General features: G+C 47.4%; 1 protein-coding gene across 1 annotated transcript; it reads right to left on the bottom strand.

The window, feature by feature from the left end:
* Positions 1–179,722: 179,722 nt before the first annotated feature.
* On the bottom strand, positions 179,723–1,136,624 carry CIBAR1 (CBY1 interacting BAR domain containing 1). Its single transcript, XM_069621350.1, has 9 exons — positions 1,136,444–1,136,624; positions 977,515–977,749; positions 863,400–863,468; positions 632,725–632,826; positions 630,582–630,587; positions 541,434–541,538; positions 408,131–408,244; positions 359,531–359,653; positions 179,723–180,245 (listed from the first exon to the last, which is right to left on the bottom strand). The coding sequence occupies exons 1-9, from the start codon at positions 1,136,470–1,136,472 to the stop codon at positions 180,129–180,131; spliced, it is 900 nt and encodes a 299-aa protein (XP_069477451.1). The 5' UTR covers positions 1,136,473–1,136,624; the 3' UTR covers positions 179,723–180,128.
* Positions 1,136,625–1,153,433: the final 16,809 nt, after the last annotated feature.

Genomic DNA, 1,153,433 nt, shown 5'->3' with positions numbered 1-1,153,433 from the left:
TGCCACATACCGGAGATTCTTGTGAGCACAGATCCACACTTCAACCGGTGTATTATAGTGGTCAAGACCCAAGGCCTGTATAATCCAATGGTTAGTATAGACATATGTGTGACTTTTATAGAGACATAACCCACTGAAAGACTTTGAACAAGTGTTATTTAGTGCATGCATTATCGAGAATATGTTATGTTAGCTTAGATAGATAGTTACCACCCTGCTTCACAGCGACCAGACCTTCACCCATTCGGAGCACAGATGTCTGACGTCCATCCTTGAATGGAGACACACTTGATTCATTTAAAAAATCGAAACAACCGTTGTTAAAATATATATGGTGTTTTATTTTGTATCTTATTTTGATGACACAAAAATACAAGACTTTAAACATTGTACAGTTCAGGTTGCAGCACAGCGAGAGAAAATCCACTGTACTGACAGCTGTCACTCGGGAACGTTTCTCTAATGGCACGAACGGCACAGGCGGGTATCACTCTTCGAACGCGGTGCCCAAGCCTCCCGTGGAGCCACCATGTAAAGGAACGATAGGCCACCAGCCTGTACCACCTGTGAAAAGGAATGAAACAAACTGTTTTTAAATGGCCAAGATAAGTTTAATAAACGTTTGTTGTCAATGACAATTCTTGTAACTAATGGCATTCTGCACGGACAAATGCTATCTAGACAATGCACACTATTGAACGACTTACATGCGTTACAATGATATGTAGATGTAATTTTGGATATAGTAGAAGAACATGAAATAGGAGTGGCATGACAAGCAGAGTATACTTACTCGTCACTTGGATTACGAGGACTAACAATTGCGCGAAGTTCGTGCATAAGCACCATCATTATTCTCAACACGGCCCGTGTGAGGCAGGCTGCCCTGAAGTCTGGCAGCTCGGTGATGCATTGCGGTCGTGGCTCGCCTTCCGAAATGTAGGCCAGGCATCCTGAGTTTTCTCGGCAGCAGCAGTTCTCCTCCTCGGTCGGCATTAGCTTGCACCGATTGCATGTGCACCAGGTGGAGACGCCGTCCATTCGACTAGGCCCAGGCTCTTCATCTGTTGATTCGTCCTGCTAACTGCTGTCCGAATCCCCATCATTTTCGCGTGCTTCCCTTTCCAGTAGTTCCTCCTCGGTATACTCGGGATCGTATATGTAGGGCATTATTGTAGCCATTGTGTGTTAAACAAACTAAAATAATTTATAGCGGTGGTACTGGTATCTGTTCACACGGGCTACAAGCAGCGAAGGTAGCTGACCAGAGCACTGAAAAGAGTCACAGAATACTCAAAGTAACACAGAGAGAGGAATGGAATCGAAAATCTGCTGCTGTGTGTTGTGGAACGGTCTGTTTATACTTATTGAGGAAAGAGGCGTCCTGCCATTTCCATGGCGACACGTCATTAGCTGAAGCGCAGCGAATGTTGACACGAGACGTGCTTTGGTGTTGGGAAAGGGGCGGTACAAATCTGCTGATGACAGGCTCAGGGGCGGGGGAATTGATTTAGTGCCGCAAAAGCAGGTCAGCCAGGGCGATGGGGGAAAAGATAGGATTATCAGAAAATGGCGGCTCCCTGGTGCTTGTTTTTGCGTGCGTTTAATGGACGAAAACTCGGCTAAGGTCCATAGGAAAGTTTTCTAAAATCGAGCCACTTAGGCTTAAAAAAACATGGCCGACCCGTAGGGACATTGGGCCTCATTACGACCCAGGCGGTCCGTAAATAACGGTGGGGGTAAACCCACCGCCACCGTTGTTTCCGGACCGCCTGATCCCGACCCCTGCAGGCGGGAGGTGATGTTCCCGCCAGGTCTGACCTGGCGGGTTTAACACCTCCCGCATGCAGGCGGACGAGGAAACACCGGCAGCATTACGAGATGCTGCCGGTGTTTCCATGCTCCCGATTCCCATTGAGTCCCATAGGATTCAATGGGAATGGGGATTTACACCATTCCGCCTCCGTAATTCCCGGAAAACCAGGGTTGTAATGCCCAGGTAATTCCGGGAATCACGGAGGCGGAATGGTAATAGAAGTCCGTCGGTAACCAGACGGTTTTACCGCCGCGGTTACCGCCGGACTCGTAATGAGGCCCCATGCCTTTAAAGGCCCACAGGAGGATCCTGTGGTTCCATTTCACGCTGCATTACAAAGAAAAATATTGGCTAACTGGGAAACTCCTGAGGTTATCCCGGCGGTTAACAAAAAGTTCTCAGCCAAATATAGGGTATCTACTACTGACCCTGAATTTGTGTCTAAACATCCAACTCCAGAGAGTCTGGTTGTTCAAGCAGCAACTGCATCAGGCAGTAGATTGGCATAGACTACTGTTCCACAGGACAGGGATGATAAAAGATACAAATCTATGGCTAAGAAATATTTTTCTGCATGTAGCATGGCGTTGAAATCTATTAACGCTACTTGTACGCTCGCAAGGTTCAGCCATACACTTTGGGAGTGTGCTTCATCAGCGGCTGACTGCCTCCCAGAGGGAGAAGAAAGGGAAGCGTTTCTAAACATCATTAAGGATGGTAAAGACGCAATGTGCGAATCCCTTCAAACTGGCATAGATTCTGCTGACAGCATCAGTAGGGCCATGGCGGCAAGTACTACGACCCACAGATTTGCATGGTTGCGAAAGTCTGGGTTTGCTCCAGATGTACAAGCCAGACTTTTAAATATGCCCTTTGACGGCTCTTCTTTATTTGGTAAGAAGGCGGATGACAGCCTAGAACAGTTACAGACATCCAAAGCAGCAGCAAAATCCCTGGGAGCTGCAATCCGTCAAACGCCATATCGCCCCTCAGGAACCTCTTGGAGAGGTAAGTCCTTTCGCTTTTATTCCGCATTCGGAAAAGGCAGAGGACAGTCGGTTCAAAGAGGTAAAAAAAGATCCACCCGAGGTGGATAGGGTAAAAATACAAAAGCCACAGCAGCAGCAGGTGCCTCTTTACCCTCGGCACCTGCATCAGCCGCCTCTAAATCACTCTGAGGACTCTCCTTACAAGACACCAGTAGGGGGCAGGCTAACTCAACATCTGATGGAATGGCAGGCTATTACGTCAGATGCTTGGGCATTGGAGACAGTTGCCCAAGGCCACTGCCTGACTTTTCTACGCATTCTTCAGAGTCATCCACCAGGGAACAGCTCCCGGAAAGTTCCAGATCCGCTCCTCCTGCAGGAAATTGTAGACCTGCTGGAGAAAGGTGCCATAGAACCGGTACCTGTAGCGGAGAGGAACAAGGGCTGGTACTCCCCCTACTTCCTAATACCGAAGAAGGACAGCTCCAGGACTGGCTGGTATCTCTGGACCTTCACGATGCTTATTTCCATGTGCCAATCCATCTGAAACACAGGAAATACCTGAGGTTCTCAATTGGCGGCTCTCATTATCAATTTCGAGTTCTGCCTTTTGGGCTGACCTTCGCCCCGAGGGTCTTCACCAAGCTAATGTCGGTAGTGACTGCAAATCTAAGGAGGGAATGGATTCACATCTACCCCTACCTGGACGATTGGCTGATCAGAGCTGTATCTCCGGAACAAGCTCAGATCCAGCTAGATTATGTCTGCCACTTCCTTCACAAACTGGGCGGCTTCTCCCTCAATTTAAAGAAGTCACAGATGATACCATCACAGAGACTCCAGTTCATTGGAGCGGTCCTGGACACTTCCCTGGGAAAAGCCTCTCCACCAGAGGTGAGGGCTCAAGATATTCTGCAGATGGTCACCAAGTTTCAAAATGCCCAACGTCTCCCAGCCTCCGACTTTTTGAGGTTGCTAGGCCTCATGGCATCCTGCATCTTCCTTGTGCCAGAGGCTCGCCTGAGAATGAGATCTCTTCAGTGGGCACTAAGAACTCAGTGGTCGCAATTCTCAGGGAGAATGACAGATCTCCTTCAGGTTCCGGACAAGGTGGCTCGAGACCTTCAGTGGTGGGCCTGCCAGGAGAACATCTTGAAAGGAGAACTGTTTTGGCAACCATGGCCGGAGATAACAGTAGTCACAGATGCCTCACTCACGGGATGGGGAGCCCATGCCAACAAATTGACCATCAGCGGTCGTTGGTCTCCATCGGAGTCCAGACTACATATCAACCTGTTAGAGCTGAGAGCAATCAGACTAGCGCTGAAGGCTTTTCTGCCATCTGTACAAGGGAAAAATGAAAAATGTCCTGATAATGAGGGACAACACAGTGGCCATGCACTACCTCAACAAAAGAGGAGGTGTAGGATCACTGCTTCTGTGCAGAGAGGCGATGCAGCTCTGATTTTGGGCAATCCAAGAAGGAATCTCTCTATCGGCAGTTCACTTAGCCGGAGAGAAAAACTTGACAGCGGATGCTCTGAGCAGGCAGAGTACAGTCTCCCACGAGTGGGAACTAGCTCAGGAGGTCCTTCAACAGATCTTCACCCTTTGGGGAACCCCTCAAGTGGATCTGTTCGCCACCAGCATCAACAGGAAGTGCGATCAGTTTTATTCAAGGGAATTTCCCCCGAGAGGAGCTCTAGGGGACGCGTTCGTAGTGGACTGGGAGTTTCCACTTCTTTATGCGTTTCCTCCAGTCCCTGTCATTCCTCAAATGATCTGGAGGATGAGAAGGTTCCGGAAAGCCATGATCCTAATTGCCCCGGACTGGGCCAGGAGAACGTGGTACCCGGACCTTCTGGACATGTCCATCTGCCCTCCAATTCGTCTTCCACTCAAGGAGAATCTTCTCTCGCAGAAGGGAGGTCAGGTTCTCCATCCAGACATCGGAACACTCAACCTTCATGCTTGGTATCTGAAAGGTTGAGATACAAGGATTGGGACCTCCCAGATGACGTCATGGAGGTGTTGCTTTCGGCAAGAAGGCCAGCAACAAAGACTTTATACCGCTGCCGTTGGAACAAATTTTTCAGCTGGTGTAGAGAAACGTGGTACACCAACGGTGTTATCTATTCTACTCTATTTGGCAAATTCAGGCCTTCAGGTTGGCACTATCAAGGGCTATCTAGCAGCGCTATCGATCTTCAAGCGCACTGTAGAGGAACCATCGTATTTCAAGTTACCCTTAGTAATACAATTTCTGAAGGGATTAACCAATGTCTATCCTCCAAGACCATTCCAAGTTCCCTTATGGGACTTAAATTTAGTCTTAAATTTTCTGATGGGTACTCCTTTTGAACCACTCCACTCTTGTTCACTAAGGTTTCTCACCCTTAAAACGGTCTTATTAGTGGCATTGACATCTGCTAGGAGGGTGAGCGAATTACAAGCTCTATCTTGTAAACCCCCTCATACAATTTTTCATAAAGACAAAGTTGTCCTACAAGTGAAGCCTAATTTTCTCCCAAAGGTGGTTTCTGAATTCCACATCACTCAGAAGATTACCTTACCTTCATTTTATCCCCCTCCCTATCCAGGGAAGGAGGAAGAAAGGCTGCATAGGCTGGGACCCAAGGCGGGCTTTGAGCTTTTACATCAGCAGACTTGCTAGGATTAGGCAAGCAGACCAACTGTTCGTAGGTTACTCAGGGCACAAATTGGGTTTACCGATAACAAAACAGACCATTTCCAGATGGATTATTTTAGCCATTCTGGAATGTTACAAACTGGCAGGGAAAGAGACTCCTCAAAATCTTAGGGCTCATTCAACCAGGGGTATTGCAGCCTCTTCTGCCCTCCAAAGAGGGGTACCGATTCGAGACATATGTGCGGCTGCCACATGGTCGTCTGCACATACCTTCACAAGAATTTACAACCTGGATTCCTCCTCTAGCCAAGAGACTAGATTGGGCAAAGCTGTGTTGCACTCTGTTCATTTTTGAAGGGGAAACATGGCAATTTTACTCCCACCTCCAGTTACACACCACTGCTATGGGAGTCTATCAAGATAAGGAATACGTCGGAGGACACAATCCCTTCGAAGAACAAGTTACTTCTTACCTGGTAACGTTCTTTCGATGGGATGTTTCTCCGACGTATTCCTTATCGCCCCACCCATCCATCCCCTCAGTAAAACTTCCCTTGTGGTTACAGCTTACGCTCCTTCTGGGTCAATAACCAATTCATGTAAAACAACTGTTAACGACAAAACGGAACTGAGCAACGGACGCTGCGTGAGTCTATTTATACGCATGATGACGTCGGCGCCAATACAGAGGCTGTCGAGGGACATCGGCTCGAGGGACATCGACGCGAAGCGCCCTCTACTGAAAAAAATGTTCCGAGGCCAGCAAGCTGGAGATGAACTATCAAGATAAGGAATACGTCGGAGGAACATCCCATCGAAAGAACGTTACCAGGTAAGAAGTAACTTGTTCTTCTCTGCTGTATTGACCCCCCCTCCTCCCGAACCCCCTTTCTTGGGGCACAAGATCTGCATTTCCATGGTTAACCTCTTTGGGCAGCACCGACCGGGCAAATAAACAAACAAAAGTAGTGAACTTTCCTTGGAGAAGTACAATGAGTTCTACGCAAAAACTGGTTTCGGGCCGGGTGGAGTGACCATGTTACCCTTCTGCATCGCCTTCTGTGTTAGCGAACACCTCCATGAATTGCAACCAGTCGGCCTCCAGCTGTGCGCTGGAGCCGTGTATTGCTGCTGTTAGTCTATCCATAAAGTAAATGTCTTTGGCTTCTATCACCCATTCTCTCCTTGTGGGGAGAGCTGCTCTCTTCCATGTCCTGGCCCGTGCAGCTCTGGCTGCCAACAGTAAGGAGTGTGTCAGATCCGGGAGTTTCTCCCAGTGCTCGTCCCTTTGCTGTAGCCCGAATAATAGTGGGAGTGGCTCTAACGGCTAGATCCCCTCTTCCAATGTCTAATGTTTTGAAGATAATACGCTTCTGCCAATGAGTGTTCCTTCTTGCAGCTGAGATGTGCTCCTGCCTAGGAATGTTAAGCGCGGCCCTGAGTGCATTGTTCTGAATAACCTGGAGTTTGTTATTGTTTCAAGTGGAGGTGCCAGCAAATAAAGCATTACAATAATCCAGTCTGGATCTGTTAGGCAGAAACCTGTGCAGTTCCCTCTGGGACCACTGCAAAAGATTTAGGACTACAGGTGTTTGGCAGTAAACCCACTTGGTAGCACTCTGTACCACACAGATTCACTTGGTAGCTGTGGCTGAGCAGTCAGACTTCCCTCAAGAAGAGTTAGGCAGTATACAGAGTATTCAGATATAATTATTTATTTAAAACCACATCTAGAAAAACACACAGACACTAATAGTAAGCAATTCAAAAACACGGTCACTAAAAGATATACACTCCCTTAAAAGAATATTAGACAAGTCTTAAGTAAAGCTCCACTTATTTTCAGACAGCGGTGAGCGCTTAACGTAGATGGCACTCTAATAGTTCGTTTTAAAAAGGGAGAGAAGAGCAGAGAACAAGTTGAAACAGATCCCAACACTTTTACCAGAACATAACAAGAGAGGAAGGCAAAGTAAAACCGTGAAGTTAGAGTTCAAGGGGCCGGATCCACTTTCAGAGAATCCAAACGAAATGTGTCCAAGGTCACACGGTTGCAGTGCACAAAAGTCTTGTAAAGGTTCAAAAAGGAGTTGGACCAAAGAAAGGGACCAGTTAGATGGTCAAGGCGGCCATCCCAGTCCAGAAGGTTAAGGGGTTATTATTACCTTGTAGCAATCTTTAGAAAGGGAGGCCTGGCGGACATGGTACCTTAAAGTGGTGAGAACGCTCCAGCGGGGGCAGTTGTTCCCGGCAGCGGATGCAAGTCGGTGCTTCGTCCGGGGGAGGAGAGGATCTCATCGTGGAGGAAGACAGGAGTCCGTTGCACTGACAGCGAAGAAACCAGGCGCGGAGTTTCTCAGGGACAAGGAGCGGTCCGGTGATTCGCGGTTCAGTGGTGAGTGGCTATCCGGCTGCCGGGGTGCTTGGCACGGGCAGTTCGACCACAAACCGGGCTGGGGTGCGAATAAAGAAAGTTAAACTGGTTGTGCCCACCAGTCAGGGGAAGAAGCCTCTCCAGCCGGGAGATCTTCTCTGTCGTCGGGAAGTGGTGAGTCGGTTCTGCAGGGCTCCACCGGTGGTGTCGTCGTGGTAGGTCGGCTCAGCTTCTCCCTCGTCGGATTCTCAGGTCCTGTGGCGACTTCTGAAGTTCCAGTCCCCAAAGCCCTGCTTTTATGCAGAAAACCCCATTCACTCAGCCTAGCTGTCACTCAAACATGCTAAGTGGTGAGCTGGCCGGCTCACCACTTGGGCCAATCACACAAGAGTGCGACTTGAGTTACTAAGGTAACTCAGTCCAGGGTGCCTAAACCCCCTCCCACACCCCCTGTGGTACCCAGACAGAGTGGCACCACTTTTGGAGGCTTCTGTGGAGAAGCCCGCCAAAAAGTGGAACAAAGGGCTCGACTTGGGTTGGAGTCACAGAAGAGAACACAAACGCCATTTTAGAATCGAGTCTTGGCAAAAAATACCAACCGGAGAATTAATATTAATTAAATAAATCGGTGGTATGTTCGAGGCTATGAGAATTAAATAATTAAAGTTGGTAGCCTCAAACAATGGAAAAATCCCATAGGGAAATATTCGCGGTCGAATATAAAAAGTAGTTTCCACTGCCACCAGCCAAAACTCGATCAGGGGGGACGGAGACGTGCCCCCTCAACTAACAGACCCCGGGGCAATCGGATTGCCCCGACCAGTACGTCCACAATATGATGGTTTGTACTGGTTTCTGTTAATAATTTGGGACTAGTAAAGCCAATGGTGACTTTACAAGCCCTGGGAGACAGTAGTCAGTCCCAGGGTATGGGGTCTATGGTGGGGTGTCACTATGACACCCCTGTGTTACTGCACGGAGGGTGCTGTGTAACACACATAGGAAAAACACATGAGACCCTATGGAGTAAAGGACCCCATAGCCCATAAAACACATTACCAGTGAAAGGACTACCATACATCATGTCCAAGAGTGGGAGAAAAAGAGTCTCACTCTTGGCAGGAGGAACAAAACAAACTCCAGAAATCCAGCAAAGCTGCTGGGGGACTCACCAGGTTAGGAAATTCAGCCTAAAGAGAGAATTCTCCCTAACAGGATACAATAAGCGCACAGGGATTGGTGAGGCAGCTGTCAGACAGGGAAGGTGTACTAGCATTAACTAACTTAGTGGTGTGTGCAGCACAGGATGCAATAGTGTTGACCTAATGTGTTAGATATAGGGTGTCATCCAAGTGAACACCCAAAGTCTTAACAACACTAGATAGTGATACCATCAATGGTGAAGGTATTGTATGCTTGGCCTAGCTTGCTGAGTAGGGCTTGAGAGCTGACCAAGGGAATTTCGGTCTTGTCATCATTGAGGCAGAGGAGATGGGAGGCCATCCAGGCTTGGATAGTTTGGTATACCGAATGCAGAGTGTTGGAGTCAGTGGCGTAGTTTCTGGTTAGTGGGAGGAGGATCTGTGGTTCATCAGCGTAGCTGGTGTAGGAGATGCAGTCATCAAGGAGGTCAAATAGAGGTTTAACGAAAATGAAAGGGTGGGAAGACGCACACGCCTTGGGGCATGTCATAGGTGATGGGGGTGGGAGGGGCCATGGCATTGTCCGCAAAGACTATCCTGGATCCGTTGTCCAGAAAGGAGGAGTTCCAGGCAATAGCTTCAGTAGAGAAATTAGTTGCAGATGCAAGGTGCTGACACAAAATGTGGTGGTCCACAAGGTCAAAAGCTGCGGACAAGTCAAGCAAAAGGAGGGCTAAGTTGACAGCATCTTTGTCCAATAATGCAGATACCGTGCCATGGCCTGGTCTGAAGCCGGATTGTCGCAGCTCTACGATGTTATTAGGTTCGAGGATAACTGGATATGGAGATAGGCTGCCCAATCCAGGATTTTGAGTAGAAGGGGGACGTTGGTGATTAGGCGGTAGTTAGTAGGTATGGGCGGGTCTAGGGGAGGGAGAACCCAAGCATACTTTAGGCTAGTTGGCATGGAAAGGTGAGCTTCAGCACAGTTCTTGATAACAGAGACCGGGCAGCCATTCCCTTGGCAATGGGGAGATTTGAGGCCTTTCATGATCTGGATTATCTCTATTTCTGAGACTGGTTTGTAGGTAAATAGGGGTAGGTTTTGCAGGGTGGCTGGGGGACAGGTGTTAGCCGGTCAAGTGGCACAGCGAGTAGAGCGCTCGCTTTGACATCCATGCAGAGCCTGTTAACTCAGGTTCGAATCCCGGCAGGGCCAAACTCAGCCTTTCATCCTTCCGAGGTCGATAAATGAGCACCACACACCGTGGGTAATAATAAGCAGTGCTCAGATACCTGAGGGTAGCGCTATATAAATGCCTAATTATTATTATTATTATTAAGGGAACCTGAAATGTCACTGCTGAGGCATTTTTTTCTTTTTTTACTTGGATCTTCTTCTGAAGAGTGTCCATTTTATTTAAGAGGATGTTTTGTTTTGGATGCTGGAGCACCAGGTACAATCCTTGGTGCAGTTGGTTGGTGGAGGAGTGAGAGATTTCAACTCGTGCAGAATCGCAAAGAGCTAATGACTGCTTGAATTCGCTGTTGAAATCTTTATATTACAGGTGGCGCCTTTTGCTTGTAATATGGCCTGTTTATATTCACTCGCTACGGCTCTAAAGCAGGCTTTATTAGGTGCGGAAGGGGTGGTTCTCCATTTAGTGTCAGCCTCACGTTTTTTCAGGCAGAGGGATCTGTTGTAGGGCAGTGAACCAGGCATTGAGATGCGAGGCAGGTTTAGCTTTGCATTGGACAAGGGGAGCTAAGGTGTTGACTGCATATGTGAGAGTTTGGTTGTAAATGTCTACCCAAAAGGGCAGTGTCGCTAGCAGGATGCTGTAGGTGAAGCAGCTTGTCCATCATTGGTAGGATGCAGGCTTTAGTTAAGTTGCGAGAGCTCTGGGTTGGTGTGTGAAGTAGGGGCAAGGCTGTAGTTGGAAGGGGATTTTATGTGGGCATGGTGAATGAGATGATATTGTGGTCTATCTAAGAGCATGGCAGATTGGAGGTAACTGAAGCATTACAATTAAGGTCAACTAGCCAGTCCAAGATGCAACATTTGGAGTGCTTGGGGCTGAGGATTAGTTGTGTGAATCCTTTTGCCCTAAGGGAGCTGGCTAGGGATGAGGCATTAGAATCAGCCTGGTCATTGAAACCTATATTGAGGTCGCCAAGGAGTAGGATCCTGGAGGTGGGTTTAATAATCGCAGAGAGAAGGTGTAAAATATCCTCTTCAAAAGAGAGCGAATGGCCTGGAGCACGGTAGATCAAATGCGTAGTTTATTGTGGAGGTGTCGGAGAGGATTTGGTCATAGGTAACTCTCCAATTGTAAGGGTTGATTTGTACATTTCTCTGATGCGGGAGTGCTCTTACTTTAAGAGCAGAGCCCCTGCCTCTTGATTCTAGTTTGTCTTTGCGGAAGATGGTGTATTTGGGTGGTATGGCAACGGACAGTGACAGGCCAGAGGCGTGTGAAGCCAGGTTTCAGAAGTGGCATAATAGGTCAGGATTATTTGACGTAATAAGGTCTGCGATATCAAGGGGGTGGGCTGAGGCTGACCTAGCATTAACTAAGGCTCCCTTTAAAGATGTAACTGGGAAGGTCAGTTGGCATGCCTTTTGCTAGACATGCTATTCTTCAGGTCATTCAGTTGGGGGGTGAGGGGGAAAAGTCCACTGTAAGGTTATGGTTATTGCATGAATTAACTGCCTCATAGGAGGTGATAGACGTAGTAGTAATGGAGGTACAAAGCTTGGTTGTGTTAGTCACATTGCGCTGGTTGGACAGGGTAGAGGTGTTCAGAGTAGGGCCGTGCGTGTAGTCCCTAGAGCTGGAGAGAGGGCTGACACTATTAGTCGGCTGTACTAAGTTAGTTGGGGCTGGGTTGTAGTTTAGGGACAGAGTGTAGAGGTGCTGCCAGGATTCTGTGGTAGCGGCTCAGAGGTGGCTTGGGCGATGTCCAAGGTAGCATTAGACAGTGAGGTGAGTGCAAGGCTGGATGGGCAGTTGCTGCCGGTGCTAGTTGAGAGTCTGAGTAGAGTGTGACATGGGCCATGTCATGGTGCAGGATGGTTGTCCTAGTGTCCTAGTGTATGAATGCAGGCGCACACTCCGGACTGAGGGAGACCTAGGTCTGCAGTGGTGTGCAAGGCAGTGTGCCATCTGTGAGTTTAGTCGGGCCTGTCTTGTGTTACCTAGACAAGGTGCAGATATGATGGCTGGTTTGGTCAGATTTTCTTTGTGAGGGCTAGTTGGTGAAAGTAGGTTTGCAGGGGCGTGCAAAGCCAATGAGGAAATGAGCAGGGTGGGAGAAAGGGGAGGGCAGGATGGACTGGTGGAACAGAAGGATTTTGGGCGCAATGAGAGTAATTCCAACGCCAGTAGGGTGTTTATTCACATACCTAGATGGGATGATCCTGCATGCCGGCTCCCTGGGGCACAATGCATATGCTGTGTGGTGCTCCAGTCAGCAACAGGCAGAGGCGGGCAGACAGCAGGGCAATGGTGCGGTTGTGGTGTGGGACCATGCCTGATATGCATATGGTCTTCTTGGCAGGTAAAGAACAATGCCAGAAGTTAAGATTCATTCTAAACCTTCCTGCCATCAACCCTTTTGTTTTGCTATGGTCAACCCGAGTGGGATGGGTATGCCCAAACATGGGTCCCGTGCCTACTGGGTCTAGAGACCCAAGGTACCCATCACTGATGAGTCCCAACACGGCTGAACCTTGTTTGGGGATGCTTCTGGTCTCGTCCAGGAGGGATGTGACCAAGCAGTTCATTTTGGACTGCCCCTTTTGGGGTGGGACCAAGCCTGATTTGCAAACAGTGTAATGTAAAATGTAAAAGGAATTTGTACAGCGCACCTAAACCAGCTAGGGCATCATGGTGCTAAAAGGTACAAGGACTGAACTGAGGCATACAGTTAGACTGTTAAAAAGATAGGTTTTCAGAGCACGGCGAAATGAGAGATGGTCCTTTAAGGCCCGCAAAGACCGAGGCGGAGCGTTCCATAGTGTAGCAGCCGCAACAGAGAAAGAGCACCCCCTCCCCCATACGTGCCAGCTTGAAACAGGGAGCCATAATCCTGAGAGACAAGGTAGAACGCAAATACTGAGCAGGGACATAAGGTTGGAATGTAACTCACAAAAATTCAAGCCCTTTACCATAAAAAGTGTGATGGACCACACAGAGGGCCTTGAATTTTATACGCTCGGCTGCTAGAAGCCAATGCAGTTCTAACAGAATTGAGGTCATCGGACAGGACAGAGGAGCCCCCACTGCTAACCGAGCTGCCGAATCTTGCACCACTTGCAGCCATTGGAGAAGGTACGCCGGCTACGCCAGGAAGAGCGCATTACACTAACCTAGGGTGCCAGGAATAAGAGAAGATACAACCAAGGACCGGAGATGAATAGGAAGGTACGGAAGAACATAAGAGCAAAGGAAGAGGACCCAAAGTTCGAGTCCTCCCGTCCCCTGCACACTCTTGGACTACGCAACAAAGGCGTAGATTCTTAAGAATATAGTTAGCAATATTCGTTCTTAAGCACTCTTTAGAGAATAGATTCTACAAAATTTATAATATTGAACAGAAGAACAATGGTTTCTACATTTTAGGTGTACAGGGATGAAGTGAACACCTATTTATTTATACATAAACAAATGTAGTAAAGACAGGAGAAATCGCATAACAACATTATAATGTCAACATAATCGAAAGTTGATGGAAATTCCACTCTCAATGGCTTGACGCGTTTCGAGGTGATACCTCTTCTTCAGAAGCCTCTGTGGATCTACTGTCTAATCAAAATACATTCAGGGAAAGAAATCAACAGAAAGTATACTTGTAAGTTCATCAACCAAATAAACAACAAGTAGCATTACTTCATTTAAATTAAATATCTACATGTTATGTGTTAAACAGTGCAAACATTCAATTTAGTTTGACCATAAAACTATCTGGCCATGTTTTTTTAAAAATTCAAAACACTGTCTAGTATAATCCCGTGCACCTCTCATGGTGATCCAACCAATTAGAGTATCATTAGTAATCTAAAAATGGAAGCTATAATGATGGCTTCTAAATTTCAATTCAACAAATGAAACATATTCGATTTCAAGGGCATATTCAACCAGTGTAGATTTACTGTTAAGCATGGTAAATACAAACTACACATAAAAGAAGGGTTTTTTTTACAAAGAGGATACTATACATAAAGGAAGTACTGACCTATTAAGGTTTAATGTTGTAGCAGAAAAGCCATCTATGGCGAAAAATAAGTCGAAGTGGACATGCTTGCAGTGCCAAGACTTCGATTTAGGTGTTTTCTTGGTGCAGAAAAGTACTTCAATACTTCCGGTAATCTCTGTGGATAGCAATGTTAATGTATGGGTCACTGTGTGTGACTCAATATCTATTCACAAGTACAATAATGCGTTTGTTAGTAAAGAAATGACCATATACCTGCTATAATTAGTGCGACAGAGCACGCGGGTATGTTGCGACAGGGTTCAATGTCCAGCGGATGTGCAGGATTTCTCTGTGTTGCATCTAACGTAGCAGAAAGAACGGGTGCATATAGATCCGGGAACTCGTAAGTGCGAATGCTTTCTGTGGAGGACAGTGTGGTGCTAGTGAATATTCAAGATCATATGGATCATTGATCACACGGTCAAAAACGTGTATAGTATTTTATACATAGCGCGTACCTGAACTGCTTCTAAGTACTTCTAGTTGTACTTCTCTCTGCTCGTTGTTTGCACGGTGCCCATGGAAACGAGGGACTGTGTTCAAACAGCCTAGTATTTGGTGGGCTAAGTTCTGGGGGTAGAGATCAACAACGGACTAACCCGATGTTTGAGGAATGTGGCGGCCATCTTAAGCTATTTAAAAAGACCCTGTTAGTAAAGGTGGTTTACATGTGTAAAATTCTGCAAGTCATCTTCTGACAACATAATCAAAATTCTATTAAGAGTAGCATAAGTTTAAACAATATGATGATAACAGTAACGGTCGAAAGACAAAGTTATTTTACCCAGCATTTTCTACACGTGGTACTATTTATGCGTATGGTACTTCTGTATCGTTCGAGTGTATTCAAACATCACAATATGTCCATTTACATCCCTTTATCTAATTAGCTGGACAATCTGATACATGGTACCAGATGTCCTCACATTCTTGGTTATGCAAACTGTTTACTTGTTCAATATTACAAGTGGCAAATGTACATTGCTGTAAATTCCATCTTATACTACAAATAACAATGCTAAGTCCTAGCATGCAATAATGTATAAAAATATGTATACTATGTAGCGTAGCTTGAAGACTGTTCTTCAATGGCTATGACCCCTTGATTAGTGCTGCTGATCTATCAAATGTCTAGTTATTTCAATAGGGTGCCCTTGTGATCTTAATTATCCCATTCATTAGGCAGTCAGTTGTGGGGACGTTGCTATCTTCCCATATTCAAAAGCATAATGAATTATTGGTGCATGGTTTCTACAGGACAGAAATTTCTAAAAATTAAAAAGTATCTAAATGAAGCAGTTCAAGGATGTATTCTCGTTGAGACCCCTTGGGTATTTGGTGTCTAGAAGGTATATCCAATATTTTTCTCTTTGTGCCAATAGTCTTGTGTAGTTGCCACCTCGTTGTGGTTTGCTTACAACTTCAACGACCTGGAATCTTAATTGACTGATGTTATGTTTTGCTTCCATAAAATGTCTGGCTACTGGTGATTTCTGGTTTTGGCACCGAATGGTGGACTTGTGCTCTGATATTCATTCTTTCAAAGACCTTGTAGTCTGTCCAATGTATAATTTACCTCAAGGGCATTTTTAGAGCGTATATTTCGCCTGCTGTTATACAGGTGGCGAAGCTTCTGATCTTTATCTTTTTGCCTGTTGATGGGTGAGAGATGGTATTACCCTTAATTACATTGTTGCAATTGGTACAATTAAGACATGGAAAAGTGCCCAGTCTTGGCACTGCAAGCATGTCCACTTCGACTTATTTTTCGCCATAGATGGCTTTTCTGCTACAACATTAAACCTTAATAGGTCAGTACTTCCTTTATGTATAGTATCCTCTTTGTAAAAAAAACCCTTCTTTTATGTGTAGTTTGTATTTACCATGCTTAACAGTAAATCTACACTGGTTGAATATGCCCTTGAAATCGAATACGTTTCATTTGTTGAATTGAAATTTAGAAGCCATCATTATAGCTTCCATTTTTAGATTACTAATGATACTCTAATTGGTTGGATCACCATGAGAGGTGCACGGGATTATACTAGACAGTGTTTTGAATTTTTAAAAAAACATGGCCAGATAGTTTTATGGTCAAACTAAATTGAATGTTTGCACTGTTTAACACATAACATGTAGATATTTAATTTAAATGAAGTAATGCTACTTGTTGTTTATTTGGTTGACGAATTTACAAGTATACTTTCTGTTGATTTCTTTCCCTGAATGTATTTTGATTAGACAGTAGATCCACAGAGGCTTCTGAAGAAGAGGTATCACCTCGAAACGCGTCAAGCCATTGAGAGTGGAATTTCAATCAACTTTCGATTATGTTGACATTATAATGTTGTTATGCGATTTCTCCTGTCTTTACTACATTTGTTTATGTATAAATAAATAGGTGTTCACTTCATCCCTGTACACCTAAAATGTAGAAACCATTGTTCTTCTGTTCGATATTATAAATTTTGTAGAATCTATTCTCTAAAGAGTGCTTAAGAACGAATATTGCTAACTATATTCTTAAGAATCTACGCCTTTGTTGCGTAGTCCAAGAGTGTGCAGGGGACGGGAGGACTCGAACTTTGGGTCCTCTTCCTTTGCTCTTATTTGCTATAGGGTTTTTGTGCCAAAACCCTCTTTTCCTCCTCTGCACCTCATAAAAGTATCGACACCACTCCTTGTGGTTTTCAAAATAATATTTTCAAACATCTCCTCTATTTGGGTGTGCACTCACTTCTCCACTATACCAGGTACGGAAGAACATTACACAATTTGCTGAGTTTAAAATGGACCAACTGGCATCAGCATAGCGAGCGAGTTGGAAAGCTTTATCCCCAAGTTCTTAACCACCACAGAAGAAGTGGGCTGAGGGCCGAGGTCAGGTGGCCAAAAAGCTGAGGACCAACCAGAAGACACCGAAGAAGACACAACTACCAGTACCTCTGTTTTGCTGCCATTAGCGGCGAAGCCCATTTCTGCCCATCCACAGGTGGATAGCAAGAAAGCAAGAGCGACCGCGTTCAGCTGAAGCTGGGCGAGAGAGATCGAGCCTCACCAGAATCTGTGTGTCGTGATCATAGGAGAAACACCAGAACCCAAAAGAGTGAATCAATTTCACAAGAGGCTGGATATATAGATTAAAAAGAAGGGGAGAAAGAGCAGAACCTTGGGGGGACCCCGCAAGTGATGGGTTTCGCAGCAGATATAAACGGAGGTAAGGAAAGAGACTGGGTACGACCAGTAAGAAATGAAGCAAACCAACACGAAAAACTGGCAGCAGTCGCTCCAACAAATTTTTGGTGTTTCCCCTTTTGTAATGTAATGCGTTTGCAGGTGAAGAACAATGGCCTGGAGGGTTGCCCAGAGCCATGTCTTAGGTTAAGATTAATTCTAAACCTTCCAGCCATCAACTCTTGTTTTGCTTTCGACAGAACTGCCATAGGGCCTTTGACGGCTTGAAGGAAGCCTTGTTCTGAAGGCTAGTGATTATAGTCAGACCTTTGGTTGTACAAAGGCTTCTGAAGCTGGAAAAGGGGCGAAACTCTTCCTAGCTTGATGAAATGGGCAATAACCACCCCATCGTAATTAGTAGAAAGCTAATTTGTAGAGCGCTTAGGTTGCCTACAGTTGAGGGTGCTTTGCATTTGTATGGGCACTTAGGTTCAAATCCTACCTCACTCTGTGCTCTCAAGTTTACCAATTCCATGCATCACTCACTTGGTACTGTTTTTTTTAAACCTTGGAATTGTGGAATTTGTAGTTTTATATTGAAAATAGAAAACACAAATCTGATGTTCCCAGAATTACACAGACAAAAAGGGGACTGGGTGCCTTTCTTGACATGGAGCTGGGAAACCTGAAAACTCAGCTTCACTGGATCAACGTTCAGGATCCAAATAGACCATGCACCCCTCAAGTGGTTAATTCACATTTTTAGGGTAGATTAACATTTCTGGGGGGTACTGCTGTCCCTTCTATGGTATCCTTAGACTTTTTTTGTTTTTTTTGTTTATCACGGGCCTCCTTTTCTGGTTATTGGGACTTTGGTGGAAATGCTGCTGCAAGTTCAGCCCTTTTTTGGTGTGTGGATTTATTGTGGCCCGTTTGGCTCCTGGGATGGGCATGCTTTTTGTGTACTCCATTTTTTTGCTGGAATGATTGTCATTAGAGTAGGCAGCTGCGGTTTGGTTTTTTCTTCACCCAGGTTGCAGGCCAACTTGCAGAATTGGTGACCAATAGTGACTTTTTATGTGGCCATTGTGATGCAGATCTAGGTTTTCAGGTCCTGCTTTCAGTCATTTTGATTTTGGCCATGCCTTTGTTGTGGGAACCAGTAAAGTGTGCTTAGGGGCTGTTCTACATATGTGAGCTCACTTTGGTATTAGGTGGTTTTTGGGGCCAGCCTGATTTGACATTTGCTGATGTATTTGTGTGAGTGCCCCTCTGTGACTGGAGAACTGCCTTGAGCTTGCCCAGGAATATATAGGTTTTTCTGGTGAGACGCTAACTCCATTCTGGATTTTTGCTAGTGTTTTGTTGAACTCTGCAGGTTTGCTTTCCTGCTGGAAGATTCTTTTGCCAGGACACTGCTGCAGATTTGGGACCGGGGCTGGCCATGCTGGCTTGGCTTGTGTCCCATACCCTTGATCTGTTTTTGGCTTTTGGCTGCTGTATGTCCTTCCTGGGCTGTTTTTGTTGTATCCGCCAACTCACCCAGGGGTTGTCCTAATTGGCTGGGATGGAGTATTGGTGCTGGCACCGTCTCTGGGCCGATTTGTTTCTGTTTTCCTAAAGTGCTGTCTTGGTTGTGTTATTTGGGAAGGCTTTCCAGTGTTGGGGTGCTGACTCACTGCCTGTACTGTTTGTTTGGGCTGTCCTGGGTTGCCATCCCAGTTGTTTCATTTGTGGGGATATTTTCTGCTTGTTGGCTGCCCCTCTTTGTCCATTGAGGAACTGCAACCTGGTTGGTCAGGTTTGTCAGTGCTCATGGAGATATCTGTGCCATTGGTTTTGCTCCTGGCTGGTGGGTCCCTCTCAAAGGAAGGCTGATTTTTTTTTTACCCTTTGGGGCGACTATCAATGTTGTCTGAGGCTCTTAGGTGGACAGATCTTGATAGCTGGCCCGCAGGGGATATTGTGCTTGCTGGTTTGTGTTTAGTTTAGTTTATTATTTATAGGGCGCGCCATACCCTGGGGCATTAGGGCGCAAAGGACAAGGATATGCTCAATTTAGTTACAGGTACATAATAAGTAGGAACAGTACACGGGAATAATACAATATACAATACACAGTAGGCATATATATACACGGCCGGAACTAGGTCCAGCAACAACACAGTTTTACAGGTGTGGGTATACTATTGGGAGTATACAATAATATATACAGTAGTAATATACAGGTATCAGGAACATTCCAGTGCAAGAGGAAGTTGATTTAGATAGTCTGGTATAGGGGTGCCAGTGGAGCTCAGTTAGTTTGCCAATGGAAACAGTCAGGACAGGGTAGTTGGGCGTCGTTTGCTCTCAGCCAGTTGATCAAGTTCTGTCTGAATTTCGCAAAGGGCTGGGGTTCTCTGATGCCAAGGGGTAGTGAGTTCCACAACTGCGCTGCCTTGACTGGGAAGCTCTGTCCTCCTATAGTTGCGAGTTTAAATCGTAGGACTTGTAGGCAGTTAGCATTCGCTGTTCTTGTGGGTCTGGTCGAGGTTCTAGGATGTAGCCTATCCTTGAGGTATGGTGGTGCTTTGTTGTTGAGGCACTTGTGGGTGAGGGAGGCAATTTTGAGTTGAATTTTATCCTGCGTGGATAGCCATTTATGTTCCCTTCTTACCGAGGATATATGCTCCTTTCTGCTAGTCTTGAGAGCTGCTCTCAGGGCCTTGTTCTGGAGGACCTGGATTTTATGAATAGTCTGTTTATTAGCCCCAATGTATAGTCCATTGCAATAATCCAGTTTGGATAGTATGAGGGCTCTGGCAAGCGTGATGCAGCTGTCTGTAGAAAGGAATTGTTTGCTGCTCTGATGAGTTTGCATGTGTATGCGGTAGCTGAGGCTAGGGAGTTAACTTGTTTAGCAAAGTTCAAGGTGTCATCTAGGTAAAAGCCCAGGGTCTTCACTTCCTTCGCTACTTTTATGTTGTTCCCATCGATAATGAAATTGGCATAATCCGGGCTGAGTTTGGTTATGTATGTCGGGGTGCCTAGGATAATGAGTTCAGTTTTGTCATCGTTCAGGCATAGGCCGTGTGTGGCCATCCATGCCTGAACGATGCTGTAGATTTTATTCACTAAAGCCAGATCCCTGACGTAGTCTCCTGAAAGCGGGAGGAGGATCTGGGTATCGTCTGCGTAATTGGTGTAGGCAATACCCAGATGATCCATTTCGTCAAAGAGTGGCTTTGTGAATACATTGTAGAGGGTGGGTGACACACAGGATCCCTGAGGTACACCACATGTTATGGGGATCGGGTCTGCTGAGGCTGAAGGAGAGAAGACTCTCATAGTTCTGTTACTCAGGAAAGACTTGATCCATATTATGGCCTCTTTGGAGAAGTGGGCTGCAGAGTCTAGGTGGCTACATAAGACTGTATGGTCGACTAAATCAAAGGCCGCTGAGAGGTCTAGCAGTAGGAGTAGGGCTGCTTGGCCATTGTCTCTACATTGATCTATTTGGGCCTTGAGATCGATTAGGGCTGTCTCAGTCCCATGCTGTGGCCGGAATCCGGATTGTCGTGTTCCAAGTAAAAGGTTGGATTCAAGGAAGTTTTGTATTTGCATGTATGCCACTTTGTCTAAGATTTTTAGAAGAAAGGGCACGGTCGTGATAGGCCTGAAGTTGGTAGGAATGGCCGGGTCAAGGGTTTGCTTCTTTAGGAGTGGCAGTACCCAGGATTCTTTTAGGTTATTCGGTACAGTGCCTGTGGTAAAGGATGAGTTGATGAGTTTGGTTATGAATGGCGATAATTCTCTCACAGCATCCTTGATTAATTGGGCAGGGCATTGATCGCCTTTAAAGTTGGATGGGTTAAGTCCCAGGATAACTTTTTCTACCTCAATGGTCTATACCTTAGAGAAGCAGAAACGTGATTCTTGTTTGGGTTGTTTGGGTTGCCATTATCGTGCCTTGTTTTGGTTTGTTTCCACTGTGGAACTTGGGCTGGTGGGTGATTTGAGGTATTTAGCCACTGTGATCGAAGGTTTCTGTTGGCCATCTTCTCTTCTGCAGTGTTTTCTTGTTGGCTTGAGTACTGCTGTGCTCCTAGTATTCTGTTGTGCCTGATGCTGTAGCTCTTCAAGGGGTCTCCTCTGTTGTTGGTTGCATTGTTTACCACCTCAGTACACTACAATGAAGAACTATTTACCCCCAGTGAAGGAAACCGATTACTATAGGCCCCCAGAATGCTGTTGCTATTGCACGGTCCAGCACTCTTCCACTGGACAATGAACACAATTACCTTACACTCATTAAAGAACAGAATGACATTTTCCAAATTACAGCAGCCCTACCAAATAGGACCAGCATACCTAACTGGTGCAGCTCTCCAGAACTACCACCAGAGGATCAGGGAATCCTACATGGAATATGACGAACAAATCTATAAATGGCTGGGAAGGAAAAAAGTATTATAGCAGTTTTGTGCAAAGTACCTAGCCAACCTGCAACCTCATATTTCACCCAACTCATTCAACACATGCTCTCCAACTTGCAAACGAAAAACTGCTAAACAAAACCCTCAACCCAACCAATATAGTCTAAACTCGGTTCTCCAGAATTGGATCTTTCATAGATTCAGATGCTGTATGAATATTTCCCATCGTATCGTCAGGCCGGGAGTCCTCAGTAACAGAGTTTTTCTATTTGAATTGTTAAACTACAATCACTTTAGTGTTGTCTTAGATTTGTTTTGGGTCAATTTGCCCTGCAGCCATTGGGCAGCATGTACCACAGCTCCTCTCCTAGAGGCTCTCTTCAGGTGTTTACCGCATGTTCAAGAATTCCCAGTTCTCTGTTTTGTGATGTTTTTCCAATGACAACTTGACAAATTCTTCTGAAATATCAAGATATTTTGACATGTAATCTATGCTGATTCTTGGTGTCTTTTTGTTGTTAGATTCCTGAATCTTGTTTGGAGTATCCTGCGGCAGCCAACTGGCATCAGCTCCGTGGGCAACAGGCCTCTTCAGTCTCTTCTGCTACCATGGCATATCAAAAGGCTAAAAAGCGCCTTTTCAAGGCATAATCTACCTGCCATTTGGAAAGAAATTCGTGAAAGACCAGCATGAGCAGTGCATAAAGACTGCCTGTATCCAGAGCACAATGTGAACACCTGCTCCTTTGTCACTCCTCCAGCAAGACCCTTAAGGAACGTTAGTGACTTGGCTGGTTGAGGGTACCATGTCAGACATGGCTTCCATTTGGAGTCGGCCTCCCTTTGCCACAGACCCCACAAGTGTACTGACTCTTCCAAGAGATTGGGGGTCTCGTGAGCATTTTCCTTATTGAAAAGAGGGTGAGGAAGGACCATACCCAACATTCAGAAATGTACTCGAACACCAGTGACCACAGTCACAATGACTGCTTCGTCTACGGCCACAGCAACAATACTGTTGACACCATCTTAGTTGTTGACCCATACACCCAAGGCTCCGATCACCATGATGTTGACTACCATGTTGACAGCCTCTTCCTTGTTGAACCATAGATCCAAGCCTCTATCCACGGCGCCATTGATGACTGCCCAGTGAATGGTAACCTCTCCTCTGGTATTGTCGGTAATAGCTCAGTCAACGAAAGTTCTGTCACCTTCTATGGCGATTGCAGTTCCGTCAATAACAGCTGCCATTTCATCGTCCTCCACGACAACCACCTCCTCTGGTCGATGAAAGCAGCCTTTATTTACACTGGATCCTTATGTCTCAGCTATTCCAGGCCTATCCCAGGTGCTCACTGAAGACATTCTCGAGCATGTCATCGTCATGGATTATGAGGGTCCTAAAGGTCTTTTTACTACGGAAGATGAGGAAGAAACCTACTTATTATTCTTTTTTTGTATTTATAAAGAGCGCAAGGCAGCCGTGGGGCATCTTGGTGCTGTTACAGCAGGGCTTACTCGGTTACAAAGAGAAGACATGAGCACCTGTCTGTGGTTCTTAGATTGAACCAGATACCAGACATGTGAGAGTTAACATTAATAACGAAACAGCAGAGTGTCAATAAATACAGGCAAAATAGTTCAGGTAACAACAGAAAGCCAGAGAGACAGGGATCTTCTCCAGAGGAAGTGGAAGAGGAAGTGATTGGGCGGAGAACAAGCTATTTGACGAGCTCAGTTTTGAGAGATTTGCGGAATGCTAGGTGAGATGTCTCATTTCAAAGGGTTGTGGGCAGGGCGTTCCAGTGTTTGGGAGCAAGGAATGTGAAGCTGGCCCCTCCTGCTTTGGCCCTTTGAAGGTGGGAATTTTAAGCTGGTTGGCGTGGTGTGACCTCTTGGGTCTGGAAGATGTAGCTCTGGTGATTTTTTTCTGCATGATAGGGGGATGCTGCGAATGAGAGAGATTTGTGTGTAATTGATAATGTCTTAAAGAGCATCCGTTCTTTGACCGGAAGCCAATGTGCATTTTGTCTGGCACTGGCAATGTGTTCCCTTTTGGAAATGCTGAAGGCAGCCCTAAGTGCATTATTCTGGATGACTTGAAGTCTATTCAGATTTTTGGACGAGGTGCCAGCAAATAAGACATTACAATAATCAAATTTGGCTCCAAAGGTGGCTCTGGCTATGGAGAGACAGTTAGACATAGATAGGTATGGTTTGACTGCATTGATTAGTTTGGTCATGAAGGCAGCAGAAGACGCAATGGTGCTAACTTGGTGTGTCATTGAGAGCATGGAGTCAATGTACACACCAAGGGTTTTGACTGCTGTTGAGACTAAGGAGCCGATTCATGGAACAAATGTGTGCCGAAAATCCCAGCGCAAGCAGGCGCAAGGTGGCACAAGCGTGAGAAAGCAAGCGCACGCTCACGTGCACGTGCACGATTCAAGGAAGGCGCTGCGCTTGTTTCCCACTTGTTGTGCGCCAAATCCGTGCATGGCGCACGCGGGCACACAAGTCATCAAACGGCGTGCGCTACGCGCACAGCAAAAGCGCACATAGCGCGGCGCACACAACAAAAGTGGGCGGAACAGTGGGCGTAACACGCGGAATGGGGAATAACGCATGAAAAAGAAGGCGTAACTGGGGAAGTACTGCAGGGAACTACACGGAACGCCCACACGCACGCGAACAACCCGTATTCATGGATTCGAATACGGGAAACCCGCTCAAGGCAAAAGACGCGCACAGGCGTCAACGCGTCCGCCACACGAAGACAGGCGGAACCGTCCCCGCGCACAGTATAAAAGTGCACGCAAACAACAAACAAGTATATACAGCTACAATGAATGCCCCATTTGTCGCAGCACTGATCGTGGGACACCGCAGGAGGAGGAGAATAGCCAGGGCACACATTTTTTCACCACGGACAAGCCTTTTTGGGATGCCTGGCGACCAGTTCTATGGCAGGTATAGGTTTCCACCCCGTATCATCCTAGACCTGGTCAGGGAGTGGGAAGATGACCTTAGATCCCCCACCCTCTGCTCCCAAGCATTGTGCCCCTTAGAGAAGGTGCTCAAGTCCTGCATTTTTTGCCAATGGATCTTTTCAGCAGACTACTGCCATAGTGGGGGGGGGGTCTCACAGGCCACGCCGTCACGCTGCCTACACCAGGTCTTGCCAATCATGACAGCGCACCCCTCAGTCCGCAGGCACATATACATGCCCAGAACACCCGCAGAAAGGCAGGCCGTTGTCCAGGACTTTTACAGGGTGGCACACTTCCCCAAAGTGCTCGTTGCCATAGATTGCACCCATGTGGCCCTACGTCCACCTAGGGCCACTGAGCACATCTACTGAAACCGCAAGCACTGGCATTCCATCAACGTACAGGTGGTATGCGATGCAAAGGGAATCATCACCTCTGTCTATGCGAACTACCCTGGCTCCACCCATGAGAGTTTCATATACAGAATGTTTGCTCTGAGCCGGGCCCTGGAAGCTGGGCAGCATGGCTCCTAGGTGAGTACAAATGCCCGTGCATGCATCACACACACACACACACACACACACAACACACACACACACACACACACACACCACACACACACACACACACACACACACACACACACACACACACACACATGGCCCCCCCCCCCCCCCCCAGGGCGTACCGGTGGACATGGTGGTGCCCCCACATCCCCAACCACAGGCACAGGCACTGCCCATGGGAGGGGATAGGGCATGTGGCGAGGCAGCCAGGACCCAGCTTGTGGCCACATTTTTCACCTAAACTCCGAACCCTGCGGAGTGCACACAGACCTGGCACATACCAGGTGACAATCGATGATGACAAAGAGACAGTCAACTGTCACAACCTTACCACCCTGAGATTGTTGCCATGGAATTGCCACATTGTGTGCATCCCTAGCTACTTAAACACAAGCAATCCTGTGTGACCAAAAGGCACACATGCAAGGTGTGAATCACACAGACCTGCAAAACAGACCATGACTATCACTGGTATGTCACTCAAACCCTCCCAAACCACAACATGACATGGCAAGCAATAGCCATACACCAACACAGTACCAATAAGGTACACATTGCCATGTGAAAAATGTAAATTGGCATCAGACAATGATGCCTGTCATGGAATCAGATGAAATGACTGACCAACAACCTCCCACCCAAAATAAGTCATACCCAAATGCATTCCAAAAGTTGTAGTTGTACCATAACAATGAATGCCTGTCTACATGCACAATGTGCATTGCAAAATCAACACTGCAGCTTCTGTGTGCCGTGTCCACCTCCTGCAACACACTGCTCAGCGCACAGCACAGTGAACAGCCATTGTGTGTGATGCACACCCTGAGCATCACATCTAAGCGACAAACTACATCAAAAAGCAAATTAGGCATGTACAGGATCCACAATTGGTCATAGAACATGTGCTGCAGGGACACAGTGGGCACCAGAAGGCAAACAGAGTGTACACATGGACATGGAAGGGTGGTTGCACATGTAGTGGATTATAGTGCGAGTGTGTGGGTCAGTAGGGACATGCACTCAACATATGCATGTGCAATCAAGTGACCATCAGTGTCCTCTACACATCACATGTGAACATTCACCATGTGTATACCCCAGCATGTCAAACCACAACTATCCCCTCACACCTGAAAGGTAAACACAACACGTGAACAGGCATTGATCAGCAAAATACATCATGTACATAGGATACCACAATTACAATGTCAGGGTGCCCATCACACTGCAGGGCAAGGCAACTATCAACAACAAAACACCCCCCTCCCTCACAAATCACCACAACCCACTGAACAACTGCACCTGGGTTATTCAGCCTTCATCCTTTAATTTCACCTGGCCACAGGATCACCCTTCCCCTTTGTCACCATCTCCCACCTTGTGTGTAAAAAGTTGCCAGCACCCTCAGAGTCCACCTTGATTTGCAAAATCACCAAATCCAAGAGAAATCAAAGCAGGCCAACACAGAAGCCAAGCAAATAGCCTGCAGGCAATAAAAAAAACAGAACAGCCTCCAGTAGATGACTTGAAGTAGCAGTATGCCACAAAGGCCAAGTACTACCACAATGATGTTAACAACCAAGGTAGCACAGTAAAACAATGTCACAACAGGATGTGTACCATGTGTGGTACATAACATAGAATGATGCACCACGAACGGATGTGTACTGTCACAGCTCCCGTGTACAGGCGCAGGAGTGGCACAAACCAACCACCCCCACCGTGGTCTGGGTGCCTGCAAGGTCAAACTCACACAGGCCTTTGAGACCCTGGTGGGGAAGGAGGGTCAGGAATATGCAGTCGGGACAGGCATTGGCATACTGGATAACCGGAATGAGGGGCAGGAGAGGGGAGTAGGATTGACACGGGAAAGTAGGGAATGCACAAAAATGTAGTACTTGTTCATCATGCACATAGCAGCAAATTACTCAAATGGAAGTCAAAGAGAAACATATCTCTGGGGTGAGTGCTGGCCTCCTGCCTGCGCACTCTCAGGTCCGGTAACAGGAGCAGTTCAATGCTGCAAAGAGAGCCACAGTTAATAATCTGTGCGTGCCCAAAACACACAAACACACCACCAAATATGCCCCAAAGTACACTACTCTACAAACAGACAATCTTGTGTGGATGCTTCGTACCCATACGTAACATTACTCCTGTGATGGTTCATACACAGTCAATGCTGTAAGTCAGGCGATGCTGGGTGCGTGGCAAATGGAACATCAATGTGTCACGATTCACACAACATGCAATGTTCCCTGGGTAAGCAGACAGACGCATATAGCAAGGTATGACTTCAGGACAAGTCGTGTACCACCATGACCAAAATAAAGTAGGCAGTGCATGTTTCTAATTCTGCTTGGAAATGAAATGCATTGCACCCAAGTCTGTCCCTTGCTGTCTGTCCCAGTGAGCTGCTTCTTTCCATGTCTCGGAATGCTACATGGCTAATACAAGTGCCTCAATGGCCCATGGTGGACCGGAGGGGATGTGCCACTGCCCCTGCAGGTGCCCCAGACAACTTTCCCTATCAACTAGCCATCAGTCCACTAACACATCTGAGCTGTATTGTGCGCTTCAACACCAATATTTGTCAAAGCTCACCGTCAGTGCTGCTACTAAGCATGCATGTGCAAATGGCCTGGTGGAAGGTTTGCTGTGTTGTGACCCCCCTGTGCTGCTCACCTTGCCTGGAGTCCCTTGAAACACGTCAGCCGTTTTCAGATGTATGATCGCAATCCCTGTGCCTCTGCTTGCGCACTCATGTGCATGTCGGCACTACCAAACGTGTCCAGATTCCAGACGTCCAATGGCCCATGTCTGCTGGCAAAGGTGGTCTGAAGGCTCATCCCCCTGCAGAAAGGCCATGAAACACATGATTAATGCTTTAGATTCATCTGTGTGTGTCTCTTCAGGCATTTCATGACTGGACCACGTCAGAGGCGTACATCAGAAATCACACCATCAGTCCGTCTTTCACAGCCAAAGTCTGGAACACACCATCTACAGCATGAATTGCAACAAGCACATGTACATTAAAGATAAGAAACATACTACACAATGCATAGCAATGAATGTACACATGAATCATGAAACACCCCATCTAGCAAAAGAAGAACAGTGGTCAATTACACCCCAATCATCCCCACTAGGGGCGTCAACACAAGTTCCACAGCAGCAGACATGCCACATATATGACAGTCCAAAGCCCTTGTGTAATAGGCTGTTACACCGAACCATACTTGCGAGCCCATGGATAAGGGAAGCAGGAGTGGCATATGTGAGTCAAGGACCCCAAGCAGCAAACACATACAAAAGACAAGCTTGAAGGGCCCAGCTGGAACAGACAGTGGATGCTTTCAAAAGCCACAAAGCACCACACCATCACGTGAAAGCACAATAGACAAGCAATTTTAAACTATATTAACTAATTACACTAACTATGAAAAACCTACATTACCTATTTAAAACTAACTATCAAACAGAAACTTAACTAAACTAAAAGAAAAATCAAAAATGGCCACATACGACCCAGGAGGGGGGAGGTACAGGGTGCTGCTCAACACCCACATGCGATGATGCTGAGGAAAAAAAAAACTCCATGGGCTCAACGCCTGCACAGCCTGACCTATGTGGGAGATAGATTGTCGTCCGAGTCTGGCTCTTCCTGGAAAGGAGGACGTGGCACAGGAGCATGACCACGCCTAGCTGCAGCTTGCCCCTCGTCGGCAGCAAGTCTGCCGGACGGGTGAGCTTGGTTCTGTGTGGCGATGACACGTAGGTCTGCATGCAGAACCTCCCGTGATACACGTGCTTCCTCTTGCAAGGTAGCACGTGTAACACGGAGTTCCTCCTGCAAGGCCTGGCTGGACAACCGCTGCACCTCCCGGCAAGCATGTAGCTCAGCCGAGATGGTACGCTCAAGCTGTGCAAACCTCTCCTCTGCCCGCTCCCTCTGGGACATCAGAAGGACACCCAGAATGGATCTGAGGGAAACATACTCCTCCCTCAGGGCCTCCATGTGTGCCTCTGTGTGAGCAGCAATTTCTTGACACAGAGATGACATTTCAGCCTGGCGTGCCCTGTCTGAGGCCGCCATGCCCAGCCTGAGCGAGCGGGCCGTGGACCGTGCTGCCTGCTGCTGGAGAAGCACCTGCCTAGCAGGGGGGAACACGGATCGGGCCACACGCTCCATGCTCTCAGCGATGTTCTCCATTTCTGCCCCCTGGCATTCAGAATTGGCAGTCATGTCTTGCTCCCACTCAGTATACATAGGTTGCGTGCGGCGACCGCGTTGCTGGGCTTGACCCCTGCGGGACCCAAGGACCGGGTGTCCTCGTTGTGTTGGCACCGCCCGCGGCTGCACGACTACATGCCCCCGTTGACGTGATGTCCCAGGCACATCAGTGACTGGTGTGGAGGGTGACCCTGCATCCCGATCCACCACGGGCGGAGGTTCCAAGACTGTCTGATCCCTCAGTGCAGGTGTCGCGGACAGAGGATTGTCCACATCAGAATCACTCACCCCTGACATATGGACCTGGTGCTCATCCAACTCGATATGGTCGTCAGAGTGTTCATCAGGGCTGGACTCATAGGCAGCCAGAGACAAGATGGACTGTAGTACTTGGGGGTTTTCGTGGCCTACCACCCCATGACCCCCACTTGTGCTGGGTTGATGTAGTGATCACCTGAAAAATAGAGAGAAAAAAGGTCACTACACATGTTAGAAGCACACAACACACACACACCGACACCAAACACATCAGGCAGACATGTGACACACAAAATAGAACCTGGCATGCATGTTGGGTCAACTTGAAATTGCTTCTGTGATTAGACCTGTGGAAAGGTGGCAGTTTGCAATGAAGTGGGTCTATGCAGTGCAGCAAATATGTATGTTATTCACTATCTACATGTACAAGGACTTCATGGTGTGTGTCAGAAAATGTGAAGGCACTGCAAGGTCAACTTCAGGCATCACGTGCAATGTGCATTCAGTGGGTAGCATGTCTACAAGCAAACCACCCCTGCCCCCAAGTGCAAAAGCAGGGATGCCTAGCATGGTATCAAAAGGCTGACCATAGACCTGTGTATTGACAGACAGTGTTGAATAGCATCAAGAGCATCATGTGAGTCAAGTGACAACACAGCAAATGATGATGGGTCAGTAAGCAGGACACATGATGAAACCTCTGGAGTACACCCACGTGTGAAGAAGACACTACCCCAGTTGGAAAGAGTCATTGGCCATTAAACAGGCTGAGGCCTGTGACCCACACAGAGTGTCAGACCCTAAACATGTGTGCAACGCTGTACTGAGCCACAGTTGACATGGGAAGGCAGATGAAATGCCATGCAATGTAGGTCATCCAGGACTTGTATTACAGTGATCATCCAGTCATGGACACATAGGGGCATGCGTGGAATACACATGGAGCATGAATTGGCACTCATGTCCCTGCGGGGCATCTGACCTCTGCACAGTCCAAGTGAGACACCCTGCATCAAGTACTAAGGATATACCACACAGCATACGTCTGGCAGATTGGCTGCTGGATGTTAGCATGTACACAGGTGGCATGAACAGGGAAGTACCCAACGGCAATATTGTAGCAGACCAGTGCTAATGTGGAATTGGGGTGCAGAGCGGGGGGTTGAGGGGCAAGGGAGCATGCCTACATTGAGTACCCGCTTGCAGGCAGAGGACACATGCACGTCAGTCATGCTATGCATAGTCCCTGGGCTGAGAGGAAGGTCACCCCACGCTACATGCAGAAGTGCCAGTTAGCTGGAACATGGACCGGAGGGGCATACTGGTAACTAGCATGTGAGTAGGGTGCAACAGTAGTAATGCGGACAGTCCCCGTCTGCTCCACATGTCCACCATCCAGCAGAGTAGACATGCATCAGGGAAGGATTGCATTACTTGCACATCAGAACCATGTACACGTGACATGTAGTGGCAGTCATGCACAACACATCACACAAGTAAAACACACACGTCCTCGACAAACACGCATCAACACTCACTGGACTGGGCATCAAAGTCCGGCATCTCTCCCACTCCTTCGACCGATTCAGATGGTATGAACTCTGCGACGAGTGACTCATGCGGAGTGAGATCTTCCTCCTCTGGTGCAGGCCCACTGCCAGTCACCAGAGTCAAGTTGTAATTTGAGGCATGCTTAGCCTTAGCGCTGCATTTGAGGTCATTCCAAGGCTTTTTGCACTCTTGCGCCGTGCGCACCTCATGGCCGAATGCACTCACATGTTCCGCAACTTGCTTCCAGTGGGTATCACGGTGGGCAGCCGTAGTCTGACAATTAGCACCCACTAGCTTGTCACGGCTGTGGTCCCGCACGTAGTCCACAAGGAAGTCCAGTTCCTGTTTGCAGAAAGGCTTCTTCCTCGATGTGCAGGAGGTAGTGGCTGTGTGTGGGGTCCCAGCCTGTGCTGCAGGTGCAACCTTCCTCCTCTTGGATTGTGGCGCAGACCCTGGCTGGCTAATGCCGCCCTGATCAGTATGGCCAGTGAGTTCGGTGGATTGAGCCAAGGGAGTGGCAGGTGGAGGGATGACCAAAGGCCTGACTTGTGTCAGTGGCAGCTGGGTGCCCTGTAATGGACCCTGCGCAGCAACATCCTCTGTGGCAGGGTCATTGACCGCAACTGTCCTGGTTGGCAGACTCACAACCGGGGTGTTGTTGGGTGCATCTACCCCTGCACTTGCCAACACCCGGCTGTTCGGGGCAGCAGATGACATAACTGCCCCAGGGACATGTGTCTTGGTGAGGGCAGCCCTGCGTGCCCCTACGGTTTCCCTCCTGGCCTGTTGGAAATCTTCCAAGGGCTCTTCAAGTGCCAACGCAGCCTGTGCTGGCAGACCCTGAGCCTGGGTGGTGGTGTCCACAGCTCCACCTGCAGCTACCACTACCCTTGGGCCCGTGGCAGTCGATGAAACGGACTGCCGGGTCACACGGGCGCCAGTGCCAGATGCAGAAGCTGCATCTCCCGGAACCACAGGGGGTGGTGGCATGACTGCACTGACACATGGCACAACATCGTGCTCAAGTGGCGCACCCCTGCCTCTTCCCCCTCTGCGGCCACCCTGGACACCCTGGAGTCCCCCTACTCCCTGGTCACCCCGGCCACGTCCCCGATCACGCCCACCAGGAGGAGGACGCCGAGCTGAGGCGCCCCTCACCTTTGGTGGCCTCCCAACCATGGCACAGATGTAGTAGTGCTGGCACAGATGGAGTAGTGCCAATGGGAGGTGTACACCACAATTGACCTGGGCAATTGGGGTGAAGGGGGTGGGGTGCAAGATGTTAACAGCCCCCTACACCCGCAAGGCTGTATGTAACCCTGGTGATGTCACGCAACGCTCAGGCACCCCAAAACTGCAGTAAAACCGTGCACACAACCCTGCAGCCTACATGCGTGGAATCAACCTCCCGCAGTACGCAGTGGTACCCAGTAACACGAAAAACGCATACGCGTGGGACACGCAGGCTACTATGACCTCGTAAACGGGTGTGATACACAGGGGCAACCGCATTGGGAAAAATAGCGTGCGCGACTCACCGTCATAACGTCACAGACGCGCTTACATGTTAAGGGCCTTTCCTCCAATGACATGCTGACGTGCAATTTTTTCACGTGCCAAATCACTCCGTATCAAGCTGGCCACGCGAAAACACACGCAAGACCACGCTCCTGCCCAGAAGGCCGAATTACTGCCCCCCAGAGCCCCAAGCACGCTCCCATCTGCTACTGCCTGACTGCCTGCTGCCCACGTGCCCTGCTATTTGCTGCCTGCACGTCAGCCAGGGGTGCAGTTGCTGTGACCACCCCTGCTGGAACCGAAGACTCCAGACTGGGATATCATCGCTCCACAGCCCAGCCCCAGGACCCAGTTGCCCACCCAATCCTGCCTCTGGGGTTGCCATGTCGGGCACAACACCATCTGGCACCACTGGCAACCCGCAGCCAGAGAGGCAGAGGGCCACCAGCTTCAGTGCCAGGGAAGTTGGTGTCCTGGTGGCGCAAGTCCTGGGGCAGTATGATGCCCTCTTTGGAAGTTCGTGAGCCGACTATGAAGGACGGACCAGGATCTGGATGGACATTGTGACTGCCATCAACGCGGAGGGGGTGGCAGTCCGCGACTTACAACATGTCAAGAAGCACTGGGAGGACTTCAGGTCCAGGACCCTCAACAAGGCCCGGCGCCTCTCGAAGGAAGTGGGTGCCAAGGGGCCCCGGGGCCACCTGTCCGACCACCAAATGAGGGTCCTGGAACGCATAAGCCCAGCGCTCCACATCCAGGTCCTTGAGAGGCAGACCCGTCTGTAGTCGAGCGGTAAGTGTACATGCATACTGATTGGAGGCTGTGCGTGTCGTGGTGTGCCAGTAGTGTGCAGGTTGCACATGTGTTTTTGTAGGGCCATGTAGGGATGTGTATGAACATGGGCGTGAGGCTGCCACATGTGAGTCCTCTCAGGTGTGAGACACATCGATGGTGTATGTGTTGGTAAGCATGCTGGGCAAATGCAGGTGTGGGAGCACACATGTTTGAATTTCTGTGTATGTACGTTGGCATGGTTGTGGTGTCACACATGGATGGTGGTTCCTGCTGCATATATCTGCACTGTGTGCATGTGCATGTGTGTGTATTTGACAAGTGTACAACTGTGATGCAACTTGGATGCATGTGACACTGACATGTAGAAGGCTTCAATGCCAGATGTGACATGGATGGCAATATCATCACTGTGACAGTTGGTGGACATGTACGCATGCATGTAAGTGTGGTGGCGTGTGTGCATGTGTTGTGCACTCCCCGTGTTTCATGTGACGTAAGGCTCACCTTCGGATGCTCATGCTGTTGTATGTGTATGGATGGTGCTGGCTGGTGCAATATTGCTGTGGAATTGCTCATGTGTGTGAGTACAAATGACATGTGTGTTGGGGAGTGTGATGCCATATCTGAAGTATGACGCTGCCACTCATGTACAACTGTCATGTGTGTATCAGTCCATTGTACAGTGCTCTGATGCCTGTGTTTTATCTCTCCCTGTCTGCAGCGTCAACTGATGAAGAGGGCGGAGAGGCTGCTGTGGAGCACAGCGGCAGGGATCGCACCACCAGCCGGAGACGCAAGGCCCGGCTCCCCTCCCAGATTGTCATCTCGTCGGGGAGTGAGGAGTCTGATGCCGCGTCCCAGGCCGCAGCTGCCGAGGGTAGGTCCAAGAGGCAGCAGAAGGGGCAGCTGAGACCCCACAGGGTCCGACGGAGGAAGATGGCACGGAGTCATCCAGGTTGGTGGGGGGTTTGGTGGAGGAGGAGGCCGCGGAAGGGACACACACGGGGTCTGGAGGTGGGGATTCCACTGGTGCTAGTGGTGCACTGCAGGGGCAGGGACAGGAGGCAGCACAGGCAGCCGCGGAGGTGCCTGTGTGTAATCCTGTCCCTGATCCTGTCACTGCATCATCTGGCACCAGCAGGGATGCCTTCGCCAAGACCCGTTTTCAGGGAGGGGATGAGCGCACAGCAACTGGCCTTCCTCTCCCTGTGGACGTGGCTATCCGGGACCGTGTTGAGCCTGTCCTGAGTGGGATAGCGTTGCGTCAACGGGGCAAGCGAGGTAACCTGCAGTCTTTTCGTGGAGAGACTGCACGTCATCTCGCATGCCTCTTTGACCACGTTGACCTACTGGGACGGGTCACCGGTGCTGGATTCCTCCGTGTGCTGGACCTTCTTGCGACCCCCTCCTCACCTGAACCCCCTACACGCCAGTCGTCCTCCATGCCATCTTCCCACCCAGTATCACCTGGGTACCCTGTGGAGCTGCCTCTGACCCAGTGGCCAGGCTGGTGGAGGACACATCCCTGCCACAGTCGGGAGTTGAACGTCCAGCAGGGGTGGCCACCAAGACAACTGCACCCCAGCCGGAGGAGGGCATGCAGGCAGCAAAAGCCAGGGCGCAGGCACAGGCACAGCAGCAGCAACATGGTGGGAGCAATGATGGCTCGGGGCCTTCAACATCGGAGGGGCAGGCATCGGCCATAGGGCAGGAAGACCCAGGATCCCAGGATTTCAAGTGTCTTCTGTGTGGCAGCGGTTGGGCCACGCCATAGATGCGGAGTGGCAGCGGGCGGAAGAGGCACGGCTCACAATGGTCAGGGCGGAGAACTACATGCGGAGGGCCCTGAGGCGGGCCGAGTGCCTCGAGGCAATTCGCAGGGAGTTGGAGGTGAACATGTCGTCGTCCCTGCGAACACCCGGGGCCATGGAAGAGGACCGCCTCCAGGACATTGAGCGGGAGTTCGATGATGCCCTGGACCAGGACATCCAAAAGTGAGCTGTTTTTAGAGTTAGGTTTCCTTTTCCTTTGATTTGTGGTGAATGGACTATGCCACACATATTTGTATATAGTTTATTTATTAGGTAGTTTCTTAAGTAGGTTTAATTTCTTTCATTGGGCTCATGGACCCTTAACAATGGATTGTACATAGTTGGACAATGGTTTTATTTGAACTTTTTATTTGATTTTGAACATGGATTAATGGATTTTTCTTTTGGACAATGGATTGTACATAGTTGGACAATGGATTATTTTGAACTTTTTCTTTTGATTTAACCATGGATCAATGGATTTTTCTTTTTACGTTTCCTTTGGATTTGCATTGGTGGAGGGAGAGTTTTGACTATTTTTCTTTAGGATTACTTTGGATTGGTTATACTTTTCATTTACTCATCTTTTGCACATAGTTTTCATTTCATGTTTGCTATTTTGTTATGCTTTCATTTCATTGCTTTATTTTTGTACATAATACATGTTCATATTTTAGTTCCATGTGTGGGATTCACTCATTGGGTTGATGCATGTGAAAATGTGGGTTTACACAATCAATGACAACCAGTGTGTGTGTGTGTGTGTGTGTGTGTGTGTGTGTGTGTGTGTGACGGACATGTGTTGATGTACATAGTTGACTATTGGTTTGTGTCTTGGGAAATCATTGCGTCTCAAGAATGGGGTGGCGTGCTGTGGTATTTGGGTGTAGAAGTGGGCCATGATTGTGCATCTTTACTTCATGTAGGGGGGGACATGAGTGGGGGCCTGCTGGCAGGTGCCCCTCACTGCTGGGGGTGAGGGTGCTGGGGGACATGAGTGGGACATGAGTGGGGGGCCTGCTGGCAGGTGCCCCTCACTGCTGGGGGTGCTGGGGGACATGAGTGGGGGCCTGCTGGCAGGTGCCCCTCACTGCTGGGAGTGCTGGGGGATATGAGTGGGGGCCTGCTGGCAGGTGCCCCTCACTGCTGGGGGGTGGGGGTGCTGGGGGACATGAGTGGGACATGAGTGGGACATGAGTGGGGGCTTGCTGGCAGGTGCCCCTCACTGCTGGGGGGTGGGGGTGCTGGGGGACATGAGTGGGACATGAGTGGGGGCCTGCTGGCAGGTGCCCCTCACTGCTGGGGGGTGGGGGTGCTGGGGGACATGAGTTGGTGATCACTAGTGCAAGGTGACATGTGGCTTGGCTGGGGGGCATGCCCATGGTGGATGGGCTGCCTGCGGGACATGACCAGGGGTGCAGGGTAGTCCCCTGTGGTGTGGGCTTCCTGCAGGGGCCGTGGAGGGGGTAGAGGGCACACCTGGGAGGACCCACACTGCCAATTCACGTGTAGGTCTCGCCGCGCACCCCCGCACCCCTGAAATACACGTACCCCGCTCTGACAGCAGAATTGCGTGTGAAACGTCCCGCGAAACCCAGTAAGACAAGTACCCCACTCGCACAGGGCCTATCGCGTGTGAAACTTCCAGCGAACCACTGAAATACACGTACCCCACTCCAATCCCGTGTGAAACTTCCCGCGAACCCCAGTTATACACGTACCCCACTCGCACAGGACCAATCGCGTGTGAAAATTCCCGCAAACCCCAGTTATGCACGTACCCCACTGGCACAGGGCCTATCGCGTGTGAAACTTCCCACGAACCCCAGTAATACACGTACCCCACTCGCACAGGGCCTACCACGTGTGAAACGTACCACGAACCCCAGTAATACACGTACCACACTCGCATAGGGCCTACCGCGTGTGAAACTCCCCGCAAACCCCAGAATTACACATGCCCCGCTCGCACAGGGCCTACCACGTGTGAAAGTCCCCGCGAACCCCAGAATTACACGTGCCCCGCTCGCACAGGGCCTATCGCGTGTGAAACTTCCCGCGCACTCGCACAGGGCCTACCGCGTGTGAAACTCCCCGCGAACCCCAGAATTACACGTGCCCCGCTCGCACAGGGCCCACCGCATGTGAAACTCCCCGCGAACCCCAGAATTACACGTGCCCCGCTCGCACAGGGCCCACCGCGTGTGAAAGTCCCCGCGAACCCCAGAAATACACATACCCCGCTTGCACAGGGCCAATCGCATGTGAAAATTCCCACAAACCCCAGTTATGCACGTACCCCACTCGCACAGGCCCGATCGCGTGTGAAACTTCCCTCGAACCCAAGTAATACGCGTACCCCACTCGCACAGGGCCTATCGTGTGTGAAAATTCCCACGAATGAGCGAGGTACGTGTATTTCGAGGGGTGCGCGGGGAGTTTTACACGCGGTTGGCCTAGCGCGAGCGGGGTACGTGTATTCCGAGGGGTGCGCGGGGAGTTTCACACGCGGTAAAGAAAGCTATAAGGAGTGCCCCACTTCCTACTGCTGGCCCTCTGACTGCCCCGGAAACTCGCTCAGGAAAAGACTTGCGCGAGCGGCAGCCTGAGCGGCAGTGACAAGGGTCCTCTCTCCGGATGGCTAGTACCGGGAGAGAAGTCCTCTGTGGTGGATCTAGAAGAAACCTTGCCGGTGGACCCTGAGCAGGACCTTGATTTCAGTACCTATATATGTCCCGAAGAACTCGTGGAGACGGGAGCAGCAGGAGAACTACCAGAGCCTACACGGCACGGCCAAAAAAGCTTAGTGGAGGACTGCAATGAGAACCGCATTTGCTTTATCAAGTATTGGGAATCCTCTACCAGTTCTCTGTTTTGTGATGTTTTTCCAATGACAACGTGACAGATTCTTCTGAAATTTCAAGATATTTGGACATGTAATCTATGCTGATTCTTGGTGTCTTTTTTTTGTTAGGCTCCTGAATCTTGTTTGGAGGATCCTGCGTCAACAAACTGGCATCAGCTTCGTGGGCAACAGGCCTCTTCAGTCTCTTCTGCCACCATGGCATATCAAAAGGCTAAAAAGAGCCTTTTCAAGGCAGAATCCACCTGCCATTTGGAAAAATGTTTGTGGAAGACCAGCATGAGCAGTGCATAAAGACTGCCTGTATCCAGAGCACAATGTGAACACCTGCTCCTTTGTCACTCCTCCAGCAAGACCCTCAAGGAAGGTTAGTGACTTGGCTGATTGAGGGTACCATGTTGGACATGGCTTCCATTTGGAGTCTGGCCTCCCTTTGCCACAGACCCCACGAGCGTACTCCCTCTTCCAAGAGATTGGGGGTCTCGTGAGCATTTTCCTTAGTGGCAAGAGGGTGAGGAAGGACCATACCAACCACGCGCAGGTTGCCCCCATGGAACAGGGAAACATTTAAAAAAATGCACTCGAGCACCAGTGACCACAGTCACGATGACTGCCTCATCTACGGCCACATCAACGATACTGTTGATACCATCTTAGTTGTTGACCCATACACCCAAGGCTCCGATCACCACGACGTTGACTACATGTTGACAGCCTCTTCCTTTGAACCATAGATCCAGGCCTCTATCCACAGCGCCATTGATGACTGCCCAGGGAACGGTAACCTCACCTCTGGTATTGTCGGTAATATCTCAGTCAACAAAAGTTCTGTCACCTTCTATGGCGATTGCAGTTCCGTCAATAACAGCTGCCATTTCACCGTCCTGCATGACAACCACCTCCTCTGGTCGATGCAAGCACCCTTTATTTACACTGGCTCCTTATGTCTCAGCTATTCCAGGCCTATCCCAGGTGCCCACTGAAGACATTCGAGAGCATGTCATTGACATGGATTATGAGGGTCCTGAAGGTATTTTTACTACAGAAGATGAGGAAGAAACCTACTTATTATTTATTTTTTGCACTTATAAAGCACGCAAGGTGGCCGTGGGGCACCTTGGCGCTGTTACAGCAGTGCTTACTCGGTTACAAAGAGAAGACATGAGCACCTGTCTGTGGTTCTTAGTTTGAACCAGATACCAGACATGTGAGAGTTAACATTAACAACGAAACGGCAGAGTGTCAAAAAATACAGGCAAACTAGTTCAGGTAACAACAGAAAGGCAGAGAGGCAGCGGTCTTCTCCAGGAGGAGGAAGTGATTGGGTGGAGAGTGAGCTATTTGAACAGCTCAGTTTTGAGAGATTTGCTGAATGCTAGGGGAGATGTCTCATTTCGAAGGGTTGTGGGGAGGGCGTTCCAGTGTTTCGGAGCAAGGAAAGTGAAGCTGGTCCCTCCTGCTTTGGCCCTTTTGAAGGTGGGAATTTTAAGCTTGTTGGCGTGTTGTGACCTCTTGGGTCTGGAAATGTAGCTCTGGTGATTTTTTCTGCAAGATAGGGGGATGCTGTGAATGAGAGGCATTTGTGTGTTATAGCTAATGGGCCTCATTACGAGACGTGAGCTAAAAACGGGGTCATTATTGGCATGGAGGAACTAGCGGGTCCGTGTCCGTATGATGCCGCTAATAGCAGCTGATTACGAGTGTGCGAGCACGTGCAAACCCCCATGCCAGTAATGGCCATAGCGGCATGCCGCTAAAGGCCCTCAAACCCCCCGATAGCGCCTTCACGGGACCCGCCGATACCACCTCCGCCTAGGAGGAACCCCTTAATACCGACCCAGTAATAACACCATGCTAATACCGGGCTCACAATACCGGACCCGGAAGTAACATCATTGTATTGCAACGGGAAATGCGCCGGCATACATCTTTAAAAACACAATCCATTGCAATCCTCCCAAACCACCAGTGTTTTACAGGAGAGACCAGGGCCTTCCAAATCACCATGTCCAAGGCAAGCAGAAAATCAAACCCCTGCCTGCTCAAAAAGCGTTTTTCGGATGAAGAACTAAACATGTTGGTGGACACCCTCGCTGCCCATGCTGAGGAGATAAAGATGCACAACCTCAAAAGGGAGGTGTAGCTAAGGAAAAAGGAGATTTGGGAGGAGGTAGCCCGCAAGGTTTCTGTGGTCGGCACCACCCCACGGACAGTCAAAGACTAAGAAAAGGTGGGACGACCTCCGCCTTAGGGTACGGAACATCCTTGCCAGCAATAGGAGGGAGGCCATGGCCAGAGGCGGGGTTGCCCACTCACCCACAAAACTAATGCGCTGGGAGGAGAGGTGCAGTACCTTCATCCAGATGGAGTCCATCGAGGGCTTCGGGGAGATGGAGATGGGTGCCGCAACATCTGGAGATGGGTGTGAGTGACTCTGGGTGTATGTCCCAACACACACATCAACATATCCATGTCCAGATGGAGGCCCAAACCCTGCCACACTGAAATGCATGCTCAGTGCCAATCCCATTACCAACAGACAGCCAACACACACGAATCGTGCCCATGTAATACATCACACAAACCCCAATACAACAGCATGCCACCAGCCATGCAGCATTCCTGATTTGAGACGTCACATCAAATGCCAAAATTCCCCCTTCAAACTATCCTGTGTGACACACCTTTAAGATATGAATTCATAATAAATGAAATTCTCCACAGCACCATATAATGCATCTTGCATGTAACACCATTATTGATGCCCTGCATCTCTTCTACCCCCCAGGCACCGATGGAGAGGATGCCAGTGAAGAAATACCCACAAGTGCATTCACGTCCTGGCCCAAGACAACTCCCACAGGCAAAACCACCTCCGGGCAGCCTCGCAGGCCACACCAAAACCCAGGGCGAGTGCCCAGGCAATGCCCGCACATGAGGGCCCCACAGCTACGCCAGACACCGGAAGAACAGAGCTGGCAACACCAGCAAAAGGCGAGGCCAAAGGCACCCATTCGGCAGAAACCAGTTCCGTGGGCGAGACAGCTGCCACTGCCCCACAGAGCGACATTGAAGTTGGAGCAGAGGAGTATGTGGACAAGGAAGGGCTGATACATGTGTCATGTCCACACTCCCTAAGCCCCCAGTCCATCCCCCAACCCCACACTCAGGACACACCCACCAGCACCATTGCGGATTCAGCCCTCCACAGCTCAGACCTCTCCACCACCCCCGAGGTCAGTCCTGCCATTGCACGCCTGGTCGCAGCACCCTCAACCACTGCTGCTCCCACCAACCTTGAGGCACGGCTAGCAAGGGTGGAGGCAAAACAGGACTCCATGCTGGAACTAGTACGACAATACGTAGCGGAGGGTGAGGACACAAGGCAGCAGATAGCGCAGGCCATTGCGGGGAACACTGCCGCCATCAATGCCTCTGCAGTGATGATGCGAGACAGTCTGGGGGCCGCCACGCAGGTCCTGACCTCAATCCTGCTGCACATGCAGCAGCAACAACCCGTGCCAGCCTTGGCAATCACTGCGGCAACCACCTCATCCACCACACCCACATCCTCCACAGCCACTTCCTCTGTACCCTCCAGCCCTGTGCGTCAGACAAGGCGGAGTGCGAGGCAGTCAGAAATGCTGCCCCCAGAGAGCAAGAAAGGACGAAAATAGTTTTGGACAACAATGGGAGTGGGTTTCATGGTGTTGGTGGTGTTCATTGAGGTGGTATGGGGTGTTCATTGAGGGGTATGGGGTGTTCATTGGGGGTATGGGGTGTTTTGGTGTAGTGGGGAGCGGGAGGGGGTAGCACTTTTCTGTAGTTATTATTAATACACCCGTTGTGTACAAAATCATTCAATGCTTGGACATTGTTCATTTCGTGTGTATTCATTTCATTCATGTCAGTGCACAGTGTCCACCTCCCCACATTCCATGTGTGCCTGTCCACATGGACCCAGTATTCAGTGTAGTAGTGACACATATCCATCAACGTCCCTGTGGTTCAGAAGTATTCGTCAATCAGTGATTGCCATACAGCACGTCCATCTTGTGCATCACATACTGGCAGGGGTGCTGCTTCTCCTCCATCTTCATCCTCATCATCCTCACCCGGTGCATGCATGTCAATGTCAGGTGGCAGTGGTACATTTCTCCGGACGCACATGTTGTGCATCATGACACAGGCCATGGTGATCCTTGCCACCTTCTCAGGCCCATGAAGGAGTGATCCACCAGATCGGCTTAGGCAGTGGAATCGCACCTTGAACAGGCCAAAGGTCTGCTCAATCACAACACGGGTACGGATATGTACCCGATTGTACTCCTCTTCATGGCTGTTACATGGGTAAGTAGCCACGGCTTCAATGGATATCCTCCATCACCTGCATGGGAGTACAGAGAGGACTTGTGAGTCATTCTGAGCTGCCACCTTCAGGATTCACAGCTATGGCCACAGCTATTTGCTGTTGACATGCACATGTCCCTGTACGTATGCACTGAGATTATTTGGATGCATTGTGTACTGCAATATGGTCTGCTAGTCTGGATGGTGTTGTACAGCTGATGCAGGGTGTTAACTTGCATGCTGATATGGATGTACTGTGTATGTAGAACGATGTCTTGCCTCCCATGATTGCAGTGTATGATACACTGTGCCTAATCACACTGGCCACATTGGCACAGTTGTAATCATGTTCAGTCATGCATCGCTTGAGAGACCCATGGTGGCCTGGTTGGGCATCTTACATGTTGTCATTGATGTACGACATTGGTCCAATGTGTGGCAGTGATGTGTCATGGTTGGGTTGGGAGGTTCAGGTAGGAAGTGTTTAGCTCTGAGTGCACTGTCCACTCACCGCCCATTATATATAGATGCCATATCATATCATATCATTCCCACCCAGGTGGAGTATGCATCCCCCCATTCCCACCAAGGTGGAGTATGCACCCCCCCATTCCCACCCAGGTGGAGTATGCACCCCCCCATTCCCACCCAGGTGGAGTATGCATGCCACCACATCACAACCCCGATGCACTGCCATGGGCCAGTCAGGCAGCTCACCAAGCAGCCAGGCACGTCATCCAGCATGTCGCTCCATGTTACGGGGTAGCGTGGAGTTACGCAGCACCATGGAATCATGTGTCGATCCGGGATATCGGGCACAACAATGTGTGATGATCTTGCTGGAGTCGCATACCAATTGCACATTGATGGAGTGGTATTGCTTGCAATTGCGGTACACCGCCTCTATGGCATAAGGGACTACCAATTCAACATGGGTGCAGTCGAGGGCACCGACGCAATTGGGCACGCCTGCCAGTGCATGGAAGCCTACTTTGTTGTCTGCAATCTCCTGGGTAGTCCGTGGTAGGGATATGTGGGTGCTAGCGTGCTTCAGGAGGGCATCCAGGACTTGGGTCAGCATGTGTGAAAAGAGTGGTTGTGATATACCATGCAGCTGGCCCACTGTGTGCTGGTAGGTGCCTGTGGCCAGGAAGTGGAGCACAGACACCACCTTTAGTAGCGGGGGGATGGCAGTGCACATTTCTATGAGGCTGACGATGTTGGCATGCATCATGTCCACAATGGTGGTGATGGTGTCCCGGTCCAACCGGTACAGGGTGTGGATCTGCTCAGGGGTTATATTAAATGGACTGGGTCTGATGCGAGGGATTGGTGGCTGCCTACGAGGTACTACTGGCTGCACTGGTGGTAATTGCTGGGCCTGTCTCACCCTCCTTCTCCTCCTGCGTCTCCTCTGTGCTGCCTGTTGTTGCTGCTGTAGTTGTTGTTGTAGTTGCTGTAGTTGTAGCAGTACAGGCATGTCCTCAAGCCCCATGATTGCAACAGCTAGTGGTATCATTTGGGTGTAGGAAGGGGTGTTGTGTGTGGGTGTACTCCTTTTATGCTGGGACAGGCTCCATTGACTCCACCTGTGGTGATTGTGTGCACCTGTGGCAGTTGCCATGACTGCAGGTTGCTGTTTATGGGTGGTTCGCGATGCCTGTATGGCCGCCATCGTGCAGGCCTTGATTACCGCCTTCGGGATGCCGGTAATTGCATGCCCGCGTAAGTTGTGATGTCCTCCAATTCCCGGCATCCTGGTATTTACTCCACGAAGGCGCGCGTCCCGGTATGAAGGGGCACGGCACGGTACAGGTGGCGGCGGAAATGGCAGGTTGTCAGGTCATAATGGGCCGGACCTGTTAACGATGCTGGTAATACCATTCTGCCTTCCTATTTTAATTACATCCATTCTCGTAATGAGGCCCAATGTCTAAAAGAGAATCCGTTCTTTGACCGGAAGCCAATGTGCATTTTGTCTGGCGCTGGCAATGTGCTCCCTTTTGGGAATGCTGAGGGCGGCCCTAAGCGCATTATTCTGGACAAGTCTATTCAGATTTTTGGACGAGGTGTCAGCAAATAAGACATTACAATAATCATATTTGGCTCCAATGGTGGCTCTGGCTATGGAGAGACAGTTAGACGTAGATAGGTATGGTCTGACTGCATTGATTAGTTTGGTCATGAAGACAGCAGAAGACGCAATGGCGCTAACTTGGCGTGTCATTGAGAGCATGGAGTCAATGTACACACCAAGGGTTTTGACTGCTGTTGAGACTGTTTGTTGTGAGTTTCCTTGGGGCCTACAATGAGGAGCTCGGTTTTATCCCCGTTAAGGCGTAATCCGTTAGATGCCATCCATGCTTGAATAGTGGTGTAGGTTTTGCATAGTGTTTCTGCATCTCTTTCATACGAGCCAGTGAGAGGAATGAGAACTGGAGTATCGTCTGCATAGTTTGTGTATGCTATGCCAAGGTTGCCCAGATTGTTGAAGAGCAGTAGGGTGAAGAGATTATACAAAGTAGGGGATGTGCATGAGCCCTGTGGGACTCCACAGTGTATGGTGGTGGGGGCTGCGCAGGCCTGTTCTGAGAATACCTTCATGGCTCTCCCGTCGAGGAAGAAGGTAACCCATGCAGTGGCTTGTGGGGAGAATTGGGCTGAGTTGATGAGTTGTCTACAGAGTGTTGTGTGGTTCGCAAGATCAAAGGCTGCAGACCAGTTGAGAAGGAGGTGGAGCACAGTCTTGCCTTCATCCATTATTTCCCCTATTTGGTTGTTTAGGTCAAGTAAGGCAGTTTCGGTCCCATGACCGGGGGAAACCTGACTGCCTCTTACGAAGGATATTGTTAGTTTCTAGGAAGTGTTGGATTTGATTGTATGCCGCTTTGTCTAGGATTTTTAGCAAAAAAGCCACTGTGGTGATGGGTCTGTAGTTGTTCGGTGAGGCCGGGTCAATGGATGGTTTCTTCAGGAGAGGGCAAACCCATGCCTCCTTCAGGCAAGGTGGGACAGTGCTAGAGGCGAAGGAAGCATTAATGAATGCTGTCAGGAAGGGTGTTAGGGTGTCTGCACAATCTTTGATATGAATGGCTTGGCAGACATCACCCTTACAATTGGATGCTTTTATGCATTTTAATATGGCTAGTACTTCAGGTTCAGATATGTCTCTGAAGGCCAAAGGCGTCTTTTTTTCCCGAGGAGTGGGGGTTTACAATAGGTGGCATGAGCAGGGCAGGTCAGGTTTGGGCAGGGCACCGGGGTGGGATTTGATTTTGTTCTGTAAGAGTAACATTTTATTGAACATGGCCGACTGGATGCTTGCGCACCATGATTCATCTTTAACAAGATCTGGGGAGCTGGTGGCTGAGGTGGCTAATTCCTTGGATATTGCAAATAGCTCTTTTGATTCAGATTTTGGAGTTGAAATTTTAGCGTTGTAGGAAGCGGATTTAGCTGCCGTGATTTCTTGTAGGCAAGTAGAGTGATTTCCTATGGATTAGCTTGCCAGTTGGTGAGCGCTAAGCGCTTGAGTGAGCCTAATTGCTTGAGTTCTGTTGTAAGCCAGGAATTGGCGTGTAGTTTTCTTTTAGCTTTCTTTTTTTGTAGAGGGGCAATAGCATTGATTGCTTCTTTGATTGTCAAGTTGTACAGATCTGCCAGAGCCAAGGCGTCCTTGGAGAATGGGGGCTTGAAGGCAGGGATCTCTAAGAGAGGCAGGATATGGTTTTTTGTTAGTTTCTCCAGCATGGGGTCTGGCATGCACTCACATGCTCATGAATGTTCCCCGTCATCAGGCTCGGAATCCTCGGTAAAGAAAAAATCAGTATCATTTTTGTTTCTGATCTGTCTTTCTTAGTAGTAACCAATCACTGGTTTCTGGGTCATACTGCCCCCAGCCAATGACTGCCCTCTCCCTAAAGTCTCCCCTGGCAGCCATCCTCAGATTTTTACCGCACGTTCAAGTGTTGGGAGTCCTCCTGCTTTAGCTCTCGAGCTTTTACTGCGTTTTGCGATTTTTGAAAGAGTTTAATCTAATTTTTTCGGTCAATCGAGCCTCAATCTCCACCGTTTCTACTCCCGATCAACTGGGACCCTTTTTGAATTTTCTACGCCCCTCAAGGACGAAGTTTTTGTCGAGTTAGGCTTCTTGGAGGATTCCAGAAGATCTGAGGCCTACCCAGTGGACATGGCCCAGGACAAGGGAAGCTCGACGCCGGATCCAAGCTGTTCAGGAACTGCCCTGGATGGGCATTACAGAATGTTTTCAAGGTGGATGAGCATTCGAGATGTCTCTACTGCCTTCACAAAGACAAAACGCACGTGGAGAAGGACTGTGCGTTTTGCAAGAACATGTTGGAACGGACCATGAAGGATCGGCGTATCCGCCTCGCCAACTTGCTGGAAGGAAAGAGCCCAGCAGGTGAGAAGAAGACGAGGTCCGAGCAGTCTTCTAGGTCCTTTGAGGGCGCTCCGGCAACAGGGGCCCAACAGAAGGCAAAGCACCGCGAATCCGCGCGCACCGGGAGCGCCGAAGGGTCGGGCTCCTTGGCTGCCAGGCAAGGCACACTTTCACTGACGCCATCAACCACGAGCCAACGCTCTGGCTCAGGGAAGAGAAAGTCAGAGAACCCGGTAAGCTTCTGGAGAAGTCCCGGTCGATCTCAAAGGAGTCAGCCGAGGGGGAGTGAGGCGGCGACCCTCCCCAAGGTGAAGGCCACAAGCGCATCCAAGGTGGTGAAGGCCTTGATTCACCCGGCTAAGGCCCCTATCAAGGGAGTCGTGGCGCCCTGGCGAAGCCTGTGGAGGCTACACCAGTGGAGGCGACCTCGGGCCCAGAGTTTCCCTGCCACTGCGGAGGGAATCCTCTTTTCAGCCCATCGATAAGACCCCCGGGAAGACCCCGGTGGAAAAAGAGGGGGGGCGGTAGCCATTACGGACACGGATGGGACACGGATACAGCCTCTGAGGAGGAGCTGGTTGAAGTCGTGAAGGGCTTCAACAAGAGGTTTGAGGAGGTCCGGTCCCATAGGAGGAATCCCGTGGAGGCGGACGAGGAGAGCGACGGTGGCACCGGCGAGGCTCCCGTGGAGGAGGAGCAACCATCGCACCCGTCGCAACCAGTGCCCGAGCCTCAGGACAACTCTGCGGCCATTTTGATGGCAATCCAAACCTTATGCACAGAGATAAGGACGAGGTTGCCTCTAACCCCAATGGACGACCCAGGAGAACCGGGCCCGTCGGGAAGCCCTTCCAGCCCTTGTGGCCCGCTCAGCCTTCATCTCCTTCCCCTGATCCTAGGGAGGACACAGGAACAGATACGGCCATGACCGGGATGGATGACAACGGTGGTGACGACGGGATGGGCCTTCCATCACCACCCCCTCGGACCTCCCCGCCCGACGAAATTGGCTCCTTCCATGCCATGATAGCCGGGGCATCCAAGCTTTTCCAGTTCTGTCCCGAAGAACAGAAGAAAGAAGGCTTCCTCTATCAACGGCGCGAGGCCAAGAGGAAAACGGTCCTCGTGGTGCCGTTGCTTGACGACATCTGGGACGAGGGACTTACTCTTCTGAAGAACCCGTCCACGACGCCTGCCAAGAGGGATCGGTACGAGAAGAAGTACCGGGTCCCCGATTCCGCCCCTTTGTGCCTTAGGGCACAACTGACCCCCGATTCGGTCATCTCAGCGGTGGCCAAGAAGAAAGCGGCGGGGGCGACGGCTTCAACTTCAACCTCCCCACCTAACGGCGAGGGAAAGAAACTGGATGCCATGGGACAAAGGGTCATCACATCTGCGGCGATGACAATTAAGGCGGCCAACGCCCTAGCGATTGTGGCCCGCTACGACAGGGAGTTGTGGTACAAGATCGCTCCCCTGCTGGACTTCCTACCGGACGACAAGAGGGCGGAGGCCCTGGAGATCCTGCAGGAAGGTGAGGTGGCGTCAGACCACGCCATAACGGTGGCCATGGACATTGCTGACACCGGGTTCCGCCAGTTGGGCAACAGTGTTTGCCTGCGACGTCAGGGATGGCTCAAGGCAAAAAATTTCCGGCAGGATGTGCAAACCAGAGTTTTGGGGGCAAGGCCGCCTCCAAGCAGGACTGAACCGGCCGTAGCGTCGGGCTCCCACCTGAGCACCGGTGGGGGACAGGCTGGCGAATTTCGACAGCGTGTGGGAGTTCATCTCCACCGACCGTTGGGTGCTGGATGCCCTGGCCCACGGGCACACTCTCGAATTCCTAAAGAAGTGACCCTGCATTCCTACCGTGGCCAGGAAGGAAAATCACGTCCCTCAACTGCTGTTAAAAGTAAGGGCGATGCTCAAGAAAGGTGCCATTGAGCTCGTCCCGAAGAGGCTCCGGGGCTCCGGAGTATATGCAAGATACTTCCTCGTCAGAAAGAAGACAGGTGGTTGGTACCCCATCCTGGACCTGCGTCAGTTAAACAAATACATCAAGGACCAGAAGTTCCGGATGGTCACCCTCCAGCACGTGCTGGGACAGCTGGAGGAAGGCGACTTCCTATCGTCGCTGGACTTGATGCTTACTTCCACATCCCCATTTTAAAAGGACACCAAAAGTTTCTCAGATTCGTAGTCCTAGGACGGCACTACCAATTCAAGGCCCTGCCATTCGGATTGAAGTCGGCGCCCAGGGTATTTACCAAGTGCCTAGCACCAGTGGCGGCGCAGCTGCGCCTGCATGGGATCCACGTTTACCCCTATATGGACGATTGGCTCATCCGAGCAAGGACAAGGGAGCTCGCCGTAGAGCACACAGCGAAGACCTTCAAGCTGCTCATGGATCTGGGATTCTCCATCAACTTCCCCAAATCCCACCTGGTTCCGTCACAGGTCGCACTGTTTCTGGGAGCCCAGCTCGATACAGTGGCACGATTGGCTTCTCCGTTGGAGGAAAGGACGAAGGCCATCCTGGGCAAGGTGCAGCGCCTGCTGGCCACGGACGTGGCCAGGGTGAGGTCCATCAAGTCCCTTCTTGGCATGATGTCCTCTTGCATCTATCTGGTGCTCCTATGCAGGCTGCGGATGCGCCCTCTACAGGAGTTCCTCGACGCCCGTTGGATGCAAGTGGCGGGCAGCTTCAAAGACAAGATCCCGCTCAACAAGGTCTTCCGCCAAGCTATTCGGTGGTGGGGCACCCACGCGCAAATCGCGGGGGGCACGGACTTACAGACCACAGCACATCAGGAGACGGTGACGATGGATGCCTCCCTGGAAGGATGGGGAGCGCACACCGGAGATCTCCACGCGAGAGAACTTTGGCTCCCGGAGGAGAGGTCACTCCACATCAACATCCTGGAGCTCCAAGCAGTGTTCTGGGCTCTCAGGTCGTTTCTCCCGTCCCTCAAGGGCAAGGTGGTGAGGATCTTCACCGACAACACCACCTCAATGTTCTACATCCAGAAACAGGGAGGAACCAGGTCTCCGGCCCTATCTAAGGAGGCCCAGGATCTGTGGCATTGGGCCGTTGCCCAGGGGATGTTTCTGGTGCCCTTCCACCTAGCAGGGATAAAGAACACCATCGCTGACTCGCTCAGCAGGGAGCTGGGCTCGTGCCACGAGTGGGAACTGCGTCAGGACCAAGTGGATTGGCTTTTCCGACGATGGGGCAAACCCCAGATCGACCTGTTTGCGATGGTTGCGAACTCCAAGTGCCAGAGGTTCGCCAGCAGGTTTCCCCAGCCGAGGAGTATGGGCAATGCTTTCTCGTTCCACTGGGACGGCCTGTTCCTGTATGCGTTTCCTCCGTTTCCCTTGCTGCTGCGATTCTTGTCAACCAATGTCATGACCGCTGCCTCCAAAGAGTCAGATCCAGCCCAACATCCTTGGAAGCAGGGTCACAACTTCCATTCCAGGCACCAGTCGGTCCCCACAGGGGCCTTTTGAACCTTGTCCTGGCGCCAGTGGCGCCAGGCTCATAAGGGAACCCAGTCCCGGCACAGGAAGCGCCGGGCTCATATTGAGAGGAATGGTGCTTGGGTGGACCTACCTGCTGCAGACCATGCTGCTCACTTACCTGTAGGATGATATCCTCATCCATTCCTGGCTGGAACTACTTTACCTTCTGGGTGTGGCCAGCACCACTCCCTGGGACTGGATACTGGAACTGTTCTGGAAGCTGGAACTTCTTTCTTGCCTGGGCGAGGCTGTGGAAGGAGACACCTAAGCACTCCAGTGGCCTATTTAAACCACACCCGATCAGTGCAACGTGCTTCGCGTTATTCTGCACTAGCAGCAGGACGCTCACCGTGTCAGCTCCAGAGAATCTTCAGCTTCTGCATCTGTGAACAAGAAATCTTCAGTCTTACCTCCCGGAAAACCAGTCTTCAGTCTTCAGCAGCGTCTGAAAGAGAACAAGGACATCAGGTTAGGACAAGGCAAAACCAGCGCTGCACTTTCCTCGTCCATCGGTGCATTCCGAGGCCGCGTACCGCACTCTTCATACTCCGGCAACCCTGCGGAAACAAAGAACATTGGTTAGTGAACCTCTGTGATGATTTTGCTTACCTGTGCCACGTACGCCTCGATCTCCGCCAAGCGCTGTTTAACCGCACCTGCAAAAACAAGAAGGACATCATTAGGGGCACTGTACGCCATCACTACTCACGTGCCTTCTAGCTGTAATCTGCTTGCCCATACTCCGGCACGTACCTCGGCGTCCATCTCCAACGCCGGCTGCTACGGCTACCTGAAAAAGGGAAAAGAGACATTAAGAAGTGCATTTAACTTCGAATAACATTCTTTTGCTTACGTGCCTGCACAAGCTCCGGCATTCTTCTTGCTTACCTTATCTGCATACCGGACCTGCAAAGGCAAGAGACATTTAAGTGGACATATAAATAAAACTCCATATTCAAGCAATTACCGTTCGTGCGGCTAACGACGGCCTTGCTCCCCGACTTCATCCTCTGCAATCAAGAGGCTGGGCTATTAACCAGTGAAGCAACTGGCATTAGCGCCCCTGCACAGACGCAGGATGGAGAGCTCCGCTTTCACCTATCTAAGGTGAGCACATTCAGCCTACGGATAACGTGGGGAGTCCAGAAAGGGGAAAGTCAGATTGGCCAATCAGACATACATTAACCCCTTGTTCTCCTACTTGCAGACACCTCACCCTCCAGGTCAAAATTACGGTGAGGAGAGGGCCCATCCAGGGTGTTACCAGAGGCCTGCGCGTGACCCTATAAGACACTGAAATCTCCCAGCCCGGACCTGCGCCTCCGAGGGATTCAGGTGAGCGTTACAGAACGCGAAGCCTACCGCACATTTCCCACCCAGGCGCAATGGAAACCTCGGACACAGATCAATTGGCCCAATTGCTTGGGGCACTGAGAGCTGAAGTACAGGCATCCCGCCAAGAGACAAATGCTTTACGAAGGGAGTTGATCGTTTAAAAAGAGCGAACGGATGATCTGGCCAGACAGTTGTTACAAACACAAGCGGGACAGGCGCCTCTGCCTGCCTCGGGAGGGAGCTACACTCCTACAACCTCAAATAATCCGGTGCAAATTAATCTGCCAGGGAATGTCCCTTTGGCCCAGCCCAAACTTTTTCAGGTGATCCAAAACGGTTTGCAGTATTCATCAATCAATGCCGCTTGCACTTTCTGTGTAGACCTGCCGCATTCCCAACTGACCAAACCAAAGTAGCGTTCGTACTTTCCTATCTTAGCGGTAGTGCTGCAGATTGGTCCATTCCTCTTGTGACACAGGATGATCCGATCCTCCATAACTTTCAAGATTTCCAGACCAGTATGGAAAAGTTGTTCGCAAGACACTCACAGGGGCAGGCCTTGGACAATGAACTCCTATCACTAAGACAAGGGAATCAGGATCTCCTGGCATACATAGCATCTTTTAACAGACTGGTGGTTGAGACTAGGTGGCCTGAGGATAAGAGAATCAAGCTTTTCTACAGAGGGCTGTGTGGAGAACTTAAAGATGTCTTAGCACAGGTGGTGAATCCTCCGCAAGGTTTTTCCGATTATATCGACCTAGTAGTCCAATTAGATCACCGGCTACAGAACAGGAAGACCGATCGTTCCAGATTTGAAACCCAAATATTTTCAAGACCTCAGAGCTCCGCTAAAGGAAAAGATTCAGTGGAGCCCATGCAGATAGGGGTTGTTAAAGGACCATTAACCCAAAAGGAACGGGAAAGGAGAAGACAATTACAGCTGTGCCTCTACTGTGGGAATTCCGGACATTTCCTTCGTGATTGTTCAGTGAAACCGGTCAAGAAGGCTGTAGGAGCTTCCGATAAGAATGTTGGAAAACTAGAATCGGGAAACAACCTCGCCCGACAAGTGTAGAGGTCCGCTTGCCGAGCGTTAAAACCAGTTCCTTGACCTCGCATTTGGTAATGCCTATGGTCCTCATAAGTCCAGATCGACCAGATCGCATGCATGCTATTAAAGCATACATTGATAGCGGAGCGATCAGTAACTATGTAGATCAAGATATGGCAACCAGGATGAATCTTCCTCTATGTTCTAAGATGGTTAAAGACGTAATCACTACAGTGGATGGTACAGAAATAGCTTCCGGACCGGTTTCTCACACCACCATGGAAGTGACGTTGCTATGCCAAGATGGACATCGGGAGAAGATCGTGTCTGATGTAATCAAGGCCCCGCAGTTTCAAGTAATCCTGGGAATTCCTTGGTTGGAAAAGCACAATCCTCAGATAGACTGGCGAGCCAAGGTAATCCGGTTTCCAGAATGCGCCCCAACTTGCTATCCTCGACCCGATATCAGGCTAGCAGCCATCGCTTCCGAGAGCCCCCAATTGCCTCCAGAATACCAAGAGTTCTGCGACGTCTTCCAGAAAGATCAGGCCAACACCTTGCCCCCGCATCGGTCATACGATTGCCAGATCGACCTAATACCTGGATCATCATAGACGGCAACTCCATACAAGTCTCGAAAGACACCAAAACACTAGGCTTTTACCTAGATTCCACCTTATCCTTGTCAAGACAAACTAATGCAGTCAGGTCCACCTCCGCCTACACGTGCAAACTCATTTCAGCCTGTAGACCTTTCCTCACCACCCACAATAGCGTCACACTAGCGAGAACACTTATCATGGCAAAAATAGATTACTGCAGTGCTCTATATTTAGGCACTAGCCAAGAAAACCTATCCAAACTCCAAACCACCCAGAACAATGCAATTCGAGCAGCCCTGAACATCCCTCGTAACCACCACATCTCAGAAGCCAGAACTAGCCTTAAGTGGTTACCCGTGAAGCAGAGAATTTCCCTAAAAACGCTTGCCCTCACGCACAAATGCCTAGCCAACAAGGCTCCGATCTATCTCTGCAGTCGGCTTTCGCGCCACTCCACTGCCCGTCCACTAAGAACTGCCCAGACTAACTGCCTTACTATCCCCAGGTTTAAGCTCCAAAAAGCCAGAGGCACCAGCTTCCCTGTCCTTGCCTCCAAACTTTGGAATACCCTCCCCGCTGCCATCAGAGCTGAAGACTCCTTCAACACCTTCAAGAATAAAACCAAATCCTGGCTCTTTGACCAGCAATAGTTGTGTCAGACATTTGTCCTACTTACCCAGCCCGCCTGTTCCCTTACATGATTTCCGGGCTGCTACCCTCCCAACTACCTCAGGGATACTTCCTCTGCTGAGCCTAGGGATACTGTACCCTGTGTAATATTTGTAATTATTAAGTTTGTTTTTTGCTGTTTTGACACACTTTTTATTGTAATTTATATCCCTGTATGTTCTTTTCTTGCAACCTTGTACAAATTGCGCCCTGATGCCCCTGGGCCTGTGGGTTTGCGCGTTATAAATAAACAAATACAAATACAAATACAAATACTCCTCCGTGCAGTAGAATATATGCTCTCACTGAGCCAGAAAATCTCCATCTCAGGCAATACTTGGACCAGTATCTGGCTAACGGATTCATTCGTCCCTCGAAATCTCCAGTTTCTTCAGCTTTGTTCTTCGTTCCGAAAAAAGAAGGTGACCTGAGAACATGTATCGACTATCGCGCCCTGAACCAGATTACAGTCAAAAACAGATATCCTTTGCCTCTGATTCCCGAATTATTGGACCAAGTTAAAGGTGCCTGCATATACACCAAGCTAGATCTCAGAGGAGCTTACCACTTGGTACGCATTAAGGAGGGTGACGAATGGAAGACGGCCTTTCGCACTAAATACGGATTGTTTGAGTATCAAGTAATGCCCTTTGGACTATGTAACGCTCCAGCCGCCTTCCAGTTCTTTATGAATGACGTTTTCCGAGAACTTATTGATGTATGCGTAATTGTTTTTATCGATGAAATCCTGGTATACTCATCCTCAGAAGCTGATCACCGAAGACATGTCACAGCGGTTCTACAGAGACTTCGCCAACACCGTTTGTTTGCTAAATTGGAAAAGTGTACTTTTCATGTAAAGGAAGTCGAATTCTTGGGGTTCATCTTGTCACCCAATGGAGTTCACATGGACTCAAGAAAGGTGGACGCTATCACCAAATGGCCGTCCCCAACTTCTGTGAAAGGAGTACAGAGCATGTTGGGCTTCGCTAATTTTTACCGGAGATTCATTCCAGAATTCTCTCGAGTAGTTCAACCCATCACGGCCCTTCTGAAAAAGAATAAAAAATTCGAGTGGACTCCAGAGGCCGAACAAGCCTTCCAAGAATTGAAAGCCAAATTTATCTCTGCTCCAGTCTTAAAGCATCCTCGTCCAGAACTTCCTTATATCGTCGAGACAGACGCATCCAGCCTCGCAATGGGGGCTGTGCTATCACAAAGAGATCCCGAAACACACCAATTACACCCTGTGGCATTTTGGTCCCGCAAATTTTCGGCCCCCGAAATCAACTATACAATTACGGATAAAGAACTTCTGGCAATTAAGTCCGCCTTTAAGGCCTGGCGGCATTATCTCCTGGGAGCCCGGCACACTGTCACTGTAATCACTGATCATCGTAACCTCCAGTATCTGAAGTCAGCCAAGGCCCAATCTTCGAGACAACTCCGCTGGGCATTATTCTTCGCGGAATTTGATTTTGTGATCACGTATCGGCCAGGCAATAAGAACGGAAAAGCAGATGCCCTTTCCCGAATAGGGGTAGACGAACACACAGCTAATCCAGAGCCGGTACCAATAATCCCCGAACAAAAGATACTGGGAGTAATCAACACGCTATCCCTTGAAGATATCGAAGCGAAAGTCAGTCAACTAATAACTCCTGAAGATTCATTGAATTGGCAACTGAAAGGAAAAGATTTTACGATAGATCAGAATCTATTGTATTTCCAAGGAAGACTATATTTGCCATGTGTTGATTTACAGAAGCAGGCCATCACCTGCTACCATGATTCTCTAATAGAAGGACATCCGGGAGTTGCCAAAACCTTAGAGAAAATCAAAAGACATTATTGGTGGCCATCTTGGAGGAAAGATATTAAAGATTTTGTGGCTTCTTGCGGCATCTGCGCACAAAACAAGAGTCAGAAGGAAAGACCAGCAGGTCTGCTACATCCAATAGACATTCTACCATGCCAATGGCATACTCTCTCAATGGATTTTATCACGGATTTACCCCCCTGCTCCGGATACAACACAATTCTAGTAATCGTGGACCTTTTTTCAAAAATGGCTCATTTTATTCCACTGAAAGGTTTACCCACAGCTCCCGTTTTGGCCCGAGAATTCCTTGAAAACATCGTCCGGTTGCACGGTTTCCCTTCAGTGTTAATCTCCGATCGAGGGAGCCAATTTATTTCCCATTTTTGGCAAAGTTGTTGTCGTTTAGCGCAAATTGATGTATGACTTTCCACCAGCCATCACCCCCAAACTGACGGGCAGACTGAGAGGACTAACCAAACTCTGGAACAATATCTACGCTGCATGTTGCAACAATCGGAGGGCACTTGGAAGGATGTCCTTTGGATTGCTGAATACGCCTACAACAATTCAATCCATTCAGGAACTGGAAAAACCCCTTTTTTTCTGCTGTATGGGATTCATCCTCGAACCTCTAATTTGGATCCACCTCAAGCTCTCGGAACGCCCGCTGTAGACCATCTGCATGCGACAATAACTCAAGCATTTAAGGAAGCCACAGCCCACCTTCAACGAGCCAAGGAAATGTATAAGAAAGGAGAGGATCAACATCGAAAAGAGGCCCCTCAATACCAAGTAGGAGATCAAGTCTGGCTGTCCACTAAGCATTTATCCCTAAATGGACCACGCACCTTCAACCCAAGGTATTTAGGACCCTACACGATCATGGCTGTGATAAATCCGGTGGCTGTGAAATTGGAACTACCTACTCGGATGAAGATACATCCCGTTTTCCATGTTTCTCTCCTAAAACCTATGCAACCCGGAACCCGTTTGACTAAACCTCCAGAGCCAATCCAGGTTGATAGAGAACTCGAATTTGAAATTCAAAACATCTTGGATTCCAAAATTTCCAAATCGAAACTGTACTACCTGATTGATTGGAAGGGATTTGGCCCCCAGGAGAGATCTTGGGAGCCTTCAGAATATGTCCATGCACCTCGTCTAGTCAGGAAGTTTCATCGGACCTTTCCCAACAAGCCAAAGCCTCCGGAGAAGACAAGCTTGGGAGGGGCCTTGAGGCGGGGTGCTGTCATGACCGCTGCCTCCAAAGAGTCAGATCCAGCCCAACATCCTTGGAAGCAGGGTCACAACTTCCATTCCAGGCACCAGTCGGTCCCCACAGGGGCCTTTTGGACCTTGTCCTGGCGCCAGTGGCGCCAGGCTCATAAGGGAACCCAGTCCCGGCACAGGAAGCGCCGGGCTCATATTGAGAGGAATGGTGCTTGGGTGGACCTACCTGCTGCAGACCATGCTGCTCACTTACCTGTAGGATGATATCCTCATCCATTCCTGGCTGGAACTACTTTACCTTCTGGGTGTGGCCAGCACCACTCCCTGGGACTGGATACTGGAACTGTTCTGGAAGCTGGAACTTCTTTCTTGCCTGGGCGAGGCTGTGGAAGGAGACACCTAAGCACTCCAGTGGCCTATTTAAACCACACCCGATCAGTGCAACGTGCTTCGCGTTATTCTGCACTAGCAGCAGGACGCTCACCGTGTCAGCTCCAGAGAATCTTCAGCTTCTGCATCTGTGAACAAGAAATCTTCAGTCTTACCTCCCGGAAAACCAGTCTTCAGTCTTCAGCAGCGTCTGAAAGAGAACAAGGACACCAGGTTAGGACAAGGCAAAACCAGCGCTGCACTTGCCTCGTCCATCGGTGCATTCCGAGGCCGCGTACTGCACTCTTCATACTCCGGCAACCCTGCGGAAACAAAGAACATTGGTTAGTGAACCTCTGTGATAATTTTGCTTACCTGTGCCACGTACGCCTCGATCTCCGCCAAGCGCTGTTTAACCGCACCTGCAAAAACAAGAAGGACATCATTAGGGGTACTGTACGCCATCACTACTCACGTGCCTTCTAGCTGTAATCTGCTTGCCCATACTCCGGCACGTACCTCGGCGTCCATCTCCAATGCCGGCTGCTACGGCTACCTGAAAAAGGGAAAAGAGACATTAAGAAGTGCATTTAACTTTGAATAACATTCTTTTGCTTACGTGCCTTCACGAGCTCCGGCATTCTTCTCGCTTACCTTATCTGCATACCGGACCTGGAAAGGCAAGAGACATTTAAGTGGACATATAAATAAAACTTCATATTCAAGCAATTACTGTTCGTGCGGCTAACGACGGCCTTGCTCCCCGACTTCATCCTCTGCAATCAAGAGGCTGGGCTATTAACCAGTGAAGCAACTGGCATTAGCGCCCCTGCACAGACACAGGAGGAGAGCTCCGCTTTCACCTATCTAAGGTGAGCACATTCATCCTACGGATAACGTGGGGAGTCCAGAAAGGGGAAAGTCAGATTGGCCAATCAGACATACATTAACCCCTTGTTCTCCTACTTGCAGACACCTCACCCTCCAGGTCAAAATTACGGTGAGGAGAGGGCCCATCCAGGGTGTTACCAGAGGCCTGCGCGTGACCCTAGAAGACACTGAAATCTCCCAGCCCGGACCTGCGCCTCCGAGGGATTCAGGTGAGCGTTACAACCAACTCAAGAGGTCCCAGTGCAAGATGATCCTCGTCGCTCCGGCGTGGCCGAGACAGATCTGGTTCCCGGACCTCCTGGGCTTGTCAGCGTCCCCTCCAGTCAAACTACCGACGGACACAGATCTTCTCTCCAGAGTCGGAGGCGCCATCCTCCATCACGACCCCGGGTCGCTGAACTTGCAGGCCTGGCTCCTACTGCACTAGAGTTTGGAGGGAACTCTCAAGTGCTATGGACACAATGGAAGAGGTCCTCTGTATGGTGCCGTGCACAGAAGATTAACCCTCTGCGAATTATGGCCCCTCAAGTGCTGCCGTACCTGCTGTCGCTGGCCAAGGCGGGGCTGGCTCATGCCTCCATCAAAATACATCTAGCGCGATATCCCGCTACACCAGAACTACGGGAAGATCATCTCTGTGGTCTCATCACCTGGTGAAGGAGTTTATGAAGGGACTGTTCCGTTCATTTCTGGTGGTGAAGGCTCCGGCCCCGGCTTGGGAGCTCAACGTGGTGCTGACCGGGCTCATGGGGGCGCCCTTCGAGCCTCTGCATTCGGCACCGTTGAAGTTCCTGTCGTGGAAAACAGCATTTCTTGTGGCCATCACCTCCGCACGACGAGTGGGAGAGATCTAGGCCCTATCCTGCAAGCCTCCATTCTTGACTTTTCACGAGACGAGGGTGGTGCTGAGGACGCACCCCTCCTTCATGCCCAAGGTACCGTCGGACTTCCATCTCAACGTGTTCTTGGTGTTACCAGTCTTCTTCTCGTCGCCTTTGTCGCCGGCCGAGAGGACTTTGCACTCGCTGGATGCGTTGAAGTTCTACGTGGACCGCACAAAGAGTTTTCGGAAGACATCACAACTGTTTGTGAACTTTGGACCTGTGAATCAAGGGAAGGCCCTCTTGAAGGCTTCCATTTCCAGATGGCTCTCCGGCTGCATCATGCACTGTCACCGGTTGGCAAACCGACCGTTGCCCAGCCGTCTGAGAGCCCATTCGACCAGAGCGATTGCTGCTACCACAGCGTTCTTGTCTGGTGTACCACTGCTGGACATCTGCAGGGCTGCTACATGGAAGTCGATGCACACCTTCATGAGAGTCTACTGCGTTGGCCGGGATTCCAAGGAGGAGTCCAGAGTCGGCCAAGCAGTGCTGCGCAACCTGTTCGCCTGAAGGTGGGCCTGGTGAGGAGGTAAGAGATGCTTAATGTTGAGTTTATGTAATGCTTAATGTTGAGCCTTGCCACCTCCCGTGGTTGTGCATGTGTGTACTGCTATGTATTCTTATATTCATGAGCATGTGAATCCATGCCAGACCCCATGCTGGAGAAGGAACAAGTTACTTACCTGTAACTGTTTTTCTCCAGCATGGGTCTGGTATGGATTCACATGCGAACCCTCCCTCCTTCCCCTCTGCGACGCTTCACTTGGTCCTACTACCACTTTACGTGCTACCAAATCTGAGGATGGCTGCCAGGGGAGGGGCATAGGGAGAGGGCAGTCATTGGCTGGGGGCACAATGATCCAGAGACCAGTGATTGGTTACTACTAAGAAAGACAGCTGAGAAACGAAACTGATACTGATTTTTTATTTACTGAGGATTCCCAGCCTGACGACGGGGAATATTCATGAGCATGTGAATCCATGCCAGACCCATGCTGGAGAACAACAGTTACAGGTAAGTAACTTGTTCCTTACGCGCACATCTAGCTAGAGCAGGTGGAGATGGAGTCTTAAGTATCACGGTTTTAGTGGTGGAGGGGATGGAGAAATGAATGAGCTGGTGGTCCGACTAGGCGCAAGGGGTGTTAGAGCTGATGTCAACGTTGCAGTTATGGTCCGCTACCCAGTCTAGGGTGCGTCCTTTTATAATGCATGGGGTTAGAGATTCCTTGGACGAAACCCAAGTTCTGAAGTGCCTTGGCAAGTTTTTTAGCTTGTTTGTCTTTTGGGTCATTGTAGCCAATGTTTAGGTCCCCTACAAATAAGGATTTAGTGGTGTTTTTTAGGTTGTTCCCTAGTAGATGTAGAAGGTTTTCATTAAAGTCAAGTAGTGCGCCGGGCGGTGGGTAGATGAGGTGGATGGCAATTGTGCAATTTGGTGAGAGGGAGAGCTTCACCGTCAAGGCATCTGCATTGCCCCCAAATGGGGAGTTGATTTGTCTGACCGACAGGGAATCCTTAACTATGAGGGCTACTCCCCCTCCTTTAGAGAGCAGCCTGCCCTGTCTGAGCAGGGTGTAACTTGGTGGGAGGGCTATGGAAATGGCTGGCCCTGCTACTTCGTGTAGCCAAGTTTCTGTGATCGTGAGAGCATCAAGATCCAAATTGGATAATAGGTCACGGATCTCAGAGGCGTGTGCAGGGAGCAAGCATACATTTAACAGGTTGAAAGGGGTGGGAGATGTCTTTTGTTTGTGTTTGGGTAGTTTAGGTGGTATGACAAGCGGTTCTTTGTTGGTGGTGCGAGCGCCGCAGAGGGTGTGGTTAGTGTTGCTTTTAGAGGGTGAGAGGGCCTTGTGTTTATTAGCAGCTGCAAGATGAGCTGTGCACAGGCCTAATAGTTGGTTCCTGTTCACTGTGGGCCTAGGGCATGTATGAGGCACATTAGGCTCAGTGTGGCCATTCAGCAGGGAGAGTGTGTGTTACCTTGACCTTGATGCGGGCTGTGGGTAGTTTTAGGATGTGAGGGTTAGCTTGGTAGCTGCGAAGGGGGGTAGGAAGGTTGTGGGAGGAATGTCCTCGGAGTTAGGTGGTGAGCGAGCCGTGGGGACGCTGAGGTGGACCCTGGATTATGGTACTAGAGGTAAGTAGGAATGGTGTTAGGGCATAGATATGCTGGATAACCTTAGGAAGTGAGTATCCTAGGGTAAACTGCTCCATAAAGGCAGGGGCAGGGCATTGTGTAATGGATAAGTTGGGCTTTAGGTAGAGGCTGTAATTAGCAGCTTCTAGGCAAGGTGCAACAATTAGTATTCTAGCAGCAGGGCTAGGCATGGTGCAACAATCAGTGTTCTAGCAGCAGGGCTAGGCAAGGTGCAACAATTAATATTCAGGCAGCTAGGCTGGGCAAGGTGCAACAATTAATATTCAGGCAGCTAGGCTGGGCAAGGTGCAAAAATCAGTGTTCTAGCAACAGGGCTAGGCAAGGTGCAACAATTAATATTCAGGCAGTTAGGCAATGAGCAACATTAAGCATTGGTTCAAGCTGGTATGGGCGTGCCGCCATAGACACGGGCTTGTGGCCAGGTGTTGGTGCTGGAGGGCTGGGATGTGGGAGTGGCGACTCTGCGATCCCAGGGAGTGTAATAGAAGTGAGAGAGCGAGCAGGGAGTGATTACAGCTGGACGCAAGGAGCTGTACCCGTACTTTGGGGAAGCGCCTTATGTCCTTGGCTACCGGTGGATGTTGGTCAGCGGGAGTTCGACTTGCATTCAAGTTGGTGGGTTGTGAGTATTGGTTAACACGTGCTGGCATGGAGTCCCAGTATAAGTAGAATGTGTGGGTGATCAGATGTGGGCAGTGGTTTTAACGCAGCAGTCCGGTTAGCAAATGGTGGGCGTGCTTTCTGGGCATCAGATGTTAAGGAAGAGGCATGAGTTCACGAAATGGAGGGTGTGTGACTTATGTGGTCGGAAGGGAACGGGGTCACGGCACACGTCCCGCCATGGACAGCCACAGACAGTAAGGGGCCTTGAGTGTGGGCATTTGGTGGGGTGCCAGCATTCATCTGCCGGCTCCCGATTGGCTGCTTAAGATGTGTGGGCGGCCAATCACAGCAGCCACCTGCAGCCTTGAGGAAGTGAGGACAGCAACGATAAATCGGATGGCGCAACAGCCATTTTGGGTCAGGCCTCCACACCGGGGAATAAAGGTTGGAGCCGTGCAGGTTGCATTCAAAGCACAGCAACAAATTAAAAAAATCTGGCCATCTCAATGTGGCTAATCAATTAGTAGAACCATGGTAGTGAAGTGTGGTTGGATGCAGAGCTTTCAAAAGATGCCTGCACTTACACTTACACCCACTTCCAATTATGCAGCCACCTCACACACCTTGTGCATCATTCCCTGTTCAGTCTCCCTCTGCTCTCGCTCTACTTGGTCTCTCAATGGAAATATTGTCCATCTTAGAAACATTTGGGTCTGCACTACTACCAGGGTGCCTCTAATGCCTCCGGATTTGCCTGCACCTCCTAGGCACCATGATCATGTCCCAGTACCAGTCTCTTGCCCTCTTCTAGATGTTCAAGACACTGAATTAAAGGATGACACCTCGTTAGGGGATGCCTCCTCTCCTACTTCAACAGAGGAGTTTGATGACCTCATCCCGGTGGTTGGTGAGCCAGACGATATTTCAGTGAGGAATTCCCCCACCCCTCCTGATGTAATCCGTATTTTCCATGCCATAATTTCCAAACCCAACAGGATGTTCGATTTTCTTCCCACAGAGCAAAGAAAAAGTGTCTTATATCAGCAAAGGGAAAAACCGAGAAATACTGTGCTCTCAATCCCATTCATGGACGACATTTGGGAAGATGGTCTCCTGACCATGAAGAATCCATTCACAGCCTCTCCCAAAAATGACAGACTCAAAGAAATAGAGGGTTCCAGATAATGCCCCTAAATGCTTTTGTATGCAGCCTAGCCCAGGCTCTGTCGTATCGGCAGCTGCTTGCACGCACTCAGCTAACCCCTCTTCTCCATGTGTGATGCCACAGGATCTGGATGAAAGACAGCGTGATGCCTCTGGAAAACGGATTTTCTACACAGGTGCCACTACAACGAAGGCGGCTGGTTTTGACAATCTTGTCCTGTTATGGCAGGGAATTATGTGAACAAATGGGCCCCATTTATGAATTCTTGCCAGATGATCAGAAGGATGAGGCCCTCAAACCTTTGCATGAAGCCGAGGCTGCTTCAGACCGCGCCATGTCCGTGGCCGTGGCCATCTCTGACAACGGATTCGGAAGATGAGAAATGGTGTAGTCCTATGCCTGCAAGGTTGGTTGAAGGCAACAAACATTCTCCCAGATGTTTACGCCAAGGTTGTGGAAATTCCTTTCAACAGAGATGATCTCTTTGGAAGAAAGTAGAGGACACCTGACACAGACACTGCACAGTCTTTGGGGACCCTGCAGCCACGCTGTCTGTCCTTTCAGTCTGGGAAATCCCAGACGTCACTGGACTTTCTATCACTTGCATTCGTATCATTCAGCCACCTACATCTCTGGAGACTGCTACAGAGGAAAGTCTCAATCCTACAGAGGAAATTAGCACCAACTAAGGCCATCCCAACCAAAGGGACATGCTGGTTAAAAGAAAAAGGCCTTCCCAGTATCTGGAACTGCCCCTCCACTTCCACATTCCGGTGGACAGGCACCACTCCACTTCCGTCACACTTGTGAAAACATATCCATGAACAAGTGGGATCTCCTTGCTTCAGTAGTATCATACCATAGCATTTCATTTTCAAACACCGAACATACCACAATCTCCAAAGGGAGAAAAGTCATCTCCCTGCACTATGACGTGAAGTACGCACCCTCCTCTCCAAGGGTGTGATACAAAGTGTCCCTTGCGTACTACAGGGTCAAGGAGTGTATTCAAGATACTTCCTGGTTAAGAAAAAATCAGGCAGTTGGCATCCCATTCAGGACTTCCACCTCCTCAACACATTCATTGATCCCAAACATTTTGTATGGTCATGCTACAACATGTATTGAGTCAGTTGCAACAGGCGATTTGTGTGTTCTTTCTTTACTCCCTGTATCTGGAAGATGCTTACTTCCACATACCCATTCATCGCTGCCACAGGAAATTCTTGCGATTCACTGTAGCCAGCCTCTACTAACAGTTCAAGGCTCTGCCATTCTGCCTCAGATCAGCACTGTGTGTCTTTACCAAATGCCCGGCTCTGGCTGTGGCCCACCTGTGTCGCCTTGGGTTACATGTTTATCGCTGTCTAGACGATTGGCTGGTCAGGGTACTCTCCCTTCATCAAGCCCAACATTATACCCGGACGACAATAAGCCACTTGTCCTTGCTGAGATTCTCTATATATCATAAGAAGTCCTGCTCGCTTTCTTCCCGGCAGATGCTTTTTCTGGGAGCCCAGCTGAGCAGGGCTACCCTTTCTCCTGACAGTATTAAGGCCATTCTGGGAAAGACCCGCCTACTCTCCAGGAAACAAGTGACATTGGTCCACATCCTGAAATCCCTCCTAGGAATGATGTCTTCTGTATTCTGTCGGCTGCACGTGAGGCCCTTTCATGAATAGCTAGACGCACACTGGGAACGGGTCTCCAGACCCTGGGATGGCTTCTCTGGATCAGATTGCCAATCGGTGGGGAGCATGGGGTAGGTTGGTGCTCTTGGATCTCTCTGTGGCTTTTGACACCGTTGACCATTTGATCTTGGTCCAGCAACTAGCCGCATTGGGGTTCTCTGGCCAGGTTCTGAAATGGTTCTCTTCCTTCCTTGCTGATCATTCCCAGTCTCTCTTCCTTTCGCCATTTATCTCTAACCCTTGTCCTCTCCCTTGTGTAGTCCCTCAGGGATCTGCTCTTTCTCCCCTTCTCTCTAATATTTGTATTCTGCCTTTGATCTCCTTGATACACTCCTCTGTGTTTCGGCGTTAATCTTATGCTGATGACACCTAGATTCTGATGCGCCTTGATTTGGCGCAGCCACCGACAGTGGAGCGCTACCGATGTTGCCTTTTGGTGGGCACCAGCTGGCTCCTGTTCAATGGCAACAAGACCGAGGTCCTGGTCGTTGGGGCTCCACCTGAGACTCCTCTCTGGTTGGTTGAATTCTGGCCGCCCAAGCTGAGCCCTGTGCCACAGCCGGTCGCTATAGTAAAAAATCTGGGGGTGAAATTCTCGGCCTCCCTCTCCCCGCTCCCTCAAATAAGCTCTGTCTGTCAAGGAGTTTACTTTAAGCTTCACACTCTTCGTAAAGTTCTACCCTTTCTTCATGTGGGACTTCGCCCACTGGTGGTCTCGACTCTGGCTGCTGGCTCACTGGATGGTTGCAATTCTTTATACCTGAGCCAGCCGGCCAATCTGCTGCAGCGCCTGCAGATTCTCCAGAACTCTACTGCATGGCTTGCCAAGGGCGCCTCTTGGTCCATCTCTGTTTCAGGTGTACTCTAACGCTGCATTGGCTCCCGGAGGCTAGCCAGATAAAGTTCAGGGCCTTGTGCACTGTGCTTTTTATGGTATTGGCCCTGAGTTCCTGCAGGAGAAATTTTGCCAGTACGTGCAAGCTCGCTCCTTGAAGTTGACAAATACAGCTTGTATTTTGGTTCAACGTGAGACGCACCGTGTTGGGGGGTGCTCCTTGTCCTGTTGTGGCTGCACGGTTGTGGAACTCTCTGCCCACGCCTCTTCGTCTTACGGAGGATCATCTCAGCCTTAGGAAGGCTGGGAAAACTTGGCTTTTTGCAGCCTAATTTCTGATTTTGGTCTTCGGCTTTCTTCATCTGTCTCAGTATAGTGTTGCCTCAGCGCCATGATGCCCCTTGCGGGGAGAGTTTGCACTTTATAAATGGTTTAACATAACACATCCACGTTCCACGAGGCTTGTCCATTGTGGTCAATACAGTCCAATCTCAACCATGGTGCCACTTTTCAGCCCTCAGCTTACTAAGTCACTGTGACTACTGATGCTTGTCTGGAAGGTTGGGGAGCTCACTCCAGCAACTGCCACGCCAGAGGGCTCTGGTCCCAAGAAGGCAAACCGCTACAAATCAACATCTCTAATGAAGAGCGTGTTCTGGGCGCTGAAGTCGCTCCCATTAAACCTTCAAGGGAAGGCTGTTTGGGCACTTACGGACAACACCACCATTTTCTACATTCCAAGGCAGGGTGGCACACTATCTCTACTCTCTATGGCTCCACTTCCAAGGGAAAGCTGTTTGTTTATAGACAACAAAACCATGTTCCCTAGTCAAAAGCAGGGTAGCACCCAATCTCTTTTCTCCACTGAAGTTGAAATGCTATCGAGGTGGGCTTTGGTTCACAGAATGTTCCTGTTGCCATTGCATCTGCCAGGCATTTACAACTCAATAGCCGATTCCCTAAACAAGGAACTACGCTCGTTCCACAAGTGGGAATTCCACCATGAACAGGTGCTCTGCATCCTCAAAATGTAGGGTGTCTCAGACATCCACCAGAAAATAAATAAATAAGGTGACTCCATCCTATTAGCACTGGCGCTCTCAGTTGGCCCACGAAGGAGCTGAAAAGAGTTTAAACGTTCGTTATTCAAATTATTTCGGTAATGGGAATTCTTTTCTTTGCAATGTTAGCCCATCAAATTCCTTATGAGGCTTCTGAAAAAAGTCCTTATGAAAAAATATACACAGGGACTCTTATACATGTACCAGGAATTGTTTAATTCACATTCCTGTGAAAACCTTTAGTCGTATTTCAAGTAGTGAGGCGAAACAATAATAGCAGTAGGCCATTAAGTGTACATGTGCCAATGCATTTCGGTAAAAACCATCTTCGGGCTGTACACATGTGTTTAGTGCAATGCCAGGGTGTGTAGGTCTGGCCGCATAAACAAAAGCATGTGTTTTCAACAACTGATGATGTTCAAGGAAATACTATTTTCAACTTGTACCGGATCGAAACGTTCCAAAACCAGGCTCCTTTGAAAGACTGTAACCAAAGATCCACTTTGTAAATCCAAGTGAGGTTCTTCACGACTTCGCTCGGCTCCAGTTTGCATGGAATACTGACGAGAGGTGAGTGCCGTTCAGGCTAAAGCTTCCACAAGATACACACAGAGTGTTCATGGGTTGATAGATGTTGTATTTCTCTACAGATGCCGCTTTCAGTGCAAACACTGATCATGTTAGAAGATACTTATTAAGAATAGAAGGAGGTACGATTATAACTTCCATTTCAGATTATAAAAGCATCATGAAGGCAATTACACTAATGTAAATAGAGTTGACACGCTTTTTCCCTTACTTCCTATCTTGTAAATTGGGATGACACCTATTAATGAACCTGTTGGTATGGCACTCGTTGGTATGCCATTTTTGAATTTTACTATTCTAAAACGCCATGGTCATTGCGAAAGATGTTTTGATTTATTTTGATTATGTTATGTAAATTGCCACAGGTTTGAAATTAAGTATGATACTAAACACAAGTGTACAGCCCTGAAGATGGTTTTTACCGAAATGCATTGGCACATGTACACTTAATGGCCTACTGCTATTATTGTTTCGCCTCACTACTTGAAATACAACTAAAGCGTTTCACAGGAATGTGAATTAAACAATTCCTGGTACAGAGGGGGGCGTGGCTAACTAGCCATGGAGTAGGACGTGCCCTGGTGAAGCCGCTCCTGCCGATCCGCTGATGATCCGAAGAACCGCGTATAAAATAACCTAAATGCTCTATAAATGTCAGTATATGCGTCGGAAGATAAACCCCACAACAACTGAAGGAAACAAGCTTATCGGGTGCAGTATGCCGCAGATATAGGACTTTGCGTTCGTGGCTCAGTGGGCACGAACGCACACAAAATGGCAGACAACAAAGGGGTCGTAGCTCCGACCACCGAAATGACCGAGCTGGGCCGCGGAGACTAAGCAAAGGACTGGCTTCTAGCAGGGTGCCCGCTGGAGCGTGTGTTCGAGGCAGCGTTTCTTCACCAGGCGCATTGCCGTGTAACATTGCGGGTCACTGTAAGCCCGGGAGCGGAGGAGTGAGAGGCGAAGTGGATACAGTAGCCGGCTTTCTGAACGTTCCAACGGAAAGGATCTGCTGCACAGCGTTGACGAAGCCGGGTGCCGTGAGGCAGGAATTACACGAAGCGGCTGGCTGGACACATCTCTGCTTGGAATGCATGAGCGGAGGTGGAGGCATGATACGGGATGAGCCGGAGTCTAATTAATACAAATACAACCACCGGGCGAAACATTGTAGCAGAGTCAGCGACCGCGCCGCAGAAACCTGTGGCTACATATATAGCAGATCCTCATAACTGAACGGTGGGTTCAGAATGGCCTCAGGGCGGATGGGGGCCTGCGACGGTGTGGGAGTCGTGCTGAGAGTGGGGACTGCGGGAATCGCGCTGAGAGTGGGGACTGCTAGAACTCATGCACAAATGAAAGTTGGGGCTGGATTACAGCTGTTTGCCATGGAAACTGGCAGTAAATAACTGCGAGAGTGGGCACCGTGTAGCAATGCCCACAGGAAGATACCAGATTAAGTCACTGGGCTGGTGCTGACGATTCATTGAATATAGGGGCACACAGAGTTAGGAGCCACATGAACTCTGAGTCGCTAAGGATAAGCAAATGGCCCTGAAGAGTGAATGAGCTGGATGTTGGGCGTTACTACTGGAGAGCATGGTATACAGGGCTGACCCAAGTTATTGATGACACCGGAGTAACCTCAGCGAATGCAGGCAGTAGCGCGCAGAGTATAGTGAGCCCAAGAGACGGATGGTCCTGCTGGAGGTCAGAAGCAGTCTACAAGAAGCAGGAAGGACAATTGGAAACGTGGGAGGACATAATCTATCCGAAGACATAGCTTAACGCACAAGTACATATATAAGGACTCTTCAAGGACTACGGCCCCAGGCCTGGAGTGACTCACTGGCATCACAGCAAGAAAGAGAAGCAGAATAGCCACACCACGGACAAAATAACCTCAGACACATAACTGAGATCGCAAGATGGCGGCGAGAGGTGCCAAGAGCAAAAGCAAGCAACCCACAGTGGAAGCAACACAGCAATCTCCTGTGGTGCAGGCGCACAGTGGCGCGACCGCATCGCGGAGAGTACCTTGGCGACTGAAAACCACTCGATACTAACGGCCATAACGGAGCTGAGAGACTCATGGGGGATAGCAATGGCGGACCTGCAAACTTCTTTGGAGTCTAAAATAGACGCAGTGGGCATAGGAGTCACCCTACTGTGACAAGATCTCAGGGCACTGGCAGATAGAACGAGCAGTCTGGAGAGTGCGGTGAAAAACAACACAGATCCCGGCACCAATAATGCAAAGGAGGTTGACATACTAAAGCAGCAGGTGGCTAATCTGGAGAACCGTGCGGAGGAAGCCGAAGGGAGGGCGAGAAGGAATAACATCTGTGTGGTCGGCCTGCCAGAGGGGGAAGAAGGCCAGGACCCTACAGACTATGTGGAGAACATGATCCTGCAAGAAATAGGGGCCGACAAACTTTTGCAAGGATTTACAGTGGAGCAAGCACATAGAGCCCTCATGAGGAAACCAAATCCTGGGGCCCCTCCCCGCGCAATAATTGCAAAGAAACTGAACTATAAAGATCGCGAGAAGATTTCAGAGTACTTTCGTAAAGGGGGAACGATCAAAAGAGCTTCAACCACCATCACAGTGTATCCTGACTACACAATGTTAGTCCAGAGGCAACGGTACAGCTATGTGGCATTCAAGAAGAGGCTAGGCACGGCCGGAATCAAATATATGCTTCTGTACCCCGCAAAATTGAAGGTGTTGCACAAAAGCAGAATGTTCTTTTTTGACACTCCAGAGGAAGCAGCGACATGGCTGGACCTACAGGGCTGCCCGGTGCGAGATGCGGAGCAGGCCCATGAGGAGCACGATAAGTGATTGGGATATTATATGTACACTGAAATGACACAGAGCGGGGTATCCCAGTAGAGACTATGATAGAGATAATGATAGAGGGGTAGGGGCAGATGATGCTGAAACCAGGCTATGGTATCCTTGATTTTGTTGAACTTAATGGACTGGAATATAGAATATTGAGTACATAAGTAAATTGAGTAGCAATGCGTGGTTGAATTGAAGCGGATAGGAGCGGCAGGACGAAGGCACCCTGCCCCCGAGTAGTAGTAGTAGTAGTAGTAGTAGTAGTAGTAGTAGTAGTAGTAGTAGGATAGCCACTTGGGCGACCTCACCCTGCTGAGCTGCGAGTAAAGGCTATTGCCAGAAAGTGCTAGATGCGGGGGTGCCTGAGATCCAGGGATGGAGCTGGGCAACAGTTGGGGGAGGGGGTGAAGTTGGGGATGGGAAGGGAGGTGGGAGGGAGGGAGATTGGGGAGTTTGGTGTGTTTTTTGTTAAGGGGAGTTTAAATTGGAAAACAAGCCTATATAGACTTAGATGGAACCTAGATCTAGACTGCACCGGGGGCGGGGTGGAACTCTAACAGGCCATGGGGGACCTTAAAATAATTACTTGGAATGTCAGGGGGCTTAATAGCTTGAGGAACAAGGTCATGTTGTACCTGCGTAGGCAAAAGATAGATATTGCATTGTTGCAGGAGACCCACCTGACACGGGATAAGATGGAGCTGATTGCTAAGAAATGGAAGGGAGTTGTGGCGGGCTCATCATATTCTGCCTATGCTAGGGGAGTGCTTCTCTGGGTGGCGCCGCATGTTCAGTTTCAGCTGTTGCAGGAAATAGCTGAGATGGATGGGAGGAAGGGTGTATTGAGGGGATTGGTGGAAAACAGGGAGATAAGCATTGTAAATACATACGCCCCGAATCAGAATACGGCGGCATATTTCAGAACACTGTGTACTAATATAAGCATGTGTATGGGGAGCGCGGTGATCTGGGGAGGGGACTTTAACTGTGTACTAAACCCTAGGGTGGATAGATCGGATGGGAAGATGGACAGACCCGCCCCAGCTGCTAAAGCGCTGCAGACATTGCTGGATGACTTTGGTTTGGGAGATGTGTGGAGGATGAGACACCCCCAGGAAAGGCAATACTCGCATTATTCTGCCCCACAGCGGTTACATACGAGGCTGGACTATGTCTTTGCTACACTAGAGGTACTAACAGAGATTATACAAGCAGAATATAAAGCAAGGGTCCTTTCGGACCACTCGCCCCTGATCCTCGGATGGCAATACCGCCCCCCGAGAGCAAGGATTCCGACATGGTGCCTCCGAGTAGAGGCACTGAGAGACCCCTTTTTTAGGGAGGATATGAGGGAGGAGATTATAAACTATTTTGAGATGAATACCGGCAGTGTGGACTCGGCCGGCATACTGTGTGAAGCTTTTAAGGTTGTCATGAGAGGGGTAGCCATAGCTAAATCGAAAGGCCTGCAAGGGGGGGATCCTGGCTGACCTACGGGAGACAGAAGGGGAACTGGAAAAGGCCCAGAGGGGTGGAAGTAATACTAAGAAAGAAATGGAATTGATACTCGGGCTGCAGCAGAAATGCGCCGGTCACTGGGAAAGACTGTGTAACCTCAACTCTAAAAAAATATATAGAGAGACAGCATGCGGGAGGGGATAAACCAGGAAGGCTCTTGGCGTGGTGATATAAGAGCGAAAACCCCAGACCCACGATCAGGACAATAACGAGGGAAGAAGGTAGTGTAGCTGACACCCAAGAGGGAGTTAATCAGGAGTTTGCAGAATATTATAGGCTACTATACGGAGATGATGGGGAGAATAGTCACACGACGATAATAGAAACACTGGAGGATATAGGACTGCCCAAGATAAGTGCGGAGGAAAGAGAGGAGTTGGATGCACCGATTACTTTGGAGGAGCTAGAAGAGGTGGTGAGACAGTTTCCCACTAGTCAGACCCCGGGGGCTGATGGACTCCCAAGTGAATTTTATAAAGTATATAAAGAACAGGTGCTTCCCCCACTGTTAGAAATGTTAATGAAGCGTTTGAGTTGGGAAGATAGCCAGAGTCACTTAGAGAAGCGATTATAATACCGCTTCCCAAACCTAATAAGCCTGGGCACAGCTGCGGTTTCTATAGACCCTTGTCGATGTTGAATTAAGACAGCAAGATACGGCTGTTTTGGCAAATAGACAGAAGAGGTTATTGGTAAACTAATACACCCCGATCAGAAGGGGTATGTTCCGAATAGGAATATATCCAATAATCATAGACGACTCCAACGAGTTATTGAGTTTGGGAGCGAGAACGAGGGTGAAATGGCAATTGTGTCTTTGGATGCAACAAAGGCCTTCGACTCGGGATGGGGCCTGGATATATACAGTGGGCGAAAATGCTATATAGTGAACCGCTAGCCAGGGTTAAAACGGGAGCAGTGATATCAGAAAGATGGCAGCTTCACATGAGGTACCAGACAAGGATGCCCGTGGTCTCCAATGCTTTATATATTGGCCCTGGAACCCCTAGCAATATACTTGAGACATCATAGGCATTGCTGTCGGAGGGGAACGACATCTGATCTCCCTATATGCGGATGACATGCTGCTGTACTTGTGGCACCCGGAAGAAAATCTTCAATACATTTTAGAAGTGATGGAGAGATATGCAGAGTTGTCTGGTATAGCGGTTAACCCTCAGAAATCTAGCATGTTCCCGTTAGGTGGATATAAGGGGATTCTAATGGAACAGTTACCGGTGTTACAGATGCCATGGACGGTTAGTACATTTCGTTATTTAGGGATAGATGTATACCACACAGTGGAAGAGGATCATAGGCACAATACGGAGGTAGCCATTAAGAAAATCGAAAATTGCATGAGATTCTGGGTGAAGTTGCCCTTAGCAATGATGGGACGTGGGGCAATGCTAAAGATGGTGGTTCTACCTAGGCTCCTGCATTATTTTGGGAATATACCACACCTGATACCCAAGAAGTTCTTCATTAAACTGAACAGTATGTGCAGGGATTTCCTGTGGCATGGCACGCAAAACAGAGTGGCACTATGGAAGTTACAGAACTTTTATGAGAAAGGGGGGATAAAACTGCCTAATTATGAGGTCTATTATGTAGCGAGCCAACTGCAGTATGTTGCCAAATGGCTCTCAGATGAAGTGACCTCCGAATCCAGGTTGTTTGGACAAGATTGTGCCCCATTTTACTTGAAAGAGATGATGTGGTTGCCCAAGACAGAAATGGAAGGGCGTCCCAAGATGATGATACTTGGATGGAAGATGTGGCGCAGGGCATTACAGATGATGGAGAATCCATCCCCATGTTCCCCGCAGGTACCACTAGTTGCACTAACAGGGGGAGACAAGCAGCTAAGAATGATAATCAGAAACCACTGGGAACCGGTTAGGTTAGCAACAATGGGAGATATCTGGCGAGAGGGATCTATCATGGATTTTGAGGTGCTGGGTGAGGAAACTGGGTTACACACGGGCCAGTATATTACGTATCACAGAATGGTGCAGAGAATTAAGAGAACATGGTCCGAAGTTGTACTGGGGGAAGAACCAGATGCTACCATAGATATAATATACAATATAACGGAGGGGGGACATGAGATATCTAGAATATATGAGATGATGATGTCTAAGGTTGGGAAGGAGGTAACACAATTGAGACAAAACTGGGAAGCAGAAGTAGGAGCCCTGATGGAAGACGGGATGTGGGAACAAGTTCAGGGGTACCATAAGAAGGTGTCGAGGAATGCGAGATTAAAGCAGATACAACTGTATATAACGCATAGGGCGTATATGACACCCCAGAGGATATCTAGGTTTGAGAATGCAGGATGGCAGGCATGCCCTAAATGTGATGAGGAGAAGGCGGGTATGGTGCACATGTTTTGGTCATGCCCGGTTATTGAGCGCTTCTGGAGCGAAGTGGCACAAAAGCTAGCGGAGAAGGGGGTACTGATTATGGTGGATACAGTGTGGGCCTGTCTGTTGGGGGGTTCCCTAGATCGCAGAAACTCAAGCATGTGAGTAAACTGAAAGATCTGGCATATGTGCTTGCAAAGAGGAGAATTGCTATGGGGTGGAAGACATGCCACAGACCTCGAGTAGAAGTGTGGTGGAAAGACTTGCAGAAATGGGCGGATGCAGAAACTATGGTTTGGCAAGAACCGAACAGCGCTGTGGGGGAGGAGGAGACAGAGACCCTGATGGCCTGGAAATTATTAATAGCAGAGTTGTTTGGATCAATACAAGACCCGGCAGAACTCATGGAAGGGGAGACCCTACCACAAGATGCAGGACGGGGTGTGGGAAGTAATAGGCTCGGAATGGGGGGTGGGATAGGGGAAGCAGTGATCAGTATTAAACAATGTACAATTAGACTGTTGACATATGCACTGCATGTTTGGTTTGTATTGTTTGTTTGAAGAAATTAATAAAATAGTTTTTTTTAAAAAAACAATTCCTGGTACATGTATAAGAGTCCCTGTGTATATTTTTTCAGAAGGACTTTTTTCAGAAGCCTCTTAAGGAATTTGATGGGCTAATATTGCAAAGAAAAGAATTCACAGTTACTGAAATAATTTGAATAACAAACGTTTAAACTCTTTTCAGCTCCTTCGGGGGCCAACTGAGAGCGCCAGTACTAATAGGGTGGAGCACCTTATTTATTTATTTTCTTGTGCATTATTGTGGTCCCTGTGTCATAGGACCATTTTTGACTGGCAGCTCCAGGCTAAAGCAACCATAAAAAAAATAATTTGATGTTTTGAAACTCACTTAATTGGAAAGATTGTCAAATAACAGTGGTGCCCACCCCTACTCTTAATTTTTGGGTGTCTCAGACATCGCCATTTTTCGCCACCAAGCAGAATGTGAAGTGCAAGGCATCAGCCTGCAGATTCTCGCAACACACTTCTTTATGCATTCTTGTCATTTCCACTGATTCTGAAGGTCCTCCACTCCTTTGCTTAAAGTCATTGTAGACTGATCTTGGTCGTGCCAGCTTGGCCGAGAGAGTTTGGGTTCGTGGAACTCCTGAGCCTCTCATTGGTGACTACCACCAATTGTCAACCTTCTATCAAGGGACAACGGAGGGGTCCTACACCCCCACCTGGCCTCTCACCGTGAAGGCTGGCTCCTGCTTTCCTAGAATGTTTCCCAGGCCTCAAGACTGCAGGGACTTTCTCGCAAAAGATAGTTCACTGTCTACGGTTTCATGCTTTAATAGTAAGTGAAAAAGGCTTATGACATGGTATACAACGAACAATGTTCATCTTGTGCTTCCAGCCGCAGCATTTGTTGCTGTACCTGGCAACTCAGTGGCCTGGCACATTCTTAAATTAAAGTTCACTTGTGCATTTTATCAAGTTTCCACCTGCATCATTTCATACTGCCATTGCATCCCCAACAGGCAACTTCCGGGTAAGCCGAGGGTGCACTCCACCAGGGACGTGTCTCCCACCACAGCCTTCCTCTTGGGTACCAATGTCAGACATTTGCAGAGCAGCGGCATGGATATCGGTGCATACCTTCACAAGTTTGTACTGCATTGACAGACCCTGCAGAGGAGGCTAGGGTTGAGCAGGCTGTACTTCACCATCTATTTGCTTGAGAGGTGAGCTTTCCTGTAGGTGAGTCTTATCCTCCCCCCATTTTGTATTTTATGCATATATGGGTATTGCCTTCTAATCTATCCATGCAGCATGTGAATCTATGATAGATCCAATACTGGATAAGGAATAAGTTACTTACCTGTATTTCCTCGTTTCCACCTTGGTATCTTTCATAGATTCGCATGCGACCTTCCCACCTATTCTGCTTAATGCTCTGTTTGGTTCATCTTGTCACTTTCACGTGTGTTATGGTAATCTGAATTGATGGCAAGATGACCCAATACAATCTTTAAGAGAAGGAATAATAGCTCAGGGGCAACGTGTTTGTCTTGCAAGCAAGACAACGCAGCGCAACACAGGTTCGAATCTGCATCCCACACTTAGAAACCGTTGGTATTAAGTGTGTTCTAAAAGAACAATTATAATACCAAATTGATCGCAGTTTTACAATTCAAATAAAAACTGCTCTGTGGTACCAAAAATTCCCTGCCCAACAACAGGGTATATTCATGCAGCATGTGAATCTATGAAAGATAATAATGCTGCAGAGCAGGAGTTACAGGTAAGTTGCGTATTCCATTCTCACCAGCCCCACCAGCTTTCCCGTTTTTAAACCAACTTCTCTGTAGTAAATATCACACTCCACCTAGAGAACACATATATAGAGATGTCATTTGCTCCCGGTTCTACACACACCAACAGTTAGTACAAGGCCTTGTTTTTTCCCTTTACTGCCTAGCCGCCATCCGCTCCCCCTTTTTAATTTCAGATCCATGTGAGCACCTGAAGGCCATGAAAATAGTGTGCAGTCCAAATCCCAATACCATGGCAATGGCAGATGTTTCACAACATTCCATTGGTGCAATGTTTTTTCGTATTGCTTCTACACTGTCTCTTCCTTCCTGCTCTTAACTATTAGATCTAAGGCGTCCGAAGAGAAGGGCAGATGAAGAAAAGGGTAATTCCTGTTCGGACCAGGAGGACCCAGGGCCCGACCCCCCTGCTCAGACAGCAGGTAAGTATGCACCAACATGTGTTACTCCCTCTGTCCCCACAGGCCATCCCCACCCCCTCTGGTCCCCTGTGATGTTCCCTTGTGCCCCCACCATTCTCGCACACAGGTGTTGCCTGTTTTGTTTGTTTCTTCTACCCTGCTCCCCCCTCGCCCTCCTCAAGCCTACTTCTGAATTATGGACTTCATTCATTCACGGTGCGCCACCCTTTCTCAACTCTCATGCTGGACTTCCTTTGCATCTTGTACTCAGGGTGGCCCTGAATCACGCTGTTCCCATCTTCATCTTGTATCCTGGCTTGCAGCATTATGTGTTACTACTGACTTCTGCAATTGTATTCACTCTCCCCTCTTGCTTCTCCACTCTTTTGACTGCTAACTCTCTGTTCTCTCCCCCTTTCCCTTCTCCCTTTTCTCATCTCCTCCCCTTACTTTCTTCTAAGCACTTACTCTATCATAATTGTCCCTGGACCTAGTATGATAGCAACCTCATCTGTCTCCTCCGCCCTCCCCTTATTGCCCCCCCCAGCACTATCTGAAATGTCGTTAGGCCTAGTATGAAAGTTGCTTGTTTTGTTCCTCCCCTACCTTTCTGCACCCCTCTCCTTCACCTTTTGTTTTTCTCTGGCTCTACCAGAAATGTCGGCAGGCCTAGTACGTTAGTCGCCTGTCTGTTTCCATTTCCTTCCTACTCTCCCCCTCCCTTGCTTAACTATGTCTTAGCTCTTGCACTATCTGAAATGTCGTCAGGCTGAGTACGATAGTTAATTTCACATCCTTACTGTTCATGGCCGGTAAGAATGTCATTGTATTTTCTCTAGTTCCCACCCTTGCCATGAAGCGCTTTGAAACACATTGTGTAGAGGCGCTATATAAATAAACTATCAAATCATATCATGCTGACGAAATGCAATTTTTAGACCCTGTGTTTCTATTGCCAGCACTGTTAATGTGAGATTGTGCATGAACTCAAAATCAATTTTGTTTGCACCGGCCTTGTGAACCACTTCCTTATTTTCGTGAAGGCAATCTGTAACGTGATTATCCCACTTTGGGTTTCGATTGCGCCACCTGCAATTCTTGCCTGTTGCCTCCCCACGTTTTCATTATGGGCCAGCACTGCAAGTAGTATCCTCGCCTCCATGCCATTGATACTGAAATGCGCAACTCTTCAGGGCGGTATTTGAGGCACGTGTTGTAGAATAACTCCATATCCCTGGTGTGCGAAATTCAGTGAGGCTTTCATGAATCCTGTATGAGGAGGTAACCCAGACCGAGCCACTTCTTCCTCCTGCTGGTGCTTGCTTAGTTGTGAATGAGTGCAGATATAGTTGGCCTCCTATGAACATTTGTTGGCAGCATGGTGCAAATGTGATTGCCACTTTTCAATCTGTGCGTCTGCTTGAATGTTTGACATTGCATTAATTTCACCCAAGATTATTGCTTATGGACTATGATCATTTCGGTAGTTCCTCATAGCCCTCCGTTTTGCCTGCAGCATTGACATTCTTGGCAACAGGTTTTTACACATACCAACATCAATGTTGGATCTGTGAGAACCACTTTCACATGACTGTGGCAATGCTCACATGTGTATTAGTTTGCCTAGTATTCCTGCGGATTGAAGAAGCTCAAGAGATTTTACACATCCATGCTTCTTCATCGCAATAGAGAAAGTGTATTCTGTAACCTGGACCACCATGGAGCTTACGATTTCTTTGGATAAGTACAATACTTAGCACTACATCCAGGACTGTCAGACTGTCCATTTGCCAGCCAATTTTTCCTGTTAGAACATAGTCCAGTGCTAACTGCTTTTGTAGCCAGGCATCATGTATTTCATGGAATTGGTATTTTCTTTGCAGGAGTTCTTCGACATGAATTTGAGTTCTAAAGATTTACAAAAACTAGAGGTTTTAGTGAATGTCGACCCACTCAACAGTGCACATGAGCCATGCATATTTCTTGCTGCAACATTGGCAATCTAGTTGGACTTACCACTAAAGGCCTGCAGCGTTCATCCTCAAAGGTGCCTTCAATGGTCAATTTTGTTCGTATATTGAAATTGTTCAAATGTTTGCCTGTTACCCCTGAGTGAATGTTTGCATTTTAGCATCTACAAAATATCAAACACTATTTATATTGGTTCCCAGAGAAGCCATTTGTTTGTTTGGAAAGTCACTTTCTTCAGCCTCAGAAACTGTGTTAAGTACCTCCACACTTGACTTGGTGTAGTCTGGGTCGAAGTTTTTATCAATAATATCTTGAAGCTTGCTTGTTGACTCAAAGGGATAAAACTGCTGGATGTGATGCGATCATTGAGTTGGGAAAATGCTCACAGAATCATGAAAAACTCCCTTTCAAGATGATGATTATACCAATAGTTCTGATCTGATTTTTTGGGTCACTGTTTTGGTAATGACCGGTAAGGAGGACATATTCTCAAGTATGGAAAGTTGTTCATCACCTTCCATGGTCCTGCAGTGGTGATAAACTCTTCTTCAGGCCACTGCACACGGGCACCCATTGTGACCATATCTTCTGGCGGGTTTTCATTGCTGCAACAATAGTTCTTCCCAAATCACCATTGTTTGGCAGCCTCTCTGCCTTGTTTGTGGTCTCGATTTTCCTGTTCTTTTTTTTCTAGGCTTTTATTTAAAAGGAATTAAAAATAAAATCATACGGCCTGTTGAAAGCAGTGATATACACTGGCATGCATGCTTCTGCTAGTAGCAGCACACACCTATTCCCATCAAGGCCCTAACCAAATATATTGTATACATTTGTTCTCCTTGAGCTGTCACATGCTACTGATACCAGAGCTGCCATCATAGTATCCTCCTGCAGTACAATAGATGAACCTAGATATGAGTCACAATAACAATATTGAAAGAAGGGAATGATATATGGGGGTTGGTGGGGCTATACTTTCCACTCGGCCTAGAGACTGCACTGACATAGTAGTGAGTTTCAGGCTTCCTGTTGTAGCTGCACAGTCCTGTCCCCAGTAAAGCACACATTAAAACACCTGCTAACCATGTTCTACTTGGGTTGCTACGGTCCAGAGAAAATGGCGACCATCAAAAGTTCCTGCATGCAGAGTAATGAAAGGAGGCATAAGCCAAAGACACACAGTGTTCACACTTCAACATTGCATGGTGCTATACATTAGTCCAAGGATTTACACTAGTGACATGCATGCTTCCACTGTTACACCTATCCATAGTCAAGGGCTTGGCATAAATTACCAGGCATACCTGTTCTTGTGTTGTTATATGACCATAAAGAAAAGTCGCCATCACTGTCTTCAACTGCGGGTCAAGAGGTGAACGGAACATTGAGTCAAAGGAGCAATATGGACAATGTATTTGCATGGTCCTTAACATTCCACGTGGTCTAGAGCCAACAGAGATGAATACTAGTGACATGCATGCTTACTCTAGTAGCAGCATACGCATATGGCCAGAGAAACACAGTCAAAAATACTTGGCAAACCTATTGTCCTTGGGTTGTGTTAGATGGTCGGGAGAGAAGAGTTTCCATGATGGCAGTCTTCTGTGGGACGAGAGATGAACAGAGACTGGAGTAAAAGGAACAATATTGGCAGAAATAAATGGCTGGTGCTATGCATTGCACTAAGTCTAGAGCCAGAAGAGATGTATATTAGTGGCTTGCATGATCCCACATGTACCAGGGCACACCTATCCCTTCCAAAGCACTACGCAAAACACCTGGCATACCTATTCTCCTTTGACTGTGTCATTAGAAGAGTGAGCGCCATGGTATCCTGCAGGGGCCAGGGAAAAGAAAATATGACAGGAGTCAAACGCATTGCATTGACACTTTGACACAGCACGGACATACACAACTGACATGCATGCTTCTGATTATAGCCTCTAAGAGACAACCCTGAAAATCGTAATACTGACCAAACTGCCATATTTGCACATCCTGGGATATGTCGGGTATACCATATAACAAAGATGCCATAAGGGCATCATCCTTTGGACTTTTATGAATGGAATAAGATGAGGAGACACAATGAACTCTGTCTAGTATTTGTAAACACCAATAATGTGGACAATTGAGCTCTGAACTCCAAAACAATTGTGCATCCAACATGACACAAAGCAACACATGGTAACGTGTACATTGTCAGTTGATTCCAAAGATGCTGTGAAAACTTTACATTTCATTGTCCCCTGTGTCATAGAAAATAAATGTAAAACATGAAAAACACTTGGTGATAAGAGGACATGTAATTGGTCAAACTGTTTCTACTCGGGCAAGCGAATTTAAAGTCACTTTTTAATGAATTGCCGTCTCTCAGTTGCAAGCATTTTTATAAAAGTAACAGTAATCCCAATTGAAAGAACATCAATCATACGTGCTTGTCAGTGGACAAAGAAACGGTGGCCAAGGTCCTCCTTTGCAAAAGATGGCAAATATCAGGCATGTGGGAAAGCATGTGTTAACACAAAATAAAATAGAACAACCAATTGCAGAAGTGAAAGGGCAATACAATGATTCTGTGAAGTGGAACGGATTCTATACTTTGTCAGATAGCAGCCAGTTCAATCTAACAGTCCAATTAATGTTGCATGACGTATCTGACCACCTGTGAAGTGCTGGCTGTAAATGCACTGGACGTCCCTATTTCCTCCTGTGCGCAATATATGAAACTGGGCAACCGCCTGAGTCACTGTGAGGATACAAGCACATTTGATATTGGAGTACGTTTCTAACAACTGAGTCAAAATGGCTCCTGGTATGTCTAAAGTAAGAACGCTACCAATAGTTCTAAAAACAACTCATTTTATGTGATAACACGTTCAAATATGCATTGTTAGGAAAGAGCGATGTTGGTGACATGCCCTGTACAAATTACAGTGACAGCATGAATCATGGTGATTTATATGAGTACCGGGCAGAGTTAACTTAATCTGGGCGCAGCTGGAATATAGTAAGCAGTAGCTGGTTATGAAATTAGCAAAACTGGATGAGAAAAATCCATTTTGAAAAGATATAGGGTTTCAGATGTGTACAAAAGATTTCCAGAGAGTTCAAAGAACAAAGAAGCGAATTAAGACTATTGCACAGCAAAAGGCCCTGAGAATCGCTCATCTCAGCGCTACAGCAGGTGCTGGGGATATTCAACAAATGTAAGTGTGAAAAACAAAGAGGCTGTGCTGGGAGATGAATTTAATTTTTTTAGGAACATACTGCAGTGCCAGGTCGCGAATGCACTTAAAAAACCAAGCAATATATCTTGAATGTGACCCAATGGTTATAGGCAGCGAGTGCAAATTGTGACTGGAAACCCTGGGAAGTTTGAAAATAAGCAGGACCGTTTATTTTGTGTGGTATGAAGGCGGTGCACCAAGTGATTAGGCAGACGAGCATGCTGGGCATTAGTGACGCCCCGAAGTGTATCAATGTGGCAACCACTCATTGCATGGTCGAAATGCGAACGGTCAGTAAGGACGCGTCTCAGAAACTGAATTTAAAATAAGATCGTACAATTTCGTTGACCTGTTTAGTTATCGTCATTTCAGAGCCCCAAATAATGCCAAGGTTTGCGACCTTATTTGCAAAGCTTAATGGAAGGCTGAACAGTGACAGTCTTAGTTGGAGATTTCATTGAAGGTAAATAGGTGACATTTGTCATGTCCTGAAGCTCTCAGAGTGAGTCACATTTTTTGCATATTATAAACTTTCCTGAAACCTATGAATCTTAGCAATAAAAACATAAATTGAACTCATTGGGTAACATTTCTGAAGGTTCCAATTTCCGACGAATACACCGGGGATTAGAGAATGCTTTAACAATTGAAAGTGTTTAAAAGGACTGTTAATTGCCAAACTAATATCAATCAAGCAAGTATGTCGTTTTTGCTTTCATTATTGCTTTTTTCTATTTACAAATTGCCACTCGTACTACAAAAAAACAAGAGGCATTCCTCGGTTTCATGGCAAAATGCTTCTTTTTCCCTATAAATATGTTAACGGGAAGGCTGATGAGTAACATGCGTTAGAAGGTGTTTTTTCCAAGACGGGAAGGATCAGTCTGATCAATTACAGTTTTAAATTATGCTTGACATTGGGTATAAAACAGATTGGGTCAGGGTGTGGGAGATACATCTAAGCTACTGTAAAGATCACATTACATTAAAAATAACTAGTACTATTTCATGGATATCAAGCATTAAACAACAGTGACTGTAAATTATGCTTTTAGTTAAATCAGTTGTAAAGAAAATACACATTGACTGATGAATCTTATTTATTTTTGTTTCGGAAGGCACATGTTTAATTGAATCATTAAAAACAAACTTTGAAGGGAGCAATACTTCTCACTTTGTGACAGGGATCTACATCAGACTCAAAATAGTAGGTACAGCCGTTGCAAGAAAGCTACAAGTCAGTTTTGGGTAGCCCTTCTTTGTATGTATGGAAGATTGGTACTAAGCTGTGAAATTTACCCTGCAGTCGCATTATTGATTTCCTTGCACACATGCCACAACAACATTGGCACAGCTTTTGATTACAGTTTATAATCCATTACTGTATCTGCTTCAAATCTTTTGGAAAATGTCTAGCATTGTCACAGGAGGCTTCAGATGTATTTTTTAGGACATCTGAACACAATGCAAGAAGGCATTTTTATGCCTGGAGACAGTTCTGAAATACGTTTAAAAAAAGTCTTACTATACAATGCGGTTGCATGTATTACATATAAATAAATATTGAACTAATCCTTTTGTTTAATAAATAAAAAGGCAGTTATCCATCTGCAAGATTTTAAACCCTGTTAGAAAAAGGTCAACGAACTTTTAAGATAATATAAATAGTTGGTAGTAAAATGATGCAAGAGTAGGATAGTTTGTGTGACAGTGCACAGGATCTGTCTGCTTACTGTTGGTTCTTTGTGAGGATTCCAATTGCTGCAGTAGATAGCAGTGTTTTCAAAGTTGAAGGTTGATTGAGCGTGTCAAAGTCACTTTGTCAGGCAGTGTGTGTGTGAAAAGAGGTTGGGCCTTTCTTTCAGTTGAATTGAATGCTCAGAAATTTACATAATTGACACTGGCTATGATGAGATTAAGATGGCTGCCAACAGGGAACATCATGGAATGCTTTTGAAGCTGTTTCAAGAACACTAACATCAAAAGGTCACATGACTAGAGCAGGAGTAACTTCCCACCTCCAATAATTCTACCACGCACTATTAGTATTACAACATGGTGCAACATCCTTCTGAAATCAATCTGCAAATGGTATTATTTATGGTCTCTTGATGTAGTTAGGGGGCGATCTAAGGTGACAAGGGTACCCTATCCGCTATCTGTATACTGACTAACTTCATTTGGCCTGCAAGAAGCACCGACTGTGGGGGCAGATATTTGCATTCCATTGAATATTGTATCACTTAAAGTAGTAAAGGGCTGTTTGCCTCTTCTAGGACTTGTGGCACTACCCAGTTTAAGATCCTGACTAATTCAGTAACCTCATCCTATTGTTTGCTGTTTGTGATGGTAAGATGATGCTGCAAGGCAATCAATAGCTTGAGACTGTCCATTTACATATTGTTGGGAATTGAGAATGTCTGCTTTTGACCAGTACGAGACGCCACATCTGTGAGGACAAATCCTCATGCCATTGAAGATTGTATTCCTTGAGTAGCAGCTTGAGTAGCAGCTGATACTTGCATGCAATTGAATCTTTTATAGACCACGAATGGAGGCTCATGGAAGAACACAGGCATGTGAGCATTGATTGCGATACAAAGCAAATGTGGGAAAGGGGGAAGAACTGGAGCAGATTGAGTAAAGGGAACATGCATGACATGGGTAAGGATGAAGAAGAATGAGTGTAGGAAACTAAGCACTTTTCTTTTTTATGGCCATTAGTTTTTTATATATACATGATGAATAAAGTGGAAAAATAGAGGAAGAAACAGGAACCTAGCTCCGAGAGGGGATAAAGGGCGGCGCGGCAGTGCACTGTCCCGACCAGTGCAGGAAATAAGTGAAAAAGGAGAAAAGTAGGAGCCTCATATAAGCAGTGGGCTCGGAAAATAAGTAGTGGTTGTTAAATTATTATTTTAGTGATTTAAAAAATGTGGAAGTAGGCCCAGTAGGGGCGGAAAGTGATGTGAGTGTAGCGCGAGTGAGGAAAGGGGTGTTGCTCCAACCAAGGGGGAAGGAACGGGGGTAAAAATGGGACAGGATTAAGGTCTATGTTCTTGTTCAATGTTGTCAGTATCTCTGTTGGTTTGTCTGTAAAGTGTTTAATGGTTCATGTTTTATGTCCATGGTCTGAAAAATATATCAGTGACAGGTAAAGATATAAAAATAAGTATTGTCGACTGTACTAGTGATTAAGATTTGAAGATTGAGCTCGAAGGGGAGGGTGGAACGGGTCCTTTCAGGGAATGGGGATGGATACCGCACTGTCACATATTTGTAAGCACCTCCCCTTGTACAGTGAATGAATAAAAAAAGTACCATTGTCAGTGGGTAGCAGAAACGATGGGGGAAGTATCACCTCATGCATGGCCGGAAGGAGGGTCTTTTGATAAGGACATATTAGATCATATAGCAACTTATGTAATAGCAAAATACAAGGGGAAACAGCTCCAGTACAGATGAGAGGTGCTAGATTTGTGGAAGATGTTTGAGGAAACACCCACCACAAACAACAAGGAAGAAGAGGGTGGGTCACCTAAAGACATGCAAGACGGGGAGAAGAAAGCAGGGAAGGGGAGCAAAGAGCCCAAAAAGATATAGATGTTACTCACAAGATTCGCAGAGGGAGGGGGGCGATGTGACGTGCTGAGCAAGATGGCTGCCTGATCTGTGAGCTACGCGGCTGCCAAAATCCTGACTCCAAAATACTCCAGAAGACGAAGCTGCTGACAACACTAAGAGAATCGGATGCTGCATAAGTACCCCCAGCACAACCAGGGCTAATTTCAGAGTCATCCGTAGCTCTGAGAAGGAGAAACACCGTCCGTGAACCCAGGTGTCCTGCTCTGCTGCCGCGCGCCTTTGTGCCAAAAATCCTCTTGGAGCCCGAGCCCCTGCGTGGTGCCTGACAGCCGTGAGCGCGAGCCTTCGGCCCCTGCTGCGGCTGAAACGCACCTCATGTGCTACATGAGGGCTGCGGCAGCCCCTTCCTGACGGCAACAAGCCACAGACGGTTTCTGGCGCTGCCGCCCGCTTCAAAATACTGGTCCACCAGACAACTGAACCAGCGTGCGGCAAGGACCACCCCGCATAGAATCCCCATTACCAACACCGCCCTGGGTCGAAGCAGGCCTCTAGGGCCAGACCAAGCGTGCTACCCACGCTTGAGTCACTCCACTCCCCGGCGGCGGACAAGAACGGCACACAGCTGGGATCTTCTCCTCGCTCCGACGCAGCCATAAAGGTACGTGGGTGAGGGGAATCAGCAGCACAGGCACCCCACGCAACACAGACTGCGGTCCCTCCATCCCCCCAGCTCACGAACTTGACCATCACTCAAGGGGACCAACTTGCAGCAAATAACACTGTTTGACACCCAGTACTGTTTGCACCCCGTGAGCCATCAAAACAAGCCTGGGGGGCACCCATTAAACTGGACTCACACCCTGTAAGGCAAAGTGAAACTATACTGGAAAACACGTCGGGCAAATCCACTCAACACCACCACGAGCTACAGGAACACCACGCACACAACAACTCCAGCAAAGGTATAAAACTAAACCCCCATAAAGCCTCTAGCTACAACCACTAAAACACCAAGGGGCTAGCACAAACCCTAACTTCCTTGCACCAGATACGGAAATCGATCACTGAGGCCAGCGCACCCACCCGCTTTCGCACCCACCCACTGATTCACAACCTATACCTAACGCACGAACATGGCAGGGGTGCCAAAAATAAGGAAAATAAAAAAGGTCTCATGGACGCATTTGCAACCCCCCCCAACCAAGAACAGGACTCTGAACCTACGGAAACACCCGACAATCCGTCCCCTGGCCCCTCAGCACAAAGCATGACCCCATACGTGGCAGCCATGGAAAGAGGATTTGCTGCAATCAACGGCAAACTAGACGGCATCAGCGATAACATCGCCTCCATCTGCACAGATATTAAAAAACTAAACACAAGGGTCTCTGAGGCAGAGGACAGGGTCTCCACACTAAAAGACACAACAATTACCCAAAGTAAAACCATGGACAGAATCCAGAAAGATGTTAAGACCGTCCAGAGCAAAAGTGAAGATTTAGAATCTAGATCTAGATGGAATAACATAAGAGTTGTCGGGTTGGCGGAACGCAAGTCCAATGTGCCCATGGAACAATTCCTGGAAGACCTACTCCACTCACTATTCCCGGAAGCACAATTCTCAAAGAAATTCCTGGTAGAAAGAGCACACCGGGCACCAGTGCCACCACCCAGGCCAGGAGCATCACCAAGAACGATTATAGCCAGACTACTCAGCTATAGAGATCGCGATCCTATACTTCGACTGGTAAGAGAACATGGCCCACGAACATTAGAGTCCAATCGAGTCCACGTCTACCCAGATTTTTCAATGGGTGTGCAGACTGTCCGAAGGTCCTTTGACCCAGTGAAAAGAACATTTCGGGAACAAAAAGTCATACATGCAATGCTGTTCCCCGCCAAGCTATGCATCCAGCATGCAGGTAAAACACCATTTTTTGAGTCACCAGAAGACGCTATGGCATTTATCGAACACCGTATTCCAGAAGCACTTAACGAGACCTGACATAAGTACCAGTACCTAAAATCACAAGAAGAGTAAAAATGCTCATAAAGTTCAGAATACTATAAACAGCAGCACGCCAATCTACAAGTCAATTGAAGCCACAGCATCGTAACAGGAAGGGCCCACATGGCCCCCCCGCCACCATCACAGTCAAAAGGTCTTACTTGCAGGTTGCAAATGGTTTTGAGGGACACACCACCCGATTGGGGGGAAGGTGAGCATGGGGGTACGGGAAAGAAGCTGGCCAGTTGCCGGTACAGGACGAAGTTTTGTCGTCCAAAAGTTTATGAAGTTAAGAACAGTTGGCATAATATTGGGGAAACCTGGCATGGGTGCAACGGGAGGAAGACCACTATAAACCGTACGAAATAACAAGCACGATACAAATACCCCAAGAATGGCGTCCCAACGGATGATTAACAGTACCAGATTACTAACGTGGAATGTGAGGGGCCTTTTGAACCCAATCAAGGTCAGGAAAATAATCTCATATGCTAACAGACATAGAATCGACATACTCCTGTTACAAGAAACGCACATCACGAAACAGATGACCAACTCATTTGGCCGTGTTTGGGGCCCACAGGTCTTCACAACAAACTACTCATCATAATCAAGGGGAGTCCTAACATTGATCCACCGCAGACTGGGATTCCTAGTGCAAAAAACGAAAATAGACACGAATGGCAGATTCGTAATAATATGGGGCTCATTACACGGCCAAGAACTGATAATTGTGAACATGTACGGCCCTAATGTGGACACACCAGAATTCTACCAGCAGACAGTGCCCCTAATAACTCCAGCAGAAGAATCAAGAATATTGTGGGGAGGAGACTTCAATACTATACTGAACCCCATGTTTGACAAGACATCCACCACGCCGAGGCCAAGCTCGAAATCAGCACTTACCATAAAACAAGCCGTGTCCTCCTTCTCACTGGCTGACGCCTGGAGAGAAATGTACCCCAAATCCAGAGACTACACATTTTATTCATATATCCATGGGTCGAGCTCCAGAATCAACTACTGGCTCTGCTCCACGAGCCACATCTCCGGACTGAAGGAATGCACTATACTACCTAGAACGCTCTCGGATCACTCACCAGTGGTACATCAAATCCAGATTGGGCCTCCCACTCCAGAACGCCAACTATGGAGAATGCCTCCAGACCTCCTACGAGATGTCTCATTACACAAAGCACTCCGTATCGAGGTGCAAGACTACTTTGACTGGAACCAAAACTCTGTGAAGTCGCACCACACAGTCTGGGAATCCTTTAAGGCCTGGCTAAGAGGGCACCTGATATCCAAAGTTCATGGCATACTAAAAGACATACGCACCCAATTAACCCTAGCAGAAGAAGACATTACGGAGTCTAAGACAGAATATACAAGAGCACCAGAACCCGCAACACTGGCCAGACTGCACAAAGCCCACTCTAAATTCACAACACTAGCAGAACAAGAGGTGTGGTACACAGAGCAACCAATCAAAGCTAGGAAGTACGGAGAGGGCAATAAATCTGGCAAGCTACTGGCTAACCTCATCAAGACTGAACTGGGCCACAGACAAATCACCAGCATTACAGACGACCAGGGAGGGACCCACGTAGACCATCAAGAGGTGAATGAGGTGTTCAGAGAATTTTATAACAGGCTCTACACGAATGCGGACCGAGTAACGGCAGATGAGTTACAAGAATATCTGAACTCCTTTCCACTTCCCAGGCTCACTACAGAAGAAAGTGCCACAGTTGATCTGCTACTAACCCTGGAAGACCTGCAGCAAGCAATTAAAGATATTAAGGCGGGCAAAGCACCAGGGTCAGACGGCCTACCGGCAGACCTCTACAAAATCCTCAGAGACGAACTCGCCCCACGGCTCCTCGAAGTATGGGAGGAATCTCTCGAATCTGGAATGCTCCCCCCTACAAATAGAGAAGCCATTGTTACCATCCTGTTAAAACCAAACAAGCCAGCGCATTCACCTTCATCGTACCGACCATTATCCCTCATCAATTTCGACACAAAAATCTTCGCATGGCCCTAACCAACAAATTGACCCCATATATGACCAAACTAGTGCACCCGGACCAATCAGGGTTCATTCCTGGGCGCTCCACCACCCTGAACCTCAGACGCTTCTTCGCCATCACCTCACAACTAGACCACAAGGCACAGACAGTGTCAGTCACAATAGAAGCAGAAAAAGCGTTCAACTCCATCTCATGGAAGTTTATGTTTGAAATCCTGAGAAAGATGGGGTTCGGCGCAGGCTTTCTCCGCTTCCTCAACACACTGTACTACAACCCTACGGCCAGAGTACGAACCAACAAAACACTGTCGCCCGCCTTTACATTACAAAGAGGAACCAGACAAAGTTGCCGACTACGTTGATATTTGCACTGACAATAGAAGGAATGGCAGCATGTCTGTGGCATAACCATATCTGGAGAGGAATCCGCATAATGGGATCCCCACAGTTCATTTCCCTTTACGTGGACGATACAATGTTATACATTAGGAACCCTGACATCCACCTTGCTCCGGTACTACGAGACATAGCTGAATTCACCAAACACTCCAGATATAAAATCAACCAAGCCAAGTCCAAAATAATTCTGCTGACCAAGTCCACGATCCAGGTGGCAGCCATGGAGGGCCTACGATGGTCCCCCACCACTGCAAGATATTTGGGCATCATAATGGCGCTGGATAGACGAACCTTGTTGGCCAATAACCATACCCCTTACCTAACACAGCTGGAATGCAAACTCAATGCATGGATCAAGCTACCGCTGTCCCTCTACGGTCGCATAGCCCTACTGAAAATGTTGGTAGTACCAAAACTACTATATCTGTTCAACGGAATCCCGATCTGGCGGGGCAGGGCATTCTTCGACACGCTACAAAAACTCGCCACCCGCTTTGTCTGGCGAGGACAGAGTCCCAGAATAAGCTGGTCCAAACTATGCGAGAACTACGACACAGGCGGTCTGGCAGCGCCAGACTTTCAATTATATTACTACTCGGCACAGGCGCACTTCGCAAAATATTGGTCAAGCAATGTAGAACAATTTGCACACATACATGCAGAAACATTTGCTGCATCTCCCCTTGAACTCAAAAGCATGATGTGTGCTAGGGTACCTAGAGAAAAAGCACTTGCCGACCCGATGGAATCCACGGCGCGAGGGTGGATACAGATCCTTAGAAGAGTGGAATGCGAAACAGCATACTGGCCACACTCACCTCTATGGCACTACCCAGGGCTGGAACCCACAATGGACCGCACCATACAAACATCTTGGGACCCTGAAAAACAGGCCAAGGTTGGAGACCTGTTCCAGGAAGGCCGGTTCCTCAAGCTGACAGAAATCCAACATAGAGCAGGGAAAAGCCTATCCACAACCCTGCATTATCAATGACTAAAGGCTGCCTGCAGGAAGAAATGGCCGACATTCCCGAAAACACCTCCAACACACAAGTTCCTAACAGAAATCCTCACTGAAGAAGGCTTCATGGGCAGTGTTACCATGTTATACAGGATAACACAGGCCAACACACCATCCAAGATCGACATAAAAACTAAATGGGAAAAAGATTTGAACATCCAGATAGAAGAGCAGCAATGGACAAACTATTGCAGATACACAAAAAAAACATCTCCCTCTGCGCAAACTTCAGACTTATCCAATTCAAAATTCTGAATCAACTACACATTACCCCCAAGCAAATCTCCAAGTTTGACCCCTCCAAACCGCAGGCATGTCCCAAGTGTGGCATATTCGACGCTACACCCCTGCACATGTACTGGGAATGTCCGCCAATCAGACAATTCTGGAACGAAGTGGCAAAGACAATGAACGCGATCTTAAACACAAACATTATTGCCACCCCGTTAAAGTACCTACTGTGAGATATAGGGAAGGTGGCGGTCAAGACCCGCAGACTGTTTGCAGTAGGAGGTGCACTAGCCAAACAGATAATTCTCAGAAAATGGAAATCAAAAGATCCCCCAACACACCAGAGCTGGATGCGAGACTTGATTAGCACACAAGAATGTGAAGAAACTTACGTTCAAGGAGTACAGTCCACCTCGAGACCCAAAGACATATGGGCCCCCCTCAGATCATACTTAATGTCGGAGGAGGACACAACAAGATCCACGAGGACTGGCACCCCACCTACTTGACCCACTAAGCCCAACTAATTCTCCACCTCTCTCCTCTCCCTCCTCCCCTACTCGCATACCCATAATGATGCATAAGTTGTCGCTCTCTATACCTATAATATGCTTGATAATGTACTGATTTAAGTGAAATATGATTCTCCCATATTGTCAAACATGCCAGTAATAAATAAAGTTTTAAATAAAAAAAGATTTGCAGAGGGATATTCCAGCCAAGCCTATGTACCTGGGGGAAGCACGCTAGCGACTTGCAGCTCAGCACCTCCACTGAATGTTCCAACTTCAGCCGCACCTGCCGCCATTGGGCCATCTACACAAGATCTTGAAATAGGGCTATCAGCCACGCAAACAGAACTGACCCGGTTAAGAGCGATATGTGAGAGAACCCAACCATTGGGGGAAGGCCCAGTGCCACAACCCTTAAAAACCTCTCTCCTGCCAGAAGATGAGTGGAAATCTGGGGACTTCCTTTTCAGAATAGACAGTGCACCAATAAAGATAGTACGAGTAGAAAGGGTGGGAGAGATAGAGAGTGTAGGATATGATACAGTAGCTTCAGAAAGAGATGAGGAATGTTGGAGTGATTTTGACAAAGTGGAAGAGGGGGCCGTAGGAGGAATACAGCCAGTTCAGTGGGTCTCCCCAAGGGTGGCGAGGAAGTAGAAGGATTGGAAAACAGGCTGCAGAACAGAATCGGAAGAATAGCATTAGCGAAAGAGAAAGGAAAAAAGGTAAATCGCAGAAAGATAAGATCAAAATTACAAGTGCCCCTCATTCATAAAGGAGCGACGGCCCCATTACGTGCCTGGGCATTGATGAACAAAAACAAACTCCTCAAATCCCTCCCCCCGCTCACGGCAGATGTGGGAAAATGGACGTATGCATTTGAAAAGAACACAGCAGGGGTGCCCCTGGCCATAGGGGATATATAAAGCCTTTTGATATCGGCAGTTGGAGATTATTTAAAAAATATATATATTTATTTTTATTTTTTATGGTTTTTATAAACCTTTAAAATACAAATGAATACACATTCTCTTCCATCATTCGTTAACTTTGACATTTAAAAAAGAAAGAAAGCAATCTAATACACATTCACTTTTGTCATATCATCTCTTTTCCTTTTTGGTTGTGAACACCACAAGATATTGTGAAAGAAATGAGACTGGCAGTGTCTTGTTAACATCCCATATTATAGGCGAGTCCGTTCTTGATTTCTATGAAGTAGCGTCCAGTTCAAGTAAACGTTTGCTCAGATCTTCTGGAAAAGAAGTCAGTGCAATTATTAGTTTCCTATCAGATTCGTTAAATAACTCTTGCCACCAATCCTCAGCATTTAGGGATTTTCTCTTTGCAATTAAGTTTCCCAAGTGCTTTGTTCTATCCGAGGTAAGAGCCGTACAAAAGAGTGTAAGATGCTTTAATGTTTCGTCATGTTGATTACAAAACCTGCATACTAAATCCATCCCTGCGTTCTTTGCCCATGAGCTCATTCTTTCCTTCATCTTGAAAAGATTGAGGCGAAAGGACATATATAGAGATCTGTGCTGAGGATTAGAAAAAAGCAGCAAATATTTTTGCAACTCAACAAATGCTTTCCCTTCGCTTGGCACATTCCTCATTATCCTGTAATTTTGTCTTTCTTTCCCTGTGACAATCCAGTCACATCTCCATAGATTCTACTTTGCCAAATTTGGATTGGTCTGCAGAGTAGCTATGTCAATGTTGGATTCTCTCGAGCAGTGCGATGAGGAGGACGTAGCCTTTCGTCGCTCCCGCGATCGCCGCATGAATCCTGATAAATCGCCTGATATCGCTAATTATAAAACTTCAAAATTTCCTCTATCCTTAGCCAGGCCAAGGCGACCGAAGCAGGACCCCGCAACGTGTGCCTCGGACGCCCCCCTCGCCGCCCCATGGGACACAAACTGGTTTCCCCACCCATCATATCTGTGAAGAAGAGCCGGGCCTCGTCGAGAGCGGCTCCCGGGCCTCCCCCATCAACCGCTCAAGTGCGCAGCAGATCCAGTGAATCGGCCACTGGAGGACCGGGGGCGGCCTCGATGAGCGGGAAGGTCCGGAGTACAGATCCTGGAAGAACACACTGGGGCGAGACACCAACCCATATATTATTTGGGCCGAAGCATCCGGCACTGCAGAATCAATGCTCGCAGAGGGGGCCCCCTGAGAAGGAGAAGAACCGGCAACACTGGCCTAGATGTCAGACGCCTCCCGCACTGAGAACACAGCCCAGCCCCGAGACACGGAGCACACGAAGTGGGAGTGGTACACCATCGGGAAGAACCCAGCGGAGCAAGAACGTTTTACATTCTGAATCCCGGCAGGAGTACACCCGGGGGCCCAAGTCACACTACACACCCTGACACACGTTAAGGGCCACGAAGCTGCGGATGCCCACTGACGGGTGACATTACCTGAGCAGGTGGTGGGCTCTGTGCCCAACCACACCACCCCTCTCCCGGTAGGGGGCCGCAAAGACGGGAGGTTGACCTCACGCTGCAAATCCAACACGATCGCCTCTTGGCCTTGCTGCGGCCCGACTAAGACGGGACCGACCCAGCGGACGCTACCGGAGGCCCTTGGTAAGAACACTGTTATCGAGCTAAGCCCCAGGATCGGGGTGCGACCATGGGCAAAGAACGAACGAGGAAGCCCAACATGCAGAACAGAATTGAACAATATACTGTGCCCTCATCACAACAGATGGATTCCCAATCGCTACACCCCGACGGGATGGAAACTGAACACGCGCTCCCGCTTAAAGACGTTATGGCGGCCATTGTGAACTCCCGCTCATCTATGGAACAGAAGATAGATCGCATAAGCCTCAACGTCTCCCTCCTTAGACACGACCTCCAGAAGCTGTCTGCGCGAACTGGAGGGCAGAACATCGGATCGCGACGACAGAAAACGGCCTACACAATGTGCAGCATCAGATCCATGGAATCTTGGCCACACTCAAGACGCTGGGGGCCAGGGTGCAGGAGAGCGAGGGAAGGTCCAGACGCAATAACGTTCGCATCCTTGGTATCCCCGAGAAAGAGGAAGGGCCCTGCATGGAACTCTTTTTGGAACAATTGCTGACAGATCTGTTTGACTTGCAATCCTTTTCAAAGTTCTTTTCCATCGAGAGAGCGCACAGAATGCCCGCAGGCAGACCACTGCCCAGGGCTCCCCCATGCACCGTGATTGAGAGATTCTTAAATTATCGAGACTGGGATGCGCTCTTACAACTTGCAAGATCCAAAGGTGCAATTACATTCAATGGATCTAGACTGGCCTTCTTCCCCGACTACACCAGGGAGGTACAGAAAGCGAGACAGTCCTTTGGGAAGCTTAAGAAGCAGCTACAGACATTGGGAGTCAAGACCGGCCTCCTGTTTCCCGCACATTTGAAAATTTATCACAGAGGCACGACGGTCCATTTCGATGATCCTGGAGAAGCGTGGCGCTGGGCGGAGCAGCACATTGAAGGAGACTGGTCCGCAACTCGGGGTACCAACAACAGAAACAGCAACCCCAGACCATCAACGGAGCAACATCCCAGGCCGAACAGGCCACCACTACCAGATCCGCCAGAAGATGGGGGTGATGAATCACGGCCCTGAACCCACCGAGGGCCTTGCCCATGGGGTACCTACTTTGTGCTCACTGACAGTACGAAGCCATGGGACTACTAAAGGCGATTTCACATGTTTGTAATGTGGTAAGCGGGGGATCGCTGCCCTCCCACTTGGGTGTTTAAGAGGGGGTACAACACCATCACGGCCCCCCCCCCTGACTTTCCAGTTAAACTTTAATAAGGGCAGTTAAAGCTGACAATCTACTCTTTTTGATTGTCAGCAATGTTGGGTCGACAGGTACTTCAAGTTGGAGTGGACTATAGGGAGGGGGAAGGAGGAGTTAGTTGGGGAACTTTGTTTGTTATTTCAGGATCGACCCTCCCTGGTAGTTCTCCAGGGATGGTGGAGCTCCTGGCCGGTTGGGACCACGCCACACAGGATCAGCGCTTCAGACCTCAATCTTTATCTTTCTTGCACCGCATGTTCACACGCCGGGGTTGCCTTCCTATCCCTCTTATACCTCTACTAGAAGTCACTTGACCAATCTCACCCACCCATGTCCATGCGCCCCAGCTCACTCAAGGTTCTCAGCTGGAACGTGAACGGGATGGGTTCCACGATCAAAAGACGTCTGGTCAAGCAGCTACTTTCCAGATATTCCCCCGACGTGGCTTTGCTCACTGAAACACACCTTGCGGGGGCACACTGTACATTTTTTCTACGCACCAATTCTACACCATGGGATCCAGGGGCACCCTTATTCTTATACATAAACGGGTCCCGTTTGTTCTACATGCACTACAGCAGGACCCTCGCGGACGCTACGTGATGGTGCTTGGGACACTCCGGGAAGAAACACTGGGACTTGTTTCCATTTACTCTCCACCTGGGCTGGGGCAAGAACTTCTTGATGACCTGACCTCCCTGTTGGGTAGGCACCAATCAGACAAGTGGTTCCTGGGAGGGGATTTCAATGACGTCATGTGCAACACCTTAGATCGTTTGCACCTTAGACAACGCAACCCGAACCTCCCCACAAAGCTGTTTAAATTTGTGTCTGCCCTGGGTCTTGTTGATGTATGGCGGGAACTGCACCCGGGAACCAGAGGCTATTCGTTCCACTCCGGGGCCCATGGCTCCCTTTCCAGGCTTGACTACCTATTTATTCCACACACAGACCTGTCTAATATGCTCTCAGCAGACTTGCTCACCCGGGGGGTTTTGGACCACTCTGCAAGGAACGGCCCCCCCTAGAACGTGGCGTTTGAATACTTACTATTTAGGCAGCTCGGATTTGGTAGACCACCTTACAGAGGCCTCAACTGAATACTTCGAGATTAACGGCTCTGACGAAACCGACCCAATTGTGCTGTGGGAGGTCTATAAGGCCGTGCTGCAGGGAGAGATAATCTCTTGGACAGCGAACAAAATAAAGGAGAGGCTCGGAAGATAAATGAGGCAGAGGAGGAGGTAATCCACAGAGAAAATGAGCATACCCTAGACCCTACCCCACAGACCCACATGTCCCTTCAATGTGCCAGTGAATGCCTCCGAAACCTTACGCTAGACAATGCCAAGGAGGCCCACTGGGAATCCAGAGCCCGGATATACGAGCTTGGGGATAAAGCCGGTAAGCTGCTGGCTTGGCTTGAAAGGAGGGATGAGGGTCGGCGCTCGGTCCGTGAGATCATCACCCCGCAGGGTGAGATCTGTCGGTTAGACGCCGATATAGCAGAAGCCTTCGCCCAATTTTATGCTGAACTATACCAAGCCTCGTAGCTACCGCTGGACCGGACCCTCCTCGATGAGGTGGTGTTCCCCGCCCTATCGGCTCAGCAACTTGAAATGCTGGACTCTGATCTCTCTGAGGCCGAACTGGTAGAAGCCCTGGGACAGCTGCAACCGGGGAAGACCCCGGGCCCAAACGGATTCCCCATAGAGATATGGCAGAAACTGGGAGGCAATAACGTATGACCTCCCCTGCACCAGATGCTGCTGGCCGCGTTGCCGCTGGGCTCCCTCCCGGACGACCTATGTAAGGCCACCATAGTGGTCATCCCCAAGCCTGATAAACCCCAAGAGCAATGCGCGTCTTATAGACCGATCTCGCTAATCAACGGCGAAGCCAAGGTCCTGGCCAAGCTCTTGGCTAACCGATTACAGCGGGTAGCGGATACACTTATACATCCAGACCAATGTGGCTTTATGCCTCATAAATCAACCAGGATGAATCTGCGCCGACTCCACCTGGCGCTAGAACGGGCCCCCATCCTTGACACCCCATTGGCACTTCTAGCAATAGATTTTGAGAAGGCATTTGATTCTGTCCGTTGGGATTGCCTTTGGGAAATCATGGCCCGTATGGGATTTGGAAAAAGCTTCCTAGGTTGGGTAAAATTACTCTTTACAAAATCCGGGCAGAAGTCAAAGTGAACGGATGGACCTCCAGAGCCTTTCCCTTAGGTAGAGGCACGCGGCAGGGCTACCCCCTCTCCCCTCTCCTCTTCGCCCTCGCCATTGAACCACTGGCACTTTGGCTTCGTCAAAGCGGAGCATGGAAGGGATTCAAATGGCCTGAAGGGCATGAAGACTGCATTATCTCTTTATGCTGACAATCTTCTACTATACCTGGCTGACCCAGTCCGGAGCTGCCCCATAGTAACCCAAATGCTAGTCACTTACGGGGAATTCAGTGGGTTGAAAATTAATTGGAAGAAATCCGTAATGTCCCGGTGAAGGGGGGGGAGCAGGCCGAGTTACCAAGTTGTCCATACCGGCTCGAACGGCAGGGCTTTAAATATTTGGGGATTTGGGTAACACCTGACCTCACTAGATACACAAGACACAACCTCCAGCCGATCATGGATAGGTTGGCCAACGACGTCCACCATTGGAAACTCCTCCCTCTGACCCTCATGGGGAGAGCAGCGCTCTTTAAAATGATGTCACTACCAAGATTCCTCTACGTTTTGCAGAATGCCCCGCTTGCGATCCCTGCCCCCGAATTCAATCGTATAGAAACCCTTCTTAGGGAACTCATTTGGGGGGGGAGGCCGCTCACGCATTGCATTAAGTACCTTGCACAGGTCAGTCTGGGAGGGTGGAATAGGCGTACCCCGTCTCCAGACTTACTATTGGGCTTCACAACTCTCGGTGGTCAAATGACCTGCTTCACGGGGTTCGGGCGCTACCTCACATTAGGGCAGAAGTGGAACCCATAAAAGGTACGGACCTGTTGCAGGAACTGTACCAATCTCCGGGTAGGCCCCACCCCCGCTCACAATTAAGGCTCACATTAACTCGGTCTGGTGGCAGGCACACGTGTTTGTTGGGTGGGAAGACAAAATAACAGCAGCACAACCCCTATGGCACAACACCAATCTGAAGGAAATCGAGAAATTTGAACCATGGGCGCGCTGGGTAAGAGCGGGAATCCTTAGAATTAAAGATATCCTAAAAGATGGGAAACTAACCTCATTTGAAGACATCCAGGGTAGATTCCAACTTCCCAACACCGAGTGGTACCACTTTGCACAACTGACCCACGCCCTCCAAACCCATATGCCCCCAGGTGATTCAATCCCCGACTACACTCCGATCGAATGCAATATGCTACCCGAGTATATCCCCAGCAAATGTACATCCACTCTCTATAACGCTATCACCTCCTTCGCGACCCCCAAGCTATTGGGATTAAAGGCCAAATGGGAAAGGGAGGTGGGGGAAATAGACCCTGAGGACTGGATCCATGTCCTAATGCACCAACGGGAGGAAGCCATCTCCTCCAGACTTAGACTGGTGCAACTTAAAATCCTGCATAGGGTGTACTACCCTCAAACTCTTTTATATGGCTGGAGGATGGTAGTGAGTCCGAACTGTCTTCGCTGTGGAGAGGAGGAAGGCACCATCTATCATATCCTCTGGCTATGCCCTCGGATCTGTGACTATTGGACTGCATGCTGTACGGAATTGTCCAGAGCCCTTACTTGTCCTGTTGAACTAGATCCGGAGGTCTTAATATTGGGGGTGCCGGACATGTCTGAATCCAATAAATGGGAAAAACTGCTATTGAACACTGCCATGGCCCTAGTGAAACGCAACATTGCCCATAATTGGGGAGCGCCTGACCCTCCGACAATGGAACAATGGATACTCGATATGGACTCATTTGCCATGACAGAGCACCGGGTCTATCGTGCAAGAGGATGCCCGAATAAAGCATCCAAGATATGGGGGAAATGGGAAGAGACTGGGCCTTGACGTCCTGAAGCAGTGGTGGCCTCCACATGAACAGAAGGTGGGCGGGATGGGTGGCCCGCGGCCCACGGCGATGTGAGATACCATAATACCATGTAAACACATGACTGAAGAAGCTGTACTGGAGTGCTCTTAATGTGTTGTCCCCTCTTTTTTCGTTGTTTTGTTGTTCTTGGCCCCCGATTTGGTGGCCGTTTTGGTTATGTCAAAATTCAATAAAAATGTTTTATCAAAAAAAATGTTAGATTCTCTCAGAATTAGTTCACAGCGTTCTGTCCACAAGGTTAGTATGCAGTGTTCATCTCCATTACCTGGGTTATGTAAGATTTAAAATTGTGGAATAACATCTTTCATAGTCATTTTGCGATAGAGTGTTATCATGTTCCATTCTATGTGTGCATTTATAGATATTAAATTTAGTTCATAGTGAATGCACGCCGTCGGAGCCCCCTTGGGTAGTCGTAATACTTTCGTCCTGAAAATATTTTCTAGAGTGGGCCATAATTCATGCGAACACCCCAGGGCACACTCAGCTCCATAAATTAAGGCTGGTACATCTTTTTGTTTGTAGAAAACAACCAAAGGTTTTAAGGAAAACTTAACATATTTTTTGTTCAGAATGGCTACTTGAACAGCTAGCTGTCGACGCTTACCTTTTGCATTTTCAGCACACGGGCCATCATTTACTGATGAGCTGATCTTCATACCCAAGTATCTAGTGGATGTTTTAATCTTAAGGGTTTCTTATCCAAGTGACATTTTGTGGAGGAACGTGTTTTGGGTTTCCTTAGATCCTGCAGAGACAATATTTCAGACTTATTCGTATTGATGCATAACCCGTTGACATATGCCTCAAGGGCATGTAGCTTCTGTTGAAGACCTATTGGTGTATTATCAGACAGAATTAAGTCCTCTGCATAGAGAAGCCAACTTATGTGGGATACATGGATCTTTGGTGGAAAGGACGGAACTCTCATGATGGCAACACCAATATCAGACAAGAATAGGTTAAGGATGACAGAGGCCAAGGGGTATCCTTGTTTTACACCACAAAACATTTTTATGGCAGATGATAGGGTTCCTGCACGATTTAGCCTGATACTCACCTCTGTATTGGTGTGTAGTTCTTTAATTGCCATTAGCAAACTCAACGGACAATTCTACTTGTGCATTTTGGTCCACAAAGTCTCTTGATCAATAATATCAAAGGCATGTGAAAAGTCGATGAAGGCCAAAAAGACCTTTCCCCCAGTTCTTATGACTTCCATTTTCATAAGGTTGAGTATAAGCAAATTCAAGCCACACCCCACACCTTTGACAAAGCCAGATTGTCTAACATCCGTATGCTGGTTAGTTGAAACCCACTCAAGGAGTTGTTGCGCTGCGTATTTTCTCCCCAGCACGTCTAATAGAGCTATCGACCGATAATTTTTTGGGTTAGCTCTGTTGCCTTTTTTGAATATCTGCACAATCACCGCACTTTTCCAAGACTGAGGGGTTACGCAGCTCATGCTGATTATTTGTAAATAGTGTGGTGCAGAATTCAGCCATCTTTCAGGGTTCCTTTTTAGTGTGTTGGTAGTCAGTCCATCAGGACCAGGAGCCCTTGAGGAGCTCATCTTCCTGACGATATTCAAGGTATCATCCATTTTAAATTTGAGTTCCCATTGATCTATTTTAGGAAACACAGGCTCTTTAGTCGCCCCTTTCCTGCTGTATAATTGGCTAAAGTGGAGCACCCAATCAGTTTCTGACACCATGTTGGTCTGGATTGCTGTCTGTGACCCACTTTCTTTATTAATCAATCTCCAAAATTCACAAGAATTTTTATCTTTTAATTTGGCCATCATTGTTTCAGCATCATGTTGCAGGATGACGGCTTTGTGTGATTTTATCCAGTTCTAATATTTTTGTTTGACACATATTTGGCAGAACATGTTGTTATATCTGCCCTCGAGAGTTGTCTAATTTCAAATTGCATTTGTCGTTTTCTCCTTAGGACATTGATATCAAAATAGTGTTTTGTTATAAATGCACAATTTTGCAGTCCTTGATTTTTCTCGACAAATTGTGACAAAACATGTTGATATTCAAGTTGGTCATTTTCCTCGGAATATGCTTTGGAAATTAACTTCCCATCGTCATCATTCATACGAAGTCTGACTGTTAGATTCCAATATTACATTCTGGTTCCATGTTAAAGTTTGCTTCTTTCCAGGTGCGACTATAAGAATTTTAACGATATCGTGATCACTTTCTGTTTTAGAAATCACCTGCAAGGAAATTACAGATTCATGAATACTTTCAGACACAAAGAAGTAGTCTAAAATCGATGTTTGGCAGTTTCTGCTTCATGTTGGATTGGCAGGTGTATCGCTGATTGTGTTTCCATTTAACATTGACATGTTTCGAGATTCCATCTCCAAACACCATGACTCTGCTACTTGCACTATAGCTGACTTTTCATTGCTATTAGACTGTCCAGGATTGATGCAATTAATGTTTAAATCTCCACATAGGATTATTCTCTGTGTGTTGTACCCTTCATAAATGTCATTGATTAATGAGGTGACCTGATCTATAAAGGCAGTAGTCCTTACAGCTGAGTGTTGTCAGTATAGGTTCATAATGTATATATGCCCACATTATAACTTCAGTTTTCCTGCAAAATCAACAGTTGTTAATTGGATATATGGAGATATGTTTCTGGAATTCATAATTCTGTATCCAGAGCTTTTCCTTAGAAGGGTTAGAAGACCAGCAATTGGCCTCCCCTTTAGTCTTCGAATTGCCAGATTCACAGCTATCTGAAAATCTTCAGAGATAGGACATACATCAAGCCAAGTTTCTTGCAAACAGGCTATATCCAGATAGTCCACCCAATTATGATGAAACCAATGTAGAAGGCCTCTAGTGTTCCAGGACAAGATTGCATGTGTAGTATTCCCACCTTCCCTTTAGCATTAGCTTTGATTTTTCTTTGTTAAAGCTTCTGCCAACCAATGGCAACTATGTGTGTCAATCTCTTTGTTGTTGGATTCATCATCATGTTGCACCTCAGTGGTCCTTTTGTTTCCACATGCAAAAGTTATTTTAATCTGTTCGCCAATTAAGGCCTTGTGAGGTAGATCGTCCACTTAAATTGCCTATTGTAAGTTGCAGACTTGGTACAGGTTCTGACTTTCCACTCCTTATCTTGATCAGACTTTTGGTTTCCACAATAGACCTCTGACTCTCAACATTAATCACACGAGGCATGTTCGGACCGAGAGATTTTTCTTTAAGTTCTTGACTATGTTCATCCTGGACTTCGAAGATGTCAAAACCCAATGATATACGGACGGGAGTAGCCTCAAGCAAGATGTTACATATGATTCTGGAATCGATGTGCAGTTTAACCTTGTCATTCTGAGTTTCTTTTACAAATTCTGCCATCCTTATCATTTGACTCAATTGTTCTAAGAGTTGGAACATGGTGTAAGAGCCGTAGAACATTGTTCCTATTTAAGATAAAGCCATCACTGCTTGATAAAATGCGTTCCAGAATCAAGAGTACATGCAGATTGAGGTTTCCTGGCTGCTTCTAACTGAGTGTTTTCGGTATTTGCATTTGTCTGTTTTAGGGTGTCCTTTTTGAGGTGGTGATCGCGGCCTATCCAACCTGGCATCAGCGGCGAACCTGGTGGAATTGGACTTGCATATCTTGGCCTTATTTTGGACGCCCACGGATGGGGTGACCTCAAAGGACTTTGACCTCTTCCCAGAGAGAGACCGCTCTTCGGACTAGCCATTCCTGGGCGAGGCATGACCCTGCTCGGAGCACAGGTCAGAGGCCTTGCTCGGATAGAGCCATGCCGCCAGCCTGCTATGCCTGTCTTTGTGTCTTCTTCGAGAAGCCCAAGCATATCTCGCACCCATCCTCATTGTGGTCCGGGTGCAGGTAGTAAAGACATTGTAGATGTTTGTCCTCCACAAAGACGTTCCGTAGCCTGCATTGGGTGCAGGGCCTGAAAAGCATCCTTCCCTCCTTTTTCTCCTCTGTCATGGTCAGAGAGCGCAAAGTAGGCCCAACATGGCCTTCCAGAAACTTTGACGAACAACCACCCTTGAGGGGCGTGCAACATCACCAACAACAGATCCCGTTGTTGTCCGATGGAGATAGGAGCACACGGGCTCCGATGAAACAAAAATAGAACTTTTCTGCGAATAAATGTGGAAAAAAATTACAAAACAGCTCGGAAAGCAACTTGAGGACTCTCAACACTGAAGCGTGCAGTCAAAATCTGAAGATAGCTGCCAGAGGCAGGGCTTAGGGAGAGGAGTGTCATTGGATGAGGGCAGTATGACCTAGAGTGCAGTGATTGGTTTAGAGGAGAAATACAGTGTTAAAGTGAAAGTGAAACAGTTTTTTTCTTTTACTGAGGATACCCAGCCTGACGACGGGTAATATTCATGAGCATGTGATTGCATGCCAGACCCCAAGCTGAAGAAATTTACTTTTACTCTTTTCACTTTATACTTCAGCATATTTGCAAGAACTTGATTTGAATATTATTTGTGATTTAAATCCAGTTTTAGCTTTAATTTTGTCAACAGGTCTGTCCTTCCATGCGCCTTCTCCTACCCATCTCTACCATGGACTTTACGAATTTGCAATGACAGGGCTTTATGTGTTCAAGTACAAACCCGAATGCACCTACGAAGAAATGGAAGCAAGAGAAAGTCACAAGGAACCACACGAAGATAGCAACATTAGGACAGTTCTCCTGATGCTGAATCAAGTAGAATGGAAGATGTTTCTACTTGGTTTCTATGCCATCAATTTCAAATCATGCCCACATTGGTAGAAAATTCCTGTCTCACAGAGAATTCCACCACATGAATCCTGCTCAAATGTGCATAACTCATCAAATCCACTTCAGGGCTCAGTGATGTCCCTGATGTAGGAACTTCACAGTACTGTTCATCATGGTATCATACCTGTTTTCCGGACATTATCGTGTCAAACATTAGTTTGATCATAGCCCCAACCGGATGTATCCTTTTGTGAGTGGTGTAACTACTGTTTTTTTCTTTATCCCGTTACCCATCACTCCTCATCCTGTAATACAAACCTTTCTGTCTTTACAATTCATACTTTTAAAACCTGTTTTTTAAATTCTTATAAGAAACATCACCAAAACTTTATTTTCCATGGTTCCAAGTTGTTCCTAGTACATCCATCGTCCAGGCTCCAGTATTTTGTATTGCATGTATTCTATATTTGAGGTGTGTAGGCATGTTGGCATCATCATGTAGACTCTTATTGTCACATAGCGAATTATGAATAGCTGCAAGTGGTCTACCATGCACTTCTCTTCTGTCCATTGAACGATTTCCATTCTATGAACAGAAGGTAGTCACATTGCATATCGATTGTATACCTGGCAGATTCACTGGAGACTTGGAGTCACAGTACATCGAGTCACAACAGCGTATGTCGTATGCGCCATAAGGGACACATTTTCAAGAACAACCGGACAATATGCGGGCTTCAAGAGCATCCAAGATATTCCACGTGCTTTCAAAGGATACTTTATACTTTTTTAGAAACGTAATAAGTTAATACACAATGTTCATTTGACATCGCTGAGGACATTGCCATTAAAATATTTCTTATAAATCATGTGTATTCTTTCACCTGTCCCTTATTACTGTAAACATAACTCAAATATGAAGCATGTGCAAAGAAAATATTTGACATTCAAAAATATCAATGTACCCACCAAAGACCTCAAGCCAAAAAGGAAGTACTTTGTAGTCACACTAGAACATTATGTCTAGTATTGACTGTCAAAGGAAAGTGTATTTTTTTTTTATCCCAGCATGCCATGATGCATAGTAGTAGACATTAAAATCGGGCTGGCCCATGAAGGACTCTGGAAATGTCAAGGTGGCCATTTTTCCCAATGGCCATTTGTGCGCATGCACTCATTTTCTGCTCCTCCTATCCTCTCAACAAGTCACCAAATTCCCCTTCTTTCCATCACTCCTCGCCCGCCACACCCCCTTTGAAGCAAGGAATGTATTCAAATAAAGTTTGTTATTCCTCAGTCTAAACCAATGCTCTTTAAATGTTTTCTAAACGTTTCAGCTACTTCTTAAACTCTATGTAGGCACAAATAGGTTTTAAAATGCATTGTTTTGAGCCGTTTTTCAATATGTTCTTGTGCAGAAAAACCATCAGCTTTGTGGGGATCTGTCAGCTCAAATTGTGAGGCCACTTCGCAGAACATTTCCGTGGCCTCATTCAGTTCACTGTACACACTTGGCTGATATGACGTTTTTGCTGAGCTATTCCAAAGAGCATTTAGCGATTTGTAAAAATGCTGCACCCTCTGTAATTATTATTTGCTGAATCAAGACCAAAAGAGAATGAAACGTGAATGAAATTTCAAATTTTTGAATAAGTCTAATTTATCCATGCAATGTACAAAAGCATGATGTTAAACCCTTTCATTGATTACAACAATATCATAAATTTCATTTCATCCTATTTACACAAAGAACTATTTTATTTCAAGCTTGATAGGTCTTGAACAAAATACCAACTTATAATGTGGCAAATGTGTTTGTCTAATTCTAGAAATGGGTATTTTAGACCTTCATACCAGTCATAAATGTTAGTAGTATAATCCTTCGTTTTTAGCACCAGTTTAGTTAATACAGTATCTTCTCCTTATCTTGAGATATAAGCTAATACGTGCATCATTCATCACACTTTGCATATCCACACTACTATGCGGGTGGGCAAGTGGCACAGTGAGTAGAGCGCTCGCTTTGACATCCAGTGCAGAGCGTGCTAACGAAGGTTCGAATCCGGCAGGGCCAAACTCAGCCTTTCATCCTTCCGAGCTCGATAAATGAGCACCGGTACTAATAATAATAGTATTACTATTATGCAGCATTTCAAATGATGCTTCAATCATAGATTAGGTGTCATTTCTAAATATCTAAAATGTACGTACTCACTGCCAGCCATGTATCTGCACATACTGTTGAAAATGTATATACTATATACATTATAAAGCAGCACTTGCTAAACAAAATAAGTAGGATGACCCACCATGGTTGACTGTTGAATCATTAGGGGGATGTTCCAAATGTCCATATTTATAGGGTCCAAAATTCAATGGCATGCAAATAAATGCCACCATACAAGCATGGTGACTCTCGCTAGTCAAAACCATTTCCTTCTGTCACTGTGTAAATTCTGATACATCCGACAAATAACTGTCAGGCCTTCTGCTAGAAGTCACCACATATCAGCATAGCGATCCATTGAAATGATATACAATAGCAGTAACCACATCAATTCTATAGTCTGTGCCACGGGGTGAATTACATGTTCTAGAGGATATCATAACTTTCCTCTTTTAATAGGACATTGAATAATTAAAAAATATACAAGCTTTAGAGAAATAACAAAACATAGAAACATCGGAGGTGGAACTTGAACAATGAAGATGATACAGATCCATAGGGAAGAGACCAATTGTTTAAGTACAAGCTATCCTGGGACTCAGTGGTTAATGGGCATAAACTCAGGTCATATCTTGGAAATGGAACAATGTGCGACAGAAAGAAAATGGATACTCTAACACTTGAAGGTATACTCCTCACAACACGTAATACCAATAGACCAAATAATGGACAGACCCCGTGAGGGAATGAGACCAGGAGATTGACTGCAAGTAAAACACATTTATATAAGATAAGATAATGTATGCATGCAGAGAACTCTGCTGCCCAAGAGCACTCTGACAAACAATGCACGGGCAGCACATTAAAAGGGCACACAGCATCAGCGGTGAAGTTTCAAATAGGGTACAAATATTAGCATGGGATTGGGAGAGGCCTATGGCATAATGGACACTACATGGGAGGCATGATGCTAATTGGTTGTTGCTTCCAGTCGCTCCAGGCACGCCTGGGTCTGCTGGGCTCATCTACTCGGTGTGAAGGTCAGGCAATAGAGGCGCTACAATGCTTTCTATCTAAGCTAAAACAACAGGAACTAGTTGTGTGAGACAAATGGCAAACATAAAAGTCATTGCATTAATAGGAGTACTTTCTGAAACCATTGGCAGATAGAGTGGCATTCCAACCCTTGCACACAAGAGTTCATAAAACATAGTACCTCAGACCCAGGTGTCGTTCTTGTGCGTTTTTGATCTACCTGATGCCTCATGATACAGATAGACATGTGTTAGTCTTGGAGAGGATATATTGATGCATAGGATTAGGGATATGGTGGGTGTCCTGGAGTGGTTTCTGCAAGGGGGTCAGATATATATCTTCATCTAAGAGAGTATGGGGGCGGGGACCAGTAGACCGGCTTAGCTAAGAGGGGCCGAGGGAGCATGGGCAGGTTAGTGGAGATGGATGAGCACTTGTGCTGGGGCCTGCTCCAGTCTCACGCAGTGTAATGAGCTCATCTGGTGCAAAGAGATACCAAACATTGCAGCAATAAATGGCTGGACTTCCGTGAGAACAAGGCTGGTGTGGAGCTGGCAAGGGCCGGAGGTGGCTTGGGCTGTCTGTGCGAGGCGCTGTGGATGGGAGAGCCGTGCTTAGAGATCATTTGTTGGGCCTAGTAAAAGATGGTGTCTGGTGTGTCACAAAATGAGGTCCCTGAGCATTTTAGTAAAGACTTGGTTATTTGTTTGCTTACTAATATTATGTAGTGCAGAAAACAGAGAGGAGGGTGGGGGTGTCTCCACCTTTAGCATATACTGCATCTAATAATTGCAGGAATGGTTAGGGGGGTGGCAAAGACCACTTCTCCCCCAACATCCCCCTCTTTCGTTACTCCTAAAGTAACAATACCCTCCCCAAGTGCGTCTGCATTCTTCAGCCCTTTTTAGTACTTCATACCGAGCGGGGGTACCTTTTATGGGCATCCATGGTCTACACAAACTTCTCAAACTTTCCCCATGCTGTGCATACTCTTAGGGAGTGTATGTTATGTAGATACATCCCCCTCTAAGTCGACCCACACTTCCTTATCATTTTCAGGATTGTGGGGTTGCTTAATAGCAGTGTGATAGAGATTATCAACCATGTCCCCTGTGTTATATATTGCCACCATGCAATATTTGGGCTGCTCGCTTTCACCTGTTTGTACTTGGGCTTCTCTAGTATCATGAGGCACTTTATCACTTTTTTTATTGCCAATAGTCACCATCATCATCGCACTACTAGGAATGGCCTAACTGGCACACACAGAAGATCAACAGGAGGAAGACGATGCTGGGGACCAGCATTTTCATTGGAATCCCGAAGGTTTTTTTCCTGAAGGTACCCAGTCGAAAGCCGAGCTAAGCCAGTCACTTGGTTTAACACTGCCTTTTTGTCTCATTCTCACTCCCAGTTCATGTTCAGCTGCAATCACGTTTGAGATTGTCCTGTCTTCATCGTCCGAAGAAGGTATGAAAGTGCAACATGAACTCCCCATTTTACGGTATCACTGTCCTCCATAGCTGTGAGGAGGTTGAGCACATAACTGTTTTGCATTGTCATTAGTCTCAGTGTTATTAGTTCCACCTTGATGACGTTGAACCCTTCCTCAGTGTCATTTACCAGTTGGATCAGCTCCCAGAGAACAATTTGGAGCCATTTGGTGTTTGCTCGTGCTTGGATGCTTGGGATTAGTGATGCAAAAAATTTATATTCATCAGGAATTTGTGCCAGGAGGTTGGAAGAGTCTTTAGAGAGGTAGTTGGATGCTCTTTTTTTGCGTGACACTGGATCTTGCAGCTTGTCTTCAGAGAGTATGTCAAAGACGGGTGGATCTTCATTGGTAGGTCAGGGGGCCATTTACTGTCTGTTAGGCACCATTGCCCCCGGACATGCTCTTCTGGTATCACCAGCAGTGCGGACAGCAGCATTGCCAGAGCACAGTAGCCCCTCCATGATGACAGGAGGTGCAAGTATGCCGGTTTGCCACACACGCAGTAATGGTCCATCAGGGTGGCAGTTCCTTTTCGCATGTCGGGGATGACAAGGGTTCTGTTGCAACGGGTGTTTGAGCCCATGGGAATTTTTCCTTCCCCCGTGAAAGCATAGTTCATATTTTCCTTCATCTTGGATCTTTATCGGTTTCTCAAGCGCTGTGACCCATGTGATGGGTTGGGTCCAGGTCTGGGCACATGTGTCATCCATCCATTGCAGTCTCTCGTCCGATAAGCACTGCTTCAGCTTTACACATGACGGTTGCATCTTGCCATTTATTTTCTGCGAACATTGGCCCCTTTATTGCGGAAAACGGTTCCTTAAAACAAGTGGCACCTTCAGGTTTGTTCTTGCATATTTTATATTAGTTGCAGTTTCACTGTGTGTGCCAGGAATGTGCTCCTGATCCTACATAGTGCAAGGTGGATGAGACACTGGGCTTCTACTATAGGGGTTTCTTGAGGCACTAAAACCGTAGGTGTTCCTGACACATGAGGTATCAGTGAACATACATAGAAGTTACCATTCGTGGCCTGCCTCCCAGTGGTGCTCATGTCTGAGTACCATTTGTTGGACTGCTCCGGATGGCGGAGGTCTTCAACCTTATCCAACCCCAACCCATGATACGCATCGTATTTGTACTGTTGCACTTGCCTTTTCCTTCTACTGGACGTATTGGATTGGCCTCTAGCTAATGACCTTGTGGACTGCCTATATGTGGTACCTGAGGATTTGTATAGATTCATTGTTTTCAGGCGGTAAATCGGAAAAATGCCTGTATCCATATTAACATTAGTGTCCGTATTAAATTGCCAATATTGAGAACCTGGTTGGGTACTTCGCGTAACAGTGGGAAAAATAGTATGCATTTTATCAACACTTGAGGTAGGTTTCTTAGTTGGTTGTGAGGCAGTTTGTGGTATTGTAAACATGGTTGGGGTCAGTAGCCCGTCACTTCTCATGTCACTTGCGCTGTCATTCACATTATTTACCACTATCCCAGTCTGTGGGATTTCTCTCGTGTGATTCTTGTGTAGGGTAGTGAGATTTGGAGATGCATTATGATCCCATATTCGTTTTACCCCATCCCATATCAGTCTTCCCACTTCCTGTACTAGTGTTCTCCCCCCCCTTCTTTTATGTCTCCCCAAATAAAGGATGCAGCCCAGTGTATACCCAGTCCCAACACTATCACAGAAAAAATGATGGCTGTAAAGTGCAAGCCACAAGTATAGTTATACGTCCTAGTGGCACTTATTTCATTCCTACTGCAAGCTATTTCATTTTGCTCTGCTTCAAGTGGTGTTCTCTCCACCATCGTAGCTCCTATGGAAAGGGATATATATAAGGATGGGGTTTAATAAAGTTTGAGCTTTGAATAAGATGTGAGATCAGCGGAGAAACAGAAAAAGTATGGAAAAATGGAACGACAAGCGAGAAAAGTTTTCCCATAACAATATACACTTTGTACTATATACATATAATCTTATCCAGTATATTTACATTCAAGCTTTTACATTTTCTGCCTGTTTTACTTCTCTTGTGTTTTCCGATATCATTCCTAAGGCACTGTCTCCTCTCTTTCATTTTCTTGTGGTGTTTCTGGCGTCACACTATCGTGAGCTTTCCTTATGTCCGATAAGTGTGCCAAGTACCTCAGCCCTTTTACCTCTACTGCTAAAGGGGTGCAGTATATTACCTCATAAGGACCGTGGAACCTCGTGAGTTCCATTTCCTTACAAAGCTGCGAACATGCACCAGTTCTCCAGGCGTTAGTGTTTTTGCTGGGCTGTCGACAGCTGCACTTGTCGTGTCAGTATCGCTCTCTCGTGTGAAAGGTGGGGCAATTTGCTTGGCAATGTATCTTACTGCTCGGGTGAGTTGGGTGAAGTATTCTTTGAATTCTTCACCCAACACAGCCGCTGTTTTGTGGGCATCTGACAATCTCCTTACAGGCGACAGTGGCATGTGCATGCGCCTACCAGTTACTATTTCATGGGGTGGGGGCAAGAGGGTAATCCTTGCTGGGCTGTATGCGCATTTGCAACAGGGCCAAAGGGAGGCAATAGACCCAATTTTTCTTTAGAGAGTGGCATAATTTTGACAATCTGCTTTTAAGGAGGCCGTTGATTTTCTCGACCATTCCGTTTGCTTAAGGTGGTAAATCAAGCACATTTTATGTTTTATTCCCAATAAGGCTGTGGCTTCCTTGAAAAGGTCATTTACAAAATGTGTTCTGTTGTCGGATGACATTGCATATGCCCCAATGTGAGTACACCTCCCGCACTAGGAATTTTGCTGCACACTTTGCATCTGGGTGGGCTCAGGGCCCTGCCTCCACCGAGCGTGAGAAGGGACAGATCACCACAATAATCTCGCTCCATTGCATCTCTCTCATGTCTGCATAATCAATGCGCAGCTCACGGAAAGGTCCCACGGGGCGTGGCAATGTTCCCCGTAGTGTTCTAAGGGTCATTTGTGAGTTAAATGTTTGACAGGTGGTACACTCTATTGTGAGTTTATTGAGGTACTCCTGGAGGTTTGGGATACACCAATCTTCCTGGATATCTGCTGCTATGTGCTGTTCCGAGGTGTGGGCTGGGAAATGCAGCTGTTGAAATGCTACCTGTAACAATTCTATGGGCATTACTACTTTCCCTGTAACCACCTGTCTCCATAGGAGATCAGTGGGTGACTGGGTGCACGCTCACTTTCTCCATAATTCCTGTTTGACAGGTGGGGCTCTCTTTTGGAGTTCTATTATCTGAGCAATAGGTAGGGCATTGTATCCCGCCTCTTTGGGATCTTGTTTTCCTTTTAACATGCATTCTGTATTCATTGGTTTTAAAATGTAAGCCGCTTCCTTCGCAGCAGCATCCGCAGTGAAATGGGTGGCCTTCTTTGGAATGCTACACAAAATGTATGCCGGATTTGGGACAAGCGGAAACTCCTTTTGGACACTATCGCTTAATGGGCGGAGGTCCTGGATCATACGCCACAACCCCCCTTTCACTTTCTTGATGGGGTACACTGCAGTGTTACATGGTAAATTTGAGGGAACAATGATACCCTGTCGCAGCAGTGCGTGTAATATCTCCTTAATCCCTTCCTCTGCCTCCCTGGACAACGGATACTGTCTCACTCTGGGCAGGACCGCACCTGGTTTAAGCTTTATTCTTACTGGGGTCACTTCTCTTAGTAATCCCACATCATGGGGGCTTGTGGTCCACAAATATGGCTGTACTTGTTGCAAGTCCGCGTCACAGAAAGATGGCGGTGCACTGACAATGGCCGTGAGGGGGTTCTTTACCCTTCTGTACTGTACCATTATATCACAGGGCATGCACATTTACAGTATGATCTCCCCATCAGTGTCGTTGTCAGTGAACAGCTCCTTGTCCATTACTTGTCGTAAGGGTACATTCGGTTCAATACACAACACTGTACGCCACTCACAGCTGTGGGTGTCGAGGCCTCTTGCTACGATGCGTTTTGCTGACACTTGGACGCTCTGCAGATCGAGGGACAGAATAGTACCAGGTACTATCTCAGGGGTGGCCACCTGGCAAAACACAAAATCAGAGGGCACTCGCCATTCTTTTCGTGTTAATTCTGCCACTGCTCTTTCTAACACTTGTATTACATATATAAACATGTCTGCATTTGTGGGCACCCCCTATACTTTTACTTCGTTGGCTATTGTATGTATCAGCAGCATTGCTCGGAGTGTGCACATGCCCGGGGTAGAACAGACTATCCCCCTGTCTGTTAATGCTATGGTCATGTTGAGCTTGCTGAGTAAGTCTTGCCCCAGTAAGTTTACAGGAGAATCTTTGTGGTACAGCAGCGGTGCGCAAATGTTTTTTCCCCCCTATTTTAACATCCAAATCTTCTGTGTAAGGAACCGTGACCACAGCCCCAGAGAATCCTTGCGTCTCAAGATTTTTGCCAGATAACAGAAAATCACCTTCACATAGACAGGATTTCTCTGCCCCAGAGTCCACCATAAAGATGAACTGTTTGTTCCCTATCTCTGCCCCCACCAGTGGTTCCTCATCTGGACATAACGTAGTGGATAGGACTGGATACGCATGTGCTCTCTGTGGGCTGTCCTAATCGGGGTGGGTGTCTGTTCCGGGGCAGGAGAAAATGTTTTCACTTAGCAGACATGCTCCTCGATACGTGGCCGGTTGGCCATTAGCGGTGGTAGAAAATGGGTTGGCATGGCGATGTGTCCTTTGACTTTGGTGGGTGGGGTGTGACTGCATGTTATGTGGAGGGTGTCTGAGCATATGGTACCCCGGTATTGGTCTGCTGTCTGGTTGTTCATCCTCTTTGTAACTCCCTTGGGGAAGGCCATGTGGGCTACCTGGGTGGGGGTGGCCATACTGCTGTGGATTATATTGTGGTTGTGGCTCTTGGTACTGATAGTTCCCTCCTGGTCTAAAGCAGCATTCCTGTGAAAAATGGCCCCACCTCCCACAAGACCAACACTGCCCTTGGCCTCCTCCTCTCGACCCCTGACACCCATTTCCTCCTCCCCTCTGTCCCTGGAACCCACCTCGTCCTCTTGCGGGTCTTCCTTGCCATTGGGGACCCATGTATGGTTGATTTCCTCCCCTCTGCTCTTGCCCATTGTCTGCCCATGCTGCGGCCATCCTGGCCTGTATTGCTACTGACACTCCCCCTTCTTCCCCCTGCTGTTCTGGGGGTGGCACTGCGGTTACTGCTGTGACCCTCACTAACTTGCTCTGTACAAGTTTTGCTTCTTCAGCTAATCTCCTCTGCATTGTTTCTTTCTCTCTCTCTTTGATCCTCCTGCAATGGTGTACTATAATGCTCTGAATTTCTGGCCATTCTTTCACTTCTATCCCAGCTATTTTATCAAAGGCCTTCTGTACTTCCTTCGGGAGGCCTCGCTTAAAGATGAAATAAAATACGGAGGTGGACTGGTCCCAGACCGTGCCCGTCTCAGTGTGCCACATCTTCTGCACCCAAAGAATGAACTGCGCAGCATCTTCCTCATCCCCCATAGTGCATTGCATTATAAAGTGTAAATCAGGGGTATCAGGGAAGGGTCTCTGCAGGGTATCCCACACTAGTGCACAAACATTATTGAACAATGCTCTGTCATGTGTATTGTTTCCTGTGTTGACCCCCGGGAACCCTGCTTCCACCCACACTGAGTCTGCTTGATCTCCAAATGCGTGGAGTCTAGCAGAGTCTTTTGAGCCCGAGGAGCATGCGATACCTTTACCCTCGCTACTGCTGGAGGCGTGACCAGTGATTAGCGTGATCTGCTAAGACCCTAGACTTACTGCGGAGCGGTTGCGGAGTCTAGCAGAGTCTTTGAGCTCTTGGGGCTCGTGTGTATCTGTCATGGAAAAGATGTCTTCGGTGTGTTCACGAGAAAAGGGGAAGCCGCCCCAGCATCAACTGCAAACCAGATGACAACTTTGACGCGGGTGTTGGTAAGCTGTGCAGGCGGAACTGGTGGACCTGGCTCGACAATCGACAAGACATGTAAGTCAAACCTCCAGCTTGCTGTATCGGGTCCCCATCGTATCCTCGTGTGCTCTGCCTAGTACTTGCTCAGAGCCGAATGCAAGCTCGATCGCATTTGCGTCTGGAAACATGGAGTTAGAATCTAATGGTGCTGCTGGTGTTTATAACGAACTTGATGCCTGTCGGTGCACGCCAAAGAGGTGCAACGTAGATAATCATAATGGAGCCGCCTTACACTGCTGCGATAGTACCTACATGATGACTGGCCAATCGATAGCACACATTGCGCGTAATGTACTGCCTTGTAAACCTGCCATTACCCCACAATTCAGCGTGCTTGCTTGGCGTGTAAACCAGGCAGTGATCGCGATTTGTGGGAGGAAACTGTGATAAGTGCTCTATGTGCACCCTATGACTATGCACTTAATGCATCCAATGATTTATCAAGTCAAATAACTGTAGCAAGGCCAGCTACCGAAATTGCATTCAGGGAGCAATTAGAGCCTGTATTAACATCCCTCACAAATGTGGGGTTAGACATTGCTGCAGACTCACATACAGGTGAGCAAATGCTGCCCTTAGATTACAAGACTGAAAATTGGATGGATTGTGTGATGGTGTGCATGGATGTGAATGAAATGGCTGAGAAAGTAATTGAACATGTGGTTATTGTGATAAGAACTGAAAGCGAGGATGACATTTTTCCACCTCACGCTCAAAGGAATAACACATGTTGTTCACAACCACTTGAGAATCCGATAACTATGTCAAAACCTTTGATGCAACCCAACAATGCTAAGACTTATACAATCGCAGAGACAAATGAGAAAGGAGAAACTCAATTGAGGTAGTCAATAAACGTTTGCATGATTTTACACACATAAATAACGTGAGAAGTCTTAGAAATAAAGATGAGTCTTTGGACAATAAGAAGGTGGAATGGCAAAAAAAGGCCAACATGACTACAATGTCCGAAGGACTGTCTATGACTAGGTGGCAAAGTGGGCCTTAAAACAAAGAAGAATTGAGGAAAGCCCTTCACCTAGAATAAATTGTTCTCAACAGAAAAATAAGAAAAATAAGAGAAAACAAAAAGACTCCATAGAATCCGTGCAGCTATTGAGGCGGGAACTGGCCTTGGATGATATGAACTCTCCAGAGCCTCACCAGCATAATGTGCCAGTAAGAAGTAATACTTCTTCCTCTGATATCTCATCATCTGATTCGTCAATAATGGAGCGCGAATATCCAAAAATAAGACGTGTACACTCAAGAGTAAATGTAAGAAGGGACGTCATGGAAACTGATCGAGACAAAATTACAAAATAAGATGTACAAGTTCTGCAACCAATATTGATGTCGTCAATGTCAATTGTAATCTCCCCATTTATAAAACGTTATGAACAACTTAACAATAATGTTAAGGATCTCAGTACGTTGATTGCATTCATGAACTAGAAAGTGTTGCATATGGAATGTGATAATAATGCCTACAAACAATCGCATCTTGATATGAATAAAATCATTGATCACTCATTAAATGCAGAGCAAAAGCGTAATAACATAAAAGTGTAAAAGCGCAAAAAGCTGATTGCAAAAGTTGCGAAAGAAGCACTAGCCCTGTTGAAACCTAAAGTTTCTACATCATGGGATATGTGCAAATCTGGGAAAGAATTTTGCTCCTGCACTAACATTGAAACGTGCCAAATGAAGCAAGTTGAAAGAAGCAACGAAATCAACACAGAATGTCATACCAGAGGGATTAATGATATGACGGAACCTTATACACTAATTGATAAAGAGGATGGAGATTGCGGCGCAAGCAACTGTGAGCCTCAGGCCAATCACGTGCAACCTAAAATATCCCTAGTGCTCCAGCAGGAAACCAGTAAAGAAACCAATCTACTGATCCATTCTAGAAAAGCTCCTCAAACAACAGCAGCTCACAGTACTTCTACTGAAGCAGCAGAGGATCTCGATTCGAGTAAAACTAGGGACGTCACAAATCCACAGAAAGTGATTATGGTCACCTCATTCGCCAGTGCTGTCCAAAGCACCTTGCAAATAGATAATCTTGCCAACCTAAATCATCAAGAACCAACCACATCGGCCGACAGTAGAGGATTGGCCTCCCTACCAGAATTGGAACTGTGTGATCCAGCCAACGGTAACAATGTAGGCACATTTGCTATTTTTAATGCTAAAAGCAAGCAAAATGGTATCAAAGCAATGGTAGCGACAACTAAGCTACCCAAAGCCAAAAAATCCAAAAATCAAATCAAAAGAAAATCTCAAGTTTGCAACAACTCTAGGAAATTCTTACGCAATATCAAAATTGTTAACGTCACAGTGAACTCTGACAAAAGCAAGGTCACAGTTGAGAAATTGGAAAAGAACCAACCAAAAGATCAAATTGCTGAAACTTTAGAAAAAGTTGATCCAGCATCAACCATTGATGAAGTTTCAATTGATCTAACAAATCTGTCTACATATGAAAATGATGAGACGTTAGATGACAAACAAATTCAGATGGATGAACCGGACCGATCCCAAAAAATGCACCTACAAACGAAGCAAAATTGGGACAAGTACATCATGTAGAGGACGCAAGTTTAGGGAGAATTTGTATTCTGATACGTCCTACTGTACCATTAGAAACAGAAACATTGCAAATGCTAAGACAAAGAACATGATAAATAAAGCGCCTGCAGAACTACTGAGTGTAAACAACTGTCTCATGAGAAAAAGATCTTAAGATCTTACAAGACCAATATCAACGAGCAGCTCTTTACATGGTATTTCGCGGAGGGTACACTGGCAAGGAGGAAACTGGTTACACAAACCCTGCAACAACTGCTTGACAGTAGAGATTGTAAAGAATCAATGAGGAAACTGGTTACACAAACCCTGCAAGAACTGCTCGACAGTGGGGATTGTAAAGAATGAATCCTGTTTTTCGGAGACCTCATTATAACTGAAAAAGTAGCAAGGTAACGTTTACAGTGCCAATCTGTAGGCCCGGTAGGGCCAAGGACAGCTAAAAATCCAACACAGGAGATAAAGGATCCAGGTCCATCTCTTGGCACCAAGTTGAAAAAGTACACCACCTGCAGGCATAAATAGACTTTGTAGTGTGTATCTGGGCTGACAGGAGAACATTCTTCGGGCCCAATCTGGGGCGATCAGGATCAAAGTGGTCCTGAACAAGCTTAGTTTCCTGAGAACCAGCGGTAAGACAGGGATCGGCGGGAACGCATAAAGGAGATCACATGTCGGCTCAACCATCAGTTTGTCCCCCGAAGCTCCCTGTCGAGGGAAACAACACACACTTCTTGTTGACACTGGAAAAGAAGAGGTCCACTTGAGGAGTCCCCGAAAGGGAACTCCCTGACAGAACTGCCACTTGTGGGAGGCCGAATTCGGCCTGCCCAAGGCATCCGCTGTGGCATTACATCTCCTGGTAAGATGGGCAGCCGTCAGAGATGCCTTCTCCAGAACCCAGAAGCAGAGTCACATTGCGTTTCTGCATAGCAGCAAGGACCCACACCACCTTGTTTGTTGAGATGTTTGAATAGTCCATGGCCACTGTGTTGTCTGTCAGGAACAGCACAGTCCTGCACTGCAACGAGGGCAGGAAAGCGACTAGTGCCAGCCTAATCGCTCTTAAGTCCAGAAAACTGATGTGTTCCTAAGACTCTGAGGGAGACCACAGTCCTCTCAATGGCAGGTCTGACAGGTGAGCATCAGAGACGCTTCAATGACCAACATCAGCTGGGGTCAAGGTTGGCAAAACAACCCACATCTCAGCAAGTTGTCTCACATGGCCCACCACGCAATGTCCTGTGCCACCTGGTCTGCATCTTCCAAGTGGTCTGACATGTGGCCCTGAAACTGCGACCATTGGAACCGGAGAAGCTACTGAAGCGATTGCATGCGCAGCCTTGCCTCCAAAAACACAAAGAGGCAGGAGGTCAAGAGGCCCAGTGGGTTCAGAAAGGCTGAGGTGGGGACTTGAGACCGAAGGACATTGATCATCTGAAAGATGTTCGTAACTCATTCCTAGGACAGGAAAGCCCTGCCCAGTTGAGTGTCCATGACCACCCTGATCAATCGGAGGGACTGGGATGTTGAAACCTGAGACTTTTTGCAGTTCAGGGAAAAGCCCAAGTTGTGCAACAGAGTGCATGTGCAGAGAAGATGCTCTGACACTAGATCTGGGGAGCGAGCTCGGATGAGCCAGTTATCCGAGTAGGGAAAGACATTAATGCCCTCCCTCCTGAGGCAAGCTGCCACCACTGCTAGCAGCTTGGTGAAAACCCTGGGAGCCTAAGAAAGACAGAAAGGCAAGACTTTGAATTACTATTGGTGTTGGCCCACCACGAACCTCAAGTACTTCCTGTAGTTCCGATGGATCAGCACATGGAAAGAAGGCAACCTGTCGTGCAGATCGAAGGTTTGCAGTATCTGAGCAAGAGTAACCATCTTAAATTTGTCCTTGCAATCAAACAAATTCAGCAGCCGCAAATCCAGAATACGACGCAAGCCCCAGTCTTCTATCGGCATCATACAATGGGTGTGATAACATCCCTGCCTTGTTCTGACAGCAGTACCAGTTCTAGCAGTCTTGCTGATGGACCTCCTCCAGGTGGATGGGATCCACCTGAAAAGGGCCTCAATACAGGTGGCGGTAACCCTGCCGGTGCCAACTTCCATGACTGGTCTGCCTACCAAGGCCGCTGTGCCCAGCAGGGTCAGACCTGTCGGGCACAGCGGCTCCGGCAGGCAGACCTGTAATATGCCGGTCCAGAAACAACGGTGCCGGTGAGCTTACCGGCACCCTTGTTTCCGATCGGCAGGGTCCTAATGAGGCCCAAAGACTGGAATTTCTTGAGGGCATCATCAGCCTCCGCTACAAAAAGATTCAGCCAAAGGGCATGCCCAGAGGTTTAGCCTGGGCGTCGGACACAAATCCAAACATCCTCATCCATGAGTGATGTCTGACCACAGTGCCCTTGGCCATGGACCTGCGCACAAAATCTGCAGTGTCCAGTCCCAAATGCAACATCTGTCTGGCAGCCTCGTTGCCATCCGTGCCTAAAGCCAGGAAGCCTTCCCACCGACCCCCTTCATGGATGTGTTTGGCCGCATTGGCCACAGCCGACCGAAGACCGAAAGAGTACTTGACCATGGCGCATGAGACATTTATTGCATTTAGGGAGAGAGTGACTGATGAAAATAACTTATTCCCCCCCAGGCCTCAAGTCTCTTACTCTCCCTATCAGGTGTTAAGAGGGGAAGATGGAGGTCTTCAAATTGCTGGTCACTACCTGAACCACGAAGCTCTCAGGGGAAGCATGCATGGATAGAAACACTTGATCCTAGGGTGCGGGGCAGTGTTTTTTAGCCAGCTGTCTGTCAACTGTTGGAGCAGAAAGCTGGCTTTTTCCAGACCTTCAGCACAGGGGCCTCCACTGCCACATTGAAGGGCAGGAGTGTCTCCTTCTTTGGTGCATTTTCCTGAATATCACATAATTCGTACTGAATTTTAGATGGACGGGGCAGAAAGCCCCAAAGAATCAGCCACCTTAGCCATCATCTGCTGAAAAGGGTATGCGCTGGAAGAATGTCTAGCTGAGGGGAGGTATCAAGGCCCCTGGTGTCCTGCAGGTGCTCAGCCAACACTAGCACATCCCCACTCTCCTCGAAAAACTCCTCTGGGAAAGCACCTTCCTCTCTGGAAACCAATGGTTCAAACCCAAATGGCAGCTGGTCACCCTCCTCGTCACAGATATTGTATATCCTGGACTTTAATAGATTGCGGGGAAGAGGAGCATGCCCATGTGGAGCCTCCAGGCTGGAACTGACGGCACAACAGACTTCGGTGGGCAATGGGTCCAGGCCCGAGTCCTTGGGTGTATGCGAGTGGTCTCTTGTGGGTCACAGAAGGTGCAGCAAGGCCAGACGGAGCCATCAGCGCAGTCACCAAAGGAGCCAGGACCGCCAGATCCTTGGCAAAGATGGGAACCATCTTTTGGTGAAAAGCTCCCATTCTTCCTTGGAGTGGTGGGATACGCTTCTTGACCGCAGATGAAGAGTGATGGTGGGGGGGCTCACTCAGCAAGCTGACCTCTTACGACGAATCCTCCTCTTCTTTTCCTTGCATGGAGACAACCTCTTCTGGCCCTGATGCTCCGTGCTGTGCGACCTTGACCAAGAGGCATCACTCTTCACCTAATGGACGAAGGTGAAGTTTCACCACCCGTCCCCGGGGAGGGGGGCGGGGCTTTGGGTGCATGGACTGGCATGAACCGCAATGCTCTATATCGTGTTCCTCGCCCAAGCAAAATTAACACATTTGGTGTTTATCCGAGACCAACATCTGCTGGATGCAATCTGCACATGCTTTGAGGCCTTCGAGGGAGTGGGCATGGCGTGGGGGAAAAAATTCAAAGAGGTCACATAGCACGTCGCATCACTATATACCGGCCTGTTGTAATGATCTGCAGCAACTCCATGCAAGTCACAGTTAAGTCCTTTATTCCAGTTACTCTCAAGTTGTTGGAGAGGAACCCACAGGCTCCCACCACCCAGGCTACATCTTCCAACTGACTGGGTTGCAACACCAGCACACTAGCATTCTCTCACTTGTGCATCAACACTCCCACCGTCCAACATTCTCTCAGGCCTTATGCATTCCAGACTAGCATGCACCCATCCAGCAAAGCACTACACAACACACCTCCCTTGCTTACCAGACACACCCAACCAAACTCACACTAGACACCTCAAATTTGACCACATGTGCACACCACTCCTCATACATCTGGAATGAGAAATTAAGCTCTGTAAATACTAGACAGGCACAAATGCCTTTGGACCCATCTCTACGTGTAGTCCCATTTCCGACAACTTCCGAGAGCACTACTACAGCTTTCTAAATGGCATCTATGACATACGACCCACCTCCATGTGTAGTCATACATTTCCCTACACTGCCCTGCTCCATGGCAGTGCACTACACATCCAAATGTCCGCTACCACTCGGTACATTACTCAATGCACTCCATTCAATTTCCAGTACCACTCACATGACACAAATTCTCCAGTACCACTCACATGGCACTTATATATCCGGTACCACTCACATTTCCGGTAGCATTGACAATGCACGAACATCCCCTCTCGTCCACTGCTAACACTACAATGCCATACACAATAGAAACTAGAACAATATTTTACTAACCTTGCATCGATTTCCTAACACTCCAGTACTAACCTGCATATATTTTCCTAAAACTTCTATACTGAATATTTTCAAAATATCCAAAAGAACACCACACACATGGTTATTTTACAACATTTTGTTTAAGTTTCCTTAACAGCCTATACTGCACATTAGTACTAAACCTGCAAAAGAAACGTGTTATTGCAACAATATACTACGTTTCAATCCTGCACAATAATGGCAAAAACTTGGCAACCAATAACTTGACACACCTCCCAAAACTGCTACCCACATCAGACATCTTGTACTCCAATACTCCATGTGCATCTTCGGGCAATGCCAACCTTCAAAACCCTACAAAACTAATAAGTCAGTTGCCTAAACGTGCTTGCTGTCTTGACAGCTTTAAACCTGTACATCCAACGACGAACATACATTTCCATTTAAACACTGTGCACAAACACAACTGCATTTTCCAACAATACAATCTGAACCAAAGTTCAAACTCTTGCCTATAAACGGTTCTTTGGGAGCAAAAGAGTGCCGAGGTGAAAACAAATGACTGTCAAAACATTACACACAACACATGGGAAAAGACAATGGGCTATCTGGCCCTCAGGAAGAACGCCCTAGCCCTAGCGGGGGTGCCTTTCCCTAGATGGTGAATGATGCAACGCCTAACTAAAAGAGACAGAACAAGGAGAAATCCCTAATTATAATCAATTGGGTGGGAAATACTCATAACATTTAATTTGCAAGAGAACAGCAACGTCCAGTGTAAAAACACCATAGGAATTTCAACAACAAGTTGTGTGATTAGATCTAGTGGAAAATAGCTGCAATGTTAGCATGTTGTTACTGGTGGCTTGGGAATTATAATAATGCATTTATTCACCCTAAGGCAACAAACTGGCCACATGTGGATGGTTTACGTATGGAAAGATGCTTAATATTAAAAAATAATCATATATAATATACATGGGACACAACAGCTGAGGAAAATGCGCTAAAAAAAAGGGAGTATCCCCAATGAGTAAGGGGAATATCTCATATGGGTATGGCAACACCATAACCAAAAAGGTCGACCGGTTTCAATGGTGCGATCAGATTAGACCATCTTCTTCAGGACAGATGATTTAGTGGTGTAATCTATACGTCTTCCAGCATGTCTCGGAATGAGGCTGCATTGGCGGGCTGTTCTGTCCCCTGTGAGGGAACACAAACAACAGGGAGGGCTAGGCCTAAGTTAACCTAGCACTGGATCGAAAGATGGCTATCAACCAGCTAATTAATGCACATTGTCAAGGGTTAACACAAAGTGTGCTAGTTCAACCATTGCAACGTGAAACCACCCTGTGAATACAGGCTCCCACCACCCAGGCTACATCTTTCAACTACCATGGTTGGAACAATGGCACACTAGTATTCACTCACTCATAAATCAGCACACTCATCTTCCAACATTCTCTATGACCTCATGCATTCTAGACTACCATGCACCCATCCAGCAAAGCACTTCACAGCATGGCCCGAACGTCATGTCAGGCGCGCGTAGATGTGAGGTGTTAAGCCGAGCTGACTGAGGCACGCTGCGCCCCATGGTGGTGGAAAAGTTTCCAAAGAGCAGCTGTGCTGATATAGGATTATCATAGATGAGGAATCTGTGGTAGGAAGGAATCAATTAGAAAATAGTAATGTACAATATCATATCAACACTATTGCGCATTACCGCAATAGACAGTATTGAGAAGTCTGTTGTATTTATTGTATTTTTACCTTTAGTATGTCAATTCCTGCCGTAAAAAAAAAAAAAAACAATAATTGTAGAAGGAAGATTGGTTTAATATTCAATGTGACAGAAAAAGGCTTTGACTTCTAAAGTTACAAGACAATATTCTGGTTGCCAGACTATGTTCTCTAGTATTTGTAAAATATGCATGGAGTCCCTCACATATGATAATTTGAAGATTTCTGCCTGAATCGCTGTGTGTGTTATATTTTACAAGATGCTCGGTCACCCATCCTATGCCGCTCATGATAGGTCTGCCCTCGGGAAGGCCATCAAATTCCTTAGGGATCTCAGGCAGGAAATAAATGATTGGGATCATTGGATGATCTATGATTAGAAATGCTTTTTTATTATCTTTCAATAACCCTTTTTGTACAATTTGTAGAGTAACTTCTTTGCTTCATAGTTAAGCTCCTTAGTTGGGTATTGTTTCAATTACTATAACATCATGGTGTTCTTAAGTGTAATAAAGCCATGTTTATATAGTCAGACTTATCAAGTATCAGAATGTTCCCCCTTTATCTGCTTCTTTGATTAATATGGTGTCGTCAAATTTAAGTTTAGAGCTTGGTTTTCTTTTATGGTCGGTTTCTATCTTCTGCTCCCTTGTTCGTGGTGCGTTTCCTTATCTATACATTTTTCTATGTCTAGAATGACAGCCTTATGAAAGGTGCTAATTACACGGTCTTGTGTGGAAAACTGATACTTCCCGGTTAGAGGTCTGTCTGATAGATTAAGCACTAAATCGGGTGTCGTGTCTTTGGTATCCAGACTTGTTACTCTTCTTATTACATCCTGTCTTTCTTCTATGCTTGCCCTGCCTTCCTCTCTTGCCTCTTCTAGTTCTTTCCTGGTTGGCATATCTTGTTCTTATGGTTCTTGGAAATCTACATGTTTGGTTTTTAATCTTTGGTTCACTCGGTTGTACCTCTTGATCAGATTTAAAAAAAAGTCTTCTCTTGGATTATTCTGAATTACAGTCTCCTGTGCTAGTATTAGATGTGATCTGTGAATCTTCGGCTTTATCACTGTCAATGTCAGAGCTTGCTGGGGATGTGGCTGCTGTACTCTCCCTTCAATTCGTATTTTAATTGGAAAATAAACACCCCGTCTTCATGGTAATCCTTTTCTCTGAAAAACATATTAGGTTTCCTTATTTTCACTTCTTCCTGATGTATTTTTAAAATATCGTAAATGGTTCTAAAGTTTTTTTGCTTAGTTGCCACTGAAGCCTACATTTGTTCTATTTAATTTGTAAGAGTAACTATTTGCTTAACTATTCTAGTGTGTTCATGAACTGCATGTTCTAAGTGTAATTTAATCATGACTCCAGAGCCATGATTGATGTTTCCTTCCCATTTATGGGCTATGTCTGAGTAGTCCGGGTTATTAAAATCTGTGAATATAAGTATTCTTGGACCTCATAGTATTTTTCTTGTTCCAAGTAGTTTTGCATTGTGGTTCGTTCCTAAAACGTATTATGTAGCGCACAGGTGCGGAAGTAAGGCTCAGACACAATGGTGGCATGGTTTTGGGTATTTATTAATAAAAGGGTGGATAAATGCCTGTGCAGTAGCACCTGCAGCGCTCTAAGTACAGAATGGGATTACCACAATAATTGATCTCCGGTACAAATAATTGGACAGACTCAAAGAATATGGCAAAGTGCTACTTTATTCCAAGTCCAATAAAGTAGGGAAATCTGGCAAGCATAACAAGTCGCAGCTTAAATACTCTCAAATAAATTTCCATTACACAAAGGCTTTATTCCACGATGTACGTCAGCTATGATGTCATGCTACGTGGCAAACAGTAAAAACCTACTGCGGAGGGATTGGTTAGGGAAACCTATATATATATAGTTTTGCCTTTTGTGTTCCCATGTTCCTTCCCCGCTGCCCTATGGGCGCTTTGAAACACAATTTACTTAATGTATAAGCGCCTTACAAATGCACAATAAATAAATGAAATGTAGGTGTTGGTAACATCATTGCCTGCCCCTTATTGAGTAGGCACGTCTGGAACAACCTCTAGCTATGTATAATACAGATAATAGTAGAATAATAGTAGCGGATAGGTTTCTGTAACAATGTATGGTCTATCATCGCATAGGCTATTCTGGTTGGTTGGCACCCTCTACCAACCTTGGACATTTGGCTCGTTAGCAGCACGTAAGGAAAACGAAACCCAGGTGTGGAGACCAACGTCAGACAACTGCTCACTTGGCCAATTAGCCTACCATCTCTCATCAGCGAGGCCCTAAACGTCTCTTCTTTGTAGTTGACCTTCCTTACAGTTCTCTGTGCCGGAACTTTAAAGGGAGTTAAGGTACACTGCTATCTTCATCAGGAACTTCATTAATAGGACTTGTTCTCTCGTCTTGCACCACATGTTAAGAGACCATGATTTGTCCATTTTGCCCTTTTATTTAGTGCTATATGATTAAATTATGCTGGGTGTTATTACTCGCTTTGGCCTCTGGAGACTCGTTTTCTTTGTCTTGCACATGCTTTCTGCATATTTAATTGTCCATTGCTTGGCACTCGCAGATGTTTACTCCTTTGCTTAATCTAAGGGAAATATATCTTATGTACATGGCTTATCCTCTTTGACTCCTTTTGTACCTTGCAGTTAGTTGCTTCTCGCTGCGGCATCCTTGATCTTTAGCCAAACAAATATTGTTTGTTCTTGCACAAATCTGTATTACAGCGCCTGCCAGCTTTGCAGCCTCGGTCTCTCTCCTTGGGATTTTCAGTTTACTATTATATGAAACTGATGTCCATCTACTCATCATGGCTGCTTTACCCGTGCTATATTTTCTACTTTAGCAAACTTCTAGGCGTCTCATCTACCTTGCATTTCTGCGTATATACATTTACTACTTCTCTTATTTATCTTCTTTGTGTATATTGTTTCTTCTCATTTGCATATATGTTTACTTTGTTACTTCAATCACATCTCATTCATTAAGTATTCAGATATCGCTTCAGTACGTTCTTCTGTATTCTCTTTATAACGTCAATTTACCCCGTCAGATCTTACGTATAGCTCATCTATGCTCAGTGGTTTCTGCAGACCTTCTTCTACCACTTCAGTTTGAGGGTACATTCGATAGGGTTGCCTGAGCGCATAACGTCTTTTCAGATCTTCTATTCAGTATTGGAATAATACCCAGTGTCAGGAATATTATCTTCTTGTTCTTCCAGAATGATGGAGGTGGTGGGGCAAGCTCTGTAGATGATGTGCACAGCTGCTGCTCTAAATACCGCCCTCTGGTTGAGTCCTTGACCACCTCCTCAATCCTCTTCACCTTTTCTTCACACTGTTGTTTCTTCGGAATCCATTTCTTTGTCACCTGACACCTGCATTCTTTATATGTTCACCCACACTCCAAGTCATATGGCAACAGTCCCCAGTCGGTTGACAGAATACTGAAAATCCCACATAGTTCTTATGATCCTTGGGATAGTACAACCTCGTTCCTGGGGGTGCCAGGGGACTTCCTTTCAGGTGCTCGTGGGTGGTGCTTTCATTCTGTGTGTGCTCATCAGTCACAGCATTTACATCAATCATCTTCATCCCAAGTTTTTTTGCTGTCTTCTTGCACTGCCCTTTGATTATTTTTATAAGAGAAGAATCCCAGCAACGCTAACACTAGTATTGCTCCCAGTAGTTTGAAGGCATTTGCTATCCAGGTAGGAACCCATGAAAACAGGGACGAAAACCAGTCTTCATCTTCAGTCTCATCTACTTCTTCCTCCATTTTCGTATTCAGGGTTGATAGCATAGTTATTGCTTCTGTCAGGGCCTGATCCTGGCACACATGCCTCCTTCCATTGCTGTAATTGGGTCCAGTACATGCCTGTTCGGCAGGGTCATAAGCCTAATGGCCCTCAATTCCTCTCTAATTGCATTAAATACTTTTATTGTTGTGTTGATGGTCTGTAGCAGTTCCCACCTAGCGATTTGCAACCACTTGTCGTTCACTGCAGTTCGAATTCCTGGCATGAATATGGCTGTAAATATCACTGCTGTTCTACTGAACAAATTATGCTCATCTGGAATGTTGTGATAGGCTTCTATTGATTTTGCTGAAAAGTAGTTCTTGCTCTTCTGTCGGGTGAGGTTGAGTGACCTTTTCTTCCTCTGGTGTGTATCCATTTTTGGAAAGTCGATGTGAAGATCACTTTGGGAATCACTAATGCAGGAACATGTATGATCACTATAAAACATATGCCTCGCCAATTTTTAGGCAGCTGCATATAAGCTTTGGATTGACAGGCCCAATAATGGTCCATTAGCACAGCAGTGTCTCCTTTCATTCCTTGTACATCAATGATTTGCTTACATCCTTTATTTTCTCCAGCTGTGGTCAGTCCTCTGTTTCTGAAACACAGTGATGCATTCTTCTTTGGTAATATGGACACAGGACCTGCTTCGTTTTCGACCCATGTTAATAAATTCGAATACTTAGGCTATTCCTTTAGGCATTCATCACTTGCACTACTTGTACTGGTGCGGTCATCAATAAGTGTGCATTGCATGCTAACATTCTGTCTTCCCATCCTGTACTGGTAGCAACTCGTCCATATACTAATAGCTGAGGCCTCTCCCAGCATGCTGGCGTTTCCCATACATCTATGCAACCCAGCCTGTTTTTCGGCATCCATCGAAGGGTTGCCCATCTTCCTTCGAATTGTCCTCTTGTGCATGCTGCTAGATGACAGACACTTTGCATCATGAATAGGTATTTCTCTTGCAATTAATGTTCTGGCTCTGCTCCTGGCATAGGAGATGAGACGACGTAGCAGTTTTTCGTCTGATGTTCTCCTCCCCACGTCCTACATGTGACGATACCACATGCTATTCTTTAAATGAGCTGAATTATCAAGATATTAATTTATTTCTTCATTGTCTTCCCCAGCATCCCTCTGAAGTCAGATAATTTGTTTGGAAATGTCAGGTAAAATATAACTAGTGCTTTTGCTAGGAATAGAAGTCTCATTGCTAAACACTCCATCTGCATCATAAAACATCATTTTGCGAAACCTTACCAGCATAAGTAAGTAAAGTGTGCAAAATGTAAATACAAGTAATATTGCAAGAATATCCATGTGCCAAATTATATCCTGTACAGTAGACGGTCTTCCTGCTAGTCATGTGTATCTTATTTAATGGAAAATTCCCATTCTCTTTAATTTAATCATTCCGTTTTTGTCCCTTTTATGGACCACACTTGTTATAACAGAAACTGTAATATGATTGCAATAATAATCCCACAAATAATAGGACTGTTTTTAGGATTTCCAAAAAAAAGGACATCAACGTGTTGTCTCACCAGAGCTGGATAAGATACCAATATATATATATATACGAAAACAGCATGCAAGAATGTGTGTAATGTTACAGGCAGCATAGTGTCATGTACAATCTTTGTTTTCTGTGCTAATCAACGCATGGTCTCTTTTATCCTAACTGGAATGTCTGCAAACACTGCAAAAATTTATTTCTTTTTTAACTTGGAAAAAAGTGATTGTTCAAATTATTGCTTTTGGTCCTGCTGTTTCTTGTTTTGGCTCTTGGTAGCCGATCTGCTCTGCATTCGGGCATCTTCTTCACTTGCTTTACTGTCAGCGGTTGCAGAAGGCGTCAGGGTCTCTCCTTTATAGAGTTTTACATCATTCAAGTGCAGCCAAGCTGGTACAGTCCCTCAAAACAGGGCTTATTCCAAATGAGTACAAAACGTTTTACAAGCACTTGGTCCCCTGGATACAAACTAGGTGTCTTTAATAAGTCAATAGGATCAACTATTTGGCTGTCTTCCTCAATCTTCTTCGACCCCTCAATCCGATTTTGGATCTATTGGGAAATAAAAGAAATACTAGAGGTCATATTTGTTAAATAATCATACATCGCACCCCAATGTTTTTGCTACACTATGGGCATCCGTTTTTATTCGTGTGGACAAGGGGTACTCATGCGGCGTCCAGTCACCACCTCATGAGGAGTCCGGTGGCGATTGGAGCAAGGCTGGTTTTCTTAAGGCAAACAGAGCAAGGGGTATGCAATATAGCCATCCATTCTTTAAAGTCATTTTGATTTTGGCTAGTCTTTCTTTGAGAAGTCAGTTTAGCCTCTCATATACACCATTTGCCTGTGGGTGATAGACAGAGGAAAATGTGTGCTTTATGCCCAATAAAAGGGTCATCTGTTCAAATAAATAATTTACAAAATGCAGCCCATTATCAGACTGCAGGTCTTCGCACACACCCCATCTGGGAAACACCTTTCGTATGAGAAACCTGGCAGCACATGTGGCATTGGGGTGCGCGCATGTACCTGCCTCAATCTATATGCAAAAGGGACAAGGGACATACTACCACTAATGTATATGTGTAACCATTACATGTTTGCAACATATCCACATAATCTATATGTAGATGCTGAAATGAATCATTGGGTCTGGGGATTGCTCCTCTCACTGTTCGCAAGATATGCTCTGCTGTGAATTTCTGGCAAACTATGCAATTTACAATAAACTGTGCAACATGGTCTAACAAACCTGCTGAACCAGTCTTCTGCGATCATGGCAGCAAGGTTATGTGCGCAGGAGAGCGATTCAGCTCAACCTTCAATAATGCTAGAGGCATGACTGGCTTTTCAGTAGTATCCGGTCTCCAGTTAGCCTCAGTAGAGCATTACGTTTTTTCCGTAAACCCTGCTCTTCCTGTGGAGCTCAACCTTGTAGCTCAATTAACTGTACAATGGATAACATATTAAAAACCTTCTTCCACTAACATACATTGATCTGATCTTTGCTTAACATCTTCTACTTCAAAATCAGAAATCTTTGGAAAATATGCTGCTCCTTTCGCCTCTACATCCGCAGCTTTGTTACGGCGAGAAATCATGTCTGCCCTCTTAGTATGGGCTGCGCACTTCACCACGGCGATAGCCAAAGGAAGCTGTAGTACTTTATTGAGGTCGTCCAATAGCGGCACATGTTGCACTGGAGTACTGTCTGCACAGAGGAAGCCCCTCCTTTTCCAACATGACAATCCTGTGTCTACGGTTGACATCACATAGGCAGAATCAGAGTACACTGTCACTTCCTCATATCTCTGTGGATATAAGCGCCTCTAATTCTGCAGCCTGTGCAGAACAATGTGAAAGCAATCTTGCACTTGTTACTACTTCAAATTTACCATTCTTTTTAGATTCATACTGCCGATCCAGTATGCCTTTCTCTGTCGTTAGATCAATTTTCAAAGAACCATCAATAAAGAGAATCTCCCACCTCTGAGAGCATTTTCTCTAACACGGGTAATCTTGTCACACAACTCAGTATGCGTTGTGCAGTCACATACATAATCTCCTTTTTCTACTGGTTCTGCAATGAATGGCACTGGATTCACTACTCTGCATCTAATAATTTTCATCGCTGGGTTCGTAATAATCACTTTGTATCCTGACGTCCTGTAATCAATGTGCTTTTGGGGTTCTCTAAAATGTCAAATAAGAAATGCCTGACAAATAACGTCATTGAAAATCCCATTGTAATACTTGCAGCTTTTTCAATCGCAATAGCGGCAGCAGCTAACGCTTGCTTGTAAGGGTAATGCCCTTTCCTTAGTGGGTCTAAAATCCCATTACAGTAGGCTAATGGTTTATATCCATATCCTAATGTTGTTTTCTGTGTGAGCACTGCTGTCATCACTTACCCATTTGAATGTGAGAATAAGTTAAACTCCTCATTTATAGTCTGGAATTCCTAACACAGGGGCTGTGCAAATCACCATTTTTAATTCTTCTAATCCTGCCCATGTTATTTTACTTTTACCTATCTGCGCTTCCTTACGTCCTTTTGAAAGTGGTTAAATATATGTACCATATAATCAAAAACCTCAGCCCCACAATAATTACATAGGCCTAAAAAGTGTTGCATTTCACTCACTGTCTCAGGTGCTAGTCTTCATGATTGCTTCTGCTTCCTTAGGTGTCACTTTTCTCCCCTCTCGAGAGATTAGCTATCCTATGTACAGGACCCCTTCCTGACAATATTGTAATTTCTCTTTGTCTACCTTGTATCCCTCCCCTCTGCTAGTACTGTCATTAGTTGGACTGAATCTTCTCTGCAGCTTTCTTCAGTTTCACTGCACACCAATATATATTCTACATACTAAATTACTGTGCTCTCGAGTTGTACATTACCCAAGCCCATCTGAAGGACTCTACTCAAGATTGATGGGGACTCACTGTACCACTGAGGTAATCCTGTATGTTTCCAATGCCGGTTTATATATGAAAATTAGGTCAAATCTTGTGAGTCTTCATGAAGGGGAATTGAGAAGAAATTGTTTTTTTTTAAATCTATGATTGTAAAATATTTGGCTTTAGCTGGGATGTTGCATAATATCACAGGTAGGTTTGGAACCAGAGGAAACTCTGTCTCAACATTATTGTTTAGAGGGCTTAGATCCAGAGTAAATCTCCATGACCCCGCTGTTGCTTTCTTCACTGGGTACACAGCTGTGTTACATGGGGATTCTGATGGCAGCAATATTCCCTGCTGTATTCAAGTGGAAATGGTTTCAAATATGCCTTTATCTGCTTCTCTGGACATGGGATACTGTTTTACTTGTGGCAACATTGCTCCTGGTTTAGGCTTGATTTTAACTGTTCCTGCTCCACTCAATAGACCCATGTGATATGGACCGTTGGTCCAAGAGATGTTTGGCACCTTTTCTAAATATTCCTGGAAAAACTATGGTTTCTTTTTTACCAATGCCATTCTCTGTGGTATTTCCCCATTCTCAACTTTAATTCAATAAGTGAGACTTATGAAAAATACTAATTCATTGTCTGAATAATCATCTCTGAACAATTCTTCGTCTGTTAGTCTATACCCTAATTTAAGAGCCATTACTGTTTTCCATGCTCTTCCTTCGTCGTCTGTCCCATGAACAACCACCCTTTTATCTCTTACCACTGCTGCTGCTAGTTCTAGGGGATAATTTGTCCTTCCTCATTGTCCATAGGAATTTCTGGCCTAAACAAAAATTTGTCAGGTATTCGCAACTATTTTCCTATCAATCTAGGAAGCCACATCAACTAAAAATTCACTCCAGACAAAAATACTTCTGGGTCTAATGGGACCCTTTGTAGTGCCTTTTGGCCTATAAATGCTGATATGAATTCTCTTACATTTATGTAGTGTACGCCTGGAGTGGAACACACTATCCCTTGGTCAGCAAAAGATATTGGGCCTCATTATGACTCTGGCGGTAGCCGCATTGATAAAACCAGCACAGCTGCCGCCAGAGTCATTTTTATTCAGGCACACGGGAATGGGCAATTACCGGGGCATTACATCCCCGGCTGACCCGTAATTGCCCATTCCCGGGTGCTGGAAAATATTAGTCCCCATTCCCATTTGAGCCCCATAGTGCTCAAATGGGATGCACCGGCATCATTCAAGAATGGTGCCGGTGCATCCGACATGGTCTGCTCGTGGGTGCCGGTCCTACTGCCAGGTCAGACCTGGCGGGCAAAAAGGCACCCAAGAGCAGAACTCGTAGTTTGCCGTTCCAGTAACAATGGTGGCGGTATTTTACCGGCACCGTTGTTACCAGACCGGCAAACTTGTAATGAGGCCCATTGTTACGTTTAGTTTTGTCATCAAATCACGTCCTAATGTTAACTGGTGTCTGCCAAGAATACAATATTGGCATAGACATGTCATGTTCTCCTATAGAAAGTGGTAATTCGGCAGTAAAACATACCAAACTTGTGGCCCCAGAGAATCCCTGCACACTCATGGTAATACCAGACATTGGGTACTTTCCCTCTCGAACACAGGAACGAGTTGCTCCTGTGTCGACAAGGGACAAAAATGTCTTGCCTTCTATCGTTACCCTGATCCTGGGTTCCTCTTGTGGGTCTGGTGTCACAGATAGTACTGAACACATCAGGTCGCTCTGTGGGCTCTCCTATTGGTATAAATTCATCCCTGTACCTGTAAAAGGATTTCATCCCACTACGGTCCCACTCCCTATTCTGGGTGTGGGTACTTGTGGGGCTTCTTTATTTGCCTTGTGGCACTGTTGCTTGTTGCATCGAAGCATACTGTGGTTGTTGCATTTGTACTTGTGTTTGCATAGGCGTTTGCTGTGGTTGCCCTTGCTGATGCGCACGTGTCTGATACTGCATGTGATCTTGGGCATAACACTCAGTGGTTCTGTATTATACTGTGGAGGATAGCCCACCCCCCTCCTTCAGCTTGCCATTTCTGCTGCATGCCTCCTCTACTTCTACACATGCAAGCTATATGTTCGGTCCTCCCACAGATCAGCATTGCTGTGGCTGTCACCCATTAAATCCGCCACCCCCTTGAGGGTTTTCAAATCCACCTCTAGGTCCATTCCCTCTACCTCGTGGCCAAAACTTGTACCCACTCTGATCTATAGGGTACCCTGCATTGCTTGGCTAGCAACAAAATGGAGGTCAGGTCATTGTTATTTGCACACAGGGGCCAAGGAACACAATCCAAAAAAAGGGAGACTCTGTGTACATTTTAGATGATATAATATGATACATAGTCTGACATGAGCTTCGAAGGCACAAATACAAATGTATATGCTTGTAACACATGGTTAAATATAAAATATTCACGGGGTAATTTATGTGAAAGTTATCTGCATTAGTTCGTACAACATAAAACCAACAGTCCCCCATCCATACTCACATTCATGCACATGAACTAAAAAAGGAAAAAACAGTGATACTTGATGCAACCACACAGTATCAAAAAGATTATTTTGGTTTTAATAGGAAACTGTGAAAATAAAACCGGCTTCTATTAATCTGGTTCATAATTCTAGTAGGCGCTATTGGTCAAAGAACATTCTGCGCCATTCCTCCATAATACGTGACTGATAAGTGAATATCAAGCCTAAGTCTCAATTTCGTTAGAACAATGTTCATACACTACCCAAGTAGGGTAGAGGTGAAGCCATTTAATTGTAGCCAACTTGAGTTTTGGCCTTCACATTGGTGCCTGCGTGGGTCACAATTGGCCTTCAGGGCAAGGGGAAAGCGGGGATGGTGGAAAAGCAAAAGTACGGAGTTGTCTGCAAAAAACAATGGGGAGTGAATTTAACATAAAAAAGGAAGTTAAAAAGTCAAAGGAGCTGACAGGCAGTTCTGGTGAGTTAGACCGGATAGCCAAAAACCCAGGTGTCAGTAGAATGCACTCTGAAAACCCTATTACCTAGTGTCAACCACCACCAGGTGTCCTCTGGAGAGTAAAGCATGCACGTCGTGCATTTGGGCCAGTGACCTGAATTGCCAGTGGCACAAGGGAGTGTGTGCATGGGAATGCATTCAGGGTCTCCTACTCCCAGTCAAGACATGTGTAGGAAGGATAAAGAGGGGTGAGGTTGGTAGGGGGGGCAAGGGAGGGGTTTTTAACACGACCAGTGTGTGTAGCTGGAGATGGCTTATCATGCGCATGCTGACCTGCCAGTGATCAGCCCGTACAAGTGAGGGGCTCACCTGCAGATTTTCTATTGGAGCCACGAGCAAGATTAGTTTCGGAGTGTGCAGAACATCCTCACTTCAGCAATTGCAGCAGGCGTGGGAATGCCGGCGTCAGCTCAATATGCATACTGAGCTGCTGATTGTGGAGGTGGGTTAATGCCAAATATGTGCGCAGTCAACTGCATGAACTCAAAAATGTAGGAAGGAAGCAGTGCTTACCTATGCCATGAGCTGCATGCTGTGTGTGTCCATCGAGTGCTCATCTGTCCCTCAATTAGTCGGCTGTGCAGTCACACCACATCTGTAAAGCAAAACACAGGGCAGTGACGAGTGAGCTCCAGGGTGACTACTCTAGGGGCGTGGGTCACCGGATACATAGGGCCCCAACCAGGAAGGGGTACAGCGAAGCTGAACTGTTAAAAATAGCACAGTGCAAGGTGGTGTGCACAGCGGCCTGTGGGGGTGGTCCAATCCCGTCTCAGTTGATGGCACTGTAGAACAGAAATCTGCATGGGCTGGAAATCTGTGTTAGATGCTGCTACTACAAAAGTAGCACTTGCATTTTCTGAAGCATTACTAAGCAAGCCGAGGAAAGGTCAAGAGTTGTCATGGGGACCCAGCTCCACAGGCTGCATGTCAGGTGACATGCAGTGTGGAACACACATGATGCTACTCAAAGTGGTCCGGTGGGGCAGCCATCTTGGAGTGGTGCACAAATGGATGATGCTCCCACCTCTCGTGGAATGGATTCACAGGGCTCAATCCGGCATCAAAATGGGAAAGGAGGAAGGTGGGGGAGGAGGGAAAGTGGAGGGATGGAGGGGATTGCAACAGAGTGACATAACCAATACACTAACAATGGAGTGTGCAAGTAGGCAGGCACGGACACAGCCTAGGGAACACTAAAGTTGGTGGCCAGTTAACGGAAGTGGTGTGGCCTCAGGAGGCAGCAGCTACCGCAGTGGTTGGTGGATCATTAAGAGGGGCGGAGGGAAAGGAAAGGGAGATGGGACCATGTGTGGGTATGAAATGGATTCCCAGCCTGTCGTGTAGTGATCGCTCATTGGGGGATAATCGCTACACAGATAATACCATCATTCAAGCCACAGTTGTGACTCTTTAACCTGTAGATCCAGGTTTGTTCCAATTTCAACAGTTTGGCTGGGTTGGGGAAGCCAAAATGGTCTGGTTTCAGCTGGTCAATTACTAACCATCTGATGTCAATTGAAAATGTTGTACCAAAGGCACAATGGCAGTGTTGGTTTTATCCTACTTCTATGTTCCCCGATCCAAACCCCCACCTTTCTTGTGGTCATGCCCACATACAACAAATCACAGGGGCATAAGATCACATAGATGACATTTTTAGAATTGCAGTTTCAGAACCATTGTAATGTCCAATTGAACTGCTGAAGCACAAAGCTGGTGCTTTTCTGGGTGAATGCGCAAACTGCACAATTGCCACATGGGTGGTGGCCCACAACCTTGCTTGGCTGCGCTGGCTGCAGCTCTTGTGTGGCCATGCCTTCACCACTTGTCAATACAGCTCCTTTTATGGTATGCTTCAATAATAACCAGCTTTGCTTCCTCCTGCTTTGTATTGGTAGCTTTTTTTCTTATTCTTCTCTTGTAATAGTCAACAATGATGTACAATATTCAACTGTATTTCTGGCCATGGCTTCGCTTCCATCCCTACCGGTTACTTCATCTGCCTTTTCACTGGCTCGGGCAATCCCTGACATAGAATATAATAAAATAATGCTACTGTTTTATCCCACAGTTCCCTCATCTCAAGACATCAATGTTCCTGAATCTCTTGAATAAAAGCAACAGGATCTTCATACTCACCCATTTTCCTTGTCATAATCGCACCCATGTCCGATGTGTCAGGATTTTGTATTCAAAGCACCCTCCATAAGTCTGCTCTATAATTGTTAAATGGTGCTCCATCATGTGTCGGATTTTGTGCTGTCACACTCGCACACCCTGCTAATTTTCAAATGTTATCAGCCCTTTCCCCCATATATGGTAGCTGCTAATAGGCCTTTTACATCATCCACTAACGTCATTCCCGCTGTCATCCTTTTTAACTCATAGATCAATTTTTCCCACACCTGCAGTCAAACTATGTAATTTACACTTCAGTTGATCTTTAACAATTTGCGGCCACAGAATATATTGTGGTTGTCCTCCCCTTTCTCTAATAATGGAAATTGCGTAAATCCTGGTGCGCAACCATATCCACCTACGCTCCTTGTCTTCCAGGTCAGGTAGGGCTAGTTTCGCCTGCTCGTCTTCGTCATGGCAAAGACCTTAATCTGCTTACTTAAGGCGGGGTCATATCCCCTGCACTATGTGATCGTGCTTGTGGTTGTTCAGAATATGGTGTAGGTTCTGGTTTCTTTTCTTTTGGGTCCTCCACTCTGACCATTTTACCCCTTTTTCTATGTTCAGATCTATTGAAGAAATGTGTGTGTCTTCTCTTTGCGCTCTTTCGTTTTCTTCACTTTCTTCGTCTGACATCATAGACCCCAACTGGAAGGGCTATTATCCCTTTCCTCGTCATCAAGATTCAATCTGCTTAGGGACCGCGTTCAATGCTTGTCCATCATTACATCATCTAATCAGCCTTTTGCTTCTTTTGGTGGGGATCCTTTGTTACTCCCTCTGGTCTCGAAACCATCTTTCTCTTTCTCATCTGTCATCTGTCTATATAGATCCCCAATCATTTTCCCTATGCCTTCTGCCTCATGCTCATCAGTCAATGTCTGTACCCTCGGTATCTCATGCAGCTCCCTGCGGGGTTGTTGCAATCCTCTTTCTTCTTCCCATCGTTCTTGTGCTTCAATTGGCATTATAAATATAGTGACAATGTGATCTACCTAGTCAGCCCTTTATCCCCTACTCCTCATCTCTCTTTTCTCTTCTTCCTCTCGCCTTCTTTGCAAGCTACGTTCGTTCAATCTCTGTGCTTCTATTTCTTCATGTTTCTTCTCTTCTATTCTTTTTTCTGTTCTTCATACCTGCTTCGTTCTTCCTTTTGCTTCTTCTCTTTTTCTTCTCTTCTTTGTATACCCTTTCTCATTCCTTTTACTACTTTTCCAATCCCTGTGTTTCTTTAACATTGTCAATACCCTTTCCATCTAATTTGAGTATTATCTGTCCTCCCATCCATTCGTGCTGTACTATTGTCATTCCACTAGTCCTGTCTTTCTCTCCTTTTTTACTCTTAGCTTCTTCTTCTAGCTCTATGGTTCCATGTTCATTAACACCCAGTTTTTTTCTTTTTCACAGCCTTTTTTGCCAAAAATCTTTTGTCAAATAAAATTAATTGATTTTTTTATTTGGTGGTTCCCACCCACAATTTCCCCCTCCCCAATTATTTATTCCCTATACACCACCCCACCCTACCCCTTATATGCCCTCTTCCACCCCCATATTCTTCAATGATTTTTTCGGCAAAACATTTTTTGCAAAAAAAGCTGTTGAAAAAAACAGCTGATGAATGAACGGCGTACAATTTCTGTCCCTTCTTTCTTCACGCTCTTTGTGCTCATCGCGTGTGGACATATATTTACGCTCTTTAATCTTGCTTTCTTCTATATTTTCCTCACTACTATAAGTGGGGGGTTGGGTGCATTTGTTGGATTAACATACCCTGCTGCTGCTTTTAACTCCTTTAAAGGATACATTCTCGGTTTGTCTTCAATTGCACTATCAATTTTGGGAGGTGAAAAAGGAACCGAGGCTGCTACACCCTCCTCCATATGCTGGTTAAGCATCCACTCCTTCTCAGGCGGATCTTCTCTCTCGCTCCGATACATCTTCCACAGCTCTAAAATGACTAACGTTTTCTGTAGCTTTTTCCCTGAGCATGCAGCATGTTAAGTAGGTTGTCATATGTTGTAGTGCTGTTCTTCTTGGAGAACCCTCTTGAAGCCAAGGCATGAACATTTTGTCAGTCGTGCCTTTTACCCATTCAGCATGGCATTTCCTAATCTTGGATGTGCATCGTGGCATTGTTTTGCACAAGTGTACAAGGAAAGTGTCCCCCATATTGACAAGCCGTTTGTAACTGTCAAAACATACCGGATCTTTCATTCTCTTATCACGTTAATTATTTACACCACAACAATACATTAGGGTATGCACCATCAATCGCCGCCCATTTCCAAAAACAATCTTTCAAACCATTGTCAAACCATTGTCAAGCCTACACAATAGTGTTCTTTCGTTTCTTCGTTTAAAGTTCTATCGATTCTTCCGATCTTGCTTTTATTATCGACAATCTAAGAACCTTATTTTCTTTTAATTGATTGATGGCAGTCTTCTTAGGGTTTAATAACGATTTGAATGTATTATTATTGTTCTATAGTTTCATCTTACAGCCTATATTAACACAAATACCTAATACATCAACTTTTTACAATGATATTTTCACAATCCCAAACAAAATGTGCACCAAAATGTCTACGATCGTCTTCCTCACTTTCTCTAGCAAGAGTATCTCATCTCCATTTTACTCCATTTTGGAGTGTGTCGTGCACCCCTCTTTGGTTCTTAGCTGTAGGAATCCCTTGAATAATACTCTGTTCTGGAGTTTGAAGTGGTCCCTTCTCCCTCCTTGAGGAAAGGTATCAAAGTATCTCATTCTCCCTATATTAATTCTGTTACGTCCCCCAAATATATATATGTTGTTGTGAGCAAGCGGCGAGTCGGCCGCAGAACGCGTGAAAGTCTCAGCACTAGAATTTCTGCACTGTGGGAGGACCTACATTTCTTGGTCTTTTTTACTTTGAATGGATTTCCATGTTTTTTTTGTTGATGTTACAACTTCTCCCTGGATTAAAAAAATAAAGGAAGAAATTAATTGAATACAGTAGTGTGAACCCAGACTCTTTCATCCCAATTTGGATGGTTTGTCAACAGCTGTGGAGAGTGCAGCTCAAACTCTTTACCTGTAAGGTAGAACTATATATATATATATATATATAAAATACAATACATTACTCACCATGTGGGCCCCATGTGAATCTAAGCAGATACAAGCATCAGAAATACGATTGCAGTGAGTAATGTATTGCTGTAACGCTCACCTGACTCCCACGGGGGCGCTGGCCTGGTTCGCGCTGCTGTGACCTCGTCTAAGGTGATGCGCAGGGTTCGGAAGACGGACTGGACCGGGCCCCAGATCTGGCTTGTCTGACTCGCAGAAGTATCCTTCTGTAGGTGAGAATAGGGGGTTAACTGTCTGCGGGGTAATGCAATCGGCCTCCCACTTACCCCTCTCACCCTCCTCAAAACCCTTCTGTGCTTCCCCGTAGCGTCTCACCTTAGGGTCTGGAAGGACGAGCTCTCCATCCTGCTTCTGATACAGGGGCGCGTTGGTATCCAGTTACGTCACTGGATTTTCGGATGGGTGAGAACCAAACTTGCTTGGCTTCCAGGTAAGTTTTTCTATAAGTAGTTCCCCTTGTGTCCATGCATTAATGTTCTAATGCTAATGTCTTTTTCCCCATAGGGGCCGGGGTACGGAATGCCGGGGAACAGGCACCGACCCGAGGTGAGCGGTGAAATCCTTGTGGAAATCAGGTAAGTCTTTAATGAGTGTTTTGGTAATGTCTTTTCATTCATTCATTAACGCTGATGTCTTTTTCCCCTTAGGGGCCGGGGTCCGAAAATGCCTGGATGCGGCGCGGACCCGAAATGAAAAGGGAATGACCCAACAGGTAAGTCTTGACATGGAGTTTTAGCTTCCCTTTTCCCTTCTTTCTCTCACCTTTGTTCTTGTCTTTTTTCTCCCTAGGCGCGGGGGCGCGACTGCGAATCCGGATGGTCGCTGCTGAACATGGAGGTGCCCTGTAAAGGTGAGTAGAATGCGGCGCTGCAGCGATCGTTGTGATGTGCTTTTAAAAATAAATGTCTTCCTTTTCAGGATTGTCGGCGAAATGTCTCTGGGATGCAGATTTAGCAGGTGAGGCCTTTTCCTTCTTCTGTTCTCTTGTTCCCTTCCTTTGCAGGTGATTCAGGATGCTGGCAGGTGTGGCAGAAGTCAAGATGCAGGAGCAGACACGGTGAGCGTCCAGCTGCTAGATGCAGAACAACGCGAAGCACGTGTGGCTGATCGGGTGTGGTTTAAATAGCCTTGGAAGAAGTTCCTAGAATGTGTCCTTCCTCCAATCAGGTATGTATCCTTCCCCGACCACGCCCGGGTGGTAAATGAGTCCCACAGGTAAAGTAGTTCCTTTCAGGCCTCAAGGAGGCCGGGGTTCTGCAGCATGGTCTGCATCAGGTAAGTGCACCCAAACACTTTCATAATGAACCTGGCGCCTATGGCGCCAGGACTGACGTTTTCTATGAGCCTGGCGCCATAGGCGCCAGGACGCTGTCCAAAGGGCCCATATAAGGTGTTGCTGGGACCTTCCCCGGGGACTTGATGTCCGCTTTCGGGGACGCAGGGCCTGAGCCGGCTCCCCGGGAGCGGGCATCGTGACAATTGCTTCTGAGGTTTGTGGAATCTGCTTAAATCACAGGCTGTGTGTAGATTAGAGAGCACTGTTAGAAGAAGGAGGTGGGATGTGAGAAGGTTCATGAGCGAACAAATGTCTTAGAACCGCTTGTCCCACTTGTGTATCTGTCTTGGAATGAGTGTCAATGCAGTAGTGCTGAGTGAAAGTATGTATTGAGCTCCATGTAGCTGGTTTGCAAATACTTCTAAAGGGGCATTTGCAATTAAATCCAGGGTGGCTCCTGTGCCTCTTGTGGAGTCAGCCCTGGGCGTAAAAGGCAGTGCCTTATTTGATAGGGAATAGACAATTTGGTCACCTTCTCTGCCTGGCGCTATGGAGACAGTTGATCTGTCTTTTTAAGCGGTCTAGTCTTATCTACATAGTTGAGGACCGCCCTCCTCACATCCAGTGTGTGGAGTTTTACCTCAGCTGAGCTGTTGGGTTCTTGGAAGAAAGCCGGTAGCTCGATTGACTCAGTTACATGAAATTTAGCGATTAATTTAGGGGAGAACCTAGGGTGTGTACGTAAAAAAAACAGCTGGTCTTTGTGTACAACAAAGAACGGATCCTGCACTGACAATGCTTGTATTTCACGAACTCTTCTTATGGAAGTGATAGCCAATAAGAAGGCAGTTTTGTCAGTCAGGTGTTTGAGACTGGACTTGTGCATCGGCTCGAAAGGGGGCCCATGAGCTTAGCGAGTACAACATTGAGATCCCATCCTGGTGGTGAGTTTGAAATTGGAGGGTGGAGCCTTTTTACTCCCTCCATGAATGCTTTGATGACAGGTACCTTCCACCATGAGATCTTATTGTGGGAGGTGGTGTAAGCTGACAAGGTCGCCAGGTGGACCATCAAGGAGTTGAACATTAACCCTGCATCCAGCAAGTGGGGCATATATATCAGAATGTGGGAAGGAGTACATTCTATGGGCTTAATTTGTTTAGACTGGCAACAAATTACAAATCTTCTCCACTTGTCAAAGTAACAGTGTCTAGTGTTAGATTTTATTTATTCCTTCAAGATGCCCATACATCTTTGAGGCAGGTTAAGATGACCAAACTCTATGACTTCAGGAGCCATGCTGCCAAGTTCATTGAGTGAGGTTGAGGGTGCACTGTTAGGCCCCCGTGCTGGGAGAGCAGGTTGCACGGGCATGGGTGTTTGATGGGATTGCACATCGCCAGTTTGCGCAGATGTGGATACCAGGGTTTTATTGCCCACATAGGCGCAACTACGATGAGCGTCATCCATTCCTTGTGGATCTTGTTCACCACCTTCCTCATGAGAGGTGTTGGGGAAAAGCATACGCAAATTTCCCTGACCAGTTCATCCCTAGGGCGTTCCCCTTGGATCCTGGCTAGGGAAACCTGGACGCGAAGTCTGGGCATTGCTTGTTTTGGCTTGTAGCTAACAAGTCTATTGTGGGGATACCCCAAAGAGAGACAAGGTGTTCTACAACCTCTGCATGAAGTTGCCACTCGTGTTCTTCTGGTAGGGGATCTCTTCTCAATGAGTCTGCAAGAGAGTCGAGTTCCCCTAGAACATCTTGTTACAATAGAAATATCTTCCGTTTTATCGCCCATTTCCAGATTTGCTGTGCAAGTTTGGACAGATTTGGGGAACGTGTGCCCCCTTGTTTGTTTATGTAAAACATAGCTGTAGTGCTGTCTGTCAGGACCTGCACAGATTGGTTTATTAAGTAGGGTTTGAACACCTGAAGGGCCTTGAATACTGCCAGAAGTTCAAGCTGATTGATGTGGTTCTGAGCTTTTGTGCAAGACCACAGACCCTCAGCTGTGTGGTGAAGGTAGTGGACCCCCCACCCAGCAAGAGGCGTCCGTTGTGATAATCGCCTGTAACTCTGAATCATAGAAGGGTTTCCCCTTCAATAAATTTTCTCTCGTCCACCAGCGAAGACTTTGTGCCAGTGTTGGCGAAACGACCACTAGATAGTCCCACTGACCGCTTGCCTGAGACCATTGCTTCGGCAACCACTCCTGCATGGGTTGCATGTGCAGGCGCACGTGTGGAACCAGGTAAATGCAAGATGCCATCATGCCTAGCAAGCGCATCACTTTGCACACCATTATCTGGCGGCTGGCCTGATAAAGTGGTATGTGCAACAGCATATTTTGAACTCTTTCCTCTGATGGAAAGATCAACCCCTCTTGAGTGTTTAGGACAGCTCCTAGGAACTGTTTGGTTGTGCTTGGCACTAGGCTTGATTTTTTTCTTGTTTATTGAGAATGTTCTATTTGCAGATTAGAGGGGACTCCCCTGTAATGAGCCAGTCGTCCAGGTAAGGGTACACTGGGATTGCCTCCGTGCGCAGGTGTGCTGCCACCACGGCCAGTACCTTTGTGAATACCCTTGGAGCAGATGCTATTCTGAAGGGTAGCACTTTGAATTGGTAGCGCTTGTTGGCTATCTTTTTTTTTTAGTAAAACATTTTATTGTTTTTTGGTAACACAAAAACATACAGCCCCATACAGCAGGGTAAACAAAACTTCCCTTTCCCGCCCGCCAATGATTCCCCACCATAGTCTTATACTGATGAGCCTTTAAACATGTCCCGACATTTGTTCCTTTCATATCACACAACCTGGATCACTTTCTAGTCTTTGGGTGACACTTTGGTTTGTCATTATATATTACTTTTAGTGCGCATCTTCCCAGTTTTGCCATATTTTCTGAGCTTTCTCAAGCCTCCCTCTGGCAGTGTAAACCCTTTTTTCCATTGCGATGCAGATGTCTACATCCATGATCCATTGTTCATAGCTCGGCGGCCTTTCGGAGTCCCACAGTTGCGCTGTATTCCTTTTGAGTATGGCAGTGGTGGTGGATAAGAACGCTTTTTCGTACCTTGTTAGTTCAATATCTTCTTCTATCCCCAGCAATAGTTACTTTGGATTTACATGTATTCTCTTTCCCATTACCCTTGACAGTTCGTCACAGCACTGCTGCCAGTATTGTTGAATGATGGCACATTCCCACAGTATATGGTAGTAGGAACCTTCCTACCTCTTACATCTCAGACAGTTTGGGTTAGTGGTCTTCCCCCAATTGAACAATGCCACCCTCGGATAGTAAATTCTATGTAATATCTTCAGTTGAATTAATCTAAGCCTGGAGGAAATAGTCGATTCTCTGGGGTACATTAATGCTGATACCCATTCTTCTGGAAGTATGTCACTTACTTCCCTCTCCCATTTGGTTTTCAAACCCGACAGTTCTTTCGTGGCAAAGGAGTTTATGGCATTGTACATAGTGGACGTGACTATGTTTAAGCAATTCTGGGAACAGGTTCTGTTCCAGCAGGGAGTAGTCAGGCACGTCAATCAATTCAGGGAGGTGAGCCTGCAGCGCATGTTTGAGTTGCATATAATGATACTGCTCGTTGGGAGGGAATGCGAAGGTGGCAACTAGATCCGCAAATGAAATTATTTTGTTTTCTTTTATCACATCTCCAAGTTTCGTAATGCCCAGTTGGGCCCATGATTGCCACTTAGGGAGTTTGTTCACTTCCGGGAGGTGTCTATTGTTCCACAGTGGCTGTGCTAGGGTTAGTTTTTTGTCCCAACCTACGTATTTGTGTGTGTCTGTCCAGACTATGGTTATATGTGACATCATAGATGGGGTAGAAGATCGATCTTTTTTCCGGTAGAGGAGGTTCGTGATGGGCCTTTATTGCGTGTCGCGGTCCTGTATTTTGTTGTCGGTAGTGTGATGTCCCCATGCAATTTATCATTTACTATTGTCGTTTGACTGGCCCAGTAGTATGTTTGCAGCCGGGGTAGTCCAATTCCATCTTTGTAGGGTAGTAAGTGCAAGTAGTGGATGTCCCCCGTTCCATAGCAACTCCCTAAGTGTTTAGTCTATCCTATGGAACTCACTGGGTGCAATGGGTAGCGGTGCGTTTTGTAATATGTAGGTAAAGCAGGGGAGAGCCATCATTTTGAAAAGTGCAGCACGTCCCAGTAGCGTGAGTGGTAGGGACATCCAATGGCGGACATCCTCCTTGAACCTGGTCGTTATCGGGTGTAGGTTTTTCCCCACATAGTCTGTTAGCTTATGTGTAATTTGTATTCCTAGATCTCTGAATTGTTCCCTTTCAACACGGTAGGGGCATTTGTCTGGTATTGCATTATTTATCTGCTTCACTGGGAATAGTATGGATTTTGACCAGTTGACACGAAGTCCGCTGAACCAGCCGTATCCCTCTAGTAGACGTGACACTACAGGACAGGAAACCCGTGGGTTCGCCAGGTATATTAACAGGTCATCTGCGTATAGGGACACCTTGTCCTCCCAGCCGTCCGCCCACCTGAAACCACTCCATGTTTGTTTGGATGTTAACAGGATCGCTAAAGGTTTGATTGCTAACGCGAAGATCAAAGCAGATAAGGGGCAGCCTTGTCTCATTCCTTTACCTAGCTGGAAGGGCTTTGAAATGTACCCATTCACTTTTGTTACTGCTACTGGACGGTGGTATAGTAGCTTGACCCAGCTCATGAAGTATAGGCCTATACCCATTTGACGCATAATTTCCCAAATTGCTTCCCAATGCACAGAATTGAAAGCCTTTTCAAAATCTATGGACAGTAGGGCCAGGGAGTTCTGTAGCGTAGGTAGCTTTTCTAATGCTGTGTGCAGTCTATATATATTTTGCCTGGTGGATCTTTGTGGCATAAACCCACATAGGTCTGGGTGTACAAGTGTGTGTATCACTTGCTGCAGCCGTTTGGCCAATATCTTCGCAAGTATTTTGGCCTCACAGTTTATAAGAGAGATGGGTCTGTAGGAACTGCACTGGTCAGGTGGGTTATCTGCTTTTGGCAAGACTATTATTGTGGCTTTTTCTGAGGTCTGGGGGGAGGCAACCCTGTGAGTGTGAGTGTTGAAATAGGAGCAGTAGTTGCGGGGAGATTACTTTTGCGCCTATTCTTTTCCATATTTCAACGGGAAAGCCGTTCGGGCCTGGGGTTTTCCCTGATTGGAGTTCTGACATTGCCCGAGTTACTTCTTCCTCAGTCATTTCTTGTTATAATAGGTCTGCCTGCTTCTAGGGTAGGAAAGGTGATTTCTTCTAGGATATTGGTCGGTGGCGGTGAGGATGGTGCACTGTATAATTCAGCATAATACTTTGCGAATCCCTCCGCTATGTCCTGATCTGTTGTTGGTGGTTCTAGTTCTTCAGTTGTTAAGTTTCCTGACTTGGGTGAGGCCTAGGTCCCTGCGCTCCACCATGCCAGTATTTTCCCCGCCTTGTCCCCTGTTTCGTATACTTTCGCTCGCATTGCTGCGTGCGCTTGTTTTGCGTTGTCTAAGGCTATATGTTGCAATTGCTTCTGTGCTAGTTGTAGCGCGCGTCGTGTCTCGGATTGGTCATAGGATAGGTGATCAACCTCTGCGTTCCGTACCTTAGCCTCAGCTGTACGTATCGCTTCAAGCTGTTTTTTCTTGTGGGCTGGGGTCCAGGCTATGATTTCACCTCTTAATACTGTCTTTAGTGCCTCCCATAGCGTTGTTGGGCTGTCTACAGAGTCTGTGTTTATTTCAAGGTATGTGTCAGTGGCCTTTTGTATATGGTCCACCAGTTCTGGGAATCCTAGGTAGTAGCCATTTAATCTCCAGCTGGGAGGGGGGATTGTTCTGTTGGTTCTTATCATTATCGTAAGTGGGGAATGGTCCGATATACCTCTGGGGAGTAGTTGAGCTTCACATGCTTCTTGTATGTTACTTAGCGGTAGGAAGAAATAGTCTAGCCTGGACAGTGAGGCGTGTGCACCGGAGTGATATGAGTATTCTCTTTTGTTAGGATGTAGCGATCTCCATACGGCTTGCAGCCCCAGTGCATTAGTGAATGTGGCAAGTTTAGTACGTATGTCTGGATTCCTGGATCGTACATGCGTCCTATCAAGGTCTATGTTCATGACTTCATTGACGTCTCCTCCAATCAACGTGAGGTCTTCAGGGTTGTTGGCAATTAGAGGCGTGATATCATTAGTCGGGGGGGGGGGGGTTAGTAGATTAGGTGGCGCATATACAGCGATCATGGATATGGTGCGTTCCCAGAGGGTTCCTGTCGTGTGAACAAACCTGCCTCCTTGGTCCTGGGTGACTGTATTGGGGCTATAGGGAAGTATTTTGTGTACTAGGAATACCCCACGTGATCCCATGGTGAATCCAGCATGAAAGGCTTGCCAGTAGTTTGTAAGTCTAAACAATGTACACCTCGTGCCCGCCAGGTGTATCTCCGTTAGGAAGGCTACATCCGGGGAGTGACAGTTTAGTGCTTGTAGGACTAGACGCCTTTTAATGCTATTCCTGAGCCCGTTTACGTTCCATGTCATCACTCTGATGGTTCTGTTTTTATCTACGTTGGTTTGTGTCATGTGATCTGTGTATATGCGGTGTCAGTATGTTGCATGTCTAAGGATGTTTCATGATCCAACAATCTGGGTAGGGTTTGATCTTGATCATACCTAGGTTGCTTATTTGTCTAGACTCTCTTGCTCCTTTGTTTTCTTGGGCTCATTCGTAAGGGAAATATTACTATGCGCATGTTGGCATTGGTGCGGTTTTAACTTTTAAGCAACGGATAAAAACGTTATCCCCAACTCCCCCCTCCCTATACTCCACCCCCAACTGAAGCATCTGTCGACCCAACATGAACTTTCAAGCAATTAAACCTTAAACTTTATCCTACATGCGCCCGCTCAACTTTAGCCTGGATCTGCAGTTCGTGTGTAGCTAGAGCCGGGCGGTGTAGCACCCCTTTACGGTGCTTTGGGTTCGTTACCTCGTCTGGGGTGTGGCTGTTTGGTTGGCCGTCAGCCTTGATATGTCTTATATTTTAGTATACATTGTGGAGCATAGGCTCTGTTGCGTTACTTGTGCAATGTTTCGGGCATCTTCAGTGGCTGTTGCAGCTCTTTATGCGTTTCCTTGGTGCGGATTCTCTATTTGTTGTTGCTGCTGCAGGTCCATGTCTTGTGGGCGCTCAGGGTGTGGTCTATTGCGGTCTTCTCTCCTCCACCCTTCAGAGCTCCAGTCGCCATCTATAGGCCTCTCGGCCCAGTTACACGCCTCCTTGGGGTCTGTGAAATGCACCGATGTGCCCTTACGGTAAATCTTAAGCTGCGCAGGGAAGATTAGCCCATATTTAACACCCATTGAGTGCAGGCGTTTCTTGAGTGGATCGAATGACTGGCGTGCCTTTTGCACTTCTCTGGTAAAGTCAGTGAAGAACGCGATTTTTGATCCGTTATACGTGACTGTCCCTTTTGATCTCGCCAGCTGCAGCACCGTGTCCCTATCCCTATAATTTAGGAATCTTGCAATGACTGCGCGCGGCGGTGCCCCTAGGGTGATTTTGCCGGTTGGAATGCGATGGGCTTGTTCAATGGAGAAGAATTTAGAGAAGGACTGTGCATTGGATGTGTCCCCAAGCCATTCCTCGAGGAATAGTTCCATACAGCCCCCCCCTGACTTCTGAGGAAGGCCAAGTATGCGAATGTTGTTTCGCCTGGATCTGCCTTCACTATCATCCACTTTCGTTTCCAGGAGTTTAATGCATGCCATCATGCCAGACATATTGCGGTTTATCCCCCGTAGGTTGTCTTCGGTTTCCGAGATCCGTGCCTCTGCCTCCCCAGTGCACGAGGTCAGCTTTTGCAGGTCGTGCCTTAGTAGGGACACATCCGCACTGATGCTGTCCATCTTCTTCTCCATTGAAGTTCTGGAGCTGGCAATGGCACTCATATCTCTGAGGGAGATATCTTCCTCCATGCAGTCTGACTCAGATATTGGCAAATGCTCCGGGGAGCGAGTCGATGGTGTGGTAGCGTACTGCTCAATTCTGCTTTGCGTAGAGGTTTTCCTGGGTTTATCTTTCCCCATTTCCCGGTATCCGATGTGGTGTCGGTAGAGGTTCGTCCCCCGTAAGGAGGGAGAGGGCAGTGACGGGGTGAGAGGGCAGATGGTGCTGCTGAGCCGGGGGTGCTTTCGCTGGGACTTGGTGCTGTGTGGATGATGTTCACAAGGGCCTGCACCAGTTGTGGTGTTGATGTTCCAGTGGCACTTTATGACTGGGGTGACTACCGGTTACACAGACCTTTCGGGGATTGCACTGGATATGGACTTGTACGTGCGTGTGCTCATGCAGTAATGGTTGTTTCTCACTATTCAGCGATACTTTGCAGTTCACACTCGTTGGAGGTGCTTGCCTTGTCCAACTGGAGGAGGTAACAGCAATTCGGGGCAGCTGTTCTTCGCTCGGCGTAGGGGGGTCACTCACTCTTAGGTCCTCTCATCTTGTGTCTAGCAATCTTATGAATTCACCTTAGGTAGAGCGCCTGTATTTACACCCATACAGTTCAAGAGGTGATTGACGATCGGCAGATGCCTTCTGGGTTTGTGACAGTTCTGGGCGTGCAATTCTGTTTGTTCTATTGAAGACACCCAGCTCGTTCCGCACGGAGGTGGAGCGCAATTCCGCTTTGGCCACGTGCACATGTATTGGGATATCACTGCAAGTAAAGCTCTCGGTGGTTCGAGACTTTATTCAAGTTAGGCGCATGTATTGGGTACACACATATCCTCCACAACCGGGTGGGAGGTTCCTACGTCTATTCTGGGGTGTATTCACTGCAGCCTGCCTCGGACAGTGTTGGGGCGGATCTGATCAGTTGAATTCCGCTCTGTTGCCCACTGCACATTTACTTGGTGATGTGTGCTACATCCAGTCCGTTTATGTAAGGGACCAGGGTGCGCGCCCTGCGCTTGTGCCTGTTATATTGTGGCTCCTTTCTTTGGATGGGGTAGGGTCGGGGTGATGGTCACTCACGTGCACCTCCCGTTAGTCCTTGTTCTCGATTCGGAGCTTGTGGGTTTTCCAGCTATTGATCCCCCCACCGCCAGAGGCCCAGTTGCTTTATTTGCCCCTGTCTACCAAGCCTGCTGTGTAGTTCTGGGGGTATGTCAGGGAGCCAGCAGGGCCACCCCAGTGAAAGAACGGGTTCGGGGGGGCGGACAGTGTCTTCAATCACAAGCCCCAGCCCGCAGCCACCCCCCTCTCCTTACCGCCAAGTTGTCCTCCAAGGCGGAGCAGCAGGTGATAATGTCTTCAAGACAAGGGGGACTTCGCAGGTGCTCTACGCAGTGTGGAGCGCCCGCGCTGTTGCTGGCAATTTAACAGACTGTGTTGGCTCCGGTCCCGCGTCGCGGCAGTGTCCTGGGGAGCAGGCCTCGGCGCGTCCCAGTGTGTGTATGATGCCAATGGGGGTGAGTTGGCGGAGGCCGACCATGTCCCTGCAGTCCCAGAGGCTGGCTTAACGCCACACTACCACACGCTCCTCCGCGGGAAACACCTCGGCCCTCTTCAGCGTCCGGGAGCAGTCTGGGGAGAGCAGGCTACTCAACACCGCCTCAGGGGACAGGAACGCCAACACTGCGATACGCGCACAGGCCAGTATGGGGGATGGGGTCGGCAGGCGCTCTGTGCCCTCGCCGGCCTCTCGCATTCACAGGCACCGACAGGAATGGTGCCTCGCAGCTGCAGGTGATCCTCAAACACCGGGTGAAGTTTGTTTCCTCCCCCTCTCGGCTGGTCCTCCTTCACCGCGTCTCGTTTCCTCCGTCCTCCGCCTACAGCGATCCTGCGGCTGCCATCTTAAGTTAGTTGCGCGGCTCGGAGACCGCGGCTACGGGTCTCCGATTCTTCAGGATCGTGCTCCGATTCTGCTCCGCTCTCGCTGGAATCGATGCAGCATGTATTCATACAGCTGTAGGAAGAGTTTTGGACAGTCCACAGTGTTTAGGTACGCAGGATGAATGCAGGATCTGGCTGGCAGCACAGGAGCAATGGAGGTTTACGTCGCCATCGTTCGGCAGTTAGCCAAGCCCCCCCTGGTTTGCTATCTTGAAACGCAAGACTCTTCTGTGCGCTGGGAACATTGAAATATGAAAATAGGCATCTTTCATACCCAGTGTTGCCATGTAAGACCCATTTTTTTGGAGAGGGATTAACCTCTTGCAGCATAGTCATGCAGAACTTTTGTGGCTTTACATATTTGTTTGCAGGGCGCAAATCTAATACTGGGCGCATGGACAGATCTTTCTTTGGCCTAAGTAAGTAGGTTGAATAAATGCCCTTGTTTACCTGGTTGGCTGGGACGATTTCAATGGCGTCCTTTAGCAGAAGTGTGGCGACTTCCTTGAGGAGGATACGCTGGTGTTCTTTTGAATGGACTTTGTCATGGGTGTGGTTTTGGGGCAGTTGTAGGAGCTCTATACAATATCTGCCTGCTACTGTGGACAAGACCCATCCGTCTGAGGTGATTCCCTCCCATGCGTGGGTGAAGCTGGAAATGCGCCCTTCTACTGGAGAGGCATGGGAAGGCACCTCAATCGGATAGTCACTGTTTTTGTGGAGGAGTACCCCCACGAGAGGAGTTGCCCCTGCCACGAGGTCTGGCCCTACACGCTCCTCTAAGATACCCTTGGGAGGACTGACCTTGATATGACCTTGATTATTTCCCCAGGAAGTCCCTTGGCTCTGACAGTAATTGGATCCCAGTTGTGAATTTTGGTCGCAAAAATGGCAAAAATTACCATTACACCTCTGGCCGGGTGGCTTGTTGGTAAGTTGATCCAAAGATTTAAGTGTGTCATACTCTTTAGCTGTCTTAAGGGCGTCCTTGACGGCCTTGCCAAAGAGTATGTTGGGTTCTATTAGCATGTTAATTAAGGTGGCCTGTGTTTCTGGTCTAAAACCCGATTGCCTCAGCCACGCGGGACGTTTAATAACAGTACCCTGTGCAATAATTCATCCGGCTCGGTCTGCAGCGTCAAGGTTGGTCTTAAGTAGACAGCTCGACACTGCTCTTCCTTCTGCGGTCACCCGTGCTAGCTAGGATTTCAAAGGTTTCAGGGCAGACAACAGTAAAGCCGACACTGCCTCCCATTTGTGGCAGTTGTAACTGGCAAAAAGGGTTGCATTATTTGCAAATCTGGTCTGGTAAGCCACGGAGGAGGCAACCTTTCTTCCCATTGTATAAAGCTTCTTGCTTTCCTTGTCTGATGGGGCCTCAGAGGAAGCAAGGGGGGTGCCCGCTCTTTTCCTAGTTGTAGTTACGACTAACGAGTCGGGCTTCAGCTGCCCTCTAATATACAGTGGGTCTGAAGGTGCGAGTTTAAATAGCTTTTCTATACGGGGTTTACAGCCCGTGTGAGGTTAGGGGTCTCTAATGACAGTTGTATCTTGCGCTGTACTGACTTCAGCAGAGGAATGAACTGCGCAACCCTCTTCTTGTCCCCAATGATTTCTTCTACGAAATCCTTATCGTCCTGTGTCTCAATTTGAAAGTGCTCTGCCACCCTGGCTAGCACCTCATTAAGCAGGGGTTGGTTGTCAATAGGAGAGTCAGTTATAGGGGGGTCCTGATCAATAGGCGAGTGATAGGATACATATTGGCCTCTGGGTCAGCCTCTTGGTCTTCATTGTCCCCATAAAAAGGGTCTGCTGCGTCCTCATCGTACTGAGGGTCAGCTGCCTCTACAATTGAGAGGTCTTCATGTTCAGAGTCCGGGTGATAGAGCTCTATGATTGTGCTATGCACTGGAGTTTCTGTACGAGACCTTTTAGTAGGGGGTTGAGAAGGTTGAGCAGAGACTTGTGACTCAGAGGGTGCTGTATGGGGGGGGGGGTGGAGTGGAAACTCTCAAAGTAGGCAGTGTCTTTTTCATCGAAATTGGCCATAAAGGACATTCTCCTCATGACCCTGTCTATGTCTTGTGATGACCATTGTGCTGAACTTGGGAAGACCAAAGGTTGAGAAGGAAGTCCTAAGTCTTCATCTGTGGGATGGATTACCCCAGTTTTTTCCTTACGAGGTGTTTTATCCTTATGAGGGCTTTTATCACTATGAGGGGTCTTTGAGGACTTCTTTTTGTGAGATTTATCTCCCCCCCCCCTTGTGCCCAGAGAGTGTCTAACCGACTGTTTGGGGCCTACTACTAGATCCAATGCAGAGCGTCGACCTTTGGGTGCGGGAAGGGCTGAGGCCTCGTCAGCGGATGATCGGCCCCCGGGTGGCGTTTTAAGCGCGATACCCATGCCGCCTTTCGACAGTTGGACCCTGTCATGCGGCGATCTCGAGCAAGAGTGATCAAAGGACAGGGACTCAACTGACCTTTCCCTCGGTGTCGTGCGCTGTCGACTGCTCGTCCCATGTGTCGAGTCTCGACGTGGGGTTGTGTGTTTAGTGGTGGATGGAATTGTTGCGCTTCTGCCGCCGGCTGTAGTCCCCACACCAGGGCCACCGGCCTGTCCTCCGGAGTCAGGGGCCTGCGCTTGGGTAGCCGAAGCTACCCAGTCACCCTCGCCGTCCGAAACGGCAGCATTGCTGCCATCGCTGAAAGCACCGTTTTACCTCCATGGCCTTGAGCTGCCTGGCATAGTGTGCCCAGCGTTTTGTCGATCGGTCCTTTAAAGTTTTGGGCTTGAAAAGCCTACGTACTCGACAAGACCCCTCGACGTGGTCTCTTGGGAGACACAAGTTACAGACTAAATGCTTATGGACCCACAGAAATTTTTAATTGCACTTAGGCCAACATTTAAATGGGGTCTTGTCCATAACTACAAACTATGGCAGCTGGGCGAAAATAGTAAAGAAAGGGGAATATACATCCTAAAATGACCTCCCCCCTCTCTACCTACTGTCTGGGCCGAGGCCCGGGGCGGCCTTCCAAGGCCTAACAGTCCGGCGCGGTAGTATTTTGAAGGGTAGTCTCATTGTCTTCACCAGCGTGATGTTTCTATGATCGGTGAAGTAAAGGATAGAAGGATATCGGAAATTGAAATAAGTAAATGGCTTTACGGTGAAAGAGGAACTATATATATATATATATATATATATACACACACACACACACACACACACACACACGCATGCATACATATATGGGATACATTACTCACCGTAATCGTATTTCTGATGCTTGTATCTGCTTAGATTCACATGCTGTTCATAGGCCGTCATCTAGTGGAAGCTGCGGAGTATTACAGTTTGTTTTTCGAAACTCGAAAATGGGCGTCGACACAGGGCGTGCCAGTAATACTATCCCTAGTGTGACGTCCACTGTACCCAAGATCCCTCACGCGTCTAGGATCCTCAGATTGTATTTTTTCTGACATGAGGTAGCATGAGGAGTAGCGCAAGTACAGATAATCCAAGCAGATAGATAGAAAGGTAAGACTACAAGCAACCATGAGCCTTCTCTCAGAGGGGAGGAAGGGTGGGTCCCATGTGAATCTAAGCAGATACAAGCATCAGAAATACGATTACGGTGAGTAATGTATCCCTTCTGAGGCTTGTGGAATCTGCTTAGATCAAATGCTGTGCATAGATTAGCGAGCAGTACCTGAAGAAGGATGTGGGATGTGAGAAGGGTCATGAGCAAATAAGTGTCTTAGAACCACTTGTCCCACTTGTGTATCTGCCTTGGAATGGGTGTCAATGCAGTAATGCTGAGTAAAAGTGTGAATAGAGCTCCAAGTAGCTGCTTTGCAAATGGTGTCAAGGGATACATTTGCAATGAAAGCCAGAGTGGCCCCAATGCCTCTAGTAGAGTGGGCTCTTGGCGTGAAAGGCAGAGTTCTTTCAGAGAGTAACACAGCTGGATACAGTTAATAATCCACTTCGAGATGGCACCTTTAGTGACGCGATCCCCCTCTCTGCCTGTAGCTACGGGGACAAACAGTTGATCTGTTTTCCTTAGCGGTCTGGTTTTATTTACATAGTAGAGGACCGCCCTACGCACATCTAGGGTGTGTAGTTTCACCTCAGCCGAGCTTTGAGGGTCCTGGAAGAAAGCCGGAAGCTCGATGGACTGGTTTACGTGGAATTTAGATATAAACTTAGGTGAGAACCTAGGGTATGTGCGTAAAACCAGTTTGTCTTTATGGACCTTAAAGAAGGGATCCTGCACTGACAGAGCCTGAATTTCACTGACCCTTCTTATAGAAGTAATAGCTACTAATAAGGCCGTTTTATAAGTCAGGTGTTTCAGACTGCTTTTATGCATGGGCTCGAAAGGGGGGTCCCATGAGCTTAGATAGCACCACATTAAGGTCCCACCCTGGTGGTGGGTTTGAAATAGGAGGGTGAAGTCTCTTTACTCCTTCCATGAAGGCTTTAACTACTGGTACTTTCCACCACGAGACCTTGTTATAGGAAGTGGTGTATGCCGACAGGGCTGCCAGGTGTACTTTCAGTGAGTTAAAAACCAATCCTGCGTCTAGCAGGTGGAGCATGTATGTAACAATAGTGGAAGGAGTGCAATCAACTGGGTTGATTTGTCTACTCTGGCACCAGATAACGGATCTCTTCCACTTGTAAAAGTAACAGTGCCTTATGTTTGGTTTCCTAGATTCCTTTAGGATGTCCATACACCTCTGTGGTAAATTGAGATGTCCAAACTCTATGACCTCAGGAGTCATGCTGCCAGGTACATTGAGTTGGGTTGCTGATGCACTGTTTGACCTTGGTGCTGGAACAGTAGGTTGTACCAGGCTGGAAGTTTGATGGGCTCGCACACCGCCATCCTGCGTAGGTGTGGGAACCACGGTTGTCTTGCCCACATGGGAGCAACTAGGACGAGCGTCATCAACTCTCTGTTCATCTTGTTCACCACCTTCCTGATGAGAGGAGTTGGTGGAAAAGCGTACGCAAACATCCCTGACCAGTTCATCCACAGGGCGTTCCCCTGGGAGTCTGGTTGGGGGAACCTGGATGCAAATCTTGGGCATTGTCTGTTTTTGCTTGTGGCGAATAAGTCTATAGAGAAGATATTTTCTACGACCTCTCTGTGTAGAACCCATTCGTGTTCCTGTGGGAGGGAGTCTCTGCTCAGAGCATCCGCTAGGGAATTGAGCTCCCCTGGAACATGTTGTGATGACAGGAAGATGTTCCGTCTGAGTGCCCATATCCAGATTTTCTGGGCAAGCTTGGACAGATTTGGCAAACGAGTCCCTCCTTGCTTGTTCAGCTAGAACATGGCTGTTGTGCTGTCCGTCCGGATTTGCACTGACAGGTTTAGTAGGTGGGGCTCGAACGCTTGAAGCGCTCTGAACACTGCCAGAAGCTCTAGCAGGTTGATGTGGTTCTTGGCCACTGAGGGAGACCAGAGACCCTGAGCTGTGTGGTGGAGATGGTGAGCTCCCCACCCCATCAGACATGCATCGGTAGGGACTACTGCCTGTACTTCGGGATCGTAAAAGGATTTTCCCTGTGCAAGATTCTCTCTTGTCCACCAGTGAAGGCTTTGTACTAGTGTTGGCGAAACGACCACTAGATCGTCCCACTGACCACTTGCCTGAGACCACTGTTTCGCCAACCATTCCTGCATGGGACGCATGCGCAGGCGCGCGTGGGGGACCAGGTAAATACATGACGCCATCATGCCCAGTAAACGCATTGCTTTGCGTACCGTTATTTGGTGACCGGACTGATATTGCGGAATTTGCAGTAGTATATTCCGAATTCTTTCCTCTGAAGGAAAGGTCAACCCCTCTTGAGTATCTAGGATTGCTCCTAGGAACTGTTTGGAGGTGCTTGGCACCAGGCTTGACTTTTTCTTGTTGATTGAGAAGCCTAATTCGTGGAGGAGGTCGATAGTCCTTTGAATGTTTGTCCTGCAAATTACTGGGGTTTCCCCCGTTATGAGCCAGTCGTCCAGATAAGGGTACACAGGGATTGCCTCCCTGCGTAGGTGTGCAGCCGCCACCGCCAGTACCTTGGTGAATACCCTTGGTGCCGAAGCTATCCCGAAGGGCAGTACCTTGAATTGGTAGTGCCGACTGTCCACCTTGAAGCGCAAGTACCTTCTGTGCACTGGGAACATGGAAATATGAAAATAGGCATCTTTCATATCCAAGGTTGCCAGGTAATCCCCCTTTTTTAGGAGGGGGATTACCTCTTGTAGCGTAGTCATAAGAAACTTTTGGGGCTTGACATACTTGTTGGCAGGCCGTAAGTCCAATACTGGGCGCATTGTTAAATCTTTTTTTGGCACAAGGAAGTAAGTTGAATAAATACCCTTGTTTACCTGGTGTCCCGGGACAAGTTCTATCGCGTCCTTTTCTAGCAGAATGGCAATCTCCTCGAGGAGAATCTTCTGATGTTCTAAAGAGTGTACTCTTTGTCGTGGAGGATGGTTCCGGAGACGCTGCAGTAGTTCTATACAGTACCCTGTGGATACTGTTGACAGCACCCATCTGTCTGATGTGATCCCTTCCCAAGCCTGGGTGAAGTTGGAAATGCGTCCCCCTACTGGGGTTGCGTGAGATGGGACCCTGAACTGAGCGTCACTGCTTTGGTGGAGGCGTGCCGCCTCCTTTGCTTGGGCTGCCTCTGCCTTTACCACGTCCTCTCCTATTACCCCTGCCGTAACCCTGGGTAGACTGTTGGCTGTTGTTCCACTGTGTACCCTGCCCCTGGGAATAGTTAGATCCTCTATGGGAATTTTGGCCGCGTGGACGAAGAAAATTACTATTCCCTCTCTGGTTAGGGGGTTTATTGGTTAACTGGCCAAGGGACTTGAATGTCTCGTATTCGTCCTTGGCATTCTTCAGTGCGTCCTCGACCGCCTTACCAAACAACAGATTGGCTTCCACCGGTTTGTCCAACAATGATGCCTGGGTTTCTGCCTTAAAACCAGACTGCCGTAACCACGCATGTCTCTTGATAACAGTACCTTCTGCTATCAATCTGCCTGCATTGTCCGCGGCGTCAAAGTTTGCTTTTAAAATGCAACCAGACACGGCTCTACCCTCTGCGGAAATCCGAGCTAACTGGCCCTTTAAGGGTTCTGGAGCAGAGGCTATGAGTGCCAGAACTTCTTCCCACTGATGGCAGTTGTAGCTGGCCAACAGGGTGGTGGAGTTTGCAATCCTTGCCTGATAGGCGGACGTAGAGGCTACTTTCCTGCCGAAACCATATAGTTTTTTGCTCTCCTTGTCTGGAGGAGCTTCGGACGATGACAAGGGTGTTCCAGCCCTCTTACGAGTGTTAGTGACAACTAGGGAGTCTGGCTTCATATGTCCTCTTATATAGAGAGGGTCAGACTGGGCTGCCCTGAAAAGTTTTTCAACTCTGGGACTGACTGCTCTGGTGAGGTTTGGGTTCACCAGGGACGGGTCTATTCTCCGATGAATAGACTTGAGGATAGGGATGGTCTGGGCAACAGGCCTCCTTTCTCCCACTAACTCCTCTGCGAAGTCCCTCTCCTCCTGGACACCGTGGGTGTCAATATGTAAATGTTCTGCTGCATGTGCGAGAACCTCGTTCAGGAGGGGTTGGTTATCGACAGGGGAGTCGGTAACCGGGGCTTCCTTTTCTACCGGGCAATCTACTCTGTAGTAGACCTCATCGGTGTCTCAAACCGGGGCTTCTTACTCGGGGGGGTAGGATCATTAGAGCCTGAGGGTGTAGCCTCTTGGGGATCATATGAAAGGAAATGGTCTGCATTTTTATAGTAAAAGTCTGCCAAGGAAGACATCCTTGACATGACCCTATGTCATCACTGGACATTTTTTTGGAACTGGGAATGACTCTCAGAAAGTTTTGGAGATTTATCTTGAGTAGATTTGCTCTTTGAAATATCAGCAGACCTGGTCTTGTCTGCCTGTTTAGGAGGAGTGGAGTGTTTTACAGATGTGGAAGAGTGCAGAGGCTGCTTCTTCTGCTGTTTTCCCCCCTCCCCCTGAGTGGAAAAGTGTTTTCCCTGTCCCTTTGTGGCTCCGGAGGTTTTCGACGCCTGGCGTCGAGGATCGGGGGTAGAGTCCCTGTCCTTCGAACGTGGGGCCGTGCTGATCTTGTCTGCGGGCTCCGACTCCTGAAGTGCGGCCTGGGGGTGGAAGTCGTCTTCGTCTTCCGACGATCGAACTTCCGTTAGCCTAGGGAGCGAGGCACTCTTGGCAAGAGTGGATGATTGCCTGGAGTCATGCGGCAATCTCGATCTCGAACGCCCAGAGGACACCGATTCGGACCGTTCTGTTTGTGCCTCTTTCCGAGCACTCAACGTCGTTGAGTCTCGGTTGGACTTCGTGTGTTTAGTGTGGGTGGTGTGTGAAGCGCCTGTGTCGCCGGGGGTCTTCCCCATAGCCGCCCTGTCGGACGACCTTCCGAGGTCGGGGACCTGCACTTGGCTGTCTTTCGACGCCGTAATTCCCTCGCCATCCGAAAGCACGGCGTCGCTGCCATCGCTGAAGGCACCCTCTGCTGCCATGGCCGCCTGCCTGGCGTGGTGGGCCCAACGCTTCATCGAACGGTCCTTAAGTGTCTTAGGTTTAAACCTACTACACGCTCTGCAGTTCGCTTCGGGGTGGTCCCTCGGCAAGCAGACATTGCACGTGGCGTGCCTGTAGACCCAAGGGTATTTGCGATTGCACTTGGGGCAGAATTGAAAAGGGGTACCCTCCATACGCACCTTGAGGCAGCGGGCTGTTAAGTGTAGGAAATGTATAAGGTGTACCTATATACCAAGAGTGTAGAGTATGTCCAAACCCCACTCTCCCTACTTGCAGGGCCGAGGCCAGAGGCCTTCCAAGGCCCGGGCCGAGGCCAGAGGCCTTCCTAGGCCCAAATCCGTCGTGCAGCAGCCGACGGTCGATTTCTTCTCCAGCCGGCGTTGAGTGTCGAATTTCGACGTTGGGATGGGGAAGGATGTCAATAAATCAATATTTTAGTAAAAGTATGGCTAAGGCCAGGGGACTCCGCAAAATGCTTCTGACCAGTATGGCGGAAAAAAACAATCTGAGGATCCTAGACGCGTGAGGGATCTTGGGTACAGTGGACGTCACACTAGAGATAGTATTACTGGCATGCCCTGTGTCGACGCCCATTTTCGAGTTTCGAAAAACAAACTAATACTCCGCAGCTTCCACTAGATGTCGGCCTATGCACAGCATGTGATCTAAGCAGATTCCACAAGCCTCAGATATATATATACACACACACGTAATAATGTCCCTTCCCTTTTGTTTGCCACTTTTGATGCTTCTACTTAAGTCTGCTGTTCAATTCGAACCCTTTGGTATCGACTCTTCCCCCAATCGACCACTTCGCCTTCAGTCCACACGGCACCTGCAGGGACTGGACAGGAATATCTTCAAAGAGGCACCTGCCCACAATCTCGGGTCACACATGTGTTTGCAACCGCTTTCCACTGGAAACTCTGCGGTCTTCTGGCTGATGGTGGAAGACAAAAAATACGAGGGTCTGGATCTTGAACCATCCGCAATGCGACCAAAATGGTAAGTAGCACCTGCAGTGTTCCAAGTGCAGCATGGGATTACCACAATAATCGAACTCGGGTCCAAATAATCGGACAGACTTAAAGAATATGGCAAAGTACTACTTTATTATCAGTTCAATAAAGTAGGGAAATCTGGCAAGCATAACATGCCGCAGCATACACACACTCATATACATTTACATTGCACAAAGGCTTTATACCTTGATATATGTCAGCTATGACGTCATCCTATGTGGCAAACAGTATAAACCTACCAGGCAGAGGGATTGGTTAAAGGAACATATATATCTATAGCTTATTAAGGTGTTAGTAACATCATTGGCTGCCGCTTATTGAGTAGGCACGCCTGGTACAACCTCAAACTACATTTAATACAGATAATAGTAGAATAATAGTAGCAGATTTGCTTCTGCAACAATGTATGGTTCATCATTGCATAGGCCATCCCGACTGGGTGCACCCTCTACCAACCTTGGACATTCGGCTTGTTAGCAGCACGTAAGCCAAATGAAACCCAGGTGTGGAGATCAACGTCAGACAACTGCTCACTTGACCAATTAACCTACCATCTCTCATCAGCTAGACCCTACCATCTCATCAGCAAGCTAGATTTGCCCATTCTGCCCTTTTATTTAATACTATTTGATTCAATAACGCTGGGTGATATTACTCTTTTCAGCCTCTGGAGACTTGGTTGCTCTGTCTTGCAAATACTTTCTGCATATTTAATTGTCCATTGCTTGGCACTCGCAGATGTTTACTGCTTTGCTTAATATAAGGGAAATCTTTCTTACATACATGGCTTATCCTCTTTGACTCCTTGTGTACCTTGCAGTGGCTTCTCGCTGCAGCATCCTTGAGCTTTAGCCAAACAAATATTGTTTGTTCTTGCACAAATCTATATTCCAGCGCCTGTCAGCTTGGCAGCCTTGATCTCTCTCCTTGGGATTTTCAGCTTACTATTATACAAAACTGACGACCATCTTCTCATCATGACTGCTTTACCAGTGTTATATTTTCTACATTAGCAAGCTTCTATGTGTATCATCTACCTTGCGTTTCTGCGTACATTTACTAATTCTCTCCTTATTTATCTTCTTTGTGTACATTGTTTTTTCTCATTCAAATATATATTTACTTTGTTACTTCAATCACATCTTTATTCTTTCAGTATTCATATATCATTTCTGTACATCCTTGTGTCTTCTCTTTATTAAGTCACTTTACACCGGTCAGATCTTACTTATAGCTCTTCTATGTTCTGTGGTGTCTACAGTCTTCCTTCTACCACTTCAGTTTGAGGGTACATTTGATAGGGTTGCCCGAGCGCATAATGTCTTTCATATCTTCGATGCGGTATTGGATAATACCCGGTGTCAGGTATATTTTCTTCTTCTTGTTCTTCTAGTATGATAGAGGCGAGGGGGCGGGCTCTGTAGATGATATGTACAGCTGCTTCTCTACATACCTCTATAGCTCTAAAGCTAAGAGGGGTTTCCCGACCACAGAAGAAACTAATGAAATTGTCAAGAAGTCAGAAATAAAGAAGTCTGTCACAGTCATGTCCCAAAAACCTACTTCTGTCCCTAACACTAATAATCTAAGATAACTGTATGATCTCTTCTCAAAGGAAAAGGTGTTATTTGTGTGCTTCAAAGAGAAAAGTTCCCGGTTTCGCTGGTAGTAAAAAGTGATGAAAACAATGTTCCAAAGTGCAACATTTCAAAGGTAGGTTTGTGCCCCTTTCACCTAGACTTCTTCCTGTCCCAAGGTGCTGGATAACTCACAAGAAGAACAAGTTACTTTCTTACCTGGTAACGTTCTTTCGATGGGATGGTCCGACGACGTATTCCATATCTATGACAGGTAATGTCCACAGCTGTGCTGCTTCGGAATATCTTTGGCGTCTGCGTCGATGATGTCGATGCGCCGTTCCCGAGGAGCTCCTGCGAGGGCCGACGTCACCCGATGTGATAAGTAGGACGCACGACGCCCACAGCCTCAGTTATAGTTTTTCCCCAGAACGTGTGCCATCAGTTTTCTGCCAGTCAGACACACAAGGCCTTGCGGAACGCAAGCTGCAATCGCAAAAGAAATTCTGCAGCGGGGAAGGCAGGGAGGGAGCGATATGGAATACGTCGTCGGACCAGCCCATCGAAAGAACGTTACCAAGTAAGAAAGTAACTTGTTCTTCGAGGGGATTGGGTCCTCCGACGTATTCCATATCTATGACAGACTCCCAAAGCAGTACCAAGCATGGAGGTGGGAAAGAATTTAGAATACAAATTTAGCATGCCCAATCAAATTGCGGAATAGAGAACTGCCTTGCCAAAGGCCAGATCTTGCCCTCTGATGAAATCGAGGGAGTAGTGACGTACAAAAGTATGTACTGAAGCCCAGGTGGCTGCATCACAGATGTGACGAATACTCCCCTCTGCAGGGCAGTAGACGCAGCCACTCTTCTGGTAGAATGGGCCCGCAAGCCAGCCGGAGGGTCCTTTCCCGCCAAGCGGTAACACTCTGAGATAGCCAAAATAATCCAACGAGACAGTCTGTTTCGTCACAGCTTGTCCCAAACGCTTTCCAGCGTAACCAATGAAAAGTTGATCGTCCACTCTGACCGGGACATGCGTGAAATATAAAAGCTCAACGCTCTCTGAGGATCAAGCCTATGGAGCCTCTCCTCTTCCTTACCAGGATGTGGAGGAGGATAGAACGCCGGAAGAACAACCTTCTGGCTCAAATGAAAATCCGAAACCACCTTGGGAAGAAAAGAAGGACGAACTCTAAGGACAACCCTGTCCTTGTGAAACACAGTGAAGGGTGGCTTAACTGAAGGCTTGATGGCCATGTGAGGAGACGTGCTCTCGGAAGAGCTCCCGGAGATCCTTCATCTATCCTTGGAAAAAGTGCACTTGTGCTGACCTTCCTACGCCAGGAACGCAGGCATTTACTCATGAAGGCATGTGGACTAATTGCTAATAATACGGGATTCGAGCAACCCAGGGAACGGTAGATCTGAGCGTGCGAAGTCCCCGGAGCTGCGGACTGGCATCGACAAAATGGCGGCCGCGCCGAACAAAGGGCCATAAACTGAGGAAAGCGCTCTGTGTGCGGACGACCGCGGGGCGGGCCGTGTGGGACATCCGCGCACCTCTGGGGTGCGTTGCCGTGTCTCCGGTGGCCTCCGTCGCCCGGTGTGGGCCCGTGAAGGTGAGCGGCCGGCACTAGGGCCCAATCGTGCTGGCGGGCGAGGCGGACCTCGCAACGAAAACAACGAGGTGCCCTGCATTTCTCGGGGGCGGACGGCGTGCGCGGGGCCGGAGCGGGCACTGGAGACGGCGGACTGCAGCGCTGGAGCCGCTAAGTCGCATGTGAGTCCCTCAGCCCGCAGAGGCGGGTGTTCAAAAGCAGCTCAGGGGCGAGAGGGAAGCTCCCGGGCCACGACTTGATCCGAATGCATGATCAGGACTACACAAGTGGAAAGCTTCACAGTGGTTACATGGGCAACTACATTGTAACAATCCCCTCTGCACTGACATCGCTAGCATCTGAAACCCGGATGAGTGGTGGGAGAGATTGCTACAAAGGGACACTTGAGGCGTGAAGAAGAACACGCTCCATTGGGGGCGGAAAGTAGGCCTCTCTCCCCCTTGGTGGTGGTGAGGTGGGAGTGAACGGGCCCACGGCATACAGTGGCTGCGGGATGTCGAACAAGCCCATCAGACAGAGAGTGAAACAGCCCACTTTGGATGAGTTTACTAAGACACCGACGGGCCCAGAGAGTGCTCGGAGTAAGGGGAAGCCATCCGTATGTGGCATGGCCACCGCCAGTCCAAACCAGGATGTGCTAGTCGCGATCGCTGAACTGAAAGCTGACCTGAAAACCGCCTGGGAGGCCAAGCTTGAAATGGTGGTGGCGGACCTGAAAACAGTACTCGACCTCAAAGTGGGAGAGGTTCGGGAGGAGGTGAATCTACTTCGACAGGATGTGAAGACCCTATCGGAGCGCACGGAGAGCCTAGAAAAGGAGGGGAGCGCCAACACGGCGGATTGTGCCTCACACAAGGCCGACCTGCATGTCTTGGCGCAGAAAGTGCGCAACCTGGAGAACAGAGCCGAAGAAGCAGAAGGGCGCGCCCGGAGGAACAATATCCGTATTGTGGGCATTCCGGAAGGATTGGAGGGTCATAACCCCACGGAGTTTATTGAGAATATGCTGCTCCAAGAGATCACCGGGGGTGCGCTGTCGCAGGGTTTTGCGGTGGAGCGAGCGCATATGGCATTGGCCAGGAGGCCTCCACCGGGCGGTCCGCCCAGGCCTATGATAGCCAAAATCCTTAATTACCGAGACCGTGAGAGGATTTTGGAGCATTTCCGCAAAGGGGGAACCATCAAGAGAGGGGAGGCAACTATAACGGCCTACCCAGACTACACCATGATGGTGCAAAGGAGTCGGATGAACTTTGGGGCGGCCAAAAGAAGACTGAGGGAGGCGGGAAAGAAATATATGCTCCTCTACCCCGCCAAATTGAAGGTGATCCACAACAACAGATCCTTGTTTTTCGAGTCGCCCGAGGAAGCCATGGGGTGGCTGGACATGCAGGGCAGCCCCCAGGAGCCGGAGGTCCAGGCGGATAAAGGTGGAAATGAGAGATAAGTGATTGACGACGGGAGAGGGTGCAGCTGGAGACTATGGGACTTGACTATAGTTATTGCTATGGCCTGGGGAAGTCGGGCCTGGAACTGGGTGGTTAGTACACTGTTTGCACTGGAACTGTTGTCTTATAAGGGAGCCTTCCGGGGCTAGTCCATTCAAACCCGTTTAGTGTTGTTTAGTTAAGTGGCCGTTAGGGCGACTTTACCCTACTGGGCTCTGGGTGTAACAGCCGGAACTAGATGTGGGGGGGCCTGAGATCCAGGGATGGAGCTGGGCAACAGTTGGGGGGGGGAGTTGGGGTGGGGAGGGTGGGAGGGGGGAGTTGGGGGTGTGGGGACAGTTGGGGTGTATATAGTGTTGGGAAGTTTGAGTTTGATCGCGAGCACTAAGGTAGTATTGTGGATGAGATATCCGGACGGCATGGATGAGCGGGGATGGTCGGAGGGGAGAGGGCAGGATACCAGTGAATTATGGGGGAGCTAAAATTGTTGACATGGAACGTCAGAGGCCTAAATAGTTATCTGAAACGGAACAAAGTCATGCTATACTTGAGAAGACAGAAGATAGACATCGCATTATTACAAGAAACGCATCTGACCCGAGATAAGCTAGAGCTGGTAAAGAAAAAGTGGGGAGGAACGGTGGTGGGATCCACGTACTCAGCTTATGCTAGGGGTGTGCTGATCTGGGTGGCGCCGCATGTCCCGTTCCAACTGAGGCAGGAAATGTTGGATACTGAGGGGCGCCTGGTTATGGTAAGAGGGGTGGTTGAGAATAAAGAGATGTGTATAGTAAATACGTATGCCCCCAACCAGGGCACGGCAGAGTACTTCCGGACCATGAGTACCAACTTGAGCTGGTGTGTTGGGAGTGCGGTGTTGTGGGGAGGGGATTTTAACTGTGTGTTGGACCCGGGGTTGGACAGATCCGACGACAAGGTGATTAGGCCCGCCCCGGCAGCCCGGGCGCTGCTGCGGGACTTCGAGTTCGAAGATGTATGGAGGGCTAGGCACCCCAACGAGAGACAGTACTCCCACTACTCGGCCCCACAGCAGTTGCACACTAGGCTTGACTATTTTTTTGCCACGTCAGATGTATTGGTAGAGGTGTCTAGTGCGGAATATAAAGCGAGGGTCCTATCAGACCACTCGCCTATGGTGGTGGGATGGCAATATGGCCGCCCCAGGGCGCGGATACCGACGTGGCGTCTGCGCGCAGAGGCGCTTAAAGACCATGTATTTAGAGAGAACATGCGGGAAGAAATGGTTAGCTATTTCGATACAAACACTGGCAGCGTTGACTCGGCGGGAACTCTGTGGGAGGCTTTTAAGGTGGTGGTACGAGGGGTAGCGATTGCCAAATCGAAAGGCTTGCAGAATGGGGTCCTGGCTGATTTACAGAGAGCAGAAAGTGAGCTGTAACGGGCGTTGAAAAGCGAGCACACAGACAACGAGCTGGTGCTTAAACTACAACAGCAGTGTACGGAATATTGGGGGAGGCTCTGTAACCTAAATTACAAAAAGTATGTTGAGAGACAACACGCGGGAGGAGATAAAACGGGCCGTCTTCTGGCATGGTTGTATAAAAGGGAAACTCCGAGACCCCCGATTAGGACGATAACTAGAGAGGATGGAAAGCAGATAGACACCCAAGAGGGCGTAAATGAGGAATTTGTGAATTACTACAGGGAATTATACGCGGATCCAGGCGGTGGTGACCGGGAGGAAGTGTTAGAGACCCTGCAGGATATAGGGCTGCCCAAGATAAGCACGGCAGAGAGAGAGGAACTAGATGCCCCGATAACACTGGGAGAGTTGGAGGCGGTCGTCCGGCAGTTACCCACTTGTAAGACCCCGGGAACGGACGGCCTGCCCAGCGAATTTTATAAAACCTTTGGGGCGGAGGTTCTCCCCCCGATGCTTGACATGCTTAATGAGGCGTTTGAGACGGGGAGGCTGCCGGAATCGCTCAGGGAGGCGGTCATCGTACCGCTCCCTAAGCCCAATAAACCTGGGCATAACTGTGGGTCGTACAGGCCACTATCTATGCTGAATCAGGACAGCAAGATACTAACGGCTGTCCTGGCAAACAGACTGCGGAGGGTGATAAGCAATCTGGTTCACCCGGACCAAACGGGGTATGTCCCGGATAGAAACATCACCCAAAATCACAGGCGACTCCATCGAGTGATCGAAATGGGATGCAATACTGAAGGGGAAATGGCGATAGTGTCGTTGGACGCTGTAAAAGCCTTCGATTCGGTTAATTGGGGGTGGCTGCTGGCGGCCTTAGGAGAATATGGACTGGGACCGGGATACATCAGATGGGCGGAATTGCTATATAGTGCTCCTCTGGCCAGAGTCCGGACGGGCACAATCATATCCGAGAGATGGCAACTTAGCAGAGGCACGAGACAGGGGTGTCCCTGGTCCCCGATGTTGTACATCTTAGCCCTGGAACCTCTGGCACTGTACCTGCGTCAGCAGTATGACATTGTGGGTATTGAGGTTGGGGGGGAAAAGCATCTGATATCCCTGTATGCGGACGACTTGTTATTGTACTTGAGTCATCCGGAAGAGAATTTACAGCATATCCTGGATGTGATGGAGAGGTATGCGAGGTTGTCAGGCATAGCGGTTAACCCCAAGAAATCGTGCATCTTCCCGTTGGGTGACTATAGGGGCGTTCCCATAGAAAGGCTGCCGGTGTTACAGGTGCCCTGGTCAGTTGACACATTTCGTTACCTGGGGATAGATGTCTGCCACACGGTTGAGAAAGAACATAAGTGTAACACTGAGATGGCTGTTGAGAGAATACGAGCATGCATGAGTTTTTGGAAAAAGTTGCCCCTAGCGATGATGGGGCGTGGAGCAATGATTAAAATGGTGGTTCTGCCTAGGCTGCTACATTACTTTAGCAACATCCCATATATGATCCCTAAGAGTTTCTTTGCCAAAATAAATGGGGTTTGCAGAGAGTTTTTGTGGCATGGTACTCGAAACAGAATAGCGCTTTGGAAGTTACAGAACTTTCATGAAAAGGGGGGAGTCAGACTCCCAAACTTTGAGGCTTATTATATAGCGAGCCAATTACAGTTTGTGTCCAAATGGCTTTCCGACGAAGAGACCCCAGAACTTAGACTGTTTGGGCAAGATTGTGCCCCGTTTTATCTAAAGGAAGTTATCTGGTTGCCTGAGGCTGTCACGAGGAAGAATCCGGCGATGGTGAGGCTGGGGTGGAAGATGTGGAGACGTGCATGCAAAATGATGGGAGACCCACTCCCGCGTTCTCCGCAGGTGCCACTAATTGCCCTGGCGGGGGTAGATGGTCAGCTGAGGGGGACTGTCAGGACCCACTGGGAGCCGGTGGGGTTGGTGACATTGGGTGACGTGTGGCAGGAGGGCGCCATGAAGGGGTTTGAAGAACTTAGCGAGGAGGTTGGTTTACATGGAGGTCAATTTGTCACATATCATAGATTGGGGAAGAGAATTCGGGAACTATGGCCTGAGACTACCTTGGCAGATGAACTGAATGTTACTATGGAAGGGATATATGATACAACGGAAGGGGGACATGAAATCTCTAGGCTATATGAGATGGTGATGTCAAAGGTTGGGAAGGAACTGACATATCTACGATCAGAATGGGAGAGCGAGGTGGGGACCCAGATGGGAGACGAGATGTGGGAGCGGGCTCTAGGATATCATGGGAGGGTGTCTCGAAATGCTAGGTTACAGCAAATACAGTTGTATGTCACCCATAGGGCGTATATGACCCCGTTGAGGATATCCAAATTCCGGAATGCAGGCAGACAGGCATGCCCCAAATGTGACGAAGAGAATGCGGACATGACGCATATGTTCTGGGCGTGCCCAGTGATTGAGGGGTTCTGGAGGGAGGTGGCGCGCAAGCTGGAAGAGAGAGGGGTCACGCTTGCTGTAGACACTGCCTGGGCATGTCTGCTGGGTGGGTTCTCCAGACCCCGGAAGCAGAAACATGTTAGTAAATTAAAAGATTTGGCGTATGTGCTGGCCAAACGAAGAATAGCCATGGGTTGGAAGAAATGTCACAAGCCACGGGTTGGGGTGTGGTGGAATGACCTGCAGAAATGGGCGGAGGCTGAGACAGCGGTGTGGCAGGAGGCAAGTTGTATGTCTTGGGAGGAGGAACTGGGCTCTCTGATGGCATGGAAGACATTGATATCCTGCATATTTGGGACAGGGGTGGATTCGGAAGAATCGGATGATAACGATGCCCGCTCATGTGCGCCAGATACAGGAAACGACATGGAAACCGGCTCGCGAGGGGGGAGGGATCAGGGAAGCAGTGCGTACTGATGGTTGAATGTAAAATGTAATAATGCTAATTGCACTGCGGTTTGGTTTGTATTGTTGGTTGTGTTGAAAAATCAATAAAAAATTAAAAAAAAAAAAAAAAAAAAAAAAAAAAAAAGGGTGGCTTAACTGAAAGTGCCTGTAACTCACTCACTCTGAGAGCGGAAGTAACCGCAACCAAAAACACAGTTTTCAGAGTCAACAGCCTCAAAGGGCAAGAATGTAAAGGCTCAAACGGAGTACCCATAAGAAACTTAAGAACAAGGTTCAAATCCCAACCTGGCACCAAAAAAGGTGACGGAGGGAACACATTAGTGAGCCCTTTCAAAAACTGCGAAATTAAAGGAATCTTAAAATAGGAACACTCTTCAGACGAGCGCTTAAATATGGACAGCGCCGCCAGGTAACCTTTAATGGTCCCCACTTGCAAGCCCCTGTGGGCCAAAGAAAGCAAAAAAGACAAAACCATGGGAATGTCGCATTCAAAAGGATCCACATTCTGAACTCTGCACCAGTCGCAGAACTTTCTCCAACGGCAACGGTACAGAGACTTTGTTGCCGGCCGCCTGGCCGAGAGCAACACCTCTATCACGTCTTCAGGGAGGTCCCAATCCTTATACCTCAACCTTTCAGAAGCCAAGCGTGAAGATTGAGGGATCTGACCTCTGGATGGAGAACCTGACCCCCCTCCCGTGAGAGCAGATCGTCTCAGTAGGGAAGATGACGTGGAGGGCAGATGGACAAGTCTAGAAGGTCCGGGTACCACGTCCTCCGGGCCCACGCCGGAGCAATGAGGATCATCTGGGAACCGAGCCTCCGTAACCTCCGCAGCACTTGCAGGATGATGGGGACTGGAGGAAACGCGTACAGCAGTGGGAATGACCACTCCACCACGAACGTGTCTCCTAAGGCTTATTTTGGAGGAAATTCCCACGGGCAAAACCTTTCGCACTTCCAGTTGACACTGGAGGCGAAGAGATCCACTTGAGGGGTCCCCCAAAGGGCGAAGATCTCCATGAGAATCTCCTGAGCCAGCTCCCACTCGTGAGAGATCGTGCTCTGCCTGCTCAGAGTGTCCGCCGTCTCATCGTCATCTCCGGCCAGATGAACCGCCGAGATCGAAACTTCCTGCTGGATGACCCAGAACTCAAGCTGCATCGCCTCCCTGCACAGCGGAAGTGACCCTGCCCCCCCTTTTTGTTGAGGTAGTGCATGGCCACCGTGTTGTCCGTCAGAATCAGGACACTCTTCCCACGCACAGTCGGCAGAAAAGCCTTCAGGGCTAGCCTGACGGCCCTCAGCTCCAACAGATTGATATGGAGTCTCTCCGACGGAGACCAACGACCACTGACTGTCAACTCGTTGGCATGAGCTCCCCATCCCGTGAGGGATGTGTCCGTCACGATCGTCACCTCCGGCCAGGGCAGCCAAAATGGGTTCCCCTTCATCAGATTGCCCTCGATGGCCCACCACAGAAGGTCCCGGGCTACCGAGGGCGGCACCTGAACAGGGTCCGACAGCCTGCCAGAGGACTGAGACCACTGGAGCTTGAGTGCCCACTGCAAAGATCTCATCCGCAGGCGAGCCTCTGGCACCAGAAGAATGCAGGATGCCATGAGGCCGAGCAGTCTCAAGAACTCGGATGCTGGGAGATTCTGGGCAAATTGAAACTTGTGCACCATCTGTTGAATGTGAAGAGCCCTCACCTGAGGAGGAAAACACTGCCCCAGGGACGTGTCGAGCACTGCTCCGATGTACTGGAGCCGCTGCGTTGGTGTCAAATGGGACTTCTTTAAATTGAGGGAGAAGCCCAGCCTGTGAAGGGAGTGGCAGGTGACGGACAGATGATCCAGGACTTGCTCGGGAGAGCTCCCCCTGATCAACCAATCGTCCAGGTAGGGGTAGACGTGAATCCCCCCTTTCGTGAGATGCGCTGCCAACACCACCATGAGCTTGGTGAAACCCTCGGGGCGGAGGTCAATCCGAACGGCAGGACCCGAAACTGAAAGTGCGAGTCGCCAACCGCAAACCTCAGGTACTTCTTGTGCTTGGGATGGATCGGCACATGGAAGTAAGCATCCTTGAGGTCGAGAGACACCAACCAGTCCTGAAGTTGAAGGGCCTGGAGGACTTGAGAAAGAGTCACCATCTTGAACTTGTCATTCCTGAGGAGTTTGTTCAAACCGCGCAAGTCCATGATGGGTCTCAATCCCCCGTCTTTCTTTGAAATAAAAAAATAAGGGGAATACCATCCCTTGTTCCTCTCCGCTACAGGCACCAGTTCTATGGCGCCTTTCTCCAGCAGGGCTTGAATTTCCTGCGCAAGGAGCGGATCCGGACTCTTCGAAGAGAGGTTCCCTGGTGGATTGTTGTGAGGCCTCTGCCGAAAAGGAAGACAGTAGCCGTGGGTTATGATCTCCAGAACCCACACATCCGAAGTAATGGCTTGCCACTCTACAAGATGCTGCGCCAGCCTTCCCCCAACCGGCGAAACATGGGATCTGGCCTCATGACTGAGTGGTTGCAGCTGCGGCGTTGCCTGAGGGCAAAGAGGCAACTGCCCGAGCGGCCTTGGCACCTCGAGTACCTTTGTTTCCACCTCTGGCACTCTTACGATGGCCTCTTTGACTGCTAGCTCCTCTCGCTTTACTGAAAGACGAGTAATAGCGAAAGGAACCTCCCCTCCATTACTGTCCCCTAGGATGAAAAGGCAGAGGTTGGCTAACTGCAGCACCCAACGATTTCGCTGCAGCTTTGGAGGTCTGCAACCTCTCAAGGCTCTCGTCAGCCTTGCTGCCAAAAAGGTGTTCACCGTCAAAAGGCATGTTGAGGAGCCGGGACTGCACATCAGGAGTGAACCCAGACTTCCGCAACCACGCAAACCTGCGCATTACGGTGCTCGCCGCCATGGACCGGCTGACACAATCCGCCAAGTCCAAACCCGACTGAACGGCCTCACACATAGCATCCTTGCCATCCTGAACCATAGCAAGGAAACCATCCCGTTCGTCCCCTCCGGGAATATGATCAGCCGCTAATGCAACACAGTTCTACAGAGTGTGCGTGAAACGAGACAAGGCACATATGGAATTGGCCGTCTGAAACGCCATACCCCCCCGAAGAAAACACTTTCTTCGCCCAGCTGTCAAAACGTTTCTCGTCCCTATCCAGAGGGATGGTAGGATACGACGCCTGCTTTGCCGGGGCCGTAGCCGCCTGCACCACCAAACTCTCCAGGGTGGGGTACCTAGACAAGTAGCAGGGGTCGCTACTGGCTGGACGGTATTTTCGCGACAAAGCCTTGCACACTGCCGGGAGACTCTCCGGAGCAGTCCAAGCCGCCGCCACCCTTCTCTGCAGAGACATATGAAAAGGCAAAACCGGGTCAGTGGGTGGACCGAGATCAAGGATGTCCGTGAGATCATCCTGAACGAACTCCCCTGGGGGAGCTGACCAACCCAAGTACTCGGTAACCCGAGACATAAGGCGCCGATATGAAGAATCGGCATGAGTGCCAGGCTCCGGCCGACAAAACACCTCCGGAGAGGTGTCCAGTCCACTGGCATCATGCAGCGACTGCCTCAGGTCATCAAACTGGCTATGGCCCGAGATAAGGTCATCTGGAACCGGAACCGGAACCAGGCCGCCATCAGAACCTTTATCACCCTCTGAAATGTACTCCAGGCGGGGAGAGGAAGACCTCTGCGGACCAAAGCAGTGCCGGACCTTAGCCATAGCCTTTCTAGGGGCAAACCCCGTGCCACGGGGCCCCTCCGACACCACTGCCTCGAAAGGCGCCGGCGTCGACATAAAAGGCATCGACGTCAAGCGAATCGGCATCGGCGACAGCTGCAGCGCCGCCAGCATCGGCGGCGTCGACACAGTCCTCGAAGCCGGAGCTCCGAGCGTGTCTCTCGACAACCTGGGCGCCGACGGCATCGACGACCCCCTCGGAGACGGAACCTCGAGAGAAATCGTCGACGACCTCTGCGCCACAGGCGTCAACATCTTCTTCGAAGACGGCACAGGATCACGCGGTCTCGAGAGCGTCAAGGACCTGGAACGGGCATGGCGAGAACGGCTACCCTTGTCCGAGCGGGACCTCTCCCGCGAGCCGTGCCGACCACCCGAGCCCGAAGGCGTACGGGCAGTGTCTCTCGACCGGTGCCGACCGACCCCACTCAGAGGCACGGACGGACCGGTGCCCTGCGATTCCAGAATCGCCAACATCTGCTTCCCGAAGGAAGCCCATTCCTCCGGTGTCGCTTGCATGGAGGGGTAAGCGACCCGCCGACGGGCGGAGTCCTCGGAAGAGGATGGGGAAGGCGACCTATGCCGGCGCTTCCTGGAATGCCTAGAAGAGGCGGAGGAGTGGCGAGACCGACTCCTGGAAGGAGACCCACCGGACTTCGATGACGACGCGGAGAGTCACCCCTCGAGTCATCGGTCGAAAGCCCCGCAGACCTCGACTTCTGGGGCTTAGACACCCGGCCTACCGACAGCTTCTTCTTGCGTTCCCGCAAGGCCTTTGCAGTGAGCGACTGGCAGTCGACACAGTCGTCCATATTGTGGGCCTCCCCGAGGCACCAGAGGCAGGCGTTGTGCGAGTCCGTGACCGACATCTTGGACCCACAGTCCCCGCAGTTCTTGAAGCCCGGATGCGGAGTCGAAGATGAGAAAGACATCACCACGAGCAGGTCTTCACAACCAACCGAACAGGTTTGACGAACCGAGAATAGAAAACAGCAAACTCCAACGAGTCGAGGCGTACCGAGATTCACGAAGCGAACACGTTCGCGGAAAAAACGGAACTGAGGCTGTGGGCGTCGTGCGTCCTACTTATCACATCGGGTGACGTCGGCCGTCGGAGGAGGTCCTCGGGGACGGCGCATCGACGTCATCGACGCAGGACGCAGACGCCAAAGATTTTCCGAAACAGCACAGCTGTGGACATTACCTGTCATAGATATGGGATATGTCGGAGGACCCAATCCCCTCGAAACAGTTTCTTGGCTTCACAGTTCTTACATCCTATCAGCTTGGTCTTGTGCTCACTCCTTACAGGGCTCTTGAGGCCCTTCACTCTTAAATAAAATGTCACTGGGAAATTCACAAGGCAACAAGTCTTGTGTTTGTTTCTTCATCCTATCCACTTGGTACAGCTTGCTACCAAATGTGGGAATCCCCTTTTGTCATTACCCGGGTTCTTTACCCTTTTGCTTCCAAATATCTGGAGAGTCACAGACTCAGAACACTTTACACAGCTTGGTACATTCTCCTGCCAAGCCAATTGTTTCCAATGAACTGTCTTTTCCTTTCACAGGGTCCCAGACCCTCTTTCTCTCATATGGGTGCAGGTCCCAGATTCGCAATTGTTTGTTGTATCCGCTTGGTTCACTCTCCTCCCAAACATACAATTTTCTGGCTTTCCATCACTAACATTAAGGGTCCCAGACCCCTTTGATCTCAACCTCTTATTTGGGTGTGGGTCCCAGACTTGCACAGCTGCGCTGCCTCCCCTTGGTTCACTCACCTGCCAAGTATGCAACTCATTCAGGGTGCCAGACCCTTTGTTTCTCATTCTCTTATTTGGTTGCAGGTCCTGACTCGCACTGCTTCACTGTTTATGCTTGGTTCACTCTCCTGCCAAACATATAAGTCACTCAGGATCCCAAACCCTCTTACTTCCAGCTTTAGATCGCTTCCCTGGGGCTCCTGCACTGCCCGGAAGCTCTGTAGTTTCAACACTTCTTGGCTGCGTGTTCTCCTATCGTGCTTCGCCAGTGTTTGGGACGACTGGAGGATTCCATCCCTTTCCTTCCAGTACGCCTTCCCTGGCAGCTTGTGTCAGCTGCCTTCCTGCACAGCTCCTGCTGTTCGTCCTTGTTAGACCATTCTCTCCCATCGGCTCCCCAGGTGATCTTAGTCCCTTGCACACTGCTGGTGCTCCAGCCCCCCCCCCCACCCTCTCTCTGGGAGGCCGACTACTCTTCTTGGTTCCCCCAACGAGGGAGACTCCAGCTTCCCTCAGTTCCCCACAGACTGCTGGGGTTCAAGGGTTATCCCTCTCTCTGGGTAATACAGTGGTCCACAACCCTTTCTGTTGCAGCACAGGATTCCTGCTCCTGCAGGGAATTCTTGACAACCGTTTGCTCAGTCTTGCCTCCTCTGTTTGAGCCAATGAGCAGCTGGAAACCACTAAACCGCTCATTATAGTTCTCAACAGTAATTATCATTCTTCCGTTCCTCGTAGCCGTCTCAGTATCAATCTTAGAACACCCCCTTGGATCGAATAGGATCTTCCTCATCTCAGCACTTGTTAATGAGGCTCCATCGAGGTAGTTCCTGTTCTTTCTCGACCTAGTACTTTTAAAGGGGACTGGTACAGCAGTGATGTGACCAGGGGAGGATAGTGCGTGGAATGGTGGTGTATTATCAGGGTTCTTAGTCGAGACTAACCTACTAGGTTGGTTGACCTCACAACAGAAAGCATTGCACTAATGGGGAAGGAGAGGTGGGCTTGGGGAAGGAGGGAGGGCCTAATAAAGTGGAGGAGTACTGCGTTCTCTGGGAATGGTCGTCCCTAAACCTTATAAAGGGTTTCCTCCTCCATGAGATCCTACCCCGGTGCACCACTCCCAGGGGGACTATTGTACTCTGGATGCACCGCCCTGGCCTCATGGGAGGAAAGGTATTCCCCAAAGGGAAGACATCCTCAGATTTGTCACAGTAAGTATATATTCTGCCATTACGCTTACAGGTCTGTTAGTTTGGGGGGCTGCGGTGCTGGGCGTTACAAAGAGGTTTAAGAGAACATTGCTATGTTACGAATTTGTATACGCAAAATGTGACCCATTCGGTATCCTGCCGTTGAGCAGGCTTAAGAAAAAGATAATCTACCAGATTGCAGAAAACACCAAAAGAGCCATTATTTAAACCACTGGGAAAAGAAAGGTTTTAAGCAACTTTCTGAAAACCAAGTGACATTCTGTTGCTCGCAGGTGCATTGGTAGACTGTTCCAAAGCGTTGGCGCGGCGCCTGAAAAAGCCTGTCCAGCAGCGGTCTTCTTCCAAAATCTAGGTACAGTAAAAAAAGATGGTATACCGACCGCAGTGCACGAGACGGTTATATTGACAACGTTTTCCCTGCAAATAGGCAGTGCCTTGGCCATAAAAGGCGCGATGGACAAAAAAAAGGGTCTTCAACTTTATACTACATTCAAGAAGTTTTCTAAGACTAGGAGTAGCAGAAACAAATTTGGGAAGAAAAGCCACATGCCTTGCAGCAGAATTTTAGACCTGTAGTCGGTTAATATGGTATTTGAGTTGGGCTAGAAGAGTGGCATTACAATAGTCAACAGTTCCTGGAATATACTCTTATACTGGCTAATTCTGTAAGGCACGATTGTGTTGATATGATATATAAAAATGATATCAATGCTGGTTATATTTAGATCTCTCCCACCTATTCATTAATAATTTATCCGAAAGGATTAATGGGTTTTGTTTTCCTGACTACCAAATGGTGTAGGAGGTTTGCAATTTAATGAGAGCGGGGGCAAACATGGTGGATTGAGCATTTATTGTAAATAGTTACATTTACAAGTTTATTTTTGCTAATAAAACATTTAAATTATAAAAAAAACTGTCCCATCTCAAATACACCATGTGTTATGAAATATAGCACACTGTGCTCCATTCCAGTGTTCTTTTCAACACAGTGAAAGTGATATGTAACCAACACTGCACAGTGAATTAACAAAAGACTGCGATATTAGAAAACACATGGATTAGGATAGTCCATTCCAGACTCGGGGCACAATATCACAGCTTTTCCCATACATTAAATAATGGCTAGCTTGATGCTAACAAATTTCTTGCACTAACTTGTTCCTTGGGTGTTGAAGTATGTCTTGGCAGAAATGAGGAGTCTTAGAAACGGAGAAAGTTCCTGGTTCTTTCTTGAGGAAGTGCATCTGCATCACTGAAAGGATAGCTCAGGAGCAACGCATTTGTCTTGGACGCAAGACAACGCACAGTGTTGCAGGTTCGAATCCCAGTGCTGCACTTAGAAGCTGGTCTCCAGCATGAAGCATGATCTAAAAGCTCAATTTTATTTTATTTGTGAACGTGACAGATTCACTCAGCACCAGGTGCCGCACTTCGGATAGATGCAACCTTCTGATAATTACCTCCTGGTAAGGTATCCGCATTTTCGAAGTGCAAGGATTAACCTCACCTTGTAGTCATTGTTGATACTCCAAAAACTGACAAACAGCACCACCGTGATCCACTTATCAAACTTCCAGTGCTGGAATGCCTCCATGTCAGTTTCTTTCCAGACACAGTCATTCTAAATTTCACAACATAGACCCATTTTGAAAAAGCCCTCTGCGATTATTTTTCTTTTGTCATGCGATATAGTTCTGTAGCAAGGAATTGTGCGATAGAAAGATTTCACATGATGTTTCCGTTCAATGTAAACCAAAAACCCAACTGGTTTGATAGAAATCCCATTCTGCACAAAATAGTATCCCCATTTTATGTTGAAGAAAGGGCTCAGCCATTACTGGACAAGTCTAAAAACCATAGCACAAAAGAAAGGCAACTGTTCTGGAATGCTTAGCTTGTGCGAGGGGTACAATCAAGAAAAGCATTGTTCTTCATCTATAAAACATTGAATACAAGTATTGGCTTTATAGGATCTTTTCTACGGTTCTCTTCAAGTATGGAAGCAACAAAAGACGGGACTTTTCTCTGAGACCAAAAAGGGCTTTAGAGTAACCTAACATTCTGTAAACATTAAAATACTTGCATAAATTCCAAGATGGTAAGTGACATGAACTTGATATCAATTCTGAGGGAACAAAACTATTCAGTAGGGAGACAACCACAGTTTATTATTTTTTGCAAAGAACGAAGGCACATGCAATTAAAAATAAAAAAACATATTTTCAAAGTAACCCAGCAAAGTACATATGAATACTGCAGTGTATTGCTAAAATATATCACTTTTAAAAGACCAATACTGGACATTAACAAATTCAAATTTAATTAATTCTTCTCTTGCAGTGTAATTAAGAGATTTACATTCACTGTTGCCTCAAATATTTTGTGCACATTCAGATTGTGGCACAGGCACAGTATATCACTGAATGATGCGTTCAATACATTGATGTCAGTCCCAGCAGCAAGTTGATTGAATTCTTGCGGCTAGAGGAAAATTGTACACCAGCAGTACGTCTTCGTCTTTAGAAAATAAAGTCTTTCTGGTGGTTAGCCAAATTAATGAGTTTGGTCTTCATCATCCGTACAATCCTCTTCATCCCCATCATCTTCCTCGTCATTATCATCATCACAATCACCGTCGTCCTGTACTTTCTTTCTCTGACATTGGGACAGCTGTAAAAATAGGGGTGAATGTAAATTACTAACAAGGAATTTTTTTTCCTCGTTGACTCCAATATAAATGTAATAATGCTTTCAGAAAAAAAAGAAACCCTGCTCTCACATATTAAAACGTGTACCCATCTTATGATTCCAAAGCAATGCCTAGACCAGAGTTTGTTTCGCACAACCATAATACAGTCTACATGTTTTAAGAACATGCTCTGGCTCCAAGACCGTTTCTCTATAACTCTGGTCCTGCCTGGTTTACCAGACTTTCCCTGATACACCCTCACCCAAGGGATCTATGTCATAATCCTGACTGTTGAAGGCTGCACTGAAAAAAGGCTGATTTTGCGCAGCCTTTAACCCCCAAACCATGTGGAGCAGCTCCCCCATCATCCCCCAACTTTTTCAATCGGAAGGTTTGCTCCCCCAACCCTGCTTTTCTTCCCGCCACAAAAAGTGTTGTTTTGATCTATAAATGCACCCCCCAGCAGATCCCATCATACCACTGGAATCTCTGGACTAACCCTAACCAAAGCACAACAGCAGCTCAGGTCACAAACAGCCAAACATCACGGCTCATAAGGAAGCCATGCACTTGACAGTGTGCCTGGAAAAGCCCTGGCGAGGTTACAGTGGGGGACTGGCAGTTGACAGGGGCTAGGGCATGGGGAGGGTGGTACATGTTTTAGGGCACATTGGGAAGTAAACACCATCTTACAGAGTGACAGCCATATTGAAATCGAGGTCTAGCGTTGCGCTGCAGTCAGAGCTGTGGCCCAAGCCAGACATGTGGAAAGGTTTAAGTTACTTACCTGTAACCATTGTTCTTCAGCATGGATCTGGCATGGATTCACATGCTCATGAATATCCCCCGTCAGGCTGGGAATCCTCGGTAAAAGAAAACAGTTTCACTTAAAAATTGTATTTCTCCACTAAACCAATCACTCTTCTCTGGGTCATACTGCGCCCATCCAATGAGAGTCCTCCCCCTAAAACCCCTTCTGGCAGCTATCTTCGGATTTGGCAAGCACGTAAATTGGCAGTATGACCAAGAAGAGCCACAGAGGGGTCGGAGGGAGGGCTCGCATCCATGCTAGAATAATGCTGGAGAACAATAGTTACAGCTAAGTAACTTAAACCTTCTCCAGCATGGGGTCTGGGATGGATTCATATGCTCATGAATAACTAATACATAGCAATACAACATTAGACAACCACAGGAGGTGGCAAGGCTCAACAGAAGAAATTAACTCTAACCTCTGGAACAGACTCACCTCAAGCGAACAGGTTGAGTGGCACTGCGTGGCCGTCTCTGGACTCCTCCCTGGAATCCCTGTTGACGCAGTAGAACTTTGTGAAGGTGTGCGTGGACCTCCACGTAGTAGCCCTGCAGATGTCCAGCAGGGGCACATCAGTCAGAAACGCAGTCATCGCAGCGATCGCTCTGGTTGAGAGAGCTCTCGGACGGCCGGGCAGAGGTCGGTTCGCCAACGGATGACTGTGCATGATGCAGCCGGAGAGCCAACTTGAAATGGAAGCCTTGCACAAGGCCTTCCCTATGGTTCACAGGACCAAAGTTCATGAACAGTTGTGAAGTCTTCCGAAAACATTTTGTGCGTGTCACGTAGAACTTCAGGGCACGAGCAACGTCCAGCGAGTGCAAGGCCCTTTCAACCGCTGACAAAGGTTTCGGGAAAAAAACAGGTAAAACCAATGGCTCCTTGAGATGGAATTCCAACGGGACCTTCGGCATGAAAGAGGAGTGCGCGTGCAGCACCACCCTCAATTAGTGGAAAATCGGGCTTGGTGGCTTGCATCATAGGGCCTGGATCTCAACTACCCTTCTGGCAGAGGTGATGGCCAAAAGGAAAGCGGTTTTCCACAAGGTACTTAAGAGAAGCCTGATGGATAGGCTCAAAGGGGGCCCCCCATGAGACTCGTCAGAACCACATTGAGGTCCCACACCGGGGCAGGAGCCTTCACCGGTGGGAAAGATCAAAAAAGTCCTTTGAGAAATTCCTTGACAAGTCGCTGGGACCAAAGCAAAGATCTTGCTGGAGACCAGTGTAGCGGGAGATAGTCACCAGATGTATCATGATAGAGGTGTGCGCCAGTCCGGCCTTGGCCAAGGATAGCAAGGATGGAAGGATCTGTGGGGCTGTGCCCCTCGAGGTAATCTTCATGTAGCCAAACGCTTCCTCTTGTGAGTGTAGCACTTCAAAGTCGAGGACGCCCTGGTCTTGGCGAGGACCTCCCTGCAGTCCGCAGGCAACTCGTATCCTCCAAACTCTAGGGCTGCAGGAGCAAAGCCCTCAGGTTCAACGATCCTGGGTCGTGATAAAGGATGGCACCTCCTACCTCTGGTGAGAAGGTACAGAACCACTGGCAGCTAGACACAGGCTGAAAAGGTCTGGATACCAAATCTGCCTCGGCCACGCCGGGGTGATGAGTATCATCCTGCATGGACACTGAGTGTTAATGACTCGTAGGAGGAGAGGGAAAGCATACAGGCTGGCTGCATTACCACTTTATTACTTCCCTTTGCTTAGCACTTCCCACTTTTCCCCCCTCCCTCCTGCACCCCCCCACCTCCGCTCCCCTGCGCTTGCACGTTCTCAATGTGCCTAATAAGATTGCTGTTTTTGTTGTCCCTTGTTCCCCTCCCCTGCCTGTCGTGCTCTGAAACTCCTGTGTATGAGCGGAATACAAATAAAATATCAATAAAGAAGCAGTCTTTCCCACGGGAAGGAGAACACGTCCCCAAGGCTCCTCGGTTGGTTGAATCTGCTGACAAACTTCTGGCACTTGGAGTTTGCCGTGTCGCAAACAGATCGATCTGGGGTCTGCCCCATTTGACGAATAGACGGTCCACCTGATCTGACTAAGCTTGCACTCGTGGCAGGAGCGCAGTTCCCTGCTGAGGGAGTCTGCAATGGTGTTTTTGACTCCCGCCAGGTGGAGAGATGAGGAACATCCCCTGTCTGACAGCCCAGCGCCACAAGTCCTGCCCTCTTTGGAGGGTGCTGGGGATCGAGTCCTCCTCTGCTTCCTGATGTAGAACATGGTGTTGGTGTTGTACGTGAAGATCCTCAGCATCTTGCCTTTCAGAGACGGTAGGAATGACTTGAGGGTCCAGAACACGGACCGTAGCTCCAGGATGTTGATATGAAAATTCTTCTCCTCAGGCAGCCACAGGTCTCTGGCGTGTAGACATCAGGTGTGCGCTCCCCAACCTTCTAGGGCGGTGTCTGTGGTGACCGTCTCCTGGTATGGAGGGTTTGGAAACCCTGTGCCTTGGGTGATGTTGGAGCGGACGCCCCACCATCCCATCGCCCGACGGTACTTGTGGTTGAGAGAAATCTTGTCCGTGAAGCTTTGGGAAGCTTTGGGACACCGTTATCCAGCGGGCATCCAGAAATTCCTGCAGGGGTCACATTAACAACCTGCAGAGCTGGACGAGGTAGATGCAGGATGACATCATGCCCAGTAACGACTTGATGGCATGCACCGTGGCCGTCTTTGACAACAGCCGCTGCACCTTTCCTTGAATGGCTGCCATCCTCTCCTCTGAGGGCAATGCCATGCAAGATACTGTATTGAGTCTTGGGCCATGAACAGTGCGTTCTGTGATGGAGTTTTCAGACGTCGTAGGTCTAGGAGGGCCGCCAGCCGCCCGTCCTCTAGTATCTGGAATAGACTCCAGAACCCCAGAGCCGTTGGGCCGTACCTCTTCCAGGAGCTGAGGGATGTGCTGCTCCTGACAGGTAACCGGAGGGATCCGCGGACAACTGCGTTGAAACTCCAGGGTGTGTCCTTGGCTGAGAGCATCCAGCACCCATTTGTCGGGGGTAATCTTTCTCCATTCTCTGATGAACCTCGACATCCAGCCTCCTACCGGAGTGCACGTGTGGGGGCCCGACGTCCCCGTCGGTTCAGGCTTGCTTCCGCGCCGGTGTCCTTCCCTGCGGGTAACGGTGTTGCTGTCCTCCGCTATCGTAGACCTGGGAACGGCCTCTGTAGGCTTCCTGCGTTGTGGATCTGGAAGGTTGTCGGTACGATGCAGAGAAACCTTTTGAAGACTTGCTCGACTTTCCCCTGGAGGAGCGAAATGACGAGCAATGCTGCTGGAGAGTACCCAGGGAACGGGCCGCCTCCCTATCCACTTTGATGGCCTGGAGGGACTCGTTGACGACCTTCCCAAACAGATTCTCTCCATTGAAGGGCATGTCCAGCACCTTTCGCTTGGACCTCCTGATGGAAATTTGTGGCCTTCATCCAACCTTGGCGACAAAGGCAGACACAGTTCCCCATTTGCCAGAACCCCATGTCGGCGACGTCGTCCAATGCCACTGTGATGGCGTGATCAGACGCCACTTCACCTTCCTGGAAGGGAGCGATTGCCTCCATCTTATCAGAATTGGCCCCAGCTTGTACCACAACTCCCTGTCATACCTTGCCAGGATCGCCAGTGCGTTGGCCGACTTGATAGTGGGTGATGCTGTGTAAATCACCTTCTCCCCCATGGCATCCATACTTTTCCCCTCACTGCCCGGAGTGACCGAAGACGAAGACGGGTTGGCTGCCGGTTTCCTCGCGGCTGCCAATACCACTGAAATATAGGGTGCGGAGTCCGGCACCCTATATTTCTTCTCCAGCCTATCCTGTTTGGCTTGTGCCGTGCAACGGTTCTTCATGAGGGCCAGGACCTCTTCCCAAACATCGCCCAGAAGGGGAACTGCCATGGTAGTCTTCATCTTGGCATCGCCCTTCTGGTACGAGAAGCCCTCCTTGGTTTCCTCTGGCACCAGCTGGAATAGCTAGGAGGCTCTGGAGATCATGGAGTGGAACGATCCCACCTCATCTGGTGGGGATACTCGATGTGGAGCATCCAAATGTTGAGATTCACTGTCCAATGCGCCGATACCCTAGTCATCCGTCTTTGTGGCTGTATTTGTCCCGTACCCGTTTCTGCTGGGGGAGAAGAGACCTGACATGGTGGCAGAGGTTGTAATGGCGGCATCGGATGACGCTTCCTCTTCTTCGCTGGAGGCAGATCGGGGACCCGGGGGACCACAGGTAGCAGGGCTGGAGGCATCATCATCTGGATCTCTTTACAACAAGTTATGTAGAGTCAACAGAACATCCAAGGAAATGTCCCTCAGCTGGGAAGGCAGAACAGGAAAACTAGGCCCTGCGCCGCCGTCCTCTTCTTCAACGTCCTCATGGACCATATGTAAGGACTCCTGATCCTCGTAGTCCGTGGATGATACCTCCATGGTTCGGGTGATGGCCTGGGAGGGCTGCTGCGGGGTCTCCTCACCCCCCCTCCTTTTTCCCCCTGGGGGTGTTAAACCAGGGCCTGAGCCGGTTTCATCACTTCTGCCATGCCTGCAGACTTTGCCAAAGTCACTGCAGCTCTGTCGTGCCTTGTGGGTAGGGACAGGATCAGCACCCTTAGCTGTCATGGCCGCAGCAGTCGTCAACAGAGGGGCCCACAAGGCCTTTGCCTGTGCCTGTTGAGCCTGCTTGGGCTGTTCGGCCACCTTCTCCATCCGCAGCTTCTCAGATTTCTCACAGTTTAGCCGGGGTAGATGACTTTCTCTTCGAAGAGTAGCTTGACTGTCAGCTGGCAATGGAGGCGGAAGGTGATGCTGATCGCACCCTATCCACCTTGGGACTCGCTTATGCAGAGAACCCAGTGGACTCGTACTTGCGGTTCTTGGCCTTATCCTGGCCCGGTCCCGGGTGAGGCATGACTCTGCACAGAGCACGGGTTAGAGGCCTTATCGTTAAGCCATGCCGCCAGCCTACTATGCCTGTCCTTCGTCATTTTCTTGGAGAAACCGAGGTATATCTCGCACTCTACTTCCTCGTGGTCCAGGTGCAGGTGTGCTTGTCCTCCACAAACACGTTCCGTAACCCGCATTTGGTGCAGGGCCTGAAGAGGGACCTTCACTCCTTCTTCTCAGTCATGGTCAGAAAGCGTGAAGTAGCCCCAGAGGCCTTGAAGAATCTTAGACGATCTTCACCCTGGAGGGACGCGGAACTTCTCCGACAAAGGATCCCTGCTGTCAGCAGATGAAAAAAAGAGCACACATGCTTCTTTGAAACAAAAAAGAACCTTTTCCATTAAAAACACACAAAATTTACAAATAGCTCGGTGAGCAAACACGAGGACTCCCAACACTGCAGCGTGCCGTAAAAATCTGAAGATGGCTGCCAGAGGAGGGGATTAGGAGAAGGACTGTCATTGGATGGGGCAGTATGACCCAGAGGACAGCGATTGGTTTGGAGGAGAAATACTGTTTTAAAGTGAAGTGAAACTTTTTTCTTTTACTGAGGATTCCCAGCCTGACGACTGGGAATATTCATGAGCATGTGAAGCCATGCCAGACCCCATGCCGGAGAAAGAGTTTATGCATGCGAGAATATGGAATACATTGTAGCTTGGGCACCGGTCAAGAGCTAGAGCTGCAGAGATTCATAAGCCTTTCATTGTCTCATGTTGGAGGTGGTTCAGAGCTCTCTGCGAAAAGCAATCCCACAAGGAGCCCCCAACCTTCCCTGTCCCAGCTCACAGATGCCCCCATCCCAGGCCCACCAGCATTCCAAGGTGCCAGTCAGTCCTAGACCATCGACCATAAAAATGTTAAACCTTCAAATCGATCAGCAAAGAATAGAAAGCAGGGACCAGTTGCCTTCCCCATAGGTCACAGGATTTGTGCTGCAAGGTGACGGAAAGGGATAAAACAAAAAAGCCAAAACAAGGGTGGGGAGCTTTGGATGGGCACCGACATGTCTGGAATTGAGTTAGTGTGCGCGATGATATGACCTTGAAGTGTCCACTTAGCCCTTGTCTGCAGTACCAGGTGCACATTAGGTTAGAGATAGAGCGTGCATTGTTTCCCTTCACATAATTACCAATTATTTGTAGCTTAATGCCCGATGATGCGAAAGGAGGAACCCACGCGGAAGAAGATGGACAGAAGGGGCTGGGATCAATGGCCTGGCATCCCTTATGGAGCAGGTAGCCTATGTACAGGGTCGCACCAGCCAGTCAGTCGGATTTGTACCTTATGTTATTAATGTCACTGATGACGCTGTGTGCCTTCATAAAGTGTTGCTCGTACTAATTTTGCCAGAACGTTCCGTGGCAGCAGAGTGCTTTGCTGGCACATTCCTATTTTTGGGGAAATAAAACTTTGTTCTCCTTGCAAGAGATGTGCTGCCCCTTTTACCCTAGGGTGTTACATCTTTTCTGGTGTGAGCGTTGAGGGGTATCTCTACATTTTTGGTGCCCCCAACGTGATCCCAGTGACCCCTGCAAAGACGGAGGCTACCGGGCCGCATCTCTGGAGGGGCCGCGTCCACCATCAGTGACCACGCTCAAGCGTGCAACCCGCAGTGGTGTACAGGAGCTGTTTTCACAGAATTCCTGTATGTTCTTTGGAGTGGGGCGCGGCTCCTAGGAGAGTGCAGGCCGTGATTGGGACCCTGTGACTGAGGAGCTTGGGTGAACACGCAAATTTAAGTACACCTCTTGTGAGTGGGGTGGCGAAGTGTGTGTATGGGTGACGAGAGAGCGTAGAAGACCGTGTGGTGTTTTAAAAAAATATTATTAAGGAGATAACGAGGAGGAAAACAGGAGTGTACAATCCTTTCCGAGTAAGGGAAGATGATAGCGCCATTTTCTTTGTTATCAAGATTCCTCCTGTTCCCCTCCCTTTGCCTGGTTGCACTCTGAAACACTTGTGTGCGAGCGTGATATAAATAAAATATCATTTCATTTCATACAAAAGTATGAGCTCTGTAGAATTGGAGAGCTTGGATTCCTGGGACCAATATATTCTGGGTGGGGGAAGGAGTAGTGGTCGTTTTATCTGGATATTTTAGTTTGTTTCAGTGTATTTAGCTATTATTGTGAATTCGGTGGAGGCCGAGGGAGGGCCTGTGAAAATAGTGTGATGTAGGAGTGAGCGCGAAGGGAGGGGGTGTGAACAGGGGGTGGCCGGGAAGCAGGTACAGAGGTCTGGTAGTGACAGTTATAATAAACACTGTGCGTGACGTATAACTGAAACCTTCTCTTGAATATACCATGGTCAATATGGGGGTAATGACTCTACTGATGTATATGTATAGTGCATTGCCATTGTAAAAGGACAAGATGGAGAAGTACCACAACCAGCGGGTAGTAGATACCCAAGGGGGGATGTCCTGCTAATAGCCAGACTGCTAAGTATAAAGATAAACAACTGCACAAGATTTTAGACTTGTGGAAAATGGTAGAGCAAATAGACGACACTGTTGGGTGTACACCCTAGCACAAAGAAATTACCACCTTGAATATGTTTAATGCGACAGCGCCAGAGGAAATCCCGCAGCCTACGGAGGGGCTTTATCCACTTACCGCCTGTTCAGCTATGGGGTACACTAACCCAACATATGTGCCCACGGATGCCACCACCCCGCCCCCATATCGACCTACACAGAACACCATTATGCCAGGAGAGAGTAAATCACAGGAGGAATTATAGGAGTCCCTAGAGAACGCAAGCAGAGCTGGCCCGCCTGAGGGCAGTGAAGGAAGGGGAGAGCAACAAGGGCAGTGGTCTGGACGAGAGGAGGTCTGGAGATAATTTCTTTAGATTGGATAGCACCGCAATAAAGGATGTGCATGTTGAGAGGGGGAAGCGTGGCCATCGAGGGGCGGAAAGCGTAGGTTATGGGACAGTGAGGTTGGACAGGGATGTGAACAGAGAACTGTGTTAAGGAGAATGGGATACGGTGGATGAATTTAAGGATGAGGGGGATGCCCACAAGGTGCCAGAGATGATCACCCAGAGTATAGAGCTTGTGGGGACCATGATTAAGGAGCAGATTTGGGTGGATCACGTTGCCACGAAAAAAGGGAAGTGATGGAAAGATATCGAGGAGTGGGCACTGTTAGGGAGAATTCTCTCTTTAGGCTGAATTTCCTAACCTAGTGAGTCCCCCAGCAGCTTTGCTGGATTTCTGGAGTTTTATTTTCTCCTGCCAAGAGTGAGACTCTTTCTCCCACTCTTGGACATGATTTATGGTGTTCCTTTGACTGCTAATGTGTTTTAGGGGCTATGGGTTCCTTTACCCCATAGGGTCTCATGTGTTTTTACTATGTGTGTCACACAGCACCCTCGGTGCAGTGACACAGGGGTGTCATAGTGACACCCCACCATAGACTCCATAACCTGGGACTGACTACTGTCTCCCAGGGCATGTAAAGTCACCATTGGCTTTACTAGTGCCAAATTATTAACAGAAACTGGTACAAACCATCATATTGTAGACGTACTGGTCGGGGCAATTCGATTGCCCCCGGGGTCTGTTAGTCGAGGGGGCACGTCTCCGTCCCCCCTGTTCGAATTTTGGCTGGTGGCAGTGGAAACTACTTTTTATATTCGACCGTGAATATATCCGTATGGGATTTTCCCATTGGTGGAGGCTACCAACTTTAATTATTTGATTCTCATAGCTTCGAACATACCGCCGGTTTAATTAATATTAATTCGCCGGTTGGTATTTTTTGCCAGGACTCGATTCTAAAATGGCGTTTGTGTTCTCTTCTGTGACTCCAACCCAAGTCGAGCCCTTTGTTCCACTTTTAGGCGGGCTTCTCCACAGAAGCCTCCAAAAGTGGTGCCTCTCTGTCTGGGTACCACAGGGTGGTGTGGGAGGGGGTTTAGGCACCCTGGACTGAGTTACCTTGGTAACTCAAGTCGCACTCTTGTGTGATTGGCCCAAGTGGTGAGCCGGCCGGCTCACCACTTAGCATGTTTGGTTGACAGCTAGGCTGAGTGAATGGCGGTGTGCTGCATAAAAGCAGGGCTTTGGGGACTGAAACTTGAGAAGTCGCCACAGGGCCTGAGAATCCGACGAGGGAGAAGCTGAGCTGACCTACCACGACGACATCACCGGTGGAGCCCTGCGGAACCGACTCACCACTTCCCGACGACAGAGAAGATCTCCCGACTGGAGAGGCTTCTTCCCCTGACTGGTGGGCACAACCAGTTTACCTTCTTCTTTTCGCATCCCAGGCCGTCTTGTGGTCGAATTGCCCATGCCAAGCACCCTGGCAACCAGATAGCCACTTACCACTGGACCGCAAATAAAAGGATCGCTCCTTTTACCTGAGAACTCCGCGGCTGGTTTCTTCCCTTGCAGTGCAACGGACTCCTGTCTTCCTCCCCGACGAGATCCTCTCTTCCCCCGGACGAAGCACTGACTTGCATCCGCTGCCAGGAACAACTGCCCCCGCTGGAGTATTCTCACCACTTTAAAAGGTACCGTGTCTGCCAGGCCTCCCTTTCTAAATATTGCTACAAGGTAATATTAATCCCTTAACCTTCTGGACTGGGTTGGCCGCCTTGACCTAACGGGACCCTTTCTTTTGGTCCAACTCTTTTTTGAACATTTGCAAGACTCTTGTGCACTTCAACCGTGTGACCTTGGACACATTTTGTTCTGATCCTCTTAAAGTGGATCCGACCTTCTGAACTCTAGCTTCACGGTTTTACTTGCCTCCCTCTCTTGTTTTGTTCTTATGAAAAGGGTTGGGATCGGTTTCATATTATACTCTGCTTTTCTCTCCCTTTTAAAACAAATTATTAGAGTGCCATCTGCGTTAAGCGCTCACCGCCGTCTGAAAATAAGTGGGGCTTTACTTAAGACTTGTCCAAAATTCCTCTAAGGGAGTGTATATCTTTTAGTGACCATGTTTTTGAATTGCTTACTATTAGTGCCTGTGTGTTTTTCTAGATGTGGTTTTAAATAAATAATTAGATCTTTTACACCAAGCTCTGGTCAGTGTTTACTTGTTCTACTGTGCTCTTCTGACCTATTGTGAATACTCTGTATACTGCCTAACTCTTCTTGAGGGAAGTCTGACTGCTCAGCCACAGCTACCAAGTGAATCCGTGTGGTACAGACTGCTACCAAGTGGGTTTACTGCCAAACACATGTAGTCTTAAATCTTTTGCAGTGGTCCCAGAGGGAACTGCACAGGTTTCTGCCTAACAGCCACGCAACTGCCATTTCTGCATAAGGGGCTTAGGAGGGTGCATTATGTACCGTGGGCTCAGATGGATAAGAATAATTTGATTAAAACTCTCCCACCCATTAATGCCGGGGCCGGGAAGTGGATATATGTCTTTGAAAAGCAGACAGCAGGAATTCCCTTGGCGACATGAAAAGCCTACTTGTTGCAATTGTTGGAGATCAGGCAGGGAATGTGTGGGTTAAGGGAGTGAAGTTAGATGACGACACGCACGATGGGGCCCCTTTCAACAATATCAGAGCACTGCGGCCTGCGTACCCAGACTCACCGGACTTGCAGTTCATAATGCAGTACACTATGGGGGAGGATGAAAACCCCACACAGTATATTTTAAAGGTTCAGGAGATGCGGAGACGGGTGACCAGTGGGACCGATCAGTTCCTCTTTTCTATTTTGTTATTAAAAGGGGATTACCTAAGGAAGTTCAGAAAGCCCTCGAATGGGGATGGGCCTAAATTCAGACCATTCGACATTATTGTAAAAGGATTAAAGAATGAAACGGCACAGAGATGGCATGCAGAGGAAGACAAACTAATGAAGAAACAAAATTGCAAAAATATCACTTGAAGGTGCAGTAACAGCAAGTACAGAGATGGACTCAGCAGAGCAGGCAGCCGTGCGCGCAGATGAGAGGATAGCAGCATTTTGGCCAGGAGTAGGACAGGGGCATTGGGACGGCTGATCTCACTAGTATCCTGAATGGCACCAAGAAGGTCATCAGCGGGGAGGTAGAGGGGGGTTGGGATCGTCTCAGTGTGGGAAGTAGGGACATTTTGGGAGAGTGTAGAAGCAGGCAGGGGGCGGGGTACAACCCCTACAAACAACCCGACTCTGCATCACCACAGCCGTGTACCTTCCCACTCCGAGGTCCACCTATACTCCCTATGAAATACACCAGGCCTACACCCAATTGCCACCAAGACCCCCACACGGGCAGGCACAAGCACCACCTAACACACCCACAAGCTGCCCAGCAGAATGCTTTGTATGGATGGCAAATGCCCATATCCAATGCCATGCCAAATTGGACGGTTGCGCCTTACCGAGGGGTCAGAGTTCTGGGAGGACACCCTTTCACATTCCCAGGTATCAATAACTACCTCGATTAGGACAGCCCACAGAAAGCTCTTGTGTACCCAGTCCTGTCCAGGACTACCAACCCTGATGAGGAACCCTTGTTGGGCGCTGAGATAGGTAATAAGCAGTTCATCTTTATGGTTGACACTGGTGCCATTAAATCATGCATCAGTGAGGGAAACTTCCCAATATCAGGTGAAACTCTTGACACACAAGGATTATCTGGGGCTGTTGCAATAGTTACCTACACAAAAGAGGTAGCTATCAAAATAGGAGCAAAGGTGGTGCGTTAACCCAAACTGTCCTCAGAAGCGTCCCCAAGGCGGGATTGGTTGAGAGAACTCAACATGACCATTTCCTTTACGGACTACAGGGTGGTGTGTGCCACCCCAGGCATGTGTGCCTTAAGGGCAATGGTCACCAAACAGGCCCGAGGACGGGAGGTGGTGTTTGCGGTATCCCCGTGGACCCGGACATGTTCGTGTACGGAATAACAGTATTGCTTGATGCAGTGCACCATATTAGTAAGGCATGTTGACGGGTAACATCAGATTTTAGATTTCAACCAGTGGCGACCACCGAGCTAGTGACAGGAACAATCATTTCTTTGGATTACAGGGCCTGGTTGTGTCAGCTAAAAAGATTGTTGTGATGGGCACGGACTCGAATGGGTGTGAGTGGCATACTGACCTCGACCCAACCAGGCCCCTCCAAGACGTTACAGATGCAGAATTGTTTTAAGATCGGGTTGACGAAGGGGAGATTGTGTTAGCAATTTGTATCCCCTGTGAGATTATGGTATAATACCGCAAAGTGCAATGCTCCTTGACGGCCCTCGTGGCCCTGCCCCCCCTTTCACTGAAACAGACTTAGAGCAGGTCCCAGAAAGATTATGGACAACCAATGCCCACGATGTGGGGCTCCTGCTGGGGGTGGCACCGATCCGAATAACACTCAAACCAGGTGCTCTGTTGCCCAAGCAAAACAGTACCCGTTGTCCAAAGAGGCAGAGGTAGGCATAGGGGACACCATTGTGGCCCTCCTGAATCAGGGACTAATTGTACCCTCCACCTCCCCATGCAACATGGCTATCCACTCAAAATGGCGAAGGGGGGGGGGGAGTTGGTGTTACGCTCACCTGGTCTCTGTGGAGGCGTTGGGGCAAGGTTGCAGCCCTCCCAGGAATTAGATCTCTCCCTTCAGGTCTCTTCCTCTGTGGATAAGCTGTGGGGGCGGCGACAATTGGTGGCACTGCTCCTGCGTGGATACGAGAAAACGTGAGTGCACTGATTGGTGACTTATACCTCTCCAACCCTTCTACCCAAGGTGCGATTTCAGTGGGCACGTACCGGCCCATAAGGCTCACCTGGTAAGTATGGATGATGAGCTCTACGTCCTGCTACTTCTGGCAGGGGCGCTTATTGGTGGGATCTAGTTCCTTCACGGAGTGTACAGTATAGAATGGAGTTTGCCCAGTACTCGTGTGAACTGAGTTGTTGTATGCATACTCGGCTACCCAGAGTATGTCTTTCCAGGAGTCTTTGGAGTGCTGTAGCATACACCTTAAATATTGCTCTAACGTCAGATTAGTTTGTTCGGTTTGCCCATCGGTTTGTGGGTGATGGCTTGTGGACAACTGGAGGTCAATTTTGGCAATTGCACAACACCTTCTCCAAAAGGCGGAAACTAATTGAGTTCTACGGTCTGAGATTAATATTGATGGAAATCCATGCAATCGGACAATTTGTTCTAAGAACACAATAGCGAGAGTCGATGCAGTTGGAAGTCCCTTTAGAAGGATGAAATGGGCCATTTTGGAGAATAAGCCCACAATGACTAAGATGGTGTTGTAACCATTGTAGGGAGGAAGATCCGTGATGAAGTCCATTGATAGTGTGTACCAAGGTGCTGGTGGTACCATCAAGGGAAGTAGTAAACCAGCAGGATTTTGCTTCTGAGATTTATGTTGTGCGCAGACTCCACAGGTTGCAATAAACTGGGCAATATATTTTCTCCAAGTGGGCCACCAGTAGTTTTGTTTTATCTTGGCCTGCGTTTTGGCTATTCCAGGATGCCCTTCTACTAATGAATCATGATAGTTCGTGATGATTGGAGTTTGCAGTTTCTTGTCTTGGATATATAGGTGTCCTTGAAATATGGTAGATTGTTTTCAATGGTGTACCGGTCGCCCTTTAAAAGCCATTCCTGTTATGTTGGTTGATTCATCTGGGACTGCAAACAGGTTTTTAAGTCATCTATACATGTGGTAGCAGCAATGGTGTTTTGGATTTGTTCTTCGGGAGTAATAGTCACGGGATCAGATGTTGTAAAAGCCTCTTTTTCTTCACTAATGCGTGAAATTGTGTCTGCTTTCCCATTCCAGACTCCAGGTCTATAGGTGATAATAAAGTCGTATTCTGTGAAAAATAGCACCCAAGAGCGCCCAACGGAGTTGGCGCGAGGATTGCGCTTTGGCAGTTTTCAAATATTGTAAGTTACGGTGGTCTGTGATGATGGTGTGTCTTGCCCCAAGAAGATATTGTCTCCATGCCTTGAATGCTGCTTTAATCGCCAGTAGTTCTTTATCCGTGATTGCGTAATTCAATACTGGTGCAGAAAATGTGCGGGACCAGAATGCAATGGGATGCAATTGTCCTGTTTCCGGGTCCTGTTGGGACAACACAGCTCCCATGGCTACATTTGAAGTGTCTGTTTCAACCACGTATGGCAGGTCTGTTCGAGGGTGTCGAAGAACCGGTGCTGTGGTAAATGCTAATTTCAGCTTCCGAAAGGCTTCTTCAGCTTCTGTGGACCAATGGAATTTCTTGTTCTTTCTCAGCAAGAAAGTATTTGGGTGAACAATTTGTGTGAACCCAGGTATAAATTGACGATAGAAATTAGCGAATCCGAGCACACTTTGTACTCCCTTTGTGGATGTCGGTGAGGGCCATTTGAGGATTACATCCACCTTCCGTGTGTCCATGTGTACGCCCTGTGATGTGAGCATGAAACCGAGAAATTCGAGTTTGCTCACATGGAAAAAACATTTTTCCAGCTTGGCATACAACTGGTGTTGTCGAAGTTTCTCTAGGACTGCTTGGACATGACCGACATGTTCTTCCTTGGAATTCGAGTAGATGAGAATGCCATCTATGTAAACAAGAGCACCGACATACAATAGCCCACGGAGCACGTCTTTCATGAAGAATTGAAACGCAGCAGGGGCGTTACATAACCCGAAAGACATGACCTGGTATTTGAAGAGGCCATACTTCGTGCGAAATGCCATCTTCCACTCGTCTCCTTTTTTGACTCGCACAGGACGGTAGGCCCCTTGCAAATCCAACTGTGTACATCTGAGCGTGTTTCACCTGATCCAGGAGCTCTGGTATAAGTGGTAAGGGTATCATATTTTACTGTGATCGGATTGATTGCTCTGTAGTCAATACAGGTTCTTAAGTCCCTTTCCTTTTTAGGCACAAAGAAAAGGGACGATGAAGCAGGAGACTTGGATGGGTGGGTAAAACTGTTTGCCAAATACTGATCCAGGTAGGTTTTAAAGATGTTGATTTTCTTTCTCTGTTGGAGCGTAGATCCGGCTGCATGGAATTTGGGCTCCCACAACAAGGTCTATTTGGCAGTTGTAGGGTTTATGCGGGGGCAAAACATTGGCTTGTTCTTTTTGGAAGACATCTTGATAATTAAGATATTCAGGTGGTAGAGAGCGAGTGAGACCCAACACGATCGCTTTCTTGGGCTTCAGGTTAATGACGTCTTTGTTGTAACGGGTGTCGGCACAATCTTGAGGAAAGGTCAGAACTCATTTTTGCCAGTCGATCCTAGGATTATGGGTCTCCAGCCAAGGCATTCCCAATATCATCTGGAACTGAGGAGCGCCGATGAGATCGAAGGAAATGTCCACTTGATGCCCGTCCTATAACAGAAGCTTGACTTTTTCGGTGTATTGTGTCACAGGGCCGGATGATAGCGGAGTTCCATCCTACGCAGCAACGTTTTCCAATTTCTGCTTTCTGTTGAAGAGGAAGGCCTATCCGGATCGCCAGATCTTGGTCAATGTAGTTTCCTACTGCCCCACTGTCAATGTATGCCTCCAAGGCATGCATCTTTGATGGCTGCTTGTTATTCACCAAAAGTACCGGAAGGACTAGATGTGAGGTCTGTACGTATTCCATTTTCTCGCTCGACAAGTGGACCCCTACGCTTGCCGGGCATTGGAGTTTCCCCGAGTCCTGTACTACTACTACTTAGTTATTTTTGTCGGTTGCCCCAATCATTTTCTTGGGGGGTTTCATCGGGCATTCACAGAGGAAATGATCTGCCTTACCACAATATAGGCAGAGCTGCTGCAGTCTTTTCTCTTTCCGCCTTGGTTAGAGGACTCCGTAACCCACCGATTTGCATTGTTTACGACTGTTCGTGTTGTTTGGCCTAGGTCTTGCGGGGTCGTACATAAACTGTCCTTCCTTCTATTCTGGCTCAGTCCATTTTCCTTTTCTGTAGCCTATGATCGAGTTGCACTGTTAGGTCTATGTAGTCCGCACAACCCTCAGGTGGGTTCACAACCTGAGCCAACACATCTTTGAGTTACCCACATAACCCACAATAAAAAAGCATAGTTATTTTCTCCTCTGGCCAGTTGGTTTGGGCTATGAGACGATTGAAGGTTGCAATGTAGGTTGATAGGTCTTGATTCCCCTGTCTGAGTGACAATAACAATAACTCATTGTCCAGAGATTGTCCTTGAGTATGTCGGGTAAACAATTTCTCCATCTCATGTTGGAAATCCCAAAAGTTTCGAAGCAAAGGGTCACCTTGAGTTACAAATGGTATTGACCAATCAGCCGCGTTGCCTCCTAGGTATGAGAGTACGAATGCAACCTTGGCTTGATCATTAGGAAAGGCTCCTGGTCTGCATAAGAAATGTAGGCGACATTGGTTCATGAATATGGCAAACTTATTTGGATCGCTGTTGAAGCGTTCGGGCGGAGCTAGAGGCACTGCACCATGAAGAACCACCTAAACCGGTGTGGATTACCGTGGCGTAGAAGTGTGGGTTTTCCCAGGCAAGGGAGCCTGTCCTGCTTGTGCCTGTAGCATCTGTCTTGCCAAATCATCAGTTATTTCCAGAGTTACACTAAGATCCTTCCTTAATGCACTGGTCTCCTGCCTTGAAGCATGTAGTTCAGCCCGTAATTCCCCCAGTAGTTGAGCCAATAGATCTGTCTCTGAAGTGTCCATAACGCCCAGGCAGAGAGTTGTAGGGGCCTCACGTTCTGTTACGCTCACCTGGTCTCCGCGGAGGCGTTGGGGCACGGTTGCAGCCCTCCCGGGAATTAGATCTCCCCCTTCAGATCTCTTCCCCTGCGGATAAGCTATGGGCGGCGACAATTGGTGGCACTGCTCCTGCGTGGATATGAGAAAACGTGAGTGCGCTGATTGGTGACTGTTATACCTCTCCAACCCTTCTGCCCAAGGTGCAATTTCAGTGGGCACCTACTGGCCCATAAGACTAACCTGGTAAATATGGATGATGAGCTCTCCGTCCTGCTTCTTCTGGCAGGGGCGCTTGCTGGTGGGATCTAGTTCCTTAACTGATCCGGGTAAGTAATAGTGCAGTCCAGCTGCGACTATGCTCTCCTGGTTGGCAGTAAGTGTTTATTAATGTCTCTTGCCTTTTCCCTTTTCTGTTTTCTCTCAAAGTCTCTTGCCTTTTCCCCTTTCTGTTTCGCTGTCTTGATATTTTTGCTCTCAGTGTTGTTGTTAATTCCTGAATAACGTTTTCTCTTCGGTTTTCTTCCCAATAGCTGGAAATGCGGCCCAAAGCAACTGTGGAGGTGCAAAATGCAGCCGGGAGAAAGATGACAAACCGTAATGTCCGACAACAGGTGAGTGATGGTTTAAGGGAAAGCGTGAGGTTCGGTGGTAGCTCGACCTTAAACGTAATGTCTGTTTAGTGTCCAACCTGCCTTTCGTTTTTATTTGCAGGTGCTGCGGTCGCGGGTGAAGTGCGTCGTGCTGAAGTGTCCAGATGAAGATTTCAGCGGCCCGAATAATGGGGAAGTGTGCCGCGGTACCCAGATTAAGATGTGGGCTCTCTGGAAGATTTGAAGGTGAGCCACGGTGCCAGGATGAAGATGTCTGCTCTCCAGAGGATTTAGAGGTGAACCGTGGTGCCAAGATGAAGACGTGCACATGTGAGAGCAGGATGCCCCGCATGGTAAGTATGGAGGCAGGCAGAAGACAAGGTTTCCAAAGGTAAGTAGACTCCCAGGCGGCGGTGAGCGTTACACTACATGGAAGTGCAGAATCTGAGCAGCTTTCATAGCTGTGATCCTGGGCACGCCCACTAGGCTTGGCTTGCCTGCCAAACCCTGCCACTCCTAGCGAGTCAGCACGTGCCAGGCAATCCATTAACCGTAGCCCCACCCAAGAATACACATCGGGCTGCATTAAAATTAAAGTTCCATGTGAAATACACTATGCACCCAAAACGAAAATGCTATGTCCATAATAAAAGCATTTCCTCCTCAAATGAATGTCTTGTTTATTGTTCTTGTTATGTGTCCATCCGGGCCCCCTGTGTGTGTGTGAGACCCTGTAAGGTCTGCGTCCTTGGTCCTGTGACCATGACAGCACTCACCCTCAAGGCCCTCTCAAGGGTGGTCTTCCTCCTGGTCCTGGCTTAGTGGGATTGTTGCGATGGAATTGCTTGATTAAGCGTGGAGCATGGATGTGTTCACTGGGTTCCCATGTTCGGTCTTGAGGTCCGTAGCCCTTCCACTCTATAAGGTAATACAATTTGGACCGAACTACCTAGGAGTCCAAAATGGATTTAACTTCATACTCTGGTTCCCCATCAAGTAATTCGGGCTCTGGAGGAGGACTAATCTGTGTATCCAGTTTCATTGGTTTGAGGAGAGGGACATGAAATACTGGGTGAATCTTCATGTGAGATGGTAACTCCAATTTCATGGCAGCAGAGTTGATTATTGCTGTGATAATATAGGGGCCCAAATATCTGGGGCGGAAGGCCTGTGGTCCTTTCAATGGTATGTGTCTGGATGCTAAGCAGACTTTATCCCCAATCTGGTAATCGGGAGCTTCTTTTCGGTGCTGGTCAGCAAATAGTTTTTGTCTTTCTTTGGCCTTAGTCAAGTGTTCTGTCGCTTTCTCAAGAACCTGAGTCATGGTTTTATGCAAGGTGTTGATTGCTGACATTTCCAACGTATTGGGTGGATCAAACACTAATGTCCATGGATGTTTTCCGTCTACAGTATAGAATGGAGTTGGCCCAGTACTCGTGTGAATGGAGTTGTATGCATACTCGGCTACCCAGAGTATGTCTTTCCAGGAGTCTTCGGAGTGCTGTAGCATACACCTTAAATATTGCTCTAACGTCTGATTAGTTCATGTGAGTGTGTGGCCCTGTAAGGTCTCCGTCCTTGGTCCGATGACCATGACAGTTGGAGAATGATCCAGGACCTCTGCCCCCAAAATGACATTGTCTGGCAGAATTTCCTGTGGTCCCGAACTCTGCAATGATATTGTGCAGCATCCCATAAGAGGTGAGCCACTTCACTGTCAAGAATCTCAATAATGCCTTCTCCATACACCTTGACCCCGATTCACAGTACCTCACAGTGTTTACTCATGGGGTGATGGGTTTCGAACACACAAGATTACCTCAGGGGTACTGTGTGTCACCCAGCAACCTCAACAGGATCTTGCACACAGGAAACATTCAAGTACCCAGCACCATCATTCAATACGTTGATTTGTTAGTGTGCAATGACAAGTGAGCAGCAGTGCCGGAAGGACGCCATCACCCTCCTGCAGCTGCTAGTGTGCAAGGGGTATAAGGTAGACAAGGCGAAGCTGCAATACAGTCTCTCCAAGAAGTGCTCTAGTTAGGGCATCTGATATCTGTTCATGGGAAGAAAATTATACCAGACCACACTGCCTCAGTGTGCAGCACTGCCCAGCCCAAAACTGTCAGAGATTAAGAAATATCTAGAGTTATACAACTACTGCAGAACATTGATTCTAGATTATGCAGCGTACAACAGGCCACTGTTGCAGGGCCTCAAAGAGGCTCAAAAGAATGACTGCAAAATTGCATTGACGGAGGACATTCTCACCAGCTTTAATGCCCTGAAGGAAGTGATCTCCAAGGCCCCAGTGCTAGCTACCCCTGATTACACCCAATTGTTATCTATTTCCCCATTCAAATGGCCAGTTGATGACTGCAGTATTGACGCAAAAGAGCACTATGGGCCACAAGCCACTGGCCTACTACAGCGCACTGCCAGACTGATGCAGAGCCAGTTCCCATGCTAACAAGCGCTGGCTGCAGCTGCATTTTCAATAGAGAAAAGCTCCACATTTGTCATGGGGTATTCCATGAAACTGTACATGTAACATAGTGTTCGCCATCTTGGAGCATTAGAAATCAACTTTGACTACACAGTGGGCATCCACATATGAGATCATCCTGTCCAGCCCGAACATTCACATAGTGAGGTACAAAACTGTAAATCTTGCCATCTTTTTGAAGACCTCATAACACATGATTGTGTAACCTTTGAGGGGGAGGAGGATGACATCCAGAAGACAAGGGACTGCCCACTCAAGAGAGGGTAGGTGCTTTTCGTTGATGGGTCAGCAACTATCAACCAGGGCACGGGTTTGAGGCATACTGGGGGGGCAGTGGTCCGGGTCTATGAGATATTGATGCAAAAGAGGTTAGCCATGCACTGTTCGGCCCAAGCAGCAGAACTTCTAGCGCTCATTGAGGCACTTCTGGCGTCTCAAGGGTGCTGCGTTACTATCTATTCCGATTCAGCCTACGTTAGCACGACGGTGCATGCAGGACTATTACATTGGAAGAGGAGGGATTTAGGAGGGCTAATGGGTCTCTGGTACAACATGTGGCATTGTTAGATAAACTGATTAAAGCACTATCCCAACACTCCATGGAGGCAGTGGTAAAATGTGCCACCCATAATAACACAGATGAGGTCTCACTCTGAAAAACGCTGCTGCCGACCCTACGGCGAAAAAATACCAGCATATCTCCCTGTTCCAAATATTGCAGAGTACCCAGTAGTGGAACAGAGCAAAGAGAAGTTGCCCGACACTTACAATTCCTTACCCAATTGCACAAATAATTTAACTACAGGGTCAGGCACTGCAAGAAGAAAAATACCTATGGGTGAAAAGGGGCTGCAAACGGTCCCATACAGATTTATAATGGTTGCAGGAAACATCTGGCAAAGCAGTAATGCTGCACAAATCGCTGCTGGTCGCATTTGACCAGTTGCCTCATCCATCCCATGTGTCAAAACAGCATATCGCTGCAGATATTCAGGAGGACTGTTTTGTCCCCAATCTGCAAGATGCACTAACTAAAATTGGTTATCAACTGTACTACTGGTCAGCCTTACAGGGTGCTCTCACCCTGCAGATAATCCAAGGTGCACTGCCCTGCCCTACTGGGCCAGATCATGAGTTGCATATAGACTACGCGGACATGGGAGAAAGGTGTAATGGATCTCGTTATCTAATTGTGGTTGTATGTCCTTTCTCATGATGGGTGGAGGTTTGTCCTTGTGCACACCTGGATGCAAAATGTGTGGGCAAATTTTTGGTCAGAGAGGTCTTTCCTTGATGGGGCATGTGCGAAGTATTAAGATCTGACAATGGCACACACTTTTTCAATGACCTTTTCAAAGCGGTGACAGCTCTATTGGGTATTAAGCACCGGATGTGCACAATTTACCACCCCTAAGCCAACCGGATTGTGGAGAGGATAAATGGTCTTCTGAAGAGCAAATTGTCAAAGCTTTGCACCATGTTGAAGAATAACTGGGTGCACTGCTTGCTCTGTATGCGCACAGAACCCTATAAGGATCATCACTTAACGCCCCACGAGGTGGTAACGGGTCAGCGCATGCATACTCCCCTATCTCCAATCAGGAGAGCATCTGATGCTCACAGGGCTGCATCTATTTTGGGGGAGGAATTTGGAAGTTACTTGCATGCCTTAAGGAAAGCCATAAAATGTATCTCTCAACAGATCGCACCACCAAGGACTGGAGACGACCAGCGCTGCATCCGATTCTCCACCTATGGCTCCCCCTCTTCAGCATTTCCCTGGTGATCCGGTCTTCATAAAGAACGTTGTCTGCCGGTGCAGCAAGCCTAAGTATAATGACTGCTTTGAGGTCATCTATCCTACCCCTCTTGCGGTAAATGTTCGTGTACTGCGGTATTGGGTGCATCCAAGCATGGAAACTTCTCTCCTGAACACCTGTGAGGACCTGCTCAGTAATCCTGACTCAGTAATCCTGACTCTAGCCTTCCTTCTGTCCTCATCCTCCTTGATCTTCATGCCACCCTGATCAATCATCTCCGTGAGAACCTGTGCATCATGGACCAGGCCCTCGCATGGTTGACCACCTTCCTCCAGGACCCTCCCTCTCAGGTCCAACTGGGGTCCCTTCTCTCCACCACCTCTCTCCGCATGTGGTGTTCCCTATGGGTCCAACCTCTCACCCTGGTTTTTCAACATCTATGTGGCCCATTTGGCCCACCTCATCTCTACCTTTTCCTCCAACTATCAGTGTTATGCAGTTGATACTCTGCTCTCCTTCAGGCTCCCCTCTGCCGCCTCTCCTCTCATTCCTGACTGTCTATCCGCGATTCAGGAATGGTGCGCTTCCAACAATCTCTGCCTCAATGCCAGCAAGACCGAGATCCTCCTCCTTGGGACCCCTGCTCCCGCTTTCCCTCTTTCCCTCTGGCCGACCTCCTTGGGCCCTCTCCCTGCACCTTCCTGTGAGGAAAAAAAACCTTGGGGTCATCTTCGACTCCACTCTCGCCTTCTCTCCTCACATCAAAGACCTCTCAAAGAAGTCACACTACCAGCTGCACCTCCTCAGAGGTATTCTTCCTTTTCTCACTTTCCCCCAAAGGCTGAACGTCTCCAGAGCCCTGTTTCTCTCTAGGCTAGACTACTACAACAGCCTCTTTCTCAACCTGCCTTCCTCTACTTTCCGCCCTCTGCAACTAATCTAGAACAGGACTGCAAGACTTGTCTTTGGCCTCAAGCCCAGGGATCGTAATCTCTCCAGCCCTGAAATTTCTCCACTGGCTCCCGGTGACTGCAAGGATCAAGTTCAAGACCCTCTGCATTGTCCACAATGCTTTCTGGGGCCAGGGCCCGGACTACATCCAACTCTCTCTTCCTAAATATCTTCCTTCTCGAGCCCTTCGCTCAGCTACCTCCAACTCTGATGGTCACACACTTCTCCAGGCTGAGAGTGGGTGGTAGATCTCTCTCCTCTGTAGGGGCCTCCCTCTGGAATGGCCTCCCTGGCCCTCAAACTCTAGCAGGACCACTTCAGGTTCCAGAAGCAGCTCATGACCTTCCTTTTCGCTTCTGGTTTCTCTCTTTCTCTCCATTGCTGACCCACCTGTCTGCTGCACTGACTGGTCGTCTGGCTACCCTGAGAAGTCAATTGGACTGGCCCCCCACAACCTGCAAGCACCTGCACTGACTCTGCACACTTAGGGGCTTTATCTGTAACCCTACAGTCCCCTTCCTCCTTGTACTACCCTGAGCCCCACCCCCGGGTGCACTTACTCAGAGCAATGCTGCTCTGACCACACTTCACCTCCCTCTCCTTCCCTCTGCGTGGTACTTTCTTCTCCCTCTCCCCCTGCACTTAAATAATCTGAATGACCCAAGGCCTAGCAAAATGGTTTGTTCATCCTCCCTATGTCTCCCTACCTTGTCTTGTCACGCCTAGAAAGACTTGTGTACAGAGTTATAAATGAATCATATATCTATCTGATGTTCACAAAGCACCCCAGGCCACAGCCCCCCACCCAAGCTCAGTAGAATATTACTACTGCACGTTGTGTACTTCACTTACACGGTCTCCTCATGGTATTGTTCCTAAAGAAACACAGGTGACGGGAGATGCGGGGTTCGTTCACTTTTGTGTGTTCTTGATTTTCTTTTTTGAAATTTCTACAACCAAACTACATCAGTGACACCTTAAAACGCTGCTACGCATTGTTTGCACAATGAGTGATCTCTCTCTAAGTCTCCTTTTTGTAATGGAAGTACACAGGTCCAACAACTCCATCTATAAAAAGCAACATTATTGTTTTCAAGAATGTTCTCTGATAAGTGTTTTCTTCCACGTATATATAAGTTATGCACTGTGTAGGTGGTCTTTTTGATATCTCTATGTTAGGATTAGGCATTTATTTAGGATTTACTTTTATATGGGGTGGTCATATAAAAAGGGGGGGTGAATAAAACATGCAAATATCACAAAGGGCTTGTTAAATAATGGCCCCTTTGGGCATTCAACATACCACACTGCTGTAAATGTATCTGTATTAAACAAAACAAGTGAAGTGATTTATTTCTTTATTTTTATTTAAATGTATGTGTGTTAGTTCATACAAACCTTTACACAATTGTGTGAACATGCATACATTAAGTCACATCACATGTCCTAAAATACTGAAAATATCCATATTTCATCATAAAGATGGAAGCTTACAATATTAGGTAAACATTCACAAATCATAACACTTATCACATTAATAGTTTAAAATATATCTTTATACATTTTTCGTTTTAATAATAAAACAATTATGTATATTATCATAATACAACATCTATTTCTGTCCATTCTCCCTCAACTTCCCAACCCCCACCCCGTAACTGCCTCTGTATAGTATGCTTAATGTCTACCTTATGATTACATGTTCTGTTCTTTCCAGTGTGTCTTGCATACCGACTTCGCCCACCTCCTGTTTAAACAGTGTAACCGTGTTCCCAGTTCCTGTCTTTGTTCCCAGAGCGCCTTTTCCCATACTCTTGTTTCTGAAGTTGCCCACTTTTTCAGCTCTCTCCAACATTTTACAAGGCTTGGTTCTTTTGTGTCCTTCCACCTCATGGCTATACTGCGTTTGGCTAGTATGTATATTAAGCCTTTGATCTTATTCAATGGTTTATTCTTCGCACTTCTCTTAAAGAGGCCCAGCATACATGCTTCCGGGGATTGTATATCAAGCTCAAGGTCTCCTTGGGCCACTCTACTTGCCACTCCATCCCAGAAGACCCGCACAACAGGGCATCCCCAGAAGACCTGTATGTAGTCGGCCTTCTCTTCCTTGCATCTGGGGCATTCTTGTCTGCCTGCCCTCTTGAATTTTGCTATTGCAGCTGGTGTAAGGTATGCCCTCTGTGTAATGTAGAGTTGAATTGTAGTGTGGTATTTCTAGAGACCTTTTTGTGATAAAGCATTATATATCATGCCATTCTTTGTCTCCCAACATTCTACCCAATTCCGTTTCCCATCTTCCCTTGCACTTCAATTCCTCCCCGACTTGCGATCTATCAATACCTCGCAAATGCTAGAAATGGCATGTCCTCCCTCTGATACATTTAGTAATGTCTCTACTTTCTCCTTTTCTATAGCCCCTTCGATGATACTCTGACATCTATCCTTTATTACACTTATCACAGTCCCTCGTGAATATCCGTAACATCTTGCAGTTCTGCGAATTCCATCAGCCCTTTTTAGTTTCTCAGATCTCCTATTGTGGCTATGCCGCATGGTCCCCATTGTGTTCGCACAGTCACCCTACGTTCATGCTTATCTGCCAATATTGCCGCCATAGGGGTCTGCAGTGAAATAGGGTCTTCAAGTCTCATGATTTTGCAGGTCCTCTTCCATATTTGGAGACCCATTTTCACTAAATAAGGATACCTGTGCTGTTCCCCCATGGGAGTCCATATCAAGACCCTGAGGTATAATCTTTTTACAGCTGGTTGTAGGAGAGTAGTTTCTATTGTGGGTTCATCTGCCATCGATTTTACTACATATTGTAACTGACATGCAATAAAATATAACTCAAAATTTTGCATCTTCAAGCCCCCATGTTCGTAAGGGCTTTGCAACACGCTAAACGCAACTCTGTGTCTACCTTCTTGCCATAGAAAGCCCCCTGCATATTTTGTCTAGTTCCAGAAAGAATTGTTTGGGAATGTTAGACGGGACATTTCCGAAGCAATGCATAAACCTTGGTAGTGCCACCATTGTCAGCAATGCCATCCTTCCCGCCATTTACAGGGGTAGCTTGCCCCAAAGCGCCATTGATTTCACTAACCCCTCTTTAGCCCGTGTTGTGTTGAATTTGTGTTCCCGTTTGGGATCATGATATATGTCCAACCCTAGGTATCTGAAGGAGTTTGTGCTCCATGGTAGGCGAGATCTGGCAACTCCTCTTCAACCAGGGTCGCCGTCTGGGCTAGTAGGAATAGACATGACTTGCTCCTGTTTATTCTGATCCCCGTCAGTATACTAAAGTGTTCTAGTACCTCTAACATATATTGTAGATTTTTCGCCGTGTTGCTCAGGTATAGTAACACATTGTGTGCATACATTGACACAATATGCCTCTCCCCATCTATTTCTAGTCCAACATCCCTGTATTCCTGCCTCAAATAGGCTGCTATGGGCTCTGCAGCAATTATATACAACATAGGGGACAGATGCCACCCCTGTGTAGTACCTTTATGTAGTTGACATTTTTCCGAGTACGTGACCCATGTCCTAACTCTAGCCATCGGTTTTGTATATATCAGTTGTACCCACTTCATGTATTGCTGCCCTATTCCTATATTAACCATGGTGGCATATAACCAATTCCAGTGAACAGAGTTGAATGCCTTCGTCGTGTCTAGCAAAGCTACAGCGCACTGCTCCTCCCTGCCTTTCGTACTATACATGACATGTGTAGCCGTCGCAGGTTCTCAGCAATATTTCTCCCAGGGACGTACACCGTCTGGATCTTGGTTGTTCAGTATTGGTATTACTTTCCCGAGTCTGTTTGCCAGGATTGCCATGAAGATCTTACTATCCGGATTCAACAGGGACAGTAGTCTAAAGGAGCCGCAGTCTGTATCCAACTTATTTGGTTTAAGTAGCAGGATTATCATAACTTCCCTCATCCAATCTGGGAGGATTCCTACTTCATATGCTTCATTATGCACCTTGGCTAGGAGCGGTGCCAACATGTCCGCATATTCCCTATAAAATTCGCCTGTCAGCCCGTCTGTGCTTGGGGCCTTCCATGTGGGTAGTGTTCTTGTAGTGGCTAGGACTTCTTCTGCGGTTATGGACTCTTCCCGCATTGTTGATTGTTGTGCATCTAGATGGGGCAGGGCAATGAGATCTAGGGCATCCTTTAGTACGTTCTTGTCCTCTCTCTGGGGGTCCGCATATAGCGCCTTATAGTACTCTGAAAAAACATTGTTGATGCCTGCTTGTGTATTTACTTCCTCCTGTTCTGTGTTTCAGATGGAGCATATTGGCGCCCTTTTACCCTGGTGTTTATACAGCCAGCAGGAAACACACGCACATGGCGCGATCCTGCACAGACGCACAAGGTAGGGTGATTTTGTCCTGTGCCCGAAATTTCTCGGCATATCAGCACTCTCTAGACATGAGTTTATACTATACTATACTTGTACCCACAGTAACACCTGCATGCCTATTGGCAGCAACCATCTGACGTAGTTCCTCACTGCCCAAACAGGACTGCCATACGCCCGGCCAGTCCACATCGAGATTGACTCTTTCAACATAGTGAGGTGAGTCTTTCTTACCTCTTTCACATGTACGGGGCACCCTAGACCCCTACCCACCCACGCTCTGTGTAGCCCACGGGGACACGTTCCCTCTGGTTCCGTTTTTAGCGACATGAAAGGCATAATTCATATATGCTTTTTCTCCCTTTAGGGACTAGGAAGGATGCATCTTGCACCTACCGCCATCACTTAGGAATGGCCTTGCTTTTACATACACCAGCACAGGTAATAATCAACCTTATGTGGTGTATCACTCCATTTATGGGCTTGACTCTATTTCGAGGAACCCTAGCTCAAACCAGTCTTTTCTTTTGTTTTGTCTGATAGGGGAAGGAAACTAAGAAATCTTCCCTTCTAACTGTAGTATGTCGAAACGTCTGCACAAAAAAACTGTTCCACTCCTGAAGAATGTTCCGACTTTTGCCCTCGAGAACTGAAACATGTTGAGAGTATATACTGTGTAATGTCAATACAGTGAGAAAAAAATGGATGCAATGAATCAAAATTGTCTATGCAAAAAATCTATGTTTTCCTTAGACGTAGGGGAAGGGAACTAACAAAGTGTACAACCTTTGGTCGAAACGATACCCAGGCCACAAAAGTGGCATTGTTTGGCAATATGTTTATGTGATTTTAGAAAATGAATTGCACTATGATGAATGTGTTAATGTGCTATGATTAAAATGGTTTTAAACTATTGGAAGTAGCCCCCCTTTCAGTGCTTTCCTAACCTCTCAGACCTGCCTCTATCTTCTGTATTTCTTCGTTTATAAAGCCAGGCCAGCATACAACCTGGTTTATCTCCTTGTGCGTGACTCCTTTTTAGGAATCTCGCATGATTACATTTCCCCAGCCTGTCCCATTGTACGAGGCATGCCTGCAGCAGTCCGATTTCTTCCTTCACATGCTCCTCATCTACTCCTGCCTTCTTCTCCTGTTCTAATAGTTCCTCCCCTACCCTAATAAGGTAATTTGTGATATCATCTCACCTCTGATGACCACCTTGCATGTTTCAAAGACCGTTCCCACCTGTTGTACACTTCCCTCATTTACTTCTAAGAAATTAACAGTGCTTTTTCTAATATGCTCGTTAAAAGCCTTATCCAATAAGGATTCACTTCTTAATCTCTAGGTAGGTATGAGCAGTCTTGGGGAAGATATCCTCCATTTCATTGCGAGGGGGTAGTGGTCCGACAGAACCCTAGCTAGGTATTCCGCCTTAGTAAATTCCATCTCATGTTCCTCTCCTTTGAACAAATAATCAATTCTGGTGTGAACTTTATGTGGGGCTAAGTAATAGGAATATTCTCTGCTATCTCCATTTTGTGTCTTCCATATGTCTTTAAGCTAGAAATGTTTCAGGAACGTATTTAGGACTTGGCTGGGACTGCCTTTTGTGTTTTGAGTCAGACCCATCCATGGTGGGATTTACAGTGCAATTAAAATCTCCGCCCCATATCACTGTCCCATCCCTGTAGGGACCTAGCATTGAATACAACCACCTGAAGAAGATCGTGGCATCATGATTAGGTGCGTATGTGTCTACTATGCATATTTCACGGTTCTCTAGTATGCCATGCATCATGGCCATTCTGCCCTTGTTATCTGTTCTAGTGGCCAGTACTTTGAGTGGTATAGCTGGGTCTACCCAAATAAGGACTCCTCTTGCATATGTTGAATATGTGGAGCCCACCAACACTCCTCCCCAGACCCTCACCAGGTTCTGTTGCTTCCTTGCATCGAAGTTTGTTTCTTGCAGTAATGCAATCCACACTTTGTTTCTCTTTATATACATGCTCACCCTCCGGCGTTTGACATAGTTATTGAGCCCCCCGATGTTCCATGACATAATTTTTATAATTTCAGCCATCATATCTTTTTTTGTCAAAATCTTTTTTAATGAAACATCAATTCACATTGAAATCTTTAACAGTATAAACAATGGCAAGGATATTTGAATGCAGTTCAACCATACATCATTATTCTCCTGCCCAGAACTCAACGAATAGCGCTGAGACCAATTAATTTAACAGTGGGTTGACATTTCATTTTAACCATTATATTTCATTTGTGACATCATTGTTACTCTTGGGGGGTGTATTGCTGCAGTTGTATGTAAAAGAAGGAAAGAGGAGAGAGAGAGAAAAAGAAAAAAAGGGGGGGAATTCATTTTCCACCTGCTCACCCCATAGTCCGGGTGTTGTTCTTAGTGTCCGCTATTCTCATGTTCTGGCGCTAGATAGCCATGTCCCTTGTTTGTGCTAAGATTCTCAGGGCTGGAGAAGGCTTTTGATCAGTCTTGGCTGGAAGAGCATATGTTCCTTTTCTTCCACATGGTCTAGAAACGGGCCCCAGATTTGTCGGAATTTGTCTGTTCGGTTCAGTAATGTGGCTGTTAGTTTCTCCATTTCCAAGAGTTCCCAGACCTTGACCCACCATTGTGCAATACAGGGGCCCTCAGGCTCTTTCCAAAAGCGTGCGTGTGTAAGACGGGCTGCCATCAATAGTTGAGTGATGAGCTGCGCTCTAGGGCCGGATTGTGGGTATGTTCAGCCATCATATCTTGGTACCCAGTGCCCTAGTCGGGCCTTAATTCTGCACAAACTTTAGCAAGAAACATGTGTACTATGCTTTCAAATACACCAGGCTTAACTATACAGGATGTTATAGTACAGGATTTACAAAAAACAGAAGACTGATTGGAAGCCTTAGCGCAGACAGGAGGAGGGACCCTTGAGGTGGCACAGGAGGCGACTCGCCTATAACAAGAATGTCAGAAACACTGGGACAGGTTAAGCAACCTAAGCTATAAGAAATAGGTGGAGAGACAACATGCAGAAGGAGATAAGCTAGGGCGATTGTTAGTCTGGCTTTATAAAAGCGAAAGTAAAGAGGAAACAGTCAGAGCGATTGTTGGGATAGACAAGAGAGGTGAGGGAGATGAAGGAGGGGGTGAATAAGTGTTTTTATGACTATTATAAGCTATTGTATGAGGAGACCTCAGAGTGCGATAGGTTGGAAGTACAGGAAGCACTGTCTGAGATCAATTTACCCATGCTAAATGTTTAGAAGAGAGAGAAGCTTGAGATCCCTATAACGATAGAAGAACTAGAACAGGTGATCAAAGAACTGCCAACTGACAAAGTCCCGGGAGCGGATGGACTCCCCAGCGAGTTCTACAAAGAATAAAGGGGAGAGATCCTAATACCACTACTGGCAATGCTGAATGAAGCACTGGACACAGGCAGATTGCCGGCCACCTTGCGAGAGTCGATAATTATCCCCCTCCTTAATCCTAATAAGCCAGATACAGACTGTGGCTCGTATAGGTCCCTCTTATTATTGAACCAAGACGGGAAGATTCTTACAGCAGTAATGGCACAAAGACTTAAACCAGTTATAGCCAAACTTATACACTAGGACCAGACAGGATGCATCCCGCATATGAATATTACTAACAATCTGAGAAGACTGCACCACGTAATAGACTACACCCGGGGAGACACACAGCAGTGTGTAGTGGCATCCCTAGATGCAGTCAAGGCGTTTGACTCGGTCTGATGGCCCTGGTTGTTTGCGGTGCTAGAAAGGGTCGGCATTGGGCCCACATACATAAAGTGAGTGAGATTGCTGTATACTGAACCGATAGGCAGGGTCAAGACGGGCATGGTTATCTCAGAACAATGGCAGTAAGGCAAGGGCACGAGGCAGGGATGTCTGTGGTCTGCAATGCTCTTTATCCTAGCGCTGGAGTCACTAGCAGCCTACTTTCAAGAAGAATACAGGGAGGCAGGCATAGGCACGCCAGGGGGAGGCACTTGCTTTCAATGTACGCAGATGACATGCTCCTGTACTTGCAGCATCCTGAACCAAATCTGCAATATATCTCAGATGTGATGGAACGATATGCAGCCTTATCAGGCATAACTATCAACCCAAAGAAATCTAGTCTTTTCCCGCTGGGAGGGTACATTGGGAAGACCGTGTGCACATTACCAGCACTAGTATTCTGAAGGGTACCTGGTTACTGCCTTGCTCTGCCCAGGTTGGTACAATAATATCAAAAAACGAATGAGCATGGTCAGGTCAATCTCTGCTGAAGAGTAACCACTGCTACACCCTGAGTGGGTTACCCCTTGTGCGGGTGGTCACATAATTCTCATGAAACTGTTCTTCTGCACAAAAGGGTTTTATATTGAAGTGCAGTGGTGTAGTAATACACTGGTATTTTAAAAAAAAACATAGGACATTCATATTTGAGGACATACAAAGTGTAGTACCTAAGTACGAATGATCAAGTAGTCAATATTTGAGACATCTACTTGTACAGTTTGTTCATTCTCTATAGGTTCCTGGGGAAGGAAGCTTAGAGAATTCAGTGGAATCATAAACAGGTGGGGGGCCCATAGAGTGTGGGCACAATCAAGAGTTGAACAACAACATATAATACATGTCAACACGACAGTGTTTCAGCCATTTTGCGTGGGCTAGGTGAGCTCTAACGGTGTAGGCCTTCATCAGGATAGGAGTGTCTTTACGAGTGGAGGGTCCTATGTGGTCTGTAGGAGTGAAACAAACAAAGAACGTGTCAGGATGTACGTGGCCAGCAAAGATCTAGCAGAGAAGAGTTATGAATACTATGTAGGGCGGATGCCAGGGCTTACCGAATCCGAGGAGCTTAGTGGCTCAGATTAAGAGGTGGAAGGATCCACTTCTTTAGGATGCAGTCGTCATCTTGTCAACAAGCGCGGTCACGTCTGTAAGGGGATGAGGAAGTAGGATTACTAAATGGCGCCCCAGGGGTGCGGTTCCTCTCTAGCCCATAGTTAGTGTGTGACTAGGGAGGTGGTGGTGTAGGTTTTAGCAGATTTGGTGAGAGTAGACCTAGTGGTGGTCCCACTAAACATCAAGTGTGCTTAAATGGGATAAATATGGCTTCTGTAGAATAACAAAATGCCATTTATCAAGTGCACGGAAAACTTAGTGCAAATCTGTATTTAATACAATGTGATTAAAAAGAGTGCCCCTTCTCATCTGTGCAAGTTCTGGATTATGGTGCCACAATACGTGTCATACAGCCTATAGTGTAGGTGGCATGAAGGGCTATGGGTGTTTAAATGTGCAGAGTCATGCTGTTTAGAGATTCCTTACATTGAGGGTAGGCCTACCAGTTTCTGTGCAGGAAGCTGCGTGCAGTAAAGCTTACCTTTTGTCAGAGCATTCAGCTGCCAAGATCGTTGAAGCAGCAGTGTGACATCTCGGATGTCGAGAATGCAAGTGTGTTAAGTGCAGGCCAGGGCCATGTTAAAGAACAGGGGCCCTGTGGTGGGGTGACTAACTAAATGCCTGTTTGGAGTTGATGCAGGCAGTCAGTAGGGCCAAAATGCAAGTCATGCATGGTGACTACCTAAATGCCTGTTTAGAGTTGATGCAGGCAGTCAGTTGGGCCAAAATTCAAGTCATGCAAGGTGTGGCGCTACCAGCACTGCCAATCAAATGGACAGAAAAAACATTCCGTTATTTGGGTGTGGACATTTACCATGATCTGAAGATAGAGCACGCACAAAACAGGGAGAGGGCCGTGAACAAAATCGAAAACTCCATGGCCTTTTGGCCAGACTGCCGTTGTCCATGGTGGGACGCGAGGCATTGCTAAAGATGGTGGTGCTACCAAGGCTCCTGCATTACTTTGCAAATGTCCTGTTCGCAATACCGAAAAAGTTTAAAGGGATAGTCCAGTAAAACATTTTATTTAAAAAATAGATAGGCAACATTAAAAAAAAAAAATACTAGCACTTTTTTTTTTAAACTTCCTATGTAAAATTTTGAGCTATTCAAGCTCAAAATTCGCAAAAGCAAGCACATGGGCGCATCCATTTTGTGAAATGGATGCCCGCCTGTGCTGGCTTTTGCGGCACTAATGAAGGAAAAGCCAGCCAGCTGTAGTAAACAAAAGCTACCGCTGGGTGGCTTTTCCTTCATTAGTGCTGTACGCGGAGGACGGGGACCGGAAACCAGAGCAGGAATGCTGCAGCTGAATCTCGGTAAGTGCCATTTTTTTTTTTTTTAAATAAGCACTAGCTGCGTTTTTTTTTCTAAGTTTTCCGGGCTGGAGGAGCCCGGAAAACTTAGAAATAAAACCGCAGCTTTAAAAACATTGTATTTATGTTTGCGGTCGCTTTTGAAGCGACCGCAAACATAAATAAAACGTTGTGTTTGAAAACGCTGCGGTTTTTCTTTCCAAGTTTCTCAGGCTCCTCCGGCTCGGAGGAGCCTGAGAAACTCGGAAAGAAAAACCGCAGCATTTCAAACACAACCACGTTGTGTTTGTGCCTGCTGTGGCTATCACTTTGGGTCTCCGGTGCTCCCTAGGGGAGCACCGGAGACCCAAAGTGAAAGCCAAGGCAGGCAGAAACACAACGCGGTTGTGTTTCTGCCTAAATCTGCTTTCCCGTTTGGGGCTCTCGGGCTCCCCACGGGGGGCCCGACAGCCCCAAATGGGAAAGCAGATTTAGGCAGAAACACTGCAGCATTTAGCATTTCCCATTTGGGGCTCTCGGGCCCCCCGTGGGGAGCCCGAGAGCCCCAAATGGGAAATCAGATTTAGGCAAAAACACTCCAGCATTTAGCATTTCCCATTTGGGGCTCTCGGGGCTGCAATCACTTTCAGGACCTGCTGATTTCCCACATCCACTGTTTCTGCCATAGGTGAAACTGGCTCTCTTTGTCTCTACTGTCCGCATCTTGTCGGTGTGCCTGACCCTTTGTGAATGTTTATATAGTAGTCTGTTTATTCTTTGATTTATTTTGTTTGGTCGCCATCTTTCTGCTATCCACCGTACTCGAGCTTTTCGTCTTGGTTCCCCCAGAAGGTGCTAACTTCCCTTGTGGTCACCCGTCCCTGGCTTCTGCCTTGCTCCTCGAGATGTGCGTGTTCGCTACTATGTTGCCCAGGACCACCTTGGGTGTTGTCCGTATTTTGTTCTGTCAGTGATTAGTAGCTTTCTCCTTCTTGCGGCATACTAGGGGCCCCTGAGCACGGTGCTCGATGTTGTCCTCTGTGCGCTGAGATTCCGAGTATCGTCTCACGTCAACGCTATCCCCTTTGTGCTCTAGCCCAGCTTCTTGGTCCACTGTCCTCTGTTCTTTGTATCAACTGGTAGAGTGCTAATTATGTCCAGGAAGTGCTTCCGCTAGTATTGCAGCGGTATGTCAGTCCCTCACCACTATCTTACTCAGGTTCAGGGGAGGCTGTGGGTGAAACTTGTAAGACTGCACTGGCGCGCTCTTATAAACTTCATTTACTTGCCCGTGCCTTTTTGCAAAGTCCTCTTTATAATCATGCACTGGCCTTTCTCCAGGCCCTTGTATTGTTTCTAGCATTTGTATCTACTCCAATGCCAGATCATGCATGGTCATTATGCCATATCCACGTGCATTTTGAGCCTTGTTACATGTGATGCGCCTCTTCCGTTGTCTGTGCGCATTGGGACTATTTAGAGGTGAGTAAGCTATGTTAATTCCACTTCTCAGCTCCTTTCATCACCTTTGATTACCAGCTTGAGCCTTCTTCGTGCTGGGGCAGTGCTGAGCTGGGAGCGTTCTTGCCTTTCCTAGTTATTTGGTCTCTTTTGGTGTACATTGGAGCCCGTAGGCTCAGTGTCTCTGCTTGCACCCCCCACAGGACTCCTCTTGGGGGGCGGCACACGCCTTTCTGGTGGTGTTTCTGTTGAGACTACGCCATCGTGGCTCTCATCCGCTCGGTAGCTCTCACTTTCTGGGGAATGATGTGAGGCCAACCTCGTTCGGCCGCTTAAGTACTGTAGCGTGTTTCCAGGCACCCTCCACCTCCCACGCCCCTTACAGCTGTCATCGGAGACTGTCCTCTCCTACTGCCCTTAGTCCGATTTGGAATCCGGACCTGCGACTGCCGTGGCCGCCCTTCGTTTAGTGTCCACTACTGTTTTGCGTTCACAGGCTGCTTGGTCGCTGTGGCTACCATCCGTTCTTCTGACTTTCCCCTGTCTCAGGGTGCTGTCTGGATCCGTGAGCCTGGCTGTTGGGCGCTTTCTTTACTAATGCCTGTATCGCGACGGCTGCATCTGATTTTCTCCGCAGGTGCTCGGCAGTGCTCTAGCTTTACAGTCCTCCAGGTCTAAGGTGCTCTGGCACGCGTCTCTCCCTCTTCCCTCACGGCTCTCAAGGCACACAAGTCCCATGCCCGCTGCTACCGCTCCACACCTCAGTCGTTTGTTATGGTGGGTACCTCCCCTTCTGTGGGTGTCTTCTCTCTGCGCTCTGTGTTATCTTCCGGCTCACATCCCCGCGGCTCCCGCCTTTTACGCTGCCATTTTCCACTCGCCTGTCTCGACGCAGCATTAACATGACTGCTTATTCTTGTATCTCGAGGCTTCCGGCTGGCACACCAGCCTCCCAGGCATTCTCAGCTGCTGCAGTATAATTTTTTATTCAGAATTCTGTTAACTAAAACCTCTGCCTAACCTATATGTTCCGGGCCAGGTACCTGCTCACCTTGCCACTCACCCGCACTGCCTATGTGGCCACTCCTTGCACTGGGGTCTGTATCTGTACCTATACAGCCCCACCCTTCCTCTTGCACTTATCTGATACACCCTGTTTGCTGCCTAAACCCAGCACTTGCCACTTGCTGGCTGCACTACTATTGTCTGTTACCTCACTATTTATTATTATCTGTTTCTCCTTTGCTCTGCACTTACCAATTCTCCCCCTCCGGCACGTTTACCCTCTCCCTCTCCCATGAACTTGAGCTTTCTCAATGTCACTGGGCCTAGTAATATCGTTTTACTGTTCTCCCTTGTTTCCCCTCCCTTGCCTTGTCGTGCTCCGAAAAACATGTGTAAGAGCGCGATAGAAATAAAATATATATCATTTGAAGCGCATCATCAAGAGCCACTAGTGAGCACATCTGCCTCACATGGCTGCTGGACACACCCCCTGCACATTAATATTTAAAAATCACTTAATGGATTGGTTCATTTTTCAATAACAGATTGACATGCCGTCATACATTATAAAGTGCAATGTGTATGGTGACCAGGTCTGTTTTAATGCAGTAGTCCCAGAATTCTTCTGATTTAACTGAGCCACAGTGACTGACGAAGTGGCCCAGCAGACACATATGAACTGTTCCAATCCTACGACATTCCGTAAAAACTTATCTGGACATTTCCAGTTTTCTCTAATTTTTATACAAACAGCAAAAGTACTGGTTACAGGGTATTTTTAGGTAGGCCTCCTGCACCGCCCGCAAAGGTAGTTAGTTGATTCTTAGTCGCAAGACCAAGTTGCAGACGCCGGGCTTGACAAACATGTGTAACTTTGGCAACATACTTGTAGCTATTCAGGGAACTTAGATGATCGTAATTGCGCATCCAGTCCCATTGCTCAATTTTCTTTTTCAGAATGAATTTTAGCATCCGGAATCCCGTGCCCTTTTCGAAATCAGGCTGCTAATTTATTTATTTTAAAAACTTCATTTAACTTTCACAGGAATACTGCAATACAGCATACATTTACTCATTGGGTGAGAAAGAAATATATAAAGAAAAGGCACGGTATAGTGTAACAGAGCGCATTTTTGACATATACATTCATTTACAAGGAATTATTCATGGTACAGCTTCCTCTCCTTTCACCTCTGCACTTTGCCGTGCCAAATATTGCTGAAAGCCACCCCAAATATCTCTTGGGTGATTTGTCAGCGGCATGAGGCCTGAGAATACACTTCCTGATCATCTTTCGCCCATATCATGTCACCAAACCAATTGGCATAAGTGGGTGCCTCCCTACTCTTCCATCACATTAAAATAACTCTTCGCCAATATCAGACCGAGATTCACCCGTCTGTGCTTCAATGGATTTAGCCTATTCACCTACCCTAGTGTACATGTCGAGGGTTCCCACGTTGTGGGCTGTTCCACCATCTCCTCTAATGCTTGACACACCCTTTCCCAATACTCCAGTAATGCTCGGCATGACCACAACATGTGTTATATTTGCATCTGACATTCCGCATCTAGGACCCTTCGCTTCCGCTGTTGGGTACATTTTCTTGAGCGAGCCGGGGTGAGATGCATTCTACACAAAAATTGCAAATAGATCAGTCTGTGCCTGGAGTTCAATGATATTTGCCTAGTCAACTCTAGAAGGCATCTGTGAAAGTAACCTCCATATCCCTCTCCCAACCCCCCACGATATCAGAGGGTTGCGCTCCCCAGTTCACCTGTGCCAGTTTATATTTATAATAGCACTGAGGCTGACTTCTCCCCGCCACCCATCTATGGTCAGTACATAATTAAGACATGGTTGTGTCGCCGGTTCCCCCGGATATTCGGGCCATACTGTCTTCAGCATGGGGCAGAGCGGACTGATTTTAGATTTAATGTACAGATTCCCTCCTTGCATCATCACCTGACTACTAAGGGAGACCAGTCCCATCTCGAGGCGCAAGAATTCAATTGGGGTAGAAGGCAGGAGATTCAGCATCTTTCGCCAAAAGTACCCCTCAAGTATGTCAAGTCATTTCAGATCTTTCATCATTCGGGCTTATAATCCATACAGTATGGTTGGGCAAAAACTGTTTAAACAGCATAATGCCTTCGATCGAGTACCCTGCCGTTCTCGTTGCAAAGTTACTGATAGCCAGTCATACTGGACGCCTTTCTTTTTTTGGCCTCTTTGATGTTGTGATAGTCCCCCCGGTTGTCAAAATCTAAACCCGGATAGGGATAGTGTTCAGCGTACTCAATGGGTCCAAAGTTGTGTCATTGTCATATTCATTGACAGGTTGTTTTCCACTGCATATCTTACCAGTTCGTCAAACTTGGCTTTAACCCCAGTGATTGTTAAACCCATTATTACTATGCATTATTACAAGATCGACAGCATATAGCATGCCTACCAGTGAAGTATCTCCAAGTTTGACGGGACAGCCCACAGTATTCAGCAGGCGGAACAAGAGGTCATTCAGGTACAAGTTAAACAGCAGTGGTGCCTGCAGGCAGCCTTGTTACACCCCCCTACTGCTTCCATTGCTCCCGAAAGCAAGCCCATTCCATCCAGCCATGCCTGTATACTTGTGTTAGTATGCAGCAAAATAATAATTGACAAGAGCCAAGCTGGACAACCCAAGTCACGTAACTTCTGCCAAAGGGTTTCTCTAATAACGGAGTCAAATGCAACTGAGAAATCTACCAAAATCAGGTATAACCCAGGGTTCTCATTCCGTGCTAGCCTCCTGAATCAATTTATCCAACAACCTGATGTTATGGGTTTTGGCCGACTCTGGCCTAAAACCAGTCTGCACTGAATGCAATACATTTGAGGTGGAGACCCAATTTTATAATGCTGCCAGCACAAATGAGCCAAATAGTTTGCCGTTTAAATCAAGTAGTGACAGGAGTCTGTAATTTTCACAGGAGTTCTCCATCACCCTTTTTATACACTGGCAGCAATATTGTAAAGTGAATTATATTGCGGCCTTGGCCCAAGATATACAGCGCAATACATCCGTTAATGATACAGGTGCCATCCACCAGCGCATGTGTAAGCTTACAGATGTAACAATGTTATTTCTTTCCTGTGCTTTCTGACTTACTTGCGAATTATAGTTTGTCTCCTAATGTCTCACATTTTGGTCTTCCAAAACGTTTTAAAAGACAAATTAGAAGGGTTTAAGTATGATCAGTACCGAGGACTCGGGTTAGATACAATAGATAGAAGATATGCACCAGCCAAAGTTAAGTAATAGTTGCTATGCAGACATGAGTTCAGTGGAGAAAAAGAAGGTTAAAGGGAGCTGTTATGTTTGCTCCCTGATATCACACGCGTCGGGAGCCCCCAAGGTAGTAATGTCACAGGAAACTCAGATTTTTGAGGCTCAATGTTTACTCAATCTTACATTGTGCAGGCTTCAAACCACTTTCCAGGCACAAAGCGTGCGACTCGAAGTAGTGGATCCTGATCAACTGTAATGTGTCCAAAACCCCAAGAGTGTGCAGTGCTTGCAAAGACTGTACCTAAAGTTGGAAGGAGTGTGGTTTGTGGCGAGTAGATGGCAAGAAACCACAATGAGCTGCATGGCGGGAGAATTAGTAGAATTCTGCAAAGAAGTGATCCAAATGGTGAATAGCGTATCCAGCAAGTACTGGAATGAGCAAGTGGCGAAACCCACATGTACCGAGGCAATGGAGAAACCAGTGAAGGTGCAAAAACAGGAAGAATACGAACTGTTTCTACAACGAAGGGAGCGTCTTTGTTAGGGCCAATAATAGGTGCAACAAGACTTTATACATTCCAGATCTCAAGAAAGGGACGGCAGCAGTGATGGATAACTAATGGGTGTGCGGCCAGCAGGCATTTCTGCACCTCCCGCTATCATGAAGGGCACCTGCTTGCTTGCTTCTCTGCACTCCTTGTGGTCCGTGACCAATATTTGATAGTGGGATCAGGTGGCTTTTCGGTTCCAACACCTACACCAATGTCTGCTATCTCTAAAACAATGCTACCACAGCGGCCTATATTCCACATCTTGCCAGACAAGAAGAAAGATGAAAAAATTGCGGAGATGTCATGATGCCTACCTCTAAGGAGACAGGCCGGGCCCAGCAACCCCAGAGGCAGACATCATTTTCCCCAGGGAAGTCTCAGCGGGCCCAAGTCGGGGCCCTTTGGACTCAGTCCTGGCGCCTTAGGCGCCAGGCTCATAGCGGACCCCAGTCCTGGCGCCTTAGGTGCCAGGCTCATAGAAGAGGATATGTGTTGAAGTGCTTGGGTGCACACTTACCTGATGCAGACCTTGCTGCTTCATCCAGGCCCTCTTGAGGCCTGAATGGGACTACTTAACCTGTAGGACTACTTCACCACCCGGGTGTGGTCGGGGAAGGATATATACCTGATTGGTGGAAGGATACATACCAGGAACTTCTTCCAAGGCTATTTAAACCCCACCCGAACAGCCACACATGCTTCGCGTTGTTCTGCACCTAGCAGCCATGCTGGCCTGGAAGCCCTGGAAATCCCGGAGAATGGGATCATCCTGATTTACCAATGGAATAGACCAATCGGCAGCACAGCCACTGAGGTAAGATAGTACAAAGGCTACTTTGGTCTGGTCGTTGGGGAAGGCCCCCGGCCTGCATAAAAAGTGTAAACGGCATTGGTTCATAAAAACGGCATATTTCTTGGGATCCCCCGCAAAACGTTCCGGCGGGGCCAAAGGCATGTGTCCAGGTAGATTGATTTGTACCGGGTTATTCGAACCCATTGTTGTAGAAATATCTCCGGAAACAGGTAAAGGAGTGTGCTCTGCCTGGCCCTGCAATAACCTTTTGGCCAGATCATCAGTTCTTTCCTTGGATAGGATTAGTTCCCTTCTGAGAGCATTAGTCTCCTGGCGGGCTGAGTGCACTTCTGCCCGTAATTCCCCTAAAAGATGGGCCAGCTGATCTGTCTCGGAAGTCTCCATAGCGCCCAGGTGGGAAATTGTGGTAAGGCTTCGCGTTCTGTAACGCTCACCTGGTTCCCACGGAGGCGCGGCGTCGAAGGCGCAGAACTTTGAAGATGGACAGGAAGGGCCCCTCTGTTCTGGCTTCCCTGGCTAGTTGGATACCCTCCTGTGCGTGAAAAGGGAGTATTACCAACTGTGGAACAATGCTCAAGCCTCCCACTCCCTTCCAACCCTCCACGATACCTCCTCCACGATTCCCCGTGAAGCCTCACCTTAGGGTTTGGAAGGATGAAACCCAGTTACTTCACTGGATTGAGGATTGATGGGAGTTCAGGTAAGCTTGACTGTTCAGGTAAGGCGCTGTAAAAGTTCTGTTCAAAAGTTCAAGCTTAATAATAATTTTCGTTGTCTAATTGCAGCAAGTGCTAATGCTTATGTCTTTTTCCCCTTAGGGGCCGGGGTTCGGAGTGCCGGAGATATTGCGCCGACCCGAAGTGAAACAGTTCTGGATGAGCGCTCAGGTAATGTCTTTGCATTCGCTCATTCAATGTCTTTGTCTTTTTTCCCCATAGGGGCCGGGGTCCGGAGATGCCAGGAAGCGGCAGGACCCGAAATGAAGTGGGAATACTCCAACAGGTAAGACTTAAAAGGAAACTGAGCTTTCCTTATTCCTTTTCTCCCTCTCACCTTTGTTCTCGTCTTTTTTCCTCTAGGCGCCGGGGCGTAGCTGAATCCGGAAGATCGCTGCTGAAGATGGAAGCGCCTTGCAAAGGTGAGTAAAATGCAGCGCTGCAGCGATCGAAACGAAATGCCTTTAAAATGATGTCTTCCTTTTCAGGGCCGTTGGAGAAATGACTCTGGGATGCAGATTTAGCAGGTAAGGGCTTTTCTTCTCCTATTCTCTTCCTTTCTCCCCTTGCAGGTGTTGCAGGGTGCTGGCAGGCGTGGCTGAAGTCAGGATGCAGGAGCTGACACGGTGAGCGTCCAGCTGCTAGGTGCAGAACAACGCGAAGCATGTGTGGCTGTTCGGGTGGGGTTTAAATAGCCTTGAAGAAGTTCCTGGTATGTATCCTTCCACCAATCAGGTATATATCCTTCCCCGACCACACCCGGGTGGTGAAGTAGTCCTACAGGTTAAGTAGTCCCATTCAGGCCTCAAGAGGGCCTGGATGAAGCAGCAAGGTCTGCATCAGGTAAGTGTGCACCCAAGCACTTAAACACATATCCTCTTCTATGAGCCTGGCGCCTAAGGCGCCAGGACTGGGGTCCGCTATGAGCCTGGCGCCTAAGGCGCCAGGACTGAGTCCAAAGGGCCCCGACTTGGGCCCGCTGACACTTCCCTGGGGAAAATGATGTCTGCCTCTGGGGTTGCTGGGCCCGGCCTGGCTCCTTAGAGGTAGGCATCATGACAGTACCCCCCCCTCAAGGCCCCTCCCAAGGTCTTTTCCTCGGGGGGTTTTGGTTTGTGCGGGAATCTTCGATGGAATCTTTGAATTAATCGTGGTGCGTGAACATAGTTACTGGGTTCCCAAGATCTTTCCTGAGGTCCATATCCTTTCCAATCAACAAGATAGAAGAGTTTCGACTTAACTATCTTGGAATCTAAAATGTCTTTCACTTCGAATTCTAATTCTCCATCAATTTGGACAGGGCCTGGGGGCTCAGACAGTCTGGTTCCAGGTTGTACTGGTTTTAGAAGAGATGCGTGAAAAACAGGATGAATCCGCATGTTGGATGGTAAAACGAGTTTAAAGGCCACTGGGTTGATAATAGCTTTGATGGGGTAAGGCCCAATGAATCTGGGATTAAAAGTTCGCTGACCCTTGAGGGGTAGATGTTTAGTTGCTAGCCATACCTGATCTCCTACTTGGTAAGGAGGAGTTTTACTTCGGTGCAAATCAGCGTTTTCTTTATACTTTTTCTTGGCTTGCTGTAAGTGGGTTGTAGCTTCTTTGAAGGCTTGGGTTATTGTGGAATGTAGGTGATTTACTGCAGGCATCTCCAGGGTCAGAGGTGGATCTAGGTCAGAGGTCCGAGGATGGTGACCATACAGGGTATAAAAAGGAGTCTGTCCGGTTCCAGAATGCACTAAATTGTTGTATGCATATTCTGCAATCCAAAGGATGTCTTTCCAATTTAACTCGGATTGGTGTAACATGCACCGCAGATATTGCTCGAGAGTCTGATTGGTTCTCTCGGTTTGTCCGTCGGTCTGGGGGTGGAGGCTGGTGGATAACCGCACGTCTATTTGTGCTAGTTGGCAACATTTCTTCCAAAAGTGGGAGATAAATTGACTTCCACGGTCTGAGACTAATATGGAAGGGAAACCATGTAACCGCACTATATTTTCCATAAATTCCCTGGCCAAGGTGGAAGCTGACGGCAATCCTTTTAAAGGGATAAAATGGGCCATTTTGGAGAATAGATCCACTATTACGAGAATCGTGTTGTAACCACCACAAGGAGGCAGGTCAGTTATAAAGTCCATTGACAAGGTGTGCCAAGGTGCTGGTGGAATGTCCAAAGGTTGAAGTAGGCCGGCTGGCCTTTTCTTTTGACTCTTATTTTGGGCACAGATTCCGCAAGACAACACAAATGACTATGTCTTTTCTCCAAGAAGGCCACCAGAAGTGGCGTTTGATCTTTTCTTCTGTTTTCGCGATACCGGGGTGTCCTTCCATTAATGATTCATGATGACGGGTAATGACAAGTTCCTGCAATTCTTTACTTGGCAGAAATAACCGCTCTTGGAAGTAGGGTAAATCATCCTTAACGGTGTAGTGAGGACCCTTTTGACTCCATTCCAGTAAGGCAGAAGAGTCACAAAGCTGTTTTACTTGAGCTTGGATGTCCTCAATGGTTTGCAATGAAGTCAAGCCCAGAATTCTTTGTTCCGGTATGATTGGCACAGGTTCTAAACTCGGATTGGGTTCTTCCATGCCTATCCGGGATAAGGCATCTGCCTTACCATTCTTGCAGCCAGGGCGATAGGTAATTACAAAATCAAATTCCGCAAAGAATAAAGCCCATCGGAGTTGTCGCGAAGATTGAGCTTTGGCCGTCTTTAAAAACTGCAAATTTCTGTGGTCCGTAATTACGGTGATGGTGTGTCTTGCACCGAGAAGATAGTGACGCCAAGCCTTGAAAGCTGATTTAATAGCCAGTAGTTCTTTGTCGGTAATTGCGTAATTGAGTTCAGGTGGAGAGAATTTTCTGGACCAAAAGGCTACAGGGTGTAGTTGGTTAGTTTCTGGGTCTCTTTGCGACAGGACAGCTCCCATGGCCGAACTGGATGCATCGGTTTCCACGATGTAAGGGAGATCTGGGCGCGGGTGCTTCAATACAGGCGCAGAGGTGAATTTGGTTTTCAGGTCCTGAAAGGCTTGTTCAGCCTCAAGAGTCCATTCAAAGCGTTTATTTTTCTTTAGGAGAGCTGTGATGGGTTGAACAGTTCGAGAAAATTCCGGGATGAACCTTCGATAGAAATTGGCAAAGCCAAGCATGCTTTGCACTCCCTTCACAGAGCTAGGAGATGGCCATTTGAGAATGGCGTCCACTTTCCGCGAGTCCATTCGGATTCCTTGAGGTGTCAGGATGAATCCGAGAAACTCCACTTCTGTGGTATGAAAAACGCATTTTTCGAGCTTGGCAAATTTGTGCTGGCGCAATTTCTCAAGAACTGCCCTAACATGGTTTCTGTGATCAGATTCTGAGGAGGAATACACCAGGATGTTGTCAATGTAAACGATGACACAAACATTGATAAGTTCCCGAAGAACATCATTCATGAAGTACTGAAAGGCGGCAGGTGCGTTGCATAAACCGAAGGGCATTACTTGATATTCGAAGAGCCCAAATTTGGTGCGGAATGCAGTCTTCCACTCGTCGCCCTCATTTATACGTACCAGGTGGTAAGCTCCTCGGAGATCTAGCTTGGTGTACACACGAGCATCTTTTACTTGGTCGATAAGCTCAGGTATCAGGGGCAAAGGGTAACGATTCTTAATCGTTATCTGATTTAGGGCGCGGTAGTCAATACAGGCCCTAAGGTCTCCTTCCTTTTTAGGTACGAAGAACAAAGCGGAAGAGACTGGTGACTTTGATGGGCGAATGAAGCCATTGGCCAGGTATTGATCCAAATACTGGCGCAAACGTAGGTTCTCAGGTTCAGTAAGAGCATAAATCCTACTACAAGGTAGTTGTGCATTGGGTACCAAGTCGATTTGGCAATCGTAAGATCGATGGGGAGGTAAGGTGTTAGCCTGCTCTTTCTGAAAAACGTCTTGGAATTCTTGGTATTCAGATGGTAGCTGTACAGGGGTGGAAGTTACAGAGGCTAGACCCATAGCTGGATTCCTTGGGTAACAGGTTGGTTCACAATCAGGAAAAGTTATCTTCTTTGCTCGCCAGTCTATTCTCGGATTATGTGTTTCTAACCAAGGGATACCAAGAAGTACTTGAAATTGTGGGGCCCTGATCACATCAAACACGATTGCTTCCCGATGTCCGTCCTGACCCACCAGAGTGATTTCAACTGTGGAATGCGTTACAGGCCCTGAGGCTATTTCGGTTCCATCAACTGTAGTAATTACATCTTGGGTTACTTTCGGGCGGAGAGGAAGCTTAATCCTGGAAGCCAATTCACGGTCTATGTAATTTCCAATAGCTCCACTGTCTATGTATGCTTTTATAGCATGCAACTGCTGAGGCTGTTTTGGGTTCACAAGCACCATTGGCATGACAAAATGCGAGGTCAAAGAGTTTGTTTTCAAGCTCGGCAAGCGGATCCCTACGCTTGTCGGGCTAGGTCGTTTCCCGAACCAGGTGTCAATAACTCGTTATCAGTGGCTCCAACCACCTTCTTGGGTGGTTTAACTGGACAACTTTGAAGAAAGTGACCGGAAGTTGCGCAATACAGACCAAGTTGCATTTGTCACCTTCTCTCTCGTTCCTTCTGCGTTAATGGTCCTTTAACACTGCCAATTTGCATAGGTTCGGAAACGTCAGTACTCTTGGAGTTAACGTGGGTCTTGATAGGTACTCTGGTTTCATACTTGAGCCGATCTGCTTTTCTATTTTGAAGTCTGTGATCAAGTTGAACCACTAAGTCTATGTAGTCTGCGCAGGCCTGGGGTGGATCTACTATCTGAGCTATAACATCTTTAAGCTCTCTGTGCAGGCCTCGATGAAACAATGTGATCCTTTTATTTTCAGGCCATCCGGTTTCCACAACTAGTCTATTAAAGGTGGCGATATAGGACAAAAGATCCTGATTACCTTGTCGTAAGGATAGCAGTTCGTTGTCAAGGGCCTGTCCCTGCGAGTGTCGAGTGAACAATCTTTCCATGCTGGCCTGGAAGCCCTGGAAATCCCGGAGAATGGGATCATCCTGATTTACCAATGGAATAGACCAATCGGCAGCACAGCCACTGAGGTAAGATAGTACAAAGGCTACTTTGGTCTGGTCGTTGGGGAAGGCCCCGGGCCTGCATAAAAAGTGTAAACGGCATTGGTTCATAAAAACGGCATATTTCTTGGGATCCCCCGCAAAACGTTCCGGCGGGGCCAAAGGCATGTGTCCAGGTAGATTGATTTGTACCGGGTTATTCGAACCCATTGTTGTAGAAATATCTCCGGAAACAGGTAAAGGAGTGTGCTCTGCCTGGCCCTGCAATAACCTTTTGGCCAGATCATCAGTTCTTTCCTTGGATAGGATTAGTTCCCTTCTGAGAGCATTAGTCTCCTGGCGGGCTGAGTGCACTTCTGCCCGTAATTCCCCTAAAAGATGGGCCAGCTGATCTGTCTCGGAAGTCTCCATAGCGCCCAGGTGGGAAATTGTGGTAAGGCTTCGCGTTCTGTAACGCTCACCTGGTTCCCACGGAGGCGCGGCGTCGAAGGCGCAGAACTCTGAAGATGGACAGGAAGGGCCCCTCTATTCTGGCTTCCCTGGCTCGTTGGATACCCTCCTTAGGGTTTGGAAGGATGAGCTCTCCATCCTGCTTCTGATGCAGGGGCGCGTTGAAACCCAGTTACTTCACTGGATTGAGGATTGATGGGAGTTCAGGTAAGCTTGACTGTTCAGGTAAGGCGCTGTAAAAGTTCTGTTCAAAAGTTCAAGCTTAATAATAATGTTCGTTGTCTAATTGCAGCAAGCGCTAATGCTTATGTCTTTTTCCCCTTAGGGGCCGGGGTTCGGAGTGCCGGAGATATGGCGCCGACCCGAAGTGAAACAGTTCTGGATGAGCGCTCAGGTAATGTCTTTGCATTCGCTCATTCAATGTCTTTGTCTTTTTTCCCCATAGGGGCCGGGGTCCGGAGATGCCAGGAAGCGGCAGGACCCGAAATGCAGTGGGAATAATCCAACAGGTAAGACTGAAAAGGAAACTGAGCTTTCCTTATTCCTTTTCTCCCTCTCACCTTTGTTCTTGTCTTTTTTCCTCTAGGCGCCAGGGCGTAGCTGAATCCGGAAGATCGCTGCTGAAGATGGAAGCGCCTTGCAAAGGTGAGTAAAATGCAGCGCTGCAGCGATCGAAACAAAATGCCTTTAAAATGATGTCTTCCTTTTCAGGGCCGTTGGAGAAATGACTCCGGGATGCAGATTTAGCAGGTAAGGGCTTTTCTTCTCCTATTCTCTTCCTTTCTCCCCTTGCAGGTGTTCCAGGGTGCTGGCAGGCGTGGCTGAAGTCAGGATGCAGGAGCTGACACAGTGAGCGTCCAGCTGCTAGGTGCAGAACAACGCGAAGCACGTGTGGCTATTCGGGATTGGGTTTAAATAGCCTTGGAAGAAGTTCCTGGTATGTATCCTTCCACCAATCAGGTATGTATCCTTCCCCGACCACACCCGGGTGGTGAAGTAGTCCTACAGGTAAAGTAGTCCCATTCAGGCCTCAAGAGGGCCTGGATGAAGCAGCAAGGTCTGCATCAGGTAAGTGTGCACCCAAGCACTTAAACACATATCCTCTTCTATGAGCCTGGCGCCTAAGGCGCCAGGACTGGGGTCCGCTATGAGCCTGGCGCCTAAGGCGCCAGGACTGAGTCCAAAGGGCCCCGACTTGGGCCCGCTGAGACTTCCCTGGGGAAAATGATGTCTGCCCCTGGGGTTGCTAGGCCCGGCCTGGCTCCTTGGAGGTAGGCATCATGACACTGTGTGCCTTTGTGAAGTGTTGCTTGTACTCATTTTGCCCGAATGTTCCATGGCAGCAGAGTGCTTTACTGGCACATTTCTATTTTTGGGGAAATAAAACTTTGTTCTCCTTAGAAGAGGTGTGCTGGGTGTTTTTTTCCTAGTGGGCTGCATTTTCTCTGGTGTCAGCGTTGAGAGGTTTCTCTCTCTACAGTGGCTTTGATCACGTCTCAGTCCCTCCACAAGGTCTTTACCATTATTATTTTTTTTTAATTCTTTATATTCATGATTTTGTCCTATAACAAAATAAACCTAAAGCAGGGTACCCCATGGCACAAGCGATCACAAGTGATATATAATAAGCAGCAGTCAGATCTCTATGATCAACATAAATCACTCAAGAGATCAGTCTACAGTACACTATGAATGGGGGAGTTATCAATATGTGGTGGGGTGACAAAACCTTGTTTGGTGTGGGCGCTGGCAGGATTGAGTGTCCAATATTTGCAAGATTGGCAGATTGTTACAAACTAGTGATGGTCCAGTCTTGAATTTTTTTGCATGGTGTTTTATTAGTGTTCAGATATAGCATGTCCAATGTGGCATCTTGTGCCAGGAGTGGTGAAACAAAAAGCTGACGCGCATTTCGACCGTAGTCTTTATCAAGGCTATGATGGGTGAGAGGAGTGGTGTGATATATGTGAGGGAAAGGATACGGCGCAGTGGCATCGTAAAGGATTCACAAAATGCTGTTGAAAACATATACAATTCTATCCATCATAGTTTATCACAGATTTGTATGAGTGAAAGCAAATTATTCCCATAGCAGGTAAAACAGTAATACACGAGTGTCGGCAAACGTGGTGAGATGTAATTTTGTGGTGGTTTGCGAGGACATTCAGAATTGCATTTTACGTTAATGTCCCAAAGTACAGACATAGTTATCAAGAATTATGAATATGATGCAACAGACATAGTACCAAGGGAGGAAGAAGGGAGAGAAAAGTGAGGGAGAAGTTAGAGCCAGTTTGTCGGGCAGGGATGTTTGCTGCAGGAGTAGTTAATTTAGAAAAGGCCTAAGGTGGTAGCGCTTACCAAAGGTGAAGTGGCAGCAGGCTCGTGGTGGAGCTGGTGGGCAATTGACCCTGATTAGGGTGCAAGGTGGAGGCTTGATTGCTTCATCTGTAAGGAAAACGGAGGAGATGTGTTAGGCCAGGGTATCCAAGGCCCTAGTATGGGTGGGTGGTGCGTGGGATGTTACATCAGGTGGAGAAAGATAGTGGAAGGTTGGGGTTGCACGCAAGTGGTGGGTGCGAGCGGTGGTGTGGTGGAGAGGCCCCCGATTAGGAGGAGGGCATCTGTGGATGGAGTGGGCCCCTGGGGGTCCTGGCAGTGGGCTACTCACGTTTGAGTAAGAGGTTTAGTAGTCGCCAAGGAGTCCACTAAGGTAAGTGTTTAGGTGGGTCAAGGAGAAGCAGACGCGGTGTGCTGGCGGGTCAAGGCAGCTGTGGAGGTAGTGGGCCCCAGGGGGTCCCGGTGGTGGTCTGCCAAATTGCAGTTGGAGGCTAGGTGCTGTCAAAACCCACTAATTAAGTGGCTTCGATGCGGCAGGGAGAGGCTGGTGCGGCATGTTGGTGGGTCGGGGTGTGTGTAGGAAAGTGGCCCCAGCCCAGAGTGGAGGTTGGTGGGGGAATGGATGTCCCAGTGAGATGATAGTGCTGGGGCAGCCGGTGGACGTATTGCTGCTGCAGTAGTCGGGAAAGAGTGACAGGGCTGGGTGGACTGGCGGGGCGCTGGAGTGATGCCGGCCAGTGCGTTTGTGCCAATGGCCCACTACAGGGGTCCGTTGGTGCCGGGGCGGACCGTGTCCCAGTCTAAAGGGAAGGGGGGTGCGGGACCCTCGAGGCATGAGGCGCCAGGAGCTCCAGAGGGGGCAGCGCGGAAGGCCCGGGGCTCGTAGCAGCGGGAGCAGAGAGACGTACCTGATGCCGGGAGCGGCGTTCATTCGTGGTGGATTCAGTCAGGAAGTGAGGGTTGACGGCCGTATTAAGCCGAACACTTCCTGACTGGATGACTGTGCCTCAATCTTATTGGGTGATAGTGGAGGGCTCGGGTGGGGCGATAGGGGGCCCCGATTGGCCAACCTTGATGCAGAAGGAGGTGGGTGCGTCAGCCATGAGAGAATTGGGAATGAGAGTGCACAGCTTTTTTTTATCAAGAAGGTTGTGTAAATTTAAATATAAATAACAAAAAAGTAAATTGATACAAGCCTCATTCAAGAGGCATTCAGATTATTTCAGGTGCAAATGGGCTGGCGCCACAAGACCACTTGGGACACAATAAATGCACAAAAACCAGAACAGCTTATTACTAAGCAGTAAGCCCGGATGCACTCGTAAGGAACCGTAGTTCAATTCTTTGGGTCCTGCCAGATAGGCAGAAATAAGTTCAATGTAGTCTTATTCGTGCATTCATAGAGAATATACATACATCACAATTGAAATTAGAGGTCTATACTGAAGATTAACCTCCAAATAAGACAGCATTCACAATGGTTCCTAGAGATATGGTACATTTGAATTGTCCATTCTCTGTTAAACACAATTGAAGTTTCAAAACAAAATTTCAAAGAAAGAGTCATACATTCCATAATAACAAAGTGAAAGTAAATAACTGCACAGTATGTGTTCACAAAGTAAATCACTGCACAGTATGTATTCACAACAATATACACTTAATTCAGTGTTACATTGGTAATAGCAAATTTGAGTTTTCCTTAATTATAAAGGACAATCTACAATCCGAAGCCCTCTTTTTCTTGCAGGTATTAGCAATTAACTGACACATTTTGGATCAAGTGATCCATCTTCAGGGTAGGGGCTTCACTCTTAAGGTAAATCTTGGGAAGTATAACGTGAAAACTTATTTATCAAGGTGCTTGCCCTATAAAAAATTAGAGAGGGGCATTATTGTTGATGGTATGCAAGAGGAGCTGAGAAATAATGGCTGAAGAGCGGGGCGAGGTAAATGTTACTAACCTCAAGCAGAGGGAAGCAGTGTCACAACTCTGGCCTATTCAAAGACAAAAAGGTGTGGGAATGTCAATATCTCACATACATAAAAATATTCAGAGCAAGAATGACAAAATAACAGTGGATGCCAGAACCAATCACTCACCCAGTCCAGAACTGCTATGACAAAGGACTCAGATTTGTTGTATAAACGTGTGATTCACACTCTGTAAATATGAACCCTCCCAATTGGGTGTATGTAATATACGGATGTTGTCAATTGTAGACACACTGTGCTTGAAAGATGAGTTTTAAAATTGTGACAGACTTCACTTTTACCTCTATTCCATTGGATCGTGAACCTCGACTGAGGCATTTTACCCCTTTACCTCTTTGCCAGATTAATCACATTTTCCATCAGCGACGGAACAGCTCTCGTTGAGGCCCCCCCTTTAAACATCCTAATTACAATCTCCAAGTTGTATGCAAGATGGGGCGCCCAGCGTACCTCCCCTGTATGGGGAATTTCGCTTGGAGTCCTCACTTGCATTCTATGTACTTTAATTACCTCGGTTGAGGATATGAGCGAGTTATTGGTGACCTTCTCTTTAAATTGTTCCTCGATTTGGATGTGAGAAGGGGGCGCTCAGCGCTCCTCCCTTGGTGGGTGTTTTCGCTGTGGACTCCCACACGCATCATTTACACCTTTAATTCTTCTGCCACGACCCGGGGCATTGTGACAGGTTACATTTTTTTTCTGTAAATCACCCATAGATTCGCTGTGTATATGTTTACTTACGCTTTGATGCCCAGTAGCGTCTGTCGTTACCATAACGCTACGACGCAGACAATGCCCACACCAAGATGGCCGACCACTCCTCGGCCCACGCGCGCATGCTCGGGGCTCCCTTGACAACAGGGAACGCCACTCGCAGTCGAGTTTTGTTCGCTGCTGGTGGCGGTCGCTGTCCATGATTCCCCGTCCTTCGGGTAAGGATTCCTAACTGTGACTACAGGTCTGATAGATATCTCCATTTGAGGTTTCAGCATTAATATGAGTTACGCTTTTAAGTCGAATGTTTTTGACACTCGTATCCTTCCCTAGGGTCTCCCCAGCCGCTCTTTGCCGCGTCCCAGTCTAAAGTACTTTCCAGTTCTGGACTGGGTGAGTGATTGGTTCTGGCATCTGGTTATTTTGTCATTCTTGCTCTGAATATTTTTATGTATGTGAGATATTGACATTCCCACACCTTTTGTCTTTGAATAGGTCAGAGTTGTGACACTGCTTCCCTCTGCTTGAGGTTAGTAACATTTACCTCGCCCGGCTCTTCAGCCATTATTTCTCAGCTCCTCTTGCATACCATCAACACTAATGCCCCTCTCTAATTTTTTTATAGGACAAGCACCTTGATAAGTTTTCACGTTATACTTCCCAAGATTTACCATAAGAGTGAAGCCCCTAACCCTGAAGATGGATCACTTGATCCGAAACACGTCGGTTAATTGCTAATACCTGCAAGAAAAAGGGCTTCGGATTGTAGATTGTCCTTTATAATTAAGCAAAACTCAAATTTGCTATTACCAATGTAACACTGAAGTGTATATTGTTGTGAATACATACTGTGCAGTGATTTACTTTCACTTTATTATGTAATGTATGACTCTTTGAAATTTTGTTTTGAAACTTCAATTGTGTTTTAACAGAGAATGGACAATTAAAATGTACCATATCTCTAGGGACTATTGTGAATGCTGTCTTATTTGGAGGTTAATCTTCAGTATAGACCTCTAATTTCAATTGTGATGTATATATATTCTCTATGAATGCACGAATAAGACTACATTGAACTTATTTCTTCCTATCTGGCAGGACCCAAAGAATTGAACTACGGTTCCTTAGGAGTGCATCCGGGCTTACTGCTTAGTAATAAGCTGTTCTGGTTTTTGTGTCAGCCATGAGGACATGACAATGGATGTTCAGTAGAATTGAGGATGAAGGAAAGTTGAATCGTGATTGTGGTTAGACTAAGTGGGGGCAGCAAGGTGCTGGGGTGGCTGTGGGCTCGGGCAAAGTGTGTTGGAACCAGGTGAATTGAGACAGTGGAAGGGATGTGACCAGATCTGGGTTGGAGCATGGAGTGGGTGTGTGTTAGTAGAGCTGGTTGAATTGGTCTTGCAAATGCAAATGGCTGTGTGCTCTAGCGAAGCATGATAGAAACCAGATAAATTAGATAAGGTGGAGAGGATTAATCAGATCTGGGTTAGAAAGTAGGTTGGGTGTGTGTTGAGAGAGGTGATTCAAAGGCCTTGCAAATGCAAGGGAAGGTCCTAGGTGGTCTAAGAGGGGAGAAGGAGGAGTAGAGCTCCACCACAAGCCTGCTGCCACTTCACCTTTGGTAAGCACTACTGCCTTAGGCCTTTTCGAAATTAACTGCTCCTGCAGTAAGCAGCCCTGCCCGACAAACTGGCTCTAACTTCTCCCTCACTTTTCTCTCCCTTCTTCCTCCCTTGGTACTATGTCTGTTACATCATATTCTTAATTCTTGATGACTAGGTCTGTACCTTAGGACATTAATGTAAAATGCAATTCTGAATGTCCTCGCAAACCACCACAATTTCACATCTCACCACGTGTGCTGACACTCATGTATTACTGTTTTACCTGCTATGGGAATAATTTGCTTTCACCCATACAAATCTGTGATAAACTATGATCAACATTTTGTGAATCCTTTACGATGCCACTGCGCCATATCCTTCCCCTCGCATATATCACACCACTCCTCTCACCCATCACAGCCTTGATAAAGACTACAGTCGAAACGCGCGTCAGCTTTTTGTTTCACCACTCCTGGCACAAGATGCCACATTGGACATGCTATATCTGAACACTAATAAAACACCATGCAAACAAATTCAAGACTGGACTATCACTAGGTTGTAACAATCGGCAAAACTTGCAAATATTAGACCCTCAATCCTGCTAGCGCCCACACCAAACAAGGTTTTGTCACCCCACCAAGTATCAAATCACTCATGAACCCTGGAGTTGGTTCCCAGACAAACATTGCAAAGGGGGAAGCCTAGGACTAACTTAGTTCTGCCTCGCCATATTTTCCAGTAGCTCTGGTCTGGGTGCAAGCACTGTGTTTTTCTTAGTAATCAAGTTACACTTCTAGTCCACTTTTAACATAGACCAAACATCGTGCACATGTTTTTTCGTGTCAATGGCCCGCACTTTGAAAGTTCCAGTTTTTCCCCATCCAATTAAGGGCTCTCAATATGGTTCTAAGCGGCTATCACCAGATCACGGAATAGAGTCTCTACCAATAGTTGGTTGGTCCTTGCTTCCTTTTTTTGGATTGGCCTCCCCTTTCTTTTTTTAAACTTTGGTTTTTATTCGCATTTTTTAATAATACAAACAGGTTCAATGCAAAACTGAAGTGGATATTATAACCCCCAACCCCGTCCCCCCCACCCCCCTACCCCAACACCGACCCTCCCCCCTATCCCTGTGTCCAGACCAGAGCTTTCATCTAGGGAGACTTTGAATGTTCTTTCCGTAACTTGTACTTAGGAGATGATGCGATTGGTGACCATATCTCTGTCTGACTTGAGGACGCCAATCCCCGGGTCGTGGGTTTCCAGGTCGATTACCACACATCTCAGGACTAGTCCCGCCCCACACAGGCCGGGGCCTTGTCTCAGAGTCAGTGAACGTCCCATCCCCAGGACTGTTGCACTCCATACCAGTTCGCAAGGAATGAACCAGTATCATTGTTCACCATAGCAGTCAGTTTGTCCATCAAAAACATGTTCTTCACTTTTTTCAGCCAATCTTCCTTGGAAAGGGTTTCTGGCTCTTCCATTTCTGCGCCAGGGCTACTCTGCTCGCCCTCAACATTGTTTCCCACATCCTTGGGTATCAGTATAATTCCGTTTCCTCCGGAGGGAGCCCCAGCAGCATCGTTAGAGGATTGAGTGGGAGAAGTTTGCCTGATACTTCCGCAATCCAGTCCCTCACTTTCCCCCAAAAGACCTGGACTTTCAGGCAGCGCCACCACATGTGTCTCCTGGAGCCTGCCTGACCACATCCCCTCGGGCATCTTGGGGACACCCCTGGGAACATCGACAATTTTACTGGGTCCCTATGCCACCCCTGCAGTATCTTGAAGTTATGCTCCATGTCCGCAGTGAATAAGTTCCCATGGAATGCTATTTTGAATATTCTTGACCAGGCATCCTCTGAAATATCCTCTCCTGCCAGGTCGTTCCAAAATGCGTGGAAACTCCTCCTTCTCTGAAGGTCGTAGGCGTTTAAAATTTTGTACATTCTAGATACCGCTCCCTTCCTCGAAGTGGCCATGTCTAGGAACTTCTCGAAGGGGGTCAATTATCTCCGCAGGTTTTGACCCCATGACTGGTCGCAGAGGATGCCCTTAAGGCGGAGGTATTCGAAGATGGAAAGAGACCCTTGTCAGAGAACGTCCCTCAGTTCCTCGTACGTTAGGAATTCGCCCTCCCTGAACATCTGCCCTGCCCATTCCATTCCCATGTCTGACCAGTTCTGGGAGTGCCGGAACCCCTTAGTGCCCAGTTTGAGAGGGTGGCCCCAGAGAGAGGTCATCGGGGACAGCCAAGAAGTGAGGTATGCAGTCTGGGGGCCCTCTTTCCAGATTTCCCAGAGAACACACAAGGTCGGATGAGTTTTCAAGTGTCTCGGGATCGTCTTGCGCGGGGCCCATAAGAGGTCACAGACCTTTAGAGGGTGGGCGTCCATGTCTTCTAAATATGACCAATACGTCCCCATTCCTTCTTTCATGTGTTCCAGGAGGACGCGCAGCTGGGCAGCGCGGAAATAAAGGTGATAATCCGGTAATCCAAACCCTCCCTCCTCCCTTGGTAGAGTCAGGTTGTCCCTCCCGGTCCTCGGGGTTTTCCCTTGCCATACAAAGTCTCGTACTGCATTCTGTAGGTCTCTAAAAGTCTGTTCGGGGACGCTGGTTGGGAGCGCCGTGAAGAGGTACAGAAGCCGTGGTAATACGTTCATCTTTACTGCAGTCATCCGGCCATACCAGGAAAGAATCATCTTACCCCATTCTCCTGAAATCAGATGTGATTCCTGCCATTATGGGGTCAGTGTTAGTGGTAGCAAGTTTCGATAGGTCCCTGGTAAGAAGAACGCCCAGGTATCGTATAGCGTCCTTCCCCACTGCGATCCTATGAAACCTGTCTAGGGGGTCCAGTTCCGAGTCTCGTGTTCTCATTGGAGCAAGACTGATTTTGTCGTGTTAATTTTCAGGCCCGAGAAACACCCGAACGCAGTCACCAGGGCCAAGAAGGGGGGGGGAGCGAGGGGCCAGGATCCACCAGGTAGGCTAAAATGTCATCCGCAAACAGGGAAAGCTTGAATTCAACCTCAACTCTTCTAATCCCCCTGATGTCCGGGTACACTCTGATCGCTATGGCTAATGGTTCCATCGTAAGGACATAAATCAGGGTGGAAGAGTGGGCAACCCTGCCTCGTCCCTCGGGAGAGGGGGAATGGTTCGGACAGCTTCCCTTTCACTTGAACCCTTGCTGTGGGGGCTCTATAGAGCGCGGTTACATAGCTCATAATGTGGGCCCGAAGCCCATTTTTTGGAGGAGGAGTTCCATGTATCTCCATTCGACCCTGTCGAAGGCTTTCTCCGAGTCTAAGGAGAGGACACATGCGTCGAGTTCCGAGTTTTGGGCGAGATGAAACAGATCTATTGTTTTGCGGATGTTATCTGACCCCTGCCTTCCCCTAATGAAGCCCACCTGGTCCCAATGGACTAGCTTTGGCATTATCCCCTCCATCCGCCTCCCCACCACCTTAGCCAGGATCTTTACACCTATGTTTAACAGCGATATAGGGCAGTAGGAGGAACATTCTGTGGGGTCCTTCTCTTCCTTGGGCAGCACTGCTATTATAGCCCCCATCATGGAGTCGGGGTGAATGCCCCCCTCCAGCACAGAGTTGAAAACCCTCACTAGATGCGGTGCTAGGGAAGAGCAGAATCTTTTGTAAAAGTATACTGAAAAGCCGGCTTCCCCGGGGGAAGTTCCCACCTTCATCCCACTAATCACCTTATCTACCTCCTCTTCGGTCACTGGGCCCTCCAACCCCTCCGCCATCTCCCTCGACAGGGACGGGACTTGGATGGAGTTCAGGAAGTCTTCTATCTGAGCGTCGCCCCCGTCGTATTCTGACAAATATAGTTTCTCATAATATTGGCGAAAAGCCTCTCCAATATGGGGAGAGTCATAGCCAAGTGACCCCTGGGCATTCCTGACCTCCTTCACCATTCTACTTCTCTGGACCTCCCTCAACTTCCAGGCTAGGATCCTGTTCGCTTTGTCCCCTTTATCGTAGTATTTTTGCTTGACCATCTGGAGACTCCTCTCTGTTTTGTGAAGGAGTAGGTCCTTTGACTGGAGCCTGTAGTCCTCGAGGGCGGCCACCCGGTCGCGCTCGAGGCCCTGATCCGGGAGGCCCCTCGGCTGGAGACGGGCTATTATCTCTCGCAGGGTCTTCTCCTGGGCCTCCCTCACCCTCTTTTTCTGAGCTCCTGTTTTGATGAGGACTCCTCGTAAGGTTGCCTTGAAGGCATCCCCCAGTGTGTGTGTGCCCACCTCCCCGTTATCATTTAGCTCAAAGAATTCTGTTATGGCATCTAAGACTTCCTGGGCGTGGACCTCGTCCTTCAATAGGGCATCATTGCATTTCCAGCGTTTACGCCATCCCTCCGCTATGGTAACTCGGACCATGTCATGGTCCGACCAGGGGACAGGGTCTACCCTATGGCCCGTGACACATGGACGGAGGGTCTCGTCCACCAGAATATAATCTATCCTAGAGAACGAGGTGTGGATGACTGAACAGTAGGTAAACGAGGGGGCGTCTGTCCGTGGGGGTCCGTATAGTACCCACCAGGGCCAGTTCTGTGTTCACCCTCTGGAAGTTTTGCGCCATGGCTTCGTCCGTGGGCCTAGTGCTTTGGGGACCCACCCACTTTCTGTCTGTGGATGTCTCCAGAACCATGTTGAAATCCCCCCCCACCACCACCGTGCCTTGTACAAATAGCTTGAGTTTCTCCCTCACTTCCTCCCAGAATGGGGCCTGACCTTCATTCAGGCCGTATACTACCGCAAGGGTTAGGGGGGAGCCTTGTAGGGAGCCCATTACCAACAGGTAGCAGCCCTCAGGGTCCTTCAGAATGGCCTCTTTATCGAAGCCTACGTCCCTTGCTATCAAAATGGCCACCCACCCTTTTCTTTACCTTATGGGATGCGCAGAGAACCTCTCCAATTCCTCCCCCTTGCATTTTGGGTTCCTTCCCCTGCACCCATTGTGTCGCTTGCAAGTAAAGCAGGTCAAGTTTTGCCCTCCTGAATTCTCTACAAACCAGAGACCTCTTTTAGGGTACCCACACCCAGGGCCGCCAGGCTATCAGCCATAATCTAGGTTTCCCTCTCTTTTTGTCAACTGCATCACATCGTTGCTCCCTTCCTGCTCCCTTTGTCTCGCCTCTTGGACACTTTTGTTCCCATTACCACCTCCCCTGGTGGGTTTTAAACGTTTCCCTAACTGCCCCCCAAACCCCATCCCTAACGGAACAACCCCAACTAACTCGTGAACCCCCACCCCCCTACCCAGCGTCCAGCCACTTAGTTCTGCCATTGGGCCGGACCACCAGCCTACTACCCTCGGCCAGGCATTCAGTGAAAAGCCCCCCCCTCTGCTTCGTCCCCTCGGTAGCCCCTGCTTTACTTGCTGTTCAAGGGGATTCTGCTTTCGGCATAACCTCCAGTACTTCCATTCCCTATCTGCCGGTGGTCGGGTCACACCGATCGTCAGCCCTCCGAGTCTTTACGCTCTCCTTCCCTTGCGGACGGCGGGGTGTTCAATTTTCTATACTTCCTCTGACTGGTTTTCCTTCTCCTGGCAACCGACAGGCCAGAAACGCCCTCACCAATCGCCGCTGGGCCAACTGGGCCAATAATCCTGAATGGCCCCCCTTATATCTTCTTCCGTAATTAGCATTGTCCGTTGGCCCATATATTCGAATGCCAGGGAGAAGGGGTACCCCCCCACCTGTAGCGCACACGCCCTTATCCTTTAGTAGTTTCGCTAGAGGGCGGCACATTGTGCGTTTCGCCAACGTGTAGGCGGAGCGGTCTTGAAAGATTGAGATCTCGGCGTTGTTGTAGGTGATCACACCCGCCATCCCCGCTTCTTCCAGCACCTTTGCCTTTGCCTTTTCCGTATAGTAGTGGAACCGGGCCAGGACTGACGGCGGGCTCCCGGCCTTTCCACCAGCCCTGTGCACCCGGTCGAATGTTAGTTCTGTAGTCATCTCTTCATCAAACAGGAGGGTGATGGTGTCTCTAACCACTCGGGTTAAGTCTCTCCGTTTCTCCCTCCGCTTCAGGGATCCCAAAAAATCTAAGATTGTTCCTCCTTTTCCTGTTTTCATAGTCATCCATCTGCATGGCCCCCTCCTCGTTCCTCTTCTCCAGGGCCGCATACCCATTTGCACCTCCTGGGTTGCCGAGGTCGACTGGTTGGTTTCCCCTTGCAGAAGCCTGTCCTCGACCTTGTTCACCCTGTGGTCCATTTTCTCAAATTTCTGCGCAATGTCTGATCGCATGTCCCTGATTTCCTGTAGGATAGAGGCGAAGCCCCTTTCCATTGCTGTTGTGGACTGCATCGGGACTTCCGACTGGGCCATGTTCCCATTGTGGTTAGGGTCTTTGAAATCGTGACCGGTCTCCTTAAGCGAGAAGCCTGCAGGGCCTCCAGCCAGTTCATTCGGTCATCCGGTGTGCCCACTGCGGGGACCGCTGCAGTCCGGGGGCGTTGGGGGTCTCCTCCAGGACCCGCTCAGCAGGGTCCAGAATGGGGTGTCTCGAGTGAGCCCATAGGGGGTGCAACCCCTCTGTGGAGAGGTTTCCTCCAGGCGGGCACATGCCCCACTGGATCCGGGTGGGGGCCACACACCAGGGTCCCTCCCCGAGGTTGGCGGTGTGTTCCTTATTGTCTGCAGGGGAGGAGGAAGCGTTTTTCGGGGGCTCAAGTGGGCAAATCTCCGGGGCACCCACTCCGGGTGCGGGGGCTGCTGACACCGTTCCTCCTCTCAATTCTGTCGCTCCCTCTCCCCTTCTGGGTGGTAGTAGGTGGGTACACGCCCTGTGAGAGAGCCCAGGGGCCACCACCTACTGTAGTCTGGAGCCGTTGACCACCATCTCTCCCACTGTCTCCTCTGTAGCAGCGGGGCGGAAAAGCTCTTAGGTCCTTCGAAGGAGGGGAGGGCTGCGCTCCTTCCACGGGGGCTGACGTGCCGTGGGTCCAGCCGCGTTATGGAGGCCCGCGGCCGGCTTGCAAGTTTTTCGTTGGGCCCACTTGGGTGGGGGGGGCCACGACCTCGGGGTTGTGGTCTCCCCAGGTCTATTTCGGGGTGTGTCGTGGGTGGCCTCAAGCCCCGGGCCCGCCCCACCACAGCCCGATCGCTCCCGCAGGTGCCGGGGGGTGCTATGCCCCGGCCCCGCGCTTTCAAGTTATGGATGCCGGGTCCGGGATTACGTGATGTCTCCTGCCGCTGGCCCGACTCTGCCAGACGCGCTCTCCGATCCGGGGGGGTGGGCGGCGGCGAAAGCCCGCCTCCAACTCTGGTGCCTCAGTCCCGCGTCCGTGTGCTTCACCCGCGAGGGCAGGGTGCGGGATGGTGAAGGGAGCTGAGCTCTCTGGCGAGGTTCTCCCGCTACGCTGGGCGACACCTCCTCTGCTTGTGCCGCGGCCGCTGGATCTCCCTGCTGCTCTGCCTTCGTGGGCTGCGAGACCTGTACTCCGTCCCCGTGGGGTCTCCGAGGATCGCTCTTTCAAGCGGGTGAGGCACGGGGGGGGGGTCACAAAGTCGAGCCGGCCTCGCCAGTCCACCTGGGGAATCCAGGGGGGGGCTCAATCCCTTCAAACGGCCCAGCTTTGGCAGGAGCACGGCATTCAGGCAGCCATTACTTGTGCACCCTCTGGTGGCCTCCAGGCCTCCCCTTTCAATGAAAAACGCCTGCATCTACCGCCAAATGTTTATTGGTCTTGGTATCACCAATGTCCACCACACCTTGTGTTCCATGTGTACGATGTAGTTAAAGTTACTGAGGGATATTGTATCGCCTCATCATGGGGCCTTTACAATACTTTTAACAGCCTTTACCCTCCTTTGTGAGATGGCAGCCAGTTTTTCCCATATGACTAAGCAAACATCTGTTCAAGGCTTTCCATAAATCCAGGCTCCACAAACCGCTACAAATCCCTCTACAGCACCTACCCATCAATGTAAGGAAATCTCCACCTGCTTAGGGAGCTACCATCAGTTTTGCAACCCAGATATATACTTCCATAACTAAGGCCCACTGGAAAAAAGATGCCTGCAAGCGTCTTGATCCTTGGCTCAGGAACAAACCTCTATTGGGGCCTCCAAGCAGACGTGTCTCCCCTGGAAATGTCTTCAAAGGGGTTCACTGGTATGCAACTGTCAGATGGAAGATCTGCACTGTAAAGAACGCATGGTGGCAATAGTAACAGACACGTGACCACAGTTCAAGGGCGTTTATTAAGCTTTTGCAAGGGTGTGATAAATGCCCATCTAAACCTAAATCTACAGATGGGAGCAAGCTACGACCATCAAATAATAATGCAGTCCTAGCGCCTAGATGCCCTTGGGCCTTAGTTTTGCGCTCTATACATTTTCAAATAATAATAAGTGGAGTCCTGTCAAATAAAGGTCCTATGCTAAAAACCATATTGCCAATCCTTACCAAAAATGTATAAATAATCTGAGGGTGATGTTCATGAAAAAGAAAGACGTGTTCATAAAAGGATATGCCAGGATGCTCGGGCCGTTGGCCACCCTTTCCCGCGTTTTCAGCACAGGACAAGGTGGGTCCCTTGAGCAAAGGCGCACACTCACAGGATATAGTTCAATTTCCACAGTTCAGGACCTTCTGTGTCTAAGTCTCTTTACTTCTTGCAAGTCTCTTGACTCGGAGTCTGCTGTACAAAAACAATAAGTAAACGTTTTTTTTCCTTTCACCTGAATCCAAGTAGGGTGTTTACCCTGGATCCCCCTCACCCGGGCTCAGATCCCTTTCACACCAATGTCAGTGAATTCTTTCTCGGGTGACTCCGGTTCACCCCAGATCCCCTCAGCCCAGCTCAGATCCCGCTCAACTAGTCTCCCTCAGGGGGGCTCAGACCAATTGTCAAGTACATTAAACTATGAAAGACTTTCGAATGTGCACAGGGTTTAGCTTGACCCCTTGCATGACCACTTTGATCTCAATGTTCCTTTTTCGCAACACAAGCTGGTTTGGTATCCGTCTTTCCGACTCACCGGCTGTGCTGTCTTTTCTGGCGCCGCTTTGTTGTAAGAGCAAAGGCCAGTACCACTGCGGCAGTCGCTTCTCCCCGCCTGGGTTATCGATGCGGGTGAGCCCTGGGTACCTCCAACACACTGTGCAGGTCCTGGTCTTCGATTTCTTACTTTCCAAGCCTCACAAAAGTAACAGTCTTTAGAGGTCAACGGTACTTCCCTCCTTGCGACCCTCTCTGGTCTCACCATCTTTCCTCTTGTATTAAACTGCAATCTTGGAACCACTGTTTCCTTGCATGTTTTGCCTCGCTCAGAGTGTGCTTTTGTACTCTGTCTTTTATCCGTGTGAGGAAGTGTGATGAAGTCAGGTGTGTGTAATAATCCGTAATTGTCTGACCATGGTGATGGGACATGTCAGTTATATGGCTCTGGTGTTAGTCCGTTGTTGCTCACGGTGGGCTGTTCTTGAGAACGTGTTTGTGTCGGGAAAGTGGGGCCGGGGGGTTGAGTACCTAGGTATCCTACCTGGTAGGATGGGGAAAAGGTGTTACAGGTAATGGGATACTGCATCTCACACTCCGGTGTCCCACTTACACTTCCCGAAGACCCCTCATTCAGGTGATCCTCCCACACCGGCCTGGACTGGATCCAAAAGCGATGGCCGTATCCTGGCCACCTGGATGACAGGTCCCCAGGGACTAGCGGGTGACACACCTTCAGGTTTTTCACAACATCATGCAAGGATGTTTCTCCTTCACTCCCTTTTGTCGCCTGTCCGAGACTGTGGGGGTACGGGAGGTCTACACATCTAGAAGTGTGTGTAAACAGTCAGATCCACAACCCTTCAAATGCAGCATTGATAACATCCGAATTGTTGTGCCCACTCGAGCAAGGTGACAGGCCGTCAAAAATGTGAATCTCTATTGGTCTACCACCTTGATCTTGAGGCTACAGAGCTTAGATAAGAGGGGCCATCATGGTGGATGCTATACCAATATTTTCTATTTAATTCTTTTTTTTTAATTATGTTATGGTTTAAAATACAAAAAGAAAATGTAAACCTTTCACAATACTTAACAAGCATACGACAAACATTACAATCCAAAAACACAGACTCAAAAGCACAGCAAATTGTTAGAAATGCTGTGTAACACACAACACCAACTCTTTGAGAGAAGAAAGGGCTGATATGCAAAAGAGTGAGAGTAAGCAGCTCTGTTCCCCTGCTCTGATATCAAAAGGTGTTGATATCAGAGACCAGCAACAGCCACTCAACTGCCCAATAATGTCTGTGGCTAGTCAGCGGGTTAAATCGAAACAAGCAAGGAAGCGAATAAATAGAAAGAAGAAACGTAATCAGTAAAATATTGGCACACTTACAAGCTGGCTACTGCCCGATAGACAGCATAGTGATGATGACTCTTGCAAAATCAGCCTCAAGCTCCCTTAATGTGCCGAACGAAAAAGACAGTCACAATTGCCTGCAAATCGAAAAGAAAAACTGCAACCAGCAGGCACCCTGCATTAGTACGGTGCCACCCGAGCCAATAATGGTAGCACTGCCATCACAAACACTTGATGCAAGAATTGTGGCAATAGGAGAGAAGTGTGATATAAAATCTAAAAGACATCTGAACAGAATGACTTTGCTGAGCGTTTCCTCAAAAATTCCCACTTTGCGGATTCTGAAATCATGCGACTTTGAATTTATTTAACGTATGAAAACAAGTTTTGGAGCACCATCTTGTATTCATTGCGTCCTTCCCTCCACTGCCTCAATGATCAGGAGTGAATACGAATCAATTGATTATTTGGGATATGAACTACATAAGGTCACACCTGATACTAATCCATCCCCATGTTGTGAGCGTGGTCAGGCAGTGTTTACCAAAGATCCACTGAATCAAAAAAAGCCTTGGCGCTAAACCAGAGTGTCTTGACAACCAAATGGGATGGCAATGCTTAAAATGTTTTGTAAAACAAATCGAAGCCCCTGAAAAATTAGAGCTACCAGTGGCCTCGTGGAACACCAGATGCCACTTACACTTTATTAATGGAGGGCCCTCTCTCAGTACTATCACATTTCACCCTCGAATTGATATACCAGGGGGCAGTGACAATGTATTAGCAATTGAACTGAAACTGAAATCTCCCCCCTCACCCCCGATACCCCCAAAATGATATTGATAAATGTATACAACCCGTCCACTTGTAAGTTTACTACTGCTATAATGGACTCCATTGATGTAGTTACACAGTGGGCCATGCCTCCCAAATATAGCATGATTTTAAATCGGCCGTGACCTTAATGCTAAATGTGGTCCATCTAAACTTGTTTTTCATAAGTTCGCAAGTATTAGCGTGATAGCCCATACTAAGCCCAATGCTAAAGGAATGATAAGGAATGAGTTTTTGGAAGAGTGGGGTCTTAGGCTGCTGAATGGTAGAACCTTTAGTGATACACCTCGTAAACCTACGTGGGCTAATCTATTACAAACGGCAACCTTGGACTACATGTTTGGTAGTGTTTCACTATTACAACAGGTCCTCGACTTTCAAGTTATTCCCACACAGCCTAGCAATCACACCCTTATCTGCCTGCAGTTAGACATTCCACTAAATGTGGCAAATGAAAGGGGCCCAACTAACATGACCACTAATAATAAAGGTAACCGTATACAGTGGTCTCAAACAAACATTTCAAAAAATAGTAGTGCCATACAGCAGGTTGTTGTTGACCTTCCCAATGAATTCTGTCTTATGACCAGGGACCATATGGAGGAACTCAAAAATCTATAAGCAATGCTGCTTTAAAAGAAGTTTCTACATATGTCACAATGAAAAAGCACCTCGATACATTTGACATTGAACTACTTTACGCTAAGAGATTATTGGGGGAAAAATGTGAGTTGTTAAAACATATGAGAAAACACCTAGTATGCCTAAGCTTCTAAGCTTCTATGTCAAAAAATCAAGAATGCATACATAAATTGTGTAAAATAAAACAGACAGAAACTTAAACTTAACATTCAATGGGAAAAAAGGCACTTCATTGAGTGGAAGTGGCAGTGCCTCTAGTTTAACTGGATTAACAGGACAGCCACCACAACCTTTTTTTCCCAGGGGCGGACAAAGAGGACGACCGAAGAGACGCCCGGCCCAGTCAGGGCAGCGCATGAGAACGTGCCAATGGTATCAAAACCAAGGGCAGAATCAGGGATACCAGTCTTCATCTTATCCTCCCGGACCATGACCGCATCAGAATTGTGGCTCCTAGGTAATGGTCTATCCTTTGTCCCCGCCCAAAGGGCACAACCTTTTGAAATTGAATTACGGAAATTCTTTAGGAATATTCGTTTAAAACATTTCTTTGAAATTTATATACCATCCAATATGGAAGCTACAGTAGACCCACGCCGAAACACAGAACATTACGGGTCTGAAAGAACACTGTAAATTCTATCCCCCACCGGGCTCCACCCCAGGTGAGATAATTACGTTTGAAAAAATTGTAATCAAGACCGTAATGGGTGGTTTCAAAAAAGAAAATTTTTACCAGGACAATCTAGATAGAGAAGAACGGGTTGCCATGAAAAGCGGGAAACTGACAGATCAATAACTATTAAGCCCGCAGACAAGGGAGGCGGCATAGTCATCTGGGACACATCTGATTACAATACCGAATGCCTACGGTTACTAAGCGACCGTGACGCTTATTTACCTTTGGCCCACAATCCCACAAAGGACCTCCAAGATGAGATCACGAGCCTCACACAACATGCTCTCACGCAAGGCTGGATATGCGAAGACGAAACGAGGTTCCTCAACAAAACCAGTCCGCGTATCCTGGCTTTTTACATTCTTCCCAAGATGCATAAGAATTCCAAACAACCACCTGGAAGACCGATTGTTTCAGCTTGTGAATCCCTCTTGGAACCCTTGTCCTTATACACAGATTTTTTTCTGAAACCATTTGTAATGAAGATGCCGTCCTACCTTAAGGACACTACTAGCACAATCAATTTACTTGATGACATTGTCCTCACCACCGATACCCTTTTGGTCACAATGGACGTTGAGGCCCTTTACACATCCATACCCCAACAAGAAGGCCTTGAAACGATACATGATTTTTTTGAACACAAGAGCGGACCAAGAATCTACACCCACTAATTTCATTCTCGAGTGCATTAGACTTGCAATGTCAGAAAACTTCTTTATGTTTCAAGACCAGATCTACAAACAGGTGAGGGGCGTGAGTATGGGCGCTACTTTTGCCCCCGATATTGCCAATCTCTATATGGCCCGGTATGAAGCCAACTATGTCTTAACACCAGAAAATCCTTTCCAGGATCACATCGTACTATGGAAAAGGTACATTGACGATGTAATTATCATCTGGCAAGGGACACCTGCTGAACTACAAGATTTTCATACATGGATCAATTTGAGAAATACCCACATCAACTTCACGATGCAGTGGGACCACCATCACATAGATTTCCTTGATCTTCACATCTATAAAACGGGAGACCGACTAAAAACTGAGCTCTTTCGCAAGCCAACAGACCGCAATACTTTATTGCACTTTACCAGCTACCATCCAATGGGCCTCAAGTATAACTTACCCTATGGACAGTTCCTACGTATTCGTAGAAATTGTTCAGAGTTGGAACAGTTTCATCTACATGCAAAGAGACTATCCAAAAAAAGCCATCAACCAAGCGAAAAAAAGAGCAAGATACACTCCCAGAGAGATCTGTTTGAGCACAAAACCAAAAAAAGACCTTGGTAGACTGTGTGTCACCACTTTTGGACCCTTAAGTCCACTGATCCACAAAACGATTAAAAAGAATTGGCACTTGGTAACCCATCCCGGCACATTGCAGCATGTACCATGTTTCGCATTTAAGAAAAACAGGAGTTTAAAAGATGCTCTCGTCCATACTTTCATAGAGCCACCCTCCCAACCACAGCGCACACTCTGGGATCTACCACCTGTCTCTGGACACCATAAGTGCGGCCAGTGTGTCGCCTGCCCTCTGACCCTACAAAAGAAATCATTCGAACACGATAAGGTGCAATGGACTATGAATGATTTCACCAATTGTAACACCAAGGGTGTTATATACATCATAGAGTGTCCATGCAATCTTCTATACGTGGGGAAAACAGTACGTGCAATTAAAATGCGCATTTCCGAGCATTGTTCCTGCATCAGGAACAAAATACCAGACAAGCCCCTAGTAGAACACTTTACTAGTAAAAATCACAAACACAGATTTAAGGTGGTTTGTTCTTCAGAAAGTGAACCCAACAAGGAGGGGTGGGGATTTGAATAAAACATTGACTCAGTTAGAGCAACGGTGGGTGCACAGACTTAACACCGTAAATTCTGGCTTAAACATTTCAGTGGAATGGAAGTCTTTTCTTTAAACCATCTTTGACACACTTGAATGTCCATTGTAACACTGTTTTCAAAAATGTTGTGTTTTGGTTTCTTGAACAATCATTTGTTTAGATATTTTTACATGTAGACCAAATTATGTGCCCGGTATGCCTACTGGAATGCTTTTCCAAAAAATGCCATTGTTTTTTTGGTTTTCTATACATCGATTTCCATCCAGTCCAATTCTTATGTCTGTGTGCACATTTAGTGAGCATTTTGTTGCGGCTCTCTTTTGCCATCTATTTAGGATAGCGGTACAATTTATATGTTCTTTTGCCCACGGCTGGTATTTAATCAGTACACTCTGTGGCTCTCTAGGACTATGCAATTATGTACCTGCACCACGTGCCTTGTATTTATTATTGCTTTACTATTGCCTATGCATTCCAAGAGTTGTACCTATTAATGCATTTTGCGGCTTTCTATGACTATGCAATTATGTGCCATGTATTTATTATTGCTTTACTATTTGCCTATGTATTCCAAGAGCTGTACATATTGGGCCCATTTTCTAATCATGCGCCGACTTTTCAACGAATTTGTTAACATCCCCATGAGGTCATCTTACACTCTGTTGATGCATGATTTTTTTGTATGAGTCACATGACGGTTACCATGACAACCAGTTGGCTAATTTTAGCTCCTAAATTAATTTTAAGACAAATGTGTATCCCGTGTGCCCTTTAAATTGATTTATTATCACTATGCTCCACCAGTTCGAGCGCTATACATTTTTTCTCTGGCGGCTCGATTTCAGCCTGATCCTAACATGGCTGCCATATAAAACACTCATGCAGCCTTGGCAACAGCTTTTTCCCACGCTGTGCAGTGTGCTCCTTCAGTCACTCGAAGATGCCCCGCTCTCTGCACGCAGCCTTTTGACAGCCTATCTGGCCCACCACCAAAGGTAAATTCGCCAGCATGGGCACTTTTAGTTCCACATGAGCAGTCGTTACATTCAGACACTTAAATGTGACTCCGTTTACTTGCAGCCATACCTCTGATGGCTGACCGCTTTACAACACATTGGACCTTTTCACCTGTAGTTATTCGGTGAAAGGTAAGACACGTTTTATGCTTTGTGTACATTTATATTTATAAATGTACATAACGGTTGGGGTTTAGACTCACCCCCCCCCCTTTTTCTGTTTAATACAACAGGAGTACCTAGAGACCAGCCCAGTGTGGCGTATGGATCTCTAATACAGTGCCTATCAATTGCTACATAGGTAAGCTGTGTGTTCTCCATTTTGGGACTACACATTTTTGATTTAGTCAATTTAAATTAGTTCTGCGGCTCATACACCCACCTGATTGTGATCTCCCTTCCCCACAGCTTAGACGTCCCCTGTACAGAACCATGTCCTGATGATGGCCGTCCCAAAGATGAGGCTCATTTAGCCCAATTCTAAACGGCCGAAACACCTGGTGTAGACATACTACTCCCCGAATTCACAGCACATTGATTGCTGTTCACACATGAAAAATGTTATCTGTTACCTCTTAGTTGTATTACGTTGCCTTTAGAATTCCGCTTTGAATCGTTTCACAATTGAACTGTGTCTGTTTTGACAAACCTCCACAGAGGTTGGGTTTGTTGCACACACACCATTTTCAACTTTGTCCCGAGCATTGGTGGTAAATGGTGTTTTAAAGCATTTACGTTTATGTTCTGTTATGGTTCAACAAACCATTGATGATGTCTATTCTCTCTCTGTAAATTGTGTTGTTGTGTTTTTGAATCATGCAATTACAACATAAAAAGTCCTCTAGAGATCTTTCTCTATGATAACAATTTCGAAGAGTCATTTTTTCAAACCAATTGTGGGAGCCCTTCGTGTACGAGTACCCATGAACCTATTCATTGGTGTATTTTGTTTCCAGCTTGTGCACCCAGGCTTATAAATAACAGCCACATAAGGTATGTAACATGCAAATAGATTTCACCATCGAACCGCTTCCCCCAAGCATATGGCTGTCGAAAGTTTCCTGTGGCAACAAGGATTTATACACCCCCACACGAGTACTCCCACATGCCACATACAGGGGGACTTCTACACACTTGCTAGAGCACTGCCTTAGAGCATCTGGAGGTGCTGTGCTGGGATATCGTTCAGCACATTCTTCGATGAATGGGATGCACACTACGCAACAGCGTGCAATGGAGCACATAAAAAACCAAAACACTCGTCAGACACAAATGTAACTATTCACAGTCCAACTCTGATAATACCAATAAGCCATAAAAAAAGTGCACAATTGAAAAGGTTGTAAACTACCACTGATAATTCGGGACAAGCGTACTGTTCCATCCTTATTGTATTAGAGACTTCTGTTCGACTTAATCCACATTAAAATGTGTTGCCTGGGGACTGTCACCAGATATCCTACAACAATCACCAGAAACCGGACCACAAACATAAAATAAATTAAAACCAATTAAAAAAAAAAAACAAAAAAAAAAAAACAGGTGGGGAAATGCACTGGGAGTCGAAGTGGACTAATATGGAAAAAGAAGGCTACGTTACTTCTTGGGTTTAAGACACATCAGTCTCTGCGGCCGAGTTTCCTTTAAAGTTCAGATTGACCAGAAGCTTTTAAAGTGGTTTTATGGACAGAGAATTCCATGTTGCTCATTTCCATTCAAGGGCTTGACCTCTCCATGGAGAAGACACCAGGAAATGGTCATGTTAACTCTGATTTTCTCTGAAAGTTAACCAAATAGATAGTGACTACTAATGGAGATTAGCCCCCACAGTTCTAATCTGGCCAGGTTGTGCTGGAAGACCCAAAGTCCCAACCTGCCACTCTAAAACAGCATTACTTAAAAATGTGCTTTGGTCTCGCCTGGTTATCCCCGGATAAGTAATCATCATCAGATTACCTTTATTTGACTATGTCCTACAATCATAAAACATCAAAGATGAATCACGAGATAAATAATATATGAATACAATCATTTAAAAAGAATAACCAATGTACAACTATCAAATTATCTAGGATTTAAAAACATTAGAAAATTGCTTATTTTATCCCAGGTGTTTGCAAAGTACATTGAAACATTGTTTAGGGTTGAATTTCTGCATCATTCTTTTGCAATGATCAGTGATCTTATTCCGAAATTGATAAAACAGGCCTTTATATTGTGTTGGCGAATACCTGTATATGAAGGAGATCGGTATATGAAGGAGATCGGAATATAAAATGCTGGAAGGAATCAAGGAAGGCCTGACAAAAAGGGCAACGATCTGAACCAAGAGGAGACCAACATTTTTGTATAGTGCTAGAAGAAGAATTCCCAGTCTCATTCTCAGGTACAAAAACCTAGCAAGGGGCAATTTATTATCAATAAGATATTGTCCTAAGACAAAAATCGGCTTTGAGGGCTAGATATGCCTCATCAGAGGATGATGAAACACTTAGCTAAAATGGTATACTGTGTCCTCTCCAAATAGACTTCATGAATTTGATGCTTTGCTTATAGTTGTATTTGGTGGCCAAGGGACATGGCCAAAAGCCTTTGAGACCCAAAACTTTTATCAGATGGAGGAAATACTTGAACCGAGGGATTGAAAACCCACCTTGATTACACAATATCCGCACTATAGCTGTAAGAGAGGGGATAGCCCAAATTCGGCAAAATATATTATAGGCTTAACGACCACACAGATTGCAATTCCATATAGATTAAAGCATTGGTGCTACTCTATGGAATTGGCAATAGCTTCCAGAGAAAATTATTTTCAGTAATAGTTTCTCGACATTGCTATGCCCACAGCATTCAGCTCCATGGGCAGCAGTGACTGCCTGGGATCTATATATTTCTAGCTCTGTAAGCTCGGAAGCCAGAAGGTCTGTTCAATGGCTGCCCATCAGGGAAATGATCAAATTCAAAAGCCTCTCTCTCACGCAGAGCTGCCTCCTGAACAATGCTCCATCGTACCACAGAGACTCTCCAGACACACCAACGAGACCTTGCAAACCCAACACAGCCACTACCTTGTCACCCCCATAATCAACCGCAAAAAAGCAGGTGGCTCGAGCTTCCCTGTGGCTGCAGTGACACTCTGGAACAATGCCCCTCTATGCACTGAATCATCCTACCCCCTGTCCAGGAAAATAATTGGCCGCTCTATGCATATGCCTGCCTTCAGATGATTTCTATATCTTCTAACTGCTACCTGATGCCTAATGTTGGCAACTAGTGCCAAGATGCCCACAGGCTTTGTACGCTGCTACAAATGTAAAAATAAATAAACAGCGCTCTTCCCAAATCAATTAGAAAACCTTAATACAGCGCTACTTCGCCGGGGCGGGATAGCATTGTATTTATCCGATTGTTTTCTCCATTCCCCATCTGAGTTAATACGGAAGCTAGTCAATCAACACACCGTTAATTTCAACAACATTCAATCGAGAGCGAATGTGATCTTTCGGCCACAGAGCATTAGTAGCATTTTAATCTGATTTATATCCTTTAGAGGAACACACATGGATCAACTTTTTTTTTTATTTGCTTCATTAACACACTAGGCATTTTGGAAATCAGGACTGCATCATCTGCAAACAAAAGGATTCCAACTCATCCCACCCCCAAAGCTGGAGCATCAGTAGGTAAGGATAAATAAATCTATTTATAAAAATGAGGAGAAAAAGAAAATCGGTGTGAAAACGCAACTCTGGTGGGCTCCTTTATCTACTTGAAAAAAACTGTTTCCACCTCCTAAACCTACCTCGCAGAGGCTATACTATTGGAGTACACACATTATGGTTCTCAAAAATGGTATTGTTATATCCATCTCATACAATGTTTTACATATACAATTTTTGGAATCCCATAAAAGGCAGTTATTAAATCAAAACATTATGCATAAATTGATTACTTCCTCAGAAAAATTGATTTGTCTAATAATCAAATTAACACCTGACATGGTATCAGCCCCTCTACGAAAGCTGGTTTGCATATGCCTTATTCTGTTGGTAGAGTCTACCCAGGCTTGAATTCTGCGCAACAGAACTATACCTAAAATGTTTCCCAAACTATCCGCAAGAGAATTTGGGTGACAATTCCCCAGGACATTGCATTTACCTTTTTTCTTATAAATCAGAATTTTCTATTTCTGCCATAATTTACCTGAACTGCTGATCATATAAAACATATGGTACATATAGAGAACACAAATCTTTTTAAGTACCAAATGGTCACTGTTTAAATATATCTACCGGTATCCCCTCTGAGCCAGGTTCCCTGCCGGAGGGTTGGCTTTGTAGGGCCATTAAGACCTCATAGAAGGTAAATACTAAATGCCCACCTATGATGACGATCAGTGATGTAAATATGGTTTGTAGCCCAGGAGGGATCCTAGAGTGAGGGTGCACCATGTAACCCGCTTTCACTGTTTAAGTAATCTGAAACAGCTGGCAGCCAGTTAGGTCAATTTCAGTGAGTAGAACCTTGCTGCACTCTGGGGAGGAGCCTACTTACTATACCTTCGAAAAGCCAATTTCATGGTCTTCCAGACAGAGTAAATACAAAACATATATGGTCATATATGTTCAAGGCTCGTCTTGGTTTGGAGTTCCAGGATTGTAGTGGCGAAAGATAGATGTAACCAGTTTCACTGGCTGTCTGGATTAAAATCTGAGTCCACATGTGTGTTTCTTGGAGGAAGCTCCCATCCAATACGATGGCCCATACATGGTTTTGAATGTGTTCAACCCTGCATTTGAAGCTTGGCACCCCCATCCTAGAACCAATGGCACTTAAATGTGGAGGATCTGTCATAGCAACTTGTAGAAGAACTGGGATCAGAAGATGACACTGAAGACTGGACAGGAGGATGTTCGGATGGAGCCTACCACCTTCTGAGAACCTCCGGCCAGCAAAGCTATTCTCTAAATTAGGAGAACGTGACACTGAGCTAGCAGGCTGACACCAGGATTGTGGCTACTCCCCTTGACTCAGTGGGAACAAACATAGTTGCAAGCTTTTGCCACTGTCTCATGCGGAATACTTGCTGTTCCCAGTCACTGTGCTGACCCAAACCATAAAAAGGTGTACATTCCAACACAGGGTTACAGCAGGAGGTGACATACCCTGAATACCTGCAGCTAAGACCCAAACGATAACCTGAATGACACACCCAAGGGGCCTGTATCTCGTGGCGTGCCACCTTACCCGAGGTTGAGTTGTGGAGTCCATATGTACTCTTCTAGCACCAGAGCTACACTGTAAACGAAGCAGACCAGCCAGCACCTTCCTCTAGAAGGTGTACTTCGAAGATCTTCACCTCTTCCAAAAAGGGAGCTACCCCCTTTGGGACTAGGGAGATGTACCATGTGTAACACCCCATAGGAGACTGTAAGCGGGATCCCTCAGGAGAGGACTACCCCTTAAGGGACAGAGACCCTGATAGGGATACATGTTGCCATACCTTTTCCCCTATTACTAATACCTTTATAGACTAAGGACTAGGATTTACAATGAGCACATACACCCTTTTGTAATAGTGGACTAGGCTTCTGCCCTGTATCCAATAGCCTGTGAAGACTCTGTCACAATGCCTGCCCCCAGACATCAGGAGCAGACCCATCTGCCCAGAGTACAGGCACCCATGAGAACTCAGGGAGGCTCAAGGGATCACCTAGGGGCTTTATGGACTCAGTCCTGGCACCGTTGGCGCCAGGCTCATATAGCCTTTTTAAAACTAAGCAGGACATCCTGTAGAGAAATCATGTAGAGGCCACCGTGAGGCCTTGAAGGGATTACTTTCTTCCAGTGACTATTTTTCTTGGGTGTGGTACTGGACCTATTTTACCTGGGAACTACTTTATGGTGGCTATTTAAACCACGCCCTGAGAGCAGCACACGCTTCGCGTTATTCTGCATCTTTGCAGCGTAACGCTCACTGTGCCTGCAGCTCAGCATCCAGTCTACAGCTACATCCGTCTTGTTCTCCGTAAATCGAACCTGCAAAAGAGAAGAGGAAAAGCACATTAGAACAGGAGCCACACTATTAGTCGTCGCTTTCATCGGGGAGTCGCCGCACCTGTGAAGAAAAGAAAACATCTGTTACAGCGCTGCACTGTCAGTAGCAGTGCCGCGGCACACCCACCAATGCTCCTTTCATCCACTCGATCCCGCAAGGCACTCTGTTGAAATCGCTGCTTGGAGCATCTGCATCTGCGAAAGAAAGAAAAACAGGTGAGCTGCGCTCTGCAAAAGACATTCAAATTCATACCGCAAGATACTTACTTGGTACATTACCGCTCGAGTTGTCGCTAGTCATCATCCTACGTCCCTCATTCCGGAAAAGCGAAACACCTGCAAAATATAGAGAGGACAATTGGTTAATCTCTTAATGAACAATATCGCTTGCTAAGATTAGTGCTTGGTGCAAAACTGACTCCTACCTTGGCGCTACCTCAATCCTTTCGGAGACGGAACAGTCACCTTGGGCCATTCTGCAAGGGAAGAAATATATAAAGGAGCAAGAGTGAACTATAAGACAATCGAACTCTAAGACTTGCATTATACTTTGGATTGGCATAAGACTTACCTCTGAGTCATCATTGTCTGAAAACTCTGCCATAAGCTTACGGACCAGTGAAGTTAACTGGTTTCTACGCACCCCTGCACGCCGACGCAGGATGGAGAGCCCATCCTTCCTAACAATAAGGAAAACCCTCCTACGAGCCAGACAGACGAAACTGAGTGGGCAAGTGTAGTCGCTCATCACTACACTACGAGTCACATTGGTGGAGACCGCTGCAGTCCAGCTTCGTTCGGCGCCCCTGTGGAACCCCGGTGAGCGTAACAGACTCAGGAGAAACAAGCACACCGACCCCCTGGAGATGTTTCCTTAGAACGACCAATCACAGGAGGTCCTCAACAGATGCTGCAGTGTTTAACCACGCCAAAAGACACAGAGGGGGCATGACCATGAGGAAAGAGAGAAAACCAGTGTTGGTGGTAAGGCCCTGGATGCACAAAAGAGCAGTGCTGCAAGACAGTTGCAGGACGGCCAGAGCAGCCCGGAGAAGCTGCGAGACCGGAGAATCAGACCCCTGGCAGGCTGACGTGGAGCCCAGTTCAGAAGTCGCATAAGTACCTCCATGAAGGTCAAGATGCGTGACCAAGGAAGACACGCCTTGGCAGACCGATGCAGATCCCAGTTGAAGAGTCACGTAAGCGGCTTTGTAACGGGAGAAATATTAGACCGATCCTACATCCCTCCAGAGGTGCCGCGGCAGGTACACAGTGGATCAGCTGGAGAGGGAGGCGGACAAGAGAAAGAAGGAAAAGAACCAGGAGTCGGGACAGAGGAGGACTACCCCAGAGGAGGGGGTGGGGGGGCCATAACAGGAGGCCCCAGAGTGAGGAGTGGAAGAGATAAATGCCCCAGAAAGGGGGAGTGATAAAAACAAGCAACCCGGAGTGGAGAGAGAGTGGTGAGGGAAACAAAGGAAACATTGAGTGGGGAGAAACTGAAATGACCCCATAGAGGGGTCAGGGGGGAAGAAAGAACCACCCCAGAGTGGATAGAAAGTAGCAAGATCCCAAAGAAGAGAGTGAAAAGATCCCCAGATTGGGGAGTGATATGGAAAAGCAGTCCAGAATGGTAAGAAACAGAAAAGACTCCAGAGTGGAGAGGGGGAAAGGGAAACAATCCAGAGTGGAGAGGGGGAAAGAAGAATCCCAGAGTGGGCAGTGGAAAGGAGAGGAGCCCCAGAGTGGGGGAGAGACAGAGAATCCCTGGGTGTGGGAAAGAGAAAGACAGAATCCCAAAGATGGCAAGAGAGACAAAGCTGGAGGTCAGCTCTGGACAAGTCCACCCATCACAACTGAATTATTTTAAACTTTAACTAAAGGCACAAGGAGTTATTAAATCTGATGGGTTTGGGGGTCAGATGCCAACCACCATCCTTTCCAGTCCACAGTTCCCCTCAGTCTTGTTTTTGTTATTATTATCATGTTTTGTTGAAAGCTAGGGAAAGTGGCAGGTTAGAATAGGATTCCTGATGGAGGACTTCTATAGTTTAATACGAGATCCTGACAACCACCTTGTGATTTTATTAATAGAGCAGGCATCTGCTTGGGGAAAGATTATTTTTCTTTTTTGAACAACTAAATAAACAAACCCTTAAACAATGTCTGGTGGTCCGAGTCCTGTTTCTGATCTGCCACACTCACAATGATCCTTCAATAGAAGGAGACCTGTGGCTGTGCTCCAAAGCCAATGGAACATCTGGGGAGTACCATTTTTGCAACCTCTCACCCAAACAGGAGCAAAGCATCTGACTGGTCTGGTTTGAAATAGCCCGAGATCACCAGCCACGAGGTGCCAGAGCATTTGACAGTCCACCCAGAGGAGCTTGAGAGACAACTTACAAAGCAATGGATACCAGAATTGTTGACAGTTCTTCGGAATGTACTCAACATGTTCTGAATATAAGCCATATCTCTCCCCTTCTCTGTAATAGACTCACACCATCAGGACCATATCCCACTTGAACAATTGGGAACCCATCCAACTCCCCCACTATTTCCCCCAAAAATGTGAAACCCTGAATCAGTCAGTTTCAATTCAGACACTAGGGGAGCCGTCCAGCGGTCTCCCTGGTGCACTTTTGTCCCAAAGAGTAAAGTAAACCCTGCTGAGTACTTAGTAACTCACACTGCAATTAAATCTGATGTTCTGTTGCACATGGTTACTATTGCTGGGGTGGTGCACAGAAGCACCTGATGCAACTTCAGTGTTTTAAGTGGCACGGAAGAAATGTTGGTGGGCACATTCATGCCTCAGATACTTTGTTATGCAGCAGATGAATAATGCTTCTCTGGTAATGAGGGAAAGCTCCTGGAAATTCAAATGAAACTGTTCTTTATACCCTTTTCTTTTTCAATTGCATTTATTTTTACAGAATATATTGCCCCAATGCCCCAAGACCATTAGCAAATATCTTGCAATAAATTCAATACCATGATAGTATTACATTCAATCAACAAATAATAAAATTACTCAAAAGTGGCAATCCAAGGACAGTACCTGGCACAGCGCACACAGGCATTTCCAGGCATAGCCCAAGGCTTTCATTTGTGTACCATTATAGATGTTAATTGATAATCCTGTAGCTTTGGTCAAAGTGCCGGTGTTAGGGACCCTCACAAACTGTGCTAACAAACCATATCGATTGGGACCTTCACAAACTGTACACCCCTGCCTCCCCAAATGGGGTCTCTCAGAAAGTCCCTATAACCCTCCTTTGCGCGAGACACAGACACAGACACACACACACACACACACACACACACACACACACACACCCCCCCCTTACTAAGAAACCATATATATAGGCGATCAGCTCCCCTCGCTTTAATGGGGCATGCATTCCATATTACCGGATTATATAATATGGGGTGCCAAAGAACACCTCCTGCAGTACAAATCACACAATATGCCATTTGCACAGCTGAGCTATTAATAATGAGGACTTCTCATGTTCAGTGTTACATCATTTCAAATACTGCTTACACAGCATTTATGAAGGATCCCCTGTGCACAGTGGAAGACTTGTCCAAAATGGTCATGATGCCTACCCCCGGGCATCCGGATCAAGCCCATCAGCCCCCGGAGCAGGCATCCAGACATTTACAAAAACCCCAGGAGCCCCAGCTATGAGCCGTCTGGGTTCAGTCCTGGCGCCGTAGGCACCAGGCTCATAATAGAAATCAGTCCTGGCGCCATAGGCGCCAGGCTCATAGACATTACTTACCTCATGCAGACCGTGCTGCAAATAAATCCAAGCCAACGTGAGGCCTGGATGGGACTATTTTACTACAGGGACTATTTTTTACTCGGGTGTGGTCCTGGGGAACTTCTTTCCTGGGACTACTTTGGAGGCCATTTAAACCACACCTGAACAGCAGCACGTGCTTCGTGTTATTCTACATCCAGCAGTGTGACTCTCACCGTGCCTGCAGCCAGCATCTAGTCTTCTGCCACGCCCGCGTGCCTGCAGCCAGCATCTAGTCTTCTGCCACGCCCGCGTGCCTGCAGCCAGCATCTAGTCTTCTGCCACGCCCGCGTGCCTGCAGCCAGCATCCAGTCTTCTGCCACGCCCGCCTCGAATCCGGAGCTCCTAGAATAAAGAGGAAGAAAAGGACAAGGTTAGAAAATCAACTTATTTCAAATTCCTCACCCGATTCCGGATCAATTTCATCTCCCGACCTGGAAAGAACATCAGTCCTGCACGCGTCGCTTCGCCAGCTCCAGCACGGCGCCATACTCGCCAGTTCTCACAGCATCTTTCGATCCGGCACTGTCTCCATCCTTTCTTCGCCGTACTCCGGCACCTAGGGGCACAAGAACAACAAGGTGAGCCAAGGGAATCAACAAATACCTCTTACCACCATAGACTTACCTGATTTACCACCGGCGGTATTATTCTCCCTATCTTCATATGCCGCATCTGTAAAGAGGGAGAAAAACAAAACGTTAACGCAAGCAATTGTTACCGGACAGCATTGGGTAACACAGACTCTTACCTGAACGCCAGCAGCAGCTACGAGACATTCTTCTCACGAACTCAGTTGCAACTTAAGGAAGAAAGGGGACAAGAGTGAACATCGGGCACATTGAACTCTTTGAACTTGATACTTACCAATCCCGCCTGGGACTTCAGAGTCAATGCTTACCGGAACTCTCCCAACGCCTTCAAACCATTGAAGTAACTGGTATCTACACGCCCCTGCAAGACACGCAGGATGGAGAGCTCATCTTTTACAAACATAAGGTGAGGTTACTAAGGGGATATCGGAGGTGCTTAGTGGGGGAGAGCGACAACAGTTGGGAGGCCATCACTCAAACCCACAGGTGGCTAATCCCTGTCTCCACTTGCAGGAAAATACTTCTTCAGGTCCAGCAGACAAGACTAGGCGGGCCAGTCCAGACAGTCATCTCTGCACTACGCATCACGTTGACGGAGACCGCAGCTGTCCGGGTCCGATCGACACCCCTGTGGGGTCCAGGTGAGCGTAACAAAAATAGACCTGGTGTAACCCAGAGTTGGTAGTTTTTCACATGAGGAATCAAAATGTCTTTCATATATGAGCTTTAAAATACTCTGGATGGCCGCGAGGCTAGTCCTTGCTCGAAGGGGGCTGGTCTGCTGCTTTCTGGGAAAGGAAAGGTCGCTCTGAACACAGAGCTACCTGGTGTATGGCAGCCAATGAGAACTTGGGCCGGGCTGCTCCGCCACGTCCGAGCCAAGTAAATCACTGCGGTGCATACAGCTGAGAATGCCTGCAGGGTGTGACCGTGGGAGCAGTGGGGGTGTACCCTTGGTGCATGGTACCCTCCGAGTCAGGAAGGAAGTAGCGGCCCTGCCGCTGAGAACTTTCACTGCACCTAGCCTTCCATGTACTCGCAGTGAGGGTCGGAACACCTCGCTGTCATGCTTACTCATCGCTGCTCCCGGGATTGGCATAGCCCAGTAGGAATGCACGGAGGCTGGGCTCGGAGCAACACAGTGGCTGCCGCCGGGGGAATGGTGCATCTGGAGTGAGCGGTGACCAGCTCGCCTACACAAGGAGCGTAACGCCGGAGTGAGGTGAGGAGGAAATCGGATGTGGACACTTGCTTCGATCGCGGCAGAGGAGAGTGCATGTGGCACAGTGGAAGTGGTCTTGGCATGCCAAGGTTTTTGAGGACAGCTACGAGGCATTTTGGTGAACATTGGAACATTGTGGGTAGAGGCCCCCTTTGTCATCTGGAACACTTTGCAACCTACATGATTGGTGGCAAGCAGGTTGGCACTGCTCATTTAGCTGCCCATAATTGTGAAGCCGCAGTTGGGAAAAGGTAGTGCGGAAACATGTAGTCAGGCAAATCCAAGGAAAAAACCATTGTGGAAGATGCTGATTTCTTCAGATCCCGCACCGGGCAACGTGGTTTGGATAGATCTGCACCCCAGGACCCTGTTATGGCAGCACTGAGTCACATTGAGCAGTAGATTTCGAGAATGGAGGGCAAGTTTGATAAGTTGACAGAGAGGGTGACTCAGCTTGAGACAATGATCTCCATACTGAAACCGCAGACCAGTGAGCTGGCTCAGCAATGTGCACAAACTCTGCCCATGGTAGAGAAAACCACTCGAGAGCCACTCGAGAGATGGAGTCGGTGGTAAGAGGCTGCAATATAATGGAGACCAGGCTTGAGTTCCTTGAAAATGCACTCCGTGGCCCCCAAACGCGCATGATCTCCTTCCAGTAAGAGTAGAGTGGGAGGACCCGGTAGAATTGGTCTCCACTTGGCTTCCTGAACTGCTTGACCTCGAAGTGGTGGAAGATCCGATTTATATAGACAAGTGCTACAGGCTGAAAACATCTGTGCCCAAAGTGGAGCCGACCTCAGTGGTGGGCCCCACGCATCTGGTAAGGCTTAGTGACTCCCGTGACAGGGACAGAATCCTGAAGGCGGCAGCAGCTAAGAACAACTTGTTATTTTGAGACTATAGGATTCATCTCTTTCTGGACTTTTCTCCAGCCACTGAAAGGAAGAGAAGGGCGCTACACGTGGTAAAGGCTTTCTTGGACCGTGGCATTTAGGCAGGGTTGCTACTGCCTGCCAAACTTAGGGTATCTTGGAAAGAAAAGGAGTACATCTTCTGGGAAACGGAAGGGGCTGAAATCCATCCCCACTGAAAAGCCACTGGGCCTCATTATTACGACCCTGCCGGTCCGGAAAGAACCGTGGCGGTAAAAACGCTGCCACCATTCCGGACCAGCTGATTCAGAGTTCTGCAGGCGGGAGGTGTCACTCCCGCCAGGTCTGACCTGGCGGGAGTAACGCCACCCGCCTGCAGGCGCAAATGGAAACACTGGCTCCGTCATAGACGGAACCAGTGTTTCCATTGTCCCCATCCCATGGAGTCCTATAGGACTCCATGGGAATGGGGACTTGCAGAATTCCGCCTCTGGAATTCCGCCTCCAGAATTCCCAGGTCACCAGGGTCGTAATGCCCCAGTGATTCTGGGACTCACGGAGGCGGAATGGTAATACGGGTCCAGCGGTAGCCTGCCGGTTTTTCCGACACGGTTACTGGCGGACTCGTAATGAGGCCCACTGTCTACCGATACGGGTTGAAGGGCTCTGGAGGTGGGTGACTTATGCCCCTCCCTTCTGACTCTACATACTGTGGTAGTGGTTTCGTCTGAGTAACAGGTGTATTCGTTCTAGCGCTGTATCGCACCCTGGTTGTAATTTACCGCCTTGTTTTACATTTTTTGGGTTTCCTGTGCTCAGTGTGATCCCCCAGCATGACTGGCGCCGTCCAAATGTACCCCCAGGGGCGTAACTCAAGTACCACTGAGGGGCGGGCACATGTTTTGAAAGTGTAGCCATGTTGACACCCCCCCACTCGTTATTATGGACTACCAAGGTTGTTTCCAAATACGGACCAGAAATTGTGCTCGCTTGTGATACTAATGTCCTCTTGTATTCTTTTTACAAGTCTGAAACCAACAAAAGTTAAATAAAAATAAAAAAATACTCTGGATAACAGTTGCATAAGTACCATTAGATTTATCCCAAAGTTAAAGAATCATTTTCATAACAGAATAGTTGATGTACAATACGGGGCATTTAGCACACCATTTGGGGTGCATTATGTTATACATTCTGCAGCATTTTTCTTCAATTGAGCCTTGCACTCAGATAAACAAGGGATGAGGAAATAAAGTATGTATGAGGAAAACAGGAGCAGAGGTACTCTACAAAAACTGGTCAAACAAGAGGGGTTTTATCCACCTTCCGAACAGCAGCCGGTTCGAGGTTTCCCGATATCCAGGGGAAAACTGTTCAAAAGTCAAGATCCCATAACCGTGCACGATCTGTTTTTATGGAATTTGGGAACAGGGAGCGTAAAGCGAGATGAAGGTCTAACAAGTCTTATTGATCCATACCAGGCAAATGTTTTCTTATGTACACAGAGGAAATGTAATAAACGGCCATGTGCATCTTTGTCAGGATTATGAATTTAACTCAGCCGTGGTTGGGAATCCAGTGACGTTTCGTAAGGACTCTTAATGCGATCTGATGCATTTTGAAGAATCTTTAATCGTTGGGTGAATTTTCTCCTGCTTGGTACTGCAGTCAGGCTCGTGAGTGAGTATGGGGGTTGGATGCCTTCCAGAGCCCATGGTGAAATGTGTAAGATCCTTAGGGCCACTTGGAAGGAGGCCTTGGGGTTACCATACCCACTCCCCAATGTCTACCAAATGTTATTGGGCTCTTCTCCCATAACAGTCCTACAGAACACCACACCCCAGGCCCCAAACAATTTATCTAATCGGGCCATCATGATCCTAGAGCACCACAGGTAGACCTGTTGCATGTTTTGCAAGGTTCAGGGCCCAGTCTGCATTTGTAGACCCACCTACATGGTTCACAGACACACAAGGACAGTCTGCAAACCCACAAGAAAGCCCTTCCAAAATAGCCTTACCCGACCAAAACCTAGTTATAAACAGACCCCAAACACAGGCACCCTTCCCAAAACCATTTTATATACACAAGAGGCTCCCAAAACAGCCATCCAGGTCTAAACACTTAAGCCAGCCCTCGCAGCGTCACACTGATATAAAGGAAGTTGCGGGCCATAGCCTATCACAGCTCTCACCCCCTATCCATTGACAGCTCCAGGCACCTAGTGGCAGTCCTACCCAAAGGGAGGGGGGAAAGCCTTAGATAAGCCAGACAGCTCTGGGACTTTGACACCAATGCCGAGGGGTCTGGCAGTTGCAACGAAGGGGAAAGTAGGAAAGACAACTACCTGGAGAAGAATAGCCTACCTTTTATTGTTTCCGATTTCATGTTTTCTTGGTTGGGGAAATTCCCAGTTACAGTTTAGTTTGCCCTCCATATATACTCCTTAATAAACACTTGAACAAAAATGTGGTCTTGGCATCGTCCTCCTTTCCCGCTGCACTGTGTGTGACATAAGCCTTTCAGGATTCTATCATCAGCTACCCTTAAAAAGGGGATACAAGCCACTATTTGTATGTGGTTGTTGCAGAGTTGGGTGTTCAGTAAATACCAAGTGAAGATGAACAACGTAATAGCAGCGATCACAGTTCACTTGGTAAGTCCAGTGATATTTGTAGTAATTTGCCTCCTTTGTCACTGTTTTTATGTAGCAGACAAAAAGTGGCTATCTGCTGTTAAACACAAGAGATTACATTAACATTTGGTAAAATATCTGTAGTTTGACTAAAAAGTGCCCATACCCAGGCAATTCCGCATCCAGAAGCTCCACGCACGCTCCGGGGAAGGAGAGGCCTTTTTGAAAACAATTGTTTTACATAATTTAGGTACAGTAACCTGTAACCACATTGGGCAGCATCTCATTTGATAAAGTTCAAGTACTGCAAAGGAAAGATCAGCATCTGCAGAATTGTTCAAGAAGTCGAAGGCACACATTTCAAAGGATGCTTTGTAGTGGGATGAGGTGCACCACTGTAGATGTACGATAAAGGTGGCATGATCTATGGAATAAGCAGCAAGAACAAATGCTAAAGGCACCAAAGGTAGCGAACCTTTAGAAACCTCAGTGAGGCATACAGAAAACATGGCCCTTGACCGATTAATGCTAATAAGAAAGCGGTGATGCTTTTATGGGGCACAGCTATACTTAAAGAGCTACTTCCTCTGTCCATTTGGCAAGACCTTTTTTCCCCCCATGAAATCAGTATTCAAATCAAAGTACAGAATTTGAGTAATTCTGGATGCTGGCATTTATTTGCACCCACCCCAGGATTAAGGCTACGTGGAGGGCGTTTCCTTTCAGCTGCACAAACTTAACTCTGTGTTCCCCTTCATCTCTAAAAACCAACAATGTCCAAGTGGCGAGTGTGCTGGCTAACATATCTGGTCTACTGAAAATGCTCTTTGTGTGAGGTGGGGAGCAAGGTTTTCTGCAGAACCTCCAAGTACCTCACAATTCTCCTGTTACACCACTAGGTGGGTTTGTGGAAAAGGGGCAATGTGACCGATTTGAGGAGGAGTCTCCACTGGTCCTCTATTCAAGCTGCCATCAAATTCAAATTGGGCATTCTGAGTTATAGGGATGTCTTTGGGGGAGGTTCTGTTAACCTAAGCAATACAGTTCTTGCCTGTGCCCATAGACAGATTCTCACTTCAGTCCCAGAGACTGATTGGGGTACTTTGATGGCATGGGGCATGCTTCAAGAGGTTTTAGGACACTGCAACAGTTTACCTCTGGAGCTCAGCCAAAATGCCAATAATGCCTCGTTGAGGACTCATCTGAAGACTTACTCTATCGAGGAGACTGTAACGTCTATATTGGCTGCTCTAGTAGGCTTTATCAGATGATTGCTGCCTTGAGGAGGTTAGTTCTGCAAGAATGTGGCTAATAAATGCTTTATTACATGGTGGATCCATAAAGCCTAAGAGGCATGGAAGGTGCTGACACTGAAAAAGGCGCAGAAGACAAGATGGCCTAAGAGTTAATCTCATCCATCGGCTCTCCCACCTTTGCAGCTTGTTGGGTAAGCAAGCTGTTGCTGCAGCTCAGTCACGAAAACCACTCTTAAGAAGATGCATTAAACGGCAACATTATTTGGAATGTGGACCTGCAGTACAAGAACCCTTCATTACGAGCCCGGGGACCCACGAGTCTCAGACACCAGTTCCCGTCTGTCCTCCTAGTGGACAGGCCAGAACTACTCCTCGTGGTCACCTTTTTAAGGTGCAGTCTTCCCTTCATTTGGTGTGTGAGGCTAAGGCCTTGCACACTATTTTTGGAAAACAAAAAGGCCAGGGGTTGCATGGCACATGTTACTGTCCTCAAGCAGAGTAGCCACTGCATTCCCCCTCTCAGGCTTCTGACCTGTACTAAGCCAGTGTCATGTGCCTAGGCAACCTCTAGCCAATACAGTATTGTGCCTTTTGTACGGGAATCGGGCCTAGAACCACCCGGAGCCATCTTCAAGACATGCAGGAGAAAGAATGGGGTATAGTGCCAGAGTTCATGGTGAATTCGTCCTCAACCGCCGATACTCTGAAAGAAGGACGTTTCCATACCAGGCTGGTGGTTGGAGTGCATGTCTAAGAACAGTCTTTCCCTACCTCATATTATTATTTTTAGGGTATTTATTATTGAGCGTGACCCTAGCATCAGGAAGCAATGGTGTGCTTTACAATCATAAAGGGAAGAACAAGGTTAGGGAGCAGAGAAACAGGAAGTGGGGATCTAACAACGGGATGGAGATCAATTGTCAGCAATGGATCTACAAGTAACCAGGGGGGAAACACTGGGGATCAGATCACCCAGTCACCGGTGGGGAGTGGACAGTGTGTGGAACTCTGTGTTAGAGAAGAGCCATTCCTTGAAGAGGAAGGACTTTGACAGCAATCTGATATTTAACTTTTTAAGAAGCACTAAAAACATAAGTATTTCAAATACACTTTTCTTAGCTGTACAATACATCCTAAATAACTAAGTATTGGTTAACCACGTTTATCACTTTAATGCCCACGGGCCTCCAGCGCTCCATGAGTAAAAGTTAACATAACAGTACATTGGTATTGCACCTCCTCAGCGCTCCCTAACATGAAGGTTTACCCACCCATCCATCCCAGGCATGCACTCTTGTGAGGTTCAGAGTTCGCCCTACTCTAGACTAACAACTTGGTTTTCTCTCTGGTGGTAGTCCCCATTTCCTACATTCCACTTTGTGTGCCCTCTTCCCCTCTTTGCCCACCCTCCTTTTTTACTCTGCTGTTACTATGCCTCCTCTCTTCCTTTCGTCTAACCATACTCCTTTACTCTCACACTCCACTCCTTTCAGTCTCCTCTCTCCAAATGTTCTCTTGAACCACCCACTCTTTTCCAACTTCCTTTTACTAGCCCACTTATTCAAACACCTGCACCATCAGTTAAGTGACCCTCTTTTCTATAGCTCTTAAGGGCCTGTACTAATAGTGGGAGTCATTTCACCTGTAAGGTTATTGGTTTGGATATTTTATATTGGCTAAACACGCGTTGAACTACTTCCACAGACCTCCGCATTTCAGCTTTGACTGCCAAGGAAGTGACTAAGGGGCAGCTTTCTTGGACTCCCACTTTGACAGAGGTTCCGTGCAGAGCAGACCACTTGCGCTGGCTCTCCCTCTTTGCCTCATCTGTACAAGACACAAGGGATGCCTCTCATTCTACATGGCCTCCTTCCAGGTAACCACACGAGTGGGAGACTGCTGTCACTTGTGATTTCCTTTTTTAAACATTTATTAGCATTTTCGTAACATGGCCCGAGGCCGTCACTTAACAAAACCAACAGCACAATGAATAATCCACCAAACCTAGCTTCAGGGGACATAGCCTTCACATTGCAGAGAGGAAGAACATTTGTGTTTCTTTCCAGACAAGTAGTGTAATTACGTCTCAACAACCAGCTCTGTAGAACCAACTTCACATTCAGTCTGTGGTTCCAAGCAACGAGTGTACCTTTTACTTGGATCCATCATGTGATTCAGTTACGTCCATTTTAGGGTGACATGGATTGCGTGATCAGGTAAGCGATGTATGGGCCCATATATCTCTGGGTTTAGCCCGGGGGTGTACAAGTCTACTGTATGGAGTCTCCATGTCGTTGCAATAAAGAACATCTGCCATTGCTCCAGCCCTGGTAGTAGGGGTCCCCCACACCATGGCCACCCTTCTCACACTAGAAGCAGGAGCAGTCCTGTCTATTTTTTGAAATTTTTGGGGACAACCCAGCAGTGCAATTATCGGTGATTGCTCCACTCTTTCCCCCACAATATCACTCAATGCCTCAAAGATTCCTTCACTGTAGGTGAAATCCCGGGACAGCCCCATGCAAAGTCTGCAAACGCAGTAACACACCCCCCGGACCCGTCCGAGACCTCTGGAAAAATCTATGCAGGAAGACAGATGTGTGACAGAAGTGGTGCAGGAACTTAAAGTGGATCAGTTTGAAATTAGCGTGGAGTGCCACATGTTTTGTCTCCTCGCAGCAGTAACTCCACATTTCCTCAGATATCGTATCATTTAGCGAGACCTCCCATTTCTCTCGGGGGAGAATTTCCGTTTTTTTGCCCTGTCTTTAATGCAGCTGCCATACAAGGTCGAGACTATCTTAACCTGCCGCGGGCACTGAAGCATCTTGTGCAGTATTGGAGCAGTTTCTGACTCCTTAGGGAAGGTCGGGAAACCACCCATCATTGAGGTCCGCAGACTGAAATAAACTAATGTCCAGGAGTGTATGCTCACCCTTCTTCTGCATCTCCTCTAAGGTTATAAAAAGGGTATTCGGGGAAAGGTCACGAAAACAGGTCACCCCTAGTCGCTTCACATAGGTTACACGTACCCCCCTTTCGCAGGTGAGTGGGATACCCGGTATATAAATAATTGCCAATTCTGGGGAATAAATGACCTCACCGTTGGACTTGCTCTCAATCCGGGACCACCCCTTCGAGGTCAGCTCGACCATATCCTTCTCCCTGGCTGTCCTACTTGGCGGTGTCAAGATTTTGGACTGCAAAAGGAAACGGTCTCCACCTCGATGTGTCTTCTATCGGATTGTTCCCCGTACCAGTATAGGAGGAAGCCCGCCTGCGCCACCTCATAGTATGATTCAAAATCGTGTAGTGCCAGGCCCCCATCATTTAGTGACATGGTCAACTTTTCTCACGCAACCCTAGCTTGTTTCCCTGCCTAGATGAACCGGATGATTGCAGACCTTAACTCCTGGTAGAAATCCCCGGGTAGCGCCATAGGGACATTAAGAAATACATGTAAAAACTGCGACAGGAGCACGATCTTCACCAGGGAGATTCTACCATACAGATTAAGCGGCAGGTTCACCCATCTGTCCATTGATAGTTTGGTGTGCTCCAATACCCTTTGATAGTTATGCCTATATAGATGAACGTGGTCATGGACAATATGTATTCCCAGGTATTTAGTGAAGTCCCAATACCACTGAAACCCCATCTCGTCTGGAGGTTGTCTGGTGCTGTTCATTAGTGGGAAGAGAACCGACTTAGCTACATTGACTACGCCCAGAAAAGTCACCAAACCCCAACACGTTCCCCATAATCGTACCATATCATCTGCATAGACGGAAACAGCTAATTTATGACAGCACACCCTCACCCCTCTATGTATATGATGGGCCCTAATAATCTCAGCCAACGCCTCTTTCGCCAGGGTGAATAGTAACGGGGAGAAGGGACATCCCTATCTCGTGCCTCTTTACAGAGATATTGCAGGTGTTAGTTGTCTGTTTACCCTGACCCTAGCATTGGGTGATGCGTAGAGCAATGAAACCAAGGATGTAAACTGGGCCCCCATTCACATCCTATGGAAAATGGTAAACATAAATGTCCATTCTACAGAATCAAATGCCATGGTCGCGTCCAGCGGTGCAGCCACGACCTGGACTTCCTGACATAACGCTGACATCAATCAGAACATTCTATGCAGACCGCATGAGGGAGTGCCCCTGCATAAACCCTGCCTCATCCGCTTTCACTGTCTTATGCACTAAAGGGGCTAGCCGGTACGCCAGAATCTTGGCCAGGATTTTATTGCCCAGGTTGATGAGAAATATGGGGTGGTAGGAAGCAAAATCATCTGCTGCTTAGTCAGGTTTCAGAAGCACTACCACCATTGCTTCCCTCAGATTCTGACAGCTGCCCGTCCTCCAGAGAGCGCTGATATACACAAAGTAAGTGGGGGGACAGTTTCCCGGGAAAAAGTGTTTGTAGAATTCGGCTATATAGCCGTCTGGGGCAGGAGACTTCCAGATGGGAGGGATTTAATGGCCGTTAGCATCTCTTCCTCCGCCAGGGGGCGGCCCAACCGTTCCCTTTCCTCATCTGTACACCAGTACAATGCTACCTGATCCAGATAGTCATCCACCTCTGCTTGGGAAGTCTGCGTATGGGAGGAATATAGCTGCCTGTAGAACTGATAAAATTCTTGAACTATCTCTAAGTCTGCATACTTTTCTTCACTCTGACTGTTCCTTATGGATAGGATTTGATCCTTAGACCTCCCTGGTCTTGCGGCCCTCGCCAGTAGTCCGTTTGGTCGTTGTCCCTCCCCATATTTCCGTACAGCCGCTTTGCCCATGAGAAATTTCGCCTCTCTGTGCCAACTCCCTACATTTCTGTAGAGACTGTTATTTCTAACTGTTCCTGTGGCAACCGTATGGGTCCCCCCGCTTGGAGCCTCTGGAATGTGGATTCAGCATATGTTAGTTGTCTACGGATAACTTTAAGTATCCTAGCTTCCTTCGCAATACATTGTCCTCTGATAACACATTTGAAGCTTCCCATAACGTCACGTGCGACTCCACTAAGCCTTCATTTAGTTCAAAAAAAGTGTATGGCTTTGGTCAGCTCTTCCCTAAACACCCCATCACTCAACCCTTCACTGTTAAATGCCCAAGGCTTCCTCCCCCTCCTCTGGTCCCGTAGCTCAATGGACATCAGCACTGGGGCACAGACCGACAGCGTGCGCACCAGGATAGGCACATTGGTCACTGAGTTTGCACGTGTGTGGGAGACCAACAAAATCATCTAATCGGGACGCTGAGTTATCAACGGATGAATAGAAAGTGTATTCCCTCCTCCCTGTGTTTGAGCCTCCAGATATCCAGGACCTCCCAAGCCCAACACATTTCTTGTATTCTATGCAACCCTTCTTGGGCCGGGTGATGGACCCCAGGAGAGAAATCCCAGTCTGGTTCACTTACTGTGTTAAAATCCCCCACCCATATGATTTCCCCGGTTGGTCACCCTTCGAGTTGGAAGCTAATCCACTCGAAAGATTTCACAGAGTCCAGGTTTGGCCCATAGTAAATGACCAGAGTATACAGTCGGCTCTGTATGGTACCCCCGACCAACAGGCCCCTACCCTCCTGATCCTTCACTGTAGCAACATGGTGGAACCCCACCGAGTTGCATAATAGAATACACCTCCCCCCTGGAGCATGATGAATATGATGAGAAATAACGGTGGCAGTCCCCTCCCTTCCTGAACTTCCAACTCCGCCTCAGGGTTTGACTGCGTCTCCCGAATAAACACTACATCTACTCTGTGTCCATGCATGTATAAATGTACCTTGCAACATTTGGATGGACAGTTTAGCCCTCTCACGTTCAACGTCATACTGTTAAGTGACTCTGCCATCCCACCACCCAGCCATGCTTACCACAATAAAATGCTTTGTATAAAGGACACTTAGCACTGCCTCGTCCCTCCCTTCTATGAGGCTTAGCGATACCTGTTTCAACTGAGCAAACCTAACAACTCCAAGAACATTCCCTCCTCCACCCCACCAGCAATCCTAATCTGCCAGTTCTCCACCTCCCGTCCAATCAAAACCAAGCACCTTAGCTCCCACATGCAGTGCACCAGGGCCCTACTTCTGGCCGGTCCACTAAGGCAACCTGTGACCCGACTGCCAGCATTGCATACCGATCTCTGGTTGGCGGTGGCCCCCCAGTGCAGCACAGATGGGATATGCCCCCTGAGTCATTGTTATTCCTGGGGTGTGGAGCTCTGGGGAGGGTGTCAATAAATGCTTGTGCTTCTTCTGGAGTGTAAAAAAACAGCAATCTCCCCTCGTAAGCTTAGCCGGGAAGAGCATGGCGTACTTAATTTCCCTTTCCCAGAGCCGCCTTTTCACGTCAATATACATCTTCATGGAGGACTGCACTTTATCCGAAAAGTCAGTGAACTGCTGGATCTGTGCTCCTTGGTACATCAGGAGACATTTCTCTCTGGCCTTTCGCAAAGCCAGATCCTTGTCTCGATAACTGAGTAACCTGGCGATCAGTGGGCGTGCGGGAGCACCGTGTACTGGTTTCCACCCGCTCAGGATCCTGTGTGCCCTTTCGACTCTAAACACCGCTGAGAAATCATCACTTCCCATAGTGTCTTTCAGCAGGTTTTCCACCATGGTCTCCATGTTTCGCTGATCAGCCCCCTCAGCCACCCTGACGATGCGCAGATTATTCAGTCTAGAGCGAGACTCTAGGTCATCTTGCTTGTCCACCAGCTCCTTCACTGCTTGCTTGATCATGGCCAAATCTCTCCTGCTGCGTTGGACTCATCTTCCACAGTGGAATCCGGTCCCCATGTTTGTCAAGATGCACCTGCATGTGCTCGACCTTACAGGTCAGGGTGTCCATCTTGCCATCCAATGATTGAATACTGGCCTGCACCTGGCCCAACATTATCTTGATGCTTCGTTTGGGTCCGGCTGCGTGGGCTTTGGGGCCTCGTTCATGGGGCAAGTGTCAGGGGTTGGGGGCCTGGCCGGGGTGCCGAAGCATAGTTTAGCCTGCTGTTTACTCAGTTTCTGAGCCATCGTGGCAGGGTGTGTCGCCAGTCTCATCACAGGGGAGCCTGCTAGCACCCTCTCTGCACCGCCCTCCAATGGATCAATGAAGGGGTGATAGCAATGTCTTCCCTCTCCCCTTCACTCCCCTGGCTTGCCTCCTGCTTTCATGGAAGGCTAGGTTGCAAGATTTAGGCTCCAGTAATCAGGCCTCCACTGAGTGTTCACTGTATCTTCAATATGTTACTGCCCTTTCACTAGAGGGGCCACAGCCCACAGCTGGCCTAGAGGGCACCTGGTGTCCCTGGATGGGAAGATGTCCTCCTCTGTGTTTTTCTCCAGTATTCCTCCTGTGTATGCCTACCAGACCGTTCTCCTGTGTGCAGCCAGGTAATCCACCCTGCAGAGATCCTATCCCCGGCGGTCTACCGGTGGGGCCTTGCCTGCACGGGCCGTTGCAGCCCCTGCCAACACACTCATGCGGCCTGCCTCGGACCCACCACTGTTAAATGTGTCTGGGGTTCCGTTTCCCTGCCGCCATCTGTCCTCTTAGCAGGCGGCTGTGCGCGCTATCCATAGGCCATCCTGCGTGGTGCACTCCCACTCAGACTCCCGAACCAGTACGGCTCCAGCAGAGGTGCTAGTTCCGCTTACTGGTACGTGTATGGGCCCCCGCAGCTCCTTCTTTGACGAAGGGATAGGCGGTCTGTGTCACGTGGCACTGCAGCGTCTGCTCACCAGCTGTGCATTTCCACCTACTAGAGGATCCCTCTTGAAGGGCAGTGCCGCCTCTCACTCACTCTGCTTGTGGCTACCACTGCAGCGTGATGTAGCAGCAGAACCTCTGTGGGGTGGGCTCACTTGTACACCTCGATTTTGCCGGTTATACAGCCTCTGGACGCTCCATTGTCAAACCGGAATGCTTGTGCCGGGTTCCACCCTCACATGCAGCATAGCAAAGCGGAATTGCAGTAAAGGAATCAGGATTAATTGCCGCATTGACAAGGATTTACCCAGGAGCCCACAGCCATCTTGTTCGGGCTCTCTAGCGCCCCCCCCCCTGTAACTTGTGATTTCTAATACCATTCTCCCTATGGGGGTTTGTGGCACATTTAACCTGCCCTACTATATAATGTTTGTGGTATAGAAGCTTTCACCTCTTGAGAGAATTTCTTCTCTGAGAAAGTTTGCACATTCTCTTGGTAACTAATTCCTGGGTTCTTTAGAGGGATAGTAACATTTGATAGTTTACTGTGGTGGGCCCGCCTCCTGCTCTGTGAATGTGGGGTAGGCCAGGGGATCCTTCGCACTGTTCTGCCGAGCCGAGCATCACAATGTGAATGACACCTGGCCCACTTGGCCAACCCAATCATCATGCAAGGGACTTGGTCAACGCAGGCCTTTAGAGCGATCAAGCACAGCGTGAGGTAATTTTCCATCGGCTGAGCCACAAAGTCCAACATAGAGGATTAAGAAGCATAAAAGAAAAATATTCATTAGGCTAGATTTTGGATAGAGGTCCCTGGCCTGAAGGGTTTCCAGGAGATGACAAACCTAATGCCCTAAACACGTTCAGATTATACCCCCAAAACTGACTATTTGGTGGAATTAACAACTCCTACTCCTCTGCCCCTGAGAAGAGGTAGTGTCTATAATATCACCCCCTTATGAGGAGCCTCTGGTACTCTTGATGCCAAAGTCCCAGGACTAAGGTTGGACGGTGTATGCATGGAGTTCAGCACATGAGGCTGATCTGGTGTAGGTGCGACTATGTTGCTGAGTTTTAGACAAAAAGCCTGGGAACGTGTGAGAGAACAGAACATTTAAGAGGCTGCCCAATTTTGTCCAGGAGGTGATCAGACCACCCACCCCCAGTGAAAGGACCTTGTAGAGCATTGGGGTCCATGATCTTTACTCAACCTTAGGAAAGAAACATCCTTGAACCTGCTCTCCTGGAGCAGGGAGATCGGTGGCCAGCAGTATGATAACCAATGAGTTTTGAGGAGGTATGCATACTTGAAAGCTTCAACTTTGGAAACTGACATGCAGTAGGTGGTTCTGGACCGGCCTTTTGATGCTGCGGCTCTCATTGCCTTGAACACAGGCTAGGTTCTGCAGCAGTGCAAGCCTGATCTTCAGATGGTCAATGTCTTAATGCATCCCAAGAATTCAAAGTTTAGAAGTAAGACATCCTTTCAGGCAAAAACTAATGCTGCCAAAAGAAAAATGTGGTTCTGTTCCAAAATGAAACCTGCGACTGCACTTTTGGCAGACCTCCACAAAAACGTCTGGCAGATAACTCAGTTCCTAACATCAGATCCTCCCACCATTCTGAACAAGGTATTCCTCATCAGTAGGGGGCAGGATAAGTCACTTTTACCAGGAATGGTGCGATATGATTCAAGAGCAATGGGCCATGAACACCAGCATACAAGGTTAATAATTAAGACTTCTGCCAGTTCAACGCACTTAACTTCCTTTTAATCAGAGTGACCCATGAATTGATCAGAGAACAAAAAATGACGTCTATAGTTGCCAGACAGGACTTTCTGAAACATCAAAGAGGTCTTTGATTATATTGCTAGTACTTCTTGGCTCCCACAGAATCAGGGGTATAAGACATTATGAACTTGTCATTTCTAAATTCTTTCTCCTGTTGCAATCATTCCACATGGTGAAGATTCCAGACATCTTGAGTCTCTAGAGGAAAGGGGCTGGCTGGTGTTACCATATGCAGGGTGCCATACAGCCCCATCGGGAAAGAACATAGAAATTACCAGAGATTGACATATTGAGTACACATGTCTTTCATCTGACTTCAACGATGCATTGAGAGTGTTCAGTAATGTCCTAGATGTACTAGTGGCACACCACAGGCTTCAAGGGTTTAATTTGTACTCATTTCAGGGCGACTGGCTGATCAGAGTGCTTTTCTTGGAGAAAGTTCATAAGGTGTGCAACACTGTTCAGTCTTGCATTTTCAGTAAATCTAATGAAGTCCAGCGTTTCTCCAGTGCAAAGGTTGTTTTTCAGAATATTTTCATTGTTTGGAGAAGATCGTCACTTTTAAGAAGACCCTCAAAGTTTTCCAGGAAAGAATAACAATCCAAGCACTTCACTTGCTCACTGGTGTCCTTTTTCAGAGTCCTTTGCAGATTTGTTTGAGCAATGATGCATCAGAGATAGATTAGGGAGCCCACTGCAGATGCACAGTCTTTGGTTGCCACATAACAAAAGAGCACATACCTTGATTGCCTTCAGTTCCATATTTTGGAACTGAAGGCAATCATTTTTAACATGAAAGTTTTCAGTTTTTCTTGTCATCCGTAAAGCAAATCGGTTCAAGTTCACATGGGCACCACCACTGCAATTTTAAGGTGTACATACAGGGGGCACATGTTATTGCTCTCTGTGCCCAATGACAGTTCTGCTTTGTCAATTACAAACAATGTATTTTCAGTGGTAGCAGATGTTCAGAGGGTTATCAACGGGGAAGCAGTCACCCTCGTCACTCCCCTCTTGGGAAATACAGCAGAAAATAGTTCAGCACCTTTGTATGTGGTAGGCTTTTTCTCAGACAGATTTATTCGCTCTAACAGTCTCATACATCTTGCAGGGGTTAGGGGGGGGGGGGGGAGTTCAAAGTCTTTGGGGGACACCTTCCTTCTGGATTGGTCAGCCATGACCTACACTTGAACATATTTGAAAGTTTTCGCGTGCTTGCATATTTTGTAGACATTGATGGACAGTTTAATGGATTAGTGGACTCCATGCTTTCTATTTCTATCTCCCACTGTTCCTCCTTCCCTCCCCTGTCCTCTTAGCCCCACCATTTGAAGCAGTGAACGCCAATATGACACTTACAAAACAACAATAAATAATCCTAATAAGGTGTTCTCTGCGCCTTTACTCTGGCATCTTTATTTCGCAAGGTTCTTCAAAGGTTCACGCTCACTCCAAACTCCCCATGATCAAATAGGCCCCAACTGGCCTAAGTAGCTTTGGTACTCATGCCTACTACTTTTGTTGCAGTGTCCTTCTAGATCTTCCTTTGAGGCAAAACTTCCTGGCTTAAGAAATAAGTCTGATCCTCCATCTCCTCCATAACATTGCTCAGCTTGAGAGCCGGGCACCAGAGGAACTATCTTATGCACAAAGGGCGATTTATTGGCTCAACATTAAAATTTAAGTGGGTGGACTGGAATGATTTGACTAGAAAATACCATTAGAGCAAGTGGATGTGCTACTTGCATTGTGCTCGAGAGAACAGCAACACTTATTGAATCTGTAGGGATTGGCATGTCTCATTTGGCCAGCACTGGCATCAGCATGTAATACTGTAAACATTGCAATCTTGAAAACATTTTATTTCAGCTTTCACAGCCTACCTGAAAAAGGGGTGAGCATGCTTTCTCTTTGCAGAAAGAAGCAGACGACTTGCTGTGCATTCACCCACTTGTCAGATATCCTCCTGCTGAGCGGAATGTGTACCTGGTTCTGCATTCCCTTATGAGGAAAGCTTTAAAGTCTACTGCTTCGTTCAACCTTCAACAAAGCTTCTTGAAGGCTGCCTTCCTATTCTTTATTTTATTAGATTGTTTAAAGTGCAGACCTGGCTCTGCAGCAGCGGAGCCCTGTACAGAGTGTGGGTAGCTGGAATTTGGGCCAGCATCTTTTAACAGTAGCGCATTACTGTGAGGTTTGTGCATCGGAATGTGCATCCATTGGAATGAGTCCATGGTCAGGTGTTGTTGAAAAAGCCAAGTTTTGAGTGATTTGCGAAATTGGAGAATTGTGGAGGCATTTGGAGCAGACACTGGGATCGAGTTCCAGAGGGTGGGTGCATGACAAGAGAAGGATTGTTTGCGGGTCTTCTATTTGCGGACGAGTTGCGATTCAAGCCGTTTGGTCGATTTGCTGTGCGAGGAGCGTGTGCCACCAGATATGTGGAGTTTAGCAGCCAGGTTCGCTGGTGTGCTACTCGTGACTGCTTTATAGATGATACATGCAGTCTTGAACAGTATCCTTTCTTGGAGTGGAAGCCAATGTAGTTTGCGTAGGATGGGGTAATTCGGTCACATTTCTTTGCTCCTGTTATAAGACATGCTGCAGCATGGTGGACTGCTTTTAGGGGATACAAGTGAGCAATTGGGAGCCCTGTCAGGAGAGGATTTCCCCCCATTGATGTGCGAGACCACAGAGGACTGCACTATGGTCTGGAAGTCCTGCGGCGGGATGAAGGGTTTGATTTTTTTAAGGGTAGAGATTCTGAGCCAGGCTATTTGGGCCTTCTTCGCTATGCGTTTCACTATTGAGCCATTGTTGGACAAGTTGTTCTTTAGTGGGCGGACTGATGAGGATGAATTCAGTCTTGGAAGGGTTTAGTTTGAGGTAGGCAGTCAACATCCAGGACTGGAGGATGGCTAGGTAATCGCGGAGATGAATGATGTACTGCGCACCATTTACTCTGAGGTACAACTGAGTATTGTCTGCATATTAGTGGATGGCTATATAGGGATCTTTGAGGAGAGTGCCAAGAGGCTCCATTTAAAGGTTAAAAGGGATTGGTGAGAGAATAGAGCCTTGGGGGACACTGCAGGAGACCTGGAGCCGGTTAGAACGCAACAAGTTAATCTGGACAGCCTGGTGTCTGCCCGAGAGGTAGGAGGTAAACCAATTCAGGACAGAATTCCATCCTGTCAGCAAGGAGGGAGAGAAGGATGCGTTGGTCAACGATGTTGAATACAGCCGAGATGTCACATCCATGATTTAGAGAGCATCATCCACCACCTGGATGGTGGCTGTCTCGATGATACACTTTGGGTGGAACCCTGTCTGATAGTCATTTTGGAGGTGGAGTTGTTCGATTCTAGCGAGTAGTTGTGTATCAACTACTTTTTCCAAGATTTTGCCACTAAATGGGAAGTTCATAATGGGCACGTAGTTGGCCAGGTCATCTTGATCTAGGGTTGGTTTTCTCAAAAGAGGTCGTATGAGACCAGTCTTGAGGGTGTCCGTGATTGCTGCGTCTGTGAGGGAGGCATTGATGATTCTGAGGAGGGCATTGAGCGCCGGGCCCATCAATTGTTTAATGATGTAGGCCGGAATTATATTGTCAAAGTAAGAAGTAGGTTTGAAGAGGCAATCATTTTCAGAGATACGGGGGAAAGAGGAGAGAATTTGGTCCATAGGGGTAGTGTGCCTGCCAGGGTGCAGGGATAAGTATGGCGTGAGAGGTTGATTCGATGGTCTCTCAGATGTTGTCTATTTTTCAATAAAGAATGTGTTGATTCTGTTGCATTTATCCTGAGTTGCTGGTACCTCTGGGTCAGGTGAGGGCTTGGTACAATACTTTACTACTTCAAAGAGTGCTTTGCTTCTGTTAGAGTCTGCTGCAATGGTGGTGGAGTAGTAAGCAGCTTGGGACTCGGTAATCTGAATCCTAAACTTTGCGTGCAGGGATTAAAAGTTGGCGAGGTCTCCCAAGTCGTGTGTTTTGCGCGACCTTTTCTTTGGGGCTCTGATTGGATGTTTGTTGAATGCTAGCTCGGGGGTGTACCATGGGTGCATGTTTTGGGCTTAGCGTGGCTGGATTTTAGGGGTGCATGAGTGTCCACCAGTTTCCTAGCAGAGTTGTTGAATAATCCCAAGAAGCCTGAGGGATTCCCGTGGTGGGGAAGTTTGCTTCTGGCTCATTGACCGGGAAGGTTTTGAATGAGCGCGTTGAGTGAGGGGGTCTTTTAGATTGACCTTTGTGAGCCACAGTCGAGTGGGTGACTGATAATAGTATGGTGGCGTGGTCAGACCAGTCAAGTGTATAACCTTAACAGACTGTTTTTGTACTCCAGCATGTCCAATGCATGTCTCTGTTAACTGTTAAACTCCATGTAACCAGATATGCTCACTGTAATAGCGCCACGATGCCCCAGGGCTGCTGCGCGCTATATAAATGTTAATAAATAAGTGGGACAGGGTCTGCACAGATGATGATGTGAGGGGATGATGGGAAGACTAAGTCTAGGGTGTTGCATTTGTTGTGCATGTGAGAGCACAATTTACTTAAGGTCCATGGAAGCGGTCAGTGCGAAAAGCGTTTGAGTGCGTTTGTCAGCCTGTGACTCGGGGGATGTTAAAATCACAGAAAATATTTGAATGAGCTAAATTGACAGAGGAGAGTAAGTTGGCAATGTCTGCAATGAAAGTCACTTTTGTGAGGTGGTCCCTGGATGAGGTGGAAGGTGATGGATTCCTTGTGCGATAGAGGGAACCGGCAGGCGAGTGATTCAAATGAGCTTGTTCTGGGAGAATGGGGTGATGGAGCATGGCCAATCCCTTCTGTGGATGCTCGTCATTCCGCCTCCTACCCTTCCTGGCCGGTCGCCATGTTGGATGCAGTATCCTCGTGGTAGGAAGCCTTTAAAAACATGTGGGGAGGATGGGGGGAAACCATGTTTCAGTGATGAACAAGGCATCAAGGTTGTTGTACGAGATGAGGTCAGCGATCTTTGCTGCCCGAGCAACTGCTGAGCAAGCATTGATCTACATGAGAGGGTGTGTGCGCTTGTGGTCCATGGGTGCTGGATGGGGCAAGGGCAATATTGATGAGGTTCGGTAGGGTAGCTTCCCGAGGCTGCCCAGGGCACTTGGCCATTCGAACCCTACTGAGAGTAGGGATGGGCTGTGGAGGGGGAAGGCACATGGTGATGTCTTTTGGTGAGTAGCAGTAGTAGCAATTAGTTTGTAGGTGAAATGCAGGATAGTGGGTCAGGCCCTTGGACCCATCAGGCCCGAACACGCAAAAACAGGTGAGGTCCTTTTCTTTACGTGTCCTTTGCCGAGGATGTTGGCGATGAGGACGCCTAAGGAAAGCTGATTAAATAGGTGGTGAGCAGACCAACTGAATCGCAGGGCCTGGCCACGTGACCAGCAACCTACTCAATGCTGTCTGCCTCGAGCTGGATCGCAGTCTTTAAGTATAGGCTTGGACGTCACTTCTGCCAGAAGGGTTAGCTAGTTTGAGCCTCTCTTGTAAGGGGCCCGATAGATTGTATCATGCTGATAAGATAGTTCTAAGAACAGTTATGACATTCATTCTTAAAATCCTGCCTGATTTCCATTTGACTACCTGTTTTTCAGCCTACACAGCATATATTTCCCCAAACCACAACATTCTCTGCAAACTGGATGGGGCCAGGACTTTAAAGTTGTATTTGCACAAGATACCTACTGTGTTTCACTTGGACTCTGCATGGGCTTACTGTTCCTGAGACCTCATGTGCATTCTACTAGATAAAAGCGAGCATCAGTGGCTTTCTAAAAAATGTGCCCCTTTCTGAGATCTGTTTGGCGGACACGTGACCTAGTACCCAGTAAGCACTATTACCCAGAGGTTTCCCCTAGGCAAGACACCTCTTTTGTTTGCTTTTGTTTTCGCTTGAAGTCAACTGGTGTGCTGCTCCTCCGCCCCAGGAATTTTTCTCAATATGTTTGGGAGAATCATTGGCCCCAAAAGTAACCTGCATGGTGTTTCATGTACTCTTAGTCTGTGGCTCTCCCCTCGTTCACAACTCTCAATCAGTCATCATCATGTCCCTATGCAATTGCTATTGTACTACTTCTTGGGAGTCTACGGCTCTCTCTTCTTCCCAACTTCCACCTATCCCTTCCCCTTGTGCATTTTCCAGTGCTATTTTACCACTGCATGCTATAAAAGGGTGGGAAATAGTGGCTGTTATATAGGGGTGTAGTTACCCCGATGCTCAATGAGGGTTTCTGTCCCGGGGCTCCACATGAAAAATGTGTTTGCTTCTTAATGCGCTGTCTAAGTTTTATGGCCTAGTCAGCTGCAGAAGCAGGTTTGCCCAATAAGTTGTAAAGGAGGGAAAGCAACAGACGAAGAGTACTTGTATTATCTGGAAGGTAATTGTCTTTTTTTGGGGAGGAGGTTTTCAATCTGTACTATTGAGTCATAATTTGTTATGGCAGTAATACAGACAATTACGCACCACACAAGTAGCCTTTATGTACCATTGATGTCTGTATCCATGTGTGCCACCAATGTTTTTTTTATTTTTAAATTCAATGCATTGGGGGCTATAACATAGGGCAGAAGTAGTAATGATACTTCTTTTTTCAAGGGGGGGGGGGAAGAAAGATCCCCATGTAGAACTAAATTAGTCTACTCAGCAAGTCCAACAAAGACAAACAGATAACATGCTTGGGGTCCCGTACTGAAAATAGTTATATGCAGAATGTTACGTTATGATAGGATTCGAACAACATGTTGACTGTGGTTCTCGCCACAGATAAGTTTCATAGTTAGAGCTTTTTTTGTTTTTATTTAAAAAAAAAAAAAAAAAAAGGTTTGTTAGCACACTAGAGTAAGTATTTGGCAGGAAAGAATTGGTGCCTTAAATTTCCCTTCACAATGGGCTGAGTGCCTCCGTTCTTTTAGATACTTCTGCCTGTCTTTAATGACAAATTGTACATGTACAGTCAGCATGTTGAACAAACATTTGTGTGCTTTGTTCATTCCTGTGTCATTGCCAGATTCATGTCTTTATATGTGGGGATGAGAACTCTTAGACTAAGTGGTAAACTCTTTTCATCAACACACATCTGTTGATGTTTGTTTTCTCTTTAAGACATTACAAATGGACCATTTTCTTATTGTCCGATTGTCCATCAAAACCTTCTGTTTTTATTGGTATGATATATCAATTATTAAAAGCCTGTCCTCCTTCACAAATTCTTCCCAGTCACCATCTTCTCTCCATTGATGCAAAGTTGGAGGTTTCTTTAATCTTGAGATTTACATTTTGCACTGAGAATAGTTCACCACTGATGTCAGAGATAAAGTGATGTCTCGATGAATTACCTGGTTCAAAATCACAGAGTGAAGATGAATCACCATCCTAGTAAAAAAACAAGTATCTCTGACCCAAGTGGGATAGTGAGAATGGTGCAGCCATAACACCAATGACATTCTTTTGCTTTCTTTTGGAATCTATACCGATAATATGCAGCTTATTTCCCAAAAGACAGATACAGCATGGTCCCCAAAATTCAGCCATCACTACTCCCTCTGATACTGAGATAATAAAGTACCTATGTAGGAAGTGGTAGTGGAATGTACAGCTTTTCCAAAGTTGCTCCTCAGATCACACGCTGCCTTTGATTATTCCCTATTGCCTCACAAGCTGGGGTTCCAGAGTCCCATGTTCAGGTCCACCATGCACAAATACATTGACCAGAGCAGGAAAGTCCAGAGCCACCTGGTGGGCCACGGAAAATAGCCTATGGAAATGCTCAGTTGGCAGTTTGCACAAGACAGGACATTCAGCCAGAGGTCATTGCCCCCATCTCAAGTGGTCACTGGCCATGGCCACTGTTGATACTGGAATGGGCATAGGCTTTGTCAATGTCCTGGAATCCACAAAAGGGCCTGTGGTGGCCACTACCCATACCCCATATCCATGTCCCTATGACTGGTCCTTGGCCTTTGACCATCCACCGCCCAACTCCATAAAGATTCCAGAAGTTGCCACTGGTGGTGGTGGTTTGTGGCCAAGCCCAGTGGCTACATTATACTCAATTATACTCATTGTGGGAACAGAAGTAGTCATGGCCAGAGGCCAATATTACAGGGGCATAGTCTTCGGCCATGCAAAATTCCCACCAAGCCAAGTGGAGTCCATACCATACTTTGCCTCCATTGCACACATTGGCCACCTTGCCCATGGCATGGGACTTTGGGGTTTTGGCCCGGTTAGACCTCCAGCCCAGGTTAATAATGCTTTTAAGCTCACTAACCCTTGTATTATGTCCATACCTCAGCTCATGCCCCACTGGTCCCGCTCCTCTTTTCTCTCCTTCTAGACCTTAGCCCTCTTGGTTGGCCAATGCTGGTGTTCAACTCTGGAATTCTGTCCACCAGCACGACCTCAAAACATCCCCTGCCTTAGATCTCCTTCCTCTGTCCACTGCTTCCCACATGCTTACTACTATCATCCTATCTGGTCTTGCCCTCCTCCAACTCTATCTCTACCCAATGCTTCCTCCTTCCTATTCCCTTCTGGCAAGCTTCACAAAGCTACTTGCTGTAGATCTTTCTCGAAAATCACTCTCTGTTGGTTTGAGCCTGCCCCCTTTTATATGACGACTAACAGGGATTGAGACAATGAGGGCATGAGTAAAAACACGTGGGCCCTGTTGGTATAGATGCCCCAGGATTGGATGGTTGCCATTGGTCCCGCCCGATCCAAGTGTGCCTACTGGTGTCCTTACTGCTTGTTGTCCACCGGCGGCACAACTCCAACCCTTTATATGTGGGGCCCACAATCTTTGAATCAACCAACTCTGTCATGGCAGCCACCTGATCCTAACATAGTTTTCCTGGGACTGTGTTGGTCGCTCGACATGTCTCCTCCTGTGACTCATCCAGCAGTGAAGACCGGGCGTGTAGATCGCAATCACTGGTTGAACTTTCAAGTGAGAAGGTTATATATAGGACGCATGGCGCCGGTAGCCTCAGTTGTAGTTTTTTCCCAGAACATGTGGCACCAATCTCCTGCCAGTATGACTGCAGCTTACGTTTCAGCAAGGCTTTCTGCAATCGCATAGGAAATTCAGCAGAGGGGCAGGTTGGGAGGGCGATGTGGAATACGTCAGAGGAACATCCCATCAAAAGAAGGTTACCAGATATGGTAAGTAACTTGTTCTTCGAGGGGATTGTGTCCTTTGACTAATTCCACATCTATGACAGACTCCCAAAGCAGTACCAAATAATGGAGGTGGGAAAAGAATTTCAAAAAGGAAGGTAGCAACTTAGAATATTAGAATGCCCAATCAAACGACTGAATAAAGCCTTACCAAAAGCCAAATCCTGACCATGGATGGAGTCCATGGAATAATGTTTCACAAAAGTATGTACCGAGGGCCATGTGGCTGCTTCGCAAATATTGCGAATAGGAATGCCCCTCTGCAGAGCAGTGGAGGCAGCCATACCCCTGGTAGAGTGAGCCCATAAGCCTACTGGAGGGTCCTTTCCCGCCAAACGGTAACACCCAGATATCGTCAAAATGATCCATCTGGATAAGGTCTGTTTCGAAAGAGCCTGACCCAAGCGCCTTCTAGCATAACCAACAAAGAGCTGATCGTCCACTCTGACCTGGGACATCCGTGAGAGATAGAAACTCAAAGCTCCCCTAGGATCCAACCTATGGAGCCTCTCGTCTTCCTTACCAGGATGTGGAGGAGGATAAAATGCCAGAAGAATCACCTTCTGGCTCAAATGGAATTCCGACACAACCTTCAGAAGAAAATAAGGCTGCACCCGCAGGACAACCCTTTCCTTATGGAAGACGGTAAAGGGTGGCTTGGCAGAAAGTGCCTGCAACTCACTCACTCTGTGTGCAGAAGTGACCGTAACTAAAAACACAGTTTTAAAGGACAACAGTCTCAACAGACAAGAATGTAAGGGCTCAAACGGAACTCCCATAAGGAACTTTAAAACCAAATTCAAATCCCATCCCGGCACCTGAAAAGGTGATGGTGGAAACACATTAGTTAGCCCTTTTAGAAACTGGGAAATCAAAGGAATCTTAAAATGAGAAACTTCCTCAGACGAGCGCTTAAATATAGACAGCGCCGCCAGGTAACCAAAACCAAAAGGAATGGAACATTGCAAAAGGATCCACATTCTGTACCCTGCACCAGTCACAGAACTTCCTCCAACGGCAAAGGGTTTTTGTTGAGGGCCTTCTGGCCGAAAGCAACACCTACATCACGTCTTCAAGGAGGTCCCAATCCTTGTATCTCAACCTTTCAGATACGAAAGCATGAAGGTTTAGAGACTTGACCTCTGAATGGAGAACCTGACCCCCCTCCCGTGAGAGCAGATCCTCTCGGTAGGGAAGACTCTGTGGAGGACAGATGGACATCTCTAGAAGGTCCGGGAACCACGCTCTCCTGGCCCATGCTGGAGCAATGAGGATCATTCAGGAACCGAACCCCCGTAACCTCTGCAACACTTGCGGAATGACGGGAATTGGAGGAAACGCGTACAGCAGTGGGAAGGACCACTCCACTACGAACGCGTCCCCTAGCGCTCCTCTTGGGGGAAATTCCCGTGAGCAGAATTTCTCGCACTTCTGGTTGACACTGGTGGGGTTCCCCAAAGGGCGAGGATCTCCAAAAGAACTTCCTGAACCAGGTCCCACTCGTGAGAGACCGTGCTCTGCCTGCTCAGAGCGTCCGCCGCTGTGTTTTTGTCTCCGGCCAGATGAACTGCCGTGATTGAAATTTCCTGCTGGATGGCCTAGAACCAGAGCTGCATCGCCTCCCTGCCACTGTATTGTCCATCCTGATCAGGACATTCCTCCCCCGCACAGACGGCAGAAAAGCCTTCAGGGCTAGCCTGACGGCCCTCAGCTCTAACAGATTGATGTGGAGTCTGGACTCTGACGGAGACCAATGGCCGCTGGCTGTCAACTTGTTGGCATGAGTACCCCATCCTGTGAGGGATGTGTCAATCACGATCGTCACCTCTGGCCACGGTTGCCAAAACGGTGCACCCTTCATCAGATTGCCTTTGTCGGTGCACCACAGAAGATCCTGGGCGACTAAGGTCGGAATCTGAACGGGATCCGATAACCTGCCGGAGAACTGCGACCACTGCATCTTGAGGGCCCTCTGCAGGGATCTCATCCGCAGCCTGGCCTCTGTCACCAATAAAATGCAGGGTGCCATGAGGCCGATCAACCTCAAGAACTCGAATGCTGGGAGACTCTGGGCACGTTGAAACTTGTCCACCATCTGCAGAATGTGATAAGCCCTCACCTGGGGAGGCAAACACTGCCCCAGTGATGTGTCGAGCACTGCTCCAATGTATTGGAGCCGTTGAGAAGGTGTCAAATGTGACTTTTTTTAAATTGAGGCAGAAGCCCAGCTTGTGAAGGGAATGGTAGGTGACAGATGATCCAGGGCTAGCTCGGGAGAGAGCGCCCTGATAAACCAATCGTCCAGGTAGGTGTAGACATGAATCCCCTTTTCCTGCGATACGCTACCACCACCATCAGCTTGGTGAAGACCCTCGGGGTGGAGGTCAATCCGAACGGCAGGACCCGAAACTGAAAATGCAAGTCACCAACCGCAAACCTCCGGTATTTCCTGTGCTTGGGATGAATCGGCACATGAAAATAAGTATCCTTGAGGTCTACCGACACCAACCAATCCTGAAGTTGAAGGGCCCGGAGGACTTGAGAAAGAGTTACCATCTTGAACTTGTCCTTTCTGAGGAGATTGTTCAACTAACGCAAGTCCATGATGGGTCTCAATCCCCCGTCCTTTTTCGGAATCAAAAATAAGGGGAATACCATCCCTAGTTCCTCTCCGCTACAGGCACCAGTTCTATGGTGCCTTTCTCCAGCAGGGACAGGATTTCCTGCGCAACGAGCGGATCCAGACGCTTCAAAGAGAGGTTCCCCAGTGGACAGTAACCATGGGCTATGATCTTCAGAACCCACACATCTGAAGTAATGGCCCGCCATTCTCCAAAATGCTCCGCAAGTCTGCCCCCAACCGGCGAACCATGGGACATGGCCTCATGACTGAGTGGATGCGGCTGCGGCTGTGCCTGAGGGCAAGGAGGCAACTGCCTCAGCGGCTTTGGCACCCCGAGTACCTTGCTGTCCACCCCGGGTACTCCTACGGTGGCCCCTTTGACTGGCAGCTCCTCTCGATATACCAAAGGAAGAGTTGTACCGAAAGGAACCTCCCCTCCATTGCTGTCCCCTAGGACTAAAAGGCGGAGATTGACGTACTGCAGCGCTCAAAGACTTTGCTGTAGCTTTGGAGGTCTGCAACCTCTCAAAGCTCTCGTCAGCCTTGCTGCCAAACAGATGAACACCATCAAAGGGCATGTTCAGAAGACGGGATTGCACATCCGGAGCAAACCCTGACTTCCGCAACCACGCAAACCTGCGTATCACGGTGCTTGCAGCCATGGACCGGCTGACACTGTCTGCCGTGTCCAAACCCGACTGAAGGGATTTGCACATGGCATCCTTGCCATCTTGCACGAGGGCTAGAAAATCATCTCTTTCTTCCCCTTCGGGAATATGCTCAGCCGCCAAAGACGCACAGTTCCACAGAGTGTGTGTAAATCTCGCTAAGGCACAAGTGGAGTTGGCGGACTTCAACGCCATACCCCCCAGCCGAAAATACCTTCTTCGCCCAACCATCAAAGCGCTTATCGTCCCTATCAGGAGGGATGGAAGGGTAAGCAGCCTGCTTCGCGAGGACCGTAGCCGCCTGCACCAAACTCTCCGGAGTAGGGTGCATCGATAAGTAGCAGGGGTCACTACTGGATGGGCAGTATTTCTTCGGAAGCGACTTAACTGGCGGTAGACTCTCCGGAGCAGTCCAAGCAGATGCCACCCTCTTCTGCAAAGCCATGTGAAACGGTTATACCGGGTCAGTGGGCGGACCCTGATCCAGGATGTCCGTCAAATCATCCTGAGCAAACTCAACAGCTGGAGCAGACCACCACAAGTATTCTGTCACCCTTGACATGAGATGCTGATAGGAGGAATCCGCATGCGCCCCAGACTCAGGTCGGCCAAACTCCACCTCCGGAGAGGTATCAAGGCCACTAGCGTCATGCAATGACTGACGGAGTTCCTCCATCTGACTATGCCCAGACAAAAGGTCATTGGGGACTTCAGGAGGCACAGGCAAGGCAGTTCCTCAACCTCTGAAATATCCTGTAAGGGTTGGAAAAACTCCAGTCTAGCAGGAGGAACCGAATAGGGGTCAAAAACAAGGCCTCACAGACTTACTGCGAGCCTTCAGCGGACGATCCACAGCCCTCAGGGGCACCTCCAGCAACCCCCCCCCCCCCCAACTGGCGTCGAGGGCGCTGACGACATCTTCGAGGACTGAGCCTCGAGAGAGCCCCTCGACAGACACAGTGCCGATGGCGTTGATGCTTTCTTGGAAGGCCTCACAGGCTGCGACGGCCTCGATGGTGTTTAGGACCGGGACCTGGATCTGGCACAGATATGGCGATATCCCTTGTCCGACCAGGACCTAGACGGCTCCCTATGATAGCGCCGACCGCCCGAGCCCGAAGGCGTACGAGTGGTGGACTAGCCGGTTCCCCGCCGGATCCTCGCAGTCGTCGGTGGCGTGGCTTTCGCCGAGGCACCAGAGGCAGATGTTGTGCGGGTCCATGATGGACATCTTCGAACCGCAGTCCCGACATTTTTTAAAGCCCGATTTCGGTGTAGTAGAGGAAGACAAAGACATCATACGTGAAAGAAGAAATCGAGCACACCGAGATTCTGAGCAAACACGTTTGCAGAAAAACAGACCTGAGGCTATGGGCGCCGTGCGTCTTATATATAACATCCGGTGACATCGATCCTCGACGGAGGCCCTCGAGGGACAGCGGATCGACGCCATCGACGCAGGACGCCCTCTGCCGAAAATCTGCCGAAGCAGCACCACTGTGGACATTACCCGTCATAGATGTGGAATACGTTGGAGGACACAATCACCTTGAAATATTCTCATTGCCAGACATTGAAACGGGTTGGATAAACACCTCTCTATCCCTATCCTAAGAAGAGTTTACCTGCCTAGGAAACTAAATCTAAAGATCAGTCTGCGTCAAGTTGTTAGAAACGTATAAACTGTCCTTGTGTCCAAAAACATTCTAATCTGACCCTCAAACTAGAAATAAACAACTTCGGGTGCAAGGAAATGTCTCAGACTTTAACACTCACCTGGTATCCATGGGGACGTAACTCAGCCTGTTCTGACCTCTTACGACCTCAAACCCTTCCCTGGAGGCTATTCGACTGGAGACTGTGCCTAAAACACAGGATTGGTTTGGTTTAACTCCCTATTGTCTCTGTGTGCTTGAACCCCTTCTTCCCCGAGGTCCAACCCTTCCCTTCCCTTTGATCCACAGCTCACCTTGTTTTCTTGGATAGTGTGCTCTCCGTCCTGCCTTTAGCGCAGGGGCGCGTTGATTGATGCGGGCTCGTTGCTGCCTAGTTACTTCACTGGCAAGAGTCCGACAGGTAAGTATAATGAGTCTTTTGAACAGTTCTCCAACTTCGTTCTTTTCCTTCCTTAGATGATGGCCGGCGTCCGCTGCTGTGTGAGTAGCGCTAAAGGTGAGTGAGAGCGCGATGCACCCCTTTTCTATTTGCATTGAAATTAGTTCTTTTTCTGTCTCTTTTAGGTGCTGCGACGGTTTGAGCGTGGATGCCGGTCAAAATGTGGTGGGTAAGCGCGGTATGCGGCACCTCTAGATGTTTCCACGCTAACCTGGAGTGTCTTTTCCCTGTGGCACATGGATGAGACGTTCCAGAGACAGAGTTCCCCAAGAGCGGCTGGGATTGAGGTAAGCGTTTGAAGCTAGTGCAGTATTTAAAAATAAGCGAAGATTTGCAGAATGCTTAATAATGCCTTTTTTCTGTTCTTTTCCCTTTTCCTCAGGGTGTTGGTCTCCTGCTTGGCAGGGTGCCAGGATGGGGATGCCCGCAGAATGGAAGGAGCGATGACTGATGGGCAGAAGCGCTGCAAGGTAAGGCTGTTCCTAACGGTGTATTTGTTCTTGCAGGAGCTGAGCGCAGAAGAAAGATGCAGGCCTACTGGAGACCGATCCGAACACTGAGTGTCACGCTGCAGGTGCAGAAAATGCAAACCATGTTTCTCAGCCTGGGTGTGGCTTAAATAGTCTCTGGGTATCCCGGGTGCCTCTGGGCTGAACCACACCCAAAAGACTAGACCGCACATGCAGTTCTGGGAACCAAAATATGTGGGGGCATCCATCTTGTCCCCATCAATGCACTACAAGTCCAATCCCCAATGTTATCCGATCGGAGTGAGTGAGTCTGGTGCCACAAGCGCCAATGCTGACTCCAAGTGGGTCTTTGGAGGGATGGAGAGGCCCTTGAGGGCCATGTAGGTGATCGTGGCCTGGCTCCAGCCTGACATCGTGGAGGGCTGGGGACATGAGAGGCAGGAATCATGACATCACTCCCCCCACCACTCCCCATGGCCCCTCTCAAGGCGGCTCTTCTGTCTGGTCCTGGTTTGGTTGGATGGTTTTGATGAAATTGTCTAAGCAAGCGAGGTGCATGGATGTACTCACAAGGTTCCCATGTCCTGTCTTGTGGACCATACCCCTTCCAGTCTACTAAGTAGTATAATTTGGATCTGACGTACTTTGAATCTAGGATGTCCTTGAATTCGAATTCTGGCTCCTCGGCGACTACTACTGGCTGCGGTGGCGTTGCTACCAGGGTATCAGGTTTAACAGGTTTAAGGAGAGACACGTGGAACACAGGATGATTTTGCATGTTTGACGGCAAAGCTAGTCTGACCGCCACAGGATTTATCACAGAGGTGATGGTGAATGGACCCAGGTATCTTGGATGGAAAGTTCGGGCTCCTTTAATGGACACTTGTTTAGACGCCAGCCAGACGTTGTCTCCCACTTGGTAGTTGGGGGCCTTTGCTCGGTGTTGATCAGCAAACATCTTTCGGCGATTCTTAGCTTGAAGTAGGTGTTCAGCTGTGTTAGGGAGAATTCTCTGTTTAGGCTGAATTTCCTAACCTAGTGAGTCCCCCAGCAGCTTTGCTGGATTTTTGGGGTTTATTTTTTTCTCCTGCCAAGAGTGAGACTCTTTTCACCCTCACTCTTGGGCATGATTTGAGTGTGTCTCTTTGAATCTAGAAGTGTTTAATGGGCTATGGGGTCTTTTACTCCATAGGGCTTCATGTGTTTTTGTGATATGTGTTACACAGCACCCTCAGTGCAGTGACACAGGGGTGTCATAGTGACCCCCCAGTATAGACTCCATACCCTGGGACTGACTACTGTCTCCCAGGGCATGTAAAGACACCATTGACTTTACTAGTCTTAAATTCTGAACAGAACCAGTACAAACCATCATATTGTGGACGTACTGGCTGGGGCAATTCGATTGCCCCAGCGTCTGTTAGTCGAGGGGGCACGTCTCCGTCCCCCCTGATCGAGTTTTGGCTGGTGGCAGTGGATACTACTTTTTATATTCAACCGCGAATATTTTCCTATGGGATTTCCCATTGTTTTAGGCTACTATCTTTATTTAATTATTTACGGTAGCCTCGAACATACCGCTGGTTTATTTAATTAATATTAATTCTCCGGTTGGTATTTTTTGCCAAAACTTGATTCTAAAATGGAGTTTGTGTTCTCTTCTGTGACTCCAACCCAAGTCGAGCCCTTTGTTCCACTTTTTGGCGGGCTTCTCCACAGAAGCCCTCCAAAGTGGTGCCACTCTGTCTGGGGTACTTAGGAGGGGTGGAGGGGAATTTAGGCACCCTGGACTGAGTTGCCTAGGCAACTCAAGTCGCACTCCATCCTGATTGGCCCAAGTGGTGAGCCGGCCGGCTCACTACCGACTGTACGGGGTAGATTTAGCCCCCGGCTTTCGAACCTGGTCTAGCCTGGGACACCTTGGCTAAACTTTTCTAAGTCTCTCCCAACGCTTTCCTGAACCCTCTGCAAGACTTTCTAAGCCTAGTGTAACTTTGTGATCTTGGACGCATTTGTGCTCTGCTCTCTCTAAGAGTGGGCCCAGCCTTTGAACTTTGGCTCACCAGTGACTTTTTGCTCTCTGCCTTGCTAACAGTGTTCTGGAATCGTAGAGTGGTGTACCTCTTCATATTCTGTCTTTTTCCCTCCCTTTTTCACAAACTTAATAGAGTGCAATTTAGTTAAGCGCTCACCTCTGTATGAAAATAAGTGGTGTTTTACTGTGATTTTCTAATAGGGAAAAAGGGGTGTATATATCATAATAGTAACTGTGTTTAGAATATTTTACAATAAGAGTGCTGGAGTGTTTTAACTGTGTTTTTAAATACATAATTATATACTTTGATATCAAAGCTCTGGTCAGTGTTTGCTTGTATTATTGCATCTGAGTGCCTATTGAGTATACTTTGCATACTGCCTAACTCTCTTGAGGGAAGTCTGACTGCTCAGCCACAGCTACCAGGTAAATATGGGTGGTACAGACTGCTACCAAGTGGGTTTACTGCCAACACCTGTAGTCTTAAATCTTTTGCAGTGGTCCCTAAGGGAACTGCACAGGTTTCTGCCTAACAAGCTGCCCTTTTAAAGGTTTGAGAAATGGTTGTGTGCAAGGTTTTGACTGCTGGTATTTCCAGGGTTGTAGGAACATCCAACTCAGAAGTACGTGGGTGCCTGCTATACATGGTATAAAAGGGTATCTGCCCAGTGCTGGTGTGTAGGGAATTATTATAAGCATATTCAGCTATCCATAATAGGTGGAACCAGCTTCCTTCAGCTTGGTGTAACATGCAACGCAGATACTGCTCGAGCGTCTGATTTGTCCTCTCAATTTGACTATCCGTTTGGGGATGGTGACTGGTGGATAGCCGAATGTCGATCTGGGCCATAGAGTAGCATTTTCTCCAGAAGTTAGATACCTCGGTCTGAGACTAAAACTGAAGGAAACCCATGGAGCTGTACGATGCCTTCAAGAAATACCTTTGCCAGAGTGGAAGCATTTGGGAGCCTCTTAAGAGGAATGAAATGTGCCATTTTTGAAAATAGGTCCACGACCACAAGAATAGTGTTAAACCCTTGACTGGGTGGTAAGTCAGTAATAAAATCGAGGGACGTGTGCCAGGGTGCTGGTGGGATTTCCAATGGTTGTAATAGCCCAGCCGGTTTCTGCTTGGATGACTTGTTTTGAGCACACACTCCACAAGATAGGATGAATTGGAAAATTGTCTTTACGCCACGTGGGCCACCAATAATTTTGTTTTACCTTGGCCAGGGTTTTAGAGATTCCGGGGTGGCCCTCGATCAAGGAATCATGATAACCGGACATGACTTGTTCTCGTAGTTCTTGGTTTGGTAAGAATAAACGATTCCTGAAGTAGGGCAACTGATCTTTTATCATGTAATGTTCTCCTTGTGCACTCCACGGTTGTAATTGCTCCAGACTCATCAGGTTTTGGATTTCTTCATGTAATTCTTTGAGTTATGGTTGCTGTGATTCATAGGAACTTGTCACTCGGGATGATTGCTATTGGGTCAGGGGTCCGATACCCTTGCTCTTCCACCCCCATACGGGAAAGGGCATCAGCCTTCCCGTTTTTCACCCCTGGTCGAAATGTAATCACGTAGTCATATTCAGCAAAAAAAAGAGCCCAACGTAGTTGTCATGAGGATTGGGCCTTTGCTGTTTTTAGGTACTGGAGGTTCCGGTGGTCAGTTATTACAGTGATTGTGTGTCTGGCGCCCAAGAGGTAGTGCCGCCATGCCTTAAAGGCTGACTTAATGGCCAGGAGTTTTGTCTGTGATAGCGTAATTTAGTTCAGGGGGGGGTGAATTTACGCGACCAGAAGGCAACAGGGTGTAACTGGCCCGTTTTGGGGTCCTTTTGTGAGAGGACGGCTCCCATAGCCATGCTTGAGGCATCCGTTTCCACCAGGTATGGGAGATCAGGGCGAGGGTGGCGTAAGATTGGGGCAGATGTGAATCTTGCTTTGAGTTCCTGGAAAGCCTCCTCGGCTTCTGTTGTCCACTGGAACTTTTAGTTGCTTTTCCTTAGTAATGAAGTGATGGGATGTACGATTTGCGAAAATCCTGGGATGAACCGGCGGTAGAAGTTTGCAAAACCCAGCATACTTTGAACCCTCTTGAATGAATTTGGGGATGGCCAGTTCAGGATTGCATCTACCTTGTGTACATCCATTGAGATTCCATTCGGGCTGAGAATAAAGCCCAGGAATTCCACCTCGGAGACGTGGAATGAGCACTTTGAGCTTGGCGTAGAGCTGGTGTTGACGGAGTTTCCCCAATACGGATCGGACGTGTTTAACGTGGTCCTGCTTTGATGCAGAATATACTAGGATATCGTCGATGTACACTAGAGCACAGACATCAATCAATTCCCGTAGGACATCGTTCATGAAGTATTGAAATGCAGCAGGCGCGTTGCAAAGGCCAAAGGGCATTACTTGATATTCGTACAAGCTGTATTTGGTGCGAAAAGCGGTTTTCCGGCTATGTTGTTCGGAATGTGGACGGGGAAAACGTGGGAAAAATGTCAACATTTTTAAATGTAAGCGCAATTGTCGCCAAGAGATGCATATTACAATGTTGGAAACGCTGTGCCCCCCCTACCTTGGAGATGTGGTTGAAGGCCCTTACTTGGGTACAAATATGTGAGGAGATGTATATCGGATCTCTGCCCACTCCATCCCGTCCCAAAAACGTGTGGACAGAGTTCTGCACTTACCTGAACAAGAGAGACGGGGTTGAGTGGAGATCCACCCCTCCTCCTGAGCCATCCAACTCAACGAAAGCACTGACTGCCTAGCCCCCCTTTGTGCTATCAGTCCTCCCCCCTCTCAAATTTTAACTGCTTTATATAGTTATGATACAACGCTGGCATGCCATACTGTGATGCTTGTTTATCTCTGTATTCTCTGCTGTACCTGTCTTATCATTCTGCCAATAAACAAACATTTAAAAAAAAAAGAAAAGCGGTTTTCCATTCGTCCCCCTGTTTTATGCGAACAAGGTGATATGCCCCCTCCCCCTCAGGTCTAGTTTTGTGTAGATTTGGGCATCTTTAACTTGATCAAGCAATTCAGGGATCAGTGGCAGGGGGTAGCAATTTTTTTACAGTAATCTGGTTCAGTGCGCGATAGTTGATGCACGTTCTCAAGTCCCCCTCCTTTTTCGGTACGAAGAATAAAGGACTGGCTGCTGGATACTTTGAGGGACGGATTAACCTGTTGGCCAGGTATTGGTCAATACAGACCTTCAGGTGCTGGTTTTCTGGTTCCGTGAGTGTGTAAATTTGCCCACAAGGGATTTGTGCGCCGGGTATCAGGTCGATTTGGCAATTGTATGGTCTATGCGGTGGCAGGGTATTAGCCTGTTCTTTCTAAAAGACGTCTTGAAAGTCCTGGTATTCACTTGGTAGGGTGCCGATTGCCACAGTCGCAAGCGTGGAGGTTCTGGGGTCTATTGGTTGTTTCTCTTGGCGATAACATGTGTGGGCCCAAGTCTCGGGAAAGGCCAATTCTTTTGCTCGCCAATCAATTCGAGGATTGTGAGCTACCAACCATGGCATTCCCAAAATCAACCGGAACTGTGGTGCCTTAATGAGGTCGAAAACAATAGATTCTTGGTGTCCATCCTGGCACAGAAGGGTTAAAGCTGCAGTGCATTGGGATACTGGACCAGAAGCTATTTCTGTGCCGTCGACTGTGTTAACAGTGTCGGTGGTTGATTTAGGGTGTAACGGAAGCCCCATCTTTGCCGCAAGATCCTGGTCGATGTAATTCCCAATGGCTCACCTGTCTATGTACGCTTTTACTGTGTGCTTCCGAGATGGTTGTTGGTGATTAATCAAGACCACAGATAGTGCAAAATGGGAGGTCTGTAGTTCACTTTCTTCGCTCGACAAATGGACCCCTACACTTGCCGGGCTGGGGAATTTTCCGATTCCTTGATGGTATCTTCCTTGTCCGTGGCCCCTACCGTCCTCCTCTGTGGCTTCACAGGGCACTCTTTAAGGAAATGACCCGACCTTCCGCAGTACAGACATAACTGCTGCTGTCTTTTATCCCTTTCCGCTTTAGTCAAGGGGGATCTGACCCCCCCCCGATTTGCATTGGTTCTCCTAAACCTTCCGTTGTTCGGGCAGTATTGTCCTTTGAAAGCACATACATAGGGCGAGGGTCCGGTCTGGTTCGATCTGCACTTCGGTCCTGCAACCTATGATCCAGTTGAACAACAAGGTCAATTAATTCTTTCGGGGGGTTCACTACTTGTGCGAGAACATCCTTGAGCTCCCCCTGCAACCCCCGATGAAATAACGTGGTTCCCTTCTCCACTGGCCATTCTGCTTCAACTACGAGTCTATTGAACGTGGCTATGTATGTTAATAGGTCTTGATTCCCTTGGCGTAGGGACAAGGTTGTTGTCTAATGCCTGCCCATGAGTACGACGGGCAAACAGCTTTTCCATCTCCTGCTGAAAGCCCCTGAAGTCATGCAGCAAAGGATAGTCTTGGGCCACAAAGGGTACAGACCAGTCTGCGGCACTACCACTCAGGCAGGATAGCACATAAGTGACCCGTTATTGGTCATTCGGAAAGGCCCCTGGCCTACAAAGGAAGTGCAGGCGGCACTGGTTAATGAACGTTGCAAACCTCTTGGGATCCCCCGTAAATCGTTCAGGCGGGGCCAAGGGAACTGCCCCAGGATGGGTTATCTGAACGGGATTGGCTGATGGCGCTGGCATCGAGGGCACGCTTCCCGGCAATGGTGCATGCCCTGCTTGTGACTGGAGAAGTTGACTGCTTAAATCATCAGTGCGTTCTTTGGCTACTATCAGCTCTCTCCTCAGGGTGTTGGGCTCCTGCCTGGCTGCATGTACTTCAGAACGTAGCTGCCCCAACATGTGGGCTAACTGGTCGGTTTCTGACGTTTCCATGACGCCCAGGTGGATTTTGATGTGAGGCTTTGCGTTCTGTAACGCTCACCTGGTATCCACAGGGACGTCACTCAGCCTGTTCTGACCTCTTACGACCTCGAACCCTTCCCTGGAGGCTATTCGACTGGAGACTGGGCCGGAAACACAGGATTGGTAGAGTTTAACTCCTTATTGTCTGTGTGCTTGAACCCCTTCTTCCCCGGGGTCCAACCCTTCCCTTTGATCCACAGCTCACCTTGATTTCTTGGATAGTGTGCTCTCCGTCCTGCATTCAGCGCAGGGGCGCGTTGATTGATGCGGGCTTGTTGCTGCCTAGTTACTTCACTGGCAAGTCTGACAGGTAAGTATAATGAGTCTTTTGAACAGTTCTCTAACTTCGTTCCTTTCCTTCCTTAAATGATGGCCGGCGTCCAGGGATGGCGGCGTGCTGCTAAGATGAGTAGCGCTGAAGGGGAGTGAGAGCGAGATGCGCGATGCACCCCTTTCATATTTGCATTGAACTGAGTTCCTTTTCTGTGTCTTTTAGGTGCCGCGATGTTTTCAGCGTGGATGCCGGTTATGAAGAACAAATGCGGTGGGTAAGCGCGGTATGCAGCTTCTATTTGTTGCCACGCTAACCTGGAGTTTTCCCTCTTGCAGATGGATGAGAAGTTCCGGAGATAGAGTTCCCCCAGAGCGGCTGGGATTCAGGTAAGCGTTTGAAGCTCGTACAGTATTTAAAATTAAGCAAAGATTTGCAGAATGCTTACTAATGCCTTTTTTCCGTTCTTTTCCCTTTTCCTTAGGAAGCGGCGTGCCGGGATGGGAATGAAACCGCCGAAGATGCCCGCAGAACAGAAGGAGCGATGATTGATGGGCAGAAGCGCCGCAAGGTAAGGCTGTTCCTAATGGTGTTCTTGTAGGAGTTGAGCACAGAAGAAAGATGCAGGCCTACTGGAGACCGATCCGAACACGGTGAGTGGCACGCTGCAGGTGCAGAAAACGCAAAGCATGTTTCTCAGCCTGGGTGTGGCTTAAATAGGCCCTGGGTATCCCAGGTGCCTCTGGGCTGAACCACACCCAAAAGACTAGACCGCACATGCAGTTCTGGGAACCGAAATATGTGGGGGCATCCATATTGTCCCCATCAATGCACTACAAGTCCAATCCCCAATATTATCCTATGAGAGTGAGTCTGGTGCCACAAGCGCCAAGTCTGACTCCAAGTGGGTCTTTGGAGGGTTGGAGAGGCCCTTGAGGGCCATGTAGGTGATTGTGGCCTGGCTCCAGCCTGACATCTTGGAGGGCTGGGGACATGAGGGGCAGGAATCATGACAGACTTCCGTTTGGCAAAAAGTGTTCATAATCAAAGTAAATAGGTCAATCCAACAGAAAAGCCTTTTCCAAGGAGAAACCCCTGGATCCAGAGGGGGGGTCCCTTCCCCTGGATATTTAGGTAGGATGGCAAAAGTGTCTCTTTTGAACAACAGTTTCTTGATTAACAAAAGTGTTTTTTTCCAACAGTTCCTTTGGTTCTTTATACTAGGTTCAGAAGATTCTTCTGCAAACAATACATTCCATAACATTCAACTCTTCCTTGGTTTCTTTGTGCTGGATTTGCAAAAGGTCTTATTCATATGATACATTTCAAATTAAGTTTTCTTTAACTTCTTTACCAGGAATCCTCTTGTGAGCTTTTCAGATATCCTTGTAGACTCCCCTGCCAGGTATCTTGTCACAATGTTAAAAGTCTTTCTTCAACTTCAAATACCTAGTGTATCTGCTTACCAGGGCTACTTTTAATGCGCTTCTCAGATTCCCTGCTACACTTCAGCAGAGGAGCAGCTGCATGCCTCTGCAGGAAATCCCGCCACCCTGCCTCCTATATGTTGGAAGTCGGAGACTGCCATGTTTGTCACCGACAGTTGTGCCAATACTGCAGCGAGTATTTGAGAAAAGGTATCCACTAAGAAAACCATATCGCATGTATCCCAGGAGAGACCGACAATCTGAAGGAGCAACTCCCAAAAGGAATATGAAAAAGAGTGAAAGAAGTTAGTGACATCACAAAAGATGAGCGTGAAGCACTGAGAATACTGGCTGAAGAGAAGATATGGATTATATAAAAACTGGCCAAGATAAGAATTGAGTAAAAAAGAAGATTGCACATATGCAAAGTGCTACAAAAATGCAACCGTTCAATAATTGTACAGAAACACAAGTAGACTAAGTGATCCTAGAAGCTGGCTATGCGTAGTTAATAGACTGCAGGCGAAGCCGCCATTGTATGGGAACTGGGCATCGGTGTCATGAATTTAGTAAGCTTGGACCCATGAAGAGGAAAGGCCGAGAATTGTGTCGCAGCACGAATAAGCGGAGATCGTGGAAGAGCATGGTGAGGGTGTCTGGCCTGGCATCAAAATAGAAGCAGTCAATGTCAATTATCTATTCTTGACAGCAGTGAATGTGCAAAGGATGAATCATCCCTTAAGGGGCAAAGAAAGAACACCAAGAGTGCCAAGTTTTATTCATTTAAGACATTAAAATACTGCAGAATGGACCAGAGTCATTGTTTCCGTTCACGTGAGCCGAGGATGGACATAGAGTTGAACTTTGAGTCCTAGAACAATGATAGTGAGTGCTTGCACTCCCATATATTCCCACAGACCAGGACACTTTGCAAGGCCAAGTTCAAAGACAATCTGCATGGCAGAAGGCATGGGTGATGAGATGTTGGGCTAATTGGGTGGGGAGGTAAAGTCAAGTCCACCTCACGGAACCTGGGTATGAACTTGTGTGCTGCTAAGAGAACTGAATGTTGCAGACATGGCACGAGCGTGCAAACCAATGGTAGAGGGCTGTATAACGAAGGGCCCTATAGCTTGAGAGCCAATGATAAGCCGTGTACTTAACAGTGTTGAAGAGGAAATGTTTTAGAGGTATGCATAAATTGTCCACCGGACAATAGACAGCCAATCACAATCCCAGTCCTTATAGAAAGTATACTTCGATTTTCACCTTGAACCAATTATAATTGGTTGTAGGGTTTTCTTATTTTGCCACGTAGTATGACGTCACTTCTGACGTATTTTTAGTATAAAGTGTATGTTTTATGAGACATTTGTCGAGAACTGAGCGAACGTCCGTTGATGTCCGTTTTAACCTCCCTGTTTTAGATACTTGTTAATAAAACAGCAACCTTTGCCATCTTCCTAAATTGGTTAGATTATTTGAACTCAGAGTTTTTCTGTGAACCCTATCCATTGCATGCACGTTGCTAGAGAACCATAAGTTCACTACGTAGCGGTGCGGATGGTTGGAAAAGATCCAAACCAGTTTGTCTCCTGTGTTTTGGACGATTGAGTATCCTCCGCCATTAGCCGGAAGATCGCAGGGTTTACTGTGGAGAGCGGCCGATAGAAATAAACTTGCAAGAAGAACCAAGATGGTGGGCAGGTCACCCTTTGAGGAAATCCCTGCCCGGTTTCCATGCAGATGGAAGTTGAAATGGTTGGATTGAAGGAGGAGTCGATACCGAAGGCCTTGAGTCAATTAACGAACAAATGGGGAGTAGACTAAGGGGAAACGGCAAATGAGCGGATGGGATTTTGAAAAGTAACAGGAAATATTGTGTGATGAAAAGGTAGCGCCTAGGAGTCCTGACTCAAGGGAGTTTCAGAAGGAGACGTTTCAAATCCCAACGGGGGTAGAGCAGAAACATACGTCTCAAACCCTGTATAGGGTACAAAGTAAAGGCGAGAGAAAAAAAGGTGATCACAGTGTTTATTAATGTGTAATGTCGACTAGTTTGTATGTTTGTTGAGTAAAAATATCACAGCGATAGAAGCTGTGAAGAAATTGAAAAAGTTGAGGAGCAACAGTGATTGAGCCTAGCTAAATGATTGGTACCAATCAAAAGGTAGAGCTAGCGAATTAAGAAATTAGAGGCTTGAGCAGCACCATTGATGGAGCATGCACCATTAATGGTGCATGCTCATATTTGTTGTTTTAAAGACATTGAAAAGTGGTGATTTAAGCAAAAGTATAAAGGTTATTTCATAAGTCTGTTAAGTATTGACAGTCAATTGAGACTTGCCATTATGGGAGATAATCCTCTGATGCACGTATGTAAAACATTACCAAAGAACATGCCCAAGCTCAAACAGTATAGTGCAGAATGGGTGAAAGGCACAGCAGATAAAATGTTCATGCCATGGCCACAAGGGGGATCATTGTCAAAAGCGGTATTGCAACACAGACCACATACTTGCATGCTGCGTACACAGGGAAGAAATTAGAGAAAAGATTAGCAATGTTAGAGCTCTGGAAAAATGTACCAGGAAGAAGAATAAGTTACTTACCAAATGTAACATTCTTTCGATTGGCTGTTCCTCCCACGTATTCCTCATCTTAAATATTCATAACTTTGCTGCTTCAGAAAATGTTTTTCTCCACCAGATGGAGCTGTGCTTGAGGTTGCGTCGCCGATGTCCCTCTGAGGCTGCCGTCGAGCGTCAACGTCATCCGCAGTGTAAAGGGCTCGAACCACGCCAGTTGGCTTCAGTTGTTTTTTGTATATTTTCCATTGATAAGTTGATAAGGTGTACCACTTAGACCGTAAGCTCTCAAGGAACATTGAGTGTATAATACGTAAACTGTACGTCGGGGTAGGATGGGGGGGGTCGATGAGGACTACGTGGGAGGAACATCCAATCGAAAGAATGTTACAGTTGGTAAGTAACTTGTTCTTCGAATGGATTGTGTCCTCTCACGTATTCCTCATCTTAGGCGCCCAAAGCAGTATGAATTTGGAGGAGAGTACCAGAAAGTATAAATCATGGACTGTATGAAGGCCAGCTTTGGCAAAGAGACCCCCTTATGATGATGTTGAATCTAAGGAATAATGCTTCACAAAAGTGTGCATAGAGGAGCAGGTGGCCGCTGCACAAATGTCTTGCATTGGGACACCGCTCTGAAGACCTGTTGAGGTTGCCATGCCCCTGGTTGAATGAGCCCTCAGCCCATCTGGAGGATCTTTTCCAGCCAACCTATAGAATTCAGTGATTGCCAAAATTATCCATCTGGACAATGTTTGTTTGGTTACTGCTAGACCCAATTTGTGTCCAGTATAGCCCACAAAAAGCTGATCACCTTGCCTAAATTTAGCTAATCTGGAGATATAGAAACTGAAAGCCCTTTTAGGGTCCAATCTGTGTAACCTTTCTTCCTCCTTACTTGCATGAGGAGGATAAAAGGAAGGCAACATGATTTTTTGTGACAGGTGAAAGTCAGACTATTTTTGGCAAAAAAGAGGGTTTGACTCTAAGAGTAACCTTGTCATTATGAAAGATGGTGTGAGGAGGCTTACAAGAGAGAGCATGCAACTCACTCACCCTGCGGGCTGATGTAATTGCCACTAGAAGTATTGTCTTTAGAGTAAGGAGCCTTAACGAGCAAGAATACAAGGGGTCAAATGGAATTTTAAAATTGAATTTCAATCCCAGACGGGTACTTGAAAAGGGGTTGGAGGGTAAAAATGTGTGAGTCCATTTAGGAACTGAATAATCAAGGCATTTTTAATTAAGACACTTCTTCTGAGGAGCGCTTAAAAATAGATAGCGCTGCTAAGTATCCTTTTATTGTACCAACTTGGAGCCCCAAATTGCTAAAGTGTAAAAGGAAAGAGTACTGTAGGAGTATTACATAAGAATGGATCCACATTCTTATGCCTGCACCAGTTACTGAACTTGTTCCAACAACACTGATACAAGGATTTTGTTGCTGGCCTTCTGGCCGAAAACACAAACTCCTTTACGTCATCCGGGAGGACCCAATCCTTATATCTCAGCCTCTCAGAAACCATGCGTGAAACCCGAGTGTCTTGACCTCTGGATGGAGAACCCGACCTTCCTCTTGCGAGAGAAGATCCTCTCTTCGTAGAAGACGTATTGGAGGGCAGATAGACATGTACAGAAGGTCCAGTTACCACGTCTTCCTGGCCCAATCCGGGGCAATTAGGATCATGGATTTCCTGAACTTTCTCAACCTGCTGATTACCTGAGGAATCACGCAGACTGGAGGAAACTCATATAGGAGTGGAAATTCCCAGTCCACTATGAACGCATCCCCTAGAGCTTCTCTCCAAGGAAATTCCCTCGAGTAGTACAGTTCGCATTTCCTGTTGACACTGGTCGCGAACAGACCCACTTGAGGGGTTCCCCAAAGGGCAAAGATCTGTTGAAGGACTTCCTGAGCTAGTTCCCACTCGTGAGAAACTGCTCTGCCTGCTCAGAGCATCCACCGTCGTGCTCTGCTCTCCGGCTAGGTGAACTGCAGACAGAGAGATTCCTTCTTGCATTGCCCAGAACCAAAGCTGCATTGCCACTCTGCACAGTGGTAGTGACCCTAAGCCCCCTCTCTTGTTTAGGCAGTACATGGCCACTGTGTTGCCCGTCATTATCAGGACATTCTTTCCCCATACAGGGGGCAGAAAGGCCTTCAGTGCTAGTCTGATTGCCCTCAGCTTCAAATGGTTGATGTGTAGTCTGGACTCCAATGGAGACCAACGATCGTTGATGTGGGCTCCCCACCCCATGAGTGAGGCGTCCGTCACTACTTTTATCTCCGGCCATGGTTGCCAAAAAGATTCTCCCTTGAGGATATTTTCTTTGCATGCCTACCACAGAAGATCTTGAGCCACTCTGGCTGGAACTTACAGAAGATCTGACATATCCCCCAAAAATTGGGACCATTGAGTTCTAAGGGCCCATTGAAGGGATCTCATTTTCAATCTGGCCTCTGGCAGCATAATAATGCAGGATGCCATGAGACCAAGCAACCTCAGAAAATAGAAGGCCGGCAGATGCTGGCAATTCTGGAACTTTGCTACCATCTGCGGAATGTAATGAGCTTTCATCTCGGGAGGTGAGGCTTTGCCCGAGGAAGTATCCAGGACTGCTCTGATGAATTGGAGTCTTTGACTTCTTGTAATTGAGGGAGAAGCCCAGTCTGTGTAGGAACTGGCAGGTCATGTTCAGATGTTCCCGGGCTTGTTCGCGTGAACGTGCCCAATCGTCCAGGTAAGGGTAGACATGAATCTCACCTCTCCTCAGACTCGCTGCCACTACCGCCATCAGCTTGGTGAAGACCCTTGGGGCGGAGGTCAACCCGAATGGTAGAACTCAAAACTGTCAATCGCAAACCTTAGGTACCTCCTGTGCTTGAGATGGATAAGCACATGAAAGTAAGCATGCTGAAGGTCCAATGATACCAACCAGTCTTGGAGTTTAAGAGCCTGAAGGATCTGAGAAGGTGTGACCATCTTGAACTTGTCCTTCCAGAGGAACTTGTTCAAGTTTCTCAAGTCCAAGGTGGGTCTCAATCCTCCGTCCTTTTTCGGTATGAGAAAGTATGGGGAGTACCAACCCTTGTTCCTTTCCGCTACAGGTACATGTTCTATTACACCTTTCTCTAGCAGGGTTAAAATTTCCTGCAAAAGGAGCAGAGCTGGAATTTTGGCAGAGCTATATCCCGGTGGATGATCCCGAGGTCTTTTCTGAAAGGGAAGGCCTTAACCTTGGGCTACTGTTTTCAGTGCCCAAGCATCTGAAGTAATGCCCCGCCATTCTTTCAGATGCTGAGAGATCATGCCTCCCAACGGGGTCTTGTGCGTTAAGACCTCAGAGTGGCTTTGCAGTGGCTGCAGAAGTGGCTGCGGGGACAGTTTCCGCTGCTGGGGCTGATCTAGCACTTTTTCCTCTTCTACCACGAGGACATTTCCTTTGCTGTCCTCTTTGACTAGCCTGTCCCTTCCCTCTCCCAAATGTGGAGTAAAAGTGAAAAGGATGACCCCTTCAGGAAGATGAGCCCGAGTAGGGAGTGTTGTTGAGGTTGTCTTACAGAAGCGCTAAGAGACTTAGCTGCCACTTTTGAGGTCTGCAGCTTTTCAAACATTTTGGCCGCCTTGTAGCAGAACAACCTCAAGCCGTCAAATGGCATATTAGGTAGTCTGGCCTGCACGTCTGGTGTGAAGCCAGACATCCTCAGGCACGTAAATCTGCGTAGCACTGTGCTAGATGCCATGGACCTACTGATGCCGTCAGCAGTGTCCAGTCCTGATAGAAGGCATCCCCCCATAGCCTCCTTTCCATCTTTCACAATCACAAGAAAACCTTCTTGCTTCGCGCCATCAGCAATATATTCAGCCACCGCTGTCATACAATCACACAGGGTGTGTGAATCTTGCAAGCGTGAAGTCACATTCGTTGATTTTAAGGCCATGTTTCCCGAAGAGAACATCTTGCAAGACCATGCATCAATCTTTTTGTCATCCATATCTGGGGGAATTGTAGGGTATGCCAAATGCCTAGTGGATGTGGCTGCATGGACCACTAAACTTTCAGGTGATGGATGTTTTAAGTATTCAGGATCAGAAGAAGAGGGCCTGTATTTGCTTGTGAATTTTCTATTTATCGCAGGCCCTGATTCATGGGCTTCCCATGCAGCCATCATCTTCTTTTGCACAGTATGTGAAAGGGAAGGGCAGGAACCTTTTGAGGACCCTCAGAGAGACTGCCCTACTTACCTGCTGGTAAGTAGGGCAACTTCTGTTCCACCCCATGAATTCTGCCACCTTATTCATAAGTCTCCTATATCCTGAGTCTGCATGATCAGCAGGGTCAAGTCTTTAAAAATCCAACTCAGGAGACGTGTCCAGATCACTTGCTGTCTGTAGACACTCATACAGGTGAGCCATCTTAGAGAGAGCATCAACTAACACCTCAGGAACATCTTTTGTCCCAAATCTAACACCAGGAGGAGAGATGTCCTCTTCAGAGGATTGCTCTTCAAAAATGGAAGACATAGATCTGAAAAAATCCTGTCTAGACTCAGGATGAAATCTACTTGGTGATTCAATGGGCATAGAGCTTGGCTTCGGCAAAGTCATCGATTTGGGTGCCGGAATTAGAGTTGACTTCGACAAAGGCGTTGATGTTATCGACGCAGGCTTCGACACAGTCGAAGGAACCCACCATGAAAGCGTCGTCACATGAACTGTTGATGCCAGATACTGGCGTCGAGTAGGCCTTCAACAGAGGCATAGAGGAAACCTTCAATACCACCTTTAATGACGGTTGGGCACTTGGCACCATTTTGTCGGGTGTTGCCTGTGGTTTATGCACTGGTAGGGGTGATTTACATTTTGAATGAGATATCGGAGAGGTTTCCCTCGATGATACCGTCGATGATTTTAGGTCGGATTTGGACCGTTTGGTCTTTGACCTCCCTCTGTCACTTTTAGAATGAGCTGGGGCATGGTCCTCATGAAAATACTTTGTGGGGGTCTGGGCCGCGTTCTCAAAGATTCTCATCATTGAGGCTCTAACAGCCTCCCGCTTTCTAGGGGAATCATGCTTTGAAGGGCAGGTGATAACCCCTGTAACAGACTATGACGAAGAAGAGGACGAGGGAGATCGGCAACGCCTTTTCTTCAATTTTTTTTGAAGACGACGACTTCCTAGACCGACTCCTCAACCTCAATTTCTACGATTTGTGTCGTAATTTATCAGTTATTTATAACTTATCAGATAAGATATTAACGGCCAAAGAAACTTCAATTCTGAAAAAGGGGCTTTCCTTCATTCCTATGAAAGATCCAAGTAAGATGGATGTGGAAATTGAATTACGCAACTTTTTCCATAGAATCAGGTTAAAAGACTACTTTGGCACTGAACATAAAGGAGCCACTAGGGATACGCTTAATACACCTTTTAAACCTCCATCTAGGTTTACCCCTACTTCCAATATGATCTCGAAGGAGACAGTCACGTTCGAAAAAGCAGTCCTACGAGACTTTAATTCGATTAATGAAGGAAAGGATAGAGCCAAACCCGCTAAACATAGTTTCAACTTCTCCAAAGGAGAGTGGGATAGCTTAAAAAATCTTAAAGCAGAAAGATCTGTGGTGATAAAGAAGGCAGGCAAGGGCAGAGGAGTAGTAGTATGGGACACTGCCAGATACGATCAAGAAGTAATGAAACAACTCAATAACAAGGAAGTTTATACCCAATTACAAGGCGATCCCACCAATGTAATTTTGAAAGAAATTCAAAGTCTGGGGAGAGATGCCCTAGACAAAGGAATTATCAATCAAAAGGAATGTAACTTTTTGAGTCCCACTAAAACCAGAACTCTGCTGATTTACTTACTGCCCAAAATACACAAAAATATGACCAAACCTCTGGGTCGGCCGATTGTTTCCCTGAGTGGGTCTATTTTAGAACCAGTCAGCCAATACCTGGACTTTTTCTTTAAACCCGTGGCAAAAAATACACCTACCTATTTGGCTGACATCTCAGATGTCATCAAAGTAGTAGAGTCTTTTCCACTTGACACAGACAGTGATCTTATTGCACTAGAGGTAGAGTCTTTATATTCTAATATCCCGCAGGCAGACTCCCTTGGGATAATGAAAACATTCTTAGAAACAAAAAAGGATAAAAATCTAGTACCAAGCGTTTTCCTGATAGAACCTTCGGAAATCGTGTTAACAAAATATTTCTTTAGATTCAAGAACACGTACTTTATGCAAATCAAAGGTACGGCTATGGGGGCAGCATTTGCGCCCAACTACGCCACCGCATTTTGTGGGATTTTGAAGAATGTAACATACTGGCTGACACCAATCCATGCAAGCCAGCCCTAAAACTGTATAAAAGATACACTGATGACATACTAATCATATGGGACAGTTCTAAAGGAGATCACAATGCATTTTTCAATGGATTAATAACATCAATCCCAATTTAAAATTCACCGTACAAATAAGACATATCTTTTTCTACTTTGATTAATAGATCCTTTTTTAGATCTATTAATCAAAGTAGAAAAAGATGTCCTCTTGGTAGATCTATTTAGAAAGGAATCAGATAGGAACACTATACTACACCATCAAAGTTTCCATGCACAGTCCCTCAGGTCCAATATTCCATATGGACAATTCCTAAGGGTGCTCAGAAATTGTTCCAAGTTGGAAGATTTTACAAAACAAGCTGCAATCATTGAAGAAAGACTGAAAAATCTGGGTTATCCTAGGAAATTGTTGAAATAATCAAAGAAACGAGCAAGACACCAATATAGAGAGGATCTACTAAAAAAAGACAGTAAAAACAAAAACAAAATACTAAGAGATGATCAATTGGTCTGTGCATTAACATACAACACTCGGCACAATAACATTTAAAAAATTATAGCCAATCATTGCCATCTGCTTCAATTGAATATTCCGGCCTTACCGAAACCAATTTACGCTTTCAAAAAAGGAAGGAATATAAAAGATTGGGTCTCCAAAGGGGACAGAAATATAGCACAGGAAAAACAGACTACGATGACATCAAGCTGGGGCATGTCACCAGTTTTGGGGCACTACCCATGTGGTAGCTGTTGCAATTGTGCTTCTACTACAGCAACTACTAACATTAACATACATGAGAGAAATTGAACACTGAGGAATCATACAGCATGCCTCAGTACCAATGTTATATATGTGATAATATGCCCCTGCAGAAACGCGTATATCGATAAGACTTCCCGAGCATTGAAATTATGAATAAGTGAACACAAATCAAAAATTAGGACCAAACAACTGAACGCACCCTTGGTCACCCATTTTTTAGAATGCAACCACAGTCAGGATGACGCTAAGTGGTGGGTTTTGGAAAAAGTCACCAGAACAGATGCTGCTAACACAGCTAGCCGTCTGTCGCAAAAAGAACAATGGTGGCTCTACCATACCCATAGTTTTTTTGAAAGATCTTAATCAGCAAGAAGAATGGAATCAATATACTCGATAGAGATGTGCAAAATTTCGTACAGCATGGTGTGAGCAACCTAATATATACACCATACATTGGAGATGTGCAATAGGTCTGTGAGCAGTCATCTCCGTACAGGTATTATTATGTCCATTAATCAGTTAGAGACTGTACTTATCATTTTGAGTGTAGCTTCCATATGATTATATAGTACAGTAAAACTAGAATGCTATTATTTTGTCTTTTCAATCCCATTAAGGGTTTAGCCATCATGGTATGAGTTCATAACCCCATGTTACACAGAAATAGCTTGTGCAAGCAGCCATCTCCGTACATGTATTATTTTAATTGTCTACGTTTATTAATTAGTTAGCAACTGCACTTGCCACGATGGGTATAGTTCTCATATGATTACACAACACATCTAAAGTAGAACGTTATCGTTTCCTTAGTCCCACTAAGTGTCATTTGGAATAAGACTATATGACTAAGAGATTGTGGTCCTTTTTCAGTCTCTAGTTTCTCGTTCTGTCCTAGAGGGCACGGAAATAAAATACATACTTCTTTCACTTCCATGTTAATGTATATCCGTAGGCTCCTGAGCGGAAGTAAGACACCACAATGATGATCTCCAAGTAACTCAGGTAAGAGCCTGTACATATGCTCTTAGTTTTAGACCAGATGGAATTGAATAGATAGATTATAATGGAAATATCTGGTCTCGACCACAGATAAACATAGGCACGCTTGGATCGAACATGTTCAATAGGACGCGTCTTCTCCGGCATTCTCTTTAACCTGCATGCAACAGCCTGCAGGTCGGAGACGCCGTACAAACTGAAAAACAAGCCTTCTAGGTAAGAGCTTGTCTGAAATGTTCAGGGAATTTATTGAATAGGTAAATTGGTATAAACCTCGATGGAATTATGGTCTTGCTATAGATCAATCCAGAAAGGCCTCCATCAAATTGAAAATCTGAGGTACCTGTTTAAGATTTACGTCGAAGGCAACAAAGACGGCAGCCTTTTAAAGACAAAAGGCCTCATCACGAGTTGGGCGGTAACGCCGGCGTTAATAGCGCTGGCACCATCTGCCCTACCGCCAAACCCACCGGTGTCTTTAGCGCCAGATCACAGGTTTGGCGGATTTGCAAATCCCCATTCCCCATTGAGCCCATTCGGGAATGCCCCATTCCCCATTGGGCTCAATGGGGAAAGTTTGCGCTCATACCGCCGGCGGTATGAGCACAAATTTTCTGTGGATTTCCCTCCAGCTCAGAGCTGGGGAGAAATCCACCAAAGCCCTGATTTGGCGGACCCTTAAATCCGGCAGTAACAGCACTACCGCCTGATTTAAGGGGTACCGCCAAACTCGTGATGAGGCCCAAAGTCTAAGGTACATTTATAACGTACATTGTTGATATACTTTCGAAGATTACAGGTGCTTAGATGGCTTTTCTCTTTTTGCAGTGTATTACAGCTTCGCAGCACATGAAAATTGTTCCGCCTTACAGCACCTTTAATAAGATACCGACAAGACCGCTTTGAAAAACCCACCGAGCGTTGTAAGGTGATTAATAGACTTTTGCTTTATATAAGTACACAGTCGTGCTTATTAACAACAAGGCAAGATAGATGAAACATTTTTTATATTTGTCTTATTAGATCTAATGTCATGACTAGATTACATGAATTTCTCAAAAAGAAATATTTCGAGTTTATTGGACATTTGCCCAAGGGTACGATGCTAGACGGTCATTGATTTGAAAGCTCAGAGTCAGCCATGCTGCTTTACAGTAGGAACCAGTTCGGGGTGTACTTACGTGTTTTTAATAGCCTGCATGTCTAAAGATTTTTACAGAGTTCATGCAGGGTCTGTTGTGGAGTCCAAACAGGCACTGTTTCTGGTTTTTGCACAATTTTGATAAATCAGATCAGGACGATATTTCTTTAATTAAGGTTAGACAGATTTAATCCTATACTGTTCACCATACACACACACTGGGTTAGATGTGAACGATCCCTATTTTTAGAAATTAGAAAACTAGGGTATGAGCACGATTATGAAATTCGCTCCCCGATTGAAATGTTTATAAAACGGAAATACCTGGCAAGTAGAGACATGAGCTCTTCATTCTAGTTTTTAATAGTATGTTATTTGTTTGTTTTTAGAAACAATAAACGTTCACATATCCTTAAGAAGAGACACAATGGTCTGGAAGAAATCTGCCAGATACTGTTGAGTCGAAATTATTGATACACTGGAAGTCCTTTACAAATGGAAGAACTATATTTTGGGACGCTTATAGTTGATAATGTTTACAATGTGGACAATTACTAGTGAATTGAATTTGCAATCAAGTATATTGGAATTGAAATGTTTACATGATAAAATTTTGAGTTCTCAAAATAATGAACTGTTTTAGAATTTTGAAACTGAATGATATGTATGGAGTATGAATGAATGCTTTAGCCATGATGTTTTATTGAATCAGATTTGCATTTGTATTTTCATAACTAAACAACTTTTTTACATTCAACTAGAATTAAATAAAATAATGTTTAATCAGCCCCAGCTCTAGTCTCTACCGTCCCGTTTTTTTCCGTAGTTCCATCTGGCACCATTATTGTTCTATATATAACTGCTCTACCTCAGAGTGCAATTGTAGTAGAGGTACCAACCTACAGGTTTTTTTTGCAATTTATCACTCGACACAGCCGAGTCTTTCTTTTTTCCTCGAAGAAGACTTCGAGGATTCCTCCCCCATCGCCAATTTACCTCTTCGTTCCTTGAGAACTTTGTTGGTCATTGCTTGACAGGAACCGCACTCGTCAACCCGATGGTCCGGACCCAAGCACCAGAGGCAAACTCGACGGGGGTCGGTGATATCTTCTTCCCGCATTTCTGACATTTCTTAAAGCCAGTTTTGGAGGTGGAATGATTCGATGAAGACATAGTTCGAATAACTGAAGCACCGTTTTCGTAACACGAAGTGAAAGCTATTGGAAAAACGGAACTGAAGCCAATGGGCGCGGCTCAAGCCCTTTATACTGCGGATGACGTCGACAGCAGCCTCCGAGGCACATCAGCGGCGCAACTTCGAGTACAACACCCTCTGGTGGATCATTTTTTTTCCCGAAGCAGCAAAGCTGAAGATACAAATATCTAAGATGTGGAATACGTGGGAGGGCACAATCCATCGTAAGGGAAGATCCTCCAGCTGAGGAGTGGATGCTTAGTCAGCGAAAGGAAGAAGGTGTTGAGCCTTCAGCTCCCTCGCCCAAAGTAAAAGGCTCTAGCACGGAAGAAATAGAGTTGTACCCTTTAAAGGAGTTGAAAGCGGCGACGGGGTATAGTAATCCGATATACGAACCCCAGCTTACAATAGTGACAATAGAAGAGATCAATAAGATCATACAAGACTAAGAAGAAAGGAGTGAGCGGTCGTAATTGTCGACAGAAATAGACAGGGAAATTAAGAGATGGAAAGGAGAGAAGGATAAAGCCGACGAGATAGCGCTCGTGCAGAACGAATGGATGGGAGGACAGATCTTACTTAAAATAGATGGGAATCCATGTATCCAGGAAGTTAAGCAAAGAGGGCTAGGATGAACAAGAAAAAAAGGATAAAGAACGAGAGAAGAGATTGAGAGAAGATGAGCAGAAAAGGAAGAGCAGAGAGCGACAAGAACAGATATATCAGGAGGAGCAAGAGAGAAAAGAACAAAGAAAGTATGCCAATAGACAGAGTGATAGAAGAGAGACAGGAAAGAAGGAAAGAAGAGGAGGAAGCGCAAAGACTAAGGGACAAAAGATTACAGAGACAGAGGGAAGAAGAGGACAGAATGGAAGGAATAAGGAGAGGGGAAGAACGAAGGCAAGAGGAAGAAAGTATAAAGGATGTGAGAAAGTGAAGAGAAGTAGATATAGAAATGGAACAAAAAAGGAGGCAACGAGGTCTTGATACCAATCTCACTCGTAAGGAACCAGTAGGGCCAAGCCCAGAAATACGATCTGATAGAACAGTAGTGTTCCTTCCAATAAAGGGAGTAACGCCGGGGGTATCTAGAGTTGTGTTAGACGAAGAAAGATTTGATGCGGATCGCATCAGAAAAAGGATCGGTAAAGTTTATCAACAATTGAGGTGAAATAGCGAGTATGAAACTCGAGGGAACGATGATCAATCCCCAATGCCTTGATCACGAAGAGAGGAGGGAACCCTGTTCAGTTATGAACGTCGAGCATTGTCTTTAAGTAGATTGAATCTGAATAAGGATGAAGGGGATAATAGTTACACTAGATGAGGACAAGACATGTCAGACGAGGAAAGAGTCTGCTCTTGAGGTAAGACGAGGGAGCGCATGTGCCCCTGAAGGAAGCCTGCAAATGGACAAAGAAGTGAGATGGTCTTATCTGGAGCAACCTAAGGATAGGACACCAGATCCCATAGCATATCCTGAGCGTCCCTGAGGACGATCGTACAGTGAAAAGGGAGAGTCACCACCATATGTGAGCAGGTTAAGGTCGTTACCCACAAGGAGACAGACAGGGACGATTGTCCCTGCCAGGGATAGACTAATAGTAGGATTAGACTGTGGGGCAGGGCTTAAGCAGTTTCCCTTATGGGTAAAAAGGGTGGAGCAAGACCACATTATATTCCATGGCCACAGATGGACAAGGATCCTTTAAGGTGTAAGCTCCCGGGTATGACTTCAGGCACTGGGAAATGGATATACGAATTAGAAAAAATGACAGGAGGAAACATGTTGGCCATAGGGGACATAAATGTCTCCTGGCAGCTCTTCTTGGTGAAAGAGATGATGACATGTGGAGAAGAGCGGGCTATTCAAGTGTGACAACACAGAATACAGCGCATGATGCCGTGCTGTTTAATAATTGTAGAGCAGATGTTTGGAGAGCACTCGGGGTACAGTATCCTGATACATCAGATATGGGTGCAATTATGGCACGTAAGATGAAGGAAGGTAAAGACCCTATTGCTTACATTCAGGATATTCAGGAGAAATGGCAGTTTGAAACTCACTAGCCGTGGGAAAAGACAGTGGCATTATTTTATAACATTTTATGCCAGGGGTTGCCTGAGCCAGTACAGAGATAGATGAAGAAACAAGTGGGGATGGAAGCGAAGCCTTGGGCTGAGATACAGTTGACAATACTACACCATTGTCGGTTAACAAGAGAAAAATACGAAATATGAGACTAGGAAAATTGAGGAAGCCAAGTTAGTTCATAAATAATTGTCAAAATTTGCCACAGAATGGGCGGTATTGACAAGCGAAGAATGATTAGGAATGCAGGAAGCACTGGATACATCACAGGCGAGTAATCTGCACCCGATCGATCAAGGTGGATATGGGTTTGTGCCACGAGGCAGAGGTATAGGCTATAGAGGAACAGGAGGAGGATTTCTAAATAATCAAGGTGGGTTTCAAGGTACACAGAATGAGAACTAGAGTACTCAAGGAGGGCTTGTCAGACGGGCACCTCCAGTATGTCGGACTTGTGGGATGACAGGGCACATTGCGCACGTATTTGGGAGCCAAGGACATTTACAAAATGGCCAATTTTCAAGAGGGGGGGGACAGAATATCCACAATATAGCACACGTATTAGAGAAGGGTTCGCCCAAGATCATACATTGTATCAGACACAAGCACTGCAAGTGCAGCAGGTGTAACAGCAAGAACGAGTGCAAAGGAATCCACCACATGGGGCAGTCGCAACAAGCCCCCTATGCAGACACAGCAGTATGTAAATACAGGACAAGCACTGACACCCAGGATAGGCAGTGTCACTGTGGTAGGAGGAAATCCTTTCACAGGTACAGGGATGAGCCGGTACCCACAATATGACAACTCACAGGGTGACTTGATGCATTCAGTACTATCTGTGACACCAGAACACCAAGAGAAACAAAGGGCCGATGTGACGATAGAAGGCAAATCTTTTTATTTTTTATTAGACACTGGAGCTACTCGTTCATGTATACGAGAAGGAAAATATCTAATGTCGGGCATTGCCATGAATGCTCAAGGGTTCTCTGGAGCTACTAGTCAAGTTCCTTTTACTAATGAATTACCAGACTATAGGATAGTATATTCCTTTGTTATATTCAAGACAGACATCGGTTAACATTTTGGTAAGAGATTTAATGACAAAACTTAATATGACGATTTCATTCACTGCTCAAGGAATAGTGTGCTCCACTCCAGGAATACACTATTTAAACGTGGGAGAATTTATACTGGCATTCACAGGACAAGTGGCTCTGCAAGGCATTCCAGTAGATCCAGAGATTTTTCTAAAGGAGTGAGCATTATATTGACATGGCTACCTGGTTTAGAGGGAAACATTGTGAGGATACCTGACGAGTTTTTGTTTAGACCACAAATACCTATGGACAGAGAGGGGGGGACAGATTATCCCTATAGAATTGGAAGAAGCCATAGTACGAAAGGAAAAGGCAATGCTTGAGAGAGTAGATGATGAGAGTAGACCATGGAGAACAGTAATAGGTCTCGAGGAAGGGTATAGATTGACTGATGACATCACTGATGACGACATGTTCAGGGAAGACCAAACAGACGATGAAGTAGTGTTCTTCATGAGCATTACATACCGGATAAGAATAGAGAAAAGGGATGTTCCACAGCGAATTGCGATAATGCAGCAACATCCAGCATTTTTTCAGGAAGACTTGGAAAAGGTGCCAAGCGTCCTTTGGACAACAGGCCCTTATGACGTAGGTTTATTGAAGGGAACAGGGGAGGTTAAAATAAAGCTTAGGCCAGGAGCAATTTTACCTTGAGCAAAGCAGTACCACATGTCTCGGGCGAGAAGTTGATGAGGGTCTATTTCAGACTATCTCTGCACTGATGAAACAAGGAATTCTGATGCAATCAGAATCGTAGTTTAATACTGCAGTGTATCCGATTAAGAAATCTAAGGGAGGGTCGTGGAGATTTATACAAGATATGAGACTGATTAACTAGATTGTAGATGCAGAGTTTTCATTGGTTCCTAATCCGGCGATGATACTACGTAGTATCCCGGTGGAAGCTCGATATTTTATGGTTATCGATTTAAAGAATGCTTTTTTCTCGATCCCGTTGCTCAAGGACTCACAAGACTTTTTTTTAAAGTTTTTTTTAATTTTTATTTTTTAAAGTTTTTTATTAAATCTTACAAACAAACAAGAAAAACCAAACAAACAGTGCATGTTCCAACAGTTTCATTACACTTTTCTTAAATCCTAACCACTACTCCCTCTACCCCACCCCCCTTGCGAGTCTATTGCGTTAAACCTTCAGTTTCCACATCCTGTGGTTCGGTCTCCTCCTCCACAAGCTCAGCCGGGTCGTCTAATGACCCAAACAGTCCGGCTATCAGTGATTTCCAGGCCATCATGGACTCGTTCTCCTCCCCCCACCCCCATTGCTACACGCTTCTTGCCATGCCATGGTTTCGGCTTCTGCCCATTTTTGCAAGTCTTTCCACCACACCTCTATCTTCGGCAAATGGCATGACTTCCATCCCATAGCAATCCTTTTTGCAAGCACATAAGCCAGGTCCCTTAGTTTGCTTACATGCCTGAGCTTCTGTGGTCTGGGGAACCCCCCCCAGCAGGCAGGCCCACACCATATCCACCACTATCTTGACCCCTCTTTCTTCTAATTTCTCTTTTACTCCCCTCCAGAACCTCTCTATGATCGGGCATGACCAGAACATATGCACCATGCCCGCGTTCTCTTTGTCACACTTGGGGCATGCTTGCCGACCTGCATTTTTGAACCTCGATATCCTCCAAGGCGTCATATAAGCCCTGTGTGTTATGTACAGCTGTATCTGTTTCAGCCTCGCGTTTCTAGACACCTTCTTGTGATACCCTTGCACCTGTTCCCACATCCCATCTCGCATTTGGGCCCCAACCTCCGTTTACCAGTACAGTCTCAACTGCATGACCTCCTTCCCCACTTTAGACATTAACATCTCATACAGTATAGAAATCTCATGACCCCCCTCAGCTATATCATATATCACATCTATGGTGGCGTCCAATTCTTCCTCCCGCAGAGTTTCAGGCCATGTTCTCTTAATCCTCTGCACCATTCTGTCATACGTAATGTACTGGCCTTCGTGCAATCCAGCTTCTTCCCGCAGCCCCTCAAAGGTAACACTAGAGCCCCCGTGCCAAATATCCCCCATCGTTGCCACCCCCGCCGGTTCCCAGTGGGTCCGGAGTATCAGTCGCAGCTGAGCGTCTGCCCCTGACAATACAACCAGTGGCATCTGCGGTGAGCATGGGGACGGATCCCCCATCATTTGACATGCCCTGCGTCACCCCTTCCACCCTAGAAGCATCATTTTAGGGTGCCCCATCATTTCCACCCTGGGTGCCCACATAACTTCTTCCAAATAAAAAGGTGCACAATCACGCCCAAACAGCATAAGTTCAGAGGTCTCTTCATCAGAGAGCCATTTGGCAACATACTGCAACTGGCTCGCCACATAGTACGCCTCATAATTGGGCAGCTTTATTCCCCCTTTGTCATGGAAATTCTGAAGCTTCCATAGCGCCACTCTGTTTCGCGTGCCATGCCACAAAAAGTCCCTACACATGCTATTCAGTTTGGTGAAGAACCCTTTAGGAATCAGGTACGGTGTATTCCTGAAGTAATGTAGGAGCCTCGGCAGGACCACCATCTTTAGCATCGCTCCCCGCCCAACCATCGCCAAAAGGCAGCTTTGCCCAAAACCGCATGCATTTCAATTTTTTTGATTGATCCTTCTGTATTACACCTATGCTCCTCCTCCATGGTGTGATATATGTCTATCCCCAGGTACCGAAAAGTACTAACTGCCCACGGTACCTGTAAAACCGGTAACCTCTCCACTGGAACCCCTATATACCCTCCCAACGGGAACAGGCTAGACGTCTGGGGGTTAACCGCTATGCCGGATAGCACAGTGTATCTCCCGAGCACTTCCAAGATGTACTGGAGATTTTACTCTGGGAACCGCACCTACAGCAGCATGTCGTCTGCATATAGGGAGACCAAATGCCGCTCCCCGTTCACCTCGATGCCTATGGTGTCATATTGTTGCCTCAGATAGATCGCGAGAGACTCCAGGGCCAGTATGTATAGCATAGGAGACCACGGGCATCCTTGTCGTCTGGTACCCCTACTAAGCTGCCACCTCTCTGATATCACAGATCCTGTCTTAAATCTAGCCAGCGGTTCACTATACAAAATCTTCGCCCACCTTACATAGCCAGGCCCTATCCCGTAGTGTTTCAGGGCCGCCAGCAGCCACGGCCACTTGACGGAGTCAAAGGCCTTGATCACATCCAAGGACACGATTGCCATTTCCTCATCACTGCCTCTGCCAAACTCAATGATCCTCTGGAGTCGCCTATGATTACTGGTAATGTTTCTATGGGGGACATAGCCCGTTTGATCCAGATGTATTAACTTGCTAATGACCCTCTTCAGTCTATTCGCCAAGACAGCAGTTAATATCTTGGCGTCTTGGTTCAGCATTGACACAGGTCTAAAGGAACCACAGCTGCACCCAGGTTTATTAGGTTTAGGGAGAGGTACTATGACAGCTTCTCTCAGTGACTCCGGTAAGCGGCCGGTCTCGAACGCTTCGTTTATCATTTCTAGCAGCGGGGGGGAGGACCTCTTCTATGTATACACCTTATAAAATTCGCTTGGGAGCCCATCTGTCCCTGGGGTCTTACTAGTAGGCAGCTGCCTCACCACCTCTCCCAGTTCTTCCAGGGTAATCGGGGTGTCCAATTCCTCTCCTTCCTCGCTTATCTTGGGCAGCCCCATATCATCAAGTGTTTCTTCTATCATTACACGGCTACTTTCCCCACCTTCCCCATATAATACTTTATAAAAATCCACAAATGCTTGATTAACTCCCCCCTGGGTGTCCTCTACGCTACCATCTTCTCTCTCTATAGTTCTAATTGTGGTTCTGGGGGTCTCGCTCTTATATAACCACGCCAAAAGTCTCCCTGGTTTATCACCTCCCGCATGCTGTCTCTCTATGTACTTTTTATAATTAAGGTTACATAACCTCTCCCAGTATTCCGCACATTTTTGCTGTAGCTTAAGTATCAAATCTAGCTTCTCCGCTGTATTGTCACTGGCTTTTAAGGCCTCTTCCAATTTTGCTTCCGTCTCCCTCAGTTCAGCCGAAACCCCACCCTGTAGGCCCTTGGATTTCGCCATGGCCGCCCCCCTCATGACAACATTAAAGGCCTCCCATAGTGTCCCCGCCGAGTACACACTCCCAGTATTGGTTTCAGAAAAAGTTTACTATCTCCTCCCGCAAATCCTCTCTAAAGAAGGGGTCTTGCAACGCCTCCACTCGTAGGCGCCATGTCGGGATCCTTGCCCTCGGGGGGCAGTATTGCCACGCAAGAACCAGGGGCGAGCGGTCTGAGAGGACCCTGGCCCTATACTCTATGTGTGCAATCTCCGCTATCATTTCAGGTGATGCGAAGACATAGTCCAGCCTCGTTGATAACTGCTGTGGGGAAGAATAATGTGAGTATTGCCTGTCCCCAGGGTGCCACACTCTCCATGCATCTTCCAACCCAAAGTCATCAAGTAGTGTCTGTAGCGCCCTGGCTGCAAGGGCCGGTCTATCCAATTTCCCGTCCGATCTATCCACCCTCGGGTTCAAGTGCCCTCCCCAGATCACTGCGCTTCCCACACATGCTCAGGTTCGCACTCAGTGTCCTAATGTACGCTGCTGTGTTCTGGTTCGGGTCGTACGTGTTAACAATACTTATATCCCTGTTCTCTACCAATCCCCTCAGCATAACCATCCTCCCGTCTGTCTCAGCCACCACTTGCAACCGCTGAAACGGGACATGTTGCGCCACCCATATAAGTACTCCTCTTGCGTAGGCCGAGTACGATGAGCCCACCAACGCCCCCTTCCACTTTCCCGCAATCATGTCCTTCCTCTCACGTGTAAGGTGGGTTTCTTGCAGCAATGCAATATCTATTTTCTGCCTGCACAGATACAGCATAACCTTGTTCCTTTTTAAATAGCTATTAAGCCATTAAGCCCCCGCCCATTCCACCGAGTATTGTAAGGTCCCCATGGCCTGGTATGATCCCATTCCCTCCCCTCCAGGTGTAGTTTAACTTTGAGTTCCAATCCAATCTATATAGCCTCGCATCCCATACTAAATCCCCTTTAACCAAAAACACACCAAACTTCCCGCTCCCTCTCCCCCCTGCCTCCCATCCCTTCCCCAACACCCTCCCCCCCCCCCCCAACTGTTGCCCAGCTCCATCCCTGGATCTCAGGCACCCCCGCATCTAGCTCTTTCCGGCTTTCGCCTGTACTCGAAGCTCCGCAGGGTGAGGCCGCCCTAGTGGCCAACCTACTACAACTACAATTCGGGGGGGGGGTAGGGTGCTTCCGCCCTGCCGCTCCAATAGCACCTCGAATAACTACACATTGCCATACAGTTTAAATATATGTAACCGCCACTATATTCCAGTCCATCGAGTCCCTCACAATCAGCAATATGTTATCGAATATCAGCCTCCTACAGCCAGGCCCATCGTTCTTAGCCTTCGCCTAGGCGCCCTTGGGATGTTCGCTCGCCGCCATAACAGTATGCATACCGTATTTGAGTCACTTATCACGTCCACCTTGGGTCTCTTCCGTGTCTTGATCCGGGCAGCCCTGCATATCCAGCCATGTTGTTGCTTCTTCCGGAGTGTCAAAAAATGCATTTTGCTCTTATGCACGACCTTCAATTTCGCAGGGTACAGCAGCACATATTTTAACCCAGCCGCCCGCAGCCTCCTTTTGATGGTTACATAGCTGTACTGCTGCCTTTGGACCAGCATAGTATAATCCGGGTATGCTGTGATAGTGCTCGAAGCCCTCAATTGTTCCGCCTTTTCAAAAGTACTCCAGTATTTTCTCACGGTCTTTGTAGTTCAGTATTTTGGCGATTATCGCTCGTGGAGGGGCCCCTGGTCTCGGCTTCCTCATGAGGGCGCTATGTGCGCGCTCCACCACAAATCCCTGCGAGTGTGTACCGGCCCCAATTCCTTGTAGGAGTAAGTTCTCAATGTAATCAGTCGGGTCCTGGCCCTCCTCACCTTCCGGCAAACCCACCACGCGGATATTGTTTCTCCTCGCTCTCCCCTCTGCTTCTTCTGCTCGAGACTCCAAGTTGGCCACCTGTTGCTTAAGGACATGGATCTCCTTTGCATTGTTGGCGCTGGTGTCTGTGTTAGATTTCACCGCACCCTCCAGGCTGGTTGTGCGTTCCGCCAGCCCCCTGACATCTTGTCTCGGCAGGGAGACTTCGATGCCCACTGCTTCAATTTTAGCCTCCAGGGAAGTGTGTAGGTCCAACATCGCAACCCCCCAAGATTCCTTCAGCTTTGTAATGGCTTCTAAAATCTGATGATTATCAGCCGCTGTGGCGCCCTCAGCCTGTGCCATCGGTCCTTTGGTTGCGATGGCCGCAGGAGACTGTTGTGTTTTCGCAAAAATATCCATTGTGGGTTGTTTGTTCTTATTCTTACCCACGGCCCCTCGTGCCGCCATTTTCCGGCCTTCGTTGGGTAATTTCCACTCTTTACCGACTGTTGTGGTGATCTTCAGGCAGCCGCGACATCCACCTCCTCTCACCGCTGCTAGTTGCTCATCAATGTCGAGCGAGCGCTTCTCGTGCTCGTCATGGTGCGGCCTGCATTTTCACACCTCTGCTGCCCTCGGGCCAGCACCCAAGCCTTCGCGACACAAGGCCCACAGCCCCCAGGGGTTTCGCTCCGTCTTCACTTCGCCATTGTCGTTCTTTCCCCGTGGCCGCCGCCTCTAATCGTCCTCTTCGGGTGCCCTAGTTTCATTTCCTTTGTTGTCGGCCATCTTGTGTGACAATGGACCGAACAGCCGCCGTCGTTCGTCGAGCAATTCCTTCAGAATCCCGCTTACGATTCTCTCGATCTTTATACAATGAGCAGAGCATATATTCCCGTGCGTGTGTGATCAAGTCTGGAACCAATGGCGCACTTTCAAAGGTAGTTTTCATGGATCATCTGTCGGATCCTCCGGAGCTACACGGGAAGCACATCCTACTCCATGGCTGTTCAAGCCACGCCCCCCAAGGACTCACAAGACTTGACGTCATTTACGTTCTGCCAAACCTGACTGAAACATACTTGTTTGCCGCCAGGGTACTGTGAGTCCCCATCGATCTTTAATAGGGTCATACAGACGGATTTAGGCAATATTGATCTTAAGAGTGTGGTGATACAGTACATAGATGACATTTTATTTTATAGCCCCACTGAAGATGAGTGCAGAAAAGATTCTATTCAGTTGATGACTATTTTAGCAGACAAGGGATGTAAGGTAGACCAGGAGAAGTTGCAATATCATCAAGAAGAGGTGTTCTACATAGGTCAATTGATTTCACATGAAGGAAAGAAAGCGATACCGGAAAGAGCCAAGGGACTTATGACAACATCAAAACCAAACAGTGAAACAGATGCAACCTTTTTGGGATTATGTAACTATGTCAGAGCCTGGTGTACGATTACAGCACATACACAAGACCACTTCTGCAAGCTTTCAAAGAAAGCTCAGGTGGAAAAAGTAAAAATAGAATGAACTGAAGAAATGGAGGGGGTTTAAGGAACTGAAAAAAGCAATTTGCACAGCCCCTGTTTTGGGAATTCCCAATTATGCTGAGGAATTTTATTTGTTTTTGCACACAAATGGGACAGTCATGACAGCAGAACTTACGCAGAGAACTACATTGGGGGTACAAACCTTTAGTATATTAGAGTGGGATTTTAGATATAGTTATGAGAGGACACTTTCCTTGCGAGAAGTCATTGGCAGCTGCTGCATTCACAATCGAGAAGTCTACAAGTATAGTTATGGGCTGCTCAATGACTCTCTTTGTGGAGCATGCGCTCTTTGCCATTTTAGAGAAACCCAAAAGCACATTGACATCTCAAAGAGCTTTAGAATATGAGTTAAAGATTTTGTATCCAACGATTAAAATTGTAAGATGTAAAATAGTGAATCCTGCCATGTTTATAGCTGAGCCAAAATAAGAAGGCTATCATGTGCATGATTGTGCTAATTATGTTGAATTTTATGATGATATACCCCGCGTGAAGGAGAATGCTTTAGCAGGAGGGGAAATTCTCTTCATTGATGGCTCTTCGAAAATTGATCAGACTAGTGAGGAAAGGCATTCAGGTGCTGCAGTAGTGAGACCGATTAAGTGGAGAATTTGAAGTTGTAGCAAGTGTAAGGTTACCATCTCACTTTTCAGCGCAAGTGGCAGAATTAGTAGCGCTTATTGTCAAGCTCGAGAAACACGAAGGACAGGAAGTGACAGTGTACAGTGACTCTGCCTATGTGACGTCAACCGTACATGCAGGGTTAACACGTCGGAGGAAGAGGGGCTACCTCAGTGCAGATGGCACTCCAGTGCAGTATGCATCCTTATTGGATAGGCTTATTAAGGCACTACAACTCCAAGTAGCCATAAGCAGGCGATAAATGCGCAGCACACACTAAGCAAACAGATTTAGTCTCTAGCGGGAACAAAGCCGCAGACGAAGAAGCCAAAAAGGTTGCATATTTCCCAGACATTTCGAGTTTTGATACTGAGAGTATTAAAGAAAAAGTAGCCACAACCATGTTAGTGCAGGAGGGTTTAATACATTATCGATAACCCAACTAATGGAGATTCAAGGGAGTGCACTGCAGGAAGAGCAGGAATTATGGAAACAAAGGGGATGTTCTTTAACCCCCACCGAAGTGTTATGGCGACAAGGCCAAACTGGAAAGCCGGTTATGCCAGTATCGTTATTAAAGGTTGCGCTTGAACAACTACATTACCCCAAGCATGTAACGAGGGAGAGTCTTGTTGCTACGATTGCAAAAGACTGCTTCATTTAGAATTTGTTGGAACACATTGCATGATTTATGGTAAACTGCATCGTGTGTCAAAAGTTTACTGCTGGGCATACACCGAGGACAATTAGAGGGGTAATACCTCGACCGAATGTTCCATTTCAGCATTTACATATTAACTATGTCGATATGCTGCAGGTATGTAATGGATATAGGTTTCTATCAGTGGTGTGTGTGCCTTTTCTAGGTGGACAGAGGCAGGTCCGTGAACACACCTTGATGCCACTTGCACAGCAAAGCTTTTGGTGTGCAAAGTCTTCCCGAGATGGGGTGTGTGTGCTGAGATCCGATAATGGGGCACATTTTGTTAATGAGCTATTTGAACAGATAGGGCTTCTATTGAATATTAAGGGCTTCTATTGAACCCGCAAACAAATTGGATATGTGAGAGACTGAAAAGCCTCCCCAAGGAAAGGATTGGCAAGATTAAAATGACTTTGAAGAAGGGATGCTATATTGCCTACTCCTAGCTTTGTATGCCCTTCGGAATCAGCCAGGATCAGACCACCACCTCACCCCTCATGAACTAGTGACAGGGCGGCGTATGAGAATGCCTCTTACACCTCCATCTAGGAGTAGAAGTGATGCCCTGAGTGTAGCTAAAACCTTAGGTGATGAAATGCATGACCTCTAGAATCACTCATTTCAGATCAAGTCAAGCGCAAGGGGGGTTGGTCTCAGAACACAGAAGAAGACAATTCAACAACCAACCCAATTAAATTACTACCAGCACCTAAGTTATACGTTGGAGACCTAGTCTTAATCAAGGACTTTACTCGAAGGTGGCATGAGCCAACTTTTAATGGTCCCTTTAGCATTGAGAATATAACTCCTTCAGCTGTGAAAGTCCAAGGGAGACAAGATTGGCTTCACCTAGGTGATGTAAATGCCTACAAAGGTGAGACCCACCCTCCCACTGTTGCCAATCCAGAAGCAAGACAAGAAGAATTTCAGCATGTGCAGACTGGATTGATGACAAAGAGGAAGGACGATAAAGCAACCAGTGGTTAATACAGATTTAACTTTGACTGAAATTCAAGTGGACACTCCTTACAGATATTTTAGCAGTGAGTGAAAAGACTTGCAGCAAATTTCAGTGGCTTGAAAATGAACTTTAGAAATACAAATTGAAGCATTATGCCTAAATGTCAGTTCTTGATTAGGAATTGGAAACAAGCTCAGTATTCAGATTCATTTCATGGAGAATACCTGTTCTAAGCAGTTAATCATATGGTGTTTACCTACAGTTACTTTTATCGACTTTTGCTTCCTGCATTTGGGTTTATACTTCAAGTTTACCCTGCTCTTGTGAGAAGAAACGTTGAAGTTCGCACTCTTACAGGATCCTAAAAATGGGCCAGTGATCAGGATGCTTCTTATTGCCATCATCGAGCTGATTTTGCAGTTACAAGTATAAAGAATTTGATGATTGTATTAAAAATGATTAAAAAGGAAGGTGGCACGGTTGAAGGTGAAAAACAAGTGCAGCAAATAATAGGATGGCGCGTGAAATGGATACCTATGTCCTTGTGCAAAAAATATTGTTTGTACGATTGTTCTCCTTGTCTTTGTCTTCCTCATCTTTCACACTCTCCATCATGTTAGTACTTCTGCTGAAGGAGAGGTCCCTATGGCTATCCTTGCTGTGAGAACTACCTTTGATTTGCTTCATTAGAATTACAAAACCTTTGGGAGGCACAGGAGAAATGCAGAGGGAGATAGTGAAGGGATAAATACCTACCTAGATAATGCAGCACATTTGGGGAATAACATGTGGTACCCACACATGAGAAAGGTGGGAGAAAACATCTAAGAAGAGTTGCTACGTCTGCTCTCTCATACCCTATGCCATGAATACAGTGCCAACTTTCATTGCAAGTGAAGTTCCGGAACACAATGCTAGGTGCCTCAGCCATCTTGCAGCATGCATGAACAGAGGACAATTTAAAGGAAGTTGGGCCACTTTGCGATGGAGATCGAAATGGTTGTTTCCATACCAGGATGATTACATCAAGACTACACAGATGGAAAAGGAACCTGGATGCAAGATGCTTGTGTATCCTGAAACAGGACAGGATGAGGTGGGCATTTTAGAGATGAACAAAATGAACTGCCCTGATGTGACAAATCTAGCTGGATCGCCTCGATGTTGGTAGCGAATTCAAGTCTTAAGTCTATGGACGATTGAAATCCAAGAAGGGATGGGAAGAGGGGCTGATGTCCTGTGCAGCTCATCTACTGAAGCCAGAATATGTACAAGAGGTACAGAGAGTAAACGATGGGCGTTTGAAGTCATGGGCTAAGCATGCCAAACTGCTGACATGAGTACAAGATGAACCAGGCCCCATGGCTGTAATTCCGTTGGCCAATGCAACATTGTGCTTCGGAAGATATGGAAAGAATCAAGTGAGAGACAACAAAGACTGTAGAACTTCAGTTGACGTTTCCAGGATGGGAGCAGAGACAGCGGTCCGGATTGATTGATATTGGGCTTGTGGGCCTAGGGCCTACATGAAGGTGTACAAGGATTGGGGAGGAACGTGCTCCTTGGTGCTTATTCATGTTCCAGCATTAGTGATTCCTCAGAGTGACCTGAGCATTGGACAATTTCCAAAAGCAGATGCCCATTTGAGAAAAAGATCGCTTGAGTTTCAGCTAAATGAATAGAAGCATGTGATGCCATTCGTTATGAGCACAGGTTGTTCAGCAAGACGGCTTCAATCTTCACGACTATCTTTATGCCTGGAATCCAAACGATGGCCAATGCCAAGTGGTTGCAGATCACAAGATGGGATCTCCTGCAGATGATCAATACCACCATAAAGGGATTCAATGCTATCAAGGAAGAGCCGAGGGCCATATGACTAATGACCATGCAAAACAGATATGTCCTCGACATGATTACAGCGATGGAAGGAGGCGTTTGTGCCAAAATCGGGCCCTCATGTTGCACATTCGCACCTTCTTATGAGGACGAGAATTGGACCTTGACAGAGGCCATCACGTTGTTGACAAACCTGCATAACAAGATGGAAGACAAAACAGAGGACATTACGGATGACAGTTGGTTTGCCTTCATATTTTCATGGATTCCGCAGTGGTGGGCAAACATATTCAAGATCCTTGGAGCGATATTGGCTATGGCGATGTTTGGATTCTGTGTGATCAGGATAATAATTGCCCAATGTAACAAGACAGGAAAGAAAGCAGTAGGAATGAAGATCATGATCTATGTCGAATCAGGGTTTAGACCCAAGGAATTGACGGATAAGAATGTCAGAAAATACATAGAGGCCAGCATTGTAGCACCCGAGGGAACAAAGTTCTTGTATCCCAAGAATCACAAGAAGTACGTCGGACGATGGGTCTATTGTAATCCGAACCGACAGTGCAACTACATGACCTGGAGTGTAGATGTACATGTTAAATCAGCCGGCATCCTAAGGGGGGGTGATGAAGATCTGGACTCCAAAGAAGCACTTCAGTGGTTTTCACATCCTGATATTTTCTCTTGGAGAGGTAGCCAAGGACTCAACCAGAGGGGGGCATGTAAAGGAGCACCTGCATGCCCCTATAGGAAATCCCGCCCCCTGCCTCCTATATGTTGGAAGTTGGAGACTGTGCTATGTTTGACACTAGCAGTTGTGCCAATACCGCAGCGAGTATTTGAGAAAACGTATCCACTAAGAAACCCCTATTAAATGTATCCCAGAAGAGACCGACAATCTGAGGGAGCAACTCCCTGAAGGAATATGAACAAGAGTGAAAGAGAAGTTAGGGGCACAGGCATGCAGGGGTTGCATGCACAGGAGACCTGGGTGGACACTGTCCTGGCGCTTTTGGCACCAGGCTCATGAACAAAGGTAAACAAGAACATCCATTTAACACCAAAATATTTTTATTTATGAACATAGCACTTCAAATGCATTAACCTTGAACATTCCATCCATTAAGCAGCCCCAAGTGTATTCTTGGGTGTGGCTGCTAATGGATTGCTTTTGCAGGTGCTCACTCTCTACGAGAGGCAGGGTGTGGCTGGTAAGACAGCCCTAACAGGCATGCCCACAATCTCAGCTATATAAGCTGCCCCAATCCTCACGACAGATGCTTGGTGTTATTCTGCACTTGCAAGCAGCGCAACGCTCACCGCAGCCTGAGGTCAGACTTACCTTTGAAGATCCTGCTTCCTGGACATCCTGCTTCCTGCCAGCATACTTACCAACTGGGGGAAGCAGTTCTTACCTGTACATCTCTTCGGCGAACCAAGTATTCATCTTTACACTTTCCGGAACGCCGAAATCTTCATCTTGGCACCGCAGTACGACACGCTCCATCATCGACTGCAGCGCCTGCAAGGAAAAACAGAAGACAAGGTTAGACATCGAAAAAACAGTCTATTTAGGGTTGCGCTTCACCATACTTTGCGCTTTCCCTTAAACCATCACTTACCTGCTGTCTAGCATTGCGGTTGCATCCATCTTCCATCCGGCTGCGTCTCGCTTCTCACAGCTGCATTGAGGCCGCATTTCCATCTAAGGGAAGACAACAGAAGAGAGAAGAGAGAGGCATAAATAGGAGCAACATATACAGACATTAAAGAGAACAAACAACATTAAAGAGCTCAAGAAAGACTTACCAATCATAAGGAGAAGCATAGTCGCAGCTGGACTGGACTAATCCTCATCAGGGATCAGTGAAGGAACTAGATCCCATTCAACGCGCCCCTGCCAGAAGTAGCAGGACGGAGAGCTTATCTTCCTTAATTCACAGGTGAACTTTATGGGCCACCGTATGCTCACAGAAACCGTACTTTGGTTTGAAGGGGTGGAGAAGTACAACAATCACAGATTGGCGCACTCACACACTCTTATCTCCACGCAGGAGCAGTATCACCACGTACCACCGCTCACAGCTTTTCTACTGGGGGAGAGGCCTGAAGGGGTTGATTCAGGGAGGGCTTCAACCGTGCTCCAACGCCTCCGCATAGACCAGGGTGAAGTACATGCTTCAAGACAGGAAACCAATGCGTTACGGAGGAATCTTGTTATAACTCGAGAAAGAACTGACGAATTGGCAAGACAAATGCTACAAGCACAAGCGGACAGGTTCCACTGTCAACACTGGTTCAGGTGGTTCTTCCAGGAGCAGTGCCTCTAGCCCCTCCCGAACGCTTCATTGGTGACCCAAACAAGTTTGCTGTATTTATGAACCAATGTCGCCTTCATTTCTTGTGCAGACCAGGAGCCTTTCCTAATGAACAAGCCAAAGTGGCATTTGTACTCTCGTATTTAGGAGGTAGTGCGGTGGACTGGTCTATACCTTTGGTAAATCAAGATGACCCTTTACTCCGGAACTTTGGGAATTTCCAGCATGAGATGGAGAAATTGTTTGCCCGTCATACTCATGGACAAGCTCTGGACAACGAGTAGTTGTCACTCAGACAAGAAAGTCAAGATCTATTAACCTATATTGCAACCTTCAATAGTCTCATAGCCCAGACCAACTGGCCAGAAGAGAAGAGGACTACACTCTTTTACCAAGGGTTACGTGGAGAATTTAAGGATGTGTTGGCACAAGTGGTGAATCCCCTTGAGAGGTGTGCAGACCACATAGACCTGATGGTGCAACTCGATCAGAGGTTGCAGAATCGGAAAATGGATTGAGCTACATCAGAGGGACGGTCAGTTTACGTATGACCTCGTGAGAATCAGACGAAACCACATGAACAGTGAGCCAATGCAAATTGGTGGATCACAAAGTCCCCTTACCAAAGCAGAAAGGGAAAAAAGGAGACAACAGCTTTGCTTATATTGTGGACAAGCAGGTCACTTCCTCCGTGACTGCCCGGTAAAACCACCCAAGAAAACGGTTGGGACAACAGACAAAACTGAAGAAGAACAGAACTCGGGAAACGCCAATGCCCGGCAAGTGTAGGGGTCTGCTTGTCGAGCATGAAAAAGGAATCCGCACAGACCTCACATCTAGTCCTTCCAGTGCTTTTGGTGAATCACAAGCAACCATCAAAAATACATGCCTTGGAGGCATATATTGATTGTGGAGCTGTGGGTAACTACATTTACCAAGATTTGGCTCTTCGAATAGGCCTTCCTCTCCGACAGAAGCAGAAATCGGAAAACGTCACTGCTGTGGATGGTTCTCAGCTACCATCCAGCCCGGTGACACAATACACTGAGAAAGTCAAGCTTTTGTGTCAGGACGGGCATCAAGAGGACATTACTTTCGATCTCATCGGTGCTCCTCAGCTCCAGATGATATTGGGAAGGCCCTGGCTGGAGACCCACAATCCTAGGATCGACTGGCGAAAACCAGTTCTGACATTTCCTCATGATTGTGCCGTCACATGTTACAAAAAAGATAACGCCAATCTGAAAATGAAGAAGGGAAATTGGGTTGGGTCTCATCCGCTCCTTACCGCTTGACTACCAAGATTACCAGGATGTCTTCAAAAAAGAGTAAGCCAATGTTCTGCCCCTGTACAGACCCTACGATTGTCAAATAGATCTTGTACTCGGTGCCCAGATCCCTTGCAGCCGAATTTAAGCTCTGACAGAACAGGAAAATCAGCATCTTAGAACTTACCTGGATCAGTACCTGGCGAACAGTTTCATTCACCCGTCCAAGTCACCTGCCTCCTCGCCCTTATTCTTCGTGCCTAAAAAGGAGGGGGACTTAAGAACTTGCATCGACTATAGAGCCATCAATCAGATCACAGTAAAAAAAATCGATATCCTTTACCACTTATACCAGAGCTCCTGGGCCAAGTGAAACATGCTCAAATCTACACAAAACTGGATTTAAGAGGAGCATAACATCTTGTAAGAGTAAAAGAGGGAGACGAGTGGAAAACAGCCTTCCGCATGAAGTATGACCTCTTTGAATACCAGGTCATGCCCTTCAGGCTATGCAATGCCCCTGTGGCGTTCCAATTCTTTATGAATGATGTACTCCGTGAACTACTGGATGTTTGCGCTCTTGTTTACATTGACGACATTCTTATCTACTCAAATTCCATGCAAGAACATTCAGGCCATGTCCAGGCAGTCTTAGAGAAGCTTTGACAACACCAATTGTATGCCAAGTTAGAAAAATGTTTTTTCCATGTAACCGAGTTCACGTTTCTCGGTTTCATGCTCACACCACAAGGCGTACATATGGATACACGAAAGATGGATGCAATCCTCCAATGGCCCTCACCAACATCCACGAAAGGAGTGCAAAGCATGCTCTGATTCGCCAACTTTTATCATAGGTTTATCCCTGGGTTTTCACAAATTGTACATCCAATTACCTCCTTGTTAAAGATAAACTAAAAGTTCCATTTGTCAACAGAAGCTGAAAAAGCCTTCCAGAAGTTGAAACTAGCATTCACTACAGCACCAGTCCTCCGACACCCACGACCAGACCTACCTTACATAGTTGAGACAGATGCTTCAAAAATAGCCGTGGGAGCAGTATGGTCACAACGAGACCCTGAAACAGGGCAACTACACCCCATCGCATTCTGGTCCTGCAAATATTAAGCCTCTGAGTTGAACTACGCCATCACAGATAAGGAATTACTGGCGATTAAAGCAGCATTCAAGGCCTGGAGACATTTCCTTCTTGGGGAAAGACATACGGTCACTGTCATCACGGACCACCGTAACTTGCAATACTTGAAAACCGCCAAAGCACAATCCTCGCATCAAATTCGTTGGGCTCTCTTTTTCGAGGAATACGATTTTATCACTTATAGACCTGGAGTACGCAATGGGAAAGCAGACGCTCTGTCATGCATGAGTGAAGAAAAAGAGACTTTTACAGCATCTGACCCTGTGGCCATAATTCCGGAGGAAAGGATCCAAACCAGAATAGCTGCCACCACGTGTATGGATGACCAAAGAACCAGTTTGCAATCCCCGATGGATCAATCAACACAACAAAAATGGCTGTTAAAAGGTGACCAGTACACCATCAAAGACAATCTACTGTATTTCCAAGGACGATTATATGTCCAAGACCAAGAACTTCAAAAGCAAATCATCACAAATTACCACGATTCATTAGTGGAAGGACACCCAGGAATAGCCAAAACTCAGGCTAAGGTAAAACAAAACTACTAGTGGCCAACCTGGCGAAAAGACATTGCCCAATTTATTGAAACCTGCAGTGTCTGTGCACAACACAAGTCTCAGAAACAGAACCCTGCTGGCTTATTACATCCCCTAACAGTACCACCAGCACCTTGGCATACCCTGTCGTTGGACTTCATCACTGCAATGGATACACCACCATATTAGTCGTCGTGGATTTATTCTCCAAAATTGCCCATTTCATCCCTCTGATGGGACTCCCAACTGCGTCAACTCTCGCTTCTGTTTTCCTAGAGCAAATCGTTTGATTGCATGGATTTCCATCAATATTAGTATCTGATCGAGGAACTCAATTTATTTCTGCCATTTGGAGAAAGTGTTGTACAATTGCCAAAATCGATCTCCGGGGAGTCCACAAGCCATCACCCTCAAACTGATGGGCAAACTGAATGAACCAACCAAACTTTAGAGCAATATCTCAGGTGTATGTTGCAACAGTCTGAGGATTCTTGGAAAAATATACTTTGGATAGCTGAGTATGCATACAACAACTCAGTTCACACAAGCACAGGGCAAAGTCCATGCTACACTGTGCACGGAAGACATCTGAGGACATCAGTATTTAATCCACCCGATACCCTGGAAATGGCAGCCATAAAAAACTTGCATAAAACCATCACTCAAGGTTCTTAAGGAGGCGACAGAGCATCGGACCAAGGCTAAGGAAAGACCAAAACTATTTGCTGATCGACATCGGAAGGAAGCTCTCACCTACCAGATTGGAGAAAAGGTGTGGTTAGCATCAAAATATATTCCCCTGAAGGGCCCAAGAGCTTTCTGCCCAAGATACCATGGCCCCTATACTATAAAGTCCATAATAAATCCTGTCGCCATGAAATTGGAGTTACCATCTCACCTGAAAATTCACCCCGTATTACATGTCTCTCTCCTCAAACCAATGGAATCCAATACACAGCTTAGTTCTCCGCCAGAGCCTGAAATAATAGATAGAGAACCAGAATATGAAGTCAAATCCATCTTGGACTCCAAGGTGGTTCGATCAAAATTGTATTACCTAATTGACTGGAAAGGTTATGGACCTCATGACCGGACTTGTGAACCGCTCTTTTAATCAGAAGCTCCATCGCAATAATCCCACCAAACCAGGACCGGGAGGAGAATCACCCTTGAGAGGGGCCTTGAGAGGGAGTGCTGTCATAGTCATGAAGTCAGGGGCACAGGCATGCAGGGGTCGCATGCACAGGGACCTGGGTGTACACTGTCCTAGCGCCTTTGGCACCAGGCTCATGAACAAAAGTAAACAAGAACATCCATTTAACACCAAAAGACTTATTATGGACATAGCACTACAGATGCATTAACCTTGAACATTCCATCCATTAAGCAGCCCCAAGTGTATTCTTGAGTGTGGCTGCTAATGGATTGCCTTTGCACGTGCTCACTCTCTAGGAGTGGCAGGGTGTGGCTGGTAAGCCGGCCCTAATGGGTGTGCCCACGATCTCAGCTATATAAGCTGCCGCGATCCACAAGACAGATGCTTCGTGTTGTTCTGTACTTGCAAGCAGTGTAACTCTCACTGTCGCCTGAGGTCAGACTTCCCTTTGAAGATCCTGCTTCCTGGACATCCTGCTTCCTGCCAGCATACTTACCAACAGGGGGAAGCTGTTCTTACCTGTACATCTCTTCGGCGTATTCATCTTTACACTTTCTGGAACGCCGAAATCTTCATCTTGGCACCGCAGCACGACACGCTCCATCGTCGACAGCACCGCTTGCAAGGAAAAACAAGACAAGGTTAGACATCAAAAAAATAGTTATTTCAAGGTTGATCTTGGCCATACTTCAGGCTTTCCCTTAAACCATCACTTACCTGCTGTGGAGCATTACTGTTGAATCCATCTTCCATCCGGCCGCGTCTCGCGCCTCACAGCTGCATTGAGGCCGCATTTCCATCTAAGGGAAGAAAACAGAAGAGAGAAGAGAGGCATAAATAGGAGCAACATATACAGATATTAAACAGAACGAACAGCATCACAAGAGATCAAGAAAGACTTACCAATCATAAGGAGAAGCTAGTCGCAGCTGGACTGGGCTAATCCTTATCAGGGATCAGTGATGGAATTACATCCCATTCGATGCGCCCCTGCCAGAAGTAGCAGGACGGAGAGCTTATTTTCCATAATTCACAAGTGAGCTTTATGGGCCGGCGTATGCTCACAGAAATCGTACTTTGGTGTGAAGGGTTTGAGAGGTACAACAATCACAGATTGGCACACTCACACACTCAGCAGAAGCAGTATCACCATGTACCACCGCTCACAGATTTTCTACTGGGGTAAGATTCCTGAAGAGGCTGATTCAAGTTCAGGGAGGGCTGCAACCATGCCCCAACGCCTCCGCAGAGACCAGGTGAGCGTAACAGTTAGTGACGTCACAATAGACTAGCGTGACGCACTGAGAATACTGGCTGAAGAGAATGCATGGATTTTATGGAAACTGAGGGAGATAAGAATCGAGTAAACTTTCATATGCACAGACGCAGAAAGGCAAGTAGAGTAAGTGATCATAGAAGCTGGCTATACATAGTAAATGGACAGCAGGTGAAGCCGCCATTTTATAGGAAATGGACATCAGTGTCATGAATTTAGCAAGCTCAGCCCCATGAAGAGGAAAGGCCGAGAATTGTGTCGCAGCATGAATAAGCGCAGATCGTGTAAGAGCCTGGCGAGGTTGTCTGGCCTGGCATCCAAGCAGAAGCAGCCAAGGTCAGTTATCCATTCTTGAAAGCAATGAATGTGCAAAAGGATGAACCATTCCTTATTAAGGGTCACAGAAAGCACACCAAGAGTGCCACGTTTTATTCATTTAAGACATTTAAATACTGCAGAATGGACCAGAATCATTGTCTCCTGTTACGTGAGCTGAGAATAGAAATAGAGTTGAGCTTGGAGCCCTAGAACAATGATAGTGAGTTCCTGCACTCCCACATATTCACACACAGAAGGATACTTTGCAAGGCAAAGTTCAAAGACAGTCTGCATGGCACAAGCCATGGGTGATGAGATGTTGGGCTAATTGGGTGGGGAGGTAAAGTCAAGTCCACCTCATGGCACCTGGGTATGAGATTACGTGCTGCTAAGAGAACCGAATGTTCCAGACGTGGCACGAGCGTGCCAACCAATTGTAGAGCACCGTATAAAGAAGGGCCCTATAGTTTGAGAGCCAATGATAAACCGTGTAGTTAACAGTGTTGAAGAGGAAATGTTTTAGAGGTAGGCATAAGTTGTCCACTCGACAGACAGCCAATCACAATCCCAGTCCTTATAGAAAGTATACTTCGATTTTCACCTTGAACCAATTATAATTGGTTGTAGGTTTTTCTTATTTTGCCACGTAGTACGACGTCACTTTCGACTTATTTTTAGAATAAAGTGTATGTTTTATGAGAAGTTCGTCGGGAACTGAGCGAATGTCTGTTGTAACCTCCCAGTTTTAGATAATTGTTAATAAAGCAGCAGCCTTTGCCATCTTCCTGAGTTGGTCCGATTATTTGGACTCGGAGATATTCTGTGAACCCCATCTATTGCATGCACATGGTTAAACTTCCCTCTACAACCTTGGTGGACATCCTGGTATACGACAGGAATCCTCCTATGGGTTCTTCAGATGCCCTACTTGTGTGCCAAGTATCTTCCCACGTTTTGTTTTTAGACTTTTCTATACAACTTTGGTGGATCTCTTGGTATACTCCCCTGACAGGAATCCTCTTATGGGTTCTTTAGATTCATGGGTGTACTTCCCTTCCAGGTATCTTCCCACAATTCTAAAGTACTCATTCAGTTACAAAATGCCTGGTACATTTGATTGCCAGGACCTCTTTTATGAACTTCCTAGATCCCCCTGGTGTACCTCTCTGCCAGGTATCTGGCACAATGCATTACAACTTTATACACCTTTCATGGATTGCCTGGTATACTCCCCTGCCAGGAATCCTTCTCTGGGGTCCTATAGATCCGCTGGTATAATTCTCTGCCAGGTATCTACCCCCAAATGTCAACTGCCTGGTATACTCCTTTCAGCAGGACTTATCGGTTTCACAGTCATTTTTAATATGCCAGTCATTTCAACTTAGCTGTGTTTCTATTTGTTTGCTTAGGGTAACACTTGCTCCAACTTTCCCCACATTGACATCTCTTGTTTAAGTTTTCTTGCTGTACTTTATATTGTGGGTATTCAAATATTCTTTATTCATTCACTTGCTTGCATGCATGTCACTACGCCCTGGGGTCCACAATGGCTCTGGGCAGACTCACCAGTAGTCTGCAGCATCTCAGACTTGTGGCATGCTTCTGCAGTGAAGCTTTCTTTCTTGGAGGGCTTCTTTCACGAGGCAGACCTTTCTCCAGCGTTTTCTGCAGCTCTGCGCTCACCCGCCGGCTTCTCTCTGTGGCTTGGACCGCAGAATGCCGCTTCCTGGCATGGCCGTACCTCCAGGAGCTTTGCTGCAGCTCCCAGTGCTCAGTTTGTTTGTTTATTTATTTTGGTATTGCGCACCAAACCCTTGGGTATCCGGCCGCAGCAGAGGTCAAGACAACTTAAGCTTAGTTACAGAATGTGTACAAAGAATCATATAATATACAAAACAGTTGGAAAATAGGTGCTGCCAGGATAGTTACAATGGCATATGGAAGGAAGCACGGTAAGAGACATGCAGCAGAGACAACAGTGCAAGGTACCGAGAGGTAAGTTAAAGGTAATTCGTTCGTAGCCATTTAATTACATTGAGTCTAAATTTGGGATACGGTTGTTCCTTTCTGAGGTCTTGCGGTAATGCATTCCAAGTTTGTGCTGCAATAACTGGGAACACTTTTAAATCTAGGCATTTCCAAGGTATGGGCATTGGCTGCTCTTGCTGCTCTCCTCCCACGTGATATATCCACCCCCAGGGTCAGGATCAGATAGAGACTGCCGTCCCCTGGCCGCATGGAAGGAGTATTCAGAACAAATACCAGAAACCACAAGCTACCCCCTCCTCCGGTTTCGTTATTTTCTAGTCTATAGATGCCTCATTGAGCAGTCAAATAGCTTACTCAACTACAAGCTCCAACCATTTAGATACACCCATTTCCTAAAACACATTTTAATATTATTAGTGACAAAATTTCACCTTTTTATTCCCAAACTTTAAAATAATTTTACAGACAACATGGATCACATTTCACATTCTAAAGTGCAATCAGTGCAATTGTGCAAAATAGGGTTAAAGTGCCACAAAATGTAGTGCCAATGAGCAAAACACAGTGCACCAGGCCACCACTACAAACTATAACATCAACCACTAGTCACAGTTCATTATTAATGCTTCTATCTGTAAATTCAATCAATAAAAACCACTACCACTAGTATAAGACAAAATTGCTGACACCCAATTACAACAGCACCTCTGTTATTATATGCCCTTTTGGCCAATTTCTGGACAGGTTTTTTGGGGTACCCCCTCTGGAGCAATTTCTAGGTAAGAATGTTGGCCTCACATTCAAACGATTCCTTGGTGCTGTTTCTTTTCAGCCTGAGGAATTGGCCAAATGCCAAGTTATCACTGAGGAATTTAATTTCTTTGTAACATCGATTGAATTGCGGCGAGTTCAAAATGTCTGCCAGAGGAGATTGTATACTGTACACCTTTGTGTGTCTGACGAATCTTCGAATGTCATCCCTTCCCCCCCTAGGTGGGAGGGGGACCTTTCCCATGGGGCTAGGGCGTTTCGGCCACAGTCCAATAGCCCCACTGGGGGTTGTGCACAGGGGGGATGGATCACATGGGAAGGGAATTCCTTATGGGACTACGGATGACCATCCCAAGAGAAGGCAGTATATCTTCCCTATCTCACAACCTCCCTTTTTCCCCCCCGAATGCATATCCTATCTTCACCTTTAGCAGACAGTACTAGCATGTATGTGCCTTAAAAAGCACCAAGAACCAAAAGAACACAACTGGTGCATCAGACATCCTCAATATAAGTACTGTGACTAAGAAGACCAAGACCCTTCCATTAGAGAACCTTAAGACAAGCACTGCAAAGAAGATGTGCCGATGCATGAAGACCACGCCAGAGAGCCAAGGTGAACGGTCTAGTTTTTTGTTGGGCGTGTGGACGATGATCTGTTTATCCTTTCAGCAAGGTAGGGTGGGGCTAAGTTGTTTAAGCATTTGGAGGTGAGGGAGGCTGTTTTTAGGAGTATCCTGTCAGATAGTTTTAGCCAATGAACCTCTATTCTAGCATCTGAGATGTGTTCTCTCATAGGGATATTCAGAGCTGCTCTTAGGGCATTATTTTGCATTCTTTGTATTTTGTCGATGATATTTTTGTTGGCACCTGAGTAGAGAGCATTACAGTAGTCTGGTCTCGACATTATGAGGGCATTGGCCAGGGTGATGCAACTCGAGGTAGAGAGGAATGGTCTGCAAGCTCGGATAAGCTTACAGGTATAAGCGGTGGAGGATGCGGGTGTATTGACTTGTTTCTTGAGCGAAAGAGTGGCATCAAGATAGAAGCCTAGTGTCTTGACCACTGGCATCACCTTGATGAGATTGTTATCGATATTGAAGGCGGTATAGCTTGGGCTAAGTTTTTTTAGGTTAGTTTCAGAGCCTAGGATTAGTATCTCGGTTTTATCGTCATTCAGGCAGAGGCCATGAGATGCCATCCATGCCTGAATGAGGAGGTATACTCTGTTTACTAAGGCTGCGTCCTCCAAAAAGTTGCCCGAAAGGGGGATAAGGATCTGGGTATCATCTGCATAATTTGTGTAGGGGATACCCAGTCAGTCCAATTTGTCAAACAGAGGCTTAGTAAAGATGTTGTACATAGTAGGTGAGACACAGGATCCTTGGGGTACTCCGCAGGCGATTTGAATTGGGTCAGCAGCCGTTAATGGGGAAAAGACTCGCATTGTCCTGTTAGCCAGGAAGGATTGGACCCAGGCTATGGCTTCTCCTGAAAAGTGCGCCGCCGACCTAAGGTGGTTGCATAAGACTGCATGATCCACTAGGTCAAACGCTGCAGAGAGGTCCAGGAGAAGTAGCATAGCTGTTTGTCCCTTATCCTTCAACTCGTCAATTTGAGTCTTAAGGTCTAGCAGGGCAGTTTCCGTTCCATGTAGTGGGCGGAAGCCAGACTGTCTTGAACCTAGTAGATGATTAGCTTCTAGGTATTCCTGAATTTTAATATATGCTACTCTATCAATAATTTTAAGTAGAAAGGGGACAGTGGTGATGGGTCTGTAGTTGGTGGGGATGGTGGGTCTAGTGTTTGCTTTTTAAGCAGGGGGAGGACCCAAGATTCTTTGAGGTTATTGGGTACTGAATTGGTTTTAAAGGAAGTGTTAATAAGCTTGGAGATGAACGGGGCAAGGTCTCTAGCAGCATCCTTTATAATTTGTGTCAGTCAACAGTTTTAACGAGAGAATGATTTTTTCCGTGTCAAGGATGGAGATTTCTTCAAAGCTAAACAGAGTAGTTGTGTTTTGCCCTGTGTTGGGGGATAGTTGCCGCTCAGAGGGGGGCAGAGAGGCCTTTTAATTGCCATTTTCTGTTGGTGTGGTGATTTTATTTAGGAGGGCTTTTTGAATTGCGGTGCACCATGGCTTATCCTTGGGGACAGTGTCTGCCGGTGGAATTGGGGCTTTCATTTCTCTGAGGATGGAAAACAGTTCCTTAGTATTCGAGCTAGCTTTTGCAATTCTATCATTGAATATGTTTTTTTTGTGTTGGTTATTTCTTTTTTATAGTGTTTGGAGAGTTCTGTTAATTTAGCCTTATTGACAGTAGTCGGGGAGTGGTGCCAGATAGTTTGCAGTTTTCTTTTCTGTAATCTTAACTCTTTAAATTGAGGTGTGCACCATGCGTTGAGGTGGGATTTTTGTCTGGCTTTACGCATTTTAAGAGGGGCCGTGGTGTCCAAAGCTTGGGTCATGGCAATATTGAAAATGTCTACTAAAGATTTAGGGTCAGTATTATTATCGACGTTGTTCAGGGATGGGAGTAGTTTTTCTGCTGTGACTTTTTACTTCTTGTGGGGAGTGGGGGTGTCATCTCCGTGGTTTTAGGACTAAGGAGGTCGAGTGTGGCTGAGAAAGTAATAAGGTGATGGTTGGTCCATAATTGTGGTGCATTATCTGTGATAGTAATGTTACAGTTTGAGTCAGTCACCCAGTCCAGTGTTCTGCCTTTGATGTGGGTAGGAGATCGGACTTTTTTGTGAGAGTCCATGATCTTTGAGAAGTGCAGTTATGGCTTGGGTGTGTTTGTTTCCAGCCTCATTAAAGTCAAGGTTGAAATCCCCCAGCAGCAGGGTTTGCGAGTGGTTTTTAGTGTTGCTGGCTATGATATTTGTAAGGTCCTCCTCAAAGGTTCCTAGTGGACAGTTCTTCAAATGTGCCTGCTGCATCTCTCCTTCCTGTTCTCTCGACTTTCTCTGGCACAGTCCTCTCCCGTTCTACTAGTGTATTGAGTGCAGATGCCATTTTTAAATGCCCCGCACACTTGTGCTTCAACCAAACTAGTCTGCACATTAGGTTTTGGGTTTCTCTCAATCTGCGCCAACTCCTTCCTCCTCTTCTTCGTCATCTCAGTATTTAAGGCTTTATGGGAGCTGAAGTCCATAGATGTCATGAGATTTCTAAAATGATGTTGTTCAAAAGTTGTATTAGATAAACATCACTAACAGGAGAGGTTATATGTGTTTTGTGTATGTTTGAGGTATAAATGAGTGACAAAAAAGAAGGGGTTTCTGGCTCTTATAATGGGGAATGGGGGGGGGGTTTGTAGGATGGCAACAAACCATCAAGAACTGGGGTATTATAAGGTCTTCAGGAGGAAGTGGCGAATACTGTGTCTTGTCCGATTGAGTCACCACTGTCCCTTGATAGATGTCTCCTCCCACGTGATATATCCACCCCCAGGGTCAGGATCAGATAGAGACTGCCGTCCCCTGGCCGCATGGTAGGAGTATTCAGAACAAATACCAGAAACCACAAGCTACCCCCTCCTCCGGTTTCGTTATTTTCTAGTCTATAGATGTCTCATTGAGCAGTCAAAAAGCTTACTCAACTACAAGCTCCAACCATTTAGATACACCCATTTTCTAAAACACATTTTAATATTATTGGTGACAAAATTTCACCTTTTTATTCCCAAACTTTAAAATACTTTTACAGACAACATGGATCACATTTCACATTCTAAAGTGCAATCAGTGCAATTGTGCAAAATAGGGTTAAAGTGCCACAAAATGTAGTGCCAATGAGCAAACCACAGTGCACCTGGCCACCACTACATACTATAACATCAACCACTAGTTACAGTTCATTATTAATGCTTCTATCTGTAAATTCAATCAATAAAAACCACTACCACTAGTATAAGACAAAATTGCTGACACCCAATTACAACAGCACCTCCGTTATTATATGCCCTTTTGGCCAATTTCTGGACAAGTTTTTTGGGGTACCCCCTCTGGAGCAATTTCTAGGTAAGAATGTTGGCCTCACATTCAAACGATTCCTTGGTGCTGTTTCTTTTCAGCCTGAGGAATTGGCCAAATGCCAAGTTATCACTGAGGAATTTAATTTCTTTGTAACATCGATTGAATTGCGGCGAGTTCAAGATGTCTGCCAGAGGAGATTGTATACTGTACACCTTTGTGTGTCTGACGAATCTTCGGATGTCATCCCTTCCCCCCCTAGGTGGGAGGGGGACCTTTCCCATGGGGCTAGGGCGTTTCGGCCACAGTCCAATAGCCCCACTGGGGGTTGTGCGCAGGGGGGATGGATCACATGGGAAGGGAATTCCTTATGGGACTACGGATGACCATCCCAAGAGAAGGCAGTATATCTTCCCTATCTCACAACCTCCCTTTTTCCCCCCGAATGCATATCCTATCTTCACCTTTAGCAGACAGTACTAGCATGTATGTGCCTTAAAAAGCACCAAGACCCAAAAGAACACAACTGGTGCATCAGACATCCTCAATATAAGTACTGTGACTAAGAAGACCAAGACCCTTCCATTAGAGATCCTTAAGACAAGCACTGCAAAGAAGATGTGCAGATGCATGAAGACCACGCCAGAGAGCCAAGGTGAACGGTCTAGTTTTTCTCAGGATCTGATTGGACAGGTCCGGTACAAAATAGAAGAGGGAATCTGAACCAGAGAGAGCCATCCTCCCCGAAGGAATCGCGAGAGACGCCGGACCGGCAAAGGGAGCTAAGCAGAACGGGATGCTGTGCACAGAGGAGGAAGATAGCCCGAAGGCTAGTTCAAGGCCGGGCCCCACACGGACTACTGACAAAACCAAACATCTGGACCTTCCGAAGCCTCAGGCAGGGTTGAGAAGAGAAATTGCACTCCTGGGATGAAACAGCCATCTGCAGAGCCGCCACAGTTAAAGTGAAGTAACCGAATGTTACCAGAGCTCCGTGAAGGGACCCAGCTGCTCAGGAGATACTGGCATTGACGCGAACCACACAAACAGGTACGCGGGCAACCCGAGAGGTGCTGGAGGTCCGCGGAAGTCGGGGAACGAATATCAAGAATGGAATGAGAGTGTCTCAAAGAGAGAAAAGAAACAACGCATCCTTGGCAAGCGAGTGAACCGAGAAATCAGAGGACAGAACTGCAAGTCTGGGACCCGCACCCATATGGAAATCTGAGAGTTGGGACAAGCTTCATCAGTTACCGATCCTCATAGTCACAGTACCTGGGAGAGAAGGAAACCAGGTTGACTGTGCAATAAAGGGTATATAAGAGAACTTGGGTTCTGGAACCCAGGAGAACAAGAGGAGGGGATCCTCAAATACAGAAGTGTGTGCAAAGAGGACCAAGTTGCAGCACTGCAAATGTCCTGTACAAGCCTCCCTCTGTAGAGCCAAAGAAGCAGCCATTCATCGGGTGGAATCCGTTCTTAAACCATCAGGCAGATTTTTGCCAGCCAAGGTATAGCATTCAGAAATGCATAAAATTATCCAGCAAGAGATGGTTTGCTTGGTGACTGCTTGTCCCAAATTGTGACCCGAATAACCCACGAAGGGCTGGACATCTTGCCTGATCTTGGACATTCTAGTAATGTAGAAGATTAAGGACCTCCTTGGGTCTAAGCAATGCAATCTCTCCTCCTCTTTAGAGAGATGAGGAGCCGGGTAAAAAGCAGGTACCACAAATTTTGAGCTAAATGGAACTCAGATACCACTTTAGATAGGAAAGAGGGATGTACCCTCAACACCACCTTATCCTTAAAAAAGGTGGTGAAAGATGGCTTAGAAGAAAGAGCCTGAACCTCACTTACTCTGCAGGCCGATGTAATTACCATTAAAAAGATGGTCTTAAGAGTTAGCATTCTGAGTGACAAGAATGCAAGTGTTCAAAAGGAGCTCCCATCAAGCACTTTAACACCAAATTCAAATCCCATACCTTTACAACAAAAGGGACTGGAGGAAATAGATTCATCAGCCCTTTTAGAAATAATCACTAAGGATTTTAAAATCAGAAACCTCATCAGGCAACAGCTTAAAAATAGAACGCTCTGCAAGGTAACCCTTAAAAGTGAAACCTGAAGCCCGTGATGGGCCAGATGTAGTAAAAATGACAACATAGATAGAGTGTTGCAATTAAAAGGATCAATAATCTTAGCTCTGCACCAGCTGCAAAACTTGTTCCAACGGCAGCGGTATATAGACTTTGTTGCTGGCCTTCTGGCCGAAAGCAACACTTCCATTATATGTTCTAGAAGGTCCCAATCTTAGTATTTTACCCTTTCAGAAACCAGGCATTAAGGTTCAGAGTACTGATTTCTGGATAAGTAGGAGACCTCCCTCTTGCGAGAGCAAGTCCTCTCTTTGGGGGAAGACCAATTGGAGGGCACATGGGCATCTTTTGAAGGTCTGGGTACCATGTTCTTCTGGAACAATCTGGAGCAATCAGGATCATGGATTTACCGAACTTCCTCAACCTCCTGATGACATGAGCTATGACGGGGACTGTGGGTACGCATATAGGAGTGGGAATTCCCAGGCCACTACGAACGCATCTCTCAGAGCTTCTCTCTGAGGAAATTCCTGGAGCCGAATAGGTCACACTTCCTGTTGACACTGGACATGAAAAGATCCACCTGAGGGGTTCCCCGAATGGCAAAGATCTCCAGAAGGACTTCCTGAGCTAACTCCCACTCGTCAGACGGTGCTCTGCCTGCACAGCTAAGTGAACTGGCAGCATAGAGATTCCTTCTCGTAGTGCCCAAAACCAGAGCTGCATTGCCTCTCTGCACAGTGGCAGTGATCCTATACCCCCCTCTTGTTAAGGTAATACATGGACACTATTTTCCATCATTATCAGGACAGTCTTCCCCTGTACAGAATGCAGAAAAATCATCAGCGCTTGTCTGATCGCTCATGGCTCTAAAAGATTTATGTGAAGTTTGGACTCCGACAGAGACCAACAACCACTGATTGAGAGGTCATTCATCTGAGCTCCCTGCCCTGTGAGGGAGGCATCTGTCACAACCGCCATCTCCGACCCTAGTTGCCAAAAGGGTTCTCCTTTCATCACACTCGCCCGACAAGTCCACTACAAGAGATCCTGGGTGATCTTGTTTGGAACCTGAAGAAGGTCTGTCATTCTGCTGGATAATTGTGGCCACTGGGATCTTAAGGCCCGTTGAAGAGACCTCATTCTCAAATGGGCTCCTGGCACCAGGAAAATGCAGCATGCCATGAGGCCGTGCAACCTCAGAAAATCGAAGGCCGGAAGGCCGGAAGGTACTGGAAACTCTGATCTGCGAAAGATGTTGTGCCCTCAATTCAGGGGGTGGGGGTGAGGCATTCCCAGAGGACGAATACAGGGCCGCTCCAATAAACTGAAGCTTCTGAGATGGCGTCAAGTGGGACTCCTTGAAATTCAGGGAGACGCCCAACCTGTGGAGGAAGTGGCAAGTATGACAGATGATCCTGAGCCTGTTCAGGAGAACAAGCTCTGATCAGCCAGGATATCCAAGAATTGATCAAAAAGGAAATGTCCAAAGGAGAAAAAAACGAATGTTATTTGAACGAAAATAACTTTTGTATTTCTCTACTGTGGACATTTCTGACAACCCGCTCCCCCCATCCCCTTACTTGCCTTCGGGCGGCACACTTTGCGGTGTGCCACTGCCTCCTACCATCCCACTGCGACGCCAGTTCCCTTCACTTACATGCATGGGAACCGGCGCTGCAGGGTCATTTAAAAAGATAAATGTATTATGTGAATCGCGGGGGAACACGTCTGCAACCACTGATGTGATTACAGTCAACAAGGGTGTGGGCGACAACCCTGCATCCCCCGCTTCCCTTGTTCACTGTAATTGCACCAAATAGTACATTTTTTTGAAGTTTCGGCTATATGTACATTTTGTACAGCTGAAATTCGAACATATCTACTATTCGTTTTTTTATTTTCAGTATTTGATATGGATACCGTTCAGCCAATCGTCAAGGTAGGGGTAGATGTGAATCCATTCCCTCCTTAGACTTGCTGCCATCAACGCTATGAGCTTGGTGAAAAACCTCGGACAGAGGTGAGACTGAATGGCCGAACCCAAAACGGATAGTGAGAAACCCAACGACGAACCGCAGGTACTTTGTGTGTTTTTGATGAATTCACATGAAAGTAAGCATCCTCAAGGTCTAATGACGCCAACCAATCCTGAAGACAAAGGGCCTAAAGGATGCGCAAAAGAGTAACCATCTTGAACTTGTTCTTCCATCTCAAATCCAAGATGGGTCGCAGTCGTCCGTCCTTTTTGGGGATTAGAAAATAAGGAGAGTACCAACCTTGATCAATCTCTGCTACAGGTACCGACTCTATCGCACCTTTATCCAACAGGGTAATCTCCTGTAGTAGGAGCGGATCTGTATCTTTCAAGGATTGGCCTCCCAGAGGACAATCTGGTGGGGTCTTCTTAAGAAAGGGAGGTTATGCCCCAAACTCTCCAAATGCAGAGTCAGCCTGCCCCCCCCCCCCACCATAGTCCTGTGAACTATGGGGTTTTGGGGTTGTTGCTGATGCAGATGGCAAAGAAGCTGATGAGTGACAAGCTGTTCCCCCTCGTCCTCAAGAACTAAGGAGAGCCTTTCTTTGACCCATCTGTGCAAACTGGCATCTTTCTCTTACAATTGAGAAATAGAAATGAAAAGGCTGACCGCCCTCCAACTGTGGGAAGACCCATGTGATTCTTGAGGCTGGCGTATCGCTGCCCCCTTGGACTCCTGTAATTTCCCCAGGCACTCCTAGGCCTGGTAGACGAAAAGCTGGGAGCCATCAAAAGGCATGTCCAAGAGTCTTGATTGGAGAGTCAGGTGCAAAACCAGTGTTCCTTGGCCATGCTAATCTCCTGGTGACAGTACTCGCTGCTGTTGCTCTAGTTACAGAATATGCAGAGTCTACACCAGGCTGGAGAGACTGGCACATGGCATCCTTGCCATCTTCTACCAGGTTTAGAAAACCTTCTTTGTCCTCCCTTTCGTGGATATGCTCCACTGCCAAAACTGTTACATCTCACAAGGTGTGCGTGTACTTGGCCAGAGGACAAGTCGCATTAATGGCCTTGAGGGCCATGTTGCTTGTGCAACACCCTCTTCCCTAAGGCGTCTAACCTTTTATGGTCCCTATCCAGGGGGATAGCAGGATAGACTGCAGGCCTTAGAAATCAAAGTGGCTGTATGAACCACTAAGCTTTCAGGAGTGGGGTGTTTAGATAGAAAAATTGGATCTATTGTGGCAAGTCTGTACTTTCTGTCCATATCCTTGTTAACCGCTGTAGTATCTGGTTTTAACCAGTTCTCCAACACCCTGGTTCTCAATGCCGCGTGGAAGGGTAACACAGGCTCCCTTGGGGGCCCTCCATCTAGGATGTCTGTAAGATCATCCTTTTTGAGGATTGCCACTGGCTTTCCCCAACTTAGATATTCATGACTTTACCCATCACTGATCTATATTAAGGGTCTGCATGACTAGCAGTCTGGAGTGGCAAGATCTGTCTGTGTCAAGGTGTCCAACCTACTAGCATCCCTCAAAGTGTTCAGAAGATTCTGCATCCTTGACTCCTCTGAGATCAACTCAGCAGACACATTAGGGGTGCCAAACTCCAAGCCAAAAGGCACATCCCACTCTTCCTCTTGAAAAATCGACCCCATGGTTTTAAAGAAGCCAGCCTTAGGTAAAAGCTTGTAACTGTGATAAATCGGTCGAGGGCTTTGAAAACGTCAAGGGCATTGAAAGCTTCAATGGCTTTGAAGGCAACACTGGCTTAGATGGACCAGGTGCCCACTCCTTTAAAGGAGTTGAGGGGGAAGACCTTGGCTTCAACTTGTGTAGTGGCGAAGACTCCTTCCACTGATGTCGAGAAGACTTCCTGGCCGGCCTCTTCTGCGCACGAGTGGTGGTCTCAGAAGAAACCCTGCCGGCATTAGACACAGTGGCGTCTGAAGCCTTCTTGGGCTCCTTGAAAGGGGCGGTTGGATCCGCTTTCTGGAATACGTCCAGCATCTGGAGGTAACATTTCTCCCTGTCAGCAGAAGATGCCAACTTGCTGGGAAAGCTTACCAGTCAGTCTGGAGAGGAGTCTGTCGAAGACGACCGCGAACTATGGCGTTGTTTTTTCATGTTTTTGTGCGAGGAAGACGAATGACGAGACCTGGATCTCGGCACTTCGAATGTTGGAGCACTTTCACAGGGGAACCTCCCTGGACTCACCCAACTACCTCTGTTTGGAAGGTGTAGTTTAAGGAGATTTTGAAAGCAGCCTACCTGCAGCAAGCCTACCCTTCCTTTCCCTCAAGGCCTTCACAGTCATCGACTGACAGGAACCGCAGTCATCGACTTTATGGTCCACACCCAAGCACCAGTGGCAAACCCAGTGCGGGTCCGTAATTGACATTATAGCGCCAGAATCTGACCACCGTTTCAAACTGGTCTTAGCTGTAGCCCTTTTGAAAAGCTTCAAAACACTGAAATACACAGTGAGAAAATTGATGAGGCAATGAACCGTCGGAAGCATGCAGAAAAACGGAACTGAGGCAACATGCGCCGCGTGAGCTTATACCTGCATCAGCGTCACGGACGCGACGGAGGCCGTTTAGGGCCACGACTCGATGAGGCACGGGACCAGATACTATGAGAAAAGTTTCAAAAGCTGCAAGCAGACCTATGAATTTATCAAAGATGAAAAATACATGGGAGGTCACAATCCATTCGAAGCATGGTTTCGCAGATGTGTCCGTTTCATTTTTTGAAAAGTGTCATAATGCAGGTACACAAAATAGTGATGGTGAAATCCCAAAATCGCCAGGCAACACCCATTCAGATCTGCCATCATGCCTCTCGGATATGAACCAATGGATGACGACCAACCACCTCATCCTCAACCCCTGGAAAACAGAAATCCTAGTCTGTGGAAAAACCGCACTCCTTCCCCAACCTATCCCTTGGCCTCACTCACTAGGCCTCCCCCCCCTCCAACCCCGGCAATCTCCACTTTGTTGAAAAATCTTGGATGCACAGTGGACACAAATCTATCCTTCTCCCGACACATCAACTCTGTATCCAGAACCTGCTTCTTCCACATGCACATCCTCAGGCACATCTTCCCATACCTCACCGACTCTCTGCCATCCTCCTACCCAGCTTAGACTATGCAAACTGCCTATATCTAGGCGCACCAGCGTTCCAACTTAGGAAACTCCAAAGAATCTGTAATGTTGCACACCCCCCCCGCCCCCCGGCTCATTGGCCTCCGTCCCAGAGAACAGATCAGCCCCACTCAGAGTCCTTCACTGGCTCCCCATTAGTAGACAATCTACCTTCAAAGCCATGTGCATTACTCATCGTGTCATACACAACACCGGCCCCACATTCCTCCAAGATAAACTCACACGCTGTTAGGGAGAATTCTCTGTAAAGGCTGATTTCCCAAACCTAGTGAGTCCCCCAGCAGCTTTGCAGGATTTTAGGGGTTTCATTTTTTCTCCTGCTAAGAGTGAGACTCTTTCTCCCACTCTTAGGCATGATTTGAGAATGTCCTTTGACTTTGTATTGTGTTTTATGGGCTATGGGGTCTTTTACACCATAGGGCTTCATGTGTTTTTGGTAAGAGTGTTACACAGCACCCTCAGTGCAGTAACTCAGGGGTGTCATAGTGGCCCCCAAACATAGACTCCATACCCTGGGACTGACTACTGTCTCCCAGGGCATGTAAAGTCACCATTGACTTTACTAGTCTTAAATTGTGAACAGAACCAGTACAAACCATCATATTGTGGAAGTACTGGTAGGGGTAATTCGATTGCCCCTGGGTCTGTTTTTCCAAGTGGGCACTGTCCAGTCCTCCTTTGTCGAGTTTCTGGCTGGTGGCAGTGGTTACCACGCGAAATATTCCACCGGAATATTTCCTATGGGATTTTCCCATTCATTTTAAACGCACCACTTTTTTTGGTGCAATTTTAAAGATACCGCTGGGTTATTTATTTAATATTTATTCCCCGGTTGGGTCTTTTTGCCAGGACTCAGTTTTAAAATGGCGTTTGTGTTCGCCTCTGTAACTCCAACCCAAGTCTAGCCCTTTGTTCCACTTTTGGCGGGCTTCTGCACAGAAGCCTCCAAAAGTGGTGCCACTCTGTCTGGGTCTACAGGATGTGTGGGAGGGGGGGGGAATAGGCACCCTGGACTGAGTTGCCTCGGCAACTCAAGTCGCACTCTTGTGTGATTGGCCCAGTGGTGATGTTTGAGTGACAGCTAGGACTGTTGAATGGGGGTTTTGCTGCATAAAAGAAGGGCTTTGGGGACTGGAACTTCAGAAGTCACCACAGGACCTAAAGAATCCAAAGAGGGAGAAGCTGAGCCGACCTGCAACGACGACACCACCGGTGGAGCCCTGCTGAACCGGCTCATCACTTCCCAACGACAGAGAGAGTCTTCTTCCTTTGAGCTGGTGGGGTTAACCAGTTTGCCTTTTTTTCACCTTCCTGGATCGTCTCGTGGACGAATCGCCCGTGCCAAGCATCCTGGCGGCCGGGTAGCCACGCTTCACCACTACTGCAAATAAAAGGGTAGTACCTTTTAACCGGGAAACTCCGCGGCTGGTTTCTTCCCTGGCAGTGCAATGACTTCCAGCTTTCATCTGTGAAAGGCACAGTGAGTAGAAGCAGTGGCAGCGAACTCTCAAGTGGTTAATAACCACTGAACAGGTTATCAGGCCTTGTTCTGTCGAGAGAGGGGCGCCCGCTACCTTTGCAAACTAAATTTCAAGGAACCTGGGATTGGTAACCCTAGGTCTCCTGGGGGCAACCAGACGTGGTCTCCCTCTCACTGTGCTTAGAGAGGCATCAGCTTCACCTCACTGATGATCCCCAACAAGGGTGAAACACGTGTATGGGGTTGCTGGTGGTACTCTCGTTCAGGTTGGAATTGCCTTTGCATTTCGGTGCTGGACTGCCCCTGGGCAGGACAAAGACTGATATGCAAATGGATATTTCCCATCTGTGAAAGGCACAGTGAGTAAAAGCAGTGGCTGCGAACTCTCAAGTGGTTAATAACCACTGAACAGGTTATCAGGCCTTGTTCTGTCGAGAGAGGGGCGCCCGCTACCTTTGCAAACTAAATTTCAAGGAACCTGCGATTGGTAACCCTAGGTCTCCTGGGGGCAACCAGACGTGGTCTCCCTCTCACTGTGCTTAGAGAGGCATCAGCTTCACCTCACTGATGATCCCCAACAAGGGTGAAACACGTGTATGGGGTTGCTGGTGGTACTCTCGTTCAGGTTGGAATTGCCATTGCATTTCGGTGCTGGACTGCCCCTGGGCAGGACAAAGACTGATATGCAAATGGATATTTCCCATCTGTGAAAGGCACAGTGAGTAAAAGCAGTGGCTGCGAACTCTCAAGTGGTTAATAACCACTGAACAGGTTATCAGGCCTTGTTCTGTCGAGAGAGGGGCGCCCGCTACCTTTGCAAACTAAATTTCAAGGAACCTGGGATTGGTAACCCTAGGTCTCCTGGGGGCAACCAGACGTGGTCTCCCTCTCACTGTGCTTAGAGAGGCATTAGCTTCACCTCACTGATTATCCCCAACAAGGGTGAAACACGTGTATGGGGTTGCTGGTGGTACTCTCGTTCAGGTTGGAATTGCCATTGCATTTCGGTGCTGGACTGCCCCTGGGCAGGACAAAGACTGATATGCAAATGGATATTTCCCATCTGTGAAAGGCACAGTGAGTAAAAGCAGTGGCTGCGAACTCTCAAGTGGTTAATAACCACTGAACAGGTTATCAGGCCTTGTTCTGTCGAGAGAGGGGCGCCCGCTACCTTTGCAAACTAAATTTCAAGGAACCTGGGATTGGTAACCCTAGGTCTCCTGGGGGCAACCAGACGTGGTCTCCCTCTCACTGTGCTTAGAGAGGCATCAGCTTCACCTCACTGATGATCCCCAACAAGGGTGAAACACGTGTATGGGGTTGCTGGTGGTACTCTCGTTCAGGTTGGAATTGCCATTGCATTTCGGTGCTGGACTGCCCCTGGGCAGGACAAAGACTGATATGCAAATGGATATTTCCCATCTGTGAAAGGCACAGTGAGTAAAAGCAGTGGCTGCGAACTCTCAAGTGGTTAATAACCACTGAACAGGTTATCAGGCCTTGTTCTGTCGAGAGAGGGGCGCCCGCTACCTTTGCAAACTGGAACTCTATGCCTCTCCACATCCACAGCATTGACAATCAGCTTGCATTCAGAAAGGCCCACAAAACCTGGCTTTTTCCTGCATCCTCTTGAAATCCCTCTACCACTCTGTCCCAGGCCCAACAAAACACCTACTTTTTTGAATATAATGTTTTATTAGTTTACACAATTAAAACCTTTAACATTTACATCAAAACATCCAACCACTAGATCATAAAACTTTTTAACATAATAGTTAATACATCTTAACCTCTTTTAATATAATTTCTTTTTATTACATGACACTTCTTTGGTTGTAGCCTGCGAGCTGCCCCTCTCTATTGGTCTCTGGCTTCCAAAATAAATTCCATCACTGTTAATACCAGGCTCGTTCTTTCTCCAAATAGAACCCATTCCCACCAGTTTACATTCAACAGTTTTTGCTATTTGTTCCAAATGCCAGCCAGGTACCTAGATCTCATTTCGTCAGGGCTTTACATGATGTTACCGTGTGAAAGAGTGTTTCCACACTCTCCATCGCCCCACAATATCTACAGTATGCATTAGCCAACGTAATTTGTTTCCTCTCCAATTGCACTTCTCTGATGTGCAAGATATTCAGTTTGCATCTAAGCAGCATATATCTATAACGTGTTTATGGAAATTTCATAAGATAGGTTGGCAATTGATTCATGCCCTTTCATTCAGTGGTTAGAATTGGCCTCAATTTACTAGTAACCCTATCCTCTATTGTTTCAATCCAATCCAACCATTGGAGTGTTTTTCACTTTTATGGGGTTAGAGTTTATTTCTTCCAATTCGATATTAAGATTTGCCAGGCGGGTTTCCACCTTCTGCTTCCACCAAGTCAGGCCCTTCTCCTGCTCGCATCGTTGCGGCCGCAGGATTGAGAAAGGGGTCATGGTCTCCGTTCATATACATTTCCTGTATAGCGTTATTGTTTTCCACCACACTACAGATGCGAACGATTGTAGCCTCAGCTCATATCTTAAGGCGGCCATAGGTAGAAAGTTTAAGGATCCTCCACCAAAAATAGCCCTCAAGTGAGCCCCAGATTTTCCATGATAGGTGTAACATTGCCTCTGCACCACAGGTCAAAATCTGGGTCACTTTCTGGCAGTGGAATGTAATAATGGGAATCAGGGAGTAGCATCCATATTTTTTGTGCAGCATAACTCCTTGTATTGTTCACTTCTTTACCGTCTCCCTTAATGACATATATTGGCCTTTGTCATCAATGTTTTCATTAATCCCTACACCTAGTTATGTCATTGTGTCGACGACCTCCAGTTCCTGCTCCTCCACTCTCCATACACACTTAGCCTTTTGTTTGCTATATGCGGACATCATGACCATGACTTTAACAAAAAAAAAAAATGTAATGTCATGGTTTGTTTACAAACTTTTTCATTATTTAAAATTCCTCTTTACATCACTCGCAGACCATAATCTTCAGCTTAAATTGTCTCTTCCAATATCTAAGAAATATATCACTCACTAGCGTGTTTTTGTCCTTTTATAGTGTTCACCATGACTTTTGATTTCTTGACATTGATCCTCATATCATTTTCTTTTAGATATTTAATAAACAACTCAGTCCTTCTCTGAAGACCAATGGGAGCTTGGTCTAAAAAGATCAGGTCATTAGCATATAATATCCATGGGACCTCAGTGCCATTTATGATGGGCGGAAAAGCTTGGATGGCTTTTTGTGAAACGCCCAAGTCCGACATATATAGACTAAATAGCAGAGGCACCAGGAGTGCAACCCTGCTTTAGCCCACAAAATGTTTTGATTTTCCTCGACAAATGTCCCTTCTCAGATAGTCTTATTTGGATCAAGGTATTAGTGTATAGGGCCTTAATGGCCTGGCCTCCGTCAGGTCCCTCTGGCAGTTCCATTTAGCCAATTTTGACCAAAGGCGTTCTCTATTCACCCCATCGAAGGCCTGTTCAAGGTCCATGAATGCCATGTACACAGAGCAATGGGAGGCCAGTGCCCTCTGCTTTAAGATGTTAATGATAAGGAGGTTTAAGAGGTCCGTCCTCCCATGACAAACCCTGTTTGTCTGGGGTCAAGTATGCTCTCATTTATTGCCCAGGCATTTAGATCTCGCAGCAATACAGATGCGAACAGTTTCCCCAATGAATCAAAGAGGGCGATTGAACGATAGTTCTTCGTCTTCCTTCCGATCGCCCTTCTTGAAAATCGGGACCACAATGGCTTCACGCCTTGATGTTGGTATTTGTTTGGTCCACAATATTTGTCTACACAGAGATCACTATTCCCCCCCACATTTCAGTATTCTCCTTCAGAGTATGGTTGACGAAGCCATCAGGTCCTGCAGCCCTAGACGAGCTGAGCTCACTTATTAATCTAACCTCCTCCTCATCCAAATCAAAATGCCAGCTCTTTCCCTCCCTCTCGACACCTGAATAAATTGTGTCCTGGCTGCCAGCAAACAATGAGGTGAATTGCGAAATCCATTTCTCTTCAGTTACCTGGCCCATCATGTGGGCTGGTCTAATGTTCCTCCTGTTGTTCAGGAGTTCCCACATATTTCTTGTGTTTTGTCCACAGATTGTTTTTAAAGAAAATTCTGCACCTACAAAACACCTTAACATTCAAACCACTGCAATTGTCGGCAGCGTTCGCAGTGGCACACCTTGATAAACTCACTTCTTCCTCCCCCACAGATGATCATACATTACTCACCCCCATGGCCCCACTGTCCCCTCCCGAACCGTTAACTTTAGAACGGGCGGAAACTGGTTACCGAACAACATCTGGAGGTCTGATTGCACCTTGAATGTGGCCACTTACAAGTGTATGGACAGTATGCTCGATCAGACAGACCACTAGAAGTCCCAACGGTAGAGGGACCAGTTTGAATTGGGGACAGGCATGGCCACACACTCAAATGGATGGCCCTACCAAAGTCTCAAGGGTCTTACCCAAGCATTCAGAACACTCAACCCATAGGTTCACTGGAGGTAGAGAAGAAATGTGCCAGTTCAACTTGGCTATTGGGCACAGAACGCACTTTGATGGTTTTGGCAGTAGGTATACAGATACACTAAGACACACCTAGATGGTTATCTCCGATGGGGACAGGAAACAATACCATTAGCCTTGGGCCATAGGTGGCAAGGTCTATTTAATTGACTTGCCTATTGCACTCAAAGAATACCACAGCCATGTCCTTCCCAATGGTAGCATGCTAACCCCACCAAAAGATGCACTTGATCGATCAGGCTATCGCCTTGAGAGACCTAAGAAAACGACAAAGATAAAATCAGTCCTGGTCCAAGGTAAGCATATATTGCACCACACCTGTGGACACATGCCGCAGGCACAGCTTCCCATTCATGCACTCTTGGGTGCAGCTACGGCTATGTCAAATCTGGTCTATCAGCTCGCATAGACATCCACACTGAAACCCCTGACGTGCCTCAACACCTCTGCCATTAGTATACAGTGACAACCTACGTAAAAATCTGGTCTAGCTGGGCACATATCAACTCCCGCACTAGCACTCTATTTTAAACCTCTGACCGCACCCGCCCAAGTTCCTGACCTCTATGTTGCATCCTGGGGCCCAGCCAGCCCTCCTAAGTTCTAACCATGCAGAATATACACATGCATCTTAAAGTAAACTCTTTGAATTCTCCCATACATGGATTTAGGTCTTCAAGGGCGTTCCAAACACAAAACACATTGAGGCCATACAAATGGGGAAATGGCACTATATAATTGATGACAATACAATACAATATACCTTTGGATAGATTGCCCAGGGCATGTCCCCCGGACAATCTGGCCACTGGCCATGGCCACCAGGGACCAGCAATGGGGTTGAAGTGGGCATGGCTTTCAGGGACCAGCTATGTGGTAAAGTTTATTGAAAGCAGGATAGGTTTGAATGGAAAAATAAATTCTGCTTCCAGCTGCAGCCTGAAGTGCTGGATGGGGTTGCAGAAAACCTGCACGAGGAGCATCAGCAAGGGCCTCAAAAGCATGCTTTTGCAAATTTGTCCTGTGTTTTATTTTTTCCAAACCATCAAAATGTATGTACAAACATAGTGATATAACTTTGGTGCTTGGGCAGTGGGACTGGAACTCGGCAAGGACAATACTCTGATCTGCTTATTAGGGCATGCAGCATTGCTGAAGCCCATGCCCATGGATTGTGGAGACTGGCCATGGCTGCAAGCCATGAACACTGGCAATTGGTCACATTAAGGGAGTATAGTGGACACTGCTAGGGTGCACGTAAGGTGCAGTGTATAACGGGGGTGGTTTGGTGGGGCTGGGGTCGAGCCTCATGCTCTATGCAATTCAACCATGACTTGCATCCCCAGCATGCACTGGTGCAAATGACACGCCTCAGTATGTGCTGCAAATAATAGGTTTAAGGAGGGTTACAGTTCTTTCGTATATTTTAAAAGAGGAATTATTAATAACTTATATACAGTGCTGTAACGTCATGAAACATTTTCACAAATAAAAACCATTGAAATTCACTGAAAAAACATTGTTAAAAGGACATTATGGTTGCAAGATAAAAAAATTGAAAAACCAAACTAATTTTCCAGTTATCGTAAGCTATGCAACCATAACTCACACCACCACCATGCACTGCTAAGACTAACACACAGGACATCAAAGATGACATCCATATCGTCATCTGCAGCACCTCCTCGCCAGTGGCATAGAGCAGGATTAGAGGCCACATGTGCCCTCCTGACAGTTGCAGTGTCCGCGAAGTCACCTTAGTGCTGGGGCTCAAATGAAGACATGCACCCCCCCCCAGACCACATAGCTGATTGTTACCATCCTGGTGGCAGTGGTACATTTTAACCATAAGCTACACCCACGTTAGGGTACGGTGGGGCTTTTATCTGTCATACTCATTAAAGCTACATCGAATTGATTTCATACATATGTCGACACGACTAGCATCAAATCAGAGTGTTGCATACCAAAAGGGCCTTTGATGCTATGGGCAAGGCAAGGGGGCTGAGTTAGCGTAGACAGAGAGCTCAGCATAACTGAAGGAAGATTCCATCATCTTGTTTCTCTCTACATATCATCTTCCTGTCTCCTCCACTTCCTTTAGCACAAAGCACGGGGGTATGATGTCAGAAGGCAAAGACCATTTGTCCCAGGAACAGGTATTGGACCCTTAAAGCAGTGGTAACACGAGTAGACTGAAACAAGCGGTCATTGAGCTTTCCGCAACTGCGAGGCATTTTGAGAACTGTATTTGGCATTGTCCTACTCTAAATGTGGAGTTCTTATTGCTGCAACCTAAGCCTCTGATGAAAAGCTGTACACAGCTTGAAACACGTGTCTGCAACCTAAGCCTCTGATGAAAAGCTGTACACAGCTTGAAACACGTGTCAGGCTTATCTTCGCACAAACAATAAAGGCTTTTCTTGCACAAACAACTAATTATAATTTCTTGGCGCAGTGAGACTGGGAACATCTTTGTTTTTCTTCAACTATTCCTGTGGATGTGTATTGGCAGTACACCCACACCGCCCAGATACCCGCAGCCTTGATGTTTATTTTCTTAATCACTGTATAAGCGCTGTGAACTCGTGACTTTCTGCCATAACTTTGTTCTTGCCCTTAAAGCAGGGTTGCTTTTGTCCAATCATTTGTGGACGTTTTCCTATGAAAGAGGGGGTTTAAAACTCTTTCTTGGATTCACTTTTGGACAAACAAATATGGAAGAATTCATTTGGACCTCTTTTGGCGGATTTGACCTTCCTAAAGCCCTTGTCCATTGAGGTGAAGGAGCAGTCAAAGGCGGAAGAAAGCTCTGCTCTCTATCCAATAAGTGGGCACATTGGGGGAGGACCAGGACCTGCCACTCTCCACTAAACCTCCTTAGGCTGGGTAATCAGAGCCTGAACTGACTCATTCTGTCCTAGAGCCCATGGAGTGGGTCTCAACATCTGGGGGACCCATCAGCCAAAGCTCCCTATTCTGCAACATAAAACAGGTCAAACCACATTTCGCTAAAGTTTTCTGCCTAAATGCGAGTAAGAAGGAGATTCTTATCATTGGGACCCCTGCTCCATCCTTCCCTCCCTCCCTCCCTCCCTCTCTCCCACACTCTGGCCGCCGTCCATGGGCCCCTCACCCTGCTGTGAGGCAAAAAAACCTTGGTATCATCTTTGACTCCTTCCTCTCCTTCTCTCCTCACATCACAGACCTTGCTGAGAAGGCCCACTTTCAGCTGCACCTCCTCAGAGGCATTCTCCCTTTCCTCACCTTCCCCCAGAAATTCAATGTCTCCAGAGCGCTGGTCCTCTCCAGGCTGGACTACTGCAACAGCCTCTTCCTCAATCGGCCAAACTCCTCTATTCACCCCCTTCAACTAATCCAGAATGGGACAGCAAGACTTATCCTTGGCCTCAAACCCAGGGACCACATCTCTCCAGCCCCAAAATCTCTCTAGTGGCTCCCAGTTGATGCAATGATAAAGTTCAAGACACTCTGCATCATCCACAAAGCTTTCTGGGGACTGGGACTCAGCTACATCCAACTTTCTCTCCCTTAAGACCTTCCTGCTAGAGCCCTTTGGTCTTCTAGCTCCAACTCTCTGCAGATCAGGCACTTTTCCAAGCACAGAGTGGGGGGTAGAGCCCACTCCTTCACTGGCGCCTCCCTCTGCAATGGCTTCCCTGCCCCTCAGAATTGATCTGAATCTCTTTAAATTCCGAAGGTTCTCAAGAACTTCCTTTTCTCTTCTTTCTTCCCTCTCCCCGGCTAATGTCCCCATCTGCCTCTTGACTGGTTGCCTGGTTCCTTCAGATTCTTACAGGGCATCAGGCCCTCCTCGTCCAGTCTACCCCTGCACTTGATCTGTCCTGACCGTCCCTCCTCAACTTCTCAACCTGCATTTGCCCTTCGGGGCACCCTCCCCCTGGACAAGCTTGGCTGGGCCTGAGCTCTTCCAGCCTCGTACCTTGCACTTAGCATGTGGACCTTACTTCCCCTGCACACTCTGCTTTCCCCTGGCTCGATTAACTGGCCTTCTCTGGCACTCGGTTATCCCAATTGGCCTTCCGCCCTGACCGGTACTTTCCCCTTCCCCTCTCCCATGCAATTCTTGTTACTGCACTTGCACGATCCAAATGTCATAAGGCCTAAAAGGGCCATTTTTGTCATTCCAGTTCTCTCCCCACTCTTGCCTTGTTGCGCCTTGAAACATTTTTGTATAGGCGCATTATAAAAACTCAATAAATAAATAAATAAATAACTTAGGATGCAATTTGTATTTTTGAGGTTTCTCCCTCTTGGTTTAGTACAGACAATAATACATTTACACAGATTACCTGTGTCAAAAGTTCTGCACGCTTTGTTGATGCACAGGTACTGTCAAAAGATAATCTTGAATTGGCACGAACTACTTCTAAGCGAGATTGGTGATCCTGCGGATGGAGAGAGCTCCTGAAGACCTGTTGGAATAGTTAGGTAGAATTAGAGTAGCCAAAAGATACATTATAGATATTTAATTAACTGCTTTTTTGACATCTAGAACATGTCACTTCACCTATGGGTTCGAAAGGTTTAATATGATCTGTGAAGGCAGACTGAACAAGATACGTTTGGTTACTCTCTATACTAACTTTGGAGACATAGTTCATCTTGACAAAAACCAAGCATGGTTCTTTACCAATCTGCACTACTTGAGTTGTTAACATAAAGCATATTCATAATCCACTAACATATCATTAAAACCAGTCAAGTCGAAGAAAATGTACTTATTTAATTGCTTCATGGTGAGAGAAAACAACCAATTTTAGAATCAAACGTGCAAAAATTTAAAGTTACTGACTGCAGTGTATAGAGTACTCATAGGCCTTCGTACCTTTTCCTCCATCCCCGTCCCCCAACATGGCAACAGTACTGGAACCTTTGGCAGCGAAAAATAAGATACCCTTTAAATTTAGCATTGTTTCGCGGGCCCGCGGCCCCGGGTGTAGGAACACCCCTGAGACACCGCCCTCCGGCACCTCACCTCAGTCCACTTTTTACATATTGGATGCTTGAATACCTGGCTATGCTGATCATTTTAGCCCCTGGCATACTAGCGGGGGAAGGTGGGTGGGACGTATGGGGGAAAGGGGACTAAGGACTATGAGTCCTCTAGTTACTACAGTGAGTACATTTAATTAATTACTCATACGCCCCGTCCTCTTTCCTCCATCCTTGTGGGTGATTCCAAGACAACAGGGTGGAGATGGGACAACTTGCCTCATGCTTAAGAAGTAAAAAGGTTCTTCAGAACCGCCTGACCAAACTCTGCATACTGCCTGGAGCTGGTATTCAGGGAATAGTGCTTACAGAGTGCGTATGGAGTGGCCCACGTAGCCGCCTTGCTAATAACTCCCCAGGAAGTGTCCCTCTGAAAGGCAACCCGGACCACAGACGGGAGCGCTACCAACAGTAGTGCCCTGAGTGTCACCACTCTGATGTCTACCGAGGCCATCAGCTCGAATGGTTTACGCTGCAAAGCCGCAAGAACCACGTTGAGGTCCCGGACCGGGTGGGCCTATGCACCAGAGGAAAAAGCCTGGACAGCCCCTGGAGGTGGGCCTTAACGACTGGGTTGGCCACTGAAAAAACATGCTCCAGGGAATTCTTGTAAGCCCCAATAGCCACCAAATAGGTGCAACAGGTGTCGACCTGGATGCCGGAGCAAGCCAGATGCGCAGAAAAAGCCAGAACGTTGTCTAGGTAGCAGGTCAGGGGGTCCACCCCTTGTCATGAGCCCAGTGGCAGAACCTAGTCCACGTAATCTTATACTGAGAGTGCATGGAGGGCCACCTGGCCTCCTGGATAATTCCCAGTTGTTTGAAAACTGGGAGTGGAGCAGTCTCAGCTGATCAGGAGCCATTCCAAGAGGGCCAGTCTGGCCAGGTCCGGATGCTCCACCGCCTGCCCTGCTGCGTCAGGAAGCCCTGCTGGGAATCGGGAGATGGAACAGCCCTGGAAGCGCAACTTCAGTGAAAGGGGCCCATAGGGGACTCTGACATCTATGGAAACAAGGCGAGTCACCACACACGATAGATACGCCAGACACAAGTTTGTATTCCCAAAGCTAGGGTTTATTGCAAAGCTAAAGTCTCAGTTGGCCAGCTCGGTCTCACGCCCCGCGACGTGCATCTCTAGACCTCGAAGGACGCAAGAGAGTGAATTACGTACATCAGTTACATATATACAAAACGCATATCAAACAATCAGCTATGACATGTTTAACACTCCCCTTTATTGGGTTTCTTTGAACTTGGTGTGATGATGGACATCTCCGACTACTATGACACCTTCAAACATCTATTCTAGTAACAATTTGCAATTTGTGAGTGCAAAGGCATCTTTCAGTTGTTGAATAGAACACAGCGCTTCTGTTCTTGGAAGCGAGCTACATACGGGGGGGAAGAGTTGTATTCCGGACCTTGCTATCTATTAGGTGCTATTCGCGTCCTGGGAACCGACACGCTCTAGCGGACTCAGCAAAGGGGGGCTGTAAGAAAAGCATAATTCAAGCCTTTAGCTGTATTATTCTAACATATTCTACCATATAACGAGACTGGATGGCAGCTGTGAAATGATTAAATGCCCTGCAGCTCTGCTTCAAGGCTACTTTCGGGAGGGAGCCAGGCATTCTTCCTGGCGCTGCCTACGTTTGTGTTTCAGCGAACTCTTGTTATCCTATCGGCCCAGCGGCCTTGTCCTTTTTACATACAGACAACGTTTTATAGTCGAGCAGTGTAAGCGGAAAATATACTGCGAAGCAATGGGAACAGAAAGCAATGAGCAATAGTTAGAAAACAAAATGGCGATTCTTGTTACATCAAAATGGCAGTTCATTGGAAAACTTGAAAACCTATATTCTGTCATATTGTGCATGAGACGGTTGGCCCACGGCCACCAAAATGCGTTTGCGGTCACAATGTAGAGGCATCCATTTTTCTAGACTGACAGCAGTAGGTCAAAAAAGCAAGCTCTCGGCAGCCAGTGGAGGGAGGGGCAATCAGGATGAGGCTGCAGCCCAATCAGGCTCAGAAATTGAGGAGGATCCGCTGGAGCAATGGAGGAGGAGGAAACGCATAGCACATGCAGACGTGCTGACAGAGTTGGAATGCGTCCCCGAGAGACCCTGGGCCCCGTCCCACCCATGAAGTGAAGAGGGGCACTTGGAATTTAGAGGAGATGCAAATAACTCAGGATCTGGAAACACCAATTTCTGGAATAGGGGCAACAAACAGCGGATGTGCAACTCCCTTTTCGCAGGTGTTGAACCCCAGGTGGCTGAGCTGATTCCCCTCTGCATTGTTGTCCCCTGGGAGATGGACTGTGGAGCTCCATATTCCCTCCGACTGAGCCCATTCCCAAATTGACAGCGCATTCATGCAAAGGAGGGGAAGGCAGGTCCGCCCTGCATGTTCAAGCAGAACTTAGTCGTGGAGCTGTCAGTCCTGACGAGAACCACCTTGCCCCTTGCAACAGATTAATGTGCAGGAGGGCCTCTGTCCTGGACCATGCTCCAGGGATTGAATAGCCATCCAGGGTAGCTCCCCAGCCTGTGAGGGAAGAATCAGACTCTCTGAACTGCCGTGTCCCATCGAATGCAGAGGAACACCAGGTCCCAGTGTGAGGAATTTGACCATCCGCACAGGGAGAGTGCACTCGCCTGGGCTTTTAAAAGAATGAATGATGGGGGGCGTGGCTTGGAGCGCCATCGATGTGGTCGCTCCTCTGAGGCCGCCCGTGGGATGTCCGCCGCCGCCGTCGAAATCTGGCGGTTCTAGGCGGGGTTTCGTGTCGCTAATGCCATCTACAGCGACCGGAACCGACATGGCATAACCTGGCTAAACACAGTCTTCGACCATGGCGGCGTTCTACTAGAAATCTGAAGCTGAACTTCTCTCCCGTACCCGACGGACGAAACTAAGATGGCCGCCATACCGGGGCTCAGCAGCACGCTACGCACCTGTCGGTAGCGGGACCTTGGGAGGCAGAAGAACCGGAGAGGGGGAGCGGTACCTAATATAGAATCCCCCGATTTCGGTTGGGCAGCCTGGATTCCTCTCCTGGGTTGCTACCGAGAGCAGGTCCCCACTCCTCTCTCCACTTTGCAGATCAAGTCGGGACCACTGCGGCCATCTTGGATCAACCCTACCGAAGTCCTTCTCCCCGTTCCACCCTTCCTGGGGCGCCCCTGCCCACCCACCTACACCTGACCCGGAGCGGAGGCCAGGGTGACGGAGTTCTCCAGCTGCCATCTCCCACCGTCCTGGGCCTTGCCGCTAGTCTCCCGACTGGAACTGTTTGGCGTGAGCAACATGTCGAGACAAACAAAAGTGAGCAAAGGCACGGATATCTCCGCCATGTTTACGGCTACAGAGAAACCCAAGAAACAGGAACCTCCCAAACTGACCCCACAGAAGCAGCAAGAGGACAGGGGCGAGCTTGCCACTAAAGGAGACCTAATAGCCTTCATGGCGGACATCAAATCTGAGTTCCGCGCTTGCCTCTCGGAACTCGCCACCAAAGTTGACCAAACAGATCAGGGAGTCACAGAACTCGAGCAGAGGTTTGGAGAGATCGAAGATCATGCCCAGGAGCACACCACCGCTCTGGGGGAAATGCAAAAATCGATCGATTCCCTGCATCACAAATGCGAGATCATGGAATTTAAACAGGAAGATCTCGAAAATAGGGCCCGGCGCAATAATCTCCGCATCCGGGGCATCCCATCCTCCATCCCCGTTAACAAGCTAGCGGACTACATGGCAAATTTCTTTGAGGCTCTACTTCCGGATCTGGACAAATCTCGGCTCATATTGGACCGCACCCACAGGCTTCGCCAGCGCCGCGGGACAGATTCGGACCCCCTTCCAGACGTGATCACTAGGGTCCACTTCCTTACAACGAAAGAAGCGATATCAGCGATCAGCCGCCAAGATGAAGAGATCACTTTCCAGGGCACCCCTCTTCAAATTTACCAGGACCTTTCGGCACTCACGCTCCAGAAAAGAAGAGCACTTCGGCCTCTGACATTATTCCTCCAGGAGCAACAGATCCGTTACAGATGGCTGTTCCCGACAGCTCTTCAATTCACATATAATGGCACCCTACGCCGAATCAGCCACCTGGAAGACGCAGAGAAAATCTTGCATTCGGCCGCTCTTCCCGGGACCCTCCCACGCCACTCTTAGAAGGGACTGAGAACCCTGGTCCACCTCTCTCCCCAAAAGCTAAACGCACACCTTGGTCGTCGATACAACGAAACAACAAGAAGTGATGAACGTGGACGCCTCCACGGTCCCAGGCTCCGTCAACGAGCTAGCCGGGACACAGATATGCTCGTCTGAATTAGAACCCGCTACCTACTTGCCAACCTCTTTTAAGTACACGACGACGGCGGGGCATTCCCATGGCTCATACCCACCCCAAGGATACTTTCCATCTTCTGTTCCTTGGGAACCCACAGTATGGGACAATTGACCCTGTTGGCCTTAGGTACGACCGTACTGACAAAGTCGGTCTACCGCCCTGTTAAAGTTGCGATCCCCCGTTGGGATTTCGCGTTAAAACCTCAAGTGCAGAATGATTTTGTGAGTGCTTCCATCAGTCATTGCAGTTGAACCTCCACCCCAGGACCCTCCCCCCCTAACGCAGGGAACGGAGAGTGAGCCTTCAGAGGACTTTCAGTCGCTTCGGATCCTCTCCCTGAATGTTAATGGCTTGAATTCTCCCAACAAGCGAAAGGCAATTCTATTAAAACTCTGCAACGAGGAGGCCGCGATTGCCATGCTTCAAGAGACCCATCTGTTGCCCGCTGATGTATCCCGCCGTCGGTCTCGGCTATTTCCGCTTCAATTCTTTGCCTCCGGCACAAGCAAAAAAGGAGGCACGGCGATTCTCTTCAGGAAAGACTTGAACCCACAGATTCTGGAAACAAAGACATGCCCAGAAGGCCGATTTATAGCGATCAAATGTCTCCTGTTGGGAGACTTGTATACCCTCGTTTCAGTATACGCCCCCAACTCTGGACAATCACATTTTTATGACGCCTTGGGCACATCGCTCGCCAACTTCGTGGAGGGCCAAACGATCGTCGGTGGGGACTTCAATGGGGTCCCTGACCCCACTAAAGACCGATCACACCCCACGACCCCAGGTGACTTCGCCCAAGAACTCAGCCTCCTTCGTCTATTTAGGACCCTGGAGATAATAGACTCATGGCGGGTGTTTCACCCTGATGATAAGGACTTCTCCTTTTACTCGTATGTCCACCGCACCTTCTCAAGGATTGACCTATTCCTGATTTCACCTCACACGTTCCCTTTAGTTAAGAAGGTCACTATCGGCACAAGAGCGATCTCCGACCACGCCCCAGTGCTCCTGGAGCTTCGGGTTCAGAACCCTGACCCCACCACCCCGCGCAAATGGATGCTATACGACCCAATCCTCAACGACATGGCCACCAGAGACAAGATCGCAACGGAAATAAAGAACTTCTTTGTGGAAAACCCGGCCTCAGACACCTCATTAGCAAACAACTGGGACGCCATGAAGGCAGTAATCAGGGGCTCCCTGATAGCCCAGGGTGCGGCCTACCATCGAGATAGACGACGAACCCGGACGGCCCTGGAGCTTGAATTGAGAGAGGCCGAGGCACTCCACAAGGAGAAAGGCTGGTCCCCCAGAACACAACGGGCCATTCGCACGGCACGGAAAAGACTGGAAGCCCATTACGCGGAACAAACCGCCCAACTAATGGCGAAGGTCAAACAGTCGTATTATGCGAAGGGCAACAAAGCGAACAGGTTCCTGGTGGCCAAATTAGCCAAGCAGAGACACAGCACCGCGATCATGAGCCTGCGAGACACCAACGGGGTCATACTATACTTAGAACCCGAGAAGCAACGCCTCGCGATTGAGCACTTGGCCCAAACCGTGAAGGCAACCCCACGAAACCCAGCACAACAGAAGGAATACCTTCGGCAGGCAGAGGTGCCCCAGCTCTCCGACGCAATGAGAGATGAACTGGAGGAGCCCATCACGGGGGAGGAAATTGAGGACGCCATCAAATCTCTCAAAACACGGGCCCCTGGCCCGGATGGCTTCTCAACCAGGTTCTACAAGCTATTCAGGTCGCAACTGACCCCCCATCTCACCATCCTATTCAACTCCTTCAGGGAAACGGGGGCGGTGACCCCATCGATGCAGGAATCGACCACCATTCTTTTGCCCAAACCTGGAAAAGACCCAAGAAGCATAACTTCTTATAGACCCATCGCACTCTTGAACATAGATGCGAACATTTACTCGAAAATTTTGGCGACCCGCTTGAATCGCATCCTGCCGAACATCATTCATCCAGACCAGGCTGGGTTTATCCGGCACCGGATCGCAGGCGATAATATCCGGAGAACCCTGAACCTGGTGGACCTCGCCTCCCGGAACTCCCAAAAACTAATCCTGGTGGCTCTCGATGCAGCCAAGGCGTTTGATAGGGTGGATTGGACGTTTATGGGACACACTTTAGGGGCCTTCGGCTTCGGACCGGCGTTCCGAACGATGGTGCTGGCCAACTATGATCGACCTACAACAAGCCTGAGGATCAACGGCCACTTCTCGGCTCCAATCCCCTTGTCATGCGGGACTCGGCAGGGCTGTCCGCTGTCGCCCTTACTTTTTGCACTCACCATGGAGCCCTTCGCACAAAAAATTAGGCGGAATGACCAAATCAAGGGCATAACAAGCGGCCCTTCACATCATAAACTTGCCCTATATGCGGATGACATTTTACTTACGATCTCGGAGGCCCCCTCATCGCTTGAACAGGCGATTCGCGAAATCGCCAGCTATGGCGAAGTCTCGGGCCTCACCATAAACTTCGATAAATCTTCCGCCTTGGGCATTGGCCTCACCCCAGCAGAGCGAGAACCGCTGACTAGGATGTGCCCGATAGTATGGGAAAGGAGCGCCATCCCCTATCTGGGGGTTTACATTCCGGCTGATCCAAAGGAGATGTACAAATCCAATTTTCCCCGATTTCTCAAGGAACTGGAGGGCGACTTGAAGCGATGGGGGACCCAGGAGATTTCGCTGCTTGGACGCATCACGGCATGCAAGATGAACCTTCTCCCGAGATTTTTGTACATATGCGCCTCACTGCCAGTGGCAATCCCCACTCTGATTCTCAGAGGGATCCAAAGGAAAATGCTGAACTTCATCTGGAGAGGTAGGAAAGCGAGAATCCCTCTCAGAACTATGCTGGGGAGTCCCAAACTGGGGGGGACTGGGGGTTCCAGACCTTCAGGCCTACAGAGTGGCAGCCCAACTGGCCCGGGTCCAGGCCTGGCAAAATACGACAGACCGCCCGAGATGGGTGGAGCTGGAACAGTCGCGGACCCCCCTGCCTCTGAGATTTCTGCCACACATCCCGCCCCCCCTCAGGTCCCATGGGGGAGAGCTCCTGCTGTCGACCAAACACACCCTTAGCACTTGGGACTTGGCGCTGAGACGAAAGGGAGTGCCAAGAGGACTGAGCCCACACTCCCCGGTCTTTCTCAACCCAATGTTCGCACCGGGCATGCATCCCCGCAATTTCCAAAATTGGACCAAGGGTGGGCTGGAAACCATAGACCAGCTGTATACAGGGGAGAAGCCGCTCACTTTCGCCCAATGTAAGGAGAAGTTCCAACTTCGGGAATGTGACAGATTTACTTACATCCAACTACGCCACTGGTGCTCACCCCCAAACCTTGCAAGCAGCGACCCGTCCTCCCACTGCCCTGGAACTCACCCTAGGAGACCTTCCGACTCGCGGCAGCGTATCCACCCTCTACAGACGCTTCTTAAGCGACTTCCTAACCACAAGAACCCGATGTATGGCTCAATGGGAAGCGGACCTAGGCCACCCGATAGAGGATCAAACCTGGGTGGACATATGGACCCGAACACATACCGCATCCACCTGCATCACCAACAGAGAATGCGCATACAAAATCATGCTGCGATGGTACTATTCGCCCCTCAGACTCCACCATATGAACCCCCAGATAGACCACGCTTGCTGGAGAGGATGCGGCCTCCCTGGCTCTTTCTTCCATATGTGGTGGGACTGCCCGAAGATCCGACCATTCTGGAAAGCTTGTCTAGAGTCTATTTCGCTGATTACCGGAACAATGATTCCCTTGAAACCAGAACCGATCTTGTTAGGAGCTCCAATTCCCGGGATCTACCCGCGCTCCGGACCCAGAGCGAAACTATTGACTCACTGCCTACTGGCAGGGAAAACGGTGGTGGCCCGAACCTGGAAATCCCCGGAAGGCCCCCACATTGCCCAATGGTGGACCAAAGTATGGGACATTCTGATAGCGGAGAAGGTAACGGCAGCACGAGCGGGGATGCTACACCGCTTTCAGAACATCTGGGCCCCAGTCCTGGAATTCGACCAGCGCTTCCCCGCCCTGACCTATAGGCCCGCCAGAGCCCTCTGGATCTTGACGAACCAGGCGAGCCCGGAGGAAGACTCCTGACCGCTGAGGCTCCAGCCGGACCGCCCGGGCGGGAGGAGCCCGCTCGCAGAGCCTGTGGGACTGATAACCCAGGGAGGAGGATAGAGAGAGAAGACACAGAGGGGGTCTAAAGACTGGGGGGTCAACTTGCTGAGATAATCCTTGCATATAATGTCTGTATTTATCATTCTGCCTTGATTTAAAATAAACAAAGTTAAAAAAAAAAAAGAATGAATGATGGGAGATCAATGTTAGGGAGAATTCTCTATAAAGGCTAATTTCCCAAACCTAGTGAGTCCCCCAGCAACTTTGCTGAATTTTTGGGGTTTACTTTTTCTCCTGCTAAGAGTGAGACTCTTTTTCTCCCACTGTTAGGCATGATTTGAGAATGTCCTTTGACTTTGTAATGTGTGTTATGGGCTATGGGGTCTTTTACTCCATAGGGCTTCATGTGTTTTTGGTATGTGTTTTACACAGCACCCTCAGTGCAGTAACACAGAGGTGTCATAGTGACCCACAAACAGACTCCATACCCTGGGACTGACTACTGTCTCCCAGGGCATGTAAAGTCACCATTGACTTTACTAGTCTTAAATTGTGAACAGAACCAGTACAAACCATATTGTGGAAGTACTGGTAGGGGTAATAATTCGATTGCCCATGGGTCTGTTTTCCAAGGGGGCACTGTCCAGTCCCCCCTTGTCGAGTTTCTGGCTGGTGACAGTGGTTACCACGCGAAACATTCCACCGGAATATTTCCTATGGGATTTTCCCATTCATTTTAAACGCACCACTTTTTTGGTGCAATGTTAAAGACACCGCCGGGTTATTTATTTAATATTTATTCCCCGGTGTTGAGGACAATTCTCTGTAAAGGCTAATTTCCCAAACCTAGTGAGTCTCCCAGCAGCTTTGCTGGATTTTTGGGGTTTATTTTTTCTCCTGCTAAGAGTGAGACTCTTTTCCTCCCACTCTTAGACATGATTTGAGGTGTTCCTTTGACTTTGTATGTGTTTTATGGGTTATGGGGTCCTTTATCCCGTAGGGCTTCATGTGTTTTTGGTATGTGGGTTACACAGCACCCTCCGTGCCGTAACCCAGGGGTGTCGTAGCGACCCCCAAACAGACTCCATACCCTGGGACTGACTACTGTCTCCCAGGGCATGTAAACTCACCATTGGCTTTACTAGTCTTAAATTGTGAACAGAACCAGTGCAAACCATCATATTGTGGACATACTGGTCGGGGCAATTCAATTGCCCAGGGGTCTGTTGTTCGAGGGGGCACTGTCCAGTCCCCCCCCGACCGTGTTTTGGCTGGTGGCAGTGGATACTACTTTTTATATTCGACCGCAAATATATTCCTATGGGATTTTCCCATTGTTCGAGGCTACCACTTTTTATTATAGCCTCGAACATACTGCCGGTTTATTAAATTAATATAAATTCACCGGTTGGTATTTTTTGCCGAAATTTGGTTACAAAATGGCGTTTGAATTCGCTTCTGTGACTCCAACCCAAGTCGAGCCCTTTGTTCCACTTTTTGGCAGGCTTCTCCACAGAAGCCTCCAGAAGTGGTGCCACTATGTCTGGGTACCACAGGGGGTGTGGGAGGGGGTTTAGGCACCCTGGACTGAGTTGCCTCGGCAACTCAAGTTGCACTCTTGTGCGATTGGCCCAAGTGGTGAGCCGTCCGGCTCACCACTTAGCATGATTGAATGACAGCTAGGCTGAAAGAATGGGGGTTTTCTGCATAAAAGCAGGCCTTTGGGGACTGGAACTTCAGAAGTTGCCACAAGACCTAAAGAATCCGAGGAGGGAGAAGCCGAGCCGACCTGCAACGACGACCCCACCGGTGGAGCCCTGCTGAACCGTCTCACCACTTTTGCCAAAGACAGAGGAGAACTCCAGCCCGGAGAGTCTTCTTCCTTTGACTGGTGGGGATAACCAGTTTGCCCGTCTTTTCGCCTTCCTGGACCATCTTGTGGCTGGCTTGCCCGTGCCAAGCACCCCGGCAACCGGGATACCACGGTTTACCACTACAGCGAAGAAAAGGGTAGTACCTTGTAACCGGAAAACTCTGCGGCTGGTTTCTTTCCTGGCAGTGGAACGACCTTCATCTTTCCTCCACGTCGAGACCTCCTCTTCCTCTGGACGAAACACCAACTTGCACCCGCTGCCAGGAACAACTGCCCCCGCTGGATTCCCATTTTCAGGTACTGTGTCCCGCCTGGCTTCCCTTGCGACAGATCGTTCGGGGTGACAGTAAATCCTCGACTTTCTAACCTGGGTTAGCCTGGGGCCTGTTAACTAACTTTTCCTGACTTGATCTCAATCTTTTGTGAACTATTTACAAAGACTCTTTGGGCAGAACCCCACTGTGTGATCCTGGACATTTCTCTTGCTCTCTCTATGAGTGGGCCTGGCATTTGAACTTCCTTGCTCTCCAGTAGACTTTGCCTAACCTGCCTCACTGTGGTTCTTTGAAAAGCATTGAAATTTGTGTGTTTTCATAACTTTGCCTTTTCCCTCCCCTTTTCTATAATTTATTAGAGTGCCATCTTATGTTAAGCGCTCACCTCTGTCTGAAAATAAGTGGTGTTCCTCATTAAGACTTGTCTAATAAGTGATTAGGGTTGTATATATATATATAGTAGTGACTGTTTGTTGGATTTACTTACCTCTTTTTGTGCTAGTGTAAATTAGAAGTGTGTCTTTAAATAAATAATTATATACTTTTACATCAAAGCTCTGGTCAGTGTTTGCTTGTGCTACTGTATCTCTGTACCTATTGTGTATACTCTATATACTGCCTAACTCATCTTGAGAGAAGTCTGACTGCTCAGCCACAGCTACCAGGTAAATCTGGGTGGTACAGACTGCTACCAATTGGGTTTACTGCCAACCACGGTAGTCCTAAATCTTTTGCAGTGGTCCCTAAGGGAACTGCACATGTTTCTGCCTAACACCCGGTTGGGTCTTTTTTCCAGGACTCGGTTTTAAAATGGCGTTTGTGTTCGCCTCTGTAACTCCAACCCAAGTCGAGCCCTTTGTTCCTCCAAAAGTGGTGCCACTCTGTCTGGGTCTAAAGGATGTGTGGGAGGGGGGTGGGGGAAATAGGCACCCTGGACTGAGTTGCCTTGGCAACTCAAGTCGCACTCGTGTGATTGGCCCAGTGGTGAGCCGCCCGGCTCACCACTTAGCATGTTTGATTGACAGCCAGGCTGATGAATGGGGGTTTTGCTGCATAAAAGCAGTGCTTTGGGGACTGGAACTTCAGAAGTCGCCACAGGACCTAAAGAATCCGAACAGGGGAGAAGCTTAGCCATCTAAGACGACACCACCGGTGGAGCCCTGCTGCACGAAACTCACCACTTTCCCCGACGACAGAGAAGATCTTCTTCCAGGAGAGTCTTCTTCCCTTTGAGCTGGTGGGACCAACCAGTTCACCTTTTTGGCCTTTCTGGATCGTCTTGTGGTCGAATCGCCTGTGCAAAGCACCCCAGCGGCCGGATAGCCACGCTTCACCACTACCGTGAATAAAAGGGTAGTACCTTTTAACCGGGAAAATCCGAGGCTGGTTTCTTCCCTGGCAGTGCAACGACCTCCAGCTTTCCTCCACGTCGAGATCTTATCTTCCCCTGGACGAAGCCCCGACTTGCACCCGCTGCCAGGAACAACTGCCCCCGCTGGAGCTTTCTCACCATTTCAGGTACTGTGTCCCGCCTGGTCTCCCTTGCAACAGACTGTCCAAGGTGTCCCTTAAATCCTTAATTCTCTATCCTGGGGTGACCTTGGACCCGTTAACATTACCTTTCTAACTTGATCCAACCTTTTTTTGACTTTCCTGCAAAGACTTTGAGTGCATTTCCACTGTGTGATTGTGGGCACATTCCGCCTTGTTCTCTCCAAGAGTGGTCCTGGCCTATGAACTTTTTGCTCTACAGTAGACCCTGCCTTTCTTGACTTGCTGTGGTTCTTTAAAAGTGTTGGTACTGTGTGATTTTCCTATTCTGCCTTTTCTCTCCCTTTTTTTAACAAATTAGTGGAGTGCCATCTATGGTTACGCGCTTACCTCTGTTTTGCTAAATAAGTGGTGCCTTAACATAGACTTGTCCAATAATTAATTAGGGAGGTGTATATATTCCTAGTGACTGTGTTTGAACTTGCTTGACATATTAGTGCCAGTGTATTTTTACAAGTGTGTTTTTAAATAAATTATATACTTTTATACCAAAGCTCTGGTCAGTGTTTGCTTGTACTACTGTATTTCTAGCCCTATTGTCTATACTCTATATACTGCCTAACTCTTCTTGAGAGAAGTCTGACTGCTCAGCCACAGCTACCAGGTAAATCTGGGTGGTACAGACAGCTACCAATTAGGTTTACTGCTAACACCTGTAGTCTTAAACTTTTTGCAGTGGTCCCTAAGGGAACTGCACAGATTTCTGCCTAACAATCAAGCTCCGGAAACTATGTGGGGCCATTCCCGCACATATTTTCAACACTCACCGCACAGCAATAAAAATAGTCATGTACTCTGGGAGGGCACAGCTTACCAAGGTTGCCCTCCCCTGTCATGATATGATATCCAGAGGTTTCGAAGCGTGGAACCGGGGATCGAACCTTGTTGCTCCATGTTGTCTTGCTTCCAAGGTGAGCATGTTGCCGCTGAGCTAGCCTCCCAAGACAGCTGTGTAGCTGATACCCGACAGCTGTGGGTACATCAAAAGCCTCTGGCCGTGGGCAGCCCAATTAGCACTTCAAGGCCCCATGGACTAAGCATCTCCATTGGTAAACCTTGTTGGTGGCGGCAAATACTGAAGAAAGTTAATTATCATGCCTCAGGGAAGGCCTGGGTGCAGGAAGTAACAAAGGAAACCAGAGACCAACACCTCTTTGTAATGCAATGTGTCAACCTGGAACTAACACCCCTCCTTGGTATGAAAGGGCAGTGAATGTCCTGTCTGGAACCACTCCTTTCAGAGCAGGGATGTATGTGAATTGTAGGAGACAAATGTCTGCCTGCAACCCCTTACTTCAAAGGAAGCCCATGTTGTGAGCAAGCGCCGCATAGGGCTCAGTTAATTAGGGAGACACTGATGTACAGCAGACAGGAAGATGGGTGGGACTTCTATGTTGTCATCCTTGCCCCGTCTGTTGCCAAACGCTCTGATTCTGACCTGAAGCATCACTAAAGATTGTTGGTGGGGACCCAGGATTGGTTCATTAATGTGAGCTTAGCCTGCACCAATCACTGCGGCCTGTTTGGCTTTAAAAGAGGGCTGGAGGGGCGTGGCTTGGCGCCATGACGGTTGGTCTGGCTCTCTAACAGAACAGATCCAGACGCAACAACATCCGCCTGAGGGGAATCCCCCCCCCCAACAATCCCAGATGCAGAGCTGGGGGCCTACGTTAACAACCTTCTGCGCTTTATCCTAACCCTCCCAGACGGGGACCCCCTGGAACTCGACAGAGTGCACAGAACTAGGGCTAGGCAAAGCAACGCCTCCCCTCCAGACGTCCTAGTAAGGGTACACTTCTTCAAGATCAAAGAAGAGATCATGCGCGAGTCTAGAAGCTCCCCCCGTATACTCTTCCGGGACGCGGTAATCTCCCTATACCAAGATGTAGCCGCAGTCACCTTTGCAAAGAGGAAAGCCCTGAAGTCACTGGTGGAATGGCTCCGCGAGAGAAAGGTTGCATACCACTGGGGTTTTCCCACATCTCTATCCTTCGCATGGGAAGGCAAAACCGGACACATCCTCACTGCCAGAGAAGCGGCAAGCTTCATGAACCCAGAGGAGGAGCCGAACGAGGTCGACGGACCCACTCAGATCCCAGAGGGGAGACTGCGGGAGCCCCAGAAGTCCTGGACCCGTGTCGAGAGGCGGCGCAGACCACGTGGCCCTCCCCGCCAAAAGCAAGAAGAATACCAACGACTGAGGCGGAGGACAACCCCTCCAGACCTCGCATTTCGCTACCCCTTAACCTCCGGCAACCCCGGCTCCCATACCATGCAGAGGACACACAAAGGACCCAAAGTTGACTACAAACAGCGCGGCCCCGGCCCCCCTGGGGGGCTCACATGGTACGGGTTGTTCAACTCCTCTGAATCCCGGCATCTCATCTCAGGGTGCCCCTAAACCATCCGCTGATCCCTGGTAGCCTAGCAAGCCGGCACTACCTGGGTCAGTCCTGAGCTGTAACCCTCATCAGTGTCACCAGCTACACATGAGGCTCTGTTGCCTCTCTTTGACTTGGGGCGTTGGACCGGTCGTCTGCCCTGTTGGCTGAAGGCTGGTCCAGAAGCTCTTTCAGTTGGGTGGGAGGATCTGGGAGGGGGGGATTTTGCAGAAGGAGGACAAACGGGACAGAGGGGAAACAACGCAGGGGGAGGCGACAGTACGCCAATCCATATAAGCAATATATGGGGACAGCGGATCAGATCCTTAACGTGATGACATGGAACGTCTGGGGCCTGAACGCCCCCAGGAAGAGGAAACCTGTGGAACAAAACTAGCCTGGCTCGGCTCGGATGTCATCTTCCTCCAAGAAACGCATCCCATAGAGCCTGATGAGAAGCGCATAAACCTCCGAAGTTACCCGAGACGCATCTTTGCCTCGGCGAAGCAAAAGAAAAGGGGGGGGGGCACTATCCTTGTCAGCTGCAATTTGCCCCTGACCCAGGTCACTACTAAAGGATCCAGAGGGCAGATACCAGTTTCTCAGGGGTCTACTGATCGAGCTGCCGATTACTCGAATTGCTATCTACAGCCCCAACAAGGACCAAGGCCCTTTCCTCCGCAAGCTCCTGCCGATCATAGCCATCTTCGTCAGAGGTCAGTTGCTAATTAGCGGGGGACTTCAACCTGCCACCGGACCCTAACCTGGACAAAACTCTCCCGCTGTCTAGAGAGGATTTCATTAACACCCTAGCCATGGCCGAATTCCTGAGGGAAACAAAAACCATAGATATCTGGAGATTTCTTAACCAAGGAGCGAGACTACACATATCTTTCGTATGTACACAAAGGATACTCGAGAATTGACTTGATGCTAGCCTCTAGCCCTCTAGCACCCTGCGTGGAAGGAATCCACATCGGACACATCACCATTTCAGACCACGTGCCGGTGACTCTGAACCTACAAATTCAGGGCCTCCAGAAGCCTCACCAAAGGCCTTTGAAACTCCAAGATCAAATTCTCTCAGACATAGCCATAAACAGAGCTTGCGGAAGCACACATGAGCTACTTCAGGGAGAATGCTACCCCAGACGTTTCCTGGTCAACCATCTGGGACGCAATGAGGCCAGTGGTCTGGGGGGTAGCCATGAACGCCACAGCAAGGCTCCGCCGGCTAAACCAGCTGCACCAAACTAACCTGGAGAAGAAGGTGGTAGAGTTGGAAAGCAGCTTTAAAAAGCACCCAGCCAAAGCCACTGGCCAAGACCTCAAAAGAGCGAAGGCAGAGCTGGAGATGCATCAGGCAGACCAGGCGGCCAGAGCCCTGATGTACACCAAACAATTTTACTATCTCAACAGCAACATGGCAAACCACCTCCTAGCGCACAAGCTGAAGAAAGTACAAACGAGGAACTACGTCTAGTGCCTGGCTGACCACACCGTAACCCTGTGCCACATAGAGGTAGAGAAACTCTACCTTATGACGCAGCACCACAGAAACATGTCGGGGCCCCCAACAGCCGCCCCAGCCGGTAACGGATTCCTGGCCGCCACCCAGAGGCCCCCACCACACCTGGCGCTAGAAGCTCTGGAGCAGCCAATCACGACAGAGGAAGTATCCAACATGATCCGCGCCCTGAAAAAACACTACCCCAAGGCAAGACAGGTTCTCAGCACAATTCTATAAGAGGTGCGCTCACATTCTGGCGCCGCAGCTGGCCAACCTGTTCAACTAATTTCTAACGACGGGGGCCACCATACCATCCATGGGAGAGTCCTCCACAATCAAACCTCATCCTGAAGCCAGGCAAAGACCGTATGCAATGTGCGTCGTACAGACCCATCACGCTGCTGAACAATGAAGCCAAACTGGCCAACAGACTGGCCCTCATCCTCCCAGACATTATCCACCCGGATCAAACAGTGTTCATCCTGGGTCGTAACACGTAGGACAATATCAGAAGAACAATCAACGTCACTGAGACAGCAAATAGAATGGGCACCTCCCTGGTGGTTCTCTCGCTGGACGCACAAAGCGTTCGACATGCTGGACTGGGGCTACATAGAAGAAACATTATGCCACTATGGGTTTGGTCCGAATTTTAGAAAATGGGCTCTTGCCAATTACCAGCACCCGACCACCCACCTGAGACTGAACGGAGCCTGCTCAAGGAAAATCAGCATCGCTAGGGGGTACCAGGCAAGGGTGTCCCTTCTACCCGCTCATCTTCGCTCTCTCCATGGAACCACTGGCCATTAGAATCCGGCACAACCCGGCAATCCGGGGCTTGGAACTCAAGGGAGAATCCTACAAGCCAGCCTTCTATGCGGACGATATACTGCTCATGCTCACACAAGCAGAGGGGTCCATGCAGGCTATAGCAAGAGCTGGAGGAATTCAGAGACGCCTCTGGGTTCACGATAAACATTGCAAAGTCCACAGCCATGGGAGTCAACATGTCAGAGAGCCTCAGGGAGCGGCTGCAAGCCGCATTTCCGATCCCGTGGGCTAAAACACAGATAAGCTAACTGGGGGTGCAGATCCCAACCAAGTCCGAGTACATCTACAAAGCAAACTTCTCCCAACTGATCAGAGAACTCAGATAACTTGGGACGCTGGTGCAAGCAGGAAATATCCTGGTTTGGCTGCATCACAGTGCTGAAAATGAACCTGCTTGCGAGGCTGCCCTACTGCTACCTGGCGCTCCCCACAACTTTCCGCAAGAAAGCCCTGCAAAAACTGCTAAGAGACATTCTGAAATATGTCTGGGAGGGGAAGAAACCGCAAATCCCGAGACACATCATGCTCCGCGGGCCTGCCATGGGTTGTCTGGGGGTCCCAGACTTGGCCAGGTACAGCAATTACTATGATTCAGGCAAACACTGACTCAAGGTTTTCAAGTAAAAGAATATACATTTATTTCACTCTTCAGTTGTATAACATTACACTATTATAAGCAGTTTAAAAATCACACTCTTAATGCACCATACCACTTCCCTTAAATTCCATACAAGTTAAGCCCACAAAATGAAGTGGGAGCAAAATGGCACCCCAGCAATTTAAAAAGGGAGGGAAAGGCAAAGTCAATAGAAAGCGAGCCACACCAACAGGTAGGTACTCAGGGCAATTAAGCAAGAGGAACTACAGTGATAGAATCAGATAGAAAATGCTTAGGGCCAAAGTCAATAGGTCAAAAGGCTTTTGCTCAAGATCACACAGTTCAGAGTAATTTGCAGTAAAGTTCGTGCCACGGATTCCGGACGAGGTTGGTTGGCAGAAAAGTTAGTTCAAAGAAAAGAGAACAAGCCCTTGGATTGGAGAAAGATTTCAAGCACTTTCACTGCGGCTGAATGAAATGAACAACCGGATTTGCATAGTACCTTAAAACGGAGAGGGAGCTGTAGCTGAGGCGGACGTTCCTGGCGGTTCCTGCAGGCTCACGGTTCCTAAAGCGAATGTCGGACTGACACGAAGTAGGAAGCTAAGGGTCCTGCGCCACCCAGGGAAAAAACAAGCAGCAGAGCAAAACAACGAATAAACGGTGCGCTCCTTAAAACCCAAGCAGGGTCCGACCTTCCTGGCTATCCGGCCCACTCTAGCTCTGTACAGCGAGTTTGACTAGAGTTGGGGACCTGGCTTGTAGTTTGGGCGAACTGGTTGGTCCCACCAGCTCAAGGGAAGAAGTTTCCTGTAGGATCTTCTCTGTCGGATTCTGAAGATTCAGACCTGCAGCAGGGCTTCACCAAGCGTTACAGTCATTGTAGGGGTTCTCTTCTATCAGATCCTTATTGGTTCTTTCGTTCCAGTGACAACTCTGCCTTTCCAGTTCCAGAGACCTGCTTTTTATGCAGTTTTCCCCCATTCATACAGCCTGGCTGTCAAAAACATACAGCAGGGTGGCTGTCCTGGCAAGGACAGTCACCCAACCAATCAAACAGGAATGTGACTTGGGTTAGCAGGGGAACCCATGGCAGGGGTCCTCAGACCCCTTCCTCACATCCTGCCTACCCAGACTTTCAGGCGCCTTAAGGAGGGCTTCTGTGCAGAAGCCCGAGAAAAGATGGCGAACAAAGGAATCAACTCCTGTTTGGCACGCAGAGTAAAACACGAGAAAGACTTTAACAGAAAGAAATAGCGAATAAACCCAGCCGGAACCAAAATAAAATCTAATTGGTCAAGCGGGTTTATGTTTGAGGCTAATATAATAGCCTAAACCAATACCATGGTTATATAAGATAACTGCAGCAGAAAAATTAGGGTAGTTACCACTGCCACCAGCCAAGTCTTGATGTAAAGGGAGTGTGAAAGTGCTCCAAGAGAAACAGACAAAAAGGGATAAGAATTAACCCTTTCCAATACTCCATGTAAGATGGGGTGTACTGGGTCTGTGGTTTAAAGAGACAACATAAAGTCAATGGCAACTTTACATGTTTCTGGGAGACAGTAGTCAGACCCAGAAAAATGGAGTCTGTGGAAAGTCTTAAAGACAACCCTGTGTCACTGCACTGAAGGTGCTGTGTAACACACAAAAAGAATGGTGCTCATGGAGTAGGTGAGGCTCCAGAGCCCAAGATCACACAAATGGTAAAAACACACACAGCAAAACACATTTAAGAGTGGGAAAAAGGCTCACACTCTTACCAAGTGAAAAGAATAAATCCTAGAAATCCAGCAAAGCTGTTGAGGGACTCAGTAGGTAAGGGATACTAGCCATTTATGAGAATTCTCCCTAACAAAGCGCTACCACACCTGAAAGAACGCAACATGGCCCGGATCACAGACCCACTGCCGGCAACGTGGAACACTGTCATACTGGAAGAAAGCAGCGCGCCTCTGGAAATGCAAGAGCTCGACGGGGCCGCTCACCCCAATCTGGGGTAACCCAGACTTCTCCCCCGGGGCTGGCCCCGAACAACTTCGACATATGGCAGGAGGGCGGACGGAGGACCATGGCGGATTTCTTTGAGAGTGGGAACCTGCTAAACTTCGAGGCATGTAAGGCCAAATTCCTGAGCCCAGAGATGGAAAGATTCTGTTACGCCCAGCTCAGGCACTGGCTATCCAGCGTAGCGGCCATGAAACTAGGCGGCAGAGACCTAACCACCCTAGAGCGTTAACTCACATCGAACCCCCCCAAAAGGGCAAATATCGACCTTATACAAACTGTTCGACAGATCGGACCCATCCAGAAAAGAACCTTATATGCTGAAGTGGGAAAAAGACATTGGCAGAACCATCGAGCCTGAGGAATGGAATCAGATCTGGTCCCGTGTCCACAAGAGTTCTCGATGCACGACAATTAGAGAGGGTGCCTACAAGGTGCGTTACAGATGGTACCCTACCCCAGAGGCTATGAACAAATTCGACCCGGCCATACCCCACAATGCTAGAGGGGCTGCCCCGTCCTGGGTACGCTGTTCCACCTACTCTGGTCCTGCCCAAAGTTCACACTGTTCTGGAAGGCGGTCCTAGAACAAATCAAGGGGATAACGGGCCTCACAATTCCCTGGGACCCAGGCATCGTCCTCCTGGGAGTTACGGACGAGGGCCAATTCTCGCTTACAGGCCTCATAGCGGACTTATGCAACTAGCTCTTGACGGCCACAAAGATCTCCCTTGCCAGGCTCTGGAAGAATCCAGAGGGTCCAGCTATACAAATGTGGTGGTCAAAATGTTGGGAGACTGTGGCGGCTGAAAAAAATCACAGCCATAAGATTCGGCAATACCACCAAATTCAAACAGATCTGGTCCCCCTTCCTTGACTACACAGTGAAATATCCAGGCCTGACGAGATAGCCCCCCAACCTCCGCTGGATGGGGGAACAGGCCTAAAGCACACATGCCAAGGAGGGCAGAATAGGCCGCAGCCTCGCCACCAGCAAGCACCCGCGGGACCAGCCCGGCTTCCTCCTTCGCCCTGGAACCCTGGGAAGACTGCATCTCATTGGATCCCCGCACCTGTGCAAGTGGAACAATCCGCCCCTCAACCCGTCAATCTAAGACAATCAGCCCCCCCCCACCCTGCTATTGACGTTCCTCCCCGAACACCTCTGCCCCTAAAGACTTGCCCATTGTTGGGTTTTCATGGTTTGTTTCCTGTTTGGTCCGTCACCTTTTTTGGGGGGGGGGGGGTTACCTTATTTGCATGCCTGCTGTGAAAGGCTTCTTTGAAGATGCACTGTTAAGCTTGCATGTATAAAAACCAATAAAAACATATCTGAAAAAAAGAAGAAAAAAAGAAGGCTGAGCCCCTCACTGATCAGATCATCTGAAGACTTTGCAAGAAGTAACAAGGACTCATTTGGACCAGAACTGAAGGTACAGTCTACCTTCCATCTTCCGCCAGTGAAGGAAGGCCAAGAGTTCCAAGAGGGAAGCAGGATCCCTCCCCTAAACATCTCCCAGGGAACAGAGGGAGATACCGGACTCAGAGGACCCGCTGAGTAGCTCCAGAACCGGTACCCAGTCAGCACACAGCATGTCCTGGTAGTTTCTGACAGCAAGCTTCCTAGGTGGGAAGTGCCGGAAAGTCTCTGGACAAAGGACAAGACCGTTGCCTGCTAACACCCTGCTGAGCTTTGGGCCATCTGCTTTGAAAGGACACAAGCCCTGCGAAGAAGCAAGGAGGAGCGCAACACAAGGCCCATCCAGCGTCCATCTTTGTAATGCCAATTTCCAGACGGTCGAGTCTTCGAACCGCATCTGGCTGCACCGCTGACTGTTGTCACGGCGTGTCACCAGAGCCATCCGAGATGCCCCGACCAGCATTCCAGATCCTCCAACCAGCACAGAGACAACGATACTTGGCCTCGAGCCGCCGCGCCCGACAGCCTGCAGATGTCCGTCCAGCCTTGCTTGCCAAACTGCCTACTGATTGGTGCCGCAGCTGTCTCCCGCCACCAACTCTGTTGCACGGGCTACGAAGCGCCCTGCAACAGCCTGGACGCGGTCGAGCACCAGGAACTTCTTCAGCACCAGTAACTTTGTGTTTCTGCCCCCGTGGTCCTTCTGTAAAGGCCCCTAGAGACAGTTATGACCCTTTGCCCCTTTGGTGTTGAAACCAAGTAATCTTCAACTATAGGACTGATTACTTTACCAACTACCCTCCTTTCAGTATCCACAGTGCATCCCCTTCCTTCGTGAAACTGTGTCCTCTGTGTTCTTTCACAGTGTGGGTTGTAATTGTAGTGTGCTAGAGCTGTGTTGTAGTAATAATAAAGCAGATAATTTTATACAACCTTGACTGGACAGTCCCTTTTATCATTGGGTAATAAATTGTATTTTCGCTGTGTTGCAACTAACCAACGATCCACAGCCTTGCAGAGATAAGCCTGCCGCTCCGTCCAAGGAAGTCTTGTAATTTGCTTGCATTCCAATCTGTTCGGATCCCTTCTAGTGTACTAGAGATGTGGGGTTGATTGATGGTTTAGAAACAGATATTCATCCCTGGACCACTGGTGGCCCGGAAGTTGATTCGTCACATTGGTGGGAAGCAGTCGGATCAGTTGGAGCCGTGAGCACAGCTCAGTCACCCAATGATAAAAGTACTGATGCAGGCAACGTTAAGTCACTTCTAGGTAATAGTAATAGTCATGGAGCTTGACATGGAGTCTATAAAATGCATGGCAAAGGAGTCCTGTGCCTCTTATGTCAAGAGAGGGGACTTCCCCACAGCACTAAGGTTAATAAACCTGAGTTGCTGACCAGCCTCCAAGCTTGGGTAGAAGTGAGGGCGGTTAGGGAGAAGACCCCAGGGGACGGGCTAGGCCCTGTGTACCCGAACGGGCAAGACCTTCCGGAGGGGGGTAAATGACGTGGACGACCGCATGAGCAGTGTCTCTCACCAATCATCATGCGGGGGGGGGCAAGTGTGGTTTTTCTACACTAAAGAATGTCAGTGAGGACAGGGGCTAGTGTGGCATCCCGCAGGTCCCAGGCCTCAGCACAGTCTCTAAGTGGCCCTGTAATTGGTCTGGCTGTAAATGAGGTAGTGGCTAGGAAGCTCCTGCTCAAGGAGAGGAGACTAGTGCTAGAGGAACAGAAACAATGGGACAAGGTCACCATAGAGCTGCGCAAACTGGCGCTTGAAGAGCAGAAAGAGGCTAATGGGTCCTCCTCCAGTGAGAACAGTAGTAGTGGCTCAAACCAGAGTGCCAGGATAAGCTCCGATGGCACATCCCCAAAGATTCAGTACAGGCTTATGAAGTGGGGAAGGATATTTTTGACTGGTTTGAAGCACTCAAGCTGGCATTCCAGCTGCAGGAGGTGGATGTGGTTGCAGCCCTAATGAGTCGCTTACTGACACCAGGGACTGATGCAATTCTTCAGTTAACTCTTGAGGAAAGGCCCGTTTATGAGAGCATGAAGGCAGCCCTCCTCAGGAAGTTCTGTAAAACCCAGAACAGTATCTAAAGAGCTTCAGAGACCTCGGAAAGAAAAGTGGGCAGACCTTTGAAGCGTTCACACACTTGTTGAAATATCTGAGCGGGTGGGTGACTGATAACAAGTTTGGAACCTTTAAAGGGCAATTTGATTGCGTGTGAGCATGTGTTGAAAAATTGTGAGGTTGACCTACAACAGCATCTTTTGGACAAGATTATCACAGATCCTAGGGAGCTTGCAAAGGCTGCCGACAGGTTTGTGAGTACTCCAGTCCAGAAAAAGGCTCAGGCGAGCACACGTAAGCAGAAAGAGAAATCAGCGGACAAAGTAAACCAGGATGGTGCGAACAGCCGGTTTTGTACCGGTTTGGGTCTGGTGCGGGTCTGTGTGGCATGCAACCTTTGGTTTGTCTCGCTCATTCACGCCGTAAGTACTCTTCTACTTAATTGGCAGAGGCCGGCATGTCGCGCTCTGACTTAGTCATGCGCATACATAGCAATCGAAAAAGCTAGATTAGCAGTGCAAAGCAGTGATTATCCTCACACATGCCACTCACCTGCGCCGCCTGGTGATACACCCTACCATTCCGATAGTGGCCCCCAATGCTCCTCTAATCATACTCCTGACCTGATTAATGCCACCACATCATCTGTCATCTCCTCTTCTGATGTACATCCTATGATTACATCATCAACTGATGGTTCAGCCCATGCCTTGGCTCCAATTCCTAATGCCAGTACTGCTTTTAACTCTGAATATGCTATTTCCACAGAGACTCCTGCCACATTGACTCCAGCTTCTTCATTAAAGTCTTCTTAACACGCGCTTTCTTCTAGTGCACGGAGTGGAGGTTGAGGACTTAACTCACGGTATCCTCCCCAGACTTTCTGGCCTTTTCCGAATCCTGGCTAAATGATGCCATCTCTTGCGATGCCATTCTTGCCATCCCAGATAATTATCTTTTTCGTGCTGATCGGACGGATGTGGGGGTAGGGTGGCCCTTTTTGTTAGAAACATTACATTGTCACCAGGTTCCTCATGAGGCCCCAGATGACTGCGAAAGCTTGATCGTGAAACTAAACATCTCTGATATCACTTCCATCTCTATCGTCATCCATCGTCCCCCTAGGACGCTTCCCCTCTTTGAAGAACAGTTTATCTGTACCTTAAACAAAATCACCAGATGCAACACTCCTGTCCTGGTTCTAGGCACTTCAACTACTGGGCCGAGGCTCCTACTGACACACCCACTGCCTCATTACTGGGTGCTCTTGGGGATATTGCCTTCACGCAATGCTCCTCCGGCCCTACACTCATTGCTGGCCATACCCTTGACTGGGTTCTTTCCCACCTACTTACTGTTGTTAATCTCATGGTATCTCCATGCTTGTGGTCCGATCACCATAGGATTTCTTTTTATGTCAATATCCCTGGGCCCCCTGCTAGGCTTGACACTAATCCCAGACTAACTATTGAGTCAATGAATTGAAGAATGCCTCTCCAAAAAAACGATCCTCCTTACTTAGTGCGTCTCTGGGTTCATTGGATCACTTTGAGAGGGCTGACAAATTAGCCAACAAAAAGCAAAAGACCAAGTAGGATACAAGGTCACACAGCCGCTCTCCAGAACACCCAATCTACGTGCATCGCAGTTCCAAGCCAGCTAGCGAGAGGAACAGTTCCACTCCTCACTGGTCTCCCGCCTATACTGAAGGATGCGCCACAGCGCTGACATTTTTCTGGGCAGTTAACTGCCGTCCTCATGGTTTTCGTACACCAAGTCACCATCTATGCAAGCATTCTACCATTTGCTCAGACTTGCCCCGATGAAGGATGTGTAAATCCGAAATGCATTGGCAAATGTTCTAGTCTGATATAAGATGCTAGTGGCTTTTTCTTCCTCGCTAAGAAGATATTAGCAACGCCTCGCAGCACAAGACGTATTTTTCTTTTACAGAACTACTTGTTGATAAAAATCTTTTTTGAAGAATCAATGGATTTTCATGGTTATCATCATTATTATTTTTTCTGAATCTGCGAACATTTAATTTTGGAAAATATTAAGCTTTGGAAAGTTTGCATAACCAATATACCCAGATTGGGTGTTCTGGAGAGCGGCTGTGTGACCTTGTATCCTACTTGGTCTTTTGCTTTTTGTTGATTTCGAATTTGGGTGTCTCCTTATTCATCTCAGCCAGCCCCCTTTTACAATTTATGGACAAGGAATTTCAAAAGAAATTAATTTTCTAACAGAAATCATTATTTGTGTAACAATCACATCCTGTAGTGGTGCCCACTTCTTTTCGCTATCTGACAAATTAGCCAGCCATCTCATTGCCACACTGGAAGGTGCTATCAACACCCTAGCGCCCATCAGATCTCGACAGGTGAAGGGCGAAATTGAACAAAAACTGGTTTGATAAGAACATTCTTCTTCTCAGAAAGGAGAAACGGTCCGCCAAACGTCATTGGCGCTAACCCCTCTCCATCTACGTTGGCTTCTAATAAACTTCTAATCAAGCAATATAAAGTTGCCATTGTAGAGGCTAAATCAAGTCCAGTTCCAGGGAGCTTTTTGCCATTCTTAAAAAATGTAAGTGTAAACCTTGCTTAGCTCCTGGCCCAGTTAAAAATGATGACTTGTGTCAATCTATTCATAATGCTTTTACCAACAAGGTCACAGCCCACCAAAATGCTACTCATGTTTTAAGGAGCTCACTTAATCTTACCAAAGAGCTGCCTGTGGCCCCCGGTGTATCAGTTTATCCTGTCACCACTGAGTCGCCCATCTTTGTATTCTCCCCCTGCACCGCGACCTCCATTGCTCAGATGGTTTTGCACATGAAACCTACTACGTGCCGGGGAGACGTCTTTCCATCCAACCTTTTCATTAAGTGCATTGAAGTACTCTGTCCCGTGGTCACTAAACTTGTCAACCTTTCTTTTTCAGAAGGCTCTGTCCCCTCTCTTCTTAAGGAGGCATGGCTCTCCACCCTCCTGAAGAAGGATAATCTCGACCCTCTTGTGACAGATCGCTACCGCCCCATCACGAATGTTCCTTATATCCTAAAGATCTTGTATAAGACGGTCTATACACAATTCCAATACAATTCCTATACACAATTCTGGAGCAAAATAACATGTTGGGGACGCAGTCAGGTTTTAAAGCCCGTCATGGTACAGAGACAGCCCTACTTCATCTCAATGCCAATTTGCTTAACATTGTGGATCAAGGCCATCCTGCAATCCTAATGCTTTTAGATCTTTCTTCTGCCTTTCATTTTGTAGACCATGCTATGCTAGTGGAACGACTACAATCTTTAGTTCGCTGTTACAGCCTGGAATTCTCATGGATTTCCTCCTTTTTGGGGCCACAACATGCCAGAGCGTTAGTGGGGATGCTCACTCCGTGCCTACTCCCATCATTTGCAGGGTGCCTCAGTGTTCCTGTATCTCACGGTCTCTCTTCAATGTCTACATCATTCCCTTTTTGACATTGCTGGATGACCTGGGTGTCCAGTATACGGCTATGCTGATGACACTCATGTTTACATGAAACTCCGGACAATATGCCACCATCTCTACAGGATCTATACCGCCATCCATGATTGGACGGCCATCAACTTGTTGGCACTTAATACTACTAAAAATAAGCTCCTTATTGTGGCCACTGCACCTAAACTCAAAACTCTATCCCGGAGTTCTTGAGCTTTACCATTCTTAATGCAGTCATTCCTGTGGCAAAAAAAGTGAAAACTCTTGGTGTTACCTTTGATTCTGAGGTAACCATGAAGCAACATGTAGCACAGATTCGAAGGTCTTGTCAACAAGCTGCTCAGTAACATCCGAACTTTTGTGCCCCACGAGAACGCTGCCATTCTCGCCACTGCCCTCATAAACTTGCACTTAGACTATTGCAACAGTCTTTTGAGCAGCTGCTCTCAAACTGTTCTGTACTCCCCTCCAGGTAACCCAGAATAGAGCAGTTTGCGCTATTACCGGCCTGTCCAAGCGCACACATGTTACACAGGCAAGACAGGACTTGCACTGGCTCCTCGTTAAGCACAGAGTGACTCATAAGATTCTCACTGTGACACACAAGTGTATTCTCGACATAGCTCCTAAATACCTCTCAACCCGCCTTAAGCACTATACCCCATTGCGCACCTTAAGATCCAAGAACCAACTGAGACTTGTTCTGCCCCACTTCACACTGGCCTAAGGAGGTGGCCTTAGCTTTGATGTGCGCGGCCCGGCTGCCTGGAATTCCCTGCCTCTAACTCTTCAACAGTCACCATGACTGCAGATTTAAAAAAAGGAATGAACACAATGCTATTTAATCACCCCCCCATGACTAAATCTGCTGCCTCCTTTTTCTGACTTTAATGATCAATTTGACTCTGATTTCCCACCCGTTTCCCTCCTCTCCTGTTTTGTTCTGTATTGTTTTTTTGTGCGCCTTGAGGCCTGTGGGCGTGTGGCTTGACAGGAATAAAAATAAATTAATAAGGACAAAGGTCCCATCCTATGCAAAGTCAGGTCCCGAAAAGAGCAAAAGGGAAACCCCCAAACTCTAGTTCAGCCGTGCACACCGAAAAGAAGAGCGCTGGCACCCCTAACACTGGTACACATGCATTCTCACCACCCAAAGGTTGTTTCGTGTGTAAGGAGCTGGGCCATAGGAAAGGGGATCCTGCTTGCAAGGGCTTACCAAAGCAAGCCATAGTGAATGTTGGAATCATGGCGGAGGCCATCATTAGTGTGGGCCTCTCAGAGGAGGATTTCCCACTAGGCCAGGGAGTGGCCGAATGTGTATTGTCTAGAGCAGCATGTGTAAATCAATGGACACAAAACTCCTGCAGTCTATGACACCATGGCAAGTGTCACCTCTGTCACCCAGCAGTGGGTACAGCCAGGCCAGTATATTGATGGGCCTGAATTGGCCCGAGTTGTGTGTAAGTGGATTTGATGGGAAGAGTAAGTGCCCCTTGGCGATAGTAGAGCTCAGCTGGCGAGGTGTAACAACCCAGCGCCATGTAGCCGTCAAAGACTCTATCCCTGTCCCATGTCTGTTGGGTAATGATCTTCCTGATCCTGAAATAGTCGCAGCGGCTACATGTTCGAGGGCCAAAGAGAATGCCAGATTGAACGCTCTGAAAGCCTTAGGGCCTGGAGTGCATCCAGAGGGCTTGTTGGCAGGTCTGCGTGGCCGGTAGCCTCCAGTCCAGTTCCACAGACTGTTGAGTCACCTAGTCCTGCGGGAGAGGAGCTAGTAGCCCCGAAGACCCAACTTTGGTAGCAGGGGACCCCGTGACTTCAGAGTTGTCTGGCGCAGCGCAGGAACCGCAGGTGGGGGGCTAGGTGAGCGCAGATCTGAAGGGTCTGCCCAAGCTGAATGAGTTTGCAGCAGCTGGGGGCCCAGATCAGACAGACTTCTACACAGCGCAGAAAGAATGTCCCACTCTGGCGGGTCTGCAGAAGCAGGCGGAGAAGCAGGCTAAGGACGAGGCCCCTGGACTGTTCAAAGTGTACTTGGAGGATAGACTCCTGTACAGGGAGCCAAAGGATACTGGGGGCGAGGTCACCAGAAGGTTGGTAGTTTCCCAATGCCATAGAAAGTTTTTTTTGAATTTCCTTTAGCAGGTCACTTGGGAGTGACTTAGACATCGGACCAGTTGTCTGCAGATTTTTATTGGCCGCAGTTTGGCGTAAAAGTTGAGGAATTTGTCCGGTCCTGCCCAACTTGTCAAGCTTCTGGCAAGTCAGGTGTTGCCACAAAGGCCCCCTTAATTCCTGTGGTTGGGCGGCCTTTCGAGAGAATAGGCATTGATATTGTGGGTTCTTTGGATCCTCAAACTAGCTTAGGGAACCGATATGTCTTGGTGGTGGTGTACCATGCCACGAGATACCCTGAGGCTGTCCCACTGAGGAGCATCAAAACCCCTGTGGTTGTGAATGGCTCGATTGGGATATTCTCCCGTGTTGGATTCCCCAAGGCAATCGTTTCCAACAGGGAATCAAACTTCATATCAGCATATATGAAGGCTATGTGAGAAGAGTGTGGAGTCACCTATCGGTTCTCTACCTCCTTTCATCCACAAACCAATGAGCTTGTTGAGCGGTTCAACAAGACCCTGAAAGATGCGATAGGTGGCTTGGAAGAGCACTGGAGGAGAACATTGGATATTCTCCTGCCATGCCTTCTGTTCGCTTAAAGGAAGGAACCACAGAAAGGAGTGGGGTTTAGCGCCTTTTACCTTGTGTTTGGACAACCTCTACGAGGTCCCCTCAATCTAGTGAAGGAGGGATGGGAAAGCAAACCCTCATCCCCGTCACGAGATGTGGTGGCCTATGTACTCGGCCTTCGGTCTTGAATGGCAAAGTACATGGAACAGTCAACCAAGAATCTAAAGGCCAGTCAGGAGATGATTAAGCACTGGCATGACCCAAAGGCGACAGTGACGGTCTATTCTCCAGGCTACCGGCTGTGAATTATGGAACCTGTCAAACCCAGTGCCCCTCCGGACAGGTGGACTGGCCCGTAATGTGTGCTGGAAAAGGTCAGTTAGGTGAATGATCTCATTGATGTAAAAGTACCTAAACAGATGTGCAGGGTCTTTCAAGTCAACTGGCTAAAACCCCATTATAGCCGGGATTACTTGGTCATGGTGTTAAGAGAATGAGGAGGAGACCAATACCCTCCCAGACCTCCTGCACATTGAAGCCACAGAAGGGTCAGTTGAAGGTGTCAACCTTGCAATGGACCTGTCAGAACAGCAACTGACCGACTGTCGCCTTTTTACTGGGACAGTTTGCCGGTCTGTTTTTGCTGACTCCCGGTCACACAGATTGGTGCACTCATGATGTGGACACTGGAGACAGTAAGCAAGTGAAGAGTAGACTTCACTGGATGTCCGATAGGTTAGGGACACCAACAAGGAGGAAGTTTCCAAGATGGTGTCCCTAGGAGTGATAGAGTCATCTCACAGCCTCTGGGCTAGAGCAGTGGTACTGGTCCCTAAAAAGACCAGTAGTGTGAAGGCTAAAGTAGTTTTTATTGTGTGGACTACAGGGGGCTCAATTCTGTCACGAAGACAGAGGCTCACCCCATTCCTCAGGCAGATGAGCTCATTGACAAGCTTGCCGCTGCCAAGTACACGAGTACTTTTGACCTCACAGAAGGTTATTGGCAGGTCGGATTGACAGATGGAGCGGAAGAGAGATCGGTATTCTCAACCACAGAAGGACATTATCAGTTCACAGTGATGCCCTTCGGCTAGAAGAATGCCCCTGCCACTTTTCAGAAGATGGTTAACCAGGTTTTGCCCAGACTGGTAAACCTCAGCATCGACTATCTAGACGCCATTGCTGTGTTCAGACACACCTGAAAGAATCATGTATCCCACCTGAAACAAGTGCTTCAGGCGCTGCAGAATGCAGGCTGGACTATCAAGGACACAAAGTGCCAGATAGCGCAGGGTACCATGAATAACCTAGCCACCTGGTCGGTAGAGGTCAAAAATAACTTCTTGAAGTGAAGGTACAGGCTGTGAAGGATTGGGACATCCCCACCACACAGACACAGGTGACAGCCTTTCTAGGTCTTACCGGGTACTACCGGTTGTTCATCAGAGGGTATGGGACCATTGCCATGCCCCTGAATGATGTAACGTCCAAAAAGATGGCAAAAAAGGTAACTTGGACCCCACGCCTGTCAAACCTCCTTTCGGGATTTAAAGGATGGATTGTGCAGAGCCTCAGTTCTGAAAGTGCCAGACTATGGTCAAGAATTAATTATCCAGACAGACGCCTGTGATTTTGGGATTGGAGCAGTGTTAGCGCAGCTGAACTCTGAAGGGGTAGAGCAACCTGTCGCCTACATTACCAGGCGGTTGACAAAAAGGAAAGGAACTGGGCTGTCAAAGAAAAAGAGGAGTATGCATTTGTGTGGGCCGTAAAGAAGCTGAAAGCCTACATCTTTGGGTCTCACTTTACGATCCAGACAGACCACATGCCTCTGTGATGGTTAATGGCCATGCAAGGGGAGACCCCTAAGCTTTTGCGGTAGGGCCATATCTCTACAGATATGGACATCCAGCACAAGCCAGGCTCTCGGCATGGAAACGCAGATGGCCCCAGCCGGTACTTTCGCCTTGATGACGAACCAAACCCTCAGTAGGGTGGAGGTTCACATGTTGAGGCTGGGGGCATGTGAGGAATTCGACCATCCGACAGGGAGAGTGCGCTCACCTGGGCTTTTTTGATTTTTGATTTATTTAAAAGAATTAAATGATGGGAGATCAACCTCCCGAAAATATGTGGGGCCATTCCTGCACATATTTTCCACGCTCATGACTCTGGGAGGACACAGCTTACCAGCGCTGCCCTCCTCCGTAATGTGTAGCCGACACCTGAAAGCTGTGGGTACATCAAAAGCCTCTGGCTGTGGGCAGCCCGATTAGCATTCCAAGGCCCCATTGATTAGTATCTCCATTGGTACACCTTGCTGGTGGCGGCAAATACTGAAGAATGTTAATTATCAGGCCTCAGAGAAGGCCTGGGTCCAGGAAGTTACGATGGAGACCAGAGACCAACACCTCTTTGTAATGCAATGTGTCAACTTGGTACTAACACCCCTCCTTGGTATGAAAGGGCAGTGAATTCTCCTGTCTGGAACTACCCCTTTCAGAGCAGAGAAGTATGTGAATTGTAGGAGACGAAGGTCTGCCTGCAATCCCCTACTTCAAAGGAGGCCCATGTTGTGACCAAGCGCTGCATAGGGCTCAGTTAATTAGGGAGACACTTTGATGTACAGCAGACAGGAACATTGGTGGGACTTAGAAGTATATGTTGTCATCCTTCCCCTGTCTGCTGCCAAACGCTCCGATTCTGACCTGAAGCATCACTATAGGTTGTTGGTGGGGACCCAGGATTGGTTCATAAAGGTGGGCTTGCCTGCACCAATCACTGGGGCCCGTTTGACTTTAAAAGAGGGCTGAGCCCCTCACTGATCAGATCATCTGAAGATTTGTAATTCCAGAGTGCATCCCTTTCCTTCTTGAAACTGACTGTCCTCTGTGTTCCTTTACAGTGGGGGTTGTTATTGTAATGTGATAGAACTGTCTGTTGTAGTAATAATAAAGTAAATTTGTTTATACAACCTTGACTGGACAGTCCCTTTTATCATTGGATAACTGTATTTTTGCTGTGTTGCAACTAACCAACGAACCACAACCTTGCAGATATAAGCCTACCGTTCCGTCCAGGTTACCAAAATTGGACAAGGTCGTCTTATAATTTACTTGTATTCCTATCTGTTCAGATCCCTTCTGGTGTACTAGGGGTGTGGGGTTGATTGATGGTTTAGAAACCGTTAGTCCTCCCTGGACCACTGGTGCCCCAGAAGTTGATTCATCACACCGGGAAGGGGTCAACTGTGAGTTCCGTTGGTTGAGGGAAACCCCCAGCTGGTGAAGAACATCTGCTAGCCATTGGCAGGCGTGCACCGCCTTCTCGGGTGAGCTGGCCCTGATCAGCCAGTCGTCCAGATGGGGGTATGGATGGTGACCCTCCAGCCGGAGGAGGCTGGCCACTGCATTCATGATCTTCGGGAACACATGAGGGGCCGAAATGAGGCAGAACGAAAGCACGCTGTAATGGAAGTGGTCCAACATGACCGTGAACTGCAGGAATTTCCAGGCCAGCTGATAGATGGAGACATGACGGTACACATCTTTGACGTCTAGGGAACCCATCCAGTCCCTTGCGCATAGTGACTACGCTATGTGTTCTGGGATGATCATCTTGAAGCGTTCAAGAGGAAAAGAATAGGTTGAGGTATGACAGGTCCAGGACTACCCTCAGGCCAGCCTGGTTGTTTTTGGGTACCGCAAAGATCCTGGAGTAGAAGCCGGAGCCCCTGTCTGACTGAGGAACTGGCTTCACTGCCTGCATGTCCAAAAGAAGAAGGATCTCCTGCAACCGTGCCAGGGGACCCTAACTGAAGCAGAGGATGAGACGAGGGCAGAGGAAAAGGAAGAGGAAGACTGAAGCCTGTGGAGACTATCGAATGGATCCAAGGACTCCTAAAACAACGCTTCCAGCCATCCGTGAAGAGAGCCAGCCGCCACAGGGAAACTGTGTTCACTGACAGTTAAGTCATTGCTTTTTGGCATCTGAGGTGGGAGCGGAGGAGGAAAAAAAGCTTGGCAAGGTCCTTTGATGCTTCCTCCTGTGGTCGCTGAGGACCTGACTGGCCATCGCATGCCGCAGTCCCTGAACACCTTGAGGGTGCTGAAGGAGCAGGGTTTGAAGGCAGACCTATCCTGGGTCCGAGGGAAGGACTTTAGTCCTGGTTTGGTCAGGATGGCCAAGGTCTTAGCAGTCTGCATTGAGATCTTCTTGTTTGTCAACTCGTCATCAGTGGACGAATTAAAGAGGTCCGTCCCTTCGAACGGAAGGTCCATTATCCTTCCCCTGCACATCTGAGGAGATTTGTGACATGCATCCACGCCATCCGCCTCATCTCAACACCCAGACCAGAGACCTCTACTGGCCGTGTCGATGTGTGAGCCCGAGGACTCCATGAGGACTCCCGAAGGGACCATAAGGGGGACCCACAGGAGGACGCCTGGGCAGTACCACCTGCGGAACCACCTCCTTGATGAGGCCTTTGAGGAGCCCCAAACTGGGGGAGCGCGTAAGGAGGAGGAAGTGCCCAAAAAAGCAATCATTGCAGGCCGCTGGATCACGGGGCTGCGCTGGGCCTTCTTTCCTTACGAGGCGCCTGGAGTGGGTATTCAAAAGGCTGAGAGGACTAAATGTAACCCGGCGAAGACCATCAGCCCCCGACGTAGGGCCCGGCACCTCTCCTCGAGGGAAGAGGACTAGAACCCTATTGAGTAACCCACTCTGAAGGCGAAGGAACTGGTTGAGGTCCCGAGCCAGGATTGAAGATGGCTACCAGCCTTGAAGGCACTTCTGCATGCTTGTCCGCCATCTTTGGGCCTGGCACCATGCCCTGGGAGGGAGGGCACAGAGGACCCACGCCATGTGCTTGCTGCAACATTGATGACTCCTTGCCCCCCAACCCAGAAGCAGAATTTTCGCCCTAGATGGACTGCTCGAAAGAGCCCCTGGGCCCCTCGGACTGGGGTCCAGTAGCCTTGACGGCCTCAGGTCTGTTCGAGGATTGCCTGGAAGAGCCCCTGGGCCCCTTGGCTTGGGAACCGGTAGCCTTGACTGCCTCAGGTCTGTTAGAGTCCAAGGTCCCCCTTCCAGTAGGAAGCCCCAGAAAGGAGTCCCCTTGCTTAGGGGTCATGGTAAACAAAGGACCTACCTTTTCTTGACGCTGAGTCCTTGCGACGAAGTCCATTAGATGACCGGGAGACGAATGGAAGAGATTTCTCCAGAGTGAAAGACAATTCTTCGAGGATCAGTGACTAAGAGCTGCAAGCCACGCATGTGTCCCAGTGGTGGTCAGGCTCAAGGCAGACCGCATGGGGTTTGAGGCAAGGAAGGACCGATCGCAGGATGCGCATCACGTGAAGCCACCTGCAGTTCACATGCGCCATGGAGGCGAGGCACCGAAGGGCGGTGAAGAAATTCAAACAACAAAAAAAGGGGAGCATGTGGAAAGTTGAAAAGTTCCTGCGCTTAGCTGCCGGGTCCGACACCGTCTGTGCGGATAAAGGGACCAAGATGAGGTGCTGGAGGGCAGGGTGTTGAGGGCATCATACGCGTGGGGCGCCCCCACGCGCTATGCTAAACATAAAGGGGCAGCTAATTTTTTGCTGACAAAGGTTCCGGTACCGTTTCCATGTTGGGGGACGCCCACAAGGATGGAGGAAAGGGGCCGGGACGTATGAGTAAAACTAAGATGATAGGCGCAACAAGGCCAGAAAATACATATGCTTTGTTTAGCCAGCATGAAATTGTTGACCATACAAATCTCCTACATGTTGAATTTCCACATAATTGTTACTTCTTTAAATTTCACCATGCATTAAAGTGAAACTGAGTACTTCCCTCAATACGCAGCATCGAGCACAAACATTCTATGCTATTCTCCACATAAATCATACCTCCTATTTATTTAAGACAAGATCACACTCCTGTTACTTTATGTACACATACCCAGAGCTTCTAATAAAAATAGGTACAAGTGAATGCCAATATTTTCTTAAAGAGTGGAGAGAAATTATGACAAGTGTGGGAACGCTGGCGTGGGCATGCAACTGTAGATTTATGTATTTTACAGGACACTTGCATAGAACCTCACAAACACGTCAGGCCACCCAAGCGATCCATCTGCTATGAGACAATCCTGATTAACATGCCATGCAGCATGGAGTTTTACAGCTTGCCTAATCCAGGGCACGCACACTTAACCACTTGCACTCATCTTGCAATCTTTTAGTTTCCCAACGTGATGTGGTGAAAAATTGGGACAGCTCTCTTCCCTTCAATGTCATACACCACAATTTGCTGAACTATTGCGGGGAAAAGTGTATAATCCATGAATGCATGCATATGCTCCATAATAAGGTCCTACTTCAAATGGAAACCCTGCTATTATGAAAGCAACACATACACAAGCAATTTATATCAGTGTACCATAGTACAAAATCGTCTGTCAGACAAATGACTTCCCACTAAGCATGGATCGCCTGTATGAGAGTATGGGGATGAAATAAGCTCTTGATTTGCCAAATGTGGTGCTTCAATTGTAGTACCACAGGCTACTCTTGTCATTGGATTTTAGAGCACTTCTCCACAAGCTTGTGACAAAACGGTACTGTATGTGTACTGGTGTTTGCTCAGCCTCAAAGTCAAATCCTACACTCAAAGATGTGCAAAGTCTCCTCAAAAAGGTTTTTCTTGTATTTAGAATAAAAACATTTAAAACATACAAATGTTCTCTCTTCTCTTAAAAATGTTGCGGAAAACTATTCAAAATTAAACACAAAATAATGCATTCCTACAGCCCCACAATTATAACCTAATATAACAGTATTCACACACGTACATATTTTTACAGACAAAGGATTTTAAGGACTTATGATCTAATTCTCCTTTGAGTTTCTCTGTGGTTATACTGCCCAGGGTATTCTACCCAGTTTAATAACGCCTGGGAATCTACTTGTGTTCGTTGGGTTGGTGCTGCCAAAACATTCACCATAGAGTGTCCCCTCTCCTGGTTCAGGGACTTGGGAACATGCCCCATCACCGGGGAGCCTGACTGGTTGCAGACTTCCGAAAAAGTGACTCCTACTGCCATAGCCTATGAATAATTGACTGACGAGCAGGCGCATCAGAGTAAACGCAGTTGTCCAAAAGTGGTCTCATGTGAGGCAATCGGGGCAGGGAGGACATGGATGCACCTCCTAAACCCTAGAGTATTTAGCGCAAAAGGCAAGTAGGCTGCAAAATGCTTCTGCCTCACACAAATGGAGAAAATTACTGTGGGTTGGGCCCAGGAGCACGTGCAAGGGAGGTGCCGCTAGAGTGGGGGCATCACATACTGCTCCCTATCATGATCTGGTCCAATCTTTGATGACTATCATCCCATTAGTATGGAGGAAAGATGACGTGAGGTGGGAGTAACGTGGGGTTGTGAGCGTAACAATGCAGTGATATATGCAACCCCTAATCAACCACCATGTAAACCTTAGTCACTGCGCCTTCCTGACTCCTAATGCCCAATGTAATTTGCCCTTCTGCCAGTTCTATGTATGAGTTTTGAACCTATTACTTCTCTACACCCCCAACTCCCTTGCTAATTCCAGCAATGCTCCCCACATTGTCCGCAGCAGTTGGCCCCTTGCCTCGGCTGTCGAATTGTTCCCCTTTAGGACATGGCCAGCATGTGTGGGATCCAATGTTCCTTAAGCTTCCTCACTTTCAACTTCCCTTGGCCTGCCTTGGGTAGAAGATCGTGCCAGGCAACTTGAATTCGATCCTGATCCAGCATTTATAAGCGGAGAGGTCTGGCATTAAGTGCAATATAAGTAACCAATACATAAAATAATTCAAACACATCCCAATGGCACCCTTCTGCTGTTGAGACCAAAATTCGTGCTCCATTCATCTCTACTCGTACACCTCGCCACTCGTACAACTGCCACAAAGAAACAATCCCTCATATTTCTCGCCATTCTGAGAAGTAAAATTACATTTCATGCAAAAATGATTTGTATGTTTGGCCCATAAACATGTCTCTGCTCAACCCTTCCAGATTATGCTTGCATGTCACATTCATCCTGCTCTGCCCCACAAGTGTTCCTGTGCAAACTGCAAATGATCCTACAACCCCAACAACCCCAACCCATTTTGCCTTGCATAAGTGGCAGTCATTCCAACCTGCTCACATACTTACCGTCCCCACCTTTACTCCTGCATTTCTACTTCTTCTCACCCCTAAACTGTGTGAACTACTAAAACGATCACACACTAACCCTTTCCTCTCCCCCAGCCAAAATAATAGAATTCTCTTGTATCGAATATCCAAACAAACCACACAGGCTTTTTATCCCACCCACCTCTTCCCTCCAACTAGCCCCATCACTCCCCCTATTGGTAGAGTTATATAACTTGACTTCAAATGTAGCATTGTATGAAACCTTCCAGAATTGACCCACCCTTCACAGCCTCCCAATGCAATGGGGCAATAACTCTACTTTCCCATAGAACCCCTTGCGGCTTAGATGGAGAGTGCCCACCTCAGGTGATGTAGTAAGGTTGTGGTTGTATTCCAGTGTTTTTATTGCAAAGGTTTGTTTGAAACGAGATGCAATTAAATAGTAAATCATGTATTCTACGTGGCCACAAATGATTTGGAGCCTCTTCCGATGCACCTTAGTCAAGAATATCATCTTCAAAGCAGATGATGTTGGGAACGTCGCTGAAGGTCCTGAGTTATGAGGCACTGGGACACAAACGACAAAGGGAAGTCCACAATAGCATCCTCATGACACACTCCTTCAGGAGTGATGAATGTCAGGGGGTTTGATTCAGGATGAAATGTTAATTGATTTTGTGCACCTTTTACATTTATTTTGTATCATTAAGGAGTCCAATTCAGATTACTTGTGCAATAGCTCAGCACACAACCAAGAGCACAAACCGAGCACTTGCTCATTTACTCAAGAGTCAACATTCATGGTTGGGAGTTGTCATTCATCCCATCAAAAGTCATTATGCCCTCTTTTGTACATTTAGGTCTTCCCTGTCACTAACCAGTTCTTAAAACACAGGGTGCATCATTTAAAACACAGGAGGCACATCCTGTGATTATTTTATACTTCTGTGTCTTTGTCAGGAGGTAGATGTAATTGTACCGAGGGAAGATAGCTAAGTATGTTCAACTGTGAAACTCTACATCATGCAACAAATTAACCACATACCGTCCAGAAAGCACTTTCAAAATAAAATGAGAAACATCCAGCAAGCCAAACAAGCACGCAGCAAAAACTGATGCGCTTGAGCTAATACTCTCAATAACAGCCCAAGCACGATTCCACTGTTGAATCAATTCAACATAATCATCAAAGAGGACTTCAGAAAATTGTTAATGGAAAATAACAAAGCATGCTATCCAGGTGACCACAGCCCCAGGTCATCTATGAAGAAATGATTGCCAAAGAAATCTATGCACTCTATTATTGCAAACTGATGAATTCCTCGCTGTAAACAGGAATTATACCAAGATCTTTCAAGATGGCACATGGTAAACCACTACTCAAACACCACCAAAGACTGGAAAGATCGCACCAAATACTGACCCATCCGCCGCATACCCTAGCCAGACAAAATCTAATACAGCTATGTATGTATACAACAAAATCCATAAACGCAGAGTCCAACAACATACTAACGCACATGTAAGTTTCAGACCAACGTGAGGAACGGAATCAGCACTTTTATCTATCTGGACTAACTGTAAAATAAAAAAATATGCAAACGCTACTACCATTACCTCAACCCTTATACTCGCAGATATATCAAGGGCTTTTGTCACCATGAACTGTGGATCCTTAATCAGGGGATTGGAACAGGTTGGACTACATAACATTACAGGTTTCCTCAGTGATAGACCAGAAGTCACCTGGCTTTCTACTTTCAGCTCTACCTCACGAAAAATTATCCAGAATTACAGATTGTGATGTCCCTGCTACCCCAGTTGCAATGGTCTTTGGCCTCAACAGTGAGGAGTGGCACAGTGATTCCACAACACGTAAATTCATAGACGCAATTCTATTCTCTGCTAGGAAGGCTATCCTAATGGGGTGGAAATCGGTGGATGCACCGGATAAACAAAAATGGCTAAGCCTCTTAAGCAAGAACTTACATGCTAAGTGTGGTGGCTTGAGAACACTGCTATCTACTACACGTGCTGATAAATTCAGTAGCTTAATGGAGACCTTCCTTTGATATAACTGATTAGTGGTTAAAAGATACAGGGTAGTGGTCGGCTTGTCTATTATCGTGTTCGATTTTCCTGGATTGGTGCACAATGGGGGAGGGGAGATGAAATGTGGGAGGGGGCATTGTTGTTGGAGGTACCACTAAACATGACGCACACATGTGCACGATATCTTTGGAGCGAATGCTGTAACGTTATATTTTGTAACGTCTTTGTTATGTACATCTTTCAATAAAAAGAATACATATAAAAATTTAAAAATAAATACTAACTACAAGCACTCCTGTGGTAAGAGCCATCTTTCAACCAGTTAGCAATGTCACTTGCTTCACAACTTAAGTTAAAGTATTTCTTCTGAGGGAACAAGAAACACACTGGTGTTTGTTATACTTGTGTGATTGCCATATGCAAATACAGGTTATGCTCTACTCCTTTTGAATACCTTATATCAGAAGAACAGCCCTCCTGCCACTCTTGTTTCCCCACTTCCGCATTAACCAAGTGCTGACTATGGTTCTCGCTAACTTTTATACTCCTTTGGCTTGGGCAATGTGAGATTTAGCCAGTTCCTCTAATGACCTCTTTCACATATGGACAATATGTTTCACAAACAATGGGATTCTTAATTATCCCCTCTTGGCTTTGGCAAAATGGTTCTTTTGAACTCGCCTTGGTCTGTTTCTGTTTTGGCAATAGTTGTTTGTATTGGTCTCTTTTAATATTGCCCTCTCTTGTTGCCGGCACTTATTCTGACCCACATGAAAACAATCACGCCTTTCTGGTCTGTTTGTCAAGCTCTAATTCTGCCACTTTCTTCTCTTTGCATCAGCTTGCTTTCTAACCGGATGGTTATTCAACTTCACATAAGTTTGGTATTGAAAATACAGTGTGTTTTGCCCCTTTATTCTTGTTATATTATTTCCAAACTTAGGGCAACCCGGCTTGGCCAGCAGGCGATCACAGAGCGCTCCGGGTCACGGTACAACGGAGAACTCACCTGGTCTGGCGTACACGTCCTCTCACTCTGCTGCCTCCAGGTCTTCTATTTTTGCACAGCCCGGCAACCTTCTTCCTTTGGTCCTTTGAGGCCCGTGCCACTCAGAAAAGGAACGTTCTCTGCTCCAGATGCTTTCCGGTGCTCACCTGTCACCGGAGCCCTCCTCGCTTTGGGGAAAGCTTCCAAAGCTTATAATTCACGCTGCGCGACCTCTGCAATTCTGGACTCCAGGGGGAAAACCGTTAAATCCAACGCTTCCCGCTGTGCGACCTCTGCAATCAAGGTCTCCAGTGGAAGAGACCCTCTCAGGAACGGCAACTGCTCGACACACGACAGTGGTCCCGGCGGCTCTGCTCTGCTCCAGATTCTGCTTCTGCTGCAACGTGGAGAAAACACAACTACTCCACCTGCTACTGCTACTCTCTCTGGACTGCACCCGACGGGGCTTTTTATGCCTCCAGTCTCCCTCAGGTGTGGGCCATTAACACCATTAGGCTGCAACTTGCAGTCTCTTGCCTCTGTAGCCCTCTTCTTCATCCCAGTACTTGTGGAATTGTGGGACTTGGGAGTCCACAATGTTAAATTCCGTTTTTCTCATGAAAATATCAATGTCAGTTTAATTTCTCTCCTTATTTATTTTCCCAAAAGGTGTGTTATAAGGAAGAGTTTGGTTTCACAGGGGAATTATGATCTAAGTTGGTGATATTTAAGGAAGCATCATTAATGCCCCGTGAGGACCATAGGCACTTTCACCTCTATGAAGGTATGTAACTTTAAAAGGGCTTTTCTTCCTTCCAATGCACAACTGGTTATTATTGTTTTCACTTACATTGAGATGGGTGGCTTGGGAAATTAAAAGCTCTCTCTGACAACAGGCCATGGCATATTCCAGTATTCCCGATACTTCCTTTTTAGAGGAAGACAAATGCTGCGTCTCACTCAACAGAGCTCTCCTGGTCCCCTGGGGCCCTTCTCCTCCCAGGTGATTCTCTTGGCTAATACCACCCCCAGGGTCAGGAAGTGTTTGCCTGTCCCCAGCCACCTGGGAGGTGACTTTAGGTAGGGTCTTTGTGAGGACTCTGTACTATTAATCACACTCTGCTCAGGTCTGGAGCCCGTGCATCTGCGCAAGTTGTGGGGTTTTTGCTGTGTTCATCATGCATGTTTAGGTGTGCACAGCGCACCCAATAATTGCTGCTCGAGCGTTGGAAATGTAAGTGTCTCAGGTGCCAAGGGATATATAATAAAATTGCAAGCCCCCAATTCAGGGGTGGGTATTGTGAGGGGTCAGAAATGAGAGGCGGACAAAAAGTTGGAATGCTTTCAACATCAGACATTTTATGAACTCAGAAGGGTTGGATAAGGCCCTTCTGTCCCTATCCTAAACAGAGCCTCCCTAGCTAGGAAACTAAAGCTAAAGATCAGTCTGAGTCTTGTCATAAAAACTATGAAAACAGTCCCTGTGTTCAAACTATATCTGACCCTCATACTTAATCAAAAGGTGCAAGGTAAATGTTCTGAATTTTACTTAATAAAAGAGTGCATAGAAAACAAGCATGGAAATTCAACAAATAATCCTTGAATCCAGGAGGGGTTCCCTTCCCCTGGTTTATTTAGGTAGGATAAGCAAAGTGTTCCTTAAAGTCTTTTTCCCAAAACACTGTTTGGAAGTTAGCAAAATAACTCTTTTCAACTTTAAAGGATGGAAAAAAAATTCTATTTGTTCACAACTACTTCAAGTCTCCTTCAGAGTACTTTTCCATGGATGGTTTCCCGGTATAATCCTCTGCCAGGAATTTGTCCTTTGACTCGTTAGCTCTCCTGGTATACTCTCCTGCCAGGTATCTTTCGATATGTCTCTTTCTTTCATATGCTTTATGGATTACTTGGTATATATACCCCGGCCAGAAATCCCCTTTCTGGAATTTGCAGAGCCCCTGGTGTACTCTCCTGCCAGGTATCTTTCCCCAAAAAGAGTTCACTGCAGGATGTGCCTCGGTTTACCAGGTCTTTCTACAATGTTCACTTTCTTACACTCCTTCACTGATTATACCCGTTACTTTGCATTTTGTATTTATTGTTTTATATAGTGCCTTAATCCAATGCACTTTACAATGAACAGCAAAAAATACATTAAACATGGAACAGTAGAAGCAATAACGGTAAACATGAGTCAAACCAGAAAGGAAGGAGGAGGAGAGAGAGTAGTAAGTAAATTGAGTAGTAGGAAGAAGGGAGATTTAGCAGAGAAGGGGAAGATAAAGAGAACACAGAGAAGGGTACAAGAAAGAGGGAAAGAAGGGTGAGAGGGGGAAGGAGTACTTCAGGTACGGTACTACTGGCTCCAACTTCCCCCATATTGACATCTCATATGGAGGTTTGTTCAAGTGCTTTCTTTTAACCTCTTCATTAACATCTATTGGCTTGTGGCAATGCTTGTTACAAGTTTCCTCAAACTGACATTTCATATAAGGAGATTTTTACAACTTTTGCCTTTTAACTTCACTAACATTAATTTGCGTATAATCACATCTGCTGCAGCTTTCCCCATATTGGCATTTCAGGCATGAAGAATTGTGCGAATTCAGTCTTTTAAATGAACTTGGTCGGTATTCAAATGGCACTTAACTGTCTGTGTGCTTGTCATTACGCCCAGTGGTTCCCACTATCTTTGGGCCAACTCACTAGTGTTTTATTGCATCCCCGACGTCCAGCACAGTGCTGCCACGAAGAATCACTGCGAGAATGGCATCCCCCGGTTGGCAGACCTGTTTCCAGCTTTTTTCTCGGTCTTGCGTTCACTCGCGCATAATGCAGCTGCTTCCTGTCTTTCCGGCTTTGTCGCACCCGGTACAGATTCCCTGCTGCTGCCAGTTTCCTTGTGGCTTTTCCCTGGAGCCTGCCACGCTCCTCCAGGAACACTTGCCTGCTTCAGGGCAGTCTGCTACAGCAAGTCTACCTTGTCCAGCTGCACTGCCAATCGCTTCGCCTGGACTGTGCCTTCTTTCCTCCATACACAACTTCTGATTGCTGATGAGTCATCTTTAAATGTCCCCTGCGCAGCTGATTCATCCTACAACTAGTCTGCACGTTGTGCTTAGGGCATCTTTCAATCCACCTTAACTCTTTGTCACTCTTCTTCGGCTCAGTACCTGAGGCAAATTGGGAGTTGGAGTCCATAGGATTAACAGAGCTTTTAAGGAGATTTGGTTTGGGATTATTGCCCAATACAATATCATAATGAATAGGAGATGTGATTTGTGTTTTAGGTACTTGGGAGGTGTTCGGGAGAATTCTCTCTTTAGGCTGAATTTCCTAACCTAGTGAGTCCCGCAGCAGCTTTGCTGGATTTCTGGAGTTTGTTTTTTCTCCTGCCAAGAGTGAGACTCTTTTTCTCCCAATATTGGACATGATTTATGGTGTTCCCTTGACTGTTAATGTGTTTTAGGGGCTATGGAGTCCTTTAACCCATAGGGTCTCATGTGTTTTTACTATGTGTGTTACACAGCACCCTCCGTGCAGTGACACAGGGGTGTCATAGTGACACCCCACCATAGACTCCATACCCTGGGACTGACTACTGTCTCCCAGGGCATGTAAAGTCACCATTGGCTTTACTAGTCCCAAATTATTAACAGAAACCAGTACAAACCATCATATTGTGGACGTACTGGTCGGGGCAATTCGATTGCCCCGGGGTATGTTAGTCGAGGGGGTACGTCTCTGTCCCCCCTGACCGAGTTTTGGCTGGTGGCAGTGGATACTACTTTTTATATTCGACCACAAATATATCCCTATGGGATTTTGCCATTGTTCGAGGCTACCAACTTTATTTAATTCTCATAGCCTCGAACATACCGCCGGTTTAATTATTTAATATTAATTTGCCAGTTGGTATTTTTTGCTAGGACTCGATTCTAAAATGGCGTTTGTGTTCTCTTCTGTGACTCCAACCCAAGTCGAGCCCTTTGTTCCACTTTTTGGCGAGCTCCTCCACAGAAGCCTCCAAAAGTGGTGCCACTCTGTCTGGGTACCACAGGGGGTGTGGGAGGGGGTTTAGGCACCCTGGACTGAGTTACCTTGGTAACTCAAGTCACACTCTTGTGTGATTGGCCCAAGCTGTGAGCCGGCCGGCTCACCACTTAGCATGTGTGATTGACAGCTAGGCTGAGTGAAGGGGGTATGCTGCATAAAAGCAGGGCTTTGGGGACTGGAACTTCAGAAGTCACCACAGGACCTGAGAATCCAACGAGAGAGAAGCTGAGCCGACCTACCACGACGACACCACCGGTGGAGCCCTGCAGAACCGACTCACCACTTCCCGACGACAGAGAAGATCTCCCAGCTGGAGAGGCTTCTTACCCTGACTGGTGGGCACAACCAGTTTACTTTCTTTTCTTCGCACCCCAGACCGGCTTGTGGTCGAATTGCCCGTGCCAAGCACCCCGGCAACCGGATAGCCACTTACCACTGGACCGTGAATCAACGGACCGCTCCTTTTACCTGAGAAACTCCGCGGCTGGTTTCTTCCCTGGCAATGTAACAGACTCCTGTCTTCCTCCCCAACGAGATCCTCTCTTCCCCCGGAAGAAGCACCGACTTGCATCCGCTGCCAGAAACAACTGCCCCCGCTGGAGTATTCTCACCACTTTAAGGTACCCTGTCCGTCAGGAATCCCTTTCTAAAGATTGCTACAAGGTAATAATAACCCCTTAACCTTCTGGACTGGGCTGGCCGCCTTGACCCTCTAACCTTTCTTTGGTCCAACTCCTTTTTGAACCGTTACAAGACTTGTGCACTGCAACCGTGTGACCTTGGACACATTTCGTTTTGATCCTCTTAAAGCGGATCCGGCCTACTGACTCTAAACTCACGGTGTTACTTTGCCTTCCTCTCTTGTTGTATTCATGAAAAAGTGTTGGGATCTGTTTCAATTTATTCTCTGCTTTTCTCTCCCTTTTTAAAAACGAATTATTAGAGTGCCATCTACGTTAAGTGCTCACCGCTGTCTGAAAATAAGTGGGGCTTTACTTAAGACTTGTCTAATATTCTTCTAAGGGAGTGTATATCTTTTAGTGACCGTGTTCTTGAATTGCTTACTATAAGTGCATGTGTGTTTTTCTAGATGTGGTTTTAAATAAATAATTATATCTCTTTTACACCAAGCCCTGGTCAGTGTTTACTTGTTCTATTGTGTTCTTTTGACCTATTGTGAATACTCTCTATACTGCCTAACTCTTCTTGAGGGAAGTCTGACTGCTCAGCCACAGCTACCAAGTGAATCTGTGTGGTACAGACTGCTACCAAGTGGGTTTACTGCCAAACACCTGTAGTCTTAAATCTTTTGCAGTGGTCCCAGAGGGAACTGCACAGGTTTCTGCCTAACAGGAGGCATGCATAATATCCTGTCCAGAGTATTTAACAAGAAGGGGTTTAGGGGTTTTACAATTGGAGGGATGTGTAAATGACAATAGATCATCAGGAGATCTCAGGCTGGGGATCAGTGATGACTCCACATGATTCCTCACAGTATGTTTCCCGCATCCCAGTAGATACAGCGGGATGAAGGCAGCCCAGCCTGTCACGCGGCTATTCTCTAATCTGAATGCTCAGCAGACCCCCGTGAGTGCGCTCCAGCGTGGGATGTGGCAGAGCTGCGTGCCAGCTTGGCGAGTATATGGGGGCTGCAGGGAGTCACCAGCACCCGCGCCATCACAGCCGATTGCAGCAAGGGTCTCCTCTCAGCACCAGATCAACAAGGTCTGTGTGTGCCAAAGCCACAATCCGGCAGCGTTTACATGGCAGCTGCCATTTATTGGCTGCAGTGTCATGCCGGGGCTTCGGGTGCCCAGATCAAGCCGTGGAAGCAGCTACCACAAGGAATAAATAGTGTAGGGTGCTGCCCACACTTCTGGTCACGGAATCTTTGTGCGGCCACAAGTGGGATGGTGATCAGGAGGAAAGAACAGCTGCTGAGAGGCCCGGGTCGCAGGAGCTGCGGAGCGGCCATGCTGGTTTGCGCGCATCAGCACCCCCCTGTGCATTCTACATGGAAGCAGCTGCTAGATCTATACCACTGGGAAAGGGCGTCACTGTTATGGATCTCCCTTTTGTTTTTCTGGGACAATCTGAATTCACTCTGCAGTCATCTCTTAGTCGGTTGCAATCGTTGCATTGTTCCCCAATGACACAGAGCTTGTCTTTGGTAGCAGATTTTCAATTTTCCCTCATGCATCACATGGATGGTTGGGGAACCGCTTACAAGGGTCACTGCCTCAAAGAGAACGATCCCTGCCGAGCTACATGTAGTCTTGTATTTTTTAAGCAAGGGAGCCGAACATGCTTGCAAGTTCTCTCATTTCAGTGGCAGACTGCAGCTGCATGTAGTTTTTGCCTTTTGTGAAAAATGTTAACATTGGTGCTTAAAGGTATGTTTAATCATAGCTTGTGCTTCCTCAAATTCCGTCTCAAAATCTGAGCCCTTGGCTTGTTTCACAATGGGCATTAAGATACATAGTCTCGGAGCTGAGCCTTAGAACCCAACGCATTTGGAAACGGTGCAAGTAGATGCCGGCAAGTAATCTAGCCTCTACAATCCCAAAAAAGGTGAGTGACATGTATACATTGGATGCCGGAGACAGGAGTCACTCCTGGCATCGGTAGAATTAATGGAGGTGGTGTTAAATTCTGCATGGTAGACTTTGCTGAGCAGTTAAACTGGCCATTAGCAAACTGACCAGTAACCAATGGTGGCAACAGAGGGAGGAGGGAGTGGCGATTGCCTGGTAGGATCAGTCACATGGCAGAAGGTAATTTTGGCAGATAATCACCCTGGTCACAACTGCAGTGCTTATTAATGAAACTCAATTAATACATTGCTTGCTCAACTCCTTTTATTAATTGTTGAAAGCACAATCATACCATACAGTAGGACTCGCACATTGCATGGTTCCACTAAGACAGTCAGTGCACATGCAGTTGCTCATGCTCTACATGTGATTAGGGCACATTAGGTAAGCATACAAGTTCAGGGAGTGGTGCTGAAGCGGGCTATGTATTTGCACAAAGAGGTGAGGCTACAATATTAAAAACAAAGCAAAATGTTTTAAAGCTACTAAAACAAAAATAAAACACAAACCATGATTAGCATTACTAATAAACCAAGAAAAAAGGTTCATGAAGAATAGAGCTACAGGAAAAACTACTTTAATGTGTCATTTGGAATACAATCTCACTGTAAAATATGATAATACTGTTTGAACCAACTATAAATCCTTCTCAATAATGGTGTGAAAACAGTGAAAGACAGTGTTTTGCAACTCTAATGCTTTTGCATGCATTTATGTAAAACATTAGAAATTGAGAATGCCATCTGGCAATATCAGAAACAAAATGTCATTGGAATTACCTGCAAATCTTCCTCTTCGTCAATGTTGTGTATATCTTGATAGGCAGCTGTATACACCTCTAAGGCTTTTCCATGGAACAACATTTCGATAGTTACAAACTCATTAAATATTTTCTAAAAAACAAAAATATTTGCTTAGTTATTAGAAGCCAGACACACAATTAGTCAGACACACAATTATAAAGTAGTAAGAAAATAAACAGTTGACTTGCTATATATTTTGTATTTTGATGAAGGGCCTGCGTTGAGTGTCACAAACTCACAAAAATACCTGTTGCACACAGACCTTAGTGGAGGCAGAAACAGTGTCAGTCACCCTTTGTTATCTAAGAGAACAGTCCACCAACCTCTGACCAAACACCTCTGGAGAGAAAGAACAATGTGATCCAGGATGGCATCCTGAGGTTTTTAAACTTCCATACCATAGACCATGTGACTGGAGCTCAGGAACAGAATTCTGGCTTATGAGAAGGTGCTAAACAACCAGTATACCAATGGAATTCGTGAGAGCAGGTCATGTTATTCTGAACCAACTGGGTGGAAAGACTACAAAGTATGAGAAGGGAGAAATACTGGTGACCTGTAGGAGGTGACAGGTAGGTGCTAGCTTTTCAAGCATGGACGAGTGATATCCCAGAGTCCTGTGAGCAGGGTGCATGCTCACCTTGATTGGGATGAAGCCACGTAGAAAGGACTACCAAATAAACCATGGCAGCTGGATGGATTCTGAACACTGGAAAAGTGACATGAAACCAACAGGGGTTAGCTAAGGTAAACGCCCCAGCAACTTCTGGCAAGGCAGCCCTGAGAGCCCAGGACCAGGCACTGCCTACGGAGTAAGGGGTGCTGGAGACACAGCCAGGAAATCAGTGAGAAAGAAGCAGCTAGCTCTGAAATGAGAAACTGTGCTGTGAGAATATTCCCTGTCGTTAAGCTGGGAATCCTCTGTATTATTAAAGCAGTTTAGCTTTAAAGCCTAAAAAAACTGATTGTCATTTATATAGCCTACTGCTGTCACTTTGGGTCCGGAATGAACAATAAGAGGCTGCCCGGGGACGGGGAGGACTGGAAGGCCTACTGCCCCAGCCAATGGCATTAGTCCTCCTTAGCTCCACCCCTGGTGGCCATCTTCAGATTTGGAAGTGCATGTAATGTGGCATTAGGAATCGACGAAGAGCCATAGAGGGGTAGGTCGGGCGGGTCTCATGTGAATCCATGTAAGACACCAATGCGGTAGAACAGGAGTTACAGGTAAGTAACTTGTTCCTTCTACAGCATTGGATCCTTCATAAATTCACATGCTCATGAATATGATTATATAGCAGTATACTTACAACCCATAACCAATAATGGGAGGCGGTATAGGTCTCAACAGAAGGGATGGAAACTTACCTCTGGAGCACTCACCTCAAGCAAAAATGTTATAAAGCACCACCTGGTCGACACAGGAATCCTCCCGAGAATCCCTTTCAATGCAGAAGAACTTCATGAAGGTGTGGGTAGACTTCCAGGTAGCACTCTTGCAGATGTCAAGAAAGGGGAACACCATAGAATAAGCCATGGCTCTGGTGGCATACACCCTTGTGGTCTACCTGGCAGTGGTCTGTCTGCCAGTCAATGACAGGAGAGGCAGCCAGATAGCCACGTGGAAATGGAAGCCTTCAACAGGTCCAAACATTACAAAAAGTTGTGAAGTTTTACGAAAGTCCTTTGTGCGTGCGATATAAAACTTGAACGCACTCCTACACTTGAACCGTGTTGCCTCTGCATACCCTTATACACTTAATCTTCCTTTGTATGCCTTCTGCAAACTGATGCAGGATGGTTGATGAGAGGTAGGCCAATAATCTCTGGAGGTCCTGGAGAATCTCCCCTTTCTGGACCAAAAGGACTGTCTTCTCTGCTGCAGGGTACCCAGGTTCCGAGCAGTATCTGTGTCGGTCTTGATGGCTAACAGTGCCTTATCAACCTTTTTCTCCAAAGAGGTCCACCTTATCAAATGTCATGTCCATACCCTCCGAATTTACATCAGGGCAGAATTTTGTGGCTTTTAACTACCCCTGGTGTCTTATGACTGCTCAGTTGCCCATCTGGCGAAAGCCTGTGTCAGCAATCCTTAGGGCTGAGGTGATGGCATGATCAGAAGCAGCTTCCCCCTCGTCCAACAAAGCAAGAGTCTCATCCCGTTTGTGATCAGCCAGGAAGTCCAAGATGGGGCCCTTCTTGTACCATAACTTACTGTCGCACCTGGAGAGAATGGCCAGGGAATTGGTTGCCTTAATGGTGGTTGCGGCTGTGGCAATTACCCGATTTCCAAAAGCGACTAGCTGCTTGCCTTCTTTGTCTGGGGGGACCATGCAAAGGAAGGATGGGATGAACGACCGCTTTCTTGAAGCAGAGTCGAGGCCTGGCAGAGCGCAAAGACATCTTGGAGTGGAATACGTAACTGTATATTTTTCTCCATTCAGTCTTTGTTTGGCGGTGCTGAGGAAGAATTCTTCAGAATCAGCAGCCCATCCTCCCAGATGTCGTCATATATTGGGACAGCAACTACAGATTTTCTGGAGGCCTCCTGCCTCTGAAAAAGGAACCCCTCCTTTTGTTGTTCCTCTGGAACAAGGTAAAAAAAGATTCACAGCTGGCGGGTGCAGAGCATGGCAAGAGCCAATTTTGTCCAGAGGCAAATCTCTGGAGACATGTCTGGAGGCTCCCAATCAGCTGGTACCAGGTCGTCATACTAGTCAGTAGTAGTATGCGTGTCAGGAGATGTGTCCGTATCTGGGTCAGTATCTGCGACTGTGAGCATAGCTGCAGGGGCAGCAAACCACTGAGGAATTAGTCTTGAAGGAGTGGTGGTGGAGCCACTGCTTCACATGAAGGCCCAGCGGGAGGATTTCCACTTGGCCTACTCGGGCCACCTTGCGTGACTGGGAGAGGCAGGCGCTGCTGCAATTCAGTGATCAAAGTTTGTAGAGTAGACAGAATGCCCACAGATTGGTCTCTGGGTGCTTCTGGGGTTTCCTGTAGGGGCAGCCACTGGTGGAACAGGTACTGCTGGTGGAACGGCCACTGGTGGCTGGTGTGCCATCAGAATAATTAGATTTGTTTCTTCCTCCATTTCGGCATGCTTCATCTCCTGGGAACACACACTCTCATCAACTGGGCAGGAGGTTTTGCTGGCACCAGGGGGAAGAGTTTCTTTAAAAACTATTTTTATTGGTTTTTACATTTAACATTTACAGATTTAGTTGACCATAGTAGGGAAGAGAGGTGGGGGTATCTCCTTGTGCACACTCGTGTTTCTAGGAAAGGAAGCAAGCACAGGTGCTTGTATAGTCGATGGAGGTCCCATAGACGACAATGGTGCATATGCTGCCCTTGAAGGCAGAGCAATCCTGGGTACCACTATAGTCGAAGTAGTTGACGAAGCAATAGTCGAGAGGACTGTCATTGACGAGGTTGTGGACAAAGTAACTGGCGTCGATGACTATATTCGCCTGTGGTTCATCAACGGGTTAGTCAAGGTGATTAAAGGAAACCCTCGTCTCCGAAGAGCGGTACAAGTGTTTAGTAGTCACTGTAGTTGTGATCGTAGATGCGGTCGTACACTGTACCGTATATCGGGCAGCTGCTGATGTCGACAAGGAGGTAGTCGGAACCTGCGACTTATGTCCCTCCTTCTAGGTTTCTTCCCCCCAGGCTGTGTCCTCATGGGATCTAGACCTCTTTGTAGAGGGAGTCTGATCTACAGGTCTGCCAACCCTGGCAGAGGTACGACTCCGGACCGAGTCTGAGTCAGAGGCCCTGTCACACTCGAGCAGTCTTCCACATTGTGCAGGCAATAGATGCATTTCTCATGTCGATCGTCCACACAGTTTCTTGAGGTGACACTTGGAGCATGACCTGAAAGCGCTCTTCTTACTGGCGTCCACCATGCCTATGTGGAGAGGGCCTGAAAATCGAGAAGAGGGCCTCTCTGAATATTTTCAGAAGATCGGATGTTCATATCTTCACTGCCAATGGATCCCTGCTACCAGCAGTCACAGCCATGACTGATGAAGAAAAAGGTTTGAACATTTTCTCAAAATAGACAAAAAAGTCAAAACTTCAGGGAGCGAAACTACGAGGACTCCCAACACTTAAACATCCTTTAAAAATCTGAAGCTGTCCACCAGGGGTGGAGCCAAAGAGGACCAATTCCATTGGCTGGGGCAGTATGATCCAAAGTGACAGCAATGGCTATATATGTGATTAGCAGTTTTGTAGCCTTTAAAACTGCTTTAATAGTACAGAGGCCTGACGATGGGGAATATTCATGAGCTTGAGAATCCATGAAAGACCCAATGCTGGAGAAATTAAGCACCATGTACATAATTGATCACTGGCACTAAGCAAAAACCACAAAGCAGCGCAACATTGTCTGAAACCAAATGTCCAATGGTCAGGAATAAAAATATTTGGGCCTTGGCCGAATAAAGGTGAAAAATAAGGACTCTGTTCTTTGGACAACAGGGGCAGGTGGTCTGCCCAAGCACTCTGGCATTCCAAGTCGAAGTGGTGCGATTCAGGCCTACAGAGTTGAACTTCTATTTCATAACGATCATCAAATGTTTAGCGTGTGATGATCAGAGGGCACGAAAAGCAAGAAATTAATTTGTGGAATCTATTCATAGGTTTGATGTCACCATCTAGCTTTGAAATTATGTAAGACCATGACAAGCTGGTCATATAACATTTGATCGTTGATATGTTGAGAACAGGATTTGATTTAGAAAGTGGAAGATCAATGGGCAGATTAAGTTTGGAAAGATCTTTGTTTACATGTCTTATCCATGGAACAGAAAGAGCACAATCCCTTTGCATAAGTTAATTAATTATGGACTCTGTGGGACAGACTTTTGGGTTACACAACATTAAATAAATAGAAAGATCTGGGGCTTCTACTTGAAGCTGAACTTCACACAGCCTTTAACTTGTTAACTTAAATGTTCTCCTTTCTCTTCCATTAATGGTGGCACCCGGTGGGTGGCCCTCCTGGCCCCCTTGCACTCCTCCAGGGTCATCAATAATGTTCACCTGAATAGTACCGTCTTGGTCCAAGGCCCTCAGTCCAACCTTCTACTCTTTGATAGATGCTTCCTGCGCCGCATCAATTTCCTTTCTGCTCCTGCTGTCCCCTCTCTTCCCTCCACAGCCTCCTCCTTGGCTACCTTGCCCTCTCCTCCCTCCTCTTCTGCGCCCCCCCCCCTCTCAAGCCTCTTCTACACTTCCGCAGGGCATACCTCTGATTTGGACCCCTACCCGGAAGTGTTTCAAGGACGGCAACTCTCACGCAGCTGTAAAACACTCCTCTGACATCTGCCGCCTCCTGGAAGAACTTGACCTCAATATCCTCGGTCTCACCGAGACATGGTTCATGGCCAGCTCTGTCACAAACTTTGACACTCTCCTCCCCGATGGCTACAAGATCCTCTGTGCCCAGATTCAACCGTTCTGGAGGGGGTGTAGCCCTGATCTACCGGGAGAGGATTCCTGCCTCCGTCATTCCCATGCAGGCCTACTCCTCTTTCAAATACCTCTTCTGCAGGCTCTCTCTCCCCCTCCCTCTCTCCTAGACATTCCCTTACTGTGGCAACCATCTATCGACCACCTGGTCAGATTTCCTCTTTCCTCTCTGAGTGGGATGACCTTTCCTCCTCCCTCCTGGCCTTGACCACTGAACTGCAACTCTCTCTCTCACTCTCCATCCACCGCCCTGGCCCGACTCACTCTGCAGGCCACACGTTGGATGTTCTGATCTCTTCAGACGTTCCCCTTTCTATCCCTCTCACCACCCCTCTCCTGGAGTGATCACTTTCTCCTTTCTTCTCATCTTACCCTCTCTACCCCTCAGGCCAAGCCAACTCCACCCGTGTCACCTACCTTCTCGGTCATCCGACACATGAAACATGCGTCAGTTGAGGCTATCGCCGCCACTTTCTCACCCCTTGCGGCCCCTTAGGCTCACTCACACACAGACACAGCCCTTTCCATGATCCACTCTGCTATATCTGATACTCTTGATGTTCTTGCCCTGTCATGAGGATCCGCTTGAAGCCCAAAGCCAAGTGCAACTCCTGGTACGACTCAGACCTCGTCACCCTTAAACTCAAGTGCAGGGTGGCTGAGAGGAAATGGCGTGCTTCTGGTACATCCTCTGACAAACTGGCCTACTGCCTGCTCTAAAGGCAATACCGGCTCTCTGTCCGCACCAACAAGAAAGCCCACATTCAAGACTGCATCTCTGCGGCATTCAGTAACTCGGCCAAACTCTTTAAAATCTGCAAGGAGCTGGCCCATCCTGCTGCAGTCTCTACTTCTCCTGTCCCCTCCCAGGCCCTCTGCATGGCCCTCGCTTCTCATTTCATCTCTAAAACTCAGGACATGCTGTCCTCTCTTTTCCACCCCCGTCCCTGCTCTACTCCCCTCTCTTCCTTTGGTCCCTCTCGGGCCACCTCACCTCCCTCCTTCCTTCTCTGCCTTTCCCCTGTTCTCCCCTTTCTAGACAAGTCTGATCTATGAAAGTCTCATCAAAACAGGTTCACCCCTGTTCCTCCAAAACCATCAAGGACCACATTGACACCCTGGCTCCTGCTTTGGCTGACTTCTGTAACCATTCCTTCGCCACTGGTGTCTTCTCCTGCCCCCTAAAGCACTCCCTTGTGCACCCTCTTAAGAAACCCTCAGCCAACCCCTCTTGCCCAGCCAACTACCGCCCCATCTCCATCACTCTTTCCTGTGCAAACTCTTGGAAAAGCTAGCCATCTCCCAGCTAAATCTTCACACTGAATCTGTCGGTTGTCTCCATGACTATGATGTCTGGCTTCAGAGCTGCCAGAAGCACGGAAACTGCTCTCCTGAACATCTGTGAAGACCTGCTCTCAAATCTCGATTCTAATACCCCTTGTGTCCTCATCTTACTTGGTCCCTCGTCTGCCTTTGACATGGTCAACCATGCCTTCTTGCTCAACCGTCTGTGATAACACCGGTATCACCGATCAGGCCCTGGCTTGGCTGACCTCTTTCCTCTGCAATCGACCCTCCCAGGTCTAACTTGGGTCCTTCCTCTCCTCCATCTCTCTCTCGACCTGTGGTGTTCCCCAGGGGCCTAACCGCTCTCCCTGGCTGTTCAACCAATACCTGGTACTTCTCGCCCACCGCATTGCTACTCCCTGCCCAAACTTTCATTACTATGCGGATGACATTCCTCTCATTTCCAGGCTACCTTCGGCCACCTCTTCTCCGTCTCTCATCTCTGACTGTCTTTCTGCTATCCAGGAGTGGTGTGCCACTAATGATCTCTGCCTTAATGCCAGCAAGACTGAGATTCTCCTCATCGGCACACCTGCTCCCTCCTTTCCGGTCACTCTCTGGCCGGCCGCTCTTGGCCCTCTTCCTGCTCCCACCTGCGAGGCTAAAAATCTCAGGGTCACTTCGACTCCACACCATCCTTCTCTCCTCACATCTCTGATGTCTCTAAGAAGTCACACTACCAGCTGCACCTCCACAGAGGTATTCTTCCTTTCTTCTCCTTCCCCCAGAAGCTCACTGTCTCCAGAGCTCTGGTTCTCTCTCGGCTGAACTACTGCAACAGCCTCTTTCTAAATCTGCCTGCTTCTACTCTCCGCCCTCTATAGTTCATCCATAACAGGACTGCAAGACTTGTCCTTGGCCTCAAGCCCAGGGATTGCATCTCTCCAGGACTGAAATCTCTTCACTGGCTCCCAGTGGCTGCGAGGATTGAGTTCAAAACCCTCTGCGTTGTCCACAAGGCCTTCTGGGGCCTCAATACCTTCAACTCTCACTTCCTAAATATCTTCCTTCTCAAGCTCTTCGCACATCCGACTCCAACTCCTTTAGGGTCAGTCGATTCTCCAAGCAACGAGTTGGTGATAGATCTCTTTCCTCGGCTGGCGCCTCTCTCTGGAACAGCCTCCCTGCCTCCCTGAAACTTGAGAACCATCTCCGGTTCTGGAAGCACCTCAAAACCTTCCTCTTTGCTTCTGCTTTCTCTCCTGCTCTCCCCTGCTGAATTCCTGGCTGAACTGTACTGGTTACCTGGCCACCCTGTGATCTCGGGCCCAGATTCCCCCCCTGCCAGTTACACACCTGCACTGCCTCCCTGGCAAACCCCGCACTTGGGGACTGTTTTCTGTATCCCTACAGTACCCCATCAGCACTTGACACCCGATGTCTGCACTTACCCTTGCACCTGCCATCAGCTAGCCCTACTTCTCATATTGTTTTATTAATTAATTTTCCCATGTACTGCACTGTCCCCACCCTCTCCCACTCTGCACTTTTCCTCTTCCCCCTTCCCCTGCACTTGCGCGATCTGAATGACACTTGGCCTAGTAGGATCGTTGTCTGTGTCTTCCCTCTGCCCCCCCCCCTTGCCGTGTCGCACCTTGAAACACTTGTGTATAGGCGCGCTATAAATGCCTTACCCTATCATATTTCTCCGATTATATGTTTCGGCGCCACCTGGCAGAAGTGCTACAACAATGCTTGGATGTTAACATAGGCAGTGTGGATAATTGGAGCACGGTCTGGGAGGCTCTTAAGCTTGTGAAGAGTGGAGAAGCGATTGCGAAGGCTAGGTGCATTAGGAAAACCCTGACCTCTGACTTGAGCAGACTAGAGGATGGCATTCAGGGGATTGAGGGGAGGGACAATGAAAGGGCCCAAATGAAGAAATCCTATTGCCTGTACATTTAACATGTATAGAAGCCTGGGAACGAATGCAGACATTTTATTATGGCATATGCACTTCTAGAATGCATGGAGAGGGGGATAACACTGATCAAATGTTAGCATGGCTTTGCAAGAATGAGAAACCCAGACATGTAATTGCTGAAATTTGTGTTGAATGTGGTGAAACATGGAATCCCCGCTCTGCCATTAATCATGTCTATAGCTGATACTATCAGAGACTTTATGGTATGAGGCAGAGACCCAAAACACGCAGGCACGCATTAACCTCCCCAAGATCACGGCGGAGCAAGCCGCAGCACTGGAGGTGCCCATAACAGAGGAAGAGTTGGCAGTGTTATTGGGTCATTGCAATCTGGTAGGACGCCTGGCAGGTCTGGACTACCATCTGAGTTTTATAAAGCCTACGGCGAATTGTTGGTGCCAGTGCTCACTTGTGTATTTGAGGAGGCCTATGAGACGGCCTCCTGCCCGATGGCATGTGCGAATCCGTGATTGTCCCGGTTCTTAAGCCCGGGAACCCACACCGTCTGTGTGACTTTTATAGGCTTTTGTCAATGCTCAACCAAGACGAGAAGATCCGAACAGCGTTATTGGCTGGTCGTCTAAAGCGCGTCATTGGGTCCATTGTGACCAGACCGGTTTCGTCCCAAATAGAAGTACATCATTAATACTACATAGGCTCCAATATGTTATTGACAGATCCCAGATGCATGATGCTCCCTACGCAGTGGTGTCGTGGGATGCCCTTAAGGCTTTTGACTCAGTTTATTGGCAGTGGATGTATGCTGTTCTGGAAAGCTTTCGGATTGGCCTTGGGTTCTCGAGATGGGTTCGACTGATTTATTCTGCTCCAATGGCTAGGGTGTGTACTGGTAAACATATACCTACTGTCTGGAATATACGTAGAGGCACCAGACATGGCTGCCCAATGTCACCAATGTTATACATATTGGCACTGGAGTCGCTTGCAGTATTTATACGCTCCGAGGTTAAGGAAGCCAGAATATTGATTGATGAGACGTGCCACCTGATCTCGCTGTATGCTGATGACTGTCTCGTATACATGGATGATCCTGTACATAACCTCCCTATGGTGATGGAGGTATTCGATAATTCTGCAAAGCTCACTGGCATTTCTTTTAGCAAAGAGAAGTCTATTTTCCCGTTTCCTGGACTCCGTACTTGTGACCCATCTGACCATCCAGAACTGGGGATCCGATGGGAAACTCAGTTGTTTCATTATTTAGGGGTCACTATCTGGCACCAGGCTAGCCGTATGCATGAGGATAACACAGGGAGGGCTGTACGGGGGATCTTGGCATCTATGAACTTCTGGAAGCTAACGCCACTTTCAATGGTGGGGAGGGTTGCACTTGTTAAAATGGTGGTGCGGCCTCGTTTGTGGTCTTTCTTTCTGAATATTAAGTTTCTCGTCTCTCGCTCATTTTTAAAATCATTGAATTCCCTGGTAAGTGGATTTCTCTGGAATGGCAAGAGGCCTAAGATTGCATTATCTACGCTGAGGCTGTGATATATGGATGGTGGAGTCCAACTACCGTGGTTCCAATTGTACTTCTTGGCAGCCCAAGCACAATACTGGCAGACGTTGTAATGCTGCATACCTCACTGATGTGTGGTATTCTGAGGCCGGTTGTTCTTAAAGAGGCTATCTGGATAACAGATGATTGCTTGTCCCATAATTCATACATCTTAGGGTCTGGGGAGAATGATTTGGCATAGGATAACAAAGATCCTGGGTTTGAGATATGCATACTCGCCAAATATACCATTGTCTACGAGCATATGCCGGGAGAGTTGTAATTTACACTTGTTTTTCGGAGATGGGAGGGGCTGGGTCTTGCCAGCTTGGGGGGTTAGGAAGGACACCTACAAGTATGTAGTGTTCAGGGATTTTAAGGCAGTGGCAGATGAATACGGGATAAACAGGGTACACAAAAAAGTACATGAGACTTACTAATTGCACCAGTGTGGAAGGCATGGTATCAAACAGTAAGAGACACAAGTGACCACAGTTCAAGGGTGTTTATTGAACGTCAACAGGGTTTGAAAAAGCCTATCTTATCCTAGAACTAAAGATTGGAGCAAGCTACGACCATCAAATTATAATAACGTAGTCCTAGCCGAGTCTGTCAAAATAAAAGGGCCTATACTAATAAAACTATTGCCAATCATTACTTCTGAATACAAATATCGTCGGAAACAATGTTATACAAAAGAAATGCAATGCCAGGATGTTCAAGCCGTTTCAGCACGGGGCAAGGTGGCACACTCAAACTTATCACAGTCTCTGGTTTCTCTAGCACGAGGATGCAGTTCATATCTCAGTATCAGGGCCTTCTATGTCAAAGTCCCTTTGCCATTCAAAGTATCTTACCTCAGAGGGCCTGATGCGACAAACATTCAAAAGTTCTTCTCTCCTCAGGATTTTCATGTACAACTTCTTGGGTGATTCTCGACTCACCCCGGGACCCCCTACGCCAGGTTCAGAAACCCTTAACACAAAGCTTTTACTTGATCTCCCTCTGTCGGGCTCTGACCAAATCCATGTACTTTTCCAAACTTGAATCTACTTCATCCAAATCAAAGACTTTTGACTGTACGCAGGATTTGACGCATTGGAGCATTTAGTGATGTACTCCTATTTGGGATGAAACCAGTCTGGTCACAATGTACAATGAACCCAACGATGTGCTTTAGACGACCAGCCAATAACGCTGTTGACCCATCGCAGGACCACTTCGATTCCCATTTATTCATTTTCTCTCAATTGATCTCCCTCTGCCGGGATCGGACTAACTTTATCTACTTTTCTCACTTCTTAGCTGGCTATCTTACAGAGACCTTCAATTGAGCACCCGTGTGCTGCTGGACCACTGTCAAAGGTATTGTAGTTTGCTTTAAAGTTCAATCACTCCTCAGCAGTTTAACTTCATTCGTATCTCTTATCACACGTGTTGTAACAATGTTAAATCCAGCGCTCCCCGTACAATGTTGCTGCTTGAAATCATGGCTTTAACACAGACGATCTTGTATCAGTCTCCCCAACTCACCGGCTGGGTTGCTTTCACTGAAGCGGCTTTGTTCTTGGAGACAAGGAGAGTACCACGGTGGGTGGAGATTCTCTGCACCTTGAATACTGGCGTGGGAGGGCCTCGGGTACCTTCGACACATAATGCAAGATTCTGCAGCTTGGTTTCCTGGTTTTACGCTTTCTCTCGAGGTCTTGTGAAAGTAATGGTTCCTTCTCGAAAAGGTCAAGGGAACTTTCTTCCTTTGCGAGCCCCTTCGGTTTGCCATCTATCTCCTCTCGTTAAACTGCCATTTTGGAGCTGCTGTTTCCGCGTGTGCTTTGCCTCGCACAGAGCGTGCTTTCATGCCTCGCCTTTTATCCGTGTGGGGAAGTGTAATGGAAGTCAGGTGTGTGTGATCAGTAATTGCCTGACAATTGTATTGGGACACGTCAGGTACACGGCTCAGGTCTTAGTCTGTTTTTCCTTAGAGCGGGCTGTCAGTGAGATAGTGTTTGTGTTGTAAAAGGGGGGTAGTCGGGGGTGGAGTGCATAAATATCCTAACGGGTAGGATGGGGTTAAGGTGTTATAAGGAAGGGGATACTGCGCCTCACCATCCGGTGTCCCACTCCCACTCCCCTCACCTAGGTGATCCTCCTGCACTGGTCCACCCCCAGGAAGTGGATCCAAAAGCAATGGCTGTGTCCTGGCCACCTGGATGACAGATCTCTGGGGGCTAGTGGGTGAGACACCGTCTGGTTTCTCACAAGCCGGAGGAGCCTAAAAGCGAGGTGGTATTATCCACATTATATAGCTTAGATGATGAATGGAACCCATGACACGCATATACCAAAGCCTACTTGCTGACGCAAGTGTCCGAGCTGTGTGCATTAATGACGCGTGGGGAAAAAGACCTAGACTATGTGTTTGAGGATTGGCAGTGGGATGTACGTTTCCACCTGTGGCAGTTGAACATCTTGTATAGGACATATATGACTCCACAAAAGTTTGCACGTTCTAATAAGCAGGTGCCCCCAGGTTGTCTGTGGTGTGGTAATGAGCCTGCAGATTTCCTGCATGTTGTGCCCAAAAGTTTGCTCTCCCTGGCTCCAGGTTCAACACACACTGGAGATGGTGGGGGGTGGGGAGATTGTGGGGGTGGGCTGGGAGTTGGGGGCGGTGTACGTAGATACAGGTGGACCTCTATGGAATGCCTGCTGGGTGTGTACTCATGACCCAATAAGTCTAAACACATTGTTATAGTTATGAACATGGCATGTAGTCTTGCTAAAGGCAGAATTGCTATGTCCTGGGGGGGTGGCTGCAGGCCCCAGTTACGCTGTGTAGTGGAGAGATTGGTTGAGGTGGTCCAGGGCCTTGAGCAATGGCACAAATGAGCCCTCTGAACTTGGGAGGCGTGGAATGCCCTCCTGCAGGTGATCTTGCCCAGATCTGATAAGCCTCCTTGAGTGACCAATGACCTATGAGCGTCTGCCTTAGGTGTTTTTCAACTGATTTGTTGATTGTCTTAATATGTTCCTGCGCATGTGCTGTGCTGAAGCCCATACATGGTATGCCTGCGATAATCTTGTGCATTTTGCCGTTTTCTGTCCGTAATTAAGGAATGTGCCTTTTTGATGCCATGTTGACCTGTTTATTACCAAACTGTCTGGGGTTTATTATTATGTTTGTTAATGTCTATGGGGGTAATTCATAAAATTCAACGCAGAAGTAGCGCACGCGGCCAGCGCATAGAGGGAGCCTGCGCCAGCCGCATGCGCCAAACAGCCTTCAGGCGCACAGCGTATTCAAGTATTTCCCAAGCCATTTGCAGCCATGGCGCAGCAAACATCCAGCAGTGCCAGTTACGCCCCCAAGAACGCCCTTTGCGCCAGAAAAAGCCATAGAAATCCCCAATATGGCTGTTCCCTGTCCATGCCTCGCAGGCAGCCCATCACCCCTGACCATGACCCGCAGGCAGCCCATCACCCCTGACCATGACCCGCAGGCAACCCACACCAGAGGGGACCCCTCCACCCCCCCAACTCCCCTTAACATGCCCCGCAAGCAGCCCATCGCCCCTGCCCATGACCCACAGGCAGCCCACACCACAGGGATACACCACCACCCCCCTCCCCCAACACCCCTGACATGACCCATGTTCCTGCTTTCATCACCTGTGGCCTCAACAACTGGACAGGGAGTAGTTCTGGTCCCTCCATAGCTGGTGCTTGGGGACGGAGGTATACACAGTCATCGCGGAGTCTATCCTTGACAGCCTCATAATGCCCCAGGAATTGCTCCACCAGGATGCCAACTTCATTTGCACTGAAGTTGGCAGCCCTCTGCCTCTCTGCCTGGGGGTTACCACTGGTGCCAGATGGTGTTGTGTCGGACATGGCAACCCCCAAGGCAGGTGTGGGTGGGCACCTGGGTCCTGGGGCTGGGCTGTGGAGCAATGGAACACCAGTCTGGAGTCTTATGTTCCAGCAGGGGTAGTCACAGCAACTGGACCCCTGCCGGTGGCTGATGTGCAGGCACCAAATAGCAGGGCACGTTGGCAGCAGGCAGGCAGGAGGCAGATGGCTCGTAGGAGGCTCCCCGGGGCTCTGGGGGGCAGGTAAATGGGAGTGCAAAACCAGCACGTCAGTGTGAGATTGCGTGAAATCCGAGGAAAGGCCCTTAGCGCATAAGCGCGTGGGTATCGTTACGCGCACGGGCGTTTCCCTCGGCACAGGTTAAAAGTGAGCGCTGGCCAGCAGTTCGCTGTATGGGCTTTTCGTGGAGACCAACATGTATGTTTACTCCTCTTGTGGTTTCACACGCGATTACTTCACAGCAGATAGAGCTCGTACTTCTTTTGGTGGGGGTGTTGCCTACGCGCACAAGCGCGTGTGTTTTTCTTTGCACGCAGGGCAGACGGTGAGTCGCGCACGCTATTTTTCCCACTGTGGTTCCCCCTGTGCATCGCATACCCGTTTTCGAGATCATAGTAGCCTGCGTGTTGCACGCATATGCGTTTTTTGTGTCCTTGGGTGCCACAGCGTACTGCAGGAGGTTTATTCCACGCACGTGGGCTACCGGGTGTTGCGCACACGTTTATTATCATTTTCTGGGGTGCCTGAGCGTTGCATGACCCATCATTTATCACCAGGGGTCACGGACAGCCTTGCAGGAGCACAGGGGTGCGTCTAACATTATGCACCCTGCCCCCTTCACCCAATTGCCCAGGACAATTGTTGCGTGCACCTCCCATTGGCAATATACCATCTGTGCCATGGTTGGGAGGCCACCAAAGGTAAAGGGCGGCAAAGTTGGGCATCCTCCCAGTGTTGTGCGTGGTCAGGGACGTGGCTTGGGTGACCAGGGGGGTACAGGGAGTCCAGGGTGGCCACAGAGGGGGCGGGGGAAGAGACAGGGATGCACCACTGGGCAGGATGTCCAGCCACCACCCCCTGTGGCTCCGGGAGAAGCAGCTGTTGCATCCGACTGAGGCGCCCATATGACCCGATAGTCAGTTACATCTGCTGTCACAGGCCCACCAGTAGTGGTAGCTGCAGTTGCAGCTGCAGCTGTGGCGACCACCACCAAGCCTCGGGGTCGGCCAGCGCATGATGCGTTGGAAGCTGAGGACTCCCAGGCAGAATTCCAGGTGGTCAGGAAGCACAGGCCACGCATGTCCAGGGTTGCTGTGACCGAGGCACACGTATCTGGGGCAGTGGTGACATCTGCTGCCCCAGGCAGCCAGGTTGTGGTAACTGCATGGGCCGATGCAGCCAACACCACCCCGGCTGTGAGTCTGCCAGCCAGGACTGTCTGTCACAGACCTTGGCACTGCAGCAGATGTGGGTTCTGGCAACAGCACCCAGCAGCCACTGACTCAAGTCAGGCCTTCCGTCCAGGTTCCGCCAACCACTCCCTTGGTCCAGTCCACCAGCGCCACTGCCCCTACTGATCAGGGCGACATTAGCCACTCAGGGTCCATACCAGCGCCCAAGAGGAAGAAGCGTGCTCCTGCGCAAGAGGCTGGGACCCCAGACACGGCTCTGGCCTCCGGCACGTCGAGGAAGAAGCCTTTTAACAAGCAGGAACTGGACTTCCTTGTGGGCTACTTGTCGGCGATATACCGGTGGGCCCACAGTGCCATACTACGCCTGCCCAGCATTGGGTCCACTGGCAGCATATTACAGATGGTGTTAATGCCATGGAATTTGAAGTGCGCACAACTCAAGACTGCTACAAGCGTTGGAATGACCTCAGACGCTGTGAAAAAAACGTATCTCCAATTATGCAATGACTCAGGTTAATGGCAGTGGGCCAGCACCAGAGGAGAATGCACTCACTCATCATGAGGAGATCGCTGCAGAGTTCATCGAGGCAGAACTAATCCATGGAGTGGGAGAGATGATGGATTATGATGCATCGTCCGGTGAGTGTTGATGCCTGTTTGTTTAAGACGTGTGTTTGGCTTGTCCAATGTGTTCTGCTTGACTGCCACTATATGCTATGTATACATGGTTGTCATGTGTGAGTCATGCAATGCTTCACTGATGTGTGCCTGTTGTGATGCATGCAGGATATGTGATGCACACAGGGACTGTCCTAATCACCAGACATGCACCCTACTCTAATGCAAGTCACTCGGCTGCCCCTCCGGTACATGTTCTGCTCTCCAACCTTGACTCCATCACTCCCTCTGTCCTCATCCTACTAGTTCTCTCCTCTGCTTTTGACACAGTTAACCATTCCACTCTGCTAAATCGTCTCCGTGACAACCTGGGCATCACCGATCAGCCTCTGGCCTGCCTGACCTCTAGTCACTCTGATCAACCCTCCCAGGTACAACTTGGGCCCTCCCTATCCTCTATCTCCCTCTCTACCTGCGGTGTTCCCCAGGGGGTCTAACCTCTCACCCTGGCTTTTCAATCAATACCTGGCAACTCACGCCTACTACATTTCCATTTTCTGCTCAAATTTCCAGTGCTATACTGACAAAACCCTACTCATGTTCAGGCTTCCCTCAGCCACCTACTCTCCTTCCTTCATCTCTAACTGCCTAATCGCCATTCAAAATTGGTGTGCCGCAAATGATCTTGGTTTAAACGCCAACAAGACTGAGTTCCTCCTCATTGGTAAACCCCCTCCATCCTTTCCCCTCACTCTGGCCGGCCTCCCTTGGCTCTCCTCCTGCCCCTACTCGTGAAGCTAAGAACCTCTGGGTCATCTTTGACTCAACACTTTACTTCTCTGCACACATCTCTGATGTCTCCAAAAAGTAAAACTTCTTATTGCACCTCCTTAAAGGCACTCTTCCTTTCCTCTCCTTCCCACAGAAGCTCCTCGTCTCCCAAGCTCTGATTCTGTCGAGGTTGGACTACTGTAACAGCTTCTTTCTAAAACTACCTTCCTCCACTCTCCGCCCTTTACAACTAATCCAGAACAGGACTGCAAGACTTGTCCTGGGCCTCAAGCCCTGGGATCGTATCTCTCCGTCTCTGAAATCCCTTAATCGTCTCCATGTGGTCGTAAGGATTACATTTAAAACCCTTTGCATTGTCCACAAGGCTTGCTGGAGCCTGGGTCCTAATTACCTTCCACTATCCCTCCGTAAATACCTCCCCTCTAGAGCCCTTCGCTGCTCCTCCCAAAAACTCCCTCAGGGTCAGCTGTTTTTCAAAGAAACAAGCTGGTGGTAGATCCTTATCTTCTGCGGGGCCTCCCTCAGGAACTGCCTACCTGCCACCTTGAAACTTGAGGTGAACTATCTATGGTCCTGGAAGCTCCTTAACACCTTCCTCTTCGCCTCTGCCCTTGCCCCTCTTCTCCCCTGCTTATCTGCTTTCTCTCTCAGCAATGCTGCACCTCGCCCCCTTCTTCCCTTCAGGCCCAGGTACCTGCTCACCCTCCTGCACTGCCTCCTTGCCACCCCTTGCACTGTGGCCTGTATCTGTACCCATACAGGCCCCCCTGCTCTTCTTCTGCACTTATCAGATACTCCCTTTCTGACTATCCTTGCACTTGGCCACTCACAGGCTGCACTTCCACTGTTTTGGTTCACCATATTTATTTATTTATTCACTTATTATTTATTGTGTCCTCTTATGCTCTGCGCTCTCCAATGTGTCCCCCCTCACTTGCACTTTCCCCCCTTTCCCTCCCCATGCACTTGCACGATTCCAATGTCACTGGGCCTAGTAAGATTGTTGTTTTTGTTTTCTTCCCTGTTCCCCTCCCTTTGCGTGGTCGTGCTCTGAAACATCTGTATACGAGCGCGATATGAATAAATTATCATATCATATCCCTGCCCACTCACATGTCTGCATGTAGCCTGTGGTGTTGTTGCACTCAGCCTATCTGATCACATGACTGCCGTGTATGTGTGGACAGCCTGCAAGGTGGTCCTCCTCACGGGCACGCTTCCTTGACTCTCAAACCCCCTGCAGCTCAATGTCAACATGGCACTGGTTAGTCACATGTTGGACTACTGCAATTGCCTGTTCCCTGTTCCTGTGTACATGCACACTTCCCTCTGCAAACCTGCAAAACACGTACTTTGGTGTACATCCTTTGTCCTTGGTGCAGTGTGTCTCGCTCAGACTGTGCAGATGGCAGTGGCTCCCCGTGGACATGAGTGCCCATTCATGCTCCATGTGCATTCCATGTATGCCCCTATGGATCCTTGACAGGCTGATCATCGTGGTACGTCTCCAGGATTATTTAAGTGTCATGGTATTTGGTAATCCATTCGATGCTCACTCTGGGTCAGTCCCTCATCACGGATAAGTTCAGGGTCTCCTTGTCTGTTTCGTGCACAGGCCTCACCATGTTACAGGCCCCCTGCCTCCATTCAACTAATATTGTGGATTCTCCATGCATGGGTGTACTACTGATGGTTCCTCATGTGTCCTACTTAATGTCCACTTCTCATCTGCTGTAGTGTCATTTGACTGACGAGATGCAATTGACGCATGCCAACACTGTCTGCCAATGCACTGTTCTCTGGTCAACCTTTCATTGCCATGCACTGCCTACCTGCAATTCCCCAAAGGGTGGGGGGGTTCACTGCATCCATGCAACCTAGAGAATGCACTTTACACATGAAGGCTGCACTTGCCCTTACACGGCCGTCATGTTAAGAGATTGACATCACTACGTACATGTTAATGTTGGAAGTTGAGGCGGTACACATGCACTGCACCCAACCACTTCTGAACCATGTTACGGCCTTCAACATGCCTACGCAATGCTGCTATGTCAAACTGACCTGGCATGCATGTTCCCATGTTCATCCCTTCACTGTATTGAAATGCACCAGCGTAGGTGCATCCTGTGACACATGTACTCTGTATTGGTGATGGTTGTTGAGTGCTGCATGTTGCATGTGTCATGGTGTGTTTGGTTTCACTTGCAGCTGTGGCTATTTGGGTGTTCCGCCATGCTTATGCTACGTGCCATCTCTTTGTTGCCATCTCTCATTTCTGCCTTTGATCTGTGCCTGCCAGAGGTTGTGTGTGATGCAGGTGATATACAACATGCAGCACATTTTACACACATCCATTTCTGCTTTCGGGATACCCTTGCATTGCAATGCCACTGGATGCATGTCTGAGTTGGAGTTGTGTGTGACATGTGTGCTTCATGTGTTGGCTGTCGAAGTTCTGATGTCTATGTGTGTGGTATGTGCTGCTGACATGTGTGCTCATGTTTCTTTTGTTTACGTTACCGGTGATGAGGCACTGGAGGCAGAGGATGTGATTCCAGACACGGTGGTGGGTTTACATCACCAACCTAGCACCAGTGGTGGTCGTGGGGTGGTAGACCATGAAACCCCATTTTTGCTCCAGGCCATCGTGTCCAGGGCTGACTAGGAGTCAAGCTCTGATGAACACTCTGACCACAATATTGAATTGGATGTGCATCATGGCGTGTCGTCGCCGGAGAGTGATCCTGCAGTGGATGATCTTCTGTCCGCGACACCTGCAGTGAGGGTAGTGCCCTCAAGGGGCTAGAAAGCACTAATAATACCGACATAAAAAAGAAATTTCTTCAGTGTGGAGTTCCACACGGAGCTAATGTAAAAATCAACTGAATTAACCCGATTTTTGGGATCGTCATGTGTGTTGTGAAGTTTAGTCTTTTTTTATATGTTTTATATCTTGTGTGTTGGATTATGAATTTTATGTGATATGATCATTTTAAGAGTGTTATAATCAAATAAAGACATGTTTTACTAAGTAAAGTAGGCAATACAGGATTTTTCGTGTAGGTGCAATTCCTGTGGACATATTGTGTGTGATGCTTTACACCTTCTTTTATATATACTACCAGTCTTATCCATGTAGTAAGGAGCGTGTTTTATGATCCATTAATGCATGGTTTTTGCCGTTTGAGAAGAATAGTGTTGGAATGTCCGCCTGTGTTGGTTACGGGTGCACGGTCACACTCCACACCAGTTGCTCATGTTCATGGGGCATCAGGTCGATGGAGGGATACAGTCCTACAGCCGCGGGCAGAGCCAACCCAGCAAGGACCACGGCTCCTTGGGCCAGCAGGTGTAGTGTCCGGCAACGCGGTGGCCGTGCGCCACCGGGAACCACTGAGTGGGAGCATGCCATGTATGCCATAGCACACCAACAGGGGGGAGCAGTTGAGATGATGGCTCAAGGCATGGAAAGTGTGGCCCGTTCCATCCTCACCCCTGAGAGGCAGGTGGAGCTCCAACAGCATGCAACGCGGTCCACGTGCCGCTCACTCAGGCTGGGCATGGCGGCCTCCGACAGGGCATGCCGGGCTGAAATGGTGGCTCTGCGCGAAGCACTTGCTGCTCAGGCAGAGGCACACAAGGAGGCCCTAAGGGAAGAACACCAATCCCTCAGATCTACTCGGTGTGCTCTTGATGACTCAGACGACGCGGTCAGAAGAGAGGATGGCAACTATAAATGCGGAACATGCATTAGTTGCCAATTCTCTGACAATGGGAAAAAAAGTGTTTCTTTGCCAAATGCAACCAAATATAAAATCAAAAACTGTATCAACACTAAAACAGTAGTATATGTAATCACATGTACATGCAAAAAAACCCAAATATATATATATATATATATGGGATACATTACTCACCGTAATCGTATTTCTGATGCTTGTATCTGCTTAGATTCACATGCTGTGCATAGGCCGACATCTAGTGGAAGCTGCGGAGTATTACAGTTTGTTTTTCGAAGTTGAAAAATGGGCGTCGACACAGGGCGTGCCAGTAATACTATCCCTAGTGTGACGTCCCCTGTACCCATGATCCCTCACGCGTCTAGGATCCCCAGATTGTGTTTTTCCTGACATGAGGTAGCATGAGGAGTAGCGTGAGTACAGATAGTCCAAGCAGATAGACAGAAAGGTAAGACTACAAGCAACCATGCGCCTTCTCTCGGAGGGGAGGAAGGGTGGGTCGCATGTGAATCTAAGCAGATACAAGCATCAGAAATACGATTACGGTGAGTAATGTATCCCTTCTGAGGCTTGTGGAATCTGCTTAGATCACATGCTGTGCATAGATTAGCGAGCAGTACCAGAAGAAGGAGGTGGGATGTGAGAAGGGTCATGAGCAAACAGGTGTCTTAGAACCGCTTGTCCCACTTGTGTATCTGCCTTGGAATGAGTGTCAATGCAGTAATGCTGAGTAAAAGTGTGAATAGAGCTCCAAGTAGCTGCTTTGCAAATGGTGTCAAGGGGAACATTTGCAATGAAAGCCAGAGTGGCCCCAATGCCTCTGGTAGAGTGGGCCCTTGGCGTAAAAGGCAGAGTTTTTTTAGAAAGAGAGTAACACAGCTGTATACAGTTGATAATCCACTTTGAGATAGCGCCCTTAGAGACGCGATCCCCCTCTCTGCCTGTAGCTACGGAGACAAACAGTTGATCTGTTTTCCTTAGCGGTCTGGTTTTATTTACATAGTATAAGACCGCCCTACGCACATCTAGGGTGTGTAGTTTCACCTCAGCTGAGCTTTGTGGGTTTTGGAAGAAAGCCGGAAGCTCGATGGACTGGTTTACATGGAACTTGGATATGAATTTTGGTGAGAATCTAGGGTGTGTGCGTAAAACCAGTTTGTCCTTGTGGATAGTAAAGAAAGGATCTTGCACTGACAGAGCCTGAATTTCACTGACCCTTCTTATGGAGGTAATGGCTACTAAGAAGGCCGTTTTATAAGTCAGGTGTTTGAGACTACTTTTATGCATGGGTTCGAAGGGGGGCCCCATGAGCTTAGATAGCACCACATTGAGATCCCATCCTGGCGGTGGGTTCGAGATAGGAGGGTGAAGTCTCTTTACTCCTTCCATGAAGGCTTTAACCACTGGTACTTTCCACCACGAAACCTTGTTATGGGATGTGGTGTAGGCTGAGAGGGCTGCCAGGTGTACTTTCAGAGAGTTAAAAACCAACCCTGCATCCAGCAGGTGGAGCATGTATGTTACAACGTTGGAAGGAGTGCAATCAACCGGGTTGATTTGTTTACTCTGGCACCAGATAACGAATCTTTTCCACTTGTCAAAGTAACAGTGCCTTGTATTTGGTTTCCTGGACTCTTTTAGAATGTCCATACACCTCTGTGGTAATTTGAGATGTCCAAACTCTATGACTTCAGGAGCCATGCTGCTAGGTTCATAGAGTTGGGTTCCTGATGCACTGTTTGACCTTGTTGCTGGGACAGAAGGTTGTACCAGGCTGGGAGTCTGATGGGCTCGCATACCGCCATCCTGCGTAGGTGTGGAAACCATGGTTGTCTCGCCCACATGGGAGCAACTAGGATGAGCGTCATCGATTCCTTGTTCATCTTGTACACCACCTTCCTGATGAGAGGAGTTGGTGGGAAAGCGTACGCAAACATCCCTGACCAGTTCATCCACAGGGCATTCCCCTGGGAGTCCGGTTGTGGGAACCTGGATGCAAATCCTGGGCATTGTTTGTTTTCGCTTGTGGCGAATAGGTCTATAGTGGGGAAACCCCACTGAGAGAAGAGATCTTCTACTACGTCTTTGTGAAGGACCCATTCGTGTTCTTCTGGGAGGGAGTCTCTGCTTAGAGCATCCGCTAGGGAATTGAGCTCCCCTGGAACATGTTGCGATGACAGGAAGATGTTCCGTCTGAGTGCCCATATCCATATTTTCTGGGCAAGCTTGGACAGATTTGGCGAACGAGTCCCTCCTTGCTTGTTCAGATAGAACATGGCTGTCGTGCTGTCCGTCCTGATCTGCACCGACAAGTTTAGTAGATGGGGCTCGAACGCCTGCAGCGCTCGGAATACTGCCAGAAGCTCTAGCAGATTGATGTGGTTCTTGGCTACTGAGTGAGACCAGAGACCCTGAGCTGTGTGGTGGAGATGGTGAGCTCCCCACCCCGTCAGGCATGCATCTGTCGTCACCACTGCCTGTACTTCGGGATCGTAAAAGGGTTTCCCCTTTGCGAGATTCTCTCTTGTCCACCAGTGTAGGTTCTGTACGAGTGTTGGCGAAACGACCACTAGATCGTCCCACTGACCACTTGCCTGAGACCACTGTTTCGCCAACCATTCCTGCATGGGACGCATGCGCAGACGCGCGTGGGGGACCAGGTAAATGCATGACGCCATCATGCCGAGTAACCGCATAGCTTTGCGTACTGTTATCTGTTGACCTGACTGATAATGCGGAATTTGCAGAAGTATGTTCCGAATTCTTTCTTCCGAAGGGAAGGTCAATCCTTTCTGAGTATCTAGGATAGCTCCTAGAAACTGTTTTGAGGTGCTTGGCACCAGACTTGACTTTTTCTCGTTGATGGAGAAGCCTAATTCGTGGAGGAGGTCGATGGTCCTCTGAATGTTTGATCTGCAGATTCCTGGGGTTTCCCCCGTTATGAGCCAGTCGTCCAGATAAGGGTACACTGGGATTGCCTCCCTGCGTAGGTGTGCAGCTGCCACCGCCAGTACCTTGGTGAATACCCTTGGTGCAGAAGCTATCCCGAAGGGCAGTACCTTGAATTGGTAGTGGCGACTGTCTACCTTGAAGCGCAAGTATTTTCTGTGCGCCGGGAGCATGGAAATATGAAAATAGGCATCTTTCATATCCAAGGTTGCCATGTAATCCCCCTTTTTTAGGAGTGGGATTACCTCTTGTAGTGTGGTCATACGGAATTTTTGGGGCTTGACATACTTGTTGGCAGGCCGTAAGTCCAAAACTGGACGCATTGTTAAATCTTTCTTTGGCACAAGGAAGTAAGTTGAATAGATACCCTTGTTTACCTGGTGTCCCGGGACGAGTTCTATCGCGTCCTTTTCTAGCAGAATGGCGATCTCCTCGAGGAGGATCTTCTGATGTTGTAAAGAGTGGACTTTTTGTCTTGGAGGATGGTTTAGGGGACGTTGCAGTAGTTCTATGCAGTACCCATTGGATACTGTTGACAGCACCCATCTGTCGGATGTTATCCCTTCCCATGCCTGGGTGAAACTTGATATTCGTCCCCCTACTGGGGTTGCATGGGAAGGGACCCTGAACTGAGCGTCACTGCTTTGGTGGAGGCGTGCCTCCTCCTTTACTGGGGCTGCCTCTGCCTCTACCACGTCCTCTTTTACTACCCCTACCATACGCCTGGGTAGACTGTTGTGAGCTGGTGTTCCACTGTGTACCCTGGGTGTGGGAGTAGCTATTTCCTCTATTGGAATTTTGGCCGCGGGGGCGACGAAAATTGCCATTCCCTCTTTGGTTAGGTGGTTTGGTAGTTAACTGGCCAAGGGATTTGAGGGTGTTGAATTCTTCCTTAGCGTTTTTTAGAGCGTCCTCGACTGCCTTCCCAAACAGGAGATCACTTTCCACTGGTTTGTCTAAGAGCGCAGCTTGTGTTTCTGCTTTGAATCCCGACTGCCTCAACCAAGCATGCCTTTTGATGACAGTCCCCTCTGCTATAAGTCTACCCGCATTGTCAGCGGCGTCCAGAGTTGCTTTTACAGTGCAGCCTGACACGTTCCTTCCTTCCGCACAAATGCGAGCTAGCTGGCTTTTAAGGGGTTCGGGAGCAGAGTCTATTAGTGCTGCCACTTCTTCCCACTGGTGACAGTTGTAGCTAGCCAACAGTGTGGTGGAATTCGTGATTCTGGCTTGGTAGGCTGCCGTGGAAGCTACTTTCCTGCCAAAACCATAAAGTTTTTTACTTTCTTTGTCGGGGGGAGCCTCAGAGGAAGATAATGGTGTACCAGCTCTTTTGCGGGTGTTGGTTACTACTAGAGAGTCTGGCTTAAGTTGACCTCTAATATATAGGGGGTCCGACTGGGCTGCTTTAAACAGCTTCTCCACTCTCGGATTTACAGGTCTTGTCAGGTTTGGGTTGACAAGGGATGGTGCTATTCTGCGTTGAACAGATTTTAGGATGGGAATGGTCTGGGCTACTGGCTTCCTTTCCCCTATTAGTTCTTCCGCAAAGTCCCTTTCTTCCTGGACACCTTGTGTGTCTATGTGGAAGTGGTTAGCTGCCCGAAAGAGCAGTTCATTCAGGAGGGGCTGATTATCTATTGGGGAGTCAGACACTGGGGCTTCCCTTTCGACTGGTGAGTCCATTCTGAAAATATCTGGGCTATTTTCTGGCTCATCCTCGTCTTCGTCTTCGCCGTAATAATCTGATCCTGCAGGATCTTCTGGCGTGTCAATTTCCTGACCTTCTATCAGGGAAGAGTTTCCTTGGTCTGTAGGGAAGAGGTAAGAATAGGGTTGGACCTCGATGGGGTCTAAAGGCCTAAATGGTGTTTCGACCCGGGGTCTTTTATTTGAGGGGATAGGGTCCCCTGACCCTGAGGGAGAATCTTCCTGAGGGTTTAAAGCTAGGAGTTGTTCAGGGTGTCTTTCGAAAAAATTCGCCAAGGAAGACATCCTTGACATTACTCTGTCAATGTCCTCGCATGACCAGAGTTTTGAGCTTGGGGTGACCTTGCTGGGACTTTCTATGGATTGGCCCTGAGAAGACTTGGTCAGTTCTTTTGTAGTGGAGGACTGCAAGGGTTGTTTCCTTTGCTGTTTACCCCCTTCCCCGTGGGTGGAAGTGTGTTTCCCCTTTCCCTTATCTTTCGACGCCTGGCGTCGAGGATCGGAGGTGGAATCCCTGTCTTTCGAACTAGCCTTCGAAACTGGCCCCTCTTTACTCCCAAGTGATGTACCCTTTTCCTGGGGTGCAGGCTGGGGGTGGAAGTCGTGTTCGTCTCCGGACGATTGATCTTCCGGGATATTAATGGTCGAGGCACTCTGTGCAAGTGTGGAGGCTTGCCTGACGTCGTGCGGCGACCTCGACCGGGACCGCCCAGAGGACGTCCTTTGGGACCGCTCCTTCTGTGCCTCTTTCCGAGGTTTCGACAACGTCGAATCTCGGGTGGATTTTTTGTGTTTAGCGTGTGTATGTGTAACGCTTTTGTCGCCGGGGGACTTCCCCATAGTCGCCGGGACGGACGACCTTCCGAGGCCGGGGACGTGCGTTCGGCTGTCCTTCGACGCCTTGGTGCCCTCGCCGTCCGAAAGTTCGGCGTCGCTGCCGTCGCTGAAGGTACCCTCCGCCTCCATAGCTGCTAGCTTGGCGTGGTGGGCCCAACGCTTGGTGGAGCGGTCCTTAAGAGTTTTGGCCTTAAACCTATTACAGGCCCTGCAACCCGTCTCGGGGTGGTCTCTGGGTAGGCAAAGGTTGCACGTAGCGTGCTTATCTACCCAAGGGTATTTCTTATTACACTTGGGGCAAAACTGAAAGGGCGTACCCTCCATACGCGCCTGTGGGCAGCGGGCAAGTGTGTGTAGGTAATAAGGTGTCGAGTGTGGAAGTGTACCACCCCCACTCTCCCTACTTGTAGGGCCGAGGCCAGCGGCCCAGGCCCGAGCCGAGGCGGAAGCCTCAAGGCCCAATCCGTCGGGTATTCGACGTTGATCTCCTCCCCGGTTCGGCGTCGAGATGTTGATCGACGAAAGGTTGGCCAAACGGGGCAAATTAGAATTATTTAGAGTGAAAATATGGCAAAGCCAGGGAACTCCGATGAAGTGCTTCCGACCAGAATGGCGGAAAAAAACAATCTGGGGATCCTAGACGCGTGAGGGATCATGGGTACAGGGGACGTCACACTAGGGATAGTATTACTGGCACGCCCTGTGTCGACGCCCATTTTTCGACTTCGAAAAACAAACTGTAATACTCCGCAGCTTCCACTAGATGTCGGCCTATGCACAGCATGTGATCTAAGCAGATTCCACAAGCCTCAGAAATATATATATATATATATATATATATATATATATATATATATATATATATATATATATATATATATATATATATATATATATATGGGATACATTACTCACCGTAATCGTATTTCTGATGCTTGTATCTGCTTAGATTCACATGCTGTGCATAGGCCGACATCTAGTGGAAGCTGCGGAGTATTACAGTTTGTTTTTCGAAGTTGAAAAATGGGCGTCGACACAGGGCGTGCCAGTAATACTATCCCTAGTGTGACGTCCCCTGTACCCATGATCCCTCACGCGTCTAGGATCCCCAGATTGTATTTTTTCTGACATGAGGCAGCATGAGGAGTAGCGTGAGTACAGATAATCCAAGCAGATAGACAGAAAGGTAAGACTACAAGCAATCATGCGCCTTCTCTCGGAGGGGAGGAAGGGTGGGTCGCATGTGAATCTAAGCAGATACAAGCATCAGAAATACGATTACGGTGAGTAATGTATCCCTTCTGAGGCTTGTGGAATCTGCTTAGATCACATGCTGTGCATAGATTAGCGAGCAGTACCAGAAGAAGGAGGTGGGATGTGAGAAGGGTCATGAGCAAACAGGTGTCTTAGAACCGCTTGTCCCACTTGTGTATCTGTCTTGGAATGAGTGTCAATGCAGTAATGCTGAGTAAAAGTGTGAATAGAGCTCCAAGTAGCCGCTTTGCAAATGGTGTCGAGGGGAACATTTGCAATGAAAGCCAGAGTGGCACCAATGCCTCTAGTAGAGTGGGCCCTTGGCGTAAAAGGCAGAGTCTTTTCAGAAAGAGAGTAACACAGCTGTATACAGTTGATAATCCACTTCGAGATAGCGCCCTTAGAGACGCGATCCCCCTCTCTGCCTGTAGCTACGGAGACAAACAGTTGATCTGTTTTCCTTAGCGGTCTGGTTTTATTTACATAGTATAGGACCGCCCTACGCACATCTAGGGTGTGTAGTTTCACCTCAGCCGAGCTTTGCGGGTTTTGGAAGAAAGCCGGAAGCTCGATGGACTGGTTTACATGGAACTTGGATATGAATTTAGGTGAGAACCTAGGGTGTGTGCGTAAAACCAGTTTGTCCTTGTGGATAGTAAAGAAAGGATCTTGCACTGACAGAGCCTGAATTTCACTGACCCTTCTTATGGAGGTAATGGCTACTAAGAAGGCCGTTTTATAAGTCAGGTGTTTGAGACTACTTTTATGCATGGGTTCGAATGGGGGTCCCATGAGCTTAGCTAGCACCACGTTGAGGTCCCATCCTGGCGGTGGGTTCGAAATAGGAGGGTGAAGTCTCTTTACTCCTTCCATGAAGGCTTTAACCACTGGTACTTTCCACCACGAGACCTTGTTATGGGATGTGGTGTAAGCCGAGAGGGCTGCCAGGTGTACTTTCAGCGAGTTAAAAACCAACCCTGCATCCAGCAGGTGGAGCATGTATGTCACAACGTTGGAAGGAGTGCAATCAACCGGGTTGATTTGTTTATTCTGGCACCAGATAACGAATCTTTTCCACTTATCAAAGTAACAGTGCCTTGTATTTGGTTTCCTGGACTCCTTTAGAATGTCCATACACCTCTGTGGTAATTTGAGATGTCCAAACTCTATGACTTCAGGAGCCATGCTGCTAGGTTCATAGAGTTGGGTTCCTTATGCACTGTTTGACCCTGTTGCTGGGACAGTAGGTTGTACCAGGCTGGGAGTCTGATGGGCTCGCACACCGCCATCCTGCGTAGGTGTGGAAACCATGGTTGTCTCGCCCACATGGGAGCAACTAGGATGAGCGTCATCGATTCCTTGTTCATCTTGTACACACCTTCCTGATGAGAGGAGTTGGTGGAAAAGCGTACGCAAACATCCCTGACCAGTTCATCCACAGGGCATTCCCTTGGGAGTCCGGCTGGGGGAACCTGGATGCAAATCCTGGGCATTGTTTGTTTTCGCTTGTGGCGAATAGGTCTATAGTGGGGAAACCCCACTGAGAGAAGAGATCTTCTACCACGTCTCTGTGAAGGACCCATTCGTGTTCTTCTGGGAGGGAGTCTCTGCTTAGAGCATCCGCTAGGGAATTGAGCTCCCCTGGAACATGTTGCGATGACAGGAAGATGTTCCGTCTGAGTGCCCATATCCAGATTTTCTGGGCAAGCTTGGACAGATTTGGCGAACGAGTCCCCCCTTGCTTGTTCAGATAGAACATGGCTGTCGTGCTGTCCGTCCTGATCTGCACCGACAAGTTCAGTAGATGGGGCTCGAACGCCTTTAGCGCTCGGAATACTGCCAGAAGCTCTAGCAGATTGATGTGGTTCTTGGCTACTGAGTGAGACCAGAGACCCTGAGCTGTGTGGTGGAGAAGGTGAGCTCCCCACCCAGTCAGGCATGCATCTGTAGTCACCACGGCTTGTACTTCGGGATCGTAAAAGGGTTTCCCCTTTGCGAGATTCTCTCTTGTCCACCAGTGTAGGCTCTGTACGAGTGTTGGCGAAACGACCACTAGATCGTCCCAATGACCACTTGCCTGAGACCACTGTTTCGCCAACCATTCCTGCATGGGACGCATGCGCAGACGCGCGTGGGGGACCAGGTAAATGCATGACGCCATCATGCCCAGTAACCGCATAGCTTTGCGTACTGTTATCTGTTGACCTGACTGATAATGCGGAATTTGCAGAAGTATATTCCGAATTCTCTCTTCCGAAGGGAAGGTCAATCCTTTCTGAGTATCTAGGATAGCTCCTAGAAACTGTTTTGAGGTGCTTGGCAGCAGACTTGACTTTTTCTCGTTGATAGAGAAGCCTAATTCGTGGAGGAGGTCGATAGTCCTCTGAATGTTTGACCTGCAAATTCCTGGGGTTTCCCCCGTTATGAGCCAGTCGTCCAGATAAGGGTACACCGGGATTGCCTCCCTGCGTAGGTGTGCAGCCGCCACCGCCAGTACCTTGGTGAATACCCTTGGTGCTGAAGCTATCCCGAAGGGCAGTACCTTGAATTGGTAGTGGCGACTGTCCACCTTGAAGCGCAAGTACTTTCTGTGCGCTGGGAGCATGGAAATATGAAAATAAGCATCTTTCATATCCAAGGTTGCCATGTAATCCCCCTTTTTTAGGAGGGGGATTACCTCTTGTAGCGTGGTCATACGGAATTTTTGGGGCTTGACATACTTGTTGGCAGGCCGTAAGTCCAATACTGGGCGCATTGTCAAATCTTTCTTTGGCACAAGGAAGTAAGTTGAATAGATACCCTTGTTTACCTGGAGTCCTGGGACGAGTTCTATCGCGTCCTTTTCTAGCAGAATGGCGATCTCCTCGAGAAGGATCCTTTGATGCTCTAGGGAGTGCACTCTTTGTCGTGGGGGATGGTTCCGGGGACGCTGCAGTAGTTCTATACAATATCCTGCGGATACTGTTGACAGCACCCATCTGTCTGAGGTGATCCCTTCCCAAGCCTGGGTGAAGGTGGAAATGCGTCCCCCTACTGGGGTTGCGTGACAAGGGACCCTGAACTGAGCGTCACTGTTTTGGTGGAGGCGTGCCACCTCCCTTGTTGGGGCTGCCTCTGCCTCTTCCACGACCTCTCTTGTTACCCCTGCCGTAACTCTGGGTAGACTGCTGGTTGTTATTCCATTGTGTACCCTGTCCCTGGGCATAGTTGCCTCTTTGTGAATTTTGGCCGCGTGGGCGACGAAAATTACTGTTCCCCCTCTGGTTAGGGGGTTTGTTGGTAAGCTGGCCAAGGGATTTGAGAGTCTCATATTCATCTTTGGCATTTTTAAGTGCGTCTTCGACCGCTTTCCCAAACAATAGGTCGGGTTCCACTGGCTTGTCTATTAAAGAAGCCTGGGTTTCTGTCTTGAATCCCGACTGCCGTAACCACGCATGTCTCTTGATAACAGTACCTTCTGCTATCAATCTCCCTGCGTTGTCAGCGGCGTCGAAAGTTGCTTTTAAAATGCAACCAGACACGGCTCTCCCCTCTGCCGAGATCCGAGCCAGCTGGCCCTTTAACGGTTCTGGAGCAGAGGCAATGAGCGCCGCGACTTCTTCCCATTGATGGCAATTGTAACTAGCCAACAGGGTGGTGGAATTCGCAATCCTTGCTTGGTAGGCGGACGTTGAGGCTACCTTCCTGCCAAACCCGTAAAGTTTTTTGCTCTCCTTGTCGGGAGGAGCTTCTGATGAAGATAAGGGCATGCCAGCCCTTTTTCTAGTGTTGGTAACCACTAGGGAATCTGGTTTAAGATGTCCCCTTATATACAGAGGGTCAGACTGGGCTGCCCGGAAAATCTTTTCAATTCTGGGGTTGACAGCTCTGGTGAGGTTCGGATTCACCAGGGAAGGATCTATTCTTCGTTGGATGGATTTGAGGATAGGGATGGTCTGAGCGACCGGTCTTCTCTCTCCTACAAACTCCTCCGCGAAGTCCCTTTCCTCCTGTACACCGTGGGTGTCGATGTGGAAGTGTTCCGCTGCTCGAGCGAGAACCTCGTTAAGGAGGGGCTGGTTATCAACTGGAGAGTCAGTAACTGGGGCTTCGCTTAGAACTGGGGAATCTACTCTGTAAATTTCCTGCTCATCTTCTCCCTCCTCCAGGTCCTCATCCTCCGCATAGTAATCTGTCCCGGTTTGTTCTTCCATAATGTCAAACTCCTGGTCCTCTTCAGGGAAAACTTGTCCCTGGTAACTGGGGAGTGGAGTAGAATATGGAGTGGAGTAAGGCTGAACCTCGAAGGGTTCAGGTCTTTCGAACCGGGGCTTTTTACTTAGCGGGATAGGATCGGAGGAGCCTGAGGGTGTGGCCCCTTGAGGGTTATATGAAAGAAAGTGTTCTGGGTTCTTATCATAAAAATCAGCTAAGGAAGACATCCTAGACATAACCCTGTCTATGTCTTCACTGGACCATTCCCTGGAACAGGGTATTACTTTAGCAGGTGATTTATGGGACTTTTCAAGGGTAGACTTGTGTTTGCTTGTCTGCCTAGGGTGAGAGGATGGCTTTACAGGGGTGGAAGGCTGTGCTTTCCGCTGTTTCCCCCCCTCCCCGTGCGTGGAAAAATGTTTTCCCTGTCCCTTGGAGGCCCCAGAGACTTTCGACGCCTGGCGCCGAGGGTCTGGAGAGGTATCTGTGTGCTTCGGGCGTGGGGCCTCACTGGTGTTAACCGCGGTCTCGGTATCTTGGAGCGCGGCCTGGGGGTGGAAGTCGTCTTCGTCTCCCGACGATCGAACTTCCGTTAATGTGTGTAGCGAGGCACTCTTGGCAAGAGTGGATGATTGCCTTGCGTCGTGAGGTGATCTCGATCGAGAGCGCCCAGAGGACACCGAGTCGGACCGTTCTTTTTGTGCCTCTTTCCGGGAAGTCGACGTCGTCGAGGTCCGGTTGGTCTTAGTGTGTTTAGTGTGTGTTAGGTGTGTAGCGCTTGCGTCGCCGGGGGTCTTCCCCATAGCCGCCCTGCCGGACGACCTTCCGAGGTCGGGGACCTGCGCTCGTCGGCTGTCTTTCGACGCCGTAATGCCCTCGCCGTCCGAAAGTACGGCGTCGCTGCCATCGCTGAAGGCGCCCTCCGCTGCCATGGCCTCCTGCCTGGCGTGGTGGGCCCAACGCTTTGTCGAACGGTCCTTAAGTGTCTTAGGTTTAAACCTACTACACGCTCTGCAGTTCGCTTCGGGGTGATCCCTCGGCAAGCAGAGATTGCACGTGGCGTGCCTGTCGACCCAAGGGTATTTGCGATTGCACTTGGGGCAGAATTGAAAAGGGGTACCCTCCATACGCACCTTAAGGCAGCGGGCTGCTAAGTGTAGGAATATATAAATGTAACTATATATCAAGAGTGAAGAGTATGTACCACCCCCCACTCTCCCTACTTGTAAGGGCCGAGGCCAGCGGCCTACTAGGCCCGGGCCGAGGCCAGCGGCCTTCCGAGGCCCAGATCCGTCGTGCAGCAGTCGACGGTCGATGACTTCTCCAGCCGTCGTCGAGGTTGAGGGTCGACGTTGGGGTGGGGAAGGGAATGAATAAGAATTATAATTATAATAACAGCAAAAGTATGGCTAAGACCAGGGAACTCCGCAAGATGCTTCCGACCAGTATGGCGGAAAAAAACAATCTGAGGATCCTACACGCGTGAGGGATCTTGGGTACAGTGGACGTCACACTAGGGATAGTATTACTGGCACGCCTGTGTCGACGCCCATTTTCGACTTTCGAAAAACAAACTGTAATACTCCGCAGCTTCCACTAGATGTCGGCCTATGCACAGCATGTGATCTAAGCAGATTCCACAAGCCTCAGAAATATATATATGGGAAGCACAACGAGAAAACTAAAAACCAGAATTCAAGAGCATATGAGAGCCATCACAAACAAAGATATAAGATAACCATTGGGATATCACCATCTAACAGAACACACAAATGAACCCATCAACGATAAAGTTTTGGAATAGAAAAAAGTTACCAGACCACAGAGAGGAGGAAACTTGGAGAACATTCTCAGAACGAGAGAAGCCTATTGGATCTGCACTTTGGACAGCTGCCACACAGGCTTGAATTCGGACAATGAATTAATACACCTTTTATAAAAAGAGTACTGTTCAGCCTAGGAATTATATGTGAAATCTCAAAGTCAGAAATGTTCAATTTTGTTAGTCCAAAGCACATCTAACAATAATAAGCATGCTAAAATAGATTGCAAGCACTAAGCACAAGCTACTAAAGGTTGGTAAGTATTGAATAGAGAATTTATTTGGAAAATAGTCAAGCAAATATCACGTGACCATGCATCCGCAGATCAGCAGAATGAGATAAGAAAAAGAATAGCATTAGGTTACTCAGCAGCATTATTTGCATTTATCAAAATGAGCTTATGAAGTAGAAAAAGCCAAAATCAATGGCTCAGATAGTAAGCATATATGAGGAAAATAAATGTCTCGTTCTGAAACTGAAATGGAGAAATGCGACCATGTGACACATACCATCACGTGACCGCGCTTCTAACCATTTAGAGTCACTATACAAATAGAATTTTCTTTGAAGCTTTTGCACATCAGTAATCGTTAAAAGCACACAACACCACAATAGAGAAAAGGTAAGCTGAATGAGAAAAGGGAAACAAAACTGTATTTGCCCCAAACTAAAATGGCGGACGTGTGATCACGTGATGCACAACATCATGTGACAGCGACTCCCAGTCAACACAAAAGCGAAAGAAGCACGGCACAACGGTTATCAGGCCGCACGCTACGTAGATAGATTCCTGCAAAAAACTGACGCCAAAGCAACAAATGACAAAGAAGGTTGATCAACTTGAGTCAATAGACAGTAGTAGAAATACAATAAAATACAGATTAGCAGTAATAGATACTAGCAGATCACAATTACAAACTTACCACACATGGTTTTCCCTTCTCCCCGGCGTTACCATTAAATCTGGACAACCATAAAGGGAAAACGCTCCTTAAAGTGAATTCAAACTAACATAACTATTGGCCAGAGAGAAAAACCAGAAGTGAGTAAACTCAATTGTGCTACCAATATATTTACTAAATTGCTATTTTGCTATTTTGTTTTCAACAATGTGAAAATGGAATTGAAAGTTTATGAAAAGTCAAAAATGTATTTGCAAAAGAGAACAATTGAAGCAAGTGCTTGCATCATATCTAAAAACAAAAAAGTGAAACTTGTTTTTTACATTTTCAGATAAACATTCTAATTTTTGTTGACACTAAACATGCCAGTTAAGGCTTAGTTACATTATACAAGTCTGAAAAATAGACATGATATTCCCTCCTGAAGATCTGTCTCAAATTAAAGACAGTGAAACACGTGTAGAGGGCATGAATCTGAGGACATTGAATGATTTATCATTTTGAAAATAAACATAACATGGAAAAATCTCAATAACTGGATTACATCTGTGCATTTTTTCAATTATGGAGTTCGCTGAGAGCGCAAGACAATTGGTTTTCGTCTTTCTTTTACAGAAAAGACAATTAGTTAGAAGAGAGGATGGAGCAGCTTGAAAACACCATCTCAGCTGAACTCCATGCAAGCCGGGAGGTGCTCCGTATGTCATGTGAGGCCATGCAGGCAGAACTCTGTCATACACGCGAGACCTTGCAGGAGGAAGCATGTGTATCACATGATGTGCTGCATGCAGACTTACGTGTCCTAGCCATGCAGGACCAGGCTTTCCAGATCCGCATGCTTGCTGTCGTGGAGGGGCTTGCTGCGGATAGGCGTGCTCAGGCAACTGTGCCACGTCCACCTTCTGATTTACATCCAGAGGGTGACGACGATGAATCTCTCACACAGGCCGGCCGCACAGGCGTTGAGCCCAAGGAGGATTTTTTTTATCTCAACATCAACACATGTGGGTGTTGAGGTGCACCCTGTAACTCTCCCGCCACCGATACATTGCCCCCCCCCCCACCCTGGGGACCTATGCAGCCATTTCTTTTCTTCTATTATTGTTTGTCTAGTGTGCATTCATGTGACAGTGTGTTGCTTTGTGGCATTTGAAAGCATCCACTGTGTGTTCCAGCTGGGCCCATACAGGCTTGTCTCGTGTATGTGTTTGTGGCTTGGGGTCCGGACACACATGCCACTCCTGCTTCCCCTTTCCATGGGCTCGTAAGGATGGATCGGTGGGACAGCATCATAAAAACGGGGGCATTGGGCTTCCGTCATATCTGTGGCCAGTCTGCAGTCCTACTTCTGTATACACCCCTAGTGGGGATTCCGGGTTGGTTTCTCCAATGCATGTCTGCACTGCATTTTAATGAGTATTTTGTTGACTGTGCATTTCATCATGTTGCTTGTGATGTTTTTTATGACTTGCCTGTCTATGTTGTTGATGCACTTCCTGCTGTAGGCAGTGCCGTGCACCCTTTGGCTGTGCAACACACACACACACTGATGATGGGAGGGGTCCGTGTGGTGACAATGTCACATTGGGACACTTGGGCTACAGTGATGGGTCACTGACATTGTCGATGTGCCGTACTCTGTACATGATGTGTTCTGCTGGGCAATGGATGATCCTGTGTTGGGTTTGCTTTTGAGGTGTCGGGATTGGTGTGGTTTAACACACTGGGGGGTCCACGAGGGCAATGTTCACATGTGCTGTGTACAGAACACTGAGGGTCACTTAATTTCACATGCATGTATTCACTGCATGTCCCTATTGACGCAGACACTTCGACAACACACCACCACACCAACATGCACACACATGCACCCAGATTGCCGTCTCAGGCATGCTGTGTCCCTGCAGTGCATGATCACTTTCAATTCCTTGATCGTGTACATGCATCACAGAATACTTTTGGTTGATTCTACTTATTTTTCATGATGCTCAAGGGGTTTCACCAACGCAAAGCACACTTACTGTGCTGTCTGGTGAGCGGTGTGTTGCAGCACACAGTATTTCTGTTGGCAAATTTCTATTGCCCAATGTGCATGGCAACATGCATTTTGACTTTTGTTGCTTGTACCACTGGTGGCATGCATTTGTGCACACTTTTTATGGGTGGGAGGTTTTGGTCAGTCATTTCATCAGATTCCATGTCAGGTGTAATTGTCTTGTGCCTGTTTACATTTCTCACCTGGCACTTCATTACGATTGTGTCATGTGTTGTGCATTTGGCTTACTGTTTTGCCGTTGCATGCCATGGCATGATGTGGCGGACAGGGGTCATGGGGGTTTAGGTGACATACCAGTATTTTCATGCCCATTTTGCAGCGGGGTAGTGGGATATGCACCTTGCATGTGTTCCTTTTGGTCACACGGGATTGGTTATGTTTAAGTAGCCAGCAATGCACACAATGTAGCACTTCCGTGGACACATTCTCAGGGTGGTAAGCTTGTGACAGTTGACTGTCCGTTTGTCCTCAGATTGTCACCTGGTATGTGCCAGGTCTGTGTGCACTCCTCAGGGGTAGGAGTTTAGGAGAAGAATGTGGCCACAAACTGGGTACGGTCTGCCTCGCCACGTGCCCTTTCCCCTCACATGCGCAGCGCATGTGCATGTGGTTGGGGATGTGGGGGCACCACCATGTCCACCGGTACGCACCGCTGTGTTGCAAAGTTCTGCAGGACACATGCTGCCACTATGATCCTGCACACTACTGTGGGGTGCAAATAGTAGCTGCCCGCCAGAGCCGTCAGAGGGAGCGTGACTTGAGCACTTCCGAATGTGCGCTCCACTATGGCCCTGGTTGCAATATGGGCTGCGTTGTTTCTTACCTGGGGTGGTGTGGTGGGGTTCCGTATTGGCGTCATCATGTAGGTGCTCAGAGGGAAGGCACTGCCCCCTGGGGAGGTGATAATGGTTGTCATTAGTTGGCTTGGTGTATTTGTCGGTGTGTGACATGCATGCATGTGCACAGGCATTTGTCCTCACCAATAAGCAATGTGTTGCCATGCTTCCCAGCTTCCAGGTCCCGGTTCAGGGCGGACATTCTGTATATGACACTGTCATGGGTGGACCCTGGATAGTTTGCATAGACAGAGGTGATGATTCCCTTGGCATTGCATACAACGTGCACCTTGATGGAATGCCAGTGCTTGCGGTTGCGGTAGATGTTCTCAGTGGCCCTGGGTGGACGTAGGGCCACATTGGTGCAATCTATAGCACTGAGCACTTTGGGGAAGTGTGCCACTGTGTAGAAGTCCTGGACCACAGCCTGCCTTTCTGCGGGTGTTCTGGGCATGTATATGTGCCTGTGGACTGAGGGGCGCAGAGTCATGATTGCCAACACCTGGTGTAGGCAGTGTGACTGCGTGGGCCCCCGACTATGTCAGTTGTCCTCTGAAATGACTGAGTGGCCAAAAAATGCAGGACATTGAGCACATTTTCCAAGTGCTTGGGAGCACAAGGTGGGTGATGTGAGGTCATCCTCCCACTCAGTGACCAGGTCTAGGATGATATGAGGTGGAAACCTATACCTGCCAAAGACCTGGTCATCAGACATCCCAAAAAGGCTGGTCCTGGGCAAAAAAACTTGGCGCTTGGCTATTCTCCTCCTCCTGCGGTGTCCCATGATCACTGCTGCGAGAAATGGGTTGTTTGTGTGCACTTTTATACTGCGCAGGGCGCTTCTGCCTGCTTTCGTGTGGCGGACGTATTTACGCATGTGCGTGTCTTTTGGCGTGCGCAGGTTTTCCTTATTCGATTCAATGAATACGTGTTGTTCGCGAGCGTGTGGGCGTTGCGTGTATTTCCCAGCAGTACTTCTCCCATTACGCCCACATTTTCACACGTTTCCCATTCCGTGTGTTCCACCCCCCTTTTAGGTGTGTGCGCTAGAAGTTGTGCGCTTTCGTTGTGTGTGTGTGTGTCACGCACAGCGTTTGTAAAGTCGCAGTGATGTGTAAGGTAAGCGCGGATTTGGCGCAGCTCCCGGAAAAGCCACGCGCAGAGCCTTCCATGAATCTCTTGCGTGCGAATTGCACATGTGCGCTGGCTTTTTCCCGCCTGCGCCATACATTTCGTCGCACAATCATTCCATGAATTACCCTGTATATTGTTTACACAAAATCTCAAAAATATTTTAAAATAAAATAGTGATGCCGCTGGCATGCCCTTCGGAGGGAGAGATTGACACTTTGGAAGCAGTAGCCCCCATTTCATCTTCAGAGTCACTTTGTGTGCTGAATTGTTCCTGCTCTGACTCTTCCGCACCCGTTGGTACATCTATAGAAGCCTCCGCCTGCATGGCGTGAGCTGCCCAACGTTTGGTCCGCCGATCTTTAAGAGTTTTTGGTTGAAAAAGCTGACAGGCAGTGCAGCGTTTTTCACAGTGATCCCTAGAAAGGCACTGATTACACATATTATGAGTGTCCTTCTAGGGGTAATTTTCATGGCAGGCGGGACATAATTTAAAAGGAGTATGTTCCATGATAAAAGAACCAAGAAAAAGTTGTAGGAGGAAGGAGGGAAATAGAAAATGTAGGCATTCTCTAGAGAATACCGAATGTAACACCCCCCTCAATCCCTATTGTGTAGGCTCAAGGCAGGCCGAAGCAACCACGGTTGTCAATTATGAGACTGCGTCGATCTTTCTTAGTCGCAAAGTGCCATCGAGATAGGAAGCAGCCTTGTATGTTGAACATAATATTTAATGAACATTACTAACAAAATATATCAAAAAAGGCTTCAAGCCATGAGCTGTGCAACATGCGACTGTCCACTATGGTGGCCCCGTGACAGACCATGGGTACAATGGACTTCATACTAGGGATAGTCTTACAGACACGTCCAGTCGACGTCCCTTTTCGACTTTCGAAAACAAGTCATGCAATACTATGCACGGACCACTAGATGGCAAGCTATGCAAAGCATGTGAGTGATTCTAAAACGATCCACAAGCCTCAAATATATTTATAGTGTTATTTGATGTAACGGGTTGTTCTTATATTTTTAATGTAACTGAAAACCTCAAATTGTTTTAAAAAAAGAAACTTGGTTTGGGTGCCACATCCTTGCGTGGCTCATATCTGTGTCGTGTTCCTCAATAACTGGTCTCTGTGCCCAATAATTCGGAACCACATCGCTCAGTGCCTTCTCTTTGGGGTACCCCCTGTCTGATGGTGCAGATTCCATACGGGGAGTATCTTTCTGTGCCAAAGATGTGGGTGCCAAGGCGCTCAGTGCCTTTTTTGGAGCTGCGCCAATCACCAACATCTTGTTTTTCTCCAGAGCCACCTTTTCTGGTGTAGTACAGTTCGAGACAAATCATGTATTTATCAACCCTTTCAGGGGTTTCACAGGCAATGGAGTCAAATGCCAAGATACCGAGAGCTGATCCCTAACTGGAGCTACAGGAGCAGGTGACTCAGAAGTCTCATTTCTCAAGCACCTCCACCGTGGGACCCGCCCGAACAGTATGGGATTGGACAGGTTTAGCAGCCATTTATGCTCAACCAAACAGGCAGCACTCTTATCTTCATAGGGCACACACCTTCAAAGCCTCCTCTCCCTCAGAAAGTGAAGGTTTAGGTCTTTCTAATCGCAACCTCAATGTTAAATTACTTAGTGGTAACGTCTCTCCTGAAAGGCCGTAGTAGTGAAGGACCTGCAAAAGGCAGAGAGCTTTGTATCATGCGGCTTCAGGCAGTACAGACAAAGCTCTGCATCTGAATTGCCAATAATCTTTTTTCCACATTTCTAGCAATCATTAAAGAGAGGCATGTTCAAAAAAACACCAGGTAGGTCAGCTGAATACTGCATGAAGCAAGTGAACTGGGAGAGAAACACAACTACCATGAGATCTCTGGCCAAACTCCGGAAGCAAACTAAATGAAGAGTTACTCACAGTAGTGACTTAAGTACTCCTAGTCCATAGTCCCATTTCCTCTATACTGCATGGGTGTCCCTGTAAAGGAACAGTACCAGAACCATTTCCCCTTAAATAAATGCACTTTCCCCCTTTAATTTAGAGCATGTATTAGGTGGGGGTGCGGGCGCGTCCACACCCTACAGACCCCAGCCCACCGGCACCTCACCTCAGTCCCCTTTGTAGCATCGAACACCAGACGGTCGATATTAGCAACTTTTTTAATAGGGGGATGGAGGGTGGGTCATATGGAGGAAAGGGGACTATGGACTAGGAGTACTTCAGGCACTTCTATGAGTAACTCAGTTTTAACTCCTACTTCCCATCCCCCTTTCCTCCATACTGCACAGCGAATGCAACGCCGCACCACTTAAGCTGGGGGAGGCTAGGTGGGGGAACTGAAACCAATGCACTTATGAGCTGGAAGCAAAAAGAATTTTCAGCACTGCATAACCAAATGCTGCATCTTTGGTTAGGTCCAAATAAAATCTTATTGTCCTCCACAAATCTAGACAATGGAGAACCGTGTCTGCCTCTTATGTGGGATCTGGAAAGAAAGCAGGAAGCACAATTTCCTGATTAAGATGGAATGCAGAAATGACAAAAAGAAATGCTCGTGTGTTCCGAGAACCACCTTGTCCTTTTGGAACACTGTTTATGGTTCAGTGGCTGAGAGAGCTTGGAGTTTAATAACTCAGCAAGCTGAGGTTACCACCACTAGCAGGGCTGTTTTGCAAGTGACAAGCCTAAACTCTGATAATGCCACTGGCTCCAAAGGCTTGCGTGCGAGAGCTGCGAGAACCACATTAAGGTCCCACAACGGATGAGACTTGGTTATCGGAGGACGGATCCTCGCTAAACCTTGCAGATGTGTTTTGACCGCTGGATTAGCTGATCACTAATTTGTCTGAGTTTCTATTGGTGCCAATAACTTCTAGGTAAGTAAGGCATGCATCTACCTGCACACCCGTATGAGCATGGTAAGCAGAAAATGATAGTACATCACCCAGAGAGCATGAAAGGTTGAACATTATTGGCTTTAGCCAAATAACAGAAACAAGCCCACTTACTCTTGCATCGATTTCTAGTGCAGCCTTTGCGAGCCCTTTGAATGATTTGTACATTTTGTTGAGATAGACCAAGATGTCCTGACGTTAACTCTTCATGAACCAAGTTGATAGGGCTAGTTTGTCTATACCCGGATGGAACATCAAACCTTTATGCTGTGTTAATAAGTGAAGCCGCCCTGTTTGTAACTGAATTGGCTGGGACTGACAGATGAAACAAATACGAGAACCACACCCTTGATGGCCAATGAGGAGCAATCAGAATAATCCTGCAATTCCTGATCTTGCAAACAACCCTTTGGATGAGGGGAGATGGAGGGAAGGCATATCCCCATAGATGGTCCCATAGAATCTGAAACCCATGTCCTAAAGATGTCCTGCCGTGTCCTTTCCAGGAGGCAAAGGGGAGACATTTGGTGTTCTCCTCCATGGCAAAAAGGTTGACTTCTGAATGACCCCACTTGCAGAATATCTTGCTTGGTGCTTCTTTGCTGAGCTCCCCGCTCAGAAGTAGTAGTTGCCAACCTGCTTAGTCTGTCTGCCTCCGAGTTGTCCTCCCCTGATAGAGGAACTGCTCTGAGGAAAATGCTCTGCGTCACCGCCCAGTTCCAGGTTTGTACTGCTTACTTTCTTGGAGCAGGAGATCTCGTCCCTCCCCGCTTGTTGATGTAATACATTGCATTGGAGCCATCTGTTCCAATTAGGACTACTTTGCCATGAATCGCGGGTTGGAAAGCTCTGAGAGCTAAAGCAATGGCCTCCAGAAAGTTTATGTGATGTTGTTTCTCCACATCTGACCACTTCCCGTGAATTGCATCAGACTGTAGAGTGGCCCTGAACCTTCCATAGATGATTCTGTTGTGATCATCACTGAATTAGGGGTTGGCTGGTTTGAAGGAAGCCCCCATCATTACATTGGAATCCTGTGACCACCAGAGTAGGTCCTGATATAGGAAGCTGGGTGTGGCTGTAATGTCAGCTAGGTTTCCTGATTCCTGGTCCCAAGAGCTTCATAGCTGCATCTGAATAGCTCTCATATTGAGTCTGGCGAGGGGAACTGTGAGGATGCATGTATCCAGTAGCCCCAGAAGATGCTGATACCACCACGCTGAGGTGCAATGCTTGATGGCTGCAGAATGTCTACAAACCTTTCCTCTGTCATAAAAATCCTCTCGGCCAGTGTGTTCCATCTTCTCCCTAAGAAGAAGAGTTTCTGCGTGGAACAGAGCTCCGACTCCTTTTGATTAATTCAGAATCCTAGGTTAAATAGGCTATCCAGAAGCCTCTGGCTCGTCAATGTCATTCCCACCAGAGAACTAGACCTGATTAGGCAGTCTCCCAAGTAGGGATAAGTATGATATCCCTCCTGTCAAAGGACGGGTGCCAATGCATTCATAATTTTAGTGACAACTCAAGGAGCTGAGTTTAGACAAATGGTAGGACCTTGTACTGGAAAGGATAGCCCAAAACGCTGTAATGTCACCTCTGTGTGGATGCCAGATGGGAACATGTAAGTAAGCACATCCTTTCTCCCCGGCAGAGAGCCTCAGCAATGTGAGCTGGCATTACCATCTTGAACTTCTCTAAGGGCAGGGAATGGTTGAGGTAAGAAAGATCCAGGACTACTTGCAGGCGTACCCGAGTTTTTCTTGTGGATGGCGAAAATCCTCAAGCAAAAGCCCCATCTCCTGGTAGGACGAGGAACTGGTTTTACAGCGTGGCCTTGCACCAACCTCATGATTTCTTTGAGAAGAGCTGGAGAACCAATTTGAAGGTGGGGAGTGCGGGTCGGGGGGAAGAAAAAGGATTTGGAGGGAGAAGTCGAAAACCCCTTGAAACTACAGAGAGCAGCTATGGGTTTTGAAAAAGATGCCACGACTGAATCACACAAAGAGACAGTCCGCCCCCCACTGGGGTATCGTGGACCTGGACGCTTGCCTCATTTTTTTTTTAAATGAGAGGCTTGTGAGGAGGATAGGCAGCGAGAAGAACCTTTTTGGGCCTGGGCGCTGTGTTCTACTATGAGTGCTGGCGGAACGGTCAGGTTGCCTGGCGCTCCTGTCCTGGAACCCCAGAAGCCTCCAAGTGCTCGGGGCCTTTGGTCCGTTCTTGCTTGGTCCTGTGAGAAACCTTTATAAGCTGGCCTAGAAAGTATGGCCAACACCTTAGCTGTTTGGGTACTCTTCTTCGTGGTGACCTCTTCATCGGTATAAGAATGAAAGAGCTCAGAGCGCTCAAATGGCTAATCCAAAATCCTGTCTTGGACGTCTGACGTAAACCATGTGCCGTGCATCCAAGCTGAATGTCTCATGTCTGTTCCCACACATAGCCCTCTACTTGCGATTCATTAGACTGAAGCTTCAAGTATGTCTTGCGCTATAATCATTGGCTCTGCCAATCCTGCCTTAGATGCCGGCTGGTGGTCTACAGGTAAATCTGGGAGCAAGTCACTGATCTCTCTCTTGGAAAGGCACGCCACAGCAGATGTTGCTGTAGACTAGGGGATGTTGGAGATGGTTTTGAATAAAAAAGCACTGCTGCCACCACAGAGAAATGAGGCTGAGGATATGATATGGCATTTATATTGCGCCAGCACACAAGTGTTTCTAGTTGCCCCAAGGCAAGGGAGGGAAGACAGGGAGGCCAAGGCAAACTATCCTACTACACCTTGTGTCATTCGAATCGTGCAAGTGCGATAATGCGAAATGCAAGGGGAAGTGTAAAGGAAAGGGGAAGGGGAAGTGCGAACAGGACAGCTTGACTGAGTAAGTGCAGCCAGGGCAGCATGGCTCAAGGGAAGAGCTAGGACGCAGGGGGACTGAAGGGTTTACAGCTACAGCCCCTAAGTGCGTGGTAGGCCAGGAGGCAGTTGCGCGGAAGACTGGTCTAGGAGGAGCCTGGTACCCAGTGAGACTGAGGGTACTGAGGGTACTAGGCAACCAGTCGGCGCAGCAGACAGGTAAGTTAGCAGGGAGGTGAGAGAGAGAAGGTAGAGGTGAAAAGGAAGGTCTTAAGCTGCTTCTGGAACTTCAGGTGATCCGGCTCAAGTCTGAGAGGAGCAGGGAGGCCGCTTTGTATGTTCCAAAATGGTGCCATATAAATGTTTATATGGCACCATTTTGGAACATACACAGCATGGGAAATTATAGCTGTTAGGATTAGCCACAGCAAAGCCAGTCTGTTTTCGACAGCATCCGATTACTTAACATGGCGGCCACTATGGTAACTATTGTGCAAGATCAGTGCTCACTCCAGAGGCAGAGGAGGCCTGCTAAGATAGCGAGCATCACTCAGTCAGCAAGGTACTTTCTCACGCAGAACAAATAGTCTGCAAATAATATATTATCTTTAGAAATCAAGTATTGTCTCACTGTCCACTTTGTATAGTTTTATTACAGCGTACTGAGACGGAATAGCAAAGAACTACACCAACAGGTATAAAAGGTCTAACCAGTGCAACGGTAAGATGCCTTCTATATTTTAATCAATATTTCTTGACCTCAAATCTTATCCTCAAATTACCATTTACAAATCCCATTACAAGGCGGTATATCTTCAGGAGATTGGTGTAATGCATCTGAATCCAAATACATTTTAAAAAAACAATGGCTTCAATAAAGGATATAGTACACATTGAAAAATTGGTGGCATTAGCATTTGTGGTAATTCCGCCAACATACCCATGGAGCCCTACGGATTCCAAAAATGGGGATTAACATCACCCTTTCATCACTTGTAATTCTGTGGTAAACCCACAGGGCAGAGTGGCCTTAACAGCAGTTTTTCACAGAATGCCTGACACGTAATGAGGCCCTGTGTCTTAATCAAGAGTTAACCTGATGTAACTTCTGAACCTTTCATATGCATTTTATACTTGAAACCTGTTGTACGTAAAGTTAATATACAATCAAAGCCAACACAGCCTAGTTTAAGGAAAATCTAATCACAAATGTAACTTTTTTTCTTCAAACAGTCGTGCTGCATAGCCTACCCACCAACCTCAGTAGTCAGCACAGGAGACACATTCCTATCCTTGGTCAAAGACACTCACTCCGGCTGTGCATATTTTCTCCACCTGGTTCATAGTATGAACAACTGCAAGATCGGTCAGCCTTTCTTTGCACGGACAAGGAAGTAATGGGCCGTGAGGGCCTTATACATGTTATACGTGTTAAACCTAACAGGAGGGCTCTGAAACTCCTTAAAAGAAGCTGAAGCTCTCAGACAAGTTTGAGATTAGCAAAAAAGGCCAAAAGGTTAATTGAGATAACTGCCTCATCTAAAACCCCATCTGCGGCAGTAGGAGAACCTGGTAAAAGGATTCAGAAGTGCAGCCAGTGAGTGCCATGTGAAATACTGGGGAGGTTGGAGGTGTAGCATATGTATCCATAAAATATATCAATACTGGACAGCTATACCTACAAGTAACTTTGATTTCTGCAGCACTGGATCTTTTAGATAGTCACATACTTACTGAATTTACACAGACTAGTGAGCAATAAATACCTGAGACATGCGATCAGAGGTTACATCCCTTGGAGATATTCTTCAGAACAGTATCTGATTTGGCATTGCATCACTGTTCGGACAGTAATTCCTGCAGAAGAATTTCAAGTATAACACAAATCAAGAAGAAAGTGCCTCCTCCCATTAACACCAGGGACAAAATCAGATCAACCACTGATGGACTAGGCTATCAGGTGACAAGAGCACGTATCATCATTTCGAGACTCTAGTGGCGTCCAGCCAGGGGTGAGTGAAGGGTGGAACAGTGAAGGGTGAAGACAAGCCATTGACTAGCCTTTTGGCCACTTTGCCTATGAGACTTTGCTTTTGCCTTCCTCCCTGCTACACGGGAGTACTCCCAGCTGGCTACTTACTGTGCTGTCTCTCCACACAGTATACTCTCTTCTAATGCATTCACTCCTGCTGCTCTTCCTAACCACCTCTCCCTAGGCTTTCTCCAATCATGCTATAACTTCCTCCTTTCCTATCCCCATCATAAAAATCACATCTTGAAACTCCATGTTTCTTGCAGCTGATATTTCCAACAAAGCCTGTGAGTTAAGCATACCTCGCCAACACCTATCCACCTAGCCTCTCTTCCTCTGAGACTCAACTTCTCTACTCTTCCTTAATGCATCAAATGAACATTGCACTCTGGAATGCTTAGTATGTATGCAACAAAACCTTCTTTATCACCGACTACTTTCACACCAGCTCTCCCTCCCTAGCCCTCCTTGCCATCACGGAAACCTGGATTTCTCAATCCAACACTGCCACCCTGGCAGCCCTCCATGACTCCAAACTATCCTTCATTCAGTCTCGTCTAACTGGCAGAGGTGGAGGCATCGTACACCTACTTTCTTCCTGCCTCAATGCCTCAAATCGCCATTGCCACATCCTCTCCTACCTCTTTTGAATTCACCATCTCTACTATAGCTCTGCCTCACTCGGTTCACATCATCTCCATCTATCGCCCTCCTGATCCCACTGGACCATTCATTTTTTTTTTTTTTTTTTTTTTTACTTGGGCAACTCCTTCATTCTCTTGCCACTAAACATCACCTCATTCTCTTAGGTGACTTTAACCTTCCCACTCCAACCACTTCTCAGAAATCTGAACTTCAGTCTTTTCTTAATGACCACGCTCTCCACTCTATCAATAACCTACCTATACACACTGAAGGCAACTCTTTGGATTTCTTATTCATCTCCACAACTCTGTCACTAATACTATTGTCACACCATCCCCAACTGATAACTCCATTGTTTCCACCACCATCCTCTGTCAACCCTTTGACTTGTCCTCACCACTTGCCTTGCCTACCACTAAAAGGAAATGTAAACATTCTGCCATTCCTCCCTTTCTCTTGGACCTACATATCTCACTCTCCTGCCTCTTCCACTAGCACTGCCTTCTCCAGCTTCCAATCACTACTATATGACTAATTCTCCTCCAACGTTGCACTGCAAACTTTCACCCTGTCTCAGGATCCTCAACATGGGTCACCTCATTCATATGCTCTCTCCGCACAGAAAAGCATTGGTAACTGCACAAATGGAGGAGTACCCACTTGCATGAAGTCATGAAACTTTACCTCTGTGCCCTGAAGTCTGCTCTTGAAAGATCGAAAAAAAGATTTCTATTGCACCCTCATTGACTCTCACTCCAACCATCCTCGTCAGCTATAGGGCACCCTAAGCGTACTCTTCCTAAACTGGACTATTAACTCCACTTTCACAGCTAATGACCTAGCTGAATAATTCGCTGCAAAAAGTTCAAAAAATTGGAGAGACTCTCCTAACCTTCCTCACACTCCATCATCCTTCACTCTACATTCCACCTACTGTACCATCATCCCCTACCTCCATCTCCCACTTCAGTCACACTAATAATGAAGAACCACTGATGAAGGCTAACCCCCCCTAGTGCCGCATCAGAACCTCTTGCTCCTCAGCTAGTCAAGCCCATTGTCCCTTTAATGGCCTCTCACCTTGCTGAATTCTTCAACCTGTCCTCAGACTCTGCCAGCTTTTCCTCCATTTTCAAAACGGATACCGTCATTCCTCGCCTAAAAAAGCAAGGGGCTGACCTCAATCTACTGGCTAACTTTCGCCCTAAGTCTCTTCTTCTGCACTAAAGTGCTCAAAAAGGGTCTTCTTAAACCGTCTTAACAATTTCTTAGACATTCACAACTTTCAAGACCCCTTACAAGCAGGTTTCCACTCCTGTCACTCCATGGAAAATACTTACATAAATGTCTCCAACTTCCTCTCCTCTGCCAAGCACTCCGACCTATCCTATATCCCAATTCTTCTTGACCTGTCCACTATCTTTGACACTGTCGATCACTCCGATCTCCTTATTACGCTCTTCTTGGGATTAACAATCAAGCCCTGCCCTGCATTGGATCCTACCTGGAACCTTGCTAATTCTCTGTCTCCTGGAGCAACAACACCTCTCAACTCACTCCTCTGACTGTTAGTGTTCCACAGGGCTCGGCCTTGGCTCCTCTCGTCTTTACATTATAGACCTCTGCTCTTGGGTCAGTAATCTCCTCCTTTGGATTCTCGTACCAAATCTTCGCGGACGAGACACAAATCATCTTTCATTCTCATGAACGCTCCTCAGATCTCTCCATCAAAGTTTCAAACTGGCGCTCCACCATTAAATATTGGATGGCTTTGTACTCTCTAATGTTAAACTCTGCCAAAACAGAGGTTCTCTTATATCCTGCCAAATACTCTCATCTTTTCCCCTGCCTATCCAGTTCCCACCCGATACTCTCCCCTACTCTTATTCAGCTAAAAACATCAGTGTCATCTGTGACCCTTCTCACACCTTCTCGACTTTCAACCCTAAAGCTTCAATGGCATCTCGCCTCAAGCTCCCAAATATTAGGAAAATTGGGCACCTCTTTCTTTTCAACATTGCCAAGCATCTCTTAACTATTCTTGTATTCTCTAAACTGTACTACTATGCCAGCATTCTCTTTGGTTTCCCCAACTGTGCTTTCTGTCCTCTCTACAAGATCATTAACTTTGCTACCAAGACTCTTTGAACACCCGCACTTCAAGCCTACTTCCTTGTACCATCACCAGGCTGGATGGCTGACGTTGCAAAAATGTGGCCAGATTTGTATTTGTATTTATTTGTTTATATAGCCCTTTACACCAAAGCGCTGCACAATAGAACAACTTAATACATAAAACATAACGATATAACGATAGAAGCAAATTACAAAATGAATCAAACAAGAAGAGCAATTAACTGGATGGAATAGGGAGAGTAGTGGAGTAGGACTGTGTGGGAGGGGTAAGGAGGAGAAGGAGGAGGGGAGGGGAAAAGGTGAGAGTGGGGGGGTAGGGGAGGGAAGGAAGATATTCAAGGGGAAAGATACGGAGGGAGGGGAAGCAGGAAGGGGAAAGGGTTTCAAGGAGGAGAATGGAGAAGGAGAGATTTAAGGGAGGTACGGTATGAGGAGAAGGTAGGGGTAGAGCGTATTGCGAGGGGTAGGGAGTTCCAGTGCTGGGGAGCTAGAAGTTGGAAACAGGAGGGGGCACAAGGGGACGGGGGTACAGTCAGAAGGAAATGGTCAGCTGAACGAAGGGAACGGGAAGGAGTGTAGAAAGCGAGGAGGGAGGAGAGATAAGGGTGAGCAAGACCATGGAGAGATTTGAAGACGAGGCAGAGAAAGTGAAATTTAAGTTGGGAGTGAAATTGAAGCCAGCCGGGGGAAGAGAGGGAAGTAGAGATGGAGTCACGGGGGTTAAGGAGACAGAGGGTTCGGACAGCAGAATGGTAGATAGATTTGAGGGGGGCAAGATGAGAAATAGGTAGTCGAAAGAATAAGGAAGAGCAGTAGAAGAGGCAGGAGAAGATAAGGGAGGAAATTAAGAGTTTGGTAGCATGGAAGGTGAGAGAGGGACGGACTTTGCGAATATCAAAGAGGTGGTAGCGACAGACACGAGAAGTGAGAGAGATATGGTGGGAGAAGGAGAGAGAGGAGTCAAAGTGAATGCCTAAATTACGGGCATGGAGGGATTGATGGGAGGGAAGAGGATGAAAGGAGGAGGAGAGGGAGGGGGAAGAGTTGGAGGGAAAGAATAAGACTTCAGTCTTGTCAGAGTTAAGGGTGAGAAAGCGGGAAGACATCCAGTTCTTTATGGCAGTAAGGCAGGATGAAAGTTTTAGGTGGAGGTCAGTTGAAAAGGAAGTGAAAGAGGAAGAGTTAAGTGTCGTCAGCATAGAAATGGTAGGAGATGCCAAACGAGGAGATAACAGGGTCAAGAAGGGAGGTGTAAAGAGAAGAGGAAGGGTCCAAGCACTGAACCTTGGGGGACGCCATATTCTAGAGGTTGGGTTGGAGAGGATCGGCCACCCCAGGAGACAGAGAAAGAATGGGAAGAGAGGTAAGAGGATAGCCAGTTAAGGACAGAGCCTTTGAACCCAAAGGAAGAAAGAGTGGAGTAGAAGGGGATGATCGACAGTGTCGAAGGCAGCAGAGAGGTCAAGGAGAATAAGAATGGAGGATTGCTTAGAGTGTCGAGCAGAGAGGAGGGAATTAAGGATGTATGTGAGAGCAGTTTCAGGAGAGTGTTTAGGACGGAAGCCAGATTGGGAGGGTGGAAGGAGAGAGAGATTGGAGACAAAGGATGAGAGCTGAGAGTAGGCGAGGCGCTCGAGAAGCTTAGAGAGGAATGGAAGAAGGGAGATAGGGCGGAAGTTAGAGGTGAGAAGAGGATCAGCTGAAGGTTTCTTCAAAATGAAAAAAAAAAGATTTAAATTTCTTTTCCTGGTTCACAAATCTATTGACAGAAAGGCACCACTGTATTTATCCGGCTCCACAAGCCTGCTCGTAATCTCAGCTCTGCCGCCTTGACTACCCTTGTGGCACCTCACCCTTCCTGTGCTTCCTCTCGTTTCCAATCTTTCTCCCTTCTTGCTCTACTTGCATGGAATTCTGCTCCCCTGGATATCCGAGAAACAGTCCACAACGATTTCTTCAAAACAAACAAAAAGCCTTCCTCCTTGCCTCAGAGTTACTCTTAGCCTACCTCTCATCTGCCTGCTAGCTAATATTTTACGCTAGCCTCTATCCTGTCCCTCACTTTCTACTGCCTCCACTCTAGTTCTTCATCCATCATGGTCACATCCCTAACATAGCTGCCAGACCGCCTACCTGCACTCTAATGTTAGTTTTCTTTAATCTATGTATGTCCACCCATGTATTGTCCTGGTGACTGTTCCATTTACTCCCCCACAACCTGGTCAGAATGTCACTCAAAATCACCCCATTGTAAGAAGCTCACTGCTTCCCATCAACTCTGATTTCTTATCTATTGTAATCAGAAGAGCATTGTTTCTCCCTGTATAAATAAACTAGAAGGTCTGTAGATGTGTCTCCCACGCACTCTTAGCTAACAAGGCTAGCATAGTTGCTTTGGTTTGCCCCTTGCAGAATGTCCAGTCACTTTCTGGTAATCCGCTGCCAGGTAGAGTCTTAACACAAAGCTTGAGCCAGTCCAATATCTAGCAAAGTATACCTTTCCTTTTGTCTGGTACTTGGTTGCAGTGCCATAACCCTAAAACAATTACAATGTTTTCCTTAGTATTTTCTGTCTATTCAAAAGCTGAGGTGCCTCTTTAGATCCATTGCATGCAAAGCTTTTTCTACTTTAGGATTTGAAGAAGACCGGTAAGCACACCTCCTGCTTCAGATGATATTCCAAAATCACTTTGGGCAAACATTTGGGGCATGGGGCAAATTCTCATCATAAATTTGTCTCTGCAAAACTTCAACAAGTCTCTGATGTTGAGAAAGCCTGGATTTCAATTGCTCTGTGCGTTGATATAAACACGACTAGAAACAGTATTCCATGTAACACATTTTAAATCTGCACAGTGCCTTGGTTCAAAAGGTGCTGCTAACTACGTGAGATCTAGATTTAATGCAGAGGCTGGAGCATACATGGCTTCAAGGGTGGAAAGTCACAACAAGGCCCAGCAGAAAATCTTTAATCAAAGGACACGAAAAAAAAGGTGCGTTTTCTTTGTGCTTCTGATTGTATCTTGAACTATTTTTGTACTAGGCAGCTGAATGTTACAAGTATAGAGCTTTACTAGTATCGTTGATTGGTTTTCTCAGAATTGATTGTAGATTTCTTAATGTGATTTTGTGCAAATGTACTTTTTTTGCCCAATTGTGTGTGTAATGTGAAATTGTGAGAGTGATAATACTTAGGTGGTGGATGATTGTGCTGAACTTGGTGTTATCAGTTTATGATTAAGTTTATCACTTACTTTTCCTTTTTTCCCTCTTTCTGATTTATGTCAATATTTGTGTGTAGTTGATAATGTATGTGAGATAACATTTTTCTACAAAATAAAAAAAAAAAAAGGTTCACATTGCAACCCCATTCAGGTTGTTTATGGTTTTTAAAGAATAGAATGTAATATGGTAGAATTAAAATAAATGTGAATATATATTTTCAATTTTCTATGATCCAGAACTGTGTTTTGGTTTGAACTGTGAAGTTGCACACCCTCCAGGGGCTATTGTGAGTGTCTCTCTCACTTAGAAAAGAGGGAAGAAAGTGAGGCACAGGATCGCTTTTGTAAAAATATTCCAGTGTGCGTGGGTACGGTCCTGGCCTCACCCCAAATAAAACCTAGTCCTTTTTCAGTTATTAGGTTATTTGCACGGAACCCCCGCAGGACTTTACTTCCACAAACCCGCAGGGTTTTTGTGGTTTAGTTCATTTGTACTCCCAGAAGGGACAGGGTATAACAGTTGCACAGGTCAATGTTGGGTAAGGACACGGGTGTAGGTAAAACAACTCTCTAGAGTGTTCTTTCCATTAAATTTGCCAAAAAGTGGTTTTCCTTCTTACAACTAATAACAAAACCAACTAGCAATGAGTGCTGATAAGGTGATTAGTTTCGATGACAAATATGTCACTGAACTTCTAGCACAGGCGTCTATTTTTTCAGAAGAGGGCGAAGGTTCATTAATTTCTAACCTAAGTAACTGGGATGAGCTATTACAGCTAAAGAAACGTCTAATCAGAACAGAACTCCACGGCTCTATTATGATAGAATACTTAAGAGCAGGTACCCTCCCACAAGGACTCGTTGTCCGCAACGAGCCCAGGTTATTTTTAGAAAACAAAGATTTTGTTATCAAATGGAGCTAGATAGCCAATAAATGTGGGAGAGATTGGTTAATTTTGCTTATAGATACGGCCGAAGAAATGTCTATTAAGATTACAGCAGAGTTGTCCACTATGGAGGCAGAAATTAAGAAGCTAGTCCCTTTAGACACGTTCAAACGGAGACTAGATGAGATCTTGAAAGAGATGGCAGATTTTAAAGAATATACAACGAAAGAAAGGATAAAGAGGATGAAAAAAGATCTCTCAGAGTTCTCCCATGAAAAAGCCTTCAAATATACGCAGGAAGGATATGATCTGTTGAAAAATCATACAGGCCATTTCCAAAAACAACGAAAAGTCAACTTTGGCAATACCTCATATACATCTGGATCTTCAGGTGATGAGTACCTCATTCTCGTGGGGTAAAAGGAATAGTAATAGACCCACTAGACAACAAGGACGTGGTAGACAGAATAGTGGCGGACGCCCTATGTACACCAGACCGAATAGAGGGCAGTCAGGTCCCCCACCCCAAAGGCAGCGTTTTTTAGAGGAGGAAGCGCAAAACGAGGATTGGGATTATGCCCCACGCCAACTCAGGAGCCCCAGGGGTTACTAGTCAATCTTTCAAAATATACCCCGTCTAAAACAGAAGAAGTGTTACTGAATAAATGTTTAGGTTTTGTACCTATCACACCCTACGATGGGTCTAAATTAAGAACAGAAATTCACCAGCTATTCCGTAAGATCCATTTGAAACAGTTTTTCCATGAAAACACTTATGACAAAGAGCAAAATAACAGTGGCTTGAAGAACTCTTCGAGTTTTTGCCCTCCTACAACAAGCCAGTCACCAGAAGGGCAAGTCTTTGAGAAAATTAAAACTATTGGCCGAATTAAAACTATTGGAACAAAATAATACCACCACACATCATTTTCAAAATTTAACAAGTGCAGAATGTATAGCCCTAAAAAGCCTGAAGGATAACAACGAGATAGTAGTGCGAAAAGCAGATAAAGGCGGCACTATTGTACTTTTAGATCGCAGAGCCTATATTCTAGAATGCGAACGACAACTGGAAGATCAGACATTCTATAAGAAAATTCACGAGGATCCTACACCTCGATTGAAGTCTTTGATCGAACAAAAAATCAATAAGGCTCTTGATAGAGGGTGGATATGTAATCAAGAACATGAATTTCTACTGGCAAAGAAACCGACCATACCCCAGTTTTACTTTCTACCTAAAATTCATAAATCATTTTCCAACCCTCCCGGAGGACCAATTGTGTCCAGTTTAGGTTCACTTCTAGAACCTTTGTCTAAATTTGCAGACGCTTACCTCAAACCTTTTGTGCGAGAAATGTATTCCTATATCCAGGATACTACAGAGGTGATTACAATGATCGAGAATTACCCATTCGACAATCAAACACAATTGTTAGTAAGTCTCGACATTGTGTCACTATACACATGTATTCCTCAAGACTTGACCCTAGAGGTACTCGAAGAGGTACTTCTAACCAAAAGAACAGAAGGCAAGTGTCCTAACAGCTTTATCCTATGGTGTGCTTCGATGGCCTTGAAAGAAAACTTTTTTAGTTTTAACCAAGAACTGTTCCATCAAATTCACGGGACAGTGATGGCGTCTTCGGTGGCCCCGTCAGCGGCTAATCTGTTTGTTGAATACTTTGAGAAAAATGTCATTTATGACCTCTCCAACCCATTTTTTTCCCCAATCTACAGATCTGGCGTAGGTTTATAGATGACATTTTAGTAATTTGGGACGGGAGTGCTTCAGAACTAGAAGCCTTCTTAAACTGGCTCAATAAACAGAATACATTTTTGAAATTTACAGTGACAAGCAGTGCTAATGAGATCAACTTTCTTGATCTAACTATTTGGGCTAATACTGTTGATAACACCTTAAAGGTAAAACCATACCATAAAGCAACAGACCGTAACTCTCTGCTCCAGTTTGACAGTTGTCATCCAAGACACAGAAGAGAAAATCTCCCTGTAGGACAATTTTTTAGATTAAAGTGTAACAGCTCGGACATCAGTACATTTGAAAACGAAGCAGCAGTCCTAGGTGCCAAATTAACAGCAAGAGGTTACCCCAAATAAATTGTGAAAACTGCCTGGAAACGGGCTAGGAATAATAAGAGAGAAGCTCTCTTGGAATACAGGATAAAGGTGAAAACTGAAGCGCAAATAGTTTTCGTGAGTAATCCATTGTCCAACAAGATTAATGCCATTATTAAGCGTAACTGGCATGTTCTAAGCAAGGGCGAATGCCCTCTGCAACGCCCACTATGTGCGTTTAAAAGAGGTCCAAAAATCAAAGATCCTGTCACCAGGAATGACATCTCTGCTAAGCACTCCCAAAAAACGCTCACCGAAACCTGGGGCATGACCAAACCCACAGGCCATACTCCCTGTGGCACATGCAGTTGTTGTGCAAGTACTAAACAGACCAAAGAGGTAGATTTAGGTCTGAAGAGACCATGGCTACAACGCCAATTCACAAATTGTAGCTCAAAAATGGTCATTTACGTCATTTGGTGTCCGTGTCTGAAAATCTATATCGTGATGACCGAAAGAAAAGTAAAACAGAGGATCACAGATCATAAAAGTTGCATACGTAACCGCAACACAACAGCTCCAATGGTAGGACACTTTTTGGCTATGGATCACACACCTGAGTCTTTCACGTGGAGTGTACTCCTACAGTTGAATTCCACAGACCCAACATCAGCGAATAAGAAAAGACCTTTCAACCAAGAACAAAGACTAATCTATCTTTGCAATTCAGTCGACACTGGTCTTAACAAATTGGTTGACTGGAAGTCTTTATGAGGAAGGTTAAGTATAGGTCTTTAACACCGGCCGAATGTCAAGCCAATACATATATACAAAGTTTTTTTTGTCCATGCATTTCCAACTTACACCCATACCTGAACATATCATATTACATAATTAAGATGCAATATGAGACAAATCTATGTCACTAGTAGAATCGTTGGTCAAATATATAGTAATGAGTGTCCAGGCAGTCTTACCTACGAATAATAACAAAAAAGCTCCACACCACCTTATTCACCAGAACACAGTAAGTTCACAGACCTACAATGTATTTCATATATTTACTGTGCAAATCCCAGCGTTATGTAATTTAGACGCAAACTTTATTTTTGTTCGCCATTTTTTCGCCAAACGATTAGGATGTATTTCTTCAGTTCTTTGATGGAGACCGCGAATGCACAACAAGCGCACTAGTTTGCACGTATTCGTGTTCATGCCCCGGGTTCGTCACGTGAGCTCCACCTCCCACTTCCGGTAAAGATAGGCTTTGCTCCGCGGGACGACAGAGCGAATTAGTAGACCAGCTCTAACGGCAAACACGAAGCAATCCAGCACGTCGGACTCAGCAGTACGGACAACTAGCTGAAAGGTAAGGTTCCCGTTCGTTAAATATGTCCATGTATAGTCGTTCTTTTAAAAAAAAAACTGAAGGTTAAACTCACAGATGAGCACTTTCCACGTTCACTCGCTTTGGACGTTTTGTTTGTAGTATTAGTTCCCACCCGTCCCCATGTTAGCACAGCGGTTACCAAAGACAGCTGTAAGCAATTGCGCTGTCCGTGGTGGGTGTGAAACAAATGCACCCAGTCAGCGCGAGCACAGTGCCATAAGGACCACAGCTAACGATTGTTAGAGGTCACCCACGCAGACCACAATTGACATGTTCCAATGTGATTGCCGTGGTTACAATAACAAGTTGCACTCAAGTTGCCGTGGCAACTTGAGTGCATTAAATAATAACAAGTTACATCTGAAAGGGTTGATGTAGACACGCGTGCTGTAGTTAGAAATAGTTTTCATCTAGCACCATTCTATCTTTTCCAACAGATTCAATTATTATAAAAAAAGCTTGCTACCAGAACCACGTAGCTGTTACGCTCACCTGGCTCTCACAGTGGCGTTGATCGGAACTGGACAGCTGTGGTCTCCACCAATGTGACGCGTAGTGCTGAGATGACGGACTGGACTGGCCCATCTAGCTTTGTTTGCTTGGCCCGTAGGAATATTCTTCTGCAAATGGAGAAAGGGAATTAACCACCCGTGGAGTTGAACGTAAATCCCCTCCACCCCCGCTGTTCTCCCCACAGATCACCTTTGATGTCCCCTTTTATAGTCTCACCTGATGGTTTGAAAAGATGAGCTCTCCATCCTGCATTGAGCGCAGGGGTGCGTTGATAACCAGTTGCTTCACTGGCTCGTAGGAATTGGTGAGTTCCAGAACAATATTGACTCCGAGATTCCCGGCAAGACGCCATAAGTATAAAGTTCATAAGAGTTCAAATGCCTGACTTTCACTCTTATCCGATTCCTTACAGGTTGCAGCTTGACCCTAATGAAGAGTTCCTCGTGGCAACCGGTAGTATTCTGGTAAGGATTTGTATTTTCCAACACAGTTCAATAAAATAATGTCAATATGTAACCTGTTGCTTTCTCCCTTATTCAGGCGCTGAGAGAAAGTATGAAGTCTCGGGGAATAATACCTCCGGCGGTAAAATCAGGTAAGTCTGTTGTGGTGAGGAGGGTTCCCCTTGTTAGTCCCTTTGTTTCACCTTGCTGTCCTTTTGTTTCCCCCTAGGGGCCAGGGTTCGGCGAAGATGCAGTGGAAGCTGCGCCGACCCGTGAAGAGGAATAGTACCCCCGGTAGTAAAATCAGGTAAGTCTATGGGGGGTAACTAATATTCCTCTGTGTATTCCCTTGGCACATCTTGCTGTTCTGGTCTTCTCCTTAGGTGCCGGAGTGCTGTGGGAACATGCAGGAGGATGCGGTGGAATGTGAAGATGCTGCGAAGGCCGGTGAGTTCAGCGCGGCGCTGCAGCAGGCGAGGCGACGCGCATAAAATAACTTCTTTCTTCCAGCTCGAAGGCACGATGGATCGGGAATTCAGGTAAGGATCAAAGGTATTGCTCTTGTTCTAACCTTTTCTCCTTCTTTCTCCCTTTTTCTAGGAGCTCCAAACTCAAGGCGGGCGTGGCAGAAGGCTGGATGCAGACTTGCAGGCACGGTGAGCATTACGCTGCTGGATGCAGAATAACAAAGCGTGTGCTGCTCTTCGGGCGTGGTTTAAATAGCCACCAAAGTAGTCCCAGGTAAGTATTCCTCCCCAGCCCCGCCCGAGTAAAAAATAGTCCCTAAGTAAAGAGGTCCCTTCCAAGCCTCTTTTGGCTTGGATCTCTTGCAGCATGGTCTGCATCAGGTAAGTTTTAATCTATGAGCCTGGCGCCTATGGCGCCAGGACTGACTCTCCATATGAGCCTGGCGCCATAACTATGAGCCTGCTTGGGATAACTTGATGCCTGCTTCCGGGGTTGCTGGACTTGGTCTGGGTCCCCGCGGGTAGGCATCATGACACATAGCAGAGATTAACCAGAAGTGGAGACTCCATGGATCACGACTATAGAGATTGGTCGGAGAATTCGACCAAGACGGGATCCCTTCCCACGTGCAACTATGTATGCATTTAAGTTGCTATCATAATCAGCAAACATTTACTCGCATCGGGTTTACCCAAACCAGTGAGACCTGTGGATCTGTAGACAGAATAGTAATTATATATATTTTTTGATACTCACAATGTATACAATTCATCAATCAGATAGGTTTGAAGGCATTTCAACTGCTCATGTGTGAACTTTTATCCACTGGGGTCTGGGAGCAGAGGGGATTGTTCCATTCAGTAACTTTAGGTATTGATCCTATAGACTCAGTTCCACTAAAATCACCTTTATGAAAATTATAAAGCACTCTAGTTACACGCAAACTAGCACTCTTTGACCACATTGACAGCCAGATTTCGAGGTTAAGATGGACCCGGCTGTTTTGTGTACCTCAGTAACCCTATGGATAACTGTAGTTTAGGAGTCACAATGAGACTTGTTTCTTGTTCTAGAACCACAGTGCACCCAGTCCAGATATAACGCTGACCTGTTATTTCCTCTTTTTCTCTTTTAGGGAACCAGCGCCTTAATCAAAATCAGCGTGCCCTCCACCTCTTACTATTGTAAAAGTTTGTAAGCCTCACCGAGTTAATTATAAACTTAGGTTGAGCCTTTTGCTTTACTTTGTTCCGAGCCCAACACAACCCACTTTAAATGTGTTCTTTTCTCTTTTTTCTCCCCTCTAGTCCCCCTTCCATTTCCTTAAGGTTATAGTAATTTATAAAAAGACGGAAACCCTTGAGGGCTGCAACTTCTGGCCAAACCAGTTTCTCGATAAGGAATCGACATTACAAAAATGTGTTCAACGTGGTACTGTTCGTCTCTTTGAAGCAATACCCTTGAAGAATTTCCCTGTACAAGATTTACAGATTTAGGGAAAGAAACATGTTGGGTCAATGATACCGTGTGACAGAGACACGGGTTACAATAGAGCATTGATAGCTTGTACCTTTTATTAAAAATTTACTGAGTAATCCTAACTTAATAAGGATTAAGTAATAGGCAGCTTAATGTTACACGTATAGAGCTTTACTAGTATCGTTGATTGCTTTTCTCAGAATTGATTGTAGATTTCTTAATGTGATTTTATGCAAATTTACTTTTTTTCCTAATTGTGTGTAATGTGAAATTGTGAGAGTGATAATACTTAGGGGGTGGATGATTGTGTTGAACTTGGTGTTATCAGTTTATGATTAAGTTTATCACTTACTTTTCCTTTTATCCTCTTTCTGATTTATGCCAATATTTGGTGTGCAGTTGATAATGTATGTGAGAACATTTTTCTTTTAAAAAAGGTTCACATTGCAACCCCATTCAGGTTGTATATGGTTTTTAAAGAATAGAATGCAATATGGTATAATTAAAATAAATGTTCATATATATTTTCAATTTTCTATGGTCCAGAACTGTGTTTTGGTGTGAACTGTGAAGTTGCACACCCTCCAGGGGCTATTGCGAGTATTTCTCTCACTTAGAAAAGAGGGAAGAAAGTGAGGCACAGGATCTCTTTTGCAAAAATATTCGAGTGTGCGTGGGGTACGGTCCTGGCCTCACCCCAAAAAAACCCTAGTCCTTTTTCAGTTATTATGTATCTTGAACTAACCACAAGATGCACCCTAATGATGAATGTTGCAAGCCACACTCTACAAAGTGCAGCAAATGTGGCGTCATTTCTTCAGTTAGACAGATTTCCGGGCACACTGTTGTGCGCACACACACAAAGTGCAGAACCTCTTCCATTTCATGAAATAGGTTTTGTTGGCCTGTAATTGTGCAGAATTTGCCTGCAATTCTGCAAAGCAAGGCTGCTAAATTAAGAAAGGCCGGGTTGTCATGAATGACTTTCCTTATAGCCATGGTCAGGAGACTTGGGTTTGCCCTCAGTGGAACAGGATTCACCACTGACATGGCTACCCGGTCCGAATACCATAGCTGCTGAAACCACATTGAGGGCCATCAGAATCTCCAAATCTCTCTTGAGCTTCTGCCCTATTCACGCCACCATTGTAAGTGGAGGAAAGGTATAAAGACACCTGTGAGTCCAGTTGATTGAGGAGGCTTTGCCCACTTAACACTTATGGGGGGAGCTGAGGAAAATATGGGGCACTTTGTGTGGTCTTTAGTAGCAAACAAATCTCCTGCTGGCACTCGCCACTGCTGAAGCACAATCAACAGTCAGTTTCCAGATATTTGACTGCTCACGTCCAAAGTTGCTGGGACGTTCTTGTTAAGTTCAGCAATCTTGCAATGGTGCGTAGGTACCAGCACCTGCTTGTTGATGACTTGAGAAAAGAAAGCATTCAGTGCAAGCCTTACCACTCTCAGTTCCAAGATGTTGATATGCAAGACTTTTTCCATTGCCAACCAAAGATCTTGGATTTGTATCTCAACCATGTGCGCTCCACCATGCTTCCAGGGAAAGCATTTGTCATTATATATAGCTCCAGCTCTTGAGACCTCAGAGGAATGGCCTTGGTCATAGTTAGGGCATCCATCCACCAGATTAGGGCACTTTAAATGTTGTCTGCAACCTGTACGACGCCGTCCCACTACCCAGACAGCTGCCGCTGTTGCAACTGTAATTCCTCTAGATGTGCTCTCATCCTCAACCTGCACAGAAGGACTGAGCCCGGGCCCTGTCCCTGCCAGGAGGCAAACAGTTGGCATTTCCTGTTGTCCCAAGAGGGAAAGATGTCCACCTGGGGGTGACCCCATTTGCTGAAGATCTCCCACAGTCCTAGGCCATTCAACTGCCACTCGTAGTTGTCCGCTCCCTGTCTGCTGAGCCTGTCTGCCTCCAGGTTGGATTCCCCCGGCAGGTGGACGGCCGTGAGGTAGATGTTCTTCAGGGCCCATTCCCACATGCTGACTGCCAGTCTGCACGGTGGAGGGGATCTGGTACCTCCCTACTTGTTGACATAGAACATGCTGGTCGAGATGTCGGTCTGAATGAGGATGACCTTGACCTCGATTACCGGCAGGAAGGCTGAGCGCCAGCCAGATGGCCTTCAGATCAAGCCAATTGATGTGGCACTCCTGCTCTTGCCGGGTCCAGGTGCCATGGATGCAGTGGTTGTCCAGGATGGCTCCCCAACCCTCGAGAGAGGAGTCTGTGGTGATGGTGACCTGTGGAGTAGGTTGCCAGAAAGGCTTGCCCGTCCGAAGGTTGCCGTCCCTGGACCACCATGTGAGGTCCGGGTGAAGCGACAGAGGAATGTTGATCATCTCTGACTGGGAGCCTCACTCCTGTCTCTAAGATGCTGCAAAGTGCAGCTGTATCCTCCTCATCGTGATTCTTGTGTGGCTGATGGCCAAATGGACTGCTGCCATGAGACCCAGTACGTGTTGGTACCACCAGGCCGAGGTTACTTCTCTGCTGAGGAAGTTCACCGTGGCCCTCTTGATGGCTGTGATCCTATCCTCCGAGGGAAACACTTTCTCGGAGCACGTGTCTCAAATGAGGCCCAAGAAGGTCAGTCTCTGTGTAGGAAGCAGCTGCGACTTTTTGAGGTTGAGCGAAAAACCCAGCTCGTGTAGTGTGTCCATAACACTGTGGGAAGTGCGGTGCACCGTTTCCGGAGATGACGCCCTGACAAGCCAGTCATCAAGATACGAGTAGATGTGGTGGCCCTGAGACCTGAGGAGGGCCGCAACTTTGTTCATTAGCCTGGTAAAGATCCTGGGGGCCGAGTTGAGACCCGAAAGGAAGCACCTTCTATTGGAATTGGGAGCCCATGATCCTGAATCGTAGAAAGGAACGATGAGACATCCACAATGTCTCCGCTATCAAAGCGGGCATAACCATCTTGAATTTTTGTAGAGGTAGGGAGAGGTTGAGGGTGGAAAGGTCCAGCACAACTCTCAGACCCGCCTGGTTCTATTTCTGAATGGCAAAAATCCTTGAGTAAAAAGCCCAAGCCCTGCTGGGAGGCTGGGACTTCCTCCAATGCCTGGCTCTCGACAAGTGACCGGATCTCCACCAAAAGAGTTGCTGTCCCAACTGGTGGGAGCAGAGGGGGAAGAGGGAGGAGAGGCTGGGATAGGGAGGCGGTACCCTGTGGATTCTACGGAGAGGATCCAGGGGTATGCAAAATTCTGGTGCCAAAAATGTGCATGGAGAGCAAGCCTGCCCCCCACTGGAGACACGTGGACCCGAAGGGGCGTGTCATGCTTTCTTTCCCTCTGAAGCTGCTACGAAGGAGGGGGGCTGGAAGAAGCCCTTACCCCCCCCTTTTTGTTGCATGCACCGATGTTGGGTCAGCGAACCATCAGGCTGCCTGGACCTCCGCTCTTGGAAGCCACGGAACTCTCTGTATGTACGCCCCTTGTCAGAGCGCTGCTGTGACTGGGGGTACGTTTTGGGCATGGTCTTTTTAAGTATGTGAACTGTTTTTCTTTTTGTCCAGCTCCTTGTCCGTGGTGGAGTGGAAGAGGTCCCCCCTTTGAACGGAAGGTCTATGATGCATTCCTGGACATCCGGGTTGAATTTAGTAGCATGGAGCCATGGTGTTCTCATGTCCGTGGCAATGCAGATGGCCCGGCCAGAGGTGTCAATGTGGGCCACCGTGGACTCCATAATGTCTTGTGCCACCATCTGGGCCTCTGCCAGTCCCGCCTTGAATCGTGATTGGCTCTGCGCCGGAAGCTCTGGGAGGAAATCTGCAATTTCCCTTCTTCCCATACGCCTCCAAAATCTTCTCCTTGCCTAGCAGCACCGCGGAGGAAGAGGCCGAGGACTGCTGTTCGGAGTATAGTGATGCTGCAGCAATCATCGAAGAGTGTGGCTGAGGGTGGGCCGATAGCAAGAGTGTATCCCCCTTTATCTGTCTGTACTTGGCATCCAGGCGTCGATTGACTGGCTGGACAAAGTGGGGCTTGAGCCAGCCCATTTTTGGCCAAGGCCACCACGTCCTTCTGCATCAGGATCCTCGTTCTTGCTGTGGAATGTAACATGAGGACCTCGGCAAGGACCCCCTCTGCTGGTTGCTCAACCTCGGGTTGAGGAAGGCCCAAGTACTCTGCCAGACGTCAGTGAAAGGCCATGGCTGATGGCCGTGTGTCGGGGTCCTGCTCCTCATCCGTGTCCACCTGAGGGTCCGGTTGGTCCGGCACCGGTGGAAGGGTGCTGTGAGCCGAAGACTGGGTTGTGGAGACCGGAGTCAGAGGCTACAGCAGAGGCTGGTACGGAACCGCCTGCACAATCGGTTGGGGGGGGGGGGTCGGAGCGGGCAGCTGGGGCTGCACAGGGGTCAGGGGTTCCTGAACTGGGGCCTGTGGTGCCAGAGCCATTGGCGGGAGCACATCCCTGATGGCATCCCTGAGGATGACCCCCATCCGAGGGGATTTCATGAGCCCGAAGAACCTTTCAAAAAATTTGTCCTCACAGGCCCGAGTGGGAGGCTATATTGACGAGGTAGCGGGTAGCTGCTGGAGCCGTTGCATTCCCTGCCCATACGGATGCAGCAGAACCTGCCCTGCGCAAATGAAGGGTAGACTGTAGGCCACATACTTGGTTGACACCAGTCCCACCTAGACACACGTTCCTCCACCTGCTCCCTGCCTTGGTGCAGTATCGGAGTATCGGGCGGATGTCACTAATGTCTGGCATGGGGGCCATTTAGTCAAGCTGTCATGTTGCTCGGCTCACTGGGCCCCGCCCCGTCCAGGCCGAGGCCCGTTAGGCAATTCACCCTCGGCGGATCTGCCGGTAGAACTCTGTATAGGCGCCCCCTCAGACATGTTGCCGGTACTAGGACGTGGCCTCTCAGGTGAAGACCCAGTAAAAGAACCTTCCAGTCACTCAGCACCATCACCGGGAGGATCGACTGACCCCCATCGGCCTGTCGGCCCGTAGCTGATATAGCCCCAGTTCTCTTGCTGGCATGAGGACCTGAGCAGTCCCTCCCATGCGGGTGAGTCCTTGGGAAGGAGTCTCTCTTGCAGGGTGTGCTGGAAAAGAGCAGCCCTACCTTGAGCTTGGATTGATGATCGACGAAGTCCTTTAGGTCCTTTGGAGGGGATCTCTGGAAGAGCTCCCTCCACCTGTCTAGCCTGTTCTTCGGAGAGCGCATTGCACGCGGTACAAGCTTGCCAGCCGTGGTCTGGGCCAACGCAACATAGGCAGAGGGCATGGGGGTCTTTAGTTGGAAAGAGCCCGTCGCAAAATGGACACCTGCTGAACCCTGTAGAAGTCGGCATGCGCCGGGGCAGGAGCGTGACGCCTGAGGACTGAGTACCTGAATGATAAAAAGACAAAAAAGACAGAAGAGAAGTATCCATGTGTGGAATTACATTGCCGAAGCCAAACCCAGGAGCGCTGGTTTTCGTCCTTGCGGAAAAGGGGAATGGAGTGTGGCGCCGAGGGGCGGAGTCAGGGCAGTGCATGCTCCCAGGGCCGCACCCCTGGGCGCCTCTGAATTTAAAGGGAAAGAAGGTTTTTTCTGGTGAAAAAGGTTCTGTCTCCCATCCCTTGGAAGAGACGCCTAGGCAGTATGGAGGAAAGGGGACCGGTCGTGAGAGTATGCATGAAGATATGAAGACCTACAGAACTTTTAATTGCCTGGCTGTTGTCCTTGTTTTTAATTTTTGCATCTGGTTGTTGTTTTGCAGTATCCAAGTGTGACAGAGGGACATCACCCTGATAATAATATGGACCTGAAAAAAGAATTTCCCCGGTCCCTGAAGCAAGTGGAAACACTTTACCAAAGTCAAATCACCCAGGCCATTGTAAAAGGTAAAAGACACCAAACAGCAACCCCAACTCCCAGAATTTCCCAGAGTGGAAACCTGGACCGAATCCAGGAGACTCAACTATGCACCTGAAAGACCTACTAAGAAGCACTCTGAGGCCAGGAAGTATACAGTAGAACATGATACAAACTCAGTTGTTCAGACAAGAAAAACACTTGGAGGAGAAGTTCATCTTCCATAATGCCACTCTTCTATAGAATGTGGCGAGGTTGCATCCCTTTTGGCATGGGATCATCACATTCAGGGCTCTCAGGACCCCTTTTGGGGACCACAGACTCATGTGAGCCTGTGAAGTCAAAAATGCCTTTTTTATTTTTGCAAGATTTGCAAATCTGGGGACCCAAAGCACCTGAAAAGTCTGCAAACCAGTGCCAGAGGCAGACAAACCTGTACACAAAAGTGGAAGAATGCCTAAGGAAATCAGGAAGCAGCACAGAACAACACTAGACCCCCTTGATGTAACACTGGCAGCATACATACAAAGGCCCTGTGTCTCTGGTGTTAAAAAGTCAAAATGGTGACAGGTCTTCATATAACCATAGGCCCTTCCCTTTTATGGTATGGCACTTGGCCCAATCACATGCTGATGTAGCAGCTAACCCACAGATGAAACCTATAGCAAAAGGCACCACCAAGGGGGAGGGGAGACTGACCTTTAAAAAAGGCAGCATGTCCTTATCACAACTAGGGAGAGCTTGCAAGCAGCAAGCAGCAGACCTTGGGAAGCCAAGCAGGAGAATAGCAGCAGGCTCCCGGAGACACCTGCCATCGAGACACTAAGGGAGCAGAGCGCGATGGCCAAGACCCTTGAGGAGGAGAGACTGGTGTATGGTAAGGAGGCAGAAGCACTGGTAAAGAGAAGAGAGGGAGATTAACTTGGGGGTACAGCTGGTGGTGTTAAAGGAGAGAAGTAGTGGGAGTGTGGAGCAGGAAGGAGGACCTGGCTGGTTGGAGAAAGAAAGGAATTGTTTGGGGACAGAGGGCTATTGCCTAGGAGGGGCGAATGAGAGTACCATCTGGAAGAAAGAAGGGGAAACTGGTGTAGGAGACATAATATATCCAGAATGTAAGGGTATTGTGGGGTGGGAGGGGAAACCAGACAGGAGAGGATGGCAGGAGATACTGTTCGAGGAAGGAAGGGAGGGAGGAGATGCTATCTGGTTAAAGGATAAAGATATAGACCAGGAAGAGATTTGGAGTAGAAAGGAGACACTGGGCCTCGAGTTGGCCGGTACACAGTAAAAGTGCTGTGCTGGTAATAACATTTACTGGCACTTTTACCGGACCGGCCAACTACAACTTTGCTGGTAAGGGTTAAGGATTTACCAGCTAAGAGCTGGAGGTAAATCTGCCCCCTACTGACAGAAAACGGGCTTTACCACCAGCACGGCCAGTAATTGCATCAAAATCCATCCATGGAGTCCGATAGGGATTCACCATTGTTACTGGCACTTGCAATCTGCCAGTAATTTCAGCAGACCAAGTGCCGGTAAGGGCAATTACGTTTGCCGGTATTCCAGCAGATTTAACGCCGGATTGCCGGCAAACTTGTCATGAGGCCCACTATCAGTCATGTGCAGGAGAGGGCGAGTTGCTACAGGAAGGTTAGAGCCAGACCATCTAAGGCAGGAGGAAGGACGAGGGACCTGCCACCCCATCTAGCGAGCACAGGTTGGACCCGAAAAACAAAATTGGGGTTTGTAGAGGCCAGTGGTGGAATGAGATAGCACCACAAGCCAGACAGCAGGGAGGCCAACACAGGTTATGGCAAGAGGGCGAAAACACCCAGGATAAAAACAGAGAGAAGGTATGGGTGGATGTCAAGAGTAGGGCCACGCTTTTCAGCCAAAACCCACCAGAGCATCCAAAGCCAGCTTGCAATCAGCAACATTGTGCCTCATTGGCAGAAAGAGGGCTGCGCTTCACCACAGAGATCCAGCAGCACACCTCAAAAGCAGCAAATCTTGGCTGCATCTGGCAAAAGGTCACTGCCGATATGTCAGGAGAGAACCTTCAAGGAACAGGCCTAGGAGGCAGCCATCAGGAGGACCCTCAAAACATGAAGTTTCCCCATTAGCTGTGGTTCTGCAGTCTAGAAAACTCGTAGCCAAAAGGGGAGGTGCAAGGCTCAAACGACACATTCCCTGGAGGCCCTAAGGGGTGATGGCATGCCCCTTGAGGGTGAGACACTTTGTGGCCACTGAAAGACTTGTTCGGGCATTTTTTTCAGCCCTCTCGATTTGGTTGAAAATGACCATGGGAACATTGAGCAGATTGCCAAGGAACCCCTGTGAAGCAAGAGGGGAGGCCCTCACATTATAGCCTGACCCCTTGTTTTGTTGCAAAGTTTGCAAAGATCCTTGCTCCTTATGTTAACTTTGTGCCCTTCTTTAAACAAAATATTTAAATACTATTTGTGTCTGCTCTTAATCCTAGATGTGATGGACTAAGAAGTCTGTCAACAAGTGGGAACACCTGGACTGGATTAGGAAAATCGCACAAACCTATTTGGGCAGGAAGACTATGGGGATGACCCAAGCACCCCACAGAAATGCATTTCACCACTTCCGAAGAGGAAAGTCATTGGGAGCCTGCACCCCTAGACCATTTAGTATCCAGAGAGGCACCATGAAACACAGCCATCACCCATGCAGCAACCAGACATGAAGAGCTTCAGCTCTTTCCCACAATGAGGCAAAAACACAATACCAAACCACATGCCGGGGGGAATGTTTTCTGTACTCCTCACATCCCAAAAGGACTTCACAGAGAGATAGCAGCCTAAGCCCAGGCAGCAGGAAGTGAAAGAGTCAGAACTAAAGAACATCCCGGTGACAGAGTATGCTCAGGCATGTCATAGGACTCCTGCAACCAATCAGGAATAAGCTATAAAAACCCAAGCACCATGTAGGGGCCAGCACTCAACACAGAAGTGAGAGCATGTTGCAGAGTGCAGAGCTGGTGAGTTACAGAGTGGACATTTGCAGGTGAAGGAGCAGCTCTATGGAGTGTTTGAGGTGAAAGTAGTAGGAGCAGGAGAGAAGTGGCCAGAGAGCGGGAGAGTATGTTTGGTTGGTGAATAATAAGGCGTTGGTGGAGCTTAAGAAGGGAGCGAGGTGGAACAACAGAAGACATGAGGTAGTTGGATGTGAGCTGAAAGAGGAAGGAGTACAAAGGAGATGGGAATCTGCAGAGGGGAAAGAGTTAATTAAGAAGGTTGGAGGAGACATCAAGGGAGAGGAAAAGTGTGATCAGGAGGTGGTTGGATGCGACAGCAGTGTAGTAGTGGTGATGTGCAGAGGGAAGTGCAGTGGTGGGGAGAGTAGTAGTAGTGTGAAGAGAGTAGAGGACAGTGTCAGAGGGTGGAGGTAGGTAGTAGCAAGGAACAAAGTAACATCAGAGGGAATGTGAGCGAGAGAGGAGAGATGTTGGTTGGAGTAGCAGGGGGAGAGTAGTCAGAGGGATTGGAAATGTAGGGAGAGGTGTGTAAGAATGAAAGGGACGGGCCAAGTGGGGCATTAATGCCTCAAAGACGCCCATCTTTACGTTGCTTTACCCTGTGGGGTATTTATTTATATTTATATAGCGTGCAAGCAGCCCAGGGGCATTGATAGATTAGGGATCAACTAGATTGTTCCCAGAGGGAGATAGAACGGGTGTTTGTCCTCAAGTCATCATCATAACACATACATAATCTTGGACAGTAGGGGTTACCGATACCTAGAGAACATCCTGAGGTTGGAGGACACCTGGGTTAGGGAGGGTACTCCACACACTAGATGAAAAAGAGTGAGGGCTGACATTTAGCAAGCACCTTTAAGAAACGTTAAGTATAAACCCTTGAATGTTCTTCGAGAGTTGGTGTGTTCTTGAGGCCATCTGTCACAATCTTTTTCTCTACAACTGAGCAGCCATAGGTAGCAAGACATTTGTAAACTGCTTGGGAGCCGACTTGAGACAGAAAGGTAGCACAATGAACTGGCAATGATTGTTTCGAACTACGAACTTTAAAAACCTGTGCTACTTTTTGTACATAGGAATTTGGAAATATTAACCCGGCAAATCGAGGGAATACAAGAAGCTTTCCAGATGAAAATGCATATGATGTATGCCAAAGTTAGCGGTTGAAATTGGGGTAATTTTTTGTCTCAAATCCATGATCCATTTCATGTTTCAAGTTGTTTTTTTCCAGAAGAAAATAGTGGGAATAAAATGCCTAATTCAATTGTTGTAAGGGCCCTACATCCCGGTCTCGATTTTCGTAAACCAGACTTAATTCATTACCATGGTTAAGTGGAGTTGGCTGCTCAACACCGTATGTGCTGCTTACAGCCGGAATACCTACTGAAACTCCAATGTGTTATTCATTTTTTTTTAATTTTGTATTGTAAACTATAGTTTATTACAAAATGTGTTACATTAATTTCTATTCACTATCTTCCACACATCGCCAATTTAATTGTCTGATTGAAAACATTAATTAGAGCAGGAGCAATTACAGTCCCTACTCACAGCTCTGTCAGTACCTTATCAAAATAGTCAATCACTGCACAAATTAGCCTAAAATTCTTCCTGGCAAGCAGAGCATACCACCACTCCTCCATATTTCCATTTAGAGGTGCAAATTCTCTCAAAAAACATTTCTTTGAGCATTCAAGCTATGCATTCAATATCCAGATGTTTAGAAGACTCAAGTGAGTTTTCACAAAAATGACAGTGGTTGTTCAGGGTATTCTTGTTGTGTTTCAAGAACAGCATTTCTTTTGTTTGTTATAGATTTAATCGTAGTCTCAAAAACTGATCTCTATGAGATCTTGAAGGGAATTTTTCCAGATATTCCGGGATTTGGTTCACGGCACGTGCATCCCCTCCATTGTTTAATGTTGTGCAGAGTTTTGATCTTTTATCAACAGTTTCGATCCAATCGCAAAGCTTTAACTTTTTAATTGCCGTGCGGGGATTGTTCAGCACTGTCTCCATTTCAATGCCGGCATGGACCAATTGCTTATGGATCTTATTTGTCCATTCCTTCAACAGACCAATATAAGGTTTCCCAGGAATCGTATTCAGTATACGATAAGGTATTGGAGTAGATTCCATTTGCATTTTCCTCAACATTGCCACCGATTTCCAAAGAAATATTGAGAACAATGACTCTAGCCCGAGTTCATAGCGAATGGCAGCAATCAATACGTTTCGTGGCAGCCTAAGAACCTTTCGCCAGAATTGACCCTCAAGGAGGTTCCAGATTACACGATTTATATTAAGGCCTGCTTTGCTGCCGAACGTTATGGCTGCCACAACTTTCTGTTGATGGAACATAATCACAGGTTTCAAAGTAAATTTGCCACAGTCAGCATGTAGTTTTGCACCTTGTAACATTAGGTTTCTCATTCTCATTTTCAAATCTTGGGTCCACTCCCATTCTCTTATTGATTTGTTATAGAGAATGCCCAGGTATCGAATGCACACTGTATTTTCAAGAGGTTCACTGGCTGTGAACCGCTTAAAATGATTTCCTCTTTTCCCCAGCTTCATACAAAAGGAGAACATTTTCGATTTTTTAACATTTATCTGCAGGTCATTCATTTGCAAATATGCTTCAAGATTGCTTAATAATCTCTGCACGCATATTTGCGTGGTGTCTAAGCGCACCAAAATGTCTGCGTAGATTGCCCAACTGATTTGGTGTACATTAATTCTCGTGGAAATGAGTTAGTTTTCAGTAAGGCTGCAGACAAATCAGAAATATACAATTTAAAGATTAATGCTGCAAGGGGCAGCCCTGCTTTACAACTTTTCCTGTACATTTTTCTGTTAGTTCACCTTCAGCATTGATTCTTACCCGAATCGTTGTATTGGAGTGTAGAGCTTTAAGTGCTTGTAGGAGGTCTGGCGGACATTCCCACTGCTGTAGTTTTTGCCACATCATTCCCCTATTTACACCGTCGAAGGCTTGGCGTAGATAGACAAATGCTAGGAAGAATTTATTTTGTCCTTTTATTGTCTTGCGTTTCAACAGGTTTAGCTGAATTAAATTTTTCTCAGTCCCCACTCCTTTTGTGAAGCCTGTTTGACACGCATCGCCAATTTCAGAGTCATCTGCTCAACACCCTATGTGCTGTTTACAGCCGGAATACCTACTGAAACGCCAATGTGTGACTAATTGTTTCAATTTGTCCGAAGCTATACTTTCCGACCCAAAGGCAAAATGGCAAATCCAGTCGTGTCTCACCGCGCTGGCAGTACTGAGTCAGAATACCTGGATGAGAGTCAGGTCAGCTTTGACAGTTGATGTTTGCAGAGACCCGCCGCTAGAGAGTGTTCGGTAAGACCGCTGGGAACATCGCGACTCCCTGTTGAGGGTATTTATACTGGCTGCAGGCCCGATACAACTCCTGCTGCCCACCCATACTTTCACAATGAGATTCAAACTGCTCCTCCCCTTCCACGAAAAGAAGGTGGCCATCGATGTATAACCATGCCCTGGGCTCTAGCTGTCTTTGTGCCTGTTTTGTCACATGCCAGCACCAGGCCCCCTACTTTTTTCAATGAAGTGTTTTCCATTAAACGGCCAATATAAACCTTCGCCTGAACGTCAGGGTGGAAATAATTTCAAACATCACAAGACCTGCCCATTGCCCAAGTTGCACAGTCTGATGTCCGCCATATCCTGTACCACTTTCATGGAGTGTTTGGTAGTGAATCGCCCCTTTTCCAGTATACCTTTGCATCTTTTTGCCAGTTTCTTATCCACCATCACCACATCATAAGCTGCCATGACCGTCAATTAAGATGTGGGTGAAAACTTGTACCCCTAGCGGTCTAGTATCCTTGATTCTTCATCCAGTGGTGCAGATGTCCCCACCACTATATTGGTTGATCTAACACCTGCTGCAACTACAGATTATGGAGATGTTAGTTCCCATAAACAAATGGGAGCTTCCTCCCTTGATTTGTACATTTTTCTATAGGCTTGTTAGCCGAAAGCGCTGGTTTAAAAATATATTTAAGCTTTTTTTCCCCAAATGCTAGGGACGATCTGTGATGCAAATGCACATTTCTCTTGCTCCTGTTTCAAAGTAAAAAGTTTCTATGAATTATTTGTAAAGGTCTTTGTACTAAAAACAAATAGCGTTTTTATAAAAAAAAAAAAAAAGTAAAAGTAAACCGGCAACTGCATTTCTGGCAATACCACCTACCTGCACTTAAAAATGTCTAATGCCGATTGTCCTTAATCCATGCAAGTCCACCCATGTATTGTTGCTGGTGACTGCTCCATTTACTCCCTGCCACAACCTGGTCAGAATGTCGCTCAAACTCACCCCATTGTAAGTGGTCGACTGTTTCTCGTCCAATTTGGTATCTTATCTATTGTATGGTATGTTATGTTCTTTTGTGATCAAAAGATCATTTTTCTTCCCTGTATACAAATATAAATAAATATTGTAACATTTGCAAGCCAAATGCTACTAACTATTCAATAAAAAAATATAAGCAACTGAATCCTCAAAAAAGGAACCCTTTGTGGACCAAGAATGGGAACTTTTTGGGGGTTCCAAATCCTCACAAGGATCATTCCCATGCACTGGAACTGGTTCCTCACCACACCAATCATCTTTAAGTGGATTTGTTTTCATCACAAAACATGGATGCATATACACCACATCATTCTTCTGCTCAACATATTCCTCTAGATAGGACATTTCTCATTCCTCATTTCACGTGCCAAAATTCCATTTGCACAGGCTTTGAGTTTCTGTCACTAATGCCTTCATAGATGCAATGGTGTCCTGCTCACGATTCTCCTTTAAATTCTCATTTAGCCCTTGCTTCTCTTTGTCCAGCTCTCTGTCCTTTTCTCTCTTTTTAGCTTTGTCCTCCAACTCCTTCTCTGTGGCTTTAAGATATTCTCTTCTGATGCCACTGTCTTAATCACTGTGGTTCCCTTTGATGTTGTCTGTAGTGTGATGAATCCTGCAGAGTCATCACTGATCCCCAGCCTAAAGTCTTCTCAAATGTGGCCAGAGAAGGCAGCGCTACCTGATCCTGACCCTGGGGGTGGTATTCTAAGGGTGGAACACATGGGAGAAGATGGCGGTAAGGGGAGACTGGTGACTCCACAAGGAGAGAAGCAAAATACTTTGTTTTATTGTGAACATCATCCATCAATTCCAGGGTTTTTGATGGCTTGCTGCCATTATTCAAAACCATCTGATACTGAAAAAATTAGAAGAACAAGTTACTCTCTTACCTGGTAATGTTCTTTCGATGGGATGGTCCGACGACGTATTCCATATCTATGACATGTAATAACCACAGCTGTGCTGCTTCGGAAAATCTTAATCTTCTGCGTCCTGCATCCATGACGTCGATACGCCGCCCTCGAGGACCTCCTCCGACGGCCGACATCACTGGATGTTATAAGTAGGATGCACGACGCCTGTAGCCTCAGTTGTAGTTTCTTCCCAGAACGTGTGGCTCCAGTCTTCTGCCAGTCTGACACACAAAGCCTTGCGGAAACGTAAGCTGCAATCGCATAAGAAATACTGTAGCGGGGAAGGCAGGGAGGGAGCGATATGGAATACGTCGTCGGACCATCCCATCGAAAGAACGTTACCAGGTAAGAGAGTAGCTTGTTCTTCGAGGGGATTGGGTCCTCCGACGTATTCCATATCTATGACAGACTCCCAAAGCAGTACCAATGCAAGGAGGTGGGAAAAGAATTTAGAAAACAGAAATTTAGAATGCCCAATCAAATTGCGGGGTAAAGGATCGCCTTGCCAAAGGCCAGATCGTGCCCACGGATGGAATCGCGGGAGTAGTGACGTACAAAAGTATGTACCGAAGCCAATGTGGCTGCATCACAGATGTTACAAATAGGAACACCCCTCTGTAGGGCAGTAGAGGCAGCCATACCCCTGGTAGAATGGGCCCGCAAGCCGACCGGTGGGTCCTTACCCCGCCAAGCGGTAACACTCCGAGATAGCCAAAATAATCCAGCGAGACAGTCTGTTCTGTCACAGCTTGTCCCAAATGCTTTCCAGCGTAACCAATGAAGAGTTGATCGTCCACTCTGACCCGGGACATGCGTGAAATATAAAAGCTTAACGCTCTCTTAGGATCAAGCCTATGGAGCCTCTTCCTTACCAGGATGTGGAGGAGGATAAAACGCCGGAAGAACAACCTTCTGGCTAAAATGAAATTCCGACACCACCTTCGGAAGAAAGGAAGAATGAACTCTAAGGACAACCCTGTCCTTATGAAACACAGTGAAGTGTGGCTCAACTGAAATTGCCTGTCATTCACTCACTCTGTGAGCGGAAGTGACCGCAACCAAAAAAACAGTTTTAAGAGTTAACAGTCTCAAAGGGCATGAATGCAAAGGCTCAAACGGAGCACCCATCAGAAACTTGAGGACAAGGTTCAAATCCCAACCGGGCACCTGGAAAGGTGACGGAGGGAACACATTAGTGAGCCCTTTCAGAAACTGAGAAATTAAAGGAATTTTAAAATAGGAACACTCTTCAGACGAGCGCTTAAATACGGACAACGCCACCAGGTAACCTTTAACGGTACCCACTTGCAAGCCCCTGTGGGCCAAAGAAAGCAAAAAAGACAGAACCATGGGAATGTCACATGCAAAAGGATCCACATTCTTAACCCTGCACCAGTTGGAGAACTTACGCCAACGGCAACGGTACAGGGACTTTGTTGCGGGCCGTCTGGCCGAGAGCAACACCTCCATCACGTCTTCAGGGAGGTCCCAATCCTTATACCTCAACCTTTCAGAAACCAAGCGTGTAGGTTGAGGGATCTGACCTCTGGATGGAGAACCTGACCCCCACCCCTCCGGTGAAAGCAGATCCTCCCGGTAGGGAAGACGACGTGGAGGGCAGATGGACAAGTCGAGAAGGTCACGGTACCATGTCATCCGGGCCCACGTCGGAGCAATGAGGATCATCCGGGAATCGAACCTCCGTAACCTCTGCAGTACTTGCAGGATGACGGGGACTGGAGGAAACGCGCACAGCAGTGGGAATGATCACTCCACCACGAACGCGTCTCCTAAGGCTCCTTTTGGTGGAAATTCCCGCAAGCAGAACCTCTTGCACTTCCGGTTGACACTGGAGGCGAAGAGATCCACTTGAGGGCTCCCCCAAAGGGTGAGGATCTACAGGAGAATCTCCTGAGCCAACTCCCACTCGTGAGATATCGCGCTCTGCCTGCTCAGAGCGTTCGCCGTCTCGTTTTCGTCTCCGGCCAGATGAACTGCTGAGATTGAAAGCTGCATTGCCCAGAACCAGAGCTGCATCGCCTCCCTGCACAGAGGAAGTGACCCTGCCCCCCCCTTTTTGTTGAGGTAGTGCATGGCCACCGTGTTGTCCGTCAGGATCAGGACATTCTTCCCTCGCACAGTCGGCAGAAAAGCCTTCAGGGCTAGCCTGACGGCCCTCAGCTCCAACAGATTGATATGGAGCCTGGACTCCGACGGAGACCAACGACCGCCGACTGTCAACTCGTTGGCATGAGCTCCCCATCCCGTGAGGGATGCGTCCGTCACGATAGTCACCAGGGTAGCCAAAATGGAGCCCCCTTCATCAGACTGTCTTCGACGGCCCACCACAGAAGGTACTGGGCGACCAAGGATGGCACCGGAACAGGGTCCGACATCCTGCCGGAGGACTGAGACCACTGGAGCTTGAGTGCCCATTGCAAAGATCTCATCCGCAACCTGGCCTCTGGCACCAGAAGAATGCAGGATGCCATGAGGACGAGCAATCCCAATAACTCGAACGCTGGGAGACTCTGGGCAAGCTGAAACTTGTGCACCATCTGCTGAATGTGATGAGCCCTCACCTGGGGAGGAAAACACTGCCCCAGGGACGTGTCGAGCACTGCTCCGATGTACTGGAGCCTCTGAGTTGGTGTCAAATGGGACTTCTTTGAATTGAGGGAGAAGCCCAGCTTGTGGAGGGAGTGGCAGGTGATTGACAGATGATCCAGGACTTGCTCGGGAGAGCGCACCCTGATCAACCAATCGCCCAGGTAGGGGTAGACGTGGAATCCCCCTTTCCTGAGGTGCGCTGCCACCACTACCATGAGCTTGGTGAAGACCCTCGGGGCGGAGGTCAATCCGAACGGCAGGACCCGAAACTGAAAGTGTGAGTCGCCAACCGCGAACCTGAGGTACTTATTTGGATGTATCGGCACATGAAAATAAGCGTCCTTGAGGTCGAGAGACACCAACCAGTCCTCAAGTTGAAGGGCCTGGAGGACTTGAGAGAGAGTAACCATCTTGAACTTGTCCTTCCTAAGGAGTTTGTTCAAACCGTACAAGTCCATGATGGGTCTCAATCCCCAGTCTTTCTTGGAAATCAAAAAATAAGGGCAATACCATCCCTTGTTCCTCTCCGCTACAGGCACCAGTTCTATGGTGCCTTTCTCCAGCCGGGATTGAATTTCCTGCGCAAGAAGCGGAACCGGACTCTTCAAAGAGAGATTCCCCAGTGGATTGTCTTGAGGCCTCTGCCGGAAAGGAAGACAGTAGCTGTGGGTTATGATCTCCAGAACCCACACATCTGAATAACGGCACGCCACTCTGCAAGATGCTGCGCCAGCATTCCCCCAACCGGCGAACCATGGGACATGGCCTCATGACTGAGCTGAAGCGGCTGCGGCGTTGCCTGAGGGCAAAGAGGCAACAGCCCGAGCGGCCTTGGCACCTCGAGTACCTTGTTTTCCACCTCTGGCACTCCTACGGTAGCCCCTTTGACTGGCAGCTCCTCTCGCTTTACCAAAGGATGAGTAATAACGAAAGGAACCCCCCCCCTCCATCGCTGTCCCCTAGGACAAAAAGGCAGAGGTTGTCAAACTGCAGCGCCCAACGACTTCGCTGCAGCTTTGGAGGACTGCAACCTCTCAAGGCTCTCGTCAGCCTTGCTGTCAAAAAGATGTTCCCGTCAAAGGGCATGTTGAGGAGCCGGGCCTGCACATCAGGAGCAAACCCCGATTTCCGCAACCACGCAAACCTGCATATCACGGTGCTCGCCGTCATGGACCGGCTGACGCAATCTGCCATGTCCAAACCCGACTGAACGGCCTCACATGGCATCCTTGCCATCCTGAACCATGGCAAGGAAACCATCCAGTTCGTCCCCTTCAGGAATATGTTCAGCCGCTAAGGAAACAGTTCCACAGAGTGTGCGTGAAACGTGACAAGGCACATATGGAGTTGGCCGCCTGAAGCGCCATACCCCCTGAAGAAAACACTTTCTTCGCCCAGCCGTCAAAACGCTTGTCGTCCCCATCAGGAGGGATGGTAGGATACGACGCCTGCTTTGCCGGGGCCGTAGCTGCCTGCAACACCAAACTCTCTGGGTGCTTGGTCAAGTAGCAGGGGTCGCTACTGGCTGGGTGGTATTTTCGCGGCAAAGACTTGCCCACTGCCGGGAGACTCTCCGGAGCAGTCCAAGCCGCCGCCACCCTCCTCTGTAGAGCCACATGGAACGGCAGTACCGGGTCAGTTGGTGGACCTTGGTCGAGGATATCCGTAAGGTCTTCCTGAAGAAAATCCCCTGGGGGAGCAGACCCTCCCAAGTACTCTGTGACCCTAGACACAAGGCGCTGGTATGAGGAGTCAGCATGAGTGCCAGGCTCAGGCCTACAAAACTCTACCTCCGGAGAGGTGTCCAGCCCACTGGCATTGTGCAGGGACTGCCGCAGGTCCTCAATCTGGCTATGGCCCAAGAGAATCTCGTCTGGCACCATATCAGGAACCATGCCATCATCCGAGCCCTCATCCACCTCTGAAATAAACTCAAGATGGCGGTAAGAAGGCACAGAATGTGGAACAAAGCCATGCTTGACCTTGGCCAGAGCCTTTCTAGGGGGTCCCACCGAGCCCCGGGGCACCCCCGTCGAAACAGCCTTGAAAGGCGTCGAGTGAAAGCGGCGCCGACAGCATCAATGGCGTCGACACAGGCCTCGAGGCCGGAGCCCCGAGCGTGTCCCTCGACAGCCTGGGCGCCGATGGCGTTGACGACTTCTTCAGAGGCGGGGCCTCGAAAGAGTCCGTCGACGATCTCGGCACCACCGGTGTCTACGTCTTCCTCGAAGACACCACAGGTGCACACGGTCTCGAGCGCGTCGAGGACCGGTACCTGGACCACGCATGACGAGAACGATTCCCCTTGTCCGAGCGGGACCTCTCCCGTGAATCGTGCCAACCACCCGAGCCCGAAGGCGTGCGAGCGGTGTCTCTCGACCGATCACGACCGACCCCACTCGGAGGCGCGGACGGACCAGTGCCCTGCGATTCGAGAATCGCTAACATTTTCTTCCTGAAGGAAGCCCATTCCTCCGGCGTCGCATGCTTGGTGGGATAAGCGACCCGCCGACGGGCAGAGTCCTCGGATGAGGACGGGGAAGGCGACCGATGACCGCGCTTCCGGGAGTGACTCGAAGAGGCAGAGGAGTGGCGGGACCGACTCCGGGACCGAGACCCACTGGACTTCCGACAACGATACGGAGAGTCGCCCCTCAAATCGTCTGTCGAAAGCCCCGCAGACCTCGACTTCCGTGGCTTGGACACCTTACCTACCGACAACAACTTCTTGCGCTCCCGCAAGGCTTTTGGACGTGAGCGACTGGTTGTCGACACAGTCATCCGTGTCATGGGCCTCCCCGAGGCACCAGAGGCAGGCGTCGTGCGAGTCCGTCACCGACATCTTGGACCCACAGTCCCCGCACTTCTTAAAGCCCGAACGCGGGGTGGAAGACGAGGTAGACATCTTCACGAAGAAATTCTTCTCAATACGAACAGGTTCGAAGAACCGAGAAAGAACAGAAACTCCAAAGAGTCGAGGCGCGCCGAGATCTCCGAAGCAAAAACGTTCACGGAAAAAACGGAAATGAGGCTACGGGCGTCGTGCGTCCTACTTATAACATCCAGTGAGGTCAGCCCTCGGAGGAGGTCCTCGAGGGCGGCATATCGACGTCATTGACGCAGACGCCGAAGATTTTCCGAAGCAGCACAGCTGTGGTGATTACGTGTCATAGATATGGAATACGTCGGAGGACCCAATCCACTCGAAACACTCTGTCTAAACAAAAACCATTTAATTCTTCATGTAGATATAGGGAAAGTAAAACATGTGACACATCGGATGTTTATAGTAAATGTAATGTTGGTGCAACTGTTCAACATATGATGTAAAATCCATTCATACCTCTTTGGACTCAAAGCCCCAGAAATCCTCAAGTACTGTAACTAGGGAAAGGAGCAAGGAGTTCATGTGGAAGAAATGTGACATTGAAAACAATGTGCGCTCTAGTTGTCAACAAGCTAATGAGCTGCACTGGACTTTTAAATGTCCAAACCATTTGCAGCTGATGAGACGAGAAAGTGAACGTGAATGGAGAGAGAAGGCAGGTTTCAGAGTGTGCGGAGCGGGAAGCGTGGCTGGTGGCAGAAGAAACCCCACAGAGGACTGTGGGGATAGAAGCAAGCCAGAAGTCAGAAGCAGCATTCAGGGAGAAGCTGCAGTCGAGAAGGAGAGAGTGCACAGCGGAGCCGTGTGTAGGGACGCAGTCCTGAAGAGCAGCGCCAGTCTTGGCAGCGAAGGCCGGAAGAGCTGACGTGGAGCCCCAGCAGAACTCTTCCACTGAAGGGGAGCCAGTACCTCACCAGTATCTCTCAACCACAGTACAAAGAGCTGGTGAGTGAACCTTATGGTGAAGGGGGCCTCGGGACGTGCAAATGTGCACATGAATAGTACTTTTGAGTACCAACATATTAGAACTAGATGAAAAAGGCGAATGTGGTGCAATTTCCCTGACATGAGATGTCAGTTGGGGGAAACTTGGCACCAGCATTGCCTAAGCCAAGAGACATTGCCAAAAGAACAAAAGGGGCAATTATGGTGTGAATCTCCTGACTTAAAGAAGTCATTTGGCAGATACTTGAACAAGAATCGCCAAGAGTCAAGAGAGATTGTTAAAAAGGAAAAGTTTGAGCAAACCCACAGATATTGGATTATGGTTTTTGGGAAACTGATACAAGTAACAGTTAAGGAGAAAGTGAATGTGCAGAGAAGCCTGATAAGTATATCAGGTAGTGAAAACTTTTTGGAAAAGGATATCTGGCAGAAGAGTACACTACGGGATCTCCGTGGGCCAAATGGGGGATAGTCCCAGCATGAGAGTAAACCAGGATATAAGAGTTCACAAAGTACTGTTGTGTGATATTTTAGGAGAAAGTGAATGTGTAGAGAAGCCTGATCAGGATATCAGGTACTGAAACCTTTTCCGACAAGTATACCTGGCAGGAGAGTACACAAGGGGATCTCAGTGGGCCAAAAGGGGGATATTCCTGGCAAGAGAGTAAACCAGGATATCAAAAGTTACAGTTGATGAATTTCCTGGCAGGAGAGTGTACCGGGAAACTTACTTTGAATTGTTATGGTGAAAGGAGATTAATACATCTTAAGTTCTTGTTACCTTTGAACATTTTGTCAACGAGAAACCATAAAAGATGTGCCTTTCACCATGTTTGAACCTCTAATTTGAATACGACATCCTAAAGAATAGTAAAGACTTTCCTTTACCTTAATCAAACCAACACTGACACTTCCTCTTTTCCATATCGGTATCATAGAAAAAACATTTGTTTGATCATCTTGAAGAGAGTATTGTGAGAAAGACATTTGCAATGCCTTTAAGAGACTGGGCTTTATACAGAATAATGTGAATAGTTTGATTAAAATAATCCAGGGGAAGGGAGCCAAGCTTTGAATAAAAGAAGTGTTTTGTTGAAGATATAGGTTTGAATTATTGCACTTTTCTGCAGAGTTGAACTTTGAAAGATGTATCTGTCATGATGCCTACCTCCAAGGAGCCAGACCAGGCCCAGCTACCCCAGAGGCAGACATGTCCCCGAGGGAAGTCTCAGCAGCCCCAAGTAGGGGCCCTTTGGAACGCCAGGCTCATATTGGACAACAGTCCGGGCGCCATAGGCGCCAGGCTCATAAAAGATGACTGTGTTTAAAGGTGCTTGGTGTAAACTTACCTGATGCAGACCATGCTGCAACATCCAGGCCATCTAGAGGCCTGAATGGGACTACTTTCTCTTTGGGGACTACTTAACCACACGGGTGGGGCCGGAGGAAGAATACATACCTGAGAGGAAGGATACATACCTGGAACTACTTTGAAGGCTATTTAAGCCACACCCAAGCAGCAACTCACGCTTCGCATTGTTCTGCATCTAGCAGCTGGACGCTCACCGTGTCTGCTCCTGTATCCTGACTTCTGCCACGCCCGCCAGCATCCTGGAACACCTGCAAAGGGAGAAGAGAAGAGAATAGGAGAAAGAAGAGTCCTTACCTGCTAAATCCGCATTCCGGAGACATTTCGCCGACGATCCTGAAAAGGAAGACATTCATTTTAAAAGCACATTGCATGGATCGCTGCAGCGCCGCATTCCACTCACCTTTACTAGGCGCCTCCATGTTCATCAGCGACCATCTGGATCCGCAACCACATTTCAGCGCCTAGGGAGAAAAAGACAAGAACAAAGGTGAGCTAGGGAAGAGAATAAGAAAACCTTAATTTGCCATCATAAGACTTACCTGTTGGGTCACTCCCACTTCATTTCGGGTCGGTGCCGCATCCTGGCATTTCCAGACCCCGGCCCCTAAGGGGGAAAAGAGACATCAGCGTTAGTGAGCGAATGCTAAGACATTACCTGAACGCTCATTAAAGACTTACCTGATATCTACTGGAACTGCACCTTTCACTTCGGGTCGGTGCCATATCTCCGGCATTTCCGAACCCCGGCCCCTATGTGGAAAAAAGACACAAGCATTAGTGCATTAATGCAAGGACACTAAAGGAACCTCTCATCAAACAACTCACCTGAGTTTCCTTCGTCGGTTCCATTGCTCATCTCGGAATCTTTGTTCTGCACCTGAAATAGAGACAACGGACAATTATTATTTCGGGCTCATACTTATAAACAGAATTCTCACAGTACTTTACCGGGAAGGACAAGCAAACTTGAACTCTCTACAATCCATGATCCAGTGAAGTAACTGGATTACCACGCGCCCCTGCATCAGAAGCAGGATGGAGAGCTCATCCTTTCAGACCCTAAGAAGGATATTTCTGCGAGTCAGACAAGCCAGATTTGAAGGTCCGGTCCTGTCCATCTTCCGAGTCCTGCGCTTCACCATAGAAGAGGCAACAGCACTCCAAATCAGGCCTGCGCCTCAGTGGGAGTCAGGTGAGCGTAACATATCTTGCACATTTTGTTTTAATGTATTAGTGTAAGGGCCAGACCGAGTTTAGACACAAGGTCATTCTGCTTTAATTTTACAGGAAGGGACACTCTTGTTAGGATAGGGAAAGTTAGGCCTTCATCCCAAACCTTTTCTATTAATAAAATGGTTAATGTTGAGAATGATACATCTTCGTGTCTGCCTCTCATTTCTGGCCCCTCACAGTAGTCTCGAGATTGATGCCACTGAAGTACTGCCAGATTTCTGTGTTAATGACATCACAAATTTTGACATCACAGGTTGCTTCGATGCTGGAGCTACTGAAACAGCAAGCTTGCATGCCTGTTTCCCAAACAAAAATAACTTTGGCATGGATTGTGACAACGGGGTCGAGATGGGGAAGTTATGGGATAAAGGTCAGATTTACTGCAGACTGTCATAGTAATTGTTTGTGAACTTGGGCTTATTTTTTGGCATCTCAGATCTCTCCTCTGATTCAATATTTGGGACGATTATTACCCTTTTCTTTTTTGTCTTTGGGAAGAAAGTCTGACAGATCATGCTGTTGGGCACATCATGATCCAGGTAGAGAAAATATAAAGAGTCAGAGCGAGGGTCCTGCTTTGATACATTCCTCTGTCTGCATTTTGCACAAGTATTGAACAGGCATTTCTATATTTTTCATCAGTAATTCCTCAAAGAATTACTACACCTCAACACCAAATGAGAAAAAAAGTCTATACTTTAACGTTTTCTTCAAATAAACTTAAGACCAAAGTTCCAAGTTGGGATTCAGTCCAACATCATCTGCTGTTAGAGTCTGAGGTGACGAGGGGGTAGCGGGAGATAGTAGGTCAGCAGAACTCTTAGCTTTTGAGTTAATACATGGACTGGCATAATGTTATTGCAAACTGGGAGATTCCCACCACGGCATTGGTGAATATTCAATAAGCATATGAATCTATAAAATATCCAAGGCAAGCTGTATTTCCCTTACACCTACACCCCCACGCCTTTCCTCCATGCTCTAGGGAGAATGCAGAGAGTATCAAACCTAGAGACTGGGTAGCTGTATCCAAACCCAGAGAGTGTGTAGATGAATCCTAGTCTAGCAGAATATTTTACAACATGGCTTGATCAAACCAGGGATATGTATGACAGTTGTCATCCAAGCAGTATTGTTTGCAAAAAGCCGACCAGGGTAGAAGCATCTGAAAAGCTACAGAGGTTGCAAAGGTTTTTCGAGTAGTCACAAAGAGCCATAGGAGGGGAGAGGTACTGAACGGAATAGCTTTCAGAAATGCATGACACCATCCATCGACCCACAGTGGCTTTGGATGCTGCTTGCCCATGAACAGCCACCATATGCTATGAGGATGCTGAACAAGGATTTCGAATCCTTGGTCTGAGCCAGGTCAAATTTAAGAACAAGCCTTATGAGCAGACTCGGTTGCGCCCTTTCTGCTTCTAAAGATGAGTTTGAGAACAATGTAGGAAGGGCGATGTCCTGATTTAAGTTGACATCTGAGCAGTATGAAAAGAGGGGCAGCTATGCAGAACCACCTTCTGCTAGTGGAAGATTGCATACAACTCTGAAGCCGACAAGGTTTTGTAGCACACAACAACCACGCATCAATAAACGTTTATCACAAATGAGTTACCACATAACACTGCCTGACGCATGTAAAGACTGGATGGGGGTGTCTGTACTTCTGCTCTCTATATGGTAGAGGAGAGGCACAGAAGACCCCAGCCAAGATTCTCTATTACGGTAGAAATGGACGAGCAATCAAGGCCTAGCTTCTCAGGAGGTTATGCAGGCTGGGGTTCTTAAGTACAGCGTAGTCCCCAAGCACCCACAAAGGAAGGTCCACACACTGTATTAGTTAAAACACAGTCTTTATATATAGGTTCAAAGTTATATACATAATCACAATAACTCACTTTGTGCTCAGTAAATCTACAATGGCAAATATATACAGTTCTAAGTGGTACCACATTTATTATCAGATTTCATTAAAGTGCATCAACTGTACTCTGGTTAAATGTCACAAATCACTTAATAAAAGGTAACCAACAATAAATATAGGAGGGAAAGCAGTTGGTTAGAACAATTGGCAAAATACTGGTCCCTACCACCAGACACAGTTCTGTGTGAAGATCCCCCCCCACCCACTACCTGGGCAACCTGTAAGATAAAGATACACTAGAAGCCCAGTCCATATATTGTTCTATAAGTCTTATTTTCTTCTATAATGTTTCTACCACCCCAATGTACCTGGAATAGCAGAGCAGTTCAGAGCCCTTCCCTTCGGATTGAGGTCGACACCCAGGGTGTTCACCAAGTGCCTCGCACCGGGGGCGGCGCGGCTGCGCCTGGAGGGGATCCACGTCTACCCCTACCTGGACGACTGGCTCATCCGAGCAAAGACAAGGGAGCTCGCTGCGGAGCACACGGCGAGGACCGCCTGACTACTCACGGACCTGGGATTCTCCATAAACTACGCCAAGTCCCACCTGGTGCCCACGCAAGACGCACTGTTTCTGGGAGCGAAACTCGACACAGTGGCGCTTCTGGCCTCTCCGTCGGAGGAAAGGACGAGGGCCATCTTGGGCAAGGTGCCGCGGATGCTGGTTGCGAACGCGGACAGGGTGAGGTCCATCAAATCCCTCCTTGGAATGATGTCTTCTTACATTTACCTCATCCGCCTGTGCAGGCTTCAGATGCGCCCGTTGCAGGAGTTCCTGGACGCTCGCTGGATCCAGACGACGGGCATCTTCGAGGACAGGATCACACTCGACGAGAGCTTCCGACGAGCGATCCGGTGGTGGGGCACCCGCGCATAACTGACGGCGGGCATGGACTGGCAGACCCCGGGCCACCAGAAGACAGTGTCCACGGATGCCTCCCTGGAAGGGTGGGGAGCGCAAACCGAAAATCTGCACGCGAGAGGCCTTTGGCTTCCGACAGAGAAGTCCCTCCATATCAATGTCCTGGAGCTCTGTGCAGTGTTTTGGGCCTCCAGGTCCTTTCTTCCTTCCCTCAAGGGCAAGGTGGTGAGGATCTTCACCGACAACACCACCACCATGTTCTACATCAGGAAGCAGGGCGGTACCAGATCCCCAGCCCTGTCCAAGGAGGCGCAGGATCTGTGGCATTGGGCCGTCGCCCAAGGGATGTTTCTGGTGGCGTTTCATCTGGCAGGAATAAAGAACACCATCGCCGACTCGCTCAGCAGAAAGCTGCGCTCGTGCCACGAGTGGGAACTACGACAGGATCTAGTGGACCGCCTCTTCCGACGGTGGTGCACACCACAGATCGATCTGTTTGCGACGGCGACGAACTCCAAGTGCCGGAGGTTCGCCAGCAGGTTTCCCCAGCCAAGGAGCATGGGCGATGCTTTCTCGTTCCCCTGGGAGGGCCTGTTCCTATACGCATTCCCTCCATTGCTGTTGCTGATCCGGCTCATCAACCAGCTCAAGAGGTCACGGTGCAGGATGATCCTCGTCGCACCTGCGTGGCCGAGGCAGATATGGTTCCCGGACCTTCTGGACTTTTCAGCGTCCCCGTCAATCAAGCTGCCAGTGGACGCGGATCTTCTCTCCAGGGAAGGAGGCGCCATCCTCCATCACGACCCGAAGTCGCTGAACTTGCAGGCCTGGCTCCTTCAGTGTTAGAGTTCGGAGGTTACGACATACCGGCCGACTGCAGAGAGGTTCTTGCAAACGCCAGGGCGTCCTCAACTCTTAAATGCTACGGACACAAATGGAAGAGGTTCTCTGTCTGGTGCCATGCACAGAAGATTAACCCTCTACGGATTACGGCTCCTCAAGTACTGCTGTACCTACTGACGCTGGACAAGGCTGGACTGGCGCACGCTTCCATCAAGATTCATCTTGCTGCGATCTCCCAATACACCAGAACCACGGGACGGATGTCTTTGTGGTCTCATCGCCTGGTGAAAGAATTCATGAAGGGACTGTTCAGATCGTTCCCGCCGGTGAAGGCTCTGGCCCCGGCGTGGGAGCTCAAGGTGGTGCTGACCAAGCTCATGGGACCTCCGTTCGAGCCTCTGCACTCAGCTCCATTGACGTTCTTGTCGTGGAAAACAGCGTTTCTTGTGGCCATCACCTCCTCACGACGGGTGGGAGAGATCCAGGCACTTTCCTGCAAGCCCCCGTACTTGACTTTTCACGACACGAGGGTAGTGCTCAGGATGCACCCCTCCTTCATGCCCAAGTTGCCATCGGACTTCCACCTCAACGAACCCTTGGTGTTGCCTGTTTCCTTCCCGTCGCCTTCGTCGCCGGCTGAAAGGACTTTGCACTCGCTGGATGTGGCTAGAGCGCTGAAGTTCTACGTGGACCGCACAAAGAGTTTTCGGTAGACGTCACAACTTTTTGTGAACTTTGGACCTGTCAATCAGGAGAAGGCTCTCTCAAAGGCTTCCATTTCCAGATGGCTCTCCGGCTGTATCATGTACTGTCATCGGTTGGCAAACCGACCGCTGCCCGGCCGTCCGAGAGCCCATTCCACCAGAGCGATCGAAGCTACCACGGCGTTCCTATCTGGTGTGCCCCGAGTGGACATCTGCAGGGCTGCTACGTGGAGGTCGACGCACACCTTCACGAAATTCTACTGCATCGACCGGGATTCCAGGGAGGAGTCCAGGGTCGGCCAAGCAGTGCTGCGCAACCTGTTCGCCTAAGGTGAGCCTGGTGAGAAGGTAAGAGATGCTTAATGTTGAGTTGTTGTATTGCTTAATGTTGAGCCTGTTGCCACCTCCCGTGGTTGTGCATGTGTGTACTGCTATGTATTCTTTTATTCATGAGCATGTGAATCCATGCCAGACCCCATGCTGGAGAAGGAACAAGTTACTTACCTGTAACTGTTGTTCTCCAGCACGGGTCTGGCATGGATTCACATGCGAACCCTCCCGCCTAATTCGCCAGCCGGCCTCCCACCGGGATGCTTCGGTGGGGGCCCGACCCCACGGCCGGTCCAGTCCTGCTTCGACGAGGCTTTGCCACCTTGTCCTCCCTGGCGATGACGGCGGGGTCCGCCCGACTTGCCTCGTCCCCTGTAGGCTTCCTGTGACGACGAATGGGCCGCTTGACGGTAGGTGGAATATCCGCCGCCGGAACCTTTGGAGGCACCCTGCTTGCCTCCGGTGCTCCGAAAGGGCGGCCGTCATTGCTGGAGAACACCAATAGCCCGGGCCGTCTCTGTGTCCGTCTTGATGGCTTGTAGGGAATCGTCCACCGCTTTCCCAAACAGGTTGCTCCCGTCGAACGGCATGTCCAAAACTCTGGTCTGCACGTCCTGCCAGAAGTCTGTTGCCTTGAGCCATCCACGCCGTCTAAGGCACACGCCGTTGCCCAACTGGCAAAATCCAGTGTCAGCGAGGTCCGTCGCTATCGTAATGGCGTGGTCTGACGCCACTTCTTCCTGCAAGATCTCTAGGGCCTCCGCCCTCTTGTCGTCCGGTAGGAAGTCCAGCAGGGGGGGCGATCTTGTACCACAACTCCCTCTCGTAGCGGGCTACGATAGCCAAGGCGTTGGCAGCCTTAATCGTCGTCGCTGCCACTGAGATGACTCTGCGTCCCATCGTGTCCAATTTCTTTCCCTCGCCGTCCGGGGGGGGAGGTTGACGTAGAGGCCGAAGCCCCCCCCCCCGCTTTCTTCCTGGCCGCCGCAGAGACGACCGAGTCCGGGGTCGGCTGTGCCCGAAGGCACAAGGGGGCCGCGTCCGGGACCCGGTACTTCTTCTCGTACCGATCCCTTCTCGCAGGCGTTGTGGATGGGTTCTTGAGGAGGGTGAGACCCTCATCCCAGATATCGTCCAGTAGAGGTACAGCGAGGACAGTCTTCCTCTTGGTCTCACGCCATTGATAAAGGAAACCTTCCTTCTTCTCTTCCAGGCAGAGCTGGAAAAGCTTGGATGTCCTGGCGATCACGGCATGAAACGATCCAATCTCGTCGGGCGGGGAAGCCCGGGGAGGAGGTGACGATGGCAGATCCTCGTCGTAAACCTCGTCGTCTGTACCCGTCGCGGCCGTGTCTGTCCCCGTATCACCCCCACGGGTCGTGGACGGGGAGGATGGCTGAGCAGGGCGCGATGGTTGAAAAGGAGGTGGAGGATGAATCCTTCTCTTAGGAGGAGGGCTCCCAGAAGGGCCTGGCTCCGGGGCTCCCGTCGGGAGCGGTTCCTCCGTTGGTGGTAACGGCAATCTCGTCCTTATCTCCGAGCATAAGGACTGTATAGCCAACAAAATGGCCACCGAGTTGTCTTGCGGCACTGGTTGAGGGGATTCCGACGGGCGGTCAGGAGCCTCGTCGGCACCCTCGACGTTCTCGTCGTCTCCTACATCGGGGTCCCTCCCGATGGGCTGGTCTTCTTCCACGCGAATGCCGTGGCTTAAGACTTCGATCAGCTCCTCTTCAGAGGTTGAGGCCGAATCCACGACGACCTCCTGCCCCCCCTTTTTCTTCTCCGTTGGAGGTTTCACGGGGGTCCTGTCGATGGGCTTGAAAGAGGACGCCCTCTGCGGTGGCAGGGAGACTCTGGGCCCCGAAGTCGCCTCTACTGGTGTAGCCTCCACAGGCTGAGCCAAGGCCGCTGCGACTGTCTCGATAGAGGCCTTGGCAGGGTGGATCAAGGCTTTCACCACCTTAGGTGCGCTCACCGGCTTCTCCTTGGGGGAAGGGTCACCGCCTCGCTCCCCCTCCGATGGGGCCTTCGAGCTCGACCGGGGTCTCTCCAGGAGCTTTGCCGGGTGCTCGGCCTTCCTCTTACCCGAGCCAGAGCGTTGGCTCGTGGTTGATGGCGCCAGGGAGGATGCGCCCTGCCTGGCAACCGTAGAGCCCAACCGTTCGGCGCTCCCGGTGCCACCAGACTCGCGGTGCTTGGCCTTCTATTGGGCCCCCGTCGCCGGGGCGCCCTCAAAGGTCTTAGAAGACCGCTCGGACCTCTTCTTTTTCTCGCCCGACGGGCTCTTCCAGCCAGTTGGCGAGACGCAGATGGCGGTCCTTGATGGTCCGCTCCGACATATTGCCGCAAAACGCACAGTCCTTCTCCACGTGCGTCTTGTCCTCATGCAGGCAGTAGAGGCAAAGGGAGTGTTCGTCCTCCTTAAAGACATTCTGAAGCTGCCATCCAAGGCAGACCCTGAACAGCTTTTTTGGCGTCGAGGTCATAAAATGTGTGATCTTGGAGGTGGTACAAAGAAACAACAAATATGAAAACTTGCAAAAGCGACTTGACCAACGAGAAACGTACTGGATTGATCGACTGGGCACTCTGGCGCCGAAGGGTATCAATGAAGAGATAAACTATATGTGCTATTTGTAATTCTACAATTTTTTATTTTTTTACTTTTTTCCTCTGTTTCTAGGGTTGAACCTTGCTGTTTTGCCGTCTGGGGTACCGCTGTATTCTAAGCGTGTCGCCTTGGTTTAGAACACCAAGCTTCTTAATATGGACACCTTTATAGAACAGTTCACCATTTGTGGTCATAAAAATGCATTATGAATATGCCCCACCTTGGGCCAACTAACACATACCTTAAAACTGCAACTGTTGGTAATTCTCTGTGTTCCACTGCAGATTTTTGCAAATTCTACTTGTAACTACATTCTTTGTTCTCTTGACGTTCTTGGAGTTCTATGCTTGAAATGACATTTTGTTTGCCTGATTCCCATTTAACCTTTCTACGAGATATGTAAGATCTTGTGCCAGTGCCACAGTCGCTTTTTCTTATTGGAGAAAGCGCACGCATTGTCTATGCACTGGTTTGCAAAGCTTCCCTGCTCCCATGGTGATTGTCCCGCCTTCTGTGACGTCACAAAGGTGGGACCCAAGGCGTACGTGTATCTACACGAAGCCGTTGGGTCATCATGGAAACATTCAAATACAGAAACAGTCATTCGCGCGCGCTCGTAAGAATGCAGTTGTCACTGACACAGCGTCACTGACAGGTAAGGTTGACTCCATTTTCCCCGCTCTTACAGCTTCAATTAACGTTTCTTATTATTGATTAATTTCCCTGTGGGTTTTACAGGAGCCCGCACTTCTACTCGTTGCTTCTCACGCATATGGAGAAACATTTAGGAATTATTTGAAACATAAGGTATGGGAATTTTTTTTATAAACAAGGTTTTGTTAATTTGCAGTATATACAGATACTCAGTTATTGACAGAGCTTTTTCTGCTTTTTTCTTTTCATGTTCTTTCTGTTGTGGAACCCTTGGATTGGGTATGTGTTTAAATTTGTTCACCTGAAACGTTGTTATGCAATGGTTGACAATTACCGAAATGTTGGTTAATGTAAATAGATCATTGAATCAATGTACCGCCCTGATGAAGGTTATTTGTAACCGAAATGCATTGGCATCTGTACATATGATCCTAACCAGAGTTGGTGCAGCCTCATTGAATATGACAGAATAATATTCAAAAAGAGCTATGAAAAAGGGATGTGAATAAACATTTCTATAAATCATCATAATTGACGGCGATAATTTATTACTATATAAATTGTGGACATTTTAATTATGGCCCACAACTGCGTGCAGTTGAGCAAGGGTGGTGATTTGTGGCATGGCCACTTTCATATGTAACCCAGGGGCTGCAAGAGGCAGTACAGGCGATTTGGGAAGGACACGGAGTGCTGGAGGGCGTGGGAAATGGACGGAGGAGGTGGATAAGCAGGGCCAAGGCTGGGGAACGGTGGATGCAGGAGTGATATTGAGATCAAGGAGGGGGTTGTGGTGGTGTCAGGAATAGTTAAGTGTGACTGGGGAGGAGAGGCACACTGGTGAGGTGGTTGGAGGAGATGTGGTTGCAGGAAAAATCAGGAGAAGGTAACAGAAGGGGTTGGAAAAGATATTAGTAAGAAGGAGATTGAGAACACTAAGGAAGGCACCCGAGAGGGGGCAGAGTGTAAAACAGATGAAGAGAAGGGGAAGGAGGAGGAAAGGAAAAACAACAAAGAGGATGTTAGAGAAGTGGAAGAGAAGAAGGAAGCGCATTACATCTCTGAATGAAAGGATACAGTCAATGAACTGAAGAAGTACAAATACATGTTGAGGAACGGAGGGGTTCAGGAGGGGGTGAAGAAGAGAAGGCAGAAGAGATCCTCTTAGGTACAATACCGGTGCATCTCACTGAGGAGGAAGACGAGGACTTGGTATTGGAGACTAGTCAGAAAGAGAGGGGAACCGGACTCAAGATTCAGAGTAGTTTACCTGGCTTCCTGGATAGCCTGTGGGTGGGCTTCTGGGAGCTTGTTGCCATATAACCCCCCCCCCCCCAAACACCTATCCAGACAGTTGGAATGCTCAGATTGCCAATATCCTGGAGGAAACGGTGGGGTTCTGGTGATTTCCTAGCCTTGTGTGTGATGAGTGTAGGACCCAGAGACCCAGGTAAGGGGTCTTACCTGGAGGCGAGGTTGAGAATCAGATTTACTGAGCCTATAGAAACAAGAGCACAGAAGCAAATGCAAGGACACACCATGGCAGAGTGCTTGAAATATCAATCAGCAAGGGGCTTTCCTCTCTCACCTCCTTTTGCATTGAGAACTACAAGAAAATCAAATCCAGAAATATTCTTGAATCTAGAGGCTGTGTTGAAACTAGAGTTTGTTCTTTCCCTGTGACCTTTGTTTTTTTGTTGATGGCTAAGTTTCCCCTTTTGCTAAGTCCTACTTATTAACTTGGCCCACACTGTGTTATGTAAAATAAGAAACCCAGATAATCCCTACTTGGGTGCCAGGTGGAGAAGTCATCTGGAAAATATAGCATCAGGATTGTGCTTAGGAAAACAAAATTCTACTGTAGCCTGAGGTTAGTTCAGTTGCCTGAACTCTCCATCATTTTATGCTGAGGTAAGTGAGCCATCAGGGACTGGGCTAGTCCGTCCACTCCCCGATGCTCCTCCCAGAGAGTGGATGAGGAAGGATCCCATTGGCTCAATGTCACCACAAAGACAGTCCTCAGGAATCCCTCCATGGGATACTGGCCTACAGAACGACAGCTCCCAAAATACTGTGCAATACGTATCTGCAACCCAAGTACTAGAGTAATAATCAGAGCATTTGGGAAAACATGACTTCTGTGAACTCAGTGTTCATAAGTTGCAGGGAAACAGTAGTTAAGCTGTACCTGAATGAATGCAGGTTCTCAAAGGCTTCTATACTTTGGCTTCAGTTTCCAGCGTAGCCAAATCCTCAGGTGACTGGGAGAGAAGTGCAGGACATCACAGAATCACTCCACAAATAATGAGATTCCAAGATGGTGCTGCATGTCACAAACACCTTTAAAACCTTGCTGATCATCATCAGTGTCAGGAAGGACTCCAAGGCAATTACCCAATATGAAAGCTAAATCAATAATTGCATAATGAGGCCGACAGGAAATGTTACTCACCATAGGGACTACTGCACTCCTGGTGCATAGTCTCCTTTCCTCTATACTTTATGGGTGCCCATTCATTGGGATGGAACCAGCACATTTGTACAGCTAAACATTCCTCCTTATTAGAATTTGGGACAAAGCCCAAACCTGTGTGGCTATGGTGCATACAGACTGCCTACTGGCAACTCCTGCATTCCCCATTTCCCCCATGTTAGATGGGGTACTTTCTAGTGATCTTATCAGGGAATGCAGGAAGGGGTTCATGGAGGGGGACTGTGGACTAGTACACTAGTCACCACTGTGAGAAACTTTCTTACTTGCACATCCAATCCTCTTTCCTCCATACTTTATAGGAGAGTAATACACATGAACTCTGGGTGGCAGGAAGCATATTAAGCAAATCGGTTCTGTAGGACAGTCTGCCCAAATCTAGCATTAGCCCTTCTGCCCGTCCATGGAATAGTGTTTGCAGAAAGTGAGGGCCAAATTGATGCCTTAGCTACCACATCCCAGAGACCCAGTTTTTGAAACGCAACAACTGTGGCTTTGGCCATTACTGCATGTGCTGCAAGTGCGTGCAGCCCCCATGGAGTGAGCTTGTGCTGTAGGGAATAGGCATCTGTGAAGAAGCAGGAATGAGACACGAACACAGAGGACCCATAGTGGTTTCTATAAACCTTTATTTAAATAATAAAAGGGTTTGGAAAAGCCTCACTGTCCGTACTCTAGGAGTTATTTCCCTACCGCAACCAAAACAAAGGGTCTTTCCTGTGTCAAGATGTCCAAAGCAAAAATGTCCTGTCTCTGAAATCCTATCCTAACCCTCGCATTCTAAAACTAACTCCAAGATGCTAAGGGCATTGGTCTCTGGCTTGAAAAAGTGCACAAATGTTCAAGTTCAACAAATAGATATAATCCAACAAAAGTTCCAAATGGATAATCTTCACAGTTCCTGGGAATGGCTCCCTTTCCCAGGTTTCTCCCACCAAAACCAAAGGTTCCAACAAAGAATACACAAGTTCTTTAAGGCCCAAGAGGACACCTCTCTCCTCCTGGTGTTACAATCCACTCCAGGGGAAATAACTCCCTTCCCCAAGTCTCTTCTACAAACACTAATTCAAAACATTAAGGGTATGACTCTTCCTTGAGATTTGCTTTTCAAAGTAACACAATTTTGGGTGCTTGTTCCAGACTCGCAAGACACCTGGTATACTCTCCTGCCAGTCTGTCTCTTTATTCCTGTATTTCTTGCATTCACACAGGTCCAATATTTTTTTATTGTTTTCACCAAAACGCTGGGTCTCAAACCCACTTTGATTTTCTTCCTTTGTTAATTGTCCAAATACCTGGTATAGTCCCCTGACAGGTTGTCTTTATTCTTGTATTTCTCATACTCGCACAGTTCCAATATTCAGTATTAGTGTTGTCAAAGTTGGTCTTGCTTCTTTCCTTTTAGGTATGGAAAGGTATTTTGGTGTGGTCATGCAGTTTGAAGATGAGCATGGGCCGGTAGGCGAAAGCGCGGTGTGCGCAATGCTGTCCGGTGAGTAATGCGCGATGCATGGCGCTGTTTCGACTTTTATATTGCTAACCTGTGTCTTTTCTCTCCTTGCAGGTTGTGATGTTCCTCGCCAAGCGCAGTAACGTTCCAGCAATGATACCGAGCAGAAGATGACTACCCAGGTAAGAATTGTGTGGCTTTCTTCATTCGGGAGGAAACGCGAGTAAACGCTTACTAATGCTGTCCTTCCTCCTCTTTCCAGGTTATGGTATTCCAGGATGCATGCAGTGCCGGATGATGGAGTTCGTACCTTCAGGTGAGTGCACTGAAGTCAGCGGTGGAATGAAGACAGGATACTGTTCCAGGTAAGTTTCGTAGTGTTCTTTCTCTCTCTGCAGGTCCTTGGTTTCAGGTAAGCTGGCATCAAAGAACTGGACACAGTGAGCGTTACACTGCCCAAAGCAGAATAACGCAAAGCATGTTCTGCTGTTTGGGTGTGGCTTAAATAGTCTCAGGTAAAGTAGTCCAGGTAAAATAGTCCCAGGCCTGCCACACCCAAAAGACTAGACCGCATAGCTCAGTTCCTTGTAAATGAGCTATGTGTGTGCCTCCATGTTGGCTGAACCCCCACATGTTAAAAAGTCCCAAGTAAATCGTCCCATTCTAATGTTGGTCTTGTTTGTTTGTTTATTTATTTGGTATTGCGCGCCAAACTCATTAGGTAGCCGGGCGCAGTAGAGGTCAAGATAGCTTAAGCTTGGTTATATAATGTGTACAAAGAAGCATAAAATATACAAGACAGTTTGAAAATAGGTTGCCAGGATGGTTACAGTGGCATACAGAAGGAAGCAAGTTAAGAGACATGCAGCAGAGACAGGAGTGCAAGGTTCCGAGAAGGTAAGCTAACAGTCATGCGTTCCTAGCCATTTAATTACATTGAGTCTAAATTTAGGATATGGTTGTTCCTTTCTGAGGTCATATGGTAGTGCATTCAATAACTGGGAAGCTAGATCCTCCAGCAGTAACGCGTTTAAATCTAGGCGTTTCCAAGGTATGGGCATTGGCTGTTCTCGTTGGGTGTGTGGACGATCTTCTATTTATCCTTTCAGCAAGGTAGGGTGGGGCCAAGTGGTTTAGGCATTTGGAGGTAAGGGAGGCTGTTTTTAGAATTATCCTGTCAGATATTTTTAGCCAATGAACCTCTCTTCTGGCATCAGAGATGTGTTCTCTCCTAGGGATACTCAGGGCTGCTCTTAGGGCGTTGTTTTGCATTCTTTGTATTTTATCGATGATATTTTTGTTGGCACCTGAGTAGAGAGCATTACAGTAGTCTAATCTCGACATTACAAGGGCATTGGCCAAGGTGATGCAACTCGAGGTAGAGAGGAATGGTCTGCAAGCTCAGATAAGCTGTGGAGGATGCGAGTGAGTTGACTTGTTTCTTAAGCGAGAGTGGCATCAAGATAGAAGCCTAGTGTTTTGACCACTGGCATCACCTTGATGAGATTGTTGTCGATATTGAAGGCGGTATAGTTAGGGCTTTTTATGTTAGTTTCAGAGCCTAGGATTAGTATCTCAGTTTTATCGTCATTCAGGCAGAGGTCATGAGATGCCATCCATGCCTGAATGAGGACGTATACTCTGTTTACTAAGGCTATGTCCTCCAAAAAGTTGCCCGAAAGGGGGATGAGGATCTGGGTATCATCTGCATAATTAGTGTAGGTGATACTGGTCTGTCCAATCTGTCGAACGAAGGCTTAGTAAAGATGTTATACATAGTGGGTGAGACACAGGATCCTTGGGGTACTCCACAGGAGATTTGAGTTGGGTCAGCAGCCGTTTGTGGGGAAAAGACTTGCATTGTTCTGTTGGCCAGGAAGGATTGGACCCAGGCTATGGCTTCCCCTAAGAAGTGTGCCGCCGACCTGAGATGGTTAATTAAGACTGCGTGATCCACTAGGTCAAACGCTGCAGAGAGGTCCAGGAGAAGTAGCATAGCTGTTTGTCCCTTGTCCTTCAACTCGTCAATTTGAGTCTTAAGGTCTAGCAGGGCAGTTTCCATACCGTGGAGTGGGCGGAAGCCAGACTGTCGTGATCCTAGTAGGTGATTAGCTTCGAAGTTATCCTGAATTTGAATATAGGCTACTCTATCAATAATTTTAACTAGAAAGGGGACAGTGGTAATTGGTCTATAATTGGTAGGGATGGTAGGGTCTAGTGTTTTGTTTTTTAAGCAGGGGGAGGACCCAGGATTCTTTGAGGTTATTAGGTACTGTATTGGTTTTAAAGGAAGCGTTTATGAGCTTGGAGATAAATGGGGCAAGGTCTCTAGTCGCATCCTTTATTATTTGTGCCGGGCAGTTAGATGGTTTTAGACAGAGAATGATTTTTTCCGTGTCAAGAATAGAGATTTTTTTAAAAGGTAAATGGAGTAGTTGTGTTACACCCTGTGTCAGGGGATGGTTGTTGCTCGGAGGGGGAAAGAGACGCTCTTTTGATTGCTATTTTCTGTTGAAGAGTAGTGATTTTGTTTAGGAGGGCTTTTTGAATTGCAGTGCACCATGGCTTGTCCTTTGGGACAGTGTCTGCCGGTGGAGTTGGGACTTCCATCTCATGGAGGATGTAAAACAGTTCCTTAGTGTTGGAGCTAGCTTTTTCAATTCTATCATTGAATATATTTTTTTTTTGTGATGGTTATTTCTTTTTTGTAGTATTTGGAGAGTTCTGTTAATTTAGCCTTATTGACAGTCGGGGAGTGGTGCCAGATTGTTTGCAATTTTCTTTTCTGCAATCTCAACTCTTTACGTTGAGGTGTGAACCATGCGTTGAGGTGGGATATTTGTCTGGCTTTGCGCATTTATAGTGGGGCGGCGGAGTCCAAGGCTTGTGACACAGCAGTATTGAAGGTTTCCACTAGAGATTTAGGGTCAGCATTATTGTTAACGTTATTCAGAGAAGGGAGGAGGTGCGGGAGTAGTTTTTCTGCTGTGATGTCCTTTTTGCTTCTTGTGGGGGTGGGGTTGCCATCTCAATGGTTTTAGGACTAAGTAGGTCGAGTGTGGCTGAGAAAGTAATGAGGTGATGGTCGGACCATAATTGTGGTACATTATCTGTAATAATGTTACAGTTCAAGTCAGCCACCCAATCCAAGGTTCTATCTTTGATGTGGGTGGGGGATAGTACTTTTTGTGAGAGTCCATGATCTTTGAGAAGCGCAGCTATAGCTTGGGTGTGTTCGTTTCCAGCCTCATTGAAGTCGAGGTTGAAATCCCCCAGTAGCAGGGTTTGTGAGTGGATTTTAGTGTTGCTAGTTATGATATCTGTAAGGTCCTCCTCAAAGGTTCCTAGTGGGCCAAGAGGTCTGTATATCAGGTGTATCGTTAAAGTACGGTTGTTGGATAGGGGAAGTTTAGCCGTGAGAGAGAGGTTAGTTTTGGCGATGATGGCTAAGCCACCACCACGAGAGTTAGGCCTATCCACTCTGAGTATCTGGTAGCCCTCGGGTATTGCTATCATAAGGGCAGGAGCTGCCGCATTAGGAAGCAAGGTTTCAGTTACGGCTAGTAAGTCTAGATTCTCATTGTGTAGTGTGTCTGCAATTTCAGAAGCATGGGCTACTAGGGATCTGGCGTTGATAAGTGATCCAGATAGAGATAGTGTGCCTTTATTAGTAGGGTAGGGGGGAAGTTTGGTTTCTGGTTTATTAGGACTAGCAAGGTTTTTGTTTACTATATTGGACGGGATCCGGTTGTTAGGAATGGGTAACACTGTACGGTTGTTGGTATTTTTAGGTTAATAGAGCCGGGATAGTCTGGATCTAAGTCTCATATTTCTATCCAGAGGAGGGCGCGTTAGGAGGGTGGCTAGAGACATAGTGACTAGGAGGCTAAGTGTAAATACTACAGGTAGGGTTCTCAGGTTGTCAAGCATGTTCAGGGCTATGCCGTGGGATTTCAGATGGTGTTTTGGGTCAGGTGAGATTCACTTAGTAGGCTAGTAGGCTAGTAGCAGGTTAGTGTTGATTGTACAACAATTGCACTAGTGGGTTGGGGTAGGCAAAGAAATAAGTTGCACAAGTAGGCTAATATCAATTGCATAGGTAGGCTAATATCAGTTGCACAGGTAGGCTAATATCAGTTGCACAGGTAGGCTAATATCAGTTGCACATGTAGGCTAATATCAATTGCACAGGTATGCCAGTATCAGTTGCATAGGTAGGCTAATATCAATTGCACAGGTAGGCCAATATCAATTGCACAGGTAGGCCAATATCAATTGCACAGGTAGGCCAATATCAATTGCACAGGTAGGCTAATATCAAATTGCACAGGTAGGCTAATATCAAATTGCACAGGTAGGCTAATATCAAATTGCACAGGTAGGCTAATATCAAATTGCACAGGTAGGCTAATATCAAATTGCACAGGTAGGCTAATATCAATTGCATTGGGTGGGCTAGCGAGCAGATTGGATAGGTTAGTAGTAGTGCGTATAATCAAGCCTGGGCCGGTTACAAGTGTTGACGTTGCTAAGGCGCACTAGTAACACCTAGATTTGAGAAGAGGCAATATGGCTAGTGGCGATGAGTAGCACCTTGATTTGAAATTGGGCAATGTTGTAGAAATACACTGGCAACACTTAGATTTGAGAAGAGGCAGTGTGGCTAGGGGCAATGGGTAACACCTAGATTTGACAGGCAATAATGATAATGTGGCAGAAATGCACTAGTAACACCTAAATTAGATAAGGCAATATGGCTAGAGATTAGCGTGGGTCGGCGGTTGCAATAGTCAGATACTGTGATCGTGATGACGTTTGTGTCCCTTGCCGTCTGGTAACCGCAAGCGAATTTAGCATGGGGATAGCACGGAAAGTATGTAGAGCGGGCACTGGTGTGTTATGTTCTTTCTCCAATCGTTAGAAGTCAGTTTTCATAAAAATTAATTGTTGCTATCACAGTTGTGGTGAGGCATTATGGACGAGGCCAGGACTAATAGGGGTACGTAGTACTTAGGGAGGCTGTTAGATTCTTACCATCACTTCGTCACGCACTAATCACAAAGTTGGCCGGATGCACCCGCGCAACCACTGCGCGAACAGGCTCAGAACAGGGCCTTTTCCTCCATGGGCCTTCTCCAGCTGCGGGCTGGCTTCCGCCTGCCGGCGGATGTACGGCAGACAAATGCTACACCCGTTGCCTAGAAACGCGTTGGGCAGCCATTTTACGGCCAGGCAGCATAGTATTGCATCAGAGAGGGCGTCCTCAAACAAAGTAAGCAGATTCACTGCAAAATATTTGCAAATCAATACTCATCAGGTTGGGGCATCATCAGCACAGGAGTGCTCACCTCAGCAGTATGGTGGTGTCGAGCGAGGTACGAGCAACGCTGCTCAAGGGAGCCCCCGTGGCTGGGTCACTGGGCTTGATGATCGATCGACGGATGAGGGGGGGGGGGGGGAGAGGGCTCCTGCCCTCTCCACGGTCTCAATGGTCTTCATGATGGTTATGAGCCTGGCGCCAAAGGTGCCAGGACTGACTCCAAGAGAGTCTTGGATGAGGTTTTAAGGTCTTTGACCTGGCCCTAACTGGAAGGCTGACTTGCCAGTGAGGGCCAGGGGCAAGGGTCATGACACTGAAGATTACTATCGTCTATGGCAGTTTGATTGTACTGCACCCAGAGGTGTAACTGGATCCTCCTCTTTCTGAGGCACGTAAAGGGAACTGCAAGAATGCAGGCAGCCACAAGCCCCAGGAAGTGTTGAAGACACCATGCCGTTAGCTCCTCCCACTTAATAAAACAGGCAATTGTCTCCTTGATGTCTTTCACTCATTCAGAGGTAGGACAAACCTCTGATTATACAGGTTCCCAATGAAGGCTGAGGAAATGGACAGAATTGGGACATCTGATTCACCAGAACGCCAAGTGAGTCTCTGCATGCCAGTTTCGATGTACATGACCCACCTAGCTTTTGTGTCTATGTGATGTGATGGGCCGGTGCCTCCAACAGGTCTTGGCTAATTTTCTTGCCATCGGGTAACACAGCCCGAAATGCCACCTGCATCTCAACCAGCAGATCATTTTGAAAATCTGACAACACTTTCCAGAGCTGCCGTTTGGCCATTGCGGGAAGAGCATTAGACTGTTGCAGATGCAGTGCAGAGTTGGCAAATAACTTTTTCCGAGAGAGTCTAACAGTCCAATCTAATTAGCAGGTGGAATTGAAGATGATGTGGAGGTGGATGAAGAGACAGCACTTGAGGACCCCATATGGGAAACGGATGCAACCACAGATGAGGATGGTGGTCAGTCATAATGTAGAATGCACTAATGTAGAAAGTCAAAATGTCGAATTTTTTTTTAGAAAGAAACAATGTCGAAAAACAATGTCGAATTTTTTCTACATTTTTTAGAATTTTTTTTCGAAAAAAAAAAATATATATATAATTAAAATGTGTTGAGTATGAGGGGTGAGAGGGTGGTGGGGGGGTGTTGGATGAGGGAGGTTGGGGGGGACCCCCACTAGTAAATGATACTCTTCTTGTTTATTTATTTATTGATAGTGCTAATTGACTTTTTTTCCGACATTTTTTCAAAAAATTGACTCTTTTCATTATATGTATAGGTTTTCAACATTATTTTTTTGTACATTTTTTTTTCTACATTTTTGTAAGTCGACATTTTTTTTTCTACATTATGACTATAAACTGGTGGAGATGTACAGAAAAATTGATTGCGCCTGAAGACAACTGTCTGTAACTGGAGACCAGTTTTTTCTTTGACTGTGATAGCTGGGTTTGCTCCAAACCTTTGTTGCTTCAGCCAACATATCCTTTTAAATAGAGATGCCTGAATGAACACCCCAGACAGAACCCCAGGCTCAGACGGAGGTTAGTCTGAAGCCGGAAGACCTAGACATTCTGCCCCTTCTCCAAGCCCTTTGTAAAAAGACTTTGCAGAAGATGGAAGATCCTTTACTGTGTCATTCTGAAGGGCTTCATCGAGCCCTGCATCCGGAGATACTAAGTCTGGATCGGTCTTTCGAGGTCCTGGCGTGGGAGTAGGTGATTTTGCAGTCAGATCAACTCAGGATACTGAGGCTGTAGCCAGCAATGTAGGTTGTTAAGCAGAAACCTGTGCAGTTCCCTCTGGGACCACTGCAAAAGATTTAGGACTACAGGTGTTTGGCAGTAAACCCACTTGGTAGCAGTCTGTACCACACAGATTCACTTGGTAGCTGTGGCTGAGCAGTCAGACTTCCCTCAAGAAGAGTTAGGCAGTATACATAGTATTCACAATAGGTCAAGAGAACACAATAGAACAAGTAAACACTGACCAGGGCTTGGTGTAAAAGAGATATCACTATTTATTTAAAACCACATCTAGAAAAACACACAGGCACTAATAGTAAGCAATTCAAAAACACGGTCACTAAAAGATATACACTCCCTTAAAAGAATTTTAGACAAGTCTTAAGTAAAGCCCCACTTATTTTCAAACAGCGCTGAGCGCTTAACGTAGATGGCACTCTAATAATTTGTTTTAAAGAGGGAGAGAAAAGCAGAGAATAAATTGAAACAGATCCCAACACTTTTTCACGAACACAAGAGAGGAAGGCAAAGTAACACCGTGAATTCAGAGTCAGTAGGCCGGATCCGCTTTAAGAGGATCAAAACGAAATGTGTCCAAGGTCACACGGTTGCAGTGCACAATAGTCTTGTAACAGTTCAAAAAGGAGTTGGACCAAAGAAAGGGACCAGTTAGAGGGTCAAAGCGGCCAGCCCAGTCCAGAAGGCTAAGGGGTTATTATTACCTTGTAGCAATCTTTAGAAAGGGAGGCCTGGCGGACACGGTACCTTAAAGTGGTGAGAACACGCCATCAGGGGAAGTTGTTCCTGGCAGCGGATGCAAGTCGGTGCTTCGTCGGGGGGAAGAGAGGATCTCGCCGGGGAGGAAGACAGGAGTCCGTTTCACTGCCAGGGAAGAAACCAGCCGCGGAGTTTCTCAGGTACAAGGAGCGGTCCGTTGATTCGCGGTTCAGTGGTAAGTGGCTATCCGGCTGCCGGGGTGCTTGGCACGGGCAGTTCGACCACAAACCGGTCTGGGGTGCGAAGAAAGAAGGTAAACTGGTTGTGCCCACCAGTCAGGGGAAGAAGCCTCTCCAGCCGGGAGATCTTCTCTGTCGTCGGGAAGTGGTGAGTCGGTTCTGCAGGGCTCCACCGATGGCGTCATCGTGGTAGGTCGGCTGAGGTTCTCCCTCCTCAGATTCTCAGGTCCTGTGGCGACCTCTGAAGTTCCAGTCCCCAAAGCCCTGCTTTTAAGCAGCACACCCCCATTCACTCAGCCTAGCTGTCAATCAAACATGCTAAGTGGTGAGCCGGCCGGCTCACCACTTGGGCCAATCACACAAGAGTGCGACTTGAGTTACCAAGGTAACTCAGTCCAGGGTGCCTAAAACCCCTCCCACACCCCCTGTGGTACCCAGACAGAGTGGCACCACTTTTGGAGGCTTCTGTGGAACAAAGGGCTCGACTTGGGTTGGAGTCACAGAAGAGAACACAAACGCCATTTTAGAATCGAGTCCTGGCAAAAAATACCAACCGGAAAATTAATATTAATTAAATAAACCGGCGGTATGTTCGAGGCTATGAGAATTAAATAATTAAAGTTGGTAGCCTCGAACAATGGGAAAATCCCATAGGGATATATTCGCGGTCGAATATAAAAAGTAGTAACCACTGCCACCAGCCAAAACTCGATCAGGGGGGACGGAGACGTGCCCTCTCGACTAACAGACCACAGGGCAATCGAATTGCCCCCACCAGTACGTCCACAATATGATGGTTTGTACTGGTTTCTGTTAATAATTTGGGACTAGTAAAGCCAATGGTGACTTTACATGCCCTGGGAGACAGTAGTCAGTCCCAGGGTATGGAGTCTATGGTGGGGTATCACTATGACACCCCTGTGTCACTGCACGGAGGGTGCTGTGTAACACACATAGAAAAAACCCATGAGACCCTATGGAGTAAAGGACCCCATAGCCCATAAAACACATTAACAGTCAAAGGAACACCATAAATCATGTCCAAGAGTGGGAGAAAAAGAGTCTCACTCTTGGCAGGAGAAAAAAACAAACTCCAGAAATCCAGCAAAGCTGCTGGGGAACTCACTAGGTTAGGAAATGCAGCCTAAAGAGAGAATTCTCCCTAACATAGGTATTGGTGGTGGGGGTGCCCTTGGCAGTTGTGGTGTCGGCACCAGAGGCAATAGTGACATGGTAACAGAGGCCGGGTTCTCAGAGGCACAAAATAAGCAGCCTGTGGTGGAGGAACTGGAGCCTGTGGAGGAAGCAGCTGCTTTATGAGACCCTTGAAATAGGACATCATGCCTGTGAGCGCATCAATATTTGGAAGTGATAAAAAAAAAATCTTCACAGGTTGCTTGGGATGAGTAGAAGTAGAGGACGCAATGAGGCTGGCGGTCCAAGTAGAGGCATGACTCAGGTTACAAAATGGCTGACGCGGTCGGGAAACCGAGGGGTCAGAGAAACACAAAGCTGAAGAAGGGGTTGGATGCTGCGTGGACAAAGAAGGTGTCCTCATGGAGAATCACTAGACTCATGACATGAACGAACACCTGGTCACCGCGGGTGAGAGCCTGGTAGTGAGCCTGGTCAGACCTCAGAATCACATTACGAACAGAATCCTGGGGAGAGTCACCAGAGTCTTGAGGAGAGGACATCGGTGACACTGAATCTGTGGATGTTAAAAATCACACCAGGCCAACTCTCAGAACGCACCACCATCTTGTGAGAGCATTTATAGCGCAGTAGAGGACTTTGTATTTCATCTAGATTTTACTTTGTTGCCAGCATGAGGTTCAGCCGAACCCTGAGAGAAGCAAGGTTTTAGTGATGTGGACGTCAGAGGGATCTCTTGTATAAGGCTGTGGGTCCTTAAGGCACGATGCCACGGTATAGGTCAGAGATAGAGGCTCTGACGAAATCTCAGACAGTCGGCTGGTGACCGTCCCCGAGGGTGGTGGCAACACAGGTGTGAGATCCTTGGCAATTCTTGGCTCGATCACTGGTGGGAGTCTTAAGGATTGTCCCCTGGTAGAACTGCCTGAGGCTGTTAAGGAACGGATTGATCCCTACCAGACACTGCTTCCCCCTGGGAAGTAGTTGCAGCGCTAGCATGCTCTGGAAAGCTCTGGAAAAAGGAAGTCTACTCACTTTGTTCCGCATGAAGCAACAAACTGTCTGAGGTGTTCTGGAGGCTGCAAGCTCAAGATCTCCACCCAGCAACCTAAGTTGATTTTTAGCACCTGATGAGAAAGGGAGTTGCAGGCTGCATACTCGCCTGATCAGGGCCCAGGCATACCAAAGACAAAGACTGTGGGTCCTGTGCTGAATAATTATGCAGTCAATTTACAACTTGCAAATCTTGCTTTAATTCCTGACAAACAGGGGAAGACCCATGTGAGTCCTGGGGGAAAAAATTTAACAATGAGGAAAAGAAAAATTAGACATGCCCACGAGCGCCCGGCTTTGTGCGTGGCCCCATCGTGCAGAAAAAGGGACTGGCGCATGTTGCCGATGGGCGTTGGCTGCATGCGCCAATGCTATGCAGCACGGGTGCATGGGGCTCCATCCCCAAATCTTAATACGGAGGACGTCTTTGCTGCACAAATATGCTGGACACTCAAGAGTTTGGACGAAAAGGGTTGGATGTAGAATTATGAGGAAACCCACCAGATGAGGTTAGAAGTCAAGCCCCAGTCCAAGGAATATAAAACAGACTGTAAAATCTCCAAGAGAGAATCCCGCAGGACACAGTCATGCCTACTCGCGCTACCTCACAAGAGAAGATCCCTGGAGTAAGGAAGCAGGAAAGAGGTACTACCCATCAGAACACTGCGTTAATGTGGAAAAGACTGGGGGAATCCCGGCTGTTAACAGTCCTGGACTAGAGACCGTGGACGGAAACTGGGAAAAGAGTGTCAGTAGCCTATTCATCCTACAGTTCTATAAGGAGGTCCTTTACAAGAATCCATTCCAGTAGCCATGGCTGACTGTCATCCTAGTTGCACATGCACCCCTGATCAGGTGGGGAGCCCATCTGAAGAATTTTTTTAATGAGTGGTCTGTGGGAAGAGCTGGAGAAGTACTTCCGCATCAGGTTACTGGAACTTAGGGTAGTTTGCCTGGCATTTCTTACCATCAGAGAGGTGCAACTGTACAGGCCCTCACAAAAACACCATCACTATCCACTACATCATGATGGGTGGTGTGGGAGTCACTCAAGCTGTTTCGGGAGGTTGCGCAATCAAGAACAAGGTTAATATGGCAGCTTCTCACCTTATCAGCACTCTGAATATACAAGATGATGCACTGAGCCAACTCATGGCAACCAGCTCAAAAAAGAAATTAAAGATCTGCTGGTCGGGGACTCACTCAGCAATACACTGGTGATTACCTGGGGGTTCAGTTTTTGTACGTACATGCATTGCTTCTGTACCCGCGGATTCCTTTAGTGCTGAGGAAGTTGAAGCAGAGGGAAAAAACGGATCTTGATGCACCAGCTGGTACTCTGCTGGACTTTCTGCTTTGCCCTCCCATGAGGATCCCTTGGAGGATGGATCTGATAATGTATTATTGCATCAGAGTGCTTCAACCTAATGCTAGAATGCTGCAGCTTTATACCTGGCTATTGAGAGGTTGACAATGTCTCAAAGTACTCCCATGTGATGAGCTCTTAAGGCACTTGTCCATCTACGTAGATCGCTCATACAAGGAAATGGACAGAATTGGGACATCTGATTCACCAGAACGCCAAGTGAGTCTCTGCATGGCAGTTTCGATGGACATGACCCACCTAGCTGTTGTGTCTATGTGATGTGATGGGCCGGTGCCTCCAACAGGTCTTGGCTAATTTTCTTGCCATCTGATAACACAGCCCGACAACTCTTTCCAGAGTTGCCGTTTGGCCACTGCGGGAAGAGCATTAGACTGTTGCATTGTCCTTGGTCCTGTGGTAGAGAACTCAACTTTTTGTGATGCATCAGGCACAGTTTTTGAAGTTTTTATTGTCATTAGCCAAAGTAAGGCTTACTATTTGAACAGGTAAAGGCTACTTGGCTGCCCTCTCTATTGAGCAAGGTTCTTATTTCTGAGTTCCCATGATTTTCTAACTCCTGAGGGATTTGCCTTTGCACCCAACTCTTTACTCACTGTGACCTTAATTTGGTCCTGACGTTTCTTATGGTGGAACAGTTCGAGCCTTTGCATTCATGCCCTTAGGGCTCCTTTAAAGGGGCCTCCTTGGCAGTCCATTTAGTTACAAGGATAGTGTCAGAGGTGCAATCGCATGCCATCACACGCCCTTCCTGTAGTTTACAAAAGAAAAGGTCACTGAGGTCTAAGCCCTTTCTCTTGTCCAACGTGGTGTTGGAGGTTCACCTCAAAGAGAAAATTCCTCTTCCTGTGTTTGTTCCATCTGCAAAAGAAGAAACATTTCATAACCTGTTCCCCAAAAGGGTACTGAAATGTAACCTTTTCAGGACAAATACATTTTGCCATCTCTTTGTAAGGTTTACTGGCCCTATGATGGAGAGGGTCATAACTAAACGGATAACCTCTCAATGGATTATTCGGTTTATGAATACCTGCTGTAAACTAGCCCAAACAAAAAAAGAATTCCAGTATGGCTAAGAGCACACGCCACGAGGGGTCAGACGGCCATGTCCGAGCAACAAAGGTGTGTTACTTTGTGGCACATTTTTCCGACAGCTACATGGGCTTCACTGCACCCCTTTATGAAGCACTGTCATCCTGAATCCATGCCGGATAAGATGATACAGTGGGGAATTAGGTCCCCCACCTCGGGACTTATTTTGACAAATGTTTGAGTCTTTCTCAAAATGAGAAATCTGTCTGAGGAATGTATCCAATAAGCATTGGAAAAGTCAACAGGTTTGGCTTTTATGTAGACATGGGAAAAGCATTTTCCAGTCACTGCCATAATGGGACTATTTAGCCAGCAGGGGGAGCTGGCCGTCAGGCAGCTTGGAACGCAGGATTGTACCAGCGGTTCAAGCCTGCATTCCAAGCCATCTGACCGGTTGAGCCCCACCACCTCCCCCCCGCCAGACCAGGTGCTAATGCTGGTTATTAACAGGAATTCAGCAAAAGGAGCATATGCAAGGACACACATATATAGATTATAAATCAAGGGCCTGAAGGGACACTGGTTTACGACATTTTGATTACATCAGGAGCTAATTTATAGCTGCGAATATGCCATTAGATTAAAAAATATGGCTCACAAATGACATAGGCTTCCCCTTAAAAGCACATAGCTATCTTAAAGAGATCCCGGTCGGGGTGTTTTAGATGGGGAGGGTTAGTTAGGATGTGAGAATGGTCATAGGGACGAGCATGGCCCTTGGTGACCAATTGGTGGATACAAATACAAAAAAGACCCACAGCATGTGTGTGTCCCCCAAATCCCATCTATCTCCTGGTTTCACCATGCCAATAGCTGCAGCCTACAGGAAGTCAGGAAGTGCTTCATTTCATTATTGTGCTACTTTTTAAACTTGCGATTCCAGAGCTCAAAGGTTTTAAGGGGCCATGCATGAGAAAGCCACCCAGTCATCATGTTCTCTCTGAATTCTGAGACTTCTTTTTCTTTCTCATTTTAAATTTAGGAAAATTACAAGTCCCAGAATTCCAAGCAAAAACAGGATTGTATGGCGGTCTCAACCATGGCCACAGGAAACATGAGATATTTGTAATTCCTGCCTCCCTGCCCTATCAGAGATTTATTTGAGCTCAGACTGCAATTGCTATCAGTGAGCTCAAATGCATTTTCATTTGCCTCTATCTACAAACAATTTGTTAGGCAGGTATATTGTAATTTGCCCATAGTCACTTTTCCCCTCCAATCTCTAAAACTGGGCAAACTGAGAAATAAAAGGAGTTGCTATAAATATTTCAGGAAGGATCATGGTAAGGATATAGCATGTGGCCACTCAAAAAGCAGTCATAGATAAAGGTGCGAGTAGGCTTTGTCAAACTAGGAATGGAGAGCACAACATGCAGAAAACATATGTGTATTAAACTAGGAAACAATCAAAGGCGTGTAAATATTTACCTTTTAAAAGCGGTCACTGTGCTAATGTCCAACCTAGCACAATTACAACCCTGGTTACAAATGAATAATTATCTTTAAAAAATAAATATTGTGGCTTTTCTCAACCACTGGCCACAATACGTTTGGACAAATAATGAGATATTCATGTAAAAAAGGTCATGTGTGAATAAGACATTTATGAAATTTCGCTGGATATAGCTCATTTATTGAGAAACAATATGATGGCTACTTGATAAATGTTTGGATGTAAGGAATACATTCCCTCAATACAATGTAATTATGGTGTGCAATATGCAGAGAAGGTTCAAAGCTTAACATAATCACAAATCAGAACATGTTCTTTTACCGAGAAAAAAAGTCTGGATCAGCAGATTTTAAGGTGGGAAATCTGCCATATATAATAGCCAAATGAAATTGCATGACTTTACAGCTCTCATACTGCTCTATGTCAGAAGTGAGTAGTAAGAGAAAGTCAGATGAAACGGTTTATTTTAACACTTGTTTTTGACAGGACTTCAGTGCAAGGAACAGATATAAATAAAGGGACTGAAGGCAGACTTGGTGAAGACATTAAAACCAGTAGCACATTTTACAGCTGCAATTAAGCCATCAACTCTCAGCAAACAGCTTAGAAAATACAGGCAGGTTTTATGTATGACAACGGGCAAAGGGTCTTTAAATAACAAAAAAAAACACCTACAAGCTGTGTGTTCCTCCTCACATGCCATCTCCCTCCTAGCTGTACTAAAATGAAATTGTTTCGGTTTACAGGCAGTGCTGAAGCTCCACCTAATGGCCAAAACTAAAAAAGTTCCTTTAGTAATATTCTTTTGGATGGAAAAGATTATTCCGCTGCAGATGCCTCACCATCCACCCATCTACGCCTCTAAACTGATTACGTAAATGATCTTCAATTGGATTTTATTTCACTTTTGTTTTCAAACTGAGCGTTCATCAAGTAAAATGCTGCTGTTCCTTCCGTACACCCGTGTTGTTTGTGGTCCCCTCCCCTTTAAGGGATAGTGTCTGTTGCACGCCACTGCGTTGCCCTAAAAAAAGAGGCAGTCACGCAAGGTACTGCAGTGCACAAGCAGAGCCCATAAAGACAAGACGTGTCTTCTGTGTCGTCTTGATTGAGACCGCACCTTCCATGTCACCATGCCATTTTAGATGTCCTCATTACATCCCATTCACGCAGGCGTGCCACAGCGATCGAACCTCAGACCCTTCCTGTTCAACATCTTCCCCAACGACATCCCGACAGATCTCCACAAGACCGACCTGGCGCTGTATGCGGCCGATGTTGTGATCCTCTCCCAGTCAATCAGCGAAAAGGAAGTGGCCAAGAACCTGCAAGCTTCATTGGATACCATATCGATGTGGTACAGCGACTGGTGGATATAACTCAACACCAGCAAGACAACTGCAACGCTGTTCACCAGAAAGAAGATCAAGGAGCACACGCACATCATCCTCAATGGGGAGACCATCAAGTGGGAAAGCAGCAGCCGCTACCTCGGTGTGACCCTGGACAGCAAACTCAACTGGGGAAGCCATATTGAGAATACTCAGAAGAAGGCAACAGGAAAGATGGCAGTACTGTACCCACTCCCGAAAACCAAGACATTGTCCCTCCGTACAAAGATCAATGTCTACAAGGCAATCATCAGATGTACCCTGACGTATGCCTCCCCAGCATGGATGACCTGCCATGAGCGACACCGGAAGAGTCTGCAGATAGTCCAGAACAAGGCCCCGCGGATATAGTCTGGAGCTCCAATCTTCACAAGGATAGCAGACCTTCACAGAGACCTGGACATTGAAATGTTGGACAAATATCTAGCGAAGCTGAGTAAGAACTTCTGCCAAGGACAGGATCAGAACCCAAACCCTCTGATCAGAAGACTCACTGCCACCACTGCAAACCCCTTTGACCGCTACCCGCGGCCCATCACGGCCAAGACCCTTTCAAACTAGCCCTAGTGTCACAAGTCCACACAGACCAAGAAGAATCCTAACCCATGACTATACATTCAACCCGAGAAGATGGAGAAATGAGACACGAGTCTCGGTATCCAAAAATCACAGCTGATGGATAAAATGTATCAGCAAGAAGAAGAAGAAGCGCGTAGTGTGTCATCTTGGAGCTGGCCCCCAACCCCAATAACAATGGTGATGAGGTGGTGGATGCTGTGACCGTGTTTCACAGCTGCCCCAACCCTGCGTGTGTGCTCATTTGTCTGATCTGCACTCGCTCAGACCACTGACAGTGCACGTGCCGCTCATTTGATAGCAGGAGCACTGCAGCACTCGCTGCCTGTGCATTCGTGCCTGGGCTGCGGCGGTAAGTGTAGGAATTCAGGCACAGCTGGAAAGCAAGGAGAGGTTGCGGTTCACCCGAGCGCCTCGCAGATTATTTTTTCTCGTAACTTTTTCGTTCTGCTCCTGTTCTGTGGGTCATTGCACATTTTGACCTTGCAGCAGAGCTGGTCACTGTTTGTGGCTAGGATGTGCCCCACCCTGTACTGGACATATTGTTCTGTTCCAACGAAGACTCACTATGGGTGATCAGTGGAGTTTACACAACGTGACAGCTGCTGAATCGCACATGTGCGCAGTCACTGGACCCAAGACACAGTGACCTACCATGGCAAAGGGTGCTGATGAAGCGATGGAGGCTGGCAGACTGCCCAGACAATAGGGGTCACATGCACAGTTGGTGGAATTTGATGTTTTGGGGTCTCCTTCAAGCCTCGCTTCACACTGGAATCTGTGGATTGAGAGGCTTGATATTTATTTTGAAACCACAGGGGAGTTGAACTATCATGCCATGAAATCCACACTGCTTTACTCAGCTGGTCCAGCTGTAAACAAGGTGTATAGGACACTCTGCCCTGCTGATGAATTGTATACTGTTGCAAAGGATGCCCTGAACGAATATTTCACCCAGATTGTCAACATTGACTAGGAGATATTTATTATGAGGTCGGCCAAACAGAAGGAAGATGAAACGCTTGATGCCTTCCATGGTAGGCTCCGGCAGTTGGCATTTTCATTCGCCCTGTCTAATGAAGAAGAGGTCCGGCAGCAGTGGATTCACTGCTCTTTTTCAGTGAAGATGAGAAGACTAATCTTAAGGGAATCAGGAATTATGCTGGCAAGAATCCTCTAGCTGGGCCGGTTGCATGAACTGGCTGATGTCAGGGTGTCCAAAATGGATACCGCAATGAAGGCCATAAAGTTGGAAGAAATATGTGCAGTTGGCAGACAGCAGACGAATAGGCCTGCCCAAACACGCCCATGGGTCAAGAAGGACAAACGGGAAGGGCCCACCGCAATATGTCCCCAGTGTGAACAAGATCTGCCGCAATCCAGTGACTGCCCAGCCATGGGTCACACGTGTGGGAAATGTGGCATCATGAACCATTTTACAAGAGTGTGTTGGGTCCCGGACCTGCCCCGATATCAAGAGACAAGGCAAAACCCAAACCGGCTGTTCAGAAGCAGAAGATTGCACAGGTAGAGTCAGAAAATAAGGAAGAGGTGCAGTCGGTCAGAGAAGAGGATGAAGCACATGTGTTCTTCATTTCCAGTATGCTGGAGATAGGAAAGAAGAAGAAGCGTCAGCCAAAGTGTATGGGACACATCCATAACACAGACACCCGTGTCCTAAATGACACTGTAGCGTCAGTGAACGGAATGGACCATCGTCATTATCAAGCTCTGCATGAAACCCTGTCAATGAGTAGCACTAGGGTGCAGATCTTTACATTTGGTGGAAAAACACCTTTGCCTCTTGAGGGCATATTTGTGACATCTGTACAGCACGAGGACGAGAGAATCAGGGCCAAGTTCTTTTTAACCAAAGTGAGCAAAAACATGCTGCTGGGCTGTGGTGCTGCGGAAGCCCTCAAAATACTGAACTTTGCTTTTGGTGTGTACATTGAGGATGTGCAGTGACTCGGAGTGATTCAGAGACTTATTCTCAGGTAATGGAAGGATGATGGGTGAACCCATTCGGCTGCATATAGACAAAACTGTCCAGCCGGTACATCCCATTCCACCTGAGAGAGCAAGTTTAGCAGGAACTCCAGGAGCTGGTGCAGTTAGACATCAAACCAGTTGATCGTCCCACCCTGTGGGTATCTCAGATTGCTATGGCGCGCAAACCTAAGCAGCCCAACTCTCATCTGTGTGGACATGTGCCTTCCCAACAAGGACACAAAGAGGGAGAGATGCATCACTCCCATGATTGATGATGTGGTAGCAGACCTGCAGGGTCAAAACATCCTCTAAGGGCCGAGTGTAATCAGTTGGTCCTGCACCCTGCTTTACCTTACATCTCGACATTTACCACACAAGGGCCTCTACCATTACAAGCGGCTCAGTTTTGGAATATACTCGACCGCAAAGGTGTTACAGAACTTGGCGAGGGCTGCGCTGGCAGGCATACAAGGGGCCATCAACATAAGTGACAATATTTTGTTTGCCCGATCCGAGGTAGACCACCTGTAGCGATGGGAGAAGGTGCTGGGGAGGACCCGTTCTCTGGGCCCAACACTAAAAGAAAAGTGTGAATTTCTACAACAAAAACTGTTCTTTGGGTTTGTTTTGCAGGCAGGCAGCATTTCGGTGGATCCCGCCAAAGTACAGGATATTAAAAGTGGCCAACCTTCAGAGAATGTGTCAGAGGTGTGAAGTTTTCTGGGAAAGGTGACTTATTGTGGGAGGTTCATTAAAGATCTTGCCACCATTTCTGAGCCCCTTCGAAACTTGACGAAGAAGGAGAATGCCTGGCAATGGACTGTTGGAACAAGCAGCGTTTGAGGACGCCCATGGCGGATAGTAGAATGACGCTTTGTTGACCCGGGACAAACCGCAGACTTGATTGTGGACACCAGCCCGTTTGTCCTAGAAGCAATGTTAACACAGTGTAACAAAAGAGGAGAGATAAAGCCTGTGGCATATGCGAGCAGGGCTTTGTCAGCAACCGAATTAAGAAATAGATGCTAGCCTTCAAGAATACAATGGCAGCTTCTTCTATCACCTAGGAAGCGATAACACGGAGGACTATTTGTCAAGGCACCCTGCCTCTCGCAACTCCAGTTCGAGAATGACGAAGAGCGTAAGATGGAAGAGTGCATTCGGCTGATCTCTAAGAGTGCCGCTCTGAATTTCATGTCAACTGAAGAGTTGAAGGTTGCGTCTGAAGACGATGAGGGTTTTCAAATTATGCGAATTGCAATCAACAGAGGCAAATGGAAATTTATGCTGGCGAGTTTGGACATGCGCACAGAAAGGGCCTGGATGGCATTTGAGCCATTGTGGCACATCAGGAATTAACTAACTTTCACTGAGGAAGGTTCACAGATGGTGGTACCATCCAAACTCATTCCATTAGCACACTATGGCTATCAGGGGACCGCCAAAATGAAGGCTCGCCTGAGGATGAAGGTGTGGTTTTGAGGTTTGCAAGAGCGGGTACACCAGTTTGCTAAATCTTGTGCGTGGTGTCAGGTGGCAGCTACAGTGCTGAAAGAGCCCAGTATTCAGTCGATGATACAAGGTTTAAGGCCATGGGAAGTGGTACATGTCAATTTTGGTTCCACCAGCCAGGACACCCCTTTTCTGGTGATGATCGACCAGTGGTCCAGATATCCCAAAGTTGAGTTTGTGCCCTCCATGGCCCTTTCCGATGTAATTCCTGTGACGGAGAAGGTATTTGTGACTCGCGGCCTGCCGGAGGAAGTACATTCGGACAATGGACCCCCTTTTCGTGGAGAAGGTTTTGCACCCTTCATGCAGAGGTGTGGTGGTGTTCGTCACAGAAAGTTAACCCCTGTTTGGCAAAGAGCCAATGGAGAAGCAGAAAGATTTACGTGGACACTAAATAAAGTCTTTAGAATCACACCAACACGGTATGTGCCTCAAGATGGCCTTATACTAGTTTCTGCTACAATACCAGACCACGCCTCATGGTTCCCCTGGAGGGGCCCCAGCGGAGGCGCTGTTCACGAGATGCACTCAGGGTCTCATACCTGATTTTGAGAGCTAGACTCTTGGTGAGATAGACAACAGAGCTGTTGAGGAGGAGAGAAGACGTGCTAATGAGGAAGATACGGCCAGGAGGAAGTTACGGGAGTATTCAGTAGCCTTAGGGGACTTGTTGCTGGTGAGGTCCAGGCATACAGCCAGAAAGGTATCCCTGACTTCTGAACCACGTCCGTTTCAGGTTGTGGATGTAAAGGGGTCGGTGGTCACTGGGTCCAATGGATGTGACACAGTAACAAGAAAATCCTGTTTTTTTAGGAAGTTGGCAATGTCAACAGAGGAAACAATGGGTGATCACTACTCTGCTGAAAGGGCCAGCACTGCCAGTGTGGTCGGCACGGAGGGTGAAGATGAATTTTGGCATTCCATCAACAGATGTGGAAACAGGTCCCCGAGGTTCGAGGGGGAGAAGAGGCTCAGGATGGAAGGGTACCAGAACGATGATATCCGCTAAGGGAATCCAGAGGTCATCCGCCATACTTACAAGAATATGTGACTGATGGCTAACGGAGCCCTAGTGAAACGTAGTTTGTAAAATGTGGTATTCTGGCATGTTGTGTTTGTTTTGGTCACTGAGTTGCACCAGCCCGATAGCACTGTGGTTCAAAGGCAGGAAAATATCAGCAGAGGCTTACAGTACATGGATTACTTAATTTTCGGCAGGAGATGGATCTAAGGAGTAGTGATAAAATACTGCTTTGTGCCACATTCTGCCATCTGGGGGCTTGTTGAAAACTTCAAAACGCATATTTTGTCTGAACTGGTTTCTGTTTAAGAGTAGAACATAGCCCTCATGTTTGGAGGCCAAGATGCTGTCTAGTAGAGGTCCGCTGCTACCCGCTGCCCATCCAGCAAGAACGCCCACAAATCTCTCACGTAACAGGCTAGAATGGCTCTACCAAAGTCTTGAAGTCAGGGAGAATGACAGGATGAACTTACCCTCAATCGCATCCATCTTGCAGTGGCAGTGTGGCAAATCCCCAAGTGTTGCTGGCTTCCGCTTCACCTCCATTGCCACAATGGGATTGGACTGCGGTAGTTCCTAAAGCACACCAATGCTCAAAAGGAAGCCTTGCGCGTTTTGCGTAGCTGAATAGGAACTTGGGGTAGTTGGCACTGTAGCCTTGAAGACTTGCTGTTCCCAACTTCCAGATCTTTGCCCGTATCAGGATTAACAGTGCCGATCTGCAAGACCTGTTCAATTTCGCAATAAGCACAAAGCCCTTCTCTTCATGCGGTCCCTGAATGTCCAGATGGAGACTACTTGACATCCATCTCTGGTAGCCACATTATCAGGTGACAGCGATGAGGCTGGTGGTATGTAATTGGGCATTTCGTCAAAAGTGACTACTTTCTCCTTGGGCACACCTTCCTCCTCCTGAAGTTCAAACTCCCCTTCGGATTATGAAGGCGTTTTAACGTACGCAAATCAATAAAAGACTCAATACTGGAGATCCACAAACATCAACATACTCCATCGGTTGGCGCATGCTCTGGATTTGCTGAAATGCAAAGCAGCATTTTCTTAAACTCCAAAGCGTGTTCTACTGCCAATATTTCAAGCATCTATTGGTCCGAGGTGATCAAGTGCCAAGCTAGTAAGGCACTTATATTGCTAGAAAATAAAGATTTCACACAAAAATACAGTTATAATCATGTTCGACAGAATATTCAGCTTTACAAAAAATTGGATAGTCATTTGGTCTCATACCTAAATGGGACTCTCTGCTTCCTTACTTTTGCCCAACCCCTGACCCTCACCTCAATGCTTTTCCACATGCTCATACCTCCACCCAATCTCCTCAAACATCCCCTTGGTTCATGGTCAGATTCACACTTTTTGCATACTCTTAGTTCTTATCTGTAAACCTCCTATCTTCTCTCACTCTTGATTACTCCATGTTTACTTCCAGACTCTCGCCTCTCCAAGAATTGCCACCAACAACCGTTACCTTCACACTCTCTCCACCGGATGTTCCTCCTCGCCACATTCATCCTACTCCCCTCTTCCACTGGCCTTCTCCCTCTCCTGTGCACCACTCTGTTCACCCCCCTACTCACCTTTACTAGTCTCCTTTCTAAACACCTCCTTATTCCCCTTTTCCACCTCTCTTCGATACCATTCCTTATTCTAAGCAGCTACACCCTCATCCTCTGCTCTATGGCTGCCCCTCAAGCCTCCATTCTCCTTTTCCAACAGCTTCGTTAATGCTCCTTCTACGCCTCCCCAACTCCCATTCTGCAACTACAGAACACACTCTCTCTCTGCTGTGGTGGGAGCTGATAAACAGTTTGACATTAATGACTTTACCTCGATTGATTGAAGGGAGAGAAAGCGTGGGGAACAGGTGATCCATCTAAGCATGGTCATTCCTTTGGTGTCCCATAGTCTTGAACTTTGGGAGGAAATATTTAAGTAGGCCAGCCACCATTTTTAAACTCATTGCAGAAGGTTCTTTCTGCTTGCTGGGCTGAGGAACTGTTGTCTTTCTCTGCTAGGAAGGCCCCTCTGTGCCCAGTGTTTATTTTGGCCTGTATACCACGGTTCAGTGGGTGTGCTGAGCTTTCTGCTCCCCCCGCCAATCACAAAGGGGTGGGGAGGCTGCCAAACCACTTCTCCTGCCTTTGTCTTGCAGTTAATGTTTCTCCCCTTAGGTCCAATGAGAATAGGGGCTGAAGCGGTCTCTCTCCCATCTTGCCTACACCTTTAGAGCGTGATCATCTCTCCCCTTTCAAAGTCACTTCTTGGTGTGGGGAAAAAGGGACACTCTCTCAATGTCCTGTTGCTGCATGGAGGAGCCAACAGATGAGGAAGGGCAAATAGCATGCCTAGCAGGCTGGGAAGGGCCAATACTATCCCCAGAGCAAAAAGACCAACTAGAGGAACCCATAACACGTAAAGAGGTGCAAAGAGCAATAACATGACTAAAGGCAAGTAAGAGCCTGGGGGAAGATGAGCTAACGGCAGCATTCTACACAACATACAGCGAACTGCTCGCCAAAGCCCTTAGGGAGATATTTAATGACTTTAGAGAAAAGGGGGAAATCTACAAATCCATTAACATGGCACACATCACTCTCATCCCTAAGTCAGGGAAAAACCCACACCTATGCTCCTCGTACCGCCCTATAGTGCTCATTAATTTGGATGCCAAACTTTACACAGGAGTATTTGCGGCAAGGTTAGAAGGGATTCTCCCGGACTTGGTAGCACAGGACCAAACAGGGTTTATTAAGGGTCTGAACACGTTCGACAATATAATAAGGGTGCCACACATAATTGATAAGGCCGGAAGAGAGGTGGTGGGGAAGCGCTACACCTACCTGTTTATTAATGTTAGATGCCGAGAAGGCGCTTGACCGCGTCAACTGGGCCTTCATGGAGCGAACACTCAGAAAGGTGGGAATAGGATAACATTTTCTGAGAATGATACAAGCTAATTATCGGAATCCCCAAGCCAAGGTTAAAGTGAACGGGAGGTTAACCAACCCATTCTAGATAAGAGGAACAAAGCAAGAATGCCCACTCCCCCACTCCTTTTTGCTCTGGTGATGGAACCCTTTGTGCAGCGGTTAAGGGAGAATAGGAAGATCCAAGGGGTCAGGTGAGCGAAGGTGCACCACAAAATAGGCCTGTTCGCCGATGACGTGGTCCTGATGATCACTGAGCCAGAGATTTCACTGGCAGCAATGAGGGAGGAGAGAAGGGCTTTCTCTGAAGTGTCTGGCCTATAAGAGAACTTTGCAAAATCAGAGATCCTAAACCTATCAATCGGGGAGGGGGAAAGGAGGCAGCTAGAAAACATTAACCCGTTCCAGTGGGCAATGGGACTAGGCAGATATCTTGACTTGAACCCAAAGACCTCCATTAAACAAATAGTTGGGGCAAAAGACTATCAACCGCTGCTGAAACAAATTAAGGTGGAGCTGGCAAGGTGGAAACGGTTGTACATATCATGGTTTGGAAGGATAGCTGCCGTCAAAATGAACGTGCTCCATTGGCTGCTCTATCGCTTCCAGGTGATTCCCCTAGCTGTCCCGGGGAGGCAGATGAAGGACATTCAGGAGTGCATCATGGGGTTTATCTGGGAGGGGCAAAAAGCAGAGGATAGGGAGGAGAACATTATTCAAGAACAAGACCCACGGAGGAGTGGGCTGCCCTAATATAATGAAATACTACCAGGCGGCGCAACTGAGAGCTATGGCAGAGTGGGGGAGGGCAGATAATCAAAAACACTGGGTGTGCATGGGGCAAGCAGTGGCGGGAGAGCATCTTTGAAAAGTATTGGGGATGAGAAAGGAGGACAGGCCAGAGGGACTAATGGGAAACCCAATCACAAGGGCCACCCTGAAGATCTGGGATCACTTAAATAAGAGGTTTAAATTGGCTCTGTGGCAGTCCCCACAGACGCCCATTTTTGGAAACCCCCCCTTCCCACCAAGAAAGAACTACAACAGGTTTAAATGATGGGTGGAGGGAGGGATAAGGGAGATCCGAGATCTGTATGAACACAATTCCGTTCATTTGAAAGATGCAGTTGAGAGCTAGGCCTAAGGAAAGGGGACCTATTTGCTTATAAACAATTACGACACTGGGCGGAAGCCCCCGCAATGATGGAGGGGGCCACAAGGGAACAGACAGAGTGGTAAAAGTTAATGTCCTCTACAGAGAGCAGCAGGGCGCTGATCTCAGCAATCTATAGCATCTGGTTAAGCGCGGAGCAGAGGCGGGATGGGGCACTGAGGGGCAAATGGGAGAAGATGAGGGGAAAGGCGCTCACGGATAAGGAATGGAACAAAGCCATAAAGGGCTGGCATATCAGATACACCTCGGTACAGCACTGAACTACAATACAAGCTGCTACATCATTGGCACTACACCCCAGAGAGGGTCCATAAAAATGTACACCGAAGTGTGAATGATGGAACATATCTGGTGGGGATGCCCGCAGCTTAAACACTTCTGGCAGGTGGTGAAATCTAAGGGGTTTGGAATAATGGGAGTAGATAGGACCTTGATGGGAGTGACAGTGCTCCTGTGCACTTTGCCTGAGGGGGTACAAAGAATGGGTGGGAGTGCTCCAACGCTATGGGCAAACTTAATGATGGCCGCAAAGCGGTATATAGTGAAACAATGGAAACAGAAGGCGCCGCCATCTATTATACAATGGTACTATGCAATATGGGACACGGTGGATGTGGAGAAGATGATGGCGGCAGTACAGGGGTCATTGAGGAAATTTAGCATAGTTTGGTCACCCTTCATAAATTACGCATTCAAGGACATTGCACACTTATACATCCCGAAGAGACTGTGGGGGGCTGGGGATACTAGAGGAGGAAGAGGACTGAGCCGCAAATAACAGGACACAAGCGGCCACCTGCAGGAAACTGGTTGGGGAGGGTGCTTTGGGAGGGGAGGTGTTGGAGTTGCTACAGAATGCAATGTTGATTGAAAATGTGCTATGCAAAAGATTATATGGAAATAAACTGTCTATGTGAACAATGTTGAGCAAATAAAGGTTTGGTTAAAAAAAAAAGCTCAATATATGGCCAGAGAATATGGGATTATTACATAGATGCCAAACTGGCTTTCGTAGAAGCTATAGCACATCTCATAACAATTGTGCTTTACAGTATCTATTTGCCAATTCAATTTGGCGCAAGCGTAAGCTCGATTTAGGTTTTATTGACTTTAGTAGAGCTTTAACACTGTATCCCAGCCAAAGCTTTGTCGCAAGTTATCGCAATGGGGTATTCACCCTGTAGTCCTACATTTTATCAGGGCTTTATATACTGATACGGTGGTGTCAATACGGCTGTCACAAGATGGTAATTCATCCCGAAGGGAAAACCAATGATGGCTTAAAACAGGGGTGAGTATTTGCACCCCTGCTGTATAATCTATATAATTTTGACCTGGATAAGCATTTGGGGTATATAAGGAATTTTGCTCCTCGCATTGGTAGCCATTTAATACCTTGGCTGATGTATGCGGACGATACTATCCTTATGGATCTTACACAGGTCGGCTTGCAGCGTTCTTCAGTGCCCTGGCCTTATATGCAAAACATTATGATCGGTCTATTACTACGTTAAAAACCAAAGTTATGGTAGTAGGCAGCAGACTGAGATAGAATGGTCCATATGTGTGGAAACTGAATGCTATTGAACTGGAAATTGAAGGTTGTTATGCCTATTTGGGTTTCCCTATTAGTATATCACCGACTAGCTCGTATTATGGTGAACTTATCCTCAGCCCGTATATTGAAAAGATGCTATTCATCAAGCGGTTTGTGGCAAATTTAGTATTATCCCGGCATTAACCTTTGGCTTGGAATAGTTGCCAGAGCCATACATGGGTTAGTTAGATAGATTTGAGGGTAAGATACTCAGAACAATATTACAGGTACCCAAAGCTACTCCAGTTGAAGCCTTACGTGTTTAATTAGGTCTATACTCACTTCAGGATCAATGGTTATTGGAGAGGTGTACATTATATTGTGCCTTATTAATATGATTACCAAATGATAAAACGCTAATGGGCCTTGTGGCAGATAGATTACGTAAGGACCTTTCAAATACTTTCTTGCGAACTATGGAACATTCTGTGCTATCTTATTTTGCCAATATTAACTTCATAAAGGATACCATTCATGAAAGGCTGGATTATCAAAGTGTACTTAAGACAATGATCTGGGCATGGATAGAGCTGATTCTATGGAACAATTTCAAAACAAAAGGCATTATGAATATAAAAAACAAGGGTTTGCTATAAAGGCTTGTGTTCTTTCCTGTTAATGCCATGTAATCCTAAAATAAGAGAATTCATTATCTACCTACAATTAAATATTATGCCATCCTATCAGTATGTGGGAGAATGGTATGATGTATGGACCGTATTTGTAGACTGTCATGTATCTGTGGAAACAACGTCACCTCTTGTGTTCCGGACTGGAAATACAATTTTAGAAGGCTTATTCATCTATGGTTGCTAAGATTGAAAATATACAGCTAGATCAATTTTGGAGTACACTTTATGGAGCCACCTCACTGGTAATTATTGGGGCGGGTTATTATGTCTCGAATGAAGCTGTGAAATTATTGCTGGGACACTAACTGATGGTTGTAAAGAAATTGTGCTCATGCTTATATTATTGAATGATTAATTGTGCAGGATGGTTTATGTATTAAAAGGATGAAATGACGTTGAAGCTATGTTTTAATGAATTCATATATTTGATTTTAATTCTTGATTGATGTAATTAATTTGATAAATTAGAGGGATTATAATGTATTTTATGTATAGGGGTTTTTCTTAACCAACACACAATAGAGAAAAAAAAAAAAGGTCAGAATCTGTATGGAAGTCAATTTTCTCCAGCAGCCTGCTGGGTTCGCTCTGTATGGAAGTGCAGGATGGTCCAGGCAGAAATAAAGAAAAAAGAGAACTTAGGCCAGATTTGAGGGAGCATGGTGTTAGTGATTGAATGTGGTACCAGTCTTAGCAGTCGAGGCAAATTCAAAGTGTTCAGGGACTGGGGTCATCCAACTATCCTCACCCCACATCTAGGGTAGGACCGGCTCAGATTTACACCCTTGTAGGCCTCCTACACCTGTTTGGAGGACTCCCAGTTTCCCCTTGACAAAGTCAATCCCCCCTGATCCTATCACAGTGGTTATTGCTGTAAGGTAAATTAGCTGTGTACAGTGAAGACATGGTTGAAGCCTGCAGCAAGTAACAAAGGAACTGCCATGTGTAGGAAGAATGGATCCAGTGTGGATTGCCATTAACTTAGGAAGGATCTGTTTTTGTGTTGAGGCTTTTTATTGCAAAGCATGAGTGAAGGGGATTCACCAAATCCCACTGATACCTGAAAGACTGATGTCTTTAGAGGTTTGCCTGTGGAAAGAGAATGGTCACTTGTGGGGTTTGGGGTCTGGAGATTTGCTCATGGACAAGCTACCATTCACCTGTAGCGGTGGATGGATTGAAGGGATGGTCCCCGGGACAAAACACTACATTTCATCTCTAAGAAGTATAGATTCTGGTCATTGTCCCAAGGACAAAACACTGCATGTCGCCTGTTAAGATTCTGGTGATTTACTCATACAAATAAACAAGTTTACCTGTTGTAATAACTATTTTCAGGTCCCAGTAAGAAAGCATCACCTATTATACGACAAATGTGATGTTTATATGGATTGTGGGATAAAGAATCTGTCCTCCATTGGAAGGGTGGATTCTGGTATTTTTTTTTTCAGGGACAAACAACTTTTCCCTTGTAGGAAGTCTGGTTTCTGGACATTCCCCCATGGACAAAGAGCCTGTCAAATATAGGAATGATGTCTCTGTGGGATTTGCTAATGACCAAAGAACTTTTACTTGTAGACTTAATGGGCTCAGGGAATGAGCACCAGGACAGAGAACCTGTCATTAAAAGGTGAAACATGCCAGTAAGAACTATGCAAAGCACAAGTTACTGACGCGTTGGAAGATTTTGTTCTGGTGACTAGCAAAGAGGTGGCAAGCCAGTTACCTGTAGGACGGATTAGCTCTGAGGAGTGGACGCAGGATAAATCACGCAAAGATATAAAAGCTCAACTATAGAAAAGGTGGGTTTCATGAGTTCACATGGCTGGAGAAACTGTTGACGGTAGGAAGCATGGGTTATGATTGTCAGGACTGACTAGTTTCAGAACAGGAAGAGTAACAAGATTAACATTGTGCCTTTAGAGGTGGCTGGGTTAGTTGTGCTTTTAGAACTGGCTGGTTTAGTAACAGGAAGAGTTTGTTCATAGAATTAACATTGTGCTTGCCCAAGTCAATATGGAGTGAAAGAAACTTACTCTGATTGGTTAAAGAAACAATGATATGTTTGGTTGCCTGATTGGTGGAGAGAACAATGGGTTTGATTCTTGGGAGATGAGAAAGATTCTAAACTGCCTTTCATCCAGAGAAATTCAGTGGCTGGTTGTGTATTAGTTAAGCTCCTTAAGTAAGGCCTTTCCAGAGCTCAGAAAATCTACCAAAGTAAGAATATCGTTTGCTGATCCAATTTGAACAAGAAGTCATCAGGTGGGATCGTTCTTTTAAAGATTTTGAGATTGTCACAGTGAACTTTCATTTTCTTTTATAAGAAAACTTAAAGAGTAAACAAGTTTCAAGTTCATTTGAGAAAAGAGACATTACAGTTAAAGTTATTATAAGGAAAAACAAGCTTGAAGATTGTGCGTAGGATTTTAAAGTTGATTAACTGTGTGAAATGTTCTTCAAGGCTGTTTAAAGTGTGCGCGAGCTCGCAAGTTGCCGTTTGCGTGTTCTTTTTAAAGCGCGTGTACATTTTTCACGTGAAAGTCGTTTCCTGAGAAAGCGCGTGTGGTTTGCGATAGAGCGCGTGCCAAAAAGAATTGCGCGTGTGAATTTTAGCGCGTGTACATTTTTCACGTGAAAGTCGTTTCCTGAGAAAGCGCGTGCGGTTTGCGATAGAGCGCGTGCCAAAAAGAATTGCGCATGTGAATTTTAGCGCGTGTACATTTTTTCACGTGAAAGTCGTTTCAAGAGAAAGCGTGTGTCGGGCTGTGATAGAGCGCGAGTCCATTTTTATCAGCGCGTGTTATTTTTATCGCGTTTACGTATTTTTTCACGCGCACGGGTTTTTTAAGATAATCACGTGTGTATTTTACACGCGAGGACAATTCTTCACGTCTTCTGATTTCACGTGTTTATCGCACACGCTAGTAAAGGAAGAAACTATACGTTCTTTGTGTAAATGTGTAAATAAGGAAAACAATTCACACGCAGAAAGAAAGCAGTATTCCAGGAAGTTAAAGAATATAATTTAAAGTAATCTATGCAAATAGAACTCAATGTTTTCAGAGAAAGACTGCAATGTATGTAAGCATTGAAAACTACATAAGATCAGAAGAACTTTGAAGTAAGAAGAATATCTAATTCTGAAAAGATGTTGCAAAGGCCATCACTTTAGGATTCTAAAGAGACTAGGTTGGCTTGAACTATTTGCACAATACAAGATATATTTACAAGATATTCCACAAAGGTTACTAACCTCTAAGTCTTTTACTGAGGTTTAAGAGGTAAAGAGTTTAGAATTTATTTAGCATAATTTAGAAAAGAAGTTTTCTTATTATATTAGTAACCAGGTGTATTTGTTTATCACAGATATCAGAGCCTACCAGACGGTTGAAGGGCAGCTGTGTCTCCGTTGTTATTTTCTCCAAATTCCCCTTTCCCTTTCTTGGGGTTTTCAGCTCAGCTTATGTTTAAGGGTTGAGAGGTGAACTCCTGGTGAGGGTCTGTGGGGCCAGCATCAGCTCCTGTGGAATTCAGTCAAGCCGGACCCTGACAATGATATGATATGATTCATCATTTATAACGCGCTTTTACACAAGTGTATCTAGGCGCGACAGGGTAGGGAAGACAGAAGGAAGACAAAATAAATGATCTTACTAGGCCTTGTGTCATTCACATTGTGCAAGTGAAGGGGGGAGAGGAGAGTGCCAAGGGTGAAGGAAGAGGGGAGTGCAATCAGGGAAGCATTGCTCCAAGTAAGTGCAGCCAGGGCAGCGTGGCTCTGGGTAACTGCAAGGAGGCAGGGTACTGCAGGGTTACAGACACATCGCCAAGTGCGCGGTAAGACCGGAGGAAGTGCATGGGCTACTGGTACCCATTGAGATTCTGATGGTAGCCAGGCAACTAGTCAGCGCAGCAGACAGGTAGGTCAGCAGGGGGTGGGGGGAGAGAGAAAGAGAGAGAAAGAGAGAGAAAGAGAGAGAAAGAGAGAGAAAGAGAGAGAAAGAGAGAGAAAGAAAGAGAAAGAAAGAGAAAGAAAGAGAAAGAAAGAGAGAACGAGAAAGAGAGAAAGAAAGAAAGAGAAAGAGAAAAAGAGAAAGAAAGAGAAAGAGAAAAAGAGAGAAAAAGAGAACGAAAGAGGGAGAGAAAGAGGGAGAGAAAAAGAGAGAAAAAAAAAGAGAGAAAGAGAAAGAAAAAGAGAAAGAGAGAGAGAAATCTACCATCCACTCTCTGCATGGAGAAGTGTCTGACCCTCAGAGAGTTGGAAGTGGCTGAGCAAAGGGCTCTAGAAGGAAGGTGTTTAGGAAGAGAGAGTTGGATGTAGTGCGGGCCCAAGCCCCAGAAAGCCTTGTGGATGATGCAGAGGGTATTGAACTTGAACCTTGCAATCACCGGGAGCCAGTGGAGAGATACGATCCCTGGGCTTCAAGCCAAGGACAAGTCTCGCAGTACTGTTCTGGATTAGTTGGCGAGGGCGGAGCGTAGAGGAAGGCAGAATGAGAAAGAGGACTGTTGCAGTAGTCCAGCCTAGAGAGAACCAGGGCTCTGGAGACAGTGAGCTTCTGGGGGAAAGTGAGAAAAGGAAGAATACCTCTGAGGAGGTGCAGCTGCTAGTGAGACATCTTAGCAAGGTCCGGATGTGAGGAGAGAGTGGAGTCGAAGATGACACAAAGAGGGCACAAGGAGGGCAGCCAGAGTGAAAGAGGGAAAGCGGGAGCAGTGGTCCCAATGAGAAGGATCTCAGTCTTACTGGCATTAAGGCAGAACACGTTGGAGGTGCACCACTCCCGATTCGTGGATAGACGGTCAGGAATGAGCGAGAGAGGAGAGGAGAGGAGGCTGAGGGGAGCCTGAAGGAGAGCTGAGTGTCATCCGCATAACACTGAAAGTTGGAGGAAAAGGTAGAGATGAGGTGGGCCAAAGGGGCCAAGTAGACATTGAAAAAAATGGGTGAGAGATTAGAGCCCTGGGGAACACTGCATGGAGAGAGAGAGGTGGTGGAGAGGAAGGATCCAAGTTGGACCTGGGAGGGTCAGTCCAGGAGGTAGAAAGGTAAACCAAGCCAGGGCCTGATTTGTGATGCCCAGGTTTTTACAGAGACGATTGATCAGGATGGCATGATTGACCCTGTCGAACACAGAGGAAAGAGCAAGGAGGATGAGGACAGAAGGAAGGTTAGAGTAGAGATTAGTGAGCAGATTTTCACAGGTGTTCACGAGAGCAGTTTCTGTGCCTCTGGCTGCTCTGAAGCCAGACTGATGGTCATGGAGACTACCAACAGATTCAGTGTGCACAGTAAACTGGGAGATGGCCAGCTTTTCCAGGAGTTTGCCCAGGAAAGGGGTGGTAGGGATCGATCAGTAGATTGCCGGACAGGAAGGATCAGCGGAAGGCTTTTTCAGGAGGGGGTGCACAAGGGAGTGCTTTAGGGGCAGGGGAAAGTTCCAGTGGCAAAAGTGTGATTGCCAAAATCAGCAAAAGCTAGAGAGAGGGTGACGATGTGGTCCTGGATGTTTCTGGAGGAGCAGGGGAGCAGCTGCCTGGAAGACACTTTCATAGATCAGACTTGTCTAGAAACATCATCCGGTGTGATCAGAGAGAAAGAGGAGAAAGGAGGAGGGGGAGAGGAAGCCAGATGGGTGCCAAGAGAGGTGGAAGGAGAGGAAGAGTAGGGAGAGGACAGGATGTTCTGAGTTTCAGTAGTGAAGTGAGAAGCCAGAGCCGTGCAGAGGGTGTGGCGGGGAACAGGAGAGGTGGAGACTGCAGTAGGATTGGGCAGCTCCTTGCAGGTTTTGAAGAGTTTGGACGTGTTGTGGGAGGCCGCAGAGACACGGGCTTGGATGTCGGCTCTCTTCTTGGACAGGACAGAGTCTGTATTGCCTTTGCAGCAGGCCAGTTGGTCCGAGGATGCGCCTGATGCCCTCCACTTCCTCTCAGCCCCCCCTACACTTGTGTTTCATGGTGGCGAGGTCGGAGTCATACCAAGAGTTGCACTTGGAGGTAAGCTTCATGCGGATTCTCATGACGGGCAAGGACAGCCAGAGTGTTAGAGATAGAAAGATTTAAGATAGAGAGGGTTGTGTCAGAGTGTGAGTCAGCCTCATGCGTAGGAGGAGGTGAGAAAGTAGCAGCAAAGGCCTCCACTGACACGCTTCATAGGCTGGATGACCAAGAAGGTAGGTGGCAGTGCTTGGGTCAGCTTCACCTGGGGGACAGAGCTTCAGGTGGGAGGAGAGCAGAAACTGGTCAGTCCAAGAGCGGAGTGGTGAGAGGATTAGAGAGGGGGATGTATCCAAGGAGTGCCCGGCAGAGTGTCGGGCCAGAGGGTAGAATAGTAAGACAGAGCGTCACAGAGATTGCGGAAGAGTACCGAGGAGGGATTTGAAGCATCCGGTGGATGTTGAGGTCTCAGAGGAGAAGTTGTGAGGTAGAGGCAAGGAGAGAAGAGGAGAGGTCAGCCAACTCTGAGAGGAAGAGGGTGACCTGGCCAGGTGGCCTGTAGATGGTGGCCTGCAGTCAGAGAGGCCAGGAGAGATAGAAAGCCTACAGACAAAACATTCAAAGGAGGAGTAGGCCTGCGTATGAATGACAGAAGCAGGGATCCACTCTGGAAAGATCAGAGCTACTCCACCTCAGGTACGGTTGGTTCTGGGTTCGGAGAGGATCTTGTAGTCATCAGTGAGGAGTGTGTCAAAACTTGTGACAGAGCTGGCCGTGAACCATGTCTCAGTGAGAGCGAGGACAACTAGGGCAAATTCTTCAAGAAGGTGGCAGATGCCAGGAGTGTTGGACAGCAAAGCGAGAGTTGAGCATATGGACATGGAGCAGATTGCCACATTTGAGAGACTTCTGTGGAGGGTACAGGCTTGAGGTATGCCCTGCGGAAGTGGTAGAGGGGCCCAAGAGTGGGCAGAGAAGGATGAAGGAGGTGGCAGAGTAGCAAGAGAGGATGAGGATTGTGCCAGAGAGATGGCTGAAGATTAAGGTGGCAGAGGAACCGGAGAGGTGCTGATAGGAGTAGCAGGAGAAGGAAGGAAGTTGATAAGACGCGGGAGGCATCAATCTAAAAGGAGTTGATTAGGGCTGAGTGCCATGGACCAAGACGGTGCCATTCAGATTCACATTAATGATGGTCTTAGAGGAGTGGAAGGGGGCCAAAAGGAGACCAGGATGTCCCTCTTGAACTTCTTCCTTCCAGACATAGTGAGAGGGACAGGATAGGAGATAGAGTAGCAATGACATGCAGGAATGGAGAATCTGCCATCTGGAGAAGAAATTTACCTCAGCCTTCTCTCCAGAGACTGGGAACTCTGCATGTAGGAAGGATGGGCATCTGGGGATTCACTCTGGGAAGTTAAAATAAGTCACAAGCCTGAAAGGATTCAGCCTGTAAAATAGCGTGGCGATTTAAGAGCCTGACTCAGACATTTGTATTTAGACTAGAGAACACAGTTTAACTCAGCTTTTTGCCAGTTTGAGGTCCATAAATTACCATCGCTAGCAACAACAACTATTATCACAGGACTCAGGCGGCGGGAGGAAACCGGTAGGACATGCTACACAAAATCATTTAAATCTATAACAGTGAACCTCTCAAAACAGTAGAGCCATCTGGAATTAGCACATAGGTACATGTTTTCCCATCTCTCAGGGTGGAAGGTCCAGAGTACTTTCACACGGATACAAATGCTCCCCCTCCTAGACAGGATGGGTTGAAGTGGTTAGCCCACGGACGCAGCACATTTCACCTGCAGTGCAGGATGTGCTCAGTGGATCAGAGTAGGTACTCAAAGTCGGACTCCTCAAATATTGCACAGCTCCAAAAAGACTGGAAAGGGACACAGGATTTAATAAAGAAACAGAATATCCTCATTCAGAGCTGATGGGCTCAGGAGCTGTGCCCAGGAACATAAGGTCTGTCAATATAATCTCAACAACCAAATGGGTATAGGAAATTGCCACAGGGATCAAGATCCAATTTCAACGCCATCCATAGACTGAATGTGTTCATGGGAATTACACAGGAATGCCTAACAAAACCCCACAATTTAAAAGCCTTTAAATAGCAAATGGCCAGCAAATCACTTCTTGGTCTCTTTCTGGGGACCTCAGAGTGGGGTTATTGACTTTACCTGATCATCCATTATTTGTCGCCTCTCTAAAGGCAGCCACTCAGTGATTTTGGATGGTAGGCCAATGCAATACTTGGCCTATTACTGCAAACACTCCTCTATAGATAGTGTTTTGTAGTCTGCACATTCACCATTGTGCTCTCTGGAGAAATCTCACCCAAAGGCTAGGTGCACACTGAATTTTCACATATACCATATTTTATCAATCTGCACCCCATCCGTAGGACACCTCCCCCTCTGCATCCTCACCCTCTCTGAGGACCCCCCTCTCATGATCCATCAGAATCATATTCCATGCACTTCTCCAGTACAATCAATTGGCACGGTAAGGGTCTAATTACCGGAGCACTTTATTATCTAAACATCCTTGCTTTATTAGCTGACTGCTCATTTGGGCTGTGAGCATTTTATGGGCTATGGATTTAGGGAGAGCCTGGGGGAAACATGTGTAATGAAAATAATTAAAGCCATACTGAAGAGAAGACTATGGTCTTGTGAGAGGCCCCAAAGCATTTGTTTTTCCACCATCATTTCCCCAAGTTGGAGGGCTGCACAGCTCAGCCAGTGCTTTGTAGTATTAAGAATTTCAGACAATTTTCTTTCAACTCGAGAATGAGTTGATATGGGTGAGCTGTGGCCATGGATGGCTTGGGTCTTGCCTTGCTCAATCTAGTGTCTGACAGACTGGCTCTCCCTGCCCCCTCTGGCTTAGCGGCCTGGCACTGTATTAGGCCAGCAGCTGGCATTTGCACACCTTCAGGCAGTGATGACGATACTGCCCAGATCACAAACATTTGTATCAATTGTACCCGGGGTTGGCTGAATAATGGCAGGCCCATTCGCAGTATTCTGTGTGTTGGGTTTGTAAGGTCATGAACGCTGCAGTCAGCTGCAGCAGTCGAGGCTTAAGTAGCACAGTCGTCATATGTCAAATATAGGCAGCAGCATGTTGAAAGGAAGGGTAGTGGTTTTGGACGGTCTCATTATAATGACAGTGTTCTTGCCAGGCCAGCACAGGACTCCAATTAAAATGTAAGTCTGTGTGTCTGTGGCGTAGTACAAAATGGTGGGGATGGTCTGTAAGCCCTGCTCAGGGGTTCCACAAATCTCCTTGAAGAAGCACATGCTGATCCACTGACTCCTAAGCCGTCCGGGGCCATCATGCATGCGCAATGCGAATGATGAGATCATGCTGCGAGAGGGGCACTCCATGTCCTGCCATAGGTGATGCATACCAGCCAACAGTGTGCACCGCCAGTAACATTATTATGCGCATGTCCATGACAGAGGCAGCTTTTGTTTCTGGGAGATGGACGGTACCAGAGTAAACGATTCAAGTTTAGTGGCAGCAGGTGAATATTTTTTAGCGGAGCAGCATTAACATCGCCCACAAATTAGCGAAAGTGTACCAGCATATTGTGGGGAGCCCTAAGTGATGTAGGGCGGTTAGCCCCCGTGAACATTTAAAATAATACTGTTGAAATTGGTGACATTTTCAACACAATTGTTGACAAAAGGAGAGTAAAAAACCATGCAATTTTCAATTGGTTCTCCATCGTTACACATAGAAAGAATCCAGTAGATGTGACGTTGGGAAAGGGCTTACAGTGATGGCTGTTGCCTGAAAGTGGAGCCGCATGCCCCCAACCATAAATCATGAAACCCAGCAAATATGTACTTTGAGTCATGCAGCGTGGACTGCGGTTGTCTTTTTTGCATCCTGTCTGCATTTTATAAATAAATCTCTCTGCCCCAGTTTGTAAATTAAATCGCTGTCTTTAAATAAAACGCTCTCAGACCCAGTATATAAAGTCAGACACATTTTGTTAAAGCAGTAATGGCATCTACGAAACCACCAGCGTTAGCACTCAAGTGCTGGTGGGTACCCTGAATGCAATTTTCCATTTTTACAAAAAACAGAGTGCAAAAGAGTAAATGCAGGCAAAATCACCTTCACTCTATTTTGTAAAAATGTGAAAAAGCTGCCTGCAAATAACATTTACAATGGATTTGTGTGCGGTATCCCAAAGGTAATGTTCTGTATTTTGTTGAGGTCAGGATACCCTTGACCCCCCACCTCCCACCCCGGTATTTGTGCATATGGGCGAACATGAATTTTCACTGTCGACTATCCCACAATGCAAGCTCTCGCTTGCATATGTTCTCTGGTGGCGAGTACTATTTTTTACTAGAACTATGTAACACAAGACACTCATTAAACCGTTTATGCAAAGAACCCCACTTTGGAGATGAAGAAAATGGCATGGAATCTTCCATATTATTATTCGGGCATTTATTGGGAGCGGCCCTAGCTTCAGGAACCAACAGAGCACTTCACAAGTCAAAGGGGGATTTACTCAGCGAGGGAAGCAGGTTGCAAGGGACCAGTACGAGGGAGCAGGGGGCTAACAACCGAGGAAAGTGAAGCAGAGAGCAGGCAATTAGGCAGCAAGGGATCTACAAGGAACCAGGGGAGGAAACCGGGGGAAACAGATTGCCCGTTCTCAAGTTAGATGGGGGGTGGAGAGTGGGTGTACCTGGGTGTTAAGGAGGAGCCATTCCTTGAATGTAGAAGCAAGGGGACAATGAAATACACATTACAGAGGAAGTCCAGGAAATGCAAATAAGAAATATTGTAATTCCTACATCTATGCTTTACAAGAGGTGCAAATGAGGGAGCAGTGCAGCAGCTTGAAGTTTTAGAAAACAAGTCACTGAACTATCTAAAGTAAGAAGAGAAGAAACAGTATGGTACAACCGTCCAAACATTTAATTACATTTCTTAAATCGGAGGTGTTCTAGCCATACCAAAAAATGAATCTAAATCCCCCAAAACAGCCTGGGTGAAAACACCACAGTAAAAATAGTCAGAGCGACGAAAAAATGTGAATCCGTTTTAGATTTTTAAAATAGTTTTGGGGTGGAATAAGTTAAGGTCAGGATCTTGTTTCACATTTTCTATCCTGAAATATTTTTCTAGTGTATAACATACCTCTTTGAGCTACATTTCGGAAGGATAGTATTACGTTGTTCAAGCACAATCAGTAGAACATAGTGGTTCTTGTCAGAGGTTAATGACAAGTTAATCTTTTTCTACCCAAAAATATTTTTCTGAACTATAGATAACATTCCTATGGAGCTGGTTGTAACTGAAAAGTTTTGAACACATATTCAAATTTGGACTTGGCGATCTGTGCAGGAACAGGTTAACAATAGCATAATATTATGAATTACCAAGAGTGTGAAAAAGAATTCAGATCAATGGGAGCCAGGAAGATAAACTATGAGATGGAAGTAAGAAAGAGTAAGGAAAGGAGGTGAGAAGAAGAGTCGAACCAAGGATTGATAAAAAGATGAGCTAAGAGTGTGAAAGGAAAGATGAAAAAGGATGACAGGAGGTAAGAGTTGTTCGTTTAGGCAGTAGAGGAGGAGATGAAATGTGCAGTAAGGAGAGAGAAAATGGAGGCATATGGAGATAAATGAGGAGAGGTAGGGAGCAGAGGAGTAAGCAATGAAGATATCAAATTATATGAATATAGGTATTGAGCATAAATCACAAAAATATGAATATAAAAAAGTAGGAACCTACCTTAATGTCCTTAATTTTTTGTTTTTCAAAATTGTCAATAGTTTCCTCTAGCTGTCTACTTATTCGAGCTGCATCCATTGTAGCACGTTGCAGTTCAGTTTCAGCCTGCCAAAAATATCAACATAGGGCGTGTCATCTCTTCCAATTATTTAATCTGCTGATTCAATTTGAGAATAAGGAATATGACCTAGAATAGTAAACCCCTCTAAATGGTTTGGGTTTAAATTGTGCACTACTATTCACTCACGCCAATGAAGTTACAGCTGAAACACAGCAGGAAACTATCTACATTAATGTATTCCTTCTGAGAATGTCAAACGTAAGATTTCTGGATCTATGTGATTACTGCGCATGAAATCACTGAATGCCCAAAATACCGAATTAGTTTCTTCGATTTAGTACCCATTTTTTGCAAATACATGCAGGGGCAGATCCCCAGCAGCTTCCCGCTCACAACCCCCATTCCTAATTCTATGTCAAGACCGGAGGCTCCCATTGTGCTTCCCTTTCTTATTTATATATTTAAAGTGCTCAGCAGCAAGATATTTTCACATAAACCGAAAATATGAACATAAATTTAAAAGTGAAATGACAAAAAGGTGGTTTATAAACCTTGTAAATAAATATACCATTTCCCAGAGGCCTGAGGGAGAGTCCAGTCCAAGGTCAGCAAACATGTGACCAGCATCAACCAACGAGGTAACAAGTCCCCACATAAACAGTCTTGAATATGATGCACTTCCTCTTTCTTTGCTGCTCACAGCATCATCATATTCAATCTGTTTATTTGTTATCAATATGTATTGGCCGCATGTTTTTTACATCATCATTTAAGTTATATATCTTTATTAATGCTTCTCTGCAGTGCGCCGTATCTTTTTTCTTTAAAGGGTTAACTTGCCTTTCTGACGTGCTACGCGTCGTCACCTCAGGACTTCTCCATCCAATGCCAGCCACTTCCTGCTGGCGTCGGAGAACCGCGCGGCGAAAGAATATATGTTTTTTCAGCTTTCCCGACCTGCGTAAACACAGTGACGAGGACTCGCCTTTGCGAGCCCTCGTCCGCTCTCTCCGCCTGCTTCCCCGACCGCGTTGAGATCTGCAGGCCGGGGAAGCAGCGGATCTAATTTCGTGTGACTGCGGTACCTTCCGCGGTCACCAGAGGGCGTTCCCGCCCTTCTAGGTGCATTACTCTGTTGCCCGCGATCGTATATTTCGTTACGTGTCATAATGAATTTACGATCGTGAGCGCCAACAGCGGATTCACCTACCTGCTTCATTGAAGGACAGTTTACATTGAGACTTTAGGGAATATTTTAAAAAAAAAAAAATGATTCAATCAAAGCTAACAATCCCCAGACTGTGGGTTTGAAGAGAAGGCAGTCAGTGACCACACCAAAAAAAAAAAAAGAAAAGAAAATATATTTATTCTGAGAAGTATACATATTTCTTGAGAATAATTTAAAAAAAAAAAAGGGGAGGGAGTAGAGGTGCAGATTACAACATGGCAGCTCAATACTTCACTCAAGAGGACCAGGATTGGCCGAAATATGAGGAAGAAGCATATGAAATTGATGAAGTGGCGATGGCAAGCAGCTTAGAGAAAGTGCTAAGTTCCTCGATGGAGACTAGCATCAAGAAAGCTAGATCAGACATGCTCCCACCTATCCAGCAGCGCCTGGATGATGTAGAGGAGCAGCTGCATGAGAACTCCCTGCGAAAGAAAAGAACACAAAAAAGGGAGCACCTCTCAGAAGGGAGATGTATTCCGGCTAGCTTGAGTAAAGACTCTACAACCCCCCCCCAAACCAGCCAGAATCAGCCACTACTTCCATTTCAGACGCCTTCTCAAGGCTGAAAAAGGCCTTTTTGGAAAGGAAGGAAACCCCTTCCGCTGATGGACCCTCTTGCCCCGAGGAGGAAAACAGGGGCACCAGACCCTCGAGCCTGGAGGGATACCAACAGGGTTTTGAACAAGAACGTTATGACGACAACAGTTTGTCTCCCCTCTTTGTTAATGAGGATCCTCAATCAACAGGGTGGCGACCCTCTACCTCAGGGATTGTGGCAGCCCCCGTCCCTAAGAAGTCGCTTAAGGAGCAGTATTCCTCTAAAGGGATGTTTTCACCGGAAGATCTGGTACATCCTAGATCTTCCGACTGGGAGCCGTCCCCAAGGACATCGGACTACATCAAAGACAGGCTTCGCAAGCCATTAGACCAAGAAGTCCAAGCGAGTCTTAAAGCAGAGTGCCACGCCCGGTAATCCCGGACAAAATCGCCCTGACACCGGAGTTAGACTCCAAGATAACTTTCCTCGGAAAGAATGCCAAAGATCCAAGAAAAGGCATAGATCGCGCCTGGAAATCCTGCCAGGAACGAGTGTTGGACGCCTTAGGTCTATTAGCGAAAATGATGGATCTGGCTGAGGCAGCCATAGCCACAGGTGATACCATTGACCAAGTGATTCTGTCGGGATGGGCTCAATGAGCCATCTGTCTGCTGGGCAACGCTAGCTGTGCCATTTCAGCCGAGCGCCGCAAAGGTATCCTCCACAAGAAAGACGCAAAGCTAGCCAAGTTCGCAGACACAGTGTCTGGAGCCACCGCCCAGGGTATGCTCTTTGGCGACTCCTTCGTCAAGGAAATGGCAAAATTCGTGGATACATTTACTGCGCTAGACAAGGCACAATCCTCCATTAAAAGAGTCTTCTCTTCAAAAGTGTTTGCCAGGGCCGGTCGAGGCAGAGGTCGCTCGTCCGTCCGATACTTCTTTGACCGAAGACCTCAGCAATCCTGGGACCATCAAGCCTGGCAGGATCGCTCAGACACCTTCTTCCCATCGAGAGGGCGAGGAAGAGGTTGCGGTTGGAGGAGAGGCGCCCGGTACCCTGCACAGCAACAGACCGCAGGTTAGTCTAACTATCACAGCGCCCGCGTCATTAGTGCCTATAGGAGGGAGGCTAGCTCTTTTTGCGCATGCATGTGATTCCTTGTCAGGGGATGCTTGGGTCAGAGACACAGTTCGCGGCATGCGCCTAGAATTCTTCACACAACCCTTTCAGGTAGGCCGTCCCATTCCAATCTCAATGTCCAAGCAGGATGAGGTAGAACTAGACAAGGAAATTCACAGTTTGGCTCTAAAGCAAGCGATTCGTCCCTGCACAAGCTTAGGCGGTTTCTTCAGCCCCATATTTCTAGTGCTCAGAAAACAAAAAGTACGTCCAGTGATAAACCTCAGGGCCCTCAACGATTTTATCATTTACCGACACTTCAAGATGGAGGGCATTCACATGCTCAGGGACCTTCTGAGACCAAATGACTGGCTCACGTGGCTGGACCTGAAAGATGCGTACCTCGCGGTGCCTATAGATCAGGACCACGCAAGCTACCTAAGATTCTCCTGGGGACACCCGAGACTGGGAATTCACGAGTGTTCCATTCAGTCTTTCTTCAGCTCCGTGGGCTTTCTCTAAACTCCAGAGGCCAGTGGTGGCATGTTTGAGGGAACAAGGCGTCAGACTATTAATATATTTAGACAATATTATCTTCATGGCCCAATCCCAAGCTCTGGTAGAGCAGCAGACCAAGTTGGCCATAGATCTGCTACACAGTCACGGATTTCTTATAAATTGGGCAAAATCTTTCCTTCAGGCATCCAAAACCCTAGAGTTTTTAGGTTTCGTCATCGACACTGAAACATCTCAACTCCGCCTTCTGGCGTCCAAGATCCACTCTACCAAACGGGAGATCCGCAGACTCCTGCAGAGGGACAATATATCTCTTCGAGACTTAGCGAGAGTGATAGGCCTTCTATCCTCCTCTATTCAAGCTTTCTTTCCAGGACCCCTACATTATCAGGAGTTACAGAGACTAAAGTGGCAGCATCTAAGACGCAGCCTTTCTTACTCACAACAGCTGACTATCAACAGAGGCAAGAACAGAGCTCAACTGGTGGCTCGTACACATGGAGGCCTGGAATGGCTGGGCGATCTTCGGATCAGCTCCAGACATTGTGATAGAATCAGACGCCAGTCGTTCCGGCTGGAGAGCGAGATGCGGTCCAGTTGCCACAGGAGGGACATGGTCATCTCAGGAACTCTGTATGCATATAAACTGCCTAGAGCTCCTAGCGGGTTCCTTCACGGTACGCTCCTTTACGAAAGACAGAGTGAGTTGTTGTATCTTACTCAAAATGGACAACATTTCGGTGGTGAGATACATCAATCATCTGGGTGGCACCAAATCTCAGCTCCTGGCCGAACTAGCCAAAGACTTTTGGCATTACTGCCTAGAGCACCGAATTTCTGTCACAGCGGAATATCTACCAGGCCTGACGAATGTAGTGGCAGATTGGTACTCCCGGAACACAGTCGATTACAGCGACTGGAGGCTCGACAGGGAAGTCTTCCTTCAGCTTCAGCAGATTTGGGATCCCATGTCCAAAGATCTCTTTGCCTCACGTCTGAACACTGCCAGTATTTTCCAGCTAGAATCCAGATCCAGCAGCTGCCGCAACGGACGCATTTCTCCAACATTGGATCGAAGGGGTACATTACGTCTTTCCCCCCTTCGACATGATAACATGGACCCTGGCAAAGGTCCGTCAGGAACAGACAGAACTGGTTCTTATAGCCCCGGTCTAGACCTCTCAGATCTGGTATCCAGTTCTTCTGGAACTTTCTACGAATTTTCCAATTCTTCTACCCCAATTTCCAGATCTCCTGCTGAATCCTTCAGGACAGCGTCACCCCCTTCTTCTCCAAGGGTCTCTGGTTCTAGCAGCTTGGAGGATTTCAGGTCTAGGTGGAAGGTTCCAGGCATGTCCCACATGGCAGTTAGCCTCATCGAGGAGAGTTGGGCCCCGGCCACTCAAAAGATACTCTAACTCATGGAACGCCTGGATAAGCTGGTGTCAGGACAAGGGCTTACATCCAGTTCCGGCACCTGTAGAGGAAATTCTCAATTTCCTAGCGTCCTTAGTGGAAAAGGGTCTGGCCTACAGAACGGTTAACGCATATCGTTCTGCTATTTCAGCAGGGCACGACCCTATAAAAGGAATTCCAGCCAGTGAACACCATTTATTATGCAGGCTGCTTAAAGGTATCAGGCTTACTGCTCCACCTCCATCTCGCTACGGTAAACTTTGGGACGTCGACAAGGTGTTGAACCTCTTTCTATCCTGGCCAGATAATAAAGAGCTATCTCACACGGCCATATCTGGTAAGCTCACTACACTCCTCTGCCTAGTCTTGTGAGAGTTTCTGACGTCAGAGCCCTCGATCTGGCGGGCAGGACCTTCTCCCCCGACGGCATCGTATTTCACATACATAGAAGGACGAAGTGCAATTTCAGAGTGATTTCCTACCCTGCCTTTCGGATCAACCCAAGCTCTGCTTGGCCAGATGTCTCCTGATGGGCAGCTGTTAATAGCCTTACGTAAGCCTCAGAGCAATTTCTGCTCCGACTCTAGCACGCTGGGTGCGGTGGACCTTAACCCAGGCAGGTATAGATACTCGCACTTCTGAGCCCACTCCGTGAGAGGAGCAATGGCTTCTAAAGCTTTTCAACTCGGGATCCGACTAAAAGATATCATGAAAATGGCGGATTGGTCAAGCTAATCGATTTTTAAACAATTCTACCTGAAACCGGTAGAACAGCCAGCATCTATTGTGGCAAGTAAGCTTTAAACTAGCATAATGGGAGCCTCCAGTCTTGACGTAGAACAAAGATTTTCCATAATAACTTACTAGAAAGTCTTAATTCTATTAAAGACACGGAGGCGAGCATTATCCCACCCGGCGAGAAATCGGGTTACACCAAGTCTAATGAGCGTTTATCTGCGCTGATAATTGTCATATGTTTTCAGATGCATGACCGTTTTCTTTGGAATAACATTTCTCTCCCTCCCTCCTATGGGAACTAGGGTTGTAATATACATGATCTAACTCCAGTTATATCGCTCTCTTGACAGCTTCTGCCGATAAATCCACCTGATTTAGAGCTCCTTATTTACTTGCTACTACGAGTTGACTAGAGTTACGAATCTTCTTTCAATCAAGTTTGCAGCTTGGAAAGAGGAAGTGCTTCATATTCAAGACTGTTTATGTAGGGGCTTGTTACCTCGTTGGTTGATGCTGGTCACATGTTTGCTGACCTTGGACTGGACTCTCCCTCAGGCCTCTGGGAAATGTAGTCTATTTGTTTACAAGGTTTATAAACCACCTTTTTGTCATTTCACTGTTAAATTTATGTTCATATTTTCGGTTCAATTGAAAATATCTTGCTGCTGAGAACTTTCTTTAAATATATAAATAAAGAAAGGGAAGCATAATGCTTGCCTCCGTGTCTTTAATAGAATTAAGACTGTCATGTAAGTTATTATGGAAAATCTTTATTAATACCCATTCCCCACAACCCATCTATAGTTGCAAGAAAAAGTGTACAAATTCGATTAAATAAATCCCATGATTTCGGCCCTGCAGTGATGGGATTCGACATTTTGTTACGATACCTGATTTTCTACTACATAAAAGAGCTTCTTTATTGCGACTGCATCACAATCAAAGCCGTCAATTAAGGTTTTGGAGTAATCACTTGCTACAGCATGTAACCTTGTGAAAATCACGCCCCCCCCCCGCCCCACTGAGTTCCCCTCAGTTAATCAGCTGAAATGTGGTCTACTGCGGTTCTGTTTAAGATGTATGAAAAATTCATCATGCCATGCCGGATAATCAGAGTAAGAAAGTTTACCTTAATGGTGGCTGCAGTTCTTCCAATCTGAGGTTCTCTGCAATCTTCGGTTCTCCCCTATTATGATCATGTGACAGTTGGCCCAAACTTGTGGTACGAATTGAAACAAGTGCTCAAATCTGTAAAAGCCTGTGCAGTATACGGACGTCTCTCTGCATAGTTAGCTCCTGCACCTTTCAAGTGCGGGGAAGAAGCCTGCACATGTTCATTGCGCAGAGCTCCCAGCGACCGCTATATTTCCTTGGGTCACAGCGCTGTAGTCCCCAGCCTAAACAGCTCCAAAAGCAGAGCTGCAGCGGTTGTGCCTCGCAGCAAAGGTCTGACCCTCACCAGACATCCAGGAGACAGCTGCCTCAGCAGCACGACATTGCTGTACCAACACCACTCTCTCCCCGACCCCCCTAGCACGTGCACAGAGTGCACCCCTGCAGCTCCTACAGCCACCCCCATCAGTATTACCCAATGCTCCACATCACTGCTATTTTGATCAGTTCTTCTAGCTAATGAATGAACTTGATGTTTGCGGAGGGGAAATACACACTCTTTCTAGCCTTAGATGTTTTTCTTCTCTTATTTGACGTTCCTCATATTTTCAGAACTCCAAATCTTGATTGTTTAGTACTATTTGGAAGCCTATACATTGGCCAAAAACTACGTGTCTTTTGTTCTTTTATTATTATATACCGGTTTCATCTCCGGCCGTTTAATCTGGGTGCCCCTCATATGTAATGCTAGACACACAGAAAAGTGTCATATTAAATGATAAAATACTTTTTTGCGATTTCATCGCTGGGAAAAAACATCAAGGGATACTCAATATTTTTAACCCACTAAACAACCTTTCCAACATATTTTAGGATTGGTCCAACTATATAAAACTTCAGTCCTAGAATATTTGGGGAAATTATTGGATAGCGAGTAAAAAAAAAACAATATCGAGTCTTCCTCAATGTATTTTTCAGCAATGAAATCACTGGGTACTGATAAAAATACTGTACAGTACATTCAGTATCCACTGTAAACAAAACAATGGTGGAATGAAACATGGTGCCTAATTGAATGAGGGTTCCGTCTAGCTTTTAAGGCGTGTGCCAGGTTAGAACCCTAATCCTCAATCTGTTACAGGTAGGCCAGGAAGGCACTCAAACCTGCATCAACCATTTTTATAGGGAGAATTCAAACAAGCTCTTGGGAATTGACCGAGCCAACCTTTCACAAATGACACCTGTAATATTTTGTAAATGAAAGAAGTTCTCAGTTTCCAATTGCTATGTTGATACTTACTGTCACAAACACATTTTATGGTTTCAAATATTTATTCAACTGTCACAAACCGACCAAGTTTCAAGCTTTTATCAGGGCTTTGGTAGAATACATTATCCAAACTTTTAAAGTAAATACGCCTTCATAATGTTCCATATTCCAAAAGGAGACACATGCTATACTGAGCTCTTCACACCTGGCTTGGAAAGAACTGTAAAGGAAAGGGGAAACCCACACAAACCAAAACAGAAAAGATGAGCTAATGGAATAGTACAATATGTCTTGTAACAATGAAGGAAACAAACTTGGTTTCTGGTCTTGTTAACATTGCACCAACCAATATGAGGCACATCACAACTACATTGAGAAAAATGTGGGACAGCCTTGTGGAATATGGAACATTATTCAGACACGCTTGCTTTGAAAGTTTGGGTTATTTACATATTTTCATGAAATATTTGAAACATTAAAATAAATTTGAGACGGTAGATTAAATATCTTAAGTACCAACATAGCAAATTAACTGCATTAAAATAATTGTACTGTCTCTCAAATTCTATGCAAACTGAAAACCCCTACTACCGCAATCCGTCAGACATGTTGTAAGAGATTAAATGGTTTATTTAAAAAAGTATCTATAATCGATGTAGACTTTCCAAATTGTTGGCCAAACTCTACCACTCCTAACAATAAGGGGGCTTGAAAATGCCAGAGCTCAGGTTTTCACAGCTCAGCAATAATAGACCAAACATGATAATGGGAAAGCGTGGATGGTTCGAAGAAACTAGAATGACTTGATCTGGGGTTTAACTTCGTGAGATCAGCTGCTTCAAAAACTATTCCCTACAGTAAAGATGTGCACTGGGGAAAAGGCCTATCTATCCCAATTTTTTTTTTAGGGATTGAATGCATCGCATCACACTATCCCTACCCTATGTGTGCACATACACATGCTGCCCATGAGTGACTATGTCTTCATTGTTTGGTTTTCAGTATACATGAACCCTAGGAGGTGGATGCTTAAGAGGCTTACTAATGTATGTGTACCCACACTCTCCACCCATATAAACTGGCTATTGATTTTTTCCTTTGTACTGAACAGGGAGGCTGGGCGGGTGCATGGGATGCTAAACAGATACTAAGACCAGAAAGACTAATACTGAGTAACTAACGTTTGCCTTGTGTGGATTGTATGCTCATATTCAAATACTATGCAGTGAATAGCAATCAGTGTGCGTGTGACCTTGGAGATGAGTAAGTTGGCAGTACGGCATAAAAGGTATGCAGTACTGACGGACCCATTTGCAAAAATGTTCATGAGCATATCTACCCAATAGTACTTTATACAAGTGAGCAGTGCACTCCAGATTGCAGCTTTGCATATAGTGGTTGGGTTACATTTGTATAAATACAAGTGTTGCCTATGATCCCAATGTTAGATGTATGCATATCTATAATGCCATCCCAATGTTTTATGCTCCGTGTGGAGCATTGACGATAAAATACATGGGGTCCTGGACGCTGATTAACAAAGCAGCACTGAAAGAATATTCTGAGAAATGTGAAACTATGCTTGAGGGACTTAAAGTTGAGATGGATGCAGCAACCTTTTAAAAAGCGTTAATGGACCTAGTCAAAGAAGTACAATCTAGGCTTGACAGATTCTGATGTAAATTTGAAATGTTGTAAGGCATCAGAACATTTTAACACGTTATGGTCCTAAGTTTTGGAGTGAGGACACGCCTAATGAAATTAACATGATGCTTTGTTCCAGACTGAAAGCACAGTGAGAGTATCTAAGAAAACCTTACATTTCCGAGCATCGGAATAACGACAATTACCTGTTGGTTTTCAGCGTTTTAAAATATGCAAAGTGAGAAATCTTCGGGAAATGGAAAGGGACTGACTAAGTCAAATGGATATGGCTAGATCTACTAATCTAGGAAATCATGCCATTTAGGAAGTATAGCATAAAAAGGTTTATCCTCATTTGCTCAAAGGTTTTATCCATGTAATCAAATGGGTAATTCGGTTGAGGCATTGCTGAATATGGTATTTAAGCACACTTATCCAACTCAAACCTGGTGTTCTCATTACCTACCCGTCCTTTTTTAAACTCTCCGTTTTGTTTTTCTATCCCTCATATTAATGATTCCCTTGGCAGACTTTGTGCTGAGTGCCAACAATTAATTATTAGCTTCAAGGACATGTGGGTAGAAAGGTTAACTGACATGCCTATTTTTCTTCTTTTAAGTAAAAGCTTTTGTTGGTAAAAAATAAAAATGTTTCAAAAGAGCAGGCATACCAAATTATTCAAAAATTGGTTTACAAATCGGGCACTGGGTGCACACACAAAAGGGCGGGAAAATCCAACCCTAGATCTTCAATACAAACAAGTTCGTCTTCACCAGTTGGAGGAAATGACAGATGTTCAGTTGGGGTGTCACCTTAGGCTAGGTTAGCGATGTACAGGGTTGCACATCCATAAAGGATACCACTTTTGACAGCTTTGAGAAGAACCCGGTCATAAACTGGTGTCAGATTTACTTATGTTGTAAATGGGAAGTACTGTTGTCAGTTCTGGCAAAACAATTATGCAGTATTGAGGATCAGTCCGGTCCTACATTCAATAGGCCTGGTTTGCACAAGAAACGAGCTTTACCAAAGCTTTCGACGAGACAGGGACCTGAAGCAGTGCTCTTGTCTGGATGCGATTACATAGTGTTTGTTCCACTTCATATATATGTGTGTTACTGTAAAAACACACAACTGCAAATACCAGAACTTTATGGGCCCTCTTAATGCCGACAATATCAATCTACTCTTGCACAAGAGATAGTAAGGTTGGCATAGAATGAAACACAGATCCACCCCCCCCACCCACACATCAGCTTCAAAAGATGGGCCATGGATGAAAATTAGCTTGACAAAACCTCTCAATGTGGTATTCTGAAACTAAATGATGCCTATTTGCTATCTTACACATTACAAATGGTATAGGTGTTCTTGATTATTAGCACCTTGCATTGAATGTTAAAATCCAGAGAGTCACTCAGAATCCAAGCTTCTGGGTAATATTTGCCTGTGTAACCATGGATCCCCCATGCCTGTTAGGATTCCAACTTTCGCTCTACCATCCCTGCTCTCTCCACTCCATACCCTCACTGTCAGTGCTCTGCCGGTACCTACCTCTGCTCACAACACCGCCATCCTCGCTTGTCCCTCTGCAAATAGTGAGTGCACCGCGGCGCTGCCTCCATGCCTTAGTAAACAAGATCAGACTTCCCTACCTCGGCTGCCCAGCAATAGGCACTCCGTGGCTGAGGCAGTGAAGTCGGTTCTCCCTTTTCAGGTTATGGAGGCTGTACACCTGGCCACATCGCGCCTGAGTGGGTGCAAACAGAAAAACTGCCCATGCCAACATGCAATGCGACCTCTTATGTGACCCATAGCCCTCACTTGTGTGCCCTTCCATCGCTTGGGCCCATAAGGCAGCTTGCAGGCACATAAGGCTGTATTAACCGCTGGCATGGGCAATGGCCCTTAAATATGCACTTTGGTTACAAAACAGGAGTCTTCAAAACAACCAATATTTTAGTGCTCTTGATTAAATGCATGTGTGAAAAACAAAGCAGTGCAAACCAGTAAAGGAATATAATCCCGTCAAAATATTAATCTCACTAGCAAGCATTGCGAAATTAGTCATCACCACATACAGGGCTAAAGACCTGGAACATTTTCTACTTCTCGGTCGGTGTTATTTAGAACTTTGGAAACCTTTTTTAGATCCATATTTTAAAGCCAAAAAGATTAGATTTTACTGTGCTGCAATTTGGGTGATAATGCGTTGCAATGATGATGATTTTTTGTATTATCTATAGAACTATTTTAATAGAGCGCTCATTAGGCAGGCTTCTATTTTATATATAGTATAATTTAATTGTAATTGATACTAGGGTGTGTTACATTTATTGTTGTCTATTAATAATGGAGAAATCTGAATTTTAATATAGTACTTGCATAGAAAAACTGGAAGACTATTCTGATTCAGACGATAGTCATACGATTGGTGAAAGTTAACACTTTTAAAGGCTTTGTACTTCACATCTGTGAAATCTACTGTCCTGGAAAAGTAATCTTTAATTCCACATGATGCTTTTAAATGCATCCATAGCTATAAGGAACACAAATCATGTTTCACAGATAAAAAGTAAGATGTCCCATTGCTCTTGGAATACTAGTTTATATAACATCCGTGCGTTTCTAGGCTTCAGCATTCTTTCAAATAATACACATCTGGAAAACATGTTTGTTCTATGTTGCATGTCATGTTGTCTCCTACCTGTGTCTGAAAAAAAGCATAAAGGAAAATAGTTGTTTTAATGTTTTTTTTCAAACAAAACATTCCATGTACAAAATCAGACTTTTCACACATTTAACATCTGAGCCTCATAACTATACCATAGCAATAACTCAAGAAAACCTTTTCAAAGACAGTGAGGTGAAAGTTCCAACCACTTTCCTACCCTCCTCCAGGACTGGCATGATCAACTTGCCTGCATTCCTGTCTATAAGGTTTCTCCAAGTAAGTCGCTAGTGTATCATAAGCCAGACATAACATAAAATAAAGCACTACATAACAAATTGGCACATGTAGGTCATTAGCAAACTCTTCTTCGAATACAAATGCTCTGTATGCTGTCAATTACTGGTATTACAAACATTCTGACTGCAGACGAAGGGGAAACAAAGTTTTTCTGCATCCAAGAAAAAGCAATGAATTTACCATCAAGTTTTTTTAATAAGACACTGTTCTGACCACTTCAACATGATGGCAAAATCTAATTTAACGCAAAGTGAAAGCTAAAATATGGAACAATGCTTTTAATTTTGATGGAGAAACTGTTCACTTACTTTACACCGAATGGAAGTTAATGCTAAAATCATTGCAGTTCACCCGGGGTTTACAATTACAATGGTCCCACATAAAGACACGTTTTATTTAAATACTACATAATAAAACCACATTTAATTTACTAACATATTTTCTGTATTTATTTTACTACTAGCTGTTGCCCGGGGCTTCGCTCGCGTGGCTGTTCGGATTTGGTACAATTGTTTTCAAAAGACACATGGGTTTTTGTTCAAACTGTATGAAAAAAAAATGTACCGTTTGATGTCTTAACGAAATAAGCAATGTTCATTGCAGACATTATTCGGGGCCTTTTGGCAACAAATCAAAGATGGGTGTTTGATGTGCGTCCAGAAATCTTTTCAGGTTGTAATTACAAACAGACAATAAGAGAGACAAAAAAATAAAGAAAATACTTAATTGACATCTGCAACCTACAAAAAAAACCTATTTCAGTACTTATTTGTAAACTACATTAGTGGTTCTCCCTTCAGGTGCTAGGATAACAGGCCACGCAAAACTGCCCAATGCGAGAAGCAGTCTTCCCTTAGGTCAATCCCTGCTACCTTTAAAGTCTGCCCCTTAGATTTGTTGATGGGCATGGCGAAACAAACCTTTAAGGGAAACTGAAGTCCTTTGAATCCAAACTGATATTCTGAAGGTATAATAGATATTCGTGGCATGAACACGGACTCCCCCTGGTCAGAACTGGTTAGCGCTGTAGCCTCAATCACATTTCTGTGGAGAGCTTTTACTCGCAATCTGGTGCCATTACAGAGCTTAGGTGGGTTGAGGTTTTGCAATAATATCACAGCTGCTCCCACTTTGAGAAGACATTTGTGTATAGGAAGAGCAGGAGGATTTAAAGTGTGCGATAACTCAAAGGGGCTGTGGACTACGTCATCACTTTGAACCACTCAGTTTACAGATTTGTACTCAATTTGGATTCCTCCGAAATAATTAATAAGTAACTTATTGATTAATGCAGCCATGCTGTTTGGAGCTAGAATTGGCAAGCTAACATAACATGTAGATTTCTCCATTTGATTTTTCATGTCAGTATACATTTAGGAAGCAATGTCTGCTAGGTAATTGACGACTGTGCCTAGGTCAAAAGGCAGCACAATTTTACTTCTATGTCCGGGATACTCTCGGTTACCGATTTTAACCAGCAGTTCAGTAACTTACTTTACAATGAAGATTTAAAATGTGAATGTTTACTTTTCTAACATCTTCGGTTTGTGAGATATAGCTATCCTATTAAAAAAAAAAAACTCGCTAATACCAATTTTCACGTCTAACATCTTTAAAAAATGCATGCCCCTCTTTAGCTCCCTTAGGGACGGAGTTTCCAAAAATCATTCCTAAGTGGGTGCCTATGTCATGAAAACAATGTACCTTCCAAATTCCACGTTCCTAGGTTAAATGGTTTGAGCTGGGCATTGATGAGTTAGTCAAAGATTCACCCTCCCTTAGTTGGTGTAAAGACTGGAGGGGGGTATCTGTACTCCTGTGAACTATATGATAGAGTAGAAGCACAGAGCATCCCAGCCAAGATTCTCTTTGGGGTAGTATGGACGAGCAACCAAGGCTTAAGCTGTCAGGAGGTGATGCAGGCTGGTTCTTAAGTACAGTGTAGTCCCCAAACAACCCACAAAGGAATGTCCACACACTATGTTATGTGCTAACAGTTCTTTATATAAAAATACGTTTCAAGAAGTATACATCAATTAATAACAAGTATTGCATTCTTAGTGAGGGACTGTTTGTGATGACACCTGCTGCAGTACCTACGCGCCCCGTTAAATTAAAAGGGTTTGTCCATGAAAGTTGAGGTGATGTTAAAGATCTTGCGTCGCACCAGGTTTAGCTACTACGGAGACTTGGAGTCCCTCCACTCCGTTTGTGACAATATATAATGGTTGTGTTGAGCTATCCCTGGATAGTGTGCCGTATACGAAGGACTTCTTTGTACCAGGAGGGATTCATCCCTGTGAACTTCAGCACCTTTATGCATTATGCAGTGACTTCTGAGCTATCTATATAGCCTGGATTCGAAAAAGGCAGCTCTGCCGAAACACGTGTCGTCCACAAAGGCTCTAACATCACAAAAATAAAAGGAATTTATTAATCATCACTACTCGCCATTCCATTATTTCTCGGCGCACTATCAAGGGATAGCTCAACACAACCATTATCAATTAATAACACTTTGTACTCTGGCATTTTATCATGGAACATATATACAATGTCTATGTGGTACACACTTAGCTATTGACGCCTTTAAAATGCATCAACTGCTGAAAGTTATGATGGCATACAAATCATACAGCAAGGTGTATAAGCATAGATCATATGAAGGAAGGCAAGTTAGGTTAAACAATGGCAGAATGCGGTCTACAGCTACCTAGATGCCGTTCTGAGTGAGGATCCCCCCCCCCCGCCCCACCTGGACAACCTGTAATAAAAAAGTATGAGCAAGCCCAGTCCATATATGCTTAAATAGTCTTGTTTCCTGGTTAAAATGTTCAACTACCCCAATGTACCAGAGTTAGAAGAGTTTCTTCGACGGTTCGTCGATGGATCCCTGAAGAGTGGACTCCCTTTAAAGCAGGAGTGTTGAGATTCCTCAAAGAAATGTGAACACTTGCGTCGAGACTGTAGCTTCGACCTTTGCAGTGCTCTTCGAGGATTGTTTGTGGAAGTCCTGTCAAGATGAGGCGTGCAGTGCACCTCGATGCAGAGAGCTTGGTGCTGCAAAGAAGACTCAGTGATGAACGTAGGCCCAGTAGCGGGCATCGAGATAGCTTCGGCGCTCGGCACTCAACCACGAGATGGACTTCGGATCTTGACTTGTCAGCGTCTTTGTGGGCTTCGGGTGGCGGGAAACCCACCGGCCGACTTTCCTCAGTCATCAACGACCTCTACTTTCTTCGAAGGGACAAAGCGGTCAACAGTGATGGCAAGGGAGCCCTTCGTTCAATGTTCTTAAGCAAGGTGTAGCGTTGCGGCTCCGGTCATCGAGCAGCATGGCGTCAAGCTGTCCCCGCTTCTAGGCAACACGACTCGACTGGCTTCCATCGGTTACGGAAATCCTCAAAAACCCGGTCGACCGCAATGGACTTCAGTGGCCTCGATGTCCTGGTGCTTCACTTCAAGATTCTAGGAGGACCCCTTCTCTGGTCGACAGTATTTTTGGGACTTGCTTCCAGGAGGCCTCGATGAAGTTCTGCTTCTGCACGATGTTCCCTTGTAGCTCGGGGAGGTCTCCTAGCCAGGTCCTCAACAGACTTGACAGCTTTTAGATTTTGTTGAAGGAAAGCAGCAGCAATTCTTCTCCTTCCAGACGGGCTTCAAGAATAATCAGCTTCAAGTTTCAACTTCAGCTGCTGAACAAATTGGGAAATGAGAGGTCCCCAGATATATACATCTGTTCCTCATTCACTCTGCTGAGCGAAGCTCAGCCAGCGAATCAGAAAGAAGGACATTCATGCAAGCAGGCAGCCAATCAGGCTCACAGAAATTCAGGCTATTCACTTCCACTCGGACACCCATAACAAGGAATGTGTATTTGGGCAAGGACCCAGCCTTTCAGCACACCACATTGCATTCATGTCAGTTTCAGGCAGGGTTGTCTCATTCTTTGTGTCACACACGCAGAAACCAGACACCCATAACATAGAATGCATATTGGTCACTCACTCTATTTACACAGGGCCCACCCTAAGGGTGTACCCACAACATACATTCACTGGGAAGAATTCCAGCCAGTCTGTCCTGGACTTCCCCCACTATACCATATATGGTTCTTCCACCAAACAGCCAGTCAGGAGAAGGGACAGAGTCAGGGCTTCCCAGCACTTTGGGAAAACAAGGTAACAGGCAATAGAAACAAAGAGGCCACAGGGGACATCTTGCCTTCCATCAGGAATCCACTGATCCCTATGGCAAGGCATGGGTATCCCAAAACGGAGGATACTCAGAGCACCTGTCAAATTCAGCATGGAGCTGCCACCAGTCCATACCCTGCTCTGTGGGCCAAACACAGGTGCCCAGAAACAAACACTAGGGGTACAGGGTTTTACCCCACCCATGGGTGCCATAAGGGTATCCCAAGGGTCTCTGTTCACCACAACCAAAAAGAGGAAGAGCTGCACTGCCATGAGTCCGAACTGGACTCTTGTGCAAAAAACAACACAGAACACACAAAAGGGAGTACAGGACAAAGGGAGTGGAGGCCCTGAGCTTCCAACGCATTTCCAGCATCAGAGTGGGTGCCTACGTAATGAAATCAACGTACCTTTCAGATTTCATGTTCCTAGGTTTAACCGTTTGAGCTGAGCGTTGATGAGTCAGTCAGGACTTATATTACACGGCCCGCGGTAGCAGGCGTGTAGTTATGGTTAAGTTGCTAAACCCATAGGAAGAGCACTTTTCCGGTAGTTTATAACGTCGCTCCCCTTGGAGGAATCCTCACCAAACTTTGCAAAAAAAAGTATATGGCCGGCTCTGAATTTCTTTGCCAAGTTGGGTGAGGTTTCGTGCAGGGGGGGGGGCAAATTTATAGGGGGTCCCAACATTTTTTTTCCCCATAGACTGAATGGGGAAAAACTTTGCGCCCGAACGGTTGGATGGATTTTTACCAAAGATGTCGGCGAACGTACGACGCGGCCAGTGGTTGGCTGGAGGGAAGCGTGCTGTGCGCCAACGTTTTTGGGAAACGCTGCCATTGTGCATCGGATTACAGTGCGCCAGCGGAAGGGTCTGCAAAATATACCGTACGCCATGTGTTGGCTGCAAGAAGGGAGGGAAAAGGTGGGGGAGTGAGAAGTGGTTAATGTGACATATGTAAATAGGGGGAAGAAGACTGAGGAGTGGCTGCAGTATCAGTGCGTATTGCGTCAATTCGTGGTTACGTAGACAGCCGACTACTTTGTGTGGTGATTGTAGACAGCTGTTGTAACGGCCCGATAGCTTGTGCCGCGACCGGTTTGCGGCGACCACTTTCCGTGGTGAAAGGTGGCAGGTGAATTTTAGAAGGGGAGTGAATTGCACATGGCATAGGCTGGGTGGGAGCGCAGATGCCTGTGCTATGTGGATGGATAGCGGTAGTTGGCCACATGGTGGCATGCATGGGTGCATGATGTATTGGTGGGTCTGTTGAAGGATTAGATCATTGGGTGCATGGCCGAAGGCCGTAGGCCGGCGAAAATGCACAGAAGAGCCTAGGGCTTGAGCTCACCAACCGCAGCTGCATGTCAGACTCTGTATCCGGTAGAGGGGGGTGTGTGCATAGTGTAGTGTGTGCAGATTGTTTGGAGTAGGTTTACTGTTGCGAACAGTATGTGGGTAGGTTGGCAGTAACAATACTTAGTGAATGGAAGTCGGTATGTCCATAGTATGCGAATGACAGTGCGCAGGGGTGCAGGAGACTGTGTTATATTTTGACAATATGGTAAATGTGGCAATTTAGTACTGGATAGCTCAATGGTGGTGCAGCGGTTGGGTAGGAGTGTTGTGTAAGTGGATTGTGTTAGTTGGTGTGATGGTGACATGCATGTGCCATTACGTTGGGGTGGGTGTGTGCAAGGCCAAGACTATTTGGTGCATGGCCGAAGGCCTTAAGCCATGCACTCAACGGCACTAATGTATTGCTGACTCTGCATCCTGTCATTATGGTAGAGGGTATGGTTGAAGGGCAGCTTATATGTGCTTGGATAGAGTGCTATGTGCAGATTGCATCCTTGCAGGTTTGACAGCGCATTAGGCACAGGGTGGCGATGTTTAGAGAATGGGTGTGGAGCACATTGTGCACGTGCTACAACAGCACAAGTGAGTTCCAAAGGGTTATTGCGCGTTCCACGGTTGTGGTGAAAGTTGCAACATGGTACAGTATTTGGTGTACGGCAGGAGATGGTGCAGTGAGAAGTTGTGTAGTGTGGCCATAGGGTGCAGTGTTTATGTAATGTGAGTATGAAAGAGGGGATGGTTGAAGTGCCGCTTACATGTGCTTGGTTACTGTGCTGTGTGTAAATGTCTTTGCAGTGGGTGTGTTGAAGGATTGGACTATTGGGTGTATGTACGGTAGGAGATGGTGCAGTGCGAAGTTGTGTACTGTAGCCACAGGGTGCAGTGTTTATGTAATGTAAGTATAGAAGGGGGTATGGTTGAAGTGCATCTTACATGTGCTTGGTTACTGTGATGTGTGCACATTTATTAAAGTAGGCTCAATGTTGTGCATGTGCTGTGAATAGGTTGCCAGTGACAATACTTTGTGAATGGCAGTGGGTATAGGTGGTGCATGCTTTGGTATGTTTGTGGATTCTGCTAATTGGGATACTTTTCTGTGAATGGGTGTTATTTGGTGTGGGGGGCGTTGGGTAGAAATGGCATTACGTATGCTACGTTTGTGCATTATGTTAGGTGGCGAAATGGTGGTATGCATGGATCCATAGTGTTGTTGTGGGTGTGAAAAGGACTGCACTGTTGTGTGCATGGCCAAAGATGTGGTGGGTGCACCTCTGGATAATTGTGGATGCTGCAATTGTGCATTCTTATGCAGAGGTTTCTGGTGGAGGGGCTTTTGAATGAAACAGAACGTGTACTGAGAGTGTTTAACTGTAAATATGGAGTGGTGTTCAGAAATGATATGTGCTAAGCAGAGGTTTCGTATGTCAATGCTGCATGCGTGTTTGCTAATTTGCCAGCACCCAATGGGCGAAGGGGGCAAAAATGCTTGTGCAAAGGGAAGAAGTATTGTGTGTGCGCTACTGGGCTGTGGCCCTAACTGTAGATGGGAAAGCGCACGTGGCACATTATGCCATTATGAGCATAGTGAAAATGGAAATGGAATTGTGGCAAATAGGCAATTAGGCGTTTAGGGTGTGGTTGCCAGGAAGGTGCGGGACCAAATCTTCCCAATACGGTCTTGTGAGGTTGGTGGATATGGAGAGATGCATAGTGCTCATCGTCGGTTACACCTTTGTGCGCCATCTACACAGGTGTTGCATGCAAAGAGGCGTTGCTTGTAATTTCGGGTTGGAAGGAGTGGACGCTTTCTGGGGCTGTCAGAGTGACTGCAGTTTCGGCGGAATGGTTCAATTTTGCAGCTATGTGGCTTCCGCCATGAATGGTGACTTTGTCGTCATGCACTGTGGAAGTCTACATTTGGGTTATATGTCGTGTGGACGTTTAATCTGTCACCTGAAGAGGTTGCTGAATGCAGGGATGCAGATTTTTCCAGCTGCTAAGGTCGTTTTCTCATGCATAATACCAAGAGGGGTATGGGCCCAAACGGCGTAATTTGTCGCCAGCCAGAGGTCGGAAGGCGTGTTATAAACATAATTATGCGTGATTTTATGCAGATTGCTGGCATGTGCTCCACCCATTATGAGGTGATGAGGTTGCACAATATGCAGTGGGTCCGTAGAAATGGCATTTATTTGAGCACCATTGGCAATGCGGTTTCCTTTTACACTGTGCAAGAAACATTGAGCAGAATGTGGTAAAAAAGCAAGGAGAGCCAAACAAAAATGCATATAAAGATTAAAAAACAAAAAGTTTCTCGCACACCCGTTAAAAATAAAAATAAAAAACCTTTATACATCTACGACGGAAGATCCAATCCCATTGTGAGGTTCATATTACCTACTTTGCTACCCTCCCCCACACCCCCCCCACTATCACGAAAAAGGTTGCAGATTGTGCAGTACTTTTAGGATTACACGTGCCACATCCTGGGTGGCCATGTGGATATATGCGGATGAAGAAAGCGTACACAGTTTTACAGAACTTTGTAGTGGACGTGCTTTGGAATGGTACGACGCATACTGTAAATGTTTGACGGTACATTTGAAGTGTTATACAGGAGTGACGGTGTTGGATGATGGCGGCTTTGATGCGATTGGTGGATGCGTGTGTGCCTATTAACGCATATGCCAATGAGGTAGTGCTGCAGAGTAGATGGTACCAAGGGAAGACGGACTCCTCCTGCTTCACTGGGGCGCAGCCCTTGCGCCTGTTCGGAAAGCGCACGTGCCACATTGTGCCCTTGTAAGCATGCTGGGCAATGGGAATGTGCCTGTCGGGATTCTCCAATTTGCTTCTTAGGTTCGGCCTCACAGGAAGGGGCGGAAACAAATGGTTACTGTACTTCGTGCACTCAGACTGGTAGAAATGGAGAGACACAAAGTGCTGTTACTGGTTGGTGGCTTGTGGTAGATTTGCACAGGTCTGCCCAGGAAAAATACTTGGATGGCAATTTCGGGTTGAAAGGAGTGGAGGCATTGCGGTGCACTGTCGACGTCTGCAATTTCGGCATTGTCTTGACTTTTGCAAAGAAGTGGTCACTTTCAGGCGTTTTCACGTTGCCGTGCTACACTACAGAGCTCAGCATGTGGGTCGCGCCTCTTCTGCATATGTAGTGCATCTACTGAAGAGATTGTTGACAGCAGTGAGGAGTTTCTTTCCCACGCTGAACATTCTATTCTCATCTTTACCACCAAGATGAATGTGGGCCTGTTGGAATGGAGTTTCCTCCCACCTAGAGGACGAAAGGTGTACCATCAATGGAAAAATTGCTACTTTTTTTTTAGCAAAGCTGGAATGTCCTTCTGGAACAATGAGAGTTACTTCTTACCTTGTAACGTTCTTTCGACGGGATGTTCCTCCGACGTATTCCTCATCTTAGATATCTCCTTCCAGCTCTGCTGGCCTCGGAAAATTTTTTCTCTAGAGGGCGCTGCGCGTCGACGTCCTCCAAGTCGATGTCCCTCGACAGCCGCCGTATCAACGTCGACGTCATCCTGCCTATAAAGGCCGCGCGCAGCGTCCGTTGCTCAGTTCCGTTTTGTAGCCCACAATAATACTTTCTGGACTAGACTAATCACCCTGAAGGAGCGTAAGCTGCAACAACAAGGGAAGTAGAACTGCGGGGATGGATGGGAGGGTCGATGAGGAATATGTCGGAGGAACATCCCGTCGAAAGAACGTTACAAGGTAAGAAGTAACTTGTTCTTCGAAGGGATTGTGTCCTCCGACGTATTCCTCATCTTAGATAGGCTCCCATAGCAGTATTCTATTATTGGAGGAGGGAGTACTGACTTCACGCTGTCTTCTATTGATGAATACAATGCAGTACAGCCCTTCCAAACCTAGTCTCTTGACTGGAGGAGGAATCCAAATTGTAAAATCGTGTAAAGGAATGGACAGACGACCATGTAGCGGCCGCACAGATGTCTTTAACCGGCACGCCTCTTTTGAGGGCTGATTAAGCTGCAATACCTCTGGTCGAATGAGCCCTAAGGTTTTGAGGGGGCTCTTTCCCTGCCAGTTTATAACATTCCAGAATGGCTAGAATGATCCATCTGGAAATGGTCTGCTTAGTTATTGGTAACCCCAGCTTGTGACCTGTGTAACCTACAAACAGCTGGTCTGCCTGTCTTATCCTGGCTAGTCTACTGATGTAAAAACTTAAAGCCCTTCTAGGGCCTAGCCTGTGTAACCTCTCTTCCTCTTTCCCCGGATGAGGAGGAGGATAGAAAGATGGTAGGGTAATCTGAGTGATATGGAATTCCGAAACCACCTTTGGGAGGAAATTAGGCTTCACCTGCAGGACAACTTTGTCTTTGTGAAATATTGTGTGAGGGGGTTTACAAGAAAGAGCTTGTAATTCGCTCACCCTTCTAGCAGATGTAAGTGCTATTAATAAAACAGTTTTAAGGGTAAGGAATCTTAACGAACAAGAATGGAGTGGTTCGAAAGGTGTGCCCATCAGGAAAGTTAGTACTAAGTTTAAATCCCATAGGGGAACTTGGAATGGTCTTGGGGGATAAACATTGGTTAACCCCTTTAGAAACTGTATTACCAAGGGTAACTTGAAATAGGATGGTTCTTCCGCAGTGCGCTTAAAGATGGATAGCGCTGCGAGATAGCCCTTAATGGTGCCAACTTGAAGGCCTGAATTCGCCAAATATAGAAGGAAGGACAAAACCATTGGTGTACCACATGAAAAAGGGTCGATATTCTGTTCTCTACACCAGCTGCAAAATCTGTTCCAACGGCAGCGGTATAAAGACTTTGTTGCTGGCCTCCTTGCCGAAAGCAACACCTCCATATCATCATCAGGGAGGTCCCAATCCTTGTACCTCAACCTTTCAGAAGCCAAGCGTGAAGGTTGAGGGTTTTGATGTCTGGATGGAGAACCTGACCTCGCTTCTGTGAGAGCAGATTCTCTCTGAGTGGAAGTAGAATTGGAGGGCAGATGGACAAGTCTAGAAGGTCCGGGTACCACGTTCTCCTGGCCCAATCCGGGACAATTAGGATCATGGTTCTCCGGAATCTTCTCAACCTCCTGATCATTTGAGGAATGACAGGGACCGGTGGGAACGCGTACAGAAGCGGAAACTCCCAGTCCACTATGAACGCGTCTCCCAGAGCTCCTCTCGGGGAAATTCCCTTGAGCAGAACAGATCGCATTTCCTGTTGACGCTGGTGGCGAACAGATCCACCTGAGGGGTTCCCCAAAGGGCGAAGATCTCTTGAAGGACTTCCTGAGCTAGTTCCCACTCGTGGGAGACTGTGCTCTGCCTGCTCAGAGCGTCCGCTGTCAAGTTCTTCTCTACGGCTAGGTGAACTGCCGATAGAGAGATTCCTTCTTGGATTGCCCAAAACCAGAGCTGCATCGCCTCTCTGCACAGGGGTAGTGATCCTACGACTCCTCTTTTGTTGAGGTAATGCATGGCCACTGTGTTGTCCGTCATTATCAGGACGCTTTTCCCTTGTACAGCTGGTAGGAACGCCTTCAGCGCAAGTCTGATGGCTCTCAGCTCTAACAGGTTTATATGTAGTCTGGACTCCGATGGAGACCAACGACCACTGATGGTCAAGTCGTTGGCGTGGGCTCCCCACCCCGTGAGTGAGGCATCCGTGACTACTGTTATCTCCGGCCAGGGTTGCCAAAAATGTTCTCCTTTCAGAATGTTCTCCTGACAGGCCCACCACTGAAGGTCTCGAGCTACCCTGTCGGGAACCTGAAGAAGATCTGTCATTCTCCCTGAGAATTGTGACCACTGAGTCCTCAGTGCCCACTGGAGGGATCTCATTCTCAGGCGAGCCTCTGGCACTAGGAAAATGCAGGATGCCATGAGGCCTAGCAACCTCAAAAAGTCGAAGGCTGGGAGACGTTGGGCATCTTGGAACTTGGTAACCATCTGTAGAATATCTTGAGCCCTCATCTCTGGTGGCGAGGCTTTTCCCAGGGAAGTGTCCAGGATCGCTCCTATGAACTGGAGTCTCTGCGATGGTATAATTTGTGACTTCTTTAAATTGAGGGAGAAGCCCAGTCTGTGAAGGGAGTGGCACACGTGATTTAGCTGGATCTGAGCTTGTTCCGAAGAGACAGCCCTGATCAACCAATCGTCCAGGTAGGGGTAGATGTGAATCCCTTCCCTCCTTAGACTTTCCGCCACTACCGACATTAACTTGGTGAAGACCCTCGGGCGGAGGTCAGCCCAAATGGCAGTTCTCGAAATTGATAGTGAGAGTTGCCAATTGCGAACCTCAGGTATTTCCTGTGTTTGAGATGGATAGGCACATGGAAATAAGCATCCTGAAGGTCCAGAGATCCCAACCAGTCCTGGAACTGAAGGGCCTGGAGGATCTGAGAAAGAGTGACCATCTTGAATTTGTCTTTTCTGAGGAATTTGTTCAATTCTCGCAAGTCCACGATGGGTCTCAGTCCTCAGTCTTTCTTTGGAATGAGAAAATAAGGGGAGTACCAGCCCTTGTTCCTCTCCGCTACAGGTACCGGTTCCATGGCACCTTTCTCTAGCAGGTCCAAAATTTCCTGCAAGAGGAGCGGATCTGGAGCTTTCTGAGAGCTGATCCCCGGTGGATGACTCTGAGGTATGCGTAGGAGAGGCAGGCAGTAACCTTGGGCAACTGTTTCCAATTCCCAAGCATCTGACGTGATAGCCTGCCATTCCGCTTCAGATGTTGAGTCAACCTGCCTCCTACAGGTGTCCTGTGAGGAAGTCCTCAGAGTGGTTTTGGGGCGGCTGATGCGGATGCCGATGGTAAAGAGGCACATGCTGTTGCTGCGGCTTTTGAATATCTACCCCGTCCACCTCGGGTAGTTCTTCTTTGTCCCCTTTGAGCCGGTCGTCCTCTACCTCTTCCGAATGCGGAGTAGAAGCGAAAGGACTTGCCCCTCGCAGAGGTTCCTGTGGGACGAAAAGGTGTCTGACGGATTGCAGCGCCTAGGGATTTTGCTGCTGCTTTTGAAGTTAGCAGTTTCTCTAAACTGTCATCCGCCTTTTTCCCGAACAAAGAAGAGCCATCGAATGGCATGTTCAAGAGCCTGGCTTGCACATCAGGGGCAAAACCAGACTCTCAACCAAGCAAATCTCCTGGTTGTTGTACTTGCCGCCATTGCTCTGCTGATACTGTCAGCCGAATCAATGCCCGTCTGGAGGGATTCGCACATAGCGCCTTTACCGTCCTGTATGATATTCAGGAACGCCTCCCTTTCTTCTCCCTCCGGGATGCAGTCAGCCGCTGTAGAAGCACACTCCCAAAGTGTATGGCTGAATCTAGCAAGGGTGCAAGTAGCATTCACAGATTTTAACGCCATGCCGAAAAAACTTTCTTTGCTATAGCATCATATTTTTTATCGTCCCTGTCCTGAGGGACGGTAGGATAAGCCGTCTTGACATCGGTAGAAGATGCTGCCTGTACCACCAGACTTTCTGGGGATGGGTGTTTTGACAAAAACTCTGGGTCTGTAGAAGATACCCTGTATTTTGTAGACAGTTTTTTATTTACTGCCGGGACGACATCTGGGGTTTCCCAGTTCGTCATAATCTTCCTCTGAAGAGCTTTATGAAAAGGCACCACAGGATCCTCCTGTGGGCCTTTGTCAAGAATATCCGTGAGGTCATCTTGTTGGAAAGATTGTGAAGGTGCAGACCACCCAATAAACTGTGATCCTGGCCATTAAGGCTCTATAGGGGGTTCAGCATGCTCCCCCGGGTCTGGCCTAGCAAACTCCACCTCAGGGGAAGTGTCTAACCCACTTGAGTCATGTAAGGAATCATGAAGATCCTTTAACCTGCGTTCTTCAGAGGAAAATTCCTCTCTAATTGGGGTTACAGGTCCCTGCAACTCAAATGTGTCTTCCTGTTCAGACAATTCACCCTCTTCCAAAATTGAAAAATTGAGGACATAGTTCTCAATTGTTCTGAACTCAAAGGGTGTAAATCCCATTTCCAAGGCAGAGGGTGCCGAACTTGTCATAATCGGCCTCGAAAACGTCGATGTTGTCGACGCCGAAGGCTTCGAGCGTGGCGTCGAAAACAAAGGCGGAGGCCTCTATGACCTTGACAGAATTGGGATAGAAGTAGCTAGCATTGCCTTAATAAATACACAATTGCACTACTGCATAAAAAACAAAGATACCACAATGTGTACAAATATGAGCATATACATGGAAATTGAAGTAAGCAAAAAAGGAACAGTATTACCAGAAACTATTCATAACATAACTGATTATATTGATGCACAGAAATGATTGCTGTGTTGTACGCTTTCTTCTTCCCCTATATGTATATGCATCATACGATGTGAGTGAACCTTTATGAAAGTAGTGCAAGAACACATGAGAAGAGTGCCTTACACCAAGATAGAACCTTTTGAATTGCTAGTTCCTGACTAAGTGAAGCAAAGCACTTGGCATACTTATGTCTGTGACCAAAAAAGAGGGAGCCACACATGTGATGTCATCAGTGAGGTATGCGATGGAATCTTTGATGTCGTGGGTGTTAGTTCTTGCTGTGCGTACTGATTGCACACGTTATGGTTCCTTACCTTACCATAACTGGCGAATTGCTGGGGGTTTTCAGTTTTACCTGTAACCATAATGTCCCTGTAACAACGTTTTTCCATTGAATTCCATAGGTTTTTGGTAGTGCACCTTAACCAATATATATATATATATATACATATATATATATAAAAAACATAAATCCACATGGCTTAATTTACAACCAACCCTGTTTTGCTATAAACATAATGTGCTAATAGGCTTCGGGATTTTGTGAGGGCCCTTCGCCAAGTAATGGCCATCAGCGGCTTCTTGGTGGGTTATTTGTATTTATTAAATTTTTACAAAGCGCTTTAAGCCAAAGCGCTTTACATAAGCAACAATGAGTGCTTTACAAGCATTACATAATGAAACATGAATCAAATAACTGACAACAATATAGAGAACAATTTACATAAAGGAAATGAATGAACTTGAGCAGCAGGGAGGTTGTGAGAGAATAGAAGGGAGGTGCTAGTTTGATGTGAGAAGAAGGTAGGATGTTAAGGAGGAGAGGAAGGAGTAGTAAGAGGTGGTGGAGCAGTAGGGAGAACTGGTGTCAGGTTGTGGTTTGGAGAAGGTAGGATTTTAAAAAGAGGAGCAGAAAGAGGAATAAGAGGTGGAGGAGCGGATTGGGAGGGGGAGACGGTTCCAGTGAAAAGGGGCAAGAAGTTGGAAGGAGCGGAAGCGGGATGAGGCGCAGGAGGAATAGAGTAGGAAATTATCAGAGCGGAGTGGGCGAGAGGGAGAGTAGAAAGAGAGGAAAAAGGAAAGGTAGGGTGGAGCAAGGCCATCGAGAGATTTGAAGACTAGACAGAGGAAGTTGAATTTAAGTTGGGAGTGAAATGAGAGCCAGCCCCGTGAGAAGAATGCGGAGGAGATGGAATCATGAGGAGAGAAGGCAGAGAGCGGATGGCAGAGTGGTAGATGGATTTATGGGGGGTTAGATGTGAGGAGGGAAGACCGAAAAGGAGAGCAGAGCAATAGAATAGCATAGAAAAGATTAGAGAGGAAATTAAGAGTTTAGTGGCGTGAAAGGTGAGGAAGGATCAGATTTTGCGGGTGTTATAAAGATGGAAGCAACAGGCTCGGGAGGTGAGAGAGAGGTTAGAGTCGAAGTGCAAGCCGAGATTGCGGGCATGTGGGGAGATGGATAGCTGGGAAAGAGGGAAGAGGATGGAGGGGGGAGGGGGAGGAAAGAAGAAGACTTCTGTTTTGTTTGTGTTTAGGGTGAGAAAGTGAGAGGACATCCAAGATTTAATAGAGAGGCAGGAAGAAAGCTTGAGAGTGTCGTCAGCATCGAAGTGATGAGATACCAAAGGAAGAGACGATAGGTGCTAGAAGGGAAGTGTATAGTGAGAAGAGGAAAGGGCCGAGCACTGAACCTTGTGGGACACCATAGTTAAGTGGATAGATGGGGGGGGGGGTTATCTCATAATAATGACCCTCCTTTGGGCTAGAAGGCTAGAATATAGAGGCACCATTGGTGATTCTCTAACGTGAAACGAAACCCAGGCTTGGGGTTAATAGATGCTAATTCAGCTGTGAATCGGTTTCGGGCTGTTGGCAATCAAAGGCTTAATTTTTCAGCACACTGGATGACCGACGACACTGCACCAGAGAACCACCAACATCATGGTCAGGTGAGCTCTTCTAGCTTTACAGAGTGAGCGCTTGCTGTTATCCTACAGTTCAGCGCCACGCTACAGGCACGCGCGCTAACAATGTTAGTTGCCTTGGACTCCCTTCCCTGCACCCAACCAATCTTTACCTGCTCTCGTTTACCTGCTACTGATCAAGGAAACCACTCCTGGCATAAAAAGGTGCTGCTCTCTCCCTCCGATTCACTCACTAGAGCGGGTGACTGCTCCTGGCATACAGTCTTCCCTCACCTCGTAACCACTCTTTCTGATATTCCTAACCTCTGATCCTTCTCTCATGGGCATACCTGGCAACCTGTTAATGTTCTGCTCTACTTACTCTTCCTGCATGCAGAATGTTGGAATGGTATACTAAAATGAGTGTGGTTGCACAGCAGACCTTTTCAATGGCACTGTGCGTTAGCCCCATGATATCCATGCCTATCAGTTAGAATGGAATTTCAATGATCAGCAAGATTGGAGGGTGGACCTAGGTATGTCATCTAGCAAGGTTTTCTGGCATACAGGGCAGGCCATGCAGAATTGTTTGACTTGGGCATACACGCAGGTCAGGTGAATCTTCCAAGTATGTTTTTCTACATCCTCTCTAGGCCCACGTGTCCCCAGCTGTCATATTGGAGTGGGCCAACTCCATCTCCACCTCCACCTTCTGGTCTTGCATAGGGACCAAGTGCTGATAATAATTGGTACCTTCCACTTGGTAGAGGAACCCATTCCAGTAGATGAAATGGTGTGTATCTTCAGAGTTTGCCTCTCAGCTTCTGAAACTAAAGTCTTACAAGCTTGCTCCAGAAGAGGATCCATTCTCTGGGTTTCTGCGAACTGGAGGTGGGAGTCTTCTCTCTGGGGCTCTGTCATTTCCCCAAACCTAGCTGCAGCTCACTTCGTGTTGTCTAAATCTTCCACTTTGATATTTGAGACTACGTTATTTTTCTTAGCTAAAGGCTGGCTCGATTTTATGACAATATGATTTCTCAGATTGAAACCCTTTGCAGTCCCCATGAAAGGAGTCTAGTTCCCACACTGAGGGAAGGTTTATGGGCCAATCCTTATTTTGGGGAAATCCACCCATATGTCCTTCTGGTACTTCCACTTCCAGACCAGTTTTGACTAGGGCCTTCCCTCAGGATGGAACACACACCTTGTTATCTTCATACAGATCACATCATGTGGCTGTGGTTGTTTGTCATAAAGTCACAAAGGCCATGCCCCCAGCGACAGAACAAAGGCAAGGTGGTTGCAGGGTTTGTGGAGGAACTTCTCTGAGCCGGTGTCACCTTTGTCCCCTGTGTAGATGTACTTGGTGTGGTGGAAAGAGGAGTTCAGGTGGCAAGACCAAAGGAAGACTACACTTCCCAGCAGCTTCGGGTATAGGACTACAACCCTGCCAGCCCGGGTCTCGTATGAGACAGAATCGGGCACACGGAGCCTGCAACCAGCCCAGGGAACGCCCAGGTCGACGCCCAAAGCAACGCGCATGTGCAAGGAGGCCATTGCACATGCGCGATCCCGGAACGCTTGTCCGTGCTCAACGCTGCTGCCGAGAGGACGTACCTAGCAGAGCTCCAGCTAAGCCACTCGCAGGGCCGCCCTCGCTGCCGGATTCCATCGTCATGCCCCACGGCTCAAAAGATAAGTAGATTGTTTCAATCTAATGCTTGCCAGAAGGAACTAATGCTGATAAGAGGCTCCGCTTGCCAGCCTGACAATCCGGAGAGCCTACCAAACTCCGGGAAGCTACGCAAACTAATAACAATACTAGGTTTCAATTGGAAAAATGCGGGGCTTATTTTCAAAGTTGCTCAAGCAGGCGACTCCTTACAATCCCTGTTAATTGCCACGTATTGACAATAATGGGTCAGTAGAGGGCTACTCATTTCATATATGGCTACGACTTATACAGTTTATGCTATTAAACAAAAAAAAAAAATTCCATTGGCGCCGAGTCCTGGAGTCATCTGTGTTTTTTCTAATAACAATACTAAACTGCATGTTGATGTACACTCGCCAGTTGCAGGTGTTTGTGAAATGTTATTCGCTACTCGCGAGTGCTTGTGAATTGCCAAAAGGCGTGCAAGAACAAAGCTATCTCCTTTCTTGTCAGGAGTTCACCTCCATCTACAGCGATCAGATTCCACGGCCTACAGACTGCAGAGCCGGCGGGCGGAACGAAGTCCATTGGGAAAAAACCAGAGCTAAGTGTTATTATTGTGATCAAAGTGTTGTGCTTGAATTCATGTTGATATTTAAGGATCTGTAACCCTAATGTAGTAAGAGGGAAAAACTCAGTGTAAAAGCCTAACTGAGTGCTGAAAACCTCACCCAGGGTACTGTGGCATAACTCAGTGTATGACATAAACAGAGTGTTGGGTTCCTGTCTAAGGGTAACGCATGCATGAGATATGAATGCATGAGTGAATGGTTAAAAACGAAGCTGCAACTACAGGATGAAAACAGGACAGACTCTTAATGGTCAGAGTCAAGGAGCATGCCTATCCTAACAACCCCCATCCTGTCCATAACCTCTTCCTAACCCTCAACCCGGTTACCCTACCACCCCGAAACCCATCCAACCCGTGGACCCTAACCTCTTTCCCCGTGGGGGTCGCGGCAACCTGTGTTACAACTAATCCAGGCACCTAGACCGTCAAGGGGAAAGAGGAGTTCTTGCTACTTCTGCGTTTGGACGGACTTCGCCTTGACATTGTTGCCCTGGTGGGGATTAGTGCAGTCTTAGTCAATCACACTAGCCTCAACATTTCTTTTGGCTGTCAGTTTCTGAACAATCATGTCCACCTCAAGAACACACCAACTCTCGAAGACTGTCAAAGGGTTTCTATTGAAAGAATATAAAGGGGACTTACTAAGGGCTGTCCCCTCTCTCGTCTCCTGCAAGCTTTCCCCTTCCTGGCCCAGACGTCCATAAACTCAAAGATGGTCACTAGAGATTGGTAACCCCTACTATTTAGTAGCTGGCTGACTAGTTGCAATGGCCTAAAGGCAAATGCCCCATCTAGCTGACTCCCTCTGGGGTCTTCGAAGTGAATCCTATTCAGGAGTCCAACAATAGCAATGGTCCGAACCACTGCCCAACAAATGCGGAGGATTCACTTGGTCTTTCCTCTCATGCCCTTAAACTCCTCATGCTGATATTGTGAAGGTCCCCTTTCCTTTTCTCCTATTCTCATCGCTGCTTTTTCTCTCACTGCCTGACCCCCCTCCCACATCAATCAAATGTCTCTTTTACTCAATACCACTACTCTCTCCTAAAAGCATCCTGTTTAAAAGAAAACCTGGATCAAAATTCACATGATCAAGTAGCTGTGCTAAAAATATTTCCACTCACAATTTAGTGTGGTGTAGGCAAGGCAAATGTTTTATGGTGGAAAATGCATTTCCTTTTAGTTATGGTAGGTGCAATATTAACCAGAGATGTTTTGTCTTGATCCATTCGGGGTCACAGGCCATAAAAACTTGGCACGCTATGTCCCTTGTGATACATACTCCAGCTTTATAAACAAACATAACTGGTTGCTGGGATTCCTCCAGTGTGGATATTGGATTACAAACATTGGTTCTAGATTAGGTTTTTAATGAATGTTTTGCATATTATTTCTCTAATTTTGAGTTAACTTCATTTTTACATAATGAGAACTCAAATTTTACAAAAAGTGTTTCGATTCCGTAAGAAAAATATATTCATGTTTACCAAAATGAAAATGTCTGCATAGTCAACAATACAGATACATTGACAACTTTAAAGCGGTCTTCTCTAAATTCAGCAGGAAAATCTTCTCCTTTTATAAATGTGAGAAACTTCAAGGTCTCTCCCTAGTTAGTCCCCAGGGATCTGTCATCCAGGTGGCCATCGCTATTGGATCCAGTTCCTGGGTGTGGACCAGTGAGGGAGGATCCCCTGGATGGGGGGTGCTCGGGGAGTGGGAGACCGATGGGTGAGACGTGGTATCCCCCTTCCTTTTACACCTTTTCCCCATCCTCTCACGGAGGACATTCCAAACCACTGCCCCCCCTTTCTAATTATAACATATTCGCACAAAAGGACAACGGACTAACACCATAGCCGTTTACCTGACATGTCCCAATACAAGCGTCAGGCAAAGTCAGGCAATTGATCAGAATCGCACACACCCGACATCCCTTTTCCTTCCCCACAGAGATAAAAGGTGGAGCCAGAGAGCACAGGACAAGCTGGCGAGTACAGCAGACAGCATGACAAGACGGCTACCACGTGGCAGTTCAAAAGAAGGAGCAAGGCGGCAGGAATCGAGGGGGTGGCGGGGATAGAAGTGACCTTGCCCTTTTTATCCCTGGCCCGCAGAACCTTCATGGAAGAGAGAAGACTGCGAACAATAGCACAATTGTCCTGCAGCAGATGTCAACGGTACACAGGCAAGCCTATGCCGATAGTGCGTTCTGCAATGGCGTCAAGCAGGTTCGAGAATCCCAGATCCGTCAGCAGCTGGGCAGTCGTCTCCGTGTGTTCAATGGCCAACTCTCGCGAACTGGCCCGAATGAGTCGTCCAGGTACGGGTACACGTGCATCCCCCGTAGACGCAGATTGGCCGCCACTGATGCCAGGCACTACGTGAACACCCTGGGGGCCGACTTCAGGCCGAAGGGGAGGGTCTTGAACTGGTAGTGCCGACCTTGCACCACAAAGTGTAGGAATTTTCAGTGCTTTTTGTGAATGGGGACGTGGAAGTCGGCGTCCGCCAGGTCCAGCAACATCAAGAAGTCCCCTTCCTTCAGTTGGCCGAGCATGTGCTGCAACGTGGCCATCCTGAATTTTTGGGACTTCAGGTATTTGTTGAGACGTTGCAGGTCCAGAATGGGCCTCCAGCCCCTGGTATTCTTTTTGACTAAAAAGTATCTGGAGTAGACTCCGGACCCCCGCAGTCATCCAGGAACCACCTTTATCGCTCCTTTTTGCAGCATGGCCCACACCTCCTCCAAGAGGTGAGGGACGTGCTTCTCCTGACGGAACACGGGAGGGATCCACGGACACTTGTGCTGAAACTCCAGGGTATGTCCGTGGGCGAGAGCGTCCAGCACCCATCTGTCAGTGGAGATCTCCTGCCACTCGCTGATGAATCCAGTTCGCCGGCCTCCCACCGGGGTGCATGGGTCAGGGGGCCTGATATCCTGGCCGATTCAGTCCTGCTTCGGGGCTGGGGCCTTGCCTTGCGGGCGACAGTAGCACTGACCACCTCCACCGTAGGTCTTGGAACGGCCTCTGCAGGCCTCCTGATTTGTGGACCTGGAGGGCTGGTGGTACGAGGAGAAGCCCTTTGATGATCTGCTTGACTTTCCACCGGAGGAGCGAAAGGAAGAGCAGGGTTGTTAGAGCGTGCCCAGGGCATCTTGATGGTCTGCAAGGGTTTGTCGAGAACCTTCCCAAAAAGGTTATCCCCATCAAATGGCATGTCCAGTACCCTTGCTTGGACCTCCTGGCGTAAATTAGTGGCCTTCAGCCAGCCTTGATGAGGGAGGCAGACACCGTCCCCCATCTGCCTGAAACCTGTGTTGGCAATGTCCAGTGCCACTGTGATGGCAATGTCCAGTGCCACTGTGATGGCATGGTCTGAAGCTACCTCTCCCTCCTGGAAGAGGGCTATCACCTCCACCCTTTTGTAGTCCCGAAGGAACTCCAGAATCGGGCCCAGCTTGTACCACAGCTCCCTGTCATACTTCGCCACGATCGCCAGTGCGCTGGCCGCCTTGATGGTTGAAGATGCAGTGTAGATAACCTTCCTCCCTATGGCGTTCAACTTCTTCCCCTCGCTGGGCAGAGGCACTGAGGACGATGAAGGATTCAACAACCTTTTCCTCGCAGTCACTGACACCTCCGACTCCGGCGATGGTTGCGACCATAGGCACATGGGTGCAGACTCCGGCACCCAGTACTTTTTCTCCAGCCTATCCCGCTTAACTGGGGCCATGCAGGGGGGTTCTTCAAGAGAGCCAGACCCTCCTCCCACACATTGTCCAGCAGGGGTACCGCAATGATGGTCTTCCTTTTTGCCCCGTGCCTCTGGTAAAGGAAACCCTCCTTCTTGGTCTCCTTGGGTGTAAGCTGGAAAAGTTCGGAAGCTGTGGAGACCGCAGAATGGAAAGACCCCACCTCATCCGGTGGGGACACTCAGCTGCAGAGATCCGGCTGCTGTGACAATATCGGCACTGTCGGCCGTTGCTGTGTCCGTCCCTCTATCCTGGTCCACGAGAGGGGGGGGGGGCACCCGACGCGGATGTGGAGGCTGAAACGGGGCATCGGATGACGCTTCCTCTTCTTAGCCGGTGGCTGGTCGGGGATTTCAGCCACACTTTGATACATCGCTTGGCGGAACTGGCGCGGCTGTAGTGGTTACGCCCTGCACCTTTGGTCGCCATCATCATCCACATCTTCGTGGACCAGGTATACGGGCTACTGGTCCTCGTCGTCCATGGACAAAACTTCCATGGCCTGGGGCACTGCATGGGGCTGTCCTGGGACTTCCTAGTCATCCCCTTTTTGGACCGCGAGTGGTCAGGCCGGGCTCAGAGATGGCCTCCTCTTCTCCGGTGTGCCAGCAAGCCTTGCCACAGTCATAGTGGAGGCTTCCCGTCTTAGAGGCAGGGACACCTTAGGCACAATAGAGGTTACCTTCAGGGTCAGCGCCTTTTGCCTTCATGAGAGCCGCCGCTACCAGCTCAATCGTTGATGGTAACTTCTCCTGTGCTGTCTGGGCCTTCTTGGACAGGTTGTCCGCTTTTTCCTCAGCCCTTGGCTTCTCAGGCTTCTCCCGCAGCTTAGTTAGGCGATCGCTGGCCGGTAATGGAGGTGGATGGTGAGGTTGATCGCGCCCTGGCAATCGTGGGATCCGCTTGCGTGGCGACCCCTGTGGAGCTGGACTTGCGGTGCGTGGCCTTGTTTGGGCCCCCACGGATGGGGCGCCCTCAAAGGATTTAGAAGCCCGCTCTTTGGACCAGCCGGTCCTGGGTGAGGCATGACCCTGCTCGGGGCACAGGGCAGAGGCCTCGGCGCTCAGCCACGCCGCCAGTCTACTGTGTCAGTTCTTCATCGTTTTCTTGTAGAAGCCGAGGCAGATCTCGCACTCTCCTTCCTTGTGGTCTGGGTGAAGACAGTAGAGGCATTGGAGGGGTTTGTCCTCTACAAACACGCTCCGTAGCTCGCATTGTTGGGTGTCTTGGCCCACGTTCAAGTTATTATGCTGCAACACTTGGTGCTGTGGGCTTATGAAATCCAAAACGGCAGAAAAGCCCACATTTACGCCAGAATCCTGGAGAACCGTGCAGTTTTGCGCACAGCAAAATGGTCCCCTGACCTGCCACCCACCAGTGCGAGCGTGAGGGGCCAGGAGTGCCATGAGTGAAATGTGTGCCAAAGGAAAAACAGCAGTGCCAGTGGCTAAAAAAAAAAAAGCTCTTTGAAATCACCTTTGTTTCTCTGAAATGCAAGCTAAAAATGCCTATTTTAAACATTGCAAGATATTCAAAAATCTTAATGAACACCAGCAGACATTTGGCAGAAGGCAGACTTGTGTGCATACAAAATCTGGAAAGAGAAAGAGCCCAAAACAATGTTTATAACAAAACTGGCTGAGCTGTGGATGTCAGCAGCTGAAGTGAAATTGGACTGAAAGACACTAAAATCTAAATGTTTAAAATAAATGAGTGACCTACTGTTGAGTGTCACATAGTTTGCAACTGTTGAAATGTCATAGTTTGAACTTAGAATCAGCGTTCTAGCTGCATGTGTAAAAATTGTCAGTTTGATTTGAATGTAGAAAACTAGGTACCAAAGTGACATTTAGCTGAAGCCTGGCTTGAAGTGAGTGAATTCTTCCCGGCAACTAACCCCGACAGGAGTGAAACTTGCTCAGCCACTCTTCCCAGGCCTGGCTGCATTCTGCTGCCCCTGCCAAAAGGAGATGACACCTCTCTGATTGAATTAGGGGAGGAGCACCTGGGGACTACAGGAAACTAAACAAAGCACTGTCCTTGGCCCAGGCAAATGTTAAATTAGGGGGGTCGTAAATGGCTTCCTCTTGGAAGGAATCGGGAAGGGGCACTGCATCTGTGAGCCAGCTGAGCTTGGGGGAAGTGGATAAACCAGAAATTCCACCATGTGCTTTGGAAAACCACACCCCTTTGGGGCCAGAGCATAATTAAAAAAAATGGATAATTCATAGTGCGGACTTGTAAAAATTATATAAATAACATCATCATTCTTGTGATTTTTCTGTGCACATTTTAAGAGGTGTTAGGACCCTGTGGTATGTTCTTGGGGATAGTAGCGGAAAAAAGGTTGTTACTCCAAATGTATGCATGTTAAAAATCTGACACTTTATCATCTGAAACCCATATCCCTGGTGCACATTTGTGTAAAATCTGGAAAGGTTTAGTGGTCGTTATCTGGATGAAAAAGGCAGATTTCTGTCAGAAGTGGACAGGACATCTTACAAAGACAGGGATCGGATGGTTTGGTGCTACAGAAAATATGTTAACTGGACGTATATTATTAGAAAAATGGTACATAGATAAACATGTATTTGCATCAGAAATAGATTTGTGTGCAATTTGACAAGGGGAGGATCCTCGGACCATAAACCTACCTCATCACTCTGACTCACAACCCAGTTCCCCCAATCAAGGGAGAGAGGAGGAACTGGCCAATGATAAGTTGAGAGGGTTGGTCATAGAAGATGAGCCGACCCTCCCACTTTCTAAACACATAAAAGGAGACTGTGCAGGACAGGTAGGGACATTCACTTCCCACTTCAAGCTGATTTCTTGCGGAGAGTTTTACCAGAAGACACCAGATCCAGCACTTAGACTTCAAATCCAGACAGAGACCAGAACTTTGAATTCAGACTTCAGAATTTGTTAGCGGGCCTCAAAATCCTTTGCAAACTGATTCACCCCAGACTTCCAAGGAGCACATCAGAGTAAAACAGCCGGGCTGAGCTGTTTGATTCTGGCCTAAAGCCCCAGAAAGCAGAGCTGTACCCGGAACCAGAGACCAGACCGCCGTGTAGTGCCAAGAACTTTTGCCAGAACCAGAGATCCAGACCGATGTGCAGTGCCGCTAGCAGAGCTGACCCAGATGGCTGTGAGCAGAACCAGGCAGAGACTTCCGTGGCAAGGGAACCGCAGTCCAATCCTGACCCAATCCGTGGCGAAGTTGCATTCCCGTCCAAAATATAATGCGAGTACCGCCAGAACTGTGCAAAACCCAATCTCTTAGTTTAAAACAATCTAATTCAAACTATTTTAACCTATTGAGAACTGCATCCTAGAAATCTTGTGTTCCTTCTGTGATCTCAAACCTGAAAACTGTCATCTGTCATTCAGAGCTTGACTTTTCTTTTGAGAATCTACCTTCACGAAATCGTCCGCATCTCCCGAACCGCTTGTCCTAGGAACGAAATTGGGAGGACTTTCTATTCATTATACTTTTTCCGCAATCAAGCTCGAAAAACACTCGGAAAAATAGCCGCAAATTGCGATTTGGCTCAGTTTCTTCACTTGGCAAAATAGCAGTTCCTTGCTTTCCTTTGCTGAAATTCATTTGCCACCTGACAATCATTCATAGAGCATTGCTAAAGTGATTCTGAACTAATACAAAGTAGCTGTCACCCACCCTGAACCTCTAGAGGGAATTAAAATCATTTTAGAATATTTTTCACTTCTTTGCATACCACCTTTAAAGTACTTTGCCTGTGTTTAAATTCATCCCTGTTGATCTAAGCTTGCTAGGGGTGAACTGAATTGGGATTGTACTGTGATTGTGTTCCTGAAGAACTGTGTGTGTCACTTCCACCTCCTTACATTGCATAGAGGGGGGGTGAATTGCCAAAAGGGGAAAAGTGATTATATTATGTTTTGCTGAAATCATATCAAGTTTATTCCTGTTTTGCTTCTTTTCCACCTTGCATTTCCTTGTACCATATAAAGCATTCTCAGCTACCTTATCCTCTATACTACTCCTAAGTAATTACCCAGTGTGCTAGTATCACCTCATCCATTGTTGATCACTCACTGTCAAATGTCTAAGTGTGATATCAATTATTAATTATAAAAGTGCGATATATATATATTGTTTAATTCTCAAATAAACCTTTTAAATTTGCAAAACAAACTTACTTCTTGGCTCAGTGGGGTCAGGGGGATTCTAAGAGAGGGGTGTTATACAAGGGTTGTCATCCAGAGTACACGAACTGGACATAAAAATATATCTAAATAAGGGCTTCCCTTGAGCAATCCCAGACAAGGCACTGACTTAGTGGGACCGCTTGATTGGAGTCTTTAACAGCATCTGGTGCAGAGCCTGAAAAGGGACCTGTTAGGCAGAAACCTGTGCAGTTCCCTTGGGGAACACTGCAAAAGATTTAAGACTACAGGTATAGCAGTAAACCCACTTGGTAGCAGTCCGCACCACCCAGATTTACCTGGTAGCTGTGGCTGAGCAGTCAGACCTCCCTCAAGAAGAGTTAGGCAGTATGCAAAGTATACACAATATGTCTCCAGACACAATAGCACAAGCAAACACTGACCAGAGCTTGGTTTCAAAAGTATATAGTTATTTATTTATAAAACACACATAAGTTGAAAACACTCTAGCAAAGGATAGTAAAAACACTTCAAACACAGTTATGATGAGAGCAGTTCCAACCCTTACTCCTATCTATACAACTCTAAGTTAACACCACATAATTAAAACAGAGGTGAGCGCTTAACGTTAGATGACACTCTAGTAGGTTGAGAAAAGGGGTAAAAAGACACAGAAATGGGTTAAACACACCACTCTAAGATCCAGAACACTTGCAATAGGCTCAAAGAAGCACAAAGTCACAGGTGAGCAAACGTCACTAGGCAGGGCCCACTCTTAGAGCAGCCGGAGCGAAAGTGTGCCCAAGATCACACTGTTATTAGGGATTCAAAGTCTTGCAAAGAGTTAAAAAGAGTGTAGAGTGGCTTAGAAAGTTTAGCCAGGGTGTCCCAGGCACTCCCAGGTTCGAAAGCCGGGGGCTAAATCTACCCCGTACAGTCGGTAGCAAGGGAAGCCAGGCGGAACACGGTACCTTAAGCGGAAAGGATCCTCCAGCGGTGGCAGTTGTTCCAGGCAGTGGCAGCAGGGCTCGACGTCGGTCAGGGGAGAAGAAGTTCTCGCTGAAGAGCAGAAGAAGAGGGTCGTTGCACTGCCCGGGAAGAAACCAGCCGCGGAGTCCTCCGGTTGAAGGGTTGTACCGACTTTCGTGGTTGGGGTAAAAGGTGGTGGGGATTCCGGTTGCCGGGGTGCTTGGCACTGGCAAGGCGGCCACGAGATACCTCCAGGAGCGAAAAGAAGGCGAAAACTGGTTGTCCCCACCAGTCAAGGGAAGGAGCCCCTCTGTTAAGAGTTCTCCTCGGTCGTCGGGAAAAGTGGTGAGACGGTTCCGCAGGGCTCCACCGGGTGGTTTCGTCGAAGCAGGTCGGCTCAGCTCTTCCCTCGTCGGATTCTTGGTCCTGTGGCGACTTCTGAAGTTCCAGTCCCCAAAGCCCTGCTTTTATGCAGCAAGCCCCCATTCACCCAGCCTAGCTGTCACTCAAACATGCTAAGTGGTGAGCCGGGCGGCTCACCACTTGGGCCAATCAGGACGGAGTGCGACTTGAGTTACCAAGGTAACTCAGTCCAGGGTGCCTAAATCCCCCTCCACCCCTCCTAAGTACCCCAGACAGAGTGGCACCACTTTGGAGGGCTTCTGTGGAGAAGCCCGCCAAAAGTGGAACAAAGGGCTCCACTTTGGGTCAGAGTTACAGAGGCGAACACCAACGCCATTTTAGAATCAAGTTTTGGCAAAAAGTCCCAACCGGAGTTATAAAAATAAATATATAAACCGGCGGTATGTTTAAGGCTACCGTAAATAATTAATTAAATGTGTTAGCCTAAAACAGTGGGAAATCCCATAGGAAAATATTCGCGGTCGAATATAAAACGTAGTTTCCACTGCCACCAGCCAAAACTCGATCAGGGGGGACGGAGACGTGCCCCCTCGACTAACAGACCCTGGGGCAATCGAATTGCCCCAGCCAGTACGTCCACAATATGATGGTTTGTACTGGTTCTGTTCAGGATTCAAGACTAGCAAAGTCTTTGGTGACTTTACATGCCCTGGGAGACAGTAGTCAGTCCCAGGGTATGGAGTCTATGTTGGGGAGTCCCTAGGACACCCCTGGGTCACGGCACAGAGGGTGCTGTGTAACCCACATCACAAAAATACATGAGGCCCTATGGAGTAAAAGACCCCATAGCCCATTCAACACAAGGTTTGTCCAAGATAACACAGTTCAACATGTCCAAGAGTGAGGGTAAAAGAGTCTCACTCTTGGCAGGAGAAAAAAAAGAAACCCCAGAAATCCAGCAAAGCTGCTGGGGGACTCACTAGGTAGGGAAATTCAGCCTAAACAGAGAATTCTCCCTAACACTCGCCCCCCCCAGACTAAGGGACAGGAGGATTTAATCCACTCCTGGATGAACCTCATACCTCTAGTCGATGATATACATCCTAGAGAGTCCATCAGCATTTTGATGGTGACATCTTGACCTATGCTTAAGGGAGAACTCAAAGGTTTTCTTTTGCAAGCTAAAGGACCTACAAACCCTTTGAGGAACATCAGTCTTTTTGTTATAGGGGATCTGGTTGACCAGTCCCTCAGAAGTTGGTACAACTTCTGAACCTATGTTAGGCTTTTTGAAGGGGTCCTTATAAAGGATTCCCTTAGATCTAGAGGGGCCTCCAAGGTTCCTCACCACCTCTCTTGTGGGAGCAGGTTGGGTCTTAGGCCTCTTGGTTGGAGGGGTTGGGGTTAGGCAATGTACCTGCTTCCCCTTCCTCTTAGATCTACCCTTACCTATTTTAGGAGTTTCCCCCCTAATATTAGGATTTGAGTTGGGGTCTTCAGTAGAAGGTCCAACAGTCTGAAGGTTTTTGGCCTTAGACTTTTCTTTTCTGGTTTTCCACCAGCACTGAGAATTACCAGTTCTCTCAGGTCCAGATAGGGGCCTAGTTGGTCTATCCACCTCTTCCTCAGAAGCAGGGGGAGTCAGAGACTCTGAGACTAGGGGAACAATGATGGAGCTTGGTTGGGGCTTCCATGTTCCTAGCATACTATCCTGAAAGGTGCCTGGGTTAGAGGTCAACTTACTAACACCAGGGCTTGTAGTGGGGTTCTCAGTAGAGGGTCCCACAGGCTTAGAAGGGTCCTTCAAGGTAGCCTTTCTAGCCAATTTGGTTAAGTTCTGCTTCTCCATACTGGGAGGCCTGGGGGTATGTGACACTACTCCTAGAGTTCTTAGGTCATTCCCTAACAGGACCTTCCCAGGTACCTGAGCCTGAACACTGACAGGAATCCTTACTGTCATGTTGTTACATTGAATGAGGGCTGGTAGAATAGGAACCATTTGGACAGGGCCTCCAGACATCTTAGTGGGACCTTTGGGTGCTTTGGCCACATCCTCAGGTTGAAAGAAGCTTTCATCCACTACTGTTCTGCTGGCCCCAGTGTCTCTCCTGGCAGGAGTATCCTGGCCATTGACAAGAACACTGTCCACATAATACACCTTAGAGTTAACAGGTAGGGAGTTATACACAACCCTATTCTGGGGACTAACCAGACCCATAGGCTCTAAGTTTACCGTTGCTTGAAGACCCAAGGGTTCTTCAGCAAAGAGTTCAAAGTGGGCACTAGCCATCTGTACTTCATCCTCAGGAGTGAAGGCTAAGGAGACTGTGCTGATCCCTGCAGGTTTACCCTTGCACTTGGGATCTCCTTTGATATGGTCAGTACCCTGACAGACATAGCATTGTCCAAATGCTCTCTGGAAGGGTGGCTTGTTCTGACCTCCTTCTGGCTTGTGGCCAGAAGGTACAGTAGCCTGACTAGGTTTCCCCTGTGGCTTACCCTGGTTATTTTGTGGTTTGGGGCCCTCTTTGGGATAGGAATTATTAGAATTCTCTTTGGAGTCCTTTTTAGGCTGTTTCTCCCCATCCTTCTTCTGAGTTACCCCAGAATCCTTGTGGGTGGCCCTGTTGGCAACCCACAAGTCAGCAGCCTTAGCTAGCTTCCTAGGATCTAATTCCTGTGAATCAGCCAAGTGCTGTCTGAGCTCAGGAGAGCAGGCATCATAAATTGACTCCAACATAAAGAGATTTCTCATCCCCTCATAAGTGTTCACTTTGTAACCCTTAATCCATCCCTCTAAGTTTTTCAAACATTCACTCACCCAGGTAGCCCAAGGGGTACCATCATGCTTTTTGAGGTTCCTAAACCTCTTAAGATACTGGGAAGGGGTCTTCCCAAACCTAGCTATCAAAGCTAGTTTCACACATTCATAGTCCTTCCTATCCTCCTCCCCCATCTCCATTACCACATCAGTTGCAACAGGGGGGAGCCTAGAGAACAACCAGGTGAGTAAGTCATTTCCTGTGATGTTCTGGAGCCCATGATTATATTCAAACAGAGACAACCAATCCAACACATCCAACTTAGGCTCATACATACCAACCAATTCTTTAGGCATCCGGGGTCTTTTAGGACTGGAACTTCTAGAGGAGCCAGAGAGAGAAACATTCTCAACAGATAATTTCTTCATTTCTAAGTCATACTTGAGCTCCATTTCCCTTAGCCTTAGTTCTTTGTCAGTTTGAGCATTAAGTTTCTTATACTCCAATTCTAGCTTCATTTTCTCCAGTTCAAAGTACTGAGGACTAAATGTGGGACCTGGTAAAGGTCCAGTAGGTACAGCAGGTAGAGCAGGCAGAGGCCTAGGGGGAACAGTTACAACAGCCTCACCCTCCTCTTCTGACTCTTCCTCAGAATCATCAACATTTTGCTCCATGTTAACTTCAACACTGTCATCTACAGTTGCTGGAGTGGTAGGTTCCTCTGAACCATCACCCAGACTTTGGTTAGCTAACAATCTTTCAATCAGCTCCATTTTCTTGCCCTTAGTCAGGAGATCCTTATGTTTACAGAGCACTCTTAAACAATCAGCAGTTTTGGCTGCAAGGGACTCTTGACTATAGCTTTCTATAACTGACATGTTAGAGGTTTTACTTTTACAGTGCTAAGCTTTGTGGTTAGTTGCACTAAGGTATCTAAAGCACAATAAAATGTATACTCAATACAAATCCCACCGCTGTACACCAGTGTTAGGCAGAAACCTGTGCAGTTCCCTTGGGGAACACTGCAAAAGATTTAAGACTACAGGTATAGCAGTAAACCCACTTGGTAGCAGTCCGCACCACCCAGATTTACCTGGTAGCTGTGGCTGAGCAGTCAGACCTCCCTCAAGAAGAGTTAGGCAGTATGCAAAGTATACACAATATGTCTCCAGACACAATAGCACAAGCAAACACTGACCAGAGCTTGGTTTCAAAAGTATATAGTTATTTATTTATAAAACACACATAAGTTGAAAACACTCTAGCAAAGGATAGTAAAAACACTTCAAACACAGTTATGATGAGAGCAGTTCCAACCCTTACTCCTATCTAGACAACTCTAAGTTAACACCACATAATTAAAACAGAGGTGAGCGCTTAACGTTAGATGACACTCTAGTAGGTTGAGAAAAGGGGTAAAAAGACACAGAAATGGGTTAAACACACCACTCTAAGATCCAGAACACTTGCAATAGGCTCAAAGAAGCACAAAGTCACAGGTGAGCAAACGTCACTAGGCAGGGCCCACTCTTAGAGCAGCCGGAGCGAAAGTGTGCCCAAGATCACACTGTTATTAGGGATTCAAAGTCTTGCAAAGAGTTAAAAAGAGTGTAGAGTGGCTTAGAAAGTTTAGCCAGGGTGTCCCAGGCACTCCCAGGTTCGAAAGCCGGGGGCTAAATCTACCCCGTACAGTCGGTAGCAAGGGAAGCCAGGCGGAACACGGTACCTTAAGCGGAAAGGATCCTCCAGCGGTGGCAGTTGTTCCAGGCAGTGGCAGCAGGGCTCGACGTCGGTCAGGGGAGAAGAAGTTCTCGCTGAAGAGCAGAAGAAGAGGGTCGTTGCACTGCCCGGGAAGAAACCAGCCGCGGAGTCCTCCGGTTGAAGGGTTGTACCGACTTTCGTGGTTGGGGTAAAAGGTGGTGGGGATTCCGGTTGCCGGGGTGCTTGGCACTGGCAAGGCGGCCACGAGATACCTCCAGGAGCGAAAAGAAGGCGAAAACTGGTTGTCCCCACCAGTCAAGGGAAGGAGCCCCTCTGTTAAGAGTTCTCCTCGGTCGTCGGGAAAAGTGGTGAGACGGTTCCGCAGGGCTCCACCGGGTGGTGTCGTCGAAGCAGGTCGGCTCAGCTCTTCCCTCGTCGGATTCTTGGTCCTGTGGCGACTTCTGAAGTTCCAGTCCCCAAAGCCCTGCTTTTATGCAGCAAGCCCCCATTCACCCAGCCTAGCTGTCACTCAAACATGCTAAGTGGTGAGCCGGGCGGCTCACCACTTGGGCCAATCAGGACGGAGTGCGACTTGAGTTACCAAGGTAACTCAGTCCAGGGTGCCTAAATCCCCCTCCACCCCTCCTAAGTACCCCAGACAGAGTGGCACCACTTTGGAGGGCTTCTGTGGAGAAGCCCGCCAAAAGTGGAACAAAGGGCTCCACTTTGGGTCAGAGTTACAGAGGCGAACACCAACGCCATTTTAGAATCAAGTTTTGGCAAAAAGTCCCAACCGGAGTTATAAAAATAAATATATAAACCGGCGGTATGTTTAAGGCTACCGTAAATAATTAATTAAATGTGTTAGCCTAAAACAGTGGGAAATCCCATAGGAAAATATTCGCGGTCGAATATAAAACGTAGTTTCCACTGCCACCAGCCAAAACTCGATCAGGGGGGACGGAGACGTGCCCCCTCGACTAACAGACCCTGGGGCAATCGAATTGCCCCAGCCAGTACGTCCACAATATGATGGTTTGTACTGGTTCTGTTCAGGATTCAAGACTAGCAAAGTCTTTGGTGACTTTACATGCCCTGGGAGACAGTAGTCAGTCCCAGGGTATGGAGTCTATGTTGGGGAGTCCCTAGGACACCCCTGGGTCACGGCACAGAGGGTGCTGTGTAACCCACATCACAAAAATACATGAGGCCCTATGGAGTAAAAGACCCCATAGCCCATTCAACACAAGGTTTGTCCAAGATAACACAGTTCAACATGTCCAAGAGTGAGGGTAAAAGAGTCTCACTCTTGGCAGGAGAAAAAAAAGAAACCCCAGAAATCCAGCAAAGCTGCTGGGGGACTCACTAGGTAGGGAAATTCAGCCTAAACAGAGAATTCTCCCTAACAGGACCTTCCTTCTCCTCTGCAATGGCCAGAGGTGCAGAGTAGGCCCAATGGCCTTCTGAAAACTTCAAAGAAACTTCAACGATCCTCGCCCTTGAGGGGCACTTGAAATTCACTGACAAACAAATCCCTGCTGTCGGTAGATGGAGAGAAGAGCACACAGGCTAAAATAGAAAATAAAATCTGTCGAAAAAAGAAAAACGTACAAGTAGCTCACGCAGCAAAACTAGAGGCCTCCCAACTATGAAACGTGCAGTAAAAATCTGACGATGGCTGCCAGAGGAGGGGCTTAGGGAGAGGACCGTCATTGGCTGGGGGCAGTATGACCCAGAGTACAGTGATTGGTTTAGAGGTGAAAAACAGTTTGCAAGTGAAAGTGAAACTGTTTCTTTTACTGAGGATTCCCGGCCTGACGACAGGGAACATTCATGAGCATGTGAATCCATGCCAAACCCCATGCTGGAGAAGGGAGGGTCTGATCAAGCGAGGTCTGACGCACAAACTTGAAAGCATTACATAGTAGAATAGATAGTCTTTAGCAGTGTAAATCAATTTGGCAGTAAGATAGAAGTAGTTGAGAACAAAGTGGGGGCCTCTAAAGAGCCCAGTCAAAACGACTGCGACCCGTAAGCTCCCACCTAACCCAAACGTATCCGGAATGTATCATGCCTCATTTAAGCTGCCAGTAGCTGCAGAGTGCTCGGGAGCTCTGCCAGCCTCTACATCACACTTGGACCGAGTTTGGAAACCTGAGCTGCCTGGGAAGCGAAGCGGGGGGCGTTAGAAGGTATCTGTGGTGAGGGACAGCAGACTGGCATAGCGGCAGCAGTCTGAGCGGAACGATCCCGAGATGCAGTGGGGACTTGGGCGTGTGGGGTGAGTCCTGAACACAAAGTGCCTCATTATCCATAGTGCCCCAGATCGGGAGGCATTGGTCGCGTTTCCCGCCATGGTCGGAAAAGAACATCATACAAAGATGGGGCTCCCTTAGGCACACGAAGGAAAACAGCTGCTGTTTCCGCTGAGAAGGACACAGAGGGGGTCATTCCGAGGTTGGAGGTAAGTAACTGTCCTTACCGGCATGGTGCAAATAGCGTGTTTGCGTAGTCACAAGCCCGCTAATAGAGGGCAATTATGACTTCGCGGGCACACGCTTTGCGCCATGCCGGTAAGGGCATTACCGCCATGCCGTAAAAGGCCCGAAAAAGGGCCTTAGTGGCATCAAATATAGCGCAGATTGCACTACCGGCATGAACCAATGCGGCATTAGCGGTCACCGCTAATAACGGTCACCGTAAATAAGCGGAACCGGAAGTAGCGTCATCGCATAGGAACGGGAAGGAGCATGGCGGCCATCTTTAAAAACACAATCCATTGCCATCCTCAGCACAGGACCTGTTGGATACTGCTGTTCGTGTAAACTCATCCTCTAACACACCACAATGCCTAAGGCTGTTAAAAAGGGCGCATCCCGCCAGCGCAAGGAGCGCTTCAATGAGGATGAGCTGAGCATGCTAGCTGACACCCTGCAAGAACATGCAGATGTCGTGTTTGCACAGAGCATGAAGAGGGAGGCCATAATACGGAAAAAGGAGATCTGGGCACTTGTGGCACAGAAAGTAAGCGCGGTCGGCAACACCCCCCGCACTATCAAGGACTGCAGCAAGCGGTGGGACGAGTTGCGGCTGCGAGTACGCAACATACTCTCTGCAAACAGGCAATGGCAACTGGCAGAGGAGCTAGCTCCCCCATAAAGCTGGCCCGATGGGAGGACATCTGTGCTAGCCTGATTGGCATGGAGGGCATAGAAGGTGTCGTAGACATGGAGTGTGGCGCCACATCGGCAGATGGAGGTGGGTGTCCTAAGAAAACACTGTAATGCAGAGTCTGATGAAAGTCCACCAATATGTCTGTCCAAAGAGGCAAGCCATGGCCCAACACACACACATTCCCAGCAAAGTTGTCGGACGCAGCACAGACACAAGCAGTTGCCTGCAGCAAGGCAATGCCGTACATGACACATACCACACAAAGATGTAAATGGCATAAGTCACACTGCATGCAGGCCCCAACAAATATGCATGTCACATACCATACGTCTGCCCCAACATGAGTGACCGACATATGCCTGCATCACCTACCCATGTAGCAAGCAACGTGATCATCCAAACTCAAATGCCTATTACCCTCGATTGTGTAGATGATTAATTGTACAAATGTATGCATGATGCCTATCAAACCATCACTCATGCCGTCCCTCTCGTCAACCCCCACAGGCTCAGACCATGACAGTGAAGCGCAGGACTCACCCCCACAGCAAACCACACCCCGTGAGATGGCCCGGGATGAGGCCAACAGGCCTTCCACCTCAAAGGGCCAACCCAAGGCCCGCAGTGCACCACCAATTAAACCACCTCAAGTTGCCAGGGCACCGGTGCTGTCAAGGGCCGCTGAGACGGAAGCGCCAACACCTGTCGCAATGCCACACGAGACACCCGAGGCGCCACACTTGGCAGAGTCCAGTTTGGTTGGGGAGGTGGCAGCCACAGCACCCCTGGCTGAGGAGGAGGCACAGGACGAGGAGGCACAGGACGAGGTGTGGGTGCCTATGGAGGACGAATCCTCAGAACAGCCCTGCACACCAAGTCCTGCACCATCCCCCCAGATCACATCTTTGAAGTCAGACCACACCACCACCCCGGAGCAGTCTGCGGGGTGGGAGGGGGTTTTCCCAAGGGGCCATGAGCCCCATATTGGCGCCCATCCAAGTCCACCATGACACACAAGCACCCTCCACGGGTGTACCAGCAAGGCCGCAGCGCCATGAGGAGCTGACTGCCCTTGTGCGTCAGTTCGTGGATGACAATGCCCAGGCAAGGCAGGAGTGGCGGGAAAACATTGCCTCTCTGGGCAAGACAGTTACTGACAACACCGCCTCCCTGGGCAACATTATTGCAGACAATACTATCCGACTGTGCAAGGAGGTATCCACCCTCCGGCAGGTCTTCAGCCGCATTGCCGATGCCATGAAGGCAGAACGTCCGGCACCCCAGTTTGAGCAGGCGGCCACGCCATTGTCATCAAGCTCAACCCAGACCAGCCCACTCCGCAGGTCATCACGCACCCTGCGCCGGCCGGACATGCCGCCACTAGGTCCAGGGAGTGCAAAAATGTAGACTGGCCAGCCTGATGAAGACATTAGACACTTGTTGGGACATGTGTGGGGGCGTTGTGCGGGGAGGGGGTGAGGGTGTGTGGGGGAGTCGTGGGGGGAAGGGGACAGGGGTGAGGGTGGTGGAGGGTTAGTGCACTTTAGTTATTGTAAAATTCAATACACCCGCTGTGTTAAAAGAAATACTTGAGTGGACATTCATCATTGCACATGTGTCATTTATTCATTTACAGTGCATAGTGTACATGTACCCCCACACCCAGTGCCCTCTGTCCAACTATCATGCACCCTCTGCAGCCATGTGTGTCAGAAATATTGTGCAATCACTGACTGACACACAGCACGTCCCTCCTGTGCATCGGCACCACGATGAGGTCCAGCCACATCTTCTTCATCACCAGGTGGTAGCAGTTCAATGTTAGGGGGCAGGGGCACGTTCCGGCGGATAGACATATTGTGCAGCATGACACATGCCATGATGATCTTGGCCACCTTCTCATGCCTGTAGAGGAGTGCCCCACATGACCGGCTAAGGCAGCAAAATCGTGCCTTCAACAGACCAAAGGTCTGCTCAATGACCACACGGGTACGGGTGTGGGAACGATTGTAGTCCTCCTCATGCCTGTTCTGTGGGTTTCAGACAGGGGTGAGGAGCCACGGCTTCAAGGGATAGCCACTGTCACCTGTATGGGAGGCAACCAAATGTACATGTCAGTCGAATCATGATAGACAGGTCTACTAGTCACACATGCCTGCAGATTATCGTTGGTCACATGCACATATCCCTGGTTGTATGCATGCCATTTTCAGGCCCTCAATGCGTCCTGTGCCATGGACTAATGGTGTGGGTTGCATCTTCAAGATGATACATGGTGTGCACTGCCGTTTTGTTGCACATGCATCGTGTACGCATACAGCTCTGTTCGTGTCAAATTTGTGATGTGTTGTGTGAGATTTACTTACTGGGAGCGTTGGCAGTAGTCTCTGCAATGTTAGGCATTCAGCGCCGATTTTTCACATGGTGACATGCAGCATTCCTGTGGGTGTGGCGGCCCTGTGACAAACAGTGGATTCCCTTGTTGGTTCAGTTCAATGCACTCCCAGGGATGCTTGTCCTGTGTGGTGATTTGCTGGAGACAGCAACATAGTGCATATGCACTGCATGTTGCTGGATGGCGTTACGGAGGGTGAGGTCTGCTGATGAGTGGTGCATGTGTTGTGGGATGTGGGGTGGTTTAATGTTAGTGATAGGTTTCGAACGTACTTCATTCCTATGGGATTTGGGTGTCATGTACCGTTTGTGATGCTTTGGGGCACAGTGTTCAGTGATGTGCACATCGTGCAGTCACATCAACATTGACAGCATGGTGGTGTGTGCATCTCTCCCCCCATGTCAATGCCATGTGCCAGTCATGCAACTTACCAAGCAGCCAGGCACGTCGTCCAGCATGTCGCTCCATGAAGCGTAGAGTTCCACAGAACCATAGTTATGAGTTGATCCAGGATATCGGGCACAGAAATGTGTGATCTTGCTGGCGTCGCATACCATCTGCACATTGATGGAGTGGTATTGCTTACGGTTGCGGTAAACCAGTCGAGGGCCCCTACACAATTTGGCATGCCTGCCAGTGCATGGAAGCCAACTTTTGTATCAAAAATCTCCTGCGGAGTCCGTGGTAGGGATATGTAGTCCCTTGTGTGCTTGAGGAGGGCATCCAGCACTTGGTTCAGAATGCGATAAAATAAGGGTTGTGATATGCCTTGAATGTGCCCCACTGTGTGCTGGTAGGTGCCTGTGGCAAGGAAGTGGAGCACAGACACTACATTCAGTAGAGGGGGGATGGCGCTGCGTATTTCAATGAGGCTGACAATGTCGTTGTGTATCATGTCCACGATGGTGGTGATGGTGTCACGGTCCAGATGGTACAGGGTGTGGATCTGCTCAGGGGTTAGGTTGAAAGGACTGGCTCTGATGAGAGGGATTAGGGGCTGCTTGCGTGGTAACGCTGGCTGCACTGGTGGGGCATGCTGGGCCTGTCTCACCCTCCTTCTCCTCCTGCGTCTCCTCTGTGGTGCCAGCTGTTGTTGTTGGTGTGGCAATGCAAGCATGTCCTCCAGCTCCAGTATTGCTACTACGATTGGAATCGTCTTGGTGTGGGAGGGGGTGTGGTGTGTGGGTGTGCTCATTTTGTACTGGGCCAGACTCCATTGCCTCCACCTGTGCAGATTGTGTGCACCTGTGGCAGTTGGGAACACTGCAAATGGAATTTTATGGTTGGTTCACGATGCCGGTATTACCAGCATGCCGGTATCGCCTATTAGCGCCTTCATGATGCCGGTATTTGCTTGTCGGCCTACCTTGTGATTTCCTCGGATTTAGGACATGCCGGTATTGCCGGTATGATGGGCCGCGTGCCGTGCCCATGCCGCTATTAGAGGCACCGTTAATTACGGTTCTGCTAATAGCGGTGTGTCTCAGGTCCAAATAGGCCGGAGGCGTATGCGATGCCGGTAATCCTTTACCGGCATTATTTTTCCATTACCTCCAACCTCGGAATGACCCCCAGAGCCTGCAATCCCCTCCTACCCCCCGAACCCATGCGTTTTGTGACACACCAGACACCGGCTCTCAACACAGAGGAGGGCTACTAGGAGGGAAACTAAAACAACTGCAGGGGATCATTAGACGGACCACATTAGCGCTGTGGCTAGCGCAGTGACCATAATCCTGCATAATCACTGCTCTCTTTTAAGGGTGGAATCCCAGCTGCCAATCCACTCGTGGACAGAGAGGTTAGTGACATAAGTGGTTCGACACAATACAGCACGACACAGATACGTGGAAAGTGCAGATCAGAGGTGCCATACACAGGGTGAACCCTGTAGACGCGGGGAACAGGGTGCAGGAGCAAGCTGAGGAGCGAAAGGCGACAACCGCCGGGGACAGCAGCACCCCGCCCCACGACATCGCTGACAATCTGCGACGTGGTCGCACCTCCCTGAGTAAACTGCTGACAGGGGGCACCACAGGAAACAGATCACACCGCCCACTAGTGTCAAAGCGCGGCCAGTGGACCCGGATTAAAAATCATGAGCCCTCACAGTGGACTCAACTTCACTCCAGAGGGGTGTTGGTAAACCGGGGGCCCAAGATCATCTAGATGAGAGGGAAAGCAGTGACACAGATTAACTGGGAGCAGGAGAGGTGATCCCATATCCCAACACATCGGTATGCTCGGGGCTGGTGGTCTGCACCATATCTAATGCACAGAAATCGAGCAAGCAATAGTCTAAATTACATTTTGGAACGACTATGCCGCCCAAATGATACAGAATCGCGGAGGGCCCTCGGGTGGGAACCTGACAAGCCACAATGTCAAGACTTAAGCGAGGTGCTCTGTAACATTAAAGAGATGCTCGGACAGGTACAAACCAGTATTTAATCATAAGACAGCAAAATGGACACCTTGACATGCAAGGTGGACCACATGCAAGTCCGCCTGGATAAGTATGGCAACGGCTGGATGAGGCCGAAGGCAGAATATCTACTGTCGAAGACAGGACCAATACCGCAGTGAGAGATCTGGCAGAGCTCAGATGTACTGTGAGTTAACTGAGAAACAAGACAACCTCGAATCCCGATCCCAGCAAAATAATCTGAGGATGATAGGGGTGCCAGAAGCAGCGGACCAGCGCAATATGGAGGCAATGGTGGAGAACTTGCTGAAAGAGGTCCTAGGCGATGAGGAATTATCTGCGGTATTTATTGTGGAAAGAGCCCACTGCATCCCGAATGGGAGGAAACCAGTACTGGGGGCACCTGCCCACCCGCTGATAGCTCGACTACTGAACTATTATGAGAGATGTGGCACTAGAGGGCTAGGGAAAAGGGCACCATGAGATACCACAACGTGCAAATCTGTTTTTCCGGACTTCTCGAATAAAGTACAGTCGTCCAGGAGGACATTTATCGATGTGAAACGAAGACTCAGGGAGAGAGGCATTAAATATGCAATGCTGTTCCTGTTTAAATTTCGGATTGCACATGGTGGAAGGTGCAGTTTTTCCACACTCCAGAGGAGGTAGGGTCCTTGCGTGGGGTTGCTGGTGGGGGAGGGGTGGTCACAGTCGGGGTTTTAAGTTGGGTTACACAGTGGGGTCTTGAGCCATGTCACATCCTTGGATGTTAAACTGTTGAAATATCACAACCCAGATGGCTAGGCTCCAATCTAAGAGGGGTGGGGCATAAGTGGGTTAAGCAGACTGAAGCAGGTAGGGGCGGGTTTGTTGTAAAGGTTACTGGGTCAGTCGTACATGAAGATTGGAGTCCATGCGGGTTCGTTGGATTACAAAGAGTCACAGTGATGTACACACTGCTCAAATGTGCAATACTAGCTTGAAATGTGACATGGGCATGCAATGAATCGGTCACTTAGAAATATCACATGGAATGTGTGGGGCATGAACTGTCCATCTAAGGGGTGCATGGTACTACTATACATATAGAGACACCAAGTGGAAATGGCGTTCCTACAAGAGACGCATCCGACATCAGATACAGAATCGAAATTTGGGAGAAGTTGGGGATGCCACCAATATTTCTCTTCTTACTCCTCATAATCTAGAAGGGTGTGTATTATCATACATCAATCTGTTGGGTTCTGTCTGACTACAACGATCAAAGATCAAGAGGGGAGAGGTCTACTGGTGCAGGTAATAATACACGGCAGATTATACAGTCTAGTCAAATATTATGGGCACGACCAGGACACGCTAGAGGTTTTGGAGTGGAGCAAATCGGCAATTTGGGAAGATATCACCCGGTGAGATAATCTGGGCTGGGGATTTCAATGCGGTCATGGAGCAGGGCCTGGATCGCACAGAGGGAATCTGCCGCCAGCCATCCAGGGTGACTGGTAAATTGCAAGGCATATGTACAACATGGGAGGTCGCTGATGTCTGTAAAATCAGAAACCAGGGGACAAAACAATACACACATTACTCCTCCGTGCACAACTCAGGATCCCAGCTAGACTACTTAATCTCCCACACACTAATGGGTAAAGTGAACATCCAGGCGTGCCACTATCGCACCACGCACCAGTATTATTAGTGGTTGAATTAATGGGTCGAGAAGCAGGGAGAACACCTTGGATATTTAAAAGTGAGGGACTGACAGATGTGGTATTTCGGGAGGGCCTAACCGGGGTAATAGACGCATTTTTTTAAATAAATGTATCAGTGGAATCAGCTGTGACCCTGTGGGAGAGCTTTACATTCGTAATTAGGGGCGAGTGCATCTTGAGGGAATCCGGGGTATTAAAACAAATACGTAGTGAAATCGCGAAGGCTAAGACCCATATAAGAGGACTACAAATGGGGGTACCCACACGAACACCCTTGGAACAAGCAGAGATCAGGAAACACCTACAGTTGTTCAGTGAACTAGCGCACAGAGAAGTGAAGTTTCTTCTGGGGAAGGCTGCAATAAGACAATATGGGGAGGGACAGAGATTGGATAATCTGCTGGTTAGAGCTGCCAAAACAGAGAATTCCAGGGATCAGGAAGACAAAGGTCCCAAACTTGGAGATAGTTCAAGAATTCTGCCAGTTTTATGGTCAGTTATACTCCTCTCATGTCTGGGTTTCCCAACACGCGGTGACCAATTATCTGGAACAGGTGGCCCTATATTGGTGCACGGAGGAAGAACAGGACTGGTTGTGTCATCCCCTGTCTCTTGAGGAGGTGCTCTGGGCTATCAGTTCGCTCTGATCCAGGAAATCAACGGGGCCAGAAGGATTTACATCAGAGTTCTATAAACACTATACTGCAGCGCCAGCCCCCTTCTTGCTGCAGATGTTCAATCAAAGTCTGAGTGACGGCCGATTACCAGAGTCAGAGTTGCAGTGGTGATAGTGCTGCTCAAACCGCACCAGGCTCCGGAAGATTGCTCTTCCTACCGAGCCATATCCCTCATCAACTTGGATAATAAAATCCTGGCCAAAATGCTGGTATCTATTTTGGAACCCCTGATGAAAAGAACAGTGAAAGAAGATCAATCTGGGTTCATACCTGGCCGCTCCACCTCCCATGGCCTCTGTAGGATGTTTGGGCTACTATCCACGGTGCAACAGAACAAATGAATAATAGTGACACTCTTGGAAACCACAAAGGCATTTGAATCAGTGGAATGGCCCTTCCTGTTTGCGGTATTACGCAGTATGGGGGTCGGGGAGCAATTTATCTCAATAGTGTCATTGCTATACACACTCCCTAAGGCTAACATCAGGGTGAATGGTCAACTCACCCCGAATATAATGTTGGGAAGAGGCACCTGGCAGGAATGATCCCACCCCCGGTCACTGCGGTTGTTCGCACTGGCGATAGAGCCGCTAGCGGAGGCAATCAGGGAAGGACATTCACATAGAGGGGTTCAGTTATGCAAACATAGGGTAGTGATCTCTCTCTATGCGGACGATATGGTGCTTTTTGTATCTGACCCCGAGCACAATCTTGACCCGATTATGCGGGATGTACTGTTTGGGGATTTTTCAGGGCTCAAGATTAATCCCACGAAATCGGTCCTTTTCCCCGTTGACCGAGAGTGTGACAATACGTAGGCGGGTGGGGGTTTCAATGGCATGTTGATTATACTCTATACTTGGGGGTCAATAGAGCCCGCAACCCGTCGGTTTTATATAACAAAGTGTTGGAACAGGCCAAAAATGCAATGGACAGGTGGATGAACCTACCTCAATCATTATGGCAGGGTTTGCTTGTTCAAAATGGTGCTACTTCCTCGGTTTTTATACATGTTTCTCAATGTCCCGTTGGCACCACCCAGAAGATACTTCCAGGATCTACGATCCGTGACGCTACAGTTCATTTGGGATGGGCAAGAAGTCAGTCTCGTGGGACAAGAGTTACAGCCTGTCCCAGTCTATGACCCCGCGTATAATATAAACAGTTGGTGATCTAAACGAAACTTTGACATACTTGAAATGTAGAAACTCAGAGCCCCTTGTGGGTCGAGTCTGTGTAGCCTTTCCTCTTCCTTGCTAGGATGAGGTGCAGGATAAAAAGTAGGTAATACTATCTTTTGTCCCAAATGAAAATCCGATATAATCTTAGGTAGCAATGAAGGTTTGACCTTAAGGACAATCATGTCCTTATGAAAGACCGTAAAAGGTGGTTTAGAAGATAGTGCCTGCCACTCACTTACCCTATGGGCTTATGTTAACGCTGCTAACAGGATGGTTTTGAATGCTAGTAGTCTTAAGGGACATCAATAGAGTGGTTCAAATGGTGCGTACATAAGAAACTTTAAAACAAGATTAAGGTCCCAAACCAGAACCTGAAAAGGAGATGGAGGGAACACATTAGTGAGTCCCTTTAGAAATTGTATCACCAAAGGAATTTTAAAACATGACGTTTCATCAGACGAGTGCTTGAAGATGGAAAGCACCACCAAATAACCTTGAATGGTCCCAATCTGGAGCCCCAGATTGGCCAAATGCAGCAGAAAAGAGAGCACCTTCATTGTTTTGCATAGAAAAGGGTCCACATTCTTATCCCTGCACCAGTTACAGAATTTATTCCAATGGCAGCTGTACAAAGCCGTTGTTGCTAGCCTTCTGGCCGAAAGCAACATCTTCATTACATCATCCTGGAGGTCCCAATTCTTATACCTCAGCCTCTCAGAAACCATGCATGAAGACTGAGTGTCTTGACCTCTGGATGGAGAACCCGACCCTCCTCTTGCGAGAGAAAGTCCTCTTTGTGGAAGACGTATTGGAGGGCAGATGGACATGTCCAGAGTGTCCGGGTACCATGTCGTCCTGGCCCAATCCGGGGCAATTACGATCATGGATTTCCCAAACTTTCGCAACCTCCTGATCACGTGTGGAATGACGGGGACTGGAGGAAAAGCGTACAGAAGTTGAAACTCCAAGTCCAGTACGAACATGGCCCCTAGAGCTCTTGCGGGAAATTCCCTGGAGCAGAACAGTTTGAACTTCGCACTTCCGGTTGCCACTGGTCGCAAACCGATCCACATGAGGGGTTCCCTAAAGGGTGAAGATCTCTTCAAGGACTTCGTGAGTTAGTTCCCACTTGTGGGAGACTGTGTTCTGCCTGCTCAGAGCATCTGTTGCCGTAATCTCCTCTCCGGCTAGTTGAACAGCTGATGGGGAGATTCCTTCTTGAATCATTCAGAGCTAGAGCTGCATGGCCTCTCTGCACAGTGGTAGTGACTCTACAATTCCTCTCTTGCTGAAATAGTACGTGGCCACTGTGTTGTCAGTCATTATCGGGACATTCTTTCCCTGTACAGAGGACAGAAAACTCTTCAGCGCAAGTCTGATTGCTCTCAGCTCCAAAATATTGATGTGTAGTTTGGACTCTGATGGAGACCAACAACTGCCGATTGTCATATCGTTGGCGTGGGTTCCCCACCCCGTGAGTGAGGCATCCGTAACTACTGTTATCTCCGGCCATGGTTGCCAAAAATGTTCTCCCTTCAGAAGATTGTCCTTGCAGGCCCACCACAGGAGATCCTGTGCGACCCTGTTCAGAACCTGAAGTAGATCTGACATGTTGCCGGAGAATTGAGACCATTGTGTCCCGAGAGCCTGATGAAGGGATCTTATTCTCAGACAAGCCCTCTGGCACCAGAAAAACGCTGAGCAACCTCAAGTAGTCGAAGGCGGGGAGACACTAGGCACTGTGAAATTTGGTGACCATCTACAGAATGTATTCACTCACTTCGGGTGGCAAGGTCTTTCCCAAGGATGTATCCAGTACAGCCCCGATGAACTGTAGCTTTTGAGATGGTATTATATGGTACTTCTTGTAATTGAGGGAGAAGCACAGTCCTTGGAGAGAGTGGCTCAGATGATTCAGGACTTGTTTGGGAGAATGTGCCCTGATCAGCCAATCGTCCAGGTAGGGGGTAGACATGAATCCCCCCCCACGCCCGAGACTCGCTGCCACCACCGCCATCAGTTTGGTGAAAACCATTGGGGCAGAGGTCAGCCCGAACAGCAGAACTGGAAACTGATGAGAACCGCCAACAGCGAACCTCAGGTACTTTCTGTGCTCGAGACGGATTGGCACATGAAAATAAGCATCCTGAAGGTCCAATGACACCATCCAATCCTGGAGCAGGAGGGCCTGAAGGATCTGAGAAAGTGCGACTTTCTTGAACTTGTCCTTCCTGAGAAATTTTTTTCAAGTATCTCAAGACCAAGATGGGTCTCAGTCCTCCGTCCTTCTTGGGGGATCAGGAAATATGGAGAATACTATCCTTTGTTCCTCTCCGATACAGGTACTGGCTACATAGCACCTTTCTCTAGTAGGGTCAAATCTCCTGCACAAGGAACAGATCTGGAACCTTTAACGAATGGCTTCCCGGTGGATGATTCTGGGGTCTCTGAATGAAGGAGAGGGGGGCAGTAACCTTGGGCTATGATTTGTAATGCCCAAGCATCAGAAGTAATACCCCGACATTCTTTCAGATGCTGAGACAGTCTGCCTCCACCAGGGTGTCTTGAGTCAAGACCTCGGAGGTTTTGAGGTGAACGAAGCCGTGGCTGATGGTAAAGATTCTGTTGCTTGGGCGGGCTTTGCACCTCTCCCTAGTCCACCACGAGAATCTTCTTTGGCCTCTTTGACCAGCCATTCCTCTCACTCTTCCAACTGAGGAGTAGTAGTGAAAGGGTCTACCCCTTCAAGACGGTCTACTAGGCTAAAAGGGCTCAGGCTGCCCAATAGCGGTACCTAGAGACCTGGCTGCTGCCTTCAAGGTCTGCAGCTTCTCAAGGCTTTTGTCAGCCTTGCTGCCAAAAAGATGAGACCCATCAAAAGGAATATTACAGAGTCTAGACTGCACGTCCGGTGCAAATCCAGACTTCCTTAACTATGCAAACCTGCGTATCACGGTGCTTGCGGCCATGGCTCTGCTGCTGCTATCAGCAGAATCCAAACCTGACTGAAGAGACTCACACATCACCTCTTTTCCATCTTTTACAATGGCCAAGAAGCCGTCTCTTTCTTACCCTTCGGGAATATGTTGCCACCATGGATGCACAGCCCCATAGGGTGTAGGTGAATTTAGCAATGGCACATATAGAGTTGGCTGATTTGAGAGCCATGCTCCCAGCAGAAAATACTTTCTTTGACCAGGCATCTATACGTTTATCATCCCAATCTGGTGGGATGGTCGGATAGGCAGCCTCCTTGGAGGTAGCGGTTGCTGCTTGCACCACCAGACTTTCTGGGGTAGGATGTTTAGACAAGTAGCCAGGGTCACTACTTGATGGCCTATATTTTTCTGGTCAAGTTTCTGTTGACTGCCGGACTTGATTCCAGTGCTTCCCAATTTGCACTTACTCTCTTTTGTAGAGCGATTTGAAAAGGTAGGATAGGATCGCCTTGAGGACCTATGTCCAGGATATCCGTGAGGTCATCCTGTACGAAAAAAATAAATCAGTGATCAACTGTCTGTAAGATGCACCTGCGTGATCATCTGGTTCTGGCTTATCAAAATCCAACTCTGGTGAAGTTTCCACCCCACCGGCTGACTGTAAATTTTCACGCAGTTCCTGCAACCTAGATTCCTCGGATATAAAGCAATCAGGGACATTAGGAGTGCCATATTGCAATTTAAAAGGTGGATCGTTGTCATCTGAAGGCTCATTGTCTTCATAAATGGATGCGAGTGATTTAAAAACATTCTTTCTAGGCAAAGATGTGAAGGAATTACTGCTAAAGGTGTCGAAGTCGTTGATGCCTTCGATGAAGATGTCTTGGGCATCGATGGCACTGGTGGCGTCAACGGCGCCACTGGCATCGATAGACATCGACTTGTCCGTCAACTTTGTCCATGATGCACTTGGATGGCTCAAAGGATTCCTTGATGACCTTTCACTGTGTCGAGGCCTCAACGGCTCTCGATGATAATCTTGCCTTTGTCCTGGGCTCAAGGGCGCGGAGGATTCGGCTCGAGCCCTTTCGTTACTGGGTTCAGAAGGTGCGGCAGGAGCATGACCTACCTGCTTCGAGGGTTCCTGGCTCTTGAAAATGTTTAGCATTTCCTGCCTGAATTATTCCCATTCAGCCGGAGTAGAGGCCTTAGTGGGGCAAGATACAGTCCTCTCTGGCAAGGAGTCAGATGAGGAAGACTAAGTAGGTGATTTATGATGCCTTTTCTTCGATTTCTCAATGAGCAGTGGTGGGAGCCACTCCGTGACCGGGACCTTTTAGTCTTCTTCCGTCGAGGAGAGGAGCCTCTCGCTTTGTAGGAAGAATGTTTTTTTGACGAGGTAGATGACGGGGATTTTTTGGGGATTCTATCTACCTTGAGAGCTTTTCCGGTCATCGATTGACACTTCTGACAGGTCAAACTCTTGTGCTACACACCGAGACACCACAAGAACACCCAATGTGGGTCCGTCGGTGCCATTTCTGCGTCGCAGTCTTGGCATTTTTTAAACCCGGTCTTCAGGGTTGATGGAGACAAAGACATTGTTGACAATTTTCAAAGAAATATATGAAGCGCACTGTAGTTCACAAAGCAAAAGCTTACTCGGAAAAACAGAACTGAAGCCAACGGGCGCTGCGCATGCTATATAACCTTCTGTGACATCACCCACAAGGCGGAGGCCCTCGAGGGACATCGAGTCAACCGCATCGACGTACAGCGACATCCGCCAACATTTTGTGCCGAAGCAGCTGAAGCTGGATATTGGAGATATGAGGAAGGTGTGACTGAATCCATTCGAAAGATCTACGCCCCTCCAGTACAACAATTCACCAGCTGCCACTGGTCTTAGTCAAGGAAATATGTGTGCTGCAATTGTCCTAATCAGATCTAGCTGTTCTGGATCCTATATTAATGTAGCTTCTAAATATTCCACAAACTATTTTTTCATGTCTTTCCATCAAAACTCACGCTTACAAATCCATAGATCTAAACCCTACATTCATCTGGTTTGCAGCAACAATCAAACAAGGTAGTCAGTGATTGTGCCAATGGATTTGTAAGAGCTTCTTCCACATTGTACGATCATGCTTTGTATCCACTGTTAGTTTACCAGTTGCAGACTGATTATTTATTCTGTAAATCAGCTTATATTGACTGCCTTCTATACTTTAATTTAGGTACGATACTAATGGTTTTTGGCTATGGAAACTTGGAAAAATAGATTTGATTAATAATTCTGATTCCGAACCTGCCTTGCACGCCGCCCTCCCCTGCCGCCAATTTTCAAGGGTTCTATTTCATTTCATCGACTGATTGTTTTCCAAAACGTTTTTTTACAAATATTTTTAAAATGGAAAATACTCATCGAAATTGATTTTTTTTTTATTTATAGGGGGCTCTGCCCCAAACCCCCATACTCTATTGTTTGTTTTTTTCTCCATTCCCAACCCCCCACCACTTATATGTACTTTCCACCAGCCCACTATATTTTACATTAAGTTTTTTCATTGAACATTTTTTCGTAAAAGAAACATCTGAAAAAATGTCGATGAAAGGACATTGTACCCTTTCAAAGATTTCTTCTGAAAGCAGTTTGGTCCTTTTCACAAAGAGAACTTCAGTTAAGATATATTAAAAATCATAAAAACGTCACTAATTGCTGTGGAGGTAGGGGGGAGTGCAACAACTGAACCATTCTTTGCAGCTACACAGAACATGTCCTCGCTCTATGAAATATACAATCTTCTCCAAAGTTGAAAATGCCAATTCATGGAAGAGAAAAAGTTGAGAGGTGGGCTGGGTATATGCCACTGAGGCACCGTTGTTTCCATTATGGGGGCTGTGTAAATTTCTTGGGCAACACTGCGCTAATACCTATAACTAGTGTCATTCAACATTCCAAGGTACCAGCCCAGCTATGTGTCACTCAGAAGAGTGTTTGTTCACATTTGAACTGGCGTGAAAAGGGCACCGAAGAATGAGACATGCATGAAAAAGTGCCAAGGAACAGCTAACAGTCTTGTACAAATTGCTTTCTAATTGCTATTAACTATCTAGCTAACAACTTGGAATGGTTAACAATATACAATCGAGGTGCAAACTGTATAAATTCAGTACATTGAAAAAAAAGTAAAGTGGTATAGTACATGCAATGTCTGCAATGTTTGAAGCCTTGCGGCATTAGTGAAGCTACTGGGGGCAGTGGAAGAAGGTTAGTGGGAGGAGAAGAAGATGCAACTCCAAAAGTGTTGAGTGCCGATAGGAAGAACACATTTTCTGTGTGACAGTATGTTTAGTAGGTCATTTGTGCAGAGGAAACTGTATGTGTATATAGAAGGGAGTCCCAGTTGAAGATATCGCTCTTATTTTACTACTGGAGAGGTCTGCCCTGGTAGCGAAGAAGGGTTGAGGATTGCTGGAGGGCTGTGCGAGAAACTGCTCCGTTCTCATGGTGGTCGTTAGTGCAGTGGACGGAAATACTAGCAGTGTGAGAGTGGACAACTAAAGTGTTTAGTGGAAGGTAGAAAGTAGCGTAGTATGCAGGTCAGTAAGCAGTACACACAACACAAGCCGCCACATGCAAGAAGGGCCAATCAGTTCCTCTAATAGCCCTACATATAAAGCAGCTATTGCTCAAGAAACTATATATACACAAGGAAGAAATAAACAGAGAAACATGGCAAATGCAACCATCAAGGACCAATATGTAAAATGGAACCATCAGGGATCAATACACGAGATGCAGAAAGGAGGAACAACATTTAAAGACATAAAGGCCAAGGAAAAATATTCAAGTTGCAGCAGATACTCTGTTAGGGCAGAATAGGAGGTGCATCCATTAGGAGCAATATAAAAAAAGCAACAATCCCTCAGCATCAATACGTATAAAACAGTTACTATGGTGTAGTGTGAGGTGAAATGATCACTCAAGGAGTACACCAATTAGGAGCACTCGATGTGAGGCAACAATTAGGAAGAGTCATTGATGACAAGTTTGGATGTGAGGTGTAGTAATCAGGAGCAGGTGGGAACAAGCACTCAAATGAATGTAGTATCTCAGGTGCAACGATTACCAAGGGTACAGTAGTTGCTGGGAGCAATGTATGGGAGGCAATAATCAAGGATCAATGTGAATGATGCAGCAATCACTTTGGGAACAACAATCGGGAGCAATGTATCCGAAGCAGCAGTCCGTTCTAAAGCACCTTTTTTAATTCATGGATGTATATCCAATAACTATCTGCACAAACGATCCCAACATTTAATCTGTAGATTTTTGTAGTTCCTTTACACATGTGATAACTTTTATAGGTCACTTGTAATGAGCCTGTGCAAGTTCCAAACATTGTGGCTTGGTGTATTTCCATTCACTCCACAGCTCGCCTCTCATTTTATTTTGTTTTGGCCATTAGTTGGCACTGAAAGCGCTACCTTTAAACTGAAACTATCATCATTAAAATAAGAGCTTTATAATAAGAGTGTCAAATAGAAGCTGTGAATGAGGGTCTGAAATGCTTTTCAATTGAGATGACATGTGGATGGATACATAGACTTTTGGTGTTTGGTCATGTGTCCACCTGTTTAGCGCCCATTTCGAAGTCAAATCTATATGATTTTTCCCCCATTCCCACCCAAAACCATACCCCCTTTTGCACTCTTTCCCTGAATTTGTATGGTGTGCTGAATTTGGCATACATGTTTGCTTCCAAAATGGTGGCTGCTATATGTTAACATTAAAAAAAAAACGTAATGTTACTTGTTCTTTGATTAAAGAATATATATATATATATATATATATATATATATATATATATATATATATATATATATATATATATACTAGTGCTTTTAAGTTATCTAATATATATATGTATTTATTTTGTATTAAAAATGAACAACATACTTTTATAGATCTGTTTTGTTGCAAAATGTCTGTGAAAATGTCCATGTACTTAGTTCTGGGTGTTGCTGTAGTGTTTTGGGATGTAAGCAGTAACCGATTGGATGAGCAGCATGTTAGTGATGTTAGTATGATGTGATTGGGTCTAGAGTATGTACTTTTTTCCCCAAGGTAGCCATTTTCTTTCACAGAATCCTGGTTTGCACCCAAGCAGGGCTGTACAGGCTGCAGTGCGAGTGAACCCGATCTTTAAAAGGAGAGGCTAGCATCTGGTTACTAGGAGAGGCTCTTGCGTGAAGCCCAGGAGCAGGAGTGGAATGTGGGCGAAGGAGAGGCTCATAGCAAGCAGGAGGTTAGCTTGGGATCGCTGGGAGAGGTTTGTCTCCATTTTGGCTTTGTGTTCATGGGTGCGCTCTATAAGGAAGACATGGTATCAACAGTAAGACAGACACAAATGACCACAGTTCAAGGGTGTTTATTGAAATTAAAAAGGGGTTGGAAAATGGCTATCTAATCCTAAATCTACAGATGGGAGCAAAGTACGACCATCAAAAAATAATAACGCAGTCCTGTAGTGTCTTGTCAAAATAAAAGTGCCTATACTAATAAACCTATTGCCAATCCGTACCTCTAAATATAAATAGTGTGGAAATGTCATGCCTGCTGGACATACCTCTGGACCAGGAACGACCTCTCCATACAAAATGAGTTACGCCCATAGAACCATTAGACCCTTCTAGACAAAATGGAGGTTGTTCGATGCATTGCCCGGAAAACGACATCTGCATTGTTCACGTCGTTAAAATTCACGTGACTTAGGTCCGTCACGTGTATCACGGCAGTGCGTACATAAGCAGCGTGGAAACTCCGATCGCTGCTTCTGATTAAGTCAATTTTGGCATTTTTGTAGCTGAACTCCGGACCTGCGTTCTCGCATTCCCTTCAGCAACTTCTTTGGCCTATTTTGAGCGTGCTTTCATTCACACGCTAATTCCGGAGCTGCGTGTATCCTGTTCGCGTGCCAAGTCTCCACGCGGACGCTGTCTGCTAGCGCGGCTGTCCTGAGCTGCGTGAATCCTGTTCGCGTGCCAAATCTCCACGCGGACGCTGTCTGCAAGCGCGGCTGTCCTGAGCTGCGTGAATCCTGTTCGCGTGCCAAATCTCCACGTGGACGCTGTCTGCAAGCGCGGCTGTCCTGAGCTGCGTGAATCCTGTTCGCGTACCAAATCTCCACGCGGACGCTGTCTGCAAGCGCGGCTGTCCTGAGCTGCGTGAATCCTGTTTGCGAGCCAAATCTCCACGTGGACGCTGTCTGCAAGCGCGGCTGTCCTGAGCTGCGTGTATTCTATCGCGTGCTATCCTGCACGTGGTTTTCTGAACTATTTTTGAACATTTGGTACCTCTGACAGTTAACAGGTGAAATTCTAATTTCTGTTCATCGTAGGAAAGGAAGTATGTCATGAACTATTGGAAAGTTATTGTGCACAGTACTTTGGACGCTATCCTGTGGTGCACCAACCCGGTATCTAGCGAGAGCCTCGTGCTGTTCGGGATAAGTCTCCCTTACTAATATTCCCTTCCTTTGTTCAACTCCTGATTTTCTTCAAGGAACTTTCGTGGATTACTTCAGTTTTTGCCATAAGGTCAGTGTCTGAATTAATGCTAAAACTGTGTTATCTTAGTAATTTGATTGGGACAGTTTCTTATGATACTTTATCTATCCTAGGCATACTTCCTACACAATTCCCACGCCCTTTCCAGTGATCCATCTCTCGGCCTGTTTTATCCAGTCAGAGAGTTGTATCATTTGGAAGGTCTAATTTGACCTGCCCACAATCAAGTTGTGTGAAAATAGGATCCGGAAGAGCCCTACCAAATTGTATCCTTTATTGGTTACCGTATCCTTTTCAGTTGATACATTGGTGATTTATGACAGAATCAGAAGCCATGGAGGGTACGGATCGTTTAGCTGTTTTGACTCAGTTAATCACTGACTTGAGAAATGAAATGATTATGGCACAGGACGTGCTACGGCATCGAATGGATGTTATGCAAGATGCCATGCATGCCACTCCTCTGGAAGCATAGGTTCCAGTAGCCACTGCATCTGGATCTGGGACTACGACACCATCATTATGGCAGGAAACTCTTAAAGTTGTTATGCCCACACAGTTTCCCTTGGCTCCCCCGGAAAGGTTCACAGGTTATCCTAAAACCTACAGAACTTTTGTTAATCAGTGCCGACTTCATTTTCTTTGCCGGCCTAATTCATTTCCTGATCTAACTACTAAAGCAGCATTCGTTCTTTCCCATTTGGGGGGTACAGCTGCTGCTTGGGCAAATCCTTTATTGGAATCAAATAGCCCTTTGTTGTACGATTGCGATGATCTTCTGGCTGCTATGAACAAAGTCTTTGATATGCGCTACGCTAGTCAAGCCACAGATCTGGAGTTGCTGAAATTACAACAAGGCATTCAACTCCTGTTGGTTTACATTGCATGATTTAACCAATTAACAGCCGAAACTCAATGGCCGGAAGACAAGAAGACGGCTGTTTTCTACAAGGGTCTTTCAGAAGAACTCAAAGATGCCTTGTCCACGGTCCCAGTGGTTCCTACAGGTTTTTCAGAATTTCTTGATTTAATCTTACAAATTGATGCCCGAAGAAATGCCCGCAAAGGAGAGAGAAAACCTTTCCTTCATGCACCAGTTTGTTCTGATACACCGGCACCTTCTTCGAATGATCCTGAACCAATGCAAATTGGTGCGGTGAGAGGCCGGTTATCTAGAGCCGAAAGAGAGAACCGAAGGAAAAATAACTTATGTATGTATTGCGGTTCATCTGAGCATTTATTGGCGGCATGTCCTAAAAGACCAAATAAGCCTTCGGGAAACACCAAAACTCGACAGTAGCAGGAGTACCTGTGTCGAGTGTTACATCGGCCTCCATTACATTTCCAACGCATGCACCGATAGCTGTTGAGGTGACTTTACGTTTCAATGATCAAGACTTGGTTTCCAAGGCTATGGTTGACTCTGGAGCCACTAATAATTACATTGATGTCACATATGCCAAGAAATGTTGTATACCCCTTATAGACAAGAACAAACCTGAAACTGTTAATACTGTGGATGGATCGGTCTTGATTTCTGGTATGGTAACTCAGGAGACTGTACCTATTCAGATGACTTTATCAAATGGTCAATCGGAGGAAATAGTCTTCGATGTCATTGCGGCTCCTCAATACAAAATATTACTTGGACTTAATTGGTTGACTCTTCATAATCCCGCCATAGACTGGGTTACAGGATTGATCCAATATCCTTCCGTTTTTTGCAACAAACATTGTTTTATCAGCCAGGTGGTGTCAAATAAATCACATATGTTGGCCTCTATTGAGGAAACTTCCACTATTAGTGTGGTACATCAGAGTGGTACACATATACCAAGTGAATATGCAGATTTTGCTGATGTGTTTGACAAAGGTCAGGCAGAACAGCTGCCTCCACATAGGCAGTATGATTGTCCAATTGAATTAATTCCTGGAGCTAAAATTCCTACTGGTCGAGGTTATTCTTTAACTCTCAAAGAAGAGGTTGTCTTGAAAGAATACATCGATAAAGCTCTTGATATGGGATTTATACGGCCATCTCAATCGCCGGCTGCTTCTCCTTTATTCTTTGTTCCAAAGAAAGAAGGAGAACTAAGGCCTTGCATTGATTACAGGGCTATTAACGACATCACCATAAAGAATCAGTACCCTTTACCACTGATTAATGTTCTGTTAGATCAATTAGGAACGTCCAAGTATTTCTCTAAACTAGATTTGCGCGGTGCTTACAATCTGGTTCGCATTCGCGAAGGAGACGAATGTAAGACCGCTTTTAAGACGCAGTACAGCCTTTATGAATATTTAGTGATGCCTTTTGGTCTTTGTAACGCTCCCGCCACATTTCAGTTTTTCATGAACGATATCTTCAAAGATATGATGGACCAATTCGTGGTGATTTACTTGGATGACATTTTGATATATTCATCATCTTTTCCAGAACATGTTAAACACGTTTTAGCTGTCTTACAAAGACAGAGAGAACAAACTTTTTGTTAAAGCCGAGAAATGTGTCTTTCATACACAAGAAGTGGAATTTCTGGGTTACGACATTACCAATCGAGGTGTTTGAATGAGTCGTTCCAAAGTGAAGGCCATATTGAATAGGCCTGTTCCACACAATGTCAAGTCATTACAGTAATTTCTAGGTTTTGCAAATTTTTATCGCAGATTTAGTCGTTCTTTCTCCAAAACAGTGGCCCCATTGACAGCTTTAACTAGTTCTAAAATTCCATTCTGTTGGAACCAGAATGCCCAAGCTTCTTTTGAGAGGTTAAAAGAAGCATTTACCACTGCACCTGTACTTCAACATCCTGATCCGGATGGTCAGTTTATCGTTGAAGCAGACGCCTCCAGTGTCGCTACAGGAGCTGTACTCTCGCAGATTTGTGCTGAAACTAAGGAGGAGCATCCAATTGCTTTCTTCTCCCGCAAACTTACCCCATATGAACAAAACTATACTGTCACTGAGCGTGAATTACTTGCAATCAAGGATGCTTTCCAAGAATGGCGACATCATCTTCTTGGGGCCAAACATCAGGTGGTGGTGTATTCGGATCATAGAAATCTTCAGTCATTCAAAACTATGAAATGTCTTACAGCTAGACAGGCCAGATGGCATGTTTTTTTTGCTCAATCCGATTTTCAAATTACTTATCGCCCTGCCAGACAACATGTCAAGTCGGACGCTTTGTCTCGCATCGGTGAAGAGGTGAAAGAAGAATCATTGGTGCAAAATAAGTTGTTGGCAGATCACGTGATATGTAGTTCTGCACAATCTTCCCTAAAAAACGAGTTACAGGAGTGGGTGAAACTAAATCCACAATTGATTCAGGAATTGAATATTGATATATACAATGGTTTGCCTTTTAAACAAGGAGTACTCTACCAACTGGTACCACTCAGAACAAGGCCCTCAGTTGGGGTCATGATTCTTTGATTGCCGCCCATCCTGGACAGAAGAAGACTCTAGAGTTACTGAAAAGATGGTGTTGGTGGCCGTCTATAACACAAGATGTTATAAATTATGTTTCAACATGTTCGGTATGCAGTCAATGCAAGAACACTCCTGGCAAACCAGTGGGGTTTACTCCAGTCTCTACCTGTTCCCAAAAAAACATGGGACATGATATCAATGGATTTTGTGGTTGTACTTCCAAGAAATAAAGGCTACGATACCATATGGGTGGTGGTGGACTACTTTACAAAATTGGTGCTTTTTATCCCCTGTATTGGTGTACCAACAGCTGCTGGTCTGGCTGATCTATTCATCCGGCATATATTCCGGTTTTTTGGTCTACCTTCAGTGATAATCACTGACAGGGGCTCACAATTTGCGTCACGTTTTTGGAGAGCACTAAATTCGGCATTACTAATTGATGACAGATTGTCTAGTGCTTATCACCCTCAAACGGATGGACAGACAGAGTCAATAGCACTATGGAACAATATCTGCGATGTTTGTGCCTGCAGCTTCAGTCAGATTGGCTCAATGTTCTGCCAGCAGCGGAGTTCGCCTACAACAATTCCTATCATAGTGCCATAGGTACTTCACCTTTCTATGCTTTGTATGGGCAACACCCACGATCCATTCCTTTGGATTCCAGTTTGTCATTGGATACTCCTGCAGCAGGACGTAATTTTAGAGATCTTAAGAGTCTACAGAAGAAAGTTAAGCAGCAATTGGAGCAAGCTAAAAAACGAGAAGACCTATGCCGATGCTCATAGAATCCCTGCACCTGTCTACAAAGCAGGTATGAAGGTATGGCTGTCCACAAAAAACTTGAGGATACCCGGTAAAAAGAAATTGTTGCCTAAATACATCGGGCCATATGAAGTGCTCCACGTTATAAATCCGGCTGCTGTCCATCTGGCTTTGCCACAACAGTGGCAAGTGCATCCTGTATTCCACGTGTCACTCATCAAACCGTGCTCGGATGCCACTAGATTGCCTATACGGCCTGTTGCTATTTCTGTGAAAGGGTCAGACGAATATGAAGTACAAGACATTCTGGACATGAGGTTACGGTCTGGGAAACCATATTATCTGGTGGATTGGAAAGGCTATGGTCCCGAGGATAGATCCTGGGAACCTCTGTCTAACATTCATGCTCCAGATTTATTAAGGCGATTCCACTTGAAAAGGGGAGAGGCTGCTCCTTTGGGGGGTGGCACTGTCATGCCTGCTGGACATACCTCTGGACCAGGAACGACCTCTCCATACAAAATGAGTTACGCCCATAGAACCATTAGACCATTCTACTCAAAATGGAGGTTGTTCGATGCATTGCCGGGAAAACGATGCATACGTCGTTAAAATTCACGTGACTTAGGTCTGTCACGTGTATCACGGCAGTGCGTACATAAGCAGCGTGGAAACTCCGATCGCTGCTTCTGATTAAGTCAATTTTGGCGTTTTTGTAGCTGAACTTTGGACCTGCGTTCTCGCATTCCCTTCAGCAACTTCTTTGGCCTATTTTGAGCGTGTTTTCATTCACACGCTAATTCCGGAGCTGCGTGTATCCTGTTTGCGTGCCAAATCTCCACGCGGACGCTGTCTGCAAGCGCGGCTGTCCTGAGCTGCGTAAATCCTGTTCGCGTGCCAAATCTCCACGCGGACGCTGTCTGCAAGCGCGGCTGTCCTGAGCTGCGTGAATCCTGTTTGCGTGCTAAATCTCCACGCGGACGCTGTCTGCAAGCGTGGCTGTCCTGAGCTGCGTGTATTCTATCGCGTGCTATCCTGCACGTGGTTTTCTGAACTATTTTTGAACCTTTGGTACCTGTGACAGTTAACAGGTGAAATTCTAATTTCTGTTCATCGTGGGAAAGGAAGTATTTCATGAACTATTGAAAAGTTATTGTGCACAGTACTTTGGACGCTATCCTGTGGTGCACCAACCCGGTATCTAGCGAGAGCCTCGTGCCGTTTGGGATAAGTCTCCCTTACTAATATTCCCTTCCTTTGTCGTTTGTTCAACTCCTGGTTTTCTTCAAGGAACTTTCGTGGATTACTTCAGTTTTTGCCATAAGGTCAGTGTCTGAATTAATGCTAAAACTGTGTGATCTTAGTAATTTGATTGGGACAGTTTCTTATGATACTTTATCTATCCTAGGCATACTTCCTACACAATTCCCACGCCCTTTCCAGTGATCCATCTCTCTGCCTGTTTTATCCAGTCAGAGAGTTGTATCATTTGGAAGGTCTAATTTGACCTGCCTACAATCAAGTTGTGTGAAAATAGGATCGGGAAGAGCCCTACCAAATTGTATCCTTTATTGGTTACCGAATCCTTTTCAGTTGATACATTGGTGATTTATGACAGGAAAACAATGTTACAAAAAAGAAAGAAGCGTTCACAAAATGATATGTCAGGATGTTCAGGCCTTTGGTCTCCATTGCACACGTTTTCAGCACGGGACAAAACTGTACACTCGAGTTTAGCACAGTCTCTGGCTTCTCTAAAATGAGGATACAGTTCAATCATTAGCATCACGGCCTTCCCTGTCCAAGTTTCTTTGCCTTTTCAAAGCCTCTTCATTCAGAGGACCTGATGTGATGATCAAAATCTTCTTTCCTCTTTCATATTTTCACAAGTACTTTGATCTCATATTAACACAATGTGTAATTAGTCTCGCTCAGCCGGGCTCAGACCAACTTCATATGCTTTTCCATCAACTATCGGAGACTTTTGAATGTGCACAGGATTTTGGCTTGACCAGTTGCAGGACCACTTCGATTTCACAATTCTTTAGCACTCTTCACATTTGCCACCTTTCAACCGGATACCTAACAAAGACTTTCGAATGAGCATCCACTTGGTGCCGGACCACTGTCTACGGTATTGTTTCTTGGCTTCAAAGTTCAGTCACACATCTGATGTTTAATTGTGTTCATGGTGCTTGTCACATGCGCTTTATACAATGTTCTCTTTTAGTTTCCACTATACAATGTTACTGCTTGCAACCTTGGCTTCAACACAGACTGGTCTGTTATCAGTCTCCCCAACTCACTAACTGTGCTGTCGTCACTGGCGCTGCTTTGTTGTAGGAGCCAAGAACAATACCACGACAGCAAACGATTCTCCCCGCCTTGACTATCGACGTGGGAGAGCCCTGTACCTCCGACACACAATGCAGGATTCTTCAGCCTCGATTCCTGGTCTTATGTTTCCTATTAGCTAAGGTTCCTGAAAGTAACAGCCTTTCGTTGAAAAGGTCAACGGCTATTCCCTCCTTGCAATTCTCTTCAGTTTTGCAGTCTTTCGCCTGCCATTAAACTGCCATCTTCGAACTTGTGTTTTCTCGCGTGCTTTGCCCTTCTCAGCGTGTGCTTTCGTGCTCCGCCTGTTATCTGTGTGGGGAAGTTTAATGGAAGTCAGGTGTGTGTAATGGTCAACAGTAATTGCCTGACCATGCCTGACCATTGCATTGGGACATGGCAGGTATATGGCTTGGGTGTTTGTCTGTTTTCTCTTGTAGTGACCAGTCAGTGAGGAAAGTTTTGTGCTCCTACTTCCATTCCCCAAAGACCCCTCAGCCAGGTGATCCTCCCGCACTGGTTCACTCCCAGGAACTGGATCCATAAGCGATGGCCGTGTCCTGGCCACATGGATGACAGATTCCCCAGGGACTAGCGGATGAGACACCTTCAGGTTTCTCACAGCTCACGCCCGGCCGCACTGGCTACACTGGTTGGAGGTCTTTGACACTCCTGTGTGACTGTTGCCAGCTTCTTTTGTTGATGGGAGCCACTAGTTAAACGCAGGTAGTTGATTGCAGTGTCACTTTGCTTCCCTGAACCTTCGAGAATGGCAGAGGGAAGGCTGTACATGGAAAGTCCTGCATCCATTTCAATGAAACTCCTGCTCCGTTTATGTTGTGGAAGGATTTTGTAATATTAACAAAGCTTCTTTTTTTAATGTAAGTAATCGAATTGACATTGCACAACGTTTCCTTCCTTACGTTATGCGTGCTGATAAGCCGTGATTTCAGTCTCTCTAATTTTCCTATGGGAAAATAGATTTTTTTAAACACAAAACTGCTCATGGTGTACGAACCCTGATCAAAACGGAGGGGGTGCGAGAAGCAAAATCAGAACGCCTTGGTGAGCAGCTGGGCAGGGACGCCCATCTCCTTTCAAATAGACTCCCTCTGAACCAGAGAATAAGGGCATTGTGCTTTCCAATTTCAGCTACAGTGTTAGCTAAGTTTGAAAGGGAGGACAGATGGACCTGCTGTGCCTTTGGTCTGTTACTCTCTGCTTCAAACTACAGTACATATAACGGCTGCATTACGGAAGAATACGGCACTGTAGCCCATACTCCTGGAATAACGAACAACTAGAGTGACAGTTCTCACCATGAGCTGGAACCAACAAATGTGCTGTGGTGAGTACTCGCGTTCATTTACATACGATTCATAGCCACGGGCACATCATTTATATTGATGGGCATAACTTGTATATACACAGCAAGAAAACTGCTATTGTCGAGGCTATAAATCATGTTAGTGGTCGCCACGCTGAATATACATCCTTCATGGTAATGCGCATAGAAGTCATGTTTGCTTTGAGTCAGAGTGAGCTTAGTAAGAGTCAATTTCACATACCTGCGATATGTATTATCACACACAGTATTCATGATAATAGTCAAAGGTTCGGTTCGGTTCATTTTTCCTAAAACTAATTGATGTCCATAGCCTTTCTGGTAGGCTGTGTGCACATTGTATTTATTTGCATAAGATATAAATGTAAATAACTGTTAGAAATTCACAAAAGATACACATCACTTGGTGAATATGCACAATACAACTATGTGCATAACAATGATATACATCAGCATAGGATTCCTACAAACTTGCCTCAGATGCATATTTCCAGACTCCTATTATTGTGCCTTTGAGAATCACAATATCCCAGAGCACTTCATGATCACGTGTGTGTGCTTCCCACAAGCCTGCAATGTTTGGATCACCACGGTTGTTGAGTTTGTAACTAAATGCAAGGACCCAGCAGGTGGGCATCTGTGTTGCTTTTAGAGTGCTAATGAAATCTATAATTCCCTTTCAATTATTGAATGGCAATTAATTATGAAGCAACCGCCATCTAATCCTGCTTTATTTAGAGTCACCTAATTTATTGACCGCATAACAGATTCTTTTCTGGTGCCAGCCTGTTGGCAAGAGGATTCTGGGTACTGATAGTTTCCCTCTTTTAACGTCTCCATTAAAAGAGGGAAACATTTGCTGATATTACTATCCGGGCAACACTGGTGCATTAAGATTTAGAAGACCTTCCCTTACTAGGATGGGCCTCTTTCTTTTTTTATCTCCATGATGTGCATTCCCAGGCATAGTGGGGTCTGGCCAGTAGGCCACGATTATGCCATTTGCTTCTAAGCTCCATAAGAGAGTATGGAAATTGCTTTGGTACAAAGGAAATGGCTGGGACAGTTGAAACATTTTGAAAGGACTATTGATTTTATTTTGGCTTGGCCTCATTATATTACACGTCACATGAAACTTTGTTGCCCTTTTTTGTTTGAATTCTTCCAGTGTAAGAGCTGGCTGACAATTGCTAATATTTCTCTTTGGAAGTGTTGATCTGAAAAAAGTGTGCTCTTGTAAGAGACCTAGATGTGTCTTTGTCTATTTAAGGTTGTGTTGGAATACCACTTAATTGTGCCTTTTAAGTTTCATTAATTGAATAAACCACATTTTGTGCACAATAGTCATCAAATGTTATGGTTTTGATGGAACCCTTGATACATTCATAGTAATCAGTTTGTTGAAGACATTGCTGTGTGACTTGTAGTGGATCCTCAATACATTTGACTTATGTGCACACCATTTCTATTTAGATTAATAAAAATGGTCTTACAGTGCACATTAATTACATGCATGCAGACCAGATTATGTATTTACAGAGTGCAAAACCAGCCAGATAGACAGACAAGCGTTAGGGGGGAGGGGTTAGAAGAGGGATATGATGATTTAAGATTGTGAATATAATTAAGGTAGAGGGAAGCCAGTGAGCTGAGATCATGCAAAAAGTGGGTACTAGAAAGAGTGCCTGGTTGCAGGTCCATGAGGCCTTAGGAGCTAGGGAGTTTCTTCGTGGGAGGCAGTTATGTGCTCATTGAAAAGACAGGTTCATGCCTACACAAAAGCCCAAACTGATGGTATTGTCAATGCTTGTCAGTTTTGGATATTGGTTGGGTGTTTGAATGACACCTATAATCAAAGCTATTACATCGGAGTACAGCTAGAAGGGAGAGGACACATGAGGAGGAACACACACCTATAGACTGACCATGCCATTCTAATCCCTCTGACCATTCACACCCATGACCCCAGCCTGCACAAAACACATCCTCCTGGAATCTGAGCTACCTCTACCAAGCAGTGTCATCAGACCTTAGCCTGCCAGTGTTATTTTTAGGCAGTTGGCTGAGAATTAATTATTTTTATTTATTGATTGGGTATTTATAATGCAGCTATACAGCAAAAGGTGTTTCAAGGTGCAACAAGACAAAAGAGGGGGGAGCGATGCTCGGGACCGGGATGAAAAACAAAAAAAAACAGTACTACCACGCCTTGTGTCATTCGGAATCATGCAAATGAAAAGCCCTTGCAGGACAAGGCCGCGGTGTTGTACGCAGGAGACGCTGCCCGATTTGCACGCAACATGTTTGTTACGTCCATGCTACCGAGCCTATAAACTCCGACGTTTGCACCCTCTGTGGCAAAGCCCTCGCAGGACAAGGCCGTGGTGTTGAACGACGCAGGTTCACAGGAGGAGATGCCCGATTTACACAACACATTTGTTACATCCACGCTACTGATCCTATAAAATCTGAGGTTCGGACCCTCTGCGTCAAAGTCCTCACAAGACAAGGCTGCGGGGGCCAGGTACGATGTTAGGGCGTTTGCTTGCTCTGCGCTTCTTAGCCCTTCTGACTGCGTCCCTCCCTTCTCCTGCAACCTGCGCCCCTGTCCCTTGCGGAGTGCACCCCTTCCCTTAGGATTCCTACCTTTGTTGTCCCCTCTGACCACTCCTTGAGCTCCCCTCTTGCCTTTCCATCTTGTCCCCCCTTGCGCTCTCTCCCTGCTTAGCCCCTCGCTTTCCTTGATCGCGTGCCCTTCCGTGCCCCTTCTACCCCTGCCTGTTACACACGCACCCGCGCCACTCCCATCTTTGCAACACCCTCGTTGCGCCCCCCCTGACCTGTGTGGCCCCTCGCAATCTTGATTGCGTTGCATCTGTCCTCTTCTAACCTTGACAACATTCTCGCTGCACGTCCCCGATTTACGTGGTCCCTCGCAACCTTTGTTGCATGTTCCTCTGCGCCTCTTCCATTCCTGACTTCGCTCGCGCTGCACAGCCCTGACTTGCGTGGTCCCTTGCAATCCTTGAGCGCGTCTGCCTGCGCTTTGCGTCCCTCGCCTGCGTGGCACCTCGCAATCCCATGATCGCGTGTGTCTGGCAGCCTTTCAATCCTCGGCCACGCTCGCGCCTGCGTGCCCTTAACCTGTGAGGTCCCTTGTAATCCCCGATTGTGTGGGTTCCTCGCACTTTCCATCCTTGGCTTTATTCGCATCTGCGCGTCCCTGCCTGTGTGGTCCTTCGCAACACCTGATCGCGTGTGCCTCACACCCTCCCTTCTCCAGACATCTGCACCCACGCAACCCCCTCAATATCCTTGACCCCTCTGTGTGTCTTACCTTCACCTTCCCCTGCCCCATCCCTTATCCCCAGCTGCTTCCCTGTCCCTTGGTGCATTGCCTGTGTTCTGCTGTGCTCTTCCCTCCTATGTTTTTTTCCTCATTGACTGCTCTGTTGTGCGTTGTATTGCTCCGTGTTCTGCTGTATTCTTCCTTCCTCTAGGTTTTCATTCGTCGACTGTTCTGTTGTATTTTGTTCTATGTTCTGGCTGTGCTTCACCCTCTTCTAGGTTTTCTTTTAGCGACTGCTCCATTTCTTGATGCCCTTGTAACCTGATTGTTGTTTCCCGGACTGCCTTGTTTTCTGCTGTGCCCTTCCTTAGAGCTCTTCCTCTCACTTAATTTATTCACCATTTGTTCTTGTCCCCTTCCGTTGTGTCTGCTTGCACCCCTCCTTGTGTCAGCCGCCCATATGGTCTCCCTTCTTTACCTTCTTTCCTGCGCCTCACCTCCTCCCCTCTACCTCTCTACCTCTCTTCTTTCCCCCACCTCGTCTATATGTTTCTCCTATCTTTTCCAACTACTTGTCTATTGACTATCCTGCTCTTCTCACTGGTAGGAAGAAGTTCAAAAGGGATATCCTGGTCTCCAACCCAGGGCTCCCCATCTCGAACACCTATGCCAGCGCTTCCTCCAGACAGACCCTCACTGACATCCTCTTTGTCGTTCCTTCACCAGACCTATGGACTTCTCATATGGTCCGGTGGTCTGGTGGATTCCTGCCTCTGTCATTCCTATGCAGGGATACTCCTCTTTCGAATGCCTTGCCTGCAGGCTGTCTCTCACTGTGGCTACTATCTATTGGCCACCTGGTCCGACCACTTCCTTCCTCTCCCCCTCCCTCCTGGGCTCGACCACTTAACTCCTCCTCCTTAGAGACTTCAACATCCACCTGGATGCTTCCTGTCCTTCCTCTGGACTCTTTCGCGACCTATGCAACTCCCTCTCTTTATATTCTCTCCTCTGGCCCGACTCACTCTGCAGGGCACTCTGGATGTTCTCATCTCCTCAGACCTCACCCTCTCACCACTTCTCTCTCCTGGAGTGATCACTTTCTCCTTTCCTCCGACCTCCCCCTCTCTAACCCTCTCACCACTCCTCTCTCCTGGAGTGGGGACTTTCTCCTTTCCTCCCATCTCTCCCTCTCTACCCCCCCAGGCCAACCCAACTCAAGCACTGACATCTACCTTCTAGGTCATCCGACCCATGAAGCGTGTGTTAGTTGAGGCTTTCACCGCCACTTTCTCACCCCCTCCTTCACCTCTGTCTGACTCACATCCTGACACAGCCCTTTCCATGCTCCACTCTACTATATCTGATGTTCTTGCCCATGAGGATGCGCTTAAAGCCCAAAGCCAAGTGCAACTCCTGGTACGACTCTGAACTTGTCACTCTTAAACGCAAGTGTAGGGTGGCTGAGAAGAAATGGCTGGCATCTTGTGCATCCTCTGACAAAGTGGCCTGCTGCCTGCTCCAAAGGCAATACCAGCTCACTGTCCGCAGTGAAGAAGAGAGCTCACGTCCAAGCCCACGTCCCTGCGGCATCAAACAAATCGGCCAAACTCTTTAAAATCTGCAAGGAGCTGGGCAATCCAGCTGCAGTCTCTACTTCGCCTGTCCCCTCCCAGACCCTCTGCACGGCACTGGCTTCTCATTTCATCTCTAAAACCCGGGACATCCTGTCCACCCTCTCGTCCTCTCCTTCTCGCTCTACTCTCTCCTCTACCTCCAGCCCCCCTGCGGCCACCTCTCCTACCTCTTTCCCTTCCTTTCCTCTCTTCTCCCCTGACGAGGTTCCTAGACAAGTATGATCTATAAAAGTCTAGTCAAAACAGTTTCTTCCCTGTCCTTCCAAAACCATCAAGGACCACATTGACACCCTCGCTCCTGCCGTGGCCGACTTCTGCAATCACTCCTTTGCCACTGGAGCCTTCCCCTGCCCCCTGAAGCACTCTCGTGCACCCTCTTCTCAAGAAACCCTCAGCCGACGACTCCGGCCCTGCTATCGCCTGATCTCCATCACTCCTTTCCTGGGCAAACTCCTGGAAAAGCTGGCCATCTCCCAGCTTAATCTTCACACTGAATCTGTTGGTTGTCTCCATGACCATCAGTCTGGCTTCAGAGCAGCCAGAAGCACGAAAAAATGCTCTCCTGAACATCCATGAAGACCGGCTCTCTAACCTGGATTCTAATCTCCCCTCTGTCCTCATCTTACTCGATCTCTCTTCTTCCTTTGACATGGTCAACCATGCCATCCTGCTCAAGCGTCTGTGATAAACTGGGTATCACAGATCAGGCCCTGTCCTGGCTGACCTCTCCTCTCCGACCAACCATTAGAAGTCCAACATGGGTCCTTCCTCTCCTCTATCTCACTCTCTACCTGTTGTGTTCCCCAGGGGTCTAACCTCTCTCCCTGGCTTTTCAACCAATACTTGGCACCTCTCGCCCACCGCATTGCCACTCTCTGCTCCAACTTTCAGTGCTATACGGATGACACTCAGCTCATTTTCAGGCTACCCTCTGCCACCTCCGACTGTCTGCAATCCAGGAATGATGTGCCACCAATGATCTCTGCCTTAATGTCAGTAAGACGGAGATCCTCCTCATTGGCACACCACACTCCCTTGGCCCTCTTCCTACTCCCACCTTTGAGGCTAAGAACCTCAGGGTCATCTTCGACTCCACACTCTCCTTTTCTCCTCACATGCAGACCTATCTAAGAAGTCAAACTACCCACAGCACCTCCTCAGAGGTATTCTTCCTTTCCTCACCTTCCCCCAGAAGCTCCCTCTCTAGGCGGCTGGACTACTGCTACAGCCTCTTTCTAAATCTGCCTGCTTTTACTCTTCGCCCTCTGAAACTCATCCAGAACAGGACTGCAAGACTTTGCCTTGGCCTCAAGCCCAGGCATTGTATCTCTCCAGCCCTGAAATCTCTTCAATGGCCTCCGGTGGCTGCAAGGATCAAGTTCAAGACCCTTTGCATTGGCCACAAGGCCTTCTGGGGCCCAAATTCCTCCAACTCTCTCTTCGGAAAGTTCTTCCTACTCGAGCTCTTCACTTCTCCACTGTCAACTCCCTCAGGGTTAATAGCTTCTCCAAGCAATGAGTTGGTGGTAGATCTCTTTCTTCGGCTCGGGCCTCCCTCTGGAACAGCCTCCCTGGCTCTCTGAAACTTGAGCTGAACCATTTCTGGTTCCGGAAGCACCTCAAGACCTTCTTTGCTTCTGCTTTTTCTCTTCCTTTCCCCTGCTGATCTCCTGTCTGATACTGCACTGGTCACCTGGCCACCCTGTGAATTCCGGGCCAAGTCCCTGCCTGCCCAGTTGCACACCTGCACTGACTCCTGGCAACCCTGTGCACTTGGGTCTGTATCTGCAACCCTACAGTCCCCTTACCTGCACTTATTGGACATCCGCTGTTTGCACTTAACCCTGCACTTGCCACCTGCTGGCCACACTGCTTGTTTTGATCCCATGTACGGCACTTGCCCTTCCTCCCCCACCCCTGCCACTTTTCCCCTCTCACTTGACCATCCGCAATCTCAGTGTCACTTGGCCTAGTAAGATAGTTTCCCTGTCCTCCCTCTGTCCCCCTGCCTTGCCGCACCTTGAAACATTTGTGTATAGGCGCGTTATAAATGCCATATCATAAGTGCAGTAACAAAAAGGGTGGGGGATGCGAGAAGTGCAGGTCTCGGCAGAATGGCCCATGGGTTATGCGAGTGCCATGGGGAGGCCAGGTAGACCAGTGCCAGGGGAATGCACAGTGTGCAGGGGAAAGAAGGTCCACATGCTAAATGTGAGGGACAGGGCTGAAAGAGCTCAATGGGGAGCAGGTCCAGCCATGCTAGTGCAGGGGGAGGGAGCCCGGTAGGTCAAGTGCAGGTTGGGCGGTAAGAGGGGGTCAGGGGAGACCAAGTGCAAGGGTAGACTGGTCCAGGAGGGCCTGGTGCCCTGTAAGAATCGGAGAAAAATACAGCCAGTGAAAAGGAGGTAGAGGGGACATTAGCAGGGTAGGGGGAGAGGGAAGGAAGAAGAGAAAAGGAAGGTCTTGAGAAGCTTCCAGAACTTGGGGAGATCTGGCTCAAGTCTGAGAGGGGCAGAGAGGCCATTCCTGAGGGAGGCACCTGCGGAGGAGAGAGATCTACCCCACACTCTCTGCTTGGAAAAGCATCCAATCTGCAGAGTTGGAGCTAGAAGACCAAAAGGCTTTAGAAGGGAGGTATTTAGGGAAAGAGAGAGTTGGATGTAGTGGGGCCCCAAGCCCCAGAAAGCCTTGCGGATGATACAGAGGGTCTTGAACCTGATCCTCACAGCAACCGGGCGCCAGTGGAGAGATTTCAGGGCTGGAGGGATGCGGTCCCTGGGCTTGAGGCCAAGAATAAGTCTTGCAGTCCTATTCTGGATTAGTTGAAGGGGGCAAAGGGAGGAGTTCGGCAGATTAAGGAAGAGGTTGTTGCAGTAGTCCAGCCTAGAGAGGACCAGAGATCTGGAGACAATGAGTTTCTAGGGAAGTGGACCTTCTTGGCAAGGTCCATGATGTGAGGAGAGAAGGAGTGAGAGGAGTGAGAGGAGTCGAAGATGACACCAAGGTTTTTTGCCTCACAGGAGGGTAAAGGGAGACCCATGAGGGAGGGTGGCCAGAGTGTAGGAGAGAAGGACAGGAGGGAGCTGGGCTCCCAAAGAGAAAGATCTCAGTCTTACTGACTTTTGCAAGCAGATAGGCTATTAGCTCGGCAGCTGAAGGGATCAGAGGCAGCTAGGACGATCCAGCGGACATTGAGCGCAACCAAATCAGTGGCTATAATAAGAGGCCTTTGCATAATTTTATTTATCACTATATACGTCAGAACAACCCCATTCTCGGGAGATATATCGGTACTTCTCAGATATATCTGTACCAAAGATGACAGCCAGGGAACAGGAAGAGGTGGACAGAGATATTAGGAAGGAGGAGATGGAAGCTGCTATTAAGGCATTGCTATTGAATAAAGTGCCGTGACCTAATTGCTTCAAGGCAGCGTTTTACAAAAAATATGCAAGGCAATTGATGCCGAAATTGGTGGAATTATTCAATGCAATAGTGGCTAGTGGGGGGGTAACACAGACTATGACAGAAGCGAAAGTGGTGGTGTTTGGGAAACCAGGTAAATCCTTAACGAAATGTGGGTCATATAGACCCATCGCATTGATGAACATAGATGCAAAACAATATACAGGCATTCTGGCTGTGTGATTAGCGCCTCTCCTTCCGGATTTGATATATACTGATTAATCGGGGTTCATTATGGGTAGACAGACCTCTGATAACATCAGGAGAGTCATCCACTTAATAGAGAAAGTCAATTCTAAAACAGATTCCATCAGTGTTAGTGTCGTTCGATGCTGAAAAGGCGTTTGATCGGGTGGATTGGCCTTTTTTATTTGCAGCTATGGAGCAGATGGGAATGGGAACTAAATGTATCCAAATGTGGGGCAAATTATCCCGATACCTGTTCTTCGGTCATTCTTTGTGAGACTGATTAGAGTAGTTTTGGGATTTCGAAATAAAACCCAGAGAGTAGCATTGCATATGCTAATGGCACCTAGCGACGGTGGGGGGGGTTTCCTTCCGAATTTTGCAAAGTACAATGAGGCGCAACCGTTACGTGTACTCCGCAAATGGTTTATGAGAGATACTTCGAAACCCTGGGCAAGGATGGATAGGGCAGTGGCAGGGTGTCCCTTGGAAGGGGTCCTCAGGCTACATAGACAAGATAGGCCTCAGAACACACGGATCAGCCAAGTACTGGCAGTAGTTTGTGATCTATGGGACCGACTAATAGAAAAGGGGAATCTATCTACACGGCCATCTCTGTTTACCCTGCTATTTGGGAACCCGCAATTTCGCCCAGGGAGCGGTTTGGCAGTGGTGGAAACGGGGGTGCTCAAAGTTATGAGATATGATGCAGGTAGGGGAAATCTCTGCATTTTAGGAATGCAAACAATTTGTGGGTTTATCGGAGAAGGATAGGCTGGAGTAGGGGTGTGGCTTGGCGGCATGAGGTAGGAGACGTGTCCCGGGAGCTCCTCCCTGATCCTGCAGCAGATCCGACAGAACTGGCGTGATCTGTAATGAAATATAGCTGAAACACGCAGCGAAGGTGGTGTAACATCCAGAGAGAACACAATAAGGTAAGGTACAATCGACCAGGAATACATTTATCAATGTGAAAAGAAGACTCCGGGAGAGAGGCATTAAATATGCAATGTTGATACCGTCTAAACTTAGGCTTGAACATGGTGGAAGGGCACCGTTATTCCACACACTGGAGGAGGTGGGGTCCTCTCTAGAGACCCTCCGGAGGTCCCAACGAGACAGAGGCAAGAATGACTGAGTGGAGGTTCACCTGTGGAGCTTGTGCAGTGCATCCTCAGAGCATCCTCAGAGCAAGGAATACAGTGGACATTGTGAGCTCATGGCAGCTGAGATGTTACCCATGGACTGGGTTGTCGCGATGACTGGGTCCAAGTGAGCGCCCTCCCAAGCGTGTGCATATGGGTGATTTTATGGTGGTGAGGGAGGGGGGAACTGTCAGGTTGGTGTTGCGGGGGGGGGGGGTTACAGTGAGCTATCACTACCCAGACAGCCAGGCTCCAATTTAAGAAAGGGGGGCATAAGTGGGGTCAGGAGACTGGAGCATGTAGGGTGGGTTTGTTGTAAAGGTTACTGGTTCAAGCAGGTTCGTTGGATTACGAAGTACCACAGTGATGTATAGAATGGTCAAATATGCTATACCAGGTTGAAATGTGACATGGGCATGCAATTAATGGGTCACTTAGAAACATCACATGGAATGTTAGGGGCCTGAGCTGTCCATCTAAAGAGTGCAAGGTACTGCTATACATACAGAGACACTAATTGGAAATAGCGTTCCTGCAGGATATGCATCTGTCATCAGACACAGAATCGAAATTTCGGAAAAGCTGGGGATGTCACCGATATTTCTCTTCTTACTCTTCATATTCTAGAGGGGTGTGTATTTTCAACCATGAATCAGTTGGGTTCTTTCTGACAACAATGGTGAAAGATCAAGAGGGGAGAGGTCTGGTGGTGCAGGGAATAATACAGGGCCGACTATACACTCTATTCAACTATTATGGGCCCAACCAGGACATGCTGGAGGCTCTGGAGTGGATTGACCGACATCTGGGGAAGTTGTCACCCGGGGAGATAATCTGAGTGGGGGATTTCAATGTGGTCATGGAGCAGGGCCTGGATCGCACAAAGGGAGTCCATTGACCGTCATCCAGGGAGGCTGGTAAATTGCAAGGCATGTGTACAACGTGGGAGGTCACTGAGGTCTGGAGAATTGAAAACCAGGGGTCAGCAGAATACACATTCCTCCGTGCACAACTCAGGATCCCGGCTATACTACTTCCTTGTCTCCCATACACTAATGGGTAAAGTGACTGAGGTGTCCATCCTGGCATGTACTCTATCAGGCCACTCACCTGTGTTTTTAGCGGTTGAATTAATCAGTGGAGGGACAGAGAGAACGCCTTGGATATTTAAAAGTGAGGGGCTGACAGATGTGGTATTTCGGGAGGGCCTGACCGGGTCAATACACATTTTTGGAAATAAATGTCGGATCAGTGGAATCTTATCTGACCCTGTGGGAGAGCTTTAAGTGCGTAATTAGGGGCTAGTGCACATCGAGGGAATGCGGGGGTATTAAAACAAATATGTAGTAAAATCGCAAAGGCTGAGACCCATATAAAAGGACTTCAAAGGGGGGGCACCTACACCAACACCCCTGGACCAACCCGAGATCACAAAACACCTACAGTATAGTGAACTGCGGTCCAGAGAAGTAAAGTTTTTTTCCGGGGAAGGCGGCAATAAGACAATATGGGGGAGGGACAGACATCGGGTAGAATGCTGGCTAAAGCAGCCAAATCGGAGAAACCCGGGTATAGGGTGTTGTTGATAAAAGATACACAAGGAACACAAAAGTTAGCAGACTTGGAGATAGTTCAAGAATTCTATCGGTTTTATGGTCAGTTATACTTCTCTCAGGCCCAGGTTTCCCAACACGCGTTAAGTGATTACCTGGAAGAAGTGGCCCTATATTGGTGCACGGAGGAGAAACGGGAGTGGTTGGGTCGTCCTTTGTCTCTTGAGGAGGTGCTCAGGACTATTAGAGCCCTCACAAATTCCCGGTGCTGGACGGATTCACAGCAGAGTTCTGTAAACACTACGCTACGAAGCTTGTCCCCCTACTTGCTGCAGATGTTCCACCAAAGCTTGAGGGATGGCTGGTTACCAGAGTCTCAGAGAGGCGGTGGTAATAGTGCTACTCAAACCAGACAAAACTCTGGACTGCTTCTCCCATCGACCCATATCCCTCATGAACTTGGACAGTAGAATCCTGCCCAAAATACTGGCGTCTAGACTGGCACCCCTGATGAAAAGAATGGTGAAAGCAGATCAGTCTGGGTTCATACCTGGCCGCTCCACCTCTCATGGCCTTCGTAGGATGTTTGGTGTATTATCCGCGGTGCAGCAGAACAAACTAATAATAGCTGCACTCTTGGATACCACAGAGGAGTTTGACTCGGTGGAAAGGCCCTTCCTGTTTGCGGTATTAAGCAGGATGGGGGGTGGGGGAGCAATTTATCTCACTAGTATCATTGCTATACACACTCCCAAAAGCTAAGATTACGGTGAATGGTCAACTCACCCCGAAAATATTGTTGGGACGAGGCACCCGGCAGGGATGCCCCATCACCACTGTTGTTCGCACTGGCAATAGAGCAGCTAGCAGAGACAATCGGGGAAAGATACTTGCATAAAGGGGTTCAGTTATGCAAACAGAGGGTGGTCATCTCTGTCTACGCAGACAATATGGTGCTCTTTGTGTCTGATCCTGAGCACAATCTTGACCTGATTATGCATGACATATTGCTGTTTGGGGATTTTTCAGGGCTCAAGATACATCCCACGAAATCAGTCCTTTTCACGCCGACGGAGGGTGTGACAATACGTAGACAGGTGGGGGATTCAATGGCATGTTGATTATACTCTATGCTTTGGGGCCAATATAGCTCACAACCAGTCAGTTTTATACAAACACAATTATCAGAAAGTGCCGGAACAGGCCAAAAATGCAATGGACAGGTGGATGAACCTACTTCTTAACCTCTATGACAGGGTCTCCTTGGTCAAAACGGTGTTACTCCCTCGGTTTTATACATGTCTCTCCAAGTCAGTCTCATGGGACATGAAGGTAGCTCCGGTGCATGGGGGTGTGGGGGGAACTGGCATTACCTGACTTTCAGACCAATCACAATGTAGCTGAAGCGGGGTTCCTCTTATACTGGTTTGGGGAGCAGGGAGATGGGGAACAGGTAGAGGTGGAAAGGGCGATAGCATCACCATTTTTCCTACGGTCAGTTATCCTGACAGCACCAGATAGGACACCCAACACAGATAATATGGTGGAGCAGACCTCCAGGGCATGAACCTGAATTGAGCCCAAAGCCAGGGGGGAGATCATCTCATCACCATAAGTGCCGATTATTTACATCCCCAGGATTCCCCTCACTAGTGAAAAATGTTATGTCACCGTTACAAAGCGCCTGCGATTGACCTGCTTCCAGGAACTCTTTCCAAATGAGCAATTTATAACGCTAGAGGAAATACGAGGAAGAGAGGAGCCACCAGCCCTGGAGGTGTTTTTGTATTTCCGGCTACAAAACTCTATAAAGCAAGTGCTCCGACCTTCCCCAAGCAACCTGTAGCGGCTCCGATGCTCCATAAAATACTCCAGGGTGCTTGTAACAAGGGAGTGGTCTCCACTATGTGCGCTATATGTCTCGACTCTAGGAGCAGGATGAATTCCTCCCCTCGTGGGAAATGGGAGCTCTCACTGGGATGTGTAAAAGCAGATGACACATGGAGGTATTGCTGTGAAGGCACAAGGAAAGTGGCCTCAACGCTAGATATAAGCTGATCCACTTCAAGTACTTGCACCAGTTCTACCACACACCAGCATTGTTGCACCGGGTCTCCCCAAAATCCCCCCACCCCCCCATTCCTCGGATAGATGCGCACAATGCCATACCGCGCCAGCTAACTTCTTGCACCTGGCGTGGGATTGCCTGCGGATTGCTCATTTCTGCATACCGGTATTTGAGACACAGTGAGATAACAGGGGAGCAGTTGATCCCAAACCCAGTGATGGCATGATTAGGTTGCACTAAATCAATTTCAAGGGGTATGAGGAAACTGGTTCGGTTGCTTCGGCTCCTGGCCAAAAGACTGGTGGCAATGGTGTGGCGGGGGAATCACAGTATCCAAAGTTAAACCAATCGCAAGCCGACATCCTGTATTGCAATGATATGGAAACGGAATACAGTAAACTATCATATTATCAGGTTAACTCCAGAGATATATGGGGCTCATACGTGCATTACCTGATGGCAGGGGCACGGGAGTCGGAGGGGAACCCATCTCAATCTCCCAGCAACCCTGGAAATATGGTCATAGCAAGAGTTGATGCTGCATGACACTCCCATAGACGAACTGGAATTGCAGTAATGACATGCAATTGTGGCGTTGTACTAAATGTAGTAAGACTGGTGAGTTAGAAGATCCACAAATGTGATGCTTAAACAGATTGTACCTAGATCAATGTACTTCCATTTAATGTAACGTACCTGAACCAATGTATAAGGGTTGTATGTTGTAGTTGGCACATTGGTGCCGGTTGTGTTGAAAAATGCCAATAAAAATAATTTTGAAAAAAAGGAAAAAAAGAATAATAAATGATTTTCTGCCAAGTGGAAGAAATGACATCACAACTGCCTGGGGGCGAGTGGGAGGGTCTATCAGAGGGGGAAGGGGTGAAATGTTTCATTTAAAATTGTCAATAAAAATATACAAAAAAATAAATTAAAAAAAAACACATCTCTGTCCCGTCTAGCTCCCCCATGAGTGTGCTGGTCCCCCTCCTAGTCTTATATAACCTTAGTGGTCAGAAAGGGAACCCCACCCCCCTCGCTATCCAGATTAAAATCCTGTGAGAATAGGAGAAAGTTGTGCCATGGGTTTCGCACCCCAGCTCAACTTAAGCTTCTCAAGATCCGCCTCATCAAGGTGTGTTTCTTGGAGGAAGGCTATGTGCACCCCCCACCTCTTCAGAGATCCCAGTCTATCCAGGCGCTTAGCAGCTCTTCCCATCCCCTCGCGTTCCAAGTTAGAATCCATTGCTGCCCCATATTTTAATTTGTGGGATGCCACCCAGTCCCCCCACAGCTTGCCCTACTGTCCACACTCCAATACAGCGAGTCTGCTCGGGCTGGAACCAACCCTCCTTCGCCTCCTTCCCCCCTGCCCTACCTTTCACCCCTCCACTTCCTCAACTTCTTAACATCCCCAACAATTGAGTAAAAACCATACAACTTCCCAACATACATGGTTAAAGGTCTACAATCTAGGCACTCAGCCGTGACCTGGCTCACCTGTGTGAGTGGGAAGACCCTGCCACATGCTGGGGGGGGGTGAGTGGCACGGCAGTCCTGTACAAAGCCACAGGCACGCTGTACCTCGGCTGGCTGTGTGGTAAGCCTAGGACACTTGGGAAGTGTCCCCCAATCGTTTCCCGCCTCTGCCCACATCCATCGTTGCGAGCCTCGCGTAGTTAATTTGCTTAAATTCTGCTGGCGATGACCCAGGGTATCGTGGGTTGCATCCATGTTGGTGTCCAGATTTCTGCCTCTTGCGATTCTGAACGCTCTATCGTCTCAGCCGGCTCTTCTCTCCTTCCCTAGTTACCATTGTGCAATTGTTAGGTGCCATCTTCTGTCATTATGATCCTGCTCCATTCAGTATCCCTAATGGGCTCATGCGTTCCTTCCCAGCCTGGGTGGTCACTACGATATAGTCGTTTGGAAGGCCGCTCCTCACGATTGTGGCTCAGCGAGTTCACTGACCAGCTGCCTTCAGCCTCCCACCATTCCCAAGCTTCCTCTGGAGAATTATAGAACCAGCGTTTATCTCCACAGATGATTTTCAGTCTGGCTGGTTATAACAGCATGTACCAAATCCCATTATCAAAGCTCTGCCGCCGTTGCTGGACATGCTTAGTGTAGTCCGCGAACACCAGGACTGAGGAATTGAGGAGTCTGATCGGTCACTTTAATCTGGCTTTTAGTAGGAGTGCGTCCAGATCTCGGTAGATGAAGGGACTGGCTACTACCAGTCTGGGCCAGGACCCCGGAGCCGGTCACTGTGCTGGAACCCTGTGTACCTGTGCCACTGCAAATCATTGTCACAGGCGCTTTGGCTCCTGATTCTCCTGTAGCCACTTCTCCAGGAACAGCTCCATGGAGTCCACCTCTGTTTTCAGGTAAGTCAACACTATGCAGATTGTTTCTTCGCAGTCGTCCTGCATCCTCTGCGCATGCCTCCAGGATCTTGGTTGCCTGTAGGAGCTTGGAGACTTGATTCTTGAGAATCCATACCTCCGCCTTAGTCTACGAAACCCTTAAATCAGTTGCTTTCTGCATTTCAGTGGGTTTTTGTAGGTCTGTTCGTATGAGGCTCACCTCTTCACCAATTGCTCCTATTCTGGACTCCAAAGCTGTCCTGGAGCTCTGCACAGCTTGCAGGACGTCAGCTATTTCCCCTCCAGGCTGAACACTGGGGGGCCCGAGGGAGGGGGGGGGGTTAAGCTGCGGGAGTCTGAGGCTATGGCAACGGAGCCGTGTATTTGTCCATCTGAAGTTGCCTGCCCCTGCCTCCCATCACTTATTCCTATGAAAGTCAATATCTGCGTGGGAGAGCGGGGGACAACTGCTTTGCATCTATCTGTCGGGTGCAGAGCTTCTGGCATACATGATGCATGTGCTGCAAATGGCGGTTTCCTGAATGTGTACAGCTTTTTGTAATAGTCACAAGTATAGTTTACTAATAGCAAATGGCTGTGCGCCCTTATCTGCAGGAGTCTGAATATGCAGTGAGCAGTTGCTGCTCTATTCCTGCGGCTGCATCACTGAGAAGCCTCTGGAGGGAGTAGCTGCACACTGCCACCTTCCAGTGTTCCTCCTCCATTGCCGAAGTCCCACCAAGCCTTCCCAAAGTTGTCTGAGTGCAGACTCCCAGGCCCCCCCTGCTCACCTATTGATATTCCCTGCTGCGGTCCGCTAACCACTCTCCCGCCTGGAGACGCTTTGCAGCGGGCGCTTCCCCTCCATGCCCAGGACCGCTGCTCCACTGCAATTCTCTGGGAGTTTGGGGAGGAATCAGGAGGAGTCCTTTTTCCTGCCCTGGCTACCAGGTGCAGGCAGCCGGGGTCTCTACTTCTGCCACCTCGGCACACGGCCGCTCATGGTTACCCGATCTGCACTCCGTGACAGCGCGCTGCTGTGCTGGCGTGCAGCTCCGCATCCCAATCCCCCTCAATAGGGGGTGGGGTGGAAGGAGACCACCACGTCCTCCGCTCAGCAGTATGCCGTGCAGGTGCCCCTGGTCTCGGCAGCCTCACTCGCAGCAATCTCCAGTGGGCTCTCTGCCTCACTGCCTTTCATCCTCACAGAGTTTAGGTCATAGCATGCAGTCACGGACCCAGCAAAGTTTATCACCAGACTCCCGGCGTCGTCCTCCGCTGTAGTTGGGTAGCAGGAATTTAGGATGTGTTCAGGATTACTTACAGTGAACGCAGGAATTCAGCGGAGCTAGGACTTCATCAGTCACCTGCTGACCGTGCCCCGTTTTCACAGCATACTTGATCATTTAGGAAGAGTGTTTCATATTTAATCCTACCAAATTATAAAACAGTTGTGTAAGTGAATGAGGTCCTTCAATGAGAGTTTTTTTTTTGTCTCCCTCTGTAACCACAGATGATGCAGACCGTGGGTGAAATATTTATGAATTCGTACTGCACTTAGACTTGCTTCGTCTTGGTAGTCAATTAGTTTTGGCTAACCTCAAGAGAATACTATGGCCAAAAGAAAGGCAACCTGAGATGGACATCGTAAGCAACCTTGTATGCCAAGTGTCATCAAAGGATGTTGTGCATTTAGAGGCTGACTGCTACCAGTAATGTGCAAACACATTTATATGGTGTTGCAAGTGCCTCCTAATGTCTGGAAATATTCAACAGCATGCAAATGTAGAGTGGGAATGTAGTCATCTTAGGTCTCTTCTCACTGCACAGCAACTGAACCCATCGCGATTTTCATATTTTTTTTTTAATACTAGTCACACAATTATTTGCTGCCAAAACCCCCAATTCTTCTCAGAGTTGCTATAATCAGTCTGAGATCACATTCGTTATTGTATTTTTCAAATTGCTGACTCAGTATACAATTTTACATTTATTGATCAAGTACTCCCTTGAAGACAATTTCAGAATTTCTCAAATACTCTAATGAATAAACACATTTAAATATAAGTGTACCCTGCTTCATCAAACATTGCGTTTCGTAGTATGTGAAAAATACAAAATTAAATTGACCAGTTCTGTTGTGACCCCATTCATATAACTTTGTTTTGGTTTCCAAACACAAACCGTCCACTGCATCTCATAGTTGGACATATATTTTTAGTGATTGAATTATGCAAGAACATTCCTTGAAAGGATACTATAACTTGACGATTCAATGGGTTCCGCTGCCGTGTTCTCTCAAGCTGAGCCATTTGCTTTGCTTCCCGGTTTCTTGCTGTAAGGGTGACTTTGAGGTCCTCCTGCAAAGTGCAATAAACATGAATATAGACTATGTACATTGTACACAAAAATGCAACCCAAATGCAAGGTTAGTACAATAAATAGGACAATTCTTTTTTTGGCAAATTAAAAAAACACAAATCTTTTTTATTCCATTTTGTTCTTTTTTACATTACACCACAATACATTTTACACAATTACAGCTTTACTGTTCCCCATTCCTCCCACCCTACACCTCCGTTAAACCCACAACTACAGGTGCTAAAACATATGCTATTCAATTGGCAGCAGAATATTGAACACAGCAGAATATTGAACAAATAAAGCAAGGTTCAGTATGGTGGTGCTTATAGGGCGACGATTGCTACGAGTGACACTGGAAGGAAGTGTACCCCAGGTGTAGTTATACGATGATCCTAAATAGTGCCTGTGCTGGATCAAATGGTTAACCCATCATTTCAGTACAATCGGGGCATGTCATGATGCAGTGGGACCTTCGGTTCAAAGGATATATGATCAAAAAGGGTTACAGTGGTCGATTGGCCTCGTCATGGGTAGGGAGAGAGGCAAAATATACAGATTCCCGGGTTTCGCAGAGTTTCAGCATCTGGACACATTCTTTCACCGCAGAAGGTCTTGTTCTCTTCCATGTTTTAGCTATTAATACTCTGGCAACCAGAGAAGCCATAGCCATAAGTTTCCTTTCCACTTTAATGGGGATTTCAAAAAAAGCAAGTAACCAAGCCACCGGAGAATCACGTGGACAGTCTGGGATAATTTTGCCCACAGTTCTGTACACACCCTCCCAGAATGCCTGTATATATACACAGTTCCACACCATATGCATATAGTCAGCAGGGTCAAAATGACACTGGGGGATCCAGGATGGCCGACGGGGAGACTGCTAGGAGCGCTCCCAGAGCCCCCAGCAAGAAAAGTGGGATAATTAAAGCAATTCCCCTCCCCGGGTTCACCTACTGTTATGTCGTGCGTTTTGCCGGAGGCCCAGCACGAGGGGCTGGCTCCGGTCCAAGAGGCCGCATGGCCTGGAGCGCGGCCTGGGCAGGGGAGATCAAGAAAAGACACACACACACACGCTGGCTCAGCTTCGCCCGGAACTGCCTCCCACTCAGGGGGCGGGGCTTTTATTAACTTGCCCTACGTCACCGCGCTGCGGGACGTAGGGCGGATATAACATTCCTCCTTTATTTCAACATGACCTAAACAACATAAACATAAGCCGCATGCTCAACTATAAAACTTCTGCCACTGCTGGGGAAATTAGCATACATAGTCATTCAGCCTCGCAGGCGGTCTCGTGGTCTTTCTCAGGCTGTACCGCTTCGCTTGTGGGCTGTCCCCGCTCGGCTCGTCAGTCTGCTCACCTTCGTTACATGTGTCCTCACTGCTGGGTAGTCTCGGTGATTGCCAGCTGCAATCCCCCGCAGATTCTTCCTGGGGGTCTTGCGCCGGCACGTCGCTGCTTTGTTGCTCGTTGTCGTCGTGATGTCCTTCGCCATCCGTCCAGAGTTGCTGGGGCACGGGCTTGAACCAGGAAGCGTTCCTTGTTACTTCCCGACCTCCCCGTGTGACCGTTATCATGGTCCCACGCCGGTTTCTGATAGTCCATGGCAGTTCGTCATACCTGGTGTCCATCTTGGATTTTGTGGGATTTCGCAACATGATGACTTGGTCGCCCACTCTGTGGTTGGAGGGCCTTGCTCTTCTCTTGGAGCTCATGTGAGCATTGGCACGTGTTCTCCTCGTTTCCACACGTGCATGGTCGATGTCGTCAGGGGTTCTGCTTGGATGATGGGGAATCGACGAGTTGATGACAGTTCCGAACATAAGGTCAGCAGGTGGTATGCCCGTGGTGCTGTGGGGGGTGACCCGATAGTTCCTTAGGAACCGGAACAGGTCGATCCTCCACGGGCTGGCGTTTGCCTTTGATACTCGGAGTACCTTGTTGATAGTTCTCATGAAACGCTCGACGTCCCCATTAGCTTGCGGCCACCTTGGCATGATATGGTGGTATTTGATGCCCAGTTCCTGTAGGTATGACTTGAATTCCTCCCCTGTGAATGGGGGTCCATTGTCACTCTTAATGGTCGTGGGCAGCCCATGGGTGGCAAACATCTTTTCTATCACCGGGATGACCACCTCCGCGGCGGTGGACTCCAGTATCTCGACCTCTGGATATCGTGAGTGGTCATCGATTGCCACCAGTAGGTGTAGACCCTCTCTGATTTTGCAAAAGTCAATGCTGATCGCTTCCCATCGTGCCCGGCCACGCTCGGCCGATAGGATCGGTTCTGGGTCTCCACTCGTTATTTGGCAGGGTAGACATGTGTTCACTAAGTCCTCCACTCGATCGTCAATGTGAGGGAACCAAACCCTGTGTCGGATCCGTGCCTTTGTCCTCGCAAGCCCTTGGTGTCCTTCATGCGCTAGGGCAACTATCCTGTCTTGCAGCCTTGGGGGTATGATGATGCGGTCACCCCTTAGCAGGAGCCCTCCCTCAGTGATCGAGAGGTCTTGTCGAACCGTGAACATGCCTGCTAGGAACGCCTTGGCCCCCTCGGTTCTGTTGCGTGTATGCGACATGAAGTCTTTCCAGTTGCCTGACAGGATGGCATCTTTTACCAGATCGCAACATGGGTCATTCTGGGTTTCTGTTGTAATGTCCTCGATGTTTATCGCTTTGGGCCTCATGGTGTGGACCACTTGACAGATGTGCTCCTCCGTTTCTTCGGCGACTAACACTTCCTGCTGGGTGGCTGGTCGTGGGTGTCTCGACAGGAAGTCCGCGGGGTTGCCGCTGCCCGGTTGGTAGACAAGTTCGAAATCATATTGCTGGAGGTGTAGCAGCCACTTGGTGATTCTGGCTGGTGGGTGTGCCGATGACCCAATGAAGATTGGTAGCAGGGGCTTGTGGTCGGTGATCGCCGTGAACTTGCGCCCATATAGGTACATGTGGAAGTGTCGACATCCCCATAGAACGGCAATTGCCTCCTTTTCTATGTGGGAGTACCTTTGTTCCGTTGCTGTGAGCGCCCTGGATGCATAAGCAATCGACCTTTTTGTACCCGCTTTCGTGACCTGCATCAAGATTGCTCCGAGTCCGACTGGGCTGGCGTCCACAAATAGTTCTGTCGGGAGGTCCGTGTCGTAGTAGGCCATCTTGGTATCCGTTGACAGGGAGTCTTTTATGCTCTCAAATGCCTCCTGGCATTCGGTCCCCAGTCCCACTTGGTGCTGGCCTTTGTTAGCTCCCGCAGTGGTTCGGATAGTGTTGCTAAGTTCCGAATGAATCTGCCACAGTAAGTGGCCATACCCAGGAAACTGCGCACCTCGGTGGGAGTCGTGGGGGGGCTGGCAGCTTGTATGTCCGCCACTTTCTGGGGATCAGGCGATATGCCGGTGCGGTCGAACCGGTATCCAAAAAACGTTATTTCTGGTTTTAGGAATTCGCACTTCTCTCGATGGATTGTGAGTCCGGCGCTTTCCAACCTGCCCAGTAGTGCCTTCAGTCTCACGATGTGTTCCTTGATGTCTGGTGCATGTATCAGGATGTCATCGCTCACGTTCAGTACCCCTGGTATGCCTCGGATGACCTCCTGGATGGTTTGTTGAAAAACCTCTGCGGCCGACGATATGCCGAAACTCAGGCACTTGTACCTCCTCAGGCCCAAGTGGGTTGAGAACGTGGTGATGTAGCGCGATTCTCTGTGTAGCTTCAGCTGGTGGTACCCCGCCTTTAGGTCTACCTTCGAGAACACGCACGATCCCGTGAGGTCAGTGATGATTTCATCGATTGTCGGCATTATGTGTCGCTCTCTCTTTATGGCTGCATTGGGCAGGCGCATGTCAATGCAGATCCGAACTTTCCCTGGCTGTTTGGGCTTCCGGGTGACCACCATTGGGGAAACCCACGGTGTTGGTCCCGTGACTTCTTCAATAATACCAGCGGCTTCGAGTGACCTTAACTCCTTCTCGACTTGTTCCCTCATGTGGAAAGGTGTCCGTCGGTGTCTTACTGCGCGTGGTTGCACTGACTGATCAATATGTAGTTTGATGGTCTTCCCTTTGAGACAGCCTATCCCCCTCTGTAGCATGGGGTGTTGCCTGAGAAAGTTCTCGACCTCGGATGTGTCGTCAACGTGGCATATGAATTTTACCACGCCCAGGTCTTCAGCCGCATCTCCGCTCAACAGGCTTTCAATTCCCGCCTTGACGACATAGATCTTCGACCACAACTTCTGTTCGCCATGCTCAAGCGTGGTGCGGAACCTCCCGATGACTGGTAGAGGTTTCCGACTGCCGTAGGCAAATAGTCGAGTGTCTGTGGATGTTAGCTCGGGTCGTGGAGCGAGGGTTCGGAAAACGGTGGTTGGCATGACGTTTACCGAAGCCCCCGTGTCGATGGTCATTTGTATGTCCTGGCCTTGTAGGTTGACCATGCATTTTCGTCGCCTGGCGGTTCTTTTCGACTGTGCTGGCCCTTGGTTTAGTGTCGATACTAAGTACACCTTTCGGCCCTTTCCTTCATTCTCCGTGCCTGCTGTTTGTCGTAGGGCTGAGAGATCATCTCCTTCTTCCGTCGAGGAGTTGACTACCGCTACCCTCCTCACGCTGGCTTGTTTCTTTTTCTTCGATGACCCTTTCTCCTGGTATCCTTGCGGGGGCTGCAGTGGCGTGTTCACGGATCTGCACACTTTCGCGTAGTGATCCTTCCGGCCACATGCTCCGCACGTGGTGCCTTGCGCCGGGCAGTTTCGCCTTCCGTGCCTTTGGCCACCACACCATCCACATTCAGTTGGTCCTGGTGCTCGAGGCTGCCACCTGTTCTGGGTGTAACCGCTGCCATATTCGCTCCTCGTTGATTGTCTGTCCGAGATTTGAGCCACCATCGCTGTGGACAGTGACGGCTGGAGTTTTTGTAGGGTCACTTCCATGTTGGCGGCCCTGGAGTGGGCAAGCTCCCGCTGTCGGCCCAGTTCCAGGATGCGCTGTAGAGGGATGCCCTTTTCACTGAGCACGAGACGCCTCAGCTTCTCCGAGTGAATTCCATTTATGATTTGCCTCCTAATCTCCCTTTCAGTGTTCGTAAACTCACACGACATGGCCAGCTTCCTCAGCCTCGTGTGGTAGGCGTCGAGAGTCTCGTCGGTGGCCTGGATGGTCGTGCAGAAGATAAAGGTTTCATAGTCCGGATTTAGTTGCGGGAGAAAATGTGCAGTTAGAGCGTCCTTCGCACTCTGGTATGCATCTTGGCCGTCGTCCACATCCAGGGAGTTAAAGATGCGCAGCACCTCGTCGCCCACACTGAGGAGTAGATGAGCCTTCATTTTTCTGGATGACGTGACGTCCTTACATTCCATGGCCATCTCGAACTTCTGTAGCCATAGCTGCCATCTGGGCCCACTGGACGATGGGTCAGTGAATGGGTCGAATGGTTGGATCAACGTCGACGAACTTCCTTAAGTGCGAGGCGGTGGTGACGCCATGGATAGGTTTGCCGCCATTCTGGACGGTGTGGATGGTCCAGGGGTAGATAGCCCAGTCGCCATGGTGTTGCGTGCGCTCGGTCGCCGAGTGTCTGCCCTTCGGGTTCGTGCGTGCCCTGTGGTGATGCAGCGTCCTACCGGCACATGTGCTCCGATGGATTGGTGCAGGAGACGACGTGCTGGTGGTGCCCGGGACGACACGTGAAAAAAAAACTTTTTTTTCTTTTTTTTTTTTTACCCTCTGAGGATGAGGTGTGGAAAGAGGGAATGAAAAGAGAAAAAAATAATTTTTTTTTTTTTTTTTTTTGAGGGTGGGGGTCACGTGGTCGTGGGGCCCCCACCGGGTGTCCAAAAATTTACATGGAGCGACCGTGTTTGTGCGAACTCGCGTTGGAGCGCGTGGATGCTCGCTCACTTCCTCGTCGCCATTGTTATGTCGCCATTGTTATGTCGTGCGTTTTGCCGGAGGCCCAGCACGAGGGGCTGGCTCCGGTCCAAGAGGCCGCATGGCCTGGAGCGCAGCCTGGGCAGGGGAGATCAAGAAAAGACACACACACACACGCTGGCTCAGCTTCGCCCGGAACTGCCTCCCACTCAGGGGGCGGGGCTTTAATTAACTTGCCCTACGTCACCGCGCTGCGGGACGTAGGGCGGATATAACACCTACCTGCTGGGATTCGGTGCCGCGGTGCTTGGTGTCGGTGTGGAGCAGGGGTGGTGCTGCCTCTGTCCGAGGTGAAGAGCGCCACCGCCGAGGAGAAGGTGGCCAGACAACGCGGGGCGGCACAGCCTGCGGTGTGCGTCGGTGGAGCTAAGCCCGCACTGTTCTGGGCAGAGGGGCCACGGCTGCGGGGGAGAGAGGCGGCGCTGGCAGAGAATCGGAGGCCTGGGTGGGAACTCACGGTGTGGGTCCGCCTCTGCTCCGGGGATCCGGCCCGGCTCACGGCCGCTGTGGTGAGCTGAGGCAGAGGCGCCCTCCAGGGAGTGGAGAGAGGGTGGCTCCGGGCCCTCGCAGAGGAAGGGGGAGGTAACCCCTGCGGTGAAGGGCGAATCGGAGTAGCTCCAGTGGAAGACCCGGAGCTCCAACGTTGGAGAGGGACTGCCTCAAACCTCGCCAGCGGGGAGAAGCGGACGACCAGAGGAGCGGGCCTGTTGCAAGCTGCGGCGGGGTGAGCTGCGAGGAGGTGTCTGCCTGCACTGTTAGCAGGGAAGCGGCAAGGAGGCAATCAGAGTGACAGGTGAGCATGGGGAGCAGGAGAGGGGGCACGGCCTGACTATTCTTAAAAAAATAATAATAAATACGCTGTAAGGTCCTGTGCAAGTGCCGGTCCCTTGCCCCCCCACCTCTGAGCCCCCCACCTTAAATTGGGACAGTGAGCGGCTCGGAGAGAGAGGCAGGAACGGGCCAACCACCCCAAGGGCTGCGCAGAGTGAAAATCTCTGGGAACTTTCAGTATCAGGAGGCCCAATCCTGCCCAGGGTGCATTAGCAGAGGAACCTCTGGGCCAGTTATAAAGGGTCCCAGGACACTACAGGGGCGATCTTGGACAACAGGAGGGCACAAAGAGTCCAGAAGTGCTGGGAAATATGGCTAGGAGTGCACTCAACCCTGTGGTCTAGGGGGAAAGTTGTCCGGAGTTCTAGCAGAGCCCAGGGAGGAGTAAAGCCGTGGAACGAAGAAGAGCTGGACTCAGGCGAAGGAAACAGCAGAGCTAGGAGGGCCCAGCACTGTTTAATATGTCCAAGAACAGAGGAAAGGCTCCAGGGACCCTGGCGAAAGGGAATAAAAAATCCCCAGAGGGTATGCTTCAGAGACTGGAGAAAGGAAGAGGGAGCATCGCCCGAAGGAAAGAGGGAGACAGGAGCGAGGAGGGGACGGACCTGGGAGAAGACCAAGAGGATAAAAGGGTCACAAAGAAGCTACTTGAGGAGTGTTTCCAGACTTTTGGCGACAGAATGGCCAATGTAATGCAATCGCAACTTGATAAGATGAAGGAGGACCTCACGGGGGCGATCCGTGAGGTGAAGGTTGATCTGACCAGTCTGGGTACAAGAGTGGATACTAATGAAAGGGCTCTCCAAGATTTAGCAGAGGACTCTCACAAAGTGCAAGAATGGGTGGAGAGCCTTGCCAAAGCCACTAACAACCTGGAGCTTCAGACCGTTTGGATCACCAAAGGGTCAGGGCTGACCTGCCAATGGGGTCACTGGGGTTGGAAAATGGCACTGCCTCCGAGGAGGAGGTTCGGGAGGGGCTAGAGGCTGGCAGTGCATACCCGGTGTGGGGGGGGGAGGGGGTTATAGGTCTGGTGGGGGGGAAGCAGGGTATGGGTCTTGGTTCTATAGATAATGGGTAGAGCGATGAAAATATTATCCCTGAATATCAGGGGTTTGAACTCGCCGGTAAAGAGGAAAAAAAGTGGAGCTAATGCTGGCAAAAGAGAACCTTGACATCATATGATTTCAAGAAACTCACATACAAGAGAAAGATCGGCAGAGGCTGAGGCTGAAAGGGTTTAGCCGCCTTCATCAATCGAATGCCATGGGGAAGAAGGGTGGCCTCCTCATAGCCCTGAAAAATGGTTTAGACACAGCTGTCACAGCCTTTTCCTGGGTGTGATCAGTGGCAACCCTCTATGTTCCAAACACAGGGCAGGACTACTTCATACAAGCAATGTTGGGTAAATTGGAGAGGGCTGCTAAGGGTAACATAATACTCACAGGGGACTTCATTTTTGACTTGGGACCTGGCGAGAGATAGGAGCGTGAGAATTTTTCAAGCCCAGACTAAGCAGTCTAAAGAGCTGTAGAACAAAATGGAGAACTTATCATTGGTTGACGCATGGCGGGCAAAGAGGGGAGGAGATAGCGTGTATACTTTTTACTCTGCTGTGCATGGGTCGGCTTCCAGGATAGATTATGTCTGGTTGGAACGTTCCCTGGTAGGTAGGCTTAGGGAGATATAAGTAGGCACAATCTCGATATCAGACCACGCTCCGATTGTGATAGCGCTCGCATTCCCATCGCAGGCGGCGGGGCTGTGGAAATGGAAATACCCCTCTCACATATTTAAGGATGAGGTGTTACGAAAGGAGCTGCGCCAGGAAATTAGCCAATATTTTCAGAGGAACGATACAGAGGGCATGGACCCAGGGATAGTCTGGGATGCCTTTAAAGCCACCATTAGGGGGACGATTATTGGGATCAAGGCTTAGGAGGGACAGGGAGGTTCGGAAGCTAGAAGAAGATTTGGAGGCTATTTGAAGGCAGTAATGCCTTTAGACCTTTAGACCCTCCACAGAGACTAGGAGGAAATATAGGGTGATCAAGGGCCAATTGGAAACGATAATCTCGACCAAGGCGGAGAGGGCACTGTTGCATCTCGAGCAGAAGTAATATGTGAAGGCCAACAGGGTAGATAGGCTATTGGTAAGAAAGCTGAGGAGCGAGGAAAAGGATAGAACGATACTGAGAATTAAGACGGTAGCGGGAAGAGAGGTCAAAGCGGTCCAAGAGATCAAAAGGGAGTTTGTGTGTTACTATTGGGAGGTTTATAAATCGGACAGGCCAGCGGAAGGGAACCAGGGGACGTATTTGGAAGGGTACCACCTCACTGGGATCAAGCTAGCGGACAGGGAGGAGCTTGAGAAAAACTTAACTATAGAGGAGGATCGCAAGACCATTGCAGCTCTCCCTCTTAACAAAGCTCCAGGGCCTGACGGCTTTACAGCAGACTTTTATAAAACGTTTAGGGACGTTTTGGCCCAGCGTATGGTAGCTCTATATAATGAATTTGGGGGAGGGAAGGGGATAACCAAGTCTATGGAGGAGGTGAAAGTGGTACTACTCCCTAAGCAGGGGAAAGATCTTACAATATATGGGGCCTACAGATCGATTGCTTTGATCAATCTGGATGTGAAGATCTTTACTAAGATTCTGGCGTCCAGACTGGAACCCCCTCCTCCCATCCTTAGCGGAGTCTGACCAGTCCGGATTTGTATGGGGGAGGCAAACGCATGATAATACCAGGAGATTGCCCATATTATACAGAAAGTAAACACATCTAAGATGGAGGCTATTGTGGTGGCCCTAGATGCTGAGAAAGCGTTCGATAGGGTAGAATGGGGCTTTCTCTTCAGCACCATGCGTAAGATGGGATTTGGGGGAAAATGTATGGGTAAGATGGAGGTGAATTATCGTAACTCCACGCTGCGCCTGATGATCAATGGGTAGGCATCTGATCCGGTGGTGGTATCTAGAGGCACGAAGCAAGGCTGTCGCCATTACTCTTTGCGATATATCTGGAGCCGCGTTTGTGTAAAATCAGATTCCACCAGGCGATTAAGGGGGTGATGTTCGGGGGAAGAGCACATAAGGTGGCTGCCTTTGCAGACGACATGTTGTTGACCCTGACAAACCCCCGGGAGTCACTGGACGCGGTAGAGGGAGTTTGGCTGGGTTGCAGGGCTACGGATCAATAAAAGTAAGTCAGAGGTGCTGTGTCTACAGATGTCCCCCGGGGCGGAAAGGGAGTTAAGGAAGAGCTTTGATTTTGCCTGGGCGCCGAGTAGGAATAAGTATCTGGGGACTATCATTACGGGGACAATAGAGCATTTGTATGAGGCAAATTATCTCCCGCTACTGAGGAAAATCAAGGGGCTGCTCCTGGGCTCGGGACCGCTGGCCGTGTCTTGGATAGGCAGGATCAATGCCTTAAAGATGGTTATCCTTCCAAAACTATTGTATCCGTTTATGGCGCTACCAGTTAGGGTTCCGGCTCCCTTCTTTAGAAAGTTAAGCAAGCTCACTCAGGTTTACATATGGGGGAACAAAAAGCCTAGAGTACCCCGGAAGCTGATGCAACTGCCCAGACACAGAGGAGGCATGGGGAGCCAGACATGGTAAATTACTACCGGGCAGCTCAGATGAGGGTATTACGAGAATGGGCGAAGGACGACAGGGGGAAGGTGTGGAGGGAAATGGATAGGTCAGTGGTAGGTAATGGACTGGAGGGGGTTTTGTGGCTTCCCCTGGAGGACAGGCCTAGGAGGATGTACTGCAGTGCAATAGAGACGCTGGTAGGTAGGTCATGGGACGAAGCGGTGCGCAGATCAAGGATTACCACCTTTCTTTCACCTCTCACACCCATCTTTGCTAATCCTCAGTTTGCCCCTGGGCTGGGAGTTGACTCCAACTTCGATGCATGGCAAGTGGGGGGCTGTAGGTGCCCAAAGTACCTCTATCAGGGGGGGCAGGTAAGAGACTTCCTTACCTGTAAGAGCATCTTCGGGGTAGGGGAAGAGGAGCGCTTCCGATGTATGCAACTAAGACATTGGGCCCTACCTCCATCTATAAAGGGAGCGGCCACTAGGGAACTTACCCAATTTGAGAAATAGGTCACAACCAAAGCAGGGGACAGACACCTAGTGGGGGATCTGTATAGGCTGCTCGAGGAGGGGGAAGGGGCGGGTGCGTGGAGTTTTATTTCCAACTGGGAAAAAGAAACCAGGCAATCAATTACACTAGAGCAATGGCAATCCCTGTGGTCGAACATTCCCAAGTTGACGAACTCCCTACAAATTCAAGAAATTTGGGTGAAGATGATGTACCAATGGCACCTTACACCCTGTAGGATAGGTAAACTTTATCGGTCTAAGAAAGCCCTGTGTGGAGGGCAGGGCTCCTGGGAGCATGTCTGGTAGCAATGCCCAAAGGTCGCCTCGTAATGGGACAATGTTTGTGAAGCACTTCATGACATGATGGGCGCAGACATCGCAGGAGGCGCAGATACAGGGCTGTTTATCATGGGGCTGGGTGGTACTCTAAACAAGCTGCGGACGAGGGCCCAAAAGAAGGTATATCTGACCCTGGTGATGGCAGGGGCACTGGTAGTAGCACAAAAGTGGAAGGCGAAAGAAGCACCCGCGGAACATGACTGGGTAGGAAGGGTTTGGACCTTGGCAGCGCTGGAGAAAGTGACATACTCGATAAGGGGAGAACACCAGCTGTTTCTTTTGGATTGGGACTTGGTTCTGCAATTCCTTAAAAGAGACTCCAGGGCGGCCTGGTGCCTGCGTAGCATGAAGCTTCTGGGCTTGGTGTAATATGGAGCTGGGGATGGGCTCAGGGTGGGGAGGGAATAGTTTGAAGGATAGAAGGGGACCCGGGAAGCCCCAGATGGTGGAACATGGAGTGCCCGGCAGCGTGGAGAAGGGGCTGCGGGGGACTAGCGAGGAAATTACTTTATCAAAGGACAGAACCTAAGAGAGATGCACCATGATCTGGGGTTTGGGGGGATAGGGGTTGTTTGGGAGGGGGTGGGGGGGAGTTGGGGGGAGTATGGGTTGGTTTGTTAAGTAGATTACAAATGGCAATAACAAGTTATATGAAAAAAATGACACTGGGCAGGCAGATATTCTCGTGGGGTAGTATTTATGCAGTTGTACAGGGGAAAGGTACGACTGATGCATGAACTTAAACAGGAGTTCTTCCGGGTCATTCTGCAGACCACCAACCATTGGTATTCCGTCAGAGGCGTGCGCAACCGCCTATCCCACCTGGCTCTAAACAGCACTTGGGGAACCGGGGGGAGAGATTTAATGAGTTTATACAGTGCTCAGATTACGCCAGTGAGGAAGGGGGCAGGGGGTGTACGTCACAAACTGGGCTAAAAGAGAAGGAGCGGGTATCAACGGGAAGTCATCCCACAGCCCCCGAAGTGTTTACCGCAATCTATAATAAAGCAGCATGGAGGCAGCATTCCATGGACCTCGACTCTTCAGGGAGTCCCATTGTATAAACCTGCCATCCTGAACTATATCGCAGAGGGAGTGGACACTCAACTTCTCAAAGTGTGTTTTAAAGATCCCCTCAGACATGAGAGGGAGTCCATGAACCGAATATAATGCATAGTCAGGGTGGTACTTACCTCTCGTATCTGTTCGAGAGATCACAATCCCACACCCACTGCGTCACATCTATGGGCTGGATCTCCACCCTGAGGATTTGTCTGGGAGTTCCCCATAGCATGCCCTTCAGATCGTCCGGTTGAGCCACTACCCTTTCGAGTCTGATGTGCGACAATTCCGCAGAGGGATGCCACCACCATATGTCATACTGACTGAGCAGCGAGAAAATATATATAGATTCACTAACAAAAAACATTGTTAAAAGGGACGTTATGTTTAAGTTGCACTACTACGAACCTATCCCCTTTACTAAAAAAACTATGCTAAAGGAAGGGTCTGGTTACAGTGGCCTACTAAAAACCTATCAAATTCAGTGAAAAAACGTTGTTGAAGTGACGCTATACTTCAGTTGCCCTAAGAGCAACATCCACATGCTAGAATCCAAAATGAGCAGCCACTGCACAGTGTTTTTCATTAATTTTCAATCAATGTATTTAGAACTCTGCCAAAACCCGTAAGCTGTGGCTCGTGAAACACACAGCCAAAACTGCATCCTCTGTTTTTCTGTTAGACAAATACACTGTGTACCACACCCAGAAACCTTATTGACCAATCCCGTAGTCTCTACAGGCCCATTTGTATGGCCGTCTGTTAGGCAGAAACCTGTGCAGTTCCCTTAGGGACCACTGCAAAAGATTGGTGTTGGCAGTAAACCCACTTGGTAGCAGTCTGTACCACCCAGGTTTACCTGGTAGCTGTGGCTAAGCAGTCAGACTTCCCTCAAGAGAGTTAGGCAGTATGCAAAGTATACTCAATAGGCACTCAGATACAATAATACAAGCAAACACTGACCAGAGCTTTGGTATCAAAGTATATAATTATTTATTTAAAAACACACAGTTGAAACACTCCAGCACTCTTATTGTAAAATATTCTAAACAGTTACTATTATGATATATACACCCCTTTTTCCCCATTAGAAAATCACAGTAAAACGCCACTTATTTTCATACAGAGGTGAGTGCTTAACTAGATTGCACTCTAATAAGTTTGTGAAAAAGGGAGGGAAAAAGACAGAATAGGAAGAGGTACACCACTCTACGATTCCAGAACACTGTTAGCAAGGTAGAGAGCAAAAAGTCACTGGCGAGTCAAAGTCCAAAGGGTGGGCCCACTCTTAGAGAGAGCAGAGCACAAATGCGCCCAAGATCACACAGTTACACTAGGCTTAGAAAGTCTTGCAGAGGGTTCAGAAAAGCGTTGAGAGGCTTAGAAAAGTTTAGCCAAGGTGTCCCAGGCTAACCCAGGTTCGAAAGCCGGGGGCTAAATCTACCCCGTACAGTCGGTAGCAAGGGAAGCCAGGCGGGACACGGTACCTTAAGTGGGAAGGATCCTCCAGCGGTGGCAGTTGTTCCTGGTAGTGGGTGCAAGTTGCGTCATCGTCCAGGGGAAGAGAAGATCTCGACTTGGAGGAAAGATGAAGATCGTTGCACTACCAGGGCAGAAAGCAGCCGCAGAGTTTTCCGGTTAAAGGTGGTACCTTTGTCTCGCGGTCGTGGTAAAACGTGGTATCCCGGTTGCCGGGGTGCTTGGCACAGGCAAAGCGGCCACGAGATACGTCGGGAAAGTGAAAAGACGGTGAAACTGGTTATCCCCACCAGTCAAAGGAAGAAGACTCTCCGGCGGGAGATCTCGGTCGTTGGGAAAAGTGGTGAGGCAGGCCAGCAGGGCTCCACCGGTGATGGTGTCGTGGCAGGTCGGCTCAGCTTCTCCCTCGTCGGATTCTTAGGTCCTGTGGCGACTTCTGAAGTTCCAGTCCCCAAAGCCCTGCTTTTATGCAGCAAACCCCCATTCACTCAGCCTAGCTGTCACTCAAACATGCTAAGTGGTGAGCCGGCCGGCTCACCACTTGGGCCAATCAGGACAAAGTGCGACTTGAGTTGCCTAGGCAACTCAGTCCAGGGTGCCTAAATTCCCCTCCACCCCTCCTAAGTACCTCAGACACAGTGGCACCACTTTGGAGGGCTTCTGTGGAGAAGCCCGCCAAAAAGTGGAACAAAGGGCTCGACTTGGGTTGGAGTCACAGAAGAGAACACAAACGCCATTTTAGAATCAAGTTTTGGCAAAAAAATACCAACCAGAGAATTAATATTAATTAAATAAACCGGCGGTATGTTCGAGGCTACCGTAAATAATTAAATAAAGATAGTAGCTTAAAATAATGGGAAATCCCATAGGAAAATATTCGCGGTTGAATATAAAAAGTAGTATCCACTGCCACCAGCCAAAACTCGATCAGGGGGGATGGAGACATGCCCCCTCGACTAACAGACCCTGGGGCAATCGAATTGCCCCAGCCAGTACGTCCACAATATGATGGTTGGTACTGGTTCTGTTCAGAATTTAAGACTAGTAAAGTCAATGGTGACTTTACATGCCCGGGAGACAGCCAGTCCCAGGGTATGGAGTCTATACTGGGGGGTCACTATGACACCCCTGTGTTACTGCATTGAGGGTGCTGTGTAACACATCACAAAAACACATGAAACCCTATGGAGTAAAAGACCCCTTAGCCCATTAAACACTTCTAGATCCAAAGAAACACACTCAAATCATGCCCAACAGTGAGGGTAAAAGAGTCTCATTCTTGGCAGGAGAAAAAAATAAACCCCAAAAATCCAGCAAAGCTGCTGGGGGACTCACTAGGTTAGGAAATTCAGCCTAAACAGAGAATTATCCCTAACACCGTCATCTGCAAAAGGAGCGTATGCGACACATGCAACCCTGCAATTATTGCGATGTCCGCGGACTTTTCGTGCGGTGCGCGTGTGGGATTGGGGCAATAAATGTCAACCAGGGTAAGAGCCTTTTTTAAAAAAAAAATATTTTAAGTGTGCTTCCATAGAAACACCTGTTTCTGCTGTTTTTATAAGTATTTTTGTGTTTTGTACGTCAGCTCACATTCTTACAAAAGGGTCTTCAGTGCAGCCTGTAGATTGTGAAACAAAATATTATTGCCACTGGTCGACAAAGACATGCCATTTGCTTTGAAAAGGTGTATATATCAAGAACCAATGTTCTCATTCTCACAGGAGCCCAGCAGCACTCAAGAAGTTACACATGCTTCCTCTGGCTGGCGACAGGAATCATTCGAATAGTCCCATACTATTCTCAGTGGTATAAATGAGCAAAGCACCTTGGCAGTGGGAAAAATGCGCTTCACTGCTTTCATCAACTTCTTCTGTTTTTTTTCTTCCCACCCCCTACCATCAAGTGGCACTTCAGTGGTGCTTGCAACATTTTCATTTACCCATATCATACATTGTAATGTCGAAACTGGAGCTTTACTTTCCTTCCGGCAATGCTACGAAATGTTTTCCCCACTAACTGATCGCCTACATAAATCGTAAAGCTACGCCACCAAAACAGCACTGCATGTATCTTACCAACCTAAAGCAAGTTTACAAAAGGTCAATGTCTGCACAGCTGTGCTTCTGGCTGGGCTGCACTACTGCAACCAGCTCTTTTTAAATCTGCCCGCTTCTACTCTCCGCCCTCTGCAACACATACAGAAGAGGACTACGCGACTTGGGATGATATCTCCTCTGCACTGAAATGTCTGCAATAGCTCCCAGTGGCTGTGAAGAATAAGGTGAACACCCTCTGCATTATGCACAAAGTCTTCTGGGCCCTGGGACCTCAATACCTTCAACTCTCACTTACTATACATCTATGTGCTCGAGCTCTTCCCTCATCCGTCTCTAACTCGCTCAGGGTCAATCGCTTCTGCAAACAACAAGTTGGTTGTAGATGTTTTTTTTTGGCTGGGGCCTCCCTCTGCAACAGCCTCCCTGCCTCCCTGAAACTTGAGGAGAACCATTGCTGGTTCCGGAAGCACCTCAAAGCCTTTGTCTTTGAGTCTGCTTCTCCTCCACTCCCCGGCTGACTGCCTGGCGTAAACTGATTCTGCACTGGTTACCTGGCGACTCTGATGTCGAGCCAAGGCCACCTCCCCCGACCAGGCGCACCCCTGCACTGTCTTTCTAGCAAACCCTGCACTTGGGGACTGTTTTCTGTATCCCTAACAGTTCCTGCACCACCTGATGTGTACATTTATCCTTGCACTTGGCACAATCGGCCCGTATTTTTTTACTTATTGTCATTTCTTCTTCTAACCATGCACCTTCCCCTCGTCCCACCCATGCACTTGGGCAAAGTAAGTCAAACCTGCCCTAGTAGGTTCGTTGTCTCTGTCTCCCCTCCGTTCCCCAATCCCTTGTCTTGTTGCGCATTGCTAAATGTATGTATAGGCACATTACACATGCCATAGCATACATTTGCACATCATATGATATGATATACACAAAATGAATTCATAACAATAGGATGCCAGCCTCTTACCTTGTACACGGCACAGGTTTTTTTCCCCCCTGCATTACCCCACTTACTGCACACGTTGCAAAAAATATAGCTCACAAACAGCACTGCATTCATGTTACAAACCTCAAACAAGTACATACAGTTCATGCATACACCCAGGATGGCTGGCCATTACTTTGCCCACTTCCACCATAGCCTTCTGCACTTTTGTACAAAAAGACCTTCGACTACACTTTTTGCATACACACCACAACCACAAACTAGAATGGGGGAGTGTCTTTCGCTTCACAGTCCTATTTCCATGGCTACCATCCTGAAAACGGCAGGATGTGGCACATGTAATCCTGAAAGTACAGCGTAATCCGCTGAGTTTTTGTGCTAGGAAGGGGTTGGGGGGAATTGGGAAACAGGGTAGGCAAGTGGGTCTTTAGTGGTCCCTCTGAAAAGGTTTTATGTTTTCTTTGTTTTTGTGTTTTGTATGAGTGTGTTTTTTACATGCTTGCAAACCACCTTTTTTATTTTTCTCTTTATATGACTTTGTTCGCTTCTCTTTCATGTTTTACCGAATTAAGGGCAACGCTTTGTGCACAGTGTACAAGAAAATGGTAGTGCCAATGGCGGTCAAAGAAATGCCATTTGCATGAAAGCAGTGTATGTTTTGGAAATTCATGCTCTCATAGTGGGTGGACAACATGCCATCAGTGAACATAAATGCAGACATGCTTCTGTTCGTAAGACACCTTCCGAGCTGTGGCTGGGGACAAATTACACCAGCATGGTCCCATACTCCTGTGGGGGGAATGGGTGAGAAAACTACCTTGGCAGTGGGAAAAATCTGCATCACTGCAGTCATCAACTTCTTCAAGAGACGGGGACAACGTCCATATAACATGCAACCCAAATGTAGATCTCCATAATGCACCACAACAACTTCACCTGTAACGATGGAGGCCACATATCTTCAAAGGTGAACCATCCCACCAAAACTGCACGCATCAAGACTGCCCCACAAAGCGTCCACTCCTTCCAACCCAAAATTAACAGCAACGCCTCTTTGCGCGGCATACCTGTACACATCTTGTACACATGCATCACCCACGATCAGCACTGTGCATCTCTCCATGTCCACCAACCTCATTACACAGAGTATTGGGAGAAGTAGTACCTCCCCTTCCTGTGACCCACACCTTTGCCACATGATTCCATAATTCCCACAGTTCCATTCGGATGCCCACCATGCAGAGAATGGCAGGATGTGGCGCGTGTTCTTTCCCAGCTACAGCGAGGGCTGCACCACAGTAAAACAGGGGCAGTCCTTCTCCCCTCTCCACTGTTCTTCCAGCACTCCCTCATTGACGATTGTGAAATACTCACGCATGCATGCATGCACCATTCACAGCCAAGAAGTCTACATTCAACACTAATTTCTGTACAGCCCTCCATATTTACTGTTCAACACTCCGAGTACACGTCTCGTGTGCTTCCAAAGCACCTTCCGTACAAAGGTGTGGGAAAAAAGCCACAATATCAGCAACCAAAATCGGCCAGAGTGGCACCCATCATGCCTTTGACCATGCACAGAAGAGTATTGCTTGCCGACACCCACCACAACATAATAGAGCCATGCATGAGAACAAGGGGCCATAAACCACAATCCACAAATGTACCATAGCCAGCAGCACTTCTACCCAATCCCAGCACCATAACACAGCAATGCATGGAAACATGTCACAGTTAGCAGATCCACAAACATACCACTGCCTCCGCCACTGATACCCACTTCCATGCACAAAGTATTATGGCACTGGCAAGCAAACCGCACAATCCTCACACCAGTGGGCCTACCCCCAGGAAGCTACACAAACCAGAATGTTGAAGCACATCGAACATTTGCTTCAACCCTACCCTCTTGTATACTGACAGTGTTCCAACACTGCATCCAGTGGGCATACTGCAAGACTTTTCACTGCACAATCTCCAGCCATACACCGAAAACCGCAGGATGTTCCAACAATGACCACACCCATGGAACCAACAATGCATGCATGGCAGCACACTTCTGGTGCTCTATAAAGAGTAAAATGTGTTCCACCCCCATTTTGTGATGGTGACCACCCTCTGAGAGATGCAGTAAAAACTGCATGGCTGCAGTGGGTGTGGTGAAGGCCTTGGCTTTCGGGTGCATGGCCTACGGCCTTTGGCCATGAACCCAATAGTCTAGGTCTTGGCCACGCCCACCGCAACGTAATGCAGCCACGCATGACAACATGTCATCAAGTACCACAATCCACACACATACCACAGCCACCAGCACTCCTACCCAAGCTCTGCACGGTCATACGGCTATGCATAGAAACATTCACCTTCTACCAGAATCTACAAACTTACCCCAGCCTCCGGCACCCCTACCCATGTTCATTCACATACGATGGTGTTACTGCCAACCCAGCCAACAGTATTTGCAGGTTAGCTGACTTCTGAAGCTCTGTTAAGTGTACAATGTGCTCCACAACCCTTCTGTAAAGGTGAGGAGTCTGACAGATGCAGTGTAAACTGCATTGCTGCGGTGGGTGTGGGCAAGGCCTAGTCTATTGGGTGCATGACCTTCAGCCTTTGGCCATGCATCCAATAGTCTAGGCCTTGCCCACACCCACCGCAACGTAATGCAGGCATGCATACCATCATGTGCTCACGTACCACACTACACACATGTACCTACAGCCACCGCCACTACTACCAAACCTCCACACCGTAATACAGCTATTGATGGAAACATAACAGCTTCCGGCATCCATACCCACTTTCATTCACACAGTATGTCTCACAGCTCTCTATTCAGTACAGAAAAGCAATACATCATACTGCAGTAAATCCGCGCAAAGGACACTACGCAATCCGATGCGATATGCACTTTAGTCCATCTCCACTTCTATGCACAGTTATGAAGAATTGCGCCCACTTCACACACTGCAGTATCCATGACACTGAAGGTGCACTTCATCCCTACCCTCTTCAATACTGTCAGTATTGCAACACTGCACTCAGTGGACACACTGCACAACTGTTCACTCCAGTAGCTGCAGCCATGGATTAAACACTGTAGGCTGTGCTAAGAAGCACCACACCCATACAATCAACCATTTATGCAATGCCGATGTAACACACACAGAAGGGAACAATGTGAAACCTGATTCCAACCACGGCACATAGTTGTCACTGCAAGGCTTCCATCCATGCAACACACCGGAGTACACGCTATCGGAAAATGTGCATGTCATGTGAAATGCACTCCCCTTCTACAATGGAACTCCCACCAGTCACCCCGGAAATAGGTCTCCGCACCAGCTATCGTGCCGTAACGAAGGCAGCCTGCATGCAGCACACATGGGAGGCGGCTTTGCAGAGACCCGTGAATTGGCGCTGTACGCAAAGACACTGCAGCCACATCAACGCCTTTGTCCACCTACTGAAATCTCTCGCATGATTCACCTCTCATTGCCCCACCCTTTCCATCCCTTCCTTCCACCACCACAAGGCGTAATTATATATGTGTTGCAATGCACTCCCCGTCTACTATTCAGGTACCACCAGTTAGCATGGTAAGAGGTTGTGGCACGCGCTACCGTGCCATAACGAAGGCTGTCTGCATTCAACACACATGGTTGTGGCCTGTGCAGGGACCGGTGAATTGGCGCAGTACGCACGGATACTACAGGCACACAACCGTCTTCATCCACCTAATAATCACATATCTGTGATGAACCACTTCTCTCTCCCCCACCCTTACCATCCCCTCTTCCCACAACCACATGCCATACATTATGTTTGTCAGTCCCTTTCGGCGCTGCACTGTCCTCCGGCACACCATGGCATTGTTTGCCAAAAACTTTGATGCACAGCAAGCTTCCCTCCAGGCAACCACTGGCCGCATCCAATGTTCGACGACATCACAGCGTGCAGCAAGCCAATGACACTTCTGGCCACGGAACAAACCGGGAAATGGGTCCGGAGAACAGACCCAGAATCACATTTTCTGAGACATGCATTTCAGTTGTTTGCAACAAAAGTACTGGTCGGATTTCCATCAAACACATAAAAGCACGCTTTCTGACCCAAACTCCCGCCCCTGCCACAAATTTGGTGAAAATCCCTCCAGCCGTTTGGCCTGTAGCCGTGGCAATGTTTTTCCCCACGCCGTCTATGGAAAAGAAAATTTGGGCCCCCCCCCCACTATAACTTTGCCCTCCCTTCACGAAACTTCACCAAACTTGCCGGAAAAAATCAGAGCGGGCCATACACTTTTTTTTGCAAAGTTTGGTGAGAATTCCTCCAGGGGGAGAGAAGTTATAAGCCGCCAAAAAAGTGGTGTTCCTATGAGTTTAGCAACTGAACCATGTGATACTGCGGGCTGTGTGATAAATATGGGTAATCCAGGCCTCTAGCATCATACGGCAGCACCAGGGTGTCCAGTGCGATGTGTGCTTGTCTCTCTGCCCATACCAATCTAGACAATGACCGGGCACGTTTCCAGAACCATGACCGTGGGATCAATGGAACATTATTAAAGATGTAAAGCATTTTAGGAACCACCACCATCTTGGCCAGGGAAGGGCGTGCTGCCTGGGCTAATGGGAGCTGGGTCTACAAACCAACCTTACTTTGCAGCTGCTCAAGGGCCGCCAAATAGTTTTCTTCGAAAAGCCTGGATGGGGAGGTGGAAACCACTATACCAAGATACCTCATTCCCCCAGGACACCACTGGAATTCAGTACCAACATCCGTGGGAAGTACTGTTGGGGTCAGTGGGAGGATCTCAGACTTAGGATCTCTGTGCAATTAATGTGTAATCCCGAGGGACAGCGCACACAGAGCGACGGACAGCGCGCACAGTGAGAGAGTGTGACAGGGCACAGTGCACAGAGAGTGACAGGGCACAGTGCACAGAGAGGGAGAGAGGGACAGTGCACAGAGAGAGGGAAAGAGACAGTGCAGAGAGACGGCGCACAGAGAGTGAGAGTGAGAGAGAGCACACAGAGAGGGATCGAAAGGCACTGGTAAATCAAAGGGACTGGAATAGCGATACCGAAGACTTTCAGAAGTTCATGAAGAAGCCCAATGTGTGAAACAGGCTGCACATGTGGAACAGATGTGCCTGGTCTAGGGAGCGAGCTTGGATGAGCCAGTCATGAATGCCTTGAATATGTGGTGAGCCGGTACCACTGCCAGCAGCTTTGTAAAGACTGTGGGCCAGGCCAAATGGCAAAACCCAGCTTTATGAACATCCAAAATAAAGCAGGGACAGCATGCAAACAAAGGATTGTCGCTCTGAGCTCTTCAAAGAAAACAACATCTTTTATACAAAACCTAACAGGTAAGGAGATTGATTAAGGGAATTGACAACATTTTCTATATGGGTTAAACCTTTTTATTTTTCTTTATTATAAGTTTTGGTATAATACAGTAATCAACTTTGTGAGGCAGTTCGGTCAGCAGAAATCCACCTTCTTTCCACCCTGACCCCCTACCCCCTCCACAATAACACCCCCGCCAACTGTCTCCGACCCTCCCCTTATCCTACTCCCCTCCCACTTGGTACTGATTTCTCCCTTCTTAAACCACACCTTTAAAACTTCAAATGACTAAAACTTCGTAAACATTGACCTTTGGCACCTGGCCACCGCTCAGGTTTGCATTAAAGTGTGATTCCATTAACATTGCAGGCACTGCCCCTGTTCATCTCCACCAAGAACTCCAAAATCTCCATCTCTCATTCATTTGTATTACCCGCTGATAGGTTTGCTCTGGGCTTCATAGAATTATCAATAAGTTCTCCCCACCCATTTCAAGAGGGCCTGCCGGTCCATGGAGCCCTGCTGTTATTCTTTCCATGATGCATATGTTCATAGCAACATTGATCCATTCCCTTTTACCTGGGGGGTGTACACTTTTCCATTTCATGGCTGGACAAGCTCTTGCTGCTAAAAGTAGAGACAAGGCCATTTTCAACAGTCTGACATTCGCCATCCTCCCCCTCCAGACCAAACAAGACCATCATGGGCGATTTAACCCGTGCAATCCCGTTCAACTCCTTGATCCACCCAAGGACTTCACCCCAAAAGAATTACATCCTTGAGCACACCCAGCACATATACCAATAGTCGGCCCTTGCTCCACATCCCGCCAACAAGGGCTGGCATTTTGAAACATTTTGGGGAGTTTGACCGGATCATATTGCCACCTGTGAAGGAGCTTGATGACATGCAGCTTATATTGACTAGAGATCTATGTCTGAGAAGCTCCCCTGCAGAGTCTACCCCACAGAGCTGGATCTATACCCCTTTCCATGTCTCGTTACCAGTCTTCTAAGTTTCTCAGTGGAGCGACTCCCGGATTCCACAAGAGCCCCATATATCGCCCAGATCAGTCCCTTCATTTTAGTTCCTTTATTTAAGTTTTTCAAAGGGGGTAAGGTCTCTCTGTATCTGTTCCCGCCATCCCACTCCAGTTAACCCCTTTAATTGAAGGTACAAGCAGACAGTTTACCTATGCCAACCGCCTCCTCCAGCTCGATTATGTTGATGAAGCTACCCTCCCTCCAAAGTTGGCCAATCCTTTCCAGTCCTGACTCAAACCATTTCTGGAATCTTTCGGGGTTTGGAATAGCCTGCCTAACTCCAGGCACCCAGAGGTGTCCAAGGGGTGAGGGCCATGTTGTTCCTACTTTTGTTTCTACACATTGTCTCCAGCTGTCCCATATGATCCCCACAATAGGATGCTCCCGAATTCTGTGGCGGAGCTTACTGCTATGTACCCACAGCCATTCCCCAACTGTGGCATGGTGCAACTGTAAGTTATCCAACAAACTATTGGAGATCCCTTTAGGCCCTACCTCTAAGCTGAGCAGCTTTATAGTAGATTTTCATGTCTGGTAGGCCTACTCCTCCTTTTGCCTTGGGTACGACCAATATGCCACTGAATATCCTAGCCTTTTTCCCCTACCAAAGAAATCTCAAGAGAGCCCTTTGTCTCCCCAAAAAATGAGTCTGGGATTTGGATGGGGAGCATCTGGAACATATAAACTATCTTTGGGAGGAAAACCATTTTAAGTGCATTTAGGCGACCCAACCATGATATTGCTAGCTTGCTCCATTTCTCAAATTCCGCTTTAATTTTGGCCATGGGAGGCTGGGGGGTCACCTCAAATATTTACCCTTTTGTCCCTCGTGACATTGATTCCCAAGTATCTTAACGTTCCCAGGTTGACCTGCAGACCCATGGGTGCGAACCTCCCTATTTCCCCATCCCTATTCCTGTCCAAGGGGAAAAGGACTGATTTAAACGTATTAATCTTGAATCCCGGCAGGGAGCCATATTGCTCAATCAACTGGATCGCTACCGGTGTGGAAGTCAGGGGGATCCTTAATTGTAAAAGCATATTACCCTCGTAAAGCGTGACTTTATAATTCACCCCTCCTACCAGGAATCCCACTTCACGGGGGGGGGCGGGGTTTGTTGGGGGGTGGTCTTCTCTAATCTTCTGGGCAATGGGTTCTGAGAGTGCAAATAACGTCAGGGAGAGGGGGCAACCCTGCCTAGTTTCCCTTCCCAACCCAAACCAATGGGAATACCCACCATTTACAGCCACACATGCCTTTGGGTATGAGTTCACTGCCATAATACCGCATTCCCCTATACCACAATTGATGAAAACTGCTTTGAGAAACCCCCACTCCACCCTATTAAATGCCTTTTCGGCATCCACTGAAAGGAGGGAGGGGTCCCCAGTTATCCCTTGAGCTTCACGCATCAGGTGTAAGATATTCCTCATTGTGTCAGCCCCCTTTTGTCTCCTGCTGAAACCCACTTGGTCCGGGTGGATAAGTCTTGGCATGTACCCCGCAAGCCCTACAGCAAGCACCCAGGTGTAGATTTTGGCATCTATGTTAAGAAGGGAGATCGAGCGATACGCACCACATGTCTGGAGATCCCTGCCCTCCTTGTGTATTACCATGATAAGTGCCCAAGCGAAAGACTCGGGGGCTTTCCCAGCATTTAATAGGTCATTAAACAGTTCTGTCATAAATGGCAGTAGGGCAGTGAGGAAGGATTTGTAGAACCCTGCTGAGAACCCATCCGCACCCGGGCCTTTCCCAGCGGTAACCTTGCCACTGCCTTCTTAATTTCTTCCTGTTATGGGGCCTCCAATATATTAGTCTCCACATCAGACAGTTTGGGTAGGTGAACATCTGCTAAGTATGTGTCTATGTCACCCACCTCCAGTTTAGTCTCTGATTCGTACAGCATCTCAAAAGGAAGCAAAAGCCTCTTGAATCCCCTCCATCGAAAATTCATTTACTTTGTCCCTCCCTTCAATTTTTGTAACCCATCTTCCTGCTCGCTGGCCCCTTAGTCTAGCTGCCAGGAGTGTATCCGCCTTGTCCCCTTTCTCTTAAAATTTCTGTTTCAGAAATTGCAAGTTGCAAAATATTTTTCTTTCCTCATTTGAATCCGCAGCTCCTCTCTTTTCCCCCTAGCCTACATAACAGTCCCTTCCGCCCCCCCTCCAGGGACTCGTGTGCCCATTTATGAGTTGTTTTATCTCCTCCCTCAGCCTATTTTCATTAAGTGTCTGCTCCCTTTTTTTCTGGCTCCTTCCCTAATCAGAATCCCCCTACAGGTCGCCTTCCCCCACTTCCCAAACAATTATTTTCTCCACTTCGCCTTTGTGATTCGAATTGAAGTATTCCCCGATTTCCTTAGCCATCTCCAACTGGAATATTGGGTCCTCTCATAGGGATGAATTGCACCTCCATTGTGAGCCCCAGGGGCTCATACCCATCCAGCCCAAATCCACTCAACCAGCCCAAATCTAATGTCACCATATCATGGTCAGGCCAGGTGATCAGGCGAATCTCTGAACTCTACCGACAGGTCCCTTGAAATATACATATAATCAATCCTAGTAAAGGTTCCATGGGGGGATGAGTAAAAGATGTACCCCCTTTCCTGTGGGTGGAAAAGAAGGCACATGTCTCACAACCCATACACTTCCATTGTCTCATGGACCTCCCAATATCCCGACCTTTGCAATTGTTATTCCCTAGGAAGCAACACCTGTCTGTCTAACTTGATATCCACCCATATATTAAAGTCACCTCCTGCAATAAGGTGTCCTGAGCTTTCAACCAGTATTTGAGAGGTTACTCTTCCGAAATCTCAGCTTTCCCGGGTTTGGGGCATAAATTGCAGCGAGTGTAAAGTACACCTTGTTAATGGTACCCAAAGACCAAAAGGGCCCTCCCCTCCACATCTGAAAAGAACTTAGACACCTCCATCTTCAGCGCTCTACTTATTAGTATACCCACTCTTGCTTTCCTTAGAGGACCTGATTCCCAAAATTCTTGGCCAACTAATCCACATGGAATCCTTCGTTCTTCTCCCTTACTAAATTTAGTCTCCTGGAGGAACAGGACATTCAGATCTGCTCTCTGGAATTCCCTTCCAACCAGGGATCTTTTCATTGTTGAATTCAGCCCTTTGACATGAAGAGTGCCAATCCCATGCCCCTTCCTCCAATTCGAACGTTGCCATAAAAGGAAATCCAAAAGAAGAAAACATGTACCAAGGTCGCAATTTCCCCCCCAAACCCTCTCCCACAATCCCCTCTGCTCCCTCTCAATCCCCAAATGGCACCCGGCTCTACCCAGTTAGCATCACTAGGTTGAAATTGAACCACCAACAGCACCCGTTCGATCGGAACCCTTCCGTCCAAACCATTTACTCTAGAGACCCACTTCTCGCCCCTTGCTAACAATCCCTTATCAAACGTTAACTGCAACTCCCCACAACCCTCAGCCCAGGCACCACTTCTTTCCAAACACTTAAGAGGCGGTCAGATATTCAGTAAACCCCCAGCCAGATCCCCACATCCTGTGTCCCCTCTAATTGTGACACCCCCTTTTCGAGTGTCCACTGTGGAGTTATACAACAGTATTAGGTCAGGTCTGGGCTAGGGATCACCTGCTCACCAGGCTCTTGACGGCAAGCTTGTCCCTGCTGTTATTCTTGGCCATGTCGTATCCCTGAGCACTAGAGTCCTCTTGAGGGCAGCCAAAGAAAGTCTCCTCCCCTCAGCGGTTTCAGCCACAGCATGGAGGAAGAGGTTGGACACCCAGTATTCAGTGGGCTTTCTGGCCTTGGCAGAACCGGCTGCTCTCTTCTGCTTCGTGACCAGCTGTACCCCTCCACTCCAGGGGGGCCATGAACCGCACAGAGGACACCCAAAGGATGCCCAGAAGACGATGGGTACACACCCGGGGCTGAAGCGTGACTGGCCGGTGCCGCCGGCCTGTGTTGGTCCAGTGGATGGGTCTATGCCCTCCCTGCAAGTACAGGGATCAGAAGGTGTCAGGGGTGTGGGGGGCACTCACCTCCCTGTACTGCATCGCGTGTCTCTGGGCTCCTTCCCTTGCCAAATTAGGGCTGGCAGGCAGCGCACTGTTTCCTCTCCTTGTATCTCTGATGGTAAAAATGGCTTTGGTTTTCAGCTGCTACTGCCGCAGGGTCAAACTCCGCCAATACCGGTCTGATTTTGACGTTGTTGTGCCCTTCACCAGCCCTGTAGTCTGGGGTTGCTTACCGCAGGGGCACAAAAAGTGGGGGCTCTCACCACTTTTCAGGTCTGCAACGGGAGAGGAGCGCCCACAGACTCCCTTCATCAGTGTGCCCCCTGGTGGCCATCAATGGCAGGACCTTTAACTGGTAATGGCCCACTATGAACCTCAGGGGCACTTTCTGTACTTTAGGATGCTTATTTCCATGTGCTCATTCACCTAATGATCCAGCAATACCAGCCAGTCATGTAGGTCGAGGGCTTGAAGGATTTAGGCTAGAGTAACCATCTTGAGCTTGTCTTGCACAGAAACCGGTGCAAGAGGCGCAAATACTGTATGGTACACAAGCCCACACCCTTCTTCAGCAACAGAAAATAGTAAACTAGAGGCAAGACATCAATTCACCATCCTCATCATAAAACTCAGGGAATTCCCGGACATACATTGAGCATAATGGATTGAGCCCAAAAGGGATGGGATCGCCCTCCTCATTAAAGATGTCCTCCATCTTGGACATGAATGCTCCCAGAGGAAGCAGAGTATTCACAATACGGAGCAGTGCGGCATAGACATGGGTCTTCACCCATAGGGGCCATGGCCGAGCCCAAAAGATTGCGGTCATGGTCGTAATAGGTTCTCTGGTGGCTCATCGGAGTGTTCTGGACCCAAACAGCAATGCCAAAACTGCATCTGAAACTGCCTGCGCTGGGGCTTTGGCAAAGATGTCCATCATCTTGTGCCGAAAGGCCCCACAGTACTCCGCCATGGATAATTGGGTCATGAAAGGAACCCGTGATGCCTTTTCCTTAGGAGTCTCTGGAGCGGTGACCTTTCATCTTAAAGGAGGAAAAAGGATGCGCGCACGAGCTGGCAAGTGAGTTGTGAGCAATCGGCAGGGAGGTGAATCTGGTCCCTGTGCTCTGTGCTCAATTATTTTTGACTGCCCAATTGGCTGTGCTGGAATCTACTGCCTGGACTTAGCTGCTGCCTCTTGAAAAATTGGAAAATAGCACGTGAGCTGGCAAGTGAGCAGTCTGCAGTCTGCCGTTTGCGGCTTGGTGTTTTCTTAATTCTTCGTTGCGTGGAGAGACAGTAAGTGCGAACAATTAAATACCAATTCAACACCTATTGCGCTGATACAACTAACCGTCATTAACTAATACTTTTGTGAAGCTACTGTGTTCATCGCAGTACATTGCTGTTCCGTGCTGATCTGCGAAACAGTTACTCCTTGCAGATTCAATCGCTCATCAAACAATCTCTAGGAATCGGAAACACAGGAGTAAATTTGCGTGGCAAAACTGCCCGGCTTGTTGCACTCTCACATATTCCGTTTTGGGTACTTCCTTACCTCTTTATCTCTAAACCCTGTGTCCCCCACACAACTTCTGCACCATGTCTAAATTATGGAGCAGCTGGTTGATGGACATTGAGACGGGAACTGTTGTTGCACAATACTTGACCGGCACGATGACAGGGCTGGTAGTGTGTGACAGCGAGGAGACAACTCAGCCTGATAGAATGAATAGTGTTCCAACTTTGTTCACTGCATGTTTCTAGGGGCAGGGTGTGAGGGAGGAAGAACTGGAGTTAAAGCATGTGGGCCTTACGACTTCAACAAATTAATGTAATATTCAGTGCAAGGCCGGGGCAGGATCTTCAGTTGTTTTCAATATTGTTTTCAATATTGGTAACAAACCTGCATCATCGGCAGTTTTTACTGATGCTGCCACGCAAACTGGTGTACTCCAGGACTGTGTGGTCAATCACTTGCCCACTTATACTCCTCGTTCCTTGATTCTAGGACCTAAACCAAAAATGAGGAACATTACAGAAGACAACACCCAGGAAACACCTAGCAAGGCGACAGAGGTGGAGGTTGGGGGTGGGGGTGGGAGGAGGGTGGGCCAGATGGGGAGGTAGAAGACTATTTTGGACTAATCATTCATCCGACCTATGTCAGAACATTGAAGGAATAACAGACAGAGGGGCTAGTGCCTCACACTCGGGGGTGGGTCTACCCTCCGAACTCACAACAACTGATGGCAAGTTCACCATCCAGCAAGGCCCCCGATGTGAATGCTTTCTGGCCCAGGTCCATCCTAAAAATATCTACAAACGTAGACTACTTCACGCTCCGAAATACTGATCTGCGTCGTGACCAACATTCTGCCTGATGTGGATCCCCTGGGTCCAGCTTTAGTCTCTCCTTTACACCTAGTCTTGGAATCTATATTGAGTCTGTATGACAATATCAAATATATTGCACAAGAATATTGTTCTAAAATTGGTGACGTTGACCAGAACTTGAGGTATTTACTGGACAGGCCGATTAGTGGCAACGTCAACCCTAACTACAACATAGATAACAATGCAAACACTGCTACCAACACTTGTGTGGCCGCCTTAAAGAGCCTGTGTGGTTTGCATCTAGATCGAGTATCTGAAGCAGAGGTGGTTGCAAGTGATATCATTTCCTTAAACTACAGCGTGGCACTGTAGAGCTGCCCTCTGATGGACGGCTCGCCATTATTGCTCCATCCTTCAAGGGTGGAAGAGGACTTAATAGAATTGGCGGCAACTGTTGAAGAGACTGTTCATGGTAACAACGATCAATGATGTAGGTGCGACCTAGAAAGCAGCAAAAAAAGAAGGAAATTGCCTGAGAAGACAAAAACAAAGAATCTACCTGACCCAAATAAGAGGAAATCCTCAATAAAATTCCTGTGGTCATTACCGCAGAAGGGGCGACAATTAATTTGTCCTCGGATCTACAGGACCCAAGGGAGGGTACTTCAGGGAGTGTTCCTGTGGAAGGGGACACGCAGACCACCAGACCCAAGAAGGCCATGAAAACAAGGCAAAGTAAAATCACTACCTTCCTGGCAAAGTCTATAGAAAGCATGCAACCTACGAACGTGGGAAGTATCTCAACGCAAGAGGGGACCTGCCAGGTCAATGCAGCCACTGAAGACACTGTAATCCCCCAACCATCACTGGTTACAGTACCAATACTATTCAAGAGTCTGTCCCTCTGGCTCATATAGACTCAGTACCATCAGAGAAATTCCAGGGTAAAACCATGGGATGGGAAATTATTACCCATGCAAACTGTAATTTCCCTTGAAACGAGGACACAAAGTTCAAGCTTTCTAGGCAATTCCCAGGCTACGTCCTCTTCGCTCAGACAATATCAGGAATGTGGCATTGTCAGAAATAGGGATGGAGAGATCAGTAAGTAACTTTTCCTCTAATCTGGTGGTGCAGCTGGTATGGAAAGAACACAACCGGCTGAGATCCCTAGGATATGAATTGTTTGAGCTCACTACCCCAACAATCCAATTATTCATTCTTGGCGACAGTGGACCAGAACCCCAGTACAAAACCACAAGTCCAACAGCCTCAAGAACATCTATCGGGGGTTACGAGCAGAATTGTATTCAACTTGGGTGTGACGGCCAGTACATCCATCGAAAAAACTGGTCTTGTTTGGAAGCAACGATTAGGATGTTTACAAATCTAAACCCACCCTAAACTGCCCAAATCTCTAAATCTCGTCTCATGGAATACCTGTGGGTTAATGAATGTTGCCATGGACTCTAGGGGAACTCTAGGCAGCGTCCATGCTGCATTACTGCAAGAGACAATGGCCGTGAGTGCCTTTGAGTTGGAAGGATTTCACACTTAGTGTAAAAAAGCATTTAGAGGTATGTCAGGGCGACCTTCGGGTGGGCTAGCTATTGCCATGGATTTAATCCTGAGCTGCAAACACTACGAGATTGAGACCCAAAATTATGGTCTTTTAGCAATTGGTGTCCCTATGGCATGTTTAGACACAGAGTTGTTGTTCGTAAATATGTATTGGAAGTCTGCAAAGTGTAAACACTCAGACTTCCATGTGGCTATGGATACTTCACTTACCAACTGGTTGGACAAGAGTCATTCGCATAGGATATTTGCGGGGACTTCAACTCTAAGTGTGCTGACAAACCTAAACTCAGGTATTGGGACCCTAGCTTCCCTCCTATGCATAGTGACACCCCTGTAGGAATTTTGTGGGACCATCTATCGAGCTGGGATCTTGACATGCATGGGTTGAGAGGTCTACAGTTGGCATAGAGGGTCAAAACATTCCTGGATCGATTTCTTTTACGTTTCTAGAACGCTGCATCCCTTATGTTACCCTCTTACTTTTGGGTCAACATCTAATAGCGTTCATTTGCCTTTATTCCTAACTGCTCGTGCACCAACCACCTTAGTTACTTTCCAGCCGAGTGTTGCCTTGGTTACTCCAGCTAGGGGTGGTCTTGCTGTTAGATGGAAACCTGTGGCATGTAGTAAATTTACCGCCATTTTAAAGAACTTGATTCACAGGGTTGGTGTAACTGAAGGTAGTTTTTCGGTTGGAAACTTTAAGTCCACTTTAATTCAGTGCTTTAAGGCTCTGAATGATCAAGGTAATTTCATTGGTGCAAAGAAGCATGTTCATCTTTACGATAGTAGAGTGATGGAGGCAGAAAGGCCCTTCGAGAGCATGCCAGCCTTCAACACTCTGGGGAATCTTGCGATCATAAAAAGAAAGCTATTCTTGCAAAACAGTTTTATCAGATCTATAAGAATAAGGGTCCACATTAGGGAAAACCAAGTGGTATTGGAACCGCTGGCTAAAAGTAATTCCTCAGACATCTGGGGTATCATCAATGGGAAAATGAGCAAATCTCTGGACTTGATGGTATGCCCAATTCCTGAGCACGTTTGCTTATCCTATTATGGGACCAAGTACTGCCTGCTGTAAAACTCATGGTGGCAATCGTAAAGACAGACAAGTGATCACAGTTCAAGGGTGTTTATTAAACTGTATATGTGACTTGGAAAAACGCCTAATCTAAACCTAAATCTAAGATGGGTGGAAGCTACAACCATCAAATAATAACAAAGTCCTATTGGTGTCTTGACAGATAAAAGGGCCTATAGCAAGAAAAACCGATTGCCAATCCTTACGCTAAATACAAACAAAGAGTGTGGGATAAGGTTCACAAGAAAGAAAGAAGTGTTCACAAATAAGTCAGGATGCGGTAGTCGGCGTCTCCCTTCCCCACGTTTTGAGCACAGGACAAGGTAGGACTCCGGAGCACAGCACACGCTCGAGCTTTCTCAGCACGAGCGAACAGTTCCACTTTCAGGTATCGAGACCTTCAGTGGTTAAGTCTCCTTTCTACAAAAAGTCTCTCGCCTCCGAGGATCTGATGTGTTAAAAAATAATCAACTAGTGTTTCGATATCAGGACCTTCGGTTTTCAATCTCTTGCTTCCGAGGGCCTGATATTCAAAACAGCAGAAACAAATGTTATTTTCTTTATCTTTAGAGTGATGGTTCTTCACCCTTGGGTCCCCCTCTTCGGGGCTCAGATCCCTCTCGAATGTCAGCCTCCCTCCATCGGGTTCACTACAGCTTTCGACACAATCTTATCTGTGCCACTCACAAACCTTAATGTATTTTTAAACAGTTCACCGTGGACATTCCTGCCGGGTGCACTCTTATCAACACACTGTATATTGGGACTTCAGACTTTGCTCCCTGTTCATTGGCATCCTACCGTCGGGTTTACTCTTGCCAACTTTTGCAATTCACAAAATGAGGGATTCACTTCCCTTAACTTCACCTTCACTTGCCAGTCAAAGACTTTCAACTGTACAGAGGATTTCGCTAGATCCCCGTATGGCCACTTCAAGTCTCTTGCGCCATTCCCAAGGCCTTCTGGTAACTGTAGTTTCAACCATGGGGTATTTGCCCAGAGCTTCTCAAGCCAGCACCTGTGTGGTGCCTGACTGCCCTGTAGATGGCTCTCCCCTCTCGTTAATAATTCTTTGCACTTATTTCAATTAGCAGGTTTTGCTACTTTTATTCAAACACAGTTCGGTTTCTTATCGGTTCTCCCCTCGACTCACTGGCTGTGATGAACCGCTCGGCTTTGCTTTTCTCTGGAGTCAAGGCCGGTACCACGATGTCAAGTGTCTCCCCTCGGGTTCGTTATCAGTGGAGAAGGGCCTTGTGTACTGTTGACATCTGCTGCAACACACACTGGCTATTGTGCGCAGTCTTACAGTTCCTTCTGTGGAGGGTTCACGGGTCTGGCTTGGAAAGGGCAAGGTCGCTTCTCTCCTGGTCACCCTCTCGGTTCGTGCTGTCTTTCTCCTCCTCTTGAACTGCCATGCTGCGTTACATCTCTCGTCATGCAGTCTGCCTTGCTCGTATTGTGCTCTCGTGCTCTACCTTTTATTCCTGCTGGGGAAGGAAAGGGCCATCAGGTGTGTGTGATTCTGGTCAATTGCCTGACTTTGCCTGACCCTGGCGTTGGGACATGTCCGGTAAATGGCTTTGGTGTTTGTCCGTTGTCTTCTGCGATGGGTGAAAGTGTTTGTGTTGGAAAGTTGGCTTGTTTTAGGTAGGATGGGGAAAAGGTATAAGAAGGGGTATACCGTGTCTCACATGTCGGTGTTCCACTTCCACTCCCTGAGGGCTCCCCTTCTAGGTGATCCTCCCTCACTAGTCTACCCTCAGAAACTGGATCCAATAGTGATGGCCGTGTTCTGGCCACCTTGATGACAGATCCCCGGGGACTAATACACGAGACACTGTCAGGTTTCTCACACTGCCCACTGGTGAGCAAAGTTGTCTTTACTCTATCTTGGGCAAGAGGGACTTCGGTATCGGCCCTTGGGAAGATTACATCTTATGGGCCATAGGTAAGGCGAAAGCATCAAGGGCCCCGGGTCCAGGTGGCTTTGCTCCCATTGTCATCAAAACCGACCCACTAGTTTGGTTTGGTCTTTTAAGGACCCTATTCCATCAGATTTATGCGACTCGCAAGCTTCCGCCCACATGGCTGGAATCTACCCTCATTCCTGTTTACAAACAGAGGAAGAGTAACAACCCCATAAACATTAGGCTGATAGCCTTACTGGACGCAACAAGCAACGTTATTTCATCCTTCCTGGAGAGACCTAAATTAGGTGGTCTTGAGACGCATTATTTTGTCACAATACTGGGTGGTCTAGCATGGGGACTTCGTTAAATGCTACTGTGTTGTTGTACATGTTGGTGCCAGTGAGAAAGGGTGTGGTGTGCATGGCATGCACCGATATGTCAAGTGCTTTTGACACTGTCAGTTGGAACAAGTTATGGAAGAAACTTGTTTTTTGGAACATTCCACTGAAGATCGTCCAACTGCTGATAGTGCTCCACACTGGCACTTTTGAGGGTTAGGTTGACCAGGAAGCAGGGCTGTGTTTTGGCCCCCACACTGTTCAACCTATGTACCCCTGATATAGATGACCTTTGGGCCCAGGGTGTCTCCCATCCCGTTAAATTGGGGTCCTTGAATCTGAACACAGACAACCTTATTCTCTTCGACATAACCATGATTGGGTTACTAAGGAAACAAAACCTCTTCTTCAAATATGCTGTGGATAATAACGTAGTGGTTAACTTATTTTCACAACAAAAACGTTGCCTAAAACATTTGATTGGGAGGTGGGTAGTCACTCAATGGAGAGGGTTTTGTCGAGGAGATACTTGGGCTATGATCTGTCAAACACAAATTCAAACGTTGTCTGGAAAGCCAGCCGAGAGGCTGACTTGAAACTTTGCTTTCCAAAATGAAGAGAATGTACACCCAACTATGCACGTATTATCTTCTGCCTTTCATTAGGTTTTATTTGTCCAAGGACAAACCAATGATTCCTTGTGGATTGGACATTCTTAGCGACATAGGCCCTTATCTGAACACTTTACATGGCTTGTTTTGGAAGAAGATTCTGCATTTATCTACTTCGATTCCAAACGCGGTCAAACAGCATGAGTTTGGTTTAATTTCATTGTCTAGGAAGGCTACTTGGAGGAAACTAGCAGAGTATGCCAATTTTTGTAATCCTCCTCCGAACTTATTATACAAAGACCTAGGCACAGATATGTTGCGTGGCTCGGCTTTATCCATAAAGGATTTCAAAAAAAGTATGGCCACTATTCTAAACTTGATAGGGTCTTCTGAGGAAGAACTGTCCGGGAGACCACCAGTCAGAAAAAGAAGCTACTTATGTGAGATTGGGCCGAATTAATAGATTCTTTAGATGCGTATTCCACGTATAAAGAATATGCTAGGGGCCGAATAAAAAAAAAAAAAGAGGAGACTTGTCCAAAGACCTCTATTTATTCCCATGTGCAAAGGTTTGTTCGATGTACATTTCTTTCTGTTTGAACCAACTTTCCACTTGAAGCGTATGGGAAAATGTTACAAGTGTTTGCAAGCCACTCATTGTAGGTTCTGAAACGATGAAAGTACACCAGAAACTACAAAACACCTAGTTTTATACTGTACCGCGTTGGTAGACTTAAGAGTTCTCCATGTTGGTACACATGCTCTGTTTTATAAATCGCATTTGTGAAAGGTTTCTTTTATTAGGCCAAAATTACAATCAACATTTTCTTTTTAAATGATGTCTGGAGGAACTATTGGGTGAGCGGGAACTCTTGCAATGTTTGAACCCCTCATTATTGCCAGCCAGGGAATGTTTTTCGCTACAGTACTTCACTGAAGACTGCGAACAGGTCTGTCTGACATCTTTTTCCTTGTGGAAAAAGGTAGAGCTTTGAGGCTCACTCATGAAGCACCTTAGGGTGCATTCCGCAGTCCTAGATGTTTTGTGTCTTTTCCCCCCCAAGGCAGTATAAAGAGATCCTGCAGGGGTTGCAAATGGACATTAGTCGTCCGGAGTCGATGCAAGGTTTAAACCCAGAGGCCTTTGTGGGATTCGGCATGGGGCGTGTTCCTGAAGAAAGCAGAGTGTGCACAAAGGAAATGAGGCCACGGGTTGCGGTGCCTCAATATATACTAGCCCCAACATCATGTCGGGAGAAGGGTGCGTAGAAGCTTTGAGTGGAGCCATGACATTGAGACCCGTTGAATTCCCTGGTGGCAGAAACATTTTTTAACAGCATCTGCGCTGGGAGATTAATATCATAGGTGAGGAATCCGTTGGAGGAAAAAAAGTAATAGAAGGGGCCATTCGGAGGCAATGCAGATGCCGCCTTGGAAATATGCTTAGTTGATGGATGCAGTTTAGATAAGACTACATTGTCATCAGAAATGTGATGTCCGGTTAAAAAAATACAAGTATTTCCGAGGCAAAATACATTATCAGGCAGTTCGTCAGATATTGCAAGTAGATCTAGGTCACATCCTCTGCACCACCCATTTCCCAATCACTGCCAATCTATTGGTGCCTTTTTTGTGACTGGTTTTCTTATCCCACCCATTTCTTTCCCTGCCTAAACTACCTTACAGCCTCTTGTTTGCAGATGGGCAGCTGGTGCAAATGGATTTAGTCACGTGACCGCTGCCTCAAACACCTTTTTAGCCCTATTCCTTCATTTAATTTCTGAACTCTTCGATGACAGGGTGCCTCCCGCCCATGCGTCTGAAGCATAGTAGAACAGGGCACTTCCTCCATTCTCCAGTTAGGGCCAGAACCCCAGTTCCCTGCATCCCATGTAAGCCAGCAGCATGTGCATCACACCTCACTCACCATTCTCCACCCCACCCTCAGACGCAACACACATATGCTCAGTCAGTCCGCACCTCACTCCTGTGCACTTCCAACCTGCTTTAATCACCACTCTTAATCCACCTTAAAAACATGCATCCACATCAATGCTCATGGCACTCCTTGCTTGACACTTTCAAATCACCTGAACTCAGACAACTACCTTCCATCTGATCTACCAACAACGTAATGCCAACAAGGCCTTTCTCGATAAAATCACAAACTTCATCTGTGACAGATTGCCATCTGCAAGGGGGTGAAAGTCCTAGCCGTTTATGATTTTTTTATGAATATAAAAAGATGCAGGTAATTTGGTCTTGGAAAGGTAATTCGGTCTCTGAAAGGGAGGTATGCCAATCAGACTCTGGCAAAAATATAGTACGCATAGGGCTGCAACCAGTCTACTGATATAACAGCACCAGCTATTCTGTGGCAACAAGAAGGTTCAAAGGTCAACTGTTCTTCTCTGACAGCTGCTGGGGCACTAGGTCGCTGCAGGTAGAGGTAGTAATTTTACCTTCAGCATCTCACTATAAATCATAATTGTCTGGTGGAAAGTAAATCTCTAAATATAGGCTACGCCATGGTTGTGGCATGGTGTCTGACAAGAGCACAACATTATGTAACAGATCGCAGTCCATCACACCATTGTCTTCTCTGACAGGGCTGATGTATATTGGGGTCTACACTGAGCGTCTCCACAGCTTGTGGAACAATGGGTAGGATGTTACATCTTCCGATTTTCCAGGAGGAAGGGACACATCTTCCCCCAGGACATGGAAACCCCCCCCCCCCCCCCCCGGAGGTCTCCTGTGAACATTGATTTAGTGCAGCAGGTTTAGAGGAGCCAGAGAAAACAGTAGGTGCAGAGAAGGGTCCCACCATCTTGCTTCTCTGTTAGGGTTTTATTCCTTTTTCTGTCCCCTCTAATTCCTGCAAGCAAGGCACTTTGAGTGTGATGCAATAAGAAAAAGGGCACTTGCTACAAAAACAGGGATTGGACCCCTTACAGCAGGCTTGCTATGGACCAATCCCCTAAGGCATTTTGCCTTCAAAATGTGAGTGGGTGGGCACCTGTTCATGCCTACATTCATCTTTGGACACCAGGAGGAAAAATAATACACCGCTAAGAAGCCCTTTCCCTAAGCCCACTTTCTGGGACCATAGTGACTTTTTATGCCAGCTCTTTCATCTTGTTCTTCAAGACATATCCTTTTAAACAGTGACAGGATTAAAATTGTTTGCCTTCACACCCCAGCTCGTTTACCCAGAGTGCCCTACTACACCACTTTGCATTTTCTGTGTTCTCTTCACATGGGTGGGTTTTTGTTAGTGAGCTTAGTGAGTTGATTGCATTTGTATTGTTTGATTCATCTATCTATTTTTATAGAACCTTGACAGGACATTCTTTTTATATTTGAGACTTTGTACTTCTGTTTTTTAGGGTGCTACTGTTATCACCTCACAGCCCTCCTCAAAAGCATAACTTGCTCTCGGCCCACCTTACGGAAAAGGTGAACGAGGTATACCAGTTAGGCTAGGTCTACTTTACCATTCTGGTTTGGTAATAGTGCGAGGCTGAGTAGATGTTTAGTCACTACTCATCCCTGTACTACTGCAAAGCAGTAGTCATTTCTTTGCATCATGTCAACAACACAACTACCATCTTCTTTGTAGACCTCAACCTGCCTGGGGATCCAAGCCACCAAACTAGATTATTCAAGCTGCTCAACAATATGCACGTCAAGCAACTCGTCACAGAACCAATCCACAAGAAAGGAAAAATACTCGCGCTGGTATTCACTACCTCTCCAACTGTTGTACGTCTTCTGCCACCACCCTTCGGCTGGACAGACCATGCAGCCATACCAATCCAGCTCTGCCACATGTTTCCCCCCTCCTCTTTTCGGGGCCAACCGAGACCAACCAAACACCAAACTGCTCTTCCAAGAACATTCTCATGGAGGCGCTGAAAAGAAACTGCATTACCTTGGCTTTTATGTCAGAGTACAGCTCTGTGTATTCAATCACACCCAAACCTAGACCACCAACACCTAGGCACTGCTGAAACCTCGACTTAAACTTTAGTCCCCCTTCCACACCTTGGTACGCACAAACTCATCAAAAGCCAGCACACCATACACAATTCTGGAGAAAATACTGGCAACTAGAAACCTTCATCACCCTGAGAATCCTCCAATCAGCACGTAGGACACACATCACAGCCAAAGCAAACTACTACACAACCACCATCATCATCATCATCATCGAAGCATCAGACAAGGGCAGAGCACTCTTCCAAGCCGTGCAGCACTGCATTAACCCGCTGCCAGACACTAATAACAATACACTGATAAATGCAGTCATGAACAGCTTCTTCGCAGGCATGATAGATAATACAACACATCGACAGCTCGAAAAACACCACAGACTTCCCGCCCATATCAGATTGCAACATATCGAGATGGGCCGGAGTCAGTGCACTTACTTTAGGAGACTGGGCCACCACTCTAGGAGCCCTCAAACCCACCAACTATGAAGAAAACAGTCTACCCACCTGCACTGTGAAGGTCATAAATGGTGAAGCATTCACACCACTTCTCAACATCATCAATGCATCCCTAACACAAAGCACCTTCCAGATGCACTGAAAATGGGATGATCTCACTGCTGAAGAAACTTAAATTTGACGCAGATGGCCAGACCAACTATAACCCCACCATGCATCTGCGCTTCCTCAGCAAAATGATTGAGAAGACGGTCACGATCCTTTTACACGAAAGGATCAGCCAGCACAAATCTCCCACAGGATAGCTAATCCGGTTTTCGACCATGATGCAGTAGAGAGACCGCTAGCATCCAAGTAATCGATGACACTCCACATACTGGAAAAAAAGGACCCTTACTTACATTACCCGACCTTTCTGCTGCATGCTCTCTTCAACATCCTTGTCGCATGCATGGGTTTCAACCGAACCGTACTGCAGTAGTTGGCCACATACCTCGCCAACAGAGACAAACTCATCGAGATGAGCCCAAACAGATCCCAGAGCTGTCCAGTAACCTGCAGACTTTCACAAGGCTCCATCCTGTTCCGTCATCTTCAACCTCTACACGGAACCTATGCCAATATTCAGATAATGTACAGCTTTAGCTAAAGATTAATTATATCAAGAACATCCATCGGCTCAAGGTCTGCCTCTCCTTAACCCAAGCCTTGATGTCAAGCACCTACCCGAAGCTCAACCCAATCAAGACTATGAACCGTCAACCACAGCATCCCTATCCTGAAGGAGATGCACTGGCTCTCCCATCAAGCATACATGTTCAAGACTGCCTGGACCACCTAGTAACATCCAAAACACCACAAACTCAGCATCTCTGGGGGCCAGCGCACCACCAGAAGCCAGAACATCGCCAGGCTGGAAACAAAGAACTGCAGGAGGGGAAACAAAGGAAACAGCCTTTTTTCTGCTAAGCAACCTGTCCCGGGAACAAGTTAAAGAATGTTCTGGAGGCAGTGTAGATGCCAGCATGATAATTTTTTTTAATCGAGGCAACACTGACAGGCATGGCATTGTAGAAACTAGCAAGAAGTCTCTAACATTTGCTTAAATGGGGCAGCTTGAATCGGTCTTGCTAACAGGGAAGGAACAAGTTACTTACCTGTAACTCCTGTTCTACAGCATTGGTATTTTACATGAATTCACATGCTTATGAATATTCCCCGTCGTCAGACTTGGAATCCTCAGTAATATTAAAGCAGTTTTGCTATGAAGCCTAAAAAACTGCTTACTGCCTATATAGCCCATTGCTGTCACTTTGGGTCATACTGCCCAAACCAATGACGTTCATACTCTTTAGCTCCAACTCTGGTGGACATCTTCAGATTTAAAGAGCGCAAGTAGCCATGGCAGTAGGAACCACTGAAGAGCCATAGCCAGGTAGGAGGAAGGGTTGCATGCAAATCCATGTAAGACCAATTCTGGAGACCAGGAGTTATGGGTAAGTAACTTGTTGCTTCTCCAGCATTGAATCTTACATGGGTTCACATGCTTAAGAATAGGATTATACAGCAGTACAAACAAAACAGCTATGGGAGGCGTAGCACTGCCTGGCCGACACAAGACTCCTCTCTGGAATCCCTGTGGAGGCAGTATAATTTCGTGAAGGTGTGGACAAACCTCCAAGTAGCTGCACTGCAGATGTCAAGCAGGAGACAAGAACACCGTTGTTGTGGCCACTCCCTTGGAATGCGCCCTTGGCTTGCCTGGCAGAGGCCTGTTCGCTAGCCGGTGGCAATGCAAAATGCAGCTGGATAGCCCCAATGAGATGGAAGACTTCGATAAAGTCTTCCCCTTATTGGCAGGTCCAAAGGCCACAAACCACTGCAAAGTCCTTCATGCGAGCAACATAAAACCTTAATGCACGGGCAGCGTCCAGTGAATACAAAACCTTCTACAGGAGAGGTAGAAGAGCCAAAGAAAAGAACTAGTTACTCTTACCTTGTAACGTTCTTTCGATGGGATGTTCCTCCGACGTATTCCTTATCTTAGATATAAATCCTTCAGCTTTGCTGGCCTCGGAAAATTTTTTCGCCAGAGGGCGCTGCGCGTCGATGATCGCCGAGTCGATGACCCTCGACGGCCTCCGTGCCGACGTCGACGTCATCCTGCCTATAAAGGCCGCGCGCAGCGTCCGTTGCTCAGTTCCGTTTTGTAGTCCCCAGTAATGTTTTTGGATTAGACTAATCACCTTGAAGGAGCATAGGCTGCAAACCCACAGGAAGTCATACTGCGGGGATGGATGGGAGGGTCGATAAGGAATACGTCGGAGGAACATCCCATCGAAAGAACGTTACAAGGTAAGAGTAACTAGTTCTTCGAAGGGATTGTGTCCTCCGACGTATTCCTTATCTTAGATAGACTCCCATAGCAGTGGTATTGTGACTGGAGGCGGGAGTAATAAAAGTTATGTTACCCTTCCAGAATGGACAGAGTGTAACACAGCCTTGCCGAATCTAGTTTCTTGACTAGAGGAGGAATCCAGGCTATAGAATTTGGTAAATGTATGTGCGGACGACCATGTGGCAGCCGCACATATATCTCGAATTGGCACCCCTCTTTGAAGGGCTGAGGATGTTGCGATACCCCTGGTAGAATGAGCCCTTAGATTTTGAGGAGGCTCCTTTCCTGCCAATTTGTAGCACTCCAGAATGGCTAAAATAATCCATCTGGAGATGGTTTGTTTTGTTATTGGAAGGCCCAACTTATGTCCTGCATAACCTACAAAGAGTTGGTCTGCTTGTCTGATCTTAGCCAATCTGCTGATATAGAAGCTCAAGGCTCGCTTAGGGTCCAGCCTGTGCAGTCTCTCTTCCTCCTTCCCCGGATGAGGAGGAGGGTAGAAAGAAGGTAATATAATCTTCTGAGTGATGTGAAACTCCGAGACTACCTTCGGGAGGAAGTTAGGCTTCACCTGAAGAACAACTTTGTCCTTGTAAAAGATTGTATGTGGAGGTTTACACGATAAGGCTTGCAACTCGCTAACCCTTCTAGCAGATGTCAATGCTATTAGCAAAACAGTTTTGAGGGTGAGAAGCTTCAATGAACAAGAGTGTAGTGGTTCAAAAGGGGCACCCTTTAGGAAGTTTAAAATTAGGTTTAAATCCCATAAGGGAACTTGAAAAGGTTTCGGGGGATAAACATTAGTTAATCCTTTTAGGTATTGTATTACCAATGGAATTTTGAAGTATGAAGGCTCCTCTGCAGTGCGCTTAAAGATTGATAGCGCTGCGAGATAGCCCTTAATTGTGCCAACCTGTAGGCCTGAATTAGCCAGGTAAAGTAAGAATGACAACACCATAGGTGTACCACAAGAAAAGGGTTCAATATTCTTTTCTCTGCACCAGCTGCAAAATTTGTTCCAACGGCAGCGGTATAGAGTTTTAGTTGCCGGCCTTCTGGCCGAAAGCAACACCTCCATAACATCATCCGGAAGGTCCCAATCCTTGTACCTCAACCTTTCAGACACCAAGCGTGAAGGTTGAGGGTCTTGATGGCTGGATGGAGAACCTGACCTTCCTTCTGCGAGAGAAGATCCTCTCTGTATGGCAGTCGAATTGGAGGGCAGATGGACATGTCTAGAAGGTCCGGGTACCACGTTCTCCTGGCCCAATCCGGGGCAATTAGGATCATGGTCTTCCGAAACCTTCTCAACCTCCTGATCATTTGAGGAATGACAGGGACCGGAGGGAACGCGTACAGAAGTGGGAACTCCCAGTCCACTACGAACGCATCTCCTAGAGCTCCTCTCGGGGGAAATTCCCTTGAGCAAAATCTGTCGCACTTCCTGTTGATACTGGTGGCGAACAGATCCACTTGAGGGGTTCCCCAAAGGGCGAAGATCTCTTGAAGGACTTCCTGAGCTATCTCCCACTCGTGAGAGACTGTGCTCTGCCTGCTCAGAGCGTCCGCTGTCAAGTTCTTCTCTCCGGCTAGGTGAATTGCCGATAGAGAGATTCCTTCCTGAATTGCCCAAAACCAGAGCTGCATCGCCTCTCTGCACAGTGGTAGTGAGCCTACGCCTCCTCTTTTGTTGAGGTAGTGCATGGCCACTGTATTGTCCGTCATTATTAGGACGTTTCTTCCCCGTACAGACGGCAGAAAAGCCTTCAGCGCTAGTCTGATGGCTCTCAGCTCCAACAGGTTGATATGTAGTCTGGACTCCGATGGAGACCAACGACCGCTGATGGTCAAGTCGTTGGCGTGAGCTCCCCACCCCGTGAGTGAGGCATCCGTGACTACTGTTATCTCCGGCCATGGTTGCCAAAACATTTCTCCTTTCAGGATGTTCTCCCGACAGGCCCACCACTGAAGGTCTCGGGCTACTTTGACCGGGATCCGAAGGAGATCTGTCATCCTTCCTGAGAACTGTGACCACTGAGTTCTCAGTGCCCACTGGAGGGATCTCATTCTCAGGCGAGCCTCCGGCACGAGGAATATGCAGGATGCCATGAGGCCTAGCAACCTCAGAAAGTCGTAGGCTGGGAGATATTGGGCATTCTGAAATCTGATGACCATCTGCAGAATATCTCGAGCCCTCACCTCTGGTGGCAAGGCTTTTCCCAGGGAAGTGTCCAGGACTGCTCCAATGAATTGGAGTCTCTGTGATGGTATCATCTGTGACTTCTTTAAATTGAGGGAGAAGCCCAGCTTGTGAAGGAAGTGGCAAACATAATCTAGTTGTCTCTGAGCCTGTTCCGAAGATACAGCTCTGATCAACCAATCGTCTAGGTAAGGGTAGACATGAATCCCTTCCCTCCTTAGACTTGCAGCCACAACCGACATTAGCTTGGTAAAGACCCTCGGGGCGGAGGTTAGCCCAAATGGCAGAACTCGAAATTGATAATGAGAGCTGCCAATTGCGAACCTCAGGTATCTCCTGTGCCTGGGATGGATCGGCACATGGAAATAAGCGTCCTGGAGGTCTAGAGATACCAACCAGTCCTGAAGCTGGAGGGCCTGAAGGATCTGAGAGAGAGTCACCATCTTGAACTTGTCCTTTCGGAGGAATTTGTTCAATTCCCGTAAGTCTAAGATGGGTCTCAGTCCTCCGTCCTTCTTCGGTATTATGAAGTAGGGGGAGTACCAACCCTTGTTCCTTTCCGCTACAGGTACCAGTTCTATGGCACCTTTCTCTAGCAGGTCTAAAACCTCCTGCAAGAGGAGCGGATCTGGAAGCTTCAAAGGGTTGTTCCCCGGTGGATGACTCTGAGGGATATGTAGGAAGGGCAGGCAGTAACCTTGGGCCACTGTCTCCAGAGCCCAAGCATCTGACGTAATAGCCTGCCATTCCGTCAGATGGTGAGTTAACCTGCCCCCTACTGGTGTTCTGTGAGGGGAGACCTCAGAGTGGTTTTGAAGCGGCTGATGCAGTTGCCGAAGGTAAAGTGGCTCCTGCTCCTGCGGGTGCGGCTTTCTTTCCCCTACCCCGTCCACCACGGGTAAATCTTCCTTGGCCTCTTTGAGCCGGTCGTCCCCTGCCCCTTCCATATGAGGAATAGTAACGAAAGGACCGTCCTCTCCACGATGATCCCGAAGGACGAAAGGTATTCTGACGGATAGCAGCTCCCAATGACTTGGCTGCTGCCTTGGACGTTTGCAGTTTCTCCAAACTGTCATCCGCCTTCTTTCCAAAGAGGGTAGAACCGTCAAAGGGCATATTCAAAAGCCTGGTCTGCACGTCAGAGGCAAAACCAGACTTCCTCAACCACGCATGCCTGCGGATTGTGGTACTTGCCGCCATGGCCCTGCTGATACTGTCAGCAGAATCTAGGCCAGTTTGTAGGGTCTCGCACATCGCATCTTTACCATCCCTGATGATGTTTAAAAATGCGTCCCTTTCCTCTCCTTCTTGGAGGCAGTCAGCCGCTGATGAAGCGCACTCCCAAAGGGTGTGGCTGAACCTAGCGAGCGTACAGGTCGCGTTAATAGACTTTAACGCCATGCTACAGGCAGAAAAAACCTTCTTAGCCATGGCATCATACTTTTTGTCATCCCTATCCTGCGGAGCAGTGGGGTATGCAGATGTGCTGCCTGATGAGGTTGCAGCCTGTACAACCAAGCTCTCAGGAGTAGGGTGTTTTGACAAATATTCAGGGTCAGAACTAGCCACCCTGTATTTTGTTGACAGTTTTTTATTTACTGCCGGGATAATTTCTGGCGTTTCCCAGTTTGTCAAAATCCTTCTCTGTAGAGCAGAGTGAAATGGAACCACAGGATCCTCCTGTGGGCCCTTGTCCAGTATGTCAGTGAGGTCATCCTGCTGAAAGGCAGGAGAAGGTGCAGACCAACCCATAAATTCTATGATTCTAGACATCAGAGCTCTATATGGAGTCTCCGCATGTTCTCCTGGGTCTGGTTTGATAAATTCTGCTTCAGGAGAAGTGTCCAAGCCACTAGCTTCCTGAAGTGCATCCTGAAGATTTTTTAATCTTCCTTCCTCAGAGGCGAAAGTCTCTGGCTCTGGTGATGTGGTCCTCTGTAAATCAATATCTTGGTCTGAATCCTCCCTTTCCTCAAAAATCGAGGTTAAAGGGGGATACATTGGTTTTTGGAATGGTATAAACCCCATTTCCAATGCAGAAGGAGCCATCATCACAGGCCTTGAAAACGTCGATGTCGTCGACACCGACGTGAAAGTACTCGAAGGCGCCGTGAAAAGCGTCGAGAAATGTGTACTAGGCCTCGAAGAACTCGAAAGGATCGGAGTCCTGCTCGAGAACGACGTCGACGTTCTCGGCGTCGAGTCGGAGGTCTTTTGTCTAACCGTTGGCTGTGGAGTAGCCGTGGTTCTTTCCTTCACCGGCGTCGATATCGGCGTCGACGTCGGCGTCGACTCGATCGACTGATGCGCCGATGAATCCTTCGACAACGGCGTCGATGGCGCCGACCTCTGTTTCGAAGGAGTTTTCGACGATGGCGTCGATGATGCTTTATCTCCCGATGGCTCGAGGCGCTTTCGGGTTGACTTTTCCGCCGGGTACTGCGACTCGCGGCGTTTAGATTTTTTGGGTTTTTTACCCGGGGTATCACCCTCAGCTGTCTTCGAGGGGGACGAGGCCGCTTTCTCGAAGACGCTTAGCATCTTTTTCCTGAATTCCTCCCACTCAGCTTGCGAGCTGCGTTTTGTGGGGCAATGAACTCTCTCAGGAGAACTCGACGAAGATGACGAAGGGGATCTCCTACGTCTCTTCTTCGAGTGTCTCGATGTCGACGAGTGGTGGGAGCCACTTCGTGATCTAGATCGAGAGTGTTTTTTATGGTGAGGAGACGAACGTCTCGACTCTACCGAAGAAGCTTTCGAGGAAGTTAAAGTTGACCTACCTCTCTCGAGCTTCCCCCTACGCTCCTTCAAGGCTTTCGCCGTCATGGAAAGGCATTCCTCACACTCCGAACTCTGGTGCGTGATTCCCAGACACCACAAACAGACCCTGTGAGGGTCCGTCAACGACATTTTCTTCCCGCAGTCTCGGCACTTTTTGAAACCGGACCGAGGGGTCGTCGGGTCGGAGGAGGATGCCATCGATATCGAGGTAAATAGTAGTTATTATATACGTTATCTTGACGAGAACTGAGCAACGGTGTTCCGAGGCACAACGAAGCGCGGAAAAACGGAACTGAGCAACGGACGCTGCGCGCGGCCTTTATAGGCAGGATGACGTCGACGTCGGCACGGAGGCCGTCGAGGGTCATCGACTCGGCGATCATCGACGCGCAGCGCCCTCTGGCGAAAAAATTTTCCGAGGCCAGCAAAGCTGAAGGATTTATATCTAAGATAAGGAATACGTCGGAGGACACAATCCCTTCGAAATGGTAGGTTTATGAATTCGATAAAACTCTGATGGGACCTTTGGCATGAATGAAGGGCGAGAACACAACGCCACCCGTGGTGGTGAAAAGTCAAATATGGTGGCTTGCAAAAGAGAGCCTGCAATTCCCCAAAACGCCTGGCAGAAGTAATAGCGACCAAGAGCACAATCTTCCATGAGAGAAATTTTAAAGTAGCCCGGAAAAGAGGCTCAAAAGGAGGGCCCATTAACTTGGAGAGAACCACATTGAGTTCCCAAGCTGGAGCAGGTGCTTTAACTGGCGTAAAAGTCCTGAAAATGCCCTTGAGAAACTACTTAACATGCCTATACAATCAAAGAAGTCTTTCCAGCTGCCTTAGAGTAACAGGGGATAGCCGCCAAGTGTACCTTTATTGATGTGTGTGCTAGGCCTGCTTTTGCCAATGACAGGAGTTACGGCAGGATCTGGTTAGCCTTGATATGAGGGTTGAGTCATTGAGATTGACACCATATGGAAAAGCTTTTCCACTTATGTATGTAGCAGGAAAGAGTCGACGGAGTTCTTAGCCTTGGACAGAATCTCACGGCATTCCAAGGATAACTGGAAGGGTCCAAATACTAAGGCTGCAGGAGTCAGGCCCTCAATTTCAGAGACGCTGGGTCGTGATGCAGGACGGCTACCCCTTCCCTAGATAGGTCTGGAAGAGCAGGAAGCTTGATGGACGGTGCCATTGCCAGATGCAGCAGGCCGGGGTACCATATTTGATGTGGCCCTGCTGGGGTAACTAGAATCATCCTGCAGTGGCTCTGTTTGAGTGCATGCAGTACTTGTAGAAGAGGGATTGGAGGGAACGCATAAAGGAACAGACCCTCCCAAGGGATGGAGAAAGCGTCTAGACTCCTGGTTTGATGAAGCCCGCTGGCAAACTGGTTGCACTTGCAGTTGGCAGGCAGTGGCAAACAAATCGAACTGAGACTGGCCCCATCTCGAGAATAGTCGATGCACCTAATCCTGATAGAGCTCCCACTCATGGCAGGATTGCAGGCCGCTGCTGAGGGAATCTGTGATGTTGTGTATCCCGGACAGGTGAAGTGGAATGAGGAACATTACCCTGAGCTAAGGCCCAGTGCCACAGCGCTTGAGCTTTCTTGGAGTGAATGGGAGAGCGGGCACCCCCCTCCTGCTTCCTGATGCAAAACAAGGTGGTTGCGTTGTCTCTAAAGATGCAGACCACCTTCCCCTGTTGTTGGGGTTGAAAGAACTAGAGAGCCCGGAACACTGCTCAGAGTTCTAACACAGTGGCGTTGGGTTTTCCTGTGTGCGCCCCCCACCCTTCCAGGGAGCGTTGGCTGTGACTGTTGCTCGATATGCCAGAAGGCAAAAGGGGCACACCCTGTGTTAGGTGCTACCGATGCTTCCACCACTGCAGTGATCCCCGAAACTGTGGGTTGAGTGTGATCTTGTCGTTCCAAGAGCCCGACACCTGCTTCCATCTGGCATCTAGGAACTCAGAGTGGCCTCATGCGCAACCTGCCGTGAGACACCAGAGGGATGCAGGAGGACATCATCCCTAGCAGACTTGATCAAGCGAATTGTTGTTACCTTGAGAGCAGACAGTTGCTGCCTCTTGTGGATTTGATTCTGTCCTCTGATGGAGTAGCAAGGCACTTGAAGGTGTCCATCTGAGAAACCAGGAAGAGCGCATTCCGAGACAGCGATAGACAGGATTTGTGAACGTTTATGGAGAACCCCAGAATCGTGAGACCTTGAATGGTGTCGGTGGTATGCTGCAGAGCCATCTGGTGAGACTGTGACCGGATCAACCATCGGCGATAGAATGAGGTCTGGCGAGACAGCCACTAGATCGTCCCATTGTCCGCTGGCCAGACACCACTGGCTGTTGAGCCACTCCTTCAATGGACGCATGCGAACCAAATAGGTGCATGACGCCATCATTCCCAACAGTCGCAAAGCCCTGCATACTGTCACCTCTCGACTGGCTACATAGTGAGGGATTTGGAACAGGTTTTGGACCCTCTCGTTGGAGGGGAAGACAAGGCAGTCCCTTGTTCGAATTTGAGCCCCTAGGAACTGCTTGACTTGACTGGGGTCTTAGCTGGATTTCTTTTCATTGATGGAGAATCCTAGGCTGAATTAAAGGTCTATAGTCCTTTGGTTATTTCACAGGCATGTCTCGTAAGAGTCCCCTGTTATGAGCCAGTCATCGAGGTAAGGATAAACCGGGATGGATAGCCTGCGCAGGTGTGCTGCTGCCACTGCCAGTACCTTTGTAAATACCCTTGGTGCTGAGGCTATGCCGAAGGGTAGTACTTTGAACTGATAGTGCCTGTCTTGTATCATGAACCCGAGTTATTTTCTGTGCGCCGGCAACATTGAAATATCAAAGTATGCATCTTTCATGTCCAATGTTAACATGCAATTACCCTGTGTGAGCAGGGTGACCACACAAAACGTTTGAGGTTTCACAAATTTGTTCGCTGGGCGCAAATCTAGTACAGGGTACATGGTGAGATCCTTTATGGGTACAAGGAAGTACTCTGAATAAATACCCTTGTTTACCTGTGGAATAGGTATGACTTCTATGGCGCCCTTTTCCTGCTGGGTCTCGACTTCTTGTAGCAGGATGCACAGATGTTCTGGTGTCAGGCGTCTCAAATGTGGAAGTCTGAACTGAAGACTGGCAGAATTCTGTACCGTACCCGTGGGCAACGGTCTTGAGTAGCCACTGATCTGTAGTTATCCCCTCCCATGCTTGAAGAAATGATGTTAGCCGGCCCCGACTGGGGAGGCATGGGAGGGGACCTGGATCTGCGGGTCATTTTTGGCCTGAGGCCGGGGGGCCTCAAGGGGTAGAATGCCGGCCCCTTCCTTTTCCACGTCATTGACCTGTTGGGGGATACGGTGTGGTGTAATTGGTGGTTCCTTGGCAAAGGACCAATTATTTCCCAAGCCGTATTGGTTCTGAGGGAAACGTTGGCCACGAAAGGAACGTCTCAATCCGTTCCCCCTCCTTGGGGGACGCCTCTGGGTGATCTGATCCAGGGTCTTGAGGGTGTCATGCTCTTTCTTAGCAGTCTCGAGCGCTTCATCTACTGCTTTTCCAAATAGATTAGTGTCTTTCACCGGCTTATTTATTAGTGAAGCAGGAGTTTCTGGTTTGAAACCAGAGTTTCGTAACCATGCATGTCTCTTGAGGAGGGTACCTTGAGCCAAGGATCTGCCAGCCGTCTCTGCTGCATCCAAAGTATGGTTTAAAATACTCTGATTAACTTGTCTGCCTTTTGCTACCGTGGAGAGCAAGCAAGCCCGCAGCAGTTCAGGGACTTCTTGAAGGCCCTCCTGTAGCATGGTCCATTGTGCGTCAGCATAACTAGCCAACAAAGTGGTGTTATTTGCAATGCGAGTGGAAAAAGCTGCGGCAGCCATTACCCTCTTCCCAAGAGCATAAAGCCAGTTGATAGGGGAACCCCTGCTCTTTTACTGGTTGTAGTTACCACCAGTGAGTCTGGAGTAGCATGGCCCCTGATGTCAAGGGGTTAGAGGGGGAGGGACACTTTTTTTCTACTTTAGGATTTACGGCTCTAGTTAGGGCAGGTGCCAATAAAGAAGGGACCAACTGCTTTTTAATCGAATTAAGCAGTGGAATAGGTTGGCTGGCCGGTGGTTTCTCTTTTAAAATGTCCTCGACAAAATCAGCCTCTGGTACAGCTTCCTGGGTAGCAATGTGGAAATGTTCTGCTGCTTTCCTTAATATGGCGTTGTACGCCATTTGGTCGTCAACCGGGCAGCCCTGTCGAGTGGGTGTGGTCGGGGGGAATCCAAGCACAGGGCATCACGTTCCGGTGTTGGAGTAGGTGACTGCCAAGGCCGAGGATGACCCATGTCGGGGTTGTCCCCCCAACCCTCTGTGGGGTTGATACGAACATCCTCAGTGTCAGCAAAGGGATATTCATCCTGATTGTATTGGTCCACAGGAACCTCATCTTCAGTGAGGTCATAAGTATATATTTCTTCTTCTTCTTCCTGGGAAGGATCAAAGACTTTTTGAAGTTTAGCCACAGGGGGAAAGGGACTCTCTTTCTGAGGCCTCTTGGATGTGGACTTCTCAGAGTTGTACAAACCTCTCTAACCTATCCATACATCCTTCAAATTTCTCCCTGGTCCAAATAGATGCCCCAGAGCAATCTTGTGGTGGAAAAGGCTCTTGTAATGGATCTTCCATCACAGAACGTCAAGATTTCTCCTTTAACGTCGAAGAAATCCCTCCTGTGCCTTTCGAAAAGCCCTTTCGGGGGACCGACGATTGATGCAAGTCCTTTTGTCTGTCCTTAGGCTTCTCTGTGGGTTCCGATGAATCCTTCGGCCTATCCATGGATTTCAACGAATCCCTGGGTTTGTCCTTAGGTATCGACGAATCCCTGGACTGTTGCCTCCGATTATCCGCTGAAATAACCCTAGCAATGCTTTCGGCAACCTCTTCAGAGGCGGAAGGGTGTCTAGAATGGTCCTGCGGTTGCGCAGTTGTTTTTGGCACGTCCAGGGCCTTCTCAACCGTGGACGCCTTCTTCCGATGTGTCTCGACGGTCTCCCGAGTGTTGGGGGCAGGGGCCCTTCGATTTAGAATGCCCAGTTGCGAGGCGCACCTGCGGTTGCAGTAAGGGCAGCCGATCTCGACGACCGGTGGGCACGGCTGAAACATTTGGTGTGCCCGTTGGCGCTATCGGTCGGTTCAACTGTTTTTTCGAAGATGTCCCGGGGATTGTGTCTTTAGTGTGTATAGAGTGTGCGCCCTGGTCGCCGGGGTGCTCAGTCCCCATAGCAGGACATTGCCTGACAGGGCCGGGGACGGACGATGCAGAGCGAGAATGCTCCGCCGAGAGGTCAATGGCCTCCGAATCGGAGGCCTGTTCGTCACTTAGCCCCTCGTCACAATCGGCAGTTGTAGTAGTGGGAGAACTGGACTCGGCCTGCAACCTTCCGTAGGCTGCCCACTGCTTAACACGGTACTCCTCGAGTGTCTTTGGACACAGGTGCTTGCAAGCCGCACAAGCCGTCTCGTCGAGATTCAGGGGCAAACACCTATTAAACTTAGTGTTTATCCTTCCAAGGAAATTTGGCCTTGCAAGAAGGGCAAAACCTAAACAGAGTCCTCTCCATAGCTGAGGAAAATATAGTGGCGAAAAGACCCAGGGAACAAAGAGGAAAGGGAAAGGCATTCTCAGAAAAGGTAATGTCCACCCCGACCCCACTCTCCCTACTGTGTAGGCCAGCCAGAAGGCCCAGCCACGTGGACGGCAGCGCCGACCGGAACACTGTCCGTCGAAGGTCCGTGGAACCAGCTTCGACGTAGATCAGGAAACAGCCATTGATGGAATGGACGGTAGGATAATAATTAACAACATTAAAGTAGGGGGCGTGGCTTGGAGGCCATGTGAGGATAAGTGCTCTAGGGAGAGCTTCTGGTGATCCGGCATACATCCTGCAAAATAGTGCAGTTGCACTGGCCTGCCAATGCCAGAAATATGGGCTCTTGACTATGAACTCTGGCAGCGCAGTTACTGTTAATCCGGTGCCATAGTAATCCTGGGAACGGTGGATTGGGGCATGCGAAGTTCCCGGAATTGCAGACTCAAAGAAGGCAAAATGGCGTCCGCAATGACAAAGGGAGGAAAAGGAGGAAGAATGGTCAGGGCACCACTGAGATGAGCGGCCAAAGTGCGGGCCGTGTGGGGAGCTGTGCGCCTCTGGAGAGACCGCAGCTCGGAGTCGCTGGCCCCGTTTACATGTGTACGGGAGCGCAGGACAACACAAGGCGGTGAGCGGCCGGCGCTAGGACCTGCCCGTGCTGGCAGGCGTGGAAGGCCTTGCAAAGCTGCTGAAGCGCCCCTCGTACGCGGCGAGGGGCACTGATACAAAGTAACGAAAAGCCCGAAAATAAGGCTTTTCAATCAACATTGTAGCCACGGGCCGCGGTGTGGGAGCGGCTGTGTGATTCAAACGACAGGGCTGCAATGAATGCATGCGAGTGACTGGAAGCAGAAACGAAGTGCCAAGGTGGCGCCAGCATATAATAATAAAACATAAGGCAACGAGGGCAGAAGGTCCGGATTGAAGATTGCACAGCAATCCACAGCACATCATAGGTATCCTGACACAGGACACTGCACTGGCCAATTGCAGAAATAGTGCTGGCATTCTGACAACGCCCCAATAATCGGAAAGTGAAGGAAGAGACAAAGGGCGGGCTGGCTGGCTGACACGGATAGCCCTGAACAGGATGGGGGAGGCCGGGTGGGCCTGTGAGCTACTGGCGCCCCGTGCCTGAGAGGGGCTGGAGGCATCGGAATTAAATGGGCGCTACCCCAGCCGGGCGTGAGGAGACAAGCGCGCTGGGCAGCTGGCATCCACTGTGAGAGGCAGAGTCAGGGTGGGAGAGCACGCTGAGGGGACCACGGATAAGGCCTGACACCTGAGGCCAGGGACATTAAATAGCAGCAATCACCTGTTGGCGAGATGAGCAAATATCCCAGGGTGCTCCCTTGGATGCATAGCTGAACGCAGCAACGTGGGAGGGCACACCATCTCGTGACCAAAAGTTGGCCTGGAGACGCTCATGGGGCGGCCCCCCTGAAGCTTGGGTGGCAGTGGGAACCCGCCCTCGCTGGGACTGAAGACTAGAGGTGATAGGGCTGACCTGCGACTTGGGGTCATAGCACCATGTCTAACAAACCTCCAAGACTGAAGGGTAAGCAGCCCACACTAGACCAATATACTAATGCGTTGCCAGGTCCGGAGGGAGCCAGGAGCAAAGACAAGGCACTCGTTGGGAGTGTGGCCATCATGAGTACGAATCAGGAGGTCCTTGCTGCGATCGCTGATCTGAAGGTGGCCTGGGAGACCAAGCTCCAACTGGCAGTGACCGAACTCAAAACAACGCTGGAGCTTAAGGTTGGGGCGGTGCAAGAGGACATGAATCTACTCCGCCAAGATGTTAGGTCACTGGCGGAGCGCACCGAGACCCTTGAGAAGCAGATGGGCTCGAACACGGCAGACTGCGCTTCCCACGGTTCGGAACTTCACGCCTTGGTGCAGCGTGTGGGCAATCTAGAGAACAGGGCGGAGGAGGCAGAAGGGCGAGCCCGAAGGAATAATATCCACATCGTTGGCCTGCTGGACGGAGAAGAAGGCCACAACCCTACGGAGTTCATTGAGAGTATGTTGCTAAAGGAGATAACTGGAGGAGTGTTGTCTCAGGGGTTCGCGGTGGAAAGGGTGCACAGGGCCTTAACAAGGAAGCCACCGCCAGGCAATCCACCTAGACCGGTGATTGCCAAGATCCTTAACTACAGAGACCGAGAAAGAATCCTGGAACACTTCCGTAAAGGTGGGACAATACAGAGAGGGACAGCAAACATAACAGCTTATCGGGATTATACCCTGATGGTGCAGCGGAGCCAAATGAACTTTGGGGCCGTCAAGAGAAGACTACGAGAAGCGAGACACAAATACATGTTGCTATACCTGGCGAAGTTGAAAGTTTTCCACAAACACAGAACTTTGTTTTTTGAAACTCCGGAAGATGCTATGGGGTGGCTCGACGCGCAGGGTTGCCCCCAGGAGTCGGAAGTTCGGATGGGAGAAGGAGGTGGAGAGGATAAGTAATGAGCATGGGGGGGGCGCCGGAGGGTGTCGGGACATAAGACTATGGGACTTGATTATAGTGGCTGAAGCGGCTCGGCGACTGGTAGTGCCAGGCTGGGGAAAAACGATCTGTGAGCACTATGATTATGCTTTAGTTAGGGAGCCTCGCAGGGCCAATCTTCATACCCCCATTTAGAGTGTAGTTAGGTCGCCGTTAGTGCGGTGACACCTTGCTGGGGTCTTAGCCTGGGAATACGGGGTAGATCCAAAAGTGGGGGAGCCTGAGATCCAGGGATGGAGCTGGGCATTTGTTGGGGTAGGGGTAGGGGTAGGGTGGGGAGGGGGTTGACAAGGGGTTGTGTGCAGTGGTTTGTTGTAGTTGGGGAGGTGTTATGGGGTAAGCCTACACCCCGGGGAAAACTGAATGAACCATGTGAGACCTTAAGATAGTCACTTGGAACGCCAGGGGGCTCAACAGCTATTTGAAACGGAACAAGGTCATGATGTACCTGCGCAGACAGAAAGTGGACATAGCCTTATTACAAGAAACTCATTTAACGCAAGATAAACTGGAAGTGATACGGAAGAAGTGGAGGGGGACAGTAGTAAGAGCAGCATATTCTGCCTATGCAAGAGGGGTAATTACATGGGTGGCCCCACATGTCCCGTTCCAGCTGCTGAGCTCTGTGGCAGAGGCAGATGGTAGGATGGTGGTGATGAAGGGGTTGGTGGAAAACAGATCTGCATGGTGAACACTTATGCCCCGAACCAGGACACGGCTGTGTACTTTAGGACCCTGTATAGTAAACTTAGTGGTAGTGTAGGGGGGCGGTATTGTGGGGGGGGGGGGGAAGACTTCAATTGTGTACTAAACCCCAATCTGGATAGATTGGGCACTAAAGTGGATAGACCCACTCTGGCCGCAAAGGCACTGCATGCATTGTTGGCGGATTTTGGGCCGATAGATGCATGGAGGTCATGTCATCTGCAGAACAGACAATATTCACACTATGCAGCCCCACAGGGCCTTTATACTAGACTAGACTACGTGTTTGTCACGCAGGAACTAATGACTGACATACCGCAGGTGGAATATAAAGCCAGAGTCCTCTCAGACCACTCACCACTGATGCTGGTGTGGCAATACCGACCCCCGCGGGGAAGGATACCCACATGGCGATTGCGTGCAGAGGCGCTTAAAGATAGTGTATTCAGGGAGGATATGCGGGAGGAAATAATACGTTCTTTTGAGATAAACGCTGGTAGTGTCAAAACAGCAGGTACGCTCTGGGAGGCCTTTAAAGTAGTAGTGAGGGGAATCGCCATAGCCAAGTCGAAAGGGTTGCAGAATGGGATCCTGGCCGCATTACAGGACTCCGAATAGGAGCTAGAAAGGGTACTGGCACGGGGTAGTATTACCAAGGAAGATACAGAAATGGCACTGAGCCTGCAGCAGAAATGTGCAGGGTATTGGGAGAGGTTATGTAAGCTCAACTATAAAAAGTATATAGAGCGACAACATGCTGAAGGAGACAAACCAGGGAGGGTCCTGGCGTGGCTCTACAAAAACGAGACCCCCTAGGCCCCGAATCAGAATAGTGAAAGACAATGGCGACATAGCGGATACGCAAGAGGGGGGTAACCAGGAATTTGTCACATCCCCATACAGGCATCTGTAATATTCTACAGAGAGGAGATCGGGGACACACTGGAAGATATTGGGTTGCCCCAGATTAGTGCAGAGGAAAGGGAGGAGCTAGACGCCCCGATCACCCTAGAGGAACTAGAGGAAGTAATGAGGCAGCTGCGCATGTGTAAAACCCCGGGAACCGATAGTCTCCCAAGCAAATTTTATAAGGCATACAAAACAGAGGTACTCCCTCTGTTGCTGGAGATGCTTAATGAAGCATATGAAGCTGGGAAATTACCGGAATCCTTGCGCGAAGCGATCATCATACCACTTCCCAAGCCCAATAAGCCTGGTAGTGACTGTGGATCCTATAGGCCTCTGTCGATATTGAACCAAGATAGTAAGATCTTAACGGCGGTCCTGGCAAATAGACTAAAGAAGGTCATCAGCAAGTTAATACATTCTGACCAGACAGGATATGTCCCGAACAGAAACATCTCGAGTAATTTGAGACGACTCCATCGAGTTGTTACGCTCACCTGGCTCCCACAGAGGCGTCGATCTGGACTGGACTGCTGCGGTCTCCACCAATGTGACGCGTAGGGCCGAGATGTTTGTAATAGGACGGACTGGACTGGCCCACCTAGCTTCGTTTGCTTGGCCCGTAGGTATATTCTTCTGCAAGTGGAGAAAGGGAATTAATCACCCGTGGAGTTGAGTGTAAATCTCCCCCACCCCGCTGTTCTCCCCACTGATCACCTTGGATGTTCCCTCTTATAGTCTCACCTGATGATTTGAAAAGATGAGCTCTCCATCCTGCATGGAGCACAGGGGCGCGTAGATAACCAGTTGCTTCATTGGCTCGAAGGAATTGGTGAGTTCCAGGACAATATTGACTCCGATATTCCCGGCAAGACGCCGTAAGTATGTAGTTCGTAAGAGCTCAAATGCCTGACTTTCACTCTTGTCCGATTCCTTGCAGGTTGCAGCTTGACCCTACTGAAGAGTTCCTTGTGGCAGCCGGTAATGTTCTGGTAAGGATTTGTATTATCCAACACAGTTCGATAAAATAACGTCCATATGTAACCTGTTGCTTTCTCCCTTATTCAGGCGCTGAGATAAAGTATGAAGTCTCGGGAATAATGCCTCTGGCGGTAAAATCAGGTAAGTCTTTTGTGGTGAGGAGGGTTCCCCTTGTTAGTCCCTTGTTTCACCTTGCTGTCCTTCAGTTTCCCCTTAGGGGCCGGGTTCGGCTAGGATGCAGTGGAAGCTGCGCCGACCCGTGAAGACGAATAGTACCCCCGGTGGTAAAATCAGGTAAGACTATGGAGGGTATTCCTCTGTGTATTCCCTTGGCTTACCTTGCTGTTCTTGTCTTCTCCTTAGGTGCCGGAGTGCGGCGGTAACATGCAGGAGGATGCAGTGAAATGAGAAGATGCTGTGAAGGCCAGTGAGTTCAGCGCGGCGCTGCAGCAGGCGATGCGATGCGCATAAAATAACTTCTTTCTTCCAGCTCGAAGGCGCGATGGATCGGGAATTCAGGTAAGGATCAAAAGGTATTGCTCTTGTTCTAACCTTTTCTCCTTCTTTCTCCCTTTTTCTAGGAGCTCCAAACTCGAGGCGGGCGTGGCAGAAGACTGGATGCAGACTTGCAGGCACGGTGAGCGTTAAGCTGCTGGATGCAGAATAACGCGAAGCGTGTGTTGTTCTTCGGGCGTGGTTTAAATAGTCTCCAAAGTATTCCTCCCCAGCTCCACCCGAGTAAAACAATAGTCCCTAGGTAAAATAGTCCTTTCCAAGCCTCTTTTGGCTTGGAGCTCTTGCAGCATGGTCTGCATCAGGTAAGTTTTAATCTATGAGCCTGGCGCCTATGGCGCCAGGACTGACTCTCCATATAAGTCTGGCGCCATAGGCGCCAGGACTGCACCCAAATAGCCCCTAGCGGGGGTTGTTGGGCTTGCTTGGGGTAACTTGATGCCTGCTTCCAGGGTTGCTGGACTTGGTCTGGGTCCCCGGGGGTAGGCATCATGACACGAGTGGTTGAACACACGGACGGGGACACAGGCGAGATGGTGATAGTGTCACTGGATGCGGTCAAGGCATTTGACTCGGTCAAGTGGCCCTGGTTAAAAGCGGCCATAGCCAATTACGGTATGGGGCCAGGATATCTTCATTGGGTGGAGCTACTATATAGTGCGCCACTAGCGAGAGTGAAGACAGGAACGGTGATCTATGAAAGGTGGCAACTTGGTATATCTTGCTGTATATCTTAGCGTTGGAACCTCTGGCGATTTATTTAAGGCAGAAGAACAAGTTACTTCTTATCTTGTAACGTTCTTTCGACGGGATGTTGCTCCGACGTATTCCTCATCTTAGATATATCCTTCCAGCTCTGCTGGCCTCGGAAAATGTTTTCTCTAGAGGGCGCTGCGCGTCGACGTCCCTCGAGTCGATGTCCCTCGACAGCCGCCGTATCGACGCTCGACGTCATCCTGCCTATAAAGGCCGCGCGCAGCGTCCGTTGCTCAGTTCCGTTTTGTAGCCCACAGTATTACTGTCTGGACTAGACTAGACTAATCACCCTGAAGGAGCGTAAGCTGCAACAACAAGGGAAGTAGAACTGCGGGGATGGATGGGAGGGTCGATGAGGAATACGTCGGAGGAACATCCCGTCGAAAGAACATTACAAGGTAAGAAGTAACTTGTTCTTCGAAGGGATTGTGTCCTCCGACGTATTCCTCATCTTAGATAGGCTCCCATAGCAGTATTCTATATTCGGAGGAGGGAGTACTGACTTCACGCTGTCTTCTATTGATGAATAGAATGCAGTACAGCCCTTCCAAACCTAGTCTCTTGACTGGAGGAGGAATCCAGATTGTAAAAACGTGTAAAGGTATGGACAGACGACCATGTAGTGGCCGCACATATGTCTTTAACCGGCACGCCTCTTTTGAGGGCCGATGAAGCTGCAATACCTCTGGTCGAATGAGCCCTAAGGTTTTGAGGGGGCTCTTTCCCTGCCAGTTTATAACATTGCAGAATGGCTAGAATGATCCATCTGGAAATGGTCTGCTTAGTTATTGGTAACCCCAGCTTGTGACCTGCGTAACCTACAAACAGCTGGTCTGCCTGTCTTATCCTGGCTAGTCTACTAATGTAAAAACTTAAAACCCTCCTAGGGTCTAGTCTGTGTAACCTCTCTTCCTCTTTCCCCGGGTGAGGAGGAGGATAGAAAGATGGTAGGGTAATCTTCTGAGTGATATGGAATTCAGAAACCACCTTTGGGAGGAAATTAGGCTTCACTTGCAGGACAACATTGTCTTTGTGAAAGATTGTATGAGGGGGTTTACAAGAAAGAGCTTGTAATTCGCTCACCCTTCTAGCAGATGTAAGTGCTATTAATAAAACAGTTTTAAGGGTAAGGAATCTTAACGAACAAGAATGGAGAGGTTCGAAAGGTGTACCCATCAGGAAAGTTAGTACTAAGTTTAAATCCCATGGGGGAACTTGGAATGGTCTTGGGGGATAAACATTGGTTAACCCCTTTAGAAACTGTATTACCAAGGGTAATTTGAAATAGGATGGTTCTTCCGCAGTACGCTTAAAGATAGATAGCGCTGCGAGATAGCCCTTAATGGTGCCAACTTGAAGGCCTGAATTTGCCAAATATAGTAGGAAGGACAAAACCATTGGTGTACCACATGAAAATGGGTCGATATTCTGTTCTCTACACCAGCTGCAAAATCTGTTCCAACGGCAGCGGTATAAAGACTTTGTTGCTGGCCTCCTTGCCGAAAGCAACACCTCCATATCATCATCAGGGAGGTCCCAATCCTTGTACCTCAGCCGTTCAGAAGCCAAGCGTGAAGGTTGAGGGTTTTGATGTCTGGATGGAGAACCTGACCTCCCTTCTGTGAGAGTAGGTTATCTCTGAGAGGAAGTCGAATTGGAGGGCAGATGGACAAGTCTAGAAGGTCCGGGTACCACGTTCTCCTGGCCCAATCCGGGGCAATTAGGATCATGGTTCGCCGGAATCTTCTCAACCTCCTGATCATTTGAGGAATGACAGGGACCGGTGGGAACGCGTACAGAAGCGGAAACTCCCAGTCCACTATGAACGTGTCTCCCAGAGCTCCTCTCGGAGGAAATTCCCTTGAGCAGAAGAGGTCGCACTTCCCGTTTAGGCTGGTGGCGAACAGATCTACCTGAGGGGTTCCCCAAAGGGCGAAGATCTCTTGAAGGACTTCCTGAGCTAGCTCCCACTCGTGGCAGACTGTGTTCTGCCTGCTCAGAGCGTCCGCTGTCAAGTTCTTCTCTCCGGCTAGGTGAACTGCCGATAGAGAGATTCCTTCTTGGATTGCCCAAAACCAGAGCTGCATCGCCTCTCTGCACAGGGGTAGTGATCCTACACCTCCTCTTTTGTTGAGGTAATGCATGGCCAGCGTGTTGTCCGTCATTATCAGGACGTTCTTCCCTTGTACAGCTGGCAGGAAAGCCTTCAATGCAAGTCTGATGGCTCTCAGCTCTAACAGGTTGATGTGTAGTCTGGACTCCGATGGAGACCAACAACCGCTGATGGTCAAGTCGTTGGCGTGGGCTCCCCACCCCGTGAGTGAGGCATCCGTGACTACTGTTATCTCCGGCCAGGGTTGCCAAAACTGTTCTCCTTTCAGAATGTTCTCCTGACAGGCCCACCACTGAAGGTCTCGAGCCACCCTGCCGGGAACCTGAAGAAGATCTGTCATTCTCCCTGAGAATTGTGACCACTGAGTCCTCAGTGCCTACTGGAGGGATCTCATTCTCAGGCGAGCCTCTGGCACAAGGAAAATGCAGGATGCCATGAGGCCTAGCAACCTCAAAAAGTCGAAGGCTGGGAGACGTTGGGCATCTTGGAACTTGGTAACCATCTGTAGAATATCTTGAGCCCTCACCTCTGGTGGCGAGGCTTTTCCCAGGGAAGTATCCAGGATCGCTCCTATGAACTGGAGTCTCTGCGATGGTATCATTTGTGACTTCTTTAAATTGAGGGAGAAGCCCAGTCTGTGAAGGAAATGGCACACGTGATTTAGCTGGATCTGAGCTTGCTCCGGAGAAACAGCCCTGATCAGCCAATCGTCCAGGTAGGGGTAGACGTGAATCCCTTCCCTCCTTAGACTTGCAGCCACTACCGACATTAACTTGGTGAAGACCCTCGGGGCGGAGGTCAGCCCAAATGGCAGTACTCGAAATTGATAGTGAGAGTTGACAATTGCGAACCGCAGGTATTTCCTGTGTTTGAGATGGATAGGCACATGGAAATAAGCGTCCTGAAGGTCCAGAGATACCAACCAGTCCTGAAACTGAAGGGCCTGGAGGATCTGAGAAAGAGTGACCATCTTGAATTTGTCTTTTCTGAGGAATTTGTTCAATTCTCGCAAGTCCAAGATGGGTCTCAGTCCTCCGTCTTTCTTCGGAATGAGAAAGTAAGGGGAGTACCAGCCCTTGTCCCTCTCCGCTACAGGTACCGGTTCTATGGCACCTTTCTCTAGCAGGTCCAAAATTTCCTGCAAGAGGAGCGGATCTGGAGCTTTCTGAGAGCTGATCCCCGGTGGATGACTCTGAGGTATACGTAGGAAAGGCAGGCAGTAACCTTGGGCGACTGTTTCCAATGCCCAAGCATCTGACGTGATAGCCTGCCATACCGTCAGATGTTGAGTCAACCTGCCTCCTACAGGTGTCCTGTGAGGGGAGTCCTCAGAGTGGTTTTGGGGCGGCTGATGCAGATGCCGATGGTAAAGAGGCACCTGCTGCTGTTGCTGCGGCTTTAGAATATCTACCCCGTCCACCTCGGGTAGTTCTTCTTTGACCCCTTTGAGCCGGTCGTCCTCTACCTCTTCCGAATGCGGAGTAGAAGCGAAAGGACTTGCCCCTCGCAGAGGTTCCTGTGGGACGAAAAGGAGTCTGACGGATTGCAGCTCCTAGGGATTTTGCTGCAGCTTTTGAAGTTTGCAGTTTCTCTAAACTGTCATCCGCCTTTTTCCCGAACAAAGAGCTATCGAATGGCATGTTCAAGAGCCTGGCTTGCACATCTGGGGCAAAACCCGACTTTCTCAACCAAGCGAATCTCCTGGTTGATGTACTTGCCGCCATTGCTCTGCTGATACTGTCAGCCGAATCAATGCCCGTCTGGAGGGATTCGCACATAGCGTCTTTACCGTCCTGTATAATATTCAGGAACGCATCCCTTTTTTCTCCCTCCGGGATGCAGTCAGCCGCTGTAGAAGCACACTCCCAAAGTGTATGGCTGAACCTAGCAAGGGTGCAAGTAGCATTAACAGACTTTAACGCCATGCTAAATGCTGAAAAGACTTTCTTTGCCATAGCATCATATTTTTTATCGTCCCTGTCCTGTGGGACTGTAGGATAAGCCGTCTTGACATCGGTAGAGGATGCTGCTTGTACCACCAGACTTTCTGGGGATGGATGTTTAGACAAAAACTCTGGGTCTGTGGAAGATACCCTGTACTTTGCAGACAGTTTTTTATTTACTGCTGGTATTACATCTGGGGTTTCCCAGTTTGTCATGATCTTTCTCTGAAGAGCTTTATGAAAGGGCACCACAGGATCCTCTTGTGGGCCTTTGTCAAGAATATCCGTGAGGTCATCTTGCTGGAAAGATTGTGAAGGTGCAGACCACCCCATGAACTCTGTAATCCTGGCCATTAAGGCTCTGTAGGGGGTTTCAGCATGCTCCCCCGGGTCTGGCTTAGCAAAATCCACCTCAGGGGGAAGTGTCTAACCCACTTGCCTCATGTAAAGAATCATGAAGATCCTTTAATCTGCGCTCTTCAGAGGAAAATTCCTCTCTAACTGGGGTTACAGGTCCCTGTAACTCAAATGTGTCTTGTTCAGACAAATCACCCTCTTCTAAAATTGAGGATATAGTTCTCAATTGTTCTGAACTCATAAAGGGAGTAAATCCCATTTCCAAGGCAGATGGTGCCGAACTTGTCATTATTGGCCTCGAAAACGTCGATGTCGTCGACGCCGACGTCGAAGGCTTCGAGCGTGGCGTCGAAAACAGAGGTGGAGGCTTCGAGGACCTCGACAGAATTGGAATTCTACTTGACAATATCGACGCCATTGACGTCGAGGGCCTGGGGATATTCACTGGATGTGTGGTCACCGTGACTTTTCTTGGCGTCGACGTCGGCGTCGAGTCGACAGACCCGTGTGTCGAAGGTCCCCTCGACAACGGCGCCGAAGACATCGACCTCGACGGGACCTTCGTCGACGGAACCTTCGAGGAAGGTTTGGAGGTCATAGTCCTGCTCGAGGGTTCGAAACGCGCTCGAGAGGTTTCTTTCGCCGGGTACTGCGACTCGCGGCGTTTTTGACCTTCGGGTCTTTCGACCAGAGCATCGCTCTCGGCAGTCTTGGAGGGGGTCGAGGCCGCTTTCTCGAAGACGCTCATCATATTCTTTCGGAATTCCTCCCATTCAGCCCGGGAACTATGTTTCGTGGGGCAAGGGATTCTTTTTGGCGAAACAGAGGAAGAGGAAGACGGAGAAGGGGATCTTCGACGCCTCCTCTTCGAGTGCTTCGATCTCGAGGAGTGATGAGACCCACTCCGAGACCTGGAGCGCGAATGGTGACGAGGAGACGAGTGCCTCGACTTCGTCGACGAAGAAGAAGCTTTAAAAGTCTTACCTTTCTCCAGCTTCCCCCTACGCTCCTTCAGGGCCTTAGCTGTCATGGACATACAGTCCTCGCATTCCGAACAATGGTGTTCAGCTCCCAAGCACCACAGACAATTTCTGTGAGGATCGGTCAACGACCTCTTTTTCCCACAATCTCAACATTTTTTGAAGCCGGATCGAGGAGTTGTCGGTTCCGACGAGGAAGCCATCGAGTATGGATCGAATAACTCGAGGTAAATAGGATTAATCTGACTAAGAACTGAGCAACGGTATTTCGAGGCACCGAGTAAGCGCGGAAAAACGGAACTGAGCAACGGATGCTGCGCGCGGCCTTTATAGGCAGGATGACGTCGAGCGTCGATACGGCGGCTGTCGAGGGACATCGACTCGAGGGACGTCGACGCGCAGCGCCCTCTAGAGAAAAAAATTTCCGAGGCCAGCAGAGCTGGAAGGATATATCTAAGATGAGGAATACGTTCGAGGACACAATCCCTTCGAAATATGATTCCATAGGCATTGTCGTTGGGGAGACATCACATCTAATTTCATTATATGCAGACAACATGTTATTGTATGTGCGGTACCCAGAAGAGAACCTTCAATATATACTGGAAGTGATGGAGAGGTTTGCACAACTATCAGGTATAGCTGTAAACCCCAGTAAGTCCTGTGTGTTTCTGCTGGGGAGATAGAGGGCTCTCGGAGAATCTGCCGGTTTTACAGGTACAGTGGGAGGTCACAACCTTCAGATATCTTGGGGTGGACATATACCATACGGTAGAAGCCGAACATAAGCATAATACTGAAAGAGCGTTTAGGAAACTGGAGAATAGCATGAGGTTCTGGGCGGAACTCCCCTTGGCAATGATGGGGCGAGGGGCGATGCTCAAGATGGTGGCACTGCCCAGATTGCTGCATTGCTTCGCGAACATCCCATACTCCATAACTCGGAAATTCTTTATCAGGCTGGACAGCACATGTAGGGAATTTCTACGGCACGGGATGAGGAATAGGGTAGCCCTATGGAAATTACAAAATCTGTATGAGAAAGGAGGCATTAAATTACCAAACTGGGAAGTTTATTATATAGCAAGCCAATTACAACATGTAGCTAAATGGCTTTCTGAGGAGCCTACTTTGGAACATAGGCTGCATCAGGGGGACTGTGCCCCATATTTCCTGAAAGAGATGATATGGTTGCCCAAACGGGCATTGAGAGGACGCCCAAGGATGTTGGGTCTTGGGGGGGAATGTGGCAAAGAGCATGCCGGATGATGGACATGCCATCCCCGTGCTCCTCGCAGATCCCACTGGCCACAGTGGTAGGAACAGAAAGGCAACTAAGGTTAATGATTAAGAAGCACTGGGAACCGGTGGGAATAGCAACCATGGGAGATGTGTGGCAGGAGGGGGAAGATACTAGAATTTGAGGAGCTGGTGGAACAAACGGGGTTAAGTGCCGGGCAGTATATTACGTATCATGTGATGGTGCAGCAAATTAAAGACACCTGTTCCAAGGTCGAACTGGCAGAGGAACCGGAAGCCATACTGGATATGATGATATAGCGGAAGGGGGGCACGAAACGTCTAGAGTGTATGAGATGATAATGACTCGAGTGGACAAGGAGGTGGTGCAACTTAGACTGAACTGGGAAGAGGTAGGGGACCCAATGAGCGATGGGCTGTGGGAGAGGGCACAAGGATATCATAAAAAAGTATTGGAAGCCAAGTGTGCCCCAAATGTAATGAGGAAAATGCAGGAATGGTACATATGTTCTGGGCATGCCCACTGATAGCGAGATATTGGGGGGGAAAAAGGCACAGAAAATGGAAGATAAGGGGATCTGTATGAAGGTGGATACTGCGTGGGCTTGTTTGTTGGGAGGGTTCCCCAGAACGCGTAAGCTTAAACATGTAAGTAAATTAAAAGATCTAGCGTATGTTTTGGCAAAGAGAAGGATTGCAATGGGTTGGAAAGCATGTCACAGGCCCAAAGTGGAAACGTGGTGGAGGGACTTGCAGAAGTGGGTGGAGGCAGAAACAGTGGCATGGCAGGAAGCGTGCAAAGGGGATATAGAGGGAGAAGCGGAAGGCCTGTCGGGTTGGACGCAACTGATAGCAGAACTATTCCGGCCCTCGTATGATGGACCAAGTGATGGTGACTCAATGAGTGCGGCGGAAGAGGACTCCCCACCACTTGAGGCGGAAACTAACAATGTAGCAATGTAGGCTTGGGAGGGGGAGTAAATACAGTGAGCAAGAACATAATGTATGTGTATATGTGAGCAAACTATGCATTCACTGTAAGTTCGGTTTGGGTTGTTTTTTTTGTTGTTTGAATAAAACCAATAAAACATTAAAAAAAAAACTTTAAAGTATACGACAAAGGGTTGAGGATAACAATAGCAATGTCTCTGGACGAGCTCCGCATAAGGAGACCAGTATGCTGGGTGGAAAAAAACAATCTGAGGTTCCTCGACGCCTGAGAGATTTTGGGTACACTACACGTCACATAGGGATGGTGTTACAGGTACGGCCATGTCGATGTCTTTCGAGAATCAAAAGACAAGATGGAATACTCTGCGGTTACCACTGGATGTTGGACTATATGCACAGCACGCGATTCTAAGCAGATTAACAAGCAACAGAAATGTATACATGTGCTATGCAAATGGGCGGCAACTGGAGCGAGGCACTTGGTGAACACCCTTGGAGCCCACTTTGGTTTCGAAGGGCAGAGCCTTGAACTGGTTGTGCTTCCCCTGCACTATGAAGCGAAGGAAATGTCTGTGCATCCGATGGATGGGAATATGGAAGTATGCAGCTTCGAGATATAGAGATGCAATAAAATACCCTTGCTTCAGTTGCTCGAGGACCTGCTGCAACGTGACCATACAGAACTTTTGGGATCGAAGGAACTAGTTGAGCTTCCTTAGATCTAGAATAGGTCTCCACCCACCAGACATGTTTTTGACCAGGAAGTACCTGGCGTACACTCCAGAGGTCCAGAGGTGTGGTGGAACAGGTTCAACAGCTCCCTTTTTGAGCTGGGACCAAACCTCATGTAGAAGGAGGGGCAGATGTAGTTCCCTTTTGTGTATGTGCGGGATGGAAGGGTATTTGGCCAGAAATACAAGGGTGTGCCCACCTTCTACGATGCTGAGCACTCACTTGTTGATGGTGATGTTACTCCACTGGTCAGCAAAACGAGACACTTTGGTAACTTTGGATGATCATTATATGTAGCAGCGATAGATCCATCATCCGCCTTTGATAATGCCAATGTGCCATTATTATGGCACAAACTGACCAGCTGGGGATTCGATTTCGGCATGATGCAGCTAGAATACAAAGGTAACCAAGTGAAGGTGAGACTTAATACAATAGGAGATCTGTCAATGAGTATCCCTCTAGAGAAAGGAGTTTGTCAGGGATGCATTCTTGCCCCCACCCTATTTAATCTATATCTAGCAGATCCGTGGGAGGAGAGCATGACCTGAAGGAGCTACTCACCTAAATGGTGTGACCCAACTGTGAACTGCATCGCCTATGCTGACGATCTTATATTGATGGATTACATTTCAGCTGGTCTGCAACTCCTAAATGGCAAGGAGTCTTACTTTAGTAAAAATCATTAGGCATTAATCAGACGAAATCGTATGTTATGATTTGTAGCACCAGAAAAAATATCAAATCTTACGTTTGGAAGCTGAAAGATGATGTAACTACGAGAGTAGACTTGCTGTGCTATACGGGGTTTGTAGTTTCAGCAAAAATGCAGTTCAAGAGATGTAAACGCAGGGTACTAAAAATCTTTTAGTAAAGGAATCCAATTTGTATGGGAGGATAGGTCTGTAGGACCCCCTCCCCATCACCCCCCAGCTACGTGAGGTTCGTGGCTCGTCAGGGACCTCCGTGTTAACAGTGCCCATGTGGCGGGGTGGCCGCTGATCGACATACAGGGCCAATCGAGTTGTACTGTAACAGACCATCAAATCTTACGTTTGGAAGCTGAAAGATGATCTAACTACGAGAGTAGACTCGCTGTGCTATCCAGGGTTTGTAGTTTCAGAAAAAATGCAGTTCAAGACATGTAAATGTAGGGTAGAGGAAAAGTGTTGCTCGTGCATCTGTCGGATGAAATAGGTGAGAAGCAAACTACGTGCTTACTCTCTGGCCCCTTTCAGGGAATTTTATAAATTAACAGCAACTGCAATAGTTTTATATGGTTATAAGTTGATGAATTTTAACAGGACATTTTGGATACCTTTGGAGGGAAAATATGGAAGCCGACACTGGCTCCAACATCAGTCCCTATCAGCGTAATCAGATCAGAACTGAGACAGACATCCTGGTGGGCCCAATATATTAAGAGAAGCCTATCTCTAAGCTAAAACAATCTGACATATTAATTTTGGGTTTTTGTCTAAAAAATCTTTAAAGAAATCCAATTTGTATGGGAGGATAGGTCTGTAAAGAACCCCCTCCCCGTCATGCCCCACCTACGTGAGGTTCGTGGCTCGTCGGGGAACTCTGTGTCAACAGTGCCCAGGTGTCGGGGTGGCCGCTGATTGACACACGGGGCCAATCGAGTTGTACTGTAACAGACCATGGACTCCATTTTGGAAGCATCAGGACTCCATTTTAGATGATGACAACCTGAACCCCAACGAGGCAGCCTGCTTGCGAATGCTGCAGCTTGGCCCCCACTCATTGTGCAGAGGGAGCCATGCCCTCCCCGGCGCCTCCACACCATGGTAGATCCGCTGAAGGCTCGTTCTCACGATCAACCAGACACAAACAAGTATCAGAACAAACACTGTATCTTTTACCTTCCGCAGTACATCACTGTCCCCGAAGTGACCTGACTCGCGGTTCAAGTCTGGAAAATAACAAAAAACCATCCTAATAGAACAGGCCTCAACCCCGCATCTAACCCCTAACATGTAAAATATATGGTGTCAATACCCTCCTGGTATGAACCCCTGTCGATGTTCCCCAAAATGAAGTGTCAACCACACACCAAACCTAACGATTGATAGGGTTGCTATGTTAATTATAAACACCCGTGTTGGGGAAGGGATACAAGTTCATAAGTATTGGTAAAGTAAGAATGACCCCAGCCCGTGTAAGATACCATGTGCCTAGAAGACTCAATGAAAGCGCTTGATACAGCCCACCTAGTGCTAACTAACAACTGCTGCTAAGTACAAAGGAAGACGGAAAAAGCATTACCGAGAATATGTGGGTGTTGTACAGTGGGTCACGTTTATGCCTGAATAAGAATGTAAATGTACTATCACCTATGAACGTATTGCTTATATGCTCCTGAGTACACCACCAAACCTAATGCTACCTCATGTGTTATCCAACTGCTACCATGTGTGATTGCTGAAATGTAGTCACCCGATGTTCAGTAATGTATGAAATACTGCCAATATTTCTTAGTCATATATGAAAGAGTACATGAATATATATATAGACATTAGAAATGTGTAATCACTCTAATATTACTAACTTTATTAACCGGCTCCTCGTTCTGCATAGTGTGCAGCCCAGGCACAGAGAATTGCTCATACCCAAACACAAGGCCATCTCCCCCTCCTCCCGCCAAGGTCCGCCAGGGCTAGCTGGTGCGCGGGCCGCACAGCCTCACCTCCCCTCATTCCGTTGGACCCGCTTCAAGTATTCACATCCCCCATATCCGAGGCCGCCATGGTCGGCCAAATGAAGTATTTACAACCTGGTCCTAAACCCCACCGCCTCAAAAGGCCAAAGGTGCACCATCACTGATCCAGTAGTACTCCGGCTCACGCCAAGTTAATGGGCCTTGGAGAATAGACATCCAATCCTGGACAAACATCATAAAGTAATTCATCACTACATCTAACAAGACCAGAATGACAGGGCAGCTCACCTCATGCCCTCAGATCAGACACCCAAGTTTATGACACCTGGTCAACAGGTCAGAAGTAATAGTGCCCTGAGGTATTGGTAAAGCTTCACATTGCATCGTTTCTCCAGTATCCTATTATCCCTTAGAGGAACATATTGCAGGATTTACAGGACAACTGGAATCGTCTAAACAGATGAGTGTTTGTGTGTGTGGCCACAAGGGCAGAATGTTAGGGCAACCATCTATCAATGACACTGACCAGGCCTGGCCTGGCCGCCCCACCCCGACGAGCCCAGCTGACCCATCCGCCCCACGTTGGCACCATGCTAAAGTCCACCAATCCTGGAGCTGCTCATCACTGCTGCGCCTATAGTTAGTCGACGCCACCCAATCCCCAAGACTATGTGCCCCCTATAGTGTGTAGGACTCGTGACAAAGTTTTGTAATAAATAAGACTGTCCTTGCTATTGTCAGACAGAGTGCTCTCGGAGCTTGCAGAGTCCTTTGCATGCCCTATTTGACTAGATAAAAAACCTTTTACATTTACCCTCACTTGGTCTTGGTTTCATTCCCTCCTGCGGTGTGTCCTTTACTGCCTCATTGTGGGGAGGGTAATGCCTTTTGGGGACGCTTGCTTTCAAATTCTAATCCTTTTCTAAGAACATTTTGGAGATGTCAATCGTCCTACACAATAGTAGATATTGGATGCCCTCGAATCTGATTATGTAATGAAAATTATATGTTGGGATAAGATGATGGATATTCAGGATTTGGAGAGATTACATTTTAATAAAGGACAAAGAAATGTGTTCTCCCGTCTGCTAAACCAAGAATGTATCTAATGAAAGTTCCATCTCAAAACTATCAGGACTGGTATCTAAAATTCCAGCTCAACTGTTAACCAACATTAGAGGTCATTGGACTGAAGTTAAACCTACCTATGGAAACTTCGTGGTGGCCGGTTGTTTGGTATGGAGCCCATGGAGACCCTATACCACTTGGCAATGGAATGTCCCACTCTGATTAATTATTGGATTGCAAAACTAGGCACCTTTACATATTCTACTCCTCAGATACTGACTAACAGCCTATGGCGCAGACTTATGTCAATTTCTCAGCTTGCCCTTATTTTAGCCTTGGCTACATTTCTGAGAAAAAACGTTTTGGATTTGAGTAAGGTGACGCAACAGCGTGAACACGACCTGAGCTTGGTATGAGATGTATAAGTAGTACAATGATGGCCTATGTCTGGTAATTGTAATGAAGTGTATTTTAGACTGCATTTTTTATTTTTCTCTCTTGTCTCATTGACAGAGTTGAGTGATTGTAGGTTGAGGGATTTTTATGAACTTTTTATTTGTAGATTGAGGGATTTTATGAACTTTTTGTATCTACATGGAACTGTCTGTGTTTACATTGAAAGATCTATTTTTAATATATCTTTTGTATCAGTTTGATAAGTTTCAATGTAAACAAAAACTAAAAATAATAAAATTAAAAAAAAGACAACTGACCTCCCACTGGGGTGCTGAAGTGGGGACCCTGGGACCAAAGTCTGTTCAGACTTGCTTTGAAGCTTGTGGGCGGGTGGTGGATCGATGCAACGTTTTAGCGCCCCTGTACGCTGGTGCCCTTCCTCTGTAGACCTCCTGCAAGGAGGAATCAGAGGGTTGATGATTGGATGTCTGCTGATAAGCCCTGGAAGACCTGGAGAGTCTCCCCTTCCCAGAACAAAACGACTGCCGCTGTAGCTGGAGAGTTCCTAGGAAGCGGGCAGTGTCCAGGTCCGTTTTTATTGCCTAAAGGGTCTTGTCGACCTTCTTGCCAAAGAAGTCAACGCCATCCAAAAGCATGTTGATGACCTTAGATTGTACATCTGGACAGAAATTGGTGGCCTTCGACCACCCCCAACGCTGTAGGACAGCCCTGTTTCCCATCTGGCAGAAACCTGTGTCCGGCACATCCAGAGCTACTGTGATTGCGTGATCCGATACTATGTCACCCTCGTGCAGCAAAGCTAAAGCTTCCTCTCTCTTGTTGTCCGGTAAGTCTAAGAGGGGTCCCATCTTGTTAGGGAGAATTCACTGTTAAGGCTAATTTCCCAAACCTAGTGAGTCCCCCAGCAGCTTTGCTGGATTTTTGGGGTTTATTGTTTTCTCCTACTAAGAGTGAGACTCTTTCTCGCACTCTTAGGCATGATCTGAGAAGGTTCTTTGACTTTGTAATGTGTTTTATGGGCTATGGGGTCTTTTACTCCATAGGGCTTCATGTGTTTTTGGTATGCGTGTTACACAGCACCCTCAGTGCAGTAACACAGGGGTGTCATAGTGACCCCCAAACATAGACTCCATACCCTGGGACTGACTACTGTCTCCCAGGGCATGTAAAGCCACATTGACTTTACTAGTCTTAAATTGTGATCAGAACCAGTACAAACCATCATATTGTGGAAGTACTGGTAGGGGTAATTAGATTGCCCCGGGGTCTGTTTTTCGAGGGGGCACTGTGCAGTCCACCCTCGTCGAGTTTCTGGCTGGTGGCAGTGGTTACAACGCAAAATATTCCACCGGAATATTTCCTATGGGATTTTCCCATTCATTTTAAACGCACCACTTTTTTTGGTGCAATGTTAAAGATACTGCCGGGTTATTTAATATTTATTCCCCGGTTGGGTCTTTTTGCCAGGACTCAGTTTTAAAATGACATTTGTGTTCGCCTCTGTAACTCCAACCCAAGTCGAGCCCTTTGTTCCACTTTTTGGCAGGCTTCTGCATAGAAGCCTGCAAAAGTGATGCCACTGTGTCTGGGTCTACGGGATGTGTGGGAGGGGGGTAATAGGCACCCTGGACTGAGTTGCCTTGGCAACTCAAGTCGCACTCTTGTGTGATTGGCCCAGTGGTGAGCCGCCAGGCTCACCACTTAGCATGTTTGAGTGACAGCTAGGACTGATGAATGGGGGTTTTCTGCATAAAAGCAGGGCTTTGGGGACTGGAACTTGAGAAGTCACCACAGGACCTAAAGAATCCGAAGAGGGAGAAGCTGAGCCGACCTGCAACGATGCACCACTGGTGTAGCCCTGCTGAACCGACTCACCACTTCCCAACGACAGAGAAGATCTTCATCCTGGAGCGTCTTCCTTTGAGCTGGTGGGGTTAACCAATTCGCCCTCTTTTCTCCTTCCTGGATCGTCTTGTGGTCGAATCGCCCGTGCCAAGCACCCCGGCGGCCGGATAGCCAAGCTTCACTACCACGAATAAAAGGGTAGAACCTTTTAACCAGGAAACTCTGTGGCTGGTTTCTTCCCTGGCAGTGCAACAACCTCCAACTTTCCTCCACGTCGAGATCTTCTCTTCCCCTGGACGAAGCACCGACTTGCACCCGCTGTCAGGAACAACTGCCCCCGCTGGAGCTTTCTCACCATTTCAGGAACTGTGTCCCGCCTGGTCTCCCTTGCAACAGACCGTTCAAGGTGTCACGTAAATCCTGGACTCTCTATCCTGGGGTGACCTGTTAACTAACTTTTCTGAACTCATCCAACTCCTTTTGAATTATCTGCAAAGACTTTTAAAGTGTACTTCAACTGTGCGATCTTGGGCACATTCCGCCTTAGTCTCTCCAGAAGTGGGCCTGGCCTATGAACTTTTTGCTCTACAGTAGACTCTGCCTTTCTTGACTTGCTGTGGTTCTTTTAAAAGTGTTGGTATTGTGTGCTTTACTATTTCTGCCTTTTCCCTCCCTTTTTAATTATTGGAGTGCCATCTTGGTTAAGCGCTCACCTCTGTGTGATAATAAGTGGTGTTCTTTTCCTAAGACTTGTCGAATAATTAATCAGGGAGGTGTATATATTTCTAGTGACTGTGTTTGAACTTGCTTGACATATTAGTGCCAGCAGTGTATTTTTACAAGTGTGTTTTTAAATAAATAATGATATACTTTTATACCAAAGCTCTGGTCAGTGTTTGCTTGTGCTACTGTATTTTTGTACCGAATGTGTATATTCTATATACTGCCTAACTCTTCTTGAGAGAGGTCTGACTGCTCAGCCACAGCTACCAGGTAAATCTGGGTGGTACAGACTGCTACCAATTGGGTTTACTGCCAACAACTGTAGTCTTAAACTTTTTGCAGTGGTCCCTAAGGGAACTGCACAGGTTTCTGCCTAACACATCTTAAACCATAGTTCCCTATCATACCAGGAAAAAAATGGCTAACGAATTTGCAGCCTTGATAGTGCTACCAGCAGTGTTAATGATACTCTTTCCAAAAGCATCCATCCTTATCCGGTGGAACCAAGGATTGAGATGAAGAGTTAGCTGACCTCTTCCTGGCTGTAGCCGACACTACTGAGTAAGAGGATGGTTGGGAGCGAAGACACTAGGGAGCGCTCTCAGGAACTCTATATTTTATCTACAGTCAGTCCTTTTTTGGTGGAGCTGAAAACAGGTTCCACATGACCAGGAGACCATCCTCCCAGATGCCATTGAGCAGATGTATAGCTACCACAGATTGCCTGGAGGTCTCCCTCCTTCTGTTCTTCAGGGATGAGGTTGAAGAGCTTCACAGCGTGCATTAGTAGAGCATGGATTGATCCGATTGCATCCGGTGGTGAACTCGTGGAGGGTAGATTGGCATCAGGGTTCTCTCCATCTGCCAGAACCAGGTCATCGCACTAGTCAGCGGTATGGGTAACCCTGGGGATGTGTCCGTATCCGGACCCACCTCAGTGTTTGTAGGGGCAGCCACTGGTTGTAGGAAATCCTGTGCTTGTTATGGAGGCCGAGACAACCACTCCTTAAGAGGCCATGTGGGACTCACCCCAGGAGCAAAAAGAGAAATGGACTGTCGTGGCACACCCTAGTAGAAGGAATATAGATAGGTCTCTAAGGTATTTGTTAATAATAATATCTTTAATGTGATATAGTTTAAAAATTCAAACTTTACACATGTACATCTTAATTACTTTCAATACAAAATTCAAAGCGCCATAAGCATAAAATTAAAATTAAATAAAAATTCTTCGTAAAATAGCACCATAGTTATACATGGGCATGGTTTTGATTATTTCTTATCATGTCAGCAGTTAAAATGCATATACTGGTCTGCATTATCCCATGATTCTTTCCAGTGCGATGGCTAGCTCACCTCATATCGATATCCCCAGCTCATCTTCCACTCTTAGCCAAATGGAATAGAGTGCGGTTAGCAGACGCATACTGTTGGTGTTTACACAATGATTCCAAAACAACCTGTCTCCAATAGTCTCCCAATTATGTACAAACATACTTAAGTGTAGTTTTATGTCAACCATCATACCCTGGCATTCGGTTAGTACATGTTTAGCTGTCTCCAGAGCTTCCTGGTTCTTACACAGGCGACAATAGCGTTGTTCTCTGGGTATCTTTTCCATAATACCAGTGGTCATCTTAATGGGGAGATATTCCATTCTTAATAGAAGTATAAACCTCCTTAATCTTGGGGACGGGCATATCATCAGGTATTTCTGTGGTTTCTTGAATGTATATAATCTAGTTTCCATGAACCTATACCTTTTTAATTTGCGCAGATGTTCGTAGTTCTCTAGCCAATCCCATAACTCAACTCGTCTCCCCATACAGGATTGCATAGCCTCCGTAAAAGTCCCTGCACGATGATTCCAGCAAATTTCTTTGAGCAATTGTTCCATTTGTTTTTTGAAATCACTGAGGGTGTTTTCATTATTATTATTCAGGGCAAATGTCGTTAGCAGGGCATTACCCACGCCATTCACCATTTTTAAGTAAAATCCGGCTCTCTTCTTTAATATCTGTGCTTTCAATGATATCAGACCCAACTCGAGTCTGAGAAGAGCCATAGGGATACATACCGGAAGTCCTAGTATCTTCCTCCAATATTTTCCCTCAATAATTTGCAACCAATTTAGATCCATCTTAATTAGTGATTCCAATCCATACACCATCATGGGTGCTAGTACCTGTATATAAAGGTGTCTAGATCCCCATAATGTGTAACCACCCTGTTTAATTGTAAAGCTTTTAAATAAGGCAGTAATTTGGGCAGCTCTTATTTTCCGATTGCGTTTACAATTCGTGTAGTCACCTCTGGGTTCAAATTCAATCCCGAGGTATTTATATTCAGGGACATATGAAATTACAGCTCTATCAATGCATAGAGAGACACACGCGGACCTTTTACATGTATATCTCATTACATGTGTTTTTCAACATTAATTGTAAGGCCATTTTGTTCAGAATATCCCCAGAGCGCTATGGCTGAGCGACGTATACCACTGATTGTGTGGTCAAAGATCACTAAATCATCAGCGTATGCAAGTACCAAGCATGGAGTTTTACCAATATTAGGAGGACAGTTTTTTACCAAGGCTAAAGATGCCGGTATGTCATGCACATACAGATTGTATACTAGGGGAGCCGTCACACAACCTTGTTTGACTCCTCTATTTTGTGCGACTTCCTCCGTCATATGACCTGCTTGGTCTAATTTCAATTTAACCTTGGTGTTCTGATGTAGCAATCTTAGATAGTATAGTAGATCATCTGGACAGCCAAGATTTTGTAATTTCAGCCATAGTTTTTCTCGGGGGATAGAATCAAAGGCCGCTTTAAAATCTATGTAAAGTGCATAGAGGGGTGGTTGTCCGCTTTGTAAGGCTCTAGTTCGTAAGTAGTCCATGACAAAAATGTTATGGCTAGTTGAGTAGTCTTGCCTAAAGCCACATTGAAATTCACTTAAGATTTTAGCTCGGTCAACCCATATCTGTAGTTTTTCCAGCAGGAGTGATGCAAATATTTTACTTGTGCTGTCTAGCATGGAAAGTAATCTATAATTATTAGGGTCCAATCGATTGCCTTTTTTAAATATTGGTATTAGTATGGCTGATTGCCACGAACTCGGCAGTACCCCTGTCCTCAAAATCTTGGAGAACCATACATTCATTAGGGTGGCCCAAAAAATTGGACTACTTTTTATTACAATATTGGGGAGCCCATCGGGACCAGGTGCCCTGGATGACTTCATCCGTTTAATAATAGAGAGGATGGAGTCATGGGAAATGTCAATGTCAGGGTCTGTTGGTATGTTACCCAAAGGGATTATCTCCTCGGCTCTGATCGCTGTGTTGCGTTTTTCCAGAAATGCAGTCCATTCCACACTGGAAATGGGATTAACTAGTTGCCGTGTCCTATTCCCTCTTGCTTCGTTAAGAAGACCCCATATACTGCTAGTTTTACGGGAGCAGATAGTCTGTATTAGCTTTTGCCAGGCTCTATTTCTGTCGGAGCTTCTTTTTGCTTTGATCACCCTCCTATATCTCATCTTTATTTCCTTGGACACAATGTTATATATGTCCCAGGTCATACTTGTTTTCTTTGCTCTTCTTAGTTCCGCCCTCAAAGTTCTTTTAGTATCTCGAATAAATTTGTCATAGGTAGGACATTTCTCCTGCTCACCGAGCATTATCCCAACCGGAGTTGCGGCATATTGATCGGAGAACAGGTATATCCAGTCCTCTACTCCATCTATGGTCATTTTCTTAATGTCTTCGACACCGAGATAGCCATACTTATGTAGGGCTTCCTCGGCGCGAGAGACATTCTTGTCCGTCCAGCGGATACTGGTCCCTGCATGGTTGATTTTCAGATCTCCCATAGTGCACACTCGATCATTATTCTCCAGGATGTCAAATGAGCACGCCAGAATAGCATGATCACTCCATATGTTTGGTATTACCATCATATCATCAATCAGTAACAACAGACTTGGTGACACAAAAATATAATCTAGAGTGCTGATCGCAGTTCCATTGCTCCAAGTATGTTTACCTGGATGATCACTTTTGGTGCGTCCATTTAACATCTCAAATTCCCACCTACAAAAGAAGTATACCCAATCCAGCCCTTCATCCTCCAATTTATCATGCTCCATAACACATCTGGGACGGAGCTTAGGATTTGCAAAGCTCCTCTCTCCCCCAAGCATGTGGGTGTTAAAATCTCCAGCCACACAAACATTACTATTTCCTTCAATGGATAACCAACTGGCCAGTAGCTCATGTAACCCATCTTGTATTGATTCTCTACACATAGCGCCCGGAGGATTATATAGGCACACCACCAAGGCTTTCTCGGTGGTCTTCTTAATATTGTATATTATTTCAACAGCCAATAGTTGGTCATTTTGGCTCCCAAGAATCCTCCTTGAACTTAGGCTATTAGATACCCCAATCCATAGCCCCCCAAAGGGTCTACCTCTTTCGCCTCGTTTGGCAAATACCTGGTGGCCCTTATATCCATCTAAAAATAGGGGATTCATTGCAAGAGTTTCTTGTAAGCATATACAGTTGTAATTGGACAATTGAGCTATAGGGCCTGTCTTGTTTAGAAGATGGGCAAAACCCCTACAATTCCACGAAGCCAACGATAATTTTCAATGATTCTCTACCACTTTAGACAATGCCTCCGTCAACCATTTCAAGATGGATTGTACATTGTTTTTGTCCAACTTGGTTCCTGATGGCATAATGGGGCAAGCGACCACAGGCCCATCTGTAACATTTTCTATTTCAGAGCTGCTGGGCTCATTATAGTTTACTTCAGCGTCTAGCTCAATGTCAACAGTTTTCAGCTCTGTTTTGTAAGTCCTTAGTAGTTGGGCAGTCGATGTAAATTTGCAATGCAGGGCTGATACCTTGGGATGGGATCCTGACAAGGGCTCAAGAAATTGAAAATCTTCCGATTGCAGGACTCTCAGTTGGGGTACCGAGAATAGTCTCTTTAAAAATTCGGAGCGAGATAGCCAAGCGCTTGTGCCAGATTGATATAAATTTCTAATAATACAGGTGCGATTCCCCCACTTCGGATCACACTCTTTTGCCAAATCTAAAGAATTTGTATTATGCAGACAATCAAGCTCATGCGCTGTTTTCGGGGGCTTTTCTAGAGTGCCATCGTCTTCAAGTTTAGATTCAATTATTGTATTTTCGAGTTGCTCGGCCCCATCTGGGGCTGCAGTGGTCTCCGTAATCAACCAACTAGTTAGACAACCATCTCCTGCAGCCCTTCGCTTCTTTGCTCGAGCTGCTCTTTTTTTCCCTTTTTTAGAACGAGGGATAGGCTTCTCTAGCTCAATAGGTAAGAGCTCTTGAGTATTCACTCTGGCCCTGTCTAGCGCTAACTTGGCCAACCTCCGCTGCTTACGGGTCATTGGAATGTCTAGTTGAGCTGTTATGTCGGTATGGGGGTCAGGGAGTTGTTGTTCGTGTATCTCGTTTGCTATTATAATAGCTTCAGATAGGTTGACTTCCGCATCCTCGGCCTCCTTCCGTCTTTGCTCAGTGTCACTCATCAATGTGTTTGTGTTTGCCAATATGCGGCCCGACATCTTCAGCAATATTTTTAATGCGAACTGTAGGGAGGCCACGGAAGCTTGTAATTCGGCAATTTCCTGGGCTACCGAATGAATATTACTGTCTGTCTCTCTTCCAATGTCAGATGAAGTATCAATAATTAGGTTAGGTGATGTAGATAACCTCTCCATTGTTACAGCTTGAGAAAGTCGTTTGCCCTGGTTTTCACTCTGGTTCTCCGGTGTGAGAGACTCCAGATCCTCCGAGTGCACCACAATCTGGGGTGTCATGCCTTTCTGTATGGATAGGCATAAGTCCAGCAAGGAGTTGTTGTCAATATCCTCAAAATTTAATGATCTGTCCAAATTGGAGGTATTGGTCACTTGATTCATGGGCGTCTCGAGGGTTGTGGAATTATTTTCAGCCGGTATGTTTATGGGGAAAAAACCCGTTATTTTACCTTGATCTACGGGGGTTCCCTTCTTGGCTTTATTTCTCCTGCCTTTAAACTCTTCCATTATGGGACCCAAGTCTGGTTCGTGTGTCTTTTTCCTTAGATTGTATTTGGAAGGAGCAGGTTTTTTATGGGGAGCCATCCACTCTGGGATAAGTAGGCTACCAGGCACCAGTCGGTAGGATTGACCGATTACAGGATCAAAGGGAAATCCCCGCAGTCTCCTGTTACGTTGGAATTCTACCAGGCTCAACTTCTGATGCCACTAATCTTTGTCAGTAGAGGAACGCAGATACTATGTTAATTGCGCCAGGGAAAGTATCCGCATAGAGGAACTGTCTCCTCACTCACAAAATCTAACAAAGGGGAGGTAGCCTCACTGCGCAGTTTGTGGGGGTACCTTATTCAGCCAGTGACCTGGTCCGGTCTGTGTGAGTGCGCCCAGTGCCCAGCGCAACACCCGCGGGCGCCAACACCCCTCCCCGTACCTCTTGCCGTAAGGCCAGTAACCTCCGGGGGGGGGGAGATCTCGCCCGCTTCGTCGCCGGATCACAGTGCACCCAGTGCGCCCTCTGTTCCGTATGGGGCTGCACTATCGGGCAGCGGGCGACGAATCGGATGTGCGCCCCCGTCACCACTGGCGGCTCTCCTTTCGGCGTGTGCACGAAAAGTCTCCGTCCTCCTCCGTGCTCCCGACTCCCGGCTCTGCTCAGGTATAAAGCAGGCTGCAGGAGCTCTGCTGTGCCCCCAGTCAACAGTCCTTAATGGACTTTGCGGCACTGAAAACGAAGTAGCTGCTCCAGTAGATCGCAGCAGAGACCGCCGAAAGGACCATGCAGCTGCTGCTGAGAAAGTCTCCTCTCAGATTCACTACGAGCTCCTCCAGGAATGATGGAGTGACAGACATCAAGGTCCGCCGAAAGGCTTATTACTGTGCGCTTCAGCCAGCAGTGCGCTCAATGCCACTTCACTCTGTCTGTACTACTAATTTGTTAAGGAAAGTGATAAGAAAAGTAGTAAATAGTTTTGAGGTGCAGAGGCGAGAGAAACAACCTTGACACCTAGGTTGTATAGAACAATGAGAGAAACAGCTACGTTCCCAACTAGGGAACTCACGTCCCCTGCACACTATTTTATATCTGGAATACCAGACCAGTAATTAGTTTTGATTTAAACAGTATTATAAATATTATTTCCAAAGGGAATTCAAGTTATTTAGGTTTACAAAAACAGAATTGTTAAAAAAAATAGGCTTTCAATCAGATAAGTTCACAAGAACCAATCTTCATTTTATTTGTGATGTTGAAGCTGTGGAGGGACCAACCCGTTTCGAGTGAATCAACACTTCATCAGGGGCAGATCAAATTTCTAAAAAAGATATGTATAATAATATTTACATGGATATTTTAACATCATATTCAAATCCAATATTTTTATGACAACAAGGCATTTTAGTCATCATGGAATGCAAAATAGTAGAAAAAGACATTTCTTCGTATAACTGGTACTGTATAGTCTGACCACATAAATAGGAACCCAATGTCCACTGAAAAATAGTGTAATCTCCATTCGATCTACTTAAATTAGGTGCCAGTCAAAACCCACTGAGATATTTTGTAGTCCCCATTAGTCATGGTAAAAAGAAAGAGTTTCATCTAATGCGTTGCTAGTTATAACACAGCATAGTCAATTTCAGAAACTAACCTTGTGATTATTTATAATAAGAGTGTCTGCAACACAAGAACAAATCTCCAGTTTACTCGGGGAATCGAGATGCAGGGTAACTCGGAAAATCGAAATGTAGGCTTTAAGAGCTTTTGGTCCTATCTGTAAAGAAAAAGGGGGGGGGCATAAGAATCGTGTATATCCAACTATGAATCTCTATAACACACAGGGTGGTGACTAGAAACTTACGGACGTCAACAAAATGGATTTAAAACCAAGCGGTTTCATCAGGTGCTTGATGTGACAAGGATCATCTTGGCCGGGAAAACTATCTATACAGAAACCCAGGTTTGTATGGTTTAAGGGATGTAGTCAGGCTCTATGGAAAAATAAATGAATAACAAAGTAAGGAAGGGCGCGGTCAATTGCTAAGGATGGCTATGGATTGAAAGGTATGTAGGCTAGACAATTGCTGCCTATCGGAGTAATCTCAAGTGCTTACCTATAACTGGCGGCGCTGCAGCACGGAAACAGGAAGACCGAAGATCGTCCTATTCCATCCTCAGTCCCGTCGGTGAATTTATGACGAACCAGTCAGTGACGTCATCACGTGCGTGCGACGTCACTAACGTGATCCCCAAAGGATTTAGTTTATATACAGTACCTATTAAAATAGGCTTTGTCCGTATTGGGTGGTGATGATACCCATTAGTGTTGATGCGGTGTATATAATAGTTGGAGGAAGGTTATGTATATGTTTACATGTGTGACATCACGCTGGCGCGTGAATGACGTCACATGTCAACAATAAAGTGATCCATGTCAAGGTGCGTTGCTCTAGTATATTAAATAACGCCCATCTAGAAACACTAAGGGGGTAATTCATAGAATTTCGCACAAAAGTGGCGCACACGGCTGGACCACAGTGTGCGCGTGCGAATGTCTGTGCTAGCCGCGTGCGCTAAAATCGATTTCCGCGCACAGCGTATTCATGGATTTTAGCCTCCAAAACCAGCCGTGGCGCAGAGTGGCACAGCGACCCTGCAGCAGCGCCAGTTACGCCCCCAAGAACGCCCTCCCGCAAGGAAAAGCCATCAAAATTCCCAGTTCAGCGCAAAGGGCTGCGCTAATCCTGGACCAGTTTACAGGGCTGCCAAATGTTAGGCAGAAACCTGTGCAGTTCCCTCTGGGACCACTGCAAAACGTTTAAGACTACAGGAGTTAGCAGTAAACCCAATTGGTAGAAGTCTGCACCACCCAGATTTACCTGGTAGCTGTGGCTGAGCAGTCAGACTTCTCTCAAGACGAGTTAGGCAGTATTTAGAGTATACAAAATAGGGCAATTTACACAGTAGAACAAGCAGACACTGATCAGAGCTTGGGTGTAAAGATATATAATTATTTATTTAAAAACACATCTATGAAAAACACACTGGCACTAATATGGCAAACAACTTCAATCACAGTTACTATAAGTATATATGAATCCCATAACAATATTTCGACAAGTCTAGGTTCAAAGACACCACTTATTTGCAGACAGAGGCGAGTGCTTTAACCTAGATGGCACTCTAGTATTTGTTAGAAAGGGAGAGAAAAAGGTAGGGTATGAAACCAACTCAGTACCAACACTTCTACAAAGCAAATGCAAGGCAAGCAAGGCAGGGTCTACTGTAGATCACAAAGTTCAGAGGGCAGGCCCACTCGGAGAGAGGCAAGGCGGAATGTCCCAAAAATACCACAGTGGAAATGCACTTCAAGTCTTTGTAGCAAAATGTCACAGAAAGGTTAGACCAGTTTTAGAACAAAAGTTAAGGTCTGGAGGCGACCCAGTGGAAAGGTAAGGATTTAAGACACCTCATGCTAACCGTTTCAAGGGAAGCCAGGCGGACACAGTACCTTGAAAGTGGAGAGACAGCTCCGGCGGGGGCAGTTGTTCCTGGTGGTGGATGCAAGTCGGGGCTTTGCCAGAAGAAGAGATGATCTTGTCGTAGAGGAAAGTTGAAGATTGTTGCACCACCAGGGAAGAGACCAGACGCAGAGTGCTCAGTCACAAGGCACCACCTTTTGGTCGCGGTACAGTGGTTAGTGGCTATCCGGTTGCCGGGGTGCTCAGCACGGGCAATTCAACCACTAGACGTCCTGGGAGGGAAGAAAAAGCAAGGGACTGGTTGTTCCCATCAGTCAAAGGGAAGAAGACTCTCCAGCAGGGAGATCTCCTCTGTTGTTGGGAAGTGGCGAGTCGGTTCAGCAGGGCTCCACCGGAGGTGTCGTCATTGCAGGTCGGCTCAGCTTTTCCCCTCGTCGGATTCTTACGTCCTGTGGCGACTTCTGAAGTTCCAGTCCCCAAAGCCCTGCTTTTATGCAGAAAACCCCCATTCATTCACCCTAGCTGTCAATCAAACATGCGTGGTGAGCGGGGCGGCTCGCCACTTGGGCCAATCACACCAGAGTGCGACTTGAGTTGGCAAAGCAACTCAGTCCAGGGTGCCTAAACCCCCTCCCACACCCCCTGTGGTACCCAGACAGAATGGCACCACTCTGGAGGGCTTCTGTGCAGAAGCCCGCCAAAAGTGGAACAAAGGGCTCAACCTTTGGTTTGAAGTTACAGAGGCGAACACATACACCATACACCATTTTAAAAACCGAGTTCTGGCAGAAAATACCAACCGGTGAATTTATATTAATTTAATAAACCGGCGGTATGACCGAGGCTATATAGAAAAAGTATTAGCCTCGAACAATGGGAAAATCCCATACGGGTATATTCGCGGCCGAATATAAAAAGTATTATCCACTGCCACCAGCCAAAACTCGACGAGGGGGGACGGGACAGTGCCCTCTCGAACAACAGAGCCCGGGGTAATCAAATTACCCCTACCAGTATGTCCACAATAGAATGGTTTATACTGGTTCTGTTAGTAAATTTAGGTCTAGTAAAGCCAATGGTGACTTTACATGCCCTGGGAGACAGTAGTCAGTCCCAGGGTATGGAGTCTATGGTGGGGGTCACCTAGGACACCCCAGTGTTACGGCACGGAGGGTACGGTGTAACACACATAGCAAAACCGATGAGACCCTATGGAGTAAAAGACCCCATAGCCCATAGAACACATTAACATTCAAAGAAATACCACAAATCATGTCCAAGAGTGTGAGGAAAAGAGTCTCACTCTTGGCAGGATGAAAAAACACTCCAGGAATCCAGCAAAGCTGCTGGGGGACTCACTAGGTTAGGAAATTCAGCCTAAACATAGAATTCTCCCTAACACCAAACAGCAAACGCCAAGCCGGGAACATGTATTACTGGGGTGCACGTGAAGTTTCACACGCAAAAGGGCCTGTGCGAGTGGGGTACGTGTAGTACGGGAGTGCACAGGAAGTTTCAAATGCGATTGGTCTGGGTACGTGTATTTCAGGGGTGCGCGGGAAGTTTCACACGCGATTGGCCTGGGTACGTGTATTTCAGGGATGCGCGGGAAGTTTTACACGCGATTGGCCTGGGTATGTGTATTTCAGGGAAGCGCGGGAAGTTTTACACGCAATTGGCCTGGGTATGTGTATTTCAGGGGTGCGCGGGAAGTTTCACACGCGATTGGGCTTGGTACGTGTATTTCAGGGGTGCGCGGGAAGTTTCACACGCGATTAGGCTGGGTACGTGTATTTCAGGGGTGCGCGGGAAGTCTCACACGCGATTGGAGTAGGGTACGTGTATTACTGGGCTGCGCATGAAGTTTCACACGCGATTTTGCTGTCAGAGCGGGGAACGGGTATTTCGGGGGTGCGCGGGGTGTCCTACACATGAATTGGCAGTGTGGGTCCTCCCAGGTGTCCGCTCTACCCCCTCCACGGCCCCTGCAGGCAGCCAACACCACAGGGGACTACCCTGCACCCCTGGTCATGTCCCGCAGGCAGCCCAACCACCATCATGCCCCCAGCCAAGCCACATGTCACGTTGCAATATGATCACCAACTCATGTCTCCCAGCAACCCCAGCAGTGAGGGGCACCTGCCAGCAGGCCCCCACTCATGTCCCCCAGCACCCCCACCCCCAGCAGTGCAGGGGCACCTGCCAGCAGGCCCCCACACATGTCCCCAGCACCTCCCCCCGTCAGGGGCACCTGCCAGCAGGCCCCCACACATGTCCCCCTGCACCCCCACCCCCCAGCAGTGCAGGGCACCTGCCAGCAGGCCCTCACTCATGTCCCCTTGCACCCCCACCCCTCGCAGTGCAGGGCACCGGCCAGCAGGCCCCCACTCATGCCCCACACAGGTCCCCCTGCACCCCCAACCCTCAGCAGTCAAGGGCACCTGCCAGCAGGCCCCCACACATGTCCCCCTGCACCTCCACCCCCCTAGCAGTCAGGGGCACCTGCCAGCAGGCCCCCACTCATGTCCCACACATGTCCCCCTGCACCCCCACCCCCCCAGCAGTCGGGGGCACCTGCCAGCAGGCCCCCACTCATGTCCCCCTGCACCCCCACCCCCCAGCAGTCAGGGGCACCTGCCAGTAGGCCCCCACACATGTCCCCCTGCACCCCCACTCCCCAGCAGTCAGGGGCACCTGCCAGCAGGCCCCCACACGTCCCCCTGCACCCCCACCCCACAGCAGTCAGGGGCACCTGCCAGCAGGCCCCCACTTATGTCCCACACATGTCCCCCTGCACCCCCAGCATTCAGGGGCACCTGCCAGCAGGCCCCCACACATGTCCCCCTGCACCCCCACTCCCCAGAGGTCAGGGGCACCTGCCAGCAGGCCCCCACACATGTCCCCCTGCATCCCCGAACCCTAGCAGTCAGGGGCACCTGCCAGCAGGCCCCCACTCATGTCAAACACATGTCCCCCTGCATCCCACCCCCCAGCAGTCAGGGGCACCTGCCAGCAGGCCCCCACACATGTCCCCCTGCACCCCCACTCCCCTGAAGTCAGGGGCACCTACCAGCAGGCCCCCACTCATGTCCCACACATGTCCCCCTGCACCCCCAACAGTCAGGGGCACCTGTCAGCAGGCCCCCACACGTTCCCCTGCACCCCCACCCCCAGCAGTCAGGGGCACCTGCCAGCAGGCCCACACACATGTCCCCCTGTACCCCAAGCATTCAGGGGCACCTGCCAGCAGGCCCCCACACATGTCCCCCTGTACCCCCACGCCCCAGCAGTCAGGGGCACCTGCCAGCAGGCCCCCACACGTCCCCCTGCACCCCCACCCCCCAGCAGTGCAGGGCACCTGCCAGCAGGCCCCCATTCATGTCCCACACATGTCCCCCTGCACCCCCAGCAGTGCAGGGCACCTGCCAGCAGGCCCCCACTCATGTCCCCCTGCACCCCCACCCCCCAGCAGTGCAGGGCACCTGCCAGCAGGCCCCCACTCATGTCCCACTCATGAGCCCCTGCACCCTCCCCCCATCATTGACAGGCACCTGCCAGCAGGCCCCGACACATGTCCCCCAGCCAACACGTCATCACAATCCAGATCCCTGGCTCTTCTGGCCACACAAATCACACCCCACAGCACCCCAGTCCAAACACCCAACCAAGCTTTACATCCACTCCAAATTGAAATCATCATTACATGATAGATCAGAAATAAGCAGTATGCGCATGAGTACAAGTTTGTCAGACCCACACAATGGCAACACATGACTGAGAAAACCCACACTGTGACATGCATGAAACCAATGAGAGAAGACCACACATTGAAGTAAGAAACAAAAATGTATTCAAGTCAAAATGAAGGGAATGAAATAAAAACACACAATAATGCCAATAATAATCAAAATGCAGCATGTCCCAAAAAATGATAACTAAACAAAATGAGAATCCAAATTAATCCAAATGAAAAGGTGTCCAAAGTCACCATCCAACAAAGCAAATCCAAAAGGGAAAAAAGCGTAATATCCATTGCTCCATGGTGAAGAAAAATAAAGATGAAGGAGAAAAATCCACTGTAAAACTATGTACAAATAGCAAATCCAGGGTCCATGAGCCCAACGACAAATGAAACCTACAATGAAACCTACCTAATTACTAACTATATACAAAAATGTAGGGCATAGTCCATGCGCCCCAAATGAAAGAAAAAAGAAATGAAACTTAACACTAATGAACTATATACAATGGTGGTGGGCAAGTCCAACGGCTCACTTGTTGATGTCATGGGCCAGGGCATCATCGAACTCCTGCTCAATGTCTTGGAGACGGGCCTGTTCTCTGGCCCCCGAGGTCTAGCAGGGATAACGCCATGTCCATCTCCAACTTCCTGCGAATTCCCTCGAGGCACTCAGCCCGCCTCAGCGCCCTGCGCATGGAGTTCTCCGCCCTGACAATTGTGAGCCGTGCCTCCTCCGCCTGCCGCCGCTCCGCACCTATCTGCTGGCCCAACCGCTGCCACATGAAAGACACTCCCATTCCAGGGTCCTCCTGCCCTCCGGCCGATGCCTGCCTCTCTGGTGTAGATGGCCCGAGCCATGATGCCTCCCACGTTGAGCCTGCCGCTGCCTCCGACGCAACTGCCTCTGCCAGCACAACGGCATCCAGGCTGATGGAATCCACCGACGCTGTTGTGCACGTGCCCTGCTCGATGATGCCGGCACATCCTCCATCTGCTGGGGTCCAGTTGCTGTGGTGTCCACCCCTGCTGAACCTCCGACTCCCGACTGTGGCAGGGATGGGATCCCCACCGAGCTGGCTGCGTTGGCTGGCTGCGTTGGTCAGGGCAGGTCAACAGGGGGCCCTGGTGGCATCTGGGCCGGAAGACGGCATGGAGAATGACTGGCGCATAGTCTCCACAGAGGAGGAGAGGGCCGCAGAGTGGCCGACACATGTACAAAACCCCCGACCATGGACACTCCCAACTGGGCCACGTTGGCACGCTGCTCTTCGTGATGACGTGCGTGCTCCCCCCGGGACGCACGCATGTCATCACGAATGTCACACGTGCGCAACGTGACACCAATCAGGACCGTCTTCATACGGCCAGGGGTCCCCTCGTCCGCAGGTAGAGGAGTGTCAGATGACATGGACATCCCCACCCTACCTGCGGACGGGCCTGGGATGGGGCATCCCTGCTGGTGCATGGGGTGCAGTCACAGGGTCAGGGACAGCGACATGCACAGGCCCCTCCGCGGTGATCTGTGCTGCCTCCTGCCCCTGGACTGCACCACTTGCACCAGTGGTACCACCCCCACCAGGCCCCATGTGCGGCTCAGTAGCGGCCTCCTCCTCCTCTGTGGAAACCACCAACCTGGATGGCTTCACACCGTCTTCCGCCATTGCAAGCCCCAGTGGGGGCTCACCCACCCCTTCCACTGCAGCCGTAGTGGCAGACGCAGCACCAGTCCCCTCACGGACGATGATAAATTCTGGGAGAGTGACTGGTACTTGCGTCGCCGGCCGGTGGGGGCATCCCCACCGCTTTGCTCCACAGTGCCGTCTCCGCCCTCCACATCAATTGCCACTGTGTAGAGGGAGACATAGAACACACGCATCAGGGTACTGTACAATGGTCCACTAGGCAGGAAGCAATAGCAGATGAGTGGCACTGTCAAACATCACTTCCATCATGTCCCTCCACAACACATGGGTCAGTGCAGGCAAAACATATGCAGTAACAGGCATGGCGCATGCTATGAACATTAGCATACATGTTCAAGGGACTCTTGATACATACAATGCTGGATTGAAACTCGCATGCATCATGGGTCATGCCTATCATATGCACACACTTCACCGTAGTTTCATCCATCTGGCCTCGTACAACCCAGACACAGTGGATACAAGGATGAGTAGGCTGCATCAGTAAATCTGAACATTGTCACAGACCTGTGTCATGCATCCATGGCATTTCCAAGTCACAGACACGCAAGTCAGACACACAGACATGGACACCAGACATGTCCATGACAGCAGCACCCATCTCTCACACCCCATCCATGTCCAATAACAGAGACAGGCATGCATTAATGTGTGCATTTCACATGCTGCTCCGCATGTTGCATTGTAACACATGCACCAACTATGTGGTTCACACATTACTGGTCTCACATGCATGCCCATGATGTCCCTGCACTTGCACACACACATACGTACATGGCCTATGTCACACATACAGGTAAGTATCAGACAACCAGCACCCTGCAACATGCCCCGTCTCACACAGCAATGCTTGGCCACTTACCGCTCAACTCCGGACGGGTCTGCCTCCGAAGGATCTGGCGTGGAGCGCTGATCCTACGCGTTCCAGGACCCTCATCTGGATGGTACTCATGCTGCCCCGGCCCCCCTCCACGAGGTGCCGGGCCTTGTTGAGGGTCCTGGACCTCAAGTCCTCCCAGCGCTTCTTGACTTGCTTGATGTTGCGGGTTGCCACCCCCTCCGTGTTGATGGCAACCACAAAGTCGTCCCAGATCCTATCCCGTCCTTCCTTGTTGGCGCGTGATGTTCCGAAGAGGGCATCATACTGCCCCAGGACATGCTCCACCAGGACACCAACTTCCTTCTGACTGAAGCTGGTGGCCCTCTGCCCCTCTGGCTGGGGGTCGCCAGTGGTCTCAGATGGTGTTTGCCCCGACATGACTACCCCTGAGGCAGGCGTGGGTGGGCAACTGGGTCCTGGGGCTGGGCTGTGGAGCGATGGTATCCCAGTCGGGAGTCTTCAGTTCCAGCAGGGGTGGACACAGCAACTGGACCCCTGCAGATGGCTGATGTGCAGGCACCAAATAGCAGGGCACGTGGGCAGCAGGCAGTCAGGCAGCAGCAGATGGCAGGTGGGAGCGTGCTCGGGGCTCTTGAGGGCAGGAAAATGGCCTTCAGGGCAGGAGCGTGGTCTTCCGTGTGTTTTTGCGTGGCCAGCTTGATACGGAGTGATTCGGCACGTGAAAATCTTGCACGTCAGCATGTAATTCGAGGAAAGGGCCTTAGCGCGTAAGCGCGTCAGCGCACGCACGCGATTTCATTGGACCAAAGGCCCTTAGCGCGTAGGTGCGTAAGTTACATTACGCGTGCAGGCGTTTCCCTCATAGCACGTGATGACAGAGCACACGTGGAAAAACTGCACGTCCGAGTGTCATCACGTGTAATTGGATGAAAGCGCCTGCGTACACGCGTCTAACGTGTATGTGTGGGTCCGTTTAAAAGCTGCATGTAGGACGCCATTTCCTTGTACGTGCTTTTCGTGGAGAGCGAGTGGGTGAAATCTGTACTTCTTGTCGGTTCACACACGATTACTTCACAGCGTTTCTAGTTCGTACTCCCTGTTACCTCTGACAGCTCTTTTCTGATTTTTTTGTTGGGCCTGTTTCCTCAAACAGAGTTCACTTTTCCTTTTGTCCTGTCTCCTCAGACAGCATACAATTCTTCTTTTGGCGGGGGTGTTGCCAACGCACACACTTTTCATGTTCTTTTTCCAGGCAGACGGTGAGTTCCGCATGTACTTAGCAACTGTGCTTGCCCAGTGTTTCGCGTTCCCCTTCAGAGGTCATTGTAGGTTGCGTGTATTACGCGTATGCTTATTTTTGTGTTTCTGGGTGCCACAGCGTAGTGCAAGTTCATTTTTTCACGCACGTGGTCTACGAGGGGTTGCGTGCACGTTTATTTTTAATTTTGGGTTGCCGGTGCGTTGCGTGACCCGTCATCTTCCCCCAGGGGTCACAGACAGCCTTGTTAGAGCACTAGGGTACGAATTCCATCTGGTATCCTACCCCTTTGACCCCCAATTGCCCAGGACAATAGTTTACTGCAATTTCCATACGCACAACAACATCAGTGCCATGGCTGGGAAGCGACCAAGCGGTAAGGGAGGCAAAGGTGGCGACCCTCAAAAGGTGGGCGTGGTGGGCACGGTAGGGGACGTAGCTGGGATTTGCAGGGTGCCCCTATGCCCCCATGTGTGGAGGAACAATCAGGGACACCCATGCCCCCCCATGGTTGAGGGGAACATGGCTGACACCATCCAAGCTCAGCCCCTGTTGGACCAGCCCATTGTGGCACCTAACCTGGCACAGGATGACTCCCTGGCTGACTTCCAGGTCAGCAAGTCTAGGCCACGTGTGGCGGTGCAAGTTGTTGTCACCAATCCACGTGGATCTGGGGCAGTTATGTAATCTGCTGCCCCAAGTATGCAGGGTGGGGAGGCTGCAGGGGCAGCTGCAGCTCCATCCGCCCCAGCTCGGACTCTCCCAGCCAGGACAGTGTCAGTCCTGGTCCATCATACTAACATTCCCCCTGACAACATCACACTCCAGCCAATGCCTGCACCAAGTCCCATTGTCCTTTGCATTCGCACACTCCTACTACCCAGTCCACCGGTGCTCCTGCCCCTAGTGACCAGAGCGGCGTAAGCCACTCACGATCCCCACCACCTTCGAAAAGAAAGAAGAAGAGTGCTTGTCCACTACAGGCTGATACCCCAGACACGGCTACACAGTCCGGCACGTCAAGGAAGCCTAGCTTCAATGAGGCCTAACGTGATGCACTTGTGGAGTATGTGTCCACACATGACCGCGAAATGTTGATTACCGCAGAGTGCAAGACCACACCTGGTCAACGTCAGGCACACTGGCAGACTGTCGCGGACATCATAAGTGCCCTTGGATTTGTGAGGCGCACAGCTGGTGATTGCTACAAGCAGTGGAATGACCTGAAACGCAGGGCAAAGAAAAAGCTGGCCTCAAATCATGCCGCTACTCTGGTGACTGGCGACGAGTCTCCACCAGAAGACAACAAACTCACTATACATGAGTATGTTGCTGGGACCTACGTCACAGTGGAACAGATCCAAGGTGTGGGAGAACTGCCAGATTACAAGGCATTGTCCGGTGCGTGCACATGCATGTGTGTGTGATCCATGTGTGTGTTGTGTGTGTGACGGGTTCTGATTGAGTGCCAGGTGAGGGTGTGTGTGCCTGAGTGGTTTGGGTCACCCATGTGCTTCATCCGAAACATTCTGCGGCCTTGGATTTGGGTATTACAGTATCCCTTCTGCCCACAGTAGACATTTTGCGCAACATTCCGGCAGTTGCCCTTGAAGTGGCAACAACATTGTTCGTATTTTTCAGTGTTCATCAGGCTGATTGTTTCAATTCTCCCACTTTCACTACGCATTTCTCAGCCCTATTATCACATATGTGACATGCCTCTGTCATTCATTACACACCACATTGGCCCACATGTGTTACCGTGTTAGGTGAATGAGTACAGCATTCAGGCTGATTGAGAATTGGCCTGCTGACATTGATTTTTGGGGCCAGTTTGTATGTGGTACATGATGGTTGTTTCATGGGAGGTTTAAGTAAAGAACCATTGATGTGTACCTCTGCCTGCGATCAGTGTATTCTTGTACGCTGCATGTGTTGCAGTGAGTGGCACATGTGTAATATTGTCACACTATGTAGCATTTTTCATCTCATCATGTCCATCTAACATGGATGGGTGACAGTACTCATTCACTGACATATGGCAGTACTTGTCATATGTACCATGCGTATGGTACATGCCATCTGTGTGATGGCACGTGTCATGTATGTGGATTGGACATGCCACTCATAAGCCAATGTGTGATGGCAGTGCTACCCAGCATGCAGCTAATGTGTTGCTCTTCCATCTTGGTGTCATCAGTGTCTGCCATTTGCCTCCCCTTCCAACTCAGTGACAGTGCATGCATGGGAGGGTTATAGTCATGTGGCACATGTGTCAATCATGTACTGGTTCTGTAGCTTGTCAGGCCTATTTGTGTGCCATGGTGCTAATGCCTGTTTCCATTTTTTGTCTTTCATGTTTTTGCAGCGGATGACGCACTTGATGCTGTTGAGGTTGAGGAGATGGTACAGACCCAGGAGGAATCTCAGGCACGACCGGGCACCACTGGGGGACGTGGTTTGGTGGGTGAGAACCCAATCTTGCTGTAGACCATTCTCTCCAGGGGTGTCTCTGGGTGCACCTCCCCAGACCTCTATTCAGGTGCTGATTCGGATGAGGAGACCTATGTGGCGTTGCAGGTAAGTCGTTCTGGCAGGGATTCTGTTCTGTCCAACCCACCTGCACCAGGGGTAGAACCCTCTATGGGGAGGTCAGTGTTGATAGGTCCGCCTTTGGTGGTTACGGATGCAGGGTCACACTCTGCAACATCTGATCCTGTTCCTGGGCAAGCAGATCAGAGGGGGAATGCAGTCCTGCAGCCTCAGGAAGTGCCGGCACAGCAAGGCACAGTTCGCCTTGCACCAAACAGGTGTGGTGCCCGACGACACGGTGTCCGTACGCCACCAGGCAATACCGCATGGGAGCAATCCATATACGGTAGGGCAAACCAACAGGCAGCATCAGCTGAGATGATGGCTCAAGCAATGGAGAGGGTGGCCACTTCCATTGTCCCCTGTGAAAGGCAGATGGAGCAACTACAGCAGGCAACAGACTCCATTTGCCAATCACACAGGGAGGACATGTTGGCGTCCAACAGGGACAGACGGGCGGCACTGGAGACTCTACGCCAATCGATATCAATAGAATCCAAGGGCCACAGGGAAGCCCTGAGGGTAGAACCCCATCACCTCAGGGAGACTCTTGTTGACCTTGAGGCTTCCACCAACTTGAGGACAGAACAGCAGCTGGAGCGGCTCACACGTTCGCCCTCAGCTGAGATGCAGGCAACTCGGGAGGAGATCTGGGCATCACGTCAGGTGGTGCATGGGGATCTCTGCACTATAATCCTCCAGAACAAGACCTTCCACACCTGCATGCTTGCTGCCATGGAGGGCCAGACCAGGGCTTTGCGTGGGCTGCCTCCCATAGTGCCTCCACCTCCTGATGCAGCAGCAGAGGGTGGGGAGAGCGACAGCAGCGATTCTCACAATAGCGTAGCCGTGCAGGCCATGAGCCCATGGAGGTGTTTTTTTTCCCCCCAACATCCACACAGGTGGCTGTTGGTGTGCACCCTGTCCTCGGACCTCCTGGGTGGCCTCCCCCACCCCCTCTAACCCCCACATGGCCATTTTTGATTTTTGATTTTTTTACAGTGTGTTGCCTTGTGTGGCTCCCGTGGGCATCCACTGTATTCTGGCTGGGCACATGCAGGCTTGTCCTGAGTTTGGGTTAGATGCTTGGGTTCGCGAGACACACACCTCTCCTGCTTACCGTTTCCATGGGCTTGCAAAGGGTGTGCCCAGGTGACAGTGACTTACACAGTGACGTTGGACTCCCATGAGCTGTGTGGGCAGTCTGTAGTCAATACTGTGTATACATTCCTACTGGATATTGTTGTATTGTACACTGCATGGTGTATTGATATGTGCTTGTGCATCCATATCTTCCTCCTAATTTGCAGGTTCCTTTCTCATGTCTTCACAAGGCAGTCTACTTTGCAGATGGAGTTCATGTTGTATGCAGTACACTGGCACATTTGCGTGGCAGCAACACTCTACATTTGTAAGGGGTCGATGTGCTGGCTTATTCAGGTTGTAAGACTACCACTACTTTCACTTAGTACTGTCATGTTTTAGCAATTTGTGGGGTGTGGGGTTCGGGTCTGTATCGGTGTATGCTTGAGAGTGTGTGTGCTGAGTTAGGGGGTGGCGGTTTGAGTTCATGCCTGACTGGAGATGTTGGCCCGAAGTGTGGTGGGAGCCATGGGGCTTAGTGTTTGGTTGGGGTGAGGGTGCCATGGGGCATGGTGTTTGGTTGGGGGTGGGAGGCATGGGGCATTGTGTTTAGATGGGGTTGAGGGGGCCATGGGGCTTAGTGTTTGGTTGGGGGTGGGAGGCATGGGGCATTGTGTTTAGTTGGGGGTGAGGGGGGCATGGGGCATTGTGTTTAGTTGGGGTTGAGGGGGCCATGGGGCTTAGTGTTTGGTTGGGGGTGAGGGGGCCATGGGGCTTAGTGTTTGGTTGGGGGTGAGGGGGCCATGGGGCATAGTGTTTGGTTGGGGGTGAGGGGGCCATGGGGCATAGTGTTTTGTTGGGGGTGGGAGCCATGGGGCATTGTGTTGCACTCCAAGAGTGAACCCAATAATAAAGCTGAAACAGGCACAGTTCGGAGATGTACATCATTTGCTTTATGAGGAAACCTGACCCAACGAAGGCCATACTCCTCTTAGCCAACGCGAACAGCAAACTATAGCAGTGAAAAAGAACTGAATGTCCAATCAGGGGTCAATAAAATATATATGATTTGATTGAACAGACGATATACAATTACTAAATTGAAATGATTCATGACAATGGATAATGTGTAGTACTAAATGTACGTTTGAAATGCAAATGAAATTTGTTACCCCTCAACAACATATTCTTTTTCCATGTGTTTAATACAAATTGTGGGTTGAAGGAGCCTCCTGCCACGCCCCACCTAACACCCTGCCCACATTTACTTTTCGGGCCACTATAGCCCTCATGTAAGATACTTTTAGCCCTCTCCCAAAATCAGTTGTGCAGCCCTGGCATAGATGTATGTCTTTTAATGACACAGAATTGGTGGTGTTTCGGTAGGGATGCACACAATGTAACACTTCCAGGTGAACAATCTCAGGCTGGTATGGTAGTGACAGTTGACTGTCGCTTGAGTCATCATCATTGATTGTCAGATGGTATGTGCCAGGGCTGTGTGCACTCCACAGGGGTGTGATTTTAGGTGAAGTAATTAGCCACCAGCTGCATACGGGCTGCCTCACCCCGTGCCCTTTCCCCTCCCATGCGCTGTGGGCATGCATGTGGTTGGGGATGTGGGGGCACCACCATGTCTACGGGCAGGCCTCAGAGTGTTGCAACGTTGTGCAGGACACATGCTGCCACTATGATCCTGCACACTACTGGAGGAGCGTATAACAGCTGCCCGCCAGAACGGTCAAGGGAGCGAAAGCGTGACTTGAGCACTCCGAATATGCGCTCCACTATGCCCCGGGTTGCAATGTGGGCTGTGTTGTATCTTACCTCGGGTGGTGTGGTGGGGTTCCGAATTGGTGTCATCATGTGGGTGCTCAGAGGGTAGGCACTGTCCCCTGGGGAGGTGGTGATGGGTATCATTAATGGGGTTGTGACATTACTCATTATCTGACATGCATGCATGTGCAGTGGCATTTATACTCACCAAACAGCCATGTATCGCCATGCCGCCCAGTTTCTAGGTCCCGGTTTAGGGTTGACATTCTGTAGATGAAACTGTTGTGGGTGGACCCTGGATAGTTGGCATATACTGAGGTGATGATTCCCTTGGCATCACATACTACCTGGACGTTGATGGAATGCCAGTGCTTGCGGTTTCTATAGATGTGCTCAGATGCCCTGGGGGGACGTAGAGCCACATGGGTGCAATCAATGGCACCTAGCACTTTGGGAAATTCCGCCACCCCGTAGAAATCCTGGACGGCAGCCTGCCTTTCTGCAGGTGTTCTCGGCAGGTATATGTGCCTGCGGACTGAGGGGCGTGCAGTGATGATGGCAAAGACCTGGTGTAGGCAGCGTGACTGCGTGGCCTGTGACACCCCCCCCACCCACTATAGCACTTGTCCGCTGAAATGATCCAGTGGCCAAGAAGTGCAGTACATTAAGGACCTTCTCCAGGGGGCTGAGTGCTTGGGAGCACAGAGTGGGTGATATGAGGTCATCCTCCCACTCACTGACCAGGTCGAGTATTATGTGAGGTGGAAACCTGTACCTCCCATACACCTAGTCATCAGGCATCCCAAAAAGGCTGGTTCTGGGTGTAAACATTCTGGCCCTGACTATCCTCCTCCTCCTGCGGTATCCCATGGCCACTGCTGCTAGGAACGGTATATTCATCCTGGCGTCTGAGCTGGTTTGTTGTTTGCGTGCACTTTTATGCTGCGCGGGTCGACGTACGCCTGCTTCCTGCTGGCGTACGTCTTTTCGGATTGGCGCATCTTTTTTGGTGCATGCCTTAGCCCCGTTCGATTCCATTAATACGTGTTGTGGGCGAGCGTGTGGCGGTTCCGCGCACTTGCCTCCTGTACTTCCCCGCCCACCCCTAATACACGTACCCCGCTCGCCCAGGCCCAATCGCGTGCAACATTTCCCGCACGCCCCTGAAATACACGTACCCTGCTCGCCCAGGCCCAATCGCGTGTGGAACTTCCTACGCACCCCCGAAATACACACACATGCTATTTTTGACACAGCGGGTGTCCGTGTTTGTCGCATAGCCCTTTGTACGTCATTTGTCCTAGAGGGGCACAGTATGGGACATTCATCAGAGCTGTATATACATGCTTTTTGTTAGCGCACATTTTTTTAATGCACAGGGACGCTACCGCCTACCTTCGTGTGGCGGACGTGTGTTGATGTACATAGTTGACTTTTGGTTTGTGTGATGAGATCGCCATTTCACTGCTGGGGGGTGGGGGTGCTGGGGGACATGAGTGGGACATGAGTGGGGGCCTGCTGGCAGGGGGCCCGGCAGGTGGCCTGCACTGCTGGGGGGTGGGGGTGCTGGGGGACATGAGTGGGGGCCTGCTGGCAGGTGCCCCTCAGTGCTGGGAGGTGGGGGTGCAAGGGGACATGAGTGGGGGCCTGCTGGCAGGTGCCCTGCACTGCTGGGGTGGGGGGTTCAAGGGGACATGAGAGGGACATGAGTGGGGCCTGCTGGCAGGTGCCCTGCACTACTGGGGGGTGGGGGTGCTGGGGGACATGAGTGGGGGCCTGCTGGCAGGTGCCCTGCACTGCTGGGGGTGCAAGGGGACATGAGTGGGACATGAGTGGGGGCCTCCTGGCAGGTGCCCCTCACTGCTGGGGGCTGGGGGTGCTAGGGGACATGAATGGGGGCCTGCTGGCAGGTGCCCTGCACTGCTGGGGGTGGGGGTGCTGGGGGACATGAGTGGGACATGAGTGGGACATGAGTGGGGGCTTGCTGGCAGGTGCCCCTCACTGCTGGGGGACATGAGTGGGACATGAGTGGGGGCCTGCTGGCAGGTGCCCCTCAGTGCTGGGGGGTGGGGGTGTTGGGGGACGAGTGGGGACCTGCTGGCAGGTGCCCCTCAGTGCTGGGGGTGCAAGGGGACATGAGTGGGACAGGAGTGGGGGCCTGCTGGCAGGTGCCCTGAACTGCTGGGGGGTGGGGGGTGCTGGGAGACATGAGTGGGGCCTGCTGGCAGGTGCCCCTCACTGCTGGGGTGTGGGAGTACTGGGGGACATGAGTGGGGGCCTGCTGGCAGGTGCCCCTCACTGCTGGGGGATGGGGTGCTGGGGGACATGAGTGGGGGCCTGCTGGCAGGGGGTGGGGTGCTGGGGGACATGAGTGGGGGCCTGCTGGCAGGTGCCCCTCAGTGCTGGGGGGTGGGGGTGCAAGGGGACATGAGTGGGGGCCTGCTGGCAGGTGCCCCTCAGTGCTGGGGGGTGGGGGTGGAGTGGGTCATGCGTTGGTGATCCATAGTGCAAGCTGGCATGTGGCTTCCCTGGGGGGCATGCCCAAGGTGGATGGGCTGCCTGCGGGACATGACCAGGAGTGCAGGGTAGTCCCCTGTGATGTGGGCTGCCTGCAGGGGGAGTGGAGGGTGTAGAGCGAACACCTGGGAGGAGCCACACTGCCAATTGACATGTAGGACTCCACGGCACCCCCAAAATACACGTACCCTGCTGAAATCACGTGTGAGACTTCCCACGAACCCAAGATTTACACGTACCCAGGCCAATCGCGTGTGAAACTTCACGCGAACCCCAGGAATACACGCACCCCACTCGCACAGGGCCAATCGCGTGTGAAACTTCCCGCGAACCCCAGATTTACACTTACCCCGCTCGCCCAAGGCCAATCGCGTGTGAAACTTCACGCGAACCCCAGAAACACACGCACCCCACTCGCACAGGGCCTATCGCGTGTGAAACTTCCCGCGAACCCCAGATTTACACGTACCCCGCTCGCCCAAGGCCTATCGCATGTGAAACTTCCTGCGCACCCCCGAAATACATGCACACGCATGCTATTTTTGACACAGCAGGTGTCTGTTTGTCGTGTACCCCTTTGCACGTCATTTGTCCTAGAGGGCCACAGTATGGGACATTCATCAGAGCTGTATATACGTGCTTTTTGTTAGCGCACATTTTGGCGCACATTTTTTTAATGCGCAGGGACGCTACCGCCTGCCTTCGTGTGGCGGACGTGTTTGGGCCTGTGCGCGTCTTTGCCTGTGCGCTGGTTTGCCCTATTCGATTCCATGAATACGTGTTGTAGGCGAGCGTATGGGCGTTCCGCGCACTTGCCTCCTGTACTTCCCCCCCGTGACGCCCACATTTTCACACATTGTTCCCCATTCCACGTGTCACGCCCTGTGTTATGCCTACTTTTGTTATGTGCGCCTTCGCTGTGGCCGTAGCTCACGCCGTTAGATGACCTGTGCGCCGGCGTGCGCCACGCAGATTTTCAGCGCACATCCCAGATTTTACTCGTTTTCCCTACATAATATTTTCCACATGGGCGCCTGATGGTGTAGATTACATTTTTGGAGTCACAGGTGGCATAGTTTTTAAGGGGGATCTTCTTTCCATTGTTTGGATGCCTGATGTGGTTCCCTCTTATAATATTTGAACAATGTTGACAGTTAAGGCAAGGGAAAGTACCGTTCTTTTGCTTCGTGAATTTCCTTTGGGTCGATTTTCTGGGTCTCTCTTCTTTAATCAGAATGTCTCTAAAATTCTTCCCTCTTTTGTACGCCAACATCGGGGGAGATGGAAACAGGCGACTGATGTTCGGATCTGATTTGATCAGGTCCCAGTTCTTGGTAATGATATTTTTTACCTGGAAGATCTGTGCTGAGTACCTCAGTGTGTAGATGAGGTTGGATTTTGTCTGTGTCGGTTGTTTAGTTAATAATGTTTTCGCGAGGGTTACTTTCTGTCCTTGTGATGGCTTTCCTCACTACTTCCTCTAGAAATCCTCTTTCCAAAAATCTTGATCTCATTGTGTCAAACTCTGTTTGCAGTCTTTCTGTGTTGGAAGTGATCCGTTTAGCTTGTAAGATTTGGCTATAGGGAAGGTTTTCCTTAAGATGTCTTGGATGAGAGCTATTGAAGTGTAAGGAGTTATTTACATCCGTTGGTTTCCTAAACATAGATGTCACTAGTTCCATATTTTTCCATTCCAATGTAACAACTAAAAAGTTCACCTGTGGTCTTCCAATTTCTATAGCAAATTCTATTTGTGGATTGCATTGATTGATGTATTGCCAAAAGTCAGTGAGTTCTTGTTCTGTGCCATTCCAGATGCCAGAAATGTCATCAATATATCTTCTCCAACGGAAAATCATGTTTCCAGTGAAGGTGGTCCAGAACATGGGTTTTCTCGAAATGAAACAAAGATGGTTGCGTAAGAAGAGGCCACAGCAGAGTCCATAGGGGTCCCGAGATCTGTAAATAATATTGCTCATTAAATCTGAAGTAGTTGTAGAATATTAGATTAATGAGTTCAATTGCTAAAGTTTTCTGAATACGTATGTCATCATGATTTAGAAGGAACCATTCACGGGCAGCTATACCTTCATCATGTGGAATTGAAGTGTATAGACTACTTACGTCCATAGAAAATATTAGGGGGTCCGTGAAGTTGATTCTCAAGGTGTTAATTGTCTAGAGAAAGTGTGTAGTATCTTTAAGATACGTTGGTATTTTTTGTACCAATGATTGGAGTGCGGTGTCGAGATATACAGCCAAAGGTTGAAAGATGCTGTCGGTACCAGCGACAATCGGTCTGAATGGAGGATCTTTAGAATCTTTGTGGATCTTTGGTAATCCGTAGAAGACTGGAGTCACTGGATTGGTTTTGATCAGAAATTCTTCAGTTTTGACAGATATCCAGTCCATTGAGCTGGCTTTCTCGACCGCCCGTTTAATCACAGTACTTATGTTGTTAGTTGGGTCATTGTCAAGTAGAAGGTAAGTTTGTCTGTCATTCAGTAGCTTAAGACAACCTATGTTATATAGATTCATGTCCATGAGTACTACAGCTCCCCCTTTGTCAGCCTGTTTGATTGTAAGGGAATTGTCATCTGCTAGATCCTTGATTATTTTGAGCTGATGTCTCCGAATATTTTGGTTTGTGGAACATTCGTATTTGATCCTCCTTAGGTCGCGTGTAGTTTTTGCTTTAAATAAATTGACCAATGGATTGTTGATTTGTGGATGAAAAGTGCTCTGACTCTTCATCTCTAGGTAGTCGTGTTCTTTTGCTGGAGTAAAATTACCCAGGTTGTCAAAGAAAATCTTGAGCTCCATTTTCCGTATTAGCTTAAATAGATTGATTTCTTCTTTGAACAAATTGGTCGAATTAGTGGGTATGAATGAGATACCAAGGCCTAGTGTATCTATTTGGGCTTTGGAAAGTTGTCTGGAGGAGATGTTAATGATCAATGGTGAATCTATTTGTTCTTTTGGCGTGGTTTTCTTTTGCCCTCGTCTGGTCGGACGTCTCCTACTGTCAGTGTTATCAGAAGACGGTTTTTAGGCACTCTCGATGGTGTAGCTCTCGGTTTAGAATTACTGTAGTATTCCTGCCAGGTGTAGACTCTCTCTGGCATAGTCTAGCGTATCTCTACGGAATTTTCAAATTTTTCGTTGTTCTATGTCACGTTTATAGCTGTCCAGCTCACTATTCGTGTCCTCTAAAATGGTATGGAGTTCAGCTGCAGATTTAAGTTTCGTAAGTTGAGTGGAAACTTCCTCAATTTCTTGATTGATTGTATGTAATGATTTAGCTAGTACCTCTATAGTGAGCAATATGAGATCCAAGGAACATTTGTTCAAGATGTCAATCCTGTACATAATATACATTCAGAGATGTATGTATGTTCCGTACCATTAATAATCTTTCCCAACTATTTCCTATAGTGTAGAGCATTTACATCTGGTTTCTCTGAGACTTCTGGTCTTTTTTCTGAATCTAAAGGCATTAGTTTTTGGTAATTTTTTACTCCCGTCTATTCGTGACCATAGGACTCTTATTTAGTCCAAGGCCCCACACACGTTATTTTGAGCAATCAATACTGGGCCTTATCTATTGGGCCACAAAATACGGACACGGACACGGACACGGACACACACACACACACACACACACACACACACTTGAGTAATTAACACTGTCCACCCGCATCCATTGGGCTAATAAGTACGAACATTATTGGACAGCTCATTGTTGTTCCTGACACTATTTAGTGTTTCTAGATGGGCTTTATTTAATATACTAGAGCATCGCACCTTGACGCGATCACTTTATTGTTGACATGTGACGTCATTCACGCGCCAGCGTGATGACATCACACATGTAAACAGATACATAACCTTCCTCCAACTTTTATATACACCACATCAACACTAATGGGTATCATCACCACCCAGTTCGGACAAAGCCTATTTTGATAGGTACTGTATATAAACTAAATCCTTTGGGAATCACGTTAGTAACGTCGCACGCGCATGTGCGTGATGAAGTCACTGATTGGTCCGTCATAAATTCACTGACGGGACTGAGGATGGAATAGGACGATCTTCGGTCTGTTTCCGTGCTGCAGCGCCACCAGTTATAGGTAAGCACTTGAGATTACTCCGGTAGGCAGCAATTTTCTAGCCTACATACCTTTCAATCCATAGCCATCCTTAGCAATTGACCGCCCCCTTCCTTACTTTGTTATTCGTTTATTTTTCCATAGAGCCTGACTACATCCCTTAAACCACACAAACCTGGGTTTCTGTATAGATGGTTTTCCCGGCCAAGATGATCCTTGTCACATCAAGCACCTGATGAAACCGCTTTGTGTTAAATCCATTTCATTGACATCCATAAGTTTCTAGTCACCACCCTGTGTGTTATAGAGATTCATAGTTGGATATACACAATTCTTATGCCTCCCCCTTCCCTTTTTTTTACAGATAGGACCAAAAGCTCTTAAAGCCTGCATTCCGATTTTCCGAGTTACCCTGCATCTCGATTCCCCGAGTAAACCGGAGATTTGTTCTTGTGTTGCAGACACTCTTATTATAAATAATCACAAGGTTAGTTTCTGAAATTGACTATGCTGTGTTATAACTAGCAACGCATTAGATTAAACTCTCTTTCTTTTTACCATGACTAGTGGGGACTACAAAATATATCTCACAGTGGGTTTTGACTGTCACCTAATTTAAGTAGATCGAATGGAGATTACACTATTTTTCAGTGGACATTGGGTTCCTATTTATGTGGTCAGACTATACAGTACCAGTTATACGAAGAAATGTCTTTCTACTATTTTGCATTCCAGGATGACTAAAATGCCTTGTTGTCATAAAAAATATTGGATTTGAATATGATGTTAAAATATCCATGTAAATATTATTATACATATCTTTTTTAGAAATTTGATCTGCCCCTGATGAAGAGTGTTGATTCACTCGAAACGCGTTGGGCCCTCCACAGCTTCAACATCACGAATAAAATGAAGATTGGTTCTTGTGACCTCATCTGATTGAAAGCCTATTTTTTTGAACAATTGTGTTTTTGTAAACCTAGATAACTTGAATTCCCTTTGGAAATAATATTTATAATACTGTTTAAATCAAAACTAATTACTGGTCTGGTATTCCAGATATAAAATAGTGTGCAGGGGACGTGGGTTTCCAAGTTGGGAACTTAGCTGCTTCACTCACCCTAGGAGCACCATGAGGGGCTGGGGGGATAGTCGTTGCTGCAACTGAGACAGTAAAGTCGATAAAATGTCCTGCAACAAGTCCCTGGGTGCAGGATGGACTGGGGATGGAGCAGATGGTCCAGGGGCTGGTGGCAATCCCCTGGGTGCAGGATACACTGGGGCTAGAGCAGATTGTCCAGGGGCTGGTGGCAAGTCCCTAGGTGCAGTGTGCACTGGGGCTGGAGCAGATGGTCCAGGGGTTGAAGGCTACAGTGGTCGATGAGGTGCAGGTAGAATAGGATCAACATCCTTTTCCATCCCCTCCTGGTTTGAAAATAGAGCCTCCACAGGTTCATCTTCCGACATGCTATTCTCTTGTAGCACTTGGACAGGTAGTTTTGTTGTGGCCACAGGCACCAAGGTGAACAAAGGTTTATCCTTCATGGGTTTCTGAAAAAAAGCCACTCCTTGAACCGGAGAGATCGTCGAAAATGTTGCTGATGCTGGCCTAGGGGGCAGCCCCACTCCAGAGACTATGGTCGTGACCGTGGATGAGGTCCTCGATGATTGGATTGTGGAAAGTGCCCTCATCGATGAGGAAGTCTCAGACTTACAGGTCATCGATGGGAATAGCTGCTGTTGAATAACTGGTCTTGTGACCCATGGACGAGAGACCCATCGATGGTGTGGCTGCCGACAAATAGTGTTTTGTTGTCTAAGACAACCATTTAGTAGGGACGGTTGTGGTCATAGCCTGCGCGATTGCAGTGGACGAGCTCTTCGTCACGGACGACATAGCCAACGAGACCGCTGGTCCAGACCAAGCATTGGCTGCCATCATAGTCGTCAAACTGTGACACATATGTCCATGACCCCTCTTAGGTTTCTTTCCCCGGCCAGGAAGTATCCTCTTGATATCTTGACCTCTTTACAGAGAGCTTTTTGCACAGGTGTGCAGACCCTCGCTGAGGCGGGACTGCGGACCGATGCGGAGTTAGAGGCCCTCTCATCGTCCTCAGCCATGCGACCAACCGTCGGTGGTGGTCCTTCCTGGCATTAGAGGAGAACGCTTGGCAGATGGAGCAGCGGTCCACCATGGTGGTCCGGATGTAGGCAATGAATGCATTTTGTTTCATGATCGTCCACAAAAACGTACTTTAGCCCGTACTTGACACAGGGCCTAAAGAAACTCTTCTTACTGGCATCAGCCATCGCCACGTGGAGAAGGCCTCCCCAAGAAGTTCTCCACAAGTAAAAGATCCCTGGATGGGCCAGATCTTCACCGGCATGGATCCCCACTACAGTCACTTAGGGGACGTAGCTGAAGAATCAATCAAAAATAGATAGTCAAATTAGTTGAAAATAATGAGGACTCGTAAATGTGCGGTAAAAATCTGAAGATGGCCATCAGGGGTGGTGCTAGGGAGGACGAACATCATTGGTTGGGGGAAGTATGACCCAAAGTGACAGCAATGGGCTATTTAAGTGGTAATCAAAGCAAAACTGCTTTAAAATTACTGAGGATTCCCAGCCTGATGACAGGGAATATTCAAAAGCATGTGAATTCATGTAAGATCCAATGCTGGAGAAATTGTTAAAACTATACTGCTGGCAAATGTAACTAAATGCTGGCATATTTATTAACATTGCATTTGATGTAAAACATTTGCAGCGAATCTGTATTGCATGTCATGATCTTGCAGTTCTGACTGCATTTAATTAGTTCGCACGTGAACAATGAGGTGCATAAAAATGATGAATTACCAGGCACAATATTTAAAAACTGGTGTAATTTATACCATCATGATTTCCATTTGTCCGTTTTTGATGTTGGCAGTGGCTCACTGTCAGTCACTGTGGCAGCCACTGTTTCAGCCACGCAGCACAAAGATTTGTCTAGTCTGCATTCAGTACTTCTTATTGGACAAACTGTTATTTTTGGCTGGATAATTATTTGCTTGGACAAAAAGCTTCTGTACACTGTTGGTGACCTGCCGTCTTAAGTATTGTAATATTTCATGTATTCCCCTGTAGAACACCTATAAATCCAATGGCTTTTCTCTCCTTTCACTGAAAAGATGGAGTTGTAAAAATGAGGCATATCCAGCCATTTTTGGAAACCATGACTTGGGGTCTACCCAGTCACACCCACATCTATAAATGTTCAGTGATTTTCGTTTCCTGTGAATTTTCAACAGTGCCCTTTGCCAGGTCTGTTAAAAATGAAGTTATAAGAAACTTGCAAAGGCAGCTCAGATAGACGAAGTCGCCAGCTGCCACAAATGTTAGTCAGATAGAACTCCTCTTCTTGAGGCTTAACTTACTGGGATAATCCGATTCAGCACTGAGAAGACACAATAAATCAATGATGAAAATGTGAATATATCCTCTGTTGTTGATTTAGGCGGTAGGATACCGCTTTTTAAGCAGTCCTACCGCCTACCGATTTTTTGACACCAAATACCGATTTTTTTTTGTTAAAAAAAAAAAAAAAAAAAAAAATATTTTACATTTTTTTTTTTTTTTGCCCACGCCAGCTCGGGGGAGTCTTTCAAGCGCTCCCCCGAGCTGGCGTACCGGGAGAATGCCCGGCATGCAGGCTTTTAATGTCAAAGGCACCCACGGCGGTGGGCTAAAGCGCCCCTCCGCCGCGGGTGCCTTTGGCAAAAGCGCCATTAGTCCCCCACAACGCCAGCTTGGGGGAGACTTTCAAGGACTTCCCCGAGCTGGCGTAGCGGGAGAAGGCGTGGCATGCAGGCTGTTAATGTCAAAGGCACCCACGGCGGTGGGCTAAAAGCGCCCCTCCGCCGCAGGTGCCTTTGGCAAAAGGCACCATTAGCCCCCCACCACGCCAACTCGGGGGAGTCTTTCAAGGACTTCCCCGAGCTGGCGTAGCGGGAGAAGACGCGGCATGCAGGCTGTTAATGTCAAAGGCACCCACGGCAGTGGGCTAAAGCACCCCTCCGCCGCGGGTGCCTTTGGCAAAGGCGCCATTAGTTCCCCACCACGCCAGCTTGGGGGAGACTTTCAAGGACTTCCCCGAGCTGACGTAGCGGGAGAAGGCATGGCATGCAGGCTGTTAATGTCAAAGGCACCCACGGCGGTGGGCTAAAAGCGCCCCTCCGCCGCAGGTGCCTTTGGCAAAAGGCGCCATTAGCCCCCCAGCACGCCAACTCGGGGGAGTCTTTCAAGGACTTCCCCGAGCTGGCGTACCGGGAGAATGCCCGGCATGCAGGCTTTTAATGTCAAAGGCACCCACGGCGGTGGGCTAAAAGCGCCCCTCCGCCGCAGGTGCCTTTGGCAAAAGGCGCCATTAGCCCCCCACCACGCCAACTCGGGGAGTCTTTCAAGGACTTCCCCGAGCTGGCGTAGCGGGAGAAGGCGCGGGATGCAGGCTGTTAATGTCAAAGGCACCCACGGCGGTGGGCTAAAAGCGCCACTCCGCCGCGGGTGCCTTTGGCAAAAGGTGCCATTAGCCCCCCACCACGCCAACTCGGGGGAGTCTTTCAAGGACTTCCCCGAGCTGGCGTAGCGGGAGAAGGCGCAGCATGCAGGCTTTTAATGTCAAAGGCACCCACGGTGGTGGCCTAAAAGCGCCCCTCCACCGCGGGTGCCTTTTGGCCAAAGGCTCCATTAGCCCCCCACCACGCCAGCTCGGGGAGTCTTTCAAGGACTTCCCCGAGCTGGCGTAGCGGGAGAAGGTGCAGCATGCAGGCCTTTGATGTAAAAGGCGCCCAAGGCGGTGGGCTAAAGGCGCCCCTCCGCCGCGAGTGCCTTTCAGAAAAGGCGCCATTAGCCCCCCACCACGTCAACTCCGGTGAGTCTTTCAGGGGCTCCCCCGAGCTGGTGTAGCGGGAGAAGGCGTGGCATGCAGGCTGTTAATGTCAAAGGCACCCACGGCGGTGGGCTAAAAGCGCCCCTCCGCCACAGGTGCCTTTGGCAAAACGCGCCATTAGCCCCCCACCACGCCAACTCGGGGGAGTCTTTCAAGGACTTCCCCGAGCTGGCGTAGCGGGAGAAGGCGCGGCATGCAGGCTGTTAATGTCAAAGGCACCCATGGCGGTGGGCTAAAAGCGCCCCTCCGCCGCTGGTGCCTTTGGCAAAAGGCGCCATTAGCCCCCCACCACGCCAACTCGGGGGAGTCTTTCAAGGACTTCCCCGAGCTGGCGTAGCGGGAGAAGGCGCAGCATGCAGGCTTTTAATGTCAAAGGCACCCACGGTGGTGGCCTAAAAGCGCCCCTCCACCGCGGGTGCCTTTTGGCCAAAGGCTCCATTAGCCCCCCACCACGCCAGCTCGGGGAGTCTTTCAAGGACTTCCCCGAGCTGGCGTAGCGGGAGAAGGCGCAGCATGCAGGCCTTTGATGTAAAAGGCGCCCACGGCGGTGGGCTAAAGGCGCCCCTCCGCCGCGAGTGCCTTTCACAAAAGGCGCCATTAGCCCCCCACCACGTCAACTCCGGTGAGTCTTTCAAGGGCTCCCCCGAGCTGGCGTGATGGCAGAAGGCGTGGCAGGCGCCTCATTGTCATTGAATGCACCCGCGGCGGCGGGCTCATTCAATGACAATGGGCTGCTGACGCGCCCTATTCCTATCATTACCTCCTCGCCTGACTGTTTTTGAAACTTTAAGATTCCTACAGATTTTTGGTCACAGAATGTTGGCATGTATGACTTGAACATTTAAGAATAAAGGATGTTTCGACAAAACCGGCAGGGAACTGGAAACAGAAGTGGGCACGCACTTCGCTTTGTAAAAGGACGGCCACATACATGTTACATAACGCGTTTGTGCTGTGCACAGCTTTCATTTCGGTAACTGCTTCTTCTGAGTGGGAAAAAGAAGAAAGAAAAAAGCTGGACACAGAAGTAAATATTTAGGCAATGTGCCCCGAGACAGCAGGCCATTACTGCATAAGGTAATGCCCCAGTGGCCCATCTTAACAAAGGCCCCTGAGGCATTACCTTATGCGATAATGGCCCGTAGTTGAAAGGGCACATTGCCATCAGCACCCCAGACCGTTAGACCGGGGCTCTAATGTTTTTTTTTCGCGGCTGCAAGGCACGTTGCGTTTCGCAGCCACAAAAAAAAAGTGAACAACTTTTACAAAAATGGCTGATGCAGACAGAACACGTAGTCCATTTTCTCTTTCCGTGGCTGCCATAGTAAACAAAGAAAATGGCTGCCATGGAAGGGGAGAAGGGACTACGTTTACACTGAAAATAGTAGTTTAGTCCTAATTATAGTTCTTTCTCCCTTTCCATGGCGGCCAGTCGCAGGAAGAACTCCGGGCCGTGCAGAACTCCGAGCCTTCTGGGGCAGGTAAGGCACAGGCGAGGGCCAATGAGCTTGCGTTTTACAAGCTCATTGACCCTCACCGGGTACTAATTCAAATGAAAAACTCTTAGTGAAACAATACACTAGGATTTGGTAAACGGTTTGTTGTCTGAAGAGTCTATTGGGAAATCATCATTACATAGTGTCTGTGTGGGGAGGTTGAGCGAGTGGAGCGCAGGGCAGAGATTGAAGCTCTTTTGCATTATGTCAATGACACCTCGTTTAGTAGTGACCCCTTAATGTAAAAGATATTTTATTGGGGTAGTGGTTACATCTCACAATATGCCACTTTACCTCTGACTATCGGGGACAATCTAGCACTGTGCATCTTTCCATCAATTTAACACTGAAGAATCCATGAAATTAGTCAAGTAGGTTAATGTAATTCAACATCTATATATGTTTCAAAAGCAAAACCAAATAATGCCAGATTTTGGCTGAACAAGAGAACACATGAAATGCTTCTAAATTGGGCATTTGTAGCATAACATACACTAGGGTCCCACACTATTTACCAGTCTTGTACTACATTTTCCAGTATGCAAACGGTGTTGGTTATATTTTTCATTATAGATTTATTTTTGTCAAATCATCTTGAGTGTGCTTAATTATGCACATCAGAAACAACTCTAATAATCAAAGTATTAGGAGTCCCTTCTGAACCATTAGACTACACTGCATCCACCCCAACCTAGCCACGTGCAAAACAGGAGGAGGATGATTCAACAAGAGACCCAGAGAAAATGCATGATTGTCCCAAGTGCTTACCTTCAATCTTGATCACAGTGAACAGCAACAGAAAAAAGTGGAGAAGCCCATTTGGTGCTACAAAGTTTAGAGAGCTATGGACCAAAGGAAATGGTGGACCAGCACCAAGCAATCACAAAAAGAAAACTTCCCCCTCTGAAGTTAAAATAGCTGCCAGCCATTTTATGAGCGCAGGGAAACATGGGCTTGAATGAGTCTCCCGCTTATCAAAAATCAAGACACCTTACAAAGGGCTACCATAATTAACAAATCTTAAAAGAAAAAAGCAGACAATAAGGCCTGATATCAGAACTGTGAGGCAGGTGCAAAAGCAGGAGAACCCTAGTGCAGAGTGAGAAAGCCAGAAATCTGAACCAGAAAAGAGGCAAAGAGGCTGGTGAGACAAGGAGAGGAACCAGGACTGGACTGCAGAGCAACCAACTTCCAGGAGGACAGACAAAACTCAGAAGGGGCAAGTGTGGATAACCCTGTGGTCCCTGGGACACTTGCAGAGGCATATAGATCTGAGCCAAGACCTCACAAACTGGTCCCCTTTACCTCCAAAGAGCAAGTTACTTCTTACCTTGTAACGTTCTTTTGATGGGATGTTCCTCCGTCGTATTCCTTATCATTGATAGATCATCTCCCAGCTTGCTGGCCTCGGAATTTATTTTTTCAGTAGAGGGCGCTGCGCGTCGACGTCCCTCGAGCCGATGTCCCTCGACGGCCTCCGTATTGGCGCCAATGTCACCACGCGTATACATAGACTCGCGCAGCGTCCGTTGCTCAGTTCCGTTTTGACGTTAACAGTTGTTTTACATGAATTGGTTATTGACCTTGAAGGAGCGTAAGCTGCAACCACAAGGGAAGTATTACTGCGGGGATGGATAGGAGGGGCGATAAGTAATACGTCGGAGGAACATCCCATCGAAAGAACATTACAAGGTAAGAAGTAACTTGTTCTTCGAAGGGATTGTGTCCTCTGACGTATTCCTCATCTTTGATAGAACCCCATAGCAGTGGTGTGCAATTGGAGGTGGGAGTAAAACGCCATGTTTCCTTTTAGGAATGAACCAAATGTAATACGGCTTTGCCAAACCTAGTCTCTGGACTAGAGGAGGAATCCAGGTTGTAAAATCTTGTGAAGGTATGTGCGGACGACCATGCGGCAACCGCACATATGTCTCGAACCGGCACCCCTCTTTGGAGGGCCGAGGAGGCTGCGATACCCCTGGTTGAATGAGCCCTAAGATTCTGAGGAGGCTCTTTACCTGCCAGTTTGTAACATTCCAGGATGGCCAAAATAATCCATCTGGAAATGGTTTGTTTTGTTATCGGTAGTCCCAACTTGTGCCCTGGTAACCCACGAACAGTTGGTCTGCTTGCCTAATCCTAGCAAGTCTGCTGATGTAAAAGCTTAAAGCCCGCCTTGGGTCCAGCCTATGTAGCCTTTCTTCTTCTTTCTTCTCTCCGGCTAGGTGGACTGCCGATAGAGAGATTCCTTCTTGAATTGCCCAAAACCAGAGCTGCATTGCCTCTCTGCACAGTGGTAGTGATCCTACGCCTCCTCTTTTGTTGAGGTAGTGCATGGCCACTGTGTTGTCCGTCAGCGCTAGTCTGATTGCTCTCAGATCTAACAGGTTGATATGTAGTCTGGACTCCCGATAGAGACCAACGACCGCTGATGGTCAAGTCGTTGGTATGGGCTCCCCACGCCGTGAGTGAGGCATCTGCGACTACTGTTATCTCCGGCCATGGTTGCCAAAACAGTTCCCTCTTCAAGGCAGGCCCACCACTGAAGGTCTCGAGCCACCTTGTCCGTAACCTGAAGGAGGTCTGTCATTCTCCCTGAGAATTGCGACCACTGAATTCTCAGTGCCCACTGAAGAGATCTCATTCTCAGGCGAGCCTCTGGCACAAAGAAGATGCAGGATGCCATGAGGCCTAGCAACCTCAAAAAGTTGAAGGCTGGGAGACGTTGGGCATTTTGAAACTTGGTGACCATCTGCAGAATATCTTGAGCCCTCACCTCTGGTGGAGAGGCTTTTCCCAGGGAAGTGTCCAGGGCCGCTCCAATGAACTGGAGTCTCTGTGATGGTATCATCTGTGACTTCTTTAAATTGAGGGAGGAGCCCAGTTTGTGAAGGAAGTGGCAGACATAATCTAGCTGGAACTGAGCTTTTTCCAAAGATACAGCTCTGATCAGCCAATCGTCCAGGTAGGGGTAGACGTGGATCCCTTCCCTCCTTAGACTTGCAGCCACTACTGACATTAGCTTGGTGAAGACCCTTGGAGCGGAGGTCAGCCCAAATGGCAGAACTCGAAATTGATAATGAGAGCTGCCACTTGCAAACCTCAGGTATTTCCTGTGTTTGAGATGGATTGGCACATGGAAATAAGCATCCTCTAGGTCCAGAGATACCTGCCAGCCCTGGAGCTGGAGGGCCTGAAGGATCTGAGAGAGAGTTACCATTTTGAATTTTTTCACACCTGAGGAACTTGTTCAATTCTCGTAAGTCCAAGATAGGTCTCAGTCCTCCGTCTTTCTTCGGTATGAGAAAGTAGGGGGGAGTACCAGCCCTTGTTCCTCTCTGCTACAGGTACCGGTTCTATGGCACCTTTCTCTAGCAGGTCTACAATTTCTGCAGGAGGAGCGGATCTGGAACTTTCCGAGACCTGTTCCCCGGTGGATGACTCTGAGGGATTCGTAGAAAAGGCAGGCAGTAACCTTGGGCAACTGTCTCCAATGCCCAAGCATCTGACGTAATAGCCTGCCATTCCGTCAGATGTTGAGTTAACCTGCCCCCTTACTGGTGTTTTGTGAAGAAAGTCCTCAGAGCGGTTTGAAGGCGGCTGATGCAGATGCCAAGGGTAAAGAGGCACCTTCTGCAGCTTTTGTGTTTTATTTGTGGGTGAATTTCTTCTGACCCCTTTGAACCGGCTGTTCTCTGCCCTTTCCGAATGCGGAATAGAAGCGACAGGACTTACCTCTCCAAGAGGTTCCTGAGAGGCGATATGGTGTGTGACGGATTGCAGCTCTTAAGGATTTTGCTGCTGCCTTTGATGTTTGTAGTTTTTCCTAAACTGTCATCCACCTTCTTACCAAACAAAGAAGAGCCGTCAAAGGGCATATTCAAGAGTCTGCTTTGCACATCTGGAGCAAAACCAGACTTTCGCAACCAAGCAAATCTCCTGGTTGTTGTACTTGCCACCATGGTCCTGCTGATACTGTCAGCAGAATCAATGCCAGTCTGAAGGGATTCACACATTGCGTCCTTACCATCCTTAATGATGTTGAGAAACGCTTCCCTTTCTTCTCCCTCCGGGAGGCAGTCAGCCGCTGATGAAGCACACTCCCAATGTGTGTGGCTGAACCTTGCGAGCGTACAAGTAGCATTGATGGATTTCAACGCCATGCTACATGCGGAAAATACTTTTTTGGCCATAGAGTCGTATCTCTTATCATCCCTATCCTGTGGAACAGTAGGGTAAGCCGATTTACTACCTGCTGAAGTAGCTGCCTGAACAACCAGACTCTCCGGAGTTGGGTGTTTAGATAAATATTCAGGGTCAGCAGAAGACACCCGATATTTAGCTGATCATTTTTTAACTGCCGGAATTACCTCAGGTGTTTCCCAGTTTGCCAATATTCTCCTTTGTAATGCCGCATGAAATGGCACCAAAGGATCCTCCTGTGGACCTTTGGCCAAGATGTCTGAGGTCGTCTTGCTGAAAAGCAGGTGAGGGTGTGGACCATCCCATAAACTCTATTATCCTTGCCATCAAGGTTCTATAAGGGGTTTCAGCATGTTCCCCTGGGTCTGGTGTGGCAAATTCCACTTCTGGGGAAGTGTCCAACCCACTTTCTTCCTGTAGGGTTTCATGGAGGTCTTTCAACCTACCTTCCTCAGAGGTAAATTCCTCTTGTGCAGGAGTTGCAGATCCCTGCAACTCAAAAGGTCTTTCCTGATCCGAATCCTCCCCTTCTTCATAAATAGAAGATAAGACCCTGGAGTGGTCAGGTCTTGAAAATGGTATAAATCCCATTTCCAGAGCAGAAGGATCCAAATTTGTCATGATTGGCTGAGAAAACGTGGATATCGTCGACGCAGACGTTAAAGGTTTCGAAGCCATCAAAGCCATCGGAAAAGGCGTCGAGAAAGGTGGTAGAGGCCTCGAACTCGAGAGTATCGGGATTCTACTCGAGGTTGTCGACGACATTCTTGTGCACGAGGCTCTTGGTATGGCCACTGGCTGTGAGGTGGCCGTGGGTTTATCCTTTCTCGGCGTTGACTCGACTGACCTGTGCGTCGAAGAACCCTTCGATGACAGCGTCGATCTATGTGTCGAAGGGATCTTCGACGACGGCGAAGAGGCAACTTTGCTTTTACTCAAGGGTTTGTGACGTTAGAGTGGCTTCTTTCGCCGGGTACTGCGACTCGTGGCTTTTTGATTTTTTGGGTCTTTCACCCAGGGTATCACCCTCAGCATTCTTCGAGGGGGTTGAGGCTGCTTTCTCGAAGACGCTTAACATCTTTTTCCTGAATTCCTCCCACTCAGCCTGAGAGCTATGTTTTGCGGGGCAGGAGACCCTTTTTGGGGAAATGGAAGAAGACGAAGACGGGGATCTTCAACGTCTCTTTTTTGAATGCTTAGATCTCGAAGAGTGATGGGAACTGCTTCGAGACCTAGAACGAGAACGTCTTTTGTGATGGCGAGGAGGCGAATGTCTCGACTGCGCCGAGGAAACTTTCGAAGAAGTTTTAACTGCCTTACCTCTCTCGAGCTTCCCCTTACGCTCCTTCAAGGCTTTCGCCGTCATGGACATGCAGTCCTCGCACTCCGAACAATAGTGTTCGATTCCCAAGCACCACAAACAGATCCTGTGAGGATCCGTCAACGACATTTTCTTTCCACAGTCAACATTTTTTGAAGCCGGACCATGGAGTTGTCGGTTCGGGTGAGGAAGCCATCGGATCAGAGTCGGTATTCACGAGGAATATATTGATATATTTGACTAAAGAACTGAGCAACGATATTCCAAGGCTCCACGAAGCGCGGAAAAACGGAACGGAGCAACGGACGCTGCGCGAGTCCATTTATACGCGTGGTGACGTCGGCACCGATACGGAGGCCGTCGAGGGACATCGGCTCGAGGGACGTCGACGCGCAGCGCCCTCTACTGAACAAAAAATTCAGAGGCCAGCAAGCTGGGAGATGATCTATCAAAGATAAGGAATATGTCGGAGGACACAATCCCTTCGAAACCCTAGGCCTACTTCAGGTGTTAAGGGGACCAGATCTTTCTGCCCTCTCCCCCATCCCCCGATGTTTGAAGTGTAATAAAACACTTAAGAGTGAGTAGCGGAGAGCCACTTGATAGGAGGGGCACGATATATGTCCCAAGTGATAAGGGCTCTATTAATCCTGGGGCAAAGTGTGTTAAAGCAATCCTGGTACAGAGAATATCACTATATCCCATATACAGGGAAAGAGGGCGGGAGGGCAAATGAGATCCCTATAGTAAGAAAGCCAAGGGCACCCCACAACCGCCCCTAGTGAACCGGGGCACTAGATCCCCAGATCAGGAAGCAGTGTACTAGACATTTTCATTCTGGTGTGGATTACAAACAATAAGCAGAATGTTCTAGTCATCTGAAGAGAACTGGGCAAAAATGTGGTTGGGTGCTATATCCTAGAGACTCTGATGCACTTTAGATAACCAGCGAAACAGTTATGCCCATGATAGAGAACCACTACCACCTTATTATTGATCCTACCCTGCCATGGTTTAAGGCCAAACCAGAAAGGGTATTCTTATTCAGTCAGATAAGCTCCAACAGAGTCTTACCCCATCCTGATCATGTGTGAACAAAGAAAAAAAAAAGGTACACTCTTTTTGAACCCCAACAGGGGTCTCTTCGAGAGCTTGACAACGTCCACTCTACTGAAATAATTGTGAGGCACATGTCTCATAGTAATATATATCCAGTCTTAAGGTCCAAAATGATGTACTGCAGCGCCTGAATGTTTTTGAGGGAGTCTTGACCTTTGGTTTCCCCACTTCAGAACCAAAGTAGCATCCCAGAGATAGGAATGACAGGTGTTTAAGCTCCTGGCACTAATGGCAGTGATTTTCTAATTGACTGTTCATTGGTATTCCTGTAACAAAGCTAACAGTCCTTTTGTGCCATCATGAGAAATTGCATGCATGTGTCACTGAATTTGACTGCACAAAGAAAGTTTCTTTTTAAAGCCTGCCAGACTCTGCCATTTTCAATGATTTGCTGGTGAATACAATCTTGTAAAGATGGAGGTCAAGAAGAAACAGGAAAACAAACTCTGACTAATCTTTTCCGAGGGCAACAAAGTGTACACATTTTTGTAACCATAATAGCAAAGATAAAAGGAAAAAAGAAAAATTGTACAACTCCCGCCTCCTAACGTTTATGAATCTTTAGGAGAAGTTCCTAGGAGACCAGACAACTAAGCATTAGAAGGAACAGGAAGCAGAGCCCCTGATGCAATTCAGGATAAATGGGTCCTTGCAGTATTCCTCCGAGCACACAAATGGTTTTCAACTTTCCTCACCACTATGCTAAGATAGTGGCCGACTAGGTGCCTTGGGAAAACATATGGGAGTTTTACCGTCATGTGCAGGTGTGGTCTATATGGCTCAGTGGGTACATGGTATCATTTGCAAGGGGCTTGGATATCAAGCAACCTTATACAAAAACATAAAAGCAAAAAAGCTAATCTGGCTCTCATCATGGGTAACTTTAATCTCAGAGGGACTGGATCAAATGAATGCACTTTTCATAAAACAAGAGATAATTCCCTGCCCCCGTGATGCTGGAAATGCATTGGATAGACACTCCTTAAACTGTGTTCTGCTTATTTCCTGCCCAGTGCAGCTCTTCAATATGTACTTGGTGGACAAAGACCCATCGGATACCCTCAGAGCGCACCCATGGGTAGGAGTACAACCCTGTACTCCTAGAGTCTGGACTGGGGCAGCTACGTGCTGACTTGACAGTGGCTCTGGGTATCCTTCATTTTGGGATACCCAGGTCCTGCCATAATATTATAATTGTTTTTTTTTATAACACGCTTAATACCGAAGAGCTTTCTAAGCGCGGGCCCGGGATTCAAACCTGTGTTGCTCTGCGGCATCTTGATTCCAAGATGAGCAAGTTGCCACAGCTATACTACCCGTGCATACACATAGGCAAGATGGCCATTTGTGGCCTCCTGGTTTCCTATGCCTTACCCCCTTGTTTCTCAAAGTCCTGAGAAGCCCTGCCTCTGTTCCCTGCCCCTGAATAGCTGTAGGGTGCAAGGACCATATGGCTCTGGGGCGGTCTCCTGCCAGACTGGCTGGAGCCTTCCCAGGGGCTACTTATTGTGGGGAAAACCCTTGGGGTGGAGCCTGCATGAATGGAGTGAGTAGGCAATATGCATTCTGTGTTGTGGGTGTCTGGTTTTGGATGTGCGACAATGCCTGAGCAAGCCCTGACAAACTGGAATTAATGCAGTGTAGTGCCCTGAAAGGCTGGGGAGTAGCCCCCAATCCTCATTCTGCGTTGTGGGTATCTGGTTTCTGGTGAATGGCCTGAAGGCCTGTGAGCCCGATTGGCTGCTACCTGCATGATTGCACTTGTGTGTGAATGGCTGAGCTGGGCTCAGCCTGAGTGAATGGGGAGTGTTTTGTAGAACAGGGGGCCTCACACTCACCTTGTCAGAAACTGAAACAAGAAACCTGAAACAGAAGCTGAAGTCATCTTAAGCTTGCATCCTGGAATCCAGCTGGAGGAAGAAGTCTGTGGCTCCATTTCTTCATACAATCCGAAAGCTGCTGTGTTGATTCAAGGACTGAACCACAGAGGACCTGAATAGGAGGCCCCTTCCTGTAGCTACGAAGGAACATTGTGGATCTGCTGCTCTTCACCCGAAGTGTCCTGGAAGCCAGTCCTGTGTGACTGCCGTCCGGAGAAGAGATTTTCCTAGGTTCAAAAGAGGAGTGCCTGAACATCTTGAAGTCAAGTAGTTCATCTGTGTTGCCCAAGGTCCGGAGGAATGTTCGAAGCCAACCTGCTGAGTATAGACAACCTGCTGAGTATCGCCAGGAAGAAGGGGTACCCTGGCATTGTTTGCCTGATACCCAGAGCTGCGAAAGTTCCAACCACCTAAATAATTCTTAAAGGGGCACCTCTGCCATAACATCCATCTACTTTTCCACACGGGAGAACATCCAGGCTCGCTGTCTGCAGAGGAATCTGAAGAAGAGGTCCAGAGGGTCCAGACTTGGTGAGGGTCTGCAGTCCAGTCCAGTGGTCGTGTCCAGGATGGCTTCTGGCGACCTGAGGTCCATACTGCAGCTCCCAGACACCTACTCTGCCACTGCACCAGTCGCAACCAGCGGCCATACAAGGCAACCAAGCGCATTAGCTTCTTCAGTCAGGCCTTGTTTAGGTCGACAGCAAATTTCACCTTTGTGGGACCATCCATAGCCAGTCTAGCAACCCGAAATTAGAGACCACCACGAAAGTCCTGCATTGCTGCCTTTCCGACATTGCTTGGTTCCCAACTCCGACAGACATTGCATCGACTCCTTCCAAGGGGGGGCCCTCCTCAAGGGGTCTTGTTGAGTAAAGCCAAAAACTCCACCTGACCTGCCAAGGCACCTGTTCTGCTGTGGCTTCCCAGGAACCTTGGGGTAGTGGGATCTGTAGAAATAGAAGACTACTAATGAACATATCTGGGCTGGGCTGTAATATACAACATAAAGTGCACCTCAACTTTTCCTTAAAGGTTGCCCAGGTGGGGTTGGGGGTATCCTCACACAGTATTGCCTTTTTAACTTAAGGAAATCAGCCTGCCTCTGGTTCCAATGGTTACCTGCCTTTCTACAGTGATGTTTTATGAGTTAACCCTTGCCTAAGAATGTAAATGCTTGTTAATAACTATCAGCAGTTGGTGCATTATAATTGAATTTAAAGGTAACAGTTCTACCACATAGAACTGTACATATATATTAAGTTAAGTTACATGTTTAGATTTCTAATACAAAGAGAGTTGTATTTATTTGTATATACCTACCTGACTTTTTATCCTTTATAGTAGTAATAAAAGGACTGGGTTATCACCGAACATAGTGTGTGGACATTGCATGGTGGGGAACTTGGGGATTCACTGTACCCAAGAACCAGCCTGAATCACCTCCCTTGAGTCTTAACCTGGTTGCTCGCCCTACGTTACCAACTGAGAGCCTTGGCTGCGATGCTCTGTGCCTCTACCCCAACTATATAGTGGGCAGAAGTACAGATATCCCCTCCAGTCTTTACACTGGTTGCAGACAGGTGGGATCACTGATTTTAGGACTCATTGCTTAACCTTGCTACTCACAATATATCTACACTTAAAAGTTTAATGGTATATACTAAAGATTTCACTACAAACAATGGAACCTATTGCAAATGGTAAATTGACTAGAATGAGCTTAGCGGCTCTACAGATTGCTTGTGAAGAGAGAATTAGACTTTCAGGATAGATCTAGCCAGAGCGTATAGCTGCCCTTGTGGATTAGCAGACCGATTGTGATACTCTTAATGAAGAGGGGAAGATTCCTATGGGGACCTTGCCCCTGGGGTTATTACTGATTCTACTGCTGGAACAGCCACACCTCCTGCCACTTCGTGGTAACAATTGGCCTGGTGGGCAAGTTTACCTTTCTGGCTCATAGTGCATAAACCCAAGCCCACAGTACAGTGGCCCCAGCTTCATGACCAAGTAATCTCAATACCAACCTCTCCACACATTCTCAAGTATATACAGCAGACATTACTTTCCTTTTATGCAGCATATTTTACAGTTAGGTTTGTGGTTTCTTAGAGACCCCTGGAAATTATCCCACTTACCAAACAAATTATAAGTATTATGTTATTTCACCAGAATAGTATAATTGCTGCAATGGGAAAACTGGTATTTGAGCCCAGTTTTCAATGTGTTACAATTTGTAACTTGACAGCAGGCTACATCTCCCCCATCCCATCTTTAGTTTTAGAATAATTAGCTAAATAATTCAGTGGTAGTAGTAGCTGAGCAATTGCTGAACCAGAGGGTCTGGGTTTGATATCAGAGTCAAACATGAGCTGTCATGGCAAAAGACCCATACCTGGCTTCCTGCCTCCCCATCCCACAAACTAAAACCCATACCTGCACACCCTGTATACCCACCCCCAAAATATACGACCCTCACTTGTCATCCTGCCTCTACACCAGCATGCTTAACATACATTGTTAAAATGATTTATAGAGTAACACTATAGAGTATAGTATAATATGAGTAAGGTTTTCATATAGAAAGAAAATTATGAAAGGGATTTGCTCAGGATCGCTAAATGTATGAAGTGTGGAAGTTGGTGATTTGAGCCCCGTCTTCCTGTTTCACAGTTTCCATTTCAGAAAACATGGGAGACTACATCTTCATGTTAGAAACAAATAAATGCTTTCTGCAAAGTTGTTATTCAAGAGGTAAACTAGTATACTGTTCAATAAATCTTGTTTTCAAAGCACCAATGTATCTACAAGGGGAAGCCTATTAATGGTCTATATCCTAAGGCAAATACACCTGAGAAACAGACTAAGATTATAATTCAAATGTACTATAGTTATAATTTTAGTCTGTACAAGTGTGTACTTTCAAAGCACCATGACACGTGATAAAGCAACCTGAAAAATTATAACAGAAATTGTCATTGAACCATGTTCATAAAGCATTATGAATCTTTTTTTTAATTTATTTTTAAGCATATACTTAGTTACACACTCTGCCAAACATAACTTATCCCATTTTTTCTACGCTCCCCATATCTTATATTTCAGACAGTTTTTTAAAAACTGTTTACAAGTAAAGTACCAATGTGTGTCGCCATCTAACATTCTCTCCCAGATATAGAGCCTCCCACCATGCCTCTGCATCCAATCCGAATTTAGGGAATACATGGCTATACAGATACACAGATCTCAGACTTGGTAGTTCTGGACAGAATAGAATTAGATGCTTTAGAGATTCATCTTCGTCATTGCATAGTCTACAGATTGCATTCGTGGAGGATTTTCTGTATCTACATAATGTAGTTCTTTTATATAGGATATTAAGACCAAATCTTAAGAACCAATCCCAATGTTTGGCATTTGGGAATTTAGATAAGTAAGGTGGCGTCATGTTGAAGCAGGTCGTCAGGTTTTAGAAAGGGCGCAGACTTTGGAAGTCGATCTTATTGATTCTGTGATTCTCCAGTCGTCCGCCCATAGAATGTTCTTTACATAGGTGGGATTCTGGCAAAGGGTTTCAACTGACACCTACTTCTGAAAGCAGGGATTGACAAAATGTAGTCCACAGGACCAGCGTCCAATCTGGGGTAGTGTATTTTTTCGGCACCAACACATTAAATTGCATTGGACAGGTAATCGATCGTGTTTTACCGAAAAGTAGGAGCGATTTCCATTTTACTCTTACATAAAGTGACAGTAGACCAATCTTGTGACGGATGATAGCAATAGTGATTGCATTTGGTAGTGGGAGTATGGTATGCCAGAATTTACCTTCTAGCCAGTCCAACGTCTTCCACTGTAGTCCAAAACATGCCTCAGCTGCATATGTGATAACTGGGACTACTTTGATTGTAGAATTGAACAATTGGTACCAATGACAATTTCCCATATTTTTGCCCAATTATCTTTGCTTGGGCCATCAGATGGATTAATTTGGTTTTCAGATGGTCTTTCCAATGGGATTCAGTCGCGTTTGCACTGATCATTGCTCTCAAGTATTTAATCGTTGGAGTTGCTTGCAGGCGATGTTCACTTATATAACATCCCAAATACTCAATTTGTCTAGAGGTTTTCCCATTCAGAACCAGAATTTCAGATTTTTTTTAGTTAATTTTTAGCTCATTTTTAGTTATGTAGAGTTGGAGTGCATTTAATTTCTTCTGTAGCTCTCTAGGGGTTCCGACCACCACCACCATATCATTGGCACAAAGTAGCCATCCTATCATTTGGCCATTTACTTTCGGTGAGCCAGACAGGGCCGGATCAATGATGTGTCTCACATCAGAGATGAAGAAATTAAATAGGAATGCTGCTATAGGACAGCCTTGCTTTAGCCCATTATAAGTTGGAATGATTTTAGTCGGACCTGTAATGAGGTTCCTCAATAGAGGTCTTTGATGACATAGCAAATCTGGAGGGCATTCCGCTTCATGCCTTTTCTTCCATAAGCATTCTCCGCCTATACTGTCAAAAGCACTTTCAAGATCGATGCAAGCAGAATCGATTTTACAATCTCCTCTGATGGTCTGCATCTTCATCAGGCTCATCTGTAGCAAGTTGAGACTACACCCAACGCCTTTGAAAAAGCCTGTTTGTCGACAGTCCAGCATGCCAGTCATGGTTGCCCATTCATTTAGTCGTTTTAGCATCACCGAGGCAAAGATTTTTCCTAGCACATCAAGCAGGGCGATTGGACGGTAGTTTTCTGGTTTTATCCGGTTGCCCTTCTTAAACATCATCACCATTATGTTCTTTTTCCATGAGGGTGGAATTTCGCCCTTCAAAGTGATCCCCTTTAACAAGATGTAACAAAATTTCAGCCTTACTTCAGGGGCAGCTTTCAGTATTTTATTGGAAAGGCCATCAGGGCCTGGGACGTTTGGATTACTTGTTTTCTTTATGATCGAATAAAGATGTCGTCTTGATCAAATTTGATGTTTCAGACAGCCCTCTTTATTGGCGTGGATTCTGAACTTTTATTGAAGTACTCTTTGTACAAGGATGAGAAATAGCACACCCAGACGTTCTCAGGTACTGGGTTCAAAAGGAAGGGGCATGTTGGAATATTGCCTCTATTTACTAATTGCAATACATTCCTTATATTTTTCAACCCCATTGTTTTAATCATTAGTTCTGAATCTCCTTGGAACAATACTGATTTATGCCCCGCTATACAATTGTGATATTTTTGCTTTCTCTTTGTGATTAGTCGAGGTTGCACAAGTAAGGGAGCATTCTGCAATTCTCTCACTTCTTTACTTAATAAGTGCTTTTGTTTTGAGACTGCATTATCAAAACAATGCTTTGGTTTAAAGTGAGGCTTCACATTTTTTGGTTGTTGTTCTTTGAAGACATTCATATTCTACATTTCCATTATCAAGGGACTGCCATTGCAACACATTTTCAATGAGTTTCCCAGAGTCTCGTGTTTTTAGCTTCAACCGGTTTCTGCCTGGTTCCAATTCTATCTAATGGAGCCAGGTCTGAATCACAGCTTTGTTGGGCATAACGCAGGTTAGGATGAGAAGTTTGTGATCACTAGTTGTCATTTGTATCCCTTGTAAGTATTCAAAGATACATAGAAATAATCAAAAGTTGAGTTCAATGCACATTTTTTTCAAGTTTTTGCCTCTTGCAGATCTCCTTCTATGTTACCATTTAACATACGGAATTATCTCGGTACAATCCCCTTGATTCCATTTTTGGTATCTCGATTTTTTGGATTTCTTTTTCATGAGCTTTCAAATCCAAACAATCCACGTTCAAATCTCTGTATAGGATCAGGAAGGGTTCTTGGAATGTAGCGTAGATGTCATCTATATGGGTTATCACAGTATCCACAAAGGTCGCGGACTCTGAACACTTTGCACTCCAGTATAAGTTGAAAACCGCTAGATGCTTGTTTTTCGAACTCGCAGTTTGTTCATTTAATTTGATTATCAAAATCTGTAGATGTTCCGCTCACCTGGTCTCTGCGGAGGCATTGGGGCATGGTTGCAGCCCTCCAGGGGGTGAGGTTGCTCGGGTCCGTCTTCAACTTCTGCGCTTATGTGATGACTGGTGGTAATAGGTGATGCTACTCGGGACTGCTCCTGCATGGAGAATAGGGGGCGCGAGTATGCCAGCTTGTGAGCCTGATCCCCTTTCAAACCCCTTCTCCCAAACTGTGGTACCCGTGGGATGCGCTGCCGCTGGAAAGCTCACCTGTTAATTAGCTTTGGCAAGCACTCCGTCCTGCTGCTTCTGGCAGGGGCGCTTGTATGATCTGGACCGAGTTCCTTCACTGGTCCCTTGCACGTTGTAGTCCAGTCCAGCTGTGACTATGCCACTATACTTTAAGTAAGTGTTCCTGTTTGCCTTGGTCTTTCCTCGTCTGTTTTGGCTGAATTGTAAAGTTTGTTGTCTTGTATTGCTGTCCGTTCCACTTTTGATGTTTGCCATTTTGCTTTCTTCCCTTGCAGGTGATGTTGCCGGCCCGGCAGAAGCTGCAGAGATCGAGGCGGCCGTCGGAGAGAACGAGGAATGAAGCTGTAGCGGTACAGTAGCTGGTAAATTACTAACTAGGGGGCGCGCAGGTTCCAATGCGGCGCAGCCCTAGGACGGATGTTCTAACCTTGTCTTTCTTCATCACAGGGTCCGAGTTCGTGGATGCGGAGCGCAGTGCTGCGACGTCGGGATAAAGATCACTGGATGTCAGGAGATGAGTCTGCAGATGAACCGATGAAGCACCGGTTTCCTGGAGGCGAGTATGCAGGAGAACGCCTGGTTTCAAGGTAAGTAAACTGGTCCAAGCGGCAGCGAGCGTCACGTTGCACGCGAGTGCACAGCAACGCGAAGCACCGGCCTTCAGGATGGAGCAGCTTATATATAGCGGAGCTTCTGAAGCCACGCTCACCAGGTTCAGCCTGCCTGCCACACCCGATGAGGCAGCACCTAAAGACCAGACCTAGGGAGCCACACCCGATGAGTCAGCACATGGGGGATGTTCCTCTGGAATAAAGGCTTTCAGCACCTGGAATGTTCTTGTAAAATAAAAGCACTCCTGCACTGAAATAAAGTGTTTCTGCTCACATCTCTATATGAGCCTGGGGCCAAAGGCGCCAGGAGTGAGTCCAGACAGGGCCCCTGTATTTATGAGTCCCAAAGGGACATAAGTGAGTCAAGTGACCCATTGCACCCCATCACTAGATGGTGTGGATTTTGTGTTCTAGGGCCTGTGGCCATGACAGTAGAAATGGATTTGGTTGAATTTCCCTTACAGTTTATAGTTTCACAGTGTTGTTGATGAAAATGGTTCGTCCCGAGGTAGGTCTTCCGGCATTTGACTGCTTTGTTATGAAAGGTAGTAAAGCCATCTAGGAGAGGAACTTCAGTCAACCAAGTTTCTTGGAGGCATACTTTACCCAAATTCAATTGAACAGGTAATCCTTGCAAGAGATTGGTAAAACCTTGGTTATTCCAGATTCCAATTCTCTGAGACCAAGCCTCCACTTACTTCTGGCTATATGGTTTTGAGTTTACAGACAAGGCTCTTGGTAGCCAATTCCATGAGTGATTGTTACCATTGTTCAAAAGCGTTACAATCTGTTTTTGCATTGGGTGGCTTCCGTTGGCCTTCGTATCAATTCCTTTGATGGTAATTTTGAGAATTTAAATCATCCAATCATCCACTTGAGGCTTTTTTCTGCCATTGTCATAGGCGGGATCAAACAAGACCTCCAAAGTTGCTGGTAGATTTTTCTTATGAATTGTGTCACACTTGATCTAGGGCACTGGGCCTCATAAGGTTGCAGGGTCCGGGTACTACGGTTTATTTTAGTTTGTTTATTTGTATGGCGCAGCCAAATCCTGGGGTAACTGGGCGCTTTAGACTTATAAAGCAACATAGGTTACAGAAGGTGTCACATGCAATAGACAGCAGAAGACGATAAATACAATAAATAGCATGAGGAACCAGGTTACAGGATGGTCCGCGACAATGGAAAGCATCAGTAGTTACAAAATGGACCGGATTACAGAGTGGTCCACGAATATAGATAGCACAGAATTACAGGGCAAGGGAGTTTGCAGAAGGCAGATGACAGGCTATTTCTGAGTCGTGAACAGAGCCTTCACCTTAGGTCTGAACGACCAAAATGAGGAGTCGGCTCTTATTTCCATGGGAAGTGCGTTCCAACATTTCGCTGGTAACACAGGGAAGCTTGCTCCCCCTGCTGTTTTCAGGTTAAACTTCGGAATGTTTAGTTGGTGCAGATAAGGGGATGGGGTCGGTCTGGATGACCTTTGTCTGGTGAATTTGTCTGATAAATAACGTGCGGCTGTCAGGGAGAGGCATTTGTGTGTAATGATGAGTGAACGCAGTTCGATTCTGTCACGGATAGGAAGCCAGTGAACTTCCTTTCTGATGGTGGTGATGTGGGCCTTTCGGAGAAGATAAAGGGCACATCTGAGGGCATTGTTCTGCAGGACCTGTAATCTGTTCAGATTGTGATTAGTGGAAACAAGGAAGAGAGTGTTGCTGTAATCCAATGTGGACAGTATCAGAGCTCTGGCCAGTGTGAAGCAATTGGTGGATAAGAATGGTTTACATGCATTGATAAGTTTGTTAGTATAGGCAGTGGATGAGATAGTGGCGTTTATTTGTTTTTTAAGTGAGTGTGTGGAGTCGAGATACACACCCAGCGTTTTGACCTAAGCTTGCAGTACTGTAGTTCCCAGACTGAGTTTTGCTTGCGGGTGCTTTTCTGCCCGCCAGGTCTGACCTGACGGGCAGAGCGGCACCCGCGAGCACAGCATGTCGGATGCACCGGCACCGTTTAGAACGGTATTCCCCATTCCCATTTGAGCCCTATGGGACTCAAATGGGAATGGGGAAGAATTATTTCTGGCGCCCAGGAATGGGCAAATATCGGGTACGGCAAGGCCGTAATGATCCAGTAATTGCCCATTCCTAATACTGTATTACAGGCACGGCTACCACCAGCCTCCTAATGAGGCCCACTATGTCGCTGGTAATAAGGTTCCAAGATCGTTTCCACAATATCTCTCAGGATACGGCCGTGGAAGTTATGGCATTACTGGAAATGTAATGCTGGCTAGAATTCCTGTGGCACGGTCTAGCCCTCACATAACATGACCGCTGTGTGTTTATAATCAAGCCCCGCCCATAGTTGGGTGCGTTGTATCTGTTCCTTTGATACTCTACGCTCCGTTGCTTACCTCGCTGAGCAGCTTCTTTCTTCGAATCTGAGAAGTTTTTCTCCGCTTCCTCTCTCCCTCCCGGTCGGCATCTCTCTGCCACTTCTCCTTCCGAGTTCCAGTTCTTCCTCGTTCCTTTCGGCGTACTGCCGCTACTCTTTCTTTCGTTTTCGCTTACCCTGTCGGCGTCCTCTGCCGTTCTGACTTTCTGGTTCCGCTCTTCCGGACCAGTTCCACTTCACGGTCTCCCGTGCTCCTCCTTGTTTCCTTTGTGGCATCAACCTTTTCTGGTAAGTGGTAGCTATACTATGTTGCTTCCTAGTCTTTCTTTCCTTCCTTCAGTTCCTTATCTCGGTCTTCTGTGCTGGCGAACAGCAGACCTTACTATTCAGACCAAACAGCTGCAGCAATCTTCTTCGTCCTATCTGCCGACCTGATTCTTCCTCTTCTGCATCTTGCAAAACCTTCACCTCCGTGTCACTCACCTAATCCACGTCGGAAACCCGCTCAAGGCTATCCAGTCTACACAGTACTCTTCTTTGGATATATTTCCGCTGTTGGGTGCACCCCCTTCACGATCCCAGTACAACAGCAGAAGGACTGAGTACCAGGGTTTTTTGGTGCCAATCGGCTTTTCCCCTGGGTATTGGGGTTTGGCTCCTCGGGTTCCCCCAAGACAGGTCCCAATCCCTCTCAAGGTGGCCTCTGAGGGAGCCAGGCCCTAATTGCACGATAGAAGATTCAAAGAAAAGCCAATAAGAGAAACCCAAAGACCCCAGAAGAAATCGTCATCCAACACTAAGGACAGTGATCCTGAAGGACAAGGTGAGGAGCTGGTTGGGGTGGGCAGGTCTCGTCCTGACAGAATACAACGCCAGACCAAACAGATGGCTTCCCTAGGACAATATCAAGAGCTTGTGGCAGCCCTGCATAACCTCACTGTAGAGGTACAAACTCTTAAAACGGAAAACGTTGCATTACGACAACAGGTAGTGCTACACAGAGATGATCGGGGTGACTTACCACCCATGCCTTTATCATTTGGAAAATGCGACCATCCAGGAGGGCTCAAGGATTTTTTGGATGCTTGCCAGGTGTACTTTGCCTTTAGACCTCATGCATATGAAACAGCCAAATCCAAGGTGGGTTTTCTTATCACAAACCTAACAGGAAATGCATTAGCATGGGCTACCCCTCTGGTCTCCAATAACAATCCAGCACTTACTGATTACGACCGATTTGTGGAACAATTCAAGGTGAGATTCGACTGTCCAGAGGTCCTGTACACTTCTTTCGAAGCAATTCCTGACGTCAGTCAACGAACCACAGACGTACAAACATATATCTCTTGTTGTTTTTAGACTGGCAGCAAAGGCGGACTGGCCAGATTCAGCAAAGCAGACCAGTTTTCGAAGAGGATTACACAAGGATATAAAGGATGAATTAGCCTGAGTAGCGCAACCTCCATCCTTTCAAGAGCTGATGACTCTTTCCTTACAGATTGAACTCAGTCTATACGAACGCTGACAACAGAGACAAAGACCTTGCTGATTCCTTCCGTCTCCCAACCCAGCTCCTTCACCATCTGGAGAAGCCCCTAAAACGGAGGAACCAATGCAAATGGGAACCGCACATGGACCCTTAACACCAGCTGAACGAAAGAGGCACAGAGACTCAGGTCTTTGTATGTATTGCGGCTCCTCCAAACACCTGCTCAGGAATTGTCCAGAGGTTCCTCCATGACGGAAGGAAAATTACAGCCCACGGTCCTATGCAAGGGAGGTGTCGGCGGAGCAGCCTACAACCCTTGCTATTCCACAAGACCAATCGAAGTAAAGGAGGACAACAGTTTGAGGGTGTTTCATGTCAGATTATGGATTTCTGGTCCTAAACCCATTGAAGTATTAGCAATGTTAGACTGTGGAGCCGCGGGCAACTTCATGGATATCAATTGGGCCAGAGAAAACCAAGTACCCACACAGCATAAAGAGAAGCCCATACCTGAAGGAGTGGACAAAACTCTTATCTTCTGGACCCATAAGCAAGGAGTCCTTACCTTTAAGGATGGCATTAAGTGAACACCAGGAACTGGTGGCGTTTGACTTAATTCGAGCAGCACAGTTTCCTCTGGTAATCGGGATACCGTGGTTGAGGAAGCATAACCCCCATATTGATTGGGCATCCAACCGAGTAATCTTTGAATCTTCCTTTTGCAAGGCCCACTGCACGACTACTCCACAATGTGAGGAGGAGATTGTAGAAAGCAAGCCATCCAGCACCAGGATTACATCCTCCATTCCTCTTCAATACCAAGAGTATGCTGAGGTGTTTAAGGACACCATACCCAGACTTTTACCACCCCCACAGAACTGAAGATTGTGCTATTGAACTCCTTCCTGAATCTGACATCCCATTTGGAAGAATGTACCCCTTGTCATTAGCGGAGAGACAGGCTCTAAGGGACTATTTGGATGCCAATTTACAAAACGGACTCATCCAGGAATCAAGGTCTTCCTGTGGGGCATCATTATTTTTCATCTCCAAGAAGGATTCATCTGAATTGCGGACCTGTATAGATTATCGGGACTTTATCAAATTACCATCCGTGACCGCTACCCTATGCCATTGATAAGAGACATTTTGCAAGCGGTACAAGGGGCGGTTTATTTGACCAAACTTGACCTCAGGGGAGCGTATCATCTCCTGAGGATAAGGAATGGGGATGAGTGGAAGACCGCGTTTTTAACACCGTTTGGGTTATTTGAGTACAAGGTGATGCCGTTTGGTCTAGTAAATGCCCCAGCCATTTTTCAAAGATTTATCAACAAGGTATTTTCAGATATGTTGTTCTGATCGGTAGTAGTCTACTTGGATGATATTCTGATATTTTCTTGAGATCGCCAGGATCATCACCATCAGGTCAAGAAGGTTCTACATCGCCTCCAAACCAACCAACTCCTTGTGAAACCAGATAAATGCCTATTCAAGGTGACATCAGTGTCTTACTTGGGGTTTATCCTCTCTAAGGAAGGCATAGAGATGGACCCCAGTAAGATTAAGACTATACTAGAATGGAAGGAACCACAGTGCGTCAAGGACGTACAGAGTTTTTTTGGGACTGGCAAATTTTTATTGCCAATTCATTCCCAACTTTTTGAGTTTAATGTTACCCATCACAAAGTTGCTTAAGAAAGGGGTAAAGTTCAATTTTGGCAAAGAACCCAAAAAAGCATTTTCTCGTCTCAAAGAGCTGTTTACATCTGCTCTGATTTTGGTACAACCTAATCAAGACAAACCATTCATACTTGAAACTGACGCTTTTGGCGGTGCAGTCGGAGCAGTTCTATTACAGGAAGCAGAGGACAGACTAGCTCACCCTGAAGCTTACTATTCCAAGACTTTGACAAGAAGTGAACGCAACTATTCCGCTCTGGAAAGAGAACTATTAGCTATAAAGCTAACTTGTCAGGAATGGCGAGATCTTCTCCAGGGAGCTGCACACAGGTTTCTTATTCAAACCGATCATAGAAATCTACATGTGTTGCAGCAGATGGAATGCACTAATGCCCGACATGCCAGATGGGCTTACTTCTCCCAATTTGATTTCCAGATAACCTATATACCAGGATCGGAAAACAAGGCAGCGGATGCCCTCTCACGCAGCCAAGGAGATGTGTCAGGTTTCTATCAAGGCCCTGACCAATTGGTTCCAGGGCTAAAGGTTATGGCTAATGTGTCTCCATTTCTTCAAGAACTCATAACACAGTATGCTCAGCAAACCAGCTTTCTGTTTACAGTCACCCAAGGTAGCGACAACCTCCATTATCACAGTACTGCTCTGTAATTTCCTTCGGAGAAGCTTCAAGAACAAGTCCTCTCTTGGTGCCATGATTCTACCCTCTCTGGGCACCCGGGCATCAAGAAGACCCATGATATGATTAGTCGTCGATTTTGGTGGCCCGCGTTACACAAGTATGTAGACAAGTATGTGTCTTCCTGCCCGGTTTGTGCCGCTAATAAATATAGGACTGGCAAACCCCTCGGAATGCTGCAACAGCCTCAGTTACCCGGTCGTCCATGGGAACATATATCCATGGACTTTATTGTGGATCTGCCCCGCTCTAATGGTATAACAACCATTATGGTCAAGATTGACTCCTACAGTAAATTGGCAAATTTTTCTGCTTTACCTCATCTTCCTTCGGGTCCTGAGACCGCCTCCATCTTTCTCCGAGATGTTGTACATCTGCACAGACTACTCAGAACAATAGTCTCTGACAGAGGCACCCAATTCACCTAAAAATTCTGGTCCACGTTATGGCAACAATTGGGTATTCACAGGGCTCTTTCATCTGGGTACCATCCACAAAGTAATGGCCAGACAGAGATTTAATGCCAGTCTCGAGCAATACTTGAGATGCTTTTGCAGCACCAAGCAGGAAAGATGGGCTTCTTTCCTCCCTCAAGCAGAATTCTCATATAACAACGCTTATCACTCTTCCATCCAAATGAGCCCGTTCTATTGCACCTATGGTTACCATCCTCAGCAAATACCGTGGACAGGTGTACAATCTACAAGGACTCCAGCCATTGATAACATGCTCACCAAACTCAAAGAAGTCCACACTACGGCAAGAAAGGCACTAGAGGCCAGTCAACATACTCACAAGAGGTGGGCTGATCGGAGTAGGCTAACTAATCCAGACTGGAATCCAGGTCAATTGGTCTGGCTGTCCAACAAATTCCTACCCCGATCGGTCCACACTGGTACGTTCTGCCCCCGTTTTTTGGGACCTTTTCCAATCCTAGCTCGAGTCAACCCAGGGGCTTTCAGGCTATGTCTACCTAAGAACCTTCAACGGGTACACCCAGTGTTTCATACCTCTTTACTGAAGAAACACAAGGAAGATCCTTATCGGCGTGTGACTCAGAGGATGAGAACACCTGGAACACAGGAGCCACAGGAATATGAGGTAGCGTATTTGGTGGATTCCCGCTATCATCGAGGCAGTGTTCAGTACTTGGTCCACTGGAAAGGATACTCTGCGGAAGAACGAATATGGGAACCAAGACACCACATATACGCTCCTAGACTGTTGAGAAGTTTCCATCAGACACACCCTGGAAAACCAGGGGGTCCCCGGAGGTGAAGGGGATATACTGTCAGGATACGGCCGTGGAAGTTCCGGCATTACTGGAAACGTAATGCTGGCTAGAATTCCAGTGGCACGGTCTAGTCCTCACATAACATGGCCACCGTGTGTTTATAATCAAGCCCCGCCCATTGTTGGGCACGTTGTATCTGTTCCTTTGATACTCTACGCTCTGTTGCTTACCTTGCTGAGCAGCTTCTTTCTTTGAATCTGAGAAGTTTTTCTCCACTTCCTCTCTCCCTCCGGGTCGGCATCTCTGCCGCTTCTCCATCCGAGTTCCAGTTCTTCCTCGTTCCTTTCGGCGTACTGCCGCTACTCTTTCTTTCATTTTCGCTTACCCTGTCGGCGTCCTCTGCCGTTCTGACTTTCTGGTTCCGCTCTTCCGGACCAGTTCCACTTCACGGTCTCCCATGCTCCTCCTGGTTTCCTTCGTGGTATCAACCTTTTCTGGTAAGTGGTAGCTATACTATTTTGCTTCCTAGACTTTCTTTCCTTCAGTTCCTTATCTCGGTCTTCTGTGCTGGCGGACGGCAGTCCTTCTGCCCCAAAGACCTTACTATTCAGACCACACTGCTGCAGCAATCTTCTTCGTCCAATCTGCCGACCCGATTCTTTCTCTTCTGCATCTTGCAAAACCTTCACCTCCGTGTCACTCACCTAATCCACGTCAGAAACCCGCTCAAGGCTATCCAGTCTACACAGTACTCTTCTTTGGACATATTTGCTCTGTTGGGTTCATCCCCTTCACAATCCCAGTACAACAGCAGAAGGACTGAGTACCAGAGTTTTTTGGTGCCAATCGGCTTTCTGCTGGGTATTGGGGTTTGGCTCCTCGGGGTCCCCCCAAGACAGGTCCCAATCCCTGTCAAGGTGGCCTCCGAGGGAGCCAGACCTTATTTGCACGATAGAAGATCCAAAGAAAAGCCAATAAGAGAAACCCAAAGACCCCGGAAGAAATCTGCATCCAACACCAAGGACAGTGATCCTGAAGGCCAAGGTGAGGAGCTGGTTGGGGAGGGCAGGTCTCGTCCTGACAAGATCTTACATCAGGATCTTTTACATCAAGACCAAGAGGGTGCAACTGATCACGTGAATCCAAGATGAGGGACGATGGTAGTTGCCATGTGTAGGAGCAGTCTGTCATTTTCATCTTCATTAACAAAAGCTACCATTTTTATGTCACTAGGATGGATTCTTGGCCTGGGGACGTGGAAGGAAAGTTGCATAATGTTGCGGTTTAGGATAAAACCATCATCAGCTTTCAGGACCCTTTCGAGGAGAACTTGAGGTGCTCGTGGATTGGACGATGCAGCTCTTCCTACCGTATGTTTTTGGGCTGTTTTGCTCCTTTATCTCGCATGTGACTGTTCCCCTGCTCCAGGTTCATTGATAGATGTCGAATTTTTAATCAATTGAGTGAACAAAGATTCAGGATTTAAGGCTTCCAATGGGCGATCCAAAGTTTTCTTCCGTCTCTCTTCTAGGGTTCGATATGAGGAGTTTGATAAAGAGGTGTCAGTATAACCTTCATTTGATATGTCCCGCTTGTTGTCATTAGGTTCATTGATGCAGGCTTTCATCAGGTTTGTTTTCATAAACGGACATCTGAAGTAACAAGTCATCCAGAGGTTCCCTGTCGAAGGAGGGCAGTGGATTAGGTAGTGGGATTTTGAGCAGGTCTTCTGAAGAACCTTGTCGGGCCTCTACCAAAGTAGAGTTTTGAGGAGGCAGCAGTTCCACAATCTGTGCCTCACCTGCCGGCGGCTTTAAGCACTTTATAAAACTTTGCAAGATTGTTTTGTTGGCATTGGCATGTTTTTTGATTGCTTTGCTAAATTTGGTTTGACACCTTTCTTTGATTTAGCGAATGATCCTTGCGATTTCCCTGCAAATATTATATTGTATTTGGTTATTTATATAGCACTCTTTTCCCTTTTTCCTCGGTTGGAACGCCCTTGGTGACCGTAGTCGATGTGATTAGAAATTCTTGGGAGATTAGCATAGGAGATGCATGGGTGCATGTTGCTGTTCTAAGACTTGGGTGGCTGGCAAGGCTTGACTAAGCAGCCCGAGAGAGGTCAGACACATGGGTGGGTGCTGCTGAGGGTTAGAGATATATTGCTATTGTTGAGAGAGTATGTGAGGCCAGCTATACCGGTTTCCTTTCGGATAGTGGTCACTGTATGGATAGCTATGTGGAAAACTAGACCGGATGTGCTTGGCCATAGCCGTATTCTATCGTGCATGAATGCATGGCCGTGCTTGCTGCCTGTGTCCACACTAGGTGAGATATACGTACCGTAGGCTGCGAGATTGCTCAGCTGGGGCAATATATGTCCAGGTCTAGAATTGAGAATCCTATGTCAAATGGGCCTAGCTTTCATCCTGTAGCAGGTATCTACATATATTAAACAAAGATGGAGGCTACACCTAGATTTGACAATCCTGTATAGTGGGAGAAAGGCCCATGTTCCACAGTGCAATAGGTTTAGGCATATGGTAAGCAAAGACAGAGGCTAGGCCTAGATCTGAGAATCCTGTACAGTAGGTATCACAATGCAATAGGTTTAATCATACAGTAAACAAAGAGGCAGGCTATACCTATATTTGAGCATCCTGTATGGTGTGCAAGAGGCCTAGGTCTCAAAATGCAGTGGATCTCATCATACAATAAGCAATGGAGGATGCAGCACCTAGATTCGAGAATGCTGCATGGTGGGTGGAGGAGGGTCCTAGGCTTGACAGTGCTGCACATTTCGGCCTATAGTACGGTAGGTTCCGTAGCATAGCAGACATTGATGGTTTGCTGCACCTAGTTTTGGGAATACCTTTGTAGTAGGAGATTGCTAGTGTTGAGGGTTTCCCTGAATGAGTGCTGCAGGTTAAGAGTGGCAGTGAATTACTTAGTGATGGGGGTGTGCTCCCATGGGCTACTTATTTCATTGTTAGTCGTCTCTCATGTGGGCCGGCGGGTCGGGGCACGGTAAGAATGTTGAAAGTGTGCCAAAGTGAAAGCAGCTGGCTTAGCTGGCGTGCTTGTCCGGTAGGAGTGTTGTTGTGGGTTTACCTGGAGTACCAGTCGGCTGGGAGTGTTGCGGAGTAATATGTGGTGGTGTGTCAGGTGAAACCGCTGCGAGAGCTGCCACCCCCCGAGTTGTGATTGATGCAGGGGAGTTTATTTGTGGTGTATTCACATGGAGCAGTGGAATAGGAGAGTATTGGGATGAGCCAGGTTTGAAGGACCTTCCTGAATTTCAGGTGGTTTTCTGTGTTGCAAATGTGTAATGGAAGGGAATTCTAGATGATTGGCGCTTGGACGGAGAGGGAGGAACCGCCAAGTCTTGTGTAGCTGTGGGGTGGGATCACTAGGTGAAATGCAGTGCGAGATCAGAGGTTCCTGGAAGATTGGTAGGGGACAATTTTGTTTCGGAGGAATTCAGGACCGGTGTTGTGGACTGTGCGATGGGTGATACACATGGCTTTGAAGGTGATGCGTCAAGCAATAGGGAGCCAGTGGAGGAGTAGGGCTGATGTGTTCTCTGGCAGGCAGGTTAGTGCTGCCGCATTTTGGATTCTTTGGAGTTTCCTTAGTTGGGATGCTGGGGCTCCTACGTAGAGGCAGTTTGCGTAATCTAGGTGGGAAAGGATGATGGAGTTGATGGCTGAGAAAGAATGGGGATAGGTGAGGTAGGGCAAAATCTGCCTGAGGATACGTAGGTGGAAAAAACAGGTTTTGGATACGCTGTTGGTGTGTTGGGTGAGGGATAAATCTGAGTCAAATTTGCATCCAAGCTTTTTAACCTTAGAGGGTGCCAGTGCTTATCCTAGTGATTTGGGCTACGGGATTGGTTGGGGGACGAGTGATGTTTTTCCGCAGACTAGGATTTCAGTTTTCCCAAGGTTGAGGATGAGGTGGTTGGTCGTCATCCAGTGATCAATGTCAGAGAGGCACAATGACAGGTCCGGGCTGCCAGAGCCTTCAGAGTTTGGGCTTTTGAGGATGATCTGGGTATCGTCTACATAGTTGTAGCAGATAAGGTTGTACGAGCGGATGATTGTGGGAATGGGTTGCTTGTAGAAGTTGAAAATTAGTGGCGGCGTGGAGGCTCGTGGGGGGGGGTGGGGACACCTTTACAAACTGGGCATGATACGCATGTGAACTGGTCGAGGTGCATGATTTGAGACCGGTTAGAGATAAAGGAAGAGATCCACGAAAGGGCTGTGCTTTTGATTCCTAGTGTTTGCAGTCTGACTAATAGAATCGAGTGATCAATGGTATCGAAGACTGCGGAAAGATCTAGCAGGATGAGAACCACCCAGCTGTCTGCGTTGGCTGTTCTTTTTAGGTTATCCCAGATGGAGTCTAGGGAGGATTCTGTACCCCATAGTGGTGTGAAACTGATTGCGCTGGGTCTAGGCGGTTGTTGGCTTCTGCAAATTGGCCAGGTTGTTTGTAAGCTGCGCGGTCTATCACTTTTGTGATAAAATGCGTATTGGAGATAGGTTGGTCGTTTTGGGGGAGGAGTGGGTCAAGAGTAGTTTTTTTGAGAATGGGTTTGGTGTAGGATGTCATTAGGGCTTTCGGGAAGGATTCTGATGTGAGAGAGTGATTAAGGAATGTGCGTGCGACGTTGCCTGCACAGGTGGAGGTTAGTACTTTTATTAGCATTGAGGGTGGGCACGGATCTTCCGGAGAGCTTGACGGGCGGCTGACTGCTACCAGCGAGAGGACTCTTGGTGTGTTATGGGAGAGAAGGAGATCAAAAGAAGATTGTGAATGTGGGGGGATTTGGGTGGGGGGCTGCGGGCGGGTGGGCGGTGGTGGTAGGATTTTTAGTTTGGCGATGATGGTGTTGTGTCTTTCGTTGGCGGCATTGTAGAAGTGGAGCGAGAGGGTATCACATATGGCTTGGGAGGTTGGAATGGACAGGCGAGAGCATGAGGGGGATGTGAATTCTGCTATGATTTCATGTAGTTCCTTACTTGCGTTGCAAGCATTTTGGATTTGGTTCCCATAGAATGATTTATTGCTTTTTCTGATTTCCGATCTGTAAATTCTGGTTGTCCTTGCTTGGGCGGTTTTGTTTTGGGCTGTAGGGTCGACCCTCCAGGCCCGTTCCAGACGGTGCTCGAGGGGTTTGAAAGGTTTGAGATTGGGGGTTGTTGGTCCAGATCTCTGCGAGGTCCGTTTTGACAGGGTGAGGGGTTGAGGGCATTGGTAAACCAGGGGTCTGTTAAGGATTCCAATTGGGCGTCACACACTGGACCAGGACACTTGGTCTTAGCCTGGAATGTGGTGCTCAATAGGAATGCTTTTTCTTTAATTTCAACTTAAAATTCAAATTGAGCCGATACCCGACCCGTCTCACACCCCTTTTACAAATACCCCAGGTCACAATGGACCATGAACCAGGCCGGTTGGTGAAAATACAATATTTATTTATTTTAAAGATCACAAAAATCACACAAGTTTTAATATTGGGCAGCAATCACCAATAGGGTGATGACAATGGAAATGGAAGCAATGCACTTGGTTAACCTTCTAGTAGAACATATCCAAAGCACAATTGTATAGGAGTACTTTTTGAGTTAGGATAGATAGCACTCAAGGTTTCCCCCTGCAATGTTCCCTCAACCCACAAATAATCAAACTCTGAGTGGATAAGAAAGAAGCAGCAGGTAGTCAGGGATAAGAGGCAGCAAACAGAATCAAAATCCGACCTTTTGCAATGGCATAAAATGACACTCAGAAATTGACAAATAATGAATGTGCGGTTAAATCTTTGAGGCGAATATTATTTCTCACAAAGGCAGTAATGCAGAAACACAGGCAATCACAAGGCAATGGGTCAACAAAAAGCATACAATTCTAAAGCAAGTGGAAAGTTAGAACATGCTGCAACCAAATTCACACATTAGAAAATTGCGATTGTTTTCAATTCCCGTTTAAAATGACAAACACATCTTTATCAAAAACTGGTGAAATACTTGGATTTTCCATGCGGTTTTTGGTCTGGGAGACAGATGTATATCACAGGGATAATGCAGAGGTTAAAGGAGGGCTAAAGGTGACGAATTGACGGAGATTTGGATAAAATGAACAGTTAAAAATTGGAAAATTGGTTTTGAAAGAAAGGCACATTTTACTTAAACTAAATTATTTTGACTCTATTGGTAAAGAGGCAAACAGTAAGATCCAAGGTTGATTTGCAACGTCAACCTTGTCACCCCAGCATACAACTTTATGTGGAAATTACTTTGATTACTCAAAATATTACTAAAGAGTTACTCGAGAAGATGAATGAAAGAATTGTGCTAACACGAGAAAACAAGAACAGGGTGCACAGAGAATTAAAAATCAACCTGAACATAATTTACACAATTGTACAGTTGTGGCATTTTAACCAATTACATAGGCAGATTACATATTTTGTGAAGATCATGCCAGTCCAACTCTCCAGTTTGTGAGACTCTGTTTCGTCCGTTTAACAGTTTTACATCGTACATGGGTGTGGATAATCATTAGGCATGTAAGTATTCAAATTCGCCACGGCATCATGTATACTTTCCTTATAATACCCAATTCTCTGCCATTTCTATTCCCCATGTGGCAGTGAAGTCTATGACGTCTTAAATTAAAGCCCATAAAATCACATTTAAACTGTTAAATGTTCACGTTTTTGCGAGGACCTGTTGCAAAGATAAAAGTCTTACACGTTTTATTAATCACATAGTCTTTGGAAGCAAATAGGCTGTCCTTTGTCCTTCACTGGAACATTTTTTTCTCTTCAGCTATCACCAACTGCCATCTCCCCCAGAGGGAGGATGGGGGTTACCCAGTTTGATTGAAGGTTTATGACTTCACAGGTTGGTGTCCCAGAAGTTCCATTGTCCCAGCCTGGAGCACAGACGAATGACTGACGAGCGTGTGAACTTGCTTTGTCTTGGTCCATTCAAAGTTTTTCAAGCTAGCAATTATCATTTTCGTGTCCTGGAAGTGTATGGTGGTTCCTTTTGGGGGAAGCCTTAGCTTAGCCAGCAGGGAAAAACCTGTTCTGGAGCTTGCAAAATTCAGCCATTGCAGTTTAATTCTTTTTATTTTATTTTGTCCTGGATCCAAACCAACTTGTTGGATAAAACATCCCCTATAGTCTTCCCAGCAACAAACCCCTTTACATTGCTAGGTACAGACAATTTTTGTTCAACATAGTACCTTGAAAACTAGCATTTTTTCTGGTTTTCAAAAGCTAATTTTTCCATGTGTAAAGCCAGCTGGCATTTTCCTTGCAAATTCTGTTTGTGCCTTCCCTCTGCATTTCCACATTGTTTTGTAGCCACAGTTAGCTTCATGTACACCAGTCTGTACCAGGCAAAGGTCTCCTGAAATTGACATTTGCACAGAAAGCTAGAATTTCTTTTTTCAAACTGATTTTTGGCATTTTGTAGCAAAAGTTTAAGTGTTTTTCCGTGAAGCTGAAGTAAAGCTTTTGTTGATTTTGCTAAGATTTGGCTGGCACACCCTGCCATTCAAGAATAATGCTCTTTTCTGATAGAGCACAATGTGAATGCGGATGGGCATGGCAGGGTCTTTTTTGATAAAGGTAGTGTGATGAACAGGAAAAAACAGCATCAGGGGGGCGGCTTTTTAAGGGTGAAATATTCCCTTTTTCAATGGGAACTTTGGGCTTGCAGCAAAGCAGAGCTGCTTTTTCACTCCATTCCTATAAGACAAACAAGAACACACCCTAGTAGCCTTTTCTCGGGGTGATCCCTGTTCCATCTTGCCCAATGGCGCTTGGCAAAACAGTGCAGCCATCCTTTTGTCGCTGCAAAAACACAGTTTGGATGCAATGGTGCTCACAGGAGCCAGCACAGCCATTTTGTTGGTTCTGCTGAAGTGCAGCTTGGTGATGTAGGGAAGTACTGCCGAGTGGGTAAATATATCCCACAGGTCGAAGGAGTCTATTACTGGGGGTCCTTCCACGAGGAAGAGTGAGTTGAGGGAATTGCGCAGTGAGAATTCAAGATCTGGGGGTTATTACCACTTTATTCCATAGTGGGAAAGTAGAGGGGGCGGTTGGTGGTGGACATGTGGGGTGTTGGCCACTGACCACAGTGTTGAGTGGTTTAGTGAAACAGAGTGCCGAGTGATCCGTCCATGAGACGGGGCGCGGGGGCTGGGTACATATGTTTGCTGTGCTGAATATTGCGTCAAGGGTGTGACCTCTCGTGGGAGTGGCTCTAGACTGCGAGTGCCAGGTTCATAGGGTTTGATGGGGAGTCAAACCTTATGTTGAAGTCTCCTAGGATGGTGAGGGTTGGGTGTAGGATGAGCATGGCGACCAGTGCTTCACCAAATGTATATGGGAAGTTTTTGTTATCTACAGACCCCCGTCTATGAGTAGGAAGCTGTGTGAGGCGGATGGTGCGAGTTGGAATTTTACCAGGAGTGATTCGTAGTCTGTGGTGCTGGCGGACATGTCCTTGGTTATTTGCTTGAATTGGTCTTTTTGTAATATTGCAAGCCCTCCCTCCCCTTTGTGATCTGTTCCGGACGGTGAGAATGTAACCAGCTAGGAAGGTCTCGTGTGTGAGGGGTTTTTAGTCATTTGAGAACCAGGTCTCAGTAATGTATAGGATGTCTGGGTTTTCTTCTTTGATGAGGTCATAGATGTGGAGTTTGTCATATTGAGTAAGTCACTGTAGAGCTGGAGGGGTCCAACTCTTCAGTCTCCAATACTAGGATGGTTTCAGCAGGTTTGCTTCTTGGGAGTGCAACATCAGGTGGTAAATCTTGATCAGTTGATACGGAGGTGTTATCGGTTTGGGTGGCAGGTCCTGTTTGAATGCTTAAAAGAACGCCAGAGGGGCCAGCTATTTCATTATCTGCTTGCAGAGATCCCAGATAAATGGATGGGTTGTCAGTTGATTGATTAACTGGCAGGCCTTTTGACTTTGGTAAAGGTTTCATTTTCATCTGCATGTTTGCCAACTCGGATGTCTAATCGACCAAATCTTTATTGGCAGCAAAGCCAGTCGCATCTTCACGGCCCGCCCTTTGGTTGCCATACTTAACCAATTCGACCAGTGTCTTCAGTACTGCGTTATCAAGCTCTTTGTCTTTCAGTTTCCTTTCGCTAGACATTTCGATAAAGGTCTATGTGAATCAGTTTCAAGTTAATTAAGGTAATCAATGTTGATGGATCTTTATAGTTTTCTGAAAGGTTTTCATATAGCTTCAGATATGGTGCTAGTAAAATTGACATTGCCGAAATTAGATTTGTTTGAAGATGCTCAAGTTGCTTACGTAGTAAATAATCTTCGGATTTCTTTACCACGTCAATACTCTCATGCGGTAGGTGCGTTTTCTGGACTATTTGTGGATCTCTATCTGGGAGGTCTGTCGCTGAGGGATTCTACTTACTTATGTTCAGCATCTGAGCCGGACGAGGTTGGGTCAGAAGAGTAAACATCAGCATTGTGGTTGCGAAGCTAAACCTTTTTTTGGCAAGAGGTTTTTGCAAGGGGGCGGTAGGTTTGGGTGACCTCATTTACACGCTATATTGTATTTGAAGATTCCATAGTCATTTTGTGAATATTCGATCTTCGGTTCCCCTTGCAATTACCATGTGTTGCGTTCCCAAAAAAGCTATTAGGATGGGGAGCTTTGCAAAGCTTTTCTTTGGCGGTTTTATGAGGAGACACGTCTGCAATTTCAGACCTCTAGCGGATGATCAACAGAGCCTCGATCACAGAGGCGTTTTGCCAACTTTGTGTATGCTCATCAATACTGTGATCTGGTAAAACTATTGCCACCAGGTATCTCTTGAGAACTTTTACCTAGGTGGTTACTCATTTGCTGGTTTTTGTCCAACTCTAGCACCAGCTCAGTGACCCCTTCCATAGCGAACTCAAGTGTAGGTAAAGACTCACGAATATTGAGCATTTCTGTGGGCGTGCTGCTTGTTTCAAGATTGTAGGCTTGCAGGTTGAAAACTGATTTGTGCGAGTCTTGGTTAAATTTCATGGTTTTAAAATGTTACAATGAATAGCTTCATTTGCGTCCGCAGATGCCATCACGACAGTGGTCGGCAGAGCTTTGTTATCCTCAACCTGATTAGAGTCATCAAGATCCAATAAATCCCCATCAGTCGGGGCATTCCACATTTTATTCAAGGTAAAGTTGTTGCTCCCGTGAGAAGATGGTGAAATGTTGGACCCTCTCGTCTTTGTGCTTAGATTAGAAATGTGCTTTATTTTTTTTCAAAATTGAGATTTATCATTTTCTCATTGTACATTTAGACAAATATCGCATTTACAACCATGCCTTCAGTGAAATGTACTTGTAATGGACTCCGACCTAGCTACACTTAAACATAAGTGTAGGGCAGCTGAGAGGAAATGGAGGGCTTCTTGTTCATCCTCTGACAAACTGGCCTGTTGCCTGCTCCAAAGGCAATACCGACTCTCTGTCTGTACTAAGAAGAGAGCCCGCATTCAAGCCGTGTCTTTGCGGCATCTAACAACTCAGCCGAACTCTTTAAAATCTGCAAGGAGCTTGGCAACCCTGAAGCAGTGTCTACCCCTCCTCTTGCCTCCCAGGCTCTCTGCAATGCCCTTGCCTCTCACCATCACAAAAACCCAGGACATCATGTCCACCATCTCGTCCCCTCCCCCTCCTATTCCATCTCAGTCTGCTTGCTGACCCCCTTCAACCACCCCCCAGACCCATTCTCTTCCTTTCCTCTCTTCTCCCCTGATGAGGTTGCTAGACAAGTCCAATCTATGAAAGCCTCGTCAAAACAGGTTCATCCCTGTTCCTCTAAAAGCATCAAGGACCACATTGACACCCTCGCTCCAGCCCTTGCCAATTTTTGCAACCACTCCTTTGCCTCAGGATCCTTCACTCCCCCTCTGAAGCACTCCTTTGTGCATCCTCTTCTCAAGAAACCCACTCGTCCCATTTCCATTACTCCCTTTCTGGGCAAACTCCTGGAAAAGCTGGCCATCTCTCAGCTTACAAGAGCGGAAAGACGCAGGAAAACTCTATCCCCTGGACCAGAGTATTATCATAAAGCGAGAAACTGAAGAGATGTCCAGAGAGCAAAACAGTGTTGCTTACAAAAGTATCAAAATGTTTTTATTTACCATGATGCACACAAAAAAAAAAAAAAAAAAAAAAAAAAAACAATCGAAAAAGTCAATTAATTACATATTACTTTGTTAAACATCAATTAATCACATAACACGACAGCATAGGTGAACAAAATACTTTGCTAAAATACATCCATCTCAACAAACATTCATAGTGCAGCATCCAAACCATACATCATACATAGTGACATTCAACCAACCAACATTGGCTAAAAATGACTGAATTAATTAACATTGCTTGCCAGTTGGGAGTGGGACAAACATTCATCACATCCCATTTGATTATTTTAATGTTTAAAATGTATTTAACAAACAGCAATAGAACTCATTAAAAACAATCTATCACAAGGGTGGATCTGAGAAGAAGAATGTTATGTAGATCACATCCCTAAAGAGTAAGCTCAACCGGTTTCGCTGTAGTGTGTGTAATGGACAACGTCTTCATCAGGAGATACAAGGCGAGAAGCTTGTATAAGTAGCCATTAATATGCAGAATGGAAAAGAAGGGTCTATGCTGGAGTCATACCGCCAATAGAACTGTGGCTGTAATTAACATAGCGCTGCTCTCGGTGGCCCCCTCCAAAAAATATGATGCAGTGGCCTTCTAGGTGGTAATGCAGCGAAGAAAGTTGTGTCAGCGGAAGTGCGCCTGATGTATTGGGACTAGCATCAGGAGTGGCATGGGCGGCTGGAGTTAATGAAAACAGCCCAGCCATAAATAACAGTGAGCATGCTGCCATCTCTCAGCTTATCTCTCAGCTTAACCTTCATTCCGATTCTGTTGGCTGTCTCCATGACCACCAGTTTGGCTGCAGAGCACCCAGAAGCACAAACTGCTCTCTTGAGCATCCGTGAAGATCTGCTCTCCATCCTTGACTAACATTCCCTCTGTCCTCATCCTAGTCGATCTCTCTTCTGCCTTCGACACGGTCAACCATACCATCCTGCTAAACCATCTCCGTGATAACCTGGGTATCACTGATCAGGCTCTGGCCTGGCTGGCCTCTTTCCCCTCTGATCGACCCTCCCAGGTCCAACTGGGATCCTTCCCATCTTCTATATTCTTCTCTACCTGGGGCTTTCCCCAGGGGTCTAACCTCTCGCCCTGGCTATTCAACCAATACCTGGCAACTCTTGCCCACTACATTGCCATTTTCTGCTCAAATGTCCAGTGCCACGCTGATGAAAACTCATTTTCAGGCTTCCCTCGGCCACCTCCGCTCCCCCTCTCATCTCTGATTGCCCAACTGCCATTCAAGACTGGTGTGTCACCAATGATTTTCGTCTGAATGCCAGCAAGACAGAGATCCTCCTCATCGGCACACCTTCACCATCATTTCCCCTCACTCTCTGGCCAGCCTCCCTTGGCCCTCCTCCTACCCCCACCTGCGAGGCTAAGAACCCCTGGGTCATCTTTGACTCCACACTTTCCTTCTCTACCCACATCTCTGAGGTCTCTAAAAAGGCAAACTTCCTACTGCACCTCCTCAGAGGTACTCTGCCTTTCCTCCCCTTCCCCCAGAAGCTCACTGTCTCCCAATCTCTGGTTCTCTCTAGGTTGGACTATTGTAACAGCCTCTTTCTTAATCTACCTGCCTCAACTCTCCGCCCTCTGCAACTAATCCAGAATAGGACTGCGAGACTTGTCCTTGGCATCTAGCCCTGGGATCACATCTCTCCAGCTCTGAAATCTCTCCATTGGCTCCCAGTGAATGCAAGGATTAAATTGAAAACCCTCTGCATTGTCCACAAGGCTTTCTGGGGCCTGAGTCCAAAAAACCTTCAGTTATCCCTCTACAAATACCTCCCTTGTCGAGCCCTTCGCTCCTTTAACTCCCTCAGGGTCAGACATTTTTCAAAGAAAAGGGCTGGGAGTAGATCTAGGTCTTCGGCTGGGGCCACCCTTTGGAACAGGCTCCCTGCCACTTAAAAACTTTAGGAGAACCATCTCCGGTTCTGGAAGCACCTCAATACCTTCCTCTTTGCTTCTGCCTTCACCCCCCCCATACCCCTGCCGATCTGCTTTCTCATGGCATTGTGCCCCTGGCAACCCTCTGTCCCCCTGCTGCACTGTCCCCTGGCCACCCATTGCACTGGTGACTGTATCTGTAACCCATACAGTCCCCCCCCACACCATTTTCTGCACTTATTTATTCAGACTTACCCAGTCTGCTGCCGTAAACACTGCACTCGCCACTTGCTGGCTACACTTCCACTGTTTATTGCCTCCATTATCTATGTATTTGTATTTATTATTATTTATCTGTTCTCCTCTGCTCTGCACTTTCCACACTCCCCCTTCCATGCACTCTTTTTCCTTTTCCCTTTCCTATGCACTTGCGCATGCTTAATGTCACTGGGCCTAGTAAGATTGTTGTTGTGTTCACCCCCGTTCCCCCTCCCTTGCTTTGTCACGCTCTGAAACACTTGTGTATGAGCGCGATACAAATAAAATATAATCTCATATAAATCATATCAACCGTCCCCCCCACGCGTTCCTGTGTAGGTCCAATGTGGGCTCACGCCCGATTTCAACCCCTTTTATACATTGGTTAAGTCTCTCAAGGTTATTCAGTGACCATATTTCTAAAAGAAAAAGCCAGACCCCTTCAATACTTGTACTCATCTCATCCATCAGGTGTGTTAAGTACTCCATGTCACATATAGCCCTGGCTTTTAGACCCCATTCCTTTTCCATGGGAGCTACGTCTCTTCCTTCCCTGAGCTACGCAGCTTCTAGTCACAACCAACAGGGTGTGTATCATGTGTCCCTCTCCCTTTCCGGCTCCATCTTCAACCCTGAACAGTAACAAAAAGGGGGGATAACTTCCTCTGTATTCCATCAAACCCCTCAAGCCATGTCAGTACGGACTGCCAATACTGGTGTATGCAGGGACATTCCTACCACATATGGCAATAGGTACTCTGTGGCTGTTTCCATTTCCAACAGCTTGAGTCTGCCTCCGGATACATTTTTGCTAGCACGTTCGGGGCATAGTGCCAGTGGTGAATACATTTGATAGCCTGCATCCTATACTGTGGTGACATCCTGGACAACTTGACACCTTTACAGATCGTGGTCCAAAATTGAAATGCCTCTGTCCAGGTCCATGGCCCACCTGGCTCTCATCCACAAGACTCTACCCACATCTGTGTGCCCGAGTTCCCCATAGAGCCTGGCGATACAGCCCTTGGGTCGGTACCATGCAGCAAAGTCCTTTCAAATGTTGTGAGTTCACGCCTCAGATTGTTTCCCCATCTCTGTTGCGTCAGCACCCCTTTAAAATGAAGGTAGCAAAATACTGATCGTTTGCCTATGTGAAGGTATTCCTCAAGACGTTTCAAGGGCAGGTAGTCTCCCTCCGTCCACATCCGTCCAGCCCAAGTCAGGCCTGCCACATAAGAGTTGAAACTGAACTGGGTCGATGATCTGGTCTCTCAGAAGTGGGGCCCATATGCAGCTCAATGGCGAGGGCCATGACGTGAGCCATCGCGTGGCACTGCCCTCCTTCCACACCCACCAGAATACTTTCAGGATAGAATGCAGCAATACTCATTTGGGTATCTCCCTCTGGGGGACCCACAACCATTCGCCCAATTTTAACGGTGCCAGGACCCAGTTGTCCATATGGACCCACTGCTTTCGCGTCCCAGAGTCCAAGTGGTCCACCATTATCCATAGCTGTTCTGCCTTATAGTATGCATCAATGTCAGGGAAGCTCACCCCGCCCCTGCTCTTGTGGTAAAAGAAGTGTTGTAGGACGACCGCCCACACAAAACGCAAAAGGGCCCTCTGCACTAGGAAGCCTGGATAATCGTCGGTAGCATCTGATAAAGGACTAGAAATTTGGGATCGTCATTTTGACGCAGTTAAGGCGTGCCGTCCAAGAGAGATTCAACCTTCCCCATCGTTGCAGATCCAACCACACCCTGTCCCAGAGGGGGGAGATAGTTATTTTCGAAGAGATCCCTGTCCTCTCTCGTAATACAAGTCCCCAGATATATGAACCCTTCTTGCTGTATTCAAAAGCCAAGGCCCGGACATAGTCCTCTGCAGCTTGGCTCCATTTCCCCAGCATAAAAGCCACTGACTTGTCCCGGTTCATGCCAGCCGGGGACGCATGTTTCGAATCTCCCCCCGTATCCGTTGCTGCGCTGATGCCCTCTCTCTTTTCTTCCGCACACCTTCCGCTATCAAGAGGCCCCTGAAAGTAGCTTTTGCTGCTTCCCACACATACTTCATCTATGTATCCCCGCTGACGTTTGTCTGAAAGAAGCACCAGATATCCTCCCTCAAAGTCCTTGAACGTTGGGTCCTGCATGAGGCCATCGTTACAAGGCCCTGTCATTTCCAACGCACCTCACCACCGTCACCATCTGGGGGGCGGTGAAGAGGTCCCTTTGTTCCTGAAGTATCAGCAAGAGGTCAATTCTGGTATATGTTTGGTGTGGAGGGGGAGAAGAAAGTGTAACCTCCAATGTTCCCTCTAATTATTTTTCCCTAAATGCGGAAATGATTAGCCTTCGTGCGCACATTATTTTCCATGTGCGCAACTGAATAACAATGTAGGCCAGTTTGTGAGCATGAGCAGTTAGTAAGATACCATCGCCGAAGGGTTTGGAAGCAAATGCCCCCTTCCCAACCACGGCAATTCTTTACAAATCAGTATAAAAAGGAGCATCTTGCAACTCCTTTTCTAAACAAATAGGTTAAAACCTACCAAAAGTATTCCTGCGCAGAGATAAAAACGTGTATGCTCAAAAAAGCTTTGCATGCTACGGGTTAACGATAGTTTTAGTTGTGGGTATTAATTTGTCAACACTGCTCAGAGACGATGCAGAAAGTGTTTAATGCCATTGGGGAAAAACGTTTTATTACAAAAAACAAGTATCATTAATCACTGGTGTGTTTGTCAAAAAATTCAGACATGCAATTTTTGCAAATGGAATAATTGCAACTGAAAGAAATGTGTCAGAAAACATGCCACTAGGAGTTCATGTGCCATTTTAATGGAGTAATTCAAGGGCCACGAGAAAATGCCTCTCATAATTTATATAAGGATGATAATTGCATCAGAATAACTGCACCACAGAATATGATGATCTGAATTCCTTGGCCTCTGCTTACTATCCACATTACGTTGTTCTGTGAGTTGTGACAATATTTACTCAAAACCAGCCTTACAGCTAGGGGGCATATACTACTGTACTCCTTAAAAAGAGGGCAATGTGACCAACAAAAACGGGAAACCATGAACATATAGGAATCTACCCCCCTGCTTCTACCCACAAAGTTCCACTGATCTCATTTCGAATCAGTGACCAGCAGAGCAGTGTCATTAGCAGGAACTCAAATATTACTGCCTGATCTCAAGCAGAATTTTAAGGGGAAATAACATTTTAATAAACATGAAATATCCCTACTGGCAAAGCCAATTACTTTCTTGCTCCATGAAAAATCCTTTGATTCCAAGTATGGAGAAAATCATATCAGAGCCCCAATTGTAACACTGACATAGAAAGTGAAATTACAGGGCACATAATACAGCCTATAGTTTTGCCCACCTTTGATCACCACAGCCTACTAGCCAAAAATTAACAAGAGTCTTACTGAGGTTCCTTCTGGTGCCCTGTTGAAGAAAACCATATATATATATATGCTCTTTAAGTCAATAGCACCAATGCTCAGTTGCAAAATATAGAGCACCTTCTTTAAATAGGGACCCCTCTTTTGAAATGCACTGTTATCAGTTGAACAAGATGCATGGGGATGCTAGAAGCAATAAATGCAAACCCATTAATATATTGTCCTCAGCAGCTGAGCATAGAAAGAAATAGAAGGTGCTGTTTCCTAGGCTATTACTATAATATCCTATCCTTTAGCAAACACACATTTCCTTCACTGCACTGCCAAAACATAGGATTTGTTTTTTGAAAGTTGCTGATTCGTTGTTCACCCCAAAGGGGTATTCTCCTCTTCTCTGCCGCCCGTTCCCCTCCGAAGCTCTTGTGCTAGCTTCCAATAATAGCTGACAGGGCTCTGTAAAAAGTGAGGGATTGTAGAAGTAAAACTAACTTAGATATTTGCACACCCACAATACTTTGCAAGCAAATCCAATTCAAAGCCTCATGATGATATTATGTGCAGTTCAATAACATTTCATAAATCTGCATTTGCACAATTACTATGAAGTGCATACAAGATTGTTTGCAACGTACCCCACCGTTCAATTGTTGAGTAGGTCTTGGCAAGTGTTCAGTAAAATCATTTTTGTATATCAGTGAGTTAACATATACTTTAAGGTCTATCCCCATGGAACTCTGAACATTTTGAAAGGTTGAAGATTGTGTGAAAAGCATTCTAGTTATCTGAATATGGTTTCCCTAATTAATGCCAGGTAGAATCCATGCCAATTATCCCATACAGGCCAAGTAAATGATATTGCAAAGTTGCTCTCCACTCATACGGTAATGTTAGCAAGGCTAAAATTGGAGACACTGAGCATGACATATGCCTACTCAAAATCCTTAGATAGAAAATTCATATTTGCGATTTATAATGCATTAACTTGCAAGGGGGGGGCTCTTGAAAGTGGTTGTGTGACACATACAAAGAATAGGAAGCACGGGATGAGGTTAAATATCCTAGTAGTCTGCTTACTTACAGTTAGTACCCGATATTTGAGCGGACACTCTGCTTACATAATGTGGGTAATGCTTTTGCTAAGGCACCAGGGGTAATAGAAATTCTTGTGCTTGAACGTCATTCATATCATAACAAACCAAGACTTGTATCTAAGTCTGGAAACCTTTTGCTGAGGTAAGGTAGGCAGAGTCAAGGTTGTCTGGTAACATCTGAATGTGGCCTGGGGTGGAGTCGAAGTCATACGGTATAAGTGTGGTAGAGTCAAGAATAGGATCCTGGATGGGGAGGGAAGATAATTTTGTTAATTTGTGCAGGCATATCTCAGTTATATCTTCTGTTCATGGAGCCACTTATTCATATTCATTTTTAACCTCGTGTGCGTGTATTCTATTTTTAGAGTTTTTAGGTTTTTAAGGTCAAGCTTGCACAATAGGGCAATGTAAATAGTTTTGATCAGAATATCAAAAATAGTTAATATAATTTATCTTTATTTTGAGAGAAAGGAAATGTTAGGTACCTGCTGTGGCGTGGGCCTTATTAAATCTTATTTGATTATTTGAAAGGTGGGAATTGTCTGTGTGCACTGCTACAATTCTTCTGAGCGACAACCAAAAGGAAGCTGGGCAAGCGCACATGCGCACAGGTTAGAGGGAACATTGGTAACCTCCCTGTTGCGGGTGATGAGCTCTCCCGGTGTCTATCCAGAAGTAGTCCTGAAGACGTTGTACAAAATGCCTATGGACCCTGTCCTTTGTCTTTTTCCTGTCAGTTTGCACCGACCACCAGTCGAACTTTGGGTCCAGTATTATGTTGAAATCCCCTCCTACCTTCTTAGCCCCTTTGCTCCAATCTTCCAGTACGACACACACCTTTCTAAGAAACAATACCTGGTTCTCGTTAGGAGCGTAGACTGAGGTTAGGGTAATCATTCTCCAATCAAACCGGCCCTTCACCGATACGAATCTAGCCCCAAATCCCCTTTATTTGTACCTCCTTCAGGTTCATGGATTTTGTCATCACTATCCCCACCCCTTCCTTCTTTGACGTTGCATGTGAGGCCCAGTTAATTTGTCCAATCTACGCTCCCTTGAGGGCCCTTTCCTCTCCCTTATGGTAGTGGGTTTCCTGGAGAAACAGCACAGCCAACATGGATTTGCGGAGCATATTGACAGAGGGACCTCTTGTTTGTGGAGTTTAACCCTTTTACTTTGAGGGTTGCCATTTTAAACCTATTCATCGTCTACCCTGGGTAGTTCTTTATCTGCCATCCAATCCCTACCGAGAGAACTTTGATCAGAGCCCATGAAACTACAGTGTGTGAATTCCCCCCATGCCCTCCTATGTAACTTTAACTACCCCCACGAACAGCTTGTGAGGGACAAATCGTTGACCCACCCTACCTGAAACAACCAGACTCGTCCAGGCTACTAGGACAGCATGCAACCCTGTGTCCCCCACCCAGGCCGAACAACTACCAACCATAACTTTGTCAAAATGTCCCCGTTCCTTTCCTCCTCTTTTTTCTTCCCCATCAGAAATACGATGTTCAGTGTCACCTGAGGTCCTTAGATTGCGAGGGCTATGGCTTCTTGGACTTCCGCGTATTCCCTTAATTTTAAAACACTCCCTCAGTTTGCGTTGACCCTCCTGATCCTACGGCTGTCCCTCCTTTTGTAGATCCTGGAGCAGCGGGCTGCTTCCTCGCCCTGGAGCAGCTCGTAGTGCTCTATGTCTAATTCAAAGGACATCGCAAAGGGGAAGCGTGAATGGTATCTAACGCCTTTCTCTCTGAGTCACTGTGTTAGGGGTCTGCATTTTCTCCTTTGTTCCAGAGTGTGGGATGACAAGTCCTGAACAATTGTCACTGTGGCCCCCTCCCATTCTAAGTCGCCCTTTTCACAGGCTTTCTTCAGGATCTCCTCCTTGTCGCTGTAGTAGTGGCACCTGGCTACCACTGAGCATGGGACCACTGAGCATGGCCCCCCCAGCCGCTCCAGCACCTCTGTGGACCCTATCAAAGCGGATTTCCACATCTGCCTCCATCCCCAGCAGAAGTCTCAGCAGGCGGGTCAGTTGGAGCTCCAGTTCCTTTGGGGTTTCGGTCTCTGTGCTGGGGAGCCCCCATATCCTTAGGTTATTGCGTGTCTCCCTATTTTCCACATGTTTCAGTTTGGTCATTGCCTCTCCGTGTTTCAATTCTTTGACCCTCACCTCCATGTGCACATCGGTAATGTCAGCAGACCTTTGGTTGTGCTCCAGGGTTTCGACCCGATCTTCCACTTTTGAGACACTGTGCACATGGCCTCCAGGGATGTCTGGACCTCCATCCTGAATGCTGTAAACTCCTGGAGAATTGTCTGCACGTCCTGCTGCAGGGTATCCATACCTCCCACTGCATTGTTGCTTCCGGTTGTGATTGCGTTTCGGCTGGCCTCTGTGTATTGTGCCTTTCTACTTGGTATGTGGTGGCACGTTGCATGCGCCCTTTCTGTGTGCAGCTCCCCACCAGGTGTCGGCCCCTTAGCTCCTCCAGCCACGTTGCCTCAGGTTTCACCAGGCAGCCACGGGCCAGTGCCTCAGCAAGGGCCCCTCTTGTGCCTCAAAGCCCTTGCCTAGCCCACCTTTCTGCCGGCCACTGCTCCTCCATGAGGTCACACGCTTGGTTCCTGCACATTCCCTCCTTTACTGTGTCCCATAAATGTCTTTACGCCTTCCCTTGGTGGCTGCTTCCTTGTATCTGTACCCAGGCTGCGGGACATCCTGCTTCTCCCCCCCTGCCGTGCAGTCTTTTCCCCTTGGTTTCTGGCTTCCTGTAGCTATGCTGGCATCACAGGGGACGTGCCTGCTCCTCGCTGTGCCTGAGGGTTACTCCTGCCGGGTCTACTTCTCATCCAGCAGGGGGAGCAGGCCCACGGTTTGCCTCTGCTCGGTGCTGTTCTGCGTCCCCCCTCCCCCCAGTGCCTGGGACCTCCGATTTGTATCCTCTCGGGATCTCGCGTGTGGCCTAGGCACCAAAGTCTCCTTTATCTGTCGCCAGCCGCTCCGCTGTTATCCGGGGGTCAGGGATTGGCTGCTCCTCTCCCAGCCGCTTTATTCCCCGGCGGGCACGGTCCTTCGCCGGGGTGGCCTGCGGCCACCCTGTATCCTCTCTCAGTCCTTGGCCCTGCAGGCTGCAGCGCCTCTGGGCCAACGTAGAGGCCTCACTACTCGGTCCCTCCGGATAATTTTTCAACCAAACGTCTCACCTCCGGGACAGTGTTGCAGCCCTGTGATGGGCTATCGCAAATACAGGGGATTTGCAATGTGATTTTGTTGTTTGTTGGCAGGTTGCGAAGCTCCCACCTCACGTGGCCCTCATGGACTGCATCCTCTAGCGGTATCCAAAATTTGCTCAGTTGGTTAATGTGCCATCTTAAGTTGGAAGGGTCTGCCACAGATTTACCTCTCTTTTTCTGCACGGGGACTTTGAGGGGTATACTCTGCAGGATTAATGACAACACTGAGTTAATTAGCTCAATCACTTTATTTGTGTTTGGAAGGACTCTTGTAGAGTCCGTTTTGCAGTGGGTGGGTACAAGGGCTCAATAAGAGGAGTGTCCCTAATAGGTCACTCCCATCGACTTGGGGCATCAGGAAGTCTGTTCCACAGTATACTTGATTGGCCGGGGCCTTGATGGAGTCTGGCCAGGGTGTGTCATCCACAAAACGCTCATCAGCTCACAGGGCTTCGTGTGTTGTCACCACTCCTCGTGGTTCGACCACCAGGTAGGAAGGACCCGGTGAAAGGAACAGACTCACCTGTTTTCTTCCCATCTGATTGCAAAGAAGTTGGAATAAACAGGCCTTTCTCTGTGTGATTAGGGAGCGGTTACCATGCAAGTGGGCTTCCATGTGTCGGTCCGCCTTCTATTTCTTTTGCGGCACACTCGTGTGACAACAAAAACAAAAATAGCAGCCTCTAGTGGGAACAGATGGTCTTAAGAATAGCACTATTATGTGGATTGGGGTTTTCCGTGGGCACAGCCAGAACAGAGGACTGTAGGCGGCAATGTTGGAAGCCAATCTTGGGAGCCCGTAGAGGGGATGGCTTCTGGACCTGAACCTGCTGCCTGCGGACTGCAACTACACTTTGAAGCTGACTTCGCCTGATTTGTATGCATCAGTTAGTCAGAAAGAAGAAAGTGTGTCAAGTCAGTTGCACAATCAAGTGCAGTGGCATGCAGGTCAGACAGACCTCAGAAACATTCAACCTGCTGACCCACCATTCCAGATGTGTACCCTCGTCTCGTGTACTCTATTTTCCTTACCCATCATCCTGTGGTATTCTAGACACTGGAATGAACGAAACATAATATCAGCCAGATCCGGGGATCCAAGGACCAGAGGTGCAAAGATCACGCAATGCACATGAGGACCTTGGCAGACATTTAGATCAACAAGAGACGTATTGGATAGATCGATTGGATTCCTGGAAACTGGGGGGGGGGGAATCAATGATGAAATCAATTACATGTGTTAACTATGACCCATGACTAATCCACACTTCAACTTGAAAATGATGACAGTATGGTTCTTGACCTTACAGGGAATACCTCGACAACGTGAATGCTACACATTGAAGCCAACCCCTCACTCGTGATTTACACTAATAAATATTGCAATTAGTAGATCTGGACAAGTCCAGATACATGCATTAACTACCATCAGAATCCGCAGTTACACTAATGACACTAGCATGACATGCGATCTGTACTAGATGCTATGATTAATATGATTGGTAGTATAACGTGCTATTACCATTCAATTACCATAGAGCTATCGACCACGACAATTTTGGGAGTTAGCATCATGTATAAGCTAGTGAATATCACCATGTGAAGGATAAGGATTATGAATGCACTTGGTCATTGACCATGACATTGACTAGAATGGTACATAACAATTGTGGCAATGCAGAGCATTGAAGTGACCATGGTAGCTCCTGCATCAGTTCACATAGTAAGATACATTGATCATGAACACTTACAGCAGGCCACAACAATAATGTCAACTGTAACGTTGTAGTTTACTGACATCGAGGGATCATTAACCTTGCATCCACATTTTATTCAGATAGTGCTTTTTTTTACTAACACAGGGATGCTAATCTACAGACGAGCAGCTCTATGAATAGGCTCCCACCAGCTAGCATCATACTGAAACAGGACGCGTTACTCTCATAAGCCATCCCGCAGACCTTGGTTCCCAGGGAGACACGGGACGTGAGGCTAGATCAGCACTTCCCGTTACTATCTCGCCTCACTTTGCCGGTACCCGCCACTGAATACATTTGACACAGAACATAGATGTTATATTGAACACACATGTTGGACTATGTTATATATAAATCTGGAGACATTGCGGTTACTACGCACGCCGTCTGCTAGTCCCGGACATGCCATCACGCTCAGAGTGTGGGCTGCGTCACCTAGCAACTGTGCACAACATAATCCGGCCCCAATAACAATCGGTACAAGTTCATATTTGTTAATATTTCTTCTCCACATGGCATAGTGTGATTTCCATTCAATATGACCATGGATTCACATACAGCAATTATGTAAATTGAATTACATACTTGTAGATAATGCCGCGTACCCACACCTCGTGATGCATGCGCAGCATCACCTAGCAACGATTAGACACATTGATATTAGGAAGTACTGTGTTAAACACCAGCTTCTCGGAGCGGCATACAATGCGGTTCGCCAAGTGAGTTTAAGGTAAGCGTAGACGACCACGCAAGCACTTGCACACAAGATATATTGAACGTACCAGCAGGGACTGAATATATGACATATCTCTATCTCTTTTCATACAGCGTTACAGCTTCGCAAACAGATGTCGAGTAATGAGGTAGGCAGCACCTGCATTACTACACACAAGTTAAAATAAGTTTAAATAAATGCAAGATAGATACATACTGACTGACAACACTGTCTTAATGATTATAGATGTGTGATGCTCCGAGATCCATATGCCAACGTACCAATTAGAGGCAACATGCTCAGGTACTGATTTAATTTATTGGAATCAATATCAAGTCTACTGCCACACAAGGCTTATAACTATCACTTAGTAATTATGTGCTTGATCTAGTTCCCCTCTCTCCTGGTCAAAAATCTACATGATTTATGAACAATTTTTTTTTCACTTACAATTGTTTTTTGACTTATGATTGACTTTGTGTTTGAGTATTCACTGTTGATTATCTGAATGTTTTTTGGTATGGAACTTGCATTTATATGTTCACATGCATTTTGTGTTGTACTATTCTTATGGACTTTATACAGTGCCCCAGCGCCCTGATGACGGACCTAGTTAGAAATGCATTGGCACAGTAACATTTTGTCACTGAACAGTTGGGCACCCTTCATGCCTCCGAATAAACATTTTGAATATTGGCTACATCAACATACCTTCTGTCTATCATGATTTAGACTGATTCTTGAACATTTGATTTAGACTCCACAGCAACTCCATAGGAGAGCGTAAAGTGAGCACGCTTAGGACTAAATTCATTTGTAGTTCTCTCTCTACTCAGTAACAGTACCCTTGTGCCAAGGCCTTAAGGATGGAGTCTTGCTGATAATTGTGGCTATGGGATCTGCACTTGGATAATACAGAGCAAAAGACGGTGTGCTCTCAAGTTGCACTTTCTTGGAAATTCAGCTGCATATTTCAACTCACGAAAGCAGAGAGAACTTCAAGGGGGATACACCTTGGACCTGGTGATGGCGAGGGAGCAAGGGTGGTGGCGGTGGGGGGGGGGGGAGGGGTACATGGAAGGACATATCTGTGTTCATGTGTCTTTGTATCTATATATCTTAATATGGTGTTGATTTGCATGCGTTTCCTTTGTTGGTCACATAAAAGAAGTGTGTTCTGGACAAGATAATTAAAAATAATAACTTAGGGGGTCATTCAGAGTTGGGTGGTAACAGTAAAATCATCAGTATTTGGCAAATACAGTTGATTTTACCATCCACCCAATTCAGGGTTTGATCAAATACCATCATTAACATTCCTTGGGAATCCTGGTGAGGGTATTTTAACGGACAGAAAATCCATCTATTTTTACTTCCGCCTTGAAGGTGGAGGTAAAAAATCCAAACTGGCCCCAATTTTTAAAACCTTTCTTTTTACTGACAGAAAAACAGTTTTAGAAATGGCCATGTTGAGGGGGTAAAAACGTGGGCATCTCCGATTGCCTCCTCTCAACACCCTACCCGTATAATGCATAAAAGCACCATAATTGACCCATTTGTGCATCAAGAAAACTAACAGACGTGATATGAGCCACTACTGTACATAATTGATTTCTCCCTTCACATTGATGCTGAAATAGGCTGACATTTTTTGAAATAATCTTTTTACATTAACACCATCGGAGGTGGTATTTCTGAAATAGCACTGGAGGAATTCCCGAAATACTACCTCTGCTGGTGGTAAACTGAGTTGGGTGCAGATTTCCAGAAATACCACAGTCAGAGTTGATAGTTTTCTTCAGCTGTATTAAAAATTCCGCCCAACTCTGAATTACCTCCTTTGTTTGTAGTCTTCTAATAATTATACACACATTTTACATATTTCTATGTGTTTTTCAACAATGTCCAGAAGTAAGTACCACAAACAGTCCAACAGTAATTTCTATAACCACTATATAAGTAACAGATGGATGCTATTCAGGGTGCTATTAAACTCTTTTTATATGAACACACTGACGATCAAGCAATTCACCAGAACATAGGGGGTAGAATTCATATCGAATCAAACCGAGGACAAACTAACAAGATATGGACCCTTACTTCCTTGGCAAGCAGGTGTCATGATAAACTGCTGAGGATTGTAACAAACCCATGGTGTATGGGGAGCAGTGGTGCGAACATTACCATCCATGGTCACAGAATCTGTTATTTAAATGCCTACATTACCACTGTACGGTTTGAACATGGCCCTGGAGCCTAGACTCCTCTCCCTCCCACTCACTCACTGTGGAGACCCATGTGTGGGGGCCATCCAGGGCCATCTACAACATTGCTGAAATTAATACAAATGCCTCATTCCATTTACAAAAATCTGAGCAGGCTTTGCGGCACTGGGTTCCTTTTTGGCAGGCTACATTTAGAAGGATTACGTCTTTCTCGATTATTTGGATTACATTTTGGAACTCTGGCCCATTGATCAGCAGCCCAGCCAGCCTTGGGGGCATTTTCCCCTTTGTCCGCCTTGCCAGTCCACCCTTGATTGCTCTTCAGGATGATGCCTTGAAACCTGAACTTTTAAAATTGGAGCTACAAAGAGAAAGGTTAGCCTTTCAGTACAAATGATTGGAAACAGAGGCGGAGTAGAAAAAGGAGCAATTGGCACAAGTAGTACTCAAAGACAGAAACAAAGAACATCAAATAATCTAGCTGGAGAAGGCAAAGGTGGAGACTTCAGCTAGACCAGTTGAGAGTATCATGCCTCCAGCTTCCAAGTATAAAAGATTTGGTTGGTGTGTATGTGGAGGGTTCTGATATTCTCCAATCGATGGAGGCATTTGAAATTACTTGTGAAATCCATTATGCTGACCATAGAGATTGGACGAAGTGTTTATTGAGCAGAGTACCTCAGACTTGTTATGACTGTATTCTGACGCGGAGTGTGGAAGAAACAGGTCAGTGGGAGTGTATGGAAGCTGCTTTGATTGCCAAGTTTGGCAAGATACCTACCCAGTACCTTAAAAAGTTTCAGGGAACATAAGAGAGAGTGTGAGACTTGGGTTGACTGGGTGTGTGTTGCCCGTATGAACATAATGGGGCGGATTGATGGATACAAAGTGAAAACTTTTGTTGAATTCCCTCACCTCTTGTTTCTTTTAGCATTTTTCTGAAGCTTGTTCACCAGAGCTGCGTCTGTACATTGCCGACCATAACATGCTGTCGATCCCGCCGGAGGAGCCGGAGCTCCTTTTCCACTGCAGGAGCAGTGTCCGACACAGATGCGCCATCGAAGTGCACTGGGCTGATGCCTAGACCCGTACAAGTAATTTGGTACCAGGCTCCAGTCAGAATAAAATGGGTAATTCGATAACTTAAATTACCTCGTTTTACTTGGTCCATGATTCTATTGCTCTGGATGGCCCCTCCATCCCCCTGAATCTGCCCATACAGCTACCTTTTCGACTACACTACAATAATTGCCATGAGGCAAAACCCTCTCCAAAATGGCTGCCGCCATTTCTGCCTAGCCACCTTTGTTTGGATTTCCACATGCTGCAGCAGCAAAGATCCGCATTGGTCTGCAGCCCCTTATCCATGACCAATTACGAGCCGGCAGGCTCGGGACGGCACACCCACTAAGGCAAACACACTAAGGCTACTAACTGTCGGGAGCTGGATGGGCTCTTGGTCACCATATACCTGCCATCATTTGGTAAGGATTGCCTCTGACCCCTCTACTCTAACTATACAATTTTATACATCAGAGACACCACTGCCTGATGTTGCATATTGTTACTATCTCAACCTGTATTATGGCTTACACAGCAGCTTCCATGCCTATGCCCAAACGCCTCCTATAACTGATCTGCACCCTGCTAGTGAATGAAGCATTTAGCCATTTTGTGGCTTGTTATGGTTTGTTGCACCTAGCCCTTTATGCCTGCTATTGAATAACTGCTAGTGAATGATGCATTGAATTTAGGTGAACCCCCTACTGTTACAATTGTACCTACCTGCTGCTCATGACATCTCTAGCCTATTGTTTTCCTATTGCAACCGTATTGCTACAATTAGCCTGCAGTGCTAGTGTGTCTGTGCGCTCCCTACCTACCTCTGAATTATTGCATAGGAACTTCCTCACCTGCTATAGGTCGGGCACTCCAGCACGCGCTCTCTGAAATTCCAGTCGCTTTAACACCATCATCATGCTCTTTAGGACCATCTACGCCATTTAGCGATCATCGCCCAGCTACTCATTGTGATAACGCCTACACATCTCCAGCGAGCGCTCCTTCTTAACTTAAACCCCTTAACCCCCTACCGCTCCTTCAGCCTTCTGATAGTGCTTTTGCACTCAATCCTCACCACCAGCTACTGTCCAGATTCGACCTTGCAATGGGTTGCCCCGGGAATACCCCCAGTGAACACTACCACTGCAACAACTATACTAACCAGTACCTTAATGACCCTGCTCTATGACTGGAACGCTTTGCTAGGAAACTCACACTGAATCAACCTTGCTCCCTCTCGCTTAGAAACAAGAGACTAGGCTCAAGATTCCGTCAATTACACACACATAGCAACAGCTCTAAATACACTATACCCAAACCACCTTGCCCACCTTCTCCTAGCATTAATCCTAAAACCACTACACCCCAGCAGCTAAATCTCAACATATCAAGGGCGCCATTATCAACGCCAGATCTCTTCCAGCCCACGCACTGGACATCGCAGACCTCATCACGTCCCAAGAACTTGACTTTATTGCAATATCCGAAACATGGCTACATGCCGCATCGGGACCTTCTCTGTCCCTGGCCTTACCGCCAGACTACGGCATCACTCGATGTGATCGCAATACTCCCCAAATCAGAGGGGGCGGAGTTGCCTTCATTCATAAAAGAGTGGCTACCAATTGCAAACTTGAGTCGGCTGAACTACTCAGTCAAATTACCACTAACGCCCAACCAAACTGCCAGCCTCCACCTTATCTACAGACCTCCTGGTCCTGCACCTTCCTTTGTTGGCGAAATGTCCACCTTACTTCTCGACAAAACTAAAACCAATGAGAAAATGATCATCCTAGGTGACCTTAATCTGGGACTCGGTGACCCTAAAGACTCTACTGCCTCTGACTTGGAAAATGTACTAACTGACTTCGGCTTCACAATGCTCATTCAAGAGCCTACCCATACCAAAGGGAGGACCCTCGACTGGTTAGCCAGCTCCAACTGCAATATTAATGTTTTCTCCAATACCCCCTGCTTATGGTCTGACCATCACATCATTACCTTTAATATTGAAGCAGCACCACGCTCTCCTCCTTTGATAGCTCTAGCCCTCCCCACTAGAAATAAAAAGGGACATAACCAAAGAGAAACTTCTCCCACTGCTACTCCCATCTCTCAATGCAGTCACTTACTCCTGCACCGACCCTACAACCTTAGCAGACACCTACAATCGCACCATGCTCACAGCCATAAACTCAATCGCCCCTATCAAACTTAGGAAGTGTAAACCACGTGCACATCTCAACTCTTGGTTTACACCTCAGTTAAGAGTGCTCCGTAAAGCTAAACGCTGTGCTGAAAATCGCTGGAAAAGTCACCCTTCTGATGAGCATAAAGACGGCTTCATCCTTGCCTCCATTTACAAAGATGCTATTATCACTGCAAAAAAAAAAAAAAAAAAGTCTCAATAACCGTATCATGCAAGCAGACTCGAACACGAAAGAACTTTTTAAGATCTTAAAAGGAACTTGGATCTCCAGCCACCCCCCCACCACCCCCACGACACCTGTACCAAAGATAGTAAAGGGTGTGCCAACATTCAGTCCGCTCTACTGAATACAATCTCCACTCTACAATCCAAAATCAAAGACAAACAAGCCAGTCTGAAACAGGACAATCGTCCACCAACCCCGTTAAGGGTCGCTCCTCTAGCTTCTCTTAACATTAAACCTTTTGCCTTCTCTTCACTCACCATTGCTGAGGTGGAAGACATTATTAAGAGAATCAAACCGTCTAACTGCCAAGGCGATCCTTGTCCTGCTCCTATAATTAAGGACTCTGCCCATGACCTGGCCCCATTCATCACGGCCTTCATTAACTCATCCTTTAAAACAGGTACTGTCCCAGACAACCTCAAGGAGACATGGGTTATCCCTCCGCTTAAAAAAACATCCTTAGACCAAAGCATACCTACCAATTTCAGACCCATAACCACTGTCCCATTCTTGCTTAAGATTTTAGACCGTGCGGCATACCTGCAGATCCAAGACTACTTGGAATCCAATAACCTCCTGGGTCTGCGGCAATCAGGATTCCTTCCCAGACACGGGACCGAAACAGCCTTGATAGACTTGAAAACTCAAATTGAGGTCTTGAAAGACAATGGGAAACTTGCCCTGCTACTACTCTTAGACCTTTCTGCGGCCTTTGATCTGGTCAATCACCAAATCCTATGCAGACACCTTCATTCTGCTGCCCACTTCTCGGACTCCGCCACGAAATGGATCAAATCCTTTCCGAGTAACAATCCCATGAGGGTCTTCTCTCTGCAGCCGCTGACCCCGCTCCGATTCACTGTGGCATCCCTCAAGGATCCTGCGTGTCACCCACACTCTAACTTTTTCACAAAACCTCTCTTTGATGTGCTTGACTATCTGGGTTTCTCCTACACTAACTATGCTGATGACACCCAGATACTCATTCCCATCACTGGCGAACATACGGCTGATACCAAGGCCTTGAACAACGTCTATCTGGTCATCCAGGCTTGGACGGCCCAACACGAATTATGTCTTAACGACAAGACGGAGCTCCTCATTTTGGGCTCCTCGCAATGTCTCAACAAACTAGATCCATCCTACCAGTCATTCATCATAGATGGAATATAAAGACACAAAAACATTAGGTTTCTATCTTGACGCCACTCTGTCACTGTCATGACAAAACAGTTAGATCAGCCCCTGCTTAATAAACTCATTGCAGCTTGTAGACCTTTTCTGACTACTCCGAACAGCAACACCCTAGCCAGAACACTCATGTCAAAAATTACTATTGTAGTGCCCTCTACCTGGGGACTAATCAAGGGAACTTGAATAAACTACAAATCACCCAGAACAACGGCATCAGGGCAGCGCAAAATATTCCCAGAAACCACCACATTTCTGAAGCAGAACTAATCTACATTGGTTACCTGTCAAGCAGAGAATCTCACTGAAAACACTTGCCCTTACACACAAATGCCTGGCTGAACAAGCCCCCCCTACCTCTGCAACCGACTCTCCCTCCACACCTCCACCCAACCTCAAAGAACCGCCCAGAGCCACTGCCCATCGATCCCAAGGTTCAAACTTCAAAAAGCTGGGGGTGTGAGCTTCCCTGTCCTAGCATCTAAGCTTTGGAACACTCTCCCTGCTACCGTCAGATCCGAGGACTCATTTAACACCTTCAAGTTGAAAACGAAATCATGGCTTCTTGTTCAGAACTGAGCCAGTCCGCTATTGCTCCATGCACCACAGTTTGCAGTCGCCTGCTTTTGACTCCATGTTAATTTTATGGCATATTCTACTAGCCGAACTTTGTTAAGTCCATGACCTTGTCTATTCTCCCCGTTATGTTCTGATCCCAATGCAATGATCCCTGTTCGTTTTACATGTCTGCCATTATATCTCTTCACTTCAACTACTGCTGTAAATACTTGTATGTAACTATGCATGTAAATAATTTCAAGTTTGGTGCCCCGATGCCCCCGGGCCTGATGGTGCGCGTTACAAATAAATAAATACAAACATTTTAGACCCCTTTAAGTTGGCCAGTCTGGCTGACAAGTGGGTCTACCACAGGGTGTCCCATAAGGATCACAGTGGGAAAGACAAGGACAAAGAAACAGGGACATCTCAGAAAGCAGAGAAGTCCCACAAGCATTCAGTCACATGAAACAAAAACTCCCTCTCCTAAGTTCCAAAACTCTAGTGGAGATGCGTCTAATGGGGGTGGTAGTAAGGGTAGTGGTCCCCTTGCTATGAAGCAAAGTGCCAGTGATCCTAATTCAGTTCCTCATACACATGGCACTTTTGGGGATGTGGTGCCAAGGATCACAGGAAGGGTGACCCCCAAGTGTAAAAGGTAAGGCACTTGGAGTCAAGGCTGTCAGCTTGACCTGCCCTTACCCTATGCCTGGATGGAGGCCACTGTCCTCACCTCCTCTACAGGAATCAGCTTTGGTGCTCCTGCAGAGATTTCCTTAGTTTCCCATGGGGCCTGGGATCAGTACTCAGAAGCGCAGAATACTATCCCACTAAATACTATCCTAAAGAATGTTTGATAAGTATCCTCATTAATGGCCAGCCTTGCACTGGTTTGAGGGACACTGAGGCTAGCATAACAGTGGTGGACATGACCCTGCTCAGGCCAGAGGACTATGTAGGTGCTCCTCAGAGCCACTAGGTTAGCTGGTGGGTCTCACAAACATGCTCCTGTAGCCTTAGTCACCATCCAGATTGATAACAAGACAGCCAGAATGCCTGTAATTGTACAAGGCAATGTGCCTGCCCAGGTGATGTTGGGAAATGACCTAGCTGAGTTGAAGTTGGTCTCTGATGAGCCACCCCTGGCTGCTGGTGCAGTCACTAGGTCACAGGCCAAACACGATCCGACTGACGAACAAGTTACTTACTCCCGGTAACGTTCTTTTGACTTGATGTTCCTCCCACGCATTCCTCATCTTATGATAGATTTGTTTACAGCTTCAACTGCTTCGTAAAAAATGTTCTTCTCAACAGAGGGTGCTGTGCGTCGATACAGCCGACCCCATGTCTGTCCCTCGAGGGCCTCCATCTCGGTTGACGTCATTGTCGAGTACATAACCCACGCGCAGCGCCCGTTGGCTTCAGGTTTGTTTTATTCGCCACGTCTGTGCAGAATTACCGCCATTGACAAGTGCCTTTAATTTATCAGATCTTAAAAGAGCGTAAAGTCTAAAGCTTTGAAATTCTACAGTGGGCTAGGTTGCGAGGGTGATTATGAATACGGAAAAGGAACATCCAGTCAAAAGAACGTTACCAGAGGTAACTAACTTGTTCTTTGACTGGACTGTGTCCTCCCGCATATTCCTCATCTTATGATAGACTTCCAAAGCAGTATTAAGTTCTTTTGAAGGAGGGATTAAGTATTTGACAGTTAATGTTTGTCAAGAATGGAGCATAGATACAAATTGTCTGCGATGCAAAACAGAGGAAGGCACGTTCTTCCACATCCTGTGGGATTGCACATCCATACAACTACTCTGGGAGGCATGTTGTGTGAAACTCTCCAGAGTGATGGGTAAAACAATTCCTAGAGACCCTAAGCTATTACTGTTGGGAATGGATGATGAAATTGATTTATCTAGATATGAAAAACTGCTTTTGTTCACCACTACTACACTTCTGAAAAGGAACATTGCCCAAAAATGGGGATCGGATCAAACACTGAGTTATGAACAGTGGAAGACAGATGTGGACATTTGTGTTGCGATGGAACACAGGGTATAATCAGCGAGAGGATGCCCGGCTAAAGCGCTAAAAGTATGGCAGAAATGGGAAGACGCCCAATGAGGGCTAACATAGGATAAATGGTCATTGTGACATGTCAAAGTACCCCCCTGATACCCACGGTGTTCGCAAAATAGAGGAATTAAATGTTGTTCCCGTGTTGGGATAAGTCGACCCAATTTGCAATATATGCGTAAATCGATCAGAGACAGCCATTGACCCTTACCAGCAGTGTGCATGTATTGTTTATCTGTTCATTTGTTTTAGATACCAATAAAATATCTTATAAAAAAAAAGAATGGAGCATAGAACTGCCTTTCCAAATCTTCCATCATTGTTAGAGGTGTCTAAAGAATGTTTTGTAAACGTCTGAATGGTGAACCAGGTAGATGCCTCGCAAATATCCTTTAGATGCCTCGCAAATATCCTTTATCAGAAGGGCAGAGGAAGTTACCATGCCCGTAGTGAAATGTGCCCTTAAGCTTTCTGGGGATCTTTCCCAGCTAGTATTTAGCACTCCAAAATAGCTAGTATGATCCATCTGGATAGTGTTTGTTTGGTAACTGACAGACCTAGTTAGCGTCCTGTATAACCAATGAAAGGTTGATTGTGCTGTCACAACTTTGCCACTCTTAAAACATAAGAGCGCTCTTTGGATCGAGTGTATGAAATCTTTCCTCTTCCTTGCCAGGATGAGGTGGAGGATAGAAGCACAATTTTCTGTGCTAAATGGTAATCCGATACAATCTTCGGTAGAAAAGAGGGTTTGACCTTAAGAACAACCCTATCCTTGGAAAAAGTGGTAAACGGAGGTTTACAAGATAAGACCTGCAACTCACTTATCCTGCGGGCTGATGTCATCACTACTAACAAAATAGTTTTGTAGGTTAGCAACCTTAAAGGGCAGGAATGGTGTGGTCGAAAGTAACACACGTCAAAAACTTTAAAACCAAATTAAGGTCCCAAGTTGGGATTTGGAAAGGTGAAGGAGGAAACACATTTGTGAGTCCTTGAGTTAAGGGTATTTTGAATTAGGATGCCTCCTCCGAAGGTGCGCTTGAATATGGAAAGCGCTGCCAGATAACCCTGGATTGTTTCATTCTGGAACCCCAGATTTGCTAAATGCAGCAGCAATGATATCACCGTAGTTGCATCGCATTGAAAAGGGTCCACATCTTTCTCCCTAAACCAGCTCCAGAACTTGTTCCAACAGCAGCGGTATAAGGACTCTGTTGTTGGCCTTCTGGCCAAAGAAAAATCTCCATAAGTCATCCGGGAGAGTTGTTGGCCTTCTGGCCGAAAGCCAAATCTCCATAGGTCATCCGTGAGATCCCAATCCTTGTATCTCAGCCTCTCAGAAACTATGCGTGAAGGTGGAGGGTCTTGGCCTCTGGATGGAGAACTCGACCCTCTCGCGAGAGAAGGTCCTCTCTGTGGAAGACTTATTGGAGAGCAGATGGATATGTCCAGAAGGTCCAGGTACCACGTCCTCCTGGCCCAATCCAGGGCAATTAGGATCATGGATTTCCCAAACTTTCTCAGCCTCCTGATCACGTGAGGAATGACAGGGACTGGAGGAAACCCGTACAAAAGTGGAAACTCCCAGTCCACGACAAACGCGTCTCTTAAAGCTCCTCTTGGGGGAAATTCGCAGGAACAGAACAGTTCGCACTTCGGGTTGACACTGGTCACAAAAAGATCCCTTTAAAGGGTTCCCCAAAGTGTGAAAATCTCTTGAAGGACTTCCTCAGCTAGTTCCCACTCGTGGGAAACCATGCTTTGCCTGCTCAGAGCATCCGCCGCATGTTCTCCTCCATGGCTAGGTGAACTGCAGATGGGGAGATTCCTTCTTGAATTTCCCAGAACCAGAGGTGCATTGCCTCTCTGCACAGTAGTATTCACCCTACACCACCTCTCTTGTTGAGGTAGTACATGGCCACTGTATTGTCCGTCATTATCAAGACATTCTTTCCCCATACAGAGTACAGAAAGGCCTACAGCGCCAGTCTGATTTCCCTGAGCTCCAAAAGGTTGATGAGTAGTTTGGACTCCAATGGAGAGCAACAACCACCGATTGTCAAATCATTGGCATGCTCTCCCCACCCCGTGAGTGAGGTGTCAGTTACTACGGTTATCTCTGGCCATGGTTGCCAAAAAGGTTCTCCCTTCCGAATGTTGTCCTTGCAGGCCCACCACAGGAGAACCTGTGCGACCCCGCTCAGAACCCGACGTAGGTCCGACATCCTGACTGAGAATTGAGACCATTCTGTCCTGAGAGCCCATTGAAGGGATCTTACTCTCAGGCAAGTCTCTGGCACCATGAAAATGCAGGATGCCATGAGGCCGAGCAACCTCAAAAGTCGAAGGCTGGAAGACGCTAGGCATTCTGGAATTTGGTTACGATTTGTAGAGTGTGTTGAGCCCTCACCTCTGGTGGAGAGGCTTTTTCAAGGGATGCATCCAGGACTGCTCCAATGAACTGGAGTCTTTGAGATGGTATCATGTGGGACTTCTTGTAAATTGAGGGAGAAGCCCAGTCTGTGGGGAGTGGCAGGTTATGCTGAGCTGTTCCAGGGCTTGTTCGGGTGAACATGCCCTGATCAACCAATCGTCCAGGTAGGGGTAGACATGAACGCACCCCCTCTCCTGAGACTCGCTGTCACCACTGCCATTCATTTGGTGAAAGTGTGACCATCTTGAACTTGCCCTTCCTGATGAACTTATTCAAGTATCTCAAGTCCAAGATAGGTCTCAGTCCTCAGTCCTTCTTGGGGGATTAGGAAATAGGGAGAATACCCTCCTTTGTTCCTCTCCATCACAGGTACTGGTTCTATAGCACCTTTCTCTATCAGGGTCAACGTTTCCTGCAACAGGAATGGGTCTGGAACATTTAGCGAACGGCTTCTCAGTGGATGATCTGGAGAACTCTGTATGAAGAGGCGGCAGTAACCTTGAGCTACTGTTTCCAGTGTTCATGTATGCAAAGTAATACCTCACCATTCTTTCAGATGCTGTGACATTCTGCTTCCCACAGGGGTGTCGCAAGTCAAAACCTCAGAGGTTTTGAGGCAGCTGAAGCAGCGGCTGATGGTAAAGACGCCACTGCTTGGGTGGGCTTTGCACCTCTCCCTTTTCCACCATGCGGGAATCTTCTTTGTCCTCTTTGACCAGCCTGTCCTTTCGCTCTTCAAACTGAGGAGTAGTAATGAAAGGACCTACCCCTCTAAGATGATCCGCTGGGGTGAAAAGGCTGTGGCAGCACCTAGGGATTCGCTGCCGCTTTGGAGCTCTGCAGCTTCTCCAGCCTTTCATCAGCCTTCTTACCATATAAATTGACAATGCCATTGATAGGTCCTTACAGATTAATGAAGATGAAATTATGAACCTGATCAAGACTGTTTCAAAAGCATGTGCTTCTGGACCAAACAGATTAACTAATTAAATGCTCAAATCAGATCGCCATACTTGATTAGTTATCCTCAAAGAACTCTTTAAGAAAACCGTAAACTTCAAAGTAATTCCCAACTCTTGGAAACAGGCGATAATTCCTATCCACAAAGAGGGCGACCCACAGTATCCAACAAAATTATAGACGCTCTTATGGACTGTGACCAATGTTCCCTCTAAGCTGTGCGCATGTGCGCTTGCCCAGCTTCCTTTTGGGCGTCGCCCAGAAGAATTGTAGCAGTGCACACAGACAATTCCCACCTATTCAAATAATCAAATAAGATTTAATAAGGCCCAAGCCACAGCAGGTACCTAACATTTCCTTTTTCTCAAAATAAAGATAAATTATATTAACTATTTTTGATATTCTGATCAAAACTATTTACATTGCCCTATTGTGCAAGCTTGACCTTAAAAACCTAAAAACTCTAAAAATAGAATACACGCAAACAAGGTTAAAAATGAATAAGAAAAAGTGGCTCCATGAACAGAAGATATAACTGAGATATGCCTGCACAAATTAACAAAATTATCTTCCCTCCCCATCCAGGATCCTATTCTTGACTCTACCACACGTATACCGTATGACTTCGACTCCACCCCAGGCCACATTCAGATGTTACCAGACAACCTTGACTCTGCCTACCTCACCTCAGCAAAAGGTTTCCAGACTTAGATACAAGTCTTGGTTTATGTTATGATATGAATGACGTTCAAGCACAAGAATTTCTATTACTCATGGTGCCTTAGCAAAAGCATTACCCACATTATGTAAGCAGAGTGTCAGCTCAAATATTGGGTACTAACTGTAAGTAAGCAGACTACTAGGATATTTAACCTCATCCCGTGCTTCCTATTCTTTGTATGTGTCACACAACCACTTCCAAGAGCCCCCCCCCCCCCTTGCAAGTTAATGCATTATAAAACGCAAATATGAATTTTCTATCTAAGGATTCTGAGTAGGCATATGTCATGCTCAGTGTCTCCAATTTTAGCATTGCTAACATTACCGTATGAGTGGAGAGCAACTTTGCAATATCATTTACTTGGCCTGTAAGGGATAATTGGTATGGATTCTACCTGGCATTAATTAGGGAAACCATATTCAGATAACTAGAATGCTTTTCACACAATCTTCAACCTTTCAAAATGTTCAGAGTTCCATGGGGGATAGACCTTAAAGTATATGTTAACTCACTGATATACAAAAATGATTTCACTGAACACTTGCCAAAACCTACTCAACAATTGAACGGTGGGGTACGTTGCAAACAATCTTGTATGAACTTCATAGTAATTGTGCAAATGCAGATTTATGAAATGTTATTGAACTGCACATAATATCATGAGGCTTTGAATTGGATTTGCTTGCAAAGTATTGTGGGTGTGCAAATATCTAAGTTAGTTTTACTTCTACAATCCCTGTCAACTATTATTGGAGGCTAGCACAACAGCTTCGGACGGGAACGGGTGGAAGAGAAGAGGAGAATACCCCTTTGGGGTGAACAACGAATCAGCAACTTTCAAAAAACAAATCATATGTTTTGGCAGTGCAGTGCAGGAAATGTGTGTTTGCTAAAGGATAGGATATTATAGTAATAGCCTAGGAAACAGCACCTTCTATTTCTTTCTATGCTCAGCTGCTGAGGACTTTTCAATATATTAATGGGTTTGCATTTATTGCTTCTAGCATCCCCATGCATCTTGTTCAACTGATAACAGTGCATTTCAAAAGAGGGGTCCCTATTTAAAGAAGAAGGTGCTCTATATGTTGCAACTGAGCATTGGTGCTATTGACTTAAAGAGCATATATATATATATATATATATATATATATATATATATATATGTGGTTTTCTTCAACAGGGCGCCAGAAGAAACCTCAGTAAGACTCTTGTTGATTTTTGGCTAGGCTGTGGTGATCAAAGGTGGGCAAAACTATAGGCTGTATTATGTGCCCTGTAATTTCACTTTCTATGTCAGTGTTACAATTGGGGCTCTGATACGATTTTACTCCATACTTGGAATCAATGGATTTTTCATGGAGCAAGAAAGTAATTGGCTTTGCCAGTAGGGATATTTCGTGTTTATTAAAATGTTATTTCCCCTTAAAATTCTGCTTGAGATCAGGCAGTAATATTTGAGTTCCTGCTAATGACACTGCTGTGCTTGTCACTGATTCGAAAAGAGATCAGTGGAACTTTGTGGGTAGAAGCAGGGGGGTAGATTCCTATATGTTCATGGTTTCCCGTTTTTGTTGGTCACATTGCCCTGTTTTTAAGGAGTACAGTAGTATATGCCTCCTAGCTGTAAGGCTGGTTTTGAGTAAATGTTGTCACAACTCACAGAACAACATAATGTGGATAGTAAGCAGAGGCCAAGGAATTCAGATCATCATATTCTGTGGTGCAGTTATTCCGATGCAATTATCATCCTTATATAAATTATGAGAGGCATTTCCTCATGGCCCTTGAATTACTCCATTAAAATGGCACATGAACTCCTAGTGACATGTTTTCTGACACATTTCTTTCAGTTGCAATTATTCCATTTGCAAAAATTGCATGTCTGAATTTTTTGACAAACACACCAGTGATTAATGATACTTGTTTTTTGTAATAAAACGTTTTTCCCCAATGGCATTAAACACTATCTGCATCGTCTCTGAGCAGTGTTGACAAATTAATACCCACAACTAAAACTATCGTTTACCCGTAAGCATGCAAAGCTTTTTTGAGCATACACGTTTTCTCTCTGCGCAGGAATACTTTTGGTAGGTTTTAACCTATTTCTTTAGAAAAGGAGTTGCAAGATGCTCCTTTTACATTGATTTGTAAAGAATTGCCGTGGTTGGGAAGGGGACATTTGCTTCCAAACCCTTCGGCGATGGTATCTTACTAACTGCCCATGCTCACAAACTGGCCTACATTGTTATTCAGTTCAGTGGAAAATAATGTGCACACGAAGGCTAATCATTTCCGCATTTAGGGAAAAATAAATAGAGGGAACATTGACTGTGACAGTAAAATCTTTTCCCGTATTGTTCTCCAACAGTTGCACAAATTGGCTACAGATCATCACATTCTATCAAAATGCCAGATAGTGTTCAGAAAAGGTCTCTCAACCATCTTAAACGGCCCCTCTATCAACACCCTACGTCCCCAAAGTCAGATAAAACAATCTCTCCCAACCTACATTGCTTTCATAGATTCATCAAAAGCATTTGACCTGATAAATAGATCAAAACTATGGAAAAAATTGAAAGCGTGGAAGATACCCGATGGGCTATTGCAAATAATCATTGGTTTACATAACCAGAACACATATAAAGTTCAACTAACCTTACAGGGTGATCTGTCTACTAGTATTGCGATTGATAATGGTGCGAGACAAGGGTGCCTCCTTGTGGCACTATTATTCAATTTATATCTAGCAGATCTTTTGTAGGAAAGGGACTAGACCACCTTTGTTACCCCTTCTATTGGAAAATATAAAATCCATCTTCTTGCTTATGCGGATGACATAGCCCTAATAGATACTACCCCGTTGTGTTTAAAAAATCTATTCTCAGCATTAGAAACATACGCCCTAGACAATGACTTAGAAATAAAGCCAATAAAATCATATATTACTATTTTTGGAAAACCCAATAATAAGTCTAACGAATTACAATGACATTTGGTGCAAAAATCGAATCCTATAGTTCAGGCAGTCAAGTATTTAGGATTTAATCTCAGAGTACGGCCATCAATTCAAGACCTTACCATAGAGTTGGAACAAAAAGCCCATAACTACATGTGCTAGTTAAAATAAATTCCATGCTATATTTTGTCAATTCTCACGGGTACCCTTAATAAAATTGTACAATGGGAAAATAGTTCCAGCTCTCCTATATGGAATGGAATGCACTCCTTACTCACGCATATCAATTGGTATCGAGGAGAAGGCCGCATATGGAAAAAAACATTATCTCTCCCTCAATCATTACCAATTGCTAAATTAAGATATGAGCTTGGTTTACACTCTATTCAATCTTAATACTACTAGAAGGTAGTAACCTTGTTTAGACTTCTCCTGGTCCCCACCCCACCCCGAGCATACATTATATGAAGATACAAGTCAATATACTAACTCTCGTAAAAACAACTTTCTAAATAATATCCAAAATGATGCTCTAAAGATCTTGATGCAATGTGAGTTTTCTAGTCAAACACTCATTGAAAAAAATCCAAAAAGTGCTTACGCGCACGGATTGGATAAAAACCAGAGCTGCAATCTAATCTAAAAAATACAAAAAATTTCCCCTTCAGTGAAAAACCGAGCTCCTATCTGCTGCATTATATTAGAAGGTTTCCCAATCCCTTCTTGTGAAAAGAATGAATGTGTTTCCGATTGGGTCTGACAAAGACCAATGAAACTGACAGAATTTGGAACAATTTGGAACAAACTAGACGCTTCGAGGGGAGAATGTAATCTTTGTGGAGAAGGTCTTACTCAAGACATGCGACATGTACCGATTGTTTGCACAGCCACCTTGTAACTCAGGAATAAATACTTTGCAAACTTTATCCATCACTCTTCTTGGATTTCAACCCAGGATTTTTGGCTAATGGCCGGGAAATGCATTTCATCATCAATTGCCTTGTTGAAACTATTGAATGAACTGAACTTTATAACATCACCACCAGAACCCTTGAACAAACCACATAAGACTTCCTCTGATACATCATGATGTACTATTTCATACACCAATTGATTGAAACAGCATAACATTGTCATTTTAATGATTTGATCTATTTTACTAGCGCACTTTTAATTTTTATACTTTGTTTCATTTTTGTACAATGTGTAAAAAGTCCTTGTGTGACTAAATGCACAATAACTTTTTTTTTTTTTTTAAAGCCGTCAAGGGCATATTAAGGAGTCTAGATTGTACATCAGGTGCAAACCCTGACTTCCTCAACCACGCAAATCTGTGTATGACCATGCTTGCCGTCATGGCCCTGCTGAGGCTGTCAGCAGTGGCCAGACCCAATTGCAGGGACTCACACATGGCCTCCTTGCCATCCTTTATCAGGTTCAAGAAGCTGTCTCTTTCCTCACCATCAGGGATATGATCAGCCGCCATAGCTGTGCAGTCCCACAGTCTGAATGTGAATTTTGCCAGAGGACATATAGAGTTAACAGACTTTAAAGCCATGCTGCTAGCAAAAACGACTGTCTTTGCCCTTGAGTCAACGTGTTTATCATCCCTATCTGTGGGGTATGGTTGGATACGCAGCTTGCTTAGAGGCTGCTGTAGCTGCTTGCACTACCAGACTCTCCGGAGTTGGATGTTTTGACAGTTAGCCAGGGTCGCTACTAGATGGCCTGCATTTCTTTGTGAGATTTTTATTTACTGCAGGGCTGGACTCCGGAGCATCCCAGTTTGCCACAATCCTTTTTTGGAGTGTCACATGAAATGGTAGTATAGGGTCATATTGAGGACCTTTGTCTAATATGTCTGTAAGGTAGTCTTGCTCAAATGAAGGAGCTGGTCTACTCCATCCTAGGAACTCTACAACTCTGGACATTAGGCTTCTGTATGATGCATCCGCATGATCAGCTGGGTCCGGTTTCCCAAAATCTAGCTCTGAAGATGCGTCTACCCCGCTAGCTATCTGTAGGGTGTCATGTAGCTCCCTAGCCGTGGTCTTTTCTGAAATGAAGCATTCAGGGACATACTAGGAGTATCCAATTGAAGACCATATGGAGGCATTTCATAGCTCCCATATTTTGAGGATAAGGGCCTGAAAACATCCTTGTTAGGTAGAGGTTTAAAAACCTTTTCTTTGAAAACTTTATTTATGTTTTTCAATAAAATATACAACAAAATCAGCAATGTGTAACATTTCTTAAAAACCCAATATTAATAATGTACAAAGTCATTAACAAATCAAATGAACACTTCCTAAAAGATTTTAATTATCTAACAAACACATCAGAAAACATATCCACATCCTATTGCTGTCAACCCTCTGTACCTAACCAGCAAGTTTGTATAATAACTAAGATCTAGGAACCAAAGAGTGAAATAAGAGGGAAAAAAAAGAAAAAACCACACACAAGGCAGACCAACCATTCACACAAAACACACACAAACAGCATAGCTCATATTTATCCCAACCTGCATGAACATGCAAACATTAATTTTAATCCAGATTAATTCACAGAACTCACAGATCTAAATAAACATCCTGCTGATTTCTCCTGTAATACATATTCTTTTCAAAATCTAACGGCAGCTACATATCATTAATCCAATCCTCCACCTGTGGCTTTTTCATAGTTTTACACAATCTTAAAATGTGTTTCACTGCCACTATCAAAGCTTTATTAATCCAACATCTATATTTTCTAGCAGTCACACATCTTCCTCTATCAGACAAAAGAATTGAAGACAAGGGTGTTCTCGGAAAGCTCAAAGATAATACAATGTCCAACCTATGTAACATCTCCCCAAAAACCCACCAATCTCGAACAATTCCACAACATATGGACTATAGTCTCCCTCTCCTTCCCAAACCCCCAAAATACTTCATTGTCTAGGAGATCAAATCTATGCATACGTACAGGTGTCCAATATAAGTAGCCCAAAATATTCTGATCTGTGAGCCGTAGGTTTAAATCTAATTTGCTTCTATAACCTGCCTATAGTATTTTTCTCCATTCATCCTTCAAAATTGTGCATTGTAACTCATTTTCCAATGTATCCTTCAATCTTTCCCACAACCTAATAGTAATCTAAAGGCATTAAATTGATATAAGTAGATAATGTTCACGGGAATGATTTGAGCATTTTACATTTTGCTGGGTCAGTTTCCAATGAGCCTGACAACATTCTCAGCCTTTGATGAAGAAGTGACTTGATCTCTTTATACTTATTCAACTCCCTTTTTTCCAAACCAAACTTCCTCTGTAGCTCCAAAAAGGAAACTACCTGCCCATCTCGTACAATGTCCTCTATCCTTAGGATACCTTTTAGAATCCAGCTACGCCAATGTAGAGTTTTATTTGTCAATTGAAGACCTGAATTTCACGAAATTGCAGCCTTGTAATTTAAAAAAATATTCTGGTCATTACCAGTCATCCAAGAAATTGGATGTTGTGCGTGTCACCTCTATAGTTAGAAATCTATTTGGTTTCAAGGGGATTCTCTCCAGCGAATAAATATGATCTAATTCTAATGGATGAAATACATCCCTTTCAATTGTAAGCCAAATTGGCTTATACTTATCTGTGGATACAATATAATAAGCAACCTTTTTTTAAGATAAACCCCCCTATGATATTTAATAAGATGCTCATAACTGAATCCACCCTCTTGTATTTTACTTAACCTAATATATTTAGGGATTTTCGCTTTCCCTTTCTCGCCCGACAGGAACATCTGAAATGTATTATCAATCTTTTTTAATAGTTTCTTAGTAAAAGGCAGGGGAAGCGACTGAATTAAATATAACACTTTTGGTAATAAAGTCATTTTAATGGAATTAACCTTGACCCAAATTCCCAGGTTTAAGCTCTCCCATTTGCTGATGTATTTAATTAGATCTCCAATCAAAATGTCTACATTTAACTCAGCAATTCTCTTCAGGTCCCTGGTAAGGTACACTCCTAAATACATAACCTTTGAATCCGACCATTTACAGTTCCATTCTTCAAAATCAACTCTCCTACATCTCTCTAAGAGCGGGAAAACTTCAGACGTTTCCCAATTCACCTTATGTCCCGAGAGTTTACCCACTCTTTCAAATGCTCTCTTCAAGGCACCAATCGCTTCCCCTGAATTCGATAATACAAACACCATGTCATCGGCATATGACAATACTTTGATTTCTGTGTCCCCAGACCACTAATACCATTTTCCCTATGTATATATACAATAAAAGATTCTAATGCCAAATTAAATAGAAACGGTGATAGTGGGCAGCCCTGTCTTGTACCCTTTTCCAGATTAAATGGGGCAGAAGCCTCATTGTTCACCCAAATCCTAGCCTTCGCGTCATTATGTAAACATCTTATTACCTGCAAAAAACGTAATCCAAATCCTAACCTCTGCATCGTGAATTCCAAAAATGCCCAATTCACTCTGTCAAAAGCCTTCTCAGCGTCAATAAACACAAGTACCGTTTCCTAAGTCACATCCTTGGGTAGTCCCAATATAGCAATATTAGTCCTGATATTGTCATAAGCAAATCTATTCTTCATAAATCCTACTTGCGATTTGTGTATTAGGCCCCCAATACATTTATCTACTCTATTAGCCAACACTTTAGATGATATTTTAACATCAACATTGAGTAATGAAATAGGTCTATAATTACCACACGTCTTGTGATCTTTACCCGGTTTCGGAATTAGCGCTATAAGGGCCTCCCGCATTGATTGACAACTAGTCCCTTTACAGATAAAATCATTAAACAAAATCACACATAAATGGAGCTAATATATACTCAAATGATCTAGAACACTCTGAAGGTAAACCATCTAATTCCAGCGACTTGCCAGCATAAAGTTGTTCAATAGCCCTTAAGATCTCCCCTAATTCAAACTTTGCATTCAATGCATCTTTATCCTCAATTTTTAATTTGGGAACGTCTAAATCGTTAAAAAAAAAAATTATCAACTGGACACTGATGGAAATGTATTCTTTGTATATATAGTTTTGTAGTAAAAACGGAAACATTGGCAAATTTCTGCATTTTTAAAAACAGTGTCGCCTTGCTCATTCTCAATACTTTGTATAAATGATGATTCCATCATCCATTTCAGCCTATTAGCCAGCAATCTACCACTTTCATCCCCATTCTCCCAGTACTTTTGTCTCCTAAAGAAGAGACCTTTTTCAGCCACGATATCAGTTTTATGTTTCCGTTCTTCCTGCGTATGAGACACCTTCAGGCGGTCTTCTAAACTTTTCATTTGTGCATATATCCTCTGTAGAGCAGCTAGCACCCCTTCTAACTTGCGTATCTCCTGCAATCCAGTTTTCCTAGAATACGAGGTCCTGTTAATTAATTCACCCCTCACAGCAGCCTTAAAACTATCCCAAACTATTTGAATATCTGCAGAAACTTTGTTTTCCTTGAAAAACATCAATATATGCCTCATGGTGAGTTCTCATGATCGTCCCTTAATATTCCCATTTTCATACGGCATCTTAGAAAGTTAATTTCCCTCCACCTATAGTTAGCCTTAAATCCACCAAAGCATGATCAGATATTTCACGTTCCCAGATGTTTGTACTTAATAAATGATCAATCAACCTATCCAAGATCAATATATAATCAATTTGGGAAAAGGAATCATGCATTGGCAAATAAAAAGAGTATTCTCCCTTAGAGGGATGAACGATCATCCATGCGTCTGCCAAGTTGAATATATCAAGAACCAAATTAAATTCTTTACTTATCCTGTGATTCATAAATCTGCATGTTGCTGATCGATCAATAGCATGATCAAGAACAAAAATGAAGTCTCCACCAATTACGATTGTGCCGCCCTGCATATCACGCAATAGTTGCATAACAGTCCCAAAGAATTTGGAGGGCATGGGCCATATATACATCCAATTGTTATAACCTTACCACTATAGAGTATGTCCACAAGAATTATTCTACCCTCCCCATCCATGACCACTTTTTCCATTTAGAAAATCATCCCTTTCTTAAATAGGACACCAACTCCTCTTGATTTTGAAACATGGCAATTCGATAATTCACAGGGATACTTATTATTAGTTAGGTATTTCCTGGTCTCGTCAAATAAGTGAGTTTCTTGTAAGAATACCACATCTGTCTTCGTTCTGCATAATCTGGCCATCACTTTCTTCCTTTTCTTAGGACAATTTGGACCCTTAACATTCCAGGACACAAACGTTAAGTCACTCATTACATCACAATCATCCTATATATTCCCAAATTGATACCAGCAAAGTGAATAGCTCTGTCTACACATTCTGTTCATTTAAAAATCTCTTATTAATCTTTTTCTTGACTTTGACGCAAAGGCGTCGATGAATGCACAGCCGGCATCAATGTTTTTTGCATCGGCGTCGACATCTGTGGCGTCGATGGTATCGACAAAATGTCATTGGACTTGTGCTTCGAGGGACTGGTCCCTCGACTAGGCGGTTTCTCGTTGAGTACTTGAAGACTCTCGAGAAGTCTTAGACTTATGACCAGGGCTCGAGGGCGCTCTGGGTTTTGCCTTGGCCTTATGCTCGTCATCGACCGTAGCATGGCCACTTCTCTCATCTTTTGAGGAGGATGGGGGGCCCGTTCCTCTAAGATTTTAAAAAATGTTCTTTCTAAAGCGGTCCCACTCATCTTTGTAGGAGGATTCAGTCAGGCAGGCTATGCTCCTTTCCTGAGAGTTATCTGAGGAAAAAGGAGAAGAAGAAGGGGGTGATCTATGCCTTCTCTTTTGATTTTTATGATGACGAAGAGGAGTGTCTGCTCCTCGAGTGGAATCGTTTTTTGACCTTTTTTGTGAGGAGATGAATCTCTTGACTCATGGGATGACCCAAATTTCGAATGAGTGGACAGGGATTTGGGGACAAGCCAACCCACAGACAGTTTAATTTTTTTTCTTTTAAGGCCTTAACCGTCATCGACTGACAGGATCGTCAGTCAGCGGTTTCATGTTGCATATTTTATGCAGGTCCATGATGGACATTTTGGCACCACATTTCAGGCACTTTTTGAAGCCCATCTTCGGAGTAGTAGGAATCAAAGACGAGGCCATCTCGAAACGTTTTCGGTTAAAACTGAAGCACGCTGTAATTCTTGAAGCAATCGCATTTGCAGAAAAACGGAACTGAAGCCAACAGGCGATGAGTGTGGTATATGTGCTCGATTATGTCAACCGAAATGGATGCCCTTAACGGACATCGGGTAGGCTGTCTCGACAAACAGCGCCCTCTACCGAGAAGAAACTTTTTTCCGAAGCAGCTGAAGCTGGAAACTAAGATCTCATAAGATGAGGAATACGGGGGAGGACACAATCCATTCGAAGGTAAGTTACTAAAGCCAAAGGGGAAAACCAAGGCAAAAACAAAGTGCAAGGAGGCCCCCTCTATGAAGGGGGCCCTTCTCTACCTGCTGCCTCAGCAGTACCCACTGTGGACCAAGCTCCTGAGGGACCCAGTGGTGACCTGGACAACTCCTGAGGTAGAAGGGCCCGAGGACCCTCCTCGGGGAGAGGTACTCAACCCAGACGATCACCCTGACCTTTAATGCCTGCAGGCTGAAGGTGGGCCCTTTAGGGGGGATATTTGTAAGGTTCTAAGAAAGTGCCACTCTTCTTTCCGCAGTTGGCACATGAGGTGCCCCTGTCTGGTCATCTTGGCACTAAGAGCACCAAGCAAAGGATCTCAGCCCACTGTTACTGGAGCAGGATGGGAGTACAATTGGAAGCCCACTGCAAGACTTGCCCCACGTGTCAGTTGTCTGGCAAGACTAGAGGTAGTGTCATTGCCCCACAGTAGCATTTTCCAGTGGTTGGCATACCATTTGAGAGGGTAGGCATCAACAGTGTTGGTCTCTTAGGCCCTCCTACATCAGGTGGACACAGGTTTGTACTGGTTGAGTACACTGAGGCTATACCCCTCCAGACCATAACTGCCAAGGTGGTTGCTCTCCTGGGCATTTTTACCAGAGAGGGTTTACCTAATGAGGTAGTCTGACAGAGGATCCAACTTCATGTCTAGTTAAATGCAAGCAATGTGGGAGGTGTGTGGTGTAACTTACAAGTTCTCTACATCCCACCCCCCCCCCCCAAACCAATGGTCTGGTTCAGACATTTAACACAATTCTCAAAGGCCTGTTGGGTGCATTGGAAGAGCCCCAGAGAAGTAACTGTAACCTTCAATTACCATGCCAGTTTGCCTACAGAGAGGTGCCTCAGGAGGGTGTTGGTTTCATCCCCTTTGAAATCCTCTTTGGACATCCAGTAAGGGGGTCCCTTGCCTTAGTTAGACGGTTTGGTAGCCTCCACCTCCAGGTCCTGCCAAGCAAGTGGGGGACTATGTGTTAGGCCTCAGAAGTAGGCTGGCACAGATGATGGGCAAGGCACCAGCAAATCTCAATGCCAGCCAACAATTTAACAATTATTGGAATTACCCTAAAGCCTCACAAGTGGACTGGACTCCTGGCCAGAAGATCCTTGTGATAGAGCCCAAGAAACCTCAAGTTTTGGCATACAAGTGGACTTGACCCTTCAGGATAGTCTCCGAGATGGGCAAAGTCAACTATCTGGTTGACATGGGTACCACTGGGGTCTTCCATGTAAACAGGCTTAGGCCATACCAAGAAGAGTGGAAGTTTCATGCCTTCTGTTGGCTCATGGCAAGAGGAGGATGACTTGCTGCATTGCAACCCTCAGGGTGGCAAGATGGCTCTGTAGAGGGAGTGCATCTCTCTCCAGATCCGACATATGGCAGTAGAAGGCCTGCAGGGCTTTGTTCCATCAGTTTACCCCTCTGTTTCCACTGATACCAGGCCTCACACCATGGTGCAGGCATGAAATTGACACAGGTAACAGTGTAGCTGTCAAAAGCAGATGCAACAGGATGTCAGACACCAACAAAAACAGATCCAGGCAGAGGTTGCCAAGATGTTGGACCTGGGTGTAACTGAACCCTAAACCAGTCCATGGTCCAGCCTTGAGGTCAGTTCCCAGACAGGTACCAAAGACTGGAGGTTCTGTGTGGACTACAGAGGAGTTAATGCAGTCACTAAGACTGAGGCTCACCCATTGCCCAGGGCTGAGGAGCTTGTGCACACCATAGGTGCTGCCAAGTTTGTAAGCACCCTTGACCTTGCATCAGGCTATTGGTAGATAGCTCTTACTGACCAGGCCAAGGAGAAAACCGCATTCTCAACCCCCCAAGGGGCTATACCAGTTTAGAGTCATGCCTTTTGCGTTGAAGAATGCCCCTACCACCTTCCAAAGGCTAGTTAATCATGCCTTCAGTGGACTAGAGGCCTCCTGTTTGGCATATCTAGACGACATTGCTGTCTACAACTCCACTTGGGTAGTGCATTTGACTCATCTGGATAATGTGTTGCAGGCCATGAAAAAGGCAAATCTCACTATCAAGGCCACCAAGTGCCTGATAGACCGGGGGAAGGTTACTTACCTTGGTCATGAGGTAGGAAGGGGTTAAATCCAACCTCTTATGTAAGGTACAAGATGTACAGGACTGGGAGACCCCCACTACTGATATGATATGGCATTTATAATGCGCCTATACACAATTGTTTCAAGGCGTGACGAGGCAAGGGAGAGGAAGAAAGGGAGGCCGGACAACGATCCTACTAGGCCAGGTGTCATTCAGATCGCACAAGTGCGTGGGAAGGCGGCAGGGACAGTGCAGTACATGGGAAAGATGATAACAAGTAAATGGCCAGCATGTGGCAAGTGCAAGGGTAAGTGTGGGCATCAGGTGTCAAGGGCTGATAGGGGGACTGTAGGGATACAGAAACAGTCCCCAAGTGCGGGGATTGCCAGGTGGGCAGTGCAGGTGTGTGACACTGGCGGGGGAAGGACCTGGGCCCGAGATCAGAGAGTGTCCAGGTAGCCAGTGCAGTTCTGGTTACAGCCAGGAGGTCAGCAGAGGAGAGGAGGAGAAACGGCAGAAGCAAAGAGAAAGGTTTTGAGGTGCTTCCGGAACCGGAGATGGTTCTCCTCAAGTTTAATGGAGGCAGGGAGGCTGTTCCAGAGGAAGGCACCAGCCGAAGAAAGATCTGCCACCAACTCGTTGCTTGGAGAAACGACTGACCCTGAGGGAGTTGTACTCAAACCCAGGTGAGAGCTTTTTTGGGTCTCACTAGGTATTACAGAAACTTCATGGCAGACTGTGGCACCATAGCTGCCCCTCTGACAGCTGTGACATCACCCAAGCAGCCAAGGAAGGGTGATTTGAGTGAAGACTGTCAGAGGGCCTTTGATGGCTTGAAGGAAAATCTGTGCAGGGATCCTGCGTTGTGTGCTTCGGACTACAACAACTCCTTTATTGTACAAACTGATGTGAGGGGCACAGGAATTGGAGCGGTCTTGTCCCAGTTGGATGACAAAGGAAGAGAACATCCAAATATCGGCATCAGTAAGCAACTGAAAGGGATAGAATTTAGGTGGGCCACTGACCACAAACCCCTTAAAGTGGCTCATACAGATGAAGAGTGAAAACCCTAAACTGCTCATGTGGTCCATTAGCCTGCAAGGGCTAGACTTCACTATTGAACATAGACCAGGGAAGTCTCATGAAAAAGCCATGTGCTTTGTGGAAAGGCACATGCCCTTTCCACAAGGTATGTTGACCGTCTGGATGAGGGTGACCACCTTGTGGGAGCTTAGTTCCCCCTAACCACAGTCTTGGGGCAGGGTGGGAAAGGGGCGGCGGACTGTGATGCTGGAAATACATTGGCGGGACATGGCCCCTTTGTTCTGGTCATATACCTCCCTAAAAATTGTATGTTCTGCATATGTTCTGCCCTGCAGAGTCCAGGCTGGACCCCTTGCAGTGCAGAGCTTCATTTTATTCTTGGTGGTCAAAGACCCATGGGATACCCATATGGCACCCATGGGTAGGGGTACAACCCTGTACCGCTTGTGCATGTTTTTGGGCACATGTGTGTTGCCCACATAGCACAGTATGGGCTGGTGGCAGCTACATGCTGACTTGACAGTGGCTCTGGGTATCCTTCATTTGGGATACCCATGACCTGCCACAGGAATAAATGGATTCCTACAGAAAATCAACATGGCCCCTTGTTTTCATTTGACATATCCCCTTGTTTCTCAAAGTACTGAGAAGCCCTGGCTCGGTTGCCTTCCCCTGAATGGCTGTTGGGTGGAAGCCAATATATGGCTCTGAGGCTGTCTCCTGCCAGAATGGCTGGAGCCTTCCCAAGGTCTGCTTGTTGTGGGTATACCCTTAGGGTGGAGACTGCCTCGATGGTGTGAGCAGTCAATATGCATTGGATGTCTGGTTTTGGTTGTGTGACACAATGTCTGAGTCACCCCTGACAAATTTGAATGTATGCAGTGTAATGCACTGAAAGGCTGTGGGGGTAACCTCCAATCCACATCCTGTGGGTTTCTGGTGAATGGCCTGAATGCCTGATTGGGTGCTGCCTGCATGAATGTACTTGTGTGTGATTGGCTGACTGAGCCTGGCTCAGCTTGAGTGAATGGGGAGTGTGCTGTATAACAGGGGGCCTAACACTCACCTCCTTGTTAGAAGCTGAAACAAGAAAACTGAAGCAGAAGCTGAAGTCACCTTTAGCTTGCATCCTGGAATCCAGCTGGAGGAAGAATTCTGCGGCTGCATATCTTTATCCAATCTGAAAGCTGCTGTGCTGATTCGAGGACTGAATCAGAGAGGACCTGGATAGGCAACCTCTTCCCATAGCTACAAGGGAACATCATACATCTGCTGCTGTTCACCCCAAGTGTCCGGAAAGCAAGTCCTGTGTGCCTGCCGTCCAAATAAGGGGCCTTCATATTTCCATAAGAGGAGCACCGGGACATCTTGAAGCCAAGAAGCTCATCTTTTTCGCCCAGGGTACGGAGGAGTGTTTGTGACAGCTAGAAGCCAAGCTGCAGAGTATCGCCCGAATAAGAGGGTACCATGGCATTGCGCTACCTGACACCTGGAGCAGGGGGGTACAGTTCCTAAGTATCCTACCTGGTAGGATGGGATAAAGGTGTTACAGGGAAATGTAAGGAAGGCATTGTATCAACAGTAAGACAGACACAAGTGACCACAGTTCAAGGGTATTTATTGAACTTCAAAAAGGGGTTGAAAAATGCCCATCTAATCCTAAATCTAAAGATGGGAGCAAGCTACGACCATCAAATAATAATGCATGCAGTCCTAGTTGTGTCCTGTCAAAACAAAAGGGCCTATACTAAAACACCTATTGCCAATCCTTATCTCTAAATACTAATAGTGTGGGAAACAATGTAATGTAAAAGAAAGATGTGTTCAAGAAATATGTTAGGATATTCAGGTCATTGGCCTCCCACCCCCACGTTTTCAGCACGGGACAAGGCGGCACACTCGAATTTAGCACAGTCTCCCAGGACCACCCTTGTTTGTGCACATTATAAAGCAACCAGAAAAAAATGGAAAAGTAGTAATTGAAACCGACATCCCTGTGGAACCAGGAATGTTATGTTAACGTTACTTCTAAAGCGCACAGTCGCATGGGGGCATCATGGCGCTAAGTAAGGAAGAAAGGGATCAAATCTTCACCTTCCACACTTCAAACATTTTACGATCCTGAGCAAATCACTTTTCATCACTGTGCATTATTTTCTTTAACCATTTGTAAGGAAGCCTTAATCATATTGGTTTATACTCTATAGAAGACCAAAGGGGTCAATCCTCGACGGGTCTCGACGAGTAAAGCCAAGAAACGTCACCATTTCGCCTGCCAAGGCACCAATGGTACTGTGACAAGGAAGAGCATCTTCCATCCTCAGGATACATCGAGGGGCCCCAGATTTGTCATGGATCCTGTTCTCCTGGGACTTCCCAGGTACTTTGGGGTAGTGGGATCTGTAGAAACAGAAGCAGACCATTAATGAACATATCTGGGCTGGCTTGTAATGTACACCTTACATTGCCCTTTCTGGTTGCTGCCCAGGTTGGTGGGGATCCTCACACAGTATTGTCCTTTTAACCTAAAGAAAGCATCCTGCCTATGTTCTAATGATTACCTGTCTTTCTACAGTAATGTCTTATGAATTAACCCTTGCCTAAGATTTTAAATGCTTTTTAATAACTGTCTGCAGTTGCTGCATTACAAGTGAATTTAAAGGCAACAGTGCTACCACTTAGAACTGTACATATATATTAAGTTAAGTCACCCGTTAAGATTTCTAGTACAAAGTGAGTCTTATTTATTTGTACATACCTACCTGACTTTGTATCCTTTATGGTAGTAATAAAAGGACTGTTATCACCTAACAGTGTGTGGACATTGCATTGTGGGGAGCTTGGAGGATTCACTGAACCCAAGAACCAGCCTGAATCACCTCCCTCGAGTCTCAGCTTCCTGCTTGCCCAATGTTACCAATTGAGAGCCTTGGCTGAGATGCTCTGTGCCTCTTCACCTTTATAGTGGGCAGAAACACAGAAAAAAAAAACGTTGTGCACTCATGAAGGGCCACCTCTTTGCCTTGAAATTTGGCTAGATATCCTTGAACAGCCCAAAACTCTACTGTACTAGTCTGATCAGCCACCCTCTCTACAAGCCCCTTTCTAGAGCAAGTGCTGCTTACATTACTGGAAAATGTCAGTTGCAAGCCTTTTTCGGTATAGATCCTTAATAATGGCACAGTGGGACTTTTAATAATGTACCAAAATGTTCCTTTTGAGTCAAGGGTCCCATGTTCTTCCAAGAGGATGCGCTCTAAATCTCTCAAATGTTGAACAACTGTTTGTGCAGCCAATTTAGAAAGATAACAGGGAGCATAGAAAATTAGGAGAAAGGTGGAGAAATGTCATGTCAGGAGCAATGAGATGTTCAATGGCAAGTTAAATTTGCCAACTGGATCTGTACAAAACTGCATTTAGGAGAAGAAAGCATATTTTTTCAGTCATTGTGGGTGCCGATAATATCAGCGCTTTTTACATTTTCCAAAGACCTTACAAAGCCACACTGTATGGAGTGGAAATGTCAAAACATGGTCTTTATTCTTTAAAAACAAAATCGAAATTGATATTAAAAACAAGATCAAAGAATAATTCAACTTTCTCAATTTGTGCTCTGCAGATACAATGGTGCAGAAACAAACAAATTAACTCAACCCATGAACTTGATGGCATAATTTTGTTTTGCACTGAAAAACCAAATGGATGCATGAATCTGCCTTTTTAATATTCTCATCCTCCTGGACACACTGGAACACAATTTTCTACAGAATGCAGCGAGTACAAGACCCAACCCTGTCTCCCCAATGTGAAGTACCATTAGGTAAAGCTAATATGAGAGTTATAACAAATTGGCGAGACATGTTTAGAGTTTGTAACAGCTTGTTGGTTCAAGTAAGGGTTATAAAAACTCTTAACAGTTAGGATGTGAGCTAGAGTTAAGCTAAATTATCCCATACACAATGGGCCATCAGCTGAGGCCCAGGATAGGATAAAGTAGGAACCTTATTGTACCACACCAGTCATAGGACACATGGCATACTTTTCTTGTGCTACCTACTTACAGGTCTCAGTGATCGCTGCTCTGTGATCTCTTCTTAGAAGAAACAAACTGGCTGTTCCCCAGAAAGGCAAACCCCTTGGTTTTCAGGACATATCCAAGTCATAGCAGCTCCAGAGCCCCCTCCCCAGACTGCCTTCACCAAATGGCTTGAACAGCAGACTGCAACAGATTTGCTTCAAGGTAATTGGGATTATAGTGGTGTACTGCTACCATCTAGAAGGCAACTGTGGACAGTGCAATTAGTGCACATAAACATTTCAGAAAGGACCCTCGACCAAAAGGGTCAAGTACTATGAAAATAATACTAAAACGCTTAAAAAGTATTTGAATATGCTAGTGGTCGAGTGGATTTTGCCAGGCCTGGTCTTGTCAGCCTGTCCATGCATGTCTCAAATATTTATGCCAGGATGCGGGAGGGTATGATACCATTAAATAATAATACACATCACATCTCTAAGCCTTCACAACCTCCTTTGGTGGACCATGGGAAAGGGAGCTGGAGCCCTACTTGTCTCCCAAAGTCAGTAAACCCAACGCCTGGGTTGGCCATAGATTGATCTATCAAATTTCAGATCTCCGAAGTGGCCAGGGCTTGTAATTACCAGCTTGACTTGGTCAGAGGCATTCGCCTTCTTGAAAAATGTTACCACGGTGTAAGTGATTTCAACCCAGCATTCCACCTAAGTCAATGCCTAGCGTGTGATGCACAGCTGGAACCCTTAATTATATATTTGTGTCTATAAGTTCTTATATTTCTGAATGATGTACCCTTATATCACACCCCTCTCTTTGAATCCCCCCTGGTCTCACTGAACCAAGAAGCAGGTTGTTTTGCAAAGTTAAAAGATTTACAGGGTAATTCATAGAATTTCGCAGAAAAGTGTCGCAAGCGGCTGGCGCAGAGTGTCCACGTGCGATTGTCTGCGCCAGGCACGTGCGCTAAAACAGATTTCCGCGCACAGCGTATTCATGGATTTTAGGCTCCCAAACCAGCCGTGACGCAGAGAATCGCAGCGACCCTGCAGCAGCGTCAGTAACGCCCCCAAGAACGCCCTCACGCAAGGAAAAGCCATCAAAATCGCTAAATCATCGCAAAGGGCTGCGCTAACCCTGGACCAGTTCACCGGGCTGGCAAACAGCAAACGCCAAGCAGGGAACGTGTATTTCAGGGGTGCGCGGGAAGTTCCACACACGATTGGCCCCGTGCAAGCAGGGTATGTGTATTCCAGGGGTGCGCGGGAAGTTCCACACGCGATTTCAGCAGGGTACGTGTATTCCAGGGGTGCGCGGGAAGTTCCACACGCGATTTCAGCAGGGTATGTGTATTCCAGGGGTGCGCGGGAAGTTCCACATGCGATTCCAGCAGGGTACGTGTATTTCAGGGGTGCGCGGGAAGTTCCACACGCGATTCCAGCAGGGTACGTGTATTTCAGGGGTGCGCGGGAAGTTCCACACGTGATTTCAGCAGGGTACGTGTATTTCAGGGGTGCGCGGGAAGTTCACACGCGATTTCAGCAGGGTACGTGTATTCCAGGGGTGCGCGGGAAGTTCCACACGCGATTCCAGCAGGGTACGTGTATTTCAGGGGTGCGCGGGAAGTTCCACACGCGATTCCAGCAGGGTACGTGTATTTCAGGGGTGCGTGGGAAGTTCCACAAGCTATTTCAGCAGGGTACGTGTATTTCAGGGGTGCGCGGGAAGTTCCACACGCGATTGGCCCAGTGCGAGCAGGGTACGTGTATTCCATGGGTGCGCGGGAAGTTCCACACGCGATTGGCCCCGTGCAAGCAGGGTACGTGTATTTCAGGGGTGCGCGGGAAGTTCCACACTCGATTGGCCCAGTGCGAGCAGGGTACGTGTATTCCATGGGTGCGCGGGAAGTTCCACACGCGATTTCAGCAGGGTACGTGTATTCCCCGGGTGCGCGGGAAGTTCCACATGCGATTTCAGCAGGGTACGTGTATTTCAGGGGTGCGCGGGAAGTTCCACACGCAATTCCAGCAGGGTACGTGTATTTCAGGGGTTCTGGGGAGTACTACACGTGAATTGGCCGTGTGGGTCCTCCCAGGTGTACGCTCCACAACCTCCACGGCCCCTGCAGGCAGCCCACACCACGGGGGACTACCCTGCACCCCTGCTCATGTCCCACAGGCAGCCCATCCACCATGGGCATGCCCCCCAGCCAACCCACATGTCACCTTGCACTACTGATCAACAATGCATGTCTCCCACCACCCCCACCCCCCAGCAATGCAGGGGCAGCCTCCACCAGGCCCCCACTCATGTCTCCCATCACCCCACCCCCAAGCAGTGCAGGGGCACCCTCCACCAGGCCCCCACTCATGTCTCCCACCACCCCCACCCCCCCAGTCACCAGGGGCAGCCTCCACCAGGCCCCCACCCATGTCCAACTCATGTCTCCCACCACCCCCACCCCCCAGCACTGTGGGGCACCTGCCAGCAGGCCCCCACCCATGTCCAACTCATGTTCCCCACCACCCCCACCCCCCAGCACTGTGGGGCACCTGCCAGCAGGCCCCCACCCATGTCCAACTCATGTTCCCCACCACCCCCACCCCCAAGCACTGTGGGGCACCTGCCAGCAGGCCCCCACCCATGTCCAACTCATGTTCCCCACCACCCCCACCCCCAAGCACTGTGGGGCACCTGCCAGCAGGCCCCCACCCATGTCCAACTCATGTTCCCCACCACCCCCACCCCCCAGCACTGTGGGGCACCTGCCAGCAGGCCCCCAACCATGTACCCCTGCCCCCAGGTCCTGACGATACACAATCATGGCAGTAATGGGCAGCATACCCAGCACAATCACCCAGCCAAGGATTGCATCCACCCACATAGCAAATGCAATTACATGATACAACCCCAATGGCAAGTATGTAAATGTACACATGTCCGTCACACACACATACACAATGGGTGCAAGTGAATGTCAAAACCCATATCATGACATGCATGAAACCAATGAGAAAATACCACAAAAGAAAGTTATAAAAACATGTATTCTCGAAGAAAATGAAGTAAACTAATGAAACATACAACAATGGGGATAACAAAATAAATTGTCCTTGTCCGATAAGTAATGTAAAAATCCAAAAAACAAAGGAATCCAAAAACTAATGTTGTCCAAAGCAAAATCATGGTGAAAAAAAATAAGGAAAAACCATTGCCTCATGGTGAACACAAATATAAATCAAAAAAATGTATTTTAAAAAATCCAACTATACACAAGAATATTCCAGGGTCCATGAGCCCAACACTATAAATGAAACCTACTACTACCTAATAAAAAAACTATATACAGAAAAGTGGCCATTGTCCGAGCGGTCCAAAAAAATCTCATAAAATAAAGGAAACCTAACACTAACTAACTAAAGAACTATATACAATGGCAGCGGGCAAGTCCTGCGGCTCACTCTGATGTTGCCGGCCAGGGCATCATCGAACTCCATGTCGATGTCCTGGAGGCGGGACTCTGTCCTGGCCCCGAGGTCTCGCAGGGATAACCCCATGTTCACCTCAAACTCCCTGTGAGCTTCCTCGAGGCACTCAGCCCGCCTCAACGCCCGACGCATGGAGAACTCCGCCCTGACCATGGTGAGCCGCTCCTCTTCCGCCCGCTGCCGCTCCGCACCTATCCGCTGGACCAACTGCTCCCACACGGAAGACACTACCATCCCAGGGTTCTCCTGCCCTCCGGCCGATGCTTGCCCCTCTGATCTTGATGACCCCGAGCCATGATGCCTCCCACATCGAGCCTGCTGCTGCCTCCGACGCCACTGCCTCTGCCAGCACGACGGCATCCAGGATGATGGAAACCACCGACGCCGTCGTGCACGTGCCCTGCCCGATGATGCCGTCACATCCTCCATCTGCTGGGGTCCAGTTGCTGTGTTGTCCACCCCTGCTGGACCTCTGACTCCAGACTGTGGCAGGGATGGGATCCCCACCGAGCTGGCTGCATTGGTCAGGGCAGGTCCACAGGGGGCCCTGGTGGCATCTGGGCCGGAAGACGGCAAGGAGAACGACTGGCGTATAGTCTCCACAGAGGAGGAGAGGGCCGCCAGATTGGCCGACACATGCAGGAAACCCCCGAACATGGCCGATCCCAATTGGGCCACGTCGGCACGGTGCTCTTCGTGATGACGTGCGGGCTCCTCCTGGGAAGCACGCACGGCATCACGAATCACAGCCGTGCGCATCGCGACCCCAATCAGGACCTTCTCCACACGGCCAGGGGTCCCCTCGTCCGCAGATGGAGGGGAGTCAGATGACATGGACATCCCCTCTACCTGCGGACGGGCCTGGGACGGGGCATCCCTGCTGGTGCAAGGTGGTGCACCCACAGGTTCAGGGACAGCGACATGCACAGGCCCCTCCACGGTGACCTGTGCTGCCTCCTGCCCCTGGACTGCACCACTTGCACCAGCAGGGATGCCCCCACCAGGCCCCATGTGCGCCTCAGTGGCGGCCTCCTCCTCCTCTGTGGAAACCACCAACCTGGATGGCTCCTCGCCATCTACCGCCATAGCAGGCCCCTGTGGGGGCTCACCCACCCCTTCCGCTGCAGCCGTGGGGGCATCCCCGCCGCCTTGCTCCACAGCGCCGTCTCCGCCCTCTCCTTCACTAGCCGCTGCTTAGAGGGAGACATAGAACACAAGCATCAGGGTACTGTACAATGGTCCCCTAGACAGGAAGCAATAGCAGATGAGTGCCACTGTCAAAGTACACTTCCATCATGTCACACCACAACACATGTGTCAGTCCAGGCAAAACACACACAGTGACAGTCATGGTGCGTGCCATGGACATTTCAATGCATGTCCAATGGACTCTCGAATCATACAATGTAATGGGACTCACATGCATCATGGGTCATGCCTATCACATGCACACACTTCACCTCAGTCACATCCATCTGGCCCCGTACACCCCAATCACAGTGCATACAAGGATGACTAGGCTGCATCAGTGAATCTGTACATTGTCACAGACATGTGTCATGCATCCATGGCACTCACAAGTCAGACACGCAGGTCAGGCACACAGACATGGATACCACATATGTATCTGGCATCAGCACCCATCCCTCGCCCCCACCCATGTCCAGGAACAGAGACTGCCATGCTCTCATGTGTGCAATCTGCACAGGGCTCCCCATGTCGCATTCAAACACATGCAACAACCGTGCGGTTCACACATTACAGGTCGCACATGCATTCCCATGATGTCCCTGCACACATACATGCGTACATGGCCTATGTCACACATGCAGGCAAGTATCAGACAACCAGCACACTGCAACATGCCCTGTCTCACACAGCAATGCTTTTCCACTTACCGCTCAACTCCAGACGGGTCTCCCTCTCAAGGACCTGGGCGTGGAGCGCTGGGTGTGCGCGTTCCAGGACCCTCAACTGGATGGAACTCATGCGGCCCCGGCCCCCCTCCACGAGGCGCCGGGCCTTCATGAGGGTCCTGGACCTCAAGTCTTCCCAGCGCTTCTTGACCTTCTGGATGGTGCGGGTTGCCACCCCCTCCGCGTTGATGGCAACCACACAGTCGGCCCAGATCCTCCCCGTCCTTCCTTGTTGGCGCGGGACGATCCGAAGAGGGCATCATACTGCCCCAGGACTTGCTCCACCAGGACACCAACTTCGGTGGCAGTGAAGCTGGTGCCTCTCTGCCCCTCTGGCTGGGGGTTGCCACTGGTGCCAGATGTTGATGTGCCCGACATGGCAACCCCAGGGGCAGGAGTGGGTGGGCAACTGGGTCCTGGGGCTGGGCTGTGGAGCGATGTTATCTGAGTCGGGAGTCTTCTGTTCCAGCAGGGGTGGACACAGCAACTGGACACCTGCAGATGGCTGATGTGCAGGCACCAAATGGCAGGGCACGGTGGCAGCAGGCAGGCAGCAGCAGATGGCACGTGGGAGGCTGCTCGGGGCACTGGGGGGCAGTAATTCGGCCTTCTGGGCAGGAGCGTGGTCTTCCGTGTGTTTTCGCGTGGCAAGCTTGATACGGAGTGATTTGGCACATGAAAATCCTGCACGTCAGCGTAAAAATCGAGGAAAGGCCCTTAGCGCGTAAGCGCGTCAGCACGCGTACGCGATTTCATTGGACCAAAGGCCCTTACAGCGTAAGCGTGTCTGATGTTTTGCGCACAGGCGTTGCCCTGGCAGGGCTTGGTGATCCCGCGTGCCTTTATGTTCTGTACGTGCGGTGCGTGTGTTTTCCATCCGTTGGGGTTCACACGCTATTACTTCACAGTGGGTGTTGGCTACGCGTTCTTCTACACGCAAGGCAGACGGTGAGTGGTACCCCGCTCCCCCAGGCCCGATCGGGTGAAAAACTTCACGCGAACCCCTGTAATACACGTAGCCCGCTCCCCCAGGCCCGATCGCGTGAGAAAGTTCACGCGAACCCCTGAAATACACGTACCCTGATGAAATCGCATGTGGAACTTCCCGCGCACCCCTGAAATACACGTACCCTGCTGAAATCGCGTGTGGAAATTCCCGCGCACCCCTGAAATACACGTACCCTGATGAAATCGCGTGTGGAACTTCCCGCGCACCCCTGAAATACACGTACCCTGCTGAAATCGCGTTTGAGACTTCCCACGCACCCCGGTATACACGCACACGTATTTTTTGTCAGCGGGTGTCCGTGTTTGTGGGTACCCCTTTGCACGTCATTTGTCCTGGAGGGCCACAGTATAGGACATTCATCATGGCAGTATATAGGTGCTATTTGTTGGCGCACATTTCTTACAGCCGCAGAGACGCTACCGCCTGCTTTCTTGTGGCGGTCGTGTTTGTGCCTGTGCGCTGGTTTGAGCGTGCGCTTTTTCCCCCTATTCTATTCCATGAATACGTGTTGTAGGCGAGCGTGTGGGCGTTCCGCGCACTTGTGCCCTGCACTTCCCCCGTGACGCCCACGTTTTGGCAAGTTGTTCCCCATTCCGAGTGTTACGCCCGTGTTCCGCCTACTTTTGTTGCGTGCCCCGCGCTATGTGCGAATTTCGCTGTGGCCTGTGCAATTTTCGCTGTGACCTGGCGCACGCTGTTAGATGGCCTGTGCGCCAACGTGCGCCGTGCACTTTATCGCACATCCGCTGGTTTTCTCGCGCACGGACTTCCATGAATCGATGTGCGCTGCTTTTCGTGCGATATTCGCACTTGGACTGCGATTTTCGCTATTCCACTGCGATTCGCACGTTTTTGCCCACTTGCGCCGCGCTAATTATTCCATGAATCGGCCTGTCATTTTATGTATTTGAACAATATATATATCACACTATTTAATATTTCTACAATAATCACCAATGGGTGATGTTACAATCAACAATCTCTTTAATCAGAAGGAGTGTAGATAAGAAAGATCATGCAGCACAGAATAAAACTTTGTGTGGGTTCAGTCAAATACAATGTCACTCTTTCCCCCTGCACACTACTCAATTCCCCCCCCCCCCAATATGCAATATAGAGATGGAAGGAAAGAACACAGGTTTCAGGAAATACACACTAAACAAATAGTTTCAATCCCGATTCCCCCCAGCAAGCATAGAGAGAAACAGGAATTATTTCAAACAGGTCAAATGCTTTTCAATGTGGTTTTGAATAAATGGGAAAAACACTGAAAAATGTATTTAATTCTCGAAATTGGATTCAAAACTAGTGGAAAGACGCTTTGGATAGTTTCAGGTAAACACTAGTAATGATAATTAAATAACTAGCAGATTGAAAACTGAATTCTCAGGTCAGATGCAAAGAATAGCTATTTTACACGTGATGAAATTGAGCAAACTTTTCAGCGAGTGAGAAACGCGATTGCGGCAAAACTGTAAGGAGTTGGAATGTTTTAGATTCTTTGAAAGCTGAGGATGTTAGCTTCAATGTGACACTTAACTTCCATTTCTAGCATGCACGGTTCAGAAGTTATGAAGGTTTTAGTAGAGGTCGTTTTTTTTCAGAAAAAGTCAAGATTTTCAAATGAAAGATGCGCTTTTGAATTACAAACAGGATTTCCTTACACTAGGGAGGCTATGAAGATACAAGATACCCAACCGGACAGCCACTAGATCAGCGGCGCCTCTGTTCTGACTTTTTCCCGCCGAGACACTTTTCTTTCTTCAGCAAATATATTAGCACAAAGATGATATTATCACTACAATTATCAAAGGACTATATGGATGAGGGAAAGATTCAGGAAAACAAAAGAGATTTTACAATGCAATTCTAGATGTGAAAGAATGGGTTGGATAGGATAATTTAAGGATGAGTTACTGGCTATGGACAATTCTATGCTATAGATACTCACAACTATGATTTGGAATAGGCCCGTCAGGATCTGGTCAAAGGGTTCTGGACTGGTATTCTGCTAGCCCACTGGACAGGATTCAGGCACCCGGTTCTGCCCTCAACATGGCACTCGGGACACTGCAAGGCCTCTGGACTTGATCGGACGGGTTGGTTCTGGGTTGCAGCAATCTGGTTACAGCTCTGCTCTGCTGGTTTGGATCTCTGGGTTCTAGCAAGAGTTCTTGGCAAGAAAGCAGAAACAGCACGGCCAGGCTGTTTTCTGTTGTGCCCCTGGGAAGGCTGGGGTAAAATCAGGTTGCAAGATTTTAAAGGCCAAGCTGAGAAGGGTTCTGCTTTGGAATTGGGCCTCTCTGCTTTCAAAGATCTAGAGTCTTGGATCTGGGTTCTCCTGCAGAGTGCTTCGCCAGTAAATCCGTTGATGGGTGAATCTGTGTGTGTCTCTAGGTCCTAAACTGTCCCTATTTATGTATTTCCCAAAGGGGTGGGTAGGTTGAATTATACTAAGCACACCCTCTAGGAATCCTATTGGTGAAGGTCTGTGCTCTCTTCTGATTTGAGAAGGAACACATGGTTTCATGATGATGCAGTATTTTACAATCCACAGATTACCTCCCTTTGTTTCTGTACAGTATCTATTTTTCACATAAATCATATTTACAATATCACCAACTTGCTAGAAATACATGTTTACATCACAGATTTAGTGGAGCAAGTATCCGTCCGAGTCCCATCTTAGTGAGAGCTTCGGTTCAAATTCAACAGTTTTTCGCGCTTTTGGTTGGTTACCCAGTGTCAGATCTGTACATATTTTTCTACATATATGCGCATTACATCTGGGCATAATCCTGTGAAGTTTCATATTTCTAGCCCTATCAGCAATTGCTACAACATCAACATTTCTGTAGTCCTGTCTCTGAACATCGCACAGAGTTCAGAGTAGTTTCAAACTGTGAGCAGAATGTTCATGTTAATAACCCATAGAGAAGCCCGCGGCGGAGACAAGGGCGCGGCTGTTTACTGCTGTGCGGCTGGTTGGCCATCTGTTTGGATTTGCCTGAACTGTACTTACTGGGAAGCGCCGCTCCAATTCACATCAGTCTACCTGCAGAAGCCGATAGCAGTTGAAGCGAGCGGTTCACTTCTTCATCACGTGACAAGCGTCACCTGACTTTCTGAGATACGCCCACTGGAAGTGCCTTCATTAGCAGTACTCCGTGACCCTTGCGGCGAGAAGCCCGCGGCAGAGACAAGGGCGTGGCTGTTTACGGCTGGGTTCGGCGGTATGTGCGGTCTACTCTATCTCAGCAGTACATCCAAACAATACATTCTTCTATCCCTGTACCTGTCTTTGTTTGAATAATTACTAAATGGAACTCACAAAACCGCGTACCCGACTTCAAGGGAAACTAGAAGAAACGGTTGCTATGGCAAACAAAAGCCTGATGCAAACAGAGATAAAAGGAAAGCAAACGCCCAAACTAAACTCTAATCCTCAGGTATTTATGATGGCAGAAATATACCAGTCTGAATTTCAGTCACTGCAGCCATTAGAAATTTTACAAGCACCTGTACACAATACCATGGGTGTTACCATCAGTGCCTACCTCGCAAATCACTGAGCCCGAGTCTCATTCCCCACCACCTCAAACAAATCATGCCCTTCCTCCCTACGCCTTCCCTACCCCCATTTCGAATTTGTCTACATTAACAACTCCTACAGAACTTTCTCAGACAGAAACGAAACCGATTACCCAAGACAAGATGAATAGACCAACATCTGATATCCTTCATGAACCTACACCAACGGCTTCCAGGCTTCCATAAAATGATCCTGTCTCTCCACATTGCTTCCTCGTCAACCTACTGAAATAGCGTGTAAATCCAAATCAGAGGACGCTGGTTACACACCAACCCTTCGGGAACGAGCAAAAGCAGCCAAACAATGGCAATCGACATATCAACCGATAGAGGTTTGGAATTTTCACTATTAGTCGAATCTATCAGTTCGCATCGCGCGTCTTTCACTCGATATAACCGAGATTGACGAGATTATGGATTCTCAGGAGAAAAGGGAGGAAGTATTTGAGCAATCCTCAATTATACTCCAATCCAAAAAATTAATACATCGACACCTATTGCACCGAAAGGATCTCAGGCGTCCCTAAAAAATTCCTCAAAATCCACCCAAGAACTAGTGGAGGGCGAATAGTTTTCTTCACATAAGATCTCTGAAGTATTAAATGTCGCCTCAGAGCTACCGGAAAGATTACCAACTACGATGTTGTATCTCCAAAACTCGTTAGTAGCTGTACTATCTGTAGCTATGATCCCTTTTCTCAAAATACAAGAAGCGATGGTGGACTCGACTAAGGATCAAGCTACTTTGTTAGCCATGATCATGACAAAGCAAACCCATTTAGAAAATTTCATTGGAACCATTCAGGAACGCTTGAAATATGAAGCGGAGGCATCAAGAACATTGCAAAGTCGACTGGCGGAATTTGCGAGAGTCGACCGTGCCGATAAACAAAACTTGATGGAGACTATCTTTAATTACTAAAAAAATTATGGATGAAAAAAATTAAAAAACAGTGTCAGGTGCTGCCACAATCTTCGTGGACAACAAAACAAACCCAAACTGCACCTAGTACAGTGCAACCAGATGTCCTCAAAATAGATCAGTGGACTCAATATGAAATGCAACCATATAACAGTGGAACAATGGAACCTGTTCAAACAATGACTACCCCTAATGGTGAACCGGCAATATGCATCCCGTTCGATATTTTTGATCTGACCAAACGAGGCCTTGTGGGAAAAGAACCTCAGCCCAAAACAAATATAAGAAAAAACTCAAAAAAACCTCAAACAGGCTCACGGGCATGTCTAAGAAAAATGCAATTTGTGCAAAAATCATTGCCAGAGAACAACTAAAAATGCATCAAAACCAACGGTAAAGACCCCAAGACCGGTAGCTGTTGTCGCAATTACTCCAACTGTTAATATAGTGAGCACGACAACTAAACATGATGAGCACACTCGGCATGAACCACTGGATGCTTTGCTGGCGGTAATCAATCAAGATAGCCCTCTTAAAGCGGCTAAAGCATCGTCAGTGATTGAGAGACGACTCAATTGATGATGACTCCATCCTTACTGATCCTCAAGACGATGTACTGATTGTCCTTGATGAATGCAAAAAATCATCCTTCGAATCTTCACATAGGAGTTCTTCCACTCAGGATTCAAGAAACAACATTTCTTTGGGATATTCAGAGGCGTCAAATGACGAATTATGTCACCTTCAGAAACGAAAAAGAAACCAAATATCAATGTGACCCCCCCCCCCCAACTAGATCCACCTCTTGTCACACCAACGTTTCTCAATCCAACGAAAACATCCTATGCTTTTAGAATCTCTCCAACTCCAATTGCGACAAATAGCGATGAGCCCGTAACATTGAATAGAGCCAATGTACTACGCCTACTAAACGCAATCCCACAATTGGCTCAGATTGGTTCCTGAGACATTGATGTGATCCTTTTCCCCCAACAAAGAACAAATGGAAACAGTACAGATTGACTTCTATTGTGAAGAAATAATGCACCGCATACTTTCTACTAAACAGCAATTCGAGATGCTGGGTTTTGAAGCTGAAGAAATTTTTGTTTTCGAGTTTAATGGCTCGGGAAAAATGCAGTAATAAACTTGCGATGTTTGATTCGTATCATAATAATAAAACGAACAAACAGAAAATGACAAAATATACAGAAGAATACTAACGACTTGGCTTCCATGTTGCGACACACTGGAAAACTATTCGCCATACACAAATGATGCTGCGAGAGACGACGGATATGGCGCGACCAAGAAGGGAATCCTGAAAACAAATTAAGATCCGATACGAGAGACGAAGAAATGGAGTCAGAACAGGAAAACCTATCTATAACAACCAACAGGAACAACTACCCAATTGAGCCTTGTGTCTCTATGCTCTTTGCTTACAGGAAACTTGGTTAAAGGAAGAGGAAGTCTGAAGGTTTCATAACCCTGATGAGCCCTGCAATTACTTCATAACAAGGCAGACCGGCATCGGGAATGTTGATCCTCGTAAAAATCACTCCTTTCTGGACAATTATATCACGGAAGAACATTCACTCTTGGGCGCAATATATGACCATACTCATACCAACCCCCAACAAAGATCCAGATCAATGCACAAAATACAGTTTAGTAACCATCTTCAATATCTATTGGAACTCGACTGCCATGAATGACAATAAGTTCCTAGATTCCATATATCATGAAATTGATAATATTGCCTCCTCCAACAACGGAGCTGAATTTATCATCGCAGGAGACTTTAACATCCATTTATTTAGCAGAGAAGGGCAAAAATTTGACTCGAATGCATTGTCAGCCAGAGCCAAAAAATGGGTTAAAGAATTATCTATCCGTAACATATCATTAATAGAGCCTGCAGTAAATAATAAAGGTGTGCCTCTTCCGACAGAAAAAACGGCATCAATCATCGATTATATCTTTACATCGGAAAGTATAAGAAACCTAATTACTTCCACTGCTAATGTTCCAAAGTCTACCAGTGATCACCACCAAATATCAATTACATTGGACAAAGTAAAAACAAAGTATCCATGACTAACCTTGCCAGTCTTGGAAATCAATAATGGCCTTAATAAACTTTGCATAAAAAGTCATCAAATACCTGGTTTATTATCAACTTTTAAGGAGTCCTTGCTTCAGGATCAGTTAAAACTGAACTACGGATGGTTACTGGAGAAATACCATCAACCATGGCACAAGAGCAACAAATCAAAAAACGCACATAGACATCAGTTGAACCCAGAAATTGCGTTGAAGAAAAAACTTCTCCAAAAGCGAATAAGGCAGTTAAAAAAAAAAAAAAAAAAAGAACCTGATTTTGAAACTAAAATAAAAAGAGAAAAACAAAAACACCCAAAAGCAATCAAAGCAATTAAGGCCCTAATGCAACAGAATGATGCAGAAGAAATCTTAGCTGCACTCAAACAGAAAAACACGAGGCAACTATGGTCATTGCTAAATGATTCACCAAAAGCAACTTTCATGATCCAAGAGGTAGAAGCTCAGGAATGGATTAATCATTTCACAACCCTCTATAACCCAAGTCTCAATGTCCCTGTAACCGATTTAGTTCAAGAAGAGGGTGCCTGGAATCTCACTGGGACTTAGAAGATGTAAGAAATACCATCATGGCCTTGAACCCCTCTCAAGCCCCTGGACCTGATGGATTATCAAATGCGGACCTCAAAGCAAGTCCAAATGAATGGGCAGCCTTCTTCACACTTCAGCTTATTGAAAATACAAAAGAAATTCCTCATAGTTGGACGCTGGCTGTTTTGATCCCAATCTTTAAAGCCGGTGATCGTAAAAGCCCAGTAAATTACAGACCTATAGCGTTGCTGGATCCCTTAGGGAAACTATTTGCGGGTTATCTGGTAAAAACTTGGGCAGAGGAGAATGGAAGAAAAGAAAAAAGGCAAACTGGTTTTGTCAAGAAAATAGGAATAAAATGTCAACCTCCTATTATTGAACTTGATAAAATATGAGGCAATAAGCAAGAAACACCAAGTATATGCCATCTTTATAGATTTAAAGATGGCATTTGACTCGGTTAACAGGCAAAAGCTTTGGTCCAAACTCGCAGCCTGGGGATGTCCATCTTCTATTATGAACCCGATCAAACAACTTTATTCAAACACCTCTATCAGAGTCCGGTTAACTAATGATGGGATGGTGACAAACCCCATTCCTACTTGTAACGGCTTAAAGCAAGGATGCCCCTTGGCAGCCTGCCTTTATAATCTGTATACTTACGACTTAGGCGAGAAAATCCAAAATTCAGCGGCTAACCCTCCAAAGATCAACAACGAGCCTATACAGACGCTAATATACACCGATGACATTATTTTGCATAAAACTATCGGGTCTACAAAAATCTCTTGACAAAGCTCAAAATTACATGCTCGAAAATTACCTATTGATAAACAGCAACCAAACTAAGGTAATGAAACTCGCATCCCGAAAAAATAATAAAAACCAACATACCCTAAAGATATACCTAGAAAGATGAGAGATCGTAACAACCAAGGCAATGAAATACCTGGGTGTAATGAATAATGCTTCTTTAAAAGAACAAGAGTGGAAGAACCATATTGAGGGAAAAGCCAGATCCCTGGCTAGACAAGGCTGCTTCTGCCATAGAAAATATGGAACGTATTCAATAAAAGCCACAATAGCCTTGTATAAACAAAAAGTAATCCCGACCTTGACATATGCAACCGAAACTCTGATCAATCAACAAACAATGAACTGGCCCAGGTATGAAGCATTATTTTTAAGGAAAACTCTCTTCCAAGGTCTTTTCCGATGTCGAGCATTCGCTATGAATTAGCCATCCAATCCATTAAATCAATAGTTCTTTGGAGGCAAATGGATCTTCTCAGCAAAGTGATTTCCAAAGACAAAATCGCATCGTTGGAAATCCTGAGAGAAAAGACTTCAGCAGTTCATATCACAGCACTGACCAAATGGTCTTCTGAAATCAAACTGAAAATGCAAGCTGAAGATATCTGAGGAAATGTTGATTAACAGACCACAGTACGCAAAGCGTAAAATACAGACTAATGACTGGATCAAAACCATCGCTGATCAAAACAAATACAAACAATATCTAAAATGTGAAATTGAAACAAGAGGTCTCCATGAATTGCCTGCCTATCTAAACTACTTCCCGGATCGCAACATACGTGATCTGTTTCTACGCTTTCGGTTTAACATCCTACCGACTCGGGACTATCAATCTATGATGGACAAATCAAACAAAATAACTCCTGATTGTCGCTTTTGTAAAGATACAAACATCAAGGAAACTATTTCTTTTGATTATGATCTGCCCAGCATTGAAGGAGCAAAGATCCTTGTATAGAGACTATTTTGGGATATCACAAACAATTGACAACTCAAGAAAGATGGGACAATTTATTAAGAGGACAAGACAAATGCCTAATTTTGACAATTAAATTTTGGTTGGAAATCACCAAAGAAAAACAAAATGAATGAGTGAAATACAAGCAAATAATGATCTGTGATTGATGTTCTTTTTTCTTTTTTTCTTAATAATGTAATACTTTTGTAACAAAAATGAAAAGTTTGTAAAATCAAACAAAACATTTTAAATTAAAAAAAAAAAAATTTTAAAAAAACAACCCAGAATTTATAGATTTTTACAGATTTTGCACAGTTTTCTGTGAGTCTTTTTCAAAAAGATATTTCCTTGTGGTTTAAGATACACATCTGTCTGGTACCGCCCCCAAGGTTTGGCTGGGTCCAGAGCACTCCTGGCCTCTTCCTGCTGGCAGTTAGTTTCTGTTGATACCCAAATGTGCATTCCCTTTCAGTCCAGGAAGCCTATTGTCTCTCTCCCAGAGAAGCAGAGCAAAATCCCCTCCTTCTTTCATTAGCATCTAAATGATAGTTCCTGGGCAGAGAGCAAAAAGGAAGGCACCTTTGTTTGGGGCAAACTGTGGAATGTGCTTGAAGTCCTCTGGCTGGTAACAGTTCACTTTAAAACACTTTGTTTAAAATTGTCTTTTCTAAATAAACTTTACATTTTCAACAAATATACACACAGATCTCTTAATTCCAGTCTTTTTAAAACACAGAGATTGAATAGTAGCAACCTATATTGCTTTTGAGGGCAAGTCTCTTTTCCACAATTTGATTTTAGACACAAGTTTTAAACTGCCAGTATAAGTAAATGACAGCTTTGACACAGGCGAGCGGCGGTACTGCGCCCATATCTGACAGATTTTTCCAGGCAAGCACCTTTTTGAATGTGGATTTTCTTGTGATGAAATGTGCTTCTCCCGACATTGTGCTTATGGGGATTCCTTAAATAAGGTGAAGGTTAACACCCAACAAGGATGTTGGATCTTTTCTGGTGTTTGGAAACCATTATTTTGCAATTTTAACAGCCAAGGAAAAACGGATTTCAGAGCACGTCTGGGTTTTCCTGGCAATGCTGCACTGCCTTTTCAGGTAGTTACATTTCACTCTGTGGGCAGCCCAATGACAGGTTTTGGCAGTGTGGTCTCCTGCTCTACCACTGATACAGGAAAAATAGATTTGGCAGCCCATTTATCCGGTTTCCCTGCGCACTTCAGAGATTTTTAGCATAGGGCTTTTCAGCGGCCATTCTGTTTCTGATGAAAGCAGCACACAGTGATGTTGCAGGGCAGAGCCTAGTGGGTCAGAACATCCCACAACGCTAACATGTACTTCCTCATATATCCCTTTCTCTTGCCTATATAGCTATGGTAGATTTGCAAACATCCTTTGTGAAATGAATGTGGCAGCCTAACTTGGGGTTTTCTTAGCTCAAAATGTTCAAGCACAGGCTGGCCAAACAGAACAGCAACCCTGGAATGTAGCTAGTGTACTGCTTGAAGGGATGTAGGTAGACCAAGGGTCCGCCTTCCAGATAATGTATGGAAGAACATGTCTCTGGAAAGCCACGGAAGCAGCCATACATAAATATCGCAAAAACTTCCAAAAAAACAGGGTACTGATGAAGCTTGCTAAACAGTGGATAGTCAATGTGTGGCTGGGGCTCATGAAGGATTGAGAGCTTCCAAAGTAACTACTCTGACACTAGGAACTGCAGCCTTAGCAATGTAGTTAGTTCACATTAGTGAAATTCACCTTTTATAGGACCATGGCACATAGTGGGAAGGTGTAGATTCTTTCCACTCACGTTGGATAAAAATGTTGTGTAGATTTAATGCCTTCACTCAGTCTATCTACTAACACCTAGTTCTGAATTCTCAGTATTTGCAATGCAAGCCACTTCTTCTTGCATAGTCCGATTGAGCAAATTCCTCTGTTGCTGCACAATACCAGAGGTTCTGAATTGCTGGGAACTATTTAGCTCCTGCTTCTGGCCTAGCAGAGCCTGGTTAGCTTCAAACCGGCATCTACCAGGAGCTATCTTTTGCTCCCCAGACCAACTGGTACCTAAGAAACATACATATGTCACATTAGCTATGAATATTTGAGAATTAGGACACATCAAGTATACATTTAAATATAACGGATCATACCTAATGAGCAGAGTTAAAATGTGCCTCTTCTATGCTGTGCACTTGCTCCTGATTCCCACGTAGTAAATCCGGTCTGCTGGGTGATGCCTGACAGGAGATGGTTTTAGCTCCTGCTCATCAAATCTTAATTTCGAACCAAAGTACCCCATGATGAACTAAATATGAAGAAGCCATTTTTTTGGTATCATCATCTGCCACTCACCTTTAGCATTACCCTAAACAAATCTGTGCGTGGAATTTGGCTCTTCATTCTTGCATAAAGGCTTGTATAGCAAATAAAATAATGGCTGTTGCCAAAGGTTTTCTACCACTTCGCCTTGTATCTAAAGCGGACAATGAAATACATCTCCTAAGGCAAATCGTTGAATGCGATATATCAGCTGTGCCCGTTCTTTGTGTAGAAACAGCAGAGATCTTTATAGCGCTGTACAAGTGTCTGGTATGGGGGGGCCTTGAGATTTCAGATCATGCATGTGCATTACTAGAACTGGATCAGTTTTTGGGAAATGATGCGGGCAAGACCATGGAGACTAAATACCGCTTATTAATGGACGAGGAGTTTGTAAAACAAATTAGTGAGGAGATTTCCCTCTTCCTCGAGGATAACGTTGGGTCGGTTAGTAGTACTTCTGTCATCTGGGGATGCTCTGGAGACTTACTTGCGTGGTAACATAATTAGTTATGCCTTGTACAAAAAAAGATGGCTGAAGCAGATTATGTTCATCTAGAAACTAATCACAAACTCTTGATGGATACCCATGCTGCTTCCCTGTCTGAGGCGACCGTTTCTGCAATGTTGAAGGCTAGATGCTTGTTGGATAGCTTAATTCATTCTAAAGAGGAGAGAGATATATTTAACACCAGGAAGGTGTTCTGGGATCATGGGGAGAAGTCGGGTGCCTTTCTTGCAAACAGGATAGAAAGCGAGTTAGGCAGGTATTGTCCCTGTGCGATGGTAATGGGCTTTTTCCTAAAAAGAATAAAGATATATGTGGTACATTCCAGAATTTGTATGCATCATACCATGAGGATGGGATTATTGACAATGATGAAGTGTCGAAATACCTAGACCAAATACCTACCCCTAAATTAAATGAAGGGGATAAACATTGCCTAGAAAGTGAAGTCACGGAGCAGAAAATTATAAATGCTATGAGGCTAGTAACGCCTGGTAAGTGCCCAGGACTGGATGAGTTTCCAATTGAATTTTATGTTACATTTAGTTCTTGCTTGCTCCATCTCTAGTTGGTCTTTTTGGGGAAATCAATCAATCTGAACATGTGGCTGTTGCCATGAAGACTGCAATAATATCGGTAATTCCGAAACCTGGTAAGAACCACTCGCTCTGCAGTAATTATAGGCCCATTTCTCTTCTAAATACAGATGTTCAGTTATAAGCAAAAATGTTTGCGGTAAGGATTAACCCTCTACTTCCCAGATTGGTCCACTGAAATCAGACAGGCTTCATCGTTGGTAGGAATAGTTATGACAACCTGAAGGAATTACTGGATGTTATACACTTACGGAGTAACTCTGTGGACTCATTGGCCGCGGTCAGCATTAATGCAGAAAAACCATTTGATGGGGTTAGCTGGGTTTTTCTTCGTCAAGTATTAGAGTGAACTGTGGCCCTCGCTTCTTGAAACTATTTTCTGCCCTCTATAACAACGCTGAGGCAAGAGTTCTAGTAAATGGTTGTCTGTCGGACTATTTCTCAATCCATCGAGGCACAAGACAGGGCTGTCCTGTGTTCCCTCTATTGTTTGCCCTTTTTATAGAGCCATCAGCTATCTCGATTAGGGAAAATAAAGGCATATAGGGTATTTTGACGGGTACCTGCACCTCTAAAGTCCTGCAACATGCAGATTACCTTTTAGTTCTACTTTTTGATCCTGAAGCCTCATTCAAGGTACTTATTTTGGCACCAACTAGATTGGGTCAAGTGTCAGATTATAAAATGAATGTATCAAAAACATTAATTTTCCCAATTTCAGCCTCGTGTCATAAGGTCTTTTTGATATTGAGCAGGATAAGTGGGCTGGGAATTACTTCGTATATCTGGAAATACAAATTTCTAGGCGTGTTAACTGTTGGCCTCCAATATCCAAATCAAGTTTACAGAGATTGGGCTGCTATGTTTAAAGTGCAAAATGTTGAATCTAACGTTGTGGGGTAAGATTAATGTAATAAAGATGTCTGTCTCCAAAACTACTTTATGTCTTTAGCATGCTTCCTCTCCCATTAACAGGAGATTTGCTTCGCAACATTAATAGAGTTTTATGTAACTTCCGATGAGGACAGGGGGGGCCAATCCAGGATTCCAATGGATCTACTTAAGACGCCAGTACATTTGGATGGTTTCGGTTTCCCTGATATAGTGTCATATCAGTGACTTTTCCCTGTGTACTATGCATTTCTGATTAAGAGAAGATGCAGCTAGCTGTCTGAACTGGGTTAATAACCGGAGGGAAGTGGTGCGTCCAGTCCGTTTGGATTGCCTCCTTAGTATGGAAAAAGAGATGCCTGCAGATAAATCCACACCATTTGTTAGCCACATTCTAAAAGACTGGAGGAAATGTTGTGAAAGTTCTGGAGTAAAATACCTTCTGTGTCCGGAATCTTCCATCTGGAGTAACTCGGCAATACGTTTAAATAACATTACCTTCTCGTGGCCCTCTTGGCAATCTGCAGGTATCTGGCGTTTGGGACAGGTAAATAATGGGGTCTCGATGCTCTCATTTGAATTCCTCAACTTTAAGTATAAGTTGCGTATGTCAGAGAATTAACGATACTGTGCCCTCTGATGTTTTTGCAAATCTACTTGCACCATTAATTGCCTCGTTCCATAACACCCCTCCTATTTTGAAGCTGTCCAAGAGTATGCCTCTATTGGCTTCCTCTTTATACAGGCTTCTTGTGCAGGTGGGTAGTGATGTTCCTTCAGAGCAGGGTAAAGCAAGTTGATCCCAGGATATGGGACTTCAGTTATCTGAGGAGGTTTGAAAAGGAATATGTACAGGGCCTTGTAAGTATCAAGTTGATCTAGATTTGAGGTTTACTCAGCAGCGAGTTGTGCATTGCATCTACTGGACACCTTCAAAAATGAAGCGTTGTAAACCGGTGCAGGATGACACGTGTTGGAATTATAGGTCTGAGGATGGTACTGGTTTGCACGTTTTGGTCCTGTGTGAAAATGAGTAGCTTCTGGGGGGATGATCTGCAACGCTTGGATTTCACGTTCCCCATTGCTATGTGTATTGGGGTTTTTGCAGGTCGACATTCAACTCTGTTGGTCAGCTCTTTTGGTCTCATAGAACGCTATTGGTTGCTAAAAAGCAAATCCTGAAATATTGGAAAAGTGATGCAAAGCCTTCAGTCGATGGCTGGTAGCAGGATTTAGACATTTTTTCAAATAGAGAGGAGGTCATTTTCAAAGAGAATGAATGAATGAAAAAAACGGATACATATTTGTCTAAATGGAATGCCTCCAATGAATTGTATATCTGAATAATGTGCCTTTCATTGTATTGTTTAATGTTTGATTTTTTTTTCTCTCTTCTCTCTAACTGTTCGCTCTTTAGTCTCTCTTCTTGTTTGTTATCTCTTTCTCTTCCATTTCTCTGATTTTTTCTTTCCTTTCTTGCTCTTTATGGCATCTGGGAAAGAAATCTGTTTAAATATGTTATATTGCTTAAAAGATGTCTACTTGTTATAATATGTTATTTTTGTTTAACTTCTGTATGTTTTACAAATTTCCATAAAAGAAAATTGATTAAATTAAAACAAAAAAATAAAAGAAACAGGCACTGTTCATGAAGTTTACACAGTACCCAAAGGCATCCTTAGCTGTAAAGTGTTGTGCCATATATATATGACCAGTTCTACAAAGACGAAACAAATGTCCATCATCACAATATCAAACTATATGAATATTTATGACATCCTCCTTTTCACGAGGAACCCCCACCAAGCTTGTTCTTCGAAATGTTTTTCCACAGCCAAATTATTTGTTTCTCACCCCTGGTTTCTGTTGGTACTTCCACATCTTCCGCTTCAAGGGTAATAGAATTGCAATACACATGCCAGGTTATGTCAACCCTTTCTTTTTTTTTTGTTTTGCCAAAAGCAAATACCCTTGGATCTGCAGTCTCTGTATGATCGGGTCTTCCTAGTACAAGAGCGTTGCAGGTTCGGATATTTCCACTGGCAGGTGCTATGATGCCTTGCTATTGAAACTTCAATAATATCTCCAGCTGTAATCACAGAAATGTCGAGGCCCAGCATCATAAGGGATTCAGTTGGAGAGATTGATAAAATAAAAGATACGGTTTCTACTCCAGTAGTTCAATGTTATCACGCCACCTGAAAGAAAATAAAGTGAGGTACTCATAGCTTTTTGGCCAAAAAAGTTATAAGTACAATAGTTCTTAATAATAGATATTCTTTGTTATATAATGGAAATGGCAGTTTACAAATTAATGTGTTCTGTTCAGGTTTGCCACCACAAATTGTCAATGCTGAAGTGAGTCCTTTGTGTCAAGAAAGACTGGCTAGTCTTATATTTCACCCCATTTTCAAATGTCCACTAAATCTATTCATTCTGAGTAAAGAATGGAGAGAAACTTTGGTAAATTGGATTTTGTTTTTTTTTTTTGTTTAAGGAGCCTACTAGGTTATCTAATTGCAAAGGCTGCTATCTCAAATATATTAACATATAGAAAAGACTATTTGCTCTAAATCCAGAAGGGTAAATTTTATTGGGTATATTTTAACATCTATTTCTGCCAGTGTGATGGTGTTGCCATCAACTAGGAGGTCAACCAAGGTGTGTAGCGGGTGTAACATTTTCATCTTTTGAGACAGGTCTGCAAAGAGTATTGGGAGATCACAGTTGTTGCAAAGTGGAATTGATGAGAAAAGAGTTTCTTTTTGAAAGAAAAAAAAAACGAGTAATGTCTACCCAACAACGCATAAGAAATGTGATGTTCGTTATGTAAACCAGTTTTGCATATTTTGGGTTAGCAAACATCAAAACCTTTGAACCCTGTGTAAAAAAACACTGCCTCACACAGGGGACTCAAGATGTCAATCAACTCAAAAAGTCATTTTATGATTGCAGATGACAGATGTAGCCACAAATCGGATAGCACTGATGCCCTCTTCAATTAACTGCACCGTGTTTGCTTCAAGAAACAGGACGTTTGTATGCCCATATAAATGACTTAGCGGCTGTCTGAAGGTTTGTTGTGGCAATGTTAGATGTATTCCGTTAGATCAGCCTCCATTTGGGTAAGTGCACAATTTAATCAATACAGGTCTACACAGTTTTTGCAAATGGTAATTCCCAAAAAAGAAAACCGTGTGACATTCTATATATTTGGTGGAGTGTTTAAAGAAACAAAGGCCTACATCCTGAGAATTATTTTATATCCTGATAAGGGTGAAAACTCAAAGGACATTTCAGATTAGTGGCCATTACCAGTCAGTCAATCCTTGGTGAGGAGAAGGAGACTGCCCACATAGAACACCAATTTTGTAAGCGCATTTATTTAGGAAGCACTAAGATTCTCTTTTACTACAAAAGTATCGATTCTGAAATGGAACATTCCAGTAGATTATCATCATTGTGGCGTTCTGTACCCGTTCCACGGGCATCACCGGGGGTATCGGCCTAGGGTCCAAGTTAACGGTCCAAGCGAAGCGAGGGCAGTTAACGTGGGCCCCCAAGCCACCCCCCCGGCGATGCCCATGGTATGGGTACATAAGGCCATTAGCACCTGCTCCATGGGCTGGTATGAGTCTAATTTACAATATTATCGCTCTGTGAACGGGGCACCTCACGACATCCCGTTCACGGAACGAAAATATTGTTCCAAGATGGCAGCCATGGAAAGGAAATGCAGGGCTCCGTATGGAGTCCCGCTTCCGTTTCCATAACAGCAGTCTGGAGCAGAACGGAAGGTACTGCTGTGGCGGTGAGTGCTGCCGCAGCCGAAATAAGATAAGTGGGGTGTGTAAATAAAAACAATAGATAAGGGGATGGAGGGTGGCGGGGAGGGGGAGATCGCGGCGGTGGGAGCCGGCCATCAGGCGGCATGGAACACAGGCTTTTATCGCCAGTTCAAGCGTGCGTTCCTAGCTGGCTGATTAGCTGGCTCACCCCCCCTGCCAGGGTGCTAATTGCTGTTATAGCCCTGGTTTTGAAAAACGTCCCTGTGCTGGTCAAGGGTGACATGGAACCGGAGATGTGTAGCCTTTTGGCTCTGGTAATCATCTATTGATATTCTAGTGCATGTGACTGTTTCCTTTCCAGTCCAAAGCACACACCTTTCAGGTGCTCCTTAAATCCTCTTTTTAAATTGCTAGCATTGCAGGTTTCTAAATCTTGAGTGTCAGGATGTCAGGGTGTAAGAAGTATGATAAAAAGGTGCCTACATCAGGTAATAGTTTGGGATTTTTGGATTACCAGTTTAACACATGATTCGGGAGGGACAATCGGTCCCTCCAGAGGGAGATATGATGAATCCAGAGATGAGTCTCCCAGAAAGCCTGGCCTGGGACCCTTTTCATGTGGCCAGGGAAAGGTAAACACTTCCTGACCCTAGGAGTGGTGTTCTGCAGAAGGCTCACATGGGTCACGGGGAGACATCAGGACAGGGGGAATGGGAGAACCCCTTCACTAACTTGCCTAGAGACCCTACAAACTCAATGGCTTACTGTAGAATTGAAACCTAAACCCCTTAAGTGCCAAGGACGAGTATGCTTGTCCTTTTTGCATAGATTTACATAATAGCCTGGCACTTAAGGGGCTTTAGGAAAAGGTAATTTGAACATTGGGGACTTCGTCTCACAATGCCCAAAGTACTGGGACGAGAAAGAGGTACAGTCTAGTGGCTCTAATGATCCACACCTGAGCGGGACTTTTGAATATATAAGACCCCCCTCAGGTGCAGGCCATTGCAAGAAGGAGGTGGAGTGGTTGCAGAGACTCCACATTGTAGTGGAAGCAGAGAAAGAAGGGGAATGGAGCCACCACTGTTTGCAGAGCAGATGACAGTCCAGAGAGGGTCTCTGCCCTTAATGACCTTGTACGCAGAGGTTGCGTGGTGGGAAGCGTTATTGTGCTACCCCTGGAGAGAGAGGCTCTCCTTATTTTGAGTGGTGCTCCGGTGGCAGGTGACCGGCGCAGACCTCAGGAAGCAAAACTAAGCAGTTTGCTGGGCAGGAGGCAGCGGGGGAAGCAAAAGGTACTGTGGCAGCGGAGCGAGCAGACGCATATGCAGCAACCGGTGAGTTCAGCACTGTTGGGTAACCCCAGTATGCTCCATAACAGCTCGCTGGCCACTAATGATTATTTTGAATCCCGAAATGACATAAGGAAGTTGAAGTGGCATGATAGAACTTTGCAAACAAACACGAAAGGAAAGGTTATAATTATTACTAAAATGACCAACGCTATTGCCAAAGCCGAGAGAGGGCAATACTAAAACCAGTTAACAGTAACCATCATTGTCAAGGCCAAGAATGGGGTCATACAGAAGCAAGTTAATTATAACCCTTATTGCCAGAGCGAGAAAGAGGCAATAGTTGGAAAAGACCTCACCACGCATTCTCTAAGCCAAAGAAAAACAAGTGTGCTAGAGAGACATTGTCAGCATTTGGTTGATGTAAAAGTGGGAAAATAAGAGGGGCAGGAGAGGAGCCCTTCTGATATAAAGTATTCAGGAGGAGAGGAGCATTACCTGCATTGCATGTGGCAATCACATGAGTGGAACAAAGGGCACCAATGTGTATCATGTTTTCCCAGAAGAAATATTAAAGTTAGATGTTTTTGAAAGTCAAAATGATTTCATGTGAACCTCACCACAGAAGTACTTGTAGTAGTTTTAGGAGCTTTTTGTCCTGGCAGTCGAGTATACTAGGATAGGGACTTTTTAGTCGTAGACCTGGCAGGTTAGTGGACCAGGAAGAAGTCATAGAAATACTGCGTTGTGGTTAAAAGTTCAGAAGAAGGGGCAAGATCACAAACATATTTGTGAACTGTTGTGGAATCATCCTGACAAAACATTTTGACAGATGAACGTGGAAGTGTTTTGTGTCCTAAGACTTTTTAAAGTTGTGTTGAACTCTTTGCTACAAGTGGAGAGATAAAAACTGGTTGTCTAGTTGAACTGTTGGCCAAAGTCCAAGATAAAGACTTTTGGAGCAAGAAGAACTTCGTAAACGAAACTTGGCTGCAAAACGGAACGTTTTTATTTTAAAGTGTTGATTGCGAATCCTGCTTTGAATCTGGTGAAGGGGATCCAACACAGGTTTTAAGGCTACACAGTTATTTTTATGCTGAATATAACTGTTATTTATGTTACATTTGAATTGCCATATATTCCCTTCATGAGTTTGATGTATGCAAAAGTGCAGATTCCTTTTGTTAGAGTTTTTCCTTTAGTTTGATAGGCAGGGAAATCTTCTTTAGGGAAATGATAGTGAGGCGTTCATTGAACCCTTTTTTTTTTCTTTCTATAAAAACTTTATTTTTGGTATTTAAACCACAATACAACTCCACACCCACATTAGGGTGGACTTTAAACTTTGTGCCATAGCCCAGGACCCACCCAGTGCGCCCCCCCCATCCCCCACACCCCCTCTCAAGTTCTGTGTCCTCTTTGGTTGGAAATGTGCCTCTTCCGACACTCGCTTTGAGGAAGTGGAGATGCCATGGACCTGCCTTCACCGAGGTGTACCCTCCGAATCTGAGGTGTCTGATGCGGGTTCCTCCGCTTCGCCCATCAGGAACAGTGTCAGAGGGCCCCAAATGTCCGGAGGACAGGCGTGTAAAGGTAGGAGTTTAATGAAGTCCGTTTCTACATCTTGGTAGTAAAGCATGTCTCTGCGCCAGGCGGCGAATGATGGGGGGGGACCTCGGCCCCAGGCCATGGCAACCCTCCTACGAGCCAGCGTCAGCAGAACCCCGGCCAACTTCCTTATTGGAGCTGAGAGCAGCCTGGTCATACCCAATAAGGCTGCTGTTTGGCTTGGTTGTATTGTTTCTCCCACAATTGCAGTTGTTGTCTCCAGGACTTGTTTCCAGAAAGGAGTTAACTCGGGGCACTCCCAAGCTAGGTGAACGAAATTTGCTGAGAAAGTCCTGCATCTGTTGCATTTCGCCTCTGCGTCGGGGTGGTGTTTGTTGGCTTTCGCTGGTGTGTAATAGGTTTGATGGAGGAAGTTGAAATTGATAAGTTTTAGGTGTGAGTTAAGTGCCACATTTTGAGTCTGTTTCAGGATATAGGTCCAATCCTCATCTGATATGGTAACATGCAATGACTTATCCCATCTAGCTTTTGCACAAGTGATGGCGGGGGTTGTGCTGGGAATAATGGATTTGTAGATTTGCGACACCAGCCTACCTTCACCCTGTGCCTGAATGACGTTATGCAGCAATTGCCAGGTTGGTGGTTGACACGGGAAGTCTGGCAGAAGGGCCTGTAGGGTGCTGAAGTAAAGGAATACGTCCAGAGCAGTGTTGCCCCCTTTCATTTTTACTTGATCTGGGGTTAGAAAGCCCTCCTCTGTGTGGGACTAGTCGCCTCGCCGGGCCATTTGCATAGAACAAGGCCTCGAGGCCTCACAGGTCTTGTGAGGGCATAGAAGGGCCGATTTTATCCAGGAATACAATGGCTGGCAGCTGGGTACATCAGGAGTCCAGGAGTCGGGGAATTGGATCACGACTGTACAGGAAACAGCAGGATTGTGCAAGATTGATGCAGGGCTATACGGGAGCTCAGACCAAGGCGGCCATCTTTGTTGGCCCTCTAGCACCCTCTTATTAAACCCTTTTAAGTAAATAAAATGGCATCTAGTAGCAAACCTTTACCAAGTTGTCTGGCTCACATTTCTGACAACCCACAGAGGTTTACGTATACTGATCCTCCCTACTCCTGCCGCCCAGCCTGTCCTCCTCCCAGTGATTGGCCCTGGTACCCTTTTTTCAACCCTGTATGGCAGCCCACTGCCCGTGCAGCCCCTGCAGCTAAGGGCCAGAGGCAAAGGGCAGCTCCTGCAGCAGCAGCTCCAGATTGTGTTTGCCAGTGTTCGCTGGTAGAGCCATCAACCAGCAGCGACTGACGAGGTAAGAAATGTGCAGGCAGGCGGAACAGCCCTTACGGCTCCCTATTCAACTGTCCCTCCTCTGTTTTTACTTCTATTAGCAAAGCTTGCAGTCTGCTGCACTTCACCCGCAGTTGTACGTTATCCATATCTGTCATTCCAGGATACTCAAATCTGGGTATTTTGCATTTGTTGTTGTATTTGAAGTTTAGTTGTTCCTCCCTCTATCCAGAATTCTAGACTCCCTTCCCTCCTTCCATCACCGTGCTCCCAGCGCTAGGTGTTCCAGCACCTCGATTGGGGGTCCAGCCCGAGCTGACGCTAGTTTCTCTGCTGGGCTCCGAGTGAAACTATTGCAGAACTAGGTCTCCGCATAGTGGGTCTTCTGTGGCTGGCAAGGGAAGTCTGGCATAGGACCAAGTCCCTTGGCCTCTTCGCTGAGCTCACCCTCAACCTTCCGCAGGACTCTTCACTGGTCTGCACAACTGTTCTCATGTACCCGATTCATCTGCACCTGGCTTGCTGCTAGGCCACCTGGTGAGTTTGTTGTGCATTGTACAGTTTCTCCCTCCCTCTCATTCTCCCCTGCCATCTCTCTGCTCTCTCCCTCCATGGTGGTTTCCATCTCCCTTATCTTCTCTAACTGCTAGTCTATCACCTATCTGTTAGGGAGAATTATCTGAAAAGGCTAATTTCCCAAACCCATTGAGTCACCCAGCAGCTTTGCTGGATTTTTGGGGTTTATTTTTTTCTCCTGCTAAGAGTGAGACTCTTTTACTCCCACTCTTAGACATGATTTGAGGTGTTCCTTTATCTTTCCATGTGTTGAATGGGCTATGGGGTCTTTTACTCCATAGGGTCTCATGTGTTTTTGATGTGGGTTACACAGAACCCTCCGAGCCATAACCCAGGGGTGTCGTAGCGACCCCCGCAACATAGACTCCATACCCTGGGACTGACTACTGTCTCCCAGGGCATGTAAAGTCACCATTGGCTTTACTAGTCCCAAATTATGAACAGAAACCAGTACAAACCATCATATTCTGGACATACTGGTCGGGGAAATTCGATTGGCCCGGGGTCTGTTATAGAGGGGGCATGTCTCCGTCCCCCCTGATCGAGTTTTGGCTGGTGGCAGTGGATACTACTTTTTATATTCGACCGTGAATATATCTCTATGGGATTTTCCCATTGTTCGAGGCTACCAACTTTAATTATTTAATTCTTATAGCCTCGAACATACCGCCGGTTTATTTATTTAATATTAATTCACAGGTTGGTATTTTTTGCCAGAACTCGATTCTAAAATGGCGTTTGTGTTATCTTCTGTGACTCCAACCCAAGTTGAGCCCTTTGTTCCACTTTTTGGCGGGCTTCTCCACAGAAGCCTCCAAAAGTGGTGCCACTCTGTCTGGGTACCACAGGGGTGTGGGAGGGGGTTTAGGCACCCTGGACCGAGTTACCTTGGTAACTCAAGTCGCACACTTGTGTGATTGGCCCAAGTGGTGAGCCGGCCGGCTCACCACTTAGCATGTTTGATTGACAGCTAGGCTGAATGAATGGGGGTTTGCTGCATAAAAGCAGGGCTTTGGGGACTGGAACTTCAGAAGTCGCCACAGGACCCAAGAATCCGAGGAGGGAGAAGCTGAGCCGACCAGCAACAATGACACCACCGGTGGAGCCCTGCTGAACCATCTCACCACTTTTCCCGACGACGGAAGAGATCTCTAGTCTGGAGAGAATTCTTCCTTTGACTGGTGGGGATAACCAGTTTTGCCTTCTTTTCACCTTCCTGGAGCATCTCGTGGCCGCCTTGCCCGTGCCAAGCACCCCGGCAACCGGAATACCATGGCTTACCACTACCGCAAAGAGAAGGGTAGTACCTTTTAACCGAAAAAACTCTGTGGCTGGTTTCTTCCCTGGCAGTGCAACAACCTTCATCTTTCCTCCACGGCGAGACCTCCTCTTCCTCTGGACGAAACACCGACTTGCACCCGCTGCCAGGAACAACTGCCCCCGCTGGAGCTTCCTTCACACTTAAGGTACTGTGTCCCACCTGGCTTCCCTTGCGACAGATCGTTCGGGGTGACAGTAAAGCCTCGACATTCTAACCTGGGCTGGCCTGGGACAACCTAGCTAACTTTTCCTGACTTTAATTTCATCCTTTTTGTGCAAACTATCTACAAGAATCTTTGGGCATAACCCCACTGTGTGAACCTGGACCCCTTCTGCTTGCTCTCTCCAAGAGTGGGCCTTGCAATTGACTTCCTTGCTCCCCAGGAGAACTTTGCCTATCCTGCCTTACTGTGGTTCTTGTAAAAGTATTGAAACTTGTGTGCTTCCATAACTTTGCCTTTTTCCCTCCCTTTTTTTTATAACTTATTAGAGTGCCATCTTATGTTAAGCGCTCATCTCTGTCTGAAAAAAAGTGGTGTTTCTCACTAAGACATGTCTAATAAGTAATTAGGGAGATATATATATATATATATATATTAGTGACTGTGTGCTGAATTTACTTAACTCTTTTTTTTGCTAGTGTAATTTACAAGTGTGTCTTTAAATAAATAATTATATACTTTTGCACCAAAGCTCTGGTCAGTGTTTGCTTGTGCTACTGTGTCTCTGTACCTATTGTGTATACTCTATATACTGCCTAACTTTTCTTGAGGGAAGTCTGACTGCTCAGCCACAGCTACCAAGTGAATCTGTGTGGTACAGACTGCTACCAAGTGGGTTTACTGCCAAACACCTGTAGTCCTAAATCTTTTGCAGTGGTCCCTAAGGGAACTACACAGGTTTCTGCCTAACACTATCCCATCCCTCTTTCGAAGACTGGAAGAAAAAAGTTCAAGAAAGATCTGGTCTCCAATCCATGTCTGCCCATCGCTGACACCTATGTCAACGCTTCTTCCAGACAGACTGTCACAGACATCCTCTGTCGTTTCCCTCTCTGGACCTGTGGATTCCTCACATGGTCTTGGTGCTCTTCCCATTCTCTTCTTCACCCATTAATGGTGGAACCCGATGGGAACTCCTCTTGTACATTCACATCCTGTAGGGGCATCATTAATGTCTACCTGATTGGCACTATCATGGTGCAGGGCTCTCAGCCCAACCTCCACCTTCTTGATAGGCATCTTCCGTCTCCCATCAACTTCCTCCCTTCTTCTGCCACTCCTCCCTCGGTCACCCCTCTCACCCCCACCAACGGGCATACCAGATTCCTGTACCCCCCCACAATGACCTTCAAAGGTGGCAGCCAGCTCCACTTAGCTACCCTCAACTCTTGCTCTGCCGTTAAACACTTCTTTGACATCTGCCACCTCCTTGAAGACATCAACCTGGACGTCCTCGCTCTCACCGAGACATGGTTCACGGCCATCTCTGTCACTAGTTTTGACACCGTCCTCCAAGAGGGTTATAAGATCGTCTCTAAGAACAGGCCTAACTGGTTTGGGGGCCGAGGGGCCCTGATCTTCCCTGAATAGGTCCCTGCAACCATCATACCCACTCCGTCCTACTCTTCCTTCAAATGCCTTGTCTGCAGGCTTGGAATCTTTCCAATCCTCTCGCTGACTCTTGACACCATATACAGGACCTGGTCTGGTCTCCCTTTTCCACTCAGTGGTCTGACCTCACCTCTTCTCTCCTGTCCTTCTCTTCCTCAGAAACCTCAACATTCACCTTTAGTCCCCCGATGCTGCCTCTTGACTCTTCTGCATCCTCTGTGACTTTCTTTCCCTCACCAATCTGCACTCTGGTCCGATGCACTCAGCAGGACCACACCTTGGATGCTCTCACGTCAGCAGACGTCTCCATCCCCAAACCTCTCACTACACCTCCCTCCTCGTCCGATCATGCTCTCCTGTCCTCTCACCTGGATCTCTTGGGTCTCCTGGCTAAGCCTCTGCACGCACTGCCAGCCACCTTCACTGTCATTCAACCGATGAAGCAAGTGTCAGTTGCTGCTTTTGCCACCACTTTCATTCCCCCTCCCACTCTGGCCACTGACTCTCACACTGACACAGCCCTTGCTAACCTTCACCTCTCCATCTCCAACACTCTGGACCAATGTTCCCTCTAATTATTTTTTACCTAAATGCGGAAATTTTTAGCCTTCGTGCGCACATTATTTTCCATGTGCGCAACTGAATAACAATGTAAGCCAGTTTGTGAGCATGCGCAGTTTTACCAGGTTACTCACCGTAGTGACCACCTTACTCCTAGTCCATAGTGCCATTTCCTCCATACTTATGGGACATCTCTCTGTCCTGTGGGACAGGACCGGAGCACTTTTGTAAAAAGCATCCACATTTTTTTCAAAAATGTGTCCCTCCTCTCTTTCCTGCGTGGGGCCTGGCACGCGGTCGTAACTCCGCCCACCTTGGCTCCGCCCCGCGCATCGGCCATCAGTCCTTTTCTATCGCAGGGTCCAAGACCCATTAGCAATAACAGAGGAACCTTATTAGAGGGGACGGCGGGCGGGCGTATGGAGGAAAGGGGACTATGGACTAGGAGTAAGGTGGTCACTACGGTGAGTAACCTGGTAATGCTCCTACATCCCGTCCCCTTTCCTCCATACTTATGGGAGATTCCCAAGCACTCCTTACAGGAACTATGGGTGGATGGAAATACCCCTTACTGAAACAGGTTCTTCAGCACAGCCTGGCCGAACTGAGCGTCAGCCCTAGAGCTCATATCGAGGCAGTAATGCTTACAGAAAGCAGATGGGGAGGCCCAAATAGCCGCTCTAGCGATGGACTCCCAGGGAACATACTTCTGAAAAGCAACCGCAGCTGCCTTGCCTCGCACCTGATGTGCATGGATACCCTTAGGAGGTTTCAGCTTTTGGACGGTGAAAGATTCCGTGATACAGGCAGCAATCCATCTGGAAATGGATGCCTTAGACGCCGGCCTGCCCTGGGGTTTACCGAAGGTCACAAACAGTTGGGAAGAGCTCCGAAGCTCAGCAGTCCTGTCCAGGTAGAACTTGAGAGCTCTTCGGACATCCAGGCAGTGTAGAACGCTTTCCACCTCCAAGGCAGGCTTCGGAAAAAAGACTGGAATGGAAATCCACTGGTTCAGATGGAATTCGGTCACTACCTTTGGAAGGAAAGCTGGGTTTGTTCGAAGGACTACCTTGTCCTTGTTAAAGACCAAGAGAGGATTCTTCACCGACAATGCCTGGAGCTTTCTCACTCTCCTCGCTGACGTAACGGCTACCAGAAAGGACACTTTCCAGGACACGTACTTGAGGTCAACCGTAGCCATTGGCTCAAAAGGTTTATGGCACAGCGCCGTCAGGGCTATATTTAGGTCCCAGGGCGGGTGCAGACTACGAACCGGAGGGTAGATGCGTGTCAAACCAGCAAAATGTCTCTTCACCACCAGGTTAGTTAACGAATAAGAACACTGGTCTGTAGAGAGGTAGGTGGAAATCGCCGAGAGATAAGTCCTGCAGGACAAGACATGAACCCCTGACTCTGCTAGGGAGGAGACGAAGGACAGCACCGTGTCAATCGTCGCCACCCTCGGGTCCAATTCTTTCTTCAAACACCAATGACAGAACCTGAGCCATTTAATCTTGTATTGAGATCTGGTCGAGGGTTTCCTGGCTGCCTTGATAATGCGCATGTTATCCGTAGACAAACCCAAATGCTCTAGAGCCGTGAATTCAGGCACCATGCCGCCAAGCTGAGCGATTGTGGGGAGGGGTGCCACATCTGCTGTTCCCCTTGGTGAACAAGATCGGGAGTTACTGGTAAAATGATTGGCGGACACACCGACAGGTGTTGAAGTTCTGAGAACCAAACCCTGGCCGGCCACCACGGAGCTATCAGTAGAAGAGAACAGTTGACAGAGCTCTTCAACTTCCAAATTGCTCGATGAACCAGAGGAAGAGGCGGGAAGGCGTAAGCTCTCATGTTGTGCCATGGGATCTCGAGTGCGTCCCCCAGAGAGGAGGCTCCCAGCCCCCCTCTGGAGGCGTACTGAGGAAGCTTCTCGTTTACCGCCGTGGCCAAGAGGTCCACCTCTGGTGTGCCCCAACGCGAGAAAATCCATGAGAGGATCTCCGCCTTCAACTCCCACTCGTAGCTGACCACTGTCCGCCGGCTGAGGGCATCCGCGGTGACATTCAGTCGGCCTGGGATGTGCACTGCAAGCAGCCAGACCCCATGAAGCACGGCCCACTGCCAAATCTGGATGGACAGATCCACGAGAGGGGGAGACTTCGTTCCCCCTTGCTTAGTTTATGTATTACATTGACACCACATGGTCAACAAGGTGGTCCACATAGGAACGGACAATGAGGGGTCTGAACGCCTTGAGCGCCAGAAAAATCGCCAGAAGCTCCAATTGATTTATGAGCAGGAGCTTGTTCTGAGGTGACCAGAGGTCCGAGACCTGAAGAAGATATAACGTCGCGCCCCACCCGAAAAGGGAGGAGTATGTCGTGATCGTCACCATGGGGGCTGGGTCCTGGAACCCCACGCCCACCGACAGGTTGCTGAGAGATGACCACCAGTCCAGGTCCACTCTCATGGAGTCCAGAATCATTATCCGTTTGGAATCCGGGTCCACAGCCTGACGCCAGGAACTCCGAAGAGTCATCTGGGTCCGTCTAATTTTGAGACGAGCAAGAGGAAGAGCCAGTACACCCGAGGCCATGAGGCCCAGAAGCCTCTGGAACCACCAGGCCGACATGCTCTCCGACTGCGTAAACATCTGACACGTGGCCAACAGATCCGCCATTCTGTCCCCGGTCAGATACACTCGGCAGTCTATCGTGTTCCAACGAAAACCCAGGAAAGTCAGGTCCTGTGAGGATGTCATGGAGGATTTCTGCCAGTTCACCGACAGCCCAAGATGGAACAGGAGCTGAAGGAGAGACTGGAGGTTGCCCGCATCTGCCAACGAACAAGGGCTGCGTAGGAGCCAGTCGTCCAAAAAGGGAGACACATGGATACCCTAGAGACGAAGATAGGCCGCAATCACAGACATCCGCAATCACAGACATCATCTTCGTGAAGACACGCAGCGCCGAACTGAGGCCAAAAGGAAGCACCCGAAGTGCTCCTCTCCCAAAGAGAAACGGAGGCATCTCCTGTGTGGGTCCCAAATCAGGATATGCATGTACGCATCCTGCAGATCCACCACGCTGAGCCAATCGCCCGCCTGCAATGAGGAGCGAATCTGGCCGGGCGTGATCATCTTGAATTTCTCTTGGGGTAGGGAAACCGTAAACAGCCAGGAGTAGAAGCCCTCCCCTCGCTCCCCAAGGGGAACGGGTTCCACAGCTCTGAGGAGCAGAAGTTTCTGAACCTCGGCCTTAAGGGAGGGTGAGCCCGACAGCTGAAAAGGAGGGTTGCGGGGTGGGGTAGGGGGTAAAGGTAAGCAGAAGCCAGCTCGAGCGACTGACAAGACCCATCTGTCTTCTGTGATGGCTTGCCACAACTCCAAATGAGACGCAATGCGTCGTCCCACCGGGGTCTCGTGCGAGCACGGAAAACCCTCATTTGGCAGGTTTATCAGTGGTGGCGCCATCTGAACCTGATAAGGAGGCCGAGGAGCGGAGAAATACCGCATACGCTGTTATCTACGGCGGTTATTCCCTGCAGGAGTATCCACTCTGCGATTTTTGCAGTCGAGGAAGCCCCTAAAACCAGAGGAAGGTCGACCTTGCGACAACGGCCTTTGAGCCTTGAAGGGAGCATTGACCAGAACAGACAATGATTTGGCCGTCCGAGTGCTGTCTTTGGTTTTGGTGAGTTCTACATCAGTAGAAGAGTGAAAAAGCTCCTTACCATCAAATGGAAGGTCCAGAACCTTGTCTTGCACCTCCTTCGAGAACTTAGTGGCATGTAGCCATGCTTGCTGCGAGGCATCAACCCCAAGCATCAGACCCCGAGCCGAGGTGCCTACGTGATGAGCCACAGCCTCCAGGAGATCCTGGGCCAAGACCCTGGCATCGGAAAGGCCTCCTCTGAAATCCTCCATCTTCTCGACCGGAATGTGCTCCTCAAACTCTGACAGACCTCTCCACATCCCCATGTTAGCTCCTGCCAAAATCAATTCTGCATTGGCCTGCCTGAGCTGCAAGGCCGAATTGGCAAAGAGTTTCCTCGCTAGGGAGTCCAGGAGCTTGTCCCCCTTTCCCAAGACCTGAGTAGCCGTCGCGGAGGAGGATGCTGCAGGTCTGGATTGCAACGTGGCCGCAGCCACCACTGTGGAGGAGGGAGGCGGACAAGACGACAAGGCCACTTCTTCCGAGGAATGTAGCATGTACCTCGCGTCAATCTTTTTATTGACAAAAAGATTTAGTGTGGCTTTTCCCAAACTCTTCGAACCTCGGCCAGAACGTCCTTCTGCAAAACGGGCCGGTACGCTCCAAAGGAGACAAGGTGAACTCCCCAGAAAGCACGCCCTCCTGCGGAGCAGGTGCCTCGGGCACCGGAACATCTAAGAAGCTCATCATGTCAAGTAGCCGGTCATGGAAAGCTCTGCTAGAGCGGGGCAGGTCCTCGTTGTCCTGATTGCCTTGAGGGTCATCTGAGAGGTCAGGATCCTGCTGAACCGTGTCAGGCACTGCCTTGTCCACTGGGGACAATGGTGGCACAAGCGGAAGCGCAGGGGGAGGCACCACGGGCAAGGGAGTCGCCGGCGGAACCACCGTCGGAATGGGCGGAGTCGGAGGCGCGGGTGGACATATCTCCTTGAAAAGCCCTTTGAAATATTCCCTCATGGGGTCGGTGCGCATAAGCGCTTGAAATTTACCGAAAAAAGCATCCTCAGGAGATTGTTTCGGAACCTGAGGAGGCCTCTCATGAGGGACGTAACGGGGAAGGGTGCCACACCGGCCCCTCTGCCGACGTAACCACATAAATCAAGGGAGCCGCCCCCGCGGGAAATGAAACATTGTGCGGAAGAGGCATCCGGGCGTTCCAATCATAAACCGGCCAGTAAGGATGCGCACAAGGGACCTTAGGTTCACCTGAAGGACCGAACCCTACACCAGGGGCCGATGGCGTAGTTGTAGGGGTAGTACCTAAAATGGCCACTGTGGTCGTGGCGGGAACGGCCGCCATTTTGTCCTCATCTGAGGGGAACTGCGGCACGTGAGTAAATGAGGCAGGGGTCCCCGTCGATGGCTCAGGGGTCTTCATTTTAGCCTTAACGCAAGGAACCTCGGCAGAGCCGGTACTATGAGGCCTGGAATGGTTCTGCGACATACCAACCGCCAACTGAGCCTTCGAAGGAAGAGCCTCAGCACTGCCGGTAAAAGAAGAAACTTTCTTTTGCCCCCGCAACAGATCTGGTGTCACCACAAGAGCGGTAACGGTGCGCTGTGACCGACAGGGCCTTGCCCGGTCCCTCAGAACCGTTGGTTTCCTTAGCCTCTGTAGGGAGGGACCTCGGCCCGGTAGAAGCCTTATCGGCACGGGCCTCGAACATCCGTTCGGTAACCTCAAGCCCAGCCAAGACCGCGGGGCGTACCCCGGTTTTGTTTTTACGGGAAGCCGAAAGAGCAACCTCAGAGCAAGCTCCGGTACCCCACGACTCAGTAGAACTGGGTCTAAAAACAGCCCCCACAGGAGGGGCCTCGGAGCGTACTCCGGTGTTCACAGGCCCCTTACGGAGACCCTCGGAGAAAACTCCGGTAGAATTATTAGGCCCGACAGGCACCTCAGGGCGAACCCAGGTAACAGAGCGATCAACGCCCCTCCCAGCTCGAGAGGAACCCGGGAAGGTATCCCCCGGCTGGGGTGCTCTGAAAATTAAAGAACTTATCAAGTGTTTTTTCTTCTTGTCGATGAACGCCTGAAAATGCGAAGGAGGAGTCCGTCCGAACACCTCCTCCCACCGCTCCAACCGACGTTGAAGTGCCCGGACCGAAAGGGAGTCACAGTAAAAAACAGGAGTCCCAGCGGTGTTCCGGACCCAAACACTCTAAACAAAGAGGATGGGGATCCCCCCTCGCGAAGCGACGGGGACACGATGAACAGTCTGGAAAAACTAGTTTAAAAGACAGACTAGTAAACGAACGCTAGAGAGAGCCAGAGAGGGGAAAATGGGAAGAAAATCTTCTGAGGATGCAAGTGCGTCCGGCCCGATCGTGCAGAGAAAAGGACTGATGGGCGATGCGGAGCCAAGGTGGGCGGGGTTACGGCCGCGTGCCAGGCCCCACGCACGAAAGAGAGGAGGGACACATTTTTGAAAAAAATGTGGATGCTTTTTACAAAAGTGCTCTGGTCCCGTCCCACAGGACGGAGAGATGTCCCATAAGTATGGAGGAAAGGGGACGGGACGTAGGAGTAAGTAAGATACCATCTCTGAAGGGTTTGGAAGCAAATGTCCCCTTCCCAACCACGGCAATTCTTTACAAATCAGTGTGAAAGGAGCATCTTGCAACTCCTTTTCTAAACATATAGGTTAAAACCTACCAAAAGTATTCCTGCGCAGAGAGAAAAATGTGTATGCTCAAAAAAGCTTTACATGCTACGGGTAAACAATAGTTTTAGTTGTGGGTATTAATTTGTGAACACTGCTCGGAGACGATGCAGAAAGTGTTTAATGCCATTGGGGAAAAAACGTTTTATTACAAAAAACAAGTATCACTAATCACTGGTGTGGTTGTCAAAAAATTCAGACATGCAATTTTTGCAAATGGAATAATTGCAACTGAAAGAAATGTGTCAGAAAACATGCCACTAGGAGTTCATGTGCCATTTTAATAGAGTAATTCAAGGGCCACAAGAAAATGCCTCTCATAATTTATATAAGGATGATAATTGCATCAGAATAACTGCACCACAGAATATGATGATCTGAATTCCTTGGCCTCTGCTTACTATCCACATTATGTTGTTCTGTGAGTTGTGACAACATTTACTCAAAACCAACCTTACAGCTAGGAGGCATATACTACTGTACTCCTTAAAAACAGGGCAATGTGACAACAAAAACGGGAAACCATGAACATATAGGAATCTACCCCCCTGCTTTGACCCACAAAGTTCCACTGATCTCTTTTCGAATCAGTGACCAGCAGAGCAGTGTCATTAGCAGGAACTCAAATATTACTGCCTGATCTTAAGTGGAATTTTAAGGGGAAATAACATTTTAATAAACACAAAATATCCCTACTGGCAAAGCCAATTACTTTCTTGCTCCATGAAAAATCTTTTGATTCCAAGTATGTAGTAAAATCGTATCAGAGACCCAATTGCAACACTGACATAGAAAGTGAAATTACAGGGCACATAATACAGACTATAGTTTTGTTCACCTTTGATCACCACAGCCTAGCCAAAAATCAACAAGAGTCTTACTGAGGTTTCATCTGGTGCCCTGCTGATGAAAATCACATATATATGCTCTTTAAGTCAATAACACCAATGCTCAGTTGCAACATATAGAGCACCTTCTTCTTTAAATAGGGACCCCTCTTTTGAAATGCACTGTTATCAGTTGAACAAGATGCATGGGGATGCTAGAAGCAATAAATGTAAACCCATTAATATATTGAAAAGTCCTCAGCAGCTGAGGATAGAAAGAAATAGAAGGTGCTGTTTCCTAGGCTATTACTATAATATCCTATCCTTTAGCAAACACACATTTCCTTCACTGCACTGCCAAAACATATGATTTGTTTTTTGAAAGTTGCTGATTCGTTGTTCACCCCAAAGGGGTATTCTCCTCTTCTCTTCCATCTGTTCCCCTCCGAAGCTCTTGTGCTAGCCTCCAATAATAGTTGACAGGGCTCTGTAAAAAGTGAGGGATTGTAGAAGTAAAACTAACTTAGATATTTGCACACCCACAATACTTTGCAAGCAAATCCAATTCAAAGCCTCATGATGATGATATGTGCAGTGCAATAACATTTCATAAATCTGCATTTGCACAATTACTATGAAGTGCATACAAGATTGTTTGCAACGTACCCCACCGTTCAATTGTTGAGTAGGTCTTGGCAAGTGTTCAGTGAAATCATTTTTGTATATCAGTGAGTTAACATATACTTTAAGGTCTATCCCCCATGGAACTCTGAACATTTTGAAAGGTTGAAGATTGTGTGAAAAGCATTCTAGTTATCTCAATATGGTTTCCCTAATTAATGCCAGGTAGAATCCATACCAATTGTCCCTTACAGGCCAAGTAAATGATATTGCAAAGTTGCTCTCCACTCATAGGGTAATGTTAGCAATGCTAAAATATTAGACACTGAGCATGACATATGCCTACTCATAATCCTTAGATAGAAAATTCATATTTGTGATTTATAATGCGTTAACTTGCAAGGGGGGGCTCTTGAAAGTGGTTGTGTGACATATGTACAAAGAATAGGAAGCACGGGATGAGGTTAAATATCCTAGTAGTCTGCTTACTTACAGTCCGTACCCGATATTTGAGCTGACACTCTGCTTACATAATGTGGGTAATGCTTTTGCTAAGGCACCATGAGTAATAGAAATTCTTGTGCTTGAACGTCATTCATATCATAACAAACCAAGACTTGTATCTAAGTCTGGAAACCTTTTGCTGAGGTAAGGTAGGCAGAGTCAAGGTTGTCTGGTAACATCTGAATGTGGCCTGGGGCGGAGTCGAAGTCATACGGTATAAGTGTGGTAGAGTCAAGAATAGGATCCTGGATGGGGAGGGAAGATAATTTTGTTAATTTGTGGAGGCATATCTCAGTTATATCTTCTGTTCATGGAGCCACTTTTTCATATTCATTTTAACCTCGTGTGCGTGTATTCTATTTTTAGAGTTTTTAGGTTTTTAAGGTCAAGCTTTCACAATAGGGCAATGTAAATAGTTTTGATCAGAATATCAAAAATAGTTAATATAATTTATCTTTATTTTGAGAGAAAGGAAATGTTAGGTACCTGCTGTGGCTTGGGCCTTCTTAAATCTTATTTGATTATTTGAATAGGTGGGAATTGTCTGTGTGCGCTGCTACAATTCTTCTGAGCGACACCCAAAAGGAAGCTGGGCAAGCGCACATGCGCACAGCTTAGAGGGAACATTGCTCTGGACACCTTTGCCCTCGTCATGAGGATCCAGATGAAGCCTTCCTCCAAGCGCATCACCTGGTATGATTCTGACCTAGTCTCTCTGAAACACAAGGGCAGAGCTGCTGAGCGGAAGTGGCAGGCTTCGATCACATCCACTAAAAGACTAGCCTGCCCCTGGCTGCAAAGACAATACAGACTCTCCATCTGCTCGAAGGCAGCAGCCTATATCCAAGCCAGCACCTCTGGGGCCACAAACATGGCTGAACTGATCAGAATCTGCAAGGTAAATGCCAATCCTACTGCAGTCTCTACTTCTCTGCCATCCCTGACCCTCTGCACTGCTCTTGCCTCTCGCTTCATAACCAAACCTAGGGACATCCTGTCCTGACTCTCCTCTACACCCCTCCCTTTGCCCTCATCTGCTCTCAGGCCTCCCCCCCCCCTTTCCCCTTCCCTCCTATTCTCCTCTTTCTCGCCAATATCACCTGATGAGGTCTCTAGACAAGTCCTCCCTATGAAAGTGTCCTCCAAACAGGTGCTCCCCTGCTCCAGACTTGGCGGATTTCTACAAATAACTTATTTGCCTCTGGCTCCTTCCCGCTACTCCTCAGGCACTCTCCTCAAAATGCCTTCTGTCAACCCCTCCTGCCCGGCTAACTACCGCCCTATCTCCATTAGCCCCTTCCTGATCTTGCAGAAGCTGGTCATCTCCCAGCTGATCTACCACACTAAATCTGTTGGTTGTCTCTTCAACCACCAGTCTGGCTTCACAGCAGCCAGAGGCATCGAAACTGCACACCTGAACACCCGTGAAGACTTGCTCTCAAATCTCGATTCCAACTATCTTTCCATTCTCATCCTTCTTGACCTTTCCTCTGCCTTTGATACAGTCAATCATGTCACCCTCATAAATCGGCTCTGTGACACCTTTGGCATCACGACCTGGCACTGGACTAGTCAACCTCCTTTCTCTCTGACCAACCATCCCAGGTTCAACTGGGCCCTTTTCTCACCTCCATCTCACTCTGCACCTGCGGTGTCCCCCAGGGCTCTATACTCTTGCTGTGGATCTTCAACATCTACCTTGCCCCTCTAGCCCATTTGATCTCCGCCTTCTCTCCACACGTAGTGTTATACAGACGACATGCAGCTCTCCTTCAAGCTTCCTTCCACTGCCTCCTCTTCATCTGCTCTCATTCCTCACTGACTGCCATTCAAGTATGGTGTGCTGCAAACGATCCCTGCCTTAATGCCAGTAACACGGAGATCCTTCTCATTGGGACCCTAGCTCCCTCCTACTCTCTGTCTGCAGTCCAAGGACTCCCTCCCGCCACCCTCTTGTGAGTCAAAAAGCCTTGGTGTCATCTTCGACTACTCTCTCCTTCTCTCCTCACATCACGAACCTTGCCAAGAAGGCCAGCTTTCAGCTGCACCTCCTCAGAGGCATTCTCCCTTTCCTCATCTTCCCCCAGTAACTCAATGTCTCCAGAGCTATGGTCCCCTCTAGGCTGGACTACTGCAACAGCCCCTTCCTCAATCTGCCTAAATCCTAGCTTCACCCCCTTCAACTAATTCAGAATAGGACCGAGACTCATCCTTGGCCTCAAGTCCAGGCACTGCATCCCTTCAGCCCAAAAATCTCTCCACTGGCTTTAGGTTGCTGCAAGGATCAAGTTCAATACCATCTGCATCATGTCCAAGACTTTCTGGGGCCTGGGACCCTGCTACATCCAACCCTCTCTCCCTAAATACCTCCCAGCTGGAGCCCTTCGGTCTGCTAGCTCCAACTCTCTCCATATTACATGCTTTTCAAAGCAGAGATGGGTGTGGTAGATCTCTCTTCCACGGGAGCCTCCCTCTGGAATGGCCTCCCTGCCCCTCACAGAATGAAGCCAGAACTCCTTAAGTTCTGGGACCCTCCTTTTCAATTCTTCCTTCTCTCTCTCCCTTCCTTGCTAATGACCCCCTCTGCCGCATTTGACTGGCTGCCTGGTTCCTTCTGATTCTTACATGGTCCAGGTCCCCGTCGCCTAGTCTTCCCCAGCACTTCGGTCTCCCCTGAACCTGCCCTTCCCCTGCACTTGAGTCCATCCAGCCCTGTCCTCACACTTCGCATGTTGACCCCTCATTCCCCTGCACTTGCTGCATTTCCCTGGTTCTTGTCCACCTGGCCTCCCGTTAGCACTTGCCTAGCCCAGGGGCTGCCCCCCAGCTCTTGCACGCTCTCCACTCTGACCTGCACTTCCTTTCCCTCCTTAGCATCAGCGCATTACGCTTTGACAGTCACACTCTTCCCCCCCACCCTCCACACTCCCCTGTACTTCTTCTTACTGCACTTGCATGATCGGAATGACACAAGACCTAGTAGGACCGTTTGTTATTTCATCCCTGTTCCGACCCCCCACCCGTCCATCTTGTCTTGTCGCGCCTTAAAACACTTTTTGCTGTATAGGCGCTTTATAAATAAAATAGATACATTAGACCTTTAGCATTAATAAAGATGTACATTCCCAAATGGAACCCAAACCTTACACTACTGAAAATATTTCCTACATCTTTCTTGTATAAAACCATCCAAATGTGTGTAAGCTCCAATACCTACCCTTTTCATTCTTACTATGGCACCATAACTTTTCAGTGGTTCCACTATTTTGGCTTCAAGTCTTTCAACCTACAAAAAATAAAAAATAAAATAAAATTAGGTTTCAGAAAACCAATCAATCACAATATAGTTGTTTTAAAATGGCATTCAAATAAATAGACGCGCAGAGCGCACTTGGCTCAAAGATCAAAACTTAAATAATAAGGCCACCTGGAAACTAGATGAAGAAATAAAGAAACAATCATGGAATCCAAGCGGACCGATTATAACGACCAAATTTAGTTAGCAGACAATGAAACAAAGGAGCTTTTTCGTTTCTTTAGGTCCTGGGAAAAACCATAAGTCTTAAATCACACTATTACACCCACTGAAGAGGACTGTCAGAACACAGAAGGCCTTTGCTAATAAACTGTTATGTGCCCAAGATAAAATTAGGAGAGAACTACAGAACCAAACTCCAGGTATAAACTCCTTCATCTCGGGGAATGTAGAAATAAATCATTAATCATACATCACCCAAAAACAAAGAGTTGAAATCAACCCATACAGGATTTAAATTGCCAGAGATTTCAGTCACTGAGATTGAAGGTATTATGAGAGCCATGAACCCGACCAGTTGTCCGGGGGATCTCATCCCTTCAAAGATAATCCTGGACCACTTGGGCATCTTTGCTCCATTTTTATGCAGATTTGTTAATGCCTCTTTTAGGCACAGCACTGTCCCACAGGCCATTAAAACAGTGGCTCTGACGCCCCTTTTAAAAAAAGGCAGGCTTAGATCCCAAAGACGCTTCCAATTTCCGGCCTATTACGAACACTATTTTTCTTAAAGATGGTAGATAGGGTAGCCACAACCCACCTTCAACACCACATTGAAAATACAGGTTGGTTACATAAAAGGCAATCAGGCTTCCGTCACTTTCATGGTACAGAGAGCGCTCTGGTGGACCTCCAAACCCACATGCTGACTTTAGTGGAAAGAAGTAGACCGGGCCAGTTAATATTGTTAGATCTTAGCACAGCTTTCGATCTTTTAGATCATAAGACATTACTGAAGAGACTGCTAGATACGGGTGGACTGGCTAGAGAGACAATAAATTGGGTCAGATCCTTTCTGGAGGGCAGAAGATCTAGGGTACATTGGGGAGACGCGTTCTCTGAAGTGTAAACCATTATGTGTGGCGTCCCTCAGGGAGCATGCTTGTCACCTCTGCTCTTCAACATTTACATAGTTCCTCTTTGTAGAGAATTGGAAAAGTTGGGCTTCTTCTTTACAAATTATGACGGCGATTTCCAGCTGTCTATGGAGCTATCAAGATCAGGAAGATCAGGACAAATTAAATGAGGTCTAGAGAGTTATAATGAACTGGATGACTACAAATTGGCTATGCCTAAACGCCGGGAAAACGGAACTTATGATTTACGGGTCCAAGAAATCCAGAGAGACCTTAGTTCCTACTTTTTCCAGCTTCTTGGTTGAGGATAGCCTCATTGAAGTGGTCGATAAGGTGACACGACTCTGGGTGCATACCTGGAGGCCTCGTTGGACGCGGGGGCTCAAGTAGATGCTATTGAAAAGAATACCCAATACCACTTGCGAGTACTGAGATAGGTCGCCACACTAATTTCTAAAAATAAATCGAGCCAAACTAGTCAGAACCGTTATTTTGCCACGCCTGGATTACTGCAATGCCCTATTGGGGGGGGGGGGGGGGGGGGGCTAGTAGAGAAGATATTCTCAGACTGCAGAAAATCCAGAACGCATCTGTGCGTATAATTTACGGCATGAAAAGATATGAATTCACTTCTTTTGCCAGAAAGGAGTTACACTGGCTACCTATATCAGCCAGGATCTCCTTTAAAATGCTGACCCTGTGTCACAAATGAGTCTATGGGACAGCTCTGAGCTACCTAAAGTAGAAGATCACTATATACCAGCCTACAAAAAATCTTCGCTCTACCTCCACCCAGCTCTTACAGGTGGCAAGAACTAAGAGAGCTTATGGAAATGGATGTTCCTTCTCAGTACTTGTGTCAAAGGCATGGAACAATCTACTTCTGGCGCGCAGAGAAGAAAGAAACCACTTGGCTTTTCGAAAGCTTTTGAAAACGGTACTCTTCATCTAATCTTCGGTCATCCTCACTGATCCTTTTCTGCTTGTGAAGCAGCGCTTACATGCCTTAGGGCTTTGGCGCTATAGAAATGTTATAACATAACATAACCAGAGAACTGGAATTAACGGTCTAGTCTTTCACCATGTTGGATTGGTCCTAAGAAATATAAAAAGAGAGCGAAAACAGGATGGGGAGAGCAGTCCTTGAGCAACGAAGCTGGGCCGACGCCGACCCGGGATCCCGAAGGAGGAGGCGCTATGTACGGAGCTCAGCGAGATCGTGATACCAGGCAAAGGAGGAGGTACTCCTTTGAACGCTGCCCGAACAAACCTCCAAGCATCCCAAAGCCTGGGAGCCTGCCAGGAGTCAAAGCCCTTTCCCGCGAACTGCTTCATGCACAAATTTGAAATGGATCACATGCTCAACAATCAAGAATGGAACAAAAATATACACCTGTGTTCACGCTATGTCGATAACATTTTTGGAATTTGGATAGGTACTGAAGCTACATTCAATGACTTTTTTGAATATCTCAACATCGAACAGCGCATTCAGTTTACCAGCGAAATATCCAAAGACAAAATTACATTCCTTGATGTACAAATAGAGAAGCAGGATACTAACTACAGTACCACTCTGTTCCGTAAAAACCACTGATCGCAATAATTTACTACATCGGTTGAGTTTTCATCAACCCAGTTTACTCAGGAACCTACCATATAGTCAATTGTGTGTCAAAAAAAATGTTAGGGATCCTGAGGAATGTTTAGCTCAACAATCGGTAATGAGACACATTTTTAGCACAAGGCTACAAAAAGGAAGAACTAGACTCAGCGTCCCAGAGAGTGAATGCTCTTGACCGAGACACCTTGTTGTCCAGCACCACCAAACCCAAAAGAGAACTCAAATCACCAGTATATGTCTCGAGATTTTCTGTTCAGAGTAATGAGATTAAAAATTCCATCAGTAAAGATTGGAGTATCTTTAAGAACGATGTAAGGGTACAGAATCTATTTGACCAACTCCCGGTATTCGCCTACCAGAGAAGTAGGAAACTACGAGATAAATTGGTTCGCACAAGACCCCCCCATGAAAGAACCCATCACCCAACGGACTTGGACATACCCCGGTCTACCTTGCGCCAACTGTAATCTGGCAATCAAAAGGTATCATTGTATACATCCAAGCACAGGCAACAAGATCTTTCTTAAAACATTTGGCACCTGTGACAGTGTAAACATTGTATATGGAATTAAGTGTCCCTGTGGGAAATATTATGTAGGTCAATCCACGAGGGCAGCAAAAGTACGTTGGAACGAGCATCGTTCCTGTATTCGTAACTCAAACCCTAATTCAGCAGTGGCTCGTCACTGGAGTGAGAAACGCCATAATTTAACACAAATCAGGTTCTTGATCCTAGAAGTGTTGAACAACATTTTGGATTGACAGACTTGCGAGTCTTTCTCGCAGTGGTCTCAATGAAGAGATCAACTATCATTGTTATATTTAAATCTGATGTATTTCCATGCATTGTTGTACACACTGTTTATGACACCTCAGAGGTTTCGCTTTCTTGCATCACATGTACACATTATCATGTCTTACTATTTATAAGTGCTTCTGACCTCTTGCGCAATGATGAGACCATCCATCATTGTTCTATCCAGAATCCGATGTACCTATACATGTGTAGTATTCCTACGCTGTTTAATGCCACCCTTAGTCGTTTTCGTATCTTGCACCAAATGTACATGCTAGCTTGCTTTAGCTGTCAATTAGTACTCTGTGACTTCCTGCGCCTTCACACCTGTGTCGCTTTTCCCGGACGGCCTGTCTGGGACCCAAGGTGGCACCCATGGGTGCCACCACCCGCGACAAGGATGCATGTTCCTGAGCATCTACATACTTACATTCGTTTGACTGGGCTCAGTCACTTTTTTCCTTGCATATATGCACATCACTTGTGTTTTCACTTGATTAGTATTTCTTCTATGTCCATGTTTTGACCTTACTTTTGCTTTCATTTCTGTACTTTCCATTATTCCACATTGACTTGTATTAGTCCATATTAATGCTTTTTTTGAGCATTGTTTGCCTTACAATCACATATGCTGCGGCTCTTTATGAACCATCCGCATTGCGCCATTACAAGGACGCGATGCGGTCACGTGGTTATATTTGTAACCGTTACCCTAGCAACGCCTTCACTCAGCGATGCAGAGCGGCGTCCCCTCGGCTGGCGCTGCTCCTGTACCGAGATCACAGGTATGCCCGCAAGTAGCTCCTTCCATTTCCAGGATTATAGTACCTGGCATTCACACTCTTTACCGACTATGGCCTTACGCCCACAGATCGCCATCTTTATTCTGTCCAGTTTGGGATTGTGTATTTCTTTTGACCGTCATTGAAGATCACACGCCTGATACTAACAGTACCATTTAACCTTTTTGGCTTTACACAACTCGAGAGGTAACTTTCTCATTTATTAACCATATGCAGATACATGACCACCCGTTCCTACCCCATACTGTTGCATTCATTTCTCCTTCTCTTTTTCCTATTCTGCACCCCGACATTATTTGAATTCACCTACGTTCTGGTATGTGACTATTTTTTGTTTTATGACTACATTTTGCTGTAATGTGTTTGTTATTGCATTATAATACTCACGTTCTGGTATGTGACTTCTTCACATTTTATGACTGTTATGTTGCAATTTGTTTTTGTCATAATTACATTATAATTTACAGACTTGCCCTGAAGGAGATAAATTCTCCGAAATGCATTGGCACATTAAGTCTACTCTCTTATGCTCTTATGAGATGCGATAGCCGCGTCCTCACTAAGATTGAATTAGTGATTGTTTTTTAAACTGTTTTTCTGATAAACCAATATCTATCTGATTGAGACTCTGATTTTCTTTGGGAATTTTTGTGAAATTTGATACTTGTTGCTCAAGAATAGAGCATTCATATTTTTGAAGACCTCTTTTCTAAAATTTCATTACCCATGTTGGGTTTAACGGAGAGCGGCTGTGTGACTAGGTTTCTCATCTAGTCTCCTGCTACACAAGCATAGGTTTTGACATAGAAAGTTTTGATTTAAGCTTTGTGAGAAACCTAGGGGTGTTCTCCCAGTTAGACCCGGAAGGTCCTCTATTCATGTGGCCAGGGGAGGGCTACCTGAATCCCAACCCTGGGGGTGGATGAGCGAGGGAGGATCCCCTGGGAAGGGGAACCCGGGGCCGTCTGAATCGCGATACCCCAGGCGAGACGCAGTATCCTAACAGGGCAATAAGGGGGAAAGGAAATCCCGGACACCTTCATGGGCTATGTTGATTCCTACTACTTTTATTCAGGAGTTGTGACCTGTGATTCCTATCCTGTCATTTATGACCCAAAAGGGAAGACAGAAATTAGTCAGTTACCTGACGGGGGGGCAGGAAGAAGACCCAAGTGACACAAGGGCAGAGTTCCTGTATTGAGATCCCTTCATTCTCTACTTGTCCAAGTCATAAACCTCCTCAAGACTCCTGTTCCTATAATCACTCCACAGACGAGATTACAAGATTGTCCGATGAACCAAGACCACTCCCTAGAAAAGTAACTGGAACGTAATCTCCCCTACAATCCCATTCTACCTCAAAACCCTTTACCTCACCTTTCCTGGGATATTTCCAGACCAATTCCATCGCCCACTCCCCATTTCCCACAAATACTGGAACGAGGAAGAGAAAACCGGTAGAAGTGAAGATTTCCCAAGGAATAAGATGGTGAGTGCAAGGGAAACAGACTATAGAAAGAACTTAAGTTGTCCCGGATGTTAGGCAGAATTATATGCAGTACCCTTTGGGAACAACACACACAATTAAGACTACAAGTGACAGTACAATTTCACCCTGGTACAAGCCTGTACTACACAGTTAAAGTGGTAGCAGTAGCAGAGCAGTCAGACTTATCTCAAGAGTAAGTGAGCAGTATCAAATTGTTACACAAAGGACAGCAATTACTATGATTCAGGCAAACACGGACTCAAGGTTTCTAAGTAAAAATATATATTTATTTACTCAGTTGTATAACATTTCACTATTATAAGCAAGTTAAAGAATCACAATCATAAATACACCACACCACTTCCCTTAAATTCCAGACAAGTTAAGCTCACAAAATGAAGTGGGAGCAAAATGGCACTCCAGCAATTTAAAAGGGAGGGAAAGACAGTTATTAGAAATTAGGCAAACCAACAAGTACTCAGGGAAATTGAGCAAGAGGAACTTCAGTGTGGAGATCAGCTAGAAAAGACTTCGGGCCAAAGTCAATGGGTCAAAAGTCTTTTGCTCAAGATCACACAGTTAAGGGTAGTTTGCAGTAAAGTTTGTGGCACAGATTCCGCATTAGGTTGGTTGGTAGAAAAGTTAGTTCAAAGAGAAGGGAAGGACAAGCCCTCGGATTGGAAAAAGATTTCAAACACTTTCACCGCGGCTGAACGAAACGGACAACTGGATTTGCACAGTACCTTAAAACGGAGAGGGAGCTGTAGCGGAGGCGGACGTTCCTGCAGGCTCACGGTTCCTGAAGCGACTGTCAGACTGACATGAAGTAGGAAGACTGGAGGGTCCTGGGCCACCCATGGAAGAAACCAGCAGCAGAGCAAAACAACGAATAAAAGGTGCGCTCCTTAAAACCCAAGCAGGGTCCGACCTTCCTGGCTATCCGGCCCACTGTAGCTCTGTACAGCAAATTCGACCAGAGGAGGGGGTCCTGGCTTGCAGTTTGGGCGAACTGGTTGGTCCCACCAGGTCAAGGGAAGAAGTTTCCTGGAGGATCTTCTCTGTCGTCGGATTCTGAAGATTCGGACCTGCAGCAGGGCTTCACAGGGCGGTTAAGTCGTTTTAGGGTTCCTCTTCTTCCAGTTCCTCGTTGGTTCTTTCAATCCAGTGGCGACTCTGCCTTTCCAGTCCCAGAGACTGGCTTTTTATGCAGTTTTCCCCTATTCATACAGCCTGGCTGTCAATCACACAGCAGGGTGGCTGTCCTGGCAAGGACAGTCCCCTTAGCCAATCAAATAGGAGTGTGACTTGGCTTACCAAGGGAACCCATGGGAGGGGTCCGAAGATCCCTCCCTCACATCCTGCCTACATAGACTTTCCGGCACCTTAAGGAGGGCTTCTGTGCAGAAGCCCGCAAAAAGACAGAGAACATAGGAATCATCCAAGGTTTGGCGTGCAGAGAAAAACACGAGAGACTTCAACAAAAAGAAATAGCGACTAAACCCAGCCTGTGGCAAAATAAAATATATTTGGTCAAGCAGGTTTATGTTCGAGGCTAATATAACAGCCTAAAACATTACCACGTTTATGTAAGATAATCGCGGTAGAAAGGTAAGGGTAGATACCACTGCCACCAGCCAAGCCTTGATGCAAAGGGAGCGAAACAAGGCTCCAAGAGACACAGACAAAAAGGTATAAGAATGAACCCTTTCCAGTACTCCATGTAAGATGGGGTGTACTGGGTCTGTAGTTTAAAGTGACTAAAGTAAAGTTAATGGCAACTTTGCCTTTTCTGGGGTACAGTAGTCAGCCCCAGAAAAATTGAGTCAGTGGGAAGTCTAAAAGGCATCCCTGTGTCACTGCACTGAAGGTACTGTGTAACACACATGAAAATATGAGGCCATGGAGTAGGTGAGGCTCCAGTGCTCAAGATCACACAAAAAGTGAACACACACACAGCAAAACATATGTAAGAGTGGAAAAAAGGCTCACACTCTTACCAGGTGAAAAAAATTAATACTAGAAATCCAGCAAAGCTGTTGAGGGACTCATTAGGTAAGGGAAATCAGCCATTTATGAGAATTCTCCCCAACAACGGAGTCAGGCATTTACTAATTATCACTCACACCAGAGTCCACTTAATTTTTCCAAATATAAAAAGGTGTGATTCTGCACAGGTGAATGCACGACCTGGGGACTTTGTTTGGACCAGAGAAGCCAAGGAGCAGGGAGCAGCACGATCTGTGGCCCAGAGAAGAAGGTTGTGCCGAGGCGCTGGCCCAGTGTGTGTGAGGGACTGCAGCGAGGCTAGGGAGCCGCGTATTCAAAGACCTGGAGCTAAGCATCCCGCCGGCTGCTGTTGGCAATCGGAGCATTGTTCGTTCCCTTGGGACATGTTCCAGCCCCAAGGGTATTTGAGGGGCAGGTAGTGAGACCCTGACCTCAGGCCTGCACAACCAAAAGGGACTGCTGGTCACTGTGCTGCTGCCCGGGTGAGTCTTGTTAAAGTAAGAGAGAGAGCGACTCGGGAACATGCAGCTGATTGAAGCAGAGCAGGCAAAAGTAATGCAGAAAGCAGCACAAAGCGGAAAAGAGGAAAGAAATTTAAAAGGAAACTAGTAAAGCAGTGTAGATTAAAAGAAGAGTGAAAAGAGCAAGAGAAAATAAGAGAAAGCAAGCAAAGCAGAGCGTGCAGAGGGCTCGTAAGGAAAGAAATATAATAGAGGGTGCGAGAGAGAAGGGTGCAAGCAACCCGGCAGTGTGTAAAGTGTGCACTGGAAAGTTGGAAAAGATGCCAGTGGGCACGGAAAGGTAAAGATAGAGCTGGAGTAAGTGCCAGGGGGCACAAGAAGGACAAAGAAGGTTCACACAGGAAGTTAATGAAGGTGCCAGTGGGGACAAGGAGAGGAAGGTGCAACTGTGCAGGAGAAGGAAAGAAAGGTGTCAGTGCGCACGTGAAAGAAGCCAAGAAAACAGGGGCACAAGAACAGGTGCAGAAAGTCCCTGAAGGCAAAAGGCTAAAAGAAGGAAGAGCAGGAAAAAAAGAGGGGTTAAAGCACAGAGTGGTCGCGCTTAGGAGGAGCAAAGAACCTGGGGTTGTATAAAGTTTCTCATGCTACCCCTTGAAAGAACTGTATATGAAAGAAAGGTATATCCTGACAAACTGACAAACTGAACTCGTGTTTTGAAACACAAAAGGGGCCGAAGGTTTGGGGAAAGAAACCCTGAGAGGCCCAAAAGATAAACTTGTGTTTGAACTTGAAAGAGGCCTAAGCTTGTGCAAGGGAACCCTAAATAAATTCAAGACATTGACATTGACATTATTTGAAAAGTCCCTTTTGATTTAAATCCTTTTCTTTTTTTTTATAACCAAGTTTATTTTAAACCAAAGCAGAGTGACAACAGAATAACATTTAACAATGCACATTATTCAACATTCAGGAGACCCCTCCATCTCCCATCCCACACCCCAGATTGCCCCACTGAGTCAGTTTTAGCAGGTCGCCTCCTCTGCCCCCCCGGGGGGCCCTTCGGTGCCCAAGACCCTTCTAGTTCCCTGGGGTTTATAAGTCAGGGTTGGGAACTCTCTGTGGAAGTCCAGGAATGGAGCCCAGACGTTTTGGAAACGGTGTAACAGTCTTGCTCTGGCTGCCGTTACCTTCTCTGCCACCAGGATGTCCCACATCTTCCCCCCACCATAAGATCATGATGGGGCCCTCGACCGACTTCCAGGAGCGGGCAATCACGATTCTTGATGCCAGAAGACACTGGTCAGTAGTTTGGTCCTTTTCCCAGATCTCGGGTAGCTCCCTGGAACCGGGGTCCCCAGTAGAACAGGCTCAGGTTCCAGTGGGATAGTGACCTGGGTAATGCTTTCAATGGTGGTTTAGCATTGTTTGCAGAATAGTTGTACTTTCGGGCATGCCCACCACATGTGGAAGAAGGACCCCGGTTGACCGCAGAGTCTCCAGCAGGCGGGATCTAGCATCTGGTTCATATGATGTGTAGTACCAGCGCAGTAGCAGCTTGTAAGCGCACTCCCGCTTGGTGATGCAAGAGGATGAGTGAGTCCGGGTCCAAATGTCCACCCAGGATTGGTCCTCTACGGGGTGCCCTAAATCAGCATCCCACTGCGCCATACCTAGAGTTTTGGAGGTAAGAAAGTCCCTTAGGAAGCGTCTGTACAAGATGGAAATCCTACCCCTGTGGATCTTTTAGGGTCAGTTCCAGGGGGAGAGGGGGTGCGAGTTGCTGCCTGAAGGGTTTGTGGATGCAAGCACCAGTGGCAGAGTTGGGCATAGGAGAACCAGCCGAGGGTTACCTAACATCGTTTTTAGGGGAATCATGGCCCTTCTGACCCTCCAGATGAGTCAGAGCATATTCCTCTGAAGGCCCCGGAGTGCGGGTGAAGGGATCTTGACGGGTAGGGAGGTGCAGGCATAAAGAAATCTGGGGAGAAGGTTCATTGTGCATGCAGTGATGCACCCCATTAGCAAGATTTCCAGTGGTGCCCCTCCCTTCAGGTCAGATTCCAGCTCTCTGAAAAGCGGGGGGGGGGGGGGGAGTTAACACGATAAACTTCCCTCTGGTGTGCGGGGACCTGGACTCCTAGATAGGAAATCGCCTTCTCCTCCCATTGGACAGGACATACCGGGGCCAGGGACTCCCGTTTACCCGAGGCTGGCCGATTCCCTTGGCTACGGATTTATCAAAATTGATGGAGAACCCTGTGACCCTCCCATAATTATCTATTTCTGTAAGGGCCTTAATGAGGAATCGGCTTCAGAGATGGTGAGCAGGACGTCATCCGCATAGAGGGCTATTTTGTTTTGGGAGGAGCCCACCCGGAATCCTTTGATGTTATCATTCAATCTGATTTCTTGAGCAAAGCGTTCCATGACGAGTGCAAACAGTAACAGGGATAATGGGCATCCCTGCCTGGTTCCGCAGGTTAGGGGGATTGGGGTGGAGAGCGAGCCATTAATTCTAAGGAGAGTTTTCGGGGACTGGTAGTTGGCCAGGATCATCCTTTGAAACGCTGGTCCAAAGCAAAATGCCTCAAATGTGTGGCGCATAAAGGTCCAATCCACTATCAAACGCCTTGGTGGCGTCTAGGGCCACCAATGCCAGTTTCCGAGAGTCTTGAGAGGCAAGATCAACCAAATATAAAGCTTTACGAATATTATCCTGTGGATCTGCTTTTAATGAAGCCATTTTGGTCGGGGTGAATTATGTCGGGCAGAATAGGAGATAGGTGGTTAGCAAGGATCTTGGAATAGATGTTGGCGCCTTTAAGTGGCTGGGTCCTTTGGGTCTCTCCCTGGTTTAGGTAGCAGAATGGTGATTGACTGCTGCATGGAGGGCGTCACGGTACCCGACTCTGAAAGAGTTAAAGAGAGCCACCAAAGGGGTGGTTAGTTGAGGCCGAAAAATCTTATAAAATCTGGTGGAGAATCCAACGGGGCCGGTAGCTCAGGGTTTAAGAGATTTTATGGCGTCTTCAACCTCCTCACCTCTAATTTAGGCATACAGGTTGTCACGGACCGGGGTCTTCAGTTGGGGACTCCTTGCTTCCTGTAAGTATTCTATTTTCTCCCTTTGGTCTCGTGCCAGGTGGGCTGCCGCTAGCTGCTGCTTTTCTTGCTCGGCATATTGAATTACGCATATTGAATTGAATTACTCGGCATATTGAATTACGCACGTTGGTCCCGGAGACCTAGAATTGTGTTGCTCCTCCCGGCCTCAGCTAATTTAGCCACTAGCAGTTTATTTGCTTTGTTGTTCTTAGCGTAGTAAGACTGCCTGGGTTTAGGCATGAGATGTGCTGTGTGTTCGGTTTAATGAGCTTGTAGTTTCAGTCGGGCAGTGTGGACGGCTCATTGGGACTTTAGCGTCCAGCCTTTTAATTTATGTATTCTTTCGGCTTCCTGGAGGTCTGCCTCAAGGGCCAGGAGGGTCTGTCGTTGACTTCTATGTTATGCCGCTCCTTATGCCATTAGTTCCCCATGAACCACGGCCTTCATAGCGTCCCAGGTATTTGCTGGGGAGGTGTGGCTGCGCTTGGGTTTTCCCTAACAAAGTTCCGAATTGTTGTAGCAACTGAGTCTCTGCAGAATTTCGTTGAGTATGGGGTCATATAATGCACATTTTCGCAGTGGGTTGGGGGCGAAGACATGCTCGGAGCTCCAGGGTTATCAGTGCGTGATCGGATAGGGTCCTTGTTCCGATGGATACTCCGTTGATGTAGGTTAATAGTTGAGGAGATGTCAGGAAGAGATCAATCCTTGAGAAGGTCCTATGTACAAAGGAATAGAAGGAAAAATCCTTCTCAGTGGGGCGGAGTACCCACCACATGTCTACCACATCTAGGGTTCTAAAGAGATGTAAAAGAGCCAGTGCTGTGTTGAAGTCCTTGGGGGAGGGGGGTGCGACCTGTCTCTTGTGGGGTCTGGAACCCCATTGAAATCACCCCCGCTCACAGTGTGACCCTCAACGAAGGGGGAAAGAATAGGACCCAATGAGTCGTAGAAGGCAGATTGTCCATCGTTGGGAGCATACACAGAGATGAACGTATATAGCTGACCCAGCAGGAGACACTTAACTGACACACATCGTCCTTTGGGGCATAGTTTCGTTCCCAGAATCTGAGGGTCCAGTCCCCTTGCAAAGAAAACCGCCGCCCCCCCCCTTTCTTGGTACCGCCAGGGGCTGGAAATTGCAATGGGAAAGATCTGGATCGTAACCGCCCAAAGTCTGATGGCAATAAGTGAGTCTCCTGATGTAGAATAGATTTATATTTGTTTGGGGGTGGGGGTTTAGGCCATTAACGTTGAGGGAGACAAATCTCAAGGTCTGGTAATCCAGGGTGGAATTTCCAGCTGCCGCGGTTTCTGGATGGGTGGCGGGAGTGACAGGGGGTGGGGGGGGGAGTCGGGACGGAAGTGGATCAGCCAATCCCCTCGGGGGGTCCACAGCTGTATGACACCCTGTATTTGGGAATTTAATCTGGGCCACCAACGGGAGGCCAGAACTTTAAACGAAGGGGGGGGGGGGGCGTAGTTTTGGGTATGGCAACCCCGTTGGCCAACTGGGCCAAAACAGAGTCCTCAGCCAACATGGCCAGGGCGAGCAACCAAAATTGTGTTCTAGTCCAAGGACTCAGATGGTGTGTACCTTGGAAAAAGGCATGGGCCACGGGGAGCCAGTTGTCAATGTTGATAACTGTTAGCTTTGAGACTAGCAAAGTCCCATCAGAGAGGCGGGTCGATCGAGAGGAGGAGGGGAAAGGTGCTGGACTTTGCCCAATGAGGTCGGAGGCGGCCCAGAGGCACGCCGACTCATCGGCCCGCTCCGCAGCATCCGAAAGTCCGGCGTTCCCTTAATCCCACCGCAACCGCTATGGTTCATCTTTTCCTCCCAGTCCTCGGCGCTCTTGACCAAGAGGTTCATCTGGGTTTTAGCGATTAGGTGGTGGACTCGCCCCTGCGCCTTCAGTGGCCAACTTAGCAGCATCCCCAGGCGAGTGCAGGATCCTCTCTGCATCTTCAAGATTGACGATTTTCCAAAGGGAGCCATTGTAGGAGAATTGAAGCGCAGTCGGGAACAGCCATCTGTATCGGATCTGGTGATCCTGAAGGAAGAGAGTCAGCAGGTGGATGGATTTTGTCTTTTGTAACGCGAGGAGAGATCCTGATAAATCTGGAGGGGAGAACCCTGGAGGGAAAACTCAGCCTTAGAGCGGCTTATTGCCGAGATGGCCTCCTTTGTGGTGTAAACATGTACTCTTGTTATGACATCGGGGGGAGATTCTGATTCCAGTCACCCACGACTATTGGTGCGGTCCAGTAACAGTTGGGGGTTTGTCCAGTTGCGGAAGGAGAGCTTAGAAGAAGTCCCCCACATATTCCTCTAGATCTTTGTCTGAATATTATTGCACCGAGCCCTGTTCTTGAGGTCCTCCTGTTTAAATTCGAGGATCTCGCATTTATCCTGTAGGGTCCGGATCGAGCGATGAACCTCCCCCAGGGCGGCAGCGTGGTCCTGAGATCGGTCCTCCACCTCCCCCAGTTCTGCCACTGTGACCCTTTGATCGGTCCGTTCCAGCTTCGTGGCGAGCTCGGTCATGCATGATCTAAATTTGATTTGATATCCGCCATAAAAGCTTGAATGTCTTCCTTGGTTACTAGGGACCCCTTGTCATCCGGGGTCTTTTGAGGTGCGAGTTTAAGAGGCTCGAGCTTCTTACCGCTGTCGGCAGTGAGTAACATCGTGGCAATGACCGGGTTTTTAGTGGTTTTAGATTGCTTGGCCATGGTGGAGCCAGAATAGTGGGAGTGAGAGTTCAGGGACCTTCAGGGAGAACGAAGGAGAAGACAGCGTGGGCCAGAGCTCTGCTTTGGTGGTGCTGAGGAGCCTCAATGTATGCTGATGATGTAAGGTGGGATCCAAAGGCCATGGACAGTGGAGGCGCGGGTGGTTGGGGTGTTAGGGCCACCTCCACCCAATTCAGCTGCTGCGGACGAGGCTCACTGGGCCACCGAAGCACAAGGAGAGGGGGCTGCTGCGTGGGCCGGGGTGTCCCAGGAAACAGGTGAGCCTTGGGAGGAGAGTGGCTGTTGGATGCAGGAAGGGGAAGATTTCCTTTATATGACTGCTCCCGCTGCTTGCGTAGCAGCACAGTTCTCCATTAAGCCAATGGGTGGGAGGGAGAGTTCAGTGGGTTCCGGGATGAAGAAAAGCAGAGGTGGCATGGGCCACGACCTTGTGTTCTGTTTTGCAGGAGTTAAGGATCCCAAGGCCACAAGGGGGGAGGGGGGGAAGATGATCCCGCTCCCCTCTCGCTCCAGCTGCTTGCATAGTACTGCGGCTCTTCATGCAGCCGCGAGAGTCCGTGGACCCTGGAGGGCCCTCTTTTGCTTAATCTCCATGTTGGAACCCCCGGGCCGAGAAAGAGCCGCGGAGGCAGGTGAGGCTGGTGTCACGTGGATGGCTGGATGGCTGGCGGCGACCTCCGAACGAGGCCTGGGCTGTCCCAGCCCCCTCTCCAACCCCCCCCCCCCCCAAGGGCAGCGTGCCCATCCAAGGCCGTCCCGGAAGAGCCAAAGAGGCCGGGTAGGTCTTGCACCACCTGGGAACCCTGGAGGCGCACAGTCTAGCCAACGGCATGGTCCGCCTCGGTGGAGCTCCAGGCCCGGGAACTGCAACGCCTCGGCGTATGCGGACGGGGGGGGGGGCAGCAGCGGTGGCAGGCTCCGGCGAGATACTCCCTCAGGCCGGTGTTGGTTTCGGGAGCAGGGCGACTCTGCAGCCCAGACGAGGCACACCAGGCAAAGCTACACTGTCAAATTTTGCTTTCGGGGATCCATGTGTGGGTGCTGGAGTCTCGGCGGTCTCGGCGGTCCCACCCGCCATCTTGGGGTGATGTGGTGACGAGCCCACAGGGTTCAACTCACTCATTCTAGGTCTTCCCGGGTCTCCAGATAAAACCTGAATCTGAAGGTCATGGAAAAAGGCGGGCCTTTCTTTTTCCTAAAACAGAGATTGCTGTGTAGGAGGGGACACTACAGCTGAATGCTTAACAAAAACTCAGTTTGTGGTTCCTAGGTTCTCGAAACAGGCCACTCTCACCCAACAGGAGGACATCTAGGACAGACCAAGACCCAAGCCCACATAAGCAATACTTTCTATTGGCCAGGGATTCATGCGGACAACAAGACCTTTGCCCAGGCCTGTGAGATCTGCCAGCGAACTAGTTTTCACATACTACCTCCATTAAACCCCTTACCCGTTATTGAAATTCCCTTTTCCAAGGATCAGGATGGATATAATTGATCCCCTCAAACCTTCTAAAATGGTTAACAAATATGTACTAGTGATAGTGTACTACGCCACTGGGTACCCTGATGCCTTCCCCCTGAAAACGAATACAACAAATTTGAAAACACCTGCTCCCTTTCTTCTACCGGGTTGGTTTTCCAAGAGAAATTTTTTAACAGACCAAGGTTCTAATTTCATGAGTAAACTTATGGGAGAAGTTAAGGAATTATTCAATATAACAACATTGCGCACATCAGTGTACCACCCCCCAAACTGATGGTCTTCTGGAAGGGTTTAATAAAACTCTCAAAACCATTCTACGGAAACTGGTATATCAGGATGGGAAGAATTGGGACCAGAGGGTTCCTTGGGCCTTATTTGCAATCAGGAAATCTCAGGCCTCCACTGGGTTTTCTCCATTTGAACTGCTTTATGGGAGAGAACCTTGGGATGTCTTAGACATGCTAAGCGAAACCTGGGAGGAAAGGGAAGCGACTCCAATACCACTCTCACAAACTGCGACCCGACATAAGGAGCACATGGCAGCCGTTAGATCCTTGGTGCAAACTTGTATGATTAAAGCCCAGGAACAACAGAAAACCTCCTACGACCAAAAGGTGGCATTAAGATCATTTTCTATCAGACAAAACGTCTTAGAACGTCTACCCACATCCGATAATAAGTTGGTTTCTAAATGTCATGGGCCATAAGAGGTAGTAGAACAGATGGGTCCCTGTATTTACAAGATATGCCAGCCCGATCCCCGCCTAAAAACAGAAGTTTATCATATAAACCTACTCAAATAGTGGAAAGAGGACCCCTCAGAGGCCAACGCTACGATATCGTCCTGTTTGGTGCCGGAAGCATTAGAGAATACCACCCCAATTCCTTCTGATCTCACGAATGATCAGAAACAAGACCTTGTTGACCTAGTGAGACAATTTCCGGAGGTATTTTGTGAAGAGCCGGGGTGAGTGAAAGGAATATACCACCACATTTGTACTCGCCCAGGCAAGCTAGTACATGTAAAACCCCATCAGCTACTAGAGTCTTGAAAAGATATTAGGGAGGTACACCAAATGCTCAGAGCCAATTTAATAGAACCCTCAAAAAAGTCCCTAGTCTGCCCACCTCGTGTTGGTGGAATAACCGGGTGGTAGCTGGAGATTCTGCATAGATTTTAGGAGAGTGAATACGATCTCAGATTTTGACACTTACTCAATGCCACGTATTGACAACCATATAGATAGATTGAGTAACGCAGTCTACTTGTCAACCTTAGATCTCACCAAAGGGTATTGTCATTTTCCACTATGCAGCACTGACAAAGAAGACTTAATTTGCCATGCCCATAGGACTATTCTATTTTAAAGTCCTGCCCTTTGGATTACATGGTTCTCCTGCAACATTCCAAAGACTGATATACCGCATTTTACAACCTTACTCCAAGTTTTGCACAGCATGAATAAACAACATCTTACATCTTAATCCATAGTAAAACATGGGAAGTCCACCTATACCATCATCTATGTACTGTCATGAGAGCTCCAAGGAAAGCTGGGTTAACTGCCAACCCTAAGAAGTGTAAACATCCAGGTCTGCTGTTAAACACCTGGATTCTTTGTGGGAAATGGTAGTGTACAACCCAAACAAAAGGTAAGAGCACTCCTTGAAACCCCTACACCTAAAAAATGAAACTGGATACAAGAGCTTTCCTGCGTTACTCACCACGCTGACAGGCTGTATGGCCAATCCAAGAGTCATAGTGATGGATGAGAAGCAGTAGTGGTTCCAGAACCCCGGATCCCCTGATCTCTAGGTATCAGGCTTCCTCTATTGAGGGGCTCTTCTTTACGATGTACTGTTCTGTTATTTGATTAATAATAGTCAGAACTGTCTATCTTACAAAAGTGCAGGGAGTGCACACACCGCTAACCCAATGCTGCAAAGAAATGAACAGTTGATTAGGCACTTAACCACCTATGTAGAAGCCTAAAGTAAGTGGAGATAAGCAGGGGTTGTCAGTTGTTAATACTCATGGATGGACTCAATAAGAAGCTATTCACATCAAAGCTTTCAGTATTAGACTAACCTGATAAACCAGCGTAGAGGAACCAGTCCAGAAAGGCAGAACAACAACAGAGGTACAAAATAATAAACAGGAACGTTGAGGGAGACAAATCTCAAGGTCTGGTAATCCAGGGTGGAATTTCCAGCTGCCGCGGTTTCTGGATGGGTGGCGGGAGTGACAGGGGGTGGGGGGGGAGTCGGGACGGAAGTGGATCAGCCAATCCCCTCGGGGGGTCCACAGCTGTATGACACCCTGTATTTGGGAATTTAATCTGGGCCACCAACGGGAGGCCAGAACTTTAAACGAAGGGGGGGGGGCGTAGTTTTGGGTATGGCAACCCCGTTGGCCAACTGGGCCAAAACAGAGTCCTCAGCCAACATGGCCAGGGCGAGCAACCAAAATTGTGTTCTAGTCCAAGGACTCAGATGGTGTGTACCTTGGAAAAAGGCATGGGCCACGGGGAGCCAGTTGTCAATGTTGATAACTGTTAGCTTTGAGACTAGCAAAGTCCCATCAGAGAGGCGGGTCGATCGAGAGGAGGAGGGGAAAGGTGCTGGACTTTGCCCAATGAGGTCGGAGGCGGCCCAGAGGCACGCCGACTCATCGGCCCGCTCCGCAGCATCCGAAAGTCCGGCGTTCCCTTAATCCCACCGCAACCGCTATGGTTCATCTTTTCCTCCCAGTCCTCGGCGCTCTTGACCAAGAGGTTCATCTGGGTTTTAGCGATTAGGTGGTGGACTCGCCCCTGCGCCTTCAGTGGCCAACTTAGCAGCATCCCCAGGCGAGTGCAGGATCCTCTCTGCATCTTCAAGATTGACGATTTTCCAAAGGGAGCCATTGTAGGAGAATTGAAGCGCAGTCGGGAACAGCCATCTGTATCGGATCTGGTGATCCTGAAGGAAGAGAGTCAGCAGGTGGATGGATTTTGTCTTTTGTAACGCGAGGAGAGATCCTGATAAATCTGGAGGGGAGAACCCTGGAGGGAAAACTCAGCCTTAGAGCGGCTTATTGCCGAGATGGCCTCCTTTGTGGTGTAAACATGTACTCTTGTTATGACATCGGGGGGAGATTCTGATTCCAGTCACCCACGACTATTGGTGCGGTCCAGTAACAGTTGGGGGTTTGTCCAGTTGCGGAAGGAGAGCTTAGAAGAAGTCCCCCACATATTCCTCTAGATCTTTGTCTGAATATTATTGCACCGAGCCCTGTTCTTGAGGTCCTCCTGTTTAAATTCGAGGATCTCGCATTTATCCTGTAGGGTCCGGATCGAGCGATGAACCTCCCCCAGGGCGGCAGCGTGGTCCTGAGATCGGTCCTCCACCTCCCCCAGTTCTGCCACTGTGACCCTTTGATCGGTCCGTTCCAGCTTCGTGGCGAGCTCGGTCATGCATGATCTAAATTTGATTTGATATCCGCCATAAAAGCTTGAATGTCTTCCTTGGTTACTAGGGACCCCTTGTCATCCGGGGTCTTTTGAGGTGCGAGTTTAAGAGGCTCGAGCTTCTTACCGCTGTCGGCAGTGAGTAACATCGTGGCAATGACCGGGTTTTTAGTGGTTTTAGATTGCTTGGCCATGGTGGAGCCAGAATAGTGGGAGTGAGAGTTCAGGGACCTTCAGGGAGAACGAAGGAGAAGACAGCGTGGGCCAGAGCTCTGCTTTGGTGGTGCTGAGGAGCCTCAATGTATGCTGATGATGTAAGGTGGGCTTCAGAGGCAGGATCCAAAGGCCATGGACAGTGGAGGCGCGGGTGGTTGGGGTGTTAGGGCCACCTCCACCCAATTCAGCTGCTGCGGACGAGGCTCACTGGGCCACCGAAGCACAAGGAGAGGGGGCTGCTGCGTGGGCCGGGGTGTCCCAGGAAACAGGTGAGCCTTGGGAGGAGAGTGGCTGTTGGATGCAGGAAGGGGAAGATTTCCTTTATATGACTGCTCCCGCTGCTTGCGTAGCAGCACAGTTCTCCATTAAGCCAATGGGTGGGAGGGAGAGTTCAGTGGGTTCCGGGATGAAGAAAAGCAGAGGTGGCATGGGCCACGACCTTGTGTTCTGTTTTGCAGGAGTTAAGGATCCCAAGGCCACAAGGGGGGAGGGGGGGAAGATGATCCCGCTCCCCTCTCGCTCCAGCTGCTTGCATAGTACTGCGGCTCTTCATGCAGCCGCGAGAGTCCGTGGACCCTGGAGGGCCCTCTTTTGCTTAATCTCCATGTTGGAACCCCCGGGCCGAGAAAGAGCCGCGGAGGCAGGTGAGGCTGGTGTCACGTGGATGGCTGGATGGCTGGCGGCGACCTCCGAACGAGGCCTGGGCTGTCCCAGCCCCCTCTCCAACCCCCCCCCCCCCCAAGGGCAGCGTGCCCATCCAAGGCCGTCCCGGAAGAGCCAAAGAGGCCGGGTAGGTCTTGCACCACCTGGGAACCCTGGAGGCGCACAGTCTAGCCAACGGCATGGTCCGCCTCGGTGGAGCTCCAGGCCCGGGAACTGCAACGCCTCGGCGTATGCGGACGGGGGGGGGGCAGCAGCGGTGGCAGGCTCCGGCGAGATACTCCCTCAGGCCGGTGTTGGTTTCGGGAGCAGGGCGACTCTGCAGCCCAGACGAGGCACACCAGGCAAAGCTACACTGTCAAATTTTGCTTTCGGGGATCCATGTGTGGGTGCTGGAGTCTCGGCGGTCTCGGCGGTCCCACCCGCCATCTTGGGGTGATGTGGTGACGAGCCCACAGGGTTCAACTCACTCATTCTAGGTCTTCCCGGGTCTCCAGATAAAACCTGAATCTGAAGGTCATGGAAAAAGGCGGGCCTTTCTTTTTCCTAAAACAGAGATTGCTGTGTAGGAGGGGACACTACAGCTGAATGCTTAACAAAAACTCAGTTTGTGGTTCCTAGGTTCTCGAAACAGGCCACTCTCACCCAACAGGAGGACATCTAGGACAGACCAAGACCCAAGCCCACATAAGCAATACTTTCTATTGGCCAGGGATTCATGCGGACAACAAGACCTTTGCCCAGGCCTGTGAGATCTGCCAGCGAACTAGTTTTCACATACTACCTCCATTAAACCCCTTACCCGTTATTGAAATTCCCTTTTCCAAGGATCAGGATGGATATAATTGATCCCCTCAAACCTTCTAAAATGGTTAACAAATATGTACTAGTGATAGTGTACTACGCCACTGGGTACCCTGATGCCTTCCCCCTGAAAACGAATACAACAAATTTGAAAACACCTGCTCCCTTTCTTCTACCGGGTTGGTTTTCCAAGAGAAATTTTTTAACAGACCAAGGTTCTAATTTCATGAGTAAACTTATGGGAGAAGTTAAGGAATTATTCAATATAACAACATTGCGCACATCAGTGTACCACCCCCCAAACTGATGGTCTTCTGGAAGGGTTTAATAAAACTCTCAAAACCATTCTACGGAAACTGGTATATCAGGATGGGAAGAATTGGGACCAGAGGGTTCCTTGGGCCTTATTTGCAATCAGGAAATCTCAGGCCTCCACTGGGTTTTCTCCATTTGAACTGCTTTATGGGAGAGAACCTTGGGATGTCTTAGACATGCTAAGCGAAACCTGGGAGGAAAGGGAAGCGACTCCAATACCACTCTCACAAACTGCGACCCGACATAAGGAGCACATGGCAGCCGTTAGATCCTTGGTGCAAACTTGTATGATTAAAGCCCAGGAACAACAGAAAACCTCCTACGACCAAAAGGTGGCATTAAGATCATTTTCTATCAGACAAAACGTCTTAGAACGTCTACCCACATCCGATAATAAGTTGGTTTCTAAATGTCATGGGCCATAAGAGGTAGTAGAACAGATGGGTCCCTGTATTTACAAGATATGCCAGCCCGATCCCCGCCTAAAAACAGAAGTTTATCATATAAACCTACTCAAATAGTGGAAAGAGGACCCCTCAGAGGCCAACGCTACGATATCGTCCTGTTTGGTGCCGGAAGCATTAGAGAATACCACCCCAATTCCTTCTGATCTCACGAATGATCAGAAACAAGACCTTGTTGACCTAGTGAGACAATTTCCGGAGGTATTTTGTGAAGAGCCGGGGTGAGTGAAAGGAATATACCACCACATTTGTACTCGCCCAGGCAAGCTAGTACATGTAAAACCCCATCAGCTACTAGAGTCTTGAAAAGATATTAGGGAGGTACACCAAATGCTCAGAGCCAATTTAATAGAACCCTCAAAAAAGTCCCTAGTCTGCCCACCTCGTGTTGGTGGAATAACCGGGTGGTAGCTGGAGATTCTGCATAGATTTTAGGAGAGTGAATACGATCTCAGATTTTGACACTTACTCAATGCCACGTATTGACAACCATATAGATAGATTGAGTAACGCAGTCTACTTGTCAACCTTAGATCTCACCAAAGGGTATTGTCATTTTCCACTATGCAGCACTGACAAAGAAGACTTAATTTGCCATGCCCATAGGACTATTCTATTTTAAAGTCCTGCCCTTTGGATTACATGGTTCTCCTGCAACATTCCAAAGACTGATATACCGCATTTTACAACCTTACTCCAAGTTTTGCACAGCATGAATAAACAACATCTTACATCTTAATCCATAGTAAAACATGGGAAGTCCACCTATACCATCATCTATGTACTGTCATGAGAGCTCCAAGGAAAGCTGGGTTAACTGCCAACCCTAAGAAGTGTAAACATCCAGGTCTGCTGTTAAACACCTGGATTCTTTGTGGGAAATGGTAGTGTACAACCCAAACAAAAGGTAAGAGCACTCCTTGAAACCCCTACACCTAAAAAATGAAACTGGATACAAGAGCTTTCCTGCGTTACTCACCACGCTGACAGGCTGTATGGCCAATCCAAGAGTCATAGTGATGGATGAGAAGCAGTAGTGGTTCCAGAACCCCGGATCCCCTGATCTCTAGGTATCAGGCTTCCTCTATTGAGGGGCTCTTCTTTACGATGTACTGTTCTGTTATTTGATTAATAATAGTCAGAACTGTCTATCTTACAAAAGTGCAGGGAGTGCACACACCGCTAACCCAATGCTGCAAAGAAATGAACAGTTGATTAGGCACTTAACCACCTATGTAGAAGCCTAAGGTAAGTGGAGATAAGCAGGGGTTGTCAGTTGTTAATACTCATGGATGGACTCAATAAGAAGCTATTCACATCAAAGCTTTCAGTATTAGACTAACCTGATAAACCAGCGTAGAGGAACCAGTCCAGAAAGGCAGAACAACAACAGAGGTACAAAATAATAAACAGGAATGTTAGTATAGGAGGAGACTGAACCCGATCGGCAAGAGGGCCGCACTAGATCCAGGTTGGTGCATAGACTGGAAAGCGTTCACACGCAGTTAGAGGAGCCAATCCGAATAATGTTCTGTCCTGGATTGAAGGATAGTAGCCAAGTTCTTATGCATGCAGGATCCGAGGATGGTATAGGTAAGTGATCATACAGCGTGCAAGTAAAGTCGTTGGCAGTATGTAGCAGTGGTAACGAAATACCTGATGTTGAAAAATGCAAGGGAGTAGCTGAGACTAAATGAACAACGTGACGTGCGAAAGCACGGAGACTCAATGCGGGACAGGAGTGTGTTAACAAACTAGCGTCTGCTGCTCCAATGCGATCTAGCAGTTCGACCTTCACCCGCTTACAGGTAGACCCGAGCAGTCCCCAGCTCTGCCAGGCAGATGGGAGAGCCGGTGCGGAACAGGTTTCTGAACTCTGCCCGTTTGGAGGGGGAAAAAGGAAGGTAGGCGCTGAGTAGAGGGCTCGCGCAACAACAATGAAAGGGAAACGTACAAACCCTCCAGAAACTTGACGAGTCGTGCTTCGGAGGAGTCCGTGGCAATCTGTGTAAGGAAAAAGGTTGTCTGGAAGCCGGGTAGTCAAACAGGTATAGAGAGTAATCCGAAGAAGGAAGTGGCTGAGATTAGAGCCGGGAGCTGTAACAATGCAATTAGCAGCAACCAGAACGTGCAGAGCCCCAAAGAATCAAATGGGATGAGGAAGATTAAATCTGCTATAATACATTAAAACAAACCCTATGTCAGAGGCCCATTTTAAATATGGCTGTTTCCAAAGTTCATTTTACAAACGGACGCTTGCCTGACAGGACTAGGTGCAGTCTTATCCCAAAATAATGATGGCGTGGAACATCAGATTCTGTACTTCACTCGGAAATGGTTTTTGGCCATAAAATGGGAGGTACTGCATCTTAACTACTACTTAGTGGGGAGGAAATTCAGACGTATTACAGATTAGTCTGGATTAGCCAGGGAAAGGAGTCAAACCTTAGGGTTATGCTGTGGTTTCTGGAGATACAACCATACTGCTTCTCAGTGGAACATCGGAAAAGACAAGAGTAGGGGAACGCAAACTTTCTTCTCCAGGATCCCCTGCGAAGCATCACGGTCCAACCCGCATAGGGGAAGGATATGTGAGCAACCTGAAAGTACTCTCACAACCACTCCCTAGAGATGATCTGCTGAGGTGGCCTGAGAAGGGCCATTTATTTTGGATCCCGACCCTGGTGGCTGACAAGCAAGGGCGGATTATCTGGATGGAGGGTCCTTGGGAAAGGGACGGAGATACACGGTATCCCCCTTTCCTTTTGCAACATATATTTTTATTAAGACGTGGATGGTTATATTACAAAACATGGCATAAAATAAGATCAAAGAGACACTTAACAATGACATTTAATTTTGTAAGAATGTCGAGACAATTAATCCCCAACAATACCCTAAACAGTAAAAGAAGGAAGCGGGAATTTCTTTTTTTAAATAAAATCAAATCACGCCACTAGATGATATAACATTACTGCGTTAACCCGGTTACTTCTCCCAACAAACATATTGTTTGTTTTTATTTACTGTTTATCCTATGTACTGCACTTCCCCCTCCCCCTTAGCACTTCTCCCCTTCACCTCTTCCCTGCACTTGCGCGATCTCAAGGTCACCTGGCCTAGTAAGATCATTGTCTCCGTCTTCCCTCTGTTCCCCCTTCCTTGCCTTGTCACGCCTTGAAACACTTGCGTATAGGCGTGTTATAAATTCCACATCGTATCATATGTCTGGTCATTGATATTGATATTTTATTTCTATCGCGCTCATACACAAGTGTTTCAGAGCAGGGGAGGGGAAGAGGGGAGAACGAAAACAGCAATCTTACTAGGCCCAATGACCTTGAGAATGTGCTAGTGCATGGGAGAGGGGGAGGGGAAAAGTGCATGGAAGGCGGGAGAAGTGGAAAGCGCGAAGCAGAGGAGAAACAGATGAATAATAATAAATAAATAATGAAGGCAACATACAGTGGTAGTGCCTTTGCAATTTGCAAGTGCTAGGTTTAAGGTAGCAGAAAGGGTAGGTCTGATAAGTGCAGGAAGAAAAAAGGGGGGGCTGTATGGGTACAGATACAGACCCCAGTGCAAAGGCTGGCCCGGAGGCAGTGCAGGAGTGTGGCAGGGTGAGCAGGTACCGGGACCCGGAGTACAGAGGGTGGCCAGGTGCCGGGAAGGGGCAGAGGGGCGACTTCCGACAGCAGCTCTCTGCTCTCCCTGGCCCCTGCTGATACCATCTGGCCAGCAGGCTGGAGCCACTCTACTTTAACGATAGCCCCCCACCCCCTGCTATTAATGCCGCTCGTATGGAGTCCCTAACAGATGCCCCTACCTCATGCTTACTAAATACCAGATCTCTTCCGGCTCACACAGGCGAGATATGGGACCTGCTAACTAGCAGGCAACCTGATTTTCTATGCTTAACAGAAACCTGGCTCACGCCAAGCTCGGCACCTGCTGTAGTCCAAGCCATCCCCCTACCTACCTTATTATTCACCGCGATCGCCCACTCCCTAAACGGGGTGGAGGGGTTGCGGTCATTTTTAGTGAGAAGTATACCGTTACTGAGCTACCATGCCCTCATACACTTAGTACAATGAATAAAAAGGGCCTCCATACTATCACGCCTTCTCGGATTATTCATCTTCTGCTCCTTTACCGCCCTCCGGGCCCTGTTGGATCTTTTGGGAAAGGTCTAGCTGACCTCATAGCAAGCCTGAACTTGCACTTTATGAATCTTGTGATCTTAGGCGACTTTAACTTGCATTCAAATATATCAAGCTCTGCCGAGATCATTTCTTTCTTTCTTTGATAGCCCACACCTTTACCCACCAGTAGGAAGTGCATGAGCCCTCCGCTGTCTTCGAGAATCGTGCACGGGTGATCCGCGCAGCCATCAGTAACAGATATCAAATCAGCTTTGGGGCCGGAGTGCCACGAAACTGCAGGACTCGCACCATGTTGGTGAGCACTTTCATAATTTACAGGTGGCCCCCTATGACAGCCAAGTGTTCGAGTATCCCTTAAAGGTACTTAAACTTGACTGGGTTGGCCTGCACTCCCTAGCTATTCTCACAACTTGAATACTGTTTTGCCGCCAAGGGCAGGGCCTACTCGAATAGTGGGAACTTATTCTTCATTGCCTCAAGCCCCTTCCTGACCTGCTACAGCCCTACCAAGACCACCCGCTTTTTGTTTCATCTGCGCGATAGTGCGTTTTTACGCACAACTGTACTGTTGAGCACAAGGCTCCCCTCTTCTTGGGGTTGAACAAGTTAGGGAACAAACTCTGAAGGATTACCTATTGCCATTTGTATATTAAACTTAACCCCACTTTATTTGCAGGTTGTGGTTGTAGCTTATAAGTAAAATTGCACTTGGAAATGTAATGTATATATGCTGTATAGTTTAAGGATCTGTGTGATATTTGTTTTTCTCATTACTAAAGTTACATGGTCTATTTGATGTGGCCGACAAATGTTTAGATAATTTTCATATACACTTGTCTATGGGTAATTTGTGGTTCATTGCTATGTGTGCTCATTGTGGGGTTCTGATCACCCTCATCCCTCCTGAGACTTAGTCTTGACCGCCTGCCAAGCTACCTTGATTTGTCTGGCTTGTCCAGAAGGTTCCCCCGTTTCACTAAACAGAGGGTGGCCTCCTAAACTTCTGCCACCAGGTAAGAGTTTAGAAATCCATATCAACAGGCCGGTCATAGGAAGAGTACCATCTTCAGGAACATACCCAAATTGGAGAGTCAGTGGACACATGGGGAGCAGGCTGCCTGTGATCTCTAAGTTTGGATCGGATGTCTTGCCAATAGGTCTGTATGATTGGGCAGTGCCACCACATGTGAGCTAAATCTCTCAATTGTCTGCAGCTATGCCAGCAGCGGGCCGGGTAGTCAGGGTGGATGGTGTGTAAGCGCTGTGGGGACAGGTACCAACAGAAGCATAGTTTAATGGCCCCTTCTATAATAAGAGTGCATCAAAAACTTGTATGGGCTCGAGCCCATATTTTCAGCTAGGATTCTTCAGAGATTCCACCCCACAACCCCCACCTCCCCAAACACCCCCCTCCCCGAGTATTCTGAAGCAACTGTTAACATGCCGAGACTATGTGAGCTCTGACCCTCAAGCACCTTCAATTCTATACCTGTGGGGGGAACCACCCGTCTGCTTGATAGCGTTATTGGACACCGAGTAACGTACCTGCGCATAGTGAAAACGCTCTCTCTCTCCAGCAATTTACACTTTTCCTTACATTCAATGTAAGCGAGCAGAACACTGTCTTTATGAAGGTCCCTTAGGCGTAATATCCCTCCTGCGCTCCACTGTCTAAATGCATTAGTGTTCATGCCTGGTGAGAAAGCAGGGTTTTGAAGAATCGGAGTGAGGGGACCCAAACCGATTTAAATCCCTGCTTTGCGCATGCCTTGTCCCAGTTTTGCAGGGCGATTAGGGTAGTGATTGCAAGAGTGCCATGTGAGCATCTGGCTTCCCTAGAGAGGAAGTATAGGTGACCCAATGGAAAGGGGGAAGCGGCCTGTTCTAGGTCTTTCCATTTGGAGGAGTTCTCTGCCAGGGCCCACTCTAGCATCAGAGCAATCTGAGAAGCTCGGACGTATCTCTGGATCGACGGGACTCCAAGCCCACCGATGGCTTTAGGTCTCAAAGGAGCTTGCGAGGGATTCAGGGCCATTTACACTGCCAGATGAATCCCCCCCTCCTGCCCCCAACCACTTTCTCTAGCTCAAGCAAGCCCCGTTCTGGGAGCAGGATAGGTAAGGCCTGGAAAATGTAAAGTAGTTTCGGGAGCAGAGTCATCTTGACAGTGCAGATCGGGCCCAGGCACGAAATCTCCTGAGAGTCCTACTGTTGCAGTAGGTCCTTGGCTTCTTTCCAAAGCTGAGGAGTGTTGGCTTTCCTCAAGTTAGAAAAGGATGAAGTGATGCGTACCCTCAAGCAAGGGTATTTGCGGTCCGCCCAACGAAGAGGATAGGTCTGTCTCAAGGTAGCCACCACCTCAGGGGTTTCAGTCAGAGCAAGCTCCACCGATTTCTCATAGTGGATACAGAACCCTGAAACTGTGGCAAACTGATCAAGACGTTCCAACAAGACCAGGACAGAGGATAGCGGATCGCAAAGGAAACATAAGACATTGTCCGCATACAGAGCCACTTTGAGGGTCTGGCTGGCCCCCCCCCCCCATGTGTAAAGCCAGGTATATGGGGATGAATACACTGAACAAGCGGCTCCATGGCCAGGGCGAATACCAGAGGAAATAAAGGGCTGTCTTGTCTTGTTCCTCTGCCCAAGGGAAGTAAGGGAGACCAGAAAGAGTTTACCTTGACCCGGGTGGCAGAAATCTGGAAATTCCCAGCACCAACTTGGAGAAACGGGGACCAAAACCATACGCTGGGAGCAGGAGCTTTAGATGTTCCCATGACATGCTATCGAACGCTCGACGAGCATCCAAAGATAGCAGGGTTAGTTTCCCTGGGATGTGGAGGGTTAGCGCCACAAGGTTTATCACTCGACCAGTGTTATCATAGGCAAACCTGTTTTTTAATGAATCCTCTTTAGTAGCTGTTAATTATGTCCGGAGAACATTCCCCAAATGGGTAGCGATTATCTTGCTAAATAATTTGGCATCTGTATTTAGGAGGTTTATTGGGCAGTAAGAGGAAAAGTCTTCCTTATCCTTCCCCGGCTTCAAAATTAAATTGGTGACCGACTGTCATGGACTCGGTTACAGACCCCGAATTTTAAAAGTAAGTGAACAATGTGGTTAGATGTGGCACCAAAGCACTATCACAGGTTTTGTAATATTTGTTACAAAAGCCATCAAGCCCTGGCGCTTTAACCGGCGGGAGGGAGCGGATCGCTTGAACGATTTCCTGGCCTGTTATGGGCCCTTCTAGAGGATCCTGCATTTCTTGAGAGAGTTGAGGGAGCTGGGACAGCAGAATAAAATCTTGTATTAACAAATGATACCCCTGGTGTGCTGCAGAGATGGTGATATAGAAGTCCTTCATTATATGTAGTTTACCCGTCTCTGAGACCTCCCTATACCCCCCTTCATCCCTCAAAGCTTCTATGTAGTTACGTGTGGCCATCTTCCGCAATTTAGCACCTAACAATTTATTGACCTTGTTTCCGTTAATATACAAGTGCTGCTTTGTGAGCAGAATGGAGTGTGCCCGCCGCACCTCATGTGAGGTGCGTTTCCAGGGCCCGCTTGGCCACCCGCAGGTCACACAGAGAAAGTAGAGATCCTTTTTGCATCTGTTCCCTCTCCCTGGCCTCCTTCTCAAGATGGGATTGGAGTAATTTTCTAGCTCTCCCCCAAACTGCTGACTCTCCTGCCACAACAGAGAAAACTACTACCTCGTGTCCTCTCAGTGTACTATTCTGCCAGGGCAGAATGAACAAATAACTGCAGGTACTTCTGTGGTAAAGATAAACCTCCAACAAATCAGCAATGTCTCTTGCTTCACAACATCAAGTTTCAAAGAAATGTCTTTGCGGAAAGAAAACGGTACTGATAAGCTTACCGGTACCGTTCTTATGGTACCGGCAAACTTGTAATGAGGCCCAATGAGTTTCTGTATGCCTGCTGCTCCAATGTACTGCTTGGATCCTTCAAATATTGTGAGTTCATTACAAACAGGGCTCGAAATTAGGAATGGATAAGCAGGAGTTACAAGCAGTGCCTGGGTACCTAGCACTAACCCGTCACCAGGAGCTACTACTAGGGAACAAGGAGCTAGTTTTAAAAAAGTTACTCACTGTAGGGACTAAATTATTAAGAGTTACCATCTACACAGGCTGCGCTTGGTAACCGTTTAGAGACCACGAGGTGTGGTAAGTTGAACACAGTAGATGGGGAAGTAGTCACAAAAGATATGTTCAACACATTTTTTAATTCAAATGAAAGATTGTACATTCACAGGAGAAGTAACTCACGTTTCATGTGTTTGTTGAATCAAAACTTGAACAAAGTAAAATAAAATAAACACCTGTGTATGCACATGTTGCAATTTCCAAAAAGGCATAACACCGTTGAGTTTTAGACCATTATGAAAAATTATCTATTGTTAAAGAGATGATAAATTGCCATGTATTACCAAAACACATTAGTAGTGCAATATTTTGGTGCCAAACAGTGATAATCAACCTGCATTTCCCTCCTCACAGCCCAAGGGTTGGATTTCATTCAGTTTCACGTCAGCGTGCGTAATCCGCGCCGACACGTAACTGAATGTAAATTTCACTGGCGCAGCCATTTTCAGCTGTGGCGGTGTAGGAGAAAGTAGGTTTCCTCCTCGCTCTCGGGCATCATTAGGCCGTTTCGATCGGGGGAGGTGTCCTTGGAAGGAGGAGACTCTCCCCTTTCCAACAACACCTACCTTGAAGCATTGCTGGGCGCGGATCGCTCGATCCACGCCCAGCAATGCCACTACAGCACCAGGGATTTTTTTTTTAAAATATTTTTTTATTGATGGTCTCAGCAGTTACATTGGCACCCAATTAAAAGAGTTTACAGTTGCATATACAACAATATTACCATTGAGTCTTTAGCAATCTGTCGTTTACATGGTTGTTTCATTGTCTGAAAACATATCACAGAGGTATGCCCTGAAGGGGCCCCAGATGTCCTTTGGCCTGCTCATACTTGGTTGAGTCAGTACATACTGCTACTCGCATTCATTAATGTAGGTTAACTCACGCAGGAAAGTGTCCATGGTGGGAGTGTTCGGGCTCTTCCACGCTTTCAGTATACATCGCTTGGCTATGACGCATGACACATTGAACAGCCTCCTGATTTTTCTCGGAACATTTCCAATATCACCAAACAGATATTTTTGTGGGGTCAAGTGTGGGGGGAATCTGTGTGATTTCAGTTAACATATCTGCAACCCTCTCCCAGAACCGTGCCAACAGCTGGACACTCCCAATACATATGGTAGGATCCCGCTGCCGGGGACCCACACTTAGGGCAGTTGCCTGGGTCGTCAGGCATAAATGTAGCGATCCTGGCAGGGGTATAGTGCAGTCTGTTTAGGATTTTGAACTGTATTTGGCGCAGTCCCGCATTAAGGGACACTCTCTTCGTGAGTGCGAAGTATCTTGCCCACTTATCTTCGGGTATTGGCATTTTCATATCTGCTTCCCATTTCTCCTTCACCTGATTGGTCGTAGAGGAGTAAGTCTGTATTATCTTGTAAAGTTTGGAAATTCCCAGTCCACCCTGTGTTGTGACCAGCTGTATGCACGGGTGGGAAGGGGGTTCATCAGGGAAGGATGGCCAGCGTGCTTGATATGCGGACCTCATTCGGTAGTACTGTAGTGTCCAGAGTTGCCCACCTCCCATGCCCCTCGTGAACACAGCCAGGGTCGCAAATTTTCCTTCTATGTACATGTCTCCCACTTTCATCTCTGTGTTCGGGTCCCAAGCTTCCTGTATACTGGTGTCAAATGTGGGGGGGAGGTTGGTGTATCTCCACAGGGGGATGTCAGGGTTATATGGGATCTCTATTTTCAGTTTTTTATATATATATAGCTCCCCAGGCCTTTACCGTGCAGCTCACAGGGTCAAATTCACAAGAGTCCTTATGTCGAGCATTGAAGATGACCGACCTAATGTCGGTGGGCATCGTGGTGTATTCTTCTATTCCCGTGTGAGGCGAGTTGTCCGATTCAGCGTACCAGTACGTTGCAAACTGTGCCTGTGCCACCGTGTAATAAAGCTCAAAGTATGGTTTAGCTATACCCCCCGTTTCATATGGTTCTGTCATTCTCTCCCAGCTGATCCTAGCCGTCTTCCCATTCCAAAGAAACACCACCACCATGGATCGAAGTCTGGAAAAGAACTCCCTCCCCGGCCATATAGGGATATTTACAAATAGATATAGCAGTTTTGGAAGTACAATCATTTTAAGAATGTCAATCCTGCCGTGCAATGAAGTTGGGAGATGCCTCCAAACCTGCAGTTTAGTGTTAAGTGTTTGTAGTGCCTGATCATGATTATCAGCGTATAAGGTTTGTTTATTGCTAGAAACCAGTATCCCAAGGTATATGATGTGGTGTTCAGACCATTTGAGGCCGCACATTTGAGCTGGGCATTTTGTGGAGGGGGCGAGCGGGAATACTTCTGATTTGGCACTGTTAACTGTATATCCCGACTACTCTGCAAATTCGTTGATGTCTGTCATGATAGGGACAATGTTTTTGTCGAGTTCACGGACATACAGCAGCGTATCATCCGCGTATAATGATATTATTTGGGTGGCTCCCTTCAGCGGTATGCCTCTGTTATGTCTTAACCGTATTGCCGCCGCCATGGGTTCAATTGTCAGGGCAAAAAGGAAAGGGGAGAAGGGACATCCCTGACTGGTACCCCTGCCTAGCTTGAACAATTCAGACATAGTCCTGTTCGTGCACACTTTCGCACATGGAGCTCTAGAAAAGCAGTTTGACATATTGGATGAAGTACGGGCCCACCCCGAACGCCTCCAATACCAGAAAAAGGTACTCCCAGGAGACCGAGTCAAACGCTTTCTCTGCATCAAGGGATATCGCTACTGCTTGCTTATGTGGATTAATCTGTTACATTATGCCGAATAGCCTACGTAGGTTTAAGGCAGTGGATCTTTGGGGAATAAACCCGCTTTGATCCGTATGTACTAGTATTGGCATTACGGGTAGCATGCGATTCGCCAGTACTTTCGCAAAAATCTTGGCATCCACGTTTATCAGGGACAGGGGTCTACAGGATGACATATCCTGTGGCGGGCGTTGGGTTTGGGCAGCACTGTAATTATGGCCTTGCGCATCGATTGTGGCAAAATGTGTTTACCCAGGGCCTCTCCCCACACTTCCAGCAAAACGGGGACCAGTTCTTCCCGGAATTCCTTTTAAATTCCACCCCGAGGCCCTCCGAGCCCGGCGCTTTGCCAGACGCAAGCCCCTTGATTGCCTCGGTGAACTCCTCTGCCGTGACAGGTTGCTCCAATATTAGTTTATTTTCTTTTGTAAGTTTAGGGAGGTCCAATGTAGCAAGGTCGTTTTTAATCTCATCTGGGGATTTCCTATCTTTATTCGCGTATAGTATTTTGTAAAAATCAACAAATTCATCATTTATTCCCTGCTCGCTTGTTATTATCACGTTTTGTGTCGTGTAAATAGATGGGATCGGGCCCTTTGTTTTTCATGTTTAACCAGATTGGCCAGCATTTTCCCTGCTTTATTCCCTTCCCCATATCTGCGAGCCCTTGCAGTGGCTGCTATATATTGTACCTCCCTTACTGCCAGTCGGTCAAATTCCCTAAGAGATTTGTGTATTTCAGCCAGGGTGTCTCCACTGTGCGTCCGGCTGTAAACTTCCTCTAGTACATTCAGTTCCTTCTCCACCCTCTCAAGGCCCCGTCTTACCTCCTTTAGAAGGCCCGTTGTTTTAGATATCATGGTCCCTCTCGCCCAGACTTTAAATGCTTCCCAAACCGACGAGATGTGGTCGACAGACCCGATGTTGTCTGCAAAGAAATTGGCAATTTCTGTGTGTAGGGTTTCAGCAACGTTTGGGTCTTTTAATATATCTCTAGGCATTCTCCATCTCCTAGTCGACCTAGGGGTATTTCCCAGACTAATTTCCAGTGTCACCGGGGAGTGAACAGATAGTGTGCGGGGAAGGATTTCGCAATTATATAGGGCGTGTGTTGTATTTGAGGGGACAAACCAATAGTCTATGTGCGACTCGCTGTCATGTACGGAAGAGTAGAATGTGTAACGCTTGCTTGTTGGGTGGAGCACTCTCCAGGCATCTAGCATGGATAGTTGCTGGATGATCTGTTTCAAAGCTAGCGCCGTCTTGGAAGGCGGCCTGATTGCCTTGGCGGATCTGTCCAGGGTCTGGTCGAGCAACACATTAAAGTCCCCTCCCCATAGTATAGTTGCCGTTTCGTGCTTAACAAGGATCTCCAGTATGTGTAAGTAGAAGTCCGGGTCATCGAGATTGGGGCCATAGGTGTTCACCAGGGTCATGTGTTCCCCCGCAATTTCCCCCCAGACCAACACATCTGCCCATCGGGTCCACAAGGTGGCCCTTGTCGATGAAACCTAGTGATTTGTGAATAAGAGTGCATACCCCTCTGGACTGCGAGGAGTAATTCGTGTAGTAGCGCTGTTTGCCCCATTTTGCCAGTATTTTCTCATTAGCCGAGCCCTCTGCATGAGTTTCTTGCAACATTAAAATGTGGGGCCCATGTCTGGTGACATAATTACCAACCTTCCTGGCCTTCATTGGGTTATTTAGGCCTCGAACATTCCATGACATTAGTTTAATCGTCAACCATTTCCTATGTATACACATTGCAATGTATTATAACAACCATAAATGCACGAGTGACCAGACCTAGAGTAGCACCAGTATCTGCAAGACCTCATTTCAACAAACCAACAACCTTCAACAGTGCAAACTCTCCTCCCAGACTTGAACTCGTCCGGTTGGTTATCACAACAAAAAAACGCCCTCCTTCGCCCTATCCCAACCTCCACCCACATCATCTGCCCCAACTTGACGATGGACCCAAATAACCAATTGGAACCTTCCTGAGGGTGCTTCGTTGCCGTCCAATGACCAGCCGTCTGGTCGCCCACATGGGAGACTCTACGGCCCGATAACATCGGATCTTAGTCCAGTACAGCTGTGTTGACTTTGCGGAAAGAAAAGCATGTTACTGCTGCAAAGGAGGCGCAATTAATCCGTCTATTGGATCTCCTCTGCCTTCACCCGGGCCGGGTCTTGCATTTGGGTCCCTTATGCGATCTCCCCCTTTTATTTTGGTGGAATGTCAATGTATTCAATATGTCAGTGCTGCCTATTTCCTTGCAAAGCGTCACCACATTTTGCAGCTTAATTCCACTTGCTGGCCCTTGCAGTCGTTCGACCTTGTGACCTTCCCCCTTCACACTGACCACATGTAAATGAGCAGGAAATTTTGTGGAAAGTGTGCCAGCAATTGTCTTGAAGGACCTGCCATGTACTTTCCTCATCTTCACTGTCTGCGTCCAGAGCACCTCTGCCTTTTTACCTCACTCAATTACAAATACATTACAATGTTGCTTCTCACCTACATTTCCCATCCACCTGCACTAGATGGGGGAGTGGAAGGGTCAACGCACAGTGGCTGTCTTTGAATTGTCAGTGTGGGTCCCATCCTCTTCACCACACTTGTATTTGTGTAATGTATGGGTGAAGATTACATCTTGCTTAGATTTTTTGTTCTCTTTGTTGTAGGTGCAGGTGGGTTGTAGCAGTCTAACCACTCGTAAGTATGAAGTGAGCTGTTCCTTTGCATTTCACGCGAGTTAGCAAATTAGTACTCCTTTTTATTTAGCGTGCTGAGAGTACATTACATTGTAGAGGGCTGCTACAGTTTCTGAGCAGATTCTGGACATTTTGGCACAATAGTTTGGCCTTAGTCTGTCATTCAATACCACTTACTCTACCAGTTTCCATACTTTGAGAAGCAAAGATACTTATTGTTTCAGTCTTTATCTGTTCTTTGGGCAGTAAAGGTTTACATAGCGACAGTAGTCATGGCTTCAAGTCAGATGTCTAGTGAGGAGGCTTTTGCCTAACTGATGCAGTCTGACTCGGGCAAGGCACAGAACCGGATGTAGAATCTGAAACAGAATCTGCTTCGGAGGGTGAGCCAGCAGTTGATTTGGGAAGTGAGTTTTCGGTTGATGCTAGTTTCACCGCCTCATCTGATGAGGAAGAGAATGAAGGGGTACATGCACCTCGTCTGACACTTCTCACACACAGGTTCCCTGCAAGGTTGAGGGAATATGCAGGATGTGTGAGGAATGTGCCAGGTCATGACATGGCTGATGAGTCGGACTGGGTGCCTCCAGCAATGGCTCAGCCTGTTGTGCCACCTTTCACTGGATTATCAGGGTGCACAGAGAATGCAGATGGTTTTCAGCCCATTGACTGTTTCAACCTTTTTGTGGATGAGGAGTTCATTTCAGATGTGGTTGAGCAAACCAATTTGTATGCTGAACAGTTCGAGGTCACAGGGTCCTACTCTGAAACCCCATTCCCGAGCACAATCTTGGGTTCCAACTACAAATGTTGAGATGAGAACATTTTGGGGTCTCACTCTGCTCATGGGAATAGTGCCACGAAGCCGTCTATCTCACTGTTCTGGTCTACTGAAGCAGTATTTACAAACCCTTTTTCCATTAATGAGTAGAAATAGTTTCCAAGAACTAAAACGTTTGTTGCATTTCATTGACAACTCAGCAGCTTTACCCAGAACTGACCCAAATTGAGATAGTCTATTCAAAATTGAGCCATTGATGAAGCCCTCTACTCAGCCATTTTCGGAGGTAAATGTTCCTAGCCAGAACATATCCAATGATGAGTCATTGGTATTGTTCAAAGGTTGGCTACTGTTCAAGCAGTATATTCGTAGCAATTGAGCATGATATGGTATCAAGGTGTACATGTTGTGCGAAAGCACCCCTGTGTATGCCTACATCATGAGAGTCTACACTGGAAAAGACTTGAGCATAAATCCTCCGGGCTACCCAGCCCATTTAGGGATAAGGGAGAGGATTGTTTGGGATATTGCCACACCACTGTTCCACAAGGGTCACCATTTTTATGTGCACAATTTCTACACAGGAATGATATATGATATGGCATTTACAACGCTCCTATACACAAGTGTTTCAAAGCACGGAAATACCACTCTTCAAGGAATTGTACAACGTGGCATGCAGTACAATCCTCAGTAACCGCAAAGCCTTCCCCACACAATTTGTTTGTAAGAAGATGGACAAGGGAGCATGTATGGCATTGCGGCGGTATGAACTGTTGGCAGTAAAACTCTACGACATAAGGAATGTGCACATGCTAAGTACTATTCGTGATGAAAGTACTTCACTTGTCACTGTGCAGGGGCAGGCTCAGCAAGTGCAGAAGCCCAAGCGCATTTGTGGAGTAGATAAAGCAGACCAATTGCTTGAGCCATACCGCGCAGCCTTAGAAAGAAACGTCAGTCTAGCTCCCTCTGTTCGAGACGTGACTTGCAAAGGAACGCGATTCAGGTTCCCTCCACTCGAGGCATGCCTTAGAAAGAAATGTCAGTCCAGCTCCCGCGTGCCTTGAACAAGAAGGAAACACCATTCTGGTTCACTCGCCTTTGGCGTGCCTTGGCACGGCATACTAGTGCAGCTCCCTCCACTTGAGGTTTGCCTTATAAAGAAATATCATTCAAGCGCCCTCTGCTTCAGGCGTGCCTTGCAATGGACCGCAATTCCATCTCCTTCCACTTGAGGTGTGCCTTAGAAAATAACGTCAGTCCAGCTCCCTCCATTGGAGGCGTGCCTTGGACAAGAAGGGAACACCATTCTGGTTCACTCTTCTTTGACGTGCGTTGGCAAGCAATGCTACTCCACCTCCCTGCACTCTAGGTATGCATTGGAAAGGAACACAAATCTGGCTCCTTCCACTGGAGGCATGCCTTAGAAGGGAACACCATTCAGGTTCCTTCAACTTGCGGGGTGCCTTGGCAAGCAATGGTAGTCCAGCACCCTCCACTTGAGGCGTGCTTTAGACAGAAATGCCAGTCCCGCTCCCTCCACTCGAGGGATGTATTGGACAAGACCGGAACACCATTCCGGTTCTCTCCACTCAAGGAGTGTCTTTCAAAATGTGTAAACGCCACTTTGGCTCCCTCCCTTGAGGGCTAAGTAATGAAAATGGTAACTGGACACCATGGCGGTGGTGTTTTGTATAACTCATACCACCGAGCCATGATTTTTTTTCACTACAGTAAAGGTCATGCTTTGTGTGAAATGTCTTCTTTTTGAATTACTTAGATGAACAAGTTACTCTCTTACCTGGTAACTTTCTTTTGATGGGATGGTCCGAGGACGTATTCCATGTCTTTGACAGTAATCACCACAGCTGTGCTGCTTCGGAAAATTTTCTGAGTCCTGCGTCGATGCACCGTCCCCGAGGACCTCCTCCGACGGCCGACGTCACCCGGTGTGATAAGTAGGACGCACGACACCCGTAGCCTCAGTTATAGTTTTTTTTCCCCCAGAACGTGTTACACCAGTCTTCTGCCAGTCAGACACACAAGGCCTTGCGGAAACGTAAACTGCAATCTCATAAGAAATTCTGCAGCGGGGAAGGTAGGGAGGGAGCGATATGGAATATGTCATCGGACCATCCCATCGAAAGAACGTTACCAGGTAAGAGAGCAACTTGTTCTTCGAGGAGATTGGGTCCTCCGACGTATTCCATATCTTTGACAGACTCCCAAAGCAGTACCAAAGCAAGGAGGTGGGAAAAGAATTTAGAACACAAATTTTGCATGCCCAATCAAATTGCGGAATAAAGGACTGCCTTGCCAAAGGCCAGATCCTGTTCTCGGATGGAATTGAGGGAGTAGTGACGTACAAAGGTATGTACTAAAGCCCAGGTGGCTGCATCACCGATGTTACGAAGAGGAACACCCCTCTGTAGGACAGTAGATGCAGCCATACCCCTGGTAGAATGGGCCCGCAAGCCAGCCGGAGGGTCCTTACCCGCCAAACGGTAACACTCGGAGATAGCCAAAATAATCCAACGAGACAAAGTCTGTTTCGTCACAGCTTGTCCCAAACGCTTTCCAGTGAAAGCAATGAAGAGTTGATCGTCCACTCTGACCCGGGCCATGCATGAAATATAAAAGCTCAACGCTCTCCTAGGATCAAGCCTATGGAGCCTCTCCTCTTCCTTACCAGGATGCGAAGGAGGATAGAATGCCGGAAGAACAACCTTCTGGCCCAAATGAAATTCCGAAACCACCTTCGTAAGAAAGGAAGGACGAACTCGAAGGACAACCCTGTCCTTATGAAGCACAGTGAAGGGTGGCTTAACTGAAAGTGCCTGTAACTCACTCACTCTGCGAGCGGAAGTAACCGCAACCAAAAACACAGTTTGAAGAGTTAACAGTCTCAAAGGGCAAGAATGCAAAGGCTCAAACGGAGCACCCATAAGAAACTTAAGAACAAGGTTCAAATCCCAACCGGGCACCAGAAAAGGTGAAGGAGGGAACACATTAGTGAGCCCTTTCAAAAACTGAGAAATTAAAGGAATCTTAAAATAGGAACATTCTTCAGACGAGCGCTTAAATATCGACAGCGCCGCCAGGTACCCTTTAATGGTACCCACTTGCAAGCCCCTGTGGGCCAAGGAAAGCAAAAAAGACAGAAGGAACAAGTTACTTACCTGTAACTGTTCTCCAGCATGGGTCTGGCATGGATTCACATGCTCATGAATATTCCCCGTCGTCAGGCTGGGAATCCTCGGTAAAGAAAAATCAGTATCAGTTTCGTTTCTGATCTGTCTTTCGTAGTAGTAACCAATCACTGATCTCTGCGTCATACTGACCACAGCCAATGACTGCCCTCTACCTAAGCCCCGCCTCTGGCAGCCATCTTCAGATTTGGTAGCACGTGAAGTGGCAGTATGACCAAGTGAAGAGCCGCAGAGGGGTAGGCGGGAGGGTTCGCATGTGAATCCATGCCAGACCCATGCTGGAGAACAACAGTTACAGGTAAGTAACTTGTTCCTTCTCCAGCATGGGGTCTGGCATGGATTCACATGCTCATGAATATACGAGTAAATAGCAGTACCCACATGCACAACCACGGGGGGGTGGCAAAAGGCTCAACATTAAGCAATACAAAAAACTCAACATTAAGCATCTCTTACCTCCTCACCAGGCTCACCTTAAGCGAACAGGTTGCGCAGCACTGCTTGGCCGACCCTGGACTCCTCCCTGGAATCCCGATCGACGCAGTAGAATCTCGTGAAGGTGTGCGTCGACCTCCACGTAGCAGCCCTGCAGGTGTCTAGCAGGGGCACACCAGATAAGAACGCCGTAGTAGCAGCGATCGCTCTGGTCGAATGGGCTCTCGGACGGCCTGGCAGCGGTCGGTTAGCCAACCGGTGGCAGTGCATGATGCAGCCGGAGATCCATCTGGAAATAGAAGACTTTGAGAGAGCCTTCCCTTGATTCACAGGTCCAAAGTTCACGAATAGCTGTGATGTCCTCCGAAAACTCTTCGTGCGGTCCACGTAGAACTTCAGCGCTCTAGCCACATCCAGCGAGTGCAAAGTCCTCTCGGCAGGCGACGAAGGAGACGGGAAGAAAACAGGTAACACCAAGGGTTCGTTAAGATGGAAGTCTGACGGCACCTTGGGCATAAAGGAGGAGTGCATCCTAAGCACCACCCTCGAGGCATGGAAAGTCAAGTACGGTGCTTTGCAGGACAGGGCCTGGATCTCTCCCACTCGTCGTGCGGAGGTAATGGCCACCAGGAATGCAGTCTTCCACGACACAAATTTAATCGGTGCGGAGTGCATCAGCTCGAATGGGGGCCCCATGAGCCTGGTCAGCACCATGTTAAGTTCCCACGCCGGGGCTGGGGCCTTCACCGGCGGGAACGACCGGAACAGTCCTTTCATAAACTTTTACCAGTCGATGGGACCACAGGGACGTCCGTCCTGTGGTTCGGGTATATCTGGAGATTGCCGCCAGATGAATCTTAATGGAGGCATGGGCTAGCCCAGCCTTTGCCAGCGATAGCAGGTACGGCAGCACTTGAGGGGCCTTAATCCGTAGGGGGTTGATCTTCTGTGCTCGGCACCAGATAGAGAACCTCTTCCACTTATGACCGTAGCATTTAATATAGTTGAGGACGCCCTGGCCTTTTCAAGAACCTCTCTGCAATCGGCCAGTATTTCGTAGCCTCCAAACTCTAGCGCTGCAGGAGCCAAGCCTGCAGGTTCAGCGACGCCGGGTCGTGGTGGAAGATGGCGCCTCCTTCTCTGGAGAGAAGGTCCGCGTCTGCCGACAGCTTGATGGGAGGGGACGTTGACATGTCCAGAAGGTCCAGGAACCAGATCTGCCTCAGCCACGCCGGTGCGACGAGGATCATCCTGCACCAGGACCTCTTGAGCTGGTTGATGAGTCGAAGCAGTAACGGCAATGGAGGGAACGCATACAGGTATAGGCCGTCCCAGGGGAACGAGAACGCATCGCCCATGCTTCTTGGCTGGGGAAACCTGCTGGCCAACCTCTTGCACTTCGAGTTCGTCGCTGTTGCGAACAGGTCGATTTGGGGTTTGCCCCATCGTCGGAAGAGTTCATCCACCTGATCCTGGCGCAGTTCCCACTTGTGACACGCGCGCAGCTCCCTGCTGAGTGAGTCGGCAATGGTGTTTCTTTCTCCTGCCAGGTGGAAGGGAACCAGGAACATCCGCTGGGCGACCCCTGTAGGCCTCCTGAGACGAGGAGCGTGCCGCCTGGCGGTAGGACGACGAGTCACCGCTGGATCCCTTGGAGGCACCGTGTCTGCCTCCGGAGCTCCGAAAGGGCCGTTGTTGCTGAAGGGCTCCTAGGGCACGGGCTGTCTCCGTGTCCGTCTTTATGGCTTGGAGGGATTCGTCCACCGCCTTCCCGAACAAGTTGCTGCCGTCGAACGGCATGTCCAACACCCTGTTCTGGATGTCCTGACGAAAGTCGGTCGCCCGGAGCCAACCCCATCGTCGTAGGCAAACACCGTTGCCCAGCTGGCGGAACCCGGTATCGGCAATATCGGTTGCCACCGTTATGGCGTGGTCCGACGCCACCTCGCCTTCCTGAAGTATTTCCAGGGCCTCGGACCTCTTGTCGTCTGGTAGGAAGTCCAATATGGGGGCCAGCTTAAACCAGAGCTCCCTGTTGTAACAGGCCACGATCGCCAGGTCGTTGGCCGCTTTGATAGTCGTCGCCACCGACGAAATGACCCTGCGCCCCATGGCTTCCAACTTCTTTCCCTCGCCGTCCGGCGGGGAATTCGACGTCGAGGCTCCTGACCCCGCCGCTTTCTTCTTTGCCGCCGCCGCGACGACCGAGTCTGGCGTTGGCTGGGCCCTGAGGCACAGGGGAACGGTTTGGGGACCCGGTACTTCTTCTCGTACCGGTCCCGTTTGGCTGGTGCCATGGATGGGTTCTTGAGAACCGACAGGCTCTCCTCCCAGATGACATCGATTAGAGGCACCGCGATGACAGTCTTCCTCTTGGCCTCCCGGCGCTGATAGAGGAAACCTTCCTTTTTCTGCTCCTCAGAGCAGAGCTGGAACAATTTGGACGCCCTGGTGATCATGGCGTGGAATGAGCCAATCTCGTCGGGCGGTGAGGCCCGTGCGACGGGAGACAGGAAACCCGTTCCGTCGTCGCCGTCGCCCTCAGAACCCGTCGTCGAGCCCATCGCACCGTCATCTCCCGACTCGTGGGAGGATGAGGAGGGAACTGTAGGCCTTACGGGGGCGAGTGGAGGAGAGGGTTGGGTCCTCCGTTGTTTGTTCTGAGGACTTCCCGACGGGCCAGGGCCGTGGTAATCTCCTCCTTATCTCAGAGCATAAGGACTGGATCGCAGACAAAATGGCCGCCGAGCTATCCTGAGGCCTAGGTTCCGGCTGCGCCGGAAGGGAAGGCTGCTCTTCCTAGCCATCGTCGTCTTCCTCGGTTATCTCCCAAGGATCTTCCTTACGGGATCGAACCTTCTCGAATTGGACTTCGAGATTCCTCACGGCCTTGGTCAGTTCCTCGTCCGAGGCTGACTCCGAGCTCGAGGAGGCTACCGTGCCCCCCCTCGCTTCTTCCATCATGGTGGCCATGGCGATGGGCTGAAAAGAGGATTCCCTCCTTGGCGGCAGGGAAACTCTAGCCCCGGAGGCAGTCTCCGCTGGCGGTGTCTCTGCCGGCTTGGCCAGAGTCGCCACGATCGCCTCGATAGAGGCCTTTGCCTGCTGGGTAGGGGCCTTCACCACCTTAGGTGCGTCCCGGGCCTTCTCCTTAGGGGGAGGGGCGACGCCTCGCTCCCCCTCTTCCGAGATCGGACGTGGCTTCTCCCGAAGCTTACCCGGGGTCTCGGACTTCCTCTTCCCCGAACCGGAGCGCTGGCTCGTGGTTGACGGTGCCGGAGAAGGCACGCCCTGCCTGGCAACCGAAGAGCCCGACCTTTCGGCGCTCCCGGAGCCAGCAGACTCACGGCGCTTGGCCTGGTGTTGGGCCCCCGTCGCCGGGGCACCCGCACAGGACTTAGAAGCCCCCTCGGAACCTTTCTTCTTCTTCTCACCCGTTGAGCCCTTCTCCAACCAGCTGGCGAGACGGGATTGACGGTCCCTCATGGTCCGCTCCGACAAGTTCTTGCAGAACTGGCAGTCCTTCTCTACATGAGTCTTGTCCCCATGAAGACAGTAGAGGCATCGCGAATGTTAGTCTTCCTTAAACACATTCTGCAGCCCGCATCCAGGGCAGCTGCGAAACAGCTTGGGTCCGGGTGACAAACTCACGTCCTGGGCCATCTCCAAGAAGTTGATTTGACGAAATCTTCACCCTTGAGGGGCGTAGGAAAATCCTATAACGGGTAGCCGTTAACGGGAGTAGAAACGGTGGAGCTTGAGGCTCGATTAACCGAAAAAATGTGAAAATTCACCTGTAAAAGCGCGAAACACGCAGTAAAAGCTTGAGAGCTAAGCACGAGGACTCCCAACACTTGAACGTGCGGTAAAAATCTGAAGATGGCTGCCAGAGGCGGGGCTTAGGTAGAGGGCAGTCATTGGCTGTGGTCAGTATGACGCAGAGATCAGTGATTGGTTACTACTACGAAAGACAGATCAGAAACAAAACTGATACTGATACTGATACTGATTTTTCTTTACCGAGTATTCCCAGCCTGACGACGGGGAATATTCATGAGCATGTGAATCCATGCCAGACCCCATGCTGGAGAACCATGGGAATGTCACACTCAAAAGGATGCACATTCTTAACTCTGCACCAGTCACAGAACTCACGCCAACTGCAACGGCTGCTTTGTACATGGAGATGTGATTTCTGTGAATGGCTTTTGCGATCACTGGAGAAATGATTAGCATGTTAGTGGATGTGTATTTAGTGTGGGTATGTTTGTAGATATGGATGGTTCAACATGACTGTTAAATGCTGGCATACTTGATATGCGCATACTTGAAGTTTGTGCAAAAGACACTGCCTGGAGACCAGGTAGTCAAGTGAGCAGATGTCCACTTGCTATGAGTGTGCATATACAGTTGGTGCCACATGACAGTTGAATACAGGCAGAGTTGATATGCAAGTATGTGGAAATGGTGTGCCAGACATGTCCTGGAGGCGAGGGTGCCATGTGAGCGGATGTCCACTTGCCATGCGTGTGCAGATACGGTTGGTGCCACATGACATTTGAATTACAGGCACAGTTGATATTTAAGTACATGAAGTTGGTGTGAAAGACATCGCCTGGAGACGAGGTTGCAATGTGAGCGGATGTCCACTTGCTATAAGTGTGCAGATACGATTGCTGTGGAGTTAGTGATTTGGTAGTGATGCGACTGCTGAAAAGGATGGCTACTGACTGCAGACACAAAAGGTGTATGAATGGCCAGTAAAACGGTTGGTGCCTTGATGCAGCTTTACTGCCCACATGAACTTTGTTTCCTGTGCCAAACCCAACCACAAATGTCCTAAGTGAAATATATGTATGAAGAGAATGAGCAAAGGTGCCTGTGAAAGGGCTTGAAGAGGAAAAACAGGGTGGCAGTGGGTACTACACAGTGATTCTTGCATTCCCAGAGCACTTGGCATACAGATGATTTACCAATTTTCGCCCAGTTGAGGACACCCACGCATACGATGTCTGGCTTTCATTAGGACATAAATGGAAACCTGAGAAGGTAGGGCAAGTGTTGTTGGCGGTGTATTTTGGTGGTTTCCCAGTGGCAAATGACTGAAAATTGTGTTTTTTCCCTAAATTGTGGACTTTGCCAGGGCTTGTGTGTAATAATTTGCGCAAGTTAGACCCCAGTGGTTTAGCCTTTTCCCTTTGTGCCCGGTAAATGCATCCACACACGTGAGGTGCTGTTTTCTTCGGACACCTGTGGGAATGTGGAAAGGTAGGACATTTGTTGCTTTCTCTTGGTTTGATAACATTTTCATACATTTGCTACTGCACTTTGTTATACAACGCTTTCATTTCCCAAATATAACCTACATTTAGTCGCTATTTAAAGCATTGTACACTTTTGTAACCTGCACAAGTCATCTGCCCATCAAAAGGTCTGCCTGTGCTCATTCAAAAAATGTATGCTTGCCATTCTCACCACATTTGTTTTCCTTATTTACACATGCCAAGTACGCTTGTTTAGGCCGTCAGCATAAAAATCCTGTGTACCATGGCTCCGTTTTTGGCTTGTGGTATTGCTCGTTTTGTGAAACATTATGGAAAATGTGTGATTTCCTTACTAGAAGAGGCGGGGGAATGTAGCGGTGCATGGATTTTCTTAATATTCACAGTAGCCATTACCTTACAGGTCTAACCATAGCCAAAACATACCTTTTTTCTGTAATTTTTTCCAATTTTTCCCCAAATTATGAGAATTTTACCTACATAGTTGTTGCCCGACCTGCGCAAATGATCCCTTCCTAAACTTGGAATTGTGTCTACTTTTTAAAAATGTATGCCTTTCTGCCTTCCCATTCAGCTTCTTACCCTCCTCTTCCATTCCGTCCATGAATATCCTACTGGAAAAAAAGGGAAACAAAATCTCCTACCTCTCACAAAACTGATGGTAACCTTATAAAAATATGTTTTCTTTGTTTCCATTCAACATGTTTGTGAAAGCCTGGAAAATGTTCCTAGCTCTTTGTACATCATTTTATTGTCATTTTCTGAAAAAACACACGATTTGCTCTCTTTTTTGTTATTTTCTCTCACCCCCATACAGCAAACTAAGATTACTTGGTGGCGTTATGACCGCCAACATGTGGGGCGAAAAGGGGCCAGATTTGGCTCAGATATCACACATAACAAAAATGTTACAAGGGATTGAATGGAGACATACTGAAATCACCAAAAAAGGGCTCGGCACTGGGAGGGAAAGCCATTGGCAGTAAAAGGGCTCCTCTTCAAGCCTGTGAAAGGGCTTGAAGAGGAAAAACAGGGTGGCAGTGGGTACTACACAGTGATTCTTGCAAGGGGTTAAAGAGAAAGATCTTTCAACTTTTCTGATTGTGTGATGGCACTACCAAGAGACACTGGGGCAAATATCATAAGGGAGAGCTGAAGTGAAAGTCAAAGTGGCCCTGCAGACGTCTATGGAAAAAGCCTTGCACATTTGAAAGTCTTTGACCTCAGTGAAAGGTCCGAGACCGACTGAGGGAGAACTGGAATATAAAATAAGTTAGGGGAAGGGGAACCCCTAACGAATGTGAATAACGCTTAGGGAAGAGAGCCCCTGCAAGTGCTGTGATTGAGAGGTCAAATCCCAGCTGAGGGAGATCTATGTTGAATCAGGTACTTTTGTTGAGAGATCCGAGCACGACTGAGGGAGTCCTACATAAACTGTTTGTTGAACCATGAAAGAACCTTTAGTGAACTTAGTGACTTTAACGTGGAAGGCCAATCGGACCATGACCCACTTTTTGAACTGCCTTTTTTGATAACCTGACCCAGAGTAGGTCATCTCGTCTACGAGGCCGCCTTATTTCGTACTCTCCAACGTGAGGAGGAGAGCCGACTCAGCCATCTTGATCCTTTGTTATAACACTGACTTTCCTTTGCATACACATTTCCCTTTACAAACATTTTATATAAGAGATATTTTTCTTTTAGTATAGGTAATTTTGTTTTGACAGACTGGCTAGGACTGCGTTGTCTTTATTACTTGAAAGTAGAGACTTCTTCCATCATAGCTATAGGGCAAAGTAGAAGTATTTGAAAACCCCAAGACATTAATAAAGGTTTTGAAATGTGTAGCTCTTGTGTCAGTGTCATACTTGTGATACCATGCTTCCCTTACACAACAGATCCATCACAGGTTTTTGAGCTCTGTAAGGAAGGCATGGTATCCATAACACACAAGTGACCACAGTTCAAGGGTGTTTACTGAACTTTAACAAGGGTGTGATAAAGGCCTATCTAATCCTAAATCTACAAATGGGAGCAAGCTACGACCATGAAATAATAATGCAGTCCTATTGGAGTCTCGTAAAAATAAAAGGGCCTATACTAAAAAAAACGATTGCCAATCCTTAACTCTAAATACAAATAATGTGGGGGTAATGTTCAAGAAAACGAAAGAAGTGTTCATGAAAATATGCCGGGATGTTCATATCGTTGGCCTCCCTTCCCCACGTTTTCAGCACGAGACAAGGCGGTTCACTCGAGCATAGCACACTCTTGGGCTTCTTTGGCACGAGGACACAGTTCCATTACCAGCATCAGGGCTTTCTGTGCCCAAGTCTCTCAAGTTATCCAAGTCTGTTGATTCAGAGGGCCTGATGTACCAAAACAAATTAAGTTCCTTTCCTCTTACAAGTACTGAAGTCAGGTGATTCACTCTTCACCCTGGATCCCCCTCTTCCGGGCTCAGATCCCCTTTACAATGTCCAGAGAATATTCTCTCGGGTGACTCACGATTCACCCCGGATCCCCCACAGCAGAGCCCAGATCCTTCCTCTTACAAAATTAGTCTCCCTCAGCCGGGCTTGGACCAATTGCAGTTCGTATTAGCTATCAAAGACTTTTGAATGTGCACAGTGTTTAGCTTGACCTGTTGCAGGACCACAGATTCCACAATTCACATTCGCCACCTCTCAGCTGGATACCGAACAGAGATCTTCGAATGAGAAACCATGTGGTGCCGGACCACTCTGTATAAGAGATCTATCTTGGCTTCAAAAGTTCAGTCACTTCTTGGATGTTCCATTATATTTGCGTCGCTCATCACATACATTTCACACACTGTTCTCTTCAGATTTCTCCATACAATGTTGCCGCCTGCAACCTTGGTTCTAACAGACCGTTCTGCTATCGGTGTCCCTGACACACCGGCTGTGTCGACTTTACTGGAGCTGCAATCGCTCCTCCCCGCCTTGACCGTCGACACAGGAGAGCCCCAGGTACCTTCGACGCACAATGCACCTTTTTACAGCTTTAAGTCCTGGTCTTAAGTTTCTTATTCTCGAGGGCTTGTGAAAGTAGTATTTTTTCTCTGAAACGGTCAAGGGCACTTCCCTCCTTGCAACCCCTCTGGTCTTGCCGTCTGTCTCCTAGCATTAAACTGCCATCTTATAACTGCTGCATCCTCGTGTGTTTTTCCTTGCTCAGAGTGTGATTTCGTGCTCCACCTTTTATCCGTGTGGGGAAGTGTGATGGAAGTCAGGTGTGTGTAATGATCAGTAATTGCCTGACCATTGTAGGGAGACATGTCAGGTATGCGGCTTGGGTGTTAGCCCATTTTCCCTCACAGTGAGTTGTCCGTGCGAAAGTGCTTGTGTCTTAAGGGGGAGCGGGGTTGAGTCCCTATGTATCCTACCTGGTAGGAAGGGGTAAAGGTGTTACAGGAAAGGGGATACTGCATCTCGCCGTCCGGTGTCCCACTTCCACTCCTCGAAGACCCCCCCCGGTGATCCTCCCAGAACTGGATCCAAAAGCAATGGCCATGTCCTGGCCACCCGGATGACAGATCCCCGGAACTAGTAGGCTAAACACCTTCAGGTTACTCACAGCTCCACCAGAGATGCTTGCTGAGAGAGGGCGCTAGAGAGCCATCCAAGATGGCTGCCTCCTAGAGAGCTCCGTGTGGCTCTCCATTAATCCTGCGACATCCTTCCCTCTGCGGTGTTCATTTCTCCCGCAAATACAGTCTGGAGCCTTCAGGAGACACCGAACAACATTTTAAGCCCGAAATTGTCTTTGGCGGGGAAGCGGCGGCCGAGTCCCGGCCGGGCAGCAGGCCTGCGGTTCGCGCCGGCGGTGAACCTGGGACGGAGGAAGGAGCGAGAGAGAAGCGCAAAGGCTCCCCTTCGAAGCTCGAGCGGCGGCGCTGATGTGTCACCCGACACCCAGAACCTGCAGAGATCCGTGGAGTTGAAGAGCTGGGCCGCGTCAAGCAGCGGGTAGACGTGCGCGCCGGTGGCGCCAAGAGACACACAGTCTCCGTCCCTGCAACGGCCCAGCCGACGCCCAAGAAGCAGTACGACAAGCGGTGGTGCTCTCACCGAGCACCCAGGTAGGAGCTCCCCCCAGCGTGCGCAAGCTACCTCCCCGATCCCCGTCAAAACCCTCGGTGAATGAAGGAGGCTTAGCAGGGTACACCTCGCCAGCAACCGTCCCCAACGCCCAACCGGCTGCGTCCCTCCAATACGAAGAACGCGCTTGACCTGCTCCGCACAACCGGGGGATATCACCACCATCACCCGCGGCCACAGCGAAAGCCACAGCGAACAGCCCATTTGGTCAGAGCCAATTCAGTCAAATCCCAAGGCCGCCGAATTGCAGAGCCCAGTTCAGAGACCCTCTGCGCCCCATAGTATACAGCAAAATTCGGCAAGCAGAGGAGACCCAGATCGACAAGATCACCATTAGGAGGGTGGCTACGATACAGGGCCTAACGTGCCACGACTCCTTACACTGCAGCTCGGCAAACACTCGATAGCTCATACCCAGAATATCTGCAGCCAGAGGAACACAGCGATCCCGTCTGAAAACCTCAAAAGTCGCCTCCACCCACGAGAACAGCACTAACCAAAATAACTCTGGTGGTCCCAACCTCCGAGCCAACCACAGACCCAAGGATCACTGCAGTAAAGAGAAAGGACGGCTTGTGCCTGTCCTACAGAATCAGGGGGGAAAAACCGCCTCACGAGGAATTCACTCCAAACCACCCCCAAATAGCAGCCCGGCGCAGACCCGGCAGCTGCCCCAGCGCAACCACCACAACGAAACCGATAGACGCCGCTCAAATACCAGTGTTTGACCCACAGTTACCAGTCTGCCCCATTGTTGAGTGCCCAGAAGCAGAAGAAAGTTTAAAATGGGGAAATTAGACAAATCCCAAAAGAAACTGAACTTTGAGTCTGGCTCCACCAGCAAACCGCACCCCGAGGCGAGCGGAGTAGTGTCACCAACACCCACTACGTCCCCGCCAGAAGAACAACTACCGTGTTTCGATATCAGAGAAATCCTGATGGACCTCAAAGCGGGAATTGGCGACTTGGGCAGTAAACTCGACAACCTATCATCGAAAGTAGACCTGCTCCAACATCGCCTCGACAAGCACGCCGACAGGCTAGACACGGTGGAGCAACGAGTATCCGACCTGGATGACGGCGCAACAGGCCTTGCCACACGAGTCACCGCCCTCGAGTCCCAAATGAAGTCCGTCAGTGCCAAGAATGAAGACTTAGAAGGACGCTCACGAAGGAACAATATCAGAATCATCGGAATCAGAGAACAACAACTCCAAACGAAAATGGAGGACCATGTCGAACAGATTTGCATAGACCTTTTCGGGAAAGAGCTTCTCTCCAAATTGTTCGTAGTCGAACGAGCCCACAGAATTCCGAGCGCCAAACCAATCCCAGGCGCAAGCCCTCGGCCGATTATTGCAAAACTATTAAATTATAAAGATAGAGATGCGATACTCAAAGCAGCCAGAGAAAAAGAGAAAATTCAATATGACGGAGACTCAATTCAATTTTTCCCAGATTTCTCCCCTTCCGTTCAAACACTGAGGCGCTCCTTCATGACAGTTAAGAGAAGGCTGCAAGACAATCAGATACAATACTCAATGCTCTACCCAGCAAAGCTTCGCATTCAACATGATGGGAAAGCACTCTTCTTCCACTCGCCTGAGGAAGCCAGCGACTACCTGGATCACGCCGGCTGCAGATCCGCCGCTAATAACTCCAGACCGCAGCGTGAACACCAAAGACGCAGAGAACCGCCATAACGTTCAACCCAGACACCCAAAGAAACAGAATCCATATCCTAGGTAACAAGACATAAACCTAATACCGCAGAGACTAACTCCTAGTGCAAAGGAGAGCCACCCTTCCCTCTCGGGAGGCACAAGTGCCCCAAGCACAGCAACCTGTTCAGTTTAGTTATGAAAAGGGAACCTTGCGGGTCAGTTGGGGGTTACCCGCGTGTGGGAGGGAAGTCACAGTTACCATACCACCTCCAGTTGAGGTGTACATCCTCACCCCTGTTTAGCCGTAGGAAACGGCCAAGTTTTGCGCCACCAGTTCCACGCCGTCCTCCGACCCTGAGCCCCCTCCGCTCACCACCACCTCTATCTCACCGTCCATCCATTGAACCTCCAGGCAGGACCAAAAGGAACAAAAAACGAATCAAAATGGTCCCCGATCAGTTCTATTCAAAATCATAACCTGGAATATAAGAGGAGGCAACATCCCATCCAAAACCAGGAAAATCCTCCAGTACCTTAGAAGACATGAAGTCGACGTTGCCATGCTTCAAGAAACTCACTTACTCCCAGAGAAGGATCACCAGTGGGCCAAGAGCTGGGGGTGCCATAGATACTTCTCATCGTACTCATCTTACTCCAGAGGAGTAGCGATCTTAATACACAAAAGGATCAGCTTTCGGCTAGTCCACACCACAAAAGACACCGAAGGGAGAACTCTTCTAGTGAGCGGCATTATAGCAGGTCAGAGAATCACCTTTGTTAACCCCTATGCACCGAACATAGACGGCCCCGACAACTTCGGCTGGGTATTTTCCCGTCTACCATCTCATGAACCAGCGACTATAATCTGGGGCGGAGATATGAATACAGTGATGGATCCGGTGAGAGACAGATCTAGAGCAACCCCACAATCTCCATCCAAAGCCAGCCTCCAAATAAAAGAAATCTGCAAAGCATTCAATCTGAAAGACGCATGGAGAACGTCTAAAGGGGAGCTGCGTGAATATACTTTCCACTCCGCCGTACACAACTCGAGTTCCAGGATCGACTATCTGTTCACCTCTGTGAACGGCCCATGGACGGGCGACCCATGTGATATCCATCCAAGAACTCTCTCAGACCACTCCCCGGTGACTCTCGTGCTAAACCCAGCATGCCCCCAACCCCCCTCTACAGCGGTGGCGCTTCAAAACCGGCTCGATGCGAGACGAGGTGTTCGCTGCCGAACTAAGAGAAGAGATTGCGGTGTTCCTCGAAGTCAACACAGGTTCCGTAGCCTCACCCAGCACACTGTGGGAAACTCTAAAGTGTTTCGTCAGAGGGGTCTGCCACGCTAAAGAAAACGGCATATTGAAACTTATACGACGAGAGCTGACAATTTGTGAAGGGAAACTAAAACAACTCGAACTTCAGCGCGTGAGCGCAACCAACCCGAACATACCAGTCGCTCTGAGAGAAGAGCTACAAAAATTCAATAGCGCAGCAGATCGAGAAGTGAAATTTTTAAACCGCAACAGCCTAATCAGACAATACGGCGAGGGTCAAAGACCGGGCGCCCTCCTGGCAAACCTGGTCAAGGCACACAATAAACTAGCGCCAATAGAAAGGATTCGGACCAGGCAGGGACACTTCGTCCACACTGACGAAGACATAGCAGAGGAATTCAGGCTCTTCTATCAAGACCTATACAGCAACAGCCACAACAACGACCCACAAGTCTCGTTGGAATACCTCGAAGACGCAGAGTTATACTGGGTCGAGCACTCCCTGCGGGAACCACTGAACGACCTAATCACACAAGAGGAGATCACAGAAGCCATCAAATCCCTCCCTAGCTCAAAAGCTCCTGGCCCAGATGGCCTAACAGGAGAGTTTTACAAAGCCTTCGCCACCACCCTCGCCCCATCCTGGCGACAGTATATGCCGAAGCACTAGAAAAGGAGACTCTCCCCCATTCCTCCCGTGAGGCCAACGTCATCCTCCTGCATAAACCAGGCAAGCCACCAGAGGATTGTGCGTCGTACAGGCCCATCTCCCTCCTCAACCTCGACAACAAAATACTCGCAAAGGTGCTTGCCAACAGGCTACTACCATTGATGCCCACCCTCGTCCTAGCAGACCAAGCAGGCTTCATTCCTGGCCGCAACACGACCTTCGGCATCAGGAGGCTGTTCAGCGTCATTGAAGCACTAGACCCCTCAACTCAAGCAATAGCGGTCCTCCTCGACGCTGAAAAGGCATTCGACTCGGTGGAATGGCCATTTATGTTCGCTGTACTCACCAGAATGGGTCTGGGAGCCCGCTTTGTCAAACTAGTTTCGTTATTATACAACGAGCCACGCTCCAACATGATTATAGGCACGGCAACATCGGCTCCAGTGATACTCCAGCGGGGCACCAGACAAGGCTGTCCACTTTCAGCATTGATCTTCGCCCTGGTGATGGAACCGCTGGCCTCCATCCTAAGAGAACATCGACAACAAAGAGGACTTGTTATTGGACCACACAAGCTCATAATATCCCTCTACGCGGACGACGTGGTCCTGTTCGTCCGCAATCCCGAAGAGAACCTGAACCCGGTCATGAGGGAAGTAATCAAATTTGGAACAGCCTCTGGCCTGAAAATCAATCAGTCAAAGTCCATCATCTTCCCGCTGACTCCAGCCACCAAACCCTTTGTAGATGACTTCCAATTCACATGGAAAACGTCCAATGTCCGCTACCTGGGAATCCAAATGTCCTTGAACTATCACGAGGTGTTCCGTGACAATTACGAAGAGGTGACCAAGTCCCTCCAGGAAAGAGTGACAAGATGGAAGACCCTGCCACTAACGCTCTGGGGAAGGGTCTCCCTAGTCAAGATGTGATCCTACCAAAATTACTCTACCTGTTTTCCAATATTCCTTCCTCAAACTTATCTGAAGAGACTGAAGAGCATGGTCCTTGAACTTCTATGGGCAAATAAACCGGCCAGAGTGGCATATGCAACGCTAACACTTCCGGTGACGAGTGGTGGCCTTGCCCTCCCGGACCTGGAAAAGTACTTCTGGGCAGCGCAAGCGCAATTTCTCAGTCACTGGTACGCCTCCCACACAATCAGACCCCACGTTCAGGTGGAACGGGCGCTGGCAACACCGAACCTGTTAACCGCAGTTATTTTCAGTCAAATTCCCGTTCCCAACTCCACCATGAACGTAATGCTCTCAACTTACAGAGTGTGGCTGCGATTGGCCCAAAGGCAAGGGGTAAAAACGAGATACTCCCCACTGTTACCAGTTAAATTCATTCCAGGAGTTCCACTCACGTCTGAAAAAGTGTTTCATCAGTGGGCCGAAAAGTTGAAAATTGAGACTCTGGGGGATCTCTTCACAGAAGACGGCTTTATAACTCCGCAACAAGCTAAAGCGAAAGGAGGCACCACAGCACTCGATGTATTCCTCTACTTCAGGACCCGTTACACATTTCAAGCGATCCTACCAGATTTCCCAAGACAGCCACGGACCTGGCAATTACTTCACAACGCCATTCAAGCGCAAGGTGAAGGCAAGCTACTGTCACAAATCTACAAAGCCATTATTACCGATACATCATCTAAACTCGGCCAAGCAAAGACCAGATGGGAAAGAGCCCTGCACAGTACAATACCAGAGGAAGACTGGACTTTCATCTTGAAGCAGACTCAAAAAGTCGCCCTCAACACACGCTTTAAACTAATCCACTTCAACTTTCTACACCAGACCTACTATACACCTGCGAAAGCGAACAAACATCACCCTGAAACAGCTGCGAAATGTGAGAGATGTGGGGAACATTCTGCAGACTTCGTCCATTTGGCATGGGACTGCCCCGAAATAACACCATTCTGGAATCAAGTCTTGGAGACAACAGCAGCAATAGTGGGTGAGGCGATACAGCCGAGCCAGACTGCGGCATTGCTGGGTATGACGAGGCTGCTCGCTGCCCCGACAAGGAAACTGACAGGTCTTCTGTTGATACTGGCCCGGAGGAGAGTGGCCATGTCCTGGGGCCGAGGCCCCCCTCCATCGTTCAGCGCCTGGCGCAAAGATATCCTTTACTGCCAGGATGTGGAAACAGACTTTGTCAAGCTACTTCCCCCTACATGCCCGGCCTCCAGACATCTGGGGACCGTTGATAACATTCTTGCTAAGAGAATCGGAGGAGGTCTTTACCAGCCAACCAGTTGCCTCAGACACAAGAGAAGGATCTCAGTGAAGGCACAGGACTAGCAGCACTATCTCCATGCTACATCGACCTGGAAACAAGACAGCACTAACAGTAGAATCATGGGCCGAGCGAGGGGGTGGGGAGGGGAGCGGTGGGAGGAGGACAGGTGTGTGGGACACGGCGCAGAGTTAAGTCCACCCTAATGTGGGTGTGTATTTGTTATTATGTCTTTATAGGATAATACAAAAACCAAAAATAAAGGTTTTAAAAAAAAAAGAGATGCTTGCTGATAGATTGCCTAATTTAAAATGTTTTCCGTCACCTTTTTTTCGTCAGCTGTAATTTGTTTCGAAATTGATTTTGGATCATATTGATGCTTTATGTCTGGAAACTGCACCAACATTGCCTTGGCTATTGAAACATGCCTGTCAGTGGCTATCAGGTCTATTTACATTCCTCTAGATTGCAGAAGTTGAATGGATTTAATGAAACCATATTTTTCCATGGCAACATTCAGATACTTGCACGACGACTGAACGCAGTATTTATTTGGTTGCCATGTTTTAGAAGTGGGTCCATGCTGGAGAACAATAGTTACAGGTAACTTAAACCTGGGTCTGGAATGGATTCACATGCTCATGAATATTCCCTGTCGTCAGGCTGGGAATACTCAGTAAACAAAAAAAGGGTTTTACTTTCACTTTAAAACTATTTCTCCTCTAAACCAATCACTGTCCTCTGGGCCATACTGCCCCCATCCAATGACAGTCCTCCCCTTAAGACTTACCTCTGGCAGCCATCTTCTGATTTGGTAAACACGTAAAGTGGCAGTATGCTCAATAAGAGCCGCAGACGGGCCGGAGGCAGGGTTTGCAGGTCAATCCATGCCAAACCCATTCTGGAGAACAATAGTTACAGGTAAATAACAAACCTTCTCCAGCATGGGGTCTGGCGTGGATTCACGTGTTCATGAATAATGAATAAACAGCAGTACACATTAAACAACCATGGGAGTTAGCCAGGTAATCAACACTTACCACTGGAACAGACTCACCTCAGGCGAACAGGTTGCATAGCACTGGCTGGCTGACTCTGGACTCCTCCCTGGAATCCCTGTCAACACAGGGATTCCAGGGAGGATTCCATGGACCTCCACATTGCAGCCCTGTAGAGGTCTAGCAGGAGTACACCAGAAAGAAACGCTGTTGTTGCAGCAATCGCTCTGGTGGAGTGGGCTGTGGGGCGGCCCGGCAGAAGCTCGTTAGCCAGCCGATAACGGGGCATGATCCAGTTGGAGATCCGTCTTGAGATGGATGCCTTGGTCAAGGCTTTCCCGCTATTTACTGGTCCAAAGTTCACAAAAAATTGAGAAGTCTTTCCAAAAACTTGACTGCCACGTACAAATTCAAGGCACGAGAAATATCCAGCGAATGCAAGGTCCTCTCCGCCAGCGAGGAAGGTTTCTGGAAGAAAACCGGTAACACCAAAAGCTCATTGAGGTGGAATTCCGACAGAACCTTTGGTATGAAAGAGGGGTGCGTACACAGCACAACCTTCTATTTGTGGAAAGTCATACGGCTGCTTGCAGCACAGTGCCTGGATCTCACCCACTCGTCTGGCTGAGGTGATGGCCACGAGGAACGCTGTCTTCCACTTGAGTGGGGCTTGATGCATAGGTTTGAAGGGTGCCCCCATAAGTCTTGTCAGTCCCATATCGGGGCAGACGCCTTCACCAGTGGTAAAGATTGAAAAAGCCCATTGAGAAACTCCTTAACAAGTGTGTGGTACCACAACGAGGGTCTTCCCGGGGATCTAGTGTAGCGAGAGATGGCTGTCAGGTGTACCTAGATGGACGGGTGAGGCAGACAAGCTTTTGACAAGGAAAGCAAGTATGGGAGAATCTGTGGGGCTGTGACCCTGCCGGGGGATTGGGGGGGGGTAATCTTCTGTGACCAGCACCACATAGAAAATAAATAAACACTTCCAGGGGGAGTGTTAGGGAGAATTCTCTGTTTAGGCTGAATTTCCTAACCTAGTGAGTCCCCAGCAGCTTTGCTGGATTTTTGGGGTTTATTTTTTTCTCCTGCCACCCTCACTCTTGGACATGATTTGAGTGTGTTTCTTTGAATTTAGATGTGTTTAATGGGCTATGGGGCCTTTTACTCCATAGGGCTTCATGTGTTTTTGTGGTGTGTTACACAGCACCCTCAGTGCAGTAACACAGGGGTGTCAGTGACCCCCCAGTATAGACTCCATACCCTGGGACTGACTACTGTCTCCCAGGGCATGTAAAGTCACCATTGACTTTACTAGTCTTAAATTCTGAACAGAACCAGTACAAACCATCATTCTGTGGACGTACTGGCTGGGGCAATTCAATTGCCCCGGGGTCTGTTAGTCGAGGGGGCACATCTCCGTCCCCCCTGATCGAGTTTTGGCAGTGGCAGTGGATACTACTTTTTATATTCAACCGCAAATATTTTCCTATGGGATTTCCCATTATTTTAGGCTACTATCTTTATTTAATTATTTACGGTAGCCTCGAACATACCACCGGTTTATTTAATTAATATTAATTCTCCAGTTGGTACTTTTTGCCAAAACTTGATTCTAAAATGGCGTTTGTGTTCTCTTCTGTGACTCCAACCCAAGTTGAGCCCTTTGTTCCACTTTTTAGCGGGCTTCTCCACAGAAGCCCTCCAAAGTGGTGCCACTGTGTCTGAGGTACTTAGGAGGGGTGGAGGGGAATTTAGGCACCCTGGACTGAGTTGCCTAGGCAACTCAAGTCGCACTCCGTCCTGATTGGCCCAAGTGGTGAGCCGGCCGGCTCACCACTTAGCATGTTTGAGTGACAGCTAGGCTGAGTGAATGGGGGTTTTCTGCATAAAAGCAGGGCTTTGGGGACAGGAACTTCAGAAGTCGCCACAGGACCTAAGAATCCGACGAGGGAGAAGCTGAGCCGACCTGCCACGACACCACCACCGGTGGAGCCCTGCTGGACCGTCGCACCACTTTTCCCAACGACAGAGGAGATCTCCCGGAGAGTCTTCTTCCTTTGACTGGTGGGGATAACCAGTTTCAACGTCTTTTCGCCTTCCCAACGTACCTCATGGCCGCCTTGTCTGTGCCAAGCACCCGGCAACCGGGACACCACGTTTTACCACGACCGCGAAACAGAAGGTACCACCTTTAACCAGAAAACTCTGCGGCTGGTTTCTTCCCTGGTAGTGCAACGACCTTCATCTTTCCTCCAAGTCGAGATCTTCTCTTCCCCTGGACGACGACGCGACTTGCACCCACTGCCAGGAACAACTGCCAACGCTGGAGGATCCTTCCCACTTAAGGTACCGTGTCCCGCCTTGCTTCCCTTGCTACCGACTGTACGGGGTAGATTTAGCCCCCGGCCTTCGAACCTGGGTTAGCCTGGGACACCCTGGCTAAACTTTCCTAAGCCTCTCTAAACTCTTTTTGGAACTCTCTGCAAGACTTTCTAAGCCTAGTGTAACTGTGTGATCTTGGGCGCATTTGTGCTCTGCTCTGCTCTCTCTAAGAGTGGGCCCAGCCTTTGGACTTTGGCTCACCAGTGACTTTTGCTCTTCTGCCCTGCTAACAGTGTTCCTGAACCTTAGAGTGGTATATCTTTCCATATTCTGTCTTTTTCCCTCCCTTTCTCACAAACTTATTGGAGTGCCATCTAGTTAAGCGCTCACCTCTGTATGAAAATAAGTGGTGTTTTACTGTGACTTATCTGATAAGGAAAAAGGGGTGTACATATTACAATAGTAACTGTGTTTAGAATATTTTACAATAAGAGTGCTGGAGTGTTTCAAACAGTGTGTTTTTAAATAAATAATTACATACTTTGATACCAAAGCTCTGGTCAGTGTTTGTTTGTATTATTGTGTCCGAGTGCCTATTGTGTATACTTTGCATACTGCCTAACTCTTCTTGAGGGAAGTCTGACTGCTCAGCCACAGCTACCAGGTAAATCTGGGTGGTACAGACTGCTACCAAGTGGGTTTACTGCCAACACCTGTAGTCTTAAATCTTTTGCAGTGTTCCCTAAGGGAACTGCACAGGTTTCTGCCTAACAGGGCGTGGCTGGGAGCCAGTGCGGACGGCATGGCTTCCTGAGAGCTCCGACTTGGCCCAATGCTCCGTAATGATAGACGCCGGGCTGCAGCCCCGTTAAGCGCTGAATTTAAGGTGTAGGGGGGACCGGAGGGGGTCCTGCAGCTATCACGCTAGGTGTTTCCTGAATTGTTGCTGTTGTAGCAGAGTTTTCACGGGTTCGAACAGGAGGAACCCCACCGGCTCCCAAAATGGCCGCCATACGATGCGGCCGCAGAGGAGCGCCGACACAATGAAGAGTGTCGGGTGCCGTTGCAAGCGCGCCGGAGCCGTGTTACACCACCTCGGCTCACCTGCAATGACCATCGCCGATGGGAAGACCCACGGGTGTAGCGACCACTCCTGGTGCATGGGCACCGAAGACGCGGGCTATGTGGAGGCACGCAGTGGGAAGCCGTCTGGACCTTGCCCGGCACCCAGCAGAGCGAGCTCACTGCGGAGGCGCGGCGGAGGGGAAGCGAGGCAGGAGGCCGCTCCAAGAAGCTAACAGCCATCCAGCGTGGACGGGGAGCTCAACAGCAGCGGGGCGCGGGATCCAGCCGGGCGACTGAGGTAGCGAGGCACTCAGGCGCGCCCCCGCATGGCGGATGAAGAGCAGCCACCATGGCGGCTCGTCCCGGCCCAGGGTCCTGATCCATGCCCCTGCCTCCCCTCCCCCGAACAACAGCCAGCAGCCAACGCCGGCTTCTCTCCCCACAGTGAGGGGGCCTGCGCAGCACAGAGGTCGCAGCCTAGACGCACGAAGCCGGGACCCGGTGAAGGTATCCCCGCTGGGGAGGGGTTCCGGAGCCGGGAGGAATTGCCGGTGAGCATCAGACATCGCAGCTGCCCAGAAACAAGCAGGTGAGGAGCAGCGTGGGGAAGACGACCAGCCCGGCTCCGGAAAGACAGCTGGGGGGCTTCAAGTACTATCCAAGCACCCTTAACTTGAGCCCCAGTCAGCCCCGACATCCTCCCTGAGGGGGCCCATCGCGGGACCGGGCGGCGCGGCGGGGACAGGAGCCCTCCAGTCAGGGTGAAGCCGGCAATAAGCTATTCGGGGCTAAAGTAAGCCAATCCAACCATCGGAGGACCCAGCACCCTAGAGAGAAGCAGGGGCTTATAGTCTGGACCCAGGCCATAGCTACACAGGAATCACCATGTTTAAAAGTGGGAAGGCCACTAAGCAAGGGGATATCTCTGCCCTCTTGGCTAACGCAACCATGGATAAGGCCAGAAAGATTGTCCATCCTACGGAGCCACCTGACAATGGCGAGCCCGCACGAGTTGAGCCAGGGTCCAACCCATCGCAAGCAGCCACCAAGGCAGACCTCCAGGACCGGTTGTCGGCTCTAACCAGGGAAATTCAAAAGGGGACCGAGGAGGTCACTAAGAAAATCAATGCCCTGGACAAGAGGATGGGTGAAGTGGAGCACCAAACTGCCGGGCTGGAATCGGAAGTCTGCAAGCAAAAATTTGAAAGCGAGCGGGACAGAGATAGAATCTCCGCCCTGGAAACCAGATGCAATGCTATTGAAGCCAAGCAAGAGGAATCCGAGCTCGAAGAAACCGCTGATACCCACTCAGTGGTCAACAGGGGAGGGGATTGGACGAAAACTAACAGAAGGCGGAGACCTAGAGGTCCCCCGAAGAAAGGCAGCGACTGGGGCTAAGGGTTCTCCGCAAAAGGATAGAGTAGTTCAAGCAGCAGGCTCGCTGCACTCGGCAGAGCAAGAGGGGTGGGGCAAAAACAGAAAATTTACGCTCACTCAGGTGAAGGATGGAAGAGCTCGACCGGAACCCCAGCACTTCACAATTCAATGGCCCAGTTGGCCAATAACGGGACCATTGGTGCCACTAGTTCCCCAGTGGCGGTAGGATGGTGTTTCTCATGCCAGTTCATATTTGGGAGGAGTGGGTAAAGGGGGACATTACTGGGACAAATTCAACACAGAGGACATCACTCGTAGCAAGCGTCGAGCTTCGAATCAACACAACCAGGTGCAGCACTCAGCAGAGAACGGGGTCTGGCTTGGGGCACTCACAGTTTCAGGGGTGCAACCCCGCAGATCAGAACAGAGCTCAATATAGAGCACAAAAGCTACGGGGAACAGTGGACTATGGCTGAGTTAAGTGAAATACGAATCCTATCCTGGAATGTGCAAGGCATGAACTCGCCAAGGAAACGCCGCTCGGTGGAACACCGGCTGGAACAACTAGAGGGAGACATTGTACTATTACAGGAAACTCGTTTATTACAGGGGGACGAACGTCGCATTAGATTCAAGCGATTCAAAACGGCCTACTTCGCTACCGCACAGGTGAAAAAAAGAGGGGTAGCAATATTGCTAAGCGACAAAGTCCCACTCTCGCAAATCACGGTACAGAGAGATCCAGATGGTCGCTTCCTCTTGCTCAAGGGCTGGTTTGAAGAACTTCCCATCACCATCGTGACAGTTTATAGCCCCAATACAGCTCAAAACAAGTTCATCAAAGACCTCATTCCAATTAGCTCAGCATTCCGTGAAGGCTACCTGTTTATCGGGGGGGGATTTTAAAGCGACGCCAAACCCACAAGCGGATAAACCTCTGCCCCCCACGGCGGCGGACACTGCGCATGCACTCGTACTAGCTGAACTGTTCAGAGAGACTGAGACGGTGGATGCATGGAGGCTGTTTAATGGGGATGCCAGAGACTACACGCATTTATCCAATGTCCACAAAGGCTACTCGAGAATAGACCTTATGTTGCTGTCTGGAACGTTATTCCCATGCCTAAACAAGGTAGAAATACACAGGTATGATTTCAGACCACGCTCCAGTCTCCATGAACTTAGCGATATCAGGCCAAAGAAATCCTGCCCGGCAGTACTGGAAACTGAATGAGTCCCTGCTGTTGGATGAAGCTATTAGGTCTGAACTAGAAGACACGATAACTAACTATTTTAAAGAAAACCCACAGAAACAGCCCCCAACAATATCATTTGGGATGCAATGAAGGCTGTGGTCAGGGGAGCCTTGCTAAGCGCAGGTGCGGAACGAAGAAGAGTATCGAGTATAGCCATGGCCAAGCTGGAAAGAGAGGTGTCTCAATGGGAAGCGGAACTGAAAGCACGTTACACTAGGAAGGGGCGAAAGTGCCCTGCGAAAGGCTAAACTAGCGCTAGACATGCATTGCGCGGATCGCACGGCTAAATCTCTGGCATATACAAAACAGTTCTATTATAGCAAGGGGAATAAAGCAAACAAAGTCCTGGTGCAGAAGCTGCAGAAAATGCATAAGCGAAACAACATTGCACAGATACGGGGTGAGGATGGGAAGTTACACCATTCCGACACAGGGAAAATCAAGGAACTGACAAAGTACCATCAGCTCATTATGTCCGGGGAACCCACGGCCCTAGACAAGTTGCCGGAATTCCTGAAGGCCATTCCTCCAAAAAACACACCCCTGTTGGAAGGTCTGGAAGAGCCCATTGAAATCAAGGAAATCATAGAAGCGATCAAATCCCTTAAATCTACAGCCCCTGGGCCTGATGGCCTCACGGCAATCTTTTACAAAAAATACGCCAGAATACTAGCGCCCCAAATGGTTAGCCTGTTTAACTCCTTTCTGTCCACAGGCTGTCACAGATTCAATGGCTGAGTCGACCACGATTTTACTACACAAAAGCGGGAAGGATCCTGAATCTCCCGACTCTTACCGCCCAATATCTCTCTTGAATAACGACCGCAAAATATTCACTAAAGTTTTGGCCAAACGACTGGGGGCAGTCCTGCCGGCTCTAATTGACCGAGATCAGACGGGATTCATTCCGGGGAGAAGCACACAGGACAACATTAGAAGAACAATAAATGTAATTGAAAGCACCCGGAAAGGGAGGGTTGGGATGGCCATTATCTCACTGGACGCCCATAAGGCTTTTGATCGGGTGAATTGGGGCTACATCAGGGCGGTCTTAGCACACTTCGGTTTTAGCACCAATTTCGTCACATGGGTGATGGCCGGCTATCAAAGACCCACGACACAACTGCGTATTAATGTTATCAAGTCCGGACACATACAGATAACTAGAGGTACCAGGCAGGGGTGCCCTCTTTCTCCCCTGATTTTTGCCCTGTCGATGGAACCCTTAGCGGCCAGAATCAGACAGAATGAGAGTATTAAAGGGATATCAGTAGGAGACCATGAGTATAAGATTGCCTTAAATGCAGATGATGTGTTAATTACCGCTTCATCATTAGAAAAATCCCTAGGAGCGCTATGGGAGGAAATTGAAGTGTTTGGGGCCCTATCGGGATTCCAGGTAAACCGGGCTAAATCTGCTGCCTTCGACATTAACCTTACCACACAGGAAAAAGCATTAGCCCCCTTATTATCGATCCCATGGGCCAAAGGGACGATTGAATACCTTGGGGTCCAAATAACAAATGACCCGTCACGCCTATACTCTAGCAATATCCCCCAACTCATTCATAGCTTACAAGAGGACCTTAGAAGGTGGAAGCAACAGGAGATCTCGTGGTTTGGGTGAATCACAGCCATCAAGATGAATTTAATTCCCAGATGGCTTTACCACGTTACAGCATTGCTCATTCAGATCCCGGGCCCCGCCTTAAAAGCCTTGCAAAAGAAAATATTAGACTTCGTCTGGGGACGGGAAAAAACCTAGAATTAACAAACGAATTATGCTAAGGGGGAAAACACATGGGGGTTGGGGTCCCAGATCTAGCTAGCTACTCCTTAGCTGCCCAACTATCGCACGCATTCTCCTGGGTGCAAGACTTAGACCCACCGAAATGGAGGCAAATAGAAGAATACTGGTGTCCTGTCCCATTATTACATCTCCCGCACTTACCAAACATAAGGCTTCATACAAATCGCGGCCCCTTAGCAGCCACGGTTGTCACGGCAGAGAGCTGGAAATGCGCATTCCGTCGTTGGGGGGTACGGGGCACCATGGGACTGCTGACCCCCATATGGAATAATCCTAACTTCTCGCCGGGTAGGTGCCCAAGGGAGTTCCAGGCCTGGATAGAGGGCGGTTTAAGTAAAATTAGCGATTTCCTCGAAGTGGGTGCCCCCATTACATTTGAGAGATGTAAAGTGAAGTTCGGGGTGGGGGAACAGGAGAGATTCCACTATGCTCAGATCATGCACTGGGTGTCGCACAGACGAATCCGAGAGAAATGTGCCAGGGAGCCGACGGCTCTGGAACTCTCTTTAAATACACCAACTACCAGGGGAAGAGTCTCCACTATCTATAAACTTCTAGATAGGTCGGACCCGGGGAGAAAAGAAAGATATATGCTGGAGTGGGAGAAGGATCTAGGCCGCGAAATAGGGATTGAAGGGTGGGGGGAAAGTCTGGGCGAGATTGCACAAAACTTCGCAATGCGCCACTAATAGAGAAGGGGGATATAAATTATGTTACAGATATTACCTGACCCCAGCTCAAATTCAAAAGGCCAATCCGAGTGCTCCTGGTTCCTGCTGGCGGAGCTGTCCTGTCCCCGGAACTTTATTCCACTTGGTCTGGACCTGTCCTGAGGCAGAAAGCTTCTGGAGAGCAATAGTAACGCACATCAAGGATATAACTGGGCTAACTATCCCCTGGGATCCAGGCATTATCCTTCTGGGGGAGACAGGAAACGGCGCATACCCTCTGTCAGGGGAAATATCCAACCTTTGCACCCACCTGCTCCTGGCAGCGAAAATCACGATGGCCAAATTATGGAAAGATGAAGGGGGTCCCTCAATAGCGTTATGGTGGTTCAAATGCTGGGAGATCGCCGTGGCGGAGAAAATTGGGGGGATCCGAGCAGGCGCCCTGAGCAAAACACTGACCACTTGGGACCCGTTTCTGGATTATGCAGCAAAATTCCCAACTCTCACCAGGAGGCCCCCCCTGACCAGATGGCTCCAGTGCAGCCCGCTACACTGAACAAGGCTCCACGTCCAAGGAAAGCAGATAGCGGAGAAACTGGTAATAGAATGGCAGGGGTTGGGCTCAAAGCTGTTCCCCGGGGCGGTAGAAAGACATTAACAGTCCCCACAACCGGCAAATTCTATGGGAAGCATGTCATGTCGAGATAGCCAATATTTAATGCATTAATGGGATGTCTGTGTTGATTTGAGAAAATTCAATACATTTTTTTTTAAAACAACACTTCCACTTATGGCCGTAGCACTTTAGTGTCGACCATGCCCTGGCGAGGACCTCCCTGCAGTCCGCTGGCAGCTCATAACCTCCAAACACTAAGGCTGCAGGAGCCATCCCTTCAGGTTCAGGGATCCTGGGTCGTGATGAAGGATTACACCTCCCTCTCTGGTGAGCAAATCCGGAAATACCGGCAACTTGACCGAAGGCGACGCTGACAGGATGATTAAGTCCGGATATCAAATTTGCCTTGGCCACGCCGGGGCGATGAGTATCATCTTGCACTGACACGGTCTGAGTGTGTTGATCACATGTATCAGGAGAAGAAACGGGGGAAAGGCGTACAAAAACAGGCCTTCCCACGGGAAGGGGAACGCGTCCCCCAAGCTCATTGGTTGGTGAAATCTTCTGGCAAATTTCTGGCATTTGGTCTTCACACCTGTGGCAAAAAGATCGATCGGGGGTCTACCCCATTTGACAAACTGCCCACCTGATCCTGATGAAGTTCCCATTCATAGCAGGGCTGCAGTTCCCTGCTGAGGGAGTCTGCAATGGTGTTCTTGACGCCTGCCAGGTGGAGAGGGATGAGGAATATCCCCTGTCCGATGGCCCAGTGTCACAAGCCCTGAGCTTCCTTGGAGAGCGCTGGGGATCGAGCGTCCCCTTGCAGCCCGATGTAGAACATGGTGGTGGTGTTGTCCGTGAAGATCCCTACCACCTTGCCCTTCAGAAACGGTAGGAAAGACTTTAGGGCCCAGAACACTGCCCGTAGCTCCAGGATGTTGGTGTGCAGATCCTTCTCCTCCGGAAGCCACAGACCTCTGGCGTGTAGACGACCGGTGTGAGCCCCCCAACCTTCTAGAGAGGCGTCTGTGGTGGCCGTCTCCTGGTATGGTGGGTTTTGAAAAGCCTGTCCCTTGGGCGATGTGGGGGCGCACCCTCCACCAATATCGCCTGCCGGAACTCCTCATTGAGGGGGATCTTGTCTGCAAAACTCCCAGACACTTGTATCCAACGTGCATCCAAGAATTCCTGTAGGGGTTGCATCTGCAACCTGCAGAGACGGACGAGGTAGATGCAGGACATAATGGCCCTAGGTCACAGGTCGCCTCACCCCGTGCAAACAGTACTGTCTACATGAATAGGGTAAGATTCCCTTCCTTGCTTATACTACATGTGCAGTGTGTTATACTATATCCACACTTCAGGTTGTAAATTGGGAATTTTCCCCTGTTTTCTCTTCCCCCTTCCCCTCCTGTCATCCTTACAGGTAGAGGAATCGTATTAATGCAGACATCGCTGCAATAGTAACAAAGTGGGCACTCACCTACATGCCCACAATTCAAGCCCTGATGAATGTGGTCTAACTACCCCTTAACACAGAAACCGGTCGGCTATGAAATGACCTGACCTAGAGGACAATAAGATCACCCAGAGTCAGTGCATTTGGACTATGGATCCCCAAACCAACAAACCCCGAGGGTCCCACCTTTACGAAAGAATCGAGAGAGAAAGATTCACCGAAGAATATCCTTTGTTCATGATTTATGTTATATCATTTGTTAGGGAGAATTCTCTGTTGAGGCTAATTTCCCAAACCTAGTGAGTCCCCCAGCAGCTTTGCTGGATTTTTGGGGTTTATTTTTTTTCTCCTGCTAAGAGTGAGACTCTTTCTCCCACTCTTAGGCATGATTTGAGATATCCTTTGACTTTGTTATGTGTTTAATGGGCTATGGGGTCTTTTACTCCATAGGGTTTCATGTGGTTTTGGTAAGTGTGTTACACAGCACCCTCAGTGCAGTAACACAGGGGTGTCATAGTGACCCCCAAACAAACTCCATACCCTGGGACTGACTACTGTCTGCCAGGGCATGTAAAGTCACCATTGACTTTACTAGTCTTAAATTGGGAACAGAAGCAGTACAAACCATCCTATTGTGGAAGTACTGGTAGGGGTAATTAGATTGCCCCTGGGTCTGTTTTTCGAGGGAGCACTGTGCAGTTCCCGGCTGGTGGCAGTGGTTACCATGCGAAATATTCCAGAGGAATATTTCCTATGGGATTTTCCCATTCATTTTAAACGCACCACTTTTTGGTGCAATGTTAAAGATACCGCTGGGTTATTTATTTAATATTTATTCCCCGGTTGGGTCTTTTTGCCAGGACTCTGTTTTAAAATGGCGTTTTTTTTCGCCTCTGTAACTCCAACCCTAGTCGAGCCCTTTGTTCCACTTTTTGGTGGGCTTCTCCACAGAAGCCTCCAAAAGTGGTGCCACTCTGTCTGGGTCTACAGGATGTGTGGGAGGTGGGGGGTTTAGGCACCCTGGACTGAGTTGCCTCGGCAACTCAAGTCGCACTCTTGTGTGATTGGCCCAGTGGTGAGCCGCCCGGCTCACCACTTAGCATGTTTGATTGACAGCCAGGCTGATGAATGGGGGTTTTCTGCATAAAAGCAGGGCTTTGGGGACTGGAAGTTCAGAAGTCGCCACAGGACCAAAGGATCCGAAGAGGGAGAAGCTGAGCCGACCTGCAACGACGACACCACCGGTGGAGCCCTGCTGAACCGTCTCACCACTTCCCAACGACAGAGAAGATCTTTATCCTGGAGAGTCTTCTTCCTCTGAGCTGGTGGGGATAACCAGTTTGCCCTCTTTTTCACCTTACTGGATCGTCTCGTGGTCGAATCGCCCATGCCAAGCACCGCGGCGGCCGGATAGCCACGCTTCACCACTACCGCGAATAAAAGGGTAGTACCTTTTAACCGGGAACCACAGCGGCTGGTTTCTTCCCTGGCAGTGCAACGACCTCCAGCTTTCCTCCACGTCGAGGTCTCGTCATCCCCTGGACGAAGCACCAACTTGCACCCGGTGCCAGGAACAACTGCCCCCGCTGGAGCTTTCTCACCATTTCAGGTACTGAGTCCCGCCTCGTCTCCCTTGCAACAGACTGTTCAAGGTGTCCCGTAAATCCTCGACTTTCTATCCTGGGGTGACTTGGGACCTACTAACTTTTCCTGACTTGAGCCAACCCTTTTTGAACTCTTTGCAACAACACTTTAAAAGTACTATTCAACTGTGTGATCTTGGACACATTCCGCCTTGCTCTCTTCAAGAGTGGGCCTGGATTATGACTTTCTTGCTCCTCAGTAGATTCTGCCTTTTCTGACTTGCTCTGGTTCTCCTAAAGTGTTGGTATTGTGGATGTTCCTAATTCTGCCTTTTTCCCTCCCTTTTTAATTAACTTATTGGAGTGCCATCTTAGGTTTAGCGCTAACATCTGTCTGAAAATAAGTGGTGTTTTAACTAAGACTTGTTCACTAAGTGATCAGGGATGTATATATATTAATAGTGACTGTTTGAACTTGCTTGCCGTGTTAGTGTATTTTACAAAGTGTGTTTTTAAATAATCATATACTTTTATACTGAAGCTCTGGTCAGTGTTTGCTTGTGCTACTGTATTTTGGTACCTATCTTGTATACTCTATATACGGTCTAACTCTTCTTGAGAGAAGTCTGGCTGCTCAGCCACAGCTACCAGGTAAATCTAAGGGGTACAGACTGCTACCAATTGGGTTTACTGACAACACCTGTAGTCTTAAGCCTTTTGCAGTGGTCCCTAAGGGAACTGCACAGGTTCTGCCCAACATCATTCTTGTCTTGACTTTTCTTATCATCATGCAAGTTCGTATTTCACAACGTGGATTGTGTAGAGTTGTTATTTTTACCTTCTCGTAATGTTTTTACCAGCTTGTCTCTCACATTGGGTCTGCGTTTGAACGCAAAGGCTGGTTCTTGTAATGGCTGTTCACCTGTATTGAGGATAGGCCAGAGTGCCTTCATTTCTCTTCTGATCTGATTTACTAATGGAGAGTAGCTCAGAACTGCTGTGATATTATCACGCTGTGATGGCATGGAGCTATTTTTACCTTTTAGAAGGTAAAAATAACAACTCTACACAATCCACATTGTGGGATACAAACTCACCAATAGGACATGCCGCATGTGGGAGCTATAACATGTGCTCACACACAACGCAGCACGCAAATAGACATAGGGTTTAAGACTCAATGGACATATTCAGATCCATCTTGCAACATCTGATGTGCTACAAGATCCGGCAGTGGTTTACAATTCCATACAGATTTTGGGTATGATTACATGCATGCACAAGCCTACAATGTAAGGGATGCATGCAGAGTACTGTGCACATTATAAGATTCCATTGGGCAATACCAGCTCAGGGCTTTGAATCATGTCACAGAGACAAATATAAACCTTCAAGGGTGTATATTGATAATCCCTCCTCCCCCACCCCTTTCCTCTGCCCGCATGAACCAGGTGCTATGATAAGGACACCCAGAGTACCTTTTAGTTACCGCACCACTATCACTAAAAAGAGAATATAAGCAATATGCACATTAGTAACCCGCAGTCATTTTGATTGCGTGCTACCATAGGGGGTATACTTACCCCTCGTCTCTCTACCTTATGTTTCCTCACAGGAAGCAGAGATGTCACCCGGATCACCATGTTGATCCTCAAAGGAGTTACACCCGATGAATAAGCACGAATGGTCCTGAAGAAGATGATCGTAGCCACCTTGATCATCGAAACTGGTCGACCCAACCTGGCATGAGTGACCTCATGCACAAGACGATGTTCATCTAAAGATACATATGGACACGTCCAAAATTGTGGTTTTTAGTACTAGACAACTACAGTAGCCTCTAGTTCTTATCACTCTCCTAGGAGAGCACATTTTTGTATGTATCAGAACAAGGTCCCAGTGGCTTTTGACTACCTCCAGATACTGGTGGTTAAAGCACAGATTGAAATTCCAGATGTGAGGATAGGTCCTGGTCACTCAGATTAAGAAACAATCATATGGTATTCTGCCTTCTAAAATGGGACTTGCTAGTGGCCGGAATCTGATATATTTCTAAGCTTCAAGTGTATGCATGTATGTTGGATAGGGCGAGTTTTCTCTACTATCCCTTCCTAGGGAGAGATTCATTCAGATAGGGACAGGGTGTTCCTCCCAGTATGGACAGTCTGTATGTGTGTTGTACAGCTCTTCCAAGAAGTTTGATTTGCACATTAATTTAATTGTGTTTCTCCAATACCGTTCTTATGTGTTACATTACAATATGCTGAACCTTGCTCATTGCAATATATAAATGAGTTATCCTCTGCTTTTTACCCTTCTTTTGCCATTATCTACTTTATCTTTACTAATGTCTGTGAAATTCATCACTTGGAATATTAAAGGATTGGTCATCCTATTAAACATAGCAAAGTTATCTCTCAGCTTGCCAAGCAAATACCCGACATTGTATGTCTTCAAGAGACTCAGAGTTCAGATACTGAAAACCTTAAGATTAGAGCCCCATGAATTAGTCATACACTTTTTTCAAATGCATTAGATAAGAAAGGTGGAATTTCTATATTAATTAATTAACACTTACATTTTTCATTAGTAGCTGAAGAAAAAGACCCGGAAGGCTGATGGATAATCATTGATGCAATCATCCACAACTGACCTATTACTATTGTTAATGTGTATGGCCCCAATGCTCCCAACCCACTTTTTGGTCCAATTTTATTCCTAAGCTCTCACTAAAGCACCCTGATAAACTCATCTTTCGTGGAGATATGAATCAGATCCTTGACTTTGCCCTTGATCGTAAATCCTCCTTGAATTTTGTCAACTCCAAATCTCGGATTAGTTTGTTAAATCTTTTGCAAAATCTAAACCTAATTGACTCCTGTTGATTCTGCCATCCTGACACCAAAGATTTTACATTCTACTCCCCTCCCCATCAATCCTTTTCCAGATAAGACTATGTTTTTGTTAATTCCTCATTAACCTCTGCTTTTTTGAACTCCGATATTGGTCCCATTACTATCTCGGATCATGCTATCATTTCCACCACCCTTGAATGGATACCCATTACCAAACTTTCTCCAAGATGGAGATTTTATTTGTTTCCACTTCATTAAAGAATTCTTTTTTTAATAACCACATGGAACATGCCTCCATTCTGAACAACTGGGATGCCTTTAAAGCTACCTTTCGTGGATTCATAATACAATTTGTTGCCATTAAAAAATGACAATCTGAACTCTTATAACAGCCTCCTCACATAAATTAAACAACTTGAACGATCCTACTACGCAAATCCGTATCCCATTACCTTGAAAGCTCTTATCACTAAATGCATTGAATTTAACACAATTTGTACTGATAGAGCGGCCAATTCCAAACTTGGATCCAAAACTGAACTTCTCTGTGGATCCAACAAAGCAGGTAAAATGCTAGCTTCTTATCTCAAAAAGAAAAATCCCTAACTACCCAAATCCTCTCTTTGGATGGCAACAGATTGACCAAACCAAAAGATATTAACAATGCCTTTCTTGATTTGTACTCTAATATTTATGCCTCCGATCCCTCTATTAACAATTCTGACATCCACTCTTTCTTTGAAACAAATAAAAAGGTAAATTCCTCCAACCCGATCAACCCATCTCCCCTTGAGGCACTTCTCCCTTACGGAGATTAAACAAGCCATACTCTTCCTCAAATCTAACAAAGCCCCTGGCCCTGCTGGGTGCACCACTGATTTTTATAAAACTTTCATTGATTCAATTGCAACTAAACTTTTAGAATTCTACACTTATTATGCTGAAATTGGTCAAAGCCCTGGCTCCTTTGGCGAGGCTCTTCTAGTTCTGTTCCCCAAAACCAACAAAGATCCATCATTAATTAAAAACTACCGACCCATATCTCTTATTAATTCTGATTAAAAAATGTTTGCCACAATTCTCGCAAAACGTCTACAGCTATACCTCCCTAAGCGTATACACCCTGATCAATCTGGTTTTGTCAAAAATCATTACGCTTCTTCTAATTCCAGAATCTTCCCATTCTCAAAATGCTCATGACCCCTTAGCCCTTCTTGACTTGAACGCTGAAAAAGCATTTGACAGTGTCTCTTGGTCCTTCACGCTCCACTCCTTATCTTGGCATGGCCTTCCTCCTTACTTTATTAATCTAGTAAAAATTCTTTACTCTTCTCATCAATAATTCTCTTCTCCTCCTTTCAAACTGAAAGAGAAACTCATCAAGGTTATTCCCTTTCTCCCTTATTATTCAATCTTGCTCTAGAACCCCTTCAAAATATTAGATTAAACACCAACATTAAAGGTATTTTTATAAACAATATTGAAATCAAATTATCCGCTTATACTAATGACATTCTGCTCTACCGCTGTAACCCTGCCTCCTCTATCCAACATCTGCTATCTACTATTAATAACTTTTCCATCGTTTCTGGATACAAACTTAATTTTGATAAATCCAAAGTTATGCATCTCACTAATTCTTGTAATCCCTCCAATACTCCCTTTTCCGGATAATCATGGCAACCCTCTCAAATTAAATATTCAAGGCTTCTAATTACTAGGGATGTTCACGCTACTGTCAGTCGAAACACCAACCTTCTAATTGAAAAAGTTACTGATATGATTTCTAATTGGTCACCTCTTTTCTTATCCTGGTGGGGACGTCTCGACACTATCAAAATGATGATTAGTCCCATTATCCACTATTCCCTTTCATTCATCCCAACAGCAATCCATGCCTCTTTCTACAAAAAAAACCTTTATTCCCTTCTCAAATTCTAATGGAATCATAAAGTACCGCGCATTGCCATTAAAAAATGGGTACGTCCCAAGTCCTCAGGAGAAGTCAAATACCCTAATTTTCACCTTTATCATGAAACTTTTGTTCTAGAACACCTAATATCTTTCAGACATTACGAATCTCCTCCCAATAGTGCTTCCCCTTGGATTAATGTCGAAGCTAGCTTTATTTCTCCACTCTCCCTTTCCCATTTCCTATTGACCTCTGCATGACCAAACATCACTTCTTTCCCATCATTAACCCAGTTATAAATCATATTGACTCCCCTGCTCAGTTTAATCTGTTCTTAAGTATTGCTTTTCAGAATATTACGTATAATTGGAAAAATGCAACTAACCTATCTAGTAATACTTGGTGAACTCTATTTGCTCCACCCATCGAATAGAAAAATGCCATGCTTCTTTTGGTGATCTGCAGAAAAACAAAGCATATTCTTGATCAATTGGATTTGTTCTGATAGAGCAGATTATTTAATTGTTTAATAATTGGTTTACCTGTTCTCATACCATTTGCTGTATGCTATTCTAATTTAAAAAAATGTAAAAAAAAAAAATAAAAAAATAAATCGAATTTAGTAGTGGTCCCATACTGAATTTGTTTTGTTCTGCTAGTTAAAATCCTACTTCTCCCATGCTCTGTTTTGTTTCTGTTCCTTGCTCCCTTGTACTCCCCACCTTTAGCTCCCACTGTTTTTTCCCATTCGTATTGTGTTTCCTTGCTCACTTGCGCCCTCCTGTCAACTCCTTCCTGTGTGCCTCAGCAGCTCAGCCTGGTCAAGTGTAGCACGCTCTCTGCCCACTCAATGTTGCTCTCCATCTCTTTCTTCTCCACCTGTTTCTCCATCTCCTACCCTTCACCGCTCACCAAGTGTGGCAGGACGAAACTTAAGGACACACTTGGATCCAGTCCATGCCTTCCTATCGCTGACATCCAGGTCAGTGCATCCGCCAGTGAGACTCTCACCGACCTCCACTTCTTTGTTCCTTCCCCAGACCTATGGACTCTTCATATGGTTGCTCTGCTCTCTCCCCACTCTTCCTCACACATCAATGGTGGCACCCGTAGTGAGGTCCTTCTTGCCTCCTCCTTGACCTCCACAGTCATCATTAATGTCCATCGAAATGGTACCGTCTTGGTGCAAGGGCCATAACCCAACCTCCCTTTTGATAGGTTCCTCTCTTGCCTTATCAACTTTCCACCTTCCTCCTCACTGGCTCCCTTGCCAACTGTACCTACAGCCTACCTGGCTCCCATGTGTGCTAGGCACACCTTGACTTCCGTGCCTCCACCTGGTCACACCACCTCTCTTACTATGGCTCCTTTGATGTCTTCTACTATCCTGGCTCCCTTGCCCACACACTCAGCACTGACATCCTTGTCAGTCTCTGCCACGCTGGTGCCCTTGCCATTCACCAACGACGCATGTGTGTTCCCTTGCCCTCTGCGGCCCGTCCTTCACTGGCTCCCTTGCCTTCACTCCCTTCGGCCCCTCTGCCTTCTCTTGCCACCATCTCTTGGGCACACGTACCGCTTACAGGTGGGACCTCTGTCCCCTGCAGCCACCTTGTGTCATGATGCCTACCTCCAAGGAGCCAGGTCCGACCCAGCAACCCCAGAGGCAGGCATCATTCTTTTCCCCCAGGGAAGTGCCAGCGGGCCCAAGCTGGGGCCCTTTGGACACAGTCCTGGCGCCTTAGACGCCAGGCTCATTTTGGACCCCTGTCCTGGCGCCTTAGGCGCCAGGCTCATAAAGCTAGACATGTGTTCAAGTTTTTTAATGTGCACTTACCTGATGCAGACCATGCTGCTACATCCAGGCCCTCTTGAGGCCTAAATGGAACTACTTTACCTGTGGGACTACTTTCCACCTGGGTGTGGTCGGGGAAGGATACATACCTGATCGGTGGAAGGATACATACCTGGAACTTCTTCCAAAGCTATTTAAACCACGCCCGATCAGCAACTCACGCTTCGCGTTGTTCTGCTCCTCGCAGCTGGACGCTCACCGTGTCAGCTCCTGCATCTGGACTTCAGCCACGCCCGTCAGCATCCTGGGTCACCTGCAAAGGGAGACAAGAGAGAATTGGGGAGAAAGAAGACCTTACCTGCTAAAGCTGCATCACAGAGACATCACACCGACAATCCTGAAAGGGAAGACATCATTTTTAAAAGCATTTCGCTTCGATCGCTGCAGCGCTGCATTTCACTCACCTTTCCTGGGCACCTCCATCTTCAGCAGCGATCATCCGGATCCGCAGCCACTTCCCAGAGCCTAGAGAGAAAAAGACAAGAACACAAGGTGAGAGAAGGAAGGGAATAGGAAAAGCTCAGTTTCCTTCTAGGACTTACCTGTTGGGTCATTCCCATTTCATTTCGGGTCCTGCCGCTTCCTGGCATTCCGGACCCCGGCCCCTATGGGGAAAAAAGACAGACATTGAATGAGCGAATGCAAAGACATTACCCGAACGCTCATCCAGAACTGACCTGTCATTTACTGGAACTGCACGTTTCACTTCGGGTCGGCGCCATATCTCCGGCATTCCGAACACCGGCCCATAAGGGGGGAAAAAGACATAAGCGTTAGCGCTTGCTGCAATAAGACAATGAACATTATTATTAAGCTTGAACTTTTGAATTTGCAACAGAACTCTTACAGCGCCTCACCTGAATAGTCAAGCTTATTTTGAACTCCCATCAAACCTCAATCCAGTGAAGTAACTGGGTTTCAAGGCGCCCCTGCATCAGAAGCAGGATGGAGAACTCATCCTTCCAGACCCTAAGGTGAGACTTCACGGGGAATCATGGAAGGGTATCATGGAGGGTTGGAAGGGAGTGGGAGGCTTGAGCATTATTCCGTCAGTAGGTAATACTCCCTTTTCACGCACAGGGGAATATTCCTGCGAGCCAGAAAAGCCAGAGTAGAGGGGCCCTTCCTGTCCATCTTCAGAGTCCTGCGCTTCACCATTGAAGAAGCATCAGCACTCGAAGCCAGACCTGCGCCTCCGTGGGAATCAGGTGAGCGTGACACCTTGCCCCCCAGTAAATCCTTCAAAAATGATAATCTGCCCCACGTTGCCACACTTCTTTATTTGGATTTGTAAAGTGCACTAGCAACCCACGATCATCGAGGCACTGTTGCAAGAAAGTGTCTTAGTTAGAGTAAGGGTACATTGCTCATGGTTACAGTGAGCGTGCAGCCTTGCAATGTGAACTTAATAGGACACAAATGGTTACAGGTTTGTTTTATCATACAGTAACAATAGAGGTTACATCACAGAGAGTAGTAACCTCTGAACCGACTGACTGCTGGCCGCACCTTGGACGCTCTCATCTCCACAGGCATCCCTCTCACTACTTCATTCTCATGGACTGATCACTCTTCTGTCCTCTCACTTGAAGCTCTCTTCTCCTTTAGCACTGGCGCACCCTGCACTGCGCCTCCTACCTACAAGGTCTTCCGACCCATGAAAAAAGTGTCAGTGGCTGCCTTTGCCTCCACCTACTCCCCTCCTCCTGCGGCTGACTCCCACCCTGACACAGCCCTCTCCAACTTTCACCTTTCCATCTCCAATACTCTCGACATCCTTGCCCCTGTCATGAGGGTCCGACTGAAGCCTCCCAAAAAGTGCAACTCTTGGTACGACCCTGATCTGGCTGACTTTAAACGCATGTGCAGGACAGCGGAAAGGAAATGATCTTCAGGTGCACCCTCCGATAAGCTGGCCTGCTGCCTTCGGCAAAGGCAATATAGACTCTGCATACTGCTCAAGAAAAGTGTCTATAATCAAGCCTGCATCTGCGCAGAATCCATGAACACAGCCAAACTTTTCAAAGTCTGCAAGAAGCTGGCCAACCTTACAGCAGCCTCATCCTCTATTGCATCCACCCAGACCCTTTGCGGGGCCCTGGCTTCACACTTCACCGCCAAAACACAGGACATCCTGTCCCCTCTCTCCTCCACACCCACTTATGCACCATCATCTCGTGGGCCCCCTTCGGCAAGCCCCACCACACCCCCTCTTCTCACTTCCTTGTCAAACCTGAGGAGGTTTGTAAACAAGTCTGTGAAAGCCTCTTCCAAACGGGTGGTTTCTTGCCCCTCCAGAACCATCAAGGATAACATTGACTATCTCCAGCCTTGGCAGATGTGAGAAACATGAAGGCGTCTCATCCGCTAGTCCACGGAGATCTGTCATCTAGGTGGCCAGTACATGGCCATCGCCATTGGATCCAGTTCCTCGGGGTGGACCAGTGAGGGAGGATCACATGGATGAGGGGTCTTCAGGAAGTGGAAGTGGGACACGAAAGGTTGAGATGCGGTACCCCCTTCCTTGCAACTCCTTTTCCCCCATCCTACCCTGTAGGATATTTAGAAGCTCTGCCACCCCTTCCCCCTATTCCAACATGAACACTCTTACACCATGACAACAAACACCAGAGCCATTTACCTGACATGTCTCAACATAAGAGTCAGGCAACTGACAATAACCACACACACCTGACGGCCCTTTACTTTCCCCCAGGGATAAAAGGTGGAGCACAAGAGTACACTACAAGCAAGGCCAACCGCACGAGGAAGCAGCTATTCCAAGAAAGGCAGCAAAAGCTGAAAGGACGACAAGGAGGTAAGTGCCCTTGACCTTTTCAAACCAGACCCGCGAAGTCTCTGGAAAAGGAAACCTAAGACCAGGATTTACAGCTGATGTGTGGAGTAATCGATGTTAACCATGCACAGGCGTATTCCACATTGATAGCACAGACAGGGAGGCACGCTGGCTACCGTGATACCGTCCTTGACTCCAGAAGCAAGACAAGGCAACGGGTGAGTCGGAAAAAGCGGATAGCAAGCCAAACTGTTGAGCCCAAGTTTGCAATAAGCAACATTATATGAACGCAAGGAACTTGTGAACAAAGAACTTGTGTGTGTTTGAACTTTTGGGAAAGCCCAGAGAAGGACCAGCTGCTGAGGCTGCTGAGTGGTCAGACGCCACAGAAGTGCTCATTCGTAGGACTCTGGCTGGCACCTTTTGTGTATTGAAACTACAAGTACCAGAGGGCCCTAGGAAAGGGCGGCGTGAGGTGTCAAGAGTGGTCCTACAAGGGTCATGTCCAATCCCTTGTACAATCGAAAGTCTCTGACCCATTGCCAAGAGAAAGCTAGTGGATGGAAAAAACACTTTCTGATGAGATGAAGCAAAGCATGAACGCTGTTAGAAATTAATGAAGTGTGTTAAAGATGGCTATGTAAACATGACAGAGGGATGCCAAGGCAAAAGCTAAGAGAAGTAAATCCTGCATCGTGATAAAGCAAAGTGATTTGTGAAATTGGCACAGGTGAACCTGATTGAGGGATGCCTGCGAATTGGGGTGAAGCATAATACACTGGAGAACATTGTGTTGATATACAGAGTGAAAGGCTGTAGTGAACCAGACATAGGGAGGCCCATGTTGCAAGAAGGATCAGAGCCCGGCGGAGGGAGATCCAAGGGGCGAAGAGCAATCGCCCAATGTGCAAGATCACAGAAGGAACTTTTGAGGTTGGTTTGGTCCAACAGGCCTTCTAAGGCAAGAGACTGTGTAGAAAATAGACTTGGCCCCTGAAGGTTTTGGTATCATTGAATGGAATTGTGAACCCCGTGTTGGAGAGGCTCAAGAATGCTCTGCCCAGGAGTCCCGCCTTGTCCCGTGCTTAAAACAGGGGGGAGGAGGGGGAGACCCCAGCCATACCATCCTGACTTATTTTGTGAACACTTCTTTCTTTTCTGGTGAATATTGCCCCCACACTACTTTGTAACTTAGCGGTAAGGAGTGGCAATAGTTTTTCTTTTAGTATAGGCCCTTTTTATTTGACAAGAAGCCACTAGGGCTGCCTTATTATGATTTGATGGTCATAACTTGCTCCCATCTTTAGATTTCTCACCCATTAAACAGTTCATTAAACACCCTTGAACTGTGATCACTTGTGTCCGTCTTTACTGTTCCCACCATGAGTTCCTAACAGACGTCTGCAACCTCTCCTTCGCCACTGGAGTTTTCCCCGACTTCTCTCAAGCATTCCCTTGTACGCCCTCTGCTCAAAAAAAAACCTCAGCCAACCCTTTTTTTCTGGCAAACTATCAGGCAACCTCCATCACTGCTTTCCTGGGCAAACTCCTGGAGAAGTTGACTATCTCTCAGTTTACCCTCCACACTGAATCTGTTGGTCATCTCTGTGATGCTGGAAATGCATTGGAGGGACAGGGCCTCCATGTCCGTCGTCGTACTCCCTTATCACGTGTGTTCTGTGATGTTTTCTGCACATGAGTCTAGTGGTGAATAGAGACCCATGGGATACCCTTATGGCACCCATGAGTGGGGAGGGAGGGGGTACAACCCTGTACCCCTAGTGTATGTTTTTGGGCACCAGTGTGTGGCCCACAGAGCAGGGTTTGGGCTGGTAGCAGCTCCATGCTGAATTTGAACGATTTTTACTGCACTCCAATTTCTCCTTTACAGAAGTTGCGGTGCCCCTCGAGTGCCGAGACACGCTGTTCCAGTTTATCAAAATGGATTGCATGGTCGCAAAAGGCATTTTCAAGATGCCCCAATCTGTTCTGCCTGTTGTAAGTTGTGGGCTAATTCAGCGAAGGAATCCTTCAGTTCTTGCAGGGTGGGTGCCATCTCCTTCTGAATAACCTGAAGTAGGTGTGCAATATCAGCCTTTGTGGCTGGCTGCGAATCCATATCAGGCTGGATTGACGTTGAAGAGTCAGGTTGGCTAGCTGAGACAGAGTTAGGTGGTTGGAGTAAGATCTTGATGGATGTACCGGCCTTATCCTTCTGTTTAGTAGCTTTCATGTCGCCCACTGACCTCAGTTTACTGGATCGCACGCCCCCAAGGTAAAGCTAAAATAGGCTCCGGGATGGCCCACACAGCAGGGTATTATGGTGTTCCGACCAGCCAGATGGTGGGGGGCACCCCAAAACTCCAAATATTCCTGGCGGCAGCGTGTACAGCAGTAAGCACGCAGGATGGGATCAGAGGGGGCGGGGGGTGAGCACTCCTGTACCCCCCCAGGGCCGTGTAGCGGTACCAAGGAGGGAAAGGGAGACACATTTCCCACTGCAGGCCGGTTGCGAAAGAAGCCTGCAACCAACGCCGGGGAGGAGGCACTTCACTAACCCTGAAGCCGAGCGGTGCATCCAGCACCGGCTGACAAGCCCTGCAATGTCTGGTTGTGCTGCGGTTCACAGAAGAGAAGGGAAGCCGACCAGGCTATAGATTCAGCTGTGAAACCGAACGGGTTGAGCCACTCTTTGGAGCTTACAGATGGGGTCCACCCCACCACCGAGCTGTCAATCCGCAGCAAGACTCTGACACTCCAATATTCCATTAGCAGATGTCGGGGGAATATGCATGCAGCACTTTTCTAGCTGGCGCAGTGCCAGCCATAGGATCAGGGGATCTGTTTGGCGGAGGCTCAGGGAGCCCACTGCCATTAAAAGCCATCAGAGCGGTGTCTCTGGAGGCCTGCTGATCCACACTCATGTTCTTCCCTAGAGAACCTAAAATGCACAGGAATCCACAGCAAGTTAAAGAGGGTCGGTCTCGGCCGTCATGGGAGCGGCATCGATCGCAGGGCTCCAGCAAAGTCACGTGTTAGCTGCCAGGGCTGCGGAGCACTTGGATCTCACGACACCATTAGCATCCTGCCAGGCCACACCCTCTGTGCAATTTAGAGCCAAATAAAGTGTTTTTATAACCATTGTTAGATTGGGATGTACACCAAAATTAGTTTGCTCAACTTTAATTTTCTCTTGAGCATCTTTCAGAGCTCTGGTCTTCGATTCGGACTGGTGTTGTGGCTTCAGAGTACTAAACGTCCACTGTTGGTTCACTTTCAAACCCAGGGTTTCGAGGATACTTCTTGGTTAAATAATTTGATCCAGATGAAATGTAACTTCTTTAGGCAACTGTTTGGCGAGATCACTATGCGTAAAATAAGATGGCGACAGAGCAAATCAAAATCCCATTACTGGTGCTCGCCATCAGGGAGGAGTAAAATTAAATTGGTATGCAACCCATCTAAAGAAATCCCTGACAATGCTAATTGTTGAGTGGATTGCGCTAGGCCTGCCTGGATCAGTTTGCTTTCCTTGTGTACAGCCACCCTGAGTACCTCTAATATGTCGCCAACAAGGCCTCTTAACAGCCCCTTCACTCCTGTTGGACTCCACCAAAATGGTTTTAGAATTATGGGCCCAAGGCTGCTGGCATCAGTTTCTCTTCAACCATCTTTGAGCTACCTTTATGTGTCTTAGACCCTCCTTTTGCAGAAAAGTTAGGGTTAAACATTAGCACCAGGACCCACAACCAGGTTTCAAAAGAGTTGTGGCCCTGACCTCCAGCAATACGGATGGTTATGCTCCCTTCGTCCTCCTTATGCTTAGTCCTCTTCATCTCATTCCGATACCTTAGCCTTCTGGACTGCAAGTATTGCCCCTGTGGACGGACTATAATGCTTAAGTAACTAGTAAACATAATACATCAAGTCTGGCCGAGAAACAAGACAGTGTTCCCACCATTGGCCACAGGGATTGAATCATATACCCAGAAAAATAAGACAATGGACAATAACCAGGTTACTCACCGTAGTGACCACCTTACTGGCACTTTGAGTTTTTCGCCGTCACGAACAGGTCGATCTGCGGTTTTCCCCATTGTCAGAAGAGTCGATCCACTTGATCCTGACGTAGCTCCCACTCGTGGCACGAGTGCAGCTCCCTGCTGAGTAAGTCAGCGATGGTGTTCTTTATCCCTGCCAGATGAAAGGGCACCAGAAACATCCCTTGGGCAACGGCCCAATGCCACAGATCCTGGGCTTCCTTGGAGAGGGCTGGGGATCTGGTTCCTCCCTGCTTCCGGATGTAGAACATAGTGGTGGTGTTGTCAGTGAAGATTCTCACCATCTTGCCCTTGCGGGACAGGAGAAAGGACCTGAGGGCCCAGAACACTGCACGGAGCTCCAGGATGTTGATGTGGAGCGTCTTCTCCTCCGGGAGCCAAAGGCCTCTAGCGTGAAGTTCTCCGGTGTGTGCTCCCCACTGTGATGCTGGAAATGCATCAGAGGGACAGGGCCTCCGTATCCTTGTCCTTTACTGCTTTTATCGTGTGTTCTGTCGTGTTGTCCGCGCAGGAATTCATGGGGGACTCCTGGCAGTGCAGCTGTCTCTTCTGGTTTGGTGAACGGACCCGTGGGATACCCTTATGGCACCCATGGGTGGGGGTACAACCTTGTGCCCCTAGTGTATGTTTTTGGGCACCTATGGGCGGCCCGCAGAGCAGGGTATGGGCAGGTGGCAGCTCCATGCTGAATTTGACAAGTGCGCGGAGTATCCTCCATTTTGGGATACCCCAGCCCTGCCATTGGAATCAGTTGATTCCTGATGGAAAACAAGATGGCCCCGGTGGCCTCTTGCTTTCTATTACCCATTACCTTGTTTTCCCAAATTCCTGGGATGCCCGACTCTGTCCCTTCCCCCTGACTGGCTGTTGGGTGGAAATGCCATATATGGTGTTATTGTGAAGGCCGGCCAGACTAGCTGGAGCCTTCCCAGTGATGTATGTTGTGGGTACCTCCTGTGGGTGGGACCTGGGTGAATAGAGTGTGTGACGAATATGCATTCTGTGTGTCTAGTATCTGGTGGTTGACACAATGACTGAGACAACCCTGCAGCTTGGAGTGTTAAATGGCTCGGTACTTGTCCCAATACACATAACTTGTTGCGAGTGTCTGGAGAGAAGTGAATGGCTTGAATACCTTGTGTGTCTGATTGGTTGCCTGACTGCATGAATGCCTGTAGTCGTGATTGGATGCTTGAGTGTGACCCAGCGGAATGAATGGGAGATCAACAGTATATCTGGGGACCTCTCACTGCTAGGAATCGTGTTCAGAAGCTGAAGTCCACTACGACGAGTAACTGACGCTTGGCTTGAAACCCACCCGCTGGACGAGAAGGAGTGCTGCGGCTCTCCCTCGCAATCTGAAGGTTGCTGTGTTCCCAAGGACTGACCCAGAGAGGACCTGTTAAGGCACCCTCTTCCCGAGCTACGAGGGATCATCGTGCACAGCTGATCTTTGCCAACGCTCCCTGGTAGACAGACCTTCGACAGGCTGCCGACCCGATACGGGGACTGCTGCGGAACTCCAAGGAGAAGCGCCCGGACTGTTGTCTGCCAATGTCGACGACTGCCGTCGCCGACCGGAGCCGCCGTGCTCCCGTTTGCCTAAGAACTTCCATTGATCATCGGACGCTCTCGTCTGCATCGTCACCCGCTTATCTCACGCTGGAGAAGGCCCGACCGTCGATGCGCCGAGGAGCATCCACTGGTGGGTTTCCCGCCACCTAAGGACCACAGAGATGCCGACGACTTGACGCGCTTCCTGGGCCACAGTTCATCTCTTTGCGGTCCAGAACCATCGTCACCGAGGTGCCCCGCACACCTCTTCCTTGCAGGACACCAACCCTCTGTCGTCGACAAGCACCGCTAGGAACAAAGCTGTCACTTCCCTGCAATAGTTCACCCTGTTCACCGGCGGACGTTCGACAACCCGTGACTCCCGCCTTAAAGGGAGGGCACTCAAGAAGGGCCGTCAAAACCCCGACACCGAACGCCAAGTTCCCCGACATCTCTCGACGATCCGTGGCTCCCGCCTGAAAGGGAGGCACTCAAGAAGGATCGGTCGGCGCATCGTCAGAGAACTCTACTCCACCAGGTACATTGGGGGGGTAAAACCTGAATAGGAAGAAGTGAGACTATTGAACATATGGACTGGGCTTGTGCGATATATCTTTATTTTACAGGTTGCCCAGGTGGGGGGGGGGGGGGGGAGTTTCCTCGTTATTAATCTGTGACATTTTAACCGTACAGTTGATGCACTTTAATGAGATTCGATACCACTTTAGAATTGTATATATTTATCATTATTGACTTCCGAGTACAAAGTGTGTTATTGTGATCGTGTACATACCTTTGAATATTAATTATATCAAGACTGTTTTCAGTAATACAGTGTGTGGACATTCCATTGTGGGGGCTCGGGGACTACACTGTACTTAAGAACCAGCCTACATCACCTCCTGAGAAGCTAGGCCTTGATTGCTCGTCCATTGCTACCTTATAGAGAATCTTGCCTGGGGTTCGCTGTGCCTCTCTACCATATAGAGAGCGGAAGTACAGACACCCCCTACCAGTCTTTACACCCACCCTTCCTGGGAGGCATCTGTCGTCACCGTTATCTGGTGGGATGGGGTCTGAAAGTCTGTGCCCACCGTCAGATGAGCGCGGGTGCCCCACCACCGGGTTGCTCGTCGGAAGGTCTCATCGAGCGGGATCCTGTCCTCGAAGCTGCCCGTCACTTGGATCCAGCGGGAGTCGAGGAACTCTTGCAGAGGGTGCATCCGAAGCCTGCACAGGCGCACAAGATATATGCAGGAGGACATCATCCCGAGGAGGGACTTGATGGACCTCACCCTGGCCACGTCCGTAGCCAGTAGACGCTGCACCTTGCCCAGGATGGCCTTCGTCCTTTCCTCCGACGGTGAGGCCAGACCCGCCACTGTGTCGAGCTTGGCTCCCGAAACAGTGCGACTTGCGACGGGACCAGGTGGGATTTGGGAAAGTTGATGGAGAATCCCAGGTCCGTAAGCAGCTGGACGGTCTTTGCTGTGTGATCCACGGTGAGCTCCTTTGTCCGTGCTCGGATGAGCCAGTCGTCCAGGTAGGGGTAGACGTGGATCCCCTGCAGGCGCAGCCGCGCCGCCACCGGTGCGAGGCACTTGGTGAACACCCTGGGTGCCGACTTCAATCCGAATGGGAGGGCCTTGAACTGGTAGTGCCGTCCTTGGACCACGAACCTAAGGAACTTTAGGTGTCCTTTCAGAATGGGGATGTGGAAGTACGCATCCTCCAAATCCAACGACGACAGGAAATTGCCCTCCTCCAGCTGTCCCACACGTGCTGGAGGTTGACCATCCGGAACTTCTGTGCCTTGATGTACTTGTTCAGTCGTCGCAGGTCCAGGATGGGGCGCCATCCTCCTGTCTTTTTCACTAGGAAGTACCTTGAGTATACTCCGGAGCCCCGGAGCCTCTTTGGGACGAGCTCGATGGCACCTTTTTTGAGCAACGCCCTTACCTCCAATAGCAGTTGAGGGACGTGATTTTCCTTCCTGACCACGGGTGGAATGCTGGGGCACTTTTTTAGAAATTCGAGGGCGTGCCCCTGGGCCCGGGCGTCCAGCACCCAACGGTCGGTGGAGATGGACTCCCACACGCTGACGAACTTCGCCAGCCGGTCTCCCACCGGGGTGCTTCGGTGGGGGCCCAACACCGCTGTCGGTTCAGTCTTGCTTGGAGTATGCCATGCCGCCTTGGCCTCCCTGGCGACGACGGGGCCCACCCGACTTGCCTCGTCCTCTATAGGCTTCCTGTGACGAGGAGAGGGCCGCTTGGCGGTATGTAGAAAAGCCACCGCCGAATCCCTTGGAGGCACCCTGCTCTCCTCCGGTGCTCCGAAAGGACAGCCTTCGTTGCCGGAGAACGCCTAGGGCCCTAGCTGTCTCCGTGTCCACCTTGATGGCTTGGAGGGACTCATCCACCGTTTTCCCAAACAGGTTGTTCCCGTCGAACGGCATGTCCAACACCTTGGCTTGTACATCCTGGCGGAAATCCGTCGCCTTGAGCCAACCTCGTCGTCCAAGGCAAATGCCGTTGCCTAGCTGGCGGAAACTGGTGTCGGCAATGTCTGTTGCCACCGTAATGGCGTGGTCCGACGCCACTTTGTCTTCTTGCAAGATCTCCAGGGCCTCGGCCCTCTTGTCATCCGGTAGGAAGTCCAACAGGGGGGCGATCTTGTAACATAACTCCCTGTTGTAGCGGGCCACAATCGCGAGGGCTTTGGCAGCCTTAATCGTTGTTGCCGCCAACGAGATAACTCATCGTCCCATTGCGTCCAGCTTCTTCCCTTTGCCGTCAGGTGGGGAAGTTAACGTTGAGGCCGATGCCCCCCCCCGCTTTCTTCCTGGCCGTGGCTGAGACGACCGATTCAGGGGTCGGTTGTGCCCTAAGGCACAAAGGGGCCGTGTCGGGGACCCCGGTACTTCTTCTCGTACCGATCCCTCTTGGCAGGCGTTGTAGACGGGTTCTTGAGAAGGGTGAGACCCTCGTCCCAGATGTCATCCAGCAGAGGCATGGCGAGGACTGCCTTCCTCTTGGCCTTGCGCCGTTGGTAAAGGAAACCTTCCTTCTTCTCTTCGGGGCAGAGCTGAAAAAGCTTGGATGCCCTGGCAATCACTGCATGGGAAGATCCGATCTCGTCAGACGGGGAGGCCTGGGCTGGCGATGGGAGCTCCGTCCCGTCATCACCGCCGTCGTCGTCGGTACCTGTCGTGGCCGTGTCCGTTCCCGTGTCATCCCCAGGGACGGGGGACGTGGGTAAAGGCCGAGCAGGACATGAGGGCTGAGAAGGCGGGGCTGGATGGATCAGTCTTCTCTTGTTCGGGGGGCTTCCCGCCAGCCCGGCTCTGGTTCCTCTGTCAAGCCTGGTTCCGGATCCTCCGTCGGTGGTAAGGGCAATCTCGTATTGCCAACAAAATGGCCGCCGAGTTATCCTGCAGCTCTGGAAGCGACGGGTGACCAGGACCCTCGCCGGTACCACCGTCACCCTCGTAGTCACCCTCGTCGGGATCCCTCCCGTGGGGACGGGCCTCTTCAACACCATCGTCGAGGCCCTCTAAGACTTCTACCAGCTCCTCCTCAGATGCTGTGTCTGTGTCCACAATGGCCACCGCCCCCCCTCTTTTTCCGCTAGGGTCTTCACGGGGGTCTTTTCGATGGGTCTGAAAGAGGCTTCCCTCCGTGGAGGCAGGGAGACTCTGGGCCCCGAGGTCGCCTCCACTGGTGTAGCCTCCACAGGCTGCGCCAGGGCCGCCGCGACTCCCTCGATAGAGGCCTCGGCCGGGTGAATCAAGGCCTTCACCACCTTAGGCGTGCTTGCTTGAGGCCTTCACCTTGGGGGGAGGGTCACCACCTCGCTCCCCCTCAGCCGAATCCTTCGAGATCGACCGGGGCCTCTCCAGAAGCATACCCGGGTTCTCAGATTTCCTCTTCCCCGAACCAGAGCGTTGGCTCGTGGTTGATGGTGCCGGGGAAGGCGCACCCTGCCTGGCAGTCAAAGAGCCCGACCGTTCGGCGCTCCCAGTGCCCACGGACTCGCGATGCTTTGCCTTCTGTTGGGCCCCCGTCGCCGGGGCGCCCTCACAGGACTTAGAAGACCGCTCAGACTTCTTCTTCTCACCTGACGGACTCCTTCCTTCCAGCCAGTTAGAGAGACGAAGGCGTCGGTCCCCGATGGTCCGTTCCGACATGTTCCTGCAAAACACAGTCCTTCTCCACGTGCGGTTTGTCCTCATGAAGGCAGAAGAGACATTTCGAATGCTCGTCCTCCTTGAACACATTCTGCAGCTGGCATTCAGGGCAAACCCTGAACAGCTTTCCGGGCGTCAAGCTTCCTTTCTCCTGGGCCATGTTCGGGTAGGCCGCAGAAACTTCTGGAATCTCCCCAAGAAGTGTAACTCAACGAAATCTTCACCCTTGAGGGGCGTAGAAATAAATCTGACACGGATACCCGTTAATCAGATGTAGAAACGGTGGAGCTTGTGGCTCTATTTGACCGAAAAATGAGAAATTCTCTTTGAAAAAGCGTGAAAACGCAGCAAAAGCTCAAGAGCTAAACACGAGGGCTCCCAACACTTGAGCGTGCGGTAAAAATCTGAAGATGGCTGCCAGAGGCGGGGTTTAGGGAGAGGGCAGTCATTGGCTGGGGGCAGTATGACCCAGAAACCAGTTATTGGTTACTACTGAGAAAGACAGATCAGAAACGAAACTGATACTGATTTTTTCTTTACCGAGGATTCCCGGCCTGATGATGGGGAATATTCATGAGCATGTGAAACCATGCCAGACCCCATGCTGGAGAATCAATTTGCATCAATTCCAAAGCGATTTTCAGACTTATTGAGGCAAACTTTGACTCAGTTCTTGATATTGCTTAGTATCAAAACAGATCTACACTTAGTGGACATATATTTCAGTTAATGTAAATGTTGCACATCGCAATGTATTTTATTGACAAGTATGGTCCACTATAACCAAATTACTAAAGCTTGTGGAAACCAAACTATATTTCCCAGAGTTAATTTAAGGCTTCTTTCTCTACCCAGTAACTTGGCAAAGATCAATACAGGAGGAAGACAATTCTGCAAGGCTTTAATTCTGAGTGACAGTATGGTGAACTGGGAAATTATACCAAGTGACCAGCTCAAGCAATATCGCGATCCAATCAAGTCATTTTATTTTACATAAAATAAAGCAATCCAAGGGAATCTCCAATGTGTATTTTTTTGTATTTTGATCAGTAAATATTTACCACATAAAGTAGTTGTTTTCAGTTCTAAAGTTCTAAAGACTGGCTTTATGATGTTAGCATTGAAACTTCAACCAACCATACTCCTTTGCGACCATCAGCCACAAAATGGCACCTTCAGTTTATTCCCTCTCCACCCCCCTATCCCGGACCTTCATCAGTGGCTTTTAGGGGTATGAAAATGGAGTGTTGCCGGTATGAGGCTTTGTGCCATTTGGTACCTTGGTCTTACTAGTTTTTCAATTAATGAAGAAAACAGCAGGAGTCTACACACTTGTGGGACTCTACCGTCCCCTGCACACCCAATTTATGTTGTATATACAACCAACCATTCAGATATTCGCATATTCAATTTTGCAACACTTTTCACACTAGAAATATTTCACTAAAAAAATGGTTTATAGAATAGATTGTTTTGCTTTAAAGTATAAGCTTCAATTTTATGACATTGATAGACAATTTTTACATCGAAGATTTCCAGTAATCATCCTGAGTGCCTAATTTAACAAAAGAGTCGATGTATGGGTAATATGTTCAATCCTTGTGTGTTTTCTCTACGCGTTTCGAGGTTTGTACTCCCCTTCTTCAGGAGTGGTCTATCCAATGTTCTGATATCTACAAAGGATTATCAATAATCAGACTTTAGTAATACTTAAATACACAATTCCATTAATACACTGTCATGATTCTGTATTTTTTAATCACCTGTGTGTATCTCATCCACATGTCAATTCCGAAGTTATTTTTTTTTTTACTCCAAGCTGTATCCTATAGGTAGGTATGAGATTCTTCCTAAAAAGATTCAAAATAGAAGTTTAAATACCTCAACCTCCACAACGAGGTAATAGATATTTTTCAAGAATTAGGTCCCTCCATAGCATTTTGTTATATTGTGGCGAAAATATTTTATTACCCGAGTAGTCTCTCAGAGAACTCTTCACTTTCGAACCATGCAGATTGGTTTATGGCGCCAACTCCAACTATTTTCAGCCCTGTGTTGGGGCACCCTCACTAGTAGACCAGCACCTGCAGACATAAGCATTCCATTATGAGCTACTGTTGTCCCCCATCTGTGGGCATATTCTGTCATATTAGTTGATACTAGTTTGAATATTGAAGATCTTACCCTTATGTTGCATTGGTGATTTGACGCCAAGCTGTATAATAGTTCCCTAGGATATCCTCTCTTTTTCAATAGGACTTCGCCTATGGGTTTTGCAAAGAAAGTTTATCAGAGTATGCATGTATTTTGCCTTTTTGGCAGTTATTTACATGCATATTCTAACTAGCATATTTGAGAAATATTAGGAAATCCCTGTTCTTAATGGGTACCATCATAAGGTATCACCTGCCGGTTTAGCGCAGGAGTATGGTAGAGTCTGAATTAAGTTAGCATCTTAAACAGATGTACCTTTTCATGCATATTTTAGCTAGGATATTAAGGAATCCTATGCCTCCATTCCCCATTTTACCTGCCAAATCCAAGTGCACGTCTATTTCAATGTTGCCGGGCCGCAAAAACACAGGAGCACAAAATGGTGGTTATTTGTTTACTAACGTCATAACGTCACTTTGTAGTTCCAAGAATTAATGATATTCTATTAGTCAGTCATTCTATTTTGTTGTGCAGAACAATCAACAATGTTACAGAGTTGTCATTTTGTAAACACTCCAAGTAAGCGTTGTTCAACTTATTATGGTCATTCCGTTTTATAGTGTGAATGCTCCAGCGAGCACTATTCCACTTATAGCCATTTTGTTTTATAATATGCATGCTTCAGTAGACCGAAGTGGTTATCAAATCCAATGTTGATTGTAAACACATATTGGTCACATCCCCAGCATCCTTGCTGTAGGTAGTAATTCTAGGGTATATTTAAGTGTGACAGTACTAATCTGGCTATTTCATACAGCAATGACTGTGTTCACAAATTGTATTGGTTAACATCCCTAGATTATAAATTAGAGTTCCACAGGGCAACACAAAGGATGTGTCCTGGTCTATATTCTTCTTCTATTGATCCTATTGATGTCTTGTTGATCCTTAACAATTAAGTAAGTTACACACTGACCATTCTCACTGACTCCTTGTTATGTGAAGTAAATTATAACCTCCTCACTGTTTCTGACCCCATTATGTTCTTAATAATAGTTATGGACCTTGTAGGGTGTGTTGTCCCATATTAAAAATAGTCATTCATGATCTGGCCTGGGATAAAGGCACATGTTACGACATTATGATGTTCATAAAATACAGATCATGCTCATACTCTGGAGAACAGATAGTATTGCCATGAATATTCATGGGGTCTACAGTTGTAGATCTTTCAAGATATTCCAATTCACAGTAAAGCCCCAAAGTTGTACTCCTCATTGATCCAGTTTGGTGCCAAGCATTTCAACGTATCCACCCAAAAGATCTCCCTCTGTAACGCTTAACCTTATCTCTGCGGGAGCATTGGGCTTCTCTGGTCTATGGATGCGGCAAAAACCTTGCTGGAGTGGTAGGACCCCTGCAGATTTGGAGAAATAGGCCAAGGAATGAATATCTGAGTATGAACATATTCACCCCTTCCCGCTCTTTAGTCCGCCTTTCCTGAGTTCCAGTTACCCTTCTCATCTATGTGTTTGAGTTAGGAAGTTCTTAGTCCTGCTATCGGACAGGGGCGCAAGTCTTTAGTGAGGTGGCTGCAGATCTTGACACTGGCGAATTGGTCTGCCTTGCTGAGAAGTGGCCTCGTCTTGGTAAGTGTTTTACGGTTCGTTATTTTATACTTTGTCTTGTCTGCTGTAGTCAAAAGATGAGCCTTTGTTGGTAACTTGACTCTGCCGGTTAATTCTCTGCTTTCTATCTCCTTTTCTCGCAGGTTAAGCACAAAGGAAGCACAGGGGAATATGGGTGCCAAGGAACACTCATGAAGTCTTAGAAACAGCGGTAAGTCTGAGCGCGTTACTTGGAACTGTGCGTTTTGGTGAACAAGCTCACATGGGAATCTTGTGTCTTCTATCCTAGGTGGCTACGCACTCGAAGACTTCTGGAGAGTGGAGAAGTTTGTGGTATGCTGTGCTAAGTATGCGCATGCACCTCTTAGTAAATGCACAACCACCAATTGCGTACGTTTTTAATGATTGTACCTCGCTTTCAAATTGTGCTGCAATCGGAATTTGCAACTCCGCAACTGGAAATAGTGCAGAGGGAGTCTTGCGGAACTCGTGTGCGGGACTCGAGAGGGAGCTTCGCTGAACAGGAAAACTGCTGCAGATAGATGTGGTAAGTATAATTCTTCCATCTGTAGTTTTCTTGAAATTCAGAAAAGTCAGTGATGTGTCTTCTCTCTTCTTTTTCAGGTCTGTGGACAGGAACGCCGCTAGGCATTGTGCCACTGTCAGTGGTAACAATGTGAAGCACATGCAAAAGCATGGGCTGGGCTTAAATATGCCACCAAGTCCAACAATAAGTCTTTCCAGCAGACCAGCCTGGAGCCCATTATGCCACCATCTTGGGAGAACACGGAACACTTATTTTCCCCTATGAGTATTGCTAATGTGTGTGTGAATATAAGCACGAGGAATGCCTGGCACGCCAGGTGAGGACCCATCTAACTCACACATGATTCTTCCCAGAGGTGTTGCTACCCTGCGGGGGGTGACCCAACAAATGAGAGTTTTTGGTGATCACGACACCCTCTGATCAATATGTTTGGCATGATTTCCTCCCCTTTGGGATTTTTTGACCACTTCTAAAATTACTACTTATACGGGCCGATTCAAGGAATAAATGTGTGCCGAAAAGGGAAGCGCAAGCGTGAAAATCGCAGCGCACGCGTGCCAAAGCAGCGCACATCGACTGATGGAATTCAGTGCGCGTGTAAATCCTGGGATGTGAGCCAAAATCGTGGGTGGCGCACACGTCATTAAACGGCATCCGCTACGCGCACAAGGAAAGCGCACATAGGGCAGCGCACACAACAAAAGTGGGTGGAACACAGGGAGTAACACGAGGAATGGGGAACAACGCGCAAAAATGTGGGCGTTACGGGGGAAGTACAGGAGGTAAATTCTTGCAATGGCCACACGCACGCCAACAACACGTATTCATGGAATCGAACAGGGGAAAGGCGCGCGCCAAAAAAGACACGCTAATCCGGAAACACGTACGCCAGCAGGAAGCAGGCGTAAGCAGCCCAGCGCAGCATAAAAGTGCACGCAAGCAACAAACAAGCTCAGATGTTACGATGAATATACCGTTCTTCGCAGAAGTGGTCGTGGCACACCGCAGGAGGAGGATAGCCAGGCCCCGCATTTTTTTACGCAGGACCAGCCTTTTTGGGATGCCTGATGACCAGGTATATGGGAGGTACAGGTTTCCACCACACAATCTTAGAACTGGTCAGGGAGTGGGAGGATGACCTCACATCACCCACCCTGTGCTCCCAAGCACTGAGCCCCTTGGAAAAGGTGCTCAATGTACTGCACTTCTTGGCTACTGGGTCATTTTAGCGGACAAGTGCCATAGTGGGGGGTGTCTCACAGGCCACGCAGTCACGCTGCCTACACCAGGTGACGGCCATCATGACTGCATGCCCCTCAGTCTGCAGGTACATATACATGCCCAGAACACCTGCAGAAAGGCAGGCCGTGGTGCAGGACTTTTACGGGGTGGCACACTTCCCCAAAGTGCTAGGTGCCATTGATTGCACCCATGTGGCTCCAAGTCCTCCCAGAGCCACTGAGCACATATATCGAAACCGCAAGCACTGGCATTCAATCAACATGCAGGTTGTATGTGATGCCAAGGGAATAATCACTTCAGTATTTCCGAACTATCCAGGTATAAAGCCATGATAATTTTATTTTCCGAATGTTACCACTAAACCTGGACCTGGAAGCTGGGCAGCATGGAGACACATGGCTAATTGGCGAGTATAAATCCCTCTGCACATGCATGCATATCAGAAACTGAGAAATGGGAAAACCCCACTAATGACAACCATTATCACCTCTGCAGGGGACAGTGCCTACCCTCTGAGCACCTACATGAGGACGCCAATTCGGAACCCGACCACACCACCCGAGGTAAGATTACAACACAGCCCATATTGCAACCCGGGGCATAGTGGAGCGCACATTCGGAGTACTCGAGTCACGCTTTCGCTCCCCTTGACCGCTCTGGTGGGCAGCTGCTATACGCGCTCCCAGTAGTCTGCAGGATCATAGTGGGCATGGCAGCATTTGCCCTGCACAATGTTGCAACCCGCCGGGGCGTGCCTGTGGTGGACATGGTGGTGCCCCCACATCCCCAACCAAATGCACGCCCGCTGCGCATGGAGGTGAAAGGGCACGTGGTGAGGCAGCCCGTACCCAGCTTGTGGCAAATGACTTCACCTAAAATCCCACCCCTGCGGAGTGCACACAGGCCTGGCACATACAAGCTGACAATCAATGATGATGGCAAAAGGGACAGTCAACTGTCATAACCATACCTGGAAGTGTTAAATTGTGTGCATCCCTACCTACTTCAAGACACCCAATGATGTGTCACAAAAAGACACACATTCATGCAGCAGGAATGACTAGACCCCTTGCGAAATACCACATCAAAATAGTGCCATGTCACCCAACCCCTCCCCATCTCAGCTACCCAACACACCATGGCATGGCATGCAATGTGAAAGCAACCAAATGAATGCACAACACATGACACAAGTATCCCAATGTGCACTGTCCCTAATGTAAACAGGCCACAGACAACATGCTCTCAGTAATTAAGAAACATCACACATGAACAAATACTTACCAGCAACACAACATCAGTACAGGATGAAACCGTGGCAATATATGACAGTAAAAAATGTAAGTAGTGCAAGTCTCAAAACCTGACCAAGGCAGCACATTGCCCCCTTCCAACTGCAGTGTTGCTGTCAGGCAAATGTCTCAGTGTACTGCATCTGCAAAGGAAACAGCCTTGTGAAGACATGAAGAACCTACAAGTATGCAAGGAGAAAATCATGGATGCACAAGCACATAATACACCATGCGGTGTAGAATCCAACAATCCCCACTTGGGATGTACACACAGTTTTGACTACAGACTGCCCATGGAAGCCCAATGTCAGTGTATAAGTTAATGTCACTTGGTCACACCCTTTGCAAGCCCATGGAAAGGGGAAGCAGGAGTGGTGTGTATCTCAGGAAACCAAGCATCGAACCCAAAGACAGGACCAGCCTGCATGTGCCCAGCTGGAATACAAAGTGGATGCCCACGGGAGCCACACAAAGCAACACACTGTAAAAAATAAAAAATTGCCACGCGTGGACCAGGGGGCGGGGTGGAGGCCACTTAGGAGGGACAAGGTACAGGGTGCACCCAAACACCCACATGTGTGGTTGTTGAGGAAACAAAAAAAACCTCCAGGGGCTCATGGCCTGCACGGCTACGCTACAGTGGGATAACTGCCGTCGCTCTCATCACCCTCTGCTGCTACATCAGGAGGTGGCTGTGATATGGGAGGCAGGCCACGCAAAGCCCTGGTATGGTCCTCCAAGGCAGCAAGCATGCGGGTTTGGAAGGTGTGGTTCTGCAGGATGATGGTACGAGATCCCCATGCAGCACCTCACGAGTAGCAATCATTTCTGCCTGCATGGCCTCGCGTGATGCCTGGAGCTCAGCTGAGAGTGAATGTGTGAGCTGCTCCAGATGCTGTTCTGACCTAAAATTCCAGGAAACCTCAAGTTCACCCGGAGTATCTCTGAGGGACCTGTGTTCTAACCTCAGGGCTTCCCTGTGGGCCTGGGACTCTACAGATATGGCTGCACGCAGAGTCTCCAGTGCAGCCCGTCGGTCCCTGTTGGACGGCAACATGTCATGTCCTCCCTGTGTGAGTGGCAAATGGAGTCTGTTGCCTGCTGCTGGAGCTCCATCTGCCTTTCAGGGGGGAGAATGGAAGTGGCCATCCGATCCATTGCCTGAGCCATCATTTCACAAAATGCCCCCTGTTGTGCTGCAATACTGTAAATGGAGTTCTCCCACACAGTATTGCCTGGTGGCACACGGCCACCCCGTTGGCGGGCACCACACCTGTTTGGGGCAAGGCGATCTGCACCTTGCTGTGCTGGCAGTGCCTGAGGCTGCAGGACTGCATTCCTCCTTTGATCTGCTGGCCCAGGAGCAAATATTGTGGAGTGTGACCCTGCATCCGTAACCGCCACAGGCAGACTTTCGAACACTGAAATCCCCATAGAGGGGTCTACCCCCGGTGCAGGTGGGTTGGACAGAACAGCATCCCTGCCAGAAACACTCACCTGCGATGGCACATATGTCTCACTGTCTGATTCAGCACCTGATTCATAGAGGTCTGCGGAGGTGTACCCAGAGACACCCGTGGACAGTATGGTCTGCAGGAGGATTGGGTTTTCACCCACCACCACCCCACGTCCTCCACTGGTGCCCGGTTGTGGCTGAGATTCCTCCTGGGTCTGCACCACCTTCTCCTCCTCCTCCTCCACAGCATCAAGTGCCTCATCACCTGCAAAAACATGAGACAACAAATGGAAACGGGCATGAGCACCATAGCACACACATAGGCCTGATGAGGCAGAGATCCAGTACAGAAATTGCACATGTCCCACATGAATATAACTCTGGCATGCATGCACTGTCAATGAGTTGGAAGGGGAGGCAAAAAGCACACACTGAGGACTCCAAGATGGAAAAGCAACACATGCGCAGCATGCTGGATAGCACTGGCAGCACACATTAGCCTGTGAGTGGCATGTCCAATACACATACATGACATATGCCATCACACAGATGGCACGTAGCATAGCCATGGTACATTTGACAGCTACAGCCATATGGTAGGAAATCAGTACTGTCACCCATCCATGTGAGATGGACATGATGAGATGAAACATGCAAAATAGTGTGACAAAATATGCATGTGCCACACGCTGCAACAGATCCAGTGTTCACGGATACAGTGATGGCAGGCAGATGAATACATCAATCGTTGGTCACTTCAACATGACAGAACACAACAGTCATGTTCAACATTTAAACAGGGCCCAAAAATGATTGTGTGCAGCCCATTACTCAATCAGCCTGAATGATTAAATCATTCCCATAACATGGTAATAAATGTGGGCCATTGTGGGGTGTAATGTATGACAGAAGTATGTCACATTTGTGGCAGTACGTCAAAAAAAATGTGTCCTAAAAGTTGTTGCAAGATGACAGTTGAAGGGCAACTGCAGTAATCTGGTGCAAATTGGCAACTGTGGTCAGAAGGGATACTGTTATACCCAAACCCAAGGCCAGGGAATGGTTTGGAGGGACCACATGGGTGGCCCATACCAGTCATGACTACACAGCCTCACCAGGCACTCAATCAGAACACATCACCCAAGCAACATACACATGGATTGCACACACATGCATGGGCATTCACCAGACAATGCTTCAAAATCTGGTAGGTCTCCCATGCTTCGGATCTGTTCCTCTGTGACGAAGGCTCCAGCGACAGACTCATGTTCAGTGAGTTGGTCATCCTCTGGTGGAGACCCACAGTCAGTCACCAGAGTAGAGGCACGATTGGATGCCAGCTTGTTCTTTGCTCTGCGTTTCAGGTCATTCCACCGCTTATAGCAATCATCTGCTGTGCGCCTCACAAATCCAAGGACACTAATGTGGCCCGCGATGGTCTGCCAGTGGGCCCTATGTTGAGCAGGCGTAGTCTTGCACCCTGCAGTCACCACCATTTCGCGGCTATATGCCAACACATAGGCCACAAGTGCATCTAGTTTGGCGTCATTGAAGCCGTGTCTGGGGTCCCAGCCTGTAGTGCAAGAGCACCCTTCTTCTTGGAAGGTGGTGTGGATACGGAGTGGCTTACGCCGCTCTGGTTGGTAGGGGCAGAAGCGCAGGTGGACTGGGTACTTTAAGTTTCCAAAAGGCACAATGACCAAAGGTCTCACTGCAGGCATTGGCTGCAGGGTGATGTTGGCAGGACCAACCTCGGTGTGAAGGACTTGGACCGACACTGTCCCAGCTGGGAGACTCGAAGCTGGGGTGGATTGAGCTGCAGCAGACCCTGCAGCCTCCTCACCCTGGCTGCTTGGGGTAGCAGATGACATTGCTGCCCCAGATTCACGTGGCCTGGTGACAGCAACTTTCACTGCCACATGTGGCTTAGACTTGGTGACACGGAAGTCAGCCTGGGAGTCATTCTGTGCCGGTTCAGTTGACAATATGGGCCGGTTTAACAAGGGCTGAGCTGGGAAGGTGTCAGCTACATTTCCCACAACCATTGGGGAGTGTGGGGGCATAGGTGGCCCCGATTGGTCCTCCACACACTGGCCTCTTGGGACACCCTGCACATCCTGGCCAAGTCCCCTACCGCGCCCACCTTTTGGAGGTCGGCCACATTTGCCTCCCTTACTGCTTGGTCGCCTCCCAACCATGGCACTGATGTTGTTGTGCATATAGGAGTTGCAATAAACAATTGTCCTGGGCAATTGGGGTGAAGGGGGTAGGGTACTAGATGGAATTCATACCCTAGTGCTCTAGCAAGTCTGTCTGTGACCCCTGTGGGAAGATGACAGGTCACGGAACGCACAGGCACCCCGATAACAAAATTAAACATGCACACAACCCCTGGTAGACCACGTGCGTGGAATAAAGAACCCGCACTATGCTGTGGCACCCAGAAACACAAAAATAAGCATACGCGTGTGATATGATCTCTTCCGGGTGGGATAAAACACCAGTAAGAAAGTTTTCAGAGTTGAACAGATTTCTATTTGAAACTCTATGAAAGTTCAAATTGATTAAATAGTCTCCTTTAGTCAGATGGCGAGGAAAAAGGACATTTGGAGGTTTGGAGTCTCTTCAAGTATTGGTTTGGCTTAATACTTGACTTAGTCGAAAACCCCTCTTCTTTTCTCAAGAACTACCTCTCCCCCACCCCCAACAGGATCACTCTGTTTATTCTAGAGGCTATGTTTTCATAGTCCGGCCTCTTTTCCTTATTTCATATGACTTTAAGGCTTGACTTATCTGTGTGATAAGAAAGTTCAAAAACAAAGGATGCTCCTCTTTTTTTTCACCGCCTTTCAAACTCATTCTCTCTGGCGTGATGTGTTAAGTGCCGGTTCCCTCTCATCTAGAAACATAGTTAGAGTCTCTCCCCAATGACAGGCTAGCGTGGTTCCACCCCTTCGCTAAATTACTCACTCACTAGCACTCCAATGCTACAGGTCCGCTAGAAGTCCGGTGTCAGCTGGGCGACTCTTTCGGTTCGATCCTCCTCTCCTAACGCAGCGTCCTTGGGTGGGCTGTTTCTCCAGCCCCGCCTGCTCTGCCAATCACTTTCCGGTTAGCCTCTCACAGCTGTCCCATGACGCGTATCGACGCGTATGACAGCCTTCTCTCTTCGGGCCTCTTCTTTGGACTCCCGATGGAGAACTCCACCCACAGGTCGGCGGGGGCTAGAAGGAGGAGCGGCTGCTCACTTTCTTCTCCCGACACTGTACAAGCTGCTTTCTCGCCTGCTCGTACCTCATCGGATGCGTAACGGATTTTTCTTCAATCTAACGGCTTCCCGCTCACAGCTGGGCTGTTTCTCATTCCATCCAGCACAACAGGTGAAAAAACGTACGGGCACAACAGGTGCCAAGAAGCCTTCAGGCACAACAGGTGCAACGACTTCGTAGCAAGTCTCTTATCATAGTTTTCTTTCAATAGGCCCACTCGTATGTTGGTCCATCTTCCGCCGTCAGCTCCTGAAACAAAACGACCACATATACATTCCAACCGTCAGTCTTAGAGAAACTGACCCTTCTTTTCCACCTCTCATTCCATTGGCTTAACCTTGCTGTCACTCAAGTGCCCACCCCCTTTATGACATCAGCTTAATGCTTTAGGATTGCTGTGATGCTGGGTCAGCCCGGAGTTCCCTAGTGTCAGATCTCTCTCCTGTCCTCTCACTTCATCACAGCAGCCTACAATGACCTCTGAAGGGGTATGCGACATACTGGGCAACCACAGTTGGAAAATACGTGCACCGTCTGCCTGGAAAAAAACGTGAAAAAGAGGCACGTGTGCGCGTTGGCAACACCCCCGCCAATGAAGAAATGAACGCTGTCTGAGGAAACAGGGAGTACGAACTGGAACCGTTGTGAAGTAATCACGTGTGAACCGACAAGAAGTACAATAATCACCCACTCGCTCTCCACAAAAAGCACGTACAAAAAATGGCATCCTACGTGTACCTTTTAAGCCAGCCCACACGTGCCACGTCACTAACATGCATACGCGCTAAGGGCCTTTCCTCCAATTACATGCAGTGCCACCCGGACGTGCAGTTTTTTCACGTGTACAATGAACATGCACCCGTGTTGTGGGAAACACCTGTGCGCGTTATGTCACAGATGCTCTTACCTGCTAAGGGCCTTTCCTCGAATTACACGGTGATGTGTCCTTTTTTCACGTTCCAAATCACTCCGTATCAAGCTGGCCCCGCGACAACACACGGAAGACTACGCTCCTGCCCAAAAGGCCATTTTCCTGCCCCCCAGAGCCCAGAGCACGCTCCCACCTGCCATCTGCTGCTGCCTGCCTGCTGTCCACATGCCCTGCTATTTGGTGCCTGCACGTCAGCCATCTGCAGGGGTGCAGTTCCTGTGACCACCCCTGTTGGAACTGAAGACTCCTTACTGGGATACCATCGCTCCACAGCCCAGCCCAGCCCCAGGACCAGGACCCAGTTGCCCACCCACACCTGCCTCTGGGGTTGCCATGTCTGACACAACACCATCGGGCACCACTGGCAAACCCCAGGCAGAGAGGCAGCGGGCTACCAGCTTCGGTGCCAATGAAGTTGGTATCCTGGTGGAACAAGTCCTGGGGCACTATGATGCCCTCTTTGGAAGTTCGCGCGCCGACAATGAAGGACAGAAGAGGATCTGGATGGTGGCAGTCCGCGACATTCAACATGTCCGGAAGCGCTGGGAGGACTTCAGGTCCAGGACCCTCAACAAGGCCCGACGCCTCTTGAAGGCAGTGGATTACAAGGGGTGCCGGGTCCGCCTAAACAACAACCAAATGAGGGTCTTGGAACATATACGCCCAGCGCTCCACGTCCAGGTCCTTGAGAGGCAGACCCATCTGGAGTCGAGCGGTAAGTGTACATGCATACTGATTGGATGCTGTGCGTGTTGAGGTGTGCCAGGAATGTGCAGGTTGCACATAAGTCTTTGTAGGGCCATATATTGATGCGTATGTAAAGGGGCGTGAACCTGCCACATGTGAGCCCTCATGTGTGAGAGCCATCGATGGTGTATGTGTTGGTAAGCATGCTGGCCAAATGCATGTGTGGGTGCACACATGTTAACATTTTTGTGTATGTACTGTGGCATGGTTGTGGTGTCACACATGGATGCTGGTTCCAGCTGCATGTATCTGCACTATGTACATGTGCATGTATTTGACAAGTGTGCAACTGTGATACAACATGGATGCCGATTGCCAGATGTGACATGGATGGCGATGTTATCACTGCGACAGGTGGTGGAGATGTACAGATGCATTTAAGTCTGATGGCGTGTGTGCATGTGTTATGCACTCCCCATGTTGCATGTGAGGTCAGGCTCACCTTCGACTGCTCATGCGGTTTGTGTGTGGATGGTGCTGCCTGGTGCAACATTCCTGTTGATTTGCTCATGTGTGTTGGGGAGTGTGATGCCATGTCTGAAGTTTGACACTGCCACTCATGTATAACTGTCATATGTGTAAGACCATTGTACAGTGCCCTGATGCCTGTGTTCCATCTCTCTCGGTCTGCAGCGTCAACTGATGAAGAGGGCGGAGAGGGTGCTGTGGAGCAAAGCGGCAGGGATTGCACCGCCAGCCGGAGATGCAAGGCCCAGCTCCCCTCCCATGTTGTCATGTGGTCGGGGAGTGAGGAGTCTAATGCCGCGTACCAGGCCGCAGCTGCTGACGGTAGGTCCAAGAGGCCGAGGTCGGAGGTGGACTCCTCGGCAGCAGAAGGGGCAGCTGAGACCCCACAGGGTCCGACGGAGGAAGATGGCACAGTCTCATCCAGGTTGGTGGGGGGTTTGGTGGAGGAGGAGGCCGTGGAAGGGACACACGGGGTCTGGAGGGGGAGAGGGAGTTCCACTCATGCTAGTGGTGCAGTCCAGGCGCAGGGACAGGAGGCCGCACAGGCTGCCACGGAGGTGCCTGTGTGAAATCCTGTCCCCAATCCTGTGACTGCATCATCCCGCACCAGCAGGAATGCTGATGTCCAGACCAGTTTTCAGGGAGGGGATAAGCGCACAACAACTGGCCTTTCTCTCCCTGCGGACGTGGCAATTCAGGACCGGGTTGAGCCTGTCCTGGCTGGGATAGCGTTGCATCAACGGGGCATGCAAGCTGACCTGTAGTGTTTTCGTGAAGACACTGCAGGTCATCTCGGATGCCTCTTTGACCACGTTGACCTACTAGGATGGGTCACCAGTGCTGGATTCCTCTGTGTGCTGGACCTTCTTCCGACCCCCTCCTCACCTGAACCCCCTATGCGCCAGTCGTCCTCCATGCCATCTTCCCACCCATGTATCACCTGGGTACCCTGTGGAGCTGCCTCTGACCCAGCGGCCAGGCTGGTGGAGGACACATCCCTGCCACAGTCGGGAGTCAGATGTCCAGCAGGGGTGGCCACCACAACAACTGCACCCCAGCCGGAGGAGGACGTGCAGGCAGCAAGAGCCAGGGCACAGCAGCAGCAGGCACAAGGTGGGAGCGATGATGGCTTGGGGCCATCAACATCAGAGGGGCAGGCATCGGCCAGAGGGCAGGAGGACCCTGGATTGGGAGCGTCTGTGTGGCAGCGGTTGGGTCAGGCCATAGATGCGGAGCGGCGGTGGGCAGAAGAGGCACGGCTCACAATGATCAGGGCGGAGAACTCCATGCGCAGGGCGCTGAGGCGGGCCAAGTCCCTCGAGGCAATTCGCAGGGAGTTGGAGTTGAACATGGCATCGTCCCTGCGAAACCTCATGGCCATGCAAGAGGCCCGCTTCCAGGACATAGACGAGGAGTTTGATGATGCCCTGGCCCGGGTTATCAAAAAGTGAGCCGTCAGACTAGCCCACCGCCATTGTATATAGTTTGTAGGCGTTAGGTTTCCTTTTGCTTTATTTTGGGGTGCTTGGACAATGCCCCACCCTTTTGTATATAGTTATTTATTAGGATTTTTTTTTTAATAGGTTTCATTTCATTCATTGGGCTCATGGACCTTGTATTGAATCGTTGTACATAGTTGAAGTGTGGATTTATGAAAACATTTTTTTTTTATCACCATGAATCAATGGATTTTGCAATTTACGTTTCCTTTGGTGGAGGGAGAGTTTGGACAAACTTTATTTTGGATTACTTTGGATTGAGACTTAATTTATTTTTTGGACATGCATTTCTTTTCTTGTTTAAAATATTTTTCATTCCATTACCTTCATTTAGTGCAAAATACATTTTGATTTATTACTTCCATGTGTGTGGTGCCCGTCAATGCTGGATGGGTGGGGCTGCAGGGGGGACATGTCACCATGCACAATTGAGCACCGACACATGTGGGCTGGCTGGGGGACATGGCCAGGGTGGATGGGCTGCCTGCGGCGCATGGCCAGGGCTGCAGGGTAGTCCCCTGTGGCGTGGGCTGCCTGCAGGCCCTGGGGAGGGGAGTGAGGGCTCACCTGGGAGGAGACACTGCCAATTCGCGTTGGGGCACCCCTCAAAATACACGTATACCGCTCTGCAAGCGAATTCGCACGTAAAACTGGCTGCACACGCCCATAAATACACGTATCCCGCTTGCCCAAGGCCTATCACGTGTGAAACTGCCCACGCACCCCACAGAATACACGTACCCCGCTCGCCCAAGACCTATCGCGTGTGACACTTCCCGCGCACCCCAAAAATACACGTAACCTGCTCAGACAGTGAAATTGCGTGTGAAATTCACTGCACACCCTCGGAATACACTTACCCCACTCTGCAAGCGATATCGCTTGTGAAACTGCCCGCACACCCCCAGAAATGCACGTACTCCACTTGCCCAAGGCCTATCACGTGTGACGCTTCCCACGCACCCCAGAAATACACGTTCCCTGCTCACACAAGCCCTATCGCATGTGATTATTCGAGCGCACCCCAGAAATACACGTTCCCCGCTCACGCGATTGCAGTGTAGCGGCCCAGTAAGCTGGTCCAGGGTTAGCGCGGCCCTTTGCGCTGCATTGGGGATTTCAATGGCTTTTCCTTGCGCAAGGGGCGTTCTTGGGGGCGTAACTGGCGCTGTGGAATGTTCTCTGCGCCAGCGCTCATTACGGCTTGGGAATTCCATGAATACGCAGTGCGCCAAAATGCTGTTTAGCGCACAAGGCTGGCGCACGCTCCCCCTCTACACTGCTCCTGTGCGCTGCCTGTTTGCTGAAATCTATGAATTACCCCATTAGTTGGGCCACGTTATGTTTGTTTTCAGCAAAGTGCTGAGCTACCGGCAACCTTACGGTGGTTGTTCTGATGCTGCTCTTGTGTTCGTTCCAACGTTCTTTCGCTTGCCTGATTGTCTGGCCTATATAAATGATCCTGCACGGGCAACTTAATCCATAGATTACCAATTTAGAATCGCATGTAGCATAGTCATTCAGTTTAATCTTATTTCCATTGTTTGGGTGTCTCACATATCCACCCTTCATAATGTTACAATTGCAGCAATTAAGACAGGCAAATTAGTGTTTGCTGTTTGTCCCTCAGGGGTCTTTCTGCTTTAACTAATTGGTCCTTAAAGTTCTGTCTACTCTTATAAGCGATAATAGGTGGTTTGGGAAATAACCTATTTAATTGTGGGTCCAGTTTAATAATTTGCCAATGCTTTGTGATGATTCTTGTAATGTGATGACTTCGGCCCGAGTATTTAAGTGCGTACAGAAAAGAGATTTCTTTAGATTTTGTTTTGGGGCTTAAAAGGTCATTTCTGTCACATTTGTCAGTCTTCTCTTTGGCTTTCTCGATGATATCTTTTGGGTTTCCTCGGTTTCTGTATTTTTCTGTCATTGACATTTTTTCCTCAACAAGTATTTCAGGTGTTCTGTTTGAGCCATCAAAATTGGCTGTATGGGAAGTTGTTTTTTTAAATGTTCTGGGTGGTGGCTCAAGTAGTGTAATGAGTTGTTAACATCAGTTTTCTTATGGTAAACGTTGGTCATAATACCTTCTGTTCCAATTTCCAATTCAACATCTAGAAAACGTAGTTTGGGAATGCCAACTTCCATTGTGATTTTAAGTTGTCTGTGTATGGAATTTAACAATTCCAAGAATGTCTCCAAATCTGCTCGTGTCCCTCTCCATATCACAAAAACATCTATGAACCTTTTCCAAATCATCAAGTTGTTTCTCCATCTTAGTTCCACTAATATTTGTGTAGTCTCCAAATAGAACATGAACAGGTTTGTGTAGGCAGGGGCCTGGGAGGAGCCCATGTAAGTCCCAAGAGGTTTGTAAATAGAACGGATTCCCATGTTTAAAGTAGTTATTTATCGATATGATTTTGATCAGTTGTAATATGAATATTGGTTAGCTTCACAGTTGTCCCTCAACAATGTCCACTCCAATGCCTCTAATCCATCCTGATGGGGAATAGAAGTGTACAGGCACTGTACGTCAAATGACACTAAAGATTGTTTAAGGATATTTGGTAGTGTTTTGAGATTATTCAGAAAGTCCGTAGTGTCTTTTAGGTATGTGGCTGTACCTTGTACCAATGGTTGAAGGGCTGTATCCACATAGATGGCATGTGGGTTAAACATACTGTCAATCCCTGTGACTATGGGCCTTAGTGATGGTGATTTTAAAGTCTTATGGATTTTTGGTAAACCATAGAAAATGGGTGTTCTAATATATCGTTCATTCTTGGAACTACTAAGTGACGTCATCACGTGATCACGTAATGATGTTAGTAAACAAATAACTGCCATTTTGTGTTCCCGTGTTTTTGCGACCCAGGAACATCGAAGTAGACGTGCACTTGGATTTGGCAGGTAAAATGGGGAATGGAGGAATAGGATTCCTTAATATCCTAGCTAAAAAGGCATAAAAAAGGTACATCTGTTTAAGATGCTAACTTAATTCAGACTCTGCCATACTCCTCCGCTTAACCAGCAGGTGATACCTTACCCATTGAGAACAGGGATTGCCTAATATTTCTCAAATATTCATGTATATAATATCTTCCAAAAAGTCAAACAACATACAGACTCTGATAAAACTCTCTTTGCAAAACCCACAGGCGAAATCCTATTGAAAAAGAGACCCACCCAGGATAGCTTGGCGTCAGATCACCAATGCAACATAAGGGTAAGATCTTCAATATTGGAAATAGGATCAACTTATATGACAGAATATGCCCACAGATGGGGCACGCCAATAGCTCATAATGTTATACTTATGCCTGCAGGCGCTGGTCTACTAGTGAGGGTGCCCCAACACAGGGCCGAAAATAGTTGAAGGTGTTGTTGTCATAAAAAACTCTGCATTGTTGTAAAGTGAAGAGTTCTCCGAGAGACTGTTCAACTTTAATTTTGGATCTTTTTAGGAAGAATCACATACCTACCTATAGGATATAGATAGGAGTACAAAAACGTGGGAATTGATATGTGGATGAGACACACAGGTAATTATAAAATACAGAATCATGACCGTGTATTATTGGAATTGTGTATTTAAGTATTACTAAAGTCTGATTATTGATTATCCTTTGTAGATATCAGAAAATTGGGCAGAAGGGGAGTACAAACCCCGAAACGCGTAGAGAAACCACACACGGATTGAACATATTACCCATAAATCGAGTCTTGTTAAATTAGGCACTCTGGGTGATTACTGGAAATCTTTGATGTCAAAATTATGAACCAATGTCATACAATTGGAGCTTTTTTCTTTGAAAAGTTACATGTATTGGTTTATGCTACAAACTCAATGTTGATCTGAATTGAGAAAATTGCCACATGATCAAATTGTAAGGCGCTTATACTTTAAAGCAAAACAATGGATTCTATAAAATAATTTTTTTAATGAAAAATGTCTAGTGTGAAAAGTGTTGCAAAATTGAATATGCAAATATCTGAATGGTTGGTTGTATATACAACATAAAATGGGTGTGCAGGGGACGGAAGAGTCCCACAAGAGTGTGGACTCCTGCCGTTTTCTTCATTAGTTAGTACAACCCAGTGTCGGGGTTGGTTTTCTCCCCGGCACCCCACTACGCACTTGAAAAATCAAATCATTATAAAAAGTCGGTGTGCTCCAGGCTAAACAGAACATAGTTTTTTAATTAATGCCATTGAATAAATTGAACTCCCCAATATTTACATTAGTTTCAACTGACAACAGTTCATTCCCTTCGTCTTAACTGATCTGTATTGTTGTGCAGCCCAGGCCAATACTTCATATATTGAAACTTGGACATAAGCCGCCTTGTTATTAGATTCTCATTTTCATAATTAATGGTTTGAAGAGTCCACAAGCTAGTCAATGAGCATTGTAGTTATTCTGTAGAAGAAAAAGTTCACAAATCCTAGGTCATCCAAACCATTGACACGGTGTTGCACTCTGGACAGAACTAAAAGGTACTATTCTCTATTGCCAAAATGCCTAAATAGAAGGGGAAATCTGAAAAACAAGTGATCAAAGTCATTAACAACCAACCAGAGCCTTTGAGTTGGTCTTTGTTCGACTTTGTGCAGCTTTGAGCTTCTGTTAGTAGCTGCTTTATAAAAATAAAAAAATAAAAAGAATTATTCTTTAGTTCCGGGTTACCTTGGATGTTGAATCTTCTCAACATTTCCATGAACTATCTCTGCATTTGCCTCCACCAGAGATATGTGCGACGAATCCAGATGGTAGAAGACGACATTGGGGCTCATAAGTTCCCAGAAATGCCCGAAATAATGCTGGTAATTCTGGCACCGGCATTTTTTTCCAGACCGGGGAAACCCAAATTTGCCAGTGGGAGCAGTGAACTACCAGCAGGCCTGACCTGCCCAGAGTTCTGGCCTTTATTTGCCGGTAGGGGCCTGAATCACTGGCACTGGTGCCAGTAACTCCGGCAATCCCATCCATGGAGTCCTACGGGACTCATGAATGGGAACTTGTTGGCGGAAACGGTGAGGCAGTTTTGCTTGTGTCCTGCCGGACTTACTGATGGGATACCAGCAAAACTAATGAGGCACATTGTGTCAAAGGTATGGTGCAAAGTAGTTTAGTTGACATCACAATTATTAGTTAACCCGTAGGTTAGTCTCCTCCAAAAGACAACAACAATATTAAGAAGCTCACTGGTGCTACGAATTTAAAATTAAATGAGTAACTGTGGCATTGACATGAACAATGCAGTGTGGTACGGTCAGTGCACAGAGCGGTAGTCAAGGGTTATTTAGACAAGCTAAGTGAAGCACTCTGCAATTTGTACAAAAAAGGTAGCAGGCTGCCCTCTCTAGAAAGAACATGGCATGATAACCTCTTCAGTAGTTTTTTTTCCCCACTTTGACAGTCCGCAACCATCACTTTCTGCTCACTGTACTTTTCACAAAGGAGGAATATCCATTTGCAATTTGTAGTGAACTAGGGAAGTGAATGTAGTTCAAAAAGTAAACTAGGAAAACCAAGCATGGAGACAAGTGGACAATCTGAAAGGGTAGCTAACTTCAGTGTTTACTATGAGATACGCTAAGGGAAACAGAAAAAAAATGACAAAAGTATTATGATACACCATGAAACAAAGAAAAGTAATTAAAGAAAAGAAACAAAGATGTAGTTTCCAGACTACAATAGCTAGATGGTGATTACAGCAAAATAAAGAGACAATTCACGAGATCCACTTGCATAAAACATACATCCTTTGCCCCACATCAGCAGAGGAAAGTGAGCTGCTTCCAGGACGTGAATGGATCTTTTTGCAAGCCATTGAGGCCAACTTTAAATGTGAGCGTTGTGCTATGTTTGCAGAGTCCGACAGTTATGCCCCTTTCTGGGGGTTAGCATACCCAGAACAAGCTATAAAATCACATAGGTTAGACCTATCAAAATCTAGGCAGCTGTCAACTACAGAACACAGATCAGCATATGTACACTTTCGGAATATAAAAACAAAATCTCTAGAAGAGGATGCAGATATATACACAATGGTGGTCAGTCAAAAGGCCGAATAGTTTAGGTATTGATAATCATTCCCTGGGAGTCCAAGCAACGGCACATCTAGATGCATACGATGTATACACTTGCCTATAGTGAAGGACATTTTTAAAGGTGGACAGTGGAGTAACTTTGCCGAAAATTTTGGGGCGGGGGGGGGGTCGGGGGGGGTGTCACAGGGGTGGGATGGAAGGAGGGCGGGTGGTGGCTCTTGGGGATTGTTTCGGCTAAATTGTTAAATACAATTTGGTTGAATGGTAGATTTGACTGAATTCGTTCACCACCATTAGTTCAAAGCCGAAGATACCAAACACAAAGAGCTGGGGTTGTGGGGGTGGCCCCCACTCCCCATGTTCGCTATTTTTGACTTTGGCAGTTGCGGGTTGTCCCCCAGTTCCTCAACATTGGTGGCAGGGGACTCAAAAAAAAATAAATAAATAAAAATAAAAAAAAGAATAAAAAGGGACCCTTCAGTTTTGGGCTAAGTTGTCTTGACCTAGCTGAACTATAAAGCCATGGCCGAAAGGAACAGATTCACTGGAATGTCAGCAATTCCCTTGATGTTTCCATTCATTCAAAGGCAGAAGCCATCGATTAATGCAGTGCAGTGGGTGACCAAGTATACTTGGTATCAATTTTTAAATGCCATATATCTCCAAACTTGGGTTCTGCACAGCACCTTATATGTGTACGTGCTGATAGATTTTTTTCAACAAGATTCGGACTGATTAAAATTAAGGTATGTTTTCCTGCGTTCAAATGGCTCCAAGCAGTGAAGTACCAAGCAGGAGAGGCAGAGGGGGCAAGCTGCCAGACCGAGACCGAGACGTTTTTCATTGGGACAACTCGGCACATCAAAGAGGGTACCCAACGGCAAAGGTGTCCCGCTGCCAGGACAATGTCCCAAGGAGCTACGGGCAGCAGAGGGTCCTCACGCTGTATCAACAGAGCATTACAATGTGAGCGATTGGGCACTGATGGGAGGGAGGGGGGGTACTATTAGCAGGGACTTTTGTTCATTTAGAAATGTGAATGGGGAGGGCGCTGTTGCGCTTGGTCGGTAATGGCTGCCTGAAGAACAAGCTTGGTATGGATGGCCGCATCTTTGAGCACATCTCCTGCTGTATGGTGCCTACATCGCCACAATTTTAGGGTATCATCAACCATTCACTCATCCACACTTCATGCAATTTCAGAGCCGCAACTCTACTCATGACCGGAGATACAGCAGTGCGTGGTCGACTGTGAGCAGGCTAGCCTCTAGACCCGCTGCTTGTTTCCAGCGAAGCGAGCAGTTTTTCTAACGGACAACGCGGCTGCCGGGCCTGCAGTGGGGGAGGGGCTACCTACTCATCTGCACCCGGCTCCTTCGGTCGCCAGCAGTGAATCCCAGCAGGCGTCTGCCCTGAGTAGCTACCCGACCCCTTCCCCCACTGCCCCTCGTACACTGGCCCCATCTTCCATCCTGGCCTTGGCAGACGCCGGCCCCCTGGCATCCTGTGGAGATGTTGGAACACTCGACACGCCTGCTCCGGACCCTCCTGCGGCGGCAGCCCCGAGCTTGGGCCGTTCTGCACCGCCTACGTTTCTCCCCGGATCCTGCTCGGCTGAGCTGGCGCAGCAGGACACGCGGCGACCATTCGGCTGCGTGGCGCTCTGCAGCGGCGACACCGACACAGTGAGTCCCTGTGTTACTCCGGTCATCCGGAGAAGGCCCAATATGGGGTTTGAGGTGATTGGGCTGCGTGCCCCCACACACACACACTACACGCGCAGTCCACTGTCCTCGTGCCTGCTCCAGGCGTCCTGGTCACCAGCTCCTCTCACCACCTGGCCCTTGCCCCAGCGCACTCCTTGTGCCCGGCCTCCTCTCGGGACCAGCCCCCTTGAGTCGGTCTCACCGGAGACCTCAACCATCTCTGCCCTCATCACACATCACCCTACACGAGTGGGCACCACTCATGCTGCTGGTCTGCTCAGAGCATACAGTATTGACATCACATACCTTTCTACCAGCATGATTCATCCTCTGAGGATGCTTTCCTAGTAGCAGCTCCGAATATACCCTGCAGAAGGCCGGAGTACAGATTGTCCCAGCCCCACATTTGTTGCCTGTTGCAATGGAGCTACGCCCCGCAATCCTTACCTGTGAAACGCCGGACTAGTTCACCTGCTCACTCTCTCATTGGGCCCGCTGATCAAGATTCCTCTCTGTTCTGTTTGGCCCACCCCTAATGTTGATTTCACCTACTCACCCGGTGCCCTGCTACTGGAGACAAGGCATCCCACCCTGCTTGCCCCAGCGTCCTTGGGACCACACACTCTCTGGATAGCCCCACTCCATTTGTTCATTGGAGCTGCCCCGGCCCGGACCCCAGTCTCAAACTCACCTTCGTACTTGGTGAATCACCGTTCTTGTTCCTTCCGGTGAGCCTCGTCACCGGGGTCTTGTTACACTTGCATAATTTACCACCTATATCAGTACCTCTGGCAGCTGATCGTGTCGGTTGCTTACTGCTCCGAGACACCACATTCAATCAACGCGTCAAGTTCCCATATTACATTCAAGATCTGCTGGGCACCTCCAGGCACCCCGACCCGAACATTGCCTGCGAACGGTATCGTTCTACTTACCTGCTGGCATGCTTTATTCCTTCCTCTGTTTATCCAAAGATTGCAGGACCAGCCCCACCTCATACCATGACTAAAGGCACTGGAAAAAAACAGAGCTCCATCAACACGTTTACTAAAACACTGTCTAAGCCAGCTGACTAGGTACCAGAGCCTCAACCCACCACTTCAACTCCCCCTGACTCTGTGGATTCGCAGAAAATGTTCGAATATATCTGCAAAGGGTTCACCACTCTCAATATGAATGGCACTATATGCTCAATTATAGCACATATAGAGAAAACCAACAACCGTGTTGCTGAAATTGAGACAAGGGTTGGTGCTACAGAAGACGTCTTTGGTTCTCTCCGGGCAGAAGTCTCCTCACTCTCTAGACAAGTTCTTGAGGTCGCCCAAAGAAATGAGGACCTTGAATCGTGCTCTAAACGCAACAATCTCCGTATAATTGGGGTCCCTGAGGACGGTATCAAGGAACCCACGGAAGACTATATGGAGCACACTCTGCTAAGACTCGAACTCCCCCAAGTTCTCACCGCAGTTCGCAATAGAGAGCCCACCGTGCCTTAACAAAACCTGGGCCCAGTGCACCCTTGCCTCCCATTATTGCTAGGGTCAAAAATGTTTGCGATCTAGGTGCCCTCCTCAGGGCAGCGAGAGCCAAAAGGAGAACTCTTCCTGGGATCCTCCAGGATTCACTTGTACCCTGACTTCTCTGTGGCCGTCCAACAGGAACGCAAAACCTTTCTGGCAGTTAAGAGGAAACTGCGTGATCTCGGGGTCAAATACTCCATGCTGTATCCTGCCAAATTGAGAATCGAACATTCTAATTAGGTGTTCTTTTTTTACAATTCCAGAAGAGGCCTCCAAGTTCATAGACTATCATTTCCCCGGATGATTGAACCTCGCCACACCACTCTGTTAGCGTTATGTAATTGCTGTTGAATATTTACTGGGCTGGACGTTCCCTGGCCCATAAGTATGGGAGACCTATCCTTTCAGTCATGTACAGATTGTTTAACCTTGTTCAAAGACGTTTTCGCCCCTTGCCATAAGGATCTACCTATCTAACACATTGTTTTTTCTAAGCACCAGGTCTATCCTTAATTGGCCTCCACCTCGGAGCATTGCCACCAGGCCAGTTCACAGGCCCCCAGGCGTTGATGCCATTGGTTTGGATTTGGTTAAAAGGGGAATGGGGTTGTCATTCCTCTGATTGGGGGAGGTTTTGTGGGTTGGGGCGGGGTGTTATGTTTAAAAATGCTTGGCACTCATGGAGGAAGTTGAATATGGGACAGTGCAAGGTCAGTCACATGTTGGGCGGAGTCATGACTGTGTATCCCAGGCCTCTGGCCCTTGGTTGTCACCCCATCAAGTTTCAGAGTTTATTCTGCACCTCTATCCCAATGGGTGACAATTTATCATTTATGAGTTGGAATGTGGGGGGGTTGGGTAACTAAGAAAATACAACATTTACAGCTTCACGCTGAACGACATGGCATTAAGATCCTTTTTCTGCAGGAAACACACGCTTGGGATGAGCACTGAGAAATTTGCTCGAGTGTGGGGACCCCAAAAGGTACTATACCGATTATTCTACCCAAAGTCGGGGAGTCATGACTGATCCACAGAAGTCTCAAATTTACCTGCAGGTCTTCTCAGGTCGACCCACAAGGCAGATTTGTACTGCTCCATGGTGCCCTACAAAACAAAGTGGTGCTGTTACTAAATATTTACGGGCCTAATGTGGATGACCCTGAATTTTACCCACACCTAGCTTCTCTCGGAAAGCTTCCCTCTGATCCCGATCCTTTGGGGTGGCAACTTTAACACTATACTAGATGTGAACCTTGACATTGTCCAAATGTGACACGCGCTCTCACTAGGGTTGGCTCGCAGCCCAGCCCCCCAACAAACATACACAAACACAATTAAAAATTATTTAATTTTTTAAAAAAAGAAAGTACCTCTGCTCTGCTTTCAAATGCCGCCCGGGCCACGTCTCATGTTACACCGACCTAACCTATTCGCACTTGCGCACCTTCAGACAGAAAACAGCAACTGAATGAGCTTAGTTCCTGTCGCACAAACTCAAAGCCGGAAAGCAATTCTCTGCGCCGCGCCCCGTGGAAGAGCTGCTGCTAGCGTGGCAGCACAGGTGCCAGGCCCTGCAACACCCAGTTCAGCACCCTGACTGCTGGCTTTGAGTCAGGCCAGCCAGGGTGAGGGACTGGGCCATGCAGGGCATCCCAGCCCTGAATGTGTTGCAGCGCGGCTGCCAGGCATCTCAGCATTATGTAATGAGACAGCGCAAGCCTTGCTGGGCACCCCAGCCGGGCTCGCGTGTCCAATGATATAATTGATGATTGCGGCCCCCCTGCCCTCATTCCAAAAGTTGGGGGGGGCAAAAAGGCATGCCACAGAAGTTGGGGGGAGGGGAGGAGGGACAAAACCCCCTGCACCCACCTATAATTAGGCCCATGAAGGTGGAATGCAGATATGGCAACACAATAAATGGGGACAGTCCCAATTTCTGAAAGCACATTCTGCAGATATACACATTTCGGAATAAAAAGCAATATATATAAATATAATATATATATATATATATGTAGCAGCAGTCACCTGGGAGAGATCAATATACCACAAACATTCAGTTCCGAGATTTTACCTCGGCTTGTCTGTAATCCTGAAGTTTGGCAAGTTCATCCGCAAAGTTTTTCAACCCATGCCTCAGGCTTGGTGTCTCTGTATCTGCAAATGCATGAACTTCCTTAACAAGAAGGTCTGCTTTGTCTCTAAGCCTGGCAGTCTTTCGTACGTATGCAGCAAATATCTGGCAGAGCTCCCCAAAATGCTTTTCCACATTTGTAACAGAATCCTGAATGTGCCTGGTCTGCATGTCCCTACAAAAATAAAAATGAAACTTTTAGGTTTCAAAATGATGAGAAAGATAAAAGCACACACATTTCCAACACAATTTCGTGTACACTTTTGCAATTCAAGTAATCTTTTCTGCTTCCACTAGAAATAAACTGAACATTATCCATCAAACCTTTCACACTGGCTAACCAACAGATGCAAGGGGTTTAAAAAAGTTCTCCCGCATTGAATTATTTATAGGCACACATGTTTAGTTGAATGGGAATTGTCCAGGAAAATACAATGCAAATATGCAGATTAAAAATCATTGGTTAGAAAGGGTAGGGAAATTAAGGATGCAACCAAAATCTACATTATAAAAAGATATATGAATTGCATTCCGCGCAAAGCAATTTACAACATATTAAACCATTCCCCAACAGTCATCTCCCACCCCCCCAGAGCGACTCCAGCGTTGACATCGGTCCATTCCTGATTGATCATCAGGGTTCATTGGAGATCCAACAGCTTTAGGCGTTGGGGGCACCACTCTGCCCGAAAGTCATCCTTTAGGAAAGCCAAAGTTTCTCCCCAGTCCTTTGCAAAGTTGTGCACATTGTCATTTGTGGTGTATGTTGCCCATTCAAGGGCTACGATTTCCCATATCTTCCGCAGCCAGTCCTGCATCATGGGCACCTCTGGGCTTTTCCACCTCTGCGCTATTATCTTCATAGCCGCAAGTGTTAGAACTTATTCGCGTTTTCCCCGAGAGCGAGTCTCTCTCCTGCCGTGCCCCCTACAAGTCCCAACAGAATCTGTTCCGGCAGAGCGTTACCCCCTGGCCCATAAGCCTGGTCCTGGGTCTTCCGCACCACCCGCCAGAATGGCTTGATTTTCTGGCATTTCCACCAGATATGGTCTGCCGTGCCCTCCATCCCGCAATCCCCTGAGGTTCCCGGGTAAATCTTGTGAAGGCGGGCTGGTGTTTAATGCCAGCCAAAAAGAATCTTGTACCATGTTTCTTGAAGCCGAGAGGCTCTGTCGAGTTTGGGGATCTTCCTCCATAGTCTCTCCCATTCCTCCCTCCCAATTTCCCTTCCGAAAGCCCGCTCCCAACTCTGCATATAGAGCCATTGTTGCCAAGCTCTAGCGTTGTCCAGTATCTTGTAGAAGTTGGATATTAGCCCCTTAGATCCATCGTTGGATAGAAGGAATTTTTCAAACGGTGTTGTATCCCTGATCGCTGCCCCCTTGACTCCGAGCTTCAGTACCCAATGCCTTATTTGTGCATATCTAAGCCTTTCCCCTTCCTTCTCCGCAAATTCCCTTTTGCAATCCTGCACCCTCCCTCTAGCCATTGTTTAAATGCCCCTTTTTCTAGTCCAGGTGTGAAATCCCCATTATTGAATATAGGTGTGAAAGGAGATGGGAAGGTCATTATCCCCTTGGTTCCCACCAATTTGTCCCAGTTGTCTGCTACCAGTTTGGTCATCGTATTCTCATATAGATTGGTTGGCCTGTGATGTTTCGGTAGCCACAGGACCTCCGCCAGCTCGCAATGCGCAACAGCTCTATCCATTTTAACCCATGGTTTATTTTGCATGCTTTTTCCCCTTCCTGGAGCCATTCACTGATCACCCTTAACTGCGTAGCCTCATAATACTGTTGGAAGTTTGGTAGTGCCAGGCCTCCCTTCCGTCTGGGCGACATTAGTAGTTGCCTACTGATCCTCGCTCTCTTTCCTTCCCATAAGAACTTCCTAGTTAGGGTCTTTAGCTCCCTGAAGAAGCATGTTGGTACTACCTGGGGGAATCGCCTGGAATAGGTACAATAATCGTGGGAGTGTGACGATTTTAAGTGCGGCCAGTCATCCCAGCCACGAGACTCGGAGTCCCCCACCTGTGGAACTCCCTCTTGATGTTCTTCATTAATGGGGGATAGTTGGCTGCATACCAACAGGCTAAAGGTCACCGTAATTCTCACTCCCATATACATAATTCCCCCAGGGCTCCACAAGAATGGAGTGGCTGCCCTCAACGTGTCACGGTCCTCTGCTTTTAGAGTTACGTTTAGGATTTCTGATTTCCCGACGTTCATTTTCAAGACTGAGACCTTCTCGAACTCCCTGCGCAAAGCATTTTAAAGGAACAAATGCAAGGACATATAGTTATGTCAGCAGCTCATCTACAACAAGAGCGTATTTGTGCACAGTAAATGACAAGGCCAAAAATCCTTTGAGCTATATGAAAGTATCCAGCAACATTTATTAAAGAGAACAGTAAAATTTGTGATTGAAAAGCACAGCATTTTATTTTCAAATTCCATTCCTCATTCATACCGCTAAGAATGAGAGAGTCCAATCCGTCAATCCAGAAGGCTTCCCTCTGGTTAAGACGTTGTCACAATATCAATATTCTGTTTTCCCAATTGTATCCCCTGCAGAATTTGGAATTTAAACTGTGAATGTGATGGTTAAATTCAATTAATTGCCAGTGATGATTTGAGATTCAGATTGACACTAACCACTGCAGATATGGTTAGTGCAAGAAGTGTTTATGTTTCATAAAGTAATGTGCATCTATTCACCAACTATTTGTAAATATCACATCTACGTTTCAAAGAGGAACTACCTTTGCTTATTTATTTGCTTAGGTTAGTAAATCAGGGAACTTGCCATAACTTCACATGCTTAAGGAAATGATAAGTGATATCAGGTTTTTAATTGCTGCTACGAAATTGAAAAATCAATGTTTACAGATGAATCGCATAATCTCATAGAAACCTCATGAACCAGTCAAATATGACTCACATATTTTGAACCCTTTCTTCACAAAAATATTCTCTTAGTTATTATTTTTTTTTTTTTTTTTAACTTCTTTTTATTGGTTTTACAACATAAAAGGGATGGGAGAGAACAAACAAAAAACAGAAACGAAAGTCCCTCTCCCATTGTCTTTCCCCCCTCCCTCCCCCCTCCCTCTCCCTAAAGGCAGCCGCATTATGTTCTTGGTCCTTTGCCGCCTCGGGGCCGGCGCCGGTCGTTGTCAAGTTCGTGGCTGAGGGGCCAGTCTCCCAGTGGCCTTACTCCTTTCCTCGGAAATTTCCCTTGGCCTTGTCTTTGCGTGTGTTTGCTGGTCTTTCCCAGTTGGAGTTGCACTGTTCAGAGTCCGCACAGGTCACAACCTCTTCTTTTCCTTCCCCTTAGTTCTCTCCATTGTGAGTTATGTAGTGCCTCCCGACGTGGGCGGTTCAATTTCGTCGTTTTCTGTGTCCCCTGGATCGCTACTGTCAGTCGTATCGTCATCGCCTCCACTGCCAAGCAGGTCTTGCACCAGGGAGTTCCATGCTTGTAATCTGGCTCCGCTGTTGCTCTCTCCCTTTTGTGTAGCTCTCGCCCAGACTGCCGTCTCCGCTATTGCCCATTTTTGTAGGTCGGCCCACCATCCTTCCTTCGAAGGGCCTTCTCATTTGTTCCATGCCATCGCTATGCGGCGTTTCGCTAGTATCGTCATTAAATCTTTCATTTTTGCCACATGCGTCATCTGCCGGTGCCCTCTTGGGAACAGGCCCAATAGGTATGCTGCTGGCGTTCTTGCTGGCATCTGTATGTCTGCTGTCAACGCTTTTTCTCTCACCGTGTTCCAGAAGTCTGCTATTTGCGGGCACGACCAGAACATGTGCACCATGTCGGCCTGTTCGTCTCCGCACCGCGGACAGCTCCGGGATTGTCCTTCTCCTATCTTTGACATTCTCTTGGGGGTTAGATATGCTCTATGTACTATGTATATCTGCAGTTGTCTGAACCTGGCGTTTCTGGACACCTTTTTTGTGTACATGAGGACTTTGTTCCATTCCTCGTCTTCGAAGGGTTGTTGCAGTTCCTCTTCCCATCTCATCCGTGCTGTTAGTGTCTTTTTGTTGGTGTGTCCCAGTATTTGCTCGTAGAGTCTGGACACCGTGTGACCTCCTTCGGATATATCGTACCATGCCTCTAATTCTCCTTCGGCGTCCTCGGGTTCTGGCATAGCGCTCCACCTCTTTTTTATTGTCTGGACTAGGCTATTGTGTAGGATGAATTGGCCCCTGTGTACATCTTGTTCATCCATCAGGGTCTGGAAGTCCACCCACTGTCCGTCACGCCACAGGTCCCCAATTTGGGCCACGCCTTTGTCTTCCCATTGTGCCCTGTACGTGGTCAGGCTGGCCACTCGGGTGTCCACCAGCCCCGCCAGTGGGATGTGTCTTGAGCAGGGGTCTCGTATGCCCTGTGTCTTCCAGGCTCTTTTCCATAGTATTCGGCCTAGTTGGGCTATTTTGGGCAGTTCTTTGGCTTGGGCGGCGTTGACCCATAATAGCTCTCTCAGGTGATACTTCCGGAGTGCTGGCCCCATAATTATTGCGTCTATTGAGGTCTCTTCGCCCAGCCATCGCACCACAAATTGGAGTTGTGCTGCCAAATAGTAATACTCGAAATCTGGGAGTTTGATGCCCCCCCACTCATAGCTTCTTTGTAGTGTGCTTAGTGCCACCCTGTTCCGTCCCCCTCCCCATAGGAAGGTTCTCGCTATGGTGTGTAGGCGCTTGAAAAAGGGCTTTGGTATGTTGTATGGGATGTTCGTGAAGTAATATAGGAGTCGGGGTAGGACTGTCATTTTTAGTAGTGCCGCCCGGCCTATCATGCCTAACGGCAGCGTCTGCCAGAATTTCATAGCCTTTTCAATTTTGTCTAAAGCTTTTTGTGTGTTACCTGCGTGTGTTTCCATGGTGTCATGATAGATCTCCACTCCCAGGTATTTGAAGGTGTTCGGGGCCCACGTGATGCCCAGAGGTGGTAATTGATCTGTCGGCACTGCGCGTAGGTCTGCCAGGGGAAACAGCACTGATTTTTCCCTGTTGACCACTATTCCAGATAACCTCCCGAATGCGCGCAGCGCCTCCAGCAGGTCCTGCAGGTGGGTGCGTGGGTTCTGTATGTAAAGGAGTATGTCGTCTGCGTATATGGATATCTGGTGTGTTTCCCCGTCTATCTCTATGCCTGTGTCTTTATAATCCGTTCTTAGGAATACTGCGAATGGCTCCAGAGCTAGGATATATAACATTGGGGACAGGGGGCATCCCTGCTTTGTGCCTCGCTCTATGCTCCATTCTCTAGAGATTTGTCTACCCGTCTTGACTCTCGCTCTCGGGTCTCTGTAAAGTAGTTCTATCCATCTTGTGAACCCTTGGCCAATCCCATAGTGGGTGAGCGTCCCCAGGAGCCAGTCCCATCCCACCGAATCGAATGCTTTAATTGCATCCAGTGAAGCTACAGCACACTCCCCACCTTCTTGGTTTGTCTTTTCTATAACGTAATGGAGTCTACGCAGGTTCCAGGACGTGTTTCTTTCTGGCACGTACCCTGTCTGGTCCGTGTGGATCAGGGTGGGTAGCACTCTTTTCAGGCGGTTGGCTAGTGCCGCCGTCAGGATCTTGGAGTCCTGGTTTATTAGGGAAATCGGTCTGTAGGAACCGCATTCGAGGGGGGGCTTGCCCGGTTTAAGGATCGGGACTATTATGGATTCTGACATACTGCTCGGGAGTCTTCCCATCTCGTATGCTTCTTCTAATGTTTCTAGTAGTCTTGGGGCTATATCATTTTTGTATTGTTTGTAAAATTCCCCCGGGAGCCCATCTGGCCCCGGAGATTTCCCTGTCGGGAGCTGGGCGATAACCTCCGTTAGTTCCTCCACAGTGAGAGGGGCATCTAATGTTTGGGCCTGCTCCTCCGTCAATTGTGGGAGTTTGATTTCCGCGAGGGCTTCCCTCAGGTCCCCCTCCTCTGCCTCCTGGACCCTGGAGTATAAGTCCTCGTAGAACTGCGAGAACACCTCGTTTATTCCCTCTTGGGACCTTATCACCTCTCCTTCCCTGTTCTGAATTTCGTTAATTGGCTCCCGCTTAGTCTCCTGCTTAGTTAGCCAGGCTAGGAGTCTGCTAGGCTTATCCCCCTCAGCATGTAGTTTTTGTATATATTTCCCGTAGTCTAGGCGTCCCAATCTTTCCCAGGTCTCCACGCACTGTTGTCGCAGGGTGGTGAGGTTCTCTTGTTCCGCCCCCTTTTCCCCCGCTTGTCTCTCCGCTTTCTCAATTTTCCTTTCTATCTCATCTAGTTGTGCTAGGGTTTCTCGTCGGAGACCTCCCATTTTCCCCATCGCCTCTCCTCTGACTACCACTTTGAAGGCTTCCCATACCGTTCCTGTGCTCTCCACACTACCCTCATTATGTTCAAAATAGTCTTCTATCACGCTTTGGATGTGTTCCTGGAAGCCCGTGTCCAGCAAAGCCTCTGCCCTCAATCTCCATGTTGGTATTGGGGCTCTCCTGTGTGTGTGCGCCCATGTGATCGTCTGGGGGGCGTGGTCAGATAGGGTTCGCGCGTGTATGTATGCCTCAGTGAATTCTCCCAGTGTCTCCCTGCCCGTGAACAGGTAGTCAATCCGTGTGAATGTTCTATGTGGGGCACTGTAATGTGTGTATCCCCTCTCTTCCCCATGTACCTTCCTCCAGACGTCCTCGAGTCCGAGCTGGTCTAGTATCTGTTGTAGTGCTCTCGCTGGCGGTGCCGCTCTCTTGTACTTATCGTCCGACCTGTCCAGCCGGGGATCCAGTGTGCAATTATGGTCACCTGCCCAAATCATCGTTGCATTCCTGTACGGGGCCAGCCGGGGCGGGAGCGTTCTGAAGAAGGCTGTAGCGTCGTGATTAGGGGCATAGGTATTTACGAGGCATATCTCCCGGTTTTCTAGCATCCCATGGACCACCAGGATTCTCCCTTCTGTGTCTTTCTCTTGGTTGATGAGCTGGAATGGGACGCCCGGGGCGACCCAGGTTATGACTCCTCTGGCATAGTTGGAATACGTTGCACTATACATCTGGCCTCCCCATTTTTTCTTTATTTTGGCCTGTTTTTCCGCCGTCAGGTGCGTCTCCTGCAGCAGTGCAATGTGAGTCCTTGTTTTGTTTAGCCAGGTAAAGATCCTTAGCCTCTTGACGTATGCGTTCATCCCCCTGACATTCCACGTAACAATTCTTAAGACATCTTGGTCTTTGTGGGGACTGGCGCCTGCGGCCTGCTCTTTCCCATGGGCTCGCTCGGTGTCTCATTCTCACGGTGCGTTCCTGCCGGGGATCTGTGTCCCTTCTTCTGGCAGTTGAATTTTTTGTCTCGTGCCTCCCGCCATCTTTTTGTTTGCGGGTACTGTCCCCTGAATTTGTTTTCCTTGCTGATTCTTTGTGTGTGACAACTATTATTTCTTGTTCTGCTCTCCTCCTCTCTTTGTGGGCTTTGCCTTAACTTCCCAACTGTTATAACTGTTAACCTAAATAACGTCAACAAACGCCCAGCCTCCTCTCCTCTGCTCGGGCTCCGTCGCTTTCCAGGTGCCGTTTTCTCCTCCTCGGCCTTGCCTGTCGCGGCGTAGTGTCTTGAAACTGACACTATGAACATTGTTTCTGCTGGGGCCTCTCTGTGGGTCTTGGCGGTTCCCCTTCTCCAAGTCTCGTGCTCCCGTTGTGACTCTCTTTGCTATGGGCTTTTCAACTTGGTGGCTGTCGGTTGCTTTTTTCATAACTTCCCGGTAGGGCATCTCTACCGTCTCGTTCTTGCTCCCGTAGCGTTAGGTATGTTTGTTGTGCTCGATTCTAATCTCTGTTTTGCTGGGGGTGGTTTCTGTTTCGCTCGTTCCTCTCTGCCGGCTGTGGAATCCCACACTGATCCATCCACTCCTGGGCATCGGTCGCTGTCTCGAAGATCTGTGTTTTCCCGTCATGCAGTATTTTTAGTTTGGCTGGATACAGCAGCATGAATTTCACCCCTGCCGCCCGGAGGCGCTCTTTAGTCTGCCAGAACTGGGCCCTCTGCTTTTGCACCAGTACCGTATAGTCTGGATATATTGTTATCCTGGCCCCGTTCCTTGTGATGTTCCCTCCTTCTCTCGAGAAAGTCAGGATTTTCTCCCTATCTTTAAAGTTCATAATTTTTGCTATCATTGGTCTTGGTGGTGCTCCTGGGCGCGGTCTTCTAGTCAGCGCTCGGTGTGCCCTTTCTACTACGAAGCCCTGGGACAGGGTCCCTGCCCCTACTTCTTGGATCAGGAGGTTCTCTATGTAGTCCGTGGGGTCCCTTCCTTCCTCTCCCTCTGGCAGCCCCACTATTCGTACGTTGTTGCGTCGGGCCCTGCCTTCTGCGTCTTCCACTCTGCGTTCTAGTATATTAATTCTTTCCAGTGCTTCCGACATTTGTGTTCGCGAGGCGGACACTTCCACTGAGTTACTCTGTGCTTGTTGTTCTACTGTTGTCATCCTTTCCGCCAGATTTCTCGTGTCTTGTCTAAGAAGTCCCACATCTACCATCACTGCATCTAGCTTTCCTTCTATCGACGTCTTTAACGCCCCTATGGCTTCCAGTATACTGCTTTCCACTTGCCTGATCTCTCCTTGCGTGGCATATGACTCCGGCATGTCTTTCTCCTCAGCCCCCGGCTGCTGGCCGTCGTTCTTCCGGGTGTATGTCTCCATGACTGTTTGTTTCCCTCTGCCGCTTTTAGGCTTGTCTGGCATGTTAATGCCCACTGCTCTTGGCCTGTAGTTGGGTCCTGTTCAGTTTGGCTCCGTTTGCGCTGCAGTGGGTCCCTTTTCAGTTCCCCCACTCGTTTCTGCTCTTCCTGTGTGTGTTACCTTGTTATTAAGCGATATCTCCCTGTGACTTTACCCCTTCTGTCCGTTTGCCGTGTCTCTTTCCGGTGTTCTCTTCCCCCTCTCTTTGGGTATTTAGAGTTGGGTCTCGGCTTCCCTGACCCGCTCTGCGGTATGTTTCTTGTTCCCTGGGCCTGGTTCCTGTGTCTCTTCGCTGCCTCTCCTCTCAGGATCAGCTAGTCACCTCTGCGACAGGGAAGGGCTCTTCTTCGGTCCGATCTGTGGGCTGCTTCCTGACCGTAGGTCTCGACGCCTTCCCCCTTCCTCGTTCGATGTCGCGCCGTTTCCGTGGTGCTGTCTCGGGCTTTCCCTCCCGTTGCTGCCGTCAGTGCCTCCTCTCGCTGTCGGTCGGGTGACGCCTCGATCCTGCTTATGCCGGGCGTTGATCTGCTGTCCCCCTCGGTTCCGCTCCGGACTGGCAGGTAAGGGCTCCTCTTCGGCACTCCAATCTGTCGTTGCTGCTCTCTTACGCGTCGGTCGGGGGAAGCTCTTCTATGGTCTGGCCGTTGTGGGTTCCCTCGTTGCTCCGCTGTCCCGCTGTCGCTGTCGCTCACCTCCGTTTCAACGCGAGGGAATCTGCCTCGGTTCGGTCTGTGGGCCGCTTTCCATCCGTTCTGCCTCGCTTTCCGATTCTCCGATTGTTCAGCTGGGCCTCCGCCGCTTCTGCATCAAGGGGGGGCTCTCTCGGTCCGGTCTTCGGGTCGATTCCCGGTCTTCACCACCTCGTCTCTCGGGGTCCCACGTCGCCCTGTTGACTCTCCGCCGTTATCTCTCACCTTCGCTCTTCTGGGGTTCGATCTGTGGGTCGCCCCTCGCCTCGCCTTCGCTTCTTCTCCGCTCAGGTTCTTCGTAGTACCGCCGGGATCCTGCTGCCGCTGCCGCTGCTGCTCGTCTCCGCTTCGGCTGGGAAAAGCTGTTCTCCAGCTCCGGTCCGCGGGCCTCTCCCCGTTCTCGAGCCGTGCCGTCTTCACCTTCTCCGGGTCGGTATTACGCGGCAATCCCTGCAGTCGGCGTCTCGGGTTTCTGCCACTCCGGTGGTGTTTCGGTCTTGCCTGCGCTGGACTTCGATCGGTTGTCTCGTCCGGTTCTGCTCTTGCTCTTCGGCCCTCTTCGTGCTTCGGGACGAGGTTCTCTTTTCAACGCTGCGCGTCCGCCATTTTGTTGGTGGTGCCGCGCGCTTCTCTCCCTTCTCGTTCACACCCTTCTGGTCTCCGTTTTTCCTCGGGTCTTCTCCCGTGTGTGCCTTGGATCTTCCGACGCCTTTTCCTCGCGTTTGTTGTCTTTTTATTTACTGAAATACGCCTTTCTCAGGATCTCTGGTCGGATCTGGTGGGAGCTCCTCGGAGTCTGCTCACTCTCGCATGGCCGCCAAGCCACGCCCCCCTCTTAGTTATTATTAGGTATAAACTCTGCTATTTAATGTATATATTTTTTTTAATTCAATAATTAAATTACAATTTTCAAAATACATGTGTATTCATGTGGCACCCCGAATATGATGTCATCACACAGATGTCCTTGCACTGATGACGTCACATCGGGACAGGGTTCAAGATAAAGAGTCTGGTGAGCTGAAGCAAAAAACAACTCCTGGGTGTCTAGCCTCACTCAGTAGGCAGGAGCTATCACTGGGGAACTAGGAGTGAGTACCCAGCGCACCGCTAATCTAAATTCCATATGAGATGAACACTTTAACTTCTTCATTACATTTAAATGTGTAGTAGATGTGTCCTAATTCTTTATTAGCATTCTCAAATACTGAAATGTATTGTCAAGTATACATGTTCGTAAGGAACCAATTGCTGGGGAGCCAAAAGAAGCTCCTGGTAGCTGTTGGTTTCAAGCTAACCAGGCTCTCCTAGGCTATAAGTAGGAGCTCAATAGCTCCCAGATCCACTCAATTCCGAACCCTGACGTGATGGTATGTATTGCACATGTGAATGTGTCATAACAAAGATTCTATGTTCCATGTCAGATGCTACTTATCGTGCCTTTGTAAGACCTGCCCTACGTAGGGCTCCCTTATCCTGGGGGAGGTCCTTCTCAAAATACCAAAGTGCCATTCAGAGTTTCTGGTTGCACGACACCTCTAGAGAGTCTCTGGATGTCATAGATGTTGAGAGCAGAGGACTTAGAAGAGGCTGATAAAGAAGAGGGTTTACTCTGCAACAATGACTGAAATGTGTGCCTTTAATTGGAAAGCTAGACATTTTTCCAGAGGATACCAGCCTATACCGCATACTGATTGTTTTGTTCACAAGATCAATTGGGTGCCATTTCTCCCAGATCTTTTGCACCTTGGAAAAGAAAAAAAAAAAAAAAGACACCCCTTTGGAGATTTAAGGCTGAGCGAAGATCTGCCCTGCTATTGAGTGAGGGCACCAGCACACCCATCCCATAAGCTAGGAACTCAGGAACCCGAGCAACCATCATCGCCTTCTGAAACAGTAGTAACTCCAAAATTACTTCCATGAGTTTGTCAAACCTTCAGCCAGAGACATTAACCTCCATATACTGGCTGTCTGGGTCAACATTGTCTCGTTCAGGGTTTCTCACCTGCCCGAGGCGATGGCCTTGGATTGTCACCACCATCAACTTCTGGAACTTTTGACAGAATAGTATCACATGCAGGCTGGGGGGGAGCACCCCAAGGGATTCAATAGCGGTGTTGGAGGTTCAGCCAAACAGCAGCTCATCGCAGGCTGCTAAGGGTCAGTATAAAGTAAAGTAGTGATGATTGCAACATAAGGAAGGTGGAATCATGCCTGACGGAGGAACAGGGCTCAGCTCACACTGATGGATCAAGTGGTAGATGGACCATTGGGGTAGGTATAGAGAAAAAAAGCCACACTTTTCTAGTCAGAATATTCAATTTTGATATATAGTGCAGAAAGACAACCACTGGCGCAAAGAGCTGCATGAATCATCCTGTGAGCTGGAGAGGCCCAGTGGGGGCCCAGGCCTTCCAAATTGCTATAACATCATTTCTCATGCCTCCGCAGGTTCTCCCATGCTTCCAATGACCCGACCCTAAAGATGTTTCGCCATGATGTGTCCAGTGTGAGCCAATTCATTGTAAACTCTCGGGTGCAAGCCCAGTCCCAGTATGGTTTTAGGCCAGTGTCAAACACCTCAGTGAAAGCCCCCCAGTAACAGTGACAGGCTGCGGCAGGCAAAGAGTTTGCCCATTGAGCCCGCCAGTAGGCCTAGCTAGGCCCCAACATATCGGGTTAGTTACTGCTCCACCAACAGGTGGCAGAAGCCATATCTGGTAAGGCTGTGGCTATCCGCAGCCAAACTATGATGTTTCCCTCCAGGGAAAGTAGCACTTGAGAAACCATCACAGAGGTAGGATGCCAAGGAAAAGATGGGTTTACAAACCTTCCACAATGTCTTGTCCTTTCTGAAATGCTCCAAGCCAGTGCAAGAGCTCTTCCCAGTGCAGAAGCAGCACACCTTAAGCGTAGACAGAAAGTACAGTGACTCACCCAAGCGATCATATTACTCCTAGCCTATAGCCCCACTTCCCAAATACTCTGTTACCAACCGCCCACGGGGAGGATGGGATCAGTGCCATTTTGCAGCAGAAATTATTTTGTTGCTTTTAAATTAAGCACATAACCGTGCAGTTGGTACTCGAATGCACATGGCGTCTTCCTTCTAGGCACTTTCCCCGGGCCTCGCCCTGCCAGCCTCTTTCAATCCACCCAGGCTGTTCTGATTCAGGTCCCATTTTGGCAGGTAAGGTGAATGGGCGTGGGGTGGAACAGGACTATGGATTAAGAGCACTATAATCACTACTGTAGTTTACTTACACCTTTGTACCATCTCCCTTCCCCCCACACTCTTTCGGGAGGATTACCCAGCAATAAACACTACACCGGTATGGGGGATATAGCTTGATCTATCCAAATGGGTTTTTAAGCACTGCCTAGCCAAACTGGAAATCTGCCCAAGAGAAGGCATCCATGAAGTAGTACTGGCAGAACACAGCAAACGAGCCGTAGGTTTTCACTCTGGCAATGATGTCCCAAGGAACAAGCCTTTATAAATCCACTGAAAATGTATTGGCCCCTCACCACATGCACTTACAAGCAACTTGGAAGAGAGAGTTTCCTGAGATTGTAGCTCTCCCCGATGCAGAAGAATATCCAGCAAGCTAAATTCGTCTTGAAGGCCAACTGACCCTGTAAAATGCTGTCGTACAACACAAAAAGGTGCTCCTAAGAGCCAAACTCTCTAGTCCTGTCCATATAGAACCTTCGCATTCGGCTCATTCCAAGCAAAAGAGGAAGAGTTAGGAGAAACGGTGAGAAGGAAGATCTACTTATTAAGTAGCAACTCAAGAGATGACTTTATGAAGAAAGGATGGATGTACCTGCAGGACAACTTTGTCCTTGTGGGTCCGGGTATATGGTTTAGATACCCCTTACCTGCTAAGTATGCAATAAACAAGAGTACCAGGTCTAGTCCACAGGACAATAGCTTAAATTGCCGCGCCACACACCAGGGCCCTTTTGCACAATTTTCTTTCAGAATACTTATTTTCGGCATGAAACCATTAAAAGCACATATCCTAAAACATTTAAACACAATATTGGTATTTGTAATGACATCTATAAAACCAGAAGTAGTATATTAATTTTAAAACAAAAAAAAACAGTTCTGTTTTATACACTTTCAAAACACATTACCAATTCATGCTACAAGTTCAAAAGGAACAAGTAGTCAAGGAATATATTGCATTAGAGGAGAATTCACTCACAGCCCCTATAGAATAATGGTTTTGCATGAGCAACAAGGCGAATTTATAAAACAACTGGACTAAAATGCAGTAATAAAAACATTTTAGCCTAAAGATAGCTTAAGTGTGTTTCATTCTGAGCAGCCATGCGCGATGTATACAGTTGCCCACTGTCAGTACCCTGATCAAATCATCTGTATGCTTGCAGACCTCCAGCGTTACATAGGATGATCCGATACCCACTACTCTCAAGATCGGCTTACAATAGTATTCCTCAACATTTTAAGTCGCAGGCCGGACAAAAGGAAATTATTTTGGTTTCTACACTACTGCCACATAACAGAGCTGTCTAGACCCCACGATAGTGTAAAAGATGCCAACATAAGCTTCGCATTCTGAAATTAATAAATGAGGCGTGTGCAGGGGGCTGGGAGGCTTGGTCAAGATACTTTAAAAAAAAAAAAAATAAGCTGGAATTTGGTTTCAATCAACTTTATTTAGTTTTCATGGCAACACAGACATGAATCCATCAGTGTAAAATCATAGCAGCCCCTATCTGGGGATTCAACATAAATGCATATGACTGTGTTGCTCATATAAAAAAGAGAGTAAAATAGAACAACCACCAATGAACTCCCCCCCGCCCTCCCCCACCCAACATATCGCAACTTGAGGGTTCGAAGGTTCAACATTCCGATTCGTGAGTTCGACAGATTGGATCACTTATGTTGTAAAAATCAACTTCCACAGATTGAAGATCAGGGTTTTATATGATAGATATTGCTCGAAGCAGCCTTGGTTTAAAGAACATCTGTTCCTTGTCGTCCATAAATTCGTGAAGTGGCATCCAGGTATTTAAGTACTTGGAATAAGATCCTTGGGCCTGTGCCGTCACTTTCTCCATGGCCATCACCCCCCATAGTCTGACCCACCACCTAGCTGTTATTGGGCCTTCCTTTGTCTTCCATGCTTGTGCAAGTGTTATTCTGGCCGCACTGAACATGTGGGTTATAAGAGACTGTAGGCCCGAGTTAGCGTAGCTCCCCTCCACCTCCTCCCCCAGCAGTACCACTAATGGATCGTAAGGTAGGCCCACCTCGGTAACATCTTTGATGTGGCTTAGAATCTCCTTCCAGTAGGTCGCTGCCAGTGGGCAGGACCACCACATGTGGATGAGGTTCCCGGGTTGTCCGCAATTCCTCCAGCAGGTTGCGGGATATTCTGGATTGATTGCGAGCATGCATGCAGGTGCCATGTACCACCGAAGGCAGAGCTTATATGCTGCCTCTTTTATGGAGGTGCATTTGGAACCTTTAGCTGTTCTATGCCAAATGCGACTCCAGGTTTCCTCTGGAATTGGTTTTCCCAGGTCTGTCTCCCATTTTTGCATGTATGTGAGCTTGTTTCCAAGCTTAGCCTCTCCCGTTAGACGATATAATCTGGTTATGCCCCTTTCTGGTTGGCCTTATATTGTTAGATCTATGCCTGTCGGGTTTCTAGTTGCCCTTTCTTTTACTTTGGCGTTGGCGACCCAGTGCCTAAACTGAAAATAGTGATATCGTTCCTGCTCCGGTATGTGGTATTTAGTCTTGTAATCTTCAAACGTTAGGTGTGACCCCTCTGCGTAAAGGTCTTTTAGAGTTATGTTGCCCTCTCTGCCTCCCCATTGTGTCCAGAAGCTGGCTTGCATCCCTGGGGTAAAGTCTGGATTATAGGCGATAGGGGCCAGCGGGCCCTGCCCTATTTTGATTTTCTTATTTCTCAACACTATCCCAATACCATAACGTAGCCTTTGTTGATTCCAGTAGCAGACCCTTTTCCTCCCTGTGTCGTGTGGCAATAAAGCCATTGGTTGCGGTCTTCTCCAGCAGCCCATTGTAGCATCGGGGCTATTTGTGCCGCCCATAGGTACCTGCGAAACTCCGGAACCCCTAGCCCCCCGGACACTTGCGGTCTGAAGAGAACAGAACCTGCCTTGGTATTCTCGGCCTCCTACCACCCCCAGACCCCCCCCCCCCCCCCTGCCCGCCCAAATAAAGGACATCACATCTCTCTGCAGTGTCTGGATAACTGGGCCCGGATTTTTATCGGGAGGGCTCCTACCACATATAGACATTTTGGAAGCAGGGTCATCTTAACTGTCGTAATACGTGCCAGCCAAGGCAATTTCTGCAATTCCCATCGCTTTAGGTCACTAGTTAGGGTCTTGAGGAGGTCCGGGATGTTAGCTCTGTATAGTCGGTCATAACAGGAGGTTAGTTGTATCCCCAAGTATTTTACTGACTTACGTTCCCATTTCAGCGGGTAAGAGTTTTCCCATTCCGGGATTCGGGTCCTCTCCTCAGTAATGTTAAGAGCTTTAGATTTTGGGTAATTAATATGAAAGCCTGAGACATGTGCGAACTCCTCCGGCAGTTGTATGGCTGCCGGCAGGGAGTTTCCCGTGTCCTTTAGGAACAGAAGAATATCATCCGCATAGAGTGCCACCTTCTGCAGACCCACATCACCCACCTCCACCCCTCGAATTCCCAGGTGATCCCGAACCCTACACGCAAAAGGCTCCATGGCCATGGCAAAGATCAGTGGTGACAATGGGCATCCATGTCTTGTGCCTTTCTGGATGAGGATATCTTTTGTGAATTTGCCGTTGACCATAAGCTTAGTGGAGGGGTGTGCAAAGTTCGCCATTATCATACGAGTGAAGATTGGCCCGCGTCCGAATTTTCTTAGGGTTCATTGGAGAAATCCCCAATGTAAACTATCAAAGTCCGTAGATGCATCCAGAGCCGCTATTGAGAATTTTTGACCCGTCCTCCGCCCCCAGTCAATCGTGTCTATAGCCCTCCAGATGCTGTCGTATGTATGGCGCCCCTTCACAAATCCGGCCTGGTCGGAGTGAATCATCTCTGGGAGTATCAATGCCAATATTCTCGCTAATATCATGGAGTACATTTTTGCATTTGCGTTTAATAAGGAGATTGGGCGGTAGCTTTCACATTCGGCTGGGTCCCTGCCCGGTTTCAGCAGTAATATCGTAGTTGCTGGGCTCATGTCATGGGAAATTTGCCCCTTATCCCTAATATAATTAAATAATTGCGTTAGGGGGGCCTACCAAAATGTGCCTGAATATTTTATAATACACGTTGCTTAACCCGTCCGGACCCGGGGATTTTTGACCCTTTAATGCTCTTATTGCTTCTCCTACCTCTTCCTCTGTTATGGGAGCTTCCAGCTGTTGTGTCTGCTTCATTGATTTGTGGTAAGTCTAGCTGGTTTAAAAAGGCTACTTGTGCTGCCTCTTCAAGGTTATCTTTCCCCATGTTAGTGGAGTGGAATAGATACAGTTCCTCTTCTATTTCTTTCTCTCCCCTGATTGTATCTCCATTCCCTTTACGAAGATGGGTAATACGGTTCCGGAGTGTATGGTACCTCGGTTTGGCAGCAAGGAATCTATTGGCCTTACCCCCATGAATATAGTAAAACTGTTTTGTTTTTACCAGCAAACGTGCCGCGTCATCTGTTAGATGGGTTTCCAAAATTGCTCTGGCCTTTTTGAGTTCCCGCCATGCCCTCTGTGAGCCCCTCTTTTGGTATTCTAACTCAGCAGCGCGTATGTTGGCCTCCATGTTACGTTGCACCCTCGCCCGGGTCTTGGTATAGTTTGATGATTGCGCTATAAACTCTCCCCGTATTACCGCCTTGCTTACATCCCAGATGGTTGACCAATTAATCCCGGGAGTTATGTTTTCCTGGAAATAATTTCTTAAAGTTTGTTCAATGCCTACCCAGACTGTGAGGTCTTAGTATTATTTCGTTCCAAGTGCCAAGGTTTGCGGGGTTGTTGTTGTGGGTGATTTAATTCTATTTTTAGAATGACTGGGGCGTGATCTGAAAGGCAACGTATTCCGATTTCTAGGCCTGTGACTTGTGGGACCAATGTTTCTGAGATGAGTATCATGTCAATACGGGAATAACCTTTGTGTACAGCAGAATAGTGAGTGTAGGTTCTATCTTGTGCTTTAAAAAAGTGCCATCTTTCCAACAAGTGTAAATCCCTTAAGAATTTAGCTAATGCTTGCCTAAATGAATGATCGTGGGGGGTAGCTGGAAGGGTTTTATCCATGGCTGCGTCCATCACTCCATTAAAATTGCCGCCAATGAGGATCTTCCCTATGCCCCATTGTGCTATTCTAGGAAGTAAACCCAGCAAGAAACCATCTTGTTTAACATTAGGAGCGTAGACTGAGATCAGTGTGACTAATTGTCCCAACAGTTTTCCCCCCCAATATCAGGTATCGGCCTTCCGGGTTTTTTTTAACAAAACGCTTTTCAAAGTTGATACCTTTTGCCATTAGGATCCCCACTCCCCTCTTTTTAGTCCCACTGGAGGCCAGCTATTGTATCGGGAAGGCTCTGTGCTTCAACCTCCATTCATCTTCGGGGAGCAAATGCGTCTCTTGTAACCATACCACTGAGGCCTGCATGTCCCTCAATCTGTTTAGTATAGATTTCCGCTTAACTGGGGAGTTCAGCCTTGTGCATTCAGCGAGATGAAAGTTAAGTTTGCCATTACCTTGTTTTCAACTATTTATCCCCTTCACTGTGATCCAACTCATGTCTGTTGTAAAATCTTTTGTTTGTATATTGTGCCCTTCTACCTGAAACAATCAACACGGAACTTCCCCCTTCACTATTGGATTATAACTTCCAATTAGCATAACTAACATACTATCAATGTGGTAAATCACCGGGTGTTCTATCCCCCCCCCCCCCGGGTAGTATGGGGTCCGGTTGACCCATTTCCCCTTCTCTCCCCCCTCCCCCTCTCTTACCCTATTTCGCCACATAATGGCTCGTGTCAACCAATCGTTTTCCATGCTGGCCTGGGAGCTCATTACAGACATAAGTGTCAGTGTTCTCGATTTCCCTCCCTTCTAGCGGCGCCATTGAAATGCCTCCTTTAGTTAACAGCTGCGTGACCTCTCAGGTGTCTCCCTTCCGGCTCGTCATCTCGGGATGGAGAGCCTTCACCATCTGTGAGGTTGTCCCCCTCACCTTCTTGCATGAGGTCCGCCATTTCTTCTCCCTTAGCAATCGAGAACCTTTGGCCCTTTCACTCGAAACAGAGGCACATTGGGTGGCCCCATCGGTAACGCACCTTTCTAGTTCTTAGCCAGTCAGTGACCACCCTCAGTTTTTTCCTCCGGGCAAGTGTAGCTTGGGCTAGATCTTGGAACAGTTGAAGAGGCATGGAGCGGAAGATAGGTTCTTTTTTACGAGCGGCTTGCATTATGTCAACTTTCAATTGGTATAGGTGGACCCGGGTCAGGACGTCTGGGGTCAGGTTCTTATTGATTTGATATGTGGAATAGGTTCTGTGCATTCGGTCCAGCATGATTTCTTTGCTCTCCTCCACATTCAGGATGTAGCAAAACAAGTCGACCACATGTTGATTTAAGTCTGACTCCGCCACTGCCTTCGGGATTCCACAAATACGAATATTATTACGCTTGGATCTATTTTCAGCATCCTCCTGTCTGTTTTGTACTTGCTCCATTTGCTGTTCCAGTTCTTGGACCCTGTGCACCAAGATGTTGTGTTTGTGGCTCTGCTCCGTTATTACCGTTTCGACCTAATCAATCCTCTTCTCTGCTGCCAGAATTTCCTTGTTAAGGTCCGATTTAGCCAGGTCACTCGCGCTCTCTTTGGTATCTTTCTTGAGTTCCTGTAGCATTTCTAAGAGATCAGACTTCCTGATTGGGTGGGGGAGGATAATCTTCCGGCGCTTCAGTTCCCTCTGCTGGAGGGTGATTTACCTGGGCTAAAGCTTATATCTGGTTGCGTTTTTGTATGTCCGCTGTTTGTAGCATAGTCTTGATATCGCCGGAACCCTGACTTTTGGCTTTCGTAGTTTGTTTGGACATCGTGGTCCCTTCCCCGGGGGCGCCTCAGAGAGGTAACAATGGGCCCGGGATGGTTATAGTCTCTTCCCCCACACCTCAAGTGGGTTTTCTAATTACAGCTGCTTCGCCTGGGTTTTATGAAATTGGTGGAGGCCAATCAGCCTCCATGTAATGGTATTTTGAGTTGATTTAGAACCGTCTCTAGAGGGTCCACCGCCTCTTTACCTCTGTCGCTTCCCGATTAGGGAGTCGTGAGGCACTGTCTGGGGGGAGAGGTCGTGATTCTAGAGACGTGCTTGGCTGGACGCTTATATTAGTACATGGCTGTTCATTCCTGGGGTTCTCTGCATGCGCCTTTCAGAATCCAGGAGTTACTCACCCCCTCTTGACTCCTTTGTTTACCGCCAAGACTTTAGAGAAATCTTAGCCAAGTGTGACCTTGATCATTGCCTTCGACCTGGCCCTGTGCTCCTGAGTCTCTCTCCTAAAGTCCAGTGTGGCAGCCCAGGCCTGCTATGATCCTTCCAGTGCTCCGGCAGGTGTATATGGCGAGGGAGACCCGATCTATCTGGTGTCCTTCCCCTCGCTAACTCTTTTCCGTGGATGTCTGTTAGCCCACAGGGAGGGCTCCACAGTGTCAGCCGCGGCTCTGCAGAGTGTCGGAAGCTTAGTGGGCATTCCGTTCCGCCGGGGCCCGGGCTTGCCTTCTATGGGCCTCCGCCGCCTCGGGGGTTGTCGCGGAATCTTCCACCGCAGCTCCTCCTCCCTCTTTGTTGATCTGCCCTAAAGCGCGGTCAGGGAACCCTCTGCAGTCTGGCCGCATATTACTGCACTGCCGCCTCCATTAATCGTGCATGGCGCACGCTGGGGGATACGCTGGTCCGACTCTTCGTCCCACTCCTCCTCACCTTAATTGCAGGGCGTCCGTTCCGGAATGTCAGGTCCCCTCGCGAGCCTCCATGGGCCCCCTCTGCCGCACCACCACCACTACTTTCATGCAGACCTCGAGGCGATGGGTGGGGGGGGTGACAAGCTGTCAAAACGCAGATTCGCTGGCCCCAATTTCCATTTAAATTGTGCATTTACGGGACGAGTTACTGGCATCGGCGTCTCAGCACAGCCATCGGATCCTTCGGTGTGTTATTTTTTGATCGCCGATTGATTACGGGTCCCTTGGTGCTGGAGCTCCGTTGCGTCCGCCATCTTGGATGCAGGAGGTCCACGCCGAAAAGTTTGAATAACTTTGTAATCCGAGGCTCAAATGTCCCCCGCTGCGGTTTATCTGTTCCCCTCAGGTTCCGACATCCGTCATTAGGATTTGTTGGCCCGCATGTTTATTTTTAGAGGGTATTAGGGGTTTGACAAGGGATTGGGACCCGGAGCTCAACGAGGAGGCATCTGACAGCGTCCTCGGCTGGCCACGCCCCCAATTCCAGCTTATTTTTAAGATAGTGGAAGCGCAGCTTCAATCTGTCAAAAGCAGCAACCACAGTTCCTTATGTAAGAGACTGAAGTGTTTCATTCTGTGAATCCCAGCTTTAGTTATATTCCCAGGCTATAAACCCAAAGATCTTGTTCGCCTAATTCATAGAAGATTTTTTTTAACAATGGACATGAGGCCTTTTCCTCCTTTCATATTCATAACATGAATCAAATCATTCTGGAAATGTGCAAGAGCCGGAGATTGCCATAATCATGACTAGTACATAATTGGTATGGACGAAATCGCAATATTGACTGGGGGCATATCTGTTTCTAAATGAATCAGCATATTCAGAGAACCCTGCAACAACATCAGCAGATTTCTTTAGGAATTTGTCCTCGACTTTTCCAAGTTTAACATATTGGCATAACCTTAAAGTTCTATTCCAAAGGTTGCAGCTACAACAACCTGTTTCCCATATAATAGAAGAGTGGTTGGAACCATTCACAAACACGCTGGGTATTTAGATTAGATTCTATTCTCTACTATGAGTCGGGGGCTTGGTTGAATAATCAGTCACAGGTGCATTTATTAGTGCAGCAGACATGTGTTTCGACCCTCAGGGGTATTTCTCAAAGCAGGGTGAGAAGATGGTGTGTAGGTCCTGATAAAGTTCGGGGGAGGAGCTCCATGCAATGGTCTAGTGGGTAATGCCTCTGTATATGGCGCTTTAAAAATAAACAATACCATACCAAGTGTTTCAAAGCGCTCAAGCGGGGTGGGAACAGGAGGAAAAAACAGTCGCTCAGAGCCCTTGAAATTCTGAGACGATAATAGTCTGCACAGGTAGAGTATGTGCGTAAAATACATTTAACAGTTTGAAGATCAGCAAATAGGCCTGACGGCCATTCTGCAGTTTTAACCAGTGTGATCTAAGGGGTGAAGACAAGGGGAGGAACATACAGATCTTCAGCACAATGTGTATGGATTGTGCAAGTGCACAGATGGGGCGCGGGGCGGTCCAAGTGCACCTGGTCGGTGCAGGGTAAATGAATAGAGAAGGAAGAGGAGAAGAGTAAGGTCTTGAGGAGTTTCCGGAACTTAAGACGATCAGGCTCAAGACGCAGGGCGGCATGGAGGCTATTCCAGAGGGAGGCACCTGCTGAGGATAAAGATCTCCCTCCAATTCTCTGCTTGGAGAACCGGCTCACTCACAGAAGGTTGGAGGGCTTGTGAGGGACAGTATTTAGGAAGGCAGCGTTGAAGGTAGGTAGGTAGGTTGGTCCCAGGCCCCAGAAAGCCTTGTTAACAATGCGGAGGGTCTCGAATTTCATCCTTGCAGCCACGGGGAGCCAGTGAAGGGATTTCAGCACCAGAGAGATGCAGTCGCTGGGCCTGAGGCCAAGGATAAGTCTTGCAGTTCTGTTGTGGATGAGTTGCAGAGGGTGCAGGGCAGAAGAAGGGAGGTTGAGGAAGAGTCTGTTGCAGTCGTGCAGCCTAGAGAGAACCAGGGGTCTGGAGACAGTGAGCGACTGGGGGTGGGAGGGTGGGGGTGAGTGAGAAAAGGTAGAGTACCTATGAGGCGGTGTACCTGGTAGTTAGATTTCTTTTTTAGAGATGTCCAAAATGTTAGAGGAGAGAGTAGAGTCAAAAATATCCACAAGGTTTCTTGCCTCACAGGTGGGTGCGGGTGCAGGGTCAAGGGAGGTAGGCCAGAGAGAGTGGGAAAGTGGGAGCAGGGGTCCCATTGAGAACAATCTCAGTCTTACTGGCGCTGCGGCAGAGGTTCGTTTGCAGCACACCATATCTGAATAGCGGACAGTCAGTTATGAGCAAAGAGGAGGGGGCGGCTTAGGGTAGCCTGAAAGATAGTTGGTGTCATCCGCGTAACGCTGGAAGTTAGATGTGAAAGTGGCAATCACCCATGCCAAGGCAGCCATATAGACGTTAAAGAACCAGGGGGATAGGTTAGAATCCTGGGGAATGCCACCGGTTGCGAGAGCTAGGGTCTAAAAAAAAGGCTCAAAGTTCTACCTTGGATGGGCAGTCGGAGAGAAAGGAGGTTAACCATGCCAGCGCCTGACCTGTGATTCCCAGGTTGTCATGGAGACATACAATCAGGATGTTGTGGTTAACCGTGGCAGAGGAGAGGTCAAGGAGAATGAGTGTTGGTGCCATGATTTGCGAGCATGTCTTCATAAGGGCTCAGAAGAGCAGTTTACCTGCCTCTGGCTGCTCTAAAACCAGACTGATTGTCATGGAGGCAACCCATAGCTTCAGTGTGGAGGGTCAGCTGAGAGATAGCCAACTTCTCCAGGAGTTTGCCAAGGAAAGGAGTGATGGAGATAGGGCGGTAGTTTGCCGGAATGGAGGAGTCGGCAGAGGGTTTCTGGAGAAGAGTGCACAAGGGGGGTGCTTGAGGGCAGTTGGGAAAACTCCAGTGGAAAAGGAGAGATTACAGAGATCAGCCAAGGCTGGGGCGAGAGAGTCAATGTTGTCCTTAATGGGTTTGGAGGGGCAAGAGTCCACCTGTTTGGATGAAGCCTTCATAGATCAGACTTGTCTGGTGACCTCATCAGGTGCGAGAGGAAAAGCGGGTAAGTGGAGGGGGTGGCCAAGAGAGGCTCCGGTGTTGGTGTATGCTGTGGTGAGGAGGAGAGGGTGGAAAGGAGGTCTTGGATTTTTGTGATGAAGTGTGCAGTGAAGGCACGTCCCTTATTTGCACGTCCATAATAATGGCAATAAATAAGAAATAGGCATGCACCTCATCAGGGAATGAGACCAAGACATAATTTTGCAAGGATAACAAAATGTATATAATACGTGAAAATGTCAGCAAACTCTGGCTGCCCGAGAGCGCTCTGCCAAAAATTACAAGGGCAGCACACTATAAAAGACAATTTCGTCTTGAGAACTAATTGGCCGCTGCTTCCCAGTCAATCTTGTGGCACGTGGGTCAGCTGGGCTCATCTCCGCGGTGGAGGTCAGTTCGAAAGAGAAAGAAACATTCCCAACTATCTGAGCTAAACAATAAGAACTGAGTAATGGCGAATACCTGGATGTCACATGCAAGGAGGGTTCTTTGTAGAGAAGTGATAATATGTGGCATGCCGACCTCTACATTCAGGGCTTCATTGATACCACACCACCTGCACGCAGTATCTCTTCTGGGGGTTCGATTTACTGCCTATCCTTCTGGTGCCTCATGATATGGACAGAAATGTGTTTGGAAGATCATATTGCTACCCTGGATTTGGCCTGGAATGGTCAAAGCGAGGGCGGTTAGATTCTTATCATGAAGGGAACGGTGGGGTCAGGGCGGGTGAGCTCTGGCCTGGCGGGGTGGTGGGTGAGGGGGCACAGGCAGTTTAGTGGAGATGGATGGGCATTTGTGCGGCAGCCTGTTCCTGTCCCATGCCCTCTGCCAAGCACATTCTGTGCGAGAATGATACTAGAGATTTGCAACATTGAAGTGACAGTAAACAGATGGACTTCCATGAGAACAAGGTTCGCACTGAGCGGGTGTAATGTGTGAGTAGCTTGGGCTCCCTGCAAGAGAGGCTGGGAGTGCGAATGCTCGCAGAACAGGAGATTTCGGGCCTAATACAAAAAGGTGATGGGGCATGGGTAGTGTAAATAGCCAGTTTTGCTTATGTTATAGAGTTCTTACCTCTACAGTATATGAAGGGCCTCTTCCCGCAGGGCTGTGATGATGTTTATTCTATTTGACGATGCCTAGGGGGATGGGGTAGGACCATGTCCTTCCTAACATTCCCCCCTTTCGTTACTCCTTAATTAACAAATACCCTCCCCCAGTATTTCTACATTCAATTGCCCTCCTCTCTGCTTCTTTCCAAGGCTGGGCTACCCTTTTAGGCATCCAAGCTCGACACACTTCTTAGGCTCTCCCCACGCCAGGCATATTCCTCAGGAGTACAGGTCATATATATACACCCGCCATCCCCATCCAGGTCTACCCATACTTCTCTATAGTTTTCAAGGTCCACAGGTTTCTTAATTATTTTAATTTTTTTTTATTGTTAATAGTTGAAATCAACTTTACAATCATTTATCATAATAATGCAACACTTTGACATAAAATTCACTTAAAATTAGGATTTTTCCTTTCCTATTTACAACATAAAAATACTTAAAGGATAGTTCCGGGACTTTTTTTTTATTGTTCCTATGGTTCGGCCATGTGTTTTTAAGCATAAATCGGTAGATCGTAGAAAACTTTCCTATGGACCTTACCTGACTTTTCGTCCATTAACGCACTCGAAAACAGCCGCCATTTCATGATAATCCTATCATTTCCCCCCATCGCCCTGGCTCACCTGCTTTTGCGGCACTAAATCAAATCCCCCGCCCCTGAAACAGACTTGATCAAAACATTCATATTCCCCGCCTCTATCCGTGACGTGACTGAGCTGCGTAGGCAAACGCGCCCAGGCGTCTTCTACGCGACTCCACACAGAACCAGGAAATCAACACAGATGAGCTCACACAACACAGCGCGCCACAATTGGGAATATGAAACTGTACTTTTAAATTAAACCGCAAGATTGTAAATTTGGTAAAGTACATTTGACATCAAATGTTTTGAGAATATTCAGCGATTTGCATTTTTATTTGCTCATGTTCCAAAAAGTTCGTTTCGAGGCACACGATGTTCCTTTGCTGTACACAGGGTCTTAGATCATCTCACAATACAGCGCCACAATTCGGAATATGAAACTGTGGGTTAAAAGCAAACGGCAAGATTGTACATTTGGAAAAGTACATTTATTTGACATCAAATGTTTTGAGAATATTCAGCGATTTGCATTTTTATTTGCTCTCGATCCAAAATAGTTTGTCTTGAGGCAAGCGATGTTCGTGTGCAGTACACAGGGTGTTGGTTTACGATAAAATAAGCTCTTCGGTCGCACTGATAATCGCATGGCTGTTCCAACAACGAGGCACTAGGCCACCACAACGGTCAGTATGTTGCATCTAGCCGTTAGTACCGCGTAAGGGCATACTTGTACTTGGCGATCGTCCCATAAAATGGTCAGGGTGGTAACGTTGTTCATGCGGAGAAGCAACTGGCGGTTGAAAAACCCATCCGCCGGTGTCTGGTACTCGTGACACAGACAATAATGGATGATGTACCTGTTTGAAAAACATAAAAAATGAAATTAGTCTCACCATCAGATCTTTATTAAAATTATTCATTTTATATATTAGGTCGGGAAATTATTTCATAGCTAGGACAGTGCAACTGGGTATTATACGTCAAGGGGGGGCTGTAGGATACTGAGACAGTCCCCCAGTGCAGGGGTTGACAGGGAGGCAGTGCAGGTGGAGAGTGGAAGGGCCCAGGACCGAGGTCGCAGACAGTGGACCAGTTGTAGCAGGGGAGAGGGAGAGAGAAAGCAGAAGCAAAGAGGAAGGTTTTGAGGTGCTTCCGTAAAAGGAGATGGTTCTCCTCAAGATAGTGCGCGGTACAAAACAATATGCCACATAGAACGAAGAAGTACAACTTAACCCGTCTTTAAAGCTACTGTATAGTAATTAAATTGCGGTATAAACTCATCTAAAGAGTTACTTACATTATATTTCCATTTTCCATTGTGTCTGTGCGTAGGGCAGCCCTGAAATACCACTCCTTCTATGCCGACGTTATTTCTTCTAATGAACGAACATGAAATGGCTTTCGTTTCTGAAATTATATTCATTATCGTTTCTTACGTTATTGCCCCACACCCCCAAAAAGAAGTCTTTCGGGATGGTCCCGGCCTGTCAAGGTCAAATAACAATAGAACCTTATACTGAGTCGTGGGCCATTCCGGCACCAGAGCAAAAAATCAAAGCAGCTGACCTTCACTTTGAACGAGCACACATTCCTAGTTAGCTACATTCAGTGTAAGGCCATCTCACAGGACTTGAAATTTACACTCCATCTTTGCATTTTGTCTGCGTGCTTTGCAGCCCCAGAGAACCATAAATACGGAGACATTCTATATTTTTTGAAAAATTATTTATAATACTGTTTGGTTTAATTTAATGCGCAAATGAACAAGGTTGGATAGACACATTGCATGTACACTGAGCAATCACTTTTATTTACACATTACATAGATACACATATTCAATGGGCCTGCGACATGAGGAGACTCGAGAGAACAGACAATCAAATTACAATCATTTAAACCGTGATGTGTATTTCTCAATGAGCTCTTCTTTAGGTGGACATGGAACAGAGGCAATGTTGGGTGGCAATGCAGTTGTCCCCTGCACAGGTTCGTTCACAACTCCATTTATGTGCCTATCTAGGACGTCAACAATAAGTCTCTCAATAAACTCATATTGCATATCCTCAAACACTGGTTTGATCACCCATTGTTTACTTCTTTTAGTGAAGGCCTTATTGTAGCGAAGCGTCCCTAAAGTTCCGGTCGTCCTACTTTGTTGACGGCCAACATTATGGTTATGTGCCAAGACCACTAGCAGAGTCCGATTTATCATGCCCTCCATGCCAAAATGCAATCGTTTTGGCCTGTACTTTAGGCACATATTGTGGAACACCTCCAAATCTCCTGTGTGGCAGAATTCCGTGAGTTCCTTCAAATCTCTTGTTATAGTTTTATCAAATACAATCTTTTCAATGGCTTTGTGAGTGGGTGATGAAGGAATCAACCACTTCTTCTTCCGTGCCTCCTCTGTGGACAAATGGCCATGTTCACAATTGTGGAAATGTTGGTTTGTGTTCCAACGGTGAACGTTGGTACAGTGTAGCATTACTGACCGCCATTTTTCCAGTAGAATTTCCAACGACCCTCCACATGTTTTTGAGCTCCACCAAAGATGGTTGCTGATTGACTTGGACCACTGTGAAATACCTTGCATTTCTTTTTTTTTACCTGCAGCTGACATTTTTTTATTGATTGTTTTTGCAAGATGCCAAACGTCAAATTGGTGATTTATATTTTTGTACTCTTCTCTCATTGTCTTGGCAATTGAAACGTGTCTGTCCGTGGCTATCAGGTCGATCACCATTCCCCGCGATTGTAGTTCTTGCAATGATGCTACAAAGCCAACTTTCTCCATGGCCACTGAGGATGTACTTTGCGACACCTGCACGACCACCGAACTCACAATTTTCTTACTTTCCATGTCCTGAAAGTGGTAGGTGCAGTACTTGGCTGAAAATCCTGGGCTGTCGCACTGTCCATCACCGGCTAGCCTGAACCGTTTGCCCGCGAATGTACTATCGATAGACATTTTTTCCATTCTCCAAGCTTCGCTAATGGCTGGAAATAGATAATCGGTTTGGTATTTGTAGAACTGAGTTTTCGCAATGAAATGGATTCCCACAAACTGAAAGAAAGACATAACTTTTTAAAACTTGAACCACTAAAAAGTGCAGCCGCTGCACAAAGTAGATTGCCTGCTGGCAGTTGCCCCAGCATGGGTTGTGCAGACCATGAGAAAGGATGATATTTTGTACAGGTGGCATGTATTTTAAGGTTAGTGCCTCGAATTGCACGAGTCACATTAATCAATGGCTCCCCACATACTTCCCCACCTACCGAATGCCCACATTTCAACCGAATAATAATATCAATCAAACAACTATCGAATACAATGAATTTGGCCTCTTTCCTTATACTGTCACTCTGCATCCCAGCTGGTTCAGCCTGTAACGTTGAGGACATGTCACTCACATGAAAGGTAGCATCTCTGATATTGTCTTCCGCTATGTTCAGTGATATTGATGGTGTTTCATTGTAATCCACTTCATTCTCTTCCATTGCAACATCTGTTCCTTCTCCGGCGATGGGTGAATAAGACAATTTCTTCAACTTTCTCGCGGTCTTAGCTTTTGCGGGTGTGGATTCTGTGAATGATCTCCGACTGCATCCGAACTACCAGGAGGACATTCACTATCAATGGCTGGTGGTGGTATAGCTCTGTTGTCAATCACTTCATATTCTTCCCATTGGCACGATGCATCTCCAGTCTCAAGTCCCTGCCAAAAGGTTTGACAAGCAACATCTCTCGTTCGCTTCACTGTCTGTGTAGATCTAGTTCGTACACCCACTCGCAACTAGAGGACAGATTGGAAAAGGAATGTTCAGTTTAAACACAACTTACAGTATTGAACTATTAACAGTGAAAAACAACATAATATAGTGACCAGGACACTAACCTTCTTTTGCTTTCTTTTCTTTGAAACTTTCTTGCCTCGAACTTCAACATCAGGACGCTGTTGCTCCAACTCGTGTGTGCATGTCTCCACTTCCTCTTGCGCTGCAACGATTATATTTTCATGATAAGCACATCCGTCACGCACTGACGCTCCATCGACTCCCTGAAACATAGAACTTTCATTAGTATGTATAATAATATCGAAAACACAAAATGTACTTGGGGACCAATACCCACGTACATCTCAATAGCAAAACACAAATGAACGCTTTGTGTAGAACATTCAAACGACAATTATTCACGCATTGTTGATCTAGTTAGATGAACTGTCAAGATCCATACCTCGGGCTCCTCATAGACTTCCATTGATGATATTATTGAAGATGATGCTTCAGTAACTCCCTGAAACACAGTAATTGCATTAGTATGGTTTTCTATTTTGATAAAAAGAACAGAAACTTTGTGCAGGCGTCAACGGCTCATCTAAATAGACCTGCACAAATGATCAGTTGTCTAAAATAAATAATGGATATGTAAATATGATTCGATTTGCTCGATCGTTGGAAGTGTCACCACCCAGAGATCTGCATCAACTACTAGGGGTGATGTTCTTGTAGAAGAAGGTCCGTCATCTCCCTGAAACATAGTACTTGCGTTAATAAAGAAGGAAGTATAGCGGATGTAATCACGTCATATGATTTCGCTTGATCGAACTGTCAGTATCCATACCTCGAAATGCATAAGAACATCAAGAGACGATGTAACTGCGGTGCACACTTCTGCAAGCTGTTGCGCCGACCCGTAACTGCATGCTCCCCCTTCTTCTTGGACTAATGCTCCATCGACTCCCTGAAACATAGGACTTTCATTAGTAATGAACACAATATTGAAAAAAGAAGACACATAGGAGGGTGACGACAGACTGACATATCAATGGCTAAAAACGAAAGAAACATTGTGTGTAACAATCACGCTACAAGAATGCAAGATCTGATGATCTCCATCGATGGAACTGTCCGAAAACGTACCTCGAGCATCTGAGTGACATCAACGGTAGTCGTCAATACGTTGGACTCCTCAGCATCTCCCTGAAAGACAGTACTTGCATTATTTTGGATAACAATAATTATAACTGAAAACAAAGACTAGAGGACGAGTACAAGGGTGTACCATTAGGTAAAATAATTACACGATAAATTAAAACTATTGATTTACATGCCTAAAACAAGTCAGTGGCAGAATAGCCAAGTAAGATTACCCGATAGGCGCTTGAAGTGGCTGATGACTGCAATAACGACACGGATGGAGAATCTTCCGCCTTCATATTAAGTGGATACATAAATGGGGAAATTATTGTTAGCTAATGCTACACACTACCGCAAGGCCGAGAGATAAATACGTAAACTTGACTCACCAGTGGAGGGATGTGGACGAATAGAGTGGGAATAGCGGTTGAGAGCAATTTTCGCCTCGCTCGCGGTGTGTTCTTCTTTATTAGCAATGATGTGGAGTACATGTCTGAGCTAAAGTGCCTGCTGCAGATGCGGTATCGATCACCCCTCTTGTCCGCAAAGACTTCTATGACTCTACTTTCAAGCTCAGACGGTGGATATCCGCAATATCGGACCCATTCTCTTATCTGATCTATTGTCTTAGGGAAAACATGCATTATAGTACCTTCAGATTTATTATGGGTCTTCGAAGGGCAACCGCCAATGGAACAGGCAGGCATTGTGGAAAGTTCTGAAAAGTAAAGATCAACAATTCTCTATGAATACCAATGTAAACTCAGAACATGTGACTAGTTCCTTGCATGTACTGTCTTGAACGAAAAGAAATTGGACGCAAAATGATTATGGTACATGGCCTTACCTTGACGAACAAACAGTTAGATGCAGGGATCAGAGTAGTTTCTTGTCGTAGAACAGGGAGCAGTTCACAGGTTGCAAACTGAGGAGTTTCCTCGAAGTGGTCACGGAAGTTCACAGAGACGAAGAGCAGATAACCAGCACCTTCACGGGTTGACTAGCAAAGCGCAAAGAAGTGCTCATTAGAAATATGAAGTGGGTTATAAAGGATTCTAAACTGGGGTGTGTTTGTGAATGAATGACGTGTATATGTCGTGGCATTATGCGGTTTGCAGGGGGGCGTCCAGCGTGAGGGGGGATGCTTGGCAGGAGACACGGGTTCTGGAGGTAGACATGGGAACAACAACCCATGCTCTATAGACCGCTTTGAAGTGTACATGGTCTTTGGCACCTCTTGGCCTTTATCGCTCCCTGACAGCTCCACTTGCCAGCGCAAGTACCCCGGTGCGAACTGCCTTTGATAGGGCGGGGGGGGGGTGTGGATTGGGGCGGTAGTCGTGCAGACAAGACACAGGAAGACTTGTGAATGGAGACACACTTATGTGGATTGCAGGGGGGGCGTCCAGCGTGAGGGGGGATGCTTGGCAGGAGACACGGGGTCTGGAGGTAGACATGGGAACAACAACCCATGCTCTATAGACCAGACCACTTTGAAGTGTACATGGTCTTTGGCACCTCTTGGCCTTTATCGCTCCCTGACAGCTCCACTTGCCAGCGCAAGTACCCCGGTGCGAACTGACTCGTTTGCCGCAGGGCCTCACCAAGGAGAGGCCATCTAACTGCATGTAAGAGGCAGGCTGCAGGATCTAGTACATGGAAGGCAGGGGGTGAGTTTATAAATACCTCACCCTCCCAGGAGAATATATGGGTGCAGTTCACCCTGGAGACCCTGGATGCCTAGGCAGTTAGTCAGCAGCAGGCTGGCCTGTGGTGGCAAGGCGGCACGGGCCAGAGGGGGTCATCTCTGTACCCGGTGCCCAAAAGGATGATTTTTTGGGCGGTCTGCGTGAGGGAGGATGCTGGCCGGAGACATGTGGTGTGACAAGACAAGGCACAGGAAGACTATTCAATGGAGACACACTAGATTCATTTAAAAAATCAAAACAACCATTGTTAAAATATATGTTGGGTTTTATTTTAGATCTTAATTTCAATTGAACATAAATAATAAACATTACACATTGTAAAGTTCCGGTTGCAGCACATCCAGGGAAAATCCGCGGTATTGTCCACTGTCGCTGGGGAAATGTTGTCTAATGGCAAGTACCGCACAGGCGGGTATTACTCTCCGAACGCGGTGTCCGAGCCTCCCGTGAAGCCACCAAGTGAAGCAACGATAGGCCACCAGCCTGTACCACCTGTGAAAATGAAAGATGCAAACTGTATTAAAATGACAAAACTTTCTTATCACTGTCGATTCAGGTAAAAAATGTCATTCTGCTTTGAAAAAAATTCTATCTAGAAAATGCACAATATGGAACCAATTTACATGCATTCGAATGATATGTAGATGTAATTTTATATGTGGGAGACGACCATGACATAGTAGTGGCATCACTGACATCACAACCAGAGTATACTTACTCGTTACTCGGATTACGCGGACGAACAGTGCCGCGAAGTTCGTGCATAAGCACCATCATCATCCTCAACACGGTCCGTGAGAGGCAGGCTTCCCTGAACTCTGGCAGCTCGGTGATGCATTGCGGACTTGGCTCGCCTTCCGAAATGTAGGCCAAGCACCCGGAAATTTCACGGCAGCAGCAGTTCTCCTCAGTTGGCATTAGCTCGCACCGATTGCACGTGCACCAGGTGGAGACGCCGTCCATGTGACATGGTCCAGGCTCTTCATCCGTTGACTGGTCCTCCCAACTGCGGTCCGAATCCCCATCGTTTTCGCGTGCTTGCCTTTCCAGGCAAGCACGCTCGTACATATACGGCATTATTGTAGCCATTGTGTGGTAAAGAAAGTAAAATAATTTACAGAGATGGTACAGGTGTTCACAAGGCCTAGAAGCGGCGAAGGTAGCTGACCAGAGCACAGAAACGAGTCACAGAATACTCAAAGTAACACAGAGAGAGGAATGGAATCGAAAATCTGCTGCTGTGTGTTGTGAAACGGTGTGTTTATACTTATTGAGGAAAGAGCCGTCCTGCCATTTCCATGGCGACACTTCATTAGCTGAGGCGCAGCGATTGTTGACACGAAACGTGCTTTGGCATTGGGAAATGGGCAGTACGCGTCTGCTGATGTCAGGCTCAGGGGCGGGGGATTTGATTTAGTGCCGCAAAAGCAGGTGAGCCAGGGCGATGGGGGGGAAATGATAGGATTATCATAAAATGGCGGCTGTTTTCGAGTGCGTTAATGGACGAAAAGTCGGGTAAGGTCCATAGGAAAGTTTTCTACGATCTACCGATTTATGCTTAAAAACACATGGCCGAACCATAGGAACAATAAAAAAAAAAGTCCCGGAACTATCCTTTAAGAAAAAAGAATTAGAGCAAAAGGTAAATCAAGAACAACTTAAAAGAAGATGCTTACAGTAACGACAGGAATGTTCAAGAGCCGAGATTATTTTTCGTCTCAGTAATACTTCTTGAATTGGCCATAAGTTAATGTCAGCCTCATGAAATCATTCCTATGTTGTGGAGATGGACATTTTATCAGATCTGGTTCAGCAGTACTACATTTCTTATGTTCAAATACTGTCCCATCAAAATCTTTATATAGCAGACACGTGGTTCGATTTCTAGACCAATCCCACTGAAATAACTTGGTTTTGACTTCATTTGGATTTTCTAGTTATGTTTTCAATGAGACATCAGCGTAGGCTAAAGCATTTATGACCTCTTTATGCCATTTTTCCTCAAACTTGTCATCCGATCGTGTTATATGTTAAGCAAGGACACTTATGAGCATGTTTGATTTTTTTGCTAAGAGACATTTCCTACATAAGGATATTAAGTGCCATAGGTAGCGTGCATATATCGATATCAGCCCCAACTCATTTAGAATTAACGCAATTGGTACACAATTCGGTAAAACCCCAAAAATGTTTACAAAATTTGGATTCAAATCTACACCATACCGCTTCTTGCAAAATAGGCAGTGTTTCAGCCCCATACAGCAAAATTGGTGTTAGTTTTTGTCTGAAGTACATTAAAACCGGTAAAATGGAACACTTCCCATATCGTGCCTGAATAATCTTGGACTGGGAAGTTGTCATGTCAAGTTTACAGTTCCAATTGCTCAATTGAGCTTCACTCTTGGCACCCGCGAATATAACCCCCAAATAGGTATATTGTTGTACGCATTCCAATTTTTCATTATGTATTGACCATTTGATGATGATGTTTTTCTTCAAAGGGGGATTGTATCCCATTACCTTTGTCTTGTATTAAGTTTACAGTTAGCAGATTCTTAGTCACATAGGTAGACAAAGCGTCTAACAGTTTTTCAGGCGTTTTCAATATTAGCACTAGATCGGCATACAAAAGGTTCGTAATTTTCTTGGTTGCCAATTTTGGGGCATCTGAAATAACGTCAACCAAAAATCTTACATAGGTCTGCTATAAAAAAAAACCTGAACAAGGCCGAGGCAAGGATACACCCTTGTCAAAGTCCTCTGTATGTCTTGATGGGAGTTGACAATAAGCCTTCCAGATTTAATCCGATTTGGATGCTCGTTTCAGAATACAGGGTAGTTATCAATGCAATAATGTATGGTGGGCATTTCCCATATTTTAGTTTTTCTACCAATAATTGTTGTGAAACTTAATCATATGCAGCCCGCATACCTACAAATACTATGTATAGTGGTTGTTTTAATGTACGGTGATGTTGTATTATTGTTAGTAAGTTCACCGACTTTCCGAAACCCGCTACAAATCCTGTCTGACAGGGGTCTCTCTTGGCATTATCTATCGCCCATTTATTAAAGTCTCTTAGGATAAACCTTCCAAACATTTTCACGGTGACATCGAGGAACTCAATCGGCCTATAGTTAGAGGCACATGACCAATTGCCCTTTTAAAAAATTGGTACTATAATAGATTTGCGCCAGGTTTCTGGCATCTTACCCGAGTTCAGGACCAAGGAAAAAATATTGTGAGGTTTTTTCACCCACAATTCAGGTTGTTCTTTAAGCATATAGTTACTTCGGGCCATCGGGTCCGGGCGCTCCTGACCTACTTGATTTACGTATAAAATCTAGAACATCTTCAGATATCTACAATTCTTTTATGCCATGTAAGGATTTTGTAATTGTTGGGATTTCCAAAACTGTGCTAGCGTATAGATCTTTGTAATGCATTACTCCCCACTGGCAAGGCTCCGGGTCCAGACGGATTCACAAACAAATTTTACAAAACTTTTGCAAAATAACTCATACCATATCTGACAAAGCTCTTTAACGTCCTCTGGGAAACAGGGTCTGTCACACAATCTATGGCTGAATCAAACACAACTTTACTCCTAAAACCCGGAAAAGACCTGGCAGATTGTGCATCCTACCGACCCACAGCCTTGCTCAATACCGACGCCAAGCCGTTTAGTAAAATCATAGCACATCGCCTGGGGAAGGTGTTACCTACACTAATAGATAGGGATCAGACAGGCTTTATACAGGGCCGGGCGGCCCACAACAACATTCAGAGTGCAATAGACCCAATAGCTCTAGCCCCCTCCATACCAGGTCCCCTTTCATTACTATCCTTAGATGCCCATCGGGCCTTTGATAGCATGTCATGGGACTACCTGCAGTTGGTCCTAAGGGTTTTGGTTTCGGCCCACAATTTTCCAAATTGGTTCTGTCCAACCTCCGGATCCCCTCCACCCAAATACGAGTCAACGTCCACTGGACGCCACAGATTTCCCTCGGCAGGGGGACCAGGCAAGGGTGTCCCCTATCGCCTTTGGTTTTTGCGCTAACAATGGAACCACTAGACCAACACATCCGCCTCCACCCCGAAATCCAAGGGTTTGTGGTAAAAGACCAGAGCCACAAAGTAGCGCTCTATGCGGACAATTTGCTCTGTTTCAAAAGAGGCTCAGACCTCGGTTCCCCCGCTTATGAGGCTGCTTGAAAGGTTTGCACAGATCTCTGCCTTCACCATATACATGGCCAAATCAAAGGGACTGAATTTATCTGAAACACTGCAGGGACTAAATGCCTTACAGAACACCTTCTCTCTCTGCTGGGGAAACTCCAAAATTACATACCTTGGGGTGCATTTAACTCCTACATACTCGGGGCTGGTGAAAGACAATATTCCCCCACTGATAAAAGACGCAAAGTAATCTCTACAAAAATGGGCCCTCCAGGAAATATCATGCCTAAGCGCATAACAGCTGTCAAAATGACCTTGCTACCCCGGCTTCTTTATGCCTTCCAGGCACTCCCAGTCCATGTTCCCGAGCGAGACTTACAAGGCTTGCAGAAGGAAATAGGCCAATTTATCTGGCAGCGTAAAACACCTAGAATTCAGTGTAAAATTCACATCAGAAGCAGGCAGCTGAGAGGCTTGGTGCTTCCCTCCATCCTAAGATACTACCGAGCAACCCAAATTGCCCCCATCCTGGGCTGGGCAAGCCAAGCGGATCCTTCCTCCCCCCAAGTGGCGGGGGACATCGAACAAATGTTCTTCGGGGCTCCTCTCCCTCATCTCCCCTTCCTATCGCGGGAGGCAAGGGCCTTCCGGAAACCCCTACTCCCAACCACAGGCTCCACGCTCCGATGCTGGGACAGGCAGTACACGCTAAGGGGGATTACACCGGGACTGGGTCATCTAACCCCAATCACGCAGAACCCAGCCTTCACTCCAGGGCTTCAACCCAGGTCATACCAAAACTGGACAGGTTCCGGGACCCTGAGACTACAAGAGCTCTATGATGACAACAACGCTTTGACCTTCACTCAGTGCAAGGAGAAATGTAACCTCCCAGAGACTGAGATTTAGATATATACAATATACAACTTAGGCATTGGGTCACCAACCCCACAGTTAAAAAGGCTGCTACCAGGCTCCCCACAGGCCAAGAGTTAACGTCTCGGAAGGTCAACGCTCACACAAAGTGGCAACGTGTTATCGCCTTCTAGAAAACGTCCCGGAGGGGAAACTTTCTTACATGGGGGCATGGTAGAGGGAGCTGGGGAGGGAGATAGCTCCGGAGTCTTGGCAGAGAATCTGGGACAGAGCACATAGGTCCTCTAGGTGCACAACAGTCAGGGAATGCGCACTTAAGATACGCTACCGATGGTACTTCACGCCGCAAAGGCTGCGCGCAATAAACGTAGATTACCCTGATGTATGTTGGCATGGTTGTGGGGCCAAGGGAGACCTGGGGCGCACCTGTGGTGGGATTGTCCGACCATTCAATTCTTTTGGCTGGAGGTCAGACCCAAAATTAAGGACATTTGCGGAACCATCCTCCCTATGGACCCATTAGTGATGGTGGTGGGTGACACCCCAGATGATGGATCCTATCCACAGTCCGGTCCCAGAGCGCGACTAATCACACAACTACTTATGGTGGCTCGTCTTACGCGCGCTCGATTCTGGAAAGAACAGGAGGGTCCCCACATTGCGTACTGGTGGGTCAAGGTTTGGGAACTTCTTGGAATAGAGAAACGGTTGCTATGGAAAACCGGACGGCCAAATTAAAAAACATCTGGGGCCCATTCCTTGATCATGTGGAGGAAAAGGAACACATGTTCTTCCAGCCTAGACTGGTTAAATACCTTCTCCAACCCTGACAAGCTTTGGAACGAAGGAAGGACCCATTTGTTCGAAATCGATATGGGGGGGGAATCTGCAGCGCATTGGGGGCAAGGCCTTGAACTAATGGTGATTTTTTCTTTTTTTTGTCTTTTTCTCCCAATTAAGAATGTTACAGACCACAAAGCTACAACATTACACCCCCGAGGGTCGTTTATGAAATATACTCACTAGAGGTATTATAAAGACGTTAAAATGAAATGTTGATACAACTTCAATTCAGCTTTTAACAATGTAAGTACAGTGACAAAAGTTGAATTTTTTATTTTTGAATTTCAGTGGCAGACTCAATGGATGAGTGACATTGGGGCGGTTGACCGTCATTTTGCAATCTAGTATTATTGCCACTGATTTACTTCTGTAATGAATTCAATGTCTATCGATGTTTCAATAAAAAGATTGACAAAAAAAAAAAAAAAAAAAAACACTGAAAATAATAAGCTAAAATAACAAATCAAAATAATAACCACTACTTGTTCCCGAGCCCTCTAATTATATGGTGCTCCTAATTCTATCTGCGTATTTATTTTCAACACTAGTCAAAAAAGTGCACCATGGCGGCACCCTCCAACCCCTTTCAGAGCTAGGTTCCTGTATCTTCTGTATATACTCTCTTCACTTGCTTAATAAAAATGATTAAAATGGCCATATTAAAAAAAAAATGCGCTTTACTTCGCACAACCACCCAATTCGTTCACATTTAATCACTTTGTGCTCCCTGCAACTCACACTGCTCTACATTCCCCAAGACCTAATATTTGTCTATCCTTGCATTTTATACTCACGTGCCTGTGTTCTTCGAAGAGCCTCCGTTTGCTGTTAATCCACAACGCCTGGGCCTCTCCCTGGGGCCGCACCAGGCTCCAAAGAGCAGCGGGGCATTCTCAAAGCCGAAACCCACAAGAACCGCTTTCTTCTGCGTACGTGTTTTTTGGGACTGGTCAGCTGTAGGTGGGCGCAGCCTTTCCGGAGAGGCCCTGGATCTCACCGCAGGTATGGTGGGGGCCGAAGAAATCACATCAGGGTCACCAAATGAAGGCACGTACCTTATTTGCACGTCCAATATAATGGCAAAGTTTATATAATATAGGAAAATGCAAGCAAAGAACTCTGCTGCCCAAGAGCACTCTTCCAAAATTTACAAGGGCAGCACATTATGAAAGACAATTTCGTCATGGATGACATCACTACATATAGTCAGAAATCACAATGCTGATTGGATTGGCCATGTGGCACAGCCTGATCTATAGGGGATGCCAGGCGTTAATTGGCCACTGCTTCCCAGTCGGTCTTGTGGCAAGTGGGTCAGCTAGCCTCATCTTCACAGTTAAGGTCAGTTTGAGAGAGAAAGAAACATTCCTGACCAAGCTAAACAACAAGAACCGAGTAATGGCGGATACCTGGACATCACATACAAGTAGGGTTCTTTGTAGAGAGGGGATAATATAGTGGCATACCGACCTCTACATTCAGGGCTTCATTCAGACCGCACCACCTGCACTCAGTATCTCTTCTGGGGGTTCGATTTACGGCCTAGCCTTCTGGTGCCTCATAAGGACAGACGTGTTGTTTGGAAGAATATATTGCTACCGTGGATTAGGCCTGGAATGGTCAAAGCGAGGGGGGGTTTAGATTCTTATCATGAAGGCAACGGTGGGGTTGGGGCGGGTGAGCTCTGGCCTGGCGGGGTGGAGCGTGAGAGGGCATGGGCAGTTTAGTGGAGATGGATGGGCATTTGTGCACCAGCCTGTTCCTGCCCCACGCTCTCTGCCAAGTGCATTCTGTGCGAGAACGATACCAGAGATTTGCAACATAGAAGGGACCGTGAACGGATGGACTTCCGTGAGAACAAGGTTCGCACGGAGCGAGTGTAATGTGTGAGTGGCTTGGTCCCTCTGCAAGGGAGGCAAGGGGTGCGGATGCTGTGGCCTCACCCAACAGTAGATTTCGGGCCTAATACAAAATGGAGTCCTAGTGATGGGGCTTGGGTAGTGTAAATAGCCAGTTGCGCTTATGTTATAGAGTTCTTACCCCTACAGTAAATGAGGGGGCCTAGTCCCACAGCACTGTGTTGACGTTTATTCTATTTGACAATGGCGAAGGGGTGGGTTAGGACCATGTCCTTCTCAACAGCAGCCAGGGGCGAGCACAGGTCCTGGTTGGGTGTGACAGAGGAGGAGGCTGCTGCAGCATTGGCCAGTTCCTTGCAGATTTTGAAAAGTGTGGCCGTGCGGTTTAATGCCACTGAGATGCCGGCTTGAATAAAGGCCCTTTTCTTGGTGCGGATGCAGAGTCGATTTTGCCTTTGAAGGAAGCGGCAGGCCAATTTAGATGGTGTGCCAGACACATTCCATTTCCGCTTCGGACTGACCCTCAGGACAGGGGCAAGGGTGTCAAGGGTGTTGGAGAGATTGAGGTTAGCGAGGGCTGGGTCAGTGTGGGAGTCAGCCAAAGGAGTGGGTGCAGAGTAGTTGGAGGCAAAGGCAGCCACTGTCACTTTTTTCATAGGTCTGGTGACTTTGAAACAAAGTGGCTGTGTCAGGTGTGTTGCTGCAAGAGGAGAGCTTTAGGTATGGAGAGGAGAGAAGAGAGTGGTCAGTCCAAGCAAGAGGTAGTGAAGGGGGACACAGAGAGGGAAGTCAGATGAGAGCATCCAAGGTGGAGCCAGAGGGTAGCATAGAGAGGGAGAGAGAGTTGTGAAGGTTGCGGAAAGGACCTGAGGAATCAGGAGAGTCCAGAGGGATGTTCAGGTCACCCATCAGGAGGAGTTGCGAGGAGGAGAGTAGTGAGGAGGCCAGATTAGCCCATTCTGAGAGGAAGAGAGTGGACTGACCTGGTGGCTGATAGAAGGTGGCCATAGTAAGAGAAGGTTTAGGGGAGAGTGAGAGCCTGCAAACTAGGCACTTGAAGGAGGTGTAGGCCTAAGTAGGGATGATGAACACAGGTGTCCACTCTGGGAAGCTGAGCGCCACACCCCACCAGTCTTCTTAGACCTGGGCCAGAGAGGATTTTGTAGCCCTCAGGAAGGAGTGTGTCAACGCTTGTGGCAGAGCTATCCTTGAACTATATCTCTGTGATGGCGATCACATCAAGATCCACGAGTTCGAGGAGGTTGTAGAGGTCATATGAGCGTTTGACGGCAGGAGTGTTGAGAGTAGCAATGTGGAGCAACTTGCCGTCTGTGAAGGTCTTCCTCGGGGGGAGGGGACAGCGGATACCCCTCAAGAGGGCCGGGCAGGATGATGGAGGATGGTGAGCGGGCCATGGTGGCCAGGATAATATAGCACTGCAGCGAGGGCTGTGCAGAGGGGGGGAGGGGGGGAAAGTAATAGAAGGCAAGGGAGCCTGTGCATGGGGGAGGTTGGGAGGGGGGCAGAGAAGGCGAGAGAGCCTGGCCTGAGGGAGAGGTGAGGTTAGAGAGGCGAAGGATGAGCCTGTCTAAGAGAAGGTTGGGTTGAGGACCCTGAACCATGATGGACCCATTTAGATAAACATTAATGATGACTCTGGAAATGGCAAAGAAGTCAAGAAGAACCTCCCACCGAGTGCCACCATTAATAGGAGATGAGGCGATAGGAAGCCAACTATGTAGCGAGTCCATAGGTCAGATTTGTTAATGAAGAAGAGGATGTCAGTGAGAGTCTCTGGCGGAAGCCACGACATAGGTGTCTGCAGTAGGTAGGCCTGTGTTGGAGACAGGTATGTCCTTCTTAAGTTTCTTCTGGACAGATTTAGTGATAGGAGATAGTGCAGCAGTTGGTGAGTATAGGAGAGATATATAGTGCCATGGTTGGCTGCAGTGGAGGGGTTGGGGGGGGGGGGGGGTGAGGGAGACACTGACCAGTCTGCAACACTGACACCTGGAGAAGGGGTGTGGGGTGCACAAGGGGGGGGGGGGGAGAAAGAGAAAAGAGGGAAGCGCTCCAGTTCGAGAAGACACCCAGCAGCTAAGGCAAAGCTAGATTCAATTTTTTAACAGGTAAAACAAATGCAGCAACTTGGCACAGCTAGATTTGAATTTTGCCAGAACAGGTATCCACAGAATTGATGAGGTCAAGTGAATAAAGAGTATGCATTACATATATTACCAAGGGGTGGGCCTTCTTTGGGAGGGCTGCCATTAAGGGTGGCACCTCCCATGCTTTCGTCCTGGTCATCCCAGATTCCTTACACATCACTTAAAGGACTAAATATGAAGGTTAAAATCACATACAACCATAAAAGTGTTGGCAGGGTCAGATCCTTCCCATAGTTGGACCAGCTCGTAGATTTTGTTTATGATTGTAATTGAATTGGCTCGGTTATTGACATTAAAGAGCCGCGTGTACTGATCTTCTTGTAGTTGAAAAACCAGATGTTGGCGTTATAATATACCCATCTCCCTTGTGACCACATTCAATTCAAGATAGAATCTAACGAAATGAGCATGCCACCACTAGGGCACCCTTGTGTGCTGGGATCTGGAAGGACTTGTAACCTGGCATTTCCATCAGATCGGTGGACCACGTTTCCTGAAAAAGGATGTGCTGATGCTCTCTGATAAACATTTGCCAGCTTGGGCCTTCCAGTGCATTTATACACCTGCTATGTTCCATGAAAATAAACAACAACATTGCTGGGTTGATGTATCCACCCGGTTACCCTGTATACCTCAATCAACAGCCTCCAAACCTTTGCCTATTTTGTTAGGTTGTTCATTATTTGATAACTAATACAGATATTAAAGCTGGGGTATTTACAACAGGAGGACGTGCAGTTGAAGCCCCCTTATTTTAACACTAGATCCTGTACTCAGATGGTCCCAGGTATCTACTGTGTACATCTTTAAGCCATTTGTCACTCCTGCTGGGGGATAGGTACGGTAATCTATAGCCAGTAAGCCACTGACCAAAAGCCTGTTAGTAAAATAAATTTGAATACAGTCAAATGTACTATTACGGACTCTACTTCACACACACCTCACTATATCCTCCCTGATGATTGAAGTATACCCCTTAACATACCTATGCCAGTGGATACACTGATTTTCCTCTAAGCTCTGAGCAAGCCTTGGAACATTGCACATCAACAATGAAGGCGCTCAACCCCAATTGGCCTCCTTCACCAGTCAGTAAGACAATAAGCCCCAAACAAAACAATATAGACCCATTCAACTCTGTACTGTGTAGGTGTCAATATAACACAAGAACCTCACCATTGAATGGAACAAGGTTGTTTGGGTTATTTAGGTGCTGCTGTCATGCGCTGATGTTGTTACTCAATACCAATATTGCTGTAATGCAATATCAAACTCCAGAGTAATTAGGATTAAGATCAATATTTTTTAAAAAAAATATTTTTATTAGTTTTATAACATGAACAATCAATATAACACCCTCCATCCCCTCTCCCTCTCCACCCCCCCCGGGATGTCCACCCTTCAATTTGGCTTCTGTTTGTAGAGTCAGTGATTTATCTGAACATATCAAGAATTCTAATTGTATGTGGGCATCCCTGTTCCATATAGTCGCTTTGTAGGTACTCCAAGGTGTCCAACCAGTCCTCCCTGAATTTCTAATAGTTCCCTTGTAAGTTGTATGTCATATGTTCCATTGCTATATGGTACCATGCTCTTCGTATCCAGTCTATTGCAACGGGTGGGGACCTTTGCTTCCATTTCTGGGCGATTTCCAACCACACCCCAATTAGAAGACCCATGAAGTTTCTTTGTGTTTTGGAGAGGGTTTTGTCCTTCGGGTTCCAAATCCCACAAAGCCACACCTCCCCCCCTAACGCCCCCAGAGTCTCAGCCCCCTGGAATATTGAGCTCATGTGGTCTTTCACATCTGTCCAGTATTGTTGAAGCTTTGGGCAATCCCACCAAATGTGTCTCCAATTTCCTTCCCCTCCACATGCCCTCCAGCATATATTGGGAGAGTCCCGGAACATTCCGTGGAGCCTTTCTGCCATGTAGTGCCATTGTAGGAGAATTTTCATCCACATTTCTTTTGAGTGGATGGCTCTCGTTAATTTAGATATCATCCCCCATGTGTATTCCCACTGCCCCCTTCGGATCGTCCTTCTCAGGGTTTTTTCCAACCTCTTAATATATTGCCAGGTGACCTTCTCTCCTGCGGAGTTGATGAAAGTATATTTATTTCATACAAACTTCTTTGATCCGCCCTTTGACATGTATTGCTCAAATGGGGTAGTTCTCTGGTGGCTGCTTGCCTTATTCTCGGTGTGTCTAGCCAATGGTACAATTGGTCGTATTTATACCTATCCGTCCCCTTCAGGTGCAGTAGGGTCGTGCAATCTTCAAAAGGTCCTTATTTGTTGTTCCTGATACATATCCCCTATCATATTGCAACCCGCTTCCTCCCACTTTTGGAATGCCTTATTCTCTAGACCTGGCGGAAATTCTGGGTTTCTGAATGGGGCTGGGTCTTTGGTTAGTGTACCTTTCTTAGTTGCTCTGTCCGATATTTCCAATGGTGCCTGCTTGATTTCGCCTATGCGTAGATTGGGATGTCTGTGTGTCTTCCCTGCCCATAGCATGTGTCTTGTCGGGGTATTCGCCACTGCCCTATCTTGAGCAACCCACAGTTTTTGGGACTCTTCCGGAATCCATTCCTTCAGGACCCATAGTTGGGCTGCCTCATAGTACCTTCTAAAGTGGGGTAGAGCGCAGCCCCCTTCTTTCCGTGAGGCTGTTAGTACCGAGCTTGAGATTCTAGGGATTTTCCCTTGCCAGATATATTCCTTGACTGCTTTCGTTAGGGATTTGAAGAACGCCCTCGGGAGTCTTATTGGTAGGCCCTGAAATAGATACAAGAGTTTGGGTAGGATGGTCATCTTGACGACCGTTATGCGCCCCCACCATGATATCGATAACGGGTTCCACCTTTCCATGTCCCGTTTGACTTGTTGCAACAGGTTTGGGTAGTTTTGGGAGTATAATTGCTGTATTTTATGTGTTAAGGCGATACCCAGGTATTTGGTCCCTGTCGTAGCGATTTTTTGGAGAGTGCCTGCTACCGATTGGATTCGGGTTGTGTCTCCCACCAGTATCAGTAATTCGGATTTCTGTCTGTTTATCTTGAGGCCGGATATATCTCCTGCACTAGTAAAGGGAGAGAGTTTTCGGGATCTCCCAACGTTAACAACATATCATCAGTATATGCCACAGTTTTGTGGGCAATACCTCCCATGTCTATTCCCTTTATATTTTGGTTGTCGCTTATTCACGCTAGCAGTGGTTCCAGGAAAATTGCGTATAATAGGGGGGGGATAGTGGGCAACCTTGTTTCGTCCCTCTCTCGATTTGTATTTTATTAGACAGGAACCCATTCACCGCTATTCTAATGCTGGGGGATTTGTAATTGACTTTCATCATTTTAATAAATGTTTCTTCTATGCCCATTTTCCTAAGATCAATATTTTATTATATAACCCTCGAAAAAAAAGTGACTTGTGCAAAAATGCTAGGTATTCATAACAACTTTTTTTTTTTATTATAAAAAAGGCATTACCCAACTCTTATTTCTACCCAGATTTCAACAATGGTGTTGTGACACATAATAGGTGTGTGTCGCACAACCCCAGTTTTAGTCTTGAAATGTCTGTGCCACTGATCTGTGGCAGGAAATGTCATCAATGGTTTAAGGAACAACTAGGGTTAGCTTGATCATGGAACTCTGAACTTTGGATGGTTTTTGCAATATTCGTCATTCAAAATGCAGGATATTATTTCCTCATCTGCGCTGCTTTTAAGACAACTTAAACACAATGCAGAAACCTTATTTATTAATGCTGGTCTTTAATTATATATATATATATATATATATATATATATATATATATATACACACACACACACACACACACACACACACTCCATGAAATAAATTGAAAAGTGCTTACCACCACTTTACAAGTGTTCAATAGGGTGGGTCAACCGCCTTTCAAATAGGTAAACTGGTGTGTATTCATTTATTTGAATCATACTATTGCGGTATTTTTAAAAGTCCATGTACTTACTTCAGTGTTGCTCCCCGGTCTAGCATTTAATTCTTGTGGTCTGTAAATATACGTCCTTTACGTCTATATGTTCTCTTCTTCCTAACCGATCTCAGTTTAGTATAGGACAAATACGAGTGGGGGACAGAATATACTTAATCTGTCAACTATATTATGGTACAGTTAAAGAACCTGAACTCGGTGTTATATGTACGTTCTCACCTCCCACAGTTGTACGATTTTTACTTGAGTAAGGGACTGTATGAGATTGTATGAGATTGAGAAGCCGGTCTGCTTCAGGAAAGGTAGATTCTTAAGGAACCATCGTTATAGCGACACTTTCTCCCTTTTTTTAAAATCGAGAATCTAGTCAACCCTAAATTATGCCTCCTCTCCTCTTTCTCGCCTTTTACTTTAGGGTGCTGCCTTATGAAAAGTTACCCAGAGAAGTGAAGCCTACAAATAGAAGACATCAGGAACAGACCCAATACCATATCTCATGGGGATAATAACATTTAACTCTATCGATGTAGTTCTTTTTCTTTTACATCTTTTAATATTGATTCCATATCTCCACAGTGTAATCAGGAATAGGAACTCTAAATCAGGGGTGATAGGTGTTTTTCAACAGATGTAAATTCTTTTTACAGGTCGAGATAGACCATATATTGCTTATCCTGTACTTAAGATGAGAACCCCTGCTTGAATCAGGACCTCACCGTCTAAGTTTTCTCCACGGACTAGACCACGTAATTAATGTTTCCTCGTCTAGTCAAAGATTAAACTCAATCTTAGAGATAGAATTTAGCATCTATGGCTTATCTTTTTCTCTCTCACTTTTCTATCAACGGTCACAACATAGAAAGACAGATGCTTTTTCCATTGTCAACAAGAGTGGGAAATATACTCACCGGATGAAATTATTGCATGTTTTGTTTTACGGTAATAATTGTACAGTGGCCAATACTCCTGAAGAAAGTTCCGAAAATAACCAATGAGAACTGAAACGTGTTGAGTTCATGTATCTGGTTAAGCAGATAACCTTTCAAAGATAAAAATCCTAATGATAGGGTAAAAACAACTACACTAAAGACAATTAACAGGTTGTATTCCATTCTGGTAGGGCTGTTGAGTCTGAGTCTGAGGAATTGTCCTACGGGTAAGTTCTCTGGTGTGGCGGGGATGGCAGCTAGAATAAAGCAATAATGAAATTAGCCCCTCATCTCCCCCCACCCAATATTCCGACCATGCTAATACACCCTGCAGGTGTTTTTTTTTTCTATAGGTGAACTAATAACATCAATTATTGGGGCAAATTATTCTGTTTAGGGTTACCTCTAGACAAAGCTGAAGCATTCTTTTTGCCCAAATAATCTGATCGACTGGGGGTTATTTGAGGAGGACCACTAATACAACCTGCCCGAAATCCAATCCCCTTGTTAACACCTATGTCACCAGTTGGACACCCTTCTTCACATGCACTGCCAAGAAGTGCTGCTTTCTTAGATCATTCAAGTTTTATTGAAAACATATAAAAGGAATTACAAAAGCAAAACATAAGAACGTTAAGGAGGTACGAGAATTAACAGGCATAATTTGTTAACAAACAGCACAATTAAATATTGCACCCTCAATGATCTTAAAAACATAATAGTTCAGTTACTGCACTGGACAATACACAACATAAAAACCAAAAGAAGCATACAATTACTACACCTGGACAACAAAAATCATAATGCACTGGGAACAAATCATTTAGAACTGCAACACTGGATGAACATGGATGAGTTCGGAGGCTACAATAACGTAAAAGACCACATGTCATGGGGTGGTTTAAAATGCAGGCCAGGATTGTCTTTTTGGGTCACAAACTGAATGAATGGGTTCCATTCGATCAAGAACTTAGTCATGTCCCCTTTAAGATTGGCCTCAATCTTACACATAGATACGATAAAGCATACCTCATCTCCCCATTCCCTGATATCTGGTGCAGCAGGGGACTTCCAACTGCGTGCCAGTACTACCCTGGTCGCAACCAAAACGTGCATAGGCAAACAGGCCGATCTGGCAGACAGCTTATAGTGCCTTTCTAAATCTTCATTACCCAACAGTACTACCAGAGTCTCCATCAGAGGTTGTATCCCAGTTATCAGTTTGATCTGAGCGAGGATTTCCTTCCAGTAAGGTTGGATTAACGTGCAGAACCACCATATGTGTAAAAGGGTTCCTGGGGCTTGTGTACATCTTCAACATCAGTCGGATATGGCCGGGTTCATCTTGTGAAGCCTCACAGGGGTAAGGTACCACCGGAATAACAATTTAGAACTGTCCTCCTGCAAGGAGACGTATAGATGATTTACCAGCCCGGGCCTATACAGCATACCATGTAAGGTCTCAGAGGGGAATTCAGATCTTCCTCAAATGTTGCCATGTACGAATGTGGGCCCTTAAACAGACAAGCGATGAGAACCTGGTACAGGGAGGAGATCTTCCAGGAAGGGGGAAGGTCCTCTGTAAAGAGGTCTTGAAAACAGTGTCATATCCCGCTTAGCATGCCGATGTACGCTTGCAGAGGACAACCCATGACTAATTTGAATATTTGTCAACCTCACGCACCATGAAAAGCTGCTTGCATTTATCAAAAGTCAATGGCTGTTCAGCCGCAAATAACTGTCCCAGGCATTCTAGACCTCCTTAAACCTATCTCACAAACCTACCCCACTGGCAACCTGGTGGGAACTCGGTGTGTATTCCAAATTCGAGTGAGAGGGTAAGGAAACTTAGTTCTGGAGTACCTCCAGGCAGCATTATCCCATAAGTCATCACACCACAGGTCATTGGTAAGAGCCTAATCTCTAGTCATCTAACCTTGAAGGACCTCCAACACCAGTCGTGTAAGGGGGCTGGAATCATATCCGGCTCTATATGCAACCAGCGTTTGGGGTTACGGGCTGCAGTTCTGCTATCCAATAAGGGAGCCAGCTGAGCTGCGTAAAGATAACTTTCTATGTCTGGGACCACTAGACCGCCCTCATCTAAAAAGAAGGGATTTTAAATACTCGAGTACCGGCTTGGAAATCCATATTGGGGGGGTGGGGGGGGGGCTGAAAGATGTACAGCAGGCACAGCAATAGCATCATCATAAGAGCAGCCACCCGTCCAAGCAAGGAACTATCCAATTGCACCCACTGCAGTAACTCCGATTTAGTGGAAGAAATCAGCTTGGGGATATTCTGATCATAAAGTTGAGTCAGTGGGTGTAATCTGGACCCCTAAATATTTGAGGGACATCCCGGACCATTGGAATTCAAACCTGCCACGTAGGTCCCATTCCACCTCAGGCTTCACAGAAACATTAAGAACTATGAACTTGGTATAATTTATCTTCAAGCCAGCAACCCGGTGGAAAGAGTCCAATAGTGAAGCCACATGGGGGCGATGCATATAAAATAAAAAAGGTAGTCGGCATAAAAGTAAATTTATGGCGGTAGCCCGCAATAGTGATCCCACCTACATTTTCAACGTGCCGGATTTGGGGCACCAAGGGTTCCATCGACAGTGCGACTATGAATGGTGACAATGGACAACCCTGACGTGTTCTCTAGCCAAGGTTAATGGTTCAGATAGGGCTCCATTTAATTGTATGCATGTGGTTGGGTGGGCAAAATTAGGCAAATTTCTTTCGATAAACAGGGGGTCAAAACCAAAACTCTGTAGTACTATGGAGAAATATGTCCAGTTTATGCAATCAAATGCTTTCTCAGCATCAATGGATAGCACGGCCAATTCCTGGTATTAACGCTTCGCATACTCAATCACATTCAGGGGCCTGCGCACATTATCGAATGTCTAACACCCGGAACAAAACCTGTCTGGTCCAACTTAATTATACCAAGGACGACGTCTGCCAATTGAGCTGCAAGAACCTTAGAACAGATTTGGGCATCAAAATGTTGCACTGTGATGGGTCGATACGACGTACAAAGAGTAGATCTTTGTCTGGTTTGCCAATATGAGTTACCTAAGAATATGTGCAATGCACTCCTGGTAAGTCTATATAGTGTGGAGTCAATGTAACCCTGTTGGAGATAGAGTTTCTAATCTTAAGGTGCAGGAGAGGAAAAGCCTGCCCTGACACAAGGGCAGGAATAGTTGAGAACGAAAATTTGGTTCCCAAATATAGGGAACATTCAAATCCAAGATATTATATAGATAATCACCTTTGTGACAGACATCTTGAATTGTAATATGTTACCATTAATTGGTAAACTGCATAGGAATTCAACCACTTGAATGTTTGGCTGGTTCATTTCAGCCTTTGATGGTGTGCACGGGACGGGAGTTCCCTTATTTTTGGGATTTGCCGATAGAAAGCTAAATCGTTCCAGTAGCAGTGAAACTGTTAAATAGGGTAACAAGATGGGATGCAAGAAGATCGATGAATTTCTTCTAAAAAAAAATAGAAAAAAAAAAAGAGCAGAGTTGGCTTTATTAGGGAGGGAACGAATAACCTGGGTAACCTCATTTAATGTGACCAGCCCTTCCAAATTTTGCCGGACATTCACTGGTATAGAGGGCAGATTCCCCTGGGCCATAAAGTCTGCTCGGGCGTCCGCGTCCCATGTATCTGTCCCAAATAAGAGGAGTAATACCCCACTAGTATGCGCATTTTAGAGGCTTCATCCTACACTAGCAGCCCAATATTGTCCTGCAGCCGCACTCTTGTATTCTTGGCCTTTTGGGACCTCAATTTATAAGCCAGAAGGCGCAAAGCCTTATTAAAGTGCTAAAATAAAACTGCATAGCCTGCAGCAATTTATAAGAAATATCGAACTCCCAGAGCGCCTTAAGTTCAGACCTGGCTACTTGAAGTTGCCTATACACTCGTCTGGAGCCCACCAATTTATACTGCTGGTCTTATTCTAACACACGCTTCTGTGCATCCTCTCTCTGAGGCATGAACATACGTTTCCTAGGAGGTGGTCAGACTAATAAGTTTCCCCCACAGCATGGGATTAAAAGCATCCCAAACCATTGCAATGGGAACGTCTCCAGTAAGATTTTCCTGAAAGTATAAGGTGATCCTATCTGAGATAGCGGTGCTGTAAGCCACATCCACCAACAGCGATTCATTGATCTTCCAGATACTAGTCTTCCTAGTTCCCAACACTAGTCTATCAACTTGGAGCGCAATCGGAGCATGATCCGAGACCACAGCTAACTCTAGAGCAGAGTCCAGCACTGCGGGCCAGGGCGTGAGAAACCAAGAAGAAATGGAGTCAATAGTGGGTATGGTGCACATGAGAAAAATAAGTATAATGCCTTGTAAGGGGGTGTTGCGATCCTCAAATATCTACCAGTTGCAGGTCCCCTATTGCCTGCCCCAAGGATTCAGATTCAGCTCCGCATGACCCTCCCTCCCGCACCCCCTCAACTGTGCCGGACCTGGCCAGTTACCCCTCCAATATGTTCTCTCATCTGAAAATGGGTGATGTGTGGCATAATGCATGCATGAAAAACATCCCGAAATTGTTTGGGGCCATACATAGAAAGCAGGGTAAGATCTATGTCTCCCAGGTGGATGTGAAAGCCTATGTAACAACCCTGCTGTCTCTAGTTATCTTCACTAAGATGAAATTAAACGAGTGGCCAAATAAAACAGCCACCCCTGCATGTTTGGTCGGTGAGGACGCAAAACACTGGAGGGAGAAGCACTTGGAGTGAAGTCTAAACCAATCTGCCTTCAGCAAGTGAATCTCATGTAACAAAACAATATCAGCCTTCAATTCAATCAGTTTGGTCAGCACACTCTTATGCTTCCTTGGGGAATTGAGCCCATGCACATTTAGTGAAAGCATAAGATCAGCCATCTAAGTGAACAATTTGCAACACTATAAGAACATCCAACCCCCATCCTGTACTATCTATTAGGACCGGAGCCAACATCCAACCCAGTGAGACTCCCAATTCCAAGCCCCGAGATCATCTCACAAATATGTGCTGCAAAGTAACCAAAATGCAATATCAAATAGAGAAGTCCAGTGCAGTATAAAAGGAAAATTAGAAACCTGAAACCCAGAATGAGAAAATGGGAATCATTCCGTATGGGATAAACATTGGGCTACCAATGAACCCAACGAGGGTGGGTACTCCGCATGCCTTGCCCTCCTATGCATACCCATGAAACAACAAACAGGCCCGAGGCTGCACCGGTACCAACTATTCGTAAACAAACTGGACAAAATTAGCAACCATACAGATCCAAAAAGAGGAAGAAAAACACCAAACCCTCAAATCAGTATGGTCACAGCGTGTTAAAATAGTCTCATGTGGGCCATTCTGGCCCCCCTGCTCCTTTCTCACCTGTCCATAGAAGGTCTTCTTCAATCCTTACATCTGGCTCTCCTGGAGTACACTCTGAACCAGTCCTGCCAGGGGCAATCCTGCTCAGGCTACTCAGGCAGCTGTATCTCTGTGCGGGGGATATTTAACACCTCCAATGCTACAGCAAATGTTGTAAATTGGTGCTGGGTCCTCTTGTATGTGAACATTATGCGAAACAGATAACCCTATCTGTATGGAACATTCTTCTGAATCAGTCATTGGGTGAGTGGTTTCATCTGCTGGCAGCGTTGCACAATTCCATGTGATGAGTCCTGAAATATTTGCAGGCCAGCCCCCCGAACCGTAACACTACGCTGTGCCCTAAGCTTTTGGAAAAGGAGTTTCTTGGCATGAAAGAAGTGAACTCTAGACAGAACGACTGGAAGAAGGTTTGGACGTTCTTGAACATTGGAAAACACTTGCTGTGTACAATCCAGCGTCAAATCGGCCTGCTCAGTGTCTCCAAGGATACTCTTAAAGAGTTCACTCACATATGCTTCCAGATCGCGGTCCAGAACTTCTCTTGGGATGGTCGATCCGCTATGCGCACCTGCGGCCAAAACAAGCAGCTCATTATTTCTTTGGGAACGATTCTCTATATCCTCCAGACGCTTCTCTGGGATCCGCTTATGCTCCTGGAGAGCCGGCACTCTCTGGTCATGAGCATGATCGCAGAAGGCAGTCTACAGGTTGCTCATGCGATGCTCAGATTGCTGGACATAGTGACAGTTCCTGAAAGGACATTTTCAGCTCCTGGACAGTGTATGCCATCCCTCATTGAATGGTTTGAAGCAATTGGGTAATGTCTGCTTTAGTAGCTGGCTGTGAGTCTGAATCAGTCGAAACCAAGTCTGATGCCAACTGTCCAGGCGTCAGTGCCTTGGACGGCCGTAGCAAGTCTTTGATGGAAGTCCTGAACTTCTCTTTAGCCTTAAAAGATTTCATGGTCGATCAGCTATATGCACCTGCGTCCAAAACAAGCAGCTCAAACGGTAGACCCCCAGCAGGTAGCAGCAGTCCCAACATGTCACTACCTGGAAAAATAAAACAGAAACCCAACATGCCTGGGGTGTTTGAGGACAGCCTGTGGGGAGGCCAGTACAAGGTAAGTAGGTTGTTGGATCCACTCCTGTGACTTGAAGTAGTATATAGACGAAACAAGACCAAGATACACCCCCCCCCGCCCCCTCCCCGCACACACCAGCTACTGCCTCAAACCATAATGCACCATTAGGAAATCACAATGACTTGGATTAGTGTAAAGCGCTGGGGATGGCAATGCAAACAGTTCTCTTCACCATCACTGGCTCTACAGGTGCTCACCAGTGTCCTATATTCCCATACAACCAGTGAAGGTGACAGTTGGATGCTCCGTGCCAACATTCCCCAGGATCGACCAGCTGAGCAATTAAAGGCTTTAGTCTCTTGGCTCCCTGTGTCCTCTAGAGAGAGGTGCTGGGGAAAATCCGGCAACAGTCATGGCAGGGGCCTGCCTTCTGCCGAATGGCCACTGTAAACCACAGTATTGGCAGGTAGCTCAGTGCGATGCAGCAGTCTTGGATGGGCTGACGGCGCAGGGGCTGCACCGCCGTGGTTAACAGGAGAGGCAGTGAAACCTTCACTGAAGCCACCGCAGCTATTTTGGAACAGGCCGGAAGCACTGAAAACTTCACATAATGTGCGTAGCTGGAGCATTGAAAACTTCACACAGGGTGCCTAGGCATCTCTAATGACTCGACCCTGCAACAGAACACCAGCGATTAGGCTGGGGCGTCTCAGGGCAACAGCCAACTCAGCAGGGCTATGGAGCGTCTTACGTCTTAGGATTCCATGCATCTCCAGCCAGGCCAGGCACCCAGGTGCTGCTTTCTTAATCATACATTTCCGACCGATTTTGCACTCATATTGGGCTCCTTCCTTACAGCCATAATTACTTGTGTTTCTTCACTGGACAGCACCCAGGGGCTAAACCTTAGCTCATTGTGCATCAGGCCAACACATTAAGTGCCTGTGGAGGGATGATGTCAAACCTAAATGGCGATCTTCTGGGAACCACGAAGAGAATGCCTGCAACTCCCCCAGGAAGGGGAAAAACTCCCTACTATATTACACACAACAGACTGAGAAGTGTTCTCCTCTTGGGGGCAGAGGCGGCGTACACACTGCGCCTCGTCAAAGGGAATCTATGCACCACAGATCAGGTTCTGGAGTGAAGGATAGAGAACAAGAAACAAACAGAAGAGTGGAAACTAGTAAGAGTTTTCTGACCTGTATAGGTCTTCCCCAAGGACCCCATCCGAAAAGAAGATCCAGTGAAAGCTATGAATGTTTTCACCCACATTAAGGTGTTCAATTTGGGAATTAAAATCTCTGGCAACATGCCATTACAGACTTTTGAGTTCATTGACATTTCTTCTCACCCAACGGAGTCCTCTTATTCCACTGAACCCTTTCTCCTCCAAGGTGATCCTCCCGCAGAACACCACCACCACCACCCAAGGTCAGGATCAGAAAGCTGCCTTTCCCTGGCCACCTGGGAGGAGACTTTAGGTATGGTTTTTGTGAGGACTTCACAGGATTCATCACACAGCCCACATCAACCAATCATCCGGGTATGGATAGACACAGGCCCCCTAGAGAGGGAGGTAGAAGGCAACCACTGCCATTTGTTTTGTAAAAACTCTCGGGTTGGGGGGCAGGGGCATAAAAAATGCACCATACCGGAGGATCCTGTCCGTAGCCCACAGAGAAAGGGACTGGCTGGGTGGGGCTGCCAGCGTGTGGCTGCATGCGTGCATACATGCGCTATGTGCTGAATTTAGAAACCATGGAATTTTTCTACTGGAAAGCAGCTCCAATCCTTCCTCGTGTGGGTGGGTAGTTCCAAGAGTATGGAGGAAGGGACCTGGGGAGCAAGTGCGTCACAGAGTCTGTCCTAAGACGGTAAGCAAACAGTGGCTCAAACAGAACTACAAAGAGATAGTTTATATGACAAACTGCTGGAGCCAGAATATAAGTTGTGTGTAGACAATCTGAGGAACAAAAAGTGATACGAAAGAAAGGTTCCCAAGCGTGGAAAGCATCCAGTCCCATCAGTGGATAAAAGGACTGGCAGTCGAAACTGGAGGGCGTAGCATGGTGGGACGGGCCCCATGTCTCATGCATGCACATCAGATCACAAATTATTTGTAGCTTTTGCTGTTTAAAATTGCATCAGTACTATGTCTGTACAGTAGGACAGATACTATGGAGGAATGGCAACAGGACAAAGCACTATACCTACCCTCCATCAGGAAAGATTAATCATTTTCTCTTACATTTATTGAAGAATAATATCTACTGCTAGATTAAATGAATGACTTGTCAATACATATATATTTGTGAAAAAAACACAAATATACTGCACTTACCATAGAGCATGGCAGCTGAATATGTTGGCAAAACCCAGCTCTATGTAAATGCCCTGTCATCAACATCCTTCAACTAAACCTCAGCTTCTCACGTAGCCAAGCATGGATGTCAAGCATATACCCAAACCGTTCTAGGTCAATAGACCTTTTAAAAAAAAAAATTAAAAAAAAAAAAAACCAACCATTACAAATAAAAAATAAACAATTTAGAAAGACGGCTTTGAGAAAGCTCAGAGGTCTTCCTAAATCAGAACTGTCACGCCCCTGTGGCACACGATTCCGCCCAGGCGCTGACAGGCGGACTGAGATGGCCACGGGAAGACTGGTTACAGGTAAGTCTGTGTATAAAAGAGAACAGCGTTTGTGGTGAGGAAGGGGTTTTGGGGTGTCGGCGTGTGTGAGAATGTTTTGGCATGTAAGGGGATGCTGGGGAAAAGGTGTGTGCAAGTATGAGGCAGAGGACAGGTTGAAGGGGGATTCGGGGAGAAACCCTCCCCCCATTTCAAAGGGCGGAGGGAGAGTTATTCAAGTGTTTTGAAAATTAATGGCTGCCCAAAATCGGCTGAAAAAGAAAGCTGTCTTTTTTTTGGTACTGCCTTTAATATTCGAGATAAAGACATAGAACCACCCAAACCTCAGGAAGACAGAATTCCTCCACTTCAGGATTTCTACCAAACAAGCACAGATCCATTGCTTCGCCCATCAGATCACATTCAGTGCTAAATCTCTCATTTTCACTGATCGCAACCTTTCCTTAAAGCCTCACAACTTGAAGAAAATACAGACAGCCTGTTTCTAGGTCTCTGATTTGAAATATTAAATCACTTTATCCCAGCCACAGACTTAAGAACTGTTGTCCAGGCACTGGCTCATTCCCAGTTGTATGGGGCAACACTCGCCTCACTGGAGTCCCGACTGCCTACCCGACCCCACTGAAAGCAGTTAGGTATGCCACAGTGAGTTTAATTTCACGAGTACAAAAATATGACATTACCACAATCCTCAAAAAGCTACATTGGTAGTACTCCAAGCGCTCGTCATCTCCAAAATTGCCCACGTTACATTCAAGGTAACAGCAAACAAATCCATCTCGTCTCCTAAAGATGTCATGCTTTGTGAAGAAATGTGCAACACCTGAAGCCACCACAATGCCAGAAGAGAACATAGGAAGCAAAGAACCAGAAAATAGGCTGTCTTGCACAACGCATCAGAACGCTAGAATAACATACCAATGCACATCACGTTGGCCCCACCAAAGGAACAAACTGAAGGACATGATGTTCAAGGACCACCTTGTTGCCCATTGACCTCAACCCCCAACCTTATCCTTCCCAAAGTCTTCCTGTCACTACCGCTTTGTATTCTCCCAGGTTTTTGTTCACCGCTTGCTAGCTAGTTTTGCGCTACATAAATCCAAAACAAACAACCCGATGCCATGATGTTGTGCAGAAACCTCTGGTGTAAGCTTTTTAGTGGAGAGACTACTTTCAAGTTGAACAAACAGCTTCAATTGGAATTCTCCTGCTTGAGCAAGTGAATTTAAAATTAATTTGAATTCTTGCTCTTTTTTGCTAATAAGAAAAATCAAAAGAAAATAATACATTCTGCCGATATTTTATGCAAAGCCCGTTTTGCTTTGGACACATGTTTTATAATTGATAGCAGAAAACAGAAGGATTCATGGACAGAGAAAGTGAGTTGCAAAGAGGATGCAGCAAAAAAAAATATAATAATAATAAATACATCGAAAACCATACAAGGAAAACATTGGTATTTTCAAAACAACATTTCAAAATTATGTCAATGATGCAAAAATCGCACCAGAACTCAACATTAGTTAAGTTACGGCAGAATATAAGATTTTGAATTTGGGAATAAAATTAATTATTAAAGTATGAAAAAGTAGATTCCGACTGCCAATGGTAGTAACTCATGAACCGACATGATCCGGGAAAAACATGTTTATTATTACTGGGAGTAAGCATCTTGTCTGTGGTTTTGATATCTGTAAACAGGAGGTGGGATCTTGTTTTTTCCATGCACATCTTGGGAAATGAAGAAAAATCATGAGTTGAGGTTCCCTCAAAAAGCATACTTGTGATTCAGTATGGCAACTATATAAAATAAACGAATTCTCTAAAGAGTTTGAGAACGAGAGAGAGCGAGAGAGCGAGAGAGCGGCGCATAGAGAGCGAGGCGCATAGAGAGCGAGGCGCATAGAGAGCGAGGCGCATAGAGAGCGAGACGCAGAGAGAGATGCAGAGCGAGAAAGAGGGGGCGCAGAGAGCGAGTGGGCGCAGAGAGCGAGTGAGAGGGGGCGCAGAGAGCGAGTGAGAGGGGGTGCAGAGAGCGAGTGAGAGGGGGCGCAGAGAGCGAGAGGGGGCGCAGAGAGCGAGTGAGAGGGGGCGCAGAGAGGGGGCAGAGGGAAAGAGATGGGCAGAGGGAAAGAGATGGGCAGAGACATCAAGGGAATGGTCCTAGGGAAGAGAAGAAAAAAGACTGAGGGAGGTGGGGGAGGATGACTCGGGCAATGAAATAGTGGGAGGATGAGAACTGTGGATGAGAGAGGATAAATGGCAGCTCATAAATGAGTTCCTTTGAATTGTGTAAAGAAATTGACAGACGTTACTAAAGAATGTGGCTATGCAATAGATTGAGAGTTTATGTTTTAACCAAATGCCCCAGTTCGTAGATGCAGAAATATTCTTCCCAAAATTAGTGTTTAAAAAAAAAAAAAAAGAGGGCTATTTGTGTAATAAAGATGAGGAGATAAAAGTGTACAATTTAGAAACATTGGATCAAATAAATGTACAGCAAAAAGTAAAATAAATATGCACATGCCAATTAAAGATCCTAAAATCAGCATGGTCCCTTCACTATGGGGCGGCCGAGAACCATGTAGGACTCAAGATCCCCCGTATATTTTTAGCTCTAGTCTTTTATCATGCCCCAAAAACAGCAAACATACCATACCCAAAAAACGAAGAAAAATACTATCCATTCATGAAAATAAATTTTTCAAATGTCTCATTTCCTCCCAATACCACAGGTAGAAAGCATGGCTTTAGCATCCCAAAGGTTTGTATTCAGTAGCACTTCAGCAGTCAGCAGGTTGCTAATTGAAGTAATCAATCCTTTTGTTTCAGTGCCTTACTGGAGCCAGAAGACTGGAGATGGGCAGGTCGAAAAGGAACATTTCAAAGTACAAGTAGATAGATTCCAGTGTCCCCTCACAGTGATTGCATATATGCATACTGTACTTCTGCGCTAGCCTTAGTTACTTGGGCCCTGCCCAAAAAGCAACACCTATGAATGCACAAAAATGCAAACTGTGCTGTTATTGAACAGTGTATTTTCTTATAATGTATTCCTTTCATCTTCTGTAGACAACAAAAAAAAAGAGAAATGCAATAAAGGATGGCTGTACATTAAGTAACTTACAAAGGGTTTTCCTTGTCGGTACATAACTATTTATTTATTGAAAAGGAAACTACTCGGCTCCGGACGAATGCCTGTCCAACTATTCAGTATACCTCCGCCATACTCAACCATGTCCACATCTCCTTGCGTAATCAGTGATCTGTCCATTAGAACGAATGTCACGATATACTAGAGACTAAGAGGTATTCAACAGAAAGTCTCCACTCAATGACTGCCAATTGTTTGAGACCCAAATTCCCAGTTTCTTTTCAAGGACTAGCCAATAACTTCGTTATCAATGAAACTAGGAGATGTCCATAAGTAACCATACTTCCTGAACTTATTTCTTTTATAGCAGATTTGGGGTCAACACACAGGAATAGACGACTAAATGTTGCTCTTGCTTCGCAATTCATCACAATTTTTAAGTCTCCATTAGGCAATCCTAGCTCTCTGGATCCTCAGTTACACATTTGGAATGGGAAATGAAGGGGGGCCTGGCTAACCACTGACAAGATGGCAGCATAATTTCTTGGTTCCTACTGACTAGACAAATGAATTCATTCTTTGGATCTTTATTATGGTAAGCGTTGCTTAATAGTTACTTGCCAGCTTTTCTTTCGGTGAATGTTTTCTCGCTTAACCACACTTCACATGAGTTTGTCTGTGGTTAAAGAAGCAAGGGTGCAAAGAGTTGCTGTTCATCTATGCCATGAGCCTGGAGCTTGTTCCGTCAGGGCTGCCTGCAGTGTGTGCTCATTTGACACCAGCATTGTGTGAGCTGAACCCCTAAAGCTGTGGCTGCATTAAGGGAGACACCTTCTCTCCGTCTTGTCAAAGTTCTTCACCTCTTGCGTGCTGATGTAACTGATCAGCGTAGCATACTATGCAGAGACATGGCTTGAAACCTACTTCCCCAAGGTCTATTCGTGACCTGCACCTAGTGACCAAATGTTTAATTGCATTTGGGAATGCATTCCTCCGTTTTAAACCTTGCCTATTTTTAAGAGTACTTTATTATTGATGCATGGCCACTACTAAAGTTGACCATTGTCTTCATTCATCATCATCATCATCATCATCATCATCATCTGAATTGGCTACCTTGAATAAAAAGGCATGGGTAAGATTTTAAACGACAAGCTTCCATATCAATGTTAGGTACGTGTAAGAATTCAGGATGACTTTCGCTCTTTCAAAAATGAATTTAAAGTAATGAGTGGAAGACTAAAAGAGGCAGAGGAGAGCATTTCTTTTACAGAAGACAGGTTGGAAGGTTTGCAACATTTGCAACTTAGGGGTTTTCAGATGGAATCTGAAATGACTAATTTGGAAGACAGAAATATAAGAGGCAATTTCCTAATTTACGGACTTCCTGAAAGTACAGATCAGGTTTCTTGCTGACTGGATACCCAAAGCTTTACGCTCATCTTTTTCATCACCTCTGGAATTTCAGAGAGTGCACAGGATAAAACCTAGTTTTTCCAGTAACAATTCTACCCCAAGACCCTTGATTGCATGCCTCCTAGGTCACCTGCAAACATGTCAAATCCTTACTGCTGCCAAAAAGCAATCTCCTTAATTATTTCATGGTCAAACTCTATTTATTACCAGATTAATAGAAAGCAACACAAGATAAAAGAAAAATATTTTTGGACCGAGACCGGCTTTAAAGAATCTTGGCATTAGACATGGCCTATTAGAGTCGGCAAGAAGGTTAATCACTCCCCCCACATGGCTCTACCAAGGAATCTTCTGATCCAGATCTTTATAAACGTATTAAATCTTTAGCTATCAACACTTCATCCGTTACTACATATTTTACTATGGCATGCTCTAGTCAACATTATCTTCCGGAAGGTCAGAACTCTTCCAAGCGAAGCAAATTTAAACCAGGGAAATATATCTTTTCCAGAAACAGATATGAATCCAACAATTCCTACAACTCTTTAGATAAACCGAGAGACAAATCCATATCTCCTATTAAGCATCTTGATCCTCTTATTTCCTCTCCATAGTACTAAAAAGCCTTTACTGAATTAGGCTTTGCTGTTCCTCACATTATTGATTGGTTCATATTATAATTTTGATTGTATGGTCTTATATTTAGCACAATACTCGTAGTCAGCGGCAGTGCTCCAGGTAAGATTGAGGTGGGAGTATTTTACGCATGATTTTTCAAATTGGAGCGTAAATGCAATTTCAAGAAAGTAAAATGAGTTTTCTCCTCTGCAAGAGAGTAAAACGTATCCAAGATACACCCAATGCATACATAAAAATCAGACCCGTAGCCCAAAAAAAGAGTTGTAGACCAAAAGTTGTCTGGCTTGGCTTTAACCATTTTATTAGACTTGTGGAAAATATTCTACCTGGTACTTACACAGCTTCATTTTCAAAATTCTAGAGCCTAGAAACTCTGTTAAGAACTACTATAGAGTGAGACTGATGTATCGCCTGCAGAGGGAGTGTGAGTAAGCAATTGTTGGCATATGATTCACTTACAGGAAGTTGCACAAATAATCTTAGCAAAAGTCACAAACTGCTAATCTACCTTTCCTGCTGTCTGCTGCAGGAAATTAATGTGGATCGCCAGACACTAGTTAGCAATATCACTTCAAATAACCAACAAGTGCATGCAAGCTGAATTGCATTATGGTAGGCATATTTATAGTTTTACTGGTTTATGGTTTGTGTACAAAGCTAAAAACCATAATTTTGGCAATTGCAGTTAGGAAGAAATGCAGGCAAGTGCATAAGTTGAAGACTGGTCCCAAAGCCCTACTTCAACACTAACGTGTGTGATCCTGGACAAATACTTTTGCCACTGTGCCTTTTTAGCAAAAATAGAAATTGCTACTACAAGTGATTTATTTCCAGCTAGTTACTACTAAAAAAGCCTGACTGGCCTCTGTTCCACTGTTTGACCTGTAGTATTAATAGTAGTGACCATTTATATAATGCACATGACAAAGTTTATGTCTCTTGGCTTACTCCTTGCTGCTCGTTTAATATAACTTCACATGAACTCCTCGAGTATTAAAGACTTGTATTACCTTCCCCCATCTTCGACTTCCATCCTAGGAGAGCAGTCTTGATTGCCCGATAGGTTTCCTCCTAGATAGCCAAGAATCTGCATCTCGGACATAACACGCATCACAGCAAATTCAGCCCATGACCGCTAATCACATCAGTGGGGGGGGGAGTGGAAAAAAGGAACTAGTGGTGCTCCGGTTGCATCCAAAAAAAGAAAAAGAGGGAGTAGGATGAGATGGCCGGACAGATGGGGTGGGAGGCAGGGTGGAGTATGGGGACAGGGGACCAGGATCACAAACCATGGCTGAACAGTGAAGCAGGGATTTTAATCCACTCTGCAAATTTGACCACATACCTTCCAAGCGTTACTCAGTACAAATAGTTTAGATTTCAAGGCCTACAGTAATGATGTCTAAGAGTTAACTTCCAAAAACACAAATTGCATAATAACACCACATGGCAACATGTAAATTCTTACATCAACATGTTAAGCCTGAATGGTAAACTAGAAGTCCCAAAAATCTAGTTAACCCCACTGTACTTTCAGTGATTTAATAAAAGAAGTTGTGTAATACACTCAGATTTGGAGATTATTGTCCTCTTCTGGAGGCAAGTATGCTTTTTAATGAAAATAAATACAGAGTAAATGTTACGCAGAAGAAAATTAAATGCTCCGTAATGGCTTTAATTACATGCGTATAAAGCCAAAACACGCACATTATCTGTAGGGCTGGTCCACAGTCAAAAAGAACGTCGTGGCCCCACTTGTTCTTGCGTATGGATGCCCTGGAAATATTTCCTTTTTTCTTCTCCTAATTCTTTACTTCTATCAACTTATTACATCTATGCTATGTTTTTAGCATCTTCCTTTTAATACTCGCTTTTATATATCCCCTCCTCGTGTGTGTTCCTTGCCTTCAATACATGTTCTTTCAATTTACAAGTTTCTTTTAATTAACTTTCACAACATTATTAATTTGGATTATTCAACCTATTCATTGTATTTACATGGTGTTTTCCTTTATGATTCATGTCATTGATCATATCTTCTTCTCATTGACAGATGAGTATTAAAATTGTTACCTGGACTGTTAAAAGGTTTGAACCATCCAGTTAAGAGGCAAAAGTCCTCTCATTTAGGGAAAAGTAAAGTGGATATAGCTTGTACCCAGCAAACTCATTTAGACTTACAAGAAGAAAATAGTAAACTCAAAAGGCTGTGGGACGGTCACGTTTTCTTTTCTTCGGCAGTTGGTAAAAAAGGAGGCGCTGCTATACTCATCAGCAAACGGATATCCTTTCAATTAACAAATGAAGAACGTGATCATTTAAGGTTTCTGGTCTATTATTGAAGCCACTTAATAAACTGCCAGTTACCATCCTCAATATATTTTTGGTATTTGTATTTATTTCAATTTATATAGCACTTTAATCCAAGGCGCTTTACAAGAGAACAAGCAAATAAAACAAGCAATACATGACAATTGAATCTAAACCAGAAAACAGTACAAGGAGCATTTTACATTAATGATGAGGTTGAGCACTAATGGAGAGGGACCAAAGCGAGAGAGGGGGGTAGGAGGTCTAGGTAGATGAGGATTCAGTAATGAGAGAGGAACCAAAAAGATGCTAGGGGGTGAGTGGAAGAGATAGGATTTTAGAGAAGTGCAGAATGAAGGGTAGGAGGTAATAGAGCAGATGGGGAGGGGTAGGTGGTTCCAATGGAAAGGAGCGAGAAGTTGGAAGGAGCAGAAGCGGGAAGGGGCACAGTGTGGAGGAGGAGAGAGAAGAGAGAAGGAAGAGATCCGCAGAACGGAGAGAACGACAAGGAGTATAGAAAGTGAGAAGGGAGGATAGGTAGGGAGGGGCAAGACAATATAGGGCTTTGATGATACATGGCCCAACTGCTCCGAATCCCGATTTTTGGGTTCATTTAAAACTAAAAATGATTAAGGATTATGAACGTCTTATTTTATGTGGTGATTGTAATCAAATGTGCGCCGTTACCTTTGACCGTAGAGCTGATACTAATCTCAATCACACAAAATAAATGTAACTTTAAAGAAGACCTACACATTGTTGACACATGCCATTTCTGCCATCCAGACCGTAAATACTATAATTCTTACTCGCGTCTACACAAATTCCTTTGTAGGCTACACTATTTTTAGCCTTGCATCGGCTATTCAGCATTCTGATATAGCCTCCATTTTAATTTCTAATCACGCTCCAGTTTATTCTATTATTGCATGGGATTTACAACCCAACTTTTCATCCAGGTGGAGATTTTACTAATTTCTTTTAAAAGATCCTTCCTCTATCATTAAGCAAGTAAATAATTTCTTTAATAATAACCATGTGCATGGTAATTCCATACATAATAATTGGGATGCATTTAAGGCAACTGTAAGAGGTTTTATTATGCAATTTGTTGCTTTAAAAATTCAAATTACCCGAAACCCCTTACTGTTACCACCCCACGGAAAATCTTTTTAACTTCTATTACCCAAATGCATAGAATGTATTAAATGGCCTTCTGATAAAGCTTTCTGCTGCTTATAAATGAAATCCAGATTTTGGCCACCAGGGGTCGCAGAGAGAACAATGCTCTCTGCGTGAACTCCGTTCCAAGGCCCTCGAAAAGTGGATTGAGCCCCCACTTGCTGGAACCCCACCCACGGCTACAAACGAAACACTGACTGTTGGAATACCCCACCGCCCCCGCCAGGTGGGCGAAAATTCGAAGGAAAACGGCAAAGGAATCGCCGATAAATTGACAACACAAATTGGCCCTAACAAACGCAAAAGTGAAACCAACGAGGCATATTAGCATTAACAAGTGCCACACACCGAAGATACGCCCCCAGGAGCCCCCACAGGCACGGCGACACGCTGCTTTCATTAACAGGGAAAGAAGGAATCACAGCTAAGACGCCGGCACCCCAACAAGGTGAAGAGGTGGGTGCCCCTGATCCTGCACGGCTTGCTCCGCCTGAGGCAGCCGACGCATGCCGAGTGCTCCTGCATCCTAGAGCAACCCGCTCCGAGGCCCAGACACGGGAGCAGTAAAAGAAGCGGCCCGAGGCCCCCCACTTCAGAGTACCCTCCAGCTGGACCTGGGAGACATCTGCTGTGCCCCCAGGTACCCCAGGTCCAACGCTACAGCAGCAGACTGTTGGGACCGGCCCACGCGGAACACAGAGGGAGCCTTCTGATCCCCGTGAAGTGGGCGCGTGAACCCTCTCGATCAGCGGCCCCATCGCCGCCATAACACGTGTGCAAAGCGCCCTTCAGTGCATTAACCAAAAGAAGACCGGACCACAATATTCTGTTAACCCCACTTGGAGGAGGAAGACATTAGATAAAGAGGGGAGGGCGACCCCTCCACAGAATGTGGACTGGCCCCACAGGACACACCAATACTTACCTACTGGCAGTCAGCCCAGTGGAATAACACTGAGTGAGGAATACAGTCCTCAGAGGAGCGTGCGACGGACCACAGCCCCTACAGACCCCAAATACTCAGCCCCTACTACAGGATTCAGACCAGCATCGTACACCACAAGAGGTCCCCCGAGGTGAATTGCCAAAAAGAAAGGGGACAACAGCTGCAGGGTCTCCAGTCCTGCACAGTACAACATAAGGCGAGCGACGCGAGGCGTTTGAATTCCCTCCTCAAGCTTACAAAGAGTAGGTCTACTCTCCGCTCACGAAGATTAGGTTTCCCCTCATCTCATAAGGACTGGACCTGGAATAGATCAAACTGTCCTACACTACACCCTTCTGCCTGATCCAACAAACAACTAAGAAAACACCACGACTCACCATAGCCCATATCTTGGGGCATCTCTGGACCTCGCTTCGGGGAGAGCACAATAGAGCAAACCACAACATCACATACATGAGCATACAACAGCGTACTCCCCCAGCAAACCCTGCAGGGCGCACAGAAAAGCTGAACCAGAAAATAAACCGGTAGGCCGCCCCCCATATAATTGCTGCAACGCTGATCCAACTACAAATGCACATCACCTCCGAGATCTACCGGACCCCATGAGCATAAAAGTGAAACTAGCCCCATTCACCTACGCCTCTTTGCCCTCTGGAATCAGCAAACTACAAACAGACACAATGGCAAGTGAATTAGCGGCCACCAAAGGTGACATTGCTGCCCTACTAGGAGAAATAAAGAACCTGGGGACCAACATTGGATGAAAAATAGACAATCACGAATCGCCTAGACAGTATGGAGGAAAGGCTGGAAGGAGGTGAAAACAATCAAGCCTCTATAGACACTCTAGAAGCGCAGCTCGACCAGAGGATGACGGAGCTAGAACAGCGGGAAGAAGACTTCAAATTAAAGCTCGATGACTTGGAAAACCGGGAAAGACAGAACAACATACGTATTTTTGGTATTCCGGAACGAGATGGGGAAACGGAAAGCGATCTGCGAAAGAATTTGCATGACATTATTAAACTCCTAGTCGCTGACGACGCAATTGATGAACCCAAAACCGAAAGAATACATACAGCTGGAGGCCCCCCCAGGCAGACCACGATCGGTACTCTCCCGATTCCATCGCTTCCAAGACAAGGCCAGAGTCCTAGAAAAGGTAAGGAACAGCACTTCGATTACACTTAGAGGCGCCCAAATCTCGATATATCAAGACTTGTCATCCATGACACTGGCACTTCGGCGGTTGTGCGGACCCCTCACAAAGCACTTTAAAGAGAAAAACATATGATACAGATGGGGCTACCCCTTCTCCCTCTCCTTTGAATACGAAGGCAACAAAATAAGGCTGAGCTCGGAAAAAGAAATCAAAAACATACATCTCCGAACTGCTTGGACCACGCTCAGAAGGGGAGAACCGAGAAGGACCATGGCGGGAAGATAGAGAATGGCGCCTACAGGGTCCCAGGAGAAGACGTGTGAGGGGCTTGTGGAAATACCGAAGAGGTAATGCCTCCCCGGAGGCAGCCAATTGACCACATACAAGTATCAGTAAGATGGCATATGTTTCAGTATATAAAACAGAGACCTGATTGGACAAATTGTTTCATATTTGACTGACAACAAGGTCAAGATTCGAACATGAGGGGGGGGGAGGGACAGGGGGCTCAAGTGAAATTGAGAAGTTATATTAAGGGGGCCGTGAAGTAACGGTCCCCATCGGTGGTTCGATACAGAACCAGAGCAACTATCTAGGTTCAATCGAACGCTATCAACTCAGGGAGGGAGGGACAGACATTTTGAAGAGGTTGTAGCAACATCTAAGTTTATCAGAAATATTAAAGACGTTGTGGGACTTGTTGACCAAAGAATTTTGTGGGAAGAATGACCCGAAGAGCTGAAGGGGAGCGACTCTCTCAGAGTAGGGACAATCAATGTGAAGGGATTGAACTCACCAACCAAGAGATCGCTGGTAGCTAGAGAATTCCGGAGATCCAAAATTGACATTCTCCTCCTGCAGAAGACAAAGTTTGCAAAGGGTGAACAACAAAGTATTCTTGGGAAGCGGGGAGGACTGGAATTCTGGGGCTCTGGGCCACTCAGGAGGGGAGGTGTCGGAATCCTGCTCAAGAAGGGAATTAACTTCGAGGTAGATAAACCTTGATCTGATGTGGGAAGACGTGCCCTGCTGATAACAGGGAAAATTGCCAAAGTAAAAAGGTAACAATTGCTACAGTGTACTCCCCCCCCCCAACACTGGACAAACCAAATTTCTTGAGAAAACAATCCCCAAAATAATGTTGGAAGCCTCAGGCCATATTATCCTGGGAGGTGACTTTAACCAGTGGGCAGACCCGACCACAGACTGGAAACCAGGCAATCCCGAAACAAGAAACCACAACAAAAGCGACCACACTGAACTCTTAGAAATCATGGACATGTATGAAATGAAAGATGTGTGGAGAATCTTACACCCCAACGATAGAGGATACACCACCTACTCAAGCCCACACAATACATTCACCAGCATTGATTATGTATTCCTTACCAGAGATCTCCTTAACACCACAACATACTCAGAAATCCTTCCAATTACATGGTCAGATCATGATATGGTCTTGGCAGACATTAACTGGATAGATCTACCTGTTACAGGGGGAAATGGCGGTGTAATGAGAGCTTTTGGAAAGACGCAGTGTTCAAAACAGATATGGAGAATTAAATTAACGAATATTTTAAATTGAATGATAATGGGGAAGTATCCAAACAAACAATCTGGGAGGCTGGGAAAGCCACATGGAGAGGCATCCTAATGCGTGAAGGGGGTCCTCTAAGAAGAGAGAGCGAAATATCATAGAACACAGACTCAGCGTTGAAATATGCCAACTAGAAGGAGATATAAGAAAGAACCCTGAGCTGGACCCCGATAAAATGAATACAGCACAACAAAAAAGGGAGGAACTACGATTGCTAGAACATGACAAGTAGTGCGCAAATTACGATTCCTTGAACAAAAATTTTACGAAAAAGGGGACAAGGCCGACGCACTACTAGCCACCAGACTTCGAGAACAAAGGGCTGAGCGCAAGGTACAGGAAATAGAGGACAATCCCTGCCCGAGTCAAGCCCCTTCCACCATCCCAGAGTGCTTCGCCAACTTCTTTGAGACCCTATATACCTCAGAAGTAACCCCTGACCAATTAGACACAGATCCCTACTTATCCTCAATCCAAATGTCCAAAATAACATACTCAGAAGCTGAATCGCTCGACTCCCCAATAGCTGAACAAGTAGTCCAAGATGCAATAAAAAAGACTAACCCTGGGCAAATCCCCAGGAGAAGATGGCTATACAGCCAGCTTCTATAAACCCTTCAGCAAACAATGAACACCATTTATGACAAGCCTATTTAACGAGATACTAGAAACAGGAGAAGCCCCAGACTCCTTCAAAAAGGCACTGATAACGGTGATCCCCAAAGAAGGGAGAGACCCTAAACACTGGATCTCCCTACTCAATCTTGATACCAAGATCTATACAAGGGTATTGGCTGCGAGACTGGAGATACTAATGCCTCAGATAATACACCCTGACCAGGTCGGGTTTATATTGGGAAGACAAGGGGCGGATACTATGTGCAAAACTCTCCACCTGGTTCACGCCTCGCATACCCTACCTGATGATACTGCCCTCTTGTCGACAGACGCAGAGAAGGCTTTCGACAGAGTGGAGTGGGAATTCCTGAGAGTGGTCTTGAGGAAGGTGTGCATAGGAGCGAAATTTAGAAAGGGGATACAAGCGGTATACACATCCCCCAAAGCATTGGTATTTGTAAACGGAGAATACTCCAGATGGTTCGAATTGAAACACGGAACCCGACAGGGCTGTCCCCTCTCCGCAATCCTCTTTGCGCTCTCCCTAGAACCCCTGGCCCAAAAAATGAGAACAGACCCCATGGTAAAGGGTATGCGGCTGGGTACAACAGAATATAAGGTGGCACTCTACGCAGACGATTTACTATTTCACATAACTAATCCCTCTGTATCCACTTCCCGCGCCCTACACCTAATAGAAGAATATGGACGACTCTCAGGGTTCAAGGTGAATAGGACCAAATTGATACTATTCCCTCTCTGAGGATTCAAAGAAGAAAACAAAACCAGATTCCTCCCACTAGGCCTCAAAATCGAGCACTCTACACTAACTTATTTGGGTATACAGATCACCAAGACTTTGATCGACCTTTACAAAGCCAATTTCCCTCCCCTTCTCCAGCAATTCACTGCCAACCTGAATAAATGGAGTAAACTTACGATTTCCTGGTTAGGGCGAATTAACGCCATTAAAATGGTGAGTCTCCCCCGATTCCTCTATCCCTTTCAAATGTGACCTGTCGAAATCCCAAAAGAATTCTTTATCGAGGCCAAAAAGATTATGGTAAGGTTCCTCTGGCTGGGGAAGAAAGCATGAATCCCATATAACACATTAACGCTTCCCAAAGACAAAGGTGGGGTAGGACTCCCTGAACTACAAACTTACTACAAGGCTGCCCAGTTACGCACCCTCATTCCACATCTCCGTGACCACAAAAACCTCCAATGGATTCAAATGGACAACCATTACCAGCCACGGTATCAGAGTGGTTATGGACCCCACAGAAAAGGCTCCAACGTAAAATCAAAGGCCACCCAATATTAAGCACCATATGGAGCACATGGCAAATAGGAAGAGAAATGCGCAAGATCACCACATGGCCGTCCCCGCTTAGCCACTTATGGTCCCCCGGTATAAACGACCACATCCCTAATGTAGGAAGATTTCAATCATGGTATGAGGCGGGCCTGGAAAGGGTGGGGCAGCTACAAAGAAAAGACTCCTTCATTTCCCCTCCCGCAACTGACCGAAGCCCTAGGAATAGGTACACTATCCACATTCCATTCCATTCAAATAAAAGGCGTTTTAACGAAACCTGAATGGAAGGATAAACTTAAAAAAGAGACCTTACCCCATTTGAGAAACTCCTAGACTCCAAATCCGAAATGAAGGGCCTCATATCTGCAATGTACAAAGAACTAATAGAAGCAGGAGATGGAACCACGGACCCTCTTAGAAATCGATGGGAAAAAGACATAGGGGACGAGATAAGCTCTGACCAATGGGAAACAATGTGCAAAGCAGCATCCAGAACATCCATATGCAACCAATACAAACTCCATGCTGTTAAATTACTACATAGGTGGCAATACGACCCACTCAGACTCTCCAAAATGTCTCAAACAATGAGTTCAAAATGCTGGAGAAAATATGGGGAAACAGCCGACTACTGGCACATGTGGTGGAGCTGCCCGCACATAAAGGTCTTCTGGAAGGAGGTCCTGGGTTGGATCAAAGAAACAGACGGTACACAGAGAACTGCCGACCCTTATTTGATCCTATTTGGGTTGGAAAAGGATGAAGACGATTGGGTCAGGATTAAAGGACTGGTCCCACAATTAATACTGGCGGCTCGTGCCTTACTGGTGATGAAATGGAAATCCATAACTGTCCCGGGGAAAAATGAATGAATCAATATAGATTCCAACATCTATACTATGGAACTGATCACAGCCTCCCTGCACAACAAAACCCCACAATGCGAAATCCTATGGTTGGAATTCAAAAATAAACACCCAACGCCATCAGATGAACCTTCAGAGACTTAAAGCTAACTGGAAGGATCAAAACACAACCTAGGAAGAAAACCCAGACCTCTTAACGGAGTAACTGCCGCAGTAGTAGAACTCTGATCACTCTCTTTCCACAACATGTACAGCATTTGTAAGATGTCTGCTCAACCAACAGAGGGGAGAGGGTGAGGGCAAAGTTCTTTTTTTTTGTTAACTGTTACATTTAGAGAATGGAGACAAGTGTAAAAATGTCTATAAGTATAACAAGGCTACAAACTCAGCTCTCCTCATGTAACCATAATAATAATATTCATGTATTATAAAATGTGAATTTGTTTCTTTAAAATCAATAAAAACCAAATAAAAATAAAAAATAAAATGAAATCCAAATATTATGGTGGGTCCAATAAAGCTGGCAGATTATTGGCCTCTTACCTCAAAGAGAGAAAAGAAAGAAAAAAAGTATGACATCTGTGTTAAAAGTGCTAATTCAGCGCCAGATAGGGAAGACGTACCTACCAACTACGGGAATAAAGCAGAAGCACGATGGGGTGGCCACACGGGGGCTAACACAGATACGCAGCGCCACAGACAGACTGTATAATGGATTTCACCGGGAATAGTAAGGGCCAACAATACATTAGATGTAAACTTGGACCAACACATTGCTCTAGGATTAAGCGAAAGGAGGGGAGGGACAAAAATAGCACAATCACAAATACGCATAGAGGGAAATCCCTCAGAGCGGGCTGGATTCGGGAAATATTTGAATTTCAAACACGTGACCACAATGAGATGAATGTGCACAGGGGCAGGAGGCTCAATGGGAATTAGGACAACCAGAACTGGGTGAGGTAACTGCAGGGCGGTCAGCCAAACAAAAAGCCCAGGATGGTGGAGGGGAGGCTGGCTCTGTTCCAGTGTACCGGTCACATGACCGCGAGGCCCATCAGCAGGTGGCAGTGGGAAAGCAACCGTGGACGGAGTGGTGCTCCTGTAAGAAGGATCAGATGCTAACTTCCTGAGCTCTGGTGAGAGGGCCAGCCCTCAAAGTATCTACCACAGAGTCCGCAAAGGGTACTGTGTGAATGTCCCCTTTCCCACCAACTGCAGGGGGACTTGTGTCCCGTTCTCAATGGCGCTGACCAATGGCAGTATATTAAAGTTACGGCGGTCAGCACAACAACTGTTAATTAATAACAAGATGTTCCGGAGTGGGTTGTGAATAAAATGTGGTACCACATTGGGAGGTGTGGTGAAGCTATACTGTTTGGTTTAATGACGCTTTCACCAATTAATGGAACTATCAAGGAGGAGGAGATTGGTTTGCAATCAAATACCCCGAGAAGCACAGAAAAAACGAATCCTCCAACCTGCAAGCATTTCTCCTAACTTCCGACTTTTATTTCTTGGTATAAAACTGCTGTTCATAGTCCATTCAAATGTCAGCCTCTCGATCAGAGCTCATCCACTGTTCCGTTTGATTTGTGCTCACCCAACTTTTTTGAGAATGTGGTTTTTATTATGCATTTATTGGAGACCCCTGACTACGTTTTTTAAGGCCCCAGCAAAATATCTCGGTCTTCCCCAGACTACTGGGGGTATCCAGGCCACCCTTCCGGGGGGTGCGGATTTGGCGACCGCAGCCCTGTTCACAACACATCAATGAGGAGGACCTGCAGACGCTGAGTTTGCGAAGGTCTGCCAGATTCCGAGAGCCGTCTGGCATTTTAGTGGAAGGGCTAACCGGTGTTGCAGGCTCAGGGGACTCGAGAGTATTCAGGACCCGAGTATAACTGTGTAAGAAGAGGCTGCATAATAGGTGTATGCTCGCAGAAGGGGGAGGAATAGATTGTTTTAATGATGTATAGGACGCATCCTCGAGAGAAGGGAGAATGATCGGCCATAGTAGTGTATATATTAAAGCGCACCACCCGATAGGGAGTGGACGCTGATGTGGGCATACCTGTGGTACAGCACGAGGGGTGCCTAGGCAAACTCTGTTAGACAGTGTGGCGCGTAGTATAGGCCATTTTATAGTTGAGTCATTGAGGTACGAGTTGCGTTAGGGTCCTTGCATTCCTTATAGAACGGGACATGCATGTGGTAGTTAGCGTCATTGAATGATCAGGGTTCGTGGTAGACGAATCAGCAGCCCGAGGTATCTCATGTAAAACAGCAGGCTTCCAGCATTAGTAGCAGCAGGCGTGTGCCCGCAGTTCACGAGTTGGCACTGGACACTCTTGCACCAACAATAGGGAACGGTGAACCCGTGGAGAGGGCTGTCAAATACTAACATTTAGTAAGTGGTTGGGCCTGTGAAGAGGGTCAGAGTGAACACTGAAGGGTGTGTTTGGGAATAAAAGACACGGAAAGAGTTAAGGGAACAGAAAAGGGGAAGGCCAGGGTTGCGGAATACAAAATGTTAAAAAAAGAGAAAAAAAAAAAAAAAGAATGCTGTATATGGACAGCCCCTTCGACCATATGTGCCGTAAATTGCGCCAATATTGCAATAAAATATTAAAATACAACTTCCAGTAGGCAGAGGAGAATGCAGGGCAGTGTTTCCATGCCTCGCCAGGAGAAGTGATGTTTGACAGTAAAATAATAGAGAATACATTCTCATACCGGTTAACCAAATATAAAAAGGCACTAAACTAAAAAGCAGGCAGGATATATTGGGTATCTGGAAACTATACAAAGGGACTAAAGAGGACAAAATAAAGAAAGCAGGAGGTTCAGTGGGAGGGGACAGACCGAGCTCACCTCCCCCGCCTTATGAGCTGTATCCCACTTTACGACCAGCCGCAGGGTACACCAACCTGTGGCGGGAAACAACTAAGGGAGATCAGGGGAAAAGCACAGGGGGGGGGGGGGAGAAAAGGAGAGACAAAGAGGAGATGCATTTGCGGGGCGAAATAAGATAGCTAGCAGACATTTAAAAGAACACGTGCCAGCAAGTGGATGCATTATTCAGTGCATAAAGGCAGAAAGGTTGATCGAAGATGAGGTGAGGAGGAAGGACAGGGGGGAAATGGTCATCAGGATTAATATAATTAAATTAGATGGGGAGGACAGAAGAAGAAACCGAAAAAGATGAGGAAGACATAGCGTCGGATGAAGGGTTGATAGGAGACAAATGGAGTGACTGGGACAGTGACGAATGGACACCCAACAAACTAAGGAGACAGGCAAGAAAGGAGCAGAAACGACAGGACAGAGTTGCAGTATGGATTGGTCCACCTCCTTACGAAATAGAACAGGAAAGGTAAAAATGGGGATAACACACATTGTCAGGGAAGGAGGGGCAGGACCAAAAACGTGGGTAATGCCATTATTACACAAGGGACGAGCAGGAGCTCATTATGTGCCCTGGCAAACAATGGACCTGGATAAAGGTTTACCATCTCTCGTGGTCAAGGGCAGTAAATGGATACAGGCACTAGAGAAAAAGACAGCAGGGTTGACGCTGGCCATAGGATATATGAAAAAGTGTATTTGCCACAATAATAGGAGAACAGGCAGACATTTGCAATCAGGTAGACAAGAGTGAAATTTAGCACCAATGCTCATGACGGGGCTCCATTTAACAATTGTCGAGCACATGTCTGTCTGGAGTTCAGAACCAGGGAACTGCACACGCTTTGAGAGGACGTTTTAGGTATCCTAGTGTGGCATCACTCGCCAATCAGCAATACGGGCAGAGAATGGGATTTTTTTTTATATCGATCTGTATTGAATCTGAAAATTCTTAGCTTTGAGAGTACAAATTCGAGCCCAAACACTTCGAGAGGACTGAATCTTGGAAGAAGTCCGATTGATGCTCATAGCAGGGATACACAGTTAACAGATGAAATTGCCTTGAAAACGACTGGGTGTCAAAACACGTGCCGGCTGTTCCACGATTGGAATAAAAAAAATACATCTTTGTATTATATATTGAGATATCTGCATTTTTGTAATGGATCTCAATTATATGATTGTATAAGGTTATAGAGCAATTATCAGCATATCACACTCTAATATAACTTTCAGGGAGTTTGGGGGTTCTTCCTTTTGCTGATACTGCTGCTGTTAACACATGAACAAAACAGGTCATAGTGACCCTAATTTGGTTGCACCCCAAATCTTTGTGTTCCTTGATAAGATAGTGGGCACAGAAGCTAAAGGCTGGGATTTTGAGAATGTATCCGATTCTGCCTTTAGGCGTTTGAAGAAGTCAGTGGGGGGAAGTTGATTGGACTAATACTCTGAATGTGGACATCTTTCTTGCTCATCCACAAAAGGGTGAGGGTGGGGTGGCAAGACGTTTGTATAAAATGATGGTGGCACAATTTAAAAAGATAAAGACCAACTACGGGAGGAATGGAGCAGAAGGATAGATTATGTTATATCGCCGGAGCATTGTCAAGATATTTGCAGAAATGTTACTCTCTGTTCGGTTAATTTGGGTGAGTTGCTAGGGCTGCATACATGAAATAAGTACCTTGGAACACATGCTATGGAGTTGTATACAGGGTCATGATATTTGGACTGATGTGTGTGAAGCTTCTGTGAAGATTTTGGTTCTGGATCTGAACTTGGACTTCAAAACAATGATATTGGGAGATGACTCTGAATTACATGAACTTAGCTCAGAAGAAACTTATCTTCAGCGGTTCGATTGTAGGTAAACGTTTGATTCTCCGGGTGTGAAAGACAAGAATCACTCCATTGTTTGACGAATGGGTTGAGGAGATGCAAACTTTCAAAAATGGTTAAAGATGAACTATAAATTGAAGAATAAGTTGACTGTGTACGATAGAATTTGGAGAAAGTTTAACTATGTGTTATATTTTTTTTGTGGGGGGACGTTTATTCTAATTACGTGATGTATTATTACATTTGTAAATTCCAGTTGTATTTTATATGCTTATCTTGTATGTTGTTACTGTTTCCTTATGTATTTAAAATTTAAATACATTTTTTAAAGGCTGGCCCGAAATACAAGCCACAATAATACACCATTGTAAAAGGAAGCAGGAAAGCAAGAGGCAGGCGGCAGAGAATGGCGCAAAAGCAGAAAGCAAACTAGTAGAAAAGAAGCTGGCTAAATACACTATGGAAGGAGCACTGCCAATGCCAGATGCTGCTGCCATGGCACCGGCACTGCAGGGAGGGCTTCCCGTAGGACAAGCACCCCAAACAAGGAGGGTACATGCAGCTACAGTATTGGCCACAATGGGGAATATTACCACAGGGGATCTACATGCATGGGCATACTTCCCTATGGGAAGAGGGTTGTCACCGAGAGGAAGAGGGTGGTATCGAGGAACAGGGTCTTCAACTGCGTTACATATGTTAGAACATGGTACACATAGCACAGATCTGTCAGTTTCTAGAAAAGACGCAGGCAAAACAAATAGCGCAACAGCGAGGACCCCAATGGCAGCAGATACGGAGTCCTCCAGTGCAGATACAAACACAGCAGGGGGGAGCGCAGCCGCTAGGAGGAACAACTGACAGCGGGGCAATAGTCCCAGCAGTGACCAAGCCACCCACAGTGGTGCTCGGCAAAACGTGGTGCCACACTACACAGGAGTCAGCGTGATAGGATGGACTCCCTTTCCCTTCCCACCGAACAACACACAGCAATAGGGGGGGCCCACAGAAAGTCTGAGTGTGTCCAGTCCTAGAAGTAACCGACAACCCTGAAGAGGAACCAAAGGTGACATTGAAAATAGGTCCTAAAGAATTCACATTTCTCATAGATACAGGAGCAACAACATTAGAGGGGAGGGGGGGGGGGAGGATTCCCACCATCTAACAAAGTCATGGACACGCAGGAGTTTTCTGTGGCGATGGTCGCGGTCCCAGTAAGAAAAGATTTTCCATCAACATCTCATAGCTCCCTTACTATACTCCAAAAATACACCCATGCAACTTATATAATTCACAGAGAAAGGGATGGTGTGCTTCACGCCCAGCATTTACTATGTCCGGGTAGTAGCTCTTCTCTTAGCAGCGCACACACACACACACACAAAGCACAGTGCGAGCACAGCCAGTATATCACAGCATGTTCCTGTACAGGGTCGATGCTCTGCTGGGACGTGTCCCTTATATATAAGGGAAGGTGTTCCAACTGGCTTCAGAATTCCTATTCAGACCACAATGCCAGAAAGATGACTTAAAAGGGGAAAAAACAATAGTGTTACAGTTGGAAGAGGTAGTGATATGCAGGAACATGGTGATTCTGTGTGGCACAGATGACAACATGGAATGTTATGGCGAACAGTGCTGTGCATTGACCCCATGTTGACAATTACAGGAGTGTCGGATGAACAACTAACTGTTCGCCGATGACAAGGAGGAAGGAGAGATGGTTTTTCAGATACAGATACCCTGCTCAGTTCAGGTAGTGGACAAACTGGTGCACATTTTAACATAGTTCGTGAAGATATTCAGGGGGCATATAAACTCTACCTTTAAACCCACACTGGGACCAGATATGAATACATGTCTCCGGCTGGAAAGGGTGAACATTCACTGTCACACCCTCGCACATGAACTTTGTGTTTTCTGAGACACCACCTCTTTGGTGTGATCAACTTTCTGTGCAACATTCACACCACGATACATACCACAGACAGTGAGGATCCTTCAGCACAATTCACATCCTGATAAAAGCCGTTAAAATTCGAGCTACCAAAAACGTGTCGACTCTTGACTGTCTTTGTATGCCAAAGTGGCAGAAAAACGTATTTTAAAGTCTTTTTAAGTCTATTCATTTCACTCTGACCTTGGCTAAGAGGATGAGGAGGTATATGTAAAAAATCACCTTACGATTGAAAAAAATGGACCTATGAGGGTAACTGTTTATTTCTTTGGACAGAATGTGGAAGGTTCACTATATATGTTTTAATGGTATGTCATGTCCGAATTAATTTGCAGAAAATATAAAAAAATGTATGTTACAAAAAACTACTGAATAGTCTGTGTTTTTCACTGTGGTTCTGTTCGGATCACCTTGACCATTTGTTTATATATACCTTGCACCCCCTGGTACGGTCAGGGAAAAGCCACTTGCCCCTTTTATTTTTTACATAGTGTTAGAACAGCTACATTTCCACACTCATGAGTTTTTGGGAAATTGTTTGGTCTGCAAACAGTTTGTCTGCTCACATATTGAAAACCTTATGGGGAACGATACACGGCCGGAAGGGCCCTTCTGGCACTTGCATGTCAACTATGCAAGAGAGATGCGCCTCTTACAGGTACCCAATAGTAGTGTGTCCATTTTCACATTGGCTTGAGGCGGGACCCTGTGCAAACAACAATGATGCCAAATCTGCAGCAATGTTTCTAGTGAGGTAAGTATTCCCGAGATCAAATAATGGTCAGCACTTCACCAAGGATCTCTTGGAGGAGATAACACAACCCAAGGGAATTAAGCACAAACTTTGCATGGTTTACCGGCTGTGGGAGAACAGGATTGTCGAAAGGATGAATGGCCTACTAAAAGAGTGCTTGGCTAAACTAACAAAAAATTGGATTTTTGCCTTCCTCTTGCATTCTTTGCCCTACATAGTACATCTTCTGCGGACCACCACTAGACATGAAATTGCAACAGGAAGGAGAATGCATATGCTTGTCCCTCCTTCACGTTCAATTCCAGATACTAACCCTAGCTCAGACATCCTCAGAGAGGAAATGAAAAACTATCTGAATGAGATGACAAAATGTACTTGGCAACATTTCCCTCCAGGTCCAGCAATCCACAAGTGTTAAGGAGAATTCTCTTATAAGGCTAATTTCCCAAACCTAGTGAGTCCCCCAACAGCTTTGCTGGATTTTTGGGGTTTGTTTTTTTCTCCTGCTAAGAGCGAGACTCTTTTACTCCCACTCTTAGGCATGATTTGAAGTATGTCTTTGACTTATGTGCTTATGTGCTATGGGGTTTCTTTTTACTCCATAGGGTATCATCTGTTTTTCTGTATGTGTGGTACACAGCACCCTCAGTGCAGAACCACAGGGGTGTCACAATGACCCCCAAACCATACCCTGGGACTGACTACTGTCTACTGCCTCCCAGGGCATGTAAAGTCACCATTGGCTTTACTAGTCCAAAGTTGTGAACAGAACCAGTACAAACCATATTGTGGATGTACTGCTAAGGGGTAATTCGATTGCCCCTGGGTCTGTTTTCAAGGGGGCACTTTCCAGTCCCACCTTGTCGAGTTTCTGGCTGGTGGCTACCATGCGAAATATTACACCGGAATATTCTCTATGGGATTTTCCCATCGATTTTAAACCCACCACTTTTTGGTGCAATGTTAAAGATACCGCTGGTTTATTTATTTAATATTAAATCACCGGTTGGGTCTTTTTGCCAGAACTCGATTCTAAAATGGCGTTTGTGTCCGTCTCTGTAACTCTGACCAAGGTTGAGTCCTTTGTTGCACTATTTTGGCGGGCTTCTACACAGAAGCCATTCAAATGGTGCCACTCTGTCTGGGTTCCAGAGGAAGGGTGGAGGGGGGAATTGGCACCCTGGACTGCGTTGCCTTAGCAACCCAAGTCACACTCTACTCTGATTGGCCCAGTGGTGAGCCACCCGGCTCACCACTTAGCATGTGTGATTGACAGCTAGGCTGATGAATGGGGGTTTTTCTGCATAAAAGCAGGGCCTTTGGGACTGGAACTTCAGAAGTCACCACAGGACCTAAGAATCCGAAGAGGGAAGAAGCCGAGCCATCTCAACGACGACACCACTGGTGAAGCCCTGCTGCAACTACCTCACCACTTTCCCGACAAGAGAAGGGGGGGGGGGAAATCAACCAGTTCGCCCCTTTCACCTTCCAAAGACGTCTCTTGGTCGAATCGCCCGTGCCAAGCACCCTGGCGGCCGGATAGCCAAGCTCACCACTTTTGACCGCGAATAAAAGGGCCGCACTTTTAATCGGGAACTCCGCGGCTGGTTTCATCCCTGTGCAGTGCAACGACTCCCCGTTCCCTCATCGACGAGATCTTCTCTTCCCCTGGTCGGAACCAGAAACTTCAACCACTGCCAGGAACAACTGCTCCCGCTCGAGCTTCCTTTCTCTTCAAGGTACTGTGTCCTGCCTGGCCTCCCTTTCTACAGATTGCTAAAGGTGACCCTTAAATCCTTGGCTTCTAAACTGGGTTGGCTCCAGGCCTTCTAACTATATCATTTGAATCTCCCCAACCTCTTTTGAACACTCTGCAAAGACTTTCAGTGCACTTTAAACAGTGTGATCCTGGGCACATTTCGCTTTGCTCCATTTAAAGTGGGCCTGGCCTATGAACTTTGGCTCTACAGTATAACCTGCCTTTCTCCCCTTGCTCTGAACTGCATGTACTGTCTTGAACGAAAAGAAATTGGACGCAAAATGATTATGGTACATGGCCTTACCTTGACGAACAAACAGTTAGATGCAGGGATCAGAGTAGTTTCTTGTCGTAGAACAGGGAGCAGTTCACAGGTTGCAAACTGACGAGTTTCCTCGAAGTGGTCACGGAAGTTCACAGAGACGAAGAGCAGATAACCAGCACCTTCACGGGTTGACTAGCAAAGCGCAAAGAAGTTCTCATTAGAAATATGAAGTGGGTTATAAAGAATTCGAAACAGGGGCGCGTTTGTGAATGAATGACGTGTATATGTCGTGGCATTATGCGGTTTGCAGGGGGCCGTCCAGCGTGAGGGGGGATGCTTGGCAGGAGACACGGGGTCTGGAGGTAGACATGGGAACAACAACCCATGCTCTATAGACCACTTTGAAGTGTACATGGTCTTTGGCACCTCTTGGCCTTTATCGCTCCCTGACAGCTCCACTTGCCAGCACAAGTACCCCGGTGCAAACTGCCTTTGATAGGGTGGGGGAGGGGTGGATTGGGGCGGTGGTCGTGCAAACAAGACTCGGTTGCCGCAGGGCCTCACCAAGGAGAGGCCATCTAACTGCATGTAAGAGGCAGGCTGCAGGATCTAGTACATGGAAGGCAGGGGGGTGAGTTTATAAATACCTCACCCTCCCAGGAGAATATATGGGTGCAGTTCACCCTGGAACCCGCAAAATAACATATGTATGTCTGCTGCATATGGGTTCAACGGTTATGTGGATTGAAGGTGGGCGGCCAGCGTGAGGGAGGATGCTGGCCGGAGACATGTGGTGTGACAAGACAAGGCACAGGAAGACTATTCAATGGAGACACACTAGATTCATTTAAAAAATCAAAACAACCATTGTTAAAATATATGTTGGGTTTTATTTTAGATCTTAATTTCAATTGAACATTAATAATAAACATTACACATTGTAAAGTTCCGGTTGCAGCACATCCAGGGAAAATCCGCGGTATTGTCCACTGTCGCTGGGGAAATGTTGTCTAATGGCAAGTACCGCACAGGCGGGTATTACTCTCCGAACGCGGTGTCCGAGCCTCCCGTGAAGCCACCAAGTGAAGCAACGATAGGCCACCAGCCTGTACCACCTGTGAAAATGAAAGATGCAAACTGTATTAAAATGACAAAACTTTCTTATCACTGTCGATTCAGGTAAAAAATGTCATTCTGCTTTGAAAAAAATTCTATCTAGAAAATGCACAATATGGAACCAATTTACATGCATTCGAATGATATGTAGATGTAATTTTATATGTGGGAGACGACCATGACATAGTAGTGGCATCACTGACATCACAACCAGAGTATACTTACTCGTTACTCGGATTACGCGGACGAACAGTGCCGCGAAGTACGTGCAGAAGCACCATCATCATCCTCAACACGATCCGTGAGAGGCAGGCTTCCCTGAACTCTGGCAGCTCGGTGATGCATTGCGGACTTGGCTCGCCTTCCGAAATGTAGGCCAAGCACCCGGAATTTTCACGGCAGCAGCAGTTCTCCTCCTCAGTTGGCATTAGCTCGCACCGATTGCACGTGCACCAGGTGGAGACGCCGTCCATGCGACATGGTCCAGGCTCTTCATCCGTTGGCTGGTCCTCCCAACTGCCGTCCGAATCCCCATCGTTTTCGCGTGCTTGCCTTTCCAGTAGTTCTTGCTCGGTGTACTCGGGCTCGTACATATACGGCATTATTGTAGCCATTGTGTGGTAAAGAAAGTAAAATAATTTACAGAGATGGTACAGGTGTTCACAAGGCCTAGAAGCGGCAAAGGTAGCTGACCAGAGCACAGAAACGAGTGACAGAATACTCAAAGTAACACAGAGAGAGTAATAGAATCGAAAATCTGCTGCTGTGTGTTGTGAAACGGTGTGTTTATACTTATTGAGGAAAGAGGCGTCCTGCCATTTCCATGGCGACACTTCATTAGCTGAGGCGCAGCGATTGTTGACACGAAACGTGCTTTGGCGTTGAGAAATGGGCGGTACGCGTCTGCTGATGTCAGGCTCAGGGGCGGGGGATTTGATTTAGTGCCGCAAAAGCAGGTGAGCCAGGTCGATGGGGGGAAATGATAATCCTATCATAAAACGGCGGCTGATTTCGAGTGCGTTAATGGACGAAAAGTCGGGTAAGGTCCATAGGAAAGTTTTCTACGATCTACCGATTTATGCTTAAAAACACATGGCCGAACCGTAGGGACAATTAAAAAAAAAGTCCCGGAACTATCCTTTAACTACATTATCAGAGTGCCATCTTGGTTAAGCGCTCACATCTGTTCTTACAAATCGTAGTGTTTTAACCCCGACTTGTCTGATAACTATTAAGGGAGGTGTGTATACTTTACCGGACTGTGTTTTAACTTGCTTTTGATTGAGTGTGCTGGTATATGCCATAAAGTGTGTTTTAAATAAATAATTAAATACTTTTCATACTAAGCTCTGGTCAGTGTTTGTTTGCTCTACTGTGTTTTGGCCCTATTGTGTATACTCTGCATACTGCACTACTCTTCTTGACAGAAGTCTGACTGCTCAGCCACAGCTACCAGGTAAATCTGGGTGGTGCAGACTGCTACCAATTGGGTTTACTGTTTACTCCTGTAGTCTTAATCTTTTAGTAGTGTTCCCCAAGGGAACTGCACAGAATTCTGCCTAACAACAAGCATTTCCACACAGCATTGGGGAGAGTGCACAAGCATTTCCACAAATGCAGCCACTCTATCCGGGCGACAAGGACCTCATTCGAAACAGTAAGAAAGTGGAAAGAGACTTGGTTTTGTGGTCCTTTTGAAGTAATCTTCTCAACACCCACAGCAGTAAAGATGTGTGCCCCCTAAACCCCCAGTGAGTGTCTGTGTGCCCCCGCAACCTCCTTCTACCCCTTAACCCCCCACCCATCTCTTTTCCTTTCACCACCACCTTACACCTCAGCCCACTATCCCCTCGCTCCTCTCTTACCCCCCCACTTAGCACTTACTCTTATCATTGTTCCCCTGACTTTGATATCAGCTTGTCTGCCTCCCCTCCTCCCCTCCTTGTCTTCTCCTTCCTCCCCCGCTCTATTTGTCGCTGACAAATTTGCATCGTAGTGTGTCTGTTATTCCCTTTCTCCCCTCTCTTATCCCCCCCGCACCCTCCCTCCCACCCCTCTTGTTCACCTCCTGCACTACATCAATTGCCGTCAGGCATAGTAATGTTACTGCTTGTTCTGGTCTCCTTCCTTTTCCTTTCCCTCTTGCCTTATTTGTCTATGCACTTGCACAATCAGAAATGTCGTCAGGCCTATTACGATAGTTATTTTTCACATTCTGTATTGTTTCAAGGACTTTTATTGAATGTTACTGTATTTTTCCTATGTTCCCTCCCTCCTTGAAGCGCTTTGAAACACATTGTGTATAGGCGCTATATAAATAAACAATCAATATCAAAGTCATGCATGGATTCATCACACCCATGTTCGACGAGACACCAGCAGCACGTCGGAAAGACGAAAAGTGACTTGATGGGAAGTAGAACTCAATTTGCATCAACATTTTGTACTATAATAAAAGGTGTTACAGGAAACCCACAATAAAGATGGACAATAAAAAAGAAAAGGGGTTCCGAATGACAAAAAGAGTTGGGTAAAAGTAAAATGTATTGTATGGCTTTGCATTTTTCTTTATTGTCTTCTTCTCTTCTGGTATTTAGCATATAGCGGTACTTTGAGACCATAAACTGGTGGTAAGAGGGAAACATGCACCAAGAGAAGTGTGACTAGCACACTGGAATAATTAAACACTGTCAGTGAAGGAGTAGATCTGGCCTCTGAAAAAATGTGGTATGGGGAAATGAAGAAAGTGGGCGGGGAGCACCAATGATCCATGCTATGTGGGCTCATTGATTCCACACCCCACAGAAACACCAAAGCAATTATTGTCACAAGAGAGGACAGTAGAAGAGGGAGGTGTCTGGTACATCTGGCCTTGTGCAGAACCAGGAGTATGTTCCAAGGACATAAGGTAGAAGTAAAGTTGATTGACACGGGGGAAGTGGTGTACCAGGACCACATTATACAACTGGAAAGCTGGCCCAGGGAGAGGAAAAGGAGCACCTGGTTCTGGAATATGTAACCGAAGGGGGCCGACAAGGACAACAGGTGGTCGCTGTCCATAAAAGAATATATTGCAAAACCACTGCAGGGAATAATGTGCCATGTTGCCACACCAGGCCCTTGATGCAAATCCAGGGTTCAGTGTTACACAAAGGGAAATGTGAAAGAGGGGTGGCACAGTGCAAGGCAGAAGGGTTGGTGGGCTTTGAAGAAAGGGTGGTCAAGAAAATCAATGGTAGATGTAAGAGCATTTGGAACAGTCATATACATGCTTTAACGTGGATAAATGAAAACACACGTCCAGAAAACAAAGTCACTGACACAATATTCTCTATGTTTTAGGGCCAACAGAGCAATAAGGCTGGGGATGAACATCGGCTGCATGACGATGGACATTGTGGCCTTACAGAAGGGGACCCCTGCTGTGATGGACACTTGGTGGGCATGCAGAACACGAGCATACACTCAATTACCACCAGATTGGAAGGGACTTTGTGCACTGGTGACTCTTCACAACCCGACATAGTTGGTGGCCCGTGCAGACTTGATACCGCTCAATGGGCTGTCCGCGGCCAAAGAGAAAACGGCAGCAGAGCAACAAATGAATAAACATAAAGTAACACAGAAGAGAAGGTCCAGTAGTAGCTATATTGCAGCGGAGTCCAGGAGTTTGAGAACATTCCATCCCATTTGAAACTGTTCAGTTCAGCATCTGTTTTTTTTTTTTTTTTTTTACTTCTCCTGCGGGACCGGGGGTACAAAAGGCAGCCAGTGCAAAATGGCTTCAGATAACGCACTGTGAACTGCTCCAACTGGCAAATGCAACTGAAAGGGGGCTCAACGCAGCATGTGAATAACTACGGGCTCTACAGTTGGTGACCCTCCAAAACCATTTTATTCTTGATCTTATGACGGCAATGGAGGGACAAATGTGTCATAAGATAATTCTGAACAATACACGAAAGAAGAGCAGGACATTTCATCAGCATCCTGGTTGGATTCATTGTTCGCCTGGGCACCCAAATGGCTTGTGGCTATGTTTAAGATGACTGTCCCTCTGCTCGTCTGAATCCTCATCGTCACCTGCATCAGTTCTCTGATCATCCAGTGGTGTAAATGTCACCAGCACAAAAAGGGTATGCATTGGCAATGCAAAACATGCAGGTCAAGGAGGTATTAGGTGGGCAAAATCCCAGTGTGAATAAGGGAAAGAGAAATACAAAGAAATATTTTCAGCACCCCCACCGGGAAGGGGGAAGGAGTGCTCACCTGACGGGATAAAAATATAGATTTTTGGGGAATACTTAGACGCATATGAGGAAGAGGGGGGCATAACCAGTGTATGGGTTCATAATTCAGCGCCAGATAGTGGGACACACCTACCAACTACAGGAATAAAACAGACACATGGTGGGGGTGGTAACATGGGGAATAAACCGGATACTCAGGCCCACAGACACACTGTATAATGGATTTCACCGGGAACAGTAAGGGCTAACAATACATTGGATGTGAACTTTGACTAACACATTAGGGGAGGGACAAAAATAGCACAATAACAAATACGCAGAGAGGAAAATCCCTCAGAGCGGGCTCGATGTGGGAACTTTCTGAATTTCACACACGTGACCACAATGACAAAGATGTGCACAGGGGGAGGAGGCTCAACATACTTGTCATATGGGAATTAAGACAACCAGAACTAGGTGAGGGAACTGCAGGGTGGTCAGCCAAACAAACAGCACAGGACGGTATCTTGATGGGAACGAGAGAGGGTCTTCCCACTCCCTGAGGTGATAAAGAACGAGAACCAGACCATAATAGATCACATCCAGGGAGCAGGGGGGGTGCACCTATAGGGGGTGTGTGATCACCTCAGTGCATGCATTATAAGCTACATGGTAGATGAGGGTGTGAACGGCATCTTGGCAAACGGCAGCCCAAGCACAGCGAACAGTATTTTGTGAATTAGCATTAGGCCCCTTGCACGAGCATGAACGCCACCCCCAACCCGGCCAGGTCTGAGAAATCCATAACCTCCTCCATTGATCGTAAAGTTACAGGCCCTCACGCCGTTGGTAGACTGTACCCTGCTAGGTCATGGGAAGGGAGTCAAGCGCCTCTTAGCAGTACTATCCCATGAAGAAGATAGCAATGTCCTCCTGCCCCCAACGATTCCCACGTGAGTAATACAGCTTTACAATGCTTCTTTCATGCCATGACCGCCCCGCATGCCATGGTACCATCCAAACCCAGACCACCAACCATAAAGCTTTTACACCACTCGATTGATCACTAAGATCAGAAAGGCAAGGTTATCGTGCCTTCAGAAATGTGTCACGTGATTTGTGCAGGAAGGTGCAGGGTGGCATCAGAATTAAGCCTAAACCTAAAGTGGAGGACCTTGGGAGTTGCTGATCTGTCTGGGAGAGAGTGAAGAGTGTGTGAGTTAGTGTGCCCTCGGTCCTCCCCCAAACAATCCCAGAATCAGCCAGGTGCATTGTTACAATCGTAAGAATAACATTGTGTGTCAGAGTAGCTAATTAACTGGTAGGTCACCTAACCGCGGATGACGAGCCCAGCAGTACCCACGTGAACACAGATGGGCAGATTAAGCTGGACCAGTGGCCTGGCATCCCATATGGAACAGGGCCTACATCTATAAGCCTGCGCCAATCGGTGTTGTAGAATTTAACTATATATGTTGACATCATTAGTGACACTATTTGTGCTTATAGCGTGTCACAGAAGTACCCCCGAATGTTCTGCAGCAGCAGAGTTCTTTGTTGGCTTTTCTTGTGGATGGAAATAAACCCTTGCTAGAGTATCTTGGGCCTTTTTTTCCCTACTGGGTTGTATTTTTTCTGATGTAAGCGTGCCTACACTCTGTACCAGTCACATGACCTCTGAGGCCCATCGGCAGGCGTCAGTGGTAAAGGAACACCGGATGGAGTGGTGATCCTTGGAGGACCAATCAGGTAGTAAGTTCCTGAGCTCTCACAAGGGTGTCAGCCCTCAAGGTATCTACCACAGAGTCACCAAACGTCATTATCAAACAGGTGCCATGTGAATGTGCCCTTTCCCACAAGCTGCAGGGTGTCTTGTGTCCCGTTCTCAATGGTGCTGAACAATGTCAGTGTATTAAAGTTCCGGCGATCAGCACAAATGTTGCTTCATTAATAACAAGATGTTTTGGGGTGGGTTGTGAATAAAATGTGGCACCACATTGGGAGGTGAGGTGATGAGAAGCTATTAAACGGTTTGCTCGAATGACGCTTTAACTGATTAACTAACTACTGAGGTGCAGGAGGAGTTTGCAAACGAATCAAATCCCTGGGAAGCACAGAAAAAACAAATCCTCCAACCTGCAAGTGTTTCTCCAGACTTACGACTATTGCAGTTCTCATTATAAAACTGCTGTTCATAGTCCATTCCAATGTCAGCCTCTCGATCAGAGCTAAACCACTGTTCCGTTTGATTTGTACTCAGCCCGCTGTAATAAACGGTGTTGCTTCTTGCCCGGTTTCTGCTCAATTCTTTGAGTACGTCGTTTTTATTATGCATTAATTGGAGGAACCCTGACTAAACATTCATTAGTGATCTTTAAGGTGTAAGAGTTGCAAATAAAAAATCTAATTAATAATTCATTCTTTAAAAATTCTATTCTGAGCTTTATTCATCTGATCATACAATTTATGAAATACATTTCTACGTGACAAAACATTTTTAAAGATCCTGTAGATTTGTCCTCTCTAGATCAATTTGCAAGAAATTACAAAAGCTATTCTAGACCTTAAATTAAGTAAAGCCCCTGGGCCAAAAGGATATCCCATTGATTTGTGTTGTTCCTTCTCAGAATTACTTTTGCCTAAACTTCCAGAATTATTCGATCATTTCCTCACTCAAGGTCATAGTTTGGGCACTTTTGTCTACACATTAATAATCTTAGGTCGCTAAATTTGATAAAGATCCCTCATTAATAAAGAATTATCGCCCCATTTCTCTAATGAATTCAGATTCTAAAATATTTGGCAAAATAATAGTTAATAGATTGATCAGTATTTATACATGCAGGCATAATATATCTAATCAGGATTTATCAAAGGAATATTTGCTTCTTCAAATAGCCCCTTATTATTCTTACCCTTGATGCTGAGAAAGCTTGATTGCTCTCTCGGTCCTTCCTTTTTGGATCTTTAAAATGGCATGGATTCAGTCCTACCATCTCCCATTTAATATACTTTTATACGCTTCACCCACTACTAGACCTTTTATTAATAACACCTTTTCTCAATCCGTTCATGCTTTATGGGGCACAGGGCAAGGCTGCCCTTTATGCCCCATGCTTTTTTATACTAGCACTTTAACCTCTCCTCCAAGATATTACACTAAATGAAGGCATCTTTTGAATTTCCTTAAATACCACATTCATCAGATTTTTGGCCTATTCCAAGGATATATACCCAAGACCTCTTCATCTATTCCTATTTTGACGAATACTATGAATGGGTTTTCCAAGGTTTTGTCTCCTTCCCAGCTGCGGAAATTCTAAATTATATATATAATGGTGTTAATGTAAATAGAGAATGCGAAGGGGGTGGGGGCTAGAGGTCACTCCTGGTCAACACCTATCCAACACCTATCCACTGGGAAGAGAAGAGTTGCATCACTAGCTAGACTCCATCGCAATTTCACTGAATTGCCAGAATATAGCAATCAGATTGGCGATAGCAGGATCTCTGGGATATTCTTGGCCACTAGTACGTTCCATAGTGACTTCGTCGGGCCATTGTCAAATGCAGCTCTTAAATCTATGAACACTGCATACAGTTTTGTTCTAGACAAGAGCAGGTGCTTCTGGACAATCAGATGGAGAAACCCCTGATCCACGGTACTCGGTTGGATCTAAACCCTGCTTGTAAATGGCTAAGCAGGGATTTACAATCAACCCATTCCTGTAGGTTTTTTTAAGAGGGCCTTTGCAAACATCTTCCCTGTGATGTCTAAAAGGGAGATTGGGCGATTATTCAAAGGACTCTCCCCTTTTTGTAAATAGGGACGATCTCAGCCATCCTCCAGGAGTCTGGTACCTTCCTCAACATGAGAAAGTTATTAAAGACTTTTGTTAGAATCCGTACCCATATAATTGGCTCTTCCCTGAACAGGTCAAATGGGATCTTATCTGGTCCAAACACTTTCCTCACTCTTTGGGACTTCAGCACGTCCTCCACATCCTTCTGGAGAAACTGTAAACCAGTCCCCTCAACACCACTTCACCCTTCAAAAGGTCCTATCCAACAATTGTTCATCTGAATCAGGCGGGTCGCAATGCTTGTACAAGGATGCAAAATGCTTCCTCTACATAACCGGTGAAATTCCTCCTAGCTCCCTATTGGAAATTAGACTACACAATCCCCATGAATCTCTGGTTCGGGCCATCTCTAACAAGGCCTCCTACTTATTAGAAAGGAAGTCTTTCTACTTTACTGTCATTAAGGACCTATACGCAGCTCTCAGAGATGGAAATCCAGCCTTTCAATTGTAGTGTGTGTTTTAAGATACTGGACTGGAGCCTGTTTGGCCACTCTACTGTCAGTCTAGAAATACAGATACCTCTACTTTGAGACCGCAAATGCATTTTGGTGGCCGTGGGCCAACCGTCTCATGCACTATATGACAAAATATAGGTTTTCGAGTTTGCCAATGAACAGCCATTTTGATGTAACAAGAATCGCCATTTTGTTTTCTAACCATTGCTCATTGCTTTCTGTTCCTATTGCTTCACAGTATATTTTCCGCTTGCACTGCTCGACTGTGAAACATTGTTGTCTGTATGTGAAAAGGACAAGGCCGCAGGGCCGTGAGGATAACAAGAGTTCGCTGAAACACAAACGTAGGCAGCGCCAGGAAGAATGCCCGGCTCCCTCCCGAATGTAGCCTTGAAGCAGAGCTGCAGGGCATTTAATCATTTCACAGCGCCCAGCCAGTCTCATTATATGGTAGAATATGTTAAAATAATACTGCTAAAGGCTTGAATTATGCTTTTCCTACGGCCCCCCCTTTGCTGAGCCCGCTAGAGCATGTCGGCTCCCAGGACGCGAATAGCACCTGATAGATAGCAAGGTCCGGAATGCAAATCGCCCCCATATGTAGTTCGCTTCCAAGAACAGAAGCGCCGTGCTCTATTCAATAACCGAAAGATGCCTTCGCACTCACAAAAATGATGTTGAAGATGTCATAGTGGTCGGAGATGTCCATAATCACGCCAAGTTCAAAGAAACCCAATAAAGGGGGGTGTTAAACATGTCAAAGCTGATTGTTTGATATGCATTTTGTATATATTTAACTGATGTATGCAATTCGCTCTCTTGCATCCCTTGAGGTCTAGAGACACACATCGCGGGGTGCGAGACCGAGTTGGCCAACTGAGACTTTTGCTTTGCAATAAAACCCTAGCTTTGGGAATACAACCTTGTGTCTGGCGTCTCTATCGTGTGTGGTGACTCGCCTGGTTTCCATAGACGTCGGGGTCCCCTTGACACCCCTTTCAAGATGGCGCCCGAATAGGGACCCTCCCCTACTTGTTCCATCGCATAACATTGTCATTGAGAAAGGCAGAGAACGGCGGGGACGGGACGAACGAGCAGAGATCAAGAGGTGTTCGGGGCGCCCTGTAAAAGTGAAGAGACTCCTTCGCAGATCTGCACACATCTGATCCCTGATCGACGTGCCTGTTTAGAGAACAAGGAGACGAGGGTCCCGATACAAGGCGGAAGCCAAGAAACACAAACACGACGTCCTTTGGTGCGCCAGTATACAGACGACTTGATTTATCAGGCGAGTCATTCCCCGATTCAAAGCATCCCGATATTGGTTGAGAGTTGACTTTGCAAAATCAAACGCCCTAGGTAAGGTTGATTAACCAAGGGGAAGGTTGAAACATGCCTGTGGTATTGACCACCCTGGCGGGGTTTTTCCGCTGTGGTAGACAATCTTTGGAAGATGGCCAAATTGTACCACCTGGGGGACGCCGGCATATGAGATGTATGTGACGTATGGAGTGGGTGCGATAATATTCTGTGAGACTTGGCATAGGCAATCCAGAAAGCAACAAGACCATCAGTGGCCGATTAATGGTAGTTTTGAGATGGCAAGGATAGATAACCTGGAAAGGGTGTTAATAAGAAAGAAAGCGCGTCCTGCAGCATTTGAGACTATTAAAGACTGGAGAAAGGAAGCAATGCTCCGATTTAAAAGTAGAGCAAAGCATGCGGGCAGGCATAAATCGAAGAAGTAGCGGAAGAAAAAGACGAGGAGGAGTGGACTGAGAGTCTAAGAAGGGCAGGCAGGCGTGACCAGTTGAATATAGAAAAGATATACCCACAACGAGAATTACACATAGCAGATGAATTGATAGAAAATATATTGACCCATACAAAACAATGCCCAAGATCAGAAGTAAGACCAGACACGTCAGTAGCTATTGCCCAGAACCCGCCCCTAGCTCAAGCCCTCCCACAGCCACAGACCGCGCGCGTAACACTTCCTATTAGACAACTAGGCCCACAACAGACACTCCCTGTTCCCATTGTCCCAGCCGCACCTCCCGCCTTAGACACAGACTCGGTACCGTCCGTTCCTCCCGGGGTTGAAGTTGAAACCGCGGGGGCAAGAAGCGGGACTGACCAACGGGGGTGCACGAGGGTAACCCGCAGCGCAATCTGCAAAGAAAGGAAGGTGGAATTGCAGCAACAGGCAGAGATGTATATAGACGGGAATGATGGGACAGCAACATTGGCTTTGATATAGGACTTCCGTAGAAGCAACTAAAGACAGGTAGTGGTGGAATGCATGGGTGAATATTTGGTGGAGAAATGGAAACAGCTAATTGGGAAATTACCACAGCAGCGATTGTTAGATTTAAATGCATTAGCACGCTGTAGGGAGAGGGATGAAGAAGTGAGAGAACATGTGTATAGACTTTTTGAGCTTAGAGATGAATTAGATAATGATTATGTCGAAACGTTTACTGCACCTGTCAAAGTGTTTGCTACACCTGCATACAGGAGTAGGGATATCGGGAGACTTGGGAAGGGGGAAAAGGGGTCGCATAATAAACGACAGCAATTACCATCGTCGGGGTAGAAGGAGATGGTGAACGAAATTTCCCCAATAGGACAGCCCAGGACAGGGGTCGGAACCACTGTCTATTCCCGTGAATCAGAGAGGACCCTACGTAGAAATGAGAGTCAGGAATGAGGAGCACCGCTTTCTTGTAGACAAAGGAGCACAGAAGTGTTCAATAGACCAACACTTGGTTCCGGATATACCACTGTCAGGGCAAAAGAATATTTCCGTAGGGTTCGCAGGTACACCAGTCATAAACCCAGTGTCCAAACCAGTCCCATTTACCATAGTACCATTTACTGAACATTGTCCTTTCCTTCTAACAGAAAATTGTGTAGAAAATTTGTTGGGATTAAATTTGTTGAAAAAAAAATAGGTTCCGTTATACATTTCACGGCAGACGGAGTGTTTCCAACGATATGGCCACACAATGCCCCTGTGTCAGAATTCATGTCTGAAGCATTACCAGGGGAACTAAGTAAAGTACCAACCTGTATATGGGCAATGCATGACAACGATGTGGGATGTTTAAAGATAGAGCCAGTAAAGATTATTTTGAAAGAAGGTGTTACCCTACCGCGAATACCCCAATACAAAATTTCGGTTGAAGGTGAGAAACGATTGAAGAGTATGGTTACTGATTTGGTGAAATTAGGGGTAATCGAGGAAATCACAGGCAGTACATGCAACAGCCCGATTCTTCCGGTTTATAAAAAAGGAGGTAATGAGGTACCATACCGTTTCATAATTGATCTACGCGCATTGAATAAGGTAGTAGATCCGCAATTTCCTCTAGTGCCAGACGTCACTACAATATTGACAATGATACCTGTTTCAGCAGAATATTTGAGTGTAGTAGATTTGAAAAACGCATTCTTTAGTATTCCAGTGGACAAGGACAGTAGATATTTGTTCGCGTTCACATTAGGAGGACGATCATTTACATTTACGCGGATTCCGCAAGGTTACACGGAAAGTCCAAGTATTTACAGTAGAGCATTAAAAGAACAGCTAGATATGCTGGAATTACCCATGGGTTGTGTACTTTTGCAATACATAGACGATCTATTGCTAGCTGCAGACACAGTAAAGAAAGCACTGTATTACTACTGTCACACCTAGCGGCACATGGCCATAAAGCTAGTTTGAAAAAATGTCAGTATAATCGAAAGGAGGTGGCTTATTTGGGCTACCTACTTTCAAAAAGGAGGGAGAAGACCAACGCCAGAACGCATAGAAAGTATTTCTTGTATGCATATTCCAAAGACACAAAAAGGAGTCAGAGCCATAATAGGCATGGCTTCATATTGCCGACAATGGATTGGTCATTTTGCGGTAATTGTGAAACCGTTAGTGAATTTAACTAGAAAGGATGCGGTTATGCCTTTGCAGTGGGATGAGGAATGTCAGAGAGCATTTGATAGACTGAAAACTGCATTATGCTCGGCTCCAGTTTTGGGTACGCCGAACTATGAGAACATTTTTAGACTATTTGTCTGTGAAAGTGAACGATGTGCATTGGCGGTTTTGACACAGGAACAAGGTGGAAGAAATAGGCCGTGCCGCTATTTTTCTTCTGCGCTGGACCCTGTAGCACACGCACTACCACGATGTTTGCGATCTGTCGCGGCGGCTGCTGCGTCAGTGAAACAAACGGAAGGGATGGTGTTGGGGCACACTTTAATTCTGATGGTGCCACATGCCATAGACGTTCTATTAAATAGGACACAGACGCAACACCTCACCTCTGCTAGATTGACAAGATATGAGATTATCTTGTTCGCGCCCCATATCCAAATTATGAGGTGTAGCGCTTTGAATCCTGCAGAATTAATGCCACTGACCTTAAAGGAAATTGGGAAGAATGAATCACCCCCCCACGATTGCTTAATGGTCACTGAGGAAGAAACCAAGGGAAGAATTGATTTAAGTGATATTCCACAGAAAGAGCCGGATGGAGAGTTATTTTGTGACGGCTCATGTTTTAAGTTACCAGATGGCACGACAACTGCTGCATACGCTATCACTACCCTAGAGAGTGTTGTAGAAAGTAAAAGAATCCCCTATAATTCAGCACAAGCCGCGGAAATAATAGCATTGACCAGAGCCTGCGAGATTTCTTAAAATTTGAATGTGAATATATATACTGATAGTCAGTATGCTTTTGGAGTGGTTCATAACTTTGGTCGACTCTGGGCTGAGAGAGGGTTTCTGACATCACATGGTGCCAGAATTCAACATGGCCCTTTGATTGTACGATTGCTGTCTGCACTCACGTTTCCAAAGCACCTAGCAATAGTGAAATGCGAGGCCCATAAAAAGGTAACATGCAAAGTAGGAGAGGGAAACGCGTTTGCAGACAGAATTGCGAAACAAATTGCCACCGATTTGAATACCAAGATGATGACGGTACAGACAGAGGAAGTACCCAGTATGATAGAAGATGGAGTTGCGACTGTTAAAGAAATGCAGGCCGAGGCCCACAGCCCTACGCACATTTGTGCCAAAAAAAAATAATACAGCACCTATCTACAGTATGGCAGAATGTAACCATAAAAAAGAATGCAGAGAGGTTGGTGCAGAACTGTATCACGTGTTTACAACACAATGTAGGGAAGGGAACAGTGACTCCAACAGGCAGTTTTGACCCGCCCTCCATGCCGTTTGAGGTAGTTAATTTTGATTTCATAGAGATGGAGAGGGGCCAAAACTTAAAATACGTCTTGGTGGTGATCTGTGCATTCAGTAAGTGGGTGGAGGCATATCCTTTGAAAGATTGCACAGCAATGAGTACGGCAAAAGTAATGTTGAAGGAGTACTTTTCCAGATTTGGCTTGCCCCGGGTCCTATGGTCTGATAATGGACTGCATTTTGTGGGTGCAGTGGTATTACAGATATGTGCTGGTCTCCAGATTGATAAGAGATTCCATAGTTCAAGGCATCTGAGTTCTGCCGGTCTTGTGGAGAGGCACAAAGGGATTCTTAAATCAAAGATCAGCAAGATTTGTGCGGGAAGCAAGTTGAGTTGGATGGATACATTACCAATAGCACTATTATGCATGCGTACGTCTGTACAGGCTAAAACTGGGCTCTCCCCGTACGAAATCGTAATGGGGAGGCTGGCAAATGTTTGGTGCGCACCTCAACCAAAACGACTTAGTGAGATAGAACATCCTGTGCTGAGTACTTATTGTGGCCTTTTAATGCAGAAATTGCGTTTGATTCATCAGCAGGTGCAGGAGGCATTACCAGTGAGATACATCGGTCCGGGGCATGCGCTGGAGCCAGGAGACTGGGTGCTGCTAAAAAAACTTTGAAAGAAAGTCATCATTAGCACCCAGGTGGCGCGGGCCCCATCAAGTACTTTTGGCGACACAGACGGCAATACGGGTGGATGGAAGGAAGTCGTGGATCCATGCCACCCATGCCAAGAAGATTCCAACTGCACTGAAAGACTTGCCTGACACTGATGACCGGAAAGACAGCGGTCCCAGAAACGAAAGACTGTTGCCAGTAAGCAGCCACCTAATCTGCCAAAACGAGAAGTGAAACTCGAAACAAAGCCTGAGACGATTGCCAAAGAGGGGGAAGGGCAAAGAGTGCCCCAACGTTGCCCAGCAAAATCGACATCACTGCTGACCGACGCGAAATTTGCCTTGCAGATACCAGCAAAACCAAATAGTGTACCCCTTTGGCGCCCACCAGCACTTGCCAGCACGCCAAAGAACGTATCTGCATCATTGGCACGGCGAACACCAGCACCTGCAGTAGCGCCACAGGCTGAGTTCAAGCATGAATCTGAAAGTGCACCGGCACTGTTCACGGATCATACGATAGCAGGAGCAAGGCTATACAACCTGTGGCCTCGGGAGACAAAGTGATCCGCAGTCTCTTTGGTGTTTATGTCAACCTCTGGTTCAGCTCATGGACGGAGAAGGAACCAGAGATGTAGAGGAGAGGAGCATGAGAATTGTGCAAGTCGGACAATTCAAGACTTGCGGCTCCTCGGTGCGATCATAAAAAGTACATGTGTCCGGAACCAGAGCGGACAAGCTGTGCGCACTGGATACTGAGGCGAAAACTGATCAAAGGTCCTCTGAGCAGTGAAAGAGGGGACAAGTGATCTCGCCTAAAAACGAATAATCGAATCCAGGCTAAAAAGGACAGGCAGAACTGAACTGTGACAATTCCGTTCAACTTATTAACATCGAAGAAAGAGATCCACAACGAACTGATAAAAAAAAGAAGAAAGACGACGAAAAACATGCCGGGACCGGTTCCAGCCTCCTCCTGCACCACCACCGCTGAGAATGAGTCAGTTATAAAGACTATAAGTTTAAGAAAAACGCATGGTAAAACAAATTGTATGCTGGTACTAACGATAATGTGCTTTATGAGCGTGGTAGCACCAATATCGACAGCCCTAATATTATGGTGGGTAGAAACAATACACCCACTAGAAATGTTTTTACCAATAATTAATATATCCACTACTGAAAGCCCGGTTCAGGTGATCACTTACACCCTACCCCCAATGGAAGAAAAACACAGGGAAGGTTTTGGAAATAACACCTTACTGCTGATAATGAACATGACACATGCAATCCTGAAGAAAACAAACTGCTGGGTATGTGCCCATTTACCACAGCATGCCGGAAAAGGAATAGGATGGTACGTGCAGCCATTACCATTAAGTTTTGCATGTAGTGCATCTTTAGGTGCAATGTTCTATGGGAAATGGAATGAGAGCAATACGGGTCAATTAGACAGAACCAACATGAATGAGTTTGAGGCGGTAACAATGAAGACTGTGGGTTGTTCCATTTTCCATGAAGCACAAGTAATAGCCCCAGAGCCCACGAGGAAAAGTACACAGAAAATAACATGACAAAATAGACGAGATAGATTATCCCCGCCAGAAAAAACATCTGTAATGACGTTTCGTGTAAGAACAGAAGGGGACAAAGATGCAATACCCCCATCTTACACAGTGAATTATAGCCCAAGAACAGTCCCTTTTTGTCTAAAAAAGAAAGGCTCTTTTACAGTCGGAACATATACTGGTTGTATGAATACAGTGGTACTAAAATGGGAAATGGAACCAGTATACGTAGGTGATCCAGTTTATTTTATATGTGGAGAGAAAGCATACCCTTGGTTGCCCAGAAACTGGGGAGGTACATGTTACCTAGGGCTACTGTTCCCAGGAGTATTCCACTTAGAAACAGCAGCCATGGCCAGATTATCCAGAACTAGAGTCAAAAGGACTGACAAAGGTGTTTTAATAGCAACTGATGTAGCAAAATCATTCATTCCATTCTTAGGGCAGATAGTGAACTCCTATAATATAAGGCAACTGTCCAGAATCCTAAAGAATACAATAAACACAATAACAGATATATTATTTAACATGACGTTGGAAGAAAGAGGAATCAGGTTAATGACGCTGCAAAATAGAATGGCTCTCGATGTAATCCTGGTTGATCGTGGGGGAATTTGCAAAATAGTGGGATCAGCATGTTGCGTTTATGTCGATGACTATTCCCCCACGATCTTTGAAGCAATAAAGATAATGCACGTTCTAAGCTCTGAACTCCCTACTGGAGAAGGGAGCTGGGGAATAGGATCTTGGTTTTGGGGAATACTACGATCTTGGGGCTGGAAGTTGATCTCAATATTAGTAGTGGTGTTCGGAATATTCCTAACGTGCTGTTGTATACATTGTTTACCCATAGTTTGCGCTAAGGTAACTGAGGGATGTACAGAAGGATGCATGCATATGATAACAAAGAAAAAACAACCTCATGATCGAACTAGCCCAGACCCAAATGAGATGAGAAGTAAAAGAGTTGATGGCAATAGATATTGATGAAGACAATGATGTCCACGATAGCCTGCAAGACTCAGACATAAGTACTTCAGATTCATCATCACTAGAGGAGGTTTCAATAAATAGATGAGACGTTTGGCATACGGCCAAAGGAGAGTTTGTCAGTCTAGAAATACGGATACCTCTACTTTGAGACCGCAAACGCATTTTGGTGGCCGTGGGCCAACCGTCTCATGCACGATATGACAAATATAGGTTCGAGTTTGCCATTTTGATGTAACAAGAATCGCCATTTTGTTTTCTAACCATTGCTCATTGCTTTCTGTTCCTATTGCTTCGCAGTATATTTTCCGCTTACACTGCTCGACTGTGAAACATTGTTGTCTGTATGTGAAAAGGACAAGGCCGCAGGGCCGCGAGGATAACAAGAGTTCGCTGAAACACAAACATAGGCAGCGCCAGGAAGAATGCCCGGCTCCCTCTCGAATGTAGCCTTGAAGCAGAGCTGCACGGCATTTAATCATTTCACAGCTGCCAGCCAGTCTCGTTATATGGTAGAATATGTTAGAATAATACCGCTAAAGGCTTGAATTATGCTTTTCTTACGGCCCCCCTTTGCTGAGCCCGCTAGAGCATGTCGGCTCCCAGGAAGCGAATAGCACCCGATAGATAGCAAGGTCCGGAATGCAACCCCCCCACCCCGTATGTAGTTTGCTTCCAAGAACAGAAGCGTTGTGTTCTATTCAATAACAGAAAGATGCCTTCGCACTCACAAATTGAAGGTGTCATAGTGGTCGGAGATGTCCATCATCACACCAAGTTCAAAGAAACCGAATAAAGGGGGGTGTTCAACATGTCATAGCCGATTGTTTGATATGCATTTTGTATATATGTAACTGTAATTCGCTCTCTTGCGTCCCTTGAGGTCTAGAGATACACCTCGTGGGGTGTGAGACAGAGTTGGCCAACTGAGACTTTTGCTTTGCAATAAAACCCTAGCTCTGGGAATCCAACCTCGTGTCTGGCGTCTCTATCGTGTGTGTGTGTGTGTGTGTGTGTGTGTGGTGACTCGCCTGGTTTCCATAGACGTCAGGGTCCCCTTGGGGCCCCTTTCACTACTTTCCGTATCGTAACAAACCTCTTGTTTCTTTGCATGTTTTTTTTAATTTTTGCTTTGGCACTAGCGCAAAACCAAAAGTTGATAGCTGAAAGGTTTTGAATAAATCACAAACATGGCCACAGCTCTGGGTAACCCTCCAGACCATTGTTTTGGCGTGGGACCAAGCCTGATTTGCATATGGTCTTTCCCCTTTTGTAATGGCTTGGCAGGTGAAGAACGATGGTCTGGAGGGTTACACCCAGAGCAACGTCAGAAGTCAAGATCAATTCTAAACCTTCAACCATCACTTATTTAGTTTTTCTTTGGCACCAGCGACAAAAAGGTAGGATTGTGATCAATATTTTTCAAAAAAGGAATTACTTCTTGATCCGGGAAAACCTGTGACCGTATGCCCCACCAGCTGTTACTCTATCACTTCCTATAGACTAGAGATCATGTTAGCTAAAACATTTGCCCATCTAATAGCTCGGCGTGCATGACCCGTTGCCATTACGTCGATGTAGGAGCTTGACCTAGATGTGTGTAAAGATTAACATCCCCCAGGCACATGACAACAGGCTTTTGATTGCTTTCATGCCTGTTTATTGCCTGGAAATCCCTAATATGCGACTAATCTGAAAACAGGATAAATATGTAAATCAATACTAGTCCTACCGTTAGGGCTACAGTATGTATGCATTGTTGGTTGGTCCGATACAAACCGGCCGTTGCATGGGCACAACCCAAATTGTAAAGTGTTTGAATAGTGACAAGGGCACTACTTTAAACTGGTTTCCTTTAAGTTTCCCGAGCTCCCCAGAGCCGGGGGAGCCCCGGAAAACTTAGAAAGAAAACGATGACAATCATAAAAACAACAGTTGTATTTATAATTGCTGTGGTTCATAGAAAAAGAAAATAATAAACACTTACCACAGCAGCCTTCCTGCCTGCCTGCATTCTCTGCTCTCTGGCAATAATGAATCTAAAGCCGCTGTAATATAAGCTACCAACAAGTGACTTTTGCTTCATTAGTGCCGTGAGGGCAGAGACAAGCACAGGAGGCTCATTCATTTCACAAAATGGATGCCTCCAGTGCTTGAAATTAAAGGGGTTTAAACATTATTTGCTCAAAATTTTACAAAAACATCTTTTCAAAGAAAGTTCCTAATATATGTTTTTGATTATTGCCCATCTTTTAAGACAATAACATTTTCGAGCGCACTTTCCCTTTAATGGCATGAAATAAGAGGTATCTAATACAGTGGATATCACAAGGTAGTAAACGCAAAAAGTATCACTCCTAAGATGTTTTAACAAACACTTATTGGTACACAAATGTTTATTTTTGTTTTCGTTTCCTGTGTCACTTTGTTAATTCATGTTCTTTTTTTATGTGTTTTTATTAACTTTCTCTTACATCAATCAAACATTTATACCAACATAACCCCTCCTCCAGGAAGGTGTCTTTTGCCTCTGGGTTTCGGGTTATGTCCCTCTATCCACTAACTGAACATGTCCAGTATTCTTATTTTATGTGGACATCATTGTGCCATATAATCTCCTTGTAGAAACTGGAGGGCCATGCCCCAGTCCACCAGCTATTTCTGGCGTTCCCCTTGAATATTGTATGTAATTTGTTCCATTGCGATATGAGCCCACACTCTCTGTAACCATTCATAGATTGTAGGGGGGAGTCTTTTGTTTCAATTTTTGGGCTATCGCCAGCCATGCCACCATCAAGAGTCCCATGAAGTTCCGCCTCTGTGACTTTGTCAGTACCCTCTCCTTGGGGTTCCAGAGTTGACACATCCACACCTCTTCCCCCAAGCTCCCTGCTCCCTCAACATCTCCTGAGCCTGGTACATATCTTTTATCTTATCACAGCCGGTCTCTTCCAATTTCTGATATGAACCCTTTTCCCATGCCCGGGGGAATTCCGGGTTGCTGAACATCGGCAAGAATGGGGCCGGGTCTCTCGTTAATGTTTCCTCCTTTGTGGCCTTGTCCCATATTCCCAGTGTCATTTTCATCACCTCACTAATTTGTAGATTACGGTGTCGATATGGTTTCATTGTTTCCCTCTCCAGAGGAGATGGCGGAGATGGGTTGTTGCTACCGCCCAGTCTTGGGAGGCCCATATTTTCGGTGACTTTCCGGGAATCCACTCTTTCAGCACCCATAGTTGGGATGCTTCATAATGTTTGTGAAAATGTAGGGCGGCACATCCGCTGTACTGGCTCAGTGCCGTGAGGACTGATCTGGACACCCTGTTTTTTTTCTCTTCCAGATGTATGTCATTGTATTGGCCAGGTTTTTAAAATAGGAGCCCAGGATTTTAACTGGTAGTGCCTGAAACAGGTACAGAACATGGGGTAGGACCGTCATTTTTACTGCTGTGATCTGAACCCACCCTGAGGTTGATAAGGGGTTCCACCTCTCGGTTTCATTTAATTTTCTCTAGTTGATGGGGGGGGGGGGGGAATGTTTTCTTCGTATAGTTTGTCTAACCTTCCGGTGAATGTAATTCCCAGATACCTAACCCCATTATTTGCCACCTTCCACTGTAATGCTGTGGCCTGTTTTTTGGAAGGATTCCCTATCTCTGGCCAGAATGAGTATGTCAGACTTTTGCCTATCCATTTTTATCCCCGCGAGAGCTCCGTATTGCTCCATTTCTTGTAAGAGGGTTTGTAGTCTTCTCCGGGTCCCCCAGTATCGCCAGCATGTGCTGCAATTTTGTGGGTGTGGCCTGCCATTTCTATGCACTTTATAGATGGGTTTTCCCTTATTCCCGCTAGGAGAGGCAACCCTGTTTGGTCCCTCTCTCTATTCAGACCCTTTCGGATAACCCTCCATTTACCGCTCTTCGGGCTTTTGGAGAGTTGTAGTTGGCTTATATCATGCCAATGAATGCCTCCCCCATGCCCATTTTCTTAGTATGCGGAATAGCAGTGTCCATTCGACACTGTCGAAAGCCTTTTCCGTGCCGAGTGCTAGTAATATGGCCGGTGTGCGTGTGATCGCCATTTTTTTCTACCACATGGATTATTCTCCTAATATTGTCGTGGGTCTGCCTGTTTGGGATGAATCCCGACTGATCCTAGTGAATAAGGTCCGGGAGGACTAGTGACAGTCTATCGGCTAGAATTTTAATAAATAATTTAGCATCCAGGTTAATTAATGCTATCGGGCGATATGAGCCGGGTAGCGCCAGGTCCTTCCCCTGTTTGTGGAAAACCAGCAGTTTTGCCTTGTTCATGGAGCGGGTTATATTGCCTTTTTCTTAGAAGGTGTTGAAAAGCTCTAGAAGGACTGGGGATAGGATATCTATATATGTCTTGTAGAAGAGTGCAGTGTATCCATCTGAGCCTGGAGCTTTATTCTTGGGGAGTTCTCGTATGGCTTTTAACCTCTTCCTCTGATATTTCCCTGTCTAAATACTGTTTCTTTTCTTCCAATATAGTTGGGAGGGGGGTGTTGTTGAGGTACGTTCCCTTATCCTCCTCATTGGGGTGGTCAGAGGAGTATAGGTTCCGATACAATTCTTTAAATCTGTCCCCTATGTCTGCCGTTTGGGTCGTTGTCTGCCCTTTCCGGCCTCTAAGACTTTTTACCGTTTGTTTTGCTTGTTTTCCTTTGAGCTGTCTAAGAGCCGGTCCGCTTTGTTCGCCTTCACGTAGTACCAGTGCCTTTGATGTAGCAGGATCCTCTCTGCTCTTTTGGTGTGGATGGTATCTAGCTGACCTTGGACCTTTAGCAGACTGCGTCTGGGCCATTTCTGTTTGTATCGCTCTCAATTTCTCCTCCAATTGCGCTTCCCATTGGCGGTTTTGTTTATCCCCTTTGGCTTTAAGGGCGATAAGGTGTCCCCTAGTCACTGCATTAAACGCTTCCCATAGGGTTTCCCTGGAGGTCGCCGGGAGATTATTGTGGGTGAAGTATTCTATCATGTTTTCCTTGATTGAATTCCCCATGATCGGATCTTGGATTTTTTCCTGTGGGAGTTTCCATCTCCATAGCCCGCTCTTACGACTGGATAGGGAAATTTCCACCCAGAGTGGGACATGGTCGGAGAGTGATATCGCTCCAATCTCTGTGTGTTGAACCTTCCCTAGGAGCCCCGACGAGACCCAGATGTAGTTATTCTAGACAATGTGTTGTGGACATGTGAAAAATGTGTGTATCCTCTTTTATGCCCCTCCAAACATCTATTAGCGCTTGGTTTTACATTTTTGCTGGTAGGGCTTTGGATGTGGTTCCCTGTCCTTGTGGTCTAGTAGCTGATCTATCTAGGTTGGGGTTTCATGCGATGTTGCAGTCCCCCCCTCAGTACCACCTCCCCCATTGCGAATCTCTCCAGTTTATCCAGTACGTCCCTGATGAACCCATCCTGTCCCGTGTTCGGGGCCTATACTGCCACTAGTGTCAGGGGGTATCCCTCGATATGGGGGTCCATGAAGAAGTATCTCCCATGTTTATTTGCATGCGTGTTGTGTATTTGCAGGTTCAGGGAGTTATGAAATGCTATCAGGACCCCGACCCTTCATTTGAATGTATGATTTGGTTATAGCCTTTCAGCTGCACTTCCCCTTTGTCCTGGCTTTTAATGTGTGTTTCTTGGAGCATTACAACCTCAAATTTATCTCTTTGGAGGAAGTTCTCCACTTTCTTTTAACCAGGGAGTTCAGCCCTCGGACATTGTATGATTACACTTTTATCCCAATTCTTTCTTTAGTCGATTGCTTGATCTCTGCTGTCACTATTCGGTTCTTTAATGCAGACCTCCGTTTCCTTCAGATTCCCTCCCGCCATGAACATTGCAACCCCCAACTTGCGTTTCCCTCTCCCACCACCCATAACTGCGCCGAGGAGGGCCCTGTGACCTATGACCACTCAGGCGTGGATACCTTTGTGTGGAGTTCTAAACCCCACATGGATTCCTACCACACCACCAGGGAGAGATCCCCCACCCCTCCCGTCATCAGATTGTGGATTCATGCTCCTGTGGTGACCTGTGTGTTGCTTGGGGTGGTGGGCTCTGGCTGTAGGCGAGATACGATCCATTGTGGGGATTTGTAGTGGATCTGGTATGATCTATTTCTTTTTACTGGGATGCCTGTTTCTCCTGTTAATCATCTTCCATTTCCATGGGGTCCTTCGCGTGGAGGATCCCTCCCTGCTGTGTCCCTGGTGATCTCCTTCTTGTTCCTGTATATCCATTAGATGCATGCCCTCCCTCACAAGACGTTATTCTTTGCCATTTCCCCGCCCACAAGAATAGCAGTCCAGAGGGGGAAGGTCCACTTGTATCTGCTTTGTTTGGCCACTATTTCTCTTGTTACTGAGCCCATTCCCTAAGAATCGATTCCTCCCTCCCTCCCTCCAGCACCTCAGTGGGGCAGGTATTGTGCCTTCCTATCAGGCTCTAAACCCTGGCTCACCAGATTCTTTTCGCTCTATTTTGGAGTGGAATGTGGTGGGGGCCCGGCCTGCAGCTTCCAGGTGGTTTTCTTTGCCCCTCTTATGTTTCCCTCTGTCTGATGTTGGGGTGCCAGGAGGGCCTTATGCATATAGGGTATCTCTGAGCTGTTTGTCTGGTACTTTCTACTCATCTTTGCTCCCCACACTGTTGTTTTTGTGTTCGTGCGTGGCTAAGGATCTCCTAGCCTGTGGGCAGCAGGGGGCGGGGTTTGGAAGCCTTACCCTGTGTCCCCCTTTGCGCGCAGGCTCTGTGCCGTAGGTATTTTCGCCGACTTCCTTCTTTTCTTGTGGGTGAGAGTCTGGGGGCAGGCCAGGGTTGTCCGCCCAATCCGCCTTCGCTCCATCACTGTAATCTCCCTCCTCTGCTGCCGGGGGCGCTGCAATGCTGATCCACGGCTGCCTCTGCTCCGCTCTTGATGCCAGCCACGGGGAGCGAGACCGGTGCCGTATTCTTCTGCTTTTCCTCTTGTTATAGGGACTCCCCCGGCGGCAGTGCACTCCGGGGGTCCTCCTTAAGGTGCGCAGTCCTTATGTTCTGGATCTGCCTCGCATATGCCTAATGGCGCGCTTACCGCCTCTGCGAATCTTGTTGCCGTGCAATGCTACGGGGGTTGCCGCTCTCCTTCGGGTACATCCCGAACCGCAAGTGTTCTGTTAGGGAGAATTCTCATTTTATGGCTAATTTCCCTAACCTATAGTGTCACCCAGCAACTTTTCTGGATTTGAAGGGTGTGTTTCTTTTCACCTGCTGAGAGCGAGACTCTTCTTCCCACTCTTAGGCATTTTTGCTATGTGTGCTGTAGGCTATTTTTGTGTGAAATGCCTATGGGACTTTCTCTCCCCCATAGGAACCATCTTTATGCACATGTGTTACACAGCACCCTCCGTGCAGTACCACAGGGGTGTCGCAGCGACCCCCAAACATAGACTCCACACCCTGGGACTGACTACTGTCTCCCAGGGCATGTAACGTCCCCATTGACTTTACTAGTCAATTTCTACGAACTTAACCAGTACAGCCAATCTTACTATGGAGGTACTGGAAGGGGTTAATAGTTTTTCCCCTAGGTTCATTTTCTAGAGTGTACCCTACACTACCCTTCTAAAAAGTTTCTGGCTGGTGGCAGTGGTTAGTACCAAAAATATTCAACCGCAAATATTTCTCTATGGGATCTTCCATTGTTCGAGGCTACCACTTTTTCTGACAGCCTCGAACATACCGCCGGTGCATTTTTAGATTAACTTTGCTCCTGTAAGTTTTATTTGCCTGAACTTTGATATAACTTCTTTTTCATGTCTTTCTCTACAATCCTAACCCAGGTCGGGGATCCTTTGTTAGTCCTTTTGGCGGGCTTCTGCCAAGAAGCCCTCCTTTCGGCGCCACCGAGTCTGGGGTGGGTCCATTGTGTGGGGGGGGCGGGGGGGAGTAGGACCCCGAAGGGGAGAGAAGCCATAGACATCTTCAGCATCTACACCACCGGTGAAGCCCTGCCGGATCGTCTCACCACTTTTCTTCCACACGACGAGAGGAGATCTTCTTTGAAAGAGCCTCCTTCCCTTGAGCTGGTGGGAACAACTGTTCGCCCATCGCTTCTCTGGACCTGCCTTGGTCAAATCGACAGTGCCCAGCACTTGGAGACCGGATAGCCAGGCAGTTATCGACCTGGACCGTGATTAAAAGGAGCGTACCTTTTAAACTTCGTTTGGCAGCACCGGGGTTGGTTTCATCCCTGGGTAGTGCAGTGTCTTGAACCTTCTCCCACGATTAGAGCCCCTCTTCCTCTGCTGGACCCCTCGACCTGTAAGGACTGCCAGTAACAACCGCCACCGCAGGTCCCACTTCTCCACTTTTAAGGTACATTTTTCCGCCAGGCCGCCCTTTCTCGCGGTAGTGCTAAAGGTGTTTTAAATCATTTTCCTACCTGTTGGATTGGCCGCCCCTCTCTCTTAACATTGTCTTTTGCTTTCTGCATCCACCTTTTCAGCATCGTTAACCAGAGACTTGACTGCAGCTACAAGAACATTTTTGCTCCTGGGCCCTTGCCCTGTACCACTAACACTAGCACAGGCCTACTGACTCTGGTCACATTTGTTAGACCTGCCTTCTCGAGATCGTTTCCCAATTCGAACTGTGTTGTGCAACCCATTCTTATAACTACCCTTTCTTTCCCACTGCAGAATCATTGGGAAATGCTATTTTGTTTTCATTCAAAGTATTGCCTATACTGATGCACGGTCTTGCTGAACTTGTTCACAACTGATGGGAAGTGTTACTAGGCTGTATAAGAACCTATTTCTAGATAACTTGCGTTTTCCTTCCCTTGTGAGAAATTGCTAGAGGATCCCCTGTGTGTAGTTGTCACTGTGCCGTTTTGCTCAGTTTTCACTTTGGCTCACTTGGTCTACAATTTACATAGGGAGTGTGTATATTTTTCTATTGACTTAATTTAACTTGTTTGGTACTTGTGATACATGCGTTTACTTAGAAGTGTATAAAATAAATATATATATATCTACTTTTTAACTACAAAGCTTTGGTCAGTGTTTCCTTGTGCCATAGTACAGTAGGCCTATTGTGTAAACCCTGAATACTGCTCATCTCCCTCTTGAGATAAGTGACTGCTCAGCCACAGCTACCAACTAAATCTTTGTGGTACAGACTGATACCAAAGGGGATTTATTGCTCTCACCTGTAATCCTAATCAGGTGTAGTGCTCCCTAAGGGAACTGCACTGGATTCTGCCTAACATCCTTCGTGTTCCGGGTCCCCCTCTCTGCGATCCTTCTGCTATGGCCGCCGTATGGGCTGGGACTGCCTCAGCGTTTGGACCCGCCTGTCCGGTGTGTCAGCCGTTGATTCGACGCCCTCGCTGTCGCTAGTGGCTTCTCTCTTCAGAGCGCTACAGGTTCTTTACAGCAGCTCCACTGAAACAGTTGCGCTGCTCATCCACCGTTTTCTCCTGCCTGGTTAGGACTTCCTGGGGTTATGAATCTGCATCATTATCATTCTTTATTTGCGCAGCATGGGAGGGGGGACAAAGCACCACTCACGCACGCCTTCCCCTCTCGGCCGCCATCTTGGAATCCAATCCATGTTTTAATGATAGGGAGAATTGGGAAAAGTCACTAGTTATCCATAAATTAGGTTTTTAAATGTGGACAAGGATGTACATTCAGTCGGTCTCCATTAAATTGACGATTTGAGATTGCTGAAGTAATTTAAATTCAGCAAGTTGTGATTAATGGTCTATCCAAAAAGGAACATGATCAATTTTATATCATATGTATAGGAACCTGAGAGATCAGAGGTTGCACCAGGTACCCCATGTTTAGACATTAATGAGTACAGTGTTTTTTTTTTTTTAATTATTATTAAACAGACCTGGGTGTGCATGTACAGATTGAATATGGAAAATGTAAACATTGTCTCATATGCAGATGAGCACTTACAAAAATTAATTAGTGCTCCAACTAGGTTTCAAAATAATCCAAGTATAGATCTGGATGACCTAGAACCTATTAACCAGAAAAAGAAAAGAATGTATTAGAACGGAACAATATGGTACATTCATGTTAGACTACCTTACGGCTGGTATCATTCCGGAAGGTTTACAGGTCAGAAATACCCCACAAGTGTTAATAGACTAGGTGAATTGGAGTGGGGTAGTGAACAAATGTAGTCGAGGGTGGATAATTTTGATTATAAAAGAGAAAAAATATATCCATATTTGAGAGAGGAACATTATGTACTCTTTGCTAAGAGACACACAGATGATGTAATTGTTTGCAAAATGCCAATAAATACATTTAAAAATAAATACTGAGCAGATTTGTGACGTTCTCAGATACCTCACTCTCTTTAGGAGATAGGAATCATTAACATCACACATACAACACAACACAAGTTGGCCGACTTCTTCAAATCCAAGTAGGCCTCAACAACAGTTTTTTCACTGGAGGAACCAACGAGTAAGAAACCGGAAACGTCATCAACCGTCAGATCAGAGGACCAGACAGTGTCACTCGAAGCAAAAGATCATACAGCCATTCCTATAGTTAACCCATCTACACATACTAGACACTAGAAGGAACACCCCTGCACATGGTCCATAAATCCATTCACTCTACACACATGCACACTGACATTTATACATTCAAACACCCAACAGCAATCCACGACACACACACACAGCCAACACATCCACCATCACACTTTGAAAGCACAGAGTCCTATCCATACGGCTACAACACACAGGGCTTCCCGAACAAAAGCCCACATACAAGACACCGCTCACAGATGCCAGATCCTCCTGGTTCTCAACCTACCCTACCCCCACAAACACACAGCCCTAGTCTCTTGCAGAGCCACAGGAGCACCTAGAGACGGCCCTTGGGTGATAGAGGGGAGCAATATAAATCAACATAATATATCTTGACAACATGCAAATTGAAATCATTAAGCAAGGGGTTCTCTTTTGTCCCAGCAAAAAAGGCAGATGCATTCAACATGGAAATAAGAGTTAGAGATTTGTTCATAATATACGGCTTAAATGCTTCTTTGGAGGTACACACCCCCAAACAATGAGCTTGACATACCAACAGAAAATCTCTCAAGTCTAAAACCCAGATCCAAGTTTAATCCACCCAATATTGTTATACCAGCTGTGAATCACTTTTGAGAACCTACTGACGAAACTGGCGTTAGAATCCTTTTGTAGAGACAATCACTATATAGACAACATTGAGAAAGATGAACCTGAGGCTCTTACCAGACTTTGCAGTAAAACAGATACCACAATTAACTGCCGATATGGGGGGGAGAATGGTGGCATAGTATTAATAGATACTATGAAACTATAACAAATGTCTTAGATTACTCTCAAACCCATGCGCATAGATCAAACAATCAAGTAACCGAACTATGAGATTGCAAGAAGAGATCAAGAGCTTGACAAACTATGCACTTTCTTTAAAAGAATGGTCCATCATTCGAGCCTTGTATAGACTTCCAAAAATCCACCAGAGGTATTACAAACCCTAGGGAGACCTTTAGTTTCTGCCTGTGACTCAATCCTTCAACCCACCTATCCATCTATTTGTGTATTTGTTAGGAGCTTATACAACAAGTATAATTGTATTTCAAAGTACCCACATGGCAACAGGGAGGGAACATGGTATTGAAAAAAAATATATACTCTGGAGGATAAAGAAGAATCTACTATGCCTTGTGAGTATTCAGAGCTGCAAGTGCAGAGAGAGAAGAGGGGAAGAGAGAGAAGAGGGGAAGAGAGGAAGAGGGGAAGAGAGGAAGAGGGGAAGAGGGAGTGGGGTAGTAGAGTGTCCGTGCTTGTGGGTGAGCAGCAGATATAACAGCCAAGTATAAGTGCTAGGGAGCGTTGAGCTGCAATAAGCGGGTAAGTGCCGGCCTGCAATGCAGATTTGCAAGAATATGTAGTCAGGAAAGACACCACAGATACGATACACATTACTTGCGAATTGATGATACACACGAAAGATATTCTTGCAACATTAGACGTCGAAGCCTTCTACACAACTGGATTGTTTACAGATTTTGGAAGACTATCTAAACAAACAGAACCATCTACACACAATCCCGACAGAATTTATTTTAGAATGCACATGCCTAGAAATGACAGAGAAATGTTTTCCTATTTAAGGATCAGATATAAAAGCAAAATAAAGGAGTCAGCATGGGGGCGACGTTCGCTCCGGATGTAGCGAATCTGTATATGTTCACTTTGAAAGAGCATTCATCTATTCAGACACCAACCAATTCAAGCGATATATTACATCATGGAGGCACTATATATTTATGGTTTGGACAGGTGACCAATCACAGTAGGACGATTTTTTCCAGTGGCTTAATCACTGTGATGCCAATATTAGATTCACCATCACCTTCGACGAGAGATCAGTACATGTCCTTGATCTAGTGATTTACAAAGAAGGTCAACAACTTAAGAGAGACCTTTGCAGGAAACCGACAGGCCATAATAGTCTGTTACACTTCAATAGTTTCCACCCAAAGGGTTAGAAATTGAATTTACTGTATGGACAATCTCAGAGTTAGGAGAAACTGCACCAAAAATAATCAGACTTTAAGCATCGGATCTGAAAGAGAGATTGAAACAACAATGATACACAGAGAAAGAAGGTCATCAGACAAAGAAATGAGCAGCCAGTACAGCTAGGGACTCGGTCTAACGTCCAAGCAAATGTTGACAGAAGAGAGACTGGTGTGTGTGACCAAATTCAGTCCCATCAGTAACACATTTAAACGTACTGTAGAAAGGAAAACTGACAATCAAGTTTCCGGGGACTTTAAATAAGAAACCCCTCTTTGCTTTTAAAAGGAAAGCTGTAATTGGCGACAGACGGGTACAAACATTTAGGCACCCAAATAATGACAAGTCTCTGCACAACCTGGGGCTTTCCATCAGCAAGAGGAGACTACAAATGAGGACATTGTGTCATTGAATGACAATGCCATTTACCCTATGTAGGCAAGACATTGAGACCTGTAAAGCAAGGCATCTCTGAACACAGATCGTGCATTCATAATCGGATTGCTGACAAAACATTAGTGGAACATTATAGAACATTTGGACACACAGACAAGGATATAAAATGGTTTGTCTTACAGAAGGTTATAGCACCCCCTCCTGCCACTGCAAGGTGAGGAAATTTAGAGAAACACGATTGTAAGATTGAGCAATGGATCTACCGCAACAGTGCACGAACATTAGTGTCGAGTGGAATGATCCGATTTGATAACGGTGCATCTGAAAGAGATAATTTGGTAAAATATTATCACTTTGTCTCAGTCTGTGAATATAATGAGGAGATTGACCGCATGATGATATAAACGTCGACAGCAGTCGGCACACAAATGTGATCACATTGGGAGGGCCTGCAGAGACCCAGTTGATTTTTACACTTTGAACGCGAGAACAGTAAGTAGTCCCATATTTTGCTATTAGAGTGTCATTAGACTTCAGCTCTGCATGCCTTCTCCATGCACACATTGCACCTATACAGATACCTGGGTATGGGGACCCACGAGTTTAGGGTAACAATAACGAGCAACCGTCACCATCACCTGCATACTTTTCGTTGAAGGAAAGAAAGAATACTCGCATCGTGGTACCTAGGTATTTATGCAGCATATCTTTACACTAAATATTTGGTGTCTTAGAATACGAGAAATGGGGACCCCAAAAAAAAAAAAAAAAAAAAAAAAACACCACAGGTGAACCTTGTTCTAATTAGGGATGGTTATAAACATTATAAACAACACTAATAATTATATTTGTGTTTGTTGGGAAGAAAATCAGCAGGACTACTGGCAACAGAAAACAAAAAAATGTTGCGATAAAAGAAGATTACTATCACACAAGTAGGCATTTGGTAAGCGAAAAAGGAATATAAACAGAAGAAATACATATTGATAAATAGAATTTGAAGCACCAAACCAAGGTTTTTGGAAATATATTTCATAATATAGGTAGCCCATAGCGATTACAAGCCTGACAGTCTATGGAAGGTGCCTCAGTATGAATACGACATAAGGTATTTTCCATTCAACACATTTGGTGTATTAGAATGATTGGTTCTAATTTATTAGGACTTGTATACATTATGAAGTTTTTGTATAGACTAGTCCTTTTGATGCACATGGAGAGTGAAGCATCTTTTATCTATTATTTTTGTGTAGGTGCTGCACATACAGGAAGACATTAATAGAACCTACCCATCAAGATTTATCCGTCCTGATGAAAGCCAAAGCAATCAAAAAGCACACTAATGGTAGCTCATGAGCTTACAGCACTAGGTTTCGACAACACTCAGACAATTCTTACAAAAGCATTGGCGTAACAAGTCATTATTGACATAAAATAAGCAGATACCCAATACAGTGGAGAGCACAAGGGAGAAAACACGAAAAGGATCACTCCTAAAATGTTTAACAAGCACCCTTATTGGTACACAAACATTGGTGGTTTTGTTTTTGTTTCCTGTGTCACTTTGTTAATCCATGTTTTAATAATAGGGTAAGTTATGAAAATGTCACTAGGGATCAAAACATTAGGTTTTTACACGAGGATAAGGACGCATATTCAGTCTGATTTGATTATTCGAAGTTGTAGTAATCTTTATAATATTAATCCAATGAAACAATATGCAGTATACGTAACCAAATGATTAGAGATTACTGAGGTCATTTAAATTCAGCAAGTTGTGATTGATAGTCTATCGAAAATGGACCCTGATCAAATATATACGCATAGGAACCTGGGAGATCAGGGTTAGCACCAGGTATCACATGATTAGACACAGTCTATGTGGAATACACAGGGTCAAGGAAACTTGTTTCACCTTGATCAGAAAGGTGTGTTTTTTTAGATGATTGTTAAAGAATAAAGATTATATCTTTACTGTATCCTTCTTGGATAGACTCATGAGCGGGCGTCGGATTTCTTTAATAATCAATTTGATAAAAGGTTTGAGGTTTTGGATCCAATTGTGCGAATTGAGTAAATCCATTGATTTTACAGTGATATAATTATGTATTTGGGCTTTCCCTCAAATTGAGGAGTTGTGTGTTTATATTATGAAGTTATTTAATTTTGTTATAAAGTGTGTAGGTTTGTTTTTTTTTTAAAAAAAACCACAGCTCCAATTCACTGTTCAATCGCTGCTTTCTTGCCACCATTTAAAGCTATCGAATATAACTGTATGGTGCCTGCTACTTTCACATGAACAAAAAAATAAAAGTGTGTTTTATCGAAATTCACGTTTCCTTTACATCTTATAGATAACCAACTTTTAGGTATGTGTCAAACAATGGCCACAAAAAGGGGAGATAACAGCCTAATTTTGTATTGCTGAGTGTCAACATCTTTAAAGTACAGTTATAACCTAGAGAAAATCATTTAGACTAACATTATTTTGCGTTATTGTACTGGTAATCTTCAGTTCGGGCTGGGGGACTAAAGCTTCAAACAATCATTTTACTTAACATAAGAATGTATTTGTCAGGTTGGTTTTGTAATTTGTATACTATAAGTGCTCGCTATGAATACATATTTTGTCAGCTTTTTAAAGCAATACATTAACAGGTGTTGTAGAACAGAGTAGATATGTGGTGAACTGTCTATAGGGCACTCTTGGCTAAACCTGTGCCTTTAACCAAAAAATAAGATTTGTGATTAATCATTTTATCTGTCCTGTAGGGTCAGGGGGATGTCGGGCAGTCTTGTGTTGTGTGTGGTGTCGCAGAATGCTGGTTATTGATCTGGTGTTGTGTATGGAGACAGGATACCTGGCATTGGTCTGTTGCCACCTCAGCTTGTGTGTGGCTGTTAGGGCCAAACCAGACTGCCAAATTATTGCTGGGCTACCCCGGAATTCTTAATGTCTGCCACTTTCACATCTCTCATAAAAACCTAGGCAGAGCAACTGGCCATTTGTCTGGGTCTAAAAGGGCATTCTAAATGATCACCCATTGCCCTTTACTAGTGTCCACAAACATTTATTAAATAAACTCATTTACTAATATCCAGCATTCCCAAGTTCCACCACATAGGGGACAATTCAATATTCCCAGTAAGTATATATGTCAAGAACACCTGGTTATACCCAGATTCAGCCTTACATGTCCATCATATGCCAGAATCACTTTCATAGGATGTGCATCCTCAATTATAAGCGCTTACTTTTTGCAAACCGCTTGCTAGCACAATCTTTTTGTTTCAGAGCATTCTAAATAATAGATCCTATAAATAACCAACTCGGTCTAAATCATTTTATCATCAGCAGTAGGCTGAAATGCAGATACAGCTATGCAGTTATTCAATACACCGGCAGGTTGCACACACATCTCTGCATATCCTCACAGATCTCTGGATATATACAAATATGGCATACTGATTATACAGGGAGGAAACCCAAATTGTCAATACTAAATGCTTTACGTTGTTCTGCAAAGCAAGACTCCATGTGTAGAAAAAACATGCAGCAAAACAACTCGAGTATTAAAATTAAAATAATCAAACGCCCACAAAGCTAGTAATGCCCACAAATCCACTTTTCTTCATCTAACATCTCTCTCTTAGGAAGCAGTGCTATGGTGCAGTTCTAGCATGCAATTGAGCAATCTTGTACACAGTTATTTGGTACGATATACCCATTTCCCACCTGATTTAGTGGCACCGGACACAGCTGCAAACTGCCCAATGGATTATTGCTCCAATTACTTCCAATAATTTTTGTTACTTCTAGTCTGACTCTTAGTTTTAGTACTTATGTCTGAGACCCGCCTCCTTCACAGGAACCCTTTCTTCCTTTTCTTTGACGGTATAAACCTCCCACTTAACCACAATCCCTTTGTTACCAATTTCAGTGGGAGTGGAGATAAGGGCCGTCAGTACTGGGACGAGGAACAAAAGGACTAGGAGTAATGAAGATTATTGGTACAGAGCCTCCAAGTCCCTCTTCCTCCCAAGCAGTAGACAGTGGAAGGGAGATACAACAACCAAATGATGGAGCATCCAAACACCAATTTTCTTTTGAAAGACGTTTATTTAGCGGTTACTGTGATACAAATCGACATTATGACAGACATTGCCATCAGTACCTTCCCGTCACATTTATGGGCCCATCCACATAGAGGCCATTTCTCAAAAACATGCATAAGTATATATAACATCATCCTTAACGGCATTTATCACCGTCTCTAAACGACTCCCACAAAGTATACTATTACACATTTTCTGACCCAAATTAGATAAAATCACAAGGAAAAATGCCATAACACAGGCAGTTTTGCAGTCACAGGGTACTTTTCTGAATATTCAATAAATGGCATCCAAACATCCCTGTACTAACTTCCCACATTTAGTGCTGTCATTTTTTCCACTGCCAGAAGGCCCCACATTTTTCTCCACCACATCTGGACAAACTGGCTTCTGGATTTTTCCAGTTGCAAGCAGTAGCGATTTTGCCACTACCAGGAGGAGGACTATAAGAGTAGCTTAGGGAACCGACATGGGAAAGACACCCTTCCCAGTGTCGCTAAGAAAGTATTACCAGTAGGTTCATCGGGAAGTAGGGACTCGAGTAAGATCTTTAATTTGTGCTTCTACCTCCTTCCAAAAAAGTCAAACCTTATCATACAACCACAATCGGTGTACCAATGAGCCCACCTCATCATAACATCTCCAACATTTCAAATTGTAAGACGCATTCATCTATTGTAGCCTCTGTGGGGTCAGATACCACCTCTAACATATTTTAACCACGTATTCTCTGTCAGTTGCACATCACAAGTATTTATGGGTTCGAGCCCAGATGAGATTCCATGCTTCCTTTGCCGATTTCCGTTCCCAAATCCCACTCCCTCTTAATCATATATGGCAGAAATGTGTTGGGGCTCAAATCTGTCTAGCAACCTGTACAGTGTCGAGACCTTCATCTTTTTTATTGCAGTACCGTAGGTGAGCTCTAGTGCATTTAGTTCTCTTCTACCCACAGCTTTAGTGTTTGGGTGAGAGGCCCAGTGTCTTAATTGTACATATTGATATCTCTCGTTCTCATCAACCTGGAACAGTTTTGCATTCTTTGATTGTCAACTGTCTGCCTTCTTTATATAACTGCGTTACCCCCCCCCCCCTGTTAACCCCCCCATTGATCCATCCCCTAAACTGTTCCTTAGCGTCGATATCCAAAATAGGTGCCAGTGGACCCATCCCCATTGGAACACCCCATCTATGAGCCGCTCTCTTCCAGTAGTGGATATTATTTTTAGTCAAGGTCAATATGGGAAACTCTTCATTATATATGGTTCTACTCAGAAAGGGGATATGGGAGAAGGGATTCGGGAACATTGCCTGCTCCATTTGTTTCCATCTAGATTCCGGGTGCCTCCTCCCCAAGTGAGGATATGAGATCTGCACCACTAGATTATTTTGCTGAACATCACAGACTGCCAGGCGTCCATTTCTCACCCCACGCAGCAAAAATGTCTTCGGTATGCATGCTTTTTCCCCCATAAATATTAGAAAATCCTTGCCTTAAGTGTCCGTAAACTGGGATCTTGACCGACAGTGCCAACAATGGTACAGCAACCTAGAAATTAGGTACATCATCCTGCCGAATCATGAAATGTCCTGCTTGTCCCATCTATCCATGTCCTCAATGAGCTTGCCAAATAGGGGTGGGCGGTTGCTCTGAAATATCTTCAATGTGGTATTGGGAATGTGAACTGCCAGATAATGTATAGCCTCCTGGTCCCATTTTATCGGGCAGATCGCTGAGGTGTTTTACCACATGTAATGGTATAGATACATTGAGGCCAAAGGATTTGGGATAGTTAAAGTCCCTTAAATCCTCTATCAATGCGGTCAGTGACAGGCATACTTCCTGCAGTGTTACCATTATGTCATCCACGTCCAGAGATATTTTATATTCCTCCCCTTCCACCAGCTTTCTCTCAAATTGATCCATAGTTAAAACAAAGATCAGCAAGTACAGGGGGCAGCCCTGTCTAGTCCCTCTTGTTATAGCCATTTTTGGTGTGACTTTTCCATTAACTCTGATTGCTTTAGCTGGCCCCTTGTAGTTTGCCAAGATCAAAACTTCTGAGGTTAGGGCTGAACCCGAATGCCTCCAGAATATTGAATGTAGGACCAATCCACCTTATCAAAGGTTTTGTGGATGTCAAGAGATCTAATTCCCATTTCGATCTTCCCTTTGTTCCCAATGTCTACATGTTTAAGACAATTCTTATACTTTCCTGAGTGTTCCTATCAATTATAAATCCCGTTTGAACCTCGTTAATCAACCCCCAGAGTGCCCTCATTAGTTAATGTGCCAAAATTTCATAGTATATTTTTGCACCGTTGTTCGTTATAGCAATTGGCCCGTATGATTCACAGCACTCATGACCTTTACCAGGCTTTGGTATTAATATTGTAGTAGATTCCTCCAGAAATGGTGTTATTCTGTCTGTATCCAGGAATTAAACTAACAGTTGCGTCGGATGGGGAAATTAGTTGGATTTGGAATTTCAAAATCCCGTATTAAACCCATCCGGCCCCGCGGCTTTATCTTTGAAGGCTTTTATGGCTCATTCCACCTCAGTCACCTGGATTGGGGTATCGGGATCCCATTTGAGATGCACAGATATACAGGGTCGGTCTGCCCTGGAAACATATTGCGATTGATCCTTTACCTGAAGGGCCTCGATAGTCATCAAAACAGCCAGATATTTCTGGATCAACTCCATCTTTTCAGCTTTCTCATGCCCACCACAATGGCCTCATCTTTAATCCCATGTATTATTTTGTGTTTTTTCAATTTATATGCCAACAGTCATTTTTCCTCATTTCCATTCATACAGGTTCCTTAGTTTTAAGTATTGCCTGTGCTGACCCATCAGCCACGTATGTTTCTAGTTTAGCCCTTACCAATTTCAGCTTCATGAAAGCAGTGTGGGACCCTGACTTTTTATGTTCTTCCTCAGCCTTCTGAATTTCCTCCTCTAATTGGGTCTGGATTAATTTGCGGGCTCTTTTATACCCTACCGTACAACTTATTATTTCCCCTCTCACCACTGTTTTCATAGAGTCCCAGATGGTCGCCATTGAGTGATCCATCATGCAGTTTTCTCTACAATAATTCGAGACGGCATCAGATATTTCCTGACATAGGGCTCCGTCCTTCAATATGGGAGAATATAACTCCACACAGTACTAGCTGGGGGAAAATCGTCGAGCTACTAACAGAGTTGCAATCACAAGCGAATGATCTGAGATTATCCAGGGTTCTATGTGTCTCCTGGAGGCACGGGAACAATGTACCAGCCATTAGCAAGAGAGCAATCCTAGAAAGTCCCTCATGGGCACGCAAATAAAATCTAAAGTCCCGAGCATCAGCATTGGCCAGCCTCCACACATCTACTAACTCCAGTTTCCGCAACAGCCTACCAAGAGAGACAGCGTTTTTATAGTCTATTATAGAGGGTTAAGTTGTCTTGTCGACATCCGGATTGTGGACCAGGGTGAAGTCACCACCTATTGTTGTTTGTCCTTCTGCAAAGGCTACTGCTTGGGAAATGGAGGTGTTTACATACTGGTCTTGTCCACTGTTCGGTGCATAAAGCAAAATCAAAGTAAATATGACCGTATAGAGCACCCTTTAGGCAAATGTACCTCCCCAGTGGGTCCCTAGCCACTACTATAACGTAGCCCAGTTTCCTTTCTCTGCTAAAAGAACTGGAATATATAGGTTTTATGGGTCAACCTACGCTCATCTGCCTTAAACAGGTGTGTTACTTGAAAACAAATTGCAGACTGTAGGTCTACCAGTTTCTGTAAAACTGATCTCCTTTTCATGGGAAATTTCAAACCCTGTAGACTCCACGTAGCTATGTGGATCGCGTCTGTCCTTGCTTCCTTAAGCGAAATTTTCATTTCACATGTGTACACCCTTCACAAAGGACATTCTCCCATCATGTAGTATAGCTCTCATAGCATCATAGCAACTTTTCAAAAACAAACATACGATTCCCCTTCCTCATTCTCCCCCACCCCCAATCCATAACATAATAAGCTTGTACTCTTGAACATATGTGTGATACTTTACATAATTGGGCTTCCAGACTCAGAAGGAGATGAGGTTCAGTGAGAACAGCTCCCTCCCCATTTCATTTACTCAGACAAACTACTTCACATTTTCACTCATCGGCACAGAAAAACTTCAGACAGGTTAGATACTTGTGCAAATCTGGGGCCGTACAAACTGTCTTTTTAACCGTTCCTTTATTTCACACCAAGGCCCCTCAGTGTCCTAGTTTCCCAACTTGGGCCCACAGAGTAGAAGGTGTAGGGTGCCAGGGGGATGAGGGATCGCGAAACAGGCCTGGTACTCCCCTCGCCTGCAATGGCCACATCCGACCTCAGCAACTGCTCCCCCTCCACCGATTTTATGGACCAATTTTCCCATTAATATTGAAGAGCCTATATGCAATATTCTTCTCTCGCAGCCATTCTGTCATCTGACACAGTGCTCGCCTCTTTATCCAAGTCGAAGGTGGAAGGTCCTGAAATAAAGATAACTTGGCATCTCTAAAGCACATGTCTGCACTAAAGGAACAGCCAATGAGGGCTGCAAGGAACATGTCAAAGAAATGCACTCCCGTTAACACATATGGAGGTTCACCTTGTCCAAGTTGCGCCTTGAAGCAAGTGTGGTGCGTTCGGTCTAATTCTAGAACAGATTCGTCTGGCATTTTGAGTAGGTGACGGAAGAGATCCTTCAAACAGAGTTCCTCTTCTGGAGTTAATTATGCAGTGATTTTAATGAAATGAAAGGGGTTATAAAGTGAGGGGCTGGTTCGGGGTGGGGTTAAAAGCGGAGGCAACCCGCACCCCCACCCCGGTATTATTTGATTCAATATTATTTGATTTGTTGAAATCGCATGCAACCCTGGAATTCTACCGGTAGCTCCTCGTATGCGCACATTATTCTTCCTGCTTCTCATTTTTTAGACAATTCAGCAGTGCCATTTTGAATTTTTTATTTTTAGTTTGATCTATCCTAGAAGCATTTGGAGATCAGACTTAGTGGCCGCTTGAGTGGGTTATCCCCTGGTGAGTATAACACAGCATACACCATCACTGAGACCAATTCAGTCTTTTGGGGTTTGTTCTGTGGCTGGAGCATTGTGGCGAAATCTGTGTGCTTCACTTCCTTCAATGTTTTAGCCATATTGCAGATTTAGCCAACAGGGCTCAAATTTGTACTCCCATTTGGGCATTGGGTGGGGGACTTCAAACTAGGGTGCAGATAGTCCTAATATCCTAGAACTGAGTCCTATCAATGGAGGGCCAGGCCATCATGGGGGACATGGCCGCACCGTACCCTCACCCGAGCACCCAATTAGGGAACTATGCACCGCTCCCTAAACAGAGCTTCCGATCACAAGGGGCATCTAAATTCTTTTAATGATTCCATCTGTTCCAAACCCAGCACTACACACCACTGGGAACCACCTATTAGGCTACCTGAGGAGTCTCCACCTTTGCACAAATATTTCTCGGTGTTGCTAACTGGCAGCTTCCAATAACAGATCCAATTCAATTCCGACAGGCTGGATACCAGGCCTGTAACAGGACCCCTCCACTCATTGTTCGGATCAGAAATTTACGAGTTTACAGATCCAGGGGTCCACAGGGAATGAAGACAAGGATGGGGGGCGGGGGTGGGGGGGGGATACAGGGTCTCCAAACTCTCTCCCTCTTCACTACTCAGTTTGTGTTGAGTCTCTGGAAGTTGTGCCACAACCCACTCCGGTTTAAAGCCTGCAGCTCACCTCCTTTGCATGTGGAACTCCAATTGGTCTCCATTAGGCCTCCCCCGGGGATCTGTATTTTCAGTTTATGGGCACCCTCCACTACCTTGCTACAGGGTCTCAAGCCAACATCCAGACATTCCTCTGCCTTCCAGTGGGCCCTGCCTCCATCACCCCTGCGCCGCTCTAAAATATCATTCAGGTTGCCCACGATGTACAGCAGTCAGCTGCGGGACATGGAGCAATCTCGGCTTCCAGAAAAGATCAAAAGCGGTAAAGGACTCCAATCGGTTGTCATACACCGGACCAGGACCCTTGCCCTCAGCCTAGGGTGTAGTGCTCAGTTAGAATGCTTTTTCTTTATTTTCTACGAATTCGAAGTGAGCTGGCACCCAACCCATCTCACACCCCTTTTCACAAATACGCTGGGTCACAATGGACCACGAACCAGGCCGGGCGGTGGTAATACAATATTTATTTATTTTAAATTCAAAGAAAATCACACTGTTTGAATATTGGGCAGCAATCACCAATGGGGTGATAATTACAACGTAAACTGATGAATTACACTGGGTTGACCTTATACTAATATCCAACCTTCCCTCACAAAATAAGAGGCAAACATTTTAAACCCCTTGCAATTGCATAACATAACACTCGGAATTGGTAAATAATTAATTTAAACGTGCATTTGAATGAATGAGGTAAATATGATTTATCACAGTATCAGGGATGTAATATCACTAGCAACTACAAGGCAAGGTATCAACAACGAGCATATAGTTCAGAAAGCAATTTGAAAGTAAGAACACAGCGCATCCCTAAATCACACGTTGAAAAGTTGCATTTTCCTCTTTTTGCAGTTTTAAATGTCAAAACGGTTTTTAAAAAGAAACGGGTGAAATAGACAGAATCGACATGCGGTTTTTAGGCTTGATGACAGATGCACATCACAGGGATAATATAGAAGTGAAAGAGTGGCTATAGCTGAATACCTGGATGATATTTTCAATGTGGAAGGAGATTCGGTTTTGAGAAAATCAACGCAGTTAACAGAGAAAATCAGATTGTAAAGAAAGGACAAGTTTTACTTAAACAAGATTATCAAGACTAGATTGTTAAAGAAAGACACAGTACGCTCCAAGGTTAATTTGCAATGTTAACCTTTTCACCTCGCATTCAGCTCTATGTGGGAATTACTTAAATTATTCAAAATATGACTAAGGATCTATGCAAGACCGAGATGAGTAGAAGAATGGTGCGAACGCTTAGAGATCAAGGATAGGAAGCACAGAGAATTCTGACCGTTCAGAGGTACACAGCCATCCCACAGTCATTTTTGCACAAAAATAAAAAAAATAAAAAAAAAAAAAAATCAATGATGACATAAATCGCTCCTTTTTGCAATTGTGGCACCTTTGAAAATTACATAGGCAGAAAACATATTTCACACAGAGCATAGCAGTCCAACTCCCAGGTCTGTACAATACTGTTTCACCCTTCTAATAATTCAGTTCTAGAGAGATACTCCAGGACTGCCCTCCTCATACCGATGTAATGCCAGGCCTCTTCCTCTGGTGTTTGAGGTGCCTGAAAAAAGAAGAAAAAAAAAGAAAATACCTGGGAGAACCACAACTTGAAGTGTGAAACTCGGAACCTATTCTAGAGCGGAACCGAGAGTCACAACGCATTACCTCCACGTCTCCGTTACTCATCCCAGTACTTTCGTATGAGGTAATTCTCAGGAATACAACAATTTTATCTTCCCGGTATACACTTGTTTTATTTATAATTTTAGCCTGCATTTCTACGACAGATACGCTCTTTCTGCTGAGCAACGCTCTTTCTGCTGAGCAGGGAGTGGCAACAGTTTCCATCTCCCTGGGGGCTTCTTGAAGCCGGGCTGTGCAGATGGGGACCAGGGGGAAGGGAGGCTCTCTGCAACACAGGCAAAGGCTGCAGGGTTGTGCGCCGCAGGTGCGCTAGACCCTGGCTGACCGTCAAGCGGGCCTCCACTTCCACAAAGCATGCGCAACTTTAGGCAAGGACTGCTTATCCTTCAGGTACCGAAGCCTGCGCAGGCAAAGGGCACAGTGTTGTGCACCACAGGTGTTAGGTGCCATGATATGGCGCTCCAAAATTCCATCCCATTACATAAGCGAACTTCCACCACTTGCACTAAGGACACACATCTCATAATCCGAGCTGAGACCTGGCTCTCACCCAGGGCCTCAACCCGCTGCATCAGGTCAGCGCACTTGCGCTACTCGCACTAAGGGCCCACTTCTCATACTCCAAGCTGTTTCCCCGACTCTTGCCCAGGCCAGCTACCCGCTGCATCAGGTAAGCACACTCGCGCTACTCACACTAAAGCCCTATATCCTCGTATTCCATGCTGCGCCCGACACCCACCCAGGCCCGCACATTCGGTAAACACCCTTCTCGAATTCTGCAGATGCCATGGCTCCCACCTGTTTACACCTCCCCCTCCTCCCCCAGATATCTATAAGGTACTGGTGCCTCCAGCTGCGCAGAAGAAGACCCCACACCCACTAACAGGCCACACCTCTCCCTTCAGCTCCACCCTCCATGCACACCAGAACCAAGCTTCTCCACCTGCGCCCTAGGCCCTCCACCTTCCCACCTACCCCTAAACACTGCACCCGCTCACCCGCACATGCCCCCAGCGGCCTCTCCCAACAAGCCCCTCAATGCACCCCGATAACGCCAGACCAGTCCCTGTGCACGCCCCCGAAATTCACGATCGCCTCACCTCAAACGATCTTGACCTGCTTGTCATATCCGAAACATGGCTACACCCTGCAGCAGGCCCTGTACTATCGCTATCCCCCCAGGATACACCATCATACAAATTGACAGAACCCACAGCAGAGGTGGGGAGTCGCTCTGATCTACAAAAATACCGTCACCATCAGGACCACCAATTCCAGCCCAATCCCAAACTGCGAAATGCTGTCCACCAAACTCACTCTCTTACCCACCAATACGCTCAATCTCTACCTCATCTATCGCCCACCGGCCCCATCTCATCCTTCGAGGAAGACCTCATGCTAACCCTCAATTCCACCATCAAGCCCAGCTTGAAAAATCTTAATCCTGGGAGACCTCAATCTTGGCCTCAATGACCCCACAAGGCCAAATGCAAAAAGCCTAGCTACTGCCCTCAACCACATCTGCTTTTCTCACAAATCACTGAACCTACCCACATCCAGGGCTGCACCCTCGACTGGATTGATGACCTTAACTGCACCCTGACCAGCCACATCACCATACCATTGCATTGAACCTCCCCAACAATAAGAGGCCCACCCCCTGTCGCTCAATGAAACCTGAAGCCTATAGCCCGCTGCACCAAACACCTGACCAAGGACAACCTCACACCCCTTCCTCAGCCCTCACGATCCCATCCAACACGGATACGAACCCAGAGACCCTGGTCAAACTTTACACCAAAACCATTGCACTGGCTGTCAACACTCCAACCCTGTTAAAAAAGCTCAAAGCCAAGCAAGCTCTAAAAAAGAATGCCTGGTTCCTCCCCACCCCCGAGCTCCGTGCATCCTGTGCCAATAAATGCACCGAAACGGCATGAAGAAAAGACCCGTCCCCAAATTGCAAGCCCAGGATACCTCCCTCGCAAAAAATTACGATTTGCACTGCCAAAGCCAGCAGCTACAATGCCAGAATAAACACTCCAACACCAGCAAACTATGTGATCTTACGCAAACTTGAGTCGCCAGTCTCCTTCCCACAGACCTCATCATAGATGAGGCCTGGTGTACAAAGGTACAAGAAGCCCTCATGGAGGAGAAAAAAAAAATAATAATAAATAAATAAAAAAAATAAAAAAAATAAAAAAAAATAAAAAAAATCGGCTTTCTGCAGATGAACATCTGCACCAAGCAACTGACCATCCTTGCCAAACCACCACCAACCACCTCCACGCCACTCGCACCTCATACCAGCCGACCCATCACCCAATTTGACTTCTGCACGTTATCGGAACCCAAAGTGGCAAATATCAAGCCCTCCCAATGCAAAGGAGATGCCGGTCAGGCCCCTATTATCAAAGACTGCGTCAAGACGCGCAGACCCATCATCACAACTATTATCAACTCCTCCTTTGCAACAATCCACCCGCTACTAAAATAAACCTCAATTGACCCCACCGTCACCACTAACCACTGCCCTATTACCACCGTACTCTTCATCCTTCATATTCTTGACAGTGCAGTATATATCCAGGTCCACCAATACCTCGAGGACAACCACATCCTGGGCATCCGCCAATCAGGCTTCCGACCAAGACACAGAAATGAAACCGCCTTGCTGGACCTAAAAAAACAATTTGATGATATCAAAGAATAAGGCAAACTCGCCCTGCTCCTCATGCTGGACATCAGCAGCATTCAAACTTGTCGACCACCAGACGCTCTGTAACCACCTCACCACAGCAGTAAATGTCTCCCCAGGAGCAACAGACTGTATCAGATCCCTTTTAGCAGACAGATCCTCGTGTCTTTATGGACGACCATGTTGCCCCACCGACACTAGTAACCTGTGGAGGCTCACAAGGGTCCATCATCTTCCAATCCCTGTATAACATTTATACTAAAAACCTTTTTTGATCACCTGGATGCCCCTGGCATTTCCTACACGAAAAAACACCAGAATCCTCCTCCCTCTCGCAGGTACCTACGGCCTTGACGTTGCAACCATCAACTCAGTTCATGACATTGTTCAGCACTGGATAGCAACCCACCAGTTATGCCTTAACGATGGCAAAACTGAGATCCTCATTGTAGGCTCTCACTCCACCCTCCGCATCATGGATCCAGCCTACAAAGCATTCGACATTGGCAGAAACCAGATCCAAACATCCTCTGCAGCCAAAACTCTGGGCATTTACCTAGACGCCACCCTTGACCTCTCTCGACAGGTCAACGCCATTGCCTCCTCCAATGCCTAAACCGCAAAACGTTTGAATACTAGCAAGCCATTCCTCAGCACAACCACCCGCCTCACCATAGCCAGAGCCATCACCATAGCCAACCCGGATTACTATAACACCCTCTTTGCCAAACCTCCAAATGTAACTTGTGCAATCTGCACACCCTGGTGGTTCCTCTTCTTAAGAAGCCCTCTCTTGATCCTGATGTTCTGTCTAATTATCGCCCCATCTCACTTCTTCCTTTTCTTATGAAATTGATGGAGGCTTTGGTGTCTCCTCTTCTCTCCAATTTTCTTGAATCTTCTCACTTCTTTGATCCTTTTCAGTCTGGTTTCCACCCTGGGAGGGGCACTGAGTCTGTCTTGAACTCGGTACTTGATGACCTGGTATGTTTGGTGGACAAGGGTGGTGTCGGAGCAGTCCTACTCCTGGATCTGTCGGCTGCTTTCGACACCGTTGATCATTCCATCTTGCTCCCTCGTCTCTCTGGCCGGGTCCTTTTTTAGTTCACCTTGTTTGTCTGATCGCTCCCAGTCTATCTCTCTTCCCCATTCCAATCCAATCTGGTTACGCTCCTTTGTGGCGTTCCTCAGGGTTCGGCACTCTCTCTTATCCTCTTTAATATCTATATTAGATCTCTTCTGCTTCTTATTCAGTCACAAGGTTTCTGCTATTATTCTTATGCGGACGACACACAGATCCTCGTCCGCCTTGACCTTACTCAAGCTGAGACTGCAGTACGACTCAGTAACTGCATGGAGGATCTGGGGCACTGGATGATGACTAACTGGTTAAAACTGAATGGCAGTAAGAACAAGGTCCTAGTTGTGGGTACTTCATCTCCCCTTCTTTTTTGGACCCTGCAATTTTGGCCATCGAGCCTTGGCCCTCTGCCTCTTCTGGTCCAATCGGTCCCTAATCTGGGTGTTAAAATCTCTGCTTCTTTGTCCCTTGAGAATCAGGTGTCTAGTGTATGTATTGCCGGGCACTTTAAACTCCGCATTTTGTGGAAAGTTCTGCCCTTTATTCCTGCTGAATGCCAGGCTCTGGTGGTGGCTGCCTTGGTTCTCAGCACTCTGGACTACTGCAACTCTCTCTACTTGGCCCAGCCTCGCTATCTGATCCAAAGGCTTCAACTACTGCAAAATGCTGCTGTTCGCTCCATATTCCACCCTCCTTTTGGATCCCATATTTCCCCTCTGCTTAAGAAATTGCACTGTATTCCTGTGGCTAGCCGGATCTTGCTCAAATCTTTGTGTCTGGTGCATCGTGCCTTTTATGGCTTGGGTGCGGAGTATCTTCAAGCAAGGTTTATCCATTACATCCCTCCCCGCCTGCTGCGCTCTCAGTCTGCGTTTCTTCTTATTGCCCCCCCGCTATCGCCTGTCACGCACGGGAGGCCGTGCCTTTTTGGTGGCTGCTGCCAGAGCTTGGAATGCGTTGCCTATTGCTCTCCGTGCAACCGAAGAGCACCTCACTTTCCGTCGGCTGTTGAAAACCACTCTTTTTTTAGGCCGTTTCTCTTTTGGTGCATCAGTTTTTATTGGACATTGATTCATCTCCAGTAGCTAGCGCCAAGATGCCTTTGGGTGTACGTGCGCTTACTAAGTTCTTATAACATAACATGTTAGAGCAGGTGGTGCCAGCTTCCCCTACCTAGCTGCCCTGCACTGGCATGCCCTCCCCACTGCCCTGCGAGCTGAACCCTCACTCTCTGCCTTCCGCAAAACCTTGGAAACCACCCTATTCGCATGATCACCACACCCTTGCCACGACATCCATAGACATCTTGACTATGTTCGTCATGTTATGTATAACATGTACTACATCTCTGCGCTCAAATGTTTTAACTTATGCATATTGTAACTAAGTTTGCTGCACGTAACAGCGCCGTAATGCCCCTGGGCTGTCTGTGCATTATATAAATGTAAAAATAAATAAAGAAATAATCTGCAAACCATCCAAAACAATGCCCTCCGAGCTGCCCTAGGGTTGTTCAAGCACAAACATGTCACAAAGGCCAGGAAAGACGCCCACTGGCTCCTGATCCATGAACGGATACAATTTAAGACTCTCCATCGCACATAAGTGCACCACAAACACTTCCCCGGCCTACCCATCACGCCGGATGGAGAAATATACCCCAGCCTCGCCCTCCAAGATCCACAAACAGCCATTTCCTCAGAGTGCTCACCGTCACCCAAAAGACGGCAGGAGGACTGAGCATTCTTGTCATGGCGACTAAGCTCTGGAACAATTTCCCCACCAGCCTGAGAAAGGAACCTTCCTACTGGACCTTCAGAAAAAAGATAAAAACATGTCTTGTTGTATAAAAGCTCCCTGGGCTGAGACACTAACACAATCTGATATCTGTATCCTCTCCGCCCATAACCCTGCCTGTTTACTCTCCCGCATGTAAACCCGAACCAAGACTTTAAGACATCAGGATACCCCTCCCTCCTTGTGGTTTTTCATGTTTCTTTATTGTATTTTGTGTCTCACAATGGAACTAGAGCCTAGATCCACGGGTTCAGTGCACTGCAACAAATGCAAAAATAAACAAACACTGCTGGGATATGGTCTGCCAATTGAGCCGGTGGAAAATCAGAACAACGGTTCTGGATTTTGGTCTGAACAGAGCATCTCCCTTTACCACTTCTGTTAGAGGCACGACTGAGCCCTGGGCACAGGTAACACGGTCGCTGAGGAGCAAAATGTTGTCAAAATGACAGCAGTGCATGGGGGCATGGCTATGAGGTTGGCAGTATTTTAGAGCTGCCAAGCAGAGTTTATCCAGGATCAAGAAGCTTTGGCAAAAAACAAAGCAATTCTCCTTCTAGATCCAAGAAAGGGACGAATAAGTCAGAGTGCGTCTCTGAAAAACAATTACTGGCAATATTCAAGAAGGCCACTAATGAGGAAGGTCACAAGAAGAGGAGCAGGAAAGTTGATTGCCCATCTCCACCCTCCTCTGACACTTCTGTCTATTATACCCATGAGTCTTCCCAAGATTCCTTGTTTTGCCTAGAGGCTGAGCAAAAAGGAAGTACCTGGTCAAAGAGGCATTAGCATCAGTTCTCATACAGGTGGCATGGGATTCACTGACCAAGTTCCACCACCCGCTGCAGAACACATAGCTAGAGCTCCTCCAACCCAGGTTTAAAAGGACATTAAGAATAGGTCTTCCACTTCTCCAGGAGGTAAAAGAAGAAAGGTGTCAGTCGCCAGGTTTATGACTTTGCTTTACCCCTTGGCAGGGGAAGAAGCCTATGCCAAAGACCCTGCAAGTAGACTATCTTGCCTAGCTTGCTGGGCAGGTCGTCCATGGCTCCTGAGGAATCCACCCAGGACGGCACAGACAGGAAGATTGATGGGGCCATGAAGATGAACAAAAAACGTAATTAGAGCATACGTGTAGACTAATCTACCAACACTGGATGAAACAGTGAGACATGTACTAACAGAATGTAGCGAGAAGGGAGCATTATATAGGTCAGCCTTGGGATGTTTCGTTAATCATTATGACAGTATTAAGTGCAACAGTTTCTGGTCATATTGTTTAAATACTGAGAACAAAGCCCTCATATCAATTTACATTGTATTTGGAAGCGCATTGAGAAAAAGGTAAAGAATTAATGAAAGAACACTTAGGGTTTTCTACTGTAACAAATCAATGACTTTTGAGGGTCCTATATGATCATAGATGTGTACTTATGTTTTAGGAACATTTTTAGGAATTGTTAATGAATTCACAAATTTGGAAGGAGAATTGGAGGAGCAATACGTAAAGCTGCCAGAGATCATCCTCAATTCTGATTTTGTTATTTTCTTTGTGTATATAATGATGTAGTTTTAATAAATGGTTTGTATTTTATTAAATGAATTTATGTGTACAAATTTGTTTGTGCAATTGAACTTTATTGAATCATTTTCAACATAAGGCACGTCTTCAACATTGCAGAACTACCCCTCTTTATACCCCCTTAGGACTTTCGGCTTACAGTCTTCAGATTCTTTAGGGTATAGTCTGGGTTTGCATGGTAATGCACATCTGGTATGTCTATTTCAAACAACCATATCCATAACAAACATCACAATCTTAGCTTTTCCCTGCCTTTGCAAATGATTCTCCATTAAGTAAAAAGTAGAAATGTAAGAGAATAATAGGAAAGAAAACAAAAGCAAAGAAACAAATCATATTACACGTAACTTAACACAAGATGATACAGTAATACCTTATGTGTGGGTCTATTATATCATTTTAGCTTCTGGACAGTGAGGGTATCTAGTATGGGATGTTATCTATTCCGTTAGGGGTCTGGCAGGTGGTTTCCAGCTCTATGGTAATGAGAATGAGGACATCTCGTAGGGCTTGTGATGGATACCAGGATTATCTAATACATTCACAAATGTAATGAGTGGGGCCCTCCATGTCCGCTTCAATTTTAGACATTGCTGCCACATACCACACCTTGGCCCACCACTCCTTTATACCCATCGTATCATGTGATTTCCAGTGCCGTGCAATGACGAACCGGGCGGCTATTCAGAAGAAGGTCACAGCCTGGAACTCTTAGCCAATAGTTTGTAATGACCTTGTGTGTCGTCACTACCTGGGAGTAAGATCAGTGGATCAATTTCCAGTCCAAATCCACAGAAGTCTTACCTGGGCAATCACCATCAGCCAGAATGTCTGTACTTGGGGGCATTTCCACCACATGTGATAAAAGGAACCCAGTGGTGCATTGCACCTCCAACATTTGGGGGGCGGGGGAGGGTAGTGGGGGACATTGATGGTACCTCACCCCAGAGCGATTACACAAAGTATCATTTGTAGTCATTCTCATGTAAATGGACCGCCTGGGACATTTTATTAGCCCTCGTCCATATATTAAACCATGCAAGATCATCTATGGCCTTGCCTATATCCCTTTCCCACCCGGCCATGTGTGTGTGTGTGTGGACTTGTATCTATTCTTATTGAGGACCTTGTACACGGTTGGAAATTTAGCTTTTGGGGGGGGGTGTCTCCAAATGTGGTGGTCTCCTGTTTTCCCTGCAGGGCCACCCATGGGTGAGTAACCCAGTGATGCAGTTGCAAGTGTTCGGAGCGGTCTCTTTCCCCTACTCCAAAAGCCTGATTACACTCCTCTAATGTGAGAGGGGGCTATTGTTCTAAAACAGTTGGCCCAAAGTATGTAAGCCTCCTTCTTTCCAGTGGGCAAATCTCCCCTTCTCCAACCCTGGAGAGAAATCGCCATTGCCCCACAACACTGTCCTAGGTGAGGGTTAAGTGGTTACCTTATATTTCCCCAGTGTTTTGTCCCATTAATCCAGTGTGACCTTAGAGGACGGGAGAGCCAATCTACCCATCCTGCGAGCTTTGGGGGTGCACTAACAAATCTCATGTAATGGGGCCTCTGTTGCATCTTGTTCTATATTCCAGCGTTCGGGATACCTTGTAGCTTGTTAGCACCTGTGATATCTGTGCTGCATAAAAGTAGCTCTCCACGTCTGGTACCGCTAGCCCACCCTCAATTTTGGACATCAACAGCGTGCAATGGCCACTCATGGCTTCTTACGGGACCTTATAAAATGAAATATCTGATTGTAGGGCTTTCACAGGGGCTTTCAGTATTGGGACTGGTAATGCCTGAAAGACGTACAACAGGTGCAGCAAGAGAGTCATCTTAACTGCGGTCATCTTCCCAAACCAGGATATTTCCGACCTTTCCAATTTAAGAAGATCTCATTTAGCTTCGTTAAACAATGGACCCAAGTTGTCCACATATAGGTCTCCAAAGTTCGGTGTTAGGTTAGGTCCCAGGTTTTACAAAGATAGAGGAGCCCATGAAAAGGGGAGGTCTCTCTCCAGCTATGCTTCCATCTCCATCGGCTCCGAAATGTTAAATATAGTTGATTTTGCCAGATTAATTTTAAAGCCTGAGGCCTCTCGGAATCTGACCATTAACATGATAATATGTGGCAATGTGGTGCCGGAGTACTGCATATAAAAGAGAAAGTCGTCCGCATATAGAGCTAGCTTGTGGTGGTAGCCCGCTATTTCTAACCCTGTTATTCCCCCTGAAGAGCGTACCAACCGGGCTGGTGGCTCGATGGAGGGCAAACAGCAACGGGGAGAGCGGGCACCCTTGGCGGGTCGCCCTGTGTAGACGCAATGGGTCGGATAATGTCCTGTTCACTTTAATCTTTGTGGATGGCAGCACATAATTAGCTAGTAATAGTTTACAAAACCTCTGGCCCAACCCAAACCCCTCCAGTACCTTGGACAGGTATGACCAATCAACGTGGTCAAACACCTTTTCTGCATCGATCGAGATTAAAGCCCATTTTCGCTTGTGTTTGCATGCCCAAGCCGATAAATCTATAGCGCGCCGGATGTTGTCAGATGCTTGGCGTCCGGGTATGAACCCCGTTTGATCAGGTAGTACTAGGGCCACTATGAGGCGAGCTAACCTTGTAGCCAGTACCTTTGAATAGATCCGGGAATCGTAATTAAGGACCGCTATCGGCAGATAGGACGAGCACATGATGGGGGTCCTTGTCTGGTTTTGCTAATAGGGTTAAATAGGATTCTCCCATAGTGGGTGTGATCGTGCCGGTTTCGGCAAATTAATTAAATAATGTTGCTTTTGGAGAGGCTAGAACTATAGAGAATTTTTTTTTTTGCCCCTAAAATGTCTTCCGATGTAATAAGTGCTTCTAGAATTTGCCTCTGCTCCCCTGTGATCTGTGGGAGCCGAGCCTCCCGTATGAAGGCTTCTTGTTGTTGAGCTGTAGTTGGATCAGCTGCAAACAATTCTGCGTAATACTCCGACATAATCTGTATTGTCTCATTTTCTTCAGTCCGTAATTGACCACTGTTGTCTTTTAACACTCCTATCGCAGTACTATTCCGATGAGCTTGGAGTTTATATGTTAGTATGGGCAGATAGCAATTTTTTCCAAGCTGCGGCTATACCAATAAATTCTCCCCGTAAAGTGGGCTTCAGAGCTTCCCATACCCCTGCGATGGGCACCTTGCCTGTAAGGTTTTCATGAAAGTATTGAGTGATGCGTTCAGTGATGTCTGTGCAGATGGCTATATCAGTGAGGAGAGAATCATTCAGACGCCACATTGTGGACTTTCTATTACCCAGGCCAAACCCGTTCAGTTGTATTGTGATGGGGGAGTGGTCTGATACCAAGGCTACTCCGCAATATTGGAAACCAAGGCTTGGCACACCAGAAAGTTACAGATTCTGGAATATGTGCGATACCCATGTGAATAGTGAGAGTAATCTCTACATTGCGGATAAAGGTTCCGCCATGAATCAACCAACTGCAAGTCTACCATAGCCCTTTTGATGGGAGCCACCTTTGCTAATTCAGCCACGGATTCTGAGCCAGATCTGTTCATACCACCCTCCAATACTACACTAAAGTCCCCGGCCAACACCAACTCCCCTTGCTGGAATTGAGCTATTTGGGGGGAAAAAGGTCTGTGTAGAACTGCGTTTGTTGTTCATTGGGGCGGTATATTGACCCCACCATTAGGTCTTTCCCTGCTATGCGCAGAACCACCCATATATACACCTTCCTCTGGCATCTTTTACCACCTTTATACACTCGAATCGCAGGGATTTTACTATCAAGATTGCTGCTCAGCCTTTTTGCCAACTGCTGAGGCATAGTGCTGATGCGGGAACCATCTAGATCTCATTCTCACTTCATTCCGGGCTAACAAACGAGTCTCTTGGAGGAGAGCAATGTCCACTTTAAGGTCGATCAGTTTTGACAAAATAGGTTACCGCTTTCTTCGTGAATTTAGACCCTGAACGTTTAAGGACACTATATTTAAATCCGCCATCATTTACAGCTTGGTATTAAAGCCTCTTCCAACCATTTTACCCCACGCTTCCCACTGCCCAAACTGTGCCGATGTGTAACATTACATGTGTATCCCTCCATTTCAAACATCTGATCGTATTTCTTCTCTCAATTATACGATGCCTCCCCATCCCCATTGGAACGGTAGAACCCACATTCAAAATAAAAATAAATAAGAAAAGACTGAAAAAATTAAATAGAAACTCACAACCCAAAACAAATGCAACCACCAGGGAGGTCTTCATCAAGCTCTTTCCTTGAACAAGGTTGCATGGTCCAATTGCCCTTAGAACTATGAACTTCTTGCAATCATAACCATTCTGCGGTTACCGTCCCAATCATCCTCTTCGGAGTACAGTACTTTGGTGTCCCAGTTTTAAAGCAGCGTGGCCCGGAAAGCCACCCGTCCGCTCTCTAATGAGCAGCTGTTGTGAAGGTGGTCACCCTTTTCGACTATCAGCCTGGTGTCTCCTCTTCCCGCTCCTTTCTCTTCGGTCCATTGATGGTCTTACGCGGTCACTGCGCCTATGCTTCTTTGATGTGGATTGCGACCATGGAGTATTCGATGTTTCAGGCGACTGCCCATCTGGTACATGAATCTCCGCTTCTGGGATCTTTTTCTACCGTTACCCTCAATGACGTGAACTGAGGTTGAGAGCCATCCATTCGAAACAGGATTCCGAACGGGTATCCCCATTTATGGCGGATCCCCTTTTCAGTTAGCCATGTTGTCAGCGGCCCCATTTGCCTACGGCATTGTATCATTCCCTGCGAGAGATCTTGAAATAGCTGCATTGTTGACTCTCGGAACAGGAGATCTCTAGCTCTGGTTTTTTGGAAAATTAGATCCTTGGTTTTAAAGAAATGAACTCGTACCAGGACATCTGGGACCAGGTTTTCTCTTGTCTGGTAGTTGGAAAATACCCTGTGTGTACGATCCAGCCTGGGGTCTGCTGCTTCTTCCCCACCCAGTATCTCTTGTAACAGATCCCAGAGGTATCCCTCAAGATCTCGATCCGAGACTTCCCTTGGCAGACCTCTTATTCGCATATTGTTGCTGATGGAACAATTTTCAGTGTCCTCAAACTTTTCTTCTGCTGTGCCCCTGTAGGCTTCTAGTGCCGACACCCTTAGCTCAAGCTGATCGTAGAACGGAGTCTGCTCGCAAAAGGCTGTTTCTAGGATATCCAGCTTGGATTCGGATCTTGAAAAGCGCTTTTAAGCTCTTTGGCCGAGGACGCCATTTCTTTTTGTAGTAATTGGAACAGGCGTACAATGTCTCCTTTCGGGGATGGTTGAGCCTCCTCAAGTGGTGGGTGAACCTCTGTTGGTGGTTTAGGGCGCTGTAGCATGTCCCCAATTGTTGCCCCTGATTTTTCTTTTGATTTGCTGGGTTTCATGCTTCCCATTCGAGAGTTTGCCAATCAGGATAACTAGGATCCTCCCAGTTGAAACGGAATGGAGTGAGCAAATCCACCTATCTGGTTATTCCCTGGAGTCCCAAGCAGTTGTTATCCCCTGTAGAGGCAACAGCGTGGTAAGACCCCCACTCCCTCTTGGGAAGGCCTGCTTTTGCTAAAGTTTGCTTATCCTGCCTGTCTGCCATCAGCTTTGGGTGCCTGCATTGCCCTGCACACCAGTTGGTGAAATCACTAGCGTCCACTGCCCACCCGGGAAGCGTCCAGCTGTGCTTAGCGTGGTCCTGCACACTGTGTGGCTTTTTCACTGCCTGCCGCATATATTGTGGGTTCCAGGGTGCCCCCCTGCCCTCTAGTGCCACCCTGGCTCCACATGGGGCTTCCAAAGAACTCAATCGTCCCCCTCCTCCTTGGTATCTGAAGGCTTAAGCGTTAATAATGTGCCTTCAGAGCAATGTTACCCCTGAAACCGCTTCTGTTCAATGTCCCCGCTCACTTGACTGTTTGGGCTGTATGTGCGGGCTGGGGCCGTGCACCTTCGGGTGAGGGATAGAATGGTTGCTGCTGGGGCGCTTCAGTCACCTACCTCTGCTTGTTCCGATTACTTAGAATATGAGTTATGATCGCGAGTGAATGCATAGGCAGGGTCAAGAATGCATCGGAATACAACCCATCCCAAAGAGACAGCTTTCACCCATTGTCTGAACTCCTGAGACTGTACATAAGAATTTGAAGCCACGGATATAGGCTGAAACCCCTGCAATTGCCGAAAGGACTGACTTGGCTCTAGTAGTAAAAGAATTATCCTGGAATTTGGACCCTGAGGAGTTGTGTCCAGCTGTTGAAGAAGGAGCCTTACTTATTAACTTGTCAGCATGTTGATCTGGCTGTAAGACTTCATGTACTTTGTCCTCCAACGAAATCCAAAAGAGTTGATTCTCATCGAACGGAATCTTCAAGGCAATGGATTAATGGGCGCATAGGTCTTCCAATCCCTTATTTGAATATGGCGTCTAGATGAAATGCTTGCTTGTATTGCCATGGCCGCTACCCCAACTCCATCATATGAAAAGTCGGACTACAGTTCCACCAGCTTTAGCATCCATGTCAAGGCATAAAATAAACAGTGTTGCACACCATTTGCTATGCAATTCTGCAGGTTTGCTAATTAAATTGACACTTTCGTAGCAGAGCTGGTGATTTAAAATTACCCTGTTCAATGGAAATAGCTCACACTGCATTACTCTCTTGCCCTCACTCTCTCCGCCATCTTTCATCTGGTCACTGTTCACTTCCTCCCCTTCCCCTAGAAGCTCACCGTCTCCAGACCTCTGGTTCCCTCTAGGCTGGCCTACTGCAACAGCCTCTTTCTAAATCTGCCTGCCTCTACTCTCTGTCCTCTGAAACTCATCCAAAACAAGACAGCAAGACTTGTGCTTGGTCTCAAGCCCAGGGATAGTATCTCTCCAGGACTGAAATCCCTGCACTGGCTCCCAGTGGCTGCGAGGATCAAGTTCAAAACCGTCTGCATTGTCCACAAAGCATTCTGGGGCCTGGGGCCTCAATACCTTCAACTCCATCTTCCTAAATATCTTCCTTCTCGAGCTCTCCGCTCATCTACCTCCAACTCCCTCAGGGTCAGTCGCTTCTCCAAGCAAAGGGTTGGTGGTAGCCTCTTTCTTCAGCTGGGGCCTTCCTCTGGAACCGCCTCCCTCCACTCTGAAACTTGAGGAGAACCATCTCCCGTTCCAGAAGCACCTGAAGACCTTCCTCTTTGCTTCTGTTTTCTCTCCTCTCCCCTGCTGAACTCCTGGCTGAAACTAAAACTACACTGATCGCATGGCTACCCTCTGTTCTCAGGCCCAGGTCCCCTCCCCCACCGTTTCAGTTGCACACCTGCACTGCCCCCCTGACAACCCTTGCACTCAGGCTGTTTCTGTATCCCTACAGCCCGCTACCAGCACTTGACCACTGATGTCTGCACTTACCACCAGCTGGCCGCACTTATTTATTGTTTTTATTATTTTTATGTTTATCCTATGTACTGCACTGCCCCTCCACTTTCCCCCCTCGCAATTTTCCCCTTCCGTGCACAATCTCAATGCCACCTGGCCTAGTAAGATCGTTGTCTGTCTTCCCTCTGTTCCCCCTCCCTTGCCTCGTCACACCTTGAAACACTTCTGTATAGGCGCATTATAAATGCCATTTCATATCAAGTTCAAAGAGACTAATGGAGAAAGTGCTCATCTCCTACACTCTAATGATAAAGGCCTGTGTGAGAGGGGTAGCCAAGAAGAGTTCCTTCTTTTTAAATGACTGAAAAACAGACGTAAGACCACTGAAAGCATGGTGTCTCATGAAAACTTACAATAATTCAAAAACAGGGCTTTTGATTGGAGCAAGATAGTTGGGACAGATAGTTACTGCAAAAATTACATATTTTATTTTTATAACATCATAAAACCATTTTTCTCAATAAATTTAACATAAAAAACAAATATACATAAAAAGATTTATTTTCCATTTCATCAGAAAACACACAACCACAACAAATTGTGTCGTGCATTACATGATAATTCAAATACTCAAAATGTAACACAAACAGAACACATGTATAAAGGACAACTTCTCATCTCAAAAAGGTACAATTAATTATATCATACGAGACAAAATAATTCACATTGTTCACCTTGTACAGCCCCAAGTGTTTTATATGTGGCCCCTTCTCTCAGTTAAAATGTTTGATGTATTTGAGAGAAGTAAAGTATTGTAGGGTCTCGGACGTGTTGAAGTATTGTCTGGAGGGGCGTACTAGGTGAAGAATGTTGTATGCAGCACCCATGCCTTGAACTCCCTGTCTAATGTGAATTATTTTTTCTTGTGTAATATAATTGATTGTACTTTTTTGAGATGAGAAGTTGTCCTTTATACATGTGTTCTTTTTGTGTTACATTTTGAGTATATGAATTATATGAATAAACATATATTTGTTTATGTTTAATTTATTAAGAAAAATGCTTTGATGTTATTATTAAAAATATGTAATTTTTGCAGAAACTTTGTGTCCCAACTATCTTGGTCCAGTTTTCGTGAGACACCACGCTTTCATTGGTCTTGCTATTTTTTCCCCAGGTGTCTGCGATAGGGATGTTCCCACACATAGTTGAAGCTGAAAACCAGAAGTAAAATCAGGACAATACTTTTATTAAGCTATCTATATTCTATTTGGCAAAGGCCAGTGTGTTTTCGATACAAAGCTAATTAGATGCTTATTCAAAGTAGCATCAATAGTTCCATCCAGTATGTACATCAACAGACCTACTGCAATACCATACACTGCTCACAGATTATGATTGCATCACATATTAGCAACTGTGGAGAGATCAGAAGGCCAGAGAATATAAGCGGAACCTGCAAATACCTGCCTGCATTTCATGCCAGTCCGCTGCGTCGCTGCACAGCCTTCACCTTGTCGGGGGTTCCCCAGGTTGAGTCATCACTGGAGTGCCTCACCTCGATTCCCCCGACCAGAGCTTCCAGCCAGCCCCACTGCCCAGTCACCTGTGCATACCCTCCCCACCACCAGGTCCTGAAAATAGTTTGGTGTTTAAATCGTTTTATTTTAAATCCAGCAGCTGAATAGTAAAATAATCCAATTATACATCTTTTCAGGTTTTACATTACATACATCACGATTACTGCAGGGGCAACAACTCGAAGACAAGCATAAAAAACAACATGCTTGAACAACAACATCATGGAATAATCTGATATCTTCTCACAAATCATGTTTCTGTAGTGGTGCCTCAGGTAGTGGAAATTCCACTCTCCCCCAGATGTGCCCCATATGCCATCATGGCTCCCTACCGTGAACTTGGATGACATAACCCCATAATTAACATGATGTTCAAGGAGGTCCATCATCCTGGGTAAGAAACACTGAGTGCACCAGTGCGTTCCAAGCCGTCAAATTATCACTGCTCTCGCTCATTCCCTTCTGCAGAACCCTAAACCACACAGCTGACTTAGACAGGGACCAAAGATTCAGGGCTCTCCACCAATCTTCCATCCTAGGCTCCACATGGGATAACCATGCCATGGTAATACGTTGTTTCACCAATAGACAGGCCAAATCTATCATTTTTATAGTCGGTCCAAACGCCCTAGGTCCCAACAGACAGGCCTCAGAGGGCCAATTAAACCTGGTTAAACACCCACCCCTCGCTTTAGTCTGACCTCCACCCCCAGCCCGTACCGTTGGTTCACTCTGCAGGCCCAGAGCATTTGTATTATGTCTGCTTTGAGTTCACCACCCACAACTCGGACATCCACTACCCGAGCCGCAGGGAACTGGGCAATCATGTGTGGTGTCATATAGGCCATATATATCAATTCGTGGATCCTTCAAAGAACACACTGCGGACATAAACTAGCCAAAAACCTGCCGAGGTTGAATAATTAAGCAACCTTTATTTTATCTTTGCAGTTTAAAAGAAAAATTCTGGTTTCCGAGTATCATACGTGCCAGCTGGGTGAGTCTAAACCTAGCATTCCTCAATAGCCTTTTGGCGTTTACCAATACATTGGCAATTTCACCATCTGTGAACCATCTGTCAATATCCATTTCCCATTTTTCTCTTGCTGCGGGACCCTCCCTGTGTTTTTCCCCATAGTAGTATTTGTAATAATCTCGAGACCCCATGGCCACCTTATGAGATATTGAGCAACAGTGCCAAGACATGGTTTTCCTGTGCCTGCCCAGGAGAATTCTGCCACTTGGACCTAACTGCTTCCAGCAATATTGTATACGTCGAAAATTGACCTCTTTGCAACCTGGTCCTTGCCACTACTTCCTCAAACCGCAACAGGGCTCCATCAACTATCAGGTCTCCCCAAATTGCTAACCCCTTCTCCTCCCACTGAGTCCTGATGAGCTTCAGGTCATAACTGTCAACCCCAAAGACTGCTGCTAGAGGGATATTGAGTGAATACGGCTACTCAATCCCAATAACCTAATGGTCCTGTGCAAAATGTTCTTCACCAGTTTCAGAATGTATGGAGAGTCTGGCAGTCTCCCACCCTCCAACCAAAGTACCGTATGTGTCCATCACATGTCGCAATAGCAATGTGTCCTGCGCACTCTCATCTGACAACCATCCCACAACCGGTTGCAGCTCGGTGACCAAGTAATAGAATTCCATATCTGGTAGTTTTATCCCACCCTCCGTATAATCACCAAACAATGCACCCATGGCAATTCTGTGTCTGCCTGAGTCGCATATAAATCTGCAGTTTCCTAAAGAACGACCATGGTATGTAAAAAGGCACATTCATAAAATGATATAGGAGTCTCGGCAGGACCACCATTTTTATCAGCGCAGTCCTACCTATAACTGGCAGAGGTAGCGTTTTCCAGAACGTGATGGACCCATCTATGCCATCGCATATTCTAACTACTATGATCATGTGATGCCTCAACCTGATGGCATATTTGGACACCCAAATAACCAAACAACTTACTTTCCCACCTCATGCCTAAATGTGTGCCTCATCAATGCCTATTAGTCCTGCCATCGGAAATATGCAAGATTTGTCCCTAATAACTGGAGTCCCAGAGAGTCCAAAATAAAATATCCTATACCTCAAAAATATATTCAAGGTTGTCTTTGGGGTTAACATATAGGAGCATGTCATCCACGAACAAGGAGATGACATGGGTCGTTCCATCCACCGTCATACAAGCCTCCTTAAAGTCGGCTCTCAAAAAAGCTCAAGAGCCAGGATACAAAGCATCATTGACAGTAGGCACCCTTGTTGTGTGCCCTTTTAATAAGACATCTATCCGATCTATGCTTCCCAGTTTTTGCACAGCAGTCGGATCAATGTTAATTAGCCGGACCCATCGAAGAAACTGCTCCCCAACCCCAAAATCTTCACGTATGGCAGAGCCACTCCCAGCTAACCGAGGTGAACGCTTTAATGGCATCAAGGAGACTACGCATTTATCCCCCCCCTTGTCTGGACCCATCTATTAGCGAGTGGCGTCTCCCCAAATTATCAGATGTGGCCCTACCTGGGACATAGGCAGTTTAATCCGGATGGAGCAATGATCCCATTACTCTTTTTAGTTTTGGCCACCAGGGCCGTGAGGATTTTACAATCCTAATTTATCACGGATAGGGGTTCGTACCATCTCGCAATGTTGCAATGCTTTGCCTAGTTTCAGCATAGGTACGATGACAGACTCACTCATACTGAGCAGCAATATCTTCTGTTTATAAGCGTCCACATAGGTCTCTAATAATCTCTGTGCCAATTCCCGGGAGTACTCCTTATAAAACTGCACCATCAAATCATCCCCTCTGGGTGTCTTCCCAGTCGGAAGTCCCCAAATAATCTCCCTAAACTCATCTTCTGTGAGTGGCACCCCCCCCAATGCTTCTACCTGGAGCATGTCTAGTCTCTGTAATGCTATCTCAGACAGTGCCTCTCTAATGTCCCCAATGCTCCCATCCCCGCTAAGGTCATATTTATTTTTTTTTTTTTGTAGGAAACAATATCTTGTTACTCCCCTTCTGTGAACTCCACAGCTGGCCGCATTCATCTACCATCTCAGTAAACACTGTCCGGGGCGGCCAGCAGCGAGATGAGAAAGATGCGAGTCTCTCCAGCTCCCGCAGTGCACATACCGACCAACACGCCCGATTCCTGAATACTACGGGACCACAAACATCCCTGACGGGTGTCAGACACCCTGAAGCACAAGTGGTGCGAAAAGCAGCAGAAACCGCTCCCGAATATGGGTGCTTGGGGCACGAAGAGTTCCGAGCGGGCGCCGACCAGCCTGCCACAAAGATGGCCGCCTGCACGAGGCAATAAACATACTGAAACAGGAGAGTGGAGCAACACTGCCACGGAGCCCTGACCGCCACCCACTCACCAACAGCGGCGGAGGAGGTGGAGCGCAGTCTCTAGGGAGGTGCCGACGGCACTCCAGTCCGTGGGCAAACTCTGGCTGACCAACCGAGGGAATGGAGACACAGGGCGCCCACGCCAGCGAGCTGCACCCTAGGCTCTGGTGACCGTGTCCCGAGGCGGGACCCCCGGGGGCGGGGGGGGGGGGGAGGAGAACGTGTGGCACCTAAGCAGTGCCACAGAAGTGGCGGATCGGGGGGCCCCCTGCCCTGCAGCGTGGCAGGATACCCCTCCCAGCAGGGCCTGCTGGGGAGAGGACGACCGCCGGAGGCTCAGAAGCGGGAGCGCTGGCGAGTGCCCCCTTGTGGCCCCCCCCCCACGGTCCGCCTTGGTGTGGCTCCCCGGTGACGAGCACGCCAGCCTGATCGAGGGCCCGGGGGGCCTGTGGTGTGCTGCGGCAGTGCGGTGCAGTACGTGGGAGGCCACCAACTGCCCAATATTGAAGGAGCCTGTGGGAGCGCAGAGCTCCACAACGGCGGGGAGCAAACCACCCTGAGAGCGGAGCCTGAAGGCCTGCACCATGCAGCAGCAGAGGCGCGGCCCGCGCACAAAGACATCATCAGCCCCATCCGAGGGGGGCCCGCAGGAGCACTGTGCCCCACATGAACAGCAGCCACACGGCCGGAGGTGGGAGGCCAAGAGTCCCGCAGCGCGCCGCAACAGCGGCACCCTGAGCATGCATAGCCTGGACCCTGCCCCAGTAATAAGCGGGCCAGCCCTGGGGGGAGACAGAGTGGACACGTAACCGCCCAGCATCCCCAACACCCACACCAGCAAGAGCAACGAGCAAGCAAACCGCCGGGACACACGGCAAGGTAAAGACGTGCCTCACACCCAGGGCACATCAGGGACACGCGACAGCAAAGTCTCGCTGTGCAGCCACAGACCCACGCACTCGGGTGCGATGAGGCAGGGCGCCTCCCGGGCCACATACAACAAAACCGCCCATCAGCACAACACCGAGGCCCGGAGGTGACCCTCCACACAGCGCAGGATCACCATACACTACCCTAACCTGCTAGGACACCAGAAAGAGATGACCATGGCCAGGGGCTAAGCACAGCAGGCACATCCATGTGGCAACAGTTCATAACAGGGCTCCCCGGTGCCGGACTGAACAAGTGGGCCACAACCAGACCCCATTCCACAGAGGATTTGGAACACGATCAGAGTGCCAAAAGACCACAAAGAAGTAAGCGGATAAAGAACATATTGGTACTCAATTTCCATACGGTGATCAATGCACAAGGACTATATCCACGAGGCACAACAGAAAGCATGGGTGGGGAAAGACAAATCAAAGAGACTTCCCACTCAAAGCGGAATGGGCCAATACACCATTCCCCCACCACAGGCCCCCAACCTTCATTCGTTATCCTCAGAGGACGCAGAGTCAGACCATATGATTTCTCTGAAGGACGTTATGGCCGCCACAGCGGATTCCCGCACGTCAATGGAACAGAAGATGGACGGGATAAGCCTGGATGTATCCCTCCTCAGGCACGACCTTCAAAAACTAACAGCATGCACTGGAGAGGCCGAACAACGTATCTCCAACACGGAGGACGGGATACACAACGTGCAACATCAACTCCGGAGCGTCACATACAGAATTGAAGATGGAGAAGGAAGATCCAGACACAACAATGTGCGCATACTCGGCATACCCAAGAAAACTGAAGGCGCGTGCATGGAACTCTTCCTTGAACAGTGGCTGACTGACTTGTTTGAACCGGACTCCTTTTCCAAGTTTTTTTCTATAGAAAGTGCACACAGAATGCCCACGGGCAGGCGGGTGCCTGGGGCTCCCCCCACACGTAGGGATAGCAAATTTTCTGAACTATAGAGACCGAGACGCACTATTACAACGTGCACGCGCCAAGGGCGCAATCACCTCCAACGGCTCCAAGATCGCCTTCTTCCCCGACTACACAAGGGAAGTGCAGAAAGCGAGACAATCCTTCGATCATCTCAAAAAGCAACTGCAAACACTGGGTGTTAAATACGGTCTGCTCTTCCCCGCGCAGCTCAAAATGTATCATAAGGGACACACAGTCCACTTTAACAACCCCAAGGAAGCATGGCGCTGGGCTGAACAACACATAGAAGGAGACTGGTCGACCCCTCGTGGCAGCCGGGGAAGAAACCCCGGACCACCGCCTAACCAACAACAAGCACCCTGACAACCACCAGCACAAGATCTGCCGGAAGACATAGGAGGATGACCCCGGCCTTGGTTTCCAACAGAACCCTGAAACTCAGCAGCGAGTACAAACCGAATAACCTAACCACCCACAGCGCAACTCAACACCCAACACAAGGCGATATATTCTTTCATGATGCGGTCGCGAGGAAGACACACATCCTCACGTCAAGAGGCCCCCCCCTCTATAAGTACACTTTACGACAGCACTAGCAGTAGCACCCCCCCCACACTCTTACACCTAAGGGGGGGGGGGGGAACTACCTGAACCTTAAGTTTAGTTTGGCGCAGGTACGTTGTCCGGTTGACAACTTGAAGTTCTCATGTTCGGGCGACCGATGCTTCTAGTTGAGAGGAGTATAGGGTGGGGGTTTTGTTGCGTTTAGTTACGAATGGAACCAGTCAAGCACGAAGCATACTAAAGCCATACAGGTGGGCAACAGCACATGAACGCAGATTAGCCCGGTGCTTAGCGCCGTTCTCAGCAACACACACCTCTCTAACCACGGGCAAACATGACATCACGTAGCACCACCACCAAAGTCTCCAAAATGTTCAAGTTCATGACATGGAACGTCAACAGCCTCGGCAATGGCGTTAAGCGCCGTTTGGTAGGGCAATTCCTAAATAGACACACACCAGACATAGTATTTCTGTCCGAGACCCACCTCGCAGGCACAGATTGTACCCTATTTAAACGCACAAATTATAAACTTGCACTTCATGCAGGCATCATTATGGGCTCACGGGGTGTCATGATACAGATACACAAAAAAACTCCCCTTCCGCCTGAATACAGTTACCCAGGACACTGGAGGCAGATATGTATACGTGACAGGCTCGCTCTGGGAACAATCTATTGCACTACTGGCCATCTATGCACCACCCACCTTACTATCGCCGCTACTTACTGATATCTCCCCCTTGATTACAAAAGACACGTCCAACATCACGATAATAGGAGGGGACTTTAATGAAGTTATGGACACAGCTCTGGACCGCTCACATCTACGCAGTAGAAACCCCAGTATACCCACCAAACTTGCTACATTTACAAAATCCCTGGGCCTGTGTGACGAGATCTCCACCCCAACACCAGAGAATACTCCTTTCACTCTGGGGCTCATGCCTCGCTCTCCAGAGTAGACTACTTTCTCCTCCCTTCAACTGACTTACCTAGGGCACAAGAGGCAAGTCTGCTTCCCAGAGGTATCTCTGACCACTCTCCATTGGTACTAAAAATCACAACATCCAGGCCGACCCCCCACCACCCCCCCGCCTAGCTGGCGCCTGAATAACTACTATCTGGGCATTCCAGACCTGGTAGATAAGCTCCAAGAGACAGCCAAAACCTATTTCGAGCTAAATACAGAGTCCGCATCGGACCCCGAGTCACTATGGGAGGCCTACAAGGCAGTACTGAGAGGTGAACTCATCTCATGGACAACCGCACACAGGAAGAAACATCTACGCAAGGTACACAAAGCGGAACAGCAGGTAAAACAGGCAGAGGAAATTCACTTAACTCAAGACACGCCTGGTACGAACCAAGCCCTACTCCTAGCACAGAAGCAACTCCAGAACATAGCACTAGATAATGCTAGGCACGCACACAAGGCAATGCGGGCACGGATATATGAAACAGGAGACAAGGCTGGCAAGATGCTGGCGTGGCTAGAGCACAGGGACCCATCCATGTCAGGCAGTTAGAGACAGGGAGCCCAAACCCACTTGTATCAGATCAAGACATAACGCTGGGAATCGCGGACTATTATGCTGCGCTTTATAAAACACCCACCACCCGCACAGATGCTTCAGTTATAAAGTAAATTAACTTCCCCACTTTAAACACGGCACAACAGGATCTACTAGGGAGGGATATCACAGAGGATGAGGTGTTGAGCGCCATGTCCAGCCTCCAATCCGGCAAGTCCCCAGGCCCAAACGGTTTCCCCTCGAGCTATGGTGGACGGTGGGAACCAATGAATTTGCCCCACACCTGCTGCGAATGTACCAACACGCACGGGACAGGGGCACCCTATCCCCAGATCTGAGAGAAGCCACAATAATAGTGTTACCCAAACCGGACAAACCTCCTGAAAGCTGCAGTTCATACAGACCTATTTCACTTATAAATAGCGAAACCAAAATATTAGCAAAGATACTAGCAGACCGATTGCAGCAGGTCATCCCCTCCCTGATCCACCCTGATCAATGCGGTTTCATGCCCCAGAGATCAACGCGCAGGAACTTCTATAGATTACACTCAGCCCTGGGAAAAGCCGACAGCATACAAGGTCTTTTAGCTTTATTAGCGATTGACTTTGAATAGGCCTTTGACTCAGTACAATGGGAGGCTATTTGGGACATAATGAGGCACATGGGCTTCGGTAGGAACTTCATGAACTGGGTGCAACTACTATACAACTGCCCAACGGCCAGAACTAAGGTCAACGGCTGTCAATCGGACCCCTTTAGACTGGGCAGAGGCACCAGGCAGGGGTGCCCCCTGTCAGCTATGATCTTTGCAATTGCTTTCGAACCCCTGGCCATTCTCCTGCGAAACACACCACTCTGGGAGGATTTCCGCTGGTCAGAGACACGGAAGGACAGAGTCGCGCTCTATGCAGATGACCTGCTCATCTACTTGAAAGACCCGATCAACTCCTGCCATAGAGTCACACACATGCTGAAGAGATACAGGGCTTTCAGCAGTCTTCACGTGAACTGGTCCAAATCCACTTTATTCCCCATAGGCAGTATAACAGCCACAAGACCTGCAGACTGCCCCATCCAAATCGTAATAGAACAGTTTAAATACCACGGTGTATAAATTACGAAGCACCTCGCGGACTACATATCATTGAACCTCCACCCACTTGTGACGAGGTTCGCGGAGGATACTCGCCACTAGGTCTCCCTGCCACTGACACTAATGGGCAGAGCTGCCCTGTTCAAAATTATTGCTCTTCCCAAGTTCCTGTAGATCCTGCAAACTGCACCGCTGCACATCCCACATCATGAATTCCTCTAAATCGACCACATCCTTCGGAAACTACTCTGGAGCGGGGGCCACCCGCGGAGAGCTCTCTCTACACTTCAGAGGTCCATCTGGGAGGGTGGGATTGGGCTGCCCAGACTGCAAACATACTACTGGGTCAGCCAGATGGTGGTGGTGGTGAATATCATGCTCCACGAGGACAGGAACTTGCCGCACATCGGAGGGATCAACACCAACAGTACAACAACACCCCTGGAGCTCTTTTACTGCGGTCTCGGTCGCATATCACCCTCTGACATGGCAACACATATTGCGTGAATTTGGGCCGAAGCACACCGACACTTAGGGTGGGACTCGAAACTTACACAGGTCCAACCTCTGTGAAACAACAGTCTCCTCCCCGAAATACAGAAGCTTCCCAAATGGCCCGCCTGGGACCAGCAAGGAATCTGCATAATCGGAGACGTGGTGCGGGAGGATGAATTGATCCCGTTCGACACATTACAATCTGAATTCTCCCTCCCAATCACAGAAGGATACCATTATATTCAAATGAAGAATGCATTACATGCCCACCGGCAGATCATCAGAGACATGTCACAATGCACCCCACTGGAGCGCAAAATAGTTCAGGACCAAATACAACAATAAATCACCTCAACTATGTACAACGTGATCACATCCTTTATCACACCAGAACTTACCAGTCTGAAAGCCAAATGGGAACGGCATGTGGGACCGCTACAACCAGAAGATTGGACAGAAGCTCTGATGTACCCCCGTGAATTAACCATCTCGTCGAGGCTCAGACTGGTCCAACCTAAGATCCTGCACCACACCTACTATCCGAGAGTGGCACTGTTCAATGGGGTAGGGCTTCGGACTCGCGATGCCTACGTTGCAAACGTGAGGAAGGAACCTTCTTTCATATCATATGGGAATGTGACAACATTCAACAGCTCTGGCAGAAATGCTGCGATAAACTGTCCAGAGTCATGGGTAAAACAATACAAAGGGGACCAAAACAACTCCTACTGGGGATTTCCGATGAATGTGATCTGTCACAATACGAGAAACTGCTCTGGTCGACCGCTACAGCGGTACTCAGAAAGAACATCACACAGTTATGGGGATCGGAGAGAACACCAAGCTATGACCAATGGGTCACGGACGTGGACATCTGCACGACAATGGAACGCAGAGTGTACACGGCGAGGGAATGCCTGCAAAAACCAAGCAAAATATGGCAGAGATGGGAGGATGCCAGCTAAACACCCGACAAGGCGGCACAAGCAATATGCACCAGGTGGACTGAACAATGCCATGCAAGTGGGCCCGACTGTTATACGAGATCCCTCGCCAAAGGCTTGACGGTCCGAGGGGCTAAGGCCCCCTTTCTTTCTCCTTTGATGTTTTTATCTTTCCCTGCAATATTTTGAATAAGAACACAGCTGCTCAATTACCCCTCTTTTAGTCTACCTTGTGAGGGAGTCAGAGTAAAGGAAAAAGGATAAATTATCTAGTTCATTTAAACTAACAATTGTTATGTCAGAGAAGTATACATGTTAAAAACACATTTTAATCAAAAGAAACATTCAATACAGAATTATGTAGTGTATGCCTTCCACAAGGCATCACCAATCTTAAATTCATAAAAAGTTTGAAAGACAAATCCAGAATGTATATGTTTTGTGCAAATAATGACTAGGGTTAGTAAGTGACATTCATGATTCATCACAAAGACAAGATTTCAGAACCAGAATCAATTATGGCAGGGGAGCATACTATTAATGTAACTGTTAAACTACAAGTTTATTTGCAGAAGAAAAAGACAGCGTTGATCTTGAGGTCTCTGGGATGTCTACATATGTTTCTGCTAAACAAAATGTCGTCAACGCCTTCCCTGGTGTTCCGCTGTTTTTATTGATAGCCCTCTTCAGGACGATGGGTTTTTTTGATCGGTTGACAATTAGTTCAACAAACAAATCCCCATTTTGTCAAAATTCGATTGGGAGCTATGAGAATAGAAAATTATTTTTTAAAAAAAGTTATTTTAATTGATATTCTGGAATTAGAGTTTAAAACATTGAAGTGTAAAACACATTCATTGGCAATAGGTTAGAGGACAATGTTACGTGTCCTATGCAAATCCTTTCCACTGACCTTTTAATCTTCCTGTGGTTAGACTAAAGAATTTTAATTTTGATTAGGTTGTTATTTCCTTTGTCCTTGATTTTATGCGTTGGATCATTCGCCTTTTAATTAATGTTGTTTGGTGAAGGTTTCCCTTAAATAAATTGTCGGCGAGCCTTTTGTTGTTGATAGATATGCTGGACCTGGTGGGAAAACAGGTCAGAGGTTCAGGCACTTAATTCATACATGCCGTTCGTATATGCTTCTTCAATTTCATAGAAAACCAAACAAACTGACCTTCATACAGGACAGCGGCTTTCGGGGCTGCCGGTAAACTGTTACTGGGGGGCGGAAATTCTTATCCCCGGGTTGGATCAGCGTTCTCTTGTTTTTGTACCTGCATGTGCAGACGGAGAAATAGTTTACAAACCCTTGAGGGTGTTACTTATTCCTTATTGGTTACTGGCACCCAAAAAAAAGGGGAGACTACATAAATGCCTGAGGATTTTCGGCGCTGTTTATAATACGGTCTTAAGGAGGCTTTTACCTTCTTTTCGCGTGTTGTAGTGGTTAGGCGTCTTCTTCGCATCAGCATTAGTCCGTATTCAGTGTCGGCACAGTTTTTCCGAGTTTTTGTGCGGTCACGTGATTCCGTGATTCCATCGCATAGCAGGAAACACTAGCGCAATGGTTTTGCTTGCGTCCACCATCTTGAGTGGATTGAGCTAACTTTACGTCCCGGGATCACTGTATCCCCTGGTGCAGAGGCGAGTCATGTCTCTGCCTCGTAAATTTAGATGGTTCTTTTGCTCATATTTATTTAAAGGAGTAAAAGTCCAGTCAGATGGCATAGACTCAGATTTTTTGCTGTTGTTTAATATCCCTTCACCCACATTGAAGCTAGTCATTACTGTGGGTTGGCTGTTGGATTATTTCCATGGGTAGTATATCCAAACAGAGCCTTAGGGGCACCCTGGCCTCGTTCGGCTACTGTCCATTGTTAAACGTGGCCTCACACTTGATATGGAGCCTTTTCAGGATGGTGGATACTGATTTGCTTGCATTATTGATTTATGGAAAACAACCTGTCAGATGAACCTTTTCAAGAGGAGGTTCCTTTTTAAAAAAAATAAAATACCCCATTCAACTGCAGTATTCAGACCATTTTTTACAGTGTCGAGATCAAAAATCCATTTTTGTTCGATCTTACGGCGTGCCAGATCTCCGTCTCCACCTCTTTTAGATATTTGGATTGTTTGGATTACAAACCAAAACATGTCGCACGGTTTACGTTTCATGCGTATGTAATGGGCCACCAGAGGTTTATTTGGAGTTTGGTTTCTGATATTGTATCTATGTTCGCCAATCCTCGTTTTGATGTGTCTCTTAGTTTTACCAATATACAGTAAATGGCACGGACATTGAATTGCATACACCACCCATTGTGAATCACAATTGGTGAACGTTTTGAAATGCCACAATTTCCCTTTTAACATGATGTTTTTCAGATTTTTAGTTAAAGGGCAGACTGAGCAATTGCCACATTTAAAATGTCCTGTAACGGTGGTAATTCCCAAAGTGTTCTCTGTGTTACACTTTTTTTGTCTTCTCTGGGATACGTATGAACCAAATTGTCTCTCAGGTTATATTGCCTTTTGAATGCAAATCTAGGGGGAGCTGGAGCAAAATCTTCTGTTTTTATAATGTGCCAGTTCTTCAATACCAGTTTCCGTAGATTGTGGCTTATTGGGCTGAAAGTTGTGACGCATGTCATTTTTTCTATTGTTGTTCGCTTCGAAGGATGAAGGCATAGGTCTCGGTTTAGAAAATCCTCAGGCATTTATGTAGTCTCCCCTTTTTTTGAGTGCCAGTAACCAATAAGGAATAAGTAACATCCTCAAGGGTTTGTATACGATTTCTCCGTCTGCACATGCAGGTACAAAAACAAGAGAGAACGCCGATCCAACCCGGGGATAAGAATTTCCGCCCCCCAGTAACAGCTTACCGGCAGCCCCGAAAGCAGCTGTCCTGTATGAAGGTCAGTTTGTTTGGTTTTCTATGAAATTGAAGAAGCATATACGAACGGCATGTATGAATTAAGTGCCTGAACCTGTGACCTGTTTTCCCACCAGGTCCAGCGTATCCATCAACAACAAAAGGCTCGCCGACAATTTATTTAAGGGAAACCTTCACCAAACAACATTAATTAAAAGGCGAATGATCCAACGCATAAAATCAAGGACAAAGGAAATAACAACCTAGTCAAAATTAAAATTCTTTAGTCTAACCACAGGAAGATTAAAAGGTCAGTGGAAAGGATTTGCATAGGACACGTAACATTGTCCTCTAACATATTGCCAATGAATGTGTTTTACACTTCAATGTTTTAAACTCTAATTCCAGAATATCAATTAAAATAACTTTTTTTAAAAATAATTTTCTATTCTCATAGCTCCCAATCAAACTTTGACAAAATGGGGATTTGTTTGTTGAACTAATTGTCAACTGATCAAAACAATGCATCGTCCTGAAGAGGGCTATCAATAAAAACAGCGCAACACCAGGGAAGGTGTTGACGACATTTTGTTTAGCTGAAACATATGTAGACATCCCAGAGACATCAAGAACAACGCTGTCTTTTTCTTCTGCAAATAAACTTGTAGTTTAACAGTTACATTGATAGTATGCTCCCCTGCCATAATTGATTCTGGTTCTGAAATCTTGTCTTTGTGATAAATCATGAATGTCACTTACTAACCCTAGTCATTATTTGCACAAAACATAAATTCTGGATTTGTCTTTCAAACTTTTTATGAATTTAAGAGTGGTGATGCCTTGTGGAAAGCATACACTACATAATTTTGTATTGAACGTTTCTTTTGATTAAACTGTGTTTTTAACATGTATACTTCTCTGGCATAACAATTGTGTTAGTTCAAATGAAATTTGGATAAATGAACTAGATAATTTATCCTTTTCCTTTCCTCCGACTCCCTCACAGGGTAGACTAAAAGAGGGGTAATTGAGCAGCTGTGTTCTTATTCTAAATATTGTACAAGTGGTCCCGATACTGCTCAAACCCTGTACATACAACAAAAAACCCTGGGACTTACTCATTTTTCCTTTCCTTCCCTGCAATGCAAAGTGTTATTTGTAATGTTTATTCATGTTTGAAAATCAAATAAAATCTTTGATTAAAAAAAAAACAAAAAATAATTTAAAAAACACTGTCCAGGGCGTCTCGCTACAGCAAGCAAAGCCAACAACCTACCCTGCTCGTCTCCCTGTTCGTGCAGCTTCTCGGTATAAGTCGTGTAATCATATTTAGCGAGCCTATACCAATCCACCAACAACCTTGCCTAAGAAAGAAGAGATCACTCTCCAAAGCCCTTTTGCTAGTGTCAAGAGTCCCCCAGCACCTTAATTCTGGCTTCTGATCTAGACAGTTGACCCACCAACACCCTTCCGACTCATCTTGCCTTAGCAATTGCCTCACCCCTAATCACCACCTTAAAGGCCTCCCATAACGTGTTCCCACTCTCAACACTACCCCTCGTTGGCCACAAAAAACTCCCCAATCTTGTCTGCTAAATGCTCTCTAAAAGGAGTCAAATCGAGGTGTTTGCCGCACAAAACCTCCACGTGGGCACCACTGTTTGGGCCGTGCTCAGCACCTAGTTAACTATTGGTGGAGCATGGTCTGTGAGCGCCCTGCCCTCATCCATGGCCCTAGTGAATTCGTCCATGCCAGAGAACATATGATCTATTCTGGTGAATACTCTGTGTTGAGCGGAGTAGCCCCTTTGGTTCCCATTAAGTGTGCGCCAAACGTCCACCAGCTCCAAGTTAACCAATAGCTCCTCCAGCACCCTGGCGGGTGGCCGGTTCCATATACTTGTCATCCTACCTATCCAACCTGGGTTTAATGTGCAGTTGAAGACTCCTCCCCAGATTCACATGCACACTTTATGAAGGTGCCAATCGTGTATACAGCTACCTAAGGAAACTTGAAGCATCATGTTTGGGGGGCGTCAGTGTAAGATACATACCTCAGTTCTCCACTCGACCTTGCTTCAAGACCATTCTCCCACCCTCATCAATTTGCGCCTCCCTCAGCTGAAAGGGCACTGATGGAGCAACCCATATAAGTACCCTTCTTGAACATGCCGAGATGGTGGTCCTGTCTCCCCCTCCTCCCCATTTCTCTATCAATCTTATGTACGAAATGACCCAGTGGTGTTTAATATAGCTATTCAGCACCTTACATTCCAGGAGGTTATCCTAAGTGTTCCAGCCATTGTTGGATATCCTTGGTCCCTCTGCCCCGAGCCCGGTAGCCCATCCTCATTCCAGGACTGTGCAGATGTACCAGGTATTTGCTGTCCGGTTTCCGCTCCAGAGAGCTCCTAACTAAAACATACAAAATTTCCTAATATCACTCTTTATATTACCACCCATACCTACCTGCAGCATACTATGAATTGGAAGCCAACAATACTCTGAGCTACCAACAACCAGAAAAAGAAACAACTGAAGAAAGAAAGCAGGAAAACCCCTTATGAACAAGACTGGCCCAACAGTACCCAGCCATTCAGACCCGACTGCCAATCGACGCCGCTTTTTGCTAGTGGTGTTTGACAGTTGGACAGCTTGATACAGTGCCCAGTAACAAACTAACGCAATGTAACTGGAGGTGGCCCTTCTACTCGAAACAAGAGAGAAAAGGAAACCAGGATGCAAAAGTGAATGAAAGGCACTGGGTGAGATAAGTAAATTACTATCTCAATGGCTGTGACAATAGGCGCGAGTAGAGTTTGTTCCAGACCTTCATTGTCTTTCTACGGCGGCCAGGGCCCTGCGATAATTATGCAGTCAATCATGTGAAGGTGCCATTTTATTCATATCCTTCCACTGAATGACGTCTTCAGGATTCTCAAAAGAGCAAAGCTTTCCAGTTATAAAGTATTTTTAATTTAGCTGGGTATAAGTGCATGTATTTCAACCCTTGGTGATGCAGTCTGTCCGTCGTCGGGATAAATGGGCTTCTTCTCTTCTGCGTCCGCATGGTGTTGTCCGGATAGATCGCCTGCGTGGCCGCCACTTGCCGAATCTCCCCACCCTCTTTGGAGATGGCCAAGATCCTCTCCCCATCTTTGAAATCATCATCTCCATATCTTTGAAATTAAGGATCTTTGCGATAATCAGTCTTGGTGGCGCTCCATTTCGTCTAGACAAGGATCTGTGGGCCTGCTCCACCATGAATCCATGTGTCAACGAGCCAGGACATATCTCTTGGGGGGGCATATTTTATATGCAGTGGTAGGGTCCCAGCCCTCTCCCCCCTCTGGCAGCCCAAGGTTTCTAATATTGCTTCTCCTCACGCATCCTTCTGCACGGTCTTCCAGGGTGCTCACCTTTGATGTCAGACTTTGAACCTTGACTGCAACTCCTTCGTGGCTGTGGTAGTACCTTCTACCTTCATTTCTGTCTCAACGACACTCAGACATCGTGCCATGCTTACTCCAGCCCATGGAGACGCACCTGTCAACTAGAAGTGGAGCCAACCATGCTCGGTGGGACGGAAAGGGTGAGCTGGAAATGCAGAAACTGGTATCCAGGCAACCGGTCTCTGCATTCCCAACACCCACCTGCGGTTATCATGGCGCCACGGGCCTGGTCATCAGCCCAGGCCTTGTCGCACAGGTGCCAACATGACCCATTGAAATCTTTAGGTGCTTTTCCAGTTCTGGTTTTTTCTTTGCATTCTGGGGCATTTCGTCTTATTTTAATAATGGGAAAAGTGGAACTACAAGTTCCAGAATGTGAAGAAAAAAAAACACATGATTGGATAAGCATTTACAGATTGGAATGGGTCATGTTGGCAAGTATGTTGTCGTACGCTGTGCAGTCCATTGAAAGCCCACACCCAGCAGTAGAACTGAGAGGGCCTAACCAGCTGCATCACAAGACATGCTTAACTACACCCACTGCACCACAAGGAATGCAGGAGTCACACACCCTCCAGGGCCATCCCTGCTGCAGTAGAACTGAGAGGGCCTAACCGGCTGCATCACAAGACATGCTTATCTACACCCACTGCACCACAAGGAATGCAGGAGCCACACATCCTCTAGGGCCATCCCTGCTGCCCTGCATAGTTGCTCCCCAATGCTGCACACCAAAAAATAAATCTTTGAAAAAAACAAAAACAAGTGTGGATTCCTTGCCTGAGGACAGGAAGGTATGTGATTGTGCTCAAGTGGAAGGTTTACACCTTCAAAAAGGAAAGAAAAAAAAAAACGCGAGAGAGACATAACCTTAGAGTTAAATACTGGAATGAGGAAGAAGGACGTGGAGGTGATGTACTTTTAAGTCACAAAGACAAGCCCAAAAGAACACACAATATAAACAATTCACCTCCAACTTTCAGTGTTATGCTGATGGCACGCAGCTCTCTTTCACATTATCTCTTTCAGGCTACCCTCTGCCTCCTCCTCCTCCTCTTCGCTCATCCCCGACTATATCTGCCATTTAGTCATGATCCACACTCTCCTCTCCACACATCACGGAACTTGCCAAGAAGGCCGACTGCCAGCTGTACCTCCTCAAAAGGTATTCTCGCTTTTCTCACCTTCCCCCAGAAGCTCACTGTCTCCAGAGCTTTGGTTCTCTAGGCTGGACTACTGCAACAGCCTCTTTCTCAGTCTGCCTACCTCTACTCTTCGCCTCGAACTCATCCATAACAGGACCACAATAATTATCCTTGCACCTTATGCCCAGAAACTGCATCTCTCCAGGACCTGAAAATCCTCCACTGGCTTCAAGGATCAAGTTAAGGGCCCTCTGCATGGTCCACAAGGATTTTTGGGGCAATGGCCCTTACTACCTTCAACTTTCTCTTCCCAAGTACCTTCCTCCTAGAGCCCTTCATTAGTTTACCTCCAACTCTCTACGGGCGAGACGCTTCTTCAAGCAGAGATTGTTGGGTAGAACCCTCTCCTCTGCAGGTGCCTCCCTCTGGAATGGCCTCCCTGCCTCTCTGCGTTGAGCCGGACCTCCTTAAGTTCCAGAAACTCCTCAAGACCTACCTTTTCTCCTTTCTCTCTCCCTCTTCTAATGCTGCTCCGTCTGCTGACTGGCTGACTAACTAACTGTCCTCCGAGTCTTACAGGACAACCCCCCCCCCACCCCCGATCAGTCCCCCTGCACTTGCCGCCTGGCCCTACTTGCACTGCCTCCTGGCTAACCTTGCACTACTGGGCTGGGATTGCCCCTTGGAGTCCCAGCCACCTAACACTTAACTCTGGGCCCTGCAGCTCTGGGTGCACTTCTGACTGCCCCCTCTCCCCTCCACTTCTTGTCTGCGCGCTTGCATGATCTCAAAGACACAAGGCCTAGTAAGAGCGTTGTTTTATCCTCCCTCAGTTCACCCTCCCTTGCCTGGTTGTGCCTTGAAACACTTGTGTATAGGTGCATAATAAATAACAAATCAATCAAACTAACATCATGTTAGACATTGTTTTACCCAGAGATGCAGTTTACTTTGAATGAAGCAAAGACAGAAAAAGAACTAGGGACTTTGAAATGTATTTGTGTCATTACTGTGCTAGTTAGGAAACAAGAACACTTAACAGACGCGGCAACTAATCAAAGAACATGGTCTATATCCCCCAATACATTTGCCACTGATTGAGGCATCAGATTCAATCCTAAATTACAATAACACTGCTTAAAGCAAAAGGGATTGCATGAAAACACACAACAGATATTGCCAGCGTGAGGGATAATATGATATCAGGTCGGGACTACTTGTACAGCTCTGCCCTGATCCAGTTCATCACAAATTGTCAAAAATGTCGAGTTCTTCGTCGCCCCAAGCCAGCCTGCAGCACAGCCCCTATAAACAACACTTATACTAGTACGTCTGGGTGTTAAGTGTTGATAACAGTTTAAAAGAACAGGACTTTGAACTTTTGGTCAATACGCAGTTACACTTTCCTTTGCGTGTACCATGTACCTCACTCGTGCATCAATTGGCAGATTGGGAAAGCCCAATGGTGCGGGTCTACTAGCACTTGCGAACGAATAAGACTAACCACATAGTGTTAAATGGTGTGCCAAACAGCCTGACAGAGGTTAATTTCTGTGAATCTCGAATAACCACATTTCTGAATTAGTAGCAACTACCTCGTGGTTCACTTCCAGGAGTATTTTGGTCACACATAACCCCTGAAGAAGCTGCATGAATCGGTCCAGTTCAAGGAGAGAACTCTAACGATCACACACAAAAAGGTAGAAGCTCTCCCAAATTCAAAGCCAATAACGGAATAAGGTTTTTGAATCAAAATAATTTTAACAGTGAAATTAGGATTCCCAGATGTGCCAATCCGCTAAAGCCAATGGGATTCCGGAGAAAGACCAAGAAGCGTTAAGGTGACCAATGTCCTATAACTGCATTCCAACCTGTGTGCGAGGATTAGATGCTGCAGTAGCCTTCACATCAGAGAAGGGATGTTGTCATAATGGATGAGAAGACAACGCTCGCGCTTTCTTCTGGCTGGGCAACTTGTGTGCACGGCTTTACTTCAGACGAATGTGGAAACCTAAGTGCCACTAGGCGGGGAACGATGCTCCCATAAACTTCTCTAAGACGTAACCCTTATTTGCTGAACCCCGTTAAGTGAAGCAGCCAAAGTACAACTCTAAAAGCTCCGCCACTGCCAGCCGACTGGTCCTTACCTTGCTCTGGCCTCTTGTGCTAAATTCATGCTGGCTGGACCGGCCCGCACCTCAGAATAACTGTGAGAAAGCTGGAGAAGGGCCCAGGCCCAGATACCCCGCCCACCTTACCCACATTCCACCAATCCTCTCTGGGTGACCGCGTTACCATAGAACCCGCAGGGCGTCTGACGTCTACGTCCGGCCCTGTGAATTCATTGTCCAACAGTGGAAAGGGAAGACAAGAATATATCAACACAAAAAAAGGACAAGGATGTTGACTTCGCTTCATGATTAGTTTTAGTAGTTGGTATTAGCTACCATGTAGCTACCATCTTTCAGCATTTAATTTAGGTATCCAAAGCATAATAGAGTCCGATTAGAATAGTGTTAGTGTATATTTAATCTATGTCTGAAAACCCTTGTATAATTTTACATAGAAAACATATTCTAACAATGAAAATAATCTTCAAAAAAATGTAATGGAGACTTTATTTGTTAACACATTTTTCAGAGCAAAAACGATATTTGTGTGGCATTTTTTTAAAGTGTCTTATTTAAATTGAATCTATACTTTTTTTATTAATCCAACATCGTTTTTGTTGCCGAGAAGGCGAGGTATGGGGTACGGAAACCAGTAAATCAAAATGGCCGATATATTTAGGCGAGGGTAAGACTTAACTGTCTTTTCAGCCGGTGTTCTTTATTTCTATGCTTAATTACAACTCTCCAGTCTGCCTTGATTTGCGCAAATACCCTGCACTGATTTTTAATAGTCTGATTTACCCGACAGAATTAAGCGAAATTCTGGGTTTTTGAAAAGGTGATTCTATGTCATGACTGTGATTTGTAAAGGACATTCTTTCATACGTTTTCAAATAATTACGTACACTGACTGCAAATGCTGGAGAATGTTCTCTACGCGTTCTGCATAGTTCCCGTGCCCGGGCCTGTTCATCTTATTATCTTGTACGCTTTACGTCATTTTTTGGCAGCGTAAAATAATTTCTCAGCTGCGATTCCAGAATACTTCAGCTACAACGTGAAACTTAGATGGCTTTGTGGTCGGGGACAACATTCAAAAATTCTGTCATGACCAATCGGTGTTCTCAGTTGCTGTCGTGCTAAGTTAATATTCTAATTGCGAGTTGCCCCCCGCCCCCCAAAAAGTCTTGTTTTCTAAACATGCTAATTTAATCATCTATTTCTCAGTTTCTCCAAAATCAATACAACGCTTGGAATACTACATTGTATGTCTTGGTGTAGTATAATGATCAGGTCACTGATGGATTAGAGTAACAAACTTTATTTGCCTTAACATATACAATGGCAAATAATAGTGCTCATATGCTTCTGGGGAGCAGGGTGCAGTCCACGGGGCACTGGCATACACTCAGAGCCACCTGGGAGGGAGATTTCCAAAGGGTAATCGGGAGACCTACATTTCCTCATAGGAATGCATTGGGGCTACAGTAATTTTTGGTGGGAGACTGAAAAATAGCTATATTTTTCACTGGAAAATCGGGAGTCTCCCTCTTAAATTGGAGGGAGAGGGTTTGGCATGTATGCACTGGGTCTGCTCTTGTGGCAGTGAAGGTCCTTGATTAGAAGAAGCGCCAGGTGCACGTCTGCTCTGTGTCGCTGGTGCCGTACTATGTCCGTTTGCACGGCTCGGCGCGCTTCCGTACAGAATCTCGCAAGACTACGGCGGTGCCGCGTCTCACAAGTTTCCTACACACCTCTCTTCGATAAACCAGTAATGTCTATTCCATAATAAATTAATCAAACTTCACCGGTCTTCTGTGCTCTCTTCTCGGACGACCCTCCTTCGTACCTCCTGCGTCTGGTTCCTGCATCGCTTCCTGGGACACTTCCGGTGTCTCGCTTTATATCTTGCTGTTGGGGACAGATCCCAGGTATGCCAGAGGCACACTGGAAGTCCGCAGACTTGGAGGGCCCAACTCCCTCTGCCAGGATACACGGAGGACTCAGTCAGCTGCAAGTTGAAACTGCAGTTTATTACAGACAAAACCAACAGGGATCAGCACACGAACAGAGAATATACATGCACATCTCGCTCTTCCTCGACTAGCAGGCCAGTTTTTCTTCCAAATGGACTCAGCATGACGTCACAACTTGGGCCCTTCTCTAGGAAATCTATTGTCCCAAGCGATTGGGTATTGAATATTCTACCACCCATAGTGGACATTACAGATGTTATTGTACTGGCTCTCGCATGTCAGGTGGCTGGCCTGTTCCATCCCCAAGTCACTAGTTATAACATTGTTGCAGTGGTTTGGACTTACCATTGGTTCTTGCCCGTTGCTACCCACCCCTAGGGTACTAAACTGTGATTGGCTAGAGCTGATGCCCCCGGGCCTGGGATCCTCAAAGATTCTCTGCTCACTGTGTACCTCTTCAAGGTAATAAGAATAACTATGTGTCTGCACTGTAACTTATGTGTACCACCTTAGGTTATGAGAGTGCTCTCCTGACCGGCGCAACACATGTTGCATATTGTTGCATGCTTGTGTCTGGGAGTCTGAGACCTGCTCTCCTTTCTGATCGCTGTTGAAGGCAAGCGTCCCCAACCAGCACGATCCTCCCCGCAATGAGAGACAATGAAGGACTCTCCCAAGATGGGAATAAGCCCAAGACAAAGTGCGGGTGAGCGTAAATGGGAGTTTATCAATCAGAATAGGGCATGCAAAGAACTCTGCAAACTCCGAGAGCGCTCTGTCTGACAATAGCAAAGACAGGCGTATATATTTACAAAAAACATCATCAGAACCTACATTCTATAGGGGGCACAAGTTCAATGGGATTGGGTGGCGACGACTAGCTATAGGTGCTGCTGGGATGTGGTTGGCCTTGGCTGGAGGACGTCACTGGTCAGCCTCGTGGGTTGGGCTGGGCCTGGCAGGTCTGCTGGGTTCATCCGGGCGGTTTCGTGGTGCCACTGTGGCCAGTGTCAGAGATGAATGTCTTTTCTTGACTTATTTGCCCTAGGCCATGCACACCACAGTCATTCAGTTATTGCAATATTATCTTCTTTAGTAAATCTTTCAATAGGTTATTCTACAGGTTAATGGAACACAGGAGGAATGCACCTTGAGAGGGGTCTGATGGCGATTCATCAGTACATGGTTACCAGTGTCCTGTTGACCGGGTACCATAGGTCGTGGGGCTAGGTCTCAGGGCATGGGACAGGCGGTACAAGTCTTTTTGTCTTGTTAGAAGTCGTTATGAATGTGCTGCTGTATGTTGCCATAGTATTGGGTGTCCTAATTTTACAGGGGCCATAAACCTAAGGTAATCCGGTGGGTTGTGGGGTTTAAGAGAGGGCGCCTTTGGATTTGTGTATTCAGGCGGAGGTTTACTACTGGGCTGTAAATAATGCAGGTGGCGGGCCGTGGCCTTGGGTTCTGCAGAGGGGACTACAAATCTTTGAAGCGGCTCCAGCCTAGTTGGGGGAGGTGGAGCAGCGCGGCGCGGGCCTCTGCCCTCTAGTCTGGCAGGCTCCACTGGGTGGGAGGGGGAAAGGCCTTGCATAAACTCACAAAGGCATCTTCCTCGTGTGTTGCCGATTTGCGGTGAAAGCATCATAAACTTTCAAATAACATACAGTACTAATTGAGTCATTTCAAAGCTCACATCTTAACATTGCTAATGTTTAGCCAGTCCGAGCACATTATTTGTACACTATGTTTTAACAACTACAACATTGTGTTATATGCATATACATTTGCAGTTAGTGGGGTAGTAGTGAGGTTGGTGGAGCACATAGGAAATGACTTGCCACCGTGCATGACGGTAGTGGCACATAAGGGGCTTGGACTTACACACATGGAGGGTGCATTCTCGCGTGTCCTTCACATGATCCCTCAGTATGGTTGCATTTGTCTTTCTTTGCACTCTAGCAGCATTAGTTCGGTTGTGGCGCGGGACGGTGGGGTGTGAGCTTTTCAATGAGGCACATAACAAATAACCCCCCGGGACACTTTTATTATTTGCACACAACTGCAGTGGTGGGGGTGCTTCATTGCTTATGCCATGTGGACATGTATTCTGCCATATCTGTACGTTTTACAAATTTTCTAATCAAAAGAGGTTTGTAGAGAAAATGCACGTATTGCAAGTAGTTTTGGCATTAGTATTTGGGAACTTTTGCTTTTATTAAAGGACCATTTTTCAGTTCTCTTTCCACCCAGGCTCTGCTGGCCGGGTCATGCTGTCATGCTGGGAGCAGCGATACACTGCGGAAGGTGAAATGTTACAGTGTTGGTATCTTACACTAGCTCATGTCCGTCTCGTTCGTGGGAACGGGCTCACAGCGGATCTGCCAGGGAGCTGCGGCCACAGGGATAATTGAAACTCTCCAAAGGTGGGGGCCGCGCTACAGTGCGCCGAGCTCACACCATCTTTATTAGACAAAATGGTTTCTGGGCCTAGCTAAATTCAATACGTTTGGGCAATGTCTTCAGCAGGTGAGCCATCCACCACCTGGGCCCTGGTGGTAGGGAGGGGACGCCCGATGAGCCATGGCCCTCACCTGGGGAGGGGATGTAGGCAAGGGGGATCTTTTGGACCAATCCTCCCCTACATTTCCCCCCTTTCGTTACTTAAGTAACACATTCTTTAAATCTTCCAATCTCTTGCACTCCTCTTCGTCAATTATTGCTTCATCCCATGCAGGTGTGCCTTTTATGGGCATCCACGCTCTGCACACCCCCCTTAAACTCTCACCTCTCCTAGCATACTCATCTGGGGTACAGGTCAGGTATATACATCCGCTCTCTCCTTCCAAATCTACCCATACCTCCTCATACCATTCTAGTATACGAGGCTCTCTAATGGTAGTATGCCACAAGTTGTCCACTATATCCTTGTCGTGATACCTAGGCACTAGCTGATATCTTGGTGTGTCGTCTGTTCCTGTTTGTACCTGCACTTCCTGCATAGTTTGTATTGTACTACGGGTGTTGCCCATTGTCACCATCATCATTGCACCATTCGGTACTGCGTTAGCACAACATCGAAGACCCACCTGGCACAGGCAAAAAATAAAGAGGAGGAACACCATAGCCGGCATCAAGAATTTCACAGTCATTCCCAGCCATGATGGAACCCAGGAGAAGATATTGTCGAACCACGTGCTTTCTTCTGCTCCACCTTCCATTTTCATTCTTTCTCCTAGGTTGTGTACTGCTTCGATCACATGGGACAGGGAGCCGTTGTCTGCGACTTCAGAAGGTCGAAAGTGCAGCAGGCACTTCCGATTTTTCGGCAAACACCTCCATCCATCGCTGTCAACAGGTCCAAGACATAGCTGTTTTGCATGGTCATCAGCCGTAATGCTCTTAGTTCCACTTTTATTACGTTGAACCCTTCTTCAGTGTCATTTGCCAGCTGGATCAGCTCCCAACGTGTTATCTGGAGCATTTTGCGTTTGCTCTTGCCTGGATACTTGGGATCAGTGAGGCAAAGAATGTTTCTGCCGAGCTGAATAATCTGTATCTGTCTGGGATCTGTGCCAGCAACTCTGATGATGCTTTGGATATGTAGTTTGATGCTCGTCTGTTTCGGGACAGCACCTCTTCCTTGTTCTCGGAAGACAGGACATAGATTTGTGACTCTGCAGTGGGCTGGGCTGCGCTCTGTTGGGTGTTTTCTCGCATCTTTTTGCTCCCATCAATGTGGCTTTCTGGTATTACCATTAGTGCTGAGTGTAGGGTGGCCATTGAGCAGCTGCCACTCCATGATTGTGGGAGGTGCAGGTATGCCTGGTTGTCACATACCCAATACGTGTCCATCAGGGCCGCTGTCCCTTTTCTTAAATCTGGGATGGTGAGGGTCTTGTTACAGTTCTTGTTTGTCCCCATGGAGGCTTTCCCCTCTCCTTTAAAACACAGCTCACAGTCTATTTCCTTCTGCAGCTTGAAGGGTTTTTCAATGGCTGTTACCCAAGTTAGTTTTGAAATGTGTTCCTTCCATATTGGTGTGCACGTTTCTTCTATCCACTGCAATTTCTCTGGTGCCACACCCCTCAGCGCTTCAGCTTTACACATTACTTCTTCGTCCTTCCACTTGTTGTCTGAAAAAAGTGTCTCTTGTATCACAAAAAATGGTTCTTCCAGACATACCACTCCTACCGTCTTTGGGTAACAAGTTTTCTCGTTCTGCAGCATTCTAAAAGTAACTTCATGTGCCTGGAAGGTGTTCTTAATCCTGCACAACGTGAGATGAAGGAGACATTGGGCATCTACAATAGGCAACTCTTTGGGTAACAATACTTGGGCGTGCCTGAAGCATGGGGATGAGGGAGCAGACATAACAGCTTTCATTTGTTGTTTGTTTAGCTGTTGCACTCATGTCCGCATACCATTTATTTGTCTGGTGGGGGTGTCGTGGGTCTTCCATTTTATCTAGTCCTAACCCATAGTACTCATCATACTTCCTCCTCCCCGCTTCCCTTTTTCGTCTGTTATATTTGTTCCTCATGTACTTTCCAGCTTCATGAGCGATGGACAAAGTGGGCCCCCCTTTCTCCTTCCCGCCCCCCTTTACCCAATCATCATATAATATTTCATGTGTTGCTGTCATTCTTTCATTTTCTTCCTTTCTCTTGTCTGACAATGTGTTCTTGGCTACGGGGGCAGGCTGGCTGGTGAGGGTGTTATACAACCAGGATATGGCGGAGGGGTTTCGGTCATTTAAACTGCGGGCATTGTAATTAGATATTTTCGGCGGAGACACTGTGTTATTTCGCATTTCACCCTGTAGCCCTTCATTTTTTGAGATGACAGCATTGAATGGTGTGGTATAATATCCCCATTTAAGTTTTGTTCCGTCCCATACCAAAAAATCACCTTCTTTAGTATTTGCACTTGCTGTTGCATTGGTCACGTTAGTACTGTTAATCCCTCCCCCCTCGTTCATCTCGATAGAGATGAACGCTATGAACCAATATGTAACCAGGCCAAACATGATTGTAAAAAACAATGTAATGCACACAGATAATCCACACTCATACGAATATCTGCATCTCTCAGTTAACAACTCTCTATATCTAATAAATCTATCCATTGCAGGCTGCCCGTTAGATGCCATGGTAGCTCCTGTTTGAGATATAAAAGTGCATTAAGTGCATGAATGTAAACATTTTGTTGGCACTACCAGTGCCAGTATATATTGAAAGGGAATGGAAGCGGGTAGGGTTGTAGGGGTGGGGATACACAGACAAGGGAGTAGACACTGCATAATTTTATCGCATCATTAATTACATGTAAGTACACAAAAGAAAAATGTTTTTTATTTTTTTTTTTTGTAATACCCTTAAAATGAAAGTATACCTGTCAGCCACTTTCTCATTCAGGTGCATTTCTGCCACACACACAAGTTCATAATCAGACATTCTCCTCATTTGCATTGTTTGCTGTTGTCTGTGCCTCCTCATCTACCTCTACCTGCACATTATTATATGCCTTTCTGTCAAATGTATCCAATACTTCAGGCCCTTCACTTTCACAGCTGTGGGCGTGGAAAACACTACTTCGTATGGGCCATGAAACCGTGGTGCGTTCCACCGGCGCACAAAACTCCTGACATAAATGAATTCACCCGGCATCAGCTGTAGCTGTGTTTCAGGCTCCGTAATAGACCCTGTTGTGTTTCCCTCCTCTCTCGTGAAAGGTGGAGAGAGCTGCTTTGATATTGCGCGCGCTGCCCTTGTTAATTTTTTCAAATAGTCTGTGAACTCGTCTCCCAATATCGCAGCGCATCTGTGTGCATCTGAGTGTTCGCGCAGTGGCGAGTGTGCTGTGTGCATTCGTCTCCCAGTCACTATTTCGTGCGGGGACAAATGGTGGTCCTTGCTTGGCTGATTTCTCAGCTCAAACAGCGCAAGGGGTAAACAGTAAATCCAGTTCTTTTTTAATGAAAAGCATAGTTTCGATAACCTTCCTTTTAACAGGCCGTTCATCTTCTCCACTACGCCATTACTTTGAGGTTGATAAATCAAGCACAATTTATGCTTTATTCCCAACAGTGTTGTTACTTCCTTGAAGAGCTCATTTACAAAGTGAGTGCCGTTGTCTGAGTGAATCACGTCACAAATTCCCCAGCGCGGAAAGACTTCCCTCACTAGGAACTTCGCAGCGCTTTTAGCATCAGGTCGTGCACATGGGCCTGCTTCTACCCACCTTGAAAATGGGCACACAACCACAATCATGTAACGTGCCCCATTACACCTTTCTCCCATGTCCGCGTAATCGATATGTAACTCTCTGAATGGCCCAATCGGTTTTGGAATTGTTCCCCTGAGTGTACGTAATGTCATTCCTGAATTGTATATCTGACATGTTGTGCACTCCAGTGTCAATCGAGATAAGTGCTCCTGAAGACAGGGCACAAACCACTCCTCCTGTATCTCTGCTGCAATGTGCTGTTTCGTGTTGTGTGCTGGGAAGTGTAGTTGTTGGAACGCTATTTCCAATAACTTTACTGGCATTACCACTTTTCCTGAGTTATTTTGTCGCCACAGTAAGTCTGTTGCTGATTGGCTGCACCCTTGTTTCACTCACATCACCTTTTCATCTGCACGTGCTCCTTCCTGTAACTCTAGTATTTGTGATATCGGCATTGCATTGTACCCTTCTGGAAGCTCCTCGTTTGTCTTGTGCTGTAGCATGTACTCACCTGCTTCATATTTTTGAAAGTAAGAGGCTTCTTTGGCCGCCGCGTCCGCTGACGCGTTTCCTAAAGACACAACGTCTGTGTTTGACGTATGGGCTTGGCATTTCACTATTGCTACCACTGTGGGGTCTCGTAGGGCTTCAATTAACTCTTTCAGTAAGTCTGCATGTTGCACGGGAGTCCCATCTGCTCGTCGAAACCCCCTCCGCCCCCATCTGGCCAGACCTCCATGTACTGTTGTCGTCATATAAGCTGAATCTGTGAAAATTGTCACCGCGCACCCTTTAGCTGCATGTAGTGCTTCTATTAGGGCAATCAGTTCTGCTGCTTGTGCTGAGTAATGTGATGGAAGGCGGTACTGCACTAGTGTCTCATACTCACCGTCTTCTAATCTCACCACTGCCATACCCACATGTTTCTCTCCCGTGTCCACGTCAATTGATGCTGACCCGTCAACAAAGTACACTTCCCCCTCGCTCAGAGCATTCTCGCATACCACTGTGTCCTCCCCTCTTTCTCCTGTGTAGGTTGCACAATCATGTTGCTGCATGTCCTCTAGTGTGCACGCTTCCGTAATGAATGTTGCTGGATTCACTGTCCTGAATCGCACCACATGGATGTTGGCGCTGGACAATATTATTTCATAAGCGGTTGCCCGCTGTGTTGTCAGTGTGCCTTTTGACCTTTCCAGTATTGCAAATAATGAATGCTCCACAAACAACGTCACAGGGCATACCATTACTATTGTGGCACTTTTCTCAATTGCGAACGCGGCCGCTGCGAGCGATTGCTCGCACGCGAAGTGTCCTTGCATGACAGCATCCAAAGTGCCACTATAGTAAGCCAAAGGTTTGTGTCCTAGTTCTGATGCTGGAAATGCATCTGAGGGACAGGGCCTCTGAATCCTTGTCCTTTACTGCTTTTTACCGTGTGTTCTGTCATGTTTTCTGCCCAGGAGTCCATGTGGGACTCCTGGCAGTGCAGCTCTCTCTTTTGGTTTGGTGAATAGACCCATGGGATACCCTTATGGCACCCATGGGTAGGGGTACAACCCTGTGCCCCTAGTGTATGTTTTTGGGCACCTGTGGGTGGCCCACAGAGCAGGGTATGGGCTGGTGGCAGCTCCATGCTGAATTCGACAGGTGCTCTGGGTGTCGTCCATTTTTGGGATACCCAGGCCCTGCCATTGGGATCTGTTGATTCCTGATAGAAAACAAGATGGCCCCTGTGGCCTCTTGCTTTCTATTGCCTGTTATCTTGTTTTCCCAAAGTTCTGGGAAGCCCTGTCTCTGTCCCTTCCCCCTGACTGGCTGTTGGGTGGAAGTTCCATATATGGTGTTGTTGTGAAGGCCCAGCTAGACTGACTGGAGCCTTCCCAGTGACTGCATGTTGTGGGTACCTCCTGTGGGTGGGACCTGGGTGAATGGAGTGTGTGGCCAATATACACTCCTTGTTGTGGTTGTCTGGTTTCTGGCATGAGAGACAAAGACTGAGACAGCCCTGCCCGAAACTGGCCTGAATGCAGTGTGTAGTGTTGAATGGCTGGGTACTTGTCCCAATCCACATTCCTTGTTGTGAGTGTCTGGAAGGGAGGAGTGTGGCCTGAATGCACTGTGTGCCCGATTGGCTGACTGACTGCATGAATGCCCCTCGGTATGATTGGCTGCTGAGTGTGTGCCAGCAGTGTGGATGAGAGACAGAATAGTATATCTGGGGACCTCTCACCACTGGTGAAGTGTTCAGAAGCAGCCAGGTGTTCAGGAATGTGCAGACACGTTCAGAAGCATTCCGGAGTTGAGTCTCCACTCTAAGAGTAACTGGAACTGCTGATCCTCGACGTCCAGCTGGAAGAAGAAGACTTGCTGTGGCATTTGCTTCGACCGATCCGAAGGCTGTCGAAGTCGTCGAAGACTGACCCGAGAGAGGACCTGGTAAGGCGCCCTCTTCCCGTGCTCCGAGGGACCATCGAGCACCGCTCCATCTTCGCCAAAGCGTCCTGGAAGACAGACCCCCGAAAGGCTGCCGACCCGAGACGGGACCGCCGAGGAGATCGAAGTGAAGCACCCGGACATCGACGTCGTCGAAGTCCATTTCCGTCAACCAGGGTTCGCAAGTTTGTGTAACCACTGGAGGCCCGTCGAAGTTTTGTTGCCCAGCCGTGGGAACCACTTGACGCCGTGCCGCCGACGACCGGAGCCGTCCGCTCCTTTGCCTAAGAACATTCAATCGAAGGACTCTCTCGACCGCATCGTCGACCGCTTATCCTGCCGGAGAAAGTCGAGGACGACCGACGCGCCGAGGAGAAACCTGCCGGTGGGTTTCCCGCCACCTGAAGACCCCAAAGACTCGAACGACTCGACGCCCTTGCTGGGCCTCCGTCTCCACAATCTTTGCGGTCCAGAACTATTGTCACCGAGGTGCCCCGCACGCCTCTGCCTTGCAGGACGCCGACGCCGACGAGCACCGCTCGGACGAAGCTGCGGCCTCATCGACACCGTTCTACCTTGGTCGTCGACAGACGTTCGACGCCCCGTGCCTCCCGCTTGAAAAGGAAGGCATTCAAGAAGGGCCGTCGATTCCCCGTCGCCGAACAGCGAGTTCCTCGATGTTTGTCGACGCCTCTTCGAAGAACTCGACTCCACCAGGTACATTGGGGGGGTAAAAACATTATAGGAGGGAATAAGACTTACAGAACAATATATGGACTGGGCGTGCGCTATATCTTTGTTTTACAGGTTGCCCAGGTGGGGGGATCTCCACACAGAGCTGTGCCTAGTGGTAGGGGCCAGTATTCTGCCTATTGTTCAGCCATCTTATTTTCTCTCCTCTTTCTATTGCTGGTTTCACTCTATTGATCTGTGTGCCATTGTTACAGTATTGTTGATGCACTTTACTAGGATCTAGTACAAAGGGTGGTACCACTTTAGAATTGTATATATTTGTCATTGTTGATTTTCCGGAGTACAAAGTGAGTTATTGTGATAAGTGTACATAACCTTGACTATTGATTATATAAAGACTGTGTTCTAACCAATACAGTGTGTGGACATTCCTTTGTGGGGGCTTGGTGACTACACTGTACTTAAGAACCAGCCTGCATCACCTCCTGAGAAGCTAGGCCTTGATTGCTCGCCCATTGCTACCGTTTCAGAGAATCTTGGCTGGGGTCCTCTGTGCCTCTCTTCCACCATATAGGGAGCAGAAGTACAGACACCCCCCACCGGTTCGTTGCACTGGTGGCAGCGGTGGGATGCTTATGGTTTTAAGAATCAGTGTATAACCGTGCCACTTACAAAGGATATCTGCGCTTTATTAAATTGAGATTTAGTTGTGTACAAGACAACTGCATTACAAACAATGGAATCTATTGCAAATGGCAAATTAACTCAGATGAGCTTGGAGGCTCTCCAGAGTGCTTGTGAAGCCAGGGAGTTAGACTTTGTGGATAAGTCTAGGGCGGAGCTGATAGCTGCCCTGGTGGACTACCAGACTGATGGTGAAACTCTTGATGAGGGGGGGAATGCAACCAATGAGGACTCTGCCCCTGGGGTTTCTGCTGAATCTGTTTCTGGGAATGCCGCCATTCCTGCTGCCTCTGTTCCAAACCCCAGCAATTCCTTGGAGCTTGAGTTATTAAGGATGAAATTGGCCTTTGAATACCGCAAGTTGGAAATAGATGCTGAACTTAAGAAAGAGGAGTTGGCTCAACAAGTGGAGCTCAAGAATAGGGATCTTGAACTCAGAAATAAGGACCTTGAACTCAAGAGCCAGGACACTGAATGTCAGAGGATCCAGCTAGAGAAAGCTAGAGTGGAGACTTCAGCTAAAACCAGTGAGAGTGTCAGGTCCCCAGCCACCAAGTTTATGAAAGATTTGGTTGGTGTATTTGTGGAGGGTTCAGATATCCTCCAATGGATTGAAGCGTTTGAAATGGCTTGTGCGATTCATGATGTGGATAAAAGAGATTGGGCTAAGTGTTTGTTAAGCAGAGTGCCTCAAACTGGATATGACTGTATTCTGAAGCTGAGTGTGGAAGAAAGGGGTCAGTATGAGTGTATGAAGTCTGCTTTGATTGCCAAGTTTGGCAAGACACCTACCCAATACCTTAGAAGGTTCAGGGATTTTAAGAAAAAAGAGAATGTGTCTTGGGTTGACTGGGTGAGTGCTGCGCACATGAACATGATGGGGTGGATCGATGGATACAAGGTTAAGACTTTTGTTGAATTGTCCCACCTCTTGTTTTTTGAGCATTTTTCTGAAGCCTGTTCACCAGAGCTGCGTCAGTATGTGGCTGACCAGAACATTCTGGACCCCTTTAAGCTGGCTACGTTGGCTGACAAGTGGGTCTCCCACCGGGTGTCCCCTAAGGACTCCAGTGGGAAGGACAAGGACAAAGAAAAAGGGGCCTCTCAGAAAGCTGAGGAGTCCCACAAGCAGTCACAGTCGGGTAAACCTAAACCTTCCTCTCCCAAGACCCAAAAATCTAGTGGGGATATGTCATCTGTGGGTGGGAATAAGAGTAGTGGTCCACCTGCTGCAAAGCAGGCTCCCAGTGGTTCCAGTACCGTACCCCGCGCTCCTGGCGCTTGTTGGGACTGTGGGGCTCTGGATCACAAAAGGGGGCCCCCAATTGTAAAGGTAAGGCACTTGGAGTACAGGCTGTCAGCCTGACCTACCCTTACCCCGTGTCTGAGGTGGAGGCCACTGTCCTCCCCTCCTCTACCGGGATCACATCTTGTGCTCCCGCAGAGATTTCCTTAGTGTCCCTTGGGGCCTGGGACCAGTATGCAGAAGTACTGGCGACTATCCCACAGAACACCCGTAGGTTTTTGAGAAGTGTCCCCTTGAATGGCCAGCCTTCTACTGGTTTGAGAGACACTGGGGCAAGCATGACAGTGGTGGACAGGACCCTGCTCAAGCCAGAGGACTATGTAGGTGCTCCTCTGAGAACCACCAGGTTAGCTGGTGGGCCTCCCAAATCATCACCTGTAGCCTTAGTCACACTTGTGATTGGAGACAAGACAGCAAAGCTTCCTGTCCTGGTTCAGGACAATGTCCCTGCTAACATTCTGTTAGGAAATGATCTAGTAGAGTTGGGGTTGATCTCGGATGGTCTTCCCATGACTGCTGCTGCAGTCACTAGGTCACAGGTGACACCGGGTCTGGCTGTGGGTCAGACACCCGAGCCAAAGGCGAGGCCGAAGGCAAGAAGAAGGAAGACCAAGAAGGCCACCTCTGTGGAGGGAACACCTTCTCTTCCTGCTGTTCCGACAGCACCCACCGGGATCCATGCTCCGGACGGGCTGGGTCCAGTGGAAAACCCAAACTCAACTCCTGTGGGGGAAGAGACAGAAGACTCTCCTGTGGGAGAGGTTCTCAACCCGGAGGATCATCCTGACCTTCAATGCTTGTTAGCTGAAGGGGGACCCTCCCGGGCAGACTTCTGTAAGGGACAGAGAGAGTGCCACTCTCTCGAGGGACTGAGGAAACAGGCCCTGACCCAGGCACAAGGAGAAGTGCCTAAGGCATTCCGGATTTATTGGGAGGGTGAGCTCCTTGTAAGTGAGCCCACTAAGCCTGAACCTGGTGCCCTCAAAAGGTTGGTGGTACCCCAGGTTTACAGGCCCTTCCTACTGCAGTTGGCGCATGAGGTGCCCTTGGCTGGTCATCTTGGGACCAAGAAGACTAAGCAGAGGCTCTCTGCCCATTTCTACTGGCCACGGATGGGAGTAGAGGTGGAGTCCCACTGCAGGACCTGCCCAACTTGTCAGTTGTCTGGCAAGACTGGAGGCAGTGTCATTGCCCCACTGCAGCCATTGCCAGTGGTTGGCACACCATTTGAGAGGGTGGGCATCGACATCGTCGGTCCTCTTGACCCTCCCACTTCAGGTGGACATCGGTTCATCCTGGTTTTGGTAGATCATGCCACCAGGTACCCTGAGGCGATACCCCTTCGGACTGTTACTGCCAAGGTGATTGCCAGGGCTCTCCTGGGCATTTTCACCCGTGTTGGATTCCCCAAGGAGGTTGTCTCTGACAGAGGATCCAACTTCATGTCTAGTTACATGAAAACCATGTGGAAAGAGTGCGGGGTAACCTACAAGTTCTCCACCTCTTACCACCCCCAGACCAATGGTCTGGTTGAGAGGTTTAATAAAACTCTCAAGGGCATGCTAGGGGCTTTGGAAGAACCCCTAAGGAGGAAATGGGATCTCCTCCTGCCATGCCTGCTGTTTGCTTACAGGGAGGTACCTCAAGAGGGTGTTGGTTTCAGCCCCTTTGAGTTACTCTTTGGACATCCCGTGAGGGGGCCCCTCGCCTTGATCAGAGAAGGCTTGGAAGCCACCCCTCCAGGTCCCGCCAAGCAAGTGGGGGACTATGTGTTAGGCCTCAGACGGAGGATGACACAGATGATGGGTCAGGCAACAGCAAATCTCAAGGCCAGCCAGGAATTGAACAAGTACTGGCATGACCTTAAAGCCTCGCAAGTGGATTGGACTCCGGGACAGGAAATCCTTGTGATGGAGCCTACCAAGCCTAGAGCTTTGGCGGACAAGTGGCCTGGACCCTTCGGGATCATCTCCAAGATGGGCGAAGTCAATTATCTGGTTGACATGGGAGTCGCTGGGGTAGCCCCTCAGATATTCCATGTCAACAGGCTCAAGCCTTTCCACCGGCGAGCAGAAGTCTCATGTCTCTTGCTAGCTTCCGGGCAAGAAGAGGATGAGAGTGAGCCCCTTCCTGATTTGCTGCATAACAACCCTCAAGATGGCTCAGTGGAGGGAGTCCATCTCTCTCCAGATTTGACAACAGAGCAACAGAGGGCCTGCAGGGCTTTGCTCCAACAGTATGCCTCTCTGTTTTCACTGAAGCCAGGCCTTACACCGTGGTGTAAGCATGAAATTGACACTGGTGACAGTGTACCTGTCAAAAGCAGGTGCTACCGTATGTCAGATACCGTCAAGAACCACATCCAGGTTGAGGTCGCCAAGATTTTGGATCTGGGTGTTATTGAACCCTCAACCAGTCCCTGGTCCAGTCCAGTGGTCCTTGTCCCCAAGGCAAGTTCCCAGGCGGGTACCAAGGATTGGAGGTTCTGTGTAGACTACCGAGGAGTCAATGCCGTCACCAAGACTGACGCGCACCCATTGCCCAGGGCTGATGAGCTCGTGGACACCATAGGTGCTGCCAAATTTGTGAGCACCTTTGACCTTACCTCAGGCTATTGGCAGATAGCTCTGACGGACCAGGCCAAGGAAAAGACGGCCTTCTCAACACCTGAGGGACTCTACCAGTTTAGGGTCATGCCTTTTGGGTTGAAGAATGCCCCTGCCACCTTCCAGAGATTGGTCAACCATGCGCTCAGTGGGCTGGAAGCCTTTTGCGTGGCTTACTTAGACGACATTGCCGTCTACAGTTCCACCTGGGAAGAGCATTTGACGCATTTGGATAAGGTGTTGCAGGCCTTGAAAAGGGCTAACCTCACTATCAAGGCCACCAAGTGCCAGATAGCTCAGGGGAAAGTTACCTATCTTGGTCATGAGGTAGGAGGGGGTCAAATCCAACCTCTCTCCAGTAAAGTACAGGATGTACAGAACTGGGAGACTCCCACTACTCAAACCCAGGTGAGAGCCTTTTTGGGCCTCACTGGGTACTATCGCAATTTCATGGCAGACTATGGGACCATAGCTGCACCCCTGACAGCTCTAACATCACCCAAGCAGCCTAGGAAGGTTAAATGGACCGAAGACTGTCAGAGGGCCTTTGATGGCTTGAAAGAAAGTCTGTGCATGTCACCTTTGTTGTGTGCGCCTGACTATAGCCGACCCTTTATCGTCCAGACGGATGCCTGCGACACCGGAATTGGAGCTGTCTTGTCCCAGTTAGATGACAAAGGGAGAGAACACCCTATCATATTCATCAGTAGACAACTCAAGGGTAGAGAACTTAGGTGGGCTACTGTTGAAAAGGAGTGTTTTAGCATAGTTTGGAGCCTTAGGCGTTTTAGACCCTACCTTACGGGGGCTACCTTCAAGGTCCAAACAGATCATAAGCCCCTGAAGTGGCTTATGCAGATGAAGGGTGAGAATCCGAAATTGCTCAGGTGGTCCATTAGCCTGCAAGGGCTAGACTTCACCATAGAGCACAGACCAGGGAAGAGTCACGATAATGCAGATGGCCTTTCCAGAAGGTATGTTGACCGTCTGGATGAGGGTGTCTATCCCGTGGGAGATTAGACACCCTCCACCTCAGTCTGGGGGGGGGGCGACTGTGATGCTGGAAATGCATCTGAGGGACAGGGCCTCTGAATCCTTGT

This window comes from Ambystoma mexicanum, chromosome 5q, assembly GCF_040938575.1.
Source record: "Ambystoma mexicanum isolate Mex_15411 chromosome 5q, UKY_AmexF1_1, whole genome shotgun sequence".
Lineage (NCBI taxonomy): Eukaryota > Metazoa > Chordata > Amphibia > Caudata > Ambystomatidae > Ambystoma > Ambystoma mexicanum.
This window is presented reverse-complemented; position numbering and strand designations above follow the sequence as displayed.

What these genes read in the sequence shown, in the direction of transcription:
- CIBAR1 (XM_069621350.1), bottom strand. Translation starts at nt 1,136,472, where the DNA reads ATGAATTTAGCACAAGAGGCCAGAGCAAG. An exon ending in AAAAAATTAAGGACATTAAG is followed by an intron (nt 408,245 to 541,433) that starts GTAGGTTCCTAC and finishes TTTGTTTTTTAG; the next exon opens with AAAATATTTAATGAGTTTGT. An exon ending in ACGAAGAGGAAGATTTGCAG is followed by an intron (nt 359,654 to 408,130) that starts GTAATTCCAATG and finishes CTATTCCAACAG; the next exon opens with GTCTTCAGGAGCTCTCTCCA.